Source organism: Hemiscyllium ocellatum, chromosome 34 (genome assembly GCF_020745735.1).
Source record: "Hemiscyllium ocellatum isolate sHemOce1 chromosome 34, sHemOce1.pat.X.cur, whole genome shotgun sequence".
NCBI classification, from domain to species: Eukaryota; Metazoa; Chordata; class Chondrichthyes; order Orectolobiformes; family Hemiscylliidae; genus Hemiscyllium; species Hemiscyllium ocellatum.
In genome coordinates, this window is record NC_083434.1 from 13,132,101 (window position 1) to 14,238,786 (window position 1,106,686).

The following is a 1,106,686-nucleotide window of genomic DNA, read 5'->3' on the forward strand; positions in this document are numbered from 1 at the left end:
AATGAGGCATCCCGGCAAGCTATCTATAAAGATTAATATGTTTCTAAAAGGTTACATATGCTGGAAATCTGAAACTAACAGACAGGTTTGAAAACAAACAGCATGTCAATCAACATCTGTGGAGAAATGTCATGGACCTAAAACAGACTATTCATGCATTGTTACCTGACATGTAAATCCAGGTTTTTGTGTATTTGAAGGTTCTGCTCAAGTTCATTTTCCACGTATGAGAACCATCCTTAACGAACCAGGCAGTCCAAGATTATAAATTATTATTGCAATGCAAGTGTGAAGTCTTTTGAACCAGAAACAATAAATAGGCAAAATTTAAAACTTCTCCAAAATATCTGTGGGATCTGTTATTGTTATTAAAAACATTTGAAAAGCACTTTTACAAGTGGGCATCAATTATACAAGAACGAACTGTTCCTTTCTTAGATTATAAATGATGTGATCTAATGACACTTGGCCAAGAAGCACCACAACCAGGGCAGAAGTCAAGATATGGACACAAAACTCCTTCTTACTCAATGACACCCAACTACAAAAAGCAATCAGCTAAACATCTTTGGATGCAATCTGCACAATGGCCAATAAATGGATAGTCCCATGCTCAAACGATAGGATTATCTTTCTGACACTAAGCATGTAACAATAACAACTCAATAATGCTTCATTTCTGCAAAATGACAGGACATCATTTTCTGAGGGTTTCAGGAAGTTTAACAGTATGAATAAGGTATTATAGTTAGAATATATTGCAATGGATAGGTTGGGATTTTTTCACTAGAGCGTGGGAAGTTGAGGGGTGATCTTTATAAAATCATGCAGGACACAGAAAAGGTAATAGCAAAGGTCTTGTCCTTATTCTGTGGAGTTCAAAACTCGGGGGCATATTTTTAAGATGAGAGGAGAAAGTATTAAAAAAGGACATGAGGGGCAACTTTTCTTTAAACACAAAGAGTAGTTTGTATGTGGAATGAACTGCCAGAGGAAGTAGTGGATGCAGATACAGTTACAATATTTAAAAGGCAGTTGGATAAGTACACAAATACAAACGATTTGGAAGGGTATGGGTCAAATACTGGCACGTGGGACTAGTTTGGTTTTGGAACATGGCCTGTGTGAACTAGTTGAACCCAAAGGTCTGTTTCCATGCTGTATGACTGTTTGACTGTATAATCCAATGGGCTGCAGTTCTGAGGTATATCAAATTTTAACCTGATTGTAATAAACTAAATGAGATTGCTGCAGTTACTACTTCAATGCACCTTTAGGTCTTCTGTATCTTTCAAAGACACAGTCTCTCATCATCCCTGCAAAAGATCTAGTAAACAAAGGAACACACTGTCGGCTACAATAAATAAAGCACTAAATAAAAGAAATAAATAATAATTTTAATATAGAAAAATTATTGGCAACATCAAGGTATTTATAATTATAAGATCTATTAGCATAATCAAGCTGAATGCTCTTACAAGCAGTTTTGATTTTATCAAACGTTTTACAAACAGAACAGAACAATGAACTATTGCAAGTTTGGTTACTTCATATGTAGCACAAGCAGTTGAGCCATTCACTGTGATTTCAATCACTTATAGGGTTAGCTTTATTCTTCAATGAAATAATTTGCCACTGTAATTGTACTGGATGATCATTCTCCCAGTGCAGCCCCCCTTCTTGGCCTTCTGTGCGTTCTTCATTTAACTAAAGTGAAGCATAAGTGAAACACTACTCCTTCAAGGGGCTCTAGTCAGGATGTGGTAAGCCTGCCTTTGTCAGAATATTCAGCCTTTTAACTCTTAATCTGTCATCAGTCCAAACCAACCACTTAGAGCTGTAAATTTCAAAATCTATTACATTACAAATCCAAAGATTGGAATTTGTGACCATGGGTCACACATTTTGCTATTTGCTAAGGCAAAGAAAACCAATAGAATAATTGCTTTGGTGACAGGGGTAAAAATGTCACTTGGCCATGGGCAAGTATGTAAAACGATATGGTAGATCAGCTTTAAATAACAATGGATAACTATAGATTGTAAAGCAACAGTGTTAGTATTTCAACAATCTAACCAAAAATATCTTTATTACTCAGCTTCAAAATTTCACCAACAATTCTCTTTAGAAAATGAGAGATCATTTATACATACATATACCATTCTCAGTGAAAATGTCCAAAGATCATAGGACAATTACACTGTTTGAGGGAAAAAAACTCAAGTTGGCAAATGACAGCAATGCCTGCATACTACAGGCACCCAAGTGACCCAGGTGTTGCAGCTAGAATTGGGGAAGGTTCAGTGGTTGTTCAGTGCATGGATCTCTGCATAATAAGCAATCATGCTTCATTAAACCATTTCATTCATTAAATCTTCAGATGAATGGTCGTGAGATTGAGACCACTCAGATACAAACTACTGGTTCTTTTGTTTTCCACCCCTGTACAACATCAAGTGTTTTTTTTAGCATCTCTCACTTCCAAAATACTTCATTTATGCTGAGTCACTACTGCTCTTTCTTGGGCTGCTGGTGACTGGGTGCTGGGTTAGAGGAGTTGGCCTTCAAAGAGGTTGTCTGCATAATACTCTTCCGCTTCTTGACTGCCAGAATTGGCAACACGATGGCACACAGAATGTGAAAATGAAAATAAATCGACCTTATAAAATCAAAAGAGAGAATTTATTCAGACATTTTCTGCAACACAAAGTCAAAAGGCACAGCAAAATAACATCACACATGACAACGATCCTGAAATTTAACTTATATACTACCAATTTCCAGTTAAGGTGAATTCTTCGAAGAAATACAAGGTCAACGCTATAACAGAATTTTCCAGAATAGCCAGGGAATACTTCACTGCAATACATCACGTTGTGACCAAGATCTTGCAAACGTATCAAGTGGTTAGGTACCCGGGATCAAATAACGTTCACCTCAGCCACAAGCAACAGGTGGTGCTATAACTAACATTGATTTGAAATAATGAGAAAAAACCAGGATTTCTGCCTGTAATCATGTGTTATTGACCTCTCTTCATCCTCACTGAAAAAGAGCATAAAACCATTAGGATGTAGGAGCAGAACTAGGTCTTTTGACCCACTGAGTCTGTTCTGCCATTCATGTTACTTCTGATAATCCTTAACTTTACTTTCCTGCTTCATTCCCAAGTAGAAATCTGTCTCAGCCTTGAATATATTTAACGACTCAGCCTCAACAGCCCTCTGCACAATTCTACAGATTCACTATCCTTGGAAAGAAAAATAATTCTCATCTGTCTAAAACGGGCAACCCTTACTCTGAGATTGAGGCTTCTGGTCCTAAATTTTCCCATAAGGGGAAACAACTTTTTCAAATCTACTCTGTCAAGCTCCCAAAGGATGTTTCCCTTCATTCTTCTAAACTCCAATGAGTACAGGCCAAACATACTCAAACTCTCCTCAGACAATCTCTCCATATGCAGGATTAATCTAGTGACTGCCTCTAATATCAGCTTATTTTTTTCTTAAATAAGGAGATAAAACTGTTCACAATTTTCCATGTGTGGTCTGCCTAGGGGCTAATCTGGTTTCCCATTATTCTTTCCTGAACCTCATTTTAACCTCCCCATTTTTATCCTCCATTCTCCTTGAAATAAAAACCAACATTTAATCTGCCTTCTCAATTGCCCATTGAACTTGATGCTAGCTTTTTTATGATTCATGCACGAGATCCTCCAAAGTTCTTTGTGCTGCAGCTTTCTGTAATCTTTCTCTATTTAAAGAATATTTCTCTCCTATTCTTCCTGCCAGTGTATAACCTCATTTTCCCACAATATACTCCATCAGGCAAGGTTTTGCCCACTCACATACCTATCTATAACCTGTTGTAAACTTTTGTGTTCTCCTCACTGCTGGTCTTCCCATCTAATTTTGTGTCATCTGCAAATCTGGCAATAGCACATTCACTTACCTCATCCAAGTCATCAATATAGAGTGTAAATAATTGTGGCCTAGTGCTGATTCCTGTGGCACTCTTAGTGAGAGGTTGTCATCCTGAAAATGCCTGCCTGTATCCCACTCTGTTTTCTGTTAGTTAAGTAATCCTTTATCCATGCTAATATAGTACATCCAACCCTATTATCTCTGATCTTATTAAGCAGCCTTGTGTGCAGTACCTTTGGAAATCCAAACATATTACATTCACTGCTTCCTCTTCATCTATCCTACTTGTTACTTCCTCAAATGAATTCTAATAAATTTGATTTCTCCTTTATGAAGCAATGCTGACTATACTTATATCATCCTTTCTAAATGCTTTGCTACTGCATCCTTTATGACAGATGATAATAGACATTTCTGGTTACCTATTTTTGACTGTCTCCCTTTTTGAATAAAGGAGTTAAATGGACAGTTTTCCAATCCTCTGGGATTTTTCAAGAACCTAAGGTTTCATGGGAGATTATTATCAGTGCACCCACCATCTGTGGAGCGACTTCTATTAAAATCTTCAGATACATCCCATCAGGTCCAGGGGACTTATCAACATTTAGCACTAATTTCCCAAGTACTTTGTCTTTGGTGACATTTTGTTATGATTATTCTCCCTCGTCCTTGATTATATAGTGTTTTTTGGAATGCTATTAATGCGTTCTACCATGAAAACTGATGCAATTCACCTCCTCTGCCATTTTTTAGTTTCCCATTATTATTTCCACAATCTCATCGTCTAAGAAGCCTACATTCTCTGTGGTGTCTCTCTTCCTCCTTGTATATTGAAAGAAGGCCTTGTTTGCCCTCATAGTTTATTTTCTTTTTTTTTGGTAACTTTTGCCTTCACTTTTAAAACTTTCCAATCCTGACTTTCCACTAATCTTTGCCTTATAGTATTTTTTATTTCTTTCAGATTGTTGCTTAACTTCCATAGTTAACCATGGCCAGTTTGTCCCCTTTCTAAGTCCCTCTTCTTCACAGGAATATATTTTGCTGAGTTATGAATTCCTAAGCACCTGCCACTGTTCCTCAATCATATACAACTTTTGCTAAACTGCTTTCACAGTCCACTCCAACCAATGCTGCCCTCATTCCTATGTAATTACTTTTATTTAAGTTTAGCACAGTTGCTTCTGACCCTAACCGGCCAAAATCTACCGTTTTAAAAATACTATAGAATAGCTACTTGTAGGAAGCCTATAGATTATCAGTGTCTTTTCCCTCCTGTTATTTCTTAATACTAACCATATGTATTCTGCATCATTCAGCCCAAGATTATTTCTTCCTTTCGTACTCATTCCATCTCAATTGAACATGGATAGTCTACTATTCTTCGCTTTCTTACCATCCTTTTGTAAAGTTGTACATCCCTGAATAGTTAGTTTCTAACTTTGTTCCCTTGATAACTACATCTCAATGACGGTAAGATCATACTGATTAACCTCTACTTTTCAATACATTTGGTTTGTTCTGAATACTATGCAGTTAGGTAAAGAACCATTTAAAAAGTCTGTGGCTCTGATGTGATTCCGAAATGCAATTTCGGACAGTGCTTTGCGCTTTGCCACTTGGGTTTGGAGAGTATTAATATTAGTATCCAGAAGCAAAAACATTTTTCGATAGACTCCAAATGAAAACTACACAGAAATATTGAAGCAAAGCACAAATTCAGAAATTTTAAAAAATAATACAAGTCTGTTTGGGGTTTGATCCTAAATAGCAATCCAATTTTCAGAGGGTTAAATTGGCAACTATGAGGAGCTTAGATAACATATATCTAAACTGGAACTGATCACATCCAGTTAAGTTAAAACAGAGCTGTATCACCTTGGGTTTCACTTTTGTTTACAAATGCTAAATCTTTTGGCCAGAAAACCTGAAGAGCTGCCAGCTCTTTGTATTTACAAGCAAGTTATGTGTCGACAATGTTTTTTATTTTGGTCTGTTGCATTCTAAATTAAGTGAGGAATCAACTTGGAACACTGCAATCCATGGGATGCCTCACAATTATCTCAAGCAACGTCAAAATTAAATGTTTGTATGGTCTCCAATAAAGCCTTCTCAAGAGGTATGACACAACAGAAGAACTACCTGGTATACCAAGGTACAACTGAGTTTCTCACTCACATCTAGCAGTTATTTATCCAGGACAGGGTTTGCAAATTGAAAGGTCACGCAGCTGCCATCAAAGCACAGTTTATAGTTGAAAAAAAGGGACAAAAAAAATGCAGCTCTATTACTTGTTCATGAAGCAGTTAAATTGCGTGCAGCTGCTCTGCATTTTACATTCTCTTGTACAAACTGTAAACAGCTTCCAAAAGAGCACTGAATACAGATACGATGCAGGTCGATTTGCCACATATACAAGATAATAAATTCACTCTACAGCAATAATAATCCGCATCCAAGTTAAAATGCCTTTGGGATGAGCAAGGTTTCCACTGAGAACTGAGAAATGTGGAGGGTGGGCTTTGTGGTCCAATGCTTGACATCCGAGTTGTTTTCCACCACAATTTGTAACCGCATGCCCTGGCACATTCCTCACTTTGCCACGATCCTCAAGCCATGGAATCAAATCTGGTTCAATGAGGAATGCAGAAGAGAATAATCCAGGAATAGCATGAGAGTTATCTGAAAATATGATACTAAACTGTTAAAACTTCAACTCATGACTACATGTGTTATAGAACATGAGCAGAATGCTATAGACAGAGCTACGTAATTATGACCGACAGATCAAATCAAAGCTGCAGTCTTGGTACATCTCTACATAATTTAGTGTGGATCACGAGACAGCTAACAGGGTGCAGGAGGTTCCATTTATCTGGCAAACAACAGAACACGAGCATAAAAAATGTAGGTGAACTATCTGCAAACATCTTCTGGGCGAGCTACCTCATAGAATCCCCTACAGTATGGAAACAGGCCGTTTGGCCCAACAACAAGTCCACACCAACCCTTCGAAAAGTAACCCTCCCAAACCCATTCCCCTACCCTATTACTCTATATTTACCCCTGATTAATGCACCTATACTACACATCCCTAAACACAATGGACTATTTAGCATGGGCAATTCACCTAACCTGCACATCTTTTTAGATTGTGGAAGGAAACCGGAAAATCCGGACGAAATCCAAGCAGACACAGGAAGAATGTGCAAACTGCACACAGACAGTTACCTGAGGCTGATCGCACCTGGGTCCCCTGCGCTGTGAGGCAACAGTGCTAACCACTGAGCTACTGTGCTGACCTCAGCTTCCTCATGAGGCCCCATCTTCACAGAAGCTAGACTCATACCAATTATCTGAAGAAGCAAGTGAACAAACTGGATGTACCTAAGGTCAAAACAACCCAGCAGAAATGTTGAAGATAAGTGCTCCAGAACTAGCTATTGCTCTAGTGAAGTTGTTTCAACACAGCTACAACACTGATATCTATCTGAAAAAGTGGATTAATTACTCAAGAATGGCCAGTTCACAAAAGGTAGGACAATTCCAATTTTTGCTGCTACTGACCAAGTTGGTTCATCCTCAATCAGCAAACATCAACAGTGCTATCAAGCAGTCAACAATAAATTACCAATGCTTGAGTTGTGGATCTCATATCCTATTGTCCCAATGACTCATTATAGCCTTGATGTAAATAGGGTAAAGGGTCTGAATCTAGAGATGAGATAAGAATACTTGCTCTTGACATCAGCTCAACTTTTAAGAGTGCCACAACAAAGAATCTAAGTGAAATTAAACTGACTTACAATCTGGAAAAAAAATGCTCCACTGATTGGAGTTACACATAGCATGAAGGGAGACAGTTGTGATTGTTAGAGACCCAGCATCTCACTCTAGGGATCAGGTTGTAGTAGCTCCGCCAATAAGAGACAATCCAACCCATTTATTTTTGGCATTCATATCACTGAATCTTCCACATTCAACATTCTGGACTTTACCATTGATAACAAACTAAAATGCAACAGCCATATCAATACAGTGGCACAACAGCATCAGAAGCTGAGAATTCTTTACCAAGTAATTCACCTCCTGACTTCCCAAGACTGGTCAGCCATCTGCAACTCTAACAAGACTCATGAACCCCAGCATCATGCAGGACAAAGTAACCTACTTGAATGGCACTCTACCCACAATCTTACCCTGTCCACCACAATGGCACGAATGTGTACCATTTGTAAAATGCACTGTAACAATTCAGCAACCTCCTTCGACAGCACCTTCCAAACCAAGCATTTCTACCTAGAAGGACAAGAGCAGATGCATGGGATCACCACCATACACCGGTTAGTCCACCTTCAAGCCACAATGACATTGAGTATCACTGGGTCGAAAACCTTGAATTCCTTTCCTAACCGTTTAGTGGATGTACCAGCAACAGATGGACTGCTTCAGTCTCAAAGTCAACTAAGGATAGGTACTAAATGAAGCCTAGATGTCCACGCCATGATTTTTTTTAAAATGGAAGCAGCTCTGGGAATATAGAATTTTAAATAGACCAAGGAACAAATTCCTTGTGAGGCAATTTGCTGCCACTATTTGGGACAGTTTAAACTTCCATGACATGATGTTGGCACCAGGAGGCAAACGAGAGTGAAGTACCAAGTTGTACAGAATACCAGGAGACTAAATTGTACGATAGTAAGAAATGCTAAATTATCAGATAGTTTCAGGGTTAGGGGGAAAAGTCAAAATTAGGATTACTGTCCATTTATGTGGATGTGCTGGAGGTTGTTGATAGCTTCCTATTTCCAGGCTCCACAAATAACACCAAAATGTCACTTGAACTTGAAATCAATACAAATATCACAAAAGCTGCCTCTACTTGTTCCAGAGTCGAAGAGTGTGGAAAAGCACAGCCAATCAGGCAGCATCGAGAAGCAGCAGAGTCAATGTTTCGAGCATATGCTCTTCATCAGCTCTTCAACCTAGTTCCAGGTTGAGTGAAAGATTGTGGAATGACAGCAACTTGATGGATAACACTTTGCTCTGCAAGGTATGGAAACACAAAAATTGAAAACTTGAGTTCACCAATCCTCCCTCCTTGGTACACTCCTCCACAGTTGTGAGACGTGGGCATCATGTACCAGTCAGGAGAGAAGGGTGACAGTTTCCACTTTCACTCCCTCAGACATATTCTCAGTATCTCTTGTAAAGACAAAGTCACCAACTCTCGGGTTCCACACATTCCTTACTTAGCTAAGCCAAAATTATCTGCATTGGCTTGGCCATGTTGATGATGGATGACACCCTACAAAAGACCTTTAGTACTGTAAATAAGCCACAAGATCACAACTTCCTGGGTGTCTATGCCTTCTCCATAAGAACACCTGCAAGCAAGTGATGAAGATGGTAGTTATTAACACTTACAACTGGGAGACACAGTCACTAAAGGCAGTGATCTCTTGGGACTGTTTGTATGAAGGACATTGGAAAACTTGAACAGAAGCAAAAAGGTCAGCTGGCTGAAGAGAGAGCCCAGGGAGGACAGAGGCCAGCGAATTATGCTCCTTTGCTGCAAAATTGTTACACAAGATTGGAACTCCTGAGTCACAACAAAGTTGACCATTACAGAAAGCTTTCAACAATATGTAAATAAGCAGAGTGCGGTAAATAAAGTATGATTGGTAAGGTGCAGGTGCAGATAGCTATGTTCAAATATGATATGCTTACAAAGGAGAATTGCTCAAAGAAGGGCAGGACTGGATATTAAATATTTCTATGTACAAGGTGTTCAGAAAAGATGGGTAAAGGCAGGAAAGGAGCAGGGTGGCAGAATTGATTAAGTACATTGAAGTGCCAATGCAGGAGGATGTTTCAGTGATCAAGGAAAAGAATCTACTTGACTAGAATTAAAGAATTAAAAAGTTGCCATTATGTTGCTTGACATAGCATACAGATGATGGTAGAAGATCTCAGATTAGAAAGTGCTATCCAGATAATGGTGGAAGCTGAAGTGAGAATACAGCTCGAGATAGTGACAAGAAAAGAAAACCAATCTGTCTTCAAGAAACTCATCATACTTTGTTAATTTTCTAAGAACACCCAAAACAAATCATGTTAAACAGACATAAAATGGTTATAAATTATTTGATGCTCGAGGCTACTGTTCCAGATAAGGAATTTTAAAAAAGAAGCAAATAGGAAAAAATGTTCAGTTTCATTACCCTATGCAACATTTCGAAGGAAGTGGAACATTCCCAGGATATGTGCAAGAGTCAAAGGCAGAAGTTGAACCACAGAATTAATCATGCTTAGGTGCATGAGAAAGTTAACACCATTCAGCAGGCACGTTTGGGAGAAAATTCAGAGTACAAGGCATTTCTTCATGGGAATCTGTACCAATACTTCAAGGTCAGGTTTACATCTGTGATTGTAATTTTGTCAGGTTCAATGTTAACCAAAAGAATTCAAAAAAGGAGGACAGGATCAGAAACACACTACCTTCTCTGACATAAGTTTGGGGACCTAAAAACCCTCAATGGGAAACAAACCTCCACAGCAACACTGATACCAGAGGACATGATCAGCAAAATGCATCCAGGATTAAAGATCCACCAAAATTCCATTGTGGCAATGAGCTGTACTTGGATATTTTGTCCTCAAGCAGCAGACTTTAAACCCAAATAATCAGTCATTTACAAGGACACACGCAGGGTTTTGGTAAACCTATGTTACTTATTTGAAACAATTGTATGAACAAAACGACTAGAAAAACGTTTGCATCAGGATGTTGAAGAGGGCAGTTAGTACCTGATATATTGATAAGGTTCCCCATGGTAGGCTCATTCAGAAAGTAAAGAAGCATGGGATACAGAGACATCTGGCCAACTGGATACAACACTGGCTGGCACATAGAAGGCAGAGGGTGGTGGTAGATGGAACGTATTCAGCCTGGAGCTCGGTGACCAGTGGTGTTCCACAGGGATCAGGTTCTGGGACCTCGTCTCTTTGTGATTTTTATAAATGAGGAAGTGGAAGGGTGGGTTAGTACGTTTGCCGATGTCAGCAAAGGTTGGTAGTGTTGTGGATAGTGTGGAGGGCTGTTGTAGGTTGCAGTGAGACAGGATGCAGAACTAGGCTGATAAGTGGCAGATGGAGATCAACCTGGAAAAGTGTGAAGTGATTCATTTCGGAAAGTCGAATTTGAATGCAGAATACAGAATTACAGGCAGGATTCTTGGTAGTGTGGAGAAATAGAAGGATTTTGGGGTCCACGTCCTTAGCTCCCTCAAACTTGCCACCCGGTTCGATAGAGTTGTTAAAAAGGTATATGGTGCATTAGCTTTCATTAATAGGGAGTTTGAGTTTAAGAGCCATGAGGTTATAGTGCAGCGCTAGTGTGTCCTGGTTAGACAGCACTTGGAATATTGGGCAGCACGGTGGCTCAGAGGTTAGCACTGCTGCCTCACACTGCCAGGGACCTGCGTTCAATTCCAACCTCGGGTGACTGTCTGTGTGGAGTTTGCACATTTTCCCCATGTGTCTGCGTGGGTTTCCTCTGGGTGCTCCAGTTTCCTCTCACAATCCAAACATGTACAAGTTAGTTGAATTGGTCATAGTGTTCAGGGATGTATAGGTTATGTGCATTAGTCGGGGTAAATATAGAATAATGGGTCTGGGTGGGTTAATCTTTGAAGGGCCAATGTGGACTTGTAGGGCTGAAGAGCCTGCTTCCACACTGTAGGGATTCGAATCAATTCTATTGTGTTCATTTCTGGTTGCCTCATTATAGGAAAGATGTAGAAGCTTTGGAGAGGGTGCAGAGGAGATTTACCAGGATGCTGCCTGGCCTGGAGGGCATGTTGTATGAAGAAAGATTGAGTGAGCTAGGGCTTTTCTCATTGGAGTAAAAAAGAATGAGAGGTGACTTGATAGAGGTGTGCAAAATGTTGAGAGGCATAGGTTGAGTGGATAGCCAGAGATATTTTTCACATGGCGGAAATGTTTGTCATGAGGGGGCATAATTTTAAGATGATTGGACGAAGGTTTTGGGGAGATGTCAGAGGTAGGCTATTTACTCAAAGTGGATGGTGTGTGGAATGCACTGCAAGCTGTGGTAGTACAGTCAGATATATTAGGGACATTTAAACAATTCTTGGATAGGCCCATGGAAGATAGTGCACTGAAGGGTATATAGGTCTGATTAGATTAGATTAGATTACTTACAGTGTGGAAACAGGCCCTTCGGCCCAACAAGTCCACACCGACCCGCCGAAGCGACAACCCACCCATACCCCTACATATACCCCTTACCTAACACTACGGGCAATTTAGCATGGCCAATTCACCTGACCCACACATCTTTGATCTTACAGTAGGATAGAAGGTCGGTACAACATCGAGGGCCGAAGGGCCTGTACTGTGCTATACTGTTCTGTGTTCTATTGTGATGCCATCCATCAGGATATAAAGAAGTGCAAACAAAATGCAGGGAAACTCAGCAGGTCTGGCAGTATATGTGAAGAGGGAAACAGCATTATCACTTTGAATCCCTGCTGAATTTCTTTTTTTTCACAAATGCTGCCAGACGTGTTGAGTTTCTCCAGTATTTTCTGCATTTATTCAAGATTTTTAGCATCCACAATATTTTGCTTTAATTAGGATATAAAAGAATCCTGGGAGGAGCTAACCAATCCTACATTTGTTATCAATGCTCTACATTAATGTCAGTAGTAGTAGGAATAATGTGAATTCATTCTTAAATTTAGCCTGGTATCTCACAAGAGGCCATCATGCATCTCAGATGTAATGTAACCAGTTATTAACATGCATGCAATGAATGGGTTTACTCTTCATCAGGATTAAGCACATCTCCTGCCAAAGATTTCATGTGGGTATCCTTCTTCATATGATATCAGTTATTGAGACAAAGTCTAGCAAGAAGGATTGGTGGTAGTGAAACTCCTAAAGCACTTAGCCCCAATACTGGAACAACTTGCCTCCACCTACCGAGGGCAACTGGTCACCTGCACCCCCAAAAAATTAATAAGACTAAGATAAACTGTTGATCATTTAACTATTTAGGTTTCCATTTCTATTGTGCACAAAACTGAACCATCATACTACTCAAGAAACAATGAATATAGGCTGTCTATTTTCACATATGAATTTACAATTGTGTACATTTCTTCTAGAGAATGCTGTAGATGGAAAAATTTTCACAAAACGAAAACTCTTGCAGGTACAATGTCTGACTAATTTCAGTGCTTTATTTTTGTTACTTGGGAACAAACAAAATCAGACAATACATCTACTTACTTGTAGAATTTGATTGTGGGTTCTGTACCCAAGAGGAGGAAAGGTGTTACTATGTAGCAGAGGGCCAGTTGAGTAAAAACCCAAGTCATAACATCATAGCCAATTTTCATCTTCCTGGAAGAAAGGAAGTAATGTCTGAAGTTGCTTCTCATCTAAAGGGCAGGAGAAATGCAAATGAGAATGGACTGAACACAAGATTCAACAAAATTAAATGCACTTCAAAGTTTAATTGTTAGGAAAACATAGCAAAGTGGCCACCCAAATTAGTACTTCTTATTCCAAACAATTTAAATGACACGAATATGGTTAAAAAATATTGGAGGTTATAACTGCCAATTAAAATGCCTTTATTCTCTACCTTCAATGTATTCAAGACAAACAGAAATGTTCAAACTAAAATAAACATCCAAATTAAATTACGTTAGATAGTTACTATTGCCTCATATTGCTAAATCTTAAATACAATTATCATTTCAGAATTGGGCAGCACGGTGGCTCAGTGGTTAGCACTGCTGCCTCACAGCACCAGGGACTCGGGTTTGATTCCCATCTCGGGCGACTCTCTGCGTGGAGTTTGCACATTCTTCCAGTGTCTGCGTGGGTTTCCTCCGGGTACTCCAGTTTCCTTCCACAATCCAAAAATGTGCAGGTCAGGTGAATTGGCCATGCTAAATTGCCAAAGTGCATTAGTCAGGTGTAAATGTGGGGAAATGGGTCTGGATGGGGTGTTCTTTGGAGGATGGGTGTGGAGTGGTTGAACTGAAGGGCCTGTTTCCATACTGTAGGGAATCTAATCTAATCTAAGAATTGATGTCTACACACTTACATCTAATGACAACTTGTACAAAACAATTACAAGCAGGTATAATTTGCTTTAAACATCCTCCAATTTGTAGTAAATCAACTCATTGCTTGGTTAATGGAAAATCTCAAGACTGTTGTCATGTGATAGAAACTTGCTAATGAGAGGAAACACTTGGAAGTACCTTACGAATTCACAAGGACAGGCTAGGGCCATATCAATCTGGGATCAATACCAGAGAGAGAGAGAGCACGAGAGTGCGAGCAAGAGCGACATACACAGAGATTTTGTCTCAAAAAAAAAATCAACTCCAGCACAGAAGTGGAGCCTTTTTCTTGTAGCCACAGGTTATAATTTTTAGGAAAGGAGCTGAACCACATCTTCAGCTGGAAAAGCCAGATTTCTGCTGTTACTTTGGTCGAACTATTACAGATTCATTACCTGACATTTTCAACTTCTATTTCAGTAAACTGACAGAGAACTTTCAGGCCTACAAGAGTTCCAACGATCATCTTAGAGAAATTGGTCGAAGACTGACTTTCGGGATTTTAAGAAATCCAAGTGCCTGTTACAGATTTTAGAAATCATCAACTTTTGTCGATGAGGAGCGAGCATTTACTGTGATTACATTTTGGGTGTTGTGCAAAACAATCACTTATCCTTTTTTTTGATTTAAACTTACGAGAAAGCCTGTTTTGAATTTGTTTTTTTTAAATGCACAATACTCAAGGAGCTCCTTGGATGAAAAATAGGGCTCAAGAGCAAGTCTGCCGAATGATTATAAATGTTCCTACAGGTTTGTGAAGAAAAAAAAGATTGATAAACACAAATGTACGCCCCTTACAGTCAGAGACAGGAGATATGAACTAAGAAATGGCTGACCAACTGCATACATATCAAAAACAGAAACTAGTGGAAAATCTCAGCAGGTCTGACAGCTCTGTGGCGAGAAATCATTTAATGTCCAGGGAACCTTCTTCAGTTCCGATTTCTCTCTACAGATGCTAACAGACGTGCTGAGATTTTCCACCAATTTCTGTTACTGTTTCAGATTTCCAGTATCCACAGTTCTTTCAGTTTTACTTTATCAACTGTATACATACTTCAGTTATGTCATCACAAAGGAAGATACAAATAAAAAACAAGAAATGCTGGGGACACGGGATAGATTAGATTAGATTACTTACAGTGTGGAAACAGGCCCTTCGGCCCAACAAGTCCACACAGACCTTCCGAAGAGCAACCCACCCAGACCCACTCCCCTACATTTACCACTTCACCTAACACTACGGGCAATTTAGCATGGCCTCTCAAGACAGAGTACCTGAAGCAAATTAGTATGAGTAGAAAAAAAATGTTTTGATGGGTTTGAAAGCCAGGGCCTGATAACCTATATCACAGAGTATATAAGGAAATGGCCCTAGATATCGTGGATCCATTGCTGGTCATCTTTCAAGATTTTATCAACTCGAACAGTTCCTGTACATTTGAGGGCAGCTAATGTAACCCCTCTATTTAAAAAGTGAGATACAGAGAAAAAAACTGAAATATAGACTAGTCAGGCTGACGACAGTTATGGAAAAAATGTTAGAGCCTAGTACAATGATGTCATAGATAATCTTTTAGAAAACAGTGGCAGAATTGAACACAGTTAGCCTGGATTTATTAAAGAGAAATGATGCTTGACAGATCTACTGGAGTTCTTTGAGGGATTTAACTCGTAGAGTTGATGAGGTGGTGTCAGTGGATGTGGTTTATTTGGACTTTAGAAGGCTTTTGACAAAGTCCCACATAGGAAATTAGCATTTAAAATTACAGAACATGGGACTGGGGAAAGTGTGTTGAGATGGACAGTAAACTGGTTGGCAAATAGGAATCAAGTAGGCCTTTTTCCAAATGGCAGGCAATGACTTGCGGGTACCATAGAGATCATTGGTAAGACCCAACTATTCACAATATGCATTAATGATTTAGATAAAGGAATGAAATTTAATATCTACAAAATTACAGAAGGTAAAAAACTGAGTGGGAAGATGAGAGAGTGGGCAAATGCATGGTTGTTGCAGCATAATGTGAATAAATGTGAGGCTATCATTTAAGTAGCAGAAACAGGAAGACGGATTATTATCTGAATTACTATAAATTGAGAGAGATGAATGTACAACAAGGTTTGGGTGTTTTTGTACATTAGTCGCTGGAGATAAACATGCAGGTGCAGAAGGCAGTAAAGAAGATCTTTGTTGAGAGAGGATTTGCATACAGGAGCAAGGATGTCTTGTTGCAATTATACAGGGTCTTGGTGAGACCATACCTGGAATGTTTGTGCAGTTTTGATCTCCTTACCTGAGGAAGGATGTTTTTGCTATAGAGGGAGAGCAAAGGTTTACCAGATTGATTCCTGGGATGGCAGGACTGATGTATGATGAGAGACTGAATTGGTGAGAATATTAGCTGGAGTTCAGAAAAATGAGGAAGGATCTTTATAGAAGCCCAGAAAATTCTAATATTAGAAAGCATTGATGCAAGAAAAATGTTCCTGATGGTGGTGGAATCCAGAGCCAATGGTCACAGTCAAGATACAGGGTAGTCATGGCTGATAGCTAAGTTCGGTGTCCATAAGAGGGCCTCAGCCGGGACGTTGGTTCATGTCACACTACAGGTGACTACCACTGCACCACACACACACACACACACACACACGCAGACACTCTCACACACTTCTACATTCCCACATTCTCATAGACTTAGACCCTTGTACACTCACACATATACACTCTCTCACAGACACTTACAACCCCCACCCAGAAATGTATACATACACACATGTGAATTTGTACTTGCACAGTTACACTGTACTTTTCTCAAAAACTGCATAAATCCATTTAAGACTCTGTTAACTCATTTTTTAGATTGAATCAGTCTAAACATTATGGCACAGACAACAGCACACAGGGGGCTAACATTTTATCTGGGCTGACACCAATTGTTAAAGTTAACCTGAGAATGTAATTTTTAAAGAAAGTTTTGTGATTTACATATGAACGAAGTGAAACTAACATGATCATTCTAACAGACGAGAGACTTAACAAACAATCCAGGTCTTTTTCAATGTATAATTTCAGTTACATCACACTGTAAACTTTTGCTATAAATTCTGTGTCTTACAATTGTGTACTCTGCAACCACCTGATGAAGGAGCGGCGCTCCGAAAGCTAGTGCTACCTGTTGGACTATAACCTGATTTTTAACTTTGTACACCCCAGTCCAACACAGGCATCTCCAAAACAAGATACAGTATAAACCAGTTAGGACTGAGAACAAGAGAGATTTCTTGGGTATGGGACATACGGCCTCGGACCTTCGGGTGACCATCCAAGGTGGACTTCGGGACAGGCAAAAACACAAAATGGCTGAGCAGAGGCTGATAACAAAGTTCGGTAGCCATGGGGATATCCTCAACCGGGGCCTTGGGGTCATATCACACTACAGGTGATCCCTCTGCACTGTGTACTTCCTCACATACGTGCACGCACGCACACACTCCCTATAGACCCACACACCCACGCAGACCCTCTCTCATATGCTCAAATATACACCACCCACACTCTCACACGCACCCATCATAGACTTAGACCCCTTTACACTTACACACACACACAAGTTTGGGGTGAATTTGTACTTGCAGAGTTACATTTTATTTTGCTCAAAAACTGCATAAATCCATGTAAGACTCTGTTAACTCATTTTTTAAGATTAGAATCAGTCTAAACATTATGGCACAGACAACAGCTCACAGGGGACTAACACCTTCAACATATTATCCCACTTTAGAAATAGAATCAGTCTGACCTAACACTGGGACACAGACTTTAACTCCACACCTTCAATGCATTATCTGAGTTGAGATGACACCTATTGTTAAAAGCTATCCTGAGAATGTAACTTTAAAAATGTTCTGGGATTTACATTTGAGAAACCAAAACTAACAAGATCATTGTAAAAGACAAAAGACTTAAGCTAAATTTGTTTAACCTTATATTCGACGACATTGCAATCCTGTTGCTATAAAGTCTGCGTCTTATGATTCTGCTCCACAACCACCTGATGAAGAAGCAGCGCTCCAAAAGCTAGAGTCTCCAAATAATCCTGTTGGACTACAACCTGGTGTTGAGATTTTTAACTTTGTCCACCCCAGTCCATCTCCAAATTATGTTTGATAAAAGGAATGGAATTGTTGAAATGAAACCTACTGATGACATAATTTCAATACATCTATTCCATTTAGCCCATCTGAAATTCTTTATCAAAATCTTTTTAGAGAGACAACAAGGGATGCCATAAATCAAGATGAATACAAAAATTATTGTTACCATCTGTTACTGGAATTTAATTGCTTTCAATTTCGCATGTGATGGGCATAACTCACACATGCACTTAGAAACAAACTGGAAATGTGGCTGTTGGGTCAGGAGGTGAATGCTTCTAATGCTTAAGTAAGCGTTATTAAAGCAAGCAAAGTTTAGTTCCAGGACTATACTTCTGGAATAGGACACCGTTGTTGAGGGAAGTCAATACTGGATAAACATCAATTCAACAACGTACCAATGCATAAATAGAATTCCTTGCTTCTTAAACATAGATTTATCCGATAAATAAAATAATAATGTTGACGAGGAATTACTGTCCTTCAGAAGTAGTCCTAAGCTTCCCGGTAGTTCACAATATCCATGCAGATGGATAATGGGTACTTACTGTCCTTGCTGCCAGCGTGATAAGGATTGCAGTTGTGAAGGTGAAGTAATAGCCAGGGTACACTCCATGCCACAAAGCTGAAAGGATAAATGTTAGAGCTGTGGGGAAGTAAGGGGCCCGGTCATAGCAGACACTGAGAAAATCAGAAAGAGACAAAGTGAAGGGTAAAAAAATTAGACTTTTGTATTTCAGTATATCCAATCATACTTCAACATCCTTTAAAGGAACAGATATGCTTAATTTGATCCACACCTCTGAAGCAGGTGGGACTCAAACCTAGGCCTCTTAGTGAGGAAGTTAAAATGCCACAGAGGGGTCAGTTCCATGCTTTGCTTCTCTTTCAGGACACAATGGGGACTCAAGGGTTAAACATCCCCTGCCAAAGGACTTACTGCAGCATCAACTGAAGGCCTGTCCTCTTACGATCCAGACAGAACACCTCAGTGCGGAGACTGACTGTATCTTAGAAATACAGCCTAGTAGAGCCACACGTGGATTCCCCCTGTTCTCCAGACAGAGGAATTTGCCCTTTCCAGACAAGACTGATAGCCCTTGGCCACAAACCTGTTAAAATGCCTCCCGCTCCCATTGTCTCACTCCCCCTTCCTATTAGCATAGGTATGTGAATCCCCCATTTACTGAAGGAAGAACCTTTTGCCTTAATCTCTTCCCATCAACACATAATTATGAACAATACGATAATCAGTTTCTGTAATCCATTCACACGTTATCACAGAACATCGACATTCATCAAGCTTTGTAAATACATAATTACCTACTTTAAACTACGTAATGACAATCGCCCATGTGACTGATATATCTTTGTTTAATTCCTATAAAATATACTGTCTCTGGTTGGAAGGCAGAGATTTGTGAAGAACAGTCACTACAGGTAGACACTCGGCTACTTTAGAAACATGTTGAATCTCTTGCTGGCTGTCCGATAATAAAGCAACTGCTGTCGTACAGAAAACTTGCGTCGTCCGGATTTGTGGAACAAAGCAGACATCAACACCGGTTCAGAGGTAGAGAGACAACCACTGTCCTACAAATCATGGCAATCAAATTCATACAGCTGAGCCCAACCAAAAGCAAGTGAAACTTAACAACCAGATGACATGTTTTGCTTGTACTCATTATGAATATTGTTTCACTAAATAACTATTTACTCACTAATTACTGTTCCTCGGATGCTGCCTGAACTGCTGTGTTCTTCCAGTACCACTAATCCAGAATCTGGTTTCCAGCATCTGCAGTCATTGCTTTTACCTCACTAAATAACTATATCATATTCCATTTTCTAATTAGAACATAGAACAGCACAGCACAGTGCAGTCCCTATGGCCCTCAATGCTGTGTGGACCTTTTACCCTACTCTAAGATTAGACTAATCTACATACCCTTCATTGTACTATCTTCCATGTGCCTATCCAAGAGTTACTTGAATGTCCCTAATGTATCTGACTCTACTACCACCGCTGGCAGTGCATTCCACGCACTCACCACTTTCTGTGTAAAGAACCTACGATTGAATTCTCCCCTAAACCTTCCTCCAATTACCTTAAAATTATGCCTCCTCATGATCACCATGTCCACCCTGGGAAAAAGTATCTATCAATGCCCCTCATCATCTTGTAAACCTCTATTAAGTCATATCTCATCCTTCTTCGCTCCAATGAGAAAATCCCGAGCTCCCTCAAATCTTTCTTCATAACACATACCCTCCAGTCCAGGCAATATCCTGGTAAATCTCCTCTGCGCCCTCTCCAAAGCTTCCACATCTTTCCTATAATGAGGCGACAAGAACTATACACAATATTCCAAGTGTGGTCTAACCAGGGCTCAATAAAGCTGCAGCATTACCTCTCTCTCTTAAACTCAATCCCCCTGCTAATGAAAGCCAACACACCATAAACCTTAATAACCCTATCAACTTGGGTGGCAACTTTGAGAGATCTATGGCTATGGACCCCAGGATCCCACTGTTCCTCCACACTGCCAAGAATCCCTGCCTTTAACCCCGTATTCTCCATTCAAATTCAACCTTCCAAAGTGAATTATTTCACACTTTTCCAGGTTGAACTCCATCTGCCACTTATCAGCCGAGTTTTGCATCTTTCCAATGTCCTGTTGCAACCTACAGCAGCCGTCCACACTATCCACAACTCCATCAACCTTTGTGTCATTGGGAATTGTACTAACCCACCCTTCCATTTCCCCATCAAGTCATTTATAAAAATGACAAAGAGCAGAGGTCCCAGAACTGATCCCCGCAGAACAGTACTGGTCACCGAGCTCTCGGCTGAATAATTTCCTCTACTACCACCCTCTGTCTACCAAGGCCCAGCCAATTTTGTATCCAGACAGCCAGGTTTCCCTGTATCCCATGCCTCCATAGTTTCTGAATGAGCCAACCACAAGGAACCTTATCAAACACCTTGTTAAAATACACTTACAGCATATCCACTGCTCTACCTTCAACAATGTGTTTTTATCACATCCTCAAAGAATTCAATAAGGTTTGTGAAGCATGTCCTGCCAATCACAAAGCCATGCTGACCATCTCTAACCAAACTATAGTTTTCAAAGTAATCATAAATCCTGTCAGAATCATCTCCAATTCTTTGCCAACCACAGACGTAAGACTGACTGATCTGTAATTCCCAAGATTGTCCCTACTCACTTACTTGAACAAGGGAATAATATTTACCACCCTCCAATCACCTGGCACTATTCCAGTGGACAGTGAGAATGCAAAGATCATCGCCAAAGGTGTAGCAATCTCTTCCTTCGCTTCCTGTAGTAACCCAGGGTATATCCTGGCCCATGACATTTATCTATCATTGTTATTCAAAATTTTCAGCACATCATCCTTCTTAAAATCAACCTGTTCGAGCATATCAGTCTGCTTCATGCTGTCCTCAGAAACATCAAGGTCCCCCTTAAGCAAAGTATTCATTAAGGACCTCCCCTACCTCCTTCAACTCCAGGCACAATTCCCTTCACTATTCCTGATTGGCCCTCAATCTGGCCATCCACGTATTCCTCACATAAGTGTAGAATGCCTTAGGGTTTTCCTTAATCCTACCCGCTAAAGCTTTCTCATGCCCCTTTCTAGCTCTCCAAGTCTTCAGTTCCTTCCTGGTTACCTTGGAACCCTCCAAAGCCCTGTCTGAATCTTGCCTCCTCAACCTTAAGTAAGCTTCCTTCTTCCTCATAACTGGATGTACCACTTCCCTCGTCACCCAAGGTTCTTTAAATCTACCATCCCTTCATTGCCTCAGTGGGACAAACAGCTTCCTAAACAACCTTCACATTTCTGTCATGCATTGCCCTAATTGTTCCCAATTTAGGCACCCCAGTTTCTGCCTAATAGCATTGTAATCCCTCTCCTCCAATTAAATACTTTCCCATACCATCTGATATGATCTCTCTCCATGAGGGCAGTGAAGGTCAGGGAGTTGTGATCACTATCACCAAAATGCTCTCCCACCGAGAGATCTGGCACCTGGCATAGTTTGTTGCCAAACATCAAATTCAATATGGCCTCCCCTCTAGTCAGCCTGTTCTATATTGAGTCAGAAACCTTTCCTGGACACATCTGACAAAAACTGCTCCAGGAGAAAGTGAGGACTGCAGATGCTGGAGATCAGAGCTGAAAAATGTGCTGCTGGAAAAGCGGAGCTGGTCAGGCAGCATCCAAGGAGCAGGAGAATCGACGTTTCGGGCATAAGCCCTGCTTCATCCAAACTATTTGAACTAAGGATGTTCTAATCAAGATTAGGGAAGTTAAAATCACCCATAACATCAACCTATTATCTGCACCTTTGCAAAATCTGCCTGCCAATCTGCTCCTCCGTGTCTCTGATGCTGGTGGAGAGAGGGGGGAGCTGTAGAAAACTCCCAATAAAGTGATTGCTCCTTTCCTGTTTCTGACTTCCACCCATTCTGACTCTGCAAACAAACCTTTGATGACCTCCCTTTCTGCAGCTATGATACTATCCCTGATTAGAAATGTCACTCCCCTGCTTCTTTTACCTCCCCAATCCTTTTTCTAACATCTAAACCCTGGAACATCCACCAATCATTCCTGCCCCTATGATATCCAAGTCTCCATAATGGCCACAACATCATAGTTCCAAGCACTGTTCCAAGCTCTACATCCGTCATCCATATTCCTGATACTTCTTGCATTAAAATAGACACATTTCAACCCATCACACTGACTACACATTTGCCTATCCCTTCTCACAGATCCTGTGCACACTGTAGGCTGTTCACTACCTACTCCATCATGTGATCCATAACTCAGGTTCCCACCCCCCTGCCAATGTAGGTTAAACCCTCCCGAAGACCTCTAGCAAACCTGGTCCCCAGGATATTGGTGCCCTTCCAGTTCAGGTGCAACCAGTCTTTCTTGTACAAGTCCCACCTTCCCCAGAAGGTATCCCAATGATCCACATATCTGAAGCCCTTCCTCCTACACCAGCCCTGCAGCCACGAGTTCATCTGAACTCACTCTCTATTCCTAGCCTCACTAGCTTGTGGCACTGGTAGCAATCCTGGAATTATTACTCTGCTTGTCCTGCCTTCTAGCTTCCAACCCAAACACCCTATATTCTGTTTTCAGTCCTCCTCCATTTCCCTACCTATGTCATTGGCATTGGTTAGAAGACAGATTCACTGAATCTATTGAAACGTGTTATCTGTAGAATATTGACAAATCCACTCAAAATGTACCTATTGTTCACACATTTTAAAAAAACCTTATATTGTTCTAACGTTTTCAAATATATTCCTGTGTGCATCCTCTCCATCTTATGAAGGAGATGCTTACAGAATTCAGCCACTACTTGCAGGCAGACTTGCAGCCTCAGATCAGTGATGGCTATGGCTATAAAGATAAAACTGTAGCTGTGAATTTTGTTATGGATCATTCCTGTTCGGAGCAGATGAAATCAGTAATATCTCCCAGTTCACTGTCCCAACTACTGCTGTTTAAGTAAGGCGAATAACACTCCTTATGCTAGGATGGGAGTATACACTAACCTCTCTCTGACCAAAGAGACGCAAGTGGATTGTGCATGTGGTTTTGCCAGACTTCCTCGCTCCACTATGGCACAGGACATCAATGACCAAATCTCCTTGACATTGCAAACACTACAATGTCAAGGTGTACTGGAATAGCTTCCGTACCCCGAACATGCACATTCATGCTCAGCTTACTGTATAGCTTACTTAATGTCCTGTCACCTGGCAGCAGCCATGCTCCCTTTGTTCCACAACAATCTACTGTTGTTTGAACCAGTACATCAAACCTGATAGCGATTGCTTGCTAAGTGATACGGTTTATTCACCAATTTCCTAGTTTATGTCTCTGCTAGGCATCTCAACTACACATGACCAGTAGCATTAAATGAGTCTGTAATGTACATAATACAACTGAACAAGTGTTACATGTCACATGGTCAACACAAATCCTGCACTGTTTGCATTGAATTTTGTGCACACGACAACAATCTTGCTTACCTCTTCAGCCAAGCTCCAGTTTGAATGTTCCAACTATCAAGGCACATTTTAAAACTTGTAGCTGTCTGGTAATGAAGTATATAAAAAGCAGTCAGTAAATTCAAAGCAGGAGGCTTCTTTCAGTATGAAAGAAGAAAAAAACCAGACTGTCTGAAAGAATCTTCAGATATACAGATTTAAAGTACATGTTTAATATTTCCTGAACTTCCAAAAAACAGTCAACAGACTGGATGTGAAACATCAACTCTGTTTCTCTCTCCACAGATACTGTGAGACATGCTGAGTTTCTCCAGAACTGTTTTTATTTCAGATTTCCAGCATCCATAGCTTTTTGCTTTGATTATAATATTATGCTGTAAAGTAGGAGGCTTATATTTTTCACATATTTATTTCAAGTTTGGGTTCTTGGATGCTGGATTAGTGAGAGATATGGTTTTTCTCTGTGCATCTGAAGTTAATAATTAGTTTGTAAGTATGTCTGTAGCTCAAGTGATTTCTTTTGAAACAGTTTTTAAGGCCTGGATTTAGAATTAAATGGAGTTTTGTGTACATTTGGTAGAGTTTTAGGACCTAACAATGTAAATAAACTCAAGTTTAGATAGTCAAGAGAAGTTTGATTGAGCTTAAGGGAAACACTCATACCTCAACAGATTTTTTAAAAAATAGTTACTTTGAACTTTTGCAGTCCTGTGAAGTCCTTGGATGAAGATAGCTGCATAGACCAATATTTCTCAGAGAAAGAAAAAATATAGTGAAACTAAATTACCTAAGACAGAGTAAGTATTAGTCCCAGACCAGAAGCATGGGGATAAAGCCCTGAAGAGGTTACTTAAAGCAGAGTACGTTTATCCATGAGGAAGCTATCTGAAGTTCCAGTCACAAATGACTAAAACCCACTGAACTGTTAAGGACAGTGATTCTGTGTAAGTATCGTACAGATGGTGTTTTTGGGTACTGTACCAGGTTATTGCAGTTATGGCAAAGACTTCTTAAAAAGGCAAATGAGTTAACTCTTTCTTTCAAAGGAAATGGTGGATAAACATATGAAAATCTTACTACAGACAAACAAGACACTGTTGTTCCCAGCTGGAATACTGTATAGTTGTTGTGGTTCTGTTCGCCGAGCTGGGAGTTTGTGTTGCAGATGTTTCGTCCCCTGTCTAGGTGACATCCTCAGTGCTTGGGAGCCTCCTGTGAAGCGCTTCTGTGATCTTTCCTCCGGCATTTATAGTGGTTTGTCTCTGCCGCTTCTGGTTGTCAGTTCCAGCTGTCCGCTGCAGTGGCCGGTATATTGGGTCCAGGTCGATGTGTTTGTTGATAGAATCTGTGGATGAGTGCCATGCCTCTAGGAATTCCCTGGCTGTTCTCTGTTTGGCTTGCCCTATAATAGTAGTGCTGTCCCAGTCGAACTCATGTTGCTTGTCATCTGCGTGTGTGGCTACTAAGGATAGCTGGTCGTGTCGTTTCGTGGCTAGTTGGTGTTCATGGATGCAGGTCGTTAGCTGTCTTCCTGTTTGTCCTATGTAGTGTTTTGCGCATGGGATTTTGTACACTACATTGGTTTTGCTCATGCTGGGTACTGGGTCCTTCGTTCTGGTCAGTTGTTGCCTGAGAGTGGCTGTTGGTTTGTGTGCTGTTATGAGTCCTAGTGGTCGCAGCAGTCTGGCTGTCAGTTCTGAAATGCTCCTGATGTATGGTAGTGTGGCTAGTCCTTTGGGTTTATAATGGCTTGTCTCTGCCGCTTCTGGTTGTCAGTTCTTGCTGTCCACTGCAGTGGCCGATATATCGGGTCCAGGTCGATGTGTTTGTTGATAGAATCTGTGGATGAGTGCCATGCCTTATAGGGCAAGCCAAACAGAGAACAACCAGGGAATTCCTAGAGGCATGGCACTCATCCACAGATTCTATCAACAAACACATCGACCTGGACCCGATATACCGGCCACTGCAGCGGACAGCTGGAACTGACAACCGGAAGCGGCAGGGACAAGCCACTATAAATGCCGGAGGAAACACCACAGAAGGGCTTCACAGGAGGCTCCCAAGCACTGAGGATGTCACCTGGAAAGGGGACGAAACGTTTGCACCACAAACTCCCAGCTCGGCAAACAGAACCACAACAACGAGCACCCGAGCTACAAATCTTCTCCCAAACTTTGAATACTGTATAGTTTTTGTTCCTATGGAGGTAGTCCTGAGAAGGTTCACTTGGTTGATCCTGGGTGTAGAATGATGAGGACAGGCTGAACACATTCTTTTAAGCTCCAGTGAGTTCAGGCCGAATGAGACTTTATAAAATATAAAAAGATTCTTAGGGGAGTTAAAAGGGTGGATGCAGACAGGTTGCCTCCTGTTATGGGAGTGTGAGGACATGAGAGCATAATATCAGAGTAAGGGGTTGCCCAAAAAGAACAGAAAGGAGGATTTTATGTTCTCTCAGAGGGTAGTGAATATGTGGAATTCTTTACCACAGAGGACTGTTGAGACAGAAGGTGTAAAGTATATTCAGGGCTGGGATAATGAGATTTAAATAAGAGAATCAAGTGTTATGGGGGAAGAAAAGCTGACTGTGTGGAGTTTGCACGTTCTCCCCGTGTCAGCGTGGGTTTCCTCCGGGTGCTCCGGTTTCCTCCCACAGTCCAAAGATGTGCGGGTCAGGTGAATTGGCCATGCTAAATTGCCCGTAGTGTTAGGTAAGGGGTAAATGTAGGGGTATGGGTGGGTTTCGCTTCGGCGGGTCGGTGTGGACTTGTTGGGCCGAAGGGCCTGTTTCCACACTGTAAGTCTAATCTAATCTAAAAAAAAGCAAGAAATTGGATTTGAGAATTATCAGGTCAGCCATGAACTCCCTGAATGGATCAGCAGAATCAATGGACAGAACATTCTGTTCCTTCACCTTATTGGTGTGTCTCAGGACATGCAAAAGCTGATTTCATTCTTTTCAATTTCTACGAGTGTTTTGAGATTAATGGGATAACATTTTATGTTTAAAATCTTTGAATGTGCGTAATAAGTAGAAAATTTAGTTTATTCAATACGATCTACATATCTTTTGTGTGGTATTATTGCCATACCTAGTGACTATTAATGCAGAGACCCATATAATGTTCCGGTGATCGGAGTTCAAATCCCACAATGGCAGATGGTGGATTTTGAATTCAATAATGATCTGAAAATAAGAGTCAAATGATAACAATAGACCCATTGTTGATTGTCAGGAAAAATTCATCTGGTTCATGGAAGTCCTTTAGGGAAGGAAATTTTCCATCCTTACTTGGTCTGGCCTTCATGAGACTCCAGACCCACAGCAACATGATTGACTCTTAACTGCCCTCTGGGCAATAAATGCTAGTGACACCCACATCCCATGAATTATAAAAGTCACGGTCCTATATGAAATAGACTCGAAGGGCAGAACAGTTAACTTGTACTCCTATTTATATTATGGTATTTAAACACACACCTTCTGTTGAGGTAAGATCAATATGTGTACAGAATTCTGCAACGATATTAATTCTGCAATTTGGAGGTGCCTAGATAACAGGGCACAACCATTTCCAGTAGTCACAAGCAAATTGTTTCAATGTCCATTAAAGGTCACATTTCCCAAACTTTCCCTCCTCCCTTGCATTTTGAGCTAAGAGGATTTGAACTATTTCTATGTACTTTTCTAATGGGATTCTCCTGCAATGAAATTTCAAACCAAACCTATTTGTGAACATCCCAGAGTTTGCTCTTCTTTCTTGTATTTGAAGTTCCAAGACTCCGCTGCCCTCTCTCTCAGATATCTTCCACGCTGCATTTTTCTTTCCACTTATCAATCATTAAAAATATCCTGACCACAAATCTCAAAAGACTTCTATAATTTTTATTCTATTTCTTCTCTTGACAAAGATCTAGTAACAGACTTGATGTGCACAAAAAATCTGGAGGATAGTTTGATGGTAATAAATGACAATACACAAGTCTCATGCGTGACCATGGCAATGCCTAAGAATGGACATAAAATCACTGACTGGGAGGTGCAATTCACAGGATATAAAGAGCCAGCAAGTGTTATCACACATTGACAGCACCAAAATGTGGAAGCACTCCCTCAATTTCAGGCAATAAAAACTAATAAAAGGCTTTAGATCTTTCTACCTTTACAGATCTATATTAGCATCATTGAATCATATGCTGGCAATGGCAAATGGACAATAAAGATTTATTTTCTGACAAAGAGAATGAGAGATAATCTTAGTGAAACATAAAATATTCTGAGGCTTGACAGAATAGATACTGAGAAGATTATTCCCCTCCTGGGGAATCTACAACACAGAGGGACAGTTTAATAGGAGTCTCCTATTTAATACAGGAATGAGGAGGAATATTTTTTTCTCTTAGAGGTTTATAAGCATTTGGAAATCTCGTCCCCCCCAGAGCAGTGGAAGATAAATCACTGAATATATTCTAGGCTGAGTAGGGCTGATTTTGATTAGTAAGGAAGTAAAGAGCTATGGGGGTTTGGCAGGAAAGTGGAGTTAAGATCAAACCAGATCTGCCATGACTTTATCACCTGGAAAAGCAGGCTCAAGGGACCAAATGGCCTCCTGCTCCTATTTTGTATGTTCATATATTAGGGAAATTCAAAACAAGCACAAATAATCCAGAGGCTGAACTCTTTACTGATATACATCTCCCAACCCAAACAGACATTTAATGAGCAAATAAATGCATGACCAAAATCCTATTATCTCAACCCCAGAATATGTACTCCATTTGTAAATAATGATCACTGAACACTAGCAGTGAAGATAGCTTTTTGTTATAAAGTGCAACTTTATTTGTATTATTATTCTTTGATCCATAATTAACAGTTACTAAATACAACAGCATATTTTGCATTGCCTCATCTCCCTCCACTTGACGTGAATTGCTCGACTGGCATTGCCTAACAAACGCAAAAGCCAGAGTATTACTACACTTTAATTTTGGAATGCTACGGATCCTTCAGAAGGCTGAATATGGAAAAGGGGGTTGGTAGAAATTAATCAATCCTCATTAGAGGCTGGAATGTTATGATTAGGACTGAGAGTCTCGTTCATAAGTCACCCATAACTTCTAAGTGCATGTTGGGCTTCAAGTGATTCCCACAGTTAAATAGACCATCAAGACTCACTATCAAAATTTAAACAATAACATAGGTCTGATGGACAAGGGGCTATAGAGATGAAGGTACAGATACAACCATACTCAATGTAAGGTCCCAACTTCAGATATTTGGAGAAAAATAAACTTTATTTAAAATAGGATGCGTTATTGATTACACTGTTAGACATTGTTTCCAAAATATGTATTTGCAATATTAAACAGATTAGTTAATAAATTAGGATCATTTGAACAGTGACAGTATAGTAATGTCATCATCTGGTGTTAATGACTGGAAAACATCATTCTGATTTTCATCGACTTCAAGACAAAATAATTAATAGCAAATTTATTTTTGAAACTCTATTTACTGATTTCCTTTAAAATCTAAAATATTGGTGTACCTGTGAAGAAGTCACACATTGTTTTAAAATCTTAAAACGTGCTTTTATACCTTTGTTTCACATATTAGAAATTTGAGGTATCTGGTTTATTAATCTGCCATAGAAGCAATAAGATTTACTTTGCATTGTTTTGTAACCAATAGCTACATGACAGTCCATATTTGTTTTCCACAACATCAACTGATTGAGCTAGCCAGAGCAACACCAAGTCACTTAAATCTTATATTTGTCAAACAGTCAATTATTTCTCTAGCAGTAATCTGACCCAACAAATTGAATACATTAGAAAGACACTGAGTGACAAAACATTGACAATAAACATGCAGCCTCCAAAAAGAACCTCATGCTTCATTAACTCATGCACAAGTAAAAGCAGTTAAGTCAAATTGAATGATTGCTATTATAAAGTTTTACAATTTAAAATTTGGTCTTTGAATTGATCCTCTTTACTGTCTTAAAAGCTCATCTGTAACTTTAGCAATGTGAATCCAGCCCAAAACAAGGTATTAACCAAACTTTAATAGATGACAAGATGAGAAAATTACAGAATTTATGATTCAAGTAAATCAACTTTGCTTGAGGTAACAACATAAAGGTGATTGTGTGAAAAATAAATATGTATGGTTTTAATCTCATTGGGAATTCAGACTTGGCAATACAGACTGCAATATATTTTGTGTCCAGAATCTACACATGTACATACAAGATTAATTCTCACCTCAATATTCCAGATATTTAGGTTTGAGATTAAGTCCCATCGTAAATTTCCATTTTTATCAAGGCCATTGAACCCAAAGCCACCTGCATTATTGACTGCATCAGCTAAAAGACACAAGAAAAGCAGATAACTAGTCATTGTTTAATTTAGTTTCTTAAAGAGTATCAAAAGGTTTTAGCAGTAGTTAGTAAAACGTTGCACTGCTTAAGTTTTTAAAATCACAAATTAATCAAAGATAACCTACAAAATTAATTTTTAAATTAACCACCCACATTACAAAAGGTTCAGATGCAGGGAGATGCATAATTTATGTGGAATGCCAATGAGAACAGTTCCTACATGATAAACTAACTAAATGCACAACGGACAGAGAACTTTACCTGTGGCCCAGGTTTTGAGTATTGAAACTGACTGAGATTGGACATCAGTAACTCTTCCATCATGATGGAATATATTCATTCATTATACTCAGCAGAAAATTTAGTTGAAAACATTCTGATACCACAACGATTCAAACACCGGGAAGACCTTGTAGTAGGAAAACGTAATTTTTGTGTGTCAAGGTTAATTCATTGAACTACCACAGTTGACAAAAATGTCAGCAAGCAGTGTTTGACTCTACTCCCTCTAGGCAAGGGCAATTTAAGGTGCTGCAAGAAGATAACACAAACAAAATTGGAATAACACATTTAGCTTATCATCTATGATAATTAGCACTTCGATAACTAGACTGAAATCATAGAATCTCTACTGTGCGGAAACAGGCCCTTCAGCCCAACAAGTCCACACTGACCCCCAAAGGGTAACTCATCAGACCCATTCCCCTACTACTCCACATTTACCCCAGACAAATGCCCCTAACCTACACATCCCTGAACACCAAGGGGAACTTAGCATGGCCAATTCACCGAACCTGCAATTTTTAGACTAGGGGAGGAAACCCATAAAGATAAAGATACAGGGAGAATTTGCAAACTCTACACAGACAGTTGCCTGAGGCTGGAATCAAACCCGGGTCTCTGGCACTGTAAGGTAGCAGTGCCACTAAGCCACCACGCTAGCCCATTCTCTCTTTAAAAAAAGTAGTAAAGATGCATCACGAAATGATGTAAGAAGAAACAGAAAATAGATTGATCACATTTAAAATGTTTTCGTCATTGGTTCATCTTCGGGTAGAATGGACTTTGAAAGCTAATGCAGGTTATCAGGAATAAGAGGTTCTTGTCTTATGATCCATATATTTAACTTGTGTAGTTGGTTAATATGATGGTTACTAGGTGAAACATACTCACAAAAGGTACAGATGTTCTTTAACAATAGAACATATGTTTATTACAAAATAGAAGAAATAATCAAAAATAATAACAAGCATGTAGATCTCAACAAGAGTGCTGAATCTTACTTTATTTTTGACTAAGTCTAAGCTGCATTGAGTTAAAGAACTTTTCATCAAAAGGCCAAGCAAGTTCCGTTGCTTTATCTTACCAAACCCACCTCAATAATTACCTACCATGACCCAATTGTATCTTTCACATCTGATTTCTGCCCCATCTTATCAGAACAACTCATTACTCAGCCGATATCCTCTGAAAGACCAGCACACCTTGTACCTGTGCCATCTTTGAAAATCCATGATGCATCCGAATAAGCACTTGTCAGTACAAAGTTGATCTGCACAATTACTGACATTGTCCCAGGGAAGTGGCAACGAGGATAAAATTGAAACCCCAATATGCATATAAGGTCCTGAAAGCTCTGCTGGATGGGCTGGTGCGGACATGGGAATTTCTCCTATCACAGGACCAATAGCAGGGACTGGGAATTGGCTTAGCTCAGTTGGCTGGATTGTTAGTTTATAGAGCAGTGTGGTGCCAACAATGTGGATTCAATTCCCATCACTGGTTTGAGGTTACCATGAAGGACTCTCCCTCTCAACCTTTTCCCTAACCTGAGGTTGGGCGCCCCTCAGGTTCAATCACCACCAGTCTCTTCTCTCTAATGAGAGAGCAGCCCCTATGGTCTGGTAAGATTGTGGCGACACAAAAAAAAAAGCAAGGGCCATGCCAGTCTGGTCCAACATCTCCACCAACTTAAAGATTCTCAGCTACCTGGACAAATCAGTGGGAAGAAAGTCAATCTGCTTTTCCAATCTGCCAGGGTAAGTGACACACTCTTCTCTTCTATATCTGACAGTCACTTTCTCTCTGGCTGTACCCATCTCCTACCAAAGCTCATGTTCTAACACTCTCCCTATCTAGTGCACCATCTTCTCTCACTCGCTGACACCAACCCCAAAATAATACCACTAACTCTACATGCCCTCTGTGTTACCTACTCAGTCACTGGTAACACTTCTCCATCTGCACTAAATGTATAGGATGTGCCACACATTCATCTTTTATAAATTTATTTGAATTAACAAGTATTTTGTTTTAAATTAATCATCAAAAAATACTTCAGAGAAACTCTTGATAAATACATTTAATAACATTCATACATTTTTCAGTAAAAATAAGGCAGACATGAAAAATAGTTTACAAGGTTTTAAAACTTATGAATGCTTTCTGACACTATGTAAATCATCACAATGCAATACACAGATCTTTCTGACTAAAGGCTAACGTATTGATATATGCAAGTGGATTTTCAAAAAAATTCTTGAAAACAAAATCACACAATGGGTTTATGGCAAAGATTAGAACATGTAGATTTGTTCAAATCAGAAGAGAGAGCACTATTCCACAAAGAAAAGTGCTGTGAATTCAACTTTTCATGATTTATATCATTAATTTGGCTTAAGGACCAAGTAACTGTTGAAATTAAAAGTACACTTAACAGTAAGAATGAAACATAAAACAAGAATAGATTAGAAAACCTTCAAGCTGGGCAATTAAGTAGTAAATGCACCTTAACACAGATAAATGTGAGGTGAAGAACTTTAGTTGGAAAAGCTAAAAATATAATAGAAAATAAACTAAATGGGGGGATAGAGCAAACAATAATTCGGGTTACAGCGGACCAAAAATCTTTAAAACCAGCATCTGAGATTGATACTCAATAGATTTGGCAGCATCTGTGGGGAGAAAGCAGAATTAACATTTCAAGTTCGATCTACAGAACTGGCTTGAAGGTAGAAGACAAAGGGTGGTGTTTGCTTTTCAGAATGGAGGCTTGTGACCAGCGGTGTGCCATGAGGATCAGTGTTGGGTCCACTACTTTTTATCATTTATATAAATGATTTGGATGTGAACAGAGGAGGTATGGTCAGTAAGTTTACAGAGTGTGTGGGGGGGGGGGGAAGAGAGTGTGTGTGGGGGGGGAAGAGAGTGTGGGGGGGGGAAGAGAGTGTGGGGGGGGGAGAGAGTGTGGGGGGAGGAAGAGAGTGTGGGGGGAGGAAGAGAGAGAGTGGGGGAGAGAGAGAGAGAGAGTGGGGGAGAGAGAGAGAGAGAGAGAGAGAGAGTGTGGGGGAGAGAGAGAGAGAGAGTGGGGGAGAGAGAGAGAGAGAGAGAGAGAGAGTGGGGGAGAGAGAGAGAGAGAGAGAGAGAGTGGGGGAGAGAGAGAGAGAGAGAGAGAGTGGGAGAGAGAGAGAGAGAGAGAGGGGGAGAGAGAGAGAGAGTGGGGGAGAGAGAGAGAGAGAGAGTGGGGGAGAGAGAGAGAGAGAGTGGGGGAGAGAGAGAGAGAGAGAGAGTGGGGGAGAGAGAGAGAGAGAGAGAGAGAGTGGGGGAGAGAGAGAGAGAGAGAGAGAGTGGGGGAGAGAGAGAGAGAGAGAGAGAGTGGGGGAGAGAGAGAGAGAGAGAGAGAGAGAGAGTGGGGGAGAGAGAGAGAGAGAGAGAGAGAGAGAGAGAGAGAGAGAGTGTGGGGGAGGGAGAGAGAGAGAGAGAGAGAGAGAGAGAGTGTGTGAGAGAGTGGGGGAAGAGAGAGAGTGGAGGGAGAGACATAGACAAAGAGAGAGAGAAGACAGACAGACAGATAGACAGAGAGAGAGAGAGAGAGAGAGAGAGACAAACAGAGACAGAGAGAGAGACAGACAAACAGACAGAGAGAAAGACAGAGACAGACAGAGAGTGTGTGGGAGAGAGAGTGAGAGGAAGCAGAAACTGAATCATATTAAATTGGCAAATAGATTTTTTCCAGTACAGGCGAGACAGGAAATACCAAACTCAGTTTGATTCTATACTGGAAAGCTCCTTGGATTGTGAAATTTACTCTTCAATAGTCATATATTATCCAAAATACATGGTCAAGTGTTTTAAAGTAATTTTAAGGTATTACATTAAGTATATTAAGAAGCAACAGTTTAATATGATAAATATAAAATGGGCAAAAAACTCATATGGCCTGAGACAGTTGTGTGTGGTTTACTGGTCCTGAAATAGAAGAGGGTGATGCTGATCTCAGTGGCCAATGGTCACAATCTCTTCAAAATGGCTTATCACTCCCAGATTAGCTAAAGGGACAGATGAAGATGGTCTTCACACCAAAGAGAAAGTCTCTTGTGTGTGCTAGTCTCTTGTCCATTTGCTAAAGTAGTTTTCTCCCTTTGCTGTTTGCCTTTGTGATCCTTGGCAAGGATTAGAAGGGGGGCTTTATTCAGTTTTCTTTACTCTTTTGGAGGTGTTAAGCAGCTAGCATTGGTTCACTTCAAAAGCTTTCTTTCCATCTGAAGTATTGCTTTTTCCTTTCAAGAACCTATTTAGACCATAACGCATAGGAGCAGAAATTAGGCCATTCAATCCATCGAGTCTGCTCTGCCAGTCAATCATGGCTGGTAAATTTCTCAACCCTTTCTCCCTGTTAACCTTGATCCCCGATCTTTGCTCCACAGCGTTCTGTGGCGGTGAATTCTATAGATTGCTCACTCTCTGCCTAAACAAGTTTCTCCTTATCTCCATTCTAAAAGGTCTTCCCTTCACCCGAAGGCTTTGCCCTTGGGTCCTAATCTTTCCTATCAATGGCAACATCTTCCTAACATCCATTCTGTCCAGGCCACTGAATATTCTATACGTTTCAATTAGATCCCCCTTCCTCCCCATCCTTCAAAACTCTGTCGATTATCTTGACCCAGGGTCCTCAAATGTTCCTCATATGTTAAGCTTTTCATTACCGGCCAATCTCATGAACCTCCTCTGAACAGGACCAGTATGTCCTTCCTGAGATATGGGGCCTAAGACTGCCTTAAAGAGCCTCAGAAGTACATTCCTGTTTTTATATTCAAGTCCTCTCAAAGTAAATGCCAACATTGAATTCGTCTTCCGAACTACTGACTCAATCTGCAAGTTTACTTTGAGAGAATCCTGGACTAGAACTTCCTAGTCTCTTTGCACTTCAGACTACTGAATTTTCTCCCCATTTAGAAAATAGTCCTTCCTGATGAAGGGCTTTTGCCTGAAAGATTGATTTTCCTGCTCTTCAGATGCTGCCTATCCTTCTGTGCCTTTCCAGCACCACACTCTTGTTTCTAATCTCCAGCATCTACAGTCCTCACTTTCGCCTTGCTTCTATTCTTCCTACCACAGTGCATGACCTCACATTTTCCCACATTATATTCCATTTGCCACTTTGCCCACTCTCCTAACCTATCCAAATCCATCTGTAGGCTCCCAACCTCCTCAAATACCTTTTAATATACCTATTTCTTAGAAGATTCTGCTAATCATTTATTCAATTTTCAGTTGAGAAGAGATACATTCATGGTAATTCCTCCTTTTTTCCATCAGAAGCCCCTGAAATCAAGTTGTGACTCACCCTTTCCTAGAGCATCCTGTTTAACTGTCAGACAAATGAGTCAGCAGGTCAATTCCCACTTCCCACTCCAAATCTGGGTTAGCAAGGCCTTGCTTCAATGCTTGTACAAGAGGCAAATCCTCCGCAGAGATAGCAGTCCCTACTGTTTGTGATTGGCATAAGAGCTTCCTTTATGAAAGAGACAGAGACAGAGGCCTCTTCTTATAATATTCAATAAACATCTTAGGATCTAATCAAATTATTATCCAGATTTTAAAAAAAACACGATAGGTAGTCTGATGCAGCACACATATTCACAATGATAGCAACACAGAAAGACACAGACACACACACTCAGGACAGTTTTATAATTTCCAATTTGGCTACCTAACTTGGCATCTCAACACCTTCCACTTTAAAGTTTTGAATCATTGAGAGGCGGTCCTCCTAGTTTTGAAATGGAAACAGGCTTTCTGAAAAATGCTGTCAAGTTCACCATCTTCTGCTTTGAAAAACAGCAGCATTCTAATTTTCACTCCTCCAAGACCCAAGAAACCCAAAATAATAACTGAAGCAACATGTGACATGGTGACCTAGTTTTACATGGACAAGAGAATTAAAGTAGCAGTCTTCAACTTTCTGGGTATTTAAGGTTATGAGCCAAATTGAAACAGAGTAAGGCTTGATTTGAAATTCAACAGATTCCTTCTTTAATAATGCTTCAAATAAATGATTAGATGTGATTTGTCTGTGTTTTATGCACAGTATAGTGGATTCAACAGTTTAACATCATTTTACTCGCAGTAAATCTGAGGGTTTCTTTTCTATGACAGGCACATTGTACCATTTTGCAGACAACATATTATTCTGCTGCTTTAAAATCTACAGTCATATTTGAGCTTGAAAGATGACTTTACACAGCAATAAAGTATACTTTCAATTGCTGGAATGATTTTCACAGAAGCCGGGAGGAAATAACTGGTCAAAACGTGATCCAGAAATATAGTAACAATATGTGGAACATGAAGCATCAGAAACACATCCAAATACATTTCTGATAATTTAGATTTTTCATGATATTGCTCATTAGTATTCACTATGGTGGCATACACGTATGATAGTTACCTGCTAAACAAGCAAAGGCTAGGCTGCAATTGAAGATCATCAAAAGATATTTGTAATTTACTATAAATTTCATGCTCCAAGCTTTACTGTTTACTCTTTGAAAAAAAAACACTCACATAACCAGAAATTCTGCATTATCAATGTTAGAAAGATAACACCCAAGAAAGGAGAAACAGAAAGAAAATGAATAGCAATGCCTATCACAGTAATCTCATTGTCTCTTCTCAAAACATTTTTGTCAAAATTGAAAGCATTTACAGATTGGGGCAGTGAGGCTTCTCCAGGAACACAGAAATTATTTATGCAAATCTTTCAAATCAAATTTTCCCAACATTAATCAAATCTGTCACCCATGAACAAAAAGGTCAAATATCTAATGGGTTCAAACAAGCCAAAAGTAAAATTAACAATGTTCATAAAATCATTTATTATTTTAATATGTTCTGAGTATGAATTGTTCCTTTATGGCTCATTAATTAAAACATCATGACTCTAATTCATAAAGTTTAATTTAAACCATAAAATGCAAAATATGGCACTAATGTACAATTAAGAAGACATAGCAAATTACTTTACCTAAAGTCCATGCAAAGTAATACTTGGGTCTGGATGCGTGGACTGAGAGAAACAGATAACATAGCTTCCTGAAGAATGATGCTTCACTTATAAACTTGTCATCCACATTGTAGGAGATTGGGAAGTTCTTCGTAATGAGTGTGAACCAAACTAGACATACAAAGGTGATAACCATTTTGTTTGCTACAGCTCTCTAGAAAAATTAAACAAACCCCACAAAATATATGATGTTTAGATATTTGACAACACTGCAACAACAACAAAATATCCAGAATATAGGACAACAGGACAAAAGTGATTTATAACATAACGAAATACGAATTAAGTAGTTTCATATCAATAACAACAATATTCGAGTGGTTAATGAAACCTGGAAAAAATACATGCTCAAAAGAGTGCTGAGCATTTATTGATTACTCAGTAAAGCACAATACTTCTTATATTCATTTGTTTATCAAGAATTAAATACGTTCTGATGAAAGGCCACTGTTGGGACACACTGGCTGGATTTTTCTGCCTTGGTGGGTAATTTGAGTTGGGAAATTTGTTTTCTATCCTAACAGTTGAAAAAAGATTGGGAAAGCATGTTAGTAGACTGCACGTTCACCTGTATGATCTTGGCTGCAATCTAACCAAGCCTAATTATTTAAAATCAAAATTTACTAAGAACAACTCAGGAGGTGAGGCAGCATCTGTGGAGAGAAACAAAGTTAACATTTCAGATCATGATGACCTTTCATCAGAACACTAATCCACACGCTGCCTGACAAATATTAAAAAATATTTCATTTTGATTTTAAATTTCCATTATTCACAGCATGCTGTTTTGAAAGACTAATGAAAAGTTGCCACACGTTACATGCTGCAAGGTTCCTCTCAGCCCAAGCACAGGACAAATCTATCGATCTGAACTAACCTGTGTATAGCATTACAAACTTGAATAGCAGGATGGCAGATGTTGGAAACTTACCAACTTTTTTAAAAATTCATCAGAGAATCACTTCAAGAGTTTTAAATATGATATATTCCCGGACCAAAATACAAGTACTAAGGGAGAAGGCAGGGCAGCAAGGGTTCAGCCTGCACTTGCTTTGTACAATGCATAGCTTAAAATTTTACACTTCATGGAAGACAGAAACATAAAAAGCATCCATGTTGTTCTGCTAAAACGCACACTTCTTCAATGTTAATTCATTGTAACGCAACTGATTAACTGGGTACAGAGCTTCTAAAGCACAAATTTTTAAAGCTTGTATTACTTATAATGTGATTCCGGCCCCATTAGTTTAAATGATACTGCTATAACACGATTTTCTTACAACAAAGGATTGTACGAGAGCGAAACTACTGCATTATAGCAGAACTGACTGTACATTTTTCAAAAATGATGATGTGGAATGGATTGCCTGAAATGATATTGAAAGCAGATAAAATGCTTTTGGTAGGGAATGATAAAGAAAAGAAAACAGAACCAAGGGGATAAAAAGCATAGAACTGAAACAAATTGGATAGCTTCTTCAAAGCTCTGGCAGGGACCTATGTCTGATAAACATAGCAGCCCTTGCAAGACTGGCGTAAGTAGGAACTGTGAGAAAACTATCCACTGGCTGCAGTCACACCAAGCACAAAGAAGATGGTCGTAAATGTTAGAATTCAATTATCCCAATCCAAGGAGTTCCTCTAGGTTATTCCCTAACTTCAACCACTTTCAACTGCTTCATCGATGATCTTTCCTCCATCACAAGGTCCGAAGTTGAAATGTTTGCTGACGATCGTGCAATGTTCAGCATCATTCGTGACTCCTCAGATAATAAACCAGTCATGTCCATATTCAACAAGAACTGGATAGCATCCAGGCTTGGGCTGATAAGTGGCAAGTAACATCCAGGCAACACGACTGCCAACTTGAGAGAAACTAAACATCACCCCTATATCTTCAATGGAATTACCATCCTTGAATCCTCAATCATCAACATATGGCAGTTATCACTGATCAGAAACTGAACTTGGCCTACCCTATAATTTCTCTGGCTACAGGAGTAGTTAAAATGCTAAGAATTCTTTGGTAACCCCCTTCTTGTCTCCCCAGTACCCGTCCACCATCTAGAAAGCATAACCTCAATCACTGAGAACAACAAGGCAGCAGATAAACGGGAACGTGCAAGTTCCCCTCCAAGTCACACACCATCCTTTCTTGGAATGATATCATCATTCCATCAGTGCCAATAGGTCAAAATCCTGGAACTCCCTTACGAACAGTACTGTGGTTATCCTTACAACCCAAGGGCTGTAGCAGCTCAAGGAGACAGTTCACCATTATCTTCTCCAAGTCAAGTAGAAATGGGTAATAAATGCTGCTCTCACCATCAATGCCAACATTCCATGAATAACTTTAATAAAACACTGACATCCTGCATGCTGGTTAGGTCAAAAAAAAACTTTAAATCGAAATTTTACCATTTTTGTTTCTGACTTAGGCACATAGCTATCTACAACTCTTCAGAAGAGACTCCTCTGAAGAACACTCATATTGCATTTGAAATATTAACTATTTATCTCTCTCCACAATGCTGTTAGATCTGTTATGAATTTTCCAGCACTTTTGTGGTTTTGTAGCAGATTTACAGTATCAGCATTATTTTGCTCTAATCTGCAATATTTCCAGTTTTAAATGACAAGACAGTCAAGGCATGAATTTGGCCCATTGATGGATCCACACCGACTCATTAAGATGCTGGTGTTCCAGCACACAGAGTTACATAATGGGATTTTCTGCCTGCCGACTCATTGTATGGGGTTTCTGCCACCCTTAATCTGAGACTGTTTTAACACAGTGGTAAAGTATCAAAGAAAGTTCAGGGGAATACTGTACAACCACAATCCTAACGGGAGAATCTTAACATGTTGCAATCTTAAACATTGATGACTGAACATTTTGATTTTGCATTGTATCCTCTTTTTATTTCCTCTGAAATACTCCAGTCTGACTTAGGTGTCATCATGACTCACCTATGACTTTACGACGATCATCAGTGAAGCAGCTGAAAGTGGTTGGGATAAGCTCATTGTACCAGATCAATGTCCTGGGACTTTTCTTTTAATTCATTCACAGGATGTGTGGCACTGGCTGGGCCAGCATTTATTGCTTGTCCTTAATTGCCCCAGATTACAATTGTGAGACAACCACATGTCCGTGCATCTGGAATTACATGTAGGCCAGGCCAGGTGAAGACAGCTGTTTCCTTCCCTAAGGAGCACTGGTGCCCCCTACCGGCACATAACTGAGAGAAATGTACTCCAATAAGCACAACCACTTTTTTTTCCTTTGAATAAGAGATGTGGTGAGGGGGAGGGAGACAATTACAAGTACAGGCAAACACAGGTGAAGGCACAGCTACCAAATGGGAGAACGTACATGAAGTTTGAATTGCAGCCACAGAGCAATTTTAGAGGGTTACAGAGGTCCAGAAAGTTATGGAGAGAGGAAGGAGGAAGATATTGGAGCAGTTAAGTGGGAAATTATAAAAGATGAATTAGACCATCACGGATTGCACTTCCCTTGGAAATTACAATGCAACTTGTGAAAAAGCTAAACCTTTTTCCCAAAAAGGAAATTATTATTGTATTCTTGGTCAGAACTGATATTAATACTTTAACATACATTTGCCCTTTATATTACCGATTTTCTCTTTAACAGCATTTCAACACAGTGTATGTGCATGTGTGCTTTTGTTGGTCTATGTCCATTCAAGTGGGATATTAATGTTACAGACTGCAATATTTTTCACTTAGGCCCCCAACATGGATTAAGCGCCTCAATTTTATTTGAATATCTCTTACTGCAACAGCAGTGACATTTTCCATTTCCCATATCAATGATTTGTTTAAATTTACAGAAATTTAGGGACTGCCTTAAACTGTCGACTTTTGGATAATAAACACGGAATTGAGATTTCTCTCACTTACTTGACATAGGATCCTCACAGCCCGCAAATAGAATAGTCTTCTATCCAGTCAGTTTTGATTGAATCTACACACTAGTCCCAGAAGTGAAAGTCCAGTACCTAAATCATTGCAAACTAGTTCCCAAAAGTCCATTTTGCAACTTGGTTATAATTTAGTTTCTTTACCAGCAATACACCATGAATATAATTATTGTCATTGTATACATACCAATGGGGAAGGATCAGGAAACTTGCTAAAGCCTTTTTGCTTCCAATGTTCTTCTATTAGTTTCATGTCTATATGGTTTCCTTCAATAAACGCAATATAGTCCTTGTAATTGCTGGCAGGTCCAGCCAAAATACCTAGAAAATTCAGGTGATAGCTGCAATACTCTAGTAAAGTAGGCCTTGAGCTGTAAATATAAACAAGAAAGCATCACAATAGGTGCACTGTAGCAAACAATAGGCATAAAAGAGAGTTTAAAAAGTACATATTCAATCCTGGGCACAAATCTTGTTTGTCCTTCAAAGAAAGAAGGGATGGCAAGCAGGTGTTATATAATCCATCTGAAATAAAATCCTTGGTTTAATGTTTAGTTTGGTACAATGTAGGATGTGGAGATGGGTAAAAGTCAAAACAACTGAGGGTAAGCTGATGGGGCAGTAACTGGCCGATTGGACTTGTTTAGTTTTTTACGGATAGGATACAATCTGTCAGTCTTCCAAAGTGGCTAGAGATGCAGCTAATTCTGGAGCACAATCTTGAGATATCCTCAGGATGTTTTCAGGACTCTCAGCCTTTGCTGCATCCAGTGTGCTGTGCCATTTTATGATATCACATTGAGCAAATGGCATTGTAAAGACTGGTGAGAGGTTAGGAAGCAAGTTACTTTGTTTTTGTTTTTGCTTGACACCACTCCCAAATGTTTCTCCCCAGATCTGAATTTGCTTCAAAAACATTCAGTAAACTGGCAACAAATGCTGGCCTAGCCAGTAGCACTCTCACAGATTGCAATTTTTTTTTATATCAGTTCTAATGAAAGTCCTTTAACCTCCAACATATTAGGTCTATTTCTTGCTCCACTGTTGCAAAACAAGAAGTGAAGCTGGACATCAAGCAAGCAGTATTTTCAATTCTTCCCAGCAGACATAATTTTAACACTGGCATAAGTCACAGGATAAACTTAAGTCACCTTGGTCACACAGACATAAGGAGAACCAAACCAAAACAGAAAATAACAAAGTGAGCAAGGAAAAATTGAAGAATGAGACAATTAAACACTTGATGCAACATCACAATGTTACACACCACCTTTTCCCCTTCCAAATCTGTGATCTCTGTCACCTAGAACAATAAGGGCAACAGATGCAAAGGAGCACCATCACCTGCAAATTCCCTTCCTAGCCACACACCATCCGGACTTGGAAATATAATGACCATTCCTTCAACATCATTGGCTCAAAATCCTGAACGTCCCTTCTTAACAGGACAGTAGGGTGTCCCTACAGCCCAGGGACTGCAGTGATTCGAGAAGGCAGCTTACTACCACCTTCTGGGGCAATTAGGGATGGGTAGTAAATGTTGGCCTAGCCAGTGACACTCTCATAGATTGCAAAGATTCAAAGAAACTTGGATTCCATGGATGATTACAATAAAAGATAAAGACCCAAGCTCATCCAATCCAGTCCAGGAGGGAAGAAACAACGTCTCAAAGTGTGTGGGGATGGGAAAACCAAAAATGGAAACGTGCAATCAAAAACAACAAACCAAATTTCACACAACTTGTGTGGCAGTGCTCTGTGATCAGTACTTTGTCCCCATTATAACAAAAGTAAGGCGCAGGGAAAGCCAAAGGAGGAGAAAAAGGGAAAGTTCCAGAACATCTAAAATGATATTGATTTAATTTTGTTTTCGCTCATCTCTCCCTCAATCCCATACTAATTTCCACACGTAAAGGCAAGAAAACATTTGCTCTCAGCCCAGTCTATCAATGTCATTCTTTAAGCCATGAAGGTTTATGTTACTTCGGGTTATGGATCTCCTAACATTTCATCTTGTGTTAAGAGGAAGGGAGCTGGAAATGACAATAAAAGGAAAGCAACTTGTCTTTGTTAAATTGCTACATTGACATTAAAAAGTGCAATTATTCACAAGGAACATTCATGTGAGTTCTTTATTTTAAGGTAAGATGATATGCACATAATATTCATGAAGAGGCTGTGAGGCACCTGTTTGACTTCAAACACTGCTGTTTTCAGACTGACTGCATGATATGGGATTATATCATACCCTGCCAAGATCAGTTATGACTGGTAATAGTTTAAGGCCCGTCTCCTGAGAAAGGTATATCACAACAGTCATCCGGCACAACTTTATGCTGTGACCTATTGTTTGAGAAACATTAATATAACATACAACGCATTTTCTTTCATTTCTTTTATAAAATACATATATGTGCCATCATGACTCTAATTCATATTTTCTAAGTAAATGGAAAGCCCCATAACTTCTCAAAATACACCGTATTCCATTTACAATGTACTCTCAGTGGTCTGACTACATTTCGTAAATCATTAAGAAAAAAATTATGACGTATTAACTTAGAAGTAACTTTTAACATATAAATACATAGAAGGAAAGTCAACTGTGGGTTTCGTTAACCTACCTAACAGCAAGACGGCGTTGTTCAACAGTAAGTTCTTCCTCTTTACGTCCCAGCCCTATTGAAAATTAGAAAAAAAGTGACCAATACATAACATAAGTGAAGAGTACGTCTATACTGTTAAAACTAGAGTGCGAACACAACCAGTAACTCCTATAAAATTGCTTTATATTCCATTAACAGTGATGCAGAACTCATACAAATACTAGTCATCAAAGCTTAAATGATTAAAAGTGACAGGTACACATACAGAATTCAAATATCCCCTACCTCGAACAGAGGCTCCTCACCTGGGTTACCCAACTTCCCAACAACAAATCTTTCATTTTCCCTGACAGTGGAGTATAGTCATTGGTCAACTGTATTAATTGTGTGCCAAGTAAATTAAGATTTCCTAATAGGCCAAGATGTGTTTACCCTTGCTCTAGAACAAAGTGTCACCTTAACATTTGAACTAAAACAACATTGGAGTTATAACTTTGCTTAAACATGCTTTAAAACAGCTCTTCTTGCACACAAATAATCTTTGTAACACAATGCTTGAATCTACTAGTTTTACTGACCAGATATATCACTGCATACAGTTAAGCTGCTTGAAATAAAATGATTCTTAATAAGTTACTGTATAGCAGCTAATTTTAAAAAATTAAAGTTAATCTTTAAATGGGCAATTATTTTTACAGTGATTTTGGCTGTTGTATGCATATTACTTTTGTGTATTTATCTATAGTTAAAAATCACACAACACCAGGTTATAATCCAACAGGTTTATTTGGAAGCACTAGCTTTCGGAGTGCTGTGCCTTCATCAGATAGACGTGGAACAGGATCATAAGACACAGAACTTATAGCAAAAGATTTTGCTATAATAAACCTGTTGGACTGTAACCATCTGTTGTGTGATTTTTAACTTTGTCCGCCCAGTCCAGCACTGACACCTCCACATTATATTTATATATCACAAAATTCAACACAATATGAACAGCAATGTTTTCACAAAATCTGAAGAGAGAAAAAAGGTCAAGACTTAAATGTAAAAGAGTGCAAGAAAACAGTCAGGAACACAACAATAAAGGAATTGAAGACTGGGCTACTATGTAATAGAATAAGATTTCATGCCAATAATTCCCATACAAGGAGTTCTCAGTCTTAGTTATTTTACCACCCTTTTCCCACCTCAGCAAACATACAAACAGCCTAAAGTTTCAGCATTTTCAGAAGCAGACCACAAGCTTCATTTTCAACGCTTTTACTGATGGTCCTTTAACAACATGGGGAGGCACTGACATGGTGGTAATGTCACTGGACTAGTAAATCAAAGGCTCAGGCTAATGCTTTGAGGACACAGGTTCAAGTCAATTTCAAATGTTGCTGAGAGCGGACTTACACTACTTGGAGCCAGCCTGCATCTTTCAAATGGGAGCATTTAGCCTGAAACAGGTGCTGGAAGTCTCTGGGGAGAAGTGTCAGACCTACAAGAGTAAAAATGAGATAACAGTGCAGACCATATTCTTTTAGCTTCTCAGATGCAATACTGGAAGCCTCAGCATTGGAAGTGGATTAAAAGAAAGAGGTTCTCCACCAAAATAGGCCAGCACATCTACAAGACAGAGACCGAGAATGTCACGGGGAGCATATACCCATCAGAATCAATACAGGCACTCCAGTCCAGTGAATCTGATTGAAAGAAATTGAATAAGCTCACACAATTGATCAAGGTCAGTAAATGCATCTTCAACTGCCATATTTTACCAACAACTCAAATCTCTCATTCATCCTTAAATGCTCCACACTATCTCAGATTTTCATTGCCAGCTACTTAACCATGAACAGTTACATTACTAAAATATGTTGGGAGTAGCTAGGTCATGGATCATGCATTTTAAATACATTATTAGTTTAGGAATTTAATTTCAAGGTGTAGGCTGAAATAGCACAAGTAAAAAGGCAAGAGGCAGCACGGTGGCACAGTGGTTAGCACTGCTGCCTCACAGTGCCAGAGGCCCGGGTTCAATTCCCGCCTCAGGCGACTGACTGTGTGGAGTTTGCACGTTCTCCCCGTGTCTGCGTGGGTTTCCTCCGGGTGCTCCGGTTTCCTCCCACAGTCACAAAGATGTGCGGGTCAGGTGAATTGGCCATGCTAAATTGCCCGTAGTGTTAGGTAAGGGGTAAATGTAAGGGCACGGGTGGGTTGCGCTTCGGCGGGTCGGTGTGGACTTGTTGGGCCGAAGGGCCTGTTTCCACACTGTAAGTAATCTAATCTATAAAACTAGGAGACAGTGTGGACGGCAGATGGTGAAGAAATCAGAGTTGATGAAGCGTGGCACTGGAAAAGGCGTAGCAGGTCAGGCAGCATCCAAGGAGCAAAAGTGTCGACATTTCAGGCAGGTAGGCTTCCTTTTAAAGGAAAAGTTGAAATGTGGACCTGGATTTTCACAAGAATGGTAGGTTTCTCAATTGTTACAAAATAAAGGTCATACCGGAAAATCAGAAGTTCTGCTCCCAAATACATTTCCCATATGTGCACACTTTGGAATGGGAAAGATATAGGAGGGAGCTGCTCTATAAATTAGCAATTGCCTCTACTCGTGTCAGATTTCAGTCTCATGTCTGGAACACTACGTGCACAGTTTACACCTGGCAGGAGCAGGTTTGAAGTTTGTGCATTTTTTGAATAGCCTGGGTGCCCTTTGGAGAAGGGCAGATGACTTAGCATTAAAGTTGTCTTGGTTAATTAATCATGGGGGAGCAGTACGCAATGAAGAACAGACTGGTTAACCCTCTGACCCAGAGTTTGCATGAGGGCAATATTCCTACTGGGTTTTAAAACTCTCTTTTGAGCCAGTAGCAGCCTGTTTTTCAGGTTACACAAGTTTCATAGCATTTTACAAAAGAGAAACGAAGTCCTCATTTAAAAGAAACCTTCGTGATTCATAATATGCACACATGGTGTGCCATATTTTAAATGTTAAATTACTAAGTTGCCCACATTACAAAAACCCTCGAGTCATAAATCAGTGACAAATAGAAAATAAAGAACAATAAGAAATAAGTTTACCACTGTAGTCAGCCAAAAATGAAATAAGACCTGACTTTGGGAATCTGTTGCTTGGAGCCACAGCCTAAAAACGCAATCCATGCTTTTTTCAACATGAGCCAGTAAACACTGAACACATGCACTATTGCTGCTCCAACCAAAAGTTATAATTTAAAACAGACCTTACATATTTATCTCAATTTCCTGACTAGCCTCCTCCTTTATTTCTTCAAAATTAAAATATATCTAAAGTTCCCTTGTATTCAGATTTTCTCCAATCTCTGGTGCCTTCTCCAGCCCGATAACCAATGAGATCACTGCACTTATCCAATTATCTTCTCTTGCACATTCCCAATATTCATCACTTCACCATCACTGGCCTTGCCTGCAACGATGCCCCGCAGAAGTCTTGTGAGAAACATTATAGGTTATGGAGTAAACAAGACAGTAGTAAGCTGGATGCAGAATTGGCTGAGGGATAGAAAACAAAAAGGTAATGGTGAATAGATAATGTTCTGCCTGAAGGAAAATTTGAAGTCCAGTTCCCCAGGGGTCAGTTTTGGGATCCTGGTCCTGATGTACATTAATGATCCAGATCTTGATGTGCAGGGAACAATTTCCAAACTTCCAGATGAGACAAAACCAGAGAATCCTGTAAATTGTGAGAAGGATTGTGAGAAAGAACTTATCATGGCCAAATTGGTGTAGTGACATTTAGATGAGGTTCAACGCAAACAAGTGTGAGGTGATTTTATTTGTAGTAGCAAAAACATGGAAATGCAGTATAAAACAAAGAGCATTCAAAACAAACAGTTAGTAAAATATACAGTATCCAAGGCTTAATTAATAGAGGTGAAAGTGAGGACTGCAGATATTAGGGAGTCAGAGTCAAAAAGCGTGATACTGGAAAATGCACAGGATGTCAGTCAGTATCCAAGTAGCAGGAGAGTCTATGTTTCAGACATTAGCCCTTCATCAGGAATGTGGAGGCGGAAGGGGGTTGAGAGATAAATAGAGGGGTGGGAATGGGACTGAGAGAAAGACAGGTGGGATGGCTATACTAGATGCAGGTAGGAAATGACAGTGATTGGTCAGGGGGAAGGGTGAAGTGGATAGATGGCAAGAAAGATGGACAGGTAGGTCAGGTCAAGAGAGCGGTGCCGAGTTGGCAGGTTGGATCTGGGATAAGATGGGGGTTAGGAAGATTTGGAAATTGATGAAGTTAATGTTGATGCTTTGTGGTTGTAGGGTCACAAGGTGTTCTTCCTCCAGTCGGCAGGTGGCTTTGATTTGGCAGTGGAGGTGGCCCAGGATTTGCATGTCCTTGGAAGAGTGGGAGGGGGAGTGGAAGTGATCGGGCCACAGGGCAATGGGGTTGTTTGGTGCATGTGTCCTAGAGACGATTCCTGAACTACACCACGTGGTGGCCTCCTGTCTCCCTGATACAGAGACGACCACATCGAGAGCAACGGATGCAGTTAATGAGGGTGGATCCGTAGGAAAATCTCTGCCGGACTTGAAATGATCCTTTCGGGCCTTGGATCGAGTTAAAAGGGGAGGTGTGGCAGTGGTTGGGGACTAGTTATGCTGGCAGGTGAGGAAGAAACAGAGGGCTTTTAGGCCTTCATCATGAGGGATGGATGTGTATAGAAACTGGACGTCCATGGTGAAAGAGCTGTTGGGGGCCTGGGAATCAAAAGTCATGTGGGAAGCGGAAGTTGTGGGTGGTGTCCTGGATGTATGTGGGGAGTTCGTGGACCAAAGGGGACAGGACAGAGTTGAGATGTGAGGAGATGGGTTCAGTGGGGCAGGAGCAAACAAGAGACAATCGGTCGACTGGGGCAGTCAGTTTTGTAAGAGGTAAAAGGTAGAACTGGATGGTGTAGGTTGGAGGCAGTAGATGGGAGATCCTCGGAGGTGATGAGGTTGTCGATGGTCTTGGTGATGAGAGATCGAAACTTAGGGGGAGGTATCCGTGAGTTGGCTCATGGCTTCAGCAAGCTAGAGGTTAGTGTTTCACACTACCATTGTGGCGTCCCTTGTCAACTAGTTTATTAGCGAGGTTGGGGTTGGGGTTGGAGTGGAGGGAGTGGAGGGGTGTGCATTGCAAGGGTGAGAGGTTGGAGTGGGTGAGAGGGGTGGACAGGTTGAGGTGGTCAATGTTGCAATGGCAGTTGGAAATGAAGAGGTCAAAGGAGGTTGAGTAAGAGTCCAGGTCAGGGTGTCCGAGAGAATGGGGTATAGTGGAAATGGAAGAAGTGGTCTTCGCAGGGTGGGTGGGAGTCACGATCGAAAAAGTAGGCCCAGTGGCAGAGGTGGTGGAAGAAAAATTCAATATCGGAGCACGTACAGAATACCTTGACAAAGGGGCACAGTGAGATGAAGACAAGACCTTTACTGAGGACTGATGGAGAAGGTCGGTGGGGATAGTGAATACCTGGCAGGGCTTGGAGCTGGAGCCTTGTCTAGAGCTGGCGTTGGGAATGGAGGTGGAGACTGTCTCTGGATTGGGGGCGGTCCTGTGATCATTGGTGATGCCCGCAGTCACTTGACCAGTGGTGACTGTGGAAGCAGCGTGGTTGATATCATTAGAGGAATTGACATGCACGGCTACAGTTGTGGGGACAGAAGTGGCAACTGTGGGGGCAGAAGTGATATTCTCAGTGATGTACATGGAGGTAGTAGCCACAGGAATGGCGTGGTTGGCAGTGTTCTGCTAAGTGATATCAGCGGGGGTGAAAGTAGCATGTTCAGCAGCATCTGTGGAGGCAGAAGTGAAGTGGTCGGTTGTGTTCGCGGAAGCAGTGTTTTCGGCAGCATTCATGGAGGCAGCATGGCCAGCAGCCACCATAGCTGTGACAGCAGCTTCTGTTTAAGTGATGTCATTATTTATGGCAGTACTGGTCGCTGTAGTGGCCTCCTGGTTAATGGTGTCTAGCTGGTTCTGGACAGGGTCAGGGAAAGTCTGGAGCGGATGAGGTTTCCCAGGTTTTAGGCAGATCCGGGCGGTGTGAGGTTGGGGAACTATGATGGGAGATCCCCTGAGGTAATGAGGTTGTGAATGGTCTGGGAGATGATGGTTTGGTGAAGAGAGTTGGAGTCTAGTTCAAGGGAGTGGTAGGAGGAGGTATAAGCGAGTTGGCGTCTGGCTTCAGTGACAGAGGTCGATGCTATACTGTAACTACACCGGTACCATCTCTCACTTTGTCCTCCGTTACATTGATGACTGTATCGGTGCCACCTCGTGCACCCACGAGGAGGTTGAACATACCATCAACTTCACTAACATCTTCCATCTGTCCTCAAGTTCATATGGACCATCTCCAACATCTCCCTCCCCTTCTACACCTCTCCATCTCTGTTTCCAGCGACCAACCCAACAAAGACATATTTCAAACCCAACTCCCACAGCAACCTAGACTACACCACTCCCCACTTTTCCTCCTGTAAAAATGCGATGCCTTACTCCCAATTCCTCCACCTCCATTGTACCTGCTCCTGCAAGGAGCAATTCCAATCCAGGTCATCCCAGATGTCCTCTTTTAATTTACCCTCTGACGTGATCAACAACGCCCTCCATCACATCTCTGCCCTCTCATTGCATCCCCCCCCAACAGCAACAAGGATAGAACCCCCGGTCGTCACCTTCTACCCCATGAATTTCCAGATACAGCGGATTATCCTCTAGCATTTTCTTCACCTACAGTCAGACCCCACCACCAAAAATATACTTCCTTCACCATCCCTATCTGTGTTTCACAGAGACCATTCTCTCGGAGACTCCCTTGTTAGGTCCACGTTCCCCACCAACCCAATCTCTACACCTAGCACTTTCACCTGCCACCACATGATGCACAAAACCTATGCCCACACCTATCCCCTCACCTCCGTCCAAGGCCCTAAAGGATCATTTCAAATCTGGCAAAGATTTTGCTATGCATCCTCCCACCTCATTTATTGCATCCGTTGCTCACGATGTGGTCTCCTCTACATCGAGGAGACCAAGTGCCGACTTGTGGACCGGTTCAGTGAATATCTCTGGCTTGCATGCACCAAATAACCCCATTGCCTTATGGCTAACTCCCCCTCCCATTCCTCCAAGGACATGCAAATCCAGGGCCAACTCCACCGCCAAATCAAAGCCACCTGCTGGTAGGTAGAAAACACCTCATCTTCTACCTCGGGATACTACAACCACATGACATCAACTCTGACTTCATCAGTTTCCAAAGCTCCCCATTACCCCTTCATCCCAGAAGCAACCTGCAATCAGCCCTCTTGATCTGACCTGTCTATCTTTTCTCCCACCTATCCACTCCACCCTCCCCATCAACCTATCACTATCACTTTCCACCTGCATCCACCTACTGCCATCCAATCAACCTTTCTCCTAGCCCCACTCTTTCACTCCCCTGTTTATTTCTCAGCCCCCTTCTTCTTCCACATTCCTGATAAAGGGCTAATGCCCAAAACGTCGACTCTCCTGCTCCTCGGATGCTGCCTGACCTGCTATTCTTTTCCAGCACCACACTTTCTGACTCCTTCATTAATGGGAGGTGTAGAGTACAACAGCAAGGAAGCTATGCTGAATTCACATAAGACACTAGTTAGATCTGAGCTGGGATATTATATTTATAGTGCCGGGCACTATACTTTTGGTAAGGCATAAATACCTTGGAGAGAATGTAGAAGAATGGTTCCAGGAATGAGTAACTTCCATTATGCAAATAGATTAGAGAAGTTGGCACTGTTTTCCTTGGCAAGGAGAGAACTAAGAGAAGATTAAATAGAGTAGGAACAGAGTAGATAGGGAAAAACTGCACAGGTATAAATACATTTGCAAAATAAGCAAACATCAAGTGAGAAAAAACTTGTTCATTGCAAATGATTATGGTGTGCAGCATGTTGGAATTTGGACACCTTAATACAACTGTGTACTTTTTGTATTCCATATTTAGCATTTCCTGAGTAGGATTAAACCTCATTTAACAGTGTTACAATTGTAACTAGCCCACTACAAGTATAAATAAAAGATTTATCAAGTGCCACACTGCCATATCACAAATAGTGTTTTGGAAAATAATAAGTTTTTGTTGCTGAAAGGCATTCAAACTAACTTCCAAGTAGAGGTGAGCAAGGGAACAACAGTTATCCAATGTCATAAGTAGCAGCTCCATAGTCAATGGCCAAAAGGATTCAGATAATTTATTGAGAAAGCGTAAGCGACAGCCTCTAGAACAAGGGTATACCAACAAGTGCTCAGATGCAGACTTGTAAGTGACAGTCCTCATCAGGAAACTGTTTTCTCCAGATGGACAATGGACCAAAAGTCAAAGGGGAAGACCCAGGGGCGAGTTCCCTAGTACTTTGGCCAGACAGCAGGATGCTGACTTCACAACATTAAACGATAACAACACAATCTATTTGTCCTCTGGTATGAGGACATATGGTATGACCCCAACTGTCATAGTTGTTTTCTAATTAACGAAAGTGCTGCTTCTTAACAAACTCCATAAACTTTCAAAATTGCTACAAAATGTGACTGCCTATTTTAGGAAAGAACCCCCCCTCCCCCCAAATCAATTAATAAACTGAGCTTGGAAGTGTGGTAAAGCCAGATTGAATTGAGACATTCATGAGGGCATGAAATAGAAACAATAGTCAGGGTTATGTAGAAAAGGCAACAGAGTGGTACAGCTCATGATGCTCACAAAAAACAGATTGCTGGAGAAACTCAGCAGGTCTGGCAGCATCTGTGGAAGAAAGCAGAGTTAATGTTTTGAATCTGGTGATTCTTCATCAGAACCATGAAAAATTAGAAATAAAGTAGTATTTGCACTGAATATGAGGTTGGTTGGGGAAGGGAAGAAGTGTGTGGACGATTGGGAGGTTGTGAGTGAATTGGTGGAGATGGAGCCCAGAGAGAAGGAGAGATAAAAAGGGTGGATCAACAAGATTATGGATAGTGAGCTACGACAGAAGAAAAACTAAACATTTTGTGATAATAAGAGCCAAGAGTAAGAAAGAATAGGTGAGAACAGGTGAATGTCATAACAAGAGTGGGTGTGTGATGGGGTATAGAAAAACAGAAGGATGGAATCAGGCTCTGCAGTTATTGAACTTGACTGTATAGGCTACAAGGTCCCCAAGTGACAAACAAGATGATGTTTTTCAAATGTTTTCTCAGAGTCGCTGAAATACTGCTTTGTTCTAAGTCATGATGCTCATTCAGAAAGCCAGTACAGACAAGATGGGTCAAACTCCTCCTTTTGCACTGTAACAATTCTGTACTTTGATAAGCTCCATACGTCGTGAGCTCTGCAACTGACACTCCTAACCAATCTATACCTCTCTCCCTTTAAAATCTTCCAACAAGCTATAAGGTATCTGCCTGAATATTACGTCATATGGACAGATGACAAATTTCATTTGATAACACTCCTGCGATGTTAAGAGTGATGTATAAACACAAGATGCTGCTATATATCCAGTTACAGTCTTCAGCCTGTCTCTCTGATGGCGTTATTATGCAACAAGATGGCCAAGCATTAAATGAAATGAATGTAATTTGGATGCCTGTAACATATTATTTTGGCTGCATTCCTTACAGACCTTCTCATGGACTTTTCTTGATTCAAAAACATAAAAACTGCAAAACCTGCTGCAATATATAATTTACAGTTTGTGGATAGTTCAGTGCTGACTTTATGGGGCACGAAAGGAGCATGGAAGGAAATTGTGTAAAATTCCCACAAAAGCTAGGAAAGCTTACATTCCAAAATTTAAAGAAATGAGCCAAAGTCTGAGTGTTATGGTGTGGAATGTACTGCTGGAAAGTGTGGTATGAAGTAGATTCAATATGAACTTCAAAAAAAAAGGAATAGGAAAAATATGTAGATATACCGTGGGACAATGAAAAGGGAATGGTCCAAATTAGCAGTCTTTCAAACAGTTAGCATAGGCTAGTCTTCCTTCTGTGCTGTACAATTCCAAGTGAAGTTAGAAATCATTGGGAAAAAAAACATGATCCATCAAACGCCTAACCTGCCAATTAATTACATTACTTATAAACAGCATTCAAGAGAGACCTGGGAAACAAGTGAGTTAGGGAGAAAAGTGAAAACGATGACCAACTATGGCTTGAAATGAAACCCAAAAGTAGATGTGCTGAAGCAATATTTATTGTTTCTACATACTTATATTCTTAAAATACCAGTCTGTATAAACATTTATATACAAAGCAGTACCAACACTGAACTGAAAAAATGGCAGTCACTGCCCTTTCCAAGAGGAATATCGCGCAACAAAGCAGGTGAAGGGGGAGAAAGTAAAGCTAAACCAGCAATCTTCCACCAAAAATGTCTGAAAAATATTTTTCATAAAAACAGAACACAGAATCTCTAAACACCACATCAAAACAGAAGGATTTCTGATATACATGGACTGTTTCAGGTTAAATTTTGAAGATCTATTTCTTCTCTTCAAGAAAGCAGACTGTCCAATTCATTCCTGATGAAGAACTCTGGTCTGAAACGTCTATTCTCCTGCTCCTTGGATGCTGCCTGACCTGTTGTGCTTTTCTAGCAACACATTGTCAACTCATATCCAATTCATTAAGCCTATGTTGATAAAACTTTTAAACTAAGAACCGCCACATTAAAATTTGGCTGTTGTAAAACATCGGGAGCTAAAATGAATGGCGCCCTGAAAAACAGGTGCAGAGATTGCAAATGAATATTACTCCTTGCTTCTTCAACTCAATGCAGGTGGGTTACCATGTTAGGTGAAATAACTCCACAGAGGCCAGTATCCCATCACCAAATGATTCTTTATTTACATGGGGAAAGTCCTGAGCCAGGTCTCAGTGAACGGGATATCTGATACTCCTGTTCTTATCTGTCAGCTTGGACTCCCTGATTAGACCAGATTAACATCCCCAATCAGGGAACTCATTCTATGAGATTCACCTGGCCAACCTCATTACAATGGCGACATTGTGGTGCCTGCTCATTAACATGATTGTTTCAAGCAACCAGAGCTAATACCCAGTGGCTCCACACATCAGTGTTATTACTTGATAGGACTACTGAAAGCTAGCCTGTAAACTTGAAGGTTGATGTATTAAGCAACCAGTTCAGATCTTTCAGAATGTAGGCCTGGAACAAATGAAAATATATTTAAATCAACCTGTTCAGATGTGTTATTACAGATCTTTGGAGCAGCTTGGACTTGAGCCCAAGCATTCTGACCCCAATTTAAAGATAAACCGCATTTTGACTGCTTTAAGTGTTAATATCAATTGAAATAGTGCTGAGCAATAAAGAATTTTGGTTGTCCATTGGAAAGAGTATACATCACTGTCAACTGCACTTAAGACTCAGCTGCAGGGTGAACTAATTCCATTTACATGGCCCCAACAAAGACAGGAACAGCAGTGACGGCAATCAAACAAAAAGCTCAAATCTTGATCAACCAATGCTTTCAGAATATGTAAAAAAAACAGGTTCCTTCATACCAATGTGTATATCCTTTCTATACATTTTTAATTAAATTATCTGGGAATTGTTTTCCATTTCCATCACTTGACTCTGCTCTAGCAACATCGCTGATGGTCATCAAATGTCACATTTGACACTGACTTTGCATTGTAGTCTACACTGTGACATTGATGGACATCTCTAAAATACAAATTCTGGTTCACGTTACCCTATTGACGGACTCTGTAATCCTAGTTAATTTAGTTACTTTGTGATTTAGATTTTCTTTAGAATTTTTATCTTGGGTTGCAACAAATATATGGATTATTGAAGGTTTCTCCTGTTCTCCCTTCATCTACTTTATTTTATCTCAAAAATGGTCTTCGTGACACTGACAGAGTTTAGTTCCAATCTGTACCAGATATGTGAACACACCTACTTTCTCCAAGTAACTATTTCTCTTTACCACCTCAATGGCATTTCCACTTTGATCATCTGACCAGACTAAACTTTCTAAACTCATACTTTGTGCATGATGACTTATGTTTATATTGCCCTACTTTTCTCTTACTTTGCTAATAACATCAGGTTTAAGCAAATTAAACCTTTTCCTAGGAGCATGTTTAAACTGAACGTAAGGTATGTGCAACCTGTTAGTCGATCTAAGGTTATGATATAAAAGAGGAGGAAATTGTCTAGTCTGTGAAGAGAAGCGTGGAAATTATTGGCTAATTAGTCACGTGACAAATATTCTGCAAAGACCTATCCACAAGTTGTCTGCTTAGAGTCATAGAGGTGCACAGCATAGAAACAGATCCTTTGGTCCAACTTGTCCATGCCAATCAGATATCCTAAATTAATCCAGTCCCATTTGACAGCACTTGGCCCATATCCCTCTAAACCCTTTCTATTCACTTACCCAATCAGGTGCCTTTTAATTGCTGTAGTCGAACCAACCTCCACCATTTCCTCTGGCAACTCAAACTATACATGTATCACCGTCTGCACGAAAAAGTTGCCCCTTAAATCCCTTTTAAATCTTTTGACTCTCATCTTCAACTTCTGCCCTCTAGTTTTGGACTCCCCTGTCATGAGGAAAAGGCCTTGGCTATTCAGCCTATCCATGCTCCTAATATAAAGTAACCCCTCAGCACAAGTAAAATGGCATAAACCTAATCAGCCTCTCCCTATTCCTCTTTTTTGCAGCACCATTCAATGCTGGTAATACGGTGTTCTTAAGAATGTGTTTGATTCATTCATATTCAAAATATTTCAAACCACTTCTGGCATAAAATGTAGCTCATTATGTGATTCTAACACCTTGGTAGTTTAATGAATTTTTACCCCATAGGAGGAAGCATTGATGTAAATTCATTTGATTGTAGTTTAATGCAAGACCAGAACATTTTGTAAATATTACCTCTCTGCTTCCAAAAGTAAGAGCAGTCTTATTCTTGCAGTTAGACCAACATCATTGAATAATGGTTCAAGTAAAATATAATGTTAAATTTGAATTGAATTTGTTTCTAAATTTAAGCAATTTTAATGCCACATTGTCAATGATTTAAAAAAATTCTTTTAATCATTCTGATTTAATTTTCTGAAGAAAGACAGTGACATGGAAGTGGCCTGGAATATTCTGGAAGCTAAATTATTAAGCTGCTTTCTTAACCTCACTAATAAAACTGACATTTCCACATTTCTCTAAAAGTTTAAAATTTTAGAGTCATAGAGATGTATAGCATGGAAACTGACCCTTTGGTCCAACTTGTCCATGTAGACCAGATATCCTAAATTAATCTAATCCCATTTGCCAGCATTTGTCCCATATCCCTCTCAACACTTCCTATTCATAAATCCATCCAGATGCCTGTTAAATACTGTAATTTGAACCAGCCCCCACCACTTCCTCTTTGACAGGCTGCAACATCTCCAAAAACTGGTAAGGAAGCAGCCAAATCCTACAGGCATTCCCAGCGAATCTTTTCTCTTTGTAGAAGCTTCATCCACAGGCTGAATAGTATTAAATATTACTAGAGAGGTTTTAAATCAGAACAGACATAATAAGTACTTCAGCATATATCATTGCTACAATGGACTTTTGTACCATAATGATAGTGTCCCTACCTCTGGACCAAAAAGGTCCAGGTTCAAGAACCACATGTCAGAGAGGCCACTTCCAAACAGGTTGACTGAAAAGAATTCATAACTATGTTACAGATAAGTTAAATAAAAACAGAAAGTGCTGGAGAAACCCAGCATCTATACAGAGTGAAACAAAATTTTATGTTTTATGTCCAATACGACTGCTTAGAAGTGAAAAAAATATAAATCAGTGCCAAGAATAGCCATTGGGTTCTTACCATCATGCATTTGAAAGGCAAGGCTGGTGATTTTCTGAGTGACTATCATCAAGGGTCTAGAAATAAAAAGAAAATAACTTCAATTGTTTTAATTTTAAATTAACAAAGAAACAGATATTAAATAACCCAGAAAATCAGAAATTGCTGGTGCACAGAGAAGGCAACTAAATACCTAAGTCTGAATTGCTCCATTATAGGGTAGAATTAATGAATTGGAACTATTTGCACATGCAAAAACAACTTTAAATGCTCACTTCATTAACTATCCTTAAATGAATGGATGGAATTGGCAAATCTTAAAAGAATTACTAGCTCCAAAATTTCAAGTCACTACACCAATCATTCTGAATTGTCACTATTCACAGGAGGTACGTTTCCGAGAAATCTAATGAATATTGAAAATTGAAAAACAGGATTTATTTCCCGTAAGAATTAATGAATGAATTTTAGGCAAAATAACAATGCTGAATGAAAACTGTAAATTGTTCTCAAAAATTGGGGAACAAATAAGGAAAATAACCAATATCAGGCCAACAAACATTGTGAACCCCCTGTAATTATCTTCCAGTAATCTGCAACTGACGTTTTACTTTAGACATTGTACTCTAGATGAACTGAACAAGTTTACTGAGTCCCTTCAGTTATTGTATTTTTTCCAAAACATCAATGCTTGGAGAATGCTATCACCAGAGTTCAAGTTATAGAAGTCTAAAATACAGTTACTGAAAAGGTACAATATCAACTTGAAAACCATCTTTTGTTGTCAAGATATCTATATACCTCTTTCCTCTCTCCCTCCCCATAACTGCTAACACATACCATCTGTGTCTGTTTTAATAATGCACTTTTTTTTCCAGAGGAACCATCCAAGTGTTGCACAATACAGTATCTGAGACATAGTTGATTCAACTGATTTCTAGACTGGCTAGTGTCAGTAAGTCAACAGCTCATTCATTGAATCAAACGATGAATAAGCACTCCGCTACAGTCAAAAATGCATCCAGAGAGAACTTGTAAAATGAGTGATTTAATATTAATGAACAAATTCAGGATGCAAGTTTATAAAACAGTTGGCTGCACAAAATATATACAAGAGGTTGGTACAGCAGGTTTCGTGATATAGTTGGTTTGTTCAGGACTGCTCACTTTAATCCTGCCCGCCATGTTATGCCTTATTTTACTTTCCACAATAACTTTCTACAAAATGATCTGATGCATTAGATGTTTGAATTTCAGAAACCAGTAACAGGAAAAGTGATACTGAAAGGGAAAAGACTTAAAACTTGACTCTAAACCCATTAATCATCTTGAAGATTTTCTGATCTGCATTCAATTTTTCCGCATAAAAGAGTGAGTCCCTCTTACTTCGGCAATAATAAGATAGAATAAGGTTGTTGGCTTTGATTACATTCTTTCTTAAGAACTTACATCTTACTCATTTTCAGTTAATGGTCCACCTCCGAATGAATAGTTTCATCTACTCCAGTGCATTTTTCTCAATTAAACAAGGTGCTCATTCAGATGAAGCAGTGAATTTACCCTTTGTTTTATGTCAAGTATAGACATGCACAAGCATTAATCCCCATTTGAAGTGGACTGGCAATTATGGCTTGGGGGTGGGTGAGACATGAGTATGTGATAGGGAACAGCAAAAAAAAATCACAACAATATAAAGTATGTTAATAACAAGATGCTGGGAATAAACAATTAGGTTGCTGTAAAATAAAAGTCGGAATACAGCAAGCAGACAGATTTGGTGACAGATCTGCAAAAACAAAGAGTTGGTTTGTTTAGCCTTTATCCACTCCTAGACTCTTGCACTCTACATGGTTGCAGACTTCCTCACATTTCTTGATCTACTGCATGTTATTCATATGATAAATAGATGCTCATGAGTGAGAAAATGAACCCTTTCCTACCTCATTGATCCACAGTGAAGAATATGAGCAATATCAGAATCCATAAAAGAAACTTGGGACATCCACCCATATTCCCAGTTTCGAGAAAATCTACTTCCAACTAAGACGGATCAAAAACTATCACATTATAATAGTACAATATAAATTAAAATACTATCAAATTAATCTCACAAGTTAAATCAGCGATCTGGAAAACGGGGAACCTGTTCTTTTAAAATATGCTTTCACACATTTAAAACTGCAGATCAGGAACTCAATTCCATATTGATTGTGCATTAACTTTTCAGTTCCAATTAAATGGCATACTGTGACTGTCCAAGAAAGCTGTTCCCGTAATGTTTTAATAATCAGCATCGTGCTTCAGCACTTTGGAGAGCTGCAGTGTCATTTCAGTACAAAGTAATTTACCTCATTCGGAAAAGGAATGAAGGGTTGTTTCACATCTTTCTCTACAGCCATTGTTTTGAAAATCTGTAGAGTATTTTACTTTTACAAAGTACTCCTATGAGCATTAACATTCCTGCAAAACAGTACAGGGAACATCCAATCCCACAGATTATGAAAATAAACATTTTTAATTCCACTGCACCAGAAATAAAATCACGGTCACTTGTGAGCCTGCCCCAGAAACAATGGATAAAATTTCACCTCATTCAAAGCTGAAGAGTCAAATAAACCAAAGTGGCTCACTGATATACTTCAGAGGTACTTAGTTAAACTTGCATTTGACTCCAGTTCAACAATACGCTTATATTAGTTAACCAATTATTAATCCTGATCCAAGCGAGTTTTTGAGGTAGAAATGAGAGCATCTTTCTTTCTGGGTAGAGTTTGTTAACTCCTGAGTTTTACAAGTTGAGACCAGATCAGAACAGCAGCTTCCTTCTCTAAAGGGCATTAGTGAACTAGATGTTTTTTTCCGCAACAATTCACATTGATCACATGATCACCATTAGGCTAACTTTTTATTCCAGAGTTTTTAAAAATGCAATTCAAATTTCACCACCTGCCATGATGGGATTTGAACCCATGCCCCCAAAACATTAGTCTGAGGCTCTAAATTACTAGGCTAGTAACATTACCACCACATCACTGCGACCCTGAACCACTCAGTTTTATAGCACTTTACACACCTCAATCTCACTTGTCTCCCCCCTTTTATCTATTAATTAACTACAATCACCTGCTTAACTACTTGTCATACTAATACCTATACAGGTTGCATTACTGTCATCAACAAACAAAAAACAAATCGACAAATATCCCCTTGCAAGAAAGAACAACTAATCTAAACTCAAACAAAGTCTAATAAAAGCAGCAAGTTGTAAATGTAAATCATAGTTTTATTATTTTTTTGTGCACCAAACACTCCTTGTGGTACCCACAGTCGCAGATGACTCCAAGCAGGACAGTGAAAACAAACTAGCTCTTCAAGGCCACTGAAGCACTGATAAGATCAAGATAAGAAACTGACAAAATCATCCAGAATGACCAATATTCATCCTCCTCCATCTAATTCTGCTAGAGACATCATCCATCCACCCCATGTTCATGCCTGACCTGTGAATAACCATGTGGTTGACTCTTAACACATCCTCACTGAAACTAGGGACAGATAATAAATATTACCTTGCCAATAAAAATGTTGTACAGTTTCAGTATTTTCCTCAATTTTCAGCCCACTATTAGGCAGCAGCTTTCTTGTGCATTTGCAGTAAGCCATTGAGCAGTGATAATAACCTGCAGTCACATGTACTCATGAGAATCTTACTGAAGTTAACCAAATCTCCAGCATATTTACACAGTATATTCTAAAACAATTATTACTAGGTTACAATGGAATTCAGTAAATATTCAGTTATGTTACAGCTAACATGGTACATTATAGAGCACACCAAGGCTTCATGCAAATAATATAGTAACTATGAGAAGAATAAACAACTCACCACAAGAATCCACTGAGCATAAAGGAAAAGAAACAGAGCACAGGATAATGTAAAAAATACAAGAAAGACTTCACAAAACAGAAAGTCCAATGATTGGAATGAAGAGTGAAAATAACCATGACAATCATTTTTAAGATGAAAACAATGGTTGCATATTCACATACTTGATAATAATTATTCCTCACTATATTTTACATTAGACCAGATTGGTCTTTGAAAAGAAATCACAAGTGAAATAAACAAATTCTTAAGGAAGGCAGAAGCTGTGCGGAAGTTTCAAAAGTAGGGAATTAGACGAGGAATCACAAACTGTACTCTGGGTTTCACAATAGGACTATCCTAAAAGGAAAATAATTCTATTTTTACCCAGAAGGAATGAGACTAGGTTATCCCTTCTGATTTTTACTCAAGACTTGGTTCATGACAATTCAGCATTGCATAAACCACCTGATGAAGGAGCAGCGTTCCGAAAGCTAGTGCTGCCAATTAAACCTGTTGGACTATAACCTGGGTGTTGTGAGATTTTTAACTTTGCATAAACTAAACATGGAGTCGTCCAGTAGCTGGCTGATGTCTTGGAGTATATGGTGAGTGCACAATGAAAGTATACAAAGTCACCCCAATCCTCTGCATACTACTTCATGAAAATATATTTTAAAAATCTATACAATTTTATTCATTAAACGCACGTGAAAGCATTTCTGTTCATTGAAAAATATGCACAAAATTTCACCTTAAAATTTATCTCATAAATGAACTCAAAACTTGTGAAAAATTATCAATCTCCAATTGCTTTCAGAGTGGAATAGGCCTGGGATAGATTATATTCAATGATAAAACCACCCACACTCCTCCCCCACCCTGCAATAACAGCATCCATCTTTTATATAAGTAGTGCACCTGTGGCAAACAAAATCACCATTCCCTATGTCTGTTGTTACATGCAACTGGAAGTATAATATCAAATAATTTGTTTTGCCATGTGAAAGATTTGGTGATGAGTCGTCTTCTCAAATCACAACAGTTCTAATAACTTAGTGGCTTTGTATGTTACTTCAAAGGACATTTAAAAGTCAAAGTCAATCATTATGGTGTAGCCTGGAGTCACATATAGTTCAACCAGGCAAGGATGGCAGATTTCTGAACCTAAAAAAAATAGGAATCGACTAGGTTTTTAACCACAATGCATAAACTTTTGCTCACTTCCGCCAGTTTATTCCAAACTTTTAAACATGACTCCAAGCTCTCAAACCGCCACAGTGGGATGAATATAACACAGATTCACCATATTATACAATATAGCCAATGTTCCAGGCTACTGGCTATGCCCTGTCCCAATGGAAGGATTAGACCCATTAGAGGTGGCAACACAGTGGTATGCAGTTGGCTGGATGGGACTCTAGAAGTACTCAGCATTGATCCAGGCCCCATTAAGTTCCACAGCACTAGGTCAAACCTACATAGGGAAATCACCTGCTCATCACCACCTACTGCCCTTTCCCACGAATTAATACTCCTCTAAGTTGAACACCATTTGGAAGAAGCACCGAGGGTAGAAGGGACATACAATGACTCGACGTGACCAACCTCAATGTCCATGAAATAAACATGTGCGAAACGATGCAAAGTGATTCTACAAACCATGGATCAGATTGAAGTTGTGAAGTCCTGCTATATCTAGATGTGAATTGTGGTGGACAATTGAACAATTAACTGGAGAAGATGACTCCACAAATATCCCTGTCCTCAATGATAGAGGAATACCAATAAAACAGTGCAAAAGACACGGCTGAAGCATCTGCAATCATCTTTGCCCAGCAGCACCAAATTGATCATCTATCTTGGCCTCTCCTGAGTCCACAGGATTACTGGCAGTAGACTTCATTAATTCAATTTACTGCACACAAAACAAAATAGCTGACTGTAATGGATGCAGCAAACACTAAGGCCCCAATACCACCCCACTGTCGTATTCAAGGCCGTTGCACTAGAACTAGTCTTCTGTTCCACAACAGCTACAACACTGTCATCTATCCAACAATTTGGTAAATTGTCCGGTTATGTGCTGTTACAAAGAACAGTTCAAATCTAATCAATCAACTACTGTTCCATCGATATACATCTAATCAGCAAGGTAATGGAAAGGGATGTTGACAGTGCAATCAGCAGATTTACACAGCATTAAGCTCCTTAAATAATGCTTATGTTGAGCACTCAGCTTCTGATTTCATCACAGCTTTAGTAAAACATTGACAAAAGACCTCACTAATAGAAGTGAGGGAAGAAGGTCAGCTTTTAACATCAAGGCAATATTGACAGAGTTGAAGAGTATGGTGCTGGAAAAGCACAACTGGTCAGGCAGCATCAGAAGAGGAGAATTGATGCTTCAGGCAGAGTACAGCTTCACAGAGCCCTAGAAAAACTGGAGTCAGTGTGAATCAGGGGAGAACAGTTTGCTGACTGGATTTCTATCTGGCACAAAGGAAGATGACTGTAGTTGTTAGAAGCCAAAGATCTCAGCACCAGGACATTGCTACCGGAGTTCCTCAGGGCAGTATCCTAGGAGCAACAATCCTTAGCTGCTTCATCAATGACCTTCATTCCATTATAAATGGTCAGAAGTTGGGAATTTTTTGCTGGTAATTACACTGTGTTCAGCATCATTCCCAACTCTTTAGACATTGAAATAGTCTGTATCTGCATGCAGTAAGATCTGAACAATGTTCAAGCATGGAACAATATTGGAAAGTAACATGTGTGTTATACAAGTGCTTGACAGTGAGATTTTCAAAACAGAATTTAACCATCATCCAGAGGCTTCATGCAGGGTGGAACAGACCCTTCAGTCCAATTTGTCCATGCCGAGCAAGTTTCTCAACCTAAACTAGTCCCATTTACCTGCATTTAGACCATTTTTCTCCAACTTTCCTATTGATGTACCTGTCCAAGTGTCTTTTAAATGTTGTAACTGTACCTGCATCTACCACTTCCTCTGGCAGTTCATTCCACATACAAACCACCCTCTGTGGGGAAAAAGTTGTCCCTCATGTCCCTTTTAAATCTTTCTCCTCTCAGCTTAAAACTATGCCCCCTAGTTTTGAACTCGTGCAGCCTAGGGGAAAGACCTATGCTATTCACCTTATCTATGCCCTCATAATTTTATAAATCTCTATTAGGTCACCCTTCAAACTCCTACGCTCCAGTCAATAAAGTCCCAGCCTATTCTAGTCTCTCCTTATAATTCAAACCCTCCAGTCCTGGCAACATACTGTAAATCTTTTCTGAATCCTCTCCAATAATATCCTTCCTATAGCAGGGCAACCAGAACTGTACATAGTACTCCAAAAGTGGCTTCACCAACATCTTGTGCAACCTCAACATGACATCTCAAACCCTACACTCCATGGTCTGAGCAACCTTTTGACAATCAATAGCATTACCATTACTGAATCTCCCTAATAGCATCTTGGGGGTTACTACTAACCAGAAACTGAATTGGGCAAGTCATCCAAATACTATGGCTATAGATGTGGGTCAAGGATTGGGAAATTTTGTGTTGAGTAACTTACATTCTGACTCCCAAAAGCCTGTCCATCATTTGCAACACACGGCTGAAATGTATTCAAATACTCTTCACTTGGCAGTATAATAACAAAGTAAAAAGTGAGGTCTGCAGATGCTGGAGATTAGAGCTGAAAATGTGTTGCTGGTTAAAGCACAGCAGGTTAGGCAGCATCCAAGGAACAGGAAATTCGACGTTTCGGGCCAGAGCCCTTCTTTCCTGATGAAGGGCTCTGGCCCGAAACGTCGAATTTCCTGTTCCTTGGATGCTGCCTAACCTGCTGTGCTTTAACCAGCAACACAGTATAATAACAAATCCAACAACTCAAGAAATTCAATATCATCAGCAAAAAGAATCCTGTCAATTATTAACCAATCCACCTCCTTAAACATGCAATTTCTCTACTGCCAATGCTTAGTGGCAGTAGTCTGTATTATTTACAAGGAGCAGTGCAACTCTCCAAGCTATCGTCAGCAGAATCGTACAAACATACAACCTTTACATCCTAGGCTAAGTGTAGTAGACGCATGGGAACATCACCACTTGCAAGTTCCTCTTCAGCTCACATACGGTTCTGACTGATATATAGCATGATTCTTTCACCATTGCTGAGTCAAAATCTTGTATGTTACTCCTTTATAACACTGTGGGTATAATCACTTCATAAGGAATGCTGTAGTTCAAGAAAGCAACCACTCACCATCTTCTCAAGGACGTTAGAGATTGGCAATAAATACTGGGGTGCCAGTAATACACACACAAGAGAAAGTGAGCACTGCAGATGCTGGCGATCAGAGGCAAAGAGTGTGGTGCTGGAAAAGTACAGCTGGTCAGGCAGTATCCGAGGAGCAGGAGAGTCAATGTTTTGACCATAAGCTCTGAAGAAGAGCTTACGCTTGAAATGTCAACTCTCCTGCTCTTCGGATGCTGCCTGACTGGCTGTGCTTTTCCGTGATACACACACATCTTATGAACAAATAAAAGGTTCCAGGTTTCATTCTTCACATCAGGCAAGCAGATAGGCTGCAAGTAGAGCAAAGAAAAATGTCCCTGGTTCCACAAGTTAGGGTGACAGAAGGTCAGTTGGGGGTGATCTATAAAATATTTCTCAACATATTCGAGAAAAGATTGGGGTGTAATGCATTACAGTAAAATAGTCTATCGACTTGGATCAAACATAAATAACAATTACTGCTCTGAAGAAACTATGAAGTTCAACCAGGGAAACAAATTATCCCTCAATAAATTTGTATAGTCCTAGATAACACAGGAAAGATTTGGCTTGGGCTGGGAGAATTCAGTTTCAGCGCAGACTATGCAACCTTAACCCAAGTGGACTGACCTAGCGAGATACCAATACTTTAATTCCGCATCAGGATACCTAAAACTGCGGAACATGCTTTTCATTTTCAGCCCCTAAGGCAGTTCAAATACTTCATTAGACACTGTTAAATCAACAACTGGTTCAGTGGCAGCACTGCAAATTGAAAACTAATACAGTCATATATAGATGATAACAGCACCAAAGGCTTATAGCCATGTTTAAACAAACTTGTTTTTCTAAGCAATACCTCACCATACTTGTTATGTAAAGCCAGAACAGCAATAACATATACAGCGTAGGTTTCAAAGTCCTTTCACATAGGGAATATTTACAGGTATGCTCAGGTTTATAACAAAACATCACCAAGAAGTTAAAGGACCACTGGCCAAAGCACTGTACTCTCACAATTGACAAACTTGAGATGAATAAACAAGAGAATTTTAAAGTATTTATTTATTGAAGAGATTTAAGAGTACATCAAATGTGGCAACCAAGGCAGAGTCTCTGGGGCAATGTATCTTCAGCAGCCAAAACCTTGAACACGATTGATGGAACTATTGTTTCATAAGCCATTAATTCAATCTAAAGTTTCCCCCTACAAAAATAAAGATCATACTTAATTCTTGTAATGAAAAGCCCTATATATTTTGGAGCAACCTTTCACAGCTCTCTTTCCATGGTTCAAAATTCAGTTAATCATCTGTTTTTACTTTTCTCACCCTCTCTTTCACTTCATAGTAAAACACTTTCACAAACAGAGGATGATAGACAATTCTGATTTCCTCATGATATATGAAATGATTGTAACGAGATCAGCCAGGTGGACCTCATAGAACATGAGTTTCCTGACTGACCAAATTAACAGCCCCAGTCAGGAAACCCTGGCTGACAGATACAAAACAAGAGTGGCTCTGAGGTAACTGGATTAGTATCAAGGACTCTCCATGTATAAGTAAAGGGTCACTTGGTGATCGGACACTGGCCTGTGGAATTTTTCAATATAGAATTGAACACAGGAAGCCCCATCTTGAACTTTCCTGGTACTATTGACCTTTAATCCAATTAACCTTTAAAAGAAACTAGATGAAGGCCTGTTTTCATTCTGGTGTTCTTTGTTAACTGGTACTCAGATGTATAACGTCCAGCACCCTGAGAAGGGCCAAAGATTTGTAGATTTCTACCACAACAGAGAGCGTCTCCATTGTGGTGACAACACCAGGAGTTGAGATGGCTAAGGCACATCCCAAACATGGCATTCATTGCAGGTGAGGAATTAGGAGCAGGCATACAGAAGCCCAGGAGACAGCTGACCATTTAAATGATGAGACGCTTCTATGAAATCGAATTTTGCAGTTTTTGTTATTTAGAACCGAGAAGGTGGACTCAGTAAGGCCAGGCTTATTCTCAGTGCATTTTGTTCCCGGACAGCTAGGCTACCCATTTGGAAGGCTGGAGTTCCAGTAAATTGGCCAAAGATATCTGGGGTGTACGAGGTGGAATGGTCAAAGAGTGGCACAAGGAACAAGAGGGCCATAAGCATGTGTAGAAATGCAGTGTGGCAGAGAGTGGGCATGGAGTGTAAGGGGAATGAGGAGTAAGAGCAGAGGGATGTTTTCTGTTTTATTCCTTGCTTACAAACTTTGAACACAACACTGGATTCCAAGGGAAACATTCTGTTTGACTCATGTAAGGTTTCCTCAGTTGCCTGGCCTGACTCCCAATCCGCCATGGCCTACTGAACCAAGAATCAAAAACTGCGGGCAGCCATTTTAAAGGCCAGGTTCACAGAATCAAGATTTCTCCCAACTCAGGAACGAAAATCAGAACAATAACAAAAACTGAAACAGAAACTCAGCTGGTATGGCAAAATCAGGGCATGTGTTTTAATTGATATTTTTGGACAGGATTAAAAGGCAAGGATTAAAAGCAGATGGTTTATTCATTAAGCAGATGCCAATTAAAAATGCATTTCAAAGACATACTGACATAAAAGGGGCAACAATATTCTGTTTAACAGTGGGGGTGTCAGAGCATGGAGAATCCTCTGCTGCAATGTTCAGTCTAATAACATTTTGTATTTCTCAGCCAGTTTGCAGTACTACATGTTTCTCCTTAAAACTGACATGCTTTCATGCAACTTAAACGAACCACTGCATACATGGGGCCTGCTTATTCTGTGCACACATATCCATCTGCTGCATAACCATGCACCCACACAGTTTAGAGTGTACTGTAGACATTTGCTCCTTTATCTCACACACACACAAAAATATAAAATACTACAGCGAAGCATCCTTCAATAGTACATCTACATCCAGATTCATGTCCAATATTATTAACGCATCTCCATTCTCTCATTGAATAGATACATTCTAATAGAAAACTCTGGAGCTCCCTATATTGTAAAATTCACCAAATCTTTACATGGAGGTGCACATTCCACAACACTAGTAAAAGAATTTTCCAATCCTTTGAAAATCAGAAGTCGTATTTTTTCTTTCACTTCTGGCCAGGGGATATCCTGACATATCAGCAAATGAGCCAGATAAGGAAATGGCACCCAGCACTAATTATGATAGCACTGATAGCTGCCACAACCTCTGAAAGATCCTAGTAAAATAATCTAGGGAAGTTGTCATTTCATCATGGTGCCTTCATATTACAACACTGACACTGAGGACAGAGGTACTGCACCAAGCAGTGCAGTAATACAAATGAAGAAAACTTTTATTCTCCCTTAACTTCAACACCAGATAGAAAGCACTCTGCAAATTCAACAGGGAAAACAAAATCCCAAGAATAAACTAGATAACAGATATTCCATTCCACAAAAGAAAGTATCAGAGTTTGCTGTAAGTACCTCAACACTGTCACAAAAACAAAGAGTATATGGTAATTTCCTTATATTTATCTAAGTAAATAATTACACTCCTTATGTTCCTTTAGTGTCCTTCCTTAAAAGGTCACTTTCAAATTTAGATACTAAATTACAACTGAGAAATATCTAAAAACAAACTCACCCAGAGAAATCTGTGGCCAACAGTCCATAATTAAAGATATATACTCTGCTAATTTGACACAGTGTGAGATAGCCCATTGCTGCTACAAATGAATATCTAAAAGAACAAGAAACACAAATGTACTGAAATTGTTATGATGTCACATATAATAAAAATAAATTATTGGGAAAGGTGGTTTTTGAGGAAATTGTTAGAGAAGGGGGGAAAAGTGGAGAGACTGAAATTATTCAAAGTCTTTATGGCAGAAAGCATAATGGTAGATAATGAAAAGCAGGGATGGACAAATGCCAAGTTACAGAAACCCACTGCAGCAGGTGTCACCAGGAGTAAAAATCCCAAATTGATTTTTTTTCATCCTAAACTCAGGGTTGCTGAAGCCAACTTGAGCAGCCTCTTCAACCACTGAGCCTTCAACTACAATTCAGGTCATCTTGGTCTATATGACACAGACTATCATTGGGACAGTGTATAACTCTGAGTCACCAGGGTGTTAATACATTTTGCAAATGTTTGGACATGCACTCAGCTCACATAGTTTCAATATCATTACTTCACCAACTTTTACACCATTGAATATGCAAACTTGCAGATATACACCTCACCTTATGTATGTACTAGTCAGTCTATTGCAAATTAAAACACAAAGTCAATTTTAATTTGATTTGTTCAGATCGAGCAAAGGTCAAAGGTCAGGATACTGAAATTAATGTAGGGGATGGGAAGAGAGTAAGGATGTGAAAGGGGAAGGCAGTGAGATTATAAGAAATAGGATTTATAATCATTTGGAAAGGAATAAGTTGATTAGGGATAGTCAACACTGTTTTGTGAAGGATAGGTCTTGCCTCACAAACCTTATCAAATTCTTTGAGAAGGTGACCAGACAGGTGGATGAGGGTAAAGTGGTTAATGTGGTGCATATGGATTTCAGTAAGGCGTTTGATAAAGTTCCCCATGGTAGGATATTGCACAAAATACAGAGGCATAGGACTGAGGAAATAAATACGTGCAGTAATGTAACTAAACAAAAAGGCAAGGATTCAGCCAAACATATATGATTTTTTAGCTAGGGCAGGCAAATATTTGTTTGTTAAAAAAAAGATAAGTCAGATCCACCAGAGTGAAGGAAATCCATGCAGATACTGCTGACCAGGCCAGCATTTATTACTTAACTCTAATTTCCCTGTGTGCTGTGCTCTTGTTTCAAAAACAGTATCAATGCTAAAAAAAAATGTTTTTATGGCACTATAAATAGCAAAAAACTGCAAAAGCTGACGATCTTAAATAAAAGCAGAAAATGCTGGAGAAGCTCAGCAGGTCTGGCAGCATCACAGATGATGGTGAGCTGCCTACTGTAACCACTGTAGTCCTTCGGGTGCAGGGTCACTCATGGTACTGTTAGGAGAGAATTCCAGGATGTTGACCCAGTAGCAGTAAAGCAATAGAGTTATAACCCCAAATCAGGATGGTGTGTGACTCAAAGCAAGATTGAGATGTCAGTGGGGAAGCACTTTGGGCGACCATAATTCTATTAGTTTTAAAATTGAAAAGGATAGACAGGGTCTAACAGCAGAAGTTCTAAACTGGATGAAGGCCAGTTTTGATGGAATTAGGGAAGAACTTTCGAAAGCTGATTGGAGGCAGATGTTCGCAGGTAAAGGGACAGCTGGAAAATGGGAAGCCTTCAAAAACGAGATAACAAAAACTCAGAGACAATATGTTCCTATTAGGGTGAAAGGAAAGGCTGGCAGATGCAGGGAATGCTGGCTGACTAATGAAATAGAGGTTTTGGTTAAGAAAAAGAAGGAAGAATGTGTCAGGTTTAGACAGCAGAGATTGGCCGAATCCTTAGGAGACAATAATGGCAATAGGAGTATACTTAAGGGGAAAATCAGGAGGGCAAAAAGGGGTCATGAGATAGAATTTGGCAAATAGAATTAAGGAGAGTCCACAGGGATTTTATAAATACATCAAGAACAAAAAGGGTAACTAGGGAGAGAATAGGACCAGTCAAAGATCAGCAAGGCAGTCTATGTGTGGAAAGGCAGGAGATAGGGAGATCCCAAAAGAGTATTTTGCATCAGTGTTTATTGTGGCGAAGGACACGGAAACTACTGAATGTGGGGAAATAGATGGTGACATCTTGAAAAATGTCCATATTACAGAAGAGGAAGTGCTGGATGTCTTGAAATGCATAAAAGTGGATAAATCCCCAGGACCTGTGCAGGTGTACCCTAAAATTCAGTCGGAAGCTAGGAAAGTGATTGCTGGGCCCCTCATTGACAGTGAGGTGCCGGAAGACTGGAGGTTGGCTAATGTGGTGCCATTATTTTAGAAAGGTGCTAAGAAAAAGCCAGGGAACCATTGGCCGGTGGTGGGCAAGTTATTGGAGGGAATCCGGAGGGACAGGACTTACATATATTTGGATAGCCAAGGACTAATTTGGATTAATCAATATGGCTTGGTGCACAGGAAATCATGCCTCACTAACTTGATTGAGTTTCTTGAAGAAGTAAAGATGAGGATTGATGAAGGCAGAGTGGTGAACAAGATCTTACAGTGACTTCAGTAAAGTGTTTAACAAGGTTCCTCATGACAGACTGGTTAGTAAGGTTAGATCACATGGAATACTGGGAGAACTTGCCATTTGGATACAGAACTAGCTTGAAGATAGAAGACAGAGGGTGGTGGTGGAAGATTACTTTTCAAACTGGAGGCCTGTGACCAGTGGAGTGCCACAAGGATTGGTGCTGGTCCACTGCTTTTAGTCATTTATATAAGTGATTTGGATGCAAACAAGGAGGTATAGTTAGTAAATTTGCAGATGACACCAAAATTGCAGGTGCAATCGACAGCAAAGAAAGTTAACTCAGCAAAATGGGTTCTTGATCAGATGGGCCAATGGGCCGAGGAGTGGCAGATGGAGTTTTATTTAGATAAATGTGACGTGCTGCAGTTTGGAAAGGTAAATCAGGGCAGGGCTTATACACTTAATGGTAAGATTCTGTGGACTGTTGCTGAACAAAGAGACCTTGGAGTTCAAGTTCATTGTTCCTTGAAAGTGGAGTCTCAGGTAGATAAGATAGTGAAGAAGGTATTTAGTATGCTTTTCTTTATTGCTCAGAGCATTGAGTATCAGAGTTGGGAGGTCATGTTGCAGCTGTACGGGACATTGGTTAGGTCACTTTTGGAACATTGTGCAATTCTGATCTAAAGAGCAGATCACAGGACCAACACAACCCCTCGAAAACAGACTTATGGTCTATACGTTTAGTAAGGGAAATGTGGTTTATTTCAAACAAATAATTAAATCCAAAACGTGTCTATCTTAAATTTTCAAATTTATTTAAAACCTCAGCAGTATTTCCAAGTTGATGCCTTTTCTTCAGAAAATATTACACAAATTGGGTTCTGTACCTGTGAATGTTTGAGACGTTCGCTGTTATCATAATGCAGTAACACAAAGAAACTTCTATAAAAATGTGGAGTGAATACCTGGAGAAAGAACAGTAAAACAAAGATTAGACACATGGTTTCTAAGCCCAACTGAAAATAATTGCTCTTCACATTTTAACAACCATTACTTCATTTGCATTTTGGAAAACAGGTACAATAACAGATCCATAGAGCTCCAAGTTCTTTCTGCCATTAAATTAGATCATGGCTGACCAGGATCTTAAATTCATTTACTCTCCTAGTTTTGATATTCCTTAATGTCATTATTGAATAAATACTGAATATATACAAACAAAAACACAGAAGCAGATAACTTCGTCCAGGACTCTGAATTCCCTCCGAGGCAGATGTAGTTCTAACCTTTTGTATGAACAGTTATTCTCCTTTCCTTCACCTATTTAACATGACCCATGCTTCAATCATGTACTTTGGCAGAGAATTACTCAGCCTCTCACTACTTTCTTTTATATCCTAATTTTTTTCAGGCTTTCAGAGGGTATGGGCAGTATTGGCAAAGCCAACATTTGTTCCTTGCCCTAACTGGTCTTGAATTGAGTGGTTAGTTAGGGCAGTTAAGAGTCAATCACACTGCAGTGGGTCTGGAGGCACATGTCAGCAAGATCAAATTTCCTTCCAAATGGACATTCATCGGATAGATGAGTTTTATGACAATACGGTCGCTATCAGGCTGGCATTTAATTCCAGATTTTTAGTGATTATTTTTTGTCATTTGATGGTAGCTGGGAAGGTCACCATTACCAAGACTAACTTAATATTGCAGATTTATTAACTCAATCCAAATTCCAATCTAGGTTAGTAACTCAGTGGCGTTATCACTAAACCACGATCTCCCCAGTGTAGTAAATTACTTGGATTTAATTTTATAACCAATGCCTTGTTCTACATACCTCTATATTACTGGAAATAATATGCTCTGTCAACTTTGCTGTCAACCTTACCTTCTTCTAATCCTTTCAGCTCTTTAAAATCCTCCTTGTCCACCACTCAGAATGCAGCCCTAGGTTTCTCACTGAGATATCAGCTTCTCCCTAGAGTCTGCATTAAATGCCTCATCTTTAATGATTTCATTCTCTACCTCAGCTCCATGGGTCCTCTAAATTCTTCATTATCTTGTTCACTCTTTAACACATATATTCTCCTACCTAAATTCCCAATTTCCCAATAGTGCAATGACCATCTCCAATTGCTCTCTTGTAGTATACCTTTCCGTGCCCTTCCTATCCCACCTCTTTCTGTATCCATTGCTGGATAACATCATTCAAACTGATTTTACAGTTCTCCTTTCAAGTTCAAACTTTTGGCCTTCCATTTATCACCATTCATTTGCAGCTTCTTCGATGATCTTCCCTCCTTCATAAGGTCAGAGTGAGTGTGTTTAGCTCTGATTGCACAACTTTCAGCACCATTCAGGACTCCTCAGATACTGAAGCAGTCCACAATAAAATGCAACAAGGTCTGGATAATATCCAGGTTTGGGCTGACACATAGCAAGTAACATTCATGCCCCACAAATACCAGAAAATGGCCATCTCCAACAAGAGACTTCTAGTCACCACTCTTGGCATTCTTTGGCTCCACTATCAACATACTGAAGGTTATCATTGATCAGAACATCATCTGGACTCAAGGCATATACACAGTAGCTACAAGAGCAGGTCAGAGATTAGGAAGACTGCTACAAATAACTCATGTCCTCCTGACTCCCCAAAGCATATCCACTATCTACAAGGCACAAGTTAGAAGTGCAATGGAAACTATTTGTTGAGATGGGTGTCTCCACGAACACTCAAGAAGCTAGACATCATCAGGACAAAGCAGCGTGCTTGACTGGCACATCCACAAACATCCATTCCATTCACCACTAAAACTAAGGAGCAGCACTGTGTAATACCTACAAGGTGCAATTCAGAAATTCACTAAAGACCCTCAGACAGCACCTTCCAAACCCACAATCATCTTAAAGGAGGAGGACAGCAGATGCATGGGAACACCTCCATCTGTAAATTCCACTCCAAACCACCTATCATCCTGACTTGGAAATTTATCGCTGTTCCTTCACTGCCGCATGGTCAACATCCTGGCATTCTGTCCTTAAGGGCATTATGGGTCTATCTATAGCACATGGACTATGGACTACCGCGATTCAAGGCAGCTCACCACCACCTTCTCAAGGTCAACAAAGATGGGTAATAAATGCTAGCCAGTGATGCCTATGTCCAAAAGTCAAAACAAAAAATAATCCATTCCACACATTCATAGATATAACAGCACGTAAACAGACCCTTCGGTCAGACTCATCCACACTGAAATGGTGTTTTCTAAATAAATCTAGTCCCATTTGCCAGCACTTGGCCCATATCCTTCTAAACCCTTCCTATACATTTACCCATCCAGATGCCTTTTAAATGCTGTAACTGTACCAGCCACCACCACTTCCTCTGGCAGCTCATTCCATACACGCATCACCAACTGTGTGAGAAAGTTGTCCCTTGGGTCCCTTTTAAATCTTTCCCCTCTCACCTATGCCTAGTTTTGGACTCCCCCACACCAGGGAAAAGACCTCATCTATTTACTCTATGCCCATCATGATTTTATAAACCTCTATAAGGTCACCCCTCAGCCGCCAATGCTCCAGGCAAAGAAGCCTATTCATCCTCTCCCTATAGCTCAAACCCTCCAAATCAAGTAACATCCTTGGAAATCTTTTCTGAAACCTTTCAAGTTTTACAACATCCCTCCTGTAGCAGGGAAACCAGAGTTGAACATAATATTCCAATAATGGCCTAACCATTGTCCTGCACAGCTGCAACATAAACTCCCAACTCCTGAAAATAATGCACTGAACAATAAAGGCAAGCATACCAAATGCTTTCTTCACTAGCTGCAACTCCGCTTTCAAAGAACTATGAACCTCAAATCCAAGATCTCTTTGTTCAGCAACACTCCCCAGGACCTTAACATTAATTGCCCTGATTTGCTTTTCCAAAATGCAGCACCTCTTTATTTATCTAAATTAATCTCCATCTGCCACTCCTTGGCCCATTGGCCCATCTGATCAAAATCTCATTGAACTCTTGAGGTAATTTTCTTCGCTCTCCACTTCACCTCCAATTTTAGTGTCATCTGCAACCTTACGAACTATACCTCCTATGTTCACATCCAAATCATTTATATAAATGACAAATACAAACATTGAAACTTTTCAATCTCTCATAAACAAGCTATTTTGCCAATACAGTACCTGATCCTAATTCAGTACCATTTTCTCTGCCAGCCCCATCCCATCACCTCATACAAACCTTTGCACTTTCACCATGTTTATCTGAATCCATATTCTTTTCTCTCTTCCTTCACCTCACTATGGAAACTGTGTCAATGCACCTTCAAGCCCCACACTTAAATTCCCTGCACAAGTCTCTCCATTTGCACACCTCGCTTTCTGCCTTCAAGGCCCTCTCTTAAAAAAACTCCATTCTTGGACCAAATAGTCATCCCTCTATTAACTCCTTCCCTGGCTAAGGGTTGCACTTGCACTCTTCTATGGACAGGAAGCCCCAGCTACAAGTGCTGACGATCAATTTGACTGACCAATTTACAGATCTCAGGAGTAGGTGTTTCTCAGGCTACAAGGAGGCTCTAGGAAGATGATTATGGTGATGGGAGACAGATTGGTACTGGGCCCTATCACAGGGTCCAGGGAAAAGAGCTCCCAGTGCACTGGCTCTTGCTGGTGCACAGCATTGTCACTCAGTATGCAGACCAGTGTCTGTTACTTTCGGCCTGTGCCCCTTTGCTGAGCTGAGTTGAGCCAGTCAGATCATGCACTGCTGCTACCGAGGGTCATTCCAGAGCAGAGCTGAAAACACGGTGACTGCGGGAGCTAGAACGTATAGTTCGTGTGTTGGAACAGAATTCAAGGGACAGGGGTTCTGATTACTGCCTTACCTGAGCCGCACAGGGTAAGGAATAGTTGCTGACACTGGCAACTGGGCTTCCTCTCTGACTAGCTGCAAGGTAAGATGAGTGCCTGTTGTGAGAAGCAGGTGGATGATGGCTAGATAGGATGATAAGCCCAGAGCGAGGAGGTCACAAGGGTTTTCAAGTGTGAGCAGCAGTGGAGGTAGGACGAACTCGGAAGACTGCAGGTAAGGAGCGGGAGCAGCGGAGGAAGTGACAGGGACCAGAGGGGTAGCCGGGAAGGTAAGCAGCAAGTATAAATACTCACCCTTCGACGCCAACGGCCATTTTAAGTGCGAGCAGCAGCAGAGAAGGAGCGGGAGCAGCGGAGGAAGTGACGTGGACTGGAGGGGCAGCCGGGAAGGAAAGCAGTGAGTATATAAATCAGGAAGGCGGCTAAACCCGAGACTCTATTACTGTACTGTCTCCCATCCACCCTCCTCCTCTAACCTAATTAATAAGTAGGAAGAGCGGGAACGACGACCAGGGACTGCCGGTAATATATCCGGGCAGTGGCTGAACCCGAGACACTACACGTGTTGCGTCTCCCACTCTGCCACGTGCCAATTGGCATAGGATAAGAAAATTAGGGAAGTAAACACGTGGCTAAGGGATTGGTGTAGGAAAGAGAGATTCCATTTCATGTGGCATTGGCATCAGTTTTGGAACCAGGGGGGATCTGTACCGTTGGGACGGTCTCCACCTGAACCGATCTGGTACCAATGTTCTAGCGAAGAGGATAAATAGAGTGGTCAGCAGGACTTTAAACTTCTGAGTTGGGGGGGGGGGGGGGAGTGAAAGCGACAGGGAGTATGGAGTTAAATGGAAAGATAAGTAGGAGGATTGCATGTATGCAGGTGGATTTAACCTTGAGGCAGATTAGGAATGCAACAAAAAGGAAGGATAACTTAGGACATCTTATGACTTCCAATATCTCTAGTGATAAGAATGTTAGCATTAATGCACTTTATCTGAATGCTTGTAGCATTCGTAACAAAGTAGATGAACTAACGGCACAGATCATCGTGAATGATTATGACGTGGTAGGCATCACAGAGACATGGTTCAGGACTGGCAGTTAAACATCCAAGGATTTACAACTTATCGAAAAGACAGGGAGGTGGGCAGAGGGGGCGGGGTGGCCTTGTTAGTTAAGAACAAAATTAAATCTATGGCACTGAATGACATAGGGTCGGATGATGTGGAGTCTGTGTGGATGGAATGGAGGAACCACAAAGGCAAAAAAAACCATAATGGGAGTTATGTACAGACCTGAAAATGTGTTGCTGGTCAAAGCACAGCAGGTCAGGCAGCATCCAAGGAACAGGAAATTCGACGTTTTGGGCCAGAACCCTTCATCAGGAATGAGGAGAGTGTGCCAGGCAGGCTAAGATAAAAGGTAGGGAGGAGGGGCGATGGAGATGTGATAGGTGGAAGGAGGTCAAGGTGAGGGTGATAGGCCGGAGTGGGGTGGGAGCGGAGAGGTCAGGAAGAAGATTGCAGGTTAGGAGGGCGGTGCTGAGTTCGAGGGAACCGACTGAGACAAGGTAGGGGGAGGGGAAATAAGGAAACTGGAGAAATCTGAGTTCATCCCTTGTGGTTGGAGGGTTCCCAGGCGGAAGATGAGGCGCTCTTCCTCCAACCGTCGTGATGCTATGTTCTGCCAATGGAGGAGTCCAAGGACCTGCATGTCTTCAGTGGAGTGGGAGGGAGAGTTAAAGTGTTGAGCTACGGGGTGGTTGGTCCGGGCGTCCCAGAGGTGTTCCCTGAAGCATTCTGCAAGTAGGCGGCCCGTCTCCCCAATATAGAGGAGGCCACATCGGGTGCAGCGGATGCAATAGATGATGTGTGTGGAGGTGCAGGTGAATTTGTGGCGGATATGGAAGGATCCCTTGGGGCCTTGGAGAGAAGTAAGGGAGGAGGTGTGGGCGCAAGTTTTACATTTCCTACGGTTGCAGGAAAAGATGCCGGGAGTGGAGGTTGGGTTGGTGGTGGGTGTGGACCTGATGAGGGAGTCACGAAGGGAGTGGTCTTTGCGGAACGCTGATAGGGGAGGGGAGGGAAATATATCCCTGGTGGTGGGGTCCGTTTGGAGGTGGCAGAAATGACGGTGGATGATATGCTGTATACGGAGGTTGGTGGGGTGGTAGGTGAGGACCAGTGGGGTTCTGTCTTGGTGGCGCTTGGAGGGGCGGGGCTCAAGGGCGGAGGAGCGGGAAGTGGAGGAGATGCGCTGGAGGGCATCGTCGATCACGTCTGGGGGGAATCTGCGGTCCTTGAAGAAGGAGGCCATCTGGGCTGTATGGTATTGGAACTGGTCCTCCTGGGAGCAGATGCGGCGGAGACGAAGGAATTGGGAATATGGGATGGCGTTTTTACAGGGGGCAGGGTGGGAGGAGGTGTAGTCCAGGTAGCTGTGGGAGTCAGTCGGTTTATAGTAGATGTCTGTGTTGAGTCGGTTGCCCGAGATAGAAATGGAAAGGTCTAGGAAGGGGAGGGAGGAGTCTGAGACAGTCCAAGTGAATTTGAGGTCGGGATGGAAGGTTCAAAGTTTGTGCGAAGATTTGTAGCTCGCGTGCTTGTTGTAGTGGTTCTGTTCGCCGAGCTGGAAGTTTTTGTTGCAAACGTTTCGTCCCCTGGCTAGGAGACATCATCACTGCTGTGCAGCCTCCTGCGAAGCGCTTCTTTGATGTTTCTTCCGGCATTTATAGTGGTCTGTCCTTGCCGCTTCCGGGTGTCAGTTTCAGCTCTCCGCTGTAGTGATTGGTATATTGGGTCCAGGTCGATGTGTCTGTTGATGGAATTTGTGGATGAATGCCATGCCTCTAGGAATTCCCTGGCTGTTCTCTGTCTGGCTTGCCCTATGATAGTAGTGTTTTCCCAGTCGAATTCATGTTGCTTGTTGTCCGAGTGTGTGGCTACTAGGGATAGCTGGTCGTGTCGTTTCGTGGCTAGTTGGTGTTCACGTATGCGGATTGTTAGCTGTCTTCCTGTTTGTCCTATATGGTGTTTTGTGCAGTCCTTGCATGGTATTTTATAAACTACATTAGTTTTGCTCATGTTGGGTATTGGCTCCTTTGTTCTAGTAAGTTGTTGTCTGAGCGTGGCTGTTGGTTTGTGTTTGGAAGGTGATGGAAGGTGTTGGTAAAGTTGATGAACCCCCTAACAGTGATCAGGACCAGAGGCGCAACATGTACTGGGAAATAGAAAAGGCATGTCAGAAAGGCAAAGTCACAGTGATCATGGGGGACTTCAATATGCAGGTGGACTGGGTAAATAATGTTGCCAGTGGATCCAAAGAAAGGGAATTCTTGGAATGCTTACAGGATGGCTTTTTGGAACAGCTTGTCATGGAGCCCACAAGGGAGCAGGCTATTTTGGACCTAGTGCTATGTAATGAACCAGACTTTATAAAGATCTTAAAGTAAGGGAACACTTAGGAAGCAGCAATCACAATATGATAGAGTTCAGTCTGCAGTTTGAAAGAGAGAAGGCAAAATCGGATGTAATGGTGTTACAGTTAAATAAAGGTAATTATGAGGGCATGAGAGAGGAACTGACAAAATATACTGGAAGCAGAGCCTAGCAGGGAAGACAGTAGAGCAAAAATGGCAGGAGTTTGTGGGTATAATTGAGGACACAGTACAGAGATTCATCCCCAAGAAAAGAAAGATTATCCGGGGAGGGATTAGACAGCCATGGTCGACAAAGGAAGTCAGGAAATGTATCAAAGAAAAAGAAAGATCCTATAAAGTGGCCAAGAATACTGGGAAATCAGAAGATTGGGAAGGCTACAAGAACAAACAGAGGATAACAAAGAGAGAAATAAGGAAGGAGAGGATCAAATATGAAGGTAGGTTAGCCAGTATTGTTAGAGATGATAGTAAAAGTTTCTTTCAATACATAAGAAACAAACGACAGGCAAAAGTAGACATTGGGCCACTTCAAACTGATGCTGGAAGGCTCGTGATGGGAGATAAGGAAATAGCTGGAGAACTTAATAAGTACTTTGCGTCAGTCTTCACAGTGGAAGACATGAGTAATATCCCAACAATTAAAGGGAGTCAGGGGGCTGAGTTGAGTATGGTTACAAAAGAGATAGTGCTAGAAAAGCTAAAAGGTCTTAAAATTGACAAATCTCCTGGCTCCGATGGAGTTCTGAGGGAGGTGGCTGAGGAAATAGCGGAGGCGTTGGTTGAGATCTTTCAAAAGTCACTGGAGTCAGGTAAAGTCCCGGATGATTGGAAGACCGCTGTTGTAACCCCATTGTTCAAGAAAGGATCAAGACAAAAGATGGAAAATTATAGGCCAATCTAACCTCGGTTGTTGGTAAAATTCTAGAATCATTAAGGATGAGGTTTCTAAATTCTTGGAAGAGCAGGGTCGGATTAGAACAAGTCAACATGGATTTAGTAAGGGGAGGTCGTCAGGCAGCATCCAATGAACAGGAAATTCGACGTTTCGGGCATAAGCCCTTCTTCAGGAATGAGGAAAGTGTCCCCGAAACGTCGAATCTCCTGTTCTTTGGATGCTGCCTGACCTGCTGCGCTTTCTCAGCAACACATTTTCAGCTCTGATCTCCAGCATCTGCAGACCTCACTTTCTCCTCTAAGGGGAAGTCGTGCCTGACAAACCTGTCAGAATTTTTTGAAGAGGTAACAAGTAGGTTAGACCAGGGAAACCCAGTGGATGTGGTCTATCTAGACTTCCAAAAGGCCTTTGATAAAGGTGCCACATGGGAGGCTGCTGAGTAAGGTGAGGACCCATGGTGTTCGAGGTGAGCTACTGGCATGGATTGAGGATTGACTGTCTGACAGAAGGCAGAGAGTTGGGATAAGAAGTTCTTTCTCGGAATGGCAGCCAGTGACAAGCGGTGTCCCGCAGGGTTCAGTGTTGGGGCCGCAGCTGTTCACATTATATATTAATGATATGGATGAAGGGACTGGGGGCATTCTAGCGAGGTTTGCCAATGATACGAAGATAGGCGGACAGGCAGGTAGTAGTGAGGAAGTGGGGAGGCTGCAGAAGGATCTAGACAGTTTGGGAGAGTGGTCCAGGAAATGGCTGATGAAGTTCAATGTGAGCAAATGCGAGGTCTTGCACTTTAGAAAAAAGAATACAAGCATGGACTACTTTCTAAACGCTGAGAAAATTCATAAAGCCAAAGTACAAAGGGATCTGGGAGTGCTAGTCGAGGATTCTCTAAAGGTAAGCATGCAGGTTGAATCCGTGATTAAGAAAGCGAATGCAATGTTGTCACTTATCTCAAGAGGGTTGGAATATAAAAGCACCGTTGTGCTACTGAGACTTTATAAAGCTCTGGTTAGGCCCCATTTGGAGTACTGTGTCAAGTTTTGGGCCCCACACCTCAGGAGGGACATACTGGCACTGGAACGTGTCCAGCGGAGATTCACACGGATGATCCCTTGAATGGTAGGTCTAACATGCAAGGAACGGCTAAGGATCCTGGAATTGTACTCATTGGAGTTTAGAAGGTTAAGGGGAGATCTAATAGAAACTTAAAAGATAATACATGGCTTGGAAAGGGTGGACACTAAGAAATTGTTTCCGTTAGGCGGGGAGACTAGGACCCGTGGGCCCAGCCTTAAAATTAGAGGGGGTCAATTCAGAACAGAAATGTGGAGACATTTCTTCAGCCAGAGAGTGGTGGGCCTGTGGAATTCATTGCCACGGAGTGCAGTAGAGGCCGGGACGCTAAACGTCTTCAAGGCAGAGATTGATAAATTTTTGATATCACAAGGAACTAAGGGTTACGGGGAGAATGCGGGTAAGTGGAGTTGAAATGCCCATCAGCCATGATTAAATGGTGGAGTGGACTCAATGGGCCGAATGGCCTTACTTCCACTCCTATGTCTTATGGTCTTATAGCCTCACTGATCACTTGGTGCTCTATTCCAACCAAGACATAGTAAGTGCAAGTAAATGTGATGTCTACATACAATCAATTTAGCTGAATAAAATAGAAAAGCTCAGCAGATCTGCCAGCATATGTGGAGAGTAATCAAGAGTTAACTTTTCGGATGGAGGGTCCTTTCCTCAGCTGAAGAAAGATGGCTGTATCATGAAATTGTTTGTGAATTGAAGTGAATGTTGATACTGAAAAGATTAGGAACTAGTGGTCTACAGGGCCCCTAATGACTGCGAATAAATTAGAAGATAATAAAGACTTGTAAAAAAGATAGTATATGAATCATGGGTGACTTTAATCTTTAAACAGATTGAGACAGCCAGATTGGCAGCAGTGGATACAGTTTGTGTTCAGCACAGATTCCTTGAACAATGTGTTTTGGATTCAACCAGGGCTCAGGTTATTTCAGAACTGCTGGTGTGTAATGAGGCAGGACTAATAAATTATTTCAGAGTACAAGATCCCCTAAGGAAACAGTTGGGCTGAAGGACCTGTTTCCGTGCTGTATACCTCAGTGACCGTAATATGGTAGAATTTAGCATACAGTTCAAGAGAAAGGAACTTAGGTCAGAAACTAATCCTAACTAAGGGCAATTACAAAGGAATGAGGGTAGAGCTAGCTTAGGTCGACTGGGAAAGGAGTTGAGGAAAATGACAAACATTTGAGAAAATAGTTCATGGGTCACAGGAAAGCTATGACCCAGTGTAAAAGACGGTTTCTAAGAAGGGGATAAGCCAACCATGGTTAAAAAGGGAAGTTAAGGCAAGAATCAAAATGATATAAAAAACAATGTGGGAAAGATTAGTGGTAAGACACAAGGTTGGGAAAGTTTTAAGAACCAACAAAAGATGACCAGAAAATAATTAAGAGGAAGATGATAAACTTTGAGGGTAAAGTTGTAAGTAAGATGGACAGCAAGAGCTTCTGTAAATACATAAAGGGAAAGAGAAGCTAAAATTAACATAGGCCCCTTAGAGAATGAGGCTCGGAAATTATAATGGTGAATCAGGAATAGCTAGGATCTATTTGTTTATAATAAATCATAATTAGTGTTCATTAAAGAAAGCTGTTCCTAGCTGGATATCAACTTGGTCAAAAAATAAGCAAATTGGTGAATTCTGCTTACTCTAAAATCTTTAACTTTTGTGACAATTCCAGCAGTAGAGAGGCTTGACTTCCAGTGTGCCACCTCAGTGAGGTGTAACAATATTAATGATCTAGATTTCACTGTGACAATTTCTAAGTTGGCAGATACCAAATCTTGGAAGCAATGTAAAAGGTGAAGAGGAAATGTAGAACTTCCAAAGGACTTTGACAAGTTGGCACAGTGGCTGGATATGTGGCACAATAAGTTCAATGTAGAGAGGTGATATATTTTGGCAGAAAGAACAGCATAAAGGATACTGTTCCAAAGCATGTGCAGGAGCAAGAAATCCTGGGTGCACAAATCATTAAAGGTAGCAGGACAGAGGGAGAGCAATTAAAAAGGCATACAGTATCTGAGGCTTTGTAAATAGAGGTATAGAGTACAACAGCAAGATGATTATGCTGAAGGTGTATAAAACATTAGTTAGATCTCAGCGAGAGTACAATGTACTAACTGGTGCCATAATTTAGGAAAGATATGAATACATTGGATAGAATGCAGAAGAGGTTCACATGAACGGTTCCAGGGTGAGAATTTCAATGACGCAGACAGATTAGAAATGTTGTGACTATTTTCCTTAGAGAGAAGGCCGAGAAGAAATATGATTGAAGTCTTCAAAATCAGTTCTGGGCAGAATAGAAGGGGAGAAACTGTTGCTATTCACAAACAAATCAAGAAACGAGCAAACACAAATTTCAAGTGATTTGCAAAATAGTAAACGTGATGCAAGAAGGAACTTTTTCATACAACGTGTGGTTCGTGTCTGGAATACACTACCAAGAAATGTGGAGGTAGGTTCAATTGAAGCATTTGCGAGAGCAATCGATGATTATTCAAATCGAATTAACATGCAGGGTTATGGGGAAAGGAGAGAAGGATAGTACTACATCATGATGTTCATTCTAATAGCCAATTTAAACATTGAGCCAAGTCGCCACCTCTGCACCTTATCAAATCCACAATACTTCAACAAAAAAATTCAATAAAGATGCAAAGATGTGATTTTCCCTCAACTAAACCATGCTACTGCAGACTAATCTGTACTTTTCTAAGTGATAGTTTATCCAGTCTTTTAGAATTAATTTTAATACAGCTAAAGCATTTGAAACCCTAAATAATTTTTCAGATTACAAAATATTTGTATACTGGTAACTTGAGTTGCAAACCGAGACAAACTTCAATTCACTAAGGTTATTTACGAGAAGAGTTTCACCCTGCTTTCAGAGTTTAGTCAGCTGAAAAAGGAACAGAACTGTCTTGCCTTTTGCCCTCATTACTGTGAATGTTGACTTCTGAACTACTAAGTCAATTTATTTTGAAGTTGTATCTACTTGAAAGAGTGATGAAGTCAGATTCTACCATGGCTATCAAAAGCAGCTGGAATAAACAGACGATGGGAAATAAATTACAGTGTAGTGGAGAAAGAATATGACATTGGGACTAGCTAAATTGCTGTTATACAGACTCGCTTCCTGCTGTGCTGTAACCATTCTACCAATGAATCAAAGTGAAAAGTGCGGAAACATGAAAGTTCCTAATGTGTAAAGTTGGTGCTTTTTTAGTTTAGCTTTACATGGAAGACATTGCTGAAATATTCCCAGAACTAAAAATTTAACTGCCCTCAGAAGGAGAGAAGAAAGTCATGAGGAATAGCTAACTCTTGCCCGTTCAAACTAATCTACTGTGTACAGCAAACATCACGCTGTCTACTAATTAAGATAGCAGTGTGTGGCCTGACACATATTTTTCAGTTCTTTAATGTCTCACAGAAGGGAGTCCAAGTTCGTACAATGCCAGCACGATCTAAAAATAAGGTGTACCCAGCTGCAGCAGAATATGGAGTGGTGAAACAGGGGTTATGGGCAAGAGGACATTAAAAAAAAGCTCCACCAAGTGAGAACGTGTGCCCAAGACCCTATGGAGGACATACTACAGGTCCTCACCCATTAAGAGGTTTTCCAAGTGGAACTAAAAAATCATTTGAGATAGTTAACTGTTATAGCCAATGTAGCCCAGATGATCTGGACAGCACTACGATTGTCACACTTTCTGCTTTCTAAAAAATCAAAATAACCAATGAATGGAAGCAGCAGCAGCAACAGATGACAGGGATTAAGCATGGATTATACATCCTCACCTCAATGAAGGAGACAGTGATAGCCATCACTGGAGTAAGGCAGTGGTCAATGGCAAGGTCGAAACCATGAAAGATAATTGCACCTGTCTATCTAATCCACTTTGTCACATCCTACTTACTCCTCATCCTGCAATCTGCCACAATTTATAAACCACAGATGGTCGAGTCATGCTGCTTTCAACAGAGATAACAGGAGGACAAATTCCTGTTCAGTACAAACTTTCAATTCTGGATCTAGCAGACACTGACTCACCTACTCCAGTAGGTGAAAGGAAGGACTGCAGATGCTGGAGAAGAGTCGAGAGTGTGATGCTGGAAAAGTGGAGCAGGTCACGCAGCATCTGAGGAGCAGCAGAATCAAAGTTTTGGGTATAAGCCCTTCATCAGTACTCCACTGTCAAGTTAAGAGATGGCAACAATTTTCCATCCAACATATACCGTACATTTAGAGTCATAGAGATATACGGCATGGAAACAGACTCTTCGGTCCAACCCGTCCATACCAACCAGATATCCCAACCCAATCTAGTCCCACCTGCCAGCACCCGGTCCATATCCCTCCAAACTTTTCCTATTTATATACCCATCCAAATGCCTCTTAAATGTTGCAATTGTACCAGCTTCTACTACTTCCTCTGGCAGCTCATTCCATACACGTATCACCCTCTGTGTGAAAAAGTTGCCCCAATGGTCTCTTTTATCTCTTTCCCGACTATCCTAAACCATTGCCCTCTAGTTCTGGACTCCCTGACCCCAGGAAAAAGACTTTGCCTATTTACCCTATTCATGCCCCTAACAATTTTGCAAACCTCTATAAGGTTACCCCTCAGCCTCCGACGCTCCAGGGAAAACATCCCCAGCCTGTTCACCCTCTCCCTATAGCTCAAATCCTCCAACCCTGGCAACATCCTTGTAAATCTTTTCTGAACCCTTGCAAGTTTCACAACATCTTTCCGATAGGAAGGAGACCAGAATTGCATGCAATATTCCAACAGTGGCCAAACCAATGTCCTGAACAGCCGCAACATGACCTCCCAACTCCTGTACTCAATACTCTGACCAATAAAGGAAAGGATACCAAACGCTGCCTTCACTATCCTATCTACCTGCGACTCTACTTTCAAGGAGCTATGAACCTGCACTCAAGATCTCTTTATTCAGCAACACTCCCGAGGACCTTATCATTAGGTGTATATGTCCTGCTGAGATTTGCTTTCCCAAAATGCAGTACCTCACATTTATCTGAATTGAACTCCATCTTCCACTTGAGCCCATTGGCCCATCTGGTCAAGATCCTGTTGTAATCTGAGGTAACCCTCTTTGCTGTCCACTACACCTCCAATTTTGGTGTCATTTGCAAACTTACTAACTGTACCACTTATGCTCGCATCCAAATCATTTACGTAAATGACAAAACGTAGGGGACCCAGCACCAATCCTTGTGGCACTCCACTGGTCACAGGCTTCCAGTCTGAAAAACAACCCTCCACCAACACCATCTGCCTTCTACCTTTGAGCCAGTTCTGAATCCAAATGGCTAGTTCTCCATGAGATCGGACCTTGCTAATCAATCTCCCATGGGGAACCTTGTCTAACACCTTACTGAAGTCCATATAGATCACATCTACCACCCTGCCCTCATCAATCCTCTTTGTTACTTCTTCAAAAAAACTCAATCAAGTTTGTGAGACATGATTTCCCATGCACAAAGCCATGTTGGCTATCCGTAATCAGTCGTTGCCTTTCCAAAACACGTACATCCTGTCCCTCAGGATTCCCTCTAACAACTTGCCACCACCAATGCCAGGCTCACTGGTCTATAATTACTTGGTTTGTCCATACCACCCTTCTGAAACAGTTTCATTATTTCTCTTATTTTCACTTCCATGGAAAGTGATAGCTTTTGTTAATTAACATCTCCTGCTATTCATAGAATCTCTACACTGTGGAAGCAGGCAATTCAGCCCATCAAGTCCATACTGACCCTTCAAAGAGCATTCCTGGCAAAGCCATCACCCCTAACCTATGCCTGTACCCCTGTGCATTTTCCATTGCTAATCCCTCTAGTTTGTGCATCCCTGGACACTACGGGTAAATTAGCATGGCCAATCCACCTAACCTGCACATCTTTGGACTGTGGGAGGAAACTGGAGCACCTGACAGAAAAACATGCAGACACGGGGAGAACATGCAAACTCTACACAGGCAGTTGCCAGAGGTTAGAATTGTACCCGGATCCCTGGTGCTGAGAGGCAGCAGTGCTAACCACTGAGCCTCCATGCCGATCTCTCCTGCTCTTTTCCTTACCCACACACCTTACCTTTTGTTCTTTTTTCCACCTACCCAAGCTTCATTTTCTCAAAAATTATTAGATATCTAATTTTTTTTGAGTATTGATGGCAAATCACAGACATAAGTCATCAAGTCAGAGCTGTACAGCAAGGAAACAGACCCTTCAATTCAACTTGTCTATGCTGACCAGATATCCTAAATTAATCAAGTCCCATTTGCCAGCATTTGGTCTATATCCATCTAAACCCTTCTTATTCATATCCAGATGCCTTTTAAATATTGTAATTGTACCATTCTCCACCACTTCCTCTGACAGCTCATTTCATACACACACCACCCTCTGCATGAAAATGTCCCTTAAATCTTTCCCCTCCCACCTTAAACATATGCCCTCTAGTTTTGGATTCCCCTACCCTAAGAAAAAGACATCATATAAACTGTTTCTCTCTTCACAAATGCTGTCTAATGTCTTAAATATTTCTAGAAGTTTCTATTTTTATTTAAGATTTCCAGTGTTCACAATATTTTGTTCTTATAAATGAAAAAAAATTAATTTGTGATTCACCATATGCAACTAAAACCAATTTGCGATACAAGCAGAAACACTGCTTGGATCTTCGTGATAGCACTAAGCATTGATGGAATGCCACCTGTTCCCATGGTTCTTTGGCCTTACAGAGCTCCACATTTCTGGACAGGTCTTCTGATAACAACTGCTTAAGAAAAGGAGGAATACCTTCAATCAACAACTTCCTCATAGCCCAAAATGAGGACAGATTACAATGAAACTTGCGAAATACATAAAGGGATAGACAGGGTAGATGCAGATGAGACATTTCTCCTGACTGGGGAGTCTAGAACCAGGAGGCACAATTTAAAAATAAAGGTAAGACCACTTAAGTCTGAGATGAGGAGAAGGTTTTTTTCAAACTTTGGAATTCTCTACCACTGAGGGCTATGGATGCTCACATGACTAAGTATTCTTAAGTTAGAGATTGATAGATTTTGGATTACCAGTGGCATACAAGGCTGTGGAGATAGGATGGTTAAAAGATAATGGAGGTATTCAATCAGCCATGATTTTATTTAAATAGTGTGGCAAGCTTAATGGGATGAATAATCTACTCTTGTTCCTACGTTACAATGGGAAACCAACTAGGCTGCAATGCCACCATGTTGCTGTCTCCACACAGCTGACACTGTTCAAGCCAATGATTACGATAAAACAAGGCTCTCTGAAGACGCATACTAAGTTATAAAAGTCTACAATTTTAAGTCATACAAATTACAAACAAATGCAACACAACAAGTGATCTTGTCAGAGGAAATTAGACGTCTGCCTCTATCGGATTTCCAGTGCTAAGGAAGCTTCTTTTCAGGTTTGGAATTTAATAAAAATAGTTAAAAAAAGTAGCTACAATCCTAATACAACCCATGGGCCAAGTGATGCCTACTTCCTCTTTGGTGATTTTCTGAAGTGTTGCTTCACATAATTCTGGGCTTCCCATCATTGCCAGCTCAATGAGCTGGATTTCAATACTGACCGTTTATTGCAAAACTCTGCAAAGACTATTAGTGGGAGGTAAAGCCATTACAACTTTCTTACAACCAACTTTAAGGACTATATTAAAACTAAACTATTAATCCTGTAGCAAAAACATAAAATGTTTGGGTATTTTAAACAGATCAATTAACTTTATTTGTCTCTCTACATATGCTAATATTTCAGGTCAACAACCTTTCATCAGAACTTGAAATGGAACAAGTTTTAAGCAAGCATGCAGACAGGAAGAGAGTTGTGAATGGCAGAATTATGAGCAGCTGCTCACAGAAGCCAAAAGAAAAACAAGTGAAAACCAGGAACAAAGAGGGAAACAAAATGAGGGCAGAAACTATGATCTGAAAACACTGAATTTAATGAACCTCGGAGGCTGTCAAGTACCTAATGGAAAAAAAATGAAGGTCTGCTCCTAGAGATTACATACAGCTTCGTTGGAACACTGCATGAAAACAAAGACACAGATGTCTCAGGGGAGCAAAGTGAAGCATTGAAATATTTGGCAAAAAGAAAGCTCAAACCCAGGCTATCAAACCAATTCTGTATTTACACCAGAATCAACTTCGGTTTCTTTACTTGCCCCAACAACACTGCCTTTGCCTTGATCCACACAGTTTTGAACATTTAATGCCTTCCAACTTACCACTGACTTTGCTGTTCTTTCATACGTACAGTGCTCCATACTCATCTTTCAAGCTTTTTTATCTTGCTTCATAATTCAAACTTCTTCCACTTCTGATGACTGGTTATCAATCTGAAATATTACTACCTGAACTTTTACTCTGGAATTGGAAGCAGAGTCTGGACAAAATCCGGCTTTGCAAATCCAACCCTGGATAAAGTGCATTGGATGGCTGGAACCTTGTTCCAGATAGAGCAAATAGGAACATATCAAAATGGCCACTGGCCCAGAGTATAATGGCGTGTTGTGGGAAGGGCCAGTCTCAGTGCTCCAGCATTCTGTTACAGCTGTGAAAAGAGAAATTTACGACCTTTCACACTTCTTGATGCCTCATCCATTCAAATCATTCCCCCATCCCAACCGCCCCTCATGCTCTCATGCCAACATCGGCCCTCCTATACATTCCCATTGCTATTTATAGCCTTGATGCATACCAACCGAGGAAAATCCATGCTCTCCAATCACTATCCTTTGCTCTTACACCCTTCAGTATTCTGTATCAATTATAGACACAATGTTTAGATTAAATAAACTTATTCAGTGCCTGTTGATGAATTCACTATTCAAAAATAAGCCCTCATCCATAAAATCCCTTTCACTATATATACCTTCTTTTAATCCCTTATAAAAATAAGCATTGCAATCATAGCCCCACTGGCTAGCGAAGTTCAGAAGCAAGGTCTGGGTGGATGGGGTGAGAAGGTGGCAAATAGCCCTTTTCCCTTTCCTAATGAGGCACAGAATGTCTATGAACGAAGTATAAACTCCACTCCCAGTAGATAACTCTCAAAATCCTAAATCCTCCAACAGCCACTGATAGAAAATTGTTCAACTTTCTGCCACTAGTTATGTATCGTCCCCACCCCATCCCACCTTCAAACAAGCTTCAAGGTGACATATGCATGGAAAGTGACTTATTTAAAAGTAACAAGCATAAGGTTTACTTCGAAAGAAAAAAAGAAAAGATGTAGCATGTGGCACAAACTCACACATTATAATTAGCTTTATAGTTTAACCGAGTATTTCTTAATTGTCCATTTTTAAATAAAGGCAGGGTCACAGTTTAATGCCTCATCCGAGAGTTGACATCTCCAGTAATGCTGCACTCCCTCAGTACTGCGTTGGGTGCATCAGCCTGCATTATATTCTGACTGAGAGGCGAGTGCTACCACTGTGTCACACATGACAGTTATCACAGAGCATTCTGATTTATCAGTACAGAAAAACAAATTAATGTCATGATTTTCACTTAAGTTTGCTGTTCACAAGTTCCTATCGAATTAACATTGTATCCATAACAGTTAGGCTGAAATCAGAAACATTACTGGTGTCTCCACAACAAATCCTAATTAGATCAGTACGCAGATAAATTTATACTGATATGGAGATGGGATAGACTGTAATAATAAACTCTAACCTTTTGTAAACTTACCATCCAAAGCAGAAGATAGCAAAATATATGCCAAGCATTGTGATGACCACATGACGTACAACAACACCAGCTCGACTGGGACTGAGATAAAGACGGAACCAGAAGGCTGCAAAAAGGGCAAACAACTGACATACTGCAAAATTCACCTGCAAAACAAAACAAAAAGTAGCCTGAACCAACAGGAGCCAGACCTTCATTCAAGGCACATCTACTACTGCAACCCTGCCTGCTCAGTCAGTCAGCTTTTAGACAGACATTGCTAGAAACCTATGTTGGAAATAAATGGCATAAGTTCAGCAGTTTCCTATTCCTGATCGAATAATCTCAGTTAATAATTCACTGTGCAGTGCTTGCTTTCCGGATGTAAACTGTTTTTCTCGGTAAGTGGGGTACCAGAGTTTACCGTCCAACTGGTTTCCCAGCTCAGATCAATTTAATATCAGGTAACATTATGAGCAGTACAACCTCATAAAATATAGAATCCACAAAATTCTCATGTTTAAACAGATGTACAATTACAAATTGTACATCATAACCATTAGTTCAGACGTTGATCAAAACTAATGAAACATTTTAGTATGATTTTGAAAGATATTCTACAATTATGAGACAGTTATTTATGTCTGGTTTCTAATGTGGTTTACATTAGATTACTTAGCGAACCATTATGATTGCATCTAATTTAAAAAGTTGCAGTTCTTAGACATTACTATTTATCAGGTTTTCGAAGAGGAAAAATATCCCATTAAACTTTTAAATAAAGCTTCTTACCATGCGTGGGTATTCAAAGGATTAGGATTATACAACATATTTCTTCCCAGTTGTAAATTTTGGCATGTACAGTCCTGCTGACACTTGGCATGAACAAAAATCATAAATCTCAGTCTAATAAAGGAAAATAACTTCTATTTCCCATTAGTACATCAGTAAATCTAATCTCATACTCATTTGTCTTCCCAATGCTGCTCAGAAATGAAAACTTATAAATCTTACCTCCCATTCTCAATGTTGTTTTCTACCCTCCCTCTTGTCTTGATGTTCTCTCCACATGTCATTCTAAAACCTTCGGTATGGGTATGGGTTTTTGAACCACAAGCTAAGTACTGGCTATCTCAAACTGGCCTTGTAAAAGTGGTAGCAAACCTTTTTTTAAAAACAACCACATTCTGCATGATAGCATTAATCAGTTCCAGGATTTTGATCTTGTGGTGACAAGTGGAATGACGATCTATATCCAAGTCTGGAGGTAGAGATTATGGAACTGGAGTACTGCTTAAAAAAAGCTCCCAGCTCCAGCAAAATCCCTCACCCCACCCACGTCCCTAATAGTTGGGCCTCCAGTAGCACACAGTACAATACAAAAATACACTACAATAGTGTCTCCAGATGTGCACACAGGAGTTTTAAAGAAGGTGTATTCAAGGGCAGCAGGATAGAAGAAACCTCTGATACATAAGCAGATGTTTAAATAAAATGTTTTGCTTAAAATGAAATTGCTTGGTTACAAATTTTATTTAAGAGAAAATTGTCATGGCTGTTGTATGAGAAAAGATGTTGTTGGTAAACTAATAGTTGAAATCACACTACAAAGAGAATTGTTAAAAATAATTTGAAAATGAAAAAAATGTTGTTTCCCAGAGAAATGAGTGATGTGGTGTTTAAATTTCAGGGTTGCTTTAATGGTATGTATACTTTGTGTGCCAATGTTACTGGATCGTTGTAAAACAGCACATTCCTTCAACAGTTTGCAATAAGCAGAGTACCAGCGTCAAAATTCTTCTTCTTGGGGAGAAAGCAGAATTAGGCTATTGAGTGAGACAATCAGCCATGATCGTGATGAATGGCAGAGCAGGCTTAAAGCGCGGAATAGCCTTCTCCTGCTCCTATGTTTCTATCTTAAGTATTGCATCTTTTGTAACCAAAGTTTGGGGGATGTATCAAGTTCCCTGATACATTCCCAATAGTAAAATCTTGACGAAAGTCAACTTACCTTTGCTGAATTAAAACAAATAATCAGCAACACTCCTCATGCAGCACAAATTGTTTACTCTTTGAAATTTGGTATTCATCTAATTCAGAGTGCAGGATAAAAAGTTTTGAGAAATGTCTCTTTTTTTCTTTCAGCAGCATTCAACATGCATTAAATATTGGTACTCAGTGGTCAATTTTCAATTATTCAAAACAAATGACTATGACAAACAGACCTCTGGTAGTTAATTGTATTCCACTCATGCAATTTTTCTCAAGTGAGTTGCACAGTATTAGTGTCGATTCAAAAATATCATGATTGATTAACAAGCAGCCAGTAGCAAAGATAATAGGTTCTAGTCCCAGAAAATTATATGGCTGCTCTCTCATTATAGAGAGATAACTGATGGTCAGATGTACCTGAAGATCACCATCATACCTTAGATAATGGGCAAGGTTGAGAAGACAGGATCTTCATGGTGACCTCAGCCAGTATGGGAATTGAACCTATGTTATTGGTATCATTCTGCACTTCAAACCAGCCATCCAGCCAAGTGAGCCAACAACTCCATCAAACAATAGCAGCACAGAGCAAGTGTAGCACAATCCTGATTTCCTGTAATCATATGCTGTCAACTCAATCTGTTTAATGGTTTCTCTGCTTGCAATTTTGAAATTGACAATGCTTCCTTAAGTACTTATTAAACAAACTGAACATGACACATCAGATTTGATGAGTCACTGTACAGAGGAAAACAAAATGGCATGCATTAAAAGCAGGACTCTAAATTACAGTCTATAACCTGACATTGACTGAACTATTGGTGTTTGACCAATCTGTGAAAACTTGAATGCAAAACAAATAGGAAGTTTAACGCAAACTGATCAGCACAGCATAGTCGTGGCAATTGGAATTTGAGTGCTTTATCAAATAATCACTTCAAACGGCAATTATTTTATTATTATCCTGTTCTTATTCATTCTTAGCTGAATAAATTGATCTTTCTCGACATACGTCAAAAATAGGTAAAACCCCAGCTATAAATTCTAATGCTAGCTAACTGGTTTTGAAATACTATTAATCGCACTTGTTAGAGGACTCCTGAACGTAATCATACTTCAAGGTTACAAGTTAAATAACATTGTGAACTTACGCAGCAATTTTGAAGAGAGCAATACAGAGACAAATCTATGGTATTAATTAAAATTTACCAATGACAAGGGATTGAAAACGTTGAAGCACAATGACCTTAATTCAGCAGTTCACTCAGTAAAGTGCCAGCATAAAACATAAAACAGACTTTTAAAGTGCAGAAGACTGCCATTCGACCAAATGATCCATGCCTGCGTTTATATTCTGCACGAACTACCACAGTTTAGCTCATCTTATCCTATCAAATAAGATGACGCTTTTTTCTCCCTCATGTATTCTCCATGGATACAACTATGTTATTCACCTCAAATACAGACGTGTCAGCAAGTTACACATTAGCAACACCTTACACATTCTAGGCACCTTGAGTAAATAAGTTTGTCCTTAAGTCCATATCAACTTTATTCAGGAAAATTTCACTTAAGCTGTTTTCTCTCCATGAGCCTACTCTCGCTCAGCATCCCTGCCTTGTATTTTTGTGCTGTCACCCCTCAGCCAGAGATACCTCACTTATATTACTGCTGTCCTGCCATACTATTGAGCCAGGAAGTTTGCCATTGTTGTCAGCAGACTCAGTCAAGTCAAAGACATAACCTTTGCTCAGGGGTTCCCAACAGAGTAATTCAGAGCAGGGCCTGATACCAATCCAGGGCCTGCACAGGACAGTCAGAGATAGGATTGTCTTCTCATAAAGGTGTGAGGAGGCAAAAGACAGCAGAACAGAATCCATCTTGATTCTCTCTACCCTATTATGATCTGTTTGCCTTATTGAATGAAAGAGAGGCAAGTGTTGCATGAGATGAAAATGAGTGGCACAGGCATTAACGTCCATACAGGTTGGCGGTGTCTCGAGTGAGTACACAGTGAAGAAGGTATTGCAGAATCAGTGCTGTCAGGGCATAGTGGGTGAGAATGAGTGAGAAATATGTTGCAGGCAATAGTGAGTAATACAGCGTGAGCCTTGATGGGAGGCGAGTACAGTAGCAGATACAAAGAGAGAGTGTGAGGTATCGGAAAGAAGATGGTGGCACTTACCCTAGTGGAGTGCAGAATGTCATTGACCTTCTTCTTCCAGTGCTGTACAGACAACTGAGTGTGCTTTACCACAGTAGGCAACCTTGGCCCAAGCTGGGATGATCCGGTGTTGAGGCCTCTACTGCTGGTAGTAGAAAAAGAGGAAGTCCTATGTGAACAATACCCCATCCAGCATGATTTCTGTGACCCTGCACACATGGGGTGTCAATTCCCACTGCTAACCATGTCCAGGGATGCTGTCAGCAACAATGCAAGGCAGCTCCAGACTGATAATGCTTATCTGGATGCACAATGGGCTATTCACATTGACATGGACACAAGGGACATTGGTGAATTCTGGGATATCCGCTGAGTGATGAATTGTTCTGGGAAGAAGAATGCAGTAAGGATAGGGCAGAGATCAGACAGAAGAGATAGGGGTGTAGTAGATAATTAATGCAGCAGGTTTTGTAAGATACAGTGAGACCCCCCCCACTAGACCACCTAGTGACAAACTCTCGAAAAAACTCCACGCAACTCAGACTTAGCCAAAACAAAAATCAGCCCCATGTTGTAACTACTGCAGTGAGTCCAACATGAGAGCACTTGGCAGTTCCCATGGAAAGGGTGGCAGCCTCCTTGGAGACCATGGTCCAACAGATCACTCAATGCATGTCTGGTGAGTTTGGAAATACATTCCATCACTCTAGCCATGAGTGCTCAGTGTCAATGAGAAGTATCAGTGTCAGGAGGAGAACATGGCACTTCGCCTTCACTTCAACGACACCTTCTTCTTGAAGAGCTATGGCAGGCACAAAGACAGGCAGCCCAGCAATATCTCCTCTGGGCAGTCCAAAGGTGCCCTACACCCCAACCTCCCCTTGGCCAGTGACTTCCATTACATCCAGAAGCTGAGGCCAACTGGGACAATCACACAACTTTGCAGGGGATACACAGCAAACCTGGGCATTTTCGGCCCAGAGTTCTCAGGGAGCCGCTGCCAAAGTCTTTGTGATAGGTTCCCTCCACCTCAGCCCTGAATGTTGGGTGCTGATCGCCAGACTTGAAAAGGACCAACTACTTAAATGACCATGGCCAATCTCAGGTCCAGCATCAGGATTGATTGTGGCTGTACCATATCCCCCAGTAACATGTAGAGTCACCCTGTCTCCCATTGAACAATCACAGCTCCCTGTCAGCCACAGGTCACCTCTTGCCTTCTGTGCAAAGCTACAACTCAGAAAAAGCTATTGGCTGATACTGTGTGGTAGTGCCATTGTTAGGTAAAGCTGGCATATTGCCTTTGTTTGGGTTTTGTGATGGGACGGTACACATCCTAACTTGGTCTCCATGGACCCTCCTACTGCAATTGTAGAAAAAGTAAAGAAAACAAACATTGAGGAAGGTTTTGCTAGACACAATCAAAGTTAGGTACTCACTTGGACTGGAGGCAGAAGACAAATAGACAGATACATACTTGGTAAATGCTGTTGAAATGTTGAGTGAATTGAATGAGGAGAAGTTAGTCAAGGAGGTAAATTTAATTCGGTGTTATTTATAAGATGAAAACAAGTGCAGATAGATTTCTCGGCACCTGGGGCAAGAGAGTCATCCTACCATCTGAGGAAGGATGACTTTCTTTTATTTCCAACATATTTATTACAGTTTATCTAAATGTAAAGAGTCAAAGTTTTGGAGTCCATCATTATTCTCACCACTGCTGGGAGCAGAAAAACACCCAGTGTATCTGCACCTTAAATTTTAAGTTGTCTTTGGTGGGACAACGCAGAAGGGAGTAACAGGGATAGAACACGAAAAAGAAATGGTGAAAAGCACAAAAACCAAGGGCAAAAAAAAAATGAGGACATGGTGCAAAATAAAGCTAACTGACAAGGTTACAGGGACAAGTCTAAAGGCTTGGTTTCTTAATGCTTGCAGCATTCACAATAAGGTAGATGAATTAGCAGCACAAATAAATATAAATTTTCAATGATATAATTGTAACCAGAGATGCATGGGCTGCAGGATGACCAAGGATAGGAACTGAGCGTCTGGGGTATGCACTATTTAGGAGGGTCAGACAGAAAGGGAAAAGAGACGGGGTAGCATTTTTAACAAAGGAGGAAAGCAATACAATAGTGAGGAATAGTATTTGCTCAGAAAATCATGATGTACGGGTGGAGATAAGAAATACCAAGGGACAGAAAACACTGTTAGGGGCTGTCTACAGGCCCAACAGTGTGGAGATATAAGGGCAGGCATTAAACAAGAAATCAGAGATGCGTATAATAATGTTGAGACCATCACTTTTTTTTTAAGTTGTGGTTTGGAATTGTGAGTCGAAGTTGAGAATTGATTTTTGAACAGCAGTTTATTTTAAAAAGAGAGAAACAAAGGCGGATGTTTGCTATTGGAACTGGCCTGGAATGATACTGCAGATTCATTATTGCCCTCAAGAGAGTGCAGACAATTCAACACTGTGATGTTGCAATATTCAGGATGGGCAGCTGGTTGGATGTTGAATTGATCAATCAAGGGAGGACCAGTGCTGGTCGTCCAAGCACGAGCAATGTTGGGATAAAGAAAACAAACCAGTAAACTGGCTCTCACTGGGTTTTGAGCAGCATGCAGCTTTATCAATGAAGTTTTTGTCTGTTTTTGTTCATTTTCCTCTCCCTAATGTCTCTGCACTTGTTGAATATTCTGAGAAAAGAAATCTCAGCCTGCAAGAAATAAGTAAAAGTCGGCAAAGGACTGCTGTAGTTGTATGCATGAACTGGTGACTTTGGAATTCAAATGAGATATTGAATTCCATTTGCCAATAACACTAATATCAGAAAAGGATTTCATGAATGCCTGGTATTCATCCTTACGAAACTAGCAAATGCATCCCTTAACTGTGTCTACCCATCTGTCAGCATGCGAGTGGGATTTATAATCAGATAAGTTTAGGCTTAGATCATAGATATCAATTAGATCATCTTGTTTTTAATCTGTATTCTGCTGATAAATTGTTAAAATTACATTATTGAACAAAAATTAAGTTATAAACTTGGTGTTCAAGATCTGTTATTCATATCTGGATAGGAACTGAGAAAATTTGAGATGATTGAGAAGTGGTTTTGGTTTGGCTTGCTATCGCTGCATTGTAATAGTATAAGTGTAATCATCAGTGACTTGAATTTACATAGAGAATGGACAGATCAAACTAGCAATGGTATTTTGGAACAGCATTTTCTAGAATACATCGGTGATTTTTTTTTAGAGCAATACATTGAGGAACCAACCAGAGAATGGGCTATTCTAAGCTGGGTACTGTGAACTGAGAAAGAAATAATTAATAATCTTGTTATGCAGGTTCCTTTGAGGAACAGCAACCATTATATGATAGAATTCTTCATTCAGAAGAGTGAAGTAGTTGCATCCGCAACTTGGTACTGAATCTAAATAAAGGGAACTATGACAGTATGAGGCATGAGTTGGCAAGGATGGATTGGGGAACCTTACAGTTGATAGTGGATTGGCAGCTGTGCATGAACTACAACAATTATTTATTCCTGTCTCCTGCAAAATTAAAACAGGAAAGATGGTTCAACTATTGATTATAAAAGAAATTTGGGATATTGGATCCATAGGGGATATATAAAATTGCCAGAAAAAGCAGCAATACTAAGGATTGAGAACAAAAAGAGGACAAGATGTTTGATAACCAGGGGAAAATGGAGCATAATAAGAGAATAAAATTGCAGTGAACATAGAAACTGACCATAATCATTTCTATAAATATTTGAAGAGAAATTGATAAGTCGAGACAAATTAGGTCCCTTTCAGTTACAAAGCAAGGAAACTGAAAAAGGAGAACCAATAAAAAGAAGAATGGAACACATCTTTGACTCAGTCTTCACAAAACAGGGCACAAATAACTTCTGAGAAATGCTAGAGAACCAACGGCCTACTGAGAGCAGAAATGAAGAAAATTGGTATTAGCAAAGAAAAATGGTGCTGGGGAAATTAACGGGATTAAAGACTGACAAATCACTAGAGCCTGATAATCCAGTTTTCAGAGTAGTGGCCCTGGAAATACTCGATAAATTGTTGGGAACCTTCCAAAGTTCTGTCGACGTTGGAGGAGTTCCTACAGATTGGAAGGAGGCAGATGTAACACCATTATTTAAAAAGAGAGGGTGAGTAAAAACAAAGAATTTCAGATCAATTAGCCTGACATCAATCATAGAGTAAATGCTCAAGACTATTATAAAAGGCATGATAACAGAACACTTAGAAAGCATTACTGGGATTGGACAAAGCCAGAATGGGTTTACAAAAGGCAAATCATGTTTAACAAATCTACTGGAGCTTTTTTTTTGTGAAGAATGTCAACCAGCAGAATAGATGAGAGACACCCAATGGACATTGGTATACTTGGATTTTCAGAAAGATTTTGATAAGGTCCCTCAAAAGAGATTAGTAGAGAAGATTATCAGACATGGGATAGGTAGTGATATATTGGCAAGATTGGGAATTAGTTGACAGACAGGAAACAGAATGGAAATTATTGGGTCTTTATCATTATGGCAGGTGGTGACGAATGAGTTACTGCAAGGATCAGTGCTTGGGTCCCCAGGCATTCACATTTTAAATAAATGAGGGAACTAAATGCAACATCGCCAAGTTTGCTGACAACACAAAACTGGGCGGGATTATGAGTTATGAGGAGAATGCAAGGAGACTTCAAGGTGATTTAGACAAACTAAGCAAGTGGACAAACATACGGTAGATGTTGGATAACATGGTTAAATGTGAAGTTATACATTTTGGTATGAAAAGAACAGAAATGATTATTTAAATGGTGAAATATTGGGAAATGTGGAGGTGGGTGTCCTTGTACACCACTCAAAGTAGACAGGCAGGTGCAGTAAGCAATTAGGAAACCAAATGGCATAAGGCCTTCAATTCAAGAGGACTTGAGTTCAGAAGTAGGGATGCCTTACTGAACTTATACAAAGCCTCGGTGAGATCACACTTGAATATGACATGCAGTTTAGTGTCTCTACCCAAGTAATGATATACTTTCCGTAGTGGGAGTGCAGCAGAGGTTTAGACGCTAATACCTGGGATAGCAGGAGAGCCCAACAAAGACAGGTTGGTTCAACTGGCCTATGTTCACAATAGTTTAGAAAGATGAGAGGTGATTGGATTGAAAAATATAAAATTCTAACAGGGCTGGACAGTCAGGATGCATGGAGGATATCTTCCCTGTTTGGGGAATTTAGAATCAGGGAAGGCATTCTCAGAAAGAGGGGCCTGCAGTCAGCCTTCCAATGTGGCAGACTGTGAACAGTGGTATGCGGTGAGTTCTTCTTGGAAAAAAGTCTGTAAATTCATTGTCTGGTATCACAAAAGGAAGGTTTTAAAGGCAGGAAGCTCAAACTAAACAGGAGACCTGACACAGATGCTAGTTTGTAATCCAAGATGGAGGACGGGAAAAATTTCTGGCTGTTAACAGTTGCTCCTTTTTTTGAGGTATTTTAGGTGCTGGAGGTGATTTCAAGTTCCAGAAGCAGCAATTACTGTTTTATATGCGGTTGCATTGTTTTAGAACTTTGGGGGAAAAAAGTCAAAACAACAGCAGTTTTAGAAGGGAGAAGAACAGACAAAGGAAGCACATGGTGAGGTCAGTGCAGGAGAAAGAGAGAGAAAGAAACTGACACTGCCTTTGCTGTTTGAATTCATGTATCACTGGACAACGGAGTGCATCTGGGAAAATTAACAGTGAAATTCACAACTGATCTTGGAGGAACTGTTGGGCGAAGTTCACAGCACAGAATCAGATAAGTGAGTTATTGTTTCAAGTGTGGCCTACAGAAAGTCTGCAGTAGTGATCAGAGTGGGTTCTTTCTTGGTATGTTTTTTGAGATATGCCTCTTGATTAACCTTAAAATATAAGCCATCACTATTAATTTAACCTGGGGCAGTGTTTGTAGAGGAATAAGACGGTGTTATTTTCTAGGTCTGCAGATTGTGAAGGAGCATAAATGGCCTTTAGTAGAGTGATATGTGCTTCTTGTCAGATGTGGGAGTTCAAAGAGTGTTTAAGGATTATTGCGGATTATATCTGCCATAAATGCTGTCTGTTGCGAATCTTATTAGATCAAATGGATCAGTTGGACAGACAATTAGAAGCAATGAGGAATTTGCAACAGCAACAGTATGTGATGGATGGCAGTTATCCGAAAGAAGAAACGTCTCAGATACAGTCACATAGATGGATTAACCCCAGGAAAGGTAAGAGAGGTAGGCAGCTAGTGCAGGAGTCTTTTGATGATATACCCATTTCAAACAGGTATGCTGTTTTGGAAAATGTAGGGGGTGATGGATTTTCAGGGGAATATAGCACGAACAGCCAAGTTTCTGGTATTGAGACTGGCTCTAATGCAACGAGGAGTACGTCAGCTTCTAAGAGATCAATTGTGTTAGGAATTTCTCTAGTTCGAGGTACAGACAGACATTTCTGTGGCCAGCAGCGAAAAATCAGAATGGTGGTTTGCTTCCCTGGTTCCAGGATCAAGAATGTCTCAGAGGGTGCAGAATATTCTCACAGGGGAGAGCGGCCAGCAAGTGGTCATTGGAACCAATGACATAGGAAGGGAAAAGGTTGAGATTCTGAAGGGACAATACAGAGAGTTAGGCAGGAATTTAAAAAGGAGGTCCTTGAGAGTACTAATATCTGGATTACTCACAGTGCTACGAGGTAGTGAGGGCAGGAATAGGAGATTGAGCAGATGAATGCGTGGCTGAGAAGCTGATGTATTAGAGAAGGATTTTCAGACCATTGGAATCTCTTTTGGGGTAGAAATGACCTGTACAAGAAAGATGGATTGCACCTAAATTGGAAGGAGACTAATATACTGGCAGGGAAATTTGCTCGAGCTGCTCGGGAGGATTTAAACTAGTATGGAGGGGGGCATGGGACCCAGGGAGATAGTGAGGAAAAAGGTCAATCTGAGACTGGTACAGTTGAGAACAGAAGCGAGTCAAACAGTCAGGGCAGGGAGGGACAAGGTAGGACTAATAAATTAAACTGCATTTATTTCAATGCAAGGGGCCTAACAGGGAAGGCAGATGAACTCAGGCATGGTTAGAAACATGGGACTGGGATATCATAGCAATTACAGAAACATGGCTCAGGGATGGAGGGGACTGGCAGCTTAATGTTCCAGGATACAAATGCTACAGGAAGGATAGAAAGGGAGACAAAAGAGGAGGGAGAGTGGCATTTTTGATAAGGGATAGCATTACAGCTGTTCTGAGGGAGGATATTCCTGGAACTACATCCAGGGAAGTTATTTGGGGTGGAACTGAGAAATAAGAAAGGAATGATCACCTTATTGGGATTGTATTATAGATCCCCCCAGTTGTCAGCAGGAAATTGAGAAACAAACTTGTAAGGAGATTTCAGCTATCTATAAGAATAATAGTGATTATGGCAGGGGATTTTAACTTTCCAAACATAGGCTGATACTGACACAGTGTTAAGGGTTTAGATACAGAGGAATTTGTTAAGTGTGGAGCTGCACAAAATAGGGGAGATACTAAACAAGTATTGTGCATCAGTATTTACCGTGGAAAAGGATATGGAAGATATAGACTGTAGGGAAATAAATAGTGACACCTTGCAAAATGTCCATATTACAGAGGAGGAAATGCTGGATGTCTTGAAACGCATAAAGGTGGATAAATTCCCAGGGCTTGATCAGGTGTACTCTAAAACTTTGTGGGAAGCTAGAGAAGTGATTGCTGGGCCTCTTGCCGAGATATTTGTATCATCGATGGTCAAAGGTGAGGTGCTGGAAGACTGAAGGTTGGCTAACGTGGTGCCACTGTTTAAGAAGGGTGGTAAGGACAAGCCAGAGAACTACAGACCAGTGAGCCTGACGTTGGTGGTGGGCAGATTGTTGGAGGGAATCCTGAGGGACAGGATGTATATGTATTTGGAAAGGCGAGGACTGATTTGGGATAGTCAATATGGCTTTGTGCATGGGAAATCATGTCTCACAAACTTGATTGAGTTTTTTGAAGAAGTAACAAAAAGCATTGAGGGCAGAGCAGTAGATGTGATCTATATGGACTTCAGTAAGGTGTTTGACACGGAAGAAACTGAACAGGCTAGGGATGTTTTCCCTGGAGCGTCGGAGGCTGAGGGATGACCTTATAGAAGTGTACAAAATTATGAGCGGCACGAATAGGGTAAATAAGCAAAGTCTTTTCCCTGGGGTGGGGGAGTCCAGAACGAGAGAGCATAGGTTTAGGGTGAGAGGGGAAAGATATAAAAGAGACCTACGGGGCATCTTTTTCCACAGAGGGTGGTACTTGTATGGAATGAGCTGCCAGAGAAAGTGGTGGAGGCTGGTATAATTGCAACATTTAAGAGGCATTTGGATGGGTATATGAATAGGATGGGTTTGGAGGGATATGGGCCGGATGCTGGCAGGTGGGACTAGATCGGGTTGGAATATCTGGTCTGCATGGACAGATTGGACCGAAGGGTCTGTTTCCAGGCTGTACATCTCTATGATTCTAACTGAGTACCAGTCAATTGTTTTAAGACTATTATATTCTCAAGTTTGAACATAATATAGAAATTGGTAGTCAAGTTAATACAAAATATAACAAGGAATATAAGCAATATATGAATAATATAAGAGTTAATTTAAATTCATTAAGAATAGCATTACGGGTGATGTGCCAATGCTCCAGATTGTGGGAGCTTAAGAATATCATGATCAAGGGTAAACATATCTGCATTTACCTCTGAAGTTACAGCAGCTTCAGTTAGGTTGACTCGCTGGAGGCGGAACTATCGACACTGTCATGCATTGTGAAGGGTTGGTTTACTGGAGCACTTTGTGCAGAGGCATTCACACTTTTTAAGCTGTTCTGATATGGTCAGTGGTCAGGAAGGTGTGGCTGCAACTAAGACAGGTAAGGGAACTCCAGCCAGGATTGCAAGAGTGTCGGTATCTACCCAATGCCCGGCAAGTGGGAGCTTCTCTCAGCTTATTTGGTTGAGGGAAGGCGAAAGTGAGGAGTGAAGATGCTGGAGATTAGCGTTGTGAGTGTGGTGCTGGAAAAGCACAGCAGGTCAGGCAGCATATGAGCAGGAAAATTGACGTTTCGGACAAAAGCCCTTAACACATTGAGAGAAGGTTCTGGATCAGTGGTGCTGGAAGAGCGCAGCAGTTCAGGCAGCATCCAACGGGCAGCAAAATCGACATTTCGGGGCAAAAGCCCTCAGATTTATTCCTGATGAAAAGCTTTTGCCCGAAACGTCAATTTCGCTGCTTGTTGGATGCTGCCTGAACTGCTGTGCTCTTCTAGCACCACTGCTCCAGAATCTGGTTTCCAGCATCTGCAGTCATTGTTTTTACCACATTGAGAGAAGGGGCTATGAGATGGATTGGCTAAATCACCATGACTCTATGGTACAGAAAGACATTCAAAATGAGAGCACCAAAGGAATGTAGTGATAGTAAGGGACAGTATCATGAGTGGGGATAGACTCTGTTCTCTGCAGCAAAGAGTACAAGTCCAGATGTCTGTACTGTCTGCCAGTGTCAGAGTCCAGGGATACCTGCTACAGTTGGAGAAGAACCCACAGTAGGAGAGGAAGGAGCCAGCTATCTGGTCCATGCAGGCATCAAGGAAAAAGAGACTCTGCACAGGCAGGATGAGGAACAAGGCTCTAAGTTAAGCAACATAATTTCAAAACGTAATAATATCTGAATTAATAACAGAGTCATGTGCAAATTGGCATAGGATAAATAAGATTAGAGACATGAGTGCATGACTTAAAGACTGGTGTGGGAGAAATAGCTTCCAATTTGTGAGGCACCAATACTGGGGAAAGTGGGATCTGTACCATTGGGACAGTCTACACTTGTACCTTACTGGTTTTGGTGTTCTTGTAAATCACCTAACTAGGGCTGTAGAGTGAGTTTTAAATAGTGCGGTCAAAGACCTAAATTTGGGAAGTTGTGGTGAATATGAGTGAGAAAAGTACAGAGGAAGGAATTAATGTGGGAAATGATGAATATACCATGACAAGAAGGGACAGAGAATGCAGACCTAATAGCAAACTGACAGAAAAAATGGAGGTCATAAAAATAATAAAAGGGACAAAATGTAGGGCACTCTATTCAAATGTTATCAGCACTTGAAACAAAACAGATGAATAGTTGTATAAATGGAGATAAATAAGTCCAATGTAATGGCCATAACTGTGATTTGGCTGCAGGAATATCTGGACTGGCATCTGAATTTGTAGGATATGTGACATTTAGGAAGGACAGAAAAAAAAGGTGAAGGAGAGATATTAGCATAATAAAGGCAAGATTTAAATTCAGGAAACCAGGGTATAGAAACAGTCGGGTAGAGATGAGGGGTGATAAAGGCAAAAGGGAATTGTCGGAATTGTGTACACGCCTCTTAACAGTAACAGTATGGTAGGACAAGGTATCAAGAAAGAAATAATAAGAACTTGTCAGCAGGGTACACTAATTATCATGGGGGACTTTAACATACATATAAACTGGAAAAATCATATGTGGAAAAAGTAGTCATTGAATAATTTTGAGAGAATTTCTTAAATTAGTATGTTAGGACACTGACAGAAAGCAAGCTATACTAGTCCTGGTTTTGATCAATGAAATAAGATTAATTATTCACCTTCTCATGAAAGCATCTCTGGGTAGGAGCAACCATAATACAATTGAATTTTATATGCAGTTTGAGAGAGAAAAATGTGGGTCCAGGACTATCGTTTTGGATTTAAACAGGGGCAAAAATGATGGCATGGAAGCGTCGCCAACAAAGGTGAACTGTAAGTTCGGTTAAGGTATAGGTCAACAAAGACATGGTAGCAGACATTTGAGGAGATATGCCAGATAATGTAGGGTATATTCTAACAAATTGAAAATGTTCCAAGGGATGGATCCACCATCCATAGTGAACTAAAAATGTCAAAGGTGGCAAGAAACTCAAAGTAAAATCACAATTGGTGGCAGGTCAGAAGACTGGACAGAATATAAAACACAGAATTACTAAAAAAATTAATATTGAAGGAAACATTAGAGTACAAGGGAAAGTTAGCTATAACTATATAAAAAGGGAAAGTTTCTCTAGCAATTTATAAAAAGAGTTAACAAAGTATTAAAAAAAGTGTTGGTCCTTTAGAAAATGAATCTGGAGAATGAATAATGGAGGATGAAGAGTTGGCAAATGAATTTATCAAATATTTTGTATCATTCTTCATTGGAGAGGTTACAAGTAACATCCCAAAAATATTTGTAAATAGGAACTGAAGGACAGAGACAAATTCAATTGGAACTATGAACAGGAAAGCATTCGACAAGGTTCCCCATGGGAGACTGATTAGCAAGGTTAGATCTCATGGAATACAAGGAGAACTAGCCATTTGGATACAGAACTGGCTCAAAGGTAGAAGACTGAAGGTGGTGGTGGAGGGTTGTTTTTCAGACTGGAGGCCTGTGACCAGTGGAATGCCACAAGGATTGGTGCTGGGCCCTCTACTTTTTGTTATTTACATAAATGATTTGGATGCAAGCATAAGAGGTACAGTTAGTAAGTTTGCAGATGACACCAAAATTGGAGGCTGAGGGGGTGACTTTTATAGAGGTTTATAAAATTATGAAGGGCATGGATAGGATAAATAGACAAAGTCTTTTCCCTGGGGTGGGGGAGTCCAGAACGAGAGGGCATAGGTTTAGGGTGAGAGGGGAAAGATATAAAAAAGACCTACGGGGCAACTTTTTCACACAGAGGGTGGTACGTGTATGGAATGTGCTGCCCGAGGAAATGGTGGAGGCTGGTACAATTGCAACATTTAAGAGGCATTTGGATGGGTATATGAATAGGAAGGATTTGGAGGGATATGGGCTGGGTGCTGGCGGGTGGGATTAGATTGGGTTTAGATAACTGGTTGGCATGGACGGATTAGACCGAAGGGTCTGTTTCCATGCTGTACATCTCTATGACTCTATGACAATTCCCTGCCCCTAACAGATTTCGTCTTCGGGTCTTAAAAGTAGTAGTTAGTGAGATAGTTGGCCCAATGGTTGTAACTTTCTTTAGTCATTAGATTCTGGAGAGGTTATTTTATATTGGAAAATAGTTAGTGTAATTCCTTTATTCAAAAGGGAAGGAGCGTGAAGCAGGAAACATGCCAGTTAGCTTAATATCACTCAAAGGGAAAACGTTAGAAGTTATTCTTAAATTCGTTATAACAGGATACTTGGAAAAGATCAAACTAATCAGACAGAGCCATCATAGTTTTGAGAAAAGGGAAATCATGTTTAAATATTTTTTATGGAGTTCTTTGAAGAAGTCACTTGTGCTGTAGATAAAAAGAAACAGTAGACGTGTTGTGTGTGGACTTCTGGGGGTATTTGATACAGTATATATCAAACATTATTGCATAAAGTAGAACTGTAGGGGTAACATATTGGCATAGATAGAAATCTGACTGGCTAATAGGAAGAAGAGAGTAGGAATAAATCAGTCTTTTCCAGGGTGGCAGGATGTTACAGGTGATGTGCCATAAGTGTCAGTATTGGAGCCTCAACGCTTCACAACTTATGGAGATGATTTGGATGAAGGGACTCAAGGTGCAGTAGCTAAAAGTGCTGATGACACAAGGAAACATAGGAGAGTAAGTTTTCAACAGGATATAAAGGAGCTTACAAAGTTCAGTGAGTGGACAATGATCTCGAAAACACAGTACATGATCTCGAAAACATCTAAGTATGAAATTGTCCATTCTGGCAGAAAGAAGAAAATAAAAAATCTAAATGGTGAAAGTGTGCAGAGTTTGAGATGCAGAGAGATCTGGGTGTCCTAATGCATGAATTGTAGAAGGGTCGGTATGCAGGTAAAGCAAGTAATCAGGCAAGCTGATAAAATGTTTTATTGCAAGGAGAATTGAATGCAAGAGTAGAGAGGCTATTCTTCAATTATACAGGGCATTGGTGATACCACATCTGGAGTAATGTCTTTCCTCAAAAGGCAGTGAGATGCAGAGTGTTTGAATGCTTCTAAGTCAAAGGTAGATTGATTGTTACCATGGTGATGAAAGCTAACTGGGATATGCAGGAATGTAAAGGCTGAAGTCAGATCAGCCAGGATCATACTGAATGGTGGAGCAGGTTTGAAGGGTGAGTGACCTACTCTTGTTCCTTGTTCATATATTTGTGGGATACAAGGTAATCCACATTGAACTGAGATAAGGGAATGTATCTTCACTCAAAGAGTAGTGAATCACCACAGAAGGCTGTGCAGGCCAAGTCACTGAATATTTTCAAGAAACAGTTAGAATTAATTTTAGATTTTAAATGCATCAAGAGATGCAAAACGCAGAGAAAGCAGGAATATGGTATTGAGATAGAGGATCAGCCATTATCATATTGAATTGTGGAGCAGACTCATAAGGCCAAATTGGCCTACTCCTGCTCCTAATTTCAATGTTTCTATTAAACTAACCAACAGAGATAGTCTTATTTTGAAAAATGTGGCACTCTAAAAGCATAGCAGGTCAAGCAGCATCCAAGGTGCAGAATCGATGTTTCAGGCATAAGTCCTTCATCAGGAATGAGGGTGGGGGAGGGGACTGAGATATAAATAGAAGGGTGGGGGGGAGAAGGTAGCTGGGAATGTGATTGGTGAATGCAGGTGTGGGATGATGGTGATAGATTGGAGCGGAGGGTGAGCAGATAGGTGGGAAGGAAGATGGACAGGTAAGACAGTTCAAGAGGGCGGTGCCAGGTTGGAGGGTTGGATCTGGGATGAGGCGAGGAGGGGGGAAGAATTTAGGAAACTGATGAAGTTGACATTGATGCCGTGTGGTTGAAGGTACTGTTCCAAAGGGCTGACCACTTCAAATTCCCCCTCCCACTCCCCCAAAGACAAGCAATAACCGGGCCTCCTCCATTACCAAATCCAAGTCACTCTATGACTGGAGGAAGAATGTCTCATCTTCAACCACATGGCATCTGTGTCGACTTCACCAGTCTCCTTATCTCCCCTCCCCCACCTCATCCCAGATCCATCCCTCCAACTCTGTACTGCCCCCCTGAATTGTCCTACCTGTCCATCTTCCTTCCCACCTATCTGCTCTACTCTCCCCTCTAACCTATCACTATCACCCCCACATGCATCTACCTTCCCAGCTACCTGTCCCCCAGCCCCATCCTCCTATTTATCTCTCAGCCTCCTTTCCCTGTTCCCCATTCTCCTCCCCCCCCGACTCCAAACATTCCTGAAGAAGGGTTTATGCCTGAAATGTCAATTCTCCTGCGTCTCGCATGCTGCTTGACCTGCTGTGCTTTTCCAGCGCCACACTTTTCGACTCTGATCTCCAGCATCTGCAGCCCTCACTTTCTCCAGCAAAGGAATAGTCTTGCCCCAATTGTTCACTCAGAACATCAGATTATGAATATTACTGAAGCCAAAATGGCAGCCAATAGGAAGTTCAAATACAAGTATGTTTTTCTTTACCATCACAGGCAAGTTAGTTTTTAAAAGAAACTACAAAACTTCACACAACTGAATGATTTCATTCTTTCATGCTATATCCTTCACCAGTTCAGATTTGATTTGCTTTTGCTTTGTGAAAACAAAATTTGAGCCATATCACATTTAAACAATTGGTATCCAAATGACTGATTAGTATAATACCAATTTTGGTTCCAGGGCTCATACAATATCAAGTAAGCTGCATGGGGATCGTACATCTTCATAGGATTAAGAGAAAATCCTAGGTAACAGAGGATGCTGCCATCAGCAAATCTGTATCTGTCAGTGCTTTGAGCATAGTGGAGGATGCAGGATGAGGTAATGTCCAGGCCCAGGATTGCAAGATATCATTGCTGCTCAGACTTCAGCTCTTTCACCACTTACATGCATCAGTCCCAGGACTCACATTTTAAATCAGCGGAAAGTGGCAGATTTCACATACCAAAGGAAGTCTGAAGTACAGTATATCCCATGACCATTCCAGTTAGTACATAACTGACTGGTTAACCAATATCTTTTCCCATTTTTGGTGGAATTATTGTTGCCTTTAAAAATTAAGTGACTGTTAGAAAGGAAAACAGCAACAGGAAAATACAAAATGTTGTGGTTAATCCCTTCTCCCTCTGCATTAGTTTGGCACTTTTTTAAATGAAAAAGGCCAATAATCACTTGCAATTCTAAGTGATTATTTTTGTAGTATCTGAGGCAAGACCTAAATTTTAAAAGCAAAATTTTCCATGAACCTAATTTTAAATGGATTTATTGCTTTGATCTAAGTGGAAGAGGGTGGAGAAGAAAACAAACTATTACTCACAGCCTTATTTTAACTGGCTCTGAGAACAAATGTAGAAACTGCACCCTTTTTATTAACCGAAAGGTCAATCAGATTAAAACATGAAAACACCATTCTCAACTTCTCAATAAAAGCAATAAATGTGGATAATAGAAATCTGAACCAAAAATACACATTGCTGGAACAGCATCTGTCGAGAGAAAGCAGAACCAATGTTCCATCTTTTGGTAACACCTTCTTCTCAACATCTCACTCTGCAACTGGGAGTTTACAGACATGATGTAGATGTAACAGAGATCAAGTTTCTAATGCATCATTCATAAATGCTCTACAGTGAAAGTATAATTTGATAACTGAGCTGCACTCATTCCAGTTTTGCTCAAGAAAACTTTTGGATCCAAAATAATGTTTCAACAGTTAAGAAGAGGCAAACTTATTTTACTTCTGCACATTGAAGCATCAGCAATTGTGTAAAGCTGTCCAATCAGAGATGAAAAGAGTAAAATTTGATAACACAATACAGATTCAAGCTTTGTTGCTTCGCTGGTAGAGCACAAGAATATAAACTGACTAGCACCAAGGATCCTGACCCTGAGCACCACTCAAGATATAAAGGATACTGGAAACATTGGCCCAGAAACTCCACGCGATTAAAAATTACCCACTCAGATTTAGATGACTTCTTGTTGTGGTTCTGTTCGCCGAGCTGGAAGTTTTTGCTGCAAACGTTTCGTTCCCTGGCTAGGGAACATCATCAGTGCTATTGGAGCCTCCTGTGAAGTGCTGCTTTGATGTTTCTTCCGGTATTTATAGTGGTTTGTTCTTGCCGCTTCCGGGTGTCAGTTTCAGCTGTAGTAGTTTGTATGTGGGGTCCGGGTTGATGTGTCTGTTGATGGATCTTCTTGCCGTTTCCAGGTGTCAGTTTCAGCTGTAGTGGTTTGTATATGGGGTCCAAGTCTATGTGTCTGTTAATGGAGTTTGTGGATGAATGCCATGCCTCTAGGAATTCCCTGGCTGTTCTCTGTCTGGCTTGTCCTATGATGGTAGTGTTTTCCCAGTCAAATTCATGTTCCTGGTTGTCTGAGTGTATGGCTACTAGGGATAGCTGGTCGTGTCGTTTTGTGGCTAGCTGATGTTCATGGATGCGGATTGTTAGCTGTCTTCCTGTTTGTCCTATATAGTGTTTTGTGCAGTCCTTGCATGGTATTTTGTAAACTACGTTAGTTTGGCTCGTGCTGGCTATTGGGTCCTTCGTTCTAGTGAGTTGTTGTCTGAGTGTGGAAGTTGGCTTGTGTGCTGTTATGAGTCCTAAGGGTCGCAGTAGTCTGGCTGTCAGTTCTGAGACGCTCCTGACGTATGGTAGTGTGGCTAGTCCTTTTGGTTGTGGCATGTCCTCGTTCCGTGGTCTATCTCTTAGGCATCTGGTGATAAAGTTGCGTGGGTATCCGTTTTTGGCGAATACCTTGTATAGGTGTTCCTCTTCCTCTTTTCGCAGTTCTGGTGTACTGCAGTGTGTTGTGGCCCTTTTGAATAGTGTCCTGATGCAGCTTCGTTTGTGTGTGTTGGGGTGGTTACTTTCATAGTTTAAGACTTGGTCTGTGTGTGTTGGTTTCCTGTGTACCCTTGTGGTGAATTCTCCGTTGGGTGTTCTCTCTACTAACACGTCTAGGAATGGGAGTTGGCTATCCTTTTCCTCTTCACACGAGAAGAGGAAAAGGATAGCCAACTCCCATTCCTAGACGTGGTAGTAGAGAGAACACCCAATGGAGAATTCACCACAAGGGTACACAGGAAACCAACACACACAGACCAAGTCCTAAACAATGAAAGTAACCACCCCAACACACACAAACGAAGCTGCATCAGGACACTATTCAAAAAGGGCCACAACACACTGCAGTACACCAGAACTGCGAAAAGAGGAAGAGGAACACCTATACAAGGTATTCGCCAAAAACGGATACCCACGCAACTTTATCACCAGATGCCTAAGAGATAGACCACGGAACGAGGACATGCCACAACCAAAAGGACTAGCCACACTACCATACGTCAGGAGCGTCTCAGAACTGACAGCCAGACTACTGCGACCCTTAGGACTCATAACAGCACACAAGCCAACTTCCACACTCAGACAACAACTCACTAGAACGAAGGACCCAATAGCCAGCACGAGCCAAACTAATGTAGTTTACAAAATACCATGCAAGGACTGCACAAAACACTATATAGAACAAACAGGAAGACAGCTAACAATCCGCATCCATGAACATCAGCTAGCCACAAAACGACACGACCAGCTATCCCTAGTAGCCATACACTCAGACAACCAGGAACATGAATTTGACTGGGAAAACACTACTATCATAGGACAAGCCAGACAGAGAACAGCCAGGGAATTCCGAGAGGCATGGCATTCATCCACAAACTCCATTAACAGACACATAGACTTGGACCCCATATACAAACCACTACAGCTGAAACTGACACCCGGAAACGGCAAGAACATCCATCAACAGACACATCGACTTGGACCCCACATACAAACTACTACAGCTGAAACTGACACCCGGAAGCGGCAAGAACAAACCACTATAAATACTGGAAGAAACATTAAAGCAGCACTTCACAGGAGGCTCCAATAGCACTGATGATGTTCCCTAGCCAGGGAACGAAACGTTTGCAGCAAAAACTTCCAGCTCGGCGAACAGAACCACAACAACGGACACCCGAGCTACAAATCTTCAACCAGACTTTAGATGACTTCTTGAATCGGGATGCCTGGCAAGCTCCAGTCTGGTGCAATGCAGGTGGGTGAGGGGGCCAGGTAAGTGGATGAATGTCTCAGGTAAGTGGAGAAAGAAAAACCAGATGTTGGGTCAGGCTAGGTGGTAAGGACAGGGTCACTTAGGTAGTGTCGTTTTGATAGGGTGGGGGCATGAAGAGTGTTCACTACTGAGCTGGGGGTTCAATTTAATTATTACCCCAGAGTTACAGTAGAATTTTAATCCTCTGACCTTTCTTGGATAATTATTCTTTAACTTTAATTGACTTTTTCAGAAGTAGGGGCATTTTCCATTGGAATCTTCAGTTAACTGGACAATTCCTACTGAGTCATCTGTGTTAGGACACAACTCCAGTCTACAATGCTCCAATGACTATTTTGCCTTTGAAATACCTGAAGACAAGATAAAACAAGTTCTTTATTGGTTGTGCTCTATACAAAAGGGCACTTTTGCTTCTTTCTTTTCAGTGCTTGAGGGCACTGTGAGAACACAATATTCCTTATCTCAGAGAAAAAGCAGTTGTATTTCTTCTAACATCGAGGCAGTTCTTTCAGTTCTGATTTCAACTCTTAAGAAATAAACATTAATAGTGTACAGTCCTGAGTGGGGCACTGGAACAAAATAAATCAAAATGTCACAAAATTTCACAAAGGAAACTCCTGCCTCCACCAGTTTCCTCTGATTATAAGTCATGGAAGTTCTTGGCTATTCTTTATATAACTGGAATGAAACAAGCTATCCATCCTACTCCATACACCACCTCTAGTACAACCCTCAGGTGGTTCCAATCCTACCTGTTCCAATGTAAATAAAACATCTATTGTGACATCTCTCCCATGGATTGATCAAGTTTACATTTTTGGCCTGCTCCTATTCTTTATTATTATTATTATTATTATTATGCTAGCCCAAAGGACCTTCCTCTGTAGAGCACCAAAATAAAGAGTGAAGCACTGGACCACCACTGAGTGAGTGCTGCACTGCTAGAAATTGAATTTTCAGATTGGACTTTAAACCAATGTATCTTTTTTGCTCTTTAAGGTGGACACAGAATATACCATTTCACTGTTTCAAATCAATTAGGGGATTTAATCCATGTACTGGCTAATATCTATTCCTTAATAAGTAATAAAATATAGCTCCTGTGGCAGCCTTCCATCATATAAAATTATGGTTTGAACTGTGATGATTAACTGTGTGTTAAACATTGCCAAGTATGGCTCAGGAACCCCATTCTGACATGGGAACGTTGTGTCATATGTGCTTTGGAGAAAGACAGTAGGATGAGAAGATGTATGATGTGCTGACCTATGTTTTCTCAAGGCCTTCTTCTCAGCCAGACAAGATGTTCATTTCTGCTCATTAGTGCCATTCCAAGTAGTCAGACTTTAGACGTCATGACATCATCATTCTCCCAGCTATCAGTGTCATTGCTTGTCATTTTCATATCTCGGTACTCTTGATATCAAGAGCCCTGATAGCAAAGATATGGATCTCCAATGGGTTGTGATTCAGTGGCCAATTACTATACAGGAGGTCTTCAGTATACAGTTCTCCCCTAGTCTGCAGGGAGTAGTTAGAGGGCACAGCAGCATCACAGATTGAGTATAAAACTAACTAGGGGACTCTACATTTAGAAGGATTGATAACATTCCTTGTAAGTGAGTTTTGAGAAGATTTGTAGCTCAGTTTGAGGTTCTGGATGTAGGTTTGCTCGTTGAGCCGGAAGGTTCGTTTCCAGATGTTTCATCGCCATGCTAGGTAACATCTTCAGTGGGCCTCTGAATGAAGTATTGGTGGTGTAGCCCATTCTCTATTTAAATGTTTGGGTTTCCTGGGGTTGGTGATGTCATTTCCTGTGGTGACATCATTTCCCGTTCTTTTTCTCAGGGGATGGTAAATGGGATCCAAATCAATGTGTTTGATTATAGAGTTCTGGTTGAAATGCCATGCTTCTAGGAATTCTTGTGTGTCTCTCTGTTTAGCTTGTCCTGCAATGGATGTGTTGTCCCAGTCGAAGTGGTGTCCTTCCTCATCCGTGTTAGGATACTAGTGAGAGTGGATCATGTCGGTTTGTGGCTAGTTGATGTTCATGTATCCTGGTGGCTAGTTTTCTGCCTGTTTGTCAAATGTAGTATTTGTTATAGTTCTTGCAAGGTATTTGTAAATGACATTAGTTTTGCTTGTTGTCTGTATATTTGTACATAGCATTCTTTGTGAGCTAGATCAACAGTCCTGCATGGCATGTTGCCTGCCTGGTGCCAGAGTGAGGGGCATCTTTGACCTGTAGGAAAGGATATTGGAGCGGGAGGGTGAGGATTCTGTTGTTGTGGTCCACGTTAGTACAAATAACATAGGCAAGGCTTGGAAGGAGGATCTCTTTCGAGGTTATCAAGCACTAGGGATGAAATTAAGGAAGATGTCCTCAAGGGTTATAATCTCTGGATTACTACGTGATCCATGTGCAAATTGGCGAAGGGATAAGAAAATTAGGGAAGTAATCGTGTCGTTAATGGAGTGATGTGGGAAAGAGGGATTCCATTTCATGGAGCATTGGCATCAGTTTTGGAACAGGAGGGATCTGTACCATTGGGACGGTCTCTACCTGAACCGATCTGGAACCAGAGTTCTAGCAAAAAGGATAAATAGGATGGTCACTAGGACTTCAAACTAATAACCTGGGGTGAAAGGAAGAGGAAAATGACAGGAAGTATAATGTTAAACAGAAAAGAAAGCAGCAGGTTACAATGTGTGCAGGAGTGTTTAACTACATCAAAGACTATAAAGGAAGGAAAATTCAGGAGATATTATTAATGGAAATGTTAGAATTCAAAATGAAGGTATAAAAACTAGCATAAAGGCACTTTACCTGAATGTTCGCAGCATTCGAAACAAGGTAGATGAATTAATGGCACAAATCACCCCGAATGAGTATGATTTAGCAGCCATTATGGAGACGGTTGCAGGTTTGTCATAGTTGGGAATTAAATATCCAAACATATCAGAATAATGGAAGGACAGACAGGAAGATAAGGGATGCAGTGGAGCTCTGATATTTAAGGATGACATCAGGGTGGGAGCAAGAGATGATGTAGGTTCTATGGATCATAAGGTTGAATCCATTTGAGTGGAAATTAGAAATTCTAAGGAGAAAAAGTCACTGACAGGCATAGTCTTTAGACTACCAAATAATATCACATTGGGACAGACAATAAACAAAGAAACAACTAATGCCTGTAAAAATGGTACGGCAATTATCATGTGGAATTTTAATCTACATGTTGATTGGTCAAACCAGGTTGGTCAAGGCAGCCTTGAGGAATTCATTGAATATATCCCCAACAGTGTTCTTGAACAGTACGTAATGGAATCGATGAGGGATCAAGCTATTCTGGATCTGGTCCTGTGTAATGAGACAGGAATAATTAATGATCTCATAGTTAGGGATCCTCTTGGAAGAGTGATCACACTATGGTTAAATTTAGAATATAGGTGGAAAGTGAGAAGAACAAGTCCAACACTAGGGTCCTGTGCTTAAACAAAGGAGACTACAGTGGGATGAGGGAGGAATAGATTGCAAGCAAAGACTTAATGGTGGGTCAGTTGATGAACAATGCAGAATTTTCAAAGCAATTTTTCAAAGTGCTCAGCAAAAGTATATGTCAGTGAAAAGGAAGGACTTTAGGAAAAGGCATGATCAGTCATGGACGTCTAAGGATATGCATGAGGCTATCAAACTGAAAGATAAAGCATATAAAGTGGCAAAGACCAGTGGGAAGTTAGAAGATTAGGAAAGCTTTAAAAGGTCAACAGAATGCCATAAAAAAAAGCTACAAAGAAAACTAAGATAGATTATGAGAGTAAACTAGCTCAGAATATGAAGACATCCAGCAAATGCTTCTACAAATATATAAAATGAAAAAGAGTGGCTAAAGTAAACATTGGTCCTTTCGAGGATGAGAAGGGGGATTTAATAATGGAAAATGAGGAAATAGCCAAGACATATAAAAGGTATTTTGTGTCAGTCTTCACAGTGGAGGACATGAATAACAAGCCAGGAATTGATGACATGGAGACAAAGGTAGGTGAGGACCTAGAAACAATCATTATCACAAAAGAGGTAGTGTTGGGCAAGCTAATGGAGCTAAAGGTAGACAAATCTTCTGGCCGTGATGGTATACATCCCAGGGTACGAAAAGAGATAGTGGAGGAAAAGAGCAAATGCACTGGTGGTAATTTGCCAAAATTCACTGAACTCTGGGGCAATTCCAGCAGATTAGAAAACAACTAATGTGATATCACTGTTCACAAAAGGAGGTAGACAAAAGTTGGGGAATTACAAGCTATAGTGGGGAGGCTAAATAAACTGGGGCTGCTTTTCCTCAAGTGTTGGAGGCTGAGGGGTGACCTTTATAGAGGTTTATATAATCATGAGGAGCACTAATAGAATAAATAGCCAAGCTTTTTTCTCTGCGGCGGGTGATTCCAGAACTAGATGGCATAGGTTTCTGGTGAGAGGAGAAAGATTTGAAAGGGTCCAATGGAGCAATTTTTCACGCAGAAGGTGGTGCGTGTACGGAAAGAGCTGCCAGAGGAAGTGGTGGAGCCTGGTACAATTACTACATTTAAAAGACATATCTGATGGGTATATAAACAGGAAGAGCTCAAACGGATATGGGCCAAGTGCTAGCAAATAGGACTAGAATAATTTAGGATATCTGCTCAGCATGGACAAGTTGGACCAAAGGGTCTATTTCCGTGCTGTACATCTCTATGACTCTAAATAGCAATGATGTGGAAAAGTCGGTGTTGGACTGGGGTGGACAAAAGTTAAAAATCACACAAGTTAGTAAGTTTGCAGATGACACCAAAATTGAAGCTGTAGTGGACAGCGAAGAAGGTTACCTAAGATTACAACGAGATCTTGATCAGATAGGCCAGTGGGCTGAGAAGTGGCAGGTGGAGTTTAGTTTAGATAAATGCGAGGTGCTGCATTTTGGGAAAGCAAATCTTAGCAGGACTTCTACACTTAATGCTAAGGTCCTAGGGAGTGTTGCTGAACAAAGAGACCTTGGAGTGCAGGTTCATAGCTCCTTGAAAGTGGAGTCACAGGTAGATAGGATAGTGAAGAAGGCGTTTGGTATGTTTTCTTTTATCGGTCAGAGTATTGAGTACAGGAGTTGGGAAGTCATGTTGCGGCTGTACAGGACATTGGTTAGGCCACTGTTGGAATATTGTGTGCAATTCTGGTCTCCTTCCCATCAGAAAGATGTTGTGAAACTTGAAAGGGTTCAGAAAAGATTTACAAGGATGTTGCCAGGGTTGGAGGATTTGAGTTATAGGGAGAGGGTGAACAGGCTGAAGCTGTTTTCCCTGGAGTGTCGGAGGCTGAGGGGTTGACCTTATAGAGGTTTATAAAATCATGAGGGGCATGGATAGGATAAATAGATAAAGTCTTTTCCCTAGGGTTGGGGAGTCCAGAATGAGAGGGTTTGGTTTAGGGTGAGAGGGGAAAAGATATAAAAGAAACCCAAGAGGCAACGTTTTCACGCAGCGGGTGTTACATGTTCAGAATGAGCTGCCACAGGAACTGGTGGAGGCTAATACAGTTGCAACATTAAAAGGCATCTGATAGGTATATGAATAGGAGAGTTTTGGAGGGATATGGGCCAGGTGCTGTCAAATGGGACTAGATTGTTTCCATGCTGTACATCTCTATGACTCTATGACCAGGTTATAGTCCAACAGGTTTATTTGGAAGCACTAGCTTTCGGAACACTGCTCCTTCATCAGGTGGTTGTAGACTATAAGATCATAAGACTCAGAGTCTAAATAGCAAGGTATCTCGACAGAAATTGTCCCATTGGGCAGACGCAGGAAGGGTTCATGAAAGGCAGGTCACGCTTAACGGATTTATGCAATTCTATGAAGACAATACAAGCATGGTGGACAATGGGGACCCAGTTCAGTCACAGAGTCATAGAGATGTACAGCACAGAAACAGGCCCTTCACTCCAACTCATCCGTGCCAACCTGATATCCCAATCTAATCTAGTCTCACTTTGCCAGCACTTGGCCCATATTCCTCTAAACTCTTCCAATTCATATATCTATTCAGATGATTTTAAATGTTGCAACAGTAGCCTCCACCACTTCCTCTGGCAGCTCATTCCATACACGTACCACCCTCTGCGTGAAAAAGTTGCCCCTTCGATGTCTTTTATATCTTTCCACTCTCACCCTAAACTTACACCCTCTAGTTCTGGACTTCCCCACCCCAGGGAAAAGACCTTGTTGATTTATCCTATCCATGCCCCTCATGATTTGATAACCCTCTATACAGTCACCCCACAGCTTCCAACACTCCAGGAAAGCAGCCCCAGCCCATTCCGAGCTCTCCCTATAGCTCAAATCCTCCAACCTTTCATGTTTTGTAACATTCTTCTGTTAGGAAGGAGACCAGAATTACATGCAATATTCCAAAAGCGACCTAACCAATGTCCTGTATAGCCACACGACCTCACAAATCCTATACTCAATGCTCTGACCAATAAAGGAAAGCACATCAAATGCCTTCTTCACTATCCTATCGACCAGTAGCTTTACTTTCAAGGAATTATGAGCCTGTACTCCAAGGTCTCTTTGTTCAGCAACACTCTCTCGGACCTTACCATTAAGTGTATAAGTCCTACTCTGATTTGCTTTTCAAAATGCATCACCTCGCATTTATCTAAATTAAACTCCATCTGCCACTCCTCAGCTCATTGGCCCATCTGATCAAGATCCCTTTGTACTGAGGTAACCTTCTTCGCTGTCCACTACATCTCTAATCTTGGTGTTGTATGCAAATTAATAAAAACAATGCCTATGTTCACATTTTAATCATTTATATAGGAGAGGTGGTATATCTGGATTTCCAGAAGGCATTCAATAAGGTGCCACACAAAAGAGGTTGCTGCATAAGCTGGGGTTGGAGTGTTTGAGCTATAGGGAAAGACTGAACAGGCTGGGGCTGTTTTCCGTGGAGTGCGGAGGCTGAGCAGTAACCTTATAGAGGTTTACAAAATTATGAGGGGCATGATAGGATAAATAGATAAAGTCTTTTCCCTGGGGTGGGGGGAGTCCAGAACTAGAGGGCATAGTTTAGGGTGAGAGGGGAAAGATATAAAAAGAGACCTACGGGGCAGCTTTTGCACACACGTATGGAATGAGCTGCCAGAGGAAGTAGTGGAGGCTGGTACAATTGCAACATTTAAGAGGTATTTGGATGAGTATATGAATAGAAAGGGTTTGGAGGGATATGGGCCGGGTACTGACAGGTGGGACTAGATTAGATTGGGATATCTGGTCGGCATGGACGGGTTGGACTGAAGGGTCTGTTTCCGTGCTGTATATCTCTATGACTTTGACTGTATAAAGGTGCATGGCCTTATGGGCAATGTATTAGCATGGTCAGAGGATTGGTAAACCAGCAAGAAGCAAAGACTATGGAATAAATGATTCCCAAGGCGATTGGTGACTAGTGGTGTGTCTCAGGGATCATGTTGAGACCACAACTGTTACAATTTATACGGTTAATTTGGAAATGCGGACCATGTGTAGTGTGTTAAAGTTTGCGGATGACACTAAGATGAATAGTAGAACAAAATGTGCAGACGATTCTGAAAGTGCAAAGGTGTGTATAGATAGTTTAAGTGAGTGGACAAAGGTCTTGCCAGTTGGAGGACAGTGTTGATAAATGTGAAGTCATCCATTTTAACAGGGATTACAGTAAAAAGGACTTTTATGTGAACAGCAAAAAATTTCAGCACGCTGCTGTGCAGAGACACCTGGGTGTCCTTGTGCATGAATCACAGAAGTTGGTATGCAGATACAACAGGTAATTAAGGCAGCAAATGGAATTTTGACCTTCATTGCTAAAGGGATTGAGTTTAAAAGCAAGGAGATTGTGTTTCAGCTGTACAGGGTGCTGGTGAGGCCACACCTGGAGTACTACATGCAGATTTGGTTTCTTTATTGAGAAAGGATGTGCTGGCATGAGAGAGAGAGAGGTGGGGGTTGTGCAGAGGAGGTTCACTAGGTTAATTCCGGAGTTCAGAGGGTTGGTTAATGAGGAGAGACTGATTAGACTGGGATTACAGTCTTTGGAATTTAGAAGAATGAGTGAAGGCCTTGTACACACATGTAAAATTAGGAAGAAATAAGATAAAAGTAGAGAGGTTGTTTCCACTGGTGGGTGAAACTTGCACAAGAGGGCATAGCCTCAAAATCAGGGGAGCAGATTTAGGAGTGAATCAAGAAGGAAGTTTTTCACCCAGAGAGTTGTCAATCTGTGGCATTCCCTGTACAATGAAGTAGTCGAGGCTTCCTCATTTTAATGTTTTTAAACCTAAGAAAGATAATTTTTTGAACAGTAATGGAATTAAGGATTATGGTGAGAGGGCAGGTAAGTGGAGCTGAGGGCACAAAAAGATCAGCCATGATGTTATTGAGTGCCAGAGGAGGCTCAAAGGGCCAGATGGCCAACTCCATATGGCTGAGCCAGAACAGATGTCATTTGCTTAGCAATCTGTTTATGCTACTCCTGAATCTCTGGAGTCAGTGACCTTGTCCTGCCAAGAGATCAAGGATACACCAAAGGTAGCAAAGGCAGAAAGTATTCAGTTTTTTGCCAACATAGTGTGACCAGGTTTCACACTATAAAGGAGTGTGCTAAGGATTTGACAGATTCTCAGTTAGATTTCTATTGTATCTCACTCTCATACTCAGTCTGGACATAAATAGATGCAGGCTTTAGGAGTTCAGACTCAAGTTCCTCCACTGTGGGCTTCCATATCCTGCCTTGCCATGTCACATAGGCTTAGTATGGTGTCTGGAGTTTCCTGAGCGGCTGAATTCTTATGGTGGGCTGTGTGAATGTTTAACATAGTGGATGAGGTGCCAGTCCAGCAAGCTGTGTCCTGGATTGCATTCAACCTCTTCAATGCTGCTAGAACTCCATTCATCCACACAAAGGGATGATATTCAATCACATTTCTTACTTGTGTCATGGAGATGTGAATTGGCTTTGGGGAGTCAGAACATGAAGTAACTAGCTGCAGAATTCCTAGCATGTGACCTGGTGTTGGAGCCAAAATATTTATATGACTGGTCCAGTTCAGTACCTAGTCTGTGGTAACTTCCAGGATGTTTATAGTTGAGGATTCAGCAAAGTAATGTCTTGAATCTCACAGACAGATTAGGGATAGTCAATATGGTTTTGTGTGTGGGAAATCACGTCTTACAAACTTGATTGAGTTTTTTGAAGAAGAAACGAACAGGATTGATGAGGGCAGAGTAATGGACATGATCTGTATCAGTAAGGCGTTCAACAAGGCTCCTCACAGTAGACTGATTAGCAAGGTTAGATCTCATGGAATACAGGGACAACTAGCCATTTGGATACAGAACTGGCTTCAAGGTAGAAAATAGAGGGTGATGGTGGAAAGTTGCTTTGCAGATTGGAGGCTTGTGACCAGTGGTGTGCCACAACTTACCTGCACAACAACTGCAACCTACCTGCTCCACAGGATCCTAGGGAGAATCACAACTCGAAGCAGTCAGAATCCTCTCTAACAGACCACTGGACCACTCAAATGTAAGAAACCTGTGAGGAAACGGGGTAAGCGTGCCGGCCTGCTAGTAAGAGTGAGACTACGCGATTTCAAGACACCCCTACCTAGTTTATTTCTAGCAAACATACAATCTCTGGAGAACAAGATGGATGAACTCAGATCATGGCTCAGCTTCCAGCGTGGACTGCTGCACACTCTGTTTCATAAAAATCTGACTCAACCCATCCGTTTCCAACTGCGCACTCCAGGCTGATGGTTTTTCTATCTATCGTATGGCCTGCACAGCGTCCTTAGGTAAGACAAAGGGTGGAGGGGTTTGCTTTTTAATCAACAACTTGTGGTGCATGGACACTGCAACCCTGGGCAGTCATTGCTCCCCAAACCTCGAACTCCTCACCATCAAAGGCCCTGTTTATTGTGACTGGCGACTCCAATGCCTCGCCCTCATTTCAGGAACTCCGACCACAATGCAGTGCTTCTTCTCCCAGCTTACAGGCAAACGCTCTAGCAGGAGAACCCCTCGCTGATACAGGTCCAGTACTGGTCGGAGGAAGCAGAGGATCAACTCCGGTGCTGCATGGAATCAGCTGACTGGACCAGGTTCAAACAGTCCACAGGTACCTTGGACGAAAACGCCAATATCATCACAGATTTTATCAGCAAGTGTGTGGAGCATTGCATACTGAGGAAATCAATTCAGGTGTTCCCCAACAGGAAACTTGGATGAATCAGGACATACAGAACCTGCTAACAGGCATGAGACCTTCAGATCAGGAGACCCACTCAAATATAAGGAATCCAAGTATGGCCTTCGCAGAGCCATTAAGACAGCAAAGAACCAATACCGATCCAAACTAGAGACCCAGACAGACACCCGGGAACTATAGCAAGGACTGAATGACATCACAGGTTCTCAAAAGAGACAGTGCAAGATAGCAGACGATGACGTATCCCTCACAGATTGTCTCAATGCCTTCTATGCTCGCTTTGAACAGAATTTCGGCAGAGAGGTAGTACTTATTCCAACAAGTCCTGACGAACCTATCCCAACAGTCACTGCTTCAGAGGGCAGATCAGTTTTTCTTTGTGTGAATCCAAGGAAAGCAATGCAACCAGATGGAGTACCAGGCCGTGCACTCAGAGCATGCGCAGATCGACTGGCAGAGGTCTTCTCGGACATTTTCAACCTCTCCCTGCAGCAGGCCACTGTACTTGCCTGCTTCAAGACGGCCAACATCATCCCTGTGCCTCAGAAGGCTCATTCAGCATGTCTCAATGACTACCGCCCAGTGGCCCTAACTTCAGTGGTCGTGAAGTGCTTTGAAAGGCTGGTCATGGCGTTAATGAACTCCAGCCTCCCCACTACTCTTGACCACTCTAATTTGCCTATTGGATCAACAGATCCACGTCAGATGCCATATCACTTGCCCTTCACTCCTCCCTAGAACATCTTGACACCAAGAACAGCTATGTAAGATTCCTATCATTGACTATAGTTGAACCTCCAACACTACTAACCCTTCGCGACTGATTACTAAATTTAGTCATCCCGGACTAAGCCCCACTCAGTTTCCTGACCCACAGGCCACAATCAGTGAAGATTGGGGACAATATTTCATCGTCACTAACATTCAACAGTGGAGGCCCCCAGGGGTGCGTACTCATGCCCCTCTTGTACTCACTGTATACCCATGACTGTGTTACCAAATACCGGACTAATGCCATTTATACATTCGCTGATGACACCACCATAGTAGGTCAAATCTCAGATGGCCATGAAACAGATTACTGATGGGAGGTAGAAGATCTGGGAAAATGGTGTACTGAGAACAACCTAGCTCTCAATGCCAGCAAAACCATTATTGACTTTCGGCAGGATGTTACTCATGACCCCTATGTATTAACAGCACAGAGGTGGAATGATTGGAGAGTGTCAAGCTCCTAGGAATGGTCATCCACAACAAGCTTTCTTGGACTCTTCAGGTGGACGCACTGGTTACCAACACCGTCTCTTCTTCCGCAGGAAGCTAAGGATATTTGGCATGATGGCAAATACCCTTGCCAATTTTTACAAGTGCACCATTGAGAACATTCTGTCTGAATGTACCACTACCAGGTATGGCAACCGTACAGTTGTCATACCATTCAAGATCGGACAATCACAAAGGCCAACCTCCTATATAGAGAATTCATCTACCAGGCCCGCTGTCAAGGAAAGGCTGCCAGCAAACTCTTAACATTTGCCTGAACCTGTGTTTTTGTTTTTGCTGCTGTTTACCTTTTATTTACGATCTATGCTACTTAACTATGTGATCTGCCTGTATTGCTCACAAGACAAAGAATTTCTCTGTGCCTCTGTACACGTGACAATAAATTCAATTCAAGGATCGATAAATGGTGTCCACTGCTTTTCGTTTTTTAAATAAATGATTTGGATGTAAACATCGAAAGTACAGTTAGTAAGTTTGGAGGTGTAGTGGATAGCGAAGAATGTTACCACAGAGTACAATGGGATCTTGATCAGATGGGCCAATAGCCTGAGGTGAGGCACATGAATTTCAATAAATGTAATGTGCTGCATTTTGGAAATTAGATCAGTACTTATACACTTAATGGTAAGGTCATGGGAAATGTTGCTGAACAAACAGACCTTGGAGTACAGGTTCATTGTTCCTTGAAAATGGAGTCGTAGGTAGATAGGATAGTGAAGGAAGTGTTTGTATGCTTTCCTTTAATGGTCAGAGCATTGAGTATACGATGTGGGAAGTCATGTTGCGTCTATACAGGACATTAGTTTGGCCACTTTTGGAATATTGCATGCAATTCTGGTCTTCCTCCTATCAGAAGGATGTTGTGAAACTTGAAAGGCAGAGAAGATTTACAAAGATGTTGCCATGGCTGGAGGATTGGAGCTACAGGGAGAGGCTGAATAGGGTGGGGCTGTTTTCCCTGGAACGTCAGAGGCTGAGGGGGGACCTTGTAGAGGTTTATAAAATCATGAAGGGCATGGATAAAGTAAATAGACAAGCATAGGTTTAGGATGAAAGGAGAAAGATATAAAAGGGACATTTGGGGCAACCTTTTCACACAGACGGTAGTGCGTGTACGGAATGAGCTGCCAGAGGAAGTGGTGGAGGCTAGTACAATTACAGCATTTAAAAGGCATCTGGATGAATAGGAAAGGTTTAAAGGGATGCAGACCAAATGCTGGCAAATGGGACTTGATTTGTTTAGGATATCTGGTTGGCATGGATGAGTAGGACTGAGGGGGTCTGTTTCCTTGCCATATATCTCTATGACTCTATGTCAGTGAGATTGATAAAGTGTCACTGAAACTGACAGAAGGCCACTGAGATCCAACACCAAGTATTGATAACTGTACAACATTTCCTTTTTGGAAAGAATTGAGAAGAATGCCCAGTTACACACCATCTTCTCAGCCACATGACCAATTAATCTGTGAACATTTGGCACCAAATTTTGGTGCCTGGTTCCTCATTGTGAGAGGATAGAGACCAAACTTTTACTATAGTGGCATTGATCAATAAGTCAGGGATGAAAAGGTAGAACTGTGTGGATTGCAAACGTGGAGATTGTGTTTAATTTGTTTGTGCAATCAAGATAAAGCCACAGGCAAATGAGACTGGGAACCCTAAGGAGACTGCAGGCCCAGTTAAAAACCCATATCCTACAACCTGTTTTGCAGCAAATCGCCAATCATCTGTGGCAACAGCTCTCAAACCCCCAAGCTTTACCACCTAAAAGGATAAAAGCACTGGCATATGGGAACACCAACAACTTCAAGTACCCTGACTTGGAAAAGTATCACCCCTTCCATCATCATCTTGGATCAAAGTCTTGAAATTCCCTCGCTAACAGCATTGAGGGGAGTGCCTTGGCATACAGATCGCTGGGAGTCAAGGTCGTAGCTTAACACCTTCTAAACAGAGTTTAGGGATGGGACAAAACATAACTGTCCTTGCCAACCACGCCCACATTGCATGAATGAATTAAAACAACATGTCAATCTGGCCAAGGTGCCAACCTTACTGTAGCCATCAAACCCCGCAAAGCTGCACCAGATCACATCAAGAATAACAAACCTAGAGAAGGGAAGGGAAGGGGAGGGAAGGGGGCTGAAGAATCAGAACAGATCACAGCACTTGGCTCTTCTTACCTGGTCCAGCGGCACATTGAAGCGGACACTGAGTGGGTGCAACAACCTGGAGCCCGTGGTTCGAAATGGAATGGTCGGCGGTTCTGCCATTCTACATGACTGTAAACACGCCGCCGCCGCCCCGAAAGAAAGAGCCACCGGCACCTGGAAAGCCCTGATCGCGAACCGCTATCACCAGCTCCAGACAAGGCGCACACCCACCCCTCGCTGACAACCGCTCTCCTTCCGTTGGCGCGTGCGCGTCAAACCGCACCCATTCCCTGCCCCACCCACCCGCGGTACAACCCCGCACCCTCCTCATCCCTGGCCACTGATTGGTCGCTCCGGGGCGCGGCCTGCGTGTTCCGATTGGCTGACCGAGCTGTCACTCAGTCTGCCCTGGCTGAGGGTCGTCCTTGTTTTAAATTTTGGTGCGGGCTCGAGGTCATCAATGTGTCCGTTGGAAAGCGCCTGGTGAAAGCGGTGAGGCGTTGGTTCACATGTGGTTTGACTGTGGAATAATGCGTTGTCCCGGCTCCGAAGTCTCCAAGCGAGAAGTTTGCTGGCAAAGTATGTAGAAAGAAGCGGTTACAGGGGACGTACTAAAGTGGAGAGTGAATATTTGGTTAACGTTCCTCAGGTTACAGCTGTGCAAAGAGCTGATTGCAGCAGAAGTTTGTACAATCATATCTGCACTGTTACCTGTTGCTATGACCAGTAGTAACCCTGCCAATCCCCAGCTAACTTACTAATTACATTTTTGGTAATCTTCCAAGTGAAAGAGTTTCAAGTTCACACCCTTCTTGGTCGAATCTCAGAGACACTCGGTGTTAATTATTATGCAGAACAAATAAAACTAGCACATTTACCACATAATGGTTACAAATGGATGTAGTCAATCGGAGAAAATCCCCAAAGCCTATAAGACGGCCATAATGATTTAAAAGAAAGGACAACGTGATTTTATAGCAGTTTTCTGTCGTGTGGATGGTGCTGCTTCAGTCTCATATTCAAGAGGCACCGTCTTTGTTCAAGAAGTTTTAAAAGTTCCCCAAACAGTGACTGCAGTGTGGTGGCATGTTTGCCACATACTTGTCACTTATTACGTGCAATTCATGTTCTGTTGTTGCATGCATGACAGAAAGGGATCGGTTACATCGAAATGTTCCATTTTTAATAGCACAGGTTCAGGTTAAGTTAAGCATTCAGCTAGATCAGATCGTTGATAATTTCTATCTATAATCGTAACAAAGCATAGGTTGACAATCCTTTCGCTTCTGAGACCCCCTTCAGACATATAAAATTATACAACTTCCGAAGACCCCCGTAATACAAATTAGTTTTCAGCATGTTACAAAAATACACAATTAAGCATGCATTTATTGTTGTTGTTTTACATTATATAAAACTTGCTCGCACCCAGGAGTAGTTCTGAATTTACAATGTCATTTGTCTCTTCTGATAGGATGTACAAGATAGCACAATAGTTCAGCTTCAATATTCTCATTAAAGGACTTAATTCGTGCAGAAACCAGCAGGATGATCTGTGACTAGTTATGGTAAAATAAACATCTTGATATAAAGCAAGAACTCCAACAACATATTCACATTCTGCCAGCAAACACACCTTCCCCTCCATCACCCTGTCAGCATTTTAAAGGGATCATTCCATCTACAACACCCTGGTTCACAGGCCTATCATCCCTAAGACTATCTCCTTCCCATGCATCCTACCATGTGTCACACCTCCACACTCCCAATGCCCCAAACATTCTTTTCAGATGATGCAGAAATTTACTTGTCCTTCACAATGTGATCTCCTCTACATTAGGAAGGTAGACACTGACTAGGTATCTATGGAACATCTCTGCACAGATCACAACATGATATAGAGATTGCAGTCACTTGCCATCTTAATTCACTTGCTTGCTCTCTCACCCACTTTCAGACCCAATTTTTCTGTCACATCTGTTCTGACGATGCCACATTCCATGGGGTGAGGGGGGAAGGGGGGGTCATGGTTGGGGGGGGTGGAAGTGGCCTCCGAAATGTCCACGTTTCTCCTTAATTGGATTATCCACTACCTTGGATGACAGGGATCTTAGTCTTATTCGACCCATTTCCTGTATGTCTCCTCTCCTCCTCTCTTCCCCCCCCCCGACAACAATGATAGAGTCCCCCAGTCCTCACTTTCCACCCCATCAGCCAAAGGATCATAAGCTAACATTTCCACAACCATCAATGAGGTGCTACCAACAGACAAATTTTCCATTTCCCTCCCTTGCCAGCATTCTGCAGGAATGATTCACTCCAGGGCACCCTGGTCCTCTCCTCCTCCATCCCCAACAGCTCCCCACATACTCATGGCACCTTCCCATGCAATTGCAGAAGGCTAACATATCATATACCTTCTTAATCTGTTCTCCTCTTACAGTTGCACCTGTTAAGCAAGTGAATGGAAAACATAGGGAAGAGGTGGACTGATTTGCCCTCAATGTCAAGCTGCTTGGTCTTTTAGGAACTGTGTGGATGCATTCAACAGATAGCTTATTAAATTTCACCCCAACTTGTAGCTTGTAGATGACAGCGAAGCTTTGAGGAGTCAGTTGGTGAGTTCCTTGCAGAATTTTCAACACCTGACCTAATCATGGAGCCACCCTATTTCTATGGTTGGTACATTAAAGTTTTATTCAATTTGAATCACACTGAAACCTAATTATTATGACCTTGCCAGAAAAAGGCAAGAGTATCCTGTTTCCACACTGTAAGTAATCTAATCTAATCTAATCTAATTATGGCTTTTCATAACAACCCACCCCACCCAACTTTCTCTTCCGAGACTATATGGTATACACAATGTCTCCATTGACTCAATTGATATATATTTTTTCCAATGTTGTTTTCAACCATGTTATGAAATTAAAGCTAAGATCAAAATAGCAATACTGCAATTAGTCTTGCAGCCCATTTTTCTTGTCCTGCTCATGCTTCTCACATTTTCCCAGTTCCATAGTTGCAGGGCCAGAAATTGGAAAGTCACCTTTTTCCACTTTCCCCTAAAAACATCTGCCCTGCCCTGCCCCACCAAGGTAATTTGACATTGAAGATCTCTCCCAATAAGAATAAAATAGTCTCTTCAAACTCACAACCAACTGTCAACTGATGGACAGCATCTCCAATAAGGGGAAAGAATTGTGTTGAAAGGAAGGCTTAATTGTAAACTCAGGTAGTGCAATGCTGATTAACTTGCTAAGTTTACCATCCTCACCACAGTGAAAATATGCACATGTACGGTCTTTGAATCAGAGACCATTATTTCAGTAATTCCAATATTTGTGAAGATTATTGAATGGAAAGATTTGTGGGAGAGTACTAATTATCCAAACTAACTCATGGACTCTCTGAAATCTTTTTGTGAACTTATGGAAACTGCAGATTCCTAGTTGAGAATCATGATATGCCGAACATTTTCTATCAACTGATTTACAACTGTTGTGTGTATGCTACCTCTATTATGGGCATGATGCTTTCCTTCAAAAATAAGTTATTATTAATATAGTAGTAGGTTGATTGACAGGAATCTGAAAACACTCTTGTTGCTACACATTTGTATTTCAGTCAATTGGACGTCTGCAGCAACATTAAATTTATATCATTGCTGTATATTTGTAATTTTTTTTGTTCGAAAGAATAAAGCATTTTTCACAATCTTAGTACCTCTTAAACTGCTTTTTTTTTCTCTTCTCTATAGAGTCCCTACAGTGTGGAAGCTGGCCAATCAACCCATCAAGTCTGCACCAACCCTTTGAAGGGCACCCGTCCCAGACCGACCCTCTAACCTATCCCTGTAACCCTGCATTTCCCATGGCTAATCCACCTAGCCTGCACATCTCTGGACATTATGAGCAACTTAACAATGCCAATCCACCTAAACTGCACATCTTTGTATTGTGGGAGGCAACATGATCACCTGCAGGAAACTCATGCAGACATGGGAGAATGTGCAGGCTCCACACAGCCACCTGAGGGTGGAATCGAACACATGTCCCTGACGCTGTGAGGCAGCAGTGGTAACCATTGAGCCACCCCATTGCCCCTTTCATTGAAGTGAAGTCATTGTTGTAAACAAAAATTTCAGAGATGAGAAACTTCAGTTATGAAGATGAATTGAAGAAGTTGGGACAGTTTTCCTCAGAGAGGAGAAGGCTAAGAGGAGTTTTAAAGAAGTTTTCAAAATTATGGGAGGCTGAGCAGAGTAGACATGGGAACTGCTTTCTTTCATAGAAGTTCTCTTGGAGAGTGAGGAAGTTCAAATATAAAGTAGTTTACAAAAGAAGTAGTATGATGTGAGGAAAATCTTTTACATAGCGACTAGCAAAGATGTGGAACACACTACTTGGAATTGTGGTGGAGACAGTTCAATTGGGGCATTCAAGAGGACATTAGATAGTTATTTAAGTTGAAACAATTTTCAGGTTAAGGGGAAAAAGCAGGAGAATGAGACTTAGTCATAATGCTCATTTAAGGAGCTCGGGTTGAACAACCTCCTGGACCAAAATAATTATGTGTTTTTTTAAAATGTGGAAGCTAATTTTTGCTCAACAAGTTTCCAAAAACATCAACGTAATAATAACCATATATTGTGTATTTTGAATTGATGCAGTAGAGAGATAAATATTGACCAGAACCTGGGAGAACTCATTAATATGTGGCTTTTAAAATGAACCAAATCACTTTGCTACCAAGTTTGTGGGCAGTTGTACTAAATAGTGAACATATTGGACAAAATTGGTCTAAGGAATGCACCCAGCCATGTAAAACCCCTCTGCTCACCAAAAGCAGTCAAAAAGATTCTATCTTTGAATTGTTTTGGCCAAGTAAAGAATGGTAGCAAGGTTTCCCTTTCTGTCCACCCCCTGTTTCACCACAGGAGGTGTTTTTAAATTAATTTCCTTCCTAATTCAATGAATGTTTAACTGCATGACTTTGAATGACACACCTCTTGTGAGGTGTAAGATAAAAGAAAATAGCATTTTTATATGGAATAACTGATACTTAAAATAAATGTTAGTAATTGCCAACTTTCATTTATGCATCCACATCTACGTCGAAGTAAGTTACAAAGAAAGATTAGTTAATTTGCTTGAGTCCCAAAGAAAGGCAGTCATGTACCCCAAATAGCTTGAGTGGTAGCAAGCAAGGCATTACCTATGAGATCCTTGATTTACATCTGTACTCTCTGTGCCACCACATGCTGCCCTCCAAGTGGCTGTGGGGGCAAAGAGACTACCATACATCTTCTGGCATGTGCCTATGTAAAGTAGGTCTGGAAAGGGATGCAGTAGTTTTTGTGAGGGTTTGTCCCAAGAAGCTTCGTGACACAGGACTCTGCTCTATGGTCTATTCCCCAGGATGCACACCAAAACAAACATCGACTGTGCCTGAAAGACTGGTGAAAAATGCTGTTTGGTCAGGGATTTACTTTATGTAAACACCACGCATTATTTCATTTAAACAGTAAGTCACATTACAAAGAATAAAGTAGATTTTACAACAAACCAACTAATTTCTAAATGTGCACACAGTTTGCAAACTCGTAGTAGAATATCCACCAGGCAGAGTTCCAATATTGTATACACACTTTCAGTCATTCAAGGTGAATTGTCTTAAAGGTCAGCGACACATACAACATCCATCTCCTTCCCAAAAGGAAGTTTAACTCTCTATTATCTAAAGTGAGTCTGTGAGTTTCTATAACATTTGGCAGTTTTCTAATGCATTCATATCTTGTGATAGTGACTTTGCTTGGAGATGTTGATTGCCCACAGTCATCAGTGATATTGTCTGTAGTTCCTGTTTGTTTAGTCAAGTTTTCTTTAGTGGACTGCAGTGTTGCTCCAAATTTGCTTATCCTGCCATACAACAGGGTTGGGTCCAGTTAGCGACTGAATGATTGTGCTCCACAAGCAGCTTTGAGTGGTTCAATTCTTTTGGCAATTATCGTTTGTTCCTTCAGAACTTTCAACTAATTTTGAGGCTTCTGGCTTTCCAAGGTAATTTCTTCTAATTCTGTAAACATTTTAGCCTTCTGTTGGATGAGTATATATTCTCTTTTACAACCTGCTGTATGATTGATTGGATATTTTCAACTATTTTTCTTTTTTTATTTTGTTGGAAGCCTGGAACACTTCAAGTTGTTGCTTCAAATGTTCTTTAGTTTCCTTTATGTGCTACCTCAGTTCCTTCACAAGAGCATCGTTATAGACATTTATTGTGTAAAGAACTGTCTCATTAGTGCTTTGCAACTCCTTTGCATCTCCTGTTTCTGAAGATGTCATCTTCTCTAGTTTTGCCTTGAGCACAAGCTGATGGTTCTTATTCTATTTCTGTTGGGCCTGATCTGTTTTATGTAAGTTCTTCCAGTTTATGTTTTCATCATATTGATGACAAAAAGAGTTACTCACTGCTCTCATTATTTTCTTTCCAGCTCTTCATTCATCTTTATGAGATAGGCAGAGCTATCCACTTCAGACTTTATCATCTCACAGATTCTCAAGTTTGGAATTACCCTTAGCTAGCTGTACGACTGTTTCGTCTTGAACTTTCATTTTTTTTTCTCCATTGCAGGAAGCTGAGAATTTAGCTCCACTAATTCAAAGAACGTGCTTAATTTGTCTTTCATAATTAGTTCTGCAAATGTTTCTTAATTAGTCTGCAACAGCTGTTTTTGTCTCTTATGTGGAACTGATTGCATGGATTGTGAATAATGCAAGTGCATTCTGGTATACTTGCAATTGCTGGTCCAGCAGTGCCTATAACGTAGAATTTTAGGGTGAGGTGATGGCTGAGTGGTGTTGTTGCTGGACCAGTAGTTCAGATATCCAGGGAAATCCTGGGGACTCAAGTTCACATCCCACCACCACAGATGGTGAAAATTTAATTCAATATAAATAAGTCCATCTGGTTCTTGAGAAAGGAGTTCCAGGCTTTTGATACAACAAAAGTAAAAGAACATTGATATAGTTTCAAGTCAGGATGATGTGTAGCTTGGAGGGAAACTCCATATATCTGCTGCCCATGTCCTTCTATTTGGGAGACATCACAGACTAGGAACATGCTATAGGAGAAGACTTGATGAGCTACTGCAATGCATCTTGTAGCTGGTACACAATGCTGCCACTATGCAATGATGAGGAAGAAAGTGAAATTTGAACATGGGGATGGGATGCAAATCAACAATCTACTTTGTTCTGAATGGTGTGAAACATCTTGAATGTCATTGGAGCTGTTCTCATTAGAACAATTGGAGCATGTTCCATTGCACTGCTGACAGTATATCTTGTAAATGGTGGACAGGTATTGAGGAGATAAGAACTCAATTTTCTTGAGTGTTGTCTGCATTTATACTCATCGAAGGTGTTACGAAGTTGTAGGTGTGTACTGTACCGTTAAGAGAGAGTGAAAGGTGGCACAGACCTAGAAATGCACAGAGTATTGAAAAATTTAAAAATGCTATGAAACAAATAGCTAAGCTGAGTTGCTTTGGTACACAACAAATTTGAATTTGGCCAACCAGTTTAAATTATGCCCCAAGATGCCAAAATCCAATTGAATTTGAATTTTACAGTTTTGATTACATTAAACTACTGAGGCAAACTGATGTTTTGGGGTATAAAAATCAGGCATTTTGAACAATTAGCCAGAGCAGCAAAGAACACCAACAAACAGACTGCCTACAGAGACACCCTCTGAAAGGTACCTTTTAAAATTATATCTGTGAGGCAGAAGACCAAAGAAAAGAAGACCGGAAGATACAGAGGAGAATGGAAACAGCTGGCTGGTTTTGAAATTTGATTTTTTTTTGTAAATTAATCGGGAGTTTTCATTGAATCAGTATAGTGTTGTAGAGTGGAAGGTAGAAAAAGTGTTAAGACAAAGGTGGTTTACAGTGTAGATAGTTGTTTAATTTTTTTTACTGGAGTTAAAGAATAAATTATTATTTTTTTCTTTAATACTGAGATTTTGTAGTTCTTTGACACCCATACTTTTACACATTACGAGGCAAAGTGAGCTTTTCTATGTGTCTGGTTTAAATTAGTGTCGTAACAAAGGAAATCAGCCATTGCTTTGACAGAGTACAAACAAAAACAATGTGAAAGTGAGGACTGCAGAGGCTGGAGATTAGATTCAAGATTAGAGTGCTGTTGGAAAGGTATAGCAAGTCATGCAGCATCTGAGGAGCAGGAAAATTGACATTTCGGGCAGGAGCCGTTCATCAGGAGCTGATGAAGGGCTCCTACCCGAAACAATAATTTTCCTGCTCCTCGGATGCTACCTGACCTGCTGTGCTTTTCCAGCACCACTCTAATCTTGACTGTAGAGAAAAACAATACAAATGAATCTGATTGTTCAAGAACTTAATGACTAAAGAAAATTTTAGAATCCTAGTCTTCTTATCTTTATATTTTAGGTGGTTTACATGAAGTTTTCGAGATCTGAACAGAAGTGATAAGATTGATCTTGGTAAAAAGTTCAATGTATTTAAGTAACAAAGAACAGATTGGGAAAGTTAGGGCAGTCACATGAAACTGATTCCACCAAAAGGTTATGGAGAAAGTTACCAGAATAGACTATTAGAGCAAACATAAGGCTCAAGATATATATCAAACATTGACATTGTTTTTTGCTTTGTGGATTCTGCCCATTGTGATCCAAATGTAGCATATTATTAAGTGTATTTATTAATTAATATTGATGGTGGAGAATCATTTCTAAGACATTTTACTCCAGGTCAGTGAGTTTATAAAACAATATTTTGAATCATCATGCTAGCAAAATTAGTAACGGGCAGAAATTTGAATAAAATTGAAACAATGATTGTTGCATCCATTGGTTTGCAATGCATAATGCATGAAGCACAGACTCAGTAGGAAGGTCCAAGGTCACGGTAATGGAACACTCAATCAAGAGTAAAATTATTGTTTGCCAAATTTCCATTATCAGTTTCATTTGCAATGTTAGGACCATGATATTTTTTCAATTTTTATTTTATACGTCTTGTAGTTTGTTAAAATTCTAAGCCCTGATTAGATTTAATTATATACTGTTTGCGATAGAAATGCAACGTTGTATCAATGTTCATCCTGACTTGACAGAGGCATGTGACCTCTACCATGAAACACTGACTGGGGGCATCCATCATGCAATAGTTCAAATAAAGACTCAGAACAGGTAGTAGTATAGGGTTCTGGAATGAACACATAACACGATGCTTGAGGTGGGATGCCAACCCACACCCCCCCAAAAAGGCTGAGCATATTGTTTTGAAGATATGGGTGTACTGTACCTTTAAGAGAGTTAAAAGCTAGCAAAACTACCTGACAGCACCAAGTGTTCTGAATAAGGTAACAATGTAAGACTTTGTTAAAAGCTAGAGTAGGTAGGTTGCCTGGAAACAACAAAACAGATTCGAATTAGGCAAATCAGTTGAAATTATACCCCGAAAAATGCAAATTCCGATCAAGTTTGACAATCTTAAAAGCCAATGACACAATCTATGCTCTTAGGGTATAAGACTAGAGAAAATTGAACAGTTGGGAGGAGAACTGAGAAGCCAACGACATCTGTAGACTGCCTGGAGAATAGCTCTCTTAAAGGTACCTTTATGAATCCATGACCCATGCCGAAGAAGAAGAAAAAAAGACACAGCAAGATCCAAATAGAAGATTTGACAGCTGGCTCGTTTTGAAAACTTGAATTTTTGGTAAATCTTAAACATGGGGGTTTTATCAGAGTAGTATTATAGCAGGGAAGATAAACGCTAGGCTAGAGGAACGAGTTGTAAATAATTGTTCGTTAATTATTCTCAGTTATTCTTTATGAAATAAAATTTTTACTTAAAGTAGTTCTTGGCCTTTCAAACTTTCACAGATTACTGCACGGAATAAAACTTTTCTGTACTGCTGGTTTAAATTAAGAAGGAGGATTTATCCCATGTCCTAATAGTTTGGGGGCTCATCATCGGGATTTGAACTGGTTTAGACAGATTTGAATAGGTTTGGGGGCACAAAAAATCTCAACAGATTTAAACACTTGCAGGTTAGTGTCGAGATCTTTAAATAAAACATAGGTGAGACAATTTGTTTAATTTCGGTGACTTGCGGTTGATAAAATTAAAAGTGAGAGAAATGGTTCTTAAAATTGTGAAAGAGGTTCTGGGATTTGAAGATGATTCTCAAATTTACCAAGGAAGTTTAGAAGGAAAGAAAAAGGCCATACATTTAGAATTAGCAAATAAGTTAGATTTGGGCTTAACCAAGGACAAAAGTAAAGCTGAAATTGTAAGGGAATTACTCAAAGAGTTGGATATATCAGAGAAATAGACAAGTGCAGTAGAGGAAGAAAAACTTGAATTACAATTGAGGAAAATGGAGTTAAAAGAGAAACAAGGGGAGAGGGAAAGAGAGAGAAGAAAAAGAGGAAAAAGAAAGAGAAGGTTTTTTTTAGCTGAGCAAATGGAGAGAGAGAGGGGAAGAAGAAAGAGAGTTCTTAGCTGAGCAAAAAGAGAGAGAATTTGAACTTGAGAAGCTGCGACTTAATCAGCAAAGTCAAGTTAACAGGATGGAGATTAAAAGAGAAGATAGTGATATATACAATTATGTCAAAACTGCCACATTTTGATAAGGAAGGTGTTGAAGCCTTCTTGATTTAATTTCAAACATTGGCTAGGCAAATGGAGTGGTCCAAGGATTTATGGGTAATGCTAGTTCAGACTAAACTGGTAGGCAGAGCTAGTGAGGTATTTGCCGTGCTGTCAGATGAGGGGTCAATAGATTATGAAGATGTCAAACAGGCTATTTTAAGTGGTTATGAATGGGTACCAGAAGCATATAGACAGCGATTCAGAAATACAGAGAGGGAACCAGGTCAGACTTATGTTGAGTTCAAAAGAATTAAATCGAGTCATTTTGATCAATAGGTGCATGCTTTAAAAATAGATAAGGGAGATCCTACACTATGAAACCAAGAGTAGAGACAATTGGTAAGAATTTACCATAGGATAAAAAAGAAGCCCAAGAGGGTGGAAAGGAGGTGAGAGGCCTCAGGTGTTTCCACTGTGGTAAAGTGGGACATGCAAAGCCACAGTGCTGGTCATTAAAGAAAGGCGCTGTGGTGTAGTAAAAGAAGCTAAGCCAGTGGCATTAGTGGTAAAGGAGACCCCGAGAAAAGCTGAGGAGCTGCAGGATAGTGTACAGCCTAGGCAGGGGCTGGGTATGGAGTTAGTACCTGATCTCTACAAAGATTTCACCTCTTTGGATAAAGTTTACTCAGAAAGAATAGGGGAAAAGGAAGAGAAGTTATCATTTTGAGAGATACTGGATCTAACCAGTCGCTGATAGTAAGGGATGAGCGAATATGCACTCTTTCTGATCTGTGGGATAGATGGACAGAAATTTAGAGTGCCCTATGTAAGGTCAGGTTGGAGGGCCAACTCAAATCTGGGGAAGTTACAATGGGAGTGATTGACAGAGTGCCAGTTCTGGGAATTCAGTTTGTTCTTGGGAATGATTTGGCAGGATCCAAGGTGGGACTGACATCCATTGTTGTGGAGAAGCCCAAGGAAGATCAAGAAACTGAGGAGTATATTCCCAGAGTGTATGGTAACCAGATCCCACTATCACAAGTCACAGCATGAAGCAAAAAGTAAAGGGAAAGATGAAGGAGTTGAGGTTCCGTTAGTGGATACGCTGTTTGACATAATGGTGCAGAAAAATCCTGAACAGGCAGAGGGTCAGACAAAAGTGTTTAGTCCTGAAAGACTAAGAAGCTTGCTACAGCAAGACAACACGATAAAAGATATATATTTAGATGTATAGTCTGAAAAGGAGACAGAGAATATTCCAGAGGGTTATTATTTGAAATATAGAATGCTAAGATGAAAAGGGAGATTACAGCAGGTTAATGCAGAAGAGAAATGGGCTAAAGTGCACCAGATTGTGTTGCTGGTAGCATACACACTGGAGGTGCTATGGGCAGCACATGAACTACATGTAGGAGGTCACCTAGGGGTACAAAAGACTCAGGCTAAGTTACAAAAACATTTTTATTGGCCTGGAATGCATGAGGATGTGGTTAACTTTTGCTGTACATGTCATATATGCCAAATAGTAGGTAAGCCATTGGCAGTAATAAAACCAGCACCTTTGTTGCCAATTCCTGCATTTGAAGAACTTTTCATATGGGTTATAATTGATTGCGTAGGTCCCCTCCCAAGAACCAAAAATGGGAACTTGTTCTTGTTAACCATAATGGATGTGTCTACCAGATTTCTGCAGGCAATTCCATTATGGAGCATCAAGGAAAAAAGTGTAGTAGAAGAGTTAGTAGCTTTCTTCACATGGTATGGCTACCCAGGGAGATTCAGTCAGACCAAGGGTTAAATTTTACTGGTAGGCTGTTTAAGGAATTTATGGATGGCTTAGGTACACAGCACTTTAAATCCAGTGCATATCATCCTGAATCCCAGGAAGTTTTAGAAAGGTGGCATCAGACCTTGAAGACCACGTTGAGAGCATACTGTCAGGATTACTTAAATGATTGGGATAAAGGTATCCCATTTGTAATGTTTGCCACTAGAAATGCCCCAAATGAATCTACTCAGTTCATTCCTTCAAGTGAGTATCAGGGCATGAAGTGAAAGGCCCTTTGAAATTAATTAAAGAAAAGTATACAGGACCAAAGACAGAAATCTCACACTTAGATTATGTACTGGAGGTAAGGGAGAGATTAAATCAAGTAGGTGAGTTGGCCAAACAGCACCTAAACAAGGCACAGTGTAAAATGAAGCAGGTGACAAATAAAAGCTCTGAGACTTTGACGTTTTCCCCAAGGGGATGACGTGTTTGTATTGTTACCAGTGATAGGAGATCCCTTCAAAGTTAAGTTTAATGGTCCCTATCAAATAAGAAAAAGTTGAGTCGGGTGAACTATTTAGTAAAGATGCCAGATAGAAAAAAACGGTATCAGGTATGTCATGTGAACATGTTGAAACCATATTATACTAGAAAGAAAGAACTGGAGAAACAGGTGTTAGTTACTGCCCCACAGAGTGAGGAATCAAATCCAGCTGATATGGATTTTGATGTGCCTCAAAATAGATTTAAAAAATGAAGACATCCTTGTGGAGTGGGACAGGTTAATAAGCTACCTGTCTCAGGAGCATAAAACGCAGTTGAAAAGTTTGTTACTGCAGTACAAGGACATATGTAAGAATCAGATGGGGAGAACTAATGCTATTATACATGAAGTAGACTTAGGAAATACTGCTTCAATAAAACAACACCCCTATCGGCTTAATACTTTCAAAGCCAGACAGGTTCAGATGGAGGTGGAGGCCATGTTCGACAAGGCCATCATCAAACTAAGCCAGAGTGAGTGAAGTTTGCCGACCGTCTTAGTTCTCAAACTGGACAAGACTTAACAATTTTGTGTGGATTATCAGAAGGTCAACGCCATTACAAAATCAGACTCATACCTCATTCCTAGATTGAAGACTGTATCAAGGAAGCCTGACAAGCCAGTTACATCACCAAGTTAGACTTAATGCATGGTTACTGGCAGGTACCTTTATCAGAGACGGTGAAAGAAATTTCTGCATTTGTAACCCCAAATGGGCTATAACAGTTTGAAGTGATGCTCTCTGGAATGAAGAATACACCCACCACATTCCAAACACTAATGAACAGAGTTGTGGCTGGGTTAACAAACTGTGCAGTCTACTTGGACGATGTAGTGATCTTTAGTAAGTCCTGAAAAGATCACATGGTGCTATTGGCAGAGTTCTTTGAGCGACTATGAGAAGCAAAACTGGTGATAAACTTAAATAAAAGTGAATTTGTGAAAGCAGAGGTGACGTTCTTGGGACATAAAATCGGTTATGGATGGTTGACCCCACGGAATGCAAAGACAAAGGCCATCGAGGAATTCACACGACCAACCTCAAAGAAAGAAGAGCTTCGATTCTTAGCACTCAGCGGATTCTATCAGAGATTTGTTTGAAACTTCAGTGGTGTAGTAGCACCATTAACCGATTTGCTGAAAACTCAAAGTTTCGGTAGACAGAACAATGCCAGGAGGCATTCGGCCATTTGAAATCGATATTAACCATCAAATCAGTTTTAGCTCAACCAAACTTTTAAAAACCTTTTAAAGTTGCCATCGATGCTAGTGACATAGGAGTTGGAGCTATACTCCTGCAGGAAGATGAGGGTGGGATTTAAATGTCAGATGGTTACTTTTTGAAGAAGATGGACATTCACCAGAGGAAACTCTCCACAATCAAAAAAGAACTATTGAGTTTGGTACTGGCCTTACAACATTTTAATGTGTCTGTCGTGAACAATGGGTCAGAGATGGTTGTGTACACAGTCACAATCTGCTTACATTCTTAGAATCCTTTAAAGATAAGAATATGATACTATTTGTTGGAGTCTTAGGTTACAAACTTTTAATTTAAAATCGTACATGTTGCAGGTCATCAAGAATGTAATCGCATATGCGTTACTGTGGATTTAACTGATAAAGTTTAGATGAGGTTTGTCTTTAATTTTATATACATGTACATAGTTATATAGGAAGAAGTTAAGGTGAACTTAGATTAAAGTTATCTGCATGTCAGAATAATGTGTTTAAAGGATAGAAAAAAAAGTGAAGCCATCTTTTCATTATGTTGCTTCATTTTTTCCTTAAGGGGGAGGTGTTATGAAGATGTGGGTTTACTGTACCATTAAGAGAATTAAAAGCTAGCAGAACTTCCTGACAGCACCAAGTGTTCTGAATAAGGTAACAATGTAACACTTGGTCAAAAGCTAGATTAGCTGGGTTGCCTGGAAATGACAAAACAGATTCGAATTAGGCCAATCGGTTGAAATTATACACCAAAAAATACCAAATTCCAATCAAATTTGAATTTAGTATATTGACAATCTTGAAAGCCAATTACGTAATCCGATGTTTTGGGGGATGTAAGACTGGGGAAAATTGAACAGTTGGGAGGAGAGCTGCCAAGCCAACGACATCTGCAGACTGCCTGGAGAATAGCTCCCTTAAAGGTACCTTTATCAATCCATGACCTGTGAAACATAATGCCTAAGAAGAAGAAAAGAAGATATAGGAAGATCCAAATAGAAGATACGATAACTGGCTGGTTTTGAAAACTTAAATTTTTGGTAAATCTTAATTGGGTTGTTATTGGACTAGTATTATAACAGGGAAGGTAAAAGATAGGTTGGAGGAAGGAGTTGTAAATAGTTGTTAGTTAATTATTCTCAGTTATACTTTAAGATATAAAATTGTTAATTTTTATTTTAAATAGATTTTGGCTCTCAAATTTTCACAGATTACTGCACGACATAAATTTTTTCTGTGTTGCTGGTTTGAATTATCCATGTTGTAACAATATACACAAAGGATCAAAGGAGATTATATACAAAAGATCAAAATAAAGCTCTCAAGAGGTCTCACTACACTATGCCAAGCCATTGAAGGAACTTTCTCACAACTTGCAACTGTAAAAAACCTTCACTATCCTGGATGTTCAGGATTGTTACTGACAAGTGAAGCTGGATGAAAACAGTTTTTCAACATCATACTGGATACAGTCCAGGAGATGCAGATGGTTGTGCACATTATTTGGCTCTTCAAATTTTCCAGAGGAATATCAATACAGACAACATGAAGCAATTAAAAACCTTCCAGAGTGGAGATGCTAGTGGATGATCTGCTTATTACAACTGTGGAGATGTAAGGAAAGAAGCCATTGCTGACCCCAATGAAAATCTAGTGTCAATGCTAGACAGAGCACACCTGATTAACCTCAATATGAAAAAGAAAAAAATTGCAATTAAAGATGATTGAAGACATATAGTAACAACAAGGTTTTTTTTGTCAAAACCCCTAAAACTTGAGAGCTGCAGCAGTAATATGGTAAACAACAGATGTAAAAAGTCAGAAGTCACACAACACCAGGTAATAATCCAATAGGTTTATTTGAAATTACAAGCTTTCGGAGCACTGTTCCTTCATCAGGTGAAGTTGACGTCAAGAAATCAAGAAAGATTGCTTATCTATTGTGAACATTTTCATCGATGCCTATTGGAAAGTGACAGTTGAGTCCAAATACAGGTCACTTCAAAGACCTTTCTTCAAGTTGCCATTACCTGCTTCAAAGTATTTGCAAAATGTGTTACTCCACTTATCGGGCTAGCATCTGAACATGACATAACAGCAAGGGAAACTGAAGTTCATTCTTGACATGCTGTCAAGAGGAGCAATTGTTATGAAGAAAGCTGAGGATGCTGTAGCAGAGTACGAAATCCTCCAGATGCAATGAAAAGCAGTAGTTCAACACACTCTAGAAGTCATCGACACAGCAGATATATTGAATCTAACAGACAAATGCCTGCTTAAATTTAGCACGTGACACAATAAGATGCAATTCTTCGAGTGTTACAAGAAGTAATGATAGCGTAGAAATACTTTTTGGTAACCAGAGCCCAGGGAAAGAAAATCATCCAGAAGAGCCAGCAACAAGACAAATGCATTCGATTCAAAGAACAAAGCAATCTAAAAACTGTGTGCAATGCTTGTGTAGAAACTGATAAGAATTTAAACAGTTTATACATGAGAACAGTTTATACATGAGAACAGTTGTGTTCATAGTAGATAACTTGGGTAACTCAAAACATAAATGATAATGCTTTCAATGGTTTTATGCAAAAGTGGGTTGCTTGGGATGGAAATGCAATGTTCAGATGCTGTACCTCTTGTCTTGCATTGTCAAGTGACCTCTACCATGAGGTACTGACTGCAGGCATCCATCTTGCAGTGGTTTAGAAAAAGATACAGTAGGCAGCATGGGATTGGATTGAACACATAAAATATATCTTCTGAGTAATGTGATCAAAACAGTGCATAGATTGGTTTTAAAAAAGATTTCCTTCAAACTAAATGTTTTTTGCTGGCTGCTTTTGAACAGTTCTTTACAGGGACTTTCACAGTCATATTCCTAAAGCTTTACATTTTAAATAAATGCCCCTTCTCTGGAAAACTTACTAAAACAACAGAAAGTATGCAATCTTTTACTTGAATGTGACTTTGCCTTTAAGCTTTGAAAAGGAACTTTTATTCACACCTGAAAGTTTGCAACATAAAATATCAACATAGACAAAATCTGTCCCAATTTAGATTTTGTTTAATCAGAAAATGTGGACGTACTCATTTAAAAAGGAATCTTCCTAATGGTGTTAAAACGTTCCACAATTATGGCAATTCAAGCCATTTTGGAACATAGATGTTGGGCAGTGCATGCGTGGCTTTGTGGGAAAGTCAGGATATTCTCGATTTCACTGAACTATTAAAAAAAACTGAAATTAGAACACTGAATTGAATTAGAATTAGACTATTGCATCAGTGACTGTTAGCTTTGAGTTAGAAAGTTCAGGATTCAAGTCCCCTTTCAGAGGCTGAATGCAAAATGTAAACTGACACTTTTGCGCAGTATTCAAGGTATGCCATACTTTTGGAAGTGCTGTTTATTTGTTGAGGCAATGAATTGAGGCCCTGAAACATAAAAGGTCTCATGGCATTTTTTTCAGAGAAGCCACATGAAGTTCTCCACACCATACTGGCCAATACTTTTCTCCTTCCGACATCACTAAAATAAATGATCTTGTCAACTTTTCATTGCTGTGTTTGAGATCTTGCTGTGTAAAGATTAGCTGTTCTGTTTCTGATATCACAAAAGTGCTCTAGATTTCACCTAACTGGTTGAAACACCTTGTGATCTTGGATTTGTGAAAGATCTTAAATTAATACATTGTTCCTCTTTCTAAAACCATTTTTTAGAAAGTTCAGACACATGAATAAAAGAGCAATATTTGGAAGCAAGAAAGAACAATTTCTTTGGCACTAATTGACTGGAGAAAGTAGGTGATTAGGCAGACGAAAGGAGAATAGACATTATAAGACAAGGGAACATTTGCAGGCATCAAAGAAAAATGGGAACGTTATCATCAGACCCACAAACTAAAGAGTGTAATTTCTTACATAAATAAGATCAAATCTCTGTCACAGGAGTAGAACAGCATGGAGTATGTAAGGAAGGTAGTTTACTAAAATCATTAAGATTAGAAGTGGGAAGGGCAAAGTAAGCCAACTTACAATCTTCTTCTTGTTAATTTACTTGGAATACCTGAGTCATTGCAATTAATTTCACCCCATTAATGAAGGGAGACATAAGTTTAGTCAGTGAGGTATCTTTGTGGGTCAGTGTATTATACTTAAATATAAGACTAGACATCTAATAAATTTGTCTCAGTGGTATTAATCTTATCTCTAAATCCCACTTGCCTTCAAGTCCCAATCCAGTATCCAAATACAGGCTACTATTTAATTGTAGTACTAGGGAAGTGCTGTTTTGTCAGAGATGCCATATTTAGATAACATGTTATACCATGTCTTCCTCTTGATAAACTTCCACGGAAGAAAACATTGGAAATTTTCTTGATGTCTTTCCCAAACTTTATTTCTCATCCAACAGTACCCAAGAAAGCTAATTGTACATTTATTTCATTGCTGATGATGCACAAATTGGCTGCTTTGTTTTCTTACACAATAATCTAATCTTCAAAAGGACTCCATTAGCTGTGAATGAATATGTGTGATCTGCACATAATTCAAAGTATCTGCCTTATCTTCCTTTCCATTATTTCCTTTGGCTAACAAAAATCCATCAAGTCTCAAATCAAAATTAATATTGATCGAGTGGGGACATGACGGTATAATGTCACTGAAGTAGGAATCTAACAGCTCAGACTAATATTCTGAGAACCTAGGTCCAAACCCACCACAGTGGCTGGTGGAATTTTAATTCAGTTATTAAAATAGTGAATATAAAGCTAGTTTCAGTAATAATGACTGTGAAAGGATGATCAATCATTATAAAAATCCATATAGTTCACTGATGTCCATCTGAGTTCATCCCTTGTGGCTCAACACTTTAACTCTCCCTCCCACTCCACCGAAGACATGCAGGTCCTTGGACTCCTCCATCGCCAGAACATAACAACACGACGGTTGGAGGAAGCGCGCCTCATCTTCCGCCTGGGAACCCTCCAGCCACAAGGGATGAACTCAGATTTCTCCAGTTTCCTCATTTCCCATCCCCCCACCTTGTCTCAGTCGATTCCCTTGAACTCAGCACCGCCCTCCTAACCTGCAATCCTCTTCCTGACCTCTCCGCCCCCACCCCACTCCGGCCTATCACCCTCACCTTGACCTCCTTCCACCTATCACATCTCCATCGCCCCTCCCCCAAGTCCCTCCTCCCTACCTTTTATCTTAGCCTGCCTGGCACCCTCTCCTCATTCCTGATGAAGAGCTCTGGCCCGAAACGTCGAATTTCCTGTTCCGTGAATCTGTGGATGACTAATACCCAGCATGAGCAAAACCAATGTAGTGTACAAAATCCCATGAAAGGACTGCACAAAACACTACATAGGACAAACAGGAAGACAGCTAACGGTCCGCATCCATAAACACCAACTAGCCACGAAACGACACGACCAGCTATCCTTAGTAGCCACACACGCAGATGACAAGCAACATGAATTCGACTGAGACAACACTACTATTATAGGACAAGCCAAACAGAGAACAGCCAGGGAATTCCTAGAGGCATGGCACTCATCCACAGATTCAATCAATAAGCACATCGACCTGGACCCAATATACTGACCACTGCATCGGACAGCTGGAACTGACCACTGGAAGCGGCAGATTCAAACCACTACAAATGCCGGAGGAAAGATCACAGAAGCGCTTCACAGGAGGCTTCCACACACTGAGGATATCACCTAGATAGGGGACGAAACGTCTGCAACACAAATTCCCAGCTCAGTGAACAGAACCACAACAGAGTTCTAAATGTTCTACATATTGACTGTAGAAATGTTTTCTAATTTTTCTCCTGGAAAGCCTGATTCTAATTTTAAGACTATGCTATTTGGTCATACACTTCCCAACCAACAGAACTAGTTCCTCCTCTGCCTTTCCTTTCTGATCCCTCATCCAGGGAATACAACTTTTATTTGCATAATCATGTTTCATAATTGTTGTAAGAGGTGTGGTGTGATCATGTTTGAGCCTCGAAGAGAAATGAGTCCCGACAGAAGTAGCAGCAATGTCTTTTATTAATTCTGAATGTAAGCTTGCTCACTGAGATAGAAGGCTCGTTTTCAGACATTTCATCACCATACTAGGTAACATCATCAGTGAGCCTCCAGTGAAGCACTTGTGCTATGACCCACTTTCTATTTACATGTTTAGGTTTCCTTAGGTTGTCGATGTCACTTCCTGTGGTGATATCATTTCCGGTTATTTTTCTCAGAGAGCGGTACATGGGGTCCAGGTTGATGTGTTTGTTGATAGAGTTCCGGTTAGTATGCCATGCTTCTAGGAATTTTCGTGCATGTCTCTGTTTGGCTTGCCCTAGGATCAATTGTTGTCCTAGTCGAAGTGATGTCCTTCCTCATCTGTATGTAAGGATACTAGTGATAGTTGGTCAAGTCTTTTTGTGGCTAGTTTTGTTCATGTATCCTGGTGGCTAGTTTTTTGCCTGTTTTCTCCAATGTAGTGTTTGTTACAGTTCTTGCAAGGTATTTTGTGAATGACATTAGTTTTACTTGCCTGCATAGTGTATTTTAAGTTCATTAGCTGCTGTTTTAGTGTAATGGTGGGTACCTAATGAACACCGTCTGCCAATTTATCTGCAACAAACCCAAACAAGCAGACAAAATGCATCCAGAAACCCTAGCCACTCTCCCCTGTATCAAAGACATCTCAGAAATGACTGCCAGACTACTCAGACCTCTTGACATCATGGTAACCCACAAACCCATCAACACACTAAAACAATGAAATTGATTAACTTTAAACACCCTATACAGGAAACAAGCAAGATGAACATCATTTACAAAATGCCTTGCAAGGACCATAACAAACACTACATTGGACAAACAGGCAAAAAACTTGCCACCAGTATACATGAACATCAACAAGCCACAAAAAGACATGACCCACAATCACTCGTATCCTTACATACAGATGAGGAAGGACGTCACTTTGATTGGGACAACACATCCATCTTAGGATGTGTTGAGACACTCATGAAAATTCCTCGATGCATGGCATTCCAACTAGAACTCTATCAACAAACACACTGACTTGGACCCCATTTACCACCTCTGAGAAAAAGAAGAGAAATGACATCACAACAGGAAGTGATATTGCCAATACAAGGAAATCTAAACACATGAATAGAAAGTGGGTTATAATGCCAGTGCTTCACTAGAGGCTCACTGATTATGTTACATAGCATGGTGACAAAATGTCTGAGATATGAACCTTCCAGCTCAGTGAGCAGAATTACATCCAGAACCTCAACCTGATCTACAAATCTTCTGCATACTTGGTTTTATTAATGATATATACTGTATAAACTGGAAGTAGTGTGCATCACTTTGAAGCAATCTGGGAGAATAAACAGGGCAGTGGCAACAAGAGATAAAAGGTATAATAGAAAGGCTCATCAACCGTTTTTCTACTTGTCAGAGCTGAAGTGCAGCCTCACAGGAAAACCAGGCAGGTTATTCGTGGGGTTTCCTGTGTCTGTATCATTTGGCCAATTGGTTTAAATTAGGAAAATGTTATTACAGCTGAGGGTATAGTTGGGAACTCCACTTTTAAAATATTTAGTATTTCAATTAATTAATTAGTATGGAGATGGATGGGTGGGTAACATATTAAATGTAGCATGTGAAAACTGGGGGACACTAGTGTGATCCACGGTGACAAGATGTGCAACAAGTTTTGGCTGCTTAAGGAACTTCATAATAAGAGCTGATGAGGTCAGATTTGAACTGTGGATGCTAAAATACATCAAGGAGTATAAGACTTATTTAGGACACTTTCAGGAGACAGCTACACCTCTTTGATTAATTAGATCAATTTGTTTGATGATCAGGAAAAGAAGAGTATGACTGTGTGTAAGGCAGTTATTAGGATCCAGAATTTAGCTTTCCTATAGATATGAAGTTCTTGCTGCCATTGTGGATGAGGGCATGGACTGCAAAGAGGATGAGTGAACTGACTAAAACATCATAGTCCATGGTGCAATTCAAGTGGAGAAGAACAAAGATAAATGTAATAGTAATAGGGGAAAGCATAGTTTGGGAGTTGGCAGCAAAGACAGAGTGTGTGTGTGTGTGCGTGTGTGTGCGCGCGCGCGTGCGGGCTTGTCTGTAGGAAGGAGATGCTGCTGAAGGACTAGGAGCAGCATGGGCTTAATTAAAAAGCAGAATCATTAAAGTCATAATCTTAGGATTATTACCTGACTCACATACAAATTAGTATTGGGTAAATAAAATTAGATGGGTAAGTGTGTGGTTCAACGATTGATGCAGGAGAAATGGGTTCTTTCTCATGGAGCACTGGCACCAATACTGAGGAAAAATTACATTGGAACAGGTTTCATCTGAACCATGCTGGGACAAGTGTCCTGGGCAATTGTATAAATATGACCATAGATAGGGCTTTTAATTAATTAGCGGGGAATGGTTCAATTGAAGGGAATTTTAAAAGACAAAGAGAAATGTGAGAGCAGAGGTAATGATGAAGTGAACAATCATCAAATTGTGATGGAAAAGGGGCGGAAAATATAATCAGGAGAGTATGTAATAAGGATAAAAAGTATCAAAGCTTAAAGTTGTTTACTTGAATGCCCACAGAATTTTTAACAAGACAGATGAGTTAACAGCATTTGCAGAAAGAAGTGAATATGACTTCACTGCTATTATAGAGATGTAATCGCAGGTGACTAGGACTGGGAACTCAATATTCAAGAGCATTTGATGTTCTAGAAAAATAGACAAAAAGGAAAAAAATTGCAATGGTGTTAATAAACAAAAATATCTTTGTGGTGGTGAGTCATGTAGATACTATACGTTGTGTTATGGATTAATTTACGTGGAAATAAAGAACAGCAAGGGAAAGAAGTCATAAATGGCAGTTGTTAATTGGTCCCTAAAGAGTGGCCGCATGTAGAACAAGGCATAAATTTGGGAAATAATGAGAGAGTATAAGAAGGGTACAACAACTGTCATGGATGATTTAAATCTGCATATTGACTGGACAAATCAGCTGTACAAGGGCAATAAAGAAAACAAATTTGTAGAGTGCATCAGCAATTGTTTCTTGGAGCAGTATTTTGCAGATGGCCCAGATGGCCTCCTATATCAAGGACCACATTTTCCCCTCCCACATGATCAACAATCGCCACCAGCGCATTCTCAACTTTCTGCATCTTTGCCCTCAAACCCCACCCCTCCAACCACAACAAGGAAAAAAACCCTCCGGTCTTCACCTTCCACCCCACTAATTTTCAGATAAAGCGCACTATCCTCCACCATTTCTGCCAGCTTCAATCAGACCCCAGCACCAGAGGTATATTTTCCTACCCACCCATATCTGCTTTCAGCCAAGACCATTCCTTCCATGACTTCCTCATTAGGTCCACGTCTCCCAGTAACACACCCTCCACTACTGCCAGCTTCCCTGTCACCAAAAGAGGTGTAAAACCTGTGCCCATACCTCTCTCTGCCACCGCCCCCCAACTCACCTTTGTCCAAGGCCCCAAAGGATGTTTTCACATCCAGCAGAAATTTTCCTGCACATCCAAACACCTCATCTACTGTGTCCGTTGCTCTTGATGTGGTCTTCTTTACATTGGAGAGACAGGACATCAACTTGTGGAACGTTTCAGGGAACATCTCTGGGACATAGACACCAAATAGCCCCACCGTCCACCACTTCAACTTCCCCTCCCACTCTACCAAGGACATAAAAGTCCTGGGCCTCTTCTACTGCAAATCCAAGCCACCCAATGATTGCAAGAAAAACGCCTCATCTTCTGCCTTGGCACTCTTCAATCACTTGGCATCAATATTGATTTCACCAGTTTCCACATCTCCCCTCCCCCAACTGCATCCCAGATCCAACCTTCCAACTTGGCACTGCCTTCTTGAGCTGTCCTACTTGTCCATCTTTCTTCCTACCTCTCCCCTCCACCCTTCTCTCCAAACTACCACTATCACCCACCATCTGCATCTACCTATCACCTTCCCAGCAAACCGACCCCCAGCTTCACCCCCACCTTCCTATTTATCTCTCAGCCCCCTTCTACCCCCCCCCACCCCAATTTTCCTACATTCCTGATGAAGGGCTTATGCCCGAAACATCAATTCTCCAGCTCTTGGGATGCTGCCTGACCTGCTGCGCATTTCCAGCTCCATACATTTCGACTGTTGCATAACGTACCCAGGATCTAGCTAATGTTTGGATCTAGTATTATGTAATGAGGTAGAATTAATAAGAGATCTCATTGTTTTGGATCCCCTAAGGGTAACAATAACAACAAAGTTGAGGAAGAGCAAAGAATGCAAAAATAAACAGCAAGGGCTTCTACGGATATATAAAGGGAGAGCAGATAAACTGAGAATGGAACCCTTGAGGATACGATGGAATTGATAATGGGAAACAGTTAAATTGCAGAAAATTTAACCAGTGTTTTCAGGTGGATGACACTATAAACATCCCAAATATACCAGATAAGCGATGTGCTGTATGGAGGATAGGTCTTGTAATAGTCTCTAAAAGAGGGTAAAGTATTTGACAACTAACGGGACTTAACATTGACAAGTCACCAAGGACCTGTTGGCTTATATCTAAGGGTTTTAAAGTAAGTGGCTACAGAAATAGTGCATGCATTGGTCAAAATATTCTAAAAATCACTGGATTCCAAGAGGATTCCAGTTGATTAAAAAAGTGCGAATGTGATGTTCCTGTTCAAGAAGGGAGAGAGTCAGAAAGCAAGTAACTACAGGCCAGTAAACCTAACACCTTGTTGGGAAAATGCTGGACTCCATTATTAAGGAAGAAGTAACAGAACCTGTAAAAAAGCTAAATATAAACAATAAATACGGTTTTGTGAAAGGGAAGTCATTTTTGACAGATTTGCTCAAATTCTTTGAGGATAGAACAACCAGAGTTGATAAATGGGAACCAGAAAATGTGGTGTACTTGAATTTCCAGAAGGCATTTGATAAGATGCCAAATAAGAGGTTTATACACAAGATGGTAGCACATAGTGTTGGGGCTAATGAACAAAGGACAAAGATCAATACATCACAGGTACAGGCCTTTTGGCCCACTAAGCCTATGTTGATTCCTAATCCGTATTTAGACTTGCTACTTACTGCCAATACACAGTTTCTATCCCTCTGTTCACTTCCCCTTTCTGTGTCTATCTAGATTTGCCTTAAACATTGCTAATGTGCCTGCTTCCACCACCTCCACTTGCATTTCCAGTACCCACCATCCTGTATGTGAGAAGTTTTCCATTCAATTCTCCCCTAAACATTCCTCCTCTCACTTTGAGCCTCTTGGAGTTGAACTCTTCACCCTGGGAAAAAGCCTTTGACTATCCACCTTATCATGCCTCTCATAATTTCATAGGCCTCTATCAGGTCGCCTCTCAGCCTCCGTCTTTCCAGTGAAAACAATGCAAGCTTATCCAACCTCTCCTCATATCTAAAATCTCCAGACCAGGCAACATCCCAGTCAACTTTCTCTGCACCCCCTCTAAAGCATCCGCATCCTTCTGGTAGTGTAGTGACCAGAACTGCTTGCTATTTTCCCAGTGTGCCTAACTAAAGTTTGATAGGGCTGTAACATAACTTGTCAACTCTTATATTTGATATCCTGACCAATGAAGGCAAGTGTGCTCAATACATTAGCATGGATTGAGGATTGGTTAACACAATAGAAGACAAAGAATCAGGATTAATGGGTCCCTTTCAGGTTGGAAAAATTAGCTACTGGGCTGTCATAGGATCAGTTCCTGGATCTTAATTATTTACTACCTAAATTAATGATTAACAGTAGTGGGCAAAATGTATTATATATTCATATTTGCTGATGATACTAAAGTAGATGGAAGGGCATGTTGTGATGTCATAACAAACCTGCAAAATGATAGGTTGAGCGAGTGGCATAAAATTGGCAGAAGGAGTTTAATGCAGGAAAATATGAGGTCATGAACTTTCATAGGAAGAATCAAAAAGCAGAGTATTATTTAATTGGAGAGAGACTCCAAAAAGCTGTAGCACAGTGTTTTCTTGTGCATGAAACCCAAAAGGTGAACACGAAAGTGCAGTGAATAATTTAGAAGGCAAATGGAATTTTGGCCTTTAATACTAGGCATTTGGAGTTTTAAAAATAGGAAGCCTTTTTACAACTATACAGGATGTAGATGAGGCTACACCTGGAGTACGTGGACAATTTTGGTCCCCGTGGTTAACAAAGAATATACTAGCATTGGAGGGCCATGAAGGAGCAGACTACAGAGCTGTTGAAGATGTAGTTATCTGGGGACCCCTCCAGTATAGTCTAAACAGAGTGCGCCACATTGTCTGCATGCTGTGTTCAGCACAACTAGAGCAGGCAATGAGGGGATTTCCTGGTTCCTGAGGAACTAGTGAAATGGGGGAAGTCTTCTGAGGAAAAGGATGATAACCTGGGGGAGGAAGAAGCTGGTGTTATTCATGACAGAGTTCAGTTGCATAGAGTTACAAGCCTGTAGTACATAATTGACACATGCTTTCTTTAGATTAGAGATGGTGCAGCAGGCATTCATGGACAGCAAATGATTTGTTGATTCTAATGCCAAAATCTGATTTACTTTGTGGCGATTAACTTCAGTGACAAACGGCGGGTTTACATTGTCCATTGATAACATGGCACTGCTGATTCAGAAGGTGTTCAGATGGGATGTAGCTACAGCCAGGTGAAATGTGTGACCAGGTGATTAAACTGTGACTAGGATGTGAGAATGGGGGTTGCATGTATAAGGGTATGTCAGCCATGTTGGCTACATGTTGTGGCTGCTGTGTCATGCCATTGCTGGTGAGGGCCCATGCTGAATTGCTAATGATTATCTGGGTACACAGTGACTTTTCAAAGATGATGCGGTACAAGGGGTGTTGTCTTTCAACGGATATTTTCTGAGTGGGAGTTGTTTTGGGAATGGCTTGTGGTAAAATGGAACCAAAATCAGACAGGAATGATACCTTAATAGCAGGTTAGATAGTTAACTGGGTGAACTTAATAGGGTACAGTGAGAAAACTTGTTCGGCCTTGCAGTGGAAATCCCTTCCAAACATTCAATGCAACTTAGACTTAACCAAAAAAAAATCAGTCCTATATTCTTATATACAAAGGCAAGATTGAGACAATATTCCTAGACCTCTGCAGACCTGTTCCTAGTCCCACCTGACCTCTTGTCGGTAGGACCATTATCCATTATCTCCATCTTTTCCAAAGTCATTTGTTCTCCTCTTTTTAAATCTTTATGGTTTAATCATGAGCATTCTTCTTAACATGTAATCATTAGGATTTATTTTATACCCACTTGTTTCCAAAGTTGCTATCATCCATGTGAGAAACCCACTACAAAGTCAAAGGCAGAGATGACATGGTGGTTTAACCAAGTAACTCAAGTATGTTCATTTATGTTGGGAGTGGAGGAGAGCGAGCAGCAGGAGCATAATTAGCTGAAGGTTTGTTGACATTTTTGTCAGTCCAACCAGAGTGGGTGACTTTGCCTGTGGATGAGGAGCAAAGCAGACAGATTGCATTCATGGACACACCATTGCTATGGATCAAATATGAATGGGGTTGTGGTAGAGGGCAAAGAATTTCGACAAGGCAATCTTGGACTTGGACACAGGCATTCATTGCAAAATAAAGATCTGGCAATGTAGCCACATTATACTGAAAGTTGACAGAAATGGCCTGGTTTTGGTATTTTCCATTTTCTGCAAGGCAACCTTTGTTTCAGTCAGCTGTAGCTGCCTGTGATGTAAGCATGTGGGGAAGGTTCAGAGACGGCCATGCAACTTCCTCCCCATTAAGATTTCCAAGAAGGCCATACTATTTTAGAAATGGTAATTGAGAAGTGTCAAATCAACACTGTCATTTTTCTTGAATAGGACTTTGATCATATGGACTGCTTTTTTGCCTCCCCGTGAGCTTGTTGGTACCCAGATAAGTATGCATATATATAGAAACTCATTGGATAGAGCGAAGCATTTCAAAAGGTCTTTGGCAAATTGTGGACCATTATCAAAAACACCTCATCAGAAATGTATTAAATGTATTATTGATTATTATCTTGAGGAAGATGATGACTGCTGTGGATGTGGACCCCTGTAGTCATTCAATCCATTCGAAGCTTTCCATAATCAGGATGGAAAACACAAGACCATCAATGTTTCCTTCTAGTTCTGTTTGTGGACAGTGCATTTGAGTAGAGACAATCGGCTGACCATGTCACATATGTCTTCAAACTGCCTGACCAGCAGGCAGAGTTGTGGGAATGTACCTGGCAATAAGAGATGTCCTCATGGTCCCAGTATTAGCAGTAGAGGTTGTCTGGCCAGAGAGATTAGGGGTGATGATCTTGTGCATGTAGACTGGCAGATCATTGAGTAAGGTGAGGTGGCCTTGGTGTTCAAAGTGTAGGCACAAACCTGGATGAGTCGGTGGATTAATAGACCAACCAATGAGGCGGTATTCTCACATCTGTACACATTCAATATCTGCTCTGTATGTTTCTGATCTGGAGTAACGATTGGGTAGTCTCTGAGTGTAATCTGGTTAAATGTAAGACAGAGATGAGGTTGTCATGAACCAAACAAAATATCCTGGGATGTTGGTCACTCTATAGGGATGCAGGCAAAGCAGCATTGGTGGTCTGGAACCTGCCCTGGACAATACTCAAAGGTCATATCAAATAGCAAAAGGCTCAAGCGAAAACTCTGCATCTTTGCCAGCTCATTCATATTCAAGAGAGCCTTTGGAAGTTTGTTGTGAGTCTAAATAACAAATTTGAGACCAATCACACAATAGGATAATTTTTCATAGGTCCATGTGACTGCAGAACTTCCTTCACAATCACTTTGTAGCACTGCTTCATATTGGTCAGCACTCTGGGCTTTGAATACAAAAGCAAGGAGGTTATGATGGAACAAAAGCAGAAATTGCTGGAGAAACTCAGTAGGTCTAGTGGCATCTGTGAGAAGAAAGTAAATTTAAATCTGATGATCCTTCATCAGAATTGTCGGTAGCTAGGAAAAAATGTTTTTTATATGCTGAAGCTGAAATGGGTGAGGGGAGATGGAGAGAGGTAAATGGAGACAGAGCTCAGAAAAAGAGTTGTGAAAGTGGCTGGTAGATCAGGAGATTATGGATAGCAGGTCAGGATAGAAAGAAAGCTGAATAGGTGGAAATAAAACTTAAGAGTGGGAAAAGAAAATAGCTGCGTTGAATGAAACCTGAATAATGTCATAATGGGTCTGGGAGTATGTGGAAATCGGTGACTGTATGGGAAATGGGTTCTCCTTTTATTTCATCAGGCTGGTGTGATTCACTTATAGACTCGGGTTGTTTTCCTTAAGACAGAGAAGGCAGGATCTAATTGAGATATATAAATCTCTGAGGAGCATACAAAGGGTAGATAGGGAGAAACTTTTTTTCCCTGGACAGATGAATCAAGAACCATTGACACGGTTTTAAGACAAGGAGCATAAAGTTAGAGGTAATTTGAGGACTTTTTTGATCACTCAGAGGGTTGTGGATATTTGGAACTATCTAAAGAGGGTAGGAACGCTCAACACATTTAAGAACTATTTAGATGACTATTTGAATACCATTACATCCAAGGCTATGGGCGAGTGGTGGAAAATGGATTAGACTGGATAGATGCTTTATAAGGATTCTTTCCTTGGTATTAAAAACGATGACTATGAATTCTAGCTAAACGTTGGAAAATTTAGATTGAAATTAAATCGGTGATTAAATAATCTTAATTACAGAAATAATGATGGGAATTTAAATAAAAAACACGCGATGAAGGGCTCCGGCCCGAAACGTCGATTTTCCTGCTCCTCGGATGCTGCCTGACCTGCTGTGCTTTTCCAGCACCTCTCTAATCTTGGGATTAAAAAACATAATACTGAGGAAAACGATTGAGAACTAAGCTGCTGGAAATTGTGAACTGTAAGTCGATTTATAAAATTATTATTGCATATAAATATTACTAAGAACGAGTTTTAGATATAATTTTTTAAATTTTAACATATTAATTATTTGCTTATTTGTGCTTTGCCCGAAGGTAGGTCCTTGCCTCATTGTCTATTGACACTTGCTGCTGAACAGTTCTCTTGGCGGTTAAAGATTTGTATAGGGGTTTTTTTCTCCCCCACTTCCTTTTTTTTCATGTTTTCTTATTTTAAAGATGTAAATGACTTAATTATACACTCTGCCTAATGATTAGTAGTTAATTGAGTTTTGCTTTTTTTTCTTTTTTCTCTCTCGGTATTTTTCCTTTGTTAAATTTTGATTATTGTATATTTAAGATTTATTTTTATATCAATGTTTGTATTTGAGAGTTTTGTTTATTTTTGTAAATTTGTTAAAATGTTAAATTTCTAATAAAAATATCTATAAAAAAAGAATAGAACTGAGCACTAAAAAAAAGATTTGTAGAAATTAGTAACAGATGATGTTAGGGATATCTGAAATCTGCAAAATGTGCGGTGATTCTGGGGTGATGCTGTTGTATTTATTTCCTAAAATAAACTTCGCCATCTAGTGGCTTGATCAAATGACTGTCAACAAAGAGAGATCTATGTAGAAAGGAGATGTTTTTGAATTATATATACAACCACACAATGAGTTCAATGAGGAAAAGTCTGTAACCTGAGTAGAGGGCAGGTTAGAGTATCGTTCATAGAGTGCTGGCGGCTGAGCACGTGTCCCTGGCTCAAGGGGAAACCCGGGAGAAAAAGGTCACAATGGAGAAGGAATCTCCTTGGAACGTGAAGCGTTCTGCGGTGTCATGGCAACCGACAACGCCGCAGCCAACAGGATTCCCCGTTCGAACAGCGCTCGTGCGCCGCTCGCTTGTGGGCCAATGGGAAGCCCCGACGCGGAGCCGAACCCGGACACGTTCGGCCAATGGGTAAAAGAAGGACATGCAAATGAGGTTTGAAAAAGCCGCGGGAAATCTGAGTTTCGCGGGAGGCATTACGCGCGTAAAGTGTCTCCCTTCATTCATCGTCAGCTTCCTGGAGCCATTTTCAGAGCTTGGGGCTGTTTTAAGGACTTTTAAATCCTTCGCATCTGCCACTCCCCGCGTACCATATCCTGTGGTGACCAAACACGCGGCCACCGGGGTCTGTCTCCTCCCTGGATCGGGGGGTATTTTATTCTTTTCCAGGGAGGGCGAGCGAGTAAGATTAAAAATAATTTACTGACAGAGGGAACGATCTTGGCGGACAGACCGTCCTAAAGTTGCAAAATATGCGGAAAGGAATTCCAGCAGCTCCGGGGAGAGCCTCGGCTGGAGTTGGGGGTTCACCGGCGACCAGCGGGCTCTTTGCCGTTCTCTCCGGGCACGGTAGCCTACAGGAGCGGGCGGCGGGCAAGAGCGTCGGTGCCGGCGGCCTCGGGGTCCGGGTTTTACCGCAAGCGGCAGCCGATGGCTTCTCTAGTCCTCGCGGTGCGGCGAGCAGACCGGGATTGGCACCGTCTACTCCGGGAAGGACTCCGGTAAATGAGGCTGATTGTCGCGTAGCCCCGAGAGATTAATTCCGCCTGACGGGGCAGGTGCTGGGTCCTGAGGGGGGGGGTTTCCGTGGTCAGGGTGAGGGGCACAGTATGACCCTGTGTGGTTGTCACCAGCTGCGGTTGTCCCGGCGGGCTGGGTACTTTGGGGGAACAGCATGGATCAGGGCTTTTAAACCCGCGGTCCCGCATAATTCCAGCGGCGGCTTTTATTTTCCTGTTTGTCTTCTCCAGGCTGCGGGGGAGGTGGGGGATACATTCGGGCTCTCCATGTGCAGGCTTCATGGAGGTTTCTTAACATCTCGCTGTCTCTTTCACCCAGTGTTGCGGGGGAGGGGGGAGGTTAAACAAACATGCCGCTGGCCCGCTGCTGTAGAGCAAAGCAACCGCGTGTCTCCAAAGGGCCTAGTGAGTGTAAGCCAGGTCCTGGCCAGTTCGAGCACAGGCCTGGGCTTTTTTTTTCTCTCTCTGGCCCTGGTACCGGGTTTGCACCGGGCTGGATTTTATCAGTTACTGTAGCAGTTCTAATCCTCCTGCCGGTTCCACCCTGGCATTAGTTCTCAATGCTTTCCAGGTTTACACACTGGTATAAAAAGTCCTAAAATGCAACAATGCAGAATAAGAGTAGACAAGACATATCGTTTGAAACAGCAAAAATGCAAGCTTGTCGGGTCACGTAGGGGTGAAAAAGGCCAATTTTTTTGTAAGTCATCAAACGCCACGTTAATTTAGTCTTTTCATCATCCAACGACCCCCACCCCTCAAAGATAAAAACGGGTATCTTTCAATTAAGTAAACAAGAGGATTTAAAATACTTTTTGGATCGAAGTATGCAATATATTTAATACTCTTGCCCAAAACTGTTATTCTGTATTAACTGTTGTGAAAGTCAAGTTCTTGCAACGATTGAGTTATCGTTCTGTTTGAAACTTGCACTGTTTCTGGGAGGAAAATGCAATTATTGCACTTCACGAGATTGTTTCTGAAGGTGTTGCAATTAATTGGCTTCACATCATTTCTCGAAAGATTGGGACATATTGTGAAATAACTGAGGCCTAGGATCAGAAAAGCCTTGGGGTGGAGGTAACTGATCTAGGTATATTTAAAAATCGGACATTTATATAGAGTTGACACCTCTTTCAAAGTTTGAAATAAGCATCAATGTGCCACTTACCCACTTAAAACTTTGTTTTGTAGCATAGGAAGCAAAATGGAGTTTCAACTATGATTGCTAAAACCATATCCTGATTACTGCTATTGAATGTTTAGATTTTTATTCACTTGTCTAACAGGTCACTGGGTCAGATCAAGTCTTCGGTAACTGATTATATTTTGCATTGCATTAACCCTTTCTAGGGTAAGGGTTGTTTCTTTGTTACTAACCATTCCTATTGCTGAAAAGCAACTGAAAACAATTGCATTATATCATACAATCCTTTTTATTCTGTCCATTATTTTTATTTGCAGACTTTCAAATGTGTGGTAGCTTAAATGAGTAGCATTGTAAAATTTCATTAACAGATTCAGCCATTTCCTTCTTGAGGTTTTATCTTCACTCTTGGAGTGTGGGCATTACTGGCAATGTCAGCATTTTTTGCGCCTCCTTAAATGCCCTGCCATTTCAGAAGGCAATTAAGAGTCAGTCATATTGCTGTGGGTCAGGAGTTGCGCAGAGGCCAGATCAAGTAAGGATGGCAGATTTCCTTCCTGAAAGGACTTTAGTGAACCAGGTGGGTTTTTGCAGTGGTCAATGATAATTATTAGTGATCATCATTACTAAGACTAGCATTATTGGTTTATTCAATTAATTCAGATTTCAACAGGGGTTATGGTATGACTTGAACCAGAGTCCACTGGTTTTAGCTTCTGCCTGTGGATTACTTGTATAGTGACATCATTACTTACCTCTCCCTGTAAGTCCACAGATGTGTTTTTTTTGTTATAAAGTAAGTTGTGTTGGAAAGAGGCATTCTTGAGGCATTCTTATGTAAAATGAGGCATGCCTTTGTATAGGCAAGCTATGTACAGATAGTATTTTGCAGCTGTAGCATGTGTGGACTAGTGGGCACCAGTGTGATCCACATCAATACATCTGAAAAATGTCTATACTTGGAATTTGACTTGATGAGCTGGAGTCAGTCTGAGCTTCATACACTTCAATGCATTTTGGGGTGGGGGAGAGCATTACCTGATACATTCACCAAGCAATACTCAGCTTAGAATCAACTAGGAGAAAGTGAGGACTGCAGAATCTGGAGATCAGAGCTGAAAAATGTGGTGCTGGAAAAGCGCAGCAGGTCAGGCAGCATCAAAGGAGCAGGAGAATCAATGTTTCGGGCATAAGCCCTTCAGGAATTCCTGAAGAAGGGCTTATGCTTGAAATGTCGATTCTGCTCCTTTGATGCTGCCTGACCTGTTGCGCTTTTCCAGCAACACATTTTCCAGCTTAGAATCAGACTTCTATAACATGGAAGCAGATTTTTTGATCCAATTTGTCTGCCCTGGCTAGATATCCTAAAGCGATATAGTCCCATTTGCCAGCATTTGGCCCATATCACTCAACCTTCCTACCTGTATGGATGCCTTTTAAATGTAATTGTTCCATTCACATACTGGCCTCTGTAGAAAGTGTTGCTGCAGAGATCTCTTTTAAATCTTTCACTCTCACTTTAAACCTATGCCCTCCAATTTTGCATTCTTTACACTGGAAAAAGACTTTTGTCTATTCACTCTATCCATGCTTGTCATGATTTTATAAACCTCTATCAGGTCGCCCCTCAGCACTTAGATAACTGGATTTAGTCTGCGGCCAGAGACAAGACTAAAACAGATATGGAAATCGCTAAAGGAGCATTGGAGAAACCTCCATCCTTGCGCGCACACAACTTTGAGATTGAATGAAAGAGACTGCAGGGAAGGTGAGCTTTCTGACCGTAGCGCTATAGGAGTCCATTCAGTTTTAAGGAATGAAAGGGAGTATAGTTGAGGTAGGTGGCAATATACTTGGAGGATAGTTTCTGTTCTCAACAGCTAAGAATTTTGGTTCTTAAGGCTGCATTGCTTGTCTGTTGCTAGGGTTAAGGACATGTTTTTATTGCTCCAACAAGACTTTAGAAGGAAACAGTCTGGATGTTATGATCTGTGTAAGTAGCAAAGACGTAGCAAAACACCTTTGTTATACCTTGTGGGCTATGAGCAATTATAGACAAATTAAAGACAAGACCACAAAGGTGTTAACCTTTTGGGTTACTACCTCAACAATGAGTAAATTGGCACAGAGTAAATGGGATCTAACTGTTGGCTCGAGGACAGGTGTAGGAAAAATGGAGTTGTATGTTGCTGGAAAAGCACAGCTGGCTTGGCAGCATCCGAGGAGCAGGGAAATCTACATTTCAGGCTGGAGCCCTTCATCAGGAAAAATGAGTTTGAATCACTGTGATGTAGAAATTAGGAAAGTGAGTATGCCATTCACCATTCAAGCCTGCTCCACCATTCAATATAATCATGGCTGACTATTTGATATGATCATAACTGATCCATCCAACTCCAGACTCTACTCCTCCTTTCTTCATGTACTTTTTGATCCCAATAGCCCCCAGGAATAATATAACTCCTGCTTAAAGCATGTAATATTTTGGCTTCAACTGCTTACCATGGCAAAACATTCCTCAGGCTAACCACTCTTTGGGTGAAGAAATTTCTTTTCATCTCAGTCTTAAATTTGATTTGTTATTGTTACATTTACTTAGGTACAGTGAGAAGCTTTGTTTTGTGTGCAGTACAGACAGATCATCCTACACAAAGTGCATAAGGGTAGTAGAACAGAGTGAAGAATTAAATATAACAGACCTACAATTGTTCTGCACTTCTTTTAAAACTTGTTTTTAAGATATTTAAGAGTGAGATAAGACCATAATACATAAGAATAGAAATTAGGCCATTCAGCCCATTGAATCTGCTCCACCATTTAATCATGGCTAAAAGTTTCTCAACCCAATGGGGCAGCATGGTGGCTCAGTGGTTAGCACTGCTGCCTCACAGCACCAGGGTCCCAGGTTCGATTCTAGCCACTGGCGACTGTCTGTGTGGAGTTTGCACATTATCCCTGTGTCAGTGTGGGTTTGCTCCGGTTTCCGTCCACAGTCCAAGGATGTGCAGATCAGGTGAATTGACCATGATAGATTGCCCATAGTGTTGGGTGCTGAGGGAAATAGGACTGGGTGTATTATTCTTCAGAGGATCAGTGTGAACTTGGGCAGAAGGGCTGTTTCCACACTGTAGGTAAACTAATCTAATCCAATTCTCCTGTTTTCTCCCTGTAACCCTTGATCCCCTTGACAATTAAGAACCTAGCTATCTCCATTTTAAGTATACTCAGTGACTTGGCCTCCATGGCCTTCTGTGGCAATGAATTCCATAGATTCACCACTCTGACTGAAGAAATTTCTCCTTATTTCCATTCTCCCTTTACCCTAATGCTGTGTTCTCATGTCCTAGTCTCACCTACCAGCGGAAATATCTTCCCGACATCCACTCTGCCCAGGCCATTCCGTATTCTCTTAAGTTTCATTTAGATTCCCCTTTCATCCTTCTAACTTCCGAATATAGACCCAGAATCCTCAAATGTTCCTCATATGATAAGCTGTTTGTTCCTGGGACCATTCTTGTGAATCTCCTCTGAACACACTCCAGGGCTAGTACATCCTTCCTGCGATATGGGGCCAAAAACTAAGCACAGTCCTCCAAATGTGGCCTGGCCAGAGTATTACAGAGCCTCAGAAGTAAATCCCTGATAATTTATTCAAGTCCTCTCAAAATAACTGCCATCATTGCTCTTGCTTTCCTACCTACTGACTCAATCTGCAAGTTTATCTTGAGAAAATCCTGGACTAAACTCCCAAGTCTCTCTGCATTTCAGACTTCTGAATTTTCTCACCATTTAGAAAATAGTCCATGCCCCTCTCCTTCCTACCAAAATGCATGACCTCCCTTTCCCATATTATACTCCATTTGCCACTTTGCCCACACTCTCAGCATGCCTTCTGCAGCCTCCCCGTCTCCTCATTACAACCTGTCTTTGTATTGTATGCAAACTTAGCCAGATTGCCTTCAATCCTCAGATCATTAGGATATAAAGTGAAAAGTTGTCCCAAGGCTGATCCTTGCAGAACACTTGTCACCAGCTGCCATCCTGACTCTCTACTTTCTGCCAGACAGCCAAGCTTTTATCCATGCTTGCAACTTGCCTCTAATACCATGGGCCCTTACCTTAGTCAGTAGCCTCCTGTGTGACACCTTGTCAAAGGCCTTGAAATAAGATCAGATTAGATTCCCTACAGTATGGAAACAGGCCCTTCGGCCCAACAAGTCCATACCGACCCTCCGAAGAGTAACCCACCCAAACCCCTTTTCCCTTTAAAGCACCCGACACAATGGGCAATTTAGCATGGCCAGTTCACCTAACCTGCACATCTTTAGATTGAGGGAGGAAGCTGGAGCATCCAGAGGAAACCCATGCAGACACTGGAAGAATGTGCAAACTCCATACAGACAGTTGTCCGAGGTTGGAATTGAATCTGGGACTCTGGTGCTGAGAGCCACTGTGCCGACCCCAATATCCATTGGCTTTCCTTGGTCCAACCTGCTTGTTACTTTCTCAAAGAAGTCTAGCAGACTTGTCAGGCATGCCCCACCCTCCCCCAATGAAACAATGCTTACTTTGTCCTATTTTACCACACACTTCCAAGTATTCAAAAATCTGATCCTTCACATTGGATTCCAAAATCTTATCCATAACACAAGTAAGGCTAATTGGCCTGTAATTTTCTGTCTTTTGCCTTTTTTAAACAGGGGTGTCACATTAGTGATTTTCCAGCCATCTGGAACCCTCCCTGACTCTAGCAATGGGAGGCTCTGCTGTAGAGAGTTTGCAAACAGTCACTATGCTACAGTGCCATCTTGAATCAGCCCTATTCCGTATCCTTAGACTGTAACCTCTGGTTCTGGACTTCGCAGTTATCAGGTACATCCTTCCTGTCTAGTCCTGTTTAGAATTTTATAGGTTTATGAGATCCCCCATATTCTTGTAAACTCCAGCGATTATTGTCTTAATCCATCTCCACTGCATCTTCCTTGCCTGACTATTGAAGGACGCAGAACATTTGGGAGGGCAGGAAGTGAGGACTTGGTGGAAGTTGATTGTGTTAATATGGCTGGTGGTACAATAGAGAGGATAACCGAAGTTTAGGAAACCAGGATGCAGAAACTGTTTGGCTAGAAATGAGAACTTTGTGATGTCACTTGTCAGCAGGTGGAAACGTCAGATGAGCAAATATAGCCAAAATAAGGAGATTATGGATTGTTTTCAGGATCATTATTTTGCACAGTATGTTCTAGACCCAACCATAGAGCAGATAATGCTAGAGATGCATAATGCGATGACATAGTGCTGATGTTAAATGAAGGTGCCCGTCAGTAATAGCAATCATAATGTGACTGAATTTTATATTCAGTGTGAGGGAGCGGGTAGGTTTGAGATTGCATTTTAAGTGGGGGAGAAAAGGGCAATCTTGAGGACATGAAAACAGAGCTGGAAAAGCGCAGCAGGTCAGGCAGCATCCAAGGAGCAGGAGAATGGACGTTCGGGCAAAAGCCCTTCTTCAGGAATGAAAACAGTTGGCTGAAGTGAATTGTCAAACTAATTCAATGGGAGCTAATAGAGATGCAATGGCAGTTAGTGGGTAATTTCAAATATGCAAAAATGCATTCCAGGGAGTAAGAAACATCTCAAGGAATAGGTACACCATTTGTGATTACTTGGGTTAAAGATGGGTAAAGAACCAAGTTTAAAGAAAAGGTATGGGAAATAAATAATTGTGGAAAAGCCAGTGCAGGTCAGAAGATTGGGTAGAAAACTTTTTATAAAATCCTATTTAATAAGGACAATGTTAAGAGAATGAGAGAAAGCCAGCCTTAAATATAAAAGCGGGTACTAAGAATTTCTATGAATATTTTAGAAAGAATAACAAAATAAACACTTCTTTGAAAGAAAGTGAGCTGTTGGGGGAAAATAGCGAGATGGCAGATAAATTTTCAGATCGGCAGACTGTGAAGAATTGTGTCACAGGCATCTGTACTTGGATCTCAACCCAGGTTATATAAACTTATTGGATGAAGGGACAGAAGGCCTGATCACCAAAATTTTGGTGATGCAGATGGGAAGGTAGGAAAGCAAGTTGTAAAGAGAAGACACATGACTAAAAACAGGTTAAGTGAATGGTAAATTTAATCGTGTGGAGCAGAATAATGCAGCAGTCCTTCTTGGCAGGAAGGGAAAAACATACCACCTGAATGGTGAGAGACTGCAGAGCTCTGAGGTATAAATACCTTGGTGTCCAAATAGAAAAAGATGTACACAAAGGTGCAGCAGTTAATTTAAAAAATCTATAGAATGTTAACACTTCTTGCAAGGAATTTGAATGCAAAAGTAAAAGGTTAAGCTTCAATTGTAAAGGACATTGGTGAGACTACATCGAGTACAGCAGTATGTATTGCAATGGTCACCTTACTTTAAAGAGCATGTAAATGTGCAGAAGGCAGTTCAGAGAGGATTTACCTTACTTGAAATGGGTGGGTTGTATTATGAGTAAAGATTGGACAGACTTGGCTTGTCTGCTGGAGTTTAGGAAAAATGGCAGCTTGACTGAAACATAATGTCCTGGTGTCTTGGTAGGGTAGCTGTGGAGATGATGTTTTCACTTTAGGGAGAATCTAGGACTAGGATTGCTACTTAAAGATCATGCGTTGCAAATCTTAAACAGTGAGTGTTTTCTCTCTCTCTCTCGTCAAGAATCTTTGGAACTCCTCCTGAAATGTCAGTGGATGGCAGTGTTTGCAAGTTTTTAAGGCACTGAATAAGATTTTGAGGTGAAAGGTTATTGAGTGTAGGTAGGAATGTGGATTTGAAGCTACAATCAGGTCAGCGAGACCCTATGGATGGATAATAGCTATTTGTATAAGCATAGAGAAAAAAAGCAGCAAATTGGGTCATAGGGTGAAAACAAAGGTTTAAAAAAATTGGCTCATTGTATTCAGTACAAAATAAATTAGTGGCTGAAATGGGAATTAATGGTTAGACCTTGTAATTACGCCTCTGTAATGACCATAAGGAGACTGAAATTGGGAGCTGAATATTCAGGTTATGTTAACTTTTAAAAGGAGAATAGGAAGGAAAGAGCTGTGGGAAAAGTTTGTTAGCATTGTGGAATAGGTTTATTGGCATGGAATAGAATGATCTTGAATCAGGAAGGCATAAAATCCAGATGAGTGGAGGTAAGAAATAACAAGGGGTTCAAGGCACTGGTGGGAGTTGTCTATAGGCACCTAATCATAGCTACACACAGTAAAATAGAGGAAGACATGAGTCCGTGTGAAAAAAGGTCAGTTGATCTTTGTGTAAACTTTGTGTAGATTTCCAAAGTAAAATTGGCAAAGGTAACCATGAAGAAGAATTCCGTATGTTCACTTAGTTTCCTAGAACAACGTTGTGGATCCAGGCAAGGACCAGGTAGTTTTTTTTTCCAATTAGATTCCCTACAGTGTGGAAACAGGCCCTTCAGCCCAACAAATCCACACCAACCCTCCAAAGAGTAACCCACCCAGACCCATTCCCCTATATTTACCCCGACGTGGCAATTTAGCATGGCCAATTCACCTGACCTGCACATCTTTGGATTGTGGGAGGAAACTGGAGCACATGGAGGAAACCCATGCAGGCACAGGGAGAATGTGCAAACTCCATACAGTATCGAACCCTAGGTGCTGTGAGGCAGCAGTGCTAAACACTGAGCCACCATGCCCCCCCCCCCCCCCCCCCCCCCCCCAAAACAAAGATTTGGATCCAGTAATGCATAATAAGGTATGATGAATGATCTGTGTAAAAGATCCCTGAGAAAACTGACCAGAACACTGGTAGAATTTTGCATTCGGTTTGAGATAGAGGAACTTAGATTGGAAACAACTGCTAAACTTAAATCAGAGTAATTACATAGGAACAAGGTAGTGTTGCCTGCAGTGACCTGGGAAAGGAGATTAGCAATAAATACGGTTGGAGAACAATGGCAAATATTTAAGAAAATACTTCATGGCTAACAAAGTTATACCCCAGTGAGACAAAGATCCTAGGAAGATAAGCATACTGTGATTAACCAGGGAACTTGATAGTTTCAAATTGAAAGAAAAAAATATGTATTGTGGCTGGTAAGCCAGTGGATTGCGAGAGTTTTAAAACCAATAAAAGGTTATCCAAAGACTACCCAAAAAAAGGAGAAAATAAACTTAGCGCGCAAACTTGCAATTGCTATTAAGATGGACAGAAATTTTAAATATATATAAAGGAGAGGCAACAGGCTCCCTAGAGGAAGATGCTGAGGAAATAATGGGGAATCAGGAAATGGAGGAATTGTGTAGGTACTTTGCACCAGTCTTCATGGTGTAAGATAATATGTAAATACTGTATCAAGGTGCGAATGGAGAAGAGGGAAAGAATGCAATAACTCTCACTATAGACAAGATACTAGGGAAACTAATCTGGCTAAAAGCACAACCTGGATGGGATGCGTTCAGATTTGCTAAAGGAAGGAACTACAGAGAGAATGGATGTACTGATACTATAAGAATCATTAGATTCTGGAAATGTCCTAGAGGATTTGAAAACTACCAGTGTAACAATTTGTTCAAAAAGGAGGGAGACCAAAAAAAAAATAACTATAGGCTGGTAAGCCTAACATCTGTTATTGGAATGGTGTTGGAGTCTATTATAAAGGATGTAATAACAGAGCATTTTGTTAGAATGCTTCAGAGGTCAAAAGCAGGATTCATAGAGGAAGCAGTTTGGTAAGGTGCTACGTATTAGGCTGCTTAAGATAAGAGCCCATGATGTTGGAGGTAACATATTAGCATGAATAGAGAATTGGCTAATTAAAGGAGAGTTGGGATAAGAGGGACATTTTTAAGATGAAAACTGTTAATTATTGGAATGCCATGGGGGGATTAGGGCTGGGCCAAGATTTGGTTGTTGGAATATCGTTTGGGGGAAATCTGAGGTTATGCACTTCGCGGTGAAGAGTCGGAGTTGAATATTATTTAAATAGAGAAAGACGACAGAAGGCTGCAGCACAGGGAATTGTCCTCATTCATAAATTGTGAAAGGCTAACATCCAATTTCGGAGAATAGAGAAGGCAACTGGAATATTGGCATTTAGCTTTAAAGGAATGGAATATGCAAGTAGGGAAGTCTTGGTAAAGCTACATGGTTAGACCATATCTGATACACTGAACAAATATCTGCCCTTATCTAAGGAGTGATATGCTGGTATTGAAGGCAGGCCAGAGCAGGCCTGGACATTGAGTGGTTGAATCTACTCAACCACTGATCTATAATCATCGGAGTTTGGAAGAATAAGTGTTGATTTTATTGAAACATAGAAAATTCTTAAGAGGCTTGATCGGATAGATGCTGAGGTTGTCTCCCATTTTGGGAGAGTCTAGGGCTAGAGGGCATAAAGAAATTAGATTACTTAGTGTAGAATCAGGCCCTTTGGCTCAACAAGTCCACACTGACCCGCCAAAGCGAAACCTACCCTGACCCATTCCCCTACATTTTTCCCTTCACCTAACACTATGGGCAATTTAGCATGGTTAATTCGCCTAACCTGCACATTTTTGGACTGTGGGAGGAAACCGGAGGAAACCCACACAAACACGGGGAGAATGTGCAAACTCCACACAGTCAGTTGCCTGAGGCAGGTAATGAACCCGGATCTCTGGCACTGTGAGGCAGCAGTGCTAACCACTGTGCCACCGTGCCGCCCAAAGTTAAAGAATTCTCCTTCCATTTAAAACATGGATGAAGGGGAATTTATTCTAAGTGCAGTGAATCGGGAATTTTTGATTGCAGAGAGCAAACCGGTCTGGGTGGGTAAGAATATTCAAGGCTGACATTAACTGATTTCTAATCAGGATGGGAGTCGAGGGCTATGGGGCAAGGACAGTAAAGTGGAGTTGAGGATTATTAGATCAGCTCTGATGTAATTGAATGGCAGAGCAGAGTAGCTAATGTTTTGCTAAATAGTTTACTTCTGCTCCTTCATCTAAGGGATTACTTTTTGCTTGTATGTTTACAGTCCCCTGACTGGGCCTAGGAAATGGAACTCCTTCATCTGGCATGTGACTCTTCATATCATCCTAAAGCAGCTCTGTGCGTCCCACTCTCTTTGAAAGGCCTTTCAGTCAATTGCCTTAATGCCACTACTGATGTTGCTATTTGCTCATTGCTTCTGCATTGTGGGCTATTTATCTACCTTATTTGCTGTTGACCGTGTCGTTCCTGAACTTACCAACAACAAGCATGGGAAGAAGTGACCTCTGATAGGTTGGATGTTTCCTCACCATTTCCTTTTATTCAACATACAGCTACTCCTTTGCATTTTGAGCATTGAAATGTAATTGTCTTTATAGAAATCTGGTTGAAAATGACAAAGACTGAGATTTGAATGCACATGATTTTTAACATATTGTTCGTGTTGGGATGAAAGCAAAGGATGTTGTTGGCTAGCTCTGTTAACACTGAGATCAGTATAGTAATGAGAAATTAGTTTGGCGATCAAGATGCAGAATGAGAAGATATGTTGAGAAGTATGAAGGAAAGAAATTGCAGGTGTAAATGGTTCATTGGTCCTCTAGCAATTGCCACACTCCAAAATAGGAAGCAAGTTACACTAGGGCCTGTAAGAAAGGAAGTGCAGTCATTGTGGGTAATCTTAAGCTTCGAGTGCAAGAACAGAAGTCTGAGAGAAATACAAAAGCTAACATTTTGAGTTCAGTGACCCTTCTTCAGAATTGGAATTTAAAGTGCTAACTGTGCTTCTCTCTACAACTGCTGCCAGACCGGAGTTTCTCCAGCACGTCCTGTTTCTGTTTCAAATTTCCAGCGCTTACAGTTCTTTGGTTTTATTTTGGTTTTAGTCCTTGCATGGATTTGTCTAATCAGTTTAAGGGTAGCCATGGAGGTGAACTCATTGTGCAGGCAAAATGATTTTTACAATATTTTCTTTTTTTGAGCCAACCAGTTGGAAAACTATTTGAGTTGTTAATATTTAATGAGATGTGAATAAGTGATCTGAGCCAATGAGCCTCTTGGTGAGAATGCTTGCAAGATGAGAGAATTTCACATTTGAGGGAGAAAAACTTCTGATAAAGTCCCATTTGAGGTTAGCATGCAAAATTGAAATACCTAGGATTGGAGGTGAGCTGAAATGGATTGAGAACCGGTTGACAAATGAGAAAAAATAAGGAATAACTGAGTCTTTTTCGGAGTGGGAGGCAGTGACTAGTGGGATACCACAGGGGTAACTGTCATATTTCCAAGCTTGCAGATGACTGAATTTGGTGGGAAGGTATGCTGAGAGGAGGACGCAGAGATGCTTCAGTGTGATTTGGGCAACTTGAGTGAGTTGGCAAATGCATGATAGATGCAGTATAATGTGGAATGATGTGAGGTCATTCACTTCAGTAGAACAAACAAGCAGATTATTATCTAAATGGGGACAGAGCGTGTAAGGAGGCCTTGGTGCTCTTGTACAGAAGTTACTGAAAAGTAAGCATGCAAGTGAAGAAGGCACAGATATGTTGGCTTCTTAGCAAGAGGAATTCAGTACAAGAGCAGGGACATCAACTGTCTGTGTGGAGTTTGCACATTCTCCCTGTGTCTGTGTGGGTTTCCTCCTCCAGGTACTCTGGTGTCCTCCCACAGTCCAAAAATGTGCAGGCTAGGTGAATTGGCCATGCTAAATTGCCTGTAGTGTTAGGTGAGGGGGTAAATGTAGGGGAGTGGGTCTGGGTGGCTTGCTCTTTGGAGGGTCGGCATGGACTTGTTTTCACACTATAGGTAATCTAATATAAAAAAAATCTTGCTGCACCTGTACAAGGTAATGGTAAGACCACTCCTGGAGTAGTGTGCGCAGTTTTGGTCTCTTTATCTGAGAACGGATGTTCTGGCTGTTGAAGAAATGCAATGAAGCTTTACCAGACTGATTCCTGACATGGGGAGAGACTGGATTGCTTAGATGTATACTCACTGTAATTTGGAAGAGTGAGGGTGATTTTGTGGGGGCTTATAAAATTTGAACAGGATTAGACTAGGCAGGATGGATGTTCTCAATGATTGGGAGATGAGAAATGGTGTCACAGTCTAAGGAAGTGTGGGAGGCCTTTTGCAACTGCCTCTTCCAGAGTGGTGAGCCTGTGGAATTCTCTGCAACAGGAAATTTGAGGCCAAAACATTGAGCATTTGCACGAAAGATGTAAATATTGTTTTCAGGACTAAAGGGATCGAAGGAAATGGGGAGAAAGCAGGAACAGGTGTCTGAGTTGGATGATCAGTTGTGATTATATTGAATGGTAGAGCAGACTTGAATGTCCTATCCTGTACCTATATGGTATGTTTGAATTGTTCTGAAACCTAGTGGCATGAATGTAAATGAAGACCGTTACTGAGATGTGAAGAATAGGCTGCCTATAGGGAATTGGGGAAACCAGATTTAAAAAAAATACGTGAGTTAACAGAGGCAAATGTTAAAGGAGATTCCTCATGACTCCCAAAGATGATGCATTCCTTTGGAAAAAAAACCACTCCTGGGTTCACCATCTATATTTAATTATGAAGCTGAGATTGGATGCATCTGAAAGAAAATGTCAATGAAAGTGCAGAAGATTAGCCTGCAGGTTAAAGTCTTCATAGATATGGCTCCAAATATAGTGGACATGTTGGTTGGAATCTTCTAAAATTCTCCAGAATACGGAAAGATCCCCGCAGACTGCAATACACCAAATTGAATGCCCCCGTTCAAGAAATGATTGAGATGAGCTGGAAGTTATCGGCCTCGGCAAAATGCTGGAACATTATTAAGGAAAGAGTAGCACTTATTAAAAAAATAATAATAATATAGTCGACCAGAGTCAATATAGTTACAGGAAAGGAATGTGATATTTGAGAAATGTATTTGAGTTCTTTGGGGACATAATGAACAGTGGATTGGAGGGATCCAGTAGAAGTGTTTGAATTGTCAATGAGGTGAGCAAAAAGGTAAAAGCTGATCATGTTGGGACTAATAGCATGAATAGAGGGTGTGTTCATGAACTAGCAAAAGGATCAAGATCAATAAATAATTTTAAGTTGTTAAACCAGCTGGTGGAACCTCAACTCTTTTTTTACATTTTAAAACTTGGATGAAGGGACTTTGTAACCATCAGCAAATATAGCTGTTGTAGAGGTAGGTGGGAAACCAGGTTGTGCGGAGGCTGTGTCTGAGAAGAGATATAGATGAGGTCAGCAGATAGAGCATAACGTGAGAAATGGTGGTTATTGGTTTTAAAAAAATGGAAAATCAAAACATAGTTTGAACTGGAAAAAGATTACAGAATGCTGTACACAGGAGGGTTTTTGTACATGAAACACGTGCAAGTGCAACAGTTAATTAGCCAGGTAAGTGGAATGTTGGCCATGTGGGGAGATTGAGTATAAAGGTTGTGAACTTGGGCCAGGTCATGGGTGAGACTACAACTGTGTACTATACTGTTTTACAGACAGTTTTGGTCTTTTTTGTATAAGAAAGATAGTTTGCATTTGAGGCAATTTTATGGGAGGTTTGTGTGGTTTATTCCTGGAATGAAGATGCCTTGTGATGAAAGGTTGAACATATTGTTTCTAAATACTCGTTTAGGAGAATGGGAGGCGTCCTAATTGAAACACATAATATGTTGGTCTCAGCAGGGGTAGATATTTGACTACATGCTCGTCCCCTCCGAATCCAGAACTAAGGCTCAAAGTTTCAGAACAGTGGTTGCACATTTAAAGTGGAGAAAAAGAGAAGTTTCTTCTTGAGCCACAACATCTTTGAAATTCTGTAATCCAGACTCGAGAGATTTAATATATTGAAGGCTGAGTATGTCAGATTCTTGAATCAGAGGACAGTAAAGGGTTATGGGTGTATCTGGTTGGAAAGTGGAGTTAAGATTAAATCCACCATAATCTTAAATGGTGGAGCTGTCTCAGCTATATGGCTGACTCTTACTTCAGTTTCTTAAGTTAATATATGTTGCATCTTCTAAATTAATTAGCTGAGCAAAGTAAAAATTAAACTCTTCAAACATTGCTTGTCATTTGATTAATCTAAGACATTTAGACTTGTAATTCGATGTGCGTTCTCTTTTTACTTGGAAATTTGGTTTTCAAATCTCAAAGGAGAAAGTGAGGACTGCAGATGCTGGAGATCAGTTGAAAATGTGTTGCTGAAAAAGCGCAGCAGGTCAGGCAGCATCCAAGGAGAAGGAGAATCGACATTTCAGGCATGAGCCCTTCAGGAATGAGGAAAATGTGTCCAGCAGGCTAAGATAAAAGGTAGGGGGGAGGGGTGTTGGTAATGTGCTGGGTGGAAGGAGGTCAAGGTGAGGATGATAGGCTGGAGTGGGGTGGGGGCGGAGAGGTCAGGAAGAAGATTGCAGGTTAGGAGGGCAGTGCTGAGTTGAGGGAACCGACTCAGACAAGGTGGGGGGAGAAATTAGGAAACTGGAGAAATCTGAGTTCATTCCTTGTGGTTGGAGGGTTCCCAGGCAGAAGATGAGGTGCTCTTCCTCCAGCAATTGTGTTGCTATGGTCTGGCGATGGAGGAGTCCAAGGACCTGCATGTCCTTGGTGGAGTGGGAGGGGGAGTTGAATGTTGAGCCACTGGGTGGTTGGGTTGGTTAGTCTGGGTGTCCCAGAGGTGTTCTCTGAAACGTTCCGCAAGTAGGTGGCCTGTCTCCCCAATATAGAGGAGGCCACATCGGGTACAGCGGATGCAGTAAATGATGTGTGTGGAGGTGCAGGTGAATTTGTGGTGGATATGGAAGGATCCCTTGAGGCCTTGGAAAAAAGTAAGGGGGGTGTTGTGGGCGCAAGTTTTGCGTTTCTTGCGGTTGCAGGGGAAGGTGCCGGGAGTGGAGGTTGGGTTGGTGAGGGGTGTGGACCTGTCGAGGGAGTCACGGAGGGAGTGGTCTTTTTGGAAGCTGATAGAGGCGGGGAGGGAAATATATCTCTGGTGGGGTCCATTTGGAGGTGGTGGAAATGACGGCGGATGATATGCTGTATATGGAGGTTGGTGGGGTGGTAGGTGAGGACCAGTGGCATTCTGTCCTGGTGGCGATTGGAGGGGCGGGGCTCAAGGGCGGAGGAGCGGGAAATGGAGGAGATGTGTTGGAGGGCATCGTCGATCATGTCTGGAGGGAAATTGCGGTCTTTGAAGAAGGAGGCCATCTGGGTTGCACAGTATTGGAACTGGTCCTTCTGGGAGCAGATGTGGCGGAGACGAAGGACTTGGGAATATGGGATGGCGTTTTTACAGGGGGCATGGTGGGAGGAGGTGCAGTCTAGGTAGCTGTGGGAGTCGGTCGGTTTATAGTAGATGTCCGTGTTGATTCGGTCGCCCGAGATAGAAATGGAGAGGTCTAGGAAGGGGAGGGAGGAGTCTGGGACGGTCCAGGTAAATTTGAGGTCAGGGTGGAAGGTGTTGAAGTGGATGAACTGCTCAATCATTGTTTCCTCATTTCCCCTCCCCCCAACTTGTCTCAGTCAAATCCATCGAACTCAGCACCGCCTTCCTAACCTGCAATCATCTTCCTGACCTCTCCGGCCTATCACCCTCACCTTGACCTCCTTCCACCTATCGCATTTCCAACACTCCTCCAAGTCCCTCCTCCCTACCTTTTATCTTAGCCTGCTGGACACACTTTCCTCATTCCTGAAGAAGGGCTCATGCCTGAAACGTTGATTCTCCTGCTCCTTGGATGCTGCCTGACCTGCTGCGCCTTTCAAATCTCAAACTCTCAGATACAGTCACAGAGATGGGTTAACTCCAGGAAGGGTAAGAGAGGTAGGCAGCTAGAGCAGGAGTCTTTTGTGGATATAACCATTTCAAACAGGTATGCTGTTTTGGAAAATGTAGGGAGTGATGGATTCTCAGGGGAACGTAGCACAAACAGCCAAGTTTCTGGTATTGAGTCTGGCTCTAATGCATTGAGGGGTATGTCGGCTTCCAAGAGATCAGTTGTGTTAGGGGATTCTGTAGTCAGAGGTTCAGACAGACAGACAGATTGCAGAGAAATAGCAGAATGGTGTGGTGTTTTCCCTGGTGCTAGGATCAAGGATGTCTCATAGAGGGTGCAGAATGTTCTCACGGGGGGGAGGGGCCAGCAGGAGGTCGTTGTCCACATTGGAACCAATGACATTGGAAGGGAAAAGGTTGAGACTCTGTAGGGAGATTAGAGAGTTAGAAATTTAAAAAGGAGGTCCTCAATGGTAGTGATATCTGGATTACTCCTAGTGCTACGAGCTAGTGAGGGCAGGAATAGGAAGATTGAGCATGGCTGAGGAGCTGGTGTATGGGAGAAGGATTCACATTCTTGCATCGTTGGAATCTCTTTTGGGGTAGAAGAGACCTGTACAAGAAGGACGGATTGCACCTAAATTGGAAGGGGACGAATATACTGGCAGGGAAATTTGCTAGAACTGCTTGGGAGGATTTAAACAAGTAAGGTTGGGGGATGGAGGGGGTTGGCACCCAGGGAGATAGTGAAGAAAGCGATCGATCTGAGACCGGTCCAGCTGAGAACAGAAGTGAGTCAAACAGTCATGGCAGGCAGGGACAAGGTAGGACTAATAAATTAAACTGCATTTATGTGAATGCAAGAGGCCCAACAAGGAAGGCAGATGAACTCTGGGCATGGTTAGGAACATGGGACTGGGATATCATAGCAATTACGGAAACGTGGCTCAGGGATGGGCAGGACGGGCAGCTGAATGTTCCAGGATACAAATGCTACAGGAAGGATAGAAAGGGAGGCAAAAGAGGAGGGAGAGTGGCATTTTTGGTAAGGGTGGATAGCATTACAGCTGTGCTGAGGGAGGATATTCCCAGAAATACATCCAGGGAAGCTATTTGTGTGGAAAACTGAGAAATAAGAAAGGGATGATCACTTATTTTCCCCCCCAGTAGTCAGAGGGAAATTGAGAAACAAACTTGTAAGGAGATCTCAGCTATCTGTAAGAATAATAGGGTAGCTATGGTAGGGGATTTTAACTTTCCAAACATCAACTGGGACTGCCATCATGTTAACAGTTTAGATGGAGAGGAATTTTAAATGTGTCCAAGACAATTTTTTTGATTCAGTATGTGGATATACCTACTGGCGAAGGTGCAAAACTTGACCTACCTTGGGAAATAAGGCAGGACAGGTGACTGAGGTGTCAGTGGGGGAGCACTTTGGGGCCAGTGACCATAATTCTATTTGTTTTAAAATAGTGATGGAAAAGGATAGACCAGATCTAAAAGTTGAAGTTCTAAATTGGAGAAAGGCCAAGTTTGACAGTATCAGGCAAGAACTTTCGAAAGCTGATAGGAGGCAGATGTTCGCAGGTAAAAGGACGGCTGGAAAATGGGAAGCCTTCAGAACTGCGATAACAAGAATCCAGAGAAAGTATATTCCTGTCAGGGTGAAAGGAAAGGCTGGTAGGTATAGGGAATGCTGGATGAATAAAGAAGTTGAGGGTTTGGTTAAGAAAAAGAAGGAAGCCTATGTCAGGTACAGACAGGATAGATCAAGTGAATCCTTAGAGTATAAAGGAAGTAGGAGTATACTCAGGGAAATCAAGAGGGCAAAAGGGGGACATGAGATAGCTTTGGCAAATAGAATTGAGGAGAATCCAAAGGGGTTTTACAAATATATTAAGGACAAAAGGGTAACTAGGAAGAGAATAGGGCCCCTCAAAGATCAGCAAGGCGGCCTTTGTGTGGAGCCACAGAAAATGGAGGAGATACTAAATGAATATTTTGCATCAGTATTTATTGTGGAAAAGGATATGGAAGATATAAACTGTAGGGAAATAGATGGTGACATCTTGCAAAATGCCCATATTATAGAGGAGGAAGTGCTGGATGTCTTGAAATGGTTAAAGGTGGATAAATCCCCAGGACCTGATCAGGTGTATCCAAGAACTCTGTGGGAAGATAGGGAAGTGATTACTGTGCCTCTTGCTGAGATATTTGTATCATCGATAGTCACAAGTGAAGTGCCGGAAGACTGGAGGTTGGCAAACGTGGTACCACTGTTTAAGAAGGATGGTAAAGACAAGCCAGGGAACTATAGACCGGTGGGCCTGACCTCGGTGATGGGCAAGTTGTTGGAGGGAATCCTGAGGGACAGGATGTACATGTATTTGGAAAGGCAAGGACTCATTCGGGATAGTCAACATGGCTTTGTGTGTGGGAAATCATGTCTCACAAACTTGATGATTGAGTTTTTTTTTGAAGAAGTAACAAAGAAGATTGAGGGCAGAGCAGTAGATGTGATCTATATGGACTTCAGTAAAGCGTTCAACCAGGTTCCCCATGGGAGACTGATTAGCAAGGTTAGATCTCATGGAATACAGGGAGAACGCGCCATTTGGATACAGAACTGGCTCAAAGGTAGAAGACAGAAGGTGGTGGTGGAGGGTTGTTTTTCAGACTGGAGGCCTGTGACCAGTGGAGTGCCACAAGGATCGGTGCTGGGCCCTCTACTTTTTGTCATTTACATAAATGATTTGGATGCGAACGTTAGAGGTACAGTTAGTAAGTTTGCAGGTGACACCAAAATTGGGGGTGTAGTGGACAGCAAAGAGGGTTACCTCAGATTACAACAGGATCTGGTCCAGATCGGCCAATGGGCTGAGAAGTGGCAGATGGAGTTTAATTCAGATAAATGTGAGGTGCTGCATTTTGGGAAAGCAAATCTTAGCAGGACTTGTACATTTAATGGTAAGATCTTAGCGAATGTTGCTGAGCAAAGAGACCTTGGAGTGCAGGTTCATAGCTCCTTGAAAGTGGAGTCGCAGGTAGATAGGATAGTGAAGGCAGCGTTTGGTATCCTTTCCTTTATCGGTCAGAGTATTGAGTACAGGAGTTGGGAGGTCATGTTGCGTCTGTACAGGACATTGGTTCGGCTACTGTTGGAATATTGCGTGCAATTCTGGTCTCCCTCCTATTGGAAAGATGTTGTGAAACTTGAAATGGTTCAGAAAAGATTTACAAGGATGTTGTCAGTGTTGGAGGATCTGAGCTATAGGGAGAGGGTGAACAGGCTGGGCCTGTTTTCCCTGGACCGTCGGAGGCTGAGGGCTGACCTTATAGAGGTTTACAAAATTGAGGGGCATGGATAGGGTAAATGGGCAAAGTCTTTTCCCTGGGGTTCGGGAGTTGAGAGCTAGAGGGCATAGGTTTAGGGTGAGAGGGGAAAGGTGCAAGAGACCTAAGGGGCAACTTTTTCACGCAGAGGGTGAAACGTGAATGGAATGAGCTGCCAGAGGATGTGGTGGAGGCTGGTACAGTTGCAACATTTCAGAGGCATTTGGATGGGTGTATGAATAGGAAAGGTTTGGAGGGATATGGGCCAGGCGCTGACAGGTGGAACTAGATTGTGTTGGGACATCTGGTTGGCATGGGTGTGTTGGACCGAAGGGTCTGTTTCAATGCTGTACATCTGACTCTGACTCTAATTGTGGATCCAAGTATTTGGTGACAACCTCATGTGGGTGAGTTAATAGCTACTTGATCATTTTTTTCTTTCCTTTTAACAGGGTGTTGTTGATTACCCTCCAGTTGTAGATAGAATTAGCAATTATACAGAGAATTGCATAAGTGATCAGTGTCTTTGCTTTTTCCTCTTTTCTCCATTTTGCTAACATTCATTTAAACTCAGTGTCCTACCATCAGCCTTCACAAACAAGTTCCCTTCATCTCTGGAATTCTACTTTCATTGTTTTTTTTAACTTCAATATGCTTATGAATTTTGCTTGCAATGTTTGGCAATTTTGGTTCTTTGCAGGTGATTAATTAGGCACGCACATTGTTACCTATTTTGTCTGTACTGTTGAGCAAATAATTGGCACCAATCTTTACAAAAACAGACATCCACAGCAGTTTATTTTCCAAGAAGACTATTAACATTCACATACTTGAATTAAGTGACAGATTAGGGTCACTTCTCACCGTGCCTTTGGCCTTTTGTATGATACTGAACTCTGTGCATGGAAACAGTTGCTTAGTGTTATCGTTGCACATGCTCCCCAGAAGAGACAAATTACTTAGAGTATAACCTACTGAGTTCTTACAAGAATGCAACTGAAAGATCTGATGCACAAGGATTTGCTTCATTGCATAGAATATTTATTCTTTCTGTCCTTGTGCTATGCTGAAATCAAGGTGTCAGTGCTAGATTTTAAGCCAGCCTCTAATAGGAGTTGCTGCATATGTCAAGTGGAAAAGCAAATCTGCATAGAATTCCTGTATAACATATTACATATTAATTTTTGATGTGTGCGTGAACTTGACATGTTAATCTTTGTGTGTAAGGATTTAATTGCACATTTCACCATTATTCTATGAAAATTGATTCTTATGTCGAGAGAAGGGCTTGGGAATAATTGCTCCAGTGATTTGCAAGCCTTTATGCTCTGATACGGGTCAATTTTGAAGTACTTATTCTTGTAATATTCTTTTTATTTCACCTGAGGTAATTTTTAAAAGTTCCATGCTGTGCTTTTGATATTATTGAATGGGTTTGATTTTTATTCAGGATGGCTTATTTTGCTGATTAATGTTTCCTAGTGAGGTGATGATTCAATGAGTTTTAGCACTTTCTTGACTCTACTCTGATACTCAGCACTGGTACGTCTGCTTTCTCCTGGGTCCATTCGTTTCAGGCATCACGACTCGTGTTTCCTACAGAAATTTTCTCTTCTACCTCTTTTAAATATTGTGGTTTCTGAAATATATTGAAATCATGAATACATCTGACAACTTTTGGGCCAACTTGTTGCAACTTCTAATCAGCACAGCTTTGCTTTTGATGAGCACTTGCGTATATCAGATTGAACCCAATATTTTTATATTAGAAGGATAAACTTGTTTTAGCCATTGCATTTTCTGTCCAGGGAGACACTTTGTAAAATTGATATGTAATTCACTTTCATTGAACAGCATGGATTGAGTTGATTCTCCATTATGAATGTAGAGAATTGCATAAGTGGTCAGTGTCTTTGCTTTTTCCTCTTTTCTCAATTTTGCTAACATTCATTAAAACTTGCATATTTGTTGTGGTTCTGTTTGCCGAACTGGAAGTTTTTGTTGCAAACGTTTCGTCCCCTGGCTAGGAGACACCATCAGTGCTCTGGACCCTCCTGCGAAGCGCTTCTTTGATGTTTCTTCCGGTATTTATAGTGGTCTGTCCATGCCGCTTCCGGGTGTCAGTTTCAGCTGTCCGCTGTAGTGGTTGGTATATTGGGTCCAGGTCGATGTGTTTGTTGATGGAGTTTGTGGATGAATGCCGTGCCTCTAGGAATTCCCTGGCTGTTCTGTCTGGCTTGCCCTATGATAGTAGTGTTTTCCCAGTCGAATTCATGTTGCTTGTTGTCTGAGTGACTCAGACACTCAGACAACAAGCAACATGAATTCGACTGGGAAAACACTACTATCATAGGGCAAGCCAGACAGAACAGCCAGGGAATTCCTAGAGGCACGGCATTCATCCACAAACTCCATCAACAAACACATCGACCTGGACCCAATATACCAACCATTACAGCGGACAGCTGAAACTGACACCCGGAAGCGGCAAGGACCGACCACTATAAATACTGGAAGAAACGTCACAGAAGCGCTTCGCAGGAGGCTCCAGAGCACTGATGATGTCTCCTAGCCAGGGGACAAAACGTTTGCAACAAAAACTTCCAGCTCGGCGAACAGAACCACAACAATGAGCACCCGAGCTACACATCTTCGCACAAACCTTGAACTCGCATATTTGTCATACCATCGCCCTTCAGAAGTAGATTTTAAAATGGCCATTTAGCAGCAACAACAAAGCTTGAGTTGGGGCGATTTTAATTCCTGTCAAACATTAAGTAAGTTATTCTCAATGTGACTAGACAAAATTTGGCATTGAATTCTGCAGACATTGGGATGAGTGACAGAAATGTTAGGCTGTTTACGTAGTCTTCGTGAAGTGACTTTGAAATGGAGAGAGACCAAAAATCTTTATATGGGGAATGGTTGGTTGTAAGCACTTGAAGGTGCATTCAGCAATGGTGGGTGATGGAAATTGAATGTGCATAAAAGGCCAGATTTTGAGTAGTCTGGAAACTTTGGAAGTTTCAGGCTAGGTGAGATTGCATCCATGGGCATGGATGAGGCCATGAAGTGAATTTAGATGCTTTGTGGGTATTGAATTTAAACCAGTGATTATATTGTTACCACTGAAATAATTAAGGGACAATAGGCACAACCAATGAGTTTGGGATGATACTGAGATGTTGTTGGGGAATGTAAGGAAGGGCACTATGTACAATTCTGCTTCTGTTTAAAGAGCCTGATCTTCATGGTGCCAGAGAATAAGATGAGTGACATCAAGTTGAAAGTTTAGCTTTTTACTGTTGTGCATTACGGTACCAAATGGCACTTTTTTAAACCTGCATGATAGGTCTGTTCCTTTAATTTCTATACTTCTGTTAATATTTTGAAGTAGGATGAATTTTAGGTGACCACAGTGTCCTTTTTAAGACAAACGTACAAGTTTAGGCAAAGAATTGCCCTTTTTAAGACAGGCTGCATTTTTCGAGGTTAAAACTCTCTAGTCAGTGTGTTTCTTTAATTCCATTAAACAGTGTTTCAAGTTTTTGTTGTGACCTTAGGATGGGTCTTGTGACTAACCAACTTTTAACAAAAATCTAATTTGTTTCTCTGGTTAGTACAGCAGCATACCAGCAGATATAAAGTTTACCATCTCTGCTCAGAAATTGGTCTTTTAAAATTTTTTTTTGGGTATGGGGTGAATAAAAGGTTGGCCTTCTTGGCAAGTTTGTGATGGAGGGAGTTGGATGTGAACATTGACTCAACATGTGACGGTCTCAATTTTGTACTGTTCAGTTACTGCTTTTGATTAAGTCTGATATTTTGACTTTTAACTGCAGTGGCACAAGTCCTGGCAAATATTGTACAGCAGGATGGTGGATTTACTCTTTCACGTTCTTTATTTTTATACAAAATCTGCATCACGAGTACTGTTTATACTACACATTGGATTCCCCAGTTCTAATTAAACTTTATCCACACTGCTTCCATATCCCTGTTTCGTTTTGCCTCATGAGTTTTTGTTGCTATCTGCTTTAACGACTCCTTGTGTGTTGCTATTATTAGTCATATAGATTTGGCTAATCCAGTTAACTTACTAAAAGCTAAGAAACTGTTCGTCTCATGAATATGAACAGCATTAATTTGCCTCACGATAGAGAAAGTGAGGTTTGCAGATGCTGGAGATCAGAGGAGAAGAGTGTGCTGCTGGGAAAGCACAGCAGGTCAGGCGGTGTCAGAGTTGCAGGAGAATCAACGTTTTGAGCATAAGCTTTTGATCAGAGGGGGCTGAGAGATAAATGCAAAAGAGGTGGGGCTGGGGGTGGAAGCTAGCTGGGAATGCGATAGGTAGATGAAGGTGGGGCGAAGGTGATAGGTCAGAGGAGGGTGGAGTGGATCGATGGAAAGGAAGATGGACAGGTAGGACAGTTCAAGAGGGTGGTGCCAGGTTGGATCTGGGATAAAGTGGGGGTAGGGAGATGAGGAAACTGGTGAAATCCACGTGTGGTTGGAGGATCCCAAAGCAGAAAATGAGGCATTCTTCCTCTAGGTGTCGGGTGGCTATAATTTGACAGTGCAGGAGGTCCAGGACTTTCATCTACCTGTTCCATCCACTGAACTGCTCTTGTTTACTTTGTCATGACTTTGTTCAACCTCTTTCAATCCGAGTCTGAATCATTCAGTGACATCAGGTCAATTTGGATTTTATTGCATCTGTTTCTTGGCTTTGTTGTACTGAAGTTTTGTCTGTTGAAAAATTAATGCTTTTCATTTATTGTTGAAATAATCTGATCCATTATGAACTGAGTAAAAGAACAATAACCTAAGCTGCTCACCTAGACATGGAATTTGCTGATTGAGATACGTTATCGGGAAGTGCAGGAGGCTGTACAGATCCTCTTACGGGCACCGTCAGCAAAAGGTACGGAATGAATCCTGTCATGGCACAGATGAGAACTGTGCTGAAATATTGAAATGCAGTGTCTGCTGCCCTAAGTATTAGTATCTGTTGATTGGTGAACGGGAGCAAATTGATCATTAAGTTTCTCTTTATAGCTTTTTCAGAATGGGACATGCTCTAAAATAGTTCTAAGTTAAAACATTTGCTTTGTCCATGGGGTTGTGAATCAGATTTGAGCTCATTGCCAACAAATTGGTCTTTGAATCTCTGCAAATGGGTTTCTATCGTTTCCACATCGCTAAAACTTGTTGAATTTTTTTTGTGATGAGAGCATTGCTGGTAAGGCCAGCATTTCTTTCCCTCCTTGAACTGCAGCAATCCATCAAGCATTTGTCAGGGATTTCCAGGATTTTGACACCTGCAGTAAAAGGTTGGTGATGTAGTTCTGTGCCTTGATAGTGTAGGCCTTGCGAAGAACTTGAGATGATGGCATTCCCATGTGCCTACTGCTCTTGTCCTTCCATGTGGTAGCTATCACAGATATGGAAGGTACTGTCAAAGGAGCTTTGGTGAATTGTTGCTGTGTATCCTGTATGTTATATGTACGACAATTACAGTTAGCTGGTAGCAGAGAGAATGAAAGTGATGATCACCACTTAATACAGGCTATTTTGTCTTGGACCATGTTCAGCTTTGTGTGTGTTGCTGTCTGTTCAATCCAGGCAAGTAGAGACTGTTTCATCAAACCCGATCTTGTGCCTTTATAGTAGGCAGGTACTGAGGAAACAAGATCTAAGTTATTGGTACAGAATTCAAAGTCTCTGACCTGCTCTTGTAGCCATGTTATTTGTATGGCTCATTCAGTTTAATTTCTGCTCAATTATAGCCCTTGGGTGGTGGGCTCCTCATAAATGGTAATACCAATCAATATCATGGGAATATCATAAGATTGATTTGTTGGAGATGGGCATTGTCTGTGTTTCTGTGGTGTGAATGTTACTTGCCACTTCACTGCTCAAGTCTGAATGTTGTCCACGTGAATGACCACAGACTCCGCTGCTGAAGCAGTCCCAATTAGTGCTGTATACTCTCCAATCGTTTGTGAACATTTCCCTTTTAACCTTATGATGGAAGGACGAAACCTGATGAAGTGGCTGAAGGCGGTTGGACCTAAGAAATTCTGCAATGACGTCCTGCACTGAGATGATTGGCCTCCAACAATCAACGCCATCTTCCTTTCTGCTGAATAATATGAAAACGAGGAGAGCTTTCTCCTTAATTCCCATTGACTTCTGTTTTACTAGCTCACCTTGTCAACACTCCAGGTCGAGTGCTGCTTTGTGTGTCAAAATCAGTCACTTTAGTGCATTGTTTGTGTTTGGATCTGTTTGATGAACTCAGCCAAGTGATCTTGGTGAAACCCAAACTGACCCATGGTGAGCAGGCTGTTGTTGACGTGCCACTTCATAGGGTCGTTGACGACTTCCATAACTTCACTGATGAAGTAGTATCGGCTGGCGTGGTAACTGGCCGGTTTAGATTGCCTTGTTTTTGCTGACTGGACGTACTGGGCAATGTCAGGAAGCTTCAGTGTTGTAACTCTGCTGGTACAGCCTGAGTAGGGATGCAGATAACTCCAGAGCATCTTTCAAGAGAAAAGAAAATGTCCTCTGTCAGCAAGGTTGAAGGAAGACCTGTGTGCATTGTGCCTGAAAAGATGATACCAATCCTTGTGGTTTCAAGCATAAACATTTAACCACCAACCCTGTTAAGATCATACAGGCAATGATGATGCCCTGAGGTCCCCACACCGATATCCACAAAGTACATATGTCAAACTGTATGGCATTGGTGAATTGGAACTTGTCAACCTGGGAATCCTTCATCTGACTTGCTTACAGGCAATGGGTGCATATAGTCTTTGGACACCTGTGTTGGGTCACTGCTCAAAACTTGATCCATGCTGTGCACTGGGCCACCAGCAGTAGCAGAACTATGTTCAATATAATGCGTGACCAACCCCTTCCTCTCTACCATTACCAGCAAGTGAGGAAATTAAGCATAATTCGAGTGTTGGAGAACATGCCAGGAGCATCACCAGGCAAACCTAAAAGTGAGATGCCAACCTGGTAAACTTACAGTACAAGATTGGACAGCAATATCTGAGACTGAGTAGTCATTTTCCGAATACCCTTTGCTCACTCTGAATTAGGAAGGGACTACAAACACTATCCAAATAGTAGGTTTTTTTCTGTCTTTCTCTTGGCTGGGTTATTGTTCTCTTGGATCATCCGTGCTTAAAGAAAACTTTTTATTTGGATGGAACCGATCAGAGGAACCTCCAAGTGCCCGAGCAGCTTAGGGGACAGTTGCCCAAGTGAGCCCTGCCTTCTTGAGAATAGCATCCTGAAAGAACAGACAGTACATCTATTGGAAAGGAAAAGTTGACAGTGGCCCTTTTGCCCACAAAGTTGGTTTTGCCCTTCAGGATGGGGTCTTGGATGCACTGGGGAAACGTCCCACTTTTATCTCCAAAAGGCCAATAACAACAACAACTCTGGCACAATCGATATGCACCACTGTCATACGCCCTGACCCATGACCCCGATGCAGCTGTTAAGGAGACTTTCTACTTTGACTTTTGTGAAATCTCTACTGTTGTGCTAAATGAAAAAATTGATCATTCTGCTGGCGGGTTTTTAACATCAGATTGGAGAGGAGCCATTGTTGGGGAAAAACCAGGGTGAATAAAAGATAAGTAAATTATATCCTACTGCTGACAGTATGTGCTTTGCATGATCTAGTCATGACATATGACCTCGTCCAACTTAACGACATTTGCAAAACTACATAAAGGCATTCTGGATCAAAGCACTGACCCCTTCTGGATTATTTGATTGTGTCAAAGATGTAAGTGATGTCTATTACTTGATCCAAGGGGTGGGGGGTGGGTGGGGTTGCTATTGTCTTCTGATAAATCATCACGTTGTTTGTTCAATGATGCACATCCACCTAAGACCCAAACATCCAAGAGGAACACAATCCCGGATTCAACCCTAATGCAGCCTGACTGAAGTGAGGAATTTTCAAGTACAGCTCCCAACCAATCTGGAAAATTTCCATGTATCTGACTTCCTTCAAGGTGAGAGGGATGAAATAAAGTCAGCTGTGTGAGATGCTTATGCCAAGGCGATTGGGTTCAAACATCGTTGTTGTCATGAGTGTTGAGTGAAACATTGAGGATGTATTTGACTTTCTAGATTAGAAAAAAGAGTAGCCTCCTGTGCCTCAGGATAGCCCAATATTGCAACTTGCTAATGTACTTTTCCAACAGCTCAAAGCTGACACATAAGACAAACCTCAAATATAAATGACATATGGTGGGACAAGACCATCAAAGATTCAATAATGCTGACTTTCATAATATGTAGAGCTTTTCTGAAGACCAATAGGGCCTTCTAAAGACAAAAGTCAAATTGCCAATATCCCCTTTGCAGACAGGATACGGTCTTCCCATAACGATGACATTGGTCAATGCTGGAGTGAATAGTCAATCCACATTGGCAGCTGATGCCCCCCTGGCTGTTACCCAGTACCCTTCAGTTGAATCTATGGGGCAACTACCATCAAGGAGAAAGCCACAGTAAACAGACACGTGAAGAACTAAGTCTGCAGCAGTGATGTTGCACCCTCAAAGTTGATGATTGGTGGGCTTAGATCATGATTCCACGCAATGCTCCGACAGATTTTGGATGGAAAGAATCCCTGTCCTTTCAGTCCTACCAATTTCAGGATTGCAGCAGTTTTAAGTATCTTGGAGAAGGGAGAGAAAGCATGTTGTGCCAACGATAGAGAAAGTTGTGACATTCTCCTGAATCGTTTACTTCCTGTGCATGAGCAAACATCGAGACAGTGACTCTGTTGTGGTTTGTGTTGTCAGGGAAATCACAAAAAAAATGTTGAGAACAACCGCATGAACTCCTCATTGCGTTCGTTGACCTCACTTGATCACTTGCCACAGAGTTGGGGAGCCCTGTAAATGTGTTCCAAGGATTTGGGTGTCTATGAAGCTTCACAATCTAGCAACTGCTTCATGATATGGCTGCAACTACCTTGTATGGGAGATTGCAAACCTGCTTCAAAATCTTGCTAATATCCAGCAAGGCTGTATGAAAGCACTGATACTATAACTGTGGCTAATGATCATCTCGGAGATCAACTGCTTTCTGAAGTCAGTATTAATTACTGCCTAGATTCAAAACACTTCGGCTTTAGTTGCCACTTTGTCAAACTGGGTTGACCACTATAGACCTGCAAGATCTGCAGTGCCTTCGCCCCCTGCACTAGATTTGCGAGTCATCCTCCATCTCCTCAGAAGAAATTTCTTTGTCTGTTTTAAATGAGTATTCTCCTTATTCTGTCACTGTACCATAATGCAAGAGACCCCTTCAGATAGAAACATTTTCTCCATATCTGCCTTATCCAAGCCCTGAAGAATTTTATTGTTCAATTGGATTATCTCTCATTCTTCTGAATTTGAATGAATAAAGGCCTAACCTGTTGGGCTGCTTTTGATAAGTCAACCCTTTTATGCCAGGAATTAGCCTAGTGAATTTCTTTTGAACTGCCTGCAGTGTCATTTATAAGCTTTCTTTGATGTGGTGACCTAAAGCTTTGGGCAGAGACAACATTCTGGGTCTGGTCAGTGGCGATGGAGGCTGTTTCAGCATGCTTCAGGCCTTAGGGACAGCTGTGGTGTTAGGCAATGTCCTGCAGCCACTTGTGAAATCAAGAAGCTGTGGTTGGAACATAAAATGACATTTGTCTTTGTATGCATTACATTTTTATAAACTATTTAATTAAAAGGGTGCTGGATTAATTATGGTGACGTGATTTTACTGTATTTTGTAATAGCAATTTATTGTTGCAAGTATTTATATTAAATTGTACACAGTATGCAAGGTGTGGCTTCACTAACACCCTGTAGAGTTGGAACACGACTTACCTATTTTTAAGCTCTAACTTCTAAATATTCCATTTTTCCAAATTCCATTTGTTGCCTTTATTGCTTGCTTTCACCTTCATTCTAACGTTTTTGTTTCATGCACAAAAATACTCAGATTGATGGTGTCCTTTGAAGCCAGCTTCAAAAGCATTTTGGTCAAACTGCAATATCAACTAGGATGGACAGGATATTCTGCTGATGGCTGAAATGCACCTCACTTGCTTGATCGTGTCTTTGATTCTGTAATCTCCTGCTGTTTGCCTAGTCTGACAGTTATGACCAAGTTTCTAATCATAGTGATGCTGCTGAGGTGTTCTTTGATATTGGAGCTACCACCACACTGTGTGCCCTTGCTATTCCCATTGCTTCTTTCAACTGGTGTTCAACATAAATTACAGCTCTCAGCTTGGGGGATGACAGCCAACTATTCCATCCAATATCTACTTTATATCCTCCAATTTGAGACTGCTGGTTTAGTTCTACTCTTAACTACCTGATTATACACAGAATATTTTCAGTAATAGCTTAAATAAAAATGCAAAATGCTGAGAGTACTTAGATTAGATAAATCTGCTTATCTCTTCACAGATGCTATCATTGCAGGTCGTTGACTTTTTTTTTGGTGTTTTGTGTTTTTATTTAAAATTTCCAGTATCTGAAGTAACTTGCTGTAGCGTCTGCTCCTTTACTCTGGAATTCTTGTCCTTGACTGCCTTTCTTTTGCACTTAGATTATCAACAGGCAAGAAGTTTGCCTTTATATGTGGGCTACTGACAGCCACCTATGTATTGCTACCTCTTTCAAACCCTTTTATGACCTCTGAACAAACGCTCTCATAATACAATCTCCATTGTGGTGAGCTGCCTTTTCCTTGAACTAAATGGTGAGGGTTAGTGCTATCATCTTTGGCCTCTGTCAAATCCAAATTCTGGAGAAAGTGAGGACTGCAGATGCTTGAGATTAGAGTAGAGAGTGGGGTGCTGGAAAAGCACAGCAGATCAGGCATAATCAGAGGAGCAGGAGAATCTGTTTCGGGCAAGGGCCCTTCATTGGGATTCCTGCTCCTCTGGTGCTGCCTGACCTGTGCTTTTCCAGCACCCCACTCTTGACAAATGTCAATCCAGCTCATGATTACCTCTGTCTTTGACCTCTGTCAGAGGCAAAACTAAACTGTTTGTTTGTGGCTTAAATATTCTATAGAAATTCAAGCAGTGATTGTATCCTCATTCTCTTCTCTTTTTTTCTCTCCATAAAGATTGCTAACTTCAACTTTTAAGTTGCTTGTTCGAGCTCTCCTTTCAATGTTTAGGATGTCAACGGTCACTTGGTAGTCCACAACTTGAGAACTGCTGGAAAAACCACTAACTGAAGGAGATTGCGGAATCGGAAAGACTTGATCGGGTGAATGAGCTGGGTTTTGGCCATCAGGGCAGCATCCTGTCCATCATAATTTTAAAAATCAACTATTTTCCACTCCACGAGCAGATTGGCCAGGAATACAGAATTCCAAAAGGTGCTGGTGGTTGACAAGTTGTCTCTGACAACCGGGATGTTGTCATGGTACAAATTAGGACTCCATTAGAATTCAGTTCTAATTGATTCTGGGTATTCACTTTTCTTACGTTTTGCAGGAAATGAAGATTAGGCAAGCTTCTGATCACCCGGTTAATATACACTTTATAGGACTTCCTGCCACTTGTTTCTCTGTGGGTATCAGTGAAATCTTTTGGGTACAAATTTTTCAATAGAGTTTATGTAATTGCAGGATTGTGATATCTCTTTTTTTCTCTCCAGAATGTAGTGAGGTATGGAGGCAGTAGACTCTGATTGCTGAAGAACTGTTGAAATCATAGAGTCAGATGTACAGCGTGGAAACAGATCCTTCAGTTCAACTCGTCCATGCCGACCAGACATCCCAAACTAATCTGGTCCTATTTACCAACATTGCTCAATCCCTCTAAACACATCCCATTCATCTACCCATCCAGATGCCTTTCAAATGTTGTAATTGTACCAGCCTCCAACATTTCCCCTTGTAGTTCATTCTATAAAACTACCACCCTCTGTATAAGAAAGTTGCCCCTTCAGTCTCTTTTATATCTTTCCCTTCTCACCCTAAACCTATGCCCTCTGGTTCTGCACACTCCCACCACAGGGAAAAGAACTTGTCTATTTACCCTATCCATATCCCTCATGATTTTGTAAACCTTTCAGCCTTGTCTGATGTTGTCTATTCCTGGTGTTAGTTTTCAACAGGACAGTAAAATTAAAGCCATGTAAGATTTCACTTTCTGATAGTAACAATTGTGTCAAAATTTATTGTTGGTTCATTCGCACTTTTGGTAAGCATTCATTAGAAAATAAAATTAGTGGAATGCACCATTGATTTTGGAGGATTCCTTCCCTGTTTGTAAATGCTGTGCTTATGTGGAATGCATGATGACCGTCATGATAAGTGAGGCAAGTCTCTGAACCAAATTATTTAATCGGTCACTTTTATTTTCTGTACATTGTGAAGGAGAACTGGGCATGCAGAAACAATTGCAGTGGCAATGACAGATTTGAAAGCTATCCTAAATCTTCACTTGAGACCTCCCAACAGTTTGTAATTGCCAGCTAATTTTGATTCAAATGGCGGTTTTGGATTGATTTGAGTGCATTAAACAAATTGCACTGTCTGTTTTATTGGATGACTTTGCAGTAGATACAGACAGTGTTCTATGTTTCTGAATTGATCGCATTGTAGGATTAATGATTCTACTGACAATGCTGCTCAGAATTGTGAAATACTATAGTTCATTGTGCTGTAACTGAAGTAGTGTGCGCGTATGGAGGTACAAAGACTGGGTGTTCTTAAACTCACGTGTGTATGGAATGGGTGCATAGACATCCATAGATCAGTGTATAAATGACTTTGTGAGCCCACTTTACATATGTTTGTTGTACACATTCTGCATGCAGAAGGGAATGGTGCAGATGCAGAATGGGTACACTTGAATGTAGCAGTTGGGATGCATGGACAGGTTTGAAAGTAGTTCAGAATTGCAGATGTAAATGGAACTTTTCAGCATTTCAGTGCTCAGTTTCTGTGTTTTACGATGAATTCTCTCCACTGTTTTCATGATGGATGAGCTAGATGGTAAATTTGCAGCCACCATCCTGTTTCCTGGTCTACTGCATTAAAGGAAGTCTAGCAAGCAGAGTCGCTTGTCTTAAACAAGATGTGGTTTATTGTCTAATTGAAACTCCTTAAAAGTTACTTTGCAGCAATGTCTATCATAATAGACTGAGAAATGCCCAGATGGTAGAGCTTACTTTGTGAGACATTAAACTGTTCTGCCCTTAAGTCCATATGAGACACACAGTGTGATGCTTCAAGCACTGTTAAACTGAAATCCCACTTGCCCTCTTGAGTTAATGTAAAAGGTGTCACCAGTCTATTTTGAAGAACAGCAAGTAAATTAGTGTCCTGACCAATGCATATTTCTCAAATAAGAAAATAACTTCTCCATCTGAAAGGAGAATTATGCAGATTTATGCAGGGTTATCTGAGACAACTGAAAGTGTCACTACCAATCAACTTGAGTAAGAGGTTAGAAATGGAGAATTGTAGAGTTCTTGGACATTTGGAGGTGGTTACAGAAGTGGGAAGGCTGAAGCTATGGAGAAATGAATAATTAATATTTGTAGTACAGATATGTGTATTGCACTGGAGTTTTCTGCACATCATTAATTTGTATGTTTGGCAAGTATTAAAAGCGATGTTCAAATTTTGAAGTAGTTTATTAATAATGAGAGTTATCCATGGGATCTCCATGTCTTAAGGAGTCTTATGGTATAAGGGTAGTGTCTTTGACTCTGAACCGGTGTGATGATACTATGGCTTTAAGAGATGTATTTTGTCCTTTTTTTAATGAAGGTTGAGACAGAGGTGGAGAGTGGTCTGCTCAAAGCCAATAAAGTTAAACAGCTTGTGAGACCTTGGGTTTTTTTTACATTTGGAATAATAGAAGCAGTCTGAATGGATGGGGTCAAGCTCTCAGAACCAGATTTTCTAATTCAGCTTTCTGCGTTTGCTGGGGTTTTGAGGTTGGATGTGGAAGTTCTTATTCCTGTCTGTTAAGAGTGAAAAGCTGGCGTTTTCTTTGTGATTCGAGCAGCACATGTGAGGTAATCTATTTTACTGAATTTGTCTTTGGCAAGGATATGTTTACGGGATGTTACTATATTGGAACAGTTAATTAGTAGTTAAGCATATGATGGAGTTACAATTAAGACAATGATTTTATTCTGTCTGTAATTTAACTGTAGTGTGTTTTGCTTGAAGTTAAGTAGTTTGACCAATCGAATTGCATCTCAAATGCAACGCCTTACCTTTTTAAAATAAGAAGTTAGATTAGATTAGCTACAGCGTAGAAACAGCCCATACGGCCTAACGAGTCCACACTGACCCTCCAAAGAGTAATCCACCCAGACTTATTTCCCTCTAACTAATGCACCAAACACGATGGACAATTTATTTTCTCAAGTTTTCTCACTGTATCTTAATTTAAACCCTAAGGTTAAGGTAGCAAGCTTATCTTGATATATTTTGAGGGGATGTGGTCTGGTCCATAACAGCAGGCAGTCTGGGTTCAGGTCCTACCTGCTCCAGAGGTAAATATGAACATCGTTGAACAAGTTGGTCAGAAAATATCAATACCCTGTCCTGTTCACAGAAAACGGGACAAGTCCAGCACAGCCAGTTCCTGCCTTTTTAAGTCTACTCTTCATTGCAAGTTGCTGAAAGGAGTCATCAACACTTATTAAGCAATAACCTGCTCCTTGACTTTGAATTTAAGTTCCACCAGGAGTCCTCAGCCATTTTGTTTTTGAAGACTTTTGTTTTATCTTTCATTTATCTTATTTATTTATTTCGCATCAAACTTAACCTATGCCTTGTAGTTCTTTTTAATACTTTCTCAATACTTGCTTTCCAACTGGCCTGGTATGAAGAACTAATAAACTTGTATCAGCTCATCATATCATGTGACTTTTTTTTACAGAGAATTGATGAGATGAGTTGATTGGAAGCATCATAGTTTATTTTTCTTTCAATAGGCAAAGAGGAGACTGGAGCTGGAAGAAAGTGATCACCAGTACCTGGCTACTAACATTTGCACTCCAAAGGGAAAAGGAAGGGTTACAATGAGAAGCCCAAATAGTCCAAAAAGTAAGTTTAATATGATGTATCTTATTAAATAGAATAAAGCTATTTACAAATTCAAGTTGGAATTCACTCTCTGAAGTTTTAGATTTTGTTGTAATGATTTTTTTAGTAAAACCAAGTCTAGTGGGTCCAATAATTGCTGTAAATCTAACATATGTGACCAGAACACTGAAACTGCTGGGTTCATTTTTCTCAATTTTGTGCCTACTTTTTCCTATCAAAACAAATTTTTGACTATTTTCTTCAGGCAGCTTTAAGTCAAAAGCTATAAAACTCATTCAAGTGATTTGGATATGTTATTATAAACTTAGCAAGTTCAAACCTAAACTTTAATTGTTAAGTTGTCATGCTTTTTATTGAGCCACAGAAAATCATTATCCCTTTGGTTCAAAATTAACTTCTCCATGTTGATTTCCAACGAATAACTTGTTGCATGGGACCGCTGCTTATTTTTACAAACTGGAAATTGGAGCTGCTGATTTGGTTAATTACAACTGCGTTTTTTAAGTTCTCTTTATCCTTTTGAAAATTATATCAGAATTTGGGAAAAAAAACAGCTGCAATAAATGACTTAATGTTGTGTTCTAAATTTAACTTTTTATATTTTAAAATCAACCTGCTCAGGGATATTACCGCATGTGTGTGGAGCAGGTGGAGAGACAAACAGAGGTGACCTGATTCAGAAGTAGGGACACTACCACTGCACACAAGAGCTTCCTCTGATCTAAGTTAATTTAGAAGTCTGTTAATTATGATTGGTGATGATACAGAAAATTTACCTTGCATGTTTCCATAAACAGCATATTAGCTGATTGGACCAGTTACCCTGGTCATGAGGCAATTATTGGCTAGGACAAAGAAATTGCCTTGCTTTGAATTGTCATTATTTAGGTCCATTTGAACAACACCTTTTTTTATTTTTAGAAGAGGTGATGTTAATTTATTTAAATCACCCTGTTTAGAGATGTTATGACACACTTCTGGAACAGGTGGAACTTAGAACCAGAGATAAGGGCACTATCTCTGAAACACTAGAGACTCAGGTTATGTTAGACAATGGTAGTTGAGCAGAGATGATGTTTTGAAAAATACAGCGCAGTACAGGCCCTTTGGCCCTCGGTGTTGCGCCGATCCAAGCCCACCTAACCTACACAAGCGCACTATCCTCCATATGCCTCTCCAATGCCCGTTTAAATGCCCATAAGGAAGGAGAGTCCACCACTGCTACTGTCAGGGCATTCCATGAACTCACGACTCGCTGAGTAAAGAATCTATCCCTAACATCTGTTCTATACCTACCAACCCTTAATTTAAAGCTATGCCCCCTCGTAATAGCTGACTCCATACGTGGAAAAAGGTTCTCATGGTCAACCCTATCTAAACCCCTAATCATCTTGTACACCTCTATCAAATCTCCCCTAAACCTTCTTTTTTCCAATGAAAGCAGCCCCAAGTGCCTCAGCCTTTCCTCATACGATCTTCCTACCAATCCAGGCAACATCCTGGTAAACCTCCTCTGCACCCGTTCCAGTGCCTCCACATCTTTCCTATAGTATGGCGACCAAAACTGCACACAATACTCCAGATGCAGCCGCACCAGAGTCTTATACAACTGCAACATGACCTCAGGACTCTGCAACTCAATTCCTCTACCAATAAAAGCCAGTACGCCATATGCTTTCTTCACAACACTATTTACCTGGGTGGCAACTTTCAGAGATAAAATTTTGAGTGTTAATGGTGTGAAAATGTATACCTTGACAGTGCCAGTAGTATTTCTTTCCGAAGGAACATGCTTCATCCAAAATTGAAATACAGTTGAAGTAGGAAAAGTTGTCTTGATTATTTCATAGCTGACCTGTCTCAGTTGTGATGTGTGAAATATCATTATGCTTAAGTGGGGTTAAGATGCATTGGAGAATAAATCCTCAGTTGGAAAATTAACTGTTACCTTGTATATTAACTTATTGTATCGTATTTTATTGAATGCCCTTGCAAGTTCAAGTGTATTGCATCTACTGGTTTCCTTCTATTTACCCTATTAATCACATCCTCTCAAAAACATGAATAATTTGTTTCAAGCCTGTTATTAAAATATTAAATTTGCCTGATAATTCTGTGATTTTCGAAGCACTTCAAAGTTTCCTTAATAGATCCTAGAATTTTCCTGATGATTTGATATGAGGCTAACTGGCTGCTGGCTCCCTGATTCACTACTTTTCTTGAATAGTGGTGATACTCCTGTTCAACGAGCCAGTGTTAGAATCTCGAGGAATTTTGCACCACTGTCATCTTTCAGAACCGTAGTGTGTAGCCTTTGGGTCCTGAGGATGATTAGATTTTCATCTTCAGTTTCTCCAATGCTTGTTTTTTTTCATGCTGATATTGGTGAACTTAACCATGTTAACCCATGGGATTGCCCTCTGTTTTTGGTATTTAATTTGTTGTTTATATTTGCCTTCATAGAAAATCTTCAAAGTTTATGCTCTTTTGTCATTCCTCTCTATTCTTCCTGCCTCTGCCTTCCTAAGGGATCAAAGTTTTCTTCAGTGTATAATGAGACTGGTTGTGAAAGCTCTTACAATCTGTCTTATGTTCTTTGTTTGTTTACTTTCATTCTTTTTCTCCCCCCACTTTTTGTCAACTTTTTGGTTGATTTTTTCTAGTTGCTAAAATAGTCAGCCCTCAGACTACTATTCTTTACAACTTGTTGCAAACCTTTTCTTTTAATCCTAATGTTTAACTTCCTTAGAAAACCACAAATGACTTGAAACCTGGTCATCTTTTGACCACCATGCTCTTTGTTAATGATGTTCAATTTATGCAATGTTTGCAAGCATTGAAACATTTCCTTGCCTACCCCCCATACATATTGGATGTATACGATTATATGTATATAGGGATTGTGATTATTGACCAGCATTATATTAGTGTCTTCATATAACTGTTCTAATTAAGTGTGCAAGTCCTAGCATTATAGGAGATGCTTTGCTAAGATTTCATTTTGAAGTATGTTGAGTATGCTCCGAAGGAGGTCCTAACCATTTTCTTTATACTAACTTTAAACAAACAACCTTCTGAGTAATTGACCTGCAGAGAGTGGTCTTGACTGCTTGATTTGAGAAATTATTTCAAGAAATTTGCCACCTCTTGTAACCCCTCTCAATGCAGTCAATGTTCTGGTGGTTTTTGCACCGATTTGAAGTAGACAGTATCTCTAGATACTAATCAGAATTTTTAATTTTCTAGTGGTCAGATTTTATAAATCTAAACCCTCAGTGCCTACCATTTGACAATTGGAATTGGCTTCATTGTGTACTTGAATGAGTGCAGTGAAAAGTTTGTGATGTCGCTGCTTTGGCGCCATCTTATGTACAGGATACCAAGGTACAGAAACGCAAGTGTTCGCTACAGAATTGAAAGGGTTTAAAAAGTGTCTCGCATAGGAAACAAAGTTTTTGAAAAAAATGCTCAAATTACTCGAAGTCCAGTGGAAGAATAAAAGTTTCTTTAAGAAGTACTCATATTATAGGACTTTACGGTCCTTAAAGTCTGGTTAAGTGTTTGGGTAGTCATAACAGCAAGTAATTGTTAAAAGGATGGGTTCAATACTGGTTGACAACAAAGTTGGTGTGCTTCACGATTTGTGACAAAATGATGGTTTAACCCTCAACTCTGTAGGAATGGGAGGAGGCTGTTGAACTCTTGTGCCTGCTTTGCAAGCTTGTTTGATTACAGAATTGTAGATTACAGAATCGTACCCGACTTGGTTCTATTAAAAAGTTGCCTGCTTTTCTCACAGCCCTGAAGACTTTTTGCCTTAAGTATTTTGGTAATTCACATTTGAAAGTTACAGCTGAATGCATTTCCAGCATCCTTTCAAGCATTGCTCACAACGGGTTGTGAGTTCATGGAATGCCCTGCCAGTAGCAGTGGTGGACTCTCCCTCTTTATGGTCACTTAAGCGGGCAATGGATAAGCATATGAAGGTTATTGGGCTAGTGTAGGTTAGGTAGGCTTCAGTCGGTGCAACATCGAGGGCCGAAGGGCCTGTTCTGCGCTGTATTTTTCTATGTTCTAAATTGTCATATCACTTTGTGTAATAAAAAATTTTTGTTACTAACCTTTCTATCTATTGCCTTCAACCTGTGTCCTTTGCTTACTGACCTTTAGATCAGTGAAAGCAATTTCGAGAGTTTCAAATTCGAACTATCAATTACCAATTTTTGTATGACTATTAAATCTCCCACGAACCACCTCTGTGAAGAATCTCAGATTGTCTCATCTCCATGTAATAAAACTCACTTGTAGCATTTTAGTGAAGCCTCGCTAAGCCATAAAATCCAATCCAAGTTGTGATGTTCAGAATTGACATATTTCTCTACTTCAGACTTCGCTAGTGATTTATAGAGGTTAAACATAACATTCTTCCTCGAAAGACAAAGTTTAAAATTCAATGCTCCCAAAATTTTTTGTTCTGAGCAGCCTTATCTTTTTGTCCTGCAAGACTTTTGCGTACAAGTCCAAAAATTGTTCCTGCATCTCTTTACATTACTACTATTCAGCTTGTATTGCCACTCTTTATTTGTCCTTAGAAAATACATTGTCACAATTCTCTACATTTAAATTTAATAACCCTTTGTGTCTGTCCACTTGACGACTATTTCCTTGAGTCCCTATTGCACTCTAAATTTCATGGCTCCTCTAAAGTTTTGAAACTATGCCCTGTCTGGGTTATCAACATGTATCAAAAAAGACAGTGGTGCCATGAATCTCCATGTCTATGTTGGACTTCCCTCTGCTTTCTGTCCTTTTTAGTTACTATCGTTACAGACACTATCCCTCTAATTCACATTGGCTTTTATTTTGCTGATGTCTACTTTGGTGATACTTGTGCAATACATACCAACTACATTGCCTTCATCAAGCCCGCCTGTTACTTCAAATAATTAATCAAGTACAATTTGGTTGTCATTTTTAATCCATATTTTTCTAAGTGTCCATTAATTTTGTCCGGAACAAACAAGGAATACACATGCAGTTCTCCAGCACCCTGGCACCATTCTAGCATCTAAGGAGCATTGGAAGATTGTGCCCAGACCCTGTGCTGTTTCTACCTTTTTACGACTTATGCCCTATTTGGGTAAGCTATTTACCTTGAGCATGATGAATCTTTCATGTGTCTCCTCTTCCATTTCCATCCTGTGAAATTGTTTAACTCGTCCTTCTTAAATCTTGATGTTGGCAACATCTCCAGTAAAGTCAAATAGTTTGTTTTTAGGCTCTCAAACACTTGACACCACCTCCCCTGAAATTTATTGCCATCTATTTTATTTACATTGCAGAAAACATTTTTTCAGCACGGAACTTACCACCTTGTTCTTTTGCCTCTTCAACTTTTTTCTTGTTCTTCTCTTGCTGTATTTTGTTTGTATTTCCCTTTGAATTATGAACTGATTGTCCTCCTTTTTCTGTTTCTTAGTATTCTCTCTACATTTGGACATCTTGGGAGGTATACTTTGGATGCACTTGCTCCATTTTCCTTGCTTGTATCTGAGCCACCACTACTTTTGAAGACTTTCCCTCGCTCACGATCATTTTTTTTTTAACCTGTCAAATTTTAATTAATTTTGTTTAATTTTAGTCCACAAGGCACAGATCTTTTGGTCACATCAAGTTACCCTTTTCCTGGTGGCTTTTTGTTTCGAAAGTCTGTTCCTGGGTGGTCTGTGCCTTGAAAGACATTTGGCTGAATGGAAATTTTTTTTTTGATTTAAATACTTTTGGGCTTAATGTTTGTTAAATGGATTGCCATCCTGCCAATCTTGTGGTGTCTCCATTTAGACTGCTTACAATGAATTTAAAAACCAATCCTCTTTCTCAATTCTCTTACCCCATCCTGTAGCAGCAAAAGTCTTAGAAGCAAAAATGCTCCACCATTCCATTAGATCATGACTGATCGAATTGTGATCTCAGTTCCACTTTCCTATATACCCTCCGTAATCCTCAACTCCCCTGTCTCTCAAAAATCTAATTTAAATCAATTAACTTTATTTAATTAACTACCTTCTATGGAAAATAATTCTTTGAAGGGAAATAAAACTCGTCTGTCTTAAAAAGGAGACTTTTTTTTATTTTTAAAAGATTTTAGTCCCTTGTTTAGTCTCCCACACACAAGGAAGCATCATCTTCATATCCACCCTATCCAGTTCCTTAAACTACTTGTGTTTCAATATGATTACCCGTCATTCTTTTAAACTGCAGCTGATATTGGCCTAACCTCTTCAACCTTTCTTCGTAATGTAAGCACTTCATCCCAGGGATGAAATGGAGTCTTCAAATGTCTTCTGAACTGCTTCAAAAGGTTTTTTTCTAACAGACACCAAAACTGCACAAAACCTTTTGCAGCTGCAGTAAAACTTCCCTACTTGTATATTGCATTCCCCTTGCACTAAATAATCTATTTGCTTTCCTAATCACTCTTTGAAACTTCTATTTACATTTTGGTTTATGTACCATGACACCCAGATCCCTTTTGTACCAGCAAATCTTGACATCAATTTCTATTTAAATAATATACTTTTATTTTGCTGCTGTTCTTGCCAAAAAATGTTGTGTAAGTTTGAATGCATCACATCTGTGTTCTCCTCTATCTACAATAAATATTAGTTCCACAAAAAAACTCTAATAGATTAGTTAAACACTCTATTTCCCTTTCACAAAGCCATATTATTTCTGCCTAATCAAATTAGATATTCTAAGTAGCTTTCTATAACTCATTAACAATGATTCCTGGAATTACCTAAGGACAGGTGTGAGGGGAAATGGACTACAGTTTCCTGTCTTTGAGTCCCTCCTTAACTGAAGGTGGTACATTAGCTAATTTCCAATCCAATTGTCCATTCAAGAATCTTAAGCTAAACTATTTTATTATCTATCATATCTGAGTGACTGAGTGTTTTAGAATATAAAGTTGATTTCATTCATTAGTTTTGAAAACAAGGTAATGAACTTTGTGCTTTTCACGTGAGACACCGAGCATGTCAAAATGTATTTTCTTATGTCGTCATTGGTGTTTGTTTTGGTCAAGAATTTTACTAATCCATTGATATGAGTTCGATTTAACATTGTCTTGACAAAAAATGTATTTTTATTGCATCAGTCAATTTAGGAGTTGGACGGTATTGGATAATAGGATGATCTTTAAATATTCTAGGTTAGAGTTGAATTAAATTATTATCTTAGCTCTAGTTTTCTTCTGGGCTATGAGAGCCAAGTTATTGCTAAAAGTACAAAGATTTCCATTTCTCAGCACTTTTATGATTGAAACATGTCTGCTTATGGGGGATCAATTCTGTTGGTAAAAATTGGATGGCTGTGTGTAAATTAGAGACTTAGTCACTTTGCACTAAAATATGTTGCACATGTTTGTAGTTCCCTGAGTTTCCAATACAGATCCGATATTTGTTTGGGATTGGTCCCTTTTGAGGATAGTGCCCTCAAAAGGGAATAATTTCTCCCATTGCTACCCCAAGACTAAATAAACCTTACCAGACAGGCAGGTGAAATGGTAAAACAGAGCATTTTTGGGCAGCATGTTTTTTCCTATTGGAATCTTTGCTTCTAGTTCAGGGTGTGCATTTCAGAATGCAAAAATAGATCACTCTAACTTACGGGGTGTAGATTGGATGAGCAATAGGAAGCTGTTCCCATCTGTTATTTTGTGATTATTAAGTATTTGCGTAGTTTCATGAGCTGTGATTAACTTTGTCAAAATGACACCCATGTCAGTGGATCATCTTTTATTTCACTAGCTCCCAGGTCTCCATCAGAGAAAACTCGCTACAATACATCACTGGTTCCACTCACAAAGAATGTTGTTCAGCTCTTGAGCCAGTCTTCTGATGGAGTGTTGGACTTAAATCGAGCAGCAGAGGTCTTAAATGTGCCAAAGCGAAGGATTTATGACATCACAAATGTGTTGGAGGGTATTCATCTCATTGAGAAGAAATCAAAAAATAATGTTCAATGGATGTAAGTTTTACTTTTTTAATTCCTGTTCCTTAATTTTGTCTTTCAACTTGGATATCTACTTTACCTTTCATGTGGAACTTTGCATCAGTTTATTGAAATGTGAATACTTCAGAGTATGAACACTTGAGCTATGACAGCCTAGCTTGTTTTAATTTTTTTTGTTTCATTTAGAGTTGACAAACTTACTGTTCAAAATATTCTTTAAGAATACAATTGATATGATAACATCAAGAATAAGACCAGGGGACAGTCATTTGGCCCTTTTGAGTCTGCTCTGCCATTCATATAACTCTCCAACTCACTACCCTGTTCCTGTTTTCCACCCTATGATCCCTTTAGTCCAAAGATATGTCTACCTCCTTGAAAATATTCAATGTTTTGGCTGCAATTGCTTTCTGTGGCAGAGAACTCCACAGGTTCATCACTCTCTGGATGAAGAAACATCATCTTGTATTAATCCTAAATGGCTTATATCATATCCTTTAAACTGTGACCCCCTAGTTCTGGGCTTCCCAGTTTTTGGAAACCTTCCTGCACTTACCCTGTCTCGTTCTGTTAGAATTTTAGATGTCAATGAAAACTCTCCTTGCTTTTATGAACTTCAGTGCAGAATGCCAACTGATCCAGTCTGTCTTCCATCGATCCTGCAATCCTAGGAATCAGTCTGGTTGACTTTCATTGCCCTCCCTCCATAATTGGAACATCATTGGATAAGGAGACCAAAACTGCATTCAGTACGAAGATGTGGCCTCACCAAGGCTCTGTATGAATACAGTAAGATATCCCTGCTCATGAATCTGAATATTCTTGGTACGAAGGCGAACATACCATTAGCCTATTTCACTACTTGCTATGCCTGCAAGTGTGCTTTCAGTGACTGGTATGCAAGGACATCCAGGTCTAGCTGCACCTCCCTCTTCCCAATCTATTGCCATTCAGACAACCTGCCTTCTTGTTTTTACTACCGAAGTGGATAACTTCATTTATTCACATTTTATTTCATCTACCATGCGTTGCCCACTCCTTTTGATCTTTCATCCATTAGGATGATTGAGCTTGTAAAACTGGTATCGTGTTGAAATCAATTTTCATTTGCTTTTTAGTACTTTGGAGAGGTAATTTATTTTTGTTCAAAGGGTAATCTCATTTCCTGTGGAATGTATGCTGCTCCTTATATTGTCAAAGCCATCTGTATGTGCAGCTTGCATCTTTGGCAAGAGATAAATAGCAGAAATAACTGATCATTTTAGCTCAGTTGGCTGAAAGGCTGGTTTACAATGCAATGTGATGCCAGCGCTGTGGGTTTGATTCCCATATCGGTCGGGGTTACCTTTTCAAACTCTCCCCTTCTGGTATGCTGACCTTCTAGTTGGATCACCACAAATCATCCAGTGGGATGTTGGTGGGTTGTATTGGCAAGGCCAGCATTTGCTGTCTGTCCCTAATTGTGGTTAAGAAGGTGGTAGTGAGCCACTGTAGTCTGTGGTACAACTATATCCATAATGCTGTTGGGGTGGAATTTGATAAAATGGCAGTGAAGTCTAATATAGTTTCAAGATTGGCTAGTGTGACTTGGATGTGAACATGGAGGAGATGGTATTCTGATATTCCAATTGCCCTTGTTCTGAGGGATTCTAGAGGTCACTGTTCCTGTTCATGGTATTGAAGTAACCTTGATCAGTTGTGGTCGTGCATTTTAAACTTATTTCTCTTCCGTCATCAAGTCATGTTTGCAGCACCATTGCTGCATGAGATGGCATCTCACCACATTTCCAGGGTAAAACAAGAAAAGCTGGGAACATATGTAAAAATGTGAAACATAAATAAGAGCAGGAGTAGGCCACTCAGACCCTCCTATCCAATCATTCAGCAAGGTCATAACTGATCTGCACCCAGCCTTAACTTCTTTTTAGCTCCATTCCTTGTAACTCCTTAGTTTTTCCTTCGAATTGATTTTCCTTGGGTACAGACTGGTGAGGTCAGTGTGCAGCTGCGATCCAAGTCGATGTGCCATTAGTGGAGTGTTGGAGCAGCTGAACACAGGGAATATTGCCCTCAACTCCCCAAAGTTGCAAAAAAAGCTATCTCCCTAAGTACTTTGTGATCTAGCCTCCACAAATCTGTGGTGTAGAGAATACCAGTCGCAGCCTTCTGGAAGATGAAATTCTTTTGTATCAATGTGTCTGTTTATCTGTAAATATGTCCCCGTTATTTAGTTAAATGGTTAACCTCATGAGTAGAAACATGTGCTCAACGTGTACCCTGTCAAGCCTCACTCAGAATTCCGTATGTTTCATTCAAGTCACTTTTCATTCTCCTAAACCGTAATGAATAAAGGCCTAACCTGTTTGTGTTCTTGATGAGTTAACCCCTTTATACCAGGAGTCAGCAGTGATTTTTCTTTTGAACTGCTTCCCATACCAGCATGTTCTTTTTTTTATTAAAAATTACCTAGCTTTTCAGTGTTACGGACAGTGCCGTTGTAAGAATCTGAGCCTTATTGGTCATGTCCATATTTCTATATCAGAAACTTGAGCTATAACAGGACATGGAACTTGCTGTAGATTATATGGAGTAGGCTTCCGTCCTAATCCAGCATTTGCAGTCATGTATTCAGAGCCAGAGACTCTGTTGTGTACATGCTTACCCACTATACTGCTATGGATGAACTGATCAATGAGAGTTCAGCATGTCCCCCAAGAAACGAGCTGAGATCTTTATGGCTGCATTGCCCTATATTGTTGGGATCCTGGCTTTCAGCTTGCTAAAGCTAGAATATCTAGCTTTTGGTCACTAGCCTGAGTAACTACTGCGTTCGGTCTGGGATTCTCTTAAAACTTGCAGCATGCAGGTAGTTTTGGACTTCGAACAGTTTGGTTGAGCAAGTTCTGTGACATTGCACTGTAGCATGACTTATAAACATGCTCTGCAGTGAACTCAGTGGTTCTTTTTGCTCTCAGCTGTGACATTTTTGGTGAGCAATTACAAAATTATCTCAAAGGAGCTCCCTGGCAACTATTCTACTTATAAGAAATAGGCTTTATCCAGAGATATTTCCTCTGGAGCAATGTATGTTATTGTTTTTTGGAAGTACTACTTTGACTTGTGCCAGGGTCTGATTTAAAGAACTGGGTAAAAGCTCAGTACCACAGTGAAATAGATCTTCATTCTGAAGCACTTGAATCAAAAGATTGTAGCATCACACTGTTACTGGATTGTCTGGGAAAACTGCTGTTCTGTTTGGGGAAAATGAAGGGTATCTTTCAACAGTTAAAGTTTTCTGTCTGTTTCACATCAGCTTCTGTCACTGAATTGGGTAGTGTTTTTTTTAAGAATGGAAATTTTGAAATTTCTGAAGTTGCTAATTGTCTTGGTGCTGCTTTCTTCAGGGGTTGCAGCCTGATGGACAATGATGGTATGCTGAAGCGATGCCAGGGTCTGAACCAGGAGGTGGCTGAGCTTAACCTGAAGGAGAAGAGGTTGGATGACTTGATCCAGAGCTGTGCCTTGGACCTCAAAAAGCTAACAGAAGACTCGGAAAACCAAAGATATCCTTTCTGATTTGATGCCCCAAGTGTGTGTTTTTTTTTTAAATAAAGGGTTTTGGAAAATCTGGTGCAGGCATGATGGGACTTAATGTGTTGGAAGATTTGTGAAGATAGTGACATTATTGTAATAGATTTGCCAGTGGCTTTTAAGGCCTCATCAGTAAAGTTGGAGTGCACAATCAGAAGACTGAGATGTAAACAGCGAGTAGAGAATTTTGGTTCATGTGGTAAGTTCTGTTAGCCTTTTGCAAGCTTAAAAATTGATTCAAGCTCTGGCACACAGGTCAAGCCTTCAAATAAGTAAAATTACCTGGTGATGGCAGGTGCTATCAGTCAACTGGAAGAAGTTGGTTCAAAGTAGTGGGAGGCTAAACTAGCTAGTCACTGGTGACTAATGGAATTTATCCACTCTAATCAGGCTTCAGTAATTCTAAGGCTTATTTATTTGAGGCAAGTGAAAGTTGATGCAAGTGAAGTAAGTATAAGCATAGCGGTTTTGTCTTAATGCAGTGAAACACAGCAGGAGGCACAGATGTATCAGTGAGGCTGAGAGCTGTTTTCTTTTGAGAACAAGACTAAAGGGATTCATTTTTGGGTTGGTGAGATTGTCCTATGAGATTGATTCTGAGTCTGTATTTCTTTTGTATTTCAAAGAATGGAACATGGATTTAGATACAACATGGGGTAAATCCTCCTGCTTAATTTAAACCAGCAACACAGAAAAGATTTATCCCCTGCAGTAATCTGTGAAAATTTGAGGCCAAGCACTAGTTACAGTAAAAATTAACAACTTTTATTTTTTAAATATAACAGAATAATAACTAACAACTATTTACAACTCCTTCCTCTAACCTATCTTTTACTTTCTCTTCTACAATACTGATTCTGATAAAACCATCTTATCTCAATGCATCTTTTCTCAAAACCAGGCAGCTTTTGGCTCTTCTCTGTATTCCTGTCTTCTAGGGGACTCTGCTTCATAGGTTACTGATGGATAAAGGTACCTTTTTACACAGCTTTTTGGGCATTCTACACATGCTGGTGGTGTGGCAGTTCTTATCCCAACTGTTCTATTTTCCCCAGGCTTATACCCCCAAAGCTTCGGATTGTGTCATTGGCTTTTAAGATTGTCAATATACTAAATGCAAACTGGATTGGAGTTTGGTGTATTTTTGGAGTATAATTTAAACTGGCCTAATTCAATCTGTTTTTGTCTCCAGGCAACACAGCTAATCCAGCTTTTGGCCAAGTGTTCATTGTTATCTTATTGAGAACACTTGGTCCTGTCAGGTATTTCTTGCTAGCTTTTAACACTCTTAAAGGTACAGTCCACCCACCTCTTCATAACAATCTCATTTTTGATGTTTTTATAATCAACCTGTTCAGTGATGCTTTTACACACCTCCGGAGCAAGTGGAACTTGGACCTGGACCTGGACCTCCTGCCTCAGATAGGGATAGTTCCACTGTGACACCAGAAAACTTTTAAAGGGCATGATGGATGTATTTAAGATGCTTTCCCTTGAGGTGCTGATGGTATGCTTCAGAAGGTGTATTTTGTAGTTTTTTTGTATTAGAGAGGTTGAGACACAGGTGCTAAATGGTCTGTTCCTAGCCAATGAAGTAAACAGCTTATGAGACATTGGAGTTTTTATTAAAGTTTGAACAGTAGAAGCACCTCTCCCTGGACTGGAGAATTGTATGTGAGACCATCTATTTTGCTAAATTTGCTTTTGTGAAGGCTATGTTTTGAGGTGTTATTTTGGAACTGTTGCTGTTTAGTAGTTAAATCTCTTTATTCTGTGAAGCTTTCCAATAGAGTAAAGTTATTCCAATTCTTCATCCTTTTGTCTATAATTTAATAGTGTAAGAATAAAGTGTTTTGCTTTAAGTAGTTTGACTAATTGATTAGCATGCAGAACACACTGCCTTATACTGGCCTTTAAAAAATAAGAAAAGGTTGGGGATTAAACTACTGTATTAATATATTTTTGAGGCGGTTTAGTCTGGTTCTTGTGCCTATTAGTGGGGGATGCTTTCATACTATAAGGGGTAGTCCATTTAAGACTGGTGTCAAAAATTCATTCACTGAGGCTGTTGAATCATAATTTCTCTGCCCCTGCCAGTTTGGAAGCTCAATCAAGGGAAATGGAGACATTGTGAAAAAGTGGCCTTCATACAGATCTGAATAAATAGTTGAATAGGCTTGTCAAATTCTTCCTCATCTGTAGATGTGGGTGTCACTAGCTAGGCCAGTGTTTATAGCCCATTCCATATTATCCAGCGAGCAGATTGTTATTCAATGTCTAATTTACACCCCTTGACATCTGACACATTAAATTATGTGACTTATCAGGACATCAGAAAGATCCAGAGTTTCAAAGGCCAAGTGGTAATAGCTGTGAAAGCTCCTCCTGAAACCAGGTTGGAAGTATCCGATCCTTATGATGTAAGTTGATGCTCATTGGAGAGAGACTGATCACAATAATCAGCTGTAGTGTTTAATATTGCCTTTATTTTTAAAGGATTATTTTTGCACATTGAATTGTCCTTGTTCTGATCTCAGTAGAATTAAGTCTTGTACATTTCAGACAAGTGATCATTGACATAAATTTGAAGTAGGGTGATTGAATTCTAAAGATTATTTAACCAGTTTATGGAAAATAAACTATTTTACAATCATTGACCTAATTTTTGATTTTCTATCATTTTTGAATTTTAAATTTTTAGAATTTCCAGATACATTTATTAAGCTCTAAAGGCCCTATTGAGGTTTATTTATGTCCAGATGACGCTGGAACATCTAATAGTCCATTGAAAGCTGCGAGTCAAGAGCATTCTAGGAGTATTTCCCAGTCACATGTCTGTGGTAAGTTTTGGACAATGATTGATTTTTGCTCTGTATGTTGTGTGTTTTAGACGACATGTCTCAAATGTCAATTACATTTTTTAAAAAAACACAACAATGAATTATTTCTCAAAATTTAAAGTGAAAGCTAGATGAACTGTGCAAATTTGATTCAAAGCTTGATTTGACCCTTCTTGGAGGTGTTGCCTCCCAATTGTCCTATTATGAGAAGGAAATAGAGGCCCTGAGTTTGTGCAAAAAAAATGATGCCAGAGGTGCAGGCACTTTTGTATTCAACATGTTCATAAATGTTATTACACAAGTTGCAGTTGTTATGGGTATGTTGACCGTGCTGGGAATTCAGATTGCAGACATTTGTCCGCTTTCTAGGTGACATCGTCAGTGCTGTGGAGCTTCTTGTGAAACTGTGCTGTATGGAGTCAGTTGGATTGTGAATTTGTTCCCATTGCTTCCTGTTGCCAGTTCTGGTTGTTCGGTGCATTGGTTGGTATAATGGGGTCTTGGTCAATGTGTTTATTTCTGGAGGCTTTGGGTGAGTGCCCATGCTTGTAAGAGTTCTCTGGCCATCCTCTGTTTGGCTTGACCTATTATCGTGTGGTCCTTGTCATTTGTGTGCATAGATACCAGGGATAGCTGGTAGTGGCGTTTAGTAGCTGTTTGTTCATGAATGCGGATTGCTAGTTGCCTGCTTGTCCTATATAGTGTTTTGTGCAGTTTCTATGCTGAATCCTGTACGTGATGGGTATTGGGTTTTTTTGTTCTGGTGAGTTGTCTTGAATGTGGCTGTTGGTTTATGTGCTGTCATAAATCGGAGTGGTCAGTGGAGTCTGGCTGTCAGTTCTGAGACTTTTATAATGTAAGGTAGAGTGGTAACTATGGCTTGTTGCGCATCCTCACTATATATTGTCTTTCTGCTAGTCATCTGCAGATCAAGTTGCTGTGATATGTTTTTGACAAAGGCTTTGTGGAGGTGGTGTTCTTTTTGTAGATAGGAAGTGCTACAGCATATTGTAGCTGCAAATGTGTTGCTGGTCAAAGCACAGCAGGTTAGGCAGCATCTCAGGAATAGAGAATTCAACGTTTCGAGCATAAGCCCTTCATCAGGAATAAGAGAGAGAGAGCCAAGCAGGCTGAGATAAAAGGTAGGGAGGAGGGACTAGGGGGAGGGGCGATGGAGGTGGGATAGGTGGAAGGAGGTCAAGGTGAGGGTGATAGGCCGGAGTGGGGTGGGGGCGGAGAGGTCAGGAAGAGGATTGCAGGTTAGGAGGGCGGTGCTGAGTTGAGGGAACCGACTGAGACAAGGTGGGGGGCGGGGAAATGAGGAAGCTGGAGAAATCTGAATTCATACCTTGTGGTTGGAGGGTTCCCAGGCGGAAGATGAGGCGCTCCTCCTCCAGCCGTCGTGTAGTTGTGTTCTGCCGGTGGAGGAGTCCGAGGACCTGCATGTCCTCGGTGGAGTGGGAGGGGGAGTTAAAGTGTTGAGCCACGGGGTGATTGGGTTGGTTGGTTCGGGCGGCCCAGAGGTGTTCTCTGAAGCGTTCCGCAAGTAAGCGGCCTGTCTCACCAATATAGAGGAGGCCACATCGGGTGCAGCGGATGCAATAGATGATGTGTGTGGAGGTACAGGTGAACTTGTGGCGGATATGGAAGGATCCCTTGGGGCCTTGGAGGGAAGTGAGTGTGGAGGTGTGGGCGCAAGTTTTACATTTCCTGCGGTTGCAGGGGAAGGTGCCGGGGGTGGAGGTTGGGTTGGTGGGGGGTGTGGATCTGACAAGGGAGTCACGAAGGGAGTGGTCCTTGCGGAACGCTGATAGGGGAGGGGAGGGAAATATATCCTTGGTGGTGGGGTCCGTTTGGAGGTGGCGGAAATGGCGGCGGATAATACGTTGTATGCGCAGGTTGGTGGGGTGGTAGGTGAGAACCAGTGGGGTTCTGTCTTGGTGGCGGTTGGAGGAGCGGGGCTCAAGGGCGGAGGAGCGGGAAGTGGAGGAGATGCGGTGGAGGGCATCGTCGATCACGTCTGGGGGGATTCTGCGGTCCTTGAAGAAGGAGGCCATCTGGGTTGTGCGGTGTTGGAATTGGTCCTCCTGGGAGCAGATGCGGCGGAGACGAAGGAATTGGGAATATGGGATGGCGTTTTTACAGGGGGCAGGGTGGGAGGAGGTGTAGTCCAGGTAGCTGTGGGAGTCAGTCGGTTTATAATAGATGTCTGTGTTGAGTCGGTCGCCCGAGATAGAAATGGAAAGGTCTAGGAAGGGGAGGGAGGAGTCTGAGACAGTCCAGGTGAATTTCAGGTCGGGATGGAAGGTGTTAGTAAAGTTGATGAACTGTTCAACCTCCTCGTGGGAGCACGAGGCAGCGCCGATACAGTCATCGATGTAGCGGAGGAAAAGGTGGGGGGTGGTGCCAGTGTAGTTGCGGAAGATGGACTGTTCCACGTATCCTACGAAGAGGCAGGCATAGCTGGGGCCCATGCGGGTGCCCATGGCAACTCCTTTAGTTTGGAGGAAGTGGGAGGATTGAAAAGAGAAGTTATTCAGGGTGAGGACCAGTTCAGTCAGTCGAAGGAGGGTGTCAGTGGAAGGGTACTGGTTAGTGCGGCGGGAAAGGAAGAAGCGGAGGGCTTTGAGTCCTTCGTGATGGGGGATGGAGGTGTACAGGGACTGGATGTCCATAGTGAAAATAAGGCGTTGGGGACCGGGGAAGCGAAAATCCTGGAGGAGGTGGAGTGCGTGGGTGGTGTCCCGAACGTAGGTGGGGAGTTCTTGGACTAAAGGGGACAGGACCGTGTCGAGGTATTGGGAGATGAGTTCGGTGGGGCAGGAGCAGGCTGAGACAATGGGTCGGCCGGGGCAGGCAGGTTTGTGGATTTTGGGCAGGAGGTAGAAACGGGCGGTGCGGGGTTGTGGGACTATGAGGTTGGAGGCGGTGGATGGGAGATCCCCTGAGGTGATGAGGTCCTGGATGGTCTGGGAGATGATGGTTTGGTGGTGGGAGGTGGGGTCGTGGTCAAGGGGGCGATAAGAGGAGGCGTCCGCGAGCTGGCGTTTGGCTTCAGCGGTGTACAGGTCAGTGCGCCAAACTACCACCGCGCCTCCCTTGTCTGCGGGTTTGATGGTGAGGTTGGGATTGGAGCGGAGGGTTTTGTAGTCCTTTTTGGTGGTTGCTGTTATTCAGGATCTGATTGTGTGTGGCTTTTTTTTTGTTTTGTTGTGTATTCTTCATTTTGTGTTCATCAGATCCAGGAATGGGATTTGGTTGTTAATTTCTTCCTCATGAATTTGATCCCTGTGAGCATGGTGCTGATAATTTGGTGTGTGCTCTCGATTCCTGTTGTTTAACTATACAAAAGTCCCACGTATCTGATCCAGTCTTTGCATCACTGCTTATGCTATGAGCCCAGAGATGGGTGAGTCCATATATTCCCCATTGATTTGTTCATATATCTGGCTGTTGAATATGAAGTGTGTTGTCATGCATGGGTCCTGTAGTTTAAGTAAGCAGTCCTTCTGTTTGTCCAGGAGGTTGGTTATTGTCAACGGAGGTAAACTGCACCATTATATTGAATGAGACCCCATTGCTTCACCCTTGTCTATGTTTACGTTCTCAATATTGTCTAGGAATTCCTGTGATGATTTTATTGAGTGTTTGGATCTGCTGGCTAGATGTTTTGAGTTTCTGTTGTTCTTTTGCCAGTTTGTGGTGGAGTTCCTCGAAGTGCCACAATGGGTCTGAGTGGTATGTCTGGTTTATGTTCCTTTTTAAATAATCTGTAAAATTGTGGGGTGTTGGTACCTTCTGGTTTCACCCTTTGTAGGTCTGTCTTGGTCATCAGTCCATTTTTGTGCAGGTTCCATAGTGTGTTGTTTATTGTATTAAATGTGGTGTGGGGTCATTCATCCCCTGTAGGTAGGTGTCGGTTCTGCAAGTGGTTTTTCTGCTTGTTTTTATATGGTCAGTTTTATTCATGATTACTGTCATTCTGCCTTTATCCGCTGGTAATATGACTGTTTTCATCCTATTTTGTGTTGATAGGGCTTCTCTCCTTTTGTGTTGAGGTTGTTTTTGTTTCCTTTGTCAATCAGGGTACAATGGTTTGTCTGACCGTTTACTGTGTCTCTTCAATTAGTCTGTTTGTTCTGAGCCTACATCCTAGTGCAGCTAGCAAGTCTGTTTTTTTGCCATCCTTGTGGTTTTAATTGAATCCTTTAACTAGCATTGCTTTTTCTGTGTCTGTGAGCTGTCTGTTGGATAGGTTTCTTACCCAGGTGTCTGTCAGGTTGTCTTTTCTGCTGTTGGTTAGTTTAGTCATTTTGTCTTGTGCTGTTTTTTTTTGTGGTTCTGTTCTATCCTGTTGGGATGGCCTGTTCGACTGTTACAGTCCACTTCTGATTGGTCGCTTTTGAAATTAACGATTTTTGGCATGGAGTTTCTTGTCTGTACCTGTGTTGTGTGCACTCATAATCATAATCTGGATCATCATGATGCAGTTTTATCTGGCTGTTTCTCTGGCATATGGGTTGATTGGCTTTCTGTACCCTTTCGTAATGGTTAAAAGGACAGGGATCGAGAGCACTCACAGATTATCAACACCACGCTCACAGGGATCAAATTTGTGAGAAGAGGAAATTAACAACCAACTCCCATTCCTGGACGTGATGGTAGAAAAGACTGAGAATGCACAACAAAAGGATACAGAAAAGTCACACATGGAGTAGATCCTGAATTAGAACAACAATCACCCAAACACATCCAAGCGAAGCTGCATGAGGACCCTGTTCCAAAGGGCTACAATACACTGCAACACTCCCATCTGCGAAGAGAAGGGAAAAAAAACCTTCATAAAGTCTTTGCCAAGAACTGATATCCCCACAGCTTTATCCACAGATGCCTGACAGACAGACAATGTGATGAGTTCATGCCATGACCCAACACACCACTCCATCTTCTATTTTAAAAAAAAAGTTTCTGAACTGAAGGGGAAAGATATAAGAGATTTAAGGGGGCAACTTTTCCACACAGGGTCGTACGTGTACGGAATGAGCTGCCAGATTGGAGGCAAGTATGATTACAACATTTAAAAGGGAAATGGATATATGAATAGGAAGGGTTTAGAGAGATATGGGCCAGGTGCTGGCAGGTGGGACAAGATTGCATTGGGATATCTGGTCGGCATGGACGAGTTGGACCAAAGGATCTGTTTCCGTGTTGTACATCTCCATAACAGCCAGACTCCTCCGACCACTCAGTTTTTGCGCTGACATAAGTCAGACAGCCACACTCCGATAACAACTCACCAGAACAAGAGATCCAATATCCATGATGTGCAGGACATACATGGTGTACAGAGACTGCACAAAACACTAAAGAGGAGAAACAGGTAGACAACATCTGCACTTGTGAACTTGAAACAGCCATGAAACTTCACAACCAACTGCCCCGAGTATCTATACATGCAGGTGATGAAGACAACAATTTTGACTGGGACAACAGAAGAATAATAAATCAAGCCCAGCAGAGTACAGCCAGTGATCTCCTAAAAGCATGACACTCATCCACGAGCTCCATCCATAAACTCATTGACCTAGACCATTGCAACAAACAACTGGAATGAAGCCACATCAATTCCAGCTGACACCGTGGGCCAGAGCTTCACTTGAGGATCCACAGCACTGAGGGTGTCACCTACAGAGGGGACAAAATGTCTGCAATCAAAATTCCCAGCTCAGTGAACATATTCACAACAAATCTCTCTGGAGTAGGTGGGAATTGAACCCTGACCTGTTGGTCCAGAGATAGTCAATGTACCAGTGTGTCACAATGCTGACAGCTAAGAGTTTTGCTCATCCCTTAAGTAGAATCACTATAACACTCATTTTCTATTAAAACCTTCATAATTATCCAGAGCTCCAAGGTTATAAGCCAGCAACAAAGAATGAACAGATGGAGAGAAAGCTGCAACATGGCTTAATGAATTATGAAGGTTTTAATAGAATATGCGAGGGGCAGAGTGATTCTGCTGTGGGGATGAGCAAGACACTTGGCTGACAGCATCAGGCAGCCATCACAAAGTTAAGTTCAAAAGCATTTTCTTCACCTAGAGAACCTGTGAATATGGACTTGCTATTATGGAATGTTGAGGTGAATTACAAAAATGTATTTTAGGGGCGGCTTGGTAAGCTTATGAGGAAGGAGGAGAAAGAACTCTTCTGATACTTGGGTGAGAATGGAAAGGTGAAGGCTTGAGTGAAACAGATTCTGGAATGGACTGGTTGAACTGGACAGCCTGACTGCTATATATTCGGTCACCCCACATAACTGACTAACATTAAACAAAGTAGTCTGAAATCTTGGAACAATGTCATTTTGAAACATAGAACACTACAGTGCAGTACAGGCCCTTTGGTTCCACAGGTCGGCACAACATCAAGGGCCAATCTGAAACTCATCTAACCAACACTCTTCCATTCTTGTCCATATGCCTATCCAGTGACCATTTAAATGCCTTTTAAAGTTGGTGAGTATACTACTGTCAACAACATAGGAAGGGAAATGGTTGATATTCTGAAGGGAGATTAGAGTTAGGTAGAAATTTAAAAAGGAGGTCCTCGAGGGTAGTAATATCTGGATTACCCCCGGTGCTACGAGCTAGTGAGGGCAGGAATAGGAGAATAGAGCAGATGAATGCATGGCTGAGGAACTGGTGTATGGGAGAAGGATTCACATTTTTGGATCATTGGAATCTCTTTTGGGGTAGAAGTGACCTGTACAAGAAGGACGGATTGCACCTAAATTGGAAGGGGACTAATATACTGGCAGGGAAATTTGCTAGAACTGCTTGGGAGGATTTAAACTAGTAAGGTGGGGGGTGGGACCCAGGGAGAAAGTGAGGAAGGAGATCGATCTGACACTGGTATAGTTGAGAACAGAAATGAGTCAGTCAGGGCAGGCAGGGACAAGGTAGGACTAATAAATTAAACTGCATTTATTTCGATGCAAGGGACCGAACAGAGAAGGCAGATGAACTCAGGGCATGGTTAGGAATGTGGGACTGGGATATCATAGCAATTACAGAAACATGGCTCAGGGATGGGCAGGACGGGCAGCTTAATGTTCCAGGATACAAATGCTACAGGAAGGATAGAAAGGGAGGCAAGAGAGGAGGGGGAATGGCCTTTTTGATGAGGGATAACATTACATTTTGATGACGGAGGGTATTCCCAGAAATACATCCAGGGAAGTTAATTGGGTGGAACTGAGAAATAAGAAAGGGATGATCACCTTATTTGGATTGTATTATAGATTCCCCCAGTTGTCAGAGGGAAATTGAGAAACAAACTTGTAAGGAGATCTTAGCTATCTGTAAGAATAATAGGGTAGTTATGGTAGGGGATTATAACCTTTCCAAACATAGACTGGGACTGCCATTGTGTTAAAGGTTTAGATGGAGAGGAATTTAAGTATGTCCAAGACAATTTTCTGATTCCGTATGTGGATGTACCTACTAGAGAAGGTGCAAAACTTGACCTACTCTTGGGAAATAAGGCTTAGCAGGTGACTGAGGTGTCAGTGGGGGAGCACTTTGGGGCCAGCGACCATAATTCTATTTATTTTAAAATAGTGATGGAAAAGGATAGACCAGATTTAAAAGTTGAAGTTCTAAATTGGAGAAAGGCCAATTTTGATGGTATTAGGCAAGAACTTTCGAAAGCTGATAGGAAGCAGACGTTCGCAGGTAAAAGGACGGCTGGAAAATTGGAAGCCTTCAGAAATGAGATAAAAGAATCCAGAGAAAGTATATTCCTATCAGGGTGAAAGGGACGCCTGATAGGTATAGGGACTACTGGATGACTAAAGACAGTGGTCAGCACGGTGGCACTGCTGCCTCTCAGCGCCAGAGACCCAGGTTCAATTCCCGTCTCAGGCGACTGACTGTGTGGAGTTTTCACATTCTCCCGTGTCTGCGTGGGTTTCCTCTGGGTGCTCCGGTTTCCTCCCACAGTCCGAAGGTGTGCAGGTCAGGTGAATTGGCCATGCTAAATTGCCCGTAGTGTTAGGTGTAGGGGAATGGGTCTGGGTGGGGTGCGCTTCGGCGGGTCGGTGAGGACTTGTTGGGCTGAAGAGCCTGTTTCCACACTAAGTAATCAAATCTAATCTACCTTGAGGATTTGTTAAGAAAAAGAAGGAAGCATATGTCAGGTATAGACAGGATAGATTGAGTGAATCCTTAGAGTATAAAGGCAGTTGGAATATACTTAAGAGGGATATCAGGAGGGAAAATAGGGACATGAAATAGCTTTGGCACACAGAATTAAGGAGAATCCAAAGGATTTTTACAAATATATTAAGGACAAAAGGGTAACTAGGAGAGAATAGGGCCCCTCAAGGCAGTCTTTGTGTGAAACCACAGAAAATGGGGGAGATACTAAATGAATATTTTGCATCAGTATTTATTGTGGAAAAGGATATGGAAGATATAGACTGTAGGGAAATAGATGGTGACATCTTGTAAAATGTCCAGATTACAGAGGAGGAAGTGCTAGATGTCTTGAAAAGGATAAAGTGGATAAATCCCCAGGACCTGATCAAATGTACCCGAGAACTCTGTGGGAAGCTAGAATAGTGATTGCTGGGCCTCTTGCTGAGATATTTGTATCATCGGTAGTCTCAGGTGAGGTGTGCTGGAAGACTGGAGGTTGGCAATCATGGTGTCACTGTTTAAGAAGGGCGGTAAAGACAAGCCAGGGAACTATAGACTGGTGAGCCTGACCTCGATGGTGGGTAACTTGTTGCAGGGAATCCTGAGGGACAAGATGTACATGTATTTGGAAAGAGTTAGCAATGGTCAGCATTGCTTTGTGCATGGAAATCTTGTCTCTCAAACTTGATTAAATGTTTTGGAAGAAGTAACAAAGATGATTGAGGGCAGAGCAGTAGATGTGATTTATATGGATTTCAGTAATGCACTTGACAAGGTTCCCCATGAGAGACTGATTAGCAAGGTTAGATCTCATGGAATACAGGGAGAACTAGCCATTTGGATACAGACCTGGCTCAAAGGTAGAAGACAGAAGGTAGTGGTGCAGCGTTGTTTTTCAGACTGGAGGCCTGTGACCAGTGGAGTGCCACAAAAGTCCTCTAATTTTTGTCATTTACATAAATGATTTGGATGTGAACAAAAGAGGTACAGTTAGTAAGTTTGCTGATGACCCCAAAATTGGGGGTGTAGTGCACAGCAAAGAGGGTTACCTCAGATTACAACAGGATCTGGTCCAGATCGGCCAATGGGCTGAGAAGTGGCAGATGGAGTTTAATTCATATAAATGTGAGGTGCTGCATTTTGGGAAAGCAAATCTTAGCTAGACTTTTATACACTTAATGGTAAGGTCCTAGGGAGTGTTGCTGAGCAAAGAGACCTTGGTGTGCTGGTTCATTGCTCCTTGAAAGTGGAGTCGCAGGTAGATAGGATAGTGAAGAAGGTGTTTGGTATCCTTTCCTTTATTGGTCAGAGTACTGAGTACAGGAATTGGGAGGTCATATAGTGGCTGTACAGGACATTGGTTAGACCACTGCTGGAATGTTGCGTGCAATTCTGGCCTTCCTATCTGAAGGATGTTGTGAAACTTGAAAGGGTTCAGAAATATGTACAAGGATATTGCCTGGGTTGGAGGATTTGAGTTATAGGGAGTGGCTGAACAGGCTGGGGCTGTTTTCCCTGGAATGTCTGAGGCTAAGGGGTGCCCTTCTTGTGGTTTACAAAATTGAGGGGCATGGGATAGGATAAATAGGCAAAGTCTTTTCCCTGGGGTTGGGGAGTCCAGAACTAGAGGGCATAGGTTTAGAGTGAGAGGGAAAAGATATAAAAGAGACATATGGGGCAACTGTTTCAGAGGGTGGTACGGGTATGGAGTGAGCTGCCAGAGGAAGTGGTGGAGGCTGGTATAATTGCAACATTTAAGAGGCATTTGGATGGGTATATGAATAGGAAAGGTTTGAAGGGATATGGGCTTGGTGCTAGTGGGACTAGATTGGGTTGGGCTATGTGGTCGGCATGGACGAGTTGGACCGAAGGGTCTGTTTCCATGCTGTACATCTCTATGACTATGTTGCAGGCAGTGTGTTCCATGCTCCTACTACTTAGTAATGAAACTACCTCTGACATCTGTCCTATATCTATCACCCCTGAATTTAAAGCTATGTCCCCTTGTGCTAGCCATCAATATCAGAGTAAAAAGGCTCTCGATGTCCAACATATCTAACCCTCTGATTATCTTGTCTGTCTCAATTAAGTCTCCTCTCCATCTTCTCTCATGAAAACAGCCTCAAGTCCCTCTGTCTTCCCTCAAGACCTTCCCTCAATACCAGGCAACATTCTAGTTAATCTCCTCTGAACCCTTTCCAGAGTTTCCACATCCTTTGTTTATGGCAGTGACCTGAACTGTACGCAATACTCCAAATGTGGCCACACCAGAGTTTTGTACAGCTTCAGCATGACCTCATGGTTCCAAAACTCAATCCCTCTACTAGTGAAAGCTAACACACCATATGCCGCCTGAACAACCCTATCAACCTGGGTGGCATATTTCAAGGATCTGTCCCCAAACACTCGGATCTCTCTGCTCATCTACACTACCAAGAATCTTACTGTTAGTCCAGTACTCTGCATTCCTGTTACTCCTTTCAAAATGAATCACCCCACACTTTTCCACATTAACTCCATTTTCCATCTCTCAGCCCAGCTCTGCAGCTTATCTATGTCTCTCTAAGTTAACATCCTTCGTCACTATCTACTTCTACTTCTCTACCGACCTTGGTATTGTCTGCAAATTCACTAATCCATTCCTGTATGCCCTCATCCAGTTCATTTATATAAATGACAAACCACAACAGACCCAAAACAGTTCCTTACGGTACCCGACTAGTAACTGAACTCCAGGATGAATATTTCCCATCAATCACCATCCTGTCTTTCAGCTAGCCAATTTCTAATCCAAACCGCTAAAACACACACAACCCTGAAGCTGTGCAATACCCAACTGTATGGAACCTTTTCAAACACTTCAATAAAATCCATATATGCCACATCAACCGCTTTACCCTCCTCCACCTATTAGGTCGCCTTCTCAAAGAATTCAACCAGGTTTGTGAGGCACAACCTGCCCTTCACACAAGGGTAATCGACTTATTCCTCTCTAGCTGATTATAAATCCTATCTCTGACAGCCTTTCCGTTACTGTACCCACAATTGAAGTAAGACTCTCGGGTCTGTAATTTCTAGGGTTGTCTCTACTCCCTTTTTTGAACAAGGCAATGTTTGTTATCCTCCACTCTTCTGGCATGATTTCTGTAAACAATCATGACATAAAGATAATAAGCATAAACATAAGTCAAAAGCTCAGCAGTCTCCTCCCTGGCTTCCCAGAGAATCCTCTGATAAATCCCATCCAGCCCAGGGGGCTTATCTATTTTTACGCGTTCCTAAATTGCTAACACTTCCTCCTTATGCACCTCGATCCCATCTAGCCTTGTAGGCTGTATCTCTGTATTCTCCTTGACCATATTGTCTTTTCCCAGTGTGAATACTGATGAAAAATATCCATTTAGCGCTTCTCTTACCTTCTGACTCCTGTACAATTTCCCACAACTATGCTTGATTGGCCCTAATCTTACTCTAGTCATTCCTTTATTCCTGATATACCTGTAGAAAGCCTTAAGGTGTTCCTTGACTCTACTTGCCTTTGACTTCTTGTGTCCCATCCTGGCTCCTCTTGGCTCTCTTTAGATCTTTCCTGGCTAACTTGTAACTCTCAAGCGTCCTAACTGAACCTTCACATCTCGTCGTCGCATAAGCTACCTTATTCCTCTTGAAGAGATTCAACTTCCTTAGTAAACCATGGCTCCTGCACTCCACAACTTCCTGCCTGCCTGACCGGTACAGACTTATCAAGGACCTGCAGTAGCTGGTCCTTGAATAAGCTCCACATTTCGATTGTGTCCATCCTCTCCCCATCCTATGCATCCTAAATCTTGCTTAATCACATCATCATTGCCTTTTCCCCAGCTATAACTCTTGCCCTCTGGTATATACCTATCCTTTCCATTGCCAAAATAAACATAACCAAATTGTGGTCACTATCACCAAAGTGCTCATCTACCTCCAAATCTAATGTGGCCTCGCCCCTGTTGGCCTGTCTACATACTATCAGGAAACCCTCCTGCACACATTGGACAAAAACTGACCCCTCTAAATTACTCGAACTATAGTATTCCCAGTCAGTATTTGGAAAGGTAAAGCTCCCCCATAACTACCCTGTCATTCTCGTTCCTAATGAGGATCATTTTTGCAATCCTTTCCTCTACATTTCTGGAACTATTGAGGCTTATAGAAAACTCCCAACAGGGTAACTTCTCCTTTCCTGTTTCTAATCTCAGCCCATACTCAGTAAACGAGTCCTCAAATGTCCTTTCTGCAACCGTAATACTGTCCAAAACTAACAGTGCCACACTTCCCCCTCTTTTACCATTTTAACTGTTCTTACTGAAACATCTAAATCCCGGAATCTGCAATAACCATTCCTGTCCCTGTTCGACCCATGTCTATAAAATGGCCACAACATCGCAATCCCAGGTACCAACCCATGCTGCAATTTCATCCGCCGTATTCTGAATGCTCCTGGCATTGAAGTAGACATGCTTCAAATCAATTCTTGCTTGCTGGTGCCGCCTTGCAATCTTGAAATCTTAGTTGTGACTTCATTACTCTCATCCTTTCATGTACTTGAACTACAATTTTGGTTTCCATCCCCCTGCTGGATTAGTTTAAACCCACCTGAAGAGCATCAGCAAATTCCACCTCGCACCCCCATGATATTGGTACCCCTTTGGTTCAGGTGAAGACCATCCTGTTTGTAGAGGTCCCACCTACCTAAAAAAAGCCCCAATTATCCAGGAATCCAAAACCTTCCCTCCTGCACCATCCCTGTAGCCATGTGTTCAACTCTTCCACACCACCCCCCCGCCTTGCTAACATGTGGCACGGGCAACAAACCAGAGACAACTGTTTGTTCTAGTAGTAAGCTTCTGCCCTCGCTCCCTGAATTTCTGCTTTAAATCCCCATCTCTCTTCCCACCTATGTCGTTCGTGCCTATGTGGACCATGACTTGGGGCTGCTCCCCCTCCCCTCAAGGATCCCAAAAACACAATCAGAGACATCATGAACCCTGGCACTTGGGAGGCAACACACCAACCATGAATCACTCTTGTTCCCACAGAACCTCCTTTCTATCCCCCTAACTGTGAAATGTTCTGCTTCTCTTCCCCCTTTTTCTTCTGAGCAACAGGGTCAGACTCTGTACCAGAGACCTGTTCACCATTGCTTACCCCTGGTAAGTCGTCCACCTGCAACAGTATCCAAAACTGTATACTTGAGGGGAATTGCCACAGGGGATCCCTGCACTGCCTGCCAGTTCCCTTTCTGTCCCCTGTTGGTAATCAATCTACCTTCATCTTTTTACATCTTGAGATGTGACTACTAACCTGTAACTCCTCTCAATAACTCCCTCCGCCTCCCGAATGATCTGAAGTTCGTCCAGCTCCTGTTCCCTAAAGCAGTTGTTGAGGAGCTGGAGTTGGGTGTGCTTCCCAAAGATGCAGTCAGCAGGGACACCTTGCCTCCTACATTCTGCAGGAGGAACATTCAAGTGCCCTAACTTCCATTCCCACTATTCGAAATTCCCAGTGAGACTACTGAAAAACTGGAAAAAACTAAAGAAACGAGCCACCTTACCAATTGACGCACAGAACTCATTTTTTTTTGTTGGTTAGATGAGGACGGGTGGGTGTCACTACCTGAGTAGTGTTTTAGGTAAAACAACTGCCCAAATATAAAACCTCACTGACCCAGCAGTCCTGTGCAGCTCCTGCTGAGTGTGCACTCTGCCTGAACCTTTGTATCTTTTAACATTTACCTTCTCGCCAGGCCTCTGGTCCTCCCTGTCTCTCCTCCCACTCCAATTATCACTGGGGGGAAAAAACATTTTTCCACACTATCTCCAATATGAGCTTGCTTTGATATATCAACATGTTGTTTTAAAGTTTTTCAAAACATGTCCCACAAGTAAATAAAAACAAAATACTACTACTACTACTTAAATATCTCAATATGCCTATATCTGTAGTTCTAAATCAACATGTTCAGACATGTTGATCCATACCTAAGAGCAAGGAGGAACTTGAACCTTGGCCTCCTTGCCCAGTGATGGAGATATGCAGTTCGAATTCTACTTGTGCTTGTAGTAAGCTGCTTGACCAGTTTAATGTGAAGCTGCCTTTGTGTATTAATAGCCAGAGAGTGCTTGCTGTATAATGAATGGATCCCTATTTGTGGCAGGACCCGTTTCTACAGAAGCAAATTCTCATCCTCCTGAAATGTCCATTATTTTGTTGCACTGCCTTTAATAGTTCGACATGAGAATCAGACACTTTCAACCCAGCATACCCATGCACATTTGATCTGCAGTGGCCTCTGTTGTATGAATTTTCACTCATCTGATGAGAAGAGAATTGGAATTGACTGTGGTGCCTTTAAATTGGGAATATTCAGCTAAGGTTCATAAACTGGGTATTGTGAAATGAGCAAAGTGTTGCTCATAAAACTGTAACTTGAGTAGGAGTTTCCATTTTTAGAAGAGGATACCAAAACAAGTATTCTAATCATCTGTTCAATTTCAGTTTCCACCTTGCTGTCCTTTTATGGAGACAAATACATTTGGGAGAATGTGAATTCCCACAGTCTCTAATTCAGTTGTGTTAGCACCTATTGGGCTGTTCAAACACAGTGGGATTGCTGTTGAACCCAAATCTGATCTCTCCTTGCTTCCTATGCATGTTCTTGTCCCACAGGGTTGACCCTGGTAACTTGTTAACATTGACTGAATTTCTCTCATCCCTTTGGCTTTTATCACAATGTTGTTTTTTTACAAGGTTACTATGCCCTTGAGTTTTTTCCCCCCAAAAGAGGATAATTGGCCAGGGCCCAACTAGGCTGGGTTTGAAAGGTTTGTTGGGGCCCTTTTTCTTTACTCCTAATAGATAATGCCTCCTGCCTAAAGGCTTTCATGCCTTTTTAAAAAAAAATACAATCAAAGAGGAGTGACCAGCTAGTTGTGTTTAGCCTTCGTTTAGATTGAGTTTTTGATTCAGTTCAGCAGCGTATGTTCACTCCCTCCTTCTGACTTTGTAACCTGTAAGCTTTTTGTCATTTTTACTCTTTTTATGCTCAGGGATGTGTTTATTGGGAATGTTGCAAGTAATTTTAGAACAGCATCAAGTATGGATAGGATAATTAATCTGGGATTCAATTTTCTGTTCTTTGTGTTTCACTCTGTAATTTTTGTAAATAAGTTCTGTTTGTTTAAAACTTGGCAGTCAAATCACCTAATTCACTCTGGGAGCATCCACTATACAAGTAGCCAAGTTATGTTCTGGGCTACATGCTTAAAAATGTTTTGAGGAGTCTGGCCTGGTTCATAACAGCTTTTTAATAGCCCTGCTTCAAATTTTCAACACAGCAGGCTAAAGGTGGAATCTGGAACTTCACTGGTCTTTGTAACTTGGTACTTGACTCCTCATTATGATTATGAATAAAAGATGCACGTTGTGTTTGGTGTGAAAGAGTCCCCCTCGTGACGTGATCTGGCTAGACAGTTTTTTTGGGTTGGTTTGCTTTGAGGTGAAAAGGTAAATTGTTGTTCTCTCTGTGGAAGTGAAGTCTGTCAGAAAATACTGTAACTGAAAATTGGAAGAAGTCTGAGTACAGTCAAGGTGTATCCCAAAGATGGAGAAAGGGAAGGCAATCTATTTGATACATGTTGGATGATGACAGAAAGATGGCACAAGAGAAGGTGCAGATGAGAAATGTTAGGTGGATCGTAGAATTGTGAACCTGGATCATTTTATATGGAAGAGGTCTCTGGTTCAAGTCCAGGACAAGCCTGAGTTTCTCAGGGTTGTTAGGAACGCATATGGTATTTTGGCTTTCATTAACAGGGGGTTTGAGTTTAAGAGCCATGAGATCTTGTTGCAAATCTATCTAACTTTGGTTAGACTGCACTCTGAATACTGTGTCCAGTTCTGGTCACCCTGTTATAGAAAAGATGTGGATGCTTTGGAGAGGGTTCAGAGGACATTTACCAGGATACTGCCTGGAATGGAGGGCTAATCTTACGAAGAGAGGTTGACTGAGCTCGGACTTTTTTCATTGGTAAAAAGAAGGAAGAGAGGGGACTTAATTGAGCTGTACAAGATAATGAAAGGCATAGATAGAGTTGATAGCCAGAGACTTTTTCCCAGGGCAGAAATTGTTAACATGTGGGGTCATAGTTTTAAGCTGTTTGGTGGAAAGTATAGAGGGGATGTCAGAGGCGGGTTCTTTACGCAGAGAGTTGAGAGCATGGAATGCATTGCCAGCAGCAGTTGTGGAAGTGAGGATATTGGGGATATTTAAGAGACTGCTGGACATGCATATGGTCACAGAAATTTGAGGGTTTGTACATTAGGTTTACCTTACATTAGGATCAATGGTTGGCACAACATTGTGGGTTGAAGGGTCTGTTCTGTGCTGTACTGTTCTATGTTCTAAGATGGAGGAATTTCTTCATCATTAATGAGAAAAAGGAGATCCATATAAAGCATGAGAAGAGACTGGCATAAAACAAGATAATTCATTATTTTTTATATAGACGAGCACCCGAGCTACAAATCTTCTCCCAAACTTTGATAAACTTGGGTTTTTGGGTGAGACAACAGAGAAGGGCTAGTGGGGTAATCTGGAAAGGAAAAACAAAATACCTACAGAAAAATGGTGGGTAAGTGACACTAGGTTTATCACTTAGAGCCAGAATGGGCACAAGGCCAAATGGTGACTGGCTTGTATAAAATATAAACGTTTACTTTGAGAATGAGCTGGCCATTATCTGGTTTACAATCCTATATTAATGATGTGGATGTTAAGAGATATGCCATATGATTGGAAAATATCATATTAACCTGTTCATTGTTTATTTTCCATTGGCAGATTTTGATATTTCAAACAGTCAGCATGGTGACAGTTCGGGTTTACACTTTTCACCATTAACGTCATTGAACAATATTCTGCAGCAAACTGAAGATCAGATTTCATTGCCAATGGAAGAAGAAGGACTGTTTGTCAATCTGTCTCCATCAGCTGCACAGGAAGAGTACCTACTGAGCATTGGTGATAAAGCAGGAATCAGTGATCTGTTTGACTGTGATGTTAATGGGCTTTTCCCATTGGAAGATTTTTGTATGACCAATTAAGTATTTTCTTTTTGAAGTATAGAATAACTGCTACCAATGATGGACCTAGAAACAGAATGTAAGCTTGGTAGCTGGTGAGTGATAAAGGGAAATATGTACCAGTTACAGGAATAGTAATAGAAGTTTTTGCCAGTAAAACCACAGCCAGTTGTATTGATGTTAATCTCTACTGATTGTCAGCAACTGAGGTGATATTTGCTGGTATTTCAAATTATGTATTCGCATGAAATGAAATGTCACTATTGAATACCATACACATCTAATAATGGAGTTCTTGTGTTGGCTTTTGGCATGTATGATGCAAAAATTCATGCTCAAATTATTTCAAGACCTCGTAACCTTTCTGACGAGTCTTCCAAGGCGAATTTATCAGCTGTGAAAATGTTCTTGATGGTCTGAGACGTGTGATAGGTTTGCCTTTGGTCTTTCCTGAAAGAACCTGCTATAGCTATATTGACAGTCGTTTGTGTGGTCTGTGGTTAAGTTGAATGTGGCAATTTCAGTACATGTTGATTTGTTTGGTTATCATTGCTGAGCAAATAGAGGAAAAATATCTTATGAAAAGTGCAAATTAAAGTTCAAAAACAATTGTAGATATGATTTCTTGTTTACAATTAAGACTGAATTTTGGTTTGATTTTTAGAAGTAGTCTTGGCAGCAACTGCCAAGTTAATGAGTGCAGCTGGGTTTTTCCATGCATTTTCTTTTCTTCCATTGTATGCCATGAATGAAACGAGATCGAAAGTTAATTCTAGCTGCTGCTTCCTAATTTTGGGACCGTGCTTCTTGGCTTATTGCCGACATTTGGCTTGTGGAGGATTACTTAACATTTGTGTTATTGTATCTCTGATGTGAGGGATACTACTCTAAAACAATGCCCTATTAATTTTAATGCAAAGGATTATCTAGTACACTTTGTATTTCATAATGCTTTGCTATTGTATACTTGGATTCATTTGGACTAGATATGTGGTTGATATGTTTTAAATGTCAGCACAACATTGTGCATTAAGTTGTATAATTAGCACTAGCTTTCGTTGAAAATGAACATGCAGCCTAATACTTGCCTGAAAATGTTTTGAGAAACTTGTGTGGAATTGTTCCAAGCAATGGTAGTTGAAAAAGCTATATCTCTTAGTTCCATAATTCCTATTAAAGGACAAAACATTGAAAGTAATGGGGCATGTAAGTGACAGGTGGTGATAGTGAATGGAAGCAAACTCAGTCACTTGCTTATTGAGCACACTATCTGGTATAGAAATATGCCATCAAGACCAATTATATGCTTTAGTTGATGTCACTAGAGCAGCAACTCCCTTAACTAGGAAAGAGATAAATTGGAGTGGAAACCCGTCTACTGATAACCAGCCAATAACTGTTGATACAATATGTTGGGGGTGTGTGTGTATGTATGTATATATATTATATATTTATTTATTCACATACACACAAGTGCAGGATTGAAATCCATTTTGGTGCCTCTTTGTGGTAGAGCGAGTTCAAGCATTGTTTTGTAATAGTGAGTTGAATAAGATACTGAGTTTGACCGACTTCATTGCAACAGTTAGCTTTAGTATGAATGTCTTCAGATAAGGAGAGCTTAAAGTCACAACATCTGAGAGTGTTTGTGATGCTCCTTGAAGTTATGCTTGTCATCTTTGTCAATCAGCTTATAATAGAGGTTGATGCAATGAATCAGTAATGTGTTCCTTTTATCTTTAAGATATTATATTAATTGCATCCACTCTGCTGCAAGAATCCTTTATTACTGCTTTGTGGGTTCTCGCTTCTGATCACTATCCAACATTACCTTAAATTAAGCCCTTAATTTGACCCCTGACCTTGAAGGTGACTTTTTCAAGGAGTTTGGTATCCAGTTTTGGAAATTAATCTTTAAGTTATGGAAATCTTGTAGAATTGGTTGCATTGTGTCAATGTGATAATTGTTCAGTGAACAAGCCTCACTTAAGTTTGTTCCATGTGACCTTTGTCTGTGTGTATTATCTCCATGAACTGGCATTTTCTTTCAAATTCCTTACACGGCTAAATGTTAAAAATGGATCAACTTCAGGGTGGATCAATCAAACGGTTAAGAATAACGATTTAAATACAACCAAAGTTAATCTAATTTTTAAATATGATGGTTGTTAAAGTGTGATAGGCTCAAGTTGTTATTGACTCGAAAGCTACAGGTTAACACAATGATTCAAGGATAGTGTGACATCACTATGACAATGCAGAATGGAAGCATTCTTGAGTTTGTTTGAGCATTTGTCAAATTGATTATATAGATTCTTACAGATGAAAACACTCAATGTTTATGTACTCCAATAAACTCCAACTGAATGGACAGTGAATAGATGGATTGTTCTCTTATGACTATTTGGCTTCATACATCAGGCCCTCCCTCCTTGCCTAACTATTTCGAATGAATAATAATTTTCTATTCACCTCACCATGTTAATCCTGGCATACATTTTGTCATCCAGTTGAAGAGCACAAACAGGTTGTTTTTACTGAGTAGTACATATGCAACCTTGATCTTCCAATTACTTGAATTCTTCCCATGTCATCAAACTGACTAGGTCTCATTGATCATTTTGGCTGAGACTTCAGACCACACTGGATGAATAATTGCCAGAGGTTCAGTTGTGAAGATACTTTCAGATTATATTTATTTCATTCCATTGCTGTTCATGCTTTATGGGAAGCAACTGGTTGTTTGTAAACTCAATGCAGCAGCTGTGAGCAGTCTTATCTCAGACCTTTCGAATATGTTAAATACAAACAAAATCTGCTGTGTCACTCTACCACAATGACCAGCAATAGTGGAGTTCTGCACATTTGGTACATCATTGCTGTCATTGTATCTTGTAAGACAATGCAGTTGGGTGTAAGGTGCCAGTTTTGGCTTATCTATTCTTTAGATTGTAAACAAGAGGTGTACTTGCACATTTACTTCAATAAGCCTTAAACATTACATTTTTCTAGAAAATAAAATTTTGCTATAACATAAAGCTCGACTTTTAAATTGCTTCCTTTTACACAGAAAAGTGTTCAGATCCTTGGGTATTGTTGGCGTATTTCTCAGTTGGTTGCCACTCTTGAAGTTGTCTTATTTACCATCTGCATAAATGTTTACTGAAAGATCAAAGTCTGCCTAGAACTGTGTAAAGGAATTGACAAATACACATGGTACTATTCAGCACAGTGCTGGCTCTTCATAATAAATTATGAAAAAAAATCTATAATCTATTCAAAGAGACTTTGCAACCTTTTGACTGTGTTCATTGTTCAGGCTTTTTCTTAACACTGTTATGCACCAATGCATTTTCTTGGCGTTGCCAAACTTAAAGGGACACTACCATCAAACTTTGTAAAGACTTGTAAAGGTTTTATCACCCACATTTGTAACTAGTTGTTTTTAAATGATATCCTATTTAACCCAAGAGCTGGATGCCTGTTTTAAAAAAAAATGTACATAGTGTATATGAAACGTGTGCAAAGCACATTAAACCAACTAAGTGCCAGCTTAATTCTAAATTTTGATGGTACTTCAGAAATGGTAAAATTTGTGGGAAAGCTTCCCTTGAATTTATAATGTTTAAACTCGAGTGTAAATAAAATATGAATTTAAATGTTTACCTTTCTGTATTTAGTCTTGGATTAACTATTTCCCATCCCTTCATTACCCTGACCAAATGTAAGCTCAGTAATTGGAGACATTTAGATCATGCGCATTGACAAGTATGAGTCCCACGAAGTCACAGCAATTCAAATGCTCACTGCCCACATGAGGACGTCTTATTTGTGTCTCTTAATTGCAAGATTTAACTTCTGCTTGGCCATTGACTGTAAAGTTCTTATTGAGCCTGACTCTGATAACTTTTAAGTCATGACATGGGTTTTGAAAATCAGAGCGAAGCAAGATGTGTAGTTTGTGGACCAAAATTATGCTGACTCGATGGGGTTTGGCATCCCCAGATGTCTTGCTCAAAATTCTGATATTTTCCAGCATAATTTCATCAGTGGGTACAAAACATTTTCAGATAATGGAGGATTTTCTTTGCACGTGGAAAAACCATGATGGAAAATGTGTACTTAATGAGTTGCCACACACAACAATGAGATAATAACGAGAAGCGTTTTATTATGTTGAATTGAAGTATTTAAGCCATGGCAGCAGTGAAAATTTATTTTGAAAATTGTGCCATAGAATCTCAGAATGGAGACTTAATCTCACTGGCAATATCTGATCTGATAATTTTCAACTTCACTTTACTATCTTATACCTGTAAACCTTGGTTCCTTTACTCCAACCTCCTTATGAAACATTCCTATAAAAGACCTAGAAATTTTAAGGGGTGCATCAATTAATGCATAACAAAAAGGAATGAAATGGTCACATGAATATAGATGCTCAGGAAACCAATAAATATTTTGAAAAATTTCATGTTTATTGTTCATTAACCTGAAGAATACAAATACAATGCAGCTTATTTTTTATTCTTAAAAAAAAACTGCAAAAGCATATTAAAAGCAATATATTAGAGTTGCTGGAGATCTGAAGTAGAAAAAAAAACAATACTGGAGAGACTCCTTTCTGGCAGTGTTTGTGGAGAGAGACCATTCATGTTTTGAGTTCAACATAACCCTACATATCTACCTCTCCAATTCTGAAATCAATATGTTGGAAATAGGAGGCAAATTGGGCATGGGTGTTCTTAAGAGATGATGGAGATATCAATGCAAGAGTGGCTGTACACAACAGAAAACATTGGTCCAATTGTGTTAATAAAATAAAGGTCAGCACTGACTGAAGCAAAACATGAAAAATATTTCACTGGGCGACAATCAATATGGAGGCCAGAATTTAAAGCCTGAAGATGTTAAACACTATGTTGACTTAATCAAAAACAGATGCTTTCTACCAGTTTGTGTTGGGCTTTAGTGGAACACCACTACAGCAGTCCCAGGACAAGAGGAAGCATATGTATTGAAATCGAACCAATAAGGCAGAGATCATGATTGTGGACTGAAAAAGGTGTTCCATAATGTAGTGACCCAATTTGCTTCTGATTCTGTTAATGTAGAGAACACAATGAATGCAAGGACAGGAGACGATTGAAGTACAAGTAAAATTAAGACATTGTAAGTGCCTTTGTTGGAAGATGTCATTACCAGAACAAATGGCAATGAAGCTGGAAATGTGGGAATAGAATTGTCATTATATTGTGTGGGTAATGTACTTGGTTAATGTGCAGGTCATGGATTTGTAATGAACAACCTATTCTTGGGAATGGAGACAGAAGTTAGGAAGGGTAAGTCTGGACTGGATGAAGATGAGAACGGTAGTAATTGGAAGCAAAAAGGATTAGTTCAGTTTCCGAGGACAACGGGAAGTGGTGATACTACTTAATCTTGTTTTGTTTTCAATGCAGTTTATAGTTTGTTGTTAACAGTTATTGTAGATCAATGTTTTTTTTCCCTGACAACCATGACCCACGTCCTTACTTTTTTCTTGATACCTTTGATCTCTAATCTCCCTTGATCACTAGCTTTTTTTCTGACCTTCTCCCTTTTCAATAACACAAAACACCTCTTTATTTCAACCAGTCTTTGTTTCATATAAATGTCATATTGGACTCAACATTACTGTTATTTAGCACAGATGGAGAAAGCAGGTCTGACATCATCACTTTTTTTTGTATTCCATATTACAACTTGAAAATTCCTTCAAGATGACTGCTGGATCACAATATAGAGAGAGACAGCAAAGCAAACAGATACTGCCTGTAGCCAACAGAATGCCAGTACAATGCACTTGCAAACTAGTTGATTAGTTTAAGGCAGGTGGGGAGAGAATACACATAAGTAGCATATACTACTCACTGAAGTGTATGGGTCCAGCCAACACCTTTTGATAGAAATGTTAACAGTTTGATACAGACTCAACAGCAAGTGCTAATAGCCAGGGCTGTGGTAATCATCCTTCTCAAAGAGCGATTAGCATCCATTACTACAGCAATGGCCTTCTGTGCAGACATTGAAACTGATAACGACTGCACTGAAATTAACAAAGGTTACGCTGGAACTGACATTGACTCCATCAAAACTATCAACGATTCTGCAATGTTTACTACAAACAAACTGTTATAATAGGTCAATAACGAGATTGTCTCTGACAAAATGTATAAAAGTATCTTGACATTTCCTCTGGCTTGAGAGAAGAATCTCAGCTGACTACTATGCTATTGGTGTCTTTCTCTCCCTGGAGCTCCGGTATTTCCTTGTACAATAAATTGTCGTTGAATCCTGACTCTGATTCTGAGGCTGGTGATTTTCCCCACAACAATGGTTATTGTAAATGTATAATTATCATACGGTGTCTAAATTGTGCATATACATTTCCTTTACTTATTCAGGTTCTTTATCAAGTTTCCACCACGTGTAATTTTTCTTCGGTCACTTGAATTTCTTCCAGTTAGTTTAAGTATTTGCATGTGAATGTCAGGTGCTGGACTTCATGATAGATGTTGTGTATCATGACACAACCTTAGACTGACTAGCTAAGTAACTTTTTATTTTGACCGTTGATATGTCCATCAAAAATCAGTTACTGTTAAAATAAGTCATTATCATCACTAACACCATTTGTTGAAATCTCTCAAAGCAGTTAAGGTAAATATTGTTGAGTGTCAATGTTTTATCAACAAACTATTAGCCAAGCTAGAATCTGCAGCACAACTTGGATACACCATAGAGAACTTATGGACACAAATGATAGTTACATAGATGTCTTACAATGCAAATCAAGGTTCCAGCCACACCAGCTAGTTAGTGACTTGACTACAGTCTTCCATGCCAAGTCTGTTAACATCCTAGAAACATTGGTTCATGGTAAGTAAGATTTCAAGCATTTCCTTTGGAAACTATTAGTATTGGTGACCATTCATCAGGGCTAAAATTGCTCCTGAATTGAAGGGAACTAATAAACTGACAGGGAGATTTGCTAAACCTGCTTGGGAGGATTTAAACTAGTAAGGTGGGTGGGGTGGGGAGAGGAGAGAGAGGTGGTAAGACCCTGGGTGATAGTGAAGGAAGAGATCAAGGTCAAGAGTGTGGTGCTGGAAATGCACAGCAGATCAGGCAGCATCCGAGGAGCAGCAAAATCATTGTTTTAGGCAAAAGCCCTTCATCAGAGGTCAATCTGAGATTGAGACTGGCACAGTTGTGTACCATGGCATAGTTGGGGGAAAGGAGCAAGTCAAACAGGGCAGGCAGGAACAGCGCAGAGAACAAGGTAGGACTGATCATTTAAACTGCATTTATTTCAATGCAAGAGGCCTAACAGGGAAGACTGATGAACTCGGAGCATAGTGAGGAACAGGAGACTGGGATACCATAGCAATTACAGAGACGTGGCTCAGTGATGAGCAACACTGGTAGTTTAATGTTCCAGGTTACAAATGATATAGGAAGGTAAGTGTGGAGGGTAAGAGAGGAGGGGGAATGGTGTTCTTGGTAGAGTATGATTATGATGGCTGTACTTAGGATGTTCCTGGGACTACCTCCAGGAAAGTTAATTAGGTGGAACTGAGAAATAAGAAAAGGATAATCACCTTATTGAGATTGTACTATAGACTCCCCAATAATCAGTTGGAAACTGAGAGACTGTTAGGGTGAAAGACAAGGCTGGTAGATATAGGGAATGTTGGATGACTGGAGAAATTGAGACTTTTGTTAAAAAATAATGAACACATGTCAGGTATAGACAGCAGAGATCGAGTGAATCGAGTATAAAGTCAGTAGGGGTATAGAGGGTACTTAAGAGGGAAATCAGGAGGACAAAAAGGGGACTTGTGATAGCTTTGCCAAATAAGGTAAGGAAAATCCAAAGGGATTTTAGAAATACATTAAGGAGAAAAGAGTAACTACGGAGAGAATAGAGCCCCTCAAAGATCAGCAAGGTAGCCTGTATATGGAAACGCAGGAGATGGCGGGGGGGGGGGGGAACTAAATGAGTATTTTGCATCAGTGTTTACTGCGGAGAAGGACTTGGAAAATACATAATGTGGGAAATAGATGGCAAGATCTTGAAAAATGTCCATATTGTAGAGGAGGAGGTGCTGGATGTCTCATAATACATAAAGGTGGATTAATTGATATGGATTGATGAGGGAAGAGTGGTGGATATGATCTATATGGACTTCTGTAAGGCATTCAAAAAAGTTCTTCATGATAGTCTGGTCAGCAAGGTTATATCACTTGGATCAGCTAGCTACTTAGATACAGAACTGACTTGAAGGAAGAAGTCAAGGTGGCAGTGGAAGCTTTCCTTTCAGACTGGAGGCCTGTGATCAGTGGTGTTCCACATGGATCGGTGCTGGGTGCATCGCTTTTAGTCATTTATATAAATGATGTGGATGTGAACATGGAGGTATCATTTGTAAGTTTGCAGATTACACCAAAATTGAAGGTGTAGTGGACAGCAAAGATAGTTAACTCAGCATACAATGGGTTCTTGATCAAATGGGTCAATGGGCTGAGGCGTGGCAGATGGAGTTTAATTTTGGTAAATGTGAGGTGCTACATTTTGGCAAGTCAAGGCAGTACTTATATATGTAATGCTAAGGTCCTGGGAAGTGTTGCTGAACAAAGAGATCTTTGAGTGCTGGTTCATAGTTCCTTGAATGTGGAGTCTGGGGGAGATAGGATAGTGAAGAAGGTGTTTGGTATACTTTTCTTAACTGGTTACAGCATTGTGTATAGGAGTTGGGAGGTTATGCTGCGGCGGTACAGGACATTGGTTAGGCCACTTTTAGAATATTGTGTACAATTCTATTTCCCTCCTACAGATGTTGTGAAACTTGAAAGGGTTCAAGAAAGATTTAGAAATATTTTGCTGGGGTTGGAAGGTTTGAGCTATAGCAAGCGACTGAGGCTTTGGAGGCTGAGGGGAGACTTTACAGAGGTTTAGAAAACCACAAGGGGCATGGATAAGGTAAATCAACAAGTTCTTTTTCCTGGAGGCTGGTACAATTGCAACATTTAAATGACATCTGGATGGGTATACGAATAGGAAGTGTTCAGAGGGATATAGGCTAAATGTTGGCAAATAAGACTAGATTAATTTAGGACATCTGCTCGGCATGGAAGAGTTGGACCGAAGGCTCTGTTTCCACACTGTACATCTCTCATGACTAATATAAATAAATGAACCCCAGCCAACAGTTTATAGATATTGCATGGCACGCTTGGAAATGAAAAATTTAAAACACAGATAACTTTTCCCCCCTTAATAAAGTCCAAAGTTAGAAAGGACACCTACAGTTTGTTACACTACTTGGAAATTGTAGATAAACACAATTTGTGTGTAAATTTCATCTAATTGCTTAATTTATTTTTCATGTAACAAAGCAGGGGGAACCTATTGTACATTAATATAAATAGGCAAAGGTTTGTGGTCGTGTCCTTCAATTATCGGATGCAGAAGTTTGCCGAGAATTGATTTTGAAAATGAAAGAAAGGAAGACTGTCATAAATATAGTTCGATGTTTTGAGGATAAGAACAGACACCGACCGCGCATTTGACCTTCACGGCGACTGCAAGCACGGCCGCAGGGTTTCGGAAAGCAATCACGTGCTCGGTCGCGTTTGTATCTCGCTGAGGATTGAGCCGGCTGGCGTGTTCTGAGCGGGCCGCCGTCCGACCGGAAGAGGGGAGTAAAAGCAACCAGGTGAGAGGTTAGTGAGTGATGGCGCAGCGCAGTCGGAGCGCGAGACTGGGGAAGTGAAGCCGCAGCTGACTGCTCCCGAACGGATTGACGGCGCGAGCGGGGACCGTTATATTTGAAAACGTGGGCTCGCGACTCTGGGTAATTGTCCGCCTGTAGTTCCAGGTTTCAAGTCGGCGCTTGTGGCCCAGGGAAAGGGGCCGAGATATCGGCATGGGACGAAGATGAGAGGAAATGGTGCCCGCCGGTGATATTGAGGGAGAAAAATGTTGCATTCTTCCCTCTGAGGGACCCAGGACCAAAGATCGTCGCTTTAAAATATCCAGAATGCGACAGGAAAATAAACTTTTTTTAAAAAAAAAACCGGGTAGTTAGGATATGGTATACCGGTGAGAGTTTGGTGGAGGCGAAGTTGGTTGTGGCCTTGAGATTTGGTAATTATCCGAAAAGAAAATGCAGGAGGAAGGGGAAAAGTGGGACTGACTGAGTTGCTCTTGTCAAGTTGGCATGGACACGAGGCGGATTGGTTTCTTTCTGTCTTTCAACTGGAGTGTGGGCAGTGTGAATTAAATTACATGTGGAATACCATCCAAAATTATAACTTGGGATTTCTTGTTGATGGTTTTGGCTGATGTTGTCATATAACCCCTTTGGATTTGGAGCTGTACAATTGCAGTCACCACTTTGTGTATCTTGTGGTATTTCGTGATAAGAAATAGGAACCAGGAATAGGCTGTTCGGTCCCTCTAGTCTCTTGCATTATTTAATATGACCACAGCTGATGTGACATTCCCCATGTCGACATTCCTGCCCTTCCCCTGTAACCCTTGATTCCTCTACTGGTCAAATTCCTGATGAAGGGCTTTTGCCTGAAATGTCGATTTCGCTGCTCCTTGGATGCTGCCTGAACTGCTGTGCTCTTCCAGCACCACTAATCCAGAAGAATTTATCTCTGTCAGCCTTAAATATACACAAGAACTATATCTCCACAGCTCTCTCTGGCTAGGAGTTCCAAAGTCTCTGGACACTCTGAAGGAAGAAATTCCTTCTCATCTCACTCTTAAATTTGTGTCCCTTTATTTTGACACTGTACCCTCTGGTCCTAGATTCTGCCATGAGGGGAAGCATATTTTCAGCATTTACCTTGTCAAGCCCTTAGCAATCCTATATGTTTCAATAAATTCACTTTTTTTTTTAAACTCCATTAAATAGAATCCCAATCTATTTACTTTTTGCTCATAAGATAATCCCTGTATACAAGGATCATCCTCTGAACCATCTCTGAACTGCACCTACATATTTCCTTAAATATGGGGATCCAAATTGCTTGCAGTGTGCCAAATGTGGTCTCACTTGTGCCTTCTACAGTTGCAGTAAGACTGCTTCACTCTTTTACTCTACCTCATATAAAATAAGGGCTAATATTCCAATAGTTTTCCTGGTTATCTGCTACACCTGTATGCTAGCTTTTTATTATGTACATGAACTCCTCTCATTATTTTGTACACTTGGATCAGATCTCCTCTCCTCCTCCTTCTCTCTGGAGAGAAAAGTACGAGCTTATTCAACCTTTCTTTAGAAGGCAAGCCCTCCAGTCCAGGCAGCATCCTGGTAAACCTCCTTTGCACCCTCTCCAAAGCCTCTGTATCATTCCTGTTGTAGGGCAACCAGAACTGGACATAATATTCCAAGTGTGGTCTCACCAGGGACTTGTGGAACTGCAGCAAAGCCTCGTGGCTTTTAAATTCGATCCCCCTATTAATGAATGCCAAAACACCATATGCTTTCTTAACAACCCTATCCACTTGGGTGGCAACTTTGAGGGATCTATGTACTTGCACACCCAGATCCCTCTGTTCCTCCACACTGCCAAGAATCTTATCTTTAATCCGATGTTCAGCATTCGAGTTCAACCTTCCAAAATGCATCACTTCACATTTATCCAGGTTAAACTTCATCTGCCATTTCTCAGCCCATCTCTGCATCCTGTCTATACTATTGACGACACATCCAAACTTGGTGTCATCTGCAAATTTATTAACCCACCCCTCAACTTCCTCATCCAAGTCATTTATTACAAAGAGCAGAGGCCCAAGAACAGAGCCCTACGGGACCCCACTCAACACTGACCTCCAGGCAGAATACTTCCCATCTATAACCACTCTCTGCCTTCTGTCTGCCAGCCAATTCTGAATCCAGATAGCCAAATTTCTCTGTATCCCATAATTCCTGACTTTATGAATGAGCCTACCATGGGGAACCCTATCATATGCCTTGAAGTCCACATACACCACATCCACTGCTCAACCTTCGTTGACTTGTCATGACAGCTCCTCAAAGAACTCAATTAGATTTGTGAGGCATGACCTGCCCCTCACAAAGCCATGCTGACCGCCTTTAATCATGCTATGCTTTGCCAAATAGTCATAAATCCTATCCCTCAGAATTCTTTCCAAAACTTTGCTGACCACATACATAAGACTGACTGGCCTGTAATTGCCAGGGATTTCCCTATTACCCTTCTTGAAAGGAGGAACAAATTCGTCTCCTTCCAATCCTCCAGTATGACTCCCGTGGAGAGTGAGGAGGCAAATATCCTCGCCAGAGGCTTAGCAACCTAGGATAAATCTGCACCCTTAACTAGATACTCCATTTTCCTTTGCATTCCTACCTTTATAACCAAGTTTTTCTCATTTCCACTTAGCACTGTTGAAAGCATTAAAACGACTGCTCTTTTTGTAACTTCTCTTTCTTTGTAGCTACACATTCCCCTCTTATTCCAGCTTTGATTCATAATATTTCAAAAATCTTTGTTCAAACTTGTATTCATGCATAAATGTCTATCAAAGATGGAACACAACTCAAAGTCTACTGCAAAAATAATGATATGGCAGTGCCACTGTTGGACTGGACTGAACAAAGTCAGAAATCACGCAACATTGGGTTATAGTCCAACAGGTTTATTTGAAGTTGCAAGCTTTCGGAGCCCCCGCTCCTTCCTTGAGCAGCCAGTGAGAGAGAATAAATCAGACACAGAATTTCTAAGTAAAAGGTCAAAGTGTCATATGACTTATGCGAATGAATTGAACAAATCTAGATAGCTATTAAGCCTTTAATCACTTAGAAGGAGTAGCAGGTTTCAATGGATTAATATGTAAATCCCAGAATTTCTTTTAAAACACTGCCCCAAGATAACTTTATCAGAATAAAGGTGACACGTCTGGTCAGACACCATATTTTAGGCTTGAGGCCCTGTTTCAAGTTTGTTTGTATCTGTCAGACTGGTTTTATTTCCAAAGTAGGAATTTATAAAATGCTCCATTGACTGACTGTCTACAGATCATGAGCTTTTTGAACAAAACAAATGCAAATGCAAATTTACCCAATTGATTTCAGTGGGTGTGTGTGCTTGAGAGGGAATGTATGTGAGAGTGTGCGTGTAAGTATGAGGGGCTATGAACAATGTGTATGAGAGAGGGTCTCTGAGTGTGTTCCTGTGAGAGTTGTGTGCGTGTCCGCATACGTGTACCCTCACACGCACTCGCACACTCACTCTCCCATGCGCGCACAGAAATCCATGGGGTGAATTTGCATTTGCAGATACATTCTATTTCATTCAAAAAGCACACGATCTGTAGGCAGTCAGTCAATTTGGCATTTATAAATTCCTACTTTGGAAATAAAACCTGTCTGACAGATACAAACAAACATGAAACATGACCTCACACCTAAAATATGTTATCTGACCAGAGGTGTCACCTTTATTCTGATAGAACCTGCAGTTATCTTGGGGCAGTGTCTTGAAAGAAATTTTGGGATTTACATATTTATCAATCAAAACCTGCGCCTCCATTCTAAGTGATTTAAAGATTGAGTAGCCATCTAGGTTTGTTCAGTACATTTTCATTAGATGTACGACCCTTTGATCTTGTACTCAGAAATTCGGTGTCTGATATTCTGTCTCTCTAGCTGCCTGATGAAGGAGCGGGAGTTCATCAAGCTTGCAGTTTCAAATGAACCTGTTACACCGTAACCCAGTATCGTCACTTTTGACTTTACAGAAATAATGGTAATATACAGACCGTGCAAACTCCACACATTCTCCCTGTGTCTGCGTAGGTTTGCTCTCACAATCCAAAGATGTGCTGGTTTGGTGAATTGGCCATGTTCAATTGCCCATAGTGTTCACAGATGTGTAGTTAGGCGCATTAGTCAGGGGTGAATATAGGGTAAGGGAATGGGTCTGGGTGAGTTACTCTTCAGAGGGTTGGTGTGGATTTGTTAGGCCGAAGTGTCTGTTTCCACACTGTAGGGATTCTATGGATAAGTTTCCGATCAAAAGGTTACGTATTTACTCACCTACATCATTAACAAATGATGTTCACATCACTTCCATTTCAGATTGGTGTACATGGTTATATTATCATGTCATAATATTCACATCTAATTATGAGTGCATACTTGTGATATTCAGTAATGCCCTACTGTCCTTTTCCCATTTCAAGGTATAGCGAGCCAAATTGCTTTTTGTGCTGTCATTTTCTATGATTTCTAAAACATTCAGCAGTGATGTAAATATATTTAACCGTTCATCTCCAAAATTCTGTTGATAATGCTTGGTTGAAAGTTTGAAGTGCCCTCAAATCATCTGGAGTTTCTTTTTCAGCTTTCTTTGGGATGCCAGTAATTGATTTAAAGTTAGCATTGAAAATGAGCATTTGTTCATTTAAAAAATGTGATGTCTATTTTACGCAAATTGTGTATTAATTACTGGTTATATAGAAATGTGTACAAAAATCAATGTCAAAAAAGAAGTAACTGTTCAAAATTTCTTTATAGATCATGCCGGCTGCTTGTGATTCATTAGTGGAAGACATCGAAGATATTGTGTCAGCACAAGATCCGAAACCTCATGATCAACAGTTTGCAAAACGGAGCATTGTCCCACATGTTAGAAAGAGAAAAAAACACCAGCAGGATGAGGGGACAGATGATGTACAGGCTGATAGGTGAGTTCCATTTCCTTCATTTTATTAAAGGTTGCAACACTCGATTGCAATTCCAAATTAAAATACTTTCAGTTTTCATCCCTGCCCACAGTGCTGAAACCCTTATTCGGTCATGAGTGACATACCATGCTACTGTTCTTTCTTTAAGCAGTTCCTTCTCATCCTTGTTAACTAATGTCCTATGGTGTTTATGTACCTCATTTGGTATCCAGCCATCGCCAGAGAATTATCTTCAGGGTTTTCTTTTGCTGCTTCTACATGGTTGTCTCTGGATTTCCAAAAGGATCTCTTTGTCATCCTAATTCCATTTCTCATCAACATGCTGCCCCTAAGGGATATTATTCCAAAATATGACATTAAGTTCCGTGTATATGCTGACTGCCAAGAGTTCCACCTCTCCATCACCCTTCTTGACCTCTCCACATTAGGTATGCAGAAATTCCCTCCAATCTGATACTGCGATGTTCAAAGCCTTTTATAAAAATCTCTGACACAAGCTCTGTTTCCCTCGAGCATAGTCTCAGGCTGAACCAAACTACTTTCAAGCTGGGCATCCTATTTTCTCCATTCTATTTTGTTTCCAAAACTTGTTTGATAGAGTATTACACATAATAAGAGTCTGTGATTTTGGGGATAGTATATCAGCATGCATTAAGGATTGGTTAACTAATAAAAGAAACCTTGGATAAAGAAGCATTTTTACGTTGGCAATCTGTAACTGTTGGAGCGCCATGGAATAAGGTGGTCACTGGTGAGCAAGCAAATCTCCTTCCTGTAGCTTTGATACCACAATCCTTTTGGCAAAAGCGTTCTAGCACTGTCAAAGTTCTGATTTGTATAATACAGCCTTTTGAGGACTATCTTTCGTTAATTTGTACCTCAGTTCCTGAACATTGCTCAAAGGAATATAAAGAGAAACTTCTTGGGTAGGGAGGAAATAGACATGCAATGTTACATTCTGTAAATAAATCTAGAATTATGTAAAATTATTGCCATCTGATTTCTGACTTTGCCATCTGGCATCTGAATGAATTAATGTAGGTGCAGAAGATGGTTGCCTAAAGCTGAAGGTTGAACACTAAGGAAAAAATAAGTTCAGGCAAAAAATTATAATCTGAAGGGGTGGTTGTTGCATTTCTTGAGTTGGTGCCAAAAAGCAGGGTGGTTGAGGTTATTGAGGAGTGCATCAAGGTGTTGTGGAGAGAATGGTCCTTTTCGAATGCTAGAATGGAAGGAAACTGTGTTTAATGGTGCTTGAGTAGGCAGAAATAGTGAAAACTTATGATGCTGTTCCTTTAATAAGGTTATGTTGCCCTTAGGTTTTTTTTTCAGAGGGGTCGTAAATGGAGAGTTGCTGTGAGGTTTGGCGTGGATGGGTTTTAGGGCCAGTTTGATTAGAGCTTACAAATACTGCCTCAGGCAAAAGGCTATCAAGCTTTTAAAAAAAATCACTTGTATGATGAAAGAGGTTCTCCCAGCTCAGCTTTTCTTTGGTTTGGGTTGGATTTGGTTTGGTTTTAGCAAGCAGTCAGTTGTAAAATTGTTGGACCCAAAGAATCCGGCCTATGCTGATCCTCCCTCCCTCTGACATCTCTCTTGTAAGACCCTGTGTTTGATTTTATCTTTTGTGCCAAGGGGTGTTTATGGGTATTCTTACAGGAATTTGGAACCAAATCATTAAGTTGGGATAATCTGTTAGGTTTTCAGAGAGGTTAAGTTATTCGATATTCAGTTCTCTTTTGTTTGCGTTTAATTTGATAATCTTGCGAATAAATTCTGTTTTGTTTAAAACTAAGTGGTTGAGCCAGCTGCATCATTCTTTGACTATCCACTCTACACCTGCTTAAAACAGCTATCAAAGTTAGGGTCCGGGCTACTTTCATAAAATGTTTTGAGATGGTCTGGCCTGGTCTGTAACAAAATGAACTGTGGATAATGGAGGCTAGTTGCATCGATAGTAGAAAGAAGGGGAAACAATGAGTGAAGGAGCACTGGAAGGGGAGGCGTTAATCTGCTTGCGAAGCACCTTGGAGTGAGTTGAAAATATATACCCTTTAACCTTGATCATTCAGAAATTTCATGATCATTTATTCAAGTGACATTGACTAAAGCCAGGAAGGCTTCCTCTCTTCATAGCCATGGAATAATTTATAATGTGCACAGGTGGAGGTAAGTGATGAAAGACGTAAGAATTTTTTACAATCAAGATGAAAATTCTACATTTAACCATGCAGCTAATAATGATAAACACTGAGGAAAACCTTTTCTTTGATCATACAGCTTGAGTATTGTTGGTAGTTCAGTAAATTAACTGATGAACTCAGATTTCTCCAGTTTCCTCATTTCCCCACCCCCCACCTTGTCTCAGTCGGTTCCCTCAACTCAGCACCGCCCTCCTAACCTGCAATCTTCTTCCTAACCTCTCCGCCCCCACCCCACTCCGGCCTATCACCCTCACCTTGACCTCCTTCCACCTATCACATCTCCATCGCCCCTCCCCCAAGTCCCTCCTCCCTACCTTTTATCTTAGCCTGCCTGGCACCCTCTCCTCATAAACCCTGATGAAGGGCTTATGCCCGAAACGTCGAATTTTCTATTCCTTGGATGCTGCCTAACCTGCTGTGCTTTAACCAGCAACACATTTTCAACTATTTAGAGAGGATACTGACTATCTTTTTGGCATGTAATAGTGAGGAAAGCAACTGTTTAGATGAGTTTGTTAGGAGAGAAGAAGCTGTAATGAGAGGGATGTATTACAGTGATAAACGGTTGCACATATTTTGGTTGATTTATCTATGATTTTTTTGTGTTTTAATCTGACATTGAGCTAAAAACAAGCTGTGCAATCCATGTACAGAACAATCTCGGTTATCCAAACATCAGTGATCTGAATTCGGATTATCTGAACAAGATCTCCAGGTCCCGTAAAAACATTACATCAAAGAGGTGTTACCAACACCACCTCCTGTTCCCATTAAAGAAGCTATCGACAGTTTGTGACTTCTCGTGGAATGGTATGAAGCAGGCAGTAAGAGCAATTTGGGGCTGAGAGGAACGACAGATATATAATGATACTAATAATAGTCATCTCGGTTGCTGTTGTTGTGAGCAGTTGTTGGTGGGTAACAGTCGCCAGGACTACAGTGCTTTATTCACAAGGCGACAATTGATATAACTGAAGTCGCTTTCGCCATTCTGTTGCGAACATCCTCCTTCCTGCACTCCTTCCGCGAGCCCTCCAACCGCTAATGGCAGTAAGCGGGCCGTCAGCATCATCTCACGCAGCACTGCAGCTGCACGCTACTCTCTGATCACCTTTTGATCTTCACACTATTTCAGCAGGCCTTGTGTGTGAATCCTGCCTGGTGCCTGCTTTTTGTTTTGTTTCCTGACATTAATTATCCTGATCTGTGGGCAGCGTGGACCTCTGTTCTCAACCTTTCTCTGTCCTCTATCGCTACCTTTGCAGCACAACCAGTTATCCGAACAAAATACTCCCCGCCTGTCTCGTTTGGATTATCGAGGTTGTTTTGTAAAAGGAATGTCTCTGCAATAGCTGGCAGTTAGCTTTCTTGTACGGAGATGAGATTTGAAAATAATCCAGTGCAAATTGACCTTAACACTCAAAACTGGAATTTGCAATTGGAGATACAGTCTGCTGACTTTGAAAGGGCTGTTCTTGATCTTAAATCTGCAGGTCACAACGAACAAAATATGTCTGTGATTAATTATTGATTGGAATATAAAAGCACCGGTATGCTACTGAGACTTTATAAAGCTCTGGTTAGGCCCTATTTGGAGTACTGTGTCCAGTTTTGGTCCCCACACCTCAGGCCCGTGCCCAGCGGAGATTCACACGGCTGATCCCTTGAATGGTAGGTCTAACATACGAGGAACGGCTGAGGATCCTGGGATTGTATTCATCGGAGTTTAGAAGGTTAGGGGAGATTTACAAGATAATACATGGCTTGGAAAGGATGGATGCTAGGAAATTGTTTCGGTTAGGCAAGGAGACTGGGACCCATGGACACAGCCTGAGAATTAGAGGGGGATGATTCAGAACAGGAATGCGGAGACATTTCTTCAGCCAGAGAGTGGTGGGCCTGTGGAATTCATTGCCGCAGAGTGCAGTGGAGGCCGGTATGCTAAATGTCTTCAAGGCAGAGATTGATAAATTCTTGATGTCACAAGGAATTAAGGGCTACGTGGAGAATGCGGGTAAGTGGAGTTGCAATGCCCATCAACCATGATTGAATGGCGGAGTGGACTCGATGGGCCGAATGGCCATGCTTCCACTCCTATGTCTTATGGTCTTATGGAACAAAGGACAGTGCAGAACAGGAATAGGCCCTTGGGCTCACCAAGCTTGTGCTGACACTTGATGCCTTTCTAAATACCTTTTGCCTCTATGAAGTCTGTATCCCTCTATTCCCTGTCTCTTCATGTCAAGATCCCTCTTAACTGTTGTTATTGTAACTGCTTTTACCTTGTTCTCTGGCAATGCATTCCAGGCACTTACCACCCTCTGTTTTAAAAAAAAACCTTGCCTCTCACATTTCCTTTAAACTTTTTCCCCCTTATACCTTAAATGAATGTCCCCTTGTATTTAACATTTCTACTGTTGGTTGAAAACTCTGAACGTTAACTCTATCCATGCATTTGATATCCAAGTGAAAACAAACCAAATGTGTCCAATCTCTCCTGATAGCTATTATCCTCAAAACCTGGCAACATGCTGATAATACCTTTTCAGTATCTCTCTAAAATCTCCACATGCTTCTGGCGATGTAGTGACCAGAACTGTGTGCAATATTCCAAATGTGACCTAACAAAAGTTATATACAATAAAGGCAATCATGCCATATGCTGCCTTGACCAGCTTATGATTTGTGTTGCCATTATCAGGAGATTGTGCATCTGCTTGCCTAGATCTCTCTGTATATTAATGCTTCCAAAGGTTCTGCCCTTGCTGTGTACTTCCCTTCTTCGTTGGACCTTCCAAAATGCATCACCTAGCATTTTTTCCAGATTAAATTCCATCTGCCATTTCTCTGCCCAAGTCTCGAGCCTATGTATAATTGGCTATACCCACTAGCAATTCTCCTCACTATCGGCAACGCCACCAAAATTTGTGTTTTCCATAAACTTACTAATTAGACCACCTATCTCCTCCAATTCGTTTTAAAATGTATTGCAAACAACAGGGATCCCAGCACTGATACCTGCAGACTGCTGCTCTGTATTCTATGACTGAGCCTGTTTTGTATCCATCTTAACAGCACACATGGATCTCATATGATTTCACCTTCTGTATCAGCCTGCTGTGAGAGACCTTGTTAAAGTCCATGTAACCAACATCCCTCTCCTTATCAATAACCATTGTTTTTTGAGAAAATGACAATCAAGCTTGTGAGAGATGACTCCACCACATCCGCCCCAACAAAGCCATGCTGCCTACCACCAATAAATCCATTTCCAAATGTAGGTAAATCCTGTCCCTAAGAATCTTCTCCAGTAATTTTCCTGCCAATTGTACAAGGCTCATTGGCCGTAATTGTGTCTTACTGTTTCCACAATATTTTGCATGCGGTGCTAATGTATTTCAAAGTTCAAACATCCAGAAGATTATTGGGAAATGTCAGAAGAGAAGATATCGTAAAATGGTCGAAGGCTTTGTATTTTAATTTTCAAAGCATTCAGAGTAAGGTACACAAAGTGATGCCACAGTTAAAGTAAATGGATGGGATCTCATGGCCATTGCGGTGATATGGTTGCACGCAGATCAGTTTTGAGAACTTAGTATTCAGGAATATTTGACATGGGAGAAGCAGGAGGCAAGGAAAAAGTGGTGAAATGAGGGCAGTGATAGAAGATGTAAGATCGGATGATGTAGAATTCATCTGGCTGTAGGTAAGTGTGGCAAGGGCAAGGGAAAGAAGATACTGTTTGGCAGTGGTGTCACTTTAAAAAGGTTATTTTGTTCTTGATTGCTTTTAATAGAGTTCATAAAGGCAGAGTTGCCAAAGAGTCGAGGAAGGTGCTAGTTCAACAATGGAAGGGAAGTAGCTGATTGTCCCAGTTCAGGTTTTTTTTAGTTTGTTTTTAGCTGTAGCAGTCACAAGACAAGAGAGTAGAGGGGAGTTGCAAGCTTCAGTAAAGAACTGCTCTGACTTTGTTCTGGATGTTGTTCCCTCCTGCGTATAAGAATCTGTGTTGAATTCATCTTTTCTCCCAAGGGGTTTTTGGGGTGTTAGTGTATTGGGACTGTTAGTAATAGTTACTGTATCGAGTCGGTTAAGTTATTCTAAGTTCTGCTTTCTTTGTTCGTGTTTCAACTGTAGTGTTTAAATAAATCCTATTTTGCTTAAAGCTAAGTGGTTTGATCAGCTGCATCACACCTGAAATATCCACCTCACATCTTTTAAAATAAGGTAAAGTTAGGGTCTAGGCTACTTTTTTTGAAATATTTTGAGGGTGTCTGGCCTGGGCAATAACAACTGGAATACGTAGTAATGTATAGGTCCATAAGCAGTAGCCACAATGTGCAAAAGGGCATAAATCAACAAATAATAAATACATGTAAAACTAATAGAGCAGTAATTATGGGTGACTTTGCTCTTCATGGTCATTGGGTCAGCTGAGTAGGAAGGGAAGCTTTGACAACAAATTCGTAGAGTGCATTAGCGGTAGTTTGCTAGAGCAATATGTCATGCAGCCAACAAGAGAACAGGCTTTCCTAGATCTAGTAATGGATAATGAGGTAGGTTTTCTAAATGACGTCTGAGTAAAAGATCTCCTAGAAAGTAGTGATCCTAACATAGAATTTATTACTCAGTGTGAGAACCATGGATTTGAAACAACTATGTTTAACTTAAATAAAGAAATTACAAAGAAATGAGGGTTGAGTTAGCTGAAGTGGACATTGTTGGAAAACCAGTAACAAGAAATGGCAGGCGTTAAAGGAGGTAATTCATGACTCTCTACAAAGATATATCCAGTAAGAAGGAAAGATTCTAAAGGCGATCAGCCAATCATGGCTAACCAAAGATGTTGAGACTATAAGAAAAAGCACACGAAACAAAAGTCATTGATAGCTCTGAAGATTGGGGTAAATTTGGAATCCAGCAAAGGAAGATGAAAAAGGTGATGGAGAGAAAAAAAAATACACTGAGGGTAGACTAGTGAGAAATTTTTTAAAAAAACTATATCTTCCTGGACTCTTTCGCACCTCTGCCTTTATGATGTCTCTTGAAAATAATCAAGGACAATGTAATATTTTTAAAGTGACATATAAAGAGGGGGAAGTGATCAAAGGCATCTTAGCAAAATAATCGGGGAGATAGTTATGAGGCACAAGGAAGTGGCAGAGGAGTTATGCATCAGTCTTTATTGTGGAAGATACTTCAAACATCCTATTCATACTAAATAATGTGGGGGAGGAATTAAGTATCATCTAGAATGAGTTTTCGACAAATATGCAAGGCCAAAGGCCCATGATGAGTCTTCTGGTCCTGATAGCTTGTATTCTGGATCCTAAAAGAAGTACGTACCGTGATAGTGGATGCACTGGTTTGAAGTTTCCAAAAATTGTTGGATTCTGGAGAAATGCTGGAGGATTAGAAAACTGCCAGTGTGACACCCCAATCAAAAAGGAAAGAAGGCAAAAAGCAGGTAACAATATGCCAAATGGCCTAAGATTTATTGTTTGAAAAAAAAGTTGAAATCAATTTTTAAGGAACTAATAACAAACATTTGAAAAATCATAATCTAATCAAGCAGAATCAGGCATGGCTTCATGAAAGGGAAGTCAAGTCTGACTAATGAATTAGTCTTTTTGAGGAAATGTCAACCAGATGGGCTAGAGGGGAACCAGTAGATGTGTTGTATTTGAACTTTGAGAAGCATTCAACAAAATACCTCCTAAAAGGTTAATTCATAAGATAAGAGCCCATGATTTGAAAGGTAGTATAATTCCATAAAATAGAGAATTGACTTCTGTGTATGAAACAGTGAATTGGGATAAGGGGGAGTCTTTTTCATGGAGGGGATCTATGACTGATGGGGTACCACAGGGGTCGGTGTTGGGACTGCAGTTGTTTACAACATATCTTGATGACTTGAGGAAGGAAGTGACTATATGCTAGCCATATTTGCAGACAGCATGGAACTAGGCAAACAGTTTACAGAGCGATTTACAGTTTTTGAGTGGGCAAGAAGTTGGCAAATGGAGAATAATGTGGGAAAATGTGAAGTTCATTTTGAAAGGGAGAACAAAGAAATAAAATATTATTTAAATAGTGAAAACCGGTGGAAAGTGCTTACACAAAGGGACTGGGGTTACTTATGCATGATGCCCAAAGTGATTACACAAGTGCAGAAATAATAAGGAAAGCTGTTGGAATATTGCTCCTTATTTCAAGAGGGTTAAAGTATAATAGTAGGCAAGTCTTACTGCAGCTGTACAAGATGCTGGTGAAACCATTTGGAGTGATGTGAGCAGTTTTGATCACTGAATTTAAGAAAAGGTACTTCGTTGGAGGCAGTTCATAGAAGGTTCACTACAATGATTCTTGGTTTGGAGGCAAAAGCAAAACAGGTTAGAACTCTACTAATGAGAGTTTAGAAAAATGAGAGGTGATCTCATCGAAACATATCAGATTCTAAAAGGGCTTGACAGGGTAAATGCTGATATTTTCCTTCATGGGAAAGCCTAGGACCAGACTGCAGAGTTTCAAAATAAAGGGATGCCAATTTAAAGCTGAGATCAGGACAAATTTCTTCTGAGATTTGAGAGTCTTTGAAACTCCTTGTCACAGAGAGCTATGTGTATATTTAAGGCTGAGATAAATTCTTGATCATTAAGGGCATCAAGGTTTATGAGGAAAAGGCTGGAATTTGGACATGAGCAATGTTGGATCAGCCATGATCTTGTTCAATTGATGGAGCAGGCTTGGGGGGAACCAAACAGTCTACTACTGTTCCTATTTTTTATGGTCTTAAATGTTGGTCTTTTTTTTCATTCTTTGTCTACTTGTTGCAGCGTTATCCCTGGTGCACAGAAGATCTGGGTGAAAACCTGGGGCTGTTCACATAACAGTTCAGATGGGGAATATATGGCAGGTCAACTGGCGGTTTATGGATATAAGATTACAGGTAATATGCGTTTTTAATATTTTGTACAATTTGTACACCAGGTATTTCACCAATAAAGATTAAACTTATTAAAATTTTTGGATGCTACGTTAATTTGTTTAAAGTGGCTTGAAAATGGGCAGCAAAACTGTTGATTCAAATATTTGTTTCTTACTGTAACAACTTCAACATCCTTGTAAAATCTTATGTTATCACAGAAATATAAGAATAAGTTGACTATTTTCTCACCGTTGTAATTGTTTCTAAACTGCTGTTAAACATCTGTTAATATTTAATTTGGTTCAATTGATTGTTTATGTAGAAACTTTAAAAATCTTGCGTGTTCCAGCTAACATTGATTTTGATATGATATAAAGCTGAGTTGTTTTTAGGCTGATCTTTGTCTGCTTAAGTACTCTGTTTGCAAATTGTTTTTCACACCTTGAATTCCTAAAGTTTTTTGTGAAAGCTTTATTTTCTTATTATGAATAATGGACTTTGACATTTTTTCCATAAAATAATACAAGTAAAGAAAAGGATTTATCTTTATCTTTTGAGTCTAATTAGGCATAATGTAACCTTGCATTTGTTGCAATATCTTTACACCCTGTTAGATGGATTAAAAATTGAAATGTTATCTTGAGGGCAAATTTTATCTGTTTAAGATAATTTTTGTTTGCTGCTTTCCACCTGTTAAGCTTAAAAACAGACCATTTGTATCACTTTAAAAAACCAAAGTTAATATCAAACTGATAACAGCAGTAGACAAATGTTTTGCGCTAAGTATTAGCATTGCAATGCAGTGTTGAAAGCTGTGTTATCTTCAGCTTTCTGAAGCTAGTTCTTACCAATTTGAACAAATTCAAGTATGTGATTTTGATTTCATAGCAATATTTGCCAAACAAAGGATACTTTATCAACTCTGTCACCTTGGTCTGCTATTTTCATGTATTTGTGAATTGCAGCACAATGTCCCTTCAGGATTAGGTTCAACCTCAAAGCAATTGCATTTAGCTTTTACTGCTGGTTTGCAGTGCAGAGTGACACCGACAGCATAGGTTCGGTTCTTGTACCTGCTGGGGTTACCATGAACATCCCATCTTCTCTATTGCCCCTTGCCTGAGGTTAAACTACCAGCAGTTGTCCAGGAGCATTATGGTCTTTCTGGTCAATGTTGACTTTTTTTAACTTTACATATTTATTGGTCTCTGGGTGAATTTATAGGATTCCAGAATTTCTAGTGTCATTTTAAGCATTGAGGAATTACTTTTCACTGTCAACATATACTTCTTGAATGAACATAAAGGTTGTTCTGCCAAAATGCACGTTTCATCAACGCAAATTCGCTATAATGCGATTGACGAATTGGGGACACTGTTTGTAAAGTGTCATACTTTTAAAATGTTTTGGTTGAAAGGCGATTACGTCGCCAACATTTGAATTGCTGTTTCTAAAACACAATTTTTCTATAATTCTTTGAAGAGGTGGCAAGTAGGTTAGACCAGGGAAACCCAGTGGATGTGGTCTATCTAGACTTTCAAAAGGCCTTTGATAAGGTGCCGCATGGGAGGCTGCTGAGCAAGGTCAGGGCCCATGGTGTTCGAGGTGAGCTGCTGGGATGGATTGAGGAGTGGCTGTCTGACAGAAGGCAGAGAGTTGGGATAAAAGGTTCTTTTTCGGAGTGGCAGCCGGTGACGAGCGGTGTCCCGCAGGGTTCAATGTTGGGGCCTCAGCTGTTCGCATTATATATTTATGATTTGGATGAAGGGACTGGGGGCATTCTAGCGAAGTTTGCAAATGATACGAAGTTAGGTGGACAGGCAGGTAGTACTGAGGAAGTGGGGAGGCTTCAGAAGGATCTAGACAGTTTGGGAGAGTGGTCCAGGAAATGGCTGATGGAATTCAACGTGAGCAAATGTGAGGTCTTGCACTTTGGCAAAAAGAATAAAAGCATAGACTACTTTCTAAATGGTGAGAAAATTAGTAAAGCCAAAGTACAAAGGGATCTGGGAGTGCTAGTCGAGGATTCTCTAAAGGTAAGCATGCAGGTTGAGTCCGTGATTAAGAAAGCGAATGCAATGTTGTCACTTATCTTAAGAGGGTTGGAATATAAAAGCAGAGATGTGCTGCTGAGACTTTATAAAGCTCTAGTTAGGCCCCATTTGGAGTACTGTGTCCAGTTTTGGTCCCCACACCTCAGGAAGGACATACTGGCACTGGAACATGTCCAGAGATTCACACTGATGATCCCTGGAATGGTAGGTCTAACATATGAGGAACGGCTGAGGATCCTGGGACTGTATTCATTGGAGTTTAGAAGATTAAGGGGAGACTTAATAGAGATGTACAAGATAATACATGGCTTGGAAAGGGTGGACGCTAGGAAATTGTTTCCATTAGGCGAGGAGACTAGGACCCGTGGACACAGCCTTAGAATTAGAGGGGGTCAATTCAGAACAGAAATGCGGAGACATTTCTTCAGCTAGAGTGTGGTGGGCCTGTGGAATTCATTGCCACGGAGTGCAGTGGAGGCCGGGACGCTAAATGTCTTCAAGGCAGAGATTGATAGATTCTTGATGTCACGAGGAATTAAGGGCTACGGGGAGAACTGATAAGTGGAGTTGAAATGCCCATCAGCCATGATTGAATGGCGGAGTGGACTCGATGGGCCGAATGGCCTTCCTTCCACTCCTATGTCTTATGGTCTTATAATGTGGGGTTGCACGAGAATGCAATGATCGCGTTATTGAAGAACTGATTGTATTTGAGTATTTGTACATTTTTGAGGTATGTAAACAATTGAAAATGAATACTGCATTTGCTGTATATTGAAATTTCTTCTGTAAGGGTTCCTTTGGGAGACAGGAATATTATTCTATTGAGAATCACAAAATGTGAACATCAGTTTAACAAATTATTGAAGTGAGCTGGATAGTTTTTGATTTTTTTTATATAGCAAACATGAGTAGGGCCAAATTATCACTGATGGTCGGTGTTAAACTGTTGTAGGAAATAACATGGATCCTTCCACAGTAGTTATTTGATAAGCTGTCATTCAACTTAAAATTCCACTCGTCCCACTGCAGCTCAAGTATTAGATGCTCTTACCATTTTTTGTTAAAATAGCCATAGCCATTAGCTCAAATACTATGTTATTTTTTGTAAATTATTGAAATAATAGTATTTGTTCCAAGACAAATTTAGTCAGAAGACTGTGTTTCTGCAGCTTAATCATAATTGCTCTACTCATTAAAAGAAACATGAAAATTGCTTTCATTTTAAGTTAACCAGACTGTTTAGATGTAATTATTCCTCATTTGAATAACCTGAATTATCTTTTTAACAAGAATCATTGCAGTTTGTTGAAGACCACTTTGAAGTTGTTGCCAGTGTTGACTGATGAAATCAAAATTCATGTTGTAACATTAGAAGTTGTATGTGTTGTTTTCTAGCTTTGTTTATTGATTACAATATGGAGGCAGGTCCTGTTTGCAAAGTTTTTGTGACAGGTGTGCACAGAGATTATTATCCAGACCATTGAATAGTTTTGTAAGATGCATGTAACAATTAAACAAACAATTGGAAAAAAATTAAGTTCGTTATTTAAATGAAAAAAAATCAGGCAAATGCAACATTGAATTTATGGCAGCTCTTTATATTTGTGCCGAATTCACTAAAAGCTTTCCATGTATTTGCATTTATCTCCAGTGTTACTGTAGCTGGAGTCCTTATTCATGATTTCATCTCCAGACTGACCCTTTTTAATGTCTGCCTCCCTTTTCTCGAGCATTTTGAGCCGTCACTATGTTTAGAACTAGCCATGTGCAACCTATTCTGCTTATCAGTCATGACTATCACTTTAGGATCATTCCTAAACAGCACTGAATATGCATCTTTCCAAACATTAACTTCAAATCTGCCCTTGACTTAACTTTTGTGCCATTTTTCCATACCCTCTGCTCTTTGTATTCTCCTAGATTGGGTCCTCTTTCTATCTATTTTTCACTTCACAATTAATGGCTGTCCTTTCATCCATCTAGTCCTATACAGTATCCTGAATTTATCTATTTATTTATTTACTTTTTTCTTTAAATCAATTTTCTTAAAGTGGTTTTAAACGACTTTCTGCATAATGTCTGTGCCCATCCCACGATTAGTTTCCTTGTGAACCTACTCCAAAAGTTGTTTTTTAATTCACTGGTGGGATATGAGCCTCACTGGCCAGGCTAGACTTTATTGCCTGCCCCTAATTGCCCTTGAAAAGGTGGTGATGAGCCGCCACCTTTAAATGCTGTAGTCCGTTTAAGGAACAAATTCTAGTATTTTGACCAAGCAATAGTGAATGGATGGTTATACATTTGCAAATCAGGATGGTAAGTAGCTTGGAGGGGAACTTGGAGCTGTTGGTGTTCCATTTATTTGCTACCCTTATCGTTCTAGCTTGATGAAATCATGGATGAGGAAGGTGCGTTCGAAGGATCATGGACAAATTCCTGCAGTGCAACTTACAGATAGTACACACTCTGTGTGAAATTTATTTTGGTATTTAAATGTAATTGATATTCAAATTGAGAGGAGGAATCAAAATATGTATCATAGAAATAATTCATAGAATGGCTGCATTACAGTCCATTGAACCCATGCCAGAACTCCGAAACAGCAATTCAGCTACTCCCACTTAACCATCCACTCCCTATACCTCTCCACTATTCTCCCCTTCATCTGCTTATCCAATTCTCATTTGAAAGGATGATTTGAATCTATTTTCATTACTTTTTTAGGGAAAGCACGAATTACTGATTGTGATTCAGTTCATAATCACTTAATTTCAAAAAAAATCTTCCTTGTATTGCTTTGGGTTCTTCTACCAATCACTTAAAGATCTGTGCCCCTGATTGCTGACCGTTCCAGTTCTGGAAACCAATTTCTCTTTATCCAGATCACTCAGGTTTTTGAAGACGCTCAGCAAATATGTTTTCTACTGTGTCCCACACTGTTGGAGAGAACTGCATTCACTCAAGTGCTCCACATTAAAGAAAATCTATCATGCGCGCTCTCCCCCTCTCTCTCTCGTTTGCTCGCACCGCGCTGTCTGCCTCTTGCACACGTGCTATGTGTCTCTCTTGGGCACGCACTCTGTCTTTCTTCTCTCTCACCCCTCGCCTCCCTTTTTCTGGCCACCCTCTTTCTCTTGCGCGCCCCCCCCCCAATTCTCTCGTGCCTCCCTTTCTCTTGACCCCTCCAAACCACCCGCCTCTGGGCTGAATGCCCTTGACCCCTGAAGTGTTCCCCGACAGGGAGGAAACATCCCTGTTTCATGAGCGTTGCGTGGTGTCCATTCAGTCATTCTCTGTTCAGTCTCGCTAATTTACCATGCCCTGGGCGTACTTGTCTACAATGTATGAGATAGACAGCATTGGCCGAGTCACGTAAGTATGTGCTACTTACATGGTGGATGGTGTCCCCACATGTAATGGTGGTATTCATGTTGATGCTCTGACATGTCTTGCAGTGGTTGCCACGACAGGGTTGCACAGTGTTGTTGTCTATGTTGTCCTGAAGGCTGGGCAGTTTGTTGCGAGCATTGGTCTGTTTAAAGTTTGACGGTTGTTTAAAGGTGAGAAGGGGAGGCTTAGGGGAGGTCTTGGCGAGGTGCTCATCCTCATTGATAATATGTTGCAGGCTGTGAAGAACAAGGTGTAGTTTCTCCGCTCCCAGTACGTTCTGGGTAATGAAAGGTCCCTATTGATTGCTTCCCGTGTCTCCTGAGGAGGTCATTACGTTTTCTCACTGTGGCACATTGGAACTGGTGGTTGATGAGTTGAGCATCGTACCCCGTTCTTATAAGGGCACTTTTGAGCACCCTAAGGGGTCTGCGTCCCTCCTCATCTGAACAGATCCTGTGTAGGCATAGGGTTGTCTTCGGTCCCCATGTCTGTTCCGTATGTCTGGATGAAGAACTGGTTGCTAAAGATGAAAACATTCCGTTTGAGGATGAAACGGATGAGTTGCTGGATGGTTGGAGATTGGCAGTTGGTGTTGAGTACTGAGACTGTTGTAGCAATGCCGTCATCGTGGGGGATGCTGATGTCGAGTGTTGAAATGTCCATTGTGACAAGGAATGTTCCCAGTTCAACTAGTCCGTAGGTTCTCTGTTTCTGTAAGAAATCTGTAATGTCACAACAGAAACTGAGGGTTCCCTGTATAATAGATTTCAAGATGCCCTCGACATAGACCGAGAAGTTCTCGCACAGGATCACATTGTCTGATACGATAGGACTCCAGGTGAGTTGGCTTTGTATGTCTTTGAAAGGCAATAGAAGTACCCTATGCGAGAAGTGTGTAGGGAACTCTGAAGGGCTGGATCAAAAGTCTTGATCAATGTGTTTAGTTCACGAGTGTGTTCTTTGGTCACATTAACTGGCAGTTGCCTGTAGTATTTTCTGATTGTTCAATTGTCAGTACACTTCATTGCAGTAGTCTATTCTGAATGATGGCTGCTCCTTTATCTGCTGGTTTGATGACAATGTTGCAATTGGTTTTGAGAGCGTGGATGGCATTGCGTTGTGATCGGGTGATGTTTTGCTCTACTGCGGCTGGCATTTACACATTTCCTGACGGTTTGAGCATGCATGTCAAGCCCGCAGCAGCCATCCGGAGTTGTCCAAAATGACTCCTTTGGTTGCTCCATAGAATTCTTCGAGTGGAAGGAATTAGACCACACTGGTTTGGTTAAACTTAATGCTTAGATTTCTTGCAGATACATTTAATTCATTGATAATATTGGTTTTGTAATTCTACCAGAGATACTGCCAGTTCATCAGACAGCCTCTTTAATGAGTATTACTTTTGTGGAACTTGGTTGTAATTGCATCCATAATGCAAGTAACAATTCACTAAGTCTTCAGTGTTTCTTTTCTATTTTTCATCACCCACTTCTAAAAGTGATATGTAGATTCTATATTGTTTCCATCATATGTTGTATTAGTATTGTTTGTCAAGGTTGGACTTGCAGGCATAGCAGTAAACGTTTGGGGGGGTGGGGGGGGGAGAAAGTCTTGCAAATAGTGCTTTTTAATAATTTCAGGATATTCCAAAGCACTTTAGCATCTAGTTAAGTACTTTTGAAGTGAGGCTACATTTGTAATCTAGTCTGGTCAAACTGGACCACCAGGTCAGAAATTTGACATGAGTATGTGTGTATTCTCACACACGTTCTTGCACCCACAAAAAAACTTAATCCAAGATTTATCCTGTAACCGTTATTCCACAATGTTAGTTATCAGTGTTGCAAACCAAATCTGGTTTACTAAAGATTAAATCTGAATACTAGATATTTAAAGAAAAATGGGTTACAAAAAATAAATTTATGTTTAATAGGAGAAATAAGTATTTTAGATGTGAATTCAAGAATTATTTTCATCAGTTCTGATTTGTCAAATTTAACATTTTAACTCAACAATCTTTATTTTCTATGTATTAAACAATCTGTTAATTTCTCACATTTTTATAAAAGTTATGGTTGAAAAAACTAGGCATAGTGACCCTCTTCAATGGGCATAATAATGATTAAGTGAAGAGACTTGAGATGCTCAGAATTAATTTTCTTTGTGATCACTAGATGGTGCTATCTAACAATTAGCATGTTACATATAACTTCATAAAGTACAATGTTAAAAATCATACAAAACCAGGTTATTCGAAAGCACTAGCTTTTGGAGCGATGCTCCTTCAGGTAGCTGTGACTTGAAGGAGCAGCACTGTGAAAGCTCGTGCTTCCAAATAAACCTGTTGGACTATTACCTGGTGTTGTGTGATTTTTAACTTTGTCCACCCCAGTCCAACACTGGCTCTTCCACATCATAACTTACAATTTATTATTGCAGTCATTAATTTAAAAGGCATCAGCTTCACTTTTAAAAAAAACTGGCAGAATTTTACTTAGAAAACCAAGGATTTTGCTCAGTGTAATTAAAGCAATTTATGAAACATTTGGCTTGATCAGGCTGTTTAACCAATAGGTGGCAATGTGTGACAAGGAATTATCACTGTTGAAAACAAAAAAAATCTGAAAATCACAATAGATCAGGTAGCATTAGTGGAGAGAGCAAGCTAACGTTTCCAGTCTAAATGACTCTACAATAGAGCTGGCATGAAGTGGGGAGGGGCAACATTTATGCAATAGTGTGGGCGTGGAGTGCTGCAAAAGAAAGGGTGCTGATAATGCAGATTAAGTGATCGCAATGCGAAAATGGGAAGACGAATTTCACATGCATCCAGATGCTAAACACTTTTTCTGCCACTTCTGTCACCATGCCTACTTATTCGAATGTGAATCCCACGCCCTCTTTGAAGACCCCATTCCTGAAGCCAACAAACTCCACCCTCCTGGACACCCCGTTCTGGCCTCCCACCCTTCCTTGACCTTTTCATCTCCAACTGCTGTTGTGACATCAACTGCCTGAATCTCTCCACCCCTCTCACTCCAACCTCTCTCCCTCACAATGCACAACCCCTTGCTCTCTCTGCTCAAACCCCAACCTCCCCATCAACCAGCTGACAAGGGAGGCATGGTGATAAATTGGCACACTAACCTCTACCTTGCCAAAGCCACACGCCAACTTGCTGACGCCTCCTACTACCGCCCCTGATCCCTCATCGTCAAACCATCATCTCCAAGATCATCCACAATCTCATCGCCTCAGGCGATCTTCCATCCACAACCTCTAAGCTTAGCGTTCCCCAACCCCACACCGCTCATTTCTATCTTCTCCTGAAAATTCATAAACCCAACTGCCTCAGTCAACTAATCATCTCTGCCTGCTCCTGCCCCATTGAACAACTCTCTTATCTCAACTCTGTCCTGTCCCATTTGGTCCAGAAACTCGCCACCTATGTTCAGGACACCACCTATGCCCTCCACCTTCTCCACGACTTTGGATACTCTGGTCTCCAACATCTCATCTTCACCATGGACATCCAATCATGTATCCCCCATGAGGAGGGCCTCAAGGCTCTCTGTTTCTTCTTCTCATGCAACCAGTCTCTTTCCACTGATGCCATCATCCACTTGGCAGAACTGGTCTTCGCCTTTAACAACTTGTCCTTTCAATCCTCCTGGTTTTACAAACCAGAGGGATGCCCACAGGCACCTGCATGGGTCAGAGCAATGCCTGCCTCTTCCAAGGGTACTTGGAACAGTTTCCTCTTCTACAGCTGTACCAACACTCCCCCAACCCATCCACCACTACATTGATGATTGTACTGGCGCTGCCTTGTTCTCCCACGAGGAGCTCAAACAGTCCAGCCACTTCACTCTGATCTCAAATTCACCTGGACCATCTCTAATACCTCCCTCCCCTTCCTGGACCCCTGCAGCAACTCCCACAGGTACCTTTTTATAACCCACCCCCCAGGAAAAATGGAATCTCATACCCCCAATTCTTCCGCATCCGCCATACCTGCTCCCAGAATAAGCAATTCCGCTCTAAAACATCCCAGATGGCCTCCTACTTCAAGGACAATATTTTCCTCCCCTGTGATCAACAATGCTGTCATCTGCCTCTCCTCCATTTCCTTCACCTCAGCCCTTAAACACCCCCCCACCCCGCCCCCCCAAAAACATCCACCACTAGGATAGAGTGCCTTGGTTCTCACATTCCACCCTACTAATCTCCAAGCCCAATGCATCATCTTCCACCACCTGCAGTCTAACCCCCTCCTCACCCCATCCACCTTTTGCCGGGACTGTTCCTTCAGTGACTCCCTCTTTTAGTCCACGCTCCACACTAACCCTTCCTCCACATCTGGAACCTTCCCCTGCGGCCACAGGAGTTGCAAAACTTGCCCCCACACCTCACCTGTCACGTTTGTCCAAAGTCCCAAAGAGTCATTCCAAGTCCAACAGAGATTCACTTGCATGTCCTTTAACCTGATTTGCTGCATTTGTTGCTCCCGATGTAGTCTTCTCAACATTCGAGAGACTGAGTGCAAACTCAGGAATCAGTTCAGGGAACATTTATATTCCGTACAGTCCGATCAACCCCACCTTCAGCTGCCAGTCATTTCAACTCCCGCTCCCACTCCCCCCGATAACATGTCTATTCTGGACTGCATCCATTGTCAAAATAAGGCCACATACAATTAGGAGGAAGAACATCTCATCTTCCGTCTTGGGAGCTTACAACCAAATGCCCTTAACAGAGAATTCACCAGCTTCCAAATCTCCCCAGTCTCAGCCCACCCTCTCTGCCCTTTACCTAACCCAACCTGTCCATTATTCTTCCCATCTTTCCGCTCCACTGGTCAATCACAGCCACTTCCGACCTGCATCCACCCATTGCCATTCCACCTGTCTTTTCCTCCAGCCCCAGCCCCCCAGTTATTTCTCTGTCTTCTTTCACTCCCCCTGTCCTAATGAATAGTTCCAACCTGAAACGTCAACTCCCTTTTTCTGATGCTGCTTGACCTGCTGTGCTTTTTCCAGCTCCACTCTTTATCTCCAAAGACACATCATTGTTTTGCCAATCTGTCAAACTGAAAAGAACAACAAATAGGCCCACTGGACTGGAGGAGGGGAGAAAGGATATTATGACTGAGAGTGCAACAAGTAAGGCTAAACCAAAGGGAAGAAATGGGAGTGAGTTTACAATTTTTAATATTGAACTCAATATTAATTCCAGTATGTTGTAAATGTCCTGAGGATGAGATGTTGATCCTCCAGTTTGGGTTGTAATTTGCTGGAGCATGCCGAGGACACCAAGTGGGCTTGTTAGCAGGATGTTACGGTGAAATGATCGGCTGCAGGAAGGTTGGAGTCATGCTTATCTAAGGACTAGAGGTGTTCTGTAAAGTAGTGATCCAGTCTGTGTTTCGTTTCTCCAGTGTAGAGCAGGTCACATTAGATGCAGCAAATGCAATAGATCAGATTGGAGGAGGTACAGGTGAAATGCTGCTTGACCTGGGAAGATTGTTTACACTGTTGAATAGTGAGCAGGGAAGAGGTGAATTGTCACTGATGTCTCTCATCTGCAGTTCTCCAATGTTTACCTTTTGAGACAAAGTCAACATGAATTTGCTACTGTGATGTATTTCATCCATTGTAACTGCGTATTTTTCATTTTTATTAGCTTCATTAGAATCACTGCACTCCTAATTACAGTTGAAATGTTAAACATTATTTGAACAATCATACTTACATTTTCGGTCAAAAGAGGTAAAAGTTAATTGTATGTTACAGAATTAGTAGTTCAAATGCACATGACATCAGGAAACAATAGATTATCAATAAGAATGAGTAAAGTAACATTGGCAGAATGTTAGAATTAATTTTAAGGTATTTAAAGTAGTATATAGATTATTTAGTTAGACTTGGAAAAGATGAACTTTGTTAATCTCACATCCTTTATGTTCACATTAATCAATATGGGAATGTATGCAGTCCTAAGATCATGAATGTATAGAATGTTAGCTATGGAATTGACCATATCGGGATAAAACTAAATGGTGCCTAGGCTTGTCCAATCAGAAGAAGTCCTATTTCTTTATAGCATTCAGCTGTAAACTGGAATATTAGCTTTTAAAAATTGAAAAAAAAAATTAGCCTTAATGGCAAGGCCAAGGAATAAATAAGTAATACATTTAGTGCTGTAGCAATGTGACACAACGTGGACAGCAATTTATTGCATCCAGATGCAACATTTTAGGTAGGTTCAAGAAGAGAAACAATTTTAGGTTATTTTGTACTTGTTAAGGCAATATTTATTAATGATGCAACATTTATTTTCTTGTCTAGATTTTATTTTGAAGGCTGCTTTGGAGTTTGAATTTAATGATTCATGCTCTTGCATTAAATTCATTTCATTTGAATGCCTGGTATAAATATGCTACAGGTCATTTTGATTGTATGGGAGATCCTAAAAGCATTAAGTCCAGAAGTTTCTTATAACATCATTCTACTTATTCTTTGTTTTGCTTCCAGCAGACTATACATGAAGATTGCTTAAAAGCATACAATTAGTTATATTCATCGGTTTTAATTGTGAAGACAATGGAAAATTAAAATTTACAGGATAAAAGATATGGTCGTATGTAAGTCTTAGTTTACACTGCTTACACTGGAATGTTTACTGAGTCAAAGAATGCACTATTTCTTTACAAAACCGATTCAAGAGTTTTAAATCACAGTCACAAATTTATTGTGATAGATCGATTTGAGTTTTATTGCATGATTTTGGGCAATTGGTTTAAGTATTGCTTTAAGTATTAGACTATTCAGTATTGTGTTAAAAGTAAGTGGCCTTTATTTTTATATTGCTTTACATATTTAATCCTTTTTTGTGCAAGTTCCATCACCTGGGTGTGGAAATTTAATAGTTGGCAAAACTAGTAAAGTCTGATGCACTGAACATGCACACCCAGCGTCCTGGTTGTATGAAGGGTGCTTGGTTTCATTGCCCATTTGGTAGTTGGTTTGACAGCAGAATATTTTTTCAAAATGTGCTTATGCCGTACAGTTAATTTTTTTCATTTTTATCTTTTTTTTACTGACAGTTCTGTTTGCAATTGATGGTTTAATGATTTTGCTTTAAATTCCTTTTTTTCTTCTAACTTGATATATTTACAATTTGATGTAAGGCTTCAAACACGTTACATTTTTGTTGGACTGAATGGTTTTCGAAATGGAATAGGATAGATGAATAGCTTTAATAAAAAGAAAATGCTGTTGATGCTTAGTTCTAAGTTAAAGTAGAAAGTTCTGGAGAAACTGCAGGTCCAACGACGTATGTGGAGAGATGCTGCTCAAAGGGTGCTAGCAGTGCATGAATTTCTAATCAATACAATACAATTGGTCAATGAAGTGCAAAATATATTTGAGAGTTTGAGAATAAATCCTTGTCTCAAGTTATGAAGATTCATAGTGCAGTAGTCCAACTTACTTCGCAAATTTAAAATAAGGTATAATTTTGCATTTGTTTTGAATTGTGCTTGCCAAGTTTTAAAATAAAAGTACACCCTGCTTATGAAAACTAGAATTGAACATAAGGGATCTCTGATAGATAATAGAATTTGGAAGATTTTTCAAAAGTGCTCTTGACCCTTATCTTGAATTTTGGAAATTTTTTTTCTCGTTTCCCACATAGTTATTGGCTATGCTAGTGTTTTGCGACTCCATCTTTCTTCATTAACATCTAATTTTACTACTGTGCTCCTCCCGTTGACGCACCTAGCTGTTTCCGGAAACATTGGATTGCCACTTTCGATCAGTCAGTTCGCTTTAGCCTAAAGATCATACTCCAGCCATTGGTCCTGACACAATGCTGACAGGGAAGACATCAATAACTGCACAGGCACAGTTTATCCAGCTAAAGAACATGACTAAAAAAGGCATTCAGCACTTACCTTTGTAATTCTCAGAGTAGCTATCATTGCGGTCTACCATTGACTTAAATTTCTTTGGACTCTGGTGTTCTAAATGTATACTCAGTAACTAGTTACTGTTATGTCAAACATACATCCCACTTAACATTATAGTATTAAGCTTATTTTACGTCTCTATTTTCAGCATTAAACATCTTTGTTTCTGTCTCCCGAAACAAAAGATTTTAAAAAAATTTTGAGTCCAATTTCCTGACAGGCATGGTTTCCCAGCAGCAAGGCATTTAGCTTACTGAAGTGGAAATCTGGCAGAATGAGGCTATGAAGCCCTCTTATATTTTTAAAAACCATAAAATTGCCTTACATTGTAACCTAGGTGATAGTCTTGATTGAATGTCAGAAAAGAAAAAGGCAGATGAATAACTGCTGAAAATTTCTATTAGGACATAGAAAGCGTAACCCTGGGCAAGCAGTCAACAGTCTTTTTTTTTTGTTAGTGACTGTTCTTTATCTGAGAAGCTTAAGCATTTTGGTATCTGTAATCACCAAATAAAATTGAACATCCAGTGAAACAGTTTTAAAAAATAATCTTTTCTGGAAATGCTTTGTTGCCATCTTGATTTCTGATCCGGAGCCTTACAGGGAGCAAGATTTAGGATTTATTAATATACAGATCGACAAAACTTAGAGGAATAGTTACCCACAAAATAGGAAGCTAGTAGATTAGACTTCCACTTCATGATTTTGAATGGCACTTTGCTTTTGCTTTGAAAGTTGTTCAAGGAAAGATATAGCGACTATATACCGAACTTGTACAGCTATAGTTGACAAGAGATGCAACTGAAAAGAGAACTGAGATTATCAAGTAATACTGAAAGTATCTTTTATGTCCTATACCACATTCTAAAGTTAAACAAACCTATGAATATAAACTATGGCATGATTAGAAATGGCTGTACCATAGTAAAGAGGAATTTTGCACAGATTTGGACATGCTGTCCTGGGGGAAAGGAACTAAGGAAATGTTTAAAATAGAAAATATGTCATTTCATAATTTTCTTAGATTGTTCCCTTAACTCATGAGCAGAAGAGCTGGAAATCTGATGTGCCATTTCACCCGTAGAAGCTCAATTGCATGTAATGTAACTTTTATTTTTCTATATCCATTGTAGGTAGATAAATAAAGAAAATAATGCCATTTCTGAAGAATCTCTATGAAATCTGTGTCTCATTCCTTTGTAGGAAATTGAGTTCATTGCTACTTCTCCAGCTTTTGACTTCCCCTTTACTGCCTAATCCTATTCCCTTCGCCGACTCTCTACTGACATCAACACTAAAGACCACAGTTTTTGGGTGGGAGGGAAAAGATTTAAAAGGGACCTCAGGGGCAACCTTTTTACTTATAGGATAGTGTATGTATGAAATCAGAAAAAGTAATGAAGGCCAGTACGATTACAACATTTAAAAGGCATCTGGATGTGCTAATGAATACAAAGGGTTCAGAGTGATCTGGACCAAATGCTGGCAAATGGGACTAGATTTATTTAGGATATGGATCTGCACGGACAAGTTGGACTGACTGGTCTGTTTCTGTTCTGTATATTTCTATGATTCGGCCTCATGCAATGGTAAATGAATTTAGAGAGATCTGTTGGGTTTTGTTTTTAGGGAAGGTAGTGATGTAGTGGTAGTGTCACTAGATTAGTAATCCAGAGATGAGACCTTAAGGCTCTGAGCAGCAAAAACAGAAATTGCTGGAAAAACTCAGCAGATCTGGCAGCTATTGTGGAGAGAAATCGGTGTTAACATTTTGGGACTAGTGACCATTCTTCAGAACAGATGGTAGATAGGAATAAGTTGGTATTTGCAAACTGTGGTGGGAGCCAGGAGAGTACGGTGGGCGGCACAGTGGTTAGCACTGCTGCCTCACAGGCGCCAGAGATCCGGGTTCAATTCCCGACTCAGGCGACAGACTGTGTGGAGTTTGCACATTCTCCCCGTGTCTGCGTGAGTTTCCTCCGGGTACTCCGATTTCCTCCCACAGTCCAAAGATGTGCAAGTCAGGTGAATTGGCCATGCTAAATTGCCCGTAGTGTTAGATAAGGGGTAAATTTAGGGGTATGGGTGGGTTGCACTTCGGCGGGTCGGTGTGGGCTTGTTGGGCCGAAGGGCCTGTTTCCACACTGTAAGTAATCTAATCTAATATAGTAAACAATAGGTGGAGGTGGAGCCCAAGTAGAGAGGAACACATTTGGATAGACAAAAGAGTGGGTAAAGATCCATCTGAGGGAAAGAATAGCAGCTAATGGGGGCTTTGGTAGTTGACAGTGGGTTGCATGTGGTTGCAGCCCATGTGATGTCAAAGTCTGATGTGGAGATTGGGGTAAGGACATGGGAGAAGGTGCCTCAAGCCCTAAAATTGTTGAATTTGATATTGCGTCTGGAAGACTGCTGAGTTTCCCAAAGGAAAATGAAGTGCTGTTATTCCAGCTTGCATCAACTTTAACTGGAGCTCTGTGGCAAGCCTGAAGCAGATGTTGGCTAGAGACCATGGAGGTGTGTTGATGTGGCAGGCAACTGGAAGCTCAGGATCTTTTTTCCGGACAGAATGTAAGTGTTCTGTAATGCGGTCACTCAGTCTATGGTTTGTTTCCCCAATGTAGAGGAGACCATTTTGTGCACAGTGAATACAGTGGACTAGATTGAGTGACGCAGAGGTAAGGTGTGTTTGGGGCCTTGGATGTTGACGAGGGAGGAAGTAAACGAGCAGGGGTTACACCTTCTGGAGTTGCAAGGGAAGGAACTGTGAGGCTGTGGGGATGTGTTGAGAGTGAAGGAGGAATGGACCAAAGTGGTCCAGAGGGAACGGTTCTTGTGGAAGTCTGACAATGGAGAGGAGGAGACTGTGTCAAGTGGTGGCATCCTGCTAGAGATAGCAGAAAAGGTGCGTAATAGTCCTTTGGAAGTGGATGCTGGTAGGATGGTAGGTGATGAGGAAGTGTACCCAATCGCTATAGTGGGAGGGAAGCAAAGGGGTGATCGCCGAAGTGTGGATGATGAGTTGGACCAGGCTGAGGGCCCTGTCAACCACAGTGCTGAGAAGTCCTCTTGAGGAAGCAGGTGGACATTTCAGAAGCCCCGTTGTTGAAGTTGGTATCATCAGAACAGATGCGACAAAGACAGAACTAGGAGATTGGACTAGAATATTTACGGGAAGCAGAGTGTGAGGATGTATACTCAAGGTAACTGTGGGAATTGGTGGGTTTGTAGTAAATATTGGTCGCCAGCCTATCCCCAGAAACAGAAACAGATGTTGAGGAAAGGAAGAGAGAGGACTTACAGATGGACCAGGTGAAGGTGAGAGCAGGCTGGAAATTGGACGTGAAATAGATAAACTTGTCCAATTCTGAATGAGAGAGGGAATCAGTACAAATTATATCATCGATATGCTGGAGAAAGAGTTGTAGGTGGGGTCAGAATAGGATTGGAGGTTGTGAGGAGTGCAGATGCTGGCAAATCAAAGTCAATTAAGTGTAGAGCTGGAAAAAGCACAGCAGGGCAAGCAGCATGAGAGGAGCAGGACCTTTGACATTTCGGGTCAGGACCCTTTATCTGTCCTGATGAAGGATCTTGACCCGAAACGTTGACTCTTGCTCCTCTGATGCTGCCTGACCTGTTGTGCTTTTTCCAGCTCCACACTTAATTGACTTCGAATAGAATTGGAGCAAAGAATGTTCCACATACGCAACAAAGAGACAGGCATAACTGAGCTTATGTTGTGATGCATGGCCACACCATGCATCGCGACATCACCATGACTTGAAGAAAATGGGGAGAGTCAAAAGAGAAGTTGTTCAGAGTGAGGACAAGCTCAGTCAAGTGGAAGATGGTAGTAGTGGAATGATTCAGGCCTTTTGTCCACAAAGAAGTGGAGAGCTCTCAGACCATCCAAATGGGGAATGGATATATAAAGGGCTTGTTCATCCATGGTAAAGGGGAGGCAGCTGGAGCCTGTGAACTGGAAATTCTAAAACTGATGAAAAGCATCAGAGGAATCATGGATGTAAGTGGGAAGGGACTGGACAAGGGGAGAAAAAAAATCAAGTTGAGGTAGGAAGAGAGGAGTTCATGGGCAGGAGCATGCAGAAACTGAGTCTGCCTATGCAGTCTGTTTGTGAATTTGGAAGAGTGGTAGAAGTGGGCTGTGCAGGTTGGGAGACTGAGCTTGGAGGCAGTGATGGGGAGATTAAATAAAATGAGATTGTTGACTTGTGGATACAATGGCTTGATGTTTCATGGTCCGGAGAGTGGAGGATATCTCTGAGAGCTGGTGCTCAGCCTGTGCAATATAGAGGTTTAATTTCAAAGTCAGGGTTGAATTAAAGAGCACAGATTGCAGTCAGTCAGAGGGAGATGAGTTGAAATGGGTATGGGGGAAGAGAAATTGAGATGACCAATGTCAGGTCAATAGTTCTTGTTGAACAAGTTGACTGCATATGAAAGGCAAGAGGGAGGTCTTCAGGTTGACATAGTGTTGGAGATGGGTGAAGTGGATTGGGACAGGGAGAACTACTGTCCACTGAAATGGGCACAGAGGCAAAGGAGATGGAGTAAGAGTTCAACATCATGTCTTGCCCAAAATTCATTAAGGTGGGGATGCAATGGGATAAAACTGAGACCTTTGCTGAGTACAGAACATTTAGCATCAGAATGTAGAAGGGCACAAGGGATAATAAATGTCAGGAGGTGGGCTTGGGAGAGTGGGTAGAGTCAAAGGAAGGAAGAATCTAGAGGTGTGTGGTTATGAATTGTTACATCTATAATCCTTAATGCCTGATGGGAGAAGAAAATATTTCTTAGAATGTCGAATGAGCTAGACGATGAAGCTGAACAGGGGGCATGGGCGCTCTGAGCCAGAATGAGGCAGTTCTGTAGAGAAGGTTCCAGGTGTGCATATGGCAACCTATGGAACTGAGTGTGGATCTCCAAATGTGATGAGAACAGGTGTCTAAAGAATGTTGACCATCATGGAGAAATCTGTGATCATGGGTGGATTTAAAAAAAATGAAGGATAAAACATGAGTTGAAATCCACATGGGGTGAGTCTGAAACGAGGCAGTCGCTGAGGTTCTGAGGACATGAATTCAAGTCCTATCATACCGGCTGGTAGAATTTAAATTCAAATTTTAAAAAAAATCTGGATTTGAAAATTGGTCTCAGTAATGACGATCACAAAACCCTCATTGATTGATTTAATGGCCTAACTAGTTCACTAATGTCCTTTTGGTGAAGAAAATTTATTGTCCTTAACCCAAATCTGCTGAGACATTGTCGACTAGTAACTGCCTTCTGAAATGGCCATCCGTACCACTATCTCAAACACCAGCTTTTGTGGTCTGTCACCTGCAGTACTTCTGGTTTTCTCTGTTTTAGCTCTGTATGAACCTTTGGTTGTGTTACTTTTCGTTACGCTTTGTCTACTTTGGATATCTTCAATTCTGTGTTTGGTGTCCACTTGGAAAATAACCCATCAAAGTGATTATTACAAGCCAAGGTAAAGTCTTTTATATTAAAATGTTCATGCATTTAATATATTTTACCGTTGATGAGCTGGCAAATACCTAGTTATGATGTTATGGGTTATGGCGATACAACCTGTCCTACTTTGTTAATACAGTTTCTTCCAGTTCTTCATTCACACTAGTTTCTTGGACCTCTGCTTTTTTCTGGGAAATGTCTTGTCTTCCTGCTTGAGGACACATATGAAGTAATTGTCTTCTCTGCCATTTTCCCATGATAACTTATTAGAATTCTTGGAGGAATTAAGAACAATGTAGGTAAAATGTAACTTTTTAAATGAGAAATACTTTGATTTCCAAAGGTATTCAATATGGCACCACATTAGAGATTTACTCACAGAATAAGCTCATTGTATAGGGGGTAGCAAATGAGTATGGACAGAGGATTGGTTAGCTAACAGGAAATAAAGTGGGAAGTTTACTTAGCTTACTGTCACTGTTAGGGTGTGATTGGAGTCAGCTATCCACATTCTAATGGATGATATAGATTAACATACTGAATGCACAACAGCTACATTTACTGATAATTTACAAAATAGCAGAAAATTATGAAGAAGACGTGAGGATATGAAGGGATATAGCTCAGTTAATTGAATGTGGAGAAAATATGGCGAATGGGATAGAATGTGGGAAAATGAGAATAACAGAACTGTTGCAGTGAAGAATGAAATTTGGCCCAAGGTGTCTGTGCTAGTTCTCCGAATGAACAACTCACTTAGTGTTATTCTGCTGCTTCTCCCCATAATTCTGCGCACTCTTCCTCTTCAAATAACTATCCAATGTCCTCTTGTGTGTCTCGATTGAATTTGCCTCTACCACATTCTCAGTAAATTCCAGACATTAACCACTTAGTACATCATGTTTATCCTCATAGGTTTGCTTCAACGAACTTGTCAACTTTGGCAAGAAGAATAGAAAAGTAGTATATTATTTGAATGGGGAGAGATTGCAGAACTCTACAGAGGAATCCGTCAAGAAGCCAATGATCTACTCCAGTACCTTGGTTAACAAAAATGGTGGATTGTTGGTGATTATCACAAGGACATTAAATATAAAAGCTGGGAAGCTATGCAATAAGGGTGTAAAGTTTTGATGAAACAAAATTTGGACTACTGTGAATAGCTTTTGTCTAAGGAAGGAAAAAAAATGTTTTAGAAGTTCAGAGAGTGTTCAATTGATATGGTTCTTAGGCTTGAAGGGTTTATCGTTTGATGGGTTTGATTAGATTACTTAGTGTGGAAACAGGCCCTTTGGCCCTACAAGTCCACACTGACCCGCCAAAGCGCAACCCACTCATACCCCTACATTTACCCCTTACCTAACACTACGGGCAATTTAGCATGGCCAATTCTCCTGACCCGTGGTGAATAGTTACCTAACACTACGGGTTGGGATGACATGGAAGGTAAATGAGCCCCAGGAGCAGGGGTTGAGACCTACGGCGGTGGGTTGGGGTAAAACTTCAGAGATTTTTAAGTGCATAGCTCCTAACTTTTCGCCAAGTTATTGTGGGCATGATTCAGGCCTCAGAGACCAGGCCAGGACTATTATTAAATACAAGAGTAAGGGGACCATGCAGTTTTCAACATCCAGTTGAATGTCCACGGCCGCCATTACTGTCTAGTAGTTCTGCTCAAAACTTGAATTCACAACTTCACTGAAGGTCATGACCCTTAGTTTAGGAAGCCTTCAATATTCCTGGTTTTCTGAAACAGCATATCAACTAACTCATTAAACGTTATCTCTTGAGTCAGAGGTGTCACCACAAATCCAGTATTTGTTGCTTATCCCCAGTTGCCCTAGGTCTGAGTGCTGGATTTATGCAAGTACACCTGTATTAGCCAAATTAATGTGGCTTAAAGTTAACAAATCCCTGGGACCTACACCTTAGAGTATTGAACGAGGTTGCGTTAGAGAAAATAGATGCATTGGTGGCCATCTTTCAAAATTCAGTAAATTTCTGGAATACTGGGATTATGCAAACATAAATACTAATACTATCGAATGGGAGGAGGAGTTAAGCGTCATCACTATTGCTAAATAAATAATAATTAGATAGACTAATGTGGCTAAAAGCAAATAAGTGACCGGTCCTGATGGCTTGCATCCTCTGATCCTAAATGAGATAGTGGATGCATTGGTTGTAATTTGCCAAAAATTGTTGGATTCTGGAGAAGTACCGGAGGATTGGAAAACTGCTAACGTGACGCCCCTATTCAAAAAGAAAGGGAGGCAAAAAGCAGACTGATTAGTCTAACATCTAATTTTTGAAAAGGTTTTGAAATCATAAGGAAATAATAGCAGAACATTTGGAAAATTATATTCTAATCAAGCTGAGTCACCATCCTGCATGAAAGGGAAATTGTGTCTGACTAATTAGAGGTCTTTGAGGAAGTCTCGATCAGATTAATATTAGGAAATCTACAGAAGAGCAGTAGGGAGTGTTCAAAAACAAAATGGGGAGAGTACTAGCCCAACATATTCCCTCTAGAGTGAGAGGAAGAAAGAATAAGCTCAGAAATCATAGATGACCAGAGCTATTCAAGATACAATAAGAAGGAAAAGATAGGCTTTAGCAGGTACGAGGGGAACAAATCAATGGAAGCATTAATGGAGTGTAGGGTGGAGCTTAAGAAAGCAGGCAAGCAATAAGCGGGATATAAAAGATCTTTGGCTGGTAAAAATAGGAAAAATCCAAAGACGTTCTTTAAGTATATGAGTGGAAGAGGATAACCAGAAAAAGAATAGGGCGCATTAGAGAACAAGGAGGCAATCTGTGGGTGAAGCCAGAGGACATTGGTAGTATTGAGTCAATTCTTCACCCTAGAGAATGATGATGAAGGTGTGGAACCTGTGGGAGAGACTGCGAGGTGCTTGAGCAAACTGACATCAGGAAGGACACAGTATTGGAGGTGTTGATAGGTTTAAGAGTGGGCATTTTTCTGGGTTGGATGAATTGTACCCCAGGCTGCTGCGGGAGGCAAGGGACCCATAAATTTAATTCCTCTCTGGCCATGGCGGAGGTGCCAGAGAACTTGAGAACAGCAAATGTGGTTCTGATATTTAAGTGTTGTAGAGATAAGCCAGAGATCTATAGACTAGTGAGTCTCATATCTGTGGTAGGGAAGCTATTGGAAAAAAGGATGGGCAAGGCGCAATCAAGGATAGTCAGCATGGCTTCGTCAGAGGGAAGTTATTCCTAACGAATTTGTTTGAACTTTGAGGAGGTGACCAGGTGTGTATATACGGGTAGTGCAATTGATATAGTTTATGTGGATTTCAGCAAAGCTTTTGACAAGGTCCCACATAGAGACAACAGAGGGTGTGACAACAGAGACTGCTTTCGTGATTGGAAGCCAGTGTCCAGTGGCATGCCACAGGGATTTGCGCTGGATCATCTATTATTCGTCATTTATAAAAATGATACAGATGTTGCTGAGGGCGTTTGATTAGTAAGTTTGCGAACACAAAGATTGGGTGGTGAGCAGTGAGGTTGAGTGGCTTGGATTACAAGCAGGTATAAATGGGATAGTCAAATGGGCAGATAGGTGGCAGATGGATAGTGTGAGTGATACGTTTTGGAAGGAGTAATTTGACAAGGAAGTTTTCAATGAACAGCTTGAAACTAGAAATTGTGGGAACAAAGGAGCCTTGGAGTATTTTACCATGGATCTCCTGAAGGCAGAAGGTCATGTTAGTAGGGTGATGAAAAAGGCATATGGGACACTTTTATCAATTGAGGCACAGATTTCAAACTCAGAAGTTTTGGTGGAGTTGTATAGAACTTTGTGTAGTTTTGGTCACTACATTACAGGAAAGGTGTAATTGCACTGGAGAGGGTGAAGACAAGATTCACTAGGATCCTGCCTGGGATGGAAAGTTTAAGTTAGGAGGAAATGTTGGGTAAACTTGGGTTGTTGTCATTGGAGCATTGAAATGGTAATCTCATTGAGGTGTCCAAGGTTGATGAAATGTGGGATAAGGAGCAGCTGTTCGCCTTAGTTAAAGGGTCAGTTACATTGGGACACCAGTTTAAGGCGAGGAGCAGAAAGTTTAGGGGAAGAATGTGAGGAAAGCCTTTTTACTCAGCGGTTGGTGCTCATCTGGAATGAGCTTCCTGAGAGGGTGGTAGAGGTGAATTGCCTCGTATCCTTTAAAAAGCAGCTGGATGAGCATTTGGCACATCATCATATTCAAGACTATGAGCCAAGTGCAGGATAAATGGGATTAGTTTGAAAGTCAAGTGTTTCTTGTGTTAGTGCAGACTCCATGGGCTGAAGAACCTTTTCTGCACTGTATGATTTTAAGATTCAGAGAGAATAGAGGGCAACTAATAGATATATTGCATTTGGACTTTGAGAAGGCATTCAATAGCATCCACCACAAAAAGTCAGTTCTTGAGCCAAGAGCCCACTTTGTTGGAAGTTGTATATTGGCAAGAACAGAGAATTAATTCAAGAGCAGGAAACAGCGAGTGGGGCTAAAGGGTTCTTTTGTAACTTAGTGACCTGTGACCAATGGGGTTCCAGAGAGAGCAGTGCTGAGACCATGACTGTTTACAATATATATTAATGACTTTGAGAAAGGCAGTGAATGCACAGTAACTAAATTTGCAATTTCTTTGGGAGTCGAGTGTCTTTGGAACTCCTCACTGCAGAGGGTTGTGAAGGTAAAGTCATTGTGTGTATTTCATGCTGAGATAGATTACTGATCTATAAGTGAATCAAGGGTTATGAGGAAAGGGTAGGGAAGTGGACGTGATGAATGTTGGATCAGCCATGATCCTATTTAAAGGCAGAGCAGAGTATAATATTGCATGAAATAAGCTAAATGAGAAGGAAGTACTGGAGGGACTGATCTTGAAGTTGGATACATCACCAAAACTGGATGACTTCTATCTGAGGATGTTAAAGGAAGTTGAGGAAGAAATAGTAGACATCGAGTGATATTTTCCCATCCTCACTAGATACAGGCAAGGTACCACAGGATTGGAGGTCTATGAATATTGTATTGTTGTTCACAAAGGGTACAATGGATTGTCCAGATAGCTGTAGGTTTTTGAGGCAGACCCTGGTGATGGACAAATTATTACAATCAGTATTGAGAGATAGGACTAATTTACTTAGAAGGGCACAGAGTATTCAGGGAGAGTGTAGCTTTGTTAAGGGAAGGTCATGTCTTGCTTGACAATTTTTTTTTGTTTGAGAAAATAACAATTAGAAGTGGATGTTGTCTACATAGATGTTGGTAAGGTATTTAACAAGGTCTCACACGACAGACTGGTAAGAAAAACAAAAGCTCATAGGATAAAAGTGCATGTGGCTCAGTGTTAGGAAACGAAGGATAATGCTTGAAGTTGTTCTTGATGAATGGAAAGTGATGTTCCATATGATCAGTTTTTGGCCCCTTGCAGTACATATATTAATGACTTGGATGCCTGAGGCCTGACTGGGAAATTTGCAGACACGTAAAAATTGGCTATGTAGTTCATACTAAAGAGGATAGCTGTTGAGACTGCAGGAAGGTACAATTATGAGGGTAGGAAAAATAAAGCAAAGGAAATGCACAATAAACGGTAAGATATTGAGGTATGTGGAGAAAGTAGGAGACCTTGGAGTGCATGTCCACAGGTCCCTAAAGGTGGCAGGTCAGGAAGATAAGGTAGTAAAGAAGATACATGAGATACTTTCCTTCATTGTGCAAAATATTGAATTCAAAAGCAGGGATGTAATGCTGAGACTATAAATACCACAGGAGGTTAGGCCACATCTTGGTGGACTGTTGTTAGTTAAATTGTAACAATAGCCAGTCAGCAGTGTAAACCATTTGAGGTCATGGCTGCTCATCTACCTTGTGACAGTTGTCAACAGTTCTGGTCGCTACTTTACAGGGACGACCTAATTGCTTTAGAGAAGGAACATATTTAGAATTTTATGCTTGAGAAGGCTTTGGAACATAAGTCATTGAATATTTTCAAGCTCGAGATTGATAGTTTCTTGATTCTTATCACATGAAAGTATATAGGTATATCCCTGCAAAGTCATTTGTGATAGATGAGTGGTCATGATCTAGAATGGCAGAGCAGCTTTGGGTGGCTAATTGGCCTACTATCACAAATTCAGTGGGAACCATGCACTGAATAAGCATGCTTCACTGTTCCACAAACTGTCCCAAAATGTATGAGTGTAACATTCAAATGAGACCACCAAAACTACTAATTGGAATGACTGATTACTACTAAGGACAAGACCAGTACACATCAAGTTTTATCAGTAATTGTAAAATAACTTCAACAAGAGCAGAACGAAGAAAGGATTGGTGTCTATTTCTGTTCAACTTAAACTATACCCCTTTTAAAATCTCCAAGTGCACATGTCAAGACATGATTAAAACAGACAAAAACAAATGGTTTAACACATGCTATAGGTGCAAAATTAATATATGTGGAGAATAATGCATTGGGTCTACAGGTTTAGGTTTTTGTTCTCTGCTGCTTTTGGCTCTTGCAGCTATTTTGTTTAAACACTGCACCTTAACCAACTAGAGGTCTGTTTTCAGGCAGAATCTCCTTTACATGAAAGATCTTCTGTTTTGCTTAGTGTCTGGTTTTTGCTCTTATTGCTTCAAAAAAGTGTTGTATCACACTGCTCAAAAAAAAATACAGCATTTGATTTTCAAATTATAAAAGATCCCTGGTATTCCAGTTTTAGCAGATCAACCTCCATTTCAATTTTCGTCCCAAAACTGAAAGATATGTGGACTCTTACACTACTGTTTCTGTTCTTCACATATTTTCCTTTCACAAAAATAAATTGACACTTCCTTATTTGAATTATGCATTTTCAAATGTATTGCTATAACTTCTTCATATTGATTCTAGCATTTTTTCTGTTTTGAGGCTAATTCGATTGTAATTTTCTGCTTTTCAATCCCTGCTGTCTTGAATGAAGATGTTAAGTTAGATATTTTCTAAACCACTGAGACACAACTTGGGAATTCTGGAAAATTGTAAGGAAATGCCCCTTCTATCTTTAAAGCCACTTTTGTAAGACTGTACGATGTAAACTATCGGGCCAATGGACTTTCTTTTATGATTTTGATTTAAGTTCCTCCATCTGTTTTGCCTTTTCATTTTCAAATGTTCTTAGAATGCTTTTTGTGTCTTCCAAAGTGAAGGCAAGCACAAAGTACCTACTCCACACTTCTACTATTTCCTTGTTTCCCATTATTAATTCTTGAATATCATTCTGTAAGCAATCAGTGCTCATTTTGAACATTTATAGGAAGGATAGTCTATTTTTGTATTTCTACTTAGCCTTCTCTGATTCTCTGATATCTCCCCCTTTTACTAATTAAAAAAAATCATTCTTCGGACAGATATTTGATAACAATCTTTCAACCTATGACTAAACATCTCAACCTTTTAAATGCTTTCTTTTTTATATAATATTATCCTTACTTTCTTAGTTTGCCATGGGTGGTATCTCCTTTGTATGGAGTCTTTCCTGCTGAATAGACTGTATCGTGACTGAGTGTTATGGAATATTTCCTTAAATGTCTGGTTTAGGTTCTCTTGTTGCTCAATTGTTAACTAGTTTCCCAGTTCCCTTTAGCCAATTCCGTCTTAATATTAGCGAGTTTGGAGAACACCTCCATCCTAGGACATGCCAAAAAGAGACAGGCGTGAGAATTCCTAGAAGCATGGCATTCCAACTGGAACTCTATCAGCAAACACATTGACTTGGAGCTTAAAAATGTGTTGTTGGAAAAGCGCAGCAGGTCAGGCAGCATCAAAGGAACAGGAGAATCGACATTTTGGGCATAAGCCCTTCTTCAGGAATGGATCCTTTGCTGTCTGACCTGTTGCGCTTTTCCAGCAACACATTTTTAAGGTGTGATCTCCAGCATCTGCAATCCTCACTTTCTCCACATTGACTTGGATCCCATTTACCACTCCCTGAGAAAAAGAACAGGAAATTATGTCACCACAGCACTGCATGAGATGACATCCCCAACCTAAGGAAACCTAAACACACACATAGAAAGCGTGACAGTGTGTCACCGGAGGTTCACTGATGATGTTAGGCGAAAGATGCTGGAGATTAGTCAAGATTAGAGTGATGCTAGAAAAGTACAACAGGTCAGGCAGCATCCGAAGAGCAGGAAAATCGATGCTTTTCCCGCTCCTCGGTTACTGATGATGTTACCAAGTATGGTGACGAAATGTCTGAAAACAAACCTATATCCAGCACCTCAACCTGATCTACAAATCTTATCAAAACTTGGCAAAGGCAGTCGTTGCAGACCCACAATTTTCATATTTTGAAGAGTGTTAGTTAAAGTGAAGCAAGGCTGTTTTGTTACGAAGAGAGTGTAAGATTGTTTTTAGGTGTGATAATGACCAGAGCCTCTGCCATGACTGAGTAAGTGCATTCCAGATCCAGATTTGGTGGGTTGCCATGAAGGCAAGTTTTCAGATGGGAAGAGATTACAACAAGCTGTTGTACTAGAGGGTTCAAACTTAGATCTAAGGCATCCAAAACGCAGAAACAATGAGCTCTACAAGTACTGTACCTGAAGAAGCCAAAATGCTGTCTTTATTATTCACCATACTGAAGGCAAGTAGGAGTTCACTTTCAGATTAAAGAGGCCATGTTTGTGAGGATTTAAATAAGTCTGGAAAACACACCTAACTTTGATTAACGAGAGTAATCTTCAAGATAACACTCAGTCTGTAATGCAGTTTAGTAGTTATTTATTGTACTTATTTTGTGCAGTAACCTTTTATAAGGTACCCTTGTTGAATACCTTTTGGAAATCAGAATTCATGACAATTATTGGCTGCACTTTCTCCCCATTTTGCTTGGAACAGCATCAAATAACTCTAACTTTATAAAAGATGATTTCTCTTTCACAAAACAATATTGATTTTGTGTGATTGTATTATGATTTCCTAAACATCTTGTTATTAATTTCTGAATAATGAGAGATGCTAGACTAACTGGCCTATAGCTTCCTGCTTTCTTTCTCTCTCTTTTCTTGAATAAAGATGTTGCATTTGCAATTATTTCTTATCCATTGGAATTATTCCAACATCTGAAGAACGTTGGAAAATTGAAATTAATATAAAAACTATCTCTACACTAAAGCCACTTCCTTTAAGACCATAATATGTAGGCAAGCAGGTCTGTGGGAATGGTCAGCCTGTCCGACTTTGATCACACCATGGTCTGCACCAGAAAAGATTAATGTAATTGTAATGGGTGGGTATATCACTGTTAGGGGAGAATACTCTCTGCAGCAAAAATGGAAAGTCCCACAGTTCGTATTGTCTACCTGGTGTCAAGGTTGAGGGCATCTTTTTTGGACTGAAGAGGAATTTGGAATGGGAGAGAAGGCATTCAATTATCATGGTCCATAGATGTACCAACAATATAGGTTGGTTAGAAAAAGATCTCCTGAGTGATTATGACCACCTTGGGGTTAAATAAAAAAAATCAAAGATGATAATCTTTGGGCGGCACGGTGGCTCAGTGGTTAGCACTGCTGCCTTACAGCACCCGGGATCCGGGTTCGAATTTCAGCCTTGGACGAGTGTCTGGATGGAGTTTGCACATTCTCATCATGTCTGCGTGGGTTTCGTCCAGGTGCTCCAGTTTCCTCCCACAGTCCAAGCTAAATTGCCCAGAATGTTCAGGAATGTGTAGGTTAGGTGCATTAGTCAGGAGAAATATAAAGTAATAGGGTAGTATAATGGGTCTGGTTGGGTTACTCTTTGGGGGGTTGGGCGTTGACCTTTTGGGCCAAATGGCCTGTTTTCGCACTGTAAGTATTCTATGATATAACATTGCTATCAAAAGTTGACTTTACTATAAGGTCATGAACTAATTCTGCCTCATTGTATGTTACTTAGTCTAAAATGTAGTCTTAGTCTCTGTCATTAGCTCTGATCTAATATCCAGTTCATCACAAGAATATCTAGTTCAATCTTGGTAATATCAGCTGTCTTGAGCCCTGCTTTGGCTTGTCAGACATTGAAGCCATCTTTCATGCTGTTGTTAATTTCAGACTTGACTATTCATGTGTTCATTGGTCAGCTTTCATGTCCATAATTTTGAAGTTATCCAGAATTGCCCTTATTCTAGCTCTCACTAAGCCCAATTCAGTGTTACTAAACTCATTGACCTACATGGACTCCTGATCAATCGCTGCTTTAAATTTAAAATTCTTGTGTATTTGTGCCCTTCGTTCTCTGGACCTTCAGCTGGCATTTGAGCCATGTCACACTTTGCATAACATTTCTCTGCCTCTCCTGTTTTGAGATGCTCTTTAAAATCTACCTTGTTAATGAGATTCTTAATCATCTGTCCTAATGCCTTTCTTTTGTGTCTCTTTTGTCTCATACTGCAACTGTAAAGTGCCTTGAAATAACTTACTGCATAAAACATTGCTGTAAAATGTAAGTCAAGGCTGCTGCTTAGATTTCAGAATGAAATAACAATTTGTTAGGCCTGACTACTATGATTGTATTGAAATTGTTAGGATTTTGTGAAGCATAAGCCAAGGCCGTATCTATTTATTTAGAAAGAGGTGATGACTCTGTTCTTTAGGGTGATGTGAAATGTTCAAAGAAATCAATTGGTAATTTATCTCACTTTTTGTTTGTGGTACATTTTGTGCACTGAGGCAATCGAGCAAACTTCGGGGAAATTCTTACTGTCGGCAGCAATTCCCATATTGTAATAGTAAAATAAGATCTATGAATTGAAAGTTACTCAATACTGATCTGCAAAAAATATTGACCTTTCTGCCATCTGTTTTTTGCTAGTTCCCAATAGAGATGCATGAATGATACTAATTTTGCTGAACATCAAGTCATTTAATTTGCAAACCGATGTAGCTGTGGTATCAATGACTAAGTGATTCATGCATTATTCCTGTGTTAAAATTGATTGTATCATTGATAGTTGGGAAGGATAGGTGGGAAATGTAAAAAATGCATAAGACTTGAAACTGCAGATGTGCATAATATGGTCAACATTATTAATGATTTCTTTAACATGGCTTTGTGTGTGGGAAATCCTGTCTCTCAAATTTAATTGAATTTTTTGAAGAAGTAACAAAGAGGATTGGTGAGGGTAGAGTGGTAGATGTGATCTATATGGATTTTAGTGAGGCGTTTGACAAAGTTCCCCATGGGAGACTGGTTAGCAAGGTTAGATCTCATGGAAAACAGGGAGAACTAGCCATTTGGATACAGAACTGGTTCAAAGGTAGAAGACAGAGGGTGGTGGTGGAGGGTTGTTTTTCAGACTGGAGGCCTGTGACCAGTGGAGTACCACAAGGATCGGTGCTGGGTCCACCACTATTTGTCATTTACATAAATGATTTGGATGTGAGTATAAGAGGAACAGTTAGTAAGTTTGCAGATGACACCAAAATTGGGGCTGTAGTTGTTAGCGAAGAAGGTTACCTCAGATTACAACAGGATCTTGACCAGATGTGTCAATGGGCTGAGAAGTGGCAGATGGAGTTAAATTCAGATAAATGCGAGGTGCTGCATTTTGGCAAGCAAATCTTAGCAGGACTTATACACTTAATGGTAAGGTCCTCGGGAGTGTTGCTGAGCAAAGAGACCTTGGAGTGCAAGTTCATAGCTCCTTGAAAGTGGAGTCGCAGGTAGATAGGATAGTGAAGAAGGCATTTGGTATGCTTTCCTTAATTGGTCAGAGTATTGAGTACAGGAGTTGAGAAGTCATGTTGCAGCTGTACAAGACACTGGTTCGGCCACTGTTGGAATATTGCGTGCAGTTTTGGTCTCCTTCCTATCGGAACGATGTTGTGAAACTTGAAAGGGTTCAGAAAAGATGTACAAGGATGTTGCCAGGGTTGGAGGATTTGAACTGTAGAGAGAGGCTGAACAGGCTGGGACTGTTTTCCTTGGAGAGTCAGAGATTGAGGGGTGACCTTATAAAGGTTTATAAAATCATGAGGGGCATGGAAAGGATAAATAGACTAAGTCTTTTCCCTGGTGAGCCTGATGTCAGTGGTGGGTAAATTATTGGAGGGATTCTGAGGGAGAGGATTTATTTGGAAATGCAAGGACCGATTAAGGATAGTCAACATGCTTTGTGTCTGCGATATTATATCTTGCCAACTTGATTTGAATTTTTTTGAAGCAGTAACAAAGAAGATTGATGAAGGCAAAGCAGTGAATTTCAGCAAGGCGTTCTACAAGGTTCCAAATGGTATACTGGTTAACATGGAATCCTGGGAGAGATGGATATAAATTTGGCTTAAAATTAGGAGACAGAGGGTGGGTGTTGGAGGGTAGTTTTTCGGACTAGAGGCCTGTGACCAATTGTTTTATCATTTGTATAAATTATTTGGATGTGAATATAGGAGGAATAGTTAGTAAGTTTGTAAAATTAAAGTGTAGTGGACAGTAAAAAAAAGATTATCTCGAGTACATTGGAACCTTCATAAGATGGGCCAATGGGCTGAGGAGTGATAGATGAAGTTTAATTTAGATACATGTCAGGTGTTACATTTTGGGAAGGCAAATCCAGGCAGGACTTACACACTTAGTGGTAAGGTCCTATGGAGTATTACTGAACAAAGAGACCTTGGAGTGAAGGTGGAGTTGCAGGTAGATGGGTATACTTGCCTTTGTTGATCTGTGCATTAAGTCTTGGGTTTGGGATGTAATGTTGTGGCTGACAGAACATTGGTTAGGCCACTTATGAAATATTGCATTCAATTATAGTCTTCCTGCTATCAGAAAGATGTTGTTAAATTTGAAAAGATGTGGAAGCATTTGCAAAGATGTTGCCAGGGTTGGAGGGTTTGAGCTATAAGGAGAGGCTATATAGGGTGGAGCTATTTTCCCTGGAGCATTGGAGACTGAGGGCTGACCTGAAAGAGGTTTATAAAATCATGAGGGGCACGGATGGGGTGAATAGCCGAAGTCTTTTCCCAGGGTAGGGATGTCCAGAACTAGAGGGCGTGGGTTTAAGGTGAGGGGGCATCTTTTTCATGCATAGAGTTGTGCTTGTTTGGAATGAGCTGCCGGGGAAATAGTGGAGGCTGGTATAATTATAACATTAAGACATCTGGATGGGTACATGAATAGGAAGGATTTGGAGGGATATGGGCCAAATGCTGGCAAATGGGACTAGATCAATTTGTGATACAGGTAGTTCTAATGTAACGCATTTTTGTGCAACCCCACATTATAGAAAATTGTGCTTTTAAAACCGTGCTTAAAGTGTTGATGATGTAATCGTGTTACACGTGTTAAAGGTTTCCGCATTAGAACAGTGTCACCAATTCATCGATTGTGTTAGTGAATTCACATTAACGATACATGCTTTGTAACAGAATGACTTGTATCTAGTCGGCATAAACGAAGTTGAATCAAAGAGTCTTTTCTGTACAACTCTGACTCTAACTTGGAAGAGCAAGTTTGATTTGTATGATACTGATTTGTTTCGGTGCATTGTTTTAAGAATTGAAAATATTTTCTAAAAATAAATTAAATGAACCATGTTCATGTTTTCTAACAAGTACAACTTGCTTTATTTTCACAGATCTGAATCAAAATTTAATATAATTAGTTATTCACTTACATTGATTTCAGTGCATCAGATATCATAGATCGACCATTTTGACAACTAATTAACTGAGGGATCGTAATAAAAATCAAGTAACTAATGATTATGTAGTGTTAATCTGGATATATTCTATCATTGACAACTAAATATGAGTCCCAAAGTACACAGCCATTGTTTTACCATTGCAAATTCCGATCTCTAAATTTATATTTATTTCTGCATTTTGAATTTAAACTGAAGCACATTTTAAAGTTGTACGATTATTTAGGGGTTCAGATGGCAGTTCAGGTTACACTGTTTAAAAATTCAAAATGTGAGCATCTTGATGTAATGTTTCTAGTTATCGTTTTTAAATAATATCTATTTATGTTATTCATGGAAATCTGGTTTTGATTGTCACTTGATAATGTTGTTCGACTGCATCACAATCATTAATCTTCCATTGAGGATTTGATCATAAACATCATTGCTCAATGGTTTTCATGATATTTTTAATGTAACAAAATGGATTCAAAGCAAGCAAATCCAGCTGACCAAAATGTGAAGACAGTGGTCAGAGGCTTGCATATGGAAAATGGTACATAGAAACATAGAAAATTGGTGCAGGATAGGCTTTTTGAGCCTGCAGCACCATTCAATATGATCTTTCAACTTCTGCATCCTATTCCAGCTTTCTCTCAATAACCCTTGATCTGTCACATCCAGCTCCCTCGTGAATATATGTAAAGAATAAGACCTCCACTCCTTTCTGTGATCGAGAATTCTGCAGGTTTTCAGTTCTCGTATCCTGAGATTTATGTTAAGCTTCATTGGAGCATTTTATAAAGCCAAAAGATCAAAGTGAGAATGGAAGAAGTAGTTAGAGTGAGGTTCAAGATCACGCAGGCAAAGTATTCATCCACTGCAGCCGACACCGCATTGAACAAAAACAGGATTATATTGGACTGGAAAATATCAGAAATTGCTGTCTTGAGAATATTTGTGGTCTGGATAATTGTCGGGAGAGCAGTGATTGGGAAGATATTTGCCCAGGTTCTTTCAATTTTGACAATAGTACTACCTTGTAGATGAACCTTTACCCTCTTTTAGTATACGTATATTTCAAGTTCACAGCATTTATATTGTTTGTATTTCATCACAACAGAATTGTTCAACAGCTCAATTTCTCTCTTCTCCCTCCCCCCCCCCCCCCCCCCCCCCCCCCCATAAAGGTAAATTGTCACTGTTCCCTTATTTTCTGTTTGCATATGAACCTCATCAGAATGATGTTGACAAAAGCAATTTGCTGTAAAGTTGCATGTTTACACTGTGATCAGGGATGCAGTAGAAAAAAAATGTGAAGCAGGTGGGCCTTGTCCATTGATCATGTGCAAAGGCTGAATAACATCCCTTTCTAATAGTCAAAAAATAAGTACATGAGCAGATGTTCCACATTCAGCTTTTTCTGCATCTTGGGGCACCCTGCCACTCAAAATCAATTTGCTTCAATGTTTTGTGAGAATTGAAAAGTTAACCAATCACACTTTGTTATATCCATTATTTCTTCCCAATATTTCTCTGCCAGCTCTGGTTGTAAGTCACGTTTGATGTTTTTGAATTTTATTACTTTTTCGACCACATTCTGAAAGTAACTACATGGAGAGTCATTCTATCCAGTAAAATGCCAAAGTGAGAATGGGCCATTTTAAAAAACTATTTGTAGCAAACTTTGTTTTAACTGGTACGTTATGAACTGGCGCACTCGATAAATTGGCAAAAATTGTATATCTCAAGTATTGGAAGTTTACTGTACAATCACAATCTCCCCGATGTCCAAGTAATCAGTTAAGGATGCGAATGAGCAGGCTCACTGTCAGTAGGTATTATTTAAGGCAAAGTTTCACTATTACTTAAATGATTTATGTTGTAAAAGAGTACAGTAGTAATGTATATACACCCTGCATTGCATTTCTATTACTTAGTGTGTTTTTTTTTAAACGTTATGTGGGCCTATTGATCAACTGGAATATTTGATCAATTGGCACACTCCTGGTTCCGTAGATGCTAGTTAATAAAAAAAAATTGCTGAACAAGTACTAAAAATTCTTGTGCATTTTTGCTGCTGCTTGTAGCTACATTGCAGGTGACCTGCTGTCATTGTATGACTCTAGTATTCAGGGAGAGGGAGGGTCAGAGCACCTGGAGGAAATCCATGCAGACACTGGGAGAATGTGCAAACTCCACACAGACAGTCGTCCAAAGCTGGAATTAAACCCTGGTCCCAACATCGGCCGAACTTGGATGCAGTAATTTATGATTCATGGGCTAAGACTCCTAAATCCTCTACTCTAGCTTTTTGCAGGATTCATTTAAATGATGATCAGCTCCTGTCTTATTTATTGTATTCCTAAATGTAAAATATATTGGATTCTGAGATCTGAATTTTTATAATTAGAGTCCTCAAAAGAGATATTAATTTATTAATCATAATTAAGATAATAGATATGATTTGTCAGGTACTATTTTGCGATTGCAGAATATGGGACCTTCTGGATGCCTGTGCCCTCCAGCACAAAGATGAACGCAGCAAGTGTTTGTAGCTTGAGCAATTTCGCCTCTCAGTTTAAGGGGATTGTTGCTGTTCTGCACAACAAAGAGCAAGAATCCAGGGTTTTGTGTTCCCTTGTGCCAGAATTTGGAAGTGCTATTCAGAGCTGAAGAGGAATAGCAGTAGAAGGGAAGAATTTGGTCATTGTGGTCCATTCAGATCCCAATGACATGGGCAGAGCATTAAAAAGAAATTCTGAATGGTCAACATGAAGAATGAGGATTCAAATTATGAAACAGAATCTTAAAGATAATATGCCTGAACTTCATGCAAGCAGAAATTGGACAAACAAGAAATTAATGTATGGCTCAAACACTGGTGTGCTAAAATGGGTGCTGATTCATTGGGCACTGGCACCAGTTCTGGAGAAAGTTGGTGCACTACCTTCGGGACCGTTTCCATACCTGTACTATACTGGAACAAGTGTGTTAGTGAGTTGCATACCTAAGGAAGTAGAAAGAGTTTTAAACTAATACCTTGGCCTAGGGATCAAATGTTTGAAGTTGTATAAAATCAAAAAGTAAAGACATGGCAGGAGAGAAAGGTTTTAATATTGGAAGTGACAAATCTGCTGTGACAGGAGGGATCGTGTGAGTACAGATCAACATTAGGCTAAACATAATGAGGGGAGGTTACAAGAGGAAAACAGGTGAAGTGAGGACCCAGAGATGGGCAATCAGCATCACTGAGAGGGGTGGATGAAATGAGAACTCTCTGCATAAATTAGGTTCTTGCTATATGCTTAATATTCCTTAACTAAGAGGAAATAAATGGAGAATAAATTTAAAAGTAAGTCTTGGCAAGGAAGCTTGCTTTTGTGGAATGCTTCTCCTATGGAATTTTGAGCACCTACTTTGTCCGAGGTGACCATGAGTGCAGAAAGTCTTATCTAGTTGCAACTATTAGAAATTTGCCTTTTGGATCTGAGTTGACTGGAGTCACTATGGAGTATTGTAAGGCTGAGATCTGTAGGGAAAGCATGTCCAATGACGTGACCACACCTAAAAATGCACAGACTGAAAGGAGTTGGGTCACCACCAGAATGTAAAAGTACCAGGCAGGTAATGCCATCTCTCTCCAACAGATTGTGGGCAGCACTGCTGCCTCACAGCGCCAGAGACCTGGGTTCAATTCCCGTCTCAGGCGACTGTGTGGAGTTTGCACATTCTCCCCGTGTCTGCGTGGGTTTCCTTCGGGTGCTCCGGTTTCCTCCCACAGTCCAAAGATGTGCAGGTTACGTGAATTGGCCACGCTAAATTGCCCGTAGTGTTAGGTGCAGGGATAAATGTAAGGGAATGGGTCTGGGTAGGTGTGCTTTGGCAGTTCGGTATGGACTTGTTGGGTCAAAGGACCTGTTTCCACACTGTAAGTAATCTAATCCAATCTAATTTTCTGTTTTGGATGCTGCTTTCGATGCTTTCTCAGGGCGGTTCAGTTGATTGGTGGGGACGGGTTGGGTGAGCTGAAGAGGTGGAGGAGGAGAGAGGAAGATAAGTGCGATGAGGCTTCTACTTGTTTTGTGCCATCATTAAACTTATGGGGGCGATCTCTAGTTAGGGGGTTGATTTCAAGTTAGTTTGGTAGGTTGGGGTGATTTAAAATTGAACAGCAGGAAATTGAGAACCTGTGCAGGGTGAGGAGTCGAGAGGTGGAAATGAAAGATAGAAAAAAAGAAAGCAAGAGTAGAAGGCAGAGGAAATCAAGACTAGCAGCAAGTATGGCTGGGGTACAAAAGAGTACAAATGTCAAAAAAAATCTAAAAGTACTGTATCTGAATGCATGGAGCCAACAAGTGGCTGAAAACATTAGTGGGAGTTGTCGACAATCCAACAGTAGAAGATGGTATTAAACAGGAAGTCAGATGCATGAAACAAGGGTGCACCAGTTATCATGTGATTTTAATCTTTGTATCAAGTGCAAACCTCATAATGAAGGCACTCTTGAATAGGAGTGACTGCAATGTTTTGAAGCTTTGTGTTCCTTTTGAGATGAAATAAGGTCACTTATGTAGGCATGGAAGCAGAATTAGCTGAAATGAACTGGGAAATTAGGTTAAAGGATAGACAAATACAGATGCAATGACAGATATTTAAAGGCATATATCAGAATACACAATACGTGCATTCCAGCTGAAAGCAAATATCGACATGGAGAACCTACCATCCATGGTTATCAAACAAAAAGTGTCTCAAATTTAATGGAAAAACCATTTTAAAAAAAACAAGTGGTTGGCCAGAAGATTTAACAGAACATAAATAATAACAAAGACTGACTAAAGCATTAATAAGGAAGGGAAAATTCAAGTACAAGAAAACAACCATCTAGAAATATAACAAGTAGTGAGAGTTTCTATTGATATTTAGAAAGGAAGAGTTAGCAGTGAGCATTGTTGCTATATAAAAAAGGTCTGTCGAATTAATAGTGGCGATGTAGCTGTAAATCAGGAATTTGAAGGAATCGTGGAACTTAAGAAAATTGCTATTGCCAGGGAAATGGTACTGAGCAAATTGTTGGCAGATGCAGGGTGATGTGTTTCTGTGACAAGGAGGACTTCATCTGAGGGTGTTAAAAGATAGTTGATGCATAGGTTCTAATTTTTCTAAGTTCAGGAAATAATTCATTAGATTTGAAAAGAGTGAATGCAACTCCTTTAGTCACAAAGGACATTTACAATAATATTGGGAGGCCTTGAATATTGCAATTGTGTGGAAATAATGTATTAGCAAGGTTTTTTTAAAGAAATGGAAGAGGCTGAGAGATGACTTGATTGATAGATTCAATACAATGAGGGGATTGGTTTGATTTTACAGGAAAAAGCTGCATTCCTGAGTGGGGATCTCAGTTACTGGGGGCATCAGAGGGTGTTAATTATCTGGAATCTGCCGCCCAGTTTGGTGGTTGAGGTGGAAATCCACATCTCTTTTAAAAGGAGCCTGGATCGGCACCTCAAATACCGTAAACTGAGAGACTATAACAGAGATGCTGGTAAATAAGATAAGAGTGAATGGCCAGTTTATACAGCCAGCTTTCTATGCTGTAACTTTTCTGTGCTATTTTGCAAAATACTTCTGACTATCCATATCCACATTTGATCTGTGCATCCCATCTGTCATTATCTATTATCAACCTTGAAGGGTCACTAGATTTGAAATGGTAATTCTGTTTTTTTTCAAATGTCAGTATGACTCATCATGGTTGTTCGACCAGCACTTATTGCCCATCTCTAATTGCCCACCACCTTGGTGATTCACAGGTTAGCACTGTTGCTACCTCACAGTGCCAGAGACCCTGGTAACGTTCCAATTTGGGCGACTGTGTGGAGTTTGCACACACTCCAACCCTGTCTGCGTAGGATCCCTCTGAGTGCTCAGTTTCCTCCCACAGTCCAAAGATGTGCAGCATCCGAGGAGCAGAAAAATCGATGTTTCAGGCAAAAGTCCTTGATCAGCACCACTGTAATCTTGATTCTAATCTCCAGCATCTGTGCAGGTTAGGTGAAATGGCCATGCTAAATTGCCCATGGTGTTTGGGGATGTGTAAATTAGGTGCATTAGTCAGGGGTAAATGCAGGGTAGGGGAATGGGTCTGGATGGGTTAATCTTCGGAGGGTCAGTGTGGACTTGTTGGGCTGAAGGGCCTCTTTCTACACTGTAGGGATTTTTCTAATCTAATTGCCCAACCACATTGTTTTGGGTCTGGGGTCACAAGTAAGCCAGAGCAGGTAAGGATAACCGTGTTTTTCATCAGTCGACAATGGATTCATGGTCACTGCTAGACTCTTAATTTTAAATGTTTATTGAATTCAGATTCCACCATTTACCATAATGGGATTTGAACCTGGATTCTCAGGACATTACCTGGATCTCTAGAGTAACAGTCCAGTGATAATTCCACTTGGCTATCACCTTCCCCATTAATTTTTCTCCACAGATGTTGGACCTGCTGAATTTCTCCAGTAATACCTGGTTCTAGACACTAGACTTGTCTAGGAAATGTGGAGAAGGCAGTAGGCGGGTGTTTCAGGGCAAAAGAATCTATATTTATTTACAATAAAAAAAGGTATTAATTGACAGTGAAATTAACACTCAATTATACAGAGGACAGTAATACTATTAAATATACTATTAGCGAGATGAAACACTATTAGAACTTAAAACAAGGGTTTTAATCGTTTTGAACAAGTTTTAATCAGGCTTCCTACCCTTGGGGTCCCATGCGTTGTCATCAGCCGCTTTTGCCTCTGTGCTAGCGAGGTCAGAAGTTTTGGGGTCTTGGGAGTTTAATCTCACCACTAAGGCAAATGAGATTTTGAAGTATAGGTAGCTGGATGAAAACTTTGGGCTGTGTAGGTCTTCAAGTCTTAAGTTATGTCCACTGATGCCTAGTATATCCATCAGATAAGTACTTGGTTTTCCTTACTTTCTGGTGGTTTTGCGGGCTTGGTTTTATGGTGTTGGTTGGGTCGCTGGTCATCTGAGTTTGTCAGTTCTTAGGTCTGCTGATCATGGTTGGTTGCCATTGGTTCCCCTTGTTCAGAACAGGCCTGTGTCAAAAGGTCTTGGAATTGATTTTGGGGATTGCTCCTTCTGGAGAGAGCTCTTGGAAATAGCTGTTGGTATTGGCTGTTGGAATTCTTCTGGAGATAGCTCTTTGGAATGCTCCTCCAGAGATCGCTCTTGCGGATAGCTGTTTGGAATCGCTGCGGGGATCACTGTTTAGAAGGCTGTCAGAGATAGCTGCCTCAGGTGATGTTGGGGCCTGCATTTATACTGATTGGGGGCCCCTTATCTTCGTCCCAAATAGGTGCTTGTCATTGTGTTACTGGTGCTCCTTTTTGAAGTCAGTTGGTTTATCCGATGGTTATAAGTATGTGAGAATGGAATTTAATTGAAATGTAATTTGGGCGGCACGGTGGCACAGTGGTTAGCACTGCTGCCTCACAGCGCCAGGGACCTGGGTTCAATTCCCGACTCAGGCGACTGACTGTGTGGAGTTTGCACGTTCTCCCCGTGTCTGCGTGGGTTTCCTCCGGGTGCTCCGGTTTCCTCCCACCGTCCAAAGATGTGCGGGTCAGGTGAATTGGCCATGCTAAATTGCCCGTAGTGTTAGGTAAGGGGTATATGTAGGGGTATGGGTGGGTTGCGCTTCGGCGGGTCGGTGTGGACTTGTTGGGCCGAAGGGCCTGTTTCCACACTGTAAATCTAATCTAATCTAATCTAATCTAATGTCCACTATTTCTGTGATTGGATTCCGATTACCTTTCTATATGGCCAATACTGACTGTCTTGGGAGCCTGAGGTGTAAACGTTTCAGTCTAGAGTGTTAAGTTTGGTGGATTGTTTTCTTTTGAGTTGAGATGTAAATTGGAATTCCAGGCTAAGCAATAATTCCAAACAGAAATTATTCTGGCTCTGTTGTGTATTTGCAGCCTGAGATCTGGATTTTGTCCAGTATGTTAAATTTTACTTGTTGTTCAAGCCTATATTATTATATACTGTTAATTTGTCAAGATCTTATCATATAATCGTCGGATGTTTTTCCTTAATTTGTTGCTTATACTTCAATTCTATTCATGATCTTGATCCATGTTTATTGTTGATTTAAACTTTGCTTGTGGCATTGCTCAGAATAAATTTGTCGTAACGTAGCTTAGTTGTCTATTGCATTCGCTTGAGGTCAATGCAAATATTACTTTTGCATATTCATTTGATTTAAGTGGGTGTGAGTGCTGCAATGTATGTTGAATAAATTTTGCATCCAGACTGTTCACATGGACTGAAGCCAATTTCATTTGACTGGATATTCTTGTTTCTCTTTTTGAGACAACCATTTATCGTTGGGTTGAGGGCCAAATTAGGTCAGATATGGTAGGAATTGTAAGTTGCTTCTCGAAAGAACATTTGTATATCAGTGGACCTTTTTTAAAAAAAATCAGCATTTCGTTATTTTTGTTTAGCTTTGTTATTTTTAGACAGTGAATTGAAGTTCTCAGTATACCCTGAAATTTGAGTTTGTGTCCTGTGGATTATTAGTTCAGTCCTCTGGATTACAATTTCAGTAATTTAACCTTGACCATACCCCAGTATTTTTATTTTTATTTGCTGGTAACTTGAGCGTGAGTGTGATAGGAAATAGTTAATGAACCCTATATTTCTTTTGTATTGTTCCAGTGTTGTTGTTGTTTTTCAAATCTGTCAAGTGAGAATGTAGTGGTTAAATTAATAGGCCATTTAAAGTGATGACAATTCAAAAGTACTTCACTGGCTGTAAAGTGCTTTGAGATCTATTGATATCTTGAATGATTAAAGTTTTCCCTCCTTCCGTCTGTGCTGGTTTGGAATATGGTGCGAACAGTGTGGGTTCAATTCTTGCACCATCTAAGATTACCATGAATGACTCTTCTCCATAAACTCTCCCCTTAGCTGAGGTGTGGTGACCCTCAGGTTAGCTGACCACTAGTCATCTCTGATGAAAAAGCACTTCTGTGGTGTTCTGGATGTCTAGTGACTTTGTACCTCACATGCCTACACTCCTTCTTCCTCTCCCACTCTTTCACAAGTGTTCACTTTTGGATGTGCTCTCCCTCTTATTGTCCTCTCAAATGTTTTGTTTAACACACTTTTGGTGTTGTGTGTCTGTCTTGCAATTGCTATTTATGAAAATAATTTGAGTCTCTAGAGATTTATAAAATCATGAGGGGCATGGATAGGGTAAATAGACAAGGTCTTTTCCCTAAGGTGGAGGAGTCCAGGACTGGAAAGCATAGGTTTAGAGTGAGTGGGGAAAAATTTAAAAGGGACCTAAGGGGCAACTTTTTCACGCAGAGGGTGGTGCGTGCATTGGATGATCTGCCAGAGGAAGTGGTGGAGGCTGGTACAATTACAACATTTAAAAGGCATTGAAATGAGTAAATGAACAGGAAGAGTTAGAGGGATATGGGCCAAGTGCTGGCAAATGGGAATAGATTAATTTAGGATATTTCATTTCATCAGCTTGGATGAGTTGGACTGAAGGGTCTGATTCTGTGCTGTTCATCTCTATGGCTCTGAGTCAATGAATCAAAAGTGAACAGGAATGAAACCAGCAAATAGGGAAACTCTATAGATTTAAATTCCAGCTTTAGTTGGGGCATAAATTATTAACTTGAATTATCACTGTCAGCATTTGTAGTAAATAGGTACACTCTGATATAACCAGTTGTCCATAAATAATGACAACCATTCTCTGGTTCATGTCTCAGGGCAAAGCAATGACCAATGACTAATTTAAAATTCAAACAAGTTTGAGCATTTAAATGCTACTCGTGAGCTATTGTATTCTCCATAGCGATGCCTCAACAAATCAGTCTACCAATCAAAACTGTTCTCTCAAAGAAGATAAACTTTGTTTAAATTTGGCATTTATTCTGAATTGTCCTGATCAATGCAAGACAAAAGTCTTCAAAACAATACCAAAAAAATTGTTGATGTCCTTTTCAGTAATTATGGTACTCAAAATTCAGTTAACTGGACAACTTGATGTTGTGTTGCATGGTGATGAGTTGTCTGTTTTGTTTGAATTCTGATCTTTTCCTTTGCCCCAAGTGACTCTTGACCCTGCCTGACTTGCAATCTAACAGTCATGAAGAAAATAACAAAACTAAAAAGAGATGAAAATAATGAGGAAAAAAACAAAAAAAACTATTAAACTTGCTAAAATATTGCCAGCTAACGTTTATAGCCGACCATTATATATTGCTAACAATTTCTTGACAACATTGGAATCAACTGATTTATTTTTCTCTGGTTTTCTCACCTACCCTAATCAATGAATAACATCTAATTTTCCATTGTAAAGGAATGGGTCCTGCTTTGATTGAACTTTGGCAGATTAATGTTAGAGTTTCAACAATTGTTGAGACAGTCATTGTGTTTATCTTTGTTTTTCATTTTCTCATTTTGGTTTGGAACTGGATGTTGAAGTTCTAGTTTAATCTTTTAGCAGCAGCTTTTGGAAAAAGAAGAGAGAACAAAACAAACTGATATTTGTTTGTGGGAACTGGCCTGGAGAAACATTTGCAGATTGATTGCTTCTCCCAGGCTACAGACTTTTCGGTACAAAGATGTAATGTGACTGATTTGATGTGGCGGTGCCGGTATTGGACTGGGCTGGACAAAGTTAACAATCACACAACACCAGGTTATGTGTAGTCCAACAGGTTTATTTGTAAGTACAAGCTTTCGGAGTTCTGCTCCTTTGTCAGACTTGCTATCTGATGAAGGAACAGCGATTTGAAAGCTTCTCCTTCCAAATAAACCTGCTGGATTATAACCTGGTGTTATGTGATTTTTAACTTGGGTGGATTCAATTTGGTCAATCAAGGGTGGAACAGTGCTGACTAACAAATCATAGAATGCTGCAAAAGAAAGGGAAACCATAGACTAAACTGGTTTAGTCTGGGTTTTGAGCAGGAGGCTGCATGTGTGAACGCTGTTTTCAGTTTTACCCTCTCTAGTTTTATACCCAGTTAAAGGATTGTTGAAGGTTTTGAGGAAAGAACACCATTCTGTAAGACATAAGTAAAAGTCTCCAGCGCTCTGCAGAAGTTTTGAATTAAATCAATGACATCAAAATTCAGGCAGGATATGATTCTATGTACCTGGAGTGCAACACATTGATCAAGGATTTTTGAAGGTTTGGTAAAACCATTGAACAAGTAAATTACAATTTTTATTTTTCTTTAAATTTATCCTTGAACTGTGTCTGACTAGCATCTGTGAGAGTGTGTATTGGTGCTTAAAGAAGATTGGTCTTAGATCATAGATATTAAATAGGTTATCTTTTTCTTATCCAGGTTCTGCTAAAGTTACATTAACATTACATTAAGTTTTTTGTTTAAATATAAATTTGGTGTCTGATATTTATACTCATAAAGTCTTGTTAGGAGCAATTGGGCAATGGAGGGTCATTGTTTTAATTTTACTATGTTGTGAATCCAGGATAGGGAGACCAATTTCATTCGGCCTGCTGTCCATGTGTCCTAACACAATATTCTCAGCTACTTCCTATAAAACCCTGGGATGGAAAATATTTGGCTCTGAGGATATGCTACAAACTACATTATTTCCTTCATTACTTTTCAATTCCTCATGATAATCATAATAAATTCAGGTCCATGATTCAAAACTTACAATGGATGGAGTAGATAAGGAAAATTATTGTTTAATGTTTTTGCCATTTATAGTGCCATTTATATGGTCAGTTTTAAATAGCCGTCCCTCTTGATTAACCTCTTAGCATAATAATGGGCAATAGTGAGATTGCAGGCCAAACATGTTCTCTTAAAAGTGAAAGACGAGATAAACAAGTCCAGTGTGGGATTGTATTCAAATAACAACCGAAATTGGTGAGTGGTGAAAATAACCTCAATTTTTTTAAATTTCAAAAATGTACTTTATTCATAAAATAATTGGTCTGTACAGTTGGTCATGCCATACATACGTAAACATTTTGCATACAGAAATCAGAATTTATCATTTGTATATTACAGGTCTGTACATTTATCAATCATATGTCCATATATTTAGCTGAGGCATCAGCAGATCCCAAAAGACTGCATGGGCCCCCTATTCTTCTTAGGCAGGCAGATGTTACATAGTGGTCTTTCCCTACCGCGCCTTGGTGGCAGCTGCCCCATGCTTCAGCGCGTCCCTCAACATGTGGTCCTGGACCTTTGGAATGTGCCAGTCTGCAACACTCAGCCAGGGTCAACTCCTTCAGCTGGAAGATCAACCGGTTTCGGACCGCCCAAAGAGCGTCCTTCACCAAGTTGATGATCCTCCAGACACAGTTGATGTTCGTCTCGGTGTGCGTCCCAGGGAACAGACCGTAGAGCACGGAGTCCCGCGTCATGGCGCTGCTCGGGAGGAACCTCAACAAACACCACTGTATTCCTCTCCAGACTTCTTCTGCATAGGCACATTCCAGAAGGAGGTGTGTGACAGTCTCGCTCCCCCCCCACCCCGCAGCCACTTCAAGGGCAGCGTGCGGTGCGGGAGAGAGTCCGGGCGTGCATAAAAGATCTCACAGGCAGAGCTCTTCTTATCACCAGCCAAACCATGTCTTGGTGCTTGTTGGAAAATTCTGGCGATGAGGCATTCTACCAAATGACTTTGACAGTCTGCTCAGGGAACCACTTGAGAGGATCCGCCCCCTCCTTTTCCTGAAGGGTCTCGAGGACACTACGTGCTGACCACTTCCTGATGGACTTGTGGTCAAAGATGTTTTCCTTCATAAACTTCTCCACGAAGGACAAGTGATACGGAACAGTCCAACTACTCGGAGCGTTCCGTGGCAGCGAGGCCAGGTGCATCCTTTGCAACACTGGGGACAAGTAGAACCTCAGTACGTAGTGACACTTGGTGTTTGCGTACCGGGGATCCATGCCCAGCTTGACACAAAAGTGGCCATCAGGGTGAGGGTGGCATTGGGTGTAGTTTCTCCCCTGTTGCCCAGATCTTTGAGTCCCTTCAGACCCGGTCCATCTTTAACCTACGTATAAATTGGAAGATGGCCTGGGTGACTGCAGCAGCACAGGTTCTGGGAATAGGCTAGACCTGTGCCACGTATAACAGCAATGACAGTGCCTCACACCTGATGACCAGGTTTTTTCCCGGGATGGAGAGCGACCGTTGCTTCCATCTGCCCAGTTTCTGCCTCACTTTGCTGATACGCTCCTCCCAAGAGTTGGTCATGCACGAACCCCTGAACCAAATACCCACCACCTTCAGGTGGTCTGTCCTGACGGTGAAGGGGATTGAGGATTGGTCGGCCCAGTTCCCTAAAGGCATGTCCTCGCTCTTGCCTCCGTTTATCTTGGCCCTTGAGACCTGTTCGAACTGGTCACATATGCACATGAGTCTGCGCACGGACAGCGGAACCGAGCAGAAAACGGCAACGTCATCCATGTACAGGGAGGCCTTAATCTGCAGGCCCCCGCTGCCAGGAATAGTCATCCCTCTCAGGCTCGCATCCTTCCTGATGGACTCGGCAAACAGCTTTATGCAGCACACAAACCAGGCAGGAGAGGCCTCAATTCAGCAACCGCAAGTAGCACAAATTGAAGGATCCGGGACTGCAGTTTTTACACTACCACTTTTACACACTGTTCTTATGTGTATTGAATTTCCATTACAATGGTGTTACTTTATTTTACACAAAAGTTTGAGGGGCTTCTGTCCTGGAAGACAGGCGATAGGTTAAAATGTGTACTAAGGGCTGGTTGCTACTTCTGATGAGGTTAGGAGTGTCTGTCCAGTGTGCTTGCATAATTAAGGAATGTTAGTCCTTTTGTCTTTTAAGTCAGTGAATGTTAGTAAAAAATGCTAGGCCTATATACTGCCAATAAGCTAGAAATTGTACTAAATAAAAGAATAAAGGATATTAAACCATTTTCTGCAGCTGATTTGTTTACTATTTGTCCGTGTGAGTTTCATTCATTCATGCAATTTCACTTCAGTGCTGTTTTGACAGTTTTTTAAAGGATTAACAGCCCAGTTAAAAGGTATTTAATAAGTACATACCAATTGGGGAAAATATTTGGTGTTCTGTAATCTATTCAGGTCTTGGAGAAAATTCATAAGGACTGATTAATATTATAATCATGATACCTGTTGGACTGGGGTGGACAAAGTTTTTTAAAAAATCTCAACACCAGGTTCTAGTCCAACAGGTTTATTTGAGAATGCAAGCTTTTGGAGTGCTGCTCCTTCATCAATTAACTAGTGGGAGAGGGTCTCTTTATAAATTCCTACTTTGGAAATAGAACCAGTCTGACTCGAGGTTGGGATACAGGCAAACTCTAACCTCACACCTTTAAAGCGGAGATGTCATTTTCTTTAAACTGATAAAACCTTAAATTGTCTTGGGACTGTGACTTGAAAGAAGTTCTGGGATTTATATATTAATCAATTGAAATCTGCATCCCCATTTAAGTGATTAAATTCTTAAAAAATCTAAGTTTCTTCAGTACATCGCATCAATTGTATGATACTTTGATCTTTTATTATAAATTCTGTGTCCTGTGATACTGCCCCATTCATTACCTGACGAAGGCAGCTTGCACTTGGACTATAACCTGGTGTTGTGTGATTTTTAACTTAATATTATAATGTTTAGTGGAGACTTGATGGTGACTGTATTGTTTTATGTCTTGACACCTATTCAAAGGTAGCTTTTGATGTAGAAATAGCCCTTATAAGGTTTTAAGGTGAATGGGTTAAAAGGAATGTTTTTAATTTTAGTTTATTAAAGTCTGGTTAAGAAGACAGTCAAAATACAAAACCAAGCATGGAGGAATCACCAAAGACCAGATGAAAGCCATGCACAGAACATCTTGACTTACCATTTTATGTTTTGGTAGGATACTGACTGGCCTGCTTTGTTTTGAACACTTCAGCTTTTACTATAGATTTCCAACACATGCTATTTTTCTTTTTTGCAGTTTAAAATTGAAAATTTGATGTTGGAAACAGTACTGTGCTTGATGATGATATGAATAATTTTCCACTTCCAGGTCTGAATTATAAGCTGAGGGTGAGCTCTCCACACTCTGGCATAAATATCAGGTACAAGCCTGCCTCCAGTTAAATAGTTCACCCCACGATAATATTCCAGTCAATCGGCCTTTAATTATTGTGTAGTATAATTTCTACTGCTGTCCACGAGTAAATTCCGTGTCATATCGCTACTGACACATGGTGTCTGGCATCTTTGTAGTATCAGCAGAGCCATCAGGAATAGTGGCTACTGTTAATACTACAGAAGGACTGGGTGGGATGAGCAAAATAGGAGTAAGGAAATAGTTGGACAATCAAAGGGGTGAGTAGGGAAGATGTTGGAAAATGAAAAGTCATCTGAGTAGCTTTAGAAGGTTTTGAAAAGAGCCCCTTCCCTATTCAACACGTCACTTCATTGAGCAGCAGTCTGGAGAATCAGGTGTGCTGCATGTTGGGAGCAAGTCTCTCCTGCCTGATAATTCTGAGTGAGACCCTTAATCAGTAGGGGAATCGAGGGTTATGGGAGAACATTCAAGGATGTGAACATGAGATATGTTGGATCAACCATCATTAGATTGAATGAGGTAACAGGCTCAAGGGACTGAATGGCCTACTTGTTCCAATTTCTCATGGTCGTAAGACAGCATGGTGCTCTATTTACAGATCAGTCCACCTACTTCCCCATTTCTGGGCCATGATAATACCCATCCCCTGAGTTAATGCTTATTTCTAACTTTCTCTGTTTAGAGCTCTTGTTCCAAGGTATAAAACTAAAAAGATTTGTTTGATATGGGAAAGGATAGACCGGATCTAAAAGTTGAATTTCTAAATTGAAGAATGGCTAATTTTGACGGTCTTAGGCAAGAACTTTCAAAAGTCGATTGGGGGCAGATGTTTGCAGGTAAAGGATGACTAGAAAATGGGCAGCCTTCAAAACTGAGATAATAAAAGTCTAGAGGCAGTATATTTCTGTTAAGGTGCAAGGTAAGGCTGGTAGATGTAAAGAAAGTTGGATGACTAGAGAAATTTGAGGTTTTAGTTAAGAAACCATATGTCAGGTATAGACTAGGAGAGATTGAGTGAATCCTTAGAGTATAAAGGCAATAGGAATATACTTGAGGGAAATCAGGAGGGCGAAAAGGAGACATGAGAAAGCGTTTTTATAAATACATTAAGGACAAAAGGGTAACTAGGGAGAGAATAGGGCTCCTTAAACATCAGCAAGGCAGCCTTAGTGTGGGGGAGATATTAAATAAGTATATTGCATCAGTATTTACTGTGGAGAAGGACATGGAAGGTACAGAATGTGGGGCAATAGATAATGAAATTTTGAAAAATGTCCATATTACAGAGGAGGTGTAGCATATAAAAGTGGATAAATTCCCAGGACTTGATCAGGTGTACCCTAGAGCTCTGTGGGAAGCTGAGGAAGTGATTGCTGGGCCCCTTGCTGAGATAGTTGTATCAGCGATAATCACAGTGAGGCGCTGTGAGACTGGGGGTTGGCTAATGTGGTGCCACCATTTAAGAAAGGTGGGAAGGAAAAGCCAGAGAACTATAGACCGATGAGCCTGACATCAGTGGTAGGCAAGTTGTTGGAAGGAATCCTGAGGGATAGGGTTTATATTATTTGGAAAGGCAAGGAAATCATGAGATTTTTGAAGAAGTAACAAAGAGGATTGATGAAGGCAGAGTGGTAGACATGATCTATATGGATGTCAGTAATGCATTCGACAAAGATCCTCATGGGAGACTGGTTATCAAGGTTAGATCTCATGGAATACAGGGAGAACTAGCCATTTGGAGACAGAATTGCCTCGAAGGTAGAAGGTGGAGGGTTGCTTTTCGGACTGGAAGCTTGTGACCAGTGGAGTGCCACAAGGGTTGGTTCTGGGCCCACTACTTTTCTTCATTTATATAAATGATTTGGATGTGAACATTGGAGGTATAGTTAGTAAGCTTGCAGATGACACCAAAATGGAGGTGTAGTGGACAGTGAAGAAGGTTACCTCAGTGCAACGGGATCTTGATCAAATGGGCGAATGGGCTGAAAATTGACAGATGGAGTTTAATTTAGATAAATGTGAGGTGATGCATTTTGGAAAAGCAAATCAGAGCAGGACTTACTTAATGGTAAGGTCCTGGGGAGAGTTGCTGAACAAGGAGGCCATGGAGTGCAGGTTCATAGCTCCTTGAAAGTGGAGTCGCAGGTAGATAGGATAGTGAAGAAGGTGTTTGTTATGCTTTCCTTTATTGGTCAGAGTATTGAGTACAGAAGTTGGGAGGTCATGTTGAAGCTGCACAGGACATTGGTTAGGCCACTGTTGGAATATTATGTGCAATTCTGGTCTTTTTCCTATTGGAAGAATGCTGTGAAACTTGAAAGAGTTCAGAAACTCCATACAAGGATGTTGCCAGGGTTGGAGGATTTGAGCTCTAGAGAGACGTTGAATAGGCTAGGGCTGTTTTCCCTGGAGTGTTGGAGGCTGAGAGGTGACCTTATATAGGTTTATAAAATCATGAAGGGTATGGATAGGGCAAATAGGCAAGGTCTTTTCCCTGGAGTAGGGGAGTCCAGAACTTGAGGGCATAGGTTTAGGGTGAGAGGGGAAAGATGTAAAAGAGACCTAAGGGGCAACCTTTTCACACAAAGGGTGGTACGTGTTTGAAATGAGCTACCAGAGGAAGTGGTGGAAGCTGATACAATTAAAAGGTGTCTGGATGTGTATATGAATAGGAAGGGTTTGGAGGGACATGGGCCAAGTGCTGAAAATGGGACTTGATCAGGTTAAAGTATCTGGTCGGTGGTTCCGTGTTGTACATTTAGGTTTAGATTAAACCACTTAGTGTGGAAACAGGCCCTTCAGCCCAACAAGTCCACACCGACCCGCCGAAATGCGACCCACCCAGACCCATTCCCCTATAGCTAACACTACGGGCAATTTAGCATGGCCAATTCACCTAACTTGCACATTTTTGGACTGTGGGAGGAAACCGGAGCACCAGGAGGAAACCCACGCAGACACGGGGAGAATGTGCATCTCCATGACTTTGTTGTAATCGTTAAGTATACAACAAAACACAGTTTTATGAATGAATGAAATAGTGTTATAGTAAACAACAGGTTAGTACAGGGTTCTGAAAGAATGAACAGGAACCCAGCATTAGAGAATATAGCGAGCTCGTGAGTGAGTTAGTGTGTTTTATGTTCTCTCTACTATCTCATAGCAAAGAACTCCAGATGTCAAGGAATATACAGGGTTTGATGAGCAAATAGAATGGAAATTTATGACCAATAACATGAGGTCTTAAAACAACAGATGCTTAGAGACATATAGAAAGTGCAGAGGCTTGTATAAAGAAATTAAGACCATGAAGAAGGGATATAACAAACACTGGGAGATAACATTAAGGAAAATCCAAATGTGTTTTAAGTCCATCTGAGGAAAAAAGTATAACTAGGGAAAGAGTAGGGTCCACAAATAACGAAAGTGTGTCGAGCTGGAAGATCGAGCTGAGGTTTTAAGTTAGTACGTGGCAGGTAAATGTTTGCAGAGTTAGGTGAAACTTGGAGATGCAAGGATTCATCAGAGATAGTCAGCATAGCCTTGTTCAGGGGAAGTCATGTCTAACAAATGCGATTTGAATTTTAAGGAGTTGACTGTATATGTGTAAGGGTAGTGCAGTTAATGCAGGCCACACAGACTTGAGTAAGGTTTTTGTCAAGGCCTCCATGTGGCAGATTGATTAAGAAGCGAAGAACCTGTGGGATCCAGGGTAATTTAGCAAATTGGATCCAAACTTGGATGAGTGGCAGGAAACAGATGTTGATGTTCAAAGGGTGTTTTTCTGATTGGAAACCCATGTCCAATGGTCTATCACAGGGTTTTGAACTGGGTCTTTTGCTGTTTGATGTGTATCTAAATGATTTAGATGATATGAAAATTGATTTTGTGGTAAATAATGATGAGGCCTTAGACTAGGAGATAATATAGATGTGCTGGTCAGATGGGCTAAACAGTGGCAAATTAAATTGAATCTTGAAAAGAGAGAGGTGATGCATTTCAGAAGGACTAACAAGGCAAGGGAGTACACATTGAATGGTAGGATAATAGAAAGTGCAGAGGATTAGAGGCTCCTGTGCCTGTCCACAGATCCTTGACGGCAGTAGGATAGGTAGCTAAGGTGGTTAACACATTTGGAATACTTACCTTTATTGAATACAAGAGCAAAGAGGTTATGGTGGAATTCTATATAACATTAGTTAAGGTTCAACTGCCTAAACTAATTGGTTAAGGAACTGCCTTCTTGACTATTGCAATCCATGTGCATTACGTGGATGCACCACACTGGTCGGAAATTAATTCCAGGATATTTACCCAGTGACACTGCAGGAACAGCAGTATATTTTCAAGTCAGGATGATGAGTAGCTCGGAGGGGAAGGTGCAAGTGGTGGTGTTCCCATGTATCTGCTGCTTATGTCTTTCTATAAGAAAGTGGTTGAGGGTTTGGAAGGTGCTGTGTAAGGATCGTTGGTGAATTTCTGTCGTACATCTTTGGGATAGTGCACACTTCTGCTAATGGGTGTTGTTGATGGAAGGAGTTTGTGGTTGTCGAGCTCATCAAGTGGGCTGCTTTGTCTTGGATGGTGTCAAGCTTCTTGAGTGTTGTTGGAGCTGCATTCATTCAGGCAAGTGAGGAGTTTTCCATTGCCTGCCTATATATGCCTTATAGCAGGTGGACAGGCTTTCTGGAGACAGGAGCTGAGTTAGTCACTGCAATATCCCTTGCCTCTGACCTGTTCTTTTGGCCACTGTTTATGTGGTAAATCCAGTTGCATTTCTGGGCAATGGTAACCTCTAGTATGTTGATAGTGAGGGATTTGTGATGGTAATGCCTTTAATGCCAAGGGGCAGTAGTTAGATTGTCTGACATTTGTGTCGTGTGAATGTTACTTGCCCCTTTTCAGCTCAAGCCTGAACATTGCTCAGGTCTTGTTGCATTTCAATATTGACTCCTTCAGTATCTGAGGAGTTGTAAATGGTTTTGAACATTGTGCAGTCATTGCGAGCATCCCCACTTCTGATCCTATGTTGGAGGGAAGGTCATTGATGAAGCACCCGTTTACAACAACAGCCATTTACACTTGTGCCAGGTGTATCTAGTTTGTGAGTGCTCCTTGTCGCCTAACTCTGTAGGAAGCTAGGAAGTGATTGTTGGGCCCCTTGCTTAGATGCTTGAATCATCGATAGCCATAGGTAAGATGCCGGAAGACTGGAGGTTGACTAACATGGTGCCACTATTTAAGAAAGGTGAGAAGGAAAAGCCAGGGAACTATTGTCAGGGTTGGGGGGGCAGATGTTGATGGAGGGAATCCTAAGGGACAGGATGTACATATGTTTGGAAATGCAAGGACTGATTAGGTACAGTCAACATGGCTTTGTGCGTGGGAAATCATGTCTCATTAACTTACAGGGAGAACTAGCCATTTAGATGCAGAACTGGCTCGAAAGTAGAAGGCAGAGGGTCATCTACGAGGGTAATATTTCAGTCTGGAGACTTGTGACCAGCAGTGTGCCATAAGGATTGATGCTGGATCCACTGCTTTTCATCATTTATATAAATGATTTGGATGTGAACAAAGGAGGTCCAGCTAGTGAGTTTTCAGATGACACCAAAATTGGAGGTATAGTGGAGAAAGGTATCTCTAAGTACAATGGTATCTTGATCAGATGGACCTATGGGCCGAGGAGTGGCAGATGGAGTTGGAGTTTAGTTTATATAAATATGAGGTGCTGTATTTGGAAATGTGAGGGGCAGGGCTTATACACTTAATGGTAAGATCCTGAGGCGTATTGCTGGAGTGCAAGTTCATAGTTCCTTGAAAGTGGAGTCACAAGTAGTTAGGATAGTGAAGAAGGCGTTTGGTATGCTTGTCTTTATTGGTCAGTGCATTCATTATAGGAGTTGGGAGATCATGTTGCAGCTGTAAAGGACATTGGTCAGGCCGTTTTTGGAATACTCTGTGCAGTTCTGGTCTCCCTGCTATAAGAAAGTTGTTGTGAAATTTGAAAGGGTTTAGAAAATATATACAAAAATGTTGCCAAGGTTGGAGGGTTTGAGCTATAGGGAGAGGCTGAATAGGCTGTTGGCTATTTTCCCTGCAGTGTCAAGAGGCTGAGGAGTGACCTTATAGAGGTTTATAATGTCATGGGGGATATGGATAGGGTGATTAGCCAAGCTCTCTTCCCCTGGATGGGTGAGACCAAAGCTAGAGGGCATAGGTTTAAAGTGAGAGTGGAAAGATGTAAGAGGGACCTAAGTGATTACATCTTCATGTAGAGCAAGGTGCATGTATGCAATGAGCTACCAGAGGATGTGGTGGAGGCTGGTACAATTACAACATTTAAAAGGCATCTGGATGGGTATATGAATAGGAAGGGTTTGGAGGGATTTGGGACAAATGCTGGCGCATGGGACTTGATTATTTTAGGTCATCTAGTTCACATGGATGAGTTAGACCGAATGGTCTGTTTCCGTTCTATGCAACTCTATGACTGTGTAACTAACTCGGTCGAATGTGGTCTTGACGTCAAGGGCTGTCACTCTCACCTCATGACTAGAATTTAGCTTTTACTGTACGTGTTTGAACCAAGACTATAAGGAGATGTATTCTTTGTATGTACAAAGGAAATGACTATCAGAATGGGAGCTTTAGAACATAGAAGGAAAAAATGTGATATAATGCAGTTTGCAGAACAGTAGCTGGCTTATTAATGATAAAAGATTGATTTATGTTGCCAAACAACTTTAATGACATCAGAAAACTCTCAAATGTTTATGCCATGTGATTAATTTAGAAGGCCTAAATTTTCCAGGGATGGTGGCACATTTGTCCTTGAAAGCCCCAAAAATCTCAGTCCCCATTGTTAAATTTTCCTATCAGTGAGAAAAGGTACTCCTCCAAATTATATATTCTGTGTATCCTAATCTTGTGTTCCTCCAAGATGGAATCTTTGATTGATTGGAGGCACTGCATGGGCAGGAGACTCGTGAGTTAAAATTTTCTTCAATAGCTGCTCTGTGATCCAGTTTTTGAGCAACTGCATGACAAAAAAAAATCATCTAGTCATTATCTGCTGATAAAATGTTATAAGCGTTCTCTACATGATGGTTAAAGATGCCTTGGAGAAAGTGAGAACTGCAGATGCTGGGGAGTCAGTGTCAAAAAGCGTGGTGCTGGAAAAGCAAAGCAGATGAGGTAGTATCCAAGGAGAAAGAGAGCCGACGTTTTGAGCATAAGCCCTTCACCAGGAATGTGAAGGGGCAAGGGGACAGAGAGATGAATAGGGGGTGAGGTGGGGCTGGGAGGAAGGTAGGTGGGATGGTGATAGGTGGATGCAGGTGGGATGTAATTGTGATAGGTCGGTGGGGAGGGTGGAGCAGATAGGTTGGAAGGAAGATGGACAGGCCAAGAGGGCGTTGCTGAGTTGGAGAGTTGGATCTGGGGTGAGGTGGGGGTAGGGGAAATTTGGAAACTGGTGAAGGCAACATTGATGCTGTATGGTTGAAGGGTCATGAGGTGAAAAATGAGATGTTCTTCTTCCAGTTGGTGGTAGGTGGCTTTGATTTGCTAGTGGAAGAGGCCTTGGGTTTTCATGTACTTGGGGGAGTGTGAGGAGGTGTTGAAGTGGTTTACCAAAGGACGGTGGAATTTGTTTAACATAAACAATTTTAAATTGTTTAAAATTTTAATTTAAACAATTAAACAATTAGTTGTTTAATTTTCACTTTTAGAAATAAATAATAAATTTATATCTTCTTTAAATAGTGGAATTTGGGAGTTCTCTGTCACTCCTATTTTAAAAGATTACAAGGCGAGGTGAGCTTTTCTAGGTGTTTGGTTTAATTAACAGAGGGGTTTACTGCCATGTCATTACAGCGTCCCATCTCCTCGATGTAGAAGAGACTACATCGAGAGCAATGGACACTGCAGATGAAGGTGAGCGAAGGTGCAAGAAAATATCTACCGGCTTTGAAATGATCCTTTAGGGCCTTGGACGTAGGTGTGGGCACAGGTTTTGCACCTCATGTCGTGGTAGAGGAAGGTGCCGGTTGTAGATGGTGGATTATTGCGAGGCGTGGACATAAGGAGGGAGCTGGTCTCTGGAAAGCAGATAAGGATGGGGAGGGATATATATTTTTGGTGGTGGGACCTGACTGTCGGTAGTAAAAATGGCAAAGGATAATGTGCTGTATCTGGAGAGTGGTGGCGAGGAAGGTGAGGACGAGGTTGGCGGGGGCGGGGTTCTGACCCCTGCCAAGAATATGAAACCATGGTTAGAAAGCTATTTTATCATCCAGATACAATCCATTAGAATATAAAAACAAATTGCCAGAGAAACTCAGCAGATTTGTCAGCACCTGTGGAGAGAAAGCAGCGTTAACATTGATTCCAATAACCCTTCAGATCTTTTTAGTGTAGCATTACAGAATAATAGGAGTAATGAATGTAAATTAATGGAAGCCTCAAATTTTCTTTGAAAAGAATGCCATTTTATGCATGTGTAATTCTTTTACTGTATCATAAGACCATTATGTTCATTGGTGCAAACGGGACCTTATAACATGGTTACAAAAAGATGGCCAGAACAAATCTTAAGGTAAAGCACTGCATTACCGATAATTCATAGTCCTCTTTGTATAACTAGAAATGCTCTCTTAAACTAGGATGCTTTATGTATGTCCCTGGCACTGTGAGGCCTCGGTGCTAACCACTGAGCCACCATGTCACCCACTATGTACATAGCTGAAGGCGATGTGTATCGTAATGTATCAGTTATTTTGAAGAAAGAGTTATGTTAAGTTGTGCTTCCTGTACCAATTTAGTACAATGGTGTCCAGGAAATTAATGCTTTCCTTTTGTGTTTTGGATTTAAGTTTAATGGAGAGATGGTAATTATTAGAATCATATAATCCAACACTACACAAGAGGCTGATTGCTAATCAAGTCTGTTAAAATGATGCTAAGTCTACACTGTTCCACTTTCCAGCAATAGACCCTCAGCCTTGAAGTGTTGAATTAAATACTTGTTAAAGATTGTGAGGTCACCCGCCTTGATTAACCTCCCAGGCAGTGCTTTCCAGATGCCAACCACATTGAGGTGAAAACATTTTTCCTCAGATCCCCTCCAAAGCTCCTGTGTCAACCTTTAAAACTATGTCCCATTATTACTGACCCTTATATCAAGGGAAACAGCTGTTTTCTACTTAACCTGTGTATTCCTGTCAATTTTACACACCTCTATCAGGGCCCCTTAACGTTTTCTACTCTAAAGGAAACAGCTGTGTTTATCCAACCTCTCCTCTTAGCTAAAATGCTCCATCCTAGGCAACATTCTGGTGAATCTCCTTTGCACCTCTTCCAGTATAATCACTTTCATCCTATTGTGCAGTGTCTCCAACTATGGCCTAAACAAAGTTTTGTATAGCTTCAACATAATCTCTGTTCTTGCAATCTATGCCTTCACTGACAGGCACGTGTCTCGTATGCATCCTTAACGACCCTGTTAACTTGTTCTGCCACTTTCAGGGATTTGTGGACAAAAACCCAGAGATCATTTTGTTCCTCTAAGCTTCCTATTGTCCTACCATTCGTTGATTACTACTTTGTCATGTTACTTTTTCCAAAGTGCATGATTTCACACACATCAGGGTTACATTCCCACTGCCACTGATCTGCTCACCTGACCTATCTGCTTATATACACCTGTAACCTAAGACCTCCTTCCTCACTGGCAATCTCACAGCTATTCTTCGCATCATCTGCAAACTTATTTATCATTCCCCATCTAAAATAAGGATATTGACAAATTATTCTAATTCTGTTGGTGTGCATGTAAAATACCTCATATCAACATACATTACAGAAAATATTGTCACTACATGACACATTACTTAGGATGAAAAATTATCCCCTAAAAATAAAAAAAAAGTCCTTCAGGAAGATTCAATCAGAGCCCTTGATTAAAGGAAAATAAATTTTGATTCCTGGTCTTGGTGTTTTGGTTTATGCTATTTGATGGTGACTTGAGCATAAAGTTTACATTATAGTTGTAGTGTAATCTCACATGGATAATGGTGGGTCTTCAAAATGCTCAATAAACATTGTTCTTACAAAGAAATTTGATGTTAAGAAATAACTCTTCCCTGTGTTGCTATCAGACCTGCTGAATGCTTCTGGCATTTTGATTTTATTTCAAATAGTACTTAAGTTTTTGATTTTTTTTGTAATTTTGGATTTAGGTTTAGCTTGCGAGTGTCCTAGGGGAAAGGGTTAGATCTTGACTTTCTTGAAGTAATGGGAAAAAAATGATGAGAACAATTTGGGCAGTGTGCAAAATTGGTTGCTGACGCTGCAATACTCTTAGTGAGTTTTGAGAGGAATTGTAGCTCAGGTTGAGGTTCTGGATATGGGTTTGCTCGCTGAGCTGGAAGGTTCATTTCCAGATGTTTTGTTACCCTACTGGGTAACATCTTCAGTGGCCTCTGCGCGAAGCACTGCTGATGATTTCTGCTTTTTATTGAAATGTCTGGGTTTCTTTGGGTTGGTGATGTCATTTCCTGTGATGATGTTTTTTCCTATTTTTCTCAGGGTGGTAGATGGGGGCTAACTCGATGTGTTTGTTGATAGAGTTCCAGTTGGAATGCCATCCTTTAGGAATTCTCTTGCGTGTCTCTGTTTGGCTTGTCATCGGATAGATATGTTGTCCCAGTCGAAGTGGTGTCCTTCCTTATTTGCATGTAAGAATACTAGTGAGAGAGGATCATGTCATTTTGTGGCTAGTGTAGTACCACCCCCTGAGAAAAAGAACAAGAAATGACATTCCACAGGGAATGACATCACCAACACAAATAAAGCCAAACATATAAGTAGAAACAGTTCATCCACATTACTAACACCTTCCACCCTGACCTCAAATTTACCTGGACCGACTCAGACCCCTCCCTCCCCTTCCTAGACCTCTCCATTTCTATCTCGGGCGACTGACTCAACACGGACATTTACTATATGCCGACTGACTCCCACAGCTACCTAGATTACACCACCTCCCACCCTGTCCCCTGTAAAAACGCCATCCCATATTTCCAATTCCTTCGACTCCGCAGAATCTGCTCCCAGGAGGACCAATTCCAATACCGAACAACCCAGATGGTCTCCTTCAAAGACTGCAATTTCCCCTCAGATGTGGTTGACGATGCTCTCCACCGCATTAGTGGGCGGCACGGTGGCACAGTGGTTAGCACTGCTGCCTCACAGCACCTGAGACCCGGGTTCAATTCCCGACTCAGGTGACTGACTGTGTGGAGTTTGCACGTTCTCCCCGTGTCTGCGTGGGTTTCCTCCGGGTGCTCCGGTTTCCTCCCACAGTCCAAAGATGTGCAGGTCAGGTGAATTGGCCATGCTAAATTGCCCGTAGTGTTAGGTAAGGGGTAAATGTAGGGGTATGGGTGGGTTTCGCTTCGGCGGGTCGGTGTGGACTTGTTGGGCCGAAGGGCCTGTTTCCACACTGTAAGTCTAATCTAATCTAATCTCCTCCACTTCCCGCTCCTCCGCCCTTGAACCCCGTCCCTCCACTTGCCACCAGGACAGAACCCCACTGGTCCTCACCTACCACCCCACCAACCTCCAGATACATTGGATCATCCTTCGTCATTTCCGTCACCTCCAAACAGACCCCACCACCAAGGGGATATTTCCCCCCCCCTTCCCCTATCAGTGTTCCGAAAAGATCACTATCTCCGTGACGCTCTCGTCAGGTGCACACCCCCCACCAACCCAACCTCCACTCCTGGCACCTTCCCCTGCAACTGCAAGAAATGCAAAACTTGCGCCCATACCCCCCCCCAAACACCTCACTTCCCTCCAAGGCCCCATGAGATCCTTCCATATCAGTCACAAATTCACCTGCACCTCCACACAGATTATTTACTGCATCTGCTGCACCCAATGTGGTCTCCTCTATATTGGGGAGACAGGCCGCCTACTTGCAGAATGTTTCAGAGAACACCTCTGGGACACCCGCACAACCAACCCAACCGCCTTGTGGCTGAACGCTTTAATTCCCCTCCCACTCCACCAAGGACATTCAGGTCTTTGGACTCCTCCATCACCAGACCATGGCAGCACGACGCCTGGAGGAAGACCGCCTCATCTTCTGCCTCGGAACCCTTCAGCCACAAGGGATGAATGCAGATTTCTCCAGCTTCCTCATTTTCTCTCCCCCAACCTTATCTCCGTCCCAAACCTCAGACTCAGCACCACCTGCTTGACCTGCAATCTTCTTCCCGACCTCTCCGCTCCCACCCCCTCTCCAGCCTATCACCCTCAACTTAATCTCCTTCCACCTATCGCATTTCCAATGCCCCTCCCCCAAGTCCCTCCTCCCTACCTTTTATCTTAGCCTGCTGGACACACATTCCTCATTCCTGAAGAAGGGCTTATGCCCAAAACGTCGATTCTCCTGGTCCTTGAATGCTGCCTGACCTGCGCTTTTCCAGCAACACATTTTTCAGATATAAATAGAAAGCAGAAATCGTCAGCAGTGCTTCGCCCAGAGGCCCCCTAAGATGTTACCTAGTAGGGTGATAAAACATCTGGAAATGAGCCTTCTGGCTCAGTGAGCAAACCTACATTACTCTCTTTACAATGTCAGACAGGGTCATGTGTACTCTAAATGGTGAGAGCTAAAAATTGAACTAGATGGACCAGAGAAAAGCAGAGCATCTTTGATTTTTCTAGATCATAGGTTTCTAGTGCATGAATCATAATGGTTTGTAAGTGTACAATGAAGAGGGCTGTTTGAGTGGTATCCTTTATTGTGAGAGAAATTGAACATAAAAGTAATCTTGTGTTTCAATTATACAAAGCATTGGTTTGACCATGTCACAAATACTGTCTGCAGTTTTTGGAATCCTTATTTATGGAAGAATGTAAATGTGTTGGAGGCAGTTCAGGAGAGGCTTACTAGATTGATACCTGGTATGAGCAGTTGTCTTATGAGGATAGGTTGGACAGGTTTATCCATACTGGAGAATGGAAGAGTGAAGGATGAGTTGGTTGAATTATGTAAATTCCTGAATGGTCTTAGCAAGGTGTGCTTGGGCCAGCCCAGATCTAGAAGTTCTAAAAATACAGGTCATGTCAGCGATGAAAGTGTTTTTCTCTGCGGGTTGTGTGACGTTGGAACTCTGCATCAGAAGCCAGTAGAGATTAATAGCTGCTTGTTACGCTGGGAAATCAAATGTCATAAGGTGTAAATGAGAATGTTGAATTCAAAACACATGCGGATCAGCCAAGGTCATATTGATTAGCAGAGGAGGTTTGAAGGGCAAATAGTCTACTACTAATTAAAGTTTATATGAGAGAAGTAACTGAAAGCTGAAATGAACAGATTAGAAAAATGTTAGCCCTCTGATAGGAAATGACACTTCCACAAATTCTGAGAGTGGCTCAGAAAAGAGACTGGATTATTAGATTTACATTTTGCTCATTCCACACTGGACTAATAGTGATTATTAATAAGGGAGGAAGCTTTACCTCCTTCATACTTGGTCCTTGTCTTTGCTTTGCCACCCATGTTCTGTTCCCTTTCTATCTGCGAGGAATGAACAACAGATGTCCAGAGTGATCCCCTAACTCTAGCGAAACACATCCTTTAGTCCCTACTCCTGAAGTCCAGAATGTTATGATTGACAATGGGAATGATTTCAACAGCTTTACAAGGACACATTCATCACAGCCCAACCACATTGTTGTCTACAGCAACTGTACATCCAAGCTGTATTTGCACTTTGAATAAACATCTGGCGTCATCAGTTTTGTAATAGCTGTAGCCAAAAGTCCTTCTCCTAAAAGAAATCCCCATTCTTTCATTGTTACATTTCTCTCAGGAAACTGAATATTTTATTCAAAGTTATTGTAATCAAATTGTGGAACAATTCTTTGCTCCTTTGATATCTGAAATGAAGTTTTGTTGTGGTAAATGTTGTGGTTACCTTAGTAAAAGATAAAGTAGTAAAGGCAAGAAAAACTTCCTCACAAAAGCTATTGAGTCAAGTGCTTACTAACTCAGTTTGAAGAAGGGCAAACAGAAGGATTTGGAATGCTTCCAAGCCTTAGCTAGGTAACAAAATGTATTTTGACCTGAGTAAAAGGTCCAAAGCAGCAAGTTTATTTTATGTGGGGCCTTCAACTTAATCAGATGCTTTGTGTCACATATAAGCATTATAAAAAAGTATGATATTGATCCACAAAAAGACACAGGTCAAATGATCAAAAACTCAGTGAAAGAGGTAGGTTTTAATGAGAATCTTCAAGAAGAAGATGATTGGTACTGGGGATGGGGGTAATTCTGAACTTGGGGAATAGGCAACTGAAGCCATGGTCACCAGTTATGGAATGATTAAAATTGGGGGTGCGTAGTAAGCCAGTGTTGGAAACTCTGGAGCATTGTGTGGCTGGAAGGATTGCAGAGACGAGGAGTTGAGGGGCTGTGGAGTGTTCTGAAAACTTGAGATTGGAGGTTAACAGGTCAGTGATGACAGGGGTGATATGTGGGACAAAGCTTGCTGTAAGATCTGCCAGCATTGTTTTGGTTGGTCTCTAGATTAAGAAGAAAATTTAGCAATGCATATTTAGTAATGTTCTTGGTTATATTTTAATGTTTACAAGGCATGTTTTACAACATCTGTTTTAATATCAAATTAAAAGGGAAAATACAATGCTTATATAATGAAGTTGTCCGAAATCTTGATTTTTGTAAAGCACTGTTCTCTCCTTTCATTTGCAGATAATTCATCTGATGCAGATTTGTGGCTGTTAAATAGTTGTACTGTGAAAAATCCAGCTGAAGACCACTTTAGGAACACAATTAAGTAAGTACTAGGGAAACCTGATTTGACACTAAAATTTGTTCATATCTGAAATTAACAAAATGGTATTCAATATTAGATTGTGTAAGTTTTAATGTTAATTAAAGTTTGAAAGAGATTTAAGGTTAGGTTTGTGATTTCCGATTAATTTGTAATCATCCGCAATGTAGGAAAACGAGAACTAAATCATAAAATCAAAAAACAAGTCTCAGCCAGTTTTAGTAACGGGTAAATGTTTGGTTTCTCATCCATAGCATATGTTCAAGTGTGCTTATTTCTACACAAACCTCCGTTTTAGAGTAAATTTGAAAGCCCACTGGCTAATTGCTTTAAACAACTGTTTATTGCTTTTGGTCCATTGGCATGAGAAAGTAAAATGCACTGTGCTGTTAATAAACTAGAAGCATGTTCAGTGTGAATTTTGTTTTACAAACCATTTTTGGGGTATGGTGTTCAAATTAATAGAGCTGTATATGTGTAGTTGGATTGGGATATTGTGGATCTTGTCAGCCATCATGTAAGGATATTGATGTTCAAATTCTTAATAGCCTGAATTTATTACAATTGATAGTATAATAATTTTTAGTAATTCGAGAACTATACTCATTTTTGTTTCTTCTGTGTAAGGTAATAGTCCAGAGAGTTAATAGTGAAGTTGCAGTAACTGAACCCAATCTATGATGACGTAGACTTGGGTGGATATGAGGAGTTTTGTCCAAACTTTTTTAAAATCGTTGTATTCTAAATTGCTCTTGAAAGTCCTGAGCAAATACTCCTCATTAGCAATGTAACTTGTATTTAGTGCTGTCATTGCAATACAAATATTTTAAGTGTTACACTGTAGACTCACCAGTGGTCTATCCTTTTTCAGTCCTCATTAGATATGTAATATTGTTTTGATAAGGTAGGATGGGTGGTAGTGAATTATGAGTTAGTAAAGTGTGGAGGTGAAAAAAAGCACAGCAGCTCCAGCGGCATCTGAGGAGCAGGAGAGTCGATGTTTTAGGTCAGAACTTTTGTCAGGTTTTGAAATGACGGTTCCTCTGCTCCTCAGATGCCATTTGTGCTCCTGTGCTTTTTCCACCTCCACACTTCAGTGACTGTAGTGATGAATTATCTGAAACAGTCCTTACTCTGAACCACAAGGTGCAAGTGCAATCAGGCAAAATATGGATTCAAATTCCAGGTAGAGACCCATACCATAGGATCAAAATTCTGGAAGTAAAAATTTGTTGAAGAAAATTGAGTTTACCATTTTAAAAGCATTACCTTTTTCAGAAGACAGACAGCAGCTGAAATTACCAACAATTAACAGTCATGGGAGAAGTAACAGACCAAGCTTAGTGCTTCAGAGACAAACTTCTCCAAGAAACCAGTAAATAGCACAGAAGATGTGAGCTGGGGATCAAGAGATAAAACTGGCTGCACTTAGAAAAATATACTTAGACTTGAGAAAAGTTCTTGGTCATGGTATAAAAGAGAGAATAACGACGTAGATTCAGAATTGTCAGAGTGATTGGAACAGGATAATGGTCAATGGTTTTCAGGCTGGAGGAAGGTTTGTAATTGAGAAGTAGATATTGGGACCTTTTGTTTTTCCTGATGTACATTAATGATTTGATCTATTGGTCTGCAGGGAACAATTTCAGTGTTTGCAGATTACACACAATGATTGTAAATTGTGAGGAGAAACTCCAAAAAGGACATTGACAAGTTAGTGGAGTGAATGGATGGGTAGCAGGTAATGTTCAATGAAGAGAAATGTGAGGTGATGCACTTTGTCTTTCAATGTTCTTCCTACCAAAGTGAAATAGGTGCAAGAGCAGAGGGACCTGGGTGTAAATGTGCAGAGATCAATAAATATGTTAGGATAGGTGATGAGAGCTTTTCATGTCTGCAGTGTTCTTGGCTGTATTAATTTATACATAGAGTACAAGAGCAAGGAAGTGAAGTTGAATTTGAAAAGTCACTTGTTAGAACTCAGCTGGAATATACAGTACTGCTGTGTGGCACTGTATTATAAAACAGATGTGAATGCATTGAAGAGCGTGCAAAAGCAGTTTACAAATATGGTTAGAGGAATGAGAAACTTCACTTGTGAGGGTAGATTGAAGAAATTTGGACTGTTCTTGGAGAGGAGTTTTTATAGGCATTTTCAAAATCATGAATTTGTTGAATAGAGTAGATAGATGAAATTGTACCTGGTTGTGAAAGAAACAGCAATGAGAGGGTGTAGATTTAAAATGATGTGCAAAAGATAAAAGAGTGATGTGAGGAAAATCTTTCACACAGCAGGTACTGGGTAATGTTGATTTGAAGAGCTAGTGCAGGCACAATAAGCCAAATGACAGTCCCCTATATTCTAACAATTCTGAAAAAATCAGGGACCTGAGTGAAGGAGGCTGTCCACAGAGTAAGAGAAGACGCTGGAAGATCCCTCTCATGGGAAAGTAATAACTTAATGAAATGGTGTAAATATTAAATGGGGAAGGCATGGAAGTGTAAAAAGAGTTATAGTCTGTCTCAACTTACGTCATGATTTGGAGATGCCAGTGTTGGACTGGGGTGTACAAAGTTAAAAATCACACAACACCAGGTTATAGTCCAACAGGTTTAATTGGAAGCTCCGAAAGCTAGTGTGCTTCCAATTAAACCTGTTGGACTATAACCTGGTGTTGTGATTTTTAACTTCAACTTACATCACCACTGTGAAGATGGTAGATTCCATAAATTGCAGCTGCAATGGGCAATGAAACAACCAGAGAAATAACTTAGGTGGATTTGGGAAGGCTTCAAAATTTAATTATGCTGAAAAAGTAGGTTTAAAGAAATATAGCGAAAGAGTTGAGCAGCTTAAAAGAAATCAGGATAAATTAAAGATATAAATATGCCAGGATTCAGTAATTAAACTGTTTTCTGCAGGAAGATTTGTATGAGGTGCAGTCAGATAATATCATTAAAAAATTTGTTTTGAAGTCGGTGACCAAGTGTTTTAGGCTAGGAAGGGCAGGAAATTTAACGTGGGAAGAAGTAGGAAAACTACGTCTTGGCTAGCCAAGATGGAAAACACTTAAAAAATGTAGAGAAGTCACCATTGTGACCATTTTAAGAAGTTAGGGAAAACCCGAAGCAATGCAAGAAAACCCTGTAAGTTAATTAAGACATGTGTATTCCAATTAAGACATGTATTCCAAAGAAACATTTTTGGAAGCAGTAAATTACTATAGATCTGCTGGTAATACATTTCATACTTTTTAGTGAATGATTTTATACTGCATAACTGAAATAAAGTTTAAAAGGACTGGTTAAAAAAAAACTGCACAGCTAGCAAGCTCTCCAGAAATTGTGTTTAAAACGATGTTGATTTAATGCAAAGTGAGCAGCATATTACAAGCAGTATTAAAATGACATACCATCTAAATCAGCTTTCCTGTAAGGAAAAAATAATAAGCACGTTAAAAAGAAATGAAGGAGACCTAGGGCTTCCTCAAAAAGTCAAGGTCAGTAATGGATAATTAAGAATTTCAAGGATTTCTTGCAGGAGACAGCTCTTAAGACTCAGAAATACTTCAAAATCAAGCACAAAGTGTGAAGTAGAGCCAGTTGGACAACTAAGATTTTAACTTCCATGGGGATTTGTAGACAATTTCCTTTATGATTTCGACAGATTGATGGAAAATTGTACCGATATAGCTTTGAAACTAGAATTATTTTGATGAAACTTTCAGATTTTTGAGAAAGCTATTCAAATCATGCTGGAAGCAGAAAATAGGGAAATCCCTGAAACAGATCCTGAGAGGAGGACAACTGTACTGCAGGAGAGCAACTGAGTATTTTCCTTCTATAAGATAACTCTTTAAAGATGCATGTGCGAAGCCAACAGGATGTGAGCTGATCATCAGATACTAAGCACCAATGTCAGTACTGTAAGACAGCATGGCTTCACAGGCAATGCCCAGGCAGAACAAAGAAATATTACCTTCGTAAAACTGTAACTTAGTTCCAGAATAATGAAAGTAGTGGTGTCACATGTGGAAAGGGGGTGTATAGAGCGGAACACCCATCACCATTGGGCAAGATGAATGCCTATTAACCAGTTGGCGTATCAGAGCAGTCGCTATTGTCAAAGCCGAATTTGACATTATATGATTGTTATATTATAATGTATTGTATTATATTATATGACTGAAATAACTAGGAATGCTCCAGGTTACATTGCAACACAATACAGATAAGAATATTGAAAATTGCACGTTATTTCCAATAACAATTTTTTTTTCTTTTTTATACAATTGCATGCACATTTCAACTTCAAGTTCATCAGCAGAATTGATGAAGATAGGTAATCTTCGAGAGCGTGTTATGTCTGAAATAGTCAAGGGACACCCATACATTGGGTTTCGTAGACTCGTGATGGAAACTAAGACAGAAGAAAAGTAATCTGACCAGATTCTAAATTGGCATAAGACAGCTTTTTAATAATTCCAAATCCAAGGAGAGTGAGTATTCTGGGAAAATTGTGAAATATACATACTGCCTGGATTGGCGAAGTCAGTAATTTGTGGCAGAAATTGAGTAGTAGTTAAGGGTATTATGGTTGTATAATAGACTGTCGTGTGAGAAGGGTCTTTTTTATGTAGGTAGTGTTCCGAAAATGTTGTTTTTGAAATGTTGCTCTGAGAATCTTTTGCAATTATGCCTGAATAGTAGTATAAGTTATACCTATTGCTATAATTCATTAAACTATTTTTGTTCAACAAGAGACAGTGTCTTTGCTATTTAACCTCAGTGGTCTGTCCCCTAGTACTAATAATTAGATAGGATCCAGATAGAGCAATGATGGAGAGTGGATGGCAGCAAACAATCTGAAGTACGAGGTTCTTGCTCTTGAAAGATTGCAGCAGAAGAGGGTTCCTGACTGGAGCTGGTCTTCTCCGACCGCTTTTCTTGTTATTTCTTCATTTCTCACTTCTTTCTTTTAGTTCTTTAGGGCTTTTTCTTTCTCTACTTACCTTCAGGAGGTAGCGATGGTGATGTTTGTGGCTGGGGGATTTTGACTGTCTGCCACGAGACGGAACTCTGCTGGTCGGCAGCGTGATGGCTTCACTGATATCTGGAGCAGGATTCTGAAGTGAGGTGGCTGATGAGACAATGGAGCATAGCAGCAGTTGGGGCTCAGAGTGAGCCCAGATCGTAGGGATGGTGGCTAGCGGCAAAGGCTGGCAATAGTGGCAGTCAGTGGAGGTGGTGGCAATGGAAGATGCTGACAATGGCTGTCAGTCACAAATGACTGCAGCGGCAGCAGCACTTGGAGTTGAAGCCTGCTTGCTTGCCTGATGAAGGTCAGCAGCGGCTGTCGAACACAGATGGGTCTTAACTCAGTGCAGGTGAAAGCATGTCCAGTGCAGGGAAGAGCAACCCCTCTTGGGTACATCACTTAAGAAAGGAGTGTAATATTTAACTTTTTAAACTTTATTTCTTTATTTTTCTACTTTTATACTAAGAAACCTGTAGTGATGAACTCTTGAACTTATTTCTTTATTTTTATACTTCTGTAACTAAGAGTTTGTATTTAAGATTTGGCGTATGTGGCGACATCGTACACTCACTATACTCCTGCACTGCTTACTTCAGTATGTGACAATAAAACTTCAACTTAAATTTAACCGTTACTGTGAGCCACATATTGCCAGTGGTGGCAGATACCACAAAAAGGCCGTAGTAGAAGTCAGGTAATCACAACTGTCATTTTTGCATTTCCTTCCTTTTGCCTATGGTATTGTGTATATTTATCTCCAATCAATTCCTCGGTGGTTGAAGTAGCATAATAGCACCAGTTCAACCAAAGACTTTCAATATGGAACAAAATGCAATTATGTGTTTGGCACTTAGTGTAAAGCAAGATCAAAACTTTTTGCTGAAAAATTGCATCACTGCTTAATTTTCTTTCAGCTCACAAATGGTATTTATGAGGGCATGAGCACCATGTTTCTTATTATTTAGGCATAAAATTGATGAGCATAAAAATCCTTAGGTGGGTGGCCTTTTAATTAGAACTTAATAGTGGTTTTATCCGAATTTTGAAAAAGCCTGGTGCGTTAATATTACTTTTTCTCCTTTTAAAAAAAAACTTTTGATCTTGCTTTCTTTGTTACAAAAATCAAGTTAAACTTTCACCTGAAAGGTCAGCCCAGTTCATCCATATCATTTATCAATTAAACAATGCTCTTTAAACGTTTCAAAGTTTTTAATTTTTCCTGGAGTGACTGTCACATGGATAACAGTTCTGTCCTGGAGCCATCTCTGATTTTAACTGGTCTCCAACTTCCTTACTGAAGGAGATTGGTGGAGTTGGTGAGTTCTGAGTTTTTAATCAATGAAAAAGAGTCGAACTTCCTTGTTTCATCCAGGCAAGTTTGTGGTTCCTCTGTGTATCTTGGATGTTTTAATTTTTATAGCTAGCTAGAAAATGAAGCCTGAATATGTAGATCTGATGTGGATGATCGGATAATCTCTAGCATGTAATCTACGTTTCCTCTCCCATACTGTCTCTTCAATTCTGTAAGACTCGAGCATATTTTTTAGGCTTAATACTTGTATTGAGAGAAGGTTGTATTCCTGCCCTGTCTCTTTGTTCAGGTAGGTTTAAAAGGCTGCACTTCTCTTTTTAAAGAACAGTACTGAGAGGTTTCTCTTCCTGTTTTGGTCAGCATTCATCCTCTAACTGGCAAAACAGCAGTTTGCATTAATATAGTATTAAAGCAAAATACTGCAGGTGCTGGACATCTGAAATAAAACCCAGTTACATTTTATAAACAGCATTGTCTGTTTTCATTTAAAAAACATTTTTTTGTTGTAATGTTCCAAGGCAGTTTTCAGGAATATCATTAAATATGATTTGACACTGAGCCAGATGGAGTTGGATGTTCAGAATTTTGGTTGAAGTAGGTTTTAAGGTGCATTTTACTGGAGGAAAAAGATGTTGGAAAATAATTACAGAGCTTAGTATGCTGAAGAAAAGGCTGCTAAAGAACTAGAAGCATGAGTTGACAATTCAACCGCTGTTCTGTCGTTTAGTACAATCATAGCTGATTCTATCTTGGCCTCAACTTTACTTTCCAGCCTGCTCTCCGTAATCCTTCAACGCATTATTAATTAAAGACTTGTCTATTTCCTCCTTAAATATACTCCAATGTCCTGGCACTGATTGCAGTCTGGGTTAGTGAATTCAGCAGATTCATGGCCTTTTGAGAGTTATGATTTCTCCTTATCTTTTGTTTTTATTTGGCTACCCCTTCATCTAAAACTATGCCCTCTCCTCCTCCATCACCCCATATGAGGAGAAATCCCCTTTAGCTCTCACATACCTCAATTAGACTTCCTCTCATTCTTCTAAACTCAAATGGGTATCAGCCTAAACTGCTCAATCACTCTTCATAAAGACAAGCCCCTCATTTCTGGATTCAACTTAGTGAACCTGGGTGGTACGGTGGCATAATGGTTAGTACTGCTGACTCATGGTATCAGGGAACTGGCTTTCCTACCAGACTTGAGTGGAGTTTGCACGTTCTCCCCATGTCAGCATGGGTTTCCGCTGGGTGCTGTGGTTTCCTCTAACAGTCCCGAGGAAGGAGCAGAAATTCAAAAGCTTGCAATTTCAAATAAACCTGTTGGACTGTAACCTGATGTCGTTTGATTTTTGACTTTGTCGACCCAGTCCAACTCCAGCATCTTCACGTCATTCCTTCTCAAGTAAGGAACCAAAACTGTATGTAGTACTCGAGGTGTGATCTCGCTAATGCCGTGTTCAGTTGCAGCAACACTTCACTACTAAACTTTTTTTTAAATCAAGAAACGTCAAAATTACATTTGTCTTTCTTATTACCTGCACACTGTTGCCTATGATTAATGCACAGGGATATTCGGATCCCTCTGCATTTCTGACCAAAATAGATACCTATGTTAAACTCCATTTGTCAAATTTTGGCCCATTCACTTAACCAATCAATATTCATTTGTAAGCTTCTAAATTCTACCTTACCACATACTTTCCACCTATTTTAGTTTCAACTGCAAATTTGTGTATAGTATCTTTTTTCTGTGCATCCAATTCATTGATATTTGTTGCAGAAAGTTGGGTTCTGAGGACTGAACCCGGTAGCATCCCACTAGTTATATCTTGCCAACCAGAGAAAGACCCATTTTTCTTGACCCTCTGCTTTCTGTTAGTTAACCAATCCTTTATCCAAGCTAATAAATTGTCTCAATCTCATGTGATCTTACCTTATGTATTAACCTTTTCTGCAGCTCCTTATGAAAAGACTTCTGGAAGCCTAGATATAATACAATTACAGGATCCCCATTATTCACTTGTAAAATCTTCAAAGAATTTTAACAAATATAATTCATCCTTCATAAATCTGATGGATTGTGTTTTGACTTGCCATGTGTTGTCTTTTCACTTTAATAGATTCTAGCAATTTTCCACCACAGGTAAGTTGAATTGAATGATTTTATTGTTATGTGTATTTTGCAATGAGAAAAACTGTAAATTACAAAGAAAAGCTTTTCCACTATTGCCATGGTCTGACACCATTTTGAATAATTTTAAGAATAAGAAGATATAGCTTAAAGAGACTCCTCACTTCTGAGCCAACTCCTCATCAATAACACCTGTGCTGCCATTCTTCCTCCTTCACCTTGCCGCTGTCTGTGCTGGACCTACCAATGTCAGAGTAGTGTCTCTTGCTGCTGGGCCCCCTCTATGTCGCTGTGATGCTGCTGCGTCACAGCTTTGCTACCACTAGTGCTGGGAGAAAGTGAGGACTGCAGATGCTGGAGATCAGAGTTAAAAATGTGTTGCTGGAAAAGCGCAGCAGATCAGGCAGCATCCAAGGAGCAAGAGAATCGACGTTTCGGGCATGATTCCTGAAGAAGGGCTCATGCGCGGAACGTCGATTCTCCTGCTCCTTGGATGCTGCCTGACCTGCTGCGCTTTTCCAGCAACACATTTTTACCACTAGTGCTGGACTCAACCAAAGTTAAACTAGGTAATCTGTAATTTTCTACTTTCTGCCTCCCTCCTTTTATTTTTAACTAAGACTGTTCTATTAACTTTTTTTTCAAGTCACTGGAACCTATTCTGGAGGTATTTTTGGAATGTTATATCCAATCGGTCCACTATCTCTGAATCACTTCCTTTAAAACCCAAGAATGTCCTGGAGGAATTGGCTGCCATCATTCTGAAAAGATTCAACCATTTTCAAGAGGACAGGATTAGGACAACGTACAGTTCTCCGTTCTCTTGGATGGCTGAAAAAGGCCACTGAGATTGTAAAGGGCAAGACCACAGATTTGCAAACAGAGAAAGTAATTTTATATAAAAGAAATTGCTGGAGAAACTTCAGTCAGGCAGCATTTGAGGAAAGAACATGTTTCAATCCAGTGACTCCTCTTCAAAGCTGATAGCATCTAGGAAAATAGCATCTAGCATCTTGTTGACTGGAGGTGAGGGTGTAAAGGAGATGGAGCCCAGAGCGAGGTGGTTGTTAGCTTGGGAAAAGAAAAGCTGATCATGAGGATTACAAGTGGGTGGAAATGGTTAGCTGTGCTGAAAGCAACGCGTGTCATGACAGGGCCCATGGCTAAAAGATATGGGAGGTGATATTCAGGCTTTAATTGTACTGAACATGAAGACTGCAAAATATGGGAATGAGAAATGAGGTGCTGAACCAGATTGGAGCACTGTAACAGGCTTGAGACAAATGTTTTGCATGGGAGCATGATGGTGTGTTGAAGTGGCAGGCAGATGGAACTCGGTTATTTTTACAGACAGAGTAGGCATTCCACAAAGCATTTGCTTTGTTTCACCAGTGTAGGGGAACACATTGTCAGCAGTGAATATAGAACAATAGATTGAGTGAAGTGCAGGTAAATTGCTGATTCACCTTGAATGTATGTTGGGGCTTTGGATAGGGAGGAGATAAATGGATAACTGTTGCATCTTCTGCGATCGCATGTTTAAGTGCCACAGAGGTGCTGGGAAGGAGGAGGAATGGGTCAAGGTGTCTCAGAGGGAACAGTCTCTGTGGAATGTTGTTTGGGGAGGGGACTATGTGTTTGGTGATAACTTCCTCGTGGAGGTGTTGGAAATGGCAGCTTATGATCCTCTGGATGTAAAGGCTGGTAGGTTCAAAAGTGAGAATCATATGAGGGAAGAGCAGGGGCGATAACAGAAGTGAGGGAATTGAGTTGCATCAAGCTATGGGCAATCCTGGTCGAGGAAAAAATTGGACATTTCTGAGGTCCTCTGCATTGCTGCAGAGGTAGTATGGAACAGATGTGATGGATATGGAGACACTGGGAGAATAGAATGGAGAAATAATTTTATGTTGGTCTTGGGGCTCCAGAGGTCCTGAGGTCAGAAGCTCAGCTTGGTGTGATTGATAGGATGTCAGGGTTGCAGCTTTCAGATTCAACCTTTAGATAGTTGACAGAGAGAGATGGAGTCATTGGCTAGGAAGTTGCTTTGAGAGGTAATAGTAATAAGTTGGCCTAAATTTCTGCTCATGTTACATTGGATGATAGATGAGCACAATGATAAGCTGGAAGCAGAGGAGGATGAGAGAATGATAGTGAAAATTAGCATTGGAGGGTGTTAGTTACATGAGTAATTTGGTGCGTGTTTGGAAGACTTTGCTGAGGAGAAGCATGGAAATGAGTAATAGCCATTGAAGGAGAAATCCTTAGGGGGGACTTTATAGAGATAATGATGTGAGGTTAAAAAGAGAATTCACTGGTGATCTTCTAGATGTGACTGGATAGAAAAGAATGGTGCAAGGTAAATATACTCCTATTTAGCTGGTCAGTGGAGTAGAGATTTTGAAGGGGGAATGGTGTGTTTGTGACCTGTAACAAAGGCTGTATATATGAGCCAAGCAGTATCAGGAGAGTGTCATATTCATAGTCAAAAAGAAAATAATCTATGATTTTGAGAAGGGCTGATGAACTGCTATTGTAAGTGTTGAAACATGTAACTGTGGGTGGCAGGAGTTGGGAGGCATTAATAGATTAATAAGTAACACCTTTGTTGTTTGTAAGACTTGTGTGAAATTGGGTGCGACACTAACATGGAATTTTACCAGAAAATATTTGGCCTTGAAGTGTTCCAAAATGATCTGTGAATAGTTAATATGCAAAGTGTGTATGCAAGTTTAAATGCAAATTGTTCATTTTTTTTTGCAGCAGTATAAAGTAAACTAATAAATCCTTCCTGTCAGATCAATGCACCAACAATCTAATCTCATTTCTCGCTTGGGAATCCTGCAGCCTTAAAGCCTTGATCAAGTTTAATAATTTTAGGATTTGGGCACCTTCTCCTGCGTCCTTAGCCGAAATCTCTCACACCAGGCCTTGTGATCACATGGACCTACCAGAACCAATCCACTGTCAGCTACTAATGATCCCCTTTAGCAGCTTTTGATTCTCCCAGACTGATCTTTCCCCACTCCTTTGTCTGTCCAACTGTTTGTTTCACACTCCGATCTCCACCTCAATCCTTTACCCCTCCAATTCCTCCACCTCACCCCAACACCCCATCTTCAGCACATATACCAGCCTTTTTCTAACTTCAACTAGTTCTGAAGAAAGGTCACTGGACCTGAAACACTAACTCTGCTTTTTTGCCACAGATGCCTCACCTGAGTTGTTCTGTTGCTGTTTCAGTCAGTGGTTCTCAGTGGTCTAAAGGGTTCTCCAAGTGGTCTACAGACTGGTCCAAAATGCAAGTCACTGACACGCACCACAATGGCTGAAGCCATATGAGAGAACATGACCGAACTCTCCTTTCATCACTTACATTATGTTATTGTGATGTAAATTGTGATGTAAATTTTTGGAAATAAATTTTAATGACATTTGGAATGAGTTTGGATCTGGTTTGAGTTAGTAAGCAGTGGGATTTTCTGTGTCTGAAGTTATTAATTAACTTGTAAGTTTTTTTGTAACCATGGCAATTTTAGAAAAAGTTTTTGATATTTGTAGAATAGCATCCTACACCATGCAATGTGAAAATATAGTTTTAGCTCGACTATTATGCTGTAGGGGTAGCAAGAGTTTAAAGGTAATGGCCTCAGTTGACATATGGACAGAAGCCTGAAAATGCTGACATCAGGAACCAGATGAAATAAGATAACCTAACCTTTGTCACCTAATGACCCACCTAACCAGACAGGTGGGTCATTAGGTGACAAAGAAGTATTATTAAAAAGGAAAACAGAATTTAGCACATTGGCAGAATGGATTTCTCTCCCGAAGAGTAAAAAAAAATCTTTATTCAGAACGCAATAGGGATGACACCGAAATGGGAACAGGTACTTTAGTACGTTGAGAAACAGTGTCCACTATGAAAAAAAAGTACTGTCATGGAGTATGCATGTTAGGGATCACAGGAACACAATTATAGGACAAAGTCTAATCTGGGACTGGAATAAAAGAGGTCAAAGGTTGGGAACAATGTTGCTATTATGGCAAGTTTTAAGGAGCTAAGAGACCAAAAGGAAAAGTTTAGGAAGTTGGAAGACCAGCTAGCTGAATGTCAAAGAGAAAATCGGAATTTGTTGCATCAAGTCATTAGGCAAGAGATTGAAATTCAAAGGTCACAACTTGACTGGGAAAAATAGATTATTTTTCCAAGTCATTTTCAGACTCAGGCTGATAAAGCTGAACACAGTAAGGCTGAGAAAGAAACTGAGGGGGCAAAAGTGGAGCTTTCCAAAGCAGAAGAGAATTGCAGTGACTTGCAGACAGCACTGAAAGTTCTGCAGCGGCTAAATGGTCACATGATGGAAGCAATCATACAAGATACTTTACAACGGTGATTATTTACTTATTTGGAGATAGGTGTCAAGATGAGTCTGAGGGAGATGTAGATTCGGGGTCAGTTAGATTGGAACACTTTGTGCTATGGTAATGAGGAAAGGGACAGTGACTGGAATCAATTGTGGGGCAATCCACTAGAGAAAACCCCACGTGATGGCCCAATAACCACTTGCTGAATGGATAGACATGGGAGGAAACAGACTTTGGCTTGTATCACCCCCATACAGTATAACCCAACTGGCAAAAATGAAAAAGGAAGTCCCTGTTTTTCATGAACTGGTGACCCATATGCAACTTTTACCACAGTAACCAATTAAAAGCCCCACTCATCAAGATTAATTTGTTGGGCTGGTGTCAGCTCTGCCCACTGCACAATGGGGATGGAACTCCCACACATGAAGGCTGCAATAACAGAGGCTGCAGGAGTAGAATGAACCCAAAACATTTTGGACAGTCCAACCTTAGTCTTGGAATTGCAGTTCAGGGCAATATCAACGTTAACTTCCTCACTGCACAGGAATATGTTAAACTGGGAGAGGATATACCAGTTAATTTGGGTTTAAAAACTCACCCAATGGCACGGTTTCCCAATGGTTGAGATAAAGTGGAGATGTGGTTATGTGAGATCAGGAACTGTAAATAAGAGCAGAAATTATGCTTGATTTAACACAGAAGGGATGAAATATGGAGTTGTGCATTTCTGCTCCTCTGAATACTGAAATTGATCAAAACAGGACCAGGAATCGTGATAAGCAAAGAAGTCAACGTGCATTGCAAAGTTGAAAGGTTGGCAACATATATGACGAAGTGAACAATATTGACCAGAATGTGGACAGTATCATGCTGTCACTTGACAAGGGAGGAATGTTTTTAACCACATGGACCATATTTCTTAGACTTACTCCTTTCATTCCTGAGCAGATGCCCATGTCACAAACCCTGTCATTGGGCAGGCAATGCAACAGTCTGGACTTTTGCTGTTTGCTATAGGTAATGGTGTCAGCACTCATACTGTCTACCACTGTTCTATTCCTTGTTCCTTCAATTTGAATGGCTGCTTGTACCATGATTCTGTGGTCAATTTGCTCGCCAGCCCTGCGGTCCCTGCTGTTACCTAAAGTGGCCGAGAGAACCTCCGACCTATTGGACAATTGTAGAGGCTGATACTCCTGCACTCCTACCCTCCAGTATTCACTCTAAGCTGGCTGCAGAGGCTGGAGAAATTAGAAGGAATGTAAGCTGTTCTCTGTGTCCCCTTACCTGCCTCATTCAGGCACATCCTCCTGTAACTGACCACTGACCAAATCACAAGACCCTGTCCTAAGTAGTTTTACTGCCACCTGGTACTAAGAATCCAGGTAACTTCCACCCCCTCTGATGCATCTTAGTGTCTATGGTTCAGCCTCAGCTCATGAACTAAACTAGAATTAAAAACAAAATTAAATTAGAATGAGCATTCTGCTGGGGATAGTTGACCTCTAATTAAATTTGAAGTATGTTTTATAGCATGTGAGTTTTATCTAATGAGCAGCACAGACATTCATTTTTACAATGCATCTAGTTTTAGTTTAGTTTGCATTTCAAATGTTTTTCAGTTAAATGTGACCTGTGAAAACAGCTGTGATGTCCACAAAATCCTCCTTACTTTCACTTCACAATAGACTAATTTGGTTATGGTTTGTAGTGTAAGATATTTTCCCATGCAAATTACTAAAATACCGTAATGGAATGTTTTCTTTCAAGCTCAGAGACGACTAATTTGCATAAAAACTGTCTGTTCAAGCTTGAAACAATTTTGCATTTTTGAAGTTTTTACTTTCATCTAGGTGGGCTGTAGGATTGATGAGCACCTTTGCTGTAGCCAGTCACTAAAGTAGTAGGATCAGATTCTCAAAGTGCGTTGCAGTTTATTTGGAGCTCGAAATTTGTTGAACATTCTCAGTTTTTTGTTGATAGCGAAGAAAGTCACCTCGGATTACAACGGGATCTTGATCACATGTGCCAATGGGCTGAGAAGTGACAGATGAAGTTTAATTTAGATAAATGAGAGGTGATGCATTTTGGGAAAGCAAATCTTAGCAGGATTGACACACTTAATGGTAAGATCCTCGGGAGTATTGCTAAGCAAAGAGACCTTGGAGTGCAGGTTCATAGCTCCTTGAAAGTGGAGTCCAGATAGATAGGATAGTGAAGAAGGCGTTTGGTATGCTTTCATTTATTGGTCAGAGTACTGAGTACAGGATTTGGGAGGTCATGTTGCAGCTATACAGGACTTTGGTTAGGCCACTTTTGGAATATTGCATGCAATTCTGGTCTCCTTCCTATTGGAAAGATGTTGTGAAACTTGAAAGGGTTCAGAAAAGATTTATAAGGATGTTGCCAGGGTTGAATAAGCTAGGGCTGTTTTCCCTGGAGTGTCGGAGGCTGAGAGGTGACCTTATAGAGGTTTATAAAATCCTGAGGGGCATGGATAGGATAAATAGACAAAGTCTTTTCCCTGGGGTGGGGAAGTCCAGAAATCGAGGGCATAGATTTAGGGTGAGAAGGGAATGTAATAAAAGAGACCTAAGGGTAACTTTTTCACACAGAGGGTGGTACGTGTATGGAATGAGCTGTCAGAGGGAAATACTGGAGGCTAGTACAATTGCAGCATTTAAAATGCATCTGGGTGGGTATATGAATAGGAAGGGTTTGGAGGGATATAGGCCAGGTGCTGGCAGGTGGGACTAGATTGGGTTGGGATATCTGGTCGGCATGGACGAATTGGATTGAAAGGTCTGTTTCCGTGCTATACATCTCTGTGACTCCATGATAACTTGCTGATGTATTTCTCAAGCTGTGACTTTGCTTTGTTCAAAATATAGTAGCAGCAGTCAAAAAGAAAAATAAATTGCTTAATCACTTGCATTCTATCAGCATAACCTTGGCAGAATTAAAAATAAAGGAAAATACGATTCCTTGGTTTTTGCCTCTTTCTGCTATGTGTTGTCTTCATCCTGTTGACAGTTTTCTGAATTCTTAGTGAAGTTCTTAGGTATGCTTGTCAAAGGCTTGTTTGTTTATAATTGCTTTTGCTTTTTAGATTTGGATCCTATCCTGGACCAAAAACTGGCCAATCCACCCAGTATAGCCCAAGTCTCTGCTTACTGAAGTTTCAGGGTCCTAGGCCTCAGTTGGACACCAGATTGATTTATATCCCCATGAACTGGGAACAGAAGTAATTGATTCACCCCCTTGAGAGCCCACTCCAGTATGAGCAAGACTGATCTGATTATTCTGTATTCCCATCCACCCACAATAAATTTTTACCTGCTTGCTTATCAAAAATCTCTTTATCTGACATTCATAGCCAGATCTGTCCCGACCACTTAAACAGCACAGATTGGTTATATTCAGTATCATTTGTGATGACTCAGCTACTGAAGCAGTCCATGTTCAAATGCAACAAGATCTGGGCGGTATCCAGGCTTGGGCTGACAGGTTTCAAGCAATGTTCACACCACACAAATGCCAGGTTATGACTATCACCAATAAGAGGTAATCTAAACATTGCCTCTTTACATTTAAATGGTGCTACCATCAATGAATACACCACTATTAATATCCTTGGGATTGCCATTGACTGTAAGCTCATCTGGACATGCCACGTTAGCACAGTGGCCACAAGACCAGGTCAGCAACTAGGAATACATCACTTAACTCCCTAGAGTCTGTCAGTCATCTACAGAGCACAAGTCAGGAGTGTGACAGAGTACTTCCCAATTGCCTGAATGGGTGCAGTTCCAACATCACCCTCTAGAAGCTTGACACTATCCAGGAGAAAAAAGCCACATCCACAAACATCCATTCCCTCCACCACTGATGCTCAGTGTATACTATCTACAAGATGCACTGCAGGAATTCACCAAGGTTCCTTAGACAGCACCTTCCAAACTCATGACTGCATCCATCCTGTAGGACAAGGGCAACAGAGAAAGGGACACCACCACCATCTGCAAGTTCCCCTCGATGCCACTTACCACCCTGACTTGGAAATACATTACTATTTCTTCACGGTCTTGGGTCAAACACCTGGAATTCCCTTCCTAATAACATTGTAGATCAAACCACAGTAGGTGGACTGCAATGGTTCAAGAAGGTAGCTCACTGTCACCTTCTCAAGGGCAAATAGGCACAGGCAATAAATGCGTGCCAGCCTGTGACATCCACATTCTACAAATGAATATGATGAAATGTTCTTATTTTGGCAAAACTGTTCATTACTTTCCAGAAGAATCCTAGGTTGAAGGCCCCAAAGGATCCTTCCATATCGGTCGCAAATTCACCTGCACTTCCCCACACATCATTTACTGTATCCGCTACACCTGATGTGGTCTCCTCTACGTTGTGGAGACAGGCCGCCTACTTGCAGAATGTTTCAGGGAACACCTCTGGTTCACCCGCACCAACCACCCCATGGCTGAACACTTCAATTCCCCCTCCCACTCTGCCAAAGACATGCAGGTCCTTGGCCTCATCCATCGCCAAACCCTGACCACACGACGCCTGGAGGAAGAGCGCCTCATCTTCCACCTCGGAACCCTCCAACCACACGGGATGAATGTAGATTTCTCCAGCTTCCTCATTTCCCCTCTTCCCCCCCCCCCCCCCCCCCCCCCCCACCTTATCTCAGTGCCAACCTCCGGATTCAGCACCACCCTCTTGACCTGCAATCTTCTTCCCGACCTCTCCGCCCCCACCCCCTCTCTGGCCTATCACCCTCACCCTCACCACCTTCCACCTATCGTATTCCCAGCGCCTCTCCCCCAAATTCCCTCCCCCCTACCTTTTATCTCAGCTCGCTTGGCACACCAGCCTCAATCCTGAAGAAGGACTTATGCCCGAAATGTCGATTCTCCTGCTCCTTGGATGCTGCCTGGCCTGCTGTGGTTTTCCAGCACCACATTTTTCAACTCAGGTCTCCAGCATCTGCAGTCCTCACTTACTCCTAGGTTGAAGGCAATCTAGACTTTTTCCTCCATTGCAGAGCATCATTTTAAAACATTTTACCTTGTATCTTCCACACTTGCTTCTGACATGAGCGAGAGAGAGAGCGGGGCTTACGAATGTTTTGATCACTCCGATTGATACCATTCGGGCAGCTGCCTCTGCCACTTCTCTCCTTTTGCAGAACCTCAGCTTCCCTAGGAATGGAAAGGAACTTGCAGTGGAAGAGGGAAGTCTGGGAAATGTGGTTCATGTAGGTGCCAACAGCTTGGATAGCAGAAGGAAATTCTCCAACAATGTATGAGGATCTAGTCAGTACATTACAAAGCAGTACAGAAAGGGAAAGCTGTCCTTGTATATGAATCACAAAAAGTTAATTTGCAGTGAATGAGGTATTACAAAGGTAAATGGAATTTTTTTAATGCAATGGAGTAGAAAAAAAATCTGCAAATTGATTGAATATTAGTGAGATTGAATCTAAAATGTTGAATTGAGTTTTGACGACCTTACAGGAATCCACTTCCATTGGACGCAATTCAGAGAAGGTGCACTCAGTTGCCTAAATTGAAGGGGACCTCATATGAGGAAAGTTTGAGCAGGTTGGGCTTGTACTTACTAAAGTTAAGAATTTTAGGAGATCCTGTTGAATAGCAAACTTTTGAGGGGCCTAACAGGATAAATACAGAGAGATATTTCCCTCCTGGAAGAAGGTAGATCTGGGGAGCAGTTTTAAAATAGGAGGGCTCCTATTAAAACAAATTAAAAGGATTTTTATTCTCTCAAGGTTAGTAACCTTTGGAATTCTGTATCACAGAGAGCAAAAGAGGTAGAGTCATGGAATATGTTTAAGGCTAAATTAATTAGATTTCCACCTTACAAGGGAGATTGGGAGTTAGATGGATGGGAATAGTTTAGATTTAGATTTTTAGATCAGATTTCCTTCGGCCCAACAAGTCCACACTGACCCTCTGAAGAGTAACGCACCCACACCCATTTCCCTCTGACCAATGTACCTAACATTATAGGCAATTTAGAATTAATTTGACCTGGCCATCCTTGGATTGTGGGAGGAAACCGGAGCACCTGGAATAAACCCACTCTGACATGGGGAGAATGTGCAGACTCCACACAGACAGTCACCCAAGTCTAGAACTGAACCTGGCACTGTGTGGCAGCAGTGTGAACCACGAGCCACTGTGCCGCCCACTTATGTCGACAGGAAAATAGAATGAAGCCCCCAATCTTATCAACAATGAACTTAATGGTGTAACAGGCTCAAGGGGCAAATAGCCTAGGCCTTCTGTATCTTTTGTTCCACGATTTGGTCTTAACAGTTCCTTGCTTCTATTACTGAGTACTCATTCATGTTTGTCCAAACAGCTGTTTTTCTCCTGAATTTTTTTTGGTTGTTATTCCATCACCAGGATGACTGGCATAATTACCAGGTTAATTTTCTCTTTTTGAACATGCATAATGTTTGCAAGCCTCCAGTACTTGGACACCATACCTGTCCCTGATATTTGTGGCTGACACTTCAGTTACCTCTGCCTTTGCTTTCCTAAGCAATCTGTGAAGCTTCTGTTCAGACTGGGTGATGACTACAACTCCCTGTTTTATCTTGGTCAGTGGCTTGACAATCTCTTTGTTTATTGTAGTTTGGCAGTGTCCTCATTTTGCCTCCACCAGTAGACCTTTATTTTATTCCCTAATCAACCCAATTGCTCATAGGGAAATTCTTTTATTGTTTGTATGTCTGCAAAGACTTTTTAGATAATCTCCTTTGTTACTTTCTTACCTATTCTTATGCTTTTGCTTTGTCTCCACTCCTCTTTTTTCTTTTGTGCTTTATATATTCAGGCTAATTGTCCCTTGTATTAACAATACAATATATACTGCTAACATTTGACATTGCCTCCTATTCTACTTCATCCTATCTGAACTCATTGGTCAGTAGGGAGCTCTGATACAGTTGCTCTCCTTTTTCCCCTCAAGGTATAATCAAAAGGCAGGCATTGGAAGAAGATAGATGCCTTAGAGGTATCGGGCTGGAGGAGGAAGCAGAGACAGAGGGATTAGACTATGGCTGAGTTTGGAAAGAGGTTGATGTTTTAAAATGCAGACATTATTTTACCTGGAGTCTTGTTCAGCCACAGCAAATTGTCCAGGGAAGAATGAGAACATTGTCACAAATTCCATTCTCTAGCCAAAGATAGAGTTCAATAATTTCTGGAAGCTTAAATTTGAGGATGTCTGATCAGTAATATGGTAATTCAGAGATAGTGGTGAGAGAGAACTGGCTGATGTCATATAAATATGAAACATGTATTTTGGATGATATCGAAGGGCACCATATAGATTTGAAATAGTAAAATGCTAAAAATAGATCCGTGGGCACTCCAGAAATCATACTACAAGAATGGGAAGAGAAACAATTGAGCTGGCTATGTTTAAGCTGTTAAAATGAATCAAAACCAGTACATGACCACCTAGATAGAGATGATGATTGCGAGAAAGATAGGGTAGTCAGCTGTGTCAAAAGCTGTGGACAGTTAAGACTGAAGTATAATATACCTTTGCAGTTGTTGATGTCATTTATGATTTTGATAGTATTACAATATAAACTTCAGAACTTTATTACCTAATCATGGATCGAAAGAATCAGCAATAACTCTTTCTGGAATAAACTTGCTTGAGATGAAAGGGATAAGGTCAGACAGTTAAAAACTAATTGAAAGCAATTGTCTGCCCCTAGGAAAAGAAGTTACATAAACTATTTCAATAACTAGGAGAAAGTGAGGACTGCAGATGCTGGAGATCAGAGCTGAAAATGTGTTGCTGGAATAGTGCAGCAGGTCAGGCAGCATCCAAGGAGCAGGAGAATCGACATTTCGGGCATGAGCCCTTCTTCAGGAAAGCGGCGCATGGCTGCAAGCGTGGAGCGGAGGATCCGGAGGGAGTTCTGCTGCTGGAGGCTTCAGATTTGTTGTAGGTACTGGTTATCCTGGTTGGGTCCAAATTTTGTTAGTCTGATCGTAGTCCGGAGTCCGTGTAGAGTCAGTCGGTTCTGTAGGCAGGTGCTGAGGAAGTAGATGTGGCTATGATAGCGAGTCTGTTTGAGAATGTGGCTGAAGAGCTTCTGGGCAGAGGAGATGACCTGGGGTGTGCAGTGAGAGAGGGACTCACTGAAATCTTGTAGAGGGAGGAAGAGAGCTTCTTCAAGGAAGGCATCCTTGTAAGAGGATTCGTAGTAGGTTAAAATCTTCTAGGAGACAATGAGGGCTGCAGATGCTGGAGATCATCTGAAGAAGGGCTCATGCCCGAAACGTCGATTCTCCTGCTCCTTGGATGCTGCCTGACCTGCTGTGCTTTTCCAGCAACACATTTTCAGCTATTTCAACAACTACTTGATAACTGGCTACCTTATGTCACAAGGACGAATATTTGCTCTGCAGAAGAATTTAAGGGGTTCATGGTGTATAGGCTGTATTTGGAACAGACAGCTGGCACCAATTGTAATAAGAAACTGAGGAGCCAAGTCGAGAGCGGTTGGCTTTCATGGCTGACAAGAATGCAAGGTTCAGCTTTGGTGATTTCAGAAGTGTCATAAATCATGTTACACCAAACTTCATAAGACAGGAAATCTAATAAGAACTCAACTTTAAAATTCTTTGGTAGCAGAATTCCAGAGAACAACAGTGCATAACCTTGGAACCATCCAGAGAAAGAAGCTGTTGGTTGGAATCATAGCTAAGTTCCACCATTAATCAGGTAATAGGTAAGATGAGCTGTGAGGCTTCACATCATACTAGAGGGGTCTTATTTTGGTTGCTGCATACGGTAAATTTTAAATAATTGTTTCAATATTTGATCATCTGTGAGATTTTTCTTAATAAGTAGCCAAACCTAAGGTAGCTTGTGGTAATTTATGCACAACAATAGGTATTGATTGGGTACTGTAGTAGTGGCATGGGATTGGAAGGATTCATACATGGACCTATGGGAAGATGGGCACAAATTTAGAAATTGAAAAATGTCTAAGAGCTTTGGAAAGGTATGGGTTGACAGGGGTGCTAGGGCAAGGTTTAGTCATTAGGAGGCAGATGTTAACAAATTTATGGAAGAAAGGGTCAGAAACTGAGGAGAGAGATATTAACAATATTAGCTAACATGGAGCCATGAAAAGAAGTTGGGTGTTGCTAGTTTTGCAGAAATAGGTTTGAGAGAATAGGATGTGGATTTTGTGAACAAGGTGAGCTTGAAGAAGGCTTGAGGTCACCCATTATTTATTGCATTTCTGCCTGCTGGACTTTGACACCAATTTACCTGGGCCAGATCTATATTCAGTTCCCTGAAATTAGCCCAACTTCAGTTATAACGTTTTATGTTCTTTTAATCTCAACCCTGTGAAACTATTACCTTTGTTCCCAACTTTTGTTTTCATTCGGGCATGGGTGTTGGCTGACTGAAGCAACATTCATTGCCCAATTTCATTTGCCCTTCAGAAGGTGGTTCATGTCATGTAGGTAGACTCACAATACTGTTAAGGAGGGAATTCCAGGATTTTGATCCAACAGTATTGAAGAAGTGAGGATATATTTTCAAATCAGCACGATGAATGGAGGAGAACATGCAGGTGATGGTGTTCCTGTGTATCTGTTGCCATTGACCAACTAGAAGGCAGTAGTCGTGGGTTTAGAAGATGCTATCTAAAGATCTTCAACAAATTTTTGAAGTGCATCTTGTAGATAGTACACACAGCTGCTACTGAGCACTGGTGGAATATCTGTGGATGTAGTGCCAATGAAGTTGGCTGCCCTGTCCTGGATGGTATCAAACTTCTTGAATGTTGTTGGAGTTGCATTCACCCAGGCAAGTATTCCATCACACATCTGACTTGTGCCTTGGGAATCAGGAAGTGAATTACTCACTCTAGTATTGCTAACTGCTGATCTGCTCTTGTAGCCATACGGCAAGTCCAGTTGAATTTCTGGTCATTGGTAATCTCAAGGATATTGCTGGGGATCTAGTGATGATAATGCCATTGAATGTTAAAGGATAGTAGCTAGATTGTCTCCTGTTGGATATGGTCATTGACTGGCACTTGTGTGGCATGATTGTTACTTGCCACATTTCAGAGCAAGCATGGATATTGTTTGGGTCTTGCTGTATTTCAACATGCTTCAGTATCTGAGGAGTGGAAAATGGTGTTGAACATGGTGAAATCATCCACGAACATCCCTACCACTGACTTGAAAATGGAGGGAAGGTTGCTATGAAACAACTCAAGATAGTTGGTCCCAGGACACTACCTTGACGAGTCCTTGCAGAGATGAGATGACTAACCTCCACCTACCACAACAATCTTTCCATGTGTCAGATATAACTCCAACTGATGTAGAGATCCCTTCCACACCCGGTGACTCCAGTTTCACTAGTGTTCCTTGATTGCACACTTTATTTAATGTGACTTTGATGTCTATGGCTGTTACTGGCACCTCACCTCTGGAATTCAGGTCTTCTCTTCACTTTGGAACTGAGACTAATGGTGTCAGCTGCTGACTTTTCCGGAATGCCTTGTACGCCAGAATATTAAGCATTTTGCTATTTCAGCTTTTGGAACCAGACCTCTTATTATTATATTTATATTTCCTTGGGGCCATTTATATTTGCAGCTCACCAACTGTACTAGCCATATTTCATACATTTAAAATTATCAAATGAAATATATTAGATAATATAGTCTCATTGTTTTTGTCTCAAAGCATTATATTTGATAAGGCAACATAAAGCAGAAAGGAATTGCTTTAGGAAATAGCTTTATTTGCCAAAAAAGGTATTTTGTACTCAGGATTTCCCAACAGCTACTCAAAATTACTCTCAAAGGCTTTTTATGAATGTTCAGTTGATCTGAACAACATATATATTTTGTGATAGTTGTTCAAAAGAGAGTCAACAAACGTTGAGGTGCTGTCACCTGTGATCTGACCTTTCCAACAGCTATGTCAAGTATTAGCAAGCTTAGTTCAGGCAGTTTCCATGGGACTGCCATAAATAGTGAAAATATTTATTGGAACTGTACAAATGAAATAAAAATGTTATGTAGCCACATTAATCTCAAACTCAATTATTTAGAAGTTTACATTAGAGTTTTGCTTGATAATTGATGGCTATTTTAATTGGCTGACTATTTTAGATGATTTTTGTTCATGATTTTGCAAAGAAATTACTCCCATTTGTTCCTGGATATATGAATGCTACTGGCAGGCTCAACTTTTGTTTGTCTCTCTTGAGAAACTTGTAGTGAGCTACCTTCTTGAACCACTTAATTTTTTGTGGTTTGGATGGACCAACAGTGCTGTTATGGAGGGTTATCCAGGATTTTGATCCAAGAAAGAATGGTGATATTATTGCAAGTATTTAGCTCATGGCTTATGTGTTTGAGAATACACATTAGTTTTAGGAATTAACCTTTGATAAATAGGGGCATCTGAGAAATAATAAACAATCCTTGAAATAAATGTAATTCAAACAAGCTTGAAGTTGATCATAGCCAAAAGCCAAAATCCATATAATTCTTATAAGCTCATAGTTTATTAAAAAAAACCCAATAAATGACAAATTTCTTGACCTCTTGGTTGATCCAATGGATCTATTGTTATCTCAAGCTTCTTTTAGGGAGGTAAATGGATATAAACAATCAGCTTATATCACTATTAATTAAAACTCAAATCTCCTTGTAAAGTCACCCTTTCATACAAACACAGGCAGACTTACAGACAGGGAAAAATCATGAATGGAGGAGAAAAAAACTGGAAAGACAATTCTGTAGTCTTTCTCCACAAATTATATTGAGTTGGTTCTTGCTGAACTGATAGTTTCTTCCTGGCTTCCCTTTACGGAATGTTTCAACTGGTTAGCAAGAGGCACAGGATGGCTGTTTTACTTGTAAAATGCCTCTGATTAATCAATTAAAAGTCACAGCTTACTGTAACTGCTGAGGCAAAGATTAACTGATTTCTTCAGGTTTAAAGTAAGTTTGACTGCTTGATCAGAGCTGAAAATGTGTTGCTGGTTAAAGCACAGCAGGTTAGGCAGCATCCTAGGAACAAGAAATTCGACGTTTCGGGCCAGAGCCCTTCATCAGGAATCCTGATGAAGGGCTCTGGCCCGAAACGTCGAATTTCCTGTTCCTAGGATGCTGCCTAACCTGCTGTGCTTTAACCAGCAACACATTTTCAGCTCTGATCTCCAGCATCTGCAGACCTCACTTTTTACTGCTTGATCAGAGAAACAGCTTATGAGTTGGTGGGATCAAAACCCCTTTAACTTGTTTCCAGTTCCAAGCTGTTCGGTCACCTGAGTTTCAATCACATGGTTGTTAGCAAGCAAAGGGCCCTTGTCCACCAGTCACTAGTCTATAGTGAATCACTTTCTTGATGCCACTTAGTTTGATCTGTATACAGAGTCCCTTGGTTCCAATTCATCTGCAAGCATTTTAATTACTGCTTGTTCAAACAGTTGTATGGACTCTATACTTACCTTAGTTGTCACATTACTTGCTTTCAAACCATGTAACCATCCTTTAAAGCACTAGTTTTAAAACATTTTCTTGTTTCAGTGCACAACCTTTAAAAAGACAAAATATAAAGACACTGTCTTTAGTTTTTTTTAAACCCGGGAACAAGCCCCAGTTTTCATTGATTAATCATTTGGGATGGGACCTTTGTTTAATTTATCCATGTGCGCTGGCTGATTGAAAGCAGGAAATTCAGTTTGCCAATAGATGGAGACAGTTATAGATTTGCTATGGCGAAGTCTGCATTCCCCAGAATGAAACTTTACAGGATATGATAGTCTGTAAGACTTGCATTTCAAATACAGCAAATACTACTTTCTTCAGTCATCACATGGAACCTATATGGGGCTCAATCCCAATTTATATCTGAAGGAAAAACTGCAAGATTTGCTTTCGTGAAAGCAATCTCTGCGGTCCTCTAAGAATCTTATAGAAAGAAAGTCAAAGAATTTGTTTGAACCAGTATGCCATCATCAAGTCCCCCGTTATTTACATGTGCAATGTTCATGGGCTCTGGGCAGCCAACTCAAAGCCAGTCCCTAGAATGAGCAGTTCTGAATGTCCTATTTATATCTGTCAGCTAGGGCTCCCTGATTGGGGTTGTTAACCTGTGCCAATCAAGATTCTCAGCCAGCAAGATCCATCTGACCCTGGTTCCAATCAATAAATCTCTCTCTATTTAAGTTTAAGGACGAAACCTGCTCTTTCTCTTGTAGACCCTCCTGGGACATTATCGCCCCAGGTCCCGGTCCTCTGATGCGGACGACGTATACCAGGTCATAGCCCACCTCTTGGGAGAGTTCTTTTACTCAAGCCAGGCCCCATCGGATCCTTTGCTGTCTAGAGTCCTCATACTAGCAGCTACAACAGTGGTTTGCCAGTCTGGATCCTGAACAACCTTTTAGCCATTTGACCAAGGCTCAGCTTTGTTGTGGGGGTTTTGCTGTTGGCTAAATTAGAGTCCCTATGCTCAGGATATGCCCTGCATGAGGCTCCACGATTGCGTACACTCAAGTGGTCTTCCTCAAGCTCAGTTGGAGGGTGTTCATTTCCATTGGATGCCCTATAACACCTACATTCCACTTGCCATGTTTTCTAATGACAAAGCCAGTTGTAGTGCCTGTTGGAAGTCCAGTTGAGCTTCAGCTAGTAGGTGCTTTTGCACGGTTGCATCATTAATCCCATGTACCAAAGTGTCTCGCCACCTCATTCAGAGTTAGCCCAAAATTACATACCTCTGTCATTCATCTTAAACTCATCAAAAAATTCCAATACAGATTCTCTGGTTCTCAAAAAGCTCAGAATTACAGGTGGTTTAGAGTCATAACATTCCTTAACTAAATCCATCAACTCTTGAAAGGTTTTAGTATCTGGTGCCTCATGGTAGGTTAGGCTCCAAATAACAGAAAACGCTGTAGGTCCACGAACAGTCAGGAGGTTTATTCCTGCTTTTCGTATGCCCCAATGTCATTTGCTCAGAAAAAAAATCATACTGTGTTCACATACTGGACCCATTCTTCAGTAGTAAAAAGTCCAGCTTTCCAAATAAAAACATGATGCCAGAAATGCTGACCCTAACTCATAGATAACTGTTGTGATCATACTTTCTTCACGTAAATATTGTTTTTCTGTCTGTCACTGAAATAACACCACATAGGCCAGTATTCAGTCATCAAGTCACCCTTTATTTACTTGTGTACAGCACATGGGCTTTGGCCAGCCAGCTGACAGCCAGACCCTCGACTGAAGAGAATTTCTGAATCTCCTGCTTATTTCTGTCTGTTGTGGCTCCCTGATTGCCCCTGTTTAACAACCCCAATCAAGAATCTCAGTCAAAGAGATCCACCTAGCCCTGGTTCCAGCCACGGGAGATGGTCACAGCAGTCCAGACATTGAGGTTCAGTATTACAGTAAAATTAAAAGCCTGTTTTAACAAATGGCCAGACAAAGACAAATGCTTTTTCCGAACAGGTAAACTGTTCACTGAGCAGGAAGTAGCAACAAATTTATCTTGAGCGTATCATTAGTTACTTTAAATCATATGCATCTTGGTCATCTTGATTTGTAAATAATATCCTTTAGGTTGTGATTTTTGAGAAGATTTGAGCTCATGTTGAAGTTCAGGTTGCAAGTTTGCTCGCTGAGCTGAAAGGTTTGTTTTCAGACATTAAGCCACCATGCTAGGTAACATGATCATTGAGCCTTTTTTATTTGAGAGTCTTGGTCTGTTAAGGTGGGTGATATCATTTCCAGTTCTTCATCTCGGAGGTTGGTAATTGGGGTCCAACTAGATGTGTTTATTGATGGAGTTCCAGTTTGCCAAACTGTAGGAATTCCCTTGTGTGTCTCTGTTTAGCCTCTCCCAGGATGGATGTGTTGACCAGTTGAAGTGGTGTCCTCCTTCGTCTGTAAGGAAAGTAATGATAATGGATCATGCCTTTTGGTTGCTAGTTGGTATTTGTGTATCCTGGTGGCTAGTTTTCTGCCAGACTGTCCAAAGTAGTGTGTGTTAGAGTCCTTGCAGGGTAATTATAAATGATATTTATTTTGCTGGTGGGTGGTATAGGGTCCTTTCACTTCATCAGTAGCTGTTTCAGTGTGTTTGTAGGTTTGTGGGCTACCATGATGCCAAGGAGTCAGAGTAGTTTGGTAGTCACCTCCAAGAGGTCTTTGATGTATGGTAGTGTGCCTGGAGTTTCTGGGCGTGTTGTGTCTACTCGTTTAGGTTTGTTGTTTAAAAATTGGCAGATTGTGTTTATTGGGTGCCCATTGTTGTTGAATATGCTGTATGTGTTTTTTTTCTGCTGCTCTTAGTTCCTGAATGCTGCAGTGTATTGTGGCCTGTTTAAATAATGTCCTCTGTTTGTGGATGTTGGGATGCTTGTTTCTATAGGTACGTGTCTGGTGGGTGTGTGTGTGTGTGTTGCTTTCCTATAGACGCTGGTCTGCTGTTTTTCATTAACTCTTTGTTCCACTGTGACATCTTGGAAGGGGAATCTGTTGTTGTTCTCCTCTTTTGTGAAATTTATGCCAGTTAGGATGATGTTGTAGGTTTCCTCTAATTTGTTCCATTTTGTGATGACAAAGGTGTCATCCATGTAGCGGAACCAAAGTTTGAGTTGGATCATGTTCATTCGAGTCTCTGAATTACTGTTTCTGCTAAGAAGTCTGGTATTGGCATTCTTAAAATTGCTGTTTTAAGTACACTCCTTGGTGCGCCAGTTGAAGAAACAAACATACAAGAAGTTGGCAACAAGAAGAAAGTTCTCTCTCTCTTTCCAGAAAAGTACCTTGTAACCAGAGAACATTTCATAACTTCCTATTAAACTCTGAAACTGAACTATTATTTTATTTCAACAACCAAATTGAAGAACAAATCCGCCATGGATTCAATGGCTTATCGGCATTACAGGTTTGATGGCAGGAATTTTTTTTTTAAAACTTGTAACACCTATAGAGTTGTATGTCATGTGAGTGCGTGCATTTGAGAATAACAGAATGTGGTTTAATTCTGCATAGCAGCTTAGTTCTTAATCAGTTTTTACTTAATTTATTTTGCAAAAAAGGAATTAAATTTGTTTTTTGAGGAAACCTGATGTAAGTCTGTTTTGTACTGGAGTAACAGTGAAAAAGAGGAACAAATTGTCTATGATGAAGTAAACATTTTCATCTTTGTTATGGCTTGTGGAGTATTGAAGCTTAACTACACCAAACTCCTTCAGAGTTATAGGAGTCTGAATTTTTATATGTCCAGGCTAGACATCTCTCATTGTTGTTCCATTGAAAGAGAGGAACAATTATACAGAAAAATTCTGGATTAAATCTTGATACACATTTGTGATAATGGATTTTTTCTATGTGAAATAATGAAACTTAACTACTTGCAAATCCACCATGTGCCATTGTTATTGAATAATACTTTGGATGTGGTTGTTCCCCATCCATAATTGCCTTCTCAACTTTGCTGCGATAGTTTGGTTCAACTCGTGAATTGCTGGGCAATTTCAGAGACCGCTGGGCTTGTACACCACGTTTGAGATCATCATTCCATTTCAGATTTATTAGATTATTGAATTTAGTTTGAGCTAGAAGGAGAGGGTGGATAGACTGGGGCTATTTTGCCTAGAGGGTCGGAGATTGAGGGGTGACTTTATAGAGTTTTATAAACTCATGAGGAGGATGGATAGGTGTATAGACAAGGTCTTTCCCACTCATAGGTTTAGGGTGAGAGGGGAAAGATTTAAGAGGGATCTATGGGCTAACTTTTATACTTAGTGGGTGGTATGTGTATGGAATGAGCTGCTGGAGGAAGTGGTGGACGATAGTACAATTACAATATTTAAATGGCATTTGGATGGATGTATGAATAGGAAGGGTTTAGAAACACTGGCAAATGGGACTACATTGATATAGGATATCTGGTTGGCATCGAGCGGGTTGGAATGAAGGATCTGTTTCCATCCCGTGCATGTCTACGGCTCTAATTTCCAACAGTTACCACAGTAGTATTTGAATCAGTGTATCTGGAGCCGGTGTATGTGTTAACAGGCCAGCCATAATATCACTCTGCTATTATGCTGTTGAATATTGTTAGAAATATGAGCTATTCTAAGGTTATGATGTGTTTGGACAGTTTTTAATGCAAGATAAAATGAAAGACTTGTTCAGAATGAGGTCTCCCTTTAATGTTTGACAGCCACATCACCTCAGCCTCTTGTTAATCGCAGGTGGTTTTGCTGGAAAAGAAGCAAGATGTTTACACTTGGTGACAATGGCAGCAGCATCTTTGTTTACGGTGGTTAGATTGCTAGTTTCCGAAAACCCATGAAGGTGTTGAGAATACTGACTTTTTTATATATATATATATATATATATATATATATAATGCTGTAAATTGCGAATAAAATTCCCAGCTGAAAGAGATTTGAGATTCTGAAGAAAAATCAGATTTCCTACCTCTATTAACAGCAGTTTTAGCTGGATACAGGGCAAATGTAATATATGGGATCAAGAAAATCGACTTTGAGCAGGTTTTGAAGATATCCCAGAAACACTCAGATGCAAGCAGTCTGCTAGGATCTGGGAGACAGAGAATAGCTGGAGTTTGAAAGGGTCTGATTCACCATGCAGAAATGTGGATAGGAGCTTGCACTTGGATTGAGAAAACAAAGTTAATGAGGATTTAAACAATTTTGAGGATGTGCATAGCTTGCAATAGAGGGGCAATCACAAGGAAAATGTTCAATGTGAAGATAGCATTTCTGGTGTTAAATGTTTCCAGGCTGGGGAATAAAAGGATTGGAAGTACAATTTTAAGAAGTGAAAATCACTTTGCGGTCAGTCTGGTTAAGCAATATCCTTCTTTGGGGATATTGCAAAGTATATACCAGTGAGCTGAGGTTTTCGCATGTGGTGAACATAAAAACAAAAGGTTTTGTTCTGAAGTTCCAAGTGTGAACTGCCTCCTATGAAAGTATTCAATCTATACTATAGTAAAAGTCTTAAAATGTGGAATTGTTGTATTTTCAGCTTCAACTTGAAGTTAGAATTTCTTTTCAAAAAGTCTTTCCAATGACCATAACAATGTATCTGTTGTACAGCTAAACTTTGTGCCTCAAACTGTTCTTCTGATGAGCCATTTTTAAAGACCATATCTTTTTATTTTCCTTTAATTTTGGTTTGTGGACCTAAATGAGAAATCAAAACATACGTAATTACAAGAAATTTCTGGATGGAGATGTTGCAGTTTTAACAAGTTGCTTGAATTCATTGCAAGTTGAATTTATGCTGTTGTTTAGTTTAAACAGTAGGGGAGGTTTGCTCAACCCATTGAAATTGTGGGCAGTTGCCCAGAAACAGCACATTAGTTTTACAATCAGGACCAGTTTGTGAGTCTTAAGTGCTCAACATTACAACTCTTTGGCTCCTGAAGGTAGACCGCCCATGTGTGCACAATACTATGACAGAACACCTCCAGGCTCTAAAACTCTAACATTCCTTCTCTCCTTGCATAGAATAAACAAATAAGTTGAAGGTAGCTAACTATTCTCACTCACCATTTTCGTATAAGTTGCTGCCTGTAACCAGTTACTGATAAAATGAAAATTAGTGCACTAACTGCCTTGAGTCTGCAAAGGACTTGGAAACAAGGAGTTTGGAGGTCAGAAGAAATTGGATGAAGCAAAATGACACCTGAGTGAATCCAGCAGACTGCTGCTATTGAACTGTGTTTGAAATTTTTGTTTTTCCACCCATAAAATTTGCTTGTTAGTCATACTCTTGAGTCATAGAGCATAGAAACAGACCCTTCGGTCCAACCTGTCTGTGCTGAACATAATCCCAAACTAAACTAGTCCCATTTGCCTGCATTTGTCCCAAATTCCTCTAAACCTTTCGTATTCATGTACCTGTCCAGATGTCTTTGAAATGTTGTAATTGTACCTGCATCAACTGCTTCCCCTGGCAGTTTATTCCATGTGTGATCCCCCGTATGTTTGAAAACGTTGCCTCTCAGGTCCCTTTTAAATCTTTTTCCTCTCACTTTAAAATTATGCCCTCTGGTTTTGGACTCCCCTTCCCTAGGGCAAAGACATTTGGTATTCACCTTATCTATACCCCTCATGATTTTATAAACCTCTGTATGGTCACCCCTCAAGCTCTTAGGCTCCAGGGGAAAAAAATCCCAGCCTAACCAGCCTCTCCTAATAATGCAAACAATCCAGGTCTGGTAATATCCTTGTAAATCTTTTCTGGATCCTTTTCAGTTTAATAATTTTCCTATACCAGGGCAGAACCACATCCTCTACTTACTTACTTCTACTACATCCTCTACAACTACTTACCAACATCCTCAAGAACTGCAACATGGCGTTCCAACTCCTCTGGTCCGACCAGTGAAGGCAAGCATGCCAAATGTTGCCTTCACCACCCTGTCTACCTGTGATGCCACTTTCAAGGAATTATGTACCTGTACCGCTAGGATTCTCTGTTCGTCAGCACTTCCCGGGGCTCTACCATTAACTGTTTCAGACCTGCCTTTTTTGTCTTACCAAAATATAATACCTCACATTTAGCTAAATTAAACTCCATCCACCATTCCTCAGCCCATTGGCCCTGCTAATCAAGATGCCATTGTACGCTTGAGGCAACCTTCTTCACTGATCACTTTCCCACCAATTTTAGTGTCATCCGTAAACTTACTAACTATACTATCTATATTCTCATCCAAATTGTTTATATAAATGACAAAAAGCATTGGACTCAGTACCGATCCCTGTGGAACAATGCTGATCGCAGGCTGTAGTCTACAAAACAGCCCTCCACCAGCACCCTGTTTCTTCTACCATCGGAGCCAATTTTGTATCCCATTGATTCACTCCCTGAATCCCATGTGATCTGAATTTACTAACCAGTCAATTATGTGGAACATTGTCGAAGACCTTGCTAAAGTCAATGTTGACAATGTCTACCCCTCTCACCTCATCTATTCTCTTAGCCATGATCTAAAAAAAGTTCAAATTTGTGAGAAACGCTTTTCCACGGACAAAGCTGATTTTTGCCTTTCCGAGTGCATGTAAATCCTTCATCTCAGAATCCCCTCCCAACAACTTACCCACCATTTTGGTCAGATTCACCAATCTCTAGATCTCTGGGTTTCTCCTTATAATCTTTTTTAAATAAAGGCACAACATTAGCCACCCTCCAGTCTTCTGGTACCCCACCTGTGGTTGTAGATAATACAGATGTCTGGAAGGACCCTGCAATTTCTCCCCTAGCTTCCCACAATGTCCTGGGATACACTTGATCAGATCCTGGACACTTATCTACCTTTATGCTTTTTAAGACATCCAACACCACTTCCTCTATAATGTGGATTGTTTTCAAGCTATCACTATTTATTTCCCCAGGATCCCTAACTTCCATGTCTTTCTCCACAGTGAGTATTGAAGCAATGTATTCATTTAGTATCTCTCCCATCTTCTATGGTTCCATAGGCAGCTACTTTGATCTTTAAGGTCCCATATTCTCTTCCTAGTTGTTCTTTTGCCATTAACGTTATAACAGAATCTCTTCAGATTCTCCTTAACCTTATTTACTAAGCCAAACTTCTATCACCTTTTTACCCTCCTGATTTCCCTCTTAAGTTTGCCTATAATTGCCTTATACTCCTCAAGGGATTCATTCGATCCCAGCTGTCTTTCATCTTCCAAGGGACCAACATTCATATTAACGACTCTTCCCTTTTAGATACCTCTAGAAGCGTCTGCTATTGTTATGGATATTTTATGCAGGTTTTCTTTCGTAATTTACCTCAACTCTTTTTATTAAGATTTTAGTAACCCTTTATGTTTATGTTTGAAAGTTTCCCAATCTTCCACCTTGCCAGTGGCCTTTGCAATATGGTATACCTTAGTTTTTTGACTTTATATGTCCTTGACTTCCTTGTTTAAACCTTGGATGTCTTTTTTAAACCCCAAACACCCCGCCCCCCCCCCCCGTACCTGCTTCTACCGTTTTCCACTCTCATTGGCATATATTTTAGTTGTGAGGAATTGAGTAGCTCCTTAAACATCTGCCATTGCTCATCCACTGTCTTACTATTTAGCCTTTTTGCCCAGTCCAGCCATGCCTAATCTGTCCTAATGCCAATTTAATTTCCTTTTTATAATTCCAAAACATTACTACTCCACTTTCTCACCCCCAAACTTAACTTCGAATTCTAAATTACGATAGTCAGTACTCTCTAGAGGATCCTTAAGTATGATGTCATCAATTAATCTCTCCTCATTACACAGTACCAAATCCAGAGTAGTCTGCTCCCTGGTTGTTCCCACAACATACTGCACCAAGAAACAATCTGTAATATATTTAATGAACTCTGTGTCCAGGTTACCCTTGTCAATTTGATTCTTCCAATCTATGTGCATGTTAATATCACCCATGACTATTGCTGTACATTTGCAAGCCTCTAATATTTCTTAGTTTATACAGTGCCCCAATTCAGAACCACTGTTTGGGGACCTACAGATTACTCCTACCAAGGACAGAGGAACCTTGATTATCGGAATGAGATGGCTGTGGACTATTTAGTTCGGATAATTGATTATTCATTTAATCGATTCAATGCCTTTCCTCTGAGGCTCAGAGTTTTCTGTAAAGTTTTCTCTCTGTTCAGACTAGGCAGCAGCACACTGTGTGCGAGACCCTGCACTCTGCCTGTCCAACACTGTGCCCCACCCATCCCATCCCCATCCCAGATAAACCCCCCCCACCCCCAGGCCATCTCCTAACCCTCTCTGGGGCTGCCAGATTGGACACCAACAACAAGAGTGCTGCTGTTTTGGGGAGGTAAGTCCCCAAATAGCATGCACACGCACACACACTTTACTGCAACTTTTGACAGGTTGCACCTTTGCCTTGTACAGGATAATATTGGAGAGATTATCTGGGGAAGGGGGGTTCAAGGTAAACCCCTGTGTAGAACTCCAGGAAGTGGGAGAGAGAGAGAGAGAGAGAGAGAGAGAGAGAGAAGACTGGAGGTCAGTCATTTAGAGACAGTGCCTGCACTCCCACTAGTCCAGGATTATTCTCAGCAGCACTGAGTGATCTTTTAATCACTGTAAACAAAAGATCTCCTTTAGATAATCTGATATTCGGATAATGGAGGTTCCAATGTACTTTTTCCTGTTGCTATTTCTTATTTCTACCCACACTGATTGCACATCTTCATCTCCTGAGATTAGACTTACAGTGTGGAAACAGGCCCTTCGGCCCAACAAGTCCACACCGACCCGCCGAAGCGCAACCCACCCATACCCCTACATTTACCCCTTACCTAACACTACGGGCAATTTAGCATGGCCAATTCACCTGACCCGCACATCTTTGTGACTGTGGGAGGAAACCGGAGCACCCGGAGGAAACCCACGCAGACACGGGGAGAACATGCAAACTCCACACAGTCAGTCGCCTGAGTCGGGAATTGAACCCGGGTCTACAGGCGCTGTGAGGCAGCAGTGCTGCTTATGTCATTTCTCATTACAGCACTGATCCCTTCCTTCACCAGCAAGGCCACACCACCACCTTTTCCTTTGAGTCTTCCTTTTCAAAATGCTGAGTACCCCTGGATATTCAATTCACAGACCTGGACTCCTTATAACCATATCTCAGTAATCGCTACCAAAATAAACCCTTTTCTTTCTGTGTGTGCTATTAACTCATGCATTTTGTTTCAAATGAGTCGTGCATTTATATGCAGAACACATAAATTTCCCTTTATTTATAATTCCTTGGTGCATAAAGATATTCACCTGCTCTGTCCCTCACCATTACTGTCTGGTAACCATCCGCCATATTGTTAATCTGCACTCTTACCACCACCTCCAAGTTGGGTTTTCTAATTCCCTGTATAACCCCCCCCCCCCCCCCCCCCCCCCGTTTAAAGCTAGTGCTGTTGTGTATTTTCAGCAAGAGAAGTGTAGCTTATTGCAAGAATGTTTCTTTGAGCATTCATAGACTGATCAATTGTGAATCCATTGACATTCTGGCACTAGTCAAATTGCCGGTTCCAGTTTTTTCCTCCTCACTGAAGCTTTCCTGTCTTTTTACCAGGATATTTATTTGAGATTTTTGTGTACATGATTTTATTGGCGAGTTAATAAGCCATTTGATCAGTCTTAAACATCAATTTTAACTAGTTCCCAGATATTCATCTTGCTTCTTCAGACCATGCAAGAGTTTGCCTGTCGCTCACCTGAACAAACCTCCCCGCCAAGAGTGGAAATCTGCTGGCAAAACCAAAAGTCAGGGTCTATGACTTCTAGGTCACCGCAGAAGCATTGCAAATGTCATTAGTGCAGGCATGCAATGCACATGGGCAAATTTCAAGAGGGCCAAAAGATATCTCAATGGTTTTTGCTTAAAATGGTTACATGATACAAAGTAGTCAGCACTGAATCTCTACATAAAGGTATATCAAAGCGAATCAATCTACATTCACATAATTACAAGTTGAGACAACAGTAGTCTGCAAATGATGTGAAGGACAGGGACATTAAGACAAACATTTCATCACTGGTGTCTTGATTTAGATCCAGCTCATCCCGATCAAATGAAGGTCTCCTCTCTGCTGGCTTATGGTACTACATGAGATTTATGCAGCTTGCCAATACTGGACATTTAATCAGGCCCAATAGGTGCTAATGTGACTCTCTGAAAAGAATCCTCAATAAATGCAACTGCGTTAATGCTAGTTGTGACACAAATCTCACTTTGGTATGGACTAGAGTTGAAATGCAACCCTTGAAGCTTTTCCACTCAAACGAGAAAGGATATCCACAATTGATGCTTTTGTTAATCACCTGCACTGACAAGGAAATCTATTTTAAGCAGCAGCATCCAATGATTTGAAGTTTCAATTTTTGAGCATTCTCCTTTTATTACGTCAAAACATTATTTCACATGCATTGTAGCAAAAGTATATTTTCTGCCAGCTGCAGGGCATTCATTCTAAGTACTGCATTGTGAAATGCCAACTGTATTTTTGTGTCAACCAATTTTCTGTGTGATTCAAGTGCTGCTCTTCATGCTCATGGCTAAACTTGTCAGTCTAGACCGTGTCCATAGACGTCACCAGCAACACCAACATATACAAATATTCGATATATATGTTGCCTTTAACATACTTTATTAACATAACTTATTAACAATATTTTCTATTGACTTCTATTTTTACCTTGTTTCTTGTTTGGTTAAACTGTCAAATCTTCCCTTCATTCCAGCTTGCCCATGTGCTGGCATCTGCAGAATATTCGCCCCTTTATCCACCAGTGTTTTTTTTCCTTCTATCCACAGCTTAATTTCATATGAATCCACTGACAGTTTGGCACTAACCGAAGTCTGCTTTACATATTTCAATTTTATTCCACTATTGTAAATTTGTACCATTGTTAAATTTCCCTCCTCTTTTATAATTCCTTGGTGCATAAAGTTTCCATATTTCACTGCATGTGTAACTTAATGAGACATCAGAATGTATAATGACATGATTATGTCAATGTCATATGATTATATAATCTATGGTAGAAAGCAGAAGTTCTGCCAGAGTCTGAGAGGATATTTATTATGTTGACGATAAAGATAAGTTAAGAAAGGATGTTGAACTTGGAAGACTAAAACTGGTTAGAGTCCACATACATGAAAAACATGCTGACAGAACTGGTAGCAGCTGAAAAGGCAGCAAAAAGCTATGATGAATGTTGAATGTAATTTTTGAAGCGGGCCTAATGAAAGACGGAGAAAAAAATAAATCAAGACTCAAGGCTGCAGCAGAAAGATAAAAATATAATGGATCCAGAGATCAGACAGCTGTGAGCAGCAACTTAAGAAGCGAGCAGCTGGATAAGCACAGTTACAGTGAAAGGAATAGCTCCAAATCACAAGTGAGGCATCAATGTTAATCTGCGATTCCCAGAGCATTCTAGATGATCAACAGACTGTCCAAGATTCAGAAGTGGGAGATTCAGAAGAAAAAGTTTACAGGGTTTGGGAACAAAAAGGTTTATAAGGTAGAAACAGCTCCAGGAATTTACAATAAAAAAGAGCAAAACATCAAGTCAATGTGCTACTGTATGAAATGATGTCCATTGTGAGCGACAAAACAAAATGTTAATGAAAATATTGCCTTGTATGAAGAAGCATTGAGGGTGCTCAAAACCTACTTCAGTATGAGTAGAAATGCAAAATTTACTGTGAGAAAACAGAGGTCAGAGGAAAGTGTGGATTAGTTCATGAATACCTTTCAAGGCTTGCACAAACTTGTCTGCAAAGTGCTAAGGCAGAAATAATGAGCAATTAAGTTGTGGTCTGAGTTTCAGGTGAAACCTTACCAGACTTTTAGATGCCAAAGTGGGTTTAATGTGAACAAAAAAGTGGCAAGCTGAAATTTGGAGGTAGAACCAAGTGATGCTTGATGGGGTCTTGAGGAACCATGGCAGAAATTAACTGAGCTGATTCAGTGCATAGGCTGAGAGGAAAATAAATACAAAAAGTGTAGTCTGCAGCAATGGGGAAAAGCGAATCAGCTACAAACAAGAAGTGTTCGTGTTGGGGTAGGGACAGTGGTGGGAAGATAGGGGAAACAAAAAACATTTGGGGCAATTGCCCGGTAATAGGAGTACAATGGCACAACTGTGGGAGAATGGGATTCAGAAATGTATGCAGAAATCTAATGTAAATATAGTGAAGGTTAAGCAGCAGAAACATTATAAAGCGAAAAAAAGGGAGAAGTCAGCTAGTCTGTGAATGAATAGTCAGGTGTGAATAAACATACCACAGAGTTTAAACTGGATGCCAGGGTGTTGTATCAAGCCTTTAAATGGCAAAAAGAAAGAATAGGAACTGGAGCAGCATAATTGATAGAAAAAAGCCAATTCACAGCAAATATCAGGTAAATGGGAAGAAAAACTCATAGCATTTTTGTCATTTAGAATCAAGTCTGTTCTCTATTAAGCAGGAATGTACATTTAAACCTGTTATGCCTTACCAACATACTGAAAATCAAGCCTCACTATCCCTTGACTCGTCAGGAAAGTTTACAACTTTATCAAATTACATTAAGTCCAGAGTTTGATTGTCAGATAGATACAGGCTATCCAAAAACGCAGTTCAGATTTCTGTACTAAACCTTGACTATAAATAACTAGATTCTAATTGCATGTCAGCAAATATGATCTGTTGACACAAAACTCTACTAATTAAACACTCAATTCCTTCAGAACACTCCTCCCCTAGGCACAGACCAAAAAAGAATAGTGTTCAGGTTGGAGGGGAAAAAAAGAAAGTCTTGGCAAGCAATTCAATGACTACAGTCCTTAGGATATGTCGTTGATCCTTTTGCTATTCAGGATTTTCTGTTTTTAAGTCGCTTTTTTTTCTCCAAGTTATTTTCACTTTGCAGGAGGCAAAGGTGATTAATACATTATCTGCAAAATCGTAGCTTATGGCAAGTGGCGAGGAAAAATGAACTGGCAATCTTCTGGCAATAGGTATATTGTGGGAGAGAAATGCAGACTTTCTACTCGTACAGTAGAGTCATAGAGAATCATAGAGATGTGCAGCATGGAAACAGACCCTTCGGTTCAACCCGTCCATGCCAACCAGACATCCTAACCCAATCTAGCACCCGGTCCATATCCCTCCAAACCCTTCCTATTCATATACCAGTAGTTTGAAGGCTTCTTCGGCTATCGTTCACATCCACTAGCTGTTCAGCTACAGAGGACCAATCAGATCATTGTTGTCAAGCTGATGACCTTTGTTATACACCTTCACAAACCAATCAGCAATGTGTTGCTGGCCGGATCTCATTAGTACATATGGAGGACAAACTAATAGTATAGGAGGCACAAAAGAAGAACATGATGAACAAGTTAGAATGGTTATGAATGTGCTTCAGTAGTAAGTGTAGCATTGAATGAGAACTGTGAGTTTGCATAATCCAAACTGATGGTTTATAGCCCTATAAGTTATTGATGGGTAGGAGATTGAAAATACAACTTTGTTCTTTCTCTCAGCAGTTACAGCCAAGGAGATTCTCCAAAGCAGCATGAAGGCTAACCCTGTGAAGTCTGAAAATTTGAGGGAGGAGATGTTCATTGTAGTTAAAAACTGTGTGTTAGGATGCAGAAGATAGAGAGATGTATGATTAAACAGTGGAATGGCAGACACTTGATCAGTGTCTAAGAGAATGTGTGCATCTACCATGCTATAAATAGGGTGGCTAATGTTGTACCACGTTTTGAGAAAGGTGGGAGAGAGAAAGCAGTAATTTATAGACCAGTTAATCTGACCTCAGTGGTGGGTAAGATGCTGGAATCTATTATAAAGGATGAAATTACTACACATCTGGATAGTAGTAAAAGGATAGGTCAGAGTCAGCATGGATTTATGAAGGGGACATCATGCTTGATTAATCTTCTGGAATTTTGTGAGGATGTAACTCTGAAGATGGACGAGGGAGATCCAGTAGATGTAGTGTATCTGGACTTTCAGAAGTCTTTTGATAAAGTTCCACATAGGAGGTTAGTGAGCAAAATTAGGGCACATGGTATTGGGAGCAAAGTACTAACTGGCTGATAGGAAACAAAGAGTAGTCATAAACGACTCCATTTCGGAATGGCAGGCAGTGACCAGTGGGGTACCGCAGGGATCAGTACTGGGACCGCAGCTTTTTACAATATATGTTAATGATATAGAAGATGGTATTAGTAATAACATTAGCAAATTTGCTGATGATACTAAACTGGGTGGCAGGGTGAAATGTGATGAGGATGTTAGGAGATTACGGGGTGACCTGGACAAGTTAGGTGAGTGGTCAGATGCATGGCAGATGCAGTTTAATGTGGATAAATGTATGGTTATCCACTTTGGTGGCAAGAACAGGAAGGCAGATTACTACCTAAATGGAATCAATTTAGGTAAAGGGGCAGTACAGACAGATCTGGGTGTTCTTGTACACCAGTCAAAGAAGGTAAGCATGCAGGTACAGCAGATAGTGAAGAAGGCTAATAGCATGCTGGCCTTCATAACAAGAGGGATTGAGTATAGAAGCAAAGAGGTTCTTCTGCAGCTGTACAGGGCCCTGGTGAGACCACATCTGGAGTACTGTGTGCAGTTCTGGTCTCCAAATTTGAGGTAAGACATTCAGGCTATTGAGGGAGTGCAGCGTAGGTTCACGAGGTCAATTCCTGGAATGGCGGGATTACCTTACATTGAAAGACTGGAGCGACTGGGCTTGTATACCCTTGAGTTTAGAAGACTGAGAGGGGATCTGATTGAGACATATAAGATTTTTAAAGGATTGGACACTCTGGAGGCAGGAAACATGTTTCTGCTGATGGGTGAGTGCCGAACCAGAGGACACAGCTTAAAAATATGGGGTAGACCATTTTGGGACAGAGATGAGGAGAAACTTCTTCACCCAGAGAGTGGTGGCTGTGTGGAATGCTCTTCCCCAGAGGACAGTGGAGGCCCAGTCTCTGGATTCATTTAAGAAAGAGTTGGATAGAGCTCTCGGGGATTGTGGAATCAAGGGTTATGGAGATAAGACATGAACAGGATACTGATTAAGGATGATCAGCCATGATCATATTGAATGGTGGTGCAGGCTCGAAGGGCAGAATGGCCTACTCCTGCACTTATTGTCTATTGTTCAGAATAAATCAGAACTGAGAAAAATTGGGTGTCTTGTTTGGCTTGTACTTGAATTTGAAAAAAGTACTTGCTTTAATTTATACATTATCATTCACCTTCAGTCCTACATGGACTTCTATCCTTGCTGAATCTATTAACTTTAATATTTGTTCCTTTGGACTTGATGGCTTCAGTATCCTCCGTGCTGGGTCACCATTCCCTATAAATTTGAGTGCTTATGTGTGTCTTCTGTTTTGCTATTACTACCATCTCCGCTGCCCTTTTTAAATGTGCCTGACAAAAACTATTAAGAAATTTGAATTCCACATGCTGTCATCTGGTCACATCATAATCTTGCACTTCTCTGCTTCTGCAATCTCATTTTTCTCTCTGGATGGAGCCCCTAGATGTCCTCCAACCACTCCTTCCCCCCCCCCCCCCCCTCCATCTCTCTCTCTCTCTTTCCCCCCGCCCCTTCCTTAGTTTGCAGCAAAGTCTTCAGTAGTTTCAGGTCTACTGTCTGGAAATCTCAAAGCAACCACGTGTTTTTCTTTCTGTGTCTATCTTTAAAAACCTCTCAAGGAAGTTATGACTATATATTGATCAGCTCTTGTTTCTCATTTCCCTTTATTTTTTCTTTCAACATGGAAGTTGCAGTATATTTGTAATGTTTTTGACATTGCCTATCTTGAGTCTCTTGCCTGCATAAAATGCCCTTGTGATGTTTGCAAATTCAGGTGTTAAATTTGTACCTGAACGTGAGCCTCAAGTTAAGGGTGACCCAGCTGTTTTCATTATTGATTTGCACAAGGCCCAAAACATTGGTTTGAAATAATTTCTAAAGAGTACTGAAATGCAAATTTTTTTTTGTATTGCAACAAACAATAGAAACATTCAATAGAGTTCAGTTTATTGTAGTTTATCAGATGCATCAGTACCAATGTTATAACATCACTCCTTTTGATGCTTATTAGGCTGATCTGAATCTAAAGCTGTAATTATTTACAATTCTTGCACCTGTCTGTTTTGCATGGTTGAGTTTGTTCTTCAAACAATCCAATGTTTTCATTTCGATAATGATAATTTGATAAATAATGTGTGTGTATCTGTTGAAGGAGGTGATGTTGGTATTTGAATGTAAACAGGAGGAATTAGGACCTCCTGCATTTTGTGCCTCAACATTGAGTTTCATATCAAAATATCATGGTTGATCTTTGTGTCCTTGAAAACGTTTATTTTGAGGCTTTATTTTCAATCTTTTTGCTTAATTAGTTATTTGCACATTGGAGAATTTTGAGCATGGTTGATTCTTGGCAATGTCTAGAACTGGTTGGTTCTGAACACTCTGCTATACCTCAACTATGTTGGCTGCCACAAAGTAAAGTTGGCACTGCAGCAGATGTTGTGTTTGCCTTGTGAGTTTTCATTGTGCTTTGTACTATTACTTTAAGATGCTTTTTACTGCTGGCATTGTTATTGATTGATTATGACATTATTTCCTAGTTAATAAGAATACAGTTCCTCCTGAATTTTGTCCCCAACTAGGAAAGAAATTCTGCTTTTCAGTTCCATGACAAATGCTCATTATCAATTTGAATTGTCATTTAACTTGTCTTTCCCATTTCTGTTCCAGGTCACTATTCCCATTCTTTTTTCACTTTCCTCAAGTCCTCTTTTGGCTTCAATTGCTTACTGCTCTGTCCTCAACCCTCTAAACGCCTCATTAGTTTGACCATTTTGTAATCAACCTATTCAGAATTGTTGTTACACACCTCTGGACCAGGTGGGACTTAACCCAGTCCTTCTGGCTCAGAGGTAAGGACGCCATGACTGTGCCACAAGAATTCTCCCTCTCTCTTTAGTGTAATTGCATTGTGATCCTTGTCACCTGTGGCTCACTCTTCTAACCTCACACCGATCCAATTCATTTGTGTCCTCATTCATTACCAATCCTTTCTCTGTCTCTTACCCCCAAGCTTCAATTTATGTCCACCCATGAGTAAGTTGCTGTGATAAGCATGTCAAAGTTGTGAAGAAGGAACATAGTTAAAGGAGAATGTTGAAGATGGAGATAATAAAGAGAAGGAACTAGTGACCTAAGAGATAATGCTTGGAAGACTTGAGCCTAGTTTGAGACAAGAAGGCCAACTAATGAAGTATTCAAAAAGGCACTAAATAGTAGAAGATCTGGTGAGATGTGGATGCTGGCTGCAAAACAGGGAAACCAATCTGAAGACAGATTTTAAAGTCTGGTTAAGCACTTATGAAACAAATCTGGGAGTTAACTGCCAATCATTACTTGATGTGAACAATTCTTCCATCGCCTCCGCCTCCGAGCTTACTTTCACAATCAGGATTCCCGCTCACCTTCCGAGGACCCCTTCGCCCACCTCCAACACACTGCATCCACCTGGACACCCCACGCTGGCCTATTACCTGCCCTCGACCTTTTCATTTCCAACTGCCACCGGGACATTAACCGCCTCAACCTGTCTACCCCCCTCCCCCACTCCAACCTCTCACCCTCACAATGCACAGCCCTCCAATCCCTCTACTCCAATCCCAACCTCACCATTAAGCAATCGGATAAAGGGGGCACAGAGGTAGTCTGGCGCACTGACCTCTACACCGCTGAAGCCAAACGCCAACTCGAGGACACCTCTTCCTACTGCCCCCTCGACCATGACCCCACTCCCCATCACCAAACCATCATCTCCCAGACCATACAGAACCTCATCACCTCAGGAGATCTCCCACCGACAGCTTCCAACATCATAGTCCGGGAACCCTGCACGGCCCGGTTCTACCTCATTCCCAAGATCCACAAGCCTGACCACCCTGGCCGACTCATTGTCTCAGCATGCTCCTGCTCCACTGAACTCATCTCTACCTACCTCAACACTGTCCTATCCCTCCTAGTCCAGGAACTCCCCACATACGTTCAAGACACCACCCACGTCCTCCACCTCCTCCAAGACTTTTGTTTCCCCGGCCCCCAACGCCTCATCTTCACCATGGATATCCAATCCCTCTACACCTCCATCCGCCATGACCAGGGCCTCCAAGCCCTCCGTTTTTTTCCTCTCCCGACGTCCCCAACAGTACCCTTCCACCGACACACTCATTCGTTTGGCCGAACTGGTCCTTACCCTTAACAAAGGATCCTTTGAATCCTCCCACTTCCTCCAGACCAAAGGGGTAGCCATGGGCACACATATGGGCCCCAGCTATGCCTGTCTCTTTGTTGGCTACGTAGAACAGTTGATCTTCCGTAATTACACTGGCACCACTCCCCACCTCTTCCTCTGCTACATTGATGACAGCACTGGCGCCACCTCATGCTCCCGCAAGGAGGTTGAGCAATTCATCAACTTCACCAACACATTCCACCCTGACCTTAAATTTACCTGGACCATCCCTGACACCTCCCTCCCCTTCCTGGACCTCTCCATCTCCATTAATGACAACCGACTTGACACTGACATTTTTTTAAAACCCACCTACTCCCACAGCTACCTGGATTACACCTCTTCCCACCCTACCTCTTGCAAAAATGCCATCCCGTATTCCCAATTCCTCCGCCTCCGTCTTATCTGCTCCCAGGAGGACCAGTTCCACCACAGAACACACCAGATGGCCTCCTTCTTTAGAGACCTCAATTTCCCTTCCCACATGGTTAAAGATGCCCTCCAACGCATCTCGTCCACATCCCACACCTCCGCCCTCAGAACCCCACACCTCCAACCGTAACAAGGATAGAACGCCACTGGTGCTCACCTTCTACCCTACAAACCTTCGCATAAACCAAATCATCTGCCAACATTTCCGCCACCTCCAAAAAGACCCCACCACCAGGGATATATTTCCCTCCCCACCCCTTTCCGACTTCCACAAAGGCCTTTCCTTCTGTGACTACCTGGTCAGGTCCACGCCCCCCCCTACAACCCACCCTCCCATCCTGACATTTTCCCCTGCCACTGCAACCTTCCACATCCATCAAAGTTTTACCTGCACATCCACTAATATCATTTATTGTATCAGTTGCTCCCGATGTGGTCTCCTCTACATTGGGGAGACTGGGCGCCTCCTAGCAGAGCGCTTTAGGGAACATCTCCGAGACATCCGCACCAATCAACCACACCGCCCCGTGGCCCAACATTACGACTCCCCCTCCCACTCTGCTGAGGACATGGAGGTCCTGGGCCTCCTTCACCGCCACTCCCTCACCACCAGATGCCTGGAGGAAGAACGCCTCATCTTCCGCCTCGGAGCACTTCAACCCCTGGGCATCAATGTGGACTTCAACAGTTTCCTCATTTCCCCTTCCCCCACCGTCAACCGAGTTCCAAACTTCCAGCTCAGCACTGTCCCCACGACTTGTCCAGACTTGACCTACCTGCTTAGCTCCTTTTCCACCTATCCACTCCACCCTCTCCTCCCTGACCTATCACCTTCATCCCCTCCCCCACTCACCCATTGTACTCTATGCTACTTTCTCCCCACCCCCACCCTCCTCTAGCTTATCTCTACATGCTTCAGGCTCACTACCTTTATTCCTGATGAAGGGCTTTTGCCCAAAATGTCAATTTCGCTGCACTTTGGATGCTGCCTGAACTGCTGTGTTCTTCCAGCACCACTGATCCAGAATCTGGTTTCCAGCATCTGCAGTCATTGTTTTTACCACTGTGTTGTCAATGTGAATGCCTCTTATTAATCAAAGTCTACTTGCCAACTTATCAACACGCTTGTGTCATCCATTGTCAATGCTGGTATTCCCTTTGAATTGATATTCATACAAACCCCTCTCATTAAGTACAAGATGAAAAGTTTTCCCATTATTCGTCTTGTTTTCATCAATACTCATGTTGTGCACTACCAAATGACTGTTTGTTCAGAATTTCTTAATTAAGATGAACACAAAATTGACAAAATGGCTTCCATAAGAGACATGACTACCCTTGTGAATTGATCTGATATTGGGGCTAGTATTGAAAGTGTGAATACCTGTCTGTAGCTCATTGTAACTTAAATAGAAGCGTCAAAACTTCCGGTTGGGACAGTTTTAAAGGAAAAGTTAACTATCTCAAGCAAAATGTAGTGTATGCATATTATGTGATAATTTTGGGATAATAGCCATCTTAGGTTTTGATCTGTAGCAGACTGACTGAGACATACCATTTTGATAGAACTTTTGATAGTTCTGGGAGATACCATCAGGGAGAGATGGCTTTTGACAGGGAGACTGAGGGAGGCAAATCAGCAAAAGGCTGCTGTGCTTAACCAGGTTATCAAGAGCCACAGCCTGGAGTGCTACAAAAATGAAATAAAAGGCTCAATCAATCCTTCCCAAAAATGTTTGACTTTAGAAACTATCACAATTGTTTAGTTCTGAGTTCAGTTTTTGAACATCTTTGCCTCAGGGTGAAATTTTCAAGCAAGCTAATAAAGATGTTATCTTTCTTTCATACTTGTATCAGTACCTGCTTTTATTCTTTTTATCAGTATTTCTGCTAATGACTGTATCCCTTATTGCATTCCAATCTCCAACAAATTATGTAAGATTGTCCATCATTCTGATTGAAGATTAAAGCTTATTCTTCTATTTGAGGAATTGAGAAACTAAAAGGGGGTAAATGAGCTATCCAAATTCACAGTTCATGGACCATTCTCCGCACAAGTGTGGTTTGGCCATGACAATGACTAAAGTGGTGAGAGACTTTTTAATCTGGTACACACAACCTGCTATTCATGTTTTCAGTTTGTAAACTTAATACAAGGCCTCAATACTTAGGATTTTATAAGTTTACTCAGAAAATAAATAGATAGTCACACACAGAAAATTGAGTTCTACGAGGTCAGCAAAGTGAATCCAAGCTTTAATGTGCATCATTACTTAACTTCCTAATATTTACACAAAGATTGTGGATAAAATTGTGGCATTGCAAAATGTTATGTCCTATTCGGTAGCAGAAATTAGCTTTGGAACTGTATTTGCAGAGGGGGAAGAAAAATCCATGTGACTATACAGGCATGCATGCACACTAACTCAGAGACATTGATTCCGGGAGAAAATTACATATAATCTGCTTTGAGTATTGTTCTAAAAATCACTTTGTGGAGAATATAGCCAAGGAAATAAGCATCCATCTTGAAGATTTGTTGTGAAACTAAAACCGCAATAAAATGAAAGCAGCCATGAGAGAAATTTCATGACTGGTAACCACGAGAACATCTTTATTTTATTTGATATGATTTTGCAAATCAGTTAAATATCGTCTCTAAATGTGGTTAAGGTGGTGGAGGATGGGGAAGCTCTGTTTCACATGGTTCAGAGCAGCTAACTTTTGATATTTTAAGTTGCATTCATTTTTATTACTAGGTGATCTGTCATTAAAATTTAATTTGGGTTCAATTGATCTGAATTGTGACTCCTGCTGGCAAATGGGAAACACCGTGCAATAATTGATTTGATTTACTATCGTCACATGTACCTAAGTACTGTGAAAAGTTTTTTTGTTTTGTTTGCAGTACAGCAGATCATAACATACAAAGATCATAGGGTGATTGAACAGAGTGAGGAATACAAAGTCACAGCTGCAAAGAAAGTGTACAAAAAGCACGATCAACATTAGATGTGAAATTTGATAGGTCCATTCAGAAGTCTAATAGCAGAAGAGTAGAGGCTGTTCTTGAACCTGTTAGTATGTGTGCATAAGCTTTTGCAATCTTCTGCCTGACAGAAGAGATTTGAGGAGATTATAACTGGGGTGTGAAGGGTCTTGGATGTTAGCTGCCTTTCCACGGCAACGAGAAGTCTAGATTGAGTCAATGGATGGAAGGTTTACTCGCGTAATGGTCTGGGTTGTGTTCACAACTTTCTGTCGTATCTTCGGGTCCTGGTCAGAGCAGTCGCCACACCAAGTTGTGATACATCCTAATTGAATGCTTTCTATGACACATCTGTAAAAGTTGATGAGAGTCCTTTATGGATATGTTGAATTTCCTTAGCCTCCTGAGGCATTGTTGTGCCGCCTTGATTGTTGTATCAACATGGGTGGTTCAGGCCAAATGGTTGGTGATCGTCACTCCTAGGAACTTGATGCTTCCAACCATCTCGACCTCAGCTCTGTTGGTGTAGATAAGGACATATCCTCCTTTTTTCCTGAAGTCACTGATCAGCTTTTTAGTTTTGCTAACATTAAGTGAGATTATTATCTTTGCAGCATGTTATCAAGCATTCCATCTCAATAACTCAGAAATCAAGAAATCGTCCAGCATGCTAAAGTTTGAGTATGTGTGTAGAGTTCTTTACCAACTTTATTCCAGTAGAAAGGAAGCAAATAAATAGTTAATATTCTTGCAGTTGTGAGAAATTTAAGTTTATTCTACCTTTCAGTATAAAAGTGACATTTTTTGCAGTCTTTCCAAAAACAAAATTCTGTAGACTAGAACTCCATCTTAAGTAAAGCTGAAATTTCTGATATTTAAGGCAGTAATTTACAATGCCTTGCTCTAAAGAAGTTCAAATTAAATATGATGTTCTAGTTTAGAATTGTTCTATGAAAGATGAAGAGATCCTTTGCATATTATTTTGGAATTATTTATTGACTGTAAATTCAGGTTGGAATGAAGAGTTTTTTTTTCCCACAAAGAACCTCAATGAAGTATGTAGACAAGCTATAGTAGATAATCAGTTGCCATAAATAGTTTTCACTGATGGGTGCAACATTTAAAAAAAAAATCCTTTAATTTGATTCTCAAGTGTTATTTATTAGCATTGCAGAATGTTTGCATATCAGTTATTTTAAGTAGTTTTGTAATGAGATCACCAGTTTCTGTTTTTGGTGGCCAGAGGTAAAGTTGAATGAAGCGGACCCGAGAATCGACAAAAAGAAAGAAAGTGCCTATGTCCTCGGATTCAGAGCAGGATAACAATAGTGATTGGAACGAGGTCAGCCATGTGGACCTCAGAGTACAAGTTCACTGATTGGACCTGGTTTACAGCCCCAATGAGGGATTCTTGGCTGCCATAAGTACATAAGTGTCAGACATCCCACTCATTCACACAGCAATTTCTGAGAGTGCTGGATCAGTACCAAGGACATTGCACATATGAACAAAGGGTGATTTGATTGATTGATTTGTTATCACATGTATCTTCAAAGTTTGGGAGAAGATTTGTAGCTCGGGTGCTCATTGTTGTGGTTCTGTTCGCCGAGCTGGGAGTTTTTGTTGCAAATGTTTCATTCCCTTTCTAGGTGACATCCTCAATGCTTGGGAGCCTCCTGTGAAGCGCTTCTGTGATCTTTCCTCCGGCATTTATAGTGGTTTGAATCTGCCGCTTCTGGTTGTCAGTTCCAGCTGTCCGTTGCAGTGGCCGGTATATTGGGTCCAGGTGGATGTGTTTGTTGATAGAATCAGTGGATGAGTGCCATGCCTGTAGGAATTCCCTGGCTGTTCTCTGTTTGGCTTGTCCTATAATAGTAGTGTTGGCCCAGTCGAATTCATGTTGCTTGTCATCTGAGTGTGTGGCTACTAAGGATAGCTGGTCGTGTCGTTTCGTGGTTAGTTGATGTTTGTGGATGTGGGTTGTTAGCTGTCTTCCTGTTTGTCCTGTGTAGTGTTTGGTGCAGTCCTTAATGGGATTTTGTACACTACATTGGTTTTGCTCATGCTGGGTATCGGGTGATCTTTGGTGGTGGGGTCTGATTGGATGTGGCAGAAATGGCGGATGATAAGACGCTGTATTCGGAGATTGGTAGGTTGGAAGGTGAGGACGGGGTGGGGGGGGAGGTTCTGTCCTTGTTGCGGTTGGTGGGGTGGGATTTAAGTGCGGAGGTACGGAAAGTAGTGGAGATGCACTGAAAGGTATTGTGGATCACGTGGGACAGGAGCAGATAAGCAGAGACTGAGGAATTCGGAGTAAGGGATACAGCTTTTACAGTGTAGGGGTTGGTTGGAGGCATAGTCCAGGTAGCTGAGGTTTGAAGTAGATGTCTGTGTTGAGTCAGTCACCGGAGATGGAGACTGAGAGATCCAGGAAGGGGAGGGTAGTGTCAGAGATGGAAGGTGTTCGGGAAGTTGATGAACTGATCAGCCTCCTTGTGGGAGCACAAGGTGGTGCCGATTACAGTCATCAATGTAGCAGTGGAGAAGGTGGGGGATGCGGCCAGTGTAACTGTGGAAGATGGATTGTTCCATGTATCCAATGAAGAGGCATGCATAGCTGGAGCCCCTGTGGGTACCCATGGCTACCCCTTTGGTATGAATTGAAGGTGCAGCCCTTCTGGACATGCTGCGCCTTAAATTTGCCACAGGGTGTCAGGTGAGCCATATTGTATGCAAGTATGAACTTGTGTTAAACTGGTTACTCCAATAATTCTGATGAGTTAAAGGCACAGAGCATGAAAAAAATCTGTTCAGTTAAATAGAGGAGCAAAATAATTTATTCTTTGAGGCAATCTGTGAGGATCTCCTTTCCCAATCACAAATTCTTGCTGTAATACTGCTGCTCTAGTTCCTTCTTTACTGCTTCTCCAGAGACAGAATATAATTGAAAGAGCAGAAAGTACACGAGAATAAACCTGCGATTGGTGGTGCTGGGTCAGTAGTGAGGACAATTAGATCAGAGGGATAGCAAGCCAAACCAAATCAGCATCCCTGTCACTGAATTCACAGTACACTGAAATTAAATTGCTCAATGATACTAAAAATTGTTCAGTTGTTTCTAACCAGACTTTACATGTAACAGATTTTGGGCACCAAGTTTATAACTTAAAAAAATTCACAATTTATTATTGATTATGTAATTTCAGCAGAACACAGATGAACAACAAGGCAATTTAATTAATTCTATGATCTAAGCCCAATGTCTGATCACAAACCCCCACTTTCACATCAACAGACAGACACAGTTAAGGTATAAAATAAAGGAAAATAAAGAATTCTAAGTTGCCAGTTCGATAACCATTTCAACAATGAATACCAGGCCTTAGTGAAATCTTTGGATGATGCATTATGTTACAGGTGTGCATACTATATGTCTTACTTGAATTCAGAAGTCACTGGTCGTTAGAAAGTGCTTTAGCAGACATCTGGAGACTTTTTACCTTTTTCTTACAAATTGGGATTCTTTCTCAGAACTTTGATCAAATCGATAACTGGAGAATATCTAAAGACGGCAAAACCAAATAGTAAGAGCTCAGTCCAGCAATTTCCAAAACAAAACTGCCCAAACCCAGTCAGAGCTAGTTAACTTTATTTTTTTCTTTCTTTTACAACATTCTCTGTGCTTGGCTGGCTAATACCAATCCTCCCTTGACTGACCAATTCACCGTCCAGCTAACTGGCAGCCCCTGAGCAGAATAGCAGCTCAGTGCAAATCGACTACACTGTTCTTAGAGCTTTATTTACCTGCATTATCTTTTCACATCCGTTCCCAAAGCAAACATCTGTCTTCTGTTTTCTCCTTCACCTTAAAACATGTTGCTGTTCAAAATTCAGAAGTTAAATTTTCAACTTCAAGTCTCAGTTCCAAATCAAGAATAGCCAAAGTAAAAGAAAAATAGTAATAGTCTCCAACATTGCTATAATCTCCACGAAAATAACTTTCCTTTTGTCTTTAGTTTTATTCCAAGGTTCATTTACCTGCCAGTTTATGATTCTGCTAAAAGGCCTACATCCAAGACCTGCATTATTTTTAAATACTAACAAGCCTGTTGCATATTTCTACCACTTCTTTTTTTTCAGATTTCCAGTTTCTTTGTGTTGGTATTGTCCAGACTGCTTATCTTTTGTGTTGAGAACAAACAGAATAGTTGGGTGGTGACTGATTCCCAATGAATATTTTATGCTTTCTTGAATATTGACATTTACCACATTTTGTGTTTAGCTTGGTGACTAAATGGTGTTCAGTGCCCGTTGACACCAAAAAACTGCTTATAAAAAAAATTAATTGGATCATATTCAAGAAAGAACTTGCCAAAAACGACTTCTCTAATTTTTACTTTCTTTGTGCATGTGTTTGAGAGAGGGTACATTGAAAGGTAGTCTTACATTTCTCTCATGCTTATGATTTCAAATGTCTCAAAAGCACATAAGGCTGTCACTCTAATGGGAAGTGCAAGCACCAATTTGTGCGCAGTAAATTACGATAAATACAATGTGGCGAATTGTCTCATGATTATTTAAATGATGGGTGAGGCATAAAAGTCCATCAAGACTCCAGGAGAACTCCTGTACTTGTCTTTCGATAGTGTTGAGGAATCTTTATTCACCTGAGACAGCAGTTTAATGTACCATTAAAAGATGGCACCTCCAACAAAATATGTTAATCATTGAACAGAAATGTTACTGTAGATTTTATGCTGCAGTTTCTCGAGTGAGACTTGAACTGCACCATACTGATCTGTTAAGATTACTATAATTGAATACCAGTGATGGGTAAGTTCGTGATTGGGTTCATCAACGAAGGAACTTAATTGAAGAGCCCATTAACACTTGGTCTTAGGCTCAGTAGAAAAGAGTGGACACTTGATTGCGGTAACACTCATTAGCAAACACTAGTAGGACTCAAGTCACCCAAAGGGAGCTTGCATCTTTGGAATGTGGAAGCAGAAATTTTGTTAGCAATCTCCTTCAAAGCTACTTGGCAGAGCAGCCCCCTTTTTCATCTGTATCTGAGCTGCATCATAACATGAACAACATGATTTTTTTTATGGTGTTGTAGCAGTTAACAAAATGCTTCCTGTAGAGTGCCTGTTTTTGGTGCAGAGCCAGCAATTTGCAAAACACAAAGTGGACGCAGACCAGACACTTAGAATAGCTTCTTATCCAAATGCATGTTCTGCTGGACTGTTAATTGTCTCTGCAGGTTTAAGAATTCTGGTGCAGGCGGAACACTTAATGCTTCTGTGTTTAATATATATGCTGATGGATTGAAATTAGATTAGATTCCCTCCAGTATGGAAACAGGCCCTTCGGCTCAACAAGTCCACACTGACCCTCCAAAGAGTAACCCACCTAGACCCATTCCCCTTCCCCTACCCTATGTTTACCCCTGACTAATATACCTAATACTATGGGCAATTTAGCATGGCCAATTCAAGGTTCCTTATTGACTGAACCATATGTAAATTGCCTCAGGAGCATTTACACACAGTTATTGGGCTAGTGTGGTAAAAGACTATTCAGAAGAGAGTTTAAAATACAGAGTTTGGTTATGAGGTAATCGAAAATCTGCACAGGCTAATGTAAAAGAGTGGTTCCTATTCACAGGAGACCGCCACAATCTTTGGAGCAGAAGGTATACCACTGAGATGGACTCTATCTGGATCAGGATAGGATTCATGTCCATGTGGAGAGAGTAAAGGGAGAGTAAATAGGTGGAGGTCGGGGAAGATGGAGTGATTCAGCACAGAATGCTGACCATAATCCCAATTGAAACTAGTCCCAACTGCTGTGTTTGGCCCATATCCCTCCAAACATTTCTTATTCATATACTTTAAAAATATCTTTTAAATGTTGTAACTTAAAAATATACCCCCAGTCTTAAAATCCCCTACCTGAGGAAAAAAAGACACCTCCAATTCACCTTATCTATATCCCTCAGTCACCCCTCAACCTCCTATGTTGCAGTGAAAAAAGTCACAGCCTATCCAGCTTCACTTTATAATTCAAACCCTACATTCCATTCAGTATCCTGGTCAATCTCCTCAGCTTAATCCTGTAATTGGGCGACCAGAACAGGACACAGTATTCCAGAAGAGACCTCAGCAACATTTTATACAATCTCAATATAATGTCCCAACTCCTATGCTCAAAGGACTGAGCAATGAAGGCAAGCATGCTAATCACTTTCTTACACACCCTATTTATCTGTGGTGAAAATGTGTTGCTGGAAAAGCGCAGCAGGTCAGGTAGCATCCAAAGAGCAGGAGAATCGATGTTTCGGGCATGAGCCCTTCTTCAGGAATATCGACGTTTCGGGCATGAGCCCTTCTTTGGATGCTGCCTGACCTGCTGCGCTTTTCCAGCAACACATTTTCAGCTCTGATCTCCAGCATCTGCAGTCTTCACTTTCTCCTCCTATTTATCTGTGGCACAATCTTCAAAGAGTTATTTGTCTGAGTCCCTCGCTCTCTGTTCTACAACACTACCAAATGCCCTAATTTTAATTGTGCAAATATCCTTTGTTTTATCAAGATGCAATACCTCACATTTACCTAAATTAAACTTCACCTGCCACTCCTCAGTCCTTTGACCCAGTTTTTAAAATTTTCTTTGTAATCATAAATAACCTTCTCCATTGTCCACTATACCACCAATTTTTGTGTCATCCACAAACTTACTAACCATGCTTTTTATGTTTCTCATCTAAATTATTTATATAAATGACAAACAAAAGTGGACCTGCACCGATCCCTGTGCAACACCACTGGTCACAAGCCCCCAGTCTGAAAAACAACCCTCCACCACAGTTCTTTGTCTCCTGCTGTTAAGCCAATTTTGTATCCATTTGGTAAGCTCATTGTGAATCCCATGTCATCTCATTTTACTAGTTACCATGTGAAACGGTTTACTAAAGTCCAAGTAAATGATTTCTACCGCTCCAGCCTCATCAATCTTCTTGGTTACTCCCTCAAAAAACTCAATTAAGTTTATAAGATATGACTTCCCTTGCACAAACCCATGCTGATTATCCCATATCTTTCCTTGCTTTTCCAGTTGCACATAAATCTTATCTTCCACCACTGAAATCAGACTTACAGGTCTATAGTTCCCAGGCTTCTCCTTGTATCCCTTCTTAAATAAATGTATGAATACATGTATAACAAGAAAAACAAACACCCTAAAAATAGGGCAGGTGAGCATAAAGACAAGTAAGGAAGATAGTAAAATGATAGTGAAATAAAGAGTACGTAGGTAGTTTGATCTTCGAGTAGGCCAAAAAGGTCAGCACAACATCGAGGGCAGAAGGACCTGTACTGTGCTGTACTGTTCTATGTTCTTTAATAGATGCTCATGTTCAATTTATATGAAGTATGTTTGAAAGGTTCAAGTGGAGCGTAAACACATGGGCATGAACTGCTTGAGTTGAATTGCCTTTTTTCTGTGGTGTTTCTGTTCATGGAATAATGTATGTTCCTGGCACTTCCAGCATTTATTGCCTTACCTAATAGCCTGTGAGAAGATGAACTGACTTCATGAACTGTTGCAGTCTGTGAGGGTTAGGGACATTCTTATTGCAGTTATGAGTGAAGTTTCATGATTTTGATCCAATGATGCTGAAGCAGTAGTGTTATAATTCCAAGTCAGGATGGTATGTGACTTTGGAGAGAACTTGAAGGTAATGGTGTTCCCATTCATCTGCTTTAATTTTCTAGGAGTCATGATGGTGGGTTTCAAAAGTGTTATTGAAGGTCAATTCATCTTGAAGATTGTTTACTGTGCACTTGTGCAATTGAATGTGAATGTTTAACATGACAGAGAGATGCTAAGCAGACTACTTTATTCTAGATGGTGTTGAGCTTCTTTAATGTTGTGGGAACTGTATCTATCCAGACAACTGGATTGTATCCCTTCATAGTGCTCACTTGTGCCTTGTAGGCGGTAGCGAGCTGTGTAAATCACTACAGAATTCCTAGCCTTTAACCTGTCTCTGTAGACATCTTTAAATAACCACTCCAGTTCAATTTCTGGCCGATGATAAACACTACAATACTGACAGTGTGGGGTTCAGAAATGGTAATGCATTGAATGTCAAGGGCAATTGTTCGATTTTCTCGTTGAAAACAGTCATTGCTCAGCACTTGTGTGGCACCAATGTTACTTGTCCAGGGCTTGCTGCATTTGGACATGGCCTGCTTCAGTATCTGAGATATCATACATGGTGCTGAGCATTGTGCCATCATCAGCAACATCCCCACTTCTGATCTTATGGTGGAGGGAAAGTCATGGATGTAATAGATAAAGATAGTTGAATCTAGGTCCCTACCTTGAAGAAATCCTGTATTGATGTCCTGTGGTGGAGATGATTGAACTCCAACAGCTGCAAACGTCATCTTTTTTGCTAGGTATGATTCCAACCAGCAGAGTTTCGCCCTAATTCCCATTGATTCCAGTTTTATCTGGGCTTCTTCATGCCAAATGCAGTCAAATGTTGCCTTTAAAGCCTCAGTTCTGGAACTCTGCCCTTTTATTTGGACCGAATCTGCATTGAGGACAACTGAGTGGTTCCACAGCTGAGCATCAGGTCAGTTTCTTGATAAGTGCTGTTTGGTAGCTTTGTTAGTTATCCCTTCCATTGCTTTTCTAATAATTGGAGAGTGAACTGTTAGATTAGTAATTGATGCAACTGGATTGTTCTGTTTTTGTATACAAGACTGCTATAGGCAAATTTTCACTTTGTTAGGTAGATGTCAGTATTGTAGCTGTCCTATCTAGGTTCATGGCCAGTTGTGGAGCACAACTCTTTAGTTTTATTTATGGTATATTGTCAGGAATCATAACCATTGCAATATTCAATGTCTTCAACCATTGCTTGGTGTCATGCGGAGTGAATCGTATCGTTTGAAGATTGGTGACTTCAGGAGGAGTTAGAAATGAATCATCCACTCAGCACTTCTTGCTGAAGATGGATACAAATTTTTCAGATTTGTCTTTGTAGTAATGTGCTGGGGGCTTCCCCATCATCGAGAGTGAAGATATTTGATGAGCCTCTGTCTCCTGTTAATTGCTTAATTGTCTGTGGTCATTCATGATGGTTTGGTAGGACTGTGAAACTTAGATCTGATCCATTGTTTGTGAGATTGCTTAGGTCTGATTGCATGCTGCTTCTGCTGTTTGGCATGTGGGTGGTACAACATTCTTCCCCAGATTGAAGTTTCATTTTTAGATATGCTAATGCTGCTTCTGGGATACCTCCTGATCTTTCACTGAACAGGGGTTGATGGCAATAGTAGATTTCCTTCCCTTAAGGACATTAGTGAAACAATGAATCCAATTCTGCCCATCAACCTTCTTCCACCATTCAATAAACTCTAGGCTGATCTATTTGTGTTCTAAATTCCACATTTTCATGTTAATCTAATAAGCTTTTATTAACCTTTGATTATTACCTAACAATAATCTACAGTATTTACCATGGGCCTTTAACATATTCAATGACTCTGCCCGCATAACTTTCAGCAACAGTGTTGCAATGTCTCTCAAGTCTCACATAGAAAAAAAATCCCTTAATTTCTGTCCTACAATGGTGATTCTCAACAGTGTTCCTTAGTTCTGAACTTACCCAGAACGACTTGATTCTTCCTGCCAAAGTGAACAACATTTTCCCACTTAGCTCGTTTGTCTTTTGACAAATTGATTGGCAAGAGAAAACAGACCCTGGTGGTATTATTCCCATTGTACCCGGATGTCTGCCCAGCTCTAAACTTGGCTCTGTGCTTTTGTATCTTTCTTTGCTTTGCTTTGAGTCCACTTTTCATCTGTATGTTTTCCTTTCCCAAGGACTAATGATCCCATGTTTTCCTTTAAACTTCTGTTCTATTATTTATTACATTGCCTAATTTCTGCATTTCATAATATCCAATGAATTATTCTTCAACATGAAAATTCTGGCATTCTATAACGACCAGATTTTCTTCATGATCATTGCCATGTTTGAATATTCCTCCAATTTCTAAGATGTTTAATTATTTAGAAAGCTGAGTCAGTTTTCTCTCCTGCTACAAACTTTCAGTCTTTAAAACCTAAGATACAACACCTGATTATTTACTTGAATTTGGCTTTTACCTCTGCGGTCATCATGGTGGCTGGTACTTTAATTTCTTAACAAAATATAATGCATATGATCAGCGATATATAGCAAATGTCATGTTTTGTGAGGTTAGCTATATTTCACTGTGTTCTCTGTTGAGAGACAGATATGAAGGTACTTAACAAAATCTTATGGCTGTTTACAATGAATCTTTGAGATGAATTAGAAACACATTTTAAGTGATGAAATAAAGAATAAAGGATAGACCTGTTAAAAGGTAACTGGAGGATAGAGTTCATGGTCTGAATATGTTGAACACCGTGTCAAGATCAGTACCCAAATTCAATATGACATGTTTTCACTGATTTCACTGAAACATTCCAGAAGGCTGATGACAGAAAGAGCGAGCGTAAGAGGAATATTGTGAATTAAAATAACAAACAATTAGAAGATCTTGAATTGCATCTTGCTATGCCTTTGCAGGGAATGTAACAATTGCTCTTTTACCTCCTTTGATCTAACTGTCCAAGGTGCTAAACACGCCTACCAGGAGAAACGGCAGTTACGTTGCACTTCTTTCACTTTAGTGTACTTGTTGCTGACCATATCATTTGCTTCACAAAGGAGATAAAAAAAAATGGGTGACTGATTTTTCAGAAAATCGCTCAGTCTACTGTGTGAATCTCACAACCTCTCTAATTCAGAGATGAGTTCTACCAGTTGGATCATGTTCTCTGAAACACAGGAAAGTGGCAACGTAAATTGATGGCAAGGGAGACACACTCAGCTTTTCTGTGAATGTGACAACTGTGTGAGAAACCTTCTAACCCATTCATTATCAGTTTTGGAATCCTATACAATACACAACTTGAAATGAAGGGAAGTTCCACATTTTTCTATACTTGTACAGTTAAAAGTGTTTGCAATATATTGGCTACTCTAACTCAAATAAACTAAATTGACTGCAGTTAGAGTTCTATATGTGGGTTATTTTTGAGTTGCTTTCTCTGTTGATAGTACCAGTTTTCAATTTTTCTAGGTTGCAACCCTACACCGTCTCTGTGAGCTTTGTCAGTCTGGTGCGTTATTCAAAATGTTAAAGAGCCATGCAGTTCATTTGGTCATATTTTATTGTATCATTTACCAGGTTGTGCAATTCATAACAATTAAATTGGAAGAGTCAGTATTTTGATTGAATTTTGTGGATCAAATTTGTTGTGATGTTAAATTGAGGGAATGAGCACTGGTATTAAAAAGTGTTCCATTGTATTAAATGTATGTTCTGCATTGGAAATAGTTCAGCAATCAAACTTGTAACTGAGGAGTAGGTAGTAATAACAATGAAAAATTTAATAAAGTGGCTGCTTTAATTTGATTCAGAGTAAATATTGTTCACTTCAGTTCTAACCTTTACAAAGACTTAAGAAACAAATGTACTTTCAGAATTTTAGAGGTATTAAATTAATAATTGTAGTTATAATTTTCTTGACCTTATTAGTTACTCTGTGTAAAATCGTATAATTTCATATCGTTTTGTTTTTACTTCAGAAAAGCTCAAGAACAAAATAAAAAAGTAGTAGTTGCTGGATGTGTTCCTCAAGCCCAACCACGGATGGACTACATTAAAGGCTTGAGCATTATTGGGGTAAGAATATTTTTCTGATACATCATTTAAAAAATTCAGCTTTTCAAGACATCGTTTCACAGAGAATAGAATCCCTACGGCATGGAAAGAGGCCTTTCGGCCCATCGAGTCTGCACCTACCCTCCAAAGAGCATCCCACCCAAACCCACTCCTCTAAAGTATTCCCATAACCCCATTTACCATGGCTAATCCATCTCGTCTGCATATCCCTGGACACTGCAAAGCAATTTAGCATGGCCAATCCACCCGACCAGTCTTTGCACTGTGGGAGGAAACCGGACCACCCAGTGAAAGCCTACACAGACAAAGGGTGAACATGCAAAGTCCACCCAGATAGCCACCCAAGTTTAGAACCAAACCTGGGTCCCTGGCGCTGTGCAATAGCAGTGCTAACCATTCAGCCACCATGCTGCCCATAATTCTTGGGTTTTTGTGTACGCCTGGTTTGGATTTGATATTTGCCTTGTCTCAAGGATGTCAAAGTGTGAAAATTTAGAAGATTCGGAAATTGTGTGTTGTGTCTAGAAGGAGACATATTCTTGCAGTCTTATATAAAGACCACAGTTAATCCTCATTAATTTCCTACCATGAAAAAAAATCTGTGGTTTTTGTTTTGCTCCTTTTTAAGTTCACTAAATAACTTGAGGGAAGTTTTAAATCTTCAAGTGGATGGCAGTTGGAAGGGAATGCAATATTCAGAAATTTCAAGCATGACTATACCCTCCTTCCTTCTGCATTTAATGGAAATGCACTTGACTGTGTGCAAATAACCTGCTCACCAGAGGTGATGGAATAATTTTGGCTACTTTGTATTGTTTTAAACAGAGGTTTAATATTACTGCCTCCAGCACAAGTTCCTCAGATCTATGAGAAACTTGCCAGTGAAAAGGTGGTTTGTCATAAGTGCATTTAGGGTTCAGGTTGTCTAGTACCAGTAAAATCTCAATATTTGCAATGCCTTGTCAGTTCCTGCTAACTAATATTTTATATGGACATTTTCTGATCTTAAGCTTTCAAACAGAAACCATTGAGTTAGATTATGATATGGATATTGTTGTGAGGCTATCGTAATCAAATGGATATTGTCATCAAATCATAGAATTCTTACAGTGTGGAAGCAGGCCATGAGGCCCAACAAGTCCACACTGACCCTCCGAAGAGTATCCCACCCAGACCCATTCTCCTACCCTACTGCTTCACATTTTCCCTGACTGGCTCGCCTACCTACACATCCCTGAACACTATGGGCAATTTAGCATGACCACTTCACCTAACCTGCACATTTTTGGACTGTGGAAGGAAACCAGAGCACCCGGAGGGAACCCATGCAGACATGGAGTGTGTGCAAACTCCACACAGAGGTTGGAATCAAACCAGGCCCCTGATGCTGTGAGGCAGCAGTGCTAATCACTGAACCACCGTGCCAGAAGCTAATAATGGATCAACATTTCAAGATTTATTGTTACTGATAATTCAGGAAAGGTAGGCTTGGGATATTACCAATCAAATTTATAATACAATTCGTGATCTGAGTAGGAAAGGTCTGCTGTTTGTGCTGTGACTATCAACCTTATTATATACAGTTCACACCTCACTGGGGTAGCACACCGGAAATCAAGCCTTGCTATTTCCAAAGTCATCTTATAAGTTAAAGAATTTACCAAAATATACAAAATTCCCCAATTTACCTTTCTTGATTGAGGTTGACAAGATTGTGCAGCTTTCTGTACTTAATGAGAATTGCTATTTGTTACCAATAAATAGATTATAGTTACAAGTAAATAACCATGGATTGTTGATGTATAACTCTAATATTTAAACCTGTAACCTTTTTGTAAAGTTCACCCTGCAAGCACATTTAGGCAGATTAAAAAAAAATTGTATAATGGATGGAGGGAAACACAGGGCAGACAGTTCAGTGGTCCCTATCCACAGGGTTCACTGAAGTCATCCTTTTGGTTTGCCAGAACTTGATGTTTGGCAATACTTCTCCAGATACTTTCACTTGGCTTGCAGGAGGCTCAGAGCAACTTGTTCACAGTTTGACTTTATTGGCTAAAAGTCACAGCTAAAGGCAAGTGGTAAGAGAAAATAAAGTGGCATTGTCAGGTTTTTGGTATTTTTCACTACAAAAAGATAGACATTGTTTTTCCTTTTGGAAGTCTGAAGGTTTCTGGGCTCTACTGTTCAACAAAATATTCATCTATCTGGGAGTCAGTTACATAGTTGTCGACAGGTAGAAATGCCTTTTCATCGACAGTTGGCCATCACTCCACAGAGGAGAAAGTGGGGACTGCAGATGCTGGAGAGTCAGAATTGAAAAGTGTGGCGCAGGAAAAAAACAGCAGGTCAGGCAGTATCTGAGGAGCAGGAGAGTCTGTGTTTCAGCCATAAGCCTTTCATCAGGAATGCCGGTGAAGAAGATCAATGACCTTCTCCAATCTGCCAGTGAAAGTGCCACCAGTTCTCATTGAAACATCATAGTCACTTGATCTCTGCTACTGTACTCATTATTTCCTGCAACATCTTCCCCACTCATTTTCATCCTTGCTAACATCTGGCCCTGACTAACCCTGAATCTCTTCTGCACAGCCTACTCACCACCTCAGGACATCTCTACACATAACCCAAAAATAACAGTGGTCACTAACCTTTCTCTTTCTCTCTCACCCACTATGTGCAGAGTTTACTCACTCTGACCACCCTGAGCAGCTGACTGACCATGTCCAAGCTTCTGCACTTTTTTTTGCAGTTGATTATCATATTGATTGATCACTGAAACAGATTCACCTCAGTCTGTAGATAGTCTTTAACGTCTCAACATATTTTTTAAACAATAAGAGGAAAAAGCTCTTAATGCAGACAACCCAAAAGCCAAGTTTCAAATTGCTCCTCAACAATTTACTGGCCTTTTACTGTTAGCCAACTCTTTAAGTTTTTAAATTAACAGATTGCTCCCAGCTTCTTGTCCTCAGGCTGTAGAGACATTTTCACGATGCTTTTCCAGGTCCATTAGCACAAACATTTCACAATGCCTTTTACGAAGCTCATCACGAGAAAGTGTACAAGCTGATTGATCACGTGGTGTCGATGGGAATTCTATAACAACGAACAGGAGTTCGATTCATTAAAAATGAATATTGCAATTGATAAATTGCTTTACAGTCAAATCGTATTTAATAAGTGCGCATTATAGGATAACTACCTGTATGTGTTCTTCTATCGCCCTCTTATTATTTGGGGGTCTGTAGTATACACCTGGTAGTGTGACTTGTCCTTTTTTCTTGTATATCTAAGCTCAACCCATAAAGCCTTATTTGTTAATCCAATTAGTATATTATCCCGTCTCAACTGAAATTGATTCTTTAACCAATACTGCTACATGCTCCCTTTTTTATTATATACTCTATTCTCCTTGAAAACTCTATCCAGGAATATTAAGCTGCCAATGTTGCCCCTCCTTTCGCCAGGTTTCCGTTATAGCAACAATATTGTGCTGCCATGTATCTATCTGTGCCCTTGGTTTATCTGCTTGGTTCGTAGTTCTCTTTACATTGAAGTATGAACAACTCAACCCTGTCAGTTTTCTTTGCTGGGTGCTTCTTAATCTTCATTTATTTTACTTTCCAAATCACTGATTGCATCACCAATCCTGAATCTGATCTATCTAAACCTACCCTTTGGTTCCCATTCCCCCTGCCAAACAAATTTAAAATCTTACCAATGGAACTGGCAAAAGCCCTTTCTACTTGGACAACTTGCAATGTACTGGTAACCTGCTTTTCAAAAGTACAGTAATCCCTTCTGCAATCCTTTGTTTTTTAAACAGCCATTTTCCCACCTCCGTTCACAACCAAAAATATGGAAAATATAAAATCATGGCCTTTATACTATAATCTGATCATTGAACCATCAGTTATTTTGTTCTTCATTAGTTGCATGCTTTTTCTCACATTCTGAGTTACATTGTTTTTCTCCTTTCTATTTGGTTGATTATTTGCATTTTCCCTGTGATAGCACAATGGCATCCCATTCAGGCATGCAGCATAATTCTGGGTCTCCAAACAAGGGTTTGGATATGTCTTCCATCCGTCTTTTTCCAAAAGTGACCAGGCAAAATTATTGTTTGATGGTTTGGAATAATGCAAGAGGCAACAGTACCCGGCAGACACCTTGAATTTTAAGACTAATAAAAATCACCGCGATGGAGTCATTTGGTTCCCAGTCTCTTGTCACCTTAAATGTATGATGTTTGCCTCCTCTGAAATGGCTAAGAGTTTCTCAGAGACTATTCCTTTGTCTTTTTGCTGCTCATCAGTTTGGTTATGTATTACAGTCCTTTTGCTAAATTTATAGGAGAGTTCCCAGTGGTATGCAAAAATTGCCCTGGCTTCTCTTAAATAATTCCCCTTTCTAACAGTCTCCCCAAGTGTGTAATGGTAATAATCAGGAATAAAGTATTGCAGAATCAGTGGGAGAGATATCAAACAGATATGTTGAGAGATTAGAAACTAAAATACTAAGTGAGAAATGGGGTAGTGGATTGAGGGCCATTACAATTAAAAAGTGATATGAGCATCTCCAAACAAATATTTCAGTGTTCTGCCTTAGGGCATCAATGGGAAAGAAAGATGTGCAGTGGTTGGGGGTTGGAAATGGAAGGGAAAAAAGCACTTATAGGTGAAGGATAATGAAAGCAAATTATTAAAAGTAGAGAAAAAAAACTGAAATCAGATGCCTGATGGGGATGGGAAAATATTAATTTTTTTTCAGAGAGAAACAAACCATTTCTTTAAGAGTGAGCGATAAGAAAGTTACATTTCACATGGGTTTGAAGGCTGACAGTTTGTTGACATGAATAAAATGAAGCAGATGTGCTAAGTTAGGATTACCTTCATCCCCACATTTCTCTGTAATCATCAGATCATCCTCTAACATGTTTGCAAACTTCAGCATGATGATAGAACATTTACCACTTTCCTCACCATTCCATTTAACACTTTCCTACTGTGTCATCCTGTGCAAGCACAGAGTGCAACACCTGTCCTTTCACGTTCTTCCTCCTCATCATTTAAGCACAATGCTTCTTCCAAATGAAACTATTTTGTACTACTTCCCCAATTTAGTATACTGTACTTGCTCTTCAGAATATGTTGTGTGCGTTGTGTAGTTCACTCAAATGTAGAGTGGATGACCACTTTGCAAAACAACAGTGTTAATTCTGCAAGCATACTCCTGAGCTTTTGGTTACTTGTTATTTTAATTCTCCATCTTGCTCCCTCTTTGCTGTCTCTGCCGATGTCTCCTCCAGAGTTACAAAGAAGCTTGAAGAACAACACCCAGTCTTTTGTCCTGCTCTCCACAGCTTTCTGGATTTACCAAGAAGTTCAGCAACTTTAGTTCATAATCACTGCCTCCATCTTGTCCTTACTTTTTGTCTTGCTGTCTGTCTCTTCTTGTATTTCTTCAAGTTGCTTGGCAATGAAGTCATCCACACCCTGTCTGGACACACTTCTTTATTATTCTTTATCATTCCCTTTGGTGTTTGCATCAAGAAATCTTTTGTTAGTTACTATCCTCTTCTCTTCATCTTACCGCAGACCTTTGCCTTTGTTTTTCTTGATCCCTATTCCATTCTCATGTCTTGAATAACTCTCACCATTCTATCTTGCTAAGTTCTAATGAAATAACGTTTGATTTGTTTTGATTTATTTTCATGTGTACCTAGATACAATGCAAAGCTTTGTTTGTGAGCAGCAAAGGCAGATCAGAGGAAGCAAGGGCAAACATCATAAGGTGCTTGCACATAGTGAGTCATATAGGTTACACTGCATAGGAGGTGCCCAAATCAAGATCAACATTATTTGAAGTTAGAGAACCCATCCATCAGTCTAATAATGGCAGGGGAGAAGCTATTTTTGAACTTGTTTGTGCATATGTTCAAGCTTCTGTATCTTCTGCCTGACGGTTGATATTGTGGGAGAGCATTAACAGGATGAGAGGAGTCTTTGATGATGTTGGCAGCCTTTCTGCGATGACGTGAAGAACAAATGGAGTCCACGGATGGAAGGTTGGCTTCCATGATTGTGCGCACAGCCCAGACCATCTTCTGTAGTTTCTTATGGTCCTGGGCAGAGCAGTTGCTGTTTCAGACTGCTATGTACCCACGTAGTATGCTCTCCTTTTTTTCTGAAGTCAAAGATCAGTTATTTATTTTTGCTGACACTGAGACAGAGGTTGTTGTCATTGCACCAAGCCACTCAGTCCTTTATCTCCTTTCTGTGTTCTGACTTGTCATTGTTTGATACCTGTCCTACCACAGTGTTGTTGTTAGCAAACTCATAGATAACGTTTGTTTGCCATACTCTCAAATCTTGGAGAGAGAAAGGAGGTTGGAGGTTGCGTAATAATTAGTAATAAATATGTAAAACTGATGAGAGAAATAATGATGGCATATGTTACTTACAATTCAGAAAGTCTCCATAGCATTTGAAAACTTGGAACTTGAATTTATAAAAAGCCTGTTTTTTAAATGTCAAAAATTGGGTTGACCACTCATCAGTTCAGGGATTTTAAAAAGAACACGTGGCCCAGTAATACATTCTACTTATGTATTTACCACAGACCCCAATCAAACAGTCAGGTTAACCCAAGTGAAATAAGAAAAAAATTGAAGGTGAATCAGCATGCGCCTCCTGTGTACATCTTCCAACTTCATGCTTAAAAGGGTCAATTGTAGAAACAGCACATTGGTTTCATCCTTCTGAAGAGAAACCATTTTAGTCACCCGAACCTTAAACAGCTGAAAGAGGCAAATTCTGTTGGTGATCACAGGAGGAAAAAGGTAATAACTTTTTCATGAAGTTGATTCCACTAAACAAGTCTTATTTTTCATTTTCAATGTCTAATACATGGCTTAATTTGTAGGTAACACTGCCTTTTTATCTAGCAGTTACTGGTGTGTTATGGGATTGTTGTCAGTTCTTATCAGTAATGTTGTAAAAATATTTTTCCCTTATTAGGTTCAACAAATAGATCGTGTCGTTGAAGTCGTTGAAGAAACAATTAAAGGTGAATCTTGAATTAATCTTTTACATTTTGCTTCAGCAAATTAAGATGTAAATATATGTTAATATATTTTGAATTAAATCTTGCACAATATAAGTTTTATGCACCCAAAGAAACCTTTAATTTGAAGTTAAAGGTTGACTTTGTTCATTCAATTTATTTTTCTAATTGATAATGTCTGGTTGCAACGCTTATCTTTTCATTGAGAAAGTACTGATCATTTTATGTTTAGCTTGATATGGTCAGGTGCATTATTAAATAATATAATTTAATTGAACTGAAAATAAAACTTTCAACCCAACATAAACATATATGTCGACAAAGCTTATAAAATTTTAGTTTGAAATCCTATAGCATTGATACATATTGATTTAGATGTAGCCTTCGAACCCTAACCCTGTTTCCATTTCCAAATGGCCCTTATTGTTGTTAAACATAGATTTTTAAATTCTGTCAAAAACGCTCGCGCTGAGATTGGAGAAGATCTTGCCCTCTATTGTAATAGAGGACCAGACAAATTTCATTGAAAGTCGCAGGTGCTCTAATAATATGAGAAGAGTGCTGAACGTGGTCCAGGTGTGCCAGCTGAGGTCGACTCCAGGCTTGGTAGTCTCCCTAGATTCAGAGAAAGCATTTGACCGGGTGGAATGGCCATATCCTTTTTATGTCCTGGAATGGTTTGGTCCTGGGGGGAATCTTCGCTAGTGGCAGTATTATGTAACAACCTAAGGCAGCGGCTCTCACAGCATAAGGTCTGACAATCTTAGTATTGATAGAGGTAGCCGACAAGGGTGCCCCCTTTCACTGCTGCAGTTCACGTTAGTGATTGAGCCATTGGCGGAGGCTATCCGCAGGGACCCCCTCTAGTTACTCCGGAGGTGGGATTGGGGGGAACAGAAAATCACCCTTTATGCAGATGATGTTCTTCTTTTTCTATCTAATTCGACAATATCTGTGCCCTGTTTAATACAAAAGATTAATTTCTTTGGCTCTTTCTCAGGGTATAAAATCAACTTTATGAAGTTGGTGGCCATGCCTCCAGGGAGGGAGGGTGGTCTTGTCGGAGTACCTGACCTTGGGGGTGGCATCCAATTCCATTTCAGGTGGTCACAGGGAGGTTTCCTGTATTTAGAAATTTTTATTACTCCAGCCTTTGATCAATTATATAAAGCTAATTTTGTGCACTTATAGAGTCATAGAGATGTATAGCATGGAAACAGATCCTTTGGTCTGACTCATCCATGCTGACCAGATATTCCAACCCAATCTAGTTCCACCTGCCAGCACCTGACCAATACCCCTCCAAATCCTTCCTATTCATATACCCATCCAGATACCTTTTAAATATTGCAATTGTACTAGCCTTCACCACTACCTCTGGCAGCTCATTTCATACACGTACCACCCTCTGTGTGAAAATGTTGCCCCTTAAGTCTCATTTATATCTTTCCCCTCTCACCCTAAACTTATGCCCTCTAGTTTTGGACTGACCGACCCCAGGGAAAAGACTTTGTCTGTTTATCCTATCAATAATTCTCATGATTTTCTAAACCTCTATAAGGTCACCCCTCAGCCTCTGATGCTTCAGGAAACATCCCTAGCCTATTCAACCTCTCCCTATAACTCAAATCCTCCAATCCTGGCAACATCCTTGTAAATCTTTTCTGAACCCTTTCAAGTTTCACAACATCTTTCCTAGTAGGAAAGAGACCAGAATTGCACGCAATATTCCAACATTGGCCTAACCAATGTCCTGTACAGCTGCAACATGACCTCCCAACTCCTGTACTCAATACTCTGACCAATAAAGGAAAGCATACCAAACACCTTCTTCACTATCCTATTTACCTGCGACTCCACTTTCAAGGAGCTATGAACCTGCACTCCAAGGTCTCTTTGTTCAGCAATACTCCTGAGAACCTTACCATTAAGTTGTAAGTCCTGCTAAGATTTGCTTTCTCAAAATGCAGCACCTCACATTTATTTAAATTAAACTCCATCTGTCACTTCTCAGCCCATTGGCCCATCTGATCAAGATCCCATTGTAATCTGAGATAACCTTTTTTCCTGTCCACTACCTCTCCAATTTGGTGTCATCTGCAAACTTACTAACTGGGACCTTCAGCATAGGGAGGCTCTACCAATATCTTGGTTGGGTAGAATATCTCTGGTTAAAATGAATGTTCTTCCTCGTTTATTATATCCCATGTGAATGCTCCCTCTAATGCTACCTAAGCAGGCGTTACGGAGGCTTCACAGCTTGCCAAGTTCTTTCATCTGGTGTCGCAGGCGACCTCTTGTTAAGCTTGCTAAATTGCAGCTTCCACAGGGGATTTGGGGGGGCAGTGTGGAATCTTCAGATTTCAAGAAATATCAATTAAATTCCCTCTTATCCTTTGTGAATAATTGGCCTTGCTGGGACCCGAAGTCAATTTGGCTGAACATTGAGGCCTTCCAAGCAAGGTGCCTCCTTATTAATTTGTTATTTGCTGGACAAGATGAGGACTGTCATGGAACATTGCAGAAATACGGTTAAAGCATGGAGAATGATGTAAAATAGCGAGGGCAATTTATATTAAACTTCCCTTTTTACTCCCATAGTCGGAATGCCAGGATTTCAGCCAGGATCGATGGATTCTGGCTTTAGGTTCTGGGAGACTAGAGGAGTCACCTGTTTGGGAGAGTTATTTGAGGGGGAGGTCATGATGTCTTTCGATCAGCTGGGCCAGGAATATAAAGTTGAAAATGTGTTGCTGGTTAAAGCACAGCAGGTCAGGCAGCATCCAAGGAATAGGAAATTCGACGTTTCGGGCACAAGCCCTTCATCAGGAATGAGGAGAGGGTGCCAGGCAGGCTAAGATAAAAGGTAGGGAGGAGGGACTTGGGGGGGGGCGATGGAGATGTGATAGGTGGAAGGAGGTCAAGGTGAGGGTGATAGGCCGGAGTAGGGTGGGGGTGGAGAGGTTAGGAAGAAGATTGCAGGTTAGGAGGGTGGTGCTGAGTTGAGGGAACCGACTGAGACAAGGTGGGGGGAGGGGAAATGAGGAAACTGGAGAAATCTGAGTTCATCCCTTGTGGTTGGAGGGTTCCCAGGCAGAAGATGAGGCGTTCTTCCTCCAACCGTCGTGTTGTTATGTTTTGCCGGTGGAGGAGTCCAAGGACCTGCATGTCCTCGGTGGAGTGGGAGGGAGAGTTAAAGTGTTGAGCCATGGGGTGGTTGGTTGGTTGGTCCGGGCGTCCCTGAGGTGTTCTCTGAAGCGTTCCGCAAGTAAGCGGCCCGTCTTCCCAATGTAGAGGAGGCCACATCGGGTGCAGCGGATGCAATAGATGATGTGTGTGGAGGTACAGGTGAACTTGTGGCGGATATGGAAGGATCCCTTGGGGCCTTGGAGGGAAGTGAGGGAGGAGGTGTGGGCGCAAGTTTTACATTTCCTGCGGTTGCAGGGGAAGGTGCCGGGAGTGGAGGTTGGGTTGGTGGGGGGTGTGGACCTGACGAGGGAGTCACGAAGGGAGTGGTCTTTGCGGAACACTGATAGGGGAGGGGAGGGAAATATATCCCTGGTGGTGGGGTCCGTTTGGAGGTGGCGGAAATGACGGCAGATGATACGCTGTATACGGAGGTTGGTGGGGTGGTAGGTGAGAACCAGTGGGGTTCTGTCTTGGTGGCGGGTGGAGGAGATGCGGTGGAGGGCATCGTCGATCACGTTTGGGGGGAATCTGCGGTCCTTGAAGAAGGAGGCCATCTGGGCTGTGCGGTGTTGGAACTGGTCCTCCTGGGAGCAGATGCGGCGGAGACGAAGGAATTGGGAATATGGGATGGAGTTTTTACAGGGGGCACGTTTGGGGGGAATCTGCGGTCCTTGAAGAAGGAGGCCATCTGGGCTGTGCGGTGTTGGAACTGGTCCTCCTGGGAGCAGATGCGACGTTTGGGGGGAATATAAAGTGTCCAATAGGGATCTCTTTGGTTATTTTCAGATTAGGGATTTCATATAGAGAAAAATCGACATTACAGGTTCATCGATATAAGTCTGATGTGGAAAGGAGGGTACTTTGGACCACGAGTATTCTCTCGATTTGTACCGTCTACCATTTATTAGGACGTAGTAAACTAGGACACAGTAAATGGAAAAAAAACTATACTTGCAGAAAAAAATTAGACAAACGAACACAAAGTAACACCATCGACAACACAAGCATGGATAAAAAACTTTGACAAAGAGTCAGTTAGACTCGAAACGTCAGGTCTTTTCTCTCTTTACAGATGTTGCCAGACCTGCTGAGATTTTCCAGCATTTTCTCTTTTGGTTTCCGATTCCAGCATCCGCAGTAATTTGCTTTAGCGAGTGGATAAAAAGTTTATCTGACTAACCCTTAACAGACACTGAAAAAGCCATTTTAGTAAGAGGATTAAATTACAACTGCCAGGATTTGGACAACAAAGATTTCTTAGCAGCATTAGAAACAACACTAAAAGACAACCAACTCACAGAAGAAACCCAGCAAACCATCAGGCAAGTAAGCAGAAACAAGGAAGGAAACACACTCAATATACAAGAAAGGAAAGCACTAGAAAGACATAAAAATGATAAAATCATTGTTATCCTACCAGCAGACAAAGGATGCTTGTCAGTCGTTCTAAATCGAAGAGAATATATTGAAAAAGCAAATGCACTACTTAAAGATGCCAACACTTACCAACAAGTGGCTATAAATCCGACCCCACAATGAGAGAACCGAATCACAGCTCTACTCAAAAAGATTCAGAAATTTGGAGAAATAAATAAGACCGACTTCCAAAAATATGAAACCAGACAGATCCAACCATGCTTTTATGGGCTACCCAAAATTCACAAAGCAGGACACCTCTCTCTCCACCCCCCCCCCCCTCCAAGAGTCATAGTCTCACTACCTGGAACACCAACTTACAGATCGGCCATGGAGCTACATCAAAGACTAAAACACTTAGGAGAAGACTCTCGCCACTCCATCCACTCCACCCAAGAATTCCTGAAGACTAAAGACACCAAAATAGAGGATGAAATAATTGTTTCCTTTGACCTAACAGCCCTGTTCACATTCATTAACATCAACCTGGCCAAGGAAACATTGACTACATTATTAGAAGACCCAAAGATACATACACCAAACACCTCTAACTTCTTCAACAACCACAATATCATCAAGCTAGTGGACCTATGTCCCACCACGTACTTCACCTTCAACAACAAAACCTACAGACAAACCAACGGAACACTCGTGGGATCTCCAATATCAGGGTTCTTAGCAGAGGCAGTAATGCAGAGACTTGAACAAACAGCTCTGCCAAACCATCCAACCCAAACTTTGGGTCCGCTATGTGGATGACATCTTTGTCATCACTAAAAGAAACAAATTAGAGGAAACTTTCAAGACCATTAATAATACCCTTACTGATTTAAAATTCACTAAAGAAGAGGAAAACAACAACAACAAACTGCCATTCCTAGATGTCACAGTAGAGCGAACAACCAATGGGAAACTTCAAACCAGCATCTACAGGAAAACACCACATACAGACCAAATATTGAACTACAGAAGCAGTCATCCCAACATCCACAAACGAAGCTGCATCAGAACATTATTTCAATGAGCCAACACACACTGCAGCATACAGGAACTATGCAGAACAGAGGAAAATCACCTATGCTATGCATTCAAAACGCGTCCAGAAACACTAACCACTCTCCCCTACATCAAAGACGTCTTGGAAATGACTGCCAGACTACTTAGACCCCTTGGCATCATGGTAGCCTACAAACCCACCAACACACAAAAACAGCAGCTAATGAACTTGAAAGACCCTATACAGACAACAAGCAAAACTAATGTCATTTACAAAATACTGTGCACAGACTGTACCATACACTACATTGGACAAACAGGCTGAAAACTAGCCAGCAGAATACATGAACACCAACTGGCCACTAAACAACATGACCCTCTCTCACTAGTATCCTTACATACAGATCAGGAAGGACACCACTTTGACTGGGACAACACATCCATCTGAGGACAAGCCAACAAGACACGCATGAGAATTCCTGGAAGCATGGCATTCCAACTGGAACTCTATCAACAAACACATCGAGTTAGACCCCATCTACCCCATCTACCCCCCCCCCCCCCCCCCACAAAAGGAGCTGGAAATGACATCACTATAATACAAACCCAATCACACCAATAGAAAGCTTGCCTGAGGCCCACTGAAGATGTTACTTAGCAGGATGACGAAACGTTCGGAAAGAACCTTCCATCTCAGCGAGCAAACGTACATCCAGACCGTAGTGTCTCAAAGGATATTGAATGGCTATGCGAGATCTGGACTAAGAAATGGGAGGGCGGGGAGTGGAGTTCTCATCAGAGGTATGTGACAATATTTGGGAGAATGTAAGGAAGATTTCAATCTGTAATAAGACGCAGGCTATGCAGCTAAAGGTTCACCACAGGGTCTATGTGGCTCCGGAGCAGCTTGCGAAATTTAAAAATGGAACATCTCCAATGTGTCCCAAATGTAAAACCGATATTGGTGCTCTTACTCATTGCTTGTGGTCATGCCACAAGCTTTGTTGGTATTGGGGCGCTATAGCGAGTATTTTTGAAGGGATCTTGTGGACTGAGTTAGATCCGGTGTCCCTCCTCTTGTGTCTGCTGAATCTGTCCGCTTTAGATGTGCATTGGAAGAAGCTGTTTAATATTTTTTCATATTGTGTGAAGCTGAACATTCTGATGAGCTGGATGGTGTAGCTTATGGAACGTATCCTCCTCGCCTTCCTTACAAGTATGGTGCACCAGAAAACTGAACTTTTTTTTATAGGACATGGCAGACCTTTTTGAATTACATGGATGCAGACTTGTTGGCTATATTGATTCGGACCTTTGTGTAGCTGCGAGGGCTACAAATTCAGGTATGCCAACTGACACTCCCGGTGATGGGGAGCTTTGGTGGGGTTGCACTGAGTGCTGTAATTTAACTTAGTTCAATCTAATTTAAGTTCGTCTATTTTGTTTCATTATTTTTTGAATTGTAGTATGGGTAGATTTTTTTTCTTTAATTTGTTTGTGAAGTAGAGTAGCAGTTCGTCATCGTTATCTTATAATTCGTTATACTATAAGATTGTTATATATTTTATAGTAGTTTTATAATCTTGTAAAAAAAAATTCAAACACTTCTTTTTCAATAAAAGAAATATGAACAGCAGAGGTTTGGTTGATCTTAAGCTAATGGAGGGTGAAATGTTGAGGGCAAGCCAGGAATGCATTGGAATAGCTTACTCAGTACGTAAATGAGCGTTTCAGCAGCAAATGAGCTTCAACTAGGGTGAAGTTGGGCAATGTTACTGAGGTGAAAATATACTGTCTTAGCGCAACTAGCGAAGTCAGAAGTTCATCTATGTGTCAGACATGAGGTCAAGGTTGTGAGCAGGCTGGCTTGAAGTCAGATTATTTTCAATAAGAAGGATGATGTTAATGCTGAGGTGGTTTGGAAATTGGACCAATAGAATGACTTTGTTCTATCCAATATTTGTTTGGAGCAAATTTTTGATCATCCTGTTCTGACTATTGGACAAGCAGTCTGTCTGAAGAGTTGAGACACGTAATTGTGACTTAGAGGTTATGACTTAGAATTGTGTGTAGTCAATGTACATGTGAAAACATTGTGCTTTCAGGCAATTTAACTGAGGAGTACCATACAGATGAGAAATGGATGTGGGGGGGGCAATGAAGGTTGGACCCTTTGAGGATAAAAGGGGCCAAATAAGAAAGGAGCTTAAAAGATTTCCGCTTTTATTTTACATGTGACTAAAGTGCAGCTTTATACGTGCCCAAGCTACAGTTCTGGCTCACTAACCTGAACATTCTTTTGACTGTCGGCTTATTGCTTTTAAAATTACTTTTCTCCAGTATTAAAAACACTGCTGTTGAGTATAAGATTTCAGTGGAATATTTTCAGCTCTGTTCTGCATTCTAATTCTTGGATTGCACAGCAGATATGTATCTGCTTTAATAAGTTGCAGCATTCTGCTCCCATTTTTGTGTATATAACATTTTGTTTACATTTATTTATATTTATCTCTTGATAAAGGAAAAGATTCGCACTGACACAGATTGGTGTTCCACCACTGGTAACATCAAATAATTTATAATTCTCTCAATCCAACTATGATAGATGTTGGACGTAATCAAAGTCATAATGATTAAGCCCTCCCATTAGTTATTTTATACACCCCACTTTTAGAGTACGTGATACACCCATATTTTTCAGACATCTTATCAAATGATGTGATCCACTTGAGTTCAATGAGGATTGCTCTTCCAAAGATTCTGTTAGTTGATCGTGATTCAAATTGAAAGTTTATAAAATTTCTTTGTATTTGTCTTTGTGACAAAATGTATGGTTTATAACATGTTTGTGACAACATTTCTCAGCACAGAAACGGGCTTTTTGGGCTAACTTGTCTATGCCAGTGTTTGTGAAGTTTGATCCACTTTTAACCAAAACTTGTGGTTGTAACCTAGAATATGTTGTATTGCTTGAATGTAAGAGCACTGGTATATTAAATCAATTTTGTCTTACAGGATGGAATGGGAGAAATTTCTAAATAGGTCTAAAATACAGTATTCAATGTAATTGAGCAAGAAGTACCAAGGAACCAACATGTAGTACCCTGATGTCTTATAACAAAACTTCTTTCTGTGATCAGTTTGCATGCTGTTTCATGTGAGCATAGTATATACTAATATGGAAAGCCCAAGAAGGCAATAAAATTCTGAAGTATGGGGAGATTTCTTTAGGATACAATACGTGACAACAGTCACACTTATAATTACACTGATAAATACAAGTCAGTGAATATCAAATCTGATACTGGAGTTGTAAAATGTTTAGATTCTTTGACAAACAGGCTGATTTTGATTTTAGGAAGAAGATCTTTGAAATGTTATAAAGTGCCTCTGCCCAGAAATATGTGATTCAGCAAGCTTGATAAAGTATAAATGTATTGCCCCATGCAGAATCTGCTTTTACAATGAATTATGTAGCATGCAATACTCGTTTTCTTGCCACTAGTGCTGAGCTCATTAAAATTACTAAATCACAAGGAATGCCTTCAAGCTTTAAACATTTGTCACTTTGACCTGATAATGGAAATTGTGTAATTCCTAATTGAAGTTAATTAAAATTTGCCACAAATATTGTTTTGCAAAAATGGTAAATTTAAGGATAATTCCTTTAAACAGTGATGTCAGTTGAGATTAAAAGCTGTAATTGAAGAACTTTATGTTAGTTGCTTCATTATTTATTAATTATACTTTAAATGTAGTTATTACGTAAGGGTATCTTTCTGTTTTTTAAATACTATGTTTTCACTCTTTGGCAAGTAATCTTGCATTACAGAAATCAATTTGCCATTGTCTTACTTGCACTTCGAGATCTGATTGAAAATGGTGATTGAGAAGCTGTTGCAATAGCAGTATTCTCTCTGAAATATAATGTCGTTTTTAACAGTGATGTAGAAAGTGATTAGAATCAAAGCTAATGAATTTGTCATATTTTTTATTGTCCTGATATACAAATTAGCTTATTCGGACTATTAAAACATGTTAATAGATAGGAAATACCACATCATAACGCTGAGTATTTCAGTGCCCTTGTGACCTGATGAACAATCATTAAGAAAATGTTATTTTCCCCTTGTTCTTAATTCTGCCTTGTAAGTTCAACAGGTGAAAGAAGGGGACAAATTGCTTCTATGTTATTTATAATAGCTTTAGCTGAAGGGTTCTTTTGTTTGAAGTTTGTCCTTGTATTAGAATGAATTGGGACCAATTGATCAGCACGGTTTGGGTGACAATATTGTAAAAGAATGGTCTGTTTAAAAGGTAAAGTTGCCATTGTCCTGTCAGATTATAAAGATGCCATCTCATTAGGGAGAGATGACTGGTGGTGGTTTAACCTCAAGGTCACCATACCTGAAGCAAGGGCAGAAATTGAGAAGAAGAGTCTGTCATGGCAACATCAGCCATTGAGGGAATTGAACACACTTTGTTGGCATCCCTGTACATTGCAAACCAGTTGTACAGGCAACTGAGCTAACAGACCCCGACAACATGATTAAAAGTTAATGGAGAGTAGCTGATGCATATTAGAGCACTCACTTTAATGTTTGGTTTTTGCCCCTGACTTTGAGCTAGAAGCTTGGGTTCAGGCCCTACCTGCTCCAGAGATGGGTCATAACATATTTGAACGGTATGATTTTAAGATATATTATATCTAATGAACGCTTTTCAAGGGCTCTTGAGATTCCTTGGTAGTGTTCCAGCCTCTGAGCCAGGAAACCTGATTTCTAATCCTGATTACATTTCTAAATGTGTTGATTAGAAAATATCTAAAACCATTATGTTCGGGCACTTGCACAATGGTGGTGTCCCTACCTGTCAACCAGGACACCCTGATTCAAGTCCCACCCCTGCTCCAGAGGTGTGTTATAACATTACTGTACAGTTGATTAAAATACTAAAGCCATTATGATGAAATATAAAAAGAGCAAAGGCAAAGTGCTGAGAAGACTTTTCATGACAGGGAGTCTGAAGAAGTTGGTCCCTCGTATACCCCAAATGGAATGGATATCAACCCCCAGGCTGTTGGTGTTAATCTGGTACACACACTGAGCTAATCACCCCTTTCGATTCAAGGTGTGTCCATGTTATTGTGGACGTGTGAAAGTCAATCTTGCTTTTTTTCACAGTTGGAGTATACATATGCTTATCCAGAGGGTTCATTGACTAAGAATTTAAAAAAGGAAAACTGCCTGATACTCACCCCAAACTCCATTCATTTAGTCCATGTGTGCAGAGGCTGATCATAGTATACTATCTGCAGCTGCAAATGAGGTAAATTCGCTGAGCAAAGATGGATCAAATGAGGGACAATCCTGGCTCAGTTCTACACTTGGACACAAATGACATATAATTGACAGCAGAGAAGCAGGCACTAGTTTGTGCTGGTATTTACACATCACAGAAACATTCTCAAATACTAATTAGCCTTTCCCATCTTGCTCATATTTTCCTTCCTTCCCTGTCCTTTTGGTATGAGGTCACCAATAAAATATGTTAACATTAATTACGTCAACCAAGAGTTGGTAGTGCATTCCACAGTCTTGCCATACTCAGCAAAGAAATCCTGCCTAAATCTTGCATTTGCTTTGTTAGTGGCTATTTTGCATCGATGCCAGAATGTTCTGGGTTTGCGCATTATTTTTATAGTGTACTTAAAATTAAATCATTAGAGGGCGCTTCATCACATTAGTCACTTATACTTGAAAGTGAAAAAGATTGGGAAATTATTTTTCTTCAAGGTACTAATTCATGTTGAAGTTGTTGTTTAATAAAGGAACATGTCCTTTACACAGGTTCTCTGATGTTATAACTAGTAAAGCTTGAATCTGCATCGTCGTTTTAATTTGAAGGAGGGGCAATTTCGGACTTGTCAACAAGTGATCTGGGAAACTAAATACACCTGGTGAATATGCTGCTGCTTTGTTGGTTGTGTTTTGAAACAGTTTTTAAATGAATGAGCCAGGCAGAACTAAAGTGACAGGTGACTTATAGCACATTAGGCCACTTGGACCAAATGACCTATTTCAATTCCAATCTTAAGGAGTCCTGCTGAAACAAATAAACTTATTTTTTTAAAAAGATGTTTGTTTTGATAGAAGGAGCATTGATCATTGGTAGTACGCAGACAACCTTGATGCAGACGTGTACAAGCACACAGTGTGGTGATGTCTGAATGTAATGAGGTATGAATGTTAGCTAGGGGATTTGGTGCTGAGAGTGAGGAGATGGTGCTTTAAAATTTTTCTTTTTTCAGCTCCAGAAGTTGATGAATAGTCGCACCTTTAATTAGGCGAGCAGATAAGTGATTGTTGAGGTTTTCAGATTGAGATGCTATAAATACAGACTGGAATCTTAACTGGTATAGGGAAGATATTGGTATTATTTAAATTTATAGCTGAACTAATCACTTGTTGGCCTAAGTCTGAAGGCAATTTTGTTAAATATGTATGGCGTGGTAAATGATGGGTAGCAGATGTAGCATATGGAAATTGGAGGACGTCAGTGTGATCCAAGGCAACTGCACCTGTAGTAAGTTTCTGGAGCATGAGGCACCTCAGCTCAGAGTAGAAGAGTTTGAGGCTGCAATGCATCAAGAAAGGAGAAAGTTATCTGTACATTTTTTCCAGGAAGGAATCCTGATTTGATCTGTGGTCTGGGGTAGGATGGTATGATTAGAAGTGAGGCAGTTATGGTGATGTAGCAGTCACAGTGCTGAAATTATCCCCTTACCAGGACTTTGCAACTTGTATGGTCAAGAGCAGGGTCTACAGGGAAAATGGGCAATCTGACCACAACTCTGTGGTGTCAGCATGGTATGGGGAAATGGATTTCTACTCATGGCATCAGCACCATACTGAAGAAAGAAAGAGCGGTAAATTCTGGATGGTCTTCACCTAAACAGCTCTGGTACCACTGTACTATGATCTTTTCACTTAAGGTTGGGAGATGTCTTTTAAGCTAAATAGTTGAATTCATGAGAAGGGTGATTGAAGATAAACAAGGCAACAGTATATTATAGCGATGAGAATAATGATGAGCAAAGTGTGATAGAAATGAATAGAAGATTCAAATTTAAGAATGTGCAAGTAAATGAAGTTAAATAGGGGATATGTTACTAGGGCAAAATTAATTACTTTTTATTAGAATGCAAGCAGCATTTGTAACAAATTGGGTTAATTGATAATGCAAGTAGAAAGAAATGAGTATGACATAGTAGCCATTGCATAGGTATTGTTACAAAGTGACTATGGCTGGCACCAGAATATTCAAGGGTGTTTGACAATTTGAAAGGATAGAAGAAATGAAAGGAAGTAGTGTGTCTCTGTTAATAAAGGATATCTGTAGCGTAGTGATAAATGATCTTAATCAAGAGGATCAAAATGTTTTGAAATATTTTGGGTAGAGATAAGAAATAGCCGAGAAAAAAAATCACTGCTTAGAGTGAATTAAAGATCTCAGACAGAGTATAAATCACCAAATAGTGGGGAGGCTTCTATGAAAATCAGTAGCAGGTAAATAGGATAGTGAAAAAGGTGTTTGGTATGTTTCCTTTATTGGTTTGAGTATAGGAGTTTGGAGGTCAGATAGCGGCTGTACAGGGTATTGGTTAGGCCATTTTTGGAACATTGTGTGCAGTTCTAGTCTCCCTCCTATAGGAAGGATGTTGTGAAACTTGAAAGGGTTCAGAAAAGATTTACAGGGATGTTGCCAGCATTTGAGGGTTGGAGGATTTGAGTTATAGATAGAGGCTGGGACTGTTTTCCCTGGAGTGTTGGAGGCTGACGGGTGACCTTACAGAGGTTCATCAAATCACCAGGGGCATGGATAGAGTAAATAGACAAGGTATTTTCCTTGGCTTGGGGGAGTCCAGAACTAGAGGGCATAGGTTTAGGGTGAGAGGGGAAAGCTTTAAAAGGGACACAAGGAGTAACCTTTTCACGAAGAGAGTGGTGCGTGTATGGTATGAGCTGCCAGAGGAAATGGTGGAAACTGGTACAATTACAACATTTAAAAGGCATCTGGATGGTTAATAAATATGGATGAAGGCAAATTGGTAAAGTAGCCTAGAGTATGAAGTTAGTGTGTTCAAGGGATAGGATTGTATGATGAGAAGTGAGGCAGTTATTATTTGTAGCTCAGGTGCCGGTTGTAGTGGTTGTGGATATGATCGCTGAGCTGGGAAGCTGATTTGTAGACATTTCGCCCCTGTCTATGTGACATCTTCAGTGCTTTGGGGCCTCCTGTGGAGCGCTGCTCTACTGTGTTTTCTGGAATTTATTTGGTTCCATTTCTGCTGCTTCTAGTTGCTGGTTCCGGTTGTTTGTTGCAGTGAATGGTATATTTGGTCTAGGTCAATGTGCTATTTGTTGAAGTCCGTGGCTGAGTGCCATGCATCTAGAAATTCTCCGGTTTTCCAGTGTTTAGCTTGTCCTACCATTGTTGTGTTGTCCCAGTTGAATTTCTGGTCCTTGTCCTCTGTGTGTATGGCTGGTTGTGGTGTTCAGTGGCTAGTTGGTGTTCGTGGATGCAGATTGCTAGTTGTCTGCCTGTCTGCCATATGTAGTGTTTTGTGCAGTCTTTGCATGGAATCCTGCAAATTACGTTAGTCTTGCATATGATGGGTATAGGATCTTTTGTCCTGGTGAGTTGTTGTCTAAGCGTGGCTGTGGTTTATGGACTGTCAGAGTGATTGGAGTGGTCTGGCTGTCTGTTCTGAGACATTTTTTATGTAAGATAGTGTGGCTACTGAGTTCGGTTGTGGTATGTCCTCATCGCATTGTTTGTCTGTTAGGCATCTGTGGATGAAGTTGCAGGGATATCCATTCTTGGTGAATACTCTGTAGAGCTGATAAGGGACAAACATTTAAGATGTTAATTAATAATTTAATAAAAGTATATTCTTTTGAATAGAAAAAGATAAAGATGTGCCATCCATAGTTAACTGAGGAAGTTGAGTATGAAAATAAAATAAACTATATAATGCTACAAAGATTGCTAGTTGTCCAGATGATTGGAAAAAAATTGTAAATTTAAACACCAAAAAAATGGGTGATGAACAAAATAGACAGAGAGGCATTGTGAATGTGGGAAAACCGTGGTCACCGATGTGTATTTCTAGTATTTACATATTTGGAAAGAAACCTAATCTGTTTTTAAATTGATGCAAGTAGTTTTACAGAAAGGCTCTCAAAAACTGCAAAACTTCTTGTGGTTTCAACTGTTCCCAAAGCAGATAACCAGACTATGTTAAGAATCAAATCAAAAAGGGCCATTAAATAGTCCAAGGATTTCTGGAGTTCAGGACTTCCATTAACCTTAAAAAGATGTGAAAACTCAAAATTTATCCAGTGTTAAATACCAATGAGGGGTCAAGAAACCAGTAAAGAGAAAGAGGACAGCATATGAATGTAAACTGTCAAAATACCCCATAAAAATGGACTGACAGCTTGTATGTTTATGTGAAAAAGAAACATTTGGCCAAGACAAATGGAGGTCCAATAGTAGACTTGGAAAATTTATAATAGTGAATGAAAAAAATGGCAGAGAAGCTAATGGATTACTTTGTGTCTGTCTTCACTAAGGAAAATGCAAGAAATCTCCCAAAAAAATGCCAGGGACCAGGAAGAATGATTAAGTGGAGGAAATTAATATAAGTAAGAACAAGTACAAGAAGTATGTTCTGGAGAAATTAATTGGACTAAGGGGCAAAATGCTGGAAAATGGGATTAGAATAAATAAATTGATGACCACACAGACACGATTGGCTGTGGGGTCTCTTTCTATATCTGTTTGTTATATATATTCTGTATTATATAATTTAGAATCTTATTATAAAGGACATATGGAAAAAAACCCGACATAATCATAGGTATGGTCAATAGGGATTTGTGAATGAGGAATCTTGTTTAATGAGTCTATTGGATTTTTCTGAGAATGTTACAAATAAAATTGATAAAGGTGAATTGTGGATTGTTGTTGCTTGGATTTTAAGAAGCTTTTTGATCATGCGTTGATAGCAAAATTAAAGCATGTAAGATAGGACTAAAGTTACTGGCGTGGATTAATGATTGTCTAAAAGGCAGAAAACCGATAAATGGGGCGTTTTCACATTGACGGGCTGTGACTAGTGAGGTATTGAAATGATCATTATTTGGGTGCCAGCTGCTCATAACACATATTCAATGATTTTGATACGGAGACCAAATATAATATTTCAAAGTTTGCCGTTAACGCAAAGCTAGGTGGAATGTATTGTGAAGAAGTTATGAAGAGGGTTTGGGGACTGACTTAGTGAATGGGCAAGAAAATGAGAGATGGAATATAACATGGAAAAATGTAATTCTGGGAGGAAGAACAAATGTGCAGCGTATTTCTGAAATGATGAGGTCAGAAAGTATCATTGTATCAAGGGATCTGGATGTCCTTGTCAATAAGTCACTGAAGGCTAACTGTAGGCACATCAAACTATTAGGAAGGCTAACTGGATGAGAATCTTTCATTGCTAGAAAATTTGAGTATAGGAGTAGCAAAGCCTTGCTTTAATTCTATAATCTTAATTTGACTTCATGTCTAGTAATGTGTTCAATGTTGATCATCTTATCTTAGCCTTAGAAGTACTGCATCTAAGGTTCACTAGGATCATTCTTAGGATGGTGGGTCTGTCCTTTGAAAAGAGATTCTGAAAACTGGATCTGCGTTTCAAAGATTGAGAGGTGATTTTATTGATACCTTCAGAATACTTACAAGGGTAGACAGGATAAATGGTGGTGAGCTGTTTCCCCTAGCTGGGAAGTCCAGAGCCAGAGAATACAATTTTCAAAAAATGGAAAAGCCACTTTGGACCAAGGTGATAATTATTTTACTTAGCTCATAATGAATCTTGGAATTCTCCATCCAAGAGGGCTGTGGAAGCTCAGTAATAAAATATACTTAAAGTGGATGCTGACAAATTTCTAAATAGCAATGACAAAACAAAATGAGTCTTTTCCCAGTAATATTCAAGTTCTGTATGGCCAAATGATAGTATATTATTTAAATTGAAGGAGACTGCAGAACTGTTCGAAGCATCCAGGTGTCCTTGTACGTGAGTCATGAAACGTTGGCAGACAGATACAGCAATTAATTAGAAAGGAAAATAAAATGTTTGTGTTTATTGCAGGGCTGTGGCATACAAACGTAATGAAGAGTTGCTACAGATTTATAGGTCATTGGTGAGACCAGATTTGTAGTATTGTAGTTGTTTCTCCTTATATTAGTAAGGATATAATCGTATTGGAAACATTTCAGACAAGTTTCAAAAGGCTGTTTGCGGGATGAAGGGGTTATCTTTTGTGAGGAAACATTGGAATACTATAGTCATTGGAATTTAGAAAACTGAGAGTTGAACTTATATATTTTAAAAGATTCTGATGTGGCTTGACAGCTTTGATGCTGGGAGAATGTTTTCTCTTATGGATGCATTTAGAACTGGAGAATACAATTTTGAAAAAGGAAATCTGGAATTTAAGACAGATGAGAAGAAATTTGTTCTCGAAGTTAAGATTTTGAAATTCTCCCACTGGGTGTAGTGGACACTGGGTCACTTAATATATTCAAAGCTGGGAGACAGACATTTTGATCAATGACAGAGTCAACTGTTATGAGAAACAAGCAGATCAGTCATAATCATGCTGAAAGGCAGAACTAACTTGATGTGCTAGATCATTAGAGATACAGTGGAATTTTATTTGCTTGTTATGGACAATTATGAGATTGCATTTTGACTCCCATAATGAAGGAAGTTTTACATATCAAGATAAAGAAAATTTTTGCCATCATAATTTTTTTCCTTTGTGAATATACCTATAGTTTTATGTTTCACTTTTTTGTCAATAACTTTATTGCTAATAACCAAATGATACTGTTCCTTGTGACCTTAAATTTGATGATATAGAATCCATGTAGATGGAGGTCAGAATGACAGGGAAAGAAGACACTGGTCAGAGACCTCCTGACAATACTTATTCTGTAGGACAGAGAACAAGTCAAGTGGGAATGAGGGCATGTAAGAAAGGGCAGTGCATTAATTGTGGATGTCTTTGATATTTATGTAGATTGGACAAATGAAATTGGCAGAAGGAGCCATGAGCAAGAATTCATAGAGTATATTTGGGATAATTTCCTCGAACAACATGTTGCAGATCCAAACATCTAATAATGTCTAATGAGGCTAGTTTAATAAATTACCTCAGTGAATGATCCCTGAGGGAATAGTGACCATAACATGGTAGAATTTAATATTGAGTTTGCCAGGCCTCTAGGAATTCTTTGGCACTCCAACCACAACGCCATAAACAAACACATGGATCTAGATGCCATCTATCAACCCCTCAGAAAACGACCAGGAAATGACATCACCACAAATCCCAGGAACCCCATCCAGGAAAAAGATGTAAATAGAAAGCAGGAGACAACAGCTTCCCTTCACTTGGAGGTCGCCACTGATGATGTTACCTAGGCAGGTAATGAAACATCTGGATATCAAACCTACAGCTCAGTGAGCAAACCTACACCCGTATATATCAATGATTTGGATCCTGGAAGTGAAGTATTATTAACATGTTTACAGATGGTTTTAAAAAAAGGCAAGGAGGTAAGTAATGAGGGTGATGTAGAGTCTACAGAGGGATATAGACAGAAATTTGGCTGGTGAAATATGTTGTAGGAAAATGTAAGGTTATGCACTTTGGCAGGAAAAATAGGGGAGCTGACTCTTATTTAAGTAAAGTAAGACTGCAGAAAGCTGCAGCATTGAGGAATTTGGGGGTCCTTTCATACCAATCACAAAAAAAACTATCATCCAAGTTCAGCCAGTAATAGAGAAGGCAAATGGACTGTTAGCCTTTATTTCAAAGGGAGTGTTGCATAACAATGGGAAGATATTGCTAAGCCATTATAAGGTGCTAGTAGACCACATATATTGTGAACAGTTTTAGTCTCCTTATTTAAGAAAGTTAAATTGACATTGGAGGCAGTCCACAGAAGGTTCACTGGGTTGATCTCAGATTTTCTGATGAGAAGAGCTGGAGCAGATTGTACTTGTATTATTTGGAGCTGCTTAGAACAATGAGAAGGCACCTTATTGAAATATAAGATTCTTAGGGATCTTGACAGTTTGAGTAGGGAAGTCTTTTTCCCTTGTGGGACAATCTAGGAATGATTCACCTAGTAAAGCTTCACCTATTAAGAACAGAAGTTAGGAACAGTCTTGTGTCTCATAGCAGTGAATCTGTGGAGTTTTTAATTACAGAGAGCTGTCAAACCTTTATTTGTTGAGTATATTCATTAGTGTGATAGGTTTTTACTCAGGAAATTTAGGGTTATGGGGATAAGGCAGGAATGTGCAGTTCAGGATTATTGGATTAATCATGATCTTGATGAATTGCAGAACAGATTTAAGCCAAATGGACAAAATTTCTGCTGTTATGTCTTGGTCTAAAGGTTTGGAGTTGAGCTATAGGTTGAGCTGTGTGCCATGGTTTTATCTTTCTGATTTTGCCTAACTACATGGCCCAGAACAGAGATGAAATTGATACTTGAATTTGGCTGGAGGATGAAAACAGTCCACAAAATACTCAGTTGGAGAAAATTGTGACTTGATGTTGGGTGAGCAGTGTCATGACATGTAGTTGATCCCCAGGGTGCAAAAGAGATGATATCAAAACAAACTTGGGGATCAAAATCAGGCTTTTAGAAAATGTCCCCATGTTTTTGAATCACTTGTGGCAATGTATGGGTGAAAGACAACAGTTAGATCCTTTGAAGTCTCTGGAAGTAACATAATGGACAAGATAGCACACTTTTGTTGGAGGTGCATTAATTAGATTTTGATAACTTGGAGTGGAGTCACTTGAGGGCGCATGTACAGAGCTGGAGAAAAGATGGTGGAATAGATTGGTGTGGTGAAGTGGTTCAGGTAGGTAATGCATCACAGTCACACAGACTACCAGGTAGGTAATGCAACACCGCCACACAGACTATCAGCCATATCCCAAATTGTATGGGCATAATTTCCTAATTGCTTAAATAATTCTGATGGCTTGGAATTATCCTTCTGAATCTGTTTGCAACTTTGGGTTTTCCTGCTACCATAGATGGACACAGAAATCCTAGATAAAAGCAGGCAGTCCAGGAGAAACTTAGCAGATCTGGCAACATCTGTGGAGATGTTAGCACTACTGTATATTGTATACAAGTTGCACTCCAGAAATTAACCAAAGATCCTTAGGCAACATCTTCCAAACCCATGATGACTTCTATCCGTAAGGACAAGTGCAGCAGTTATCTGGGAACATAACCACTGCAAGTTCCCTTCCAAGCCCCCCACCATCTTGACTTGGAAACATGCTTTTGCTGTAGGCCACTTTGAGACATCTGGTTGCCATGAAAGCTTTTTATAAACACATGACGTTTAAAAAAAAATTGGTACTGTCACAAAACTATGAACTTGTTTAGATATTGCATGTGCTGACTTCTCCCAACAATTTATAGTGCTTTGCAGGATAAATCTAGCTTTTGAAAAACAGATTAGATAACATGGCTGAGAATACATTTATGTTTAGTTCACAGATGAAAGAAACTGTGATCATCTCAGATTCCAGTGATGCCTTCATATGAAAATAGTCAGATTGTCAATGGTTTCTAAATGTTCTTTTGGAAACTTTGTTTGAGACAAATTTTGATCTGGGAGTTATTCAAACACAAACCAATAAATTAATCTAATTTTGAAGTGTGTTAATTATTTGCTTTGAAGAAGAAATAGCTACACATAACAATAGGCCAATTTGGAATTTTTCCACTAAATATTTGTCTGTAAAAGACCACACGTAAATCTCTGGGTCTGGACAATGTTGACTTCGAACTATTTGCATTAAGCAACAGCAGTGCTCTCATGGAACAGAATAGAAAATGAGATCTCCAAATATCAAGTGGCCCACAAAGTAATGGATATGTAAATTTATCCAGTTGGGCAAGTAACTTGTTATCAATACCTTTAAATATATTAAATCAGATTTCCATGCCTCTATTTATATGACTTCTGGCATTTGATTCTCAGGCTTTTCTATTATTTGTGCAGAAATTTGTTACTTCAAGCCAATTGTGGGAACATGATAAACTGCTAAACAATTGAGTTGCTGTATTGGCATGCCATAGTGTAATTTGGAATATAATTCAAAGCTCCCACATGTGAAAATAAATTTTATATTGTGTATAAGTTTCTACAACTGTAATTACTTGTCATATGACTGCAAATCTGCATGTGAACTAGAAATAATGGACCAAATCTTCTGTTATCCGGATTGTTGGAGACTGCATGTAGGTCTGAAACATGTGGGCATCCTCAAGTCCGTACTTGCGTGGAAACTGCACAGCAAGTTCAAACTTGTTGTTTGGACCTCTGTTAAGACCTCGACTATAAGTTAGGAATCAGGGACTTTGGATGGTGACAGAGTGCTTACCTGGGTTGCTACCCAGGAAATAAATTAAAAGCTAAACTAACATCTGCGTAACTACACAATCAAACCTCAACCCTGAGCACTGACTTGTGCCCTTTATCTGACTACACTACTCAACTGACTTGAGCTACCAATTCCCAAGCACTGGACTAATCCCCTGCCCTTACTCCTGCTCTGAAGAACCGGTCTACACTCTCCTCCAACCTGACCTGACTATTCAGTTGACTTGTTTTTACCTATTCAGTTGACGTGACCTAATTCAACTATCTCCAGACACAATGACCCACTCTAACCAGCTATTTCCTATCATCACTCACCTATCTATTCACTCTCCATTGACCCACTTAAATTCAAATGTGGAGCTGAGCTAAGATTCACTGTAGCCCCCGATTATTTACCAGCAGATAGCATTTGCTCCCTTTTCTGGGCTGTCTCAGCACAGCATTAATATGGAGGAAGTCAGATCAGATGACACCCCTGCATAGCCAGCTTCCTGAATCTGTTTATGATAATCTTGGCAAGGTCCAGGAGCAGGCTAATGAGCAGATCTTACAACTTGTTTGCCCTACTCAATGGTGAGTAGCCAAAACTCAGGACTATGCAACTGACCTATGTCCCAAGACTGAGAAACATATCCTTAAAATGGGGATGCAACCTACCATAATCTATGTAGATGATGCACTTACTCCACAAGGCCACAGAAATGACAGAAAGGTGTATGTGCATAAGTTGTAAAAGGTTGTGGGACAGGTTAAAAAAGTAGTATATACATAATCCGAAGCTGTATAAGTAAAGGTACAGGGTACAAAGTGAAGGAAGTTGTGATAATTCTGTATGAAACTCCGGTTGACGTAAACTAGGGTGTTTGTGTCCAGTTTAGGGCACCACAGTTTGGAATAACCTAAAGTTAGTTGAGAGGGTGAGGGAACGATTCTTCCAGGGATGAGGAACCTCAGTGAAGTGGATGGATTGAATGTGCTGGGGGTTGTTCATAAAACAAAGAAAATTACAGCAGGGAACAGGCCCTTCTGCCCTCAAAGCCTTCACCAATCCAGATCCTCTATCTAAACCTATCGCTTAGCCATAGAATCCCTACAGGAATTTTCCAGGAATCTGTATCCCTCTGCTCCATGCCCATTCATCTATCTGTATAGATACCTTTTAAATGATGTTAGTGTGCCCACCTCTGCCACCTCCACTGGCAACGCGTTCCAGGTTCCCACCACCCTCTGTGCAAAGAACTTTCTTCCCTTAAATCTTTCCCCTATCATCTTGAACTCATGACTCTGAGTAATTGAGGTTCCCCCCCCCCCCAGGGAAAAAGCTTATTGATATCCATCTTGTCCATACCTCTCATGATTTTGTAAACCTCAATCAGGTCGCCCCTCAACCTCTGTCTTTAGAATGAAAATAATCCTAATTTATTCAATCTCTTTTCGTAGCTAGCACCCTCCACACCAGGCAACATCCTGCAGAACCTCCTCTGCATCTACTCCAAAGCGTTCACATCCTTCTAGTAATGTGGTGACCAGAACTGTATGCAGTATTCAATAAATGTGGCTGAACCAAAGTTCTATACAACTATAACACGAACTGCCAACTCTTGTACTCAGTGCTCCATCTGAGGAAGGAAAGCATGCCGTATGCCTTCTTGACCACTCTATCGACCTGCGTTGGCACCTTCAGGGAACAATGGACCTGAACACTCAGATCTCTTTAAACATCAATTTTCCAAGGGCTTTTCCATTTACTAGGTAAAAACAAAGACTGCAGATGCTGGAAACCAGATTCTGGATTAGTGGTGCTGGAAGAGCATAGCAGTTCAGGCAGCATCCAAGGAACAGCTGTATAGTTCGCTTGAGAATTGGACCTTCCAAAATGCGTCACCCTGCATTTGCCTGGATTGAACTCCATCTGCTATTTCTCCACCCAACTCTCCAATCTATCTATATTCTGTTGCATTCTCTGACAGTCCCCTTCACTATCTGCGACCCCACCAATCTTAGTGTCATCTGCAAACTTGCTATTCAGACCACTATACCTTCCTCCATCAGACCATTGTACCTTCCTCCAGTTCATTTGTATATCACAAACAGCAGTGGTCCCACCGCTGATCCCTGTGGAACACCACTGGTCACAGTTGTCCATTTTGAGAAACTCCTTTCCACTACTATTCTGTCTCTTGTTCCCCACTCAGCTCTCTATCCATCTAGCTAGTTCACCCTGACCCCATGTAACTTCTCATTTTCCATCAGCTCACCTTGGGGAATCTTATCAAAGGAGAAAGTGAGGACTGCAGATGCTGGAGATCAGAGCTGAAAATGTGTTGCTGGAAAAGCGCAGCAGGTCAGGCAGCATCCAAGGAGCAGGGGAATTGATGTTTCGGGCATGAGTCTGAAGAAGGGCTCATGCCCGAAACGTCGATTCCCCTGCTTCTTTGATTGCTGCCTAACCTGCTGCGCTTTTCCAGCAACACATTTTCAAATCTTATCAAAGGCCTTAGTGAAGTTCATATACATGGCGTCTACAGCTCTTGCCTCATCAATCAACATTGTCACTTCCTCAAAGAATTCTATAAAGTTAATAAGATATAGCCTTTTCTGCACAAAACCATGCTGCTGATCACTGATAAGCCCATTTTCTTCTAAATGTAAATAGATCCTATCCTTTAGTATCTTTTCCAGCATCTTCCCTCCCATTGATGTTAGGCTCACTGGTTTATAATTATCTGAATTATCCTTGCTTCCCTTCTTAAACAAGGGGGCAACATTAGCAACTCTCCAGTCCTCCAGGACCTCACCTGTGTTCAAGGATGGTGCAAAGGTATCTGTTAAGGCCCCTACTATTTCCTCTCTCACTTTCCTCAGTAACCTGGGATAGATCACATCAAGACCTAGGGACTTGTCCACCTTAATGCCTTTTAGAATACCCAAAACTTCCTCCGTCCTTATGCAGACCTGACCAAGAGTACTCAAAGATCTAACCCTAACCTTAACATCCGTCGTGTCCTTTTCCTCAGCGAATACCGATGCAAAGTACTCATTAAGAATCTCATCCATTTTCTCTGACTCTACGCATAACTTTCCTCTTCTGTCCTTGAGTGGGTCAACCCTTTCTCTGTTAGCTTTTTGCTCCTGATATAATAATAAAAGAAGTTTGGATTTTCCTTAACCCTGTTTGCTAAAGGTATTTCGTGACCCCTTTTAACCCTCTTAATTCCTCGTTTCAGATTGGTCCTACTTTCCTGATATTCTTCCAAAGCTTAGTCTATTTTCAGTCCCCCAGATCTTATGTTTATTTTTTCCTCTGAGCTAGTCCCACAGTTTCACTTGTCATCATTGGTCTCCATTTCTGTCCCTCATTTTCACATGGATATGTCTGTCCTGCACTCTAATCAATCTCTCGTTAAAAGTCTCCCACATTATCAAATGTGCATTTGCCTTTGAACAGCTCCTCCCAATCCACATCCCCCAGCTCCTGCCGAATTTTGGTATAGTTGGCCTTCCCCCAATTTAGCACTCTTGTTTTAAGACCACTCCGAACTTTGTCCATGAGTATTCAAAAGCTTACAGAATTGTGATCACTATTGCCAAAGTAATCCAATACTGAAACTTCAACCACCTGACCAGGCTCATTCCCCAACAGTAGGTCCAATATAGCGCCTTCCGAATTGGACTATTTACAGACTGCTCTAAAAAACCTTTCTGCATGCTCCTTACCAATTCTGCTCCATCTAAACCTCTAACACAAAGGAATCCAAGTTAATGTTGGGAAAATTAAAATCTCTCATCAACACCACTCTGTTGCTCCAACATCTTTCCATAATGTGTCTACATATTTGTACCTCCACCTCACATTCGCTGTTGGGAGACCTGTAGTACAGTCCCAACATTGTTACCCCACCCTTCTTATTTCTGAGCTCTGCCCATATTTTCTCACTGCTCAAGTCCTCCATAGATCCCTCTTTCAGCATAGCTGTGATATCCTACCTGACCAGTAATGCAATTCTTCCATCCCTTTTACCTCTCTCTCTATCCCGCCTGAAGCATCTATGTCCTGTATTATTTAGTTGCCGATAGTTGCCGATCAGTAATAGCAATAACATCATACTCCCAGCTACTAATCCAAACCCTAAATTCATTTGCCTTCCCTATTACACTTCTCGCATTGAAACAAATACACCTCAGACCACCTGTTCCTTTGTGTTCGTCATCTGCTCTCTACCTACTTTTCCCCGTAGTCATGCTGACTTCATTAGCTAATTCCTTACAGGTTATAGTTACTACCTCTTTATTGTCCACTAACTTCCTCATTTGGTTCCCATCCCTCTGCCACGTTAGTTGACGCCCTTCCTAACAGCGTTAGCAATCACACCCCCGACATTGGTTCCAGTCCTGCCCAGGTGTAGACCATCCAATTTGTAATTGTCCCACCTCCATCAGAACCAGTCTCAATGTCCCAAAAATCTGAACCACTCCATCTTGCACCATCTCTCAAGCCACTCATTCATGCTGCCTATTCTTTCATTTCTACTCTGACTAGCATGTGGCACTGGGAACAATCCTGAGATTACTGCCTCAGAGGTCCTACTTTTTAACTTGGCTCTTAACTTCCTGAATTCTGCTTGTAGGACCTCATCTCATTTATTCCCTGTATCATTGGTGCCTATATGACAGCTGGCTGTTCACCCTACCCCTTCAGAATGTACTGCAGTTGATCTGAGACATCCCGGAGCCGTGCACCTGGGAGGCAATGTACCATTTGGGAGTCTCATTTTCGACCACAGTACCACCTATCTACTCCCCTTACAATCGAATCCACTATGACTGTAGCCCTTCCACTCTTTTTTCCCCTGCCCTTCTGTACAGCAGAGCCAGCCACGGTGCCATGAATCTGGCTACTGCTACCTTCTGGTGAGCCATGTCCCCCAGCAGTATCCCAAATGGTATAGCTGTTTTGGAGGGAGATGACTGCAGGGGACACCTGTACTGCTTTCATACTCTTTTTCTGTCTTTTGGTTACCCATTCCCTTTCTCCCTCAGCAATCCTAATTTGGAGTGTGACTAGTTCGCTAAACGTGCTATCCACAACCTCCTCGGCATCATGGATGCTCCAAAGTGAGTCCATCTGCAGTTCCAGAGCCATCATGCGGTCTACACTTCCTTCACATGAAGGAGTCAGAGACATGAGCCGGCACCTGAGCTCCCACATTGAACAAGAGGAGCATAACACAGGTCTGGGATCTGCTGCCTTTTTAACTCTTAAGCTTAAATTAGTCCAACTATAACATCAAATAATCAATAAATGAAATAAAAAAACTTTATACCAATTACACTACTTACCAGCACACGATAAAAAAGAAAAAGAAAAACCATACCTTATCAACACACTAGAGTGTTTTATTTGGTTAGAGGAGGGTGGCGGTGGGAGACATTACATATGTAGTGTCTCTGGTTTAGCCACTGTCCAAATATATCAGTTCAGTCACCTTCCCAGCATGCAATTTGATCGCTTCCACTCAGCTCCTCGCTCTCACTGCTCCCGCTGCTGCTGCTGCAAAATGGAGGCCACTGATTCCACACGTAAGCAGTTAAATGGGAAGTTTACCTTACCAGCAGCCTCCTGGTCCTCATTCTCACCACACCCGCTGTGCAGCAAAACAGTGGTTGAAAAATGAAAAGATATTTTTTAGAGTTGGGGCACGTTCATGATTTGGTTAATATTATTTGTGATACCCTGGGTTTTATAAACAGGAATAGAATACAAAAGCAAGGACAGTTTTAAAAATATCTATTAAATACTGGTTCAACATAAACTGGAATTTTGTGTCCATTTCTGGGCATCCCAATTTAGGAAGGATATGAATGCATGTGAGAGGATGTAGAAAAGATTGAGATTCTGGGGATGAGGAGCTTTGTTTCCCTAGATTTGAGAAACTTGTGGTGTTCTCAAACTTTGAGGTCATGGGTTGGAGTAGATAAGGAGTAATTTTGTATTGGCAGAAGAATTGAGAACCGGAAGATATCAATGAAAAGTGATTGACCAAAGAAGCAACACTGATATGAAGAAATTTTTTTAAAAATATAGTGGATGCTTAGGATCTCAAATGCACTGTGTGATTGAATCACACTTTCCAAAAGGTAAGTGGACAATTATCTGAAAAGACATTATTTGTAGGGCTACGGAGAAAAGGCAAGATGTGTCAAAAGGTGACTTGCTGCAGCAGAAAGTTTGTGGGCTGTAACCGTGCTATGGTTCTTTCCATTGGTGGGGGAGTCCTGAACTTGGGAACACGATTATAGAGTCGTAGAAATGTACTGTATGGAAACAGACCCTTCGATCCAACTCTTCATGCCGACCAGATATCCCAACCCAATCTAGTCCCATCTGCCAGCACCTGACCCATATCCCTTCAAATCCTTGTTATTCAAATACCCATCCAGAAGCCTTTTAAATGTTACAATCGTACTAGCCTCCACCACTTCCTCTAGCAGCTCATTGCATACGTGTACCACCCTCTGCATGAAAAAGTTGCCCCTTAGTTCTCTTTTATATCTTGCCCCTCTTACCCTAAACCTATGTCCTCTAGTTCTGGACTCCTCCTCTCCAGCGAAGAGACTTTGTCTATTTATCCTATCCATGCCCCTCATGATTTTATAAACCTCTATAAGGTCACCCCTCAGCCTCAGGCGCTCCAGGGAAAACAGTCCCAGCCTATTCAGCCTCTCCCTATAGCTCAAATCCTCCAACCCTGGCAATATCCTTGTAAATCTTTTCTGAACCCTTTCAAGTTTCACAACATCTTTCCAGTAGGAAGGAGACCAGAATTGCATGAAGTATTCCAACAGTGGCCTAACCAATGTCCTGTATAGCACCTGTACTTAATACTCTGACCAATATAGGAAAGCATACCAAATGTCATCTTCACTGTCCTATCTACCTGTGACTGCACTTTCAAGGATCTATGAAACTGCATTGCAAGGTGTCTTTGTTCAGCAACACTCCCTAGGACCTTAACATTAAGTGTATATGTCCTGCTAAAGATTTTTTTTCCCAAAATACAGCACCTCACATTTATTGAAATTAAACTTCATCTGCCACTTGTCAGCCCATTGGCCTATCTGATCAAGATCCTGTTATAATCTGAGGTAACTTTCTTTGCTGTCCACTTTACCTCCAATTGTGATGTCACCTACAAAGTTACTAACCATACCTTTTATGGTCATATCCAAATCATTTGTGTGAATGACGAAAAGTAGTGAACCCAGCACCGATCCTTGTGGCACTCCACTGGTCACAGGCCTCCAGTCTGAAAAGCAACGCTCCATAACTACCATCTGTCTTCTACCTTTGAGCCGGGTCTGTATCCAAATGGCTAGTTCTCCCAGTGTTCCGTATGATCTACCCTTGCTAACCAATCTTCCATGGGGAACCTTGTCAAACGCTTTACTGAAGTCCATATGGATCATGTCCACCGCTCTGCCCTCATCAATCCTCTTTGTTACTTCAAAAAAAACTCAATCAAGTTTGTGAGACATGATTTCCCACGCACAAAGCCATGTTGACTATCCCTAATCAGTCCTTGCCTTTCCAAATGCATGTACATCCTGTCCCTCAGCATTCCCTCCAATAATTTACCCACCACTGACATCAGGCTCATTGGTATATAGGTCCCTGACTTGTCATTACCACCACATTAGCCAACCACCAGTCTTCCGGCACTTCACCGGTGACTATCAATGATACAAAGATCTCAGCAAGGGACTCAGTAGTCACTTTGAGCTTCCAACAGAGGTCTAGGGTACACCTGATCAGGTCCTGGGGATTTATTCACTTTTATTCGTTTCAAGACATCTAGCACTTCCTTCTCTGTAATAGGGGCATTTTTCAAGATGTCACCATCTATTTTCCTCCATTCCATACCTTTCATGTCCTTTTCCACAGTAAACACTGATGTAAAATACTCATTTAGTCTCTCCCCATCTCCTGAGATTTCTCACAAACGCTGCCTTGCTGATCTTTGATGGGCTATATTCTCTCCCTAGTTACCCTTTTGTCCTTAATGTATTTGTAAAAACCCTTTGGATTCTCCTTAACTCTATTTATCAAAGCTATCTCATGTCCCCTTTTTGCCCTTCAGATTTCCCTCTTAAGTATATTCCTACTGCCTTTATACTCTTCTCAGCATTCATTTGATCTGTTTTGTCTATACCTGACATATGCTTCCTTCTTTTTCTTAACCAGACCTTCTATTTCTTAGTCCATCCAGCATTCCCTGCACTTGCTAGCCTTTCCTTTCACCCTGACAGGAATATACTTTCTCTGGACTCTTGTTATCTCATTTCTGAAGGCTTCCCATTTTCTAGCCATTCCTTTACCTGTGATCATCTGCCCACAATCTGCTTTTGAAAATTCTTGCCGAATACCGTCAAAATTAGCCTTGCTCCAATTTAGAACTTCAACTTTTAGATCTGGTCTATCCTTTTCCATTATTATTTTAAAACTAATAGAATTATGATCGTTGGCCCCAAAGTGCTTCCCCACTGACACCTCAGTCACCTACCCTGCCTTACCTCCCAAGGGTAGGTCAAGTTTTGCCCTTCTCTAGCAGGTACATCCACATATTGAATTAGAAAAGATTCTTGTGCACACTTAACAAATTCTTCTCCATCTAGACCCTTAACACTATGGCAGTCCCAGTCTATGTTTGGAAAGTTAAATCCCTGACCATGACCACCCTATTATTCTTACAGATTGCTGAGCTCTCCTTACAAATCTGTTTCTCAATTTCCTTCTGACTATTAGAGGTCTATAATACAATCCCAGTAAGGTGATCATTCCTTTCTTATTTCTCAGTTCCACCCAAATAACTTCCCGGGACGTATTTCCAGGAATATCCTCCCTCAGTACAGCTGTAATGCTATCCTCTATCAAAAACACCACTCTCCCTCCTCTTTTGCCTCCCTTTCTGTCCTTCCTGTAGCATTTGTATCCTGGAACATTAAGCTGCCAGTCCCTCCATCCCTGAGCCATGTTTCTGTAATTGCTATGATATCCCAGTCCCATGTTCCTAACCTTCCCTGAGTTCATCTGCCTTTCCTGTTGGGCCTCTTGCATTGAAATAAGTACAGCTTAATTTATCAGTCCTACCTTATTCTCTGAATTGTCCCTGCCTGCCCTGACTGTTTGAATCACTTCTTTTATCAAATGTACAGTCTCCAATTGATCTCTTTCCTCATTATCTCCCTGCACCCCCCTCCTCACTTACTAGTTTAAATCCTTCTGAGCAGCTCTCTCAAATCTCCCTGCCAGTAGATTAGTCCCATTCCAATTCAGGTGCAATCCGTCCTTCTCTTAAAGTTACAGAATAAGGGATACTTACATAAAATTGAGACCAGAAGGTTGTGAATGTCTGGATTTCTCTACCCTTGGGAGTTGTGGAGGTTGGATCTCTGCAAGTATTTAAACAGGCAATAGATTTTTGAAAGATTGGGGAGCTGAAAGCCATGAGGAGCTGCTATGTACAAGAAGTTGAGTCCTGGTTTAGGTCAGCCATGATGTTGTTGAATGCTGGGGCTAGTCTGAGGGGACAGATGGCTTACCTGTGCTCAGATTTCTGATTGTTTTAATGTTTTTGCAAGATTTAGTGAATAAAAATAGATCTTTCATCTTTGAATCCATTTCCATGACTATGGCACACAATATGTTGCCAGATAGGATTGCAAATTAATTATTTCAACTTTTGCTGTCCAGCAATATGAAAAGTATGTGAATACTTTGAAACATTCCCTTCACCCTTTTATGATGTGGTGAAATAACATGATTTAAAAAACCCACCCCATCTCACCTCTCTCGCCCGCTCAGATCACCATCTCAAGATATTGTTAATGAGGCTCCTGTTTCCACAGGTATGGAAATGTTTAACCATCATCCCAGCGATGTAATAGGACTCTTTTTGACCTGGGACTCCCAGCCTATCTGATAAGTTATTCAGACCAAACTTTTTCATTTGTTTCCATGTTTCAAATCATGGTTTCCTGAAGTAGAATAATATCTTAAAAACAAAATGTCATGATCTGAATCATATTCACCGTAAAATTATTGGTTAGTACCATGGAAGAGTGCAAAGTTTAGATTTTTAAAACACAGTTTTTGCATTAAATCCATTACTACCCAAATTTATAGATGTATCTAAACTTACCTGTATTGAATGGCATAATGCATGTTTGAACTCTTTCTTTGACCATAACTCTGATTTTTGAGAGAGACAAGAGGGTAACACCCGTTTGATTTGATCCCATTTCGGGCAATCGAAGCTTCAGTGTTTTTTTTTGAAAAAAATCAAACTCATTTTATTCAGATTCTCTTTTATAGTTACAGACCTACCATAAGTAATATGAAAGGCTGCATGTTAATCAGATTTGAACTTCTATGAAAATATTACATGTTTGCAGCCATATGCTTGCTTTCTGTATCTAATGAATAAAACAGAAATGGGAGCATCATCATGTATAATTCATTTAAAGTGCCCATATTGGAATTTGCATGTGGATAGACAAATTTGCAAAAAATAATTACATTTCCAACCAAAAGAGAAAATGCTGGAAAATCTCAGCAGGTCTGGCAGCATCTGTAAGGAGAGAAAAGAGCTGACGTTTCAATTCTAACTGATTCTTTGTCAAATTATATTTCGATCTTTGGAATAAATATCATATCAAATTGATTACATAGTAACATTTTTCTATTTCTAAAGATGTCTTTCCCTCAGTATCTTACTTGGTTAGTTATTTTAGATTTTTGAAGGAATTTGGTGTTTGTGAGACATTGAATTCCTTTACACATTTCTTTGCCTTTATTCTCCAAATCATGCCTTTAGCTTCTGGCTTCAGAACTTCTAATTTGTTGCTCCCTCTAATGCCATGTGCAAAATAATTGTTTGTGGCGTGATGACCATAACTGAAAATGATAGAAAAGAAGAATGTTGCAATACTATACTTTGCAATCCAAGCACTAAGTACTGAAGAATTCGTTCCTACTACATTGAGCTTTTGAGAGGAGACCGAGAGGAAATTTAGCAATTCAGCAATTATCTTTAAATCTGTACTGTTTCACAGCTGCACTCAAAGATGAGGACTTCCCAGTGTTTTACTTCATGAGCATTGCACATGTGCATTATGTATGTTACTTTAGTCACCCCATCTAAGCTTGCCCATCTTTTAACTTCTAACAAAATGTGGTTCCACGGAAACAAAATATTTCACATTTGCTTGCAATTCAATACTTGTTGTGTGACAGTGAACATCAACTACCATGGAACTACCAAGGATTTTAATTTTCCTCTTACTCAGCACAGTATGGAGATTAAATTGAAGAGACTCTGAAAATGGAGGAGTTCACAATGCGCAAATTAACCAACTGAGTAACCTTGAACTGCCTGCTAATTGAGTTGCTACAGATAATACATGATGTGTTCAATGACTGCATGCATTAGCAGGGGGGTCAACCAATATTATTAAATTGGACTAAAGCTAGCATGTGTTCTGAAAAAGTTGGTGCATCATGGCTAAAGCAAGTGCCGGGACTCAGTTCTCAACTGATTCTGACATAGAAAAGAGAAAAGATTGCTTAATCATAGGAAAGCAAGGAATTGCTTAACTAGAGGCCAATGAAGGTCAGATCCACAGAAGTGTATGGGTCCACCCCTATCCACTCCTCACATCCTCATCTCTGCCTCCTCGCCCACGCACTCCTAACTTGCCTTCAGCTTCTGCTCCCCTTCATCTGCATTCTTTTCCTCTTCATTCTCTTCCTCTCCATCTCATCCTCGTGTCCCTTCATCCCTACTCTAATTTGTCATTTCCCATCTTCCTTCCCTGCACTGCTATCCTCTTCCCTCTTCAGCCCCACCTTCCTCTCTTCTTCCACTCCCTCCATTCTCTTTTCCTGACTGTTTTTACTCTACCTTGCCACTTCTGTTTCTTTGCGATGACCGTTCTAATGCAGCAGTGTACTGTAAACTGAGAGTTGCTAGTGGTATCTCCAGTAGCAGTTTGAAAGAAATATAGAAGTACAGAACTATGCTCACTTTTGCAACCATTGGCAATATAGCCATTGCTTTTTTGAGGTAGAATTTGTGGCTGTAAGATTGTCAGATTTCAGTAAGGACTTTCTCAGAGTATTGAGACAACTCTGACGTTGTGGAAAGTCAGCAAGGAAGTTTGCTCCCTGAACATCCTGTGCTAATATGATCTGCTGAGAGACCTTTTGCTTACTACCCCATCCCTCAATCCATTTTTTAGTATTTACTTTTGAAATGTTGGTGTCACTGGGTAGACAAATATTTATTGCCTCTCCTTGAGAAGATTGTGTTGATCAATGTGTGCAGCCACTCTAAGGGTTTGCAATATTCACAGCATGACAGAAATTACTGTTGTTCACCGATTTCAGAGATCAGTGCAGAAAAAAAATAGTGGGAACATTGGTGGTAAGCTTGCAAACAGATGCAGTCCAAGTGGTGATGATGTTCTCATGGGACTGTCAGGAAGTGAGTTCCAGGATCATCATCCAACGCTGATGAAGGAATGGTAGTAATTTTCAAGCCAGTATAGTTTGCGACTTAGAGTGGAAGTTGGCAGGAGAGACATCCCATTTGATTGTTCCATGAGTTAGAAGTCGTAGGTTTTGGTGAGCTATTCTCAAAGCAATAATTAGTGCTGTGCATCTTATAGAAGTATACATCGCAGCTACGTCCATAGAATCATTTTAGGCACAGAAGTGGACTATTACGCATTTGGAATCCATGACAGCTATTTGAAGAGCAAACTGATCATTTGCATTCACCTTTTCTATCTCCAACCACTACACTGCATGGGATTACTTAGTACCAGACAGGAGGTGAACAACTACAAGAGTTTCCTCAATGTTAAATCAATCTGATACATATCCCAAACAATGGGGAGTGTTCCATTCAACCAGATGGTATTGAAAATACTCACATGAACTGTACTGGGTCACTTTCCTTAACAGTCATATTCTTATCAGCACGTTGCCTAGTTCTAGATGACTTGCTATGCACTTCACACAGGCCATCGCTCGTTCACATTGGCCTTTGCCTTCCTGTCATCAACAGGCCAAGAAAGATGGGAAGATACTTACATTTGAACAGTTTATTGAAAATGCACCTAGCCTTTGATCCCATCATTGTCACTACACCTTTTAATAAACATATAAAAGAACCATATAAGTACTTTTGTGGTGCCTTTTACAAAGCTGTTTGCACAGCTGCCCCTCATGACTGCTGACCCATCCCATGCCATTCCTAAAGGTACAGAAGTCATATGGTAATCTTGATATAACAGAGCATCTCATCAAGTTTCTCTATGCTGCATGCTGTTCAACAGGGGAGGAAATTTAAAGCAGAACATAGTATCACTCATTCCTTTTGGAAGTGCTGAAGCCTGATTTGTGACTGTGCTGATTAGCCAAAAAAAAATCACCCGAACGAAATCATTATCCCTGAACCAAGTTGTCAGTCATCTGTTTCAGGTTTAAAGGATACCTTTGCAAAAGAAACCAAACTATATAATCTGTAGTGACCTAATAAAATGCCGGCAGAATGCCTGATGTCCAAGATCGTAGAATTGGTATTAAGGCAACTAAACATGGCAGAACATGAGGGATTGACAATATTTTTTCAAGATTCTTGAAACAACTTGGTCATTGTGCTTGTGCTTGGTTTATTCTGTCCTACACAAGAATCAACAGCTTAAACTTATTCTTGAATGTATGGCATTTTACAAACATCATTACTATTCCAAAACCCAGTGATATTCTCTCAATGACAGCCAGCTATTTACCGATTTCACAATGCTCTGTGTGTTTTAAGATCTTTTGAGTGTCTTCTCTTGCAGTACATATCTTTACAAGTATAGACCATCCTCAATATTGACCAAGCTGATGTTCATAAGCATATGTGAACACTTTTGGCACTTAAGCAACTTCATCAAAAATAGCTTCCAAAAGAAGCTGAAGACGTGTGGGCAGCTCTGAGGAGCATTAGCACCATAATTTAGTGTGGCACACTGCCTGCTTTAAAAATAATCCTAAGTGATTCCAACTTGAATTGAGACAGTTGTTGAAATATTTCTTTGCTACGGAGTACTTGGAATCCCCCTTGAACAAGGGAGAAGTCTGTGGAAAACACTGATCCATGACCACTACAGGGCTGAGCACTGTGAGCATTGTTCAATATACAATATACTGTATGTACTTGAGTAATAGTTGATCTCCTGTCATAGTTGGCTCCCTATTTTTGGCCAAATAATTTGGCATTTTCCATATATCTCGTGTAAAAATTGACCCTAGTTCTGCACAGATGACAAATGAACGTTAATGAGTCAAAAGTTTGATCCTGGAAAAGGACAGCAGGTCAGGCAGCATGCGAGGAGGAGGAGAATCGACATTTCAAGCATAAGCCACTTTGCTGATAAAGGGCTTTTGCCCGAATTGTTGTTTCTCCTGCTCCTCGGATGTTTATGACTTGCTGTGCTTTTCCAGCACCAAACTCGGCTCTGATCTCCAGCATCTGCAGTCCTCACTTGCACAATGTTTATGAGTCATTGTGCCGGCTGTCACATTCTGCTCCAGTTTTCCAGTCTGCTTTGCTCCCGGTCTTCCAGTCCGCTGGCTGTTGTGTTCTGGTCCAGGTATTTAAGAATTACCATAATTCTTTTTTCCTCTTTATTCATTTAAAGATTAATTGGGCTTCTACTAGTGATACGGTATGAATTTCAGCCCCTCAAAAATAGTATCCATGTAATAGTCAACCCCATAAATTTAACCTTAGAAAGTAGGCAAGAACATTTGACTATTACTTGAGTATATATGGTTAGCTGTCAACAACTATGTTCTGCAAATTTATCTCTGCTAATGTTATCGCTTATGCCACCCAAGCCTCATCCCTCTGGACCCTGAATCACACCCTCAATGAAGACATTACGGAGATGAAAATCTGCTCCAAAACATGGCATCTCCCTTTGAATCCATCTAAGACCTTATCCCATGTATTCCACCATGGTAATGCCAGTAGCAAAATAGAATTGCCTGTCTGGGGATAGTCAAAGGCAAAAGCATCATTTGAATCCAACATAGTTGGGAGTGATTCTTGATAGGGCTTTATTCTGAAAAGAACATCTGGCCAAAACCAGAGACATAATCAATACTGTTGCTGGATCAAAGTGAGTTGTAGCTGCCACAGCACTCTGAATCACAGGACATACCCTATCATACTCTGCAGTGGAATACTGTGAGCCTGTCTGGTAGGTCATCATACACAAATCTTGATGATGTTGAATTGAATGCAACAATTCAGAAAATACCTGGAACCCTTCCTGCAAACCTCTCCCCTGGCTTTGTGTTCTCAAAAGCACCACTCCCCATACATTCGTTGACTGACCAAAAGAAACCCATTCATGTTGCACCTTGCTTAATCACTTCATGACAGTCTTGTCAATCTACCCACTGACTGCCTTCCTTCTTAGCACTCCATATGGGGCAATTTTCTTGAGAAATACCCAAAAGCAAGCATCTTTTGGACAAAGGAATTGGAAACATGGGAAGTTACCAACAAATTCCTGATGACAAACCCCATCTGTTGAATGTCAGGCTTTGAATGACCAAGGTAACGGGCTCCTTGCTAAACAGATTTGGACAAGCCAGGTTCAGTTTAATTAACCTTTGTGCAATTTTACAGACCCATAAATGATGCTATACATTATTGTGGAGTTTCCCCTCCACAAACTAAGTAAGACTAATCACGTTAAGTGGTAGGAATAAAGCATAGCTAATAATTATAGAAACAGGCTTTAAAAGCATTACATTTGTAATCTTAGATTACTTGTTTCTCATTTCAACTAGTACTTTTACATATAGTCTGATTTTACACATAATCCATTGTTAGCTACTAACAGTCCACATTAAAAGCCAACAATTTTAGGACCTGAGCTTCTCCCCATGTCCTTACCCAAATCTCCACATTCCAGATCTTATCACATAATTTGCTATTACATATAACCCATTTTTAGCCAGTCACAGACCTTATTTATAGTTATTCATCCTCCTAGCCTGACCAACTCTTTATCTGTCCAACTCTTTGGACTCTATCTCAACCTATTGGTTACTCATTAAACCCCAGTACCCCCCACCACCACCACCTCATCTTCTGTATAAAAAACATTTTTCCTAGCTACCCTCAGTTTTAACAATGCTCAAAAATACTTTATCTTTTATGTGCATTGTGGATGCAAGAGCAAGCCAGAAGCTTGAAATTTTGGAACCAGTAACACATCTCTTCCTCATTGATTCCTCAGAGCTTGGCTATCATCTGCAAACCGTAGGTTGGAAGTGTGACAGTGCACTCCTCACGTGCCTGGGTGTCTGCAACTACGACTATTGTCAAGAAGATCAATAGTATCTAGAATGAAGCAATTTCTTAGTTGGCCTCTCATCCACTCCTTTGAACACTCATTAGCTTCACCACCAGATCACAGTGGCAACAGTGTATACCATCTACAAGATGCAATTCGCAACATGCCAAGTCATCTTTGACAGGGACTTCTACCACCGGAAGTGCAAGTATAACAAATGTAATGGAATGCTGCCACTTGCACATTCTGTTCCAAGTCACGCATTGTGCTGACTTCACCATTCCTTCAATATTGTTGGCTCACAGTTGTGCAAATCCCTTCCTTAATAGCACTTTTTGTATGCCTCACCATATGTACTGCAGTTCAAGAAGGTGGCTCACCATCAGCTACTCGAGGGTTACTAGGGATGGACAACAAATGTTGGGGTGCTCATATCCAGTACAAGAATGAGTAAAATCTGATCATTAAACACTTGACTATTGCGTATTGAGTATATGCATGAGTTGATTCTTATGGAATCTGCTAGTTCATCACATTTTCTCACTGTAGTTTCAGCATATACATTACATGCTACAAAAGATCTTGTTTCCTTTCAAAAATTCCTTCATAATTGGAAGTGCCGCTGTTGTTTGGAAATATGGGCTGTAGTATAAAATGTACAAAGTTGGCTGTAATCTCCATCTTTGCTCTCACTACTGGTTTTGATTTATGAAGGAAACTCAACAAAATTTGTCAGTTCTTCCAAATGAATCTTTAAATTTGAAAAATTAACTTTCAGTTACATTTGAAGTAAGAATTTCTGATACATAAAAATCAGTAAAGTCTGTCATGACATCATACATCCCTCTATATGCTTTGATGAATAAAAGGAATTTGGATAACTAGCCTGCATTTTCAATTTTGGAACTCTTGTTAGAATGGAAAACAGCACTTGAGACTGGTTGTGATATAGAAGTGCTGCTCCCTGCAGTTGCAGACCATTTGACAACTCATTTACATTTCATGAGATATGCAATGTAAAATTTGGTGATCTGGCTGTGACACCATGCCTGTCAACTACCTGCTTCTAGGATTTTACCAAGCAGCCTCCTTGTACTTGAGTTAATTGAGACCCGAATGTGGTCAAGTAGTGCCACTTACGGACCTCTTCCCAGCAGCAGTATAGATGCTTCCCAAGTAATGTGGTGAGGCCAGAGTCAAAACGTGTGGTGCTGGAAAAGCACAGCTAGTCAAGCAGTGTCGGAGGAACAGGAGAGTTGACGTTTAGAGCATAAGCACGTTCCTGTTGAAGAGCTTATGCTCAAAATGATAACTCCCGTGTTCCTCGGATGCTGCCTGACTGGCTGTGCTTTTCAAGTACCAGACTTTTTGACTCTGATCTCTAGCATCTGCGGTCCTCTCTTTCTCCCAATGTGGTGAGGCAACGAATTATTACCTTGCAGCTGCGTGAAAAAGTCCTTTTTGAGGAGAGAGGACTTCTTTCCCCGTTGGTTGAACCTAACTGTGCATGTCCCGTGCTGGCCTCCTGATTCCCAGTCTGCCCTTGCACAAGCCCCTGGCCAACAACCTTCCTTAAAAACATGCTCCATTGTTGATAGATATTGGGAACTGGCTGCAGTGGCGGCTGTAGCCATCACTCCCAGTTGCTGCTGAGGTTTGAGAATTGCTCTTTATTTAGCTGAGCTTTTTGTACTAATTAGTGCTCAGACAGGCATAAAATCAGCTTGTGACTTCAGTGCCACACAGAGGTGGACTTAGTTGCTACTTCTAAAGTTGGCCTGTGTATGATTTCATCTGTTGAATCTAAACAAAATGGGTGATGGAGATCATGTATAAGACAAAAATAAAAAAAATAAAAGAAGTGTTGTAATAGAGATGCAAATTCTTATAACATTTAGAAAGTGTCAAAATTCATCCTGACATTAATCAAGCCTAATGAAGCCCTGGGAGTTGAAGTATAGACAAAGAGATTCAAGATAACTATTAGAAGTTGAAAGCTGATGAGGTTGACTTGGTGTTCAATGTAACATTTGTGAAGGGAATTACTGTCTCCTACTCCAAAGTCCCATTGCTGTAGGTCAAAATTATATTTCTACCATTTTACTTGTTTTGCTTGAAATGGACTAATCACTGTAACTTGCTCAAATGGACTGTTGAACAAATGGATATTCATTACAGTTGCTGCTGGTTTATACCTGCTGTCAGGTAGATTGTAATTTTGCAAAATGTAATTCTGCAATGTAGATCCCTATATATCATAAAAAAGATAAAAATGGCATAAAATACTAGAAACCAGTCTTTTCATGTCATGTAACACCACTAAAATTTTATTTTTATTCCCTTGTGTTTTATTCAGCATGATATTACTTTCAATAACTTTTTTTGTTGTTTCACAAAAATTTAGTATTCATTCAAGTCACGGAACTAAGTTCGCAAAAAAACCCAATAAATTCGAATGACTTGCCCTCCAAAGAGTTATACTTATGTAATATGCAACTATATGAGTTGGAAAATTTTGATGTATTTATTTGTTCAATGCTTTACCAACTATTAGTAAATCAGAAAGTATAAATTTGAGAGAATGAGTAAGGAATTATTAAATTTGGCAATCTTAAATAGCAATACTGAGAAAGGAATATAAGAGATGCTGATGTTTTCACATAAATAAGAAATTTCCTGACCTGCTTCACAAGCAACAAATTGCTTTTTTGATTTGAAATTGCTGAAAACAAATGTGATGTGACTTTTCTTTTTGATTTTGTTTGAAGGTCATTCTGTGAGGCTACTGGGTCAGAAGAAGGATAAGGGTAAACGGTTGGGGGGAGCCAGACTAGATTTGCCAAAGATAAGGAAAAACCCGCTGATAGAAATCATTTCTGTGAACACTGGGTAAGTTTCTTTAAAGTATGCACGATACATTCTTGCATCATAGTACTTAAGGATGCAATTTTATTTTCCAATGCTCTGGCACATCAGTTTGTAATGCGAAATATTCCATGAAGCATGTGGCATGTTTGAAATTGTACAATGTATTTTATGCCATTTGTGAATTTTCTTTTGTAATTTTTTTATCGAATTAGGTCAGTACAAATTTTCAGCCATGAGGAAATATATTTCAAGATGATTTTCCTTGAAACATGCTGCTCAACTTGGTAACAAATTTAGTGACCCTGACTGTGGAATTAAACCAGCAATACACCTCAAGATTTGAAAGCATTTGTTATGGAACTCTGATCATTTTTGGAAAATTATTTGCATTTCTTCTTTAATTAGTCATTGTTCTACAGAGATTGGTGCTGCGTCCACTTTTGTTTGTCATTGTTATAAATTACTTAGATGAGAACATATTTGTTAGTAAGTTTGTGGATGATACCAAAATTGATGGGAGAGTGGACAGTCAAGAGGTTATCTATGATTACAAAGAGATTTTGATGAGTTGATTCAGTGGGCGAAGGAGTGGCAGATGAAATATAATTTGGAGAAATGTGAGGTATTGCATTTTGGTAACACAAACGGGACAGGACTTACGTAACCAAAAGTAGGGCTCTGGGTTAGAGTTGTAGAAGAGAGAGATCTCAGGGTCCAAGTACATAGTTCTTTGAAGTTTATGTCATATGTACACAGGATGATTAAGAAGGCTTTTAGTACGCTTGCCTTCATTGCTCCGTCCTCTGAATATAGGAGTTGGGATGTCATGTTGAGGTTGTAAAGGTTATTATTAAGCTAGAGAGGGTTCAGAAAAGATTCACCAGGATGATGTTGGGAATAGAGGATTTGAGTTATGAGGAGAGGCTGGGACTTTTGTTTACTGGAGCATAGGAGGTTGAAGGGTAACCTTACAGAAGTTTATAAAATCATGAGTGGTATTTATAAGGTGAATAGCAGGTGTATTTTCTATAGGGTGAGGGATTTTAACACTGGGGGCATATGTTTAAGCTGAGAGGCAAAAGATTAAAATAAAAGACATGAGGGAATTTTTGAGACACTGTAATTCATATGTGGAATGAATTTCAAGAGGAAATGGTAAATGTGGGTACAGTGGCAATATTTAAAAAACATTTGGATAAGTACCTGAATCAGATATGGATCAAGTAGGCAGGTGAGACTAGTTTAGTTTAGGATTATGTTCAGCATTACTGCTTGGACTGAAAGATTTTAATGTGTTTGTGTCAGTGATGTCAAAGGAAAGTGCATGAAATTTGACAAAAGACATTTCAAAAATATAAACTAATTGTATCAATGTACTATGGAATCCAGTTTGTCATTGCAGACTTTCGTTTTTTTAGTTTATATCTTTGAGCCCATGGAGATTGGATTTTGCATTATTCTTCTGTTTTCCAGTAATTCACATATCTTCTAACCACAGTATAAAACAGAATTTTGAGCTAATAAATGTAACTGATTATATATGTAGATACAATACTTAAGAAAACTTCTGTTTACTTTTTCCTCTGCTCCACAGTGGAATACCAGTGCGTAAAGTTGCTGCATAAATTTCATGTTGATAATTACTATGGCAACTAATGGAATTTGAATTAAATTTAAAAAGTCAGAGTCTTGGGGTTCTTTGAGAGGTAATTCAATACCTGTTTCCCCAGTGCCTTTCTAACCATCTCTAAGTAACAAGTTAGGAGGGAAATGGAATATGTTGCACTTACAGCACCAGGGATGGTGACTCAGTGGTTAGCACTGCTGCCTCACAGCGCCTGTAGACCCGGGTTCAATTCCCGACTCAGGCGACTGACTGTGTGGAGTTTGCACGTTCTCCCCGTGTCTGCGTGGGTTTCCTCCGGGTGCTCCGGTTTCCTCCCACAGTCACAAAGATGTGCGGGTCAGGTGAATTGGCCATGCTAAATTGCCCATAGTGTTAGGTAAGGGGTAAATGTAGGGGTATGGGTGGGTTGCGCTTCGGCGGGTCGGTGTGGACTTGTTGGGCCGAAGGGCCTGTTTCCACACTGTAAGTCTAATCTAATCTAATCACTGCTGCCTCGCAGCCAGGGACACAGGTTTCAATTCCTGCCTTAGGCGACTGTTCATGTGGAGTGTGCACATTCTCTCCATGTCTGCATGGGTTTCTTCCGGGTGCTCTGGTTTCCTCCCACAATCCAGAGATGTGCAGTTCAGGTGAGTTGGACATGCTAAATTGCCCGTAATGTTTAGGAATATGTAGGTTAGATGCATTAATCAAGGGTAACCGTTGGATAATAGTGTAGGGGTATGGGTCCTGGGTGGGTTACTCTTCAGAGGATTAGTGTGGACTTGTTGAGCCAAATGACCTGTTTCCACACTGTAGGGATTCTATGTTATCTGGATGCATGCAACTCTAATCATACTCAAGAAGCTTAAAACCATGTAGGACAAAGCCAGCCTACTTGATCACTACTCCATCCACCACCTTCAACGTTCACTGCCTTCACCACTGAGGCAATGTGTCTGGCATTTATAAGATGCACTGCAGTAATTTACTAATGCTCCCTCGATAGCACCTGTCAAACCCATGACTCCTACCATCCAAAAGACAAGGGCAGCAGATGCAGGGGAACTCCACCAACTGCAAATTTCCCTTCAAGTAACAAACTGTCCTGACTAGAAACTATAAGATCACTGTTGCTGGTCAAAAGCCTGGAACTCCCTTACTAGCAGCACTGGGGATATCCTACATCCCAAGATAAGAGCTAACCATCTCATTCTCTAGCAGAGTTAGGGATGTGCAATAAGTGCTGGCCCAGTCAGTGATGCTCAAATCTCATGGACAAATAACAATAAAGGCTGCAGAGATGCTTCAGTCTTGTTCACTGTTGCATTAAAACACAGACTGTTAATATTCAGCTACATTGATGATATGGCCAAGTCTCCAATGGCAACACACTAAGCAGAAAAAGATTACTGAGTTTTCCAGAGCTAACTCCCTATGTTTTTCAGTGCCTTTTACTATACAGGATAAGGCCATGTGTTTGCATGTCTTTTTTAGAATGAGCTTGTAGGCAGCTTGGGTTACTTAAGTGTTTTCTCAGCCAACTCAAAGTGATTCTTAACACGTAATTGTGCACAGACCCTACATGATTTGCATTATCATTTTACTGTACTTAAAAATAAGTTGTCATTTCTTTTCCCCCAGTGGCTCAACTACAGTCTTAAAACTCTAGTCTAAATTAATTACTGCAAGTAATGGCATATATTACAATGAAACGAAAAAACCTAAATATGTGTTTCACTTGAAAGCCAAACTTGATGTTTTTCGATAAGTTAGAACTCAACACTAACAGGATTATTTACTCTGAAAATGTCATTGAATTTCTCACGAAGCACATGTAGAATTTTTCAGCTCAATATTGTTTTGTTTTGGTTTTTGTATTCATTTGATTTTACACTTTATTGGAGAAGGTCAAAGTTAAATTGACTAAATTTAGGTAAAATTAATCTTCATTCTTTAATCTACGAGAAAGGTTGAAGTAAGGGAAGAGATAAAGTGATCATTCATATTTGACGATGGATTGATTGCGTACTTATACCTGTCTTTCATTTTCTTTGAGGTCAAAATTTATTTTTCTCTGTGTGAAAGTCAAATTATATTTTCTGGCATTGTGCAGTTACACAAGCAGTGTAATTTCAAGACAGATTGCAAGTAGTAATCAAAATCTCCACAGAAAAGTTGAAACCTTTGCACTTCTGCAAGGAATCATTCTGAGAGAATCAAAGCAACTGCATTCCCTATATATTGTTCACATAAATTAATTAAATCATCATTTATAATTAAATTATCTACTGTTCAGGTGGGTAAAGGAAACCTAAATTGTTCTGTTCCATTTCTGAACAAAGAGATCTGAAAACTACAGTGTGCTTTGTAAATTCTAAGAGATACATCTGGAATGAATTCACTTTTCTGATAGTCAATTTTGAGTCCAACTGCAATCTGCCTTTTGAGAGCCCCTTGAGAGAACCATTTGAAACCAGAGATCCTTTAGTTCTGTTTAGAAATTGCTCATGTATCACATTATAACAGAATTTCTGCAGTGCAAAAGAGGCCGTTGGGCCCATTGTGTCTGTGCTGTCTCTCCTAGGCTCCTCTTACTTCATACATCTCCTCATCTTCATGTTGCCCTGTGCATTTTTCCTTTTCGATAACAAGCCAATGAGAATAATAAAATCCCTACAGTGTGGAAGCAGGCTATTCAGCTTATCGAGTCCCTCCAAACAGCATCTCGGGACCTCCCACCCCCATCCCTATAACACTGCATTTCCTATGGCTAGTCCACTTAACCTACATATCCCAGGACACTATTGGCAATTTAGCGTGGCCAGTCCATCTAACCTACACACCTTTGGACTGTGGGAAGAAACCAGAGCACCTGGAGGAAACCCAGGTAGACATGAAGAACATGCAAACTCCACACAGTCAGTTGCCCGCAGGTGGAATCAAACCCAGTTCCCAGGCAGCAGTGGTAACCACTGAGCCACTGTTCTCGCTTGAATGGTCAATTGATCCTGTCTCCATCACACTCTTGGGCAGTGCATTGTAGATCACAATCACACATTTGCTTGAAAAGCCTTTTCCTTGTATCATTAGTAGTTCTATTAGTGGAATCAAGGGTTATGGAGATAAGGCAGGAACAGGATACTGATTAAGGATGATCAGCCATGATCATATTGAATGGTGGTGCAGGCTTGAAGGGCAGAATGGCCTGCTCCTGCACCTATTGTCTATTACTCTTTATCTTAAATTCATGCCCTCTTGTTCTTGAGCCCTTATACTAATGAGAACATACTTTCTCTATCTACGCTGTTCAGACCCCACATGATTTTAAATAAAACTCTCTCTCTTCTCCAAGAAAAGCTGTTCTAACTTAACCAATCTATCTTTATAACTGAAGCTTGTCATGCCTGGAATTATTCTTATGAATCCTTTTTACACTCTTTAGTGTCTTCACATCTTTCCTAAAGCAGATTACCCAGAAATGGGTGGCAATGTCATAAGGAAGTTACATTAAACTTCTTTGCCTTTATACTCTATTTCCTTGTTAATAAAGTTTAGAATGTTGTCAATCTTATGAAGTGCTCACTCAATCTATCTTACCACCTTCAATGATGTATGACTACACGCATTGACAAGTGGAACTGGACATATCTCAGGCAGTAGTGGTGTCAGAGGTGTTACCTGCAAGTTATGATTCTGTGATTGTGTAAGGTTGTTGCTTGACTGTAAGACAGCTGTCTCTATTTTGGCACAACATCCTAGATGAACTATTTTTGCCATTGTAATTTCCTGTGCTAAGGTCATTGCTAGTGGTCTCTGTTTTCATTTCTTGTTTTCCTAACTAGCAGTGGTTTGCTAGGCTATTTCAGAAGGCAGTTAACAATCAGCTAAGTTGAGAGTTTGGAGTATCATGTAGGCTAGACTTAAGCACATTAGTGAATCAGATGGGTCAGTTTTTCAGACAATCGATAATGGTTTCAAAGACCCGGAGCTTCCATTTGCTTGCCGCTTCAGTACACCACTTGTTCTCTGGCTTGCTGCAGTCCTCTGGCGAAGTTCAGCACAATATGGAAGAACAGCACCTCATTTTCAGCTTGGGAACTGCAACCTTCTGGATTTCTTATTAAGTTCAAAAACTTTAAGACATTAGCACCTTGCCCCATGTTTGATCTCACACATACTCACCAGGCCGCCTTATTACTGGGCAGCTGCCACACACTACCATTGTCAACCACTATTCATTCCCCCAGATGACCTTTCTTTGTCCAGCTGTTTTTCTCTGTCCCTTTGGGCTCTATATCCACCTATTGTTTACTCTCCTCCCATCTCCTTGCCCCCATCTTCTGTATAAAAACCACCCTTTTCCTTGTACCATAAGTTCTGAAGAAGCGTCACTGGATCCAAAACATTAACTCTGGTTTTTCTCCACAGGTGCTGAGAGTCTCAAGCACTCTCTGTTTTGTTTCAGAGTTCCAGCATTTGCAGATCTTTCGTGTTTTTTTGATGAAGCTAGTTTACCTGATTACATTTATGAATAAAGCACTGAGTCAGACCTATGTTTTATAATAAACTGTAACATTTGATAGGCTGGAAGGTGACAATCCATTTAATTAATGATTGATCATATAACTTAGTAAAAAGGGTTTTAAAATATTTGGTCTTCAAATTTTCCTTTCTCCCCCTCCTAATTTCCTGCCAGTTTACAGTGAATTTTAGTGACTTTTTTGAATTAAATTTGTATTGTTCTTCCTATTACAGGTGCCTGAATGCTTGCACGTACTGCAAAACCAAGCATGCAAGAGGAGAGCTGGCCAGTTACTCAGTTGCAGAGCTAGTAGACAGAGCCATACAGTCATTCCAAGGTAAGTTTTAAGGACACATTTGTGCAGTTTATACATGGTTTCTCTCAGAGAAAAAGGCTGTTCCTTTTCAACTTTGACAGCGTGTTTGTGATTTTAAAAGCAAGAAATGTATCAATTTGTCACTTGTATTATTCATGTGTTTGGAAGCACTTGGTGTGTGGGGGATGCAAATGATTTGACTTAATACTTGCAAATATATATTGCCAGCTGCCAGATATCCTTGTTTGATACACGAAAGAACGAGGATACCAAATTTTAAATATATTTTAAAATATTTAAATTTTAAATATTAATGTTTAAGTCTGTTCTATGCATTAATTTATCTCCAGATCTACAACAGTGTAGTTACTGCTCCTTGAAATAGTCTCGCACTTTAGCAATTTGTATGAAATTGCTCCAGGAAAGTTGAATAAGATTAAAACTAAATAAGCAATCCGACTTTGGTACGTGAACCAGAAACGTAAAAGACGCACTTTTATACTCCTTACGAACATCTGAGGACTATCATCAAAATTTAGAGAGCTGTCCTACAGCAAAGTCCAGCACCAGTCTGACATAGTCTTGTTCATTAAATCGTACCTTGCAATCAGTGTCCCATTGCTGGTGTATGTTCTAAACTTCATTGTTGATCATATTGTCTATTTTCACTAAGTAGCTCAGTAGTGTTATAGCTGACTGAATTGACCATGTCCTAACTACCAGACTGCACCTGGTGGTGAAAGAACCAATGAGAGAGAAAATATTTTTGTCCTAACAAATTTACTTCTCAAAGACAATCTGTTTATTAGGAATTGCTGCTGTGCAGTCCTTGTAGAAATAAAGTTCCTTTTTTTCATTGTAATCACATCATATTGTGTAGCGTTACCACTCTGTTATATTTTATAGACTCAGTCGGTTTATCAATTCAAAACTGGGCATCTGAGAGATATTCTGGGTCACTGTGAGCATGAGCAGTAGAATTACAAGCAAACATAGAGAATAGGAACAGGAGGCGACGATTTGGCCCTTCGAGCCTACCCTGTTAACCAATATCATGGCTGATCATCCATTTCACTACCCTTTTCTCACTTTTGCTCAATACCCTTTGATCCTTTTAGCCAGTAGAATTATATTCATCCCCATGAAAACATGCAATGTTTTGGCCTCAATCCCTTTCTGTGGCAGAGAAGGCGAGGCAATAGCTTAGTAGTATTATCGCTGAACTGTTAATACAGAGACTTGGGGAACTGGGTTCAAATGCTGCCGTGGCAGATGATGGCATGTGAATTCAGTAAAAACCAGGAATTAAGAGTCTAAGGATGGCCATGAATCCATTGTTGATTGTCAGGGGAAAACCTATCACTAATTCCTTTACAGAAGAAAACTGCCATCCTTACCTGGTCTGGTCTACATCTGTCTTTAGACCCACAGTAATGTGGTTGACTCTTAACTACCTAATGTGCATTTAGGGATGGCAGTAAATGCTGGCCTAGCCTGCGGTGCCCACATCTCAAGAAAGAATAATAAAACAAGAATTCCACAGGCTCAGCCTCTCTGAGTGAAGAAATTTATCCTGAACTCAGTCCAAATTGGCCTCCCCAATATCCACAATCAGTGACCCTCAGGTTCTGGATTCCTTGGTTGTAGGATATCTTTTCTGCATTTAACCTGTCAAATCCTATTAATTCTAATCCCAGGAACCAGCCTGGTAAGCATAAATACCACTCTGCCACCACCTCTATTGGGTCTGCTGTGCCAGTGGGTCAGAACCTGGCAGGGCATACAATTGTTCTGAGGCTACTTCAAGGTTCTGCACAGACTGATTGGCATGATCAACACAGCAGCACATTGATGTGCAGTTTTGGAAGTCACTGCCATGCACAGATCTCAGCAGTTTACACAGCAAAAAAATAGCTTAGAAGGAATAAAGCCTGGCAAATCCTTCACTCTTCAGTACTTTGGAAGAGGTACTGCAAAGGCAGGGAAGAAAGTTATCTCAAGATAAGAGTCTGATCACAAGGACCAAGATGGTGTGAAATCTGTTCACGCAATGGATTATGAATCTTTTGAAATCCTAGACCATTGTATATGCTGATGAATATATTTATGCTAGGATAGATAGATGTTTGGTGTCTGAGGGCAGCAATAGCAATTGGGAACACTTAGTAAATTGCAGTTGAGGTCAAAAATTATTATTGCTGAATGGCAGATAGGCTGAAGGCGATGTATGGCATATTAGTACTTTTTTTTAATGTTTGTATGTAAGTGTATTCAGTTTGGTTGTTGGATGAGTTCCAAGCTTCAGATCTCATTACATATTGTCCATACGTGGATAGAAGTGCTGAATTTCAGAAATGAGATGATTGTGTCTCTCTGATACCAAGAGATCATTTGACTAAGTCTGGCATCAAGGAGCCAAATTTATTTGCCATATTTAAGTCAGTGAGGAAAAAGTAGAAAACTCCAGTAGTTAGAGACACACCCAGCACAGAGGAAGGAGGTTGTGGGCTGGTGATAATCGATCATTTCATCCTAGGACATCCTTGCCCTGGTTCCTCAGGGTACTGACCCTGACTCGTCCATCATCAGTTGCTTCTTCAATGACATTTTCCTCCAAAGGTGGTTGGGGTTCCTCCTGAAAGTGGTGACATGATATCTGACTCTTTGCCACCGCAATAGTTTGTTTTGGACAGGACGATGCATGGTTGATGTTCCTGACCAGTCAATTAAGACCCTTGAGTGATCAGTTAATGACCAGTTAAGGATATCAATCTGTCACCGTTTAATCAATTAATTTGCCAGCTAACAAGAAAAATAGGCAGCTTTACTGAATAGGAAAGTGGATCAGTATGCCAGCTATGATAGGTGGGGAGGCCCTTGTTTGCCCTAATCATGCAGGTAGAGGAGGGGCAAGGGATGATCCCTGAAAGCCTAGTTCCTCCATCCCACTTATATCAGGTATCATTCTAATTAACCTCAGAACTGCTGACGATGTATTTATATCCGTTCTGAAATAAGGAGACCAAAACAACACACAGTATGCATAATATCATCTCATTAATGCCTTGTACAACTGAACTGTAACATCCTTACCTTTTGTATCTTTTGTCATAAATGATAGCATTCCAGAGTCATTTTACTTACTTACTATGCTTGCGTATTTTTGTGACTCATGCAAGAAAATACCTAGCTCTGTCTGCACCTCAGAATTCTGCAGTCCTTCTCCTGTTAAGTACTACTGTTCATTTTTTTTATTCTTCCTGTCAAAATGAACAATGTTACATTTTCCCACATTATACTCCATCTGCCAGATGTTTGCCTACTCACTCAACTTTTCTCTACATCTCCAAACTCCATATGTCTTCGTAAGTATTTTCCGAGCTGTTTTTACGATCTGTAAATATAGCTGTCATGCCTTTATTTGCCTCATCTGAGTTATTGATACAAATTGTAAACAATGGAGGTCTTAGCACAGACCTCTGCAGGATCACATTCTTTTTCATCCTCTCAACCAAACAATAGACCCATCTATGCATACCTTCTTTCTTTTTTGTCGGTAGGCAGCCAATCTTCTGTCTATTCTAATATGCCTCCCTCAATATCGTAAACCCATGCTTTGTGCAGGAGTTTTTTTATGTGACTCTTCTCAAGTGCCTTCTGCTAATCCAAGTACAATATGTCTACAGGCTCCCCCCTTAGCTGTGATCATGTATGATCATGTATGATCATGTTGGCATGGTGTATCAAATACAATCTGACTTCAGGAAGATGATGTATTTAGGAGTTAGAGATTCTGGGGGACTGAGTGAGTTAATGGAAAATATTTTCAGCAATTAAAGCTTTATTACATTTATTACATTTTTATTACAATATGCAATATACATCAATTTCTTTAATTGCAATATGTGCTACTGTGAAGTGCCTCAGTGCACATTACATGTACAAAATAAAATCACCAAACATTCTGAGGACTTTTTACATGGTTTCTAACCCCTCAGTCGGTGGAAGTTGCCTTTCACCATTGAGCTTTTGCAGCAGTTTAGTGCATACCTCAACATGCAGTCCTAGACTGTGTGGCAGTCCTGGACTGTGTGACAGTCTCCAGCGCTCTGTCATCAACAGATCTCTCCACTGGCATGCTAGTGAAACACTGATTTCTTAGCTGATATTGGGTAGCTCTCCACTGCCAAGGATTCAAACCTGAGATGTTGCTACCTGCCTTTCCTTATGACTATTATTTGTTGTCTATTATGTTATCCATGGTGGTTCTGGTCCTGTGCGGAACGTTTCAGAGAACACCTCTGGGACACCCGGACCAACCAACCCAAACACCCTGTAGCTCAACACTTCAACTCCCCCTCCCACTCCACATGCAGGTCCTTGGACTCCTCCATTGCCAGACCATAGCAACACGACGGCTGGAGGAAGTGCACCTCATCTTCCGCCTAGGAACCCTCCAACCACAAGGGATGAACTCGGATTTCTCCAGTTTCCTCATTTCCCCTCCCCCCACCTTGTCTCAGTCCCAACCCTCGAACTCAGCACCACCTTCCTAACCTGCAATCTTCTTCCTGACCTCTCCGCCCCCACCACCACTCTGGCCTATCCACTTAACCTCCTTCCACCTATCGCATTTCCCCCTTCCCCACGTCCCTCCTCCCTATCTTTTATCTTAGCCTGCTTGGCATAGTCTCCTCATTCCTGAAGAAGGGCTCATGCCTGAAACGTCAATTCTCCTGCTCCTTGGATGCTTCCTGACCTGCTGCGCTTTTCCAGCAACGCATTTTCAGCTCTAGTCCTGTTCCAGCCACTTGAACACAGAAGATCTGTTATGAATCTCAAGTGTAGTACCTCTTACTACTAGAAGATCAGCTTCCTCCATTTTTCATCCCCTCCCTGTTGCTCTCAACTGATATTTTAAATTTATTTTTGACACACAGCTTTCACATTTCAACTAAACTTAGCTAACCATTTTAAAATCAGGAATACCCATATCCAAGTATGTTTGAGTGGAAGTGAGTGGAGACTTACTACATATTAAACCTAAAAAAAAAGTGATACACACAACTCAGGTAATCAGTTTAAAAACGCAAGTTTGGGAGGAGGGCCTCTGTACAGAGAGGAGAACAGGCTATTTCAGTTCAAGTTTGTAAGATGCCTTCAATTGTGAGAGTGAAACCTGCAACCCAATTGTTCAGCTGTTGTTGCGTAACCTTAAGAGCAAGATAGCAGCGATAATCTGGTCTACAGCTGCTTGAGCACACAACTACCTACTTTCCCTTAGTTTCTATCCTTTACCTCTCCTTATCTTCTCAGAGCTCGATTGACTTCTGTTCTCACAGCTCTGGGATCCGAGCCCCAAGCACCACTCCAGTCTTCTGGCTGCCTCTGAAATGGGTCTTCTGGTGCTTGGAATTGAGCCTAGCAGTGGCTGTACAGCTTACAAGCTGCCAGCCTATTTATCCATCCGTTGGCCGGAGCTCCTTTTGTTGCTGTAAGTCCAGCAAGATTTTTCGTATCCCTTCCCCAGTCCAGTGTTTATGTAACCTCCTATAATTTTATAACAACCCCCAGCCCAATATTTTATAACACCCTGTAGACATATAATTTTTATAATCCCCCCCACCTCCCTCGAATCCTCATGCTTATTTAATCTCTAGTGTCCCGAGTGTGGTGCTGGAAAAGCACAGCCGGTCAGGCAGCATCTGAGGAGCAGGAGAATCAATGTTTTGGCCATTAATCCTTCATCAGGAATGAGACTTGTGAGCCAAAGGGTTGGAGAGATAAATTTCGATTCTCCCGCTCCTGGGAAGCTACTTGACTTGCTGTACTTTTGCAACACCACATTCTCGATTCTGATCTCTAGCATTTCTCCTTAAATAATCTCCGGTCCAGTTTTTATGTAACCCCAGTAATGTTTATAATTCCCCTAGCCCAGTGTTGTACTTATAACCCTCTCCCAGTAATTTTATAAACTCTCCATCTCAGTTTAATTTTTTTTTAAGATAAACTTCCCCCAATCACCAGCCCAATGATTTTACAAACCCCCACTCCAGTTATCTTACAAACCCACACCTCAAGCCCAGTGATTTTACAATCACAGACTGAGATTTACCAGCACAGTGGTACTAACTGCGTTGTCCTTCTCGTTCTCTCCCTTTCATCCCACTTTCTTCACCTCCTACCTCTCACTAATGCAGACATTACCCAGTGCTGAATTGTATGTCTGCACTCTACAGTAGGTAGTCTAAGGCCAAAGAGCAGTCTTCAGTTGTCTGCGACCCCCCACCACTGGACCAAGACCTTGCACTGCTAAGTTTGTATGATAACCAGTGTGCAACGGTTTCCCCATGTTAAAAGAACTCTTGTTCAGGCACCTTGCACACCCTCAGGATGCAGCTTTAAAATGGCAATCGAACCCCATGTCAACAGAGGAAGTGCTTCATTATTCCTCAAGATCTTACTGGCGAAGTGTGGTATTCCTACAGATAACTGGGAATCACTGACCTAAGACCATCCAAAGTGGAGGAGGAGCACCCAGCAAGGCGTTGAGCACCTCAAGACTTGCTACTAGGAAAAAGTGGAAGTCAGGTGAAAACAGCAACAGGAGTGCGCTGCCACACCAATGCCCCACCTACCCTTTCCTGTGATCACCACCAGCTCCGAGTGTAACAGAACCTGTGGTAGCCATATTGGTTGTACAGCCACCTATGGACTCACCCTGAGAGTGGAAGAGAATTATCCTCATCTGTGAGGGATCACTGATGATGCCAATGACATTAAGAGCAACAAAGCTTGGAACTAACCTTGATTTCTAGCTCACTGATAGTTTTTCTGAAGGTTTTTGAGATTGAGAGAGGGAAAAAAAGAAGAACTTTTAAGTATCCTTGTTATCTGTCCATGTTGTTTTCTCTGTCTTCCTTTGTGGCAAAACAACTTTGGATTCAAATCTAGTATGAAAATGTGATCTGTCTCTTGATCGTAATGACAGTGTAGTCTCTGCTGGCTACCGGACTTACACAGATGTTATAGTTTTTGTACCTGTTCGCTACCCACACCATGTCACATGCACTTCACTAGAGGGGTGCGGTGTGAATTTTACAGCGATCATGTCACTTGTCTGCCATTTAATCATAGGTAAGGATGCTACTTAGATGGTATAGGTACTGTAGTTTGACTTCTAAACCATAACTCCTCTTACCACATACACTCACTCTGCATTATGTTGAGTACTTGCCAAACCTGAGGCAGCCACTTCTCTCAAAAGGCCCCCAAGGAAAAGACATCCAACACAAGATTAATTATGGCAGTTCAAACTCCAGTAACAAGTCTTTGACATCAAAGACAAGTTAGTAGAAGTCATCATGTATATTCACCACCTTTGTGGATAATTTACACCATCAAGCTGGATTCATAAATTCTCGTATTTGTTTAGGAAATTCAAAATATGAAAGAATCATTTGCTGGGATCAGAATCAACTTGCCTTGTTTAAAAATTAAACAACTTTCGGCAGTTAACCGTCAAAGGAAATTAACTGGTTCATTCTTTAAGGCTATGCCTCGACTTGTTAGAGTCCACTTATAGTCCCTGTGTGGAATCCATAGAGTATTCTAGTAAATTGTTCTGATGAATGTAAGAGGAAGAGATAGCAAACTGATCTCATCATTAAAAGACTTTGTCAGAAGTAAAGATCGCTGTAATTTGTGTTTCTTAAATTCTTGAAAGTGGGTTACTGAGTGGTAGAAGGTTTATAAATCAATATCCAGTTGATATTTATGACTCTCTATGCCATTATCCAAGTTGTTAATAAATAGTGTGAATAACTGAGGCCATAACACAGATGAGACACCACTATTCGCATGCTGCAAATTTGAGTCTGTACTACTTATTATCCTTACTTTATGTTGCCACACAAGCAATTTTCCAGCCATGTTAGTAAGCAATCGTCAATTCCATGGGCTTCTACCTTAGTTAACAGTCTGTTATTGTGAGACTTATCACATGATTTCTGGAAGTCCAAATGAACAATATCTGAAGACAATCCACTGTCCGCTACCTTAGTCTCTTCAGAAAATTCCATGAAATTTGTAGGCAAACCGTACTTGTCATGAATCTGTGCTGTGAGAATTCTGAGAAATATTAACTAAATCATGTGAGTTATGCAAAAAGAAATTGAAAGTTGCACAAAAACAATGAAAGCCAGAAAAAATAGCAATGCTAACGTTTGAAATTTTGTTATTAAAGACGTAGTGTTAGTATGTTACCTATTTTAAAAGCAGGGCTCAAAGGACCTTATCGATCACAAAGAAAATCAACAAGTGGTTTCTCTCGGATTTGGGAGCGCAGAACTAGAGGGAATAGGTTTAGGGTTAGGGAATCCAGAACTAGAGGGCATAGGTTTAGGGTGAGAGGGGAAAGAAATAAAAACGACCTAAGGAGAAAATTTTCACGCAGAGGGTGGTACGTGTATGGAATGAGCTGCCAGAGGATGTGGTGGAGGCTGGTACAATTGCAACATTTAAGAGGCATTTGGATGGGTATATGAATAGGAAGGGTTTGGAGGGATATGGGCTGGGTGCTGGCAGGTGGGACTAGATTGGGTTGGGATAGTTGGTCAGCATGGATAGGTTGAACCGAAGGGTCTGTTTCTATGCTGTACATCTCTATGACTCTAAGTGTGTCATGTTAATATGGCAAAGTGATACTGTGACATAAAGGATATTCAACAGAGGAGTGCCTTATAGTGGTGCAACCAGCAGGGAATGAAATAAAAATATTAGAGTGATACAGAATGAATAAGAAATTTTCAATTGTAAAATTGACCCTCCAGTCATCAGATTGAATAATATGGGTTTTCTTAAACATTTGATATGCTTTTATGCTGTTCTCAGAAAATTATTGAAGTGACTTCTGAAAGCTATTACAGATTGCTAAATTGATTTAGGTAAATAGATCAGGGGATATACTGGTTGTATGTTGCCTTTCGAAAAACTGAAAGTAATTGGGGAAAGTTGCCATGGCTTCGGGAAAGGGAAATTGTGTTCAACCAATTTATTGGAGTTCTTTGAAGGAATGATGAGTAGTTGTTGTTGAGGGACACCTGTAAACATACTCCCAAGAAGGTATTTGATGCGATGCCACATACAAAGTAGAAACAAATGAAAGGAAGACCCAGTGACGCTCCACGCATGTTAAAATAGTGAGTGAAAGGAGGACCTGGAGTCAGAGTGCCACTTTTTAGAATTGATTTTTTTCTTGCTTACAGGAGAAGAAATTTGTTTGGTCAGTTCAGGTAATTGTTAAGTCCATTCTATTATTAAGGCTTAAAATATATCAGAACTGGAGATAAGGTTTACAAAAAAGGGAAATAAGCATGAGAATAAATGATTGGTTAATTCTAAGAAAAGGATGCAAGTACAGGGATGGATTTCAGTGAGATTCGGATAATATATGCCTGCAAATATGTCTACAGCTTTAACCAGCTTTGGCTCAGCATTTGAGTTGAACACTGAATTACAGACACTTTGACAAATCAAGGAGGTGGAATGACAGCTGGATATTTTATACCACAAGGATCACTCCCAATAGGATAGAATCTTCTGATTTAGCTAATAGTCAGAGAAAGGAGGGTTTGACTATGACTGAGACAAGATTAAGGGACCCAGCGGGCAAGAATGAAAAAGTTTCCAGCCTTGCAGTTGTCCTGCTTTTTTAGATGAGTGAGGGGGCAGCAGGTAAATGAGCTAACTAGCATGGTGCCTTTGTACAAGGGGCCATAAAAGTGGGATGTGGCCTAAAGGAATGTAGTGTTTTTGATGTAGATGTTGGTGCAGTTTTCTTCCAGGGACGTGAGATGGAGATCAAATGGCCAATCTTGTCAGTTTCTCGAAAACTAAATTATTGCCAGCAGAAATCCTGAGCTGTGGAAACTTGATTTGAATGTTGGCTACAACATTTTAAAGTCTAAAACCCAATAGCTCTGCAGAGACTGATATTTGTATGCTGCATAATCCTCTAATTTTCCTCGTAAAGTTTCATTATAAAAATTAGAGACTTTGAAGTTTAATGCTTTAACCGTACAACATGAAAGTCACTCATAACAGGGAGTGGCAATGCTTTGTTAAGAGGAAGTAGGAAGGGAAATGATTGTCATGATCAAAATGGGTTTGAATAGAATAGGATTTTTTTATGGAAAGTCCAGGTTTTTGATGGAATTACATTGTTGGTGCTAGAATAATAATTGTATAAATAAAGTGATAAGAACAGTTTGTAATAGAAAATGAAAATGTTTCTGAACTATACTTTTATTTTTTTTCTGCAGGGGCATTTTACAAAGGATGTGTGATTTGAATTTTAATTCCTGTTTTTGGATTCTGTATATTACGAAGGGAAAGGCATGGCTTTTGACTTTTTGGAACAGCTGGAAACTGAGTTTAGGGAATGTATGAGTTGGTTGTGAAGTTAAAGTAACAATAAGTTTAGTTTACAATTTATTTCAGTTCTTTTAGTGAGAGATACGTCCTGATGAAAATAGTATGTATTGAATGCACAGAAATTCCCTGATAAGAAGCAGGTTTCAGCTGTGCTGGCCTGAGTGAGAAAATATTGTGGAGGTGGTGGTGACTCTTCATTGTGGTTTAGGTGATTGTAAAGATCTTGTTGAATAGAGAAAGGGATAGTGTGAGCTTGAATGTTCTGGTATTTGGAATGAATTATTTTCAATATTTCTATCTAATGTAATAGAGTTCATGTTTTATTAAAGGTACTTTTTTTGTGTGAAACATATACTCATGGATTCTTCTAAAGGTGTTTGGTAACAAACCTCCTTGTTTTAAGTTAGATGTTATCGTGTCAGATTTCACTCTTGAGATTTTATATGTTCAATGTCCAGTGTCTCAACTGACCTCATTTTGTCAAATTCACCGATCAGCTGTGTACCCAAGCATGCATTATTTTGAAAACAAAATACAGTCGGTTCTGCTATAATGCACGGTTCTTCAAAGCAAATTGGCTATGATGTGATTGAAGAATTTAGAGGAGAAAGTGAGGAGTGCAGATGCTGGAGATTAGAGCTGAAAATGTGTTGCTGGAAAAGCGCAGCAGGTCAGGCAGCATCCAAGGAGCAGGTGAATCAACGTTTTGGTCATGAGCCCTTCTTCAGGAATTTGAAGAATTTAGACCAATGTTTGTTGAACATGAACTTTCCTTACCTCTATTGGTTGTAACATGATTCCGGCCCCATCACCTTAAATGGTGCTACTGTTTTGCAATTTTCTTATAGCACAGGGTCGCTGAGGAACAGAGCTATCATGTTATATCAGAATCAACTATGAGTAATATTTATGATCAGTACTACCACACTGCTGCTCTTAACTAATATGTGCAGTCTTGCACTTTACCATGAGGGTAATTGCTTATTGTTCAGATGCAGATGCTGATTTTTTTTTATCATTCATGGAATGTTGTTGATGCTGGCTAGACCATCATTTATTACAATTCCTGTTGTCCAGAAGGCAGTTAAGACACACATTACTGAGAGTCTGGACTCACGTATAAGCCAGACCAGGTAAGGATGGCAGTTTCCTTCCTGAAGGAACATTAGTGAATGAGATGATATTTTTCTAAAAGTCAACAGTGGTCAATGGTCGCAAATAAGATAGCATTTTTTTCCAGGTTATGATTGGGTTAAAGTTTCACCATTTGCCATGGTGGACATTTGTGTACTAACTGGATTCTTAAAACAGTCGGTCGTCATCAGATGCTTAATTTTAGATTTTTAAAATATTGAATTAAAATTCCATCATCTGTGGGATTGTAATGTGGGTCCCCAGAACGTTACCTTGGATTCTGGATTACTAGTCTAGTGATAATGCCATGAAGCATTACCTTTCCTGTTTATGACTCTGGTTCCTTGGAACTGGAAGATGATGTCCATTTGTCCATTTACAGCTAGCTCAGTTAATATCGAAGAGCTCAACATATAGGTATTTCTTCTATAATGTAATGGTTGCGTTCTTGTGCAACCTGTGTTATAGAAAAATCACGCTTTAGAAAAACACTTAGTGTTGGCGATTAATAATAGTACAGCTAATACACTTTTTTAAAAGTTTGCACTTTAGAAAGTGCCCCAATTTATTGATCGGGTTAGAGTGAATTTGTGCTAATGAAGCATTTATTATAAGCAGAACGACCTGTACAGCAAGTTAAATTATGATCATTTCTCTAGATATGACTTTGTACTACATTTTTACTGAGCTACATGAGGTGTTCTGTGTATTCTGTCAATTATGATTAATCTGGTATGTATCATCTTCCTTTTCTTCTCATTGTAGATTCAGTATCTAATATTAATGACATTTTCTTGGTAACTTTTTTGTTGTTTTACTTTAACATGTGTTTAATATGCTTTCAGCCTGAAATACCATTTCAGCCTTAGCCTAGATCTATGCTTGTATGGTACCTTTAAGCAGCTTCTGTCTACTTTAATAAGATTAAATATTGTCACTTGGCTATATTTAACTAAGTCCTGATTTAAGACCATTAATTTTAGGCAATTCAAGGAACTGTTGAGTCTGCTGCCTTATTCACAATGTTGGTTTAACTATCATGGAATTGTGATTTAAATCAAAGATTTTAACATATTTACACTCATGGATTTTCATAGAAGTAGTTTCCACTTCTGGGCATAACAAATTAAAATGATCCAGCTGTTCCTTCGTGTGTTGGAGAAAATTAAGCACCCAGTGAATCAAATACACCCCCCACACAAGTAAAACTAATGGTCTTATTAATATTTAAGATTTGAAAAGATGAGTTTAAATTATTCTGCACTTGAATATATGATATGACAAGTTTTTATTGTTGCTGGGAATTGTGTCAACCTTTCTGGTATCTGTGCTGTTTTAGCAACAGCAACTTGCATTTATTTAGTGTCTTTAGCGTAGTAAAATTCCCAAGGTGTTTCATAGGGTCATTAGACAAAATCTGACAATAAGCGACATTGAGGTCGCAGGAGAAAAGCCCAAAGGTTTGGTTCAACACCTCAGAATTCAAGAAATAAGATGTTTAAAGAAGGACATTAAAATATTTTTTCAGAGCAAATTCCAGAACTTAGGTCTTAGGTAACTTGAGGCCTAGCGGCATAATTGTGGAACAATGAAAATCAAGAATTGGAGGAATGCAGAGATCTTCGAGGATTTTGGGGCTTGTTGAGATTGAAAGTGGACAGATCATGACATAGAATAATAATTTATTATTCAGACTACTGGTTAGTTTGGATCAGCAAGTGTGTGGTTGATGGCTGAACAAGATTTAGTATGAGCTAAGATTTAAGCAACACTGTTTTGGGCTAGAAAATGTGCCATGTCATTATGCTTTTTCATTCAGTCCTAAAATTTTATCACGATGGTTCAATTCAAAAGGACAATAAGATTAACATAATTAATATAATGTGTTTCAGATTCTTGGATGCTTCATCAAGGAGGAAATTAATAAAGGCATATGTGATAGAGTATTGATTAGTTTGATAGGAAGGTGTCCAAAATTATCTCAGATTTCTTTATCATTGTTGAGCAACTTATTGAGCAACCTTATAAAGTTGATGACTAGGGAGAACAGTTAATTACAGTGCTGTAGCCTCCATGTATAAATAGGCTGTTTCTACGAAATATGCCTATCTTGCAAAGTCTTTTAAGGTGTCTTCAGAAGATAATTGGCAAAAGTAGAAAGAGGTTTGTGGAGGAGATGAAGAATCCTACAGTTCTTCCATATTTATCTTTACAAAATTTTAACAAACTTGCAAAATACCCAAGATTGTAACCTACATTGATGGTTTGCTGAAGGCACCAAGTGTGTGCTGACTAAATTTACTAATAAAACCAAGACCAATAGGAAGCTAAGTTGTCAAGAGGAGGTAGCGTGTCTGAAAAGGAATATAGGCAGGTTAGATTGGGAAAACAATTGGCAGATGGAGTACATGTTGATAAATCAATAAGTTGATTTCGTCCATTCTGGCAAGAAGGTTAAAGGAAAGCAGTGTACTATTTAAATAATGAGCGATTGAAGTGGTTAGTGATACAGAGGGATCTCGGTGTCCTGATTCATGAATCATGGAAAGTTAGCATGCTGGCAAAGTTTAGGGTGGGGGTGGGGTGTGGGTGGGGTGGGCAGGGAGTGGGCAATGGGGGGGGGTAGAGGTGGGTAGTAGTTGTGGCATAGTGGCAGTAATCTGAAATCCTAGGTTAATACTCTGAGCACATGGATTCAAAGAATGATGCAAAAGTTTAATTTATTAATTGTCTGGAATAGGATACTAACCTAATACAACCATGAACCACTGTTGATTATTGTAAAAACTCATCTGTTTCATTAATATCCTTTTTAGGGAAGGAAATCTGCAATACTTATCTGGCCTGTATGAATCCAGACCCACAGCAATTTGGTTGATTCTTTACTGTCCTCTGGTCAATTAAGGATGGGCCAGCAATGTCCATGTCTGTTGAAGAAAAGATAGTATTGAGGAAGGCAAAGGAGTGTTGTTGTTTATTTTGAGGAGAATGGAATTTGAACAGTGAATTGGTCGCACTGAACTAGAACCTAATTTTTCGATATTGTGGGTTTTCCATCATTACTATGTCAATCAGACAGTAACTTCTGACATCTTGGGCAGCATGGTGGCTCAGTGGTTAGCACGGCTGCCTCCCAGCTTCAGGGACCTGAGTTTGATTACAGTCTCTGGGGACAGTTAATGTCATGTTTGCACATTCCCCCCACATCTGAGTTGGTTTCTGCCAGGGGCTTCAGTTTGCTCCCAACGTCCAAAGATGTGCAGGTTAGGGGAATTGGTCATGCTAAATTGACCATAGTGTCCAGGATGTGCAGGCTGGTTGTATTAGCCATGGGAAATGCAGGGTTATGGGAACACTGTCAGCTCTTTGGGCCAAATGGCCTGTTTCCACACTGTAGGGATTCTATGATCAATGGCCATCTACCCATAAATATTCAGCATTGTACACAAATAAAAAATTATTCATTTTTAAATAAAGTATAATTGCGTAGAATAGTACAGAGATTTACAGCACTGACACAAACCATTCATCCCATCAGTTCTCTACCATCCTTATATTCCTTGAGCCACCTTATCGCATCTGAATAAATTAATCTTAAGCTCATTTTTCCCTCAGGTACATAGCTAGCTTCCTGGTAAACAGAAAGGTGGAAAGTGGAGCAGAAGTAGGCCATTCAGTCCTTTGACCCTGCTCTATCAGAGCTATATCTGCAACAGGAAGATTTATAATTACTCCTTGAATTTTATGTTTAAACCTCATGTGAGAATTTTCAAAATGAGAAGAGTATTTGAATTAATTGTTTTAGGGAGTAATGTATTCCATGTCAACCTTTCCCCTGTCATTCTTCTTGAACTTAATGCAACCTCAATAAATCAGGCTCCTGAAATTAAGGAGATCTGATAAATCTGAATAAAACATGTTGGGTGAGATAATTGATAATTATACAATTAATTAATTTTCCATATTTTTGTGAATAGAGCGGTATGTAGGGAGAATTTTCAGGCTTCACTATTGTTATGAAAAGTGTTGTTCCTTGAGAGAATATATTGTTGGCATGAACTATGTGCAATTTTCTGACTTTCTTCTCCAAAGGTCAGCAACTTGTGTACAGAATGACCTTGCCTCCGCTGCTGTTTGGACCAGGTTTGGGGGCGGGCGGGGGAGCAGTGTTGGACAGGGTTTGGGATCAGTTGGGTGGGCGAGCTGGGGGGTGTCATTGGACGGGGCTGGGGGTGGGTGGGGGTGGAGTTGGACAGGGGAGGTGGGGGCTCATGCGTGGTGTGATGCTGCCTCGTCTCCTGAATGGGGAGCAGACTTTAACACTCCAAACCCCAGAGGAAAGGCATTTAATCGATTAACCAAATAATTGATTATCTGAAAGAAATAGTGCCCACCCATCTCGTTCGGATAATCGAGGTTCCCCTGTATTCATAACTATGAAATCCAAAGATTCTCTCTGTATTACTGCACAGTATATAAAAGTGCTTTGGAAAATTAATTATTTTTGTGTAATTATCAATGATATTATCTAGCATATTTTATTCAGATTGATCACATCTCCTTGATTTCAGGTGCCCAATTCATTGAGGGTGCATTTATAGTTTTCCTCTGCCTGTTACCCATTTTTACCTGTTTGTCTGTTTGTGTGTATATGTGTGGGGAGTTGAGGGAATTAGAAATTTACTGTTATATACTGATGGTTTATAACTGTTTGCCTGCTGTTAGAGTCTAATTAATTGTAATGAATTCTTGTTGAGTAGAAAAACCTGGTTCATGCTTTCTATCAGCCTTTGGAAACTGTAAATTGACTAACTTTGCATGCAGTACTTACTTTGAGTCTTTAACCTTTGTGACAACTCGGGAGCTGTAAGACTTGATTTCCAGCACAATACCTCAGTGAGCTATGACACATGCTCAGTACTTTAAATGTGGCCTCATTTTTGTCCAATCTAACTGTAGCAAAACCTACCTATTTTTATGTTCTGTTCTCCTTGCAATAAATAACAATCAATGGATCAGATCTAAGCTCTGCAGTATTGCCACATCTAGCTTTGAATTGTGCTGGATAATTAAAAGCTCACAGTATGGAGAAGCTCCATAATTATCCGTAATGATGTGGGAGCTCAACACATCAGCACAAAGGATAAGGCTGAAGCAATTGCAAGCCTTCAGTCAGAAATGCCGAGTTGAAGTTTCATCTTTACCTGCTCTGAAAAACTCGATCATTACCCATGTCAGTTTTCAGCCAATTTAATTCACTCTAAGTGATACCAAAAAATAACTGAACACCTACAGGCTGTGGGCCCTGACAACCTTCCAGCAAAAGTACATGTACTCCTGAACTTCTAGCCAAGCTGCTTCAGTACAGACCCAACACTGGCATCTACCTGGCAGAGTGGTAAATTGCCCATATAGGTCCTGTATATAAAAAGCAGGGCAAACCCAACCTCTCTGTCCCCTCAGTCTGCTCTTAATTGTGAGTAAAGTGATGGCAGGTGTTATCAAGAATGATACGAATCAGCAATTAATAAAAACCTATTCGCTGAAGTTTAGTTTGAGTTCCGCCAGGGTCACTCAGCTCCTGACTTCATTCCAGCCTTGGTCCAAATATGAATAAAGGAGCTGACTTCCAGAGATGAGGTGAGAGTGACTGCCTTGACATCAAGGCCACATTTGACTGACAGTGACATCAAGGAGCCCGAGTGAAAAGTTGCAGTCTTTCCTAGTCACACCTAATGAGAATGGTGTGGGTTTTGGAGGTCTATCTTAATGTGTTGGGATATCATTGCGAATTGGACCAAGCACTTTTGTATCCAGTGAGAAATTTGAAGCTTCATCAGTGCTGAATATCCAGGAATCATGATATCACACTAATGCCAGGCAATGACCATCTCCAACAACAGAGAATTTAACCACCATCCCTTGCCAATACCATTCCGATTGCTTAATCCCTACCATTGACCAGAAATCGAACTAGACTAGCCGTATAAATACAGTGGCTACAAGAGCAGATCTGAGGTGAGGAATCCTGCAATGAGTAACTCACCACCTGACTCTGCAAACTCCACCATCTACAAGACACAAGTCAGGATTGTGGTGGAATATTCCTCAATTGCCTGGATGAATGTACCGCCTGCGTCACTCAAGAAGCTTGACACCATCCAGCCGAAAGAAACTTGATTGGCACCATGTCCACAACCATTCATTTCCTCCACCAGTAAAAAGTGAGGTCTGCAGATGCTGGAGATCAGAGCTGAAAATGTGTTGCTGGTTAAAGCGCAGCAGGTCAGGCAGCATCCAAGGAACAGGAAATTCGACGTTTCAGGCAAAAGCCCTTGCCCGAAACGTTGAATTTCCTGTTCCTTGGATGCTACCTGACCTGCTGCGCTTTAACCAGCAACATATTTTCAGCTCATTTCCTCCACCAATGGTGCTCAGTAGGAATGTGTACATAACTACAAGATGCACTGAATTATTCACTAGACTTCTTAGACTTTCAAACCCATCATGTTGAAGAACAAGGTCAACGTATACATGGGAACACCATCACCTGCAAGTTCTCCTCCAAACCAACAGCCCTAAAGAAGCTTAAATTCATCCAAGGCAAAGCAGTCCACTTGATTGGCACTACATCTACAAGTAATCACTTCTTCTGCCACTAACACTCAGCAGCAATGTGTATTATCTACAAGATGCACTGGAGAGATTTCACCCAAGATTGTTAGACAGCTTCCTCCTAACCCATTGACCATTTCCAACAAGAAAGACAAGGGCAGCAGATACATGGGAGAACCACCACCTCTTCTCCTTCAAGCACTCATCCTTCTGACTTGGAGACATATTATCGTTCCTTCACTGTTGCTGGGTCAAAATCCTGGAATTCCCTCTCTAAGACATTGTGGGTCAAGCTACAGCACGTGGACTGCAGTGGTTCCAGAAGGCAGTTTACCACCAACTTCTTAAGGGATTGAGGAACAGGCAATAAAGGCTGGTTGTAACAGCCATGACCACAGAAGAAAAAAATTTTTTCTAAACTCCAGCCTTAGTCAATCCAGCCTCTCTTCATACATTGGTCCTGCCATTCCAATGAATCAGTCTGGCAAACATTTTACACTCTCTTCATAACCAGAACATCTCCCTGAGATAAAGGCACCAAACAGAGTACATAGTACTCCAGATATGGTTTCACCAAGGTCCTGCACAATTGCAGCAAGCATCTCTGTGCCTGTACCTGGATCCTTTTGATGTGAAGGCCAGTTGCCTTCTTCACTACTTACTGCACCTCAATGCTTGCTTTCAGCAACTGGTGTATGAGGACACCACGTTTCATTGCACTTTCTTTCCCCCCCACCCCAATCTATCACCATTCGGATAATAATCTGCTTTCCCGATTTTGTCACCAAAATGAATGACCTAACATTTATCGATTTTATACTTCATCTACCAATCACTCAACTTATCCAAATGACATTGAAGCATCTGATCTGTAATAACATTTCTGAACAAGTTGATTAGAAAATATAGGAGTCTATCAAATTCTAAGACGGCTAGACAGGTGAAACAGAGGAATGATATTTCTGATGATGAAAGAGTCCAAAATAGTGCTAAAAATGTAAGGAAACTGGTTAAGCCATTTAGGACTGAAACGAGAAAATCTTTCTTTGCTCAGAATGCAGTGAGCCTGTGGAATTCTCTGCCACACAATGCAGTTGATGGCAAAAACATTGAAAGTTTTCAAGAATTAATTAGATATAGTTCTTTGGGCTAAAGGGATCAAAAAGTATGAGGAGAAAATAGGAACCAAGTACTTAGTTGGAAGATCAACCATGATCATATTAAATTACTGAGTAGGCTTAAAAGCTGAATGGCCTATTCTTCCTAATTTCTTTGTTCACTCCTTGACTGGAGAAACCAAAAACAGACTCCTGACATCTTGATGTTTGACAGTTTGGAAATTCAAAACTTGGTTTGAAATGCTTGGCTTTTTCTGTTCCAATTCCAGATAAAAATATTGTGGAGTGTTATTTGAAAATGATATTAATATAGCTTGTGAGCTTTTATCCTTGCTTGCTTTACAGAGTGAATGCATTTAATATCTTCAATATTTTTATTTTATAGTTCAGCAATAGACTTTTAAATATATAACTGCAGTTTGTGCAAGTTTTTTTTGAAGTTTCCATTCAGTGTGTTGTACTTCGATTTTAAGTCCCTAGATGCTTCTGTCAAGTTGTAGAGAGGCAATTGTACCAACCTAGCTATTATTCCGATCAGCCCTCAAAAGTAAAATAGCGAGAGGCAGCTGGCTAAACAGCTCTAACTCAGTCCACCTCATACGCCTGCCATTAAAATGATGGTGACAAAGACATAAAGCGTGTGCTTGTAGTTTTTATTTTTATCTCTCCACCCAAGGGAGACAGGATCACAAAGTCAGAGAAGCAGCTGCTATGGCCCCTGTTGTCTGCGTTGCAATTTGTTGTGAGTATAGAGTCTCATTGTGGGTCATTGTTATTGGTGCTATAAAGATGATGCCATCTTGATCAGGTCCAGTTGGCACCTTTTGAACTAACAGATGATTTTCTTGCTGATTGCTGTCAATGAGGACAGTGTTAAATAAAGGAGGATGCTGGGATTTCACTGATCTGGCTCTTCTGAACTAAAGGTACATGTGCACAGATTTAGGGAAAAAAACAGCTGTGGAGACATTAGTCAGAAAACAGAATTTTTTCAAATGTAATGAAACAAAAGCACATGCTTTTGTAATTATACCTCTACCAGGTGGTGCCCTGGGGCTTAGTTAATGTAGAATTTCTTGGGGTGGTGAATGTGGAGAGCAAACCATAGCAACACCATCTGCTGCTTCCTGTTCACTCGTTAATTTCTCTATTCTCTTCAGCATAGATTGGATTGACTTTGAACAGCAGTTTGTCTGTTAGTGCACAAACATCCCTTGTAATTCAGTATTCAGAAAACTGTCCTCTGGGCACTGGATATTTCCAGTACCCTAAACTGTAATTTAATTTGTTAGAAAATGTATTTTTTCCTGTGCCTGTTAATGCTTGTTATAAGTTCATCCTGCCATGAAAATGCCAATATGCCAATTCATTTGAAAATCCCTTCCAGTTTGTCTGCAATTATGCTAATTATAACTTTTAACTTATGTGGACTCCTGGAATTGACCTGTACTGCTATGTATATATGTGATATTTCTTACACTCGTTTGATCATGTGTATAAACATACAGAGTTACAATTGCTATGCATCCTACCTTCACCTGGAATATTGAGCAGAAAGTATTTGGTGTCTCCACTTTGGATATGTATGCTACTCAGAATGTCCTGATGAAAGGTCTTGATCTGAAAGACTAACCCTCCCACTTCTCTGAAAGTGCTTGACCTGCTGTGTTTTATCCAGCTCCACACTTTATTGACTCCCACTACTCAAGATAATGCAGTAAGAGCAACATGTTGGCTTGAGTACTGGAATGTGCGGTGTTTTTCATTGTGACCAAACTGTGAATGCTCTTAGACATTTTATTTTCCCTTTACTAGGTGTTTTTTAAAAAATCTACATTTGCAGCCAAAGCCGCCTCATTTTCATGAATCAGATTGCTTTTCATGTTTTAAAATATAAAATAATTAGTTATAGCTGTGTTCAAATTTCTTTCCACCCAACCCTTCCTGGATGATTGTTGTCTTCCCTCCTTTTAGCAACATAAGATCAAGAGTCAGCCATGCAGCTTTCATGCCTGCTGTCCTCTTCTAGTCATCACTAATCATCTATCTCAATATTATATTTCTTTATGATCTCCCTATCCTTAGATCGCTAGTTATTAATTGCATAATGAACTATTATGAACTGACTAAATGATTTAACTTTCACAGCTCTACAGGATAGAGAATTCTAAAGATTAATCACCTTTGGAATGAAGGCATTCCTGCTTATCACTTCAGTTTTGTTTATTAACCTGTTGTTTGGGATTTATCCAAAAGTCTTAAAAAAAAATCCAAAAACATCATATCCACTCATTCTCCTTATTGATTCTGCTGGTAACATCCTCAGAAAGCTTGCAGATTTGTCAAACTTGATTTCCCATTGACTACGTTCTCATTCCTCCGTTGACTGATTCAACTTTGTTTGATTATACACGTGCTCAATTATGATTAGAACTTTGTTACCAATCATTTCTATTCGCGTTCATACACTATTGCATTGGAAACACCTAAGAATCTATCTTTATTATTTTAATCTTATGTTTCCTTGACAACAAAATTAACAGATATGGAGGTCAGAAGTACACAGATAACACCTAGCTGTAGGTCTCCACAATCCTTCAGCCTTATTGCTGCACCTCTGTTAAGTGATAGCTTGTCTTGGAGGATGCAATAATTTTTCCTATCTTAATATTTGCCATTTTGTAGCTTTACCACTGATTCCATACCCCTCCAAAACTAGTGTCTCAGACTAACCTGAGTGTTAAGTTTCTATTTAACCCAGTGGGTAAAAAGTGAGGACTGCAGATGCTGGAGATCAGAGCTGAAAATGTGTTGCTGGTTAAAGCACAGCAGGTCAGGCAGCATCTAAGGAACAGGAAATTCTACGTTTCGGGCCAGAGCCCTTCATCAGGTGAAGGGCTCTGGCCCGAAACGTTGAATTTCCTGTTCCTTGGATGCTGCCTGACCTGCTGTGCTTTAACCAGCAACACATTTTCAGTTCTATTTAACCCAAACTGAATTTCCTCTTCCTTGCAAGAAGAAGCATTACCAATTCCATTACTGTTGGTCAATATTAGCTAATTTCATTGTATGAAATCAGAATCAGACATCCTGATTTGTTTGATGTGTGTTTAATCCCTTGGGTTGAAGCAAATTATTCAGCTTGGATGAAAAGGCTACGGTTTATGCAAAGCTAAATTAATAAATATGACTTACGAATATATTGTATAAGACAGGAAGTTGCCAAGGGTTGAAAAACAGATGAAGCAAAAACACTACTATTGAAAGTGAAATTTGGTATTAATCTGACACCTTATTTCATTTTTTGAGTATTTTCATGAATAATGAAATTGGTTCTTGTAGTTCAGTGATAGTGTCCCTACCTTTGAGCCCAGAATCCTGGGTTCAAGTCCCACCAGCTCTAGAGGTGTGTCATAACATCCCTACATAGGTTGGTTAGGAAAAGAAAATGAAGTTTATTATGGTTAGTTTGGAAAATGTGGGAACTGTTTTCTAAATAATTAGATCCGCAAGCAGTAATGATGTGAGTGGGTAGTTAATCTGTTTTTTTGTTTCAGGGAGGAATTTTGAACAGGGCAATAGGAGAAATCACGGTTTTTATCAAATTATGCCTTAAGAAGTAAACAGTAAAGAAGAAAATAAATAGTAAATTATCCCCTCCAACCATGCATATATGATGGAAAGCATGATTTCAAGTTTGCTTTCTCTTTAAAGTTTCAAGTATTTGCACTCTATATTGAATTGAATAGAATTAGATTTAATGACACATACTGACATCAGTACAGTGAAACGTTTACAAGTTACCACTTATGACACCATCTTAGGTACAAAGGTGCCGAGGTACTGAATATGTAGAGACAAATGCATCAGAACTGCTGATCATTGTGATGTGGATTATATCTAATTTTTAGCAATGCAACATATAAGTTTGGATCCAAGTGTCCGTAACCAACTCTTAAATAAGATTACAGTATAGTTTCAATATGCTGTTCAGGAGCTGATTGAAAGTAGGGGAAAGGTCAGAATCGGTCTCTTTCTGTCAATATGAAGCAGGCATGTTTTGTCACATATGAGTGCAACTATGCTGTGTGAAAGTATCAGGAACAGCTACACATTGTGCTTGAGAAATACTAATCACCAAAACGTGTTTGCAAAGCATTGTTTTTTCACTGAGACTTATAGTACCCAGTTGAGAGGATAGAAGAAATGGTTTAGAACAAAATAACACTCCATGTGCTTGACACTGTTCTGTAAAGTGAACCTACTTCTTGAACAGGAAGATATGAATCCTGTAAAGGTTTTAGTAGTATAACCATTCATATGTAGTAAAGTGGAAACAGGTTTCTTTTTAAAGTTCTTGGAAAGGTTTGGATGGAAGTTTTTGAAATTTCACAATAGAGTAGCAAGTTAAACATATGTCAATAAACAGAACGTGATTATCTTTGAACATGAGAAACTAACTGCAAGATTTGCATTTACTTTGATACTTGTCAACAAAATAAATAATTTGAACACAAGTTTCTCATGTTCATATGATTGACAAGTTAGTTTAAGAACCTGAGTCTAAATAACCAACATTACCCCTGTGTTGATGTCATTTAAAATAGCATTTTTAAAGTAAGTTCAAATGTGGTGAATAATATACAGGTACTTTGAGATATATCTGGTGTTAGTGTGATATATGAACTGTATATGTGGAAGTGTTTGGATGTATGTGGTATTTAATTGCTTAATGTATGTATTCTGCACTCTATGGAAGTGAAGGGCAGTCTTTTACTGACAGGTGGAATATCCAGTCCAGAGGCAGCTCATTCAACCCAGCTTCTCTACGTAGATGTTTCTGGTCACATGACTCTCTCCATCTCATCCTGTCTGCATTACCTTCTCTTCCTTTTGCATCACCTATTATTTAGCTTCCCTTTAAAGCATCTATCCTATGCTTTTCACCTCCACTTCTCCTTGTGGTTGTGAGTTTCACATTCTGTTCATTCTGTGTCTCCTGAATCACTTCTGGTTTTATTACTGACTACTTTATATTTTCAGCCTTTGGTTTTATTCTTATTCCATATATGGAAACAATTTCTCCACTTTACCAATGGCCTTCACTAGGAATAAATAATAGCTGTGGTGGACGTAGGGTGTGATAATGACAGATTGGTAAGTGGCTGCTCAGATACATGGAAGAGAGAAGTGTTTTCTGTACAACTAGCATGAAAACTAAGTGAGAAAGTTGAATAGTGAGCAGATTAGTTTCTGAGAGTGCATAACTTGGGTCATGGTCAAGATGAGCTTGGGGCTAATGAGAGTTAATGAAACAGCACAAACGTCGGCATAGTTCAAAAGGTTAGAGTTGGAGAGTACCACTGCTATACAAAATGGAATAGACTCAGTGAATGTCTAGTAGTTCAGAACTGAAGCAATGGGCCATCAGCCTCTGAATTGTAACCTATGACATTCTCTTAACATCATGGCCTGGCTCCTCCACACTCCACCTTCCAAGGACCCCTTCACCCACCTCCAACACACTGCATCCGCCTGAACACCCTGCGCTGCCCGCGACCTCTTTATTTCCAACTGCCACCGGGACATTAACCGCCTCAACCTGTCTACCCCCCTCCCCCACTCCAACTTCTCACCCTCACAACACGCAGCCCTCCGATCCCTGTGCTCCAATCCCAGCCTCACCATCAAGCCAGCAGATAAAGGGGGCGCAGTGGTAATCTGGCGCACTGACCTCTGCACCGCGAAGCTAAGCGCCAACTCGAGGACACCTCTTCCTACTGCCCCCTCGATCATGACCCCACCCCCCATCACCAAACCATTTTCTCCCAGACCATACAGAACCTCATCACCTCAGGAGATCTCCCACCCACAGCTTCCAACATCATAGTCTGGGAACCCCACACTGCCGGGTTCTACCTCCTTCCCAAGATCCACAAGCCTGACCACCCTGGCCGACCCATTGTCTCAGCATGCTGCTGCCCCACTGAACTCATCTCTACCTGCCTCAACACTGTCCTATCCCCCCTAGTCTAGGAACTCCCCACATACGTTCAAGACACCACCCACGCCCTCCACCTCCTCCAAGACTTCCGCTTCCCCGGCCCCCAACGCCTCATCTTCACCATAAATATCCAATCCCTCTCCACCTCCATCCGCCATGACCAGGGCCTCCAAGCCCTCCATTTTTACCTCTCCAGACGTCCCCAACAGTACCCTTCCACCGACACACTCATTCGTTTGGCCGAACTGGTCCTCACCCTTAACAATTTCTCCTTCAAATCCTCCCACTTCCTCCAAACCAAAGGGGTAGCCATGGGCACACCTATGGGCCCCAGCTATGCCTGTCTCTTTGTTGGCTCGTAGAACAGTTGATCTTCCGTAATTACACTGGCACCACTCCCCAACTCTTCCTCCGCTACATTGATGACTGCATTGGCGCCACCTCGTGCTCCTGCGAGGAGGTTGAGCAATTCATCAACTTCACCAACACATTCCATCCTGACCTTAAATTTACCTGGACCATCTCTGACACCTCCCTCACCTTCCTGTACCTCTCCATCTCCATTAATGACAACCGACTTGACACTGACATTTTTTACAAACCCACAGCTACCTGGATTACACCTTTTCCCACCCTACCTCTTGCAAAAATGCCATCCCGTATTCCCATTTCCTCTGCCTCTGCCGTATCTGCTCTCAGGAGGACCAGTTCCACCACAGAACACACCAGATGGCCTCCTTCTTTAGATTCCCACAATTTCCCTTCCCACGTGGTTAAAGATCCCGTCCAACGCAGCTTGTCCACATCTCGTACCTCCGCCCTCAGACCCCACCCCTCCAACCGTAACAAGGACAGAACGCCCCTGGTGCTCATCTTCCACCCTACAAACCTTCACATAAACCAAATCATCCGCTGACACGTCCGCCACCTCCAAAAAGACCCCACCACCAGGGATTTATTTCCCTCCCCACCCCTTTCTGCCTTCTGCAGAGACCGTTCCCTCCGTGACTACCTGGTCAGGTCCATGCCCCCCCCCCCCCCACAAACCCACCCTCCCATCCTGGCACCTTCCCCTGCCATCGCAGGAACTGTATAACCTGCGCCCACACCACCTCCCTCACCTCAATCCAAGGCCCTAAAGGAGCCTTCCACATCCATCAAAGTTTTACCTGCACATCCAGTAATATCATTTATTGTATCCATTGCTCCCGATGCGGTCTCCTCTACATTGGGGAGGCTGGGCGCCACCTAGCAGAACGCTTTAGGGAACATCTCCGGGACGCTCGCACCAATCAACCACACCGCCCCGTGGCCCAACATTTCAACTCCCCCTCCCACTCTGCTGTGGACATGGAGGTCCTGGGCCTCCTTCACCGCCGCTCCCCCACCATCAGACGCCTGGAGGAAGAAAGCCTCATCTTCCGCCTCGGAACACTTCAACCCCAGGGCATCAATGTGGACTTCAACAGTTTCCTCATTTCCCCTTCCCTCACCTCACCCTGGTTCCAACTTCCAGGCTCAGCACTGTCCCCATGACTTGTCCGACCTGCCTAGCTCCTTTTCCACCTATCCACTCCATCCTTTCCTCACTGACCTATCATGTTCATCCCCTCCCCCACTCACCTATTGTACTCTATGCTACTTTCTCCCCACCGCCACCCTCCTCTAGCTTATCTCTCCACACTTCAGGCTCTCTGCCCTTATTCCTGATGAAGGGCTTTTGCCCGAAACGTCGATTTCGCTGCTCCTTGGATGCTGCTTGAACTGCTCTGCTCTGTCGGCTAATCCTCCGCACACTACCAATACTGTCGAGCTAGGAGATTGACCTCGGTTAAATGACAAATGAAGAAGAGTATGTCAGAAGCCACATCAGATGTATGTCTGAATGAGACCCGACTGGTGAAGCAATTGCACTTCCACTAAACAGTGGAACAGCATGCCACCGACAGAACTTAGTGACCCATAACTGAAAGATGAGATCAAAGTCCTGCCATAGCTAGCCTTGAATGGAGGCGAATAATTAAGTAGCGATCAGGAGGAAAAGCTTCAGGGAATGTCCTCTTCTCAATAATGGCAGAGCTCAACCCATGAGTGTAAAACTGCAAATGTGTTGCTGGTCAAAGCACAGCAGGTTAGGCAGCATCTCAGGAATAGAGAATTCGACGTTTCGAGCATAAGCCCTTCATCAGGAATAAGAGAGAGAGAGCCAAGCAGGCTGAGATAAAAGGTAGGGAGGAGGGACTAGGGGGAGGGGCGATGGAGGTGGGATAGGTGGAAGGAGGTCAAGGTGAGGGTGATAGGCCGGAGTGGGGTGGGGGCGGAGAGGTCAGGAAGAGGATTGCAGGTTAGGAGGGTGGTGCTGAGTTGAGGGAACCGACTGAGACAAGGTGGGGGGAGGGGAAATGAGGAAGCTGGAGAAATCTGAATTCATACCTTGTGGTTGGAGGGTTCCCAGGCGGAAGATGAGGCGCTCCTCCTCCAGCCGTCGTGTAGTTGTGTTCTGCCGGTGGAGGAGTCCAAGGACCTGCATGTCCTCGGTGGAGTGGGAGGGGGAGTTAAAGTGTTGAGCCACGGGGTGATTGGGTTGGTTGGTTCGGGCGGCCCAGAGGTGTTCTCTGAAGCGTTCCGCAAGTAAGCGGCCTGTCTCACCAATATAGAGGAGGCCACATCGGGTGCAGCGGATGCAATAGATGATGTGTGTGGAGGTACAGGTGAACTTGTGGCGGATATGGAAGGATCCCTTGGGGCCTTGGAGGGAAGTGAGTGTGGAGGTGTGGGCGCAAGTTTTACATTTCCTGCGGTTGCAGGGGAAGGTGCCGGGGGTGGAGGTTGGGTTGGTGGGGGGTGTGGATCTGACAAGGGAGTCACGAAGGGAGTGGTCCTTGCGGAACGCTGATAGGGGAGGGGAGGGAAATATATCCTTGGTGGTGGGGTCCGTTTGGAGGTGGCGGAAATGGCGGCGGATAATACGTTGTATGCGCAGGTTGGTGGGGTGGTAGGTGAGAACCAGTGGGGTTCTGTCTTGGTGGCGGTTGGAGGAGCGGGGCTCAAGGGCGGAGGAGCGGGAAGTGGAGGAGATGCGGTGGAGGGCATCGTCGATCACGATGCCCTCCACCGCATCTCCTCCACTTCCCGCTCCTCCGCCCTTGAGCCCCGCTCCTCCAACTGCCACCAAGACAGAACCCCACTGGTTCTCACCTACCACCCCACCAACCTGCGCATACAACGTATTATCCGCCGCCATTTCCGCCACCTCCAAACGGACCCCACCACCAAGGATATATTTCCCTCCCCTCCCCTATCAGCGTTCCGCAAGGACCACTCCCTTCGTGACTCCCTTGTCAGATCCACACCCCCCACCAACCCAACCTCCACCCCCGGCACCTTCCCCTGCAACCGCAGGAAATGTAAAACTTGCGCCCACACCTCCACACTCGCTTCCCTCCAAGGCCCCAAGGGATCCTTCCATATCCGCCACAAGTTCACCTGTACCTCCACACACATCATCTATTGCATCCGCTGCACCCGATGTGGCCTCCTCTATATTGGTGAGACAGGCCGCTTACTTGCGGAACGCTTCAGAGAACACCTCTGGGCCGCCCGAACCAACCAACCCAATCACCCCGTGGCTCAACACTTTAACTCCCCCTCCCACTCCACCGAGGACATGCAGGTCCTTGGACTCCTCCACCGGCAGAACACAACTACACGACGGCTGGAGGAGGAGCGCCTCATCTTCCGCCTGGGAACCCTCCAACCACAAGGTATGAATTCAGATTTCTCCAGCTTCCTCATTTCCCCTCCCCCCACCTTGTCTCAGTCGGTTCCCTCAACTCAGCACCGCCCTCCCAACCTGCAATCCTCTTCCTGACCTCTCCGCCCCCACCCCACTCCGGCCTATCACCCTCACCTTGACCTCCTTCCACCTATCCCACCTCCATCGCCCCTCCCCCTAGTCCCTCCTCCCTACCTTTTATCTTAGCCTGCTTGGCTCTCTCTCTCTTATTCCTGATGAAGGGCTTATGCTCGAAACGTCGAATTCTCTATTCCTGAGATGCTGCCTGGCCTGCTGTGCTTTGACCAGCAACACATTTGCAGCTGTGATCTCCAGCATCTGCAGACCTCATTTTTTACTCCATGAGTGTAAAAGGCAAGGGTGAAACATTTATAACCATCGTGAGCCAAAAGTGTCAGGTGGACAATCTATCTGTGCTTTTCTATGCTCTCCAACCTTCCATGAAAATAAAACAATGGCATCAATCCAATAAATTGTAAATTGCAGATCAGCAAAAAGAGCAAATCTAATTCACCCAATGTTGCCTCATCAGATTACTCTCAATCATTGGCAAAATGTTAGAACTTATTGTTGACTATGCTAACAAATGCTCAGCAATAATCTGCACATGGTTTCTTGGTTTGGATTCTGCTGGGACCATTTGATCTAAATGATATTAAAGTTTTGGGTAAAACCTGAACAAGATAGGAGAGAGTGAATGCCCTTTACATTGAGAGCATTATATTGATTGTGACTTAAAAGAGAAAGTGAGGACTGCAGGTGCTGGAGATCAGAGCTGAAAATGTGTTGCTGGAAAAGCGCAGCAGGTCAGGACCCCACCACCAGAGATATATTTCCCTCCCCTCCCCTATCAGCGTTCCGAAAAGACCACTCCCTCCCTGACTCCCTCGTCAGGTCCACACCCCCCACCAACCCAACCTCCACTCCCGGCACCTTCCCCTGCAACCGCAAAAAATACAAAACTTGCGCCCACACCTCCCCCCCCTTACTTCCCTCCAAGGCCCCAAGGGATCCTTCCATATCCACCACAAATTCACCTGCACCTCCACACACATCATTTACTGCATCCGCTGCACCCGATGTGGCCTCCTCTATATTGGGGAGATAGGCCGTCTACTTGCGGAACGTTTCAGAGAACACCTCTGGGACACCCGGACCAATCAACCCAACCACACCGTGGCTCAACACTTCAACTCCCCCTCCCACTCCCACTCCACATGCAGGTCCTCGGACTCCTCCATCGTCAGACCATAGCAACACAACGGCTGGTGGAAGAGCACTTCATCTTCCACCTAGGAACCCTCCAACCACAAGGGATGAACTCAGATTTCTCAGTTTCCTCATTTCTCCTCCTCCCACCTTGTCTCAGTCAAATCCCTCGAACTCAGCACCGCCTTCCTAACCTGCAATCTCCTTCCTGACCTCTCCGCCCCCACCCCCACTCCGGCCTATCACCCTCACCTTGACCTCCTACCTATCGCATTTCCAACACCCCTCCCCTAAGTCCCTCCTCCCTACCTTTTATCTTAGCCTGCTTGGCATACTCTCCTCATTCCTGAAGAAGGGCTCATGCTCCAAACATTGATTCTCCTGGTCCTTGGATGCTGCCTGACCTGCTGTGACTTAAAAGAGTCTTAGCAAAAAGGGAGTAAGTTTTCGACTGTCTGCAGTCATATCTGATGCAAAGGATGATGTTGTGATTGTGGAGACCCAATTGTCTCAGCTTCAAAATATAACGACAGCAGTCCCTCAGTGTCTGAGGATTAACTGTATTTCAGCTGGTTGATCGACGATCTTCTCTCCTTCATAAGGTTAGAAATGGGGCTGGTTAACGATGATCACACAATGTTCAGTTCCATTAACAATTCCTCACATAATGATGCCATCTTTATCCAGAAAGACCTGACAGTGACCATACTTGGTATGTTGCAATCTTAATTTATACAAGTGGCAAGCAATACTCATCTCAAACAGGAGAAAATGTAATGATCTTCATGCGACATTCAATGGCATTATCATTGTCAAACCCTCCACCATTAATATCCTGGGAGTCACCAAGGTAAAAGATGATTGGTAATATTACCAAATGCAAAATTTCCCTGCAATTCTCAAACCGTTCTAATGGGCATATATATAAGGTGCTTTATCGTGGCTGAGTCAAAACCACGAATACGCTACCTAACTGTAATGAGAAGTACACTCACCGCAAAAACTGTCACGGTATTTTAAGAAAGGCAGGTCCCCTTTACATTTAATAGAAATTATGAATGTTCAGTAATGTTTGCATTGCTGTCAAGGCTCACACTTAAATTAATTTTTAGTAGTAGATTTGATGCAGCTGAACAAATGGGCTCAGTCTTAGCATTAAAGTGATGCATGACCTCTTTTCACGTTGAAAATGAATGTCACTGTGACTGAGTAGATGGATTTAAGGAGGCATTTCATGGCAAATCAAGCAACTAGGGAAACCATTTACATCAGGATAATTATGGAATAATGAGCAGTTTTGATGTTGTCCAGATGGACATGGAGATAAACGATTAAACCAGTTGTCCATCATATACACAACAAAATTGCACTACTTCGAATTAAAGGATTGAAAATGGGGTTCTAAACTGAAAGAGAGCCTGGGTGTTACTGGAAATAAGGTAAAGATGTGCGCGATTGAACCCATCAGAAGCAATGTGAGGCTTAGAGAGTCAAAGTCTTGATAATTAGGACTTTGAAAGTCCATTGCAAGTGACCTTGCAGAGAAATAATTTCAAAGATTGGATCAGTATAAAAGAAATTGTGATTTGAATTTGGGAAGCAAACATGAGCAGTGTGGGCTTCAAGAAAGTAAGGAAAGATGGTCTTGTTTGTAACTGAGATAATGGGAATGGAGGCTATGTGAAATGACAAAGTCAGTGTGGGCTTTTGTGAATGGAGTATGAGTAAGAGAGTTTACATGGAAGGATACAGGAAGGTAGTGAAGTCAAAGGAGAACAAGACAAACTATGTTAAGTTGTTGAAGCTCACTTAGAAATAAAAAGACTGAAGATATCTTGGTAAGAAGCTCTCAGACTTGAATGGGCTGCAGAGAGTAAAGACAGATGTAAGATAATGAGATACTTGAAGGTGGCAACAAAGTATGGAGATAGAAGAGATTTGGCGATGAGGGCCAAAGTATTAACATACCTCTTTGGCCAGAAGAGAGGACTTAACAAAGGATTCCTGTTATTACCCATGAATCAAATCTCTACTAAGGCCCTCAATGTCAATGTAGTCGCCCACAGCAAGTCTGTGAATATCATGTGTCTTGTTCAGACATTAATGAGCATTATGAAGTCAGATGTAGAGACCACAGGTAAATATTCTACTAGTTGTTAGATGAATGAGCAGGATAGATCATTTGGAAATATAGGTGGCAATGGGCATGGTGGGTGAGACAGACAGAGATGACAGTTCAGGTCATTCTAAGGAGGCAATGACAAGTGCATTATTTGACAGTATGGCAGAAGCCGTGAATTTATTTCAAAAGGGAGTCAAGTCTGGGAAACTAGCAAGTGAGTGGTAAAATCCTGGAGTGGTTGTAGACAGTGTGCTTGAAATACAAGAAATTAAATGAAGCATTACTGGACAATAGGAAGGAAGAGATAAGTGAATGAGAATCAAGGGTAACGAGAAACAAAGAAAACATGTAATGAAGTAATGGGCTTCTGTTTGAACCACAATTTGACTGGGCATAGCCAAGTTTAGATTATGTCACCCTCCCCATCTTAATTTTTACCATGATTACAATGGAGACAGTAGAAAATACAATTGAGAATCTGAGAAGTTCTTCAGTGGCAAAATGTTTGGCATGTAGATTGGGGTCAGCTTTGGGTGAAACTTGTGGGAAAACAAATATAAATTTGTTAAAATATATTAATTCGAAGGTTCAGTTTTTTTCTAAGTGAATGTTGTACCCATGCTCTACACAGTGTTAATTAATATCTCATGGTCCATGCAGACTTGGTGAACAGTAATTTTTTTACCAGTAGGTGGTGGCAAAGGCCTACTAGTTATCAAATTACTTCAACTTGCATGAACTTGACTTTACTATTATATTGCTATTCTTGTATTTTGTCATATGCTTGGCTAATCTATTTGTTTCATACATTCATCAAACTGTGTTGACTAAATGTGTTGTTTGTATTGAGCAAATGTGACCAGACTAGTTATCTCTCAAAACGAAGGAGCAAATTCCTGCAGATGCTGAAATCTCTCAAAATGAAGTTCTCTTTGTTCAAGCCATGATTCCTCAATTGACGAAGTGACACATGCACCTAGGTACAGTGAGAAGTGTTGTTTTGCATGCTATACCGGCAGATTGTACCATGCAAAGTGCATCTGGCTGACAGATCAGAATGCAGAGTGCACAGAGAAGGTGCAGAGAGATCAGAACTAACATTTGAGAGGTCCATTCAAAAGTGTGGTAACTGGGAGGAAGAAATTGTTTAAAAATCTATTTGTACAAATGTTTAAACTCTTATACCTGTTTACCTGATGGAGGAGAGTGGAAGAGAGTATAACCAGAGTAGGAAATGTCTTTGATTATGCATATGCAGACTGATGGGATTAGTTTAGTTTGGCATCAAGGTCAGCATAAACATGGTGAGCTGAAGAACCTGCGCCTTTGTTTTTCTGTTATATGTGTGATATATGTTCTACAGTAATGAACAATATCAAAGGTATTTGCAGTTGTACAGCTCATCCTTTCTCTGAATTTATTTGGACAGTTGCCTCTTAGTGTAGCACTTCAGTTTATTTGCTGTCAAGAACATGACTGTCAGTAGATAGAATAAACACGTTGAAAGAACATAATCTTGACAGAAGTTTAAAATGTGTTAATCAGGATTTATATTAACAATCAGTGTGACCTACAAGTTTATTTAATTGGTCAGCATAACCTGACAACTCAAGCTTTTTCTTGTGATTGAATAAATTGTAGTTTGAAGGAGCAGTTGAAGTAAATGCAGCATAGTGTTAAAAAGCATACCCATGTGAGTTTGCAGTCCTCCTATCTGGCATTTATTTTTTAAAGATGTTTGTCTAAAAATATAATTGCCAACCTCTCTATACTCCTATTTAATGGGAGAGCTGCCACAATTTTTTTAAACTGAGCCTTTAAAGTGAATTCAATATTTAGTACTTAAGCAAAAGCAATGATTTTCTTTTCTCATGACTCATGTTTGGTTCAGAGTTTAGTGTTTTGAAGACAAAGACCTTCATCATTGTTAAACTAGCAAGACTACTAGAGGCCAATGTCAGTATTGTAAATTGAAAATCCTGATTGAGTTTCCTTTATTTTCATTTTATTCGCTCGTGGGAGTGAGCAATGCTGGCTGGCCGGGATTATTGCCTGTCCATAGTTGCCTTTGAGGTGATGATAGTGAGTTGTTGTCTTGAAATGCTGTGGATGAGCCCACAATGCCCTTCGGGAGGGAATTCCAGGATTTTGACAGAGTGACAGGACGACGAGCGGCTTAGAGAGGAACTTGCAGGTCATTATCTTCCCAGGTATCTGTTGCCCTTGCCCTTCCAGGTGGAATTGGTTGTGGGTTTTGCTGTCTATGAATCTAGAATGTATTTTAAGTATAAGCTGCTGCTGCACTCAATGCCAGTTGAAAGTATTCATTGAACATAAACATTCCCCTTTCCTCCTCTATCAGCATCAAATTATTTAAAATTTAGGGCCTCTTAGAATGATAGTGTTTGTTTTATATTTGCATTGTCTCTTGTAACTTGGTTACTTTGCATAATGTGCAAGTTCCTGTGACTGATCCTTGAAACTCTAGAGAAATAAACAGAAGCAACACAACATACTTTCTAGTCATAGTTGGCAGCTCTCAGGAACATCTTGCTCTAATTAAAAAGCTAATTTCGCTGTTTTGACAACCTACTTGTTGAGAGATTTGTTTATTAAATCTAAGTACTAACTAGCAACTTGCCTACAAGCTTTTTTTCAGAAATTTCTTGTTTCCTAAAATGTTTTCCTTTATAAAGGCCATTGGGTTCAAAATTCTGGCATCATTTTTATATTAACATTTCAGTTGAAAATCACTTCAAGTAGGGGTTCTCATCCGAATGACGTGGAATGCTTTTGTTAGGTAAAAGATGCTTTTGTCGTCTTTAGTGTTTGTGGAAACATTGGAAAAATGTATTATGTGATGTGATTAATCTGTCACTTTCATGCCTCCAGAATTGGACAGTCTGATTCTCTGAACATTTGTTTTTGAAGTATAAAGCCTCCATTTCAGCAACGGTGTTGGTATGTTTAGAGGATAATTTTTATTGATGTCTCATGCATAGGCTTCAGACAGCCTTAGAAAGAAAGTCAGTTTGAATGTTAGTTGGTACTCAATGAAAACTTGATAACCAAGAACAGTTATTTGTCATTATCAAAAAACATATTCTATGGATGTTTGCAGACTATATGGAGGAGACAGTATTATATTTCTAACCAATGGAGCTTTCTGACACTGTAGTAATACACTTGCCAACTAGGTTCACTAAAATCAATTTGTCATCGAATAATCTTGATAGAGCAGAGGTTGTGCTGGTGAAGGAGGAGAAGTCTATTGGCCTTGCACTGAATATCTGCTATCATTGACAGGCAGACAAAGGTTACACTATATTAATTTACCTGAACAGTGGTCAGAGCGACAGGTGTGAAATTGCTTAACTTTATCTGCATCTGCTTTACTTCAGCTAAGTGTAAACAGCTGCTGTTTGTAGGGCAGTGTTACCTCAGGATGAAGTTGGAAAGAGTCCAAGTCTGCAGCTCCTGAAATTTCTCTTTTAAAGAATGATTTTAGGGAATTGCTACAAATAAGACCAAAATAGAGATTTTTTGTTTGCAAAGTCAATTAGACTCCTGTATAATGTTTGTGTAAGTTTGAATGCACACACAGTCAAATTTAATCCAGCAAACTTCAGCCTAATTAAATGAATTAAAAGCCTTTTCTATCATATCACAAAACACTATGAAAAGTAATTTTCTTGAACAGATATCCTGTTGTCTGTTTTTAATTATATATCGTTAACCCTGATGAAGGACAGTGACAAAAATCAGCCTGCTTCTTGATAAATTTTAAAAATGCGTGTATTGTGCAAGATTTGTTTTTAAAATGGCCAATAAATGTGAGAAATGAAATTGCATTGAATATTACCAGTTCTTCACAGTAGTTGCTAATGAATAAGCACTTTCTATAAGACTATAAAAAAAGAAACAGAGTGAAGATGTTTGGCCCCTCAAGACTACTCCACCTTTCGATAGGATTATGACTGATCCGACATACCTTATGTTCACTTTCCTGCACTTTCCCTGTAACCCTGTGATTCTAATACTGATCAAAAAACCTATCTATCTCAGCCTTAAATATGCATAAGGACTCTGCCCCCAGCTCTCTGTGACAAGGAGTTTGAAAGACACTCAACCATCTGAGAGAATAAGTTCCTCCTCATCTCAGTCTTAAATTGGCACCCTTATGTTCTGCCTCTATGCTGTGTAGTCCAGACTACCCCAGGAGGGGGAACGTCCTGTCAGCATTTACCCTGTCAAGCCCCTTAAGAATCCAATATGTTTCAATTAATTTACCTCTCATTCTTCTGAAGTTCAAGGGTAGAGTCCCGATCTGTTTAGACTTGCTCATAAGACAATCCCTCCGTACCAAGAATCATCCTATGAACCTTCTCTGACTTGCTTCCAATGAAATGATATATTTCTTAAAGAGCATCAAAACTGCTTATGGAACTCCAGATGTGATCTCTCAGTACCATGTACAGTTCTAGTAAGATTTCACCACTCTTAAACTTCATCTCTTTTGAAATAAAGACCATCATTCTATTAATCTTCGTGATTACCTGTTGCAACTGTGTGTTTGCTTTCTTTGTTTCATGCAGGAGTACCCCTAAGTTCTTTTGTGTTGACTCTTTGCAATTTTTCTCCATTTAAATAATACTCTGTTCTCACTACCAAAATGAAGAACTTTGTATTTTCTCAAATTATATTCCATTTTCCAACTTCTTGCCAACTACCTTAAGCTATCATGTTTATCTGTAAACTGTTTGTGTCACTATCTTAGTGTCATCTGAAAACTTGGCTACAGTACATTCACTTCCTTCCTACAGGTCAATATTATACAGCATATTGCAAACAGTTGCAGTGCCATCACTGATCCTTGCGGAACCCACATGTCATAGCTGACCAACCTGAAAAAGAATTCCTTATCTCCAGTCACTGTTGTCTTTCTATGAGTCAATTCTCTATCCATGGCAATACACTACCTCCAACACTGGCATCTTATTTTATGACTTAACCTTTTGTGAGGTACCCTGTTGAAGTTTTTCGGGAAGTTCCCATATATCTGCTCTGTTTGCGAGTTCTTTGAGAAAATCTAATAAATAAATTTCATTGCTGACTTTATAAAGACAGTGCTTCAAGAACAAGGACTTGCCAGGCTTTCACTATTCAGATTTCCTGTCTGTGCAGGATTCAGCACTTTTTAAATTTTTGCCACTTGATGTGTCACAATGTATATCTTGAAGGCTCTGGTTATATTCTAAGAAATACCTTGTATTTAATTCCTGTCTTTCAATATTAAGGACAGAGAATGAGAGTAAGATCAGCATCTATTTCCATTATACACCTAAAGGAGTAGGTCCTTAATGTTCACAGTTGTCTTTTCTATTGAACAGATAGAATAGCACTACAATGTATGGTTGAGCAGGAGCAGAAGAAGTATCCTTATACACTTCTTCCATCTCTAAACATTTCCATAGCTTCAAAAAGATTTTTTGCAAGATTCTTTTGCATAATTTGCATTTCAACCAGTGAGAAGAAAGTTACTGTCTTTATGAGAAGAATGTCAATTTGCAGGTAAAATGGGCAGTTTGAACCATTGTGCAAATGTACTCATTCTTCAAGTCATAACTTAGGAATATTTCCTTTTTTAAATTCTTAGGGTATATTTATGATGAATGCTTTCTGTCCAAATCTGTCACACTATGAGATACCAAAGTTTGTTTGTGAATTACAATATTCAAACCATGCATGGAATATTCTCCATTTCTCTTGTTGAACGTGACTCTTGAACAACATCTGAGAAGCTCCTCGCTATTTAAGACAGAGCAGCCAACTTGATTGGCAACCCACCCACCACCTTAAACATTGACTCCACCACTAGCGCACAACTGCATCAGTGTGTATCATCTGCAGTATGCGCTGCTATAACTTGCCAAACTTGTTTCAACACTGTCTAAAAGCTGTGATCTCTACCAACTAGAAAAACAATGGAAGCTCTTGAAAAGCACCAACTGTAGTTCCTGTCCAGGTCACGCAATATCTTGACATGGAACTATATTATGGTTCCTTCACTGTCACTGGAACTCTGTTAATAGCAACGTAAGTATACCTATGACAGATGAACTGCAGCAGTTCAAGAAAGTGGCTTAGCACCACCTTCTGAACAGTTAATAAGGATGGGAAACAAATGTTTCCTTAGAAGTTCACCAAGAGAAGTGGAGAACATTTCATGCATGATTTGAGTATTGTAATTCACATACAGAGTTTGGTAATTCACTGTAGAATTCCAATTTCTGCATAGTGCTTCAGGAGGTAAACCAGTTACATTCCAAAAATCTATTATCTCCCCACACTTCAGAACGCTCTCACCTTACAACCACTGCACCCCAAACTCCTTAAAATTATAAATTCCTCAGAAGTTTGTGTCCCTGAAAGAATTTTGGAAAAATGCAAGTATTGCATACAGCTGAGTGCATCTTGCTCTCTAGCTGTATCCAGTGCTTAATATAATTTGGGAGGTGATGCTTCCTCTGAGGAGTAAAGCTGGAGCAAAGTCCATGGCCTTGAGAGTGGCTCAGGTGTTCAGCGTGTGGAGGGTACAGCAGGAAGTTTAGAAAAGCTGAAGTGATAGGAAATTCAGTAATTAGGGCATGTTTCTGCAACCGCTGTATGACTCAGGAGTGGTCTACTGCTTCCCTATCAAAGCCCGGATCAAGGAGCAACTGAAGAACATTGGGAAGAGTGATGGTGAACAGCCAGAAATTTTTATTCATTTTTGACATCAGTAGAAAGAGGAGTGAGGATCTGTTGGCCAATTTTTAAGGAGGTTGAAATAAAATTAATAAGCAAGATTGAATAATCCAAAATGAGAGGACATAGGTTTAAGCTGAGGGGGAAAGATTTAAAAAGGACCTGAGGGGTAACTTTTCCATGCAGAGGGTGGTGCATGTTTAGAACAAGCTGGCTGATAAGTGGTGGAGGCAGGTACAACTACAGCATTTAAAAGGCATCTGGATGGGTATAGGAATAGAAATGGTTTAGCAGGTTATGGGCCAAATGCTGGCAAATGAGACTAGGCCAGATTAGAATGTCCGGTCCATGTCCACGTGTTGGACCAAAAGGTCTGTTTCCATACAAGATGACTTTAAGACCCGCTTGCCATGAAAAAAGTTCCCTGTTGTAATGCCATACTGTCTGAAATAATCAAGCACAGGAAACCAGCACTCCTTTAGATCCTTCACGATCCTCTGTGTACTTGCAGGAGGAAGAACTGGTATCCACAATATATGACACACAGATTGTAATACTGTACAAAAACAAGAGTGACCACAGTCATTGCAATAAATATTGTGGCATCTCCTGCTGAGTGTTGTGCAAAAAATAGTTTCCCGTGTTGTTTTTGCCAGACAACGATCCAAGCAGAATACGTTTACCATAATTCATCAATCTCACCAAAGCACTCAACCATGTAAGCAGAGGTATTCGGTTTAAGCTGTTGGTGGTGTTTGCTGGCCCACTGAAGCTGTTAATTGTGATCTGTTCCATAACAAAATGATGGGAGAGGTCAGTTATGATAGAGCAATATCGGGAAAATTTGAGAACCGCAATGGAGCAAAACAGGATTCGGTTCTGGTGCTGATACTTTTTGGCATATTCTCTTTGTTGTCATATTCCTTAAAATCATGTATGGATGGTGTCTGTCATCATACCAGGACTGTTAGAAAGCTTACAAGGTCCTAGACTAAGGTGCACCATTTCTAATCCGAGAGTTGCTGTCTACGAACAATGGCATACCAACATCTCGTAATGAGAAATAACTTCACCACCAAATGGGCAGACTCTCCGGTTTGTAAGAAGTTTGGTCTGACTATCAGTATTCAAGGAGACAAATGGTCCAAGACGTTGCCATGCCACACCTATTAGCAATAACAACGTGACACTAGAAATGGTCGATTACTGGTGATTGTGGAGCCTAGCTGTAATGAAACTGTCTGCTACTTGATGCTGAAATCAATACCTGCATCACAAAAGCTACAGCTGTTCTATCCAAGCTGAATAAGATTTTGTAAAGCAACAACATTTTGCCTGAGAACATCAAGCTGAGAACCTACCAAGCCTGTGTGTCTCTGCATTGTGGAACAGTGAACTGACTTGAACAGCACTTACTCGGCAGGCAATGATTTTGAACAGTTTCCATGTTCACTATCTCCGATGTACCTTCAGTATCTCTTGGCAGAAAAGTCATGATCTCAGAGGTCCTGGAGCATGTTAATTCCATTAGCGTATGTCCATAGCTTACCCAACAAGTGTCTGTGCTAGCTTAACCTTGTTGATCAAATTGATGACAGCTGTGAAGACCAGTTAGCCTCTAGGTGACAACCTCGATGTTCATACCTTAGCTATAAGACACATGGAAGCGAGATATGAATTTTGGAGTCATTTGCATGGACAATTGGGAGATGTTGTTGATGACTGTGAGCTTTGGAGGCTAACTGTTTGATAAAGCCTTTGAGGAAGCAAATAAACTGAAGTAAAAAGTTCAGTTGGCCAAGGAAAGGACCTACATAAAACAGAGGTCATCAAATAATGCAACTTCTTAGCTATTGCTTTACTGCAGCTAATGGCGTGGTGATCTTTCGGCCTGGTATGGCAGTCTCTCTGTCCGGTGGTGGTGGTCTCTTGGCAGCCTGGTCAGCAGTCTTTCAGCCCAGTGTGGCCTCGGTGGACTTTTAGCCTTGAGATTATTCCAGAGTGATCTCCCAGCCTTGTGAGCCTTGAAGTGAAGCCCAGCGCTGTCTCGAGTCAAGGCTCAGTGTGATCTGGAGGTTAGGTGCCAGCATGGACTGGGTTGGAAGGACTGTAGTTTTGAACTTTTATATTTCTCTATTTTCTAATTTGTTCCTACTATCTGTAATGCTGGACTTCTTATTGATTTACTTTTCTAATTCTATTTTTCTAAGAACTTATACAGAAGAATCTGTACCGAGGTACTTTGTACCTAAGATGTGCCATAAGTGGTGGCTTATAAACTTTTCACTGTACTCCTATTTGAGTACATATGTCAATAAAACGAATTCAATTCCATTCTAGCTAATTCAGGTTATGCTTGGGATAAAAGGGCACAGATGAGACCATATCTTGAATGCTGTGCACAATATTGGTCACCTTATTGAAAAGAAAATACAAATTTATTGGAAACAGTTAGAAAGATATACTGAATTAATACTTGGAATGAGTTGTCAAATAAGGAATGATTGAAAGGCTAGTGTTCTATTGACTGGTATTTAGAAGTCTAATACATAATTTGACTGATACATACAAGATCTTGAGTGATCTTGATAGATATGACGAGGATGTTTCCTTTTATGGCAGAATCTCAAACTGGTAGTCAATGTTTAAAAACTAGGGGTCATGCACTTAAAAACAGAGGTGAGGTGAAATGCTTTCCCTCAGTGTCTTTGGAACTCTCTTCCTGACAAAGTGATGAAATGAAGTGGTTGAATATTTTTAAGGTAGACTTAGATTCTCGATAAGCAAGGGGGTGAAGTTAGAAGGGATAGGTAGAACTGTGGATTCGGGGTCACAATCAGATAAACCTAGATATTGTTGAAAATTGAAGCAGGTATGAGGTGCTAAATGGCATACTCCTGCTTCTCATTTATATGTTTGTAATTAATGATTGTTAAGGATGGTCAACCAGTTAGCAGAATTCTTGTGTCATTAGGCAATTATGACTGAACTCTTGAGGCAACTTCTGAAGATGTTGCAAGAATGGTGTGGGTACCTGCATCAAAAGGACATCCTCCAAAAAAATCAGTACAACTTAAAGTCCACAGAAGTCTGAGCCTACAATGATCTGGCCTTTCCAACCATTTCACATTCTAATGCTACAGCTGCACAGTTAGTGATATTTCAGAAGCAATCAGATGGTTGTCAGAAACTGGCGTGCAATGCTGGGAGGGTATTGTCCAAAATGGAGAACATAATATGCTGTCATAAAGACGAAGGCTTGTACAAAATTTCAGGTTACAAACTTGAAATGAAATGCTATAAAAACAGACCATTAACAACAGAAAAAAGGAGTAAGCCAATTCAGACTTTTGAACCTGCTGCACAATCAGTAAGATCATGGCTGATCATCCAGCTGAGTACTTTGTTGTCAATTTCTGTCCATATCCTTTGATCTTTTTAGTACCAAGTGCTGTATCTAATTCCTTCTTGAAAACATTTGACGTTTCTGCCTCTGTGATAGTAAAGTACCTAGGTTCATCACTCGTGTGAAGAAATCTATCCTCCTCTCAGTCGTAAATGGCCTACCTCTTCTCCTTTGACTGTAACCACCAGCATCAGGAACATCCTTCCTGTATTTTAGCCTGTCAAGTCCTAAATGAGACAATGGGCCGAGGAGTGGCAAATGGAGTTTAATTTCGATAAATGTGAGGTGCTGCATTTTGGAAAGGCAAATTAGGGCAGGACCTATATGCTTAATGGTAAGGTAAGGTTCTGGGCAGTGTTGCTGAACAAAAGAGATCTTGGAGTGCAGGTTCAAGGTTCTTGAAAGGATATAGTTCCTTGAATGTGGAATCACAGGTAATAGGACAGTGAAGAAGGCATTCGGTATGCTTTCCTTTATTGATCAGAGCATTGAGTATAGGAGATGGGAAGTCATGTTACAGCTGTACAGGACATTGTTTAGGCTCCTTTTTGAGTATTGTTTGCAATTCTAGTCTCTCTCCTATAGGAAGGATGTTATGAAACTTGAAAGTATTCAGAAAAAATTCGCAAAGATATTGTCAGGGTTCGAGGATTTGAGCTACAGGGAGTGGTTGAACAGGCTGGCGCTGTTTTCCCAAGAATGTCAGAGGCTGAGGGAGTGACCTTATCGAGGTTTATAAAATCATAAGGGGTATGGATCTGGTAAATAGACAAGGTCTTTTTCCTGGGGTTGAGGAGTCCAAAACTAGAGGGCACAGGTTTAGGGTGAGAGGGGAAAGATTTAAAAGGGACCTAAGGGGCAACTTTTTCATGTAAAGGGTGGTGTATATATGAAATAAGCTGCCAGAGGAAGTGGTGGAGGCTGGTATAATTACAACATCTGGATGGGTATGTGAATAGGAAGGGTTTAGAGGGATATGGACCAAGTTTTGACAAATGAGATTAGACTAATTTAGGATATTTGGTGGGTATGGACGAATTAGACTTCATGCTGTTTCCATGCTGTACATCTCTATGACTCTCAGTCCTGTGAGAATTTTATAGGTTTCTATGATAATTCCTTCTTCATCCTTCTAATCTCCAGTGAATACAGTCCTCACTGATACAATCGCTCTACGTACGTAAATGCTGTCATTACAGGAATCAGTCTGATAAACATTTATTGCACTCCTTCCATTGCCAGAACATCTTTCCCTACAGAAGGAGACCAAAACTACATACAGTACTCCAAGTGTGGTCTCACCAAGACCATGTACAGTTATAGCAAGACCTTCTGCTCTTGTACTTAAATTATCTCACTATGAAGGTCAACATACCATTTGCCTTCTTCACTGCTTGCTGCACCTGCATGAATAGTTTCTATGAATTTTGTACAAAGCAACCTAGGTCTTGCACATCCCCCTTTCCCAATCTATTGCCAATCTATTCAGACAATAAATCCGCCTTTCTGTTTTGTTACCAAAGTGGATATCCTCACATTTTTCCAAATTATACTGATTGGCCATGCATGTTACTGCTTAACCAACTTGTCCAAATTGTTCTGAAGCATCACTGCACCCTCCTCAAATCTCACCTTACTACCCAGATTTGAATATCTGAAAACTTGGAGATGTTACATTTATTTCCCTCATCTAAACCATTAATATATATTTTGAAGAGCTAGTGTCCAAGCACTCATCCCTGTGGTACTTTGATCTCTGCCCTTTTATTCCTATTCTATGTTTTCAGTGCCAGCTAGTACTCTATCAATGTTGGTACACTGTGCCAAGTTGAATCTGCTTTAGTTTTCCATGATAATCTCATCTGTGGGACTTTATCAAAAGTCTCCTTAAAGTCAAAGTCAACCATATACACTGGCTCCCTCTTTTCAACTCTACTACTTACATCCTTTTAAAACTCCACTAGATTTGACAAGCATGATTTCCCTTTCGTAAATCCAAACTGATTCTGTCCACCCCTGTCACCATGTAACAAATGTTCGACTGCTGTATTTTATATAATGCTCTCCAGCAATCTCTATCCAGCTAACCGGTCTATAATTCTCAGTATTCTCTTTATCTCCTTTTTTTTTAAAATAGTAGGGTTAAATTAACAACCCTGCAATCCATGGGAACTGTTTCAGAGTCTGTAGAATTTTGAAGGATGACCACCAATACCACTTCGTTCACTATTTTGGGATGTATATTACTGGGCTTTGGGGATTTATTGACCATTAATCCCATCAATTTCCCCAACACCATTTCCCCCGTAACACTGATTTCCTTCATTTCCTCCCTCTCACTAAAATCTATATTCCCGAATATTGTGTTCTCCTTTGTGAAGTCAGAACCAAAGTACGTTGACCTGCTCTAAAACAAATCCTGATTGTAAGGGACCAACATTGCATTCGTGAATAATTTTCTATTCACATACCTGTAGAAGCTTTTGCAGTCAGTTTGTATGTTTTCCACAATCTTAATCTGATATTCTATTTTCTTTTACTTAATCACTCCCTTTATCCTTCTTTGCTGATTTATAAACTGCTCCAAAACCTCAGCTCTGCTTTTTTTGTCTAAATTTATATGCCCTTCCTTGGATTTAATGTCTAATTTGCCTTATTAACCATGGTTGGGCCACCTGTCCTTTTTATTGTTGTGCCAAACAGGTATCAAAAATTATTGCAGTTTCTCCTTGCCTTCGTTCAATGTCCACCATTGCTTATCCAGCGCTAACCTTTTAAGTAACATTCCCAGTATACCATAGCCAGCTTGTGTCTCTTACCCCACTGTAGTTTCCTTTATTTTGACGCAGAACTGGGGTCTTAGAATCAACTACATCACTCTTCATCTCAGTGAAGAATTCTATCATATTTTGCGCACTTTGTGCCAAGAGGCCTCCTGGATTAAGATAATCAATTATTCCTTTCACATTACACAATACTCAATCTAGAATGGCCTGTTCGCCAGTTGGTTCTACAACGTATTGCTCCAGAAAGCAATCTTGTAAACACTTAAGGAATTCCTCGTCTGTGATATTGTTACTGATTCAATTTGCCCAACTTATATGCAAATTCAAGATGCCTCATAATTATAACTCGACCTTTATTGCTTGTGTATTCAATTTCTTATTTGATGCCTTCCCGAATGTTGCTACAATGGGGATCTATATGCAATCACCTGTATGGTTTTCTGTCTCTTGGTGTTGCTAAACTCGATCCATTCAGATTCCACATCACTGGAGCTAATATTCTTTAACCAGCAATGCTGCCCTTTTATTTTTTGCCTGTCTGTGCTAATAACTGAATACCCTGTGGATATTGAGGTCACACTGCAGGCATGTCTCTAATTTTTTGTCTTTTTTAAAAAATATTTTTAGGCCCATTTACATTACTTTTCACTTGTGGCCCTTTTTGATTCTTGCCCTTATTCTCTGGTTTCACTTTTCTTTTATCCCATTCTGTCTTTTGTTCTTCCTTTGTTTCCCTCTGTTCTGTCTAGGTTCCCATCCCCTGCCATTTTAGTTTAAACTCTCCCCAAATGCACTAGCAAATTTTCTTCCAGATCTCAGTTGCAGTCCTGCCCAGGTGCAACCCATCCAGCTTGTAATTGTCCCACCTCCCCCAGAACCAGTCCCAATGTCCAAGGAATTTGAATCCCTCCCGCTTGCACCATCTCCCCAGCCACATATTCACCCAATAAATCCTGCTATTTTTACTCTGACTAGCATGTGGCACTGGCAGTAATCCTGAGATCATTACCTTTGAGGTTGTACTTTTCAACTTGCTTCCCAACTCCACTTTTAGGATCTCATCCCCTTTTTTAACCTGTTGTTGCTATCCAACTCCAAAATATCCTGCCATTGCCCTACCCTTAACTCTAGCATCCTAGAATCGTGTTTGTGATCACAGAAATGTCTATTTGTTCCCCTTGTGATTGAATTCCCTTTTCCTATAGCATTTAGCAGTGACGTTTAGCAAATTTGATGTTGGTGCTAACTTAAAGCAGTTGTCAACTTGATCAGAAATTGCAGCTCTGGTGAAAAATAATTTACCAGAAATGTAAAATTCATGAAGTTATTAAAGATTGTTGAAGTCTGGCCACTATTGAATTCAAAGTGGACGGGCAGGAGGCTGGAAAAACACAACAAGCCAAGTAACAACAGGAGATGCAGAAGTCGATGTTTTGGGTGTAACCCTTCTTCAGGACTGGGGATGGGTGTGGGGGGGGTGGGGGAGTGGGGTGGAGCTGCACATGTTTTGTCTCTAACCAGTATTGAATTCAGTCAAGGGTCCAAGTGATGTCTTAAAACAAAACTAACCATATGTCAGTCATGCAGCTGGATTATTACTGCTGTACATATGCCAGTAACAATCGATCTCCTGTAAAAGTCGACCCCCTATGTTTGACCAAATACTCTGGAATTTTCCTTATATCTCGTGTAGAACTCGACCATCGTTCTTCACTGATAACAGATCAACATTTGAGTCAGTGTGCTGGCTGTCAGGTCCCCTGCAGCTTTCCAGTCTGTCAGTTGTCCTGCTCTGCTCCCAGTCTTCCAGTCCGCTGGCTGTTGTGTTCCGATCTGGGTTTCAGATGTACCATAACTTTTTTTTTCTCGAAATTCATTAAGAGATCATTTGGGCTTCTGCTAATGAGACGGTCTGAATTTTGATGGGCATGAATTTCAACCCCTTAAAAATAGTATCTGTGTAATAGGCAACCCCATAAATATAACCTTAAAAAGTAGTCAAAAAAAACCTATTACTTGACAATATTCGGTATTACTCTCTTTTACAATCGATCATAATTTCAAACTGATTCAATGCACTGTCTTCTGTATGGAACAACATTAGACTGTGTTGATGAAGGCTGAGGTAACTGAGTATATCGGGCCATTTGAATTGCAGAAAGGCTAACTGATACCTTTTTTTATTATGGTACATTCTTCAACATGTACTTAGTTCAAAGGTACATAGAACAAAGCTTCAAATAATAACTAATATTGTTTTTTAGCAAGTCAGATTTATCCTGGATTGTCTGAGTTTAATTTATTTGATCGCGAATATTTCTGAAGGGTCCACAGTAGTAGTTTCCCTAACCCCTAACCCGTGAATCAAGAGACCTGAGTTCAAGTCTCACCTGCTGTAGAGGTGTGTAATAACATTTCTGAACAGGTTGATTAGTAAAATAGGTTTCAAAAAAGAAAATAATGTTTCTGCAATGCTACATTGAGCATGTATTCTCAATAATAAACCAGCACTTTGGGATTGAATGCCACAGTACTGCTTTGAATTTTAGATACCATACCAAAGGATGATCCTGGTGCACAATTTGAAACATTTGAGTTCTTGAGAGGTTTGCTCCTTGCAAACCAGATGATCCACATGTCATTCCATTCTTTTCAAATTCGCACACTGAGGGGCATAACTGATGCAGACAATGGTGATCCTTAAATTTGGATATAAAAAATAGGCACTCATCTTGTTCCCCACTGTGATTGGTCACTGAGTGGACCGGTTTATCGCAATACCTCACCACCACCACTTCCACTGCCACCGCCACCACCACCACCCCATTTTGAGATGTGTGTGCTTTCACGTGCCACTTTGTGTAGAAAAGCATTTTGGGACACCTGGGTCCACGAGACTTTCATGTGTTCAGGTAATGAATGAATTAATGAATGTCACTTCTCGGCTTTTTGGCTAAGATCAAGTGTCTGTCCTTATCAGAACATGTGTCGAATTGTGAGTCATCAGAACCAATAGGATCATTTCTGGATCGTGATTGGACGTTGGAGGATTGTTGCTTGAGCTGACCTGCTCTTGGTGGATCTTCATGCTGGATTCGGCCTAACGCCAATTCGGAGAAAAGTCACCCTGGAGCAATGGCCTCAATAGCCACCTATGGCCCAGGTCAGGGAAGCTGGAACACAGTCAGGGTATCTGTGAAGAAGGTGGAAGAATGCATACTGGTCGATTGGACCTTTTTCATGAAGATATCTACTGCCTGCAGGATTTCCCCATTGGTGGATATTTCGACCTGTGTTGTGATCTTCTTATCAGAATAGGTGTCGAGTTGCGAGTCATCAGTGCTCGTGGAGATCATCACAGGATGGCGATTGGACGTCAGAGGATCGTTTGGTTGTGCTGACCTGCTCTTGGTGGATCTTCATGCTGGCTTCGGCCTAACGCCAATTCAGTTACCAGCCAACTTCGAGCTATGGCCTCAATAGCTGCCCGCAGCCCTGGACAGGGGGTTCGAAACACAGTCAGGGTGACTGTGAAGAAGGTAGAGGGTCGTACACCGGTCAATCGCATCCTGCTTATTAAGAAAGTGCTGTTGGGATGCTGTGGGTTCACTGCAGCGGACGTGTACTGCCTGCAGGATTTCCCTGGGGCAGGCTACTTTGATGTGACCTTCAGAAGTGTGAAGCAGCACGAGCAGCTCCTAAAGGTCTTCAAGGAGAAGGAGAGCTGCTATTCTCCATCTTGTCGGCGATCCCATTGTGTGTGCTTCCTGAACAGAGGAGTCGGGTTGTTACAATCCATATGTACAACCCCTATGTTCCAGCGGCTGATGTCCTGACCTTCCTGGGAAGGTATGTCCAAGTTGAGGGAGAAGCCACCGATGTGATCGACCCCTTTGGGATCTGGACCAGTGAGCGGCAGGTCAGGGTAATTCTGAGGGTCGATGATAATGGGAAAATTCTCCACCCACCCTCGAGCTTCGCAATTGGAGGGAGCAGAGGCTACCTGACATATGCAGGGCAGCCAAAAGTGTGCCGAACCTGAGGGAAGGCGGGACACATGGTAGCGGATTGCAAGGTGACCATCTGCAGGAATTGCAAACAGGAGGGTCACCTGACTAAGGACCATTAGGAAGCAAAGAGCTGCAGCCTGTGCAGAGAGGTGGGCCACATGTACAAGACCTGTCCAAGACCGGGAGCGGGGGGAATAACGCACAGATGGCTGGAGGTGGCAGTGTGAGCCGTGGACCCCCAAAGACCAGCAAGGTCCACCCAGACAGCAGGGAAACGGAGACTGGTGGCACCCAGAAAGAAGAACAGGCTGGAGTGGAGGAGGCAGCAGCCAGCGGAGAGACACAGCAGCTGATCCTAGCTCTAGCTGGGCAGATGGAAGCAATGGAGGAGGAGGTAATCGAGAAGGCAGAGGAGTGGATACCCGTTAAAAACAGGAAGAGAAAATCCTGCCAGGCCTCCAAAGCCTCCCAGCAAAGGGGGAAAAGACAGCTGCACGAGGGAGAGACGGCCAGCACTTCGGATGGGGAAGACGGGTGCAAAGAAGGTCACCACCACCAGAAGAAGAGACAGAGCGCTGTCGATAAAGAGGAGGGCATTTTGTCCCAACCAGGAAACAACGGACCCCCCCGAAGTCCACCCTCCACCCACTGAGAACCGGGGGTACCCACTGCCCCACAACTACAGGTAACTGAAAGCTGTGATCCTCTGGCAGTCACATTGTCAGACACAGAACTGGACGGTGCGGACCCTTGCCTTGGCTCAATGACACCAGAGCGGGTAAATGACCCCAGTGAGGAGCTGGATAGCTACCTCAGCCCAGCGAAGGTCCAGCAGTTCGTGCTCACCATGGGGATGCAGACAGCTACCCCAGAGACAGGATAGTCAAATGGACAATGGTAACCCCATAAACTGGGGATTAAAGAAGGTTCCTTTGCTATCGTATAACAGGGCACCCACTCACTAGGTGGGTTCCGCTCAAGCCGCAGCTAAATATTAAGAGACTGGATGGTTAATAAAGGGTAAATAGGATAACTGTAAATTCGATTAATTCAATCTGTTCTTTGTAATGATAAGGCATGCAATGTATATATCTGTGAACGACATGACAAATTATACAGGTACCAAAGACTTATTTCTATGAATAAAATATATTTTGAAATAAAAAAAAATTTTGACCTGTGTTGTGGATCCTTTCGAGATCTGGACCAGCAAACAACAGGTCAGGAACATCCCCTACCCACCCTCCAGCTTTGCCATCGGAGGAAGCAGAGACTGCTTGACATACGCAGGGCAGCCTAAAGTGTGCAGAACCTGCAGGAGGTCAGGCCACATGGCGGCGGATTGTAAGGTGACCGTCTGCCGAAACTGCAAGCAGGAAGGCCACCCGACCAAGGAATGTAAGGAGGCCAAGAACTGTAATCTGTGCGGAGAGGCTGGCCACATGTACAAGGCCTGCCCAAGACAAGGAGCCGCCACCTACGCACAGATGGCTGGAGGTGGCAACATGAACCGTGGACCGACTAAGACCAGCAAGGTACCACAAAACAGCACGGGGATGGTGTCTGGAGGCACCCAGAAGGAAGGGCAGGCTGTAGCAGAGCAGATGGCAGACAGCAGGGAGATGCAGCAGCCGATCCAAGCTCCTTCAAGACAGACGGAGGAAATGGAAGAGGAGGGATCAAAGGAGGCAGAGGGTTGGAATACTGTCAAAAGCAGGAAGAGGAAACCTCTCAAGGGCTCCAAAGCCACCCAGCGAAGGGGGAAGCGACACCTTCACGACGAGGATTTAGGCAGCTCTTCCGACGGTGAGGATGGGCGCAAGGGAGTGTCATCACCAGAGGAAGAGACAGAGCGCTGTGGGGAAAAAGGAGGGCAGCGCCGCCCAAGCAGGAAAAGACGATCCCTCTGAGGGGATGGGTAAAGGCCTCCCTCCACCTGGTGAGAACCAAGAGATACCCACCGGCCCACAGCTCCAGGTAACTGGGAGCAGCGGTCTTGTGAAAGCTCCGCTGTCAGATGGAGAGCTGGACGGTGTGGACCCTGGGCCGACCCAAAGACACCAGAGCGGGGAAATGGCTCCACCGTGGAGCAGGACAGCATCCTCAGCCCTGAGAAGGTCCAACAGTTTGCCATCACCACGGGGATGCACACAGCTACCCCAGAGGGGCAAGACAAATGGACACTGTTAACCTCGTAAACTGTTAAAATGGGGTTAAAAATTGCCAATATCAATGTGCGTAGCATCAAATCGGCTACGCAGTGTATTTCTACGATGACCTTCCTGGCCAACGTTAAAGCCAACGTCCTGTTTCTGCAGGAGTGTGGGGTACCGCACCTCAGCAGCTACAGGAGATGGTCGAGCTTTGGGCCCATGAGTCGTCAGTTTGGTCGGGGGGCAACGATAGTCGCGCCTCCAGCCTGGGTATCCTGTTACAAGGAGGTAACTTCACCATCTCCGAGGTTAAGGAGGTGCTGGGCGGGTGCCTCCTCATCACCGACGTCATGTACAGGAATGCTCCCCTGAGACTGATTAATGTGCACACCCCAGTGGGTAAGAGTGAACGGTTGGCTGTCCTGCAGCAGCTTCCACTGTTGCTGGCTACGTTCTGGCCGGAGACTTCAACTGTATTATTGATGCCGATGGACGATCTGGCAGGGGGAACAGTAAACTGGACGCCACGTCCAGAGCTCTGATGGACACGGTAAAAGATGCCAAGCTGCACAACGTTTTCAGCACCCCTGCACACGGAGTGCAGCGTAGACACACCTGGTCACGGGCAGACGGGCCTATCCGCTCAAGGATAGATTATCTGTTTGTGTCCTGAATGCTCTCGGTCAGATCCACTGACGTCAAGCCGGTGTTCTTCTCTGACCACTGCCTCCTGCTGGCCGACTGTCACCTACAGGACGAGAGCGGGCGGGTAAGGGAACGTGGAAGCTGAACACAAAGCTGTTGACCCCGGGAAACATTGAGGAGCTCAAGAGGGACTACGCAGGTTGGAGAACCATGAAGCCCCTCTTTGAGTCCCCAGCGGACTGGTGGGAAACAGTAAAAGGAAACATCAGGGGGTTCTTCATCCTCAAAGGTGTTCAGGAGGCGAGAGAGAGGTGAGGAAAACTGTCCCAGCTCCAGGAAAGTATGCAGAACCTGCTCCTGCTGCAGACGACGGGCGTCGATGTCACGGAGGACCTCAAGGTGGTGAAGGGCCAGCAAGCCTCGCTCTTTGCCTCGGAGGCCTCCAAGATAATCTTCCGGTCCAGGATCTGCTCAGTAGAGCAGGACGAGATGTGCTCATGTTTCTTCTTTCAGAAGGTACACAAAGAGAGCTCTGTGCTCAGCAGCCTGAAGGAAGAAGATGGCTCGATGACGTCATCTCAGGCTGACGTCATGAGGATCAGTAAATCCTTCTATGCCAGTCTGTATGATGCAAAGCTGGCCAACAATGCGGCCTCCCAGTCGTTCCTGTCCTCTATCACGGAGGTCTTAGACGACAGAACACGTGTGAGGCTGGACCAGCCGCTATCTCTGGACGAGCTGACCAAGGCCCTCGAGTCCTTCGAAAAGAATAAAACTCCCGTAAGCGATAGCTTACCGGTCGAGCTCTATTCCGCTCTGTGGGACTTGATTGGCCAGGACCTGCTGGAGGTGTATGTCAGTATGCTTCGGGCAGGTACCATGAGTGAATCCATGAGGAAAGGCATCATCACCCTCATCTACAAGCGGAAGGGGGAGAGGGAGGAACTCAAAACTTGGAGACCAATCTCACTGTTGAATGCGGATTACAAAATTCTGTCACACACCTCCTTCTGGAATGTGCCAGTGCAGACGACGTCTGGAGAGGAATGCAGTGGTGTTTGTCAAGGTTCGTCCCAATCTGCCAACTGGGTCAGGTCTGCTCTGGGGTCGGTGATTCACCCTGACCAAACCTGTGCTGTGCCGGGCAGGAAGATCGCTGAGAGTCTTGCACTCCTCAGGGATACGATCGCCTACGTGCAGGACAGAGGGTAGGATACCTGCCTGATCAGCCTGGACCAGGAGAAAGCCTTTGACAGGATATCACACAGGTATATGAGAGATGTTCTCTCCAAAGTAGGCTTTGGGGAGGGAATCTGCAATTGGATCAGACTGCTCTACACCAACATTGTCAGTGCAGTCTCAATCAATAGGTGGGAATCAGATAGCTTCCCAGTCAGATCTGGAGTCAGGCAGGGCTGCCCTCTCTCTCTGTGTTGTTTGTGTGCTGCATAGAGCCATTTGCTGAGTCCATCAGGAAGGATGCGAGCCTGAGAGGGGTGACTATTCCTGGCAACAGGGGTCTGCAGGTTAAGGCCTCCCTGTACATGGATGATGTTGCCGTTTTCTGCTCGGATTCACTGTCCGTGCGCAGACTCATGTGCATGTGTGACAGTTCGAATGGGCCTCGGGGACCAAGGTAAACTGAGGAAAGAGCGAGGCCATGCTCTTCGGGAACTGGGCCGACCAATCCTCCATCCCCTTCACAGTCAGGACCGACCACCTGAAGGTGCTGGGTGTTTGGTTTGGGAGGGCTGAGGCGTGCGCCAAGTCTTGGGAGGAGCGTATCAGCAAAGTGAGGCAGAAACTGGGCAGATGGAAGCTATGGTCACTCTCCATCGCGGGAAAAAACCTGGTTATCAGGTCTGAGGCACTGTCATTGCTATTATACGTGTCACAGGTCTGGCCTATTCCCAGAACCTATTCCGCTGCAGTCACCCGGGCCATCTTCCAGTTTATATGGAGATCAAAGATGGACCGGGTCTGAAGGGACTCTCTGTACAAAGATCTGGGCCACTGGGAAAAAATATACCCAATGCCACCCTCACCCTGATGGCCACCTTTGTGTTTGGCTGCATCAAACTGTGCCTGGATCCCCGGTATGCAAACACCAAGTGTCACTACGTACTGAGGTTCTACCTGTCCCCGGTGTTGCGAAAGATGGGCCTGGCCTTGCTGCCACAGAACGCTCCAAGTAGTTGGACCGTTCTGTATCACCTGTCCTTCGTGGAGAAGTTTATGAAGAAAAACACCTTTGACCACAAGTCCTTCAGGAAGTGGTCAGCACGTAGTATCCTTGAGACCCTTCGGGAAAAGGAGAGGGCGGATCCTATCGAGCGGTTCCCTGAGCAGACTGTCAAATCCATTTGGCAGAATGCCTCATCGCCAGAACTTTCCAACAAGCACCAAGACATGGCTTGGCTGGTAGTGAGACGGGCTCTGCCTGTGAGATCCTTTATGCACGCCCGGACTCTCAGCCGCACCACAAGCTGCCCTCAAAGCGGCTGCAGGAGGGACGAGACTGTCACACACCTCCTTCTGGAATGTGCCAATGCAGACGATGTCTGGAGAGGAATGCAGTGGTGTTTGTCAAGGTTCGTCCCAATCAGCACCATGATGCGGGACTCTGTGCTCTACAGTCTGTTCCCCAGGACGCACACAGAGACGAATATTAACTATGCCTGGAGAATCATCAACTCTGTGAAGGACGCTCTCTGCGGGGTCTGAAACCTGTTGATCTTCCAGCTGAAGGAGTTGACCCCGACTGAGTGTTGCCGACTGTACCATTCCAAGGTCCAGGACTATGTGTCGAGGGACGCGCTGAAGCTTGGGGCAGCTGCCGCAAGGCGCGGTGGGGAAAGACCACTGTGTAACATCTGCCTGTCTGAGAACAGGGGGCCCACACAGTCATTTGGGCTCTGCTGACACCTCAGCTAAATATATCGATATGTGATTGATAAACGTACAGACCTGTATATGTGAATGATAAATTCTGATCTCTGTATGCAAATGTTTATGTATGTATGGCATGATCAACTGTACAGACCATCAAAATATTTTATGAATAAAGTATATTTTTGAAATAAAAAAAAATTTCGATGTGACCTTCAGGCGTGTGAAGCAATGTGAGTGTGTCTTAAAAGTATTTGAGGAGAAAGAAGGTGAGGCCTCCTTCTCCATCTGTCTGCGGTGCCATTGTGTGTTCTCCCTGCACAGAGGAGCCTGGTACATATGTACAATCCATACATCCCAGCAACTGATGCAGCTTGAAGTAGACAGCACTGACGTCGTACACCCCTTTGGAACCTGAACCAGTAAAAAGCAGGTCAAGGTGACCCCCCCCACCAAAACATGGAAGTGACAGACCCTCTGAGGGGACTGGTTAAGCCCAGCCCCCACCTGGTGAGAACCAGGGGTACCACTACACCCCAATCCAAGCACCTGGGAACTGCGATCCTCTGACAATCCCTCTGTCAGACCCAGAAATGGACTCTTCTGACCTTGTTCTCACCCCGATGACACCACACCTGGGAAATGGCCCCAGGAGGAACTGGACAGCAATCTCAGCCCTGTGAGGGTCCAACAGTTCGCCCACACCATGGGGATGCAAACAGTCCTCCTAGTGATAGGACCGTTGCTGAATGGACATTGGTAACCTTATAAACTTGAAAATGGGTGTTAAAATTGCCAGCATAAACATATGTAGTGTTAAATCTTCTGCGTGATGTGTCTCCATGTTTGTTTTCCTAAAGCTTGGGTAGCTGCCACCAAGGCATAGTGGGGAAAGATCGCTGTGTAAGGTCCTTCTGCTGAAGAATAGCGGGTTCATTCAGTAATTGGGCCCTGCTGATTCCTCAGCTAAATGCCCAAGAGGTTGACAGTAAATACAGAGTATGGTGAACACCAAAGACTTAATTTGTTCCCTGTAAGTAACAAGAGTATAGATCTGAATGGCTCCATTAACTGTACATGTACCAAAGATTTCTTTCTATGAATAAAGTATATTTTTGAAATTAAAAGTCAATGAAAGTGTATTTTCAGTTTCATATTAGTACAAGTTTCCAAAATAAATTGTTGCTTTCCAAATCTAGTATCACTTTCGTATATTGAAGCATACTGGCATGATCAGAATGTATGTTTCCTTACTATGCACAATCAATATCTTTTATGATGAAACAGCTGCATCCTTTATTATAATATATATATCATGCAGACACAAATTCAAGATTTTCAACAGCACCTGTTGTGAGTTTAAAATGAATGTTATTTATTCTCTGTCAGATATCTGGACTTTACAACATAGCATTTCTCATATTTGATTTCAGCTTCACCTTCATAAAAAAAATCAGATGTTAAAGTAGTAAACTTTTACAAATTAGAATTAACTCAGCTTTATTATTGTTGACCTCCTGTGAGACAGGCCAGCTTGCTTGACCTTAGTTAATCCTTTATGTTGAAGCAAGGGCTCACAGTATGTTGTTAGGATTCTGGTACAAAGTTCCAGAAGAATGGTCCCTTCTCTCTTTTGGAATCACTTGCTTACAGTGTATTGATGTTAATTACTTTGCTTGAATTTCCTGCAGTAGTTTGGTGTAACTGCATGCAAACAGCTTTGTGCTTATTTTAGAAGAAGATGATATGCCTTTCTCTTAATATGACTTCCAGCAAGTGCATAGGCTTTTCTAAGTAAAAGCATGATACTCATGTTGCTTCTAACATCCTTTGTCGTGGTTTGAGATCGTCAATATCTTTAATTTTGAATTATTTAATCTGAGAATACCCTTTTGAATTGGTTTCAGGGAAGGCTATTGATTCACAGCAGTCTGGAATGTTCATTTTTTCCTCCTTTGAGACAAGTTTGTGATTTCAATCCATTAGAGTCCGGTTACATTCATTAGATGACCATTGTTTTTCAACTTCTAGCATTCAGTTTCAAAAGTTTTGTCTTTCAATATGACGGCAGCAGGGTAGGAAGTGTTTGGGATCCTGGCCCGTCTGTTCTGATCTCTAAGCCAGCCTTATATTTGTTTTTTTTAAATTTTCTAACATCAAAACGCATCTTCCCGTTTTGCGGTTTCGGGGTAGAAAGGAGGTTTCGAGAGGCTGCTGCAGTGGAGAAAATCAGTGTACCTACCCGCTCTTTATGGCCATTTCGGCCACGTCTTGGTGAGTTCTGCAACGTGATGGGCTGCATTAGCAATGAGCTGGGATTCCTTTCAGCAGCTTCTTTGGCGTGGTGATAGGTCCGTTATGGGACTCCAACGGCCCGGGATTTCTTTCGGCTGCGGTGGCTTTTGACGGCAGCTTGGGATTCCTTTCGATGGCTTCGGTAGCGTCCTGGGATTCCTTGCGACAGCTCGTCTTCAGCCTGTGATTTCTTGCAGGGGTTTCGGCGGCATATTCGACATCACAGTGGGTCCGGCTGGGACTCCAGTGACTAAAGGTTCATTTTGGCAGCTTCGGCATCATGTTTTCTCGACATTAGAAGCTCTGGAGCTGTGAATTGAGCTAAGGTAGACTTTGCCTTATTATTTTTTCTTTTTTTGATATGTATGATTTGTTATTAAAAAGGCACTGGAATATGGCAACTTACACACTTCACTGTACTTGTTTTGTTAAAAATTACAAGTGCCAATGCATTTTTACTCCATGGATAAATTAATTTTAAGTCCGAATAGTTACTAGAAATGACAATGCGCTTGGAATATAGAAGGATTAACCCCATCAGTCTAGCACAGTATGTTCTGATGAACATACCTTATGAAAACCACCAGCTTGTTCTGTGTATTATCGAGACTTGTGAATGCCGGTTTTGATTATCTGCACTTTAATAGGCTCTGAAATACTTGACTGATTACAAGAAAAAGCCAAAAATTAAACACTGCTGATGCTGGAAATCTGAAAAAAAAAGCAGAAATTGTTTGAGAAACTCAGCAGGTCTGGCAGTATCTGAGGAGAGGAAGCAGAGGGCTTTTCAGATCAATTTTTCAGTACTGCAGTGTTAAACTCTGCTTCCTCTCCACAAATGCTGCCAAACCTGCTGAGTTTCCCTAACAATTCTGTTTTTGTTTTAGACTGGTTGCTATGAATTCCTGTATTTATTGGTACATCTGATAATCCCATTTTGTATATTATTTTAAATTATAATAGTTCGGCTTTGCAGAAGGTGTCTCAATGTGAGTTTCTAAACTAAAGAGTTACTAATGTCCTCTTTGTGATTCTTATTTTGCATAAACAGTTTCCATTTTTTTCTTCCCAAGATGATGGCAGACTAGCAGAGCTGAGTCTGGAACTTGTCCACGTCCATTAGCTTTCTTTCTCTTTTTTCTTCTTTTCTCTTTTGTCTTTTTCTTTAGTACTGGAGAGTGACTGGTGAAGAAAGAGACCTCCAGCAGGAGCGGCAATAATGCCAGGATGAGCCAGACACAACTCCACCCTAGCCCGAGGACTGACAATCCTGGCCCAGACTCTTAGGCTGAGCTGAGGCTCCAGTTCCATGACTACCATGCCTGAAGGAGCAGAAATGTCAATGCAAGGGTCGGTGGAGGACCCCAATGACCGACAATCAGCAGCAGCATCTGGCGAAGCGTCAGATGGGGAAAAGGAAGTACGGTAGCCACACATTCCTAGGCCCATGTCTCCAACTTGGATCCAATCGCAACTGAGGCGGCAGCAGTGGCCCATAGCTGAGGACCCAGAGCCTGTTACAGAAACCCAGGAGCCTGGTTCAGAGACCCTGCCAATGTCAAGCAGTATCTGGAGGAGTAATGGAAGAAGAAGAGGAGAGAAAAATGAACTCTATTGCAGTAACATCTTGCATTATGTTCAGTGTTTCAAGATGGTGCTGGAGCATGGCACCATTTTGCACACAACATGTGAAAAAGCACTTTTCACTTTTTTATACGCATGTGACAATAAATCTAAATCTCTGAATTTCTCAAAATACACAGCTGGAAAAGAGAAGTTTGGATAACTTAGTACATCTTAAATTGCCACAGGGATGTGTCTTATTTGGTTATATTAAATCAGTTTTGAGGAACATATTAAAATTAAGACAGATAAATAAAGATAAATTAAAAATGTAGTAATTCATTAACTTGTTTTTAATGGCTTTGTAACATTTGTTTGTGTTGGGTACTCTAATTCCTGTGATTTTCAGATTTTTGTTGCTGCTTTTCTTGCAGCAACAGATGGATTGATTTTTGATTTATTTGAGAACTCAAGTGATATGGTGAACAGACAGAAAAGTGAAAATGACTCTGCCTGATCTATTCTGATTTTCTAAATGTTCTGAACTGAGTCAAAGTTCAAAATCAAAACATTGAACTTGTTCAAATATAAGCTTCTTGGCTTTATACATGTAAAGTTAATTAAGTAACCAGTGCAAACAGTAGACCTTTTGATTATCATTTTCAAGATTAATGCATAATTGCCCTGTGGCCCCCACACAACACCATATCTCCCCACTTTAAATCAGTCAATTACATTTAAAATTCAGATAATTTTGAAGAGGAGAAAGGGTTTCCTTGTTCTATATGTGGTAATTGTGGTTACTGTATTGCTCAGTTGTTGGCTGCTGTCTTTTATTTGCTCTGCTGTGCAACTTGGTTGCATTTTACTTAAATTAGAATGTGTCTAAACATTTTCAATCTACCTTGAACATCATCTGCACAGTTGCATGCTATAAAATTTGGCTTCAGTGACTAATGATAAGCAGTATGTAATGACTGAACTATGTAGCGAAGATGTGTTGTATTACATGAATAATGCAGTTTGCATTAAAGTGGAAATGGTCTTAAAGCATATCCTGTGAGAGAGAAATGTTGAACGACAATAATATGATTGAGATGCATCAATCTATTCCTGAACAAACATAAAAATGTATTTGGTTTTATGTTATATTTTGCCTTCAAGTAACATGGCAGGGCTAGATTGAAACTCGGGAGACTGATATACTGTTGATGGAAAGTTGTTTTCTTTCATTAAACATTTATTTTGCAAATGGTAACACTTTGATGATATATCTCATCAACAAATAAAATAATGCTGAATGGTTTCTCCTAAGAAATCAAAGCTTGCAAACTAGCCAGTGATTTACTATTTCTACATCAGAATTCAAGTCCACCTGAGCAGAAATGAGAGAACTTTTTAGCTTGCTTCTGGTACAATATCAAATTGTTGACCTATAACAATATAACAAACCAATTATTATCGCCAAATAGGTCGGTTAACTTGTTTATGTATCTGGTTTAATCATTACTACATGATAATTGGTGGCATTTGTTACTAAATGTATGCACACTCAACCAATTCATATGAAATTCACTCCTAAATGCTTTGCTTTACCATATAGATTCTAATATTTTCACAATGACGGATGTAAAGCTAATGAGCCTGTAGTAAGATTTTTTTTGTCTCTTTCCCTCCTTAAATGAAGTTGTTTACATTGGCAGTTTTCCAATCCTCTGGGCATTTTCCAGAACCTTAGGATTCTTAGAAGATTACTACCATGGCATCCACTATCTCTGTACCCTATTTTCATTAATATCCTAGGATGCATCCCACCAGGTCCCTTTATTTTTCTCTCCCTATCTTGCTTTCCATGCCTAAATCCAAATATTTTGAAATATTTATTTTATACAGAGTAGAATTAAATGAATCATTTTCAGAGTGAAAGATGGTGACAAAAGGGGTACTGCACAGATTAGTATTTGGGCCCCAGCTATTCACAATATATATCACTGATTTTGATGAGTGAATCAAGTATATGATTACAAAGTCCGCTGACAACACAAAACTGGTGGAATTGAGAATGAGGAAAATGTAGAGAGGCTTCATGGTGGTAAAGACAGGTTGACGGAGTGGGCAAATTTATGATAGATACAACATAATGTGGATAATTGTGAACCCGTCCATTCTGGTAGAAAAAACAGATTGGCAGAGTATTAATTCAAACATGGTGGATTGGGCAGTGATGATGTAGAAAGGGATTGAGGTGTCCTCATATGCTGGAAGCAAGTAAGTAATTAGAAGGCAAATGGTAGGTTGCTGCTCATTGCAAGAGTGTTTGAGTTCAGAGGACAGGAAGTTTTGCTGTAGCTATACAAGGCCTTAGTGAGTCCACATGCGGGAGCATTGCATACAGGTTTGGTTTCCTTTCCCCAAAAAAAGATATGCTTCCCATAGCGGAAGTGTAATTAAGGTTCACCAGACTGTTTCCTGGAATGGCAGTTTTTACACATGACAAGAGATTGCATCAACTGATGCTGTATTCACTGGTGTTTTGAAGAACCAGAGTGATCTCATTGAAATGCATAAAGTTTTGACAAGTGTCTTATTGGACTAGTGACGTCAGTAAGCTTACTGTTGGGCATGTTTTGGAGACACAGCTGTTATCTATTCCGCTCTTATGAACGCAGCCAACAGAGTAACCCATGACTCAAGGTAAGAAATGTGCTGGGGATCCCTACATGCTCAAACACTTTCTTCCCAAGAAATGTGCAGTGTTCACCTGAGGTAGTGGACGTTAATGCTGTTGAGCCACCTTTCCTGACTTACCCAAGTTATTCATACCTCTTATTTGAAAGTAAACTACTGAAAATACAAATCTGTTAAGATGCAGAGCTTTGTGTTTTCAGTTGCATTTGGTCCATTCTCAACATCTCAACTTTGACATGCCAGCTGAAGCCTTGGAAATGCAAATACATCAAGGAACAGGTGGCTGGCCATTGTAGTTTCCTTACTTTTCTTTATAAAAAATGCAAATTAATGTATGTTCTAAATAAAAATAAAATTTGAACTTGGAGTTTCTTTTTATTTCTTCCAAACAACTAGTGACGACTTTTGTTAACATTTTGTTCTGTTCTACAAATATTCAGCACCTGTTTCTTTTTTCCTTTCCATAATTCAAGTCACTTCTTTCCTATGAGATCTAAGCTTTGTAACTTTTCTGAAGTACCTTCGTATATAGTACCACAATAGTACCTACTTGTGAGCCTAGAATAATGGATATCAGTATTTGTTTGATTGTGAAAGCTATCACAAATGAACCTGATACTGTTTGCTGTCATTCATTGCTTGTGTTTTTATTTTTCACTTCATTTGTTTTTATTATTCACTTCCTTTTTGTTTTTATTATTCTTTATGCTTATTATTGGTTAAACCCAATCTATTGTCCAAAAACAAAATTTAACTTTGTGTAAGGCTAACTTTGCTTGCTCAACATACAGTTGCAGTAGTATGGACATTGGGCATCCACTGCCTTCTGCAAAATGTTTCAGTTGGATTAAGGGTAATAAAAAAAAGTACAACAATGGAATAAAATGCAAAATGCTTTGTGTTTTGCAAAGCAACCTGTTTAAACTATGTATTTTTATGTTAACAACAGTTTCATGTCTTTGGAATTCTGCCAGTGTCAGTAGGTCAATGCTACCTTGCCTTATTTAACCAATATAGATATCCTTCACCCAGAAGGCTTTTATTTGTCCAGATGTATACAGATGCAAATGCTTAGTTGGTGGTCAGCTGTCCACCGTTCATTTCTGTGACTCGAGCAGTTCAAAACATTCACTGTTACAGATCAGAATTATGGTGGCAGGAAGCCAGTTAAATAACTTGAACCAGTACTATTTTCAATAGGGAGTGTGTGGCAGCTGATACTTAGAATTTGCTTGAGCATTTGATAGAACGTAGACCTTTCTTTGACCTTCATAAATCACATGGTATAATGCAAATCAACATGTTTGGTGGCAGTTATTCAAAGTGGAGACATTCAAACTAATTCATGGAGCTCATCAAATCTTGATGTTTGTATTTTTAACCTAATTACATTTCTTAATTTGTGAGATTTTTGATTAGCCTCAAAATCAAGATTAGCTGAATCAAGAAAGTTCTGCTGATTTGTAATTATTACAGTTGTAGCGCACACAGTAATAAAAATAGATATAGTTACAAATAATTGGCTGAACTAATTGTTGGAAGAAGAGTAATGTGCTCATTTCCAATCAATGATCTTGAAGCACCTTTTTTATACCTTTTCCATTATCTTTAAAAATATGCAAGAAGAATAAACAGAAATGCAGATCTCATTTACACCAGCAAAGATAAACATGATTCCCAATTTGACATTACATTATTATAGAAACATACTATGGTGCTGTCGTTATGTGTTCTTAATTGAGCTTTAATGAAGCAAAACTATGAGCAGAGAACTAAAATTCACAGCTCACGTTGTCCTGTATTGCTTTTTAGACCACTGGGTAACTTCACATTTTATTAATGATGTTAATAGTTTTGTTACTAATACTTAATTAACTTTATTTTTTTCTTGTGCACTTTTCCAAGCTGTAGCACCAGTGACTAGTTATGATTCTTTGCTATGTGCCCACTGTAAGATTTTTTAATCAGCTGCAATGCAGCATTAACATGCCAGGTTTGAAGAGGACATCCAGATGCAAAATTTCCCACATATTTGCAAGAGGTTTCACATTCTCCCAAGAATAGATTCTCTCAAGAAAATATTTTATACCCAGGTTAACCATCCAAACTGAGTGAGTTCGTAATTATTTTTGATTCTCATGGCTGAATCATTGTAATTAGATTTAAAACCATACAATCGTAGTCATAGAGATGTACAGCATGGAAACAGACCCTTCAGTCCAACCTGTCCATGTCAACTAGATATCCCAATCCAATCTAGTCCCACCTGCCAGCACCTGGCCAATATCCCTCCAAACCCTTCCTATTCACATACCCATCCAAATGTCTCTTAAATATTGCAATTGTACCAGCCCCCACCACTTCCTCTGGCAACTCATTCCATACATGTACCACCCTCTGTGTGAAAATGTTGCCCCTTAAGTCTCTTTTATATCTTTCCCCTCTCACCCTAAACCTATGTCCTCTAGTTCTCGACTCCCCGACCCCAGGGAAAAGACTTTGCCTATTTACCCTAAGCTGCTTGTCCTGCACGTTTCTGTAATTGCTATGATATCCCAGCCCGATGTTCCGAGTTCATCTGCCTTCCCTGTTAGACCCCTTGCATTGAAATAAATACAATTTAATTTATTAGTCCAACCTTGTCCCTGCCTGCCCTGAGTGTTTGACTGGCTTCTGTTCTCAACTGTACCAGTCTCAGATTGATCTCTTTCCTCACTATCTCCCTGGGTCCCACCCACCCTACTGTACTAGTTTAAATCCTCCCGAGCAGCTCCAGCAAATTTCCCTGCCAGTATATTAGACCACTTTCAATTTTGGTGCAATAAGTCCATCTTGTACAGGTCACTTCTACCCCAAAAGAGATTCCAATGATCCAAAAATCTGAATCCTTCTCCTACACACCAGCTCCTCAGCCATACATTCATCTGTTCATATATTCATACATTCTCCTATTCCTGCCCTCACTGGCTCATAGCACAGGGAGTAATCCAGATATTACTACTCTTGAGGACCTCCTTTTTAAATTCCTACCTAACTCTCTCTAATCTCCCTTCAGAATCTCAACCATTTCTCTTCCTGTTCGTTGGTTCTAAAGTGGACAATGACCTCTTACTGATCCCTCTCCCCCGTGAGAACATTCTGCACCCTCTCTGGGACATCCTTGATCCTGGCACTAGGAAGCAACACACCATTCTGCTTTTTCGCTGCTGGCTCCAGAAACGTCTGTCTGTACCTCTAGCTAGAGAATCCTCTAACACAAGTGATCTCTTGGAAGCCGACGTAACCCTCGTTGCATTAGAGCCAATCTCAATACCAGAAACTTGGCTGTTCGTGCTACGTTCCCCTGAGAATCCATCACCCCCTACATTTCCCAAGTTAAAAATCACACAGCACCAGGTTATAGTCCAACAGGTTTAATTGGAAGCATACTAGGTTTTGGAGTGCCACTCCTTCGTCCCCTGAAAGCTAGTGTGCTTCCAATTAAACCTGTTGGACTATAACGTGGTGTTGTGTGATTTATAATTTTGTACACCCCAGTCCAACACCGGCATGTCCAAATCATGACTACATTTTCCAAAACAGTATACCTGTTTGAAACGGGTATATCCACGAAAGACTCCGGCACTAGCTGCCTACCTCTCTCACCTTTCCTGGAGTTAACCCATCTATGTGACTGTATCTGAGACTTCCCTAATGGTATTGTAGGCCTACCTGCACCAAATGGACTGCAGTGGTTCAAGAAGGCAGCTCACTTTCAAAGACAACTCGTGATTGGCAATAAATGCTGGCCCAGCCAACAAACCCTTATGACATGAATGAATTTTAACAATGCACAAGGGACAGGGAAAACAGCTGCCATCACATCTGGAGTGAGTGGAGTAAGTAATTTATTTTATCCAAGTACATGGTCTCCACTTGTGAGCAATGTGAAGCCCTTCAAAAGGCAACTGCATTAACCAGTACAGGTTGAAGACATTAATGCAGTGTTCAACTATGTGGGATCAAATCCTGGTCACAAGTAATCTTGACTGTACCATTGGCCAGTGCAGATTGATTATTGTTATCTCTGTGAGGCAGAAGTAATTACAGGTGACCTTAAAAATATCATCTGCTGGCTGCAATTCACCAAAGTAATCCAAGATCTGATAGGCTGCAGAAAGGCATGCAGCTGATCTTCTCTCATGAACTAGAAGTATTTGATAACATGCTGTTACATGCAATTCTGCCCTTGTGAGGATTCTGGGAGACAAAATTTCAATATTCCTACCACACTTAGAGTCGCTTACTATATTTGAATGATATTGTTTGTGTTGCATATATTGGAATAATGTTCCCTATATCAAAGGTCCATAGCTTTCTTTGTTGGATTCCTCTAATGTTCCACTGTACAGAGTAAACTGTCATTTTTGTGTGATGTGAATATTGACTGTTTACATCACGAATAATCTGCTTGGTTCCTAATAATCTGCTCACGGTTGCATTGTACCTGTGTCAAATGAATCCAGCCACAGCAAGTCATCATCACTGTGACCGTGGTGCTACAAAGAAATTGAGGAGGAACAGATGCACTGACAAACCCAGGACCGGCAGCAAAATCTAGCAGATTTCAAACAGCCTCCATATGAAGAAGTCACAGCTGAAGACATCCTCAGGACAAGGAGGAAATACAGGGGAGCCCAAACTGTACCAACCTTGATGCCTCCAGATAAACAAGGCTGATTACCACTGTAGGTTGTGGTGTGACACTGTCCCAAATCTCTGTCATATCTGGCTATGGGACTTGGGACCTATCAAGTCTGGATGGCCATCTTTCCCCAGCAGCCATTAAAGTGGCAGCTGCCCTAAATTTTTTATGCAACTCCTGTTTACAAGGATTTACTGAGGACCTGCATGGGATTTCTCAATCCTCAAGCCTTCATCTCATCTCCCTGTGGTAATCTCAATACTGCTCTTGAGCAGAAGGCTTGGCAATATGCTGAGCTTCACCCAGGTTCAGGGCACTTTTTAGTACATGTTGCATTGAGTGAACCAATCATAATGCAGAATTATTCTGAAGAAAAGGTTTCCATTCCATTAGTATACAAATTAGATGTGATCTTTGGATCACTTAGTCTGTGCCAGGTTCCTTGGAAGCTACCATGATCTCTGTATCAGTGAGAACTCTCTTGTGCCTGTTTAGTTTCAAGCCTGGATACCTTACAAGAATTGTTATTGGGAGATGATGGCTACCCTCTACAACTGTAGCTGATGACTTCATTACAACCCCCGATTGAAGTCAAAAGTAGCTGCAATGCTGTCCTTCCTTCCACTAGGACCATAATGGAGCAGATAGGCCTACTGAAGATGGGGTTCAGATGCTTGACTCGATCTGGGATTTTTTTGCAGTAAAGTCCAGATAGAGTGTGCCACATTATCGCAGCATGCTATGCTCTTCAGGACTGGAGTAGGCAAAGAGGGAATTTGATAGGTGCTAGAGAACCGAGTATTCCAAAGAGTAGGAAGAAGATATTGAGCAGAAGGAATGTCACATTCGGCCTAATAAGGATCTGCAGCTTTGGATGCAACAAATTAAGTTGGACCTAATTGACACCTGGTTCCAATGGACGTGAGCCGGGTACAGAGATCATTCATTCTCTAAAAATGTTTTTGTTTGAAAGGCAAAAGTAGTCCCTGTTGTTTCTAGAAGTAAGTACAGTTTTTTGGGATTTTTCTTTGCTTTTACTGCTGTTCAATAAATGTTAAAGTTTTAAACTGTTTAAAGACTTTTCGGTATCTGAAGCTCCCACGTTGAGTAATGGCAAGATGTTATGCTCAGTCAAGTATTAGCAAAGGAATAGGACTTCATAGATAGTGCTTTGACATGGTATGGTGCTAAGGGCAGGTTGCCTGTATACCTTGATTCTTGTCACTGCACTTATAAGGCTTTCAATTATACAGCTGGCGATGTAAAATGCCAATTCATTTATAAATGCTAGATCTTGTTAGAGATAAATTGTATCCTGAACCTTTCCCTTTCATTTGCCTCCCACTGCGTGTACTGTGAAGGGATATTCATGGGTGTCTGCGGTTGACCTGTTATGCAGCTAAGCTTTTAAATATGCTGCTGATGCTGAAAATTCCTGGTGAGTACCTCCATCACTCGTGAACTCCATGTCGTGTGAGCACAAGTTGTACAGGTGTGGTGCATACATGATGAGGTAAAAATTGAGTGAGCTCACAGAGGGAAACCCTTTGTGATATTTCCCAAAATTGACCATTTGCGGAGTTTTTGTACAATTTGGCCAAATCTCGACAGCAACTTCACAAAATGACACCAGCAACTTTTAAAATTTTGTTGAATTTTCATGACAAATGTTCAAATCATTGGTCAAAGTTGGGTAAATCTACATGACTGACTTGTAGTAGAGTTGTTCTTTCTTCCCCTTCTACATGGAATATTGAAAATTGTTGCAGTTCATATGATATTATCTGTACAGCAAAACATTGGGATAATTTCAGGAAGGCTTGACCCAATTTCAGAATTAAAAAAAAGGCTATTGACCAGTTTAACAGATGTTAAGCTTTAAACATTAGTGTTTGAGACAGAAGATCTACTTGATGTTGCTAAATGGCTATGTATTAGATTGTTGCCTCCAAGGCTGAGAAGTGGGAATTATAAGTGCAAGCCCACACTTAATTGCTCGTCTCACTCAGATGTGCCCACAGCAAATGTTCCTGAAATGATGTGGTTCAAACTCTTCCTAATTGTTATCCAATGCTGGGAAATATATTACATCGTGTATCATTTGCAGGCTGGTTCACAGTTTTTTAAAACAATATAATGAGGTTCTTCAGAATAGTGGGGGGCTTTATTCCTCCAGCCTGTTTTCTCTTTACTCATTGAAACTTATCTTTAAGGAGTACTTCATTTATATTCTTAGAAGACTTGTTATTTAGTATGTTTAACCATGCACAACAGTATTAATTAAATTCAGTAGCATATTAAACTACATAGCCAAAGTATTTGATCACAAATTTAAGAATAGTTTGATTAAAAGAACTGTGATGCCTAATGATCTACAAGTACTGGAACAGTGTAGCAAAAAGAAAGTGAGATCGGTCTCTTGTGTCAGTGATCGTTCCTAGCATTTGGATGCACAACTCACCAATTTGCCACCCACCTTCATTATCTAGTTTAAATATACAGCAGTGGAGAAGATGCTGAAGTCGGCAGCACACTCACCATATTTTAATGAGTGTCAATTGAGTTTAAAAGTTTGACCGCATATCGCCTTGGCAATGCCATAACATGGTTGGTGTGGACTGGCAAGTGAGACTAGACAATCTGTTTTTGTTGAATTTTTAAAATAGCACAAAAAAGTGGGGTACAGTTTTGAACAATACCCTTTGCCCAAGAGCCCCCCCACTCCAAAACCAGGATAACATTAAAACCAAGATAGCCTTAAAGCCCACTGCTTGCCCTCCCCTCCCCCTTAAGTAGCACAAAACACCCTCCTAAAATGCTCCCCAATTGAGCCAGATCCGGTATCTATTTTGCCGCCTTCTGAGACTCCCTGCGCTGTCCAGTATGGAGCTCTTCTCGCAGGGACAATTGGAGTTGAGGCCAGTCAAATTGGTCAGCAGTTCCAGAGAATTTGACTGGCCAGCAGCTCCAGAGAGTGGAATATCCTGCCACTGAGGGGCTCAAGTCCCACTCTACATTAATTTAGCCCACCACTTTATGTCTGAGACAGGCTTGCTTTTTGTCTATTGGCTCACCATTGATTTTCTGAAAAGTTCATGAGGCTATAAACATTAACTTTTATTTTTTTTTGTCGGATGCAGCCTGACTTGCTAAGTGTTTCCCACATGTTATTTTAAAATAACATTGTGTTTGTACAGCACATCCTCATATCTTCAGGGGTTCATAAACACTTCCCATTTAATTGATTACTTCTGCAGTGTAATTGCTATAATAGCAAATCTGTAGGTATGTTATCGAGTACATTTTAATTTTCGTTTGCATAAACCCTAAGCTCTGAAACTTACCTTTGCCTTAAGCCATTTTTCCTTGGACTCTAATTTACTATCCTTTAAATCACTCCGAAAAACACATCTCTGCCCATGTTTTTTGGTGATGTGTCTCAATATCCCCTTATGTGATGAGGTGTAATTTTGTTTAATAATGTTCCTGTGAAGCACTCTGAGTCATAAGCCCAAAAAACATAGGAGTATAAGTAGGCCATTCAGTCCATCGAGTCTGCAGTTCAGTGGTGATATGGCAGATCTGATGATTTTCAAATCCACTTTCTTGTCTTTTCCCCATAACTCTTGATTTCTTTACTAGATTCAAATTTCCGTATCTCAGCCTTGAATATGCTTAATGACCCAGCCTATGCAGTAAAAACATAATACTTAATGCTTTAAAGGTATTATGTAAATTAATGTTCCTGTACGTGAATAAAGTATTGTATTCAGTGGGAAAAAATAATCAAAAGTTGAGTTTTTGTTGGGCTACGTCACTACATCTCCTTGTATCCTGTAATTAACACATATCTGATGTTAGGTCACTAGTCTGTTTGATCCTCAACCTAACACACCCTATCTCCATTCCTAACTTTCATAAAGAACTGTTTATGCTGACAAAATTAAAATGCAGGTAGAAAATCATCAATAAATGGCATCACTTTGTACTTGTAACCTGTTTAATAGTATTAAATATAATTCATAAGGTTTATTTAGTTGTAATTTTCAAGTACTTTTCCATAGAAGATGAATGAATTTTGAGTTTCTTTGAACTAGTGAAGAAGAGTGACCTGTTGGGGAAAACAAGAGCTTAAATTAGTTGTTCATCAACCATCCTGAAATTTTACACCAAGGCATATTCAAAAGTCATTCTTTTGTATCATTGTCTTAACAAAGGTCCTATAAAATACATAGGATCCTTCTCGCCTGTGCATCAGGTTACTTGTTTCAGGGGCTTCATTTCAAATGAAATGGGCTTCTCTTAGTTTTTATTCTTGTTTGTTCTGCAAGTGCCACCACTGTCATTTATACCCTGTCAGAGAGCTCTCACAGCTGTCTCATTCACCAGCTTCATTTGTTCCTCCTAATTGTCCCCAATGATGACTACTTTATTTCAGTTTCTAATTGATTGTCCTCCATGTTTTCAGTCTCTATCTGGTCAGTCTCCTTTCCTTAGCCATGAACATTGTTGAGTATCCCCCACATTCTTATTTTGTCAAAAGGATTTCTTCCCTCTTAATTCTTGGTTTATTCTAAATATGTATGAAAGTGTTACATAAAAGCAGAGTAAATTCAAGGCATATCAAAACAAAGAGAGGCAGAAAATGGATCGATGTGGCATAGATTTCACTTGGCAAGCAGCTAAAGAAAAATAAATGATTAGAATTAATTAAAACAATAATAAATTGAAAAGCCAAATACGTTAATGGAGAATAGAAAAGAAAGTATAAAAGCACTTTTGGTTTCTCGTTTTAAAGATAAGTATGATTGGTTTTTGGGTGAGAAATATGTCTTTTCTTTGACCCAAGAATGTCTTTCAACCATTTCTGGCAATCAATAATATTAAATATTCAGTTTGTTGACCTATTTTCGACAGTACGTATAATAACTGCCTTTCAGCATGAACTTTACTAGCAACCCAAACAGATGGAATGAAAGAATCCTTGCTTGGACATGTGATTAAGCAGTTTGGACTAGATATAAATGGATAAACACCGTCTCCCACAAGTAGAATTAGCCACAAAAGAAAATTTTAAGAGCTATGGATCATTTTGATTATTTCACTGTGATCTAGGATAGTGGATAAAGTTACATTATGTGGCACTTGCTGAACTTTTGGAAGGATATTTAATTGCTGGTGTATTTCAATCAATCTGTTTTTTTCCCAATTTTATGTTATGAACGTTTGAGTAATAAAGATCAGTCAAGATCATTCTTGGGAGGTTGCATTGTAATCCTGATGGTGTTATCCTGTTAATTGTTGTAATGCTTTTAGTTTGAAGACACAAGAGGGTTACATTTGAACTATCATAATATTTCATGCTATTTCCAGGGCTAGGTATTTATACCTTGTGTGAGGAGAGTGCATGAGAATTTGTGTGACCAGTTGAATCTTAAGTAGCAAGATATGTTGTTATATCTTGTAGTTTCGTAATGTCCGGAATATCACATTTTTTTGACACAAATATTGAAACTGACATCGAATGGATTTCTCATGTCTCACCATTGCCTACAAAGTGATACATTTCTAGTGATTAACTAGATCAGAGGTGGGGAACCTTTTCATGTTGGAAGGCTGCAGTATGTTAGTTGTAATCTAATAAGGCCGCATCCAAGAAACTTCAATTATATATTCTTTAAAATTCACATTTTTTTAATTGTGGCAATCAGTCTGTGTGGATTATTTCATTGAATTTTCTTTTATTCTCTGGTATTTTAAATACATTCATTTTAAGATTAAAGGAAAAATAATAAAGGACGAAAGAAACATATTAATAAAAAATAAAATATTTATTCTGCAAAATTTGGATTCATTTAAAAGACCACACACAACGGCCTAGAAGGCCACAGGCTCCCCACCTTTAGTTACTAGCAAGTGAAATGATATCTTGTGTTCTTAAGTATTTATGTGCATATATCATGGCTATTTCAAATAATAAAAGAACAGATGCATTCAGCATGTAAAAGGTTAAGTTGATACAGTTCACAATATGTGCTTCGTGTGTAAATGAGGCAAAATACCTTAGCATTAGACCTTTGTGATTAGGCATACAGTGTCCTTTCATGAAGAAAAAGTATTGAACTTGTTTGCTGCTTCACAAACTGACTCACATGAATATCTTAATGTGTTGTCATCTGCAGTTCATTTTTATGTCAGCCATCATGTCCAAAAGAGATACCATGATGAAATATTGAGTTCAAACAATTATGTAAGTCATCAAAGATAAGCCATAGACAGTTTTATTTAACTCAGTCCTTTAAAAAAAATGTAGTTTTATTTACATTGACTTTTGATTCATCATCATCTTGCAGTAATTGATTGTTCATAAATTAAAATGATTTATCATGATTGTGCTCTTGCCTTATCTTACAATCGTTACTACTATTTGATGAGGTCAAAAGAGACATTTCAAATTGCCATCAAACTTTGAAGTTAAACAGCATTTTTAGAGTCTGAGTGACACTTTTAGAGACAGCAAATTGTCATGTGACTTGATTCTGAATAATTATGAATTTGATGCTGTTGCTTGTTGGTCATATATTTTTGAATTTATAAGAAGATCCTGTTTTATGGTGAGTAAATTGAGTTGCTTTGGGAATCAGACTTAACTTTTCAGCTCAGAACTGCATGTTTACAGTTATATACTCCTAAATATTGACACATGGCATCAAACAGGCAGTTTGAGTCATATTGTCAAGAAAATGCATTGGAATTTAAGACATGACTACACAGAGCAGATCATACATAATGACTGGCAGAACTGGATCCTCTCATGCAAGAAATGAAGTATGAAGCTGGGTGTAAGTTGTAACGTTTGCTAACTGGTCAAATAACTGCTATAAGGGAACTTTGTGTTATAGAAAATACTAGTTTGAGAATGGATGAAGGAATCAGCAGTCAAGAGGATGCCGAATGTATCATGAGACGAGTGACTAGCTACTGGCCTCATCTTTTGAAGCTTGTATTTGAATGAATCTCTAGATAGAAACAGAGTTGACTCAAATCTTCCTAAGGGTGGCAATCACTGACAGATTTCCACTCTACTCCTTTTTTTTGTATTAAGAGCAAGCTCCATGTTTCTCATGGTCCTTCCAATCCCGATTTCAGAGTGTGCCTGAAATTCATCTGTTCCCTTCCTGGAGCAGGATATTCATCCCCTTTTTATATGGCAGTAGATGCCATATTTTGTTGAGTTTAGAGTCTGACGTTTGGATGACTGCAACTATTTGTTATCCCATGCCTGGCATTTCTTTATTTAGTATGAACACCTACCTAATTAAAAAACTCACCTCACGACAGTCATCACCACCCCCAACAGTGATTTTCACCCTCTCTCACTCCACAGAAGTGCTCCTCCACATCACCCCACCTCCACCTGATAGTCTCATGACATTGACTGGGCAAAAGTAAGCAATTTTTAGAAAATGAGTCCGAAGAACAAGTGCAAGACAGAATGGCCCTGTCTGTCAACCAACACTCAGAAGTGTGATGGCCACTGTCCATGGTTGGTGGAGGATAAGGGTGAGAATCTGTGGTTCAGGGAGGTGGGGGAGTGCTTCTGTGTGACCACTGTTCAAGGTGATGATGAGCACTGACCGAGGAAATAGTGAACATCATCTGTGGTTCATGGCAGAAGGGAGTAAGCACCAAACTTAGTTTGATGAGGGATAGAGGGGTGTGCATTTTCCATGCTTTGACACTCCAACAGATTTATTTCAAGTTATACTGCTGATCACGTTTTAGAACAGCTACAAAAAACTCTTAAGTAAATCTGTGCAAGCAACCAGATACCCAAGTCTGCTTCATTCTGGTGAATCATAGAGCAGTCCAACTAGAGTAAGGGCTGGCATTTGGAGATTTAAACTTTCTACATAGGTACTACCGGTGTGTTTGCATTAAGACTTTTAAGGGCTCCGAGATTCTTCATTACCATAAGTTACATTGGTGATGCCTTCTCATATTGGAAGATGTGGGCCCCTATTTCAGATTGATCTATCATTGTCAGCTTTGTCATTTTGGCTGGATAATTTAGTAAAACGTTTTGAAGAACACATACAATAAGTACGATCATATCACAGCCAAAATTTGTTTTATTATTCTTGTGAGTGTAACCTTGCACTACTGGTCCCTCTTGTATTCTGAATAAGGAGATACTGACTTCAAGGCTATTTTCTTTTAATTCAGTCTTTCAGTGTGGGTCTCACTGGCTAAGCTAGCATTTGTTCTGCCTCCTGAATTGCCCTGAAACCGAGCGTTTTGCTATGGCATTTTAGAGGGCAGTTCAGAGTAAACCATTTGGTTATGGTTCTGGAGTCAGTGTAAGCCAGATCAAGGAAGTATAGCAGATTTCCTTCCCTAAAAGACATTGCTAAACCAGATGATTCTTTATGACAATTGCCTGATTATTTGCTTGCCATTCGGCTAGCTTTTAATTCCAAATTTTTGTTAAATCAGACTTCACCATCTACCATTGTTAGATTTGAACCCATATGCCCAAAACGTATATCCCGGGGCTCTAGACTACTCGTGACATTACTGTGTGGGCTCACAATACATTGCAATGTAACACTGAGGCAATGCTGTACTATTGTGGGACCTGTCTTTTAGGGAAGGTATTAAAACCTGCTGCCACAAATTCCATAACACTGAAAAGAAGGAAGAAAATGCTGCTAATATCTCACTGATATCTGTTATTCAATTAATATTACAAAAATAGTTTATCTTGTCATATATCTAAATTATTTATATAGGCCCATGCTGTGCACAATTGGGCTTCCACATTTCCCTATGCAACACAATGACAATGCATTCCTGAAGTAATGAAGTAATTCATTGTTTGTGAAGAGCTTTGGGATATCTTGAATTTAAGAAAGAAGGATATACATGGGAGTTATTTTCCCCTTCATGTCTCATTGATTTAATGAAAGTTTATTGTGAGAAATCCTTAAATCTGAAATTGATATGAAAATAAACTACTAGTATGTATTTAAATAGACTGATTTTGTTCAAATTTGTCCATTGCAGATCAGGTTGCAACTACCTGTCACCAACAAAATTCCAGTTCCTCAAAACTTCTCAACCCATTTAGAAGTAGTCATGATTTGGAGATGCTGGTGTTGGACTGGGGAGTACAAATTTAAAAATCACACAACACCAGGGTTATAGTCCAACAGGTTTAATTGGAAGCACACTAGCTTTCGGAGCGACGTTCCTTCATCAGGTGATTATGAATGGCTCGACCGTAACACAGAATTCATAGCAAAAATTTGCAGTGTGATGTAACTGAAATTATACATTGAAAAATTGATTGTCTGTAAAGCCTTTCATCTGTTAGAATACAGTGATAGTTTCACTTCTTTCATGTGTAAATCACAAAACCCTTTTTTTAAAGTTGCATTCTCGGGTTAGCTGTTAACAATGGTGATAGCTAGACAATATGTTGAAGGTGTTAGCCCCCTGTGTTCTCTGTCTATGACCCGATGTTTAGATTGATTCTAATCTAAAAAGTGAGATAACAGAGTTTTACATAAATTCATGCAGTTTTTGAGCTCAGAGTTCTACATGAATGTATGCAGTTTTTGAGCAAAGTGCAATGTTATTCTGCAAGTACAAATTCACCACACAAAATATGTGTGCATATGTGTGCATGTGGGTGTGTGTGTGTGTGTGTGTGTGTGTGTGTGTGTATGTCTGGGGTGGGGGTTGAGAGTGTGTGTGTGTGTGTGTGTGTCTAGTGAGTGCAGAGTGTCTTAAGTCTGTGAGGGGGTGCATGTGTGAGTGTGGGAGTGTGTGTGTGTGTCTATAAGGGTGCGTGTGGGTGTCTGTGTGCGCGTCTGTGTGTATGTTTACCTGTGTCCGTGTGTATGTGCGAGTGTGTGTGTGTGTAGGAATATCTGTGTGTGTGTGTAGTGCAATGCTGATCACCTGTAATGTGACATGAACCCAAGGTCTCGGTTGAGGCCCTTCCTATGGGTACCAAACTTAGCTATAAGCCTCTGATCGGCCACTTTCCTCTGCTGCCTGTCCCGAAGGTCCGAGGCTGAATGTCCTGGACCACTGAAGTGTTCCCCAACTGGGAGGGAACCCTCCTGTCTGTTGATTGTCGTGCGGTGCCCATTCATCCGTTGTCATAGCCTTTGCTCAGTTTCCCCAATGTACCATGCCTCCGGGCATCCTTGCCTGCAACGTATAAGATAGACAACGTTGGCTGAGTCACATGAGTACCTGCCATGTACAAGGTGGAAGGTGTTCCTACGTGTAATAGTGGTATCTATGTCCACACTCTGACACATCTTGCAGCGTCCACCTTGACAGGGTTGTATGGAGTTGTCCTGAGAGCCGGGCAGTTTGCTACAAACAATGGTCTGTTTGAGGTTTGGCGGTTGTTTAAAGTAACTCTTGAATTTCGAACATTGCCTCTTTTACAAAACATATAAAGTAAATAGGAGGAAAAAAAATCTGATTTCACATCATTTGACCACGTCTCTAAACGTAAAGTTTGAGATTGCACTGTTTATCTCAGAATTTTCAAAACATAGTGGTGTAGCTGAATCAGTTGTTTATTTCTGTATGCCAAAGATTTCTCTGAGCAATTCCTGACATTTTCAACTTTTTTTGTGGTTCTAGCTGATGTGTGATGTGGCTTTTTGATAGATAAATAACTGCATCAAAATAGAAATGAAAACGTGAACTGCAAGAATTAAGGAAGATGGCAACAAGACCTGTCAGTTAAGAGCAAGATAGCCTTGAATATTTTTTTGAAGATATGCTGGAGTTTGACGCAATTCATTTGAACAGCCTAATTTTTACTTTCTCTTTCTCTGCCATCTCTTCAAACTGGTCATTGAAAAGTTGTTGCACTTGATTCATTAGAATGACGTACAATCCCATTAATGCTCCATGTAAAGTAGATGTATCAAGCCATAGATTTGCCATTATCTTGGCCAGAATGCTGAATATTGTCATGCTGCCTGCCCAAGACTTTTAATTCTATCTGCTTTAGCTGTAAACCTTGATTGGTGTACATGAGAATCATCAAGCTGTTACTTATAACAAATGTCCTTCAGATTTTCTATCAAGCTATTTAATTTCTTTTTGTAAAAATTAGTGAAACAAACAGCATACAGCAAGCTTTATAAATTTAAAAAAAAATTGCAGTCTAATTAATACGAAATATATTTCTTTTCACCATGTATGTTAATAGTGAGGTTTAATATTTATGACAGTTAAAATGCAGTCAAGGCACAGTCCAACTTTGTACAGTATTGATGAAATGTGGGGAAGCATAAGAATTAAATGGATATGTGGGGTAAATGGATTAAGTCATTAGCTTTGATGAATGGCCAACATCTCTGATTAGATTGTAGAATATAAGATGTAAACTGTCCATGCTGCAACAAGGACATAGCTATTAGATCAATTAGCTGTGAGGCTACAGGTGACTTAGAGTAATATTTTGCTTACTCAGTCCCTCAGTAAATGGTTTTGAAATGTTCAGGAGGCAGAAGAAATTTTAACTGGTCATAGCACTGAAGACCGCATTGAAAACACTTTGCAAGGGAGGCCAATCTAAAGATGTGGATGTATTGATATTATATGGTGAGGAAAGGGAAGTATTTGTGTTGGGAGGAATTGCTAGATCTGCACTAGAGCCTAAACTTACATCAGCTTGTAGAGATGTCACAGCAGAAGATAGAGTGCCTATTCACATTAAGAAGTCAGCATAAAAAGAAAGAATTTATATTTGACCATCTAAGGTGCCTATTTGTTTTGTTCAAAACCTTTCTTGAGTTTTAAAACATCATTTATCACCCGTAGTCTTAATAATAAATAGCAGTATTTCAGCAAATCCAGTGTGTAAGATGAAAGCTATTGGTTTTCTCATGTCTTATTCTCAGTGCTCTGATAAAAGTTATTTTATTCTTCACACCGGTATTCCATTGTCAAAAAAAACGACTTCATCTCGACTAATCTCTTACTTGTTTCTTTAGTCTGGTTAAGTAATAGTTAGTCACAGCTGTGCAACATTAGCTGGTTACTAATTTAGCTTTTCTACAAAGTTGATAATCTTATGTAATATGACAACAAAAACTCACATTAGCCTGCTTATTGTGAAGAAGAGCAAGAGTAGGCCACTTAGCCCTTCGAGGATGCTCCGCCATTCAGTAAGATCATGGCTGATATGATTTTAATCTTGCCTCTATGTTGTTGCATATCCCGTAGCATTTCCTCGGTAATGTAATTGTAATGAGTTCCTGCGTCCCTTTCACCTCCTGATTTACAGCTAGTTGTGGGATGTTACTTGTATCCTCTCTAGATTCAGAGCAAATATTTGTGACATTAATTTGTGCCATGACATAGCACTGTACTGTAACTTATGTATTATGTCCAATAAAACATAGTACAGTTGTAAAGTATTTTTGAAGTAATGCCCTATTTATGACATTTTAGTGAATGATCCCAAAATGCTGGCTACTTCCAAACCTGTGCTGCAGTCTACAAATGTAGAATGCTAACACAGTAAGTTTCAGAGCAATACCAAGTTAAAAACATGTACGAAATGGGCTTCTGGGTTATGATAAGTTTATCTGCATAATAAACAAATAGCTCATATTCAGGAAGTTGTTGATAAAGAAAGTCATGGTCCAGAAACTGTTGGAACCCTCATGCATATATTGAACAGTGAAAGTAGTCTTGTATTAAATACAATGAGTGTGTACCATCAACTGATTTCTCAATAAGGATATTCAAAAAAGGGAGATGAGTTAGCTGTAGCATTTCAAATATGAATTTAAATGTTGGAATGAACTCATTAAGATGTGGAAAGAATTTCTTGCTTGTACCGATAGATTCAAACAAAGCACATGTATCATCTTGTTATGGACCAGAGCAAACCCCCTCCAAGTATATCAAGAAGATAGTCTAACTTTCATTTTATTTAAAGGCAAGTGTAAGGTGCTGTGTTCCAGATGTGATTTGGTTAGTCAAATGTCAAAATTTGATTGATTCACTACTAGGCTTTAAGCAAGACATACTTCACTATTACAACCCAGTCAAAATACAAACAGAAGAGAAGAGTTGGCTTAACTCTATCAAAATACTTAAAACAATATATGTTATTTAACTACAAATAATCAACTGTTCCAAGACAGCAGCAACCCATGAACTACCCTTGGTGAAGGCAAATTCAGCAAAACAGATTTTCCTCACATTTATCTCCAGTCTGAAAGAAACAGTCTCGCAGCAGAAAGAGAATTGAAGGCTTTTGCTGCAGCAGAGAGAGAATTGAAGGCTTTTGCTGCAGCAGAGAGAGAGAGAGTGCTGTATCTATCAGCTTCAACTCCAAAACCCTAACTGAAAGCAAAATCTAAAATCCTGGTCTATGTGAGTCTGACTCCACCCACTCATGCTTCTTTTGTCTAACTTAAAAAAATATATAATGGAGCTCAAAGCTATTTACCTCTTGCTTCTGAATCAGACATGTCTTCGTCGTCGTGTCAATACCCCTCTTCAAGCGAAACAAGGCAAAACATGTCTTAAAGAGCACAGCATCATCACACCGCCCCACTTAGGAAACAAAAAGCAATATACAAAGATGGCTTCGTTTTCAAAGAATTTAATCTCATGCTATTAATACTCTCTCTCTACATATATTACACTAAACCTATGTATGCAAACATTCAATACAGCAGTCCATCTCCGTTGTTTCTTCTGCCACTGACCATCACTGCCTTCCTTCATCAAAGTCATGATAAAGTGTTGGCAATTACAGTGTCTCATCCTGCCACATAATTTTCACATTGAATGGCTGTTACAATAAGCTCCATCTAAACAATTGGGTAGTTTATGCTTAAATTTTGTCACAGTCATCAAGGAATTATAATTAGTATGTACAGTGTCTCAGATATGTTACTGGTAGCATACATATCAAAATGTTGCAACACCAAGCGCAAGGTCCCTTTTTGCTGGTAGAATATTTCTTTTGATGAATATTCAACTTTTGGGAGAAATACTCAGTCGGTCTTTGGCTCCTCTCGTCATTTTTAAGAGTACAGCACCAACACTCAGATGGATAGCTATCTTGAATGGTTTTGTGTAATTAGGCATTGCGAACACCAGAGCAGTGGTCAACATAGTTTTCAGGCTGTTAAATGCCTTCTGAAACTCCTCTGTTCACTGAGGTTTTCTGCACTTCTTCAGAAGATGTCAATAGACCAATCACATCGCTAAAATTTAAAATTTTCAATAATGGTCATTCAGTCCTAGGAATCGTAATACTTCTGCCTTCATCAATGGTATGGGAACTCCCCAATAACCTTTGTTTCCACATCCTGGGGGATCATCTGTCCAAATCCAATGACATAGCTGAGGAATGTGACTTGGGCTTTTGTGGACCCTCTCTTAGCCAAGTTTATCACCATGCCTATCTTCTGAAGTTGATCGAAGAATTCTGCAATATGCACCAAATGTTCCTTCCACGTGTGACTTAAAAATCACAATTGTCTATGTACACCACACAATTGGGTAATCCCAAAATGACCTTATTGGTTAGTCTTTGAAATGTGGCTAATGCATTCTTCATACTAAATGGCATGACTTTAAACTGAAAAAGTTCATTCAGTGTCACCAAAGCCAAACTTTTCTTCGCTGTTTCAGATAAAGGTACCCGCCAGTATTCTCTAAGTAAGTCCAGCTTAGAAATGAGTTGAAAAGTGTGGCGCTGGAAAAGCACAGCAGGTCAGGCAGTATCTGAGGAGCAGGAAAATCGACGTTTCAGGCATAAGCCCTTCATCAGAACATTCTCCTGTTCGTCAGACGCTGCCTGACCTGTTGTAGTGTTACAGCACCATTCTCTTCGAATCTGATCTCCAGCCTTTGCAGTCCTCACTTTCGAGGAGAAAGTGAGGTCTGCAGATGCTGGAGATCAGAGCTGAAAATGTGTTGCTGGAAAAGCGCAGCAGGTCAGACAGCATCCAAGAAATAGGAAATTCGACGTTTCGGGCATAAGCCCTTCATCAGGAATCTGATGAAGGGCTTAGGCCCAAAACGTCGAATTTCCTATTCCTTGGATGCTGCCTGACCTGCTGCGCTTTTCCAGCAACACATTTTCAGTCCTCACTTTCTCCTTGCTTTTCCCACCTTCTCAGTGCAGTCTTCTAAATATGGAATAGGATGTGTAATGGATTTCGAAAATACATTGACTTTGCAAAAGTCCACATGTAATCATTGGGTTCCGTCTGGTTTTGGCACCATCTGTTTGAATGTGCTCCATTTGCTGCAACTCACTTTAATAATGTCATCTCTGAAGATACTTTCAATCTTTTTCTCAAACTATGCCAATTTTAGAGGACTAAGCCTATAAAAGATGTTGCTTAATTGGAGCAGCATTTCCTATATCTACATCATGCAGAATTAGTTTCATACTTCCCAGCTTATTCTGACATATATCTTCATGTGATTGTAGTAACTCAGCTTACTTTGATTTCCCTCTGGAAGGTAACTCAAAAATTTATCCCAATTTTTGAGAACTTCCTCTTTGTCAAATTTAATTTGCGGAATGTCAAATTCAGAATCATGTGAACTTGGTTGTTCACTGTGTTATAACAAATAACAGATTCTCCTTTTGCTTTCCTTCCCTATCAAAATACTGTTTGAGCATATTTACATTGCACCCTAAGTTTTTCTTCTATCTGGTATTCTTATAAAATAGTTCACCTCTCTCAATTTCCTTTGGATTTGATAAGATCCACTAAACTTTGCCTTTAAAGGTTCATCTACCACTGATGTTTTTGCTAGTGAAGATAATATTTTAGTATTACTATCAATTTTTGATCTCTTCTCTGCTCCCTGTATCATCACATGCTTTTAATTGCTGCCTAACCAACTCACCCACCGTATTTAAACTCTCCCTAAAACGTGACACATAGTCCAAATATTTAGTCTCTGACTCATTATTTTTTTCCTTAATTAGTTTCTCTGGTCGTCTCTCCTCATGTCCAAAAACTAATTCAAATGGGCTGAATTTAGTGGATTCCTTAGGTGCACCCCTATTAGCAAAAAGGACAGATGGATTTCCTTTATCCCATTTATCTTGATATAGACCCTCAGCATGGTTTTTAATGTTTGATGCCACTGTTCTAATGCTCCCTGCAATTCTGAATGATATGCTGTTGATTTATATTGTTTTACTTCTAAGCTATCCATAATATCCTTAAATGATTTTGATGTAAAATCAAGAGGTTGCTGTTCAAATGTAATAAAACTAAGATAGTGTAGATGTTAGAAGTATAAAACAAAATCACAAAATGTTGAATAAACTCACTACATGTGAAAGAGAAATGGAATTAATGTTTTGCTTCAGAATGACTTCTTCAGACCATACTTTGCTGTTTGAGTTGATCGCCCACAACCATGTGAAGCTGCAGTATTACAATATCTTGTTATTAACCTTTTTCTCCTATTCACTCATGAGATGTGTGTGTTGCTGGCTGGTCAGCATTTAATACCTGTCCCAAGTTATCTTTGAGTATGTGGTGATGAGCTGCATTCTTGAACTGCTGCAGTCCATGTGTTGTGGGTGGAGCCATTGGGGAGTTAATTTCATGATTTTGACCCAGAAGCAGTGAAGGAACAACGATATACTTTGAAGTCAAAATGAGGAGTGGAGGGAAACTTGCATGTAATGGAGGTTGCATGCCTCTGCTGCCTTTGTTTTTCTAGATGGAAGTGGTAGTGGGTTTGGATAGTACTCCCTAAGGATATTTGTCATATTTCTACAGTGCATTTAATAGATGCTACATGCTGCTGCTACTGAGCATCAGTAGGGGAGTGAGTGGATGCATGTAGGTATGGTTCCATTCAAGAGGGCTGCTTTGAACTGAATGGTGTCAAGTTTCTTGAGTGTTGTTGGAGCTGCAGTCATCCATGTAAGTGGAGAGGATTCCATCACACTCCTGACTTGTGCCTTGTAGATGATCGACAGGTTTTAGTCAGTCAGGAGGTTAGTTACTCCAGTATTCCGAGCCTCTGGCCTCTTTTAGGCACTCTATTTTCTGGCTAGTGGTAACACCCAGGATTTTGAATGGGGATTCATATATGGTAACACTATTGAATGTGAAAGGATGATGGTGAGATTGTCTCTTACTGGAGATGGTCATTGTCTGGCATTTGTGTGGGGTGCATGTTAATTGCCATTTCTTCAGCCCAAGCCTGGATATTTTCCATGTTTTGTTGCTTTTTAACCATAGACAGTATCTATGGAGTTGTGGATGGTGTCCAACATGGACATTCATCAACGGACATATCAGTTCTGACCTTATGATGAAGGAAATGTCATTGATAAAGCAGCTAAAGGTTGAGCCGAGGACATTATCCTGAGGAACTCCTCAGAAACTCCTCCGCCGTGTGGGCGGCACGGTGGCACAGTGGTTAGCACTGCTGCCTCACAGCACCTGTAGACCCGGGTTCAATTCCCGACTCAGGTGACTGACTGTGTGGAGTTTGCACGTTCTCCCCGTGTCTGCGTGGGTTTCCTCCGGGTGCTCCGGTTTCCTCCCACAGTCCAAAGATGTGCAGGTCAGGTGAATTGGCCAAGCTAAATTGCCCGTAGTGTTAGGTAAGGGGTAAATGTAGGGGTATGGGTGGGTTGCGCTTCGGCGGGTCGGTGTGGACTTGTTGGGCCGAAGGGCCTGTTTCCACACTGTAAGTCTAATCTAAATGTCCTTGAGCTGAAATGACTGACTTCTAGCAATGACGACCATTTTCCTTTGTGCCAGGTATTACTCCAACTCACAGTGAGTTTGCCCATTGATTCCTGTTTTGCTAGCGCTCCTTGATGCTACACTCAACCCTTGATGTCATGCACACCTCACCTCTGAAATTCAGCTCTTTAGTAAATGTCTAGACCACAGCTGGAATGAGGTAGTTGTGTGCTCTGTTTTATCAAACTGGACATCAGTGAGCAGCTTGTTCGCAGATGCTGTTTGAGAGCACTGTTGATGGCCCCTTCCATCACTTTATTGATGATCAAAAATAGGTTGATGGGGCTGTAACTGGTAATTGATGGGATTGGATTTGTCTTGCTTTTTGAGTACAGGATATGCCTGGGCATTGTCAAATGGATGCCAGTGTTATACTGGAACAAATTGTCAAGGGGTGCAACAAGGTCTGGAGCATAAGTCTTAAGTGCTGTTGCTGAAAAGGTTTCAGGAACTATAGCCTTTGTAGTATCTAGTGCCTTCAGCTGTTCCTGGATATCACCTGGAGTGAATCAAAGTGGCTAGAGACTGGCATCTGTGATGCTGGAGCCACTAGAGGAGGCCACAATGGATAATCTATTTAGCACTTCAGGCAATGGTTTCATTGTCATCGCCAGATTCTTAAATACAGATGTTTTATCCCATGCTGAGTTTTGAATCCAGGTCCCCAGAACCTTAGCTAAGTTTCTGGATTAACAGTCTGGTGGTAATACCACTGAACCATCAGTTCCCAGGCATAAATTAAAATCAGGTAGCCGATGTGAGGTAGCAGTATGGAAGAGAACGATACACACCCAGGTGCCAAAAAATAATCAGGCTTGTGCATCCCAGTGATTGATTTTTAAAAGCCTGATAACTCTTAGTTACTATCACTCAACAGTTTTGCCATTCAAAAAGAATTTTTACAGCTCTTTCTTTAATACGTCAACATTTGTTGTGATTTTCCTTATTTATTCATGTAAGATGTAATGTAGTGATTGTAAAGAGGTTAGCCAGGTCAACATAATAGAATATGAGTTCCCTGGTTGGACCAGATTAACAACCAAAATCAGGGTGCCCAGGCTGACAGATACAGACAGGAGTGTCAGGAGTTCTGTTCAATTTGAGAGCTGGCCCTGAGGGAGCCAGACCAATGTCAAATACTATACACATGTAAGTAAAAGGTCATGATGTGAAGATGCTGGTGTTGGACTGGGGTGAACAAAGTTAAAAATCACACAACACCAGGTTATAGTCCAACAGGTTAATCTGGAGTCACTAGTTTTTGAAGTGCTTCTTCTTCAGATGGAACACACCTTGACTTAACAGCAATCTAGGTTTGTTAAATATATCATTTCAGTTTCATGACAGTGTAATCTTTTGTTATAAGTTCTGTGTCTTATGATCCTGCTCCACAGTTACCTGATGAAGGAGCAGCGCTGCGAAAGCTAGTGCTTCCAAATAGTCCTTTTGGACTATAACCTGGTGTTGTGTGATTTTTATCTTTGTCCACCCCTGTTCAATATTGGCTGCTGCACATCATGACTTGTATTCGTGGAGAAAAAGTGCTCATGATTCTTCTTTAGAATTAAAGCATGTACCAAAGAAGCATCATTGAACTTGAAACACTGATTTTGTTTCCCTCTTCACAAATGCTGCCAGACTTTATGAATTTCATAGTACAAATGGTCCAATGGGCTGAGGAGTGGCAGATGGAGTTTAATTTAGATAAATGAGACGTTCTGCATTTTGGAAAAGCAAATCTTAGCAGGAATTATACACTTAATGGTAAAGTCCTGGGGAGTGTTACTGAACAAAGAGACCTTGGAGTGCAGGTTCATTATTCCTTGAAAGTAGAGTCACAGGTAGGTAAGGTAGTGAAGAAGGCATTTGGCATGCTTTCCTTCATTGGTCAGAGGATTGAGTACAGGATGTTGGTTAGGCCACGTTTGGAATATTGTGTGCAGTTCTGCTGTCCTTCCTATCGGAAGGATGTTCTGAAACCTAAAAGGGTTCAGAAAAGATTTACAAGGATGTTGCCAGGTTTGGAGGATTTGAGCTAAAGAGAGAGGCTGAATAGGCTGGGGCTGTTTTCCCCGGAGCATCGGAGGCTGAGGGGTGACTTTATAGAGGTTTATAAAATCATGAGGCGCATGGATAGGATAAATGGACAAAGTCTTTTCCCTGAGGTCGGGGAGTCTAGAACTAGAGGGCATAAGTTTAGGATAAGAGGGGAAAGATGTAAAAGGGACCTAAGGGGAAACTTTTTCACTCAGAGGGTGGAGCATGTATGGAATGAGCTGCTAAAGGAAGTGGTGGAGGCTGGTACAATTGTAGCCTTTAAAAGGCATCTGGATGGGTATATGAATAGGAAGGGTCGGAGGGATATGGGCCAAATGCTGGCATATGGGAGTAGATTAGGTTAGAACACCCGGTTGGGATGGACAAGTTGGACCAAAGGGTCTGTTTCCAAGCTGTATGTCTCTGTAACTCAGAGTTTGTCTAGCAATTTGAATTTATTTGAAGGGGTCTAAGAACTACTAAACAGCAATTTTTCTTTGTATTGGACACACCCATTTTAAACTTTATAACTGTCTTGGTCTTGTTTGAAGTCACGTTTGATTATTTTTCTCAGAGTCAATGACTAATAAAATTTTGCTTTCTTTCACTCAAGACCACATAGTGATTGGCTCCTTAATCATGATTAGTATTATATTTTAATTGAAATGTGATTTAGCTGTATGCTGAAAAATAAATTTAAATATTTCTTGCAGCTGACTGAGCAACTTAGAGGAGCTGATTCATGCTGCTTACCTGATCATAATGTAGGTCCCAAATCCACGCTGCAGTGAGATTTTTTCGCTAATCATTTGAATATAAAATTATTGTAAGTTATAGTGTAATACTCCATCGAAAGCCTGGCAGCAAACTTTGGTGTAATAAAGGCAGGAATCATATGTTTCCTGTTGACTGTAAAGTACAGGCCACTCTATTTTTGCCAGTATATTATTCTTACTCTATTTTTATGTGATTGTTCTAGCATTAATTGCGAATCCTCTTGCTAATTTGTTTGCAAGCACCATTGCTAGATGAGTCACAGGTCTTCTCCCTGATTTACTTATGAACATTTGACATCAGAATGCATTGTCAGTGAGTTAGCTCAGTTTGATTAGATTACCAACAGTATGGTGATAGGCCCTTTGGCCCAACAAGGTAAAAACAATGACTGCAGATGCTGGAAACCAGAATCTGGATTAGTGGTGCTGGAAGAGCACCGCAGTTCAGGCAGCATCCAAGGAGCAGTAAAATCGACGTTTCGGGCAGTGAGCCTGAAGCGTGGAGAGATAAGCTAGAGGTGGGTCGGGGTGGGGAGAAAGTAGCATAGAGTACAATGGGTGCAGAGGAAATGACCTGGGAGTTGCAGTGGGAGAGGGACTCCCTGAGATTCACCACTAATCCAGAATCTGGTTTCCAGCATCTGCAGCCATTGTTTTTACCTCATTGATTTTAACCCCCACCCCATCCCTTCCTTTTATCTGACTTTCCCAATTGCAATATCCATGTGCAATATTTTAAGGAAAAAACAGGGGTTCTGAAAACATTCTTATGATGGCCAGTTTCACTCCCAGTCATTGTTAGACTCAGTAGGGAACAGCACTGTAATTTATGATGGTGCTATTGTATTTTTTACTTTAGGTAAAGAAGTTTGTTAATTGTTCTGACCTATTTAATCAATCTTCATGCACATTTTTTTAAGATCGTATTAGGTTATTAATTCTTCTGCTGATATTCTCATAGACGTTGAGGAGTTCTTGCTAGTTGATGATTTACTGTTCCAGCTGTTTCCTCTTTGATTTGATTTAATATAATGCCCCAGCTCAACAGGGGGCTTCCAATCCCCACCTAGTTCAGTTTAGCAATTTAGTGTTGTTTTCAGCAGGTCAGGAGTTTATATAAAATTTTTATTCTTCCCTTACTGAAGACCTAATAATGTAAGGGTAATTTTCCATTATGATTCCCACCCAAATAAAGGTGAAAATAGTTCACTGTTCAGATGGAAATATTATGATGATGATTGTAGGAAGATGACAAAACAATTGACGTGTATATCTGGGTATAATTTTAAAAACTTATTGGGAAGTCAGTTTCAACAAATGCTGATGACTAGACCTCAGTTTCCATTGGCAAGATTGTGTGTGAGAATTAGTTGTTTTTAATGTTTGTTTTTAAGTGTCTTTTTTTTTAAAAGTCTATAAAATTGGCATTTTGAAAACTGGCTGACTTAATAATTAATTAATAGTCATTCCAGTGTTTAGCATTGTTTCAAACCTTCAGTTAAACTGCCCATGGTAGCATGAGAGAGCAGTGATGTATGTCACTTTGTGTACTTCGGTCAAAAATCAAACGGCACCAGGTTATAGTCCAACAGGTTTATTTGAAATTGCAAGCTTTCGGAGTGCTGCTCCTTCATCAGGCATGGTATGATGGGGAGGTATAAGGCACAGTGTTCAGAAGCAAAAAGTTAACAAATTCAAACCACCTGCCCAAGTTGAATCCTTTAATGAGTTTGGAGATAAAATGCTGATTAAAATGCAAAATGTAGATTCCTTTCACGTCTTTGCCCTGAGATAATTAAAGGTTTTATCAATATACAACAGGTAGTATCTCAGGTCAAACATGCATTTCAGGAATGAGGTCCCACTTCGAATCTGTCTGTGCTTTAAGCTGAGGTGTGGGATATAGAAAAAAGAATCTTGAATGAAATACTTCCTCACACACACACCCCCCACCCCCTCACACACGCACACCTTCACTCTCTCTCTCTGTCTCTATCTCTCTTGCGCGCGCACCGCTCATACTCACTTTCTCTCTGGCATACACACGCACCCTCCTCACTCTCACTTTCTCTCTCTCTCTCTCTCTCTAGCATGTGCACCCCCTCACACTCTCTCGCACACGCACACACCCCCTCACTCTCACACTGTCTTTCTCTCTCTCTCTCTCTCTCTCTCGCGTGTGTGCGCGCGCCCCTCACTCTCTTGCGCGCGCACCCCCCACTGTCTCTCTCGCACGTGCACACCCAGTCACTCTCGATGTCACTTTCTCTCTTGCATGTGCGCATGCACCCCCTCACTTTACTGCGCACCCCTTGCTCTCACGCGCGTGCACATCCCCCTCGCACTCTCTCTCATGCGCACACACCCCCTCACTCTCACACTCTCTCGTGCATGTGCAACCCCTCACTCTCACTCTTGCGAGCGCATCCCCTCACTCTTTCATGCAGGCAGCCACTCAAATCTCTCCTGTCCGTGCACACTGCTCACTCTCTTGCACGTACACACCCTCACTCACTCTCTCTTCGTCTGTCTCTCTCACTCGCGCACACCCCTCACACACTCTCTCTCGCGCGCGCACACCCTCACCCTCACTCTCACTCTTGTGCACCCCGCTCACTTCCATTCTCGCATGAAACCACCTCACTCTTGCGCGCACCCACCTCACTCTCACTCGGTCATGAAAGAGAGTGAGGGTGAGCAGAGTACACATGCAACAGTGCGAGTGAGGGGGTGTGTGTGTGAGAGTGGGAGGGTGCGCGTGAGAGAGCAAGAGTGCGAGTGAGGGAGGCGCGTGCATGCACGAGTGTGAGGGAGGGAGGAGGCGGTTGTGTGTGCGAGAGAGAGGGCGCGGTTGTGTGAGAGAGAGTGGGGGCAGTTGTGTGAGAGAGAGGGTGGTTGTGAGAGAGAGGGAGGGGTGGTTGTGTGAGAGAGAGAAGGGGCGATTATGAGTGAGTGGGGGAGGCGGTTGTGTGTGTATGTGAGAGAGAGGGAGCATTTGTGTGTGTATGTGAGAGAGGGAGTGGTTGTGTGTGAGGGGGGAGTGTGTGTGTGAGAGAGAGCGTGCGGTTATATGTGTGTGAGAGAGAGAGCGCGGTTGTGTGTGTGACAGAGCGGGGGCGGTTATGTGTGTGTGAGAGAGAGAGGGGTGGGGGGAGGCGGTTGTGTGAGTGAGAGAGAGGGGCGGTTGTGTGAGTGAGAGAGAGGGGCGGTTGTATGTGAGAGAGAGGGGGCGGTTGTATGTGAGAGAGAGGGGGCGGTTGTGTGTGTGTGAGAGAGGGGCGGTTGTGTGTGTGTGTGAGAGAGGGGCGGTTGTGTGTGTGTGTGAGGAGGGCGGTTGTGTGTGTGTGTGTGTGTGTGTGTGTGTGAGAGAGAGAGGGCGAGGGGGCGGGTGTGTGTGAGGGGGCGGTTGTGTGTGACAGGGCGGTTGTGTGTGAGAGGGGGGGCAGTTGTGTGTGAGGGGGGGGCAGTTGTGTGTGAGGGGGGGGCAGTTGTGTGTGAGAGAGAGGGGGCGGTTGTGTGTGAGAGAGAGGGGGCGGTTGTGTGTGAGAGAGAGAGGGCGCGGTTATGTGTGTGTGTGTGAGAGAGGGGGTAGTTGTGTGTGTGAGAGAGACGAGGGCGGTTGTGTGTATGTGGAGGGAGACAAGGGTGATTGTGTGTGTGTGTGTGTGTGTCTGAGTGAGGAGCGGTTGTGTGTGAGAAAGGAGGCAGTTGTGTGTGCGAGAGAGAGAAGGCGCGGTTGTGTGTGTGTGTGAGAGAGGGGGTAGTTGTGTGTGTGAGAGAGGGGGTAGTTGTGTGTGTGAGAGAGAGGGGCGGTTGTGTGTGTGTGAGAGAGAGGGGCGGTTGTGTGTGTGTGAGAGAGGGGCGGTTGTGTGTGTGTGTGTGAGAGGGGGCGGTTGTGTGTGTGTGTGTGTTGGGGGGGGACGGGTGTGTGTGGGGGGACGGGTGTGTGTGGGGGGACGGGTGTGTGTGGGGGGACGGGTGTGTGTGACGGGGCGGTTGTGTGTGTGGGGGGAGGGAGGTTGTGTGTGATGTGGGGGCAGTTGTGTGTGAGAGAGAGAGGGCGCGGTTGTGTGTGAGAGAGAGAGAGGGCGCGGTTGTGTGTGTGTGTGTGAGAGAGGGGTAGTTGTGTGTGAGAGAGAGAGAGGGCGCGGTTGTGTGTGTGTGTGTGAGAGAGGGGTAGTTGTGTGTGTGAGAGAGAGAGGGCGCGGTTGTGTGTGTGTGTGTGTGAGAGAGGGGTAGTTGTGTGTGTGAGAGAGACGAGGGCGGTTGTGTGTATGTGGAGGGAGACAAGGGTGATTGAGTGTGTGTGTGTGTGTGTGTCTCTGAGTGAGGAGCGGTTGTGTGAGTGTGTGTGAGAACGGAGGCAGTTGTGTGTGTGAGAGACAGAGAGGGGGCGGTTGTGTGTGTGGGGGAGGCGCAGTTGTGTGTGAAGGGGGGGTGCAGTTGTGTATGAGAGAGAGAGGGCGCGGTTGTGTGTGTGAGAGAGAGAGAGCGCGGTTGTGTGTGAGAGAGAGAGAGAGATGGCGGTTGTGTGTGAGAGAGAGATGGGGCGGTTGTGTGTGAGAGAGAGATGGGGCGGTTGTGTGTGAGAGAGAGATGGGGCGGTTGTGTGTGAGAGAGAGGGGGCGGTTGTGTGTGAGAGAGAGGGGGCGGTTGTGTGTGAGAGAGAGGGGGCGGTTGTGTGTGAGAGAGAGTGGGGGCGGTTGTGTATGAGAGAGTGGGGGCGGTTGTGTATGAGAGAGTGGGGGTGCGGTTGTGTGTGTGAGAGAGAGGGGGCGGTTGTGTGTGAGAGAGAGGGGGGGCGGTTGTGTGTGAGAGAGAGAGGGGGCGGTTGTGTGTGTGTATGAGAGAGGGGGTAGTTGTGTGTGTGTGTGTGTGAGAGAGACGAGGGAGGTTGTGTGCATGTGGAGGGAGACGAGGGAGATTGAGTGTGTGTGTCTGAGTGAGGGGCGGTTGTGTGAATGTGTGTGAGAAAGGGGGCGGTTGTGTGTGTGAGAGACAGAGAGGGGGTGGTTGTGTGTGTGAGAGAGAGGGGTGTGGTTGTGTGTGTGAGGGGGGGGCAGTTGTGTGTGTGAGAGAGAGGGGAGCGGTTGTGTGTGTGAGAGAGAGAGACGAAGGCGGTTGTGTGCATGTGTAGGGAGAGGAGGGTGCTTGAGTGTGTGTGTGTGTGTGTCTGAGTGAGGGGCGGTTGTGTGAGTGTGTGTGAGAAAGGGGGTGGTTGTGTGTGCGTGAGAGGGGGGGTGGTTGTGTGTGAGTGAGAGAGGGGGGGTGGTTGTGTGTGAGTGAGAGAGGGGGGTGGTTGTGTGTGCGTGAGAGAAGGGGGGTGGTTGTGTGTCTGTATGTGTGTTAGAGAGTGGGCTGGGGGTGTGTGTGAGAGAGAGAGAGAGGAGGAGGGTGTGTGTGTAGGGGGGGGGAGATGGTGTGTGTGTGAGAGAGAGAGAGGGCCGTGGATTGTGTGGGGGAGAGAGAGAGAGGGAGTTTTGTTTGTGAGGAGGGTATTGTGTGTGAGCCAAGAGAGATAGAGAGGGGATTGAGAGTGTGTTTGGGAGAGAACTAGCGAGGAGATTATGCATATGTGTGTGGGGGTGAGATGGAATGGAGATTTTGTGTGTTTGTGAGACAGCCGTAGAGAGGGGATTGTGTGTGAGAGAGACAGACAGAGATAGGGGATTGTGTGTGTGTGATAGAGCCAGAGATAGGGGATTGTGTGTGTGTGTGACAGAGGCATGGAGCGGAGATTATGCGTGTGTGACAGAGATGGAGAGGGGATTGTGCTTGAGTGTGTATATGTGAGAGACAGAAGGGATTGAAAGATTCGATGTATCTGTGACAGAGAAGGGATTGTGTATGTGTGTGACAGAAGGCATTATGACTGTGTGTGTGCGATAGAGAGGGGATTGTGCATGTGAGACAGAATAGAGAGGGGATTGTGTGTGTGTGAGAGAGACAGAGGGAGGGCAATGTGTGTGTGTGGCAGATGAGGAGGGGATTGTGTTTGTGTGTGTGACAGAGATGGGGAGGGAATAGTGCATGCGTATGTGAGACAGACAGGGGAATGTGTGTACGTGGGATGGAGAGATAGTGTGGGGTGTGTGTGTGAGAGAGAGAGACAGAGGGCAATGTGTGTGAGAGCGGGGGGATTGTGTGTGTGTGTGAGTGTGTTTGTGTGTGTGTGACGGAGAGATAGAGGGGATTGTGCGTGTGAGACAGAGAGGAGATTGTGTGTGTGACTGAGATAGAGAGGGTTTGTACTTTTGTGTTTGACAGAGATTGAGAGGGGATTGTGTGCTTGTGAGACAGAGATTGAGAGGGCATTTGTGTGTGTGTGTGTGTGTGTGTATGACTGCGAGACAGAGGGCATTCTGTGTGTGACAGAGAGATAGGGAGGGGATTGTGTGTGAGACAGAGATAGGGAGGGGATTGTCTGTGTGTGTATATGTTTGTGACAGATAGGGAGGGGATTGTGTTTGTGTTTGTATGCATGAAAGGGAGGAGGGACTGTGTGTGAGAGAGGGAGGGTACAGGTGTTTGGGTGTGGATTTGAGAGAGGGTTTGTGTTTGTCTTTTTGAAAGTGTGGGTGTGTGTATGTGGGCGCATTTGAGAGAGGGAATGTGTGTGTGTGTGTGCATTCGCAAGAGAAGGATGCATGTGTGCCCATTTGCAAGAGTGGAGGTATGTGTGTGCGTTTGCAAGAAAATTTGTGTGGGCGTATTTTTCAAAGTGTGAGTGTTTGCAGCAAACTGCCCAACCTTCAGGACAATCGACCATCACGCCACACAGCCCTGACCTGGCAACCTCTGCAGAAGATATTAGATCATCTACATGGATACTACCATCACACATGGATACACCACCCACTACGTACACAGCAGTACTGGTGACACAGTCAGTGTTGCCTGTCTTATACGATGCCAGTAAGGTTACCCTGAAGCATGGTACCTTTGTGAGACCTTGCAGACACAATGATAATGGATGAGTGGCACCACACAACAAATGACAATGCAAAATCACTGAGCAGTGGCTGATAGCTAAATTCCCTACCCATGAGGAAGGTTTCAAGCGTGATCTTGGGTTCATATCACACTACGGGTAACCTGCCAGACTATATACTCCCAGACACTGACTCTCACACACAGACTCTCGCGCGCACAATTCTATAAACCCTCTCCCATACACAGACACACTCTCTCAAATACACATGTGCGCGCACACTCTCACATGCACATGCACACAGTCTCTCATGTGCACACACACGCTCTCTCGCGCGCACACACAAATGCACGCACTCTCGCACGCGCACACGCTGGGGGGATTATTTCATTCACAATTCGTTCGTGTCAAAAAAATTGAAACCAGACCTCTGCTTAAAACATAGATTTGAATTGTGTCGCACTCATACAGTGCATTGTCTAACCTGAGAAATCACCTCTTGTATGTTGATAAAACCTTTAATTATCTCAGGGCAAAGACTTGAAAGGAATCTAGATTTTGCATTTTAATCAGCATTCTATCTCCAAACTCATTAAAAGATTCAGCAAGGGCAGCTAGATTTAAAGTTGTTAACTTGTTGCTTATAAATGCTATCTCTTAGACATCCCTGTCATACCATGCCTGAGGAAGAAGTGGAGCTCTGCAAGCTTGCAATTGCAAATAAACCTGTTGGACTATAGCCTGGAGTCGTTTGATTTTTGACCTTGTCCACACCAGTCCAACTCTGGCATCTCCACATCAAGTGCACCGAGGTGATAGCTATCAACAAATACTAAAATGATTACACTTATGTTGATGAATATAGAAAGCAGAATGTTTAAGATTTTACTTTTTTTTTCCCTTCTGTCCCCTCAGAAGGTGTCTGTGAAATATGGCTGACTAGTGAAGACACAGGGGCGTATGGAAGAGACATTGGGACAGACCTTCCAACACTGCTTTGGAAACTGGTGGAAGTAATTCCTGAGGGAGCAATGCTGAGGCTTGGTATGACCAATCCTCCATATATTTTAGAACATCTGAAGGTAAGGAAAGTTGTTGTTAGTAGCCTTAGGATACCCTTTAACTTGACCTGCAAAAAATGCAAGTCTTTGTGTTATTCTAATGCAGCACAACACTCAGCTTTGCAGAGTCTCAAGTTGAAGTTGAGTAATGTAGTTTTCCCATGATGGTGCATATTGTCATGTGCAGCATGAGTGCAAAATACATCCATAAGCTATAAAAAGGAGCAACAGGCTGATAAACGCATAGCCTGGAGCCAGTGGTCTGCAGACTAAATTGTTCTCGTTTTTAAATGAAAAATAACCTCTGTTGTTTTATTTGTGGTAAGTCTCTAGCAGAAAGTTTCTTGATTACTTTTTGTAATCTGTATTACCATTATCTCCCCCTTAGGTTGCACCCAATTCCTAGTTGAGTTTCTTTCTGATCATCTTTTTTAGCATGTCCTCTGTATAAATGAGCCATTTCAGGGTTGGCCTTTCCTGAGTTTAGTGACTAAGTCCTTCTGTTTTCACAAACTTGTCATCTTTCTTTCATGTTGCTGTTGTGCAGGAAGCAGATTTTAACTTGTACTAACATTCCTATTTTCAGAGGCCATGAACTCTGTTTTCAATTTGATTAAATTGAGCCCATCCCAGCAATGGTTACAGCTTTAAAGGAGCATTTAAGAATAAAAATGCAGCTGAATATTTTTCATTACTGTATGTAATATTCAGTACTGTTGTTTGTGCATTTCTCCTCTTCTCGTGGAAAGCAAAATTGCTAGCATATTCATCTTCAGTTGCTAATATAGAAATGATTTATGTTTTTCTAACAGTTTTTTTTAAAACAACTAGCATGAGCTTAAATCACTATACACTTTTTAGATTCACTTTTGAAGCCAGAGGAAAATATACCTGTCATAATCTGACTTTATGTTGAAATTTTGAAATATTCAAAATACATCTCATTTTTAGCATAGAACATTGAATTGGACCTGGACTATTCTGTATGTACAGTGTTTTAAAACATACAACTGTCTTATCTAATTTTCCTCCCCTGCCAGTTCCCAAAGCATTTATTGCACTTTTCAAAGCAACCAACTAATTTTATTTTGAACTAATTCTTAGACTCTGAGTAAACAATGATTTCAGATAAATGTTTTCATATTCTGCCTATCTGTTTTGTGAGGAAATGTATTCTAAAAATTTTGGCTTAATTTGATAATCGTTCAAGGGACAATGATATAAGTACCTTTGTTAGGTTCCACTGTAATGGATAGAATCAGCAATACTGCTCCTTTGAAAAATGTGGCATTCTATCTGAGAGTTTTGTTAGAAAGTCCAGCCATGAGTCAGTTGCTACAGCTTGCATTCCTTAAATGTATAATTGCAGTTTATATTGAGAATATAAGTTTTTCATGTTCTGGTTTGGTTTGGTTGCCTAAGACAACACATCACTGAATAATATACACGAGGAGAGAATGCGGGAACCAATGGATTCCTTAATCTGTGGAATGCCAATGTGTGGTTCCCAATTGGAATTATTGCTTCCTTGAATTTTGTTGGGTTAGAGGTTCGGAAAGGACTGCCGTTGGCACTGTTACCTGTTAATGGGTTAATCCTCAATTAGATAATTAAGGTGAATGGAGGTATGGAAAAATTAATAAAAACGCAAATTTGATCTTTATATTAGCTGTCATAAAAGCCGAGGCATATTTATTCTGAATGTGCAACTGAAACATACTGTGCACTTAATACTTTTCTATTCTCCATACAGGATATTTCCTAAAATGCACATAATGATTGACACAGATTATCAAAAAGACCTTATCAGTTTATGTCGCTCCAGCTTCCATAAACCATCAACTAATTTAACTAATTGTCAGAATAGTTTTTTTATTCTTTCCACCAGCACCTTGCCCTTTCAAAGAAATCATTGTTAACACTTAGTAACAGTGAAATTTGTAACCAATAAATGTTAGTATGTTCCAGTCACAAATATCTGACTCTTAGAATAGAAATTTCAACATTTGAGTTCTACTCATACTTGACAGGGACACTGAAACCCTGTTCATTTTGCCATCTTTTACTCTAGTATAAAGTTGTCACTGCAGTCATAACAATGATTTGATCACAGGGCATCCCACTGCTGCTGTGGTTTCCATTCTTCACATACAGAACATGATAAAATTCATATCGGAAGTTTAGTTTGGAACTTTGCTACTCTGCCTTGACCATTATATTCATTGTGCTCTTTGAGCTGGTAATATTCAGCTATCCAAAGTAGGTTCACAGCAGAATCCGCCTGACGAGTTTATTTCTGTCAGTGCTGCACAAGGATGCGTGCAAGGGAACTTAGTGGGTGCAGAAGATCAACAGTTGGATTGTATTTTATGTTTCTGGCAGGACTGAAACCTAGAACCTTTTATAGTTTGTAGAATTGAGAAGAGTTGGAAGTTTCAATTATACTGAACTGCCTCTCTTTCAAAAAGGTAATCAATTATATCTCCGCCACTGCTTAAGGATGTACTGTAACCCATCTTGTGGCTTGATGGAGGTTGATACTATCATTGATTTCCTTCTGTTCCATCAATCAGATTTCTAGGCCACATCTATATACCATAATTTGTATGTGTTGAGGTAAGAATGGAGCAAATTATCTCATTCCTGTTGACTTTGGGCCTATGAAATCCAGCTTAAGGTGTAGATACCTTGTTAAAGATTCCCAATTAAGTTTTTTCATGGTCATGGGTTATAGAGTAGAAGTAAATGCAGCCTGAGTTGTGTTGTGGTAATATTGACTTCCTTTTAAGATAAGGATGGAGGGTTCATTGAAATGTAACTTTGTAATAAAGAGAACTTGGTCATTAAATCATTAACCTTGTAAACTCTAACCTGTAGTCTGAAAAGAATGCAGGGGTCATGTCTTAGCAATTTGAATTTTTCAAAGAGTTAACCGAATGTGTAGGTGAGGGCAGTACATTTGATATAGTCTACTGGGAAAACGTTTGATAAAGTTTTGCTTGGGAGACTGATAGCAAAGGTAAGAGCCCATGAGATCCAAGCAATATGGCAAATTGGATACAAAATTGGCTGAGTGACAGGAAGCAGAGGGTGATGGTTGAGTGTGCCTTTTTATAACTGGAAGTCTGTGTCCATTGGGGTTCTGCAGGGATTGGGGTTCAGGCCCTGCAGCTTCTGGTATATATAAACAACTAACTCTTGATGAAGGAGGGTTAATTAGTAAATTCTTGGATTAATGCGAAAATTGGTACGGTGGTAGACAGTGGGGAGGATAGCCTTAGATTACAGGAGGTTATAGTTGAGCTAATCTATGGCAAATGGAATTCAATCCAGATATTTGCAAGTTAATGCACTTGTGCAACACAGATCAGGCAAAGGAATACATGATGAACAGTAGGATCCTGAGAAACATGAGGATCCTGTTTGTCCACCGGTCCCTTCGGGGAATAGGACAGGTAGATAAAGTAGTTCAAGTGGCAAAAAAAACCAAAGAACTATGGATGCTGGAAATCAGGACAAAAACAGAAATTGCTTGGAAAAACTCAGCAGGCTTGGCAGCATCTGTGGAGAGAAATCAGAGTTAATGTTCCAGGTCCAGTGACCCCCCCGCAACATCTGTTGGCATATGGGATGCTTTCCTTGGTGATTTGAGGCACAGAGTTTAAGAGCAGCCAGAGTATTGTGTGCTGTTCTGGCATCCACGTTATTGGAGAGGATGTGGAGGAGATCTACCAGAATGTTGCCTGAGCTGAAAAGCTTTAGTTATGAAGAGCAATTGGGCATGTTGTTTTCCTTGGAACAGAGAAGACTGAGGGAGGGGGCACGATTGAAATGGAAAAAATTATGAGGTGAATGAAGAGGGTAGACAGCAAGAAATATATCCTCTTGGTGGAGAAATATATCCTCTTGGTGACCAGAGGCATAGATTTAAGGTAAGGAGCAGGAGACTTAGAGGGGAAGTGAGGATTTTTTTTCACCGAGAGTGAGGTGGGAATCTGGAAGTCAGTACCCGTAAGGGTGGTAGAGGCAGAAATCTCCTTACATTTAAGTACTATTTAGATATATACTTGCAATGCCATGGTATACGAAACCATGGGCCAAGTGATGGAAAAAGTAATTAGAATAGTTAGGTAGCTGTTTTTGACTGGTGAAGATTCAATGGACTGAAGGGCCTTTAACTGTACTCTAGATCTCTATGAGTGATTGACTGGATCTGGTTCTGTCATCTATCAAGTTGTCTATCAATCTTCAGTCTTCCTTTCTTATGCACTAATCCAATAGGAATTTCCACTCATTAACACTTACTAGATAAACCTGTGCATGATCATACTGAACTCTTTGTGGCTTATGAGCATTTCAAAGTAAATCTTGCCCAATTCTTGATTGACTTTCAAAGAGAATGTCACTTCCTACTCACTCCTGAGTCATTCTTTAACATGCCAATCACTTTGTTAGGTCAAAAAGACCAAAGAATGCAGATGCTGGAAAACAAAATCAGAAATTTCTGGAAAGAGTACATCTGGCAGCACCTGTTCTGAAGAGAGGTCAATGAACCCAAAACATCCGCTTTATCTCCACAGATGCTTGTGGACCTGCTGAATTTTTTCAGCAATTTCTGACTTTGTTAGGTCATTGTTTTGTAACAGTTTGTGCCTCTTAGCTTACCAACACCTCAGATCTTTAATAGGATAACATGGTCCCAGTGAAAAATTTAAGAAACTGTTTAAATTACTATTGAGTAATTTGATATCTTTCCAGAAGTCCCAGTCAGTACATCTAAGTATTCGCCAAAACCCTTGAATGAAGAATCATATGTTACTCCACAATTATTGTTGTTACCTAAAGCAAATTAAAGCTGAAAATAACATACAAAACTTATGAGTAAATCTGTTACATGCTTCAAGTTTCAATGCTAAACCATTTATACACAGCTGTAAAATCCTCAAAACTTTTTAAGGCAGAAGTGAAAAGATTCTTGGTAAACAAGGAGATGAAAAGTCATCACCAGTAGGATTAGTAGATTAGCCACGATTTTGTTAAATTGTGGACCAGGCTTGAGGGGCTGAATGCTTAATCCTGCTTCTTGGGTTAGATCCCTCCCAAATTTATTAATTTTGGTTTGGAACTGTGAACTGAGAACTATGATCTAATGACGAGTTCTGGACTGTGGATAATGGATTATGTTTCAAAAAGAAAATAGACCAAACAAGCTTTTGTTTATTTGTGAAGCCAGGCTGTGGGTGTTAATTGTAGGTTGGCTTCTGATCAAAAGGTTTCATAGATGCTTCATTATTGGGGAGAACACTGTTTAAATATGTAGCCGATGCTGTTAATAAGGTCAATACACTGCAATTGATTCTAGTACGTCTGGGAAAGGCCTTATGCTCAGTTAGATGGCAGATGTTGAATAGTGACTGGGATCTCATGGAGGAGATGATTAGTTTGTTAGGGAGGATTTAAAGTTTGAACTGGGTTTTGGACTGCATTTGCTGTGGGGAAAAAAGTCAGGTTGTTGATGTTACAACCTGACGATTTGAAAGCTCCTTGCCTAACCCACCAAGAGCAGCTCCTCAAAGCCCAGAGAATTGAAAACAATATAAGTATTATTGCTTTTATATGGGTGAACTGTAAAAATGACCCTGATCAAAATATTCAGGAAACCAATCAAGAAACCATCATCAATGCCTATGAGTGACACATTGTAAAAACCAATTATCTGGTCATTTGGTTATTTTCTTTTATTTATTCTTTTTGTTTGTCTTTTGTGTGAATGGAGCTGAAAACCAAGGTTTTTGGGTTTAAAACATAGACCAATTACATTATTTTGTTTAATTCTTGCTCTGCTAAAGTTATTATATTGCTAATAAATTGCTAGGTCCTTTGTTTAAGATACAAACCAGTGTCTGAAATTAACCATTTGTGTATTCTGGAATTGATTTTTCAAAAGTCATGTTAGGAACCATTGGGGTCAATGTTGAGGGTAGTTGAACATTTTTAGTTTTATTGTGCTGCAAAAAGAGAGATAAAAAAGGCTATTTGGTTCAACTGTCTGTCTCAGTGCCACAACATTTCTTTGTATGTAAAAATCTAATTAGTCAGAATAGTGATACTCACATGTTGTAGGTACAAATATATGTTTTGAAAATTGTTATGTATCTTGTATTCTGATTGAAAGATTAAGACATAGAGTCAGAGGGAGTGAAAATGTTTTACAGCACAGAAAGAGGCCATTTAGCCTATTGTATCTGTAGTCATCAAACATCCATATATTCCAATCCCAATTTTCTAGCACTTGGCCCATAGTCTTTCACGCTATGGCATTTCAAATGTTCATTGAAATAGTTCTTAAATGTCTTCAGGCAGTGAGTTCCAGGTATCTTATGGATAAAGTATTTGTCCTCAAATCCCTTCTAAACCTCCTGTTTCTTAATTTGTAAGTGAACCCTCTGGTTATTGACCCCTCTTCTTAGAGGAAATGTTTCTTTCTATCTAGCCTAATCAGATCTGCTATCAGCTTTCACTGCTCAAAGGAAAATAACCCCAGTCCCTCTGGTCTGTTCTCATACCTCAATCACTCCACCTCAGGCAATATCCTGGTGAATCTCTTCTGCAACCTTTCTCGTGCAATCATATCCCTTCGAGAATGTGGTGACCAGAACTGCACATAGCACTCCAGCTTTGGCCTATCTAATATTGCACATCGCCCCATCATAACCTCTTTGCTCTTAAATTCAGTATTTTGACAAATACAGATAAGTATCCCAAATGTGTACTTAATCACCTTATTGACCTGTCCTATTGCCTTTAAGACTCTATGAACATGCACACACACAGATTTACTCAAATAAATTAATTATGTTGTCCCTGTCATCACCCAAATGAAATTAAATACTGGAATAGTAATATCCATCCAATCAATATTAGACTAAAATGTGAAAATTTCTTTGAAGCTTGTGCTTCATAGAGTTTGATCATTCTATATTTTATTGATTTCACCATTTTCTTTGCTTTTCTTGTAACAGCTATATTATTAAAATATGATGGGAATAGTTACAGGTTAGTCAATTACAGTCACATCCTCAAGAAGATGAATGTCGCATAGATTTTGTATGCTGACTAATTGTTCATAAAGTGCAAGCAGTTTTCTTTGCAATGGATCTCCTGGGATTATGAGTACATTATTAGCTTAATGTACCATTCTAAAATAAAACTAGCAAAACAATTTTATTGAGAAATTACAGTGTGAACTACATCCAACATTTTCCTTGCAAGTAGAGAACTGCTTTAAAGCCTTATTGTGATATATCAAGTCTGCAATAGTCTTCCAAGTTTAGCCTTCACTGGAGAAGTTGTAAAAAGGATTTCCAAAAAAGATGCTAAATTTTAGCAATTATCAGGCAACATTGAACTGGTTGGATGTCTTTTCTTTGGATGAAAGAAGACTTGATAGAGACCTTTAAAATTAGCAAGAACTTGTTGGGGAAAAGCCAGAATTATGGGCCACAAATACAGAATAATCTAATACTTCTAATGAGAATTTCTGGAGCAGCTGGTTTGCTCAGGGACTGGTGAGAAATTGAAACACTTTCATATTAAAACACTTTGCAGGGGAGGTATTTGTCACTGGACTGTTATAGAGCCATAGATATATGCAGCACAGAAACAGACCCTTTGGTCCAACTTGTCCACGCTGGCCAGATATCCTAAATAAACCTAGTCCCGTTTGCCAGCATTTGGCCCATATCCCTTAAAACATTTGCTATTCATATACCCATCCAGATGTCCTTGAAAATGTAATTGTACCAACATCCACCATTTCCTCTGGCAGCTCATTCCATACATGCACCACTGTCTGCGTGAAAAGCTGCCCCTTAGATCCCTTTTAAATCTTGCCTCTCACCTTAAATCTATGCCTTCTAGTTTTGTACTCCCCCATCCCAGAGAAAAGACCTTCCCTATTTACCCTATCCATGCCCTTCATGTTTTTATAAATCTCTGTAAGGCCACCCCTCAGTGTCCGACACTCCAGGGAAAGTAGCCTGAGCATATTCAGCCTCTCCCTATAGTTCAAGCATATTCAGCTTCTCCCTATGGCTCAAACCCTCCAACTCTGGCAACATCCTTCTAAGTCTTTTTTGAAGCCTTTCAAGTTTCACTACGTCCTCCCTATAGGAGCGAAACCAGAATTAGAACATAGAAAAGTACAGCACAGAGCAGGCCCTTCGGCCCACGATGTTGTGCCAAGGATTAATCCTAATTGTAAATTAAAACAACCTACGCACCCCTCAATTCACTGCTGTCAATGTGCATGTTCAGCAGTCACTTAAATGAACCTAATGACTCTGCTTCCACCACCACCACTGGCAATGCATTCCATGCATTCACAACTCTCTGCGTAAAGAACCTACCTCTGACGTCCTCTCTATACCTTTTCCCAATATCTTAAAACTATGACCCCTTGTGCCAGTCAATTCTGCACTGGGGAATGGTCTCTGACTATTGACTCTATCCATGCCTCTCATTACCTTGTATACCTCGATCAGGTCACTTCTCTTCCTCCTTCTCTCCAGAGAGAAGAGTCTGAGCTTAGTCAACCTCTTTTCAAAAATCAAGCATCCTGGTAAACCTTCTTTGCACCCAAAGCCTCTGTCTTTCCGATAGTAGGGCGAGCAGAACTGGACATAATATTCCAAGTGTGATCTCACCAGGGATTTGTAGAGCTGTAGCCAAACCTTGTGGCTCTTAAACTTGATCCCCCTGTTAACGAAAGCCAAAATATCCTATGTTTTGTTCACAACCCTATCCACTTGGGTGGCAAGTTTGAGGGATCTATATACTTGAATGCCAAGATCCCTCTGTTTCTCCACACTGCCAAGAATCCGGTCTTTAATCCTGTTTTCAGCATTCGAGTTCGACCTTCCAAAATTCATCACTTCGCATTTATCCAGGTTGAACTCCATCTGCCATTTCTCAGCCCAGCACGGCATCCTGTCTAGGTCGCGCTGCAGCCTGCAGTATCCCTCAATGCTATGAATGGCACCTCCAACCTTTCTGTCATCTGCAAATTTACTAACCCGCCCCTCAACCTCCTCATCGAAGTCATTTATAAAAACTATAATGAGCAGAGGCCCAAGAACAGAGCCCTGCGGCACCCCACTCAACGCTGACCTCCAGGCAGAATACTTTCCATCTACAACCACTCTCTGTCTTCTGTCAGCCAACCAGTTCTGAATCCAGACAGCCAAGTCCACCTGTGTCCCATATTTCCTGACTTTATGAATGAGCCTACCATGGCGAACATTATCAAATGCCTTGCTGAAGTCCAGATACACCACATCCACTGCTTGACCTTCACCGATCTGTCTTGCCACCTCCTCAAAGAACTCAATTAGATTTGTGAGGCAGTACCTGCCCCTTACAAAGCCATGCTGACTGCTTTTAATCGTGCTATGCTTTTCCAAATAGTCATAAATCCTATCCCTCAGAATTCTTACCAAAACCTGCTGACCACAGATATGAGACTGACTGGTCTGTAATTGCCAGGGATTTCCCTATTACCTTTCTTGAAAAGAGGAACAACATTCGCCTCCCTCCAATCCTCCGGTACGACTCCTGTGGAGAGTGAGGGAGCAAAGATCTTTGCCAGCAGCTTAGCAACCTCCTTTCTCACTTCCCAGAACAACCTTGGAAAAATCTGGTCTGACCCTGGGACTTATCAGTCTTAATGTTTGCCAAAATTTCCAGCACGTCAACTTAATCAATCTTGATCTGGTCAAGCCTGTATCCCAGCTTCTCTAAGTTTTCATTTACCACAAGGTCTCTTAGTGAAAAGCAAAGCAAAAAAACTAATTTAGGGCTTCCCCAATCTGTTCAGATTCCACGTGCAAGTTGCTTATGCTATCCCTGATCGGCCCTACCTTCTCCCTGATCATTCTCTTATTCCTCATGTATGAGTAAAATGCCTTTGGGTTCTCCCTAATCCTTCCTGCCAGGCCTTTTTCATGCCCCCTCCTGACTCTCCTCAGTCCCTTTCTGAGCTCCTTTCTAGCAAGCCTGTAATCCTCTAAAGCTGTGCTAGATTCTTGCTTTCTCGACCTTACGTAAGCTGCCTTCTTCCTTTTGATGAGAAGCTCCTCTGTTCTCGTCATCCAACGCTCCTTAACTTACCCCTTTTTACCTGTCTCAGAGGAACAAATTTGTGCATCACTCGCAACAACTGTTCCTAAACAGTTTCCACATGTCTGCTGTGCCTTTTCTGTGGAACAATTGCTCCCAATCTCTACTTCGCAACTCCAGTCTGATATTGTCATAATTTCCTTTTCCCCAATTAAATATCTTCCCTTGGTAACTGCTCCTTTCCCTCTCTAAAGCTATGTATGGTAAATGTGAGGCAGTTGTGGTCACTGTCACCAAAGTGTTCTCCCACCATGAGTTCTGACACCTGCTAAGCACCAAATCCAAAATGGCCTCTCCCCTCGTCGGCCTGTCTACATCCAGAGTAAGGAAACCCTCCTGAACACACCTGACAAAAACGGCTCCATCCAAACCATCTGCACTGAGGAAGTGCCAGTCGATATTGGGAAAGTTGAAATCACCCATAACAACAACCCTGCTACATCTGCATTCTTCAGTCTCTCTAGTACTATTCGCAGGTCAGCAGAAAACTGCCAGTGAGTTGGCTGCTCCCTTGCTGTTCCTAACTTCCACCCATACTGACTGAATAGACAAAAGTTCCTCAACAACCTTCATTTCTGTAGCTGTGATGCACTTTCTGATTAGCAATGCACATTCCCTCCTCTTTTTCCACCCTCCCTGTTCTTTTTAAATGTTCTAAACCCTGGAACACCTGGCAACCAGTCCTGCCCCTGTGAAATCCATGTCTCTGTTATGGCCACAACATTGTAGCCTCAAATACTGATCTATGCTCCAAGTTCATCACTTCTATTTCTGACACTCCTTGCAGTAAAGCAGACATACTTTAACCGACCCCATTGTTTTATCACATGAGAAACCTTCCCAATAAATTCACTACATCCTGTCACTGCCCCATCTACTACTGCCCCCCTCTCAGTTATGTAGCTCTGATTGCCACCCCCTCGCCAAACTAGTTTAAGCCTCCCAAAACACACGAGCAAATCTCACAACCAGTACATTTTGTGTCCCTCCAGTTCAGGTGCAACCCATCCTTTATATACAGGTCCCACCTTCCCCAGAAAGCATCCCAATGGTCTAGGTTACTGAAGCCCTCCCTCCTGCACCAGCCTCGCAGCACGTGTTAAGTTGTATTCGTTGACTGTTCCTCACCTCACTATCTCTTGGCACAGGAAGCAAACCCAAGATCACTACTCTGCTCGTCCTGCTCTTCAATTTTCAACCTAGCTTTCTGTAGACACTTTCCAGATCCTCAATCCCTTTCCTGGCTATATCATTGGTGCCAATATATGCCACGATTTCTGGTTGCTCATCCTCCCCCTTCAGAATCCTACAAACCCGGTCGGTGACATCCCACACCTGGGAGGCAACATATTTTCCAGGAGTCCCGTTCCTGACCACAAAATCTCCTGTCAATCCCACTTACTATTGAGTCCCCTACCACTAGCACTTTTCTATTCTCCCCCTTTCCTTCTAAGCCACAGTGCTAGGCTCAGTGCCAGAGACCTGACAACAATGGCTCCCCCAGGTAGGCTATTCCCACCAGCAGTATCCAAAATGGTATACTTATTGCTGAGGGGAACGGCCACAAGGGATCCCTGTCCTATCTGTTGGTTCCCTTTCCTCCCCTTGACTGTAACCCAGCTGTCCTTACCCTGTGTCTGAGGAGTGACCACCTCCCTGTACATCCTCTCAATTTCTCCCTCAGCCTCCCAGATGAGTTCAGCCGTAGTTCATCTAGCTCCAGTTCCCTAACTCAGTTTTTGAGGAGCTGAAATTAGGTGCTCTCACCCACTTAAAAACATCCCGGCAGTCCTCGTTTCTCTCTGCCCTCCCTTCTCGCCACTCTGTTAAAAAAAATTTGTTTTTTACTCACCTTCCCAGCGGTCCTCTGCTCCTCCTTCGCACCTCTTGACAAATTACATGCAGTAATCCAAAAGTGGCATAACCAATATTCTGTACAGCCACAGTATAAACTCCTAACTCGTGTACTCAATGCGCTGACCCAAACATGTGCAAACATACCAAACCTTGTCTTCACTGACCTATCTACCTGAGACTCCACTTTCAAGGATCTATGAATCTACACTCCATGGTCTTTTTGTTCAGTAACACTTCCCAGGACCTTTGCATTAAGTGTGTAAATCGTGCGCTGATTTACCTTTCCAAAATGCATCACCTCACATTTATCTAAATTAAACTCCATATGCCACTGCTTATCCCTTTGTACTCTGAGATAACTTTCTTCGCTGTCCACTACGCCTCCAATTTTGATGTAATCTGCAAACTTATTCACCATACCGCCAATGTTCACATCCAAATAATTTATATAAATGACTGAAAGCTATGGAACCAGCACCAATCCTTGTGGCACACCACTGGTCACAGGTGTCCAGGCTGAAAAATAACCCTCCAACACCACCCTCTGTCTTCGACGTTCAAGCTAATTTTGTATCCAAATGGTTAGTTCTCCCCATATTCCATATGATCTAACCTTGCTAACCAGTCTACCCTGAGGAACCTTGTCGAATGCCTTACTGAAGTCCATGTAGATTATATCCATCACTCTGCCCTCATCAAACCTGTTTGAAAAACTCAAGTTCATGAGACATGATTTCCCACACACAAAGCTATGTTGAGTATTCCTAATCAGTCCTTACCTTTCCAAATACATGTAAATCCTGTCCTTCAAGATTCCCTCTAACAATTTGCCCAGGTCAGGTTGTGACTGAGGGGACAGTATAGAAGGTGTCAGCGAGTTGGCATGTAGCCTCTGCGAGGTGGAGGTGAGTGCGCCAAACTACCACAGCGCCTCCCTTATTAGCTGCTTTGATGGTGAGGTTGAGATTGAAGCGGAGGGTTGCATGTTGCAAGGTTGGCGTGGGTAAGGAGGGATGGAGAGATTGAGGTGGTTGAAGTTCCGACAGTTGGAAATGAAGAGGCCATGGAGGGTCGGAGGCCTAGACAAGGTGTCCAGGAGGATGGAATTTGTTGGAGTCGGGAGAAGAGGTCTTCGGAAAGTTGATGGTATTCGCATGCCAACTTCTTAGAGTGCTCCTGGTCCTCACATTCCACCCCACTAATCTCCAAATCCAGTGCATCCTCCTCCTCCTCCTTTTCTGCTACCTGCAGTCTGACCCCATCACCAAAATGATATTTCCCTCTCCATGCCTGTTCACTTTCTGCAGGAACTTTTCCCACCTCAACACCTTGTGAGGTCCACACTCGCCACCAACCTTTCTTCCACTTTTCCCTGCGGTGGCAGGAAGTGCAAAACCTGCCCTCACACCTCCCCTCTTACTTCTTTCCAAGGCCTCAAAGAATCATTGCAAGTCCGGCAGAGATTCATCTGAATCAAGGTTTTGATGAGGTCAGGAGATGAATGGCCTTGGCGGAACCCAATCTGGGTGGCACTGGGCAGATTGCTGCAGTTGCTGCTTGATAGCATCATTGATGACACATTCTACCACTTTACTGATGATTGAGGATAGTCTGATGGGACAGTAATTGGCTGGGTTGGATTTGTCCTGCTTTCTTTGTACAGGACATACTTAGGTAATTTTCCACATTGTTGGGTAGATGTCAATGTTGTAACTGTACTGGAAGTGCTTAGCTAGGAGAGCAGCAAGTTCTAGAACACAAGTCTTAAATACTATTGTTGGAATGTTGTCAGGGCCTACAGTCTTTGCAGCATCCAGTGTCTCCAATCATTTCTTGATATCACGTGCAGTGAATTGAATTGGCTGAAGACTGGTATCTGTAATGCTGGTGACTACTGGAGGAGGCCGAGATGGATCATCCACTCTGCACTTCTGGCTGAAGATTACTTCGAATGTAATTGCACCATTGTGCTAGGTTCTCCCATCATTGAGGATTGGGATATTTGTGGAGTTTCCAAGAATGATAGTTAGAATCCAAAGGTTGATTATGAGGCTTCAAAGTTAAGACGATCTAAAGGTGTGAGAGTTGTGGTATGTCCCATAGGGAAGCTACTAGCCTGTACAAGGGGTCATAATTTTAAGGTAAAAGGCAGGAGATTTAGAGGGGATTTCAGGAAACATTTTTTCACTCAGAGGATGGTGGGGGTCTGGAATGCACAGTCTGGGAGGATAGTTGAGGTGAATAACCTTGCAACCTTTAAGAAATGCTTGGATGAGTACCTGAAAAGTCATAACATTCAGCGTTATCAGTCTAACTGCTTCAAAGTGAGTCTAGTGTAAATTGGCAGTTACAGCTTTTATGACTAAAAACCTCTATTGCACTCTGATACCATAATTCAATCCATAAAAGGGGGTGGTGATCCTACGTACAAATTTGATTCCAATTTATTGCTTTCAGTATCCTAATGAGAGTTTGTTTTGAATGTCAGAATCATGCTTAACTTAACAAAATAAAAATAGGGCTGGAGTGCCAATGTAAGGCAAGGAATCTTTTATTTTGTGTTGAGTCTGTTGAATTGTAATGCCATCTGCTACATTCTGTAAGCCTTTGAGCATAATTTAGTGCTGGAGTTTGTGTTTTAAAAGGCTAGTATTAATTGTGTTCCCTCCTTTATCAGTTTTGTGGAGAACAATACCAGTAGAAGGTTTGTCTAACCTTCACAAGTAATTGAGGTATTTGTTCAAATTGTTGCCATTGGTTACAGACAGTGGGACCTATCAGAGGCATCATAGGCATTCTTCATGAATATTACTGTTTAATTAAACTGTTATTTTTCGTCCTATATCTGTAATTATTTGTGTGACCATTATAACCTAATCAGAAATCATCTTTCAGACCTTTGTGATTATTTTTAAATGTTTTAATTTAACTGGCGATCAGAACTTGCTTTCTTTTATTCGCAGTATTCTTGGGAATATGCCAGCACATTCTTCTCCACCATTTAAAAAAAGTTAATTTTGAAAAATTTATTTATTTGCCACAGCAAAACAGGAACAGCTTATTTACTGCAGCCTATGTTTTTTTTCACCCATATTGTGTTTTAGTTTGAGGGTAAAGTCTCGTTCTGTTAGGTATTTAAAAATAGCTCAGGAAAGTATAAATTTTTTTAAAAGGATGTTTTTATTTAAGGTTTATCATTATAAGGAAATAAACACAATTGTATGATTAACTAATAAAAGAATATGTATGGTAACTAAAGATGTAACCAAAAGCTGAAATTCATACAAACACGTGCATTAAAAAAATAGGATTTATAAATCCCTGGCCAGAGGTTGATCAATCCATTGGTTTCAAGGGAATGTAGAAAGCAGTGTGATTGCTAGAATTAATCTCTTGGAAAGGCAGTTCAATACCTGGTCAATTGTGGCCTAATATATAGCAGTTCTCAAAATATCCCAGGCAGAGATTTTCTTATTTCTTTTTCTTCATCAAGAAAAATCCTTCAATTCTGTATTATTAATGGAGTTTGATTGAATGAATTTTATTTTAAGTATGGTATGCTGGCTTTATCTTTTGTAGATTTCTTTTAAACTGTCAGGGACGTGTTTTTGTATCATTACATGGACCTTACTGCTCCATGTGTTGCAGTACTTTTGCCTTATTTCAGTTTAAATAGAATGTCAATGACAAGTGACCAGTATCAATTTAGTCAAATTCCTGCCTTGAGAATTCAAATGAGTGAAATGATTTATGAATTGAACTGATGAATATCACAAATAATTACCAACATGTTCTTTCCTATAAATTTCTAGGACAGTGCTAGGTACAAGATAATGAAAACATGCATATTCTTGCAAAAGGAAGCATTTTATTTCAGTGTGCACAGTCAATTGTTCAAAGACTTAACTTTCAGTAAAGCATCACAGCACCATTGGATGGTTCTGGCATACTCACTGATAGATACCCTTTCTTCGACGCATTTTTGAACTCTTTCCTTTAAACTGAACCACTTACAGTAAATGTTAAGAAAGACTGCAACTTGATTGGATGCTTGAAAATTTTTAAAAGAAAAATTAGAAAAACTAATTGAGAAATATGTTTAAGGAGCATTCATCTGAATTTATCATTGAAAATAAAAGTAAAAGCAGTATATATTACTTAAAAATTATGATTGCAAGTCTCAAGTATTACCCCATTTAAAAGAAAATGACTGCTCCCCAGTCATGACATCTGCAGGGGATCAAATAGTTATGTAATAAAAATCTTAGACCCCTATGCACGTCTCCCTTTAAGCTTTTTGCAACATATATAATTGACTAATGATATAAAAATAAAGGTAGAATTTATGTGATTTAATGATGGGCACTGTACACTTTGTTCCAACTATACACCGCTTCATATGAAGATTGAACTTTGCCTAGGTTTATGCACATGGGAGATCCGCTGGTGTGTTAAAATACTAGGAAATACATCAGAATATAGTTTGCTTGGTTTTGTTTCTAACACCCTCCTTATGATGAAGAACATAAATAGTCAGCAATATTGCTTAGAATAAGAAAATATGCTGCTGTGATTGTTGATTGTTTGGCTGGTATCAATATAGGAAAAACTTTAGGGGCCTATACATAAAACAATTCAGTAGCATTTATTGATTTGCAGAAATTCTCTGAGTGAAAATCAATTTAAATGAAAGTTAAGCTTGATGAATTTCCTCATTTCTTTTAGTATATAACGGAATTGGTGATTAAGGACATAGAAGTACATGAGGGGCAACTCTTTTACACAGTGAGTGGTTTGCGTGTGGAATAAACTGCCAGATAACATGGTGGACGAAGTACAATTACAATGTTTAAAAGACATTTGAATAAATTCATGAATACAAAAAGTTTGGAGGGATATGAACCAAGTGCAGGCAGGTGAGACTAGTTTACTTCATGAATATAGTCAGCATGGACCAAAGAGCCCGTTTCCATGCTGTATGACTCTATGATGATGTGGTCACTAATTATTTTGACTTGCAAAGTTTACCATAGTTTGATATGTAATTTAAGTTAAAAACTCTAGAAATTACGGGGAAAATAAGAAATGCTAACATTGTCAAACTTATAATAATAGCTTGTGTACCACAAGGGCTGAAGTGATCAACAAGGATAAGACGTGAATCTTCTGCGCAAGCAGAATAGAATGGATTAACAGTTTGTTCTGTTAACTACAATATCTTAGCTGACTGACCCAGATAACCATCAACAATCAAATTAAACATGCTAACTTGCATAAGGATAAATGGCAAGCTTGAGGGCTGTTGTGGTGCAGTGGTAGTGTCCCTTCCTCTGGGCCAGAAAGTCTGGGATCAAGTCCTATCAATCCCAGAAATGTGTCGCAACTTGGCTGAACATCTAAATGGAAAAGCTGAGGGTCTTGTGGTGGAGTGCTAGTATCACTATCTCTGAAACTACCTCATGATACAAAACATAATGCAAAATTCAGTCATATTTTGACTATGCATTTCTAAACATTCTTTTATATCAACATGATAGTTTATCCTTTTTTCATTAAATCATACTAGATCTAGAATGGTTTATCCTCTAGTCCACACCTCAACATACAGCTCGAGAAAACCATCCCTAAAACACCCCAGAAACTCAACCTCCACCAGTTTCGTGCTCAATTCATTTGCCCAACCTGAAGATTGAAGTCATCTATGGTAACAATGTTACCCGTGCTATATGCTTCTCTCATCTCCTGATTACTATAGTGCCCCACACTGTCACTAATATTTGATGGCTTGCAAATAGCCGCAATCATTGTCTGCTGCCCCTTGCTGTTTCTTAGTTCCACATATTTGTTCTTCCATTCTGAGATCCTCCTTTTATAACGTACTGATATCATCCCATGTTATCAGCCCAAAGTCTTGACACTGGCCAGGTTGTCTTCATCAGTACTTAAAGCCATGGGCATGGCTGTAAAAGATAATAACACCAGACAGGACAGTTGTGCCAACAAAAGTTTGAAAATAATTCAAATGCCTTGCCCTAGGAAGTTCCACAATCAGACTGCTCCAACACTGAGAACCACACCTAAGTAGAACATAACCACTCATGACATGCCTCGAAGTAAGCAGAATAGGTATAGCTTGATGCTGAGAGTTTAGACTAGAAAGCATAGTTGTGATTGTTATCAACCCAACAAAAGCACAAAGCTTGTATTCATGAGCCACAATAGTTTTACTCTCTGCTCAGAATATTAAGAGGACTTATAGCAACTGGCTAAAAAATTATATTTGCAGCCCTAATATTTGAACAGTACTGATCTTTCATCACATACTTTTACACTAATATCATAGCCATAAGGATTTAGTTGGAGGAGCTAAATCAATTTCATGAATTAATTCATTGTGTTCTAAAGGTCACCTATGTTGAGGGCGAATAGATGCTTCCAAATAGCAGTTACTCAGTCTTCTAAAAAAGGCCATGTGCATCTTGGGCTGAACCAATGTTCCCTCTAACTTTTCCTTTATTGTGCATGACCTGTTGTGCTTTGTAGTCTCTTTTAAGATTACTGCACACCACATGCAAATTGAAGCAAATACAATTTGATGTGTGGTCTCATTATGGCCAGACTACATATCTAAAATGGCTTTATTCCCATGCACCTACACAGCTTTGAGGGAACACTGTGCCTCATCTTCCACACAAATTTAACTAGTACATAGAAAGATTAGGGTTACAGATTATGAATGTTAGACTGACAACCCAGATGATATGTCAAGGAATCTATTGATGAATAATATTGGTAAAAGTATTTAAATTGCAGAGTTGTCAGAAAGAGATCACTCAAGTGGCATTACTGCGTTCCACCCTACAAAAGTACTGACCATTTAGTGATTAAGTTAACCAGAGTTGCTGATCTCAGACCTGTTATTCTAATGCCATGAATTTCAACCAGCTTTCCACCCTTCTTACCAGGTCTATCTTATTGCAGAAAAGGAGAACAGTTCTTTTGTTTCTAGTATTCATTTCTTAAGTGTTACTTGAATTTGGAAAAGAATTGTAGCATTTTGTTCTTGCTTTCCTTACTGGTTCTTGTTCTTCATCTTACTCTTGCTGAAATAGTTTACTCCTCATGAGGCAGTCATTTCCCAGCTCTGGGTGCCCAATTTGTCGTCCAATTTGATGGACTCCATCAAGAGCACATGATATTGACTGTATATACTGACCACTACAACTAGCAACCGGAAGCAGCAGCAGAAGCAGAACCAAATAAATTCCAGAAGAGACAGACAGCAATACTTCACAGGAGGCTCCAAAGCACTGAAGATGTCACCTAGACAGGGCACAAAATGTCTGCAAATCATCTTCCCAGCTCAGCAAACATCCCCACAACCACGAGAAGTAGTTACACTATCAAAGTTTGCAGGACACAAAAATAGGTGGGAAGGTAGGTACTGATGATGACACAGAGACAATAAAGGGATATAAATTAAATAAATGGGAAAATTTTTGGAAGTTGAATGCAGGAAATTGTGAAGTTTTGCACTTTGGTTGGAAAAATAGAGAAGCTGAATATGACTTAAATGGAAAGTGACAGCAGAAATCTGCATCACGAGGAATTTCATGCTTGAATCACAAAAAGTTAGCTTCCAAATTCAGCAAATAGGGATTGGTGTATCAAAACAGGGAAGTCTTGCTAAAAGTACGCAAGGCACTACTCAGACCACACCAAGAAAAAGCAAAGACATATTAGCATTGGAAGCAGTTCAGAAAAGATTGATCTTGGGGATGGAGGGATTTTCTTATGACAAGAGTTGGAGTAGGATGGGCCTGTACTCACTAACATTTAGTCATATGAGAAGAGCTTGGTTTGACTGAGTTTGTTGTCATTAGGGATTAGAAGGATGAGAGAGCAACTGAGATTGAAATCTATAAAATTCCAACAGGTGCAGGGAGGATGATTTCCCTGGTTGATGAGTCGAGAAGTAGTCTCAGGATGTAAGTAGGCCATTTAGGACTTGGTTGAGGAAAAGTTTCTTTACTCAAAGTGTTGTGAATCTGTTGAGCTCTCCACAATAGAAGACTGTCAAGGCCAAGTCACTGAATAGGTTCAAGGAAGAGTTTGCTAATTTTTAGATATTAAAGGCGTTGGGATATGGGGAGTAAACAGGAATATGGCATTGGGATAGACGATCACACATGATCATATTGAATAGTATTGCAGGCTCAAAGGGCTGAATCCTTAACTCCTGTTTCTAGTTTTATATTTCTATCTGACCCTACTGAAATTTCAACAGAGTATGAAGGGTTACAAGGAACATGCAGGAGAGTGGATGTAAGGAGTATTGGATCCGCCATGATCCTGTTGTTTGGTGGAGTAGGCTTGAAGGGCCAAATAGTCTACTCCTGAATCTATTTCTTATTGTCGAAACACACAATTTTTAGAAGGCTTGACAAGGTAGATATAGAGAAATTGTTTCCCTTATAGGAGAACAGAAGACACCATGTCAGAGTAAGAAGTCACCCAGTTAGGACAGAAACAAGAAGTTTCTTCTTTGTGACTCTGTACAGTCCTTTACTACAGAGGGCTGTAGAAGCTAGATCATTAAATGTATTTAAGATTTGAGATGTACAGAGTTTTAATCAGTAAAGAGATTTAAAGGTTATGGGGAAAAGGCAAACAAATGGAGTTGCAGATTATCAAATCACTCATGATCTTATTGAATGGCAAGGCTGACTCAATTGACTGAATGGCCTACTTTAGCTCCCATGTCTTATGTAGGATGCCAAGAATATGAATATTCAAGTTTAATCTGAGGCCTTACTTCGGGAGGATGATCATCCTAATTGCTAAGGAGCAAAGTCCACATTGGGATTTGAAGTCAATGATTTCAGTTTTGCCCTAATGCTTAAAAATGGCAATTTAGGGTTATCGAAGACACAATGTCAGGCAATGTGGACACTGAAGATATTATTAGAGGTGGTTGTGTGGCAAACTTGAGTGTTGTCCACGTAGGTGTAGATCCTGACATTGTATTTTCACGTCACCAAATTACAACATTAATGGAAAAATCGAAAGGAACCAATAGTATGCCAGTCAGCACCGCAAAGGTGATTGTATTATAACAGGAAAAGAAACTATGAAAGGAAATTCTCTAACTATGAACTTACAGATAATGTTGGAACCAGCATTGAGCAGTCCCACCCAGCTCGATATTGAAGTTGGAGGAGGGTAATTTTGTCAGTCAGAGGACAAAAATGGATCATCAGAGTTACATAGAAAACGATTTGTGTTATGATCCCAGCTAATGATAATACTGGAAAAATCAGATTCTAGAATGACACCTGGCTTGATAGACTATAAAGTTAATTTTTGTTTACCATGGAGGTGGGTCAGTGCACTTTTACCAAAGAACACAAACATTTATTATACAAGAGAAAAGAAAACACTAGTTGTTACCATATACAAAAAATACATTAGAATATTCTCATTGCAAAGATCAGAAAGAAAGATGCAATCCTTTTACCTTACCAAACTTCCAAGCATACAAATTTCATTGAATGGTCACTCCTGATATCACTGTAAAACTTATTTTTCACCCGGCATGGCTGTAATCAGTTTCTCTCAGCAAATGTCTCCATTTGATCAGCGCTATCTTCTTTGATGCATTCTCCCAAGACCTCTAAACAAGTTGCAAACTCAGCTTACTTACTTCTTAACATGGGTTCTTTATTTTCATGTCTTCACTAGCTTTGTAGGATATCTTCCTCAAAGACACCTTTCCAGCGTTCTGTTTCTGGCTTTTTTCTAACAAGTTTGGGACTTTTTTTCCATAGCCCTGACAGCTAAGGCTGGTAAGAACGTTTTCCCTGTGTAACAACCTGCATCTGTATGAAGGTACTTAGTTAAGGCTGAATGAATCTGCTTCTGAACTCCCCTCTCTCTCAGTCGTCAAACTCAAGTCAGCATACATCCTAGAATTTATAACCCCAGGTGATTTGCTATTCATTCATCTAAAATCACATGATTTGTTTTTTTAAAACCTACTGTTCAAAATGACTGACTTTATTTTAAAATGAGCCAAATCTTGACAGAACCTTTAAAACTTGACACCCCACCACCTCCCAGGTAATAATAGTACATTTTGATAAAAGTAAAATACTGCAATATTGGAATTCTAAAATTTAAAGAAAACTGCTGGATATGCTCAACAGGGCTTTTTACGAGAGAAAAGATGTTTAGACGAGTGAGATGACTCTTGTTCAGAACTGAGTGTAATTGGGGTTAGTTGAACATTGAACAGCTGCATGTTTATAATTGAAGGAAAACACAAATGCATGTGTTGCTGATGGTGACCAACCCAGAAGACAATATTGATTAAAAAAAAGAGCAGGAGGTTGTAAACTGGTCCTGACTGATTTTGGCAGGTGCAGAGTAATAATGGTTGTAAGACTGGCTACTGTATTTTTCCTCTCTCAAATTTCAATCCAAAAAGAATTGTTGCATGTTCTGAGAAAGTAATCACAATCTGTTAATAGCGCACAGAATTCTGGAAGTCCATTGAACCGTTCTCCTTCAATAATCTCGGTCATAACACTACAAGGTTACCTTATGCAAGCATTGTGAATGATGCTAGGCAACTTGGCTTTGTGGATGTGTGTCCCGGAAAGCTTTGCACAGTGATTAATCTTCCGACCAGCATCAGTTTTGTGTGTGTGTGTGTGTGTGTGTGTGTGTGTGTCTGTCTGTCTGTGTCTGTTCAGGAGTATACAGCACAGCAACAATTTATACAGCAGAACCACTTGCAGTTTATGAAGGAGAAAACATCACTCTCCCCTTGGGATTTTTTTTAGATTGAATTCCATACAGTGTGGAAACATACCCTGACCTATTTCCCTCGACTAATGCAAAAGAAAATTCCCAAAGCCCTAGGTTCTCTCTCTCTCTCATTCATTATACATACACACTTTCCCCTCTTGAAAGGAGAAAGGGAATACAACACTATACAGGTGAGTCCTCAAAATAGTGAATGAAGGGTTGAGAATCTGTCCATAGACCCGTGAACACCTCAGTGTCTTAAAGGGATCTGAAAGTGAACTGAAGGAAAACATCTCATCAAGCTTGGAATCCAGACTGGTGTCAGAACTGTGCTACACTATTTTCTGGTCCTTAACCACCCATAATATTTGTGTTTCATCTTGGCTGTTTGTATGTGTAGTGTTTAAGTTAAAGAGAATTAGAAGTTAGTAATTTGTGTTTCATTTCTGCCGTTGGTTAAAAACAACCTGTTGCAATAAATGGAAACAAATGTTTTCCTGTTCAGTTCAAAACCCTGATGAGTATTTTCTTTTAATTTGGGTTTGTCAGTCAGGTAAATTTGGGACTTTGGATAGTTTAATGAAATCTTTTCATACATTTGATATCTTGAGGAGTATTGGGGCTTAACATCCAATGCATAACCTCAGTGAGTAGTGCCTATATGTGGCTGAGGGAAAGAAATGTGTGCAGGTTTGGAACTGATGATGCCTTCAAGAATGTATTAGCCTTAGTTCCAAAGCAAGCTTTTTTCCTACTGCTGAGGTGACGGTTGACACACAATAAAAGAACAATATATAGCTTTGCATTTATATAGCACCTTTCAGACTTCACAACATTCCAAAACTCTCTTCATCCAATGAAGTATTTTTGAAGTTGTAATCTACTATGTCCATTCAAATAAGTAGTTAAGGCCTTAGTTAACATCTCATCTGAAAGGTGGCAGTTATGATTCCACAACCTATTGTTAGATTGCTTTGGAGAGTTAGCCTAGATTTTGTTCAGGTCCCTTGAGTAGGATTTGAATGTACAATCTGATGGGTGGATAACTACCTATTGGGTCACATATAAAGGATAACAAAAGTGAAGTAGATGTAGGTGAATTGGAGCATACTGTTCCTCATTCTTAAAATATGTATTTTTCCATTATGAACGTATTCACCCTTCTCATCTTTCCAGCATTCTACAGTTAAGAATAATTTGAAGCACAGGAAATATGAATGGTAGCTTTAAATAACCTTCACAACATGGCCTAATGTTCAACTTATAGATTTTGATTTTGCTTGATATAGAATTACTTGTTTACACTGTTACTCATATTCTTTCAAAACTTCTACTTTGAAACATATAAAAGTTATAAAAGTTCCAAAAGAAAATGTTTGATGGCCTTGAGAATCATATCATCCAATGGAAGTGCCATGCTTTGTGTGTTGAGACATTTAAGGTAAAAAGATTAAATGGAATTGTGACATGGATTCCTAATTTAGGTTGGTCCAATGAGGATAGCATTTATTTGCTTTTCAGATACAAAATCCAGGTTAGATGATTGAAGAAGGCTAATAAAGTAATCTAAAAGGAGAACAGTGAAAAACTAAAAATGAGTTTTGTTCAAGATGATAGAGTTTAGGCATCCTGACCTCTGAGGAGGATAGAAAGGCTCAATGAAACTGCACGAGGGAAAAGTAACTAGAAAGTAGCAGTGACATTTGAGCACCTTAGCTTCAAGACAACAGCAGGAGAGATGGCTGAAAATAAATTGAAGCCCAGCCCAGGGTGAGTGAGCTAACTGACTGTGGGACGGGAAGCCCCTCCAGCAGGGAAATGAAAAGGATTGTAGTGGTAGTAGGAGACAGTGGAAAGGATTGACACTGTTCTTTGCAGTGAAGAACATGAGTCCATTTGACCGTCATTTCAGCCCAATGCCGTGGTTCAGGAGACCTGCTGTGTGTTGGAGACGAACCTTATGGGAGGGGAAGGATGCAGCTGCCATAGTTCTTGTCAGCCACAACAGCATAGGTAAAAGTAGGAAAGAGGTTCTGCTGATGTATTATGAGAAGCTAGATGTTCAATTTAAAATGAGAACTCAAACGTAAACTTATAATTTCAGAATTGTTACCTGAGCCATGTTTTGGCATTGGGCATATTAGGTAAGAAAAATTAATGCATACCTCAAAGACTGGTATAGGAAAAATTGGTTTCACTTTGAAGCTGACACCAGTACTAGGGAGAATGAGATCTATACTTTAGGAACATCCACACCTAAAGTATGGAAATAGAGATGGCTTCAAATTAAATGGAGTTAAGGAAGTACGGTGGTAGTGAGTCAAGCTTAGGTAGATGAAGCAAAACATTGGATTGAGTTATGGCAGGAGAGCAAAATCATAACATAGGTAATGAAGATTAGAAGAGAAAGAAAGTTAGAGAGAATAAACTTAAGAATATATCAACAATCATGACTAGAAGTTGCCAATATTACAAGAAGGCAAAACTAAAGGCTGCATTCAACTTCCAATAGCATTCATAACAAAGTATAACAGATTGAAATAAATAATATGATTGCGGACTGTTCTAGACCTGTGGCTGCCAGCTAATGAAGGCTAGGTCCTAATTATTGTGAGGTATATGATCTTCAAGAAGATTAAGAAGCCAGATAAAGGTGGAGGGGTACACTCTTAATTAAATACTGCATTTGTGCAGTGTGAATGTCATACCAAGGAATCTTACAAGAGTAGGGAAATTGATAACAGGACAAATTTGAAGGCTTTGTATATGAATGTGTGAGGCATTTGGAATAAAATTAATCAGTTAGCAGCACAACTAAAGACACATGAGTGTAATTTGCTGGCATGGTTACAAGGAGACCAGGACTGGGAGTTGAGTATCCAAGGGTATTCAGTGTTTCAAAAGAATAGACAAAAAGGAAAAGGAGGTGGTATAGCTTTGTTAGTAAATAAAGTGATCATTGCTATATGGATAAATGATTTTGGCACTGGAGATCAAAATGTAGAATCAGTCTGGGTAGAAATAATAAATCACACTGGAAAGAGGTTCCCATGTGGAAATAATCTATAGGTCCCCTAACAGCAGTTCCACAGTGGCAAGCATTGTAAACCAGGAAATATTCAGGTTTGTAAGAAAGGTATAGCAATAATCATGGATGGTTTTACTATGCAAATCAAATTGGCAGGGGTATTCTTGTTAGAGAGTTCATGGAATGTGTTAAAGATTGTTTCTTGGATCAATATGTTGGGGAACCAGCCAGGAAGCGAGCTATTCTGGATTTGGTATATGTAATGAGATGGGATTAATTAATGATATCATAATAAAGGATGCTTTATGGAAAAGTAATCATAGCATGTATTATCAAATTCAATTTGAGGCCAAGAAACTGGAGTCGCATACTAGTCTTCTAGTAGTAAATAAAGATAATTATATGGGCGTGAAGACAGATATGGCCCAAGTGGACTGGGCAAAAAGACTAAAAGGTTGATGAATAGTGACAGACTTTTAAGGAGATATTCAATTCCTCCCAACTAAAGTATATACCAGGGAGGAAGAATGATTCTAAGCAGGAGATCAAGCATCTATGGCAAAGCAAGGAAATTAGAGGTAATAGAAGGGCAAAAACAAAGACATATCATATTTCAAAGTAGGTTGGAGATTAGGAAACTTGTAAAGATCAAGAGAAGGATAGAAAAAAAGTAATAAAATATTAAGCAGCTGTTATGAAAGAAAATTAATACAAAATATAAAAACAGCATAAGATTCTACAGGTATGTGAAAAGGAAGAGGTTAGTTGAAATGATTGTTGATCCCTTAGTTGGTGAGACTGGGGAGTTAATGGGAAAGACAAAAATTACAGAGACACTAAATCCTCCTCAGTTTCGTAGCGGAGGACACTGAAACCATCCAAATAGTAACAGGTAAGGCAGAGGTTATGGAAAAGAAGAAACTTAAAACAATTGTTGTCACTGAGGAGAAAGTACAGAGGAAACTATTGGTATTAAAGGCAGATAAGTTCCCAGGTCCTGATGGCTCACATCCTAGAATCTTAAAGAATGTGACAACAGAGATAGTGGATGCATTGGTTTTAATATTCCAAACTTCCCTGGATTCTGAAAAGGATCAAGTGGATTGTGAAAATGCTAATATAATGCCCTTACTTGAAAGGAGAGGGAGGCACAAAATAGAAAAGTATCAACGAGTCAATTTTTAACAGGCCAATTTTTTTTTAGAATTAGAATTAGAATTCCTACAGTGTGGAAACAGGCCCTTTGGCCCAACAAGTCCACACTGACCTTTCAAAGAGGAACCCACCCAAACCCATTCCCCTATCCTATACTTGCCCCTGACTAATGTATCTAATCTACACATCCCTATGGGCAATTTAGCATGGCCAACTGACCTAATCCCCACATCTTTGGATTGTGGGAGGAAACCGGAGCACCCAGAGGAAACCCACACAGACACATGGAGAATGTACAAACTCCACGCAGACAGTTGCCCAAGGCTGGAATTGAGCTCAGGACCCTGGTACTGTGAGGCAGCAGTACTAACCACTGAGCCACCATGCTGCCCATTGAGCTACCATGGGAAATTATTGGCATCTATTACTGAGGAGGTAGTGGTACATTTAGAAAGTCAAAATACAATTCATCAAAGTTAGCTTGGTTTTGTAAAGGGTAAGTCATATTTGACTAATTTGCTACAGTTCATTAAAGATGTAACAAGCAAAGTGGATAACGGGAGTCCAGTCGATATAGCACATCTGGACTTCCAAAACACATTTGATAAGCTGACGCAAAAGATTATTATGATGTGGAGGTGCCAGTGTTGGACTAGGATGGACAAAGTTTTTAAAAAATCACACAACACCAGATTATCTTCCAACAGTTTTATTTGGAAGTACTACCTTTCAGAGTGCTGCTCCTTCATCAGGTACGTGGTGTGGCTGGATCATAAGGCACAGAATTTATAATAAAAGATCACAGTGTCATACAATTAAAACTATATATTAAACAAACTTAGATTGCTGTTAAGTCTTTTAACTTTTGGACTGGGTGCTGGTTTTGGTTCATTAATATGTAAATCCCAGAAATTCTTTTAAGTCATATTCTTGAGATAACTTAAGGTTTTATACAAAAAGAAAAGGTAAAATCTCAACTCAGACAATATATTAAAGATTTGGGGTTAGATCTGTCTGTATCCCAATCTAGAGTCAGACTTTTCATCATTTATATAAATGATTTGGATATGAACATAGGAGGTATAGTTAGTAAGTTTGCAGATGGCACCAAAATTGGAGGCGTACTGGATAGCGAAGAAAGTTACCTCACATTACAATGGGATCTTGATCAGATGGGCCAATGGGCTGAGGAGTGGCAGATGGAGTTTAACTTTGATAAATGTGAGGTGCTATATTTTGGAAAAGCAAATCAGAGCAGGACCTATCCACTTAATGGTATTGCTGAACAAAGATCTTGGGAGTGCAGGTTCATAGCTCTTTGAAAGTAGACTTGAAGGGCTTTTGCCCGAAACATCGATTTCGCTGCACTTTGGATGCTGCCTAAACTGCTGTGCTCTTCCAGCACCACTAATCCAGACCCTTGCAGGTAGATAGTTTAGTGAAAAAGGCAATTGGTATGCTATCCTTTGGTTCGAGTATTGAGTATAGGACTTGGGAGGTCATGTTGCAGCTGTGCAGGACTTTGATTAGGCCACTTTTGGAATATTGCATGCAGTTCTGGTCTCCTTCCTATTGGAAAGATGTTATGAAACTTGAAAGGGTTCAAAAAAGATTTACAAGCATGTTGCCAGGGTTGGAGGATTTGAGCTATAAGGAGAGGCTGAATAGGCTGGGGCTGTTTTCCCTGGAGCATGAAAGGCTGAGTGGTGATCTTATAGAGGTTTATAAAATCATGACGGGCATGGATAAGATAAATAGACAAAGTTTCTTTATTAATAGAAAGTGGGCTACACCACCAGTGCTTCATTCGGAGGCTCACTTAATATTTATCTAGTATGGTGACGAAACATCTGAAAATGAACCTTCCAGCTCAGCAAGCAAACCTACATCCACAAAGTCTTTTCCCTGGGGTGGGGGAGTCCAGAACTATAGGGCATAGGTTTAAGGAGAGAGGGGAAAGATATAAAAGGGATCTAAGGGGCAATTTTTTCATGCAGAGGGTAGTGCGTGTATGCAATGAGCTACCAGAGCAAGTGGTGGAGGCTGGTACAATTGCAGCATTTAAAAGGCATCTGGATGGGTATATGAATAGGAAGCGTTTGGAGGAACGTGGGCCAAGTGGTGGCAAATGGGTCTACATTTGGTTGGGATGTCTGGTCGGCATGAACAAGTTAGACTAATGGGTCTGTTTCTGTGCTGTATCTCTCTATGGTCCTATTGTTCTATTTACAAAACAGGAATTTTTGAAATGTTATATGGATTGATAACAGGATGTGTGCTTTTTGAACAAAAATAGAATGTATCTGCAAGTAAAATTCTGCAATTACAAATTCACCCCATAGAGAATGTTTCAATGTTGACGGCAGTTACTGTCTGACTTTCACAATGACTGCCTTTTTTAACATAGGATTGTCGCATTGGTTCAAGGTTGGGAAAACAATAAATTCAAACTCGGTTGGGTTTTAGTATCCTGGGGCATAATTTAAACTGGTTAAATTCAAGTTGCTGTCAAAATAGCAACCAACTCTGGTATATAGTTCACAACCAAATGTTACATATTTTCAATTTTCTAATACATTCTGAGACTGCTAGCTAGTCATATGACAGGTGCTTGTAAGCTTTCAGTGTAGAACAGCATTCAATTTCTCTTAAAGGTACAGTACGCATCTTCTATTTCATAACAGAAGAAAAGGTTATAGCCAGACATTTGGGCAACTTCAAGACAATCGGAAGATGTCAATATGGTTTTGTGAAAAGGAAAGCATGCTGTTTTTAAAGCTATAGAGTTGTAAAGACATACGGCACGGAAACAAACGCTTCGGTCCAACTCATCCATGCCAACCAGACATCCTAATTAATCTCATCCCATTTGCCAGCACTTGGCCCATATCCATCTAAACACTTCCTATTCATATACCCATCCAGATGCCTTTTAAATGCTGTAATTGTACTAGTCTCCCACTTCTTCTGGCAGCTCATTCCATACACGCATCATCCTCTGTGTGAAAAGGTTCCCCCTTAGGTCCCTTTTAAATCTTAGCCCTCTTGCCTTAAACCTGTAGTTCTGGACTCCCCCACCCCAGGGAAAAGATCTTGTCTATTTTTTGAAGGAGTAACGTATGTTGTAGATAAAAGGGAACTGTTGACATCATGTATTTGGTTTCCAGAAGGCACTTGTCAGAGTGCCATGTAAGAGGTCATTACAAAACATGTTAACACATGGTTCAGGGATAACATACTAGTTGGTACAAGATTTGGCAGCCTGGAAGAAAGAAGTGTCTGCATAAGTGGGCCTTTTGCTCATTGGCAAGCTCTAATGATTGCGGTCCCGCAACCGTCTGGGGCCTCAACTTTTCCAGTTTGTATCAATGACTTAGATGATGTGAGCAAATGTATCGTAGCTGAATTTGCAGTTGACACAGAGATAACTAGGACGTAAGGAGGTGCAGACCGATATAGATTGGTTAAGTGAGTATGAAATGCCTAGTTAATAACTTTGGCAGAAAGAATAAATAAGCAGAATATTACCAGAATGGGGACTGCAGAATTCTAAGGACCGAGGAATCTAGATGTTCTAATGCACGATTCGCAAAATGTTAGTATGCAGATACTGCAATTGAGTAAAAAGCTAATGGAATGCTATTTGTTATTGCGAGAAGAGTTGAATATAGAAATAAGCATGCTGCGCTTCATTTATGCAAGGTATATTGAAAACACTACATCTTGAATACTTGTACACTTTTGGCTTCCTTATTTAAGAAGGATTTAAATATCTGGAGACAGGAGATTTATCTGGAATGAGCAGGTTATCTTATGAGGGAAGGTTGGCATACTGGGCTTGTTTTCACTGGAGTTTCAAAGAGTGAGGGATAACTTGATTAAAGGATATAAGATGATGAAATGTATTGATCAGATGTACGTGGTATCAATGCTCCCTCTTGTGGGTGAGCCCAGAACAGGGTGTGGGTGGAGTCAGTTTTAAAAATTATGGGTTACCCTTTTCAGGGCAGAATTGAGAATTCTTTCCTTTCTGAGGGTTGCAGCTCTATCGTTGATGGCGATGGAGGCAGTGTCATTGAACAGCTTTTAAATCGGAGTACAATTTTCATTGGGCAAGAAAATCAAAGTGTATCAGCAGTGGATGAGTATGTGGAATTCAAAATACAAATAGATTGAACATGGATTTCACATGGTGTAGGCTCAAAGGGCTGAGTGCCTTATGTCTGCTGCTAGTTCCTATGATCTCATTTGAAGCCATAGGGATGAGAAGCACCAAATTAGGTGTATTATTAAGTTTTATAAAGTAACACAGTTCAGAATAATGTTGACAAGGAAATTGTTGTTTTGAATGAATTCTGTTTATCTAATGGTATTTGCTTGTAATAAACAGAATAATTAGCCATGTCTTTATTTATCACAAACTCAAGTAATCTGAAATTTGAAGGTAATAGTTACTAAATGTTCTCCTTTCTATGGACAGCACATGTGAATTGCATGGTATTTTGTGCATTTTAAGAGAAACTATACAATTGATGTACTACAGCTGGAGTTCACTTTTTTTCCCTGCAGGAAATGGCAAAAATTCTCCACCATCCAAGGGTTTATTCCTTCCTTCATGTGCCAGTTCAGACTGGATCAGATAGCGTTCTTATGGACATGAAGAGAGAGTACTGCATAGCAGACTTTAAGTTGGTAGTAGACTTCTTGAAGAAGCAGTAAGTAATTTTGAATTTGGATTGTCACCAGTCATACTTCAAAGTTAAACAAATGTCCTAAGTTTCACCTTTGGAATCGGATTTTATAAGACATTTAGTATCTAAATAACAATTATTGTTCTTTACTTCACCTTTACATAATTCATATAGCAATTCAAATCTTGTTTAAGTGCTAAAGTGCGCAGAACAGTATTTTAAACATTTCAACTGTTATGTATTTGAAGTTCACTGTTTAACTGCTATTTCTTTTCATGTGATTTCTCTATTTAATTAGTCTTTGAGAAAAGCTTCCAAGTTTTGATGCCAGTAAATCAATAACTTTGCTGAATATTTATAGGCCTCTGTATAATTGTCCACTAACACAGTCAAAAGATTTCAGTTGGTCCTTGTATGAGAATTGTAGTAGATGGAGAATAATTGCTGTGTTTTCACAATGCCATCAGATCTTCCCCTCTCCAGCCCTCAATGTTATGTCCTTAGCAGAACTGTCGTCTTTATCACTGTATGCACTCTAATGAATTTCATAAACAGCCAAGACTGAACTCCTCTTCTTTCACCTTCACGCTACTTCTGTGTCAGGGACCCTCCCCTTGCATAACAGATCATTTTACACAAGTTTAAAATTCTCTCTCAAGCTGGAACTTTCTCTAGATGTTACTCTTCATGCTGATATGACATTGGTGTCTGATTGTTTCTACTCCCCTCTCTTCTGATTTGTCTCCTTCTGAACATGTTGTACTTTGTTCTCTTAGATTAAATTTTAACAAGTGTGCTATTATTGTTGTATGGTAAGCCAACCTCTCTTTTCAACCACCTATCCCTGTTCCTGGTCCAAAATTCCATCACTGAACATTGAGCCATCATGTTCAAGTCTGTGACTGACTTAATTAAAGTGGATTTTATGAGCATCATGTATAACAGAGATCATCTGGGATCATGTTATGGGATTGATTTACAAGTTGTTATTCTTGTTACAACTCCTCACTCACTGAAATTTTTGTATCAAGAATTTGTTAGTGCTCCAATCATGATTTTTCATTTATTAATTATCATGGAGCATGCACAGTTGCTCAAAAGTCATAAGCCTGGCGTTGCTATCTTGCTCATACCTACCCAAACTTTAGTGGAAGTTGATCTTACCAGGATTTGAAAAGAATCTTAGCCTGTGTGGATGTGTTGGAGAGCTCAACACATCTAAGACCAGAACAAAATGACAGCTTTAATGATAAATCAAATATTTTTGATCTTTATTTTTCAATTATTATTATTTTCGTTTGGGCAACAAAACCAAAATGGTGCTTCTGCTTCCAGGCATATATATGATATGTATAATAGTGTTTTAATGAAAGTGAACAGGTTTCTCAGAATGCTTTTTCAATTTAACCATAATGCAGGTGTTACATAAATACAAATTGGTTTTGTAGTTATATGACTAGACCAACCCTAAAGAAACTCCAAGAGACAACTTGGCTCCCTCTTAACAATTCAATGCAAAGTTATCAATGGGATGGCTAATGATCAAGGCTATTGTTGTCCTTGTCGCTATATAATTAAAATTACATTTATGAACAGGGAATTAAGACATCAGGGCTGTTCTCACTGGAGTTGAGTCAGTTGAGAGGTGGCCTGAAAGATGTGTCTGGCATTATAGTAGTGATACCCAGTTCGCCATCTCAATTAAATAAAACTCTTGTTAGGATGGCCGAAATATCTGTATTTATTTAATTCAAGAAGGGCTGCCATATTTTATGGAATAATTCGGTCGCACGGTGCACCATATTTGTAAGGAAGTCGAGGGGAATACATTCCATGATTACTCTGTGCCAATTGTAAAGTCCAGGGGGGCTCTCAGCCACCCAGTTTACCAAAATATTTTTCCTTGCACAGAAAGAGAGAAAAGAAAATAATCTCTTCCCATGCATATCCAGGGAGGGTAAATCCGAAAGGCCCAAAAGGAGAGATACTGGATCCACTCTAATTTCCGTTCCTAAGATTTCTGTCAAAGCACTTGCTACTTTAATCCAATATCTACGGATCTTATGACAAGTCCATAAGCAATGTACAAGAGTACCCACCTCTGTTTTACATTTGGGACACATTGGAGATGCTCCTTCCTTAAATTTTGCCAATCGGTCTGGTGCTATATGGGCCCTATGAAGTATCTTCAACTGAATGGCCTGAGTTCTGTTGCAGATGGATATTTTCTGGCATTTTCCCAAATTTCATTCCATATTTCTATAGCGATTTCCTGTCCCAAATCCTGATTCCATGTTTTAAGCAGATTGTCCATATCTCCCGATACTTCATCATGTAATAAATGATAAATAGTGCTGACCAAAGATACCCCATTGGCCATAACACTCTACATTCTCTATCTGATTTATAAAGACTACTTAATAGCGTAGTCGTCTTATGTATGTAATCTCGAATTTGGAAATATCGAAACAGATCACCATTAGGTAAATCCAAATTTCTGATGCAGCTGTTCAAAAGACATCAGGACGCCTTCTTTAAACAGATCCCCTAAACAGGAGATACCTCTGGATCTCCAGAGTTTAAAAGTGGCATCTGTAAGCCTCGGTTGAAACCCCCATACTCCCACTATCGGAGTATGGGGGATGTTTTATGTGAGTTGCCCTCATTTTGCCGCATTATATTCCAAGCTTTCATTGTGTTTCGTATTATAGGATTTTTGCAGTGGTCCGTGATGATTTTCCTCTTGTCTGAAAACAAGAGGTAAATAAGTGGGCATTTTACTTGAGAAGCCTCGACGTCCAGCCAAATTGATTGTGGGTCAGACAAGACCCAATCGGCTATGTAACTATGTAGCTTAACTGATATTTCATAAAATCTGGGAAATCCAGTCCTCCCCTTGCCTGTGGAAGCTGTAGCTTCTTCAGCTTAATGAGGGGCCATCTATGATTCCAGAAAAAGGAACCCAGCCAGCCATACAATTTACGTAGTGCCAGTCTGGGTAGCATCACCGGACGCATTCTCATTGGGTATGGGAGATGGGGCAGGACATTCATTTTAATTAGTGCTATTCTGCCTAACCAGGAAATTGGAAGGTCTCTCCATCGCTGGAGGTCCTACCTTATCCTTTCCAATAAATGCACAAAGTTAGCCTTGTATAACTGACCAAATACTGGGGTGATAAAAATGCCTAAATATAAGAAACCCTCCAGGGACTGTGAAAGGAAAAGTGGGATCCATCTAATAGTGGGATATACTAGCAAGGCCACCCATTGGCATAGCCTTTGATTTTGAAAAAATAATTTTATAGCCTGAAAATGCACTAAATTTATTAATAACTTGGATTAAACGAGGCACGAACATCAAAGGATTACTGAGAAATAGAAGAACATCATCTGCATAAATGGTATTTTGTTTACCTGTACTAATCCTTGGGGCTGTTATATTAGGGTCAACCCATATAGCTTCTGCTAGCGCTCAGTTATTAGCATAAATAACAATGGCAAAAGAGGACATCCCTGACTGCAGCCCCTATCCACACTGAAGCTATCCGAGCGTAATTCATTGGTAATCACAACTGCTTTGAGATCATTATACAATATTGAGACCCATTTGGTAAACACCTTTCTAACGCCAAACCTTTCCGATGTGTAAAACAGATATGACCATTCAACCCTATCAAATGCCTTTTCCGCATCTAATGAGACTACTACTCCTGGTATCTTTCCCTGATGGCAGGCTTGTATCATATTCAAGAAGAAAGTGAGGTCTGCAGATGCTGGAGATCAGAGCTGAAAATGTGTTGCTGGAAAAGCGCAGCAGGTCAGGCAGCAACAAAGGAACAGCAGATTCGATGTTTTGGGCATAAGCCCTTCTTCAGGAATCATATTCAACATCATTGGATGATCTACGACCCTTTATAAACCCCATCTGATCCTCCTTTATGATGTGTGGCAGTACCCTTTCTAGCCTCAAAGCTAACGTTTTAGAAAGGATTTTAAAATCTACATCTAGCAAGGATATTGGTTTGTATGACGTGTAATCTTCTGGGTCCTCTCCTTTTCTTGAGAATAAGAGAGATATTTGCTTCTTTCAGCGAAGGCGGGAAACAGCCCTGATTCTATGAGTAGTTATACATGTCCATAAGTGGACCAGCCAATATTCCTGTAAATTCTTTATATAATTCAGCTTGAAAGCCATCTGGTCCAGGTGCCTTACCGCTCTGAAGTTGCCTGATTGCGTCAAATATTTCTTGGCTTGTTAAGGGAGCATTCAGGACCCATACCTGTTCCAGAGTTAGGTCTGGAAAGGTCAGGTTTTTAAAAAATGACTGCATCCTCCTAGCTATGTCTGCGCAATCCAGCGATTTATATAAATCAGAATAAAATTTTCTAAAGATCATGAGTCAGAATACCCGTACTTTCCTTGATAGACGTAATAGTTTGAGGGGCCTTTTTTTCTTTGCGAGAAATGCTCAGTATCTACCAGGTTTATCGCCAAATTCATATAACCTTTGTTTTGCAAGTAATATTTCCCTCTTAGCTGTTTGGGTTTGCATGGTGTTTAGAGCTGTCGTAAGGGCCGTAATCCTTTGTAATTTAATAATAGACGGTCTGTCAGCATATGCTGTTTCAGCTGCTTTTAAGCGAGCTTCGAGCAGATGTTGTTGTTCTCCCTTTAATTTTTTCTGGGTCGCTGAGTATGAAATGATCAAACCTCGCGCGTAAGCTTTGATGGTCTCCCACATCATTGATGGGTTGCTAGCCGTACCTGAATTAATTTCTAAAAAAGTTTTAAATTCTTGAGAGAAGTACTTTCCAAATTTACTACCCTTCATCAGGAAAGGATTCATATGCCGATGCCGGGGCGATGTCTCATTGTTCCTCGCCTTGATTTCCATATATACAGCAGTGTGATCAGAAATTGTTATACTGCCTATTTTACAGGATAATATGGAATTTTTTAAAAATCGAGGGGGCAAGAATCATATCAATTCTTTTATGACATTTATGTGGATTGGAGAAAAAAGAAAAATCTCTGCCCTGTGGGTGAAGGCACCTCCATACATCTTCTAGTCCTAATTCTTTGTTCAAATCCACCAATTGTCTGGATCTGGGAGATACTCCTGCAGTACGTTGGGAATCCTGTCTATTTCCGACTCCATAATACAATTAAAACCTCCCCCTATAATTGTATGATGAGCACTGAGAGCCATCAATTTTGAGAAGGCTTCCTTTATAAATTTAAAAGGATTTGCCGGGGAACAATACAGATTTAAGATCCCATATTCCTCTCCATTTTAAAAGGGCATTAATCAGAATATATCATCCAGATTCGTCTTTTATCTGGTTTAGGACTTTGAAAGGGAAATTCTTCCGAATAAGGATAACAACTCCCCTACTTTTTGAGCTGAAGGAAGAAAAGAAGGCCTGATCAAATCCACCCTGTCGTAATTTCAAGTGTTCTTTATCCAATAAGTGTGTCTCCTGTAGGAGAGCTATATCAATCCTTTCTTTCTTGAGGTTTGATAATATTTTCTTCCTTTTGATTGGTGAATTACTCCCCTTGACATTCCAGGTGCACCATTTAACCGACTGATTAACCATAATCGTCCGGGCAAGTCCGAGACCCCTCAGGAATTGAAACCCTATCCAGAACATCCCAAGCATAGAGCATATAAAATTCACAAAAATAAAGGCTCTTTAATACACTCACATCAATATAATGAAAGACTATTTCTAAATAAAAAACAATATAAAACGTATTTAAATTGAGATTTTCCCCCTTGTTCCCAGGGGGCATCACTTCCTTCCCTAAAGCTCATCATATCCTCTCCCAACCAGTGCCCCACCCTTGACCCAGGCACCCCACCCCACGATAGGATGAAGAAAATTCAAATGCACTACAAAGCTAGAATTAACAGTAATAACCCTACCCCCCCCCACCAACCCACACCAACACTTGGATAAATTTGGTAATATTAATACCATGTATAAACATATATAACAATAAAATTGCACAGTCTCAACAAGTAATTATTAAATATAGTAATACAAAATAACAGGGGAAAACAACCCCACTCCTAAAGACAGAGATAAAATAGGATAAGGTAACTACCTCCCCCCACCTACATTAACTAGACACCCCCCCGGCCTATTTATATATAAAAAAAGGGGTGGGGGGAAGAAAATCGCTAAGTACAGAACAAATTAATAAACCTCTCTCCCCACACCCCGAAGATAATATTAAACATTAAGGTAATGAAAGGGATTAATATAAAAAGAAGGGGGGGGGGAGGTGTAAACCGGAGTGGGGGGAGAGCAAAACAACATCAATTAACTCTTACAATTTTTCTAAGAGAGTCCAAAAATTCCTTGGCCTTCTCTGGCGATCCGAATTTGTAGACGGACCCTCATGGCTAAAGCGTAGCTGCTAAAGCGTAGCTGGGTAGCACAAGGAGTACTGAATATTTAAGTCCCTTAAACACTTCTTCGCTTCGTCAAACTCCTTCCTCTTTCAGACCAGAGTTGGGGAAAAGTCCTGGAATAACATAATCTTGGATCCTTTATAAATCATGGCTTGGGGATCTTTCCCAAGATTTCTGGAAACTTCTAAGAGTATCTGCCTCTCCTTATAGCTCTGCAGCCGGAACAGAACCGGGTGGGGGCGCTGGTTCAGGTCGGGCCCGCATATTGCAACCCGTAGGCCCATTCCACTCTTACCTGGCCTGATCCAGCCTCCAGATTTAAAAGCTGTGGAAGCCACTGTTCGAGAATCGCTGTAATCTGGCCTTCCTCTTCCTGTTTGGGAAGGCCCAGCAAACTAATATTTTTTTGACGACCTCGATTCTCGAGGTTGTCAGTGTGATTCTCTAAGGTCCGGACTTGCTGTTTGAGAGTCAGGACCCGATCCACAGTCGATTCTGCTAAAGTCTCGGAGGTCGTGGCCTTTTGCTTCGGCCCTCCAACTCTGCGCTTGATTTCCTTGATGTCTCGGTTGTGCTTTTGTAGCGTAGCTGAGAGTGAATTCTATTGGCTCTGAGACTCTTTGCTGAAGGCATCGATCTTCGCGTCAAGTTTGGAGATTATTTCCACGAGGCTCACCACCATAGGTAAGTCCCCCGGGGTGGCCGCGGACGCCTCAGCTGCAGCTGGGGAAGTTGGGGGAGGGGTTACTGCCTGCTTAGAATTGCGGGCTCCCTTCCCTTTAGTCATTTTTACAGGAGATTAGATTGATTACAGATTAGATTACAGATTAGATTACTTACAGTGTGGAAACAGGCCCTTCGGCCCAACAAGTCCACACCGACCCGCCGAAGCGCAATCCACCTTACCTAACACTATGGGCAATTTAGCATGGCCAATTCACCTGACCTGCACATCTTTGGACTGTGGGAGGAAACCGAAGCACCCGGAGGAAACCCACGCAGACACGGGGAGAACGTGCAAACTCCACACAGTCAGTCGCCTGAGTCAGGAATTGAACCCAGGTCCCTGGCGCTGTGAGGCAGCAGTGCTAACCACTGTACTGAGCAACTAATTATATTAAGTAAAAACTATTTTAAGTGATTTGGTGAGTGTGGAGGAGGTGGGTGACCTACTTTGCCTAAGTCTTGGGAGGAGCACGACAGACTCAGATTTGCTGGGTCACCGCCATCTTGGATCCCCAGCAGAGAAGGTTGAGGGGGTGCCTGATTGAGATATATAAAATTGAGTAGATTAGATAGAACAAAATTCTTTCCCTTAGTCAAGGGGTCAATAACCAAGGAGCATAATTTGAAGGTAAGGAGCAGAAGTCTTAGAGGAGATTTGAGGAAAGTTTTTTTTAACCTAGATGGTAGTGGATATCTGGAGCTGACTAGGAGAAAGTGAGGACTGCAGACGCTGGAGATCAGAGTCCACATGTGTGGATCTGGAAAAGTACAGCAGTTCAGGTAGTAACCGAGGAGCAGGAGAGTTGATGTTTTGGGCATAATGTCTTCATCAGGAGTGTGGAGGGGCCCAAAAGGGGCTAAGAGATAAATAGAAGGAGTGTGGAGGGACCCAAAAGGGGCTAAGAGATAAATAGAAGCAGTGTGGGGCCTGGGGGGGGGAAGGTGACCCCCACCACCATAGATATATTTCCCTCCCCACTCCATTAGCATTCTGCAGAGACCATTCCCTCCATGACTCCCTCGTTAGGTCTACTCCACTTCTGGCACCTTCCCTTGCCGCCACAAGAGGTGTAAAACCTGTGCCTACACCTCCCCTCTCACCTCCATCCAAGGCCCCAAAAGATTCTTTCACATCCGGCAGAGATTTTCCTGATACCTCATCTGCTGTGTCCGTTGCTCTCCATGTGGTCTCCTCTACACTGTGGAGACAGGATGCCAAATTGCAGAACATTCCAGGAAACATCTCTGGGACACACCACACCAAATAAACCCCACTGCCGTGTGGCTGACCACTTCAACTCCCCCGTCCACTTTGCCAAGGACATGCAAGTCCTGGGCCGCCTCTACTGCCAAGTCCAAGCCACCCAACACCAGGAGGAAGAATGCCTCATCTTCCACCTTGGGGCTCTCCAATTACACGGCATCAATGTTGGTTTCATCAGTTTCCTCATCTCCCCTCCTCCCACCTTATACCAGATCCAACCCTTCAACCTGGCTCTGCACTCTTGAACTGTACTATCTGTCCATCTTCCTTCCCACCTAAGTGCTCCACCCTCCACTCCAACCTATCACTATCACCTGCCAAGCTGCCTTCTTCCCAGCCACACTCCCACCCCCCATCCATCTCTCCTCTCCCCTCCACATTCCTGAAGAAGGGCTCATGCCCGAAACATTGACTCTCCTACTTCTTGCATGCTACTTCAGCTGCTGTGCTTTTCCAGTGCCACGCCTTTTGAATCTGGAGCCTACTGTCTGAAACGATGGCAGAGGTGAGAACCCTCGATGTTCAAGAAATATTAAGGTGAGCATTTGAAATGCCACTGCATGCAAATGGACAGATGCTGGATGACCAGTGCAAATACAATGGGCTGAAGCACCTTGTTCCATGCTGTAAACACTCAACACAAGAAGACACAAATTAAGATTCACACAACACCAGGTTATAGTCCAACGAGTTTATGTGGAAGCACTAGGTTTTGGAGCGCTGCTCCATCATCAGGTGGTTGCTAACTTATGATGACATATCATGACATATTAAGATAGTCACCAACAAATGAAACAGCAAGTTGAAAAATTATTTTGTTCATGATTATTTTGACATAAATTGTTGTTGTGGTTCTTTTCGCCGAGCTGGGAATTTGTGTTGCACACGTTTCGTCCCCTGTCTAGGTGACATCCTCAGTGCTTGGGAGCCTCCTGTGAAGCACTTCTGTGATGTTTCCTCCGGCATTTATAGCGATTTGTACCTGCTGCTTCCGGTTGTCAGTTCCAGCTGTCCGCTGCAGTGGCCGGTATATTGAGCCCAGGTCGATATGCTTATTGATTGAATCTGTGGATGAGTGCCATGCCTCTAGGAATTTCCTGGCTGTTCTCTGTTTGGCTTGTCCTATAATAGTAGTGTTGTCCCAGTCGAACTCATGTTGCTTGTCATCTGAGTGCGTGGCTACTAAGGATAGCTGGTCATGTCGTTTCGTGGCTAGTTGGTGTTCATGGATGCGGACTGTTAGCTGTCTTCCTGTTTGTCCTATGTAGTGTTTTGTGCAGTCCTTGCATGGGATTTTGTACACTACATTGGTTTTGTTCATGCTGGGTATCGGGTCCTTTGTCCTGGTGAGCTGTTGTCTGAGAATGGCTGTTGGTTTGTGTGCTGTTATGAGTCCTAGTGGTTGCAAAACCAATGTAGTGTACAAAATCCCATGCAACGACTGCACAACATACTACATAGGACAAACAGGAAGACAGCTAACAACCCGCATCCATGAACACCAACTGGCCACGAAATGATACGACCAGCTATCCCTAGTAGCCGTACACTTAGATGACAAATAACATGAATTCGATTGGGACAACACCACTATTATAGGACAGGCCAAACAGAAAACAGCCAGGGAATTCCTAGAAGCATGGCACTCATCCATGAATTCGATTAACAGACACATCGACCTAGACCTTATATACCGGCCACTGCAGCGGACAGCTACTGACAACCGGAAGCGGCAGATTCAAACCAGTATAAATGCCGGAGGAATCAGCACAGAAGCGCTTCACAGGAGACTCCCAAGCACTGAAGATATCACCTTAAAGGGGACGAAACTTTTGCGAGAAAAACTCCCAGCTTGGCGAACAGAACCACAATAACGAGCACCCGAGCTACAAATCTTCTCACAAACTTTGAGTTAAATCTTGTCTTTTTCTCTCTCCACAGTTGTTGCCAGAACTGCTGAGTTTCTCTACCAATGTTTGTCTTTATTGTAAATTTCCAGTACTTACAGTATTTTATTTTTATTATTGCCATGAAGAAGGTTGTTTTCTGGCTATGATATGACTGGGAAGGGTATTCTGGATTTGCCAACATTAGTAAAGGAAGTTCCTGAGATCTAGGAACCTGAGTGGCATTTCTGATGGGCATGATAACTTGGGAAAACAAAGAGAATCGTGAGTGACTGGACTTTGTTCGTAGGCATTTAACACAATTTGAGAATAGGTTAACTTCTGCTTTAATTGGGTTGTGAATTTGGGAAATGGTTCTCAAGTCTGGGGTTATCTTGGGAAACTTGAGGCCTAGCAGTTTCTTTTTGCCTGCAGATGCATATTTGGGAAAAAGGTCATTGAGGAAAATAATAGTTGCCAACCACGATCTATCCTCTGTCCCTATTCACCAGAAGATTACAAAGTTGGTTTTGCAGATCAAATCAGGGCATTTAACAATTTAGGGTGTAGGTTTGCTCGCTGAGCTGTAGGTTTGATATCCAGACATTTCATTCCCTGTCTAGGTTATCTCATCAGGGGCAACCTACAAGTGAAACGAAGCTGTTGTCTCCTGCTTTCTATTTATATGTTTGTCCTGGATGGGGTTCCTGGGGTTTGTGGTGATGTCATTTCCTGTTTGTTTTCTGAGGGGTTGATAGATGGTATCTAGATCTATGTGTTTGTTTATGGCGTTGTGGTTGGAGTGCCAGGCCTCTAGGAATTCTCTGGCATGTCTTTGCTGAGCCTGTCCCAGGATAGATGTATTGTCCCAATCGAAATGGTGTTTTTTAAAAAAAATACAGTCCACAGATTTCTCAAGAACAAACCACGACAAGGAGACCAAACACAGCCACCTTACCATACATCAAAGAAGTTTCAGAAATGACAGCCAGACTACTAAGACCTCTCAGACTCCTAGTAGCACACAAACCCACCAACACTCTCAAACAGTAACTAACAAATTAAAAGACCCAGTACAACCCATGGACAAAAGCAACATCATCTACAAAATTCCATGCAAGGACTGCCACAAACACTACGTAGGACAAACAGGAAGAAAGTTAGCCACCAGGATACACGAACACTAGCTAGCCATAAAAAGACGCAACCCTCTCTCCCTCGTAGCCCTACACATAGATGAAAGAAAACCACCATTTCGAATAGGAAATGACTTCACCACAAACCCTAGGAACCCCATCCAGGAGAAAGATATAAATAGAAAGCAGGAGACATCAGCTTCACTTCACTTGGAAGTCGCCACTGATGATGTTACCTAGCCAGGTAATGAAACGTCTGGATATCAAACCTACAGCTCAGCGAGCAAACCTGCACCCTAAACCTCAACCTGAGCTACAAACCTTTACAAACCTTGCAATTTAACAATTTTGTTGTGTTCTTTATAGTTGGGATGGGTCCAGAGCAAATTAAGGAACTGGGAACTTTCAAGGCAAGATATAGCCTCAGATATTTTCTGATAGCGGCATAGTAATCAGATGATTATTGCTGTCCCAACAATTATCTGGGCCAGAGCTTTTCAGAAGCAAGACAACAATCTTCTTTGTAATAGTCTTCTGCTGTTCAAATCAGAAGTCACTCACTTAGAATTTTGCATCCCAGAGGGTTGTTGAAACTCAATCATTCAAGGCAGAAATTGATTGAAACAGTCTTTGAAGAACATTTCTTTGAACCATCTGAAAATAGACACCTTACTCGTATGCGCCCCAGCTATGCCTGTCTCTTTGTTGGCTACGTAGAACAGTCAATCTTCCGTAATTACACCGGCACCACTCCCCACCTCTTCCTCCGCTACATTGATGACTGCATTGGCGCCACCTCGTGCTCCCGCGAGGAGGTTGAGCAATTCATCAACTTCACCAAGACATTCCATCCTGACCTTAAATCTACCTGGACCATCTCTGACACCTCCTTCCCCTTCCTGGACCTCTCCATCTCCATTAATGACGACTGACTTGACACTGACATTTTTTACAAACCTACTGACTCCCACAACTACCTGGATTACACCTCTTCCCACCCTACCTCTTGCAAAAATATCATCCCATATTCCCAATTCCTCCGCCTCCGTCATATCTGCTCCCAGGAGGATCAGTTCCACCACAGAACACACCAGATGACCTCCTCCTTTAGAGACCGCAATTTCCCTTCCCACATGGTTAAAGATGCCCTCCAATGCACCTCCGCCCTGAGACCCCACCCCTCCAACCGTAACAAGGACAAAACGCTCCTGGTGCTCACATTCCACCCAACCAACGTTTGCATAAACCAAATCATCCGCCGACATTTCTGACAACTCCAAAAAGACCCCACCACCAGGGATATATTTTCCTCCCCTTTCTGCCTTCCGCAAAGAACATTCGCTCCGTGAGTACCTGGTCAGGTCCACGCCCCCCTAAACCCACCCTCCCATCCTGGCACCTTCCCCTGCCACCGCAGAACTGTAAAACCTGCGCCCACACCTCCTCCCTCACCTCCATCCAAGGCCCTAAAGGAGCCTTCCACATCCATCAAAGTTTTACCTGCACATCCACTAATATCATTTATTGTATCCGTCGTTCCTGATGCGGTCTCCTCTACATTGGGGAGATTGGGCGCCTCCTAGCAGAGCACTTTAGGGAACATCACCGGGACACCCGCACCAATCAACTACACTGCCCTGTGGCCCAACATTTCAACTTCCCCTCCCACTCTGCCGAGGACATGGAGGTCCTGGGCCTCCTACACCGCCGCTCCCTAACCACCAGACGCCTGGAGGAAGAACGCCTCATCTTCCGCCTCGGAACACTTCAACCCCAGGGCATCAATGTGGACTTCAACAGTTTCCTCATTTCCCCTTTCCCCACCTCACCCCAGTTCCAAACTTCCAGCTCAGCACTGTCCCCATGACTTTCCTACCTGCCTATCTTCTTTTCCATCTATCCACTCTACCCTCCCCCCACCTTCATCTCCTCCCCCACTCACCTATTGCACTCTATGCTACTTTCTCCCCACCCCCACCCTCCTCTAGCTTTTCTGTCCACGCTTCAGGCTGTCTGCCCTTATTCCTGATGAAGGGCTTTTGCCCGAAACGTCGGTTTCGCTGCTCGTTGGATGCTGCCTGAACTGCTGTGCTCTGCCAGCACCACCGCTCCAGAACCTTATACCATGTGCTTTCGTTTCATGGTTGACTTACTGAAAGGTGACTTAGTCACTGTTGAAATTAGCAGCCTATATGCTCACGTTGTAAGACAGAAGTGAAATTATTTTGCAGAATATTGTGCTTCTGTTTCTTTGTTGACAAAATAGTCAATATCAGTGTTAAGGTAAATTGAGTCTGTGTGAGAAAGAATTATGACCAATGCAACAAATGTAAATGTGTCAACAGTGGGGACCTCAATAAAATCTGTTTTATGAAAAATAACTTAAATAGTTTGTTGAGAGTTCTGGTGAAATCCAACTACTGGTACAGCACTTTTTTCCACTGACTATCTTTGGTCAGATATCCTAACCTAAGATAGTCCTGTTGACCAGCACCTGGTCCATATCTCCTCAAACCCTTCCTATTCATATACCCGTCCGCGATATCTTTTAAATGCTATAATTGTACCAGCCTCCACCACTTCCTCTGGCAGCTCATTCCATATACCACCCTCTGTGTGGAAAAGTTGCCCCTTAGGTCTCTTTTAAATCTTTCCCCTAACCCTAAACCTATGCCGTCGACTCCTCCACCCTAGAGAAAAGACTGATGATTTTATAATCCTCTATAAGGTCACCCTCACCCTCCGACGCTCCAGGGAAAGCAGCCCCAGCATATACAATCTCTTCCTCTAGCTCAAATTCTCCAACCCTGGCATCATCTTTGGAAATTTTTTCTGAACTCTTTCAAGTTTCACAACATCCTTCTGATGGGAAGAAGACCAGAATTGTATGCGATATTCCAAAAGTGGCCTAACCAATGTCCTGTACAGCCTCAACATGACCTCCCAAATCCTATACTCAATGCTCTGACTAACAAAAGAAAGCAAACTAAACATCATCATCACTATCCTATCTACCAGATACTCTACTTTCAAGGAGCTATGAACCTGGACTCCAAGGTGGCTTGTTCAGCAACACTCCCCAGGGCCTTACCATTAAGTGTATGAGTCCTGGTCTGATTTGCTTTTCCAAAACGCGGCACCTCTCATTTATCTAAATTAAACTGCATCTGTCACTCTCAACCCATTGACCCATCTGATCAAAATCCCATTGTACTCTGAGGTAACCTCCTTCGCAGTCCATTCCACCTCCAATTTTCATGTCATGTGCAAACTTACTAACTATATGTCCTCTGTTCACATCCAAACCATTGATATAAATGGTGAAAAGTAGTGGACCCAGCATCGATCTTTGGGGCATTTCATTGGTCACAGGCCTCCAGTCTGAAAAGCAACCCTCCACCACCATTCTCTGTTTTCTACCTTTGAGCCAGTTCTGTATCCACATGACTAGTTCTCCCTGTATTCCATGAGATCTAACCTTGCTAACCAGTCTTCCATAAGGAACCTTGTTGAACACCTTACTGAAGTCCATAATAGTGCATTCTAATTAAAATTTCAGTATGTATTCACTCCATTCATAATTTCAGATGGTAATTCAGTGTAATAGTCAAAGAATGCTATACTGCCAAGGCCTCTTTACACTCTTTAGACCGCTTATTACCATATTATTGTTTGTGGGGCTTTGTCATATGAAAATTATCTGATACATTTTAAGTGACCATGTTTCAAAAATATTTAATTGAATCTGAAGATTCCAGTGATTGTGAAAGACGCAAAACAAATAAATAAATAAAACTAGAATATTTTATGGCCTGAATGATATCAGCTTTGATGAGAGAAGTGGCAGGATCACATAAGCAGTCCAGCAAGGCCAAACTGGATATTGAAAGTAATAGACTACATCTTTTAACTAGGTTTCAGTGCCAAAGTAGGATTCTCACTGGGGATCAACAAGTTGCCCATGCATGAGGGTTATTGCTTGTTAACAACATTATTAACTACACATTTTGTAGTTGAGTAACTGCCTCATTAATATGCAGTTTCTTATTCAATCATCCACTATGAGCAAACCAGATATGGAGAATTCTCAACATTAAAATCACATTGGGTACCTGGCCACTTCAACTTGCCACTCACTGCAAAGATCCACTTGTGCATATCCAGCAGACGTAAGGATGATGGACCTGAATCTCCATGGCAACTGTCAACCTGTGCATGGAGGGCAGCCAACCGATTACATGCTTAAGGCAGCTGGGTCCCATAATGTAGCTCTGCTCATATAGCATCTGGGTTGTGCGGGCCATTACCTCCTACATTACCGCTGCTCTTGTTTTCCCTGTACATTTTGACAAAGTCCCTGATTTCTGCCAGCCCAGGATCCCTTTTTGCCTGAGACTATGCAAATGGCTGCTGTCCAGCAGTCTTCCAAGTGCAAGCACCCTAAAGCAATTTTCTCTTGTCCAAGTGTGGAACTGTTGTAGTGCCCATCAACTTATGCCTCTGAACTTTCTACGTGTGACATTCCCACCAAGGTGTCAGTACCTGAGCTAGCTGGGGGTGCAGGAGGCAGCTTTGCTAATGCTTTCTCTGAGGCCTCAGAATTGTCTTTCTCAAAGGTACAGGAGGTGGCTTACAGTAGAGCAGGCCACTTCCCTGCAAAAATGGTGACCATTGTATACTGATAGACAAAAGGGAGAGAATACATTGCCACCAGTGTTTAGAAGTGCTGTTCAATGAATGACACTGACAGCAAGGTTAATATGAGAGTTGCATTGGAATGAAGGATTGTACTTACTCAGTGAGCAGGGCATGAATGTGTTAACATCCTAACTGGTGTGGTTTCAGTCTTCTCCAGCAAGGGTCATTCAGGGTTCCCTCCTTGTACTGGATTAAGAGGTTAATGTTGTATATTCTGTCACAAATCATGGCCCTTTCCACCCTGTTATAGGCTGTTTTTTCCTGAAATAAGACCGAGAGGGATTGAGCAAGATGAATATGAGTGGCACAGCTGTTAGTGCTGATGCATGTGTGTAGGCAGCACAGAGGCCATTTATGATTATTCATGTGGGAGAACGAGTGAGGGAGGAAAAACAATGTATGCATAAGTGGAGTATGAGCCTTTTTGGGAGGTGGTTGCTGTTGCTAAGGTAGAGTGAGAGTGAGGTAGCAGAGAGGAGAATGTGGCATTTACCCTGGCAGAGCAAAGGAGCTCATTGATATTCTTACAGCACTGCTGCCTATTCCTCCAGACCACAGAAACCACACTTACCCAGGTGGCACCATGGCTTCCTCTGCCAGTCTTTCAGGCAGAACATGGCTCTCCTCTGGACCATCTTGCACTCAAGGACTTTCAAGTCTCTGTCAGAGAATTCAAATGCTGTTTACCCTTTCTCCAACATCTACAAAATGACTATTCATCATTGAGCTGGGCACTTTTACAATGCCAGGGCTCATCCTGATGCATAGTGGCCTTTTAAATGTGATACAAGTGCTCAGGATGGCTGGTCTTTTGTTAGATATTTGGTGAATGCCATGTTACTTCGAGAACAGTGAGGGGTCGATTGTGGCAGGAATCAGGTAAGCGAAGTGCCATAGTAGTGGAGCAGGTAATTAACTAAGTGAGTTTGGTTGGGTATGGTTAGAGATCTCAGTAGGCCTTGTGGAGAGGAACCTTTCATGAAAGTTTTTTTTAATAATTAAGCCTGATTCTGTTGTCATTTAGTATATTTCAGACATTGGCCAAACTAGCTAATTGGATCAGAAGCCCCTTGCCATCTCAAACTTAGGATAGAGAAGTGTGGCATAAATTTCACCCTCTGGAATCTGCTAACGGAGTACAGGCACAGTCAACAAATTTATTTAGTGATTTCTTAGTTTGCAACATTCATGTTTTTATTGAAGGTTGATTCTGAGTTTAATGGTTTCAAATTATATGATCAGAACGGTGTGGACTAGTAAAGCATAATAAACTAATTCGAGAGTGTGGTGCTGGAAAAGCACAGCAGGTCTGGCAGCAACCGAGGAGCAGGAGAATCGACATTTCAGGCATAAGCCCTTCATGATGAAGGTCTTATGCCTGAAACATCGATTCTCCTGCTTCTTGGATGCTGCCTGACGTCCTTTTCCAGCACCACTCTATCGACTCTGATCTCCAGCATCTGCAGTCCTCACTTTCTAATAACAGACTAATTGACAAGTTGAAGAAACTGCTATGCTAACTTTGAATTTTTAAATTTACTTTTCACAGGTTTATTTAATAGTGGACTATACTTAGATGGTGATCTTCAAATTTATATAAAAATGGCTCAGGGAGACATAACTGTAGTTGGCTAGTATTACTGGCATCTGATTATCTCTCGATCAGACACAAATCTTTGCAGCCATGTGCTAAATACTTGAAGGAAAACACGTCAGGTGGGATCTTGTGTAGGCTGTGTTTCCAAATGGTGTTTTGTCGTGACATGGAGGGCTGTTTATTTTTGTATGTCGTTATATTAAGCTGCGGCTTCTCACAAAATCATGTATCTATCTTGTCAAGACATGACTTTTAACTCTTTGGGTGCCAGCTTTTTATTTATTTAATCTTCATTGCAGTATTTTGTCACTCTCAAGCAGCCACAAACAGGGTATATCTATTTGTTATGGCAACAATAATAAAGCACACAGCAAAAATTACTTGCTCTCCCAGAGTGCTTGATCGACTTTATCAGAGTCATTTTAGACGTTGTGTTTTGTTTGTTGCTAAGCCACTGAAACTGTCATTTCTGTTTAATGATAATACTGTGCCATTTCTTGGCAGGCTGTGTATGTTGACAGAAAGACAGAGGTTAAAATGAGTCATTTTATTAGCGCGGGAAAGCAGGTAGCTTTGGTGCTCTTTTCCTGCAGTGAGTGATTGATTCAAAGATTGTGTAGATTTGCAGCAAGCTCAAATGATAATTAGTGTCTTAGTGCTTTTTATGTATGGTTTTTCCATTATTTTCAAAGTGTACTCTTTATTTGCTAAAGTTTGAATGTTTAGCTTTTATTTTGTAATGTCCTAAGTAATCTTCCTAGTATGCCCTTGTATGTTTAACTACTTAGTTAATTGCTGAATATATTAGATTAGATTAGACTCCCTACAGTGTGGAAACAGGCCCTTTAGCCCAACCAGTTCACACTGACCCTCCGAAGAGTAACCCAACCAGACCCATTTCCCTCTGATTAATGCACCTAATACTATGGGCAATTTAGCACAGCCAATTCACCTGACCTGCACATTTTTGGACTGTGGGAGGAAACCAGAACACCCAGACGAAACCCATGTAGACATGGGGAGAATGAGCAAACTCCACACAGACAGTCACCCAAGGCTGAAATTGAACCTGGGACCCTGGAGCTTTGAGGCAGCAATTCTAACCATTGAGCCACCGTGCTCTGCCATGCCACCTGCTTGCCCAGTTTCTACAAATTAATACACTCATATCTCATGAGTTTTCTTTTAGTTCTGTGTTGTATATGGGACATTGGAAAATGAGCAAGCAACTATGTCTTGATTATCATTTTGTTAATTATGGTTGCTATTGATGAAGCATTCTTGGTGCAAAATATGGCACCACAGTATCTAGTTTCTCAGTGCAATGAGTGCAATTATAGCTTTAAAATAGTGTAAATAACACACTGCACTGCAAGTACAATGTGCACCAGACACTATTTTGTTGAGGGCATTAACGTGTAGATGGTATCCATCAGAAGAACACAAGGTCAGCAGATGAGGACACCAATCTGCATATAATACTGATTTGATGCTAGTGCATTCTATTTTGGTGATCAGCATTCTGGCTAACACACAGTTGAGTGTGCTTTCAGCAGTGGAAATATCTCTCACCACTGCTATTTAATAGGGTCATCAACTTTTTTGGGTTGTTGCAGATTGAATTTTGTATTAGCTCTTGCTGTAAGTCTGCAAGCATTTGGTGGTTTCTAGATTTTGAGAGTTGTTAGTATCTACAGAGAGTAGAGTGGCATGAGCTGAAAAACTTTCTCCCATCTTATTTTTCATAAACCACTTGCTCTCAGATACAGGTTCAGTAATATTCATTCTTCTTGAGTGACTGGAAAGTAAGCAGAGGAGGACGATCTCTGGAAGAAGATGAGGGGTGGTTGAAGGGCTGTCAGCAGGAGGCTACGATATCTAGGATATTCAGGGAGCATTTCTCCTACTGCACTCTCAGCTCAGAACAGTCATTCTCCACTTCACTCAGACGTTCTAACAAAAACTGTTACCTACAGCAGCCACAACTACTACCTCAGGGCAGTGTGAGGACAACATTGCCAGTGGCTGGGATGATAACCATTGCAGTGTTGGGCTGCTTCCAGGATGGCAGCATCTCAGTATAGTGCTCATCCACTGTTGTATAAGGGATGCATCTGAGGCTTCATCATCCAAGGGAGATGATTATATTGAATTTTATCTTTCCAGAAAAGGAGGCGGAGTGACCATGTGGATTCTTAAGGATTGAAGAAGGATTGGCTGCATATCTACTTTGTAATGTACTGCAACCGAAAGGGATATTAGTTGCTCTATATCCAGATGGTGTTGAGGCATATGCAGTAAATTAAGCTGATCACTATCTCATGATTGCAGACATGAAGCCTTCATTTTTTCAGCAAATCATGGCAAATCAAAGTGTTACTACTGGGCAACAAGATCCATCACTGAAATTATAGTTTGCAACTTCAGTGTGCACTGCATGCACATGGAGCAGCCTGTTACAATAAAAACATGCTGTAAAATGCTGTAATCAAGGTCACTGGATTGCTTAGCATGAGTTTTGCTATCTGCCATAGAGTATGGGTGGAAATTAAAAAAATCAAGGGTGAGAAAATGTTGGTGGGAGTAGTTACAGGTGCCGTAACAGTATTATGCCTTTTGACAAAGCTTGAAAGCAGACTAAATTGGAGCACATAACAAAAGAAAATGTAATGGTTGTGGGCAACTTTAATCTTATATCAGATGAACCAGTCAAATTCTATAAGTGGTTTAGAGGATGAGTTTGTAGAATGCTTTCTTGATACATTCCTCCAGAAGGGTGTCATGAAAGCATTCTACAAGTATTGTGCAATAAGGCAGGATTAATTACTAATGCCACAGTAAAAGGTCCACTAATACAAGTGACTTCACATTAGTTTGAAAAGGACATCTTCTAATCACATGCTATTGATGTCTGCTTTTTTCCACAAATTTGGCGACACAAGTTTTATGTTCAACAATGGCAGAGATTCAAAGCATCGCTCAAGTAGCCAAGTGCCTACTTGTCATGACTCTTCTTCACGAATCTCTGCCTTACATCCAGAAACAGTATATTTTATAGGAACTGAACAAAGACTGATGATTGACATCACATAACAAAGTAGGCAATTATGATTTTACAAGACCTAATGAATGTCAATGACCTGAAATAATGTGTGAATGGACTATAGAATTATCGTATCTTCCATGATTGATGGAAAGGAATTAAGGCAGAAAGGTTTTGCCTGCTACAAATGGGGAGTTCACATACCTCTGCTAATATGGAGGTGAAGTAACTGGGGGATTCACATACCTTTGTTAATATGGAGGGGAAGTGAGACAATGGGAGAGGGAGACATTTGACTGTGTTGGAGCCAGGACTATTAGTCCTGTCTGGAAAGGACAAAGGTCTTGTCTCGGCTTACTTGGGGGGAATCCACATTGGTGGATTGAAAGAGTACAGGCCTTCAGTTGCTGTTGCAGTAAGGTTTTTTGGTAGTGGGATTTATAACCCTAAAGTCCCCAATGTGCTCTGGAAGAGAAGTAAAGCATGGAACTGACCCCCCCCTGTGACATTTTAACTTCCTCATCCAAGCATCTTAAATTTAAGCAAAGCTATTTTTTATTTTTCACCATATTTCTTAGTCTATGTAGCCAATCAATTTAATAACTGTAGTTATATTGACATTTAGAGAAATTATTCAAAATGTTCCACAAAAATACCTTCCACTGAAAAGTAAATCTTCAGCAAGAAAGAACCACCCATGGCATACTTAAAAATTTTAAGGATAATATTGGATTAAAAGATAAACAATAATAATATTACAAAGGACAGCAGTAATCCTCAGGAATAGCAGTGTTTTGTAAACCAGCAGAGGATCACCAAAAGGATTGTAAAATGGAAAAATAAAATAGCATATGAGAGTGAAAGCTCCAGGAATATAAAAACAGATTATAAGAGTTTTTACATGAATGTACAGAAGAAGACAATAGCTCAAGTAAGCATTTGTCTTATAGAAGCAGAACCAAGAAAAATATCATGAGGAATGATGAAGTGGCAGAGATATTGAAGAAATATTTATGGCTATCTTCAGAAGGAACAAGTTACATACCAAAAATAATCAGTAACCTAGGAGTTAAAAAGCATAAGGTACCTAATCAACAGAGATATACTAGAAAAACTCAAAGGCCTAAAATGTAGCACATCACTGGCATTTAACAGTCTATTTTCTCGAAATAACCATAGAGATAGTAGATGTTTTGACTGTGGTTTTCCAATTTTCCCTAGATTCTGGAATTCCAACATATTGGAAGTTGGCAACTGTAGCATCACTATTTAGAAAGGAGGAAGAGAGAAAGGAAGAAATACAGGCCAGCAAGTGTTACATAGTTTTGGAATCTATTATTAAGGAAGTCTGAAAAATGCACTTGGAAAAGCATAGTATTTTTAGAACATCATCAAGATTTTACAGAAGAGAAATCATGTTTTACAAATTCATTAGAATTATTAAGAATGTAACTAGTAAGGTAGATAAAATGACACAAGGAAATGTAGTTTACTTGAATTCGAAAGGGCGTCTAATAAGATGCTGCAAAAAATGGTTAATATACAAGATAAGGACTCATGTCATTAGGAGTGAAATATTTCATGGATAATTACTTAATGGATAGGAAGCAGAGTATAGGGATAAATGGAACATTTTTAATTTGATTATCGATTATGCCAAGTGGACCATCACAAAGATTAGTGCTGGGGCCTGAGGTATTTTTAATCCACATGAGATTTAGACAAAGTCACAGAAGGCTGAATCCTCTCTAAAAAGTATCAATTTTGGTGAGTTTCTTGAAGGTTTTTTTCACCATGAGCCCCAGTGATATTTATCATGCTTCCTTCCCAAGTAAATCTCAATCTCTGTTGGAATCCCTGATGCTTGCACTGTTTTCAAAGGCTAGCAATGCACCTGATCAAGCACAGGCAATCAGGAGTTGCCCCTCAACATGCACATGGTTGAAGACATCACCACTTCTCATATGCATTGGTGTCATGGTTGCCAAAGCCTACTGCCCAGACACAGCACTAACTTGTAATGGGGAAATAAGATGTGATATGGCACAAATTGTATAGGTAACAGCCTTGTTATATTTGTGATTGGTGTGCTATGGAGTTGGTGCTAGACCCTCACCTGTTTACAATTTATACAAATGAATTTGGGTGAAGGGACTGAAGTTATGGTAGCTACATGTGCTGATGACACAAAAATAGGTAAGGAAGTGAGTTGTGAAGAGGACGTGAGTAGTCTACATAGGGATGTAGAAAGGTTGTGAGTAGGCAAAGATCTGACAAATATAGTCAAATGTGGTAACGTATGAAATTGTCCATTTTGGCTGAAAGAATTTAAAAAAGAAGCATATCATCTAAATATTGAGAGGTTGCAGGGATCTGGATGCCCTAGTGCATGAATCGCAGAAGCTTAGTATGTAAGTAATAAGGAAAGTTAGCAGAATGTCACATTTTATTATGCGTGGGCAGTAATGTGGCTCAGTGGTTAGCACTGCAGTCTCTCAGTGCCAGGGACCCAGGGTCAATTCCTGCCTTGGGTGACTGTGTGGAGTTTGCATATTCTACTCGTGTCCGTGTGGGTTTCCTCCTGGTAGTCCGGTTTCCTTCCACAATCCAAAGATGTGCACGTCAGGTGAATTGACCGGGCTAAATTGCTCATAGTGTTAGGTGCATTAGTCAGGGGTAAATATAGGATCGGGGAATGGGTCTAGATGGGTTATTGTTCGGAGGGTCGGTGTGGACTTGTTGGGCCAAATGGCCTGTTTCCATTAAGTAGGGAATCTAATCTATTACTAGGAGAATTGAATGCAAGAGTAGGGAGATTTTGCTTCATTCACACAGCATTGGTGAGATAACATCTGGAGTACCCATGGACTGTACTGTACGCCGTACTTATGGAAGGATTTAATAAATTGGAAGCAGTTTAGACATTGTTTACTGGACTAATATCTGGAGTTGCATATAACAGCATATTGGCGAATACTTAGAGTTCAAAGTGAGAGGGAATTAGTTACTTGCTAGCATATAGCCAATGAGATATTGCGCGAACTTTGTACTTTGTGGTCCACACGTGCATGTTTTAATGTCATCTGTCATTACTTCTGCATTGCAGAAATCAGTCTTCAATCTGCAATGACATAGTCAGATTGCCTCTGTCCAGCTTTTGAACCCCACAATGTTGAGTACGGCATGCATTTCGCTTGCATAATACAATGATTACAGATGGTTTCAACCTGTACCGTGAAACTGCCTGACTGATGCCATTATCCTTGTAAGCCTCCTGTCCATCACAGGTAAGGCCCACATGCTTAGACAGAAAATAAACACTACCTTCGTCTACCCAGTAAGATTTGCATAAGTAAGGAAGACAATGCAAGTCATGCTTGGCATAGTGAATATCTGCCTTGGTCTGGTAATCAAGGCTACCCCAAAAAAACATATTGTTTCTTTCTTCCTGGCTGTCCCTGACCAGTTCATCAATACTGACCCTCTGTAGTTTGTCGAAGTTTTACCAACCCAAAACAAGACTGAGACAAACTATTTCTTTCTCCAACACCAATTTTTAAATTGTTATTATTACAAGGGGGGAGAACCTATGCACATATAGGTAGCATCTCCAACAATTTATTCGAAAAACAGTCTTTTTAAACCATAATCATAGAATATCTTTATGTTTTAGTATTCATTTTAGTAGCAAGCACAGTTACAATAATGACCCAAACTGATAGGGAATGAATGAAACTACAGTTTCACAACTGGTATAGGGCATAACTAGTTCAGGTTACAGAAACTGTCTGTTCATTCCCAGGGATTCTACCCAAAAGGCCTATTCTCGCTAAGACTTCTATCATGATGAGAGAATTGTCTGCTTTGTAATGGTTACTGATTTATGCTTTTAACTAAAACACTTGTTAGTAATAATAAATTTTAATCTTTAAGCCACTTTATCCTTTATGTGACTCAATTTTTAATCATTAAGCTATTCTATCCTTCGTGCTGGCTTCCTAACAATTTATTCTTCCACATTTTCCCCTTTACATACTAAAAGGACAACCAGATTCTAAATCTGAATGGAGCTGACTTCTTACGGGACTGACTGTTGTTCTTCCAAGGGAGGAATGGAAGGGACAATCTGTTGGACCATCATAGGGGCAATCATAGTTTGTTTGACAGGGGGGCATGAAGAGTTCTACAGCAGGAGATCAAAACAAAGATGGCAATACTAAAGAACAGGACTCACAGCACCCATTGTACAGTGGAGCTTCCCCCTCAGGAACCTAACAAAGAATAAAGCCAGCTAAATGGTCCATGAGATGCCTCTGGGGTTCTGTAGCTCATTCCCTATCTTCCTAATTTCATCTGCTTCGTTCTGGATGTGGTCAACAAGGTCTGTGATGTTCTCAGAGAAGTCAGGAATGTAGGTTCAACATTCTGACCCCATGAGGGCACAAGTGCCTTCTTTCTCAGGTAAGAGATAGTCGAGGGCCATCCTGATTTGGAGTGCTACTGTCCTAGTGGCCACCATTCCAGCAGTTTTATCCTTTATAGCCTAGCTGGTGTCTTGGAGTGCCTGTGCAGTTTCCTTCACCAGTTTCTTTCATGGCAGAGGCTATGTTAAGAGACTTCTTAGTTAATTTAGCTATTCCATACTTCGGGAACAGGATAGCAAAGAGCTGCTGTTTACCTGCGATGGTCATAGAGTCATAGAGATGTACAGCATGGAAACAGACCCTTCAGTCCAACCCGTCCATGCTGACCAGATATCCCAACCCAATCTAGTCCCACCTGCCAGCACCTGGCCCATATCCCTCCAAACCCTTCCTATTCAAATACCCATCCAAATGCCTCTTAAATGTTGCAATTGTACCAGTCTCCACCACACCCTCTGGCAACTCATTCCATATCTGTACCACCCTCTGTGTGAAAAAGTTGCCCCTTAGGTCTCTTTTATATGTTTCCCCTCTCACCCTAAACTTATGCCCTCTAATTCTGGACTTCCCGACCCCAGGGAAAAGACTTTGTCTATTTATCCTATCCATGTCCCTCAATTTTGTAAACCTCTATAAGGTCTCCACTCAGCCTCTGATACTCCAGGGAAACAGCCCCAGCCTGTTCAGCCTCTCCCTGTAGCTCAGATCCTCCAACCCTGGCAACATCCTTGTAAATTTTTTCTGAACCCTTTCAAGTTTCACAACATCTTTCTGATAGGAAGGAGACCAGAATTGCACTCAATATTCCAACAGTGGCCAAACCAATGTCCTGTACAGCCGCAACATGACCTCCCAACTCCTGTACTCAATACTCTGACCAATAAAGGAAAGCATACCAAAATCCTTCTTCACTAGCCTAACCACGTGCGACTCCACTTTCAGCAATACTCCCTAGGACCTTATCATTAAGTGTATAAGTCCTGCTAAGATTTGCTTTCCCAAAATGCAGCACCTCGCATTTATCTGAATTAAACTCCATCTGCCACTTCTCAACCCATTGGCCCATCTGGTCCAGATCCTGTTGTAATCTGAGGTAACCCTCTTCGCTGTCCACTACACCTCCAATTTTGGTGTCATCTGCAAACTTCCATTTCTGGCGGTGATTCAAAGTACAGTGGTGGGACAGGAATTGAAGATGATATCTGTGGGGCACAACATAGGCCAAGTAACAAAAGCCGATCCATGTTAAAGGCAGTCATGCGCAGGCCCTTTGTCCGCAACAAAATACATACCATTGTATAAGATAAGCTGAGTTATGTGGTCAGGGGACCAGACATAGTTAAAGATTTCTGCTGATGTACGGATAATGAAATTTAAGTTGAAGGATGATGGAGGCCAACAGGCGTGACATGAAAATTTTGGATGCAATTTTTCTGCCCTGCAGACTAACCTCGGCTCAAACTTGGTGAGTCAAATGGAGTCCACTAATTTTCCCCATCCTTGATGTGTCGGTAATGGAGTGTGGGAGGTATTAAACTTCAGTAGCAGAAAGGCTGTATGTAGCTGACTCCCACATGTCACAGGAGCCTCTGATGTCTTCCCAACATAACTCTTTCTCTGCAGAAGATGTGGCAGCCATGCGAACCTCAGTCAGCAGGGATTTGTTTTGGGGAGTGATCCATTCTGCCATGTCACATGTATTCAAAGGAATGGGTATGAGGAGGATTCCTCCACTCGACTGCATTGGGCCCATACCACACACTCAGCAGCTAGATTGATTTGACCACAAAGCATATTTGTCACTCAAATGCAGAAATGTGCTGAGGTGTAGGCTAGTCCATATTGGTCCAGTATAAGTCATTAGAAAACATAGGCCTACTGTCCATTTCCAGTTGCTGATTAAGTTGGGGCTTCCTGGTCAGGAGCCCTCTTGTAGTGTAAGGCGTGGATCCATGTGGGGAGCCCTTTTACTTTTAGAGGAGTACTGGTGGTCAGCAGGATCTGGAACAACCCTTCAAACCTTGGCTGGAGGCTGTTCTTTCTCTGGAATGCTTCCACGTACACAAATTCTTCTGGTTCCAAATTATGGTATTCTCTTCCAACTGGTTCAATTTGAACTTTCTTCACCTGTGAATGGAAGCTAGAGATATATTTGGTTAATGACATACAATAATTTAAAATATTTCCCTCTATTTTATGGTTGTGCATTTGTTTAACAGTGAGAGATGCAGAGAAAGGTAACTGTAGAGGGTACCCCCTGACAATTACGTGTAATGACATCCTGTCATCCTTTTGGTAGCAGATCGCACGGTCATTAGGGTTAAAGGTAGAATTTTGATCCACTTAAGGCCAGTTTCTTCACACATTTTTGCAAGTTTATTTTTCAATATTCCATTATATCTTTCTACTAGTCCAGCTGACTGTGGATGGTAGCTGCAGTGAAAATGCTGATTGATCTGCAAAGCTTTACACATTTCCTTAAAATTGGTTCCAGTAAAATGTGACCCATTGATAGCTGCACAGGTATACAGAAACGTGATGCAATTTCTTTTAACAAATGCCTAGTGACTGTAGTTGCATCATTTCTCCTACAGCGAAAGGCTTTGATCCATTTAAAGAATACATCAATAATTACAAGTGCATATTTAAATTCCATACATAGGGGTAGTTTGATAAAATCCATATGCAAATGTTTGAAAGTCCCTGTAGGATTTAAGTGAGAAGCAGCCTGCATTTTTCTATATTTTTTCCAAATTCATAGTTTGGCAGGTTGCACACTATTCACTAACTTGTTTTGTATTTGCTGAAATTCCCAATGCGTATCATGTTTTCAAAGTGTAGACTGCCATCCCCCATTTGCCCACATGATTGGGTGAACACAGCAGGCAATCTAGGGAACAGAGATCTAGATACCACCACGCAGCCATTGTAATGAACCCTGACCCCCTCCGTCGTCTGTTTACATTGATGTTGTGCACAGGCTAACACCTCATCACTGGCCAGAAACTGTGGCCACATCATCAATTGTGGGTGGTAAATCAGTGGTTTTAGAATGCTCAAAACAAAGGCAAAGACCTGCAAACTAGTATCAAACAAGGCAGTGCTGCGAGCGGCTCTGTCAGCTGTCATTGCCCAACGCAACCTCATCCTGCTTGCCCAGATATGCCTGACACTTAATAATTGTGACCAGCTGAGGGCATTGAATAGCACACAAGAGGTTGTTAACATGTTCAGCATTTTTGATTGCTAGGCTTGAAGAGTTTAGATAACCCCCGAGTTTCCAGATCTGTCCATAGCCATGAGCAATGCATAACGTGAGTCGGTGTAACTATTAACTGCTTTGCCAGGAGCCAATATACATGCTCATGTGAGGACAAAAAGTTCTGCAAAGAAAGTGTTGGGGAGAGTTGCTGCTTCAACAGTAGAGTAGTCTGTGGTGACGGCATAGCTCGCACAACAGTATCCATTGTTATTCCTTAAGGCAAAACCATTGACAAAAAAGACTAAATCTGGGTTTCCTAGGGGGCTGTTGCTCATTATCAGCTAAGGTTTTGAGACTAGCTGGTTAACTGACTCACAGCAGTGAGGGGTGTCACCTTCAGGATTCAGTGGGAGTGCTGCTGGATTTAAGGTTGAGCAATGGTTGATGGTCAAGTTCGGGTTAGAGAGTAATTCTACTTCACATCTAATAGTGCGGGCTGAGCTCAGGTGCTGAGTGGCACATTTGGTTAATAGGATCTCAGTAGAGTGGGAACATGCAATACAGTACAATGGTTCAGAGTGATAGCTGAAGCTTGTTGGATGGCATAGGAGGCAGCGAGGACATGCAGGCAAACGAGTAAGCCCCAGCCACTGGATCCATTTGAGTGCTAAAATATGCCACTGGGTGTTGACTGTGTAAGGATGGACTGGGCAAAACCAGACAGGCTTTGCATTGTCTGGGAGTCCTAACATTGAAGCTGAGATGAGAGACTGCTTGAGACAGTTAAAAGCATCTTTGGCTTCCTCGTTCCAGATCAGGGTGGCTGTGAGGGCAAGGAAATGTCTAGGAGTGGGACTAGCTCAGCATAATTAGCAAAACATTGCCTATAATATCCAGACATGCCTAAGAAATGCTTCAACTCCCTTTTAATGACTGGCAGTGGGGCTGAGCAGATAGCTTTGATTCTATCTGTTGATAACTGCCTGGTAGCGCCGTGTAGTTCATATCCCAAATCACCTTTTGGACACATTTTGCTGCTTAGCTTTAGTGACTTTATGGCCCTTCTTGGCTAGGGATCATAGCAATATCAAGGAGTCAGTTTCACAAGCCTGCTTACTAGGGGATGCCAAAAGTCAGTCATCACATAGAGTCTGCTTGAAAAATTGTATCTTCCAGATCTTTCTTCAAATACACCACATAGACATAAGTCTTGCTGAGGAGCACAAAGTAGAAGACACAGGGACAGAAAGGCAGGTAGCGCCAGTATTTCCTTAGTGGCCAGGCTACCAATGGATCACTCATCCAAATATGGAATTAGTAAACTGTAATTTCACAATTACGATTAGTCACATATCTTAATTCCTGCTATTACTAGCCATCACAAAATCTGCTTGCCCACAATGCTGAAATAAAAGTCACTACAAAGAAATCATTTAAAACCAAACGTATCGATGAACGCAATTGTTTGACTATGTAGCAGTTTCAAGTGCTTTAAGGTGCAATGATGCATACCATTCTAGCCTACTTGTATAGCCAGTTTTTCTTCATGACAATGTAGTTCCATAGAACTACAGTGCAGTGAAAACTAAGTTTAAATGACCGTTTATGACCAGCATAAAATGTTAACCTAACTTAGGAGCTAGCAAGTAAACTGGAGCTGATATGTTCTTGATCAGGGCTGTATGACGACTTTAACTTGAGTCTCAGAACTTGACATCAGAGAATACGGTTAAAATCTAGCATTTGTTATCTTATTATTAGCTTCTTTATTTTAAATTGTTTAAAGATAAGACTTATGTAAAGACAGAAAATAAAGGTGATAATCTTGCAAAGAAGTACTTGGCACAAATATCTATATAATCTTCAATACTTTTGTCCTTTAGTTTTTATTGTTTACTCATGCATTTGTTTTGTGGCTGGAATCCAGCTTTTCTGCTCAGTAACAAAGTTCAATTTTAGCAGCAGCTGTTGGGGCTGAGCTGCACAGCTGAACAGTGGTTGGTCACTTGCCAAAAGCTATGTGAGGTGCAATTGTTCTCTGTTATGTAAAACTTTGAGCGGTAATTTTGCTTGCTGTGGCGGGACTGATTTAGTTTGTCACAAGAACTTGACTCGTACCTGATCAACGAAAAAAGGTACCAGTAGCTAGGTCAGCCATTTCAGCCATGAACTTTGGTCAAGTGAATATATGTCTGCAAATGCTAAGAAGTGCATAGTTTTCTTTCTTGTTCGTTTGATTCTGGATGCAGTTAAAACAAAAGATTGGAGTATTTCCTTGTCAAGCAATGTTAGTTATCACACCCCTAAGTTCACCCTGGGTCATTCTTAGTATTTATTATTTACCTATGTGTCTGAAGTAACTATTACTAACTGAAGTCTTATGTTAAATTTTACCCAGATAAATTTGCTTAGTCAGGTTCACACTTTATCAGACATGAAGCGCCCCAAGGTTAGATAGGTGGCCATTTACTTAAAACGTTAAAAAGCTTTAGAGTTATTTCTTATCTTTCACTTTTCCTTATTTTAAAGATTTGATGATATCAGATAACCTTTGGATGATATACTTCCTCCTCAGTCAGATTTTCCTTTCCTGTATGTGGCTCAATAGTGTTGACTCAGAGCTATAGCACTGTTTTGATCATGTCTTCTATATGTCTCATTGGAAATGTATTTTCTTATTTTGGCTTCCCTTAATGACTTTGGAGAGTCATGAGTTCAAGGGCAAGATGGCAGAAGGGATTTTAAACTCCAATTTTGTCTAGATTCTGCCAAGTGCAAAGTATTTGTAACTAAGCATTAAACCTTTGAGATGGATTTTCATGAACCTGGTTGAGGGAAATCACTAAATAGATTAGCTTTTAAAGGGTGAGTAGATAGAAGTGAAAGTCATGGATGTTGTTTCTGTCTCAAATCTCGTTCAATGCACTGTTTCAAAACCATTCAATATCTAGAAAATTGACTGAAACTTAAGAATAATATTGAAGCAAAGAAACAAATGGAAAGAATGTTCACTCAGAATGTCATCTCATTTGCTAGATAAATGCAGTTGCTCAACCAACTGCAAGAGTTAATGCATGTTAATTTGTGAGTCTTGTTTTGTTAGTCCTTCACTCATTTGTAGGTATTTATTGTCTTCTCTTCAAAAGATCAAAAAAGTTCAAAACTAGGGGACATATTTTTAAAATGAGAGGGGGAATATTTAAAAGGTACCTGAGGGGCAGCTTTTTCTACACAGCAGGTGGTTCATATGTGGAATGAACTGCCAGAGGAAGTGATAGATGCAGATACAATTACAACATTTAAAAACACTTGGACAGGTACATGAATAGGAAAAGTTTAGAGAGACATCAGCCAAATGCAGACAAGTGGCCCGACTAGTTTAGTTTGGGGAAACTTGGTCAGCAAGGATATAACGGACTAAAGGATCTGTTTCCATGCATTCTCCATGTTATGGTTTTTGATTATTGTTCAAAATTATCCAATAATATGAATTTAGCAACATATTACATTTATTTCTGGTTTGTATGATAGCCTCCTTGTTCCAATTTTGTGCATCTTAAACTGCTGAAATATACTTTTTGAGCAGCAGTTTTCCACATCTTTAGAGTTCTTATTTCCCAGTGCATTTCTAAGTACTGCAAGTGAAAGACAGGCAACAGTTTATTTAAAGTAAGAGTAGTTACAAAGAGGTGATGCATTATCATTACAGAGTAACTTTAGTAGAGGCCACACCCACTGAGATAACTTTCTTGTCACAGGAAAAGGTAAATGTATCATTTGTAGCAGAAAGCATGCAGTATATTAAAAAAAAGTGTTTTAAAAGATGCTGTATTTGGCTTTATTTGGAGATTCTACTGTGCATTCTGAGATTAGATTAGATTCCCCTACAGTATGGAAACAGTAGGCTATTCCAACAGGCTATCAAAGAATCATCAACATTTGATGTTTTCTAATAATTGTCCATCTGATTCCCAAATCTCAGTGTAGTATTTGCATTTCCCTTTCTCAATGTGAATGCAAACCTCTTCTGCCATCTGGTTAATACCCAATGCAACAGATTAATTAAAACATAATTACTTATAATGACATAAAATTACAGCTATTAACATGCCTACTTTATTTAACTGTGATGGGCTGTCAATCCTGAATCAGCTGATATTAAGGTGAACTGTGATTACTCCTCTTCCCCATTTGCACCACATTTAGATACATACTTGTTCTCTTATTTTTCCGATTGCTGTCTTTATTTGTCTGCTACTGTTGTTCCTTTAATTATTTTATATTTCTTGCCTTCTACCCTTGGACCTTTATGTTTCTAGATTGAAAATACTGACATCCTGAAACAATCCCAAATGAAACTTCTCTGCTTGACAAAAAAAACAAAAATATTGGATAAACTCAGCAGGCTGGCAGCATCAATGAAGAAAATAAACAATAATTCTTTTCACCATAATGACCCTTTATCAGAGTTATGAATGTCAGTGATTATAAGAATTTTAGAGATGTAAGACTTTTAGGCAAGGTAGGGATGAGAAGAGAAAGGGAAATATCTGTGATCAGTTGGAATGAAGGAGGGAGAAAATGGTATTTTTAAAAATCTGCAAGGTGATAAAAGGATGCTGATGGGTCAAGGGGAAAAAAACTTTGTGTCCTGATGTGTAAATAGGACTGCAGAATCATCATCAATAAAAAAAAGGGAAATAAAGCCAAAGAATTGTGGAGGCTGAAAATCAGAAACGAGAACAAATTGCTGGAAAAATCAGCAGGTCTGGCAACATCTTATGAAGAGCAAGCAGAGTTAATATTTCAGGTCTGCTGACTCTCTTCAGATTCTGAACTCTGGTTTCTCTCCACATGATGCTGCCATACCTGCTAGGTCCAGTGAGCCATTCCTGTTTTTGGTACAAAAAAATGTTGAAATTGAGGAACCCAATGTTGAGTTTTAAAATGCAGTAAAGAGCCAAATTGAAAGATTATTGCTTTTCTGTAGCTTGCATTCTGCTTTACTGGAACAGTAGGAAGCCAAAGACTGGAAGGTCTGAATGGAAATGAAGTGGACAATGAAAATTGCAAGGCATCTGTTTGGCAACACTGCTTTCCCCTTTATTTTGAACCCTTTTGTTTGTTTCTTCACTTATTTCATTGCCACATAAAAATGGTGTGCAGTTGGGAAAACAGAGAAAATTATTTTTCCTGCAAAAAAAACCATTTCATGACCCAATTCACACCTCCATGGGAAATGAAAAACCTGCTCATACTCTTTTTCTCATTTCAGATGCTGCAAAAGTGCTGGACATTTCGAGTAATTTGTGTTTTTATTTCAGATTCCCAGGGTTCAGTATCTTATACTCAGCTTGAATTTTTTGCACCATTTTTAAAGTCTTTTTGCACCCTTTTTGGTCCTTTTCCATTAATGATTGAAGCATTAATGTAAACTGTCCACAAAGACTGTTCAGAGCTGAAGTCCAAACATGGAAAGCTTATCTGATAATGGATGATTTTTCTTTATTTACATTTGGTGAGCTGCAAGTTTCTTCAGTGGGATAGAAAGAGATCATTCCATTGTCTAGCACTTGCCTGAAATAATGTTCACAGAAATAGAAACAAAAAAGCTTGAGAAACTCTGTGTGTCTGGCAGCATCAGTGGAGAGAAAAACAGAATTATTGCTTTGAAACAGATTTTACTTGTTCAGAACTCTTCTATTTCTCTCGACAGAGCCACAGACCTGCTGAGTTTCTCCAGCATTTTCTGTTTTTATTTCTGATTTCCATGAATATCAAGGTTTTGCTTATATTCAGTGTTAGCCAAGACTTGGTAATGGGTAACTTTTCTTTGAGAGTAGACAGCAGAAATTTGTTGCATGTAATTATATCAGTTGTTTTCTTCAAAAGAGCAATAACAAGTCATATCGTGCTCTTAATGCAATAAAGACACAACAGCAGTTCACAAAAGTACTATAAAACAATGATACTTCAAGAAATAAGAGCAGGAATAGGCAATTGAGCTTCTCAGTCATTCTCCATTTTTCAATAAGATCATAACCAATCTGATTGTGGCTTTAAGTTAATTTTCCTGCTGGTCAAAATAACCCTTGACTACTATGTAGAACAACAATCTTTGTTACTTAAGCTTAGAATATGTCCTATGACCAACTTGCTACTGCTTTTCGAGGAAGAGAATTACCAAGACTGGAAAAGAAATACTTCTTGTCCATTTTAAATGGAAGATCACCTGTTATGAATGTATACTCCTGATTCTCAATTAGCCCACAAGGCCAATCATCTCTCCGCATTTAGCCTCTCCAGCCCCTTCATGTTCTTTTCTGTGCAAATAAGATCTCCTCTAATTCTTCTAGAGTTGAATCAGTAAAGATTCAACCTGCTCAACCTTTGTGCATACATTTAATTAATCTTTAGGAGCACTAGTAAGTTGGGATGGATTCAGAAAGGATTTTCTTTTGACAACTCATTGATTCTGGGGTGGACTACAGGTGTGTAATCCAGAGGTGAGGACAGAATTAAACTTGTTATGCCAAATGTTTATACTTCCACTAAAAAGAATTGGGATTTCAAATTAAGCAAAGCCTTTTGATGAAACAATGGAAGATCAGTCACTCCTTGCCGGTTCAAGGAAATAAAATTGGCAGTACAACAATTGTGTGAGCCAGTTAATTATGAACCAATGTACTTTGAATGTCATGACTGAAATCAATGTAATAATTCCTTACACTTGTTTGGCAAAGAAATATTAACATCTCAGATACCACTGTTCAAATGTATGAACTGTGGGATTGAATCAGTTGATAACATTTTACAACTTCCTTGTAAAACGATTTCAACAAACAACAAAAGAGTATCGCAAGGTTTTTGAAGGTTTGTAGCTCAGGTTGAGGTTTAGGGTGTAGGTTTGCTCTCTGAGCTGTAGATTTGATATCCAGATGTTTCATTACCTGGCTAGGTAACATCATCACAGGTGACCTCCAAGTGAAGCGAAGCTGTTATCTCCTGCTTTCTATTTATATCTTTCTCCTGGATGGGGTTCCTGGGGTTTGAGGTGATGTCATTTCCTGTTCGTTTTCTGAGGGGTTGATAGATGGCATCTAGATCTATGTGCTTGTTTATGGCGTTGTGGTTGGAGTGCCAGGCCTCTAGGAATTCTCTGGCATGTCTTTGCTTAGCCTGTCCCAGGATTGATGTGTTGTCCCAGTCGAAATGGTGGTTTTATTTCATCCATGTGTAGGGCTATGAGGGAGAGGGGGTCGTGTCTTTTTGTGGCTAACTGGTGTTCATGTATCCTGTTTGCTAACTTTCTTCCTGTTTGTCCTACGTAGTGTTTGTGGCAGTCCTTGCATGGAATTTTATAGATGACGTTGCTTTTGTCCATGGGTTGTACTGGGTCTTTTAAGTTCGTTAGTTTTTGCTTGAGAGTGTTGGTGGGTTTGTGTGCTACTAGGATTCCGAGGGGTCTCAGTAGTCTGGCTGTCATTTCTGAAACTTCTTTGATATATGGTAAGGTGGTTAGGGTTTCTGGCTGTGTTTTGTCTGCTTGTCGTGATTTGTTCTTGAGGAAACTGTGCACTGTGTTTTTTGAGTATCCGTTCTTCTTGAATACATTGTGTAGGTGGTTCTCCTCTGTTTTTTGAAGTTCGTCTGTGCTGCAGTGTGTGGTGGCTCGTTGAAATAGTGTTCTGATACAGGTTCGTTTGTGTGTGTGTTGGGATGGTTGCTGGTGTAGTTGAGTATTTGGTCAGTGTTTGTCGGTTTTCTGTATATGCAGGTTTGTAATTCTCCCTTGTCATTTCTTTCTACTGTGACGTCCAGAAAGTTAGCAAACAGGATACATGAACACCAGCTAGCCACAAAAAGACACGACCCTCTCTCCCTCATAGCCCTACACACGGATAAAAAAAAAACACCATTTCGACTGGGACAGCACCTCTATCCTGGGAGGCTAAGCAAAGACATGCCAGAGAATTCCTAGAGGCCTGGCACTCCAACCACAACGCCATAAACAAACACATAGATCTAGATGCCATCTATCAACCCCTCAGAAAACAAACAGGAAATGACATCACCACAAACCCCAGGAACCCCATCCAGGAGAAAGATATAAATAGAAAGCAGGAGACAACAGCTTCGCTTCACATTGAGGTCGCCACTGATGATGTTACCTAGCCAGGTAATGAAACGTCTGGATATCAAACCTACAGCTCAGCGAGCAAACGTATACCCTAAACAAAAGAGCATGTTGTTTACTACCTCTGCATTGGGTAGTCAATAAATACACAATTACAACTGAGTCTACGGTATACAGGAATGCAGAGTCTCAATAATTGTTAAGTGATGTGTGGATGGACTATATTGTACTTAAATATCAAATTGAAAAAATAGCTAAATAGCAAGATCATAACAGCCGGGTTGAGCTATAGTCTCATAAAAGTTCACCATCAAGTTCCCTTTTGAAACATTCTTGCAGATGACTTTTAACAGTAAGTGTGACCCAAGATGAATGCAATTAACTCATGGTGACAGTACTGCTGCCTCACAGTGCCAGGGACTCTGGTTCAATTCTGCCCTTGGGTGACTGTGTGGTGTTTGCACATTCTCCCTGTGCCTGCACTGGTTTCTTTCGGGTGCTCCAGTTTCCTCCTACAGTCCCAAAGATGAGCAGGTTAAGTGAATTGGCCAAGTTAAATTGCCCATAGTGCCCATAGGTTAAGTGAATTAGCCATGGAATATGCAAGGTTACAGGGATAGGTTAAGGGGGAGGATCTAGGTGGGATGCTGCTAAGATGGTTGGTGTGGACTCGATGGGCCAAATGACCTGTTTCACACTGTAGGGATTCTATGATTCTATGACTTCTGACCTTATTGAATCGTGAAACTATCTTGAGGCTGTATGAAGTACTCCAATTTATTGTGTTTTTATTAGGGAACTAAACATGGTGAACATTCCATTTTCCTTTCAAAATATTACTCAAGTGTCTTGCATATAGATTTTGATCATGAGTGTTGGTAAACTATTTGCCTATTAGGTGCATCACACTTGAACATTATCTTGCCCTCATCATGATGTTCAAGCATGCAGACTTCTAAACAGGCTCCATACTGACATGAATTGATAGATTTAAAAAAATTGAGCCCAGTGAAGATTATTTAACTTTTGGTTTCAAAAGGTATAAACTTTGGCTGAAAGGGACATCCAAAGACTTGAACGCATATTTCTGAAGGGAATGTATTGAAAAGATTTCCCCTAATTATGGTTTTATTATCCATTCGCAAAATGTGGACATTGCCAGCTGTGTAATCATTTATTCTTCATCATGCACTGCCTTTTTGAACTGCTGCAGGTAGTTTGTCTTAGGTAGACACATAATGCCAATCAGGAGGGAGTTCCTGAACTTTGGCCCAGCAACACTGAAGGGATGGTGATATTATTCCAAGCAGGTGATAATGTTCCCAAGTGTCTGATGCACTTATTCTTCCAAATGGTCATGGTTGAGGGTTTGGAAGATACTATCTAAGGAACTTTGCTGAATTTCGCAGTGCATCTTGTAAACAGTACATTCTGCTGCTGCTGCTGATAGTCAACAGTAGAGGATCTGATCAATTGTGAATGTTGTGCCAGCTTTGTCTGGATGGTGTCAAGCTTCTTGAGTGTGATTGTAGTTGCATTCACCCAAACAGTTGGGAGGTATTGCATCACATTCCTGAATCATGCCTCGTTGAGAAAGTCAGGAGGTGAGTTGCACGCTGTAAGATTCCTAGCCTCTGACCTAATTTTGTAGCTAGTAATAGTTACATAAGGGATGTTAATAGTGAGTGGCTCAATGATGGTGATGCTGTTAAATATCAAGAGGCATTGGTTTGATTCTCTCTTGTTGGAGATGGTCATTGCCTAGCACTTTTATGTGTATGTTACTTGCCCTTTTCAGCCCAAACCTGAATATTGTCCAGGTCTTCCTGGGTGTGGGCATGGACTGCCTCAGTGTCTGAGGAGTTGTACATGTTGCTAAACAATGTGCAGTCATCAGGGACCATCCCTACTACTTACGTTATGATGGAGGGAAGGTCATTAATGAAGTAGCTGAAGGTAGTTGGGCTTAGGGTATAACTCCGAAAGAATCCATGCAGAGATGTCTAAGAGTTGAGATGACTGGCCTCCAACAGCCATAAACATCTTTTGCCAGTTCATTAAAACCACCACATTTATGTAAAGACCCGATCTATTCACAAAATATGTTAATGATTTAAGGAGGAATGCTAAATCTCCACTCGAAACAACAAATGGTGGTGATCACAGCGGGTCAGACAGCATGCCGGGAGAGAGAGCAGGTTAATGTTTTGAATGTGGATGACTCTTCATCAGAGCTGAAGTTTAGATTAGATTCCCTACAGTGTGGAAACAGACTATTTGCCCCAAAAGTCCACACTGACCCTTCCAGCAGTTACCAACCCAAACCCATTTCCTCACTTTTTTATCTGACGAATGCACCTAACATTATGCGTAATTTTGCATGACTAATTCACCTAACCTGCACATCTTTGGACAGTGGGAGGAAACCGGAGCACCCAGAGGAAACCCACACAGACACGGGGAGAATGTGCAAGCTCCACTCAGACAGTCACCCGAGGCTGGAGTCAAACCTGGGTCCCTGGTGCTGTGAGAAAGAAGTGCTAACCACTGAGCCACCATGCCATCTTTGTGGAGGGAGCAGTATTTACGCTATAGCTGGGAGATGGTGTAGGGTGTAGATTGCTGGGGGAGCTCAGACTAACTGATAGGAATAGGAAAATGGAAGAACAATGGTGAGTCTAAGTCAGACTTGAAAGAACAGGCAGACTGACTGGTATGGGAGAAGGGGTGGGGAGGGCATGGTGACAGAATGTATCAAGTCAATTTTTTTTAGATTAGATTACTTACAGTGTGGAAACAGGCCATTTGGCCCAACAAGTCCACACCAAACCTCCCTAAAAGAAAGGGAAGGAATGGGAGTTGGTTCACAATTTGAAAGTGTTTAACTACACATTTAAAGATGACACACAGCTGGGTGGGAGGGTGAACAATGAGGAGAATGCAGAGATGCATCAGTGTAATCTGGACAAGTGTGAGTAGGAAAATGCATGGGCAATGAAATATAGTGTTGATTAAGCAACACATTTTCAGCTGTGATCTCCAGCATCTGCAGACCTCATTTTTTACACTAATCTGAGATTATCCACTTTGTTAGCAAAAATAGGAAAGCAGATTATTATTCGAATGGTAATAGACTGGGAAAGGGGAAGGTGCAGCAACACCTTGTATATCTGTCACTGAAGCTAAGCATGTAGTTGCAGTGGGTAGTGAAGAAAGCAAAATGATGGCCTTCATGGTAAGATGATTCAAGTAAGGGAGCAGGATATCTTGCTGCAGTTGTACAGCACCATGTGGAGACCGTACCTGGAGTATTGTCTGTGGTTTTGGTCTCTATCTGAAGAAGGATGTATTGGTCAGATGTTGAATTGATCAAGAAAGGTGGATCAGTGCTAGCCAGTCAATCACAGAACATGTTGAAAAACAGAAACCACAGTTTGAACTAATTTGATCTAAGCTTTGGACAGAAGACTGTATGCATCAAAACTTCTGAGCTGGAAACTGTTGTGAAGTTTACACTCCCTAATTTTATGCCCTGTTAAAGAATTGTTGATAATATTGTAGAAAGAATCCTAATCTGTAAGACATAAATAAAAATCTCCAGTAGTCTACAGAAGTTTTTGCAGAATTGGTGACTTCAGAATTCAAGCAATGTGCAATCCTTTGTGTCTGGAATGCAATGCAATTGTTGGACAATAAGCTATTGGAGCAGAAATTAGGCCATGGATTTTATAGATTCACTACTCGCTGGCTGAAGAAGTTTCTCCTTATCTCCATTAAAAAATGTCTTCCAAGAGTAGGTCAAATTTTGCATCTTCTCTAGTAGGTACATCTACAGACTGAATCAGAAAATTTTCTTGAACACACTTAACAAATTCTTCTCCATCTAAACCCTTAACACTATGGCAGTCTCAGTCCATGTTTGGAAAGTTAAAATCCTCTACCATAATCATCCTATTATTCATACAAATAACTGAAATCTCCGACAAATTTGTTTCTTAATTTCCTGCTGACTGTTAGGGGTCTATAATGCAATCCCAATAAGGTCATCATCTTTTTCTTATTTCTCAGTTCCACCCAAGTGACTTTCCTTGATATATTTCCAGGAATATTCACTCTGAGTACAGCTATAATACTATCCCTTATCAGAAATGCCACTCCCCCTCCTTTCTTGCCTCCCTTTCTATCTTTCCTGTAGCATTTGTATCCTGGAACATTTAGCTGCCAGTCATGTCCTTCCCTAAGCCACATTTCTGTAATTGCTATGATATCCCAGTCCCATGTTCTGAAGTTCATCTGCCTTCCCTGTTAGGCCTCTTGCCATTGAAATAAATGCTGTTTAATTTATCAGTCTTACCTTGTTCTCTGCTTTGTCCCTGCCTGCCCTGACTGTTTGACTTGCTTCTTTTCTCAACTGTCAGTCTGTTCAACCTTGATGGTTGGGAAGCTTTGAGAAAGGATAACTGTGGGCAAAATTAATAGTCACTTGGGCAAATATGGAGCGATGAAAGAAAACCAGCACTGATTTGTTCAGAGCAGATTATAGTGAAATAACTTATTTGAATTTTTCGAGGAGGAACTGTAAAGCTTAATGCTGTTGATCTGGTATACATAGATTTGCAAAGGCATTTGGTAAATTACTAAACGACAGACATATGAACAAAGTGAGAGCTAATAGAATTAAATGGGCAGGAGCAACATGGATATGAAATTGGCCAAATGACAAGATATGGAGTTATGGGCTTTTTATCAGGCTGCAGAAATGTTAATCATGAAGTTTCCAAGGGCAGTGTTTGGATTAGTATCCATACTAATTTACAATAATAGTCTAGACCTCGGTCTACTGAACACAATTTCAAAATTTGGAAACAATATGAAACTTGAAAGTATTGTGAAATGAAAGGAGAATTATACCTTCAGAAAATCAGAGCAGACAAATGGCCCAAATTGCCTCGCCTTATGCTTTAACTGTTCTGTGATTCAGTGAATAATGTTTAACTACTGAAGAAAAACTCATTCAGTATTAAAATAATGTGAAAATCATCTAATTTGAGAAATGTGTGTTTAGAAACAAAAGAATTAAGAAGTAAGTACAATCATTTTTGCTGCTGCAAAATTATTATTGCTGCAAAGAGAAAATTGGTCATGGGGAATGGAAGGTTCAGAGTTTGAAATGTGATGCAAGGAATTAGAAATGGTTTCAGCAGACAGAAACGTTCTGTTACTCTTTTGTGAAACCTGCAGGCTGTTACTTTGGCAACAATAACTGTATGCTGGTTTTTCAGTGTTGATTGATATCAAGCACTCTCTGCTCTGCTCTCAACCCACAAGTAAGCAGTACTGCTAGCTCCTGGGATGAAGGGAGATAAGGTACAACAGCATGCGTGTATGTGTATTATTCCCCATTTGTGCAGTAGAGCTTGGTCTCCAACACACCATTCCGTTAGACAAAGACATTGTTCTGCCAAGATCGACTGTCACTGTGTACATCGACCATCCCACATTAAAATAATCTGCACAGAGACATTGTTCACCCCTCCAAGATGAAACTTCAGACCTAGAACACCAAAACCTTCTTGGATAATCCCAGCAGCTACTGACCTGAACTCTGTACCAGTAGCATAGCCCAGGGACCCCGGTGTTCTAACATTGACATTGCTGCCCTGAGTGATACACAGCCTGAGTCAAGTGAGGATCGGCTCACAAAACTTGTCAGATATACCCTCTTCTGGAAAGGTAAACCAGAGGAATCAAATCAGATCAAACTATCGTAAAATCAAACTATCCACCTTAACTACCCCACCTGCGGCAGAAATCAACGCCTTGGAATGCTTCATTTCACTCTTACCCGGAAACAGTATGTCACAGTCATCCATGCATACACCCAACCATAGATGGAAGGAATGAGACTAAAGAGAATTATACTCCAGGTTTAATTGATTGGTCATTGCTCTCTGTTTCAGAGGAAAGCAAACTTTGGTAATTTTGCTACAGAAAGGTATGATTGGCAAGAGAAGCTTTGAGATGACAACCACCAACTAAATGTCTTCCTGCCAAGACGGATCATAATTTTACAGCCAGAGCCCAGGAGATGTTCCCAATTCATTAAGGTTATAGAAAATATACCCCAAACTGTTCAGCTGAGGAGGAAAAGACTAGCTCCCCTTATTTATTCACCTAGCCCGATCAGTTGTTTGCAGCAAGGTTAATTTATACAGACTCTCTTTCCTTGTGGATTCTTTCCTCCCAGATTCAAATGAACTTATCTTTTAAGAGGAGCCAACTAACCACGCTTTCTTGATTTAACAAAATTTGAGTTTATTAATTACCAAATGAGAGAAGAATTAGTAATACAGCATACTCACACAAACATTAGATTTGAAGTGAATCCAAAAAGGTAAATGTTAAAATAAATATGGATCAGTCCCTGAGTTGATAGGGAGTAGATAGTTGAACATTGTGGCAGTTGCAGTTGGAGTTACAATTAGTGTTGACATTGGTAGGTGAACAGTTAGCTTTGTGGGGTTTTGCAGATTGTTTGAGGTTCTGTAGGTCTGATACCGTTTGATCATGATGGAAATCCAGCATTTGGGATTAAAGAGAGTTCTGTTGTCCTAGTTGTCCTGGTTAATCCACTCCAGTAGAGTTTAAACTGACATTTTAATCCCTGTTATACCAACTGCTTGGGACCTAATCTGCAGCTGTTGAATGGGGAATCATCAACCCTTTAGTTATCTTTGTCGTTAAATCTCTCCTAGCATCTAGTGTGCCATTGTCATCAAATACAAGGGTAGTCTTTATGAGGGAATATTAACTTTTGATAATAATGACTGGGATAAATCACAATGCAAGGCATTCCTGAACTGAAAAAATCACAAAAACTCAAAGAAAGCTGACCTACAGACAAAAGATGGCTGAGGTGCCACATAAACATGCATGACCAAAAAAAAAATGACAGCCAGAAAGAGTGCAAGAATTCCAATAACTCACCAACAGGCATGATGTGGCTTTGGTACGATCAAGGCCATCCCCACGCAAAGCACCCGAGGACCTATCCCACTGAGAACTAAGAATGGAGTGGTACAAAGTTTGGGAGAAGTTTTGTAGCTCGGGTGCTCGTTTTGTGGTTCTGTTTGCCGAGCTGGACATTTGTGTTGTAAACGTTTCGTCCCCTGTCTAGGTGACATCCTCAGTGCTTGGGAGCCTCCTGAGTCTTTGGGACAACCGGAAGCGGCAGAGACAAACCACTATAAATGCCGGAGGAAACATCACAGAAGCGCTTCACAGGAGGCTCCCAAGCACTGAGGATGTCACCTAGACAGGGGACGAAACATTTGCAACACAAATTCCCAGCTCGGCGAACAGAACCACAACAATGGAGTGGTACTCAACACCTATAGAGAGGTGATACTTGCCTCTTGGAAGGGCCACTTTGAGAATCTCCTCAAACAACGTCAGTGGAAAAACACACTTGTCATGAATACAATATCATTGACTCTCACATTCCTTGAAAAATTTTTAAAATGTGCTCAGAACTATCTCAGCCATGTCCCCTGCCTCCATGCTAATGGTCCCAAACTTGCCTACTCTTTTGCAATTCATATGCCAATAGAAAATCTTTGGATTCCCCTCAGTCCTAGGTGCTAGTTTCTTTTTATGTAGTCTGTTTACTCCCTTATTCATTTCTCACTTGCCATCTACACCTTCCATGTTCAACCTGGTGCTCTCTGTATTCTTGTGTTGATATCTACTTTCTGCATCTGCTGTCAGCTTCAGTTAGTGGCACTCTGGAGGAGTAGGAGAATTTAAACGTAGCAAAGTGTTATTAGAAGTAAAATGAAAAGAGCTAAGCTGAACTATGAAAGGAAGCATAGGCACTGACACCAAAAGTTTCCATCAATAAGTAAAGAGAACGGTGAAGGTAAATGTTGACCATTCAGAGCATGAAATTGGCAAGGTAATCATGGGAAAGTCAGAAATAGCAGACACACTAAATCAATATTATATCTTTGTTTTCACAATGGAAGATAATTTCTTCCCAAAAACTTCAGTTATTACAGAAGAACCTGGTGTAATTACTATAAGTAGGGAGAACATATTAAGTAAACCAATGGGATTAAAGGTAGATGAGTCCCAAGGGCCTGGTGGCCTGCGTCCTCGAGTATTAAAAGAGATGACAGCAGAAATAGTGGATGCATTAGGTATGATATTCCAAAATTCTCTGCATTCTGGAAAGGTACCAGTGGATTGGAAACATGTGAATATGACACCCTTATTCAAAAAAGGAGAAAGGAAACTAAAAACCAGTTAGTTTGACCTCTGTAGTGGAGTCAGTCATAAAGGAGGAGGTAACTGAACACTTGGAAAAACAAAACTCAGTTCAACATGGTTTCATGAAGGACAAGTCGTGCTTGACAAACTTGCTGAAGTTCTTTGAGGATGTAACTAGCAAAGTAGATAATGGGGATCTGATGGACCTGGTATATCTAGACTTTAAGTAGGTTTTTGACAAGGCCTCACATAAAAGACTGATCCAGAAGGTTAGATCTCAGGGGGCTGAGTGTAGAGTGTTGCCTTGGATAGAGCTTTGGCTTACTGACAGAAAGCAGAGGATCAGGGTAAATGGGTTCTTCTTTGGATGCCTGTATACAATAGGGTGCCACAGGGTTCAGCTCTCAGACATCAACAATTTACAATCTATATAAATGATCTGCATGCAGGAACAAAGTGTAACATAGCAGAATTTGCAGATTATACCAAGGAAGGTGGGAAATCAGGCTGTGATTAGGAAATAAAGATTTTACATACGGATATTGATAGGCTAAGAGAATGGGCCAAAATCTGGCAGATGAAGTTTAATGTAGATAAGTGCGAGGTTGTCCATTTTGACCAGGAAAATAAAAGGACAAATTATTATTTAAAAGGGAAGCAGATTCAAAGTACTTTAGGGATCTGGGCATCTTTGTGCATGAATCGCAGAAAGTGGGTATGCAGTTGCAGCATATAATAAGAAAGGCAAATGGAATCCTGGCAGCTATTTGCAAAGGAGAAAGTGAGGACTGCAGATGCTGGAGATCAGAGCTGAAAATGTGTTGCTGGAAAAGCGCAGCAGGTCAGGCAGCATCCAAGGAGCAGGAGAATCGACGTTTCGGGCATGAGCCCTTCTTCAGGAATGGCTCATGCCCAATGAAGGGCTCAATTCATGAAGAAGGGCTCATGCCTGAAACGTCGATTCTCCTGCTCTTTCGATGCTGCCTGACCTGCTGCGCTTTTCCAGCAACACATTTTCAGCTATTTGCAAAGAACTGGATATTAAATGTAAAGAGGTATTGTTCAAGTTACACAAGGCGTTGGTGAGGCCACACCTGAAGTACTGTCTCCAGTTTTGTTCTCTTGAGGACAGATGAGGTGGCACTGGAGGCAGTTCAGAGGAGGTTTACCAGATTGATTCCAGGGGTGAGAGGGCTGTTGTGCCAGGAGTAGTTATATAACTCTGGCTTTACACACTGGAGTTCAGCAAAATGAGGGGAAATCTGATTGAGGTATGTAAAATGCTAAGGGATTGAGTGGTGGATGTTGAACAGGTATTCCACCTTGTGTGACACAGATATGGAATGAAAGAAAGAATGAAAAAGGTTCAAAACTGAGATGAGAAGAAACTACATCTCTCAGAGAGTTGTGAATCTTAGGACTCACTGACTCAGAGTTCGGTGGAGGCGGAATCAATGTACAGATTCAAGAAAGAAATAGATATGTTTCGGATGAAAAGCAGGATAAATGACGATGGAGAGTCGGCAGGAAAATGCAGTTAAGGCCAAGATAAGATCAGCCATGATCATATTAAATGGCAGAGTGGGCTTGAAGGACTGAATTGTCTACTGCTGCTAGTTCCTATACTCCTGTTTGTTCACCTTCCTCCTGATCTCTTTCGTTATCTTGAATCTGACAGATGTATGCTACAGTAACATATCTAAAAAGATGTTGAAAATTGGATGATTTGATTGAGACTGTTTAAGCTATGTAGTAAACAATACATACTGTTACTCTGCAACTTATCATGAGATGAGACGTTATGGTTTTTGCAAATTTAAAATGATAGCTACAAATACCTGTTATATATTGCTTTAGCCATCCTTAAACTACAAGGTACCAGTGGTGCCAAGGGAGACCTAATTTGTTCAGGCACCTGTAGTTAAGAGACATGGGAAATTATTTTTTGTTCACATTTACATTCAAACTTATGAAGATTAAAGTTGAACAGCTTATTAATAGAATTAAATACAATGTGCTGAAATGTGATACAAAACAACATACTAAAAGGGCTTTTCCTACAGTTAAAAAGTACAGAATTTTATGTGCTTGGTAATGCAATAGATTTCTTGGTTCCATAATTTCTCAAAGAATGGGTTCATAGTAGCTTCTGTAAATATCTATTGTTTCCCCACAAAGGAAAATGAACATATCAACTGAGAATGATTTAATACAGACAGTCATAGAGCAACATTAACACAATAGAACACAAGAACAGATTCTTTTAAAAAGCACACTGAAAAATAAAATGGCTGGGAGTACAATCAGGCAAAATCTTGATGTCAAGCCATGTAATGTGGATTAGGAAAGATGAGTGCAATTTTGATGGTGGGGGGGCTAGACTTTAACAGTCTCATAAAGGACAGTAAGGAGGTAGAGAGCTTTTAACAATTGAATTTCAAAATGTAGAGCTGAGGTGGCTGAAAGCTATCAATAATAAAGAGTTGAAAATTAGAAGTGTGAAAGAACCTGGTAGTTTATAAAGACAGTGATGTCGAGTTTATTTTTTGAGGAAACGTGTGATGAAGGCACACCAAAAAGAACCACTGAAAACAGAGAACTATTGGTAATATGAACAGCATAGCATCCAGCAGACTTCTAAATACTTTCCAAGATTCCTCTCTAATACCCTATTTATGTTCTTAATTTCTATTTTGCCACTGTGGCACGAAGCCTTAGAATCTGGTGATATTAAAATGATAGTATTGTGACTGAATTGTGAATCTGTTGGATACATTTTCTTCAATATCTAGAATGAAAACATGATGATGAAAGATACAGTTAACACTGTTCAAAAGAAGTAGTTGATGTAATGAAATTTGAATTATTGATCTATTTGACTGCATATAAAATATGTTTGTTTATGTGATCTAATTAACAGTGTTAACCTTTTGGTAGAAATAGTTTTTTTTTCCATTGTATGTATTTGCATGATTGGCGTCAAGATTGTAAAGTTGTCCTATCCCCCCACATATAATCATTTCTTGATTTAATTTATTATTGTCACATGTACCTAGGTACAATGAAAAGTTTTGTTTTGCATGCAGTACAGGCATATCGTACTATGTAAAGTGCATAAAAGTAATAGAACAGAGCAAGGAATATACTATTATAGCTGCAGACAAAGTGGACAAAGATCAAGATCAAAATTAAATTTAAAACTTGAGAGGTCCATTGAGAAGTTTAATAACAGTGGGGAAGAAGCTGTTCTTGAATCTGTTAGTACATATGTTTAAGCTTTTGCATCTTCTGCCTGATGGAAGAGGTGGGAAGAGATTATAACTGGGGTGGTAGGGGTCTTTGATTATGTTGGCTGCCTTTCTGAGGTAGTGAGAAGTATAGGTGGAGTCAGTGGATGGAAGATTGGCTTGCATGATGGACTAGGCTGTGTTCCCAACTCTTTAGTTTCATATGGTCCTGGGCAGACCTATTGATTTACCAAGCCGTGATGTGTCCAGATGGTGCATCTATAAAAATTGGTCAGTGTTTTCACAGACATCCTGAGGAAGTAGAGGCATATGTTGTGCTTTCTTGACCATAACGTCAACGTGTGTTATTATTCTGTATTATCACCTTTCCTTCTATGAACTGCATCCATTGATACTGTTGTTAAAATAGTGTTGGCAATTCGGTACATCAGAAGAGCAAATGAAGATGTTGGTTTTGATGCCGTAAGGGTTAGAAACTGAAATCTGAATCAAAGACTGAGTTCTCTTGAACTCTGGTTATGGATCAGATGAAACCCTTATTTTTTTGCCCTGAACTCACAAAATACAAAGTGTTGATGCTGAAAGTTTTAAGAGAGGATAGAAGCTAGAATTTTTATTCTGCAGAATTTTTTATTTCAATTACACTTTGCAAAGAGTATTGATCAGTTACAGACTGTAGATTTATATGCATCCCTATATATAGTTGTTATTGTACTTGACATTTCTTTTTAATAATCGTGAAGAAATATATTAATTGCTTTAGTTTGTAAACCTCTGGTTTGATCATTAAACAGTTAAGAGAAAGCAATTCTGTAGCAAAAGAAGCGGTCCTCTAGCAGTTTAACTCATAGAGTTGATTAATATTCGCTATCAGGAAATCTTATGGGAAGAAGCAACCATGTTTTGATATGTTAATTCAGAGTTTTAGTTATTTTATTGCATTTTAAAAGAGTTTACACTTGCTGTTATGGTAGTGGCCAGACAGAATTATAATTTCCAAACTATTTTTAAGTGAGCTTTTCTGAATGCTGATAGTGTCTGACAACCATGTACACACCGGATGTTAGCTGATTTCCAATGCAAGATAAAGAAGCTTCAAGGATTATTATAACATTTCTTCTCTCTTAATTGCTCATCTTTAAAACATAAAAATCCCTTCATAAACCTATGTGAAGCTCCAGTGAAAGTGAATGAGAAACATTTGATTTTAACATTTTAAAGTCCACTATTCTTTTAGATGATTTTTGACACCATAGTGAATTATGAAATCTATTCACAACATGCTTAAGAACTGCAATTCTTTTTCACAAATTTGATTTTTTAAAAACACTTTTGATCAGATCAATAAGCACTATTATTTCAATCTCTTTTGATGATTGTCAGCTCTAGATTTGTCACCCACATACAAAGTTGCTATAGTCCTATCCGACCCTAGGGCTGCTCTGTCATTAAAGGAAGATGATTAGTAATGAGTTTAACCTCATGCAAGGGGAAAAGTTGAGAAGAAGAATCCTTCATGGTAACCTGTGCATGAATTGAACTCACTGTTGGCATCACTCTGCATCACAAACCAACTGTCCAGCCAACTAAGCTAACCCCTGACCCCATTAGCCAAGTGTAATGAATGTACAAAACAATATTTTAAACCATGTGCTCAGGCTCCTGGAAACCTACTAAATATAAGATACTATGAATCAAGCATTTTATTCCACTTTATGAACAAAGCAGAGTTGTAACTGTGGCTGACTTGGTCAATGATTTAAATTGCTCATGATTAACATGACGGCACGGTGGCACAGTGGTTAGCACTGCTGCCTCACAGCGCCTGTAGACCCGGGTTCAATTCCCGACTCAGGCGACTGACTGTGTGGAGTTTGCACGTTCTCCCCGTGTCTGCGTGGGTTTCCTCCGGGTGCTCCGGTTTCCTCCCACAGTCACAAAGATGTGCAGGTCAGGTGAATTGGCCAAGCTAAATTGCCCGTAGTGTTAGGTAAGGGGTAAATGTAGGGGCATGGGTGGGTTGCGCTTCGGCGGGTCGGTGTGGACTTGTTGGGCCGAAGGGCCTGTTTCCACACTGTAAGTCTAATCTAATCTAGAACGTCTCAAGCAAAATGTGTGACGAGTAAGTGCCGCTATTGGACTGGGCTAAAAAAAAGGGCAGCACGGTGGCACAGTGGTTAGCACTGCTGCCTCACAGCGCCAGGGACCTGGGTTCAATTCCCGCCTCAGGCGACTGACTGTGTGGAGTTTGCACATTCTCCCCGTGTCTGCGTGGGTTTCCTCCGGGTGCTCCGGTTTCCTCCCACAGTCACAAAGATGTGCGGGTCAGGTGAATTGGCTATGCTAAATTGCCCCTAGTGTTAGGTAAGGGGTATATGTAGGGGTATGGGTGGGTTGCGCTTCGGCGGGTCGGTGTGGACTTGTTGGGCCGAAGGGCCTGTTTCCACACTGTAAGTAATCAAAAAAAAAATGACAATTTTCATTCAATAGTTTGATCATTCAGTATCATAGACATTTGCTAAAATATTTAATATACAACAGATATAGAATTCATCCTCCTATAGACCAAAGTTCTTCTGTCTGAGACCATAATGATTTTGCTGGTTGTTTTCCTCATAGTTTTCCTTTTTGTTTATGATCAGCAATATTAACCTCTCCTGCAATGGGCAGTTTGTCACTATATGAATGTCTATCTTCATTAATGATGTAAATTATTATAAGTATGGGCTATGAACTCAGCTTGTCAGCTATTATAACTTGTATTTATAGAGCATGATTACTGCAGCAAAATATTAAAAGGCACTTCATAAAAATGTTATCAAACAAAATTTGACAACAAACCAACAATTATCAAGACAGGTGCCCACATTTTAAGGAGAATCTTTAACAAGGTAAGAATAGAAGAGAGGAATTGAGGTTTAAGGAAGGAACTCCAGAACTGCAGCATTTGTAACTGAAGGCAAAACCAGTATAGATAGAGTGATACAAAATTTGGACATATGAAACGCTAGATTTTGAGGAATGCAAAGATATTGGTTGTTTGACTGAAGGAGCTTACAGGGATTGTGAGGGACACATCGTTGGAGAAATTTAAAAACAAATTTAAAAATTTAAAATTGGAAATGTGCTCGATCAAGAGTCAGTGTAGCTCAGCACACATGGATGTTGGACTTGGAGTTAAGACGGGGCAGCAAGTTTGATCTGACATCAAGTTTACAGGGAGTACAAAGTGAGCGGTTGCATCAAGTAGTGGAATAGCTGAGTATTGCGTTACCAAAGGAATGCATGAGGGTTTCAGCAGCAGATGTTATCTCACATGCAGAACCAAGCACTGTTGTGGAATTAGAAGTAAATGATCTCCCCTCCCCCCTCCCCCCCCCCCACCCGTGATGGCAGCACTGTAATTCCATGCCATTAACACATCTCCCTTACCTGTAATGCTCCTAGCATTAAAGTACCGACCATCAAGCCTTGCTTTACTCCCTTGAAATTCAATGTGACTGAACTCCCTCTGCTCTGCAATTTGCTCCCTTCCTTCAGTGTCCTTAGATGCACTGCATCAGGTCCTGGTAACTATCAATTTAAGTATAGCCAGATTTCAGGTACTACTTTGTCCATTTTTAACTCATCAATGTCTCAATTACATCGTCTTTTGCTGTGACTTTGGTACCATCTTATTTCTTGATAAATATAGCTGTACAAATCCAATCCTTTGCATTCTAAGTGTCGATCATTTTCAATACTATCCGTTGTCTTACTACCCTTTTACTATTGACATGATATTAAAGAATTAGAATTCCCTTTGTTCTGGCACAAAGTGAATAAGTCCCTAGGATCTGATCAGGTGTACTCCAGACCTCTTTAGGAAGCCAGGGAAGTGATTGCTAAGCCCCTTGCACAGATATTTGTATCATCAATAGTCACAGGTTAAGTGCCGGAATTCTGGAGATTGGCTAACGTAGTGTCACTGTTTAAGAAAGGTGGTAAGGAAAAGCCAGGGAACTATAGACTGGTGAGCCTGACATCGGTGGTGGGCAAATTGTTGGAGAGAATCCTGGATTTACATGTATTTGGAAAGGCAAGGACTGATTAGGGATAGTCAGCCTGGCTTTGTGCGTGGGAAATCATGTCTCATGATCTTGATTGAATTTTTAAAAGATGTAACAAAGAGGATTGATGAGGGCAGAGCTGAGACATGATCTATATGCCATCAGTAAGGCATTCGACAAGGTTCCTCATGGGAGAATGGTTAGCAAGGTTAGATCTCATAGAATACAGGGAGAACTAGCCATTTGGATGTAGAACTGGTCAAAGACAGGAGGTGGTGGTGAAGGGTTGTTTTTCAGACTGGAGGCCTGTGACCAGTGGAGTGCCCCAGGGATCAGTGCTAGGTCCACTGCTTTTCATCATTTATATAAATGATGTGGATGTGAGCATAGAAGGTATAGTTAGTAAGTTTGCAGATGACACCAAAATTGGAGGTATAGTGGACAACAAAGAAGGTTACCTCACATTACAATGTGATCTAGATCATATGGGCCAATGGGCTGAGGAGCGCCAAATGGAGTTTAATTTAGAAAAATGCGAGGTGCTGCATTTTGGAAAAGCAAATCTGAGCAGGACTTATACACTTACTCTAATATCCTGGAGAGTGTTGCTGAACAAAGAGACCTTGGAGTGCAGGATTATAGTTCCTTGAAAGTGGAGTTGCAGATAGGTAAGATAGTGAAGAAGGTGTTCGGTGTGCTTTGCTTGATTGGTTAGAGCATTGAGCATTGGTCAAATGAGTCAGGAAGTCATGTTGTGGCTGTACAGTTCATTGGTAAGGCCACCTTTGGAAAATTGCATGCAATTCAGGTCTCCTTCCTATCAGAATGATGTTGTGAAACTTGAAAGGTTTCAGAAAAGATTTACAAGGATGTTGCCAGGGTTGGAGGATTTGGGCAATAGAGAGAGTCTGAACAGGCTAGAGTTGTTTTCCCTGGAGCATTGAGGCTGAGGGGTGACCTTATAGAGGTTTACAAAATTATGAGGAGCATGGATAGGATAAATAGACAAGGCCTTCCTTGGGGGTGGGGAATCCAGAACTAGAGGGCATAGGTTTAGGGTGAGAGGGGAAAGATATAAAAGGGACTTAAGGAACAACTTTTTCACAGAGGGTGGTGCATGTATGAAATGAGCTGCCAGAGGGAGTGGTGGAGGTTGGTACAATTTCAACATTTAAAAGGCATCTGGATGGATATATGAATAGGAAGAATTTACGGGGATATGAGTCAAGTGCTGGCAAATGGAACTAGATTAGGTTAAGATATCTGGTCGGCATGGACGAGTTGGACCCAAAGGGTCTGTTTCCTGCTGTACATCTCTATGACAGAAGTCAAAAAAGTGAGATGTAGTTCTGTGAGCAGTCATAATATGATTAACCAAGAATACAATTGTGAAATAAAGTTGTTTGCCCTGTAAGTGAAAGGCTCTTGACTTATTATCCCACAGTTTCTCTGTCATCCTACTCAAAGGCATCAATGCCTAGCTGTGGAACTTTTCATTATGTGCTTGAGACCCTTCCTTGAGTATCCTGCCTAAATAATCTTATTCATGCCTTGATTCTGATTTTGAAAAAGTTTAACTCTTGAAGCAATTTGACCATTCTGGATACTTAATCTCACCTGATATTTTACACATAATCTTTCAACTGGATGGTCATCAGTAAGTGGACTCTTTCTATCCTTGCTCTGATTCAAGAGATAATAAAATTAATTGTACGTCCTTGCTCCTAACAATATGCTAGTCATTACCTCAAAATAGATTAGCAATTGAATTTGTGAACTGCTTGGTCTAAAGAAGTGTTACCAATTGTGTTACCATCACTGAATCCCCGATTGTCAACATTCTTAGGACCACCATTGACCAGAAACATAACTGGAGTATAAATATAGTTGCTACAAGAGCAGGTCAGAGGCTATGAATAGTGTAGTAATCCATCTCTTGATTCCCAAAGCCTGTCCACCATCTACAAGGCACAAGTCAGGAGTCTGATGGAACACTCCCCACTTGCCTGAATGAGCTGCAACAACACTCAAGAAGCTTGACATCTTCCAGGGCAAAGTAGCCTAATTGATTAATACCATTGTATAAGCATTCAGTCACTCCAGTATCAATGCTCAGTAGCAGCAGTGTGTACTATCTACAAGATGCCGTGCAGCAACTAGCCAAACATCCTTAGACAGCCCAGCACCACTCCATCTAGAAGGGCAAGGGCAGCTACTACACGGAAACACCACCACCTGTAAGATCCCCTCCAAACCACTCACAATCCTGACTTGAAAATATATTACTGCTCCTTGACTCCTGGCTGATTAAAATGCTGGAAATTCCTCCCTGTTAAAATTATGGGTCCACTGCCAGCACATGGACTGCAGCAGTTCAAGAAGGCAGTTCAGCACCATCTTCTCAAGGACAACTAGAGACAGGCAGTAAATGCTGCCTAGCCAGAATCACCCATATCCTACAAATTCATGCAAGTTACTGGAAAAAAGTTCTCATTGAAAAATTTGGATCGATAGATAGTCACAAAGTGACAAATGTATGATAATACAGATGTTGAATATTTACAGTCAATCTTGTAAGCCAGGATATTATAGTTGTTTTGGTATAGGAGTTGTTAAACATCAAACACTAAAAACTGTTGATCTATACACACAACAATTTTACTGTTTACCCTTAAGGCAGAATAATAAAATATGTTGTATAAAACAAACTAAGATTGGTACTAAGATTGATGTTCACTTATACACACAGTTGCTTATTCTTTAACCTTCAGCAAGATTTTGTATACATACTATTCGTTTGACTTGGGTTCAGGCAAAATTTGTTTAATTTCACCTCAGTATGTCTTTGCTGCAGAATTGTAAATATCAGCAGAACAAACCATTGCTAGCATTGATGAATTCACATTCTGAGCTCAGGTTGATGGAGGACATTTAGTTTACACATGCAGGGCTAAATTGTTAGCATTGACCTGCAATTATTTTTGGAACACCACAGACTATAAGATTGTTATTGTATGATGTTATTGTACACTAATAAATGATAAATAAACAAAATTTTAAAAAGATGTTTTCGGTAATGTAGTAATCAAAATTGTGCTCTTTAAAAGTCAGACCAGCTTTTTAGCACAAGAATAAGTTAAAGTATACCTATTTGTAGACATAGAATCAAATACATCCTCTCGGTTTCAGTGTCCAACAATGGAACTTTAGGTCACTACCATTTTCATTCTCTGCTTGCAAGGTTCATGTGAAACTGTGATCAGGTACTATTTTATAGATAACAACACCAGAGGTCTAGATAAAGTTCATCTATTAGTCCTTTTGCCATTTTCACTCCTGTACTATACTACACTACTATTGAGTTAAGTGCATACTAGCAGAGGGTGGAGGGACCAGGAAGTTTGATTTTCCTTCTGACTTGTCCAGGATTTTAAAAATCCCTTATATGAGCGTCATATTGAGTTATACATTAGATCTTGACTTTTGAAATGCATGTATTTTGCTCTTGCACACAGAATTCTTCATAACATCATTAGATTTGGGAGGGAAAAATAAAGTTTAATTGACCCCATTGTGGTCAGTGTATTGAGTACAGGAGTTGAGAGATCATGTTGCAGCTGTACAGGACATTAGTTAGGCCACTATTGGAATATTGCGTGCAATTCTGGTCTCCTTCCTATCAGAAAGATGTTGTGAAACTTGAAAGGGTTCAGAAAAGATTTACAAGAATGTTACCAAGGTTGGAAGATCTGAGCTACAGGGAGAGGCTGAACAGGCTGGGGCTGTTTTCCCTGGACCGTCAGAGGCTGAGGGGTGATCTTAAAGAGGTTTACAAAATTATGAGGGGCATAGATAAGGTAAATAGTCAAAGTCTTTTCCCTGAGGCTGGGGAGTCCAGAACTAGAGGGCATAGGTTTAGGGTGAGAGGGGAAAGATATAAAAGAGATCTAAGGGGCAACTTTTTCGCACAGAATGTGGTATGTGTATGGACTGAGCTGCCAGAGGAAGTGGTGGAGGCTGGTACAATTGCAATATTTAAGAGGTATTTGGATGGGTATATGAATAGGAAAGGTTTGGAGGGATATGAGTCCGGTGCTGGTAGGTGGGACTAGATTGGGTTTGGATATCTGGTCGGCATGGACGGGTTGGACCAAAGGGTCTGTTTCCATGCTGTACATCTCTATAACTCTATGATTCACATCCATAGTGTCTTTGTATTTAATTAATCTTTGATGATATCATTGTACATTTACCGGTACAGCAAAGAAGTTTTTAAATATCTGAGGTTAAAATAAAACTAAAGTTAAAATAAATAAGGGAAATTATAAACAATAATAACCAAATCTGGAATGTAAAGACAGATTCAGGTAAGACTGTGAAGGATTAATGTCAGATATGTTGGATCTGCTTTCACAGTGGAGGAGGGGGGCAAACTATCAGCAGTATAAGGGAACCTTATGAAATTCTTAAGGGGCTTGACAGATGTGGAGAAGTTGTTTTCCCTTGTGGGAAAGTCTAGGACTGTAGGGCATTATCACAGAGTAAGGTGCCACCCATTTAAAACAGAATTTGGGAGAAATGTCTACTTTCAGAAGATAGTGTATCTGTGGAATTCTCTCCTGCAGATAGCTGAAAGACTGGGTCATAAAGTATATTCAAGGTTGAGAGGGACAGAATTTTAATCAGTAATGGAATCAAGGATTATGGGGGCAAGGCAAGAAAATAAAGTTGAGGATTATCAGATCAGCCGTGATCTCATTGAATGGCAGAGCATACCCAAAGGGCCAAATGGCCTCATTCTGTTCCTGCTGGAATGACTGTAACGAGGTCAGCCAGGTGAACCTTGTAGAATATGAAATCCCTGATTGGGGCTGTTAACATAGTCCAATCAGGGAGTCCTGGCTGACAGATATAAACAGGAGTGTCGCCCTTTGATGTGAAGGGCACTGCTTGTCACAGGCCACTCGGGTGTTTTCCTACTTTTCCTGGTGGTGGAAATTGAATAAAGATTTGTACACCTTGTCTCTCACTGTGTCTCACACCTGCGCACACACACCATGGGTGCTGGGGTTAAAAAATAATAATAAAAAAAACAGGAATGTTTCACACAGCATTGCCCAAAAAAAAATAAACAGGAGTGTCAGAGATTCAGTTCATTCTTGGAGCTGGGTGTGAGCTTGCACTATGCATATGTAAGTAAAGGGTGACTTGGTGATGAGATACTGGCCTTCATGGAGTTATTTCAGTGGTAATGAGAAAAAAAATGCCCCGAAAGAGATTCACCCCCAAAGAGAGTCTTTGAATTGGGGTAAGCATTTCTGGCATCATGCCGCTATTTGGGAAGCTTGACTTGTTTGATCCTGCCATCAAAGATTGGTTCCAGTATATGGAAAGAATGCATTATCTTTTCCAGGCAGATAACATTGGGGCAGACGAAGAACAATGAATAATTCTTCTGACAGCTTGTGGACCCGCAACCTTTTAGGTTATTAGAAGCCTAAGTTTCCCTGAGGCATTGGATACCAAAACCTTTCAACAGTTGACAGATTTAGCTAAGGAATATCATGATCCCAAGCCACCTCTATTTCTGAGACACTATCGGTTTTACGGGACAGTTCAAAAACCAGGGGAATCCATGTTAGGATGTTTGACGAAATTAAGACAAATGGCCGGTGTATGTGTTTTTGGTTTAACTGCAAGTGAGATGCTGATAGACCATTTGGTATGTGGGGTTAATGATGTGACCATGCAAAAACATCTACTAGCTGAAGCCTAACAGGCTTCAAAAAGTCAATACAACTGGCTTTGTTATTAGAAAATGCAACAATGAGCTTATGAGTTGCAGGGTATTCTGATGGGAATGACACACTCGCCAGGCCGACTGAGTTTGGGGAGTACCTGGCTCAGGACATATCCTCAAAAGAGCCAATCCTCAGCCAAATGGTTAAAATTTTCTCAAGGATCCAGGCTGGCAGTCTATTGCAGTTGCTGCTGGTATGCAAACTCAAGACACCAAAAGCATCGCACTGCCTAAATTGAGTAAGAGAACCCATAGGTCAGAATACAACAGAGTGAACATCCTGAAAAGCTTACCTACAGCTGGTTTGGGGCAGATAAATTGCTTAGCAACATCCAAATTGGAGCCCATCAAAATAAAAACGTGGTTGAATGGTCACCCAATTCTGGTCAATATTGGCAAGGCAAATCAGTAATTGCTGAACAAGACTTTATTAAAATTCACTCTGGACTCCAACCCTTATGTTTATGAAAGACCTCGGCCAGGTTGAGAATCTATATGGGGGAGCACTTAGAGATTATATTACAACTTTGGTTCTGGCACTTGTGAGAAGCAGCTGGTTCAGTTGCCACTGATTGTAGTAAAAGGCTCAGGCCGAAACTTGATGGGGTGAAATTGTTTGAGAAAGATTCAACTTAAGTGGCTCAATATTTTTTAAGTTAAAAAATGGCTGCCTGAGTGAAGTCCTAATTAAATACCTGGAAAGTTTTCAGGAAGGTTGAGGGACTATCAAAGGGGCCAGTGCCATTTGAGTAAGGTGCAAAAGTGGAGGCAGAAATTAGGAAGCTGGAAAGTGAAGAAATGGTCAAACCAGTACCGCTGGTGAAATAGGCAGCACTGGTTGTACCGATTACAAAACCCGATGGGTCGATTCATATTTCTGGTGATTTCAAACAAATAGTAAACCACTTTTTGCAGCTGGTTAAAAACTCAATCCCTCACACAGAAGACTTATACACAAGACTGGCGGGGTGAAGGCTGTCCTTCACGAAACTGGACATGAACCATGCGTACCTGCACTTGCGATTAGATGAGAATTCCCACAAGTATGCTGCAATTAATACCCATAAGGGTTTGTACCAATATATGAGACTACCTTTTGGGGTGTCATCAGTCTATGTCATTTTCTAGGGGAAGATGGAGAACATTTTACAAGGTCTCCTCCAGGTCACCATTTATCTGGATAATGTGCTAATAACTGGGAAGACCAATAAGGAGTATTTAGAGAACTTGGATATAGCGCTGAAATATTTCTTGAAGGCGGGTGTACATCTTGTGTGTTCCAGGCACCCCGAGTGACTTACCTGGGCTTCAGAGCTGACAAGAGTGGGTTACATCAAATGGAAAGTAAAGTGGGGGTGATAAAAGTTGCACCAGCTTCCATGTCTGTACCAAAGCTTTGGTCTTTGCTTGGATTGGTGAATTATTGCAGAACGTTCATACTGAATCTAGCCTACATCCTGGTACCCTTACATCTGCTCTTGAAAAAGGAACTAACTTGAAAATGGTCTCGGAGCCAAGATGTAGCCTTTAAGGAAGTGAAGAAGCAGGTATCATTGTCTAGGGTGTTGGTACACTACGATCTCAAGCAAGATGTGTTGGTGACATGTGATACCTGCCTGTATTTTGTCAGGGTTTTGTTAGCTCACTGGTGGCCCAGATGTGTGGAATTCTCAATAGCATATGCTTCCCAGCCTTTGACTAATGTCAGAGAAAATACACTAAGATAAAGAAGGAAGGTTTGGCTGACATGTTTGGTGTGAGAAGGTTCGACCAGTACCTATACAGATGTAAATCTATAGTAATAACAGACCAGAGCCCATAGTTTCAGATTGAATTCACAGTGGGCTCTTATTCTGAGTGTATACAATTATGAGTTGGAACACCTTCCAGGAGGAGAAAGTGAGGACTGCAGATGCTGGAGATCAGAGTCGAAGAGTGTGGTGCTGGAAAAGCACAGCAGGTCAGGCAGCATCCGAGGAGCAGGAGAGTTGACATTTTGGGCATAAGTCCTTCATCATGAGCCTCATTCCTAATGAAGTGTCTATGCCCGAAACGTCGACTCTCCAGCACCTCGGATGCTGTCTGACCAGCTGTGCTTTTCCAGCACCACACTCTTCGACATCTTCCAGGAGGCCAAGTGACAAATGTGGTTCCTTGAACTGCCTCACACTAGCGGATACACTTCCAGTGGTGCTGCCACTGGAAAAGTATGTTCAGATTTGAAACTTTCTGCACGCCCTTCCAGTCACCACTGACAATATTAGACTGTGGATGCAAAAAGATCCCGAGTAAGGGTTGCCGTCAGGTACTGGCTGAATTCCACCAAGAGGTATCTAAAATGAAGATGTTGGTAAGAAGTTATGTCTGGTGGCCAGGATTGGATGCTGACATAGCCATTTTGGTGGAGCAATGCACAGAGTGCCAACAAGGACAAAAATTACCCTGAACTCGGTTACACATCAGCTATGCTGGTCCTTTCATGAGCTGTATGTTTTTAGTCATTGTTGACGCCCATTCAAAGTGGTTGGACATGCATAAAGTTTATTCGTCAAACAGGATTGAAAAGTTGCAAGCATCTTTTGCAATATGTGGACTCCCAAAGATTGGTCACAGACAGTGAGCCATCATTTACAGAGGGAACTCAAGTGTTTTCTGAAGTCGAATGTTATTTGGTACATGAGGACAGTTCAAAACGATCCATCATCTAGTGGTCAGGTGAAAAGAAAGGTCCAAACTTTAAAGATAGACTTAAAGAAGAGCTTCACAGTTGTATGTCTGATTCCACCCTCTAGTGACTGTGCAACTCCACACAGACATTCTCCCTGTGTCTGCATGGGTTTCCTCCGAGTGCTCCAGTTTCCTTTGATAGTCCCAAGATGTGCAGGTTGGGTGGATTGGCCATGCTAAAGTGCCCATACTGTCCAGGGATGTGCAGGCTCATCAAATTAGCCATGAGAAATGCAGGATTGCAGGGATGGGGTAGGGGAATGGGTCTGGGTGGGATGCTCTTTTGGAGGGTCACTATGGATTTGATGGGCCGAAGGGCTTGCTTCCATACCATGGAATATGAAGAAATAGCTGACAGCTTCACTTGATACCAAACTGTCCCGGTTTCTGATTGATTACACAACCATCCCTCATGCAACTCCAAAGATAGCTTCAGCAAAGTTGCTGATGAGCAGATGATTCCACACCGAATTAAACATGATCTTCCCAGACCTGGGGTGGGGAGGGTGAAATGGCATCCAGAAAATCAGTACTGGAAACAATACTCCTCTCAGCGAGAGAGGCAGTTTACTTCAGGTTGAAGTTTAGTGTTGAATGGCCCTGCATGAGTAAAAGACATGGTCGATGCATGGTCAGGTCCAATGAGGTACAAAGTTCATAGAGGAAAGGCGATCCTGAACAAGCACGTAGACCACATGAAAGCTGACAACTTGTAAACAGGGCAAGAGCAAAATATACCCAGCCCCTCAGAACATCCGGCACGGCTGTCAGAACCCATGTGTTCTCTCCCTCCGCATGGCATCAAAGGAACATCTGAGTCTGAGATAAACGCATCAGACGTCACAGCTTCAACGCCGTTACTGCCTAAAGAAGAAGGTGAATTTCAGCCAAGATGTTCCAGGTGGAAGAGGCAGGCTATAGTTGGGTACACGACACCAGTTTCCAAAGCCGAGTCAGACGTGGTGCGAAAACACTCCAAAGAAGCTACAGGAAAAAGAAAGGGCTTACATCCCAGGACTTTGAGAAGGGGGGATGCAGTGAATTTAATGCGGTTAGTCGGTCGACCTCATAGAGTATGAGTTCCCTGACTGGGGCTTGTAACATGGTCCAATCAGGAGTCCTGGCTAACAGATATAAACAGGAGTGTCAGGGGTTCGCTTCACTCTAGGAGACAGCTTTGTGCTAGCAGAGTCAGTGTCAAGTACTATGCACGTGTAAATAAAGGTTGATTTGGTGATGGATACCAACCTTCATGAAGTTCTTGTGGTCTTAGTGAAAAGAGAGGGAGGGACCTGAAGGGAAGACAGATGGTTAGCAAGGGGAATGGGAGATGTTAGAAATGCTGCAGAGGGCTTGGGAGGGTTGTGAGGAAGCTGCAAGAGGTATTTGTCGAGAGAGAAGGAGGTTGCAAAGTGAGGGAAAACGGAAGGAGGTTGTTGTGGCTGGTGAAGACAGAGGGGAACTGCTAAGAAGTGACAATGTTTTTAAACCTGTCAATAAAAGTGACATTCAGCTAACTGGGAGCCAAGAAAATTGGAAATCACTGAGATGATGATTGACTCACTCATGAATCTGCAATCTCTCGTTTAAAGTTGCATGTATCCAGGAACTATGCCAGGAGAAAATGCACTGAATGCTATTGTAAGTACCATTGACAGTTCCATTTAAAACTGAGGCCAAGAGATGAGATACAGTAAAAGGTGTACTAACTGCCTAGTTAAAAACTTCCAACTTTGGGTCAGTACGATAAAAATATATTCATTATGACCTTAACAGTTTGTGCAAGGTTTGTTTAGGATGAGGGCTTTTTGTGTGGAATAATTTGTCTAGTTTTTTTTTGAATACTTTGGTTGTTATGACTGTTGACTTTATGTCAGTTTAAATACTGGAGTGTTTAGGAAATTAATGTTTTCCTTGTGCATTGAAGCTTCAAATTTAGTGAAGGGGTGATAATTATTGAGGCTATTGCTGAATACTTGTCCAAAAACCCAACATGTGAACACAAATAGAGAAGGCAGTGTAAATGTGTAATTGTATCATTTACAGTATATACTCAAATAATAGTCAATCTCATGTTAAAATTCAACCACCTATTTTTGGCCAAAAAATCTAGAATTTTCCATATATCTTATGTAACAGTCTACTATGGTTCTTCACAGATAATAGATCAATATTTATGAGTCAGTGTGGCAGTTGTCCTGTTCCGCTCCAGATCTTCCAGTCTACCAGCCATTGCGCAGTACTCTGGCTTTTCTGCATTACTGTAATTTGTTGTGTTTTTTTTCAGTATTCATTCATCAATTAGGCTCCTGCTAATGATTCGGTATAAATTTTGTTAGGCATGAATTTCAGCCACTCAGAAGTAGTATTCATATAACAGTCGACCCCATAAATTTAAAGTTAAAAAATAGTCAAAAAATTTTGACGATTAATAACTTGAGTATATAAGGTAATAAATGAGTTAATGGTAATGAAAAAGAGACGTTAAAACCAAAAATTATTCCCTGAAGAAAGGTGGTGCACTGTTTCCAACATCTGCAGAATTGTATTTTCGTATTATTCGCTCCAGGCTGTTGTGGGAATAGTCAGAATATTTCCTACCATCATTGCAGAAAACAGGAGTCCATGAATCCCATCTTGAAGCCATTGTCGTTTCTTAACAGTGGTTTTAGCAGGCTAAATCAACTGCGTGGAATTCATTTTAAGATATAAAAACACATACAAATGTGGGTGATAAACCATTGATGAAACTTCTAGAAAATGTGTGAGCAGGAACAGTAACAAAGTAGAGGACCACATAGCACAGGGAACATGTAGATCTTTAAAGTTTGGAAAACAAATTTCAAAATGTTTCCAAGAAACTTAACTTTTTACAGTAAAGTGAAAATCATGAATCTTCTGAACTATAAATGATCAAAATCAATGAGTAAATATGTGCTGAATTAAAATGTACAAGCCAACATCCTATCCCACGGACAATCTAATATTTCAGCCCTTCAATTTTCTAATCTACAAGAAGTTTAACATTTTTGAACTTCCTCATTCATACCTTCCTCATCTTTAAGCAACATGGATTATTCTTGAATGATCTGGAATGCAACTGAAACAATCTCCCAACTGAATTTACAAGCCATTAAAATAACTTGTTTAGGATAAAAACATGTAAAAATCGAAAGTAAAGCATAGAAAATAAAATTGCTGTAACAATTGTTTGAGGACCTTGAAAGTTTCAGGTCAAAATTTTTAGTAGATTCATTTTAACGACCTGAGACAGAATGACAGGCTGAATAAGGTAGAAATTTTGAACAGTTATGTACAGAGCATAATCCTGTCATTCAACATAATGTTGGGAAATTGAGAGAGAATTAATATTGTACTAATGAGATGTATATCACATCCTATTGATCATCTACTCTTGTCTGCTGAGATTTGTATATAGTCACAAATGAAATTTGCAGTCCCTTAAATTTCAAAGATTTGAGTTTCTTAGACTGGTATTTTTTAATTACTCATAGTAATGTCCACAAATATCCTTGACAAATAATTTGATTTTCATGATTTATCAAGCACTGAAGAAAGACTGGAAGGAATACTGCATATTCTAAATCTTTCAAAATAACACAAAGGCAGCATTAGTTCTTATGGTTTGAGTATTGGTTTTGATTTATTCAAATTCATTTTTTCCTTTTTGCAGAATTTATTCCTGTAATAACCTGAAAAATCAGGGAAAGTGGAATTCTGCATCATAATTCTCAATGCTTTTGTCTTTTTTTTGAGCTTGTACATTTAGCTGGATTTTCAATTCATTGAATACATATAATGTGACAGATAATATTGATTTGGTCTAAGGAGCTAGAAATGGGTTTTGGACCGTTGAATGTACATACTGTTTTAGAAAATGCATTGTTCTTAATTACGATTAGATGTTTCTAAGTTCACTTTGTCATAGGGACTACAACGCATTGTAGTTTCAACTTGCTGCTGAAAATCAGTCAGAATTTAAGAACATAAATTATGGACTGAGTTCATTTAGCCCATACGATTTCATCTACATCTGGATGAACATATTCGATATTTCACTGATACTGAGTCTTCCTCATTTTTTAAAACCTTTTGAAAGTAACTTTACTTCCTCTTTATGGCCAACTTTCTATTGTTCAAGGTGTTCTACTTGTTATGAACCAGACCAGATCCCCTCAAAGCATTTCATGAAGGTAGCCCAGACCCTAACATTTCTAGTTGTTTTAAACAGGTATAAGGTGGATATTCCAGAAGTGATGTAGCTTGTCAAACCACTCAGTTTTAAACAAACAAAATTTATTTACTGACTACTGAATAAAACAAAAGCAAATAAAAATAGAATTTAGAATAACAGCTACTGGAAAACTCAACTGACTTTATCGCAATTTAATGATGCTGTTCCAATTTCCTGCAACATCCCCATAAATGCACCCCTTAGGAAAAAGGTAAATTCAAACACGGGTTTTTACAGGAAAGATGTCAGAGAGAGTCTGCCAGAAAACCTCTGCTGAATCAGCGAACCTTTTTTTCCCCAGCAGCTTTCTTTGACCAGCAGCTCCAAACTAGAAAACAAAACCTGATCTGGGAGAACTGGCCACTCCCCTTTCATTGTGTAGCTATCCTTTTTAAAAAAAAACCTCTAAAGGCCTCCTATGCTTATTGACTAAGGCAGTATCTGTTAGCCATTATTAAAGTAGCCAGTTCAGACATATCGGCACGTCTGCATTTATGACTCCTCTTGGAAAATTTCCAATGGCAAAATAACCTTGTTAAAGGGGTAGTATCATCATATATGTAAGGCTTGATCCTTTCTGTTGGTTTTTAAAAATGTAGTCTTGAGATAAATACAGTTAGAATTGCAAAGGCATTTTGAAGAGCTAACCACTTAGAGATACATAACATTGGTGTAATATCCAGTCTTGGTTATGCCATATTCAGGAGTTCCAACAAAACTGGAACTTCATCATTATTATAGTATTCGATTATGTTGTTCTTTGCGGGATATGGAGTCTAGATGAAGAGTTTATGCTTAAAATATCAACTCTCTGGCTCCTTGGATGCTGTCTGATCGGCTGTGCATTTCCTGCACCATGCTTTTTGACTCTGATCTCCAGCATCTGCAGTCCTCACTTTCTCTTTGTGGGACATAATTGCCAGGTCATTTCATGATCAATTAAAAACCAGCTTCAGTTTCAGAAATGTTGGCCCATTTTAATGCACTTGCTTTGCATTTTAGTCATTTTGCGCTGAATGTGCTTGGGAAAAACCAATCCATCCAGTTTAAATATAACCATTTTATGTAGACACTGATATAAATCGACATTGTTCTGTTTTACTCTCTGAATTCGTTTGCCAAACTATCTTTATCAACGGGGAATTCTGTCTGAAGCTTGTAATGAGAGGTGTTCAGGACAAGCATACGATGTAAAAGTAACTTGTGTTATTGCTCCTACTTGCAATTCCATTTAATTTTTAATAAATAAGTTTTTAAAATCTAAGCTCAATTTAAGGGGATAGTTTCGGTTTTTCCAAATTCTTGTATATCGATCATGCTCATGATAAAAATCATGACTGAAATAAATTGATTGGGTTTCCTATTTCACCCCTGGGCAAGTTACAAATTTCCAACAAAATCTTAGCAGGAAGGAACTCTATATGAGTTAACGGAACTTATGGCTAGTTAAAGCTAAAGGTCACCTGTCCAAATAAAACAGTTGAAGAAAACTAGATTTATAAACAGTGAAGAATTTTCTAAAATAAAACCCACTGTAGAAATCATAGAGGCGCAAACCCTTCAGTCTGTCTCATCCAAGCCAACTGGGTTTCCCAAAGTAAACTAGTCCCATTTGCCTGTGTTTGACCCATATCCCTTGAAACCTTTCTTATTCATGTACCTGTCCAAATGTAACTGTATCTGTATCTACATTTACCACTTCTGGCAAAGTACTTAGAGTAATCAGTATATCAGGAGGGACAGTGGACATAAAATTCATTTCACTTGCAAAATACATTTTCTGAATCCATTTAGTTGCATAGAGATGTTGTGACGGTGCTGCTCCTTTAATAAGGTTATGTTGTCCTTGGTTTTCCTTCAAAAGGGGTCAAAAAGGCAGAAGTTTCAATATGTCTGGAATTATCTACTTGAGAAGACTTTTAAGTTTTTTTAAACACTTGTACAATGAAACGGGAGTGGCCAATTCTCCCAGTTCAGGGTTTTTTCTAGATCTGGTTCGAGCAGGCACTCCTTTCAAGGCTACTGATCAAAGAAACAGCTCCCTGTTGATCATGTCTCTCTCTCTCTCTCTCTCTGATGTCTTTCCTGAAAGAACTTGTTTGATTTTACCTTTTTTGCCAAGGGGATGTATATAGAGGTGTAGCAAGTATTTGGGACAGCATCATTAAGTTGCGATAGAGTTGACTGGGTTTTCACATAGGTTAAGTTATTCTAAATTTGGTTCCCTTTTGTTAGTATTTATTGCCGTAGTCTCTAAATTAGTTCTGTTTTGTTTAAAACTGAGTGGTTGGACCAGCTGCATCTCTCCTGGAATATCCATTCGCCACCTGCTTGAAACAACTAGAAAGTTTAGGGTTTGTGCTGCCTTCTTAAAATGTTTTGGGTGGGTCTGTGCTGGCCCATCACAATGTGCAGCATGGAAACGGACCGTTCGGTCCAACTTGTCCATGCCAACCAGATACAGAGTCATAGAGTTATAGAGATGTACAGCATGGAAACAGACTCTCTGGTCCAACCTGTCCATGTCAACCAGATATCCCAACCCAAACTAGTCCCACCTACCAGCACCCGGCCCATATCCCTCCAAACCTTTCCTATTCATATACCCATCCAAATGCCTCTTAAATGTTGCAATCGTACCAGCCTCCACCACTTCCTCTGGCAGCTCATTCCACATGTACCACCCTCTGTGTGAAAAAGTTGCCTGTTAGATCTCTTTTATATCTATCCCCTCTCACCCTAAGCCTATGCCCTCTAGTTCCGGACTCCCCAATCCCAGGGTAAAGACTTTGTCAATTTACCCTATCCAAGCCCCTCATAATTTTGAAAACCTCTGTAAGGTCACCCGTCAGCCTCCAACGCTGCAGGGAGAATAGCCCCAGCCTGTTCAGCCTCTCTCTCTAACTCAAATCCTCCAACCCTGGCAACATCCTTGCAAATCTTTTCTTTCAAGTTTCACAACATTTTTCCAATAGGAAGGAGACTGGAATTGCACGCAATATTCCAACAGTGGCCTAATCAATGTCGTGTACAGCCGCAACATGACTTTCCAACTCCTATACTCTGGCCAATAAATGAAAGCATACCAAATGCCTTCTTCACTATCCTATCTACCTGCGTCTCAACTTTCAAGGAGCTATGAACCTGCACTCCAAAGTCTCTTTGTTCAGCAACACTCCCTAGGGCCTTGCCATTAAGTATATAAGTCCTGCTAAGATTTGCTTTCCCAAAATGCAGCACCTCACATTTATCTGAATTTAACTCCATCTGCCACTTCTCAGCCCATCTGGTCAAGATCCTGTTGTAATCTGAGGTAACCCTCTTTGCTGTCCACTATACTCCAATTTTAGTATCATCTGCAAACTTACTTACTGTACCTCTTATGCTCACATCCAAATCATTTATGTAAATGACAAAAAGTAGAGGACCCAGCACCGATCCTTGTGGCACTCCACTGGTCACAGGCCTCCAGTCTGAAAAACAACCCTCCACCACCACCCTTTCTTCTACCTTTGAGTCGGTTCTGTATCCAAATGGCTAGTTCTCCTTGTATTTGTGAGATCTAACCTTGCTAATCAATCTCCCATAGGGGACCTTGTTGAACGCCTTTTTGAAATCCATATAGGTCATATGTACCGCTCTGCCCTCATCAATCCTCTGTGTTACTTCAAAAAACTCAATCAAGTTTGTGAGACATGATTTCTCAAGCACAACGCCATGTTGACTATCCCTAATCAATCCTTGCCTTTCCAAATACATGTACATCCTGTCCCTCAGGATTCTCTCCAACAACTTGCCCACCACCAACGTCGGACTCACAGATCTCTCGTTCCCTGGCTTGTCCTTTCCACCATTCTTAAGCAGTGGCACCACTTTAGCCAACCTCCAGTCTTCCAGCACCTCACCTGTGACTATCAATGATACAAATATCTCAGCAAGAGGCCCAGCAATCACTTCTCTATCTTCCCAAAGTTCTTGGGTACACCTGATCAGATCCTGGGGATTTATCCGCTCTTATGCGTTTCAAGACATCCAGCACTTCCTCCTCTATAATTTGGACATTTTGCAAAGTGTCACCATCTATTTCCCTACAGTCTATATCTTCCATATCCTTTTCCACAGTAAATACTGATGCAAAATATTCGATTAGTATCTCCCCCATTTTCTGCGACTCCACACAAAGGCCACCTTGCTGATCTTTGTGGGGCCCTATTCTGTCCCTAGTTGCCCTTTTGTCCTTAATATATTGATAAAAAACCTTTGGATTCTCCTTCATTCTATTTGCCAAAGCTATCTCATGACCCCTTTTTTGCCCTACTGATTTCCCTCTTAAGTATACTCCTACTGCCTTTATACTCTTCTAAGGCTTCACTCGATCTATCCTGTCTATATCTTACATATGCTTCCTTCTTTTTCTTAACCAAACCCTCAATGTCTTTAGACATCCAGCATTCCCTATACCTACCTGTCTTTCCTTTCACCCTAACAGGAATACACTTTCTCTGGATTCTTGTTATCTCATTTCTGAAGGCTTCCCATTTTCCAGCTGTCCCTTTACCTGCAAACATCCGCCCCCAGTCAGCTTTCGAAAGTTCTTGCCTAATACCATCAAAATTAGCCTTTCTCCAATTTCGAACTTCAACTTTTAAATCTGGTCTATCCTTTTCCATTATTATTTTAAATCTAAGAGAATTATGGTCGCTGGCCCCAAAATGCTCTCCCACTGACACCTCAGTCACCTGCCCTGCCTTATTTCCCAAGAGTAATTCAAGTTTTGCACCTTCGCTAGTAGATACATCTACATACTGAATCAGAAAATTTTCTTGGACACACTTAGCAAATTCCTCTCCATCTTAAAACTATGGCAGTCCCATTCTCTGTTTGGAAAGTTAAAATCCCCGACCATAATCACCTTTATTCATACAGATAGCTGAGATCTCCTTACAATTTTTTTTCTCAGTTTACCTCTGACTATTATGAGGTCTATAATACAATCCCAATAAGGTGATCATCCCTTTCTTATTTCCCAATTCCACCCAAATAACTTCTCTGGATGTATTTCCAGGATTATCCTCCCTCAGCACAGCTGTAATGCTATTCCTTATCAAAAATGCCACTCCCCCTCCTCTCTTGCCTCCCTTTCTATCCTTCCTGTAGCATTTGTATCCTGGAACATTAAACTGCCAGCCCTGCCCATCCCTGAGACATGTTTCTGTAATTGCTATGATATTCCAGTCCCATGTTCCTAACCATGCCCTGAGTTCATCTGCCTTCCCTGTTAGGCCCCTTGCATTGAAATAAATGCAGTTTAATTTATTAGTCCTACTAGTCTCTGCCTGCCCTGACTGTTTGACTCGCTTCTGTTCTCAACTGTATCTGTCTCAGATTGACCTCTTTTCTCACTCCCTGGGTCCCATGCCCCCCTCCCTCCACCTTAGTAGTTTAAATCCTCCTAAGCAGCTCCTCCAAATCTCCCTGCCAGTATATTAGGCCCCTTCCAATTTAGGAGCAATAAGTTATTCTTGTACAGGTCACTTTTACCCCAAAAGAGATTCCAATGATCCAAAAAAGGGGGTCCTTCTTCCATACACCAGCTCCTCAGCCATGCATTCATCTGCTGTATCCTCCTATTCCTGCCCTCTCCAGCTCGTAGCACCGGGAGTAATCCAGATATTACCACTTTTGGGGACCTCCTTTTCAAATTCCTGCCTAACTCTCTGTAATCTCCCTTCAGACTCTCAACCTTTTCCCTCTCTATGTCGTTGGTTCCAATGTGGACAATGACATCTCGCTGGCCCCTCTCCTCCGTGAGAACATTCTGCACCCTCTCTGAGACATTCTTGATCCTGGCACCAGGGAAGCAACAAACCATTCTGATTTTTCGCTGCTGGCCACAGAAACATCTGTCTATACCTCAGACTAGAGAATCCCCTAACACATCTCCTGGAACCCAATGTACCCTTCGGTGCATTAGAGCTAGTCTCAATACCAGAAACTTGGCTGTTTGTGCTGCGTTCCCCTGAGAATCCATCCCCCCCCCTACATTTTCCAAAACAGCAGACTTGTTTAAAATGGGTATATCCACAAAAGACTCCTGCACTAGCTGCCTACCTTTCCTGGAGTTAACCCATTTATGTGGCTGTATCTGAGACTTTCCCCCATTCCTATAACTGCCATCCATCACATACTGTTGTTGCAAATTCCTCATTGCTTCTAACTGTCTCTCCAACCGATCCATGCGATCTGATAAGATTCGCAGCCAACAGCATTTATGGCAGATATAATCCGCTGTAATCCTTAAACTCTCTTTAAACTCCCACATCTGACAAGAAGCACATTTCACTCTACTAAAGGCCATTTTTGCTTCTTCACAGTCTACAAGCCCAGAAAATAACATTGTCTTATTCCTCTACAAACACTGCCCCAATTTAAATTAATAGTTATGGCTTATATTTTAAGTTTAATCAAGAGACATATCTCCAAAAACATAAAATCAAGAAAGAACCCACATTACTCACCACTGCAAGCTTTCTTTAGGTCACACTTAAAACAACAATGCACTTATCTGCTCATCCTAAATAAATCTGGTCCCATTTGCCAACATTTGACCCATATCTCTCTAAACCCTTCCTCTCCATCCAGTTGCCATTTAAGTATGGTAATAGTACCAGCCACTACCACTTCCCCGGTAGCTCATTCCATACATGCATCACCCTCTACATGAAAATGTTCTCTCCTTGGTCTTAAAAGGGTTTAAATCTTTCTCCTCTCAGATTAGGCCCATGTTCTCTAGTTCTGGACTCCCCCATCCTGGAGAAAAGACCCTTGTCTATTTACCCTATCCATGCCCTTCATGATTTTATAAATCTCTATCAGGTCATCCCTCAGCCTTCAACACTGCAGGGAAAACAGCCCAAGCCTACTCAGCCTCTCCCTATAGCTCAAACCCTCCAATCCTGGCAACATCCTTGTAAATCTTTTCTGAACCCTCTCAAGTTTCACAACATACTTCCTATGCAGGGAGACCAGAATTGCACACAGCATTCCAGAAGTTGCCGAGCCAATGTCCTGTTCTGCCACACCATGACTTCCTAACTCCTATTTTCAATGCACTGGCGAATAAAGATAAGCATACCAAATCCCTTCTTCACTATCCTATCTACTTGCAACTCCACCTTCAAGGAATTATGAATCTGTACTTCCAAGGTCTCGATGTACAGCAGCACTCCCCAGGATCTCTTGTAAATAATTAAGTCCACGTTTGTTCAAGAGAATCCTTTTGCGCGTAAGCACTAAGAATGACTGAATTGGACAGACATGATTTGTGTTCTAATTCGGGTATAATACCAAGTAGTAGAATACCCAATTTATGTAACAGATAAGATATTAACAGTTTCCAACCTTCAAACTTAGTTTAGAAACACAGGAACTAATTTGCAAGTAATTGTACGAAGGGCAAATTAGGTAATTAAATGTCACATTAATATCTTCTTGGTGGCTTTGACTGATAAAGGAACTTTGGGCAGGACACTGGGACACCTCCCAAATTCTTTTGAATAATACCATGAGATCTTTTGTACGCAATTAATTAGTGTCCAATGGGGTATTGGTGACAGCAGTATTATCACAGGATTAGTAATCCAGAGGTCTTAGCTTCTACCCAGGAGACATGTTCAAATGGTTGAATTTAAATTCAACAATAAATTTGGAATTAAAAGCAAATCTACGAGTGACCACAAAACCATTATCAATTTTCATTTAAAAAAAAATCTGATGTCCTTTAGGGATGTAAACCTGCCATCCTTAGCTAGTTGGTCCTACATATAACTCCAGACCCAAAACATCACATGTAGCCATGCAAGCCACTAATTTGCAACAAATCATTATAACGTTGAAAGAAAAATGTAGTTGGATGGACCATCTGGCAGAACCCTAGGTATCAGAAATAGCAACAGCAAACTCCTTGAGCCTGCAAAACTCTTCTCACTGACAGCTGGGAGCCTAAACCGAAATTGGGAGAACTGCTGACCAACAGTCTGCCATATTCAAACTCATCAAATTGCATCTTGTAGATTGTATATGCTGTCCCACCAGCTGACAGACTCATCCGAGGTAGTTGCGCTAGGTGTTCTCAGTTTTGACTTTAGTTGCCATGAATTCTCAAGATATCAGATCACACATGGGCAAGGAAATCACCAACTGATTACAGCATCCATTCAAGAGATGAATCAGTGATCCTCCATGTTGAATACCAATGCCAGGAAGTACTGAAGATGGCAATGACACAGAATATACTCTGGGTGGAGGACTTCAGTTTCATAATCAAGAATAGCTTGGTGCAGCCACTGCTGACCAAGCTGAGTCCTGAGAGAACATAGTTACTAGACTATGTTACCAGTGGGGGATAAGGGAACTAACAAGAAGGATAAACTTAATTGAATTCTACTTGATTAATGTGGCTGTTGCAGATGCATCTGTTCACGACATCTTTGGTAGGAGTGACCACTGCACAGTCCTTGTATAGATAAAGGCTAATATGAAAGATACCCTCCATTATGTTAGGTGCCAAAGTATTAAGTGGGATGAGTTTTCAATAGGTGTAGAAACTCAAAACATGGCATCCATGAGATTATTCATCCACAGTAACCTAGTGTAATCTTGTGGCATGGCATATCTTCCATTTCCACCAAGCTGGAGGGTTAAATTTGATTTAGTGAAGAAGGGAATTACAAGGAACAGCACTGTCCTTCCTAAAAATGAGGTATCAAATTGTTGAAGCTTCAACTTAGGAATATTTGCATGATAAACAGTGAAAACTGTGTACTACATACAGAGCCAAGCAAGCCTACAACTGAAGGTATAAACTTTTCTCCCACAGTCATTTGTAAATGGTGGTGGACAATTTAACAACTCACTGGAGAAGGAGACTCCACAAATATTCCCATCCTTAATGACTGGAGATCCTACACAAAAAGACAAGACTGAGCCATTTCCAGCCGTCTTCCGCCAGAAATGGAGCACGGTTGGAGAATTGTGCTCCAGAATTAGCTGTGCCCTCAGTAAAGCTATTCCAATATACCTCCAACACTGGCATCTCTTCAGCATTGTGAAAATTCCCCCAGCATGTCTTATGTACAAAAAGCACAATAAATCCAATCCAGCAATTACCAATCCCTCAGTCTAAACTTGATCAGCAATGACAAAGGGATCATCAACAGTGCTATCAAGTGGCATTTGCTCAGGAATAAACTGCTCAGTGACAATCAGTTTGGGTTCCATTAGGGACACTCAGCTCCTGACCTTATTATAACCTTGGTCCAAATGTGAACAAAGAAATAAACTCAAGGAGTTTAGTGGTAGCAATTGACTTAGTTTGGCATCAAGGAATACAAGAAAAATGAAGTCACTGGAAATCAGGGAGAAAGCTCTCCATTGGTTGGAGTTGTACCTAGCACAAAGTAAAGGTGGTTGTTGGAGATCAGTCAACCCAGTCCAAGAACATTACTTCTGAAGTCTTCAGGGTAATGAGTTAGGTTCAGATGCTTCATCAGTAACCTTCCTTGAATATCAGAATAGGGATATTCACCGATGTTTACGACTGTTCAACATTCTGTGTGACTCCACAGACATTAGCGTAGTCTGTAACTATATGCAACAAGACCATGACAACTTCGTAGAGTCGTAGAGATGTACAGCATTGAAACAAACCCTTCGGTCCAACTTGTACATGCTGAATGGGTATCCCAATCCAATCCAGTTCCACTTGCCAGCACTCAACCCATATCACTCCAAATCCTTCCTATTCATATACTCATCCAAATGCCTTTTAAATGTTGCAATTGTACCAGCCTCTACCACTTCCTCTGGCAGCTCATTCCATAACACGTACCACTCTCTGCGTGAAAAGGTTGCCCCTTAAGTCTCTTTTATATCTTTCCCCTCTCACCCTAAACCTATGCCCTCTAGTTCTACACTCCCCAACCCCAAAGAAAAGACTTCATCTATCTATCTTATCCATGTCCCTCATGATTTTGTAAACCTCTGAGGTCACCCCTCAGCCTCCGACGCTCCAAGTAAAACAGCCCCAGCCAATCCATCTCTTCCTAAAGCTCAAATGCTACAACTCTGGCAACATCCTTGTAAATCTTTTCTGAACTCTTTCAAGTTTCACAACATCTTTCTGATAGGAAGGAGACCAGAATTGCACGCAATATTCCAACAGTGGCTAACTAATGTCCTGTTCATTTGCAACATGACCTCCCAACCCCTGTACTCAATACTCTAACCAATAAATGAAAACATACCAAACACCTTCTTCACTATCCTATCTACCTGCGACTCCACTTTCAAGGAGATATGAACCTGCATTCCATGGTCTCTTTGTTCAGCAACCCTCCCCAGGATCTTACCATTAAGTGTATGAGTCCTGCTCTGATTTGCTTTTCCAAAATGCAGCACCTTGCATTTATCTAAATTAAACTGCATCTGCCACTCCTCAACTAACTGGTCCATCTGATCAAGATCCCGTTGTACTCTGAGGTAGCCTTCTTCACTGTCCACTACACCTCCAATTTTGGTGTCATGTGCAAACTTACTAACAATACCTCTTAAGCTCATATCCAAATCATTTGTATAAATGCTCTTTTGAGCCAGTTCTGTATCCAAATGGCTATTTCTCCCTGTATTCCATGAGATCTAACCTTGCTAATCAGTCTCCCATGGGGAACCTTGTCGAATGCCTTACTGAAGTCCATATAGATCACATCTACTGCTCTGCCCTCATCAATCCTCTTTGTTACTTTTCAAAAAACTCAATCAAGTTTGTGAGACATGATTTCCCACGCATAAAACCATGTTGATTATCCCTAATCAGTCCTTGCCTTTCCAAATACATGTACATGTCCCTCAGGACTCCCTCCAACAGCTTGTTCAGCACTGATGTCAGGCTCACTGGTCTATAGTGGGCTTGTCCTTACCACTCTTCTTAAACAATGGCACAATGTTAGCCAACCTCCAGTCTTTCGGCACCTCACCTGTGACTATCAATGATACAACTGTCTCAGCAAGAGGCTCAGCAATCACTTACTGTGCTTCTAGGGTATACTTGATCAGGTCCTGGGGATTTATCCACTTTTATGCATTTCAAGACATCCAGCATTTCCTCTTCTGTAATATGAACATTATTCAAGATGCCACCATGTATTTCCCGACGTTCTATATCTTCCAAGTCCTTCTCCGCAATAAATGCTGATGCAAAATACTCGTTTAATATCTCCCTCCATCTCCTGCTGCTCCTCACAAAGGCCGCTTTGCTGATCTTTGAGGGGCCCTGTTCTCTCCCTCGTTACCCTTTTGTTCTTAATGTATTTGTGAAAACCCTTTGGATTCTTCTTAATTCTATTTGCCAAAGCTATCTCATATCCCCTTATTGCCCTCCTGATTTCTTTCTTAAGTATACTCCTATTTCCTTTATACTCTTCTAAGGATTCATTTGATCTATCCTGTCTATACCTGACATATGCTTCCTTCCTTCTTCTTAACCAAACCTTCAATTTCTTCAGTCATCCAGCATTTTCTGTACCTAGCAGCCTCTCCTTTCACCCTAACAAGAATATGCTTTCTCTGGACTCTTGTTCTTTCATTTCTGAAGGCTTCCCATTTTCCAGCCATCCCTTTATCTGCGAATAACTGCGCCCAATCAGCTTTTCATAGCTCTTGTCTCATACCGTCAAAATTGGCCTTTCTCCAATTTGGAACTTCAACTTTCAGATCTGGTCTATCCTTTTCCATCATTATTTTAAATCTAAGAGAATTATGGTCACTGGCTCCAAAGTGCTCCCCCACTGACCCCTCAGTCACCTGCCCTGCCTTATTTCCCAAGGGTAGGTCAAGTTTTGCCCCTTCTCTAGTAGGTACATCCACATACTGAATCAGAAAATTGTCTTGTACACACTTAACAAATTCCTCTCCATTTTAATACTATGGCAGTCCCAGTCTATGTTTGGAAAGTTAAAATCCCCTACTGTAACTACCCTATTATTCTTCCAGATAACTGAGATCTCCTTACAAATTTGTTTCTCAATTTCCCTCTCCTTACAAATTTGTTTCTCAATTTCCCTCTGACTATTAAGGGGTCTATAATACAATCCCATTAAGGCTTTCATCCCTTTCTTATTTCTCAGTTCTACCCAAATAACATTCCTGGATGTATTTCCGGGAATATACACTCAGTACAGCTGCAATGCTATCCCTTATCAAAAAGCCACTCCCCCTCCTCTCTTGCCTCCCTTTCTGTCCTTCCTGTAGCACTTGTATCCTGGAACATTAAGCTGCCTGTCCTGTCCATCCCTGAGCCATGTTTCTATAATTGCTTATCCCTGCCTGCCCTGACTGAATCTCCCTGGGTCCCACCCACCGCCACCACCACCCCCGCCCTAACCTTACTAAGTTAAATCCTTCCTATGTCGTTGGTTCCAGTGTGTACAATGACCTCCTGTTGGCCCTTCTCCCTCTTGAGAACATTTTGCCCCCTCTCTGAGACATCCTTGATCCTGGCACCAGGGAAGCAACACACCATTCTGATTTTTTGCTGCTGACCACAGAAACATCTGTCTGTACCTCGGACTAGAGAGTCCCCTAACACAATCGATTGCTTGGAACCGACGTACCTCTCATTACCTTAGAGCCAGTCTCGATATCAGATACCTGACTTCGTGCTACGTTCCCCTGAGAATCCATCACCCCCTACATTTTCCAAAATAGCATACTATTTTGAAATGGGGATAGCCACAGAAGACACCTGCATTACCTGTCTACTCTCTTACCTTTCCTGGAGTTAACCCATCTATGTGACTGTATCTGAGACGTTTCCCCCTTCCTATAACTGCCATCCATCACATGCCTTTGCTGTTGTAAATTCCTCATTGCCTCTAACTGCCTCTCCAATCGATCCATTCAATCTGATAGGATTCGCAACCAACAGCATTTATTGCAGATATAATCCTCAGTAACTTGTAAACTCTCCCTAAACTCCCATATCTGACAAGGAGAGCATATCACTCTACTAAAGGTCATCTTTGCTTTTTTGAATCTACAGACCTAGAAAATAGCACTGTCATTTTCCCCTGCAAAACACTGCTCCAGGTTAAATTTATTCTAATGGTTTATATTTTAAGCTTAATCAAGAGACATAGCTCAATAAAACATATAATCAAGAAAGAACCCACTCTACTCGCTATTTACTGTAAGGCCATGCTTAAATATCCACTTATCTGTTTCTGTGGTGTGACCTCTCCCAAACAGATTCCTCCAAGATCAATTGTGAATTTCACTTTTTTTAATTTTCCCTGACGCTCTCTGATGTCCATTGATACATGAATTCAAACAGCAAAGGCAGTAACTGTGCAGGCTCACTGCTGTGTCCGTTAGCAATGTGGGTTTCATCCCCCCCCACCCCCCAACCTCTCTCTCTCTCTCTCTCTCTCTCTCTCTCTCTCTCTCTCTCCTGTACTGACCTCACCTTGTGCTTCCTTTGTCTGGTCTTCTCCCTTTTAAAATTGCTGTTGTTTTTGACTTTTTTTCTCCAAAGTTCCAAAACAGTGCAACAGCATATAAAACAGTAATTGCTGTTCTTGGTATTCGAGGGAATCACCTCCAACACTTCCTCTCCCGCTTTCTAGGCTTGGGGTTATAAGTGTCAAGTAATATTTGTACACAAATGTCAAGTAATGGCTATCTCCAAAATAAAGAAATTAACCATCTCTCCTTAACATTCAATGGCATCATCATCACGGAGTTCCTCAATATTAAATCCTGTGGATTGCCTTTGACCAGAATCTAAACTGAAGAAGTCATATAAAAACTATGGGTACAAAACCCAGAGAGCTTGGGAGTTCTGCAGCAAGTAGTTCGTTTCCTGACTCTCCAAAGCCTATCCACCAATTACAAGCTACAAGTCTGGTCTGTGATTGAGTGTAGTCCAATTGCATAACTGAATGTGGCTCCAAAAAGAGTGGAGCCTGCTTGACTGCTAGCTGCTCACCTTAAACATTCAGTCCCTTCACCCCTGATGTCATGCAAACAATGTATAGTCTACAAGATGCATTACAGCAACCCACCAAGAGACCTCTAACAGTACTCTTCAAGCCTGCACCTGTAGAAGATCAAGGGCAACAGATGCATGGGAGCCTGAGATCACCTCCATCACCCTGAGATCACCTCCATCACCCTGAGATCACCTCCAAGCCACACTCCGTCTTGACTGGAAACTATGACGCAACCCATCTTCTTTTCAAGAGAAATTAAGGGTAAAGAATAAATGTTGCAGAGCCAACAATCCTCACTTCCAGGGAGTAAACACTAAAATGAATATGTCAGGTCTCAACGTTTTCGATGTTCTTAAGTCCTATGATAGGCCAAAATTCCACAACTTAGGGTTGGGATGATTAAGGTAGTTTTCAAAAAAAATCTTAATTTATAAGAGACAATTAGCTGTATGATGGGGACGTATTGCAATTTTTGATTAAAAAAATGAATGAGATGATAGAAATGATTTTTTTTACCTTGTTTCTAAGGATAAATGCCTTATATCTGCTCACTAAATTAAATGTTCCACATCAAGCCAACTTGTCAAAATAGCAATGATATAAAGGCATTGATTGGTGGGAAACTGCTGTTGGGGACTGTCCTTACATTGCTATAAATTAGAAAATCATGTCATTTTCAAAGAAGTACTGTACTTTGATTTAATTGTGAAACATTCAGGAATAAGGGTAAATCAGGGTCAACATAATAAATTGCTACAGATAATCCAGAGTACAATATAGTTAACTTAAGAGAAATAATGTTCAGATAGGTCTCAAAGGGCCAGATGGCCTCCCTCTGCTCCTAGTTCTTTTATGGCAACTTAATGCAGTCAAGTGGAAATAAGGCATGTAATATGTGGGAAATCATGGATCCTGACAGCAGAAATTAGAGCTCCAGATCTCAGAGCTTGAGTGGTGGCTGAGATAGAATCAATCTGGCTATAGCCATTTTACAAAGAGGTAGCAATTACATTGTTCAGTTGAGTCTGTAGACCACCTACTCCTGAGAAAAATGTAGAGAAATAAATCTTCAGGGAAATTGCAGAGAGATGCTAACATTATTGAGTGGTTCTAATTGAGAACTTGAACTACCTGGGACAGTGACAGGTTTAAGAGTGGATCGGGGGAAACATTCCTAGATTGTCTTCAGGAAAATTTTCAACAGCCATATGTACTCAATCCAACTAGAAAGAATGCACTGATCAACTTGTTTCTTGGAAATGAGGTAGGCCAAGTAGATCAAGTGTCAGTGAGGGAACTTGTCAGGAACAATGATCATTATATTGGAAGGTTTAGAATGAAGACAGCAAAGGACAATAGGCATTCCAGAGGAAGAATAATTAAGCAGGGGAAGCCAGCTTCAATAGGGAAAGAATAGAGCTGAGCAAGACAGACTGGAATAAATGTTTGACTGGAGAAACTAGCTGAACATTGAGCTACCTTCAAAGAGGGAATGGTTCTGGTATTGTCAAGGTACACTCCCTCAAAAGGGAAAGAGATGGCAAAGAACCCCAGAGTTCATTGGATAAGAAAGAAGATAGAAATTAAAATAACATAAACAAAGTGTATTTATGACAGGTGTCAGACAGAAAATACAATTGATAACCAGGAGGAATACGGAAGGTTCAGAGGGGAAATGAAAAAGCATAGAGAAGCCAAGAGGCAATATGAGAAAAGACTGGCAGCCAACAAATGAGAAATTCCCATGTCTTCAAAAGACACATCATTAGTAAAAGGGTGGTAAGCGGAGAAGAAAAGCCAATTAGTAACTTAAAAGAAGTTTGACATGGAAGCAAAGGCATGCCTTTGGTATTAAATTAAACTTTGTATTTGTCTTTTTCAACGAGGTAGATTCTACCCAAGCCAGAGCGACTGAGAAGGAAGCTCGGTCACAAGAAGTGTTCAAAATTAATGAAGAGGAAATGTTGAACAAAGTATTAATATTTACCAGCGACAAGGAACTAGAGGCATCCAAGAATATTGAGGGGAGTAAGAATGAAAATGCAGGGGTGTTGACCATAGTTTTACTGTTTTTCCTAGACTCGGAAGAGTTGTCAGAGAACTGAAGAATTGCAGGCTTAATACCCATATTTAAACAAAAAGTTGGAAGGTTCATCCTAGTATTCACAGACAAGTCAGTTTAACTTTGCCAGCAGGGATGCTTTTGGAAGTAATTATTCAGAATAGAATTAGTAGCCACATGTAAAGAGATTGTTTATTTCGGAAGAGCCAACATGGATGTCTAGGGGAAGTTGTGTTTGACTAACTTACTGGAGGTTTTTGCAGAGGTGGCATAATGGGATCTTTGAGGATAATGCTGTTGATATGATGTACATGAACATTCAAAAGGTATTTGATACATTGCACCACACCAGATTTGAGAGAAAGATTATAGCTCGTGGTATGAAAGGGACAAGTCACAACATGGATACAAAATTGGTTGACTGGGAGAAAACAGTGAAGTGCTTAATCTCTATTTTACAGGATAGAATAAGGTTTGTAGTGGACTTCCCAGGGGTCAGTATTGGAATCCTCACTTTTCCTGATATGTATTAATGATCTACATATCAGTATGCAAGGACAGTTACAATGTTTACAAATGATATGCAATTTTGGACTCTGTCTTCCTTACAGCTTACAATAGACAGTTTAAACAGGGAATAAACAAGTTGGAATTGACAAATAAGTGGTAGCTGACGTTCAGTGTGGGGAAGTGTAACATGCGATATTTTGATGGGAAGAAGATGGGCCGACAGTATGAAATAGGAATGGCCAGAAATTATAAGAGGGACCTAGAATACTTATACACATATCACTGAAAATAGCTCGATAGAGGGAGCAGTTAATAAAGCATGCAGTATCTTGGGCTTTAATAATAGGAGCATAGAATTTAAAAGCTAGAAGGTGATGCTGAATTTGTATAAGATATTAGTTAGATCTCAACAGGAGTGTTGTGTACAGTACTGGATGCTAATTTATAAGAAAGATGTGAATACTTTGGACAGAATGGCAAAAGCACTTTGCAAAAATGGTTTCAGGGATGATAAACATCAACATCAGTTATAAGGATTGTTTGAAGGGGTTAGATTATTTGCCTTGAAGAGAAGATGATGTAGGTAGAAGTTTTTAAAATCAGGAATGGTTGGGATAGATAGATAGGGAGAAACTGTTCCAACTTGCAGAAGAATTGAGAATGAGGGAGTACAGGTTTCAAGTGTTTCATAAATTTCACACAAAATGTGTTATGATACGGGGTAAACCCTTCTAATTTAAACCGGTCACACAGAAAAGCTCACCTCATGTTGTAATCTGTTAAATTTTGGGTGGCAAAGAATTACCCAAAATATCACTATTTAAAGAAAAAATTAACAATTTTATTCTTTTAGTACAATAGAGACTATTAAGCAACAGCTATTTGCAACTCCTTTCTCAAACCTATTTTTACTCCCCACTCTACAACACTGGTCCAATAAATTCCCTCTTAAATTTACAGCAAATCAATTTTCAAAATCATTTTGTCATCTTAGGATGTTGAACTTTCTCTGTAGATTTCATTAGGTTGTCTTCAGTCTTCTGCTGCACAGCTTCCTTATGGACAGGTACCTTTCAGAGAGCTATTCTGCTGGCAGTCTCTTGGTGCGTGGCTGCTCTTTGCTGTTCTCCCCAGCTGTTCAAAAAACCCAAAACATCAGACTGGCTCATTGGTTTGATGTCATCCAAAATAGTAAAATTCAAATTCAATTGGATTTTGATATCTAAGGATAATTGAAACTAGTTGTCAAAATTTGAATTTGTTGTGTACTATGGCAATGCAGCTCCAGCTATTTGTTTTACAACCAAATGTTACATTTTTGAATTTTCTGCACACACTGTGCCAGCCAGAAGTTTCAGTTCTCTTAAAGGTACAGTACACGTCTACAATTTCATCATAAATTATTTGGGTCTGGAATGCACTGCCTCAAAATGTGTTGGAGGCAAGTTCAACTGAAGCATTGAAGAGGACATTGGATGGGTGACATTCGATGGGTGTTTCTATTTAAATACTGTATAAGGATATGGGGAAAAGCAGGCAAATAGTACTGTCATAATGTTCATTGGAGATCCGTTTTGCACATAATGGACTGAATGGCCTCCTTCTGCACCGTAGCACTTCTGTGATTCAGTGATCATGAATTGATGATTTGTGTATAAGATATTAAATCTTCCTTTTTTATATATATTAAATCAGTGTTATGTGTTTCCTGACAGGGTGTCTCCATTTCCTTTTACATTTCATTGTAAGTTACTTTTAGTGTAAAACTGAGAAAGAAAGTCAATGACAGATAAATTATGCCATACAAAAAGCATGGAAGGATCCATTTGACCTATCGTTTTCATGGTCATTCTCAGTATGGTTAACTCAACCAGTTGCATTCCCCGCCCCCCCCCCCCCCCCCCCCCTTTTTCCTAAAACACTGCAGATCTTTTCTCTTCAGAAACTTATCCAATTTCTTGAAGGCTAAAATGGAATTTGTCTCCATCACACTCGCAAGCAATACATCACAGATTCTAACCATTTGCTGTGTAAAAACTAAACTCCCCATGTTACCTTTAGTTCTTTTGCCAGCCACTTTAAATCAGTGTCATCTTCTTCTTGACTCTTCTACCAATAAGACCATTTCTCCCTATTTATTGTGTTGAGACCCTTCATGATTTTGAACACATTTATGAAAGTTCTTATGAATGTTCTCTTCTTTAAGAGCAATAGTCACTACTTTGGCAATCTGTCCACATAAATGAAATTGCTCAAAAACATTTTTATAGATCTTTTCTTCATTCTGTCTAATGCCTTCACATCATTAAAATGTGATGCACGGGTTGCACACAACTGAAGCTGAACCATTTATTTATGCAGGTTCACCATAATTTTGTCGTTTTTGTACATCATGCTTCCATGTGTGAAATACAGGATCCCATATATTTAATTAATTCATTGCTCATGTTACCCACCACTCTATGATTTGCGAACATACACTTCCAGATCTTTCTTTTCCTGCTGCATCCCTTTTAGAATTGTATCCATTGGCCCAAGTTTTTACCGAGTCATGGAGACTTCATGAAGTGTCTAAGCTTGCACCTGAAACCTTGATCTGGAAGTTCACATTTTTCCTTTTGCTGGTAGAGGAACAGGGTGGAATGTGCCTCACATCAGGAAAACCTGAACTCAGCAGAGCCATTTAAACTCAGTTCAAACGGACTTCATTACTTCTGGAACCAGAGCCTTTTCTCACAGTATGAGAGTTACAGTATTGTACATAGATGTAAATGCTTGTAAAGGGCAGATGGGGTCTATGAAACTGTTATGTTATTTAAATGACCAGCCTTTTCAATATTGTAAACAAAAATGGTTGCTCATGTCTGAGTGTTGAAGAATATCTGTGGTTACAGTTTTAAAATTATTAAGGACATAATCTTCAATTCTACCATTATAGTTCTATTTCTCCTTTACTCTTCCAGAATAATAATCACAGTAGTGAGTGGGAAGGAGGTGGGGAGAACTTCAGCACTTGGTTGCCTCTGATCCTTGTCTGTGGCTGATGCATCTTGCAATATACAGCAGAATCTCGATTATCTAAATATCGGATTATCCGGCAAGATCGCAAAATGCTTGGCTAAAGCATGTTGTCTGGCATTCGATCATCCAGAATTCGATTAACCGAACGAAATACTCCCCGCCCGTGTCCTTCAGATAATTGAGATTCCTCTGTACTGTGCTTGCCTACATTCCCCAGAATGAAAGTTCTGCCATCTTTGGCAATTGTTCCCCAGGACGACTCTGGCAAGCTGGGAGATTTTCTGACTATATTTTTGCCTGAGGAGCAAAAATCAGACCTTTACTTTACACTGCTTCTCATCTCATTCTGTCTTTCAAAATCTTTCACTTCACATTTCCCAACATTCAGTTTCATACGTTGGCATTGTCCACCAACCTGTCTGTGTTCCTTTGAAGCCTCCTACTATTCTTCTCATTCACAGTACTTGCAAAGATTAAAATTGTGCACTGCACACCCAAATCTTAGGTATTGATATAGATCAAGGAATGCATTATTGTAATATGAATTCTAGTGGAATCCAAATGTTTACTGCACTTTTGTCTGCAAAACAATAGTTTGCACGACTTTGTTTCCTGTTAACTTCATATCCACTATCATTTTTATTACTGCAGTTCATTTTGTACATGCTGCTGTCACAGTTTGTTGTTTGTGAAAGGAGTGATGTTGAAAGTGATGGATGGAGCAATAATCGATCCGGCTTTGTTGTGTATGCTGTCAATCTTCTTCAGAGTTTTTGAACCTGCTCTCATTCTGACTAGTGATCAGCATTCCATTATGTTCCTGACTTGTGTATTGTAGTTGGTGAAAAGGCTTTGGGAGTCAGAAGGTACCTCCCTACAGAATATCCAAGCTCTGGCCTGCTTTTATAGTGACAATATTTATTTATTGGTCCATTTAGCTTCTGGTCAGTGCTAAATACCAGTTTGTTGATTGTGGGGATTCAGCAATGGAAATGTTATTGAATAGCATGGGGAGATAGTTGGATTATTATTTATGATGATCATGGGGAGGCACTAACGTCACCTGAACAACTAAACTGGAAGCTCAGGCTAACATTTTTCTGGCATAAGTTTAAACCCCATCATACCCAGATGGTGAAATATGAATTCAACAAAAAAAGACTGAAGGTTTTTTAAAAAAAGCTAGCGTAATGGCAGTCATGTACCCATTGGCAATTGTTGTAAAAGCCCACCTGGCTTCCTGGAAGGATATCAGCCTTCCCTGCCTCGTTACAGCAAAGTGATTGACCCTTAGCTGCCCTCTCGGCAACTAGAGATAAGTAATAAATGTTGACACCCTCATCCCATCAACAAATGTTTAAAAACCATCTAGGAAAAGACAGACTTGATCAATACAATATTTACCATTTTTCAACATTCTGTAACTGCACAGATGTCATCTGCTAACAGCAGTGTATATCATTTGCAAGATTTGCAGCAAGAATTTGCCAAGCCTTTTCAACAGCGCACTGTATACACATGATTTATGTCACCTAAAGGATAAAAGTATCAGGCACATGTTAACACCACACATTCAAATTTCTCTTCAAATTACACACAAACCATGGAACAAAATCCTTGTTCCCTTACTGCAGCTTGGTCAGAATCCTGGAACTTCTTCCCTAACACTATGCCACAAACTGTAGCATTTCAAGAAAGCAACTCTTTCTAAATCAGTTGATATGATGCTGCTTAAATGCGCTGAGCAGAATATAAATATGAAAGTTTGACTGACCATTTTGACCTCTGCTCAGCTAGAGGACAGCACCCATGAAGCAGTGAACATTTGACTTGAAAATAACATGCATTTTAATTTGAGTTTTCATCTTTTTACTCAGGGTGCCAGGGATTACAATTGCCACCGACATTATCTGTGGTTTTCCAGGTGAGACGGAAGCAGACTTTCAAGAAACTCTGAAACTAATTCAGGAGTATAAATTTCCTAGCTTGTTCATCAATCAGTTCTACCCACGCCCAGGCACCCCAGCTGCAAAGATGGAACAAGTCCCAGCCCAAGTGGTGAGCTCTTTATTTATGCTAATTTTCATTTTGTTTTAACTAAGTATAATCAAATAATCTATGACCCAGCAGGTCTTTAACAAAGCACTTCCAAGATTTATTACTATTTTGAGTGATTTGTATAAGGCAGCCAACTGAGAGAAATAAAACAGAAACTGCAAATCACCATCAAAAAGTAACTTTTCTCTTGAACATGGCAATTTGTTTCCAAATCTCAAACATGTGAAGACTTTCACCATTTCAGATTTATTTACTGAAATATTTAGTTCTTAAATGGTTCCATCTTGCTATGCCTTAGTGATTTCTGCAACTGGTTATTCCTATGCTTTCCACGTCAGTGTGTTCACCCACGAATGCTAATAAGATAAATGAGAATCAAAATAAGAATTAAATAGTTGAATTTAATTCTGGCAATATTTTTATTTGTAACTCCTGCATTAAATGCTGCTGCAATGGACAGGAACTGAGTGTACTTTTCACAATTTAGTAGTACTAAGGATCCACAAACTTCAATCTGTATTCTGCAGTAGCAGCTTTGTTTAAAACTTCCTTTAGAAGCCATATCAAAAAGTGTGATTCTGAGAATGTTCTACATTTTACTTCCCCATTAATCAGTGAACTTCTATATTCACAGCAATGTATCAATGTACAGCAAAAGAATTTAACAGCACAATCGGTGTTAGATTACAAAAAGATGTGATAAAGCTGTATTGATGCTTTATTTGGAAGATTACACTCGCAGCATTAATATTTGATAAATTCCAGTTCTGATAAAACGCGATAGTGCCATTCTCATGCAGTGTTGTGTTACAAGAAAATTGAGCAATAGCCGCAACATTTAAACTAATGGGGCCTGAATCACATCATAGCCAATGCAGGTAAGGACAGTTTGCGTTTTACAAATAACAGTCTAAATTCTTCAATCACATTAAAGCTATTTCACCTTGAAGAAACCCGCGTTATAGCAAAACCGACTGTACTGTACGACCTTGCACATGCTGAATTGGGCAACCGCATGACTTTGTATCTTATCAGAGCACGGTGAAATAGGAAATCCTTAAACCTGGTAAATTAGAGCAAGTGAGACTTTGAAGAAACCCATGCCTGTTGATATGTGCCAAACCATTGACCTAACATCATTTTAAGTTTATAAGGTGACCAAAAGATATAGGAGCAGAAGTAGGCCATTGGGACCGCCTCACCATTCAATCTTATTCATGACTGATCTGATAATCCTAAACTCCACTTCCTTCCCTTTCCTGAGTACTCAATATCTATGCTATAGCCATTCTTTGAATTTTCAAAATAATTAGCAATAGAACAAAATACAGATTCCTTCATGAATACTATGTAATAAGAAAATGTATTGCAGATGTAAAAGTTGGTATGCAAAGGAACAGAATGTGGGAAAATCCATTCCATAAGTTTCTGTGCGGATAAGGTGATGACCTATCTTAGAAAAAACTTGTCACTTTCTATTTACATTCCAGATGTTCCTTTTAGTAACTTAATCCAGTCACCCTGCAGGATCTGTAACAGATTTCTTGTCAGATAAAATGGCATTTAATAATGTGAAATAAATGTCCTGATTTGAAGAAGGGTTTAATGCAGCAAAGTATTGCATCTCGAGCAGTGCCAATGTAAATGTTTATATTGGCAGTAATGCAGAGCATGTGGAATTTTTTTTGTATGGTAGTGTATCATCCTTCAGAAGGTTTGAAAAAGAAGTTAAGTTGTACAGTGTTGACCTGATTAAGACCATTTGCAGCTTGAAACTTCTATTTCTCCAAGTTGATCCAATCTGTACTTTTTGATGTATTTGCTGATCTGTGCATCACACCCTTTGCTTGATGTTCCACTCTATCTTTTAAGTACTTTAGTGTGTCATATCAAGTAAATCAATGTGGATGATACTGATGCAAAACAATAACCAAATCAAGTAGATTGTTTATCAGCTGAATTCAGAGATTGATAAATCTGAGTAATAGTCTAGCAGATATCTAGTTATTTCACCTGAATTTTCAGGTAAGTATTTTATGAATCAATTCAATACTCTGATTTATAAGCGAAAGCATTGCTACATCAGGTTACTTGATATGACATGGGTGTGCATTATGGAAGATGCAAATTGATAGTATTTTCCAAGAGTTAATTTGCACTATGGAGAGGGATGATACAATTATGTGGTGGTTTCACCTTCCTATTTGATTATTTGGTAGTGGTTAGTGTGTTGCTAACTGATTTCTCATTCTCTACGTCTTGCTTTCATTGCTGGGTATGGTGTAGGTTGTGGAGTAGGGCTGAATTGTGTCAACTGAGCCTCCAGCAAAGATTGTGTGTTGGTCTAAAAATAATCATTTTGGTGGCAACAGCCTATTTTATTGCTATAGGTTAGTGCAAACTTCGATATGGCCCCAAAGGATTAAGCTATTCCATATTGGATGAATTATATATACAGACAGGTCTTGTCATGTTACATATCATCTACCAAATGTCAGTAAACAAAGCAGTATGTAGTTGATAGAGTTTGCATTGCGTTACTGAATGCAATTTAGTGTTAAACTAGTTCTTACTTTAAAAGAATATGATGTAAAAAAGTAAATTTTCAAAGCAACTTTATATAAAACTAAAATATAGTCATACATAATTAAACTGATAATCTTGGAACTACCTACTTTTAAAATATAAAATGGCAATGATCTGAATGTGCAAAATTTCAACCACAAAATCTTTGTGAGAGACTAAAGCATAACGGTGATTTGAATCCATTGAGAGCTATATGGGATGGTATCTAAATGTGCTAATGCAAATTGCCAGTTTGTTTCCACATCACAAATAGAAGTGCATGTTGGCTCTGAAGGAACATACTGGCTCTGAAGCCAAATGTTCCTATCTCAGGAATCCTATTTTGATCTCATGCCTTGTCAGGTCCTGATATCAGATTCAAGCCATTGTAACAGACCACATTTTTTTTATTTTTGGAATGTGGTTTGAAAATGAGAAAAAGGACACTGTTTTTAAAAAGGGGATAATGTACAAGGAGTTGTCTGCAACTTGCAAAGTAAGTGAAACTAACTGATGCATGTGAGCCATTGTTACATTTTGGGACATTAGTATCATCAGTTGTAGGAGAAAGTGAGGACTGCAGATGCTGGAGAGTCAGAGTCGAAAAGAGTGGCGCTGGAAAAAACACAGGAGGTCAGGCAGCATCCGAGGAGCAGGAGAATTGACATTTCAGGCCTAAACCTTTCATCACTTGTAGGTTCAGGGGAACTAATGTGATAATATTGTGCCTTTGAGATATGTGTACTGTCTTGTTTTCTAAAGAGTTTTGTCATAGTGGTGTCACGGTGTCTCCTGCCAGCAGGCAGTTTGTAAATAGCTTTAGGTTTCTCCCTGGATTTTTTTTAACAGTAAGCCAAAAGAATCATGAGTGGATGGGGTCAGGCTCTCACAGACGTTGAGGAATTTGGTTTTGCTTTCAATAGGGTTTTTTTGTTAGTTAGCTGCTGCATTAGAATTCTCTCTGCTGCTAGATTGAAGACTTCGAGATTTTCTCTAAGAAATCAAAAGGAGCAGATTGTTTCTTTCAGTGTTTCTTTCCACTGGACTGGAAAGAGATAGCATGTGAGAACAATAACTTTTGCTGCGTTACATTTTGCCAAAGGATGTGTTTATGGATGCTGCCTGTATTAGAACCATTGATTACGAGTGGTTAAATAATACATGTTTTGTTAAGTATGTCAATAATGTAAAGTTATTTGTTTTGTTGCAATTTAATTGCATTTTAAAAATAAATCGTGTTTTGATTAAAGCTTAGTGATGGACCAATCAAATCATATGTGGAACACAGGGGCTTACAGTTGCCTTTAAATTAAAGCAAAAGTTGGTGTCCAGGCTATCTCCCGAACGTGTTTTGAGGGAGTTTGGTCTAGTCCCTAATACTAAGTGCAATAACAATCTTCTGGATTGGGTGCAACTTAACAAAACTGTGAGGGTAATGGGAAACAGAAGCACGGGAAGTTTCCAGAGCTGGATGCTTCAATGACTCTCTCAATATCCTTTCTGTGTAAAATTGCTTTCTCCGATTCTCTGTTGAAAGAGCAGGAAAAGTACTTTCGGAGGCATTAAAAAAGAAATTCAAAACTCAAAAGGCCAAAAAGGGCCCCAGTCCAACCAGCCAATCAGCAAACTAAAGACTAAACATCGCTATGCTTTTAACATTGTGTTATCATAACAGATTTGAAAGGATTGTGAAAACAGCCCATCCAGTTTTGTATTGTGGACTGTGATTCAGAATTGTGTTTCCATGTTTTTTGTCCACCCTCTGCCATGATATTTGTATCTTGTTTGTTTCGCTTTGTGTGCCTGTTTGTATGTGGGGGAGATTTAAAGGGGTAAGGATGAAGTTATATGGTCATAAATCGGTAATTCAGTTGTCCGCTGTTTTTACCATTAGTTAGGAAAATCACTTTTGTTACAATGATTAGTTATTTTCATTTTAACAAATAAAACTAACCTGAATCAGTTAAGTAGAATGGGCATTTCAGCATTTTAATTAAATATTCACATTTATGGTGACTGTGGGAGCAGTGGGGCTCAGTACTGGTGCACTTTGCCACGTGAGTTGTGGAATTTAACTATTTTACACATTTACTGCAATTGTATAGCAAAGGTTCGACAAATATTACACCATCAGTTCACCACTGATTGCATCTGAAATTAAGATTTTACCTTCCTTATAGACTGTCATGGTTACAGCATGACTATTTGCTTGGTAAGTAGGGAGGGTTAGCAGCCAGGTGCCATTCCAGTAAGGTCATGTTGTGGAGACAAGCCCCTGCAGCCAACCTTCAGCTCAATGGTAGCTTTTAAACATTTCCTTTATTCTATCTTTAATTCTACTTCGCCATTGCATTCTGCCAAACACAAGTCTGCTTCCCATTGTTCACTTTGTTCACCTCCCCCACTCTCCACCTTTCACCAGCTCTTCTCCAATATCAATAGGAGTAAAGAACTGGAGTGGAGGGATGTTATCAGGGTTTGGAATGTGTGTAGAGATGGAACTCCATGGTGAAGGGAGTACCAATGAGAGGGGGATTGCCTGTTTTGAAAGTCCTGATTTAAAGGGCTGTGCTCTTGAACATCCTTTATGACTGGTAAAGGAGTACTAAGTATCGGGTATATCATTAAATATTGAGGTAGGCACCAGGCAATCAGCCCAAACTTGCACAATGCCAGGGTGCAGTGTTGCCAATAGTTTGGGCTTACCTGGAGTCCTTTGTTGCAAATTACAACATCCAGATATGAGCCTTTGAGGAAATTGTGAACACTTTGAAACCATCAATAGAGATGATCGCTGAGGGACTGCAAGAACTAGCCTTCTGTGTTTAACAGGTAGAGTATTGTCATACCAACTGAGGTGAACCATGAAATTAGATTCTATGTTTTGATCATCAAAAATACTGAATGAGGGCTGCTTAATCCAACTAGTTCATTGGTGTTCATCGGAGAAGGAAGCCTTCCATCTCTATGGTCTATTGTTCATAATTCCAATCCAACTGTACTGACAGCAAGAATGGCGGCAAATGTTGCCTTACCAGTGTTTCCACATTATAATAACAATTTGAAAAACTGTCTATAATTGAGCACTTAAATGGCTCTTATCATTGAAGAATTCTATAGCTATTTCTAACGAAGGAAGAAGTGATTTGATTTCAAAACAAAGTTAAAAATTCCACCTTTATGGAATATAACTGCCAAATAAATGCTGGAGAAATGTTTCTAATCACAATAAATATTGAAATAGTGACAAATTTCTCGAAGGTTACAGTCAATCTTACATCATCTAAGTCAAAGATTGAATAAATGGATCACTTAGTAAACAAAATACAAAGAATCACAAACCCCTAAAAATGTTGAAAACCCAAAAGCTTTAATTTTGTGAAAAGTGATATTAAATGCACTCAAAATTTAAATGAAATCAAGAATTGGAGAAATCAGTACCTTAAGCAAAAGGCAGAATCTTAAAGGACTGTGGTGAGAAATGTGGGTGACTCACATGAGAAGTTCTGCAAGTCCTTTCTCACCATTGGGAGAAGCTCATTGTATTTTAATACAGAGTTATGGATATCAGGGTGATATTCTCTCCAGAGAGTGGCAAGATGCCTATTAAGGGGGATTTATTGCTTGTTAACAGCCTCATTGACAACGTATCTCACCTCATCAACATTCTACCACCACGAGGAAACTTGGCATCAACAATTCTCAACGTGAAAATCAGAATGAGTGCCTGGCAACTTCAACTTGCCACTTGATCCTCTGTGCCACCATCTTAAACACCCAATTAATAATGTCTCAATGCTCAAACCCGGCACCAACTACACGCACCCCACATTCGTGGATGCTGGCATCCAGGATTGGCAGCAAGCTGCCACAGGGACCAAGAATCATCTACTGTAGCAGAGGTTGCAGCTGCAGGGACCTATGGCTACAGGAAGGCCATGATTTTGCATCCTTAAATCCATTTTCTTGAGATGAATGAGGCACTACATCGATAAAGACATGAAAGTTGAGGGAAATTGTGTTGGAACTGTGTCAGTTACTGGATTGGAACCTAAGATTGACAAGAAATGATGTCATTGACTTGCTCATTGAGCTGGTAAGTTTGTTCACAGATGTTTTGTCACCATGCACATCATCAGTGCACCTCCGGTGAAGTGTTGGTGTTCTGTCCCACTTGTTATTTATGTATATGGTTCAGCTGGGATTGGTGGTGCCATTTCGAGTTTTGTTGTTGGTTATATTTCTTAGTGGTTGGTATATAAGGTCCAAATCTACATGTTTGTCAATGGAATTCTGGGTTGACTGCCAAGCTTGCAGGAATTTGCATGTATATCTCTGTTTGGCTTGTCCTAGGATGGATGCATTGTCCCAGTCGAATTGGTGTCCTACATTGTCTGTGTGAAGTGATACACGTGATAGCTGGTCATGTCTCTTGGTGGCTAGTTGGTGTTCATGTTCCCTGGTGGCTAATTCCCTTCCTGTTTGTCCTATGTAGTCTTTATGGCAATCTTTACATAGTATTTTGTGTGCAACGATGGTCCTGGTGGTTGGGGATAAAGAATCCTTCATACTTGTTAGTAGTTGTCTTACTGTGGCAGTCAGTCTGTGTGCTACCATGATATCCAGGGGTTGGAATAGTCTGGTGGTCATTTCTGATATGTCCTTAATGTATGGCAGTGTGACTAGTGTATCCGTGTGTGCTGCATCTTCCTGGTGGTCTGTTGTGGTCTGTCATGTTGATATCCTTGGGCTATGCTTTTGGTAACCCATTGTTTCTGAAGATATTGTGTAGGTGTTTTTCTGCTTTGCATAGCTCCGAGATGCTGCAGTATGTTGTGGCTCACTTGAGTAGTGTTCTGATGCAGTTCTGTTTGTGGCTGTTGGGTTGGTTGCTGTTGTAGTTGAGTACTTGGTCAGTGTGGGCGGCCTTCCTGTATACTCTGGTGTGGAGCTCCTCATTGGCCTTGCATTCAACCATTACGTCCAGGAATGGGAATCAGTTCTTGTTTTCTTCTTCTTCCTTAGTGAATTCTATGCTAGTAAGGATGTTGTTTATGAGTTTCACAAGTGTAGAAAGTAGCAGAACAGAACAGTTGCAGAATGTTACAGGTAATGGTTAACAATGCCCACAAACGCATCCACAAATATGAGCGAGAAGTCACATGCCAAAAAACTTTGTACACCAGCTCGACCAATCATGAACGGACCACTACACTAGAACCAACCATCTCCATAAAAGAACAGAAAATCAAGAAAAAGACTGACCATCGAGGGGAAACTGACTAAGCTCACCTATAGCATCAACACAGACAAATTTGAATAAAGAACCTGTCAAACCGGCCATTAACAGACATCGAAAAAGCTGTACTGCTACACTGACTGAATTACAACCACGAGATGCCAATAAAATGAACTTCCTCTGGCCGTTAACAGGTCCAGGTAGCCGTGTGTGGAGGGAATCGTTATGGCTCACTGCTTTCCCCTCTTCTGCAATTATGTTCAGACCCGGGTGTCCCTGAAGATGGAGCAATGCTAATGCTAGCAATACTAAATTTGACACCTACACAATGTCTACCAAAACTCTTGGCTTCTTTAAGGAGAGGTTGGCGCTATGAGGAACAAGTACATTATTTCCCCCTTCAATTCTATTTTGATTTAGTCCCAAACTTCCCCTTCATCCTTTTTCATGTAAGCATTGCTCGCTCTGGGATTTGCTTGTCACTAGTTCATTGGCCGCATGGGTGTCTTTTCTAGTGGTGGACTGGTAATGAAGTTAAGTTCACTTGGTGTTTTTCCACTGTATCTTGCACCTGCACACATACAAACATGGTGCTGAGGAATATGAGCACTATGCTGTATTGCAGTAGTCTGGGGGGGAGCAAAAAATAAATAAAATGCACTTCCTTACAGCATTAGAAGCCACTCTCGTGAACAGTGGACTCACAGAGGATGCCCAACAGAGTATCAGGCAGAATTGGCCCCAACACTAAACAGAAAGAGAGAAGGAGACACCCTCAACACAGAAGAGAAGGAAGCCCTGGAAGGACTCCGGAGGGACAAAAACATTGTAATCCTATCAGCCATCAAAGGGCGCATGACCGTCATACTGAAAAGTGCACATACATAGAGAAAGCGAAAACGATACTGGCAGATACCGGCACCTACCAACTGACGGTGACAGACCCGACACCACAATTGGAAAACTTCATCACAGTTCCTGAAGAAATCTACACCTGACAGGAGAAATTAACAAAGCTGATCTCCAAAAAAATTAAGCCAATGGAATCCAACAGACCCCGCTTCTATGGACTCTCCATGGTACACAAACCATGGACCCCGACCCATAGTTTCACTCCCAGGAACACCGACATACAGACTAGCAAAAGAACAGCATCAAAGATTGAAACACCTAGTGAACAACTCAATCCACTTCACCCAAGAGTTTCTTAACATCATCAAGGACACCAAAATAGATGGGGATGAGATTATGATGTCATGTGACAGCACTGTTCACCTCCATAAACATCCTCCTAGCCAAGGAAATACTAGCCTCACTACTCAAATGACCAGGAATACAGGCAACCTACACCACCAACACCATCAGCAAAGATGGCACCCCCAAACTACTTGATCTATGCCTCACGGCCCACTTCATCTTCAAAGGTCAGGTATACAAACAAATCAACAGAACACCCATGGGATCACCGATATCAGGACTAATAGCAGAGACAGTCATGCAATGACTTGAATGGATAGTACCACTCACTGTCAGCCAAAACAATGGATCTGCTACATAGATGTCACCTTTGACATTATTAAATGCTCAAGAAAATCCATCAACCCATAAACAACATAATTACCAGCATCAAATTCACCAAGGAAGAAGAAAACAACAACCGACTCCCATTCCTGGACATCATCGTCGAACCCAAGGCAAATGGTGAACTCCAGACCAGCATATACAGGAAGGCCGCCCACACAGGCCAAATACTCAATTATAACGGCATCCATCCCAACACCCACAAACAGAACTGCATCAGAACATTGTTCAAGAGAACCACAACACACTGCAGCACATGGAGCTGCAGAAAACAGAAGAATAACACCTATACAACAGGTAAAAACAATGGGTACCCAAAAAAGTGCAGCTTGGTGATACCTACACGACAGACCACAACAGGAAGACACAACACACCTGGATACGCTGGCCATACTGCCATAAGTTAAGGACATATCAGAAATGACCACCAGACTACTATGACCCCTGGGTATTATGGTAGCACACAGACTGACTGCCACACTAAAGCAACTACTAATATGTATAAAGGGTCCTATACTCACAACTCAACAGGACCATTGTTAATAAAAAAATATTGTGGAAAGATTGCCAGGAACCCTTCATAAAGCAAACAGTAAGAAAATTAGCCACCAGGGTACACAAACACCAAGTAGCCACCAAGGGACATGACCAGCTATCATTTGTATCACTTCACTCAGACAATGAACACTAATTCGACTAGGACAATGTATCCATCCTCGGACAAGTCCAACAGAAATATGCATGCGGATTCCTGTAAGCCTGGCACTCAACCCGGAACTCCATTGACACACATGTAAATTTGGACCCAATATACGAGCCACTAAGGAATGGAACCAACACCAAAACCGGAAATGACACTACCAACCCCAGCAGAACCAGACACATAAACAAAAAGTGGGACAGAACACCAACACTTCACTGGAGGTGCACTGATGATGTTACCTAGCATAGTAAAGAAACATCTGTGAACAAACGTACCAGCTCAGCGAGCAAGTCAACAACCTCATCTAAAACCTGAGCTATGAATCTTTGTGAGTTCTCTGAACTGACAGGAATGGGGGCCCACACTCTTCTGGTGGCCTTGAAGGTGTCAGCTGCTTAAATTCTATGCAACTTGAGTGGCAAGTGACCTGCATAGAATTTCTGTTATCCATCTATCCAATGATTTAAGATAGGATAGTGACTGATCCATTTGTTCAAGATTACACTGGTTCATTTTGTTTGTCCATGATGAGGTCAGTGCTGCTGTCGGATTTGGAAGACATAGCTAGTTTTCCATAAGTGCAGGATGCCATCACCTGAACATGTCACAATGAGAGGGCCATACCTCAATAGTGCAACATTCCATTTATGATCAGGTGATGTGCAATCACCAGCACCACTTCTGGGAGATGTGTCTTAGGAAGCTACAATAACTCCCGCATCTTCAGGCACTGTCATGAATCTGACAGGTTGGAGGATCCAGATACCTGACAAGGCTCATTAATGAGGGACAAGGCAGTACAACCTTGGCTGATGACATCATTGCACAATCCCTAACTCGCGCAGAGCGCAGTACAATCTCACCCATGCTTCAACAAGGGCTGTGATGGAGCAAACAATAGTGCTACTGATAATGCTGCTCTGACTGGTCTCGGGGTGTCTGCCGTGTACTTCAGACAGAGTGTGACACATCAATCTAGCATGCTCTACTCTGCACAGTTGGGGCAGGAAATGAGTTGGATGCTGAGGAACTGACTGAATGGGCACAGTCTTTCAAGGATTAAGACATTGTGCTGGAAGTAGCTCTCCTTGTGCATGACAGAGCCAGATAGGACTTGTTTGACAAACAATAGTTGAGAGCTGAGTGCAGCAAATAATCATCAGCTACAATGACACATTTTCTTTTGTACTGCGGGGGTGAACTGCAGACTCTGTTTTTTTTTGTGTTGGCATTTGATGACTGCAAATAAAAGGTAATCTTTTTGAAATGATAAAGGTTTGCCTGTCTGAGATGGTCACCCAGCATACAAAGACAAGATTTTAATCTGCATTCGGCATTGGTAGAAGAACAGTGGTGACGTGGAAGGTGGTCAGCTGGGATGTAGCGAAGGTCAAGAAAGCTGTGTGCCTTGGTGGATAGACTGCAAGTGGGGCAAGAAAGTGGAGCGGCATGTTCCAGGAGGTGTCAGCCACGTAACTATATGCTGTGAAAAGCATGTGTTGAGGGCTGCCGTGCCATTATTTTCCTATTGAAGGGTAACACCAATGCTTTGCCAGATGTTTGTTTGGAGTTTATAAACAGCACTGGCAGAAGGGATGCCAATCTATTCCAGGACATCTGGCCAATGGCAAATTCTTTCAGCTAGATGGTAGAATTAAGCTAGCAGAGGACTTGAAGGGCACCATAGGAACTTGGTAGGAAGTTAGAGAGAGATATTTGGGTTGAGATGGAAAAAAATCTCATTAGGTCTCATAGAGAGAAATCCTCAGTGAAACACAATGAAATTGATACTTAGCCAAAATGATGTCAAGATTCAGCCCAACATATTTTAAAATATTCTATTCTGAATAAAATATTTAGCAGCTTTAAATTGATATTTTTCCTTATTTATTATTTTCAGTAATCATATACACAAGTAATAGAACAACTGATCAGCTAGGAAAGTTTTTAATATCCTCCTTACTGTAAGTCATTAAAGCACCTAAGAGCTACTCTGGAGTCTGAGTTGACTTTTTTAAAATTAGGATACTAATTTCACCTCTTGCTTTTTCAGGGGCACCCATTGTTAGCCTGCTGTCTCTGACAACAAAACTAGTGATAGAAACATAATGTATGGGAAATTATGGCTACATGAACCTTCATTCCACACTTCTCAAAGTATTATAGAACTATGATACAGCAATGATGTATTGTGCCACCTGAAATATTTTAAATATTTAAATTTGTCATTCACTGTCAAATTTTGCAATTCAGATTCTGTCACATGCTAATATTTAAGACTCTGAAAAAGCATGTTTGGATTTATTTTAATGACTTTGAACTTCCCAACAAGATAGATTATTTTTAGAAGGTGCTACAGTTGACGTTCAAAGACTTCTCCGACAGATGTACGAAATAAGACAAAATAATTGTAAGAACAATTGTGACATGTAATTGAATGTCATTACTTCTTTGTACTCAGGTAAATGTTTTGCACCTCAACATTTTCATGTTGATTACATTGAAAATACATTATCCCTTTGAAAGTATGTAGGCCCATTGATGAAAGAAAATTTAACAATGTTCAGAACTGCTTGACACTTACCTTTGCACATCCTGGCTTTCTGTGTGATTGACGTACTCACAAATGCTTCAAATAACAGCCATAATCACACAATTATTGATACTTCCAACAGGGGATTGTTACTGCTATAGGGTGCAAGGTAACAGTAAAGCACTTTGCATACCTTCATTTTTAAAGTTGGTATGTATAACAATTACATGTTGTTTGTGATTTGTCGTGATGTAAATCTGTATTATAAATCTATTTATTCCATTCTTAATTTAAACTTGTCTGACTGGCTTGTGTTGAGTTTTGGAAAATATGTAAAATACTAGTCACTTTGTCATTAACCTTAATTTTAACATTTGTGTCAACTCATCCAATCCTCCTCCATACCTTTAAGGAGTAACTTTTTTCATTGGGGGTTATAAACTTTAAGATAGTGCAATGTTATTTAATAATGGAGGTTCTAATGGAATAGATTGATCATTCGAAAACCAGTGAGCATTAAAATAAAACATGAAAAATGCTAGGAAGTACTTTCCTTCATTGACCTATGAAATAGATTAGATTAGAGTGATGCTGGAAAAGCACAGCAGTTCAGGCAGTATTCGAGGAGCAGTAAAGTCGACGTTTCGGGCAAAGGATTCCTGATGCTGTATTCCTGATGAAGGGCTTTTGCCCGAAACATCGATTTTACTGCTCCTCAGATGCTGCCTGAACTGTTGTGCTCTTCCAGCACCGCTCTAATCTAGACTCTGGTTTCCAGCATTTGCAGTCATTGTTTTTACCTATAAAATAGATTAGCCAACATACAATAAATTTGAGTTTACAACTGCACTTCAAAAAAAATCAAGACAAGTTTCTGAGAGTAAAGGGCATCTCTAAAAGTAGATGAACTCACTGATCTCTCTCTCTCCTCACCCAGACAACTTTGAATTGTTAATTGTACCATTAATGAATTTACAAGCATTAGTAATCTGTTCCTCTTTAAGTTGAATTAGCATTCAGAAAAGCTGATAAACATCAGTACATTGCTCTGGCTTTAAATTCAATTAAATTCACAAGACCCTAAGAGTTTTATGCTGTGTAGTGTAGTGCTGCCAAATGCTGCTTCCTTATTCACTTTGGCTGCTGCTTCACTGAAACACATTTCTGAACAAAGATTGTCAGAAGCAGCCCTTCTCCAAATCTGTCGTCTTACATGTTGTAATAATTTCATTGTCTGTTAATATTTGAAGGCAGTTTCAGTGGAGAACATCTTGATTTTATCAGGTCAGTTTCACTTTATCACAGAAGGTCTCTGGGCTGAACATACACAAGAAACATGTAACATCTTCAAACATAATGGTTCCAAATTTGTCAGTACAGTTATATTCTACAGTTTATACACACCAATTATTGTCAAATGTCAGAAAACCCATCTGGTTCAGTAATCTCCTTCAGAGAGGGAAATCTGCCATCCTGACCTGATCTAGCCTACATGTGACTCCTGACCCACAACAATGTGATTGATTCTCAATTGCCTTCTGAAATGGCCTAGCAAGCCACTCAGTGCTACCAGTTGCTACAAAGTCGCAAAGAAATGAAAACAGACAGATCACCTGGTATTGACCTAAGCACTAGAAAAGACGACAACAGAAAAAGCTCAATCAACCCTGCAAGGTCCTCCTTAATAAAATTTGGGGGCTAGTACCAAAATTGGGAGAGTTGTCTCATAGGAGAAAGTGAGGACTGCAGATGCTGGAGACCAGAGCTGAAAATGTGTTGCTGGAAAAGCGCAGCAGGTCAGGCAGCATCCTAGGAGCAGGAGAATTGTCGTTTCGGGCATTCCTGAAGAAGGGCACATGCCCCAAACGTCGATTCTCCTTCTCCTTGGATGCTGCCTGATCTGCTGCGCTTTTCCAGCAACACATTTTCAGAGTTGTCTCATTGACTAGTCAAGCCACAGTCATATATTCCAGACATTACTATCTGTCCCACTGGCCGGACAGACCCAGTAAAGTTGGTGGCACAGTTGTATACAGTCAGGAGTGGTCCTGGAAGTCCTCAACATTGACTCCAGACCTCATGAGGTTTCGTGGCTTCAGGTTAAAAATCAGCAAGGAAACCACCTGCAGATCACCATCTCCCTCAGCTGATGAATTTACTGAACAACACTTAGAGGAAACACTGAGGATGGCAAGGGCACAAAATGTACTCTGAATGGAGGATTTCAGTGTCCTTCATCAAGAATGGCTTGGCAGTAGTACTACAGATCAAGCTGGGTTTGCAGCAGGTTGTGAGGAAACCATCAAGAGGGTAAAATGTACTTGACCTCATTCATGACAGTATCGGTAAGAGTGCCAACCATTCAGTCCTTGTGGAGATGAAGACCCACCTTCACATTGAGAATAACCTCCACCGTGTTGTGTGGCACTATCGCAGTGCTAAATGAAACAGACTTTGAACATATCTAGCAACTCAAGACTGGGCATCCATGAGGCACTGTGGGCCTGCAACAGCAGCAGAGCTGGACTCCAGCACAATCTGTAATCTGATGGCTGGGCACTTCTCCCATTTGACCATTACCGTCAAGCCAGGGATCAACCCTGGCAAATGCAGGAGGGCATGTCAGGAGCAGCACCAAGCATACCTGAAGATGAGGTGTCAACCAGGTGAAGCCACCAAACAGAACTGTTTGCATGCCGAACGACATGAGCAGCAAGTGCTAGACAGAGCTAAGTGATCCCATAACCAATGGATTCAGATCTAAGTTCTACTATCCTGCAGCATCCAGCAGTGAATGGTGATGGACAATTAATCAACTCCCTGGCGGAGGAGGCTCCACAAATATCCTCGTCCTCAATGATGGAAGAGCCCAGCACGTCAGTGCAAAAGATAAGGTTGAAGCTTTTGCAGCATTCTTCAGCCAGAAGTGTCACGTGGATGACCTCCCATGGTTCCCAGCATTATAGGTACCAGTCTTCAATCAATTTCACTCACTCTTTGATATCAAGAAGTGATTTGAGACACTAGATACTGCAAAGGCTGTCAGCCCTGACAATATTCCAGTAATAATACTAAAGGCTTGTGCTCCACAGCTTGTCACTCCCCTAGCCAAACTATTCCAATGCAGTTACAACACTGGTGTATACCTGACAATGTGAAAAATTACCCAGGTATGTCCTGTATATAAAAAGTAGGACAAATCCAATCCACCCAATTACCTGCCCTTTCAGCCTCCTCTCAAACGTCAGTCAAGCGACGGAAGATGTCATCAGTCGAGCTATCATGCAACACCTGCTCAGCAATAACCTGTTCAGTGACACCTAGTTTGGGTTCCACCAGGGCCATTCATCTCCTGACCTCATTGAAGCCTTGGTTCAAACATGGACAAAAGCGCTGAATTCCAGAGGTGAGGTGAGACTAACAGTCTTTGACATTAAGGCTGCATTTGACCAAATGTGGCATCAAGCTGAGTCCAAACAACTTCAACTGCTTCATCAGTGACCTTCCTTCCATCATAAGGTCAGGGTGGGGATGTTTGCCAATGTTTATACAATGTTCAGCAACTCTTCAGATATTGACGAGTTCAAATGCAACAAGATCTGAACAGTATCCAGACTTGGGCTGGCAAGTGATAAGTAACTTTCGCATCACGCAAATGCCAGGTTATGACCATCACCAATAAGAGAAAATCTAACCATTGCCCCTTGGCATTCAAGTGTTGCCATTACTGAATCTCCCACTATCAGCGCCCTGGGATTATCATTGACCAGAAGTGCAACTGGACTCACCACATAAACACAATGGTTACAAGAGCAGGTAAGAGACTATGGGTACTGCAGCAAATAACTAACCTTCTGACTCCCCAAAGCCTATCTAATCATCTACAAGGCCAACATCAGGAGTGATGGAATACTCCCCACTTGCCTGGAGGAGTGCAGATCCAACAACACACAAGCTTGACACAATCCTGGACAAAGCAAGCAGCTTGATTGGCACCATATCCATAAACATTCACTCCCTCCACCACTGATGCTCAGTAGCAGCAGTGTGTACTAACTACACAGTGCACTGCAGAAATTTACCAAATATCCTCAGACAACACCTGCCAAACCCATGACCACTTCCATCTTAAAAGAGCAGCAGACATATTTGAACACCATTATCTTCCAAATTCCCTCCAAGCCACTCACCATTCTGACACGGGAATATATTGTCGTTCTTTCACTGATGCTGACTCAAAATCCTGGAATTCCTTCCTAAATGATGTTGTGGATTAACCCACAACAGATGAACCACAACGATTCAAGAAGGCAGCTATCCACCACCTTCTGAAGGGCAAGTAGAGACAGGCAATCACTGCTGGTCAGCCTGTGACGGCCATCTCCCCCAAATTATTTTAAAAAAGCAAAACATTACCTATTTGTATGGTCTGCTGCCTGTGGACTGAAGGTCTACCATGTGCTTTGAAATGCCGGAAGGCAGAGTTCGACCAATTTTTTAAAACTGTTCATCACAAACAGTCTTTGCTTTTAAATGTTGGCTTATTTTAAGTTGTATGTGTTCTTGCTGAAGGGCAAGCTATACCAGTCATAGAAACTAAGTGGGGAAGTTACCATTGATTAGTTACTGAGTAGCTTGCCCATTTGCTTTAGGGGCTGAATAGAAATTTCCAACATCTTTTCCTAAATTGATCTCTGTTTTTTATTCTTTGCCAGGTCACTGGACTAAAACATTTTCGGTCTTAGTTTGGGCAAATAAAAATATAAAAGAGTATGCGAAAAAGTCAAGAAACTGGGACTGCATGGACTGCTCTTGCTGAGAGCCAGAATAAGCTTAATGGCTGAATTACTTTATCTCTACTGCAAACTTCTGCGGTTTCCATTTAAAGTTTAAAATTTAAAATTGGTCTATACCATTGTAGCAAAAATTACATACGGTTCATGAGACAAGAGAAAAAAGGGTTTGTCAAACATCTTTTCATCAAGAGTGTACTTTGTTTTTGTTATAACTTCATATTTTAAATATTTTTAATCATTTAGTCATTAGTAGTCTGAGATAAAAATCACGATTTAAGAAAATCAATCAGGTTTACAGCATTTTTATTTGGATTTTTTCAGTTAATTTGCAATTGTTGTGTAATTCTTTGTAGCACACTATAACAGAAAGGTATTGGTTCCTGTCTACATTAGATTTTTATTGATGTGTTAAGTAAATAGTTATTTCCAAGAATTTGATGTTACCTTGATACAAAGACAAATTTTGAATATATTATGTGAGTAATAATGGGTATTGTATAATTCTGACAGTGGTGTATGAAAACAGGTGTATTTATGAACTACAGTGACTTCATTTCCCAGTGCACAGTTCACAATCAAGGTTTTATTTCTTTGATTTATTTGTTTTCTGGGCCTTAAATATACATACACATAATGTCCAGTTGGCATTAATTAAATTTTATATTGATTGGTGCAAAACTTCTCCATCATATGGGAAGCAACTTTCAACTGAATAGAATGCTGTGTTCTCAAATTATCTTTCCAGTATAAATAATGAAAGTGTAAGTTCTCACTGAGGAACTGTGAGACACGAGTATGCAAGGCATTAATTATCATTTCCTTGGCACATGTTCTTCAATAAGATGCTGAAGCACAATGAGTTCTGACCAAGGATGCTGAGCAATTTTTGTGTTTATTTTACATTTCCAGCATTTTTCTCCCTTCTTTTCCAAACATCTTGAAGATTTGGAAAGTTGGAAGGCAGGTTAAACATGTCTTCTTGTCTTCACATAACCAACATCAGTCAAGCTTTTATCCAATAGTTTGTTTATAAGTCTATTTTTGATGTGTGTTTGATTAGGATGGTATTTTGAGGATATTTGTTCTGTATTTAAAATCTCCATGTAATTTTGAGATACTTTTTTAAAAATATTTTTACAATTGGTATCATCTAGTTTTGTTTTAAATAAAACAAATGGATCTTGCATCTCTTTGTTCTCAAAATTGTGATGAAAGAATGGCTGTGTGATAATTAAATGTGGTATTCAGGGAGAGTTGTCAATCTTGAGTGTAGAAAGTGAGGCATCTGTCTGGAGACATTTAACTAAGTGTTTTTAATTGAGACCTAAAAAATCACTGATTTTCTTAGCTGCCCCAGCTAGATGAAGAAATTGATATAACAGCTAGATGAAGAAATTGTGACATTGATGACTGCAGCCAAGATGTTGTACCTTAACTTGCCAAGCTAAACACACGTGCAAGGATTGAGATAGAACTGACCCGCACACACCAGGCTGCGTATACACCCATACTATTAGTGAAAATACATAAGGAGGAATGATTCCAACATCTTTGGGGAAAAGGTTCATTCTAGCTATCGTTTCAAAGGAGGTACCTTGTCGTTCAGGATTAGGAGATGTACTGTGGCAGTTCACATGTCCACCTTTTCATAAAAGCTACAGAAAAATGCTTCCTCTTCCAGATTCAGCACTACCTTAGAGGATATTTGAACATTTTCGGCAATGTAGCAGTTATACATATTGCTGGCTCTCACGAGTGACTTACAATCATAGAGATGTAAGCACAGGAACAGACCCTTTGTTCCAACTCATCCATGCCGACCGGATATCCTAACATAATTTAGTCCCATTGGCCAGCACTTGGCCCATATCTCTTCAAATAAAAAGTGAGGTCTGCAGATGCTGGAGATCAGAGCTGAAAATGTGTTGCTGGTTAAAGCACAGCAGGTTAGGCAGCATCCAAGGAACAGGAAATTCGACGTTTCGGGCCAGAGCCCTTCATTCCTGATGAAGGGCTCTGGCCCGAAACGTCGAATTTCCTTTTCCTTGGATGCTGCCTAACCTGCTGTGCTTTAACCAGCAACACATTTCAGCCCATATCTCTTCAAACCCTTCCTACTCATGTACTCATCCAGATGCTTTTAAAAGTTATAATTGTGCCAGCCTCCACCACTTCCTCTGGCAGCTCATCATGCATGCACCACCCTCCGTGTGAAAATGTTGCCTCTTAGGTCTCTTCTTTATCTTTCCCCTCTCAGCCCAAATCTATGCTCTCTAATTCTAGACTCCCTCACCCCAGGGAAAAGACCTTGTCTATTTATCCTATCTGTGCCCCTCATGACTTCATAAACCTCTGTAAGGTCACCCTTTAGCCTCGGATGCTCCAAGGAAAACAGCCACAGCCTATTAAGCCTCTCCCAATAGCTCAAATCCTCCAACCCTGTCAACATCCTTGTAAATCTATACTGAACCTATTCAAGTTTCGCAACATCCTTCCGATGCACAGATGTGACATGCTGACTGAAACTTTAAAAGCTACCTATTTTCGCACCATGCAACGTGAGTTCATGTTAGTAATGTTACCTCCATTTGAGCTGATCAGCAAGAACTGTCAACATAACATTGGCTGCCTTATTTCCTCTGCTTCCCCGTTACCTATTCAAACCTATCTCCTACTGAACTCACCGCACTCCATACGCTCAGATCTCAGATATAATCAAGTCAGCACACAATGATGTCTGGTGTACTGGCAACATTACAGAGATTGAGCACCACCTTGGACTCTTGGACACCACCTTCTATTTCCCTCAGGCATTGTGACTCCACCATTGAACGCCACACTATTGTATCCACAATAGTAACTAATGTCATTTTATCTAGTGATCTCCTCCCCTTCCCTTCCCTCACAAGCTCATAGTCCCCTAACCCAACACAGCCTGCTTCTGCCATCTGCTCAAAATCCACAAAAAGAACTGCCTGGACAAACCCATTGGTTCTGCCTGGTCCTGCCCCACAGAACTCCTCGACTTGATTTTTTTCTCTACCTTGTCCAGTCCTTCCCCACTTATATCCACAATTCTTCAGACTCCTTACATCAGTTTCAGAACTTCCATGGACATGCAATCCTTTTACATCCTCATCCCCTATGAGGATGGACTCATGGTTCTCCTTTCTGGAAAAAAATGTCTGAACTGTCCCCATCTACAACCATCTTTCTCCACCTGGCTAAGTTCATCCTCACTTTGAACAACTCTTTTAACTCCTCTTTTCTCAAACGAAATGTATGGCAGGGTAAACAGAACATTTTTTTGTAATTCATTCATGAGATGAGGGCATAGCTGGCTTGGCCAGTATTTATTGCCCGTCCCTAATTGTCCAAAGAGCAGTTAAGAGTCAACCATGGCTGTGGGTCTGGAATCATATGTAGGCCAGACCAGGTAAAGACAGCAGATTTCCTTCCCTTAGAATAGCCTTTTATTGCCATGTGCACTCAAATGATTGGAGTGAAAAGTTTGTAATGTTGCCTGTGGTGCCATCTTAAGTAAAGGGTAGCTGGTTTTGATGCTTTAAGTATTGTCACAAAATTGAGATAATAGAAAAAAGACTACCTGGGAATGCAGAGTTTAAAAATCCATAATAAGAGTAGAAAGTGTCTTTAAAGTACTCAAGTTATCGTCCTTTTCCACTGAGTCCATGCCGGCCAGGCTTCAGAACATGAGGCCTCGCTGCTACCACATGCTAGCCTCTATCTTAGACTTATCCCCTGCCTGGTCTGGGCTCAATCTGCTCCCATTCCGAGTTCCAGTCCACAACCCAGCTCCTGGCTAGGCCCGTGCTCACTCTGCTCACCACTCCAAGCTCTGGCTGCGATGGCTCCCAGCCCAGCCCACATTTACTCTGCTCACAGCTCCAGGCTTCAGCCCATGGCTCACTTTCAGGACTCAGCCTATGCTTGCTCTGTTACCACTCCAGGCTCCCCCCGCAACTCGTCTCCTCTGTCTCAGACTTGCTTCCATTCTCCAGTTCTGGTAGTTTAAGAAGTTAAAAGTTGGGGGTGGGGAGAAGAAAAAGTGTAGCAAAGAAGGAAAGAAAGGAAATGAAAAGAAACTGGTGAGCAGTGGAGTTCTGGCTCGCACATCTTATTCTGCCGCCATCTTGTTTCATTATTATTTTAATGGTGTGAGTTACTCTATGCTCTGTGATACTGCACATCAAAGGACAGAGTGAACCAGATGGGATTTTCCGACAGTGATTTCGTAGTCATCAATAGATTCTTAACTCCAGATTCTTTTTATTGAATTCAAAATCCACCATCTGCCATGGTGGGATTTGAACCTGGAACACCCGCTGAGTTCATGGATTAATGGTCTAACGATAATATCACTGGGTTATTGCCTCCTCATTCTAGCTCCAATCCTACTTGAGTCCCACCTCGCAACTCTTTCTCCCTTACATTAATGACATCATCAGTGCTGCTTGCCTCTCTCATCCGGAATTGGAAAAGTTTATCAATTTCTCTTAGATCAACCACCCTGTTCTCACTTTCACCTGGTCCATCTCTTGACTCCTCTATTTGCTTCCTTGACCTCAATGTTTCCATTTCTGGGAATGGGCAGGCCACCAATATCCACTACAAAACCACTGACTCCCACAGATACCTGGACTATACCTCCTCACACCCTGATTACTGTCAAGGCTCCATTCCATTCTCCCAGTTTCTTCATCTTCATGACTTCTGTTCCAATGATGCCAGCTTCCAAAAGGGGGCCTCCAAAATGTCCACTGTTTTCCTCAACCAAGGATTTTCCACCACTTTGGTTGACCGGGCCTCAGCCATGCCAACCCATTTCCGGCACATCTCTCCTCACAGCTTCTCTTCCCTCCTATGACACCAATAGAGTTTCCCTGCTTTTCACTTACCACCTCGCTAGCATCCACATCTAAAGGATCATAACTTGCCATTTCGCCACTTCTAGCGGGATGCTACCATCAGTCACATATTCCCCTCTCCTCCCTTGTCAATCTTCTGAAGGGACTGTACCTTCCATGACAGCTTGGTCCACTCCTCCTCCACTCTCAACACCACCCCATACCCCACGGCACCTTTCCATGCAGTCACCTAAGATGTAACACCTGTCCCATTTACTGCCTCCGTCTTCAAAGTCCTAGGCCCCAGACACACCTTACAGGTAAAGCAGCAATTTACCTGCACTTAATCTAGTCTCCTGTATTCAATCTAGTGTTCTCTTTAGCTTCTAGTTACCTGGCCTGCACTTCAACACGCTAACATGTACCCTGGCCAACGTTTGCGTTTTGAGTTTGCTGCAGTGCTCTAGAGCAATGCTCAGTGCAAGATGAAAGGACAACATGTCATCTTCCACTTGGGGACCCTGCAGCTTTCAGGGCTTAATATCATGTTCAATAATTTTAGAGCCTGAGCACGGTCTTCCGTATCTTTCCCGAAGTCCCCAATACCAGGCCTTGGCATCACATGGGTTACTATTACAACCAACTCATTGTCAGATACTAATGGTCCCCATCAGCAGTTTTTCTTTCTCCCCAGCTGCCCATTATCCATTGCTTTTGTTTGTCCAACTGCTATTCTCTCTCTGGACTCCATCTCAATCTAATGTTTACTCCTCTCCCTACCCCATCTTCAGCTACGATCAGTTCTGAAGCGTTAACTCAGCTTTCTCTTTGCAAATGCATCTAGACCTACTGGTTTTATCCAGCAATACCTGTTTTTGTTTAAAGTTTCCAGCAGCTGCAGGGTTTTTTTTCATGTTTGTTCATTGTTTATTGGCAACTGCGTGGAAGTAATAGTGACTTAATAGTGAGATTCTCACCTCACTGTTTAAACATTAAGGGGAAACTTCTTTCAAATTTTGTAATTCTTTCTTTATGTCAAAATTCTGAAATGTTTCCCTCTCATCATATTTCTCCAATTTTCTCACCATTTCCTGTTCTGCTCAAGGAAGCATAACATTCTGCCATTGTTTCTGACATTTAGTGGAAAATGACAATCAATTCCTTAAAATCGCTGAAATCTGGAGCAGCTTTAAGGCAGTACAATTGGGTTGGTGACTGTGGATTAGCAAATCCATAAAGATCAACAAGGCTTGCAGTTTCATGTTTTAACTGGAAATATGTTTGGGTGAACACTGGATCAAGAACAACTGTAATGTCAACCAAGCTTGTCGTGCCGCCAGAACTTACTATCTGAGTTAGATTTTTAGATTAGACTTACAGTGTGGAAACAGGCCCTTCGGCCCAACAAGTCCACACCGACCCGCCGAAGCGAAACCCACCCATACCCCTACATTACCCCTTACCTAACACTACGGGCAATTTAGCATGGCCAATTCACCTGACCCGCACATCTTTGGACTGTGGGAGGAAACCGGAGCACCCGGAGGAAACCCACGCAGACACTGGGAGAATGTGCAAACTCCACACAGTCAGTCGCCTGAGTCGGGAATTGAACCCGGGTCTTCAGGCGCTGTGAGGCAGCAGTGCTAACCACTGTGCCACCGTGCCGCCCCAAAATGATAAATGGCAACTTGAGAGAGATTAACCATGTGTAAAACCGGATCCTAATAGAGAGTAAGTCAGTCAGCCAGAATCTTTGGGAAAGGCTGGAAAAAATGAAAAGGAGAATTTGCAGTCCGTAACATTGGAGCATGACCATTCAGAGTCAGTGTCACAGTTGTTCATGCAAAAATCAAAAGCAATTTGAAACACTGTCTTTCAAAAATTTGCTGAAGATAGGTTCATTGAAAATTTCACAAATGAGATTATAGATTTTCCACAGGCAGGACATATTAGGGATTTTGGGACCAAGTTTGCCAACTGGAGTTTATGGGTGCTAAATTTTTAAAGTGAAATTTCAGCTAACCAGATGAAGTGTACATAAAAGTGTTGCTTTAAGGTATAAAAAACAAAGCTGCAGCATTACTTTTGATCATATTTTATTTGTGCAGTACTCATGCTCCAAGTTTTCAAAATATGGACTTATGCTGTATTCACTGTAAAGCTACAGCATAAACAGATACTTTTTGATTGATTCAATGCATGTGATATTTTAAATAAATTATATTATAGTAAAAATGTGTTAATTGACAGCATATCCTTTTTAATTGTGCAAATCTAGACAATAAAGCAATAATTTGCCAGTGATGGTGCTGCTTTTAAAAATGAAAGGAAGGATTTGAAAATTCAATGGACTAAATGTAAATGTTCAAAAAAGAGAGAATGTGCTAATTTTGCTGTCACTTCTGCAGCAGAGCTTCAGCAACAGCTGGGTTGTTTTTGGAAGAAAGAATTACTGCCATGTAGAAAATCCTGCCATTTACTTTGATAGATAATGACTGAGGATAATTTATCTCAGAGATGAGAGACTCCTGGGTTTGCACATTTTGGCTGCAAATTTGAATTTGATTCTTCAAAAGTAATTGATAACTAATGTCAATATTTTTAAGGCTAACTGTAGAAGATTTAATTTTATCACTGTTCCATAAGATGGATTTTGTTTTAACTTCTGATATCTTTAGACATAGCATTTTCTCTTATGGTAAGCAAATAGCCTGACATTTAATTCAATAATAATGTCACAAAGTGCTACTAAACTATTGAATGTAGGATCATTGCATACAGTCTGAAATACAGTGTTGTTAACATGCAGGAGTAATTTTTCAGAGTGATAAGCGTGCATTCACAATTGATTAAACTTGAGTACAGTTTTCTTTAACCACTTGATAACTTGACTGGAGACTCGCAAGCATAATGGGAAAGTTCAGACTCTCATATGACAAAAAGTAAATGAATTCTGAGATGATTTATTCAGTCAAAAAATAAGAAAAAGGGCACGTGTTACTTGTCTTTCCACAGTAGATATTATTTTGGTTTCTCAAATAAGCCAACCGAGGAATTCTGGAACTTTGTGTAAGTTTTTACAGAAAAACTAGGGATAGAGTTTTTCTTTTCGCTGGTTTGGCATGAGCAGTGGTGAAAAGTTGATAAATATGGGAAAAATGAGAAGAGTAGAATCTCAATCAAGAAAAGGTTTTTGTAGTATTCCCCTTGAAGCTTAAAATGTTGAGCTTCAGAATCTCGCTGTTGAGCAGTGACCTTATTCCCATGCATTTGTATCTCATTATTATTCCAATTCTCATTTATTTGTCACTTCCAATTCCCTCCATCCCAAGAAACTAGACAGTACAAATTCCCATCCACAATAATGACCCTACATGCTTCATGGATAGTGTTCTCCTTCCCCACTACCCTCCGTTACCATTCAATCATGCAAGTCAGTATTGATGAACTAACATCCTTCATACATCACTATGCCTACTTTCTGACCAACACGCTGAGCACTTCAGCCTTCCAATGCTTTATGGAGCTCAAGTACATCCATGGTTTGCATGCTTCTGCCATTTGCATTGCATTCGGGGCTCACACGCATCTCCAAAGAATACATATTATGTCTCTTAGCTTGCTTTCTTAGCTCTCAAGTCACTTTGCTTACTTGGAGGCTGCTACTCTTTTAATATTTTGTATTGCTTGTGTATATGCTGAATTTAACATTGACTTACCAGCTACCAGCCTCTGTGATTTGTTTTATATTGCACAGGGTTTTTAATGCTGAGTTATAGGCTGCTAGTGCTGTTGCTTGCAGTGTTTTTTGTAAGTGTTTGCTGACATCATCAATCTGCTGATAATTTCAAACTGCACATGTTCACTTCCCAATTATTTTCATTTTGTGCACGCCCAATAAAAAAGCCATTTTTCTTTTAAATTTGCATGTATCAATCAATACTTCGATCCAATATTTTTCATATTAGGGTGTTTACTATCTTAATCTTGTTACCTTAGATATACTTTGTCTGCAGAGCTACAAATATTGTAACTTGTGGTTTACTTCAATATATACCAACTAAACAAGCTACTGCATCCTCTCAGCCATTTTATGCCAACTGATAATCACTATTGGCTACTTCATGCTGCTTTCAGCCATGAGCATCCTCAACATGGATGGTGCGGATCATCAAAAACTGCAAAAGCACCTAATCAAGAAAGATGAGGACAGTGATTTTTTTTTATAAAGGAAGTGATTTTATCACAGCCATTTTGGTATAATGTAAGGACAAAGCCTCATTGGAAAGATTTAAGCATTTGTACCATTATTGAATGATTTGAGAAATAAATTATTCTTTGTCAACAAGTCTGCATGAATTATCAAAAATGAAATGTAGAAACTATATATCACTTGTCACTGGTGTGCTGTTATTTAGTTGGATAGTTTCTAAGTACCATCAAAACTAACTAAGATGGTGTGAGGCATGCATTGGCTAGGATAAGCTGGCTAAGGATACTTAAGGGGTTGACAGTAGATAGGCAATGGCAGACATTTAAAGAACACATGGATGAACTTTAAAATTTGTACATCCCTATCTGGTGTAAGAGTAAAACAGAGAAGTGGCTCAACCTTGGCCAACAAGGGAAATCAGCGATAGTGTGAAAGCCAAGGAGGAGGAAAATAAATTGGCCAGAAAAAGCTGCAAACCTGAGCACTGGGAGAAATTTAAAATTCAGCAGAGGAGGACAAAGGCTTTAATTCAGCAGGGGAAAATAGAATACAAGAGTAAGCTTGTGGAAAACACAAAACTAACTGCAAAAGCTTCTATTGATACGTGAAGAGAAAAAGACTGGTGAAGACAAATGTAGGACCCTCACAGCTAGCATCAGGTAAGTTCATGACAGACAACAAAGATGACAAAGCTGTTGAATAAATACTTTGGATCAGTCTTCACTAAGAAGGGCACAAATAACCTTCCATAAATGGTAGGGGACAGCGAGTCAAGCATGAAAGAGGAACTGAAGGAATTCCTTATTAGTCAGGAAATGGTATTATGGTAATTGATGGGATTAAAACCCAATAGGTTCCCCAAGGCCTGATGCTGTGCATCAGAGTACTTAAGGAACTGGCCCGAGAAGTAGTGAGTGCATTGATGATAATTTTCCAGCATTCTGTAGACTCTGGGGGAGTTCCAATGGACTGGAGGGCAGCTAATGTAACCCCACTTTTTACAAAAGGAGGGACAGTGAAAATAATTATGGGTCAGTTAGCCTGACATCAGTGCTGGGTCAAATTGCTGGAGTTCATTATTAAGGATGTAATGACTGAGCATTTGGAAAGTGGTGACAGGATCGGTCCAAATCAGCATGGATTCACAAAAGAGAAATATGCTTTACAAATTTTCTGGAATGTTTTGAAAATGTGACCCGTAGAGTGGACAAGGTTAAATTAGTCGATGTTGTGTATCTGAACTTCCAAAAGGCTTTTGACAAGGGCCCACACAGGAGATTAGTAAGCAAGATGAAAGTTCATAGTATCAGAGGTAATGTATTAATGTGGTTAGAGAACTAATTGGCAGACAGGAAGCAAAGAGCTGGAAATAATGGGCCCTTTTATTTGCAGGCAGTGATAAGAGGCTGAGGGGTGACCTTATAGAGATTTACAAAATTATGGAGCATGCATAGGGTAAATAGGAAAAGTCTTTTCCCTGGTGTCAGGGAGTCCAGAACGAGAGGGCATAGGTTTAGAGTGAGAGAGGAAAGATATAAAAGAGACCTAAGGGGCAACTGTTTCACACAGAGGGTGGTAATGGGTATGGAATGAGTTGCCAGTGGAAGTGGTGGAGGCTTTGTACAATTGCAACATTTAAGAGGCATTTGGATGAGTATATGAATAGGAAGGGTTTGGAGTGATACGGGCCGGGTGCTGTCAGGTGGGACTGGATTGGGTTGGGATATCTAGTCGGCATGGACAGGTTGGACCGAAGGGTCTGTTTCCATGTTGTACATCTCTATGACTCTAAATGGGGAATCTCAGGGTTCAGTGCTGGGACCCAGCTGTCCATAGCATTCATTAACAATTTATTGCATTTTATATCTCCAAATTTGCAGACGATTCTGAGCTGGGTGGCAGTATATGCTGTGAGGAGGATGCTAAGAGGCTGCAGGGTGACTTGGACAGGCTGGCTGAGTGGGCAAATACTTGGCAAATGCAATATAATGTGGATAAGTGTGAGATTATCCACTTTAGTTGCAAAAATAGGAAGACAGATTATTATCTGAATGGTGGCAGTTTAGAAAAGCTGAGGTGCAATGAGACCTGTGTGTGGTGGTGGAATAGTCGCTGAAGGTTGGCATGCAGGTGCAGCAGGTAATGAGGAAAGCTAATGGCATGCTGGCCTTCATAGAGAGAGGATTTGAATATCGGAATAAGGATGTCTCGCTGCAGTTATACGGGGCGTTGGTAAGGCCACACCTTGAATATTGTGTGCAGGTTTGGTCTCCTAGCCTGAGGAAGGACATGCATAATATTGAAGGAGTCCAGCAAAGGACCAGACTGATTCCCAGGATGGCAGGACTGACAAATGAAGAAAGACTAGGTTGACTGGGCTTGTACTGAATGGAATTTAGAAGAATGATTGGGGATCTTGGAGAAAAAAAAATAAAATCCTGATGGGACCAGACGGGCTCGATGCGGGTAAACATTTCCCGATGTTGGGAAGTCCGGAATTAAGGGTCACAGTCTAAGAATATGGGATAAACCATTCAGGACTAAGATGAGGAGGAATTTCTTCACTTAGTTGTGAACCTGTAGAACTCCCCACCACAGAAATTGGGGCCAATTCATTAAATATATTCAAAAGGGAGCTGAACATGGCCCTTGCGGTTAAAGGGATCAAAGGAATTTGAGAGGGGGAAACTGAAATTGCATGATCAGCCACGATCATATTGACTAGTTGTGCAGGGCCAAATGGCCTAGACCTGTACCTATTTTCTATATTTCTGTATTTATAAATATTGGCTGTTTCTTTCTTTTCAGAAAAAACAGAGAACAAGGACACTGTCCCAGCTATTTCAGTCCTATACTCCATATGATCATAAGGTAAGATAGCTATGATATCCATTGTGGTATAGAATAACGGCTCTCATGGTTATGCTTTTTCACTATTGTTCATATTCTATTAACTATTGGTAAAGTATAATGCACCATTTATAATAGATGTTGGATGCCTCAAAATAAAGATCAAATGTAAGATGTCTAACTCAACTGCAGTACAGCAGACTTCAGCAAATAAAGTTTGAGAATAGAAATTTTACAAATGGCCATTGATTGATCGAAGTTGGAGCTCCTAAAAGAAGTAATTTTTCATCAATTTTGCAGAATTAAAACTATTAAGTTTTTTTTACCCATAGCGCTACCTCATTTTGTTGTATTAACATTTTGGTGTTGGTGTGTGGAGCAAATGTGATGAAGATTTTAACTATTGTTATTATTTTGAACCTAGAGTCTTAAACAGAACAAAATCGTATATAGTTTTACGTTCGACAGCAAAGAAAGGCCTTAGGTTAATGTGTGAACATTGTGAGGGCCATGTGAATGTTTCAAAATGTATTTTGCATGCATTTAAATTAGGCTTTTTAAAAAAACCCTGAAGTGAACAGCTCAATGCTTTAGGAAATGAGTAAATGAGAGCAATTATTATACATGGTGTTCGTGCACAGGTTTCTAGCAGATAGAGTCTAGTCATTCAGGGAAGAAAAACGTGTCAGTGAAGCAGTGCAGTTTATCAGTCTTCAGAACAATCAAGGCAAGAAATAAGGAGTCCTGAGTGGTTTAAGGTCAGTAAGAGAAAACTCCAGAAACAGAATGCTGTTGAAGATGAGTGCGATGAATCCATGTTAAGAAATAAGTGAGTTGTCCAAATAGTTTGTTTACGAGTCTCATGAGAAGACATTAACTGAAGAAGATCACAACACATAATTGCAGAAGTTTACTGGAACAACTCCAAGTGCAGTGGTGCCAACTGAACAATAAACTTTAAAATGGAAACAGGATAACCGTTCACAGAGTTTTGAATATCTGTAAAGTTGTTGAGAGGTTGAAAGATTTGAATCATCATTTCTGAAACTTGTATTAAGACAGTTTCAAATAGTTCTTACAGCGTGTAAAATAATCCATGCTTATTTTTTGTGTATATTAAACTTGGATGTTCCTCTGTTAAAAATGCATTGGCAGTCTTTTATTATGTTTAGTAACTGACCACCATAGCAACTAAATTGTGAAGTTTAAACTAATTGTTGAGCAAGCCAGAGATCTCAGTTGTCCACTATTATAATCAGCTGGTATGTTAACACAGAGATGTGAAATCAAATACTGGGATTTTTTAAATTATGTTTGACCAGTTAGGACAAAGCTGTGTTTTGAGTGTTTTGTCTTTTAAATTTTTGTAGCTCTTGGCTTTCATTTTTCAATTCTCCATAGGGGTTTGTGGGATGGGAAAACAGTGCTGGATCTATCTTAAAATCCTGACTTAAGGTATGTGAAATAAAAATCAACAAAGCAGAAAGGTAGAGAATCTTGGACAGAAAGAACAAAGGAATTAGTAATGTGAAGAAGTAGGGTTTTTAGCTGCTTGAGGTTTTAGAAAGGACACTGATTAAGGAAGTGAGACATACATACACAATTTCTGTTTCTTCATCCAAGTCATAGATCTCTGATGAAAAGCACAAGCTTCAGCATGAACTCCTGGGAGACACTACTTGTCACATCAGGATACAATGTCTCTCTTTCCATTGTCTTGTTTCTATATGAGGCTATGTCACAAGGCCATCTTCAATTCCATGCATTTTGTTTTTGCAAAACATCTTCTGTGTGGAATTGCAACAAATATCCAATGAGCAATATACATAGAAACACTCTATCTGTGAGACAGATGACATACTTCAAATATCTCAACTAGATAATTGAGTTATGATTTACCTTTTGTAAATCCATGTTGATGCTCTTTGATCAGCTCCTGTTTGTCGAAGTCATCAGTCACTCTTTCTGAGATTTTAGTAACTATTCATTACTTATGAAAAATTGATAGATTTGTAGATTTATGTTCATGCCTTCCTTTCCTTTTTAATGAGTGGAATGACATATGCAACTTTTGAATTAAAAGGTGCAATTCCAAATCTGAAGTACAGTCAAAAGATTATGTATCTGTCATTTCTTCGCCTTTGTCTTTTAATATCCTGAGATGGAAATGATCGAGTTTTGGAAATATGTCTATTCTAATGCGCACCATTTTCAATGTTACTACTTTTTTTAATAGCTTAAGTCTTGTAGGCTAAAGATTTGTTCGTGTAGCATCACTTCAAAGGGGAACTATCCTCTGTGTAGAATTTACCATTGCAGCTAACATCTCAGACTGCTACTTCTGCAGCCTGCACAGGTTCTCTCTTCATATTAATGAAGAAACCCATAAAGGTAGCAGCCAATAGTGCTCTGTATTCTAAGGGAAATAATGTAGTCTGCATGGCATTCCTTTGAAACAGCAACTACAGAGACACCAGTTTAGCCCAATGAATTCATTCCTTGGTTTGAAGGTCCACAAGGGTTGAAGAGCTTCCAAGAGAGAGACCTACAGGTGAATCCTGGTTTTATACCTTTTAGATGGTTTTCTGGAGTTTTCTATTGTTCTGGCCAATAAGGAAGATACACTTAATAGTTTGAAACAGAATCGGTCATTTGGATAGCCTGCTCTTGTTAATTTCTTGTGTAGCAGGACCTAGTGCCTTTGTTTAGTAGATAAGTTGTTCAGGATATGTCTGTCCAGGATAACTTCTGCCTTTTACATTATACTAATATCATTAGCACCTGCCTTCTATGTTTGCACTGTGTCTGTTGTGTGGGTTTGGAGATTTATGAGTTTTACTTGGCCAATATACCCAGTATCCCTTGCTATTTGGACAAGTTAACAATCTATCTGTGTTTTCGCCACTGGGAGGCTGCTACAAAATTTTGATTTTTAAAAGACAAAGGAAGTAAGCACCCCTTTTAATGAAGGGTTGAAAAACAAAGAATGGAATTTGTCATGGTCCAATGGGTTTTTCAATCAACAAAATTTAACTGCTAACATCAGTAGATCTCAGGTTGAATTGAAATCAAGCTGGATCCACCTCTTTGAAAAGTGGCCACAATTCAGCTTTTCAAGGTTTGCAAGGTATTTAGAAGTACCAGTATCTGGAAGTTTTATCAGGTTCCCAGAAACTTCTGCTGTGAGAGAGGGAGATAGACTTGCAGTTCCTACACTTTATTCTTCACTGACCATCTGGGTGTATAAAACAAAAGCTAAGTCCAGAAAAGGTTACTATGCAGCCATTAGCATTGACACCCCTTTCTCTAGTCAAAGCTAGGATTTCCAGCAAAAAGGGCCATAAATCCCATCTCTCGTCTCCCTGCAAGCTTTGTTTGTCTTTTCTCTTAAGCCACTTTGCTTCTGTAACCAGTAATTAAACCAGAGCACACATTAAACTTTTGACTTAATTTTAGGGAATATTCTGAAACAGTTCCATATCTTCCAGTTTTTCACATCATACTTTAATCTTTTTTATAAATATGGCACAAAGTTTATTTTCAAATTGTGAGCAGTTTAGTTTTGCAGATTTTTACTACCCAATTAATTTCATATGGGTATTCTTTAAAGATTGAGAGTTAACATTGACAGAAGCCAAACCTGTGGCCTCCAGTGTTGAAATCCTGCTCTGCTTTCTATCTACATGATTCAATATTAGTGTTGTGACATTTAAAACTAATGATCAATTACAATTTATTGTTACAAGTGAAAAAGTTTGTTAGAAATTTCTACCTTGTAGATATTGGAAATTGAGAGTTATATTTTTATATATTTGTTCAGAGGATGTGAGTATTTCTGGGTACACCAGCATTTATTGTCAGTCCTTAATTGACCTCGAGGGCATCGTGGTGAGCCGCCTTCCTGAACCGCTGCAATCCGTGAGGTGTACACCCACAGTGCTATCAGGAAGATAATTCCAAGATTTTGGTGATGTGATAGTGGAGAACCGGCAATATAGTTCCAAATCGGGGAAATGTGTGACTTTGTGGAGCTTCTTATGAAGCTTCTCATCAAGGATTTCATATGAGATGTTCGCTTGTGATACCATCTTCCTTGTATTGGTTTAACTACAGCACTTACTTCAGTGTTAAAGATATATTAGCCCTGTTAAAGACTTTTTTTCCCCTCAGGATGCATTTTTCAAGCTTTTCTAAACCCGAACGGTTTGAAGTTGAACTTATTCCAATAAACTACTCATCCACTCAGCAGTTTCACCAGATAGTTTAATGTTGTAGCTTCACTCACCCAAATCCTTTTCTTTCCTTTTTACGTTTTCTGTGCTGTAGCTTGTCAATAAATGGAAAATGTCACCTATAACTTGATGCTAAAAGCAACCTGAGAGTTTTTTCTCTTTGCCTCATCCCCTAACCACCTCTTCCTCTGTGGAAGCATGTTGCTATGCTCACTCAAGTCTCAATGTTGACTCCAATTATCATGGTATATTGTGATTGTGTCCTATGCACCACATATTTCACCTTTGGCATCTCTATTATTAAACAATTAGAGTCGTAGAGATGTACAGCATGGAAACAAACCCGTCCATGCCGACCAAATATCCTAACCCAATCTAGACCCACCTGCCAGCACCCGGCCCATATCCCTCCAAACCCTTCCTATTCATTTACTTATCCAAATGCCTCTTAAATGTTGCAATTGTACCAGCCTCCACCACTTACTCTGCAGCTCATTCCAAATAACGTACCACCCTCTGTGTGAACAAGTTGTCCCGCAGGTTTCTTTTATATCTTTCCATTCTCACCCTAAACCTATGCCCTCTAGTTCTGGACTCCCCAACCCCAGGGAAAAGACTTTTCCTATTTACCCTATCCATGCCCCTCATAATTTTGTAAATTTCTGTAAGGTCACCCCTCAGCCTCTGATGCTGCAGGAGAAACAATCCCAACCTTTTCAATCTCTCCCTATAGCTCAAATCCTCCAACTCTGGCAACATCCTTGTAAATCTTTTCTGAACCCTTTCAAGTTTTACAACATCTTTCCAATAGGAAGGAGACCAGAATTGCACGCAATATTCCAACAGTAGCCTAACCAATATCCTGTACAGCCGCAGCATGACCACCCAACTCCTGTACTCAATGCTCTGACCAATAAAGGAAAGCATACCAAACGCTTTCTTCACTATCCTATCTACCTGCAACTCCACTTTCAAGGAGCTATGAACCTGCACTCCAAGGTCTCTTTGTTCAGCAACTCTCCCTAAGACCTTACCATTAAGTGTATAAGCCCTGCTAAGATTTGCTTTCCCAAAATGGAGCACCTCCCATTTTTCTGCATTAAACTCCATCTGCCACTTCTCAGGCCATTGGCCCATCTGGTCAAGATCCTGTTGTAATCTGAGGCAACCCTCTTCGCTGTCCACTACACCTCCAATTTTGGTGTCATCTGCAAACTTACTAACTGTACCTCTTATACTCGCATCCAAATCATTTATGTAAATGACAAAAAGTAGAGGACCCAGCACCGAACCTTGTGGCACTCCACTGGTCACAGGCCTCCAGTCTGAAAAACAACCATCCACCACCATCACACTCTGTCTTCTACCTTCTGTATCCAAATGGCGAGTTCTCCCTGTATTCGGTGAGATCTAACCTTGCCAATCAGTCTCCCATGGGGAACCTTGTTGAACGTCTTACTGAAATCCATATAGATCACATCTACCGCTCTGTCCTCATCAATCATTTTTGTTACTTCCTCAAAAACCTCAATCAAGTTTGTGAGACATGATTTCCCAAGCACAAAACAATGTTGACTATCCCTGATCAGTCCTTGCCTTTCCACAGTAAATATTGATGCAAAATATTCGTTTAGTATCTCTCCCAATTTTCTGTGGCTCCCCACAAAAGCCGCCTTGCTGATCTTTGAGGGGCCCTATTCTCTCCCTAGTTACCCCTTTGCCCTTAATGTATTTGTAAACACTGTTTGGATTCTCCTTCATTCTATTTGCCAAAGCTATCTCATGTCCCCTTTTTTGCCCTACTGATTTCCCTCTTAAGTATATTCCTACTGCCTTTATACTATTCTAAGGATTCACTCAATCTATCCTGTCTATACCTTACATATGCTTCTTTCTTTTTCTAAACCAAACCCTCAGCATCTTTAGTCAACCAGCATTCTATATACCTACCTGTCTTTCCTTTCACCCTAACAGGAATATACTTTCTCTGGATTCTCGTTATCTCATTTCTGAAGGCTTCCCATTTTCCAGCCATCCCTTTACCTGCGAACATCTGCCCCCAATCTGCTTTTGAAATTTCCCAAGAGTAAGTCAAGTTTTCAACTTCTCTAGGTAGGTACATCCACATACTGAATCAGAAAATTGTCTTGTACACACTTAACAAATTCCTCTCCATCTAAACCCTTAACACTATGGCAGTCCCAGTCTATCTTTGGAAAGTTATAATCCCCCACCATAACTACCCTATTTTTCTTATAGATCGCTGAGATCTCCTTACAAATCTGTTTCTCAATTTCCCTCTGACTATTAGGGAGTCTATAATACAATCCCAATAAGGTGATCATCCCTTTCTTATTTCTCAGTTCCCCCCAAATAATTTCCCTGGATGTATTTCCAGGAATATCCTCCCCCAGCACAACTGGAATGATATTCCTTATCAAAAATGCGACACCCCTCCTCTCTTGCCTCCCTTTCTATCCTTCCTGTAGCATTTGTATCCTGGAACATTAAGCTGCCAGTCCTGCCCATCCCTGAGCCATGTTTCTGTAATTGCTATGATATCCCAGTCCCATGCTCCTAACCATGCCCTGAGTTCATCTGCCTTCCCTGTTAGGCCCCTTGCATTGAAATAAATGCAGTTTAACTTATTAGTCCTACCTTGTCCCTGCCTGACCTGACTGACTCATTTCTGTTCTCAACTGTACCAGTGTCAGATTGATCTCCTTCCTCACTTTCTCCCTGGGTCCCACCCCCCACCTTACTAGTTTAAATCCTCCCAAGCAGTTCTAGCAAATTTCCCTGCCAGTATATTAGTCCCCTTCCAATTTGGGTGCAATCTGTCCTTCTTCTAAAGGTCACTTCTACCCCAAAAGAGATTCCAATGATCCAAAAATGTGAATCCTTCCCCCATACACCAGCTCCTCAGCCATGCATTCATCTGCTGTATCCTCCTATTCCTGCCCTCATTAGCTCATAGCACTGGGAGTAATCCAGCTATTACTACTTTCAAGCACCTTCTTTTTAAATTCCTGCGTAAGTCTCTGTAATCTCCCTTCAGAATCTCAACCTTTTCCCTTCCTATGTCATTGGTTCCAATGTGGACGGTGACCCCTCTCCCCTGTGAGAAAATTCTACACCGTGTCTGAGACATCCTTGATCCTGGCACCAGGGAAGCAACACACCATTCTGCTTTTTCGCTGCTGGCCACAGAAGCGTCTGTCTGTACGTCTGACTACAGAATCCCCTAACACAATTGATCTCTTGGAACCCGACGTACCCCTCATTGCATTAGAGCCAGTCTCCATACCAGAAACGTGGCTGTTTGTGCTACGATCCCCTGAAAAACCATTTTCCAAAACAGCATACCTGTTTGAAATGAATATATCCACAAAAGACTCCTGCACTAGCTGCCTACCTCTCTTACCTTTCCTGGAGTTAACCTGTCTATGTGACTGTATCTGAGACTTTACCCCCCCTTCCTATAACTGCCATCTATCGCATACTATTGATGTTGCAAATTCCTCATTGCTCCTAACTGTCTCTCCAACCAATCCATTCGATTTGATTAGGTCCGCAGCTAGCAGCATTTATGGCAGATATAATCCGCAATAACCCTTAAACTTTCTTTAAACTCTCTCATCTGACAAGTCACTCAATTAAAGGCTGTTTTTGCTCCTTCACAATCCACAGACCAAGAAAATAACACCATCTTATTCCTCTGCAAACACTGCCCCAATTTAAATTAATAGTTATGGCTTATATTTTAAGTTTAATCAAGAAAGATATCTCCAAAAACATATAATCAAGAAAGAACTTACTCTACTCACTACTGCAGATTCTCTCTAGGCCACACTTAAAACAATGATTAACTTATCTGATTCTGTGCTGTGAACTTCACCCAACAGTTCCTCCAAGATCAGTTTTGAATTTCACTGTTTGATCATTTTCCCAGATGCACTCCAATGTCCAGCAATACAACGAATTGAAACATCAAAGGCAGTAACTGTGCAGGTTCTCTCTCGTTCTCTCTCATTTTCTCTCTCTCATTCTCTCTCTTATTCTCTCTTTCTCACCATGTGCTTCCTTTGTCTGTTCTTCTCCTTCTAAAACTGCTGTTGTTTTGACTTTTTTTTCCAAAGTTCCAAAACAATGCAAAAGCATATAAAATAGTAATTGTTGCTCCTGCAATTCAAGGAAATCACCTCCAGCACCTAAAATACCTCAAAAACTGAGCAGCTGTTACAGCAGCACAGGAGTAGTGAGTCTTTGCTTAGCCGCATGTCATTTGCACATGAATCAGTGTAGAAGAGGGAGAATTGCAATTACAGAAACCTTCATTGCTGTCTCAAGTGATCTTTCTCAACTGTAAAATTGATTTATACTTAAATACCTTTTCCAGATTTTCACGAACATGAGAACAGGAATGCCAGAAAACCATTCAATAAGTAATAATTTTCCTTTTATTTGTCTAATACTAATAATCCTTTAAATATCAGTCACCTGACATACCAAGCTTGCACTATCTTTCAATAACAACATGGCTGATCTGGTCACGTTCTCAACCCTGCTTTAAGATCTGCCATCTGTAGCACTTGATTAGTTTGTCTTTATAACATTATTTAACTCTGCCTTGAATAAATTCAGTGCCCCAGCTTCCACTATTTTCTGGTGAAGAGAATTCCACTGAATAACAATCCTCTGAGAGAAAAAAAAATCTTTTCATAGCTATCTTTACAGGGAGACCTCTAATTGAGCTGTGTGCTCTAGTTCTAGTATCCTCCACAAAAGGAAATATCTATCTTGCTTTCACCCTAGCACATCCCCTCAGGACCATACGTGCTCCAGTAATGTAATGTCTCACTTTTTGACTCCAGTGGGTACTCCGTAGCCTTATCTAATTCAATAATCCCCTCATTGCAGGAATGAGTTAAGAAAACGTAAAGGTTTTATGGTTTTCTATATGGTTGTCTGTATGATGTATATCATAGATGGTCATGTTCTTGTGAAGACAGATATCTTAAACTTTATTAACTACCCTATTTACATGGTTACAGTATCATAGATTTACATAGTGTGGTCTCTGTGTTTATGGTGTAACTCTACATTACGTACATGTAGCTGACTAACTGAAGACATGACACTGACACCATGACACAGAGCTTGAGGTGCATAAAATCATGAGCAGCATTGATAGGTTGAATAGCCAAGGTCTTTTCCCCAGGATAGTGTTTTGATGTGGATTAACTTCTTCCTTGCCAACCCTCTGCTCCTGAAGGAGTTGAATGATTAACTTTTAAGTATTTATATAGCCAAAGTGTATTATTTTATAAAATAGTCTGAGAGAAAGACTTCGGATAGTAATAGGTTATTGTTTATGACTGGAGAATTTCACTAGCAAATTAAGTAAGTAATTGTGCATTCAGATCCAGTTTGGTAGATTGGGAATTGATCTATTTTCTTCTTTTGATTCGGGAAAATACCCATCACTTGGGGAAAGAAAAGATTGTCTTTATTTTCAGTTCGGCAGCTCTGCAGATTGTCTGCCTGCCCATCATATATAAATAAATCACTAAAGGTCAATTAAACATCTTGAAACAATTTCAAAATTTTGCTGCCCATTGCCATTGAATAGTTAGTGTGGACAGCCAGCAGGAGTGGGCGATCTGATTTTTTTCCAAAAGTGTTTAAGATAGCAAGAAGGAAGGGGACTCCAATGATTGAAGGATACCACTTGTCCATTGGTGCACGCAAGATGATAGCACCTCCTTTTCTTCTTATTCACCCAATCTGTGAAACCCAGTCAACACTCCTTGGCCCTTCTTCCTTGCCAACCCTCTGCTTCATCAAAAGCTGACAATAGTGTCTTCCTCTAGAATCATGATGCTGCTGGGACTGCTTGATTGCTGTCCAATGAGATTTGCTGGTAGTTCCCAAAGGCAGGACACCCTCCCCAGTGAGGGGCAGATGTTTTACGAAGAGTTCACTTAGCATGACCACAGTGCTTTATGGATGTTGACTATGCTTCTTAACACCAGACAGCTAGCTGTCAACTTTTCTTTCCAAGGTTACAACCCTTCCCACCCATCTTGTTATGTCTTGCCTGTGGTCATTTGCCTTATCAGGAGCTGCATTGGCCAATTTGCACACTGCAAGGTCTCCCAAACAGTTATGGTAGAAATAATCAGTTATTCTTTTATGAGGTGTTGATTGAGTAACAAATGTTGGACAGGACACTGGGAGAAGCCCCTTGCTGCTCTTCAAATAATGCTGCAGCATTTTTATGTTCACCTGAACAGCCTCAAATTAATATTATCAAAAAGTTGGCAATACATGACAAAATGTTGACACCCTCTATATTATGTTGAAGCTATTAGCCTTGGTCATACGTTCACATCCCTAGAGGAACCTTAAACAAATGACCTCTCACTCTGAGATGGTAATTCTACTGCCACTGGGCCAACTAAATGTTCAAAGGGGAGAAAAGATGTGTATTCATGAGGAAAACATTTTTATTTTCAATTAGAACAACTGATTTAAAAATATTTTCCCTGTGGAGATGTATCACTGAACTTACACAATTTCAATAGCTGAAACTATTTCCTTTTCCGATGCCTGATCCTTTTTCTGATGAAATAATGCACCACAGGCTATAGCATTGCTGAAAGCATATGTAAATGTGTTATTTGCAGCAGATGTCACAACCATTTACTACAGATTGTTGCTTATCATAAAGGCTTTGGAGAACCTAATCGCAGACTTTATAAGGTGGTTAAATTTAATAGGAAACATCATGTTGCTTTTCCTCTGAAATTACAAACTCAGAAATTTTTTTTCAAATTTCTTACTTCATTGTTCTACTCTAAAGAATTTATTTCTGCATGTTGCTGAAAGAGGCAGGCTTCGGTGTAGCCTTCAAAATTGAGAAGTGACATTGTCTGTTTTCATTGTACTAAGTATTTTTCATGCAGTCTGTATATAACGATATTTCAGCAACAAATGTGATGCATTTCTTTAAATATCTGACTTTTATTTTCTGATTTCATCTTCAGACTTTGTGAGTGAACAGAAAAGAAAGCATGTAATTCTAATTTTTTGAAGCCATTTTCATTCTAAAGTGCAGGTGATTTTGTAAGAATGGGCGCATGCCATTGTTGCTAAGTGTCATGAATGTTACCATATGTTAATTTTGAATCAATTCAGAAATTCATTTTATTTCTAAACTGACCTCTGTTCATTTCCTCTAAGTAAGTACATTCTGAACTTACGTCCATGAATCAGCTTCATATTCTAGGTTAACAAACCTTGACAGTATTTATAGTTAAGTTCATGTTGATTGATGGAAGTGATTCTGCACCAACTGGCCCTCTGATAATTCACATTAATCATAATCTGAACCAAAGCTCAGTGAACCAAAGCTCAGTTTAGCTTTTTATTATGCATCTACAGTATTGAAGTCACATTAAGATAAAATGCCTAAAAATGGGCAAATTTTGCTTTTGTACCAGTGTCTTAACATTGTCCAGCCCCTTTTTGCTTTGAACAGGATTGATTATTTGAGAATGAAATTCTGTATTCTCATCATAATGATAATTCAACCATCTTGCTAATAAAACATAAAAATAAATAAACTAATATTATCTTCCTGTCCAATTAGGTTAACTGCCACTATGTCATCTGTCTTATTTGAGTGATGTTAATGAAACAGGTTTTGGAGTCAATGGGATTAAGCTTTGCTGAGTGGATAACATTGCTGGCTTGCTTATATATGACTGTTTTGATGTGGATTAACTTCTTGTTGCCAACAGATCTGTTGCCTAATGTATATTTCTGAAATTTCCCAAGAGCTGGTCAATATATAAAAGCTTTAATTAATCTCTACTACTGCTTTCCATGAATATTTGTTAAAATACAAAAGCATGCACATCATACTTTTAGACTTTAGTGGTTCTCAGAAATACTCAACTATACGTTTGTTTTTTTAAGTTAAAACAATTAAACCACCTTTTGAAGTTACATCATTCAAACTATTGAATTGGCTTATAAGATACCAAAGCTGGTTAAAAATCTGAGATCTACCATGATGGCTGATAGTTTCACCTCGTGGTAGCTGACATCTCAACCAGAATGTGATATAGGGTAAGGGTCACTTGAGGAGTGTGCATGTGGAACTCTCTGCCACAGAAAGCAGTTGTGGTAAAAACATTGAGTGTTTTTAAGAAGGAGGTAGATATTGTTCTTAGGGCTAAAGGGATCAAAAGAGAAAGTTGGAATAAGATAACAGTTTGATTAGCCATGATCGTAATGAATGGTGGAGCAGGCTTGAAGGGCTTTATGGCCTAATCCTGCTCCTATTTTCAGTGTTTCTCTTCATTCTGTTTTCAGGACCTGTCACCTTGCTTAAGATCTGTGGAACCTTTCTCTGCTGGAGAATTACTTATCTTTTGGATATCCTTTGTTGAAGGTGTGGGTCAGTTAGCTCAGTAGCCTAGAAGACTGATTTGTGGTACAGAATAACAGCAACAGCGTGGGTTCAAATTCCACACTGGCTGAGGCTACCATGAAGGACTCTCCTTCTCAATCTCTCCTTCGTCTATGGTGACTTTGTAAGGTTAAACAGCTACCAAATGTCTCTCCCAAGTGAGTGAGTAGGACTGTGTTGACTTACTTTAAAAACAGAAATTTTTGAAGAAACTCAACAGGTCTAGAAGCATCTGAGGTGAAAAGACTGAATTAAATTTTTAGTGCAGTGACCCTTCTTCAGAAGCGATCGAGGAAAATGTTGTATTTCTGCTGATGATGGGATGGAGAGATAAAGGAATGAGCTGATCGGATGGAATAGAACCCAAAAAGAGATGCAAGGTTAGGCAGATTTGATTTCCAAGCTTTTGAATTCTGTCTCTTTGTGATCTTGTATCTCTACTGTTTATGATGTTCCCACTTTTTTCAGCGTTTCACTTTTTTCCCCGAGTCCTCCAATCTTCTGTGGTTAAAATGAACTTTTTCCCTGGCAAAGTTGACATTTCCCACCTTTCACTGTCGAAAACACAATTTTTAAAAAAATCTCTAGCTGCAGGCTTTATACATTTTCCTACCAAAATCATGGTTTATTTAAAGTCAGAGTTCTTTTAAATCTTTAATTTTCCCTGAGTTATCTTCTTCTGTTTGACTCTTTGACTAGATTTCTTTACATTTGTGCTTTTTTGAAATAAATAAATTCTGACATTTCCCAAATTATGCAAACCTAGTTGAAGTTTCTCTTATGGCCCTTTCTCTGTTTATTAAACTTTGTTTCATGGATCCTGATGTTAGAGAATTCCCACCTCTCTTAATGAGCATCAATAGCACTTTGACATTCCATTGCTTTTGCTTTCTGGTCTTTGTCCTGTTTTCATAAAACTTTCCCTTTTTATCTTAGGGATATCTAACATTACTCCTGGAGTTTCCTCTTGCTCCAACCAGAGTTTTCTTCACTAAGTTCTCTGCCATTTTCTTAGTATGGCTGGGCTTTTCTGTCTCTTCCGAGGCAAAATTGTTCTTCCTACACTTTTTATTAATTTCTTGGTAAAGGTTTGGATGTGGAGTGCAGACCTTGCTCTGTTACTGTCTCCAGAACTCCCAGAGTCTGTTTCTGTCAGTAACTGCATTTCAGCTGCTGACTGATTGTAAATTTATAAAATAGTAACACTGTTAACATGATAAGTACAATCTTCAATAATTCTTTCTCTGGTATTTCTGGAATTTTCTTCTCACAGAAAGCAGCAATCTGACATAGTCATACTCACAAAAGCACATCTTAAAAACAATTTTCCAGATATAACTATCCCTGGATATCTCAATGACAGGGCATACCCAGCAGATGTGGCAGCACAATGGTATAAAATCCCTGGGTGGGGGATTTAATGTCCATCACCAAGAGTGGTTTGGCAGCAGCACTACTGGTCAAGCTGGTCATGTCCTAAAGAGTAGCTGCAAAACTGGGTCTGTGGCAGATGGTGAGGAAACCGATAAGAGGGATAACGTATTTGTCCTCACTCTCATCAGTCTGCCTGCTGCAGATGCATCTGTCCATCAGTAAAAGTGACCACTATACAGTCCTTAGTGAGACAAAGTCCATCATTACACTGATAATACTTTACATCATGTTGACAGTAGCATCATGCTGTATGGGACAAACTTTGAACAAATCTAGAAGCTCGAGACTAGGCAACCTTGAGGCTCTGTGGGCCATCAACAGCAGCAGAATCATACTGCAACACAATCTGAAACCTCATGGCCCATCTTATCCCCCACTCAACTCAAGCCAGGGACCTTCAAGTCTGGTTGAATGGAGAGTGAGGAGGACATGCCAAGAACAGCATCAGGCATAACTAAAAATGTGGTGTCAACCTGATGAAGCTCCAGAACAAGACTACTTGCATGCCAAGCAGCAAAAGATGGATCTAAGCTCTGCAGTACTATCACATCGTTATGAATGGTAATGGGCAATCAAACAACTCGCTAGAGCTGGATGCTCCACAAATATCCCCTTCCTCAATGATAGATGAACCCAGCAGATCACCCCAAAGATAAGACTGAAGCAGTCGCAAAAGTGTTTTGCAAGTGTTCCTGAGTGGATGATCCATCTCGGCCTCCTCCAGAGGTTCTCTTACAAATGCTAGCCTTTGGTCAGTTTGATTCATTCCACATGATATCAAGAAATAATTGGATCTGCAAAGGCATGTGCCTTGCCAACATTTTGGCAATAGTACTGAATGCGTGCTCCAGATCATGCTGTTAATTCAAGGCAAACTACAATACTAGCATCTACCCATTAATGTGGACAGTTGCCCAGGTATGACCTGTACACACAAAGCAGGATAAGTCCAACATGGCCAGCTTCTGCACCATCAGTCTACTTTCCATCATCAGTAAAGTGGCAGCTGATGAAGTCTGAATTGAGTAAAATCTGGAATAAAGCGCTAGTCCAATGGTGATGACATGACCACTGTCCATTGTTAAAGAAACACATACGATTTACTAATGCCCTGAGGGAAGGGGATCCATCCTTACCTGGTCTAGTCTACATGTGACTCCAGACCCAATGTGGCTAACTTTTAACTGTCCTTTAGGAATTAGAGATGGGCAACAAATGCTGTGCTAGCTAGTGACACCCACATTCCATGAATGAAATAAAATGGTGTCCTTGTATATCATCAATGAAGAGAGACAGACAGGTGCAGAAACAATTAGGCAAATGATACGTTGGTTTTCATTGCAAGAGGATTCGATTTCAGAAGAAGGGATACCTTAATGCTGTTGTAAAGGGCCTTGATGAGACCACGTCTAGACTGTTACATGCAGTTATGTTCTCATGACCTAAGAAACGATATACTTGTAGTGGAGGGAGTGCACCAGAACTTCACTAGGCTGATACAAGGACTGGCAGAACTTTCCTATGAGGAGTGAATTATTTGACTGGACCTGTACTCATTAGATTTTAAAAGGATGAGAGGAGATCAGATTGAAATATACAAAATTATACCATGGCTGGACAGATAGATGCAGGGGGGATGTTTTCCTCGTTTATGGAATCTAGAACTAGATGTTACAATCTCAGGATAGAGGACAGATCATTTAGTACCGAGGTGATGAAACTTCTTTTCACTCAAGAGGGTAGTGAACTAATGGAATTACAGAAGACTGTAGAGAGCAAGTCACTGAACATATTCAAAAAAGAGATTGATGATTTTTTTTTAGATTTAAAGGCATTGATGGGAAAAAGCAAAATATGGCATTCAGACAAGCAATCAGCCCTGATCATATTGAATAATGAAGCAGGGTCAAAGGGTTTCTGTGAATCTATGAAATGATGAATGATGTCATCAACAGTAGTAACAATCACAGCCTGCTCGGCAATAACCTGCTCAGTGATGACTAGTTTGGGTTCCAAAAGGACCACTCAACTCCTAACCTCATTATAGCCTTGGCTCAATAATAAACAAAAGAGCTGAATTCCAGAGATGCTATAAGAGTGACAACCCCTGACATTAATGCCACATTTGACAGAATGTGGTGATAAGGAAGTTTAGCAAAACTGACATCAGTGGGAATCAGGAGAAGAAACTCTCCGTTTGTTGGAGTCACAAGTGGCACATAGGAAGAGAGTTGTGATTGTTGGAGGTCAACCATCTCAACTCCAGAACATCTTCAGATGGTCCAAACATCTTCAGCTGCTTCATCAATGATGTTCTCTCTATCATAAGGTCAGAAGTGGGGATGTTCACTGATGAATTGATGTTGTTCACCATTCACAACTCCTCACATACTAAAGCAATCGATGTCCAAATGCAACAAGGCCTGAACAATATCCAAACTTGGGCTGAAAATTGGCAAGTAAGATTCACGCCAAGCAATAACCACCTCCAATAAGAGACAATCTAACTCTTGAAACCCCCAATATCAACATCATGGTGGTTACCAATAGCCAGAAATTGAACTGGACTGGCCACATAAATACAATAACTACAACAGCAGGTAAAAAGTTAAGAATGTGAGTAGCTCACCTCCTGACTCACCAAAGTGTGTCCACCATCTACAAGGCACATGTGAGGTGTGTGTTGGAATACTTCCCATTTGCTTAGAGGAATGCAGCTAAAATAATACTCAAAAAGCTCGACACAATCCAGGACAAAGCAGCCCACTTGAATGGCAACACATCTACAAACATTCAGTTACTTCATCACCAATGCTCAGTAGCATCCATGTCTACTATATAGAAGGTGCCCTGCAGAAATTTGCCAAAGTTCCTTCGACACCACCTTCCAAACCCCTGACCATTTCTACCTGGAAGGACATGGGCAGCAGATATATAAGAACACCACCACCAACAAGCTTCCCCCTCCCCCACAAAGCCACTCATCATCTTGATTTGGAAATATATCACCTTCCATCACTGTCGCTGGGTCAAAATCATGGAATTCTCTCCCTCACGACATTGTGAGTTCTGTATTCAAAAAGAATGGGTACCCAGTGAACATAGTCCACCAATTTCTCAGCAACAAATCCCAACAAGCAGACAAAACACATCCAGGAACCCTCACCACTCTCCTACATCAAAGGCATCCCAGAAATGACTGCCAGACTACTCAGACCTCTTGGCATCATGGTAGCCCACAAACCCACCAACATACTAAAACAGCAGCTAATGAACTTGAAAGACACTATACAGACAACAAGCAAAACTAATGTCATTTACAAAATTCCTTGCAAGAACTGTAACAGACATTTCATTGGACAACAGGTAGAAACTAGCCACCAGGATACATGAACATCAACTAGCCACAAAAAGACATGACCCACTCTCACTAGTACCCTTACATACAGATGAGGAAGGACACCACTTCGGCTGGGATAACACTTCCATCCTAGGACAAGCCAAATAGAGACATGCATGAGAATTCTTAGAAGCATGACATTCCAACCAGAACTCTATCAACAAACACACTGACTTGGATCCCATTTACCATCCCTGGAGAAAACAAACAAGAAATGACATCACCAACCCAAGGAAACCTAAACTGACAAATAGAAAGCGGGCCATGCCACCAGTGCTTCATCCAAAGGCTCACTGACGATGTTACCTAGCGTGGTGACAAAACATCTGAAAACGAACCTTCCAGCTCAGCGAGCAAACCTACATCCAGAATCTCAACCTGAGCTACAAATCTCAAAATTCCACTGGCATTGTGGGTCTACTTACAGCATATAGACTGCAGCAGTTCAAGAAAGCAACTCCTCGCTACCTTTTCAAGAAAGCAACTAGTGATGGGCCATAAATGCTAGCCCAGCCAACAACACCCACATTCCACAAAAGATTTTTTGCTTTAAATTAGATCTCCACAATGCTACCTTGTTTCATTTCCCCTGATGCTATGACTGGCATCAAGTAGTATCTTTTGTTTCTGCCGGTATGTGGCACAAGATAAAGGTTAATTGAGATGGTTTGGTATTACCAATTCTCCTTTCTCTTTTCTGTGTCGAGGGCACATATAATTATCAGTGATAGAGAATAGTCCATTGGTGAGTCTGAGCAGAAGAGACATTTGTCATAGGTAAAAGGATGGTGTATTGCACGATTGCAATCAGTGAACATAAAAGTTGCCATAGTGCCTGAGGACCATAGGTTGCAGTCTCATTAGAGAGAGAGAGAGAGAGAGAGAGAGAGAGAGAGAGAGACATGCACACAACTGTGTGGTGCATGTAATGAAGGTTGCTAAGTTGAGAAGTCAGGGCCTTCATGATCATGTCCATCAATACAGGAGTTGGTATGACTGCGTCACAAGCGAGCCATCCAGTCAAATGAACAAACCAACCCACTGCAGTAAATTCAACTTACTATTAGTGAGGAATAATTACCAAAGACCCCCAGGAGCTGTACAGAATACACCTAATCTCTACAAATGCTAATGTAGAATCTCTTGTCTCCACTGCATATTGGGAGGAACTAATGGAACTTTAGCATTAGTTCTTTCAGAACCATTACCTTAAATACCAAAATGCTTTATTTTACTCCAGACTGTATAATGTTTTTGATTCCTCTGAAATGCTACGAGAAAGGTACTTGTTAATTGCACTTTATAAGCCAGAGTAGTTGTTGTACCATTTCATTATTTCCACATAAAAGACTTATTAAAAATATGCATAGAATAGCATTTTAACACAGATCATAGGCAAAGATATACAATTGCCTCATGTGGTAAATGTGTATGCAAGTATTCTGGATCTGCTTGCCTGGTGTGCTGGACTGAAATTAAAGCCTAATTAGTACCAATTGGGATATTTCAGTATTTCACGACCAGATAACGAACCAAGCCATTCAGTTGAAATATAAACATTGACTCTTTTTAAAATCTATGTTTGATACGCAGCTATTGTTGCTTTTGGGCGATGTTACTTTTCCTTTGGCATGGCATAGCTTCAATAATTTGTATGGATATACCTACTGATTGTTTTGTGCAAGTCAGCCCCCCATTCAAAGCCATTAAAAATTGTTGCAAGTTAGTTAAACGTAGTTAGGTTGGTAGTAACCTAATGCGGAAAGCTAATCAGAGCCATATTTTAAAGTTCTATAAGAAAGTAAATCATTTTTTCTATTTCGTAAGGAAGTGAATTATGCCTTTACTTGTAAATCTACTGTAGGAAGAATAATGTGGACAAATTGCATACGTACATTTGGCTGCTAAAGAGATCCAGGCCAGCCTCACAATGGTAGAATTCAAATAATTTAAGAAGCATATAATCATACAGAATTGTAAGCCTCAGTGCTCTGGATTACACCTGCCACAGCACAAACCATTTCCACAGGCAAAAATTGCTTGATCACAAGCACACTGTCAACATTCACTGTTTTCTATGTGTGCAATTCTACTGAAGCCTTTTGCTCATTAGGGAATTGCAGTATAGCATTGAAGATAGATAGACTTTTTTTTTAATCTTCATTTATCATTTCACAAATAAAATATTTGCATAGTTGCATACACCCTTTTGTAACTATGAAGTCTTTCTCTTCTGCTTTTTTTTAATATAATGCAACTTCTGTGGCTTCACCAGCATGGGAGGTAGGCTGCTCATTTCTTTGCTTCAACAAGTGAGGCATCTCTGATAAATGTCCTCTAGATTCTGCCACTCATAAGGCTTCAATTAAAAGCTGTCCTATCTGCAATTCCGGCTTTTCATTGACGAACGCTGAGGCTCAATTTTACATCCAGTTGAGGAGAAATTTGCTCCCTAAAGTTGAATTCTCATTTCTTTCTCTGTTTCCAGTAACTGCACCTGCCCACATGTGATGCCAATCCATCTAACTGTGATGCTGGACCCATTCAAGTCTCTTTGTTGACAGAAGGTTAGCAAGAGCCAAAGGACAGTGTATCTGACACATTACTTGTCCTCCTCTGAGGCATCCTCAGGTTTCTTCATAATCTGCTCCAGTGGCACCATTAGTACACTTACAGGAAATTAAAAGTTTGACTTAATACTGAAACTAGATAAAATCTAGTAGTTGTGAAAAGTGAGGTCTGCAGATGCTGGAGATCAGAGCTGAAAATGTGTTGCTGGTTAAAGCGCAGCAGGTCAGGCAGCATCCAAAGAGCAGGAAATTCCACATTTTGGGCATAAGCCCTTCATCAGGAATGAGGAAAGTGTGTCCAGCAGGCTAAGATAAAAGGTAGGGAGGAGGGACTTGGGGGAGGGGTGATGGAGATGTGATAGGTGGAAGGAGGTCAAAGTGAGGGTGATAGGCCGGAGTGGGGTGGGGGCGGAGAGGTCAGGAAGAAAATTGCAGGTTAGGAGGGCGGTGCTGGGTTTGAGTTTCCTCATTTCCCCTCCCCCCACCTTGTCTCAGTTGATTCCCTCAAAATCTAGTAGTTGTCATGATGCTATTGTGATTTTTAATATATTGATGATATCATTTCAAAATAAGTGACAGCTAAGAGCCAAATAACAATACTTAATTTAGTGTTTGTACAGGTGTCCAAGCTATCTCAATTTCTTCATTACCAATAGCCACTACTGGCACTATCTTGCTGATCTCAAGTGCTTCCTATTCTCAAATGGTCACCATGCAGTTTTACTTCCATTTTCTGCCTCTTGCTGCAATGAGAAAAGACAAAGTATTATGAGTGTGAAAAGTAAACTGATTGCGAAGGATGGCAAGTGAACATTTGAGGATGATGATTCTGAGGAATGGTTGCAAGAAGAGAGTAAGTTGAGAATTAATTTGTGAATTTCCTATTGAGCTATAGATTTAAGACTGAAGTTGGAGAAAAGGTATGGTGCCAAGTTGTATCAGTTGGGTAATGTGCAGGGTAATGCTAGTAGAACAAGAAAGTGATAGCTACCAACTAAGAGTACCATGACTCTTCCTTGATCATTAACCTTCAGTAGTGCTAGATCCAGGTCTGGTCAGCACATTGCTTCTCACTGTCAACTTTCATCCATGCCTCCTTGGTGAGGCTGGTTGGCCTTCTCCTCTTGTCTTCTTGCCTACTGCATTCAAAACGGGGTAGTATTTCACACCTTGCATCCGTTTTGCACCAGATACCTGATTCTCACTTGTATCTTCAATGTCTCACCCAGTGCTGATGTAGCAAATCCTGTTGTCGTCCATCGAAATAAATATGTTTTGTTGTTTGCTTTAGTCTGTTGTGTTGCTCATTTTCCCTAATAGATGGTGCAACCCAGAAGTGTGGCAATAATGCCACAACTCAATCAATAAGCCTTCCTTCGAAAAGCCCATTGTTCAAACGAATTAATTCCCAATCAGAAATTGTCCCAAAATTTTGGCAAGGGCTCAGTTGATAATATTCCATCTACAATTAATGTTTTTTCATTCAACTGGGCCTTGCGATAACTGTCTAACATTTGGCAAGTAAAGGCCAACCCAGCTTCATAGAAAATAAGTACTGTCATACTGAAATAGTTTGAGATATGGATTCAGAGTAAACAATGTTAAAAGTACCACAAAATGTAATATTAGATGACGGTAACTTTGTGACTAAACAAATAAATCATTTAAATTTAAATTGTCTTTTTAACCTTTGGCAATACACCTGAAGCCAAATGGTTTTCTAATTGATTTGTTTGTAACACAAACACTTAGGATAGGAAGGTAAATGTAAATAATTCACTTGGGGCATTTTCCAATTATCTTGGCCAACATTTCTATATCAACCAAAAACACTCCGATTTTATCATCATTTACCTCATTTCAGTTTGTCAGATCTTTTTAAGCACTATAAGTGCAATGAGTATCTCTGTATTTAACGATGCACTTGCAATCCAACTTGATATGTAAAATCCTAAATATCTCAAGTCCTGATGACTTGTAACACATTTTCCGAATTCAAGATTTTTAGCATGAATGGATGAGAAATGATCAGTGGCTACAATGTATGATATTTGGATCAATCCCTGCTATTTAAAAACCGGATGCAGCTGTTGTACAAAAGGAGAAAACAAAAAGAGATGACATGACGGCACAGTGGTGAGCAGTGCTGCCTCACATCATCAGGGAGCTGGGTTTGATTCCAGACTTGGATGAATGTCTGTGTGGAATTTGCTTGTTTTCCCTATGTCTGCTTGGGTTTCCAGCAGGGACTCCAGTTTCCTCCACAGTACAAAAGATGTGCAGGTTAGCTAAATTAGCCATGGTTAATGCAGGTTTTTTGGGGATAGGGTAGGGGCGCTCTTCAGAGGGTTGGTTTAGGTTTGGTAGGCCAATTGGCCTAAATCTGCAGTGTAGGAATTCTATAATAAAGTATAATGCAACCTAGAAGGAGGATATTTATCCACCAGGCCCATGCCATGAAGTTGCTGGTGCTGGCTCTTTAGCTGGACTACTAACTCTATTCCCATCTTCCTGACCTTTCATATTCTAGCGAATTTTCACGGCAGATCTTTGACTCTGATCAGGTTATCATTGTGAATTCACAATAAGGGGGAGTGATTTGGTCAGAGGGTGACTTGAAGATTGGGAGGTAACAGTGGATGAACTAGGTAGTATGGACAATGAAGAAGATAGTGAAGGAAATTGAGCAAGGGTGAGTTAGCAACAATGACAGCTGCATAGGGAGCAGTGTCATCAGCAAACTGCAGTCTTTGTATGCTGTAAGGTGACTCCTGCTCCTACCTGTTTCAGCTAAGTATATTTTAACACAAAATAGAAGCAGGAATAGGCCGTTTGCCCTTCAAGCCTGTTCTGCCACTCTGATATGATCTAATCATTGAACCTCGTTCCCACTTTCTTCCCTCATCTTTGGTCCCTTTAGCTCTAAGAACTATCAACTTCCTTTTCGAAAAGAAACAATGTTTTGGCCTCAGCCGCTTTCTGTCACCAAGAAGTCCATGGGTTCACTGCTCTGAGTGAAGAAAGTTCTCTTCATTTGAGTCCTAAGTGGCCTACCTTGTGTCCTTAGACTGTAACCTGTGGTTCTTCTGTTTATTTTGGCTAATTCCTTGTTTAGATCTAATATAATTCCGAATTTCCCTTGTTAACCACGGTGGGGTCCCTGTCTCATTTTATTTTTATGCCAGGCAGGAATGAACCATTATTACAGTTCCTCTATGCACTCTTTTAAGTGTTTGTCATTGTGCATCTATCATCATTTACCTTATGGCTAGTCTTCTAACATTTTTACTCGAACTCTATTTTGCTCGATGACCCTGTATAAGTGTTGCCCATGAATTTTCTGTGCATCTCATTCCATCTTTTGTTTTTACCCCTGTTACTTCTCTCCTGTCTCCCTGCACAGGGTCCCCTCCCGATGCCATTTGAACAGTCACACAGCACCAGGTTATATTCCAACAGGTTTATTTGGAAGCACTATCTTGTGGAGTGCTGCTCCTTCATCAGGTGGTTGTGGAGTATAAAATCATAAGACACAATTTATAGCAAAGATTACTGTGTCATGCAACTGAAATGATATATTGAACAAACCCGGACTTAACAATCCACTTTGTTCAATATATCATTTCAGTTGCATGACACTATAATCTTTTGCTGTAAGTTCTGTGTCTTATGATTTTATACTCCACAACCACCTGATGAGGCAGCAGTGCTCTGAAACCTAGTGCTTCCAAATAAACCTGCTGGACCATAGCCTGGTGTTGTGTGATTTTTAACTTTGTCCACCCTAGTACAACACTGGCTCTTCCACATCATGGAGGCTATTTTAGTTTGAGTTATTTTAAGAGTTTGCTTTGTTAATGCTGGTTGAGAAGTTGCTTTTAAGGGTTGTCTGTTAGGCAACTTGCAGACTTTGGTTTACTTTAGTATAGCCAGCACTAGCAGCCTTGAGAAAAACCAGGTCTGAAGTGAAATCTTTATTCAATGAGTAAATCTTTTCTTTGCACAACCAAGAATTTAATTAACTGTCTGTACACCAATTCATTTTGGCTTTTACCAATAGGGCACACATTCTGGTTCAAATCTACTTACCCATAGCTAAAGAGCCTAGGTTATACATAACTGATGAATGGATCAATCATTATAAAGCTTCATATCATAATAAACTAATGTATGCACACTTTAAATTGTAGCTTATCATAATTGAAAAAGTTCCTGTCAAGTTATAACATTGATTACATGTGGGATTTTAATAGCTGAGCTTTTACTCAAGTGTATGAAGTGTACCTAGTGTAAGATGGGTTTTATATGCCATGTTATTATAATGTTTGAACTCTCATGATGTTTTTACAGGCAAAAATTAAAATTGTGTGGCTTTTCTACTTTTATTATATATTCCTGAATTTGTATAATATATTTTACTACTACAGACAGATAGAACAGGTATTGTATATGTACAATAGACATGTGCATTTGAGTCCATCTCATGATCTCTAACTAAATTCTGACATAAACTGAACTATTAATGAAGTGCATTATACTATGATGAATCTGGAGCAGAAAACATTTTGAATTCATTGTCATTCATGTTAGGTGCATTGTCTGCTGTGATTTCCAGCTGACAGTGTAGAAGTATTAATTATGAATAGCAGCTCAAGATGAAATATATTTAAAAGCCTGCAGCAAAATTACGATTTCAAAAATACTCTTTCCGTAAGAATAAAACTCAAGCAATTTCTGAAATCAATTAAGCTGCAAAAGTTATGGATTCGTAACTCATGAACCATTTTAAATTAAGTCATTATGTCCAGTAATATTCTTTCAATTTGAAGCACGACTGTAAGAATGAAGATTTATAACAATTCTAGCAGATCTGTATTGCATTAGTGATCTCTGGTAGGAAGAGAGTTTAAAGTAACTATGAGTAAGTTACTAGGCAGTCCTACCACTATCAAAGGTTTTAATGGGTGCCATGAAATTCAATCTGAATATTTCTGAACTTTAAGGTAATTGCTGCTTTTAACTCTGGTATTTTCCTATTTTGTTTAATATATGCCTTTTTTTGTTCTTGATCAAACAAGAATTTTTGCTTTATAGTGTAAACCATCAGTATTTATTGATCCCAACTTCTTAGCAGAGTTGCTTCCTGCTGATGCTTGTGAAGGTCACTCTCTTTGTGTGTAGTCTGAGGAGGCAATTTAATGACTGTGTTTTAACTGTTTGAAATGGAAGATCCAGTTTTTAACCACAGATCTTTGGAATGAGGTATGAAATGACTTGTCAATGAACCATTGAACTTGAAAGTTAACAGCAATAGCTTTGATAGTTGGTAGTCACTAGTCATCATGGTGAATTCGCACAGAAAATTAAAGTTGTACCGAAATGATCCATGCATAATTATCAATATTCAGAACATTTCTTCATGCTTTGGCAGTAAATTGTTAGGCATTGAACGAAGTATTTATTTCAGTCTGAAAAATAAACTTTATTTTCCTGTTTATAGGTCATTCGATCTAACAATATGTGCTTCGATGGCAAGCCACAAATCTTTATATCGGGATGCCATAGTTATGAATGCTGTTTGACCAAACAAATATCACCATGGGAAATGTTTTAAACTGCAGAACATTTAAGTTCCTTCAAATTCAATTCATTTTTAGCATGGGACTTACTAATTAATTATTTGAATGAAATTGATGCGCTCTCTTTCACCTCCCTGGGAGTTGCTGTAAATTTGCAGATTGCCGGATCAGTCTGACATAACTTCTTAACTTTTACCTAAGCCCTCTTGCCTAATGCCAACTATTAGATTTCAATGAATAATAAATACTACAGGGTACTGGACATCCAGATAATCGTGTCTTTTCCTGCTGGACTAACAGCAACGTTTCACCTTTAACTTGGTATAAATGTCCAAAAACCTTTTGTTATCTCGTTATCAAATGAAACTTGACAGTGAGGTACAAAAGTATTGGGACAGGTGACCAAAATTTCATCAAAGTAGTAAGTTTTAAACAGGAAAGAGAGGTGGAGAGGCAGTGAACATATTTATAATATTGACTTTATTTTTAAACACTTAGAATTAGAATCTTATTTGCAACTGTAAATAATTTACACCTCCCATATTTCTCTTATTCTGTGCAAAACTTGCTTAGACGCTGCAGAACAAGACATTGATCTCACTTTCAAAAACAAAAACAGAAATTGCTGGAAAAACTCAGTAAGTCTGGTAGCATCTGTGCAGAAAAAGCAGAGTTAACGTTTCAGTTCCAGTGACCCCCTCCGAACTGTTCAGAACAATTGAGTTTACAACACATTGGACCCTTAATTGCATTCCCGCACAATGTGCAATTAACCCATGTCTATTGATTGCAATACAAGCAGCAGGACACCTTGGTGTTGCCTGTTGTTTTGGGTGATCTCTGTGTGTAGCCAATGTTATTAGCTGAACACAGTAACAGTAACCAATATTGAGAGTTATCAAGTTGCATTGCAGTAGCTTAATTTGTTTAATCTACTAGTCTTAAAAGGTGAGCATTGGGATTATATTGTGGTGGGAACAAGCGTTGATATTTGTGGTGATGGTCAGCGGCAGAAGGAAGACATGATGTGGGACTGTTAGTAATTGGGAAATTAGGATCATGATTACTAATACAGATTATGCAGAACAGTTTGTACAGAAAAGGTTATTATTTCCCTCTCTCCTCATAATTCCATGTCTCTCAATACCTCACAATACCTTGGTGACAAAGGCAGTCCTTTGTGATGTCAGGATTATGCATCATGCATTATGGAACTGGGCATTGACTTGCATGATTCTGACTCTTATCATGAACCATCTGGTCATTGAAGGAGTAGAATCCCTTCAGTTACAATCCCTAGCAAATCAATGTACATACAGCCATTAGTGGCCTGCACCACAGACAGACTTGCAATCTTAGCAAAGCTATATGGTTTTTTGGGAGCATCGGCAAGAGAAAATTATATGTGGTTAACTTATTTTAAATAGAGAGCCTCAATGACTTCCCTTACACAGGAGTGAATGGCATAATGCAAGATATTGCAAATATCTTTGGCTTCAGCTTGGCAGAAACCAGATACCTGAGGGTTTATCGCTAGAGTCACCTTGACAGCCACTGGCAATACGATCTTTATCGTACTGTTGAGTTTGTAATTTTGATTGCAGCACGTGATTTCAATGAAAACGTTCTTGTGGGATCACAGATGTCATGCATATTGTTCCTGTCAGTGGTTTTGTAGGAGGATTGCTCCCCGACTACATAGGCCCTTGAGCTGAGAGCTCTTTTCTGCTTCCTCTCTCCCTCTTCCCATAACTTGGCTTACTCTGCATTTAATATGGTATTCAAATCGGAATGCCAGTTTGTGCACCCATATCCAGATGCAACTGGTTTATGCAGAAGCATTTGAGGTCAGCAAAATCTCTTCAAAACGTACCACATCCACTCCCCTGCAGAAAACTCCAAGTACATACAAAGTTGTAGCAACAGCCAAAAGAAATCAAATAACAACTAAACCTGTGGATAGCTGATGATGCCTTTAAATACCTGATAACAGGATACTTCTCCTGAACAGATGTCATACACACAATAGGATAGATAATCTACCACGGATTTGCTTGCGAGTTTCTAAATTCTTTTCTAAACAGATAAAATCATTCTTGTGGCAATATTAACATACTTCTCTAATTTTCTATCTACATGCTGCCCCTTTACACGTCTGAAAACTACAATATTAGTTTTCAAGTATAGATTGATAGCAGTGTCACCACTAACTCTTTTAACTCCTGCATTGTTACTAAATTATCAGACTTCTTATCTGACATTCAACCCTGGATAAGCCAAAGATTCCTCCAATTGTTTTTGGTTGTTGCATTTCCCTAAATATTCATTCTATTCCTCTCCTTGAAAACTGCCTGAGGCTGAATGATCTGGGTCCATCTAAATCCAAAGATGTACAGGTTAGGTGGGTTAGCCGTGGTAGATTGCCCAGTAGTGCCCTGGAATGCGCAGACTGGATAGGTTAGTCATGGTGAATGCAGGGCTACAGGGATAGGGTGGAGTGTTGGGTCTGGGTAGGTTGCTTTTCAGAGGGTCGATGCAAACTCAGTGGGCTGAATGGCGTCTTTCAGTAGGGATTCTTGATGGTAGCAGAGTAGCAGGGCTGATCCCAAGACTCATCTATTCCCGTCTGCTTTCTTTATCTTTTTTCCTCCTTTCTTCTTTTTGCTTTTTACTTTTGCTATTTTTCTTTTCTCTTTTCTTTAAAACCAGGAGAGTGGCACATGAAGGAGAAGGCCTCCAGTGGCAGCAACACTAGCTGTACACAGCGCCACCTAGTCCTGGGCAGACCCCCTGCCCGGCCCAGATTCTCAGGCTGAGCCAAGGCTGTTGGTCCGCAGTGAGACCCAAAAACCTGAAAGGGTGGAGGATCCTGATGACCGGCGGTAGTGTCTGGAGGAGTGTAGGATGGGGAACAGGTGGTATGGTACCCAGACTTGTCCAGGCCCACAGCTTCAGCTTGGATGCAGCAATCGCTATTGTGGCAGTGGCAGAGGCCCATGTCTCAGAGTCCGTTATGGAGACCTAGGAGCCCATATCAGAGACTCTGGCCAATGTCAAGCAGAGACTGAAGGAGTAGCGGAGGAGGAACAAGAAGATGAAAGAAAGATTAACTCTATTGCAGTAAAATCTTGCATGATATTCAGTGTTTCAAGATTGCGCCCTAGTGTGGCAACACTGGGCATAACACACTATAAAATACATTTCACTCCATTTTTTTACATACATGTGACAATGAATCCAAATCTAAATGATTCTATGAATGGCAATTTGTAATGTCTGCGACATGTTTAATCACAAGACGCTCTAATGATTAACATATTTCCAGTTAGGCAAATTTTAATTCTAAATTTTAAGATTTGCATCCTTGTTTCTAAATCTTTCCATTACCTAATCCTTTTGTTTCTCTATGATCTTCTCAAGCTTTATGACTCTTATAATATTTTCTGTCTTCTAATTTTGGCTTTTAGGATATCCTTGATTTTAATTTCTCCACTATTGGTGGTATGCCATTGACTGCCTTGGTCCTAATCTCTGGAATTTCGTCTCTAAATCTTTCTATTCTTTAGCTGGCTCACTCTATTATAATATTTATTTAAATACATATTTTGGTCATTAAACCTATCATCTTATGTACCTTGGTTCCAACTTTGTTTCATAACATTCCTTTGAAGTGACTTCACAGCAGTGTATAAATATAAGCTGTTGTTTTATACAGCATGTTCAAAAATAATTTGGATATTGTACTGTCCTCCCCCTCCCAATTATGCAGTGGAATAGTGTGTTTCATGATGCAGTTCTGTGATTTATAGAGCAACAAGGACCTAAGTTTGATTCTTGGTCTAAGCTCAATTGCTAATATCAGCTGGGGTCACTAGAATTGACCTTGGTATTCCCACGATAGAGGCAGAAATAAATTAATGCATTCTTCATGATTATCTATTGATCAATGCCGGAAAATGCATCTATGGTGATAGAACAATATTTGATTCTCGTGGCTTCTTTTTCCAAAAGCCGAATTACCTGTCAACACCTGTCCTTTGTATTCATAGAGAAGGAATAATCAACATACTGGAGAACTGTCAGAACCTTGAGTTCTTTCAGTAGCAAGGGCCACTGCTGGAAGCAATGGAGGAAAATAAGGTGAACTGATACTGATTTATTGCAAGATTTATCAAGTTGAATTCCATTTGTTTCATCAGATCTTTTCACCCTTGTGCATTATATGTGATATATAAGAATAAAGGAAAGGAAAACTTGGTTAGAGCAGAGCTCTGCTGATTGCAGACTCCAGATCGTGATTGTAATAATCATTAATGGTTGATGGTTCAGGATCTGAGTTCAGACATTTGAGTTTCTTTGACCTCTTAGGTGTTCATCATGAAGTGAGTCTTTTCCATCCCCATAACCCCTGATTTAGCAAATTCCTCTGAATTTGGACTCTTATTATAGCATAATTTCACCTTCACTTTCAATCTATTAATAACATTTTCATTTTAATTACAAGCATTATGGATTACTAACATTGTTTTCTGTTGGGTGGAAGAGAGCAGTATTAATTGATAACTTCCACTTAGTAGTCTCTTTTGCTGGTGTGCTCTAATTTGTGTGTGTCCTGGAACAATAGATGATTGAGCTTGAACAAGGTGCCCAGATATGACAACGCCCTATTCAGTGTGAGAATTAAGCCACCTCTCTCTTCTTACTCTTGCAATCTGATCAAGAGCTTCATTGGGATTAATTCAGAGCTTGGTGCTTTTATAATTGCTATATTCTCCTTTTAGGAATATCAAGACTTATTCATTTTTCAATATGTTATGTTCTCAATTCTTGTACTACATCAAAATAAATTCTTAAACCGTTAACTCGTTACGTGAGCGCACGTCAGAGGGAGACCGAAAACATCTTCAAAGTGAACATTCTTTGAAGAGACTTCGCAGTGGAACAAACTTGATTAGAAACAAAAAAAAAACCTGCAGATGCTGGAATCCAAAGTAGACAAACAGGAGGCTGGAAGAACACAGCAAGTCAGGCAGTGTCAGGAGGTGAGGACGTTGACGTTTTAGGTGTAACCCTTCTTCAGGACTAAGGGTGGGTGTTGGGGGGAGCTGCAGATAAAGGGGATTGAAAGAGCAGATTGGTGAAGTGAGGATAGGTGAAGACAGGCAGAGGGTACGACTTAGTTAGTAAATGGAAGGAATGAATCCGATAGTTGGCTGGGCAGGGTTGGTGGGCACATCAGGGAGACCAAACGTTACTGAGGGAACGGTTCGTCAAGCATCACAGCTGGGCCTGCAGGGGCTGACCAGATCTCCCAGTTACGGTCCATTTTGATTCCCCTTCCCACTCCCTTTCCAACATGACCATCCTTGATCTCCTCCATTGCCACAATGAACCAAACCACAAATTGGAGGAACAACACCTCATACTCTGCCTAGGCAGCCTACAGCCCGGATGACTCAACATTGAGTTCTCCAATTTCAAATAACCTCCATTCCCATCACCCGACTCCCTTCCCAGCCTCTCCCCCTCCTTTCCACCCCTCCCAGCCACCTATCAGATTAATTCCTCCCATTGACCAACTAGGTCATACCCTCTGCCTTCTTCATCTATCCCCACTTCACCACCCTGCCCCTGCCACTCCCTTTATCTGTAGCTTTCCCTACACCCAGCTGAAGTCCTGAAGAAGGGTTACACCCAGACTGTAGACTTCTGCACCTCCTGATGCTGTCTGGCTTGCTGTGTTCTTCCAGCCTCCTGCCTATCTGCTCAAGTTACTTGAAGCTTTTTTTAATACAATAATGCATGGATCACGACAGTTTTCCAATATCCTTACATTCTTGACAAGCAGCATATGTAAGGAGTTTTTAATCCAAAAATGAAATCATCAGGAGCTTTTGAGTGAACATCAGAAGTGTTTCCTTTCTTCCATTTTCGAAACTGTGCTTATTAGATTTGTTTTAACTTGCTCCAAATGCTCAGATTTAGTTTCATCTTTTGTCAGCTTTATGCTGTAGGTGGTCATGTCTCCCACAAACCTCCCATCTTGTGTAGAGTAAAAGTTTACAGCTGTTCCTGTGATGTCTGTGCAGCTGGGTGTCATGGTGCTAATTGAATGATATGATTCACAACTGTATTTCCACTACCTCACATTTTCATGTTGGTTTGATTTAATATTGTCTGACTCCCCACTCTATGCTTTACTTACGGTGAGTGGAGGAACGCCTCACCTGTTTCAAATCTTGTTTCTTATTTTTAAGATCCACAAACAGCACTTTGAAAATTTCAGCTTTGGAAGGATAGAAATAATCCTTTAACTCGAGGCTGTGTTTGTTTAGATTTTAATGCTGAATTTTGTCATTTCACCCAAACTTAATTTTGCCAAAGGAATTGAAGTTAAGCGGAAACAATCTCAGATAAAAATAAATAATTGTGAGTTTTACTGATTTTTGTGAGATCATGTTAAATCTTGATAAATGGATAGGAGAAAATGAGGATTGCAGATGCTAGAGATCAGAGTCACGAATGAGGTGCTAGAAAAGCACAACAAGTCAGACAGCATCCGAGGAGCAGGAAAATCGACGTTTTGGCTAAGAGCCCTTCATCACGAATTTGCCTAGCTTGCCAAAAAATATTGTGCTTGGAACTTAGCTTTTGTAGAGACTCCAGACAAAAGCAGCTAATTTGTAAACCTTTGTACTGTAACCCATTTAATCAGTCACTTAACAATTAATTCTGCGCAAAAATATTCAACGCTGAACTAAACATTGATGGATGTTTAACAGTGATATTTCAACTACAGCAGGCCATGCATGCTGTTTCTGGATTGCTGAGGTTAAAGGCAAATTCATAATTATTAATGTGAATTGCATTTAAAATGGTTCCCATGCGTTCAGTGTGGTTGACTGCAGCTATTAGCATGCAATTTTTTTGGTCACATTGCTGTGATGTTTTACTACACTAGAGATGCAATTTCAATGTAAATTGTTTGTTTAGTTATTAAAATCTCATTTTTATCCATTGGTACATAATTTGAAAAGATTCCAGCAAAACTTTATTGTACATAGAATGTAGGTAAGGCTGACACGACCACATTTACTGTCCACTTGATAAGAGGGTAAGAAATAGTAGATCATATAGCACCTTGAACTTACTCCTCCTGTAAAGAAAACTTTAAATGCCACAACAATAGCAGAAACTTATATTTGTGGCATATTCGTTATTTGATTCAATAATGAAGCAAATAAGGATGTCAAGGGGGTAGGTGTGCCACTTGTTTAAGGGATAAGTTAACAGCATATTTTCAAATATTTCATGCACCAGGTCAAGTTACTTTGCAAATCCTTCCACTTATTCTGGCCTGCCAGGAGCACTTTCATTGGAATTATTACAAGACACAGGCCTAACAGACACTTTATGAAATGGAAATGTAGGTATTATTACCCCCTCAGGATACATCTGTCACTTCAGAAAAGGGCAGGAATGCCATCTGTTAGGCTTGCTGAAATATTACAACTGCAGATATGTAATATTATTTGATATTAGAATAAGCTTTTCAATTTTTAATAGCGCAGTTGTAAAAGTGTTGTATGCTGTGGGCAAATGTATCTTGGGATTTGGGTTCCCCTAACTTATTGGAGTCCTATTAATTAAAAAATGTCCCAGTAGCACAAGATGATTACCTGAATTGAGGGCTTGCAGAAGGTGATCCTGTAATTTTGATTTCAGTACTTTAAAGCTATTCTTTTTTTTAGATTTCTTTTAGTTTTTTTTCTTAACTGGTCATATAAATTCCGTCAAACCCTAATCATCCTTTCTGATCTTTCTGAAAAGCTGAACTGCACTTGTTTATGCCTGTATTTTATTGTGCGACAATGAAACATTTTCTTAACTCTTGTTGTAAAGTAGCCTACATATTTGGATTGTTAGTATCTGGAAATCGGGTTCAGAAGATACTCAAAGCAGATACTGGTTCGCACCTTCAAAACCCACACACAACTGAGTCTTGGAATAATTGTTAATTGTTTCAACTTTTATATGCTCATTTAGTTCATCCTATTGCCATGCGACGAGGAGTTAGTAAGAAACCTGCCCTTTGCCTTTTATCAATGTTGTTCTGTAAACAGGTACATTGAAGTACTGGAGACCAGCCTGTAAAGACTGTCCTATTGCTATTCAGTCCCACAATTCCTTATGGACTAATGGTCTGGACTCTGTTCAGTGTATCCCTTGCTGGTGTGATTAGGATCAGGAATTTCAAAATGGAAAGCCCTTATCTCAGTGTGGCATGTTGCTGTTCTAATGCATGACAGCAAAATGGGAAAATTATAGTGAAATATCCAGTTGATGTCATGAAGCATGTCACTATTAATTTAATCTAAAGAAGTGCATGAAGTTTTTGTTAATTTAGCATCTAGGGCTTGTTCATGTACACTTCAGCAACACAGTGAATGTCATTATCCCGACTCAGACTTGGATTTAACAGAATTTAATAAATAGACTAGTAAACCTATGAAGAAAACCAGGCGTGATTGGTTTGTTTAAAAAAAAGTTATGCTCAAAAACGTTGTGATGATGATAGAAATAAAACAAGTAATCATGACAAATGACATAGTTATGGACAATCGTTAAAATCAAGACAAAATATGAAATAATAAATGTTTTGCACAATTTGGATAATTTTAGCACATGACTAATTATAATACATTGTCTAATATAGCACCTGTTAATTTGTAAAATTAAGCTGAAAGGTCAGTTGCTGCTCTGAATTTTGTATTAAATTCCGTGAATCATATGTGATCAAATTGAATTGATGAAATTCTCTATCATTTATATTCTATTCATTAGTTCTTTTTTATCTAGAGGATTGAGCTGTCTTGTAGTCCGTGTGTTACATATCTTATTTGTGAAATGGTATATTTTCTCTTTAATTCCTGATGAAGAGGTAATGCCCAATTCTCCTGCTCATCAGATGCTGCCTGAACTGCTGTGCTTTTTCCGGCCCCAAGCTTTTCGACACTTGGACAAACTAATCTTATAGACAGGACCTCAAGCACACATTAAACCACTTACATGGTTATGAAAAGGGACCAATATTTGACTCAGGCCTGTATCCTGCATACTGATTTTTTCGGTTTACTGACATGATAAGTTTATAATAGTCAACTTCACGTCCACCATAACGGAGGCCTAATTCCCAAGGTTTTTTCCAAGGATGATGGCGTTGGCTTGTACGAGGGAGCATAGCTGCAAGTTGAAGGGTGATAGATTTAAAGAACAAAGAAAATTTACAGCCCAGGAACAGGCCCTTCGGCCCTCCAAGTCTGAGCCGAACCAAATGTACTACCTAAATCTGTCGGTCAATTCCTAAGCATCTGTATCCCTCTACTCCCCATCTATTCTTGCATTTATCCAGATGCATCTTAAATGAATCTACCATGCCTGCCTCTACCACCTCTGCAAGCAACATGTTCCAAACGCCCGCCACCCTCTGTATGAAGTACTTGCCACATGTATCCCCCGTAAACTTTCCACACCTCACCTTGAAAGTGTGACCTCTCATTATTGAATCCTTCACCCTGGGAAAAAGCTTGTCTCTATCCACCCTACCTGTACCCTTCATGATTTTATAAACCTCAACCAGGTCCCCCCTCAATCTCCTTCTTTCTAATGAAAATAAACCGAACCTACTCAGCCTTTCTTCATAGCTACCACCTTCCATACCAGGCAACATCCTCGTAAACCTTCTGTGCACTCTCTCCAAAGCGTCCACATCCTTTTGGTAATGTGGCGACCAAAACTATGCACAATATTCTAAATGCAATCGAACCAATGTCTTGTACAATGTTAACATGACTTGCCAGGTCTTATACTCAATACCCCATCCAGTGAAGGCAAGCATACTGTATGCCGCCTTGACCACCCTATCCACCTGTGCAGCAATCTTCAGGGTACAATGGACCTGCACTCCCAGATCTCTCTGCTCATCAACTTTTCCTAAAGCTCTTCCGTTCATTGTATAATTGACTCTAGAATTAGTCTTGCCTAAATGCGTCACCTCGAATTTGTCTGGATTGAAAACCATCTGCCACTTTTCCAACCAACTCTCCAGTCCATCTATATTTTCCTGTATTCTCTGACAGTCCCTTATGGTCTCTGCTACTCCATGAATCTTCATGTCATATGCAGACTTGCTGATCAAAGCAACAGTTCCCTCTTCCAAGTCAATTATGTACATTTCAAACAACAGTGGCCCCAACACTGACCCCTGTGGAATTCCACTGGGTCACCTTTCTCCATTTCGAGAAACTCCATTCAACTACTACTGTCTGTCTCCTGTTGCTCAACCAGTTCTTTATCCACCTAGCTAGAACACCCTGCACACCATATGACTTCATTTTCTCCATTAGTCTACCTTGGGGAACCTTATCAACCACCTTACTAAAGTCCATGTATATGAAATCAACAGCCCTTCCTCCATCTATCAACTTGGACACTTCCTCAAAGAACTTGGGAAGGCATGATCTCCCCCTCACAAAACCATGTTGCCTTTCACTGATAAGCCCATTATTTTCTAAATATAGATCTTATCCCTCAGTACCTTTTCCAGCAACTTTCCCACCACCGACGTCAGGCTCACTGGTCTGTAGTTAATCGGAATATCCCTCCTATCCTTCTTGTGCAGGGGAACAACATGAGGAACCCTCCAATCCTTCGGCACCTCACCTGTATTTAAGGATGCCACAAAGATATCTGTCAGGGCCTCAGCTATTTCCTCTCTTGCCTCCCTCAGCAACCAGATCCCATTCAGTCCTGGGGATTTGTCTACCTTAATAGCCTCTAGCCTACCCAACACACCTTCCCTACCTATGTCAACATGATCCAGACTAATCAAACTTCTATCTCTAATGTCAACATTCATCATGTTCCCCTCCTCAGTGAGCACTGATGCAAAGTAATCATTCAGAACCTCACCCATTCTCTCAGGTTTGACACGCAGCCTTCCTTGATTATCCTTTAGTGGACCAATCCTTTCTCTAGTTCCCACTTGCTTCTTATATAAGAAAAAATGCTTTGGGATTCTCCTTAATTCTGCTCGCTAAAGCTATTTTATGACCCCTTTTAGCCTGTTTGATTCCTCGTTTAAGACTTGTCCTACTCTTCCGATAGACTTCCAGTGCCTGTTCTGTTCTTAGCTGCCTAGACCTTATGTATGCTTCCCTTTTCCTCTTGGCTAGTCGTACAATTTCTCCTGTCATCCATGGTTCACGAATTTAAGACAGATGTTAGAGACAGGTTCTTTACTCAGAGTGTTGTAAGGGTGTGGAATGCCCTGCCTGCCAATTAGTTAACTCAGCCACATTAGGGGCATTTAAACAGTCCTTGGATAAGTATATAGATGATGATGGAATAGAGTAGGGGTTTGGACTTAGATTAGTTCACAGGTCGGTGCAACATTGAGGGCCGAAGGGCATGTTCTGCGCTGTATTGTTCTATGTTCTAGCCTGACCAAAAATTCCATTAGTATAACCTCAAGTATAGCATCACTAAACCTTAGAGCAGCTTTTCACAGCTGCTTAATCTCTACCCCTTCTGCTCACTTCTGTCTGCCAATGTGTTGAAAATCAGCAACCGCAATAATGGATCATGTCTTTAAATCAGCACTGTATGTTCAACCTTCTGCATCCTTTGTGAGACTGCTACCAATAATTAGCCACCAAAACCATCTTCTAATGAATTGGCACCAATATTTCAAAAAGCAATGATCAATGAGTGCTCCTTCTCGATAGTGAAATTATAATCTGGATTATTTTGTATTTCTTTCATGGAATTAAATGTTGGCTTAAAGCCCATGCCTAATGCAGTTGAAAAGATAGTGGTATAGCATCTCTTGATCTATGCAGCCTTTGAGTTCCAGGTACACCCCATTGTTGTTAGGAAGGGAATTCCAGCTCTTTGACCCAAGGTCAGCAAAGGAACAGTGAAGTGGTTCCAAATCAGAATGGTGTGCAGCTTGGAGGGGAACCTGCAGATGGTGGCGTTCCTATTAATATGCTGTCTTTATCCTTTTAGCTTGTAATGTAGGAAGTATATTTTTTACCTTAAAGAGCTTAATTGGGAACAGCTTTGGGGCATGCAACTTGTGGAGCAGGATGCCTGAAGGATAGTTGTTTAGTTAGATGCTACTGTAATGCACTAACTTTGTCATTCTGCATTAGTTTAGCATGTGAGCATGAATAAGGCGATGGTCATGTTTTAGGATTAAAGATTGTAAATTTTAATGTCTACAGAAGCCAGTAACGTGTTTAATTTTTATTTAGAATCCAAAAATGTGGTTATTTACTAAAGGAGTAAAACCACAAGATTCACACTTTAAAAGAAGACAACGTATACAAATGCCGATACAGTACACTCTACTTTAACTAGCCACTTACATTAATGACATTAAAAATACAATGAACTCAGTTATTTAAAATCTAAATGGATTAAAGCTTGTTAAACACCTTGTTTAAAAGCACAACTCGCCTTGTTGATGCTTAGCTTTCTATTTTACCAAATGTGCCAAGCAATTTATATACCAAGCAACCTTAACAAAATAGCAGCTCAGGGCGTAATCCATGAGTACCAGCTGCTTGTACCTCTCGACCACAGACGTTGGCATCAGACATTTGCCAGCTCCTCACAGCCATAATGGCATCTCTCTGATTCACTTGCAAACTAATTAAGAAGTGCAGACTTCCATTGCAGGGTGTACTTGTATTCAAATGTTGTAGCAGGGGCACTTTGCACAGGTACCCAGCTCATGAATTGGACCAGGCTGCAAGTCAGGGCTACCTGTTAGAACTTTCTCACTTTGCACCTACTTGCATACTCACAGCATCCATGCCTTGCCTTGCTATGCCTGTTGTTAGCACATTAGTGCTTCAGACAGAGCTAAAGCCTATATTAGTATTACCATACTAACATGCTGTTTTGTGCAGACATGCTAGCTGCTTGTCATGATTGTAAGCAGGAATTGTCGGGGGAGTGGAGGTGTCATCTTGATGTACAGCATACTGAGTTCATCCGTTTAACACCTCCAGCATGTACTAGCTGTCTGTATAACAAACACACCGTAATGTCATGATTTGGAGATATCGGTGTTGGACTGGGGTGTACAAAGTTAAAAATATGATCATGGCTGATCATTCCTAATCAGTATCCGCTTCCTGCCATATCTCCATAACCCTTATTCCACTATCTTTGAGAGCTCTATCCAACTGTTTCTTAAATGAATCCAGAGACTGGGCCTCCACTGCCCTCTGGGGCAGAGCATTCCACACAGCCACCACTCTCTAGGTGAAGAAGTTTCTCCTCATCTCTGTCCTAAATGGTCTACCCCCGTATTTTTAAGCTGTGTCCTCTGGTTCGGCACTCACCCATCAGCGGAAACATGTTTCCTGCTGCCAGAGTGTCCAATCTTTTAATAATCTTACATGCCTCAATCAGATCCCCTCTCAGTCTTCTAAACTCAAAGGTATACAAGCCCAGTCACTTCAGTCTTTCAGTTAAGGTAATCCCTCCATTCCAGGAATTGACCTTGTGAACCTACGCTGCACTCCCTCAATAGCCAGAATGTCTTTCCTTAAATTTGGAGACCAGAACTGCACACAGTACTCCAGGTGTGGTCTCACCAGGGCCCTGTACAGCTGCAGAAGCACCTCTTTGCTTCTATACTCAATCCCTCTTGTTATGAAAGCCAGCATGGTATTAGCCTTCTTCACTACCTGCTGTACCTGCATGCTTGCCTTCATTGACTCGTGTACAAGAACACCCAGATCTCTCTGTACTGCCCCTTTACCCAAATTAATTCCATTGAGGTAGTAATCTGCCTTCCTGTTCTTGCCACCAAAGTGGCTAACCATACATTTATCCACATTAAACTGCATCTGCCATGCATCTGCCCACTCACCTAACTCGTCCAGGTCACCCTGTAATCTCCTAACATCCCTATCATATTTCACCCTGCCACCTAGCTTAGTATCATCAGCAAATTTGCTAATGTTATTGCTGATACCATCTTCTATATCATTAACATATATTGTAAAAAGCTGCCGTCCCAGCACGGATCCCACTGGTCACTGTCTGCCATTCCGAAATGGAGCCGTTTATCACTACCCTTTGTTTCCTATCAGCCAACCAATTTTCAATCCAATCTAGTACTTTGCCCCCAATACCATGCGCCCTAAATTTACTCAGTAAACTTATGGTTTACTGAATAATGGTGATAGCTAGACAATATGTTGAAGGTGTTAGCCCCCTGTGTTCTCTGTCTATGACCTGATGTTTAGATTGATTCTAATCTAATTAGTAAGATAACAGTGTTTTACATAAATTCCTGCAGTTTTTGAGCTCAGAGTTCTACATGAATGTATGCAGTTTTTGAGCAAAGTGCAATGTAACTCTGCAAGTACAAATTCACCCCACAAAATATATGTGTGCATGTGTGTCTCTGTCTGTCTGGGGTGGAGGTTGTGAGTGTGTGAGAGTGTGTGTGTGTGTGCGCGTGTGTAGTGGGTGCAGAGTGTCTTAAGTCTGCAAGGGAGTGCGCGTGTGAGCGTGGGAGTGTGTGTGTCTATAAGGGTGTGTGTGGGTGTGTGTGTGCACGTCTGTGTGTACTTGTGTCCATGTGTATGTGAGCATGTGTGTGTGTAGGAATATCTGTGTGTGTGTGTAGTGCAATGCTGATCACCTGTAATGTGACATGAACCCAAGGTCCTGGTTGAGGCCCTCCCTATGGGTACCGAACTTAGCTATCAGCCTCTGCTCGGCCACTTTCCTCTGCTGCCTGTCCCGAAGTCCACCTTGGAGGATGGTCAACCGAAGGTCCGAGGCTGAATGTCCTGGACCACTGAAGTGTTCCCCAACTGGGAGGGAACCCTCCTGTCTGTTGATTGTTGTGCAGTGCCCATTCATCCGTTGTCGTAGCCTTTGCTCAGTTTCCCCAATGTACCATGCCTCCGGGCGTCCTTGCCTGCAATGTATAAGATAGACAACGTTGGCTGAGTCACATGAGTACCTGCCATGTACAAGGTGGGAGGTGTTCCCACGTGTAATAGTGGTATCTATGTCCACAGTCTGACACGTTTTCAGCGTCCACCGTGACAGGGTTGTATGGAGTTGTCCTGAGAGCCGGGCAGTTTGCTACGAACAATGATCTGTTTGAGGTTTGGCGGTTGTTTAAAGGCAAGTAGTGGAGGTGTGGGGAAACAAACTGCCCGGCTCTCAGGACAACTCCATACAACCCTGTCACGGTGGACGCTGCAAGACATGTCAGATTGTGGACATAGATACCACTATTACGCGTGGGAACACCTCCACCTTGTACATGGCAGGTACTCATGTGACTCAGCCAACGTTGTCTATCTTATACGTTGCAGGCAAGGATACCCGGATGCATGGTACATTGGGGAAACCGAGCAAAGGCTACAACAACAGATGACTGGGCACCTCACAACAATCAACAGACAGGAGGGTTCCCTCCCAGTTGGGGAACACTTCACTGGTCCAGGACATTCAGTCTCGGACCTTCGGGACAGGCAGCAGAGGAAAGTGGCCGAGCAGAGGCTTATAGCTAAGTTCGGTACCCATAGGAAGGGCCTCAACCGGGACCTTGGGTTCATGTCACATTACAGGTGATCACGATTGCACTACACACACACACTCTCACATACACACGGACACAGGTACACACAGACGCGCACACAGACACCCACACACACTCCCACACTCACACATGCACCCCCTCGCAGACTTAAGACACTCTGCACCCACTACACACACACACACACACACACACACACACACACTCTCACACACTCTCACACACACACACGGTGAATTTGTATTGCAGAGTTACATTGCACTTTGCTCAAAAACTGCATACATTCATGTAGAACTCTGAGCTCAAAAACTGCAGGAATTTATGTAAAACACTGTTATCTCAGTTATTAGATTAGAATCAATCTAAACATCAGGTCATAGACAGAGAACACCGGGGACTAACACCTTCAACATATTGTCTAGCTATCACCATTGTTAGCAGCTAACCCGAGAATGCAACTTTAAAAAGAAGGGTTTTATGATTTACACATGAAAGAAGTGAAACTATCACTGTATTCTAACAGATGAAAGGCTTAACAGAGAATCAATTTTTTAATGTATAATTTCAGTTACATCACACTGCAAATTTTTGCTATATATTCTGTGTTACGATTGAGCCCTCCACAATCATCTGATGAAGGAGCGTCGCTTCAAAAGCTAGTGTGCTTCCAATTACACCTGTTGGACTATAACCTGGTGTTGTGTGATTTTAAACTTTGTACACTGTAATGTATTCAACCAAATGACCATGTCAGAAAACAGGCGATAGTGTACAGTCCAGTCAAGGGATGCTGTTGTCTGTTGGAGGTCCATGTGTATTCCACACATAATCCAGGAGCTTGGCCACCATTTGTCATTAGCTTGGGATTCCTATTGTCAGAGTATCTGTCTAACTGTATTCTGGCAATTAGTCTGTCTTGGAGGACCAGCAGGGACAGCTTGGGGAATCATGTATTGTCAGTTGGGAAGGTGCAAAGGCAGTCATCAAGATTCTGGTCAATCATGTCTAGGCTGTTTATTGAAGTTCGTTAAAGGTCTGGGGTAAATTCCGTACAAGGTATATTGTCATTGAGACTGTAAGACCTGTCAGGGCAGCGAGTGGGGACAACAAGGCTGGAATGAAAGAGATTAGATCAAGGACAGTGACAGGAGAATGGAAAGTGCATGAGACAATGTAGAACAACATTGGAGAGCCTGATAAGTTCCAGGAAGGTGGCTTGTTGGCAGTCACTCCCAACAGGACCTCAGCTCAGAGGATAATAAGATGAAATGAGAGGATTCAGGGCCTGGGAGCAGAGTTGGAAGCAAACTTCAATGCGTGAGTCTACCACATTGTTAGGATTGGATTGGAAAGGATTATCAGGATTGTGAGAGGTAAAAGGGGCCATGGAGACTTTGGGACCAGGTAGGGCTCTGTGCATACCACATTGCATTGCATACGTGCCATCACTTGAAGATCTCTCAATGCATAATACAACTGAAAATGGTTGGTACAATAGTGAGGATGGGCAGAGTCTGTCATTTTAATAGGAGAAAGTGTACAATAGACTTCTGTAGGACATTGCATTGAAGGGGAATGTGCAAACGTTAGCTATATTTCATTTGCAAATTTTTTTAATACATATTCAATACATTCAGAGTGAACGTGCTTATGTATCAAATGTTGGTCAAGGTAGGCCGCACCATTTAACTGATGCTATCTAAACTAACATTGTCAGCTCAATGATGTAAAAGTTAAGGGCAACAGCTCACAAGGAAGTAAATGCTGGTAAACAGGACCTCCATTATGAGAGCTTAGAGGGCATTAAAATGTAATGTGAGGGTTCAGAGTTCATCACTCGTGGAACTTCCAAGGGTGCCGTGCAACAGAGGGAGCATTGCTGTATCATATGTCATCTTAAGTACGACTGTGCACTCTGATGAGTGCGATGTAAAGTGGTGTGGTTCGTTTGGGTGTGAAATGAGGAGAGTGGAAAGCAGCAGGCACTTTCTTTTGGATGTAACATATTGATGACTCAGGCATTAGGGTTGTTAAAGGTGTGACTCTGCAGAGAAGACTGGGAAGATCCCACCAATGTAGTCCAACCAGAGTTTACCACATTATCCTGGCAGGCTGTGCTCTGTGTGATCAAAGCAGGCAATGAGGTGATGTGAAAGAGCTGAGGAGATGGGATGGTGGCAATTTTCCAAGCAGAAGGATAAAGTCATTGAGCTAGAAGAAGTTCTTGTGAATTACAGAGCTCAGATGCATTAGACACTACAAAGCAGACAGAACCTAATTGACACTCAGTTCCAGTATATGTTGCTGGGCACAGAAGACCATCTTGGATTGTCAAGATCAAAATTCAAGAGTTTGGTTTGCATTGATGATAAGAGTTGCATCCTTTATTAGTTTATTTTGTGTTCCATTTTGCTGGCTGTCAATAAAAGCGTATGTTTGGACTTATCAATATGCTTACCTGTGTGAGAATTCCCCTTCTGAACAATGACAAGATTTGTGAAATCACTGGACACTGGGAAAGAGTAATGGTGACTTCGAGAGAGTCTTCTGATGAGATGTATCTAAGGATGGCTAAACAACAATTAAGGTGAAAAAATAGGTTTGCATGTGTGAAGAAAGATCAGCCATACTGACTATGGACTATGAATAGCTCTGTGGCTGCTGTGCCATTATGTTACTGGTGAAAAACCATACCAGACTGCCAGTACTTGAGCAGGTGCACAGCAGGCTCTCAAAGATGTCACGGGACCAAGGTAGACCAGCCTTAAGGAGGATACCCACAGAGTGGCAAGATGTTCTGGGAATGTTGTGTGATAAGGTGGGGATAGAATAAAACATGAAAAGCGCCATAGGGTCAGGAAAGGTAGTTAATTATGTGTGTTTAATAAGAAACAGAGAGAACTTTGCAGTGCATTGCAGCAATGATACCACCAAAAAAACTTGCACTTAGACAAAGCAATGTAAGATTTAGTCCACTGCACCTACCTTTTAATGATTTTGTTTTTATACATTCATGAATGTGGGTACCACTGGCTGGGCCAGCATTTGTTGCCCATCCTTAGATCCTTTGAGACGTTGTTACCTTCTTGAACTACTGCGGTCCATTTAGTATAGGTAGAGCCACAATGCCATCAAGGAAAGAATATCAGGATTTTAACCTAGGCACACAGAAGGAATAGCAATGCATTTTTAAAATAGGATGTTAAGTAGCTTGAAAGGGAACTTTTAGGTTCTGTTGTTCCCATCTATGTGCGACCTATGTCTTTCTACTTGACCATTTCTAGATGGTGGGGTAGCACAGTGGCTCAGTGGTTAGCACTGCTGCCTCACAGCACCAGAGACCTGGATTCAATTCCAGCTTCGGGTGACTGTCTGTGTGGAGTTTGCCCATTCACCCCATGTCTGCATGGGTTTCCACCAGGTGCTCCGGTTTCCTCCCACAATCTAAAGATGTGCAGGTGTGGTGAACTGGCCATGCTAAATTGCCCATTGTGTTCAGGGATGTGGAGGTTAGGTGCATCAGTCAGGGGTAAATGTAGAGTAATAATGGAATAGGTCTGGGTGGGATACTCTTCGGAGAACGGTGTGGACTTTATGGGCTGAAGAGCTTGTTTTCACACCGTAGGGATTCTATGATTCTATGAACATCCTCCGTTTTCTTCACTGTAGATGCAAGAACATGCCATTATTGGACCGGTTTTTGGGCATTTCACGGAAGTATTTTATCTGGACCTGGTATTTCTAAACATATTTTGTCAACAGACATTTTGTTCACATAATTTTACACTTGCAATAATAGATAATAGAGATGGATTTAAGATTTATATATTCAAATATGAAATTGGCTGTTCTACTATCTGATCTTGATGTCACTTTTATCCATATAGACCCAGTACCCATAATCACATATTCAAATCTCCATCTCCATCTATCTACAAAAGCAGTCAAATATTTAACCAGTATATAGTATATGTTACAGAATGTTAGAATTATGGTGGATGTTAAATTCTAAATCTTAACATTCACTGAAGTTTTTCAATGTATATTAACTCAAAATACTTTTCCTGACATTCAGACCCAAGTATGCTGTTCTGATATAATGCCTCTTTTATGATCCAGTGTGTGCTAATTCATGGAAATGTACCTGTTCTAAGAAAGTAAGTAGATAATGTGTGATATGGAGAATAGCTAATTTCAGTTCAAGAAATATTCAAGAGGTCTTTGGGCTGACAATGTATGTTAGTAGTCTTTTTCCAATTGTAAATATTGCTTGAAGAAAATAGACACTTTTTGGATCATTGGCAATCCTTCACTTTCACATTAGTCTAAAAGATGGTGTTAGAGGCCTTTTTAAGCATAGAGGCAGTGTAACATCACCTCTGAACGGGTTGAATGGAAAAAACAAGATGGTATCAGAAGGATGGACCTTTTAACTACTCATTATTTTAGTTGTGTTTTGTGAAAATAATTTCCAAAACTGTAATGTCATTGTTAATTTTAACTGTCAGTGTTAGAAAATTGAGTATAAGAAAGTAGAAATTTTGTTGCAACTTAGTGACCTCAAGGGAAAAAAAAAATCACTTTTTGTCTTAGGCAGCTGGTATTGACACAAAAGGAAACCTATCACCTTGGCTAACAGTCTCAAAACTAAGCTTTTGAGGATTCACATTAAAAGAGTTATTCTTAGTAAGGTCCTTGGGAGTGTTTCTGAACAAAGAGACCTTGGATTGCAGGTTCATAGCTCCTTGAAAGTGGAGTCACAGGTAGATAGGATAGTGAAGAAGGTGTTTGGTATGCTTTCCTTTATTGGTCAGAGTATTGAGTACAGGAGTTGGGAGGTCACGTTGCAGCTGTACAGGACATTGGTTAGGCCACTGTTGGAATATTGCGTGCAATTCTGGTCTCCTTCCTATCGGAAGGATGTTCTGAAACTTGAAAGGGTTCAGAAAAGATTTACAAGGATGTGTCAAGGTTGGAGGATTTGAGATATAGGAAGAGGTTCAATAGGCTGGGGCTGTTTTCTCTGAAGAATTGGAGGTTGAGGGGTTTACAAAATTATGAGGGGCATGGATAGGGTAAATAGACAAAGTCTTTTCTTTGGGGTGAGGGAGTCCAGAACTAGAGGGCATAGGTTTAGGGTGAGAGGGGAAAGATATAAAATAGACCTGAGGGGTAACTTTTTCACGCAGAAGGTGATATGTGTATGGAATGAGCTGCCAGAGGAAGTGGTGGAGGCTAGTCCAATTGCAACATTTAAAAGGTATCTGGATGGGTATATGAATAGGAAGGGTTTGGAGGGATATGGGCCAGGGTGCTGGCAGGTGGGACTAAATTGGGTTGGGATATCTGGTTGACATGAATGGGTTGGACCAAAGGATCTGTTTCCATGCTGTACATCTGTATGACTCTGTTGGAGCATATTCCACATATGACCAGAACTACCGAGCAGAGATAAACACAACATGCACATTGCTAGCATGGAACAAGAATAAATTTTCATTTTGTGTCCCTGTAAGACTGCTGCACCTCATTGGAGAAAACTTTGCAATCTTAACAGGATCCAAGCAGATGACTTCAACCATCTCACTTATGGTCAGGATAAGCTGATCACTTATCATAGTGCCTAATCAGACTGAGATAATTAATTATTCTAGCCATTTACGCATAATGGAGAGAGAATTCCCCTCACACCAGGCATATCTCAAAAAAACTATAATGCCATCAAATTACCATCATCCTGTTGTCCCACTAGAGTTCAGAATATCCTTGACTATTGCTATACATCCATCAAAGATGTCTACTGCTCCATCCCCCATCCACATTTTGGAAAATCAGATCACAACACTGTGCTCTTTCTCCCAACTTATAAGCAGATATTGAAATGTGAGGACCCAGTACAGAAAGTAGTGCGTTGTTGATCTGAGGCAACAGAAGGGTTTCTACGCGACTGCTTAGAACCGGTGCAGTCATCCATATTGAAGTACTCAGCGGCCGAGCTAAACAAGCATGCCGTTACCATTGCAGCCTTCATTAATAAGTGTGTAGAAGACTGCATGCCGAAGACATTAATCCAAATGTTCTCCAACTGGAAACCAATAATGAATAGAGAGATCTGCTCTCTACTCAAGTCCAGTCTGAGGCATTCACGGCAGGAAACCTTGATCTGTACAGGAAATCCAGGTACGACGTGAACAAGGCCATCAGAGATGCCAAGAGACAATATCAAACTAAGCTTGAGACTAACCACACAGACACCTGTCATTTGTGGCAAGGCTTGCATAACATAACAGGCTACAAAGCGAAGTCTCAAAGAATCACAGGCACCAATAAATCCCTACCTGTTGAGCTCAATGCATTCTAAACCTGCTTTGAACAGACGGTCATTGAAACGATGTCACCCACCCCAATAGCATCAGCTGCATCTTGTATCCACAGTAACTGCCACAGGTATTAGGTCTGCCTTATTGAGAGTGAAACCACAGAGAGCGACTGGCCTAGATGGAGTCCCCGGCCATGCACACAAATCCGTTGTGGACCAGCTGGCAGGAGTATTTACAGACACCTTTAAGCTCTCCTTACTGCAATCTGAAGTCCCCAGCTGCTTCAAGAAGACCAACATCATCCCAGTGCCAAAAAAAACCATACAGCGTGCCTTAATGACCACCATTCGATGCCTGTAACCTCCATAATTATAAATTGCATCAAGAAGTTAGTCATGGCTCACATCAAATCTAGGTTATCAAATTGCCTTGATCCTTTGCAATTTACCTACCTGCGCAACAGGTCCACAGCAGATGCCTTCTTCTTGGCCCTACACTCATCCATTGAACATCTGGATAACAAGGATACCTACGTCATGCTCCTACTCATTTACCACAGCTCCATATTCAACACCATAATTCCAAACAAACACCTCTATAAACTCCAAGACCTTGATCTCGGCTCCCCCAACTGTAACAGGATCCTCAACATTCTGATCTAAAGACTGCAATCAGTAAGAATAGGCAACAACAGTCCCCTACATCTCAATCCTCAAAATTGGTGCCCTACACTCACTGTGTGACCAAATTACGCTCCAACTCCATTTACAAGTTTGCTGACAACACCATCAACGTAGTTCAGATCTGAAACAATGCTGAGACAGAATACAGGAAAAGAATTGAGTGCTTAGTGGCATGATGTAAAGCCAACAATCTCTCCATCAATGTCAGAAAACTGAAGGTGCTGGTCACTGACTTCAGGAAGCATGACTTCATGCCCTTGTCAGGATCAGTAGTGCTGAGATGCTGAATGTGCACGTCAAGTTTCTGAATTGTTGATCACTAACAATCTGTCCTGGTCTACCCACCTCCTCGCAAGACTGTAAGAAACTGCAGAGAGTTGTGAACAGCCCAGTCCATGAAGTAAACCAGCCTCCCATCTATTGACTCCATCTGTACTTCCCGCTGTGTCAGGAAAGCAATCAACATAATCAAAGAACCTGCCCACCCAGTTATACCCTCTTCCACTCTTTCGTCACACAAAAGATACAAAAGTTTGATAAACAACAGATTCAAGAACAGTTTCCTCTCTGGTGTTATCAGACTGTTGCTAATGTCAATTCTGATCTCTCTCCCGCACCTTCTCTCTGGCTGTAGTACTGTATTCTGCATTTGTTCTGCTACTCTGATGCACTTTGTGTGGTACAATCTGCCTGTATAGCATCCAAAACAACACCTCTCACTTTTTCTTAGTACTTGACAACAATAAATCAAACTCAGACTCATAATTAAGGCTTAGATTAAAGGTATTGGAAGTGAATTTTAGGGGTGGACTGTAAATTGTGAATAAAATCCAAATGCCAACCAAGTACTTTGTAATTACTAACTGCTTAATGAAGGTCACTGGTGCTAAGTTAAATGCCATGTACAAGTTACTTCCCAGCACCTTTAAGACCTTCACAAGTTTAGTATATATATTTTGTATACAGAATATTTTTCTATACAGGTAACTTATGAGAATGCAATTTTCAGAGCCCAACTTTCTCCCAACAAACTCTGGTAGGCATTCTGTCTTTTTCCCCCCTTCCTTCTAGCTTCAGTGCCCACTGCATCCCATTAGATGAATTCCCACTGGATCTCACGGGATGATTAGCTAACAGACTTTAGCTTCATTTTACTTATGACTGGCCACAGATGGAAGGCAATTATGGGCCATGCCATCTGTTATCTGCCCTATTGGCAATCAACCATTAACCTGGAGACTGAACACTTTAGCACAAGTCACTCATAAAATGCAGGCCAACAGCCGATCTGATTTGGCATTCCTGTCTTGTCAAGAGTCCAGCATCTATCCCAAAACAGCTGAGGCTGTCATTGTTGACAAAAGAGAAACCCGCCTGTGATTCAGAGTTTTTCAGTAAGCAATGCGACTGAAATGTGTAGGGCAAGTAAGCTATATACAGTTTGAATGAAAAAGTAAACCAAGGCCCCAATTTCCTGCAGTATTGATGGTGAAACTGTCCATGTTTGCCATTATAACTACGCTAAAGCTGACAACAACTTAGGCAGTCTGCATATTTGCATAATAATAAGTAAATCCAGAAGTTGCCGTCAGTAACACTACATATCTTCAGAGGGTGCACTGTTGAAGCCCCTAAATTGCAATAAATTAATGAAAATATCCAATTTTGGGCTGGTTGTCTCACTATTAAATCATTCATAAACTTAGATTTTGATGAATGTGGTGTAATGAAAATTTAGAATCAGAATTAGGTTTTACTATCACGTATACTCAAATACAGGGATACATGAGTACCGTGAAGAGTGTATAAAGTCACCATTTCCACCAACATCTGAGGTACAGAGGTGCCCAGGTATAAAGTCTTAGCTATAAATTAGAAAAGTAAAGAAGTAAAGTTGGAAGTTCAGTGTTATAGTCCTTCTAAAGTAGAGAAAGAGAGACAAAAAATAAAAGATGAGTCAAAAGATCCGTGCTGGGCTTCAAATGGGGTCCAAACAATGTACTGAGTTCATTATTATTAAGCAGCCTCACTAGACCTGAAAAGCTAATTTCATTATTGTAATAAAAAGTTGACATTTTTGATTTAATTAACATTTGTTTTAAATATTTTAACTTCTGTTTTAGTCCAGTCGTATTATTTTATTACCTGAAAATTTAAATTGAAAGCAAAAGAATTCAGTGCTTTAAACTGTCCTGTTTGTACGAATACACCAGGATGATTCACTCTTTGCTGCGTTTGCTGACATCATTACTACCAAATCCCCGTGATTTGGTGCCAGATTTAATATGCCATCGGGTTGTAATGGTGGAAGACTGCAACAGAGAATTGTGCTTCTTTCAACTCACCAAACAGATAGAAAATACTGGAAATAACAAAACAAGTCTGGCCATGATGGCGGAGAAAGAAGCATTGTTATCATTTCAACTTTGTGACCTTTTATCAGAACTGTGAAACATTAAAAATGTAGTAGATGTTGAGGAAGTGAAATGTGGGGAAAAAGAATAAATGGAAACATCTGTAATAATGCGAAGGACAGAAGAGTTCATATGTTAAAATAAGATCAAAGTGGTCTTAAATAATCAAGTGAAAAGCAAAAGATGTGGCTAGACAAAATTTGGACAGAGGTTACACTTCTAAAGTTGTTGAACTCCGTGTTGAGTCCAGAAGGCTGTAAAATGTCCATTGGAAAGACAAAGTCTTGTTTCTCAAGCTTGGGCTGAGCTTCATAAGAACACTGCAAGGAGCCAAGGTCAGAGTAGGAGTGACATCTTTGCTGTTATCTTTTTTGATCCTCTCAGATCCCAAACACTCATATGCATAGTATTAATAGTTGATATATATTCTCTATTTTGATGTTTTCCTAATGTCTCCTTATGTGGCTTGATGTCAGATTTTATTTGATAACATTCCTATGATGCAAAAGCAAGCTATTGCAGAAGATGCAAATCTGAAATAAAAACAGGAAAGGTTAAAAACGCTCAACAAGTCAGACAATATCTTCGGAGTAAGAAACAGAATGGAAGATCATTAATGTGAAATATTAGCTCTCATTTATCTTTGGAATGATAAATACTGTCTCACTGCAGCATTCAGTTTGAAACTCCCTTGATGGCTCAGTGGATATACATTAAGATAGATTGTAAGTTTGGTCTTCTGCCTGATCTCAGCTGAAACAACAACAGGGGAAGCAAGATGTTGGTGTCGTTAGTGAACGGGGGGTGGTTGGGGTATTAAGGAAATCAGCTATTGTGATAATAATGGTGTGAAAAAAGTGAAATTGTGATTGTCAGATAAGAATAGGGGGAAGTGTTAACTTGTCAGTTGGCACAGTGCAAATGAATACTCAGATGGTTTATGTTCAAAATGCCTAATGTTGGACATGAATCCCTTTTAGATATATTGTGTTGAAAATAATGTTAACAGAAGCTGTCTTATTTAGCTCATGATATTGATTTTATTCTGATGCAGTTTTCATGCTACGTGTATTTTCCCATTGCACAGGTCTACTTTAGTGTACTTCATATTTTGAGCTCATAATCATTATTCCTACAGAATGAAGAAAATTATATGGTACAGACCATGGTGAAAAATCAAATCAATTTACATTAATATTTCATTGTATATTGCATGACATTAATCTACCAGTAAATAAATCTTTTATTTGCCAATTTGTTTCCTAACATTTTAGGTCAATTAATTACTTTATAGCTATGATGACATGAATGAAAACTATGGCAGTTTTTTTTTCTGTAGCCTGTTGCACATAATGCTATGTTTTCTGTATCAGGATTTAAAAAACATAAATGATGATGCATTTATTATGTTTTAATTGCCACCCGAAAAATGATAAATATATTGTTGGAAGTGTTCTGTACTAATTGAATCTAAGGATATTTGCTTCATTTCTTGAAAGTTGTTTACATGTTTTATTCGTGCAAATCACTGATCTCACACACAGGATTAGAAAACAATAAATTTTGTTATTTTATTTAAATATTAGTACAAGTTGAAGAAGAGCTCAGTAAACTCCTCAAACCTAGAGACTTGATACATGCACACCCCCACCCCTTGACTTCCTGGATCCACAATCAAACTTGCATGATCTTTTAAAATGATCTTGCAACAGTAATGGCAGTCATTTTACTTAGCTTCGATCTAACTGGAGTTTTCCAAATTGCGTGTTCAAAATTAGTCTGAAACAGAAAGCTATTGAGTAATCCCAAAGTTTGCACACAACACCCTACAGGAGATTATAGTAACAACAGAGAAAAAATGTGACAAAATGAAAGGTGACATTGGTAATAGGAGTACAAATACCCAATGAATTTTGCGAAGAAGATAACAAGGCCACAAATTTCTTGAAAATTACTCTAAATGTGTTGGAGAAGCAAAGGGATCTAACAACAGATGACTCAAGTAGTGATGGAGGTTAAGAATGTTCAAGAAAATTCAAGTGTTAAATTTCATTGATAGAGCGATAGAATTAAAAAACAGAGAAGCTATATTAGAGTTGTGCAGACCTTGATAGAGCACATTTGGAGTAAAATTCTGGTCTCTATTTTGAAAAGCATATACAGATGCTGGTGGAAGTGCAGTAAAGGTTTACAAGAATGTGACCAGATCTGAGAGCTTATAAGAAAAAATTCGCAGACTGTGTCTCCAATCTCTAGAAGAGAGAAGGATCAAGTGTAATATAAAGCAAAACTTTATACTAAGAGGTTTGATAAGATAGATGTAAAGCTGCTTCCAGAAGGGAGATCAAAAGCTGGAATCATAATTGTAAGATAGTGAAAAGTTAAACCAGGAGGAGATTTTCACAAAACTTGTTCAACCAGAATGTGTTCAGAATATTGATCTTGCAAAAGCAATACGTTATTGAGGCGAATAGCAAAAATGCAGTTAAGAGTCAAAAATCACATGACACTAGGTTGTAGTCCAACAGGGTTATTTGAAACCGCAAGTTTTCAAAGCTCCCACTCTTTCTTCAGGCATCTAGTGAGAACAGTATTTATAAGTAAAAGATCAAAGGGTCATACAACTTATGCAGATGTATTGAACAAACCTAGATGGCTAAATCTGTGGGGTGAATTTGCGTTTGCAGATATAATCTATTTTGTTCAAAAAGCACATGATCTATAGACAGTCAGTCAATCTGGCATTTTATAAATTCCTACTTTGGAAATAAAGTAGTCTGACAGATACATACAAACTTGAAACATGGCCTCGCACCTAAAATACATTATCTGACCAGATTTGTCACCTTTAATCTGATCAACCTGCAGTTATCGTGGGGCAGTGATGGAAAGAAATTCTGGGATTTGCGTATTAATCCATCGAAATCTGACCTTCCATTCTAAGTGATTAAAGACTTAACAGCCATCTAGGTTTGTTCAGTACGTTCACATAAGTCGTATCACCCTTTGATCTTTTACTTAGCAATTCAGTGTCCAATGTATTCTGTTCTCTCTAGCTGCCCGAGGAAAGAGCAGGGGCTCCCAAAGCTTGCAGTTTCAAATAAATATGTTGGACTATAACCTGGTGTTGTGCGATTTTGGACTTTGTCCACCCCAGTCCAACACCAGGACCTCTGCATCACAATTGGGAAAAGCTGTATAAACATGCGAGAATGGGAAACAAATGGCAATTTATGCTCAGCCTTAGATAAAGTGGAGTGGGTAATGGATCACATGGAATTTAAACTTGGCCATGGATCACTTGAAATAAATAGTCTTTTTGTACTGTATATTCTGTGTTTTTTTTGGTAAATTAATGTTATCTGTAGTTCAGGCAGGTTCTACTTTTATTTCAGATTCAGCAGTCTCCAGTTGTTCATTCAAAATGGCTATCCTTGGGTTTTTAATCCTGATCTACCTGACCTGTACCTTCTAATGGATGCACGTTAGGGGGGGCAGACTGTTATCAGCATCATTCGAGTATCACATGCATAATGGGACTTTGCTGTTCTAATTTGTCACCATACATATTTGAAGACATTCTAAAAGTTTTTAGATTTGGTTGAAGAAAATGAGTTGTTTCTTCTCTTGGAATAAAGGGAGATTTTTAAGATTTAGTTCACTCAACAATAAGTCAAACATTCTGTATATTGCTAACTAATTTTGTAAACACAATTCTCATTTGTCAGTCTTTTCCAGCCATTTAAAAAAGTACATGGTTTAATCAAAATCACAAATTTACTCACGAGTTACTTTTTCTGTCTATGGTGTAACGATTTATGTGGGGCTTCCAGTTTGCCAACTGTCTGTACTTAATATAAATATTCCTTGTTGGCTTCAGTCCAAGAGATTAGATTGAAATGGGTGCACTTCAGGAGCTTTGTGGATTATTTTCACATTTGCATTGTAAGGTTTATTTTCCCGGTCCACTCAGCTGTACTCTATTCTCTGAAATAAATATTCCTTCCTTATCTTACCACCACAAGCTGAGTCCAGCATCTGGTGAAGCTTAAGAAAGTACTCAGTGCATCAAATTACCCTGTTTCAAACTGTTGTTTATTGCAGGCCATTTTGGCCTGTCATCTACTGTAACAGAACAGAGCTTTTCTTTCCTTTTGCTGTCTTTAGGGATCTGATATGTTACCACCGAATTACACAGAGAGACCGATGTGATTAAAGCAAGCAATTGTGGGAAAAGTGACTTTCGTACTCAATAAATGAATTTTTTCATGAACGATCTTTTTTGTATTCTGCGCTGAAGCTTTCTTGATGCTCAAGAATTTCTGTTTACTGATTATAGATATCTGTTTTCTTTCTTATAGGACTTGTTTTCCAATTTAACAAATATTTGTGAATATGGAAGAACAGGTCCATAAGCAATAACAATTGCTGACCACTTGGAGTAACTGAGAATTTGTTATCAAGAAAATTGCATGCAAGGTTTCCCCCCTTAACAACAATTGCATAATTTACTTATTGATGTGATTTTACATTTTACAGTTACATGATTTTTTATTCAATGAATCTCATATATATTTATCATCCACGATTTTGTAATATTTCCATTAGTTACATTTTGAACAGTCACTTTGCAAATGTCCTCACATCTCAGACTGGAGTAGTAAATTTTCGTGAAGGTTACTGATATGGTGAAAATGAGATCTTTGTCACAATCACTTGTTTTATTAACTATTTATCTCCACAGAATAAATCAGCCTCTACTACTTCCTATTTTATTTTTTAAAATGTTTGCTGATTGCTCCATTCCAATTATTTTGTAAGATTAGATTCTGAAACGTGAAAAGCTTTTTCCAGTCTTGACCTATCATTCTCATGCAACTACTGCTTGTTGAAATTGATGGGCAGTGAGAATTTTTTATTCATTCAAAGGTGAGGATTTCACTGGCTCGGCCAGCATTTATTGTCCATCCCTCATTGCCCAGAGGGCAGTTAAGGGTCAGATTGCTGGAGTCACATATAGGCCAAACCAGGTAAAGATGGAAGTTTCCTTGCCTGAAGGACATTAGTGAATTTTTCCCAACAATCAAATAATAGTTTCATGGTTATCATTAGACTCTTAATTCCAGATTTTTTTATTGAATTCAAATTCCACATCTGCTGTGGTGGATTCAACCCAGGTCCCCAGAACACTATCTGTATTTCTGGATTAACAGTTCAGTAAAAATGCTACTAGGCAATCACCACCATTCTGCTGGTAACCAGGGCTTGGTGAAAACGTGTCAGTTCTGCCCAACCAATAATAGAAATTCTGGTCAAGATATACCTGCTATTGGATGATATTATCATTTCAGTTTTTAGACAAACTTTTTTTCTCAATTTTCTCGCAACCTTCACTCTGTTCTCTAAAGACACAGATTCATTTTCAGCCATGAAATTATTGCAAGGGTTGGAAACACTCGTATATTCTAACCAAGAGAATTTTTTAGGTATGAATGTAAAGAACAGGCAAGCTATTGGACTATGCAAGGCACCATGACCAATTCTGAACCAATTCTAATGAAACATCCCCATAATTGCCACTTATCACTGGAATTTCATTAACATTTCATTGCTAATTGCTAGCTTTTACTTCCTTTTCCTTCATACAAAGTGGTGCATTCAGTTGTGACTATAGTCTGTTCTTAACCCAGAATGTGATAAAACTGTTGACATTGACTTCAACAGAGAGAAGGTCACAGGTACTGCTACTTACTGGGTTGATTTCCTACATTTCAGAGCATTGGGGTCATACTTCATCATTCTCTGGGCACAGACTGTAAAGAAAGGAGAACAGTTCAATCCAGCACATTGACAGCAAACAGTTACAATGTGCACTTTACTGTCATGTATCTGTCCACACGCAAGCTTCTCTCAGACCGGCAACATGGAGAGAGAAATGGCATTGCCAATCCTCTAGGATGGTTCTGGAGCCTGCAGGAAATGAAGATTACTGTGCTGAAAAGTGTTGCAAGAAACTAAGGAAGAAAATCATAAAGCCATTTTTAAAAATATATTCTTTTTGAACACTGCTGTTTATTGGATATAAAAGTATTGGAATCTGGGAAAATAGTTGTTTCACTAACAGAGTTGTTATAAATGAAAGTCCATACTATGAAACCTCCAGTTGTCTGACATGGAGAGGAAGGTGAGTCTATTTACATTCTAGCCCATCAGCTGGAAAAGATGGTAGTCCACCAGAACCAAAGCAAACCAGCTTTTATAGGCTTTTGCTGGCTAGTGTCCCATGCAGGGAACTGTACCAAAATCTCGAGTATGAAAACTGAAGTTCTCCAACTCATTTTTGAGCTTATTCATTTCAGCATTGGGAGCAATGTCTGAACTGAGCCTAGATTGTTCCCAAGACATGTTCAGTCAGAATAAAGGAATGTCTTGAGATTAGTTGCCAGAGTGCTCTTGTGCTTATTAAGAAGATGTCAGTTGCTTGCTTTCTTAGCTGAATATGGTGTCTGCTAAAGGATTAATTAAAGGTAGTAGGAAGATAATATGAAGCAAGCACATACTTTGGAAGTATCAAAATATCAATAGTTTTTAACAAGAAACAAAATCAGTTCACTTAGCCTGTGACTAATATTATTCATGAATGGAAAATGATAAATCTGACTAATGTTACACATACTTTTCAAATTAACTCAATAGTTAAATGTAATTGACAATGGCTACATTATTCTAACCTACAGTTTATATTGGTAAACTTTCTCAGCATTAAAAAATGATTCTTTGCAGATACAACCACAATTTGGGATATGTTTGGAAAATTTAGATTATACATTAGTGATCAAGAAAATTAGAAGTGAATTGCATTTGGACTTAGTGGCACAGAATGTCCTTATAAATCACTGCATGAGTTAGCACATTTTCTATAGCCCTTTTGACTCAAATGCTACAGATGAGAGGAATTGTATTAAACAATAAATCCATCAATGCTTTTGTGATCTCCACCACCTTCTCAAGAGTTCAGACGAGCCTTTCATCCTCTTCTTTTTTTTTCAGCTGATTGCTCAGACTCAATTTGTGCCAATTCTTCTAAATCTTCAATTGTTAGCTCTTACCCTATCCTTTCAAGTAACTTCACAACCTTTTCATCTGCCATTTTGAAAACTCCTCCTCCAGCTTGAGCCAGGCTAATGATGTGGGAGATTACTGTTAATATGTTTAGAAATCCCATGAAACCATTTGCAACCTTAGGCCATATTTTCTGCCAGCAAATATTGACTGTGACCAGTGTCAATTAATCCTGGGATTCCTTTATTTTGATCATGCAGTCAGCAATGTTATAATCTTCCCAACATTTTCATACATTGAGGATAGAATCAGCATCTGTAACCGGATGAAGGCATCTAAAAGGATGCCTTGTATAATAGGCATTAAATATTGAGATCATACTCTGATTGAGAAGCTGGATGAGAGATGTGTTGGAAGGAAGGAGCACTACCTGGACACGTATTTGAATTCAAGGCTGTTTTGAGTGGTACTGTGTGTTATCCAAAATCAGCATCACTGTGAGCTCTGCTCCTTTATCTTGCAGGTATTTCTCGACCACTCTTTTGAAGCAGTTATGAAATCAGTCTAAAAATACAACTGCCATCACCGAGGCTCTTCCATTTGACTTGTAAAATAAAGCCGACCGATCCATGCCTTTTCCCCTTAAAGCATAAGGGTTCTCAGAATATTAAGGAAGTATGGACTTCACCGTGCAGCCAGTGGCATTGCCACACAAAGAGAGTTACACAACCCTTCATAGCTTTAGAAGCCCTTCTCTTGTAAGATGTTTGTGTTGGCATAAATTCAGCCATAATGCTGTTTCATTGGTATTAAAGATTTGTCTGTACCCTTTTGCTTCAATAAGTTTCAGTAACTCCTGCAGATAGCCCTTGGCAATCCCATGGTCTACTGATGCTACCTCCCCTCATAAGCTGACATTATGCAACAAAAAAGCATTTCCTGAAGTTTTTGAGGCATCCTCTGCCACTGTAAATGTTTTTTTGCTTGTGAAAGATTCCTTACCAGCAGTCATTTCATGAACATATTGTGCAATTTCATAACCTTGGCTGCAAAGGAGCATTTTTCTGATTCATCTTCTATTCACAAGCTAAATGCTCTTTCTGTTTTCACCATAACTTTGTCTCTTACCACATACGCTATTTTTATCCTTTTGAGATCACTAAAGCACATATACTTGCATGAATTTCTTTGTCTTTAAACTTGATTAAATGAATAGTTAGCTCATTCACCTCATACAGCCTCCCAACCATAGCTCCGTGAAGCCACTGTCCAAGTTATCCAAGATTTCCACTTTTAACACTAATGTCAGCATTTATTTTTGAACTTTAGGATTTTGGCAGGTACTTCTTAGCAATTTTGATGGTCAACTGCAATTGCTGTGTTTGCCGAAGAAAACAGAATGCATGTGAACTGGTAAAGACAATGGGATATATCCTTATGGTACAACACGTGCACAGAGGAGTACATCTGTAAATTAAGGCTTAAAAACCTCTGAAAAGCATTCAAGATGGTGTCTAGGACCCATCTCACAAGTATGTAAATCTCTGGATAGAAAATCAGCAGATAATGAAGACTGGATGTATATGGGGAATATGTGCTTCTATATAGAACATATATCTTGCAGATTAATTCCATAAAATTACAGCAAAATGATAATGCAAGATAGAAAATACTTAACGAAATGTGTCATATTTTCCTCCAATATGAAATCATTGATTCCTTGTAGAAATGTCTCCCACCTGAAGCAGTGTACAAGTTGATCTGTTAAAAGTTTAGAGGCATTTTCAATTTGTAGGTATTTTAAAATGGTGGGGCATGCAACAAAGATAAAAACAATATCAAGTAATAAATTTAGGCTTTATGAATATGAAAGATACACAAGCCAAGATTCATTTTTGCACCTCCATATTGAATAATGGCCTTGAGCAATGCCTCTTGAAGCTTATGACTTTCGTAACTCAGAACCCAGATTTCCAGCAGTTTATTTGAGGTTAGGCTACAAAATAATTATTTTTGTTCCCCAAGGACTCGTCTTGAGGGATTCTTTTGAATATTTGAGTGGTAGTTTTCATTCTCACTAACTTGTTCATTAAGTGATGCATTCATGTAGTAATAGTACCTTCTGTATTCTCTATAAGCAGTTACACTCACACAGAAGGAAATTAGTGGAATTCATCAATATTCTCAATGATTATCAACTCTATTAAATTTAAAGCCATAACATATAAGGAAAGCATTAATTTTCTCAATACACACAGTCCTTGGGTTGTAAACAGGTTCCATTCTGAAAAATGTTCACAAGATGATTTTTACGCAAGTCAAAATATATGCAGGACTGTATAAAGAAGCAGTTCGTAAGTACAGGAAATTTTTGTATGTCAGACCTTTAAAATTAGACCCCTGTATGAAACTGCATTATTAAGTATGAGCATTCATAAATCAGGGATCCCCTGTACCACAATATTCAAATTGACTCAAAACAACAGATATCATTATTGTCAGTCACTCACCATGAGTATGATTATCCACCTGGAAAATTCTGTGTCATTGGGCATGGGTTCTGCCGGTCGTTGCGTGGCTGATCAGCCCAATCCTGGAGCTGCATTTCTAACCACACATTTGGCAGGTGTTTCTGGAAGATATATTTGGTCTTTAGTGTATAGATCATTGACATTTCTTTCTCTGTACCTTTTCTGTACTCCGTCTTGTCAATGGATGTTCTCAAAGAATTGTATTTCTTCATGCAGGAGTTTCCTCTAAGACAAGGCCTCTCACCCGTTGACATCTATGTTACATTTCTTGAGGGAAGGCTTCAGGAAGTCTTTGAAATGCTTTCTTTCTGCTCCTCTCATTCGAGAGCCTTACTTGAGCTTGGCTAAGAGGATTTGCTTGGGAAGTCCGAACTCAGGCATCCTAAGCACATGGCTAGCCCAGCAAAGCTAGTTTCACATGATCACCTTGCCACCTCCCTTCTTCCTCAGGCTTCCAGCTGCCTCCTGTCACCCACCAGCCTTTGCCACCAAGTCCATACTTTCTTCCCAAGCATCATGTGACCTCTCTAGTTATCCCAAGCTCTCTTGTGACATTTTAACCAATACTTTGCCCCATTTGAGCCTCCTGGCCTCATCCCAGGCATCCTGTTTACACCTATCCCACTTATAACCATCCCACAGTCTTCCTGTGGCTTTCTTGTTTTTTTTCCACCCCCACCTTCACACCACTGTTTTTTTTTCCACCCCCACCTTCACCCCAGTGTACCACCTGGCCTTTTCTCCTTCAAACACCCTTCGTCCCCTATTACTCTGACTCACTGGGCAGAAGTCTGAATCAGCAAAAAGGCAGCTCCCAACATTGTCAGCAGCAAAAAAAACCTGCTCCTAGTTTTTGACTGCCTGCTCCAGAATCCCAGCTCCCCAGTTCCAGACTTCGCACCCAAACCTTGGCTTCCTGCTCTTAACCTTCCTGCTGCCATGCACCTTAAACCCTCATTTCTGCCCCTCAGCCTCTTATTTTGGTAACACAGTCCTCTGGTCATGCACCTGAGCCCCCTGCCCATGCACCAAGAACAGCTGGTCATGGACCTTACTACCTTGCTCCCTCACACTGCTTTCTGCTCCTGCACGTCAGCCCTCTGATCCTGTACCTTGCCCCAACCCTACTCTTTCATCCCAGTTTCCCACTCCCATATCCCAGTTTGCATCCCGTCTAATGCCTTCACCACTATTTCCAGCTGTCCTTCCAATGCTCCCAGGCCTTGGTCCTCAGCCCCATACTCGTGGCTCTTGTTCCTATACTCCTAAACTTCAGATTCCAGCCTCCCATTCTCAGACGTCAGCTCATAAACCTTGGTATCTAATTCCCACATCTCATCTTCCTACATCCCTGGCAACATCTAACTGCCAGACCTTCTGAGCTGCTTGCTGTTCCTCCAATCATGGGTTCTTCCTCTCTCTCATTTGATGCTCATGAGTTCATTTGTAACCTTGTAAGTAGCAATTTTGGTAGTGAATTAGCATGCTACTGAAAGAGCAACTTCTCATTCTTTCCCTCCAATCTATTAATGAGAGTGATTTTCATTCGATCAGTTGCCCTTGTGAGTGAATCTTTCTAGTGTGTTTTGGGGTCCAAAAGTAGGCTTATGGTGAGTGGAGAAAAATTTAAAAGGAACCTGATAGGCAACCTGGTGCGTGTATGGAACGAGCTGGCAGAGGAGGTCGTGTAAATGGGTACAATTACAACATTTAAAGGCATCAGGATGGGTTCGTGAATACAAGGGTTTGGAGGGATTTGGGCCAAATGCTGGCAAATGGGACTAGATCAGTTTAGGATATGTGGTCGGCCTGAAGGATCTGTTTCCAGGCTGTATAACTCTATAACTCAATGATTTCACAGCAGATTTGTTCTCCTGTCATTGTGTATTTGAACATTAGTGGAGGGGCATTTAAGATTTATTTAAGGAATTGTTATGTTTCATTAAGTAGCAGTTCAATGTGGTAAGTTACGTGGTTTTGTTGAATATCTGCTCTGTTGTTCTCAATTATTCTATGAAGAGAGAAACTTATGTTTTATAGTGAATGTGATGAGTCCAGTATATGATAAAATTGGAGCATTTTTCAGCTTTATTTAGTTGCTGATCAGGTTGTTCAGGACGGAACAACAGATTCAATTGAATAATGAGCTCTCCATGTGAATGATGAGTTGATCGACCTGTGAAGTGGACTCTTAGCTCAGATTTCCATCCACTGATGGTTGTTGTTGCAGTCCTAACAAATGCAACTGTAAGTGAAACAACTTTAAGCAAATCAAATTTTCCCATTACAATCAGTCCAAAGGCAGACATTATATTCTACCCTGTAAGTTCGAATACCATACATTCCTAAATTCCCAATTCACTGTCAGTGAGAGTTTAGGGAAAGGTTGGGACAAGGGATCAAGTAAGCAAGCTGAATGTATCCTGGTTTCCAGCCTCCAGTAAGGCTGCAAGAAATCTCCCCAAGAGTCAAAGACAGGCACAGGAATATCTGGTAGATATGCCAAAACTACTGGCAGCCTTCTGTGCATGACTTCAAGAAATACCAGCATGCAAGAGGGAGGAGGTGCTTCTCACAAGAGTGCTGCCATTCTTCATCAATAGACAATAGGTACAGGAGTAGGCCATTCTGCCCTTCGAGCCTGTACCACCATTCATTATGATCATGGCTGATCATCCTCTATCAGTATCCTGTTCCTGCCTTATCTCCATAGCCTTGATTCCACGATCCTTGAGAGCTCTATCCAACTCTTTCTTAAATGAATCCAGAGACTGGGCCTCCATTGCCTTCTGGGGCAGAGTATTCCACACACCCACCACTCTCTGGATGAAGAAGTTTCTCCTCATCTCTGTCCTAAATGCCTACTCATTATTTTTAAGCTGTATCCTCTGGTTCGGGACTCACCCATCAGATGAAACATTTTCCTGCCTCCAGAGTGTCCAATCCTTTAATAATCTTATACGTCTCAATCAGATTCCCTCTCAGTCTTCTAAACTCAAGGGTATACAAGCCCAGTTGCTCCAATCTTTCAACATAGGATAGTCCCACCATTCCAGGAATTGACCTCATGAACCTATGCTGCACTCCCTCAATAGCCAGAATGTCTTTCCTCAAATTTGGAGACCAGAACTGCACACAGTACTCCAGGTGCGGGTCTCACCAGGGCCCTGTACAGCTGCAGAAGAACCTCTTTGCTTCTATACTCAATCCCTCTTGTTATGAAGGCCAGCATGCTATTAGCTTTCTTCACTACCTGCTGTACCTGCATGCTTGCCTTCATTGACTCGTGTACAAGAACACCCAGATCTCTTTGTACTGCCCCATTCCCTAACTTGACTCCATTTAGGTAGTAATCTGCCTTTCTATTCTTGCCACCAAAGTGGATAACCATACATTTATCCACATTAAACTGCATCTCCCATGCATCTGTCCCCTCAGCTAACCTGTCAAGGTCACCCTGTAATCTAACATCCTCATCACATTTCACCCTGCCACCCAGCTTTGTATCATCAGCAAATTTGCTAATGTTACTATTAATACCATCTTCTATATCATTAATATATATTGTAAAAAGCTGCGGTCCCTGCGCTGATCCCTGTGGTACCCCACTGGTCACTGCCTGCCATTCCAAAAGAGAGCCATTTATCACTACTCTTTGTTTCCTGTCAGCCAACCAACTTTCAATCCAAGTTAGTACTTTGCCCCCAATACCATGCGCCCTAATTTTGCTCACTAACCTCCTGTGTGGGACTTTATCAAAGGCTTTCTGAAAGTCCAGGTACACTACATTCACTGGATCTCCCTTGTCCATCTTCAGAGTTACATCCTCAAAAAATTCCAGAAGATTAGTCAAGCATGATTTCCCCTTCATAAATCCATGCTGACTCTGACCTATCCCTTTACTGCTATTCAGATGTGTCGTAATTTCATCCTTTATAATAGACTCCAGCATCTTTCCCACCACTGAGGTCAGACTAACTGGTCTATAATTTCCTGCTTTCTCTCTCCCACCTTTCTTAAAAAGTGGTGCAACATTAGCCACCCTCCAATCCACAGGAACTGATCCTGAATTTATCGAACTCTGGAAAATAATCACCAACGCATCCACGATTTCTCGAGCCACCTCCTTCAGGACCCTGGGATGTAGACCATCAGGCCCCGGGGACTTATCAGCCTTCAGATCTAACAGTCTCTCCAACACCAATTCCTGGCAAATCTAAATTCCCTTCAGTTCAGGTCCTTCAGCCACTGTTACCTCTGGGAGATTGCTTGTGCCTTCCCCAGTGAACACAGATCTGAAGTACCAATTCGACTCTTCTGCCATTTCTTTGTTCCCCGTAATTTATTCCCATGTTTCTGTCTTCAAGGGTCCAATTTTAGTCTTGACCATTTTTTTCTCTTTCATTTCCCTAAAAAAGCTTTTACTATTCTCCTTTATATTTTTGGCCAGTTTACCTTCGTACCTCATTTTTTCTCTGCGTATTTCCTTCTAATTAATCCTCTGTTGTTCTTTAAAAGCTTCCCAGTCCTCCGTTTCCCACTCATCTTTGCTATGTAATACCTTTTCTCTTTTAACTTTATATGTTCCTTAACTTCCCTCATCAGCCACCCCGTCTCCTCATAGGATCTTTCTTCCTTTTAGGCTCTACCAGTGGCTCCAGTTCCATGAATAAGCAAGGTCAAGGAGGGTGAACTTGCAAGCTGTCAACAAGCCTGACTTCTGCAGACCTTGTCATATCAGAAGATGGCCACTAAGGTCATCTCAGCCAGTAGGATATTGCAGTTGGCAGTGAAGACCAGAAGACATAGGAGTGGAAGTAAGGCCATTCAGCCCATTGAATCCACTCCGCCAATCAATCATGGCTGATGGGCATTTCAATTCCACTTACCAGCATTCTCCCCGTAGCCCTTAATTCCTCGAGACATCAAGAATCAATCAATCTCTGCCTTGAAGACATTTAACGTCCCGGCCTCCACTGCACTCTGCGGCAATGAGTTCCACAGGCCTACCACTCTCTGGCTGAAGAAATGTCTCCGCATTTCTGTTCTGAATTGACCCCCTCTAATTTTAGGGCTGTGTCCACGGGTCCTAGTCTCCTCGCCTAACGGAAACAATTTCCTAGCGTCCACCCTTTCCAAGCCATGTATTATCTTGTAAGTTTCTATTAAATCTCCCCTTAATCTTCTAAACTCCAATGAATACAATCCCAGGATCCTCAGCCGTTCCTTGTATGTTAGACCAACCATTCCAGGGATCATCCGTGTGAATCTCCGCTGGACATGTTCCAGTGCCAGTATGTCCTTCCTGAGGTGTGGGGACCAAAACTGGACACAGTACTCCAAATTGGGCCTAACCAGAGTTTTATAAAGTCTCAGTAGCACAACGGTACTTTTATATTCCAACCTCTTGAGATAAGTGACAACATTGCATTCACTTTCTTAATCACGGACTCAACCTGCATGTTTACCTTTAGAGAATCCTCGACTAGCACTCCCAGATCCCTTTGTACTTTGGCTTTACAAATTTTCTCACCGTTTAGAAATTAGACTACGCTTTTATTCTTTTTTCCAAAGTGCAAGACCTCACATTTGCTCACGTTGAATTCCATCAGCCATTTCCTGGACCACTCTCCCAAACTGTTTAGATCCTTCTGCAGCCTCCCCACTTCCTCAGTACTACCTGCCTGTGCACCTTACTTCGTATCATCGGCAAACTTCGCTAGAGTGCCCCCAGTCCCTTCATCCACATCATTAATATATAACGTGAACAGCTGTGGCCCCAACACTGAACCCTGCAGGACACCACTTGTCACCGGCTGCCATTCTGAAAAAGAACCTTTTATCCCAACTCTCTGCCTCCTATCAGACAGCCAATCCTCAATCCATACCAGTAGCTCACCTCGAACACCATGGGCCCTCATCTTGCTCTGCAGCCTCACGTGTGGCACCTTATCAAAGGCCTTTTGGAAGTCTAGATAGGCCACATCCACTGGGTTTCCCTGGTCTAACCTACTTGTCACCTCTTCAAAGAATTCCAACAGGTTTGTCAGACACGACCTCTCCTTACTAAATCCATGTTGACTTGTTCTAATCAGACTCTGCTCTTCCAAGAATTTAGAAACCTCATCCTTAATGATGGATTCTAGAACTTTACCAACAACAGAGGTTAGGCTAATTGGCCTATAATTTTCCATCTTTTGTCTTGATCCTTTCTTGAACAAAGGGGTTACAACAGCGATCTTCCAATCATCCAGGACTTTCCCTGACTCCAGTGACTCTTGAAAGATCTCAACCAATGCCTCTGCTATTTCCTCAGCCACCTCTCTCAGAACTCTAGGATGTATCCCATCGGGGCCAGGAGATTTATCAATTTTAAGACCTTTTGTTTTTTCTAGCACTTTCTCTTTTGTAACGGCAACCATACTCAACTCAGCCCCCTGACTCCCTTTAATTGTTGGGATATTACTCATGTCTTCCACTGTGAAAACTGACGCAAAGTACTTGTTAAGTTCTCCTGCTATTTCCTTATTTTCTTATCCTTATCTCCCATCACTAGGCTTCCACCTCAAACGTGAAGTCAGATTCAGACCAGGGCACAGAGATTGTGAATGAAAAAACAATATATTGCGATGGTATAAAGTTGGCACAGGTGTTCAACCAGTCCATCGTCACATTATAGAAACATAGAAAATAGGAGCAGGAATAGACCATTTGACCTTGTGAGCCATTCAGTATAGTTATGGCTGATCATCCAACTCCATACACGTTTCCCACTTTCCCAGAGTTCCCACTTTCCATAACAACCATGTCTTTTTTCTTTTGCCTTTCTGTGTGTGTGTGTGTAATAGAAAGTAGAGATATATACTGACTGTTTATAACAGTTTACCTGTAGCCACAGTCTAATTGCTGGTATAGAAGAGTAAATTTTGTTTTGTACATAAACTTGATCTGTGCTTTCTTCAGCCTGCAACTATAAGACAGGTGAATTGGGAAATTTTGCATATTTTTAAAAAATTCTTTAACTTTCATGACGACTCCAGGAATAGTGGGGCTTGTTAGTCATGACAAATGAGTGCAAACAGGTCAGTGACTTCTTTTCTAACTAGCCTTAGCCAGCTCTGTGATTTTGCCCCTCAGATACCTGCAGGTTGTTAGCTTCGATGTGAACTCTGCACTGACTCCTACTTCTCTACATTCCAGGAAATCTCAAATATTTGTAGTACCCCTTAGTGGCCTTTTAGCTGTTGGTGCTCATGGCAAAATCATCCTCTCCTCAAAAGGTCCTGGGTGAAAAGGATGCACAAAACTGTGGGTATAAGGCAGAAGAAGAGTGCTACACCATTTTCTCAATGCCTCTTATTTCTGATCTTGTACATGTGCACCAAGCGGAAGCCTAGTCTCCTCTCACCATGACTGCCTTCCATCTCAATCCGATCTCCTGTCACCTCTGCATGTTGTTGCAGCAATGTCTCTCAACATTCCTACTGTCACCTTGAACCTACCAGCCATTGTTATCCACCCTCCATTTATCACCCAGCACCTTCACTCGATCATCCTCATCCTTCCCAACATCAAATTTGAAATATTTTCAGCCACCCTCAACTCAGATCTGACATCTAAGACTGGTGCTTCAACTTGCACCATTTGGGATTCTTGAGTTTAGAACAATTACCTTTGACTTTTCCTTGATGACTCGCACTGTCCCTCTGTTACCCTTGGCTTCTCCTCTTTCATCCTTGACCTCCCTTCCATTGATTTTGACCTGATCTCAGTCAACCCAGACTTTACCACTTTCATCCAACTCTCGCCCTAAGCTACAACCTTCCTTTGTTTAATCTATATCCTGCCTTGGATAGCCCTGGTCCACACTACAATTTGTATCTCAACTTCCTGTCCCCATTCTTGCAAACATCTCCAAACAAGAAGAACAGCTCCTACTCACTCAAAAGTTATCTTGAAGACTATCTGTGAAGCCTGTTCGACGCAAACATTAACCAGTTGAGAAACTGAAAGCATGTGTTTCCCCTTCACCTTAACTTAATCACCAAGGTACCATTTAATCTGAAAAATTGGTGTTTTAAAGAATATTCATTATTTGCTAATTCGCATATTTATTGTTGATGAGAAGCAACCATGTGAAAGCTTACACAGTTTAAACTTTGAAATGCAACATAGAAAAGTTTAATTTCATTTGGTATAATGGTGCTTAGTGTGTTTAAAATATATAGTTCCTCTGTGCATTCTGCACAAAGGAATTTTATATTAACATAGTAATCGATGTGCTGCCAGAGTGCCAAAGTTTGAGTGTATTTATTATGTGTTGTCTGTCAATTATATCAGAAATGCAGTCTTAGATGCAAATGAATGAATGCATGCATGCACATGCATTGTAGCACTGCCAAGTTCCTATAATCATTTAAAGTGACCATTGAAGCACACTAGCCAATTACTTCCCAAAAATAATCAGGTGAGTGAAAGCTATTATTGTCTGCCCATCAACTAATTGGAACCCATCACATGCAACAAATTGGTTCTACCGACCGTATTGTTGGATAATTGCTGATTCAGTCAATATAAAATAAAATCACATCCTACCTAAAATAAGCATGTGACCAAGTTGACATCAAATTGCAGCAGTTATCATTATATGGTCCTAAAATATTAATATTATTTAGAAAAGATCAAGTTAATATCCCACTTTTCAGCAACTCCTGATACATTTCTTCCCTATAATTGAGCTGTTGTTGACATACTATCAGAGCCCCATCAGTAAGACTTGCTGATACCCTGTATTCTACAACCTAGAGTAGTTTGTATCTGGCATGGGAATTGCATATGCAGTAAACCAGAAGGATGGCTGAAATAGTTTGCTGCTCATTTGGCCTCTAACTATGGCCTAAATACTACTGTATTCAACCTCAAGTGCTCAACAGCCTAACTTTATCCTCCACCTGCTATCAAACTTCCTCCCTTTTGGACAAATCTGAAAATGCTCCTCCCATATTCCAGAAGACAGTCAGGGAATCAGTATAGCAGCATCCAAAGTGCAGCCTGAACTGCTGTGCTCTTCCAGCACCACTAATCCAGAATCTGATTTCCAGCATCTGCAATCATTGTTTTTACCTAGGGAATCAGTATAGCCTGTCAAAAATGACTGTGCCCTGCAGATGGCACCTGAAAACTACGATGTACAAGTTTTGGAGCAGTTTGATTGTTCCTGTTTTCTCTTTCATTGGAAATTATTTTTGATTCCTTATACTTCATTCCATTTCTTCATTGCTCCTCAGCAGTTCTCTTTGAAAATTTTCTCCATGTATGAGTAAATAAGAGCCACCAGTTAAATCAACACAGGAACTTCATAGTGGCTGGTTTCAGAATGGTAAAGGAAAAAGTCTGGAATTTGTAATCATTTAGGTTGTTGAGCAGAAACCATAGATGACAATGGTCAGGTATTCACATTAATAGTTGAGAGCCCAGTCAACATCTGCTGATAATTCAGTACTGACTTAACTTTTCTTTTGATTCATTCTTTTACCAAAGTCTAGCTGCTATTCTTCGAAATGGCCCTTTCTTACTAATATTAATGTAAAAGATTACAGTAGCTATTCCACAATGAGGAATGCCCTACTATAGTGCTGATAGCAATGCCAAAAGAAAAGATGCTCCAAACTGGTGCAATTCCACAAAGGAATTATCGGAATGAAAGAAGAAATTTAGATTAGATTAGACTTAGATTAGATTAGACTTACAGTGTGGAAACAGGCCCTTCGGCCCAACAAGTCCACACCGACCCGCCGAAGCGCAACCCACCCATACCCCTTACTTAACACTACGGGCAATTTAGTTTGGCCAATTCACCTGACCCGCACATCTTTGTGACTGTGGGAGGAAACCGGAGCACCCGGAGGAAACCCACGCAGACACGGGGAGAACGTGCAAACTCCACACAGTCAGTCGCCTGAGTCGGGAATTGAACCCGGGAAATTCCCGGGAAATGAGTAGCAAAGGGTAACAAAAAATGTAAGAGTAAAATAGGAAGAGAAATATTAACTGAGAAAGATTAAGTGGTCGAGAGTCAGTTTGAATTGATGGAGTCGAGGATAAGAGTCATAGAGTCATAGGACGTGTGGGGCAGCAATGTGAAAAGTTGAATATGGGTGTGACGAGCAAGGATGGAGAGTAATAAATACCAGAAGGAATAGTCAAGTAGGTTTTTTTATGTGTTCATGAGAAGTGGAAGTACTGTTAAGACCCCATCAATAACCTCCACCCTTCAGTGTACAGCACGTGGCTTGCTGACATCTCTGTTCTCTACAACCCAGCCCAACTCATATCTGGAATGAAGGAATGAATATGAAACAAACCAGAAGGAGTTGCACAGATGGTGTGTCAGCTCACTTGACCTCTAACTGTTTCCTGAATACTCCTGTTCCTGTGGTTTGGTACTCTCTCAGTGTTGTTGAAGAGAGTATTCCAGGATTTTGATAAACCAAACAACAGAATGTCAATATCTCTCCAAGCCAGAATACTATCGCAGGTGAAATTACAGGTAGTGGTATTCATTTTCATCTGCTGTCTTTGTTTTTCTAGGTGGTAAACAAATGGAAGGTTTGGAAAGTGCTGCTGATAGAGCTTTGTTAAGTTGCAGCAATGTATTATGTAGGTAGTACATGCTGCAACCATGGTAGGAGTGAACCTTTAAGAAGGTGAATGATGAGCCAGTCCAGCAGGCTGCTTTCACCTTGATTGTCTCAAACTTTTGTCTGTTGAAACTTTATTCAGTCAGGCACGTGGAGAATGTGCCATCACCCTCCCCATTTGTGCTTTGACTATGGTAGACAGACCTTGGGGAGTTGGGGGAGAGGTAATTGTCAGAGAGTTCACAATCTCTGATATGCTGTTGTAACCACAGTATTTATGTGGCTGGTCCAGTTAAGTTTCTGGTCATTGGCAATCTTCAGCATGGGATGGTGGGGTTTCAGTGATTTTTTTTTGGAGATCAGCATTACTCCATCTTTGTGTGACACATGCCACTTGTTTCTTATCAGCCCAAGTATTGTCCAGTTACTGCTGTTTACAGACACTGTTTCATTCTGGCTTGGGCTTTTGAATTGGGATGGTGAAGAATTGCACATGGGGGCTGGATAGACGTGGGTTTACTTTTTTTTGTGGAGGGTTAAATGTCACTGCTTTCTTTATGATTAAACCCAACTATTTATCATGAGATATAAAAGTTCTGAAAATTAATTAGAATTAAAAAAGAAGCGCTTCGCAGGAGGCTCCAGAGCACTGATGATGTCGCCTAGCCAGGGGACAAAACGTTTGCAACAAAAACTTCCAGCTCGGCGAACAGAACCACAACAATTAATTAGAATGTTTCATTTTAAGTGGTCACACAAGCGTTTTCGATATTAAGTGTACTTTTTTCCAAAAATTCCAATGCTTTTGAGAACCCAGCAGAAATACACTGAATTTTCTGCTTTGAATATTTATATTTTTCTGTCAGTTTTTTTTGTATTTCTTTACTGCCCTACAGAAATGAAGATATGATGCTTATACCTACAAAGCCTTACAAAAGCTGTGTTAGCACAAATTCTAAAAAAGAGGTGCAGAGGGAGAAAACAGACCAAGTTAGTGGGACATAGTCATGGACATATTGTACTTGGATTTCCAGAAGGCCTTTGACAAGGTGCCATCAAAGATATTGCAGTTTATTGCAGAAAACTAAAGTTCATGATCTGGAGGGTAATACATTATCATGGATAGAAAATTGGCTGGCAGGTAGAAACTGACAGGATGCATAAATAGGTTTTTGTCTAATTGGCAGGATGTGAAGAGGGAAGTCCTGTGTGGTTTTTGCTGAGGCCTCAACTTCTTGATTGATTAGGGAGAACCAGTGGATATGGTATATTTGGATGTTCAGAAAGTTGGAAGAGTGGATAGGATCTCATTGAAATGTATAAAATTCTGACAAGGCTGGACAGATTGTGTGTAGGGTGATGGTTTGGAGGATTGAGAATAAGGGTCACTGTCTCAGGATTTGTGGTAGTCAATTTTGTACGAAGGTGCTGGTGACACTGTGGAATTCTTTAGCATACAAGATGGCAAATGCTGTATCACTGTATATATATTTCGGAAGCAAGTTGATTTCTGGACACTGAAAGCATCAAAGGGTATGAGGACCAAAGGTATAATGCTAAAATAGTAGATCATCCACGTTGAATGGCAGAGCAGGCTCATTGGGTTCAGAGGTGTTGCTCCTACTTTCTGTGTTTCTATGTCAGACTTGACCTTGCATTGCCAATGTTTTGGAGAACATAAAAAGAAGATGGAACTTGCATTAATGTGATGCCTTTTACAATTTTAGGTGTTTCTGAAGCTTGGCAATTGTTGTAATGATGGAAACACAGCATCTTGTTTGAAACAATTGGTCAGCTTTTGCTAACTTTCTAGCAGGGAGTTTAGGAAGAAATGGTATACCTCACTTGGTGAAGCATCATAGTAGGATCAACATCATGATAGTGATTGCATAAGTTGAAGAAAAGAATTTAGAAACAATGCTGAAAGTAACATATTATCTGACTGGTGTTGCCCACTACGCAACCATTTTTGTAAAACAATTTGTGAAGAAAATTTGGGACAAAGATTGTGACATAACCTCTTTATCTTTTCTGCCCCACAACAGCAAGGAAAACCTATGTTCAATTCAATGACTGCACTTATATAACACGGCAAATTTACTGTAATGTATGGGGATTGGGAGGCTGTGGCGGAATTACCATCGCAGCAAACTCCAAAGAAATTGTCCAGGAAAGTGAATTTTCTGCTGGGCAATTTATCTACCCGAGAAGCTTCCAAAAGTCTCCATTTAAATCAGAGACTTTAGAGCGTTCTGATGAAATTAAGTAAAATAGATTCTCAGGAAAAGTTCAACTATTTAATATAACACTTGAGTAACTATTGAACAGACCCCATACTTACCTCAAATCTCCAACTACACTGTCCCTTCCTTCACTGTGGGCTGGCATTTTCCAACACCTTCCCCACATTCGAAGTCAGGCTCACTGGTCTATAATTACCAGGGTTGTCCTGATTCCCCTCCTGAAACAAGGGAGCAACATTTGCTGTCCTCCAGTCTTCTGGCGCTACTCCTGTCAACAATGATGACATTAAGATCGAAGCCAAAGGCTCTGCAATCTTCTCCCTAGCTTCCCAGAGAATCTGAATATACATCCCATTTGGCCCTGGGTCTTACCTATTTTTGGATCTTCCAAAATTGCTAAAACCTCCTCTTTGTCAACCTCAATCCCATCTAGTGAGAATCTCAATATTCTCACTAACATTGGCCTTTTCCAATGTGAATACTGACGACAAGTATTCATTAAACATTTCTCCTATGTCCTCAGATTCCACAACTTTCCACTCGTCCTAATCTTACTGCAGTCATTCTTTTATTCCTGATATATCTATGGAAGGCCGTAGGATTTGCCTTGATCCTATCTGCCAACAACTTCTCATGTCCCCTCCTGGCTCTTCTTAGTCCTCTCTTCCGATCGTTTCTGGCTAACTTATAACTCTCAAGCCCCCTTACTGAGCCTTCACACCTCATCCTCACATAAGCCTTCCTCTTCTTCTTGACAAGAGTTTCAACTTCTTTAGTTAATCATAGCTCCCCCTCTCGACCACTACCTCCCTGCCAGATAGGTATATATTTGTCCAGAACCCTCAGGAGCTGTTCTTTGAATAAGCTCCTCGTTTCAAGAGTGTCCCTGCCCTGCAGTTTCCTTCCCCATCCTATGCATCCTAAATTTTGCTTAATCGTATTGTAATTGCTTTTCCCCTAGTTATATCTCTTTCCCTGTGGTATATACCTATGCCTGCCCATTGCTATTGTAAACAAAACTGAATTATGGTCAGTATTGCCAAAGTGCTCACCTACCTCCAAATCTAACACCTGGCCAGGTTCATTTCCCAGTACCAAATCCAATATGGCATCATCCCATGTTGACCTGTCTACATACTGTCAGAAAACCCTCCTGCTCACATTGAACAAAAACTGACCCATTTAAACTTCTTGAACTATATTATTCCCAGTCAAAATTGGGCAAGTTCTTCATAACAACTTCCTGTTACTCTTGCTCCTATCGAGAATCATCTTTGCTATCCTTTCCTCTACATCCCTGGAATAATTCAGAGGCTTATAGAAAACTCCCAATAGGTGATCTCTCCTTTCCTGTTTCTAACCTCAACCCAAACTACCTCTGTGGATGAGTCCTCAAACGTTATCTCAGCTGCTGTAATACTACTCTTGATTAACAATGCCATACCCATTTTTAACATCATCTGTGTTCTTGCTGAAATATCTAAATCCCAGAATCTGCAGCAACCATTCCTGTCCCTCCTCTAGCCATGTCTCTGAAATGGCCGCAACATCAAAATCCCAAGTACTAACCCATGCTGCAAGTTCACCCATCTTATTCCAGATGTTCCTGTCATTGAAGTACGCACATTTCAAACCGATATCCTGATTGCTGGTGTCCTGCTGCATTAGTTTAAACCCCTCCCCGAAGAGCATTAGCAAATTTCCCCACCAGGTTATTACTACCTCTCTGGTTCAGGTGAAGAACATCCTGTTTGTCGAGATCCCACCCTCCCCAGAAATAGCTCCAATTATCCAAGAATCCAAAACCTTCCCTGCTGCACCATCCTTGCAGCCACGTGTTCATCTCCGCTCTAACCCTGTCCCTCGCTTCACTAGCGCATGGCACAGGCAACAAACCAGAGATAACAACTCTGTTTGTTCTAGCCCTAGCTTTGTGTCGCATGGTAATTGGTCTGTCCACTAGGAGAAGCAAGTCATTCCAATCCATTCTATTCTATTCAAGCCCATCATTATTTTATACACTTCATTTAAGAAACTCCAGCCTTTTCTGTTTTAAAGAAAACAACTCTCACCTATCCAGTCCTTCCTAATTCCAGCAAAGTTCAAGCCCTGCCGTATATCATTTATCTCAAGAGGGTTGGAATATAAAAGCACCGTTGTGCTACTGAGACTTTATAAAACTCTGGTTAGGCCCCATTTGGAGTACTGTGTCCAGTTTTGGTCCCCACACCTCAGGAAGGACATATTGGTACTGGAACATGTCCAGCGGAGATTCACATGGATGATCCCTGGAATGGTTGGTCTAACATATGAGGAACGGCTGAGGATCCTGGGATTGTATTCATTGGAGTTTAGAAGATTAAGGGGAGATTTAATAGAAACTTATAAGATGCCTTGGAAAGGGTGGACGCTAGGAAATTGTTTCCATTAGGCGAGGAGACTAGGACCCGTGGACACAACCTTAAAATTAGAGGGGGTCAATTCAGAACAGAAATGCAGAGACATTTCTTCAGCCAGAGAGTGGTGGGCCTGTGGAATTCATTGCCGCAGAGTGCAGTGGAGGCCGGGATGCTGAATGTCTTCAAGGCAGAGGTTGATAGATTCTTGATGTCACAAGGAATTAAGGGCTACGGGAAGAATGCTGGTAAGTGGAATTAAAATGCCCATCAGCCATGATTGAATGGCGGAGTGGACTGGATGGGCCGAATGGCCTTACTTCCACCCCTATGTCTTATGGTCTTATATTTTGGAGATCCCCTCGATACTCTATCTAGAGCAATGATGACATTCTTATAATGTGGTGACAAGAACTGTATACAAATCTCCAGTTGTAGCATAGCCAATGTCATAGTTCCATCATTACATCCCTGCTTTTGTATTCAATACCTTGTTCAAAGAAGGAAAACATCCTTTATGGCTTCATTGTTATCTTACCTACCTCAGGGACCCATGAATATGCACTCCGAGGTCTGTCACTTCTCAATGTGCTCCTGTTATTTTGTATTGCTTTGCTTTGTTTGTTGTCCCCAATTGCATAACCTCACTCTCCTTCAAACTGACTTCCATAAGTCACTTTTCAGCTCATCAACAAAACCATTGATATCATGCTGCAGTCAACAGACATCCTCTTCACTATCAACAACACAACTAGTTTTTCTGTTGTCTCAAGATGTCCAAATCATGTCTCTGAGATTTAAGTATTAAGCATATATATCAAGCTATAATGGTACCAATACTGGACCTTTGAAGCACCATTTGAAACTGCTTTTCATTCACAAGAACATTTGTCAACCATTATCCTTGATTTCCTATCACTGTGCCAGTCTTGAATCCAGTTCACTACATATTTCTGTTTTTCATAGGCTTTAATTTTTCTAACCAGTCTGTCATGAAACCATATAAAATAGACAACATCCACTTCACCACCCTCATCAAAAAATTCAATTAAGTTAATAAGATATGACCTTCCCTTAACAAAACCATGCTCACTATCTCTGGTCAATCTCTTGCTTTTTAATAACAGTTAATCCTATCACTTAGAATTCATTCTAGTAATTTGCCAAGTACTGAGATCAGACTGACCGACCCATATGATCTGTCATTTTAATCCTTCTTAAATAATAGTACAACTTTCATAGACCTCTAAACCTTTATTAACTCAGAACATCCACTGTTTCCACCCAGGCTTCCTTTAACAATTTAGGATACAATTCAATAGGCCCGATGATTTATCCACATTCAAGGAGGTGTAGTCCTCCAGTAATTCCTTTTTAATATGCTTATCTTATCTAATATTCCGTATTCTTCCTCTAACAAGAATGTGTGTGATGTCATTTTCACTGAGAAGATAGACATAAAGCAACTATTAAGAACACCACCCACATTTACTACATCCACAAGTTACTGTGTTTCTTAAAGGACCTAGTCATTCCTTCGTTTTCCTCTTGCTCTTAAGGTACTGATAAAATATCTTTTGATGATCTTTAATTTCCTAATTCAGTTTTTGATTTTTCACCTTTACTTTCTATAAAACATCCAAAAAATTACTTTTTTTGTGATTGCCGTAAGTTCTATTTTTATGCTTTATCTAACCCTTTAAGCTTCAAGATGACCGGGGGACTCCAGATTTTTCTTTGTGGGGTCATTTGCCTATAAAATCTCACTTCCAAACGCCACCCACTGATTTGCAACTGACTTCAATTCAAATAGCTGTGTTGATTACTTTTTCCAGATTATCTTGCTCAGTTTAGAACTTTTACATCTGTTCTATCTGTGTCTCTTTCCATAATGAATTTACATCAAACTGTATTATGAAACACAATCTCCAAAATGATCATCCACTGCTGTTACTTCAGCCCCCCCAGGCTTTATTTCTGAAACCTAAGAATGGTATTCTGTTGTCTCTCATTGCTATGTGGTGGCTAAAAATGTTCTCTTGAATGCAGCTCAAAAATGTTACATTCTCTGTGTCACTCACACTGCTCGTATCCCAGTTGGCATTAAGTAGTTGAAATCCCAATTATTATTGCCCTATTCTTTTTTCAGTCATAAATTTGCTTATGTATTCGCTCTTCTAACTCTTGTTGGTTACTTCAGAGTCTATAAGCTATGCCTAGTGGTATGGCTGTCCCTTTTATGCTTCTGAGCTCAAACCATATAGCCTTATTTGATGCTTCATTTGCTTCATCACCCCTCCTCATAATTGTGATTGATTCTTTAACCAGTAATGCTGCAACTCCACCTGTTTTATTCTGACTAAAACATCCACATCCAAAGATGTTGAACTGCCATCCTTGCCCCTTGTTTTGTGAGAAAAAGGTACCAAGAATTTTCAGATTTCTTATTCCTGTTGATGATCCAGCCAGCATTTTGAATTTACATAGGATATTGTCTTTGATTTGGATGATGCAGCTCAAACTAATCCCACCACCTGTTGCTTCCCACAGTCCTATATTTTCATCCATTTCACACAGGACTGATTCAAAGGATCGGGAGATTGTTCTTTCGGAAGAGATTGAGCAGACTGGGTCTATGTTTGTTCATTGTTTTGAAGTTGAAAGATATCGTCTTTAAAATATATAGATCTCTTAAAGGGCTTGAAAAGTCTAATACTGCTGGGTCGATTTTTCTTTGTCATTTATATAAATAATTTAGATGAGAATATAGAAAGCATGGTTAGTAGATTTGCAGATGATATCAAGATTGGTGATGTAGTGGACAGTGAAGAAGATTATCTAAGATTACAAAGAGATCATGATCAATTGGGCCAATGAACTGAAGAGTGGAAAATGGAGTTCAATTTGGATAATATGAAGCATTACAGTTTGGTAAAACAAACAAAAGAAAGACTTTTACAAGTATGGCTTTGGGAAGTGTTCTACAACAGAGAGTCTTGAGAGTTCAGGTACATAATTCTTTGAAGTTTGTATCACATATAGATAGATTGGTTGAGAAGGAGTTTAGTATGCTTGTATTCATTGCTCAGACCTTTGAGAATAAGAGTTCGGACATTATGTTGGTGAGGCCTGTCTGGAGTATTGTGTGCAGTTCTGGTTGCCCTGTTGTAAGAAAGATATTCTTAAACTGCATAGGGTTCAGAAGAGGTCTACCAGGATATTGCTAGGAATAGAGTGTTTGATTTGTAAGGAGAGGCTGCATAGGCTGCAACTTTTTTCACTAGAGGGTTGGAGGTTGAGGGATGACTTATCGAGGTTTATAGAATAATGAGGAGTATTTATAAGGTGGATGGCAAGACTCCTTTCCCCACGGTAGGAGATCTCAAGACTATGGGCCATATTTTTATGGTGAGAGGAAAAAAAGCTTAAAAATGCATGAGGGGCAATCTTTTTACACAGAGGATGGTTCATGTGTGGAATAAGCTTCCAGAGCAGGTGGATGCAGGTATAATTTTTATAAAACATTTTGGTAAGTACATGAATAAGAAATGTTTTGAGGGATATGGATCAAGTGCAGGTAAGTGGGGCTAGTTTAGTTTGAGATTATGGTTGGCCTGAACTGAATGGATCTATGAATGTTTCCCTGCTTATTGAGCCTAGAATTGAGGATCTCAATCTCGAATAAGGATCAGCCATTTTGAATTGAAATGAGCGGAAGTTTCTTCACTTAAAAGGATTTTTGGAGTTCTCCATGCCAAAAGGCTGAGGAATCTCAGCTGGTGAATCTGTTAAAAATAGAAAATGGGTTCTTTTTTCAGTAATTGAGTGCATCAGAGTTTTGGAATGAGTGGAAATGTATGATTGAAGCAGATAAGTTATGATCTTGTCAAATCGCAAAAGTACACTCAAAGGACTGAGTGGCCTACTCCAACTCTTTCTTCCTTCTCTTAAATATTACATCTGCCTACCCTTTCAGAGGTGTAATAGCTATTGAACCAAAGTTCAATAGCTTCCAATTGCAAAGCATTCCATTCTCTCTCAACTCTGTACATGAAGAAATTTGTCTTCTCCCCTCATACTGTAAGCTTTTCAAACTGATTGCGCCTAATCACTGACTTGTGAGCCACACAAAAAAAATCCTGTTCATTCTATCAAAACCCTTCTAACTTTCAAAGCCTCGACTAAATCTACTCTCTTTTCCTATTTGAGCAGCAATGGCATTGTATTTTAGATTTCTCATCATTCTTGTTAATTTCTTATTCTTGGTATAATTCTGAAGAATTTATTCTGTTCAATTTCTGTGGTTGTTTTGTTCTTAAAATAATGATTTTAACTGTCACTCTACCTAAACCATTGTTTTGTATCTTGCAGTGTGTGCAGGCATTTATGCAACCACACTTGGATTGTTTTCTTATTTTGTCTACCTTTATTCACATTTTTAAGGAGTGATGTGTATTAACATCCCTCAGCACTTTCCAGTAGACATTTTTATATCATATTACTTTAATTTTTTGGATAAAATTCCAATCCACCATCTTTTCCATCAGTCCATTCATTCCATAACTTCTTGCAAAATGATGACCTTTGCCTCTGGCAAGTTTCAATGTTGCATGCCTCATGTCACAAGAAAAGGTGGTTCAATCACTGATGTGCTGGGTAAACATTTCCAACCATTCATCAATCAATGAACATGTTTTAATCAAAGTTTGTTTCCTATCAATTTCAAACTCATGATGCTACATTTCCTCAAGTACCATATTTTTGCATTGCAGATGCCTTCTAGAATTCAGTCCCTACCTATCTCCCTTGTTCTCCTTGTTTAGGTTGTTTCTTCTTTGACCAATGTTTTAGAGACCTTCTCATATTTCCAATGTAACTCGGTATCAAATTCAGTAAGATAATGTTTGTTGTGGTTCTGCTTGCCGAGCTGGAAGTTTTTGCTGCAAACGTTTCGTTCCCTGGCTAGGGAACATCATCAGTGCTGTTGGAGCCTCGTGTGAAGCGCTGCTTTGATGTTTCTTCCGGTATTTATATTGGTTTGTTCTTGCCGCTTCCGGGTGTCAGTTTCAGCTGCAGTGATTTGTATGTGGGGTCCAGGTCGATGTGTCTGTTGATGGACGTTCTTGCCGTTTCCGGGTGTCAGTTTCAGCTGTAGTGGTTTGTATATGGTTTCCAGGTCAATGTGTCTGTTAATGGAGTTTGTGGATGAATGCCATGCTTCTAGGAATTCTCTGGCTGTTCTCTGTCAGGCTTGTCCTATGATAGTGGTGTTTTCCCAGTCAAATTCATTGGATTTGTGGTATGGCTGTATGTTCTAACCTTTGCATAACTGCCTCTGCTATATCATTCGACGTGACGGCACTGTTCACTTCAATTGACAAAACCCTAGCCAGAGAAACAATAGCCAACCTACTGGACATACATAACAGAACACAGGAGGCCGAACCTATCAACAAGGACGGCATACTTAAACTACTGGACCTGTGCCTCACCACACACTTTACATTCAACAATCAGATATACGAACAAATCAACGGAACACCCATGGGATCACCAATCTCGGGACTCATAGCAGAGGCAGTTATGCAAAGGTTAGAACATACAGCCATACCACAAATCCAACCCAAACTCTGGATCAGATACGTGGATGACACCTTTGTAATCATCAAAAACACAGATATAGAAAAAACACACCGAATCATCAACGCCACACTCACAGGAATCCGATTCACACGAGAAGAGGAAAAGGATAGCCAACTCCCATTCCTAGACGTGTTAGTAGAGAGAACACCTAACGGAGAATTCACCACAAGGGTACACAGGAAACCAACACACACAGACCAAGTCTTAAACTATGAAAGTAACCACCCCAACACACACAAACGAAGCTGCATCAGGACACTATTCAAAAGGGCCACAACACACTGCAGTACACCAGAACTGCGAAAAGAGGAAGAGGAATTCGCCAAAAACGGATACCCACGCAACTTTATCACCAGATGCCTAAGAGATAGACCGAGGAACGAGGACATGCCACAACCAAAAGGACTAGCCACTCTACCATACGTCAGGAGCGTCTCAGAACTGACAGCCAGACTACTGCGACCCTTAGGACTCATAACAGCACACAAGCCAACATCCACGCTCAGACAACAACTCACTAGAACAAAGGACCCAATACCCAGCATGAGCCAAACTAATGTAGTTTACAAAATACCATGCAAGGACTGCACAAAACACTATATAGGACAAACAGGAAGACAGCTAACAATCCGCATCCATGAACATCAACTAGCCACAAAACGACACGACCAGCTATCTCTAGTAGCCATACACTCAGACAACCAGCAACATGAATTTGACTGGGAAAACACCACTATCATAGGACAAGCCTGACAGAGAACAGCCAGAGAATTCCTAGAAGCATGGCATTCATCCACAAACTCCATTAACAGACACATTGACCTGGACACCATATACAAACCACTACAGCTGAAACTGACACCCGGAAACGGCAAGAACGTCCATCAACAGACACATCGACCTGGACCCCACATACAAATCACTGCAGCTGAAACTGACACCCAGAAGCGGCAAGAACAAACCAATATAAATACCGGAAGAAACATCAAAGCAGCGCTTCACACGAGGCTCCAACAGCACTGATGATGTTCCCTAGCCAGGGAACGAAACGTTTGCAGCAAAAACTTCCAGCTCGGCAAGCAGAACCACAACAACAGATACCCGAGCTACAAATCTTCAATCAGATTTTAAAGATAATGTTTGTATGAAATTTATAGAAATGCTTTACACTCTGAGGGGTAGCACAAATACAAGTTGTTGGCAGTGTTCCAAATAACAGTGATTAAGCTGGAGAAACGTCAGAGGAAATCCACCATTTGACAAACATAGTTTACCTTTTACAGCTCAATTGGCTTTTCTTTAATATCCTATGCTTTTCAAAATGCTCATTGATTTTATCTCAAGTGGATGATTTCAGGAGTTTGCTCATCTATTTGCTCAGGTGAAGGTAAAAGATCCCATGGCACAATTTCAAAGAACTGGGTAGCTATCTCCAGTGTGCTGTGTCAAAGTAACAGATTATCTGATCATTACCTCAAGACTGGAAAGTCACTGTACATAAATTAGCTGCCACATTTCTCATATTACAAGAGTGATGCCCATTTACAGCTGCCTTGCTGACCAGTTCCTTGCCCAATTCTCTCAGTTACCACTCCCTTGCCTCACTTTTTGCTTCTATCTTACTGTCTGCAACTTGCTGGCTTTTCTATTCCTTGACCAATTATGTTGCCTTCTCCCAACCAGAATTAAGACACAAAGATCAGTCAATCCTCCCTCCAGCCACATTCATTCAATTTTATTATGCATCCATTTCCCCTGCAGACAGAAGAGGAGAATTGTATCCCTTTGACATAGTGAGGCCTTTAATATATGCTGTCCTTCCTTCACACTCATGACATTTGTATAACTTTATCCACACTTGCTTACACACATTCAGGCCTCACGCATTCAGAGGTTGAGGCAAACAATGTATTCTACCACCTTACTTAACCTGCCTTTCATACAGAGATATTGCTTGACACCCTCATAACAACTTTGCTCTAACACCACCACTGCATTTATCTTTGTGGTGTGGATCAGTTTGTTCAAGCTTTTCCAACTTGAACTAAGGTATACCTATGTGCCCCATGACTACTAACCTCCGCAGCCATCCCCATACACCTTTCTTAGTTAAAGACGAAAATCTCTTAAAATTATCAGTGGAGAAGAAAACTTCCTGACGTTCCTGGACAGTCTGGATGAGAGGTGGTGGGGAGACATTGCTGAACTGTAGGGCAGCATGTTTTGTGATCCAAGCCATGTTGCACCTTACTGTGGAGGCCACCTGAGGTTAAATGTAACTTAGGACAACAAGTAAATATTCTAAGGAGCAAGTAGAGGATCTTCTGGTTCTGTAGCAGAATGCATGACATGTTGCTGGCTTGTAGGCATTACTTACATGTGCAGGTACTACTTACATATGGCAGCCAGACCTCTGACCGTGTCAGCTAACTGCAGGATTGCTGATTTCCCACCCATTCTAACAACATGATTAGCCAGGCTTCTGCATGTCTGATAAGCTAGTTCCCTTGTAAGCATGCTCAGTCAACCTTTCCCTATCTAAGCAGAAATTCAAAACATTTCTGGATCCAGCAGTGGAACCCAGGTCTCACATTAAATTCCACTCACTTTTTCCATAAAAGTAGCCGTAGTGTCAAGATGCTGGAGGATTATCAGTCAGAATCCTAGTACCTTAATAAGATTCAATGCTTTGAGGAAGAAATTAATGGTAAAATCTTTACTAATGCTCAGATCATCATATTACTTTCTGATACTTCCTTACTTCTCTGTTGTAAATACAATGCTTTACCTTTTATATTGTATTATTATTTTTCTTTATTTTACCTTAACTAATACATTTAGTTCATCTGTGTTACAAGCTTCACACTATCCATTTGCCATTCATATGTTTGCTACCTTTAATGTCATGACTCTGGCTACAACTGTAAGGTGCAAGCTATCCTGTGGCATAAGCTTTGTGTCTAGATACTTTCCTTACCAGTCTCTCCAAAAATGATATTACACATCTCTGGAGCAAGTAGGACTTGAACCTGGGTTTCCTGATTCAAAGATACAGACATTTTCACTGCACCACAAGAGCCCAATATGGATATTTTTAAGCAGTCTGTTCATATGTGTTCTAACATACCTCAGGAGCAGGTGGGAATTGAACACAGCCAGGAAGTTGGAGCACAACCATTGTGCCACAATGGTCTCCTATTATTTTGGGTATATATTATGCCCTTTAATAATGCCTTCACTGCCGCATACCCAGTCACTTTTCTTATTTATAAACTTTTATTTAACCATTATTGTCAGTTTTTGTTTTCAAAGAATTGTTTTGTGGTAGGTTATTCTCTCCAATTTTCTGGCCCAAGCCCTCTAATGGCACTGTGTAGTGTTGGCAGGCCTGCTCTGAGAAGCATGGATGTAAATCAGGCCAATCAGGTGAAGTGTTAACTGGAAGTCATAAGTCAGTTGTCAGCTGGAAAAGACAAAGAATAATATTACTTGTCCATATCAAGACTAATTGAGAGGAACTAGAAAAATGTGAATATTGACCAACATGTGAAATAATATGTAATATCTGTTAAAACTGCATTTACAATGTGACATTCTCAGTTTTAGGGCATCCCAAAACTCTTGATAGCCAATAAAGATAATTTTGATAAATAATCAATGTGGCTGTGCAGAAATACAGCAGCCAATTTGTGAGCATTAAAATCCCACACAGAGCAATGAAATGATTATCAGCTTATGTGTGGTTTATGATGTCAATTAAGGATTAGAATTGGCCAGCACGCGAGGGGGAATGTCCCTGTTCTGTGACTACTGTCATGGGTTATTTTATGTCCATCTGGGAGGACAGATTGGCTCCTGGTTCAGTATCTGAGGGAGTATGAAAGGGAGTATGTCCAACAACATGGCACTCTCTCAGTAGCATTCTAAAACAGTAGCCTTGATTTTTGTTTAAGTTTCTGGACTGAAACTTGGATTCAAAATCTTATAATAGTCAGTACTTATTCAAATGTCAGTCTCATGACATCACTAACCATGAAGACAGGTCCTCAGTAAATGGTTTTCAATCAGGCCCTCTGCCCGTAAAAGAGACTAGACAGAAACATGGACTTGTCTGTTCATTGTACAATGTAAACAAATCTATTTTTGTGTTTCAAATAGTTAAAATACATGCTGACCACTATGGGAACAATGTCTTCCATGGGGAAAGATAATAAAAAGCATGCGAGAGCTAAAGATATTCAGTTTGGTTGTACTGTGTGATAGAAAATAAACATAAAATAAATGGTCTCTGTACTCAGTGTGTGACTTTTTTCGTGTGTTTGCACTATCATAAGTGTCTAGTTACTCATTAGGTAAACTGCTTCCTGGTATGGTCCCAAACGATGAAGCTTATGATGGGTCCTGGACATATTCTTCATCTATGCTGTTAGCTGACTTTGGCAAAAATTAAAGATTGGTGGTTGGTCTGTAGTGGTGCAATGGTATCATCCCTTCCTTTCAATCAGAAGGCCTGAATCCCAGTACCGCTTGCTCCAGGGATGTATCATAATATGGCTAAGCAGATTGAATGAAAATAACTAAAGATCTGTGGGGGTAGGGAAGCTCAGAAATACTTTTGGCCAGAGAACAGAACAAGAAACATTAATTCCTGATGCTGGACACTAGCAATGTCTCAGTTGAGGAGATAAACAGATATGGATAGAACTGAGGTGATGTGTCAGGCCCTACATAATAGCCTGCAGCTCCACACTACACATGTAATTTTGGACAGGTGGCATCATTCCTACAGCACAACATTGTGATACGTTTTGCTTTCGTGGTAAAAAGGCTACAATAAGGTGGAAAATACTTGCGGTGTTAAGACGTCTAAGTTTACAATGGACAAGTATATCCTTAAACCTTATTACAGCTGAGCTGGAGTCACCTCATCATCAAGTACAGTATTCTTTTCTTGTGTGAGCAGATGGTTCTGTAATGCTGTGCATACTGCAAACCTATTGGCTGATCATTTACACAGGGTATGGTTATTTACAATTTCACTGCTGTTTACATCTAACAATACAAAGAGTGCCCAGGGAATAACATTTCTGTGCACAAAAGCATGACATCCCTTCTAAACTTAATGTTATATTCTACTAGCAAATGGTGGCATTCAGTGCCTGCTCAAATTAAGTTTGGCATGTTGTGGGCCTTTTCAAGTCTTGTATCATTCATAGAAGCCTTATTCATTAAATATCATTAAAAGATGTTTGTTTGTTTGTTGGATTCATTAAAATAAAGCAATTGCACTTGTTGCCTAAAGTGAAACCCAAGCTAGAAGTTAAGTTTGCTGCAAATGACAGCAGTCTTTTTTTCCTGTGTCCACCTTCAATCAATTAAAGTTAAAGCCTGTCATGATCCTAGCTGATGCTAAAATTTCACAAGTCAGATCCCAGAGTGTTTAACAGATCATATATTTAATTCTTGTTATTGTTTAAGGTGGCAGTTATTCACCAAAACATATCCATACAATGCTGCAGAGTTCTTTACAATAGCATATCAGTTTATTACACAAAAGAAGGAAACAATAAGCAGTGTGTGCATATTTATATGTACCCACAGAAGACGATTAAAAACATTTAAAATAAATCAAACAAGTTTTATCTTGTTTCGCAACACCATCCATTAGAGAGTGAGTAGTAGAGAAGTAGTTTTTAGAACTTAACTGACACTTTCCATTTTCTTTCCCATGAATTGTCAAGACAGTTTCTTTTATGGAATCTTTCTTAATTTGCTGACATGAACTTCTCACAATTCTTGTTCAGTTTTAACAACTTTCAGATTTCTGTCCAAACTCTTCTGGTGTGGAATCTCCATAAACCAGAATTCGCTTCTGCTGAGATGAGTGGTTCCTCTAGTCTGAACTGAAAAACATGATTCTCCTGCTATTCTCTTCTACCACCAAATGTTGGCATTCAGCACCTGCTCAAATTAGGTTTGGCACATCGCAGGCCTTTTCAAGTCTTGTATCATTCACAGAAGCCTTATTAAAAGATACAGAGGAACCTCAATTATCCCAACACCAATTATCTGAAAATCAGATTGACTGAAGAGATGTTGAAGTCCCGATAGAAACATTACACCAAAGACGTGTTTCGGGGGTTGGGCTGGGGGGGTGGAAGGGGGCGCAGCGCACAGGGGCGGTGTTGGACGGTGTTTGGGGCAGGGCAGGGGTCGGTGTTGAACAGGGGTGAGGGCAGGCAGGGTATCTATTTGTTTGTTAACTATTCTCTAACTATTCTCTTCTGCACCAAGACTTTGAACCTTCCAACTAAATGTAATTACCTCAATATGTTTGCTCTGCATGTTATAACCCAAACCAGATAACCATTTATCCGTTGGTACTACAGGGGTCCTTTAGTACCAGTGGTTACAGCAGTCACATGCTTTCATGCAACTGATGTATGTAAGTTATAGTTCCAATTGAATTTCTTACTTTTAAAAAGAACCTTCAAAAAACTAATCCAAATCCATTTGCCTCTACTTGAAATCCAAATCCTGAAATCCTGTATGTATTACAGAGGAACCTCGATTATCTGGCATTTGATTATCTGAATATGTGATTATGCGGCAAGGTCGTAAGGTCTCAATACTTGACTAAACTATGTTATCTGGAATTCAAATAACCGAATGAAATACTCCCCACTTGTATCCTTTGAATAATCGAGGTTCATCTGTAAAAGTCTTTCATTACAATACTGTAAATCAATGGAGTTGCTTTCCAAGAATGCATACAGACCTTCAGAACAACTGTATATTATAATGTCCGCCATCTATTGAATACTGGGTACATTTTTAGTGAAATTATTTTTGTGGTAGAAACAGAAAATCTTCACGTAATAGTTTTCTTTTCAATGCATTTTACAGTAAAACATAGATGGTGAATGCTGTTCTAGACATAATTGCCAAAATACTGCCAGGTAAGATATAGGTTTGATTCTCATAGCGTCAGACAGGATGGAAATAGACCCTTCAGTCCAACTCAACTAAACTAGTGCCACTTGCCTGTGTTTGATCCACATCCCTGTAAACCTTTCCTACTCATGTACCTGTCCAAACATCTTATAAATGTTGTAAATGTACCTACATTTACCACTTTCTCTGGCAGTTCATTCCATATATGATCCACCCTCTGTGTGAAAAGATTGCCTTTCAGGTCCCTTTTAAATCTATCTTCTCTCACCTAAAAATATGCCCCCTAGTTTACCCCCCCCCACCACCCTTTGGAAAAGACCTTTGCTGTCCACCTACTCTCATGCTATCGTAAACTTCTACAGGTGTAACGCGTGTTCTGGTATAATACATTTCTCGTAATTGCAAATTGTCTATAACAGGCTTGACAAATTGTGGACACTGTTTGGATAACGCAAACTTTCTACTGAATAGGTATAGCAATTTTCTGTAGTGATCTTTTACAGCGTAATTTTCTATGGTGGTTTTCCATAGCGTGATTTTCTATAGTACAAGGTTGCACAGGAACGCAACTGTTGCATTTTTCCAGAACACATTATGTAGGGTAACCCCTTGACCTCCTATGCTCCAGTGAAAATAATCCTAGTCTATTCAGACTTTCCTCGTAACTTAAATCCTCTAAACCTGAACATCCTGGTAAATCTTTTCTGAACCCACTCCAATTTAATGATATTCTTCCCATAGCAGGGCAACCAGAACTGAACACAATACTCCAAAAGTGGCCTCACAAACATCCTGTGCAACCTCAACATGATGCCCCAACTCCTCGACTCAATGGTCTGAGAAATGAAGGCAAGCGTGGTAAACGTCTTCTTAACCCTCTGTCTACCTGTGAAATAACTTTCAAATAACTATGTACCTGAATCCTTCTGTCTTTCTCTTGGATAACACTACCCAAAGCCCTACCATTAACTTTATAAGACCTGCCCTTGTTCAAGTTATCAAAATGCAATACCTTCCATTTATCCAAATTAAACTCCATCTGCCAGACCACAGCCCTTTGGCCTAATTGTTCAAAATCCCCTTGTAATCTTAAATAACTTTCTTCACTGTTAACTCTACCACCAATTTTGGTGCCATCTGAAACTTACTAACCATTCCTCCTAATTTTTATCCAAATTATTTATGTAAATGACAAAATATAGTGGATCCACACTGATCCCTGCAGAACACCCCTGGTCACAGGCCTCCAGTCTGAAAATCATCTCTCCACCACCACCTCCTGTCTCCTACAGTCAAGCCAATTTTGTATCCACTTGACAAGTTCTCCCTGAATCCTATGTGAATCTAACTTTACTAATCAGTCTACCATGCAGAACCTTGTCAAAGGCGTTACTAAGGTCCATGCAGACAAAGTCTACCACTTGGCCCTCATCAACCCTTTTGGTTATGTTCTCAAAAAACTCAACCAAATTTGTGAGACATGATGTCCCTTGCACAAAGCATACTGACAGTCCCTAATCAGTCCTTGCCTCTCCAAATGCTTGGAAATCCTAACTTTCAGAATCCCCTCCAACAACTTAGCCACTGTTGGTGTCAGATTCACCAGTCTGTAGCTTCCAAGCTTCTCCTTGCAGTCTTTTTTAAAGAAGGCACAACATTAGCTACCCTCTCATCCTCTGTCATCTTACCCATGTCTAAAGATAATACAAATATCCTTGCTAGGGGGTGCATGCTTTCTTGCCTAACTTCTCACAACATCCTGGGATGTACTTAATCCCCAGAGATTTTTCCTCCTTTATATTTTGTTAGCACTTTTCAGCACCACCTCTTCTATAACATGGATTGTTTTCAACACCCAGTATTTATTTATCTGAGTACCCTCACCTCTACGTCTTTCTCCACAGTAAAAACTGGATTAAAAATATTTGTTTAGTATCTCTTCCATCTCCTGTGGTTCCACACATAGATGACCATAAGACCATAAGACATAGGAGTGGAAGTAAGGCCATTTGGCTCACCGAGTCCACTCCGCCATTCAATCATGGCTGATGGGCATTTCAACTCCACTTACCAGCGTTCTCCCCGTAGCCCTTAATTCCTCGAGACAACAAGAATCTATCAATCTCGGCCTTGAAGACATTTAGCATCCCGGCCTCCACTGCACTCCGTGGCAATGAATTCCACAGGCTCACCACCCTCTGGCTGAATAAATGTCTCCGCATTTCTGTTCTGAATTGACCCCCTCTAATTTTAAGGCTGTGTCCACGGGTCCTAGTCTCCTCATCTAACGGAAACAATTTCCTAGCGTCCACCTTTTCCAAACCATGTATTATCTTGTACATCTCTATTAAGTCTCCCCTCAATCTTCTAAACTCCAATGAATACAATCCCAGTATCCTCAGCCGTTCCTCATATGTTAGACCTGCCATTCCAGGGATCATCCGCGTGAATCTCCGCTGGACACGTTCCAGTGCCAGTATGTCCTTCCTGAGGTGTGGGGACCAAAACTGGACACAGTACTCCAAATGGGGCCTAACCAGAGCTTTATAGAGTCTCAGTAGCACATCTCTGCTTTTATATTCCAACCCTCTTGAGATAAGAGACAACATTGCATTTGCTTTCTTAATCACGGACTCAACTTGCATGTTTACCTTTAGAGAATCCTCGACTAGCACTCCCAGATCCCTTTGTGCTTTGGCTTTACTAATTTTCTCACCATTTAGAAAGTAGTCTATGCTTTTATTCTTTTTGCCAAAGTGCAAGACCTCGCACTTGCTCACGTTAAATTCCATCAGCCATTTCCTGGACCACTCTCCCAACCTGTCTAGATCCTTCTGTAGCCTCCCCACTTCCTCAGTACTACCTGCCTGTCCACCTAACTTAGTATCATCGGCAAACTTCGCTAGAAAGCCCCCAGTCCCCTCATCCAAATCATTAAAATATAATGCGAATAGCTGTGGCCCCAACACCGAACCCTGCGGGACACCGCTCGTCACCGGCTGCCATTCTGAAAAAGAACCTTTTATTCCAACTCTCTGCCTTCTGTTAGACAGCCAATCCTCAATCCATCCCAGCAGCTCACCTCGAACACCATGGCCCCTCACCTTGCTCAGCAGCCTCCCATGTGGCACCTTATCAAAGGCCTTTTGAAAGTCTAGATAGACCACATCCACTGGGTTTCCCTGGTCTAACCTACTTGTTACCTCTTCAAAAAATTCCAACAGGTTTGTCAGGCATGACCTTGTTGATCTTTAAGGGCCCCTATTCTCTATTGCCTGCTCGTGGACGTTTACATCGGCAGAAATATAAAGAACAAGCAAATCTCTCTGCAGGAACTCTCAACAACACACTCGTGTTGTAGACATGCATTCAGGCAACAGGCTATTTTAATTGAGTGAGGCACTAAAGCTGAATGTTTATAATGTACTACTTGAAAAATTTTATATAGATGTCAATGTACAGATCTGTTGTTATTATTGCAACATAGTACCTATGCATTGTCAGAATCAGGATGAACCATCAAAACATAGGAACCTTGTAGAAGTCCTGATTTGTTGACCCACATGAAAATTGTCCAAGATGTTTGAAATTACAAAGGACAATGGCCTTGCATCTAGTGGTCCTTCATAAATGTCTGCAACTCTGAGTTAGAATTAGAGACTTGGGTCAGTTCTGACATACTTAACCAGGAAACATTAGGTGCATTAAAACCTAATTAAATTTCTGGGTAACACCAGAACTAACCCCACAGCCTCCCCTCACTACCCTATCACATGTAGTCTGAAGGTTCAGGTGATTCTTAAAAACAATGAATCATTGCTTGTACCATTTACTCTGAAGTTGCTCGCTTATAATAACTCATAGACATTTGCATTTTTACATAATTTGTCATAAAGGTACAGATTGGGATAGTCATAAGGCTGAAGTTGTTTATATTCTGTGATTAACTTTAAGAGAGTTTACACATGGCACAAGGAGTCCTCAAATTTGAGACTCCACCTGCCATTTAGTGTAGTATGGGTTTGCCGGCTGCTCACACTGAATATGGTAAACTCCCTTAAAGTCAAGCTACACATAGAAATCTCCCTTCTTTCTAAACTAAAGTTTAATTATTAACAATAACAAATCAGCCTTTCAGTCTTGATATTATAAAAATAAATTGCTAATGCATCCAGACCTTACGATGCTGATTTTGTCAAGCTTTTTTTCCATGGCCTACATTTGCCATTTTAGAATGTGTTTATCCTGAGGTATTACAGCCATGTTTTGTTCCAGATAGCTGCTTGTTGTTCTCTTTCCACAATCAGCTTTGCATTTTTAAATCTCCTTGACAATTACTGTTTGCCCCTAAATGCTTCCAACTCTCTTTAAATTCTCTGATTTTAGAATCCTGGATTCTTCTAAATCTATCAAGTTTAGCCCTCTGTTAGTCTTGCATATTTTCTCCTTCATAAACTGTTCTAATAATTCTTTAGTTTTTTCAATATTCTTATTCCTTTTTGTTTTTTTTTAAGATCTGGACTACCTCCACTTACTGTTGTCATTTGTCATCTTCTATATCCTGCTTAAGTTAATTCACTAGAATATCATTGCAGGCATTTATTTTTGAGAGAACTGTCTCATGCATAATATGCAACTCCTTGTTATGTGCTTTGTGCATCTCCACCTGCTTGTGCAGGTCTGTCATTTTCTATGAATTCAAACTGATTTTGTTTTTGTTATTCACTCATGGGACATGGGTGCCACTGGCTGGGTTACCATTCATTGCCTGTCCTTAGTGCCCTTGAAAATATGACAGTGAACTACCTTCTTGAACCTCTGCAGTCCATGTGTTGCAGGTTGACCTACAATGTTGTTAGGGGGGCAATTCCAGGACTTTAACCCAGTGACAGTGAAGGAAGGATGGTATACTTCCAAGTTAGAATGATAAGTGGCTTGAAGGAAAACTGCGGGTGGTAGTATTCCAACTGCTGCACACAGCCTTCTAAATGGAAGTGTTCATGGATTTGGAAGGTGCTGTCTAAAGCTCTTTGGTGAATTTCTGTAGATGGTGCACATTACTCCTACTGAGCATCAGTGGTGGAGGAAATGGATGTTTGTGAATTTGGTGCCATTAAGCAGGCTGCTTTGTTCTGGATTGTGTCAAGCTTCTTGAGCTTTGTTGAAGCTGTAATCTCTAAGCAAGAAGGAAATATTCCATCACACATGTGACTTGTGTCTTGTAGATGCCGGACAGACTTCAGGAAAACAGGACCTGAGTTACCTGCTACAGTATTCCTCTTATCTGACCTGCTGTTGTAGCCACTGTTTTGTGTGGCTCATCCAGTTAAGTTTCTGATCAGTGGTAACCCACAGAATGTTGACAGTAGGGCATATAGTGACAGTAACACCACTGAATGTCAAGGGGTAGTGGTTAGATTGACTCTTATTGGAGATGGTCATCGCGTGCCATTTGTGTGGTGTGAATATTACTTGCAACTTGAATGGACATTGTCCAGATGTTGCATTTGGACGTAGTTGCTTCTATATCTAAGAAGACGTGAATATTGCTGAACAATGTGTAGTCATTGGTAAACATCCCCACTTCTTTCCTTATGGTGGACTCAGAATCATTGATGAAGCAGCTGAAGATGGTTGGGCCTCAGACATAACCCTGAGGAACTCCTGAAAACATGTTATAGAGCTGAGGTGACTGACGTCCAACCATTTTCCTATGTGCCAGGTATGACTCTAAACAGTGGAAAGTTTGCTGACTGAGTCCCATTGAGCACAGTTTTGCTAGGGCTGCTTGATACCACAGTCAGTCAAGTGCAGCCTTGGTGTTCAGGGCTGTCATTTTCACATCATCTCTGGAATTTAGCTCTTTTGTCCATGTTTGAATCAAGACTGTAGTGAAACCAGGAACTGGCAGATCCTAGACTGGACAGCAGTGAGCAGATTGTTGTTAGGTAGATGCTGCTTGATAGGACTGTGATGACACCGTCTAAAACTTTACTGATTATTGAGAGATTGATGGGGTGTAACTGACTGGGTTGGATTTCTCCTGTTTTTTTTGTGTAAAGGACACACCTGGGCACTTTTCCACATTGTCAGGTCAATGTCAGTGTTATAGATGTACCACAACAGCTTGGCTAGGAGTTTGACGATATCTGGTGCACAAGTCTTCAGTGCTATTGTTGGGAATGTTGTTAGGGCCCAGAGCCTTTGCAGCATCGAGTGTCTTTGACAATTTCTTGATATCATGTGAAGTGAATGGAAGTGGCAAAAGACTGGTAAAGCGAGGGACCACTGGAAAAGGCCAAGATGAATCATCCACTTCACACCTCTGGCTGAAGATCACTGTGAATGCTTGAGCGTTATCATTCGCACTGATATGCTGGGCTCCTCCATCATTGAGGAAGGTGATATTTGTGAAGCCTCCTCCTCCACTGAGTTATAGAGTTAAATAATCATAGGGATATACAGTACAGAAACAGACTCTTCAGTCCAACTCGTCCATGCCAATCAAATCTCCTGAAATAATCTAGTCCCATTTGCCAGCATTTGGCCTCTAAACGTTTCGCATTCATATACCCATCCAGATGCCTTTTAAATGTAATTGTACCAGCCTCCACCATTTCCTCTGCAGGTCTTTTAATATACGCACCACCCTTTGCATGTAAAAATTGCCCCAGAGATCCCCTCTAAATCCTTCCTCCCTCACCTTAAACCTATGCCCTCTCATTCTGGACTCCCCCAACACAAGGAAAAGACCCTTGTTTATTTACCCGATCCATGCCCTTCGTGATTTTGTAAACCTCTATAAGGTCACCCCTCGGTCTCCAATGGTCCGTGGAAAATAGCCCCAGCCTATTCAGTCTCTCCCTATAGCTCAAACCCTGGAAACATCTGTGTAAATCTTTTCTGACCCCTTTCAGTTTCACAACATTCTTCCAATAGAAGAGAAACCAGAATTGCACACAGTATTGCAGAAGTAGCCTAACCAATGGTGTTGGAAGAAATTCTCTGGACTCCGACCTTGAGCATTGATAAGCTTTAAAGCATGATATCATGGGGAGCACACGGTTCCATAGTATGGTCTGGTGCATCTCCAAACTTCTCCAGATCGCTGCAGATTTATATAGTACAAAAGATGCTGAGCTAACAGTTTCTCAGGACTGTATGTAATGAGAATTGTTCTCAAACCTTGAGTCAATGCACACTCCAGATACTACAGTCGCCTATTGATATCGTTTGGCTGAAATGCGCTTTTTGCAGATAATCAGTTCATGAGTTTTGTAATAAAAGCAGAAGTTATATGGTTGTTACACAATGTTCTAGCAGGCTAGGGCCACCCAGGGCAAGGGCTAAGCCCACGACTGACCAAAATTTCTGTAAACAAGCAATCCAGCAAAAACAGCTTCCACACAATGTCCTGTACAGCTGCAGCATGACCTCCCACATTCTATATTCAAGGCTTTGACCAATAAAGGAACACATATTAAATGCCTTCTTCACCAAGCTATCAACCTGCTACACCACTTTCAAGGAACTATGAACCTGCACTCCAAGGTCTCTTCGTTCAGCAGCACTCCCCAGGACCTTACCATTAAGTGTATAAGTCCTGCCCTGATTTTCCTTTCCAAAATGCAGCACCTCACATTTATAAATTAAACTCCGTCTGCCACTCCTCAGCCCATTGGCCCATCTGACTAAGATCCCGTTGTACTCTGAGGTAACCTTCTTTGCTGTCCACTCCACCTCCAATTTTGGTGTCATCTGCAACTTACTAACTGTACTTTCTATGTTCAGCTCCAAATCATTTATATAAATGACGAAAAGTAGTGGACCCAGCACCAATCCTTGTGGCACACCATTGGTCACACAGGCCTTCCGTCTGAAAAGTAACCCTCCACCACCACCCTCTGTCTTCTACCTTCAAGCCAGGTCTGTTTACAAATGGCTAGTTCTCCCTGTATTCATGTGATCTAACCTTGCTAACCAGTCTACCATGAGGAACCTTGTCGAACATCTTACTGAAGTCCATACAGATCACGTCCATCGCTCTGCACTCATTAATCCTCTTTGTTACTTCTTCAAAAAACTCAGTCAAGTTCATGAGACATGATTTCCCATGTACAAAGCCATGTTGCTATACCTAATCAGTCCTTGCCTATCCAAATACATGTAAAGCCTATCCCTTAGGATTCCCTCCAACAACTTGCCCACCACCGATGTCAGGCTCACCAGTCTATAGTTCCCTGGCTTTTCCTTACCACCTTTCTTAAATAGTGGCACCACATTAGCCAACCTTCAGTCTTCGGACACCTCACCTGTGACTATGAGTGATCCAAATATCTCAGCAAGAGTCCCAGCAATCATGTCCCTAGCTTCACACAGAATTCTGGAGTACGACTGGTCTGGTCCTGGGGATTTCTGTGCTGTACACCTCTACGACTTAGCTCTGCCTATGACTGGCTGCTTATAAAAAACAAGTAGTCCTGTTTGGTCACTTCGCAAGGTTGATATCACATTTTTAAATATGCTTGGTGCTGCTCCTGGCATGCCCTCCTGCACTGTTCATTGTGGGTTGATCCCCTGGCTTGATGATAATAGTTGAGTGGGGATATGCTGGACCATGAGGTTAAAGATTGTGTTGGAGTATGATTCTGCATCTGTTGATGGCCCATAGCACCTTTTGGATGCTCAGCTTTGAAGTGCGAGATCTGTTCCCATTTAGTATGACAGTAGTGCCATTAAACATGGTGGAGGGTATTTTCAATGTAAAGATGGCACTGCATCTCCACAAGGACTGTACAGTTGTCATGGACAGATGCATCTGCAGTTTTCAGTTTGGCAAGGATGAGGTTAAGTATATTTTTCCCTCTTGTCACCAACTTCCACAAATCCAGTCTACCAGAAATGTCATTTAGGACTCCACCAACCCAATCAGTGATGCTGTTACTGAGCCATTTTTCGTGGTGGACATTGCAATCCTCCACCAGCGTACATTTTGACTCCCTTTTCACTTTTAGTGCTTCCTCCAAGTGCTGTTCACATGGAGGAGTACTGATCCAAAGGAGGAGGTTTCCTTGTCCAAGTGTAACCGAATGCCCTGAGACTTCATGGATCCATTGTCAATATTGAGTACTCAGGGCAACTCCCAACTGTATACCACTGTGCCACCATCTCTATTGGCTCTATCCTTCCTGTGGGACAGGACATGTCTAGGGATGGTGACAGTGGTGTCAGGGACATTTTCTGTAAGCTATGATTCCGTGAATTTCTGTAGCTGTTCTTGTTTTGTAAATGGGTTAGAGTCATAGAGATATACAGCGTGGAAACAGACCCTTTGATCCAACCTGTCCATGCCGACTAGATATCCCAACCCAATCTAGTCCCACCTGCCAGCACCCGGCCCATATCCTTCCAAACCCTTCCTATTCATATACCCATCCAAATGCCTCTGAAATGTTGCAATTGTACCAGCCTCCACCACATCCTCTGGCAGCTCATTCCATACACGTACCACCCTCTGTGTGAAAAAGTTGCCCCTTAGGTCTCTTTTATATCTTTCCCCTCTCACCCTAAACCTATGCCCTCTAGTTCTGGACTCCCTGACCCCAGAGAAAAGACTTTGTCTATTTACCCTATCCATAATTTTGTAAACCTCCATAAGGTCACCCCTCAGCCTCCGACGCTCCAGGGACAACAGCCCCAGCCTGTTCAGCCTCTCCCTGTAGCTCAGATCCTCCAACCTTGGCAACATCCTTGTAAATCTTTTCTGAACCCTTTCAAATTTCACATCTTTCCGATAAGAAGGAGACCAGAATTGCACGCAGTATTCCAACAGTGGTCTAACCAATGTCCTGTACAGCCGCAACATGACCTCCCAACTCCTGTACTCAAGACTCTGACCAATAAAGGAAAGCATACCAAACGCCGCCTTCACTATCTATCTACATGCAACTCCACTTTCAAGGAGCTATGAACCTGCACTCCAAGGTCTCTTTGTTCAGCAACACTCCCGAGGACCTTACCATTAAGTGTATAAGTCCTGCTAAGATTTGCTTTCCCAAATTGCAGCACCTCCCATTTATCTAAATTAAACCCCGTCTGCCACTCCTCAGCCCATTGGTCCATCTGATCAAGATCCCGTTGTACTCTGAGGTAACCTTCTTTGCTGTCCACTACACCTCCAATTTTGGTGTCACCTGCAAACCTACCAACTATACCTCTTATGCTTGCATCCAAATCATTTATGTAAATGACAAAACGTAGAGGGCCCAGCACCGATTCTTGTGGCACTCCACTTCACAGGCCTCCAGTCTGAAAAACAACCCTCCACCACCACCCTCTGTCTTCTACCTTTGAGTCAATTCTGTATCCAAATGGCTAGTTCTCCCTGTATTCCATGACATCTAACCTTGCTAATCAATCTCCCATGGGGAACCTTGTCGAACGCCTTACTGAAGTCCATATAGATCACATCTACTGCTCTGCCCTCATCAATCCTCTTTGTTACTTCTTCAAAAAACTCAATCAAATTTGAGAGACATGATTTCCCACACACAAAGCCATGTTGACTATCCCGAATCAGTCCTTGCTTTTCCAAGTACATGTACATCCTGTCCCTCAGGATTCCCTCCAACAACTTGCCCACCACTGAGGTCAGACTCACTGGTCTATAGTTCCCTGGCTTGTCTTTATCGCCCTTCTTAAACAGTGGCACCACGTTTGCCAACCTCCAGTTTTCCGGCATTCACGTGTGACTATCGATGATACAAATATCTCAGCAAGAGGCCCAGCAATCACTTCTCTAGCTTCCCACAGAGTTCTCGGGTACACCTGATCAGGTCCTGGGGATTTATCCACTTTTATGCATTTCAGGACATCCAGCACTTCCTCCTCTGTAATTTGGACAATTTGCAAGATGTCACCATCTATTTTCCTACAGTCTATATCTTCCATATCCTTTTCCCCAGTAAATACTGATGCAAAATATTCATTTAGTATCTCCCCCATTTTCTGTGGCTCCACACAAAGGCCGCCTTGCTGACCTTTGAGGGGAGACAGTGAGGACTGCAGATGCTGGAGATCAGAGCTGAAAATGTGTTGCTGGAAAAGCGCAGCAGGTCAGGCAGCATCCAAGGAGCAGGAGAATCGACGTAGAAGTGCTCATGCCCAAAACACATTTTCAGCTCTGATCTTTGAGGGGTCCTTTTCTCTCCCTAGTTACCCTTTTGTCCTTAATATATTTGTAAAAAATCCTTGGGATTCTCCTTAATTCTATTTGCCAAAGCTTTCTCATGTCCCTGTTTTGCCCTCCTGATTTTCCTCTGAAGTATACTCCTACTTCCTTTATACTCTTCTAAGGATTCACTTGATCTATTCTGTCTAAACCTGACATATGCTTCCTTCTTTTTCTTAGCCAAACCCTCAATTTCTTTAGTCATCCAGTATTCCCTATACCTACCAGCCTTTCCTTTCACCCTGACAGGAATATACTTTCTCTGGATTCTTGTTATCTCATTTCTGAAGGCTTCCCATTTTCCAGTCGTCCTTTTACCTGCGAACATCTGCCTCTCTATCAGCTTTCGAAAGTTCTTGCCTAATGCCGTCAAAATTGGCCTTTCTCCAATTTAGAACTTCAACTTTTAGATCTAATCTATCTTTTCCATCACTATTTTAAAACAAATACAATATGGTCGCTGGCCCCAAAGTGCTCCCCCACCGACACCTCAGTCACCTGCCCTGCCTTATTTCCCAAGAGTAGGTCAAGTTTTGCACCTTCTCTAGTAGGTACATCCACATACTGAATCAGAAAATTGTCTTGTACACACTTAAGAAAATTCCACTCCATCTAAACCTTTGACACTATAGCAATCCCAGTCGATGTTTGGAAAGTTAAAATTCCATACCATAACTACCCTATTATTCTTACAGATAGCTGAGATCTCCTTACAAATCTGTTTCTGAATTTCCCTCTATTAGGGGGTCTATAATTCAATCCCAATAAGGTGATCATCCCTTTCTTATTTCTCAGTTCCACCCAAATAACTTCCCTGGATATATTTCTGGGAATATCCTCCCTCAGCACAGCTGTAATGCTATCCCTTATCAAACATGCCACTCCCCCTCCTCTCTTGCCTCCCTTTCTATCCTTCCTGTAGCATTTGCATCCTGGATCATTAAATTGCCAGTCCTGACCATCCCTGAGCCATGTTTCTGTAATTGCTATGATATCCCAGTCCCATGTTCCTAACCATGCCCTGAGTTCATCTGCCTTCCCTGTTAGGCCCCTTGCATTGAAACAAATGCAGTTTAATTTATTAGTCCTTCCTTGTCCCTGCCTGCCCTGACTGTTTGACTCACTTCTGTTCTCAGCTGGACCCGTCTCAGATCGATCTCTTTCCTCACTATCTCCCTGGGTCCCCCCCCCCCCCCGCCCACCTTACTAGTCTAAATCCTCCCAAGCAGTTCTAGCAAATTTCCCTGCCAGTATATTAGTCCCCTTCCAATTTAGGTGCAATCCGTCCTTCTTGTACAGGTCTCTTCTACCCCAAAAGAGATTCCAATGATGCAAGAATGTGAATCCTTCTCCCATACACCAGCTCCTCAGCCATGCATTCATCTGCTCTATCCTCCTATTCCTGCCCTCACTAGCTCGTAACACTGGGAGTAATCCAGATATTAATACCCTTGAGGACCTCCTTTTTAAATTTCTGTCTAACTCTCTGTAATCTCCCTACAGAGTCTCAGCTTTTTCCCTTCCAATGTCGTTGGTTCCAATGTGAACAATGACCTCCTGCTGGCCCCTCTCCCCCGTGAGAACATTCTGCACCCTCTCTGAGACATCCTTGATCCTAGCACCAGGGAAACAACACACCATTCTGCTTTTTCTCTGCTGGCCACAGAAACATCTGTCTGTACCTCTGACTACAGAATCCCCTCACACAATTGATCTCTTGGAAGCTGACGTACCCCTCGTTGCATTAGAGCCAGTCTTAATACCAGAAACTTGGTTGTTCGTGCTACGTTCCCCTGAGAATCCATCACCCCTACATTTTTCAAAACAGCATACCTGTTTGAAATGGGTCTATCCACAAAAGACTCCTGCCCTAGGTGCCAACCTCTCTTACCCTTCCTGGAGTTAACTCATCTATATGACTGTATCTGAGATTTTTCCCCCTTCTTATAACTGCCATCCATCACATACTGTTGTTGTTGCAAATTCCTCGTCGCTTCTGTCTGTCTCTCTAACCGGTCCACTCAATCTGATAAGATTCGCATCCAACTGCATTTGTGGCAGATATAATCCGCAGTAACCCTTAAACTCTCTTTAAACTCCCACATCTGACAAGAAGTACATATCACTGCAAAGGCCATTCTTGCTCTTCACAATCTACAGACCCAGAAAATAACACCGTCTTATTCCTCTACAAACACTGCCCCAAGTTAAATTAATAGCTATGGCTTATATTTTAAGTTTAATCAAGAGACTTATCTCCAAGAACATATAATCAAGAAAAAATCCACTATATTCACTCCTGCAACCTTTCTCTTGGACAGACTTATAACAACAATTAACTTATCTGATTCTGTGCTGCGAACTTCGCCCAACAGTTCCTCCAAGATTAGTTGTGAATTTCACTGTTCGTTAATTTTCCCAGATGCACTCTGATGTCCAGTGATACACGAATTCAAACAGCAAAGGTAGCAACTGTGCAGGTTCTCTCTTTCTCTGCTGTCCTGTCCTCACCATGTGCTTCCTTTGTCTGCTCTTCTCCCTTGCTCAAGACCTTCATCTAAATCAACAATCTTTTCATTGGGATTTTTAATACAGAGCTTGTGGTTCAGCCTTTATTTCTCTTTCAAATCTACATTCATCTTTATGAGCTGAGCAGGAATACCCTGTGAAGACGTTTTCATCTTAGATACAGGATTCTCATGTTTGGATTTATCCTGAGACAGTTGTCCTTTTGCTTATTTTCTTCCCCTCCATAACAGAGAGCTAAGATTTTAGCTCCACCAATTCAAGAGAAGGTGAGGTGTTCCATTCAATTCTGCTGTTGTTTCTTGAATAGTCTGCTGCAGTTTCTGTTGTCTCCCTGATTATTAATTGATTCCATGGATTATGACTATTGTAAGGTTACAGAATGCAGGTGTATCTGTAATTGCTCAATCAATAGTATACTTCCTCTCAATGTGTCAGCATCCTTGAATGGTGTTGAAGTAAAAATCCACAGTGTGGCTACTTCCTCCTGCAGAGGAGGTCTCTTAGTGGTCAGCAAAAAGCCACTACATGTGAAAATAGTAACATGAAAATTAATTACTGGACTAAGGAAATATCCTAATTGTAGTCTGTAGCCAGTTTTCACATTTTCTTGGGGTTTCCGGTATGTTATTTTCGCAAATGTACTGGTGAGTATTGTGATGTTGAGGACTATGAAACTTAACTTCTACTGCCAGACCCTCCCCAGCTTTGTTCCAGGTTTCAAGCCTCTTCATATGGAATGTACAGAGGGTAGCAAAACTGTACCGATTACAAAGAGCAATTTTCAGTGAAATTAACAAGTTCAGACATCCATCTTGTTATTGCCTCTGTAACCTTCTTATGCTGGTCACAGCAGCTGATTCTGGCATTAACAAAAAGATGGTAATCCCAAGCTCAGAATTGAATCATCCATTTTCTGGAGATTAGAAAGTTCTTTACAAACTGATGAGAATATATGCCAGTAAAGAATTAGCCTGAAGATTGGCTGGAGGTTGCAGTATCGTCTTAACAGGAATCTACGCTTTTTTTATTTTCACAAAGGATTGTGAACCAGTAAATCCTGTTATCATTTCTATTTGCATAGAGCTCTGTACCTCAGTGTCTTATCATTGTTTCTTGGCTTCTTTAACAAGCAGGCTGATAACAGCCCACACAGCAAATTTGCAGTGACAAGGTCAACTAATGTCTGGACTGGTGCTGTCACCATTTTTAGCAATTACTTAAAGATGAGCTCTGGCCATCGACCAGTTTTTGTCAGAAAAATTCTGCCTTGATATGAACAAGAAATAGGATACAAACGAGCTTTGGATGTGCCCTGTACTGGGGCAGAAGACAACACTTTGAAGACTGTTTTCCCTAATATGTATTCTGATTATAATTTATTTGTCCAACAGTTTCATTTTAAATAAAATAATTAATCAAATGCATTGGGGTTCAGATGAAGGCAGTTGTTTGAAGGTAAGTTAATTACTTAAGTAGTTTTCCTTTGTTTTGTTTCAAATGTAAAGTAGTGGTTTATAATCTACAGAAATGTGAACTGACCCATTCAGACAGACAATAGTGTGTTGCACTTCAAAATGAGTCGTATGGTGTAAGGTCACTTTTAAATGCGTTGAATCCTGTCACTTAATGTCAAATCATTTTTGGAGTCAGTTTTTTTGTGTCAGTCTGAATATAAATATCCATGGCTGTAATTCTCCTCCATTTCTCTGAAAGAAGCACTTTAATGAAAATTGTGACTGTACAAGATTTTCTTACTGGGACTTTGTAAAACACACACCTATTAGTGAAAATAATCAAAACTAGCTAATCATGATGTAACTATAATTATTTTTCTCATTTTCTACACATCACTTGTAGGCCATAACTCCAAGATAATAGAGAAAATGCTTATTTACCCACAAGGCTCAGTGAAAAGGGATCACGTTCTACTCATTTAAAGAACTGCTATTCCTCAGGCAGCTGGTTGCCTCATCAATAATTACTTTTCTATAAACTCTCATATTATCCCTTGACCCTTCACAAAAGTTTCTCATGCATAGCTTTAAAAATAATGTTTTTGGCTCATCGTCATTTCAGCATTTTAACATAGCATCAGATGATACAATTGCAGTTAAATAAACATCAAATACCCTTACCCTCCTTTTTACTCCATGTCTACTTATTTTGGAAAATTTGGCCTCTGGGATATTTGAAATTCTATATTTGCTGACTTGAAAAAAGTAGCAACAGATTTGAAGTATGAGCAAATATTTAGAGCTGTCTCTCATGACAGGAACGTTTTAAGAATTGGATGCAGATGACATTGGTAAATACCAAGTTCGTTCTGTGTATGGTGATTTAGAGAGCTCTTGAGAAAATGGCATCAGAGCTCTAAAATGAAGATGATATTTTCTGAGCTGAAAAGGTTTCGGCTCCTTTTATTTAAGGCCAAGTAATGTAATGAACTCAGTCTTTGTTTGTAGATAAATGAAGTAACTAGGAGTTGATAGTGACTTAAATCCTGTTTTCCGTGTTTTTATTTTAGGAAGTCGTGTTTCAAACTGTCAGAAACTACTAATTGCCAATGACGGTTTTTTTCAGCATAAGAGTGATACAGTAGTAAGCCAAGAGAGTTATATAAATGAATGCAGAATACTTTGGTTACATGCATGATAATTGTTCAATTACTGTGATAAAATTGATCATTGTAATGAATTATTTTGTCAAGTTAAATCATTTTCCTTCCAAAAGAACATCAAAGATTATCTGTTTCACTGTCTGGAAATCTTTGGTTGCACCTCAGTTCATGAATTAGATGTAGTAGTGGAAATATTGTTATGGTGCTTCCATTTAATTTACTGTTAAGCTCACTGAGTTGTTTCACAGGTTGGAGAGGGACAGAATCAAATTTTAAAATAAGGAAGAGATCAATAGTCTACTGCATATTGATACACTTCTGTATTGTGGCTGCTGATGTAAAATGTCAACAAAAAATCAATAGTCAGACTTGAATTGCTTACAGAGAGTCACAAAGTTTCAATCACTTGAGCAGAGTGGTTTAGGTATCTAATAAGTGAGCGTTTTGGCACTTGTTCAGAAAGAGGGGTTGCTGGCCCTCCATTCTCTGTCTACTCCACATAGCAGCAAACCCAATCTTAACTGCCATCTCAGTTTGAAACAGTTCATTTTTGAACACTGCCTCCATGCAAAACCAGACAACTGTAATTGGTGCAGAACTTGCATTCATCCCAGTTATGGTCAGCATTTAAAACCATGTTATGTCTCTGAGTGGGGTCAGGAACCAGAAATGACCTGAACATCAGATACCCATGTCAGATTGAAAATCTAGACCATGGAGCAAGAAACTATTATTACAGTATGTTGCTTTTTGACAAAACCAGTAAAGCATCCTTCATATCATTTGAATCAAATTTGCAAATTTGATTATATAAGCCTTCAAGGTCTCTGAGAAAGTGGATGCCAAGCACTTGAATGCAAATTCATAGCTGTGATAAATCTATCAGTTCAGAACAGTCACTTTGGAGACTTTAGGACAAGGGGTTTTAAATGTTTAAGTGTGTGGGATCCCTGAAAATACTGTCATGCCTCTTGAGGCATTTTGTTTTTAAGATCTGAATGATATAGCGAACCACACAATAGATAGCTGTGCATCTCCAAGGAAACAAATGCAGAAAACTGATGGTAAGAACAGGAATCTGATAACCTCAGAATTGTAGGAATCCTCTAGAGTCCTGGAACCTTGAATAATAAGTCCAGCGTGAGAACATTTCCAAATGTTTTGTGGCCTCAAGAAGTCAGACTTCCTCAATTATATTCTCAGAAAGTACAGTTTAAATTATTCAGCCTTTTGTTCTAAGTTCTTAGTAGCAATTGTGTCCGAGCCTTTCTTTTCTCCTTTTCACCTGAAATGTTATTAAATATACTGATGTAAATTAAACTCCAGATTAGCAGAGGACAGATGGTGTAGTTTAATGATGTATTTTTGCCAGATGACATTTCATTGCAAAATTATCATTTTCTTTTAATCCATAATTTCATATGCCTGCACATGGAAAGCATTCTTATTTTTATATACTACTGTCCATATCCTGGCTATAATTTGCAGCTAAGTACACTGAAGGAACAGGCACTGACTGAAACACCAGGAACCTGCTCTCTGCCCCACTTACAAAATAAAGGCTGTTTGTTCTGCATTACCATCAGTGATTTGCATCAAACTTATTTTAAAGTCACATTTTGCCTTTTTTTAAACTGCCTAAACAATCAAATTCTTCTCTTTAACAAGCATTCTGAAATCGAAATCCAAATTGGAAATTTTAAATTGGAAACTTACAAAGTTACATTCAAAGGATTAAATTCCTAATGCATTTCTCTGTCCATAAAAACTCATACCAATTTTTATAAATGTGCCATAGAAACTTCCTATTTGGATGCACCATAGCTTGGTATAGCAATTGCTGTTCCCAAGGCTGCAGAAACCTACAGAGAGTTGTGAAAACAGCCCAGTCATCACACAAACCAGCGTCCCATCTATTGACTTTATCTATACTTGCTGCTGTATCGGGAAAGCAACCAACATAATCAAAGACCCCTCCCACACCAGTTGTACTCTCTTCCACCCTCTTCTGTTGGGCAGAAAATACACTAGTTTGAATAAGTGTATGAACAGATTCAAGAACAAGCTTCTTCCCTGCTACTATCAGACTTTTGAATGGACCTCTTAAATGTTCATGTTGATCTCTCTCTGCACCCTCTTGGCAACTGTAATGCTGTATCCTGCACTCTATTCTGTTATCCTGATGCATTTGTATAATGCAATCTGCTTGTAAAGCATATAAGATAACACGTTTTACTGTACCTTGGTATACGTGACAGTAACTAATCAAATCAAAATCTGAGATTATAACTTTAAAGCCCAATTTTTATATCTATGTCCCATACATTGCACTTAATCTGTCACAATTGTCATCAGTTCATTATGACATTACAGACTATCCTGGCAGTGAAATTTAGCTTTGTTAGATTCACACAAAATCAGCCATGGTACACCATATCCAAATTTCCTTTTCAATGAACTTCAATTTTGATTGACATCTGATCTGTCTTGCCCGTTTTTTGATCCTGCCAATGTTGAATTTCACTGCTTCCATCACCTAACAGCAAGGAAAATGAACTGCTGAGCCATGTGGATGCTACTCATCTTTTTCACCTGCCACCTAAACAACTGCCTTACTTGTTTGATTGACCTTATGTCTTTGAACCAAATCCAGAGTCACCTCAAATAACTATTGTGGCTTTATGGAAAACTATAGTGAGAGGCTGAATGGGCTGTAGCTTTTTTGCCTTGAGTGTCGCAGGCTGAGGATTACCTTATAAAACCATGAGGGGTATGGATCAGGAGAATACCAATGTTTTTTTCCTCAGGTGGGTGAGTGCAAAACTAGAAGACATAAGTTTAAGGTGAGAAGGGGAAGATTTGAAAAGCACCTGAAAGGTAACTTTTTCACACAGAGGGTGGTACGTGTATGAAACGAGCTGCTAGAGGAAATGATGGGTACAATTACAACGTTGAAAAGACATCTGGTTGGGTATATGATTAGGAAGAGTTGGGTATATGATTAGGAAGAGTTTAAGGGATATGGGCCAAATGCTGACAAATTGGACTCAGTCAGACTGGGATATCTGATCAGCATGGATGAGTTGGACCAAAGGTTTCCATGCTGTATGACTGTGACTCCCAGTTGATCTTCCAATTCAGTATAGAGTAACCAAACAGTACAGAGAACAACTGGAATGTCCCAGGTTGAATCTCTGTCACTTCATGTTATTACTGCATTGTCTATAAAGCAAGATATTGAACTGCCTCTAAGACCCAAGAAAATTTAAAATCCTCTCAGCATAATCCTTCATACCTTCTTTCACACAGTTAAATAATTGCAGTAATGGTATATAATAGTATCCCCCACGATTCTACAGCAGCACCACAATAACACGTTTAAGTCATTCACAGCTTCAAGTGACAATTATTTAAATTTCTGCATCTAATACTGCATTTGAAATCTCAATAGTATACAAGCTTGTTTTCATTATTTTTCAGGAATTCTGACTCCAATTATTTTTGAAATTTTGTAGTTGAAAAATCATTCACTATCAGAACGTGCAGAAACTAAGTATTTCATTAAAATTCTCCATGTTCCATGTTGTCATGCCTGGAACTGACTTCTCATAGTTGACATTTTTTGACCATGTTTATTGCGCTGCTGTGCAAGTTGCTTTCTGGAACAGTTTAATACATATTCGCAGACATTATTTGAATCGATTTAGGTAACACAGCTGCTGAGCCAATTTGGCGAGGACTGTTTTCCAGTAACAATGTTAGCGCAAGAAAGGTGTAAAGCCAAAGCTGTTGAAGGTTTCATGAACAAATGCTAATTTAAAAACTTAAAGCAAGATGAAAAGACTACTTATTGCAAAGGTTGTCCTGTAATTACTAATCTTCATAGCTTTTTGCAGTCACCTTGGAGCCAGCTGACTGTGGGTTCAGGTCTCACTCCAGAGATTTCCACACAAGATCTAGGCTGGCACTCCCAGTGCACTAATGAGAGCGTGTGCCACTATCAAAAGTGCTGTCTGACAGTTAAGCCGATAAACTAAAGCTACTACTTAGCTCTCAGATGAATGTAAAATGCTAAATTGCACTATTTAGAAAGTGCAGCGTTCTGATAATATTTATCTTTTAATAATCATCATTAAACAGATTATCTGATTATTGTGTTTGTAGTACCTTGCTGTGCGAATGTTAGCTGTCTCAAATTCTACAAGAGTGCTTACACTTCGCAAGTGCCTAAATAACAAGAAAGCATTTTGGGCACACTGAGGTTGTACAAGATGCTATATTTAAGTTACACGGCAAAATCTTCTCAGGCACTGAGCAATATGGCAAGAACGTTGTGGAAACCATGTGAGATCAGCACTGCAGGTACAAATTACACGTGCCTGGTCACAGCAGCCAAGAGGGAGGTCAACATGACATCTCCATTTCCACAGTCTAGATTAAAGTAGTACTGGAAAAGCACAGCAGGTCAGGCAGCATCCGAGGAGCAGGAAAATCAGTGTTTCGGGCAAAGGTCCTTCATCAAGGATGAAGGCAGGGAGCCTCTGGGATGGAGAGATAAATGGGAGGGGGGGTGGGGCTGGGGAGAAGGTAGCCAAGAGTGCAATAGATGGAAGGAAGTGTGGATGAAGGTTATAGGTCAGAGCTTTAATGTAGGCATCCTTGTAAGAGGATTCACAGTAATGTTAAAACGTCGATTTACCTGATCCTCAGATGCTGCCTGACATGCTGTGCTTTTCCGGCACCACTCTAATCTTGACTCTGATCTCCAGCATCTGCAGTCCTCACTTTTGCCTATCTCCGTTACCACATCTGAGGAAGAAGTCACAGATCCCACATAGAAAGCAAGGGCAGGGCTACCTTCCACAAAATGTTCCTGAGGGTGACCATTCCGTTTCGCCTGCCCAGCATGGAGAAACTTGCAAAGAAAAACACGTTTGACTACAAGTCCATCAGGAAGTGATCAGCACGTCGCATCCTTGAGACCCAGTGGGGGAAAAAGAGAGAGTGGATCCTGTCAGATTGTTACCTGAGCAGCCTGTCAAAGTCATTTAGCAGAATGCCATTCACTAGAACTTTCCAACAAGCATCTAGACAATGCTTGGCTGGTGGTGAGAAGGTGGTGCTGGAAAAGCACATCAGGTCAGGCTGTGAGATCCTTCATGTTTTCCAGAACACTCTGCACCACTGCATATTGTCCTTGAAGCTACTGCAGGGAGGGTGTTGGTGAGGGGTTTCAGAGACTGTCACGCATCTCCTGCTGGAATGGGCCTTTGTAAAGAAGTCTGGCAAAAGATGTGGTTGTTTTTGTCAAGGTTCGGCCTGAACAGCTCTGTGATGCAGGACTCTGTGCTCTATGGTCTGTTTCCCGACATGCACACCGAGAAGCCATCAACTGTGCCTGGAAAACCATCACCTTGGTGAAATTTCCTCTCTGGTCTGCCCAAAACCTGTTCATCTTCCAGAACAAGGAGTTGATCTTGACTGAGTTTTGCAAACTGGCACATTCCAAGGTCCAGAGCTACATGCTGGGAGCCGCACTAAAGCTCGTTGCAGTTGTCGCCAAAGTGCAGTGAAGAAGACCACTGTCTAAGGTCTTTCTGCTGAAGTTAAATGGGGCTCTGTTAAGTCATAAGACCTTCCTGGTCCCTCAAATGAATGTAAATTTTCTTGTATAGTTAAGAAATGCCTTTGATTTATTTATTTGTTCTACATATGTAAAGATTGCATGTAGAATCAAACTGCTCTACTGACTATGTATGTGACTAAAGATTTTTATGAGTATATTTTTGCAATTAAAAAAAATTTCCCAAGGGTGCATGTATGGTGATTGGTGTGCTGATACCGTTCGCAGCATTGACATCTGGTTTTAGAAATCGCTGCTGTTCACAAATTTTGGAGGTCTGCGCAGAAGGGAAAAAAAAACAGCAGGAATGCTGCTTCTGCACTCTCCACTAGCTCAGATACTGACTTCAGTGGGTATTTTAGCTAGTTTAGAGTCAGAAGCATGTGCTGGTGAGCACATCACTGCAATGTCTCCGCAGCTGGTGAAGAAAGAAATGCTCCAGGTTGTTGGCACTCAGTCATCTGCCAAAGACCAGGCACCCGGCTCAGTCCCAAGCAGGAGACGACCATATAGTGTCAGCAACACAAGCAGACTTGGAAGCAACGAGCAGGCTCCTCGGAGGCTCTGAGTAAACTGACTCCATTGGCACAACACCAATGAAGGCAACAGGGCAATAAGTGATCTTGACCTCACTCAAGGTTTTTCTTTTCACAAGAGATAAGATGGTTCCAGTGGGTACCCAGATGGAGGTGAAACTGTATACAGTCCTCATCTTAGGACACTGCAGAGGTGGTTAGGTCTTCTGCCTCCACCATGCCTGCCACCTTCAGTTCTGTGGAAGTTCCAGGCAAGGAGGTTGTTCTGTCTTTGGGCAGGGCATACTCAGCATGCCTAGGCCTTCTAGACACCAACAGCCCTAGCATCAACAACCAAAAGTCCAAGGTTAACAGGCTGCCTCCACTCTAGCTGTGGAGACCAGGATGTGATGGCAGGGAAATGAAGAAGATGCCAGATGATGGAAGCAACAGTCGTGCTTCGCACAGTGTGTCCTATAGTCAGCATCTCAATCTGCTTCATCCCCCAAATCTTCATATTCCCTTGTTAGTAGCTCTGCCTATCAACTATATTGACTGTGATACTGTAATTTACTCATCCAACCTGTTTATTTTCTATTCATCTCTGTACTTTATCCTTGAGCTTCAGGCACATCGAGTCATCATGTCAGTTTATACAATATACTATACTCTTTCAGCCCCCTCCGCCCCCAAAATCAAGGCCAGGGTACTACAGATCGTCGATGACCTCCCCTCCCACCTAATCTCATTCCCTCCCATGCTCTAATGTTTCCCCAACTTAACATATTGAGTTTTCTCCATTACAGTTTTTACCTCCTCTGCATCTCTCTATGCTGACTGAGGGGATAAAGCTTGCATTGTTAATTGTTACGACGCAGGGTAAACCCTCCCTGCTAATTTAAACCAGCAACACTGAAAATATTTAAGCCATACTGTAATCTGATAAAATTCGAGAGGCCAAGAACTATTCCCAAGAGTCACTATTTAAAGTAAAAATTAACAACTTTATTTTTTAAAGTCTAACAGAGAATAATTAGCTAGCAACTATTTACAATTCCTTTCTCTGACGTATCTTTTAGTTTCCCTTCTACAGTACTGGTACAATTTTTTAAAAATGCTGATTACGATTCACCAAAAAAAAGTTTCAAAACCAGTCAGCTTGCTGAGTGTCCTCTGTATTTTCCTCTGTCGTCTTCTTAGGGATTCTGTTTCACATGTCGTTGATAGATAAAGGTACCTTTAAGAGAGCAAATATTTCTGCAACCTGTCTCTCTGTAGTTGTTGGTGCTTGGCAGTTCTCTTTGTCACTCTGGCTAACTGTTCCAAAATGTCTGATATTTATACTCCAAAGCATCAGATCATTTCATTGTTTTTGATATTGTCAAAATTCAAACTTGATTGGAGTTTGATATCTTGGGGCATAATTTAAACTGATTGGCCAAATTTAAATTTGTTTTTGTATCCAGGCAACCCAGCAAATCCAGGTGTTTGACCAAATGTTACATTTTAAATTTTCCAGTACTCTGTGTGCTTCTCTAAGTCCATGCTAGCTTTTCCACTCTCTTAAATGTACAGTACTCCTATATCCTAAGGACATAATGCCTTTAGAATGATGGTAATGGGAGAGCAGAAATGTGAGAGCTAATAATTCCATCTCTTTTGCTGAGATATGGAGATTTCAGCATCAGCACGAGAGCAGTCGCAGTCCTCACCAGCAAGTGTTGGGGCCCTCTCTTTACAGGGATTGAAGAGCCAAATGTCGAGAGCTCTACCACTCATTTTGGCGCACTGTGCCCTAATGTGGGCCATTTTCTCCTGGAATGCAACAAAAGAAGGAATTGAGTGAGATGAAAGTGACTTACAGAGTTGTTGGTGCTGGTGCAAGTGGTGAGATGTCTTGAATGAGTGAATAGGTAATGCAGAGATCATGCAGAGTTAGTATGGTGAGGGATTATGTGGCTGAGAATAGCTGTTAACAAATAGTTATAAAATACATGTTTCTGCTTAATATGCACTTAAGGAAAAACCATTAAGAATTTGCATTACATTGATAACTTTTAGTTAATCCCTTACTTTATTCTCAAGCTGTCGTGAAACTATGTGCCATTGGAATTAGTCACCTTTGCTGGACCAACATTTTCTTTTTACAAGCACAATTTACAGCAACACAAACTACAGGAATCTTCTGTGTTGAGCCCTTGTACATTTGATTGGAGGAGGACTATACTTTGAGCAGCAGAATGATGATGCACTGTACCATAATTAAACCTGTTGATGCAGGTGCATGGATTTAAATCTGTGTGCCATTTTAGCTAAAGCATATACATCAGACCAAGAAAATACATTAAACTGACTCATTTTAAACCATGCAGAGTCTAATCATTGACGTGCAAGGTTTTTACTATTCTTTTGCCCATAATGAGATACGTTGCCCAAATACTGACGATTCCTCTTTTCATATGTTAATAAAGCCCTGTATAAAGCCTGGCTGCCTTCAACTTCTAGCTAATCTGTTTTGCTTCTTTCTTTCTCACAGCAGGGGGCAGAGATTTTTGGAAACGATGATATCCATTTTGCTTTTCCAAAATCTGATGGCTGGATTTAAATTTGTTGACTTGCATCTTAAAGGATCAGTTCAAAAATTATTTCATATTTCCATATGGCAGAAATTGAAATCTTATCAGTCAAACAAAACTGGTTCTTATCACTATCGGTTTTTAAAATTTTGTTCTCTGACTTTTTTTTCCAAAAGGAGCCTTGTTTTAAACCTGAAATGCAAAGGAAGTTTAACTTCATTTGGATGGTTGGACCTGGCCCTTACAATAAACCACATATAGTTCATTCTGCTATAGCATGAGTTTCGTTAACACAAATTTGCTGTAACAGGATTGACGAATTGGAACATTGTTTCTAAAGCGTGAACTTTTAAAACACGTGTTGGCTGTAACAGGATTACATCACCAGCACTTTAAACACTATTTTTATTGTGCATTTTTTCGAGAACAAGAATGCAACTATCGCATTATGGAATTTATTCTTTGTAATTTGTTTGGAAACATTTTGCAAAGTTCAAACAATTAATTGGAGAAAATCATTCTGTGTTGAGATCGACACAAATGCACTTTTATTTAAAATGCCTGTATACAGTTCTAGTTATCCAGCAAATAGCATTTTTGTGTGTGATTCATCTCTAGTATGTGAAATATATATCATTATGAACTTCGTGTGCAATTTCAGCAATCTCCTGCAACCTTCAGAGATGTCTGCCCTGTTCCATATCTGCCCCTTGTGAGTCTATGTTTTGCTACTCCAGTATTGTCAGCCATGTCTTCAGGTGCCTAAGTCTGAAATCATTAACTTCTCTCTCCAAACCTTTCAACCTCTTTACCTTCTCTTTTTTTTAAAGATCTTTAAGATCTATTCCAATATCTCTACATGTGGCTCAGTCTGCAGTTTTATATGGTAATTCTCTTGTGAAGTGCTTTAGGAGTTTTATCGTGCTAAAGGTTCTGTCTAAATGTAAGTCCTTATTGTAGGGCAGGAAGGATCCCAGATATTTGATTTCCATCAGCAGATTCGCACTGCATTGCCCCCCTCATTGCTGGAGACTCCAAATGTAGCCAAGTTCAAAGATAGGAACCTGGGCTCTTGGCATAAGTTGTGATGATTCCTATTTTCTGGTGGAAAACTCTAATAAACATTGACTCTACAAAGACAAAAGTAGACAAAATGAACTTCCATTTTAAAAGAAAGAATGTGATTTCAGTTTCAACAGTTTCAGAAATGCTAATTAAAAATTAGGCTTTATGGTTCAAAATCATACAATTAATCAAAATCAAATTGTCAGACTTACTGATTTGAGCAGTTATTTTGATGAAGGATTATTTTTGTGTGCAAATCACTTGACTAAAAGATACCTTTTAGAATTTTATACACAAGTACAATCCTATGCAGGACAAAAATCAAACTGATTTTCGGCTGCCTTGTTACATAACAGACCTGGGAAGGTTATAAATATTCAGTTAACAAGAAGGATGAAGAATAACAGAAGCACGTACATAATTTGTGCTATTTGACAATATTTTCACCACCTTAAAATTAGGAAACATGCCATTTACACAAAGCTAAATTTATACAATTTGTTGTGGTTAAAAAGAAGATTAATATATAATTGTGGTGTTGCGATCCCAGCTGATGTTATACTGGGCAAGTCAGATCACAGAATGAAACCTAGCTTCATAGATCTTATTTTACTTTCCCGAAATTTAACATGGTGGTCTTTCACTGAAACATGAGCACAAAAGGCTGCAGATTTGGTTTTAACACAAAACAGTTTATTATGCAAAAAGAAAGAAACATAAAATAAAACAAAACAAACTATCTGCATACAGCACAGTTTAAAAGATTTCAAACACCTCGCAAAACAAATCCCATCTTCTTGCAAAATGCTATCACTTTACAGTTAATCAAAATGCAGAGAATTGTTTCTTCCCAATTAAATCTGCAAATCGACATAACAGCATCTTTTCAATTCTGGTCCAGTGAGCTGCAAAGCCTGACTTGCACAATTGAAATCTTAGACCTTCCTTAAATAACCAATGCAAACTTCCAACCAAACATTCCTGGTCACCAATTAAAACTCTTGCAGTAAAGTAACTTATTTCCTTAACTGCTCTGAACAAACTCCTTTCTTTAGGAGGAATTATTCTTACATCTGATTTAAGTCAGGTCTTCTTCAAACAGATTTCAAAACCCATCAAACAATATTTTTTAAAACTTGCTCATCCTCGATTCTGCTAAACTAATGTTTTTTTTTTATTATTTGCCCCTCTGTAGTGAAATCCCACAATATAAACAAACTTCTATAAATTCTGTGATGTGTTAGTTTAAAATCATTGTTACAAAAAGACTGATTTATTAAACCTCCTCAAACACCAGTTTTAAATCCAAATCTAAAAAAAAATTACATCTCATGTTTTTCAACGCATTGTGTAATTTATTTCAGAACATATCCCTTTCTCTGCCTCAGTGATAGAGTATGGGATTATTTAAAGGATTCGGGATCAGGTTCACAGGTGAGCATAACATAATTTGGTAACATCAGTCAATATGCCGGTTCACTACCACAATTCCAAGCCCTAGTTCAGAGTGGCAGTGAAGAACTGGAATTTCCAGTCAGCAATGTTGGCCGTATCCATTGAGTTGGAAGCCTGTAAGATCACAAGAGAAGCCGATACTATCTATCAATTGTGACCTTCATAACTCCCCTGGAGGTGCTGACCTTCCAGGAACATGGTCAGGGCTAAATTTACCTTCCCCATGTCCCTTGCAGTATCCGTCTACTATTGGCCATCACACAATTTAAAAGGGACCTGAAGGGCAACTTTTTCATCTAGAGGGTGGTGCGTGTGTGGAATGAGCTGCCACAGGAAGTGATAAAGACTAGTACAATTACAACATTTAAAAGGCATCTGGTTGAATACAAAGGGTTTAGAGGGATATGGGCCAGGTGCTGGCAAATGTACTAGATTAGTTTAAGCTATCTGGTCAGCATGGACAAGTTGGACCGAAGGATCTGTTTCTATGCTATACATCTCTATGCTTTGTGTTGAGAGTTTGGCAACTGTTCCTGATTGAATATGCCACTCCATGACATCATATAATGGGGCACATTTAATAAATGATATCAGAGTGAAAGATGCCCTAGGAAATGCTAACCATAGCATGTTAGAACTTAGTATTCAGTTTGAGAATGAGGAACATAGGTAAGATAAGTTGTGCTAAACATAAATAGGGGCAATTATAGAGGAATTGAAGGTAGGGTTGACTGGATTGGACTTGGAAAGGAGTTTAGTAGAAAAGATGGTTGATAAACAATGGCAGATGTTTAAGGAAAATATTGCAGGACTCAAAACAAACATATATTCAAGTGAATAAGAAGGGTTCTAGGAAGGGGATGAACCAACCACTGTTAACCAAGGAAGGTAAGAATAATATCAAACTCAAAGAAAAGTCTTAATGTGGCAAGGATTAATGGTAAACCATGATATTGGGAAAGTTTTAAAAACTGTTTAAAGATGACAAATTAAAAGAGAGAAAAAAAACTAAGTGTAAACTAGCAAATAATATTAAACAGACACTAAGAATTTCTAAAAATATCTAAAAAGGAGCAGAGAGGCCAAAGTTAATGTGGAGTCCTTAGCGAATGAGGCTGAGGAAATAATAGCCGGGAGCCCGGAAATAGCAAGAGAGTTGAATAAATATTATGCATCAGTCTTCTTTGTAGAGGGCATAATAACAGTTCAAAAATTTCTAAATCAAGGAACAGGAGATAGGGAGGAAATAAGTACTAAAATGAAGTGAATGGTCAACAAGTCCACTGGACCTTGTGGATTGTATCCAAGGATTTTTAATGAAGTAGCTTTAGAGCTGTTCAAATCACTAGTAATAACTTTCCAAGGATCCTTAGATTCTGGAAAAGTCCCAGACCCAGGACCTTAGCATTGCGTATAAGTCCTGCCATGATTTGCCTTTCCAAAATGCAGCATCTCACATTTTTTAAAATTAAACTTGATCTGCTACTCTTCAGCCCATTGGCCTATCTGATCAAGATCCCATCGTACTCTGAAGTAACCTTCACTTTCTACTACCCCTCCAATTTTGGTGTTATCTGCGAACTTATCAACTATATCACCAATGTTCACATCCAAATCATTTATATAAATTACGAAAAGCACTCAAATATTTATAAGGAGCACTTTGTGGGGTTTTTTTTGCCCAGTGCCTGAGTCTATGGCAGGTGGTCCATCTGGCTTAATTGCTTTTTTGAGACTTCCTAGTGATTGGTACAACTGATTGGCTTGCTAGGCTATTTTCAGATGCTGGGTAAGAGTCACTCACATTGCTCTGGGTCTGAAATCTCAGGTAAGGATAGGCGGTAGGTTCTTGCATAATCAACAATGGTTTCATGGTCAACATTAGATTTGTATTTCCAGATTTCTTTTGAATTCAGATTTCACCATCTGGCATGGTGGGCATCTCAAGCATATCCCAAAACATTAGAATTCTTAGAATCCATACAGTGTGAAAAGAGGCCATTTGGCCCAACAAGTCCACACTGACCCTCTGAACAGTATCCCACCCAAACCCATATCCCGACATTTACCCCTGACTAATTCACCTAACCCACATATCCCTAATACTGTGGGCTGTTTAGCATGGCCAATTCACCTAGCCTGCATATCTTTTATATTGTGGGAGGAAACTGGAGCATCCAGAGGAAACCCACGCAGATACAGGGAGAATGTGCAAACTCCACACAGATAGTAGCCTGAGGCTGAAATCGAACCAGGTCCCTGGCACTGTGAGGCAACAGTGCTAACCACTGAGCCACGCTGCTGTCTTCTAGTCTCTGCATTATTAGTCCAGTGACAATATCCCTACCCCAAGAGATTTGTGAAATTTGCAGTCTAAATATAATTTTTCTTATAATTTCTCATATTTTTCAGCTTGTTACCTTGTTTTGGATTTTGTTCGATATCCTTGGAATGAATTATATATTTCACTCATATAGCTTTAAAAAGTTTATTTGTAGTTCTGTTGAATCAATTAAACAAGGTGTGAAACTCCACAAGCCTGAAACACAGAATAGTACTTGTTCACAGAATAGCTTTTGGTTTTATGTTAATTTTATCAAACTTAATAAAAATAACTATCTAAGTTCAAAATAGATGTGCTTGCTAGTGTGTGGAATATCACTGGTTGGGTTTAATGAGGACAGAGCAGACTGGAATCAATCAGCTATATGTAAGATTATTCCTATTCAGTTGGAAATATCAGAAGATGGTTTCTTGGGACTCATGCCCTAGTGAAGAAAATGTGGTGCCTGGTTTTATTGACAGGCCTCTATGAGAATAATATTGTGGCCAGCTTTCTGAGTTACTTTGAAAATAAGAAAAGGACGTGACAAAAAGGTCATGTGACAAAAAACCCCAACAAAACTATGTATGTAAGAAATCCGAACCAAAAAAAACCTGGAGAAACTTAGCAATCTGGTGGTAGCTGTGGAGAGAAAGCAGATCCACTCTCAGATCCAATGACGTTTCCTCAGAATAGAAGAAAGTGGGGATTGCATATGCAGGAGATCAAGTTGAAAAGTGTGGTGCTGGAAAAGCACAGCAGGTCAGGCAGCATCTGAGGAGCAGAAGAGTTGACGTTTTATGCATAAGCCGTACATCAGGAATGTTCCTCAGAACAGTCCTGAAATTTCCTCAAGGACATTGTACGTCAACCTACAGCACATGGATTGCAGTAGTTCAAGAAGGCAGCTCACCACTAGGGCAACTAGGGATGGACAGTAAATGCTGGCATGCCAGTGAAACCCACTCCTATGAATGAACAAAAATATGAATTAAACTCAAGTGAATCTTCGTAAGCAAACTAACATAGTATGTCATGTATAGTATTCATTCACAGTGTTCTGTTCAAAAGCAGGTTCTGGTTGATTATTTGCTGATGCTTCACCTTTAGCCATTCCCTTGGAAGTTGGTGTTGGTGGTAATTTGCTATTCTACTCACAGGGCTAGGGCAGGGAGGAAGGCCCAAAGTCCCTCAGTCGGAACAGGTATTGTACCTACACTGATGGTATTATTCTGAATCAGACACTATCCATCTAGCAACAGAGCTAACCATCTATCACTGAGTTTCGCAGTGAAATTTTATAAAAATATTTTGCTTCTGTAGTTGAAGATGTGGAGACCGTCATTTACTTGAGGGCTCAGAAATCCATAAGTTTGAATTTAAAATTGTAACATTACGGTTTGTGAAAGCAGAGTGGGAGAATCTGCCTTGTTCATAAGATTTAGACGCATATCAAATAGCTTCCACTCCCATAACCATAAGACTACCATGTAAAGAATATTTTGATTTTACATGGACTAAAGGATCACAAAGAGTGATGAGGACTGAAATTGTTTTGTGAGTGATATCAAGCAAGTCAGGCAAATCGACAGCATATTTTAGAATTTATTTTATTAAATGTGTTGTGCACCATCATCAAGAACACTTTTTAAAATGGTAATTCAGACATAACATGGAAATTTTCTGCTCCCTCCTGGCATACTTGCCTGGACACAGGAACCCCATAAATTGTGCAGAAGATTTTATTGCCACCTGCATTATAAGGTGACCTATCTAAAGTCCACCATTCTTGATGAAGATCTAATGTTCAAAATATTGACTTTCCTGCTCCTCCAATGCTGCGTGCCCAGTAATGCTTTTCCTGCACCACACTTTTTGACACTGATCCCCAGCATCTGCAGTCCTCACTTTCTCCTTATAAAGTGACTTACCCTTGTCTGAATTGAGGGCCTTGGTTGGCTAATTGTTGGCCACTCAAGGGCAACTTGCTGCACTGCCACAATTCTTCATGGCAGGATACACAGGGAATGCCTGGAAAGTTGAACTTTAACTGCTCACACCTGAAGCCAAAAATGGAGCGGTACATCCTTTACCAGCCCCATTGAGAGATCATGCCTCCACCAACCATACTCCATCCCATTCAGCCTTTGCTTCCCATTCCCTCTCCCTTTTTTCACCTGGTGCTCTTCTGATATCTCCTGTCTTGGCCAAAATCCCCAAGCCTTAGGTTAATTCCAGCTGCTGGTTCATGTACCCAGCAGTGGCCACCAGGTAAAATTGCTGGCAGCTCTGGAGGCAGATCTTCCTCCCCATACTCAAAATTGTAAACAGGCCTAAATCCACCATCCAAAATTTAAATGCTGCCTGATTTGGTTTTTTTTGTATGACTACCTGGCATTTTATTCCTAGTTCTTCTGGTGCTAAAGGCCTTTGAAAATGATAAGATAATATGCAGAAATACAGTGAACAAAACAAAATAAAATTTTGCATTTAAGCCACACACTGGTTCATTTTTAGACATTCCATTGACCTTTCACTATAAGAGATGGGACTCATGTTGAGGTTATACATGACGTTGGTGAGGCCATTTTTGGAGTACTCTGTACGGTTCTAGTTGCCCTGCTATAGGGAGGATATGAAAGAGGGTTCAGAAAAGAATTACCAGAATACAGCCAGGAATGGAGGGTTTGAGTTATAAGAATAGGCTGGATAGCCTGAGACTTCTTTCTTGAGTGTAGGAGATTATGGGGTAACCTTGTGGAGGTCTATAAAATCATGAGGGGTATGGATCATGTGAAAGGCAAGGGTCTTTTCCCTACGGTGAGAAAGTTGAAAACTAGTGAGCATATTTTTAAGGTGAGAGGAGAAAGTTTTAAAAACGACATGAGGGGCAATTTTTTTTACGCAGACAGTGGTTTGTGCATGGAATGAACAGCCGAAGGAAGTGATGGTTGCATGTACAGGTACAACATTTAAAAGAGATTTGGATAAGTACATGAATAGCAAAGGTTTGGACAGATATGGGTCAAACACAGGCAAATGGGCCTAATTCATTTTGAGAACATGGTTGACATGGAATGGGCCAAATGGTCTGTTTCCATGCTGTATGACTATGGCTGTAATATTTCTAACTTTTACATAATGTAGTAGAATTTCCCAGTTCAGGGTTTTGTATTTATGTTTTAAAGTAAAGACTTTTTTCTCAAATGGAAACTGAAAGTTAAGGAAGCAATTAGCCTCAATTGAACAAAAAGGGTAGATGTCAGGGATGAAAGAAAATATTCAACATTTCACATAAGTAAAAAGGAATTACTTTGTGGTCAACCTGTATGATTATGCTTTGGTGTTTCGTACAATTACGGTAATTCCATACTCCTAATTTGTAAATGTAACTATGCTGTTGTTTAGGTTTCTAGGACTCTATAATTTGAAGAAGAGACAAGTGAAATTAGTTTTGGCTTTTACATATTCTAATAACTCCATGGAAGTAACAGCAAAGTAGCAACACAATCAAAGAGTTAGATGTTTTAAATAGCGAATAGCATCGTTTGCCGTAATCTAATTGTTTTGTTCAGATTATTTATGTACAATCAAAAATAAACAAGGCAGTAATCCAACCTAGGTGCACCAAATGATTTAAGCCAGTCACCTACAATTTAGATTAGAGCTTTGACTCACTTCAGAATCCTATTGTTCTTAACAGTATCTGTTGTCCGTTGGTTGTGTGATGTTGTTCAGTCCTCACTCCATTTTAGATCTGACAACCATCATCACTGCTGACACAAAATGTCCGAGTGTTTTCCTTACTAATGCATTGTGATGTCCACACTGAAAGGTTGATGATTGTCACACATTGCTGCAGATTTATCAAAATTTAGTTGGTCATGTTATCCTCCTCTGCTCGTAATACAGGAATGTGATTAGAATTGTTCAGCATGCATAGCTTGTGATAGGCGAGTCATACGTAGATGTTACTCAAAATGCATCCAAAAAATGTTTTAAATCTTGAATTTTAACACAACCATCAGACAAAATTTTATCAGAAATATTTTTAATAATTTTAAAATGTCATCAGGCCTAATGGGCCAGAATCACAATATTTCAAGAGTTAACCCCCACTTATTCAAAGCAGAGAGGCTATGATACTGGACTAGTAGTCTAGAAATCTAAATACTAATTCAAAAACATGAATTACTTTTCAAAAATGCTAGGCAGGAAAATTAAATTCAGTTTTTATTTAAATCTGGACTAAAAAAGGTAGTACCAATGGTAATGATAAAGAGGCCACCAGTTTATCTGTAAAAACTCAATTGGTTTACTAATATCATTGAGGGAATGAAATCTACTTTGTGTATGCAGCTGGGCAAAGAGCATTCAGTAACCCCTTCCCTCCCCCATCCACTAATTCCTTCACTTATAAAGAATAAAGAATTTGCAATAAAGAATTACCACTCTCATTGAGTTGCCCATATGAACCACATTATAGCATGGATAGGATAGTATTGGGGTCAGTTGAGGTTTTTCGTGAACTCAGTTTTTTTTTCCATTTCTTGCTTCCATTATCCACCCACTCTTAGATTATAGGGGTGAGCTAGTGAATAGATATAAGATAAATGAGCCTACAAGTGTCCTGTTTCATATGCCTTTCTATGAAAAACAAACCCAACGAGGGCAAATACAACCCAATTCCACATTATACAACTGAAAACTTGTGATATAAGACAGGCTACACCTCTGATCAAACAGTTGCAGTACAGCTACAACACTGGCATTGGCTTCTTAAACTAGAAAATTTTCCAGTACACCTGGTCTGTAAAACAAAACATGAAAATTCAGAGGAATCGATTATCTCTGTCAATCCACTCTCAATTATCAGAAAAGTGGTGGAAAGTGTGTTGATAGTGCTACCTACTGATGCTTATTCATTGAAGCTCAGTTTCAGTTACACTCAGACCACTATGCTATAATCTTCACAATATCCTCAGTTCAGATATGGACTTCCAGCAGAATTGGAGAATTTTCTACAAAAGAATGCCTTAGAAATGTGAGCTTAAATTGTCTAAACACATTATGAATTTTGATGTTATCTAAAAGCTTCCTGCTTGCTTCGGAAGATAACTTGGAAAAGGATTGAGTTCACTCTGTTAAAGTCAGTTCACATAATGAATGGTTCAGGTTTCAAAAGGTTTAGAATCACTCTTACAACTCTGTTCTTTTTCTAAACTTGTTAAAAAGTGTTTAATTGATTTTTCAGATTGGTGAGAAGCAGCATGTTCTGATAACAGAAGAATCATTTGATGGCCAATATTATGTTGCACATAACAAATTTTATGAGCAAGTAAGTTTTTTGCAATTTTATTACAGTAAATTAAAGTATTCACATTAAACTGGCATTGCAAGATATTGCCTTTCTCTCCATGTATGAGATTGAATAAAAGGAAAACAATAAAATCAATCAACAGTACTCATGCCTATACGAATGATTTGCTTTTAGGATTTGTCTCAACGTCTTCTAAATATATATGCTGTGATTACAAATACAGAATTAATTGGGTTTTTACTGAAATTACAACTGTAAAGTACCCTTCGATTGAACAAATGGGTAAGAATGTGACATCATTTCATAAAAAGCATACTTAAGCATTAGGGACCTCAGTTCGTAGCAGATTTAAAATGACATTAGGGTCTTCAAACCTTAGTTCACTTGAAGGTTGTTTTTTTGTCCTTTCAAGTCATGGCCACTGCTTCAAATGATCTAATGTTCATTATTAAAGTGTCTGGATATCAGTACGAAAAAGGAAGTTTTTTCAGGAAAACAAACCCGAGACAAAATAAATATCTGAACTTAAAGTTTACAGTCAAGCATGCATCTGCATCTGTTCTTCTGGTGGTAATTTACCCACAAAACCGTAGCTGATGCTATGCAGTGATGGCACAAACAAAGTTGCACAAATCCCTTTTCTACTTGTGTTCATAATGTGCAGTTCACATCAAGGATACAATCTTGTTCATAAGAGCCTCCACTCCAATTCCTTGTACAGAAATTCAAAAGGGAAAATTGATCCCTAAGTTTTGAACTCAAACTCTCTTTAAATTTCCCTTTTTTTAATTCATGTAATTGTATTGTATGTAAGTGAGATTAAGGAAATTCCCTTAATATATAAATTCACACAATCCTTGTAATCTGCAAACAATCCTTGAAGAAATTTGGATTTTCACAGTGAAGAAATGAAAACCTAAGTTGTGGTAAACTTTAGTTGACAGTATGTGGAAGAATCAGACTAACGATTCTTCACCCTAATGAAGATATATTTGGGTGCAGTGAGAGATTGGAAAAATTATTTTCATATTGCAAGACTCATGTGGTACAGTTTATTTTGATTCAATTTGCATTAACAAATATAAAAGGTACATTTTTATGATGCTAACAGCCATTTAATCTTAGACTGTTGCAGGCAACATATCATTTAGCTATAAAAATGTTTAAATATTATGTGCATCTAATGTCTTCTGATTTCCTTTATTCTAGTCTAGTCTGTTAGTCATTCTAATAATGATTCCATGGGTACTGATTGATAGTATCTTCACTGAAAAAGAGTAGTCCTGTTTCTCTGCAAGTAACATCTTGTTCAAGGCCACATGTGATTAGAAATGTTGTGTATCCCAGAGAAAATAAATCTAATTTGCAGTTAATATGATCGTGACGAAGGCGTTTGGTATGCTTTCCTTTATGGTCAGAGTATTGAGTACAGGAGTTGGGAGGTCATGTTGCGGCTGTACAGGACATTAGTTAGGCCACTGTTGGAATATTGCGTGCAATTCTGGTCTCCTTCCTATTGGAAAGATGATGTGAAACTTGAAAGGGTTCAGAAAAGATTTACAAGAATGTTGCCAGGGTTGGAGGATTTGAGCAATAGAGAGAGGCTGAACAGGCTGGGGCTGTTTTCCCTGAAGCGTCGGAAGCAGAGGGGTGACCTTATAGAGGTTTACACAATTATGAGGGGCATGGATGGGTAAATAGGCAAAGTCTTTTCCCTGGGGTTAGGGAGTTCAGAAGAAGAGGGCATAGGTTTAGGGTGAGAGGGGAGAGATGTAAAAGAGACGTACAGGGCAACTTTTTCACACAGGTGGTACGTGTATGGAATGAGCTGCCAGAGGAAGTGGTGGAGGCAGGTACAATTGCAACATTTAAGAGGCATTTGGATTGATATATGAATAGGAAGGGTTTGGAGGGTTATAGGCTGGGTGCTGGCAGGTGGGACTAGTTTGGGTTGGGGTATCTGGTCGGCATGGACAGGTTGGACCGAAGGGTCTGTTTACATTCTGTACATTTTGACGATTCTATGACTCTGAATGGCTGATCCTGATTTACAAACTGAGCAACGTAAATATGAGTTTTTCACAATCTTTGCAGAGAGGAGAATAAGTATATCATTCTTTCAGAATAATGTTTTAATATCCAAATAAATTTTATTGGCACCACCATTATTTGCATGCAAAAGATCTACATAGATTTCAATGAACTGCTGTTTGATGCATAGGCTGCTCTATCTGTATTTTTGATTTTGTTCATGCTGCCAACTTTTCTAACCTTTCTCAGAATATGAGTGCTGCTGACTAGCTGAGCATGATTGCCCATTCTTAATTGATCTTGAGGATTGGGTGGTGAGCCACCATCTTGAAATATTGCAGACCATGTGGTGTGGGTACTCCTATCGTACTGTTAGGAAGGGAGATCCATGATTCTCATCCTTTGAAAATGAAGGAACAACTGTATTATTTCAAGTTAGGATAGTGCATGTTTGGAGAGAAGTTTGAAGTTTTGGTGTTCCATTGGATCTATTGTCCTGGTCTTTCTCAGTGAATGATGTCATGGGTTTGGAAGTCAAAGGAGCCTTAGTGCGTCGATCCTATACTTTATATAATTTAAACATATGTCTGGATATTTTGCTGAAGATCAGTTTGTAGGTGATGAATAGGAGCAGCAAAGTCTAAATCATTGGGGAAGTCCTGAAATTAATGATGCAAAGTGGGAAGAGGATACATTTCAGAAAAAGCTGTTCCTCCGATTTACCATGCTGGATTGTAGAGGAGAAAAATTGAAGATGATGTCATATTTTTTAGTTAGTTCGTGTGATGTGGATACCAATGTTTACTGCCTATTCCTAATGCTCTTGAGAAGGTGGTGATAACTGCCTTCATAAAACGCTGCCATCCTTGAGGTATAGATATACCCACAGTGCTGTTAAGAAAAAAAAGTTTCAGGATTTTTGACCCAGCAACAGTTAAGAGACAATACAGTTCCAAGTTAGGATAATGTGTGGCTTGTACAGGAACTTGCAAACGGTGGTATCCCAATGCATTGCTGCCTTTGTCCTTCTAGATGGTAAAGGTTGAAAATTTGGAAGGTGGTGTTGTAAGAGCCTTAGTGAGTTATCCTTTGGATCTTGGAGATGCTATGCACTGCTACCACTGTGCCATGGAGGTGGAGGAAACAAATGTTCAAAGTGGTGGATAGATTCCACTCAAGCTTTGTCCTGATGTTAATGAGCTTACTGCAGGGTTCCTCTAGAAGTGAAAGTTCTTTTCAGAGTTCTTAAACTTGAAGTCTCCTGGAATCGTTTTGATCTTCTGAGGGATTCGCAATATTTTCCAGATGCTTTCAATAATTCTTGGATTTCCCCCAGCCTCTCAGGAGATTATATGACTTGTTTTGAGGGACAGAGTTGGTTGGGTATAGGGAGGTTAGTAATTAGCCATCATGCTCTAAACTTTACATATAAGATACTCTTAGTAGATCTTTTCCTGCCTGTTGTTTTTGCATGCTCATATGTTTTAGGATAGTAAACTATGCTATTATTATGGTTTGGTAATGAACCTCTTCACCCTGTCCAAAGTTCAAGGAAAATGGCAATTATGGGAGATAAAATAGATAGCTGAAGTCCCTGTTTTTATTTGATGAACTAATAAGCAGTTTATGAGAGGAATAGATTAGATTAGATTACTTACAGTGTGGAAACAGGCCCTTCGGCCCAACAAGTCCACACCAACCCACCGAAGCGCATCCACCCAGACCCATTCCCCTATGTTTACCCCTGCACCTAACACTATGGGCAATTCACCATTTTTGGATTGGGGGAGGAAATCGGAGGAAACCCACGCAGACACGGGGAGAATGCGCAAACTCCACACAGTCAGTCACCTGAGGTGGGAATTGAACCCGGGTCTCTGGGGCTGTGAGGCAGCAGTGCTAACCACTATGCCACCGTGCCTTTCATATTAAGCTTAAAAGATATAGGAAGGATATTGGTGAAAGGAAAATGATCTCAAGTACATTGAGCAAGAGAGGTGTAATTTACTACAATATACCAACATATTTTTTCAATTTGGGCTTGAAGCCATCAATTTTGCTGAAAAGACCAACACTTATTTTTGCTGTGTAAACAGTAATGTTTTTTCTCACCCTCCAATTCTGCAAAGGTTTTGGTGCCGAAGCAACCTGAACTACTGGGCAAAATGATCGAGGTAGATATTTATGAAGCAGGCAAACATTTTATGAAGGGAAAACCAGCACAAAATGGAAAGATCTACACTCCTTCAATTGTGAAACCATTACTAAGGGGTGCAGTATCAGGGGTGATGGAGGTAAGTGGTGGTTCTTTCTTCATTTAACATGGCATTGTCTCCACACATGTCTTGATGCAGGTGGGTAGAGTGCAGAATTTTTTGTTGATCAAAGCTAAAGCTACAAAACTTAATTGAGTGTGAAATTATGATGTATATCTGATTTATGAGCATAATTTGATCTCCACTGAATGCGCAAATGCTTTTGAGTTACTACGCTGCAAAAATAACATGCAGCATGGATTATGCATGGGAACGTATTTGCTTGCGTAATTTAGAACAGCAACATTTCCTTAACAGACCTGCACCAGAAAATAAAAAAGGCAAAGCTGTGTACAGCAATTATTAGGAAAGAGATTTTTTTAAAAATAAAAGTAAGTTTTGCATTTATTTAATGATTGTAACTTTGCTCATTTCTAACCTGATAACTTGATAGCATCATCAATAAACTGAGATGATTACAAGTTGCTAATTCTTCCCATTTAGCAGATCAGAAACTATTACCTTCAAAACTGGAACTTTTTTTTCCAAATGATGACACTTCCAGAGGTATAAGTGTGCTGATTAAATAGAAACATGAAACATGGAAAAGTATCATAGCCTTAAGAGTTGAAAATGGAAAACTTAGTAAGCAGAGTTGAGAAAATGCCATTTGAGGGGAGGTGATATCCTATTGGTATTAGAGCTAATTAAGAGATCCAGGTAATGTTATGGGGATCTGCTTTGAACCCCACTATAGCAGATCGTGGAATTTGAATTCAATAACAATACGGAATGAAGAGTCCATTGATGACCTTGAAAACGTTTTTGATTGTCAGAAAAACCCACCTGGTTCACTAATGTCCTTTATGACAGAAAATCTGCCATTCTTACCTGATCTGACCTACATATTATTCCAGATCCACAACAATATGGTTGATTTTTAACTGCTGTCCAGCCAATTAGGAAAGGGTAATAAATGCTGGCTTAGTCAGCGATGCCCTCATCCTGTGAATGAATAAAAAAAATTTACATTTATTCAGAAAGTGAAGAAGCAACTTCCCAAAATCTGCATCTTTCCTGTTGAAGTCACAAGGAATGGCATCTTAGTTATATTAGTCTTCTGCTGAATGCTACAAAATCTGGAATTCAAAAGACAGTTGAGGTTAGCTGAAATTTAAAAATTTTGGAAATGCAATTAATAGTTTTTTTTTGCAGGGGTAGGTTTTTAAGGTTACCCAACCAAGACAGAAAGATAAGAGTTAAAATATGCATTAACCATGATCTAAGTAGATGATAGAACAGGCTTGGGGTGCTGAATGACTTATCCCTATTTCTATGTTAGACTTAGATGAATGCCAGTTATCATGGAAAGCAGAGAGGTATTCCTAACCTGATATAATTTACGCAAAAGTTAAAAAGGAAGTAGTAGGCAAGAGTGGTTTTTATGCCATCAGGCAGGAGCCTGCATCGCGGCTTGCCCCCTTGGAATCAAACAGGCAATAAAAGAGAATCACACACAAATAGACATCTCTCATTCGGTGATAGGCATTCACATATATATATAAAATGTTGTGGGTGGCACAGTGGTTAGCACTTCTGACTCACAGCGCCAGAGACCCGGGTTCAATTCCTAGTACATTAGTCTGAGTAGCTTTCTCTACCTCGCTTATTGGATTTCAAATGAAAAGTGCAATTTCCTGAGACGTTTAGATTAGATTAATTACAGTACGGAAGCAGGCCCTTCGGGCCAACGAATCCACACCAACCTTCCGAAGCACAACCCACCCAGACCCATTCCCCTACATTTGCCCCTGCACCTAACACTACGAGCAATTTAGCATGGCCAATTCACCTGACCTGCACATTTTTGGACTGTGGGAGGAAACCAGAGCACCCGGAGGAAACCCATGCAGACACGGGGAGAATATGCAAACTCCACACAGTCAGTCACCTGAGGCAGGAATTGAACCCGGGTCTCTGGCACTGTGAGACAACAGTGCTAACCACTGTGCCTCCGTGCCGCCCACAACATTTACCTCAACATTTTCTATCTATGTGAATGCTTATCACCGAATGAGAGATGTCTATATGTGTGTGATTCTCTTTTATTGCCTGTATTCTATACTGCACAAGAACGTTTTATCTAATTATAGCATGACACCAATGCCTTTGGTAAATATCTGTGAATTCCTACATGGATAGTAGGGTCCACACATTGACACACCAGCTCATACTATTGAAGATCTCAAAGATAGAAATGGATCAAAACAAAAACAAGAATATATTGGATAGCATTGTGTACATTTATGAGCAAGGCATTGACTTTATATCCATTCTTCAAAAAAGGTTTGCAAGCAGAATATCATCAGTGGTATGATACAACAAGTATTTGGATTTGAAAGTTTTGTTTCTTGATGAAAGCACACTACTGTTGACTGTAGGCCAGTTAGTATAATGACTTGTTGTGACATTAAGCCTGTAAACTATGTTTTAGATATCTAATATGTTGCATTTCCCTTCATCAAGTACTATTACCAAGTATAACTATTTCGAGATTTTGTAATACATACTATACCTGACTAAGGTAAAATGAATAGCTTAAGTTTGGTCTAATGACTCAGATTTTTGCTCTCAAACAAATTTCCCTAGAGATCTTGTACCAGCTTATCAGTGAAAGTTCCTGCTAATTCATCATTAGTTTCTCTACAGAGAATCTGTACAGTCTGTAAGCAATTCAAACAGCATTGACAATCTTCAGCCAATCAGACTGAAGTATGCTCACTGAGCCATGCAGACTACAAACCAAACTATGAAAAACAGCAAGTATAAATTAAACTTTGGGCAGGAAACAAAATAAAAATTGGGGTATACAAATGGATGTTAGAGAGAGAGAGAGAGAACAAACAAAGAAAAAGTTTTAATTAAAAAGACTTTTAATTAATGACAACTCAGTAGCTCCAGGCTAGCATCAGAAAAGCTAAAAGCTCTAGGCTTTCTCTGGTGGAAGCTCAGAATCAGGGTTATGAGTAAGGAAGACAGAATATGGCTATAATCAAGACAAGAGGAGGTAGAGTTTAAGGCAGTGATCTGGAAAAGTGAAAGATTGACTTCAAGATTGAGATGAGGACATATGGTTTCAAAGGGTTTCTCAAGAACCTGTGGCTATTTATCCTACTTATGCAAACCCATATGGAGTACCAGAAGGAGCCTGTCTTCAGTATTTATCCGAAGTTGGCACATTCTATCTCAAATCTGAATCCAGGCAGAAGGCAGCATGCATCTCCCCTCGTCATAGTTACTTTTAAATCATTATGCCAATAACATAATTGAGCTGAGATTTTTTATCACTAAATAACCTATTAGCTGAAACCTTGTCAATTGCATTAGCTGGGTTAGTAAAATTTATATGGACTGGATGAGGTCATACTATACAGTGATGATTGATGTCGAACCGAGAGACCTAAGGTTTAGGTACATAGTTCTTTGAAAGTTGCACTGCTGGTACGCAGGTTGGTTAAGAATGCATTTAGCACACTTGCCTCATTGCCCAGACCATTGATTATAGAAGTTGGGATGTAATGTTGAGGTTGTACAGTACATTAGTGAGGCTGCTTTTGGAGTACTCTGTACAGTTCTAGTTATCCTGCTATAAGAAGGATATTATTAAATTGGAGAGAGTTCAGAAAAGATTTACCAGAATGTGGCAGTAGGGTTTGAGTTATAAGGAGAGGCTGGATAGGGTGGGACTTTCTTCACTGGAGAGTAGGAGATTGAAGAGTGATGTTATAGACGTTTATAAAATCGTGAGCAGCATAGGTAAGGTGAATAGCAAAGGTCTTTTCTGTAGGATGGATGAGTTTAAAACTAGGGGTCATCTGTGTAAGGGAAGAGGAGAAACATTGAAAGGAGGTGGATGGAGCAACTTCACACACAAGGTGATTCGTATATGAAATGAACTCCAGAGGAAGTTGTACAAGTAGGTACAGTTACAACATTTAAAGACATTTGGGCAAGGTTTAGAGGGATATTGGCCAAATGCAGGCATGTAGGACTAGTTTAGTTTGGGAAACTTGGTTGGCATGGATGAGTTGGACTGAAGGGTCTCTTTCCATGCTGTATGACTCAATCCCTTTCCCCAAGTCACTCATCTTGATTGGGAGAGGGCATTGAAGCTAATGTCTTTAGATGATGTTAGCTAAGGCCATTATGTAGATGATTAGTAGGTAGGAGACAAGGTTCGATACTTGGGACATTCCTGAGGTAACAATGCAAGATGGGAAGAGCATCATTTCTGAAAATGGTCTTCCTACCATTGGACAAGAATGAGTTGAAGAGAATGAGGACAGTTGCTTTGAGCTGGACAGTGTGAAAGAAGCATTGGAGGACAGTGGTGTGTTTTTTAAAATTTGTTTATCAGATGTGGGCATCGCTGGCCAGGCCAATGTTTATTGAACATCCTTTACTGCTTTGAGAAAGTACTGGTGAACTATCTTCCTGAACCTCTGCAGTCCTTGCAATACTGTGGAAAGGAGTTCCAGGATTTTGACCAACCAACAATGGTGAAACCATGAGATTGTTCAGTATGATGTGTAGCTTGGAGGGGAGCTTGCAGGTATTTGTGTTTCCATGCATTTACTGTGCTTGTTTTACTATGTGGTAGAGGTCACAGGTTTAGAACACAGTCTCAAAGGAGCCTTACTAAGTTGCTGCAGTGCAGCTTCTAGATGGTACACACTGCTACACCTTGTGATGAAGGCAGTGCTGTCAATGGTAAAGGGAGTGAATATTAAAGATGAGATGGAGTGCAAAATAATAGGCTGCTTAACCTTACACAGTGTTGAGTCTCTTAATGTTGTTGGAGTTGCACTAAATATCCAAAGATGTCCTATTGAAAATACAGGCACATGGCAGAGGATGCAGGATGGTCTTGTTAATAAAGTGAAGTTAAATTGATAGCAAGAAGTGTTATAAAGTCGGAAGGCATTGAATCTGTGTCGGTAGAGTTGAGGTACCACAAAGGACAAAAGAACCTAATGGGAGTTTGGATAGGCTTCCTGGCAGGAGCCAGAATCTGGGGAAGTAAATAAACCAAGAAGTAGAAAAGGCATGTAAGAAAAGCAGCATTACAGTAATCATGGGGTACAATAGTATGTAGGTGGACTGGGAAAAGCTGGTTAATAGCAGATCCCAAGAAAATGAATTCATGGAATGTCTCTGAAATGGTCTTTTGGAGCAGCTGATGGTAGAACTCAGTAGGAAGCAGCCAATTCTGGATTTGGTAATGTGTAATGAAGCATACATGATTATGGAGCATAAATTGAAGCAACCCTTAGAAGGCAGCAATCATAATGTGTTAGATTGCACCCTGTAGTTTGAAAGGGAGAACAGGAATCAGATGTAACAGTATTACAGTTGAGTGAAGGTAATTAGAAAGACATGAGGAAGTACCTGGCAAGAGTTTCTGGGGGTATTTCAGGAGGCACAGCAAAGATTCATCCCCTGGAAGAAGAAACATACTAAGGGGAGGATGAGGCAACTATGGCTGACAAGGGATGTCAGGGACAGAATATAAACAAAAGAAAAAACATACAATGTTGTGAAGATCAGTGGGAAGCCAGAAAATTGGGAAGCCTTTTAAAAACTAGCAGAGGTCAACTAAGCCAGCCACAAGATGGGGGACAAGATGAATATGAGGATAAGCTAGCTAGTAATATAGAATACTTTTTAGGTATATAAAAGGTAAATGGGAGACGAGTGGAAATAAAGGAAAGAATTTTTAAAAACTCATTTGTGGAATGTGGGTGTTGCTGCCTGGCCAGTATTTATTGTCCCTGAGAAGGTGGTGGTCAGCTACGTTCTTGAACTGCTGCAGTCCATCTGCGTGGGTTGACCCACAATGCCAATCAGAAGGGAATTCCAGGATTTTGACCCAACGACAGTGAAGGAATGGCGATATATTTCCAAGTCACGATGATGAATGGCATGGGGGCCAAGTCATTGAGAGCATTTAAGACAGAGGTAGCTACGTTCTTGATTAGTACGGGGATTAAGGGTTATGGGGAGAAGGCAAGAGAATGGGGTTTAGTAACATATCAGCCATGATTGAATGGTGGAGCAGACATGATGGGTTGAATGGCCTAATTCTGCTCCTATGTCTTATGGTCTATCCAGGCAAATGGAGAGTATTTCATCATTTCTGACTGTATCTTGCAGATGATGGACATTGGGGAGACAGGATGGGTTACTCACCTCAGAGTTCCAAAGCACAGACCCGCTCTTGTAACTGCAGTACTCAATGGCTGGTTCAGTTTACTTTCTGGTCACTATAACTTCCAGAATGTTGATAGTAGGCATTTCAGCTGTGGTATTGCCATTTAAAGTTAAGGGGAGATGATTAGGTTCTTGTTTGAGATGACCATTGTCTGGCATTTGTGATGTGTCTATGTTACTTATCACTGACTAGGCCTCCGCCGACATTTCCACCACCTCCAAACAGACCCCACCACTAGGGATATATTACCCTCCCCAACTCTTTCCGCTTTCCGCAAAGACCGTTCCCTCCGTGACTGGTCAGGTCCTTGCCCCCCAACAACCCACCCTCCCCTCCTGGCATCTTCCCCTGCCACCCCCGGAATTGCAAAACCTGCGCCCACACCTCCCCCTCACCTCCATCCAAGGCCCTAAAAGAGCCTTCCATGTCCATCAAAGTTTCACCTGCTCTTCCATCAATGTCATTTATTGTATCCGTTGCTCCCGATGCGGTCTCCTCCAAATTGGGGAGACTGGACGCCTTCTCGCAGAGCGCTTTAGGGAACATCTCCGGGACACCCACACCAATCAACCCCACCGCCCCGTGGTCCAACATTTCAACTTCCCCTCCTACTCTGCCGAGGACATGCAGATCCTGGGCCTCCTCCATCACCACTTCCTCACCATCCGACGCCTGGAGGAAGAACGCCTCATCTTCCGCCTCAGAACACTTCAACCCCAGGGCATCAATGTGGACTTCACCAGTTTCCTCATTTCCCCTCCCCCCACCTCACCCCAGTTCCAGCCTTCCAGCTCAGCACCATCCTCATGCCTGGTTCCACCTGCCAATCTTCCTTCCCACCTATCCGTTCCATCCTCCACTCTGACCTATCACATTCATTCCCACCCCCATCCACCCATTGTACTCTTTGCTACCTTCTCCTCAGCCCCACTCCCCTCCCACTTATCTCTCCACCCTGGAGGCTCCCTGCCTTCAGTCCTAATTAAGGGCTTTTGCCCAGAACATCGATTTTCCTGCCCCTCAGATGCTGCTTGACCGGCTGTGCTTTTCCAGTACCACTCTAATCTAGACTCCCAAGTCTGGATATTGTCGACATCTTGCTGCATATGGGCATTGTCTACTTCAGTATCTGAGGAAACTTTATCAAGGTTTAACATTATCAATGGCTGTACTAACGTAAATGTTAAAAAGTAATAAAATACTTCAGTCACGATTAATTTTGGTTAAGTCATTTTAGGGGAGAAAGTGAGGTCTGCAGATGCTGGAGATCAGAGCTGAAAATGTGTTGCTGGAAAAGCGCAGCAGGTCAGGCAGCATCCAAGGAACAGGAAACTCTGATGAAGGGCTTATGCCAGAAACGTCGAATTTCCTGTTCCTTGGATGCTGCCTGACCTCCTGTGCTTTTCCAGCAACACATTTTCAGTTAAATCATTTTAGTCTTGTGCAAAGGGAAAAGGTAACTGCGGTGATACAGACATTGAGTTGTGGAAAAGGTGGGCACATTCTTGTGAATTAATAACATGGTTCAAGGAAGGCTGGAGATGGCTAATAGTTTCTAATGGCAAAAGGATTTGAACACAAGATGTTTTGGCAAGTGTGAATGAGCGTAGTTTTGAAAATTAAAAGGGATGCAACTGAGAGGAGGAAATGATTTCACAAGGTTTGATATGGCAGGAAAGGGATTGGGTGAAGTAGCTAGTATGATAAGATTCCCGAATGGTTTTCACAGCAGTGAGTGAGGCCCAAAAGCACACCATATGGCCTAGCCTGATCTTTTGATGGATACCTAAACTAGTTTCTGTCAATTTGACTGATTAATCATAATATTGCATGTACATACAATTACTCACACACCATATACTTGTGTGCACGCACCCTGATATTTTATCAGCAACTAATTGAACATCCAACATCACAATTGATAATTCTTGTTATCTATTATTGAAAATTGGTAAGCTGCTCATTCCAGCCTCTTACAATGCAAACCTTTTTATGATGGGAATATTCACATTCATTAAAAGGCTATCACGGTTTTACAAGGCACATTCATTCCATGTAAGAATGTTCCATGAGTGTAGTTAAATGCAACCATATAGGTCCATCAGCCAAACATTCTGTTTTGATTTGCTGGCTGCATTTGATCATTGTATCAAGTAAAAAAAAAATCAAGTTTTGAATGTCCCCACAACTTTCCATTTGCTCAAGTGCAGTTTCATAATGCTCCATGTACCTCAGTAAAATATTTACTGTTCACATCTAAAAGAGTGTTCTTGAGGTATTTAACTTTGGAGGGCCTTGCAGCCAAGTGCAATCCTGTTCTCAGCGGTTGTTCTCACACACTGACACTTATAATATGTCCTACTTATGATCAGAGACTGGCATTTTGGCTGGCCTTTCCTTTCCTAAACCAAGAACACTGAGACCAATAAATTCTTGCACTCCAATTGCTGTCCTTTAAGGCCATAAGATGTAGGAGCAGATTTAGACCATTCAGCCCATCGACTCTGCTGCACCATTTGATCATGGTTGATATGTTTCTCAATGCCACTTTCCTACTTTCTGCTCATACAGATGAATACTTATCTCAGTACTGACATGCCACACAATGCATTTACTCACTGTGCCAATCTATTTTAAGAGAAAACATGCAAGTTGCTTCTGTACTGTATTGGTGGAATATTTGATTTGAGTCATTGGTTGCAGTTGATGATTCACTGAATTCCATTGATGGCAAAAGCTAAGTAATACAGTAAGTATCTTAGCATCTTTCCACTAATCCACCAGACATATTCACATAGGAGGTGTGGTCATCTCTGGCTAGGCTATACCTTATTGACCAGAGGTCAGTAAGAGTCAACCACTTCACTGGGGCTTGAAATCACATGTATGCCAGACTAGGTGAGGGTAACAGATTTCCTTTCCAAAAGGACATCATTTGGCCTTTAATTCCAGATTCTTTTACTGAATTCAAGTTCCACCATCTGCCATGGCAGGATTTGAAGCCAGATCCCCAGAATATTAGATAAAAACAAGGACTGCAGATGCTGGAAACCAGAGTCTAGATGAGAGTGGTGCTGGAAAAGCACAGCAGGTCAGGCAGCATCCGAGGAGCAGCAAAATTGATGTTTCGGGCAAAAGCCCTTTATCTCCACTCTGCAGGCTCCCTGCCTCTATTCCTGATGAAGGGCTTTTGCCTGAAACGTTGATTTTCCTGCTCCTCGGATGCTGCCTCCCCAGAACATTAGCTGGGTTTCTTGATTAATCGTGTAGCGATAATACCATAAAACCCTTGCTTCCCCATGAACTTTGGACTAATTTATTTTGCTGGATTCTTGCTCCTTAGATGTGTAAGATTTTCAACATTAAAAAAACTTCTGTTTGAAAAGGAAATACCTGAACTTGACTATTTCAAAAATGAGTCAGCAACTTTCTGAGTGAGTGCACCTGTCTCATTTGGACTCCTGCAGCAGAAATACAGACATGTTCCATGTGAGGCAGAGAATGTTTTTATTACAATTTTCCCAGTCTGTTACTCAGTATGATAAGATAAACAGATGTCCTGCTTTTGATTCCATTGTCCTAACCAGCCATATCAAAATTGTTTTATGGACCGGTATATTTTTCCCATCTTTCTCTTCAATAGACAATAGGCGCAGGAGTAGGCCATTCTGCCCTTCGAGCCTGCACCACCATTCAATATGATCATGGCTGATCATCCTTAATCAGTATCCTGTTCCTGCCTTATCTCCATAACCCTTGATTCCACATCTTTGAGAGCTCTATCCAACACTTTCTTAAATGAATCCAAAGACTGGGCCTCCACTGCCCTCTGGGGCAGAGCATTCCACACAGCCACCACTCTCTGGGTGAAGACGTTTCTCCTCATCTCTGTCCTAAATGGTCTACCCCGTATTTTTAAGCTGCGTCCTCTAGTTCGGCACTCACCCATCAGCGGAAACATGTTTCCTGCCTCCAGAGTATCCAATCCTTTAATAATCTTATATGTCTCAATCAGATCCCCTCTCAGTCTTCTAAACTCAAGCGTATACAAGCCTAGTCGCTCGAGTCTTTCAGTGTAAGGTAATCCCGCCATTCCAGGAATTGACCTCGTGAACCTACACTGCACTCCCTCAATAGCCAGAATGTCTTTCCTCAAATTTGTACTCCAGGTGTGGTCTCGCCAGGGCTCTGTACAGCTGCAGAAGCACCTCTTTGCTTCTATACTCAATCCCTCTTGTTATGAAGGCCAGTATGGTATTAGCCTTCTTCACTACCTGCTGTACCTGCATGCTTACCTTCATTGACCGGTGTACAAGAACACCCAGATCTGTCTGTACTGCCCCTTTACCTAAATTGATTCCATTTAGGTGGTAATCTGCCTTCCTGTTCTTGCCACAAAGTGGATAACCATACATTTATCCACATTAAACTGCATCTGCCATGCATCTGACCACTCACCTAACTTGTCCAGGTCACCCTGTAATCTCCTAACATCCTCATCACATTTCACCCTTCCACCCAGCTTAGTATAATCAGCAAATTTGCTAATGTTATTACTAATGCCATCTTCTATATCATTAACATATGTTATATAAAGCTGCGGTCCCAGTACTGATCCCTGCGGTACCCCACTGGTCACTGCCTGCCATTCCGAAATGAAGACGTTTATCACTACTCTTTGTTTCCTATCAGCCAACCAACTTTCAATTCAAGTTAGTACTTTGCCCCCAATACCATGCGCCCTAATTTTGCTCACTAACCTCCTATGTGGGACTTTATCAAAAGCTTTCTGAAAGTCCAGGTGCATTACATCTACTGAATCTCCCTTGTCCATCTTCAGAGTTACTTCCTCAGAAAATTCCAGAAGATTAGTCAAGCATGATTTCCCCTTCATAAATCCATGCTGACTCTTACCTATCCTGTTTTACTATCCAGATGTGTCATAATTTCATCCTTTATAATAGACTTCAGCATCTTTCCCACCACTGAGGTCAGACTATCTGGTCTATAATTTCCTGCTTTCTCTCTCCCACCTTTCTTAAAAAGTGGTACAACATTAGCCACCCTCCAATCCGCAGGAACTGATCCCAAATCTATCGAACTCTGGAAAATAATCACCAACGCACCCACGATTTCTCGAGCCACCTCCTTCAGTATCCTGGAATGTAGACCATCAGGCCCCGGGGATTTATCAACCTTCAGACCTAACAGTCTCTCAAACACCAATTCCTGGCAAATGTAAATTCCCTTAAGTTCAGGTCTTTCAGCCACTGTTACCTCAGGGGGGTTGCTTGTGTCTTCCCCAGTGAACACAGATCTGAAGTACCAATTCAATTCTTCTGCAATTTCTTTGTTCCCCGTAATATATTCCCCTGTTTCTGTCTTCAAGGGCCCAAGTTTAGTCTTAACCATTTTTTTGCCTTTCACATACCGACAAAAGCTTTTACTATCCTCCTTTATACTATTGGCCAGTTTACCGTTGTACCTCATTTTTTTCTTTGCGTATTTCCTTCTTAGTAATCCTCTGTTGTTCTTTAAAAGCTTCCCGTCCTCCGTTTTCCCACTTATCTTTGCTATGTTATACTTTTTCTCTTTTAACTTTATGTGCTTCTTAACTTCCCTCGTCAGCCACGGCCACCCATGCCTCCTCCTCGGATCTTTCTTCCTTTTTGGACTGAACTGATCCTGCAATCTCTCCATTATACACAGAAATATCCGCTATTGTTCCTCCACTATCATCCCTGCTAAGGCATTGCACCATTGAACTTTGGCCAGCTCCTCCCTCATAGCTCCATAGTTCTCTTTATTCAACAGAAATATTGTCATTTCCGATTGTACCCTCTCCCTCTCAAATTGCAGATTGAAGCTTATTGTATTATGGTCACTAGTTCCCAATGGCTCCTTCACTTCGAGGTCCCTGACTAATTCTGGTTCGTTGCACAATACCAGATTCAGAATTGCCTTCTCCCTGGTCGGCTCCAGCACCAGCTGTTCTAAGAATCCATCTCTGAGGCACTCCACAAAGTCTCTTTCTTGAGGTCCAATACCATCCTGATTGTCCCAGTCTACCTGCATTTTGAAATCCCCCATAACTACTGTAGTAACATCTTTGCGACAGGCCAATTTCAGCTCCTGATTTAATTTACATCCGACATCCAGACTACTGTTTGGGGCCTGTAGATAACTCCCAAGAGGGTCTTTCTACCCTTAGTATTTCTCAGCTCTATCCATACTGACTCTACATCCCCTGATTCTAGGTCCCCCCATGCAAGGGACTGAATATCATCCCTTACCAACATGGCCACCCCACCCCCTCTGCCTGTCAGTCTGTCCTTACGATAGCACGTGTAGCCTTGAATATTCATTTCCCAGGCCCTGTCCACTTGAAGCCACGTCTCAGTTACCCCCACAATATCGTATCTGCCAATTTCCAAAAGAGCCTCAAGCTCGTCCATCTTATTTCTAATGCTTCGTGCATTCATGTATAGTATTTTTAATTTGTTACTGCCCTCACCCTTCCCATCAACTCCTATTTCACTCAACCTTACAGCATGATCCCATTCTGAGTTTTCTGCCTCATTGATGCAGTTGTCTTTCTTGACTTCCCTTGTTCTAACTTTCCCTTCAATTTCCTTCTTAAACATCCAGTTTAAGAAATAAGACCATCTTCCTTAAATCTGAATTTTGTAGTCCTGGTTCTGTACTCCTTTAATATTTTCCAAGTATCTGATTACATTGTGTAGGGTTTGGAACTCTTAAGTGGATATGTAAATTCTAAATAATCTGTGTTCCATGTGCAGAATTTACATGGAATTCCATAAAATGGTACAGTACCGAAACACGTAATTTGCCAATATCCATGCTTCTTCCAACATATCAAAATATCCTTTTTTTTTCAACTATGCATCTCTTAAATATATTTACTTTATTTGCCTTTTTGAATCACTCGTAGTTTTGATTTTGCAACTTACATAAGGGAAAACAATTGCCGCATATGATCATTGACCATGCCATGGGCACTTGTGGCAGTTGAAGATATGTGATGAGATGTTTAATCTATTTACTTATTAACAGATAATCATATCTGTTCATTTTAATCAATCCATTATGGTTTATTTTCAGTTAGCTTAGTGCTTTAGAAAATAATTTTAGTTGAATTTGAGACATTTTCCTCAAGGAAACATCCACATCCTCTAAAAAGGCACGTTATTGTAGTTCGATAACAAGACCATTTGCCAGTCATTTCCAGTATTGTCCAGGAGACCTAGCTCGGAGAAATTTAATAGGGTTGCACAGCATCTTGAAGCATTAATATGGTGTGCATACAGAATTTTCTGTCACACACGTGATGTTCCTAATCTCTCCTGTGTAAACACCACAATTCAACAAGATCATCTGTATTAATTCCTGGAGCAAAGTAAGTTGAGACCTGAAGCAAATCTTCTAGGAGAAAGTGAGGACTGCTGATGCTGGAGATCGGAGCTGAAAATGTGTTGCTGGAAAAGCGCAGCAGGTCAGGCAGCATCCAAGGAGCAGGAGAATCAACATTTCGGGCATGAGCCCTTCTTCAGGAATGAGGAAAGTGTGCCAAGCAGGCTAAGACAAAAGGTAGGGAGGAGAGACTTGGGGGAGAGGCGTTGGAAATGCGATAGGTGGAAGGAGGTTAAGGTGAGGGTGATAGGCCGGAGTGGGGGTGGGAGCGGAGAGGTCAGGAAGAAAATTGCTGGTTAGGAAAGTGGTTCGATGGTTGGAACTGAGACAAGGTGGGGGGAGAGGAAATGAGGAAACTGGAGAAATCTGAGTTCATCCCTTATGGTTGGAGGGTTCCTAGGCGGAAGATGAGGCGCTCTTCCTCCAGCCGTCGTGTTGCTATGGTCTGGCGATGGAGGAGTCCAAGGACCTGCATGTCCTTGGTGACCAACCAACCCAACCACCCCGTGGCTCAACACTTCAACTCCCCCTCCCACTCCACCAAGGACATGCAGGTCCTTGGACTCCTCCATCGCCAGACCATAGCAACACGACGGCTGGAGGAAGAGTGCCTCATCTTCCACTTAGGAACCTCCTTCCACCTGAAGCAAATCCTCTTGTTTCTCATGGATAGTTTATTTGTCAGAAAGGTCATAAAATGGACAAAAATACTAATGTATGAGCACAGTCCAGTGATGATAAGTGCAGCTTCTCCAAGAATTTCACATAACACTGAGTGGAATGAACCAGAAGGTTCCATGTTAATTTCTTGTACTGTAAGCTGATCATGCAATATTAACGTTGTTCTCCCTAGGTAGACTGCTGTAATATTAGGAATGAATCTTAATTTTTCACCAGTTTCTTAAAAGAAAGCATCATCTCATAGCAATTTGTATGAATTGAAGTGAATATTGTAGTTTAGTTCAGTCAGTTCAGAGTTCAGAAATCTGAAGAACTCACAGTTGTTAATAAATAGTTTCTCAATTTTACAACACCAGAATCACTTTCCTGCTTTGATGATTCTGTGGTCTCAAACAGTGGGACTACTGCGCTGACTTGTAGTAAAGACGATCACAAATGAGTGTTGCCATTCCTTTTGAGTTTTTTCTACATTTAAGATTCAGGCTTATGTTTGTACATTGAATCTCCAGTGCAATCATTAGGAACATTGATCCATCATGTAATTTCCACTGTTAAAATTCAGATGTCTTTTATACGGGTGTGCATACTTTAGCATTTTGCAATACTCTACTTATCATACTTGTATTCAAGTTGGATGCCTATCTAGCCTTCAGTAATTTATGAATGTATTTAATTGTGCACGAGCAGCAGTTTTGTTTTGAATGTTCAGAAATTGGTGACAAAAGCTGACTAGAATCCTAACAAACTGCATAACTAGGGCTGTAGACAGGGCTTTATACTAAATAGGGAGACAGGGAGGATACAATTATATGGGAAAATTAGGAAATCTGAATTAAAGGAGGAGGTAAGAGTGCAAAACTCAGGAAAGGTTATAAGGTCTCCAGCACAGAGTGAATGGAAAGGATTAACAATCAAACTTCAAGCATGCCAGACAAACAAATGGCAATGAGAAGAGGGACAGTTACAGGACTGAAGGTGTTATATCTGAATGCATGCAGTATAAAGAATAAGATAAATGAGCTTGTGGTGCAGATCAAAATGAGCAGTTATGACGCGGTCGAGAGTGTGATGCTGGGAAAGCACAGCAGGTCAGGCAGCATCCGAAGAACAGGAGAATCGACATTTCGGACATCAGCCCTTCATCAGTTCCCATCCCACTCCCCCGCCAACTCCATTAAGGACAAGCAGGTTCTGGGAAGAAATGAAGTAGGGTCAGGTGGTGTAGAATCTGTGGGGGTAGAAATGAGGAACTGCAAAGATAAAAAAAAAATTGAAGTTATGTTCAGGCCTCCAAACAGTAGTCAGGAGCTAGAATGCAAGATATACCAGGAGATAGAAAAGATGTGTAGGAGAGGCAGAGTTACAGTGATCATGGGGGATTCCACTATGCCAATGGACTGGAAATTCAGGTTGGTAGTGGATTGCAAGAAAAGGAATTTGTGAAAAATCTATGAGATGGCTTTTTGCAACAGGCAATGCTGGGGGATTTAGTGCTGTGCAATGAGGCAGACTTGATAAGAGAGCTTCAGGCGAAGGAATCTTAAGGAGGCAGTGATCATAATATGACTGAATTTACTTATAATTTGAAAAGGAGAAGATAAAATCAGAGGTCATGGTATTACAGCTGAATAAAGGCAACTACAGAGGCATGAGGGAGGAGCTGAGTAGAATTGACTGTGAGAGGAGCCGAGCAGGAAAGACAGTGGAACAGCATTGGCAGGAGTTTCTGGAAGTAACTCAGGAGACACGGCAGAGATTCTTCCCAAGGAAAAAGAAGCGTGCTACAGGGAGGATGAGGCAGCCCTGGCTGACTAGGGAAGTCAGGGATAGCATAAAGGCAAAAGTGCAAACATGTAATGTGCTGAAGGACAGTGGGAAACCAGAGGATTGAGAAGCTTACAAAGACCAACAGAAGCAACAAAAAACAAAATAAGGAGGGAGGAGATTAAATATGAGGGTAAGCTAGCCAGCAATATAAAGGAAGACTAAGAGTTTATTTCGATATATAAGGGGCAAAAGAGAGACAGAAGTGGAAAATGCTACTGGAGAGATACTAGTGAGGAACAAGGAATTGGCTAAAGAACTGAGTAATTACTTCACATCAGTCTTCAAGGTGGAAGATATGAGTAATATCACAAGAATGTTTGAGAGTGAGGGGACAGAGCTGAGTATGGTGGCCATCACCAAGGAGAAGGTGCTTGAAAAGCTAAATGGCCTGAAGGTGGATAAATCACCTGGACCAGATGAACTAAACTCCAGAATTCTAAAGGCAATTGCTGAAGTGATAGTGGAGGCATTAATGGTGATGTTTCAGCAATTGCTAGAATCAGAAAGGGTCCCAGAGGACTGGAAAATTCCTAACATGACACCCTTATCTAAAAAGGGAGTAAGGCAAAAGACAAAAATTACAGACCAATTGGTCTAACCTCAGTCATGGGTAAGATCCTGGAATCCTTTGTGAAGGATGAGATTTCTGAGTACTTCAAAGTGTATGGTAAAACAGGGCAAAGTCAGCATGGTTTCATTAAGGGGAGATCATGCCTGACAAATCTTCTAGAATTTTTTGAGGAAGTAGTGAGCAAGTTCGACCAAGGAGATCTAATGGATGTTATCTACCTGGACTTCAAGACAGCCTTTGACAGGGTGCCACACAGGATGCTACTGAGCAAGACAAGGGCCTAAGGTGTCAGTGGCAAGCTCCTAGCATAGCTAGATGCTTGGCTGTTTGGCAGAAAGCAGAGAGTGGGGAGGAAAGGGTCTTCTCAGGGTGGCAGCCAAAAGTGGAGTTCCGCAAGGCTCTGTGTTTTTACTTTTCACTTTATATGTTAACGATCTAGATAAAGGAACTGAGGGCATTTGGCTAAGTTTGCAGATGATACAAAGATAGGTAGAGGGACAGGTAGCATTGAGGAGGCAGGGAGGCTACAGAAGGATTTGGACAGATTGGTAGAGTGGGCAAAGAAGTGGCAAGTGGAATACAACTTGGCTGTTCTAGACCAGGATTCTCTTAAGGTAAACTTTCAGGTTGAGTCAATAGTTAGGAAGGCAAATGCAATGATGGCAATTATTTTGAGAGGACTTGAACAGAAAAGCAGGGATGTACTTCTGAGGTTCTGTCAGGTCTCTCTCTGATCAGGCCACATTTGGAGGATTTTGCATAGTTTTGGGCCCCATATCTCAGGAAGGGTGTACTGGCCCTGGAGTGGATTCAGAGGAGATTCATGAGAATGGTCCCAAGAATGAACAGCTTAACACCTGAAGAACATTTGAGGACTTTTGGCCTATACACGATGGAGTTTAGAGAATGTGGGGGGATCTAATTGAAACTTACAGCATACTGAATGGTCTGGACAGAGTGGATGTTGGGAAGATGTTTCCATTGGTAGGAGAGACTAGGACCCGAGGGCACAGCCTTAGAGTAGATTAGATTACTTACAGTGTGGAAACAGGCCCTTCGGCCCAACAAGTCCACACTGACCCGCCGAAGCGCAACCCACCCAGACCCATTCCCCTACATTTACCCCTTCACTTAACACAATGGGCGATTTAGCATGGCTAATTCACCTAACCTGCACATTTTTGGTCTGTGGGAGGAGACCGGAGCCCCGGAGGAAACCCATGCAGACACAGGGAGAATGTGCAAACTCCACACACAGAGTCACCTGAGGCAGGAATTGAATCCAGGTCTCTGGCGCTGTGAGGCAGCAGTGCTAACCACTGTGCCACCGTGCTGCCCACAGAGTAAAGGGAAGACCTTTTAGAACAGCGATAAGGAGAACCTTCTTCAGCCAGAGAGTGGTGATTCTATAGAATTCACTGCCACAGAAGACTGTGGAGACCTGGTCATTGATTATATTTAAGATGGAGAGAGAGAGGTTCTTGATTGTAAAGAGGATCAAGGGTTACTGGGAGAAAGCGGGAGAATGGGGTTGAGAAATTAACAACCATGATTGAATGGCGGAGCAAACTCGATGGGTTGAATGTCCCAATTTATGCTCCTATGTCTTATGGAAATGCAAAGACAGAATGTATTCTGTGCCTGTGTGCTGCCCTCCACTTCACTTGACAAAGGAGCAGCACTCCAAAAGCTCGTGATTTCAAATAAACCTAGAACTAGAACCTGGTATCATGTGAATTCTGACTGAAGAACTCATACAGAGGTGTCCTGGAGCTCAGATACCTGAGTTCCAAAAATCACAACCATCTTCCTGTATACAAAAACAGAAGTTGCTGGAAAAGCTCTGCAGGTCTTGGCAGCATTTGTGAAAAGAAATAAAAGTTAACTTTTCAGGTCCAGTGATTCAAGTTCTGAGAAAAGGTCACCGGACCTGAGGCATTAACTTTGATTTCTCTTCGCAAATGCTACCTGACCTGCTGAGCTTCTTCAGCAACTTCTGTTTTCGTTTCTGATTTCCAGCATCCATAGTTCTTTATTTAGTGGAGAGTTTACCCCTTTTCCCATTGACTCTTTCTTTACTGGACCACCTTGATGCCACAGTGCATCAAATGCAGCTTTGATGTCAAGGACAGTCACTCTCATCTTCTTTCTGGAGTTCAGATCTTTTGTCCATGTTTGAACTTAGACTGTAATGAGGTTACGAGCTGAATGGCTGCTGCTGTCAGTGTTATTCCCATTCCAGTTCCTTGTGATTATCCAATTTGTGGATGAGTTTCTGATGTAAGCTGTGATGTCATATGAATCGGGTGTTTGTATGCTTCGCTGAATTTGGATCCATGTGGCTCTGAGCCTGACGCTCCAAAGCCTTTTCATCATGTGCATTGTAATAATAGACATACTAAACATTAGTAATAAGCAATAGTTACTAAAAGTCTGGCCTGAGCTAATATCAATATTAAATACTTACAAGTGCTGGTGTTGCCAGTGATGCAAACATCTTAACAAAATATTTTCTTAAAATTTCACCCAACATCTGTGTGCTCACTGACTGATATTGGCTTTTGATTGAACAATAACTTATTTTTAAAATTCTAAAACTTGCTTTCACATCTTTTAGTGTGTCTCACCCCTCCACACCACTGTTGTATCTTCCAGCCTCATGGTCCTTTAAGATATTTGATTACTTAACATGCTTTTAATTTCTCTAACATTAGCAGTGTGCCTGCCGCTGCTAAGGTCCTATTTATGGAATCTTACTTGTTTAATATCTCCACCTCTGTAACTCTTTCCTCCTCTAAGATTCCTGAAAATATATCTTTTTAACCAGCTTTTTTGACGTCTACTTTATTATCTTGCTACTTTAGTATCAATGTTTGCTCTATAATGCTGCTATGAAGCACCTTGTATGTATTCTGCTAAAGATGCTATATAAATACAAATTGTTGTTCAATTTCATGCTTAACTAAGCTTATTGTGCTCCAGTTAATCTAATGTCATCATGATGGAGCTAACTGGTCCTGTTTTGGTGAAGAATGCTAAGCAGCCTCCAAAAAATGCAAACAATGCAGGAATAAGATTAATAATGACCATGACGTACATCATCATTCTGAGCTTAATAGAAAGATCAATCAATACAGCTTTCATTATCCTTAAGATTTACATCATTACAGCCATTTGTAATGTGATTTCAGTCTGAAAAGACTGCTGTTCTTCAAGATTGGATTTTTCATGCTTACCCAGTAATCTTCATAAATAATGACATCAAATAAACAGTAAAATATTTTTTCTGTCTGTTACTTTTAGGAATTTAAGACCATTAATGAGAATGCACATTACCGCTGGAGCAGTGAGAAGTCCGTCAGTGCAAGCCTGTTGCCTTGGAACCTGAAATGCCCAAGAGTAAAGATAGTGTCTTTAAGCCTGGCTGTGTTAGCAGTGATAATGGCTGTAACTATAGCAATATTCAGATAGGTCCTTTGATGTCAATTGAACAATTTTCTACCTAAAACGAGGTCTGAAATTGTGGTCTCAGTATTTATACACAGGACTGAGGACACTGTAATGAACATAGTTTATGTTTGAATATTTTACTGAATTTTATCTTGTTCAAAGCAAGTGGATAACTTTTATTTGACATTTCTGTCCATGGTATTGCAATGCAAGATCATGCAGTCATTAGCCAATGAGAAAAATATTTTTATCCACACTGCAAAATCATGTGTGTTCATGTTCAAGAGTTTTAAGTGTATAAGATTTAATAAAGCAGAAGTGTTTTGCACAGTTCCCTGGTCAGCTGTTAATCTGTTGACTTCTTTCTTGCTGTGTGTGCAAGTCTAGGCTTTTCAGATGTTCACATTCACAAAACTTCATACCAATACTACTTATTACAGTAAGTGAAATGTTTCTAATGGAAGCAGACACAGGAACAAGACCTGCACCAGTGGCAAAGTATCTTTAATAGAAACAGAAGTCTGTCAGCTTTTGTTTACAATGTTAGAATCAAGGAATGGAATGAATTGATCTACGCGTGCCACCTCAAGCAGCTTTTATCTACAGTTTGACAAAAGTGCAGTTTTCACAAACCATCCTATTTTATATTGAATTATGTCAATTGATCCTGCTGAACATGGAAGTCAAAGAACAGTGTTAATGATCATAATTTTTTTATTTTGTTTTAATTAACATGTTTCTAATTAGATTCTTATTAACCAGTTGAACAGGATCATGCTGCATTTTGCAGTGTCAATATTGCCAAATTATTTGGTTTGCATTTATTCTTGTTTCAGGTGCGTTGTCATTGTTCTGTTTACTAAGTAAGTATATTTTTATTACATTTGTATTATGTACTACGTATCAAGGCAATAGTCATCTAATTAAATTATAATGATTAGATTAGTAGATACGGCACAATATAGGATCTTGTTGCTATGAATACTTAAGTCAGAATTTAAAGATTATCTGTGAAAATCATGAGGAATATACTCTCGTCTATTCTTTGTCATTACAACATTCTTGACTGAGACAATTTATTTAAAAATTTAATGATTTATAATTTAATTAGAGGAGAAATTTACCAGGAAACTAGCCAGGCAGCTTATTATACTAATTTATTCAAAATATTTCTCCCTCTGGCTACACAGTATGAGGGCACCATCACTGCCAGCATATTGTCTGCAACATAGTTAAAAGTACAATTATCTTTAATGTTTTTATGCTAACCTGGAATGATACAGAATAGAATGAGGCCATTCAAACCATCATTCCTACAGACCGTTTGGGAGGGCTACACAATCAATTCCATCCCTTGTTCTTTTCTCGATGCCCTGTAATTATAACATTTGAACACAAGTCATTACATAGAGTCATTCAGCAATATACTTTGCGTTGAACATTAGGGTTTATATCCTTGTATAGAAATAGTGGGGCAAGAGAAAAGAAACAAGGCAAAGAGATGAATAGAGAATTTAAGAATTAAGTCACCTTTCACTGTGTTAAATATAATAGTAACTGGCAGCTTCATAAGGTTCCTATGAACTCTGGTCCAAAAATACACGAGGTTTCGCATGGGAGTAATCAGAGGGTTTGTGGGGGGGGAGATGATCTGTGTAGAATCTTTCCCATCATTTTGATTGCACTTGTATCTGAGCTGTACGCTGAAAGCCACAACAGCAATAGCATGTATTTATGTGGAAGCTTTGATGTAGTATTGTGTCTTAAGATGCTTAACAAGAATGTAACCAAGAAAAGTTTGACATTGAGCCACTGCAGGAGATATTTGGATGAGGATCAAAAGTTTGTTGATAGAGGAAGATTTTAAATTGCTTCATAAAAATGTGGAGACAAGTGGTAAGATTCAGAAAGACAGCTCCAGAGCTTAAAGCCTATTCAGCTGAAAGCAGGCCTTCCATTAGAGAGCCAGGGAAAATTAGGGATGAACAAAAGGCCAAAATTGAAAGAATGCACAGTTCTTGGAACATTTGAAATAAGATTACAGATAGAAAACTATGAGGGTTCAAAGGTTATATAGGAATTATCGATCAACATCCTCATTAATTTACATCTATCTTAAGTTGGTTATAAGCATTTGTAACTCTGCATGTTCTGATTTAGTATATATTCATGAGTAGATAGCGATATTCAAAACAGACGTCCTCAGCTATGCAAAACAAACTGAGGAAAATAAACAAGTAAAAACCATCTTGCTTGAGTTTCATTGAAACACATTAGCAACAAGACCTTTGGGAATCAGTGGGTTTCTTAGTCTCTCTGATGTATAATGTTTCAGTGCTACAGCTTTCCTTTTCAAAATTAAAATTATCAAGTCTGTTGGTTAGACTTTGTGATTGTAAATGAGTAAGTAATTGTGTGACCAAGTCATTGATACAATAATGATGAGTAGAAAATTTATGTCTAACTTTTCTATGAATTCTGAAAAGTTCATGTGACCCAGTGTTACTCGGTAGCCTTCACAGGTAGTTCTCCTATTACACGCATTTATTAAATGTGATTTATCTGTGACACAATTTTTGAATTGCCAACCATTTTTTAATAAGGCAATTTCCTGTTCCCTGTTACATGATTCTCGACCCTGGCACTAGGTTTTGCATTGTGCGGAGGACTGAACTCTGTATTGGCATCACATGAAGACTTCATGGAAGGTATTATGAAATGTTTGTGCTCGTGGACTTGGAAAAGCATCGCGAAAATGTTTCTACAGCCTGAGGACAAGAAGCTGGGAGCAATCTGTTGATTTTAAAACTCCCGAGTTGTGATAAGAGTGAAATTTAACTGGAATTGACTAACAATAAAAGGGCAGTGTTGAGCAGCAGTTTGAAACTTGGCATTGTTGTTTGTATCCAGAGCTTTTATCCCTCTGAAAACCTTCACAAAACTAAAACTTAGCCAAAGAAATTAAGATTCAGCCCTTGATCTATCAAAGCAGGTTTCATTCTGGGATCTAACTTGTGCAGTGTTACCATTGGATGGGATCAGAAGAATGTAGTGCAGCCAGCAGGTATAGATACCAGTTGAGCATAATCAGTTGAAGATTCTGATGAATTGCACTATACAGTACCATACAACACATCAAAATTTACTTAGACTATGTGATCGTTTACGTTAGGCTTTAGTTCCAATTTTTACTGGTAGTTTTGGAGGTTCGCTGCAACCCTGTTTTTCCCATAGGCCCCATTATTTCTATTGCACAATTTTATATAACACAGCATTGTACGGGAATGCAATCACAGCGTTATAGGAGAACTACCTGTACTCACAATCTTGTGCATAGACTTATAAACCTACAGTTAAGAGAAGCCATTATAATTTTGCAGTTTAACATGAAAGCTTTTCCTATCTGCTCGATAGTAATAGGAACTGTCGTATTGAGGCAACATGATGTCATGCCAACTACTGATAAATCCTGAAAGCTACAATCTAAAAACTACAATTTTAAATACTGAAACTCACAAATCCGTCTGAGAGACTAGATATCTTTTGCAGATTAAAAGAAAAGACAAAGGGTTTTTGTACTTCTGTGGTTCAAGGTAGCTTATGCCAAAAGACTGAGAAAACTCTCGACACCTTCATTATAAAAATGCTGATTGCCTTTTAAGGCAAGGGGCTTGTGATTGATTGAACCCATAGTTGGAGAAACCCAACCCAAACTTCTTATTGGATTACCACATTTAAACAGTGGCTGAACCCTTCATGGGAGCTCACGTGGTCGGGCTCTGTGCTGGCAAAGATATTAGCTGAAGCCAATCTGGCTTTCAAAAGAATTCCATCAGACAGTGATTCCTCTAAGTAAAGACATCAGACTACTTCAATCAGCTAATCAGCCAAGAAACTAACTGCAATATCTTGAAGTAAAAAAAGATATTCTCCTCTAACCTGTTCCCCCTTTCACCTGAGAAGTCCCTCTGGGCCTGTCATTGACAAATGGGAAATCTCTGTTTTTTCAAGACCTTCAATCTAACCAAAACAAAACTCAGCCATGTCCTAAAACAGGGACTGAGTTAAATTTCACTTTTACCCAGTTACTGTTCTTTCTACATCTATTTATTTTTGTCTGTGTGTGAAATAATGTGGGTGAGTTGTGTGATTGCAACATCATGTTTAATTGTTAAACTTCAGGACAAGTCTGTAACAAACAAAATAACTTTCTCCATATTTTAACACACAAGCCTGCTGCTGGATTATTAAAATTGAGTCAATCACTCAGAGGGTTCGAAAATGCTTGTGTCCATTGAATTGATCTCAAGCAAAGAAAACGAACAATCTAAAATTCATTCATGACAACAGCAATTCTGAATCATGGAGAGCTGACTGGCTTCAGGACTAGAATGTATTTTGCAAATGCCAAGTCAAAGAAGTGCTTGAATATAGCAGTGGTCACACAAAATACTTAACAGTTTGAGAAGTTTGCAGACATGGCTAATACATCCCATTTGAAGCCTCATTATCAATCATGATCCGGGAATGTTAACGGAAGTAGCTCATGAGATAGCTGATCATCAGTTTTAATTTTGCAAAATTGCCTAAATTTGAGAAAAATTAGTTTGGAAAATTGCAAATGTAGCTCATTTTTGAAAAGATAAATAGCTAGAAAGCAGGAAACCACAGTTCAGTTAACTTAATATCTGTCAGAGTGAAAATGTTGGAATCCTTAGTAATGTTATCTGTTATAGGAGAGTACTTAGGGAAGTTCATGGTAATAATGCAAAGTCCACATGTTTTGCAAAAGGGATATCACTTTTAACCAATTTATTGGAATTCTTTGGAGAATTGATTGTTGATAAAGGAGAATTGGTGAATACACTGTATCTGACTTTCTAGAAGGTATTTGGTGAGACAGGGACACATCACTTCAAAGGTTATTGTGAAGTAGAAAATCCCATAGTACAAAGGTGGCATATTGTCATAGATAGATAATTGATTAACTAACTAGAAACAGCATTAGCAAGATTTAACAAATGGTATGCCATAGGGTTCAGTACTTGGACCTAGATGTTTTATAATTTACATAAATGACTCAAAAGAAAAGACTGAAGATATGATTGCTAAATTCGGTGTTGTCACAATGATAAATCAGGAAGTAAGTTATGAAGAAGACATGGGGGTTACAAAAAGATGGGGATACGTTGAAGTGAATGAGCAAATATCTGGCAAATGAAATATTATGTGAGAAAATATGAAATTGTCCACTTAAGCAGGAAGAATAAATATTTTCAAAAATTATCTAAATGCAGAATGAACCCAGAGCTCTGAGATGCAGTAGGATCTGGGTCACCTGAGTACATGAATCAGAAAATGTTAGTAGCGTAACTGATAAATAGGAAAACTAATGGAATGTTACTGTTACTGTGAGAGGAGTAAAATACTGTACAAAAGTAGGGAGATCATGTGAGTTATACGGGGCATTGTTGGGACCCATCTGGAGTACTGTGTATGGAATTGGTCTTATTTAAGAAAGGATGTAAATGCATTGGATCCAGTTCAGAGGAGGCTTACTAAGTTACTATCCAGAATGTGTGGGTTGTCTTATGGGGAAAGGGTGGACAGGTTGGACTTGTATCTGATGGAGTTCAGAAAAGTAGAACAAGGCTTGATTAGAACATATACAATCCTAAGGAGTCTTGACAGGTTGGAACTAGAACTAGAAGATCATTATTTAAAAATAAGAAGCTGCCCATTTAATACAGAAATTAGGAGATTCTCTGAGGGTTGTGAGTCTTTGAACTTTCTCAAAAGAAAGATGCAGTGTCATTGAATATTTTCGAGACTGAGGTAAATTCTTCATAAGTAAATGGTTGGAAGATAATTAGGGTAGGTGAGAATGTAAAGTTTCAATCAGATCAGCCATGATCTTAATGAATGACAAACTAGGTTCAAGGGTTTGAGTGGCCCACTCCTAATTTGCAAGTATGTTTGTATGTGATTCATGCTGTATCACTCATTGTGCTTGAAGTTACTAATCCACCTCTAGTTTAATTCTTTATAGTATGTTAGTTGATAGCTAAGCAATGCTTCTTGTCTGTATCAAGGCATGAAGAAATTTCTGAATGACTGCCAATTCTTCACATTATTTCAAATGTACCAATAAAATGCACCAGCACAAACCAGTATTCACCTCGGTGTCATTGCTGAATAGTTTCGGAAATTGTTCCAAAACAAGGATGGTGTTGGCACATTCGGTTTAATACAGATTATATCAATGTTTCACCTTTTTTTCAAAAACAAATTCACTAAAAAATGAAATAACTCACCCTGCAACAGAGGTGCAAAATAGCTGGCATTTTTATTTGTTTCTTTTTGTTTGACATCTGAGATCTAAGTCGTGTGGATCACTTATTCCGCGAATGTCTGTTTGAGTTTTGAGGTAAAGCAGTTATAGGGATAGAAATTGGACTGTGCTTGCAGAATCAATGGACATCCACGTCCACTCCAATGGGGAGACCCAAGTTTTAACATTAACCGTTGTATGAGAAATTTACACAGACACAACAACACTTCAGTGTGAAAATATTTGGGCCAGTTCCTAACAGCAAATAAATGCCAATATGGGTATGGTTGTATAACTGAGCACTGCTGCTTCAAGATCTGTAGGAAAGGTTCTTAAAGTTACTTTTAAAAAGCATATCTTTTGTAGGCAAACGGTGTTCAGGCCACAGCAATTGCTAAAGAATCCTGAACAATAGAAGGTTTAACTGAATCACTGGTCATCACAAATAAATTTCTGGCAGGCAGCCTGAATTGGGCATTCATTTCTAAGTGTACATTTTTAAGCATTTATATCTATTTTAGGTAGCTATTGGTGACATCCAAAAAAGTTGCTTTCTAAATTACAGACACAATTAGTCCCTGAAATTGAGCCTTCTCACACTGACAATTTCTACTTATAATCTCTGCCAGAATACAAAAACTGTCTATAGAGTACTGCAGGATACTTTAGTAGAATATTTCCCTGTTCTCAATCACATTATACAAGATTGAAGAATTTCTGTGATGAGATAGCTAATATTGCATATGGCCTACTGATGTTGTCTGATTATTACTTTATAAGAACAATGTTACCTTTTTAACTTTAGTCTTAATCTAGCTAATGCAATTCAATACCAGATATTTGTTATTCATGCTGAGCAGTGAATAACGAATGTTATGTATTTACTTATAAAAGCTATGCACATCACAGCATTTAACACCCATTCCTGGTCAGGTGAGCCAACGGGTTGAGGAGTGGCAGATGGAGCTTAATTTAGATTAATGTGGGGTGCTGCATTTTGGAAAGGCAAGTCAGGACTGTACTTTATTACTTTATACTCTTGTTGGTCAGGTCCTGAGGAGTGTTGCTGAACAATGAGATCTTGGAGTGCAGGTTCATAGTTCCTTGAAGATGGAAACCTGGGTCGACAGGATAGTGAAGAAGTTGTTTGGTATGCCTTCCTTTATTAGTCAAAGCATTCAGTATAAGATTTAGGAAATTATGTTGCGGCTGTGAAGGCCACATGTGGACTATTGTGTGCAACTCTGGTCTCCCTGCTGTAGGAAGGATGTTGCGAAACTTGAAAGGGTTCAGAAAAGATTTACAAAGATGGTGCCGGGGCTGGAGAGTTTGTGTTTAGGCCGGAACTATTTTCCCTGCAGTGTCAGAGGTTTATAAAATCATGAATGGCATGGATAGGGTAAATAGACAAGATCTTTTCCCTGGGATGGGGGAGTCTAGAACTAGAGGGCATAGGTTTAGGGTGAGAGGAGAAAGATATAAAAGAGATCTAAGGGGCAACTTTTCACACAGAGGGTGGCACATGTATGAAATGAGCTGCCAGAAGAAGTGGTGGAGGCTGATACAATTACAACATTTAAAGGCATCTGGATAGCTATATGAATAGGAAGGGTTTAGAGGGATATGGGCCAAAAGCTGACAAATGGGATTAGATTTATATAGGATACCTGGTCGGCATGGGCACGTTAGACCAAAGGGTATGTTTCCGTACGGTGCAGCTCTGTGACTCTATGTCTACTGATAAGATATAATGTTGCTGTCTGGTGAATGACATAAGGTCAATTGGATATGAACACAATGGAAATAGAAGGGGAGCACTAGAGACTACATCAGATAAGGTAGCAGACCTTTAACTCAGAAATGGTATAAATGAGCAAGATTGCAGAAAAGCAACATAAAATAAGAAAACATGAGCAAAAGCACTATAATTGAGCAGTGATTCATATGAAAAACATATGGTTGATACAATTTTAGAATTGCATGTCTGCATGATATCAGATGTGCTACACCTTAGTTATATTAGTTGCCATTCTTTCATGATGCTCCCCATGGTGGTCTAGAGCATATATTCACTGTAAGATGTAATAAAGTGTAATAAGAGTTGGGATTAAGTGTGTTACACCAAGTCCAAGGTTTTAAATTATTTGGCAGTCAAGTTTTCAAGCATGAGACATTAGAGCTGGGAGCTTGCTTGATATTCCTCACAGTAATCCAGGGCAATACAGTAAATTTAGACTCTTAATTGGGAATCACTCATAATTGGACATCAACTAGTCAGAAATAGATTGGGAAGTGAATCTTTTACTTTGGCTATTTACGGGCTAAAACCTTTGAGCAGTTCAAACATCCCTGACTTTTGCTACTTAATCAAAATGAATTTCATATTTTGGTCTTAAATATAATTGTAAAATATATATTTCTTGATTTCTTATTGCCCTTCTTGACCTCAGAGCATTCTAAAATGCTTTAGCAGTCAATGCTGAACTTTGAAGGGTAGTTGTTGTTGTTGTACTCAAGTCAAAACAGTAAATTGATGTGCAGCAAGTTCCTGCAAGTAGTAATGTGTTAACTGTCATGTAAACCGTAAGTGACGATGAGAACTAATTGTTGGACAGACCACCAGGGAATCATTTTGTTCCTCTTATTAACACAGCCATGGGTTGTTTACATTTGTCTAAAAGAACAAAATCAAACAACACAGTAGGTAGTCATTTGGCAAATTGTGCTGTACATGATCTTTGAAAGAGCTATCAATTTAACCCACTCTCCTCTTTTATCCAGTAAATGTTTACTTTTGAAGTATATAGTCAATCTCTTTTGAAAATTGTTACTGTATTTGCAGATACAATATCTGACAAAATGAACTGCTAATTTACTAAAGAACACAATGTTTCAATGGTTATATTTTACAATGACCAACATTCCAAATACGCTCAGTGTACATTTTTATGATTGTTGTGAAGTTATTACTGGTGGTAGGAAAGTATAAGACAGAGAGATAACCCTTTAAAACCAGAGTTAGATCATTGAGAATTTAGGAAGCATTTCTTCATGTCTCAGTTTATCATATCTAAACGACACCACCTCTAACAATGCAGTGATCCTTAATCGTTACACTAGTGTGCCAGTCTAGATTATCTTCCTCAAGTCTTTGGTGTAAGATTCCAACTTCCTGACTCTGAGAATGTGACCTCTGAGTCATTGCTGAAACCTCCACACTTAGTTTGTTGTTGCATGTTTCAAATGTAAAATATTTTGTTTTTTGTTGTGAGTACTGTGAGAGTATATGTAATTTCTCACTTGTGCAATGCCACAAGCAGTTAAGATTTACATCTAAACTATATTTACAGTCTGAATCAACCAAAGTGCTCCAAAATGTCCATTTGATTCTTTGTCTGTTAAGTTTTATCCAGTGTTTAACTGAGTGAAAACTTAAGTACCATTCCATGTTCAAGGAGGAATAAATAAGAGTTTGATGGTCAAATTGTGCCTGCTTTCCTCTGGATTCTAATGTTCTTAAATTGCTGTACAGATTGCAACGAGCTGGAGTGGACAGTGGAATGGAGTTCATTACTGTCTGAATTGGGAGATTTACAATTGGTACCTATAGTTTGATAATGTTCAAGACCTTTGCGCGTTAGTAAACCCATCAAGGGGCTACAAGCTTTGGTTTAACATCTCGTGAAATGAAGTTCTTTGAGAAACTAACATGATTCTTTCTGAATATAACTAGGAAGTCACAATAACATTTAGAATTGTCCTTGTACAAGACATTTGAAAATACCCATGCCAAAAGGCTGTAATGTTGAATACTACTATCAGTACTTGGAGACAATAATTAATGAATCTGTTTGTATCGCATGTAATATTGACATTTGATAGTGCTTCAGCTTATGAATAATCTTTGACAAGAGAACTTGATTCTCATGATGAAATAACCACAGGGTATGAAAAAGATTAGAAATCTAATAATTAATTTAAATGTCTATTATCACTTATTAAAACAAAATTAATGCAGAAAAATGAACAAAACCTACACACAAGAAATGAAAATGTGATCCTAGATAAAACAAAGAAGCAAGGAGTAGTACATAATTAAAAGTGGCTGAATGAATATGAATACAATCTGTATCTCTGTGTAGATCCTAGTTATCCTGCTGGGTCCCTGTCTGATTAGCTACAATACATCTGCTCTGGTTCTCAATGCCCATCTGTAGTGCTGAAGGGAATTACATTCTGATTGCATCAATCAGAATAATAACATCCAGAGATGTAAGACCTGAATGACTCCAGATCATTGTATGGTGGTAAAGTGATTGTGAAAGCTTTTCCCTAAGACATTATGATTGCAGTGTCTTTCTCTTTGTACTATGCTTTAAATCACATTCAACAAATTCGGATGGTAGCTCTTCACTCTTCCCTGCCAGTGACAACCTAACTTAATTTTGTTTTTTTCTCTCTCAGATGAATTACATTTAAGAATCCAAAATAAATGCTACTATAAAGCAGAATGAATGTGTGGTGTTGTGGAGATGAAGGAGTGTTCTGTTTCTTTGAGAGAGTGAAAGCTGTTTGCACTGAGAGCTAGCAGGCAACTGTCATGTGATTGAATCGCAGTGTAAGTGTACTGGAAAATTGAAAATATGTAACATTTGGTTGTAAATTAGATACCTCAGTTGTTTTGACCACAATTCAAATCTAACCAATCAGTTCAAATTATGCTCCAGGATTCTAAAACCCAATCAAGTTTGGTTCGATGTTGTCAAAACAATAAATTCAATGAGACGATCCAGTGTTTGGGGGTATAAAGAAACAGGCATTTTGAAAGTTAGCCAAACAGTAAACTGCCGTTGAGAGAGACTGCCATTCAAAATACTCTCTATCAAAGTTACCTTTTTCATATGAAACATCTTTGCAGCAAAAGACCAAATATGACCTGGGGAGATCTACAGCCAGAGGAAGGAGAACGCTGCAGATGATCTACACTATTATAGTGGTGCTGGAAAATCACAGCAGGTCAGGCAGCTTCCTTATGAAGGGCTTCTGCCCGAAATGTCAATTTTCCTGTTCCTCGGATGCTGCCTAACCTTCTGTGCTTTTCCAGCACCACTCTAACCTTGACTCTGATCTCCATCTGCAGTCCTCACTTTCACCTAGACCTTCACTGCTGTCTGGTTTAGAAAATTAAGTTGATGTAATTTTAATAAGGTCATTTATTGTAACAGTTTATTTTTATAGAGTTGGAGGTAGATAACAAACCTTTAAGAAAAATGAGGCTTAGAGTTGTAAATTTTTTTTTACTGTTTACTTTTAGAATTAAAGAATGAATTGATATTTTTCATTAAATAGTGGAATTTGGGAGTTCTCCGTCACTCATAATTTAACAGTTTATGAGGTGAGGTGAGGTTTTCTGGGTGTTTGGTTTAATTAGCAGAGGGGTGCATCGCCGTGTGGTAATAAAAGTAAAATAAAGACTGTGTATTCTGTAAATGCACACATTCTTCTGATCCAGGGAAAGAGAAATATATTGATGTCAGCATTTGCCTACCTTGTTCAATCTCCACTCCATTCTCTATCCAGTCCTCTTTACACAGTGGAAGGTGTCCATGTGACTTTATTTGACTTCACATCACCCTATTAGACTCCGTACATGATTTATTTTTATTATGATTCATTGTGGTTCCTCGAATATCTAAGCACAAATCAGTTTTCACCATTTTTATCACAGGTGGCATTGTCCTCTGCTGGCATGATTAGCTAGTCCCTGTTGGTTTCCCCAGTGTCACAGATGTCAGTCTTTGTGGTCACTCCATGTGATATCAAGAATTGGCTGAAGGCACTGAACACTGTGAAGGTTATGAGCCCTGACAACATTCCTATAATACTAAACAATACTGAAACACTTAAGCCATGCCACAAGTCAAACTATGTCAGTACAGCTGCGATATTATCACCTACCCAACATGGAAAATTGTCCTAGAATGTTGCTGCACATGTTTCTCAGGATAGTGTCTAGACCCAACCATCTTTAGCTGTTTCATCAATTATCTTTTTTCAAACATCAGTTTAGAAGTGGGGGTGTTAACCATGGTTTCACAATACCCAGTACTATTTAACACTTCTCAAATACCAGTCCATGTCCCATTTCAGCAAAACTTGGACAACTTGGCTGATAAGTGGTAAGCAACATTTCATTCAAGCGATAGCCACCCTCAGTTCGCAAGAAGCTGATTTATCTCCCCTTGCCATCCAATGAACAGGTCAGAGGTTAGGAATTCTGCAACCTCTTGGCTCCCAAAGTCAAGACTTTGATGGAATATGTCCCACATCCCAGATGAATGTAGCTCTGACAGAACTGATGAAGCTTGACATCATCCAACACAAAGTAGCCAACATGATTGACACCCCACCCACTAGCTTAAATTATCTATCCTTCCACTATGTGTACACACTGCCACAGTGATAGCAATGTCTGCACTGCAGCAATTCATTAAGGTTTCTTTGACAGCACCATGAAATCCACAATCGTCATCACTTAAAAAGTGTATTTGGTGGAGTTAGGTTCCTAGGAAGGGACTGCAGCTGAGTGACCAGGGGTTGTCAGTAGTGGTCTTCAGTTGAGTTACACTGGCTAATCTCTACGTTAGACCAAGTATTAAATGGTCTAAAATTTTTCTGGTAGGTTTCCAGGTAAGTTCCATACATCTAGGTCAGGTTTCTGCCTGTGTTCATTGTCAGAGACTTGGGGAGAGTCCCAGGTGACACAGAATCATTCCAACATAAATGTAAGCTTCATGGGCAATTTCCAATGACACCTGTGCATCTGGACATCTACAAGTTCCAGATGCATGTCTTCCAACTTGTATCCTATTTTCAGCAGTAGGGAGACCAGAAAATTCAGGGCATAGTGTTAGTGGTTTAAAATATCCCAAGATCATCCAAAGGCACTCTGGTAAACTGCAGGCAAAGGTGTGGCTGACAAGGGTGGAATGAATAAAATTGGGGAAACCTTGGAAAGCAGAATTAGTGTAATGCACATGATTGTAAGAGAGAGAGTGGTGTGACCACATAGGCATTTGAAAACAATGATGAACCCTACTTGTATTTCTTATCTTCTTAGACATTGTCAAAACCTGAATCAGTGAGAACCAGAGTGTTAGGTAAATGGTACTTGCTGTTGATTTAGGATTGAGCTCAAGTTTGTGTAGTGTGCTTGTTAACTGGGCACTCTTAAATACTATCATCTATTCCTTATCATGACATCCAGAAGCATTGGAAAAATTGCAATTGATGAAGCAGTAGGTTATTGTAGTAATTTTGAATTCAATCATTTCAAATTCTATAAAGCAAGAAACCCATGGTATCCTGTTTACAGAGTTGGGATTTGCTATTTGTTTTATACTAACGTCATGTTTTTAAAAAAAACTTGAATTGGATCTGTGAGGCTTCATTCTTCTTTGTGTTCATTTTCTCCAGCAATTTGGTAAATAATGTGACAGATGAGAGAGAGCTGTGCTGCAAAAGTTCTAATTTCTCCGAATATCCGAGTCATTTTGTAACTAAATACACTTGTTAATCATATTGAAAAATGCAGGTAGACAATCATTTTCAGTTACTGCTGTAAGAAAGAATCTGCTAATGTGTTATTTAACCTGTTGAGTTTAATTTATCTAGTTTTTGGAATGCAATTTTCCAGGTTAAATGATTATGAAAATCAGAAATTTGAATGAGCAGATGCCAAAGATGGAACACTGTACACATTGTCATTTCAGAGAAAGAGAAAAAAGATTAGAATTATGTAAAATTTATAGAGGTTTCAGAATAAGATCTTGTGAGTGAAATGTTGGAATCATCACTGCTGTTTCCTTTAGATTTCTGGGAAATTGCTTTTATTTTCTTGGTAATCCTGCTAAAAATTAGTATTTTCCAATATTTTCAACTTAGAGGCAAGCTAGGAATGTGTTAATGTCCAGTCATAATTCTACCACAAGCGTTCATTTAGATACAAAATGTGCTGTGGTTTGGACTCCAAATTCTATGCCCCAGAATGTATTTCACAGTGATACAATCTCACATTAGCAGAGGCAGCCAACATGGTATATGTGAAATATGTTTGCTTTCCCCCTCAGACTTACACTTCTGTCTTAGTCAGCCTGTTTAATTTTAAACCTGCAAGCAGGTCACAACATTTTAAAGCTTCCTCCTCAACCTAACATTTGATGCCGCCTCTGCTGTGGAATTAGATGGAGCTTCTTTCGGAATAATATGGCCAAATGATGCATCTGGTGACGGACGTTCTAAATCCTAATGGTAAATAATCTAATATCCTAGAACAGGCAAGTTTGCAAAATTTACATACACCACTGATGATTGACCAATCAATTCAGTTCATTTATGGAACTCTAGAGATGATGATCTGTGAATTAGGGTAGAGATGGGTAATGTTAAATTCTCTACCGCAATTAATTTCACACATTATTGAATGTTGTGGTCTAATCTGAAAAACGACTTGGTCCTTAGCTAGTTAAATATATATATAGATTGATAGTTAAATTTATTTGGGCTACCTTTGTCTCAGATTTGTCAATTTACACAAAGCCTTTCTCGGCTTAGATAATAGAAAGAAAACCCAAAACATTCAGATAAAAGTGTTTCAAAACTAGATTTGGAGATTCAACAATGGTGATAAGCTTAGGTGACCATAAATAAACACAGCAGTGATTAGAATGACATGTTCTTGACCATGCCTTTACTTAAAAATGACCTGTATAAGTTGAAAGAAATATAGGTTCTGGCATCTTAACCAGAGTCTATTGTGAAAGATTGTCCTCCGTAAGATCCTTGCCCAACAAAAGCCAACTGGAGCACACTCTTGGGATTGGCCAGTACATCAAATATTTTGACATCAAAAACATAATCTATCTGATAATTTACATTCTTTAAAAAGTGCAGTTGCGTTGTAATAAATTAATAAATATCAACTGCATGATAGTAACTTCATTTGAGGAGAATATGGCTCACAGAGATCAAGACATTTTGTTTCATTTAAAGCAAGTATGGAGGAAGTGATAGTGTAGTGGTATTGTCACTGGACTAGTAATCCAGAGCCTTAATCCAATATCAGAGAATCCCTACAGTGTCGAAACAGGCCCTTTGGCCCAACAAGTCCACACTGACCCTCCGAAGAGTATCCCAACCAAACCCATTCCCCATTACTCTACATTTACCCCTGACTAATGCAACTGACTTACACATCCCTGAATATTATGGTCAATTTAGCATGGCCAATTCACCTAGCCTATACATCTGTGGATTATGGGAAGAAAGTGGAGCACCTGGACGAAAGCCACACAGACATGTGGAGAACGTGCAAACTTCACGCAGGCAGTCGCCTGAGGCTGAAATCGAACCCAGGTCCCAAGTGCGGTGAGGCAGCAGTGCTAACCACTGAGCCATGTCCTGGGGACATAGGTTTGAATCTCCACTAATGCAGATGGTGAACTTAAATATTTAAAAAGCTGGAATTAAAAAGCTAGTCTCATGATGACCACACAACCACTTTTAATCGTCACAAAAAGTTCACTGATGTCCTTTACAAAAGGAAATCTGTCATCCTTACTGGTTTTGTCCACATGAGTCAAGATCATCAGCAGTTATAGAGTCGTAGAGATATACAGCATGGAAACAGGCTCTTGGTCCAACTTGTCCATGCCAACCAGATCGCCTATATCAATGCAGTTCCATTTGTCAGCATTTGGCCCATATCTCTCTAAACCCTTTGTATTCATAGGAAGATGCCTTTTAAATGCTGTAACCAGCCTCCGCCACTTCCTCTGGCAGCTCATTCCATTCACGCACCACCATTCACGCATAAAAACATTGGTCTTTAGGTCCCTTTTATATCTTCCCCCATCACCATAAATGTTTTGGACACCCCCACCTCAGGGGAAAAATACTTTGGCTATTCACCCTAACCATGCCCCACATGATTTTATAAACGTCTATAAGGTCACCCTTCTGCCTCTGATGCTCCAGAGAAAATAGCCCCAGTCTATTCAGCCTCACCGCATAGCTCAAATCCTCCAACCCTGGCAACATCCTTGTAAATCTTTTCTGAACCCTTTCAAGTTTCACAACATTCTTCCTATAGCAGGGAGATCAGAATTGCACGCAATATTCCAAAAGTGGCCTAACCAATGTCTTTGGTTCATAGCTTCCCTCTGAGCAATTGGGGATGGGCAATAAGTGCTGGTCTAGTGAATTAATTAATAAAAACAACTCCTACATTAACGTTGCTGGTGTCATTAATCAACTCCTGTACCCAGAACCCTTTAAACAGCACATGAAATCACAGTCCAAGAGCTTTTACGTACAAAATTTGATAACAAGACACACAAAGTGATACTTACATTGGAGACCAAACTCTTGATCAAAAAGAAGGAAAGAGAGACAAGGTAGTTTTTTTCGGGACTGACTTCCAGAGCTTCAGGCTCATACCACTGATGGCATGGTCAACATTGGTGGAGTATACAAATTGTAATGTTGAGGAGGCCAGAGTTGCAATGCATGGATTTCAAACAACTGAAGTTTACAGAGCTGAGGAGAACAAAAACATTAACAGATTTGAAAATAAGAATGAAAATTAGAAATCACAGCAAAACTGGAGACCAGGAAGCAATGCAGATTAGCAAAAAATGATAATTACCGAGTTGGGATACGAGCAGCAAAATTTTGGATCGGCTCAAGTCTGCAGAAGATGCAAGATCAGAGGTCAAGAGCAAGTTGAAGTAGTCGAATTTGAAAGTCACAAAGGATGGAGGAAAGTTTCAGCTGCATTTGAGCTGAGATACATTTCAAATGTTAAGGAAGTGGAAGTAATGCAAATTAAAAGGATATGAGGTCAGAACCTGAGCCATTTACCCATACAATTCTGTCCAGTAAGAGGAAAGACTTTTATCTTCTGCCTCATGTGTTGCCATAAATTGTGGTATTTTCTATTTGTGGACTTTTTTTTGGATTATTTTAGTGCCAGTCTGCGTAGCAGACCAATCAAACCTATTGTTCAGTTATTCTATGCCGATGTGCAGAACACAAACATAGAGGCAGTTACATCACAAACCATATTAGACTTGTACAGATATCACTAGGATATTGGGCCAGACCAAAATCAACCTGTTGAAAATGGCAATTATCTCTTCCCCAACTCTGAGTGCACATTTATATAAATAATATTGAATTAATGTATTTGAAAATGTTGGCCTTTTTGGTATTTTAAAATGGAGGGGGATATGTCCAGCAATTTTCACAAATGGATATAACAGTGACTATTTTTCTCATCCTTCCTAAGTAGAAGTTATTCTATTTCATATATAATCCTAAACATGTGAGAATTATTGAAAGTCTACCAAGGATTCAGTATTAACTTTCTATATTGGATGACTCAAAATCTACAGATCAGAAACTGGTCACTTGCTCTATTTTGTTAAAGTTATAACAATTATATTCCACTCTTTCACCATTTTTCATTCTAAACTGAACCACATAATGTTTTATTCCTTCATGTTAATTTAACTTCCATTTTTAATGCATCTTTGCAAATTCTATATTCCATATCACTGTTTCGGCAAAGATATTTCTCCTGAAATGACGATTGTATTTATTCCTGACTCTTTTGTGTTCAAGGCCCGTAGTTTTGGTCCTCCCTAGAAATGGAACCATCCATTCAGCCTTTCCTGACAAGTCCAACCTCCTAGTTCTGATATCATCCTCAATGACTCATTAGTGGTTTAGAGTTAGTTATTAATGAGTTACATTAAAGGTACTAGATAAACGGAATAAAACGTCCCAAAATATTTCACTGGAGCATTGCAAAATAGTATCAATTCAAATAATGAAAAATTTGATCACAGAATTACCTTTTTAACTAATGTCTTAAAGAGAGAAAACAAGAAAGAATGCCAAAACGTTGCAGGCAGGAATTCCAGAGCTTAGGGCCTAGGCAACTGAAGGCACAGAGCCATTAAAACGGGATTATTAAGGCCAAAATGGATGTGCAGTATCTTAGAGGATTGCAAGGCTTAAGGTTACAAAATTTGGATGGGATTTATATACAAAGAGGGGAATTTTAAACAAAAGACATATCTTGACCAGGAGCTGACAAACATCAGTGAGTATAGAGGCAATAGAGTGAATGAAGCTTGATTCAAGTTAAGACAAAAAAGTTTTGGATGACTTCAAATTTACATAAGGTAGAGATTGGGGATGGGGGAGCTTGCACTGTCATAGACAAGTCTAGAAATAATAAAGGCATAGACATGAGGAATCTTGATTATCCGAAGGACGTATGCGGGCTGTATTTCATTTGATTAATCGAATTCCGGAAAATCGAATGCCAGATAACATAGTTTAGCTGAACATTGGGACCTTGCGATCTTGCTGGATAATCCGATATTCGGCTAATCGAAAACTGGATAATCGAGGTTCATCTGTATAGGGTTTCAGTAGCAAATGAACTGAAGAGAGGCATCTCTGTAATAAACAATGTTAGTGATAGCTTGTCTATGCTGTCAGAAGCTCATTGCTGGTCAAGTAAGGTGTCAAGGTTGTGAATGATGCATACTTTACCTCCAGTAAAGTATCTTTTTTTCTGATTTGGCAATGTTTGTTATCATTCGTAATATAAGTAACTGAAACATGGGTAATGTGATATTGAAATAACCAACAGATGTATAATATAGCTCACTAATAAAATAAAAACTATTACATTCATAGAGGAAGTGTGGATGCTTTACTTTTCGTGACTTTTGTTCATAGAATAGGAGTAGTGTGGAAATAGGCCATTCAGCCCATCGAGTCCACACCAACCCTCCAAAGACCATCCCACTCAGTCCCACCCCCTTACTCTATTCCTGTAACTCTGTATTTTCTGTGGCTAATCCACCTAGCATGCACAACTCTGGACTCAATGGGCAATTTAGCATGGCCAATCCACCATCTTTGAACTGTGGGAGGAAACCGGAGCACCCAGAGGAAACCCACGCAAACCTGGAGGCAACATGCAAACTGCACACACAGTCATCCAAGTAATCACAGAATGTGTAGCACTTGCCCTGTTACCTCTTCCCTCACTGTCCACGATCCCTTCAAAATGTAACAGCTTGTACTTCTTTCAATCTAGTTCTTTGTATTCAGCAGTCCACATTGATGAGGAACAAACCTGATTCTGGGTGACTGTTTTACAGAACAACTCCATTCTGTCAGAACGAATGATCCTAATCTTGCAGTGTTATTTCAAGACACCATCTTACTCTTATTAACATTTCTGTCCCAAACCTGCATTGAAGCTTAAAACAAGCTGGAGAAACAAGATTTTCAGCTTCTATACTTCACAGGCTTCACAACTCAACAGTTCAACAAATTCAGACTATGAACACAGCCCTCTATTAGGATAGCATATCCCATTATTCAAGCCTTTATCTTGTTTGCACAGGTCTGCTTTCATCTAAGCCAATAATTTTTCATCCATCCACATTTACCATTTACACCTATTTTGCAATGAGATCTCTTTTTTACCTAGAAACGTGGAGACATAGGAAGTAGGAGTAAAAGTATGCCATTCAGTCCTTCAAGCTTGCTCTACCATTCATTATGATCACGAATGATCATCCACTTTATCTACTTCAACAACCTATTCCCGCTTTTCTCCATATCCTTTGATTCCTGTAGCCCCAAGAGCCAAACCCAACTCCTCCTTGAAATCATATAATGATTTGGCTTAGACTGTTTTCTGTAGTAGCAAATTCCATAGACTCACCATTCTCTGGGTGAAGACACTTCTCCTCATCACAGTTCTAAGTGCTTTATCCTGTATCCTTCAACTACGACACACCTTGCTTTTTTGCTTGGAAACCTCACCATTTTGTGAACAAAATAAATATTTTCATTTTCCAGCCCCCTTCTGTTCTGAAGAAGTTACATCAAACTAATTCTGTTTCTTTCTGCAAGTCCCGCTAAGTTCCTCCAGCACTTTCTGTGAAGAAGTGTGTATGTCTGGAGTGTACTTAGAGTAATACAGTATGGAAACAGACCCTTTGGAATATAATTCCACCTGCCTGCTTCTGGCCCATGTCCCGCTAAACCATTCCTACACATGCACTTATCTAAATGTCATTTAAACGTTGTAATTGTACCCACAACCACTGCTCCCTTCCATATGTGAACCACCCTCTTTGTAAAAACAAAATTGCCTACTTGTCTCTTATTTAAGTTTGTCATGAAAATATAACAAGCAACATTTATCCAGTCTGCACTCAATGACTACATATATGCATCTGTTGAGGATTACTGTTCAGCAGTCTGGAATTAGAACAGTGTCTTATTTCTTCCTTCATTTGGAGCATTACAACTAATCCAAAACCTTCCTCCACCATTTTAACACCACATCTTTATCTCATCATTTACTTTCTCTGATGAAATCTACCAGAACCTGTCACAGAAATATTTGCCAACATGATACATGTCCCAAGCCATCATTTATACATTACTGAAATATGGATCAAGTGTATGACAGTGTACATGACATGCAATTGTTGAAAATGTCATGTATTTCTATTAATTTCAGAACATATGTTTGTCTCAAACATCTATCATTGACTGAAAATATAATTATCTTTGAATAAACCACCTCTACAGATACATTATATGGTTTACAGTTCTTCACAGTCAGAATCCTTAAGATCATTAAAATATAGTTTATCAAGACCAAGACTGCTGGAAAATTTGAATTTTATCAGTATTCAATGTAAATGAATCTACAACTTCCTTGTTAAGTGTCTGCAACAATGAAACCACATTGTGTCAAACATTTTTAATGGGAGGCAATCAAAGGTGAATATGAGCATTTATTGATGTGTTTACATTTTATAAATGTGTTTGTTGCTATTTGACGTTGGTTATTGTGTCAGAATTCATTACAATGAGTTTTACAATGTATTAATTTATGAGACAACTCTGTGGATTTTCTATTTGTTAGATATCATAGCAGATGTAAACCCGTCTTGAGTACAGGAATTTGCAATTAATGTGTTTCAATATTCAGTATCAGCTGCCTGGTGCAAAGACAGATTCTCATTGTATTGTAATGTTTGAGGTCTGCATATTGGCAGGTGAATTTATTGGCAGATGTTTCCTCCTTCAGAGGGAAAATGGTGTTGATCTGCTATACAATTCTTTCCTCCCTGCTCCTTCCTATTGTAACATCAGCTTTATAGTATTCTGGTCCTGAGCAAATCCACTAAACAAAATATATGAACTAGTTATCCTTTGAAATGTAAACACACAAAGTCACTTCAAAGGTGTAATCCCTATCTTCCTTCAATGCACTCGCTGAGTGCTGCATGCCTCTGATCCATAAACAGAAGTCTGATCTATGTTTCATGTCCCTTTTATTGATTTCACACTCTGACATTCTAGACAATGTCAGTGTATCAGTGTATAGTAACTAGACGTTCAGCAATATTTGGCGAGCTCCTTCTATTTTAAAGATAAGAAAAATATATTTGTCATCTGGGGAAATGGCTAATTAAAAGCAAGTGCATAAGTTTAAATGAAAATGATCTTTCCAGGCAAAGTATCGTGAAGATATCTTGTTGACATGTGGACAGACTTGGCCTGGTTACTGTTCCCCAAGTACAACTAAGGCTCTGGCACCTCAAGCAGCTGATTATTCCACATGAGTGAAAGAAAGAAAGATGTATTTATGTCATGTGTTTCATAATCCCAGGGAATTGCAAACTGCATTATAGCCAATGAAGTACATTTGATGGATCGTCACTTTTGTAATGTGGGAAATGCAGCAGTCAGTTTGCACATTAGAAGTTTCCACAAACAGCACTTCTTAAAAATGAGCATTTAATCTGATTTAGCGGTTGGTTTGACACTGATGTTGACTCCCTTGCTCTTGGAATTAATGCCTTTGATCTTTTACTTCCACTGGACAGACCATTTGAAGTCTTATTTTAATATCTTATTCGAAAGATAGAAGCCCCTCATAGTGTAAGCATCCCTCAGTACTCTATGAATTGCAGCCTAGAAAGTGCTCAAATCCCTGGAGATTTATTATGATGCCGAGGACTGCCGACTGAAACAATCTGTGCAATGAGTTGTTAATTGTGAAAAGCAATATAACTGAATAAGACTCTGTCCTGATCCACTGTCTGTGACTGAGTACTTTTCACCTGGAGTTTGAAAGCCCTGCTTATAAATTCAGGTAATAAAGTACTATACAGGTATGGAGTATAGTTCCACCAATGGCTTGGATGGTAAAGACAGTACATATCTGATTCATTTGGATACAAGAAGTTCCAACTTGGATTTCCATATACACTAAGTCAGTTGATCTAGACTGGGATGGTAATTAGGGTGAGACATTTAATCTGACTGATTCCCTCAGCTCATCTCAGAATCTATGAGCAAGTGGTTACACTTCTGATTTCTATACTGAAACTCTTATTAAAAATGTAAACTCTGAAGAAGAACCATATTGGACTCAAAACATTAACTTTGTTTCTACCTCTTCAGATCTTCCCAGATCTGCCAAGTTTCTCCAGCGTTTCATGTTTTCAGCATCTGTAGGACTTTGCTTTTATTTAGTAAAACTTGCATGTGTGTAAAGAACAGATAGGTGGAATTTGCTGTCAAGTACTTCAGCGGGATATATTTGGCTTGGGGAGGTGCAGTGCAGATATACCAGAATAATATTGAGATTTGACTATATATATTTTGAGAAGCAGGAGCACTTGATTTGTATTATTTTGAGTGTGAAAAATTGAGGGGTTATCTGATTAAGGTAATTAAACTGTTGTTAAGAATTTAACTTCCTGTGATTGGAGATGAAAAATGAGAAGAGACAATCCTAAACTTTATTGTTTAGGGAGGGAACCAGCAACTTGAGGTATGGATTAACCCACATCTAATTGAATGCTGGTACATGTTTGAGGAGTGAATGGTCTACTCATGTTCCTACTTTTACCATCATTACGATTAAAGTGCCAGAGGACAGACAGTCCCTATAGAATGATATCCTGCATTAATAAATGCTGTCAGTGAATTAAAAAGAAAAAAAAACTTGGTGACAAACATCACTAAAAGGTGTGGAAACTTTCAATTTTTTCATTTTTATTTTTTAAAACTCCCTTATTTGTCAAGTAAATGCAATAACAGATGAACCACCACTTCAATTAATTTATAGTTGCCTAATTAGCATAAAGTATACCAAAATGTTTGTTACAATGTCATGGATTACAAGTTGCATTTGTAAAGTTGGTAGAGTGTAGCTTTGTCTTATGAATTCTTGCTTGTTTGTATTTCTTTATGCTCTTGAGATTTTAGGTATAAGTTGACAAGTATTTGATGTTTGCTTAATGACGTAAGAGTCAACCCTATGTTACATTATAGCAATGGTTACAATAATCCAGAGGACAGCATTATTTTCATAGTCAATTCTCCTATATACAGTATAAGAGTAAATATTCAGTGCCCTTAAAAATACTGTTGTATGTATGTATTGTTGTATAATTTTCAAACTCACTTAGTATTCAGATGACTGTGCAGCTGAGATTTAGGTGACACCCTTTCTGCACAAGTCTTTATTCTGACTCTTGTGATTGCGCATACGGTATTCTCTTAATGAAAAACTATTTGAAGGCCATGTTTATTATCTCATTTTTATTTTCCTTTATACATAAAATTACAAGAATTCCATACGTGACAATTTCAAATATTGAAATGTACATATTTTCAATATTTTGTGTTACAAAGTTAGTAAACATATCACTCATACCGCAATCACATACTTTGATATTTTAATTGTTCATTTATTATCCTTTAAAATTGGAAGGACACGAGGCATTTTGAAAATTGAACAGTACAGTCTGGACAACCAAATTTAAAGAGGCTTTCTTGTTGTATCACAAATCTAACAATTAACCACTTCCTCCCACTACTGCAGAGAAGGAAAATAATTGGTGCTGTTGGAACTACCAGAGCAGAAGGGGGTGCCCCATCCACACACACACACCCCGCCCCCCCCCCCCCCCCCCCCCCCCCCCCCCCGATCTCTACCTGCATATCCTTGCAAACTTCACTCCTATGATATAAAACTGCTGATTGTTCTCCCAGCTAACTCCTGGATTTGACGTGGTCTCTCCCCTAATCTCTCCCTCCTTCTGATTTTTCTCATATCTTTATCTTGCCCCAACATTCGTTCCTCCCACTCCAGTCACTAATGTTTTTCCTCACTGCTCTCCCCTTCCCAATCTTTCCAATTCTGCTGTCTTGACTCCTCCCTCCAATATGCCTCTACTCTCAGTTTTCCCCCAATTTTCCCTTTCCAATCTCTGACTTTCTCTAATTCCACCTTTCCCCAATCCCTTACCTTTCCTTCCCCACTCCCCCAGTTTTCTGCCTTTTCCCAACCTCTTCCCCACTAATCTCTCCACTTCTCCCCCAGAATTTCCACCCCTGCCAAATTCTTACACTTGCCAATTTCCACACCTCCAATCTCTCTTCCTCCCCCAACTCTCCTTTCCCTTATGACTCCCCTCCTCTAATCTCTTTCCACCCAACATTTTCTCCCTCTTCTCCAATCTCTTTCCATCCCACAACTTGACCTTAATGTCTCCATATCTACTCAATCACCCCTTTGCCCCATCTCCTCTTCTACAATCCCACTGTCTCCATCCCCAATCTTTCCCTTTTCCCCTCAATATCTCCCTCTCCATCCACACATGATTTTTTGTATCCTGATTTTCTTTCTTTTCACCCATACCTGGGTTTCTCTGTCCTCCCAACTTTTTTGCTTCCCTCTTTGTTTTCATTCACTCCCATTTTTCACTCCAATTTCCCTGATTTCGTAAGCGTAACCATAAGATGTAGGAGTGGAAGTAAGGCCATTTGGCCCATCAAGTCCACTCCGTCATTCAATCATGGCTGATGGGCATTCCAATTCCACCTACCCACACTCTCCCCATAGCCTTTAATTCCTTGAAAAATCAAGAATTTATCAATCTTTGCCTTGAAGACATTTAACAGTCCAGCCTCCACTGTGCTCCATGGCAATGGATTCCATTCTCTGGCTGAAGAAATGTTTCCTCATTTCCATTCTAAATTGACCCCCTCTAATTCTAAGGCTGTGCCTGTGGGCCCTAGTCTCCTCGACTAATGGAAACAAATTCCCAACGTCCACCCTTTCTAAGCCATGCATTATCTTCTAAACTGTACTGAATACAATCCCAGGATCCTCAGCCAGTCATCATATTTAGGCCTGCCATTCCAGGGATGATCCGTGTGAATCTCCTCTGGACACACTCCAGTGCCAGTATATCCTTCCTGAGGTGTGGGCCCAAACTTTGACGCAGTATTCTAAATGGGGCCCAACCCCACAAATGAGCTCAAAATGTAAATCCTGTTGGAATGTTGCATGCAATTCTGGTCTCCTTCCTATCGGAAAGATGTTGTGAAACTTGAAAGGGTTCAGAAAAAGTTTACAAGCATGTTGCCAGGGTTGGAGGATTTGAGCTTTAGGGAGAGGCTGAGCAGGCTGGGGCTGTTTTCCCTGGACTGTCAGAAGCTGAGGGGTGACCTTATAGAGGTTTACAAAATTATGAGGGGCATGGATCGGATAAATAGACAAAGTCTGTTCCGTGGGGTGGGGAAGTCCAGAACGAGAGGGATTGGTTTAGGGTGAGAGAGGAAAGATATAAAAGGGAGCTAAGGGGCAACTTTTTCATGCAGAGATTGGCACGTGTATGGAATGATCTGCCAGAGAAAGTGGTGGAGGCTGGTACAATTGCAGCATTTAAGAGGCATTTGGATGTGTATACGAATAGGAAGGGTTTGGAGGGATATGGGCCGGGTGCTGGCAGGTGGGACTAGATTGGGTTGGGATATCTGGTCTGTTTCCATGCTGTACATCTTTATGACTCTCTGGATCAGATTGTAGCTTTCTACAACAAAGAGACCAGAGGCATATACTGCTGCCATGCAGGAGAAGACAATAATGCAGATGAATGATAAAAGAGTTTATATAAGAGCATGTATAAGTTTCACAGACAAAAATAAAAAATGGCATATCTGATACAACTGGAATTTCTTAGGCAAGAAACAACTTTGCAAAGTTAACCTCTGACAAAGAAACTGAATGGTCTATGCAATCTAACTAGGATTAATAATTTGATTTATCTGATAGATATTTCTAATGGTAGGAAAATAATTGGTAATGTTGCATGAACACTATATCATCACAATGAAGAGAACAAGGCAGAGCAAGTGTGTTAAGCTTTGAAAGATGACAGAAAAAGTAAGGACTGCAGATCCTAGAGGTCAGAGTCGTGAGTGTAGTGCTGGAAAGACACAGCAGGTCAAGCAGCATCCAAGGAGCAGGAGAATCAATATTTCAGGCATAAGACCTTAATCGTGAATGGTCAAGGGCTAATCCCCTCTCTTCTCCTCTCCTTGGATGCTGCCTGACCAGCTGTGTCTTTCAGCACCACACTGTCGACTCTGAAAGATGATGGAGACAATAAGGGTGAGGTAGACAGAATGATAACTGTTTACAAAGCAAACCAGCCCCAAGTTGACCAGCCAGTATAGAAATACTGGGATATTAGATAATGTGTTCTCATTTAAATGCAAATACTATGGATACAGAAAATTTGACATTTACACAGAGAATGCTGGAGAAACTCACCAGGTCTGGTAGCATCTGTGAAGAGAGATGTAGAGTTGACCACTGGAATCCAGTGTGTCTTTTGTTCAGAACAGCATTTGCGTGTTTAGAGGAAAGACAGCAGGAAGGTCTAGTAAGGTTATTTCTGATGTTCAAAGAAATCTGTAGAAGTATATCTGGATATATTATATTAGTAAGCATGATGCAGACATAGGAGAGTCCGTACTGATAAAACAACATCTTTTATGGTTGATTCTAATAATAAACCAGTTGGATCAACTAGATTCTGCATCGACTTCAAAAAAGTAAATGCAGTCACAAAAATAGATGTATACCCAATTCCTTAGTTAGAAGATTGTATCAATAGGGTTGACAGTACCTCTTTTTTTCTAAGCTTGACCTATTGAAGGGGTCTGACGAGTTCCATTAACATCAAGGATTAAAGAGAATTCACTTTTACCACACAAATTGAGTTATACCAAGGTTGAAGCATGTGGGTTAAAAAAGTACTACTAGCTATATTCCAAAGACTTACGAATCAAATCATAGCTAATGTATCTAATTTTGTAGTTTATTTAGACAATGTCATAATATATAGTAACATATGAGAACAGCACTAAGGTATTAAAGGACCTGATTAATTGCAGTCAGTTGACTAAGTATTTAATTTGGCCAAAATTTGCAAAATGAGAGTAATTTACCCAGGATATATAATAGAGACAAGTGCAAGTGTTGCCACAAACAGTGAAATTGAAGGATCTCTATAGAAGTCCCTGTTCTTCAAACTAAATAGGAAATCATGAGATACTTAGGAATGGGATTTTACCAGAAATCTGTGCAGAACCTCAGCTTGATAAATGTACTTTTAATGAGTTGTTACAAAACCCAGCAAAAGCAGTGTGGTCAGCAGAATGCTAAGCAGCTTTTTAGAGGCTAAATATAATTCTAACAAATGAATCAGTATTGGCTGCCTCTGACTATTCCCAACATTTTAAGGTGGTGACTGCTGGTGGTAATGGACCTCAGAACCCCTTCAACAAATCAATCTTAGAGAGAAACCGAGTAGGTACAGTTTAGTTACAGCCAGAGCTACATTTTTAAGAAATTAAACCAGTATCAGAGGAAGTACTGTAACAGTAGAAAAAGGAGAATTTGGGATTGTGATTGACATATCAGACCTTGAAGTCTATGAGAAAATGAAGACCGCAGATGCTGGAGATCAAAGTCGAGAGTGTGGTGCTGGAAACGCGCAGCAGGTCAGGCAGCATCTGAGGAGCAGGAGAATCGACGTTTCGAGCTAAGGCTTTCAGCAGGAATGAGTGGGCGCCCAAGGGCTTTGAGAGATAAATGGGAGGAGGGTGGGGCTGAGGGGAAGGTAGTGAGGAATGGTTAGTTGCCAAGCACCAAATTCAATATGGCCTCTCCTCTAGTCAGCCTATCTACATATTGAGTCAGGAGCCCTTCCAAGACATATCTGACAAAAACTGCTCTATCTAAACTATTTGAACTAAGGAGGTTCCAAACAATATTAGGGATGTTAAAGTCACCCATGACAACAACCTTGCTACTTCTGCATCCTTCCAAAATTTGACGCCTATTCTGTTCCTTTTTTTTTGCTATTGGGGAAGCGCTGTAGAAAGCTCCCAATAACGTGACTGCTCCTTTCCTGTTTCTCACTTCCACCCATACTGACTGTAGACAAACCCTCCTCAATGACCTCCCTTTCTGCAGCTGTGGTACTATCCCTGGTTAGCTCCCTATCCCTATCCACTCCTCCACCTCTTTTACCTCACTCTCTATTCCTTTTGAAACATCTAAGCCCTAGAACATCCAACAATCATTCCTACCCCTGTGATATCCAAGTCTCCATAATGGCCACAACATCATAGCTCCAAGCACTGATTTATGCTCTCAGTTCATCATCCTTATTCCTGATACTTCTTATATTAAAATAGACACATTTCCACCCATCACACTTGCCCTATCAACTGTCTGTCCTTCCTCACAGATTGCCTGCACTGTGTATCTGGGTGATTACTACCTACTCCATCATCTGACCCATACCTCCGGTCCCCATCCGTCTGCCCATCTAGTTTAAACCCTCTCAAAGAGCCCGAGCAAACCTCATACCCAGGATATTAGTGCCCCTCCAGTTCAGGTGCAACCCGTACTTCTTGTACAGGTCCCACCTTTCCCAGAAGGTATCACAATTATCCACATATCACCAGCCCTGTAGCCACGCATTCATCTGCACTCACTCTCTATTCCTAGTCTCACTAGCCAGTGGCACCGGTAGCAATCCTGGGGTTACTATTCTGCTCGTCCTGCCTTCTAACTTCCAACCTAACTCTATATATTCTCTTTTCAGGTCCTCCTCCCTTTCCCTATCTATGTCATGGTATCGATGTGTACCACACGGCTGCTCTCGCTCCCCCTTAAAAATCCTATGGATATGATCTGAGGCATCCCTGACCATGGCACCTGGGAGGCAACATAACATCCGGGAGTGTCTCTCGCGACCACAGAATCTCCTATTAGTATCGCTCTCCTCTTCTCGCCCCTTCCCTTCTGAGCCACAGAGCCAGGCTCAGTGCCATAAACCTGGCCACTGTAGTTTTGCCCAGGTAGGTTGGTCTCCCCAATAGTGTGCAAAATTGTATACTTATTATTGACGGGAACGGCCACAGGGGGTCCCTGCACTGTCTGCCTATTCCCTTTCTCTCTCCTGACGGTTACCCAACTACCTTTATCCTGTAACCTCCCTGTAACTCCTCTCTATCACCCCCTCAGCCTCCCGAATGATCCAAACTTCATCCAGCTCTAGCACCAGCTCCCTAACACAGTTTATAAGGAGCTGGAGTTGGGTGCAGTTCTCACAGGATGGGTCAGCAAGGATACCAGTGGTGACCCTTACCTCTCACATCCTGCAAGAGGAGCATGTAACTGCCCTGGCCTCGATCCCCTCTGCTCTAAATTGTCAAGAGACATTGAAAAAATGGGAAAAAAAGCCTTACCTTCCTTACCCTCCACACACAGCGTTTTTTTTGTTTAGAGGAGGAGGACGGGTAGGAGATATTACATGTGTAGTGTCTCAGATTTAGCCACAGCCCAAGTATATCAGTTCATGTACTCAGAAATCCCCGTGTCCATGTCCACGTCTATTGAGCCTTCACTTCACCTATTCACAAGGTAGTCTTTAAGAGGGAAAGTTACCTTCCCAGCAGTCTCCTGGTCATGTTCTCACCACATTTGAAGATAGCAGGACATGTTGATAGGACATGGCAAAACATAAATGATCTTGGACTCATGAATAAAAACATTAAGTAAAAATCAGGGAAATTACACTGAACCTTTCAAAAGCTCTGGTTAGGCCACAAACTATTGCCTTCATCTGTGTCACACATTTCAGGAAAAGAGGTTCTTAAAGGTTGCAAATCAAATTTAGTAGAATAGTTCCAAGAATCAGGGATACAGTTTGCATTTTGGATTGGAAAAGCTGGGATTACACTTGTGAACAAGGAATAAGATAGACCACTCAACCCTTTAATCCTGCTCTACCATTTAATGAAATCATGGCTCATCTGATTTTTAAGCCCAACTGTATATTCCTGCATATCCCTGATAATCTTTCATCCCCTTTGTAATCAATAATTTATTTGCCTCTGCCTTTCAAATATTTAAAGATTCTGCATTCACTGTCTTTTCAAGAAAGGAATTCAAAGGTCTCTCAACCATCTGAAAGAAAAAAAAATGTTTCCTCATCCTTGTTTTAAATAGGTGACCTTTATTTTTAAACTATAATCTCTAGTTCATAATTTCCCACAAGAAGAAGCATGCTTTCAACCTCCACCTGGTCAAGTCATCTCAGGATCATATGTATTTCATTCAAGTCATCTCTGACTTGACGATACAGGTCTAGACTGACCAGCCTTTTCCAGGTTTTAGTTCAGTCAATATTCTCTGAACATTTCCAATAGATTAAGATCGTTCCGTAAGTGCAGTGACCAGAAATGTACACAGTACTCCAGATGCAGTCCAACCAATATGGCTGAAGTATTGCCTCCCTGCACTTGCATTCAATTCTGCTTACATAACTTTCTATTAGCTTTCCTGATTACTTGGGATTGTTCTCTTTGAAACAAGACAAATTGAGGGAAGTTAATGGTATGCACAAGATTATGATAGGCTTGGGTGAGATCAACAGGGAAAGTTGTTCTCATAATGTTATATGTACGAGAATCATAGAGATGTACAGCATGGAAACAAACCCTTTGGTCCAACCTGCTGACCAGATATCCCAACCCAATCTAGTCCCACTACCAGCTCCGGCCCATATCCCTCCAAACCCTTCCTATTCATGTACCCATCGAAATGCCTCTTAAGTGTTGCAATTGTACCAACCTCCACACATCCACTGGCAGCTCATTCCATACACGTACCACCCTCTGCATGAAAAGGTTGCCTCGTAGGTCTCTTTTATATCTTTCCCCTCTCACCTTAAACCTTTGCCCTCTAGTTCTGGACTCCCTCAACACAGGGAAAAGACTTTGCCTATTTACCCTATCCATGCACCTCATAATTTTGTAAACCTCTATTAGATCACCCTTCAGCCTCCGATGCTCCAGGGAAAACAGCCCCAGCCTGTTTAGTCTCTCATTATACCTCAAATCCTACAACCCTGGCAAGATCATTGTAAATCTTTTCTGAACCCTTTCAAGTTTTACAACATCTTTCCAATAGGAAGGAGACCAGAATTGCACACAATATTCCAACAGTGGCCTAACCAATGTCTTGTACAGACGCAACATGACCTCCCAACTCCTGTACTCAATACTCTGACCAATAAAGGAAAGCATACCAAAGGCCTTCTTCACTATCCTATCTACCTGCAACCCCACTTTCAAGTAGCTATGAACCTGCATTCCAAGGTCTCTTTGTTCAGCAACACTCCCTAAGACCTTACCATTAAGTGTATAAGTCCTGCTAAGATTTGCTTTCCCAAAATGCAGCACCTCGCATTTATCTGAATTAAACTCCATCTACCACTTCTCAGCCCATTGGCCTATCTGTTCGAGATTATGTTGTAATCTGAAGTAACCTTCTTTGCTGTCCACTACACCTCCAATTTTGGTGTCATCTGCAAACGTACTAACTGTAGCTCTTATGCTCACATCCAAATCATTTATGTAAATGACAAAAAGTAGAGGACCCAGCACCGATCCTTGTGTCACTCCACTGGTCACAGGTCTCCAGTCTGAAAAACAACCCTCCACCAACACCCTCTGTCTTCTACCTTTGAGCCAGTTCTGTATCCAATGGCTAGTTTTCCCTGTATTCCATGAGATCTAACCTTGCTAATCAATCTCCCATGGGGAACCTTTTCAAACGCCTTACTGAAGTCCATATAGATCACATCTACTGCTCTGCCCGCATCAGTCCTCTTTTTTTTACTTCCTCTAAAAACTCAACCAAGTTTGTGACACATGATTTCCTACACACAAAGCCATCTTGACTATCCCTAATCAATCCTTGCCTTTCCAAATACATGTACATCCTGTCCCTCAGGCTTCCCTCCAACAACTTGCCCACCACCGAGGTCAGACTCACTGGTCTATAGTTCCCTGGCTTGTCCTTGCCACCCTTCTTAAACATTGGCACCACGTTAACTAACGTCCAGTCTTCCGGCACCTCACCTGTGACTATTGATGATACAAATATGTCAGCAAGAGGCCCAGCAATCACTTCTCTAGCTTCCCACCGAGTTCTCGGGTACAGCTGATCAGGTCCTGGGGATTTATCCACTTTTATGTATTTCAGGACATCCAGCACTTCCTCCTCTGTAATCTGGACATTTTGTAAGATGTCACCATCTATTTCCCTACAGTCTATATCTTCCATATCCTTTTCCACAGTAAATACAGATGCAAAGTATTCATTTAGTATCTCCCCCATTTTCTGCAGCCCTACACAAAGGCCGCCTTGCTGATCTTTGAGGGGCCCTATTCTCTCCCTAGTTACCCTTTTATCCTTAATGTATTTGTAAAAGTTATTTGGATTCTCCTTAATTCTATTTTCCAAAGCTATCTCATGTCCTCTTTTTGCCTTCCTGATTTCCCTCTTAAGTATACTCCTACTGTCTGAATACTCTTCTAAGGATTCACTCGATCTATCCTGTCTATACCTGACATATGCTTCCTTCTTTTTCTTAACCAAACCCTCAATTTCTTTAGTCATCCAGCATTCCCTATACCTACCAGCCTTCCCTTTCACCCTAACATAAATATACTTTCTCTGGATTCTTGTTATCTCATTTCTGAAGGCTTCCTATTTTCCAGCCGTCCCCTTCCTTGTGAACATCTGCTCTGAATCAGCTTTCGAAAGTTCTTGCGAACTTTTGTATCATCCGCAAACTTGCTCACCCAACCTTCTAGCCTCTCCTGGTCATTTATAAAAATGACAAACAGCAATGGTCCCAAAACAGATCCTTACAGAACACCACTAATAACTGCACTCCAAGATGAACCTTTACCATCAACTACTACCCTCTGTCTTCTTCCAGCCAGCAAATTCCTAATCCAAACCTCCAATGCACTCTCAATGCCATACCTCCGTATTTTTTGCAGTAACCTACCATGGGGAACCTTATCAAACGCCTTACTAAAATCCATATACACCACATCTACTGCTTTACCCTCGTCTACCTCCTTAGTCACCTTCTCAAAGAATTCTATAAGGTTTGTGAGGCACGACCTGCCCTTCACAAAACCATGCTGACTATCCCTTACAATTCTCTCTAAGGCCTTGCCCATAACAGAAGTGAGACTCACCGGCCTATAGTTCATAAGGTTATTCCTACTCCCCTTCTTGAACAAGGGAACCACATTTGCTATCCTCCAGTCTTCTGGCAGTATTCCTGTAGACAACGAGGACATAAAAATCAAGGCCAGTGGCTCTGCAATCCCCTCCCTTGCTTCCCAGAGAATCCTAGGATAAATGCCATTAGGCCCAGGGGACTTAGCTATTTTCACCCTTTCCAGAATTTCCAACACCTCTTCCCTACATACCTCAAAGCCATCCATTCTAGTTAATTGTGACTCAATATTCCCATTGGCAACAATGTCCTGTTCCTGAGTGAATACTGACGAAAAGTATTCATTCATTGTCTCTCCAATCTCTTCAGCCTCCACGCACAACTTCCCACTACTATCTTTGACTGGACCTATTCCTACCCTAGTCATTCTTTTATTCCTGACATACCTATAGAAAGCCTTTGGGTTTTCCCTAATCCTACCAACCAAGGACTTTTCATGTCCCCTCCTTGCTGCTCTTAGCTCTCTCTTTAGATCCTTCCTGGCTACCTTATAACTCTCAATCGCTCCAATTGAACCCTCACACCTCATCTTTTCATAGGTCGCCCTCTTCCCTTTAAGAAGGGATTCCAATTCCTTATTAAACCACGGCTCCCTCACATGACCCTTTCCTCCCTGCCTAACAGGTACATACTTATCAAGGACACTCAATAGCTGCTCCTTGAACAAGCTCCACATATCAATTGTGCCCTTACCTTGAAGCCTACTTTTCCAAGCCACACATCCTAAGTCATGCCTCACCGCATCATAATTTCCCTGCCCCCAGCTATAACTCTTGCCTTGCAGTGCACACTTATCCCTCTCCATCACTAGAGTAAAAGTCACCGAATTGTGGTCACTGTCCCCAAAGTGTTCACCTACCTCCAATCCTAACACCTGGCCTGGTTCGTTACCCAGAACCAAATCCAGTATGGCCTCACCTCTTGTTGGCCATACTAGTTTAAGTCCTCCCAAGCAGCTCTAGCAAATCTTTATGCCAGTATATTAGTCCCTTTCCAATTTAGGTGTAATCTGTCCTTCTTGTACAAATCACTTCTACCCTAAAAGAGATTCAAATGATCCAAAAATGTGAATCCTTCCCCCATACACCAGCTCCTCAGCCATGCATTTATCTGCTCTATCCTTCTATTCCTGCCCTCACTGGCTCGGAGCACTGGGACTAATCCAGATATTACTACTCTCAAGGTCCTTTTTAAATTCCTGCCTAACTCTCTGTAATCTCCCTTCAGAATCTCAACCTTTTCCCTTCCTATGATGTTGGTTCCAATGTGGGCAATGACCTCTTGCTGGCCCCTCTCCCCAGTGAGAACATTCTGCACCCTCTCTGAGACATCTTTGATCCTGGCACCAGGGAAGCAACACACCATTCTGCTTTTTCTCTGCTGGCCACAGAAACGTCTGTCTGTAATTCTGACTGAAGAATCCCCTAACACAATTGATCTCTTGGAACCCGACGTACCCCTCGTTGCGTTAGAGCCAGTCTCCATACCAGAAACTTGACTGTTTGTGCTATGTTCCTCTGAGAATCCATCACCCCCAAAGCAGCATAACTGTTTGAAATGGGTATATTCACAAAAGTCTCCTGCACTAGCTGCCTACCTCTCTTACCTTTCCTGGAGTTAACCCATCTATGTGACTATATCTGAGACTTTCCCCCCTTCCTATAACTGCCATCCATCACATACTGTTGCTGTTGCAAATTCCTCATTGCTTCTAACTGTCTCTTTAACCAATCCATTCGCTCTGATAAGATTTGCAGCCAGCAGCATTTATGGCAGATATAATCTGCAGTAACCCTTAAACTCTCTTTAAACTCCCATATCTGACAAGAAGCACATGTCACTCAATTAAAGGCCATTTTTGCTCCTTCACAATCTACAGACCCATAAAATAACACCGTCTTATTCCTCTGCAAACACTGCGCCAGGTTAAATTAATAGTTATTGTTGATATTTTAAGTTTAATCAAGAGAAATATCTCCAAAGACATATAATCAAGAAAGAACCTACTCTACTCACTACTGCAGATTCTCTCTAGGCCACACTTAAAACAACGATTAACTTATCTGATTCTGTGCTGTGAACTTCACCCAACAGTTCCTCCAAGATTAGTTGTGAATTTCACTGTTTGATAATTTTCCCAGATGCACTCCGATGTCCAGCGATACATGAATTCAAACATCAAAAGCAGTAACTGTGCAGGCTCTCTCTCTCTCTCCTGCAATGACCTCACCATGTTACTTCCTTTGTCTGTTCTCCCTTTTAAAACTGCTGTTGTTTTGACATTTCGTGGACAAAGAATTAAGATTTTGGGCAAGGGATAAAGTGGGAGTATGGGGAAGATTATCATCTGTAACTTTGTTAATTCATTGTGATTGATTTCCAAAGGAATTGACTTTAAAAGACTACTTGAACAAAATAAATTTACAAAACTCTAAGGTTAGGAGTGAGAAACAGGACTGACTAGATTGCTCAACAGAGAATTAGCATTGACTTTATGGGCTGAATGCCCTTCTCTGTACCCCAAAGACTGGTTGGTAATATCACAAATTCGAATTTAACAAATCTACAAAAAACAAACCTACAAGAAACAAAATTACCGCTGGAGAATTAAACATGAGCAAGTTGTGAGTAGGAGATGAAAATGGTGTTGCATTTGCTTTGCTCGGTGGAAATTTTTTCCTTGTATGGAGAAATAAGTCCCCATATGTAATCTTTTTAATGACCTCCTTGCTGTGAAATGACTGGCCTACTATTTAGCACTCCAATTTTAAAGCTAAACAATCGTGCTTGAGTAAATTTGTTTACTCTCTGCCCCACATCCCATACTTTGATCTTTAAAATAATTCTTAATAAGGTTAGACTTAATTGGAAAGTAAGGCTTTATTCTGGAATATTTCTTTTAAGTCGACCAATTTCTGACAATCGCACATGAAGCAAAAGTTTCCAATGCGTGATTCTCCACTTAAAGTGATGCTAGGGAACATGGTCAGGAGGACAGGCTGGATGCTTTTGTCTGGGCAGGACAACAACATTGAACCATTCTTATGCATCTCTTAATCAAGCAGCATTACCAGGTCAGGGAGTAACTACTATCAAAGCAGCATTAATCCGGAGGGAAACAGCTGCTATGACAGTGGGCTTGTAACGTCAATCTTCTTTTGAACGTCAGCAAAGTACTGGAAGATGGCATCAACAGTGCTATCAAGCAGCACTTCCAATAACCTATTCATCTATGCTGAGTCTAGATTCTGCCAGGACCAATCTGTTCGAAGCCTCTTTATATCTTTCACTGAAAAGATAAAAACTGAACTCTGGGGGTGAGGTAACAGTAATTGCCCTTGACATCAAGGAGCTCCAGTGAGACTGAAATGATTTGAAATCAGAGAAGAATTCTCCACTAGTTGGAGTCATACTTAGCACACAAAGGAAGATGGTTGTGAATCATCTCAGCTCCAAAATATTTCTACAGGAGTCCTTCAGGGTACTATAAATGTGTCTATTCAATCATGACTGCACAGTGTTCATTAACATTCACAACTCCTCAGTTGTAGAAGGCATCCATGCCAGTGTGCAGTGCTGTGACTGTGACTTGGAAGAGTACACTTTCTTTCTCCAGTCCATGACTCCACCGTCATCAGTTCCTGACATGACCAATCGTACACTGTCCCTAGACTTAGAATATTGAAATCCTGGAATGCAGATTCTTTCAATTTTTTTTATAAAACAAACTGATTTGGTGAAGGTGCAAAAACTGGTTGATACTCAGAATTTGTAATACAAAAATATAAATGAGAACCTCTTTAAATATATCAAGTTATATGCCCAAAGATACACCACGCAAAGGGACAAAAATGGATTTCTCTCTGCAGAGATACACTTTGGGGGGAAAAATGATTAATAAGTCTGAGTTCTTGAAAGTAAAAGAGATATGGTTTGAGCTATGTAGATGGCTGTCAATCTGACATTTTGGTTCATAAAAACCAGATGTTGCTGAACACGTGCAGTTGTCATTGCAGATGCAGTCATTGCAGATGCAGTCATTGCAGATACGGTCATTGCAGATACAGTCATTGCAGATACGGTCATTGCAGATACGGTCATTGCAGATACGGTCATTGCAGATACGGTCATTGCAGATACAGTCATTGCAGATACAGTCATTGCAGATGCAGTCATTGCAGATACGGTCATTGCAGATGCAGTCATTGCAGATACGGTCATTGCAGATACAGTCATTGCAGATGCGGTCATTGCAGATACGGTCATTGCAGATGCAGTCATTGCAGATGCAGTCATTGCAGATACAGTCATTGCAGATACAGTCATTGCAGATGCAGTCATTGCAGATACGGTCATTGCAGATGCAGTCATTGCAGATACGGTCATTGCAGATGCAGTCATTGCAGATGCGGTCATTGCAGATACGGTCATTGCAGATACGGTCATTGCAGATGCGGTCATTGCAGATACGGTCATTGCAGATGCGGTCATTGCAGATACGGTCATTGCAGATACGGTCATTGCAGATACGGTCATTGCAGATGCGGTCATTGCAGATGCGGTCATTGCAGATACGGTCATTGCAGATGCAGTCATTCAAGAAACATTAACAAATTTTCAGAAGCTTCTTACATAAAAGCAGCTGGACCAGAGTTCCAGGTACCTCACTAGACCTAAAACTGAGATTCTTTTCTAGAAACAGGAGCGCTAAACTGGGAAGCTCCACTCCACAAGCAGGATCATCACCAACTACTTGAAACAATATCGAAATCAGACAATGAAGTCTGATGGTCATAAACTCAGGCAGGTGATCTTCAGTATCATAAAACCTATGGGTATTGAAGAATACCTTGTTAAAATTAGCTCCCAATATGCTTACAGGGATCCCTTTTTTAAAAAGTCCAGATTTCCACAATCCTCCAAACTCAAGTCTGCAAACATTATTAAATATGAATCTTTCATAACAGCAGTGAGACCTGGACAATATTCAGGCTAAGCTGATATGTTGAAAGTAACATTTGCATCACACAAAGCTGGATAATAGTTGTGACCAGAAACAGAGGTTCTAATCATCTCACATCTTTGCCATAATTGAATTTCACACTTAACCCTCCTTAGGGCTGCCATTGGCTAGGAACTTAGATGGATTAGCTATTCATGAATTGTGACTACAGGAGCAGATCAGAGGCTGGGAGTTCTGCAACAATTCATTCACTACTGACTCTTCAAAGCCTATCCAACATCTATGAGGCATAGATTACCAGTGTGATGGAATACTGTCCACTTGCCAGATGGAAGCAGTGCCAACAACACTCAAGAAACTTGATATCTGCCAGGACAATGCAGCCTGATTGATTCATAGTCCATCCTCTCATCCAGGTCTGAGAATAGTTCTTTAGTCCATTCTCGTGGCAAAAAAGTTGTCCACACAAACTGTTAAATATGAGGTCTGCCTTGTGTTGTTTATAATTGTCTTGGTTTATTCCCTGATATTAAGTCACACTCAAGACATTCATACAATGGTTAAAAAAACTGAACAAAAACCAGAAACTGGTCCAGGATCAATTCTTCCTTCAGCAAGTGAGAACAGTGAATCAAATATTATCTTGCATAGCAAATTTCCTTAATGCAATGTGTTTAGTGTAAATGTCAGGACTGGGACTTGGTGACTTTTGACACTCCATCCTTTATTGACCTTTTAAGTATCAGAGACGGTGGGAATCTTGCATTGGGAAGTACAATTTGGAATTATTTTTGTCTGACATTTTAAACAAACCTTTGTTTTAACATTCTAGTCTAGGAAGAAAAGATAAATGCTGGACATTTATTTACAAATGGAACTTTGCAATTAAGAGAGACTAAATTGTCTGAATGTATAACCTCTTGTGCACTGGATAGGATTATCAAATCTGTAATGTGAAATTCACTGAACCCAGATGTTAACTGCAGTGATCATGTGCAAACAAAACTGTTATTTTTCTAACTTATGTTTGAGGTGACTCAGGTTGATCTATGTCAAAAACGTTAGCTGGCACAAGTCTGGGCAGATTCTCTGGGAGGAACTCTAGGCCTCAGACTGAATAATTGTGGTACCCAAATGACATCTTTTGGTGAAATATGTTAAAGGGGCAATTATTCTGTGCCAGTTGGCAGGAAGATGTTTTCTGTCTGTTTGAGTCTTCTGGAATTAGAGTCAGTATTCCAGTACAGAATGTAGATTAACTAAGGGAAGAGATAATGGCCAGGAAGTGTATCTATGATGTGACTGCCTGACAGTATTGTGGTTTGCTTGTGTGCTTTCTACACTTCCCTCACCATATTAAATCTGGGTCAGAAGAAACATCACACGAGGTTATAGTCCAACAAATTTCTTTGAAATCACAAGCTTTCGAGCTCTGCTTCTTCATCAGGTGAAGTGTTCCAGAAGCTTGTGATTTCAAATAAACCTGTTGGACTATAACCTGATGTTGTGTGACTTCTGATCTTGTCCACTCCAGTCCAACACTGGCACCTCTATGTCATGTTGAATCAGGCACCTCAGTTATCCACGATTACCAGATTATTAACATACTCATTATAATGTTTAAATAAGTATTACACACATTTACTGCACAAATATTTTGTGTAATAGGTTTACCCAGTAACTGGGTCACAAAGGTGATAAACTTACTCTACAACTTGTGACAATAACAGGCAACAGGAATGGTAAATTTATTTGAAAGGCTCATCTACTACTTACAGTTTAGTTGCTGATTTGCTCTTTTAGGGTATTAGTAAGGTTTCTTTGTTTTTATTTGTACCATAACATGTAGGAAGTGCATTTGATGCCTGTGTGTTGGCATATACAATTTTACAAACTGTGATCACTTTTGAATGCTTATGATCGCTTTCACGAATTTAAAAAGCTGTTATCACTTTCAAAATGTTGACTGTTTGAGCATGATCATGTGCGGTTATGGCTTGTTCCAAATTATACCATCTAATGCCTGCTAGAGTTTTGAGCATCTTAGAGCACGTTAAATTGCTTCATTTCTTCTGGTAAGGAACATCAGCATTTACAAAGATTCACATCTCTCACTTTGTTAAAAGATATGTATGTGCATCAGCACAATTTGCAGAGGAGATAGGCCGATGAAGTGAAAACCATTGGTGTTGTCCTGAGAAACAATGCTGGATGGTTCTTTGGAAGCAGCCTGATCACAGTCTGCTGTGTTTTAAATGGCAATGGTTGAAAGAAGGGATGCAAAAGGATAAACAGCTGTCAGGACCTTGACAGGCAGCATTTTCTAAGAAGCTGTGAACAATAACTGCAGGATCAAATACACTTACCTGCAAGGACCAGGAGCAACTGGTTTGACAAATTCAGGTTAGGAACACACCAGTTACAGAATTCCTCTATGGATTGCAAGGACGGGTATCACGTACTAAAAGCTTGGCATAATCAATGATAATAACAGCAATTACAATTCAAATCTTCCCCTGATTCCTTCTGATCATTGTACTCTGACCGATGTGCATTCACTGAACTTCCACTTCACTCATCAAATAAATCAGGCTGCTTGGTCACTTGCCGGCAACTTTATTTTCTGCCTTCTTGTTGGTTTTCTTTTCTGTTTACATTTGCCTGTCACTTCTCAGCATTCCACCGCATTGGCCCTCTTTCCATGTATGGTTTGCCTATTTCCATAATTTATATCCTGTTACAATGATAGTCTGAGGTGCCACCCCCTGGATGTGACTGAAAATCTCAAACATTAGGATTGCTGAACATTCTGAGTTTGGACTGACTCCTTCATTAATAAGGAATCTGTATAAAACATATAATAATTTGCGCTACCAGGACACAAAATGGGATTTTCTCCTCCCTGGTGTTGTGTGCGCAATTATAAGAAAGGTGGGAAAATATGGACAGCATAAAATATTCATAGTTCTGATGTGGAGAAAAAATGTTGTGGTTTTCCCCTCAAACCTTAAATGACAACTTTAGAATTTCGCCATTGAGCAGTGTTAATGCTATGTATATGCATTTATGTCTGATTAAAGCCCAACATGCCTTATTACATTCCATTTCTAATTCTCCACTCCTTCCTTGAGAAAACTTGATGACACAAATTCTTGATGTATAATTTGGGACAGGCAACTGACGGCTGTACCTCGTTAAGTATGGGTCACAGCCATTATGCAATTCCTTGTTCACCACATCCCTGTATGCTCCATGGCCACCGTCCTCTTCAACCCCTCTGCACATGCAGGCAGGCATTGGCAAACCACCAGCCTCACCACATCACCACATCTGCTCTTGAACCAACTTGCACACTACACCAGCTCTTCAGTACTGTACTATGGAACTCAGGGATATTTATGACTTTTATGATTCTGCCAAATCACTTTGTGTTCAGGGACAGATACACATCCCATGCACTTATACAGGAAGCAGTTTATGACTTTTTGCTTCACTTCATCGTGCTAACTCATTTTACTACTTACATCAAAGCCGACAGCCTCTGTCCCTTCCTTTACTGCTTACTCACTTACTTCAGTACTGCCATATAGGCAGCAAGCCTCTGTGTGGCACACAGTACTTTCTTACTGCACAGCATCTTTAGTGTTAAGTTACATCCTTCCAGCATCGGTGGCTTGTATTGTTTTTCAATGCAGAGGGAAAAGCAAGCAGCTTGTCACAATATTCCCTTCTTTTCCCGCTCTTCTTTCCCACCTTTCAGACTAGCTTCCAGTGAAAACTTTCCTTGACAGATGCTGAATTAATCTTGCATTCTCAGCTACTTTGAAATGACATTTTGCAAGGAAACATCTTAAAACCTGTAAATACATTGTGCAGGAGTAAAACAATCTCCCACATTCTATTCTTTGTAAATTTCAGATTCTCCCAAACTCTATTGGCCATGTCCTATCTCACACTAAATCCCATTTACCTATATCCTTGCTGACTGACCTACATTGATTTCTACTTAAGCAATGTCCTGAATTTAAAATTCTCATCCTTGTCTTTAACTCCCTCCAGGTTTTACTCCTCCCTACATATGTAATCTCTACCAACTCCCCATCCCCCTGAGATAACTCTGCTTCTCTTAATCTGGCCACTAGGCCATCCATTATTTCAATCACACCATTTGCCAGGCTCCAAACTCTGGAACTCGCACCTTAAATCTCTCCACCTCTCTGCTTCTTCTTCCACTTATCGTCCCGAAACAAATCATTGATGATAAAACAGTCAAGGGGGCATTAGTAGAATATTCCACTGGGTTTCTCACACTCAATGTGTGACCCAAGTGGAAGAAATAATCCAATGAGATTGCTTATGTTTCTCATCAGAAACTGTTTATCAGTTTCAATCTAGAGGAAATGGTCTTATAGAGACATACAGTATGGAAAGAGACCCTTCGGTCCAACTTGTCCATGCCAACTAGGTTTCCCAAACTAAATTAGTCCCTTATGCCTATATTTGACCCATACCCTTCTAAATCTTTCATATTCATGTGCCTGTCCAAATGTCTTTTAAATGTTGTAACTCTGACTGTACCTGCATCTACCACTTACTCTGGCAGTTCATTCCACATGTGAACCACCCTCTGTATGAAAAATATGCCTCTCGGTTCCCTTTTAAACTTCACTCCTCTCACCTTAAAATTAAATTTTGAACTGTCCAATATGAGGGAAAAGACCTTTGCTTTGCACCTTACCTACACTCCTCTTTTCTGAACCCTCTCCAATTTAATAACGTATTTCCTATAAAGGGGTGACCAGAACTGGTACACAATATTCCGAAAGTAGCCTCACCAAAGTCCTACACAAGCGAAACATGACTTCCCAACTCTTAAACTCAATCTGAGCAATGAAGGCAAGCATTCCAAATGCCTTTTTATGGAAATCACAAATTTTACAAAATTAGACAAAATGGTAAATCGCTTTTTTTAATATTCATTCATGGGATGTGGGTGTTGCTGACTGAGACCACATTTCTGTCGCATATTCCCAGTTACTCTTGAGAAACTACCTTCCTGAACTGCTAAATTCTATTTAGTATCGGTACCTTAACCATGTTGTTCAGGAGGGAGTTCCAAACGTTTGACCCAGCAACACTGAAGCAACTGCTTGGTCTAAAATTCCAGGATACTGTAAAAAAGAGACATTGTTATCCAATCAGGCAGCTATTGCCTGGGCCAGAAATCCATGATACTACATGGAAGAAAATGCTTATTTCAACAGCTTAGCTTCTGCCTGGAAGGAATTCCAGAAAACTAAGGATCCTCCAGGTAAGGTAATGAACCACCAACAATGTATACAAAGAACTATGTCTTCTGCAAAGGATTGTGTGTAGAAATGATCCACACATTAGTCCTCAAGTAAGAGAGCCACCTTTCTTCAAAGTCTGAAGAGAGTATATTCTGAGACAAATGTGAAATGTCGAGAAGAGCTGCCAGTGTGAAGCCAGAGACTGGGGAATGAGATAGGGTATTGCTGGATGTAATATAAATAATTATATAAGGGATTAACTTTGGGGGGAAAAGGCTTGCAGGGAGATGTTGTAAAAATAATGATTCTGAAAGGGATAATTTCATGTTACATTGGCTCTACCCATTTACTGGTGTTACATTTACATGTAAGTTCTATTCCAGCTTTTGGATGTTGAAGATGTACCTATCAATTCCTCAAATTCCTCGTGATTATGTCTGACCAAATGCACTTGTACTATTGCTGTAATTCTTGATTCATGCAATAATTTTTTTTGGTTATTCAACAACAGTCCCTCTTCTATTCATACTGTACAATGAAGTTCCATACTCTAATGCTCATCACTAGATCGGTCCATGACAGAGAAAAGACAAAAGAGGACAGGCGACAGTGAAGTACACAAAACCGCTCTGACCCAGTCCTACATAGTGGTAGAAGTGGCAAATACTAGAAGGTGCCAGTAATAGTCATCTGGGAAAATACCACAAATATCATTATAGCTATAGCCAGTTTACAATATTAATTTAATCTATTTTTAGTAAGCATTCTCAATTCCTATGTCAGCTGTTGATTGCATCATTATTTATCTTTTTTTTTCCTATTTTTGGTTTGAAACTGTGAGTTGATGTTGAGAGTTATAATCTCTGATCTTTCAAACAGTAGCTTATTTTAAAAACAAGACTAATGTTTTTTGATGTTGGGAACAGACCTGGTTAATTACTGCTGTAAGAACAATTTAAACAAGTTGGCACCAGGATGTTGTTATGCTCAGGGGTTGTCAGCTGGTTGGATGTTCGATTGGTCAATCAGGTGAGGACTGGCTGGCTAACCAACCACAGGGAATATTGACAAAGGAATAAAAACTCAAAAAGTGAACTGGATAGGAGGCAGTTTTTGCCTTGGAAGTTTCTGGACTGGTCTAGGATTTTGGTGTTGATCTCTCGAGCAATTCTCCAATTTATTGACTTGTTGAAAGTTCTGAGTAAAGAACCCCAGCCTGTAAGAAATGAATGAAAGGCTTCAATGTTCTGTGCAAGCTGTTTGTATTGACTAATGATCTCAAAATTCAAGCAAGATGTAATGTCCGAAATGCCTGGAATAGAACTGATTATCCAAGGAGTTCATCAAGACCTGATAATCATTGTTGAAATGGTTATTAAACTGGCAAGTTGTGATAATTTTAATTTCTTGTTAATTGAGTCTGTTTGTTGGCGTATGAGTAGGGGTTGATGGTCAAAGAAGATTAGACTTAGTTCATAGATATTAATTAAATTGCCTTGAAGTAAATCTATGTTCTGCTAACATTATTTTTTAATAATAAATTGTTAATTTTAACTTGGTGTCCAAGTTTTGTAATTTATAAAATCTGGTTGGGAACAATTGAGTAATTTTGTGGGTCATTGAGTGTTTTTAATTCTTTGTGTGGCAAATCCAATGATAGTCAAGTTGATTTGGTTTGTCTTGCTATCCCTGTGTTGTAACACAGTAAGCAATAGGAAGTACTACATAACTTTGGCCCACTTTAACGTACTAACTGTAATGTATCAGCTGATCAATAAAACACATTGTTACTGGCAAGGATCCTAATTAATATTGTCTTTCTTTATTTTTCTCATGCAGGATAGAATAGGAACCATCAGACCCATGTTAAGACTTAGAACATAGAACATAGAACATTACAGTGCAGTACAGGCCCTTCAGCCTCGATGTTGTGCTGACCTGTCAGACCAATCTGAAGCCCATCCCACCTACACTATTCCATGTAGGTTCATATGCTTGTCCAATGACGACTTAAATATACTTAAAGTTGGCAAATCTACTACTGTTGCAGGCAAAGCATTCCATACCCTTACTACTCTCTGAGTAAAGAAACTACCTCTGACATCTGTCCTATATCTATCACCCCTCAATTTAAAGCTATGTCCCCTCGTGCTCGCCGTCACAATTCTTGGAAAAAGGCCCTCCCTTTCCACCCCATCTAACCCTCTGATTATCTTATATGTCTCTATTAAGTCATCTCTCAACCTTCTTCTCTCTAACGAACCTGCAACAACCATTCCTGTCCCTGCTCTATCCATGTCTCTGAAATGGCCACAACATCGAAGTCCCAGGTACCAACTCATGCTGCAAGTTCATCCACCTTATTCCAGATGCTCCTGGCATTGAAGTAGACACACTTCAAACCAACTTCTTGCTTGCCGGTGCCATCTTGCGTCCCTGAAACTTGGTTTCGGACCTCCCTACTCTCAACCTTTTCTATACTTAAACTACAATTTTGGTTTCCATCCCCCTGCTGGATTAGTTTAAACCCACCCCAATAACCTTAGCGAATTTCCCCCCCAGGATATTGGTACCCCTCTGGTTCAGATGAAGACCATCCTGTTTGTAGAGGTCCCACCTATCCCAGAAAGAGCTCCAATTATCCAAGAATCCAAAACCCTCCCTCCTGCACCATCCCTGTAGCCACGTGTTCAACTCCTCTCTCTCTCCCTATTCCTTGCCTCACTAGCACGTTGCTAGGGCAACAAACCAGAGACAACTCTGTTCATCCTAGCTCTAAGTTTCCATCCTAGTTCCTTGAATTTCTGTCTTAAATCCTGATCTCTCTTCCTACCTGTGTCATTGGTGCCTATGTGGACCACGACTTGGGGCTGCTCCCCCTCCCCCTTAAGGATCCCAAAAACACGATCAGAGACATCACGAACCCTGGCAATTGGGAGGCAACACACCAACCGTGAGTCTCTCTCGGCCCCACAGAACCTCCTATCTGTCCCCCTAACTATGGAGTCCCCAATGACTCTGCTCCTCTTCCCCTTTCCCTTCTGAGCAGCAGGGACAGATTCTGTGCCAGAGCCCTGTACCCCACTGCTTTCCCCTGGTAAATCGTCCTCCCAACAGTATCCAAAACGGTATACTTATTGTTGAGGGGAATGGCCATAGGAGATCCCTGCACTGCCTGCCGGTCCCCTGACTGTAACCCATTTGCCTTGTTTTTGTACCTTAGGAGTGACTACCTCCCTGTAACTCCTCTCAATAACCCCCTGTGCCTCCCAAATGATCCGAAGTTCATCCAGCTCCAGCTCCAGTTCCCTAAAGCGGTTTTCGAGGAGCTGGAGTTGGGTGCACTTCCCACAGATGTAGCCATTAGTAACACTAGTGGTGACCCTTACCTCCCACATTCTGCAGGAGAAACAGTCAACTGCCCTCACCTCCATTCCCACTATTCTAAATTCCCAAAGAGACTGATGAAAAAATAAGGAATAAAAAAAATCTTGTTACCTTATCAATCTGGCGCACAGGTCCTTTTTTTGGTTAGAGGAGGAGGATGGGTGGGAGACACTACCCGAGTAGTGTTTCGGGTAATGCAACGACACAAATATATGACTTCCCAGAAGTCCTTCACTCCTCCCTTGCCGCTCTGGCAAAATGGAGGCCCAACTCGCGGGGTAAGTCCCTTTTAATGTGGGAAAACTCACCCTTCCCAGCAGCCCTCACTTCACCTCTCCTCCTCTCCTTGCTGCTCTGACAAAATGGAGCTCATTGCTTCCCATTACCTGGCTCTGTGACTATCAGACTCAAAATGTTAACATTGTTTATCTGTCTACAGATGCTACCAGACCTACTGAATTTCTCCAACACTTCCTGTTTTTATATCAGATTTCCAGCGTCTACTGCTCTTTGCTTTTATAAGTACTGCAGCAACTCACAAAGCTCTTTTGATTGCACCTTCCAAACTCACAGTTATCAGCCACCAAGAAGGACAATTTCAGCAGTTGCAATGGAACATCACCTTGTGTAGGTTCCCCTTCAAGTAACACACCATTAGGACTTGGAACGACATTACTGTCAACATCTGGAAGTACCATCCTAACAGCAATGTGGATGTACCTCCAGCCCAAGAACTGCAGCAGTTCAAGAAGACAGCTCACCACCATCTTCTACAGGGCAATTAGGGATGGAAAACAAATGCTAGCCTGATGAGTGATGCCACATCACATGAACTTAAAAAGAAATGGCCGAAAGACTAGAACAGGCCATTGGGTTGCTCAGGATGTGCTACAAGTGCCTCAATAAATCTTGTGGCACTCTTCAATATGTCCCATTAAAGGTGTCCAGGATTGCTGTACTCTGCTCTGCCCTTTATAACATCGTGCTGCAGAGGGGGGTGGTGTTGTAGCAGTTGAAGATGTGAGTCTGTCTGCACCAGACCAGCTGTATTCTTCTTTTTCTCTTTTTTTTTCATCTTCTGAAGGATAGTGAAGAAGGTGTTTGGTATGCTTTCTTTTATTGGTCAGAGTATTGAGTATAGGAGTTGGGAGGTCATGTTGCATCTGTACAGCACATTGGTTAGGCCACTGTTGGAATGTTGCGTGCAATTCTGGTCTCCTTCCTATCGGAAAGATTTTGTGAAACTTGAAAGGGTTCAGAAAAGATTTACAAGGATGTTGCCAGGGTTGGAGGATTTGAGCTACAGGGAGAGGCTGAACAGGCTGGGGCTGTTTTCCCTGGAGTGTTGGAGACTGAGGGGTGACCTTATAGAGGTTTTCAAAATTATGAGGGGCATGGATAGGATAAATAGGCAAAGTCTTTTCCCTGGGGTTGGGGAGTCCAGAACTAGAGGGCATAAGATTAGGGTGAGAAGGGAAAGATATAAAAGAGACCTAAGGGGAACTTTTTCACACAGAGGGTGGTACTTGTATGGAATGAGCTGTCAGAGGAAGTGGTGGGGGCTGGTACAATTGCAACATTTAAGAAGCATTTGAATGGGTATATGAATAAGAAGGTTTTGGAGGGATATGGGCCGGGTGCTGGCAGGTGGAACTAGATTGGGTTGGGATATCTCTCTGACTCTATGACTCTAATTGTGAGGAGGACACTGAGACACTATCTGGTGGAATGAATACACATGAAGCAGATGAAGGGCAATGCAAAGGAGAGTGAAGTGACATATTTATGGAAGAACAATTGTAAAATGGGTACATTCCTGAAGAAGGGCTTATGCCCGAAACGTCGATTTTCCTGCTTCTCGGATGCTGACTGACCTGCTGTGCTTTTCTAGCACCACACTTTTCAACTGTGGTCTCCAGCATCTGCAGTCCTCACTTTCTCCACAGGAATAGAGTGACCTGACTGTATGTGTGCCACAATTGTTGGAGAGGGCTGAGCAGGCAGAGAGCAACTGGCTAACACTATACTCTAAGTTTTATTGTTACGACACAGAGTAAACCCTCACCACCCCCCCCCGCCCCAACTAATTTATACCTGCAACACAAAAATGATTTAACCTGTGCTGTAATCTGTAAAAATTCGAGAGGCAAAGAACTATCCTAAAAGTTATTGTTTAAAGTACAAAAAATGTAAGAACTTTATACTTTAAGTCTAACATAAAATATTAATAAATAACTATTTACAACTCCTTTCTCTAACCTATCTTTTACCTTCCCCTTCTACAATACTAGTGCAATAAAATCTCTGATTAAGATTTACCAAACAAATCAAATTTCAAAACCAGCCAGCTGTCAAATCTTCTCTTTGTATCTTCTTTTCTTCTTTGGGATTTCTGTTTCATCGGTCATTGATAGATAAAGGTACCTTCAAGGGAGCTATTCTCTGGGCAGTCTGCATATGTTGGAGGCTTAGCAGTTCTCCCTCCAACTGTTTAATCTTTGCCGGTCTTTCATTGGTTTTAATATTGTCAAAATACTAATTCAAACTTGATTGGAGGTTAGTAACTTGGGGCATAATTTAAGGTGATTGGCCGAATTTAAAGTTGTTTTTTGTCTCATAACAACTCAGGTACTGTGAGCTGCTGGACCAAATATTACATTGTAAATTCTCAAGTACTTTGTGTTCTTGCTAAGTCCTTCAAATCTCTTAAAGGTTACACCTTCAGAATATTATAATCAGAGAAATGATATAAATTACAAAGGCAAAGAGGTTATGGTGAGCCTTTATGAAGGACTGGTTTGAAATCAGCTATAATCGCATGGTACATTGGCCAGCCTGAGCAGATGCGTCAACAACGGATGAAAGGACATGGCACAAAAATAACCAGACAGGAGTGTTCCCTCCCAGTCACGGAACACTTTAGCAGCTCGGGACGTTCGGCCTCAGAGCTTCGGGTGACCATCCTCCAAGGCGGACTTCAGGACAAGCAGCAATGCAAAGTGGCTGAGCAGAAGCTGATAGCCAAGCTCAGTACCCATGAGAATGGCCTCAACCGGGACCTTGTCACACTACAAGTGACCTCACTGCATGATACATACACACATACACCCTTATATACTCCCACACCTACGCAGACCCTCTCTCTGTCTCATATGCACACACACACACACGCCCCCCCCACACTCACACCAAGACACACACCCTCTTACACATACCCCATCACACTCACACACACACTTAACCAAGCTTACAAACACATATATACACAACACTCTATCACATGCACTCACCCCCACATACACACACTCACATGCACACTCAATCTGACACTCCTACCTGTGTACACATATAAGCTTATGTGATAAATTTGGTTTTGCAGAATTACATTTTATTTTGCTCATAAACTGAATGAATCTATGTAAAACTCTGTAAAACTATACACAGGGTTTGTCAGTCTGACATAGCATTGGGACACAGACCTATTGTTTAAAAAGCTGAACTATCGTGAGAATGTAATTTAAAAGAAGTTGTGGGATTTACGTATCAAAGAGCAGAAACCAGCATATCCCATTACAAAAGATGCAAGTTTTAATCCAAGATTGTTTACTGTATCACATCTCCATGACACTGCACTCCTTTAGCTGTGAGCATGATCTTACTCTCCACAACCACCTGCTGAAGGAGCAGCGCTCTGAAAGCTAGTGCTTCTAAATGAATCTGTTGGACTATAACCTGGTGTGTGATTTTTAACTTAGTCCACCCCAGTCCAACACTAGCACTTCCAAGTTATGTAGATTATATCTTACCTGTTGTAACATTAAGTCAGTTCCCGGTCTGTCAATGATTACCATAGATGGCAGTATTTAGAATTGAAGGTAAAAATATCCTGGCCCTTCTGGACCAGAGGATTGGCTTCTGTCATGACAGAGAGAGACAATTGGTGGTTTTAACAGCATGGTCACTACATCTCAATTGAGAGAAGATGAGAAGGAAACTCTGTTATGGTAATCTCAGTTAATGTGAAATTGAACCTACACTGTTGGCACTACTCTTCATTGTTTAACAGCCATTCAGCCAACAGAGCTAACCAACCTTAACATTTATTATTCATTCGTAATAAATATTGCTGTTTTTGAAGTCTAAGCCTGAAGACAGTTCATGGTTTTGCCTCTCCTCAACCAGTCAGTCTTGAAGTCAAGTTGTTGTGACCTCACACCACATGATAAAAGAGCTCAAGATGTTCAAAACTGGGAGATTTCTGGACATGGCAGATTGACCTCTGGAGGTTGAAATTGACTGGGATTGTAGAAACAAGTGATTGGGATTGTGAGCTCCCCTATCTCTAAGATTACACCGAGTCTCAGACAGCATTCAGCCCTATCCTTGCACTACTTATCTCTTTATTGTGAGATTCCTTGCTTCCTTCTCATTATAGTATAGTGTGCAGGAGAATTCTAGGGAACTCAGATAATGCATCATACCTGAAAGTGGTTTGATATCCACTTTTTGAGCTACAATTAGGCCATTCAACCTTTCCTGCAACTAAATTCAACTCCTAGGCACCACACACCTGCTATTCACAACCTCTGCTATTTACATCCACACAAGATGAGTGGGTCCTTTTTTTTTAATCCACGTTGTGGTCCCCTCTGCACTGGGGAAATGAAGTGCAGCAGACTGGGTGATCGCTTTGCAGAACACCTACACTCTGTTTGCAGAAAAAACTCTGAGCTTCCAGTTGCCTGCCATTTCGCCAGACCACCACGTTCCTTGGCTGACATCTCTGTCTCAGGAGCGCTGCAGTGCTCCAGCGAAGTTCAGCACAACCTGGAAGAACAACACCTCATTTTCCACTTGGGAACTCTACAGCCTTCTGGACTGAATATTGAGTTTAACAATTTGAGGGTTTGAGCACTTTCCCATGTCTTTTCCCCATCCTCTCATACTAGGCCATGTCATCACACGGACTGCTGCCATAAACAACCCATTGTCAGTTAATAATGGTCCCCAATAGCAGCTATTCATTTTCCTCAGCTGACCTTTATCCACCTTTGTTGACCTTTGTTCAATGGTTTTTCTGTATTTCCACCTATCCTTTATTGTTCCTTCCCCACCCTACTTTCTGAATAAATACTAACTTTTTCATGGCTATAAGCAGCCTGAGGAAGGGTTACTAGACCCACAACATTAACTATTTTTTTCTCTCCACAGATGCTGCTGAGATTTTTCCTGCAATTTCTGTTTTTGTCTCCTCTCTCTCTCTCTCTTTTTTCTTGTTTACCACATGATCTCCAAGGAAGAGTCAGAGAATCAACCTTTCCACACCTTCCTTTTGTTTTCCTGCTTTTGGAATATTTCAGCAGCAGCATTTTCTGCGACTGTGCAGAGATCTGAGGCAGTCCCTTAAAACAGGCATCTTTCCATTCACACAGGGTGGGTCATTATCTCACCCGCTTATTGTGATATATCAGCAAAACCGCACATCGGATGTGAATGCTATATGATTGTATTAAAAGCCTGTCCCAATTATGAACACGTTTTTGAGCAACTTGCATGCAGATCAGTTTTATTAAACTTCCACTGATTTTGTTCCACTAAAATAATGTACTGCCTTGATTTTGCTTCCAAAGTGAATAAGGATGTTGTGAAACTTGAAGGGGTTCAGAAAAGATTGATAAGGATATTGCTAGGGTTGGAGGATTTGAGCTAGAGGGAGAGACTGAATAGGCTGGGGCTGTTTTCCCTGCAGTGTCAGAGGCTAAGTGGTGACCTTATAGAGATTTATAAAAATCATGAGGGGCATGGATAGGGTAAATAGAAAAAGTCTTTTCCCTGGGGTGGGGGTGTCCAGAACTAGAGGGCATAGGTTTAGGGTGAGACAGAAAAGATATAAAAGAGACCTAAGGGGCAACTTTTTCACGCAGTGGGTGGAGCGTGTATGGAATAAGCTGCTAGAGGAAGTGGTGGAGGCTGATACAATTACAGCATTTAAAAGGCATCTGGATGGGTATATGAATAAGAAGGATTTAGAGGGATACAGATCAAGTGCCGGCAAATGGGAGTAGATTAAGTTAGGATATCTGGTTGGCATGGATGAGTAGGACTGAAGGGTCTTTTTGTATGCTGTACATCTCTGACACTCCATCTATACTGATCAGGTTATCAAATAAATGATCCGCTGTGCCACTGTATTCCAAGAATTTACTGTTCTAATCTATTTTGGAAACTTACACTTTATCACCAAACTGAAAAAAAAACATAAAAATCATGCGAAACCATAGCATTAGTGATGATAATCCGAGGATCTGTCCTCAATCACAAAACTCCATCTGCATCCAACTTTCACTATGTAAACAGGGGTGAGAGCTCTATGGGGTATTGCATTTGATACAGATCAAATTAGACTAAGTAAAATACAATATCAGGGTTCCAATTCCACTCTCACTTCATTGCCTGTTGAAGAGGCTGGGAATTCCATGGAGAATGGCACAGGCCAGGAGTATGAAGGAATATTTGTCTGGATGAATGATTTGGAGGTGCCAGTATTGGACTAGGATGTACAACGTTAAAAATCACACAACACCAGGTTATAGTCCGATAGGTTTATTTGGAAGCATTGGCATTCGGAGTGCTGCTCCTTCATCAGGTGGGTGTGGACACAGAATTTATAGGAAAAGTTCACAGTGTGATGTAACTGAAATTATATACTGAAAAAAGCCTGGATTGTTTGTGAAATCTTTTAGAATGACCATGTTGGTTTCATTTCTTTCATATGTAAATTCCAGAACGTTTGGAAAGTTACATTCTCAAGTGAACTTTAACAGTAGGTGCCATGTCAGCTCAGATAATGCACTGAAAGTGTGAGGTGCCCTGGGTGAGGCTGTCTGTGTCTCAATGTTCAGACTGATTCTAATCTAAAAAATGGATTTTCAGAATCTTTCATGGATTCGTGCAGTTTTTGAGCAAAGTAAAATGTAATTCTGCAAGTCCAAATTCACCTCATTAGATTCTATGTGCATGTGCAGGGGAGAATGAGTGTCTGTGAGAGTGTGTGTACGTGTGTGTGTGAGTATAAAGGAATATAAGTCTGTGAGAGGGTGAGAGTGGGAGTGTATCTGTGAGCGTACAAGAGAGAGCTTGTGTATGAGACAGGGTCTGCGTGAGTTTATAGGTCTGCTGTGTGTCTGTAGGATTGCTGAAACTGTCAGAAAATATATGAAGGTCAGATTCATCAGCCACACCTACAAGGTAGAGCAAAACATCATCCGATTACAATGCAACATCATCCATGCTCTCAAAACCAATCACAACATTGTCATCAAACCAGTAGATAAAGGAGGAGCCATTGTCATTCAGAGTAGAATGGACTATTGCAAGGAAGTGTAATGACAACTGAATGACCAGGAACACTACAGACAACACAATGATCAGGACTTTGGAACCAGTCCTTCAGAGTTCCCTGTGCACTCTCATCCCGTGTATTTCTTGTGTAGACATTTTCTACTACCTTTTGAAGCTACACAAAGCCAACACACTAGGACGTCCCATCATATCAGGCAATGGGACCCTGTATGAGAACCTCTCCGGTTATGTCAAATGCATCTTGAAACCCATTCTACAGGGGACCCCCAGCTTCTGAAGCAACACTATGGATTTCTTACTGAAACTCAGCACCCATGGACCAGTTTAGATTAAATTAGATTAGATTCCCTCCAGTGTGGAAACAGGCCCTTCGGCCCAGCAAGTCCACACCGACCCTCCGAAGAGTAACCCACCCTGACCCATTTCCCTCGGACTAATGCACCTAACACTATGGGCAACTTAGCATGGCCAATTCACCTGACCTGCACATCTTTGGATTGTGAGAGGAAACCGGAGCACCCGGAGGAAATCCACGCAGACACTGGAAGAATGTGCAAACTCCACACAAACAGTTGCCCAAGGCTGGAATTGAACCCGGGACCCTGGCGCTGTGAGACAGCAGTGCTAACCACTGAGCCACCATGCTGCCCCAGTTGATCTGGGAACATTCCTCATCACAGTGGACGTTTGAGCACTCGATACCAGCATCCCTCACGATGACAACATTGCTGCCACAGCCTCAGTACTCAACACCAACAACTCCCAATCTTCGAGCACCATCCTACAACTCAACGGCTTTATCCTCAACCACAACATTTTCACCTTTGACAACAAGTTCTTCATCCAGATATACAGAACAGCCATGGGAACCGAATTTACATCCCAATATACCAACGTTTTCATGCACAGTTTCGAACAAGACTTCTTCTCTACACAGGACCTCAAACCAACATTACACACCAGGTATATTGATGACATTTCTTCCTCTGGACCCATGGCAAGGAGTCACTGATAAAACTACACAGTGACATCAACAAGTTTCATCCCATCATCAAACTCACCATGGACTACTCTCTAATATCTGTCTCATTTTTGGACACATACATCTCCATCAAAGATTGGTACCTCAGCACCTCACTCTATCGCAAACCCACGGATAACCTCATGATGCTGCACTTATCCAGCTTCCACCTGAAACATATTAAAACAGCCATCTCCTACAGACAAGTACTACACATACACAGGATCTCTTCAGATGAGGAGGAACATGATGGGCACTTGGAAGTACTCAGGGATGCCCTCATAAGAACGGGATACGATGCTCAACTCATCGACCGCCAGTTCCAATGTGCCACAGTGAGAAACTGTAATGACCTCCTCAGAAGACAGACATGTGTTGCAACTGACAGGGTACCCTTAGTTGTCCAGTACTTCCCAGGAACTAAAAAACTATGCCACATTCTTCACATTATCAATTAGAATCAGCACCTCGCCAAGACCTTCCCCACATCTCCACTTCTCACCTTTAAACTACCACCAAACCTCAAACAGATCATTGTTCACAGCAAACTGCCCGGCTCTCAGGACAAAACCATACAACCTTGTCATGGTAGACGCTGTAAGACCTGTCAGAGTGTCAACATGGATACCACGATTATGCATGGGGACACATCCCACCATGTACATGGCAGGTACTCATGTGACTTGGCCAACCATGTCTATCTCATACACTGCAGGCAATGATGCCCTGAGGCATGGTACATTGGTGAGACTGAGTTCACCGTACAACAATCAACAGACACGAGTGTTCCCACCCAGTCAGAGAACACTGGGACATTCAACTTCAAACTTTCGGGTGACCGACATCTAAGATGGACTTCAGGACAGGTAACAACACAAAGTAGCTGACTAGATTAGATTACTTACAGTGTGGAAACAGGCCCTTCAGCCCAACAAGTCCACACCGACCCGCCGAAGCGCAACCCACCCATACCCCTACATTTACCCTTTACCTAACACTACGGGCAATTTAGCATGGCCAATTCACCTGACCCGCACATCTTTGGAATGTGGGAGGAAACCGGAGCACCCGGAGGAAACCCACGCATACACGGGGAGAACGTGCAAACTCCACACAGTCAGTCGCCTGAGTTGGGAATTGAACCCGGGTCTCAGGCGCTGTGAGACAGCAGTGCTAACCACTGTGCCACCGTGCCGCCGACTAGAGGCTGATAGCCAAGTTCGGTACCCAGGGGATGGCCTCAACCAGGACCTTGGGTTCATGTTACACTACAGGTGACCCCACTGCACTATACACACACATACACAGACACACACTCCTACATACACACACACATACACACACACACACTCCTTCAGACCTTCTCTCAAACACAAACTCTCTCATACGCTCACACATGAACTCTCACACACTCACCATCATATGCACCCTCCCAATGACTTAAACCCCTCTAAACTCACACACATACACACACTCTCTGATAGACACTCTTACCACCTCCCCCGGCCCCGCGCACACACACATATATAAGTCTGTGGGGTGAATTTGTGTTTGCCAGATTACATTTTATTTTGCTCAAAAACTGCATGAATCCATGTAAGATTCTGATAATCCCTTTTTTAGATTAGAATTGGTCTGAACATTGGGGCACAGACAGCCTCACACGGGGCATCTCACACCTTCAATGCATTATCTGGAGTGATATGGCGCCTATTGTTAAAGTTCACTTGAGAATGTAACTTTTCAAAAGTTCTGGGATTTACATTTGAAGGAACTGAAACCAACATGGCCATTCTAAGAGATGAGAGACTTAACAAACAATCCAGGTGTTTTTCAATATATAATTTCAGTTACATCACATGTAAACATTTGCTATGAATTCTGCATCTTACGATCTTATACTCCACAACCACCTGAAGAAGGAGCAGCATTCCGAAAGCTAGTTCTTCCAAATAAACCTGTTGGACTAGAACCTGGTGATTTGTGATTTTTAACTTTGTCTGGATGAAGGCAACAATAATCAGGAAGTCCAACACCAACCAGGAAAAAGCAGCCTCCTTGATTTTCACCCCCATCTGCCATCTGAAACCTTCTCTCCTTCTGACACTGACTGTTATGCCTCCCTGAGGCAGTACATGGAAATCAAGTCTCACTATTTCTGGAGTTGTCGCAAAAGTTAAAGATTTTATCCAAGCCTGCCAAGTCCTTGGTTTACCTGCTGGGTAACCCAGGTTCACAGAAAACACAACCAGGTTTCTGTACTGAATAAGAACGACTACTTATTACTAGTAAATAACTTCTAACCAAGGGTAAACAACTATGCACTACCGACATCTACTAGTTACAATTCTAACTTAGTATATACAAATACAACATATTTTAGCGATCTGTGTTTGTGTTATGCTTGGAGAGGAAAGGAAACCTGGGAGGCATTTCAATGTCCTCAGTCCACAGGGTTTGCTGAGATGATCCTTTTTCTTGCCAGGAATTTCTTGTTCTTCAATCTCACTTCTATAGGCTGTGTTCACTGCTTTGCAAGAGACACAAGCAATTAGTATATAACCTGCAAAGTGTCTTAATTATTAGTTGAAGATCACACTATCCACCTACTGGTGAGTTAAGATGATCTGGCTTTCTTCAGATTTACTGGAGAGAAAGATACACCTTGCAGCAATCCAAAGACTACTGTCCATATCATTCATACTCATAAGCTGTTCAGCTACACAGGAGCCATCAGATAGTTGTTGTCAGGCTAATGGCTTTTGCAATCCATAACTGTCCATAAGTCCACAAACCAATCAGCAACCTGCTTCTCGCTGAATCTCTCTTTACACACGCACACTGGTGGCAGCCCATCTACAACAGCCTCTCCCACTGTTTGAATAAAGTATTGGTATAAACATGACTTTCAAAGAGTCTCAGTAACTTCCTTTTTAAAAGTGCAACAATTCATTCTACATTCCTTGGTTTTAAAGTAATTCTTTTCCTATTTTTGTTCGCAATCAAAAATAAATTCAAATAAATTCACACGGTGGCAGCTACATGAACAATCCACAGGGTACACTACAGCAACTTACCAAGGCTCCTTCAACAACATTTTCCAAACCTGCAATCTCTATTTGCTGGAAGGATTATGGAAACAAATACAGAAAACAGCATCCACTTCAAGTTCCCCTCGATATTTCATGCCATCCCAATCTGGAAATACATCACCAATCTTTCATCTGATTGAAGTCCTGTGGCTTTCTATCTAAAGCACTGTCATTATACATTCAGAATCCATACTGCGTAAGACCACTCACTATCTCCTTCTTCAAGGAAATTTAGGCATGCACAATAAACACCTGCCTTGCCAGTGAAGCTCACATCTTCTGAATTAACTTTGAACAGAATACAATTTGAATCCTTCTATTATCTTATGCTTGTTAGATATATTTAATAATGTAGTTGGTGCCAAGGTACAGTGAGATGTGCATAATGTCAGCAGGTTCTGGAACCATCTTGGATTACAGAATAAATTAGTAAATTAGCGAGTTTTGAGAAGATTTGTAGCTCAGGTTGAGTTTCTGGATGTAGGTTTGCTCACTGAGCTGAAAGGTTCATTTTCAGACGTTGCATCACCATGGTAGGTAACATCTTCAGTCAGCCTCTGGGATGAAGTACTTTTGTGGGTGTGGCCCACTTTCTATTTATATGTTTGAGGTTCCTTGGGATGGTGATATCATTTCCTGTGGTGAAGTCATTTCCTATGATGATGTCATTTCCTGTTCTTTTTCTCAGGGGGTGGTAAATGGGATCCAAGTCAATGAATTTGTTGATAGAGTTCTGGTTGGAATGCCACGGTTCTAGGAATTCTTGTGTGAGTCTCTGCCCTAGGATGGATGTGTTGTTCCAGTCGAAGTGGTGTCCTTCCTCATCCGTATGTGAGGATACTAGTGAGAGTGGGTCATATCTTTTTGTGGCTAGTTGATGTTCATGTATCCTGGTGGCTAGTTTTCTGCCTGTTTGTCTGATATAGCGTTTGTTACAGTTCTTGCAAGGTAGTTTGTAAATAACATTAGTTTTGCCTGTTATCTGTATCGAGTCTTTCAAGTTCATTAGCTGCTGTTTTAGTGTGTTGGTGGGTTTGTGGACTACCATGATGCCAAGGGATCTGAGTAATCTGGCAGTCATTTCTGAGATGTCTTTGATGTAGTGGAGAGTGGCTAGGGTTTCTGGACATGTTTTGTCTGCTTGTTGGAGTTTGTTGCTGAGAAATCAGCAGACTGTGTTCATTGGGTACTCATTCTTTTTGAAACAATATTTAGGTGATTTTCCTCTGCTCTGCATAATTCTTCCATGCTGCAGTGTGTGATAACTCATTGAAATAATGTTCTAATGCAGCTTCGTTTGTGGGTGTTGGGATGATTGCTTCTGTTGCTCAATATTTGGTCTGTATGTGTTATTTTCCTGTAGACACTGGTTTGAAGTTCCCCATTGGCTATTCACTCTACTGTGACATCTAGGAATGGCAGTTTGTTATTGTTTACTTCCTCGTTTAGTGATTTTTATGCCAGTAAGGGTATTATTGAGATGGTCCTGAAGGTTTCCTCTAATTTGTTTCGTTTAGTGATAACAAAGGAATCTACGTAGTGGACTCAATATTTGGGTTGGATGGTTAGGAGAACTGCTTCAGCACACCACGCTTCTACAGATTACCCAAAATTAACAAAACCGGAATCCTCCTCAGACTTATAGTCTCACTACCTGGAACATCAACTTACAGATTGGCCAGGAGCTAACACCAAAGACTAAAACACTTAGTAGAAGACTCACGCCACTCCATCCACTCCACCCAAGAATTCCTGAAGACTAAAGACACCAAAATAGAGGAGGATGAAATAATGGCCTCCTTTGACCTAACAGCCCTGTTCACATCCATCAACATCAACCTGGCCAAGGAAACAGTGACTACCTTATTAAAAGACCCAAGGACACATACACCAAACACCATTAACTTCATCAGCAAGGACAGTATCATCAAGCTTACCACACACTTCACCTTCAACAACAAAACCTACAGACAAACCAAAGGTACACTTAAGGGATCTCCGACATCAGGGTTCTTAGGAGAGGCTGTAATGCAGAGACTCGAACAAACAGCTCTGCCAACCATCCAACCCAAACTTTGGGTCCACTCTGTATTGACACCTTTGTATTCACTAAATGAAACAAATTAGAGGGAACCTTCAAGACAATCAATAATACTCTTATTGGCATAACAATCACTAAACGAGGAGGAAAACTACAACAAACTGTCATTCTGAGATGTTCACAGTAGAGCGAATAGTCAATGGGGAACTTCAAACCAACATTTACAGGAAAACAACACATACAGACCAAATACTGAACTACAGAAGCAATCAGCCCAATATCCAGCAGCTAATGAACTTGAAAGACTCGATACAGATAACAAGCAAAACTAATGTTATTTACAAGCTACTTTGCAAGAACTGTAACAAACGCTATACCAGACAAACAGGCAGAAAACTAGCCACCAGGATACATGAACATCAACTAGCCACAAAAAGATATGACCCACTCTCACTAGTATCCTCACATACGGATGAGGAAGGACACCACTTCGACTGGAACAACACATCCACCTGAGGACAAACCAAACAGAGACACACACAAGAATTCCTAGAACCGTGGCATTCCAACCAGAACTCTATCAACAAATTCATTGACTTGGATCCCATTTACCACCCCCTGAGAAAAAGAACAGGAAATGACATCATCATAGGAAATGACTTCACCACAGGAAATGACATCACCATCCCAAGGAAACCCAAAGATATAAATAGAAAGCAGGCTACACCCAGTGCTTCATCTGGAGGCTCACTGAAGATGTCACCTAGCATGGTGATGAAACATCTGAAAATGAACCTTCCAGCTCAGTGAGCAAACTTACATCCAGACATTAGTGAATAAATTGTACAAATGGTAAAATTCTGAGTAAATTAATATCAAATTTATATTTCTGAGACAGAAACAGCATCAAAAGTTCATCTTTCCCACTCTGTATATTTCCACCTCTCTGCTCCTCCAGTTGCCACTGTCTAACATCAGTCCTGAGATCCTTTTCTGCCATGACCACCACCTCCAATCTGGAGATGGTCATGCTGCACTGGTCCCCCATGTCTCCTAACACTGGACATTGACTAACCGTTTCCCGGCTCATCTCCCAATGTCACCACCTGAAATGGAGCAGGGATGGAGATACAGCTTCCTGATGGATGGCATCAGGAGGAAGCCCCAGGGCAACCAAAGCAAAAACCAAGCTGGGAAGATAGCATTGAAGCTATATGGATATGACCGGACCCAGCACATGAGCCCAAGAGTGGCTGAGACCAGCGCTTAGGAGCCAAACACTGCTATCCCATTGCAGCCGTTTTGGATTGTGTGTAGAACACTACAAAAGTGTAGATTTCTATGCAGATTTTAAAGCCATATATTTCAAATCAGAGTTGGTATGTAACATGCAGTTTTGACCTCATCAACAACCTATTGGAATTAATTTCTTCTCATATTTGTCCCTTTTATTTGAGGAAAAGCTGCCAGTGCAGAATATCTCTGCCTGATTTTGTTTTCTTTGGGTTTTCTGAGGACATACATGATCTGCGGCTGGGCAGCCTGACAGACTGGCAATCCTGGAGCTCTGCCAATCTTTTCTCTGAAGCAAATGCTGAATCTTATGCCAGAATGCCCCCAGGAATGTCTGAGTCACCAGGTTCTCAATCTCTTGTGTTGAGAAGGAGGAGCTTAAACATTGTTAGGCCACCCTGCAGCAATGCAGCTGAGAAGTTGGGAAACCAATTAGATTGGGACAATCAGACTACACACAAATGTCTTAGCATTAACATTCTGTGCTGTGTTGCTTTACTAATGACAAAATTGTGTTTCATTAGTGTTATTGACTAGCAGCTGGTAAATGAATTGTTTTCCTCAGGATGCAGAGAAACAGAAAGTTAAAACACAGTGTAAGTGCTTTTCCAACAAAATACTAGAAAAGAGGGAAATGAGCTGAATGAATCCTGGGCAAGTACTATAATTGTTACCTTTTCTGCATCCAATCCTTCAGTTGGGACTTGGCCTAAGATCAGTTTAATGGGGGTCCTCATCACATCATTTCCCTTTCCCACCACTCATGATTTTTCACTGAGGGGTTGGGTTGATGCAAGCACATTCTGTTTGGCATTTGAAGGCATTTCAATTATTCAGCTTCCAGCTGAGCTCACAAACTTTGGTGGGGTCTGCAATGGAGAATGTGGTGTTCCATTTTTGGCACCTTTATATCACCTTGCAAATTGTAACAGCCAGGTATACTTTCCCTCTATGCATAACACAAATAAAGAGAGATTTGCAAGGTTCTCTTTCCAAAGATAATTATGTTTAGGTAGCTTTGTTAACTTCCAAATAAGCACTAACTTGCCAAGTTCTGCTTTGACATGAGTTTCTGTGAACCATGGATAAAAATAGTCAGTTTACAGACCCTTATAATGCAGTACTTTAATCATTCACTCCCCAGTTCCATCTAAACAAAAATGACAGACAACTCATGATGGAGCCTTCCTCTCATAAATACACTTACTGAAACTCTAGTTATTTAAAGCTATGACCTTCTTCCAACAGTTGGTGGTAGAATGTTGTACAGTTTTTTTTGAAACATTAACTAAATAGTTACTTTGGAGCCAGCTTTTACAGCAGCTGGCCTATCTTCTCCAGTAACAATGTTTTAGTTAAAATAATCATGACTTAACAACTTACTAAGAAAAATGTGTTGTGCAAATAAACATGCTGACAGTCTACTTCTAAGATATTAGCCTTGTCTTAGCTGGTAATACTCTTGCATCAGAATCAAAAAGGGCGTAGGTTCAAGTCCCACTCCAGATACTTCAGCTACACGGATCCATCAGTGTTCAGACTGAGGCAGTTCTACACCATTGGAGAAGTTGTCTTTCAGATGAGATTTTCAATATGTCCTGTCTGCTTGCTCAGGAAGATGCAAAAGGAAGACAAGGGATTGTCCCTGGTGTCCATCCTGCTTGGATATTAACCCCGCCACCAAAATCATGTTTTAAATAAAAGCAGACTATCTTGTCATTATCACAATGCTGCCTCTGGGAGCTCGCTCTGTAAAAAATTATTTCTCTTTCCCTTTAAATTTATTTTCATGAAGAGAATTATTTGGGGCAAAGCTAAATTAAAATTAAATTAAAGAACTTCTGTTTCATGTTGCGTGTGGGTCAGTTAATAATCTGAAGTTGATTTTGTAGGCAATAAAGTTAAAAATCACACAACACCAGGTTATAGTCCAACAGGTTTAATTGGAAGCACACTAGCTTTCGGAGCGACGCTCCTTCATCAGGTGATAGTGGAGGGCTCGATCGTAACACAGAATTTATAGCAAACATTTGCAGTGTGATGTAACTGAAATTATACATTGAAAAATCCATTGTCGTAGCCTTTGCTCGGGACCCCCAATGTATAATGCCTCTGGGCATCCTTGCCTGCAACGTATAAGATAGACAATGGATGAATGGGCACCGCACAACAATCAACAGACAGGAGGGTTCCCTCCCAGTTAGGGAACATTTCAGTGGTCCAGGACATTCAGCCTCGGACCTTCGGGTGACCATCCTCCAAGGTGGACTTCGGGACAGGTAGCAGAGGAAAGTGGCCGAGCAGAGGCTGATAGCTAAGTTCGGTACTCATAGGGAGGGCCTCAACCGGGACCTTGGGTTCATGTCACATTACAGGTGATCACCATTGCACTACACACACACACACACACAGATATTCCTACACACACACTCTCACATACACACGGACACAGGTACACACAGATGCGCACATAGACACACACACACCCTTATAGACACACACACTTCCACACTCACACATGCACCCCCTCACAGACTTAAGACACTCTGTACTCACCATACACGCACTTTCTCACACTCACAACCCCCACCCCAGACAGACACACACACACAGACAGACAAAGACCCACATGCACACATATATTTTGTGGGGTGAATTTGTACTTGCAGAGTTACATTGTACTTTGCTCAAAAACTGCATACATTCATGTAGAACTCTGAGCTCAAAACTGCATGAATTTATGTAAAACTCTGTTATATCTCTTTTTAGATTAGAATCAATCTAAACATCAGGTCATAGACAGAGAACACAGGGGGCTAACACATTCAACATATTGTCTTGCTATCACCATTGTTAACAGTTAACCCGAGAATGCAACTTTACAAAAAAGGTTTTGTAATTTACACATGAAAGAAGCCTTTCATCTGGTAGAATACAGTGATAAACAGACAATTAATTTTTCAATATATAATTTCAGTTACATCACACTGCAAATGTTTGCTATAAATTCTGTGTTACGATCGAGCCCTCCATTATCACCTGATGAAGGAGCGTCGCTCCGAAAGCTAGTGTGCTTCCAATTAAACCTGTTGAAATATAACCTAGTGTTGTGTGATTTTTAACTTTGTACACCCCAGTCCAACACCGGCATCTCCAAATTATGACCTGTAGGCAATAATGCATGACCCCTTGCTTCTGGGGAGCACAGAAATTCATAGGAAACATCTTAAATAAGTGTAGAGTGATGGAAAGGTTTAGACAAAGCAATCCAAAGCTTCAGACTTATGACTTCCATATGAACTGAAGAAAATTTTGTGCAAAATGCCACAATTGGAGTTAGATTCTTTCAAAGGGTGAACTAGATAAAGATTAAGTGGTTAGGCCGAACTCACAAGTAAGGATTAATGTTAAAATAATGCAAATAAGAGAAGTTATGTTTGAGAAGGGGAAAACAAAAGCCTTTAAATTGTTTAGATTAGATTACTTACAGTGTGGAAACAGGCCCTTCGACCCAACAAGTCCACACCGCCCCGCCAAAGCGCAACCCACCCAGACCCCTACATTTACCCCTTACCTAACACTACGGGCAATTTAGCATGGCCAATTCACCTGACCTGCACATCTTTGGACTGTGGGAGGAAACCGGAGCACCCGGAGGAAACCCACGCATACACGGGGAGAACGTGCAAACTCCACACAGTCAGTCGCCTGAGTCGGGAATTGAACCCGGGTCTCAGGCGCTGTGAGGCAGCAGTGCTAACCACTGTGCCACCGTGCCGCCCAAAATGTTTACTAATGTGTAATATATAGTTTAACTTTAATGTTAATGCAATAAGCACTTTATTTGCAGTTACAGTGTATAAACTGAAAATTTTAACAAAAGGTTAGGCCATCCCAATAGGACTTGAATTTCCCTAGGTCTATGAGATATACTCATGTTGCAGGTGCATTATCTGAGACTAGCATACTTCCCTTATTCTTGCAGAGTCATGTCATCCTTCCACTTTTTTTACAATGTGATAAAATCTTGACACTTCCCTTTTCCTCTCAGTGGCAGTAACCTATCTCCATCTGACAGACCTCTGCCAATGTCTAAAGAAAAAAGTTATTCCTGTTTGCAGTAGACAGAGAACTCTCTCAGCTCCTTGACCTCACAATCTATAGGTACTATTATGGCAGGGTATGAACTATTCCCCACCTACATTAAGCTGCTAATTTATGCAGGGCCACAATGTCATGAGCAGTGAAATGCTTTCTGATTACTCCCACAAAATCAATTAGAAAGTAAACCATTTTCTTTACAATATTGTTTTTCTCCCTCTCTCACACACATTGGATATCACCACTAGCTGCATATTGGCCAGCTATGTTCTGAGTTCCAAAAACCACAAGAAAGGAAGTTTGCTAAGATGTGTAGGAGAAGGGGACATGAGATCAAGCCATCCCAGGCGGTGCTGTAATTAGACAGGGAACAAATTCTCCTAGCTATGGGTTGGGGTAAAATAAGACTGAATCAACTAACCTTGGGCTTCACTGTGAGCATCAGCAACATATGTTACCAATCAGTGTATTGTAAATGCTTTAAACAATTTGAATTTCATATGCTTGCAAATTATACAATCAGACTGAACAAGATTATCATTTGCAAGTGTTAGACATGCTATACAAGCTGTTTACTTCACACTGTGCTAATGGGAGAATTTCCTTTTTAACAGAACTGAGCTCCAGAAATAAATACAATAAATCACAATCACCTACTCTGGATTCCAGTTAAATGCTTATGTTCATGGTTGAGAAGTGAAACAAACATTTTATTTTGAGGAACACAGACATTTCTTCTTAAGTATATTAAAATAAACCCACAAGGTTTTCTGTGGTGCATTTCTGATGATGTTTTAAGTTGGTAGTCAGAACATCACTTCCATTAAAGTGTATTTTCACAAGCTACGTTGAACTAAATGTACTAACCAATATCCCTTTGTTTATTCATTCATGGGACGTGAGCATCATCAGTTGGGCCGGCATTTATATCTCTTAAGAAGGTGATGGTGAGCTACCTTCTTGTGTTGTAATCTGTCTGGCGGAGCTATCCCACAGATCAGTTAGGAAGGGAATTTCAGGAATTTGATCCAGCAACAGTGAAAGAACAGCCTGGAAAATTTCTGAGTCAGAACGATAAATGGTTTGAAGGGGAAATTGCAAGTGGTGGTATTCCCTGGTGGTTGATAGAGTGGTCATGGGTTTGGAAGGTACTGTTTAGGAGCCTTGGTGAATTTCTGTCGTGCATCTTGTAGGAGGTACACACTGCTGCTACTGAGCGTCAATGATTCAGTAAGTAAATGTTTGTGGATGTAGTGCTTTGTTTAGATTATGTCTTGATTATTGTAACTACATTCATCCAGAGAAATGGGGAGTATTCCATTGCACTCCTGAATTGTACTTTGTAGATGGTTAGCAGTCACTGGGGAGTCATGAAATAGGCTACTTGCTGCAGAATTTCTTGCCCTTTACTTACTATTGTAACTTCAGTACTGAGTTACATGACAGTACTGAGTACTGAGTCACGCTCATGACTGTGTGGCCAAATTCAGTTGTACCTCCATGTACAAACTGGCATATGACACCACTGTAATCGGTCAGATCTCAAACAATGATGAGACAGAGTTCGGGAAAGAGATGGCGAGCTTAGTTGCACAGTGTAAAGACAACAATCTCTCCCTCAATGTCAGTAAAATGAAGGAGCAGATGCACAGGAAGCAGAGAGGAGGACATGCTCCTGTCTGTAGCAATGGTGCTGAGGTGGAGATGGTCAAGAGCTTCAAGTTCCTAGGAGCAAATATCACTAACAATGTGTCCTGGTCCATCTCCATCAATTCTACTGTCAAGAAAGCAGACCTACGCCACACTTTCCTCAGAAGGCTAAGGAAATTCGGCATGTCTGACATAACTTTCACTTATTTTTATGGATGCATCATAGAAAGCATTCTCTCTCATATATCACAGCAATGTATGGCAACGATTCTGTGCAAGACCACAAGTGTTTACAGAGAATTGTGAACGCAGCCTAGTCCTTCAATCAAACCAGTCTTTGTTTCTTTGACTCTGTCTATACTTCCTGCCTCTGGAAAGCAGCCAATATAATTAAAGACTCATCCCACTCTGATTATACTCTCTTCCAATGGGAGGAAGTCACAAAAGTTTGAAAACACGGACCAACAGATTCAAGACATTCTACGAGACCACACTATGAGAAAGATGTGGATGCTTTGGAGAGGATACAGAAAAGGTTTATCAGCATGTTGCCTGGCATGGAGGATTTTAGCCATGAAGGAAAGTTCGATAGACTGGGTTTGTTTTCACTGGAATGCAGGATGTTCAGGGGCAACCTGGTAGAAGTGAATGATATGGATAGAGTGGAAAGTATCCAGGCTGGACAGGTCAATTACTAGGGGACACAAGTTCAAGGTGCCAGGGAGGGAGGGGAGTGGAGTTTAAAAGACATAGTCAAAGCAAGGTTTACACACAAAAGGTGGTGAGTGCCTGGAATGTGCTGCAAGAGGAAGTGGTGGAAGCAGACACAATAACAGCAGTCAAGAAACACCTGGACGAATATGCAAATAGAAAGGGTAGAGAGGGAAGACAACTTTAGTAGAGAAGAGCAAAATGTGTCGGTGCAGGCTTGGACAGCCAAAGGGCCTGTTCCTGTGCTGTATCGTTCTTTGTTCATTGTTTTTGTTCCAAGAATAGCTTCTTTCCAGCTGTTATTGAACATTTAAATGGATCTCCTATATATTAAAGTTGATCTTTCTCTGCACCTTCCCTGTAGCTGTAACATTATATTCTGCATTCTGTTTTATTATCCTGGTGTACGTACATAAGGTATGATTTACCTGGATAACATACACAACAATACTTTTCACTGTGTCTTGGTATATGTAACAATAATAATAAATCAAAATCAAAATCAAATCTCCAATAACCACAAGTGTCTACCTTTATTTTCTTGTGATCTTGGATAGAATCTAACCCAGACTGGTGGCTTGGAGTCCATATGGAGTAAAGGTGTAGGACTACAGAATTGAGCAGCCTGTAGCTTGCCAATAAATTTGCACATTATCAGATTGTCATCAAATGGCTTAGGAAACTTAGAAGTGACTCTGGTTTGATTCAATATTGTAGTTGGTGCAATTATGCATTTCTGAAAATGTGTTGCTGGTTAAAGCGCAGCAGGTCAGGCAGCATCCAAGGAGCAGGAAATTCGACGTTTTGGGCATAAGCCCTTCATCAGGAAGCCCTTCCTGATGAAGGGCTAATGCCCGAAATGTCGAATTTCCTGCTCCTTGGATGCTGCCTGACCTGCTGCGCTTTAACCAGCAACACATTTTCAGCTCTGATCTCCAGCATCTGCAGACCTCACTTTTTACTCACAATTATGCATTTCTACCAGATTTGACATGGAGTGAACTATGGAATGGTGGTAAGAGAGAAACAGGTGCTTTAATTTTTAGGCATACAACTGTGTGCACGCAATAATACATAAGCAAAGTACAAAGAACAATACAGGGACAGGCTCTTTGGCCCTCCAAACCTGCACCAACTCATTTTGCCCTTCCAGACTAAAACTGTTCTCATTTCCAAGATCCATATCCCTCTATTCCCTTCCTATTCATGCATTCTTCCAAGTGATCCTTGTGATATATGTGGTTTTAGCAAGATGTTACAGTAGGTAAGATATATTAATACTTGTTCTGCACTATTTATAATCCAGATTTTTAAAAATATGAATTACTTGTGGCATAGGAAAACGGATTTAAAAGATTTATTTCACCAGCTCGATCAGTGTCCAAAAGTTATAACTATATTAAGACAACCAAAGTAGGAAAGTCCAGTAGAAATGTGAACACAGCAATTGGCAATAGTATATGCTTTATAAAAGAAACTGAACAAAAAATGTGACAAAAATTGTGGCTGGAAATGTCCACTTCTATCAGATTTTTGAGATCATCTTTTGCTGTTGTTCTATATTGGCACTGAAGAGGACAAGTTTATTTATGAAGATTCATTGATTTTTCAGAGAATAGGAAAACTTACTGTGGTGAAGTTAAAGATGATTACTGAAGTTATGTAACAGAACGTTACTGGATCAAGATTGAAGGAGTTGTACTTTGTACTCACCAGATATCCAAAGTGACAAAGCATTCCATTTACCTCATTTGCTTACCTCTTAGAGTCATAGAGTCACACAGGGTGGAAACAGACCCTTCGGTCCAATCAGTCCGCACTGACCATGTCCAGCAGGGTGGATGAGTGAACAAATCAATGGTAGATGCAGTATAATTTGGATAAATGCAAGGTTAATCACTTTGGAAGCAAAAACAAGAAGGCAGGTTACTATATGAATGGCTGTAAACTCTGAGAGGGGTGTGTGCAGCAGGACCTGGGTGTCCTTGTTTATCAGTCACTGAAGGTAAGTATGCAGGTGCAGCAGGTGGCAAAGAAGGCAAATGGTATGTTGGCCTTCACTGTGAGAGGTTTCGAGTTAAGGAGCAGGGCTGTGTCATTGCAGTTATACAGGGCCTTGGTGAGGTCACATCTAGAATATTGTAGGCAGTTTTGGTTTCCTTTTCTGAGGAAGGATGCTCTTGTTCTTGAGGGAGTGCAGTGAAGGTTTCCCAGGCTGATTCTGGGGATGGTGGGACTGATGTATGAGGAGAGATTGACTAGGATAGGATTGTTTTCACTGGAGTTCAGACAAGTGAGGGGAATCTCATAGAGACTTATAAAATTCTAACAGGACTAGATAGGGTGGATACAGGGAGGATGTTTCTGATGGTGGATGTTGTTATGGACTAGGCCAGACCACTCAAAACAGTCTTAAGGAGGCAGCCCCATACCATAACTTTGCAATTTGTTTCCTTAAGTATACAGTGAAAATTATCCAAAGTTAGCCAGGTTCACTACTTGATTTTAAAACAGACAAAAATGTATTCACAAAATTACACTATGAAACACAAGGAGCAGAACAAAGAACACTGTCGAACTCAAACTATCAAAATTAGACTTAAAGATGCTGTTCCAAATATACACAACAGTTCCAATAAGCAAAATCCCTTTAAAAACCAGTGTAAATGGAACACATGCTTACAGGTTGAAGTTGAAGAGCAGAAAGAGAGAGGGAGAGTTTCCACACAGCTCCCTGTTGAACTTCCAATTAGTTCAAGACTGAACTAAAACTGCTCAGCTCAGATAAAGAGCTGACTGCACTCCCCTTTCATTATACAGGTCACTTCGAAAACATGACCACTTTGGTCTCTCTGTACCAAACCAAGTTGTTTGGAGCCCGACCTGGTTTATTTCCCCTCTGAAAAATATCAAGGACAGTGTCTCCTTGAGTCAAGAGACAGCTTTTAGAAAAAAAGGGACTAGCTTTGTGACACATCTCTCTTTAAAAAAATGAATCATCAATACCAAAAGATGGCTTCACTTTTAACCTTTCAAAAACTGGTTACTAGTCTAAACACACATATACACTATATTAACTATTAACATACAAACATGCACAACCACATGCAAATTCAGGCTGTGGTACACCCACCACCGAATGTCTCCATTTCTCATTCGAGTCTCGATAACACATCGGCTATCACGTTTTCACGATCTGCCACATGTATAATTGTCAAATTGAATGGCTATAACAATAAACTCCATCTAAACAATCTGGTATTTTTGGCCTTAAGTTTTTCCACAAATGTCAATGGGTTATGATCAGTGTATACGATTGTCTCAGACACATTGCTGGTAATATAAACACTGAAATGCTGTAATGCCAACACCAAGCTTAAAGTCTCTTTCTCCACTGTTGAATATTTCTGTTGATGAACGTTCAACTCCCTGAACAAATACCCGAAGGGTCTTTCTATGACTTTGTCACCCTCCTGCAGGAGCACCGCACCGACACCCACATTACTAGCATCGATAGCCATCTTGAAAGGTCTTGTGTAATCTGGTGTGGCTAATACTGGGGCAGTGGTTAACACAGTTCTTCGGGTGTCAAATGCCTTGTGACAGTCCGCTATCCACTGAAACTTCTTGCCCTTTTTTAACAATTTGGTAAGCGGAGCAGCCACACTGCTGTAGTTCAGCACAAACTTTTGGTAAAATCCACTCGACCCCAGTACTGCTTTTGTCATTTACAGTGTGGGAAATTCCCCAAATACTTTTGTTTTCGCATCTGGTGGGGCCATTTGTCCATGTCCAATAAACACGGCCCAGGAAGGTGACTTGGGCTTTGGCAAATTCACTTTTAGCCAGGTTTACCACCAAACCTGCCTTCCAAAGTTGATCGAACAAGTCCAATTAATGGTGTAAATGTTCCTCCCATGAGTGACTAAATCACCAGGTCATCTATATACACCCCACAGTTGGGTAATCCAGCAATGACCTTATTAGCCAGTCTCTGAAATGTGCCTGGAGCATTTTTTTATACCAAATGGCATGACTTTGAACTGATATAGTCCATTTGGTGTTACGAAAGCCGAAATTGCCTTCGCTGTCTCTGACAGTAGCCTCTGAACACGTCCAACATAAGTAAGTTGCTTGTCCCACTTTTTCAACACAGTCCTCCAACTGTGGAATTGGATATGCTGCACCTCCATACGTACCTTCAGTTGACTTTGCGATTGTCCACATATAACTGTTGGGTATCATCTGGCACAATGACTATGGGGTGAGCTCCAGTCACTGTAACTCTCTCTGAATATGCCATCTTGGAGGATGCACTCTATCTCCTTCTGAACCTGTTTGGTAAGTGGAGCAGTCACACTGCTATAGTTCGGCACAAACTTGTGATAAAATCCACTCAACCGCAGGAACCATATTTAGAGGGTTATGCCTTGAAGGATGTTGCTTAATCAGAACTGTACTCCAATGTCTACATCATGCACACTTAGGTTAGTTTATTTCCACATATCTCCCCATGTGATAGTAATAACTCTTTCATGTCATTTTGATTTTCTTGTGGAAGGTAATTCAATAATTTATTACAATTTTTGACAACTTCCACATTGTCCAATTTGATTTGAGGAATGTCCAATTCAGAATCCTCTGAACTTGGTTCTTGCTTCTGTGCTGTAATCATTAACACCTTCTCCTCTTGCTTTCCTTCCCTATCAAAATACCTTTTGAGCATATTCATGTGACACACTCTGTGAGATTTCTTCCTGTCTGGAGTCCTTATCAAGTAATTCACCTCACTCAATTTCTTTTCAGTTTGATAAGGTGCACGAAACCTTGCTTTTAAAGGCTCACCTGTCACTGGAAGTAACACCAATACCTTATCTCCAATTGCAAAATTATAATTTTGTGATTTCTTATCTGCTTCCCGTTTCATTGTATGTTGTGATACTTTTAAATGCTGTCTAGCCAACTCTCCAGCTCTAGTTGATCGTTCTCTAAAGTTTGACACATTGTCCAAATGGGCGGTCTCTGAATTCTGGCTTATTAATTTCTCCTTAATCAGTTTTAACGGTCGTCTTATTTTATGCCCAAAAATTAATTCAAAATGGACTGAATTTGGTCACTTATTCAGTGCATCTCTGATCGCAAGAAGTACAAATAGAACTCCCTTATCCCAATCATCTGGATAATGCTAACAATAAGCCCTCAACAAGGTCTTCAGTGTTTTTCCAAAACACCATACTTGTTTGAGGCGGGGATAGACACAGAAGACTCCTGTACTATCCATCAACCTCTTCTACCTTTCTTGGAGTTAACCCATCTACCTGACCGTACTTGCGGCTTTTCTTCCTTCCTATAACTGCCATCCATCACACCCCCCAGCTCTTGTAAATTCCTCATTGCCTCAAAGTGTTGTTAAACAAAGAGACCTTGGAGTGCAGGTTCATAGCTCCTTGAAAGTAAAGTCACAGGTAAATAGGATGGTGAAGAAGGCATTTGGTATGCTTTCCTTTATCAGTCAGAGTATTGAGTACAGGGGTTAAGAAGTCATGTTGCGGCTGTACAGGACGTTACTGAGGCCACCTTTGGAATATTGTGTGCAATTCTGGTCTCCTTCCTATCGGAACCATGTTGGGAAGCTTGAAAATGTTCAGGAAAGATTTACAAGAATGCTGCCAGGGTTGGAGGATTTGTGCTACAGGGAGAGGTTGAATAGGCTGGGGCTGTTTTCCCTGGAATGTCAGAGGCTGAGGGGAAACCTTATAGAGGTTTATAAAATTATGAGGGGCATGGATAGGGTTAAATAGACAGTGTTTTCCCTCGGGTGGGAGGAGTCCAGAACTAGATGGCATTGGTTTAGGGTGAGAGGGGAAAGATATAAAAGAGACCCAAGGGGCAACTTTTTCACACAGAGGGTGGTGCGTGTATGGAATGAGCTGCCAGAGGATGTGGTGGACATTTAAAAGGCATCTGGATGGGTATGTGAATAGAAAGGGTTTAGAGTGGTTTGGGCCAAGTGCTGGTAAATGGGACTAGATTAGGTTCAGATATCTAGTCGGCATGGACAAGTTGGACCGAAGGGTCTGCTTCCCTGTTGTACATCTCTATGACTCTAAACAGGGGTCACAGTCTGAGAATTTGGAGTAAACCATTTAGGAAGGAAATGAGGAGACATTTCTTCACCGAAATATTGGTGAGTTTGTACAATTCATTGCCTCAGGAAATTGTTGATGCCAAAATATTGAACATATTCAAGAGGTAGCTAGATATAGCACTTGGGGTGAATGGGATCAAAGATTATGGGGAGAAAGCAGGGTTAGGCTATTGAATTGGATGATCAGCCATGATCATTGTGAATAGCAGATCTGTCTTGAAGGGCCGGATGGCCTCTTCCTGCTCCTATCTTCTATGTTTCTATGTACTCAAATTAAACTAGTCTCATCTGCCTGCACTTGGCCCATATCCCTCTAAATTTTTCCTATTCATGAACCTGCCCAAATGTCTGACTTTTAAACATTGTATCTCTACCTGCATCCATCACTTCCTCTGGCAGTTCATTCCACACACAAACCATCCTCTGTGTAAGAAAGTTGCCCATCATGTCCATTGTAAATACTTCTCATCTCACCTTAAACATATGCCCCTAATTTTGAACTCCCACACCAGTGGGAAAAAGACCCTTGTCATTCAGCTTATCCAAGCCCCTCATAATTTTATAAACCTTAACTTCAACCTCCTATACTCCAGTGAGAAAGGTCTCAGCCGTTCCAGTCTATTTTTATATCTCAAACCTTCCATTCCTGGCAACATCACAGTAAATCTTTTCTGCACCCTCTCCAATTTAATAGTATCCTTCCTATAACACAGTACTTCAGAAGGGGCCTCACCAATGAACCTATACAATCTCAACATGACATCCCAAATCCTATACTCAATGTCTGAGCAATAAAGGCAAGTGTGCTAAATGCCTTCTTAATCACCCTATCTACCTGTGATGCATACTTCAAAGAATTATGTACCTGAACCCTTAGGTCTCTCTGTTCTACAACATTACCCTCTTCTTAATGTACCTAAAATTTCATGAAGAATTTAGCTTGTAATAAACACTGAATAAACATATTACACTTTAAGATAATGCAAAACACAAATACGTAATGACAAATAGCAACCAGGGATTAAATACAAAATTGAAATGAAATTAACAATCCCAGGGAATCTAGGGATTAGACCACCATCTTTACAGTGGACCTGTTGGCTTGAATTAGTCTATTCTGTTAGTCTAGTCTAGAAGCCCACTGTGGATTCAAGATTATAAGAAAACTGGAATAGAATTTTACCTTCAAAGTTATGAGCTAAACATATAAAAATGGTGGACAGGAAAAGGCCATCTTTATGCAGAGAGTTGTGAATGTATGGAATGCATTGCCAGCTGTGGTGGTGGAAGCAGAGTCACTGGGGACATTTAAGCGACTGCTGGACATGCACATGGTGAGTTGAGGAGTGCGTAGGGTAAGTTACTACATTTTACATTAGGATTAAATCTCAGCACAACATCTTGGGCCAAAGGGCCTGTTCTGTGCTGTACTTTACCATGTTCTATGTTCTATGTACAGCATTCAATTATGATGCATCATGCAACACAATGCATACACTCTGTGTTCTCACCCACAGCCATCTAGTATTTTGGGAAGGATGAAAAATCAGAGAAAAAGCAAGTTAACCCAAGTGAAAAGAAATGCGTTGCAATGGTTTCTTCCAGAATCCTGATTTTTTTTCTTTCATGGGAGGTGGGCCCACAGCAAGGCTAGATTGCTCTTGAACTAAATGGCTGTTTAGGGCATTTAAGAGGACAACTAGGAAACAACCTCATTCTTGTAGTTTTGGAGTCACATGTAGGTTATACTGGGTAAGGATGGCACATTTCCTTCCCAAAAGAGCACAAGTGAACTGGATAGGTTTTTACATCAGTCCATGCTGCTATTACTAAGACTAGCTTTATACTGCAGGTTTATTAACAGAATTCAAATTTCACCAGCTTCCTCACTCAGACAGTAAGAGGAAAGGCAGCCTAATGATCCTGCGCTTGATCACCATCCATCAGATCATTCTAGTAATGTTATTTCTGTAATCTAATCTCTGTGACGGTTGAGTGGACAAATGTCTCCTCCAGTTAAGTATCCTGCTAAAGCTCATCACTTGACTCACTCAAAGAATTGTTAAATCCTGAGGGCATAAGTGAGCTGTCAATGCCTGTGGACTTGTGCTGAAAATGAGTCACCATATTTGGGGTGAAATGGGAATGAGGTAAATCCATCTTTAGGTTATCATTTAAACATCATCATGTTCACAGAGTCTAACACGCAGCGATAGTCAAATCATTGAACTGTAAATTTGATCAGTTTTGAAAAACATGTTGCTTCAACTCTTGACATTTTGGGAGCTGATACTGCAATATATGTGAACCACTTGGTCATCAGGGAAAGTCCACATACAACACGTAATATAAGTACCGTCTTTTGCAACTGGGAGCATCACGACAAAATTGTAGTAGAAATGCTTGCTGTTGGAAACTACGATCCAAAATTAGAACTATTCAGGCAAGAATATGATTGTTCAAGTTGTTGTATCATGACATCTAAAATAAGAATCTCATGAGACTGTTTTAAATCAACAAACAATTCGGTCAATAGAAAGCTTCCACAATACAGCAAAATACAAAAAAAATGGTAGCACTCACTTGCTCCTTTAGTCTGTCCGTAACTGCATTTGGTATTGAATTTAACTCAACTTTATATTACAATTGTTGCAAAGACTAGATTTGCATTCCAACGAGATTAGTTAATTAGGGAGTGATATAACTGAGGTGTTTAAGGTGATTAAAGCACTTGATTGTGTAGTTGGAGATAAATTATTTCCTTTCATGGAGAATTCTTGATCATGCAATGTAAATTTGAGGTAGACCATTTGGGATAATGTCAACAAGCACCTCCTCACACAAAGAATATTGGAAGTCTCTTCCTCTTTCTTCAAAAAGCAACTGAGTTTAGATCAATTGCAATTTTCAAAACTGATATTACTAAGTTTTTGTTAGGCAAGACAGTTAGAATTATAGAACTGAGTGAGTACAGTAGATTGAACTAATGTACAGATCAGCCATGATCTTGGAATAGGATAGAGAGACTAAACATTCTACTCCTATTTCTATGTTCCATTCTCTCTTCATTTGCTGTACAGCTACATTAGTGATAGATACCACTCAATGAAAGAGTGTTCTGAAGGAAGTAAATCGTGATTTCTACGATGGCGGACTTTGTATCAACAGGAGGAAAACAATGTTTGCCTCACTAAGAAAGAGTCAAGTTAGAGATGACAACAAGAGAGCAAGAAAGTCAGGAGTATTGAAAGGTCTGCATAGGAATTTGGGAAGTCAGAATTTCTGAAAGGGTGGTAATGAATGGAGACATGATAACAAGAAAGACACATCTTGGCTGGGTGAACAGAGAGAGGAAAACAATAACAAAAAAATGGAAGTGGTGGGCTGAATCCATAAAGGGTGCATGCAAAGGAGATAGGGGAAACTTCAACAGCATTGACCTAGTTATGTGCAGTTAATTAAGATGATTATATGCTATTAATGAATGAGAAATACAGGTGACTCTATAGAAGAGTGTCCAGAGTTGATGCTGTTGGTTCTCAAGTGGGTTAAAGCTGATGCAATGGATAATTTCTAGATTATTGGATCTCGACTATATCTTCTGCCATTTCCTCAGGATCCTTTGACATGTCTCATGAAATCTCAGGACTTTGGCATATTCACTAAAATCAAGCAACTGTTGACGGTATCACCGGAGTTGTGATGTGACATAAATGATGAACCATTTTGCAGTGTAAGCCAATGAAACAGGACTTGGAGGAACTCTAACGTGGCAAGGACAACCAGTTGCATTTGCATCAAAGGTGTTAACATGAATTGCTCAGATCAAGAAAGATTGCTGGCGATTGCCTTTGCTTGCGAACAGTTTCATCAATGCCTACTTGACAAAGTGACAGTTAGGTCTGACCACAAGCCATTCCAGTAACAGAATATACTGTACCAGCAAGGGAAACAAATGTACATTACAGATTTGCTCTCAAGAGCAGCACTTGCAATGAAGAAATTAGAGGATGTGAGGACAGAGTGTAAAATCCTCCAAATCCAATGTGAAGCAGCAACTTGTAATGCTTGGACATCATCAACTGCTAAACATGAGCCAAAAAATTCAGGACCACATCAGCCAGAGTGGTCTTTGCAATGAGTACCAAGCTACACAAACTATATGAGCACTGATGACATGTGACATCCCAGACAGACCACGATGAAGCTCAAAGTAGCCCTCTTTGCACTTGCTAGAATTGATTAGCTTATCACTATAGACTACTGAGGAGTAGACCAGATGGTTTTGACTGATATTGAGATGGTTGAATGCCTAAAAGCAAACTTCAGCCCTTACAGCATTCACGACATTGTGATGAATGAATATGGCTCCCTGTTCAGTAAACAATTCAGCTGCTTCATAAAGGATTGTGAAATTCAATACTTCTGCACACCATCCCCAGTCAAATGGAAAGACTGAAGCAGCAATGAAAATTGCTGAAGGGATCACAAGGAAATGAAGTAAATTCTGCCCAGTTGTGAAAAAGGCAATCCTTGCGTGGAAAAATTCAACAACTGAAGGCATAGAAAGTAGGCATACAAAGACTAATGTCACACTGCACCAAAATTACTTATTGTTGAAGATAGAGGCTGTAAAATGTGTGAGCACCAAAATCAAGGTGAAAGCGAAATTTCATTTCAACCAGATGGTTAAACCACTGCCAAGACTCTGTAAACTTCAGTAAGGCATTCAAGAAGGTTCCTCATGGTAGACTGGTTAGCAAGGATAGATCTCATGGAATACAGGGAGAAGTAGCCAGATGGATATTGAATTGGCTTGAAGGTAGAAGACAGAGGGTGGTTGTGGAGGGTTGTTTTTCAGACTGGAGGCCGGTGACCAGCAGTGTGCCATTAGGATCAATGCTGGGTTCATTGCTTTTTGTCATTGATTTAAATTATTTGGATGTGAACATTGGAGATACGGTTAGAAAATTCACAGATTACATCAAAATTAGAGGGGTAGTGGACAGTGAAGTAGGTTACCTCTTGACCAGATGGGCCAATGGAGGGTTTGATTTAGATAAATGTGAGGTGCTGCATTTTGGAAATGCAAATCAGAGCAGGTCATATACATTTAATGGTAAGGTCTGAGGGAGTGTTGCTGACTAAAAAGACCTTGGAGTACAGATTCATAGTTCCTTGAATGTTGAGTCATAGGTAGATAGGATAGTGAAGAAGGCGTTTGGTCAGTGTAGGAGTTGTGAGGTCCTGTTGTGACTGTACGGAACATTGCTTAGGCAACTTTTGGAATACTGTGTGTAATTATGGTCTTCCTGGTGTAGGAAGAATGTTGTAAAACTTGAAAGGGTTCAGAAAAGATTTACAACGATGTTGCCAGGGTTGGAGGGTTTGAGCTATAGGGAGAGGCTAAACAGGCTGGGGCTATTTTCCCTGGAGCCTCGGAGGCTGAGGGCTGACCTTATAGAGGTTTATAAAATCATGAGGGGGATGGATAGAGTAAATTGACAAAGTCTTTTCCCAGGGGTGGGGGAGTTCAAAATTAAAGGGCATAGGTTTAAGATCCGAGGGGAAAGATTTTAAAAGGGACATAAGGGGCAATTTTTTTGTGCAGCGGGTGGTGCGTGTATGGAACGAACTGCCAGAGGAGGTATGGAGGCTGGTACAACTTCAACATTTAATAGACATCTGGATGGGTATATGAATAGGAAGCATTTAGAGGGATATGGGCCAAATGCTGGCAAATGGGATATCTGGTCAGCATGGATGAGTTGGACTGAAGGGTCTATTTCCATGCTGTACATCTCTAAGACTGTGTGACTAAGTTGAGAGCAGGTCGGAGTATAGGCCTTCATTATGCATTGGCAAATTGAAGCAGGTTCAAACCTATGCCCTTTAGTTTTGGACTCCCTCACCCCTGGGAAAAGACTTTGTCAACCACTCATCCAGAATCTGGTTTCCAGTATCTGCAGTCATTGTTTTTACCAAATTGGAGCAGTTGTCTCAATTGTACATGTTGGGAGTGGTGGTGCATCTGCAGGCGCATGCACACAACTGAACAAGCTGTGCTTCCTCCTCTGGTAGGGGATCCCGATTATGAATTTATGAACTCACCACCCACACAGTCCATAGGTTTATCATCAGACCCGGAGATCCACAGGAACCTAAATATGGAAATGGACCATGAACAGGTATCATGACAACAACAAATGACATGGGCAGAATACTCTGCAGGGAAGGAACATTGTGAACAGCCAACAAAAACACACATGCATACTATTAAGAGACCAGTATGATTTGAAGATTGTGCATGCAATGCACACTCAGAGGTTGAACTGCTATTGCACGAGAACAATGAATTGTACTTTGGGCAACTTAAAAAGTGCATGCAAATTTTTGTTTGTTTTATGTGAAAAGGGGGCACTTGGATTAAGATGCGATCGTGTCTAAATGTCTTTCCTTATCTGCCATAGTCACATGAGGTCTACCATGAGGGTCCTAAAGGGTAGGGTGGCATCTTAGAGAGACTTTAATAAAAACTCCAGGCTGACCAGACTACTGCCCGATGCACAGAGAATTAGCAGCTGCTGTCTCCAGATGAAAAGATAAAATGACCATCAATATCATCACTGTCACGTCACTGAACCCAGAGAGACTACTGAGTTCATTCTGAAACCATGCAAATCACCATCCTTCAAGATCTATTTACACTCTGTTTAACTTTACTGAATTATAAATTGCTTAACCTACCCTCCCACTCAGCAATCTATTTGTGTGTGTGTGTGTGTGTGTGTGTGTGTGTATATACATGATTGTGGAGCTTTTGTTATTATTTTGCTTGGCTGGATTAAGTACAATAATGATTATTTTCATTTCTTTTTATAAATTCTGCAAAATATGGCTGTGTTTGTCTTTTACAGTCACGACATACAAACACTCATTGGCAAGCATGTTGTTTTCTTAAAAGGCCTATTGCAGTCAAGTAAGAAGTGGGAAAAGAGGGAAGCAATCCCAACCTTCCTTATCTGGTCAATACACCATTATACAGCATCCAATCTATAACCACATTGGCTCTTTATTGTGTAGTTTTGAGCTCTGGAATTCTCTCTTTACTACTCTTTCTCCTTTCCTTTTTTTTCATTCATAGGAATATGGGTATTGCTAACAAAAATGGCATTTAATGCCTATCCTTTATTACCCTTGATGAGGTCATGGTGAGTCTCTTTCTTGAATCGTTACAGTTCACAGAAGTTATGTACACTCATCACAGAAGCTCTAAAAGTTTGATTGGGTTGGGCAGTGCGGGATCAGATATATAGTTGGATGCCAGAATGGTGTGTGGCTTGGAGGGGTGCTTGCAGGTTATGGTGCTCACATGCATCTGCTGCCCCTGTACTTTTATGTGGTAGTGATCATGGATTTGGAAGATGCTGTCAGAGCAGCCTTGGTGAATTGCTGCAGTGAATCATGAAGATAGTGTATGCCACCGCTACTGTCTACCAGCAGTAGAGGTAGTGAATGTTGAAGGGTGCCAATCAAGCAGCTGCTCTGTCCTGAATGGTGTTGAACTCCTTAAATGTTGTTGGAGTTGCACTCATCCTAACAAGTGGAGAATATTCTATCACATTCCTAACATGGACCTTGTAGATGGCAGACAGATTTTGAGGATTCAGGAAATTAGTTACCTCATGCAGAATTCCCAGCTTCTCATATGCTATTTTAACCATTTGATTTATTATAGTTCGTCCAGTTCAGTTTCTGGTCAATATTAAGCCCCCAGGATGGATGTTAATTGTAGGAGAATTCAGTGATGGTAATGCCACTGAATGTCAGGGGGCAATGGCTGGATTCTATCATGTTGGAGATGGTCATTGCCTGACATTTATGTGGTGTGACTGAAACTTACCATTATCAGCCCTCACATGGAAATTGACCAGGTCTTGTTGCATTTGAAGATGGACTTCTTCAGGAACTGAGAAGTCACAAATTGTGCTGACCATTGTGTAATTTTCTATGAACATAACCATCTCTGATGTTAGGATAAAGGGAAGTTCATTAATGCATTAGCTGAAGATAGTTGGGCCTAGGGCATATCCCTGAAGAGTTCCTGTAGTGGCAGCCTGTGGCTAAGATGATTAACTTTAAACAACTACAACCATCTTCATTTTAGGCAAGTAAATTCCAGCCAGCAGAAAGATCCCCCTTCCCCTCCCGATTTGCATGGTCTCCAGTTTTGCTAGGGCTGCTGGATGCTACCTTGGATTAAGTGCTGCTTGATGTCAACAGAAATCATCCTCATTTCTCCTCTTGAGTTCAGCTGTTTTGTCCATGCTTGGACCAAAGCCTTAATGAGGTCAGCATCTGAATGGGCTTGGAAGATCTCAAACTGGGCATCAGTGAGCAGGTCACTGTTGAGTAAGTGATGTTTGATAGCAGTGTCAACCACAAATTCCATCACTGTGTTAATGATCAAGACTAGACTGTTGGGGTAGTAATTTGTCAGGTTAGATATATCCTGGGTTTGTGGACAGCACCTACTCTGGGTAATTTTCCACATTACAAGGTCAAAGGAAGTGTCACAGATGTACAGGAACAGCTTGGTTAGGGGTGTAGCTAATTAGGGAGCATGAATCTTTGATACTATTGCTGGAAAGTTATCGTAACCTTTGCAGTATCCAGTTCCTTTAGCTGTTTCTTGATGTCATGTGACAGAATCAGTTTGGCTGAAGAGTGGAATCTGTGATAGAGACAACTTCAGAAAGAGGCTGAGATATTTGTCCACCCAGCACTTCTGGCAGAAGCTGCCTGGAAATGCTTCAGCCTTGTATTTTACAATGATGTACTCTGCTGCTTTGTAATCTACACTGAGGATATTTGTGGGGTCTCCTCTTCCAGTGAGTTGTTTAATTGTCTACCACCATTCATGACTGGATCAGGCAGGACTCCCGAACTTAGTTCTGATTCATCGGTTGTAGGATTGTATAGCCCTGTTTAATCCATGCTGCTTTTGCTGTTTCATGTGCAAGTCATCCAGTGTATATCTTCACCAGGTTGACACATTATGTTTATGTATACCTGGTGCTGCTCCCGCATCCCCTCCTGTACTATTCATTGAATCATCTTACACCTTCATTTCTTACCTGTTCTGTCCATCTTAAAACATACTAGGACACATTTTCCATAACTGCCCAGTTTGAAGCCAAACCTCTGATAATGTGATTCACTCTGTACCTAGACGTTCAGCAGTGTAGCTTTTTAAGTTCATGTTCCTTAGATGTCTTTGCTCACATGTATACTTCAAGGTTAATTTATCAGGACAATGGAGAGCCTGTCGATAAACCCAAAAGCCAGCTGTAATTCTACCTTAACTCTTTGCAGCACCCTGGTCATGTTTCAGCTCTCTCTGACAACTTTTGCCATTTCCTTAAAATACGGGAGCCCATCTCCATGTGCTGCAGGCCAATTGGTTTCAGGGTGGATGACAAAAGATAATATTCACCTTATAACTTTTTGGTCTTCTATTGCCTTGCAATCCTAGCTGAATTGTTAATTTCCTTTTCCCTCACCACATCTCGAGTCATCTCATGTTTTTTTTCAATTCATTTGAAAGTTGACTCCTCAGCCTTCACACAGGAAGCTAATGATTACAGCATCAGTACGTTCCATTCCCACTCACACCCTATCAGTCAACAAGCTGTAATCTTGGTATTAGTCAGGTCATAAACACAATGTTCTGTACACAGCTTTAGCATGTTTGAGTTGTACAAAGAACAGCATAGAATAAAACAGCAACTAAAATCGTAGTGTCATTTTCTGGTTATATGTCTGTATAGCCATTCTGACATGATTGAATTTATTTTAAAAAAAGATTGAATTGTGTTTCCAACTGCTTTTGAGATGAATCTAATGCCACGATGGTCAGTGATTGCAGGCTGCCTGCACATGTTCAAATAGCATCAACAATATTAAAGCATTAGCTGCTGCCCACGCCTCCCACTTTCTGCTGCAGGGGGCTGCAGCCCCCACCAGCCCGTACCCCACATCCATCACGGTGTGGTTCTCCACTTTCTTTCTCAGCATGCTGCACCCCCTAATGGTAGCACTGGCAATAGCCACAACCTTTCAAGATGTGGTTCAGCCAAGAAGCTTGGAAGAGTAGGTGGATCATCCACAAGAGGGGGAAGTACAAATTACAACTGAAGCCAGATATTCCAAGTTTCTGCCTCACATAGAAAGAGACTCAAGTTCTGTTGTTTGGGTTTTGCGAGGAGATGAAGTTGGCTCATTGAGGTAATGCAGGAGGTTACTGTGTCCTTACCACACCCAGGACAGTTTCATGGATATATCTGAAGCAGTTTCCTGGCTGCTTTCGGAATCCTACTCACTACACCTTATATAAGACTGAACATAATTCTGGCCAGCTGAGAACTGAGAAGGGCTCTGAGACTGTCCAAGAGATAAAGGATGATTCCAGAAGGATTGTTGTGTGTCAGGACTCTGTAGTATCTGGCAATTGGTTAAGAATGGGGACTTGGTTATTGAAGAATTTCTCCTGTATGCATCTGAATTGGAACACATTCATCTCACTAATTAAAATTAAAACCAATATAATTAATAGAAAATACAGAAATTTTCCTTTGCTGGTATTGAAAAGAGACTCTTTTGTTTGAGTCTTTTTCAGATGAGCCAAATAACAGCTAATATTCCCTTAAACAGATCGGTCTTTTGAGATTAATTACTCATAATAATATAATGTTGTTCTCCTTTTGCCCACAGGCCTATGTGTTGAGTAAATGTTTGTTTCTTTGCAATCCTCGCCCTGATATCTGTCCTGAAGGTGATAGTCACATCTCCTTCCTCAGCGCCTGCCTAGCAACTGACTTATCCCACTTGGGACCTACTACCACTGATCATGATATCTGAGCGTGGACTTCTCTCAATCTAAGGATGAAGACCTGCTAACCCTGATTCAAACTGCAGGACGCTGAGCTCTAATTCTCACTGGACTTTTCCCTTCTGTTGTCAAGGAGTTTTATGCAAAAAGATACTTAGTGCAGCTTCTTCTCTGGGTCATTGCTGCGGCTAGTGTTAACCTGACCTCAAGGATAAGCTTAGAGAGGAAGTGATTCTTCTCAAGGCTGCTAGTGGGGGTGGATCTGAACAGTTCACACTCTGGGATTAGAAATATTTTCAAAACCCACAGCAATAAATCACGCACATGCAAACTGGGCAAGCTACACGTCGGTTTTGAAGGCATTGCTGCATATCTGTAGCTGAAACACACACATAGGAAATGTCATGTCATTATGTTTTCCTTTCACAGAATTGCATTTGTTCACATTATTCTGGATTGTGCTGACAATAGTTCTTCTTACAAACTGCATTTTTAAAAAATTCTCAGTGCCAATTAGAGAAGATCCCCTGTGAAAGTTCAGGTGGGCTTTGTGGTGGAATTGGATTCCTTTCGCAGCAGAAATGCATTCGGTTTCTCAGAATGTAACTTCCTGGAGACATATGGAGCACACAGATAGCACACTGACATTTGGAGGCTTTCCCACACTGTACAGGGTTTTGTCTGTGAATTATAACCGTCTGTTTCATGAAAAATGAAGTGTGACCATTCAGTCGAAGACTGGTCACTGTCATACCATAAAAAAGAAGAGTCTGAAACAGAAAGATTGTTACATTTTAACAATCGATATTGTGTTAAACTGGATCCAAGCCAGGTGGTGAAGTAGAAAATGAGACACAGTGGTTATCCGGTATAGTAGCTTTATTCCCAGGATGCAATTTTATAATTTTCTGTCCTGGCTGCTTCCCTGTAAGAGTCCCAGCAGTCAGTTTTCAGAAGTGTTGAAAAACAATGAACCAGTCAATACTTACCCTTAACCTTAGCTGCATAATTGGCATGACATTAACACATTGGATTTAACTCTATTGCACTGAGGAATGGGCAAAATAGTTAAATGAAATAAAAACAAAAATTCTAACTTTTCCTGACAAATCAAATCACAGTTATAGATTAAGAGGAAGAAACAAACACTGAGTTGATAATTAAGTTGGGAAAAGAGTTACCAAGTGTGGAAATGACTGTAACAGCCAATATGGTGCCAGGTTCTTAAATCAGCTTTGACTGAATCAGCTGGCTTATCGAACCAGAGCCGACATGATATAGGGTGCAAGACATATCAATAACACAAGGCGAGGAAGGTACATTGTAAAATAAATTCAAATCCTGAACAGTGGTGAACTTGTTACACACTAAATGTAAGTCTCTTGAATTGAGTGAGAAGAGCATTGGGCCCAGATAATGATTGAATGGAGTATGAAGAGCAGGTGAAATGTTAGACAGCTGGCAGTATCCATGTAATTGCACCTCAAAGGTCAGTGTTTTCAAGGGAGGAATTCTTTTTCTTGGGAGAATTTTGGTATGGAGTGGGGGGGGCAATGAAATCCTAATTGGAAAAAATGATCAAAAAGCAGGAAAGAGGTTATGAATAACACCTTTCACGTAATGTAAATGATTTTCCAGAGAGCTGCTTTCTGTTTGTTGTGGATTAGTTTTGAAGAAATTTTCATCTATGTCAAAGTTTCACTTCCCTGTTGTCATCCCAGCCATAAATTGTCTTCTCAGTTGAAACTGTGACTTTTGGGGAACAAACCTGAATTGGATATGAATTTGGTGGATGACCACTTGTGCTGATATTGTATTTACATGCTCACTTTTACATGGTGTTAATCTAAAAAGGAGAAAGAATTTTGCATCAATCATTTTCACTTAGACATTGTTAAAGAGCAAAGCTACACAGAATCCATTTTCAATGGGAATGATTTTTATTGGGAAAAGTAGGCTGCCAAACATGGCCTTGTGAAATCAATATATTGTTATAGTCTGATTAATCTATTAGGAGATGAGAGGGTTGGTGGAGTAAACTCCTTCCCTATGGGTGTGAGGCTGATAAACTGCAAAACAAGTGAAAGTGTCAAATGAGCAAAAACAATTCAGCCAATCAAAGTCAGTGCCTCCATAGCCAATGCAAAGGTAATCTATCATTTCAGAAAATGTTCTGAATCAATTCAATCCTTAAATATAATTAAGCTGAATGTTCAGAATATATGAATGTTTCCACCATTCAACAATGAAGTTATCCTTCATTGATCGTTCTCTCCTCAACTGCTACCTCTCCCTACCTCTCATGTACCATTCCTGATGAAGGGCTTATGCTCGAAACGTCGAATTCTCTATTCCTGAGATGCTGCCTGGCCTGCTGTGCTTTGACCAGCAACACATTTGCAGCTGTGATCTCCAGCATCTGCAGACCTCATCTTTTACTCATGTACCATTCACCAGCAACAATGATTCATACCACAATACACCCAGGCCAAAATGTTAAATTTTAATGGACAGATCACATTGCCTCTACTTTTATTCCATTGAATATATAAAGATTAAGGGGTGAGCTAGTTGTTCTGTTCAAGATAATTAAAGTATTTAATTGGGTGGGTGGAGAGAAATTATTGGCTGTGGTGGTGCAGTCTGGAACAAGGATGCATATCTGAAATTTGTCATGGGAATGTCAGACAGCATTTCTTAAAATAGTTTTAGATTTATACATCTAAGTAGGTAAATGGAGTTAAGAGAGAGATCAGTTGTGCTCTAAATTAGGTTTATCCAACTGGCAGCTGCAGACCACAATGCTGTCTCTCAACTCATCTGCATGAGGTCCATGAGGCTGCTGTTCAAAAGAGTGATTGCAAGAAGCTGGTCCTCCAATCAGAGGCAGGTTCTTAATCTGCATTTTCTACTGATAGGCTCATTGATGAGTCTATCAATATCAAATGTGGGACAGAAACAGATGCAGCAAGTAATGTAATGTGAGTGGTTTCACTGGGCCCAGTTGGATATAGGATACACTTGATTAAGGAGGTGGGCAGTGAGTGCCTGGCAGGTCAGGTACACTGTGATATGAAAGTTAGATAGATGGGGTGTTTGACAGTAGAATACTGTGAGTTGGGGAGGATAAATGATTTGAGAGTCAGGCAGTGGGTGGGTGAGATTTGAGTTTATAGGCTATTGGAGGAATTGGGGGGAGAAGAATATGATAGTTGGGCAGATTCCTAGTGAATTCTCCTTCCTTAAATGCCTTCACTATCAAACAATCTTTTGCTCCACTAATTGGTTTGACTTGCAATGTTCCTGTTTGGCTAATAAGGCAGGGTGATCCAATTGATTATTTGGCAATTGCAGGGATTCCTTACTGATACTATTCACTCAGAGCCTGGGTGAATGAATGTGGGTAGTTACTGAGTTAAGTATATGGTTGTAATAGTGAATGAATGTGAATGGAGAAGTGAGTGGGTGTGCATGCAGGGAAATGCCCAGAGAGTGATTTGGGTGACTGAGTGAAGTGAGTGAATGAATGAATGAATGAATGAATATCGGATGGGGTCTGGTTGTTAGTGGATGAATTGGATTGAGTCAGACATATACCTACCCTTTTCCTCTGTTTTCCCCATCTCTTTACCTCCACCCCTTTCCTTACCCCTAAAAACCTATCTGCAAAGCAAGGTAGGGGAGGTGGGAAAACCAGTCTGTACACTTGGATGTACACTTCCCCCAGGTGAACATAGAACATAGAAGATACAGCACAGAACAGGCCCTTCGGCCCACGATGTTGTGCCGAACATTTGTCCTAGCTTAAGCACCTATCCATGTACCTATCCAATTGCCGCTTAAAGGTCACCAATGATTCTGACTCTGCCACTCCCACAGGCAGCGCATTCCTTGCCCCCACCACTCTCTAGGTAAAGAACCTACCCCTGACATCCCCCCTATACCTTCCATCCTTCACCTTAAATTTATGTCCCCTTGTAACACTCTGTTGTACCCGGGGAAAAAAGTCTCTGACTGTCTACTCTATCTATTCCCCTGATCATCTTATAAACCTCTATGAAGTCACCCTGCATGCTTCGCCGTTCCAATGAGAAAAGGCCGAGCACTCTCAACCTATCCTCATACGACCTATTCTCCGTTCCAAGCAACATCCTGGTAAATCTCCTCTGCACCCTCTCCAAAGCTTCCACATCTTTCCTAAAGTGAGGTGACCAGAACTGCACACAGTACGCCAAATGTGGCCTTACCAAGGTCCTGTACAGCTGCAACATCACCTCACAACTCTTGAATTCAATCCCTCTGCTAATGAATGATAATACACCATAGGCCTTCTTACAAGCTCTATCCACCTGAGTGGCAATTTTCAAAGAGCTATGAACATAGACCCCAAGATCCCTCTGCTCCTCCACCTTACTAAGAACCCAACCGTTAACCCTGTATTCCGCATTCTTATTTGTCCTTCCAAAATGGACAACCTCACACTTGACAGGGTTGAATTCCACCTGCCACTCCTCAGCCCAGCTCTGCATCATATCTAAGTCCCTTTGCAGCTGACAACAGCCCTCCTCACTATCCACAACTCCACCAATCTTCGTATCATCTGCAAATTTACTGACCCACCCTTCGACTCCCTCTTCCAAGTCATTAATAAAAATTACAAACAGCAGAGGACTCAGAACTGATCCCTGCAGAACTCCACTTGTAAATGGGCTCCAGGCTGAATATGTGCTATCTACCACCACTCTCTGACTTTGACCGGTTAGCCAGTTCTCTATCCAACTGGCCAAATTTCCCACTATCCCATGCCTCCTGACTTTCTGCATAAGCCTACCATGGGGAACCTTATCAAATGCCTTACTAAAATCCATGTACACTACATCCACTGCTCTACCCCCATCCACATGCTTGGTCACCTCCTCAAAGAATTCAATAAGACTTGTAAGGCAAGACCTACCCTTCACAAATCTGTGATGGCTGTCCCTAATCAAGCAGTGTCTTTCCAGATACTCATAAATCCTATCCCTCAGTACCTTTTCCATTACTTTGCCTACCACCAAAGTAAGACAAACTGGCCTGTAATTCCTGGGGTTATCCCTATTCCCTTTTTTGAACAGGGGTACAACATTCGCCACTCTCCAGTCCCCTGGTACCACCCCCGTTGACAATGAAGACGAAAAGATCATTGCCAATGCACCGCAACAACCCAGAGATGACGACTCTGTCCGTCCTAGCTTTTAGCTTCCAGCCTAATTCCCTGAGCTCCTGAATGACCTCCCCACCCCTCTTCCTACCTTTGTCGTTGGTGCCACGACTTCTGGCTGCACACCCTCCCCCTTAAGGATTCTGAAGACACGGTCCGAGACGTCTCAGACCCTGGCACCCGGGAGGCAACAAACCATCCGAGAGTCTCGCCCATGTCCACAGAACCGCCTGTCTGTCCCTCTAAGTATAGAGTCTCCTATAACTAGCGCTCTCCTCCTCTCCCCCTTTCCCTTCTGAGCCTCAGAGCCGGACCTCGTGCCAGAGACCCAGTCACTGCAGTTTACCCCTGCTAGGCCAGATCCCCCCAACAGTATCCAAAGCGGTATACTTATTGTTGAGGGGAACAATCACAGGGGATCCCTGCACTGCCTGCTTCCTTCCCTTCCCACCTCTAACTGTTACCCAGCACCTCTGTTCTCTGGTGTAACTATGTCCCTGCAGCTTCTATCTATCACCCTCTCAGCCTCTCGAATAATTCTCAGTTCATCCAACTCCAGCTCCAGTTCCCTAACGCGGTCTGTGAGGAGCTGGAACTGGCTGCACTTCCTGCAGATGAAGGTGGCAGGAGCATCAGTGGTCACCCCTACCTCAAACATCCTGCAGGAGGAACATTCCACTGCCTGCGCTGCCATAACTCTACACTTAGTCTCCAAAACAAGAACACTAAGTAACGTACCTTTTTTTTAGGTTAGAGGAGGAGGGAGGATGGGAGACACTACACGTGTAGTGTCTCGGGTTCCTTTTCCACTCAAATAACAGTCACTTACCTTCCCGACCGGCTTTGCGCTCTGACTTCACTTATGTCCAGCTCCCCTGCTCTCTGCTGCGAAAAGAAAATGATGCCCCTAGCCAGAGATGAATTGAAGTCAATGTTAAGCTTAACTCCTTAACTTTACCCTGGTCTCTAGCCCTTCCCTGGTAATTAAAACTTTGTGCTAAGTTACTTTTTCTCTCTAGCTCTGCTTTTTAATAAAAAGGGAAAATGAATCTTATTAGTCAGTGCTGCTGTTGGAAGGCCATAATTATTTTGTCACTTAAGTGATCAGTTTATTGCTTTGCAATTGGATTATTTCCTCTTGAAATTCATTTTTATTGTTGTAGCAAGATGTTATCTTTCTGAAACCTATTCACTGCACTCTCCTATTGCAGAGAGAGAAGTTTAAATGTGGCTCCCTGTGTGAAAGGACTGGATAAGCCTTATTGAAATGAATAGCAAAGCAACCTTCAGGAGCATTATGGCTTAATATTGTTCTGATGCACCTGTGTCCATTAAAGAGATACTTACCCCAGAACTTTCAAATTGTGTTCCCAATTTTCCCAGATGGGTTTTCTGCTTCTTGTCTGATTTACTGTTGTCTGAGCTCCTGTGACCACAGCCTCAATTTTTCTGTTTTCAGTGGAGCTGTTGAGAATTAAAATTGTACTGAATACCAAAAGACTGTTCTCCAAAAGTCAGCTTCCACTGTACTGTTCCAAAAATCTGAAAATCTCAATCTCTTGTGCCATTAACCAATTACAATTTTTAAAATGTCTGTTGCCCTCAGGGTAACCATTTTTGTCCTGCATGGTTACTGCTAACGTATAACTACCAGTATATGACAAATTATTCAAAGCACAACAAAAAGAGACATTGCAAACTCCTGAGGATTATAAAAGGGACTGTTAGTAGTGCTGGGAGCAAAAGATAGCTGCAGATAAAGTTTCAATGGCAGATTGGGAGTTAAAAGGAACACTTGGAAAAATGAGATGACTAAAATAATGTTTTTGTTTATCTTTCTTTGATATTTGTCAGACGTTTTAAAAAATGTGGTTCTACAAACAAGACAGAAGCCATAATCCAGTGAGACAAGACACTTTATTTATTAACTTTCTTCAATCTTAGTGTTTACCTTGTATTGACGATGAGACAGATGGTAATGTTCCCATGATCTCTGGTCTGGATAGCCAGGGTGGGCACAAAGCCCACACATCCTTCACTCAATGAGTTGCTGGCTCAGATAGAGTCTGATCAGCACCAGGAACTTGGCTTGTGGCAAAGTATGCCTTTTAATCCACCCTTGTGCCTGCAACACACATTGGAAGAGTGCCAGTTGGATAATTGCAATTTTTGTACAAGAGATTTTAAACTGGGGTCCCATCTGGCCTCTCAGGTGCATGTAAAAGATCCCATAATACTATTTTGACGAAGAGCAGGGGAGTTCTCCTGGGGGTCTTGGCTAATTCTTATCCTTCTATCAACATCACGACAGATTCTCTGATAATTATCACACTTTTGTTTTGTGAGACCTTGCTGTGCACAAATTGGTTGCTGGATTTCCAACATTACAGCAGTGTCTATGTTTCAAAACTAGTTGGTTGTGAAATGCTTTGAGACAGCCAAGGGTCATGAGATTCTTGTATAGTTTTTTTTTTAACTACATACAATGGACAAATGAGTTATGCAACATAGATTATATATTTAATCTTGATTTGGAGATGGCAGTGTTGGACTGGGCTGGACAAAGTTAAAAATCACACAACACCAGGTTATAGTCCAACAGGTTTAATTGGAAGCACACTAGCTTTCGGAGTGCCACTCCATCCGGTATTTGTGGAGGACACAATTGTAAGATACAGAATTTAGAGTAAAAGTTTACAGTGTGATGTAACTGAAATTATACATTGAAAAATACCTTGATTGTTTGTTAAGTCTCTCATCTGTAAGAATGACCATAATAGTTTCACTTCTTTCATATATAAATCACAAAGCTTTTATTTTAAAAGTTACATTCTCATGTTAACTGTAACAGTAAACTTTTGATGTAAATTCTGTGTCTTACAATTGTATACTCCACAACCACCTGTTGAAGGCTAGTGCTTCAAATTAAACCTGTTGGACAATAACCTGGTGTTGTGTGCTTTTTAAGTTTATTTAGTCTTGTGTTGTATTGAATATGCACGGTGCCAAGTGAGGAATTTTTGTCCCACATAAGGTCTAGGTGTCACTGGCAAGGCCAATATTTATTGCCATTCCTAATTACCATTGTGGTGGTTAGGTATCTTATCAATTGCTGAATGACTTGATAGGTCACCATATTGTTAAGGCCTGAAGAAGTCTTTCCTAAAGGACATTAGTGAACCAGGTGAGTTTGTAATTACAATCCAGTTGTGACAAATTCATTACTAAAGCAAACATTTTATTCAAGATCAGTTTAATTAAAGTACTTGAATTTAAAATGCCGAGTTACTGGGATATTGTGTGGTAGTAGAAAGCAAATTGAAGCTTAAGAATGACAAAAACCAGGAAGAACTGGTCTTTGGCCTGGAGATGTGGGAGGGAGAAGTGATGAAGACTAAGACTCATTAAGACCTGAGAGAAACTTAGATATTTTAAATCTATCTTGACGACATCTGGTCACTCTCCTCATTTCCACCATGGTTGACAGTCTGGTCCCATGTAGGCCATGAGAATCCAGAATGATGATACATCATTGTGCTGAGACATTTCCAACTAAAGTAGACCACTGCCAATCTGGGGCATCATCTCTTGTTTCTAGGGTAATTAGATCTTGCTATTTGTCTTGGGAAAATGACACTTCTCGATTTCCCCTCATTCTTCCCTGATGCTGCTAATACACTTTAAGGTGCGGTTTCAGGGATGGTATCTTAGTCGAGGGTGAATCACTCAGTGCATACTCATGCTGGAATATGGCTTATTATGGATTACATTCAGGACTGTAGTCTCATAAGGCTGGCTCCACTGGGGAGTGTGGTTACATTTGGTGTTGGGAGGTGGGGGAAGTGTGGAGATAGCAGCCCTCTGTTAGCTTGTTCAAGTGAGATTAGAGGTTAACTGTGAGGCTGTTGAATGCATTAAAGTAAAGAATTATCCAACTTTAGCAGGAGCACACATTAACAAGCAGGAGCAGGATCCTGTCTGAAGTTTTTTTCCAGTGTCACTGTGACCCAATGTCTGGCTCCACCTATTGAAATTCATTCATTTTATGCAAACCAAGGATCATATCTCATATTTCAAATCTGTTTGGTCTATATAGGGCACTTAACCACTGAAGCATCAGAGCTCTGGGGATGGATTTTGACCTGACCCCTCAAATGAGGTTTGGATTTGTTACAGGGTATGTGCTATTCTTAGTAATGCTGGTTTGAGAAACTAAGTTTGTGGTTAAACTGAAGAAAAACCAGAAGTGATAACTCAGTAGCATTGCTGACAAATTCTCTTTCCAATGTAATTGTTCTCCTAAGCAAGTCTTGCTGGTGGCTCTTTTTATAGTAGAAAGGTCCACTCTTAACATTGAGTTAATGATTTTAGATACTCATCATAACTCAACTTTTCTCAGTGGGTTCTAATAATGGAAGATGACTGCACCAGTCATCTTCCAATAGTAGAGGAGATGTGGATCACTGCTTAGGAGAAAGAAACCTTTATTGATATACTTTTCAGGCTGGAGGCCTGTGACCAGTGATGTACCACAAGATCAGTGCTGGATCCACTACTTTTCATCATTTATATAAATGATTGGGATATGAACAGAGAAGGTATAGTTAGTAAGTTTGTAGATAATGCCAAAATTGGAAGTGTAGCGGACAGCAAAGAAGGTTACCTCAGATTACAATGGGATCTTGATCAAATGTGCCAATGGGCTGAGAAGTGGCAGATGGAGTTTACTTCAGATAAATGCGAGGTGTTGCATTTTGGGAAAGCAAATCTTAGCAAGACTTATATACTTAATGGTAAGGTCCTAGGGAATGTTGCTGAACAAAGAGACCTTGGAGTGCAGGTTCATAGCTCCTTGAAAGTAGAGTTGCAGTTATAGGATAGCGAAGAAGACATTTGGTATGCTTTTCTTTACTGGTCAGAGCATTGAGTATAAGAGTTGGGAGGTTGTGTTGCAGCTGTACAGGATGTTGGTTAGACCTCTTTTGGAATATTGCATGCAATTCTGGTCTCCTTCCTATTGGAAGGATTTTGTGAAACTTGAAGGGGTTCAGAAAAGATTTACAAGATTGTTGCCAGGGTTGGAGGATTTAAGCTATAGGGAGAAGCTGATTAGACTGGGGCTGTTTTCCTTGGGGTCTCAGAGACTGAGGGGTGAACTCAGATTTATAAAATCATGAGGGGCATGGATAGGACAAATAGGCAAAGTCTTTTCCCTCTGGTGTAGGAGTCCAGAACCAGAGGGCATAGATTTAGAGAGAGAGAGGGAAAGGATATAAAAAGGATCTTAGGGGCAACTTTTTCTCAGAGAGTGGTGTGCTTATGGAATGAGCTGCCAGAGGAAGTGGTGGAGGCTAGTACAGTAAAAAATGAGGTCTGCAGATGCTGGAGATCACAGCTGCAAATGTGTTGCTGGTCAAAGCACAGCAGGTTAGGCAGCATCTCAGGAATAGAGAATTCGACGTTTCGAGCATAAGCCCTTCATCAGGAATAAGAGAGAGAGCCAAGCAGGCTGAGATAAAAGGTAGGGAGGAGGGACTAGGGGGAGGGGCGATGGAGGTGCTTCTGTGCAGAGGAGATGACCTGGGGGGTGCAGTGAGAGAGGGACTCACTGAAATCCTTGTAGAGGGAGGAAGAGAGCTTCTTCAAGGAAGGCATCCTTGTAAGAGGATTCGCAGTAGGTTAAAATCTTCGAGTAAAAAATGAGGTCTGCAGATGCTGGAGATCACAGCTGCAAATGTGTTGCTGGTCAAAGCACAGCAGGTTAGGCAGCATCTCAGGAATAGAGAATTCGACGTTTCGAGCATAAGCCCTTCATCAGGAATAAGAGAGAGAGCCAAGCAGGCTGAGATAAAAGGTAGGGAGGAGGGACTAGGGGGAGGGGCGATGGAGGTGCTTCTGTGCAGAGGAGATGACCTGGGGGGTGCAGTGAGAGAGGGACTCACTGAAATCCTTGTAGAGGGAGGAAGAGAGCTTCTTCAAGGAAGGCCCCAGGTCATCTCCTCTGCACAGAAGCACCTCCATCGCCCCTCCCCCTAGTCCCTCCTCCCTACCTTTTATCTCAGCCTGCTTGGCTCTCTCTCTTATTCCTGATGAAGGGCTTATGCTCGAAACGTCGAATTCTCTATTCCTGAGATGCTGCCTAACCTGCTGTGCTTTGACCAGCAACACATTTGCAGCTGTGATCTCCAGCATCTGCAGACCTCATTTTTTACTCGAAGATTTTAACCTACTGCGAATCCTCTTACAAGGATGCCTTCCTTGAAGAAGCTCTCTTCCTCCCTCTACAAGGATTTCAGTGAGTCCCTCTCTCACTGCAACCCCCAGGTCATCTCCTCTGCACAGAAGCACCTCCATCGCCCCTCCCCCTAGTCCCTCCTCCCTACCTTTTATCTCAGCCTGCTTGGCTCTCTCTCTTATTCCTGATGAAGGGCTTATGCTCGAAACGTCGAATTCTCTATTCCTGAGATGCTGCCTAACCTGCTGTGCTTTGACCAGCAACACATTTGAGGCTAGTACAGTTGCAACATTTAAAAGGCATCTGGATGGGTATATAAATAGGAAGGGATTGGAGAGATGGGCCAATTACTGGCAAATGGGACTAGATTGAGTTGGGATATCCTTTCGGCATGGATGAGCTGGACTGAAGGGTCTGATTCCATGCTATAAATCTCCATGACTCTATTTGCATATCCTAAATATTTTATCTACCTTTCCTACCATATCAGAGGATCCTGAGAGCATTTTGTTGGACTTCCCTTGTCGTTTTCCCATCTGTACTTCTGTTATGGCCAGTGTACCTCTTCTGAATCCACTTTTTTCTGTGTCTATTACCACCTTCAACAACAATAACAACAGTAATTTATATTAAAGTGCCTTTAATGTAATAAGATGTTCTAAGTTGTCTCACAGCAACATTATAAAATAAAATGATATCTAGCCACGTGAGATATTCAATCAGAAAACCAAAAGCTAAGTCAAACAAGACGTTATTGAGAAATATCTTTAAAAGAGGAAAGCAAGATCGAGAAGTGGAGGGCTGTAGGGAGGGAATTAGAGATAGGCAACTGTTGGCATGGCTACCAAATGTAGAGAAACTAAAATTGGAGATGCTGAAGATACCAGACAAAAAGTGGTCAGACACTTTGGAAGATTGTGAGGCTGTAGGAAATTGGAAAGATTTTCAGGGGTGAAGCCATGGGAGGGATTTGAAAACCAGAATCAGAACTTAACGTTGATTGAGTAGGAGTTAATCTAATTCAATGAACACTGGCAAATGGGATTTGCAGTGAATAAATACACACAGCAGAATTTTCAATTACCTCAAGTTTAAATTTTAGCAATCAGCCAGGAGTGCCTTGAAATAGTTGAGTCCTTGCTTACAAATAGTTAAATCTTGAGCATCTTCCAGTTATGCTGAAAGATCATTAAAACTGAAATATTAGCAGATGCTATTGGACCTGTGGGTTGATTTTAGAATCAGCAGTATTTTGCTACTGTTTCCCAGGTGCTCATGTAAAAGGACATTTATCACCATTAATTTATTCTATGCTCCCTAACACCACAAAACAATATAAATACTATTGCTAAAATCACAACAAATTCTGCCCATTATTTAAGTGACGGAGGGAAGATGGGGGAATTATAGACTAATTAATCTAACATCTGTTGGGAAATTGCAAGATTTATGGTTAATGAAAAGGTGGATGGATACCTTGATTTGCTCAGCTGACCGGAGAGAGCCAACATTGATTTAGAAGGAGTCAATCATGCTCAATGAACTGAGTTGAGTTTTTTTGAACATGTGCCTGAAGTATGAGCAAAAGGTAAATGTTCAAATCCACCATGAAAAGACTATTCGCTAAAGTTGAAGCTCATGGAGTTGAAATCAAATAATTGACCTATTCGGAATTGGTTGAGTGGCTGGAGGCAGAAGGGATACTGAAGAAGTACTCTAATTGGTTCCATGTGACTAGTATTCTCCAAAAAGGTGTCATTTCCAAATCTGCTAAAGATTGATTAGATTAGATTAGACTTACAGTGTGGAAACAGGCCCTCCGGCCCAACAAGTCCACACCGACCCGCCGAAGCGCAACCCACCCATACCCCTACATTTACCCCTTACCTAACACTACGGGCAATTTAGCATGGCCAATTCACCTGAGCCGCACATCTTTGGACTGTGGGAGGAAACCGGAGCACCCGGAGGAAACCCACGCAGACACGGGGAGAACGTGCAAACTCCACACAGTCAGTCGCCTGAGTCGGGAATTGAACCCGGGTCTACAGGCGCTGTGAGGCAGCAGTGCTAACCACTGTGCCACCGTGCCGCCCACTATCAAGCTTAAAATAACAAAGAAATATTGATAGATTACATGAATGGCAAATGAGAAGTCATCCACTTTGAAATGAAAATGAATAGGATATGACCCATTCTAAATGATGAACAGCTCGACAAGGTGGTAATCCAAAGACACGGGGGTAGAGACAGACAAAATGTCTTGGAGAGGTACTGCAAATAATCAGAGTCACGGAATGCTGACATTTATATGTAAGAGATGAAAATACCTGCAGTATTGAGAGCAGAATGGACATCACATTGCTGGGGGAGTGCAGAATGGTACTTGGAGTTCAAGGTTTGGGGGGAAATTAGGATTCTCTTTCTTGAAACTTAGAAGGTTTGGGTTAATGTGAAAGTGAGGACTGCAGATGCTGGAGATCACGTTCCTGATGAAGGGCTTATGCCTGAGACGTCAATTCTCCTTTCCCAGCACCATTCTCTCACTTGGGTTAATATGATCCAAGTTTACAATATGTTATGGAGAACATATATAGGAGGTAGGGACAAATGATTTGGGGATTTCTACTGGTTGGGGAGTCTTGAATTTAGGGGTATGGTTTAAAAATTAGAACCAGTTCAGTAGTTAAGTTAGAAAACTTTTCTACTTGGAAAGGGTGACAGAAGTTTGGAACTTTGTTTTTATTCCATAAACATCATAATGTTTAAATATTTAGATGAATTTGTGAAGGGCCAAAGCAAACAAGATTATGGGCCATTGGTGGAAAATGAGATTAGGTAGGTAGGTGCTTAATGAGTAGCACAGACATTAAGGAATGAAGAGTGTCCCTTCTGTGCTGTACAAATGTCAACTGAACCTTTTTTTGGCTAAGAGTCAGTTTTATTGAAAGAACAGGGCAGCGGAAGCTAGCAACAATTTTTTTTTAACCTATATTGCGGTTACAATGTGGAGCTTTCTATCAAATGGAATAGTTAGTCTTTCTCTACACCGTGAATTTGTATGGATCAAGGTCCTAAAATATTCTGCAAATGTGAGAGAACAACATCAGTATCTTAAATGTCCCTCCTGCAAATGGATGATACATCTCAATCCATTTGATCTGTTGCCTTCACTCAAGCAACATTGACACACACTTTGCCAAGAATCACATGCATGAATCTTAAACTTGCAACTTTTGGGTTTTGTCTGCTGCTGAAGGAACATTAATAGGTTGAATTATTTCACTAACTGGAGCCACAATATCTTCCCAGTTCTGATATACATATTATAAAATGAAATAGAATCAGAGGAGAAGATGCACAAAAGATTTGCAGGGATGATAGTCAGAACTAGAAGGTTATAACAATCTGGAAAGACTGAACAGACTGGATGTCTTTACTACAGAGAAAGTAGAGGTGTGAACTGGTAGAGGCCTTTCATAAGGATTTGTTCGGATTGGCATACAGAATTTGTTTCTGTTGGCTTGAGACCAGGCCCAGGGGTCATAAATATAACAGGCATGAATAAATTCAATAAGAAACTCAGGAGAAATGTTTTTTTTAACCTATATTGTGGTTACAATGTGAGCTTTCTATCAAATGGAATAATTGAAAGGTATAGACTGAATGCATTTATAGGAAGCTACATAAACACATGACGTGGGTAAGGAATGTTGGCAGGGATCAGTGACATTTTGTCGAAGGAGATAGACCTGTTGAACCAAAAGTTGCTGTGATGTAATTTGTATGTAATTTTAGTTATTCAAATGTTGCAGTTTTTCTTTGAGATTTCCCTCCTTAGCCCTTCATTTTTTTGTGCAATCTATAGTAAACACAGCCAGCCAGAACTCTGTTCCTTTGAGTTCCATTATCAATGCTTTCCCATGTGCACATAAATAGTCACCAGAATTAAAGTCAGTAAGATAAAGGCTTGCTTTAGCAGCCTATATCCTTTGAATAGGTGGTACTTTTCAATGTTTTTGGACATTGGGCTACGGTGAAGATAATGCAGAAATAATTGTCTGTGGAAAATTATTTTTATATCTGTTCAATATTGCAAAGTATATAAGTCCCTTGAAGTTGGAAGTGCAGATACAGCATAAGCAAAAACATTTTCGCAACTGTGCTCATTTTGTACATAAATAATTATTGGCTTGTGTGAATGTTAATTATTTTTCACTGTATTTCACTTTTGGCCAATGGTTTCCATGACACTTGGCTCTCATCAAAATATATCCAAGCTGGTCAGTTCATTTGCCTTGAAGGAATATTTATTACAAAATACTTGTTGTCATGTTGGCATTTTGTTATACAACTTAGACACATGTACCTTTATGCTAAGACTTTGCTTGTGCTTTTGTTTCACCACATCCTGGCATTGTCATTGCTCTCTCACCAATTCATCCTTATGTCTGAAGAATTTTTTAAAAGAAAATATATACAGTTATCTCCAATAGTTAGGATCTAGGATTACCAACCCCTTCAGGTTTGCTCTGGAGGTGAAAAATCAAATAAATGTTGTTAAAAAAAGACTGGCAAATGACATAAGGGGGAATCCTAAAGTCTATTGGTACATAAACAATAAAAATGAATATGGCCGATAAGGGATCTAAAAGGGAATTTAGAGGTGGGGACATGGCTTAGGTATTAAATGAGTACTTGGCATGTAAAGAAGGAGAGGCTGCCCAGCCAATGGTGATGGAAGAGGAAACTCAGTCACTAAAATGGTTTAAAATTGAAAAGGAGGTTATGTCGGATAAGCTATCTGTACTTAAAGTTGATTATGCTCTGGGATCAAATTATGCTCTGGCATCCATACCTATTGAAGGAATTGAGTGGAAATTGCAAAGGCATTGACCACAGTCATTCAATCTTCCCTGGACTCAGGCAGTGACAAAAGACTGGAAAGTTGCAAATATAATGCCCTGGTTTAAAACAAGCTTAGCAATTACAACCAGCCAGTTTCACTTCAGTGATGGGGAAACATTTTGAAACAAATTATCAGGATAGAATTAATAGTCACATGGAAAAATGTCAGCTAATTATGTTGATCGGGTTAATCAGCTAAATACCCTGTAATACTATTTAGTGTGATGAATATGAATTGATCTCTAAATGTGAGAAGAGTCAGCAGGGATTTCTTCAGGGAAAATCATGTTCAACTAACTTACTGGAATGCTTTTGAAAAGGCAGTTCACAAAAGCAATGTGTTAATGGGCTACACAGACTTATGGTCTACGTGTTTGATACCATGCCACACAACAGATTGTAAGGAAAATTATGGCTCACTGAATAAAAGGGATAGTAGCAACATTGGCATAAAGTTGGCTGAGGCATAGGAAGTAAGAGTAATTGTTATTGGATTTTATTTAGGGCTGGAGGAAGGTTTGTACTGGAGTTGTCCGCAGGTTGATTTTTGGGACCCTTGCTCTTCCTCATAACGTCGAGATCTTGGTGTGCAGGGGACAATTTTCAAATTCACTGATAATACAAAACTTGGAAGCATTGTAAATATTTTATAATCACTTATTCAGAGATGGTATTACACACCTGGAGCAGATAGAACCTAAATTTGGCACAGAGTTAAGGACACTACCACTGCACGACAGAACCAATCTAGGAAACATTGCAAACTGTGTGGACAGTATAGAACTGGAAAAGAATAATGCCAAGTTATGGAATGGATAGGTGGCAGATGAAATTTTGATAAAGTGTGACGTAATATCTTTCAGTAGAAAAGGCATGGTAATACAGTATAAAAATGAAGTGTATTACCTAAATGTGGGCAGGAGCAAAGAGGTAAGTATGTATGTCTGTATATGTCACTGAGGATGGCAGGATAGATAGCATGCAGTTGAAACATACAATATATTCGGATTTATTAATAGAGACATCAAAGACAGTTATGTTCAACTTACGTAAAACACTTGTTAAGCATCAGGAACATAGGAACAGCAGTAGGCCATTTGGCCCTTCATTCTGTTCCACCATTCCATGAGCTCATAGCTGATCTGTGGCCGAACTCCATATATGCACCTGCCTTTGGCCTATATCCCTGAATACCTTTGCTTAACAAAAATGTATCTATCTCAGATTTAAAATTAACAACTGATCCAACATCCATTGTGATTTGTGGAACAGAGTTCCAAACATCCATTCCAAAGTACTTCCAAACAAACACTTGACCTTCTCTTGGGAAATAAGGCAGGGCAGGTGACTGAGGTGTCAGTGGGGGAGCACTTAGGGGCCAGCAACCATAATTCTATTCGTTTTAAAATAGTGATGGAAATGGATAGACCAGATCTAAAAGTTGAAGTTCTAAATTGGAGAAAGGCCAATTTTGATAGAATTAGGCAAGAACTTTCAAAAGCTGACTGGGGGCAGATATTTGCAGGTAAAAGGACAGTTGGAAAATGGGAAGCCTTCAGACATGAGATAACGAGAGTCTAGAGAAAGTATGTTTCTATTAGGGTGAAAGGAAAGGCTGGTAAGTGTAGGGAATGCTGGAAGACTGAGTTTGGTACAAAAGAAGGAAGTATATGTCAGGTTTAGACAAGATAAATTGAATGAATCCTGAGACAGGTATAAAGGCAGTATAGTATATTTAAGAGGGAAATCAGGAAAGAAAAAAGGGGACATGAAATAGCTTTGGCAAATAGAGTTAAGGAGAATCCAAAGGTTTTTTACAAATACATTAAAGACAGAAGGGTAATTAGGGAGAGAATATGACCCCTCAAAGATCAGCAAGGTGACCTTTGTGTGGAGCTGCAGGAGATGGGGGAGATACTAAATGAGCATTTTGCATCAGTATTTCTGTGAAATAGGACATGGAAGATATATATTGTAGGGAAATAGATGGAGAGATCTTGAAAAATTTCCGTGTTAAAGAGGAGGAAGTGCTGAATGTCTTGACACACATAAAAGTGGATAAATCCCCAGGACTTGATCAGGTGTACCCTAAAGCTCTGTGGGAAGATAGGGAAGTGATTGCTGGGCCTCTTGCTGAGATATTGGTATCATCGATAGTCACAGGTGAGGTGCTGGAAGACTGGAGGTTGGCTAATGTGGTGCCACTTTTTAAGAAGGATGGTATGGACGAGCCAGGGAACTATAGACCAGTGTGCCTGACTTCGGTGGTGGGCAAGTTGCTGGAGGGAATCCTGAGGACAGGACATACATGTATTTGGAAAGGCAAGGACTGCTTAGGCATAGTCAACATGGCTTTGTGCGTGGGAAATCATATCTGACATGAAGTAACAAAGAGGATTGAGAGCAGAGTGGTAGACATGATCTATATGGACTTCAGAAAGGCGTTTGACCAAGATTCCTCATGGGATACTGGTTAGCAAGGTTAGATCTCATGGAATACAGGGAGAACTCACCATTTGGATTCAGAACTGGCTCAAAAGTAGAAGACAGAGCGTGGAGGTGGAGGGTTGCTCTTCAGACTGGAGGCAAGTGACCAGTGGAGTGCCACACGGATCAGTGCTGGGTTCACTACTTTTCACCATTACTATAAATGATTTGGATGTAAGCATGAAAGGTGTAGCTAGTAAGTTTGCAGATGACATCAAAATTGGAGGTTTAGTGGACAGTGAAGGTTTCCTCAGATTACAACAAGATCTTGATCAGACAGGCCAATGGGCTGAGAAGTGGCAGATAGACAAAGGTGAGGTGCAGCATTTTGGGAAAGCAAATCTTAGCAGGACTTATACACTTATTGGTAAGATCCTAGAGAGTGTTGCTGAACAAAGAAACCTTGGAGGGTAGGTTCATAGTTCCTTGAAGGTGGAGTCACAGATAAGATAGTGAAGAAGGCATTTGGTATGTGTTCCTTTGGTCATGCTGCAGTTATACAAGATCCTGGTTAGGCCATTTTTGTGTGCAATTCTGGTCTCCTTCCTATCGGAAAGATGTTGTGAAACTTGAAAGGGTTCAGAAAGATTTACAAGGATGTTGCCAGGGTTGGAGGATCTGAGCTACAGGGAGAGGCTGAACAGGCTGGGGCTGTTTTCCCTGGAACATCAGAGGCTGAGGGGTGACCTTAGAAGTTTATAAAATCATGAGGGGCATGGATAGGGTAAATAGACAAAGTCTTTTCCCTGGGGTGAGGGAGTCCAGAACTAGAGGGCTTAACTTTCGGGTGAGAGGGGAAACATATAAAAGAGACCTAAGGGGCAACGTTTTCATGCAGAGGGTGGTATGTGTATGGATGAGCTGCCAGAGGAAGTGCTGGAGGCTAGAATGATTGCAATATTTTAAAAGGCATCTGGATCGGTATATGAATAGGAAGGGTTTGGAGGGATATGGGCCAGGTGCTGGCAGGTGAGACTAGATTGGTTTGGGATATCTGGTTGGCATGGACGAGTTGGACTGAAGGGTTTGTTTTTGTGCTGTACATTTGTATGATTCTATCTCTCCTGACCAATCTGGTCCTAATTCTCAGATCATGCCCCCTAGTGCTAGAATCCCCAGGCTAGTATCTCGCTGGCTATTCCTACTAGAATCTTGAAGTGGAATATTGAGTATATTTCTGTGCATTGGAGAGAGTGCAAAATGGGTTTATGGAAATGACTTCAAAGATGAGAAACTTCAATTACAACTATATATTGGAGAAGTTGGGAACTGTAGAGGAGTAAGCTTAAAAATTGATTTCATAGAAATTTCCAAAATAATGAGCTTTTGACAGAGTAGATAGGGAGAAACCGCTCCCACTCATAAAGATCAAGAATGAGAGCATTCAGACGTAAGATAATTTGCAAAAAAAAGCAGATGTGATGTGAGAATCAACTTTTTCAAGTAGCCAGCATTTAGGAATTGGAATGCAGTGCTTGAAAGTGTTGGAGGTAGGTTTATTTGAGATATTCAAGACAGAATTAGATGAATATACACACAATATCCAGGGTTATGGAGAAAAAGCAGGAGAATGGCATTAAATCTCAAGGATTGAGTGCAAACATGATGGATCAAATGGCCTCCTTTGACACTGTAAAGATTCTGTTCTGTCATTGCATAATTGAAGAATAACCACCAGCAGATATCTGTAAATAAGCTGAGAGAATGAATGATTGTAGGAGAATTTTTAAAAAGCATGAATTTTTAAAAAGCATAAAAAGCATGTGGGCGGCACGGTGGCATTAGTGGGCGGCACGGTAGCACAGTGGTTAGCTCTGCTGTCTCACAGCGCCTGAGACCCGGTTTCAATTCCCGACTCAGGCGACTGACTGTGTGGAGTTTGCACGTTCTCCCCGTGTCTGCATGGGTTTCCTCCAGGTACTCCGGTTTCCTCCCACAGTCCAAAGCTGTGCGGGTCAGGTGAATTGGCTTTGCTAAATTGCCCAGAGTGTTAGGTAAGGGGTAAAATGTAGGGGTATGGGTGGGTTGCGCTTCAGCGGGTCAGTGTGGACTTGTTGGGCCGAAGGGCCTGTTTCCACACTAAGTAATCTAATCTAATCTTTTCAAGTTTCTTTGAAACCTGATTTTATGAAGATCAATTAACAGGAATTGAGGAAAAAATATGATTTAACCATGAAAAATCTTCCTATTGAGTCATCAAGGGCTTTGTTCAATTGGTTCAGAAGGCAATGCACAATGAGGGAGGTGTTGGGTAAACATATGACACCAGGACAGGGATGGGGCTGTCAGAGGTGGGACAATATGCAATCAATCTACTCAATACATACAACTGAGATGGAAACTCAAGCTAAGAATCACAGAGTACTATTTATACACAGTGTGGGGTAATTGTGTTTGGTGACTAACATGCCCCTGTTATTCCTCTGATAACTCACTGGATATTTGCAAATCAGCTGGTTATGCAGCCCTTTTGCAGGCCTCCATACTGGATTGTTAGAAATTGCCAGGCAATCAGAGGGGGGCAACTTGTGACTTCTGAAGCTGATTGAGGCCTACTCATTGAGAGATCAGTGCTGAGAAATAATGTTTCTTTTCTTCTTGCGGGTTAGGGATCCAGGGAAGTTGGAAGTCAAACGCAAGGGCAGAGGTATAGCTTTCAGAGGCAATCTCTTGCCCCCTCATCTGTGTTTCTGATTATCCCCCAAACTGGAGCAATGGCAGCCAGCTCCCAAACCCAGCAGACTGTTCACTCTCGTTTCCCAGTCAAAGAAACTAGCCAACAATGGGAAGGCAGGTAATTGTGGTGGTGGCAAATTGAGGCCTTTAAGTGGCCATTAATTCACCACTTAATTGTCATAGTTGATCATCTGATTGCCCAATCGCTCAGAATTAAGAACAAAAGGGTAACTAGGAAGAGAATAGGACCCCTGAAAGATCAGCAAGGCTGCCTACATGTGGAACAGCAGGGGCTGGGGAGATACTAAATGAGCATCAATGTTTACAGTGGAGAAGGAAATTGAAGCCAAAGGAAGTTGGGAAATAAATAGTGACATCTTGAAAAATGTCTATAATATAGAAGAGAAGGTGCTAGATGCCTTAAAAAGCATAAAGGTGAATAAATCCCTGAGACCTGATCATGTGTACCCTAGAACTCTATGGGAAGTGAGGGAAGAGATAAATGGGCCCTTTGCTGAGATATTTGTATCATCAATAGTCACAGATAAGTTGGCTAATGTTGTGCCACTACTTAAGAAAGGTGGTAAAGAAAAGCCAGGGAACTATAGACCGGTGAGCTTGACATCGATGGTGGGCAAGTTGTTGGAGGGAATCTTGAGGGACAGGATTTACATGTATTTGGAAAGGCAAGGACTGATTAGGAATAGTCAACATGGCTTTGTGTATGGGAAATTGTATCCCATTAACGTGATTGCTTCTTCAAAAAACTCAATGAAGAGAATTGAGGGCAGAACGGTGAACATGATCTATATGGACTTCAGTAAGGTGTTTGGCAAGGTTTTTCATGGTAAACTGGTAAGCTAAGTTAGATCACATGGAATAAAGGGAGAACTAGCTATTTGAATACAAAACTGGCTCAAAGATAGAAGACAGAGGGTGGTGGAGGAGGGTTGCTTTGCAGATTGGAAGCCTGTGATCCGCAATGTGCCACAAGGATCAGTGCTGGATCTACTGCTTTTCGTTACTTATATAAATGAGTTGAATGTGAATATAGAAGGTATAATTAGTAAGTTTGCAGATGACACCAAAATTGGAAGTGTAGTGGACAGTGAAGGTTACTTTAGAGTACAACGAGATCTTGATCAGATGGGCCAATAGACTGAAGAGTGGCAGATGGAGTTTAATTTAGGTAAACGTCAGGTATTAAATTTTGTAAAGGAAAATCAGGACAGGACATATACATTTAATGATAAGGTCCTGGGGAGTGTTGCTGAACAAAGAGACCTTGGAGTACAAGCTTATAGTTCCTTGAAAATGAAGTTGCGGTAGATAGGATAGTGAAGAAGGCATTTGGTATGCTTGCCTTTATTGTTTACTGAGTATAGGAGTTGGGAGGTCATGTTGTGGCTGTACAGGACATTGGTTCAGTCATCTTTGGAATATTGTCTGCAATTCTGGTCTTCCTGCCATGGGAAGGATGTTGTGAATTTTGAAAGAGTTCAGAAAAGATTTGCAAGGATATTGCCAGGTTTCGAGGGCAAGGTTGAATAGGTGGGAGTGTCCACGGCTGACGGGTGACCTTAGAGGTTTATAAAGTCAAAAGGCATGCATAGGGTAAATAGGCAAGTTCTTTTCCCTGGGTTCCCAGGACTAGAGGACATAGGTTTAGGGTGAGAGGGAAAGATTAAAAGGGACTTGGCAACCTTTTCATGCAAAGGGTGGTACGTGTATGCAATGAACTGCCAGAGGAAGTGATGGAGGCTGGTACAATTACATTTAAAAGGCATTTGGATGGGTATATGAATAGAAAATGTTTAGAGGGATATGGGCCAAATGCTGATGAATGGGACTAGATTTATGTAGGATATCTGGTCAGTATGAATGAATTGGACTGAAGGATCATTTTCCGTGTTGTATATCTCTGAGTATTCTCTAAGTAATTGAGGTGATAAGTACAGGGTGAATACTTTGCGAGGGCTAACTTGTCCAATTTCTTCCATTTCTTGCCAGCCTTCTAATGGGAAACATTTTCCACCCATCAGAGCATATAGCACAGAGTAAGCCATGCAATCCATTTTGTCTGTGCCAACTCTTTGTGAAAACTATCCAACCTCACTCCTATTCCCATTGACCATTCAAATTCTCATTTTGATATATAAATTCAACTCCAGCATTCTTTTTGACAGTGCATTCCAGATAAAAACAATCTCACTGGTTATGCTTCTTTTGCCAGTTATTTTAAAACTGCATACTCTGCTTATCCACACTCCTGGACAGAGAAAATAGTTCTTATTTTGCTAATTACTCCATCGACAGCCATTATCATTTAACCCTCCCCTTAACCTTTTATACTGGAAAGAGAAGAATCCCAGATTCCCTTGTTACTCCACATTACTGATTGCTGGTATATTTGCACCAACAAAATTGGTTATGAGTTTAATGCCTCTTAAATTCTGTGACTTCAATACCTCAATACACCTCAGCCTTTGCCTTCACCCTCTCAAAATGTTCAATAGGTTCGGACTGTTTGCACCAGTGGAATTCTCCTTACCATCTTAACTCTCCACACCCCCTCCCCCACACCACCCCACCCATACACACACACACATTGTGAAATGGTTTGCATTCATACCTTCAGCAATATGGTGCCTTGTTTTCATGCTTTTCATGTATTATTTGATGTTTTATGTTCCCAAGAAGCCCTGTGTTTCACCCCTGTAGTGCTATTATTTTTGTCAGCTATTTAAAAAAGGGATTAATGATTCACATATCTGGTTTTAAACTCTCAGTTTAATATGCTTCTAGTTAATAAAAATGTAACCCTGTTTTGATGAATGTAGTGCTGTTACTGTATTGGTACTGTTCTGTGGACTGAACTCAATCTGTCAAAATAATTTTCTTCATGTCATATAAATTGAAATTAATGCTGCTTATGCTGTATTCACACAGGTCAGGCTGTTAATAGAACAACAATAATCATTTATTGTATCAAAATAGTCCACATTTTTCAGATGGTGGCACAGAGTAGGTTTTGAATCTTAAAGTTATAAAGTCATACAGGTCTATAGTCATACAGAAAAAGGTCCTTTGGTTCATCAAGTCTGTGATGGTTAAAAATAAGCACCTAATTACTCTAATCCCATTTTCCACTGGCCCATAACTTTGTGTGCCTTGGCATCACAAATGCACATTTAAATATTTCTTAAATGTTATGAAGGTTTCTGCCTCTAACCTTTATGGGCAGTGAGTTCCAGATTGCCACCACCCTCTGGGTGAGAATATTTTCCTCAACCCCACAAAACCTCTTGCCCTTTACCTTAATTCTCTGCCCCCTGGTCATTGATTCCTCCCCTAAGGATAAAATTTCCTTCCTATCTACACCCTTTATAATTTTGTACAATGTAATTGTGACTCCCTCAATCTCCTTTGCTCCAAGGAAAATGATTTGGGTCTGTTCAGTCTTTTATCGTAACTGAAACCCTTCAGCCCAGGTAACATCCTGGTGGGTCTCCTCTGCATCCTCTCCAGTGCAATCAGATCCTGCCTATAATGTGGATTCTAGAACTGCACACAGTACTTAGCTGTGGGCTAAGCAACATTTTATACTGGTCCAGCCTAATGTCCCCATACTTAAATTCTGTTAAAAATCACACAAAACCAGGTTATAATCCAACAGGTTTAATTGGAAGCACACTAGCTTTCGGAGCGTCACTTCTTCATCAGGTGATAGTGGAGGGCTCAATCCTAACACAATTTATAGCAAAAATTGACAGTGTGATGTAACTGAAATTATACATTGAAAAATTGATTGTCTGTTGAGTCTTTCATCTGTTAGAATACCATGATAGTTTCACTTCTTTCATGTGTAAATCACAAAACCTTTCTTTTAAAAGTTGCATTCTCAGGTGAGCTGTTATCAGTGGGTGATTGCTAGACAATATGTTTAAATTCTGTGACTTGGCTAATGGAGGCATGTATTCCATATGTCTTAACCACTTTATCTGTTGTCCCACTACCTTTAAGGGATCAGTGGACATGCACACTAATGTCTGTCTGATCGTTGTGCATGCAATAGTCTTACTGTTCATTGTGTATTCCCTTGCTTTGTTTGCTTCACCTTACATTTATCTGGATTGAATTCTATTTTCCACCCCTCAGCTCATGCCCAGCTCATGTACATCATCTTGTACCTAAGGCTATCTTCCTCACTATTTACCATGGCATCCATTTTTGTATCATCTGCAAACTTGCTGATCGACCCTCCTATATTTAAGTCTGAATTTATATATACCACAAATAGGCCAGGTTAGGCCCTAACAGGAGGGCCTAACAATTTAGACAGGGAACTAAATATTCGGTCAGAAGTTGGGTTCTTTAGCGTCTGCGTTTTTAAAAATAACATATGGGCCTCCTATCATTGGAAAATAAGCTCAGATTCACATGGCCTCAGTTCTAACAGAAGATGAGCCATAAATCACCCTTGTAAACAGGATAACATGTGTTTACAGAGTGACCTCTGACAGAATCCACATTTGATAGCGTATGGTCCTTGCACATTAGGCCTACAATGCGAACCATGTTACCACAAGAGCGTGATGAAGCACCCCACTGACCTTGCTTCCACTACCTTGACATTTCTGGAGGAGCTCTAAATTACTCAGCCTGAGTGGCTGTCAAGATTTGAAGTACTCAGCTAAGTGCTACATATCCTTGTGTAAGTGGAAGATTAGGTCTTGCCATTTCCAATCAGGAGAGAAAGAAGATGAGGAAGCAATGAAAGTGGAAGAGGATGATGTTCAGGAGAAATTCGAGGAAGAGAGGAAACAATGTGCACAGCCTACTTCTGCCCCTCAATATGATTAAATAATTTGTGAGAATCGAGTTATCAGTATCATAAATTAAAAGCAGTCCCACATGATTCACCTTCCCTCTATCATTGACTGTTATTACCTTCCTTCTGACAAGACCGAAATAAGAAAAATAAAATGACATACAAATCCAACTTTAAAAATGCATTGTGACACAAAGCAGAAAAAGTAAACAAATTGCTCATTTTCCTTTCCCATGGTGTGTGTTTCTTTTCCTCTATTGGTTCTACAAGGAAACTACAGCTGGCCTTGAAGAACAGCCTTATGCAGTTCAGACTGTACCATCTCAGTGTGACGGGCAACAGCAAGGCCCCTGGAAAAATATTGGAGGTGTTGCCAGAGACTCTTAAATGTTTTCACTGATCTCCTCTAAATGTTTGGCCACTGGTCTTAAACACATCTGCCATGGAGAAGAGATTCTCATGATCTATTCTGTCTATGCTTCATTTTGTGTACCCCTCCTCAGCCTCCTTCTGCTCCAAGTAAAACCAACCCAGCCCACACAGTGTCTTCTCAAAACTGGGACTTTTCATCTTGGTGAATTTCCTCAGCATCCTTTCCAGTGCGAGTCTTCCTGAGAGAGATCAATGAGTCATTGTATCATGGTGCAATGTGTGCGGCAGCAGCTGAGAAATCCTCATTGTATTGGAGAACAGTTTGATGGAGTACTACAGTGCCCAGGAAGCACCATTGATTAATGGTATGCGGAGACATGATAGCAGCAGACTGAGTTCACAAGATGGCCATTTGTTTCCATCCAGCACTCAGGTTTTATCAAAGGTCTGTGACAGAAGGGAAGCCATCAGACAGTACATCATGGAAAGTTCTGAGAGTGCATTGATAAAAAGTTACCACACATGTCAGAAAAGATGGCTTCCAAGCTCAAATGTCTGTGCCATGTTGGTGTGGTCTCTTAGATTCTCCTTTACACTGAGTGCAAGCTATCTGGGAGGCATTCCAGTGAACCAAGCATTTACTCAACTACAATATCAGCACTTCTCTGTATAATGTTAATAGATTAGATTAGATTACTTACAGTGTGGAAACAGGCCCTTCGGCCCAACAAGTCCACACCGACCCACCGAAGCGCAACCCACCCATACCCCGACATATACCCCTTACCTAACACTACGGGCAATTTAGCATGGCCAATTCACCTGACCCGCACATCTTTGGATTCTGGGAGGAAACCGGAGCACCCGGAGGAAACCCACGCAGACACGGGGAGAACGTGCAAACTCCACACAGTCAGTTGCCTGAGGCGGGAATTGAACCCAGGTCCCTGGCGCTGTGAGGCAGCAGTGCTAACCACTGTGCCACCGTGCCAACTTGCAAAATTAAGTGCATTTAATTTTTTAAAAAAGGACATATTGAATAAACTAATCAAATTTAAACAGGATAAAGCCAATTACATCCAAATATCTTAAAAGAAACTGTCAAGGAAGTAGAAGAGGCATTAATACATAAATTTAATGATTGGTTAGAAAAAGTGGAGGATGAAAGGAAATCTCTATAATTAATAAAGGGGGTCAGTACATGACCAAGGAATTATTGACTAGTCAGCTTAGTACCAGAGTTTGAAAAAAATTGGAATACCTACTTAAGGAGAGAATAGGAGAACATCTTGAAGTGAAAAATATGAATTGTCAGCATGGATTTCAAAAGTGCACAACTTGCACAATCCATCTCATGGAATCTCTTTGAGGTTGCAACTAAAATGTTGGACAGCAGTTTTGTAATAGGTATAATTTATTTGCATTTTCAAGTTCTTTGATTAGAAAACCAAAATAGACTAGTGAATTACATCAGAGAATGTGGGATCAACAGACAAGGGATTGGATGCATTGCTAGCTGGTTTCAATAGACTGTGGGAATAAAGAGTAATTATTTACAGTGACAAAAGATGGGAAGATCAAAAATGGCAACAGCTGTTAATAATTTACATTAATGAATTGTCAAAACTCAGGCATCAGCATTTGGGCATGGATGCATCGCTCACCTTTGTAACTGGTAGGATCAATTACTATCAGAGCTCTTGTGGTACAGTCGTAATGTCACAACTTCTGGGAATAAAGGATGAAATTCCAGTCTCACTCACTTCAGAGTTGTGTCATAACATGTCTCAACAGGTTGATTAAAAGAAAATCTGTATTTTGGAACTAAAATATAATTCCTATATTTGTCAAGGATGACAACAGGGGGTGGAAGGGATAGTTAATGCTGATGAGGATTCCAACAAGTTGCACGAGGTCAGCAATAAATTTACAGAATTGCAATTGAAATTAAACATGTATAAATAAATGATAGTTCAAATACATCATCACTAACAATTGTGCATCAGAAAGGGATGAATCATAGAATCCCTACAGTGTGGAAGCAGGCCATTCAGCCCATCGAGTTCACACCGATCTTTCAAGCATCTCACCCAGACCCACTCTATCATTGTAACCCAGCATTTTCCATGGCTATTCCATTTCGCCTGCACATTCTGGTACACTATGGGCAATTTAGCATGGCCAATTCACTTAACTTGCACATCTTTGAACTGTGGGAGGAAACCCGAACACTCGGAGAAGTTTGCACCACTTTTCTTGGGGGGGAGGGGGGTGGGAAGAAAACTGAGGGGTGATCTAGTAGAAGTATTTTAAATTATGAAAGGTTTAATACAGTAAATACAGCAAGACTGTTTCCTGGTGTGGGAAAGAGCATAACTAGAGGCCTTTGGTATAATTACTAAGAAATCCAAAGGAAACCTCTTTACCCCAAGGAGGGTAAGAACGTAGATTGTGGTCCTTTAGCAAGTGAAACAGATATGATAGATACAGTTAAGGGAAATTTCTCCATGTCAGTAAAGAGTGTAAGATTAAGTTGATAGACTCGCATGAGGAAACATGGAAGGAGGCTTAAGCTGGGCATAAACACCAACAAGGACTGTTTAACCTGAATGGTCTGTTTCCTTAATGCAAATCATACGAAGTTGTGGCTTATAGTAGTTCTTACGTGACTCCTCTGAAGCAGATTGAATGTACAGCCTCACCCTCAAGAAAGCTGGCACCAGTGCCATCCCTTCACTCCATTGGGACTTCAATGCAATTGTGTGTGAGATCACCAAATTCCTGCCTCTTTGGCATTATGTAAATTTTAGTGGCTATGTCAGAGTTGGTGATTGTGAGTATAGTATTAAATGTCAGCTCTATTGACTGGAACGGTTCTAGTTTTTGTGTAAGAGAAAGATCAAGAGTTGTGTTACGATGATGGGACAGGAGAAAGTAAGAGATGCTGCTTATATTACTTGTGGCTTGGAGGCCAGAAGAGAGAGGCAAAGGTGGATTGAGAAATAGAAGGTTGTTATATAGTTGTCCTCATCATTGATTCCAGCAGCGCTGCCACTAGCTGCAGCCGTAGTGATGTCACTTCACACGATTACAGCACTGTCCCGTCTATTGCACTAAACGATACATGGATACTTCTCCTCCAGTTCTTTTCTGTTCCTGCTGCTATGCAATACTTCCCCTCAAAGAGTGAAATATTGGTGAGTGTTCTTCAATATGTTTGTGTGTTACATTGCATATCATGCTTGAATAATAACCTGTATGTGCAAATTATGAGCTGTTAGTGGAAGGCTTGATTCAGTGATAAGTATATATGGGTGACAGAAAACATATGATGCAGCATTTAGTACAGATAGAAATTGGTGAGTGATGGATTGTGCAGTGAATTGAGTGGTGGTTTGAGCTAGGAGAAAGTGAGGACTGCAGATGCTGGAGATCAGAGCTGAAAATGTGTTGCTGGAAAAGCGCAGCAGGTCAGGCAGCATCCAAGGAGCAAGAGAATTGACGTTTCGGGCATGAGCCCTTCTTCAGGAATGAGGAAAGTGTGCCAGGCAGGCTAAGATAAAAGGTAGGGAGGAGGGACTTGGGGGAGGGGCATTGGAAATGTGATAGGTGGAAGGAGGTCAAGGTGAGGGTGATAGGCCGGAGTGGGGGTGGGGGCGGAGAGGTCAGGAAGAAGATTGCAGGTTAGGAAGGTGGAGCTGAGTTCGAGGGTTGGGACTGAGACAAGGTGGGGGGAGGGGAAATGAGGAAACTGGAGAAATCTGAGTTCATCCCTTGTGGTTGGAGGGTTCCTAAGCGGAAGATGAGGAGGTGAGGCGCTCTTCCTCCAGCTGTCGTGTTGCTATGGTCTGGCGATGGAGGAATCCAAGGACCTGCATGTTCTTGGTGGAGTGGAAGGGGGAGTTGAAGTGTTGAGCCAGGGGTGGTTGGGTTGGTCGGTCCGGAAGTCCCAGAGGTGTTCTCTGAAACATTCCGCAAGTAGGCGGCCTGTCTCCCCAATATAGAGGAGGCCACATCGGGTGCGTCAAGGTGTTCGAGAGGTGTTCTCTGAAACATTCTGCATGTAGGCGGCCTGTCTCCCAGGCCGCCTACTTGCAGAACGTTTCAGAGAACACCTCTGGGACATCTGGACCAACCAACCCAACCACCCCTGGCTCAACACTTCAACTCCCCCTCCCACTCCACCAAGAACATGCAGGTCCTTGGACTCCTCCATCGCCAGACCATAGCAACACGATGGCTGGAGGAAGAGCGCCTCATCTTCCACCTAGGAACCCTCCAACCACAAGGGATGAACTCAGATTTCTCCAGGTTCTTCATTTCCCCTCCCCCCACCTTGTCTCAGTCCCAACCCTCGAACTCACCACTATCTTCCTAACCTTCAATCTTCTTCCTGACCTCTCCGCCCCCACCCCCACTCAGGTCTATCACCCTCACCTTAACCTCCTTCCACCTATCGCATTTCCAACGCCCCTCCCCCAAGTCCCTCCTCCTTACCTTTTATCTTAGCCTGCCTGGCACACTTTCCTCATTCCTGAAGAAGGGCTCATGCCCGAAACATCGATTCTCCTGCTCCTTGGATGCTGCCTGACCTGCTGCGCTTTTCCAGCAATACATTTTCAGTGGTGGTTTGAGCTAGTCATGTATGATGAGCTCTGTCATTTGAAAATGAACACACTCCTCTTGTGTCAGATCATTAAACATCTTCCTGCACTACATCCACATTCTTAGAGCAGCACTCTTTGCAGTGATCACTGCAGTTATTTGTTCACACTCTCTGCTAAGAATTTGTCTGGAAGTCCTCCTGTTCTCCTGAATGGATGGGTGGTCTCACTTTCATTCCATCTGTTCCACCAAGACCTCAGTACACGTCACGATACCTTGATGCACATTCTCCTCGCAAATTTATTGATCAAAGCCTTACAGCCAAGAACTACCTCTGGAAAAATTCCTTGCAACCATATTATGCATTCGCTTTAAGAGGTGATGGTTACTTTTTATGGAACATTCGTCCTTTGTAATATTGAGGCCCCCTGACATACATGCAGTCAGCAACAGTGTGACAAATGTGACTGCATATAACAATCCTTGAAAAGAGAAGGTATAATCAATTTAACATTGTACATGCTATACAATGAATGAGTGGGGATTAATTGTCATATTCCTCATGCCTATTTTCAAGGTTAGACAATTTCTCTCCTAATGCATCATATGTGCTTGTAGGAATGAATCTATTACAGCTGCCATGAATTAAACATACTCTTGCCTATTTAATATCAATGTATGTTTGTAATTGCTGGAACTGTGAACTTATATTGTCACAGTGAGGCAACTTGGACATCTAAGTGAAAAGAGAACACAGTTCTTAACTAAGACTTAAGGATGATAGAATAAAGAATGAAAAACTGAAGTGTAAGTTAGCATTAAATCAGGTACAGAATTAATGAGAGGGTAAGATCGATTGAATTAATGAGGAAAGAAAAACAAAAAGAATTTTGAATGTTTTAAATTTCAAGTCTTTTGAAATGTCTACATGAATTAAAACCTTGAGTAATGAATTTCTACATGTGTAATTGCAATTATTTTTTGCTGCTAGGTTGGTTCAATGGTAGTAATTAACAACTCACTCTGAAACACCACTGAACTCTAATCCAAGCTTTATAAATATGCAAAAGCATAATATTACAGATGCTAAAAATCTGCCATAAACAACACTTAGCAACATAGGCAGCAGCTGTGGAAGGAAACAAGACATAACATTACAGATCAATAATCTGAGAAATATTGGTCAGAATTCTCAAATTTTAGCAGGGTCAGGATAAGGTACAGGCACAATTTAAATACAACAGTCCTACAGGTGATCTCTGAATCATGAGATCTATAAGGACAGTGTGAAACTTCTAATGTGCTGTGGTATCAGGGATCGTGGAATAGGGAACCCTTTAATTAACACAATAAGTGTCTTTAGGAACTAATTAAGAGCTAAGTGTAAGTAAGAACAGGGTAAGGGAAGGGTAAGTTTGTGAACCAGAACAGTCTGGTGCATCAAGTGCCCAGTTGTCAGTTTCATTGCATGGACATTTGAAAATTCATTTTCAATTGTTCAAAAGTATTACTTCTTGAGGCATCTTGCATTGGTCAAGCATTGTACCTTTGTTTTGTCTGCATTACCACTTAAATCTGTGTCCATGCTGGTTATTTGTGGAGCTGCTATTCTATTAGGCTAGGTGGCAGGCCCCATCATGGCTGCCATTTGCCTTTGCAGCTGGTAATAGGCAGGAAGATCAACCTTCCTGGATACACATAACACCACTGATTGGGTGCTGAGTTTGCATCCTACCCAGTTAGCATCTTTACAGTTAGTGATAACTTCACATGAATGATGCAACTAGGTCACAAGTTCATGACACAACATTCATCCCAGTGCTGTGCACCTGACCGAACTTTGAAAATCTACCTCAACAATTCTACTTTACTCTCCACAGATGTTGGCAGGCTTGCTGAAAATACATATCGACTTTAAATGGTTCCACAATGTTCCCTTGTCACACCTCAGATAAGATTTAACTTTTCGTTGCAGGTTTTTTTCATATCTACCAAGCAAGTATAGTAATTTCAAGTTGTTTATTGCATTTAATTGGTGATCTAGAGAGCAAGATAGCTTTGTTGCAACAATAATGATGGAGCAGTGCCACTCAGACACCAACATTTGGTCTTTCCAGTTTAACGTTGCATTCACATTTGCCTAAAGACGTTATGTCATTTGTGTAAAAATAATGAAGACTATTAATAACTGATATTTTTGAGTTAATTTTGAGCCATAGTTTAAGAATGATTTTGAAGGTGAGGAACAATGCAGCCTGATAAAGGTTTTCAGAAAAATCTGTTGTTGAGGAAGTATAGGCCAGACTGAGAAAAGTTCGCAATGTGGAATTAATGATCTGACTGGTTGTGGTTGGGGTGTGGAAAGTGTAGAAACTGTTATGCAAACAAACCTCACTGCTCACCAACTTGTTGCATGAGGCAGTCTTCACTTTTGTTTACCATGAGGTAGATTTGCTGCCACCATCCTATTTTAAGGTAGGGTTATACTGGGCTCACTTTGTCTGGTGTGGTAAAGGAAAACCACTTCCTAGTCAAATAAGAGGAGGCTCTTGCCTTAAACAAGATGTTGATTATTCAATATGAGCAACTAAGTACAAGTTACACTTGTATGATAGACATTATAACAGAGACTTAAAAGAAGACTGAGCTGGTAGCTCCATCAATGTTCTAAGCTGTTCTCCAAATAGGTTATCATAGCAAACAGTGCTTAAGGAATCCCTCAGCATTACCAATGGGTTGCGCTTCCCGCAGTTCCTTTAAATTACTCCTACTGTAAAATTGATATAGTTAATTAACATAATTAGACTGATGCTTCTTAAGTAATCATATCTCTCCTGTTCAGTCCCTGATACACATCTGTTGCCTTTAGCCCAAATGTCAAACATCTTTCCTGGTGATGTCTATTCTGATGTGTGACTTTAAGAAAGCCTCCTAGTGGTTTTCTTCAATTAAACTTGTGTGTTTAGGCTTGGAATATGCTGGGGTGTAATTCCGACTTTGTAACGTCCCTGAGACTGTGACTTCGGTTTGAATTGCTTCTGTTGCCCTTGATTTCCCTTACTGTAGGCAGTGTCTCATGGTATTCTCTCACCGTGGAGGCAACTGGATCTGAGCTTTAAGCATTTTTCTGTAAATCTAGCTTTCCCAGCCTGTAACTTTACACCACCTTCTTTTAAGGTTTCCCTTGCTCAACATGGATTTTATCTTCACCCAGAGAGCCTCCAATGTGAATTTTTATTTTAGCTGAACTCTAACTAAAGACTTGACCAACAAATCTCTGGTGCTAAATGCAATCTATAATTAACTTTGAGTGACTAAAATCTACCTCCACAGAATTTCTACATCTCCAGCTAAAATGAATCATTTTTCTGGGTCTGAACAGAATCAGATAAGTTAATTGTTGTTATAAGTGTGTCCAATAGAAAGGCTTCAGTAGTGAGCAGAGTGGGTTCTTTCTTGATTATATGTTTTTGGAGATATGTCTCTTGATTAAATTTAAAATATAAGCCATAAATATTAATTTAACTTGGAGCAGTGTTTGTTGAGGAATAAGACGGTGTTATTTTCTGGGTCTGTTGATTGTGAAGAAGCAAAACTGGCCTTTAGTACAGTGGTATATACTTCTTGTCAGTTGTGGGAATTTAAAGAAAGTTTAAGGGTTACTGCGGATTATATTTGCCATAAATGCTGTTGGATGCGAATCTTATCAGACTGAATGGATCGGTTGGAGAGACAGTTAGAAGCAATGAGGAATTTGCAACAGCAATAGTATGTGATGGATGGCAGTTATAGGAAGGGGGGGAAAGTCTCAGATACAGTCACATATATGGGTTAACTCCAGGAAAGGTAAGAGAGGTAGGCAGTTAGTGCAGGAGTCTTTCGTGGATATACCCATTTCAAACATGTCTGCTGTTTTGGAAAAGATAGGGGGTAATAGATTCTCAGGGGAATGCAGCACGAACAGCCAAGTTTCTGGTATGGAGACTGGCTCTAATGCAATGAGTGGTACGTTGGCTTCCAAGAGATCAATTGTGTTAGAAATCTCTCTAGTCCGAGGTACAGACAGATATTTCTGTGGCCAGCAGCAAAAAAGCAGAATGGTGTGTTGCTTCCCTGGTGCCAGGATCAAAGATGTCTCAGAGAGGGTGCAGAATGTTCTCACGGGGTAGAGGGGCCAGCAAGAGGTCATTGTCTACATTGGAACCAACGATATAGGAAGAGAAAGGTTGAGATTCTGAAGGGAGATTACAGAGTTAGGCTGGAATTTAAAAATGAGGTCTTAGGGTAACTAGGGAAAGAATAGGGTCCCTCAAAGATCAGCAAGGCGGCCTTGGTGTGGAGCCGCAGAAAATGGAGGAGATACTAAATGAATATTTTGCATCAGTATTTACTGTTGAAAAGGATATGGAAGATATAGACTGTAGGGAAATAGATGGTGACATCTTGCAAAATGTACAGATTACAGAGGAGGAAGTGCTGGATATCTTGAAATGGGTAAAGGTGGATAAATCCCCAGGACTTGATCAGGTGCTCTGTAGGAAGCTAGAGAAGTGATTGCTGGGCCTCTTGCTGAGATACTTGTATCATCGATAGTCACAGGTGAAGTGCCGGAAGATTGGAGGTTGGCAAATGTGGTGCTACTGTTTAAGAAGGGCGGTAAAGACAAGCCAGGGAACTATAGTCCGGTGAGCCTGACCTCAGTGGTGGACAAGTTGTTGGAGGGAATCCTGAGGGACAAGATGTACACGTATTTGGAAAGGCAAGGACTGATTAGGGATAGTCAACATGGCTTTGTGCATGGGAAATCATGTCTCACAAACTTGATTGAGTTTTTTGAAGAAGTAACAGAGGATTGACGAGGACAGAGCGGTAGATGTGATCTATATGGATTTCAGTAAGGCGTTCAACAAGGATCCCCATGGGAGACTGGTTGGCAAGGTTAGATCTCACGGAAAACAGGGAGAACTAGCCATTTGGATACAGAACTGGCTCAAAGGTAGAAGACAGAGGGTGTGAAATTTCACACTTTCAGGTTCTTACATCTTTATGTACATGGTATTCTGCTGTAATGTATGTTTCGTTATCGCAAAATTGCAACAACACGATTGTTGAATTGAGGACACTTTTGAGAGCATGAACTTTTAAAGCATGTATTGCTTGTAATGTGACCAGCCCCATTGGTTTAAATTATGCTGCTATTATGCGATTTTCTTATAACACAGGGTTGCACGAGAACGGCAGTACTGCGTTACAGCAGAAGCAACTGAAATTGAAACTACCCCCATAAAACAACTTAACAATGCTGTTTTCCCGTCATTTCAACCATGACTACACTATAAAAGAAAGAGCTGCTGTTACACATCCCCCTTAACCACCCCAAAACACTTTATCTTCAACATTATATTTTGAGTGGAGTCTTTGTTGTAACGTAAGGAATAAGACAGCCACCTTTAGCAGAGCATGCTGCCACAGAGATAATGACCAGACGGTGGCACAGTGGTTAGCACTGCTGCCTCACAGCACTAGAGACCAGGGTTCAATTCCCGCCTCAGGCGACTGACTGTGTTTGCACATTCTCCCTGTATCTGTGTGGGTGTGCTCCGGTTTCCTTTCATAATCCAAAAATGTGCAGGTTAGGTGAATTGGCTATGCTAAATTGCCCGTAGTGTTAGGTGAAGGGGTAAATGTAGAGGAATGGGTCTGGGTGGGTTGTGCTTTGGCGGGTCAGTGTGGACTTGTTGGGCCGAAGGGCCTGTTTCCACACTGAAAGTAATCTAAAAACCATTTACCTTAGGAACATATACAATGCTTCCACTGCATAACCTCCCATCTTTTCTGACTTCCATAACACCTGTTTACCCCATCTCATCAAATCCAACTTCCACCACCCCTGTCACAAATTATAGCCCCTAACCACCTGAATCTTCCAACTCCATTCCCCCATCAGATCCATTCCCTTTTTCCAGCCCATTTCCCCAGTCTCTCTATCACCATTCTCCCTCCCTAACCTCCATTTCCTCTCACTCTTCCACCATTTACTACTCCAATTCCCCCCATCATTCCACCTTTATTCCAGCTCCATTCCCCTCTCTTTCCAGACAACACCAATCTCCTCCTCCTCCACCCACTCCCATTCCTGAATTCCTTACCCCCATTTTGTGGAGGTGTCTGTGTTGGACTGGGGTGAACAAAGTCACAAGTCACACGCCACCACGTTATCGTCCAACAGATTGATTTGAAACCAGACACTTTCAAAGCGCTGCTCCCTCGTCAGGTGAAGTAACAAAGGAGCAGCGCTCCAAAAGCTTATGATTTCAAATCAACCTGTTGGACGATAACGTGGTGCCCTGTGACTTCTGACTTTGCCTATTTCCATTTACAATTGCTTCTACCTCCCTCTCCCATTTCCTGTATGAACAGCCGCCCCTGTCTCTTCATTTCAACCCTTACCCTGCTGATCCTATCTTCACCTACCCCATGGTCCTAGGCTCCACCCGTACTCACCACATCACCCATTGCTACCACATCCCTGTCAGCCCAATGGGGAGAATGCTCCACTGAGCAAATTAAAAACCTAAACGACGACGGATGCTATACTGAGCCACGACGGACATCTGAAGTGACTTCCATCGGTTGTAAGGCGCTTTGGGGTCAGTCTTAGGTCGCAAAAGAATGTAGTTTAAGTGCAAATTGTTTATTTTCTCTCTATAAATGAATTTGTTATTACAACTGGGTACAAACAGATCCATGTCCGGGTACTGAACCTGTAATATTTAGCTGGGTGTGACTCTGCGGGTTCCACTTTCAGTACTATACCAGCAGGTTTCAGAGCCGCCGAAGTGTGGTTTAAGTTTTTCAAAGCGAATCTAAATCAGAAATTACAGCGATTTCGTGTCCTCAAAAAGTTAGACGTGATCATAGGAGCCAAGCTAATTAGTTAGAATACAAGATAATTTACAAATAATAGCTCACATCCTGAAAGAATCCTTAGTTGAGTTTGACATAATGTAACAGGATGTTTAGTTTCTGTTGTTATTTCGAGCTGCAGTCAACCAGGCAACGATTTAAAGACACGATTGGAATTATTTATTTAATCATCCGTCCAATCAATGTCTTAATAATGCAGTGAGTCCGACTGGGTGAATGTTTTACTACTCTGGGTCAAGTAAGTACAGGCGAGAGACCGCCCTCATCACGCTCTCTCTCTCGTGATGACCGAATATTTTCTTCAGAGTCTCCCCTGGGGACAGTCAGGCGTTGTCCGGCTTCGAGTGGTTAGTTAACCGGGACCATACCTTTGAAAAAAAGGGGCGTGAAAAGGTTATACAAACTTCGAACCACGGGATTAAAACACCGTTGAGAATAGTTTGAATTCGTTTGCACGATAGCGAAGGGCGGATTTTCGGGAAACAAGCTAATCCCCACACATTCCGTACACTGTTGTGTCCTGACCCTATTTAACCTCACTTCCCCTGTTGAGAACAGGCAATCCATTATATGGCTTTAAGGAAACATCCAAGAAAACATTTTTTAAAAACAGAAATCCCATTGAAGGCTGCTTGTACTATTCGTAATATAATATCGTATTTAATAATAATTTCAAGGTAAAATTGATCTTCTATCTCCACAAAAAGGCTCTTGCTGGATATTTAATCAGTTACATGTCACATAAATTTTCTACAAAATTTCTTCACACAGCATGTTTTCAGTGTAGCTATGAATGACGTACCAGGGAGGCCCTGGTGTCTGTTTCTTGCCCTGCCTGCTGAGTTCTGAAGGGTCCTGGCCACTCCTGCTCCTCTGATGCCGTTTGATCTGCTGTGCTTTTTCCAGCTCCACATTCCAAAGACTCTGACTTTCCAGCATCTGCGGTCCTCACGATCTCCAAGTTGCTGAAAACCATATTGTGAAGTCTCTGCCCAAGGATGCCCATCTTGAAGGAGATTTCCTCCCCTCTTCCCACAGCAACCCCCTGGTTGTCATCTCCACCCTGAAGCTCTTTGACCACATCCTGAAACAATCGTGCTCCATCTGTCACATCTCCTTCCTCAGCACCTGCCTATGTAGCCAGTCTATCCCCCATGGACTCCAGAAGACATTCAGACCATCTCAATTTGGACCAAACCTTGACAACTGCTACCTACAGCACGTCCAAAGCCTCCAGAAATGGTTCTCTCTACGGATCTCCAGCTCCACACTCGCCACCATCTTCTCTCAGCCCCAGCTCAGTGCCTCGCTTTCTCAACCTGTAAAGGACCTCCACAGTTGTTCATCCTCAGCAGGATCCACACTCTCAACTAACACTTTTTCTCCACCCTATCGGATACCAAAGAGAGTAAGTACACCAAATTCTCTTGTATTTACCACCAGAACCAGGTGACCTCAACTACTCCAGATCCTATCCCTGACCACCACCTGAATCAACCAGACACCATTAACCACACAATTGCTCTAGCCATCCCCATCACCACAAAGGATGACATCATTTCTGCCAGTCCTGATGAAGGCTCCTGCTCCTCTGATACTGCTTCACCTGCTGTGCTTTTGTCCAGTCCCCACGTTTCATCAAGTCTGACTTTTCAGCATCTGTAGTCCTCACTATCTCCAAGTTGTTGGTGTAACTCACTTTGACCACTGCCCTGTGTGCATCTGAAATTGCTGCATTGAAGGCCATTTAGTGGAGGAAGCAAAGGGGAATCTCTGCAAAGAGGAAGAGGGCCCACAAAGGGTCACCCAGTAACACCACCCCTACACAGCAATGAACCAGGGTCAGTTCCTCAGGAGGCAGCAGTTCACAAAGGGAATAGGGACAAAATAGTGCTAGTGCTTTGAAGACACTCTGACCTCATGTATAGACTCTCTACAGTGTGGAAGCAGGTCTTTAGTCCATCAAGTCCACATCGTTCTTCCAAAGAGCATCCCATCCTATCCCTGTAACCCGGCATTTCCCATGACTAATCCACCAAGCCTGCAAGTCCCTGGACACCATGGCCAATCCACCCAATCTGATGAAGGGCTTATGCCCAAAACATCAATTCTCCTGCTGCATAGATACTGCCTGACCGGCTGTGCTTTTCCAGCACTACACTCTCGACTCTGATCTCCAGCACCTGCAGTCCTTACTTTCTCCCAGTCCACCTAACCTGCACATCTTTGGACTATGGGAGGAAACTGGAGCACCCAGAGCAAACCCACGAAGGCATGGGGAAAATGTGCAAACTCAGTCGTCCAAGTCTGGAGTCAAACTTGGATCCCTGGTACTGTGAGGCAGCAGTGCTAACCACTAAGCCATAGTACTGCCTGCTACCACGCTGGAGGAAAAATGGTGCTGCTTCCCAATTTCAGCGAACCCTGTAACTTGCTGGAGCACCAACTGCTATGAGAGCCAGCAGGTCCATCAAAAACTGAGGTTCACATTAACCTGCTGCTACCTGGGTGTCTGCAGACAGATTGCATAGAAACAGTCTGAGCCTGCCTGCCCGCGAGCAAGGAAGGGTCTCATGATCTTTGGCTGAGATCGCACTGCAAGCACTGATACATTGAGGGGTCTTGTTTCTGGAATGGAAGTTGAGACAGTGATCAACAGACACACCAGCGCGGGTGACACACTAGCATGTTGTGTTGTCATGGAGGTGGCCACCGCTTCCACGACATGTAGCAGAACTCCTCCTGGATATTTGCAGAAGGTAGTCAGGCAGGCCTATCAGTAAACGAAGCACTTTGATATGTATCATTCACCTGTATGCTGGCCCATTAAAAAGTACATTGCCTGTGACCTTGTCTTCGGAGGAGTTTGCACACAAGTTGTCCTATTTGTAGCCCATTGGTTCGCCGTGCATATGTATTGATCAACTGTGGTTCAACTGGTACCAGTCTTTCCTTTTGAGTCAGAAGTTTTTGGGTTTCAGTCCCATTCAAGAACCCAAGCACAAAAATCAAGGGAAACACTCCTGTGTAGTATTGAGGGGATGCTGCTCTGACAGAGGCATTTGGGTTGGATGTTAAACCAAGGCTCGTTCAAACCTCTCGTGTGGCCGGAAAAGATCTCATGGCGTTATTTTGGAAAAAAAGCAAGAGTTTTCACTTACAGCCTGCCCAACATTTATCCTGAGACATCATAACAACTCAATACTGGTCTTTATAATTTTGCTGTTTGTGGGAGCTTGCTGTATAAAAGTTGACAGCTGCCTCTCTAACCATTAGGGACTGTGGCATAGATTTGTGTTGAGTCGGGTAGAGGGATTTGTAAATGGTGAACAGGATCCACTTCCAGGATTTCTGCCCCTTCTGGTGTCCGACAAGTGTTGCCAGCACTGTGAAAGATCACAGCAAATAGCCGCTGTGCAACATGCCGACACTTGCCAACTCCTTGGGGGAGTGGACATTTTCAAATCCCTCACCAATTTTGTGGAATTAGACTTCTCTTTGGCATCTTAGAGAAGTTGTGCATCACAAAAGGAACCTGGTCCTGAGCCAAAGACAAAAATATAAGACGACAAAATTCAACATTTCTATTGAAATATATTGGCCCTCTTTCCTTCTTAGAAAGCTGTCAGTCAAACACAGCCATTCATTACAGCAATTTCACAAGTCTGTTATCGCTCTAGAATGCTTAATCCTACATACACCGCATCAAAAAGAGAGTAACTTAATAGAGATGTCCGTTAACCAAACATTACACTCCCTTTCCAACTGTGTAAGTATTACCTGCTGAGCTCAGCATATTAGTCATGCTTGGTACTTAGCCAATCATCCATAATGATGTCATCCAGAAAATACATTGATATTGAAGAGATATGGTGGGCATGGGTTGTAATTTGGAACACGGAAGGTGTAAGGATGCACAGAGAGTGCAGTGATGTAATAGGATGATGGGATTATGGGAGTTGGGTAATGGCTGTCTAGTGGGGTGGCAAAGAAGAGCCAAGAAATCATGATTACAACTGGGTCAATATCTCATTGAATTGAGGAAGGTCTAAACCTGTTGGTCTTGTCATTCGTCTGCTTCCAGGAACGGTTGGGTTGCACCCCCTTCTGTTCCTGTCTCCCTCCCTGAGATGAAAATAGATTGAGCGGTGGTCTCCTTTTAATGGAGATAGTTTTGAGGGGTCAGGAACTTTCCTAACTTCAGATAACTTTCTTCTTGACAAAACCTGCCCAATGTACAAGTGGCAGTGGGTAATGTAGCTTCCTTAGGTGAATAGTTGTAGGCTTTTAGAGACATGGAAACTTACCTTTGTGGCGGGTATTATTGTAAGGTGTGTGTAGGTGAGGACATCAGAGGTAAGACCGGAGTGTCAGGGTGTGCTGTTGGCTGGGGAGTAGAGGTCTGGTGCATTTAGCAATGTGAGAATTGTGTAATTTGTTGGCCAAGAGATGTAATGTGCAGATGTATTGACTCTCCTTGAGTATCTGAATGAGGTTATTGATGTTTTTCTGGCACATCTGCAACATTCTGGGAACCAGTCTCTGGGCATTGAACATTCTTGCCAGTTGCTCCTATTCCCTTCTGAGGATGAGTCTTAAGGGCTTTGTGCCTCACTGCCAAATGGCTTCTTTCCTGGCCACCATGTGGTTTCTTCACAATGCTCCTCAGTCTCCTGCAGTGCATTGAGGAAATCAGCAGCAGAGTAAAGATAAGGGCTGTGTGGTAACTGGGAGAAACTGAGAACTGTAGATGCTGGAGATCGGAGTCAAGAGTGTGGTGCTTGAAAAGCACAGCAGGTCAGGCAGCATCTGAGGAGCAGAAGAATCGACATTTCAGGCATAAGCTCTTCATCAGGAATCATGCCAAAACGTTGATTCTCCTGCTTCTCGGATGCTGTCTGACCTGCTGTGCATTTCCAGCACAACTGTATGGTCACTGCTTAGGGCTGTGCTAGTTTTGGAGAAATTTAGGTAGGTACATGAATTTTGGATGCTGCCCACCTAATTTTAACATGTACAAGCATGTGAATTGTGGTAAAATTGCCCCAAAATTCAGAGCAGATGAACTCTTTATACTTGGCCAAATAATTCAGATCCACTCAGAAACTGACAACTCTTGAAATTTAGTTGCGTTAAAAGTTTGCCAAACTACAGGAGCATAGAAGTTTGCTGGATTTTATACTTTTCTCAGAGGTGTTGTTCTAGTTACAATTCTTGCCCAATCTCTTGGCTGTCACAGTAGTCATACACATAACTGATCTACTTTACCAATCTCTATTAATGCCATACCTCTGCAGACATGCATCAGTCATGTATAAAGCAAGGCAGTCACTTAGGATAGCGGGGGGAAGGAGCAGAGGCCTGGAATGATCTTATCTTCATCTAATACCCATGCGTAAATTCCTCATTAGTGTCTAATGATCATTTCCCCATCAATTATTCTGATTGAAGTCCATTGAAATACTCTGTTGCTTCTCTGTGTAAGATTAGGAAGCTTGGCATTTACTAAGAACTGAAACTGGGCTTTTCCTAGTTTGTGGTGAGGGAGCTTGTCCTCACTCCAGTTTCTACTAAGATGCTGCAAAGATGCATTGGTTTGAGCATTTCTAGTGTAGCTTTGTTCTGGCCCCAGCTGTTGGGCACTGATATCAGTATGTTGTTGCGTGAATGTGTCCATGTCAAAAAATGAGCAGAAACCATAGTTCTAATGATGGGTTACACCTGAATTATTGATCTTTTTCTTCCTTCATCCTCAGTTCCAGTGGTCCAGCATTTTTTGCTTTTATGCAAAATGCTTCATTTGGTTTAAGAAATAATTTAGCAATACAAATAATTGTGTCAGTCAAAGCCCAAAAAAGAAGAAAGGTGGTTATTATGCAAAAGCACATGTTTTAGCATAATGAAAGCATGCTTTGACATGATTCCCATTTTACAGTGACATCACAAATGGATGAAGCTCATGTGCCAAAAGGATATGAACAGATCTCTTTAATATGTAGTGGTCACAAATGGGATAACAGTTAAAATATTTATCAAAACCAGTGGAAAGTGTGTTGAGATTACAGCCCACCCATTCATTTCTTGTTAAAATGCAGAACATGTACAGCATGCTGATTTAATACAAACCCGATTTAATATTTTCCTTCAGGCTGATGCACTGCATGTGTTCTTTAACATAAGACCATATTCATGCAAGAACTTGGAACTTTGGATTGTGATTTGCAGGGCTCCAGATTTAACATAAGCTAATTGAATGGCAACATGGCTTTCTGTATTTACTTATAGTATTTTATAGTACTCAAAGTCAACATTGATCTGCTTGGGAGCAATTGACATGGGTAGAATTGGTTTGATCACAAGATACACGTGAAGTGATTTAACCATTTTAATTCATTTATGCACAGCAAGCATAGAGTTGGGACACGTGTAGTGCGGTATTGGTTACAACTTTGTATTTTCTCTTAAAGAGCTGACATCATCAAAAGTTAACTAGAGGGCTTGGCCAGTGCATTGTGATTTTAAGCAAAGTGTAACTAAAACAAGGATTCATAACTTTTCACCTCGACTGCTCTCAGCAGGCGTTCATTCTACATGTATGAAAATTATATGAAAACTTGCCAACTTTGGACTTGATTTTGCCTCTTACTGAGTTAAACCTGTGTTGCCTTGACATATTTTATTGAAAGTGATGTTGTTATTTATGTTTTTGATATAGTTATTCCAGATCTGAATTCATTTCTGTGTACAACAAAAGCCCTCATGTAGGTCTGCTAAAATGTCTCCATCATTTTCAGTTTTTGTCTTAAATGATTTGACATTGTCCATGGACTACTTGTACTGCATTAACACATAACTTTAGATAATTTGGATAAATCATGCAAATGCTTAAAAAAACACAAAGTTTTCTCTTTTTTCAGGATACAGGAATGTCTGGGGGAAGATAATGAGATGACAATGTAAACATCCCAATATTTATATTTTAAGTAAAAGCTTGAGAAGTGTTCATCTCTAAAGTTCAGGGTAAAAGTTGTATTAAGTATCTTAAGTGCTGATCCCAGCTTTCACCATTTTAAAGCCTATTAAAACGACCTTTATTTCAATGCTGCTGGTTTTAGTTCCAGAAGGATCATTAGGCTTATTTTATTCACTTCTTTTTTCTTCTAATATTCATTCCACTTTCTGTATCTCCTTCTCCCTTCTTGCTCTTGGAGGCTAGGATGCTTAGCCAGTAGCAATGTTCCACAATTACTGTTAAAATAATTTCTTACCAGATTGCTTGGTGCTTTGCTTGACTGGATGGAAATATTAATTTTTCAGAGTTCCCTGAAATTTGATAGCTTCAAAAGCCCCCATTTTCCAAAAACTCATCTTGATAATGAGCTGTGGCAAAGGTATAATACCCTGTAAATGAAAAGCATATTTTCAATTCTGTGCAATTATTGTTTTGATAGTTTTAAATATTGATCACATTTATTCCAAATTACTGTTCCAGTAAATTCTGAAAATCCAGTTGTGTTGAGAAAACAAGTGAAGTGTCTTGATTAGGATAGGAATGTGAACGATGATTTTTCTCATAGGAAAGGTCATGTGCAATTGATTAGATTAGATTAGATTCCCTACAGTGTGGTAACAGGCCCTTTGGCCCAACTAGTCCACTCTGACCCTCTGAAGAGTAACCCACCCAGACTCATTCCCCCTAACTAATGCACCTAACTCTATGGGCAATTTAGCATGACCAGTTCACCTAACCTGCACATCTTTGGACTGTGGGAGGAAACTGGAGCACCTGGAGGAAACCCACGCAGACACGGGAGCTTGTGGAAGCTCTACACAGACAGTTACCCGAGGCCGGAATCGAACCTGGCTCTCTGGCGCTGTGAGACAGCAGTGCTAACCACAGCTACTGTGCCGCCCTATTGTGACCATAACTCAAAAGGGCAGTTAATATTATGTCAATATGCTAAAGGAGTGTGAACATACTACATCTATTCCAAATTCATGAAGGAACATTTTTCAGGGATACATACTCAATACGTTTTGCACTTTTCTACTGTCCAGTAGGGATTCTGAATAAGTTGCCCTCTGGGCAAAGCATACAACTTATTACTGCAGATAAATGTTGTCATTCATCTGGCTTTGTGAGTTAAATATTTTCATTGTACTGGCTCTATGAGAATGTGAAAACCTTGGTCCTTTCAATTTTGCAAAGGTGCATTTATGACAAAAATGAAGCACAGAAACATATCCAATTGAAAATGAACTCATCAAAATCAGGCCGTGTGTTCAAAAAAGAAGGATATTAGTAGTGTATGGTATGTTATATTATATATATATATTTTCTTTTTTCATAGTTACATGTATGTGGCATGGTGGCTCAGTGGTTAGCACTACTGCCTCACAGCACCGGGGATTCAGGTTCGATTCTACCCTCGAGTGACTGTGTGGAATTTGCATATTGTCCTCATGTCTGCTTGGCTTTGCTCCCACAGTCCAAAGATGTGCAGATTAGGTAGAATGGCCATGCTAAATTACCCATAATGCCCATGGATTGAGTGGGTTGCTCTTCAGAAGTTTGGTGTGGATTCGATGGGCTGAATGGCCTACTTCCACACGGTAGGGATTGAATAATTCTAGGGTTAAAAAGATAGTTTAAAATGGCCCCGCCAATTTGCTATATGGTAAAGGAGAATACAGATTGTTTGTCTAGTAATCACAAGGAGGTTTCCAGACTGTAGTATCTTCTGTTGTGAGTTGGTTTCATCTGCTGCTTATGTACTTAGCTTTCAAAGTCTCATTGTTACTTAAAGTTCACAGAATAATTCTTATTAGGCAGGAGTTTCCTTTCGTTGACAAAACTCTCTCCAGGCCTCATTAGTACATGTTTATTTAGATTAATGACTTGTAAAAATAAGTTGGGTCATTCAATTTGCTTATTTTTATTAGTATGTGTTACAGTCAAAGTTGCTGTTGCAACATGCACTTCACATATCGTAGTCTAGTGCTATAGATAGTGACAATCAAAACTCCAGTTTATCTGGGATTAAATATGATAGTTGTCTCTTTTTTTAGAAAGATTTGCAATCTGAGGGAGGCAGTGACTGTCACTGGTGAAACCCGGACATTCCTTGTTTTCCCATTCCCAGGTTTCTAGTAACCAACAAAGACAAAGTGATGCAGAACCACCCCCACCCCCCAACCACCCCAAGAGAAAAACCAAAACGTTCACCTTCCTTCACACGTAGCTCTTCCATTTTACAGTTGAAGCAGAGCTCTCACGTTATTTGTTGATATTTCAGGTTTTCATGAAGATCTGTAGCTCGGGTTGTGGATGAGGTAGCTGGTTAGCTTGTTGAGCTGCTGGGTTACTGTGTAAACGTTTCGTTACCATGCTGGTTATCAGAGCGACTTCCGTGAAGTGCTGTTGTTCTGTCTCACTTGGTTTTTACGTGGCCCAGTCTGTTGGGGTAAGTGACACTTCGGGGTCTTCTCTGCAGCAGTTTGTACACTTGTGTGTTTGTTGATGGTGTTTTTGGTGGAAAACCAGGCTTCTAAGAACACTCTTGCCTGTCTTTGGTTGGCTTGTCTTAGACTGGTTACTTTGTCATAGTCAAATTAATGGCCCTCGTGGTCTTTGTGTACGAAGATAAGGGACAGTGGATCCTGTCATTTAGTTGGCAGAAGTCGGATGGCTAGTTTTCTTCCTGTTTTTCTGATGCAGTGCTTGTTGCAATGGATTTTGTATGTTGTGGGTGTGTGGCCCTTTTGTCCTGTTAAGTAGTTGGCATAGTCTGGCTGTTGGTTGGTGTGCCACCATAATACCTCATAGTTTTAAAAGCCTGGTCATTAATTCTGATACTTTCTGCATGTAGGGAAAGGTGGCTGGTATATTGGTAGGTAATGTATCTTCTTGGCATTATCTGTTGAATAAGCATTGGCAGACAAAACTGATGGGGTAGCTGTTGTTAGCAAAGACTTTGTGTAAGTGATTTTCTTCTTCCTTGTGCAGTTCTGGTGCATTGCAATGTGTCCTGGCTCTTTTGAATAGTGTCCTGACACATCTATTTTGTGGATGTTGGAATGGTTGCTATTGTAGTTGTCGATCTGGTCCGTGTGGGTGGGTTTCCTGTATACTTTAGTTGTAAATCCCCCATTGGCCATCCGTTCTACCATGACATCTAGGAGTCGGAGTTGGTGGTTGTTCTCTTCCTCCCTGGTAAATTTGATACCGGTGAGTATACTGTTAATGAGGTGATGTGTTCCCTCTAGTCTTGTACATTTGATGATAATACAGTCCCCATATTATATCTGTAATTTTGGTTGCATCAGGGGAAGGGCTGTGTTTTCAAATCTCTGCATGACTGCTTCTGCTATTAGTCCTGAGATGGAAGAGCCTATCGGTGTGCTTGTTGACTTGTTATATCTAGCCATCGAAGATAAAGTGGGCATGTTGTCTGTGCTGATGGTGTTGCTAGGAGTCATTGCTACTGGCTCCTCTAGTAGTGTAGCGATTGTTTCCTTGGCTAGTGGTATGTCAATGGAGGTGAATAGCAGTCATCCCAACGTCCACAAACATAGGTGTGTCAGGACACTATTCAAAAGAGCTGGGGCACACTGCAACACACCAGAACTGTGCAAGGAAAGAGGAAGAACACTTACGCAAAGTCTTTGCTAACAACAGCTACCCCATCAGCTTCAACTACCAATGCCTCTCCAACAGACAAGAAGACGTTGTACCTGCCAACATATCAGCCATCTTTCCCTACGTGAAGAACATATTAGAATTAATGACCAGGGTGTTACAACCACTAAATATTATGGTGGCACACCAACAGACAGCCATACTACATCAACTTCTTAATAGGTCAAAGGACCCTATACCCACAACATAAAGGACCAACGTGGTATACAAAATCCATTGCAACAAGCACTACATCAGACAAACAGGAAGAAAACTAGCCATCCGACTTCTGGCAACTAAACAACAGGATCAACTCTCCCTTGTCTCTGTACACACAGACCAAGAGGACCATCAATTTAACTATGACAAAGTAACCAGTCTTGGGAAGCACGGTTTTCTACCAAAAAAGGCCATTAACAAACACACAGAGATAAACCTAGTGTACAAACCGCTGCAGAGAAGACCTTGAAGTGTCACTCACCCCAACTGTCCGGGCCATGTGAAAACTAAACAAGACAGAACAACAGCACTTCACGGAAGCCGCAGTGATGATGCTACCCAGGGTGGTAATGAAACATCTACACGGTAACCCAGCAGCTCGGCGAGCTCACCAACTCCCTAATTTGTTGCTATTATGATGTTTGTTGGGCTGTGATTTCCAATTATGCTGCAATAAATGCCACATACTTTGCATTTCAGTATTGTTGCCTTGGTAGAAATGATTAGATTAGATTAGTTTAGATTACTTACAGTATGGAAACAGGCCCTTCGGCCCACACCGACCCGACACCCACCCAGACCCATTCCCCTAAACTTACAACTACTGGCAATTTAGCATGGCCAATTCACCTAACCTGCACATTTTTGGACTGTGGGAGGAAACCTGAGCACCCGGAGGAAACCCATGCAGACACGAGGAGAACGTGCAAACTCCACATAGTCAGTCGCCTGAGGTGGGAATTGAACCCGGGTCTCTGGCGCTGTGAGGCAGCAGTGCTAACCACTGTGTGCTGCCCACTGAGATGTGCATTTTAAAACCAAACAACAAATTGCAATGTTTTTCCTTTAATATTTCATGACGTGCAGCAAAATTTCAGTAAATCAAATCATGGAAGGGACAACCCACGAATTTGTGCAAAGCAGTTTGTTGAGATAGTTGGAGAGGCACCTATTTAACCTGATATGGTTACAAATGTAATCTGTGTAAATAGAAAAGTGAAACTGCAGTGACATGGTAAATATGTGAAAAATATCTTTACAACCCGTTCACACCTGACAATGATCTGACCATGTACAGTAAAAACATTGAAATACATTTGGAGATACCTCTGGGAAATCTCTAATTTATTTCGGTTTAGTGTGCAACCTTCAGGTGAGTTATAGAATCAAAGAGATGTCCAGCACAGAAACAGACCCTTTGGTCCAACTTGTCCATGCCAACCAGATGTCCGAACCCAATCTACTCCCACTTGCCAGCACTCGGCCCATATCCCTCTAAACTCTTTCTATTCATTTACCCATCCAGATGCCTTTTAAATGCTGTAATTATACCAACCAACCTCCCACAACTTCCTCTAGCAGCTCATTCCATATATGCACCATGTGAAAGAGTTGCCCCTTAAGTCCCTTTTATATCTTTCCCCTCTCATCCTAAACATATGCCCTCTAGTTCTGGACTCACCCAACCCAGGGAAAAGGACTTCTCTATTTATCCTATCCATGCCCCTCATGATTTTATAAACCTCTAGAAGGTCACCCCTCAGCCTCTGACACTCCAGGGAAAACAGCCATATGGAGTCAACATGTTTTACCAGGGTAACTGGGTGGGCATTCATTGGACTTTCCAGGGCCATCAGGGTGATGATCTTTGCTTCCTTCCTTTTGAAATATTTTGCCCGCTTTTCTGATTCACACCTCACAACTGTTGGCAGTTATTCAGGTAGGTTTATTAGCCTCAAACTGCATGGGTAGTGAAGTGACATGCAAAACAACGTGGCTTCTTGGACTTCCCTATTTAAGAAATGCCTGCTTTTAGATAGCAACCTCATTGGCACAGACCATGGCAGTGACATGTTCCTTGCTTTGCTTTACACTGTTAAACACTTCATCCTAATACATTGAAGAGTGATCTGATGAAAGATTGTAAAACAGTCCAGTTTCATCTGTGTTTAAAAACATTTGTGTCTTGGTGCAAACTTGTTCAGGACATGGACATGACAGTTTTGCAGCTATTGCTGTAGTTTTACTTGTGATTCGCATTGTACTGTGACTTAACTCTGTTCTAATTGGTTGGCAGTGTTGTACAACAAGTGTGTGTGCACGTAGCTAATCTGGAGACACCATTCCAGCACTTCAGCCTACCACAGGTACTCTTCCATTGGATTTTCTGTTCTGCCAAGGGGAATGACTCACAGTTTTATCAAAACCAGAGTTTTGGATCAACTGAATTTGACTTCTTATAATCTAATAAATTTTTGTTTGCAAGCTATTTCAGTTAAGAATGCATTCTGCTGCACCTTCATGGTACAGTATTTCTACTTCCATACTGTCTTTTGTGAATGAGCAATGTTCAAAGAAACCTAAATCTGGCTTTAACATTGATTCCTTTGGGAACTTTTACGGTTCATTTAATTTTACTTAAAGTTGTGATTTTCAGGAAAATAATCAAACTGTTAGTAATGGTTTGCTGAAGTTATGCTGGGTTGATTTTACCATCATTTTGAAGCAAACAGTAATAGATGTAGGTCAAAGATACTGTGATAGAACTGCAATGAAATACTTCCCAAGGTCATAAGGGGCACTGTTTGTGCTTTTGTTTTACAGTGAACGTTTTCTGTAATAGGAGTAGCAATAGTTAAAGCTATAATTATTCATTTTATGTTTATTGTTGAATAAATCTTTCTGTAAGTTTATAATCTAAGCCACAGCCTGGGATATGTTTATTCTATTACTTTCCAGAGTCAAAGAAACCCCATGTTGGAGCACATAAACTCAGTGACAGCTATTGTCTCTTGAACTTTACAACATTTATCTAGATATTGGGTAAATAAAGAAGCATATGAGTTTGGAAGCAAGAATGCTTGTTTATGAAAGTGTTATGTTTATTCTATTACTTTCCAGAGTCAAGAAACCCCATGTTGGAGCACATGATATATTCAGTGACAGCTATTTTCTGTTTGTCCCTTGAACTTTACAACATTTATCTAGATATTGGGTAAATAAAGAAGCATATGAGTTTGGAAGCAAGAATGCTTGTTTATGAAAGTGTTATGTGATGTTTGAATAATAAAGTATGTGATGTAAAAACCTAATTAATAACAGTTTATTTTTAATTGTCTCAGTCCACCTTTTATGATTAAATCCTTACTTTCCTGGTGAAGGGCTCTTGCCCGAAACATCGATTCTCCTGCTCCTCAGATGCTGCTTTTCCAGTACCACACACTTGACTCTTACTTTCTCATATATCAAGTATTTCCTATTTCCATTCTCACCATTTCATATGGTCTAAATTGAATTTTAATATCACCTCTATTGGCATTACGTACTTCCAAAAACCTCAGTTTTTTCTCTTTTCTGCGAAATACATCTTCCTCCCTCAAGATCAAGAGCAGAACAAAACTTGAATATACTCAAAACATGAAACATTGAAACAGAACGTAGCAGCAAGAGTATCCCCATGTCTGCTCTGCTTTTGAGTATGATCAGGGCTGATCTTCTGTCTCCATACTATACTCCCTATACGCTTTGATGTCTTTGAGGCTGTCCAGAAACTCTAATCTAAAAATCTGTCCAATTCTTTCATAAATATATTCAGTGACTTCAGTCTTCCATGGTAGAGAATTCCACTGGGTCGCCACCTGCTGAGTAAGAAATGACTGCTCATTTTAATCCTAAATGTTTGGGGTTCCTTGGCTCAGGAGAACAGCACCCCTGTATCCTGTTTGTCCAGCCCTATCAACAGTTTATGTTTTAGTGAGGTTCCCTCTTTATTTTCTGAACTCCAGTGGATTCAGGCCTAGTCGATCAAATCTCTCCTCATACGACAAACGTGCCACTTCAAGGATCAGCTTGGTGAGCTCTGTTAAACTCCCTCTATAACCTCTTGGATAAAAAAAACAGCACACATTACACACCAAGACCATGTGCAGCTGCAGCAAGAGCATCTTTGTTCCTGAACTCAAATTCCCTGAGCTCTGACTTACTGTCCTTTCCCCATTTCAACTTTGATTTTACTGTGCCACTCTAGAGAGGAAGCAGTTATGAGGAGCTAGCTTGTTTGGTCAGGTCGATATTTTAGCCTGAAAGTTTTTTATATCACACAGTATAATGATCAGAAGTATTCAATACAAGGCTCCCACAAGAAAAAGAAATTGCTTACATTAACCTTTTGCCTATCTCTCCTTCACCTCAGAAGATGTAATGCATCATGTTTCTGTAAATGACTGTACATAATCAGCTTTAAGATATATCTTAAATTGAGACAAAGGGTTGGATTTTCATCCTTTTGTAGGAATAGATTGCTGTGAGATTTCCCAACCTTGCAGTCCTGCCTCCTGTTTGGCAGGGTCTGCAGAAGCTGTTTGCATCCACAGAGGCAGGAGCTGCATGGTGTCAGTCATGACATCCCCAAACACATGCAAGGAGCAGAAACTCAGGTCAGCTTACATTGAGGCTGTCCAGATAAAAGGCCCGTCTCCTTTCACTGAGACATTGGATCAGTTCTGGAGATAAGCGTGAGGTATTCCTAATCGTCATCCATACACTTCCTTACACATCCTCAACTTCATGCCAAAATCATCTCTTAAACCTCCATGAACACCTCATCCCATACCTCCTTCATTTCACGCTCAACCTCCAAATCCCTCTCATCTTCATACTAGAACAAAGAAAATTACAGCACAACAAGCCTGCACTGAGCCAGATCCTCGATCTAAACCTGCTGCCTATTTTCTAAAGATCTGTATCCCTTTTGTCCCTGCCCATTCATGTACCTATCCAGATACATCTTAAATGATGCTATCATTCCTATCACCTCTGGCAACCTGTTCCAGGCCCACCCTGTACATAAAGAACTTTCCACACGTATCTCCCCCAAGCCTTTCCCCTCTCACCTTAAACTTGTAACTCCTCGTAATTGAGTTCCGCACTCTGTGGAAAAAGTGTCTTGCTATCCGCCCTGTCTACACTTCTCATGATTTTATAGACCTCAATCAGGACCCCCTCAACCTCCCATCTTTCAAATGAAAATATTCCTAATCTATTAAACCTCTCTTCACAGCTAGAGCCCTCCGTACCAGGGAACATCCTGGTGAACCTCCTCTGTACCCTCTCCAAAGCATCCACATCCTGCTGGTAATGTAAAGACTAGATCTGTGTTCAGTATTCCAAATGTGGCCAAACCAAAGTCCCATACAACTGTAACATGACATGTCAACTCTTGTACTCAGTACCCTGTACGATGAAGGAAAGCGTGCCGTATGCCTTCTTGGCCACTTTACTGACCTGCATTGCCACCTTTAGGGAACACTGGACCTGAACACCCAGATTTCTTTGTACGTCAATTTTCCCCAGGACCTTTCTATTTACTGTATAGTTTGCTCTTGAATTGGATCTTCCAAAATGCATCACCTCGCATTTGCCTAAATTGAACTCCATCTGCCATTTCTCTGCCCATTTCTCCAATTTATGTATATTCTGCTGTATTCTCTGACAGTCTCCTTTACTATCTGCTACTCCACCAATCTTGGTGTCATCTACAAACTTGCTAATCAGGCAACCGATACCTTACTCCAAATCATTTATAAATATCACAAACAACAGTGGTCCCAGCACGGATCCCTGTGGAACATCAGTGGTCACAGCTGTCCATTTTGAGAAACTCCCCTTCACTACTACTCTCTTTTTGCCAACCCAGTTCTCTATCCATCTAGCTAGTACACCCTGGACCCCATGCAACTTCACCTTCTCCATTAGTCTTCCATAGGGAACTTTATCAAACACCTTACTAAAGTCCATGTATATGACATCTACAGCCCTTCCCTCTTTGTCACCTCCTCAAATAATTCTATTAGCTTTGTAAGACATGACCTTCCCCGCACAAAACCATGCTGCCCATTACTGATAAGCTCATTTTCTTCCAAATGGGAATAGATCTTATCCCTCAGTATCTTCTCCACAGCTTCCCTACTGCTGACATCAGGCTTCCGGTCTATAATTACCTGGATTATCTCTGCCATCCTTCTTAAACAAGAGGACAACATTAACAATTCTCCGGTCCTCCAGGACCTCACCTGTGTTCAAGGATGCTGCAAAGATCTGTTAAAGCCCCAACTATTGCCTCTCTCACTTCCTGCAGTGACCTGAGATAGATCCCATCTGGACCTGGGGACTTGTCTACATTACTCTCTTTTAGAATACTCAAAACTTCCTCCTTCCTTATACTGACTTGACCTAGAGTACTCAAAGATCTATCCCTAACCTTAACATCCGTCATTTCCTTCTCAGTGAATAGCAATGCAAAGTACTCATTAAGAATCTCGCCCATTTTTCTCTGACTCCACACATAACTTTTCTCCTTTGTCCCTGAGTGGGCCAACCCTTTCTCTAGTTTCCCCCTTGCTCCTTATGTACGAAAAAAAGGCTTTGGGATTTTCTTTAACCCTGTTTGCTAAAGATATCTCATGACCCTTTTTAGTCCTCTTAATTCCTTATTTCAGATTGGTCCTATATTCCCGATATTCTTCCAAAGCTTCATCTGTCTTCAGTAGCCTAGATTTTATGTACGCATCCCTTTTCCTCTTAGATAGTCTAATTTCACCTGTCATCCATTGTTCTCTAACCTTGCCATTTCGACCCCTCATCTTTACAGAAACATACCACCCTGAACTCTAATCAACCTCTCTTTGAAAGCCTCCCACATATTGAATGTGGATTTACCTTCAAACACTGCTCCCAATCCACTTTCCCCAGCTCCTGCCAAATTTTGGTATAGTTGGCCTTCCCCCAGTTTAGCACTCTTCCTTTTGGACCACTCATCTTTGTTCATGAGTATTCCAAAACTTATGATATTGTGATTACTATTCCCAAAGGAATCCCCTACGTCAACCACCTGGCTGGGCTCATTTCCCAGCACCAATCCAGTTTGGCCCCTTCCCAAGTTGGATTATTTACACACTGCCCTCGAAAACCCTCCTGGATGCTCCTTACAAATTCTGTTCCAGCTAGACCTCTAACACGAAGTTAAAATTAAAATCTCCTATCACCTCTGCCCTATGGATCCTACATCTTTCCATGATCTGTTTACATATTTACATCTCTATCTCATGTTCAGTGTTGGGAGGCCTGTAGCACAGCCCCAACATTGTTATCGCACCCTTCCTGTTTCTGAGCTCTGTCCATATTGCCTCACTGCTCAAGTCTTCCACAGTGCTCTCTTTCAGCCCAGCTGTGATATTCTCTCTGACCAGTAATGCAACTCCTCCACCTGTTTTACCTTGCTCTCTATCCCACCTGAAGCATCAATATCCTGGGATGGTTGGCTGCCAATCATGACCTTCCCTCAACCAACTCTCATTAATAGCAATAACATCATGCTCCCAGGTACTAATCCAAACCCTAAATTCATTTGCCTTACCTACTACACTTCTTGCATTAAAACAAATGCACCTCAGACCACCTGTCCCTTTGCATTCATCATCTGCTCTCTGCCTCCTCTTCTCCTTAGTCATGCTGACCTCATTATCTAGTTTCTTACAGGCTTTAGTTACTCCTTCCTTACTGTCCTCTAATCTCATTTGGTTCCCAACCCCTTGCCACATTAGTTTAAATGCTCCCCAACAGCGTTAGCAAAAGCGCTTTCGAGGACATCAGTTCCAGTCTGGCCCAGGTGGAGACTATCCAATTTGTAATAGTCCCACATCCCTCAGAACCGGTCCCAATGTCCCAAAACTCTGAACCCCTCCCTCCTGCACCGTTTCTCAAGCCACGCATTCATCCTGACTAGCGCAGGCACTGGGAGCAACCCTGAGATTACTATCCCTGAGGTCCTAATTTTTAACATGGCTCCTAACTCATTAAATTCTGCTTATAGGACTTCATCCCATCTTTTACCCATTTGGTGTGCCAATATGCATCATGACAACTGGCAGTTCATCCACTCCCTTCTTAATGTCCTGCAGCCAATCCAGGACATGTCTGACCTGTGCACCTGGGAGTCTCATCTTCGACCACAGAATTGCCTATCTACTCCCCTTACAATTGAATTCCCGATGACTATGGCCCATCCACTTTTTTTTCCTGCCGTTCTGAACATCAGAGCCAACCACGGTGCCCTGAACCTAGCTACTACTGCGTTCCCCTGGTGAGCCATGTCCCCCAACAGTATCCAAAATGTCTACCTGTTTTGGAGGGAGGTGACTGCACTGCCTTCCTGCTCTTTCTCTGCCTTTTGCTTACCCAATCCCTTTCTCCCTCAGCAATCCTAATCTGCGATGTGACCAATTCACTAAATGTGCTATCCATGATCCCCTCAGCATCCATGGTCCCCTCCAGAGCCACCATGTGGTCTAACAAGAGCTGCAGCTGGACACACTTCCTGCACGTGATGGAGCCAGGAACATCAGCTGCGTCCCTGAGCTCTCACATTGAGCAACAGGTCTGGGATCTCCTGCCATTTTTAACCTTAAAGTTAACTTTAGTCTTACTTTAGGAAAACAAAAAAGGAAAGTTTTCACCAAATCACTCGATAAAACAATAATAAAAAAAGAAATAGACAAATCTTACTTGATCAAAGTGTAGTGTCTCCGGTTCAGCCGCTACTGAAATAAAACGGTTTCACTCACCTTCCCAGCAGCCCTCTGGTCCTTGCTCTCCCAACCCACTCACTGCATATCTATTATAATGTTCTATAATAAAATTCAGCAATTCTATCACAGTAGGAGACTGAATAGATGGCCAGAAATCTGTTTTGCCAGGTAGCCTTTTTATGAAACAAAACTGGATAGAAAATCTCAGCAGGTCTGGCAGCATCTGTGGAGAGAAATCAGAATTAACGTTTCAGGTTCAGTGACCCTCTTCAGAAGCCTTTTTATGAGTGCTTGGCAAACCTCCAAGAATAACTAATAGACTCAACCCAGCAAAAGCATGTTTTACACAGTTGCAAAAGGGATTACTAGTTTTACCTGATTGACAGCTTTATTACCTTGTAATAGCTTGATCTGTGTTTGAAGTGGTTCTTCAATGCCTGTGTTTATTTCAAAAAAGATTGAAGTCTGAATTAGATTAAAGGTTTTATCAGTGGGGCTTTCATTGCCTATGTTAGATTGGCAACTTTATAATGAAATAATAGGGACGATATTTTTCAAAGAGTATGTTAAATGTTTTATTTTTGGTTTCTGATTTCCGACTGGAGTCTCACCACCTTTCATTTCACCCTGTCTCACCTTCATCTGGTCCCCCTGACTCTTTCCCTTCCTGACTTCACCATTTCCATTTCTGAAGATATGCTGTTCCCCAATTTCTATTACAAATCCACCAACTTCCACAGTTATCATGACTTCACTTCCTCACACCCTACCTACTTCAAGGATTCCATTCCATCCTCCCAGTTTCTTCTCTATTGCATCTGTTCTGATGATGTTCCTTTCCAACGCGCCCTCTGACATGACCACTGTTTTCTTTAACCATGGCCTCCCCCATCTTGGTAACAGGGTCTTCAAGCCATGTCTGACGCATCTCCGGCACTCCTGCCCTCATTCTTTCCCCTGCCTCCTAGAACAGTGATAGGGTTCCACTTGTCCTTACTTTGCACCTACTCCACTAGTCTCCACAAAAAAGGACCATCATCTGTCACTTCTTGCAAGATGCTGCCACCAAATACATCTTTCTGTCTACCCACTGTCAGCATTCTGCAAGGATTGCCCCTGCATAGCACTCTCATTCAATCCTTCATCACTTGTAATGCTTCCTCACTCCCCATCACATCTTCCCATGCAATTGCATAAGGTGAAACACTTGCCTATTCACCTCCTTCCTCTTCACTGAGGCTCCAAACACACTTTCTAGTAGAAGCAGCATTTTCCTTTCACTTCTTTCAATCTAGTCTACTGCACCTGCTCCTCACAGTACAACCTCTTTTACACTGACAACAGCAAACACAGCTTGGGTGATTATTTTGCAGCTGAAAAATGTGTTGCTGGAAAAGCACAACAGGTCAGGCTGCATCCAAGGAGCAGGAGAATCGACGTTTCGGGCATAAGCCCTTCTTCAGGCAGAACCTGACCTCCCAGTTGTTTGCCATTTTAGTAAACCATATTGCTGTCAGGCAAATATTTCTGGGCCTGATGCAGTGTTCCAATGAAATATAATGCAAGATGGAGGAACAACACCTCATGCTCTCCTTAGGAACTGTACAGCCTCGAGGTCTCAACATTGAATTAAGTAAATTCAGAAACCAACTGCTTTTACCTGTCTACCATTTTTTTTACAATCTCATCCTCCCATTCTTCCTCCAGAGTGAAATCATATTTTATCTTGTTGACTTTGCATTTAATAGCAAGGACTCATTCTCTTCCTTTCACACCTTAATATTCACCCTTTTTATATCTCTTTATGTCTTTCCCCACTGTTAACAATCCCTTTGTCTTTTGCACTAGGTCTCTATATTGTCTGAGGTCTTGATCCACCTCTCTTTCTGTCCAATGTGTAAAAGAAAACTATTTTCCAACACCTTTCCGCTCTGACAAAGTCATACCGCAACATTTTTCTTTTGACAGATGCTGCCAGACTTGCTGGGTTTCTCCGGTGTTCTGTGCTTGTTCCAGATTTCCAGCTTCTGCAATATTTTGCCTTTATTAGGGTCCCACTAGAGTTCACTGACCCTTCTGAGAGACCAAAGGCCATATCTACAGCAAAGTTGCTAGACTTCATCAAATTTCATGGTTTTTTTAAAGTCCAAGGACTCATTCTCTCGCTTTCAGACCTTAATATTCACCCCTTTTATATCTCTTTATATCTTTTTTCACTATTAACAATCCCTTTGTCTTTTGCACTAGGTCCCTTTACTTTCATGATTATTATCGAACTGGAGCAAAATGCAATGTCTAAAATGTGTAAAATGTGTTGGATGCTTGGCTTTTTATCTATAGAATTGGCATCTACTTGCCTTTGAGTTTCCTACCTATAATCTCTGTTCAGTTATTCCGAATCCCAATAAGTTTTTTTTTTATTTTCAATCTTTCTGACCCTGGCTGTAACCCACCTTATGGTTTAATAGCTTTAGAACCATGTAGTAAATATCACGAGGGGAAATAAAATCATATTGCACATGCCCTTCATATATATGACCTGTGCCAAAGACCTTGGGGTCACAGATAACAAAGTACTCTTAGCAGTACAGTGTGCAAAGGGCTTTAAGTTACTTAGAGGAACATAGCCCTGCTGAAAAAATATTTAGGCCAATTTTTTAAATGTAGTGTCATACAGCATGGAAACACTCCCTTCAGCCGAAGTCATCTGCACCAACTAGGTTTCTTAAACTGAACTAATCCCATTTGCCTGTGTTTGGCCTATATCCATCTCAACCTTTCCCATCTATGTGTCTGTCTAAATATCTTTTAAATTTTGTAATTGTACCCATCTCTACGACTACCTCTGGCAGCTCTTCCATATGTGCACCACCCTTTGGGTGAAAACGTTGCCCTCGGGGCCCTTTTTAAATCTTTTCCCTACATGTCCCGGAACACAGTGAGCAGCGAGCCCTGTTACAGAGCATGGGTTTGCGAGCCCTGAAGCATTGCACAGGCAGTGGGTCCTGGGAGGAGACTGGTGGGAGGGAAGCCGTCCTGGCACTTACCTTGGAGTAACTGAGTGCCGGTATGGAGCGGACTAGGATTTGGAGCGGAGGGGGAACGGCTGTTAAACTGGGGTCTGCCACAGGTGGTCAGACCATGTGCAGAGGCCTTGTGCTGAGCTGCAACACTGTAATGTCAACCCTTTAATGTTGTCCTATTTTGAACTTATTTTTCAACTCAACTCTTTTATTCCTCTGTTTTATCCAAGAACATAGATACTTGTACCTAAGAAGTTACCATAAGAAGGCAGACATTGTAAAAGCTCTTCATTGTAGTCTAACAATGAAATACCTGTGACAATAAAAGGATATTGTAATGTTGATTGTATGCTGACTATCCCTAATCAGTCCTTGCCTTTCCAAATGTACATTGATCATGTCTCTCAGAATTCCTTCCAATAACTTACTCACTACTAATATTAGGCTCACCAGTCTTTGATCTCTGGCTTTTCCTTGCCGCCTTTCTTAAATAGTGGCACAACAATTGCCAAGCTATTTCATGTCTCTTTTTTGCCCTCTGATTTCCCTCTTAGGTGTACTCCTCCCCCCTCCCCCCCATACTCGTCAAGGGATTCACGATCCCAGTTGTCTATCTCTGACATATGCTTTCTTCATTTTCTTGACCAGAACCTTGATATTTCTAGTCATCCAGTGTTCCCTACTCTTGCCACACTAACAGGAACATGCTGGCCTTGAACTCTCGTTATGTCGCTTTTAAAAGCCTCCTACTTGTCAGATGTCTCATTACCTGTGAACAGCCTCCCCCAGTCAACCTTTGAAAGTCCATAGCTAATACATCAAAATTAGCCATGCCATAATTTAGAAAATTAACTTGTGGACGAGGCCTATCCTTTTTCATAACTATTTTAAAAGTTATAGGATTATGATTAATGATTCCAAACTGCTTCCCTGTGACTGACACCTCAGTCACTTGCCCTGCCTTATTTCCCAAGAAGAGGTCGAGTTTTGCCCCATCTCTAGTAGGTCCATCTACATATTGATTGAGAGAGTTTTTCTAAACACACCTAACAAATTCCTCCCCACCAAACCCCTTAAAAATGTGGCAGTTTGGAAAGTTAAAATTCTGTATATTACAACCCTATTATTCTTACGGCTATCTGTGATCTCCATACATATTTGCTCCTCAATTTTTCATTGACTGTTGAGGGCCTATAGTATCATCTTATCAAAATGATCACTCACTTTTTGTTTCTCAGTTCCACCTGTAGAGCTTCACTGCATGATCCCTCAGGAATATCCTCTAAGTACTGCCATAATGTTTTTCCTCATCAAAAACCCCTCCTCTCTTGCTTCACCTTCTTTCCTTCCTACTAGTATCTGTACTCCTGGCATTGAATGGCCAGTTCTGGCCCTCCATTAGCCACGTTTTTGCAATAGCTATGATATCCCAGGCCCATGTTCCCACCTATGCCCTGAGTTCACCTGCCTTACCTATTCAAACCTTTTCATTGAAATAGATGCAGTTTAATTCATCAGCCTTCCCTCATTCCCAACAGTGCTCTTGCCTTCCTTGTCTATTTAACTTGCTCTCTTTAACTGCTGTACCTCAATCTTCTGTCTTGCCTCATGACTGTTTATGGGTCCTACCCCCCTGCCAGATTAATTTAACCCCTTCCAGGTAGTTCTAGTAAATCTCGTTAACAGGATATAGGTCCCATCCAGTTCAGGTGCAACCCGTCCCTTTTGTACAGGTCACTTCTGCTCCAGAGGAGTTCTGCTGCCTGTGAATGTGATGCCAGGGAGCCATAAATCCAGGTCCTTTCATCTGTAAGCCAACACTAAACAGATTAAATATTCATTTTTTATTATAAATGTTAATGCGATATGCAACAATTCTAATGTGACAGTTTCTAGCAACTTTCTTCCATATTATATAAATAACAAAACTCATGATTTTTAATTAAAAACTCATATTTTTAATCATTTGACAGTGAGAATCTTGATCTTTCCCCTTTTGGCTAATGGATATTGAGATTGTTTATTGCCCTTGTGTTACCAAGGTATCTAAATCACTGCACAACTGGAATCCAACTTAGGAACTCTGAAAAGTAACAATAGAAAATGGTCAAATCACTTCATATATCACCACATCTGTGGAGAGAAATAAAGTCAATGTTTCAGGTCAATGATTCTTCACCAAGAACAGGATGAAAGGTTTACATTGAATTGGAATATTAACTCTGTTACTTGCCACTGATGCTTTCTGGTCTGCAATATTCTAGTATTTTGTTTTTTTTATTTCAGATTCTAATATGTACAATACTTAGGTTAGGATACCCAAATGTGTGATGATTGGACAGTTCCTCATCCCACTGACCAATTGCAACTGTGCTGGTGAAACACTAAAATGTCATTTGCCTTATGAAATTTATTAAAACTTGGTGTCATTGTTTTTTTTAAATTGATGAAGAGTTATTACTTGTTCCTCCCCCTACTAGGTTAATATTCATGGAATAAATCTTTGGTGAGGTGCTTGATGAAAGGACAAGCTCTAACCAATGAAAGTGTTGAATTAAATAGACTGAAACAGGTCCACAGATCACAGTGCATGATTAACCCATGTCCATTCAATATAATGCAGAGAGAGTAAAAGCTTTGTGATTTTATTTGAAAGATTGCTGTGTGTGATTATCACAAATCACACTGTTCATTGGATACAGGGGTCATACAATCATAACTTGGTGGACTTGTCAACTGCCTAAATGCTCATGACAATGTGGTGATGAGCCATCTGTTGTGAACTGTTGCAGTCCAGGTAATGTGCCATCTACACTGCTTTTGGTGAGTGCCAGGATTTTGACTAAGTAACAGTGAAGAAATGGCAATACAATCCCCCCAAATCGAACATTGTGTGACCTTAAGCAAACTTGCAGGTGGTTGTGATTCAATTTGCTTGCTGCCCTAAGTGGTGGAGGTCACAGACATAGTAGGTGCCACTGAAGGAACCTGCGTGAATTCCAGCAATGTATCTTCTTCTTGCTACGCACTGCTGCCATGATGGTGAAGGTAATAGATGAAGTACTTATCAGTAGGCTGCTTTTTCTTCCTTTTCCACTCTCTCTTCAATGTCCTCAACTGCAAATAAGAAAGGCTGATTCAGATGAATTTAGATTTATCCTTTATCCTGGAAGAGGCTCTGCCCTCTTTAATAGCCTGTGAAGTGCAACATATCAGGCTGTTCTCTCTTTGTACCGGCAAGTTCCATATTCAATGACTAGAATATATATTGAACCTGAGCTAGAAAAAATGGGTCGGAATCATGGCCAAATTGGGCCAGTGGTTGGAATGCCCTGCTCTGACCAACTTCAGGTTGGGCGAGGGAAAAAAACAGATCTGAAATTTTCCTTTCATGTAAATAAAGTACCTCTGAAAATTTGAGCAGTACTGCATTTGCATTTCTTGATGTCATGCCAATATTTGAACAGAAACACCTGTTGCCATTTCACCAGCTCTTCTATTAATGTTTCAGTGCTTAACCATCAAAGCAAGTTTGATTAGTTGAAGCTATGACTGAAGTTTTGTTGGCTTGATTACAGTTGACTGAAAAGTGTGCAAAGTGCTGCTCTGGGCCTTTCCCATCTGAGACTGGTGACAGCAAAGCCTTCAGGCAGCAATGTAGCAGCAGATCTTGTAAGGCTGAATCTAATTCAATTAGAATATTTACCATGTTGGTATCTGGGACAGTGTTATGGTGGTGGTCACGTAAAATGAATAAATCAGAGCATGAAGTGTCTCAAACAGACACAAAAACTACCAACATGTAGTGAAAAAGAAAGTCTTACGTTTATTTATTGCCTATCATGACTTCTGGGTGTTCCCTTTATAGCCAACAAGCTATTTCACTCATTGATCTGATGCAGAAAATATTACAAGACCTCATAAATTACAAATAAATGATAGTCGGGTAAACTGTTTGATGTTGGTTGAGGGATAAATAGTCACAATGATGAATCAGAACCAGGAAGGTTTTTTAAACATGTTATAGCTTTTAATTCTAAAATATGTCTTTTCAAAAAAAGTGCTACAGATAAAGAAAAATTGCCCGTGTACATTTAGTTACTGTGTGGCTAAGCCCAGTGTTAGGCCATTGGAATATCACACCTGTACAGAGTTGGGGAAATTTAAACAGGGAGTGATTTAACAAGGAGAAATAATATGTAGTTTCAAAAAAAATCACACAACACCAGGTTATAGTCCAACAGGTTTATTGAAAGCACTAGCTTTTGAGCGCTGCTCCTTCATCAGGTGGTTATGATAATATGGAGACTAAGTATACCCCTGTTCCCAGCAAAAAGACAGTGCTTACCAAAATGTTTGTACTGCCCTCTAGAAATATACAAAACTCATTGCAATACTAGGCCATGTGTTGTCTAGATGTTTTAGTGTGTGAACTAGAGCACTGCAAGGGCTACAGCTTTGAGAACAGTCATTTAAACACACCTGCAAAGCAGATAAAATGAAGAACAACTGTCGCTCACTCTGAGTGTTGCAGCCAGTACAATTGGAATCAAGTCAAAGAAATTTCAGCCGACAAAACCACGAATATCACAATCAATTGCTCAACAACCAAAATCAATGCTACTGGTCGCATCCAGGAACAGCTGCAATGTTTTTGTATCACTAATAATCTCTTCTTTGTCTTTCATCTTTTTGTATTCACGTCTAACTTCTACTCTGTGCTGTGTTACTATTTCTTACATGTAATAATTAATAAACTTACACTTTTTTGTGCTTCAAGTAAGCCTGATTTATATGGCTTCTTTAAAAACATAAGGGTCTAAGGGAATGTATCTACAAGGAAAGGGATTCTTTTTGAATTAACCTTTATATGACTAACCAAAGAGGTGGGTGAACAATCAAGGAGTCAGTTTATTCCTCCTCACCTGGGAGCTCAATGTCTTGATGTATCCCAGCTGCAACCATAAAATGTTGGAGAAATTCACCTAGGTCTAGTCAGAGAACAGTGAGAAGACTTGCAAGTACTGTCCTGAATTTCTGAGAGTAGTGTCACTGTCCCTTGGAGGACAAATGGACTTTAAGCTTAATGTGTCTTCCAAGAGATATCTTCAGTACTGTATTGGAGTCTGTGCTATATTCTACTTGTAGAGCAGGTCTTGAACCAATAACACAGAGTGAACCCATGACCCCAAAGAGCAATATTAACAGAAGTGGAAATGCTGTCGGAAAAGATGATGATCATTATGTTTCTCGCCATTCAAGTTGAATGACCAAGGTATATGTACAGGTCAGCAAAGCAGTTTTGTACATGTACCAATATACCTCAGTCACTACAGGAAATTTGGAAACTAAAATCAACATTGGCAATCTTGGTATTTTGATTTGGTTTTTACATGTACCTAAACGCATTCATAATCTTGACCTGAAGGGCCACTGGACCAGAAACGTTAACTGTCAATTCTCTCCACAGATGCTGCCAGACCTGCTGGGATTTTCGAGCAATTTCTGCTTTTGTTTCAGATTTCCAGCATCTGCAGTTCTTCAGTTTTTTTTAATACATAATCTTGTTGGCACCTAACATCTATGAATCCTTGTGAACTAGCTTTCCTGCTTTCACTGCTCTTGGGAAACTTAGTAATGGATTTTTTAAAAATCAAAGGCAAAAACAATGCTGATGATAGCTGTTAACTATCATAGGAAGAAAGGGTTTTCAGCCACTTAAAACAAAGTCTCAAAATACCTGCCTCTCATAATTACTGTACTTTCAAATGAACACTTCACTGTTGTCCCAAGTTAGTGGCCTTAATGATTAAAATGGGGTCGGCCAAAGAACATACAAGTCTGTATCCAAAGCATAAAAGAAATAACCACAAAATGGACAAGTAATGGACATCCAGTCTGCTAGTAAAGCTTAAAATGGGGATCAATACAAATGCTGAGAGTTTTGAGCTTGATTCCAGATCGTGCACACATGCAAGTTAAATAACGTGGAGAAGGAAATTGAATATTTCTTCTTCCTTAGCTATTTTCCTATTGAGAGTTATTTTTATTCATTCACAAGATCTGACCATCACTAGTTAAACCAGAATTAATTGTTTATGTCTAATTGTGCAGAGGGCAGTAAAGGGCCCTATGGGTTTGGAGTCAAATGTCGGCAAGATCAGGTATAGATGACAGAATTGTCACAATGTCTCATCTTGAGCTGCTGCTTACAAATTAAATAGCAGTCAACAACTTTGAGTCTTCAACAGGTTACTAAATGTTAAGAGAATACCTGTTACTTGACTTTTCACATGACATTTTCATTCGTGTGAAAGAGAGGGGATGAGTAACATTATTTTTGCTCCTGTATCGTATGTGCAATTCTGAAAGACCAGGCCACAGTTAACACCCAGAATGGTTGTAATACTAATGTTTGTCTGACTTGTTTCTACAACTTGTCATCACAAATGTCATCCACAAGATTTTCTTGAACTATATCTTCCCTTTTATCTTCTTGCTGTTTGCCTGCATGCAACTTTCTATTTTTCTTCTCCGACTCTGCAAATAGTTGGAGTTACTTTGATCATTATCTCTTTATTTCAAACGGTTCAAAAAGTCCACCTTTTAAAATTCCAAAAGGCATGGGGCTGATGTTTATAAGTATTATCAAAACTTGTCTTTGACATGCTTTATAAACTCTTAATAATTTGTGATTTCTTTTTGATGTGGAATACTCTGACCTAAGCTTTCCACCCCCTCACTTTAACCCTTCCTCAAATGGGATTTGGAAAAGCAGGGTGGGGACAGAATTTCTGCCTGTCTCTGAACTCTCCCTCCTTGCCTTGATTCTGAATTCAGTCCTAGCTACATTTACATGTATGTGACAGCCTTCTCCCCAGATTCTCTGGAATTAGAGATCCATCTACAGAAATTGCTATGAGCAACACAGAGAACAAAGCATTGGGACAATAAAAGCAAATGTGTTTTCTTTAAAGAATCTTTGAATACTTTTGTTTACTAGTTGCAAAAAGCATTGGAGATACGTGAAAGGGCTGATTCACTGAGAGTAAGGTATAAGGAGCGCTGTGAGAGTTTGAACATGTTGGAACAACAACAACATGACTGTGGGTTTGGAAGAGGACGTCAGGTGATATGATCCTAGCTATCTGCCCAGTGGGAGTTGGCAACCCTATTCCACCCACCTCAATTTGGGAATTATGTCGGTCAGTGTCTTGTGTATTTGGGGGTCTCTTACTCACTATGCTTCTGTTGTATAATGGGATTTATGAGTAGTTGACTGGTTCCTTTTCCTAACAGCATTGAATTCTGGGATCCTGAATAAAATGTTCAAAAATATGTGTACACTCTGACATTCGCTTCTTGGCACCTTATTGACAGCAATGCCAATTCTAGTTGGATATATTCTGGAAGGTTTAATTATATTACCCATCTCCTTCAACTGTCCTGCTCAGTAAAACAGGGAGGCTATGGCATAACAGTATTGACATCCAATACAGTAATCCAGAGACTGAGGCTAATGCTGTGGGGACAGGGGTTCCAGTAGCACCATGGCAGATGGTGAGATTTGAATCAATGAAAAGCTGGAATGAAAAGCTGGCTTAATGGTGACCACAGTCAAGTTTTGTGAAAACCCTTGTGGTTTACTAATGGCCTTTAGGGAAGAAATATACCATCTTGGGAATTACCATTGAGCAGAAACACAGCTGGACTTACCATATAAATGCAGTGGCTACAAGAGCAGGTCAAAAGCTAGGAATACTGTGCTGAGTATCTCACCACCTGGTTCCCCAAACCTGTAAAAGTCTATTAGTCTCTGTGTAACAATATTCTCCCTTTTCAGTGCTGGCCAACTACTGAAGTCAATTGCTGCACATTGAGATATCTCAGTACTTGTTCAATAACACACCAATTGAGGAATTTAAGGAAATAGGAAAGTTCTATTACATCCATTACAATGCTGTTGATAAACCAGATTTCAAATTAAAGGGCTCCATTTTCGGAAGATGTTTAAGGTGATATAAGAAAGACTGGCCTTTCACACAGCACAATAATAATAGGAAACATTATTTAAATTTGAAGAAACAATAAATTGCAATTGAAAGTAATGTATAATTGGAACTTTTAATGTACATGAATAAAAACAGAAAGTGCTGGAGAAACTCAGTAGGACTGGCAGACTATGCCAAAAGAGAAACATTTCCAGTCTGATATGACTTTCTATTGTTCTGAAGAAAACTTAAAATATCAAGAAAGTTCCTTGTTCTTCTTTAGATAATTCCATGAGAGTTTTATTTGCACCTGAGCTGGCAAAAAGTTTAATTATGATCCCAGAAAACACATCATCAACAGTGAGGAACCAGCTTGGATTACATGCAGAAGTCTATAGTAAAGATAGAAACCACAATGTCCTAACTCAAACATGAGATTGCTATTACTGAACCAAACTGATCTGCATGGCTGGAAAATAACAGGAAATGTGAAAGACAGACGTTTCCTGTCCCTCAGCACTTTGTCTCCTCCTCCCAGTCCATCTTTGAGCTGTCTGTCAATGGCTTGTACAATAGTTCCAATAAACTGTAACACATGTTTTAAGAACAATTGGCAGGATCGTATAAGGATCTGATTGATGTGGGCCATGGAAAATTGTTTGACAGAATTGGGTGATAATTCAGCAAAGTCCATTTTGACGTCAGGAGGAATCTGTGCCACTCTTTTATGCTGTTCGTAAGCGTACGGTGAATTTCTCAACAGGTAGTGGCAAGTTGCCAGTTGACAGTGAGCTTCGCTAATTAAATGCTTTGTTAATGGCCAAGACACCTCATTAATATTTGGCCTCCCTTTTTTTAATTCATTCCCAGGATGAGGGTGTTGCTGGCCAGGCCAGCATTTATTGCCCATCCCCAAATGCTCAGAGGGCCGTTAAGAGTCAACCACATTATGGTGGGTCTGGAGTCACATATAGGCCAGATTAGGTAAGAATGGCAGTTTCCTTCCCTAAAGGATATTAGTGAACCTTACTATGAGCTCAATGTCAGAAAGCTCAATAAGAAACCAGAACAAGTACTTGGTGGAGTCAGCTCACCACTTGCTCGAACAATCTTCATGTTGGAAACTGGGTACTAACATTTCAAGCATACTCCATATGAACTGGCCACATGCATCCACATCCACATGCATTGGCATCTGATACATGCCATCATGGCACATCTCCAATTCACTTACAGGAGGTTTCTGCACTTGCAGCTATGGCTGCAATGTTGTAAGAAGGAGGCTATGCACTCAGGAACATGCACCCAGCTCATCGAGTGGAGCAGGGGCCATTTCCAGCTCTTCACTTACTGTCATATCTCCTTCTTACTCTGATCTCACCTGGAAGCTCACATCATCCCTGTCTTGCATTGCTTTGCCTTTGTCCCTACAGCTCACATTACTGCGGTCTTGCCTTGTAGTTTAACATAGACACAAAGACAGGATGCTTGTCATGGTTGTCAGCAGTCAAATCAAGGGGGATAGCCTTTGCTTAGGGGTGTTTGGCACAGGAAACCCAAGGCAACCTCCTAATAAAGGCTGCATGCATGATCAAAACTATAATTGTCTCCTTATGAGGGATGAGGAGCTGAATATTGGGCAACTCACTACCCATCCTGCCTCTTCCCATCTGACGATGGTCTGTTTTCCTCCTGGAATAAGAGAGGCAGGTCTTATGGTGATTGAAAGTGAGTGGAATAGTCATTAATGTTAGTGTGAATGGAAAGTGTCCTGAGTGAGTGAGTGATGTAGACAGAGTGGGCACACAAAGGGTTAGTGGTGTCAGGGGATAGGTTGGATGACAATGATTGAGCAAAGATGCTGCATGTGATAGTGAAAGTAGTGGATTATGAACCTTTTTAGGCAGTGAGTAGCAAAGATAGTGTGAGGTATCAGAGAGGAATTGGTGGCACTTAGCCTGAGGGAATGGTGAAGGTCATTGAACTGCTTTCTACAGTGCTGTGCATTCTTCCAGGCAGCTGAGTTTGTTCTAACCAAGGTGGCAACCTCAGACCAGAGTAACATTGTCTGGTGTTGTGATCTCTACTTCTAGTCCTGAGGGAGTAGTAAGTTCTACATTGCCACCACCCCACCCAGTAGAACCTCTAAGACCCTTCTCACATCGCAAGGTGCCAATGTCACCATTCTGGGGAAATGACAGGAACTGTACACAGCAGTTCCGACTGTCAGTGTTTGTTTGGGTGCATCACAGGCTTTCAAAAATGGTGCAGGTGCATTAAATGCTGGTCTTTTGGCAGATATCTGTTGAGTGGCATATCATTCTGTGAATGGTAGGTGTTAAAGGCAGAAATCGGATGTGAGAGATGCCACAGGGGAGTGATTGATCATTAAAGTGGCGAGTTTAGTAAGACATAATGAGAGAATGTGCTAGGTCTTGCAGCAAAAAAACTTGCAAAAAATTTGCACACCTCAAACTTAGCTAAACTTGAGCCCAATATTTCATACTTTCTTTTCCAAAACACCTTACACCCAATTTGCTGATCAATGATTCCATCCTCTTTTTCAAGCTGGTTTTACTTTCATACACTATTCCCAAATTTGCCTGTTTACCAGCAGTCTTTTTTTTCCTGAGGCCTCCCAAATCCTTGATTAATGACTCAAAAGGAGTGTAAATACTGAGTTAAGATTTCTGTACATCATTGGACGGAATTACATAATTCCATTCTTATTCGTGTGGTTTTCTCTTTGTTTTATAGTATTACTTTCTCATTTTCTAAACATATTAACAAACAAGTTTTCTGTTTTGAAATGCTGACTTTGCTGGGTCCTTTTTTTTAACAGATGCTGACCCGATCTGTTGTGTGTTTCCGCTTATGTTTCAGGATTTCCAACATTTGCAATAAATTTTGCTTTCTCATTCTGCACTTGGACCCATTTGAGTTTGCTGCTTCGCAATGGACTGAGATTTTCCCAATGTAATTAAACCCTCAGAAACAGGTAAAATGTACAACATGCACTCCATGTATACCTAGCTATCTCACAAAGGCAGGGTCTTAACGATCCAAGAAAATGCAATGCAAGTTAACCCTATCTGAGCTATAAGTGCCATGGGGACAGATTTACCACAACTAGCCCTACATTATCTCTGTGCAATTTAAGATTAACTGATTTGAGAGGATGCAATTCTAAATCATGAAGAAAAAACTTCAAAGAAAATGCAAATATCAGTATGTTGCCAGATTCTGACTAGACCATAGCGTTGCTCTCTCATTAGAGAAAGAGAGACAACTAGTGGTGATTTAACCTGAGGGCCACCATACCTCAATTGAGGGGAAAAAGATTGGGGAGAGTCCTTCATGGTAATCTCAGACAGTGTGGGGATTTGAACCGATGCGGATTACTTTATAAGCCAACTATCCAGTCAATTGAAGTAAACCAACTCCCACAAATGGTAGTACATTAACCCAAATAGTATTCTGAATTTCCTGTGTTACATCACAAGAATTGCTTGCTATGCACAATCATATGTTATAAACACAAATATGAAATAACTGTGAGCCTTATTTTCTTCTATCTTCTCCTTAAACCATTGGATAGAAATTAGTTCTGTTCCATGTTTAGGCACATAACCAGTGGTGCATAGATACTGACCAAAAGGCACAAAACTCACCTGAGATTCATCCTCAGGCCTCATTTCAAAAACTAGTTGAGACCTTGGTGTCTGTTGTGCATTTCAAGCCATGGAGAAAATGTGAGGAAGCAGGAAATGGCGGGGGGGCAGTTGTGGACAGCAGCAGCTGCCCTGCTCTTTCTGAGTCCATATCAAACCTGTGTAAAATCAAAAATTACCTTTTTGGTGGCAGCTTCTTGTTCTTTAAAGCCATATCTGAGGAGAGCAGGTGCAGTGTCTGGTCTGTTCATACCTGAACCAGAAGAATTTTAATGTGGGCTGTAGCCATGTCAGTATTATGTTCAAGGACTGATACCTATTTCAGGTAGTTGTTCCCCTACATCTGAAAAATAGCCAACCCAAATTCAGGGCAGGTTTCTGGCAGTTCTGTAGAAGGGTCACTGGACCCGAAATGTTAATCCTGCTTTGTCTCCACAGATCCTGCCAGACCCACTGACATTTCCTAGCCATGTCAGTTTTTCTTTCTGATACTCATGATTTAGGACTCATGAATTGATCCCTGTTGCACTGATTTTAAAGTGGGCCACTGGTCCAATTTCTACCCAAGTAAGAATGTCTGTTTCTGGCATGGCATCAGTTGTCTGCTCCATCATAATGCAAATAATCATTATTCATGTTTGAGCAGGCCACACAAGTACCAGGCATTGCAGTCATGTCTGGAATTCTGATTCCATTTTCTGATTCTGTGACTCACTCTAGGCTACGACTCACTCTCGGCTAACATGCACTCATCCAGCAGAAGTTATGGATAGTGATCAAGAAAATGAACAAAAGCACTGACTTATCATTCCCTGCTTCTAGCTCAGGAGTGTAAGTTTCAATTTTCATTAGATGGCTCAGTCACTTGCTGAAAGACTGGCCATGTCACCCAAGTTGACTCTTGAAAACAAAGCTTGGGCGAGGGGCTGCAAATGTTCTGCTCAGTAAATGCTGCAGGCTGATCAGAGACTGTTAATTGTCACATTCGTCAGTGCTTTTAAGAAAGCTACAGAAGGGAGGTAACCAACATTAGATGACCAAGGTGCCAAACAACTACTTTTCAGGATGGGATAGTTTTCTGGGATTGGGGTGGGGGGGTCAGTGGAGTTGGAAGTAAGGACTAGAAGTTGTCTTTTAGTAGCTATCCTCTGCCCTATATTTAATCCTTCATTTGTGCACAAATTAGCACTCAATTGATAGGCTTCCTACACTAATCTACCACTCAGATGGGCAGACTTTTTGACACACCTCTGGGATGAAATAATTACAACACAGGTAGGTTAATTGGTCCTTAAATGGTCATTAATTGACTACTTAGAGACCTCAGGTGGCAATATAACAGGTATTTTTGAGCCTGGGCTTTCCCACCTTGAGCTTAGTTGAGATAGAGGCTGGAAGAAAGGTGGGGTCTGGGATACCACCACACTACAATAGTTTCTAGTCCTCAGGTTTGCCACCTCTTGGATTGGAAGATTCCATGGTGGTCACTGATTACGCTACTTGCAAGCCCAGCTTTGACCAGGTGTGCATGAAACCTGAGGCCTTTCATACTGTCAATATGCCTCTGTCCATTTGTTCTTTAAATCTATTGAGCATATCATGATTTCTTTAAAAATGCAAACTTGATTTGAAGACATAATTTGGAGATGTCGGTGTTGGACTGGGGGGTTCAAAGTTAAAAATCACACAACACCCTGTTATAGTCCAACAGGTTTAAATGGAAGCACACGTCGCTCTGAAAGCTAGTGTGCTTCCAATTAAACCTGTTGGACTATAACCTGGTGTTGTGTGATACTTTGATTTGAAGAGATTTTCTTAGGGAAATTGTGCAATTAAATGTTGACAAAAAACATCTTATTTTTGAGTTGAAGTTGAGTTCCATTATGGTTTGAAATTTTCATCCAGTCCCTTACTACTTTAAAATATGAGTTGGAGCTTTCTGTTTGCTGCAGGTAATCTGAGCTCCCTTCCTAAAAGTTCAGAGGTCACATGTAACATGCTGGCCTTTGGCAATAAAGCAATAAAACTGATGAAGTTGCAGTGTTACCACCATTCCTGAACCTTTTAGTTTTACAACATTCAAGCTTTCAAGTTTCAAATAAAAACAGTTGAGGGACTTGAAAACTTCATGTCACCTCTTGTCTGTTAGAATAAGAAGCTATAAGCCTCCAGATGTCATCCAGTGACTGTTTGAAACAAAATCCAGTCACACAAGGGAGAATCTCAACTGTGTAAATTACATAATGTTGAAGCATATTTCCAACATGATTCATTCACACAGCAGTGAGACTGCTAGTGGCCGATTCTCCTCACAACTATTTGCTGCTGTGAAATGGCTTTGCAGAGTGGTGGGAGTAATGATAGCAAGATACAATTTCTGGGGCATACACACACACAATGGAAAAAGAGCAACAAGAGCTTGCAATTACATAGCAACTTTAACATATTAAACTGACTGCTGTATTGGTCTAATTATCAAGCAAAATTTGGCACTGAGCCACATGAGGAAATATAAGCACAGGTGTGCAAAAGCTTAGTCAAAGAGTTTTTAACGAGCATCTTACATGAGGAGAGACAGACAGAAAGGTTTATACAGGGAATTCCAGAACTAAGAGCATAGGAAATTTGAGGCATAGCAGCCCATGGTGAACAGAATAAAAAAAGTGAGGGTGCGTAACAGACACAAATTAGTTGAAATATGGAATTCTTGAAACTATGGAGTGCTGGACAAGGTTATGGAAGGTTTCATAAATAATTATCAAAATACTTAATTTGTAGTCACTTCCTGTGGTGATTTCCTTAATGCTGGGATCTTTTTGAACCATCCTCTGTGGCAGTCTGGAAAGAGAAAGTAACAAATCAGTGTTTGTCATACTTACAACTTGATGTTTATTTTTTATGCTTTGAAATGGATGACTATCATGATGAGCTGAAAATCTATTTTTAGCTTGCCCCGTGTTATCAAACAAAGACCAATGTTTCTTCCTCGCAGGGAAAAACAGGGTGTCATTGATTTGCACAGCACCTTTCATATCTTAAAAACATTTTATAACAAATTATTGTTGAACTGTAGTCACTTATCTATTAAAAGCCGCAGTCAATTTAAACACAGCGTGACCCCACAAAAAGGATGACCAGATCATTTGTTTTTGTTTTACTGATGCTGGTTGCGGTATAAATATTAGAGAAAATTCTTCACCTCTTCTTTCCATTATGCTATCTCATCTAAATGACAGCACCTCCTGCAGTGCACTGGAATGTTGGGTTAGCCAAGCATTATCCCATTGTGACCTTACTTCAAGTCTTGACCCCTTGGTTAGTGAGAACTGCGAGAGAGGGGGGGGGGGGGATCCGTGAGAGCGAGAACTTGTTAAAGCAGGAACATGGCTCTTCCACCTCAGCTGGAGATCTGTGACTGCCCTCAAAGCTCTTGATTCCGAGATTTTAGCTGGAATTTTGCCCCAGTTTAGAAAACCTTGGCCTAGACTTTGGTTTCAAATGCTTGCAGTGGTACTTGAACCCAGAGCCTTGAAAATGAGTGTTGCCACTGAGTTGTTGGTTTACCCTTTGTTGAACGCTCATATGCTATTTACATACACTTCTGGTCCTCAATTAACCCAATTGTAGTGAAAGAGAGAAAAATAGGTGATTGGTTAGTTGATTTTGAATACTATACTGTCTGTGCAATTAAACTAATATTGCTGCATGGCTGGATTGAAATTGATACTGCAGTGGAACTTGTTTTGCTCTCACATCAATTATAGGAAAACACTACAATTCTTTTGGAACTCTGCTAGAATAATTTGCATGACAAAATTGAATGAAATTACAAAATAGTGAGGAGAAAACCTGAACAAGATTTAAAATTCCAACCTTGGCAATGTTTTCAGCAGGGAAAAAAGAATTCTGCAAGTAATCCTTTAATGGATTAGATTACCATACTCCACCATCTGTTGGTCTCACATGTTAGTCATTCGCCAGCCACACGCTTTCAAGCTGTCTCTCTCAGTACACAACCTCCCTCCAGGTATTTTGTGAAAAGCCACAAGAGAAACCTTCTGCATTGTCCCCTTTCTAATAAAAGAGTGTCTTTGAGACTTGTGCTAGGCTTGACAGATATACAAGGCAATCAGTTGTAATTATGAAGTGAAAGAAAGTTTTTTATACCTTAGGGAAAACAATGTTAGACTGATAAGCTGAAGAAGTCAAGAAATGTAAATTACCACATCAATTCCCAGTTGCAGCACTTTGCTGTGATGGCCCTGTTTGAACTTGCCTGCAACAAGGTTGGTGAACTAAAGAACAAAGTTGAAAGAAAGGCTTTCTACTAATTCAATAGGACTAGATTAGCACAAGTCTCTCATAACAGGCTGCTGTCAGGTAGTTTGCAAGAATAATTAGCTTCCTTTTAACAAAACGGCACTGTGGCTCAATGGTTAGTACTGCTACCTCAGCGCCAGGGATTCAGATTTGATTCTACCCTCAGGCGACTGTCTGTGTGGAGTTTGCACATTCTCCCTGTGTCTGTGGAGGTTTCCTCCAGGTGCTCCAGTTTCCTCCTAGTCTAAAAATGTGCAGATTGTGTGGATTAGCCATGAGGATTGCAGAATTACAGGGATAGAATAGGAGGTGTGTCTATCCCTATTACAGGGATAGGATAGGAGGGATGGTTTTCAGAGTATTGCTGTGGATTTGAAGTAGTACTTGCTTTCACACTGTAGGAACTCTAAAGTTGTATGAAAAATATAGAAATGGATTCCTTATTGACGTTGGGAAAGGTTATATAATCTTGCTCAGCAATGTAAGTTAATGCTATGTAAACATTCATTTTGAGAGAGCTAGAATACGTAAGTAGAAGTGTACCACTTCCCAATCCAAGTTCAGCCAGTCATTTTTATCCTACAAGGACACTTGCAATACCAAAAATCAATAACACTGTGGTATTCTTTCAGCAAAACTGGATGGATTGGGAGAGTTTCAACATGGGTACTTTGTGATACACCTTTGTGGCAATCAACTATAACTCCATCTTAACTAGTAGAAAGATTAGCTGAGGTGAATTTACATTAAAATACTACGATGCTGTTTATATGAAATAAAAGCAGAAAATGGTGGAAATATTCAGAATTAATTAATTTATTCTAAATTGCATGCCCACTGATACGAAGTTAATGGCTTTAGATATGTCCTATTATAAGTTTGTTGTGGCAGCATGTATCTCTGTCTTGGTTTATTACTTGTTGTAACTTTCATTGTTTTTATCTATGGCATATTCATGAACCTGTTATTTCCTTTCCTGATGTTATCAGATCCAATTGGGATATGATTCCATGGACAGTCTTTTCAAGCAATATCAGGTAGCAATTCCTTTTTGTTAGACCAAATGTTGAGTCAGTTTTTTTTTTAATCATTAATGGGATGTGCACATTGTTGGCTAGTCTGGCATTTTTATTGTCCATCCCTAACTGCTCTTGAGAATGTGGTGGTGGACTACCTCCTTGAATGGCTGCAGTCTGTGTAATGTAGGTGCACACACAATGCTGCTAGGGAATGAGTTCCAGGACTTTTCCTAGCAACAATAAAAGAATGGTGATATAGTTCCATGTTAGGATGGTGTGAGGTTTGGAGGCAAACTTGGATGTTGTGGTGCTCCCCTGTATCTGCTGTATTTGTCCTAGTTAGATTACAGGGTTGGAAGGTGCAATCGAAGGACCCTTGGTAAGTTGGTGCAGTACCTCTCTTAGATGCCATTATGTATTTTGTACTGTACGCTGTAAAGTTTCTTGAGTGCTTAGAGCTGCACTGAAGTGGAGCATAGTCCATTGCTTGGTGTTTTTTACAGGGAGAGAACCACTGGCAGGCTGGATCATGGCCACAGACAGCATCTATACTTGGAATTTTCCAATCAGAATGAAACATGTAACTAATTTATTATACCCCATAGTTCAAAAATATTGAGGTTCATTGTCGCCATCCATGTATTATGCTGCCTGAGCTTGGCTAACAGCACAGGAAGTAAACCTAGCATCTGTGACTACATCAGATTTAGTAGTACTGATGTCTTTATTGATCAGATTATTACGGGAAGCCACACCCCACATTGTTGATAAAGTTATAGATGGTAGAGTTCATTTCGGGATGATCTCTCACATACATGTTTTACTGGTTGGCAGATAACTAGCATGAGAATTTATTGTTTCATCTGAGGTGAGATGTTTGAGTTGGAGTTGGGTTCAAATAAAGAAAAGATCCTAGTTTGGACTGCTTAGTTACTCTGGTTATGCCCTCATGACTTAATTTCAAATTAATACTTGGAGCCTTACTGCTGGTGCTTATGTGAACTTTAATGATGATGTGATGTTCCAATGTTGACATTAAGCCAAGAACTAATTACATACTGTTTCAGCCTCAATGCATTTGATTAGGTTTGGATCATTGCCACAATGCCTTAAGTCACATTTGTTGGGTTGGTTGGTGGAGGGAAGTGGCATTGAAAGTCTGCCTTCTACCATGAAGGCCATATTCATGGATTTCAGTGCTGAGAAAATGTACCAAGTGTTTGTTCAGTTAGAATGTTTCATCATGATGAGGAGAAGCCAAGGAATCATAATGCTTGGTGGAAAGTTGGGCAATTACATTCATTCCCTTGAATGTACTTTGCTAGCATGAGTGAATAGCTGGTTATGCATGTACAAAGCATTCTACTTTTTCACTTGCTGGATTTGTCTGAGGACCTAAGGGCTCTGTTTGTGCAAATGGGTGGGACTGCAATAGATTGTGCAATCCTCTTTCAGTTTTTGCCAATTCAAGTTTGTGGGCACTTGTCATCAGACAGAATTCTTTCAACCTTTCTTTTTCATGCTGCTTATGAGTCAACAAGTATTTTTTTTCATATCTATGAATAAGGACAGAAAATCCTGTTCCATTGTGAACAGTTTGAGAGCTTTGTTCAGATTGTCTTCAGATGTCGGGAAGTGTTTGATTTGTAATCAAGATAAGATGACCTCATTGGTACTCCTTTGTTTCCTGATGAAGGGCTTTTGCCCGAAACGTCGATTTTGCTGCTCCTCGAATGCTGCCTGAACTGCTGTGCTCTTCCAGTACCACTGATCCAAATCTGGTTTCCAGCATCTGCAGTCATTGTTTTTACCTAGTTCTTATTGTTGCATAAGAATGATGATGTGAATAATGACAAGCTGTAAGAAAGTTGTCATACTATTACTGTGCAATGATTTAAAGACCTCCATGGGTTAATAGAAATAAATTTGTGTTGTGCTCTGCTGTCAAGGGTACCAAGGAATATGAATTTGACAACAGACGTTTCATTAGGTTTACAGATGGTTTAGCATAAAGGATTCATCCAGATTGACTGTTAGTGATACATAGCACAGATGTCTGACAAGACAACCTTAGCCACTTTCACAGCCTAACTTGCCAATGGAGAACATTTTCTTAGCTTGGATTGCTTGGAGTGGTGCTACATGATAACTTATTTTCAATATTAATTGTCAGTGTTCAGATAACCAACTATACAAATTTTAGAAAGTTCCAAATGTAATTCTTGTCGATGCTGAGTTAGCTGATTTTGACTAAGAAATCAGCTTCATTCATGTTTGAGGTCCTTCGCTATCTGCTGGGAAGTCAGCACATGTTTAAGTTGGTCAAGAAAAATATTGGATTCTCCTTGAAGTATCCTGTGTAGGGTAGTCACAATACCTGTGGGACTGCATCTTAATTCCATAAGCAAGGTAGAAAAGAAATGGGACTTCACTTGTCAAACAGTAATTTAGATGCTAGCAGACTAAAGGCATATGCATTTACTTTACCAAAATAAAGGAGTGAAGATTCTTAGATAAGCTTGTTCTTCTATCAGGGTATTTAAACCTTGATGCATTAGAGTACCTTAAGCACCATTTGCTATGAAAATGTAATAAAGACTTATAGAGAGAACAACTTAGGATCTTGAAGGAGGAAGATGTACTGTCTGGGTCTTTGTCACAGTCTCTGTTAAAATATTTATCACATTAGTGTAACTTGTACATTGTTGCTGTCATACAATAATCTACATCTTGATTAATGTCATTAGATTAAACTGATTTTTCTCTATCACACGAATCCAAGCAGACTCTACAATTCCCTTCTCAAAAAAAAGGATAGTGACAGCAAATCTACCAAATATCTCACATGACATGATGAGTGATGAGGATTCATCTGACAATACTTGTTAAGAATTTAACTGCTGGGATCGAACAGGTCCATGTCTTTTTGTGTTACAGATTTAACAGCAGCAAAATAAAATCCTGGATAAACAAAACTGTTTCAGTATAATCAGGTATGAGATATTAAACAATACAATTGAGGGCAGTAACTTGTCTCATTAGCAATTAGGTTGGTAAATTTAATGCATTGCTACACTTAACTTAAATTTTCTAACAAAACCATTCAATTTAATGTATCTGTAATCCAGGTTGTGTTCATGACCAGCACTGTGGTGATTTTTTTTTCCCTGAACTAGGGATTGTAATTTCATCTGGTAACCTGTGCTGGCCATAATTAACTAAACACTAGGCTTCTGAGGCATTGGTAACTTGTCTTTAACTGCCATCATCTCAGTACAAACTACTTACCATGGCCCCACAGTTTAAGTGGTAGAGGCAGTTGTTATGACTTAGGAAGGAGTTACAGCCCTCTAGGATTTGAGCCAGCATTGGCATCCTCTTAGAGTATGATTTACAATGTTAACTTTTTGCCTTCAGAAAAGCACAGCAAAATATTTTCAATTGTATATTGAATTAAAAGGCAGTAATTCATATTCTTCTCATAACTGCATAAACTATAGAGAGAGAGAGAGGGCAAAGGAATTAATGGAGTTACTTTTCAAAAGCCTTGACATTAATTAAGGCCTTGAGAGTGAACTGGGTTAAAGCCAATAAGACCATAGGATATGGGAGCTGAATTAGGCCATTCACCCTAGCAAGTCTACTCCACCATTTGATCATAGCTGATATTTTCTCAACCTCATTCTTCTGTCTGCTTCCTTAACCAATCAAGAACCTTCTGTCTCTGTCTTAAAGACACTCAATGATCTGGCCTCCATAACATTGAGCTGCACAGATTAACCACTTTTTGGCTGAAGAAATTCCTCCTCACCTCAGTTCTAAAAAGCCATCCCTTCAGGCTGAGGCTGTGCTGTTGGGTCCTCGTCTCTACCACCAGTGGAAACATCATCTTCACATCCACTCTATCCAGGCTTCTCAGTATTCTGTAAATTGCGATCACATCCTTCCACACTCCATTGGGTACAGACCTAGAAACGTCAACTGCTCCCATGTGATAAACCCTTCATCCCCGGGATTATTTTTGTCCACCTGCTCCAGTGCTAGCACATCCTTAAATTTGGGGCCCAAATCCGGTCACAATATTCCAAATGCAGTCTGACCAGAGCCTTATACAGTCTTAGCAGTACACCACTACTTATGCATTCTAGCCCTCTTGAAATGAATGTTAACATAGCATTAACTTTCTTAACTGCCAGTTGAACTTGCTTGTCAATGTTAAGATACTCCTGAACTGGGACTCACAAATCTCTTTGTGCTTCAGATTTTCAAAGCTGTTATCGTTTGAAATAGCCTATGTCTCTATTCTTCCAACCAAAATGCATTAGCACTCACTTTCCAACATTGTACTCCGTTTGGCACTTCTTTACCACTCTCCAAACTGGAGAGCGTTCGGAAGAGATTTACCAGGAAGTTGCCGAGTATGGAAGATTTGAGTTATAAAGAAAGGTTGGATAGGCTGGTACTTTTTTCACTGGAGTATCGAGGTTAAGAGGTGACCTGATAGAATTTTATAAAATAATGAGAGGTATAGATAGAGTTAATGGTAGTTGTCTTTTCCCTAAATAGGGCATTTCAAGATGAGAGGGCATAATTTTAAGGTGAGAGGAGAGATTTAAAAAAGACCTAAGAGGCATTTTTTTTTATACAAGGTGGTCATTGTGTGGAATGGACTTCCTGAGGAAGTGGTAGTCACGGGTACAATTACAATGTTTAAAAGACAGTTGGATAGATACATGAATAGGAAAGGTTCAGAGGCATATGGGCCAGGAGCAGGCAGTTGGGGCTGGTTTAGCTTGGGATTGTGTTTAGTGTGGACTGGTTGCACCAAAGAGTATGTTTCTGTGCTGTATGACTCTATCCTCTCCTTCTGCAGCCTTTCCGCCTCCTCAATGCCACCTGTCCTTCCACCTGTCTTTTTATCATCTGCAAACTTAGCAACAAACCCCTCAGTTCCTTCATCCAAATCGTTAATGTATAGTGTGAATAGTTGTGGTCCCAACAGTGACCTCTGTGGGACTCCACTAGTCACTAGCTTGCCATTTCTGAAAAAAAAAGTTTATCCCTACTCTGTCTTCTGTCAGTCAGCCATTCCTCTATCCATACCCAGTTCCTTGCTCCTAACAACATGGGGTCTTACCTTATTGTGCATTCTCCTGTGTGACACCTTGTCAAATGTCTTTTGGAAATCCAAATAGATCATGACTTCCCCTTAACAAAACCATGCTGACTCATCCCTATTTTACTATTCCAAGTACTCCGCAATCTCATCCTTAATATTGGACTCTAAAATCTTGCCAATGACCGAGGCCAGGCTAACTGGCCTACAGTTTCCTGGCTTCAGCCTCCCTCCCTTCTTAAAGAGGGATGTTACATTAGCCATTTTCTTGTCCTCAGGGACTCCCCCTAAATACAGTGATTGCTAAAAGATCACCACCAATGGCTCCACAATCTGCTCAGCTATCTCCTTTAGAACTTTGCGGTGCGGTCCATCTGGTCTGGGTGATTTATCCCCTTCAGACCTTTCAGCTTCCAGAGCACCTTCTCTTTTGAGGTGGCCACTACACTTACCTCTGCCTTGACCCTCTTCAAGTTCTGGCATGCTGCTCAGCTCTTCCACTGAGAAAATCAATGCAAATACCTGGTCAGTTCATCTGCCATTCCTTCTTCCCCATTACTACTTCTCCAGCCTCATTTTCCTGTGGTCCATTGTTCACTTTTGCCTATCATACCTTTTAAATATCTAAAAGAAATCTCTTGCAATCTTCCTTTACTTTAATATCTAGTTTACTCTCATATTTCATTTTCTCTTCCCTTATTGCTTTTTTTCTCTGCAAGTTTTTAAAGGGTTCATCATCCTCTGGCTTCCCACTAATCTTCACCACACTGTATGTTTTTCTTTTGCTTTTATGCTGTCCCTTACTTCCCTTCTCAGCCATGGTTGTCTCATCGTCCCCTCTTGGGATAAATTTCTGCTGTGCCTCCCGAATTATCCACAGAAACTCTTGCCATTGCTGCTGCACCATCTTCCCTGCTCGGCTTACCTTCCGATCAATTCTGGCCAGTTCCTTCCTCATGTCTTTGGAGTTAGCTTTATTCAATTGTAATATCGTTGCATCTGATTCCAACTTCTCCCTCTCAAACTGCAGGGTGAGTTCTATCATATTATGATCATTGCCCTATAGGGGCAATCAAGTCCGCCACATTACACATCTCCAAATCCAGAATTGTCTGTTCCCTGTTTGGCTGTATCACAAGCTGCTATAAACAAAAACCATCTCACAAATTCCTTTCCTTGAGATCCACTTCCAATATGATTTTCCCAGTGCAACTGCATATTGAAGTCTCCCATGATTATTGTAATAGTACCTTTCTTACATGTCTTTTTAATCTCCTCATTTATGCTCTTCTCCACATCCTGACAACTGCCTCAGAGGCCTGTACACCATTTCTATCAGGGTCATTTTTCCTTTGTGGATCCTCAACTCAACCACACAGATTCTATGCCTTTTGACTCAATATCACTTCCTGCTATTGATTTAATCTCATTTCTTACTCACAAGGCAACCCTGCGCATCTGCTCATCATCCGTTCTTTGGATAGGATATGTATCCTTGGATATCTAGTTCCTAGTTCTGATCCCGTGTAGCCATGTTTCTTTGATATCCACAACATCATAACCACTGAATTCAATTTGCACTTCAAGCTCACTTAGCTTATTTCATACACTGTGTGTATTTAAGTACAACTTCCTCAGTCTTGCGTTGCCAGCTCACTCCTTTCCATTTCCCCCCCCCAACCACCCCCCCAATAACTGTCTGCTTATCTGCTGTGCCTGAAGTTGGATTCCTGATCCTTTCCGTACTCTCCATCCTGTTACATATTCTGGAATGTCTGCTAAATCCCTTCCCCTTCAGCTTTCCATGCAACTGAACTCCCCCACATACACTCACTAGTTTTGTGATGTGCCAAGACTGTGGTCCCAGTATGAGTCAGGTAGAGCCCATGCCATCCGAACAGTTCTTTCCCTCCCCAGTACTGTTTTCCAACACCATTGTTTGAGCCGCACATTTACTTCTTCAATCTTGTTGACATGTTACCAATTTGCTTGCAGTTTAGGTGGTAATTTGGAGATTCCAGAAGAGCTGATAGATTAATAATATATTAGGGTAGCATTATCTCAAGAAATTTGTGCCTGGAATGCCAGTGGAGGTGGTGGAAGCAGGAACATTAGCAACATTTAAGGTATATCTTGATAGACACATGAATGGGAGGTGAACAAGAGACTAAAACTACATATGGGCAATAAATCGGGGGTCAAAATAAGAGTCAGGAATCAGTGCAGTCTTGGCCTGTTTCTTTGCTGTATTGTATTGTATATTGCATTTGACTAGATTACACACTAAATGCGATTAGATTGAATTCTATAAAAATTCTGAAATTGGTGACATAATCTCATAAATCCCTGAACCTAAATCGCTATTCACCAGTGAGATGTTGATTCTTCAAACATGCTGCATCTATTCATTCTTTTTCAAACACAGGATAATAGTTCCAATTATTATATAGTTTTAGTTACATTTTTAATCTGCATAGCTTTTTGGCTGTACAGTTTATGATTTTGCTGCCACTATTGACCCTTCTGGTGGGCAAAGGAATGCGAGAGCAAATGAAATAATCTGATCGATTGTAATAGATCCTTCAAGTCACTTTGCCTCATCATCACACACAAATCCAATCTCTCATGTTAGTGATATTATTTTGAAAGTTGATTCTAGAAATAACAATGAATAATGGAAATTGTGAGCATTTTGGTTGCAATGTTGGATTTGATATAAGTAGGTGTGGATTAAATGCACTCACTCATAATTACCTAGTCATTATTATTTCAAGAACAAGTATTATACCTGGAGATGAATACACTGCTTATTCTAAAATTCTATTCTCCCCTCATCCTGGAATAATGATTCAAGCAGATCATGGGATGGGTAAATTTAGAACCTTCCTATAAAATTGTCATCCAAAATGCAGCGCCAGCAAAGAAAATCAAAATATATCTTCCTTTTTTGAGAAACACTGAACATGTAAAGTTTGACTGAAGATGAGTCATATTGGATTCAAAACTTTGACTCTGTGTCTCTCTTGACAAATGCTGCCATATTTCAATAATCATTGTTTGTGGCACTTTGCTGATTACAAATTAGCTGTCACTTTTCCAACATTACATCATTGGTTTTACTTCAGAAGTATTACTTTGGTTAGAAAGCGACTTTGGGATGTTCTATCATCATGGGTGGCAGTGTATAAATGAAAACTCTTGTTTTCTTTGTTGAAGGTCCAACCAGTTAGGGAAGGTATTGTCGGGGAGAGAAATGAAATGGAAGAAAAGTAAAAAAAATTCTTATTAATTTTTACATACCACATGGAAGGATTGCATTTTTATTGACTGCATCAAGTCTTTTCTGGTAAGATGTTTCGTAAAATGCAGTTATGTGGAAACGTAGTCAGCTCCAAAAAAGCATTGAGTCATTGTGTGAAATACCATTGAGTCCAGTAACTTTAAAAAACATATTGGAAATCCAATGCTAGGGACTGGCTGAAAAGATCACAGAACAAGACTTCAAGTGTTAAGACTTTTGCTGTAAAAAAATAAAATAAATGCAACATTGACCAGACATCTTTTTCAGCAATATATATTCGAGATTTTAGAATGGAAACTCCCCCATTTATCCTTTAGCATATTCAAAGATCTCCCATTACAGCTGTACTTTACATTATCCCTTAAATAGACAAGGCATTTATCCATAAGGCTGCCCTTCATAGCCAGTTGTTTTTTTTTCACTTTCTAGCTTGGTAAAGTCTAATCCTGGACCTAACATTTACAGTGAGAGTTACATGGAAATTCTTTCTCTCTGACACAAGCTAGGTGGATCTTCCAGCCTACATTGAATCCTTACTAATGTGGTATCACCAATATGAACATGGATTTGCACACACATTCTACATGGTGAACAATAGGATCAGAACTTTCTTTGTTTCAGATGCAGGATCTCTACATTCTGCTCGGTCTCTGCTAGATTCTCACAGAATCATATGTAATTGTAAGTTTCAGGAATATCATAGGAAACCAGTAGCCAGATACTACAATAGCTTTTAATAAATGTTTCCCCTTCTAATAACTTATATCTATTGCAATGTGAAACTCATGGGTCTTTTATCCAAGTATAAAAGCTAATGAGCTATTCTCTACACTCCTCACTCCAATCAGCTTTGAATTAAACAACAATTATAACTATAAAATATGCCATTCATAACAGTTTCTTTCAGCTGGGGACAAACAGTCTTCCCATGACAACACAGATGTTCTTGCCATTGTCCACAGGTGGGAATACCTTACACCTTTTCAGCATACTTCTTGATTTGAGCACTTCAAAACCAGAAAACTTTTAAAGTTTCAAAGTATATCATAATGTGGAGCATTGTGAGATTATGCCCTTTGGTAGAAAGAATAGAGGAGCCAAATATTATTTAAATGGAGAAAAACTGTAGAAAATTACAAAACAAAGGGATTTTGGAGTCATTGTTCATTAATCACAAAATGCTCACATTCAGGTTCAAGGGGTAATATGAAAGACAAATAGTGTTGGCCTTTATTTCAAAGGGAATGGAGTATGAAACTAGAGAGATTTTGCTGAAACTAAACAAGTCTGAACATATCCAGAGTAATGTGTATCATTTTGTGCCTCCTATCTAAGGAGAGATATAGAGGCAGTCCAGAGAAGGTTCACTAGGCTGATACCAGGTATGGAGGAACTGTCTTATGAGGGCAGGTTGAGTAGATTGACCTGTACTTGTTGGAATATAAATGAATGAGAGGTGACCTTAGTGAACATACAGGATTTTAGGGGACTTGCCAGGGTGGATGTGGAAAGATTGTTTCCCATTGTGGAAGAATATAGGATTAGAGGGTATCATCTCAGATTAAGGGCGCACTTATGACAGAGATGTGGAGGAATTTCTTCTCTTGGACTGTAGTAATTCAGTGGATAAAAATAGAAATTGCTGGAAAAGCTCAGCAGGTCTGGCAGCGTCTGTGAAGAGAAATCAGAGTGAACGTTTCAGGGCTGGTGACCATTCCTCAGAGTCACCAGATCCGAAACATTAACTTGGTTTTCTCTTCACAGATGTTGCCAAGCTTGCTGAGCTTTTTCAGCAATTTCTGCTTTTGTTTCTGATTTACAGCGTCTACAGGTCTTTCAGTTTTGTTTTAGTAAATCTACGGAATTCTTCACTGCAAAACGCTGTTGAACCAGGCCACTGAATATATCCAAGTCTGAGACAGACAGATAATTAATCATTAAGGGAATTAAGGATGCAGTGAAAAGGCAGGGAAATGGAATTGAGGATTATCAGATCAATCATGATCTCATTGAGTGATGTAACAGCCTGAATGGGCCAAATGGCCTACCCCATTCATGTTTCTTTTGGTCTTGTAGTCATAGCAATCATATAAACTGTGCGTGTGTAAACTGCATATGATTCCAAAGGCATTCAAAGTAATTCAACGTACTCAAAAACAATTTTAAATGAAATTTGTATACTCTGAGCAAGGTGCTCATTAAGGAGGTACCATCATTTTGAAAAGCTATTGAGAAAAATTATTGTTTTGACGAAAAATATAAATAATATTATGAATGACACTTGGTACTCCGAGCTCTTCCCATCTCAGAACAAAAACACTTTGTGAAGATGCTGCACTTTAAGATGAATGCTGTAAGTTGCAGCTTGTTTTCTATACTCAATGTTAGCATAAGCAAGATGTTTAAACACCAATGTCACAACATTGTATTTTGTTGTTTTTCAATTAAACCTACACCCCTGGCTGTTCCATCTCCAAGCTAATGCATTAGCAGCTGAATTTAATGGTGGCATGTGGATGCCAAATTAGCAAGCTTAAATAGTCTTCTTCATTTTGCCGAGTTGTAATGAGGAACTACATTATTGTAGCATATGACTTACATTCTTCTTGGTGTACTAAAGCATTTATAAATTGAGATTTTAAAATATTTTTAAAATAACCCTTCAGTCACTATATCAGTGTAATACATTGTTCTGTTACAATCTCTGACAATGTATGATACCATCAACACACAAAGCTTAAAACGCCACTCAAATTACCTTGATGTAATATGTATCATAGCATATAATTTATAATGAACCGGCTCTTCTGACTTGCATCACAAATGCACACAACAACAAAAAAAAACAGTAAGAACATCATGTATGCATTGTACAAGTGACTTCATTCAAACTGACTAAACTATTTGATCTGATATTCTGAAATAAGCTGATGAGATACACCGAAAGAATATCAGCCTTCAGTTCTCTTATAACTGTGCTTGTGGCATTTCTCCTTCACTGTTGATATTTCCTGTCTTGAATTACTTCCATGAATGCCACTTGTGCTTTCTTTGCTCACTTTTTAAATGTTTTCTGTTTTGGTATTGATTCGGCCTCTATACTCTTTTTTCCAACAGAATTGCAGTTCTCATGGGTTGAAACATGGAGAAGCTATAGGAGAAGGGTAGGAGACTGAATCAGCCAGAGAATATTGGATTTCCAAAAAGAGAGAACTTTTAAAAAGAACAAGTGGAAGTAATCATGTGGTAAACTGACTCCTATGATATGTTGGTCCGGGCTGCCTAAGCTGCCTTGAATAGTGGTTACATTGCTATCAAATTCGGACCTCAGCAAGCATATACGTTCTATACAACTCAGTGGAAGAACACTGATTTGAAACTGATGCAATTGGCAGATACTTAGTAGCCCATGAAATGTGAAAGGCATTCATTCCCTAGAGATATCCTCTGATATAAATTCCTGAAGTGCTGCTTAGGGAACAACAACTCTGCTGCCAACATTAGGAAAATCCCAGGTTAATCACCCACCTGAGATTTCATTGTGAGATAAAAACCTTAAATATGCAAAAAGAGGGACTTGAGTCTGCCACACAGAATCAGTAGTGTGGAAGCAGGCCCTTTAGTTCATCTAGTCCACAACAACCTTTGGAAGAGCTTCCTACCCAGACCCAACCCTCTCTCCTATCCCTGTGACCCTGTTTTTCCCTTGGCTACTCTACCTGGCCTGTACATCCCTGGACACTATGGCAATTTACCATGGCCAATCCACCTAACCTGCACGCATTTGGACTCTGGGAAGGAACTGGAGCACCTGGAGGAAACCCACACAAACACTGAGATAATGTACAAACTCCACACAGACAGGTGCCTGAGGGTGGAATTGACCCAGGCTCCCTGGCATTGTGAGGCAGAAGTGCAACACACTGAGCCATTGTGCTGCCCTCATGGAAGTCAAATCACCTTGAAACAGTTTGTCCCCAATATTTATTTGGGTGTGTGAAGAGAAAGTGTTGTTGAGGAGGTTAAAAGTTCTTGTTGGAAAACCTGGAAGTGTAGGTTCCTGTACATCCCAAAAAATTAAATGGCAGGGCATCAAATTGTTCAGTACATTTCCAACTGACAGACAGCCAAACAGTATGACTGCCTGTTTAATGGGACAGTAACTGAGGAGCAGATGCCAGGTAAGTGAGAGGAGTTATACATTGTGGAGGTTTAGGATATTATATTGGAGCAGGCATGTTTGGGTATTCTGCGAAATGGGAGGCAAATTAAAGGTGGTGGTGAAGCCAGATATTTGGATGAGGGTCAGAGATCAAATCTATTCATTCTTGGGTTAAACAAACCTCATGGTCTCAGGGCAGGAAGTGTAAAAAAAAACTGGTTATAATAAAAAAGGGACTTGAGCAAAGCATCTGCCAAACTACTGTAACTTTCTAAATCATTGTTCCTATTTATTGACTGCAAAGTACTGATTATCTTGTCAGCTTTATTTGATCATTTAAAACAAAACATAGTTGTTACCAATGAGGAGCAGAGTTTGAATTCTTTTCCAATTCTGCTATTATGTCATTGAATCGTACAGCTCAAAAGGAGGCCATTGGGGGTGCAGTGCCTGTGCTGACTCTTTTGCCACTTCCTTGCTCTTTTCTTAGTGCTGCAATGTTTTCTATTTAAAATATTTATCAAATTCTGTTTTGAAAGTTTTCATTAAATCTGATTCCACTGCTCTCCAAATAGTGCATTCTAAATTGTTGACACCTCTTTTGTGAATTGTTTTTCCCTCATGCTGCCCTGCTTATTTTTACCAATTAAGTCTGTGTGCTTCAACTACCAACCCTATTCCACTAGAATCTGTTTCTCCATATTTATTCTATTGTTTTTTTTTTGTAGATATTTTTATTGAAATTTAACATTTTTGCAAATTTACAAAAATAAACAAAACTCTCAAATACAAACATTGATGTACAATTAAATCATATATACAATAGTCATAATTTAACAAAGAAAAGAGAAAGAAAGAAAACAAAAAAAGAAAAAAAAACGAAAAAAGAAAGAAAAAAAAACTCAACTTTCTACTAATCTAACCTATAACTAACCAGAGTGCATACCTAAGTCTCTTACATGCTCGGAATGTATAAACATCAAATATAATAAAACCCGTATTGGCGCAGGATTCCTCTCCCAAGGGGCCCCGGAGCAGCCCGGTCTGAAATCTTCACTAAATAAAAGCCCTTGTTAGGATAGCCGAAATATCTGCATTTATATAATTCAAAAAGGGCTGCCATATTTTATAAAATAATTCAGTCTTTCGGTGCACCATATTTGTGAGGAAGTCAAGGGGGATATATTCCATAATTAATCTGTGCCAATTTGAAAGTCCAGGGGGGCCCTCAGCCACCCAGTTCACCAAAATATTTTTCCTTGCACAGAAAGAGAGAATAGAAAATAGTCTCTTCCCGTGCATATCCAGAGATGAGAGGTTCGAAAAGCCCAAAAGGAGAGATACAGGGTCCACCCTAATTTCCGTTCCTAAAATTTCTGTCAGGGTATTTGCCACTTTAGTCCAGTATCTGCGGATTTTCTGACAAGTCCACAGACAATGTACAAGAGTACCCACCTCTATTTTGCATTTAGGACACATTGGAGATGCTCCTGCCTTAAATTTTGCCAGTCGAGCCGGAGCTATATGGGCCCTATGAAGTATCTTTAGTTGGATAGCCTGAGTTCTGTTACAGATAGCAATTCTTCTAGCATTTTCCCAAATGTCATTCCACATATCCTCAGAGATTTCTAGCCCCAAGTCCTGCTCCCATGTTTTAAGCAGGTCATCCATGTCTCCTGAGACTCCATCATGTAGCAAATGGTATATAGTACTAACGGAGGATGCTCCCGCTGATTGTAAGACATTACGTTCTCTGTCTGATTTATAAAGACTATCTATTAATGTAGTCTTCCTCTGTATATAATCTCGAACTTGGAAGTATCGAAAGAGATCCCCATTAGGTATTCCGAATTTCAGACGCAGCTGCTCAAAGGACATCAGGATCCCATCTTTAAATAGGTCCCCTAAGCATGAGATGCCCCTGGATCTCCAGAGTTTAAAGGTGGCATCTGTAATCCCCGGTTGGAATCCCCATGCGCCTACTATTGGTGCATGGGGGGATGTTTTATGTGAGTTACCCTCATTTTGCCGCATTATATTCCAGGCCTTAATTGTGTTTAATATTATGGGATTTTTACAGTGGTCTGTAATGATTTTCCTCTTATCTGAAAATAAAAGGTTAATAAGTGGGTATTTTACTTGGGAGGCTTCGATATCCAGCCAAATTGATTGTGGATCAGATGAAACCCAATCAGCTATGTAACTTAGTAGGGAGCTTAACTGATATTTCCTAAAGTCTGGGAAGTCCAGTCCTCCCCTTGCCTGTGGAAGCTGTAGCTTCTTCAGCTTAATAAGGGGCCGTCTATGGTTCCAAATAAAGGAGCCCAACCAGCCATATAATTTACGTAGGGCTAGCCTTGGCAGCATCAGCGGGAGCATTCTCATAGGATATAAGAGACGGGGCAGAACATTCATTTTAATTAATGCTATTCTCCCTAGCCAGGAAATCGGAAGGTCTCTCCATCTCTGGAGGTCCTGCCTTATCCTTTCCATTAATTGTACAAAATTAGCCCTATACAACTGATCAAATACTGGCGTGATAAAAATACCTAAATATAAGAAGCCCTCCAGGGACCAACGGAAGGGAAAAGGGGATCCGTCCACTAAGTGGGGTATCATAGCCAGACCACCCATTGGCATGGCTTCCGATTTTGAAAAATTAATTTTATAGCCTGAGAATGCACTAAATGTATTAATAACTTGAATTAGACGAGGCACTGACATTAAAGGATTACTGAGGAATAAGAGAACGTCATCTGCATAGAGGGTAATTTTGTGTTTACCTGTACCAATCCTCGGGGCTGTTATATTAGGATCAGTCCGGATGGCTTCTGCTAATGGTTCGATTATCAGTGTAAACAACAATGGTGAGAGAGGACATCCTTGACGGCAGCCCCTACCCACACCGAAGCCATCCGATCTTAACCCATTAGTAATAACAGCTGCTTTGGGGTCACTATACAATGTTGAAACCCATTTGGTAAACACCTGTCCAACGCCAAACCTTTCCAATGTGTAAAATAAATATGACCATTCAACCCTATCAAATGCCTTTTCCGCATCCAATGAAATTACTACTCCTGGTATCTTTCCCTGATGACAGGCTTGGATCATATTCAAGACCCTTCTGATATTATTGGATGATCTGCGGCCCTTAATAAATCCCGTCTGGTCCTCCTTTATAATATATGGCAGTACCCTTTCTAGTCTTAGTGCTAACATTTTTGAGAGAATTTTAAAGTCTACATTTAGTAAGGATATTGGTCTGTAAGATGCACAATCTTCTGGGTCTTTTCCTTTTTTGAGGATAAGAGAAATATTTGCTTCTTTCAGCGTGGGCGGGAGACAGACCTGACTATGCGCAAAATTATACATATCCATAAGTGGGTCAACCAATATTCCTGTAAATTCTTTATAGAATTCAGCTTGAAAACCATCCGGGCCCGGTGCTTTTCCGCTCTGAAGTTGCCTAATTGCCTCAAGTATTTCTTGGACTGTTAAAGGGGTATTTAGGGCCGACACCTGTTCCGGAGTCAGGCCCGGGAAGGTCAAATTTTTAAAAAATGACTGCATCCTCCTAATCCTATCTTCACAATCCTGCGATCTATATAGTTCAGAATAAAATTCTTTAAAGGTCGCATTGATCTTTTTATGATCATGAGTCAGGGTACCTGTACTTTCCTTGATGGAATAGTTTGAGGGGCTTTCTTTTTCTTTGCAAGAAATGCTAAGTATCTACCCGGTTTGTCGCCATATTCATATAATCTTTGTTTCGCAAATAATATTTCCCTTTTAGCCGTTTGAGTAAGCGCGGTGTTTAAAGCTGTCCTAAGAGCTGTAATCCTCTGCAATTTTGTGATAGAAGGTCTATCAGCGTATGCTGTTTCGGCTGCTTTTAGGCGAGCTTCGAGCAGACGCTGTTGCTCTCCCTTCATTTTCCTCTGGGTCGCTGAATAGGAGATGATCAAACCTCGTGCATAAGCTTTGATGGTCTCCCACGTCATTGACGGATTGCTAGCCGTACCAGTATTAATTTCTAAAAAAGTTTTAAGTTCTTGGGAGAAGTACTTTAAAAATTTGCTCTCTTTTATCAGGAAGGGGTCCATACGCCAATGCCGAGCAAATGTCCCATTGTTCTTTACCTTAGTTTCCATGTATACAGCGGCATGGTCAGAGATTGCTATAGTACCTATTTTACAGGTTGCTATAGAGTTTAGAAAAATCGATGGGGCAAAAAACATATCAATTCTTGTGTGACATTTATGTGGATTAGAGTAGAAAGAAAAATCTCTACCCTGTGGATGGAGACATCTCCATACATCTACCAATCCTAATTCTTTATTCAAATCCGCCAGTTGTCTAGATCTGGGAGATACTCCAGCGGCACTCTTGGGAATCCTGTCTATTTCCAGATCCATAATACAATTAAAGTCTCCCCCTATAATTGTATGACGGGCACCAAAGGCCATCAGTTTTGAAAAAGCTTCTGTTATGAATTTAAAGGGGTGTGCCGGGGGGCAGTACACATTTAAGATCCCATATTCCTCTCCATTTATGAGGGCTTTAATCAAAATATATCGTCCAGATTCGTCTTTTATCTGATTTAGAATTTTCAAAGGGAAGTTCTTCCGGACAAGGATAACGACTCCCCTGCTTTTTGAATTAAAAGAGGAAAAAAAGGCCTGATCAAATCCGCCCTGTCGTAATTTTAAGTGTTCTTTATCCGACAGGTGTGTCTCCTGTAGGAGAGCTATATCAACTCTCTCCTTCTTAAGATTTGATAATATTTTCTTCCTTTTAACTGGCGAATTACTCCCCCTGACATTCCAGGTGCACCACTTAACCGACTGTTCAGCCATAATCATCTGGACAGATCCGAGACCCCTCGGGAGGGGAAACCCTATCTAGAACATCCCGAGCATGGAGCATACAAGATTTACAAAAGTAAAGACTCTCTGATACACTCAAAACAATATAACAAAAAACTCTTTCTAAGTATAAAAAATATAAAACATTCCGAATTGGAGATTTTCTCCCTTGTTCCCAGGGAGCGTCACTTCCTCTCCCACAGTCCATCTTACCCTCTTCCAACCAGTGCCCCACCCTTGACCCAGGTGTTCCTCAATAAAATGAGGAGAATTCAAATATAATATAAAGCTAGAGTTAACAGTGAGCACCCCACCCCCACCCACACCCACATCTAAATATATTTGGGAATATTAATACCATATATAACTATAAGATTACAATCTCAACATGTAATACTTAAATATAATACCACAAAATAACAGGGGAAAGAAAAACAACCCCACTCCTAAAAACAGAAGTAAAATAGAATAAGGTAACCACCTCCCCCCATCAACATTAACCAAACACCCCAACATATATATATACATACACACATAGGGGGAAAGATAAGAAAAGATGAAGGGATGTAAACCAAAATAATGGGAAAGGCAGACCAGCGTCCACAATCTCTTACAGTTTATTTAAGAGAGTCCAAGAATTCCTTAGCCTTCTCCGGTGATCCGAAGTTATATATGGATCCTTCGTGGCTAAGGCGTAGCGTCGCTGGATATCGTAAGGAGTACTGGATATTTAAGTCCCTTAAACGCTTCTTCGCCTCATCAAATGCCTTCCTCTTTCGGACCAAAGCTGGTGAGAAGTCCTGGAACAGCATGATCCTGGATCCTTTGTGGGTCATAGCTTGGGGATCTTTTCCCAGATTTCTTGAGGCTTCCAGGAGCATCTGCCTCTCCCTATAGCTCTGCAGCTGGAACAGGACCGGGCGTGGGCGCTGGGTTGAGCCGGGCCCACGTACTGTGACCCGGTAGGCCCATTCTACCCTTACCCGGCCTGATCCAGCATGCAGATTTAAAAGTTGTGGCAGCCAATGCTCTAAGAATGCTGTTAGCTGGCCTCCCTCTTCCTGCTCGGGAAGGCCCAACAACCGAATATTTTTTCTACGCCATCGATTTTCGAGGTCATCAATGTGGTTTTCTAGGTTCTGGACTCGATTCTCGAGAAAACGGATGTGGTCGGCTGTTGATTTTATCCCAGTCTCTGAGGCTGCGGCCTTCGACTCCACCTCTCTGACTCGGCACTCCAATTCCTGAATGTCTCTGCCCTGCTTCTGCAGCTCGGCTGATAGTGCTTCTCTGCTCTGCCGAGACTCATCGATAAAAGCATCAATCTTCGCCTCCCACCTGGCAAACATCTCCTCAAAGCTCATTTTCATTGGTAACTCTCCTGAAGTAGCTGAAGACACCTTTGTTGCAGCTGAAGAGGGAGAGGGTGGGGGAGGGGTCCCTGCTTTCTTAGAGCCGCCTGTTCCCTTCCCTTTACTCATTTTCCAGCTAGTATTAGACTATTTAAATGTACTAATAGGTAACTATTTAAGGTTAACAACTATTATAAATGGTTTAGTGAGTGTGGTGGGGGTGGATAGCCCACTTTTCCCAAGTTTTGGGTAGAGCACTGTGGACTCAGTCTTGCTGGGTCGCCGCCATCTTGGATCCCCCATTTATTCTATTGTTAACCTTATTGTTTTTGAGCTCGTCTAGAAAATCTCCCATTAGCCTTTCCTGCCCTAAGGTGGCATGTAACTTAAGGTTTTCACTGCTGGAACCACACAAGTAAATCTTCTTTGTATCCTTCCCAAGAGCTTGCCATTCTACCTGAAGTTCCAAGTCCAGAAATTAAAAAAGGGCAGGCTTTGTACTGAGCAGATCTGCAGGGAATGGGCCAATCAGAAAGTCCTGAGAGATCTGCAATTTGGGATTCCACTGCAAACTGTGAATGTTGAACCTCATTGTATGTCGTTACAGTCGTAGTGAAAATGAACTATCTATATGCAGCTTTCACCATTTGTCTTTTATATGAGACTGTCATGAACTAAAAATTGTTTCAAAAAAGCACGCAACTAGCCTTAAATTCTGGATCAGTGGTGCTGGAAGAGCACAGCAGTTCAGGCAGCATCCAACGAGCAGCGAAATCGATGTTTCGGGCAAAAGTCGATTTCGCTACTTGTTGGATGCTGCCTGAACTGCTGTGCTCTTCCAGCACCACTGCTCCAGAATCTGGTTTCCAGAATCTGCAGTCATTGTTTTTAACTAGTCTTAAATGTTAAGTGTGATCACCTGACAAGCCCAAGCAAACCACATGGAATATACAAAACCAGTTGCATTTTAATCAAGAGGCAATGAAACCTAGTAGGTGTTAAGAAGTTCGCATTTCTTGTTCCAGCTACACTTGAATGACAAATTTTCATCTCGAATATGTGAAGTTAACTGCAGAATGTTGAATTTGAAAAAGGCAAAGGAACACAGACAACCATATTGTAGTAGCTTGTTTTGAGTAGCAAAGGAAGGAGAAAACAACATGAACTGACGATAACAAAGATACTGAAAACTCTTCTGTCCCTCTCTCTTGCACAGTTTAAGAAATTAGCAGCAGTTGAAAAACCACCATTCACCATCAAACCAAGTTGATCTGCAAGGTTTGCCACTGTTGAAAGACAGGACAAGAGCCTGGGAAGGACTCAGGTTTCACAATTAAAAAAGATTTGTTTCTGAGATGTGTGCTACACTGGTTTAGCCAGCACTTTATTGCATATCCCTAGTTGCCCTTGAGAAGGTGGTTGTGAGCAGCCACCTTGAACATTACAGTCCATGTGCTGAAGCTAGTCTCTCAGTTGCCTTCTCAACTTCGCATCTTCAACGACTTGTGTATGTATACTGCCAGGTCCTTAGACTACTAGCCCTCTTTAAGGCTGTAATATTTAATTTATATTTGGGATAGGGTTCCAGGATTTTGAACAAGTGCCACTGAAGGAAAGGCAATATATTTCAAAGTCAGGATGGAGCAAAGGTTGTTGGTATTCCCATGTAATTGCTGTCTTTGTCCTTCTAAATGGAAATGATTATGGGTTTGGAAGATGCAGTGTAAGGAGCTTTGGCAAATTTCTGCTCCGCATCTTGTAGATGGCACACGCAGCTGCTACTAAGTGTCGGTGGTAGAGGAGGTGGATGTTTGTGGATGTAGTGCCAATCAAACGGGCAGCTTTGATTTGGATAGTGTCAAGTTTCTTGAGCATTGTTGAAGCTACACCTATACAGACAAATGCTGAGTATTCCATCGCAATGTTTGCAACTCAAGGAATCTAAAATCTTCAAATTGCAACTGCCTTTACCTTACTATTTCAACGAGACAATTCCCTCCTCCCCCCACACCCCCGTTCTTCTTAGCAAGCTTTAATACCTATATTTTTGTGCATGTGTTTGATGTTGAGTTTTCTTATTTTCTTAGGTTTAATAGGTAATAAATCTCCATTCACTTTCATTTAAAATCTTGGAATTGGTTTTCCTTTACTTTGGATCAATTAAACATGGACAATTATTAGTCTATTAGCTTCCTTTCCAAAAATGAAATCAAAATTTTGTTGGAGCTGATTAAGAGGAAAAAGAGAGGAGCCAATCACTCCTTTCCACCTGGTTGTAACAGTGTCACTGATGTCATTGATCATTGTCCACAGCCATACCAGGGTGTCAATCCAGGGTGTGAAGGGGTGGGTGATTAATCAGAATGAGAAAGGGGCCAATTGGACAGGGGCGGAATGGTGGATTGACAATTTCAGCAGCCTGGGGGTGCTTGTCAGAGACCTTATGATAGGGGATGGAATCAATGGTCTGTGTTGATCATTGGAGTCCTTGGAAAACCTTAAAGACTTTTCAGGCAAATACCTGGGTGCAGGAGGTAGGAATGAAAATAATGCTTTGCAGATCCATCTCAATAAAATTGCTGGGTTTCCCAATACAGCAGCTAAATTTGAAAACCGGCATGGCAATGAACCTCAAAATCTGAAAGTTTTTAAGTTCCAACCCTCCTTGCCACATCTGGCTGGCAATTTGCCCAACCTTCAGCCTAATTAAAGTCAGAATTGGGCAACTTTAGAGGTGGAGTTGGGTCAATAAACAGGTTAAAATTTTAACTGCCTCAACGTAAACTTGCCTTTTGAATTATAATTCAGCCCAATAACTCTAACCAATATTTTATCAAGGATTAGCAAAATTTCCTTGCCTTTATGCATTTATTTATAAAGCCAAGGATCTCAATGTCTTTTGTGTTGCCTTCTCAACTTAGCATCTTCAACGACTTGTGTGTGTGTATACTGCCAGGTCTTTGGACTACTAGCCCTCTTTAAGGTTGTAATATTTAATTTATATTGCTTCTCCACACCCTTCTTACTGAAATGGATCATACTTCTCTATGTAAATTTTATCTGATGTACATCACTGTTCCAAAGTCTCTACTATACTCCTCAATTTTGACTGAATGATGAGTTTTGTATCATCTTACTCTGAAATTACGCCTTGTACTGTATACCCGAGTGCATATCAATATATCTCAAAATCTGAAAAAAAAGTGTTTGCATTGCTATAATTGTATAGCAAATTCTTCAATACATTTGAAATAGATCATATAGATTCAAAGAAATAGTTGTTTTTCCTCCTTTCTAATAAAAGTGTGTAATCATGGTCCATATTCCTGAAGAAGGGCTTATGCCCGAAACGTCGATTCTCCTGTTCCTTTGACGCTGCCTGACCTGCTGTGCTTTTCCAGTAACACATTTTTAAAATCATGGTCCATAGCAAGAGAATTGAGATCACAATCTCACATAGCAGAAAGCTGACATGGTGTGATGGCTGACAGCAATAGATGATTAAACATGATAGGCATTTTTATTATATGGCAATGGTTAGTAAGGCAAATAAAAGATAAGTCTTTAAGTAGATCATGCAGACATATAGTCATAAGGTTGCACTACAAGACACTGATGAGATCACATTTAGATATTTGCTCAGTCTGAGACCTTTCCCCAACTTCCCAAGCAATAAAGTCAGATCTGGAAATTAATGAGTGGTTAAAAACCTCTGAACGCTTGACTTACTCACATGAAACTTTTTTTCCTGCAACTCTGATGAAGTTGGTAAATAACTTACTACATCTTTTCCATGCTATTGTTGCACAATGTCATTTCCAGGGCATGAAGGTGAGGGAAAATATTCAAAACTGGTCTTCAAAACTGGTCTTAGCGTACTACAAACAAGATATTTGCCAGCAGTAGCAAATTTGGTATCCTTGGATTGCATTAATCAATATCATAGTTTGGGTCACTGCTAACTAAAATATTTATGTACTCTGTGGAAACAGACTCATTGCACCATTTCTTACTGGAACTTTTCCTACAATTTAAAAAAAAAATGAAATTATTTTCTGACTTAAGATTTCCTTTCCTTTCACAATCCACAAAATCTGATGTTAAGCTCATTGCCATTTTTTGAGTTAACCTATCTTGTCTTTCATTTGGTTGACATCTCCATCTGTAATATCACTTCTCTCAGTATCATAGAGTCATGTAGCACATTCATCTGCAGCTGAAATATCCATCCAAACCTTTGTCACCCCAGACCAATCTATTCCAGCGCTCTCTTTGCTGCTGGCCTCCCAAATGCCAGTCTTTGTAAAGTTTTGCTGCTTGTATCCTTATTCTCCATGAAGTCCCACTTGTCCATCTCACTTCCCTCACTCCAAATTATGACTACCCTCACTGATTTACATTGGCATCTAGTTTGTAAATGCCTTGAATTTAGAAACCCCATGCATCTGTGTCCTTACCTTCCTTTATTTCTGTGATCTCTTCTTGTACCGCAACACCACCATTGAATCCTATATTCCTTTCTTCATCTTCTTGTTCATGCTCATGTTTAAACACCCATTACAGCTTTACTTGCAGCCCAAAACATACGTATTGGAATTCTCAGTCTCTGCCTCTATTTCATCCTTTAAGATCTAATTCAAACCTACATCTTTGCCCAAAGTTATTGATCATCTCTCTCAATATCTCCTAATCTTGCTCATTAGCCATTTTTACTTTGGTCTCTGAAGCATCTTAGGAGTTTTACTGCATTAAAAATGCTCTCTAAGTACCATTGAACTTTTTAGCTCTACCTTGGAAGAGATCAGACCTCAGTTTAAGACTTGGTTTAGACAATGGCACTTCTGATGCCACAGCATTCTCTCATTACTGGAGGTGAAAGAGAATGCAAAACACTAGGGGCTCGATTTTTATTTTTGAGGCAGGTAGTGAGAGTTGGGAAAATTCCCTGCTTTGTTTGCCCACTTTCACAGAACCTGGTTTTGGAGCTGTGGCTTTTATTCTGGGGTGAGAAGGCGGTAGAAGTGTGTTAGAGTTTTGTCCACATCAGACATTTGCCAGCCTCTCTGCATCAATGTGGCCCATCTCTGCATGCTTGAAACATACTGCTTCACAGCCATGTTGCACCACAGGGTGCACTGGCAACAAGGTGCTCACCCATCTTGAATCTATCTGGATACTCACAACATCTTTGCCTTACCTTGCTTTTTGCAATTTGCTCCCTCAGCCAGAGCTATCAGGCTCACAGAATTCCTATCTTACCTCTCTGTTCAACCCAGGTCAAAGCCAGGAACCCTGGCATGGTTATCAGCAGTCCTCAGTTAAGGGAAGGGAAAGGCCCTTCAGTCAGGTATTTCAGCGATATAAGTTAGGGGCAGTGTCTGCACTCAGTGCAGGGGCTTTGTCAGGTCGGTCAGCAATTTGGGGCAGTCAAGAGTATATATGAACAAGGAATTGGAGTAGGCTTCTAGGCCCTTCAAGCCAGCTCCACCATACAATAGGATTATGGCTGATTGATTTTAATTTCAAATCTGGATTCCTGCATATCTCCAATAATCTCTCATCTCCCTGGTGATCAAGAATCTATCTGCCTCAAAAGTATTTCTAGACTTTGCATCCTCTGCCTTTTCAGGGAATTCCAAAGATTTACAACCATTTGAGAGAAAAAATGTTTCATTTTCTCTGTTTCAAATGGGCACTCCCTTATTTGTAAACTATGATCCCTATTCATGCATTCTCCCATAGCAGGAAACATCCACTTGGACAAGACCGCTCAGGATCTTTTATGTTTCAATTCAGTCACCTCTAACTATTCTAAACTCCAGAGGATACAGGCCGAGCCTTGTCTAACCTTTCCTTATAATACAATCCACTCATTCCAGGTATTAGTCAAGTAAACCTTCTTTGAAATTTTTCTGAATGTATGGTGAACAGTATTATACATAGTACTCTAGACACGATCTCACTAATGACCTGTATAGGTAAAGCATAGCATCCCTATTCTTGCATTCAGGATACTCTCCTCAAAGGGCTCAACCTGCCCTACTGTGGACTATTTTCTTTTGAAATGAGAGAAAGGGAGGTATCAAGCAATATGCAAGTGGGTAGCACAATTGATAACACTGGTGCAGGTGATGAGTGAATAGGCAGCACAGAGGCCATGCAGGGTTAGTAATGTGGAAGCTTCTGAGGAAAGGTGAGAGTGAGTGAGGGAAGATGCTGAACTTAATAATGAGAGTGGTCAAGCATGAGTTTTCATGGAGATGGGCACAGTAACAGTGATACATAGCAGAGACAAGACGGTAGCACTTACGTTAATGGAGCACAGAAAATCATTGACAGGCTTCCAACACTGTTGGGCAATCCTCCAGACGACAAGAAGGCACTGAGCCAGATGGTAATCTCAGAACAGGCCAGTAGAATGTCATGTCATGGTCTCCTTTGCTGATCCTGGGGGAAGAGGACAGCCTTCCTCTGTACCATCCTGTCTACCAGTGTCTTCAGGTCTTCATCCATAAAGTGAGGTGCCAAATTCCACTTATCTGTCAGGTCCAAGGCAAATATCACAAACTGTGCAGGGCAGCTCCACATTGACATCAGTTCTCCTTGACACCAGATGCACCTGGCTTTTAAAGATGGCTATGGTGGCAGAGATGTAGATCCATTCCAGGATATCTAAGGAGCAGTGAGTTCTTCTGGCAATGGTGAGTGGGAGAATTGAGCTCCAATGATATGAGAACAGTATCATTGGAGCGGGGTAGGTAGTTAATGAAGTAAAACTCATGAGGCAATGTGGAGAAAAACCCATGAAGTGTGAAATTGAAAACTGACTCAGCCAAAAAAACGTAAGATTCAGCCCAGCATGTTTGACTCATAGTTCATTGCAGATGATACATTGGCCACTGAGTTAACAAGGGATGTAGTCAGCAGCACACCAGACATAAACATTGGTTTTTGAAAGGCAAGGAGTACCAATAAATTTAATGAGTATTTGTGAATTTTGCCATTCCTGTTTGAGGCTAAATAAAGAATACTATATAAAGTTGCATAGCTTGATGAAACGATAAATAAAACAGTATCAGGAATGCGGAACTTATTTGGAGACATTGGAGAATCTGGAATTGTTTTCATTGACACGGTTAACCTAAAGAAAGAGTATTCATTGAGGTATCCAGAAGGAGTTTTGATAGGATTGACAGGAACAAACTGTTTCTTATTGGTAGCAGGATTGATAATTGGACAATACAGAATTGAGATAGCTAGCAGGAGAACCTGGATTAGTTGCGGGTGGAAATAGGGATAATTTATTTTATGCCACAAGTTGCTCATGATATGGAATGCATTGCCTGAAACAACAGTGGGCATAGATTCCCACAACAACAATTACTTTCACAAGGATATTGGATGTATTCTTGAAAAGGAAATACACTTAAATTTCAGGGGAATGGGATTACTCGATAGCACTTTCAAAGAGCCAGCACAGACATGATGGGTCAAATGACCTTTTGTACTGTATAATTTTATGAATCTCCAATTTTGATTGTCATGTATCAGAGGAGACATGGTTTTAGTAATAACTTTTGGTGTTCAATTGACATTGTGAACTATATTAATAAATTAGATATTAACAAAAAAGTAGAATTGGAATCCATTCTATTCCTAACAGATCAAAGTCATATCATTCAAATACAATAAAACTAATAAGCACATATTTCAACTTATCTTGTAATTAGAATTAAGTAGAGTCATAGAGATGTACAGCATGGAAACCGACCCTTCAGTCCAACTCATCCCTGTCGACCTGCTACCCCAACCCAATCTTATCCCACCTGCCAGAACACAGCCCATATCCCTCCAAACCCTTCCCATTCATATACCCATCCAGATACCATTTAAATGTTGTAATTGTACCAGTCTCCACCATTTCCTCTGGCAGCTCATTCCATACACGTATCACTCTCTGTATGAAAACAGTTGCCCCTTAGATATTTTTTATATCTTTCCCCTTTCACTCTAAACCTATGTCCTCTAATTGGAAGTATACCGTAATTCAAATATAGCAGTCTTTAGATTTTGCCATCACATATTACTCCAGGAATTATGTTCACAATAATCACAATGGCTTTTTCTACAAGTGAGTTTTCAAATGACAATAATTTATTCTTGGAACAGGATAATAGCTTCAGCACCCAGAGAAATTTGTTTAACTGCTAGTCAGGTGCATAGCCAACATTGCTGCTCGAAAATGACAACTAATTATTTTATGAATAACATATCCGAAATGAAATGAACCGAAAAATGACATGATAGTGACAGATGACCAAATGCTAGAATTACTTCAACAGTCTGTTTCATTATCTGGTAGTACTTAATGAGACATAAGTAAAGAAGACATAGCTGGATCCATCTAGTTAGCATGATGTTCAACGAACATTTCCTCTGAATATTCTCTCCAATTAGCGTGTTCCAAAATATAAGCTTGGAAATGACTCCAAGTCAATAAACTGTAAATGTTTAACCATGATAATTTAATCAGACCATCCACTTATTATTATACAGACTAATTTCTAATCTTAGAGGTACAGGTTGGGTATCCTTTGCCTAAAAACCTTGGGATCAATTGCATATCAGAATTCGGATAAATTTGGTTTTCAAAAAATGAATAGTCAATGATTACCCGAGGTAGTTTTTTTTGTCAGGTTACATTGAGAAAATATGATGATGGACTCCGGATTTCAACAGATCTAAAGTTTTGAACAGAAAATGTCACACCAGGAGAAGCTTCTGAGGGCTTATTTATTTTTGGTTTGAAACTCAGCATGATGATCAGATGATCAGCACTAAACGCTCAAATAACCCTCCCCAAAACTGACAGTGGGTCAATTCCCCAAACCCCTGATAGCGATCAATTCCCCTTTTCCCTGACAGTGATTACATTCCCAATCCTCTGACATTGATCCCCCTCTTCATCACAATAATGATGAATGTCCTTTCCTCAAATATAATCATGATTCTCATCCCAACCCAAACCCCAACATCGTTGTCCTCCTTCATTCATTCCAAATAAAACCTCCATGGTCACTTAACGATTTTCTGACAAGCGCAGACCGAGGGCACTACTACTCTGGCACAGGTTGGTACTGAGGCTTGAACGGCCCTGACGGAGGGACAAAATTTGAGGGGTGGAGATTGGAAATGTTGGAGGGTGTGTGTGTTGGTGAGGTGGGATATGCAGGGCACTGCCCTGAGAGTTGTCAGGTTGATACTCTACCTTGTTTCTTCAGATACTTTATTAATGATCTTCCCTCCATCATAAGGCCAGAAGTGGGAATGTTCACCAATGATAGCACAATATTCAGCACTATTCGTGATTCGCCTGATGCTGAAGCAGTTCATGTCCAAATGCAACAAGATCTGGACAATATCCAGGCTTGGGCTGTTAAGTGGCAAGTAACATTTGTGCCACACAAATGCCAGGCAATCTCCACTATCAGTGATTGCCTATTTATCAACATCCTGGAAACTACCATTGACCACAAACCCAGCTGGATTTGCCATATGAATACAGTGGCTACAAAGCAGGTGAGAGGCTAGGGATGCTGCAGCTCACCTTCTGACTCCCCAAAGCCTGTAAACCATCTACAAGGCACAAGTTAGGAGTGTTATGGAATACTCCCCACTTGCCTGGATGAGTGCACCTCCAACAACACATAAGCTTGACACCATCCAGGACAAAGCTGCCCACTTGATTGGCACCATAATCCAAAAATATCCACTCCCTCCACCACCGACACTCAGTAGCAGTTGTGTGTACTATCTACAAGATGCACTGCAAAAATCCATTGTATCTCCTTCAGAAGTACCTTCCAAATCCATGAACACTTCCATCTGGAAAGACAAGGGAAACAAATATATGGAAAGACCACCACCTGCAAGTTCCCTCCAAGCCACTCACCAGACTGATTTGGAGATATATAGCTGTTCTTCGACTGTCACTGGGTCAAGATCCTGAAATGACGACCCTAATGGCATTGTGGGTTACTCTATAGCAGGTGGACTGCAACAATTCAAGAAGGCAGCTCACCACCATCTTCTCAAGGGCAGCTGGCGACACTCATGTCTCACAAGTGAATAAAAAGAATCTGACTGCCAGACCCCAAAGAATTTGGTATGTGAGAGAGGGCAGTGGGCATGGGAAGGGTTCAGTAGCATCTATTGTTCAGGAGGTTGGGTAAAAACTGTCTGTGGTTCAGTGGGGTTGTGGGGGGGAATATTGTATTATGGTGAGGACTGTTATGGGGAGGGGGGTTGAGGATTGGTTAGCAGTGCTGTGTTGTGGCAGAGCAATGTTGCAGTGTTTTGGCAGTCCAGCTGATTTACTCAGAGTTGTGCTGCTCAGCAGCTACTATGTGAATGAAGTGAATTAGCCATAGATCTATGCAGCATTTTTCAATTGATCATTAAATTTTGAGGCTCACATTCACATTAGAATTTCAACAGTGGGCGGCACGGTGGCACAGTGGTTAGCACTGCTGCCTCACAGCGCCTGAGACCCAGGTTCAATTCCCGACTCAGGCGACAGACTGTGTGGAGTTTGTACATTCTCCCCGTGTCTGCGTGGGTTTCCTTCGGGTACTCCGGTTTCCTCCCACAGTCCAAAGATGTGCAGGTCAGGTGATTTGGCCATGCTAAATTGCCCGTAGTATTAGGTAAGGGGTAAATGTAGGAGTATGGGTGGGTTGCGCTTCGGCGGGTCGGTGTGGACTTGTAGGGCCGAAGGGCCTGTTTCCACACTGTAAGTAATCTAATCTAATCTAATCTAACAACTGGTCTTTCTACTTCTTTATATCATGACACACACACAATACACCTCACTCAGTCATTTCACACTGTGGTCAAGTCTTTGCAACACCTCCACTTCCTATTGAAAATGAATGATGCTTCCTTTTACTCAGACCATCGACAGAGGTGGTTAATGCTCTTTCTGAAATAGTTGTCAGAATAATAAAACCATTTTTGCACTGAAAAGCACCAAAATCTAAAAGTAAGACAAGCACATGTGACCATCAAAGATGTAACAAACCAGCTGAATTTGACGGACTCCAAGTCAGAGCCAGTCAAGGCACTTTGCTGAAACATTGGAAGTGAAAACAAGGGACGTAATGACATCAACACTGGTCCTGATGGGTTTTCTGGGGTTACTAAAGTAATTGTCTGTAGTGTCCCAACAGAGTTTGTGAAAATTTTCTTCAAGGGATGAACACTGAGGTTCTCTGGAAGAAAAGCTGCCAGCAGAAACAGGGCAGAGTTGGTCGACACAGTTTGGGTGTGTTCCATACCACACATTTCATGTGTTAACTGACACAAGAGCACATTCAAAACATGGTAACCCCAAGGATGTTGATAGTGTGGATTCAGTGATTGTAACACCACCGAATGTCAAAGGGCAATGATTAGATTGTGTCTTATTGGAGATGGTCATTGCTTTCACTTAACCCGGGTGCAAAAGGATTCAGGTAAATTAAAGAATTTTGCATTGAAATGTTTAAGAAAATATAAAAATTCAAAATATATAAACATAAAATCTTTAACTTTCATGATGGCTCCAGGACAAGAGAGGCTTGATTTCCAGCACACTATCTCAGTGAGTATGACGTAGTCTGTGATTAAAATATTGGGCTAGTTATTACAAGTTGTTGAGATAAATGGTAGTCTGTTGTTATACACTATGCAGCCTGAAAACTGCGTGCAACCAGCACCTGTATTTTCTGAAGCCTTTCTTACTTGATGTCTCAAAGCTATTCTGTGTACTGTGTGCTGAATTGACTGCTTAAGCCAGGGGTTCCTAAAACTATTGGTCATGACACCCGAATCCTGAGCATTTGGTTGTGTGCTGTTCCTCTTCCAAGGCAGCAGTGCCAATTATGACATCATGGGATTGGCTCTGATTTCCTCTAACACACATTTCCTCTAAGCATGATTTTCTTCTTGCTATAGTTCAGAGGGCATTGCCTATGGAATAAAATCTGCCTCCATTAGAGTCTTCAAATTGTGTAAAAAGCATTGTTCTCACTCTCACATCTCTCCCCAAACTGCCTCTGACCCCCCCTCCCCCCCCTCCTTGTACAAACTTCCCCCCTCTTCTCTCACAACTTTACTCCACACTGTCATGATTCACCTCCCTGGTCTCACAACTCCGCTCCCTACTCTTTTCCCATTCTAATACTTATATCCCTACCCTCATAATTACAATTTTTCCACTCCCCACTATCACATTTCTTCCCCACCCCCAGCACTCTTACCCTCTCTCCCACTCTTAAAACCTTCCTCTTACGACTTTTTATAATCATAAATGGGATATGGACATCACTGGCTTAACTAGCGTTGACTGCCCATCTCTAATTGCCCCTGATACTCTGCCCACTCCCTTTACTCTCATAATATTTCCTCCATCTCACAACTCCTCTGCCCTCTTACAACCCTCACCTTGTTCTTCTAAGCCACCCCCACAATAAATTGTGCATTAATCGTCCACCTCTAGCTCGCACGATCCTTCCTTACCCATTCCACTTGAGTGCAACCTGATCAAATTTGGCCCTCATCGTTATTTTAGTGAATATCATTGTCATTTATTGACTTTTCTGTGGAATCTTATGTGCAAATTACCTGCATTACCTACATCATTACAGTGACTACTCTTTGAAAGTGCATTAACTGGATCGAGAGTACTTGGGGATGACTTTGGGTTGATGGATATGTTGTACAAAAGCAAGTTTTCTCTGTTTCAAACATAAATGAAGTAGAAAATACAAGCAGGATAATCTAAGATTCTAAAATTGTAAAGAGAAAGTCTTGCATTTTTATAGCACAACTTACAAACACTGGATGTCCAAAGTATCTTCAAACAAAAGTAATATTTTAGCAGGCGGTCACTGTTGCAATATGAGAAATGAAGCAGCCAATTTGCACACAGCAGAGTCCTACAATCAGCAAAGTAATAAAACCCAGACCATCTTTTCATTTGAAATGTTGATTGATGGATAATTATTGGCCAAGAAAGCTTAGATTTTTGCTTTCAAAACCTCAAGTGGGACTTGAACATACATCCTTCTCACTCAGAGGTGGTAGCATCAAATCAGGTGGTCAATTAATGGTCTTTTCTTGGACAGTCTCCACCTGATATTCTACAGATGGTGCATCTGCTGTGCCATGTGGTGAAACCATTAGGTAAACCCTGGTAATCTGACTTACGTCTTGGGTTGGAGGGAATTAGAAATCCTGTTGAGGCACCCTGTGCCCAGTGGAAGTCATCAGTTATTAGGTGCCCTTGCTTCTTCCCCTCCTATGAGCATTTTGGTTGTGACCCCACTCCCATCCCATCACCAACTCTGCTTCACTGGCCTCTAGTGAAACTACTCTATTTAACTTACAGTCCAGCCTCCATGCTGCTCATCATGGAGAAATGGTTCCAGTTCCAGCAGTAGTCAGATATCCAAGTGCTAGGATTGGAGAGTGTACAACCATTTGATTGACAGCCAACTTTCAACTGGGATGCGGAAGACAGGACCTGGGCCATTTCTCGCTTTACAGACATTGTCAAACTGCTGAGTTTCTCCACAACTTTGTTTTTGTTTCAGATCTCCAGCATCCACAGTAATTTGCTTTTACTTCATTCATTTCAGTAATTTAATGAAATAACATGGTTCCTGAGTCTGCAGAGGTGCCTCACCTGAGTTTTCAGCTGGGGCTGGAGCCATTGCTTCTTTACAGAACTCTAGCCACAGGTTATTTAATATGGAAAGACGTGAAGGTAATACTTGCATTTATTGGGAAAACTAAAGCTGGGCACCATAAGTATATAGGTCTCACTAATAATACAAAGCTCTTCAGCTGGACAGTGATTCAAATGTGAAACTTGCCATCAGAATGAATGATTGAGATGAGTAGCATCAATATTTTTAAGCATATGGAGGGAGAAAGGAATAGAAGTTTAAGGTGGTCGGGTTCAACAAGGAGGTGTGACATGAAATTTGTACAGAGCAGTGATGTAACATGGAGCAGTTGGTTCAAGTGGCCTGTTCCTTTGTTGTTCATTTAATTTAGTTGCAGTTTTGCATCAGTGCAGGGAGGAGAGTGACATTGTGGTGTAGAACTGAAATATGAACTGAAACGAAGGAGGAGATTTGTCACTGCTGTATTTTTGTACAAGATCAGAGAATGCAGAAATTACAATAAATATACAGATAGTGTGTCAATAAGCCCACAGTTTTTCTCCTGCTTTGGACCCATCTGTAATAGCCCATAAAAGGGAGAAAGATTACTTTGCAGGGTAAAGCCTAGAAATAGCTTGGATTTTCCAGTCTGTTTAGTACAAATAATTGCATGACACATTAATGTAGGATTTTAAATGCTTAATTATCATTACTTAGTAACAAGATAGAGTTGGCACAGCAGAACATTCAGTTTCCGAACTACTTTATGATAACATGCGCTGTTTATACAGTGATTACTTGAAATTATACACAGTGACTATTTATCTTCATTAATAAAATAGACCAGTTTTTTTTTAGTTTTGCTTTTATGTGCAGAAATCTTGAATTTATCTCAGTACCTTCTCACTGCTATATCCCCTGAGGAATACATCTCAACCGCGGTTTGTAGGACCTAGAAGTTCTCACTCTCTGATCATCTGGCACCAGGGGACGCCAATGTCAAGACTTGTGATGGATCAAAAACTCACTTATGTTCTGCCTGTCGACTCTTGATGACATGATTGGTGTGCAATCAAACGGGTTTTTTCAGAGTAGGAGATTTGCACGTTTGCACCTTCTGCTTAATTCCACCCTTCACTCGTATGCCTCACTCCCATTTCCCCCATCCCCCGCTCCCACCGTCTCCCCATATCCCAGTAGGTCATTGAAGGTAAGTCTCTTTGGAAACCTTTTATGTTTATCACAGACTGGGGTCGCAAGGAGAAGGAAATCAGAAGCAAAGGCAAGGATTTTCCATCTGCCCCCCACACTTTAAAAGAAAATCAGAAATAGAATTGTGGAAAACTTTATGGGATTCAATTAAACTGCTGTATGTTAATAAACTTACTGCTCAGACAGGGAAAAAAAGAAAATCAGGAAATTGTAACCATGATGTTCATATCTTCAAGAAATTTTGAGAGGTGTTGAAGTGAGAGTTATGAGTAGTAATTGACAGCATGGCAGGAGATAGAATCGCTACAATATGGAAGCAGACCATTCGGCCCATCGAGTCCACATTGCCCCTCCGAAGAGTATTCTACCCAGACTCTGCCTTCTACCTAATCTTTGTAACCTTGCATCTCCCATAGCCAATCCATCTAACCTGCACATATTTGAACTGTGGGAGGAAACTGGACCACACAGAGGACACCCATGCAGATACAGGGAGATTGTGCAAACACCACACCGTCAGTTGCTTGAGGGTGGAATCAAACGTTGGTCGCGGGCACTATTAGGGAGCAGTGCTAACCACTGGGCCACCACGCTGCTTGTTCACAGATGGTTCACAGTAAAGATTTTCACAGGTTCAAACAAATGTCTTACATTTATTTGACACTTTTCAAATTTTCAAGACACTCCAAAATGTTCTACAGCTCGTGAATTACTTTCACTGTGCAGTTAGTTTTGTAATATAGTAATTATGATGGCCAAACTGAGAGGTTCCACAAACTGCAGTGAGGTAATAAACAGGTAATTTGTTTTCGTGATGTTAGATTGCTTTGGGAGAACTGACCTGATTTTCTTCAGATAGGATCTTTTATATCTAGTTGACGAGACAACCAGAGGTAGAGTTTAATGTATCATTGGTGAAGCAGTACTTTCAACAGTGGATCAATTCCTTACTATTGCACTTGAGTTTCAGCTCAACTTTCTGCTCAAGTTTTTGGCATGACACTGGTACTCACAACATTCTGTTTCCAAGGAAAATTGTTGTAGATGGTTTCAGAGAGATATCTGTAGCATAAAACTGTTGTGACTGAAAGCCCTTCTGTCAGTGGAGCAATACATAAATGGTACTTACTGCAATATATGATTTGGACACTTTTGATTTTGAATACTTTAGATTTTACAGAGACAAAGATACAAGATCCTCACAAATTGTCTTAGTTCATTGTTGCTATTCATTTGCAGAGCATCCTTGTGGAGTAGGACTTTTAGCATTCATAGCAATTGCCAATCATAGCTAATTTTATAGGTTCACGAAGGTTTAAATTAAGCATGGATAAGGAACTCCTCAGAAATGGATTTTATTGTGGAAGTAAGCAATATTGTTTCTCCCTGTAATTTAAATGCCAATACACAGAAATGCCTGTTTCAGCCCAGGTGGATGGACAGAGAAGGGATATGTGTGTGTTTTTCCATGTGTCTGTGTGTTTGTGTATGTGTGCCAAGGATGTATGAGGGTTCTACTAAAAGGAACAGGTTTACTGAAAAACTAACTTTTTGGTCTATCATTCAGCTTCGATGGATTTTACTGGAATGCAGATTGGCAACATGTTTAATGATCAATAAATGCAAAAAGGGTTTGTTCAATTAATGATGACAAAGCTAGAATTCATTAGTCCATCATTTTGGTTGAACACAACTGCAAGCACTAAATGGCTGAAACCTCTCATACAAACACAATGGGTGTGCTTGTAATTTGGAACACTTCCTCAAAGAAATGTCAATATTACACAGAATGTTGTGAGAATGTATACCAGATGTGCATGTGAGGAATACCTATTTTGATTTTAACTTATATGCAGGGATCCATTACTGTACCACTTCAGGTATAGTTAAGTGAAAACTAGAATATTTCAATTGACTGATGTATTTATGTCATCACCCAATGAAGTAAATAGTAATCTAACTACAACAAGAGCTTTCCCTGACTAATTCTTCAGTTTTCTATCTGAAGACAGGTCTTTGGAGATTATTTGCTAAACAAAGATGTGGTCCCAAATTTCATAAACCTTGACTGAAAGTGAATAATTTTAAAGTTTCAAGACATTTCTGGCCTGATAAGTAAATATTGAGTGTGTTTCTGGTACTTCATATTGGGCAAGCAGAGATCAGTAATATCCTAAAATTTCATCCCTATTTCCCACAGAATCTGCTTAGACGGAGTTCAAAAGTGATGACAGAGAAAATCAAATCCATTTCAAGTAACTGTGACCACTAGTGCAACACCACTCCATCACCCTACCCCACACCCCTGCCCAGCCTGCTACCCAAAACATTGGTCTTGCCTTCATTCATCAAAACCACATACTTTGGAATTCCCTCCCTTTATCTTCTCCTTACAGATATTGCCTAAAGTCAACCCCATACGCAAATGAAAAGAACTGAGAACCGAGTGAAATACAGAAGGCTCAGAAGAAGGTGAAAAGCAAATAAGAGACGCAAAGAAGAATTTTGAAAAAAAGACAGGCAGCTAACCTAAAGGGAAATACTAAAGTCTTCTGTAAGCACATCAGTAGTAAAAGGGTGGTAAAAGGAGGACAATTAGTGTCCTAAAAGGGAACTTATACTGAGGCCAAAGGCATGGCTGAGGTGTCAGATGAACACTTTGTATCTGTTTTAACCTACAAGTTAGATGCTGCCCACGCAATGGTGACGGGGAGGAAGCTTGGTCACTATAAGGATTAGGGACTTAGAAAGAAAATTTAAATTCTGCACAAAAGAAATCTCAGGGCATTGAAGCTTTGAGTAGTGGGTAAGGGACCCAACCTCTCTTAGCAGAAATCAACAGTAATGCAACACATACTGAAGACAATGTTCAATGAACATGAAGATGAATTTGATACACTTAGAGGAAATAACTTCAAAACTCATAAATAGCTCACTAATAAGTAGTTTTTCAAAAATTAATTCACAGAGATATGATATGAGTGGCATGAGTGAAGATGAGGTTTACTAGGATGTTGCCTGGGCTACAGAATTTCAGTTGTAGAGATTGGACAGACTGAGGTTCTTTTCCTGAGAGCAGGGGAGATTGAGACAGGGTATGAATGAGATGTATAAAATCCTGAGGGACATAAATAGGGTAGACAGGAAGAAACCTTTCCCCTTATAGATAGCTCAATGACAGGGAGCATAGATTTAGATAAGGGGTAGCAAGTTTAAAGGAAATAGAGTCATACAGCACAGAAGAAGATCCTTCAGTCCAATTCGTCCATGTCAAACAGACATTCCAATCTGACCTAGTCCCATTTCCCAGCATTTGGCTCATATCCCTCTAAATTTTTCTTTTACACATACCATTCCAAATGCTTTTAAATATTGTAATTGTACCAGCCTCCACCATTTCATCTGGCAGCTCATTCCATGCACACAAACCGTCTGCGTGAAAATGTTGCCCCTCAAGTTCTTTTTATGTCTTTCCCCTCTCAGCTTAAACCAATGCCTTCTAGTTTTGGACACCGCTACCCTAGGAAAAAGACCTTGGCTATTCACCCTATCCATGCCCCTCATGATTTTGTAAACCTCTGTATGGTCACCTCTCAGCCTCTGAAGCTCCAGGGAACAAAGCCCTAGCCCATTCAACCTCTCCCTAGAACTCAAACCTTCCAGTCCCAGCAATTTCCTTGTCAATCTTTACTCCATCCTCTCAAGTTTAACAACATTTTTCCTATAGAAACGGGACCAGAATTGTATGCAGTATTCTAAAAGAGGCCTCACCAATGTCCTGTATCATAATGTCCCAGCTCCTATACTCAACATATTGACTATTGAAGGCAAGCACGAAGAATGCTTTTTCTCACCAACCTGTCCATCTGCAACTCCATTTTCAAGGAGATGGAAGAAAATCTTTACCACTCTGATGGCAGAGAATCTGGAACTCACTGCCTATGAGGGTAGTAGAGGCAGAAGCCCTCATAATACTTAAGAAGTATTTAGATGTGCACTTGCAATGCCAAGGCAGACAAGGCTATGGACCAAGTGCTGGAAAATGGGATTAGAATTGTTAGATGGTTGTTTTTGACCAGTGCAGACATGATGGGCTGCAAGGCCTTTTTCTATGCTGTAGATCTATTGACCCTTTGACTTTAAGTGTTTAATGTTGTTAATAAGGAGGTATAGGATAAGCTGTTAGTACATAAAGTTGATAACACACCTGCCCTGGTTGAGATGCATCCAAGGATTTTGAAGAAAGTGAGCATGGAAATTGCCAAGGCACTGTCAACAATCTTTCAATCTTCCCTGGATTCATAGGTCGTGTTGATGAAGTAGAGAACTGCAAAAATCTGACCCATTCAAAAAAGGTTGTTAAGATTGGTCCAGCAATTACAGATTAGTCAGTTTAACTTTGATAATGGGGAATGTTCTAGAAGCAATTATTCACCATAGAATTAATATTCACATAGAAAAATGTGGGTTAATTTCACACAGGCATTGTGGACTTTTTAAGGGAAAATAAAGTCTAATTAACTTGACAGAGTTTTTGAAGATGTAATAGAGAGGGTTGGTGATGGCAAGGTTTTCGATGTGGTGTACATGGACTTCCAAAAGGCCTTCAATATGATGCCACATAACAAACTTGTAAGTAAAGTGAGAGATCGTGGAATAAGAGGGGCAATAACAAGACAGAAAAAAAGTTGGTGAGTGACGGGTAACAGAGTATTTATTGATAATAGGTATTTATTGCGCTAGAGGAAGGTTTGTATTGGAGTTCTCCAGAGATCAGTATTTGAATGGTTCCTTTTCTTGATATATAAATAATTTAGATGTTCGTCTATATGGGGACAATTTCAAACTTTGTGAACATTACAGAACTTGGATGAATTGTAAACAGTGAGGAGGACAGCATAGAACTTCAAAAACAACATGTCAAGGTGCTGGAGTGTGCAGATAGGTGGCAAATTAAGTTCAAAAGTAGTGAGGGATGAGGTGTTCACCCTTTTACAGGGAACATGAGGAGACAGTATCAAATAAAGGGTACTATTCTAAAGGGTATGCAGGAGCAGAGAGAATTGGATGTATTTGTGCATATATCATTAAAGATGGCAGGACAGGTACAGAGAGCTGTTAATAAAGCATACAATATTCTAGGCTTCAAAAATAGGGTTAAAGAGAAGGGAACTTACACTGAATCTATATCAGTCACTTAGTAGATCTTAGCTGTATTTTGTGTAGAGTTCTAGGTACCACACTATAGGAAGAATGACAATGCATTGGAGAAATTGCAGAAATGCTTTATAAGATGCTTTTGGGATTGATAAACTTCATTTATGAGGATTTTTGGAGAAGTTGGGACAGTTTGCCTTAGAGAGAAGGAAGCTAAGAAACTGAACAGAGATTTGACAGAAGTTTTCAAAATCACGAGGGGTCTGGGCAGAGTAGATAGGGAGAAACTGTTCCTACTCATGAATGGATCAAGAATTGGGGGCACAGTTTTAAAGTATTTGATAAAAGAAGCAAATGAATGATCTGGGTTTGGAATGCATGACCTGAAGTTGTAGTGACGGCAGATTCAAGAGGGCATTAGATAAATGGTTAAACAGAAACATGTCCAAGGTGATAGTGGAAAGGCAAGAGTTTAGCACTGAATCTAAATGCTCAGATAGCCAGTGCAGTCACTTGGGACAAATGGCTTCCTCTGCATCATATCAATTCTTTGATTCTGTTCAGCATTTGGTCATCTCTCTTAATATTCTCATATTAGTCCAGTGTTCATTTCTATCATTGCTTCCATATGAAGTGATTAAAGATACTTTCTAAGTTGAAGATGCTATATCAATGAGAACTGTTGCAAATTGACCAAGAGAAAAAATGATAAATACCTGAAAAGGAAAGAAATAATTATGGAATGTAGAAAAGGAAAAGGATGGGAATAAGCGACTGACTCTTCCAAGACCTGATGCAGGTGTAATGAACTAAATGACTATCTCTTGTGTTGTATTATGCTATGTAAATTACTCCTGCCAGGCCTAATAGAAGCACAAAGGCAAATATAAACATGATAGTACCACAAAATCCCGTCTTGAGCAGTTGAGTCTTGACTCCTAGGTCAAAGTATGGAGAAGGTGCATAAATCAACATTTTTACTCTTTTGGACATAGGTGCAAACTTTTGGCCTGCCATAAATGGTATCTATGGATTCTATTTGGTATTTAGGATTCCAGATCTGAAAATCTAAGTTACATGTAAAAAGGTTTCCAAGTTATCTATTTTCACTGAAGTACTGAATCAGTTTAGGGGAAGTAGTGATCTAGTGGTAATGTCACTGTGCTATAATCCCAGACTAATGCTCTGGGGAACATGAATTTGAAACTCATCAGAGCTGATTGTGAAATTTGAACTCAACAAAAAATCTGGAATTAATAAAGCTGGTATAACAATAACTATACAGCCATTGTTAATGGTCATAAAAAATGAATCTAGTTCACTTATGTCCTTTAGGGAAAGAAATCTGGTTTATTTACCTGGTCTGGCCAACATGCGACTCCAGATACACAATGGGTTACAGTCTATATCCCATGAAAATGTAATCAGTTTAGCTTTTCTTTAGTTAACCAGTGAAAATGTAATGCAAAACTAAAAACACATTTAGACAGCATCATTTAGTTTCTTTTTTGTTCCGTATGTCAGATCAATTTAAGATAGCACCAACTACACAAAGTAATTCAAAGTTAATTTTGCTAAAATTGTCAAACTATATTGTTATTTCGATGTCTGCAGTAACCCTGATTGATATGAAAGAACCATTGAATGTGGTTCCTTGCTGGAGTGCCAAAAAAATTTAAACTGCACAGCTAATACAGAATTGGACTGATGTTTGTGAAGCGGTAGAGAATCATTTGCCCTTGTACTGTGGGAAAACCACATCATTTAAATGTAAAACGTAATTATGTATAAATGCGGTTTGGTATCATACTGGATTTGCTTTGCTTAATATAGAATAGCAAATTATACAAGAATCTGGAAACATAATGTTTTGTTGATATATATTACAGTTTTGAGATAAATCTGTTTGGTTTTACAATAGCTGCAGTATAGTCAGTTGGAATCTGATTTTAGTATGCTAATGATAAACGCTAAATTCTTCTCTAACTACCTTCAACCAAAGTTGAGACCTTTTTGAATTTAATAATTCAGTTAATATGCATTAAATTAAACAGAGGAAACAGAAGAATTAAAACAACTTTACATTATGGATATTTACTTACTGTTTGTGGGTAAAGAATTGATCCTACTTTCTTGTAAGCAAATTTTACATTTTGTCATAATAACTTTTAGGGATTTTATGAAGATAAATCTCACCCGCGCAGCTTTCCAAGCAGATGTGTGGAAGATATAGATATTCTGTACTTTTACAAATGAATATTTTAAGTAATAAACCATTAAATGAAAATGAGCAGTACTCTGGTTCCGACAGATGCCAGAAGGTCTGAATATGGGAAATATTTTGTACATGAAGAGTTGTTATTGCCATCATCTTTGTTTATAGGTAGGATTTCATGAGAACAATGGAAATCAGTAGCGCTAGTCTGCACTGAGTGTTTAAGTGACTGCCAAGCAACACTATGGTGCCACAATCTTTAAAGATTATTTTATTTTACTCTATCAGTTCTTGGGTTAATGTGGTCCCATTTACACTGTATGAGTGTGTATTTGAAGATACAGACACTACTTCAGAAAATGCATTCACCAGACATTGAAAATAAAAGAGTTAATCTTACAGCAGTAATGTAATGGAGCGATGGAAACAATTACAAACTCTACAGCATCTGAACTCAGCTCAGGAAAACAAACAACTAAAAAAAATGCCACTAGGATTACCCATGCTAATATAATTTCACCCAATGCTCCCTTGTGATAGTAATGCATTCCTAGCAGCCTTATTGTCACAGGATCATAAGAATTTTTTCATTTGAAGCACCCAGCTTTTGACAGCCCTTCAGATCCAAATTGACATTTTACATGCAAAATCTTTTATATATGTATAATGTATATTCAAAATTCCAATCATACCAGCCTATCCAAAAGGTAAGTCCAGGATGATTTAATCCATGAATTATTCAGTTTTAAGCGGCTGATGGAATTGCTAACTGCGAAGGGTTTCTGTGGCACTCTGCACTGCAGACTCTCCAATACCCCTGTCATTTTATTCATTCCTCCGACTGTGATCTGTTCCCCTGTTTAAGAGCCTGTCCCTTGGGGCACTGGCTCACATACCACATGCGTAAAATTGGCAAAATCCTAAATGTGCTTCTGTCTCATACCGCAGTCTTCACCGGCTGTCGTTTTATTTGCCTCATTAGATACCACATCCTGGCAATGTCTGCAGATCCTGAACCTGATGTAGAAAAATGTAAAGCTATATCAGGGATAAGGGGGTGATGCAAATATTGTAATCCAGGTGATGGTACAGTGCTTCCTTTGTTTTCACAACACACTTTATATCTGGAAGCTATTTTTTGCCTTCAGCTGCATTGAATGTATTCAGTGAAATCCGTTAGATAGAACAAGCTGGTTGATGCACTTATTCCAGAGGTTGAAGCTCAGATGAAGGCTGATATTAAAAGACAATTTAATCCACACTCAGCGACAAAAAAAAACAAACGATGAAGCAGTTGGACGGTCTGGATTTTATAGCTGCTTGAATCTGCAATTGGAAATACAAATGTGCACAACTCCATTTTCCTCAGTTTCCAGCATGACATGTACTGCAATCCCCGGGATTCTCCACACGATGGCTAGTGATGTTGATACTAGACAGCTGCTGCCCTGTATCCAGGAATGATTTGAAGTGAAGTAGGTCAGCAGGTCTGGCCTCTAATTTGAGATCTGTGCAAAGCCAGAGACAGATACTGTTGTCAATCCATGTTATTGCATTCATTCTTGATTTGAGCTAAGACTGGAACATCAAGCTGCATGGTTGCAAAAAAAAAGGCCTTGATGACATGGTCGATGAAAAGTAATGTATCCTTTGTCCCGACCGTGCAGGTACGTTAGCATGGCACAAGAAACTATTAATAAAGAGCCAGGGAGCACAAAGCCATCCTTCATCAAAGGCTCTCATCATAACATTGTGGGCACAGACCTTTTGTGTGGTTCCTTTACTTAACTGAAAGCACTGCATGCCAAGAAAATTAACCTGTAAATCTAGTAAGCAGTTTCTTTTGCTATTTCACTCCCGATAAGGCTTTTTTCTCCCATAAGACCGACGGCGCAGGTGAAAGAATCCTATTGCTGCTTTGAGCCTGCTGCAGCGTCTGCTTTGCCGCACTGCGACTGGAAATCTGCAGCAGTAAGAGCTAGCTTTCTGGCAGTTGCGATCGTGAAGAAACCAGCAGCACTATGACACTGCAGTCAGCTGACTTTGCAGTGTTATCATTTCAGTGGTGCTACGCAGACTTAAACTGGTTCGCGAGTTGGTGCAAAAGGAGTAACCCCTGGTGAAGAAATGGACTCCGCTATGTACTCTCACAAAATGACTGGCTTGCTTCTGCTGCGACTTGCCTCAAGATCATCAGTTTAAATAACTTTTGGCAGGAGAGCAAAGGAAGTGGATTCTACTTCCTGTTGATACAATATGTGGATGAAAACTGCGTTACAGTTTTCCCTTTCCATCAGTGAAATGTCTACATTAATTGCATGTGAAGAAAATATTTGTCCTCCTATTTACCACAGTGCAGTCCCTGTCTGCATTTTCCATTGCTACAGTAACCCTTTAGCAGGCATCATAGTATAAATTTCCATTTCCAGCTGGCTGCTTGTAATTGGTACAGTTTAAAATAGCAATTCCCAATGAGGGCCAATTCTCAAAGGTTTACAGTGGAATGTTTAAACTATGTATAAAATAAATGATTCAAGTGCTTGACTTTGTTCTTTTTTAAGGAGATGGTCTGTTTATCATGCACCTCATATTATACTTGAGAGAATAGACTTCATGAAGATGCCTGTCACTGATGGCAAGTTTCGATTTTCATTCACACTAATGCAAAATGAAGAAAGACAGCTTAGTGCAACAAGTATATTGTGACCCTATTGAAAAAGATGAGGCAAAATAACAATTGAAGTAAAATAAATATATGAAATGTAAGCTTATTTCATCTGTGCTATTTCTTTAAAAAAAACTTTAGGTATTTTTTCAGAATGTTTATATTTATATGTTTATTACTGGGTGAGGTGATAGCCTAGTGGTGTTATCGCTAGACTGTTAATCAGAGACCTAAGGAATGTTCTAGGGATCAGGATTTGAATCCCACTATGGCAAATGGTGGAATATGAATTCTATAAAAATCTGGAAATAAGAGTCTAATGATTACTATGAAACAACGTCAATGGTCAAGAAAAAAACATCCAGTTCACTAATATTCTTTATAGAAGGAACTGCCATCCTTACCTGGTCTGGCCTACATGTGACTCCAGACCCACAGCAATGTGGTTGACTTTGAACTGCCCTCTGGTTAATCAGGGATGGGCGATAAATGTTGGCCTAGCCTACGAATAAATAAGAAAAAATAAGAATTTATAAGAGTATCGAAGTACCACAAGAAAAAACAGAATTATGTTGCAATTTATTGAAATCACAATTCGCTAACATTACAAATCAGGATGTGAGATTCCTTTGTTCATTATACCCCATTTTATCACACAGTATATTTGTCCTTCACTCCCAGACCTCCTATCAATTCAGTTCTGAGCTAGTTACCAAAAATATCCAAGGATGGCTCAGGAATGAAAAGCATTCCAATTTTCCTCTCTTCATAGAGGTTGGCCTCCACTTAAAACCAATTAGGTAGCTTTTCCAAAGAATATATTGAGCTTCATGTATTACTTCTATGATTCAAGACTGCAATATGCCAAGTACAAGATCAATGAATCGTAGCAAACTGGTTAATGGTGATGAAAGGGAAGTTTTTCGTGGCTGAGACAAATAGATGGTTGTGGTTGTCAGAACTCAATCTTCGCAGCCCCATGATTTTACTACAGGCACTCCTCCGTGAAATGTCCTCGGTTTAACTACCATCATTTGTTTTATTAACAAGTGTCCTCCTATCCTATGATCAGGTTCACTTACTGTTCTGTCTTCAAACCATTACACCCCTCAACTTTTAGTGGCACCATAATCATCACATCTGTTATTGTTGACATTGGGGGGTATCAATGGCCAAAGGAATATCTAGGCCAGCCACATCACCACCATTGATACATGATTAAGGCAAAGTTTGGGTAATATGTGATGAGTGGCTTACCTTCTGACCTTTCAAATCTGTCATCACTGTGCCTCATGACAAAGTAATAGCAGAGTACTTGTAACTTGCCTGAATAGAAATAACTGCAACAACAATCAAAAAACTGAAAATCATCAAGCAACAAGCATTTAATTTGATCACTGTCCTTGATCCAATATACAGCTTTACACTATCAACACCCTGTGGATGCAGCACATACTGTCCACATTTAAAATACCACAAGAAAAATGGCACAAGGTCTGCTACGGTCACGAAAGCACATTGCCAAAAATCCAACTAAAAAAAACACAGCGGTTGTATGAAGAGACTTGCTCTGAACAGACATAGGAGAGTATAAATAGCACCAGTCACAGAATGTTTGTCTAGGCTTCAGCTCTGCAGAATCTCCTTCTGATGGAATTGGTAGTTTGCCCACATAAACAAAGCTGGAGGAGAGAGATGACATGAAATGCTTACAATTCGTAACCTGACAAACTGCTTTATGCTTGGAAAGACATTTAGCAATTTGTTTTGTAGAAAGAAAAGGGTCTGATTTTACTCTCTTCTGGCATAAATGCAAGAGGCTTAAATACATTTTAATTAAATTTGAATCTTGAAATAATTTTTCTACTGTGACTGCAGATCAGATGTATGCAAATTATATATAAATGTAGTATTTGCTGTTCTGCACAGTTTTTCGACAGTAAAGCTGTCCATTAATTGTTTTTGGTTGTTTCTGGCCATGGTTCGGTAAATCAATTTAAGCATCAAGACTGTAAATTGGTGACTTAAAAACCTTGAGATTTGGAAATAATTTCATAGATTCAAAAATAATGCTGGAACACTGAAGCTGGGTCTGCTGTAAGATCCCTTTGCTTTTGGTATTTTATTTTAAGGACGTTTCAATTCAACAATCATATTACCACTGCTTTGTTACATCCCACCCCTTATTCTTCAGCTATTTCCTTTCTTGCTAGACACCTATCTGCTACTGTGCACTCCATCTCCCTCTAGGGCTTAGTTTTTGCAATTCTCATTTTGTTACAGATACATTTGTTTTATTTTCCCAGGTTGCTGCTGTTCCCTGTTTTAATTTTTCAAGCTGCTACCATCCTAGGTTTTGACTTCCAGGCAAGTCCTACTCTTTTTTTTAAAACCGTTTCTTACTTATTTCCTTTGCAATAACACTTGGCTGCCACTCTCTGGTATTAATTTGCCTCAGCTCACTCTTGCTTGCTTTCTCTCCATTGTTTTAATTCCTGGACTGTCATTCTCTCCCACACTTCCCTTATAAATTAATAAGCAACTGATTCACTTCTATACAACATTGATACATGCAGATAACATTACGTAAACATGATGTCTGGTAATTCAATTGAAATTGAAAAACATAGTTTAATTTAGTTATTACTCTGTCTTGACCATTAAGAACAATAAAAACCTTAAAGAAGTAACTCATTCTATACTTTGAGATAAGAGCATCATGAGACTCAAATACACAGTAGAGATATACAGATGGGATTGGAACTGGATCATGTGCCACATCTCTATGGATGTCGAAATATGCTTTGATTTTATCCAGCAACTAGAAAGCCAATATAATCAACAACAAGGTAACATGATGATAGGAAATTGTATTGCTCTTCTGTTTGATTACCATCTACTATAATGGCGCTTTACTGGGTCTGATCAAATGGTTCTTAACTTAATCTGGTTTACATTTTTTAACTGAGAGGATCGCTTTAAAGAAATTAATCTTGTCAACAACTTGATTAGAATCAACCAAGACATTTGAAGGTTATAAACTGGATTATCATATAGTTACTGTTTGATTCATCACTTTTTCAAATATACTTGTTTTATATTAAAACATAATTAAATCAACCTGAAATTATTCAAACTAACTTTAATAATTGGAAAATATGACTACATATCGAACTGAGAGATATTAGTTCCTAAGGGTTATGCAACTTTATTTTCTATCATTTGGTGGACCAAAATATGTTATGATGAAAAAGTTCATGAAGTTTACATTGACATCTTTTAAGACAAATTTTCTGCTACAGTTAGCAATTGAAAAGCTTTTACTGATATACTAGGACCAACTGTTAAATATACGTTTCATTTCTATTAGCTTTGGATCATTGAGGGTTTGCCAAATCTTCTTCAACAATATCAACCAAAATGGAATAAAGTACTGAAGCATTAATAAAATGTCCAAAATTAGCAAACATTATAACTATAGAGAAAATAAAGAAGAATGATCTGAGTCTCATAAGAAAGGACAATTCTAGTTGTGTTGGTGCAGTCAATAGATAGCCTTTGATTATATTCATTCTTAAAGATGAGTGAGCTGCAAGCTTTTCATTCATTCTTGGAATGTGGGTGTCATAGGCAAGGTAAGCCTTCATTGTTCAGCCTAAATTACCTTTGAGAAGATACTGATAAGCTGCCTCCTTGAACCGCTGCAGTTCATGAGCTGTCAGTAACTTCACAATGCTGTTTAGGAAGACAGTTCCTGTGTTTTGACCCACTAACAATGAAGGAATGGTAATATTGTTCCAAGTTGGGATGGTGAGTGGCTTTAAAGGTAACTTAAAGGTGGTGGTGTTTCTATGCATCTGCTGCTCTTGTGTTTCTAAGTGTGGAAACATGCTTTTGAAGAAAGTTGTGTGAGTTGCTGCAGTTGATCATGTAGGTGGAACACATTGCTGGAACTGTGTGATGGTAGTAGAATGAGTGATTTTTGTTTACGCACTGCAGGGAAGATCTGAAATGAAAAACAAGATGTTCCGTCATTTTTTTTTCATTGTTATTGTTGCTTCTCATTTGCAGAGCACCAGGAATTCCAAAATGATTACAAAATTGTGAGCAGTTTTGGGCCCTGTATCTAAGGAAAGATGTGCTGGCTTTGGAAGGGGTTCAGAGGAAGTTTACAAGAATGATCCCAAGGATGAAGGGCTTGTCATATGAGGCGCATTTGAGGACTCTGAGTCTGTACCTGATGGAGTTTAGAAAGATGAGGGTGAATCTGATTGATATGAACAGGATACTGAGAGACCTGGATAGAATGGATTTGAAGAAGATGTTTCCACTAGTAGGGAGACAAGAGTGAAGGGACCACCCTTTAGAATTGAGATGAAGAGGAATTTCTTCAGCTAGAAGTTGGTGACTCTGTGGAACTCATTGCCACAGAGGGTTCTGGAGGTCAAGTCATTGAGTATATTTAGTCAGAGATAGATAGGTTCTCGATGAGCAAAGGGATCAAAGATTATGGTTGAATGGCTTAATTCTGCTCTTTTATCTTGTGGTCAAAATACATCAACTTGAAAGGCAAAAGATATGTAAAGCAAATTGGATTTATTCTAAGTTGTCAGGAGTCTAACCTATTTTCTACCATCCAGATTGTTGTCATAGGAGACTTTGAGCCTTTAGTTTTTCACAATCTCTTCATAGATTCTCCAGAATCCAATATAAAAGAAATCAATAGAAACAATATAAACTCCATCGTAACTTGTGAAATTTCCTTGGAAACTATATCAAGAAGGAGGTCACACTTTAAGAACTAAAACATTTGAACTGAAATAGTTGTCTTATTTTGTCCTGCTGTTTCAAGACCCTTTGCATTCCTTCAAACCAAATAGAAGGAAAAGCGCAACAAATTTTTAAAAAGAACCACTTGAGAGACAATTGTGGGAAATAAAATCTTGGATATGTTGGCACAGAGTCATAGCACTTTTTAAAAACTGCTTTTGGCTCCAAGCAATGAGTATTATCACAAATAAGGAGCTCTAAAAATATACCAGTAGACTGGTGTATTAATAATATGGGCCTCAGGAGAATCTAGCCCACATGAGAGACTTATCAACTCTCCTGATCCCACAGCCAGCCAATTGTGATTTCTTTGTTTCCATTTGTTTTCTCCAGCTCTCCATCTTTAGAACACCAGAGATGATCAACAATAACTAATGAGGCCTACTACAACTGCACTGACTAGGTGATTTACCAGGACACCTTAATTTTATAGTTAATTGAGCTTTATATTTATTTATTTACAATAGGTGTCACTGGTAAGGCCACTGATTGCTGTTTAGAATAAAGGGGTAAGCCACTTTCTTGATCACATCTGAGTAGCTTGCTATATCAATTAAGAGAGCAGGCTACAGTCAAACACATTGCTGTTGTTTGAAGTGACATATCAACCAGACATAAAGGAAATTAGCAAAGCAAGTGGGTTTTGACACCAATCTGGTTTTTGCATAGTCAGCCTTATTTTTACTAGTTTTCTTTTAATTTCAAAATGCTATGTAAATAATTGAATTGAATTCGCCCAGCTGGCATACTGGGGATTTGAATTCGTGAGTCTGGATCATTAGTCCAGACCTCTGGATTACTAATCCAGTTACAGGAGCAGGAGTAGACCAGTTAGCACTTGGGCCTATAATTTTTAAATATCCATTCATGAAATGCAGGTATCAGTAGGTGTACCAGTATTTATTGCCCATCCTATTTGCCCTTGAGAAGTTGGTGGTAAACTACCTTCTTGGACCACTGTAATTCATATGGCAAGCATTTTTCAATAGTTAATGGCTGTTTGTGTTTGTGTTTCCAATTCCACATTCCCATTTATCCCCACTAACCCTTGATTCCCGTATTTAACAAGAATCGATCTATTTATGTAGCTCTGTCTTAATGATTCAATGATAAATATTTAAGACTCCACCTGTACCACATTTTGAGGCAGACAGTTCCAAAGTTACACAACCCTCTGAAAGTAAACGTTTCTCCTAATTTTAAACCCATAATTCTGGATTTACCCACCAGTGGAAACATCTCTTCTAATTCCCCCTTGCCAAGACCATTTAGGATCATACACACTTCAGTGAAGTCATACCTCATCCTTTGAAACTCCAGTGAAAGTAAGTACAGACTATTCAACTCATCCTCATAAAACAACCTGTCAATTCCAGATGTAAATCTAGTAAACTGCCTTCTATAACTTGAGCATAATGTCCTTACTTTTATATTCAATTCCTCTGTTAACAAAGAATAACATCTCATTAGCTTTCTTGAGTATGCATTGCACTTGAACCTAACCTTTTGTGACTCATGTACCAGAACATCCAAATTCCTCCTGCATCTCAGAGTTTTACAGTTATTCTTCATTGAAATAATATTCTGCATTTTTTATTATTCTTGCTAAAGTGAACTTCACACTTTTCTACACTATACTCCATCACCAGATTTTTGCTCAGTCACTCAACCTATCAATGTCTGTCTGTAACTTCCTAAGTCCTCTTCAAACATTGTTTTCTACCTCTGTCAGTGTCATCTGTGAATTTAACTATCATAGTATCCTTACAGTGTGGAAGAAGGCCATCCAGACCATCAAGTCCAAAGCTATCCTCCAAACAGCATCCCATCCTGACCCACTCCCCTACCCTATCCCATTAACCCTACATTTCCCATGGCTACTCCATTTAACCTACATACCCCTGCACACTATGGGCAATTTTGCATGGCCAATCCACCTAAGCTGCCCCTTGGAAGGAAACTAGTGTACCTGGACGAAATCCACACAGATGTGGGGAGAATGTGCAAACTCCGAGTCCCTGGCACTGTAAGATAGCAGTGCTAACACTAAGCTACCATGCCTTCTCTCCCCTCATCCAAGCCATTAATGTAAATTGTAAAAATTTGAATCCTCAGCACATACTTCTGTGGGACTCCACTCACCACATCCTGGCTGACAGAAAATGATCCATTTATGCATACTCTATTTTCTACCATTCAGCCAATCTTCTATCAGTGTCTAGATGTAATTGCTTACACAGTGAGATTTTATCTTATGCATTAACCTTTGATTGACATCTTATAAAATGCTTCCTGGAAGTCTAAGTACATAAATCTACAGGTGACTAATGTACCATGCTGATATTTTTCTTTCACTCAGTTTCCAACCTGAGAAAGCAAATTAGTCAATGGAAATTTGGACCAGCAATAAATTGGACTATGAATAAAAAGACACACAAAACAAGAAATGTTAAATATAAGATTATCAGAGAGAAACAGCGCAAGAAAGAAAGGTCAAATATATGGTTGAGTATGTCCTACACTGCACTTTTGTGTGGAAGATGAAATTTCATTAGTGTTCCTCTACTCATCTCCTAAGAAGTCAAATTACTTTTCGCAAAGTTGACCTTTTTAATGTTCTAAGCCAAACAATCAGCAGTTTAAATACTTACTAAAAATTCATGGAAATTATTCTATGAATAAAGCAGTATCGAATGCATTTACACATATGATTAGAAATCTATTTTGGTGTTAGTTCATCTCAGCCAGGGCAATACTCTGAAATAGCCCTCCAAACCCAGAGAGTGGAAAGATCAGCCATACTGTTTGGCTGGAACCTATTCACAGATACAAAATGCACATGCATGGGTGTGAGTACTGGAATCATCACTATTTTTCAATGTTGAATGGGCTCCTGGTAGATATCATCCATACAAGTGAATTCAAAATGTACACTCAGGAAGGGTATTGGAACGTGATGTATTAACCCTGGACTCATGTAAAGAGAGAGGTTGGAGTAGGTGGAGAAATATACTTTCTTGGGTAGACTGAAGAGGAACAAAAACTTGAAAATAAACAAGATGCTTGAATCACTTCTCATTGTCTTTGTATTCATGATTTAAACTGCTCACCAATTAATTCTCTTTCTGCCCTCACTCCGATACTGATGTGTTCTCTTCCTTTGGATAACAGCCTATTTTCATTATGATATTGATCAGTAGAGTTTTGGATGAGCTGTTATTTATGGAGGGTGGAGGGTAGGAGGCCAGACTATAAAGCACTGGAATGGTTGAGTCTCACAAAAATGAAAGCAAATTGGAGTGCTTCAGCAGCAGATAAAGGGACGCAGGAAGCAGGAGCTTCCAAACCAAGTGTAATAGAGCGAGAGCCTTAGCTTTATATCATGGAGAGCTTCATTCTATGATTCATTTGGTTTGTGTGTGATTTTTGTACAGCTGCCTAGTGTGTGATGTAGCTTTCCAGGAATCCTTGTTGCATACTCTGTTTCACATTCTCTCTTTTTCTTCCCTCCTGCCTAATCTTGACAAAACCTAGAGAAGGATGTACCAAATGGACCTGACCCATATCCCAAGTAGAATGGAAATTTAGATACACTTGGGACTCGCCCTCAAAAACACCTTGATGGTCAAAAAAGTTGGTTCCTAACTAGGAGTTAAAGTATTTCCTGTTTTTCTTTGACATTGTGTGGGCCATGGGAGGGGCAGCAAAGGTGGAAGTGAATCTAGACAGATTTCAGCTTTAGCAGGACCAATTCTGTGAACATCTGTCCTTATTACTGTTGCTTCCAGCTGCACCCTGTTTCTATGCCACCAGGAATAATAAGCAGGAAAAGAAAATATCATTTAAAATGCTGTATAATTAAAACAAACATGATGGTTGTGTAATTCTGCCCTTTTTAGACATGTAAAAACGAATATGTGGAAGTGGTGTAATCTATCATTTTAAAAACATGTATAGGCCAATAACTACTTGTGCATATGTTAGTGAAAAGGATAAAATCAACTCTAATTATATAAGAAAAAACATCTGCTGTTATAACTTATCTGCGTCATATGATGACACATTGGTAATGAGTCAAAATCCAATGTAGCTGATTCACAACAATGTATTTGAGTCCTACCATGAGAAACCTCTTCAGAAGAAGCTCTGAAGGAGCATTCTTTTAGTTCCATTCATTTTCAATTTCATACAAATGTAGAAACATAGAAAACAGGACCACGGGTAAGCCATTCAGCCTTTCAAGCCTCCTCTGCCAATCAATATGACCATGGTTAATCATCCATCTCAGCACCCTATTCCTGTTTTCTTCCTCATACACTGATCCCTTTAGCACTAAGAACTATATCTAAATACCTTTTGAAAATACTCAACATATCTCAATTGCTTTTGGTGGCAGAGAATTCCACAGGCTCATCATTCTCTGGATGAAAAAGAAATTCTCCTCATCTCAGTCCTAAATGGCCTATCCCTGTCCTTACACCGTGACCTCTGATTCCGGTTTAAACATATATTTTATTTGATAAATTTCTTGGATTAGATTATTACTGCTATGCTGACATAATTCACTTTTCTTGTATTATTGGGGGCCTTCTTACCAGTCATTAACAATCACTAGTTTAAAAGAAGGTGCTGAGATGAACAGTTTTCATCCACAAGAAGATTTTGATAAGAATCAACATTCTTTGTACATTCCAGTTCAGTCCGGAGCTTAGTCCAGATAGTCATAGAGCTGCACAGTATAGAAACTTCAGTCCACCTCGTCCATGCCGACCAGATATCCTAATTTAATCTATTCCCATTTACTAGCATTTGCCCGATATCCCTTCACACCCTTCCTATTCATATACCCACCCAGATACCTTTTAAATGTTGCAATTGTACTAGCCTCCACCACTTCCTCTGGCAGTTCATTCCATACACTCACCACCCTCTCCATGAAAAGGTTGTCCCTTTAAAAGGCTAGATCCCTTTAAAATATTTCCCCTCTTACCTTAAACCTATGCCCTCTGGTTTTGGACTCCCCCATCCCAGGGAAAAGACCTTGTTTACTTGCCCTATCCATGCCCTTCGTGATTCTATAAACCCCTATAAGGTCACCCCTCAGCGTCCGACGCTCCAGTGAAAACAGCCCCAGCTTATTTAGCCTCTCTCTATAGCTCAAACCCTCTAAACTTGGCAATATCCTTTTATATCCTTTTTGAACCCTTTCAAGTTTTATGACATCCTACCAATAGAATAAAGATCAGCATTGCATGCAGTATTACAAAAGTGGCCTAACCAATATCCTGTACAGTGCTTAGCATTGGTTCATTCTATCAGTGATGATACGTAAGAGAAAATTGAGACAAGAGCATAAAGTCAGAAAACTGGTAGACAAACGGGAGATAAGGGTAGATGGGAGGTTCATAAATTGATCTAACAGGAGACTTTGAGCTGATATTGCTTGAGAATTTTAATTAGAGTTGAAAAAAAGGGTGTGGTGAAGGATGAAGTGTCTGAGATTGCATGCAAAATGATGAATGATGTGGAATGTAAATGGAACAGAATACTGGGGGTCACACATTGAGTTAGGAGCATGTAGTAGGAGACCAAATATTGTTTAAAAAACAGAAAGTGTAATATAGACCAGCCATTCCTAGATGTCGCAGTAGAGCAAACACTCAATGGGGAACTTCAAACCTGCATCTACAGGAAAGCAACACACACAGACCAAATTCTTAACTACAAAAGCAATCATCCCAACATCCTCAAACGAAGCTGCATTTGGACATTTTTTCTATGAGCCACCACACACTGCAGCATTGAGGAACTACAAAGAGTAGAAGGGAAATACCTATACAGCGTATTCAAAAAGAACAGTCCGCCGATTTCTCAGCAACAAACCCAAACAAGCAGCCACAATGCGCCCAGAAACCCTCGCCACTTTGCCCTACATCAAAGACATCTCTGAAATGACTTCCAGACTAATCAGACCTTTTGGCATAATGGTATCCCACAAACTTACCGATACACTTAAACAACGGCTAATGAACTTAAAAGACCCTATACAAACAACAAGCAAAACAAATGTCATTAACAAAATATCTTGCAAGAACTGTAACAAACATGACATTGGACAAACAGGCAGAAAACTAGCCACCAGGATACATGAACATCAACTAGCCACAAAAAGACACGACCCACTGTCACTAGTATCCTTACATACAGATGAAGAAGGACACCACTTTGACTGGGACAACACATCCATCCTAGGACAAGTCAAACAGAGACACGCACAAGAATTCCTTGAAGCATGGCATTCCAACTGGACGTCTATCAATAAACACATCGATTTGGACCCCATCTACCATCCTCTGAGAAAAAGAACCGGACATGATATCATCCACCCAAAAAAACCTATGCACATAAGTAGAAAGCAGGACATACCACTGGCGCTTCACTGGAGGGTCATTGATGATGTTATCTAGTATGGTGACGAACTGTCTGAAAACACACATTCCAGCTCAGCAAGCAAACTTATCCATAGACCAGCCTTTGATATTACTTTATAATACCATCCAGTTGCTCTACAATTCGGAGTACTCTGTCCCCAGAGCAGATGCATAATCCCGAATGAATTATTTCTTTCAATGAATGCCTGCGCATCCTACCAATTGACATCAAATGTCTGACTGACAAAAGAAAAGAGAGCAGAAAAATAAATAAGGGTGCAAAACAATGCCGTCAATTTAAAAAGTCTAAACAAATAAACAAGAGAGCAGAAGCAAATGGAAATACAAAGTGCAAAGAATTAAAAGAAAGACGGAAACTGAAGAGAGAAAAGCAACAACACACAAATGACAGGCATAGATAACATAAACCATCCCATATCTTACTGTGAGCAGTTAGACTGAAGACCTACTACATATTAAAACTCTTATGAATGGCATATGCCATCACACACTTTCTTTAATTGTGTGCTTCTTAATAATGGTTAAATTTATTCTGTAATATTTGATTGGACCTTTCTTCTCACAAGGTTCATTGCCAGTCTGATTCCTTCAGAATTGCAACAGATCCCAGACAATTCCATCTAAATACCATAATTTGGATTTACATATTACTTTTAATGAAGACAAATGTTGTAGCACGGGAACTGGAGAGGTGAAAGCTTGACCACAAACTGCAGACCAAAAGAAGGAAGACTTTTGTCGGAGTCAGAGAAGCAGAGCATTTAAGAGAATGGACGGTTTTGGATGTTATTTCCTGTGGTGAAGTCACTCCTTATTCCTTTTGTCATGGGGTGGTAGATGGGGTCTAACTCGATGTGTTTGTTGATAGAGTTCCAGTTGGAATGCCATGCTTCTAGGAATTCTCATGTGTGTCTTTGTTTGGCCTGTCCTGGGATGGATGTGTTGTCCCAGTCGAAGTTGTGTCCTTCTTCATCTGTACATGAGGATATTAGTGAGAGAGTACAATAAGCAAAACTAATGTCATTTACAAAATACCGTGCAAGGACTGTAACAAACACTACATTGGACAAACAGGCATAAAACTAGCCACCAGGATACATGAACACCAACTAGCCACAAAAAGACATGACCCTCTCTCACTCGTATCTTCACATACGGATGAGGAAGGACACGAGAATTCCTAGAAACATGGCATTCCAACCGGAATTCTATCAACAAGCACATTGAGTTAGACACCATTTACCACCCCCGGACAAAAGGAACAAGAAGTGACTTCACCACAGAAAATAACATCACCATCAGAAATGACATCACCAACCCAAGAAAACCCAAACATTTCAATAGAAAGCAGGAATTTTCAGTAGTGCTTCACCTGAGGCCCACTGAAGATGTTACCCAATAGGGTGATGGAACATCTGGAAATGAACCTTTCAGCTCAACAAGCAAACCTATATCCAAAACCTCAACCTGAGCTACAAATCTTCTCAAAATTCACTGGATGGTGTTGGAGTAGAATAGATGAACTGAAAGATAAAGCAATTATTGGATATAAACTTGAGCATGATAATTAAGTGTAGCTGTAAGAAAGTTCAAACTTCTGACAATTATTTCCACTTTCAGCCTCCTGCATTCTGTTCTTTTTATCACATGTCTTGTTTGGGTCAGTTCCAACTATCCAAGTATTGTCTGATTTCACAGCAATCAAGATCTGGTCTGTAATTAATGGAGTCTTTATTTCAAGATTCCAATGTAAAATATCATTTCGCTTTAAATGAACATACACGTATTTTCTATTTAACATTGTAAAATATTCTGCCTTCTGAAATGAAAGCCATTGACTTAACTCCTTAAATTCATTTCTAAGGTTTGGACATTGTTGGCTAGTCCAGCATTTATTGTCCAATCCTAATTGCTGCTGAGAATAAGTTGGTGAGTTGCCTTCTTCAACCACTGCAGTCCATATAGTGTCGGTACACCCACAGCACTGTTAGGAAAGGAGTTCCTCGATTTTGACTCAGTGCTAGTGAAGGAACAGCAGTGATACATTTCCAAGTTAGGATGGTCTGTGGTGTTAGAGGAAATCTTGCAAATGTTGGTGTTCACAAGTATCTGCTGCCTTTGTGCTTCCAAGTAGTAGACTTTGCAGCTTTGGAAAATGCTGTCTAAGGGTTCTTGCTGAGTTGCTGCACTGCATCTTGTACATGGTACATACTACTGGCTTGTGATGGAGAGAATTAATGTTGTTATTAGTGGACAGTGTGCCAGTCAAGCAGGCTGCTTTGTCCTGAATAGTATTAAGCTTCTTGAATGTTGTTGGAGTTGGAATTATCCATCTAAATGAACAGTTTTCCATCACATCCCTGACTTATGCCTTGTATATAATTTGAAGAGTGAGGAGGTGAGTTACCCATCCCATAATTCCCACCTTTTAAGCCACTCTTGTAGCCATAAGTTTTAGACAGTTAGTCCAGTTCAATTTCTTGTTAATGGCAAAATCCAGGATGTTTATTGTAAGCAGAGAGTCTGACCTAAAATATTTTCATCTAAATAGATTGGAAGGCTCAGATTTGCAATGAGAACAGTGGGGCTATTGGTAATAAATAAAATTAATGGGTTAATTCCTGAAAGAAAGTAGCTTAAGGTAGATTGCACTGCATAGAAACTAAAAACTATTTTTAATAACATTGATTAATTTGCCTAAAAAAAATTGACATTTCCCACGGAATCTTTCCAATTTAACTGTTCAAGCTGGAGATTCAAGATGGCGGCGACTCAGCAAGTCTGAGTCTATAGTGCTCCTCCCAAGATCTAGACAAAGTGGGCCACCCTCCTCCACCACACTCACCAAATCAATTGAAAATAGTTTTTACTTAATGTAATTAGTGGTTGAGTACTAAATTTAAACAGTTCATTCTCCTGTAAAAATGACTAGGGAGAAAGGAGCCCGCAGTTCTCAGCAGGCAGGAGCCCCTCCCCCACCCTCCCCAGCTGCAGCTGAGGTGTCCGCAGCCGCCCGGGGGACTTACTTATGGTGGGGAGCCTTGTGGAAATAATCTCCAAACTTGACGCAAAGATCGATGCTTTCATACAAGAGTCCTGAAGTTGGTGGAATTCATTCTTGGCCACGCTACAAAAGCACGGCTGAGACATTGAAGAAATTGAATGCCGAGTCAGAGCGGCGGAGCTAAAGGCCGTGACCTCCGAGGCCATTGCAGAATCGGCTGTGGATCGGATCCAGACTCTCAAGCAGCAAGCCTGGACCTTAGAGAATCACATTGACGACCTCGAGAATCAAGGTCGTCGAAAAAATACTCGTTTGCTGGGCCTTCCCGAACAGGAAAAAGAAGGCCACCTTACAAGGCTCCTTGAACAGTGGCTTCCACAGTTATTGAATCTGGAGGCTGGATCAGGCCAGGTAAAGGTGGAATGGGCCTACTGGGTCGCAATACGCGGGCCCGGCTCGAACCAGCGCCCCCCCGCCCCCCGCCCGGTCCTGTTCCAGCTGCAGAGCTATAAGCTGAGGCAGATGCTTTTGGAAGCCTCCAGAAATCTTGGGAAAGATCCCCAAGCCATGACTTATAAAAGATCCAAGATTATGTTATTTCAGGACTTTTCCCCAGCTTTGGTCCGAAAGAGGAAGGCGTTTGATGAAGCAAAGAAGCATTTAAGGGATTTAAACATTCAATACTCCTTGCGCTACCCAGCTATACTGCGCTTCAGCCATGAAGGATCCGTGTTTAACTTCGGATCACCGGAGAAGGCCAAGGAACTTTTGGGCTCTCTTAGACAAATTATAAGAGTTAGTTGATGTTGTTTTGCCCTACCCCCCACCCTGGTTAACCCCCTCTTTTTTTTCCTTTCATTACCTTACTGTTTAATATTATCTCCGGGGGGGTGGGAAGAAGGGTTAATTATTCATCCTTTACTTAGCGATTTTCTTTCCTCCTTTTTCTTTATAGGCCAGGGGGTCTACCTAATGTAGATGGGGGGAAGGTGGTTACCTTATTTTATTTTATCTTTGTCCTTGGGAGCAGGGTTGTTTTCCCCTGTTATTTTGTATTAATATATTTAATTATTATTTGCTGAGACTCATTTTATAGCCATATATGTTCATATATGGTACTAACATTACCAAATATATGCAGGTGTTGGTGTGGGTGTGTGGGGGGTGGGGGGGGGGGGGGGGGGGGATAGGGTACTCACTGTTAGTTCTAGTTCAGTAGTATACTTGTATTTTCTTTTTCCAATCTTGGGTGCCTGGGTCAAGGGTGGGGCACTGGTTGGGAGAGGTTATGATGGGTTTTTTTTGGAAAGGAAGTGATGCCCCTGGGAATAAGGGGGAAGATCTCCGTTTAAATACGTTTTATACCTTTTTTTACTGTTTAAAAATAGCTTTTTTTATTATATTGATCTGAATGTACTAAAGAGCTCTTATTTTTGTGAATTTTATATGCTCTATGCTCAGGATGTTTTGGATAAATACGGGTTTTGTTGTGATGTGATGTTAACACATTCCAAGCATGTATATCACTGCTCAATTTATGTGTTATCTGTTGGGTTTTTTTTCTCTTGAATAATGTAAGAATTTTAATCATACACTCTGGTTAATTGTAAGTTAGATGAGTAGTTAGTTGAGTTTTGTCTTTTTTTCTATCTTGGTATTTCTGTTTTCTTGTTTGATAGATTTTGGTTATCATTTATTTAAGATCTAACTGTATATCAATGTTTATACTTGGGTTTTTTTAGGTTTCTTTTGTAAACTTGTAAAAACATGTTAAATTTTCAATAAAAAATCTATTAAAAAAAACTTCAAGCTAAATGTAATATGTATTTGGGTAGCAGAGATTTTTAAAACCCGTGTTTGATTTATTTTCAATTTTAAAAAAAGCCAAGTTTAATCCCATGAGTTAGTCTATAGCAAAGTAACAAGACAGCAGCAACTCAACAGCTCAAGTTATTACACATGTTAAACTATAGGGCATCTGGTTTGCAATCTGTTTTGCAGAAATGAAGACTACGCGTCTGCTCTGTACTGGACTGACAGGCTCTGTTTTCTGAGACTTTTTAACATTCCTAGTATATATCTTTTAGAAAGCAAAGTAAAATTGTACTCTTCATACAGATTTTGCTCAATAAATAATTTTTCAGAGGTATGCAAACTAACAGAGAAGGAACTTTAATATTATGATTCAGTTTTTCTGTTTTTCAGAGCCGTTATGCTTGTGTTCGCTCTCTGAAAAGACTATCCAATTGGTCCTGCTCTTTGTCCTTTCCTTTTATCCCCTGCATTTTTTTTTCCTTTTCAACTTCATATCTAATTTTCTCTTACAAGTTACAATTAAATCTCTTCCCACTACCTTCTTAGACAATGTATTCATATCATTGTCATGATCTCCCATTGCTGCTGACTCATGCTGAATACAATTTCAAAAATGCTAGAACCTGGACTGTCTTGCACAAGGAGGCCATTCTTTGTTTGTGACCCCAGAATGTTACTCTGACAAACTTTCATTTGTGGAAGAAAGATACTTTCAAAGATAAAACTAATTCGGTTCTCATTTTCCAACAAGTCTCTAGATGACAATAGCAAATGTGGATCCTCTCAGATTTCCCCGCCTCTCTCCTCACATGTAACCTTCTGGCCTGAGGCAATTAATAACAACCCACTGATATTCTAGATGAAGACACTCCTGGTTTGGATGATTCAGTGTGTAAAATATTTTTTATTTTGCATGAATCTAACTGACTACACAGGTACCCCTCCCTCTTTTCTCTGCAATTCTAAATTATAAAAATAGACTGCACGGAACGTTGTAAAAAGCAGTTTTAAGTTTGGCATCAGGAACAAGACAGCTGTTAAGCACAAGTAAATCAGGAGTCAATGCTATACTCTGAATTCTGAGTCTCATTGCTATCGAGTGTAAGTCAGTTTCAGAATGGAATCTGAATTTGAAGGCTGCTTTCCTCATTGAGGAACAAGGAAATTAAGTGATAGGAAAATGAATCTTGTGATGCCTTTAGGTATTGACATACCAGGAAATACTTTGGGTTGAAGCTAACCAGAAATTGACAAAGCATCATTTATGTCAAGTTTCATGAGAGTTTCTCTCCACAAGGCCAAGTGAGCTTTGTTGTGCTATTGTCCCCAACTCACCTCATTAATGACCTAACATGCCCCTCAGATTCCCTATTTGTCTATGGGAACCCAAATCTCCCAATCAGCATAGGTGGACGTATTTGCCATTACCAGAATCTTTGACACCAGTACAATATTTTAAAGACCATTTTGCATAAGGTCATGTGCTGGCAGTCTGGGAAATCACATTAGTTAGCATTATATTCACTAGATAGGATAAAGGGGCATCTCATAGAACTCTATTAAATGCTAGCAGAATTAGACAGGATAAAAGTAGGAAGGATGTTTGAGCTGGTGGGGGAATCCAGAAATAGGAGTCACAGTTTAAGAAAATGGCTGGGATGAACAGAAATTTCTTCAACCAGAAAGTGGTGAGCCTGTGGAATTCTCTGCCACAGAAAATGATTCAGCCTAAAACATTAAATATTTTGAAAATGGAGTTTGGGCTAAAGAGATCAAAGAGTATGGGGAGAAAGGAGCAGGATACCAAGTTAGATGATCAGCCATGATCACTTTGAATGGATGGGCTGAATGGCCTATTCCTGCTTCTATTTTCTATGTTTCGAGCATAAGCCCTTCATCAGGAATGAGCTCAAAACGTCGAATTCCCTATTCCTGAGATGCTGCCTGGCCTGCTGTGCTTTGACCAGCAACACATTTTCAGCATTAATCATGTGGTGGCAATCAAGCAACTGATTTGTCTTGGATGGTGTCATGTTTCTTGAGTGTTATTGGAGCTGCACTCAGCCAAGTTATTGGAGAGTATTCCATCACAATCCTGACATCTGCCTTGTGGATGGTTGACAAACTTGGGGTAAACTAGTTGGATTGGACCCACAGGGCTGACTATGGCCAACTCTCCAAACTGTAGAGGTACAGACCCTTGACAGTGATCATTCAGAGCAGCCTACTGACCATGCCCAAACTCCTGGACTGATATTGGAGTCTTTGTCCCGACTGACCAAAGGCTGTCTCTCTTGGCCTGATTGAGAGGACTATATCCCTTAGACATTGACACATAGTTCCTTGATTGACACACATGCAGTGTGTTTGACTCATATGTGGCTGTTGCATGATGCAAATGTGAGATTGATACTGTACAGCAACATGTTCACCCCTTTGAGTGATGATTACTGGTAATTATTACAAGCTGCCTGCTTTGTGTCTGTGCTGAAAGACAAAGCAGGATAAATGTACTGTGAGCTTTTAAGCTTTGGCTAAGGGGACAAAATGCAAAAAGGCAAGGCAGATATGCTCTATGCATCAGAGTAGGCACAAAGTGATTGAGTGCTAAGAGAGCAAGTGGGCAGTCTTGAGTTGCAACTTGGTCCAATACATGAGTCTCCTTGTATGTAAAGTGGTCTTGCCACAGCATTTCAATTAAAGGTGACAGTGCACTCCAAAGTGTAGCATTAAAGTGCCATGATAATGCAGAAAGGCTGATATACATAACCATGGGGTGTGTGGGTACCATGGAAGGTCTCCTGAATCTCCAGATACCTGCTTATACTATCATGTTCAAATTCTCATTTGCTAGTTCTTTTGTAGTGGGCGGCAGAATAAGAAACTGCATAGTAACAAGGTGAGTTTAATCAAGAAGGAGGCAGTAGGCCTCTGCTGTTTACTAATGACAATCTTGTCTTGCTACCAACACTTGGTTCGAAAATTGGATAGTTTTTTTCTCTGGATGTTGAGAAACTCACTCAATTTTCTGAACTTTCTTGCCATGATCAACATAGTTCAGGGGCTGGTAAGATTCTACTCTATTTATTTCAGGATGTGCACACAATAACTAGTGTGTGCTATTAAGAAAGCTTCCTTAGAAGAACTGAAAATGGTTAGGGGATACACACATTTCTTTGTTATTATCACGCTGAACTGTGTGCCAGGAAACAAAATGCATATCTATTCTAAAAATCTTTGACAAAACATTTTATTAAAAGTGATGTAAAGCAATACTTTCAGCACAGTATGCATATTGAGACACCCTGAGGTTGTGAGAAATATTATGTAAATGGAAATCTTTTCTTTCTTTCTTTCCTGAAGTTTATTTTTAAACACACTTCTTTCCAAATGAAATTGTCACATCCTCCCTACAATGCCATCTTGGACTCAAATCATTTTCAGGTGTATTTGGCCTGGCAGTCTGACTTGATCTTGCTCAGTACCATGCTGGACAAAGTTGAATGGAGCTGACAGCTGGCCATCTATTGGTAACCAGCTGTAAATCTTTCAGCCTCTATTTTAGAATTTTTGAATATCAATAAAAATCCTATAATGTGTAGATATATTTATTCTTTTGGATTTCTATACTGTAGTTATTTAATACCTGATTGGCATTTTCCTTTTAATATTGTTCCTGTCTATTATAATCCAGTTAACACAGCCTTGCTCAGGCCACAGTGCTGATAAGGCTGTTTGAAAAGAAACCACTCCATTATTCAGTGAACACACAGCAAAATATTTGAATAAGTATCTTGTAATACTGGTAAATTATTAATTGAAACAGATGTCCACAGCTGTTATGTATTATATTACAGATAAGATAAGCATAGTACACCTGCTATGTGTAAACAAATCAGGCTATCTACTCCACAGCACTTGAAGTTATACTTCTCAATAAAGGTGTTACATTTTTAACGAACTAAGATTAATCTGAAAAAACTTTAATGTGGGCATTCTCAATAAAGTATTTGTTATACAGTACTTACATCTGGTTTAAAGTTAGCAACAGCTGAACACACAAAGCGATATGAATCTATGTAATTAGCTTTGCTTTTTACTGCATAATAAAGATTCAGTTTTTTAAAATACTTTTCCTGAAGGCATTTTTTTATTGGATACTACCTTCTGTACTTGCTCATTTTGAGGGTTGTATTGTGATTAAGATTAAAATTTGCATCGTGTTTTATGAATAGTTTTTTTTAGGTTGAGACACTGAGTGGTTGAACTGGTTTTACTGTTATTTATTATTTCTTCACAGGAATACACAAAAGTTTAGAAGACAAAAGTGTGCAGGTGTGCACATAAGTATGAAAGCATTTTGGCAGGATAGTTGCTTTAATTTAGTTCCTAATTTGTTTCTGCATTATGGAAAACAATGAATAGATAATCAGCCTACTCAGATAGAAACCACACTGTCCAACCTCTCAACTGTTAATGATTAACTGGTTACCCTACAAAGCTATTCTAATTGGTTGTTTATATGGCTAGTCAGTCACAAATACACTTTAAACCCTCATTTACACATTACTATTATTCCACACCAAAGTGTTCTTGGATGTCTGGATAATCAATTCAACTCTGCTTTGAATCAATAGATATATAGTTAGATATATCTTCATTTATTTGATTTAAAAATAAACTATAGATTTTAAATGTGACTTAGTCAGAAAATATTGAGGCTGCAATATGAGAAACAGATGGAGCACAACCTATAAAGATTTCTGATACTAGAACAGAATGGTTCAGAATGACATAAAATATCCTAGCAGCTTGCAAGCATTTATTCAACTCTCAGATTAGGTTACAGTCTTGAAGTCACTACTTGATATCTGATATTTGATAGAACACATATATATCATTGGTATTTATTTCATGGCCAAAGCACATGCCTTTCCTGCTTATTATTATGTCCACCCATGCAACTTCTTTATATTGTATGGTAAGGATGAATCAAATCCCTAAGCCAGTGGTTCCCAAATCTGTTGCTCATAATTTACATTGTGAATTTCTCCTCTTCCAAAGCAACAGTGCTGATTGTGAAGTGGAGACTCATCACACTGTGACTGGTATGAGTTGTCTTGATTCATGGGGGAATGAATACTTCCCTTGCTATGGTTCAGAGAGACATGGCCTCAAGGAATGAGTTCACTGGCCCCAATGCTCCTTCCATTAGAGCCTGAAAAACGATTTTACATCCAACTGTGCAAGTAGGTGGCACATCAGTTTAATGTCTCATTGAAAATACAGTATCTCTGATAGCACAGTGCTCTGTCAGTCCTACATTGCAGAATAAGCCTTGATTTTATGTATTCAAGTCACGGGGTGAGATCTGAATCTTGGATGATAGAAGAATTGGAGGTGATGTCACCGAAATATACAAAACTGACACAGTAGGTGCTGAGGTGATGGAAGTAATGGTGAGTGAGATAACTTAATCAGGTGAGAATTTAAATATCAAATTCTCAATGTTGAGTAAAACCCACCTAGATAGCTGGTGGCAAAAAGCTTATTTCAATGTATTTGCTTTTCATTATTAGTACAACACAATGAAGTAACATTGCATTGGTAATTTTTGTCTCCATAAGTGAGACACTTGACAGTGCCAAAGTTCTACTGGTGAAGCAGAATGGATACCTTACAACTTGTCTTATCAGTATCCAATGCAACTCATGCAAAGGCTGTGCAGGTTATCTAGCTTTTCATAAGAAACCATATCTCCTGCTCAAAATGATCAATGCGCATGTTCTTCCTGTCCTCTTCATCCATGCAACTTGGCATTGGCAAAGCAGTACCCTCACAACAATATCATACTTGGTCTCAGCCCAAATCAGCAGTTAATGATATACTTTGGAGGTAAGGATCAGTCAGGCCTTGCATGTTTCTGGCAAAACATTTTGTGCTTAAGTACAGTCAGAAATCTAGGGCTGACATGGAGCCAGGCATCTTCTGGATCTCAGTCTGTTTTTTTAGTGCATTGAGTCTTCAGCACTTACTTAGAATGAAAGCATATTATGGGTCTTAGCTAGTTTTTTTAGTGCACAAGATCTTTGGAAGTGCTTTAGATGCAGGCAGAAGAAAAGGCAGGCAGCTTATGGCCCTTTGGAGCTAGGAAGAGATGGGGATGACTTATCACCACTGGCACGACATCAATGTCAGAGCTGCATGGGAAACACAGCACATTGCTTGGAGAAAGTGGTGAAGTGTGAAAGTCAAAGGGGAAGGGTGTTTAGCGGGGTGGTGTCCACAGAAACAGGAACTCAAAAGGGAACATAAAGAAAGTGGGGGGAGGGAAATAATTTGTGGGTCACAGGCAGAGTTTGCAAGACATTCGCACAGACACAATGCTGGAACCATGCCTTGTGGGCCTGAAAGTCAACTGTACAATGAATTCATAAAATGGCTTGGACCACATTAAAAGTGGGATGAGTAAGTTACTTATTTTTCTTCCAATTGGTGCAGAGTTTGCAACATTCATTTTGAGGCCCTGCAATAAGTCAATCTTCCTTCACTGATTAAGCAATGTTACCATCTGCCCAATTCTCACTTCAGCTGAACATCAGTAATTGTCGTAGAATGCAGAGAACAAATCATGACCTCAAGTAATCATGGACATAGCATTGTGCTGCTTATCTCCTTGTTTTGTAAGTTCAACACACTTTACCGTAATAATGTGTTTTAAAGCTAAATCACTTGTTGCCATTTGGCAAAGACAAGCTGCAGTAAATATAAGAAGACAATGCATCACAGTTGCCATATCTTCACATAGACAATTAAATCTGCAAGGATGTGAGTTATGATGTGGGAGGGAGGTGGGGATCTCACAGTGACTTACTGGCAAAAGTCTACCTGCAAAGGAGTATAGACACTTTGGTTCTTTACTGTGCATTTGAAAAGACATATACTTCAGAGCTCCTTATTGAGGCATGACAGTGACCTCCTTGGAAAGTTTCATGCCACACTATGAGACCATGGGCAGCACGGTGGCACAGTGGTTAGCACTGCTACCTCACAGCGCCAGAGACCCGGGTTCAATTCCCACCTCAGGCAACTCTCTGTATGGAGTTTGCACATTCTCCCCATGTCTGCGTGGGTTTCCTCTGGGTGCTCCGGTTTCCTCCCACAATCCAAAAAATGTGCAGGTTAGATGAACTGGCCACGCTAAATTGGCCAGTTGGATCCATCCTTGGATCTTTTAGCCGTTAGGCTAAATTGCCCGTAGTGTTAGGTGAAGGGGTAAATGTAGGGGAATGGGTCTGGGTGGGTGGTGCTTCGGCGAGTCGATGTGGACTTGTTGGGCTGAAGGGCCTGTTTCCATGCTGTAAGTAATCTAATCTAATCTAAACCATAACATTCAGCTCAATTCTTTAGGATAGAAAGGCTTAGGCACCTCTTCAAAAACACTCGTTCATCCCTCTGATGAAGGTTATCTGCTCATAGAGCTGAAAGGTCCAATTCCATGCCTGTTTTTCTTGTGGCCTAGCCCTAGTGACAAAAAAAGTCAGAGGAGACAGTGGCTAAAATAGCTTCAGCAACCCCAACATGGGCAGCAATTTCTAACAGCTGCCACACAACCCCAAAGGGATAAGTAGCAGATGAAGATCTAGTAAAGAGGTCCAGAGTAATGGTGAGAATGCATGTTCATAGGGTTTATTGCAGTTATATGCAAATATCTAAATGGCAATGCCACAGAAGTTTAACGCTGACTAATTCGTCACCTCCGTGCTATTGCCGGATGAGGATTTGTGCTCAAAACATCCCAGCTAGGCTTTAAATATAGCATCAGAGGTTTGGAAACTAGAAGGTCCTGACTATGGTGATCATTTCTATCTTACTTAGAGTCAAAGTTCACCAAGTAACGTGCTGAATACCCCACCTGCGTAAGTAATAAGCTGAGAATGAGCACAAGATAACTCCTTCCATGCTACGGTGCACATGATACCATGAAACTAATTGGCTGCTGTTCTAAATTCAAATGAGAAAATTCTGACCTTTTAAGCACTAAAGCAGTGAAGTGGTGCTAAACCTTTATAAAGCCCTGATTAGGCCCCAGTTCTAGTCACAACACTTTAGAAAAGATGCGTCAGCATGGACAGGTTGGACCGAAGGGTCTGTTTCCATGTTGTACATCTCTATGACTCTATGTGGAAGTTCTTGACAGGATGCAGGGGAGATTTATTAGAAAGGATCCAAGGATGGTATTTTCCTTACAAGATTGTGTTAAAAAACTGAGATTGTTTTCCTTTGAGTCAAGGAGATTGAGGAAATATTTCATGGAGTGTACATGAAAAGCTCTTTTCATGAGCTGATTGTACAAGGATAGGGGGCACAAATTTAAGATTTTGAACGTGAGATGCAAACAGAATTTGAATAAAAAATGTGTGTGCAATGCTGACCTAGAAACTTATGCGCACAAAAAAAATTAAATGGGCACTTGAAGGAAATTGATTTGAAAGGCTATAGGGATCAAGCAGACGAGTGGGACTGACCTGGATTACTCTTTGAGCAGCTGACATGATGGCCAAATGACCTTTCCTGTGCAGCAAATGATTCCATGATGTCTTAGCTAGTATCTCTTCCTCAATTATTATTACCAATTTCTGATTTACTGGTCATTCATTTAATTGCTATTTGTGGGATCACGCTGTACATAAATTGAGTGCAGTGTTTGCATATATAAGTCCATTCGCATAAAGTGCTTTGAGAGGTTTCTGTTTCTGAGCAATGTGATAATGTACAATCTAAATGTGAATGTCTCCATTTTTGTTAAGGACCTTATTTTGAATGAGGATTTCATTGTATTGTAAATACAATTCTGGCTTTCTCGTTAATTTTACTATTTTTGTACAAGTGACATTATTTTTTGACTTTAAAGGTTATCCCACCAATTCATAATGGAGCAGGTCCATATAATGTTTAGCAATACTGTACTAGAAAAAATTATAATCATTTATAATTAAGGGACATAAAATTTTATTTTATGTCTTGCAACTCTTCATGACATCTGGAAGCTTCTCACAATCCTTCAATTATTATTAAAGTATACTTACTTTATTTGGAAAAGCACAATACTATCCCACAAATAGTATTTGGGATAAATAATCGGATAACGTCTTTGGTTGTCATGGCTATGAGGTGAATACTCAAAACTTACCATTTTTATTTGATAAGTGCCACATTTTTTTCAATAAGAGGAAGGAGTCTCACATTAAAGATTTCATGTTGAATAACACAACACTGCCTTAATTGTTGCACTGAAATATTAATTCAAGATGACCTCCTTAAATTGCAGCATGTAGACTGAATGCAAATATTTCCAAATGAGAAACAAGAGAGCCTCCACTGAGGCAAACATAACAAAGATTAATCAATCTGCAATGCTATCCCATCAAATAATGCTGAAATAAGTGACAAGATAACTGCCAAAATTGTTCAGCTTTCCATCTTGTATCCTTTGTAAATGTCAGCTCATTGAAAACTCTGCTGCCTGTTGCCTAATTTGCAATTCACCCCCTACCCCTCAACACACTTTCATGTTTGCTGACCTACATTAGCTTCAGATCTGGCAGTCTTGACTTTAAGATTTTTATCCTTGATTTCCAATCCCTCCATGGCTTTACCACTCTCTACCTCTGTAAGCTCCTTTCACTCTACAATCCTCTGAAATCTCGGCTTCTTCAATTCAGACCCTGTCATTTTTTTCAGTCCACCACTGGCAGCTGTGATTGCAACCTCCTAGGCTGTACGATATACAATTCCTTCCCTAAATGTCTCTGCCTGTCCTCCTTTAAGATGTTTCTTTATATTTACCTCTTTGGTCAAACTTTTACTTACATTTTCTAAATTCTCCTTTCATGTCCTGTTAATTTTTATTCGATAACTCTCCTGTGAAATGGCTTATTTATTAGGTTAAATGACCTATGTAAATGGAAGATGTTATGTTAATCCTACTACAATGCAAGCTAATTTATTTGTTAACTGATGAAGTAGTTTTGAGATGAAAAGACAATAATGCCTCTTTAACAAATTAGCTTCAATAAATAAATTACTTATAATTATTTATAAACAAATTATTAATCATTTATTAATTAGCTTCAATAAATAAAATTATTTAGGACAAATAATTGTGCTAACCATTGTCCCCTTATTTCTGACAATAACTATTGACAATAAGGCTGACTTGGAAGGGTGCTGTTTAATACAAGTGTGCAGGTGAAGCCCACACAATTTCTAACATGCCATCTGAATTCCAAGGTTTCATTGCAACGTTAACTCAGTTCATTTTTTACATTATGTTTAGTTTGATTGTTAGCTAGTACCTTGTTTTGAATTATAAAATACACAGTGACAATTGATGTGTGCTTTCTACACTTAATGTGTAGCCATGCTCATCTGAATGTTAATATTCTCTGACTTCAAAGGATATTAGCAAATACTTAATCTATGGTTGATTATCTAGATTGATCATTACTTTATGCATATTATTATGGATAATCCTTCTCCAAGCATTTTTTTTCCAATTTATGAGAATATTGATCCATATTCTACTTCATAGAATGGTCATAGTTATCAAACAAAGTACATATTACAATAAATGTTCCTTAAATTGTAGTAGTGTTTTTTTCTTGCATATAAAAAGAACAATTTGTTATTATCAATTCATTTTAGGAGCCTTATTAGATCTGTAAAATGATTAAGTGTTTAACTGAACATGTTGGAAATACAGTACTTATACCTTGTTAGTGAGAAGTAAAAATGCCTAATCATCCCAGCTGAAGAAATATAATTTCCTGATTAAGGAATTTTCAAAACACTTTGGCAAGAAATGAATATGTCATGTTAAAATATGAGAGCTGGAGGCCTTGTGGAGTATTGGTAGTGCCGATTCCATAACTTGATGACTAAGGATTAACACAGCCAAATAGGTGTAGAATCACCTGTAAACCATTTTAACAAATGGCTGGCAGTAAGTATGGGAGAGTGTTCTTGTTAGTCATGTGATAGAAACAAAATTGGAACTTCTACCACCACTATTTGTAGCTGCAGGATGCATGAGAAAGCGTATGTTGCCACAACAACTCAATCATTTCTGAGAGGACAGAGATTCTTAATTTAGCTGGCACTTTGATCTATACGGATCAGGTTTTGCCAACATTGTACAGTTCAATCTTTGTTCTGGCTGGGGTGAGTTTGAGTTATTCCATCCTTGCCATATCTATGGATGAAGTCCTGGCTATCTGGGTCAGACCTGCCTTTAAATAGAGAACTAAATAAGAGTAGAATATTATGAGAGGTTTATTCGCCTGTATATACAATTTAATGAATAAATAAATGTGAAGAATAAAGAAAATTAGCAGTCAAGATTTACTTTTTAAGGGGGAGTTGTGGTCTTCCTAAATGCCAATCACAAGACCTTTCAGTAGAACTATATTTTGGGAGATGGTTAAAAACTTGAATATTTTCCTTACATGCAGACCTCCACTATTTTTATGGAGAATGAAGTTTTTTAACATGACATCAGAATATGTTGTAATACTAAATATTGAAATTTAATAAAATCTGTAATATTTAAAGTATTTTCTCTTGGAAGAGAATTTTAAGCAGCTTCACAATTACTGTGTTTGGTATATTTAGTAACTCAATAGGTCCCACATAAATTGAAAATGAATTATGATGTGTAACTAGCACTGATAAGGCAAGTTGATCAATAAATACTTACTTGAAAGTTATTGTGTGGAATAGTGTTCTACTTGTTTCAGATGTAATAATGTAACTGATTAGATTAGATTCACTACAGTGTGGAAACAGGTCCTTCAGCCCAACAAGTTCACACTGACCCTCTGAAGAGTAACCCACCCAGACCCATTTCCCTCTGACTAATACACCTAACACAATGGGCAATTTAGAATGATCAACACATCTTTTGGATTGTGGGAGCAAACTCAAACAGACACGGGGAGAATGGGCAAACTCCACACAGACAGTCGCCCAAGGCTGGAATCAAACCTGGGTCCCTGGTGCTGTGAAGCAGCAGTACTAACCACTGAGCCACTGTGCCACCAAATACTTGTCAATAGTTTTGTCAAGATATAATAGAGATTTCATGCAAAAGAACAAGGCATAATTCTTTAAAAAAAAAGTTGTCACTCTGTCCCCAACAAGACTCATTGAAGTTTCTCAGCATCAACTCTACATCCTATGACCAAGGGATTAATTACCCTTTGTCATAGTTTTCCAGATATTTATCACAGACAGTTCACTTTTTGTGTGGCTCAATCTCTGACCATTTGGGCTCAGAATTCGTTGTGAGTAAATTTGTGTCTTCATTCCCAGAGTGGTAATATATTGATGTGACTTGTCTGTCCTATTATACAACACACATATCATTCCATCAAAATCATTGATTGAAAATTATGTGGGCTGCAACACATGCTACCCTAATGGCGAAATGTAAAAATGTATCTTCTTTAGTTTATCATCATCATTTCAACAAACACAAGCATCTCAAAGTTATTCGTTGTATCAAAGTAAACTCATAGCTTACCAGTCTGTCATCACTCGGGCAGCAGCTCAGCAGTGACCTCAGTACAATGCTAATGGGAAAGCGGTGTTACAAGTTGGTGGCACTCCTGCCCCTGAGATGGCTGGTTCTGTGATTAACACCTACTTGAGCACTGTATCTATCACATCAAGGTCTTGTCTGTCCTTTCAGGTAGACATAAAAGATGCAATGGCACTATTTAAAAGAAGTGCAGGGTAGTTCTTCCATTGTTGTAGCCAATATATGTATTTAAAGCAACATTAATAAAGCAGGTAATTCAGAAATGGTTGATCATATTTCCTGTGTTACAACATCATATCTAATTGGTTGCAAAGAATTCCTCAGTGCCTGAAAGGCACTTTTGTTTTGTTTTCAAGACGTTTTTGCATTTCTGTGGATTTACGCTGGTGGATAATAAGGGGACATAGAATTTCAGGTCATCATTTTTCTCCATAGATTTGAAGCTACTGATCAATTATATTTGAGCTGCATTGAGCTGATTTGAGCTGATATGTGATGTCTCCTGTAACTAAGAAGTCCAAGGTTTCTGGCTGAAAAATGGGAGAACACAACCTCCTTTCGACATGGAATTTCATTGCTTTGAACTCTCAACCTTCCAAGTAGATTGTATTTTTGTAGATTTGTTTTGAGAATAACATAACTCAATAAATTCTGCAATTCTTTTGTATGAGTAAATGCCAGTTTAACAACTAATAAAGTGTAACAATATGGATAAGTATTAAGATCCAAAGGAGAGAGGAGTATTGATCAAATTAAGGTACAGATTAAACATAATCTAACTAAATAACATATTCCTCTTCCAATGAAATAGTAAACACTGTGAAAAGCAGTATATGGGCCATATTTAATGGAGGTGACCAGGATCACACCATAGACTGGAGAGCCAGCAAGACCCCTACATTTCTCCTTTAAGGAAAGCTTACCATATTAAGTGCAAATCAGGCAAGAAACTGCCAGGTCTTCCCCAAGATCCAAGACTCCAGGGTGGAAGTCCCTAACCCTGAGTGCTGCTAGAAAATCAGAAGCCCCCAGCTTTATTGTTCAAAATTGCTACTGGGGAAACAGTGGCTATTGTGAATATTGCAGCGACCCAAGACCAAGTATTGTTTCTGAATCCCAAGCAGCAGATGAGTGATGACAGAAGGATATTTGCAGGAGGAGGAGTTGGGGAGATTATCAGTAGATGCACCAACCTCCTCAGACAGGGTCCCTTGATTATGCACTGAGTACTTTTGAATAAAGGCACACTCACTCTCCACATAATAGCCCTCTTGCCCACTGCTGGGTTAATATCGCCAGCTATGGGTTGTAGCCCTTAAGTGCTATTAATTGCCATGCACAAATATTCTCAATAGAGGCACGAAAAACATGGGAACCACACTGGTCATTCTCCCACCTAATTAAAACCTTCAACACTAAACTCAACACAGTGGAGTGCCTTAAATTCCATCATATGATTTGTATAACTTGTATACTTGAAGTTATACTTGAAGGGTTTGATTAGAAGTAGTCAGCATGGCTTTGTGAGTGGGAGATCATGTCTCACAAATTTGTTAGCATTCTTTGATGAAGTGACCAGGAATTAATGAGGACAGCGTGGTAGACAGAGTCTATATGAATTTCAGTAAGGCCTTCGATAAGGTTCCACATGGTAAGCTGCTCTGGAAGGTTAGATCGCAAGGAATCCAAAGGGAGCTGACAAATTGAATATGCAATTGGCTTAATGGTAGGAAGCAGAGGGTAATAGTGGAAGGATGCTTGTCGGGCTGGAGGCCTGTGACTAGTGAAGTGCCTCAGGGGTCAGTGCTGGGCCCATTACTGTTTGTTATCTATATCAATGATTTGGATGAGAATGTGTAAGACATGATTACTAAGTTTGCAGATGACATTAAAATAAACGGTATCGTGGACAGTGAGGAAGGTTATCAGAAATTGCAGCAGGACCTTGATCAGCTGGGGAAGTGGGCCAAGAAATGGCAAATGGAGTTTAATATAGATAAGTGTGAGGCCTTGCATTTTCGAAAGTCAAGTCTAGGTAGGAGTTACATGGTGAATGGTAGGGACTTAAGGAGTATAGTGGAACAGAGGGGTCTTCGAGTTCTGGTTCACAGTTCTTTGAAAATGGACTCATAGGTACAAAGGACAGTGAAGGCGGCTTTTGGCACTCTGGCCTTCCTCAGTCAGGGCATTGAGTATAGAAATTGGGAAATTATGCGTCAGTTATATGGGACGTTGGTGAGGCTGCACTTGGAGTATTGTGTTCAGTTTTGGTCATCATGCTATAGGAAGGATGTTATTAAACTGGAAAGAGTGCAGAAGAAATTTGCAAGGATGTTGCCTGGACTCAGTGGTCTTAGTTATAGGGAGATGTTGGACAAGCTAAAACTTTTTTTCTTTAGAGCTTCGGAGACTGAGGGGGGACCTTATAGAGGTATAAAAGATCATGAGAGGCATATTTAGAGTGAATGCACTCAATCTTTTTCCCAGGTTTGGGGAATTGAAGACTGGAGGGCATCAGTTTAAAGTTAGAGGAAAAAGAATAAAAGGGAATCTGAGGGGCAACTTTGTTTTTATCAGAGGGTGGTACACATATGGAATGAGCTGCCAATGGAAGTGATTGAGGCAGATACATTAACAACATTTAAAAGGCATTTGGACAAATACATGGATAGGAAAGGATTAGAAAGATAGGGGTCAGGTGCAGGAAAATGGGGTTAGCGTAAATGTAAATTTTTGTTGGCATGGACCAGTTTGGGCCAAAGGGCCTGTCTCCATGGTGTAGGACTCTATGACTATATTCATTCAAAGATTATTATACGAAGACTTAGCATTTATAGTTTTGATTGCCTGTTTATTTGGGTTGATTTATGCATCAATATGTGATAACGTTTTAGTACAATGGCTGTATTGTATTACAGGCTTGGCAGCAGTTGTCTTTTTTATAATCCTATTTCATGCTGAAATATGGTATGATAAAGTGGGTATATAGTGCTGGAATCCATGCCTGCAGATGACGTGTATCAATACAACTCATATTGGCTGTTCGTGTCAATGCTGCGTTTTATTGTGCACATTGAAAACATGCACATTGAGAGCAAGAAGAGTCTATTTGGTCTCCCCATGCTTGCTCTGCCATTCAATTAGATTATGGTTGAATTGTTTAAGGCCTCTACCTGTCTGTACTCTGACTCCCTTTTCAGGTAAGAACCTAAACAACTCAGTTTTAAAGGCATTCAATGAATCTGCTTTCACGGATCTTTGCAAAATTAAAATCCAACCACAAAATGACACTGAGAAAAAAATCTTCTCTCTATCTATAATGAGAAACTATTATGTTTTAAAACTGCAATCCCTAGTTCTAGTCTCTGACACAAGGGGAAACATCCCTTTATTATTTGCCTGAGGATCTTATACAGGATCACCTCATTGTTTTAAAATTCAAAGGCCCAAACTTTCCTTTCTGCTGCCGTCTAGGGTGCGATATAAGTACACGTATTTTTGCAACAGTCATGTTCTTATGTGGTGCATAAAACATATCACAAAATAGTATGTTGTATTTGATGAAAATGAGCTGATGCAATCTAGAAATATGATAAAGATTTTTAAACAATCCTTACATTGATTCCAAATTGAAACTATGGTTCTGATCACCGAGCTGCAAATTTGTGTTGCAGACGTTTTTCCCCCCGTCTAGGTGACATCCTCAGTGCTTGGGAGCCTCCTGTGAAGCGCTTCTGTGTTGTTTCCTCCAGCATTTAAAGTGGTTTGTCTCTGCCGCTTCCGGTTGTCAATTCCAGCTGTCCATTGCAGTGGTCGGTATATTGGGTCCAGGTCGATGTGCTTATTGATTGAATCTGTGGATGAGTGCCATGCCTCTGGGAATTCCCTGGCTGTTCTCTGTTTGGCTTGTCCTATAATAGTAGTGTTGTCCCAGTCGAACTTATGTTGCTTGTCATCTGCGTGTGTGGCTACTAAGGATAGCTGGTCGTGTCATTTCGTGGCTAGTTGGTGTTCATGGATGCGGACCATTAGCTGTCTTCCTGTTTGTCCTATGTAGTGTTTTGTGCAGTCCTTGCATGGGATTTTGTACACTACGTTGGTTTTGCTCATGCTGGGTATCGGGTCCTTCGTTCTGGTGAGTTGTTGTCTGAGAGTGGCTAAAGAACTACAGCAGAAACTGAAACAGCTGATCAGCAGATCCAGACACTCTATACAGTCAACACAGGAATTCTTGGGCATCATCAGAAATATACACATAGACAAGGAAGAAACTATGGTCTCATTCGATGTAACAGCACTGTTCACCTCTATCAACAAAACCCTAGCCAGAGAAACAATAGTCAACCTGTTGGACATACAGAAGAGACAACAGGATGGTGAACCCATCAACAAAGACGGCAAAGATAGCAACTTACTGGACCTGTGCCTCACAACACACTTCACATTCAACAACCAAATGTATGAACTAATCAACGGCACACCAATGTAATGTACAAAATCCCATGCAAGGACTGCACAAAACATTACATAGGACAAACAGGAAGACAGCTAACGGTCCGCATCCATGAACACCAACTAGCCACGAAATGACACGACCAGCTATCCTTAGTAGCCACACACGCAGATGACAAGCAACATGAGTTTGACTGGGATAACATTACTATTATAGGACAAGCCAAACAGAGAACAGCCAGAGAATTCCTAGAGGCATGGCATTCATCCTCAGGTTCAATCAATAAGCACATCGACCTGGACCCAACATACTGACCACTGCAGCGGACAGCTGGAACTGACAACCGGAAGCGGCAGAGACAAACCACTATAAATGCCGGAGGAAACATCATAGAAGTGCTTCACAGGTGGCTCCCAAGCACTGAGGATGTCACCTAGACAGGGGACGAAACGTCTGCAACACAAATTCCCAGCTCGGCAAACAGAACCACAACAACGAGCACCTGAGCTACAAATCTTCTCACAAACTTTAAATTGAAACTATTCCATGATATGATAATGCTCAAGTAAGTTTGGAGTGTAGGTTAAGTGACATGCAATATTTCCCAAAAATCTGATCTCTAATTGTTAGAGGAAATTTCTGAATTTATTACTTTTCAAACATCCAATCAAAAACAAGTTTTGTATCAACACTTGAGTATGGAAATCTAAAGTATTCAATCAAATCACAGGTATTTTCCGAAGTTGCTGCCAGTAAATAACCTTATGGGGTTTGTGTACAATTAGACCAAATCAGTTCTGGATTCTTGGTTGTGAGTTTTCACAACCTGCAAGTTCTAAAACTTGGTTTCCATTTTAATAAATATATCAATTGAACTGTCAGGTCACAAAAATGAGCATATGACAATTAAATAGAATTCAAGATCATACGTGTACTTTATCTAAAGGTATAATTTTAGCATTTAAAATACTATAAATACAAACATTCTTTGATTTGTATAATTAGTCACCACTGTCTTGACAAGCACTGCAAAGAAGACAATTCTGGATAATTATTATATTTAAGAGTTTACATTCACAGTTCACTTTGATTCAGTAGTATTTGCAGGAAGACATTAAGATTTCATGTTGTGCTTGTGTTTTCACTCAGATTGTAACAATAACTTGTTTTTCTTTGGTTTTTGAATGTTAGTTGAGTCAGAGCTTTCATAGTTTGCAGGTGGGAGGTCTCTGTGTATGACTTTCAGTTGTACAAACAAGGCGAAGGGTAGTTTTTCAATGGTAAAGACAAATACAATAAATTCACTGAGTACCTTAGCTACATCCACTGCCACCATGTGTAGATCCCCTTTATAGTTCCTAATCACTCTTGTCCCTCTTCTTACTACCTTTTTTTAACTATTTAAATGCCTATAGAAAACTTCTGATTCCTTTTTTATGTCAGCTGCTAATTTTCTTCTCATATCAGCCTTTCCTGTTTCACTTTTGCACTTTTCCTCTGTTCTTGTAATGAACGTGGTTCTCACCTTAATTACCAAACTGGCATCTGTCATATGCATTCTCTTTCTGCTTCATCTTATTCTCTACCTTTTGTGTTATGTACAGAATTCTTCGTTGATGCTGCCTGACCTGTTGCGCTTTTCCAGCAATATATTTTTAAGCTCTGATTTCCAGCATCTGCAGTCCTCACTCTCAGTTGGCTCATCTGTCACCTTCATGGGAATGAACCTTAACTGAACCAGAATTTTAGCCTTTTTAAAGAGAACCTATAGTTATTTTACAATTCTGCTTTACAATTCAGCTTGCCTATTTACCTGGCAGAGTTATGGTCTCACTCCACTGCAATTAGCCATCTCCAAATAAATAATTTTACACTAGACTGTTCTTCTATGTATTGCGTAGCTTCATTATAATATATGTTAAAATAATTCCATCTGATTAGAGGATTGAAGTACTTGTCACATCATTGAAATGTTATAAGCTGCTTCACTTTTACATCCCATGTACCTCAGCAGTCCCAGGAGGTGGCTCACCACCACCTTCTAAGTACTCAAAAGAATACCAAACTTTTTCAGAGGCTGTGCAAGTGGGAGTGTTGTGGATGGGAGGATGTCAAGGTCTGGGCCTACGTCCCCTTCCTTCACCTTCCCTTTGATCTTTTTGAGACCATTCAAAATGGATTTGGAAGACCATTTCTATTACATTTCATGCAACTTCTATTATACCACACAACCCTGACCCTCAATCATCTCTGCATCCAGGTTGGTATAGTTCCTGACACAATCTTTAGACTGAGTAAATTGGCATTTTTACATTCACAGCTCAGTGCCTTTTCTACAACATCAGTCAAACCTAGCCCTGTCACTGTTTCCTGTTATTTTGTTGTTAATACATATGTATAAATTGTCAGTCCTCAGTTATCACTTTGCAGTTATCAATTTTTGCAATTTTACAAGATCCTTATTGAGAGGTGTACTGAGGAAATACTGAATTATTAAAGCTTCTGACACTTGGGTGAAACATTAAAACTTGAGGTCCTGTCTGCCTGTTTGCATGGATGTTAATGACACTATGGCATTATTCAAAGAAGAGGAGTCTCCTGTACCTTGGCCACGATTTTTTTGTGCTAGTTGTCTGATCTGGCTGCATGCAGACTTTCTGCCAGATTTACCAAAACAATTACCACAATTCAAAAGTTCTTTTGTGAATATGAAAATATTGTATAAACACTTTTTTAAATAAATCAAAGCTAGGGAACTGAAACTTAATTACAGAAAATCGCAGCATACAGGAAAACAATACAATCAAGCACTTAAAAATGGCCTTGAATAAAAATAAATCTGAAAGAAAAGCTAACGGAATATGTAACTTCAACATGCATTCTGATTGGATGACCTTTGTCTTCTTCTATGTGCAATTTTTATTTTGGATTCCTAGCACTTGACATTTTCTTTTGCCTCCACAATGGTAAAAAAAATTACTTCTACATTTTAAAGCATTTGATCTTTGGTACACAGGTTAAATTGATTTTGGTTATAATGATTCTGGTAACAATTAAGTGGAGAGGGCTCGCTATGAATGGTATTAAATAGGAAACCAATTCTTCAGACACCTGCATACCTAAATTACTCATTTTATACAGTTGATTTCAAAATGTTTTAATGTCAATAAAAGTTCTGACAATTCACAAAGAAAACTTTATATAGATTATTTATAACAATATATGGCATTATTGCTACATTGTAGATTTAGCAAGTGATGGTCAACACTTTACTTTGAAGCAGCAGTTTCTGTCTAAAAAAAGCTGAAAAAGAAAACCACAATTGTACCAAGCTATGAAGGCAAGCTGTAATGCAGGTATAAAGAGTTCAAGATCAAACTCTTTCTGCAATTATGATCAGCTCAGACGTCTTTTGGAAGGGAGTAATGAACTTGAACATTAACGGACACCCTCTTGCATCTGCCAGTTCTGGCAACAGAAGAAAACACAAATTACAAGTTAAAATCAGATTGCCAGTCTATTAGACCTGAGGCTGAGACACATACGCATGCAGCCTATTCATCTGATTGCAGATGGAGTACTTTTCGTGACAAGGAGTTCTTTTCAGTGTGATTCCAGCCTGACTTCCCTAACACAATAAGACGTTTTGTTCCTATTCAGTTGCATCAAGCCCGCCTTCACTCTCTGCAAAACAGAAATTTAAACATAAACACCCTTTCTGTCTCCCAGATGAAAAATAATTAACATATTAGCTCATTGTAATTATGCTCACTGTCAAATGTTTTTATTCCACTGTTAAGGAACTACTGCAGTGAAATGGACAGAACTTCTATACACTTTTAGATTTGGCTTGTCAACTTATTTTGAATGCCTGAGTTAGTGATCCATGAAAAAGTTGAATAACTGCAGGAGCTCTTAACATTTAATTGTCCTAACAGGGGTCGATAGCCCAGTTTATAAAAATACAATTTTGCTAAATGGATAAGAAATTATATTTGCCTTTTTTTGATTCTGAACTCACCAGTGAATGGCTTCAAGTAAGAAGAAAACTGTGAAGCCCAGAAATCTGAAATAAAAATAAAAGTACAGACAGTAAGTGAATTTGCATCTGAAATTTTGGACATAATATTTCACAAGAAATCTGATTAAATCTTCTTGCCATTTGTTCATTCACCAGATATACAACAACCCTCTAACAGGACTGAAACATGGAGGGAGGGGAAGCTGAAAACTTGAGAATCAGAAACCATTAAGAAGAGATATCATCTGAACAGAATGCAGAATTTGTCTAAAAATATCTAAAATTAAATTTGCAATTATGTACAGGTTTGGAGACAAAGGGTGTGTTTGAGTGGATGGGAGGATGTGGGGTTGGGGATTTTGCCACCTTCCCACCTCTGTACACTGAACTCAGGCAGGAAGGATGGAGGGTGTTCCTCCCATTCAGTATTCAATCAGAAGCAGGCAGAGAACTTATGGAAAACCCAGCTAGTAAATCCTTTTGCCCACAACCTCGTGGGAGTTTAGGAGGAGGGTTGGTGACCTCACTCATAGGCACTGTGTTAATTAAGGGACCAGTACAAGGAAGGGAAGTGACTCTCTGAAAGCCAATTCTTGCTGTGGCTTCTGACTTCTCGTACCCACCCTTACTGGTGACCGTGCAATCCCCTATCCTGTCTATACCCATATCTACCTCAGGATTCAGCGATGATCCAGTGAGTTCAATACAGCCAGTAGCATTACTGCCAGTGATATTGGCAGCACTGGAGAGCTGCCAGCCATATTGGCAAGGCTGCTCAAGTGACGATCTGATTACATTGTAATTGCCTTGACCTCCCAGAAAGAAGCAACATGGGATTCCGTCAGCTCTCCAATCAGCGTGCAGAACCATTGTTGCAAATTGTGTATCTATACTCATTTGATGGTCAGTGACACTGAATATAAATTCAAAACTTACCTTTCTTCAACAATGACAGACCCTAGTACTAGCACTGTGTTAGACGTCATCACTTCTAACAGGTGAAATAATGCAAAGTACCTGAAACTGCTGATGGTATTAAATGATCAATTAATTGACAGTGTGATGATAAATGAAATCGCCAAGTTTATTTTATTAGATTAATAAATGATTAAAACTAAACTTGTAAATTTGACTGACTCCCTGTATTTTGTTCAGCATTTACAGTTTCTGCCTTAATTTCAGAATGCCTATATTCATATTTTCCTGGGGTGAGGTGCAGGATATGATTGAGGCTGTTATCACTTTGGTGCTATTGAACATGGAAACATCTTCAGGCTTTGCTTGCCAACCTTTTGATGCATAGCCGAAGTTTCTAGCAAAGAAAGTATGAACACTGTTAATAGCGATGGTTAAATATAGAACAAATTGATATTGGTGAATTTGACTATCTGTGATTATATCCTTAGTTCAAAATCAAAACTTGCACAGCTAAATCAAAAATATTATGAGTAATCAAAATACTATTTTGGAGTAAAGTATACAAATAGTAGCCTACCTTGACTCAGTCTTTTCTCTCATGGTTCAGTCCCTGCCCACATATATCCGTGATTCCTCTGACACTTTACGCCAGTTTCCCACAGCCACAGCAATACATATATTATTTATATTAAGATTTAATTTTTGATCAAGTTCTGCTTTTCACTGCCCTGTTTCACACTGTTCTGCTTTAGCATTTACCAGTTAATGGGGCCTATATTCTCATTTAGCATTGACAGTTTCACCATTTTGGTTGCCCCCTCATCCTTTTTCTTGCTTTTGACCTTCCAATTTGTGGCCTCTCCCACTTCCTAATCCATCTCCACATGATTAGTTTCAACTTGTGGTCTCCTCCATTCATTAATCTATCCTCTTGCTGCCAATATTGACTTGTGACTATCCCTGGTCAAGTATCTTTCTCCTGCTCTGTCAACTCACAGCCTCTCTCAATCATTCATCCATCTTATTGTTACCAAGACTATGAATTATGGTCTTCCCGGGTCAAAGATCCTTTCTCTTGGTACTGAACATTCTGCTTGTCACATTTTCCACTCCCAAACCCTCCATCTTGCTACTGAGGCCTTGACTTGCAGCCTTTGTTGCTCCCTAATTCACAGTCTTGCTGACCTTGCCTCTCATTGAACCTCCTGCTCCCTGATTCTCACATTTGATGTTTCACTTTCCAAAACACTCACTGAGAGCTTCAAATATGCCTATTTTGCTTCTCACCACTCATCTCCAGAGCCCTCACTCACAGCAATGGTTCAAGAGAACAAAGCTGTGTGTTAGTCTGGGATTAGGTGGTTCAAACAAAGCTGACACAAAACAATGTGTCAGTCTGGAATTAGGAGGTTCAATGAGAGAAAGAACTAGCAAGAGGGTGAGTCAGGGACTGTTGGAGGCCACTAGTTGAAGGGATTGCAGCAAGTAGATGGATTCACTGGGTTACAGTGCAGGAAAGTCTGTCAATTGGAGACTCAGTATCAAGAGAATGGATTAGGAATTGGGAGAAACTGTGAATCATGGCTCAGTGACAGAAAGGCTCTACAAAGGACAGGGCATCAGAAAGCAGGATATGTGGTGAGCACGAGAGTCTGGAAACAAGATCGAGAGCAGATTTATGGTAAGTAGCAAGCTATCAGAGTGTATGTTTTAAAAATTTATTTCATTTTACATGTTACAGAGGTATTTGATTTTCCAAGGTGTAAATTAGTGATAAAAGCATTTCAACATACAGTGTATATTGTTTTACTGTATTCATTTTCTCATCAGGGAAGTACTCGCGGACTTTACTATAGCTTTTACATCAGCTTAGTAAGATTATGTGATTTGCTTAAAGCAATTTCACTTAAAGTTGCACTTTTCTGGACTACAACTATATCTTGACTTGAGGACTCACTGTAATGCATTTGTATTGTGCTTAGTAGTACAGATGCAGAATCAAAAATTGTTCTATGTATAAATGGGATTACATATACTTTATTATGTTTGCCAGAGACTAAAATGCAGAAGATTGTCCAAAACAATGTGAGATTATCTACACACTAAGCTATGTAATTCGGCAGTATGTGCCATAACTTACAGGCACAGGATGTGATTTCTATCAATCACCAAATAGAAAATTGATTATGTTACTTCTGGATACAACACTTATAGAATGTAATCACATAACATGGGACATATCAATTTAAGACAGACAATATGCAAAACAGTCTTGCCAGTCATCCAATGCATCCAACCCTTTGGCCTTTATTTCGGAGTAAACAGAGTATAAATAGGTAGGGCTTGCTAAAACCATGCAAGGCAAAAGCTTGACTACACCTGGAAGACTGCAAATAGTTTTGATCACCTTAGCTAAGGAGAGGTATACTGGCATTGGAGGCAGTCCAAAGAAGGTTCACTAGGTTGATTAGGTATGGATTAATGATGAAGGGCTTATGCCCGAAACGTCGAATTTCCTGTTCCTTGGATGCTGCCTGACCTGCTGCGCTTTAACCAGCAACACATTTTCACCTCTAAGTATGGATTAATGTCTTATGAGAAGACATTCAGTAATTTTGGCTTTTACTCAATTAGGTGTAGAAGAATGCAAATAGAAGGGCACAATCTCAGAGTAATGGGTCACCCAGTTATTATAGAGGGGAGGAGAGATTATGTATCTCACATTTTAGGCCAACTATGTCATTTTTTTATCACTGTGGCCCTGTAGAGGCTGAGTTAATAAGGTGAGGAAAGACAGATTTTTAATCAACAGGTGAATCAAGGATTATGGGGGAAAGACGGCAAAGTGGAATTGAGGATTATCAGATCAACCATAGTCTTATTGAGTAGCAGAACACACTCAAAATAAGCTGAACAGCTGACTCCTATTCCAAATTCTTATGGTGTTATGGTTGTCTAATATTGAACTATGGACCATGCCTTGAACTGACTCACTGGAAATAATGTAACTTTTCCATTTTAATTATCCATTTCAGAGTTGTCTGTTTAAAACATTTAAAACATTTGTAATCATAAATAAAGAGAAAAATGTTAGAAATGCATCATTACGTTTTGTTTGAATTTGGTTTGAAGGTAGTGAGACACTTTTCTAATAAATTTAAATATCATTAGTGGCATTCTCAATACTAGGGCTGTATATTGTGGAAGAAGTTACAGAAACATAATGGTTTTTTGTTCTGTGTCCTACGTTGTTAGTACTTATCAATAAAAATGCCAGAAAATAATAGGAAAATTGCCATGTAGTCAAGATAACTGATTATGATTGATGGTAACTGAAACAGGAGGAACATTTGAACATTTTAAAAGTGAAATCTAAAAACAAACATGCTGTACAGAAAAAGAGAAGTCACATCAAAAGAAGGAGAACAAATGACCAAAAGCTTGTTAAAATCTAGTTTTAAATGAGTTTCTTAAAGGTGGAGAGAAGCTGAGACATTTAGAGGTGGAATTCCGAGCTTGCAGTCTAGACAGATATCATAACAGACTGTTGCTTAATTTTGAGAATAACATCTATTCAGAGTTGCAAATTTCTGCCATGGGAAGAGGCACATAACTGAACATGATACTTTTTGATTTGCAAGTCTTGAGGCACATGGGTCAGGATGTCTCAAGATGTATAATGACTTAGAGTACGGAGCCGAGGGTATCCTGAAGAGAATTTTCAGTCATGGATGTTGCTGCTCAAAAACACCTTTGTGCCAACACAGGTTCAGTGACTTTCAAGATCTGTTGTCTGTATACAGGTTCTTGACAAGGAACTCCGTGGTTCACGTCTCTATCCCTGTCACCAATTCTCCGTTACCAAACAATTTGGCAGATGGGCCTTGGTAGATGCCTGCGCATGTTTTGTTTAAGTTTCATTTAATATGCAGATCTTGATGCACCATCATTGTCAATGCTATTTTCACTGGTTGGTGATTCAGATTTTGCTGACATTTCAAGCTTTGGTGTCTGTGAGATACAGAATCTTCCTTCTTATGTTTGGTTCTTGAGGATCTTTTGGACTGCTCTTTTACCTATTTCCTCACCCCCTTTTGCCTCCATGATGGCCCGGCCGGTATCAAGGAGTTCCTGATGGCATGACTCAAGGGGTCGCTTGAAGGCACAAATGTCTTCATCAGGTCAAGTTCACAATCCTTGGAAGGTGTACACAAATCCAGTAGGGAGGCGATTGAAATTGGGAGTTGCATCAACATGAAAATTGTCAGTGTGTTGAGAACTTGCAGGTTTATTGGACACAGTGTTGAGGGCTTTCGGAAAAGGTCACAGAACTAAAGATGAATGAGAGTTGGGGGAAGGGATGCCAGAGAAATAGTAGAGGGTAGTATTAGAAAGCCCACAAGCCATAGAAGTGTGGGTCTCTGCAACAGATGTACTGAGGCAGAAGAGGAGACAAAGATGCCAAAATTACAAAGGTTGGAAAAACCTTGTTTTCTCTGCAAATTGCACACATCAGTACATGACCGAGAGAAAAGCATTTTTTTAAAAAGCTACAACATTTTTTCTGTCTGATGGTTAGGAAATTCACCAACTTGGTGATTTTTGATTTAATGGCCAAAATGCTACTTTGAGAGCCTGTAACTCTAAGATTCAGAGAATAGAGTTATAAATATTATTGCACGAGCTGTGGTGGAGGGGGAGGGGACAGAAGTGCTCTCACTTTCTTATGAATTCAGTACTTTTAAGATCTAATGCGTAGCATACAGTCTGGTAGCACCTTGGAGTGGGAGCTCATCTCTTGGAGACACAGCATTGTTTGGTACGCGGCTGTTTTAAAAAAAAATGCGAGTAGATATCTAAAACAAATGAACACCTCTGACTCCAGCAGATAAGCCCCGAGCAGATGGGCACTGCTTACCTGAGCTGGCGGGCGCCGCCGGCTGAGTCCCCAGGTGAGGCGAGCGGCGCGCGCTGGCACGTGCAGCACCGCACCTGCTGGCCCCGCCCCGCGCTACGCACCTGTCGCTGCTTGGACCGCACGTGCCTCTTTGATTGACAGGTCTCGCGTGTCAGCTGCCGCTCAGCCTCTTGTTGCTCCTCTCTCTCTCTCTCTCACACACACACACACACAGCAACAGCTGAACACAAGGGCGCTCGGCAACCGCAAGCAAAGGTTGCCATTGTCTGCCAAGCGCCTGCTTCCCCACCATCCTTTTGTCGGGCTGCAATTTGTAAGAGGCAATATAAATTGATTGAGGGTTGAATTCAAAGAACTCTAAAAACAACTTCTGTGTGTGCTTCTTAAACCCAGGAGTTACTTGTTTCCCTGAATAGGAAATCAACGTTGATGTATCAGACCACTCGTTTGGCATCTCTTAGATTTGCCCCTCCTAATGCACCATGGACAGGCATGTCTCCAAAACACAAATTCTCGCAGATGCATTTTTATTTCGAGATAATCCAATTTACTAACTTCGCCAGAAGCATCCTTCATAACCAGAAATCAACCAAAAAAACCTCTTACCAGCAAAGGACACTATCTCACCAAGCAGCTTCTGATTTACCCAACCACCTTGCCAGGATAAATCTGCTAACTGCCCCGAGTTCTCTATGTCCTCCACTTCAGTGCAAACCCCTATGTTCCACCTTAGTGGCAATAACTGGAGCTTATGACTGCTTGACATTTGTTTAATATCCTGCCATTTAATAATGGAAAAAGCAAGTGTTTGTGAACCGTTCTCTTTGAAAGTTAGCCCCGAGCCCTAGTTCATTTTTCTTCATCTGACATTTGTGTTTTGTCTTTTTTTTGAAAAAAAATTCAATTTTCCGAATTTACATTTATGTATGCAACTTGAATCCACGCTACAGTTTCATTACACTGGCTTGCTGCAACAGCATTAGGTTTCTTGGCATGGCTCTGCCTTTGCAGGAAGCGATGTGAATTTAAGGGTTGAATTAATTTGTTCGCGGTCTCTCTGGTTCGGCTGGGGTCGGCGGATGGTGGGGGTTGCGGGGGGAGGGGGCTGGAGGCGGGGAGCGTATTTCTTGCCTGTTAATTGTCATTCTGGTTGGAGGTCATTGCTCTGACTGTGGATAAGTCACTGTTAGTGATCAGCATTCTCTGGAGAGGCGCGCGGCTCTGATTGAGCTTGCAAGAAAAGGTTCCAGAATGAGCCAATTCTGAGGTTGTTCGTTCATTTTGAGCTCACAAATTGCTTTCTTTATCGCATTTACCAGGAGTCCGTCCATCCTTTGTGGATATCAAATGCTGCCTGAGGCAAATTCTGTTGGCGTTTCTAGGGTTGATTTGCAAAAACAGCAGTGCGCTTGTCCTTCCATGAACTGTTGAGCCTTGGACGGCAACACACTCCACGTACTTATATTTATCCATGAATACACAATTGGTATGATCCGATCATTACTTGCTTGCAGTTAGAAACACCGAAGTAAGGTTTCTGGTTTTAAAAAATATATACACTGGATATACAGTTACAAATGTGGGTGGTCCACAATGCTTTCACCTTCTAAAATTTGGTTAGTTACAGCTAGGGAGAGTGGGGGCGGGGACGAGGACGAGCCAGTTGACTGAAGGCAAGATGATTCACTTTGTACCTCAAGGTTTCATTCATATGGAACAACAACCATTATTTGATTGAAAGGAACGTTTAAAAACTTTTTGTTGACTGCCTATAATGTGGATTTTTTTTGTGCCACAAACCTGTTGTTGAATAAAACGTGATGTATTTGTCGCTGAGATATCGTTAAGATGAATAGAGTGAGCAGGAAATAGGTTTGGGTCAATTCTCAACTGACTGAAATGACAGTGAGTCAGCGGAGCAGATTCATAGAATCTTACAGCACAGAAGGAGATCATTCGGGCCATCGTGCTTGTTCTGGCTTTTTGAAAGAGCCGTCCCACGCCACGGCTTTGGCCCCATAACTTTGCAAATTTAGTTCTCTTCAAAGTCGCTACCAACTGTCAGTTGAATATTCCTATCGAATCTGCTTCCACAACTCTTACAGATAGTACATTCTAGATTTTAACATTTCTTGTGTGGAAAACATCCTTCTAAATTTGTGTCTGGGTCTTATGACATTGATCTTTGGTTACAAATCCATTTACCAGTGGAAACAATTTATCCTTATTCATGCTCTGCTCTGAAGAACCATTCATGATTTAGAAATTTTCTGTCAGGGATCCCCTTATCTTTCTCTGTTCTGAGGAGAATGATCCCTTCAGATAACCAACATCTCTCAAGGTACCATCTTTGTAAACCTTCATTGTATCCTCTCTTAAGTTTTGATATTCATGCTTAAGTATGGTGTCCCTAATTGTCCGCAAAACTCTGACTGGGGCCTAAACAGTGATTTGGAAAGTTTTAGCATGATATCTTTGCTTTTGTATTCAATGTCCCTGTTGACAAAGGCAAGTCTTGCATGTATGCTCTGAATGAGCCATCAACATGTTCTGTAACCGTGCAAATACTGTGAGCATGCATCTCAGTGTGACTGTGCTCCTTCACTTTTCCTCAAAGTATTTGAATTTAACTTAGAATAACTTTCCAGGTTGATCCTATTAAAGTGTTCCTTCATTTGTACATAATTTTATATATATGTTGCAAGTCTATAATCATCAGAGCAGTGTTTCTAATTTTGATGGAGGTTTTCAATAGTTTTTGATTATGCTCTTGATTGTGACCCTAGTAGCATTTGTGCTATACTTCCTTATTCTTTCATGGGACATGCCAGCACTGATTATTGGTGTATAATTCACCTTTGTCTGAGTGGATCACTGGGACATTTCAGAGAGCATTTAAGGGTCAATCTCATTTCTATGGGTGTGGAATCATATGTAGGCCAGGGCAGGTAATTTCCTTGGGCAAAAATGAAAATCAGAGTTTAGATCAGAGTGGTGCTGGAAAAGCACAGCAGATCAGGCAGCATTCGAAGAGTAGGAAAATCGATGTTTCGGGTAAAAGCCCTTCAAATTTCCTCCCCTACAAAAAATTAGTGATGCAGATGGCTTTTTACAACAATAACTGTCATGATCACTGGCATATTGGGGAGATGGTGATGCTGTGCTAATGTGTACTAGTAATCGAGGAGTCCAATAGTTTGAGGGTATGGATTCAAATCCAACACAGCAGCCAGTGGGATTTAAATTATATTAATAAATCTGGTATATAGAGCCATTTCTTTAATAGATATCAAGGCAACTATTATAGCGTCATAGAGTTATGCTGTACAGACACATATCCTTAACCAACCTGATTCACCAATGGTAATTGACTGAAATCTGTAATCTTTGCTCAGCTTGGTTTACATGTGACTGCAGACTCACATTAAGGTGGTTGACTCTTAACTGTCCTCTGCGATGGCCTAGTCAACCATTCAGCTTAAAAGCAAGTAGGGAGAGAAAGCAAATGACCTTGTCCACGATGGCCGTGTCCCATGTAAGAATAAAAAAGAATCCCATTGCAGAATTCATCTAGGCTGATTTCCCAGTGTAATACTAAAGGAGTTTGTACTGTCAGAGGTTTAATGTTTTCGACGAATCTTAAATTCAGGTTGTCCACAACAAAGGCGCTGAGGATACATTTGACGAACAGAGGGTAATTTGTCATATAATGGCTTGGGGAGTCTTCGTTCTTCAGATTATCTGACCATTATCGTCCTGATGTTTGTGTGAGCTGGCCCTACTTCGTACAACACTTCAAAAATGCTTCTTTCACGGTAAAACTTATTGGGATATCCTGAGATTGTGAACAGCACTGCATAAATCTAAGGCCGTTTTAAAACTACTCAGTTGTCAAATCATCACATTGTTGATTTGTGGAATCTTACTATGCACAAATTGGTTAACACATTTCCAATATTGAAACAATGTGTACCATTTAAAAAGCACTTCCTGGGTTTTAAAAGGCTTTGGGATATTCTGATGGCTGTCTTATATAAATGTCAGCCTTTCATTCCCAGTTCTTTTTAATCACTGTTGTGTGATAGCAGAGTAATCATATTTTACTACTCCCCCGCTCCGATCTTCTCTGCCATAACCTTTAAGGCTAATAATTAAGTGTTAGTGTTGAAACGAACACGCCTTATCATAGGCGAAATGCACTTCAGTTTTAGCAAATATCCGTCTTAATCTCCGACAACCGTGCTGATATTTTCGGAGTCAATATCTACTTCCTTCACCGGGAACATTCCTCACCTCCCTGTTTGATCTGCGCACCTCTGAATAATATTGTAGACCACATTTGCCGCGATCAGATCCCATTCAACAAAAAAGCCCTGAAGACGTTCTGCTCGTCTTTTCAACCTGTGGGGTTCGGACGAGACGTTAACTCTTTCCGTGCTGTTTAAATTGCTGAGTGCTGATCCATTAAAGACATCAATCAACACGTATTAATAGCCGAGAACCACATTGTACTGAAACATGTTCGCGGTATAACTAATAAAACGTGTTTAAAGATGAGTCCGTTCAGATCAGCGCATGAATTTTTCACACGTCCCTATCACTTCAGATTGAACCCCGACCCAAGTGCACCTGTTATTTTTCAAGAGTGCTCTATTGGACTGTACGGATCATTAGATCTACTTGATGGTAATACTGGCAAATATCTCCGCTATAGCTTTGGCAAGTTCGGTAAGGACCAACTTGTTTAACAGGCAAGATTGAATTAGCAGGAACCAGCCTCTTATTTGAGGGGCGATGTTTTGCTTTTTGTTGTTACAGGGAAAACGCAGCCTTCTGGTAGGTACAGTCCTCGAGAGAGTCGAGGATTATTTTAGAAAACCCATTGAGCAACACGTGAACGTGCCCGTCTCTCACCTTTTTTGAAGAGCAAGACCATACCATAAACAAAGCAGCTCTGATCAAACCTAGTTAACACAGAATGCCACATAAATTGAAAACCATTGAGACAATGAAAGGTGGAGTGGCTGGCAAGCAAAGGTAAATTGGGAAAATCCAGAAGACGCTACTTTTTTTGTCTTTTGGGTTTCACAAAGCAACACAAAAAGCATCGCTCACTCACCTTATTTTCCCTCCCCAAAATAACCACGACTGCCTGATTACTATATAGTCACAGTGCCGCCACCTAGCGTTGTATATTGGAGTCAACGCAACTTAAGTGTTCAAAGATATGTACAATCTCAATGTAGCACATTCTCGATTCAATTTTTTAACGTGCCTGTGCTTATATACAAACAAGTTGAAACCTTAGTTAATGTAGCTCGACATATGTAACTTCTAGAGTAAGTTATGCATCTGGATAACACATAGGCTTCTGTTTGGATCAGAATCTGAATCCAAATTGGTTCGTTTATCGGGAGCCATAAGCATATTTTTACGAGAAAGAATTCGGCATATTTATTATTTTCGATGGTGCGATGAAAGAAACCAGTATGTGTATCTGTGTGTGTGTGTATATATATATTCGTTTCTACCGAATATATATTCATACCACATGTACCTTAGTTTAATCTTGCAACTGTCAATACGGTAAAAGGTGGTCGTCACCCGAATGCATTTGACCAGCCCCTTCTACCATGCCCAGCCCACATGATGTGCTTGTAATGTTACTGCCAGTGTTTCTCCACTTATACGGAACGGCGGAGATGGATCAATCCACAGATGTCTAAGCCAACGCGCTCAGGATGTTTCATACTATATAATACTGGACTGCAGAAATGAATCTTGTACAAAGAGTGACTGAACGGGCTCGCAATCGATTATGATCAAAACGGGAGACATACACGCAGGCATAGAGAGATAATGGCAAGTCTCCCTCAGCAGTGTTTTGTGAATCAGTTTCAGCGTCTGGCATTCGCTCACGCGAAACTGCAGCATAGCAACTCAGACACAGTATCGTGTCAATTGCCTGAAACTTAACATCAGCCGACTGGGGTGTATTTAAGTGTGCGAGAAAGCGAGAGAGACATCCAGGTAGAAAACTCTTGTGTGTGCGTGTTAAAATATAACACACACAAAAAAAGGAATCCAGCTTGTGGCTGATTCGTGCCTGAGTCGGTAGGACGGACAAATGCCAGTCTGGGGGAGAGGAAAAAGGCATAATGCAGCTTTAATGTAATGCCAGCGGGGAGGGAGAGAGGGAGGGAAGACTGAGGGAGGGGGTGGGGGTGGGGGGAGTGCATTTTGCAGCCGTGCCCCCTTTAAGTTGTTAGTGTAAACTCGAATGAGGTCAGCCACGGCGCTTCTCATTGCACGCGCCGCGAGGGCACCAGCCAATGAGCGTGCGCGGGGGCGGGGTAGGCCGCTGGAAGCGTTGGAAACAGACGCGATCCGAGAGAGCGGCGGCCCCTGATTGGCTGGGACCGGGACACCTTTAACCGGACGTCACAATGCCTGGGACTGGATAAGAAGGGGAAGCGAGTTCGAGTCTGGTTTAAGCAGCAGACACAAGTTTTTTATATAACACAGTCTTCCCGCATGGTCAGAGGGGGAGGAAGGTTGTGCCAAAGTACATACACATTTTATACAAGAAACTAGGTTCTTCTCTGCGAACGCGAGGAGCAGCTTTTTTTTTCAAAGCACAGCAGCCTCTGTGATAACAGGGAACAAAAGTACAAGCCAACCAAACTGCTACAGTATAAAAAAGCCTTTTTCTTTACCCCTCAGTGCCCTCTATATATATATAAACAAAAAAAAGAGAGAAAGCATGGTGCAGCAAACGAACAACGCAGAGAACACGGAAGCAGTGCTCGCCGGAGAGTCGACCGACTCCGGCTCTTCCGATCTGGGCATAGCTTGTTCACCCGCGGCGGACTCAGTGGCATCGGATGGGGAGAAGACGGACGAGCCGAGCTGGTGTAAGACCGCCAGTGGGCACATCAAGAGACCCATGAATGCGTTTATGGTGTGGTCGCAGATCGAGAGAAGGAAAATCATGGAGCAGTCGCCGGACATGCACAACGCTGAGATCTCGAAGCGCTTGGGGAAGCGTTGGAAGTTACTGAAAGACAGTGATAAGATCCCTTTTATCCGTGAAGCCGAAAGACTGCGACTGAAGCACATGGCGGACTATCCAGATTATAAATACAGACCGAGAAAGAAGGCAAAAAGTGCCAGCAGCAAACCCGGAGAGAAAGGCGAAAAGATCAACACTAAACCCTCAGCTAAAAAGAGCAGTTGCAGCAATAGTAGCATTAGCAAACCTAGCAAAACGCACAAGATCATCCTGGGTGCGCTCAGCAAGTCTCCGATCATTCACCAGCATTCGCAGTCAGGCACTACAAGTATAAACACTACCAACCAACACTCGGTTTACAAAGCGCGGACGAGCCCCGCTTCCAAGCACCTTGTAGATAAGAAACTGAAAGAGAGGCGGTCGTTCAGGGGCCAGGGCACTACCTCTCCAGCCGCCGTGCCAGCCAGCCCGACCCTCAGTTCTTCAGCCGAGCCCAGCGACCCGGTCAGTTTCTACGAAGATCTGGTAGGTGGGACCAGGGTGCGGGTCCCAGATTCACCCGTCGACCAGCGCAAGCACCCTGGCAATTTGCGATCCATCTCACCGACCCCCTCCACCTCCCACTCCAGCTCGTCTTCGTCTATGGCCTCGTCTTCCGACGAAGAATTTGAGGACGACCTCATGGACCTTAGTTCCAGCCCCACTTTCGAGAGCATGACTCTGGGCAACTTGAGTTCGTCCCTGGATCGAGATCTGGAGTTTAATTTTGAGCAGGAGTCTGCGTCTCACTTTGAGTTCCCAGACTACTGCACGCCAGAGGTGAGCGAAATGATTTCAGGCGACTGGTTGGAGTCGAGTATTTCAAACCTAGTGTTCACGTATTAGAAAGCGACAAGTGAAAGAAGCGGACTGTTGCTGTTTTATCTTGGAGGGGGAGAAAAAGGGATCGTGAAATAAAATAATTGTGATCCAACTGCTGCAAAATTGCGTGATTCTAACGTTTGATCGCAAGTCTTCAGCAAAATGTAAGAAAATGTGCCGACGTGTTTGAGGAGCGACTGAGATTCCATTGAAAATAAAATGCCCAGTCTCGAGTCTGGACTGAAAAGGAAAACCTGAAATTGATTTGCACGTACGGGAGGGAACGTGGGCTTCGCATTAAGACAGAAGGTTGAAAGCTGTGGGGTTAAATGAAATCGCCAAATCAAATTATATTGGTAGAGACAAACACGCGAAGTCAGGAGATCTACACGCGAAGAGAGTTTTTCATGAGAAGAATGGTGGCGATGGATTACTGTATTTCGCTGGGTTCATACCATGTTGCGCTGTATCGTTCCAGATTCTGTACAGACTTGAACACTTAACTAGCGTTAGGGCGAATCAAATCAGATAGATGGCGCTGTGTATGATTCCTACCAAGTCACCAGCTCTTTTACCCCTTATCACTAACCCTACTCCAATCTGCGCTGGACTATATTTTCTGGACCAAAATTCCTTAAAAGTTCCATGTTCCACAACAATTTACAACAAACATGAACTTCTTATCACCGATGTTTCATCCTCGTTTGTTTTGTTTCCCTTGTAAATGCAACCAGAAACCATTTTATATGGATGTATTTATACTGGCCAAACATTTTGACTTTTTTTTCGTAGGCCTGTTAATTACCTGCACCGTTTTATCTCCTTCACTGAAGGGCTAGAGTTAAACTTTTAATTTTATATTTAAATGTAGACTTTGACACTTTTAAAAAAAAGACAGAGAAAGATGAGACGTTTGATTATTTTCTCAGTGTATTTTTGTAAAAAATATAAAGGGGGTGTTAATCGGTGTTTATTGCTGTTTGGATTTCCTGATTATGAACAAAGAGGTCGATGCCAGAGCGATGCCTCTTTTTTTATTCCACATGTTTACACTTCAATGTGCAGGTTTTGTAGGCTGCGGTTACCTTTATGTTGGGACTATATTTGATGTTAAAACCTACACTGTCCCTTCCCGCCCACTGTAGCCTTTAAAAAAATGCCAACTTGATAGTATTTAAAATGGGAACCCATTCTTTTACCCAAAAACAGATGACCATTAAAGCTTCCTTTCACAATTTCTAATAGCTGCAGTCATCTTCCACGTATATATAAATAGTAGCAAAATATTAAGGGGAGTAGGTGAACAGTGATTTTGTAATTGTTACGATCCTTCTGAAGTTGAGCACCAACACAAAGAAAAAAGGATGCTGCAACTTCGCACCAATTATTTGGCGCTCCTTAAATAGCGCTCAACTACTGGATGTAAGATGTTGATTTGAGTCCGCGACACTATGCTGCGTTTCTCATGCTGTAATAATGATAATTATTATTAACTTGTCGGCTGAATATATTGTTTTGGCATGAAGCTAGCATATATAATTCCGAAATCAGGTTTAGCTGTTGTGTTTTATTTTGATGGGAGAGGGGTTTGCAAGAGAAGTGAGAACACCTTTGTACATTTAAATCTGTATTATATAAAAAAACACAAGGTCTGTGTGTTTCTTCTGTGTCCAAACTACCGTGACAGGCACTAAGGTAGCTACCGCGAAAACAAAAAAAATTCTTGGTGGCTGCCCGATTGTTAGGGGTTCTTAAAAAATCTTTTATTTTAATTATTTTTAAATTTTTCGTCCATCCTGTGCAATATACTGTGTATAGTCTGTCAGATGATCATGCCTCAACAATTTTTTTTGAAGGTCATGCCAGCTAATCGTGTCAAGTCACTGCCTGTCAGATTGTTGATATACTCTTGTAAATAGTCTTTTTTTTCTGAGAGAAGGAAATAAAATCAGCTGGAACTGAACCCTAATCACCGAGTCCCTGTTTTACTACAAAAGAGAACGGGGGAAGGAGATTGAGCGCCAATCTACTAAAAAACTAGTTTACGTACACTAGACGTGTCTACGCACCAAACGTAACTAAAACATCCAAAACATTATTCCAAACACTGAAAATTACGAGCTAGCAAATAAGTTCTAAAATCCCAACACGAAAGCACTGTCTATGTTTTTATGTATGCGAGGGGGAGACAAAAAAAGTCAGTAAAAATGTTAATTTTCACTTTATTCTTGTCAATTTCTAAATAAACATGCCACGCATCTCTCTATGTTGTCTGAGTGGTGTCTTTAACTCCTGTGGCATAGAGAAGAGTTGTTTGAGATGGGAACATTTAAAATTAGAGATGAGATTCTTAACCAGGAGATGCAAAACGTGAGCTTACATACGATAGTTCAGGAAAAGCTTTTTTTCCAAAAAGAAATGTCCGCCATGTCTCACTCACATAATCTGCCTTCCGTTTCTGAGTCCCAACGCCTTTCTCCTTTGAAGCAGATGTGAAGCCGAGGGGGTTAAGATCCAAGACGGGAGTTTAGTTAGAGGCATTCGGGGGTTACTTTCCCATCCGGAGCTCCTTAAATCCTGTAATTTAAATACTCACTTCAGGATGAACACTGCCTGATTTTTCCCAGGAAGTCCGCGATTAGACGGGCGGGGGAGGAGGTGGGGGCGGGGAGGTTGTATAGTCTGGACCAGAAAGAGGTAATGCCGTCTCAACAACGTGTGGTCTGTGCACTGCAACTGGATATGGGGCTATTCACAAAGCTGCACAATATAGTGAGCGCTACGGGGGCCGCAAGGGTTTCAGTGGACTACAGCAAGTGAATGCGACATAACTGCTTTAGAAATTGAAACAGCAGCTCACTTTTACAATCGTCTTGCTGAGGGGGAAAAATATCATACGTATGCTTTAAAACGCTGCACATGTACCAGGAGTTGTTGTGTTTGATTTATAAGGATACATTTGTTTCAATCATTATCATGAACCCAACCCCCACCTCGAACAGGCAAAACCAAACTCCTCTTGTCGCCTCTAGCTCCCCACCCCCAACACAAACTACAACAAAAGAGTGAATACGCTCCTTCACAATTGAGTATGGGGATAGGGGGGGAGGGTCTTTTACACGAATATTAAAACCTTTTGAGCAAAACAGTTCTAGCCCCAGCAAGCAGCAGTTCGAGTGACTGTTCCAGGGGGAGTTGGGGGTGGGTGAGAGGAGGAGGGGGAGTGGGTAACATCACAGCAAAGCGGACAAGACATTCCCGCTTTCGGCTCGCAAAATACGAGCGGGATCCATTTTCTAACAACACAATGCGTAAAATATATTCAGGAAACATATCCAAGATGATTGCAATAAAAGTGTTAACAAGATATAAACTGCAGCCGTGCGAGAAACATATATTGTTGAATGAACATGACGTTACGTCTCGAGAAAGATTTCTTTGACCTAAGAGGGTCAAAGTTATAGGGTCAGAACTTGCGTGGCATCGGCCAGACTGTGAGGCAGACTTTAAACGCGGATCGGGCAGAAAAGGGGTGGCGCAAATTCTTATCTGAATATGTGAAAATAAGCTTTTTGAGTAGACAGGATCCCTGCTCTCTTTCACAGGACTTGCGAGATTCCAAAGGAACGGAAGAAATTTTTTTGGAGAAACGTTTTCACCAGCATAGCAGGAGAAGCAAATGTGAATAGATTTTCAGTCATTGTAACCGTCCACAAGTAAAAGATGGCGACCACTTTTCAGGACTCGAGCTCTGTCCTCGATTGCACTCGAGTGAATTCTGTGGAATAAAGGAATCGAACTATAAGGAGTGTGCAACTTTAAGTGATATCTCAAAAAGGCCTGAAATTCAGTGATGCCGTCCACGCCAGAGGTTGAGCGAAACAGTTACATTTCAATGATGTATGTTTTAGTTATAGTCACGAATTGCTGTTATGTAGTTGTCCTTCCCACTTCAAATGAACGATGACCAAAACTGCTTATTTAGGGGTAAGAAAAGCAAAAATGCTGACCTTATTCAGGAACGGTTCAAGGTAACAGAAAAAGTAGGCCGATTTTGTTGCAGTGGAGTAGTGAATCTTACAACATTGGCAAATTCTGAAATACACAGTCTGAACCTAATTTCTACTAACAAAAATAATTCTAAATTTCAGGCATCAACATCGCCCTTCGCATGTTTCATCTGGAATCAATATCTGCATTGATGCATTTCAAACACCACGGCCTTGTAAGATATACAGATTTTAGCAATATATCACCTGGAACCAAAAGTTATCCTTAGTTTTACTAAAATATAGAATTAGGTAAAAGTTAGCAGCGCAAACAAAATAGCGAAGCTTTCCCGCAGCATTATTTAAAGCAAGTGTTAGGGTAAACTTAAATTGCTTTGGAGTTGTCAATAGCTAATTAGGTTTTTGCATCGAAAGAGACTTAACTCATCAGAATTAGCACATGACGAGGGCAAGTAGAATCTGTGACCTTGTTTAAATCCGGGTTATTTTTTATTTAGGTCCAGGTTATAAATTGTTCAGGTTAGTTGAAGTTGCCGGCTTGTTTAGGTTGGGATTATACCTTATTCGGGTCAGTTGAAGTTATGGCTTGTTTAGGTTAAGGTTATATCTTGTTAAGGTTAGTTGAAGCTGCCGGCTTGTCTAGGTGATGGTCATATCTTGTTCAGGCTAGTTGATGTTGTAGCTTGTTTAGGTTAGGGTTATATCCTGTTCAGGTTAGTTGAAGCTGTCGGCTTGTTTAGATTAGGATAATTCCTTGTTCAGAATAGTTGAGGTTGTGGCTTGACGAGGTTATGGTCAAATCTTCTTCAGGTTAGTTGAGGTTATCGGCTTATTCAGGTTAGGGTTATTCCTCGTTCAGGCTAGTTAAAGTTTCCGCTTGTTTGGAGTTAGGGTAAAGTTAGGGTTGGGATACCTACAGGTTTCTTCAAGTTTACCATTAGGTGAAAATATCATCCCAACGTTTAGAAATCAGGTTTGTTTAGGTATAGAGTTAAACACTGTTTTAATTTTGTTTAAGTTCCTGTATAGGTTTTTTGAGTTAATTCTATAGGCCTTGTGTTAGGTGGGGGGTGTGGGTTTCGGTTTATGGTTAAGAGTTATTTTGGTTTGCAACAATGAGCGTTTAGCTTTGTGTTTTATTTAGATTTCGGTTCGGAGGTGTTGCCATCCTAAAGTTTGGGGTTAGGTTTAGTTATGTTTATGGTTAGGTCTTGTTTAGATTTATGATTAGTTCTTATTTACGTTTATTTTTAGGAGAGGCAGAAGTCTTTAGGTTCAGTGTTACATCTTGTTTATTAGAATTCGCTGACATTTAAGGCTATCGTTAGATTGGTGTTAGAATTGGGGAAAACCGTAGGGTTTCGGTCTCGGAGTAATTCTTATTTAACTTCAGGTTACAGAGAAAATTGCAGTCCTTTCTCCAAGTTAAGGTTGACAGATATAAAATCCCTGTCTAAAGCTGGGCTGACAAAAAAAGATTAGAATGATGCCTGAGCATGAAAGTGGGAGTTCTTGAATCAGTTAGTATTGTCTGCAGAGTACAGATGCAATAAAATACCGACCATCGATTCGAGTTTCATGATAAGACAGCTCAACATAGTAAATTAAAAATGATCAATCCATACATAAAAACAGTAGTACTTTCAAATTCTGCATTAATTAATGTCGTTTGAAGTTTTGCAACACTGTCCCAATCATTATTGTTCTGGACAAACATTCAGCTCAGACCTGAAGGAAGCAAATAATCACATTTCAGACCATTCTGAAAGGTGTGTCCGTAACGCATGTAACTTTAAAGTAGTGTCCCATTTAAAACCGAATGCTTCCTGTCACAGCTTCTATCAGAGTCCATTACATCATAGTTTCTGAGTGTCTTGGAGCCTGCTTTCAGAAATCAATTCATTTCGGTTTGTCTCTAATTGTATCAGGGGGAAAAAATCAATTGAATCAGGCTTTTAAAGGAACGTTTTTATCATGTACAATTTTCGAACAGGGACAGCAAATTAGAAGATTTGTCTCATTTCTACAGCTTTGCTCGTCTTCCTAGATCATGGAGGATAGCAATGTAATCTCACTTCCCACCCCCAGCCCTCAACAACCCAAACACTTTGTTCTTTCCCAGCCATGTCTCCGCAGCGCGTGGCGACGGAAATGGGGTATTTAATATACAACTGGAGGATTCTGAATCCGAAAGGTGTATTTAAGATGGGAACCTATCAATTTATTTGTGTACAATAAAGTGACACCTCGTTAGGAGTATTAATGGACAGTTTTAAAAATACCTACCTACATGTCGACAAGTAGGAGTACTTGATAAGTTTATTGCTCATACAATTAAATACGTTTTTTTTAATTAATCGTGTTCAATCACATCATCCGTGCGCGGCATATTATATCTAAAATCATAGGAGCGTAACAGCGCAGGAGGAGGCCATTCCTCCCATTGTCTTGATACGGGTTCGGTGCAAGAGCAACTCAGTTAGTCACTCCCTGGGATTTGATTTTTCTTCAGATTAAAGTGCATTTATGGGTCGGCATTGAAGGCGCCTCAAGCAGCGGGTAAAATTTTCCTCATGTATCCTGGGTTCTTTTATTTCAATTAGTTTTGATTATTTTATATCCAGGTATTGAAGAGGCTTGTATATGAGTTTCTGTTCTTCAGGGTACTGGTGAAACCACCCCTGGAGTATTGCGTACAGTATTGGTCACCTTATTTAAGGAAGGATATAAATTGGAAGCAGTTTTTGGAAGGTGAACTAAACATATAGATTGAATGGTTGTGTTATTTTTATGAAGAACCGTTTGACAGGGTAGGTCTTTATCCTTTGGAGTTTAGAAGAGTAGAAATTGAGTTGATTGAAATGCATAAGATCCTGAGGGGACTTGAAATGGTGGATGCAGACAAAAAAAAACGCTTCTTTTGGGAGACTCTAAAATGAAGGGTTGCTGTTTAAAAATAAGGGCTTGCCCATTTAGGACAGAGATGAGGAATTGTTTTGTTCTCAAGATTCTCAAAGGTTATGGATGCAGAGTTTTAAAATGTATTTAAAGCAGAGGTGGATAGATTCTTGATAAACAAGGGAGTGAAATGTTATGGGAATGTGCAGGAATGAGGAGGAATGAGATCAACCATTATCTTATTGAATGGCAAAGCAAGTGGCCAAGTGCCCTGCTGCTCCGAATTCATTTGTTCATATATATTTACGTTTGTGTAAATGTGGTGCAGCAAATGGTCATTTTTCATCTTTTTTAACCTGCCTGTACATTTTGGCATTTCTGACCATTTCATCTTCCTCCAACTGCCCACTTTCTTTGTCTGGATTTATGGGATGCGTTTGCCTGCTTTCATTCCTATCAGTCTGAAAGGTGCAAGAAAATCACTTACAATTGTTCTTTTTGATCTACAGCATTCTAAGCAACCTTTCCTTGCTCCTCCTATTTCTCTTCCATTCTGCCACTCTGCAGTACCATCCAAAAACATGTTAAGCCAACTCACTAACCCCATCAGCACTTTTGTTTTATGGCACTACTCACCTGATTTTAGGTATTGGACAAACAGACATTTTCTCCAACTAAGCATGGGAAAACTGAAACAACTGGCTTTGCTCCATACCATAATTCTGTCCTGTAGCCATTGGGCCTGTTATTCTCCCTGACCACAGTCTATGGTTAAACTGGATAACTTAGAGAGTCATAGAATTGTACAGCATGGAAACAGATCATTTGGTCCAACTCATCCATGCTGACCAGATATCCTAAATTAATCTAGTCCCATTTGCTAATATTTGACCCTTTACCTTTACACTCTTCCATTCATATACCCATCCAGATGCCTTTTAAATGTCGGAATTGTATCAGCCTCACCACTTCCTCTGGCAGCTCATTCCATATATGCAAAGCTCCCTGCATGAAAAAGTTGCCCCTTAGGTCCCTTTTATATCTTAAACCTACACCCTCTTTTTTATTTCATTATTAAACAAATATCTTGCCCATTATCAAAATGAGCTATAATATCTCTGTAACATTAACCATTTCAGGCTCTATCCATTATCATGTGCTGCTAATCCTCACCAATGTATTTGTTACAATCATATTGACTATTTCAATATACCTCTAGCTGACCTAGCCCCGACATCCCCAGCAAACATATGTTCATAAAATCACTGCTGCCTGTATCTTAATTTGTACTTTAAGATGATAGGATGGTTGTAATTCAGGAGGCCATTCAATTTGTCTTGTCTATGCTGGCTGTCCATAAGAGCTGCTCAGTTAGTTCCCATGTTTTTGTTTATATCTCGACAAATCTTCTTCCTTCGGATAATTATTAACTTCTTTTTGAAAATATCTTCCAAAGATGGTAAGGGATATGACACCATCGGGGTGGGGGGGGGGGGGGGGGGGGGGGGTGTTTAAAAAAAAGGGCGTGGGAGCAAGTATGGATTAATGATCCTTTGTGTGGAACCACTGGAGATCGAGGAGATACTAAACAAATATTTTGCATCAGTGTTTACTATGGAAAAGGACACAGAAGATATACAATGTAGGGAAATAGATGATGACATCTTGAAAAATGTCCAGATTACAAAGGAGGAAGTGTTGGATGTCTTGATACACATAAAAGTGAATAAATCCCCAGGACCTGTTCTGGTGTACCCTAGAACTCCGTGGGAAGCTAGGGAAGTGATTGCTGGGCCCCTTGCTGAGATACTGATATCATCAATAGTCACAGGTGTGGTGCCGGAAGACTGGAGGTTGGCTAATGTGGTGCCATTGTTTAAGAAGGGTGGTAAGGACAAGCCAAAGAACTATAGACCGGTGAACCTGACATCAGTGGTGGACAGGTTGTTGGAGAGAATTCTGAGGAACAGATGTATATGTATTTGGAAAGGCAAGGACTGATTAGAAATAGTCAACATGCCTTTGTGCATGAGAAATCATGTCTCACAAACTTGATTGAGTTTTTTGAAGAAGTAACAAAGAAGATTGATGCGGGCAGAGCGGTAGATGTGATCTATATGGACTTCAGTAAAGTGTTCGACAAGATTCTCCATGGGAGATTGTTAGCAAGGTTAGATCCCATGGAATACAGGGAGAACTAGCCATTTGGATATAGAACTGGCTCAAAGGTAGAAGACAGAGGGTGGTGGTGGAGGGTTGTTTTTCAGATTGGAGGCCTGTGACCAGTGGAGTGCCACAAGGATCGATGCTGGGTCCATTACATTTCATCAATTATATAAATGATTTGGATGTGAGAATAAGAGGTTATTAAGTTTGCAGATGACAACAAAATTGAGGGTGTAGTGGATAGCATGGAAGGTTACCTCAGATTACAATGGGATCTTGGTCAGATGGGTCAATGGGCTGAGAAGTGGCAAATGGAGTTTAATTTAGATAAATGCGAGGTGCTGCATTTTGGGAAAGCAAATCTTAGCAGAACTTATACACTTAATGGTAAGGTCCTAGGGAGTGTTGCTGAACAAAGAGACCTTGGAGTGCAGGTTCATATTTCCTTGAAAGTGGAGTCACAGGTAGATAGGGTGGTGAAGAAGGCATTTGGCATGTTTTTCTTCATTGGTCTGAGTATGAGTACAGGAGTTGGGACGTTATGTTGTGGCTGTCCAGGACATTGGTTAGGTGAATGTGAGGACTGCAGATGCTGGAGAATTGAATCAATATTAGAGTGGTGCTGGAAAAGCGCAGCAGGTCAGGTAGCATCTGAGGAGCAGGAAAATTGATGTTTCAGGCAGGAGCCCTGATGAAGGGGTCCTGCCCAGGACATTGATTAGGCCACTTTTGAAATATTGCATGCAATTCTGGTCTCCTTCCTATTGGAAGGATGTTGTGAAACTTGAAAGGGTTCAGAAAAGATTTACAAAGATGTTGCCAGGGTTGGAGGATTTGAGGTATAGGGAGAGATTGAATAGGCTGGGGCTGTTTTCCTTGGAGTTCTGGAGGCTAAGCAGTGACCTTATAGAGGTTTATAAAGTCATGAGGGGCATAGATAGGACAAATGAACAAAGTCTCTTCCCTGGTGTGGGGGATTTCAGAACTAGAGGGCATAGATTTAGGGTGCATGGGGAAAGATATAAAAGAGACATAAGGGGCAACATTTCTATGCAGAGGGTGGTATGAGTATGGAATGAGTTCCCAGAAGAAGTGGTGGAGGCTAGTATGATTGCAACATTTAAAAGACATCTGGATGAGTACATGAATAGGAAGGGTTTGGTGGGATATGGGCCGGATGCTGGCAGGTGGGACTAGATTGGGTTTGGATATCTAATTGGCATGGATGAGTTGGACCGAAGGGTCTGTTCTTGTGCTGTACATTTCTATGACTCTATGAGTACAAGTTTAATAGGTGAGGGGAATTTTAATGGCAAAAGCAGGAGAAGGCAGGTTAGACACCATGTGGTTGTATATGCATGGAGGCAGAGAGCATGGCTAAGGTTCATTCGCATTTCTCTTTATAAGTGAAATAAAAGCTGCCAAAGTCATTGTGAAGAAGAGATACTGAAGCAACAAAAAAATTGACAAGTGGAAGTATTACAATGCAAAAAAGCTTGAGCTTCCTCAGTCTACCCACATACTTGAAGTCTTTCATCCTGGGAACCATGAAATTTTTCTGCAACCTCTTCAATGTCTTCACATCCTTCCTAAAGTGTCATGTCCAAATTGGACATGATACTCCAGCTGAGGTTGAACCAATGTTTTATAATGGTTTATCATAAGCCATGTGCCTTTCTATTTGATGCCTCTGTTTATTTAGCTCAGGATCCTGTATAACCTAATAACTGCTTTCTCAGCTTGCCCTGCCACCTTCAATACATATATATCCTTAGATCCATCTGCTCTTCTAAACCCTTTGGAATTGCACTCATTGCTTTATATTACCTTTGACATGCTTCCTCACGAAATGTACAATTTCTCACTTCACTATATTACATTTCATCTGCCATTTGTCTGCCCATCCCACCAACCTGACATTTATCACTAGCCTCAATTCTGTCCACAATACGTTCAAGTTCTGCAAATGTGCTGTGCAGACCGTAATTAAGTTCAGTAAGGCTTATCAAGTAAATCAGTAGTCCTCATGCTGAGGCCTGCTAACCCCCGCAACATACCTTTCTCTGATCTGAAAAACAACCATATACTATTAATCTGTTTACTTTTATATCCATGCTGCCACAATTCTTTTTATTCCATTGGATTCAAATTCACTGGCAAGTCTATTATATGGCCACTTTATCAATTGATTCTTGAAAAGTCCATACATGTCATGCCAACCATATTATCCCCATCAAACCCCTCTGTTACTTCAACAAAAAAACTCAAATTAGTTGGACATAATTTGCCCTTAACAAATCCATACTAACTTTTTTTTTTAAAAATCCATGTTTGACTAATTGACCATGAGTTTTGTTCTAGATCATTATTTGTAAATATTTTCCCATCCGTGAATTGGCTGATGTAATTGTTCGGTTTATCCTAACAGCCTTTTTTGAGCAAAGGAACATTTGCAATTTTTAAGTTCTCTGGCACTAGCTGAATATCTAAAGGGGTTTGGAAGCTTATCAGCAGTGCCACTGTAGATTTCACCCTAACTTCCCCAGTCTCCTCACAGCCATCTGACTCAGTCCTGGTGATATGGTAATTTTAAGTACCCCATTGCTGATGAAGGGCTTTTTGCCCGAAACGTCTATTCTCCTGATCCTCGGATGCTGCCTGACCTGCTGTGCTTTCCCAGCAGGACACTCTCGGCTATGGAAACACAATCGTATTTTAAGAAACACGTACGCTATGGTCTTTCACCCGATTTGTTTTGAATAGGAAGGGTTTGGAGGGATACGGGCCGAGATTGGGTTGGGATATATAGTTTACTTGGACTGAAGGATCTGTTTCCTACCCAGATTTCTCAATTTGTTAAATTCACGCAGTACATTTGACCAAATGCTGCTGATAGAGTTGTTTAAACTGCTGCATTCCACACCCACGCCGTTCGTGAACGTGTTTTTAATGACTGTTAAATGTTGACGCGTCTTTTACGAGTAGTTGGTTACAGCATTTTCCTTTAATGTTTTTATTTTGCGCAAGTCTGTTCAGGAGCGGTCTGGAGGATTGTGTCTCCCGGGTTCCTGACCTTCCTCCCACAGTACACACACTCACAACTGGGAGACTGAGGACACAGACCCCAGATGTCCCAGCAACCCAGGTCCTCCTACTTTGCCGAGTGATGGAATTTGGAGAAGGAAGATAGGCGTTTGTAAATGTTTCGGCATCGATTCCAAACGACAATCCAAACGTCCATATTGTGCCATAGGCTGAAAAAAAAAACAAACTGACGGGAATTTCTTGTTTTAAAATCAATTCCGAAAATTGTAATATCACAATGAATCGAGCCACCGGAAAAAAATACAGGCACAGTGATTCCCCCAGTACATTATTGCGCGTAACATAGAGAACACCGAGTCCAATACCCTAAATGAAATTGTTCACTATTTAAAGGGTTAATGAATCTTGGCTGAAAGGTAAAGGCATGATTCCCACATGTATGTCTGTAATGACCATATGCATATATTGTGCCCTTGTCTGAGCAGATATGGAAATATCCCTCCATAATGCATGCATTTCTCAAGGTGTACATAATTATCACATATGCAGAAATAAAATTATGTTGCTGGCCTTAAATAGTCAGTGTGAAACCACCGACTCTTGTTAAATGAAACACTCAACTCCCTTCTCTTCCCCCTCTACAAAACAAAATAAAGGCGGGGTCAGTAGAGCTGATAATTGCGCAGAAAGTGCCCCAGAGAGGAGAATCTGTGATATTGTCTGTTTCACGCTTCTTTCATGGTAGCGAAATCGGAATCGAGCCCATTACACGGGTCACGCTGTACCCGTCCCAGGCTCGACATTCTCATGAACTATAACGGCTACTTTGGAAACCGTCTGCGTGGAAATTGCTCCACCACTCCAAAGGGCACGCATCCACATCCAATCTCCGCGTCCTTTGTGACTGCAAGAGATAGGATTTCTTTAAATGGATAGCCCTATATTCTCACGTTCACAATGTGGAGCTAAACACCGGACTGTTTACTGTTGGAAATGCATCAGCATTGAGCAAGTCCAAATGTCCCGTTGTTCCATCGGAAATGCTCGATCCCTCCGAGGAACGATTTTTAAAAGCTGTCTTCCATCGCAATGGTCTTTACTGCAATGGGGGTGGGATATCAGGGAGCGTGGTCTTCATACTGAGGGTAGAATGATATCTGGAAAGAACTGCACCCCGCCACAAAAAAAAACTGTTAGCCCATGTCTTTTTTTTTAAAAAAACAAAACTGATAGACTTGTGGATTCAGAAATATGGAACAAGGGTGGGCAAAGTGAATGACAGCTGAAAATGTGTTGCTGGTCAAAGCACAGCAGGCCAGGCAGCATCTCAGGAATAGGGAATTCGACGTTGAAGGGCTTATGCTCGAAACGTCGTTTCCTGATGAAGGGCTTATGCTCGAAACGTCGAATTCCCTATTCCTGAGATGCTGCCTGGCCTGCTGTGCTTTGACCAGCAACACATTTTCAGCTGTGATCTCCAGCATCTGCAGACCTCATTTTTTACTCAAAGTGAATGACAACCGAGATCAGCTATTATCCTGTAGAATGAGAGAATAGGCTCCGGGAGGTGAATGACTACCCCTTATTCCTGCGTTTTATCAACTAGATCAATTAGAATTAAAATCAATTAGAATAAACCACTCTCTCTTGGAGGAGAACCAAAGGAGACAGATGGACAGATTCACTATTGTTTGCAAAAGAACCAACAAAAGGGGACCAAGGTAGTGTTATGATTAAGTTATGATCTTGAAAGCGTTATGGTGGGGGCAGACGATATGACAGTTTGGTAAGGGGAGTCGTGTTGAAAGGCTTAAAATGCTTAAAAGAAGACATTCAGGGGACCGTGTCTAATTGGGTCGCACAGGCCCGGGCAGTATGAGCTCTCGCCCGCCTGTGCTGTGAACCATTCTGTTTGAGTTTGAATGGCGGAGGGAAAGAAAGGGCAAGTCCCAAGAAGGGCCATTAAGAAAGCGGGCGCCAGCCAAGAGCGGCAAGACGGAGGAGACAGTCCAGGAAAGAAAGGTACTCCACCACATCTACAAAGTGATGAAGCAAGGTCACCCCGACAGCTCCTCCAAAGTCACCAGCGCCATCAACTCGTTGGTCTACGATATTTTCATGCTCATTGCGGGAGAGGTTTCCCACCTGGCCCAGGACAACAAGCGGCAGTACCATCAGCTAATCCCCGGGAGACCCAGGCCGCTGTGTGCCTGCTGCCGCCCGGGGGAGCTGGCTAAGTCCGCCCTGCCTGAGGGCACAATGGCCGGAATGAGAAGGTGGGCTACTTGATGATTTATTTCATTGGGCACTGATATTTTAAAGCAGCAATGGAGAGGACGTTAGATTAGATATGCATCCAACCAACCAACCAACTCAAGGACCATAGGATATGACAAAAAGCCAAAGTGAAATTGTAGTAAAATCAACAGCAACAAAAAGAAAGCGGTTTGGAGCTAAAACGAAGGCACGTGTCAGCAATTTACCGGAAAGTATGACTCGGCTTCTTTCTAGCAATAGGGTTACCAGAAGTTAACACGATGTAAGAGCAAACTCAGTGTAAGTGTAAAACGTGTGATTATTTAATCCAGTACCTAGATGGCACACAAAGAGCTGTGGCACACAGGTATTGGTTTGTCCTCGCCCCAAGCGTTGAAGTCCTTTTGACGGCATTGTGCTCAGTGACTATCCAAAACACAGCCATTCGGCTCTGCGGACGGTTTCCGACAGACAGAAACACTTGACAGCTCTTTCAATGGAGACTAACACCAAGGACATTTACAGCTATTCGGCCAGACGTACCGACGATGATCACTGTCGGGTGTAATATATAGAATAGGCAATATTTTCAGTGCTTCGTTGTTGCGTGGTATTTGTGTCTTATTCTTGGTATAGAGATCCCGGATCAGCAGGATTCAGAAATGATCTCCGGATGGGTTCAAACCTGCAACCCTGGCAGGAAACTGGATTTGGGGGAATAAATCTAGCGGCTTTATAACATCCGATGGAACAGTGCAACTGACATTGTTTGACACAAAATTATCGATGAAGCCACTCCAACGTGACAGAAATAACTAACTAGCTACTAATCTTCCCCCATCGGGTAAACAGAACTGGGACACTTTAATAACACCTTAACCGACTGAACACAACCTACTTCTCAGTCCCGAATCTAATCGAAATATTCCTCTCAATGTCTTCACAGAAAACCTGCAATAACCTGCATTCAGGATAGTGCCTCGGGTATGGCAGGAATATCCCCAGCGTGCTTCACAAATAAAGTGTGACAGGTCGGCCATGAGGGACATTCGTCAAAGAGGGACATTCAGGGGACTCAATTATACCAGTAGAGACTTGGGAGGAATCTTCAAGGCGAAGTTGGCATCAGAAGGCACCGTAGCTGGGCTCAAGCGCATTAGGGGTGGCGGAGAGGCTAGGTTTCGAAGGACACAGCGGGAGTACTAAGGGGTAAAGCCTTGGAGAGATTTCTGAGCACGACTGAGAATATTAAGATCAAGGAGATGCCGGCCAGAAAGCCAATGGCAAACATTGGGGGTGATGGATAAAGGAACTCCGCGGCTCGGTCTTTGCTCTGTAGAGGGTCGGTTGCTCCCAATGCAGCGTGCAGGGGTTGAGGTCAGTTGGGAAGGAATGGTATTGCAGGAGAAAGTGAGGACTGCAGATGCTGGAGATCAGAGCCGAGAGTGTGGTGCTGGAAAAGCACAGCAGGTCAGGCAGCATCCGCGGGGCAGGAGAGCCGATGTTTCGGGCATAAGCCATGCATTAAAGGATTCCTGATGAAGGACTTATGCTCGAAACATCGACTCCCCTGCCCCGCGGAGGCTGCCTGACCTGCTGCGCTTTTCCAGCGGCATACTCTCGAAGGAATGGTCTTGTAACACTGGCGTGGATGTAACACTGGCGTGGATGAGGAATGGCTGAGCCAGAATGTGGGTGCAGGGAGTCGATCTCAGGGCAGAACACCCTGCTCTCGGTGTGTGGGCTGGCTCCATTGTGTTTCAGTCAGTCCCAAAGGGTTGCAGGTTGAACCGGAGGACAGCCTGCCCACTCTCTTACTGCGGCGAAGAATAAACCAGGTCAAAATAAATCTCACGGCACTATCTGAAAGTGATGATGTCGAGGGGCTGGTGTTGGGTTGGTTGGACAGGGTCAAAAATCACACGCCTTATCAATTCATCTTCCTCTCTCGCTAGCACCTGATGACAGAGCAGCGCTCCAAAACCTAACGTTTTCAAAAATCAACCCCTTTGATATAACCTGGTGTTGTGTGCTGTTTGAAAGAGAGCAGGGAATTTCTCATGGTATCCTGATCAATAAATATCCCTTCATCAACACTTCCGAGCAGATGAATGTGTTCCTATCAGTTAACTGACATGCCCATAGCGTGAAAGATGCTCTATCAACACGCAGGATTTCCCATTTTCACACGTTAACGCTGGATGGCAACCAATGCACTTTAACATTAGCAGGGATATTTTCCCCTTCTGTTAAGACACCTTCTCCTGTTCGCCTCAACACAGTGTCCCAATATCCATCATGAGAGATCTGCCCGGATAGGGATCGAACACCAATCTGATCGGCATCCGGCCCGTCGAGGATTTTGACCGGCTGATGAAATTAAACACTGTTACGTGGTTGGTATCGGCTCCAATTTCTTTCTATCACAGGAATCTCTCCGGCTCTTACCATTTCCGATTGGCGGACATTGGAAGGATTTACAGTTTGGCCACATTGTAGCCTCCTCCACCGCCCCACTCTAACTCCCCTCCTCCACCCCCCCACTCTAACTCCCCTCCTCCACCGCCCCACTCTAACTCCCCTCCACCGCCCCACTCTAACTCCCCTCTCCACCGCCCCACTCTAACTCCCCTCCTCCACCCCCCCACTCTAACTCCCCTCCTCCACCCCCCCCACTCTAACTCCCCTCCTCCACCCCCCCACTCTAACTCCCCTCCTCCACCGCCCCACTCTAACTCCCCTCCTCCACCCCCCCACTCTAACTCCCCTCCTCCACCGCCCCACTCTAACTCCCCTCCTCCACCGCCCCACTCTAACTCCCCTCCTCCACCCCCCCACTCTAACTCCCCTCCTCCACCCCCCCACTCTAACTCCCCTCTCCACCCCCCCACTCTAACTCCCCTCCTCCACCGCCTCACTCTAACTCCCCTCCTCCACCGCCCCACTCTAACTCCCCTCCTCCACCGCCCCACTCTAACTCCCCTCCTCCACCGCCCCACTCTAACTCCCCTCTCCACCGCCCCACTCTAACTCCCCTCCTCCACCCCCCCACTCTAACTCCCCTCCTCCACCCCCCCCACTCTAACTCCCCTCCTCCACCGCCCCACTCTAACTCCCCTCTCCACCCCCCCCACTCTAACTCCCCTCCTCCACCGCCCCACTCTAACTCCCCTCCTCCACCCCCCCACTCTAACTCCCCTCCTCCACCGCCCCACTCTAACTCCCCTCCTCCACCGCCCCACTCTAACTCCCCTCCTCCACCGCCCCACTCTAACGCCCCTCTCCACCGCCCCCACTCTAACTCCCCTCTCCGCCAAGGACATCCCTCCTCTTCTTCCTTGGGACCCTCCAGCCACTCGGCATCAAGGTCCGATTTCACCCAGTTTCCTTATCTCCCCTCCCCCACCTCATCCCTGTCACCCTCCAACCCGGCACCGCCCTCTTGAACTGTCGTCCCTGTCCATCTTCCTTCCCGCTCCAACCTAGCACTATCACCCTCACATCCATATGGCCTTCCCTGCTCCACCCCTACCGTCCTATTTATATTTCAGCCCCCTCCACAACCCCACCATTCCTGATGAAGGGAATATGCGCGAAGCGTCAATTCTCCGGTGCTGCTTGACCTGCCGTGCTTTTCCAGTACCACATTTTTCGACACATTACGAATATAATTCCTTGACAGTCAACTGTAGAATGGGACTTGGATTCGAAGTTTCTGTTTCAGATGCTGGGACGCGAACCACTGCAGACATTTCTTTAGAGCATTTAGATTAGATTCCCTACAAAGGGTAACGCGCCCAGAGCCATTCCCTTGCACTATATTTACCCCTGAGTAACGCACCATGGCCAAAAGGGGAAGAATGTGCAAACTCCACACAGACAGTCGCCCGAGGTGGAACTCGAGCCCCGGTCTCTGGGCAGCAGTGCTAACCACTGAGCCACCGTGACCACCCCATTTAATATGGAGAAATACCCACTGGGTGGAGCATCACTGCAGCCAGGCAAAGATATTCGGACAGATGACTGAAAGCTCGGTCAAGGTCCGAGGATTTAAGGAACAAAATATGGAAAACGGAGAGAGAGAAAAGATTTCAAAACGCAATTCCACAGCGTGGGAGCGAAGGAAATCATGATATCTAAAGACATGCCCAACATATAAACAGGATAGGATTTAAACCTGGGCCTCCTGGCTTAGAGGGAGGGACATTACCACTGCACCACAAGAGCTCTAATACGAAAGTGAGGCAATTAACAACCTAGTGTTACTACAGCACGTGATAAAGCTCCACTCACCCACAAAATTATCACATTTAATATGCCCTGGAACAATTTACCATTTCCGATTGGCGGACATTGGAAGGATTTACAGTTTGGCCACATTGTAGCCTCCTCCACCGCCCCACTCTAACTCCCCTCCTCCACCCCCCCACTCTAACTCCCCTCCTCCACCCCCCCACTCTAACTCCCCTCCTCCACCCCCCCCCACTCTAACTCCCCTCCTCCACCGCCCCACTCTAACTCCCCTCCTCCACCCCCCCACTCTAACTCCCCTCTCCACCGCCCCCACTCTAACTCCCCTCCTCCACCGCCCCACTCTAACTCCCCTCCTCCACCCCCCCACTCTAACTCCCCTCCTCCACCGCCCCACTCTAACTCCCCTCCTCCACCGCCCCACTCTAACTCCCCTCCTCCACCGCCCCACTCTAACTCCCCTCCTCCACCGCCCCACTCTAACTCCCCTCCTCCACCCCCCCACTCTAACTCCCCTCCTCCACCGCCCCACTCTAACTCCCCTCTCCACCGCCCCACTCTAACTCCCCTCCTCCACCGCCCCACTCTAACTCCCCTCCTCCACCGCCCCACTCTAACTCCCCTCCTCCACCGCCCCACTCTAACTCCCCTCCTCCACCGCCCCACTCTAACTCCCCTCCTCCACCGCCCCACTCTAACTCCCCTCCTCCACCGCCCCACTCTAACTCCCCTCCTCCACCGCCCCACTCTAACTCCCCTCCTCCACCGTCCCACTCTAACTCCCCTCTCCACCGCCCCACTCTAACTCCCCTCTCCACCGTCCCACTCTAACTCCCCTCTCCACCGCCCCACTCTAACTCCCCTCTCCGCCAAGGACATCCCTCCTCTTCTTCCTTGGGACCCTCCAGCCACTCGGCATCAAGGTCCGATTTCACCCAGTTTCCTTATCTCCCCTCCCCCACCTCATCCCTGTCACCCTCCAACCCGGCACCGCCCTCTTGAACTGTCGTCCCTGTCCATCTTCCTTCCCATCTCTCCGCTCCAACCTAGCACTACCACCCTCACATCCCTATGGCTGAGTACAAATCTTTCTGTTCATTGTCGGAGGCGCGTAAAGCTAAAGACATTTGGCTGGAATCAGTTTGCTTTCCACTTTCTTTAGGTTTGTAAACAGACTGCGGTGCGACTTACAAAACGGTCACAATCTGCCGCGGGGATGGTGAGAACCATTCAGAAATTCTATTCAACTCAACATTTAAGGAGTATTAAATTATGTTGCCAGTCAATAAATAGCACAGCCAAAACAAACAACAATCGGCGATTGGGCTGTGAGGTACTAATTTGAAACCAATTAGAGCTTTGAAACGATGTTCAACTGCTTCAGCTAGCCTCACTAAACCAGGAGGCTTGGGTTCGTCTTGTCCCGTATAATTGGGGCTCCCTCTCTCTCTCTCTCACCGCTCGGCGCAACCCCTCATCTCCAACCCCGCTTCTTGCGCCCAGAGATTTCCGCCGATTGGTTTACCACAAATACTCTCCACTCCCCCAAACCTGCTCAGAACTTGGAAACGATTTTCCAAAAGATAAAGATCTGCGCACCCTTGTTCAAGATGTTGGTGCATCTTGAAAGGTTTTGCAGCTGCAGAGAATGAGCGACGGCCCACACAGCCGCCAGAACACGGTAACTCCCTCAATCATCAATGGAACGTTTTCGTGGCAAAACGGCTATCTGTGTCGGAGAGGCACAGGTTTTGGTACGGAAGTGGCCCTGGGAGTGTGAGGTCAATGGAGGCCCTCACAATGTCAACTCCTAACTCAAAATGTTCACAAAAGATCGAACCATATCCACTTCAAATGTCTGTGTTGAATTTGGACCAGATTTAAGGGAAAGTTGGATAGAACACAAGGGACAAGGCGATGGAAGGAGATACACAGAGAGTGAGATGGAGTAAACAGTGGATTAATTCTGGTGCGGGTCATAAACACTGTCAGGCTTGAATTAACTATTTCTTGGCTGTAAGTGGTATTTCAGACCATAAGACAGTAGGAACTAGGAATGGGAATAAACTGTTTAGTAAGATCATGACTGATCTGACACACCTCACGTCCACGTCCCTGCCTTATTGTCATAACCCTTGACTTTTCTACTGATCAAGAAGCTAGCTCAGCCTTAAACGTACACAAGGACTTTGCCTCACCCTCACCTTTGGTGCCCCCATAATTCTGAGACAATACCCTCTGTTCCCGGACTCTCCCATGAGGGGGAAACATCCTTTCAGCATTTACTCTGTCAAGCCCCTGAAGGACCCTAAACGTTTCAATGAGAACATCTCTCATTTTTCAAAATTCCCATGAGCCCCAACCGTGTTTAACCTTTGCTCATAAGACAATTCCTCTGTATCATGGATAATCCCAGACACCCTCCTCTGTCTCCAAACTAACAATGTTCCTTTGTTGAAGTGGTGTGAGAATGAACGCCAAATGCTCATGGCTAAACGCAGACAAAATAGTCCTTCCATTTGCAAAACAGTTACATCATTTTGATTTTCTTTCAAATATTTATTTACCAACTCCAAACGAGAATGCAACATCAATTTAATGGTTGTGAATGTCCAAAGCGTCCCGTTACATCTGAATGAGCTACAGAGAAAGAGCAATACCGATACTGTCCTCATTAATCTCCTGGAGAAAGTGAGGTCTGCAGATGCTGGAGATCAGAGCTGAAAATGTGTTGCTGGAAAAGCGCAGCAGGTCAGGCAGCATCCAAGGAACAGGAAATTCGACGTTTCGGGCATAAGTCCTTCATCAGGAATGAGGAATCCTCATTCCTGATGAAGGGCTTATGCCCGAAACGTCGAATTTCCTGTTCCTTGGATGCTGCCTGACCTGCTGCGCTTTTCCAGCAACACATTTTCAGCTCATTAATCCAATCACCATCCATCGCCCCCTCCCATTGTTTTATCACATTTCTCATGGGAAGCAACTCATTGGCTTTCTAATGTTCACCTGTTTACATATTCCAATTGTCACGGTGTCAAAATCCAAGAACTCTTTTCCTAACAGCACTGCACCCCAAAGAGTACAGCGGTTCAAGAGGGCAGCTGACCGCCACCTTTTCCCGGGCATTTAGCGAGGAGCAATAAATGTTGGCCCAGCCAGAACGCGAGAAGAATAAAAGCACATGCTGGACGTCGACACATCCAAGTCAGTGCCTATGAGATAGTGTTTGTAGGCAGATTTTAGTCATGGTTACTAACTGGCAGCAGAAAGATTGGTAATTGAAGAGGTCCTCTTGTTTAAGGCACCACAGAGATTTCAGCCGAAAATTCTCATCCCAAAAGAGTGAGTGAAGGTCAAGCCATTCTGGGGTTTTGGGAATTTGAAAGTTTATTAGTAGGTGTCGAAAAATTACTGGATCCTATTGCTAAAACTTCACTGCAAGAGACTCCTCGAGATTTAATACAGCACAATTGGGAAAGTGACACATAAACCTATTGGAACTGACCCCGCACACGTCAATAAAAGTCCGCATTCTTCTGGCGATTTGCAGATTTAAAATGCAATCAACTGGAATTGTGTTATATTTTCATGTTAGACTGGAGTCGTTTATAAGATCGCCAGAAATAGTAACAGGCTCGCACGCCTGACGTAAATCGCCAGCTTCCAGTTGTAGAAGTCAGTGATACTGAAAAGTCGATGACTGCGAGCCACCATATTACACACTCGATCTCATGCTCTGTATTCCTCATAAATTGAATGAAATGTGGTTTGAGCCGCGCAGTTTGGATCTTTAATAAAACTCCAGTAATCAGGTCCCTGGAATCTGGTGGTGACTTGTGCAATGAAGGCAAATCAAGACCAGCACATTTCCCCGATTCTAATGACATTCTGACATGGATTTGACCCATAAGTTTCCCATCTTGAAGCAGTCCTCCTGTTTCATCGCAGGGGAAGGATCTAAACGCTACAGGCAGAATCTACACTGATCCTGCAGGAAATGTACCATGATAAGAAATTTGGGAGAACACTCTGAGATGTGCAGGCAGGCCTTTCTCGAGATCCAGACTGAAAAGTGCAATTCTAACCGAGTCTAATAAATCCAGATCAGATTCTGTAGTGAACTGCATGAGGCTTATGAACGGAGATTATCACTAACGATCTCTCACGTTGTTACCTAATCTGGCCTTATTAATATGCAGGCTCCCATTCTTCCTCCAGCCTGGATAGACGCCGTGCATTCCTGGCATCTCTATCCTCTATGTTGGACACATGGCAACACCATCTTGGGGCATTCTCCTTAGGTAGCACATGCACAGCATATCCCAGATGCTGGAATCTGAAATGTGCCAGCCTCTCTGCTTACTGTCCAGATACTGTATTGACTTACTGCACCCTCTGCATTTAGCATTGCACTTGGGAGCACATTGGCACTTCTCATTCCATTGCTGCTGGAAGGACACTGTGCCATGTTGGATAAGCATCCAGTTCAAGGACTGGACCAGAGAGCATCTCGGAGCTGCTCACTCTGCTCTGCACACTCACTCTCTGTGAACCCGAATGTTTGCAGCATTCCTGCCTCATTGCCTTTTTGCACTTTGCCCCATCAGCCAGAATTTACAGGTTCACAGTCTGTCTTGCTGTTTAGTACAGACACAAATCCAAGCAACCTGTTTTGGTTCTCAGCATTCATCCTTTATGCAGTGTGAACATGTTGCTGCATGACACCATGCTACATTTTGTGCCAACAGCATACATGAAGGGAAGTGGTCAAATCAAGGGGGCTACTGTCAATCAGAGAGTTCTGGTACAGTCAGTCATGGGCAATGTTCACTGACAGTCCAGGGGCTTGTCCATGGTCAGTCATTCACATGGGGCAATCAGGGCTAAGATCTCCATCTCACAACAGTCTAGGGAATTGGTCAGTCAGTCCTGCAGATCCAGTACAAGCAGTCAGAGGTGTGTATTTCATCAGTTGTGGATCTACACAGAGACATTAAGAAGTATGGTTAGTCATTAATCAGACAGTGCATACAAATCAATCACAGTGGTGCTCCACAGTCAGTCTGGGAGTTTGTTCAATGAATATCAAGGAGGGAATTGGTAACAGGGAACACTGGTGTGGTTGGGAAATGGGTGCAATTAAGGCTTGAGATTGGAGGTGGCAATCTGGGGCACTGAAGGGAACAAGGATTTTGACAAAAGAAATTTCAGCATCAAAGAGGAGGAGCTGATAGTACATGCGATACTGAGGGAGCGGTGTGTTGTGGTTCTGTTCGCCGAGCTGGAGGTTTTTGTTGCAAACGTTTCGTCCCCTGGCTAGGCGACATCATCAGTGCTCTGGAGCCTCCTCGCAGCAGGCTCCAAAGCACTGATGACATCACCTAGCCAAGGGACGAAACGTTTGCAACAAAAACTTCCAGCTCGGCGAACAGAACCACAACAATGAGCACCCGAGCTACAAATCTTCGCACAAACCTTGAACACTTACGGGCGAGAGACGCTGAGACAAGCCAGGAAATGGGAATCCTGCGCTAACCGCCTAAGCGCCACATACGAACAACTCCAGGGGTGTTATGGGCTATGGTTAACTACTGTGGCAATGCACAACACATCAGTGGGCAGGACTAAATTGCAGGGATGGGCTCAGGGGATATGGATGAAAATTGCTGTTATACCTCCAGGTGGCAGGTGAGAATAAATAAGGGGTCAGTTTTGGATGGGCTATTTGGAGAGTAACGGGTAGAAAATGACATAGAGATGCAGGGGAGCTGCATAATGACCAAGCCAAGTCTAGGACACACGATGCCTAGTGTGCCCTGCATTATCTTCCACAAGATCTTCATTTCTAAGTGCATCCTACAAATGGAAAATAGCTGCAATCATTCCCAGAATAGGTCTGGTCCATGCTGTTTTTCGGGCCCATAGCATGGGCTTCACTTGTGAATGATGAGCAGTTCTTCAAGGGGCATTTGTATCTATTATGTACTTGCAGAGTGCAGATTGAAGTCATGTTGTGTGATGATATGAGATGCAGTGTACAACTGTGTGGGGTACAAATGTTGATCACTAGCAATATTGACAATGTAATTGGTTCATGCAGAATGAAGATTCTGTGAAGCAGAACAAATCCCAGGCAACTTTAAAAGAGGCACCTGAGGGCCACAAAACACAAAACAAATAAAAATCTGCATAGGCTGCACAGAGGCATGGAACTGGTTCTCTCTCAACTTGATCAATAGGTATAATGTATGATGGTCTTTTTGTAAAGATATCCTTCATAGTTGATGTGGGACTAGGAGTGGAAGGCTCCAGTACTCATACAACATTTGCAAAGTCTTACTGTTTCATTGTGACATGACTGGTGGTGTTTTATTGGAAAAAGGACCAAGGTCAAAGTACATAAGACCATGTGGTATTTGAGCAGAATTCAGACATTCAGCCCATTGAGCTTGCTGTGCCATTTGTTCATGGCTTATATGTTTGTCAACTCCATTTTCCTGCCTTATCCCCCAATTTTAAATCCCCCTACTAATCAAGAAATTATCTATCCCTGTCTTAAGTACATTCAATAACTTGGCCTCCATAGTCTTCTTTGGCAATGAGTTCCACAGATTCATCACCCTCTGGCTAAAGAAATTCACCCTCATTTCAGTTCTAACAGGTCATCCTTTCACTCCAAGGCTGTGCCTCCCAGCTTCTAATCTCTCCTACTAGTGGAAACAACTTTTCAAAGTCCACAGCATCCAGACCTCTCAGTATTCTGTAGCTTTCAATCAGATTCCTTCCTCGTCCTTCTAATTTATATTGAGTACAGACCTACAGTCCTGAACTGCTCCTTATATCACAAGACCTCATTCTCACGATCATTCTTGTGAACCTCCTCTGGACTCCCTTCAAGGCCAGTATATATCTCTCCAAGGTCTAAAACTCTCCACAATATTCCAAACCCAGACCGACCAAAGCCCTACACAGCCTCAGCAGTACATTTCCACTCCTGTATTTCTGCCCTCTTGAAATCAATACTATCATTGCAATTGGTTTTCTAACTACCAGCTGAACCTATGTGTTAACACTAATAGAATCCTGAGCTAAGAATTCCAAGTCCTTTCATGCTACAGATTTCCAAAGCCTTTCTCCATTTGGAAAATAATCTATGCCTCTATTCTTCCTACCAAAGTGCATGACATCACACTTTCTCACATTGTTCTTCACCTGTCACTTCTTTGTCAACTCTGTTAACCTATTCAAGTCCTTCTACAGCCTACCTAGCTTCTTGGGGTTTATAATGCTGTAGGTGGAGCAACGTCCCATTATATGTACAAGGAAGTGTCTGCTGTGCCATGAGAAGAGTTGGCTTTGGATGCTCTCTGATTAAATTGATGGTGAGGGGTAACTCTTGATTGTCAATACTTGATAGTATATATCTGAGAGTCAGACTTGGCACTGGCGACAGGGAATTGGTGAGTATTTCCAGTTCTAGTGAGTGGGAGAATTGGGCTAGCATTCATTGAGAAGGTGTCATAGGGGCAGGGTAGGTAGTTAATGAAGTGGGTTTGTGATGATCATGCAAGAAACCTTGCTGGACTTCATGAGAGAAACCCTCCATGAGACATAATGAAAATATCAGTGATCCAAAATATCAGATGATCCATCTCTATGTCTAAGGTTGACACCAGAAGGGTTGCAGCCTTGCAAAACTGACAACTGCACACACACATTACTCAAGGAATTGAATGTTCAGGTGGTTAGTTTAATTTGGGGTAAGAGAGATCAAATGCAGGGTATTTTGGGCGAATAAGAACATGGTGTTGCATTTTCCCAAGATTGGCAAAGTGTCAATTTCAGGGAGTTTCATGGAAGGTTTCCCCCTGTGAGCCCTGGTGACTTTCTTCACACAATTTTGCTTTTGTTAATAAGTAAGCATTCCAGGTCCACAGTATCACTTTTGTGCAATCCTGCACTCAGCAGTGGTGAAAAAATGTGCAGTGCCTCAAAACATTCATGCTGCAAGTGCTATATTTAAATCCTGGATGCAAATTAAGTTAAACACTGCCAGACTATGAAGTAATCACACAGTTTAGTTCAATTTAGTGCAGTGACCATGACCTGGAGTGATGCAAGCAGGTTAAGAATCTTCTATGCTCTGCAAGAAAACTTGCCACTGTCTTCTTCCCGTGACCTTATATTTGTTCTAACTCTGCTAACGTGCCCATGTCCCACCAAAGCCTCAGGCCTACCAATCTAAATACTGCATTCAGCATCTCTCCTTCATGGTTGTCCCAAACCCAGTCCCTAGATTATTAAACATTCTTGCCCCCTGCTCTTCCTATTCATTCATTTGGGTCCCCTCACTATCTGCTGTGACTGAGGACGGCTCACGATTAATTGGACCATATTCCATAAGTTTTCCATGTAAACTGCTGACACATGTTGGAGGTGCAACATTGATGTGGCACAGTCCCATACAGCAAAATGTCATCCTCTTGACTGTTCATTACTGGCACAAATGACAAGTTGCCTACCTGGGATAAAAAAAACAAGACAAAGTAGACATATTGTGAGCATCCATAAAGTAAGTGAGCATGAAGAGAGAAAAGTGAGATAGTCCTGTTCTAATCCATGAGATGGGTGCCTATTCCTGTGCCCTGTCAGCAGCAGAATAAGGTAAGGAGTCGATGAGAACCAACTTACAATATTGAAATGGTGAACTGTATTTTAGTTGTATGATTATAGTGGTATGATTATTCCACAATTCCCTATAGTGTGGAAACAGGCCCTTCAGCCCAACAAGTCCACACCCACCCTCCGAAGAGCAACCCACCCAAACCCATACCCCTACATTTACCTCTGACTAATGCACCTAAAACTATGGGCAATTTAGCCATGGTCAATTCACCTGACCTGCACATCTTTGGAAGAAAACTGGAGCACCCGGAGGAAACCCACACAAACGCAGGGAGAATGTGCAAACTTCACACAGACAGTTGCCCGAGTCGGGAATTGAACCCAGGTCCCTGACGCTGTGAGGCAGCAGTACTAACCACTGAGCCACTGTGCTGTCCCAAATACATAGAATCCCTGCAGTGTGGAAGCAAACCATCCAGCCCCTCGAGTCCAAATCGACCCTCTGAAGAGCACCCCAAACAAATCCATCCCATCCCAGTAACCCTGCATTTTTCACAGCCAACTCACTTTGCTCCATTCCTAGACACTATGGTTAAGTCAATCCACCTGACCTGCACATCTTTGGACTGTGGGAAGAAACCGGAGCACCCGAAGGAAACCCACACAGACACAGGGAGAACATGCAAACTCGACACTGATAGTTGCCCGTGACTGGCATCGAACCCGAGTCCTTGGCACTGTGAGGCAGCAGTGCTAACCATTGAGCCACTCCAATTCCAAGTGAATGTGGTGAGGCTGGTACTTTGTTGATGCCACTCCCATGAATGGTGGGTGCAGGCAGTCGCTGTCCATGAAGCATGCCCTGAAGTGTTAGGGAATGCCACATTAATGAATACCCAGAAAAGATGTGGGCAAGCTGCAGTCACCAAGTTACAACTCTGACTTTCAAGTCAGAGGTTGGCACTGTCTATTTTCTCACTGGTATCTGAGAGATTAGTCAACTACACATAAATGAGGAGAGATGAAGTAATAATATAGTAACATCATAGATCACTCACTGCTCACTCATGAAATTTACATCTGGCTGTTGAAACTTTAAGTGGGAATCAGATTATTTTTTCTGGCTAGCAAGAAAGTTAGAAAAATGCAGTGAGAGTGGAAAGATAAGATACTTGCTGTCCAGAAAAAATGTTGTGCAGATGCTTGGGAAATACATAAAACATAGAACATAGAAAAGCACAGCACAGAACAGGCCCTTTGGTCCATGATGTTGTGCCGTGATTTAATCCTAATGTCAAATATAGTAAGTTAACCTACACATGCTTCAACTCACTGCTAACCATGTGCATATCCAGCAGTCACTTAAATGTCCCCAATGACTCTGCTTCCACCACCACAGCTGGCAACACATTCCATGCATTCACAACTCTGCGTCAAGAACCTACCTCTGATGTCTCCTTTGTACCCTCCTCCTAATATCTTCAAATACAGTTCATTAGATGTGTTTCTGCAGGAGGAGAGAGTGAACAGGAACAGCAGATTGGTTTTAGTGTTAAGATTAACAGAGACACTCACCAGATTTTCACCCCAGGGTGGCGGACCTGATGCCTGAATTATTCCTGAGCACCAACCCTGCATCAGAACAGCAGCATTGACATGATTTTCATTTGCAAAGCGCTTAAATGGTCTATGGGATGGGTTTTGTGCCCAGTGGAAGCACGGGAGGAGTATGGAGGTGAGATGTAGTTACCAAGAGCCATTTCAAAAAGGTGAATGGCACAATGTTGAGTCTTGTCATTTGCAATCTCTTAGCGTCTAGAAGAAGAAACATGCCTGAAGATACAGAGAGAGGCTAGATAGAAGTGCTAAGAGAGGTCAACAACAGTTGCTGTGGATCCAGTGCAAAAAACAATTCAATGATATCATAAGGTTTTGAAAGGTGAGTGATGAGTCACACTGGGATTCTGACAAGCAGTGTCATTTAGTAGCTCAATCTCCAGGTGAAGTGTATGGTGGATATTCTTGCCCAATATACACTGTTGTTCTGCACCCATTGTCACTTAATGGGATTGGATCTGAAGTGTCACTTGCTGAGTAGGTCAAGTCCTCACTATCAGTAAAGGATCAGCTGCAGATCTGAGAGGGGCTCAACTCAGGCAACATCAATCTCCTTGGCAGGGAGAGATGTTCCTGAGCAAGTACTGTCACAGCATGCCTCTGCACTTCCATGGGCGGC

The 1,106,686-nt window shown here is 40.6% G+C and overlaps 4 protein-coding genes and 1 long non-coding RNA gene across 8 annotated transcripts; 3 read left to right on the forward strand and 2 right to left on the reverse strand.

The window, feature by feature from the left end:
* Positions 1–1,422: 1,422 nt before the first annotated feature.
* mboat1 (membrane bound O-acyltransferase domain containing 1) lies at positions 1,423–129,159 on the reverse strand. 3 transcript variants are annotated; one of them, XM_060849879.1, is made up of 13 exons: positions 128,953–129,159; positions 92,862–93,007; positions 73,667–73,744; positions 70,253–70,348; positions 58,482–58,537; positions 44,609–44,663; positions 42,172–42,355; positions 37,999–38,191; positions 30,574–30,677; positions 24,322–24,386; positions 18,793–18,925; positions 13,239–13,390; positions 1,423–2,659 (listed from the first exon to the last, which is right to left on the reverse strand). In XM_060849879.1, the coding sequence occupies exons 1-13, from the start codon at positions 129,040–129,042 to the stop codon at positions 2,509–2,511; spliced, it is 1,503 nt and encodes a 500-aa protein (XP_060705862.1). In that variant the 5' UTR covers positions 129,043–129,159; the 3' UTR covers positions 1,423–2,508. The 3 variants fall into 3 exon arrangements, with proteins under 3 accessions (XP_060705862.1, XP_060705863.1, XP_060705864.1); XM_060849880.1 differs by lacking the exon at positions 70,253–70,348; XM_060849881.1 differs by lacking the exon at positions 92,862–93,007 and having other exon boundaries at positions 128,953–129,054.
* A 31,111-nt stretch (positions 129,160–160,270) lies between these two features.
* On the forward strand, positions 160,271–228,835 carry LOC132832226 (transcription factor E2F3-like). Its single transcript, XM_060850034.1, has 7 exons — positions 160,271–160,716; positions 195,995–196,106; positions 203,918–204,137; positions 207,527–207,685; positions 210,019–210,133; positions 210,415–210,553; positions 227,629–228,835. Exons 1-7 carry the CDS (start codon positions 160,468–160,470, stop codon positions 227,889–227,891), a joined length of 1,257 nt encoding a protein of 418 aa, XP_060706017.1. The 5' UTR covers positions 160,271–160,467; the 3' UTR covers positions 227,892–228,835.
* An 8,786-nt stretch (positions 228,836–237,621) lies between these two features.
* On the forward strand, positions 237,622–819,240 carry cdkal1 (CDK5 regulatory subunit associated protein 1-like 1). 2 transcript variants are annotated; one of them, XM_060849921.1, is made up of 15 exons: positions 237,622–237,769; positions 242,468–242,637; positions 251,678–251,790; positions 314,315–314,399; positions 374,336–374,432; positions 381,455–381,503; positions 421,845–421,965; positions 428,309–428,412; positions 523,153–523,316; positions 554,890–555,035; positions 641,411–641,591; positions 670,901–670,963; positions 794,350–794,433; positions 798,576–798,740; positions 818,786–819,240. In XM_060849921.1, the coding sequence occupies exons 2-15, from the start codon at positions 242,471–242,473 to the stop codon at positions 818,951–818,953; spliced, it is 1,707 nt and encodes a 568-aa protein (XP_060705904.1). In that variant the 5' UTR covers positions 237,622–237,769; positions 242,468–242,470; the 3' UTR covers positions 818,954–819,240. The 2 variants fall into 2 exon arrangements, with proteins under 2 accessions (XP_060705904.1, XP_060705903.1); XM_060849920.1 differs by having other exon boundaries at positions 237,623–237,769; positions 523,150–523,316.
* Positions 819,241–967,797: 148,557 nt separating this feature from the next.
* Positions 967,798–1,079,896, reverse strand: LOC132832346 (uncharacterized). Its single transcript, XR_009646935.1, has 6 exons — positions 1,079,640–1,079,896; positions 1,063,491–1,063,535; positions 1,026,719–1,026,816; positions 979,986–980,056; positions 977,219–977,376; positions 967,798–968,673 (listed from the first exon to the last, which is right to left on the reverse strand). It is a non-coding gene; the product is annotated as an uncharacterized LOC132832346 (long non-coding RNA).
* sox4b (SRY-box transcription factor 4b) lies at positions 1,075,659–1,079,465 on the forward strand. Its single transcript, XM_060850276.1, has one exon. The coding sequence runs from the start codon at positions 1,076,090–1,076,092 to the stop codon at positions 1,077,221–1,077,223; it is 1,134 nt and encodes a 377-aa protein (XP_060706259.1). The 5' UTR covers positions 1,075,659–1,076,089; the 3' UTR covers positions 1,077,224–1,079,465.
* Positions 1,079,897–1,106,686: the final 26,790 nt, after the last annotated feature.

Excerpts from the sequence above, each read along its gene's own strand:
- mboat1 (XM_060849879.1), bottom strand. The coding sequence starts at position 129,042 with ATGGCAGAACCGCCGACCATTCCATTTCGAACCACGGGCTCCAGGTTG. Across the intron at positions 38,192-42,171 it reads TTCCTGATCCTTCCCCATTG|AGAGCTGTAGCAAACAAAAT; the intron begins GTATGTATACAA and ends TAATTTTTCTAG. Across the intron at positions 2,660-13,238 it reads CCCACAATCAAATTCTACAA|GTCGATTTATTTTCATTTTC; the intron begins GTAAGTAGATGT and ends TGATTTTATAAG.
- LOC132832226 (XM_060850034.1), top strand. The coding sequence starts at position 160,468 with ATGCGGAAAGGAATTCCAGCAGCTCCGGGGAGAGCCTCGGCTGGAGTT. Across the intron at positions 207,686-210,018 it reads GAAGACTCGGAAAACCAAAG|ATTAAATTATGTGACTTATC; the intron begins ATATCCTTTCTG and ends GACATCTGACAC. Across the intron at positions 210,554-227,628 it reads TTCCCAGTCACATGTCTGTG|ATTTTGATATTTCAAACAGT; the intron begins GTAAGTTTTGGA and ends TTCCATTGGCAG.
- cdkal1 (XM_060849920.1), top strand. The coding sequence starts at position 242,471 with ATGCCGGCTGCTTGTGATTCATTAGTGGAAGACATCGAAGATATTGTG. Across the intron at positions 523,317-554,889 it reads ATATTTTAGAACATCTGAAG|GAAATGGCAAAAATTCTCCA; the intron begins GTAAGGAAAGTT and ends TTTTCCCTGCAG. Across the intron at positions 670,964-794,349 it reads ATACTCCATATGATCATAAG|ATTGGTGAGAAGCAGCATGT; the intron begins GTAAGATAGCTA and ends TTGATTTTTCAG.
- sox4b (XM_060850276.1), top strand. The coding sequence starts at position 1,076,090 with ATGGTGCAGCAAACGAACAACGCAGAGAACACGGAAGCAGTGCTCGCC.